Source organism: Carettochelys insculpta, chromosome 1 (assembly GCF_033958435.1).
Source record: "Carettochelys insculpta isolate YL-2023 chromosome 1, ASM3395843v1, whole genome shotgun sequence".
Lineage (NCBI taxonomy): Eukaryota > Metazoa > Chordata > Testudines > Carettochelyidae > Carettochelys > Carettochelys insculpta.
This window is the reverse complement of record NC_134137.1, coordinates 261,015,190-261,932,483: the sequence shown is the minus strand read 5'-3', so window position 1 is coordinate 261,932,483 and position 917,294 is coordinate 261,015,190. Positions and strand designations below refer to the sequence as shown.

At 44.6% G+C, this 917,294-nt stretch overlaps 2 protein-coding genes and 1 long non-coding RNA gene across 23 annotated transcripts; 1 reads left to right on the top strand and 2 right to left on the bottom strand.

Annotated features, from left to right (window-relative positions):
- Positions 1 to 31,345: 31,345 nt before the first annotated feature.
- On the bottom strand, positions 31,346 to 118,441 carry DCP1B (decapping mRNA 1B). Of its 4 annotated transcripts, XM_075005948.1 has the most exons (10): positions 118,129 to 118,441; positions 109,411 to 109,451; positions 101,321 to 101,448; positions 78,172 to 78,238; positions 76,086 to 76,221; positions 54,934 to 55,062; positions 53,649 to 54,161; positions 53,313 to 53,486; positions 37,168 to 37,416; positions 31,346 to 31,544 (listed from the first exon to the last, which is right to left on the bottom strand). In XM_075005948.1, exons 1-10 carry the CDS (start codon positions 118,279 to 118,281, stop codon positions 31,464 to 31,466), a joined length of 1,671 nt encoding a protein of 556 aa, XP_074862049.1. In that variant the 5' UTR covers positions 118,282 to 118,441; the 3' UTR covers positions 31,346 to 31,463. The 4 variants fall into 4 exon arrangements, with proteins under 4 accessions (XP_074862049.1, XP_074862034.1, XP_074862055.1 ...); XM_075005933.1 differs by having other exon boundaries at positions 53,313 to 54,161; XM_075005954.1 differs by lacking the exon at positions 101,321 to 101,448 and having other exon boundaries at positions 53,313 to 54,161; positions 118,129 to 118,260.
- Positions 89,811 to 901,818, top strand: CACNA1C (calcium voltage-gated channel subunit alpha1 C). Of its 18 annotated transcripts, none has more exons than XM_075005900.1 (49): positions 89,811 to 90,388; positions 241,859 to 242,181; positions 249,531 to 249,635; positions 613,546 to 613,685; positions 629,810 to 629,949; positions 662,710 to 662,871; positions 668,190 to 668,386; positions 696,995 to 697,098; positions 703,860 to 704,032; positions 749,679 to 749,769; positions 757,814 to 757,840; positions 759,850 to 760,010; positions 760,860 to 761,085; positions 769,614 to 769,821; positions 771,066 to 771,186; positions 773,348 to 773,462; positions 775,547 to 775,667; positions 776,687 to 776,756; positions 778,618 to 778,750; positions 782,166 to 782,295; positions 783,810 to 783,869; positions 784,011 to 784,070; positions 789,109 to 789,215; positions 791,182 to 791,272; positions 791,668 to 791,775; positions 792,321 to 792,373; positions 792,482 to 792,628; positions 794,841 to 795,042; positions 795,456 to 795,614; positions 798,844 to 798,954; positions 825,415 to 825,498; positions 826,053 to 826,136; positions 850,465 to 850,497; positions 853,466 to 853,594; positions 858,002 to 858,067; positions 864,886 to 864,977; positions 866,319 to 866,484; positions 867,489 to 867,616; positions 870,505 to 870,601; positions 873,562 to 873,664; positions 881,657 to 881,758; positions 884,065 to 884,192; positions 885,493 to 885,627; positions 887,185 to 887,537; positions 890,593 to 890,721; positions 891,265 to 891,371; positions 896,378 to 896,481; positions 899,917 to 900,243; positions 900,522 to 901,818. In XM_075005900.1, exons 1-49 carry the CDS (start codon positions 90,250 to 90,252, stop codon positions 900,810 to 900,812), a joined length of 6,642 nt encoding a protein of 2,213 aa, XP_074862001.1. In that variant the 5' UTR covers positions 89,811 to 90,249; the 3' UTR covers positions 900,813 to 901,818. The 18 variants fall into 18 exon arrangements, with proteins under 18 accessions (XP_074862001.1, XP_074861961.1, XP_074861896.1 ...); XM_075005860.1 differs by lacking the exons at positions 696,995 to 697,098; positions 784,011 to 784,070 and adding an exon at positions 696,477 to 696,580 and having other exon boundaries at positions 900,522 to 900,654; positions 900,877 to 901,818; XM_075005795.1 differs by lacking the exons at positions 696,995 to 697,098; positions 784,011 to 784,070 and adding an exon at positions 696,477 to 696,580 and having other exon boundaries at positions 778,621 to 778,750.
- LOC142019299 (uncharacterized) lies at positions 611,513 to 615,616 on the bottom strand. Its single transcript, XR_012647033.1, has 3 exons — positions 615,518 to 615,616; positions 613,887 to 614,066; positions 611,513 to 611,702 (listed from the first exon to the last, which is right to left on the bottom strand). It is a non-coding gene; the product is annotated as an uncharacterized LOC142019299 (long non-coding RNA).
- Positions 901,819 to 917,294: the final 15,476 nt, after the last annotated feature.

The window sequence follows — 917,294 nt, the reverse complement described above, 5'->3', positions numbered from 1 at the left end:
GCCCAGCACCTCTCCAACCGCTCCACAGACCCACTTCCCTCTCCTCGCCTCTCGGCCACACTCACCGGCCCTGCTCTGAGGTGACTGTCTGCTGGTCTGAGCTGGCAGTGAGGCCAGGCTGGGCCAGTCTCAGGGCAGAGAATCACTCTGGCCTCTCAGTAGGTTGTGATCAGCCATGTCAAGGCCTGCTCCCCATGCCAGCTGGGCTCTATCAGGACTCACTTGGCTGGAGATATGGTGACCATGGCATTTGTCACATTTACGCTTGCCAATGCCCGGTGTGCCAAAAATCTTGGTTGCACCCTCCTATTGTGGTTTGGAGGAATGTTGCAAGGGGATGGCAGCAAGGCCACCTTTTCAGGTTTTGATAGGGGTGGCAGAAGTAACCACAGTTCTATTCCAGGGGCTACTTAGGCATCTGAAAACTGTTTTTTGCAGGTAATACCTTGGAAATTAGCTGACAGGAACACTGTTCTTAATTCCTACATACATAAAGAAAAAAATGTAACAAAGATAAACTAAGCCCCTCTTGTATATTTATTTGTAAATTTAAAACAACAGCAAGATATTTCCAATCCCAAATCTCAAGGTGTCAGTTTTGGAGCCTTAACAAAGATGTCAGAAACACAAGTTTGATACTTCGTATGCTATCTTAAGTTGAGATAAAGAAAAGCTGCTTTAAATCTGCTTACCCCTGTAATTTCTATTTTTAAAAATGTCTTATGGTCCAAATTGTGAAGAGGAGAATGAAACTGGTAACTTCGTCCAGGAACATTTACAAAGAAATAAATTATTGAAAAACAAAAACACACTCCGGGATCTGAGCCAAAGCAACAGATAGTGCTGTGGTCTTGTCTTAGCAAAATTGTCAATGGCCTTATTGATACACAGTCTAGATGTTGTGAAGTAGCATGTTCAAAGGCTACAATTACCAACTCACTTGAATGCCCATCTCCCATAGTGGCTCATAAGTAACCCTGCACTCTCTTGAGCACAGACTCTATTTGTTTAAAATATTTTTTTAATCACCACATTGGTCTGTGCCTTTAAAAAGTACCACTATCTAGAACATAGTTAAATGATGAATGTCACCAGCAAAGCTCTATAAGAAACACATTTTCTCAGCCAAATCGTGGCTTGGGTTTATGTGTACTGAATGGTTTATGCAAACAGCTTTGAGTAAATACAAAGTACTACAAGTAGGTTCCTCATGTGTTACTGAAAAGATTTGAGAGAGTAAAAATCACCTTCATGACATTCACGGAAGGTACTCAGGTGTGTGAAACTCTGCTAGCCTCAAAAATACTAAAAAGTAATCTTAGCTTCTGTTTATTTATGTACCAGTGGATGAGAAGCACAAACAGCACAGCAGATACACCGCTATAAAATGGCTGGCTGCTTAAGGCAGCATTTGCTTGTATTTGCACATGTAAAGGACTAGCAGCTGCTCAAAAGGTTTTCTGGGGGAAAGGTCTACAACTGAGAAGAGAAACTGGAACCCTCCTGAGGAATCAGCATTTATGTGTAACAGGCGATATGGCCCTGCCTGGTCACCTGGCTCAAAGCCCGTTGCAGTCAAAGGAAAGACTCTCACAGAGAAGTGGGACTACATGGAGGAACCAACGGCTGCCCTGGGGTATCGCCATGTCCCTAGCACTTGGTGAGCTGGAGAAAAGGGGAAGTTTGAAGTGTAATTAAAGCAATGTTTGTGCTGTGACACCTCATGTTTGTTTCTTGGCAGCAGGGAAAGTTCCCAGGTGAAGGACTTGGAAACATCCAAAGCTGGGTTAACCCGAATGTGCCTGGGACAAGAGCTCCCTCCCCTGCCTGAGCAGCTCTTTCTACAGGTGTCACAAGGAGCTTGCTCCTCCCAGCCTTTATAACATACCAACACGTGAACTAAGATGAGGTCAAATCATGATGAAATCTGCAGCGCCAGCTGACGCATGCACAGAGCCTGCTTCCCTACTTCTCCAAGCCTGTTTGTTTCAATGAATTTGAAAATCATGCTGCAGAAGCTCCCAGCCTGCTATTGGATTGGCCAGATACGCTTCCACCTTCCTGTTGGTAGAGCAAACAATAGCCAGACAGTCCGGGAAGGGATGTGAGGGGAGAATGAACTACCCTTTCTAGCTGTGCGGCTCAGATTAAGAGGCGCATATGTCGCTTTTGGCTGGCTGGTGGGGAGGGGGGGAAGAGTAAACCAACGGAGGCAAGCAAGCAGCAAGCCTGCTCACCTTTGTGTTTTGCATTTGCTGCAGCAGTTCTGTTCTTGACAGACAGGAGCTGGACCCAGTATCTCAGGATCTCTGCTGCTAACCTAGCTGCTCCTGATTTCAGCCAGGAGCCAAGTAGGAATTGCATAAGCTGGGCCCTTTGTTGTCCTTGTTGAGCCTGCATTCCTGTCACCGTGGTGAGGGTGGCTAGAGAAAAAAGCAAAGCAAACTGCCTACGTTGCTATCACACCGGGCTAGTGAGAGGAGGCAGGAGACTGCGTCCTGGTATGGTAGGAAACTCGGTGGGTGGCGTAGCCCCCATCACCCCCGTAAATGGCAGCCATGGGCCAGCCCCCAAAGCCAAATGACGCAAAGGTCAGGGAGGTGGGAATCAGCCCCTAGATGGCATAGAGTTCAGAGCTGTGTGTGTGTGTGTGTGAGGGGGTCATCCCCAGCCCTGGGCAGCACAGGGTGGATTTTAGTGGGAGTGGGGTCAGCACCAGGCAGCAGCATGGAGAGCTAGGTAGGAGGGACAGTGCAGGAGCATGAGGGAAGGGTGGACCCATGACAGGGGCATGTGTAGCTAGGTGGGAGGATGGGGATCAGCCTGAGGCTCAACCCTGTGGCAGCATCACACAGAGCCTGGAGTGGGCAAGGTGGGTTAACCCCAGCAGAGCGGAGTTGGGATGCACAGGGATCCAGTGCTTAGCCCCAGCTTCGGCTGCGAGCAACATGGGGCATGGAGCTGCGGAGGGCTCAGCTCTGGGTGGAGGTGGCTCTGGTGAGTCCTTTGGATGGGAGGTATTTAAATGAACCCCTGGCAACTACTAAGCCTTCCCTCCAGCGCCTCCCACGCTGGCTGAGAGTGGCCCAGCTTCTCCACCTGCCTTGGGCACTGAGTTCTGGTGTTAGAGGCAGGCCGGGTCCCCACTCCCATCCAGAGCCACACAAGCACTGCACTCCAGCTGGGGGCAGAGAGCAGCCCGTGGGCAAGGCCGGGGGTGGAAAGACACTCTTGGCTGGTCTGTGAGCCAACAGGAACAGGCAGTGGGAGGGCAGTGGGGTGAAAAGCAGCCTGCTGGCTTCGGGCCTCAGGAGTCCTCAGTGCAAATGGCACAGGCCAGGCTGGGCTGTGCCGGGTCCCCTCTGGAGCCTGGGCTCAGTGCCATTGTGCCACTGGCGCCATAGAAAGAGAAGTTACTCACCTGTAGTAATGATGGTTCTTCGAGATGTGTCCCCGTGGGTGCTCCACAATAGGTGTCGGGCTCGCCCGGCGCCACAGATCGGAAATCTTCCAGCAGTTTCTCCTGGATCGCGCATGTGCCGGTGCGTGCTGCCCCACTGCACGCCCCCGGCCACATGCGCAATCCAGTCCCCGCCAGTTCCTTCACCAACCGCCTCGGATGCTCCTGAAGAACACTAGACAGAGATCCGAAGCGGGGAGGATGGGCGGGTGGTGGAGCACCCACGGGGACACATCTCGAAGAACCACCGTTACTACGGTGAGTAACTTCTCTTTCTCCATCGAGTGGTCCCCGTGGGTGCTCCACAATAGGTGACTACCCAGCAGTAACCCAAGTAAGGAGGTGGGTAATCGGTTTATGTGCAGCTTGCCCCCAAGAGGACTGCTGTCGACAGATGGGTATCCTCTTCGAATACCTGAGGCAGGGCATAATGGTTGGTGAAGGTGTCGTAGGATGACCAGGTCGCCGCTCTACAGATGTCTTTTAACGCGATGCCCTTGAAGGAGGCTGTTGACGCCGCCACCGCCCTGGTGGAGTGAGCCCTGGGCGGGGCCAGCAAAGGAGCATTTTGAAGCTCGTAACACATTTTTATACAGGACACAATTTGCTTAGAGATTCTCTGTGAAGAGAGACCTTCTCCTTTTGACCTGGGAGTGAGAGACACTAGGAGCCTGTCCGTTTTCCGGAAGGACTTAGTTCTGTCTATGTAGAAGGCCAACGCCCTCCTCACATCCAGGAGATGCAGGCGTGCCTCCTTGCCGGAGCTGTGAGGCTTCGGGTAAAACAAGGGTAAAACTATTGGCTCGTTAAGATGGGACTCCGAAGAGACTTTTGGAACAAAGGCTGGGTGCAGCCTTAAGGTTACTGCCTCCTTTGAGAATATTGTGCAGTGCGGCGTTGCCATCACTGCCGCGAGCTCACTCACCCTGCGGGCTGATGTAGTTGCAAGGAGGAAGGTTGTTTTTTTGTTTTATTGTAAGGAGACGTATGGGAACTGTGGCTAATGGTTCAAAAGGTGGACCCGATAGCGTGCTGAGCACCAAGTCCAAATTCCACGATGGTGGAAGCGGTTTCCGAGGTGGGTACAGGTTTACCAGCCCCTTCAAGAACCTGGTAATGATAGGATGGGGGAATACCGTGGGCCCTTACTCTGTATGCCGAAAGGCTGATATAGCGGCGAGGTGGACCTTTAGCGAGGATAAAGAAAGCCTGCCTCTCCTGAGGTCCAATAAGTATTCTAGTATTACAGGTATAGGAACATCAAGGGGAGCTAACTGCTTGGCAGAACACCAGGCTGTGAATCGAGTCCATTTCTGCTTGTAAGTCCTCCTGGTGGAGGTCCTTCGGCTGCATTCCAGGACTTGTTGTACTCCCTCCGTACACGTGCTCTTTAAAGCGCTGAGCCATGGATTAGCCATGCTTGTAGGTGCAGACCCTGAGGGTGCGGGTGCACTATGGACCCCTGAGCCTGCGTGAGTAAGTCTGGTGCCACTGGTAGAGGGAGCGGTGGGCAGTCCGACATGCGCAGAAGCAAGGGAAACCATTGCTGCCGATCCCAAGCGGGACTATGCGTATCATGCGAGCTCTCTCCCTTCTGGCTTTGTGCAAGACCTTGTGGATAAGCGCTGCGGGGGAAACATGTGAAGTAGGGAGCCCCTCCATGAAAACATGAATGCGTCCCCCAGGGACCCCCGCCTCACTCCTGCCCTGGAGTAGTACTGGGGACACTTTTTGTTGTATTGGGTGGCAAACAGATTGATCTGGGGAAACCCCCATGTATGAAAAATGTGCCGTAGCAGATTGGAGCAGATCTGCCATTCCTGTGTGATTGCGAAGCGCCTGCTCAGCTGATCTGCTTTCACGGTGTGAGCGCCCGGCAAGTACGAGGCTTTCAACGTTATGTTGTTGGCGATGCACCAATTCTACAATCGGACTGCTTCCGCACATAGGGCATGGGATCGTGCTCCTCCTTGTCGATTGATGTAAAGCATAGTGGAGGTATTGTTGGTATTGAATCCCGACTACTTTGCCATGTAGGTAATCTCGAAAATGTTTGCAGACATTGAACACTGCTCTGAGCTCCAGCCTGGTTATGTGCAGTGTCTGTTCCGCAGGGGACCATAGCCCTTGCGTTACCTTGTCGCCGATGTGTGCTCCCCATCCTATGTGAGAGGTGTCGGTAGTAAGAAAAAATAGAAATTTGTGGTTGGTGAAAAGGCACCCCCACTAGCAGATTTTCGGGGTTTTCCCACCACGCCAGGGATCTGCGCACCTCTGTTGTTGGCGACACCACCCTGTGGACAGTGTGGGATGCTGGTTTGTAAACGCTCGCCAGCCAATGCTGCAGGCTTCACATGTGTAACCTGGCATTCTGTACCACAAACGTTGCTGCCGCCATGTGGCCCAGCAGCTGTAAGCACATTAAGACCGGCACCGTGGGGCTGTATGTGATGACTTGCACCAGTGAACTGATGGCGCGGAAGCGAGCGTCGGGTAGGTACACCCTTGCTGTGATAGAGTTTATGCGTGCCCCTATGAACTCTATATGTTGTGTGGATTCGGTCTTTGACTTTGCGAGGTTGATGACTAGGCCCAGCGAAGAAAACGTGTCCGCTGTGACGCGTATCATGCGTGAGACCTCTGCCTTCGAGGCCCCTTTTAGCAGGCAGTCGCCCAGATATGGGAAAAATAAATACCCCCTGTCTGTGCAGGTAGGCTGACACCACTGCCAGGGTTTTGGTAAAGACTCTGGGGGCCGAGGAGAGGCCGAACGGAAGAACCCTGTGCTGGAAGCGCTCCTGGCCGACCGTGAAGTGGAGGAAGCGTCTGTGTGCTGGGTGGATTGTTATATGAAAGTAAGCATCTTGTAAGTCGAGTGCTGCAACCCAGCCTCCATCGTCCAGTGCCGTGAGTATCAAGGCAACTGTGATCATCCGAAAATGTTGCTTGCGCAAGCAACGGTTGAGGCCCCGAAGATCTAAGATGGGCCTCCAGTCTCCTGTTTTCTTCTCTGGTAGGAAGTAGTGTGAATAAATCCTTCCCCTGGAATTATTCCGGCACTCTTTCCACCTCCCCTATGAACATAAGGTGATTCACCTTCTGCTTGAGCCTCGCCTTGTGGCACCGTCCCTGAGGTTAGGCCTGGTGGGAGGCTTCGTCGGTGGAAGCGACTGGAAGGGGATCGCGTAACCCGTGGCTATGATCTCCAGCATCCATTTGTCTGTGGTGATCTTTTGCCATTGGGAGTGGAATGGTCTGAGGCGATGATGGAACATGAGATGAGAGTGGCATTGAGCGAGGGTATTGATAGTGCAGCCCCCAACATACCCGTCAAACTTGTTGCCTTTGGGCCTGACCTGAGGGCGTACGGCTTTGTTGAGAACGTCGCCTAGGAGTTCTGTACTGTTGCTGCTGTTGATAGCACCCTTGGCCGTAGCCCCGTTGATATTGAGCATGCTGTGGTTGTAAGCGTAGCGTCTTTGCTGAGGATAAAATTTTTCCCTCCTGTATGGGGGAGTATAAATGCCCAAGGTTCTAAGTGTAGCTCTCGAGTCCTTACTGGAATGAGGGACCGAGTCGGCTGAGTCTGCAAACAGCTTTTGTGTATCAAAGGGAAGGTCCACAATCTTCGCCTGTAGGTCCCTCGGGATACCCGATGTCCAGGGCCAGGATTCTCTACGCATGACCACTGCTGTAGCCGTTGAACGTGCCGCTGTGTCCGCCACGTCCAGGGCAATCTGGACTCCCATCCGCGATGCTGCGTAGCCCTCTTGAATAATCGCCTTTAACACCGGCTTTTTGTCTTCCGGAAGTGAATCCATGAGGGGAGTAAGCCTGGAGTAATTATCAAAATTATGGTTTGCTAGGTGTGCCCATAATTTGCCATTCTCAATAGCAGGGTAGAAGAGGAGTATGCCTTCCTGCCAAACAGCTCTAGCTTCTTAGCATCTTTGTCCAATCCCCCCAATTTGTACTGAGAAGCCTTTGACCTCTGCTGGGATGACTTGACCACCAAAGAATTTGGTTGTGGGTGACTGAAGAGGAACTCCATGCCCTTTGCTGGGACGAAGTACTTCTTATCTGCTCTCTTGTTCGTAGGCGGAACAGAGGCCGGAGTCTGCCATGTAGTAATGGCTGACTCCAGAATGGCTTCGTCCAACGGAATAGCAATTTTGGACGAAGCTGGGGGTCTCAAATTTTCCAGGAGTTTGTGATGTTTCTCCTGCACCTCTGCCGTTTGAATGTCTTGCGTGAAAGCCACCCTTTTAAACAGCTCCTGAAACTGTTTAAGGTCATCCGGGGGAGAGACATCCCCGGGGGCCATGGCCTCATCTGGGGAGGATGAGGAGGAACCACTAGGGTAAACCTCCCTCAAACCTTCGGGCTCCAGCGGCCAATGATACACTTGCTCCCTGGAGGATTGTGAAGGAAAGTCTCGGGGTTCTAAAATTAACTCCCCTTGAGACAACTGTGTTTCCGTCCCCGATCGGGAGTGCCCACAGGGGTATTGAGTGGCCGGGGGGACCTGCCCCTCGGTGTAGGCCTGTGGTGTCTGTGTCCAGCATGATAAGGATGACCATGGCAGCATGGGCAAGAGTCCGGGGATGGAGACCTAGACCGCTCACGGGGTGTGTACCCCCGATGTCTGGGAGAGCGAGACCTCCGCGACGACACAGATAGAGGTAAAACTGGCTTGTGATAGTACTCCAGGGGATCCAATCCCAGAAATGGTGAAGGTGGCCCAAGCCATGGTGACATTGGTTGGAGGAACAGAGAAGGAGGTTCCGGATGGGCTGGTGGAGACACAGGCCTTTGGTGCGGCATGTGTATCACAGGGGGAGTGCTTGGTGCTAACAGCAGCGCAGCCCTGTCCGGAGATGGACTGCGGTGCCGGGATTTTGACTTTGCCTTGCCCCTCCCCTGCGGGGCTGGCACCGCCCCCTTCTGTGCCGGGGATCTCGGCCCTGCTGTCAGCGCCGCACTCGGCACCGTCAGCTGCGGTGCCGCGCGGGTATCCTCCTCTGGTGCCTGCAGGCTCTGTGCCTGGCGCCCCTGCACCGTTGGTGCCGCGGGGGTCGGTGCCACCTGTGGCGGTGCCGCTGGGTCTGGCGCTTGCCTCACTGACGCTCTAGGTGCCGCGCATGCCGGCTGTTGTATAACCGGAGGCTCAGCCTCTGCCACGTGCGCTGCCGCGCTGCCGCTTGCCTGAGTATGCGGCTGGGGGCTGTGTGCTCCGCTCGTCCTGCTCGCTGCAAACGCCGGCAAGGATCAAGTCAGGGAGAGTTTCCTCCATTTCTGCACCAAGGGGGTCAGAGAAAGCTGCCCTCCTCTTATGCAACCCAGAGGGCCCTTCTGGGTGAGGCTTCTCCGGCAAGTCCGGCTGCAGAGCCTTATCAACAAGAGCATTTTACGCCTCATCGCTCTGTCCTTCCTGGCCCTGACTGTGAGCTTAGCACAGTGAGAACACTTCTGGGTAACCTGTGATTCCCCCAGGCATCGAATGCATTTGCTGTGCCCCACGGAGGCCGGCATAGCTTCGCGGCATGACTCACGCTTTTTAAAACCTGAAGAGGCCATTGCAGTGAGTCCTTTATTGTTAATAGGGTACTTAGCACTTAATCCGTGCCTTTCCACCCCAAATAGTGATCACCAGCCTGCAGGGCAGCAGGCGGCCTAAATGGCCTTCACGTCCGCTCTTCTCTTCTCCCGCTCCTCTCTTTTTCCGTTTTTTTTTTTTTTTTAAAATAACCAAAAACAACAAATGACATGTAGAAAAAACCCACTATTTAATCTGACTCTGGCCTTAGCCTGAGTAGATTCCGTCTGCAGCCGATGGCGGTTGAGAAGGAACTGGCGGGGACTGGATCGCGCGCGCGGCCGGGGGCGCGCAGGGGGGTGGTGCGTGCCAGCGCATGCGTGATCCAGGAGAAAGTGCTGGAAGATTTCCGATCTGTGGCACTGGGCGAGCCCGACACCTATTGTGGAGCACCCACGGGGACCACTCGAAGAAGAATACTCAGTACCGTGACCAGCATCTGAAGAAGTGAGTTAACTCACGAAAGCTCATGCTCTAAACTTTTCTGTTAGTCTATAAGGTGCCACAGGACCCTTCGTTGCTCTTCAGTACCGTGGGGCAGCCAAAGGTACCTGTTTCTCACTGAACGTGGTGCCACCCACCAAGTCAGAGATGCTAAGGCAGTGGACAGAATCATGAGCACTGAGTCTAAGTGGTGTCTGTCTGGAGAGCAGACTGACACCAGCCACATCTGGAAGGGTCTGAGGCATAGTCGTGCATATCATGTAAGGACACGCTGCCATGGGAGCTAGCAGCTTGAGGCACACCTGGGAGGTTGTAAATGGCTGCGCTGTGATGCGGGTGATTAGATCTGACATCGTTCAGAACCTGGCCTCTGGCAGATAGGGATTTGCCTGAGTGGAACTGAGCACAAACCCCATAAACTATTCCCTGCACCAGAACTAGCATTGATTTCTCTTTGTTTTTTAACAGGCCCAGTGCCTGACTGTTGGCCCGTACTATGTCAATGTTGTGGTGAACCTGAGATCACAAGAAGCCTATGATCAGCCAGCCATTTATTGAGGTACCTATAGATTTTCACACTTTAGTATCTCAGGCAAATGGTTTCTTGTGCTTCTTTCTTGGCACTGGGGCGGAGAATGGTGCCGGGAAGAACACCATACCAGTGGAGCACTCTGGGCAGACGCCAAAGTATTTGGTGCCAATTCAGAGTGGGATGGCTAAGAGGACAGATGGGGCTGTCTCCATTTGCAGAGTTTTCAGGTGAATGCCTCTGTCTTTCTAAATTCTTGGAGTGAAGCCCCTGCAGATCTTACACTTCTCCCTAATGTGAGCTTCCCTGAGGCACTGAACACAGGTTGAATGTGAGCCACTCATAGACATTGGCTTGTCTCACACAGAGCGTGGCGTGAAGCCCAGAGCATGCCAAGCCCTGGTATGACATCCTTCCATGGCTGAGACACAGCTATCTATAGTATGCCCATTGAGACTACCTGGTAACTAAATGTGATGACTACAAAAGCTACGTACCATACATCACAGTGCAAGCCACTGTTAGAAAAAGTCTTGTGAGAGCAAGAAGGTCATTCCACGCAACTCTCACAGGCAGCAGTAAGAAATCGAAAGGGTATTGAGCTGGCAGCACCCCTTATAGCAGTGCATATTCATGGAGCTGCCCTACCAACACCTCTAACGGAATTCAAATTCAAATTCAACACATTAGCTCTTGTGTGAGGTAACTGTTGTCTTTGTTCATATCATTACAAGGACTGCTTCCCTTCCTTTGATGCTCGTAATTATTTCAGACAAGACACTTAACATCCCCCATCCCTCACACCTCTCCTTCAGTCCTCTGTACTTCATTTGCCAGTTTTTATTGGAATTTTTTTGACCTCTTTACTTATAGATGTCAGTCTGCACTGGAAATGAGATTGATCTGTTGAAATGGGTCTGTCCCATGAAAGCTCATCACCGAATAAAGCATTTTGTTAGTCTTTAAAGTGCTATATTTCTGCTGCTTTGTTTTGTTGAAGTACTCTGTTACTACTTCTCAGCCAGTGTGAGTCATAACCAGCAGGGGAGATTGTAAGGGAGCTAAGACTAAAGAGAAAAAAACAAGATCAGAAATTTCTGGACTTGCAAAGACCCAGTGGGGAGGAGGCTTACATAGGAAAGAAAGAAAACAGTTTGCTCTTTCTGTGTTCTTCTGTCTCCATGACTCTAGGTTCGGACCATTCCCTCCCAATCTCAGTGTAAGCAACCTTCCCCCCCACCTCCCCACACACATACTTCCCGTTCACACAGCACTTGGATCTGTGAGAAGTGCTGCTCTGGGAGGCTAAGGAGGATTGCGGGAATTGGATGGGGTATGATAGCAAAGTTAAGGAAGGCTTTTAGGACGTAACTGGGAACAGGTTGAGAACGACTGGAGTCTGGAGAGTGGTGGTCTGTTTCCACCTTTGCCCCAGACTTCCCATGTAATCTTGATCAAGTCATTTAAGTAAGATTTAAGATCACCCTCTGTACAGCAATTCCACTGTCTTTAAAATGGGGACAATAATATTTCCTCCCTCTCAACAGTGTCATAAAGCTAATTTGTATATATGGCATTTTAGATCCATGGCTAAATAGTGCTGAAGAAATATAAAGCGTATAGAAGAAGCAAATAATTCCTGCTGTTTTCCACACTGCTCCAATTAGACCAAACTAGGAGGTTATAATCCAAAGAAACTCAAATGGAGCAGGAAACCAGATATGTTATTGTAGATCATATAAGAATGAGCAGATTAGTTCAGACTAAATAAAGATTGACCAAACCTTTGCCATGGATCTCCGCCAGGTGCCTTAATCTATGCATCTTTTCCATGCAATATACCACATATATCCAATATCACATTACTTAAGGTGGGGCTGAGGAGACTATTGCTCTGGCCACCTGCTTCTGGTGGCGCAAGAACAATCAGTGATTCTAGTGGACAGATACAATATTGGCTACACTGCTTGTTCCCAGCTCACCTCTTGGCAGTCATTCTCAATTGTCCCAATGTCTTGCTTTGGCCTTCTGGTTGCTTCTAATGTGCAGTATGCTGAAAGAGTTCTGTCTGCCTGCTTCAATATTCTCCTCTAGTCTCTGTGATGAGGTGAATCTATGTTGTAGGTTCCTATTCCTTAGAGGTCACATCATCTGAACTCACCACACAGGCCCATGTGGTTAATAAATAGCATTATGAAATCTGTCACCAAGCCCCTTGTTTCCTTCTCTCTGGGGTCCTTGTACTGACCCATCTCACATATTTTCTATCTCTTTCTGGCTCATTCCTGTGCCACTTTCAGTTCACTATCCACACTCAGACTCTCAGTTCTCACTATGTTATACTCAACAGTTCTCTCCTTTTTAATCTTCCTGGACAATTGTTCTTTTCCTGGTATTTCTGCTGCCTCACTGCTTTCCTGTTGTGTCTTCAGGTAGTTTATGAGTCCATCACCCCATAAAGGCTTAACAAGCTCATGCCTGTGGCACTGTAAGTCATTCTCGACCTAGTGATGGAAGTCCTCAAAATATGTCTTTCTGCTTTCCATATTCATGATAACCTTTCAGAACTTGAGTGACCATTATACAGCTGAGGGCTCTCTTAATTACTAATATTTCTTGGATCTCTGTTAGTTTGCTGCTCTTCTCTGCCACCTCAAAGCTAATATATCCTCACTACTCTGCTGTCAGTCCTCTCCTACTTCATTCCCTCCCCCTTTCTTTCAACCTCAATCTCTTATGGCAAATTCCCCATTGATTAAGTTTCTGGTCTTCTGTTTCAATCACTTTTACTAATCTCTCAGCCTCTGCGCTCCCTATTTTCTCTTCCCCAGGAACTCTTCTGTTTTCCCGTCTGGAAAGAGCTTCTTTCATCCAAGGCTTATCTCTGCCAACCGATTTACATTCACTCAAATGTCCCTGCTTCCAATTCCTTTCACAGAGCTCCCACCCACAGTTTACTTTCAGATATCCATCCTGCATTTTTAACACCATGGTCTGTTTCACGTGGATATTACTTGTATACAGTTCCCCCAGCCCTGGCTGTGTCCCTGGAGCTGCATCTGCCAGTGGGGCTCCACACTCCAGTCAGCTCCCCACAGCAGGGCTGCTGGGGATCCCATGGCTGGGGCTGCCGATACAGAGTACTGGCCCATACCAGCACAAAAAAAGCACTGTTTGTGTAGATTGCTTGGTACTTGCGTTGTATTACTCAAGCCACTTTCACATACCCAGATTTTTTTCAGGTTAGCTAAAAATAAACTAACACATGAACTCTTTTTTACTCCAGGGTAATAATAATAATAAGAATCCAACAAACCTCCCCACCCTAAAAAACCTCCACATGGATGCACATGAACAAACGCTCACTACTAATGCTCAGTGGAAGAGTAATTGTGCAGGGCACAGAAAATGTCACAACAGTAGGCAGAGAGACACCAACATGAGTCAGTCTTTAATACAAACTCCAAGCTGCTACTACCAAACCCACTGAGGACAGGTCACTGTGGGGTTATGTTAGAGTTCTTCTGTCCAGCCATAATTAATTTAAAAAGAAAATAAAGGGGTGAGGGAGCTCCTGGATATACTACCCTACTTTGCAAAAGTTTAAAATGATTTTGTTTTAAAATAATATTTAAGGAAATGGACAAGTGTACTTGATGATGATGGTACAGGACAGTGCCTAGAAGTGATAGAATCACAGTTCAGATGACGCTTTGTGTTACAGCAGCGTTTGGCAATCTCTGGCTCATGGGCCTCATGCGGCCCATTGGGGTTCTATGCACGGCCAACGAGACATTCTGATTCACCACTGTCTGTGCACAGGATTGGCAGATTCTGTTGGTTTCCATCTGCATAGTTGCTTTTTCCTCTCCCAGTATCACTAAAGTGACATGCACATAAAGCAAGAGCACATGCAGTGTGGTGTGCGCTCACCTCTCACGTTGACTGTGAGAGCCGTGTGCTCCCTCTGTATCCAAAGTGCTGCTATGGTTCAGTCGGCACACCCCACCAATGCTAGGTATTCAAGCACAGTTAGCAAAACTACCCTATCCTGGAACACTGTCATGGGTATGACAATCTTGCAGCCCAGAGATGAAGGGCCACTCATAGCCCACCAGAAGAGAAGATCTCTGCCTCAGAAAAACCTGAACTTCCTAATTGTGGTTTTCTGTGACAAACTAAGGATTCAGTGTGCATTGTCAGAAGAGCTTTAACAGTAAATGTCTTGATGTGTTAACAGACTGGATTGGTGCTTTGTTCTTTAAGATGTCTTTAGATTGCAGCAAACCTCCAAGATACATGCAACCGAGATGCACATGTATCAGGTTAACAGCACTGCTGTCACTGACAGGAGCTGGGAAACCACTCCTGTCAGTGGTGGCAATGACTGGTCTGCCACCACTGACTGGAGAGGTTTCGCTGCTCCTGTTAGTGGCAGCAGCAGCAACTCCTAGCAGAAGCAGCAGTCCAGAGTCAGGCTCTCAGCTGCCACCACTGACAGGAGCGGGGAAACTAATCAGGGCACCAGCCCTGGTCAGTTTCCCACCTCTGGAAGGGGAGGAAACCCAGACCCAGGCTACCACGATGGGTAGAACTTAAGATACTTTGTCAGACTATTTATGGTTCAGCTCAGCATTCATTTCAAGGTAGCAGAATCCTATTTTTTTCCATGTACAGAACTGAAGAGCCAGCTCAGAGGAAGTGTCCTCTTACTGTGTCTTTTATCTTAGCTCCTAAGATGCTGCACCACAAATCCTCTATTTAATCTAGGTTTAGGCTTTTCCTCAACAAAGACTGCTGAATATGTCAAATGGTGGGCTGTGGGTGTGAAGCCCCAGAGGAACAAGGATGAAGCCAGGAAATTCATTGCACTTGCATCTGAAACCCAGAGCTCATCACAATGTAAACAGACTTTCACTTTAGATCTAATGCCCCTTCTCCCCCCACACACTTAGTTATATTCCTCTTCTTCAAAGTCTTATTTTAATGTAGAATTGCAATTATTCTCTTTGAATCAATACAAACGTACAAGCAATAAGGAAATGAATGCATATGATCAGATTAACGATTTGAATTTTCTATGAGAGGAGCCTGGGGACAGATTTGGATGCCTTCACTGAGTAATGTATTTCCATGATAATTATAACACTGACAGACAAGATTAATCAGAGATCATGCTGCAGCTGGGTTTCTGCTATCTACCACCTTCCTGGCGAGTTTTTATGTGTAAAGGAGTCCTGTAAGAAACCAAGCAGTTAAAAATGAAATTAAATTGAAAAGTCACACAAATGCAAAATATTAACACAAATAATTGAGAAGCACCACACAGAAAAAAAAGGTTCAGAAGTATTAATGGAGCCTACCGAATTTCATGGTAGCATACTAAAGAGAATCCTGGTTAAAGAGGAATCAAATATGACAAATGGGCAATATGGATGTTTCTACAACATGTTCACTTGATCCTTTCACATCTCCTGACTTGCATGCTTGTGCCTTTCTTTTTTAGAAGAGGTCAAAAACAGAGCAGAGGAAAGCACTGCTGTCACTTTAGTAGCACTGCCTCAGCTGAGGTTGCCTTCTTAGTTCATGTGGCCTAAAAACTTAGGAGCCCTTAAGTTGCTAAGAGTGCCTTAATAACGAAGCTGTTCTAAACTTTGAGGTGATCTATAAAAGCTAGTAGAAAAGGTTCCATGTGCAGATATGGGCTGTATAAAGGAAAACAAGCAGCTATTTGATGCTTTAAAAACACGTACACTTTATTCAGCAAAACATAGCATTATAGATCTCACCTCTTAGTTGAGAAACACCTGGAGAAGTTCCAGCTTTTCTACACTAATGGGTGGCTCTAACCAACTATAGGGTCCTTATGCTGAGACAAAGATACTTCAGTTTGCTCATTCTGTTACAGCTCCTTCCTCCTCCCTCTTCCTCTTTGGAATATTATCTGATAGACATTGCTGAGTCACTCTTCCCAGCCCAAGCCTCTCTGCATTCAATTACCACACAAACTTGACTTCCCCTTGTGGTGGATCTCAAACTTTTTATCTTTTTTTCCCCCGAGACCAGACGTACACTAAAAGGAAAAGTCGAATTAAAGTCTACAACTCCAGCTATGTTATTAATGTAGCTGGAGCCGATGTACCTTAATTCAAGCTTAAATGTGTCTCCACCGCTAGGTGCTTCACTCATTCCTTGTGGGAAGTAGGAGGACCGCTGCTGATGAGGATACCCTCTAAGTTTGATTTAGTGTGTCCCTACCAGGCACTTTAAATTGAACTCCACAAGATTGACAGCAGCTGTGCTGATCTTTTGCTTAAACATACCCTGAACCTCATTCTACCTCCCTTGCCGCCGCCACTGCTCTTGGCAACCAAGACAATAGGTCCATCTTGCCACCTGTTATGCTAGTTGTCCTTAGTAGATGAATATTTGCCTCCTGAGAAATCTTGGGCATTCTCTCCCTCACCTAGTGAGGCACAGCTAGATAAAGAATTCTGAAATATTACTTTGTGCACGTGTGACAAGAATGGAAAAAAAGATACCGTACAGTTTGCTTCTCGGAAACCACATTTCTTGCTCCTTCTAGACAATGTTTTTCTTTCATGTCAACTACAGCAAACCCTTAATTTTATGGACCCCGATATAGCAGACTTGTGGAACAACGGACCCCATTGTTCCCAAAATCTGCTTAACTGGGGCCCATAAAACCCTAAAAACCTGCTCCCTTGCGCCCATGGACTTACCACTGCAGAGCCAGTGCTGCCACCATTTCCCCGAGAGCCGTCAAGCGCTCCTCTCACTAAGGGTGGTGTGTGTACGTGGGCAAATGGCTTTTGTATGCATCCCACCACTGGGGGGAAGTGTGTGTGGCAGCTCCAGCTGCAGAGATGGCTCTTCCAAGCGGCAGTGGCAGGGTTGCCAGCTGCAGCAGGAACCTTCCTGCCATGAGTGGCAGAGCTGCCAGCAGTGGTATGGGTTTTGCTGCCATGCATGGTGGAATACTTGCTGCTGCACGCAGCAGGGCCCCCAGCAGTGGTGCAGCTTTTGCTGCCTTGAACACGGGACCTTTGCTGCTGCACGCATTGAGGCCCCCAGCAGTGGTGGTGGACTCCAGCAGCTCATCCTGTGTTGGTGAGTAGAGGGCATTTTGGGGGAGGACATGGGGGGGCTGGTGGAGCCTGGAGGGGATGGGTCATAGTAAACCCTCTGATTAAATGGACATCCAGATTTAATGGACACCCCTCCCTCCATTATTCTATTAAATCAAGGGTCACCTGTGCATTTTCAATATTGAAAATGAGCCATGTTTTTCAGGCAGACCAAGAGGCTGATGAAAAGCTTGAGGTTTAAAGTCCTTTTTGTTTAATAATTCATAAGTTCTTGAAATTCTGTTCTACTCTGAAACGCAAATGCAAAAATGGTATTGTTAGGTCTCTTATTTTTACATCAAATATACCCATTTTATAAGTAACGGCGCTTCCCTATGACTGGCTTGGAACAACTCAAGTTGGGACGTATCATAGTCAAGCTAAGATCATTCCTTTCAGCACATCATGACTAGTAATAATGCTTCTATAAGACAAATTAGGTCTATAGCTATACTTGTTTCCCATCCTCAAATTACGTAAGACCCTTGATTACACTCAAGCCAACCCACTGCTTCTTATTCCACATTTATGTACACCATTGTGAATCAAGAGTGGCTTCAATGAAGTCAATAGATTTACATCCCAATATATGGGATTTGAGATCAGAATCAGACCCTTTATCTTCAAGGTATCCCCCCATGATATCTGTGCAACCTGCTGCCTTCAGTGTGGGTTAGTATAGCTGTAAGTGGCTGAAGCTTATTAAACAATTGTGTTGATTGCCAAAAAGAAGAGGAAGTTACTCACTTTGTGCAGTAATGTTTGTTGTTTGAGAGGTGTACCCCATGGGTGCTCCACTTGGGGTGTTGGTGCATCCTCACACCAGAACTTGGAGACTGTTACGTAGCCATGGTTTCCTGTGCTGTGCATTCACAGAAGCACCTCCTCATGCTCTGTGGCACATGTGGGGTGTGAGCTCCTCCGCTCCTTCTCTACCTGACAAATAGAGCAGGATGCTCCAAAGCAGGGGAAGGAGGAAGAGAAGTGGAGCACCCATGGGGACACACAGCTCGAAGAACCATTGTTACTGCATAAGGTGAGCAAAGAGAAGTTACTCACGGTAGTAACGATGGTTCTTCGAGATGTGTCCCCATGGGTGCTCCACGATAGGTGTCGGGCTCGCCCCGGCGCCGCAGATCGGAAATCTTCCAGCAGTTTCTCCTGGATCGCGCATGCACTGGCGCGCGCCGCTCCCTTGTGCACTCCCGGCCACGTGCGCAATCCGGTCCCCGCCAGTCCCTTGACCAACCACCTTGGATGCTCCTGAAAAACACTAAACAGAGATCCGAAGCGGGGAGGATGGGCGGGTGGTGGAGCACCCACAGGGACACATCTCGAAGAACCATCGTTACTACGGTGAGTAACTTCTCTTTCTTCCTCGAGTGTCCCCGTGGGTGGTCCACGATAGGTGACTACCCAGCAGTAACCCAAGAAAGGAGGTGGGTAATCGGGTTATGTGCAGCTTGCCCCCGAAAGGACCGCTGTCGAGAGACGGGTATCCTCTTGGAATACCCTGTGTAGGGCATAATGCTTGGCGAAGGTGTCATAGGATGACCGTATCGCCACTCTGCAGATGTCTTTCAGCGCAATGCCCTTGAAAAAGGCTGTTGATGCCGCCACTGCCCTGGTGGAGTGAGCCCTAGGCGGGGCCAGTAAAGGAGTCTTTCTAAGTTTGTAGCACATTTTTATACAGGATATGATGTGCTTTGAGATTCTCTGCGAAGAGAGACCTTCTCCTTTTGATCTGGGAGCGAGAGAGACTAGGAGTCTATCCGTTTTTCAGAAGGACTTAGTCCTGTCTATATAAAGAGCCAGCGCCCTCCTCACGTCCAGGAGGTGTAGGCACGCCTCTTTGTTGGAGTTATGAGGCTTTGGATAAAACGAGGGTAAGACTATAGGTTCGTTAATATGAAACTCTGAAGAAACTTTCGGAACAAAGGCTGGATGCAGCCGTAAGGTTACTGCCTCCTTCGAAAATACTGTGCAGGGTGGCGTTGCCATAACTGCCACGAGCTCGCTCACCCTGTGAGCTGACCTTATTGCAAGAAGGTAGGTCGTCTTTATCGTAAGGAGATGGAGGGAAACTGTGGCTAAGGGTTCAAACGGTGGTCCCGTTAGCGCGTTAAGCACCAGGTCCAAGCTCCACGAAGGTGGAAGCGGTTTCTGAGGGGGGTACAGGTTTACCAGCCCCTTCAGAAACCTGGTAACCATGGGATGGGCGAACACCGTGGGCCCTTCCTCTTCGTGTCGGAAAGCCAATATAGTGGCGAGGTGGACCTTCAATGAGGATAGGGAGAGTCCGCCTCTCTTGAGGTCCAGTAAGAATTCTAATATTACAGGTATAGGCACAGCAAGTGGAGCTAATTGCTTGGTAGAACACCATGCAGTGAATCGAGTTCATTTCTGCTTGTAGGTCTTCCTGGTGGAAGTCCTTCTGCTACTTTCTAGGACTTGTTGCACTCCCTCCGTACATGTGCTCTCTCGGGAGCTGAGCCATGGATTAACCATGCTTGCAGTTGCAGGCCTCGGGGGTGTGGGTGCACTATAGACCCCTGGGCTTGCGTGAGCAGGTCCGGCGCCACCGGAAGGGGCATCAGTGGGCGGTCCGACATGTGCAGGAGTAAGGGGAACCATTGCTGTCGATCCCAAGCTGGGACTACTTGGATCATGCGGGCTCTCTCTCTCCTGGCTTTCTGCAAGACCTTGTGGATGAGCACTGTGGGAGGAAATGCGTAGAGCAGGGGGCCCTTCCATGAGATCGCGAATGCGTCCCCCAGGGACCCCCGTCCCAGTCCTGCCCTGGAGCAGTATTGGGGGCACTTCTTGTTGCGATGAGTGGCAAACAGGTCTATCTGGGGAAACCCCCATGCATGAAAAATTGGTCATAGCAGATCGGAATGGATCTGCCACTCGTGTGTGAGTGCGAAGTGCCTGCTCAACTGGTCTCCCTGCACGTTGTGAGCGCCTGGTAAATATGAGGCTTTCAAAGTTATATTGTTGGCGATGCACCAGTTCCACAGGTGGACTGCTTCCGCACATAAGGCACGGGACCGAGCTCCTCCTTGTCGATTTATATAAAACATGGTGGAGGTATTGTTTGTATTGATCCCAACTACTTTGCCTTGTATATGGTCTCGAAAGTGTTTGCAGGCGTTGAACACTGCTCTGAGCTCCAGTATATTTATGTGCAGCGACTGTTCCGTAGGGGACCACAGTCCCTGCATCACCTTTTCGCCCATGTGTGCTCCCCACCCTATGTGGGAGGCGTCGGTGGTGAGAAAGATAAATATTTGTGGTTGATGAAAGGGTACCCCTGTTAGCATGTTCTTGGGGTTCACCCACCATTGCAGGGATCTGCGCCTCTGTCGTGGGCGACACCACCCTGCGGACGGTGTGTGCTGCCGGTTTGTAGACGCTCGCCAGCCAGTGCTGCATGCTGCGCATATGCAATCTGGTGTTCTGTGCTACGAACGTTGCTGCTGCCATATGGCCTAGCAGCCGTAAGCACATTAGAACCGGCACCGTGGGGCTGAAGGTGATGACTTGTACGAGGTAACCAATGGCGCGAAAGCAGGCATCTGGTAGATAAACCCTTGCTGTGATGGAGTTTATGTGTGCCCCTATGAAATCTATGTCCTGTGTGGGGTCGATCTTTGACTTTGCCAGGTTGATGACCAGGCCCAGCGAAGAGAATGTGCCTGCTGTAACGTGTATCATGCGTAGTACCTCTTCCTTCGAGGCCCCTTTCAGTAGGCAGTCATCCAGATATGGGAATATAAACACCCCCTGTCTGTGCAGGTAGGCTGACACCACTGCCAGGGTCTTGGTAAATACTCTGGGGGCCGAGGAGAAGCCGAACGGCAGAACCTTGTATTGGAAATGTTCTTTGCCAACCATAAACCGGAGAAAACGTCTGTGAGCCGGGTGGATTGTTATATGGAAATACGCATCTTGTAAGTCGAGGGCTGCGAACTAATCTCCATTGTCCAGTGCCGTAAGTATAGAGGCGACTGTGATCATCCGAAAGCGTTGTTCGCGCAAGTACCGATTGAGGCCTCGAAGATCTAGGATGGGCCTCCAGCCTCCTGTTTTTTTCTCTGTAAGGAAGTATCTTGAATAGAACCCTTTCCCTTGGAGTTGCTCCGGCGCTCTTTCCACTGCCCCTATAAGCATAAGATGGTCCACCTCCTGCTTGAGTCTCGCTTCGTGGCAGGCGTCCTTTAGATGGGGCCTGGGTGGAGGTCGTGGCGGTGGGAGCGACTGGAAGGGGATCGCGTAACCCGTGGCGATGATCTCCAGTACCCATTTGTCTGTGGTGATCTTTTGCCACTGGGCGTAGAATGGTCGGAGGTGATGATGGAACATTAGCTTTGGATGACATTGCGCGATGGTAGTGATAGTGCAGCCCTCAATCTGTCCGTCAAACTTGTTGCCTTTGGCCCTGCCCCGAGGATGCACGGCTCTGTTGGGAACGTCGCCTGGGAGTTCTGTACTGTTGGTGCTGTTGATGCTGCCCTTGCTCGTAGCCCCTTTGGTAGTGAGCACGCTGGGGTTGATACGGGTATCGTCTTTGCTGAGGGTAATACTTTTTCTTCCTGTATGGAGGGTTATAAATCCCCAAGGTTCTGAGAGTAGCCCTTGAGTCCTTACTGGAATGAAGGACCGAATCAGTTGATTCAGCAAACAACTTCTGTGTGTCAAAGGGGAGATCAACGATCTTCGCCTGCAGATCCCTCGGGATACCCGATGTCTGAAGCCAGGATTCCCTGCGCATGACCACTGCCATAGCCGTTGAGCGTGCCGCCGTATCTGCTACGTCCAGGGCGATCTGAACTCCTGTCCTTGAGGCTGCGTAGCCTTCCTGCACGATGGTCTTCAGCACCGGCTTCTTATCCTCTGGAAGCGAGTCCATGAGGGAAGTCAGCTTGGAGTAATTGTCAAAGTTATGGTTCGCTAGGTGTGCTGCATAATTTGCCATTCTCAACAGTAGGGTAGAGGAGGAGTAGACCTTTCTGCCGAATAACTCTAGCTTCTTGGCATCTTTGTCCGCTCCCCCTGTCTTGTACTGAGAAGTTTTCGACCTCTGTTGAGACGATTCCACCACCAGAGAATTTGGTTGTGGGTGACTGAACAGGAACTCCATGCCCTTCGCCGGGACGAAGTATTTCTTATCTGCTCTCTTGTTTATAGGCGGAGCGGACGCAGGGGTCTGCCATATCGTGGTAACGGACTCCATAATTGCTTCGTTGAGCGGAATAGCTATTTTGGAAGAGGCCGGAGGTCTCAGGTTTTTGAGGAGCTTATGGTGCTTCTCCTGCACCTCTGCTGTTTGGATGCCTTGCGTAAAGGCCACCCTTTTAAACAGCTCTTGGAACTGTTTGAGATCGTCCGGGGGGTGGACGTCCCCTGGGGCCGTAACCTCGTCGGGGAAGGATAGAGAGGAACCACTAGGGTAAGCCTCTCTGGATCCCTCTGGGTCCTGTTGACGGTGATACATCTTCTCGCTGGAGGCTTGCGAGGGGAAATCTCGGGGTTCCAGAATCAACTCCCCCTGAGATATTTGCATTTCTGTCCCCGTCCGCGATTGCCCTCGGGGATAGTGAACCGTCTGAGGGGACCTGTCCCTAGGGGTATGCCTATGGTGTCTATGCCCCGCATGATGGGGCGACCATGGCAACACGGGCACGGTTCCTGGGATGGAGACCTGGACCACTCTCGAGGCGCATACCCCCGGCATCTGGGGGAGCGAGATCGTCTGGGTGATTACGACAATGGTGAGACTGATTTGTGATAGTACTCCAGGGGGTCAAATCCCAGAAAAGGCGAGGGTGGCCCAAGCCATGGTGAGGCTGGCTGGAGGAACGGGGAGGGAGGCTCAGGGTAGACTGGGGGAGACCCCTGCCTCCTTGTTGCAGTTTGCAGCATAAGGGGAGGGCTTAGAGAGAGCAGCCCTGCAGCCCTGTCTGGAGAAGGGCTGAGGTACCGGGTTTTCTCTGCTGCCTTTCCCCTCCCCTGTGGGGCTGACTCCGCCCCTTTGCGCGCCAGGGATCTCGGCCCCTCTGTCGGCGCCGCGCTCAGCATGCTTCGCTGCAGTGCCGCGCGGGTGGTCTCCCCCGGCGCCTGCAGGCCGCGTGCCTGCGAGCTCTGCACCGTCGGCGCCCCGGGGGTCTGTGCCGCTAGCTGCGGTGCTGCCAGTTCTGGCGCTTGCCTGGCCGCTGCTCTGCCTGCGGTGCAGGCCGGCTGTTTGATTATCGGAGGCTCAGCCTCTGCCACGTGCGCTTCCGCGCCGCCGCAGCTCGTCTGTGATTGCAGCTGGGGGCTATGTGCTGCACCCGTCCCGCTCGCTGTGGCTGCTGGCAGGGATCGGGTTGGCGAGAGCTTCCTCCGTTTTTGCACTGATGGGGTGAGGGAAGCCGCCTTCCTTTTATGGGCCCCGGGGGTCCCTCTTGTTGCGGCCGCTCCGGCACGTCTGGCTGGAGGGCCTTGTCAAAGAGCAGCATTTTTAGCCGCATTTCTCTGTCCTTCCTTGCTCTAGCCGTGAGCTCTGCGCAGAAGGAGCATTTTTGGGTGACGTGAGATTCCCCCAGGCACCTAATACACTGACTGTGCCCATCGGAGGCCGGCATAGCTTCGCGGCATGACTCACACTTCATGGATCCTGAAGAGGACATTGCGGTGAGTCTTTGAGTTGTTAATAGGGTACTTAGCACCTTCTCTGTGCTAGTTCCCCTCTCGGACCCAGCCTGCCACGGCAGGAGGCCTAATGGCTTTATGTCCCCAGGCCTCCGCTGCTCCTCTTGTTACTAAGGCTTTTATATACTTTTTTTTTTTTTTTTGCAATAAGAAAAATAACAAGCTAACTTAAAGACTGAAAAGAAACTCTAAAAACACTTAAACATTAAATATGCTGACTCTGGCCGCAGCCTGAGCGGATTCCGTCTGCAGCCGATGGCGGTTAAGAAGGAACTAGCGGGGACCGGATCGCGCACGTGGCCGGGAGCGCGCAAGGGAGCAGCGTGCGCTGGCGCATGCGCGGTCTGGCAGAAACTGCTGGAAAGATCCGATCTGCGGCGCCGGGGCGAGCCCGACACCTATCGTGGAGCACCCACGGGGACACTCGAGGAAGAACTTCCTCTTCTTTGAGTAATACCCCTGTGGGTGCTCCACTCTAGGTGACTTTTAAGCAGTAGTCACAGAATGGATAAGGGTTTGGAGCTCAGTCACTACCTCAATGGACGACAGAGCTTGGACCACTTGGATGGAAGATGTGATGATAGATGAGAGCACATAGTGCCGAGGAAACATTACTGGAAGACCACGTGGGCCACCCTACTAATGTCTGTAAGGGGTACGTTCTTGAGGAAGGCAGTAGAGGAAGACATGGCCTGGGTTGAGAGGGCCGTGATGGCACCCAGCATCTCCCTACGATGAAGTGCAGGTGCAGACGCAGGAGAAAACCCACTTGGAGAGGGTGTCAAGATGAGGCAGGCAGGCCTTTGAACTGCTCTTCGAAGGATAGGAAAAGCCTGGGAGACATGCACCATGGCTTTTGGTGGTCAATATAGAAGGCCAATGCTTGGCAAACATCTAATGTATGCCACACTGCATATGCTGGGTCAGAATACCGCTTCAGAAAAAAGTTTGGTAAGTGGATAGTTTCTTTCATGTGAAAAGGTGAGGGAACCTTGGATACAAACTTGGGATGAGGTCACAAGGTAATTACGTTTGATAAAGACCATGTAGGGAGGCTCGGCCATTAGGACAGTGAGCTCCCCCACATGCCTGGCTGACAGGATTGCCATGAGGAATGAGACCTTTATAGATAGATGAAGCCCGGAGTATGTCACCAAGGGCTCAAAGGGCGGTTGAGTAAAGCAGTGAAGCACACGGTTAAGGTCCCAAAGGGGGACTGGGGGGTTGCAGACTGACGGAAAGGTATTTTGAAGGCTCAATAGGAAACATTTGGTGATAGGATGGGCCAGGAATGAAAATCCATCTTTGGGCTGGTGAAAGAACACTAGAGCCATGGCATTTACCCAGACTGTGCTGAGAACGAGGCCTGATACATGCAGAGGCAGTAGGCAGTCTAAAAGGATGGGCAAAGGTGTGGTATGAGGAGGCGTCAAATGATGTGTGTCCATCCAGTGAGAAAACTGCTGCCATTTACAAAAGCAAGGTTTGAATGTAGATTCCCATCTACTGTTGACAAGTATTCTGTTTACTCCTCAGAGTATGTGGTTTCAGCATTGTGGAGCCATGAAGGAGCTATACATGGAGATGCAGTTGGAGGGGATCAGGATGCAGAGTGCGGCTGAAGTCCAGAGACAGAAGTTTGTGGCAAGGAGGAAATGGATAAGGAGCTACTACTGACATCCGAAAGAGGTAAGGGTACTAAGTGTGTCCGGGCCACACTGGGTCTACTAGGATTAAGAGGGATCAGTCTTGTCTGACCTTGAGCAGTAGTGGAATGGAAGGGAACACATACATTAGTGGCGTGTTCCACATAATGGTAAAGGCATCCCTAAGAGAGTGCCTCCCAAGCCCTGCTCTGGAACAGTACTGGTGGCACTTCCTTTTGGCCCTGGTGGTGAACAGATCGGAGTGTAGCTCCACAGTTGGAACACCCAGTTGAGGGCAACAGTGTAGATTTCCTATTCATGATGGTCAACGAACAAGCAACTGAGAGTATCAGCCATCACATTGAGAGCTCCAGAAAGATATGTGGATATGGGACTGACTCAGTGTCAAATGCACCACGTACACAATCTTATTGCTTCTGTGCTGAAACACAGTGAGCAAACTCCCCCTCGTCAGTTGATGTAATATATGCAGGTTGTGTTGTTGGTAAGGATATTGACCGACTTGCCAGCTAGGACCTGTTGGAAATGTTTGCAGGCATAGTGGATCACTCAAAGTTCCAGCAGGTTGATGTGAAGCATTTGTTTGGTGAATGACCACATGCCCTACACTGTGTTACGACCAAGGTATGCTCCTCAACCAAGTAGAGAGGCATCTGTGGTAAATGTGACTGACAGTGGTGGTTGATGAAAGGGCACACCGATGAGGACATTGCCTGGGTATGTCCACCACTGAAGAGAAGCCAGGACCTGAAGAGGAATAGCTATGGTCTTGCAGAGTGGGTCCCTGACCAGAGCATAGCACAAGGCCAGCCAGGACTAGAGGCAGTGGACATGAAGCCTGGCTAGCTTGATCAACTGAGTGCTGGCAGCCATATGGCCCAGTGGCACTAGGCAAGCATGCACCATAGTGGTGGGCAACAGGCACACTGCCTGAATGAGATTGCACAGGGTGCGAAACCTTTGGACAGGCAGGGTAGCTGTAGCAGTAGGAGCGCAGATAGATGTTGCCATGAACTCCAGAACCTGAGTGGGATGGATCATAGATTTTGTGTAATTGATACAGAAGCCCAGGTTGAGCAGGAGGCGCATGGTAAAATGAACCATGTGTCACACTTTAGAGAGCAACGGTCCCTTTGTGAGGCAGTCATCCACGCAGGTAAAAATAACAACTCCCTGACAATGAAGGTTAGTGGCCACCGCTGCCAGAATCTTGGAGAATACGTGTGGCATCATGGAAAGACCAAATGGGAGGACCCAATAGTGGCAGTGGGAGCTTCCCACTGTGAAGCAGATGAAGCACCTGTGAGCCGGGTGGATGGTGATATGGAAATATGCATCCATAGGTCAAGAGCCAGTTGTTCTTGTCCAGGGCCAGAATAATGACAGCAAGGGTCACCATCCTGAAACTCCTGTAGAGGACATTTGTTGAGTTGTCTGAGGTTCAAAATATGTCTCCATTCTTCTTCTGGGTGAGGAAGTAAGTGGAGTAGAACCCCCTGCCCTGGAATTCCTTGAGGACAGGCTCGAATGCCCCTAAATGAAGGAAGTGCTGAAACTCCTGGTCGAGATTCTCATGAGATGGCTCCCTGAAGAGGAATGGGGTAGGGGGGTGGGTAGGGATGTAGCAATAAAAGGGATGAAGTAACCTCATGCCACCAATTCCAGCACTCATTTGTCCACAGTGATGACATCCCGCAGGCACAGAAAGGGACTGAGATGGTGGTGAAATGGTTGTGTCTGTGATGCCCTGTTAAGAACGTTAGATCAGACTCTCAACCTCACCCTCAAAATTGCTGTTTGGAAGGTTGAGGGTGGGGCGCTGAGGGTTGCTGGCTCTGATGTGGTCTGCCAGAACATTGGCGCTGTGGTTTCTGTTTCTGATGCTGTTCAAAGTGAGGTTGTTGGTGGGACTATTGGAACTGATCCCAAGGGTGCTGATAAAGTGAGTATCAAGCTCGCTTAACTGGGGGTCATATACATTCCAAGGTGGGCAGTGTAGTTCTGAAGTCCTTCATTGAATGAAGGACATCATCAAAGATGCTGGTGGTCAAATGGTAAATTTTCAACTTTTCACTGCCATTCTTTATGCACCCCTGAGGGGATACACCATGATGTGCAATGCGCGGTGCCTATCAAGAGCCATCAGACTGCTGTCCATCTGAACCCATGACGCAGGCATCTCCGCTCAGTGAGCTACCTCCATCATAGGCAAGTCCAGAGTCCCTTCCAGAGTGGGAAGGATAAAGCCAGTCCCCTTGCAGGCCCTCGCCTGTTCCAGTGGAGTAACCCTCTGGGGAAGGGTAGGGGGAATCCAGACCCGCCCTCTACCCTGGACTCTGGCCCAGGGTCCCTGAGAGGACAAAAGGTAGCTAGCAGGGCCTTCACCCCTGCCCCAATGTAAACAACCTCACCCTGGGCCGTTTCACCCACCTCTTCCCCGTGATACCGCCTTGCTTTGCTCTGCTCTCACCTCTCTGATGCACCTTCCAAAACCTTCCTCCCTGCTACCAGCAGGGAGCTTTTTATAGGGAGTCCAGGGCCTCAGCTGACCATGGGTGCTGATTAAACTCAGCTGTGGCTGAATCCTAACAAAGCCGCAGCTGCCTCCCCTAATTGGACTTATTCAGGGAACAAAAAAGCATTGGTTCACCAGCTGGTATATCTGCCTTCTTGCAGGCTCCTGCAGCTTACAGGCAGCAGTCTGCCACACACCCTAGAGGATGACAGGGGCTGTATTGTATGCGGAATCCGGTACTGTTTCACCAGGACATCTTGCGTGTCCTTGTCAAGGGACTGTACCACCCAGCAGAAAAGATCTTGGAAAGACCTAGCATCATTCATTGCAGGGTGTGACAGAGTGAGCACTACGTCATCTGGTGAGGAAGAAAAGGGGTGTAGCGGGGAGGCCCCTACCCCTTGTGACAGTCATTTCATGGTGCCGGGATTCACCAACTGTGAAAATGGTGCCGTGGTTGGTCGTAGTGAGGGTGGGCGTGGCTCTGATACAGATGATGGCGCCAACTGAGTGTGCTGGTGCCACCATGTCCCATGCCAAGAAGGCCACTGCTGCTCTGATTATGGCATGGTAGCCAACACAGGTGGGACATCCTGCCAGGGGTGCACTGGGCTGGAGTGTTGAAATGAGAAGACACTAGCACCGTCAGACTGTATGCCTGGTGTTGGAGGCCTGATGTCAGAAGAGATGGATGATGACAACCAGTGTGAGAGACATGGAGAAGCTGGCAGCCTCAACGATGAGTGATGCCAAGACGGTGCTGCACTGGGGTGCTGTGTGGTTGGTGTCAATGCCAGCACCAGGCCCTTTGGTGCCAAATATTGCGGAGCAGAGGGCATGGCAGAGGCACTATGTTTGTGACAGTGCCATTCCGAATCCCGATGCTCGTGAATGGCGAGGGGTGTCTTCCCTGCTCTTACGTGATATACCCAGTTCCGGAGAGTGCGAACACTGCCACTTTCATGCGGGTGTCAATGCCGGAGGTGGAACAGACACTGTTGCTGGTCTAGCCTGTTGGGCCTTGGTCACTGATGGGCTTGTCAGTGCCATAGGTGCTACCAGGACCGCCGGTGCCAATGACATCAACACAATGTTTCTACTTTGGCAAGGAGTGCCTCTGCTTGTTCAGTGCTGGCAGGGATGGTGCCTGGGAGCCCAAAATAGTTTTCTCTTCTGGCATGACCTGCACAGATGGTGCTGGAGGCTAGGAATGCACAGGAGAGAGACCCAGCACATCAATGGGAGACCCTTTAGAGGCTGAAGGACACAGAGTCCTTGCCCATAGCCTTGTCCTAGGCAGTCAGCTTGTCTGGAGCTAAAAAGTTTTTAGCCTGCTGACTTGGTATTGACAAGCCCTGGCCATCAGGCTAGAACAGTGGATGCACGATTGCACCTGGTGGCCTTCGCCAAGGCACTTTATGCAGGAAGCATGGCCATCTGAAGTGGGCATGGTGTCTTTGCATGTGGTGCACCACTTAAAGCCTGGGGAGAGCAGCATAGTTGTGACGCAGCACTTTAACATAATAAACCAGTTTGGTTTTTTTTTTGTAACGCAGAACAAGGGTGAGCAACTTGAAATAGGGAATGGCTAAATACCAGCTATAAGCTAACTAACACAATCCAAATTCTCTTGCAGAGACTGACCATGCTTCGTCTGCAGCTGAGGATGGTAGAGAAGGAACTGAGGAGCCCAAGCTGTCTGTGTTCCAGACAGCACGAGGAGGCACTTCTGCACATGCATGGCATGGGAAACCACAGCTATGGAAGAGTCTCCAGGCGTGGGCATGAGGACATACCAACACCCAGAGTGGAGCACCTGTGGGGACATTCCTTGAAGAAGAAACAGAATCCACCTTGTCCTCTTATGGCTTGCCTACATGGGAAACTTTTATCAGTCTACTAGGGCAGTTACATGAGTTTATCCCTATACTGGTGTAAGAATTGCGGTGTTCAGTGTAGCTTAAGCATTCCCAAACAACATAACTGGGGAAAAAAAAAACCACTACCATAATTACTGTGCACATAGGGTTGCTGGTCAACTATAATTAGTTTAAATACACTGTATGTAATCCTGAACATATCTGCCCCTATAGACAAGGCCTTTGCGGATTTTCCTCTCAATTATTGGCAGTAAAGCAGTAAAAGCTTACAATGATCAGATCTGGCTCTGAAACCACAAAAAATGTAGTTCTGCTGAGTAAGAAAGTATCATTTTTATACTGTAGTATTACAGAATACAAAAAAGAAAATATGGGACTGATTTTTTTCTTTAAGAACTATGAACAAAACCATGGCTTTACACATATCCTTCAATGGCATATGGTATGAGAACTGAAAACCACCACCTTTATTTATTTATTCTGATTGAGTAAACACATTTGAATTTGGTGCACATTCACTACTGTAATCTACTTCACTCCTGTACAAATTTAGAAGCGCATTACGTTCAGGGCTTCAACTTGACAAGTGATCCTTTGGAACTAAATACTCATTCCAGGTAGTTGTAAAATCAATCCAATGCGCACACTGTCTAATCCATTTTATTTTCTTTATAAATGGATCACAGAAACCACTGACCCATCTGCTCTTGAACATACTTAAAAAAAGACTTATAAACCAAGTAACTGTTTTCTTGACCAGTTTACATACTGCTTATGATTATGCAGATGATTTCCAGAAGCACAGAAACCATGAAGCTAGTGCTATATCTACATTAACAGCAAGAATAGTCACAAACAAAAGGGTCACTCTATAATTTTAAAAAACTTCCCAGAGTTCCATTTCAACAGCTATAAATACTGTGAAGACAAAACAGCAACTGATTTTTCTTATGAAAAAAATCTGAGGAAAAATGTCACTTTTTTTTTTTTTTTTTAAAAAGAAAAGGTGACAGAGCAACCCTTCTCCAAAAGATCTTCAAATGCTTAGAAACAGTCCAACACTGCCACATAGTGGCTAGGAATGGGCACTGTTCATTTTGAAATAGTGTTGAATAATGGAAATGATAATATCTACCAAGAAAAAAAATACATTAAATATCTAGTTCATGAATAATCACAGCTATAAATAAAAAAAAAAAGAAAAATGAACTCTGAAAACAGTCTTTCTGAAGGAAATGTAATTCATCTAGCAACAGGCCTATGTAAGAAAAATAATTTAAGATATTTTGTGATTAACTTTTAGCTTTGTTACTCTCCTTCCCCAGGAAAGCAGTTTCCACCCACGCATTTTTCAGTACAACATGTTCTTGCCAACAAGAAATATTTAAGTGTATCTAAAAAGTCTATGACCACTTATTTCATTTTATTGATTTTAATGGCAGTAGCTTTTAAACAATGTAATGCCACTTGGCAGGAGAGACTTCTTATTGGAGTTGAAGGAATCATACACATTTCATTTAAAAATTCTCTTTTACATAGACTTTTTGATGCCTGCCTTTCTCACACTGAAGAGATAAGCTTCATAGATAATGTTTAAGAAGTTTTCATCATTCTGAAAAATAAAATAAATAAGACTTATTACTGGAAGCTCAGAGTTCACAAGGTAAAACACTGAATCTTTCCATTTCAGAGTCCATTGACTTTTCAACCCTATTATCCCAATCAGAACCGGAATTCACAGATTTTCATCACCAAACAGAAAACCAGAGCACAAAACTCAAACACTTTGTTACCTGCAGCTAAGAGCTTTAACTGCATTTTGCACACATGGGCAGCATGAGAAAAGGGGGAATTCTCTTATTTCTTTTTGAAGAATTGAAGGCATGGAAACCAGCAAGTTTTGTAAATTTGTGCTAGCATTGTGGCTGGGTGAAAGTCACTTTTCTTTTCCCCACCCTGCAAGACTTCTGCAGTGATAGCATATACTTGCAATTTCTTCCCTTCACCCTAATCATCACATATTTAGGAGCCCTTTACATAGTTTCTGTTCCCCCAGGCCCACCCTGGGGGTAGGGGGCATGTTGTGAGGGCGGAGGGTGGGCAAAGGGAGTGGGCAAAGTGGGCAGTTGCTCTGAGGCCCGGTGATTTAAAGGAGTCCGGGACTCCTGGCCACAACCACTACTATACTTCAGCAACAGAAGCGGCTGGAGCCCTGGGTCCTTTAAATCACCTGGCTGTGAGGGCTGATGGGCTGGGGATGGTTGGATGCCCTTGTCCTTGCCCCTTCTGTCTGGGGCCTCATCTCTTCCAGGGATGTGGAGTAGGTTCCCTCCACACTTTGTGTGGGGGCCAATGGAAGCTGTTGTCCCCCATGTTGCCTGCACACTACTGCAATAATAATACCAAAGTGCTTGGGTGGACAGGTAGGCTGATTTAGTTCCTGGTTTTACACTAAGTTCCATACAGGCAAATTACGGCAGCTGCACTGAGTGCCATTGGCTTTAATAGCCTTAATCAGCACTGGTTCATGCACTCTTAAATAGATGGCTGATTCTTGACCACCTGCTTAGGATTTAACCAGTACTCATATGTGGCCTTGGGAAGGAATTCTCCCTCAAGTTGGATTCCCAGTGATCTTGGTAGATTCAGCATTCCTCTGCAGCAAGGGATATGGGTTATTTGCTGGGATCATCTGGGTATTTTATCAATCAATTCCCATCCACTCCAAAGGTCTCACACAATGGTGCACCTTGGTCCCTCCTATTGTCCACCAGTAGCAGACACAGGCTTTTGTCTAATTTCAGTTGCTGGTTTAGTGTGCAGATGCTGGGTGGTGCTGGTGACCTGTGATAGAGATAATCTGGTGGTCCCCTTTGGTTCTGAACTCTATGGCTCTTTATGATAGTAGTCCTCAAACTTTTGCCATTCTGAGGACCATTCTGCAATAAAATAGTTTCCTTTTCCAACAGTGCAACTTGCCAGACTGGGTGGTTCTCAAAATGATTTATTTTGCAGACCATCAGGGTTTTACACACCACAGTTTAAGACCTATTGCTTCAGAACCTAAGAGCATGGAAGAATGGAACTCAAATTACAAGGGAATTAACTAACCCATGCATGAGTGCAGCAAGATAACGAAAAGTAGGATATTCCTTGGCAAAAATCAGAATCTTGAGAGACCGATGCTGCAAAGCAGGAGTCAATAGATGTGAAGCTGGTTTCCGGTATCAAAAGCAGAGTGTTTTAATCTACAAATAATTTCCAAGCAACCCAATTAATCTTTGCATGACCAGGAAAAACCTGCCCATATGTATATTTTTCACGCAAAGCTTCAAAGGGTAAAATGTATGATCTTTGTGAAAGACTATAACCATGTTTACACACTACATTCTATTGCAATCTTTGCACAAAGTATACCTAGAAAGGTATAATTTGAAAGCTCAATTTGCTGATACAGATTGAACCTCTATAGTTTTGCATTCTCTAGCCTAGCAACATCTGTGGTCGAGGATGATTTTAGTTAGCTCAATGTCCACTTCTCATGGGTGTTCCCATTTTCCAAAGTCCCATAAAGTTTGTTTACAGTCACCAGTTCTGGCTCTCAGTGTTCTGCGCTGTTATTTAGCTCTAATTTGCCCCTAAATGTCTTCTAAGAGCCCAGTAAGCAGCGGAAGTGCTGGCAATGCTGCTAGACCTCCTGGGGTTCAACAACTTCTTTGGTTTGGCACCAGTCAGGTCCCGAGTGTGCCAGACTAGAGAGGTTCATCCTGCATAGAAAACAATCTGTATTAGTCACAGGATGGAACGGGTGCTCTTTCAGTATCTTTCCCTTCTTCAGATTTTATGGATACTAGAAAGAGAGGTTGTGGTAAATAGAAAGAGTGGTTTAAAGGGGATGTGTAAATGCTGAAGGTAAAGTATATAATTTATAAGACATAAAGATGTACGGATCTTAGGTTCCAATTTCTAAGCCCAGGCCATTTGCCTACCTAAGCATAGCTCCTCTACTTAGCAAGCAAAGTAAGTTAATAACAGATGATGTCAAGAAGACTGCAGGGTTAGAGAGTATTTTGCTTCAGTCTTTTCTAAAAAAAGGTAGAAGACCAACAGGACCACAGAGTCATAGGGCTGGAAGGGACCTCAGGAGCAACACAATTAACTTTAACAAGGGGAAAGGAATGTAAAATAGGTAAAGAATACTTAGGTAAGTTACAAATATTCAAGCTAGCATGGGGATACTTAAGGTACTAGCTGAGGCAAATTATTTTCAAGAACTCATGAAGGACAGGTAACATCCAGAGGACTGAAGAAGGGCAAATTGAGTACCTATCTTTAAAAAAGGAGAACAAACAGGACCTCTGGAATTATAGGATCAGTTAGTCCAACTTTGAGAATAATAAGTCTTGTGGCACCTTATAGACTAACAGATATTTTGGAGCATAAGCTTTCGTGTGCAAAGACCTGCTTCATCAGATGCATGAGTCGGGGGTGGTGGTTTCAAAGGTGTATTTAAAGAATGGGGTCCCAGAAAAAGGGAGGACCAGAGCTGACAAGGTCTATTCAGCAAGGTGGAAATGACCTATTATCAATAGTAGGTATCAAAAGAGGAAAAAACAAGTCAGATCAGACAGGGGGATATGAGCCATTGTCACAGTTTAATGGGGAGATCTTAACAGCCAAGGCAGAGAAGCTGCCTTTGCAAGCTGCGAGCCACTCCCAGTCTCTGTTTAATCCTTGGTTAATGGAGTCAAATTTGCAAATAAATTGCAGCTAAAAGATTTCTCTCTCCATTTGATTTTTGAAATTTCTTTGTTTCAGGACTGCCACCCTTAAATCTACTACTGAGTGTCCAGGGAGATTGAAGTGTTCCCCCACATGCTTCTGTACATTACCGTTCCTGAATTCTGATTCATGTCCATTTATTCTTTTATGTAGAGACTGTCTAGTGGGGCATTGCTGGCACATGATAGCATATATTATATTAGCAGATGTGCAGGTAAAGGAGCCCCTGATGGTATGGTTGATGTTAGGTCCTGTGATGATGTCACTGGCATAGACATGTGAGCAGAGTTGGCAGTGAGGACTGTTGCAGGGGCTGGTTCCACGCCTAGAGCCACTGGTTTGTGATTTGTAGTGGCTGGTGAGGATTTGTTTAAAGTTGGCAGGCTGTCTGTAGGCGAGGATAGGCCTGCCTCCCAAGGTCTGTGAGAGTGAAAGATGATTGTTTGATAACCTGGAAAGGCACTGGACCAATCACTCTGTAAGCACCTGGAAGACAACAGGGTTATAGAACAGCCAGCATGGATCTATCACAAACCATGCCAAATCAACCTTATTTCCTTCTTTGACAGGGCTATTAGCCTCGTGGTAAGGAGGGGGGAATGGGAGCAGCAGATGTAATACATCTTGAGCTTCTGACACGGATCCACATGACAGTCTCATAAGCAAATTAGGGAAAACCAATCTAAATGAAATCATTATAAAGTGGGTGCACAATTGGCTGAAGGACCATATTTGTGCTGTCCGACAAGGAAAGAAAAGGGGGGTTGCTTGGAAGAAGTGACCCCGCTTTTCATATTTTCAGTCCCCCCCTTGAAAAATATGGATGGGAACAAGGGAAAGACAGTCTTTGTGGAAGGGAGCGCCATACTGTTCCTTTGCAAAGGTGTGGAATTTTGCCTCTGCTTGCTTTTCTGCCAAAGAATGCCCACTTGGAATGTAATGGTCCATCAGCCTTGTACACCTTGCTGAAGCATCAGCTTGTCCTTTGTCTCTAAGGAACTGGTCTAGCCACTCTACGTGGAAAACATACTTTTAGTCTTGATTTCAGCTTTTGTTTATAACTTCACATATAGCATTGCTACACACATCTTATTATTAAATACAGGTCAAAACTCTCTGCCACCCTCAGGACCTGACCAGTGCTGAACTAGAGAATTTGCTGAACCACTGGAGGTCAATATTGTTTAGCAGCATTACTAACACTTCCACTGCTTACCGGGCTCTTAGAAGACATTTAGGGATAAATTAGAGCTAAATAACGGCACAGAACAGAGAGAGCCAGGACTGGTGGCTGTAAAGAAATTTTATGGGACAAAGGGAAACTTGGCCACACCCAAAAGTTCAGCTAACTAAAATCACGCCAGATCACAGATGTTGCCAGATTACAGAGTGCCAGACTGGAGAGGTTCAACCTGTATAATATTCCTGTGTATTTTGTTCAGACTGCATCTGAGTGACTCAAGTTGGAAGACTACATTTAATTGACTTTCTTGTTTAAAATATGTTTGGATATGTGCCTTTCATTTTTACTGTCTCACCTCGATACTATTATTTCTTATTCCTACCTGAACTTCTCCTGCCTTCAACATGGACATCTTTCATGCATTTCCAAAGTATTGCTCTTCTTTTAGCTAAATTACATACATGTAGTAGCGTTCATCTTTAAGGCAATTCCTTTAAGCCCTTAACATCCTTGTTCTTCAAATCCCCTCAAATTTATCATTGCTGGCAGGACCCGTCCTTATGTGGTCGTTACCAAGCTGGGAGCTCTCTGGCAGCTCCAGTCCCAGGAGACAGGGGCCAGGAGCTGGCAGGGGACAGAGGAACCCTGACAGCTCTGTTGCCAGTGGCTGGCCAGGGCATGAAGCACTGCTGGCATCTCCATCCATGAAGACTGGGCCAGGAGAAACCCATAAAATCAAGCCCCGGGAATCCACGGGGCCAGGGGAAACCTGGTAGCCTTGGGGCTGAGAGCTGACGAGGGTCTGGCACTCTGCCAGCAGCTCCAGCCCTGTGGATGTGGCTGGGACCAGGGGAACCCCAGCAACCCGGTCCGGGCCAGGGGAACCCTGGCAGCCCTGGGGCCAGGAGCTAGCCGTGGTGCAGAGCTCTGCAGGCAGCCAGGAGCTGTGTGTCAGCAGCTCCAGCTCCAGCCCCAGGGACCCAGCTGGGGTAGGATGGATGGGAGCCTCTCCTTTTACAATATATAGAAAATTCATCAACTGTTGCACCCAAAAGTACAGACATTAATCAAAACACAATTAAACTACAATTGTACTAAGGAGGAATATTATCTTCTTAATGAATGATTCAGTGCTTCTTTAATACACAGCCAGAAGTAGTACAATTCCCAGTGGACATGTTAGTTTACTAATCTATCAACCAGACAGGTTGGTCCCTATCAGAGATATTAAAATTAAACATGGTAAAAGGGAATGTTTTTGATTTTTTACCTGGATCAGGTGTAAAAGTGTTTCCTGCAGTTGCATCTTGGTCAATGAGTTGCTATTTATGACAGACGGCTCTGGATTTTGCATAGGAAGGAGGAGGCTAGCTGAATTGGCAGCTGCTTCTTGGGTTGCTGGTGGTAAGCACCGACTTTCACTTGCCTTTGTTGGAGCAGGTGTGGACTGTGTGAACAGCATGGGGGACACCAGCAGTGCAGGAGCCACAGTAGCAGGAATGCGCTGAGGTGAAATGACCTGCCCATGCACAAATTTATAAAAATGGAAGCATTAAAGTAATCTGCATATTCATTAAGAATACAAGATGATGAAGAGGACTCTAGACTGTAACAGATTCACGAGAGCAGATATGCAGGAATACACTGAAGATTAAGAGTATCTGAGGTCCACAATCACTCATCCAATTCAATATTTTATTATTGAACCTCAAGCATAACAAAGTCTATATAATAGGCAAATTGCTAAAATACAAGATTAGTTTATTATAAAAGTTAGATTATTATGACTACTAGCACAGCAGAAGAATGTCAAACTGCGACATTTGATGTCCTTATAAGGACAGTCTCTCGGCTTGGATTTTGACAATACGTTCACTAGAATGTACTTTAATCAACAATTTGAACATAACAGTGCTGTATAGTACTTTTCATCTATAGCTTTTAAAATACTTTGGGACAAGGGTGGGGGAGGAGGGGGGAAGCCACCCTCACTTTGCAGACAGGAAAATAGGAACAGGACATTAAGTGTTTGCTCTAAGTTCCACAACAAGACGATGCAGATTAAGGAAAAGAATCAAGTTTTGACTTCCTGGTTCATGCCCAATGCACTAGACTTACAAACAAACAAACAAACAAACAAAAACACCATGAAAGAAAATGAGAATATCTTTACTAGAAACCGAGATGGTGTTATGATTCTGTCAGAGTTCCCTTAATTTTAGTCTAAGTAGGGAGCCACATATTGATTTGCAAGTAGATTATGACCCTGCAGTATTCTTATCCTTTTAATTTTGAAGTACTTTTGGAACTGTTAAATATACAGCACGACCATGCTGGCAGGAATAAAATAATGTGACAAGGGCTTGTTAATTGTCTGCCACAAAGCTCTAGCAATGGACCTAAACTCTAATCTGTGGTTTTCCTCACTGTTCAAGTATCTGGCTTCATTCAAGAGATCCCCAGTGGGAGTAATATTGTCATGATTGTTATTTTTTATTGTATGACCAAACATGCATAGCAGCATCTTCTAAAAGCTTTATGTAAGCTTGAAACCCTCAACAACAGAGGCTGGTCCAATAAACTATCTCCTCACCCACATTGTGTCTCTAATACCCTGGGACCAGCATGACTACAACAAAACAAGTATTTACTGTTATTTTACCTAAACTATTTAGGCACTATTCGGCAGAATATGCAGTTATTCCAAAAAAGAGAGAAAAGAACAAAGTTCTCAAACTACTATATGATGTTAAATTTACAGGAGTAGAAAAACGTTTTAAAAGGATTGGTGGACATGAGAAAGCATGCACTATGCATGCTATGCCAAAGCCTATTGCTAACTGCACCGTTTATTGAATAGTAAATATTGTTTTTCTATTTTTTCAAAGCCAGAACTGTTTTTTTAAAAGGAAGATTACTTATTGTAATTTCCATTCCCCCATGATGCACGATCTTAACAGAAACAAACAAGTCTGTGATCCCTGCACATGAATGACAGCTCTCTTCTAATTACTGTGTGGCTGCTGCCAGTCAGCAGGGAAGATTGTATATGCATGTCTATATTTGGCACACTGGTGGACCCAATGTTACTTATTAACGGTTCTGATTTAGCAAAATGATTAATGCTGGAAGTGATATTTCTAGATAAAATCAAAATAATATGCTCCTACAGAATTTGAAATCAGTGTCAGTTTCTTAAAAATCAAAGATATCACTTTACTCTATACAATCTGATGAATAAAAATCTAACAAAACAATAGAAGGCATCAAGTTATGTTTTTAATAACACAGACTTGTCTTAATCATACGCAAATGTACAAAGTGGTTTAATAGGCGTCACTTAAGAATTGCTGTTCCACTGAGAGGACCTGCTTTTCACTAGTATTCATAAAACAAACAGAGGCTAAGTGTGTAAGTAACCCTGTGATATACTGGTGACAGAGCAAAAATATCACCTATTTCTCATAAATGAAATCTTAGATTTCCTATGTAACAAATATAAAAATGTATATTGCTGTTTACCAATGAGATTTTACACGTTCATAAATTCTAGCCTTTAAGTAGCTTCCTTACATGTGGAGGATAATTCCCTTCAAGACAAAAGAAACTTTTTTTCAGTTTAGCTACTTAGTTCAGATATTTTCAATTACCCAAGTGACAAAATTTACCTAATGGCTTCTAAACATCCATTAGAAATGTCAGATGTTGACTCTGGTAGTATTATTGTAACCTCTGTAGTATCTCCTGCACACATGCACTGAGAGTGATTACTATGGCTTGAAGATCCTGAAGAATCTTTGGTAACAGAAAATTACAAATGAAACAACTTTGAGACAATCACTTACCTGGCTGGCGTGCAAGGGCCAAATTCAACTTTGTCAATATAGGACACTGGTATACACTATGCGATAAAATTGGATTTAAGGGTCTTAGTTTTTATAAAGCATCAGTCTTCACCACAGCGCTCAACAGGTTGATTTTAAGGAGCTCATAAGTTTGATTTTTGTACTGCTGATTTCACTGGGAGCAACGCTGAAAACAGATTTGTTCAGTGTTGACTTATGCGAGTGCACACAGCAGCATTATTAAAATAGATTTTATTAGCCCTCTGAAACTATCTCATAAGGCCCCCTACGTGTTCTTTCTGATCATCGCTTCAGCTTCACTTATCTCCAGGTGAGCAGGAAGCAGGTGGCAGGAAGCAGGGATCAGCAGCCCAAGAATTTCTTTATTCCTTTCCAGTCAGTGTGGTGAACAGACATCAGGAGCACACCTACTAGCCATGAGTTCACAGGATCGCAAAAGAGCCCCAGCTTGGAGCTGTCAGGACATCTAGAACCTCCTAGCTCCGTGGAGGGATCCACCTGTCCTCATACAGCTCAAAAACAGCAAAAGAAATGCCAACATTTATGCAAAGATAACACAAGGCATGATTCACATAGGGTACATTAGGGACACTCAGTACTACCACATTAAAATCAAGGAAGTAAGGCAGAATTATCGAAAGACCAAAGAAGCCAATGGTTGGTCTGGGTCACCTCATCAAAAATGCTGTTACTACAATAAGCTGCATGTTATTCTGGGGACAGATCCAACCTCTTCCCACAAAAAACACATGGACTCCTCACTATGTGTTGCTCAGCAGACCTCTATCAACAGCAATAATGAAGTGGGGTGTGAGGTGGTGGATGAAGAGGAGGTGGGTGACAGTTGGGTGTACTCCAGTGCCGAAGCTGCAGTGACTTTTAATGACTTTTTGCCCGTGACCCAGGGCAGAACAAAACTCATGCAGCCTGACTGGCTTTTCAATCATACCCTGAGCTGGTTCATGTGTGTGCCTGCAGTGGCTTACAGTGATTTTTTTTTAACTCCTGCAGACAGCTTTAAAAATCAAGGAACTGCTTTAAGATCATGTAGCAAGACCCCTCCAACTGCTGGGTCGGCAGGCAATCAGACGTGGAACAATCCACGGTGCTCACTGATGTGTCCCATTCAAATGGTGGATGGGGAGCTTCCATATTATTTTTTCCCCCATGAACCGAAAACAGCTTACCATTGTCTTTAAGGTAAACATCAGCTGCAGAAGAGGTTGAATCCTTTTGCCTGGATTCATGAATTCTTCAGCCTTAAGAAGCCACAGAGTGACCATGCCATGGCCATATGTTCTTTCATAGATGCAGTCAGCCATTCATTCTGTCAGTATGCTCATTCTTCCACATAAAGATAAAAATGTTGCTACTAACAACATCCTTAACATTTCAACATTTTTTTAAAACAGGAATTGACCTTGTGAGCAGGAGTCAGAGGACTGGTGGGCCCCTGTCCCCCTGAAGTGAGATTATCCCACATGTGTAGGAGGAAGAAGAGCTGTCAGGAGCTCATGGCTAAGGATTTTGAAGTGGCAGGAAAAGAACAACTGGAGGCCTCTCAGGAAAAACAGGACAAGAAAAAAGGGAGGAAAAGCATGATGGACAATCAGACTAAAACACATACTACAGTCCTGTCCCTAATAACCAGGCAGACACAGATAATGGAAGTACCTGTGAATACATGCCCCATTTCATGCCTCACTTTCCACATTCAGTCCCCTCCCCTGGTCAGGGTTCCATCTCCCCTGACCAGTCCAGGTCCCCCCTTCCCCATTTTAGACCTCCCTCCAACACAATCAGTACCCTCTCCTAGTTGGGGCTCTGTATCCCCCATCCCATCCATGCCCTGCCCTTTCAGACCTTCCTTCACATATTCAGCCCCCTTGCCTTGCCAGGACCCTGAACGAGAGGGGGGAAGATCATGGAGATTCCTGTAGCCTACTCCCAGGGAACTACTACCAAGCAAAGGGCTAACATTCCAGCAACCATGACTTCATTATTTGTTTGTTTTCCCTATACTCACAAGCCTGACATTGGAGTCCCCTACACAAAAACATTATAGGTTGAAAAAAGAAAGTCGCATTTATTAGTTAACATGCTGTGGGTCCATGCTTTGGGGTTGGATGGGGTGGTGAGGGTTGTCACACAGCTGGAGGCAATTTCATAAAGGGCAAGGAAAAAGCATGGGGGTGGGGAGAATGCTAGTTAATGGCAGGAAATTCAGGACCCTGCATGCTCATTCATAAATTTGGTTTTCAAGGCACTCCTGATTGTCACTGCATTTTGCTGTGCTCTCCTGATTGCCTGTGCGTGTGGTTGCTGATAATTACTGGCCAGGAGATCTGCCTCCCATGCTGGCATGAAATTATTCCCCTTTGCCTCAAAGATATTATGAAGAATACAGCAGGCCCCAGTGACAAGGGTAGTGTTTTCTTCACTGAGGTCTAAGTATGTCAGAAGGCACCGGAACCTGGCTTTAAAGGCACATTCCAGCATCATTCTGCACCTGCTCAGCCTGTAGCTGAAGAGCTCCTAACTGGTGTCCAAAGTGCCTATGTATGGCTTCATAAGCCAAGGGAGCAAGGGGTAAGCAGGATTACCAAGAGTCACTGTGGGCACTTCCATACCCCCAATGCTGATTTTCTGGTCTGTGAAGAAAGTACCACTCTGGAGCCCTTTAAACAAACCAGAATTCCTACAGATACGTGCATCATACACCCTTCCTGACCACTCCATGTTGATGTCAGTGAAACGACCTCTGTGATCCACCAGTGCCTGCAAATATGATAGAGACGCACCCCTTGCTGTTTGTGTACTCTGAGGCCTGGTGGTCTTGTGCTAGAATGGGGATGTGCATTCCATGTATGGCCCCGCTGCAGTTAGGGAACCCCATGGCAGCAAAACCATCCATTATGTCTTGCACATTCCCCAGAATCACTGTCTTTTGCAGGAGAAGGTTAGCAATTGCCTGGGCTATCTGGATGACCACAGCCCCCATTGTAGATTTGCCCACTCCAAATTGATTTCCCACTCACCGGTAGCTGTCTGGCATTGCAAACTTCAACAGAGCAATTGACACATGCTTCTCAACCGTCAAAGCAGGTCTCATTCTGGTATTGATGCACTTCAGGATTGGAGATTGTAATTCACCAAGTTCCATGAAAGTGACCTTATGCATGCAGAAGTTTTGCAGACTGCTGATCATCCCAGGGCTGCAAAACTATGCAACTCCACTATTCTGAGCAGGTTTTGCAGGCCCAGAAACCACATTCCATGGTGTACAATACATCCAGTGCTGGCACCAACTCCACGTTCCTGCTCTCCTGATCCTGATGTGTGTTCGTGCCCCCCACCTCAACACACTCATTCTTCAGGGGCATCAAGTCAGAACATATTGCATCATAGCGTGAGAAGTCAGCAGAAAACACTGTACCAAACAGTGACATATCTGTGGATCCATGTTATCTTTCATAATGGCGTGTGGCAGGCAATGTAAAAGCTGCATGAAAATTCCCATGGCTTTTTTTTTTCCAATGGTAAGTGAGGGAAATGCACTGTAGGATGATGACATCAGACACACAGAACCACTTTCAGAGACTTTTTGCTCCCCCACAAGACAATGGTACACAGAGACCCAAAATGCAACAGGGCTGCACAGACTGTGGGATAGGTGCCCACAATGCACTGCTGCCTCAATCAAACTAGGCAATTTAACGAGGACACATTAAGTCGACTGCGTGAGCAGGTGTGGACACAACTTTGACGTTATAAAATCTAACGTTTAAAAAGTCAACTTTAATAAATTCAACTTTATTCCCAAGTGCAGACATATCCCTAGTCTATTACGGACTGAACCTCGTTGGTTCAGCATGCTTGGGACCTGACTGTTGCTGGGCAAGAGAATTTACCAGACCATGGGAGGTCAAAATTATCTAGCAGCATTACCAACACTTCCATTGCTTATTGGTCTCTTAGAAAAAATTCAGTGGTAAATTACAGCTAAATAACAGCACACCACATATTTGAATAATTTCTCACAAGGACAGACATCACCTTCCTAAAAATATTGCTATTATATTATATCAGAAAAAAATTTATTCAGAGTTGCCTGCTCATTCAACATCCACTGATTTATCTGTAGCTTCAAGACATTAATCTCTGATACATCATCAGCGCAGCATCAACTTTGTAGTCATTTGAACAGCACTGCAATAGGACAACAAGAAAAAAAATATGTTGCTCTGAAACAAAGTGTTTACTTAAATGTCTCTATTTAGTATTCAGCAATGCTGTTGGCAACAGGATAACATGGGACTTGGGGAATTTATGCTACATTGTTAGAGCTAAGAAATATAGTTGGAACCCACTAGCTGCTTGGAATTCCATATGTTTCAAATAAGTCTCTTATAAGTAATTAGAGTACGTGTTGTGGACTTACGGCCATTCTTAGCAAGTGTCACTTAGGACTAAAAATATTTCACCTAAAAATATCTCAGCAAATTCTAGATATAGCTGTTGCCAAGATTTTGTTAGTTAAAACCAGGGGTACGAAGGTGTTTTTGTTGGCATACACTTGTAGACAACTGGGGCATTCTTCTGCTGTAGATTAGCATCAAACACTGGATGTCAAATTCATCTATAGCTTACTTATTTCTTTATTATTGTTCAGAAACTTACTTTCTTAAATATTTGTGATCACAGGTTAATTTCTATTACCCAAATACCTCAAATGGCACGAAAAAATCTTGTGTGACTGGAAAGTTCATTCTATCATGAGGTAAATGCTACTTGGCCTTTTCATGAACGGACCTGCCAAATCTAAGGAAAGTGTCTTTCCATGTTTAATTAAGAAATTATGGTATGTCACATTAAGGCTATGTCTACACTAGGACATTACATCGAAGTAGCCTATTTCAAAGTAGCAACATCGAAATAGGCTACTTAGACGCGTATCGTCCACACATTCTCCGGGGCTGCTGCTGTCGACGTTCAACATCGAAGTACCGATGGCGAACGTCAAAAGGAGCCGCCTCGGAAGAAAATGTGGAGTATCCACACACACAAGCACTCTCCGTTGAAATAAGGGGCCAGGAAAGCCCACGTATGGGGGTCAGAGGCTAGATTAGCCCTTCTGGGGCTACAGCAAGCTGCTCCTTTAAAAGGCCCCTCCCAGACACATTCGGCCTGCACAGCACAAGGTCTGCAGAGTGCTAGCCACACTCTCGCAGACTGATGCACAGCAGTCAAGGACCCCCAGCAGCAGCACCAGTGCCAGCGCCAGCACCTGGAAGCCTTTCAGACTGTCACCCAGTGAGCAAGCGCCCTGTTAGGTGCTGCACAGCAGGCTGTCAAGCAGCTCCTGGCAGGGGGGCCCTCCCAGGGGGCAGATGGGGACGCCCCTGACCACCAGGCTCCCCTGTTCCTCCCCCACCGGGTGCTCCGCCGACTCTGGAGCTACACCACCATCTCCAAGCGGTGGGAGCAGCTGATCATGGCGGAGTAGGTGTGGAACTTCCACATGAGCTGGCAGACCTTCCTAGAGCTCTGCCAGTGGCTCACACCCGCACTGAGGCACCAGGACACCTGGATGCAGCGCGCCCTCCCCGTCAAGCAGAGGGTTGCAGTAGCTGCCTGGAAGCTGGCCACTCCAGACAGCTACCGCTCCATGGAACACAAGTTTGGAGTGGGAAAGGCCATGGTTGGGACCGTCGTCATGGAGGTAAGGAGGCCTGGGCATGCACCCACTGGGGGATGAAAGAGCCAGGGAGGCAGGGGCTGGGCGGGGGGTGCCCAGGAGGGGATCCTGTGGGAGGGACCTCAGGCACCCTTCACACCCTCATGGGTGCTTGTGTTCCCTCCCCACAGGTGGTCCGTGCACTCAATGCCATGCTGCTCCAGAGGGTCATCCAAGTCGGGGACCTGGTCGCAGCCGTTGCCAGATTTGCTGCCATAGGGTTCCCAAACTGCTTTGTGGCCCTGGACAGGACCCACATTCCCATTCACACCCCGAACCACAGCGGGGGAAGATACATAAACTGCAGGGGCTACCACTCCATGGTCCTGCAGGCCATGGGTGAACAGCCAGTGCCGCTTCCAGGATGTCTACGTGGGCTGTCCCAGCTGTACACGACACCCGCATTTTTAGGAATTTGGGCCTGTGCCGCCGGCTGGAGGCAGGGACCTATATCCCCCCGAGAGAGATCTCTCTGGGAGACACCACCATTGCTCTCTGCCTCGTGGCAGATGTGGCCCACCCCCTCCAGCCCTGGCTTGTGCACCCATACACCGGCCACCTCACTGCCAGCCAGGAGTGGTTCAACGCCCAACTGAACCATGCTTACCAGGTGGTGGAGAGTGCCTTTGGCCACCTGAAGGGCCGCTGGTGGTGCTTCCTTGCCTGCCTGGACATTGGCCTCCAGAACATCTCCCAGGCTGTGGGCGCGTGCTGCATGCTCCACAACATTGTTGAGAGCAAGGGGGAGGCCTTTGTCCAGCAGTGGGCAGTCAACGCCGGCACAGGCTTCCCCCAGCTGGCCGCTGCACCCAGTCACAAGGCCCACTGCGAGGGGGTATGCGTCCGCGAAGCCCTGCAGGCCCATTTTGATCAGGGAGAGCCCTGAAGCACCTGCCTGGCCTTCCCCAAAGGGCCTCTCACACACTGCCCCCACACCACCCACACAGCATCCGCCCAACAAGCACATGTCTCAGGTTCTTCGGAAAATAAAACAGTGGATATTGAAAACCGGTAAACTATCTTATATGCACAACAAAAACTGGAATCAATATTCAAAGGAGCACAACTATATACAAGGGGAACAACTATATACAAATGGGGGACCAGCAGATGGCTTGGTCGTCAGCTCATCAATCTGGAGTGGGTGTAGAGGGGCAAGACCCCCAGGCGCATACGGGTCGCACCCCACCCCTTTGTCCACAGTCCCTGGTGCGGCTGCCTCCACCGGCCGGTCTTCAATTCCAGTGGGCTCTGATTCTGGGGGGCTGGCAGGCGGCACAGAAGGTGAGGTGTCAGGCGACGAGGCAGGCGGTGCAGCAGGTGGGGCATCGAGTGGAGTGGCAGGGAGGGCGGCAGGCAGGGCAGTGGGGGTCAGGAGCCTGGAGACAGCCTCCCGGATCAATCTGACTATGTCCCGGAAGACGCCCATGAATTCCTGCCACGCCGCCCAGCGCCGGGTGGACTCCTCCTTATCAAAGTGGAGCCTTTCCTCGGTCACCTCTGCCTGCTGCTGGAGAGCCGTCAGGAGCTCGGGGTCCACAGGGGCCATCCCCTGGGTCCAGCAGTGGTGTGCCCGCCCGCTGGCCTTGGAGGTGTCCCCAAGCGCTGGTGGTGCCTTACCTCCGGCAGGCTCTCGGGGACCATGGAGGGTGCCTGGCTCCCTGGGGCCTCAGATGGTGCAGCTGTGGAGAGGGAGGGGAAGGCTGCAAGTACTGTGCCCTGGCCTGTGGCCCATTCCTCCTATCCCCCCCTTGGCTGCTGGGTCTCCGTCCCCATCGGTGGGAGTGGTGTCCCTGCTGGGTTTCTCCTCTGTATGGTCCCCCTGCCCCCAGGGTTAGGGCACAGTACTGTCCACAGGTGTGGGTGCTGACGGGCGCTGATGGCCATGCCACCGTCCTGGACCATGCTGTGGTTGGGTCCGCTGCGGGCGTGTGGTGCTCCCGGTCACGTCTGGTGCCCCGACCCCATGGCCCAGGTGTGTGTGCCCTGTGGGGTACGTACCTGACCATCCACTGCTGCAGTCAGGGGAACCCCGGTGGGCGGACGCCCGGTTGGTGCTCCAGGAGGGGAGGTCTATGAGCAGCCCCCGCCCTCTTCCTGCTGGACCCCTCCTCTGCTGTCCTGAGGAGTGGCTCCTGGGGTGGGCCCTGGGGTGTGGGGCTGGCCTCTGGGCCAGACTCCGGCTCTGAGGCCTGCTGGGACTCCTTGGTTGTGGTGTCCAATGTGGCCTGGGGAGAGGAGGTGTCCTGGGGTCCCAGGGTGGCCCTGAGCTCCCTGTAATAGAGGCAAGCAGCGGGGACGGCCCTAGACTGGCTTGCAAAGTCCTGGGCCGGGGCGTAACCTTGCTGCAACTCCTCCACCTTGCTCCGGACGTGATTTGGAGTGTGGGCAGGGTGACCCTGGGCGGCCAGGCCCTCGGCCAGTTGGATGAATGCTTCCGCATTCCGCCACCTGCTCCCCATCACATGGAGCACCTCCTCCTCACCCCAGAGCCCCAGAAGGTCTTGTAGCTCGGCCTCTGACCAGGATGGGCCCTGCTGCTTTTTGGCCCCCCATTTGGCTGCTGGGGGTGCCTGGATCCCCTCGAGGGGGGGAGCCCTGGGGGCGCTCTGGGGGCTGGCTCAATGCCATGGTGCTGGTTGGAGGGGTCGGGGTCTGTGGAGGGTGTGCAGGACTGCCACATGCGTGTGCTACTGCCTGCATGCTCTCAGCTTCCTGCCACAGGAAATCCAGGTCCGTGGAGCCTTAAGGGCTCCTGCGTGTGGTGTTCATAGAGCGTCGCAGGGGCTGGACAGCAGGTCTCAACCCCTCAGCTGATTGCCGCCATGGAGGATCCCACTATTTCGAAGTAGCAGGACGCAGATCATCTATGCGCGCCCTACTTCAACGCTGAATGCTGAAGTAGGGTGCTATTCCCATCTTCAAATAGGAATAGCGATTTCAACGTCTTGCCGCCTAACGTCAGTTTCAACGTCAAAATAGTGCATGGCGCGTGTAGACGAGACACATGCTATTTTGACGTTGTGCCGGCTACTTCGAAGTAGCCAGCTAGTGTAGACGCACCCTAAATGTTTTATTTGTGATAAGTAAAAAATACCAGTTGTACCACCAAACACCTATGCAGCTTCATATTGGACTACAAAATACCAAATTTATACACAGATAGAAAGAATTCTCTACACTGAAAGCGTGTAATCAATGTAAGGATGGGCCTAATAAGCAGGGTAAGTGGCCTATTGTAAATAGGATAAACTATTTGTATAATGTCCGGACTATGGTACTCCTATGATAATAGCATAAATTCATGAAAACCTTCAAGCATGCACTTAAGACCACCTATATTTAGAACATCACATGCTCAATAAGCCCATGTTTAAATTCCATCAGGGATCAATGCTTTCCCACTGGGAATTAAACATGCGTACTTGATGCCCTCAATAGGATATTCTCCTGAATCAGTCTAGCAGTAGGCTGTGTGCCCCCTTGACAGATCAGAAAATAATTCTGTTCATCTTTTGCTGTTTTCCCCTGCAACTACTCTTTCCCTTCCATGTGGGAGGTGTAAGTTTTTATGCCATATGGAGATGCATCACAAACCAATTTAAAATTGGGTCCAGAATGTGTCAGGACTGTTGTTCAGAAAATGTAAGCTATGGTCTCCTCATCATTGAAGAATCTTATTTGTTCTTTAAATACTCTTAAATACCAAAACTTAGTTATTAGATATTATCAAGGCAGCATTCTATTGCTGGCAGACATAGTAAAATTTACTTCTATCCTTTGATCTTTAGTGGGAGCAGATGTCATACTGAATAATAAACAAATAGAAGGAATGGACTTTTTCCATGCACTTATTGTCAAGATCTGTTTTGATTCATCTTGAATCAGCATGTAAAAATTTGTGCAAATCTATTTCACTGAAATGTTTACTTGCTGGATTGGCGTGAAAAACAAGTCTTCAACCAATAGGAAAGGGAACACTGATACTCAGGTAATGGCTACACTATTGTTGCTATTTTGGGATACAAATGTACAACTGCAGCCAAACAGCATGGTATTCCATTTCTGCTATCCCTCAGTGGGAGGGGAACCGAAAACTTCGCAATAGCCACTTATTTCTAACTTTGGTACTGTATGGATGGCACCAAGCTCAAAATAATAATAATGAAATAATTTATGAAATTTGTGTTGTGTAAATTGCATGAGTTATATTGTGTTATGGCTACAGTGTAGCCAAAGCCCCACAGAGGTACTGACACTAATTTTAAAGCCTCTACAGATTTTTACATTCCCTTCTGTTCCTATGATAGACATAACTGGCTTAGCCAATTCACTGAATTCCACAGGAAATCCTGTGCTAACTTGACCTTCTAAGTCTATCTCTACTCCCGGACACAATGCAATTGAATAGGTAATGCTCGTCAGAACCTAGGTTGATCATGGGCCTAATGATTAAAGCTAAAATTTAGTCATGGGAATTTTTAGGAGATGTCAGAGACAGATCAGAAGCAATAAATGAAACATCATGGCCTGTGATCTGTTCATGACTTTTGCAAAAGATACCCCAGCTTAATCTCTACCTCTGAAGCCCTGCTGCTCTGGAGGCCCCTGCTGAGGGGAACTTCCTCCAGTACTAAGGACTGGTTGCTTTCCAGCTGCTGCTGCTGGAGACTGCTCTCAGGATGGCCTGTGGACATCTCTTGGGTTGCTGCTCCAGACACCCTGAGACCACTGCTGCACCCCAGGACAACTACTCTTGTTCTTCTCAGAACCAGCCACACCACTGCTGTTCCTGCAGATCCCTAAGACCACTCAAGCAGCAGGTTCCAAGTCTAAGAAAGGGTGACAGGGAATTGCCTGGTCTGTTTACTCCCTCTTGGGCACCTGGTATTGGTAACTGTAAGAAGACAGGATATGGCGCTAGATTGCTTCTGGTCTGACCCAGTGTGGGTGTTATATTCTTAAGGCACCCCTGAGACCACTTCTCTGATGCTCCCCAGGCTGGTCCCAGGGATCCTGCTTGGGTGGTCAGCAAGACCTGCTGCACCGGGTGCTGCTCAGATGGTTCCAGAAGCCTACTGAAGAAGCTGGTGCTGTTGGTCCAAGGGAGGACTGCTTGGAGCAGCTGGGACCAGGTCACTCCAGCAATGGCTGTAGAAGTTACGGAGACTGCAGAAAGTCACTGATTCTGTGACTTCCATTGTGAAAGAATTGTAGCATAACGATTAAACATGTTGTAATCATTTTTACAGTCTGTAATAGGTGTGAATGTTTAGGTCTGTAACAATGTTGAATATTTCAAAACCAGCACAGCACTACTGGTTGCTGTTGTCTCAGCCAATACAGACACCTATTGTCTGTATGAATCTTCTCGAGTAATGTTCTTCCAAGCAAGACGGGATCCAGAATTGTAATAACTGCTGTTGCATTTTATGCACATTTATAAGTAATAATCTCTGCAATGACTTTTCCCTGAAGGTGTTGGTGCTCTCATAGCCATTGGTTCTCTTTGAATTTTGCAGTAAAATTACTAATATTCTGAAGCCAGTATTCAAGTTCTATTCTGCACTGTTATCCTTTCCATCTCAGATTTACTGAGATATAATTATTGTTTTTATTCTTTTTCAAACATATACAAAATGAGATCACTATCAATCTTATCAATACCAATCTCTTGTTCTGAGATGTCTTATATTTTTGATACTTTCTAGTAGTGCAAACTGTTTAATAATATATAGCTTAGACTATTTTCTAGGTTTGAATAGCTCAGTCCCCCACATGCTGTGTGCACGTTTCAGAGTTAGACATCTCAGACTTACAGAATGTAATCCCCTGACCCAGTGAAAACAAAAACAGTTACTGTGACTTCGGTTACCTTTTTGTTAGGTCATCTATAATTCCATGATATGGCCACACACTAAATACCATGAGCAATTCTGGTCCCCCCACATCAAAAGCCATATATTAAAACTGGAAAAGCTAAAGAGAAAGCAACAAAAATAATTATGGGTCTGGAACAGGTTCCACAGGAGGAGAGATTACCAAGACTGGGACTTTTCAATTTGGAAAAGGGATGACAAAGGGGAAAAGGTATGATATAGGTCTATAAAACCACAAATGGTGTGTAAAAATCAAATAATGATGTGTTATTTACTCTTTCACATAACACAAGAGCTGGGGTCACCCATTGAAGTTAATAGACAGCATGTTTAAAACAAAGAAAAGGAGGTACCTCTTCACACAATGTATAATCAACCTGTGGAATTTGCTGACGGGGATATTGTGAAGACCAAAATTATAATGGGGTTTAAAAAGAATTTGGTCAGTTCAGGGAGGATAGGTCCATCAATGGCGATTAATCACGACAGTCAGAGATACAACCATGTGCTCTGGCTGTCCCTAGGCTGACTGCCTGAAGCTCAGAGTGGAAGACAGGGGGTGGATCACTCAAATGATTGTTGGTTCTGTTCATTCCCTATGAAGCACGTGGAATTGGACACTGTCAAAAAACAGGATCCTGGGCTAGATGGACCAGGGTCTAGCACAGTATGGCTGTTCTCTTCTTCTCTTTTTATCATTAGGACTGAGGCCAGGTCTATATAACAGTGCAGTATCAATACAAATCTGTTGCTGAGGGGTGTGAGAAAATCTGTATCCCCAAATGATGCAGTTATAGCAACCCAAGCCTCCTGTGTATACAGTGCTATACTGATGAGACCTTCTCACACAGCGGCGGGCTCTGGCAGCTCCTCTAGCAGAGGTGGCTTCTTTGGTGATACAAAGGAATTTAGGGTGTGGGCAGAGAAAGGGTGGGGTGGGTGGACAGTAAAATCTCTACTTAATGGACTTCTGGCTTTAACGGACACCCCTCCCCAATTAATCTGTTAAATCGAGGGTTTACTGTATTATTTGAACAAAACAAAAAAGCAGTCATGTAGCACTTTAAAGACTAACAAAATGATTTATGATCCACTTCTGTCCCACAAAAGCTCATCTCCTAATAAACCACATTGTTAGTCTTTGAAGTGCTACATGACTGCTGGTTTGTTTAGTTAGAATACAGACTAACATGGCTACCTCTCTGTATTATTTGAAGATATTCAAAAAGAATAGAAGATCAAAATTATAATATTAAATACTATGACTAATCACTGGTTCTAGCAGATGCCCTGCAGAGGTAGTAACTAACTGAGTTATTGTCACATCACGCTCTTGGGCTTCACTGAAGCTTTCTGTCTTTTGGTCTGTTCTAGGCTTTAGTCCCCTTACGTGAATCTGAAAAAAAATGACTACCGTAAGTTGTTTAAGTTGATGGACAAGGGGTACTCTGGGCAAGGGGAATGCAAACTCATTTTATTCTGAATCACCTGTAAGAGACACATCTCACTAGAAATTTAAACCAATGACACAAAGTATATAACAGACACAGACACACAGACAGACAAGTATATATAGTACATTTTAGAAAATGAAGAAGAATCTAGGCCTGAAGTATATATGACTACTAGTGACCTGGAAAGGCCATACACTTCAGTATTTATGTATTACCAAAGCTAGAGAAATCAGGACTGTTTGATCTTTGCATCGGAGCATTGCTTCTGTTCAAACTGACTTGGACATGGCTCACAGACCCCAGCAACACAAAAGTATAGTAAAATGAAAATGAGTCTGATGGCCTGAGATTTGTTTAGACAGGACAGAAATAATGGGAATTAGAGAACTGCCTTATAAAACTGAATTCTGTTGCACTGCAGCTCAAAAGATTCCTAAATACTTTCCTTATAGGCATTTATTCCTTAAACTCATGTTTACCTGTAAGAGAGGGGTCTGTTTTTCTGCACTTGATGCCTTGTCTATCCAGGAGTCCAAGGGTTTTAGAGTGTTGGTGTTCTGAGTAACCACAGGAAACTTTGCTGCCAAGGTGGGTCTGCTGGATACATGTAACTGTTGCTCCTGTTCCACTATCTGGAGTTTCTTCAGTAACTCCTGGGATGAAATCACTCCAGAATTAGTTGTCTGGTTGCCAGAGAGGGAAAGTGGTTGTCTAGGAAGTTTGGACTGTTCTTTAACAACTCTCTGAGGCCCTGAAGTCTGGGTTGGAAGAGAGCCATTGAAATAAACAAGATGTGGCTGAGTCATATTATTTACCTGAGCTGCTGATGCTGTAGCAGCAGAAGTCCTGCTGAAGACTGAAGCTATCGAACTTACAGGACCTGTTGCACTTGTGTCCATTTTACTCATTGATCCCGACTGGACCTGTAATTTCTGGAAGAAGGTTTGAGTGCTAACTGTGTCCTGGGCTGGATGAGACGTTACAATACCATGAGAAGTCACAGGTTGAAAGAGTCCAGTGAAAACCTCTCTTGCAGAGCAGACATTACCATTTTCACATAGTCGATTCTCAGGAAGCTCAGAGAGTGGGTGAAGATCTGTCCCACGCACCATAAGTTTTTGAATAGCTGGGCAAAGCTGCTTCTCTGCTGAAGATGACTGACTGCTAGGTTCCTCATAAGACAGAGAGCGTACTACTCTCTGCCTGACGGGAAGATTAAGTTGGTGATTTTTCTGTGATTGTTCTGGGACATCTTGGTATGTGGTAGAATTTTCCTGTTTTCCAAATAACGCTGTCAGAGATAAGTGTTGTGGTTCAGTGTCCATGTTCTGTGAGGAAAAAGAGAACATGTCAATGTAGCTCCTGTGCATTTTCAGATACACTAAAAGCCTAAAGTACTACCTTACAGGATCAAAGGAACAGCCAAGACAACAATCCCAACCCCCCTCCTTCTCAAGCAGATTATTTAAGGATTCTGCTATGTGGGGAAAAAAAGATTTTTGAACAGCCTCAAAACTCCTGGTCTGAGAGAAGGATGTCACTTTCAGAAAAAAAGGTACTGACTTCACTTTCAATGCCTTGAGACAAGAGTCTCCTTTTTAGGTGTGACTAAAATATTAGAAAAGCTCACAAAGTTACGAAGGGGAGAAATGAATCTTCTGCCCTGGTGGGAAGTAGTCTTATTTTCTGTCTCTCTCCTTACAATGGCTGACTGGATGTAGTTTGCTGGATTTTGTGTTGTGATTTATTTTGAAGTTATATGAAAGGCATATCACATGTATGGAAAAGCATGTGTACAAATTTAAATTAATAAGTGAATAATAAAATAAGCAGCTTTCCTCTGGCTAGTTGGGGGTTTCCTTGTGATCACAACTTTCCTAAATTGACAATGAATTGTTTGCTTGAATCAGCACACGTTGTTTTTAATAACCTCATTTTACATAGCAAAACTATTTTTCGTAATAGATACTCGTTTTGCATCAAGACCATCCCAGTTACCCTAATTACACTTCAAATTATTGTACTGTTTAATCTACACAAGCATTTCCCCATGGCTGATACATTATGGAAGCACAAATCAGTGCACAAATTAAAGTATACCTTGCCTTGGTGAGGTATTTGTTGTTGCTTAGTTTCACTGGGCTTCACCGGTATTGGTTTGATAAGGTTGGGGTTGTCATAGATAGCAGAGGAACTTGTCATTTGTTTTGGCTCTGAACAGGTCTTACACTGCAACAGAAATAAAATATACTCTGGAATGAAAGAAACTACTACTTTATGAAGAGATGTTCTCCCCCAACTTTGCATCATAAAATTCCAGACTGGTTAATCTTCAAAATGTACCACCACCTGTATGGAGACAACTGAATGGGTGAATTTCCTAGAAACATGAGGCATAAGTAAGTTTACAGATTCAAGTCCACACAGCTTTCTACGGGAGGGTTTAAAAAAAAATCTCAATACCCTTCCTCATCTTTTACTCTTCCCGTACTTAACACAAAACCAAGCTCACACCTTAGAAACCAGACCACAGTTGCCAGTTTGCTCTATCAGTAAAAAGCCAGTTCTGTTATGGGCTGTAAGTAGCTCAGGTACCAGAAGCGTTTATATGCACATATATTTATAGGCTAGCAATAGGTACATTTAACATATTTTATATTAGTACTTTCATAATCTCAATTTCAGCTCCCCTAACAGATACAGCTCTGCTAAGGAACAACTGCCACCTTCAACAAAGCATGAGCCTTGAAATTCAATACACTTTGCTTTTTCTCTAGTACTCTTGTGTGGATTGCTGCTTATTCTCAAAAAGGAAGAGGAAAACATGCAATAAAGAAATTGAGACATGATAACAACGCAAGTGGGCCAGTTTGGGTATTGTCATCCTATAGTTTTTCCTCTGAGAATTACATGGAACTAAGTTTAGACATGGCCTATAAACATATTTATTTTGGCTGTATAGTACACTACTTTGTTACTAGCTTCTGGTGTTTTTTTTAAACACATTTTTTAAAAACATTATGTTCAAATGCTTTTTCCTAGGACTGATGGTTATATTTGCTGATCTCTTCTATATGACTGTCTCCTGCCCTTCACAGACAGATAACATGCATAGTTTACACACACTGAAAATCTTGAAGAAAATATGAAATTATTTGGTTAGCATTTCAGAGAGAGTCAGGATGTTCTGTTAAATACTGATATGTTAACTCATATTCTTAGATCAAAAAGGGATAGGAGAAGGAGTTCAGAGATGCTTGATGAAATATCAGCAGTGTGGAAAGACTGAAATATGAAGAGAAATTGGCAATATTTAGTTTAGAGAAGAGGTAAATAAAAGGAAACATGCTGGAGATATATAATATATTGAATAAAAATCCTTTTCTTTATCCTCTGAAAACTGAATGATAGCAAAAATAAATTTGATAAAAGGATACCTTGCTTTCTTCATCCAGTGCCTAATTAGCTCATTGAACTCTGATACAAGATACAACTGAGACCAAAAGATAAGCAGGATTCACAGAAGGATTAGACATTTGTATTAATAACAAGTTAATTAGACAGAATAAAACAGAGATGTGGGGGAGCGATAAATCCTCATGCTTCAGAACATTAACCACCCCATAACTGAGGAACATTAAGAGAAAACTTTATGTACTAGGCATTCTTTAATTGTCCACTTTGAGCTTTTGAGACATCTGGTTCTATGCATAGTTGGACACAGCGGCTGTGTCTACACTAGCCCAAAACTTTGAAATAGCCATGCAAAGTTTACTAATGAAGTGCTGAAATCCATATTCAACGCCTCATCAGAATGCCGGCAGCTGTGGCACTTCAAAATTGCCATGGCTCGCCACCGCGTGGCTTGTGCAAATGGGGGTCCTTTTCGAAAGGACCCCACCAAATTTGAAATCCCCCATGGCCATTTCGAAGTTTTGGGCTAGTATAGACAGACAGAAAGTTAAACAAATGGATCAGGGTATAATACAGTGTGGCAATTCCTTCATAATTACTAAAACAATAGTGTTCTTAGGCTTTTGGTGTACAGAAACCATTGCCTATCATACTGACCCACGGTGGCAGGTTTGCAGAAATTTTGGTGGTGCCCAGAATGCCCACACTCTTCCCACACTCAACCCCCTCCTACCTGCCTGAAGCTCTGAGAGGTTTGGGTGGGAGAGTTGTCAGGCTCTGGGAAGGAGTCTGGGAACTACGTACAGGCTCTGGGCTGGAGTATGGGATTGGGATGCAGGAAGGTGCAGGCTCTGGCCTGAGGCAGAAGGGATGGTTCTCGATGCAGGGTCATAGAGGGAGTTTGGGATGAGATGTGTATGTGGACGTAGAGAGTGCAGGATGTGGAGGTGGTGGGGTTCACAAAGGGGTGTTGAGGAAGGGAATGCGGGCACCATGCTTAATTGGGACACTCCACTCTGGCAGGAGCTTGGTGGGGGAAGAGGGGGGATCTCAGGGCATTGCTGCTCACTTGCCACTTCCCATGCACTGCCCCCGAGTGGCACCTGGAGGGGCCCCAGGTACCATTACTGGCAGTGGAGTGGGGCTACAGCAGCTTCCTGCTACTTGTTCCCTAAGTCTCCCAGCATGTACATCTATGCAGACTGGTGTGCGCGCGTGGTCTCTGTGCACTGCTCCGGCAGCTGGAGCAGCATGGAGACAATCTCCTCTCTCCTGTTGGCTGCAGGGTCACGCATGCTGGCAGCTGCATAGAGCAAGAAGGTGCTCTAGCTCCACTACACTGCCGGTAGTGATAGCAGGGGTGGCAGGAAGGATGGGAGATGCATAAGGGAGGGCTTTGGTCAGCCACGTACCATGAGCTTCAGTGGAGCCAGGAATATTCCTGGTGTTGGGGCACTATGGACCCATCTAATTCACTGCCTATGTACTGACCTATGTCTCACTGTTTCGTTGTACTCCTCCATTTAACCATATCAGTGGTTCTCAGATTGTGGGTCAGGACTGCAAAGTGGGTTGCAACTCCCTTATAATGGGGTTTCCAGGGCTGGCATTGTATTTTGCTGGGGCTGAAGCCCCAACCTCACTTCCCAAGGCTCAAACTGAAGTCTAAGGGTTTAATCTTTGGGTGGCAGGGCTCAGGTTACAAGCCCCCTGCACTGGACTGAAGCCCTCTGGGTTATGGTTTTGTCCCCCTCTCCCAGGGCTGTGTAGTAATTTTTGTTGTCTGAAGGGGGTCATGGTACAATGAAGACTGAGATATCCTGGGGCCCTTGCCTTGTACTTAGAACGCAAGCCCCTCAGGAGGGGACCATCTTTTCATTCTGTGCCTATCGCTGTGGGATCCTAAACATGGCAAGGGTTCCTAGGTACTACAGTGATACTACTACTGAAGAAATGACTGAGTGGTCTTCATAGCAGACACAAACCTGGCAGAATTCAAAGAACTTGCTACAGATGAGACTAGCGACCAAACAGTTAAAAATGAACTGGAGAGCTATACAAAACAGTTTGGACTGTGAAAACTATCTAGAGCACCCTTTTCTAATATACCTATCACCATGGGAAAACTCATGAGAGAGACAGGGGCAGACTGTTTCAATGACAGCAAAAGGAGGCTAATCAAGAAGATTTTGAGGGCTGTTTGAGAAGGCAGGGTATTTATGTCCTGGTTCTGTGGAATGCCTTGCTTGAGCGAACTACCCTAACTGCCAACTGCTTCTCAAAAATAGTTCAGTGGCTGCGTGGACAGGCATGTCATTTTTAGAGTGGTGCTCGTGGAATAAACATCATGAAGGAGAATTAAAGTGCAGTTCATACCCCTGGATTCCTGGTATTCTGCTTCAACCTCTGGCTCAGATGTTGATCTGTAGGAGGCACAAACACAGATGTACTAAAAAGGGTAGTGAGGTGGAAAGCATTAGTTCTTCGAGATGTGTCCCTGTGGGTGCTCCACAGTAGGTGTTGGGCTCGCCCGGCGCCGCAGATCGGAATTCTTCTAGCAGTTTCCATTGGATCGTGCATGCACCGATGCGCACCGCTCCCCTGCGCGCCCTCGGTCATGTGAGCGATCCGATCCCCGCCAGTTCCTTGACCAACCGCCTCGGATGCTCCTGAAAAACACTGGACAGAGATCCGAAGCGGGGAGGATGGGAGGGTGGTGGAGCACCCACGGGGACACATCTCGAAGAACCATCATTACTACAGGTGAGTAACTTCTCTTTCTCCTTCGAGTGGTCCCCGTGGGTGCTCCACAGTAGGTGACTACCCAGCAGTAACCCAAGTAAGGAGGTGGGTATTCGATTCATGTGCAGCTTGCCCCCGAGAGGACTGCTGTCGACAGACGGGTATCCTCATCGAACACCCGATGCGGGGCGTAATGCTTGGAGAAGGTGTCGTAGGATGACCAGGTCGCTGCTCTACAGATGTCTTTCAACGCGATTCCCTTGAAGAAGGCTGTTGATGCCGTCACCGCCCTGGTAGAGTGAGCCCTTGGCGGGGCCAGCAAAGGGGTCTTTCGAAGCTCGTAGCACAGATTTATACAGGACACAATGTGCTTTGAAATTCTCTGGGAAGAGAGGCCTTCCCCTTTTGACCTGGGAGCGAGAGACACCAGAAGCCTGTCCGTTTTCCGGAAGGACTTAGTTCTGTCTATGTAAAAGGCCAACACCCTTCTCACATCTAGGAGATGCAGGCGTGCCTCCTTGCTGGAGCTGTGAGGCTTTGGGTAAAACAAGGGTAAGACTATTGGTTTGTTAAGATGGAACTCCGAGGAAACTTTTGGAACAAAGGCTGGGTATAACCATAAGATTACTGCCTCCTTTGAGAATACTGTGCAGGGCGGCGTTGCCATCACTGCTGCGAGCTCGCTCACCCTGCGGGCTGACACAATTGCAAGAAGGAAAGTTGTTTTCATGGTAAGGAGTCGGAGGGGTACCGTGGCTAATGGTTCAAAGGGTGGTCCTGATAGCGCGTGGAGCACCAAGTCCAAACTCCACGACGGCGGTAGCGGTTTTCGACGGGGGTACAGATTTACCAGCCCCTTCAAGAACCTTGTGACGATAGGGTAGGCGAATACGGTGGGCCCTTCCTCTTTGTGCCGAAAAGCTGATATAGCAGTGAGGTGGACCTTTAGCGAGGATAGAGAAAGCCCGTCTCATTTGAGGTCCAGTAGGTATTCTAGTATTACGGTTATAGGAACGTCAAGGGGAGCTAACTGTTTGGCGGAGCACCAGGCTGTAAAGCGTGTCCATTTCTGTTCGTAAGTCCTCCTGGTGGAGGTCCTTCAGCTACACTCTAAGACTTGTCGTACTCCCTCCGTACATGTGCTCTCTAAGGCGCTGAGCCATGGATTAACCATGCTTGTAGGTGTAGTCCCTGAGGGGGCGGGTGCACTATGGACCCCTCAGCCTGCGTGAGTAAGTCTGGCGCCACCGGTAGGGGGAGTGGTGGATGATCCGACATGTGCAGAAGCAAGGGAAACCATTGTTGCCGGTCCCAAGTTGGAACTATGAGTATCGTGCGAGCTCTCTCCCTTCTGGCTTTCTGCAGAACCTTGTGGATAAGCATTGTGGGGGGAAACGCGTAGAGTAGAGGGCCCTTCCATGAGACCATGAATGCATCCCCCAGGGACCCCCACCCTATTCCTGCTCTGGAGCAGTACTGGGGACACTTCTTGTTGTACTGGGTGGCAAACAAATTGACTTGGGGAAACCCCCAGGCAAGAAATATGCGCCATAGCAGGTCAGAGCGGATCTGCCATTCGTGCGTGAGCGCGAAGTGCCTGCTCAGTTGATCTGCCTTCACGTTGTGAGCGCCCGGCAAGTACGAGGCTTTCAACGTTATATTGTTGGCAATGCACCAATTGCACAATGGGACTGCTTCCGCGCATAACGCATGGGATCACGCCCCTCCTTGTCGATTGATGTAATACATAGTGGAGGTATTGCTGGTATTGATCCCGACTACTTTGCCGTGCAGGTATTTCCGAAAATGTCTGCATGCATTGAACACTGCTCTGAGCTCCAGTATGTTTATGTGCAGTGGCTGTTCCGCAGGGGATCATAGCCCTTGCGTCATCTTGCTGCCAATGTGCGCTCCCCATCCTATGTGGGAGGCATCGGTTGTAAGAAAAATAGAAATCTGTGGTTGGTGGAAGGGCACCCCCACTAGCAGGTTCTTGGGATTTTCCCACCACGCTAGTGATTTCCGCACCTCCGTCGTGGGCGACACTACCCTGTGGACGGTATGGGATGCCGGTTTGTAAACACTCGCTAGCCAATGCTGCAGGCTTTGCACGTGTAAAGAGAAGTTACTCACCGTAGTAACGGTGGTTCTTCGAGATGTGTCCCCGTGGGTGCTCCACAATAGGTGACGGGCTTGCCCGGCGCCGCAGATCGGATCTTCCAAGCAGTTTCTGCCGGACCGCGCATGCGCCGGCGCGCGCCGCTCCCTTGCTCGCTCCTGGCCATGTGCGCGATCCGGTCCCCGCCAGTTCCTCGACCAACCGCCTCAGGTGCCCCTGCAAAACACTAACAGAGATCCGAAGCGGGGAGGATGGGCGGGTAGTGGAGCACCCACGGGGACACATCTCGAAGAACCACCATTACTACGGTGAGTAACTTCTCTTTCTTCTTCGAGTGTCCCCGTGGGTGCTCCACAATAGGTGACTACCCAGCAGTAACCCAAGATAGGAGGTGGGTAATCGGATTATGTGCAGCTTGTCCCCGAGAGGACCGCTGCAGAGAGACGGGTATCCTCTTGGAATACCCTGTGAAGGGCGTAATGTTTGGCGAAGGTGTCGTAGGATGACCAGGTCGCTGCTCTGCAAATGTCTTTTAACGCAACGTCCTTGAAAAAGGCTGTTGATGCCGCCACCGCCCTGGTGGAATGTGCCCTGGGAGTGGCCGATAAAGGAGTCTTTTTAAGCTCGTAGCACATTTTTATGCAGGATACAATGTGCTTCGAGATTCTCTGCGAGGAGAGACCCTCTCCTTTCGATTTGGGAGCGAGGGAGACTAGGAGTCTATCCGTTTTCCGGAAGGACTTGGTCCTGTCTACGTAGAAGGCTAGCGCCCTCCTCACGTCCAGAAGGTGTAGGCGCGCCTCTTCGTTGGAGTTATGAGGCTTTGGATAAAACGAGGGTAGAACAATAGGTTCGTTGATGTGAAACTTGGAAGAAACTTTGGGAACAAAGGCTGAATGCAGCCGTATGGTTACCGCCTCCTTGGAAAAAACAGTGCAGGGTGGCGTTGCCATGACTGCCGCGAGCTCGCTCACCCTACGAGCTGACGTAATTGCAAGAAGAAAGGTCGTCTTTATTGTAAGGAGGCGGAGGGGAACCGTGGCCAAAGGCTCGAATGGTGGTCCCATCAGTGTGGTAAGCACCAGGTCCAAGTTCCACAAAGGTGGAATCGGTTTCCGAGGGGGGTAGAGGTTTACCAACCCTTTGAGAAACCTGGTAACCATAGGGTGGGCGAACACCGTGTGCCCTTCCTCCTCATGTCTCAACGCCGAGATGGCGGCAAGGTGGACCTTTAACGAGGATAGCGAGAGTCCTCCTCTGTTGAGGTCCAGTAAGTACTCTAGAATTGTAGGTATAGGCACCGAAAGGGGGGCCAGCTGTTTGGTAGAACACCAAGCCGTGAAGCGAGTCCATTTTTGTTTGTAGGTCTTCCTAGTGGAAGTCCTCCTGCTACTTTCTAGGACTTGCTGTACTCCCACTGTGCATGTGCTCTCTAGGGAGCCGAGCCATGGATTAACCACGCTTGCAGTTGCAGGCTTTGGGGGGTGTGGATGCACTATGGACCCCTGGGCTTGCGTGAGCAGATCTGGCGCCACCGGAAGAGGCATCGGTGGACGGTCCGACATGCGCAGGAGTAGGGGGAACCATTGTTGGCGATCCCACGTTGGGACTATCAGGATCATCCGGGCCCTTTCCCTCCTGGCTTTTTGCAAAACTTTGTGGATCAGCACTGTGGGAGGAAACACATAAAGCAGGGGGCCCCCCCACGGGATCGCGAACGCATCCCCCATGGACCCCCATCCCAGTCCTGCCCTGGAGCAGAATCGTGGGCACTGCTTGTTGTGCTGAGTGGCAAACAGATCTATTTGGGGAAAACCCCATGCGTGGAAAATCGGCCGTAGCAGGTCGGGACGGATCTGCCACTCGTGTGTGAGCGCAAAACGCCTGCTCAGCTGGTCTGCCTTCACGTTGTGCGCACCCGGCAAATATGAGGCTTTCAAGATTATATCGTGGGCGATGCACCAGTCCCATAAGCGGATTGCTTCCGCGCATAAGGCACGGGATCGAGCTCCTCCTTGCCTGTTTATATAAAACATGGTGGAGGTACTGTCTGTACTGATCCTGACGACTTTGCCTTGTATGTGGTCTCGAAAGTGTTTGCAGGCGTTGAACACTGCTCTGACCTCCAGTACATTGATGTGTAGTGACTGTTCTGTGGGTGACCACAGTCCTTGAGTCACCTCTTCGCCCATGTGCGCTCCCCACCCTATGAGGGAGGCATCTGTAGTGAGAAAAACCGATATTTGCGGCTGGTGGAAGGGTACCCCTGTTAGCAAGTTCCTGGGGTTTACCCACCATTGCAGGGATTTGCGCACCCCGGCTGTGGGCGACACCACCCTGTGAACGGTGTGTACTGCCGGTTTGTATACGCTCGCCAGCCAGTGCTGCATGCTGCGCATGTGTAACCTGGCGTTCTGCACTACAAACGTCGCCGCTGCCATGTGGCCCAGCAGCTGCAAGCACGTCAAGACCGGCACCGTAGGGCTGAAGGTGATGACTTGCACGAGGGAACTGATGGCTCGAAAGCGAGCCTCTGGTAGGTATACTCTCGCTGTAACCGAGTTTATGCGAGCCCCTATGAACTCTATGTCCTGTGTGGGGTCTATTTGTGATTTTGCCAGATTGATAACCAGGCCAAGTGAGGAGAATGTGTTTGCTGTGACGCGTATCATGCGCAGAATCTCCCCTTTCGAGGCCCCTTTGAGCAGGCAGTCGTCCAGATACGGGAAAATAAATACCCCCCTGTCTGTGCAGGTAGGCTGACACCACTGCCAAGGTCTTGGTGAAGACTCTGGGGGCCGAGGAGAGGCCAAACGGTAGGACCTTGTATTGGAAGTGTTCGTTGCCTACCATGAACCGGAGGAATCGCCGGTGAGCCGGATGGATGGTTATGTGGAAGTACGCGTCTTGTAAATCGAGGGCTGCGAACCAGTCTCCATCGTCCAGTGCTGTAAGGATGGAGGCGATCGTGGTCATCCGAAAACGTTGCTTGCGCAGGTACCTGTTGAGGCCGCGAAGGTCTAAGATGGGCCTCCAGCCTCCTGTCTTTTTCTCCGTGAGGAAATATCTGGAGTAGAACCCTTTCCCGTGCAGTTGCTCCGGCACTCTTTCCACCGCCCCTATGAGCATGAGATGGTCCACCTCCTGCCTGAGCCTCGCTACCTGGGAGGCCTCCTGGAGGTGGGGCTTGGGTGGAGGTCGTGACGGTGGGAGCGACTGGAAGGGGATGGCGTATCCCGTGGCTATGATCTCCAGCACCCATTTGTCTGTGGTGATCCTTTGCCACTGGTTGTAGAATGGTCGGAGGCAATGGTGGAACAGCCGCTTCGGATGACCTTGTGCGATGGTAGTGATGGCGCAGCCCTGGATCTGTATGTCAAACTTGTGGCCTTTGGCCCCGCCCCGAGGACGCACGGCTCTGTTGTGAGCGTCGCCTGGGAGTTCTGTACTGCTGGTGCTGTTGATGTCGCCCTTGCTCGTAACCCCTGTGATACTGGGGGTGCTGTTGCTGGTACTGGTACCGCCTTTGCTGAGGGTAGTACCTTTTCTTTGTGTATGGAGGGGTGTAAATCCCCAGGGTCCTGAGTGTGGCTCTTGAATCTTTACTGGAATGAAGGACCGAGTCAGTTGATTCAGCAAACAGCTTCTGCGAGTCGAAGGGAAGGTCAACTATCTTCGCCTGCAGATCACTCGGTATACCCGAGGTCTGGAGCCAGGACTCCCTTCGCATCACCACTGCGGTTGCTGTGGAACGTGCTGCCGTGTCCGCAACGTCCAAAGCAATCTGAACTCCCATCCTCGCAGCCGCGTAGCCTTCTTGCACTATGGCCTTGAGGACCGGCTTTTTGTCCTCTGGAAGCGAGTCCATGAGGGAAGTTAACCTGGAATAGTTGTCAAAATTATGGTTCGCTAAGTGCGCTGCGTAATTTGCCATTCGCAACGTTAAAGTGGAGGAGGAGTAGACCTTTCTGCCGAACAGCTCTAGCTTCTTGGCATCTTTGTCCGTTCCCCCTGTTTTAAATTGAGATGTTTTTGATCTTTGTTGCGAGGACTCCACCACCAGGGAGTTTGGCTGTGGGTGGCTAAACAGGAACTCCATGCCCTTCGCCGGCACGAAGTATTTCTTATCCGCTGTCTTTTGGACAGGCGGAATAGTTGCAGGGGTCTGCCATATCGTAGTGGCGGACTCTAAGATCGCTTCATCAAGCGGTATTGCTACTCTGGAGGAGGCCGGAGGTCTCAAATTTTTGAGGAGCTTATGGTGTTTCTCTTGCACCTCTGCTGTCTGGATGCCTTGCGTGAAGGCCACCCTCTTAAACAGCTCCTGAAACTGTTTGAGATCGTCCGTAGGATGGACGTCCCCCAGGGCCGTAGCCTCGTCCGGGGAGGAGAGCGAGGAACCGCTGGGGTATGTCTCTCTGGACCCTTCCGGTTCCTGCTGGTGATGGTACACCCTCTTGCTGGAGGTTTGCAAGGGAAAATCTTGGGGTTCCATGACCAGTCCCCCCTGAGATGCTTGAGTCTCTGTCCCCGGTCGCAATTGCCCTCGGGGGTACGAGATAGTTTGTGGGGATCTTTCCCTAGTAGAATGCCGATGGTGTGTATGCCCCGCGTGGTAGGGGCGACCATGGCAGTATAGGCACTGTTCTTGGGAAGGTGACCTAGACCACTCCCTTGGTGCGTACCCTCTGCGTCTGGGGGAGGGAGATCGTCGAGACACTGGAGAGAGCGATTTCGCATAATAGTCCAGTTGTTCAAACCCCAGGAAGGGTGAAGGTGGTGCCAGCCATGGCGAGGCTGGTTGTAAAAATGGAGAAGGGGGCTCCGGGTAGGCTAGGGGGGACCCCTGCCTTCTGGTTGGAGTCTGCAACATAAGCGGAGGGCTGTGAGAAAGCAGCTCCACAGCCCTGTCCGGAGAGGGGCTGCAATGCCTCCTCTTGTGTGCAGCCTTCCCCCTCCCTGGAGGAGGTGACTCCGCCCCCTGACACGCGGGTTCCCGGCACCGTGCTAGGCACGCTCGAAGGCGGTGCCGCACGTGCGGTGTCCTTCTGCGCCTGCAGGCTACGTGCCTGCGCGCTCTGCACCGCCGGTTCCCTGGGGGTCGGTGCCGCTGCCTGCGGTGCTGCCGGTACTGGCGCTTGTTTAGCCGCCGCCCTGCCTGCGGTGCGGGGCGGCTGGCTGATTATCGGAGGCTGAGCCGTTTTCACGTGGCTCTCCGTGCCGCCGCCGATCAGCTGTTGCTGCGGCTGGGGGCTGCGTGCTCCTCCCGTCCCGCTCACTGTTGCTGCCAGCAGGGATCGGGCTGGAGAGACTTTCCTCCGTTTTTGCGCTGATGGAGTGAGGGAGGCAGCTTTCCTTTTAAGGGCCCCGGAGGGTCCCTCCTGCTGCGGCTGCTCCGGCACGTCTGGCTGGAGGGCCTTATCAAGAAGCAGCATTTTAATCCGCATCTCCCTGTCTCTCCGTGCTCTGGTTGTTAATTTAGCACAGAAGGCGCATTTCTGTGCCACATGGGACTCCCCCAGGCACCTTATGCATAGACTGTGCCCATCGGACACTGGCATCGCCTCTCGGCAGGACTCACATTTTTTAAAGCCTGAAGAGGACATTGTTGGTGAGTCTTTGAGTTTTTAAGCGGGTACTTAGCACCTTCTTTGTGCTGTTTTCCCCGTCCGATGGCCTGCCTCAGCAGGAGGGCTGATGGCCGTAGCTCCTGGCCTCCGGCGCTTGTTACTGGGACTGGACTGAAGCTGTCCCGCTCGTAGTTTGTTTGTTGTTGTTTTTTTTTTTTTTCCAAAATAACAACCGGCTAACTCGTAGTAGCCTAAGTACCTGAAAAACTTTTAAAGAAAAACAGATAAAGTCGTTGAATACGCTATTTGGGCTTAGCCTAGTCGGATTCCGTCTGCAGCCGACGGCGGTTAAGAGGAACTGGCGGGGACCGGATCGCGCACATGGCCAGGAGCGCGCAAGGGAGCGGTGCGCGCCGGCGCATGCGCGGTCCAGCAGAAACTGCTTGGAAGATCCGATCTGCGGCGCCGGGCAAGCCCGTCACCTATTGTGGAGCACCCACGGGGACACTCGAAGAAGAACCTGGCATTCTGTACCACAAACGTAGCTGCCGCCATGTGCCCCAACAGTTGCAGGCATATAAGGACCGGCACCGCAGGGCTGTACATCATGACTTGCACCAGGGAGCTGATGGTGTGGAAGCGGGCGTCGGGCAGGTATACTCTTGATGCGATAGAGTTTATGCGCGCCCCTATGAACTCTATATCTTGCGTGGGTTCGGTCTTTGACTTTGCGAGGTTGATAACTAGGCCCAGCGAAGTAAACGTGTTCGCGGTGACGCGTATCATGCGTAGGACCTCTGTCGTTGAGGCCCCTTTCAGTAGGCAGTTGTCCAGATATGGAAAAATAAACACCCCCTGCCTGTGCAGGTAGGCTGATACCACTTCCAGGGTTTTGGTAAAGACTCTGGGTGCCGAGGATAGGCCGAACGGAAGAACCCTGTATTGGAAATGTTCCCCACCGACTGTGAAGCAGAGGAAGCGTCTGTGTGCCGGGTGGATTGTTATATGAAAGTAAGCGTCTTGTAATTCGAGGGCTGCAAACCAGTCTCCATCGTCCAGTGCCGTAAGTATGGAGGCAACTGTAATCATCCAGAAGCGCTGCTTGCGCAAGTAATGGTTGAGGCCCTGTAGATCCAAAATCGGCCTCCAGCCTCCTGTTTTCTTCTCTGTTAGGAAGTAGCGTGAGTAAAAAACCTTCCCCTTGGAATTGTTCCGGCACTCTTTCCACCGCCACTATGAACATGAGGTGATCTACCTCCTGCTTCAGCCTCGCCTCGTGGGCAGCGTCCCTGAGGGGAGGCCGGGTGGGAGGTTTCATCAGCAGAAGTGACTGGAAGGGGATCGTGTAACCCGTGGCTATAATTTCTAGCACCCATTTGTCTGTTGTGATCTTTTGCCATTGGGAGTGGAACGGTTTGAGGCGATGATGGAACACGAGATGAGAATGGCATTGAGCGATGGTGTTGATAGTGCAGTCCTCAACATACCCTTCAAACTTGCTGCCTCTGGGCTTGCCCCGAGGGTGTACGGCTTTGTTGAGAATGTCACCTGGGGGCCCTGTACTGCTGCTGCCGTTGATGGCACCCTTGGTCATAGCCTCGCTGATATTGTGCATGCTGTGGTTGGTAAGCATAGCATCTTTGCTGAGGATAGAATTTCTTTTTCTTGTATGGGGGAGTATAGATACCCAAGGTCTTAAGTGTGGCCCTCAAGTCTTTGCTGGAGTGGAAGACCGAGTCAGTTGAGTCTGCAAACAGCTTTTGCTTGTCAAAAGGAAGATCCACGATCTTCGCCTGTAGATCTCTGGGGATACCAGACGTCTGGAGCCAGGACTCCCTACGCATTACTACTGCTGCTGCTGTTGAACGAGCCGCTGTGTCCACCACATCCAGAGCAATCTGAACTCCCGTTCACAATGCCGCGTAGCCCTCTTGGACAATCGCATTTAACACTGGCTTCTTGTCCTCCGGAAGTGAATCCATGAGAGGGGTGAGTCTAGAGTAATTGTCAAAGTTATGGTTTGATAGATGTGCCACGTAGTTTGCCATTCTCAATAACAGGGTAGAGGAGGAGTAGACCTTCCTGCCGAACAGCTCTAATTTCTTAGCATCTTTATCCCACCCCCCTGATTTGTACTGGGATGTCTTCGACCTCTGCTGAGATGATTTGAGCACCAAAGAATTGGGTTGTGGGTGGCTAAACAGGAACTCCATGCCCTTGGCTGGGATGAAGTACTTCTTATCTGCTCTTTTGTTCGTAGGCAGAATAGAGGCCGGAGTCTGCCATATGTTAGTGGCTGACTCCATAATGGCTTTGTCCAGCCGGATAGCAATTTTAGATGAAGCCGGGGGTCTCAAATTTTTCAGGAGTTTATGGTGCTTCTCCTGCACCTCTGCTATTTGAACGTCCTGCGTGAATGCTACTCTTCTGAACAGCTCCTGGAATTGTTTAAAGGTCATCCAGAGGGGAGACATCCCCGGGGGCAATGGCCTCATCTGGGGAGGATGAGCAGGAAACGCTGGGGTAAGCCTCCCCCAAGTCCTCTGGCTCCCGAGTTCACTGGTATACTTGCTCCCTGGTGGGCTGTGAAGTGAAGTCTCGGGACTCTGGACCTAATTCCCCCTGGGACAACTGCGTTCCTGTCCCAGAGCGAGAGTGTACACGGGAGTATTGACGAGTAGTGGGAGAGGACCTGCCCCTGGATCTGGACCTGCGGTGTCTGTGTTCAGCGTGATGAGGATTGCCATAGCAACATGGGCAAGGGCCCGGTGATGGAGACCTGGACCACGATCAGGGAGTGTACCCATGATGTCTGGGAAAGCAGGATCTCTGTGACGACATTGATAGTGGTGAAGCTGGTTTGTGATAGTACTCAAGGGGATCCATGACCAAAAATGGTGAAGGTGGCCTGAGCCACGGCGAAAGTGGTTGGAGGAATGGAGAGGGAGGCCCGAAATAAGCCGGTGGAGTTGCCGCCTGGCAGTGCGGCGTGTGTATCTCGGGAGGGGGGCTGGGAGATAAGGGAATCGCAGCCCTGCCTGGAGATGGACTGAGGTGCTGGGTTTTAGCTCTAGCCTTCCCCCTCCCCCGCAGGGTGGGCACCGCCCCCTCCCGTGCCGGCGATCTCGGCCCCATTGTCGGCGCTGCGCTCGGCACCGTCAACAGCAGTGCCGCGCGGGTAGCTTCCTCCGGCGCCTGTAGGCCCCGTGCTGGGTGCCCCTGCGCCGTTGGCGCCACAGGAGCCGGCGCCGCCGATTCCGGCACTTGCTGCGCTGGCGCTTGCGGCACCTTGTGTGCCGCCTGCTGTATAGTCGGAGGCCCGGCCTCGGCCACGTGCGCTACTGCGCTGCTGCTTTCATCAGCTCGCGGCTGGGGGCTCTGTGTTCCGCTCGTTCTGCTCGCTGGGACCGCCGGCAAGGATTGAGCCGGGGAGAGTTTCCTCTTCTTTCTTCTTCTGCACAGAGGGGGTCAAAGAGGCTGCCTTCCTTTTATGCGACCCAGAGGACCCTTCTGTGTGAGGCTTCTCCGGTGGCTCAGGCTGGAGGGCCTTATCAAACAAGATCATTTTGAGCCTCATTTTTCTGTCCTTCCTGGCCCTGGCTGTAAGCTTAGTGCAGTAGGAACACTTCTGGGTAACATGAGACTCCCTCAGGCAACGAATGCATTCACTATGCCCATCAGAGGTCGGCATAGCTTCGCGGCATGACTCACACTTCTTAAACCCTCAGGAAGCCATCGCAGTGAGTCTTTACTGTTAATAGGGTACTTAGCCGCTAATCAGTGCATTCTACAACCCAAAATAACATTCACGGCCTTCAGGGCAGCAGAAGGCTTAAACAGCCTTCTTTGTCTGCCCCTCTCTCCTCTGTTCCTCTTCCCTCTACTATTTAATATGCTCTTCTCTTTTTTTTTCTTTTTTTTTTTTGTATAATAGTGACAAACAACAAACTAACAAATAAAACAACTATCTTATCTGTCTCAGGCTTTATCCGGAGTGGATTCCGTCTGCAGCTGTTGGCGGTTGAGAAGGAACTGATGGGGATCGGATCGCGCACATGACCAAGGGTGCACAGGGGAGCGGCACGCATCGGCGCATGCGCGATCCAATGGAAACTGCTAGAAGAATTCTGATCTGCGGCACTGGGCAAGCCCGACACCTACTGTGGAGCACCCACGGGGACCACTCGAAGAACAGTGTTTCTCAACCAACGGTACAAGTACCTTTGGGGGTACACTGAGGTCTTCCAGGGAGTACATCAACACATCTAGATATTTGCCTAGTTTTATAACAGGGTACATAAACACTAGTAAAGTCAGTACAATCTGAAAGTTCATTCAGACAATGACTTGTTTCTACTGCTTCATACTGAAGTGTAAGTACAATATTTTTATTCCAGTTCTTTTATTTGATAAGATGGTAGAAAGTCAGTAAGTTTTCAGTAGTAGTGACCTGTGATATTTTTTGCATGTTTTTTGTAAGCAGTTTTTAAGTGAGGCATAACTTGGTGGTATGCAAAACAAATATGACTCCTGAAAAGGGTACAGTAATGTGGAAAGGTTGAATGGCACTTATTTCAAGACCTCAGATTACCTGGAGGACCATATTTCTAAACTAGTGGTATGTGTCTATATGCAAGAGAAGTCTGGGGGTTCTCACACTTTTTTTTAAAATGGGGCTACTTTATAAAAAAAGGTTGAGAAACACTGAACTATAAAATGCTGTAGTGAATGCCTTCTGGCTAGGCTGGGTGGGCAGCACTAAACTCAGAAAGCTATAGAAGCTCGTCTACTACTGTACAACCTGCTAGTATACACTAGTTCACTGAAGCTGTCACATTCTGAGCTATCTCAAATGTCACAAATTTCATGAGTCCCAGTGCAGGCTGTGGTATTTGATGGCACACAATGGTGAGTTTTAGTTCATTAAATGAACTAGGAAGTATAAGAGAATTTCAGAGAAGGCAAGAAAAAAACTTTTTAAAGAGTTAGTTTATACTGATTTTTATGTTCAAATGCCCCAAGTCCTGGTTAATGGGAACAGAAATATGGGCTTAACTAAAGTTTCACTTTTGCTTTGCAGTTCCCCTTTAAAATCAGTTACATATAGATAGATTGGAAAGACATTAGAGCAATGATGCAAAGATTCATTATGGCAGAGGGAAGAGTGTGCCAATAACATTAAAATAGTTATTTAAGATTTTTATGTTAAAAAAAGATTTGTTTGTATTAATCAACACCAGATGGCATATGTCATTGTATTGTCTATTCACCTAGCTTTGTTATATTCCTCTGGAGCTCCTTCGCCTTTAAGTTTGTGCATACAGTATCCACACAGTTACAGCGCAGCACTTTGGTATATATGTCTATTTACACCCCCTTAGTCTGAGCGGCATGGCTATGCAGACATGCCCCTAAGTCTTAAGTCACTTCGAAGGAAGGATGGTAATTAGGGTGTTGGGAGTTTACTAATGAGGTGCTGCTGTGCATAGGCAGCACTTCATTAAGCAAATCCCCACACAGCAACTTCAAAGTTTTAAACTTAAGTACCGGCACGCGTCTAGCCGTGGCTCACCCGCCGGTACTTCAAAGTGCCAGGGCAACTTCGAGGCACTTCGAAGTCCCCTTACTGCTAGACACGTGCTAGTACTTCGAAGTTTAAAACTTCGAAGTTGCCGCGGAGGGAGAGGAATTTGCTTAATGAAGTGGTGCCTATGCACGGCAGCACTTCATTAAGTAAGCACCCTAATTACCATCCTTCCTTTGAAGGAAGGTGGTAGTGTAGACAAGCCCTTTGGGTCTTTAGAGAACTTCACTACAAGACTTAAGTAAACAAAACCAGACCTCTTGAATGCACTGAAACTTGCTCATTTATCTTGTCTGTTCCTACTCCATGGCTCACTAGGCTTCCATTAGCCTTCTGAATCACACAGGATACAGAAGGGCTAACAAATAGACTTGACAAACTGATTTCAGCATGAGTCTTGAGGCAAACTGGCAAGAAAATATAAGTCATGAAGTAGCCAGAAATTATAGTGGTTGTGAAGTACATTGGCATTTAATGCAGAGATATTATTTGCTATGTGGCAGAAGGAATAGCTGTTCTTTGCCTCTCCCCACTCATGTTTCATAGATCTATAAATACCCCATTACATCATTCACTATTAACCCCTCCCCCAGACTTTGCAGGATATAATATATTCTATAATATAATATATTTTATAATATAATCCTATCCTATCTGAGCCTTTAGCTATCATTTTTGGAAAATCATGAGAGATGGGAGAGATTCCAGAAGACTGGACAAGGGCAAATATAGTGCCCATTGATAAAAAGGGGAATAAGAATAACCCAGGAAACTACAGGCCAGTCAGCTTAACTTCTGTGCCAGGGAAGCTAATGGAGCAGGTAATTAAAGAAATCATCTGCAAGCACTTGGAAGGTGGTAAGGTGATAGGAAACAGTCAGCATGGATTTGTAAAGAACAAATCATGTCAAACTAATCTGATAGCAGCTTTCTTTGATAGGATAACAAGCCCTGCGGATATGGGAGAAGCTGTGGATGTGGTATACCTAGACTTTAGTAAAGCATTTGATATGGTCTCACATGATATTCTTATCAATAAACTAGGCAAATACAACTTAGATGAGGCTACTATAGGTGGGTGCATAACTGGCTGGATAACCGTACTCAGAGAGTAGTCGTTAACGGTTCTCAATCCTGCTGGAAAAGTATAACAAGTGGGGTTCCGCAGGGGTCTGTTTTAGGACTGGTTCTGTTCAATAGCCTCATGAACAATTTAGATATTGGCATAGAAAGTAGGCTTATTAAGTCTGCAGATGATACCAAGCTGGAAGGAGCTGCAACTGCTTTGGAAGACAGGGTCATAATTCATAATGATCTGGATTAATTGGAGAAATGGACTGAGGTAAACAGGATGAAGTTTAATAAGGACAAATACAAAGTGTTCCACTTGGGAAGGAACAATCAGTGTCACACATACAGAATGGGGAGAGACTGTCTAGGAATGACTACAGCAGAAAGGGATCTAGGGGTTATAGTGGACCACAAGCTAAATATGAGTCAACAGTGTGATGCTGTTGCAAAAAAAGGAAACATGATCCTGGGATGTTATGAACAAGACACGAGAAGTCATTCTACCACGCTACTCTGCGCTGGTTAGGCCTCAGCTGGAGGACTGTGTCCAGTTCTGGTCACCGCAGTTCAAGAAAGATGTGGAAAAATTAGAGGGTCCAAAAAAAAGCAATAAGAATGACTGAAGGTCTAGAGAACATGACCTATGAAGAAAGGCTGAAAGAACTGGGCTTGTTTAGTTTGGAAAAGAGAAGATTGAGGAGGGACATGATAGTGGTTTTCAAGTATCTAAGAGGGTGTCATAAGGAGGAGGGAGAAAACTTGTTTTTCCTTGGTCTCTGAGGATAGAACAAGAGGCAATGGACTTAAACTGCAGCAAGGGAGGTTTAGGTTGGACATTAGGAAAAAGCTACTAACTGTCAGGGTGGTCAAACAGTGGAATAAATTGCCTAGGGAGGTTGCTGGAGATATTTAAGAACAGGTTAGATAGATGTCTATCAGGGATGGTTTAGACAGTACTTGGTCCTGCCATTGGGGCAGGGGGCTGGACGGGATGGCCTCTCGAGGTCCCTTCCAGTCCTAGTAGTCTATGATTCTATAATAATGTTATAGATGCTGACACAAAACTTTGTCTTCCTCCCCCAATTTTTTCTGAAAGGATACCTCTGATTTAATGTAAAAATAAATCTGTGTGTCACCGTTTGTACCTCCCTTTCCTAACTTTGTGTCACACAAGAGACAGACATAAAAATATTGTCTCTAATCTGTAAGAGGTCAACTGCTCCTACTGCTCCTGCTCCACCTGAAGGCAAAGTGCTCTGTCGCACATATTCTAGGAAATCAGTTATGATGCCATAAACATAGGATTATGTGGGGCATAAGCAGCAAGTTTACAAAATATTTCCCTACCTTTATATTGTACTACAGCAATTCAGATGTATAAAAGGGAGATGGAGAGAATTTTCTCTAAGTATGTCCATCATGCATTCACAACTAAGGTATCTGAGCAACAAACCTGATGTTCTTCTAGATCTTCCAGAAAGCACCATTATAGTTCTTTTGATAGTGGCTAATTGTATTAGTTGTAATCATTTTAATTTATATTATATTAAGCAACAAAGTTTTGATCCAAGCCTGGTACCAATTCAGGATAAAATTATACCGACAAATTTCTTTTTTGTCATCTGTTTAAACCATTAAACCCACCTCTTACACAGAAGAGGTCTCAAGATGCTGGTTTCAAAAGCAGCTTTGCCACACAAAAAAACAAAGGCTACATTTCATGGGAGCTGAGGAAGTTCATTACTGCCTTGCTTAAAATCTTATTAGTAACCACATTTCACAAAACAAATAAAAATCACCTCTTTAAATTGCTTGTTTTAAAAAAATATTCCCAGACCCAAAACTCGTGTATGTTATGAGCTCATTACTTGATTGTGCTGCATATGAAACAGGAAACAGCGGCAAGATCCAACAAAGGGTCTGAAATAATTTACACTATTGATATAAATAATTGAAATGATTAGTCTTTTATTCTGAAAGGTAAAACATTTTGGGCTGCTCGGTAATAAAAAGAAGGCAGTTAATTAATCCATTAGTTACTTAGGTGTCTTAGAAACTCCAGAACACTGAGGAAGCACGCAAGATCAAATTTTACTGGGTTTTAAAACCTTTTCATTTTCATCTGGAGATCCAACTACATCTCGCCAACTACATTTAAAAACAAGTACATAGATGCTCTTCCCAACCAAAACCAATGTATGGAAAAGACATTTGTTATTTGTCCAAGAGACTGAGGATAACTTCCCATCAGCTAGGAGCCTCCAAGAGCATGTCGTCCGCATCAAAGAAGTTAAAGCTCACAGGTACTGCTGACTATACGAGAAGTATGTGAGATTTGTGCATCAAAATCAAAGTCACTGAAATGTACTCCATAAACTCACATTACCTAGATAATAGTTAGCTAGTCCTGCCATGTGTGCAGTGGACTGAATGTGGTAACCTCACATGGTCTCTGCTAATCCTATGATCATTTAATACCACAGGCGGAAAAAGTACCTAAAAAGTTACTTGAGTAAAAGTATGGCTAGTTTTTTTTTTTTTGAGGCAGGGAAAGGAAAAGAGAATACCATTTTGGGTACTTTTTCCACCTCTGCTTAATACCCTCACAAAAAATAAAAGATCCCTATATGTAATATTCTTCTTTTAGCAACTTTTACAAAGAGCCTATGTGCATCAAAAGACAAAATGACAAGAGGTGGTGGGTGTCATGTTACCATGACCCAAAGGAAATCTCACACAGATCAAGACTCACCTTGGTATATTCATCTTTGGCCTTGGTTAGCATCCGTAAGATATCCACTTCCTTGCTATCACCAGAGCTCTGGATCATTGGAGAGGCTCCTGCTCCAGCCCCCTGCCGTGCTTTGACTTGCTCCTGCTGTGTTAGACTGAAAGTGAGAGGTAAAGTGGGAATCCATGAGGAAAAAAATACATAAAAATATCAAGTTCAACCACAAGTCTTTTCAACCATTAAACAAAATAATGGAAATGTTTTGACATTTTTGCATTCTATATAAAAGGACAGCTTGACTGGGAACAGGGTGCAGTTTCCTCCAGATTCTGTTCACACAGGCCCATAAAGACTTGAATTTCTGAAACTGAGTCGCAGGTTTGATAGCCAGAAGGTACAGTGAATTTACAGTGTTATTCAGTATTGACTGGTGGTGGGAGGTAGGGAACACACAATTCAGTCATTAACTTGTAGTAAATGACCAATTTCCTGCCCCAGCTGTTTCATAATTGCAGCAGAATACTGAGAGTTCTAGCACACAGCCACGTGGCCGAGCTACAGGTATTTTTTTTATCTACATGAAATGCTGCTATTATAAACCACTACACATGGTTTCCAATAGCATGAATCTTCTGAAAACTAGTCTTTATTATAGTAAATTACCAGTTTGAGAGTACCTAATCACTATGAATAGCAACTAGAGCTAGTTAACTAACATTAGTTTTGAAAAGCATAGGTTTCTTAGTGATCAGTGTTTATTTGTATGAACTGTTTCTCTATCAATAATTTCTTGGGTCATAATTTATCCAGTTCAGTGCTGTGGGACATATAGAAAAAAAATTACCACTATCTTATAGACGCCACTGTATTTCTTGCAGTGCGTTATGTCTACAGGTGCTACACTGTAGACTAAAAACTCAAAACTTTTTGATTACAATATTTTATCCAAAAAAATTGAGCACCTCGAACACCTGCCCCATCAAAAAACAAACATTGCTAAAAAAGCAGGTATACAGCAGTGTAAAGAAGTGTGCCAGGAGATATAAAACGGTAGGCAGAGAAAGGACATGCCCTGTCAGCACTAGACTCTTTAGCTGTGAAAAAGCTAGGTGAGTGGATATATGTAGACATACTAAAAATTAAATGTTGTACAGAATACACATGCTTTTATGTGAGGTGTCTGATCTCTGATTTGATTGTATAAATTAGAGCTTAGAAAACACACTGAAAATTGTTTTATTAAGCAAATAATATACTAAAGTCATAGCTCATTAAGATATTGCCTCATGTTTTAGAAAAGGATCAAAGAAATTAAACTTGCATATTTTGTTAAAAAAGAAGAAATAGAAGACTGAATTAAAGATTAACACGGAAATGACATTAAAAATACAGAAAATAATTTGCAGACACCCTTTGTGAATGCCCCCCCCCACCTTCCTCCCTTTTTCTTGCCACATATAAGGATAACTCCTTTTAAAAGTATAGGGCCTCAAAAAGAGGGGAACAATTATCCATTCAAATCCCAAAGTACTCCTCTTTCACTGAGACACAGTGAAACAGATTTGTTAGATTTTAGAGAATAAATCGGATGACCCATTATATTCTGATATGATACTGAATTATGTAAAGGTATTGTATTTTGTGTACATATTTATTGGTATGTGACACAATCTGAATTTCCACAAGTTCAAAATAAATTGGGTCAGCCATGCCAACCTGGGTGGGGAGCAGAGCAACTGCATAGGGGCTCAGAGCTCCTAGCTGCTGCCACCACTACTGCAGCAGCAACCAGAAATCCAGGCCTCTTTGAAATGCCACTGGAGCATCAATCACTCTGTGTGGCTGTGAGAGCAGGGAGGGCCCAACACTGTGCTCCAGGTGGTCTTAAGGGCTGACTGCCACTAGCCTCACCCCTTTTACCCAAGGCCCCAACCCTTCTGGGGGTGTGGAGCCAAGGCTGCTCATGTCTTGCCCCAGGGCCCGTGGTAGCGGTTTAATACCATCCAAGCAATATACTGCACATGTATATACAGAAGTACATACACATAAAGAGTACATGTAAAGTACATACACAAAACAAAAGTCTTGTTTACCCGTCTTCACTTACTTTTTCATGAGTTCTGCAATTCTTTGGCATTCTTCCTTATCATAAAACCAAATTCCATAAATGGACACTGTAAATGTACATCAAACACAAGCTATGAGCATCTTCTCACATATAATATCCCACCCGACAGCAACTCTTGGAGTGGGTAGTTAAAGGTGATATGAAAAGGATTATTTTGAATATTTTTAATAGAAAAATTTTTCTTCCTGTTTAGAGATGTGAACTCTGGTATTCCTTGATTTTCCTGTAGGATTCATTGGCTCTCATAGACTGTACATTTCTAGCACTCAAACCTGCCCTGAGGGTGTAGGAGTGTAGAATCCTTTTCTATCTTAGTTATTGAGTCAACCAGTGCTTAACAAAAACACGTTCTTTCTATTCTCAAACTGCTTGACTTTCACTTGACTTTACTCCTCCCTCTCCTCCAAATGAAGCAAAATTATCTACTAGAAGATGCGATCAATCTCAGGATTGGAAAATACAGTCTAGTTCACAAACATAACTTCCTGCAGCCTCGCCCAGCAGCTGATTTAAATTTACTTGTAATATAAACTTTTTGAAAACATCCTGTCTTATACCTTGCCCACAACAGTAAGAAAAAACAAGACTGCAATAAACAAAGTGTTTTAGGTAGCATTACCTTCTTGTTCTGTGACACACAGAAATATTTCCAATCAGAAACATGCCACAGAACTGTGCATACCTAGAAGGATACAGTTATGACAATGTGTGGCTCTCAAGAGTCTCAAAAGGAGCTTCTGTCCATGAAGACCAGGGAAACTGTGCTAACTGTAACCTTGTTACAAGATAGTTATTGCCAGTGTGGTCAGCAAAATAGGGACAGGGCCTTATCCGAAAGGGATGTAAATGATAAGAAAGCATTTTAACACATTCAGGCCATGTCTACACGTGCCCCAAACTTTGAAATGGCCATGCAAATGGCCATTTTGAAGTTTACTAATGAAGCGCTTCATTAGCATGCATATTCAGCGCTTCATTAGCATGAGCTCATGGGAATAAGGGGACTTCGAAGTAGGTGGCGTCCTTTCGAAAAGGAGCCCCATCTGGATGCGCCGCGCGGCGGCAAGGCTCGTCAATTTCGAAGCGCTGCTGCCGCCCGCATGCTAATGAAGCGCTGAATATGCATTTCAGCGCTTCATTAGTAAACTTCGAAATGGCCATTTGCACGGCCATTTTGAAGTTTGGGGCACGTGTAGACGTAGCCTCAGAGTGTTAATTATACTCATTGTCATGAGTCTTATAATCTTCTCTCTTATGGTGACCTAGTGGCAATCATTCCTCCATTCTACACATCTATTTCCTCAATTCCATTATAGAATAAAAACTTGGCATAGGAGGTTTAAGCTGAAAGGACTTTTTTAAGATTTGAAAAGAAATTTAGTTTACTGCCGTCTGTAAAGTACATAAGCGCAATCAGCCTTCTGTCCCATTTCCCTTCAATTTTTTAGCCATTTGTTATTTGCAAGTCATTTGTATAACAAAAAAGCATTAAAGTTAAATTTGCCAAAATGTTTATCTTTATATATGATTTAATAACAGTGCTCTGGTGAGGTGGGGAGAGAAGGACACAAATCAGACAATGAACAACACATTTTAAAGTATCTAGTATACTTCATCATGAATTTTCATGGTAATGTCATGATGATTTTTATTATTTGTCTAAATAAGATATTTCACACCGCAGACTGCGATGGTTCTAAATACACATATAAATACGTAATATATAGCTGTTGGTGTGACTTGGGCAAATAATGAACATTCTATCCAGAAAAAAAATTGTTTTAAACTTACATTTCAAAATAGGTTTTATAACACAGGCCGATAAATGCCAGGAACATTAATCTGCAAGTTTTTAAAAATAGAAATGGGATCTGTTTTTAAGAACCGTCACTACTAACAGAGTATGTATAAATTCAAAAATTAAACATCCTTTATTATACAAAAGATTTGAAAAATTCATTGTTCTGTTAGGTCCTGTTTACACTATAAACGGAATACTCTAATACAATACAACAGCGCACAGATGTAATTAAAATACAGTTAAGACTGAACACTATTCTAAAGAGATTTACTAAACCATTATAAAGGCTCTGGAAAGTCCCATCTGCCCTGACACGTCCAACTTGTGTTTTAATTGTGTGAAGGAAATCTTGTTATTAATGGGTGCCTAGTATCGGAGTGCTCATAGTGTAAGTCAGAACATAGTTGTCAGTCATATTTTTGGTTCAAAAATCTTTAATACTCCTCCTATAGTTGAAATAAGCAAATTCCTAAATCAGGTGTTTGTGTAACTGAGTTTGGGTTTTTTTCTTTTTTTTTAAAAAGAGTTTGGGTTTTTTTTTAAAAAGAAATTTATATTTGACATGGTGGAGATCCACATCACTAAACTATCACTTCCAGCCATAGACAATTTAAAATCTGGAACCAAAAGCAAGAGCAGTCCAGATTTCAATTCTTGTGTAGAATTGTGTAGAACATGAGTAGAGAAATGGTCTCTCTAATTACTGGCTTAACAGACTAATTTAGATTTCCTAGATTATAAACAGAGTTAGCTCACAGCAGACCTTTCAATCCAGGCTATGTGGGTGGGCTGAAAGCAGAGAGCCAAGGCACCATGTGCACTCTGGCTGGCAATCTCACTATTTTGTAGCAAGTATACTTTGTATACTTCAGGGCTATTCACCTTCCAATGCCTTCCTAAAAGAAAAGACACATTTTCCCACAACTCAATGAGAAACAATTCTACAGCACATAGAACCATGAGATGTGCCCCCAGAAGCTGTAGTGTCGTACACAAGGGAGAGCATGTCTTCTCACACCAGGGATAGGTTAATCAGTACCCAGTTTCAGGAGCCCCTTACCTGGGATAACTGCAGTAAAGACACATCCAAATAGTTCATATTCTTTTAACCTCAAATGTAGGTTACTAAGGCATGGATTATTGGAGCAAAGTCTGTGTTAAAAGTGTAACAGCCACATGCTTCTGGCCAAATCATGGATGGAAAAGGCAATACAATAAACCCTCAAGATATGGGCATTCAATATGCATGTATCTCACATTAGCATCATTGGAGGGGGACCCCAGAAGCTACAGCCAGAGGCAGCTGCCACTGCACGAGCTAGAGGGAGGAGATCCCTGTGTCAAAAGAGAACACAGCCGGCACAGTTCCCCAATGTTGGAAGAGGAGATGGAGAACTCCATCTTGAAGTTTCTGTTTGTGGTCTGGGCCAAAGTGACCATTCAGAGAGTCTGCAGTAATATTGTTGATGTCTGATAAGATGCCACAAATGTGATGTTGTTCCAAATTCATCAGTTCCACAGTTGGATGGATTCTGCACGTAGGGATCACAATCATGCTCTGCCTTGGTAATCGATATAGAACATCATCACAATGTTGTCAGTATCTTGACTGTGAAGTTGCACGTGCGCTCATGAAAATGTCGACAGACTCTGAAGATTGCTCTGAGCTCTAGTAGATTTTTGTGCAATAGGACCTCTTGGGCTGACCAATGACCTGGAACCAACCCGGCACCCATGTGAGCTCCCCACACTAGAAGGGATGCATCTGTGGTGATATGTAATGTAGGTTGTTGTTGGTGAAAGGGTACAACAGCCAGTAAGTTTTCTTATTTTGTCCACCATACGAGAGAATGTCATATTCACAGAGGAAAGAGAACTGATCTGTGCAAATCATGATTTGTGTGGCTGTAGGTGGAGTCCATCCAGTGCTGCAGGCTGTGAAAATGAAGACTGGCATGCTGGACTACACACGCTGTAGCAGGCCTATGGCCCATCAATCTTAAACAAAGGATATCTGCATCACAAAGCTGCTGGTGATGGCCACTATCAAGTCCTGAATGGCCTGGAATCTCTGCAGAGGTAGACAGACTTCTGTGGAAATTGTGTTGAGCTGGGCCCCTTTAAATTCCAAGTCCTGAGTTGGCTGCAATGTGGATTTTTGGTCGCTGATTAAAAGTCCAAGGCAATGGAACATTCACCTGGTAAAGGTAACCATCCGGGAAGTCTCAGTTAGCGACTGACCCTTGATGAGGCAATCGTCAAAATAAGGAAATATCGTGACTCCTTCTCGAATTAGGTGAGCTGCAACTATTGGTAGGGTTTTGGAAAATACCCTGGGTGCGGTGGATAGGACAAAGGGTAGGACCCAATATTGAAAGCATTCTGTGCCCACTATAGATCAGAGGAACCGTCTGTGTGCCAGATGGATTGTTATGTGAAAGTATGCATTCTGAAAGTTGAGGGCAGTGAACCAGTTGTTGTGTTCCAGTGCTGGTATTATGGAAGCAAGCATCACCATTTTGAACCATCATTTTTGTAGGTGGTGGTTCAGGCCCCACAGGTCTAATATTGGACTCCATTCACCTCTTCTCTTCTATGCCAGAGAGTAGCAGGAATAAAAACCTCTTTCCCCTGAATTCTTCTGATACTCTCTCTGCAGTTCCAGTGAGAAGGAGGCAGCTGACTTCTTCACGGAGCATAGTCTTGTGAGAGGGGTCCCTGAAGATGGATGGATTAGGTGGGGTGGTTGGTATGGAGAGGAAGGGAATCAGGTATCCTGATCGTATGATCTCTAAGACCCACTTGTGTGTGGTGATAGAAGCCCATTGGTGGAAGAAGGGCCTCAGATGGTGGTAAAAGGTGTGGATAATCTGGCTGCCCATTTCATAAGGGTGAAATCGGCTGACTCACTGTCCTTGACTGTACTGTCAAATGGGCTGCTGGGTGGATTGTTGAGGCTGCAAATGATTGTTAGTATTTTGGCACTTCTGTGGTCTTTGCCTGGAGTGGGCCTGGTCGAATCCCTACTGCTGATGCTGGAATGGCTGTTTGTGAAACCCAGGCACATTGTCTTTGGGATGGTGTATAGTAACGTCTTCTGTAAGGTGAACTATACATTCCTAACGTACGAAGGGTTGCACGGAAGCCCTTGGCAGAATGTAATACTGAATCGGTCTTTTCAGCAAACAGCTTTTCTCTGTCAAAGGGAAGGTCCTCAACTTTGGCCTATAGTTCCTTAGGAACTCCTGCTGCTTGTAGGTAGGAGGCCTGTCTCATTACCACAGAAGTGGTGGTGGAACGGGCAGCTGTGTCTGCTACATCTAGTGCTATCAGTATGCCTGCTCTAACCAAGGTATACCCATCCTGGACTTCTGATTTTAAAATAGGTCTTTTGTATTCTGGCAAATAATTCATCAGTGGGGCTAGTTTGGAAGAGTTGTCGAAATCATGATTGGAGAAACGAGTACACAGTTTGCTATTCTTAATAGGAGGATTGACGAATGAACTTTTCTCCCAAAAAGGTTCAGTGTCTTGGCATCTTTGTCGGTTATGGCGTTTTAAAAAGTGTGGTGTTGGACAGATGTTGTGCAGCGTCGACCATTAGAGAATTAGGTTGAGGAAGAGTAAATAAAAATTTCATCCCTCTGGGTGAAACAAAATACTTTTTGTTCATTCTTTTATTAAGAGGAGGAATGGATGCTAGTGTCCGCCAAATTTCTTCAGCAGTCTCCAACATGGCTTCATCCAGGGGGATAACGATCCTTGAATTATGCACAGGGTGAAGGTTTTTTAAAGAGGCGATGAAGTTTTTGTTGCACTTTGGCAACCTGAACATCCTGACTGAGGACAACTCTTCTGAACAGTTTAATATCGTCATGAGGGGAAACATCTCCTGGTATAACACCCTGTTGGGAGATGAGGAGGTTTGATCTGTAGGAGAAGCAGCTGCCCGGTGATCATCTATATTTGAAACTTACCCCTCCCCAACTTCAGAATGTTGCTGAGAGGAGGTGGTATGCTATGCGGGTGATGATGGAGCAGGGACAAGTGACTGTCTGGATGAAACCAAGCCACACTGGGTTCCCCCTCCTCAAAAGTGACTAATGGTACGAGTGGGGTGAATATGCACAATAGTGTCATGGTAATAATAAGCCGTGTGGGGAGGAGAGTATCTCCGGTAATATGATCTTCTGTAATGGTCCCAATGGGATATCCAAGGTGAGTGCAGTGACTCAATGTCTGTAAGGTAAGCTGGGTAATGGGGAAGCAGAAAAATGATGGCGATATTGTTGTTTCAAATCTGGCCGGGCTGAGGAAGGGTGACAGTAGTCTGCTAGGTGGATAGTGAGGCAAGGTACAGTGAGGCAGTGTGAGAGAACAGTGTGGCAGTGGTGATGGGAACAGTGCCGGAGAGAAGCTTAAAGATGCGGAGTGTGGTGAGGAGCTATGGTGACTTGTCTTGGAAGTAGCCTTCGTTGGTTCCTTGCTGTTTGCTAATGCCTTAGTGCTGCTGATTCCAGTGCTGATTTCATTGGTGCTGTGTCTCCTGGTACCGGGTCCTTGGGGCTGTCGGAACCATGGAGGTTCTCAGTGCTGATCCTACAGACAGTGCTGTAGTGGTCTTTGGAGCCTGGGATCTTGAGGCTGTAGATACCGATGCAGAGCTCTGTGCCGGTGCCTCTGGGGACTGCTCCGAGGTCACCTTTCTTCAGGCTTCATGGCCGGAGCCAATTTCAAAGCAGAAGTCTTGAAACCCTTCTTATGGGGCTTATCCAATATATTTGTTCCACTCTGTGGTATGGCAGATAAGGATCTAGTGGGTGATGCCATGATCTTTTGGGGGGGAGTCACCAGAGCCAACGCAGCTCTCCTTTTGTGAGCTAGTGTCATGAGAAGCCACAGCCTCAGAAGATGAAGCCTGGAGGGCTTCATCAAAGAGAATCATTCGGAGCCTCATCTCCCAATCACAGTGAGCTTTCACGGGTAGCTTTGAGCAGTGCATACACTTTTGAGGCACATGAGCCTTGGCTAAGCATCAAATGCAGGAGGCATGCCCATCCGTTGCTGGCATCGCCTCATGCCACGTTTCACATTTTTCAAAGCCTAGTAATCCAGCCATGGGATTGTTAACAGAGTCTTAAAGTCTCAGTCTCTCTTTTTTTTAAATGAATGGAAACTTATGTATGGTAGATAAGAACTTGTGAAAACGAACTATGTTTAACTCTCTACTAATAATTTTAAAAAAGAACAGTAACAAGATAAACTATGAAGGAGAAAAAGAGGTGAACTATGAAGAAAAGAGCTATTTACTGAGGCTGTACAAAGGCACTCTCACTCTGAGGTAAGTCCGGGAGGAGAGGAGAATATTCTGTCTGCAGCTGGGAGCGGTTGAAGAGAAACTGGCAGGAGCCGGACCACACACGAGATCAAAAGAGTGCGAATGATAAGCAGTGGCAGCCACACATGTGCAGTCTGGCTGACTATGGCTCTAGAATATTCTCCGCACTGCAGCACCAGGATAGGCCCAGAACCTGATGTGGAGCACCCACAGGGACATCACTCAATGAAGAGCCGACTTTACAGTGTATGTTGTGTCAAGAGTGGCTGTGACACTTTGTAGCCATACTGGTCCCTGGAGAAGAGTTCTGTGTAACACAAAACTCTCTCTCCCCAAAAAACAAAAGCTGGCCCAATCAAAGATATAATCTGAACCACTTTCTCTAAGGAATTTATAAGTAATCTGTTTTGCAATTTTCCCTTAATTACTTGTTTTTATCATATTGCCCCCAGAAATTCCTAGGTTCTGACATAAACAAGAGATTGGATTTTACACATTTTAATCTCAAATTTGCAAGTGCTAGAATTCCCTGGACCTGGCTCTGCCCTTCCAGCACCCTGCCAAAAGGCACAGTGCACTCACACAGAAGTCAACTGCCACTTAGCAGCCAAGTGGGGCTCCCTGCTTATCTTATCACTCCACTCCCTGCACATTAGGGAAATGAGACAAATATGGACATAGGCAGTAACCCATTTGCGTTCTCTGCCAGACAGAGCCCCCATCTTTAGAGTGACTAACTGCTTCCCTTGCATAGTGGGGAAGGGACTCAAGCTGGGAGATGGGCCCCCGCAGCCGAGACAACTGACTTCTGCAGCAATAGGCATTCAGGGAGCAGAAAGCCTCTGCCTTCCCACGAATACTTGACTACCTTCACACTTCTCCCCCCTCCCCGACCCTTCATGTTTGGTTTTTAATCAATCACTTATTAGACTTTGTTTTTAAATAAATAAATTGCTGAGAAATTTTAAAATGACCCCCCACTGCTAAAAAAGAAAAAAAACCCACAAAAAATTAACAACAAAACACCAGGACTGTAGCTACATGAGAAACAACTCTGTCTGGAATCTTCATATAGAAACAAAGGTTACCTGAAAGCCCATCAGTACTAACCCTGCCCCCCCACAAAACAACATACAGTTTGTATTCCCATTTAAGATATTCCATTCTCAAACATTTTATAGTCAATAACTATCAGTCAATTGTAAATGAAATACCCTCTCCTTACTAAGCTCACATTTAAAGATGACCTGTATAGGAGGTTCGGGGGAGTTGTGTCCTTCAGTGTTTTTGTTTTGTTTTCTCTCGTGCTTTTTATAATACAATTTAGCTCAGATCTGCCCTGCGCTCCTAGAGAACTCAGTAGACAGCTGAAGAGCTAACAGCTTTGTGATGTCACAACTATAAAGGAAGTAAAATCCAATTAACTGAGCAAGAAAGTAATTTTCACAAAGTCTAAAATGCTGATTTTGCTAACACTACTGTTATTCAAACACTTAACATACACTTGGGGAAAAAAAACTTTCACTTAAAAGGCTGATAAAACTTCAAATCCACTTTCAATATAAATAGGGGTTAAAAAGCTTAATATTTTCATTATTTCAAGGGCAAAAAACAAACATGGAAATATTTTATTGAAAAAAATTATTTTCAGAGAGTTTTCTTTACATGATACAAGAGACATGAAGGCTGTTTAGACTAGCCCCCAACTTCGAAGGGGGGATGGTAATTAGGGTGTTGAGAGATTACTAACAAAGTGCTACAGTGCATGTGCAGCACTTCATTAGGCAAAATCTCCCCCGTGGCTACTTCGAAGTATGAAACTTTTGAGGAGTAAAGGGACTTTGAAGTAGCACGGGCACTTCGAAGTACCAGCAGGTGACCCGCAGCTACATGCAAGCCAACACTTCGAAGTTTCACACTTCAAAGTTGCCATGGGGGAGATTTTGCCTAATGAAGTTCTGCACATGCACTGCAGCACTTTGTTAGTAATCTCCCAACATCCTAATTACCATGCTCCCTTCAAAGTTGGGAGCTAGTCTAGACACAGCTGAAGAGAAGTCTGACTCTTCTCCAAAACACTTGACAGATCACCTTTAAAACCAAACTAGTTGGGAATTGCTCAAACATCCTTCCCCAAACACAGATGGTTAAGAGAGTGGGTAGCAAATTTTCAACGTTGTTAAAGCCAAGAGACAGTTTCTTGTGTAGGGACCTCACTACCATCTGTTTAACTGTGGCTGGAATCTTGTCTTAAAAGAAAAGCATTTCACGATTTTTGTTAAAAAAGAAAAAGGGAGGCCCCCAAACCTTCCCTCACAGATTGTCAGATGTAGATGCAACAACACATCTTAAACCTCATTCTGCAAAACAGGACACTACTCAAATAGAGAAAGTTATTTATTTGTAAGAACTGGTTTGTGGCTCTGCCCTAATCTAGTCATGCTGGTTATATCAGACCGCATTGTCTTTTTCCAGAAAACAAATAGAAAAAAAGTTCTTTACAAGAAAATCTTAACTCTGCAGCAGAATTAAGCAAATTGGGAAAACAAACATGCTTCTTAAGTACAAACAGCTTCTTGGGGAGCACTTCAAAATCCTTTATCTTCCTTTCTCTCATATAACCCTATCTCCTGGTTTTATATTCCATCAGCTTTACACTCACTGGGAATTTCCCTCAAAGAAGTTTCAGGCTTAGTAATTTGATTTCTCAAGAATCTGCACTTGTGGTTGTCTTTGGATCAAGAACTACTTCCTACAAAATATTCACGTTATTTAAACCAAGCAGAGCAAAAAACTCTTATTAAAACTACATAGGAAGATGTGTAACAGTTTGACCTACTCACATGAAACAACAAGCCCTGATAACTTTATTTATTCAGAATTTTAATTTCCCCCCAAGCTCAACCCCAATGAAAGAGGTTGTGTTGAGCTATAAGTTATTATGTGAGTACATGCTTTTTAGAAAGGATTTGGACATTGGCTTTCTACACAATTTGACACAGAAGCAAATGAATTGTCAAAGCAAGTCCAGCTAGTCCAGTATCTTGTCTCAGACAGTGAACACTACCAGATGTTTCATAATGGTCTGTTGTGAAGTTTATTGAATTTTTTTCTGAATGAGCTTAACCATGGAGGAAGTTTCTTCCTAACACCAGGCAGTTTGTGGTTAATTCTTGGCCTGAAGAACGAGACTTAGAGCCTTTAAGAATTGTTACCATGGTTAATGGAACTGTGTTTGTTGTTATTCATATAATATAACTTGAATACCATGCACTCACTGAAACAAAAGCTCAGAAAGTATAGGAATGCATAAATGTGAAATAATGACAAGAACCATGGATGGAGAGACGATTTCTTACTATTTTAAGGAGTATATCAGCAAATAACAGCTGTAGATTTTAGAACTGCTCGGATGGCAATATCCTGGCTAGAAGGCAATTAACCAGATGTAATGTTTTAAGATTACTTTTATTTGTTGATTAACACAAAGTCTGAATTGCAGAGGAATTATAAAAATTAAACTGTGCTGGTCATTTATAGTTTTTATAAACCTAGACAGGAATTATTGAGCCTTAACACTAAGTTATTATTTTTTAGGTCTTTTAAATACCACATTTGCAAACGTTATAGATCCACACTGGAAGAGCTAAATGGAGTTCCAGTACAGAACACATTCCTTGTCCTTTGAAGGGCATACCACCCTATACTTGTGATTGATTTCACTTTTCTAATGGAAAATATGGTTACATGCTGATTTTCAATGTCTGCTCTAACAAAGGCAGATCTGTTGAGTATCATGCATCTTATAGTACATGAATTATACACATGAATAATTTTGTATATAGAACATATGACATTTGCTCCACTATTTAACTTTCTTGTTTTGGGAAAGGGTTACAAATATAGGTTTATATGCAGGATATACCAAATTCAAAGCCATGAAAAACACTTCACAGACTGTGAAATCTCATCTCACATGGTGAAATCTGGTCTTTTGTGGTTTTGCCCAGTACTATGCAGCAGCGCAGAAGTAATGGTGGCAATACCATAACATGCCATCCTCATTCCTGCGCTGCTGCAGGCCGTAGCTCCACCTTCAGAGCCGAGCTCTTGGCCAGCAGCTGCCACTCTCCAGCTGCCCATTTCTGAAGGTTGTGCTGCCACCAGCAACAGAACAGGAGTAAGGGTAGCAGTAACATAACCCCACAAACACAATTTGTGATCCCCCTTTCCAACAACTCCTTTTTGAGTCAGGATCCCTACAAATTCAACACTCTGACATTTCCGATTTAAACACCTGAAGTCATGAAATTACATTTTTTAAAAACATCTACAACCATGACATTGACCACATTGACAGTGAATTTGGTAGGGTTCTCTCTATGTGTAAAACGAAAAGAAAAGAAAACTCACATTCCAGGAGAAGTTTTCTGACTATGTCAGGCCTGAGGTTCACTCACCCCTAGACAAAACCTATCTTTCTTCAAACACAAGAGGATATGAGACAAGTTAGTGATGATTTACAAAAACCAGAGATCACTGTGACTCAATAAGGTGATGAGCTGACAGGCAGATGGAGCCCCTTATCTTCAATTCTCAATCCAAGCTTTCCTGTAAAGCCATTGGGGGAGGAGAAGACTTTAACCAAGCATCAGACACGAAGAACGAGAACAGGATTAGGAATAAAGAGGTAGGGAAGAAAAGATAATGCAAGAGACGTTGCTCAAGTTTCAAATAGCTGGAAAATAGTTTCTGTAGTTTTGGTCACACAAGCGTTTTGCAAGACTAGGGTTTAATACTGGGACACGTTTTGTGGCTATTAGGTTTAAGTAAAACTAAAGGAGGAAACTACTGACTACAAGAAACCTACTTTTGCTATATAGTTAGATTCAGCTGTGCAAACCTCTGGAGGTATAAAATGTTTCAAGCCTTTGTTCGGCAAACCACTTCAGCATATCGCCCACTGCCCAGCCATCTGCCAGGTGAACCTGAGGTGAAGTACAAGGGCAAGTTGGTGCATGAAACTCAGCTTAGCTGCTTCTACATCCAACCTGGAGGTAAGACCACATTATACAGTGATGCACATAATGATATCCTGAAATCCACTGTGGCGTATTCCATTCCTATTGAAACAGGATGGTCAATTTCATATCTGAAAAGAAAACTTTGAAGAACAAAGCATTTTAATAACCACTGGTAATACATTTTGAAATTGTGATGTATAAGATGCACTGCCACTGAATGCAGAGCGCTCTGGAAATGTTTAGGTCTCTAGAGCTAAACAGACAGGTACTTCACTGGGTCATGTACTGACTTTGAAGCAGCTAATTAATTCTACTCCCCCATTTCCATTTAGAAGAAGGATGAGATAGGGCTTTAGAAGAACTATTTGAGTACAAAGTTAAAAATATAGTCTTAGGCAAAGTATGGGAATGGGCTTGGGTAGGAGTGGGGAAAATGGGATTTTATTTCAGAGTAGAGAATATATGACCAATATTTGAAGACAAAATATTAAATGTAATTTTAAAAGGGGTTGGTATGATAGACTACTAAAGGGAAATTAATTGTCAGAAACTCTTGTTTTCTGATCTTCAATTTCTAAAAGCACTACCCACATATTCACAGTCCTTGGAACAAAACAGACTGCTTTCCATTTTATTCTAAATAGGTAAGAGAGGAGGAAAAAAGTGTCACATGGAAAGTTACCCTCTTCTAAAAAAAATTCCATTCTATCTTTAAGTACTGTGCTTTTCTGCATCATATGGCTATCTTATCTTGAAAAGATGTCTGGAATTCCCAGTGTTGGCAGTGCACTCAACAGTAACTGTTCAGAGCAGCTAGCATATTGCTTATGTATCAACATCCATAAATGGGAAACTAAGGCTGTGGCCAGCAGAAATACACTGAATTATTCCTCTTTCCACCTCATTAAGAATCTTATCCTCTTCAGAATGCTCTAAATATGCTTTAATTCTCCTTCATAAAGTTCCTATATCAGTATTCCTGGCCAAACAGGGATACAATCGCTACCCGCCATAGAAAGTACACATAGCACTGTTATCTTTAGCTTCACTCTGTTTTCTTTCACAAGACATACATTTTTACTGACTTTCAAATCACAGTCCATAATTCCACATACTTAAAAATTCACATTAGTAGAGAGGCATCTCTCTCTCTCTTTTTTTTTTGGATTGGTTGTTCCTATTGTCTTATAAAGGTGATACTTGAAAATCATGGCTTCATTGGCCACAGGTAAGGTTGCAAAACTGTCACAGTGAGTTCATTTTCATATACACAGGAATTTTCTAAAATGTTCACCTTTTCAATTTAATATTTCCATGCACAGATCAGACAGTGCAGAAAAAAAAATTAAAAAAAAATGTAAATCAAAATCCCTGTAACTGTGTTGAATCATGGGGAAAATATTGTTTTCCTACTGCAATTTTTAACCTGTTTTTTTTACATAAGGCTACAAGAATTCACATATAAAGCCTTTATTGAGCATGTGCTTTGATTTAAAATAAGCCATTAGCAATGAAAATAAATTTATAATTGGAAAAATCACTTCTGAAAACACTGAGTAAAGCATGTGTGTGGTGTTTCGCCTTTGCTTTTTTAAAGATCCATTGCCTTTGTGATTTAGACCCTACAATTCTGAAATTACTTTTCCTATTCACATTAATTAAAAAAACCACCCAACTACTTTAAAACTGTTTATCACAACAGGTCTGCTCAATGCCTCTATAAGAGGAAAATATGATCAACTATTAATGTAGGCAAAAATTCACTATTGTTTTCCTGCTTCACTTTTTCATTATTTACTTTACCTATAGTTACTGATTTATGTACCACACGCTTATTTTCCATGCAGTGAATGATCCTGGGCTCTTCATACCCAACGTTTCACACTGAGGACCTGATTCTACTCCCTCTGCAGTCAATTAGCATTTTGCTATCGAGCTCAAAGAGAGCAGGATTGTAACTTACGTTCCTATTCTATATAACACAGTCTGAGACAGTAGGGTAGCAAGCTATTCCTACCTCCTGATGAAGGCCCTGATTCTGCACATATAGCTTGGGGAGCCTGCACAGCAATGCACCTTGTCACAACTAATTGCCAGACAGGGGCCTACCATTCCAACCACCACAAAACAATTATGAACACCTACAAGGAAGACTCAGAAAGATAGCCATGTTAGTCTTTATCTGCAAAAACAAGGAGTCCTGTGGCACCTTAAAGACTAACAGATTTATTTGGACATAAGACTCTAAGTTTCTACATGCAAACAAAATACTTATGAATAGTTTAAAAGGCATGTAGAACCGTAAACGTGTCTTCTTTGACGGAACTAAGAGGTCAGATGAGGTCAGAATAATTCTAAAATCTCAACAATTCCAACAACTTGCCTTCCTTTTAAGTGAACTGGATATAAGAAAATGTTGCTTCTGCCACTAAAACCCACTTTTTTTAAATTAAAAGTTTTCTGATTGAACATGGACCCACTTTCCATTAAATGAAATTACCAATTTAACGTGTTTTCATCTGCAATGTAGTTACAAGAAAAATCCACATCCACTCCTACTGGTTAAACGTACAACTCAGAAAAGCTTATCTAGTAATATAAATCAGGGGAACTCTCCCAGTCTGGAGAGCTATGCGTAGATGCTGCTTGACACTTTACCACTGATGCTTCTACTAAAGAAATTCAGCCTTATTAAGTCAAGGGCAGAAGGTCTAAAAAACATCCATTTTCTCTCTCACAAGGAAAAGAATTGAGTAAATTACTGTTAACTAGAATTTCTTTAAATTGGAAGGGTGAACTGAAATGAACACCGTTCTAACAGACTCTTAGATGAGCTCCTCCAACAGAGAGGAGTTCTAACTTACGGTCATCTAGACCCAAGCAGAGTAAATATAATTTAACAAGAACTATAATCTTGTCCAAGGTGCCTGTCGAGCCTTGCCCACTGAGTACAACCTTTAGCAAAGCTCCCTTCCTGAAACAGAATGAAGACTGAAAAAAGGAGACATTTTAGGTTACTTCTTTGCACAGCTGCCAAAACATCAACTGAGTGTAAATCTGCAAAAATCTGAGCACAGGCAGAACAAAAAGTTCCTTAACCCTGAGTGGAACTAGCTGTAGTTACAAAAGCATTTAGTTGCAAAAGATATTTACCGTGCTGTTTAAAAGATGATCTGTCAGGGTCTGTAAAGCCATTATTACTTATATCATAGCAGCATGTAGGAATCCTAATCAGGGTCAGTGCCCCACCATACCAGGCATACTTCACGCTGGTAGAGTTTGGTTCTCCCCCTTTCTGTTGGATGGGCCACATTTGAGTCTGCCACTCTCAGATCTAAGGAGCTCTGAAGTATACATTCATGCCCACAGATAACACAACTGAGCCTATTGTTTTTACCATGAATATGTAACTAATAAAAAACTCCACATCCCAGGGAACTGGCAGCCTAGGTCACTGGATGGATAGAAGAGCTACAAGACAGAGGAACACAATTTAGGATACTGGGAGGATGAGGTAACCCAGAATAAGGCTTACCACGAAAACAGGAGTCTCAGAGTAATGCTTACCTAAACGAAGCATGTGTTACCAGTGCTGGAATGATGAATCTGGGAAAGCTAAGGAGTTTTTAAATTTAAGGGTGATGAAAGAAGAGAGATACGCCACATGAGCTGCTAAATTGCTACTAAATTTTTAGTTCAGGTATAGTGACCAAATAAACCTTTTCCAAAATTTATCCATTCAATTTAAGACCCTGAAATCATGGTTAAACGGGAAAAAAAAAAACACCACCACAAAAAACTCTAACACCATTAAAAAAAGTCCTACACAACTCAAACTTATCGAACATAGTAATACCATCCCTTGCTGTTGAGTTCATTCATTTCAGGTTGTGTGGTAAAATGCACTATAGATACTCATCTGCATGCAATGAAATCAAATGTTTCCTGTGATAATTTAACAAAATGCTGCAATTTGATAGGATTTATCCAGTTCCTCAATCCTCCTGTTTGTTTTCAAATATCTCTAAAATTTACACTTAGAATAATCTTTTACAGATATCATCTCACATGTTTCTTCTAAAGGAAAGCAATTGTATTGTTGAACTGTTAAAACACAGATGAAAATATGTGATTTAAACATGTAATAGAAAGATAAATACAGCAAATAATTATGGACTAAGATAATTTAATGAAAGGCTTGAATAAAGGTGATTTACTTAAACTGTCTACTGATTTTGCTCCTAGCCCTAAGTGGGCAAATAGCTGTTACTGAATGTCCTTCTACCACAATCAGATGAAGGCAGGAAATAAGTTAAATATATATATTTATACATTTATATAATATATATATAACATTAATCCCTAAAAGGAGATAGGATTTTTCAATCACAACTATTTATAGGGGGCAACCAAAAACATCAACTTAGTGAGAATACTGGATGGCTACTGAGGCATATAAATCTAATTTTTCAATATAGACTCAAGCACGAAGCATAGATTAGGATGCAAACTTGTCCAGTATGTTAGGTGCTTGGATCCAGTGTTTTGCTTCACACCTATCTATCTTCATTTTAAATCCTATCTGAACTCTTACATTTTTCTTTTTTCTATACATTTTGTATTCTCTTTTCAGAAGTCCCTCTTGCTTTTGCTAGGTGCATCACATCCTTCCTTTCTAGACAATCATGATCAGCATTCAGCAGGCTCCCTGCCTTCTCAGGTCCACGCTGCTGGCTTATTCTCAGGAACTAGCAGTGCAGCCCCATATATGTGCAGGAAGAGAATGGCGGACAGAAGTCTCAGCGTGCTGCTCCTGCCTGCAAGCATTGTCCCCACTCCCCCGCAGCTCCCATTGGTTAGAAACAGGAAACTGGCCAATGAGAGCTGATAGAGATGGTGCGGGCAGAGAGGGGGAGCAAGCAAAACCACATGCTCCCTCCTTCATGCTTGGGGCCACAAGGACACGTAGGCCCCTCTAGGAACGGCTTGTAGAGCCCTGCATGGATATAGATATCTACCTGCAGACAGACATTAGTATCTGCTGATTACAGGGCTCTGCTCTTAAGAATTACTGTGCCAAAAGAGAGGAGCCACTCTCAGAAGCCAGTACCCGATGCCAGCAGCTCATCCTGGCCTTGCAGCCATACTGTCCCCAGGTCCACCTCCAGCAGGGCTGTGTGACCCCAGACAGGGGATTTAGCTGTTGGAGGTGCAATCGCACTACCAACAGGGGCTGTTGGCATGGGATACTGGCTCCTGGGAATGTAAGCATCATGCTCTTTTCAGCTGCAGCAGCTCATTGGATCGCAGACTGGCCAATCAGCAGATATTAATGTTTATCCACAGAAATGTGCAGACCTGCGCAGAGCTCCAGTGTGGGACTGGGACGGGCAGGGAGCCTGCCTTGGCCTTGCTGCACTGCCAACTCAGAGCTTCCAGAGTTAAGTACCACAAGTACCAGCCCCCTTCCAGAGCCAAAACTCCTGCCCTAGTCTGACTCCCTTCCCAGAGTCCGCACTGTATACTCTCAGCCCTAACCCTCCACCCAGGGCTAGCACCCCAACCCCCCCCCGGTCCCCTCCTTCTAGAACCACCACCCATAATTCCCCTCCCCAAACCCCAACCACCTGCCCCTGCCCAGTAAGAATGAGTGAGGGTGGGAGACAGCAAGCAACAGGGGATGGGGGGTGAGAGGGAGATGGAGTGAATGGGGTGTGGCTTTGGGGAAGGATCAGGATCTCAGGAAAGGGGCAGGGTAGATCTCGGATTGCTCTTGAATTCCACAAGTTATCATAAGCATAAAAAGTTTGGAGACCACTGGTATAAGGGAAGTAATACAACATGAACAAGTTTAACAGAGAAAAAGACCTCAGGAAAGGAGGAACTTGTTTGATCATCTCTTTGGCTTGGTCAAAGAAAAAAAACACAATTACAGAAAGTTCCATAATATTCCTAATTGAGTGAATCAACACTAGGAAGATAAGTCTTAAGGATGAGAAGTCACATGGCATTGGCCTCAGAGGCCTGATACTATGTGGAAGAGAGGCAAAAATCCATGGGATATTCATGACTAGCCTTCAGTACCAGAAAGTCAAAGAGCCCTGTTGCAGAGAGCTTGAGTTTGTCCACTGTCTTAAGAAATGTGATTATTTTTAGGGTAGTCCAACAGGGAATTATTTACTCCCCTTAAAGCATGAATAGTTCCAGTTTGTACTCAGAGAGAGTGCTTGAAAGGTTACTATTGGGTGGGGGAGGGCGGGGAAGTAACTGAGGGCTCAAATGTCTATCCCTACACCTAGAACATATCTTACAGCAATAAACATTAGAAGTAGCCTGCTTGGGGACTTACAACACAGCAAATCTATGAATTCTTTCATGCAGTCAACCACTCAAGCCAAGTGACTGACATAGATGATTCCAAATTTTGATGGAGTAGCTGGTCCTGAGAAAATAAATCTGCTCAGATAATACTGGATGGGGACCATAGCATTTTCTATACCTGACCCTCACCAAAGGGGAAAAAAAAAAATCAGAGTCCTACGAAGTAGCCAAGAAAGCTACTAGCATATTGGGGTGCATTAGAAGGAGCAGTTCCAGCAGATCTAGAGAAGTTATTGTTTCCCTCTACTCAGCACTAGTGAGGCCACATCTGGAATACTGCCTCCAATTGTGGCCCCTCCCAGTACAGAAAGGATGCAGATGCATTGGAGTGGGTCTGGTGGAAAGCAACAAAAATGACTAGGGGTTGGAACACATGACCTATGAGGAGAGACTGAGGGATCTGAGTTTAGTTAGTTTGCAGAAGAGAAGAGTGAGGGGAGATTTGATAGCAGCCTTCAACTCCCTGAAGGAGGGGCTCTAAAGAGGATGGACCAAGGCCATTCTTGGCAGAACAAGGAGCAATGGTCTCAAGTTACAGAGGGGGAGGTGTAGGCTGGATATTAGGAAAAACTATTCGACCAGGACACTGGTGAAGCACTGGAATGCATTACTGAGAAAGGGAGTGGCGTCTCCATCCTTCAAGATTTTTAAGTCCTGGCTTGACAAAGTTCTGGCTGAGATGCTTTAGTTAGCGTTAATCCTGCTTTGGGCAGGGTGCTAGACTCAACAACCTACTGAGGTCCCTTCCAGCCCTAGGATTCTATGACTGCAAGAAAGCCTTGGCTCTCATGGCTAAGGGATCCCTAATTTGAAAGAAACAGTTTGGGCTAAGAGAAATAGTCTTCATAGTTCCTTGGGCAACAATATATTGCCAGTTCGTGAGCACAGCTATTTTATGCGAGAACATGTTTGTGTCACTGCTTCCCCATCCTCCCTCTCCCATCCTCTTGACATGTTTTTTAAAACACTTATTGCATCTGGTCTTTAAATTTAGATTATCAACTATGCCAAGTATTGTTTCCTACTATACACCTGTGTAACAACTAGAAGTGCAGCCTCTAAGTGCTACTGTACTATATACAAATAATTATAATACTATGCTTCCCAACAGCTGTCATTCCCCAGATGCTGCAGCTTTGACTCAGCCTGTCTATCTTGCAGTCTATTTCCCCATCTATGGGTACAGCTGAGGAGATAAAGGTTTCTTTTTGACCACATATGGGTCTGCAGGAGTCTGCTGTTATGCCTCTGTTTCCTGCACTCTCCAGTACATGACACAAGCAATTATAGGAACATTTTTTTGTCTGCATTCAGTGGTATTGCCCCTAAGGCTGCACTGAAACTCAGGAAAGCACTGCAGACTGCTCTTGTTTAATGGAGGTTAATTTGTAAAGTTCTTTTCCAATAGTCAGAATGCTACCCCACCATTACAGTGAATCCCTCTTTTTCCCCTTCTTCCACCTCAGTCGTCTCAGTTCAGGTTCTATCACATCCATTTGGAACACTTCTAGGTTTCAGATGCACACAGAGGCAGGTTTAGGAGATTTCATAAAACTGTTTTCAATTTCCTATTCATTTATGTCTTCTCCTATTTTATCACTATTACCCCCATCATAATGTGTTATAACTGCAGCATATAGTATTTGTCTGGTTTTGTACTGGATGGTCTCACTGCTTTGACAAGATGTAAAACTGCATAGTTCTACAGTTCTACTGGAGATCTTATAAAGTATGAGATATTTGGAAACATATACAAATCATGTAATTTATTTTGTGTTTTTCATCGCCTGTTTATAGGGAGGAAAAAAAAACGAACCCAAAAACCTACCACAAAGATTATTTGCCTTAAACAGTCTTGTGGCCAACAATGGAATCACAACCAGACAGGCCTATGAGAAAGGCAGGGGGATCTAAAATGGAGACTTACTTCAGCTGTAGAAATAGAGATAAATAACTTTAGCACTAACACAAATGTAAGATAGTCACAGAGAGGTAGCCGTGTTAGTCTGTATCTTCACAAACCAAAAAGCAGTCCTGTAGCACTTCAAAGACTAACAAAATAATTTATTAGGTGATGAGCTCTGAATAATTTATTATTTTGTTAGTCTTTAAAGTGTCACAGGACTGCTTTTATGTTCTGTGATAAACGTAATATGTGCGCTTTAGCAGCCAACGTTGGAGGAAGTGCTGTTATGACCCTGAAGTTCTAAAATTCTGGCATGTCTTGTAGGCAATAAACAGTTCACATTTTGAGATGAAAACTTAATGAATTATGATACCATTCAATAAAGTGTTCAGTAATACAGTGTTCAGGGCTAAAGGCTGTCTTCTTAGTCCCTCAAAGTTAGCATGATTTAGGCTGATTTTCAATATCCTTTCTAACTGTTTCCTCTCTATGTTGTAAACAGACACAAGATTAACACAAAATGACAATTCCCATTTCTTAAATCTAACATCAGAAGTAAGTTTTAAGCACATACATACAAAAAATCCACTTGGAATTTTTAAAAAGATGTATACACACAACATTAGGAAAATACTTTAGATGCATATAGGTAAGGTACTTAAAAAGCCACAAACTGGAGCGTTAACCAGTCTTTTACTTACTTGCCATTCTAAAATCTTACAAGGGCTACAGGTAAAGGCATGCAGGCAGCCTGGTAAAAGCCTCTGGATTTACTTTCAGTTTCTATGGGAAACTACAAGTACCATCACTCACCTCTTTTTCAGCTTTTCAGATACTTTCAAGAGGTATAGGATTTGTTAACCATTCATGAATCTCCCACTTTTCCACAATAATTTCTACCACACACCAAGTCAGAGCCACTGAATTCCCTCTTGCTGCACTTTTCTGCTTAAAATTATATTTGGGAACAGACAGTCTCTTGGATACGTATGCCACAATGTGCTGCTAGGGAAATACTATAAGCATATCTTAGGTTCTACCACATCCAGCTGGAACACTTCTAAATTTCAGATGAAAACAAAAGCAGTTTCAGGGGACTCTATGCAAACTGTTTTCAAGTTTAGGACCTAAAGACAAGTGTGAGCTAAGGTACAGATCTCATAATTATATGAGTGCGTTGACATCACCCTTTATTTTCAGAACCACTTGTTCTTGCAAGCAAGCTTTGTCTAACAGCTCACTGAAATGACTTCTTAGACAAGCCAATTGCAGAGAGCTTCAGGGAGCACTTAGCCTTGTTTGTAACAGTTAAATGGCTTTTTAAGTCCAGGGAAAATCCTAGGCCTGGAAAGACCCAGTCAGTGGATGGATACATTCCTTCCCTTCTGAGACCAACAGTGGATAACATCTATTAATTTACAAAAAGGATAGGGAGCTGGTAGCCAAACCAGAAGGCAGGAGTTTGAAGTGGCAGTGTTTTTCCAGTCTTGCCCAGAACACACAATGAAATCAGAGATCAGCTATACTACCGTCATTTTGAGTGGATTCTCCCTAAGGTGATCTTTCAAAATACTAAGTCAGACATACAAAAAAACAAAAGAAAACAAAACCCATCCTGCATAACGCATGACAAAATTTCTACATATATCTCCATTATACTACATTTTACCACATAATAGCCATGTCTACACGTGCACTCTACTTCGAAGTAGCGGCACTAACTTCGAAATAGCGCCCATCACGGCTACACGTGTTGGCGCTATTTCGATGTTAACATCGACGTTAGGCGGTGAGACGTTGAAGCCGCTAACCCCATGAGGGGATGGGAATAGCGCCCTATTTCGAAGTTGAATGTCGAAGTAGGGCACGTGTAGACGATCCGCGTCCCGCAACATCAAAATAGCGGGGTCCGCCATGGTGGCCATCAGCTGAGGGGTTGAGAGACGCTCTCTCTCCAGCCCCTGTGGGGCTCTATGGTCACCGTGTGCAGCAGCCCTTAGCCCAGGGCTTCTGGCTGCTGCTGCTGCAGCTGGGGATCCATGCTGTATGCACAGGGTCTGCAACCAGTTGTCGGCTCTGTGGATCTTGTGTTGTTTAGTGCAACTGTGTCTGGGAGGGGCCCTTTAAGGGAGCGGCTTGCTGTTGAGAATGCCCTGTGACCCTGTCTGTAGCTGTGCCTGGCACCCTTATTTCGATGTGTGCTACTTTGGCATGTAGACGTTCCCTTGCAGCGCCTATTTCGATGTGGTGCTGCGCAACGTCGATGTTGAACGTCGACGTTGCCAGCCCTGGAGAACGTGTAGACGTTATTCATCGAAATAGCCTATTTCGATGTCGCTACATCGAAATAAGCTACTTCGATGTAGGCTTCACGCATAGACGTAGCTAATGTCTGTCATTTGCCAGCCAAGATACAGATTAAATACCTTAATAATGTTTAACTACTTTCTTAAGAAGAGAGGTACTTTGATACAAGAGCAACTCTTCCCCTGATTTGCTATTTCAAATAACAAAATTTGCCTCCCTGGGCTACAATTCCTGTGCAAGCCAAGGTTATATCTTGATAGCAACAAAATAAATACAACAGCAATCACTGAAAACCCTTAAAATGACAAATTTTGTAAGAAAGAGATTATTTTTCAAAGACTTTACTAAATGGATGGAAGAGGCACACTCACATCTGGCATTTCTGTAAAGCAGAAAAGGGTCCTGCAGCTGGAAATCTAGGTCTTTAGTGATGGGCTCTGTTCGATTTTCCATGCTCAGCCTGTTCATAATGGTGAAGCCATGCCTGGGAGAAGCTGATCTGTGAATTACCAAGCAGAAATCATAGCAAATCAAAGAAAAATGGGAATATCACTTTCTTGCCAGACAGTGTTCCAAAATTATTACTTCAATAGACTGTGTTGCCAAGAAGGAAACTAAACAACCCTTTACACTTGATAGAATATTTGGTTCCTTTGTGGAATCCTTTTGATTTCTTCAAGCTCATAACATCTGTAGGAAAAATGAGAGAGATAACAATGGCCACGATGATTGTTTTCTATATAATTGGCAGCACTTAAGGTGTTAGTTTGAGTCCCAAAGCCTCTAGCTAGAGTCCCACTTATTTGTGCATACCCTTTATTCGCAGCAAGTTCTAAGGCCTTTAACTTTAGGAATGGGTGATAATTTAGGCTATGTATAGATTAGAGTGATTCGTCAGCAAAAGATTTTGTTGGAAGATATCTGTCGATAGATCATGTCCAGACAGCAAAGTGGGTTGAAAGAATGATCTGCTCTGTCGATGGAGAGCAGCCAGACTACTCATCTGCTCTATCAGCAAAATGGTCACCCAGAAAAACACCAGACAGGGTCGCAGGTCACCAGCTCCTTCCAGGAGCTCAGGGAAGACGCTGCCTTAAAAGGATCACCCCCTTAAAAGGATCACCCCAGACACCCATTCCCTGCCTATGCTGCAAGCATGATTACCTCGTCGAGGGACCGCACAGCTAGAGCATGACTTCGCATCCTCCTGGGAGACACACCTCATTCCAGGTAGCCATGATGCCAGATCAGCTTCTGGGCTTCCACTGGCCCCAAACAGAGGTGCTTCAGCAGATGCCGAATCTTCTAATGTCCATCCTCCTCTTCCTCATGGAAGGCAAGCCCCAGCTCACCTGTGAGGGCTTTGTTGTGGCTGCAGGATGGCCACACCTACACCAGCACCCACAGGCGCACAGGTGGATCTGGAAGCACTGCTCCAAGTTCGACTGGTGGGACCAGCTGGTCATTGGGCAGTAGGATGACCAGCAGGGGCTCCAGAACTTCCAAATGTGGAAGGCCACCTTCCTGGAGCTCTGAACTTGTCTTGCCCCCACTCTTTCGAAACAGGACACCTGGCTATGTCCCGCCATCCCCATGGAGAAGCGGGTCACATTTACCCTCTGGAAGCTCGCACCCAGTTCAGCGTGGGAAGTCCACCATCGGGGTCCTCCTCATGGAGATAAGGCACACCAGGCTGCAGTTCTTGCTAGGGTGTGTGTGTGTCCCACCCAAGGGGGACCTTCGGGAAGTGGGGCTGGTGTGCAAGGGGTGGGGTCTTTGTGGGAGAAAGCCCCTTTCCTGGGGGGGGGGGGGGGGGGACCATGCCATCCCACTCTTAAACAGCCCTGCTGCTGGGGGCACAGTCTCATGGGGGTGTCTCCCAGAGAGCTCGGGGGGGGGGGGCAGGCCCCCCCCACAGAGCCCAGGGACTCTCTCCCTCAGTCCCGGATGAGTGTGTTCGGTCCCCTCCCTCTGCAGGTCATGATGGCCATCAACATCGTGCTGTGGAGGGTCATCTGTATGGGAGATGTGGACACAGATGTGGCTGGATTCACTGCCCGGGGCTTCCCAAACTGTGTTGGGGCTATTGATGGGACCCACATCCCAATCCGTGCCCCGGAGCATAGCACAGCCAAGTATATCACCTGCAAGCGTTACTTTTTGATGGTGCTGCAAGCCCCAGTCAAGGCTCGTGGACAGTTCAGGGATACTTACATTAGGTGAGTGGGCCTGGCACACGATGCCCGTGTGTTCCACAACTCCGTCCTATGCCAGAGGCAGGCACATTCATTCCCCGCACCCAGCTGACTGTCTGGGACTCGCAGATGCCACTCTGCATTGTGGTGGACGCAGCCTACCTCCTCATGCCCTGGCTCTTGAAGCCCTATACCAGCCAGCTGGACTGCTGCCGGTAACTGTTCAATGCCTGCCTGAACTGGGCCAGGATGCACAAGGAGTGTACCACTGGTTGCCTCAAGGCTTGCTTTAGGTGCCTGCTCACCTACCTGGATGTGGAGGAGCATAACATCCACCAAGTTGTGGTGGTGTGTTATGCCCTGCACAACATCGCAGAGTGGTTAGAGGAGGCCTTCCTCCCAAAGAAGAGGGTGGAGGCCAGCTGGGAGGGGTATACGTATGAGCAGCTGGGCACAGCTGCCATCGGCCAGGCCCCATCGGGATGGGGTGTGGATCCGTGAGGTCCTGAGGGAGAGCTTATCCCACGGTCCCCAGTAATCCTCCCCAGGGTGCCCCCAGCAGGGACCTCAGGCCTACAGCCTTACTCTGTCCCCACCATGACCCCTCCCCCCTCCCTGACACCTGAATAATGAAGAGGGATGCACATGTGGTGGCTTTTACTGAACAAAAAATTACTTATGCAAAAAATAAACAGTGCAATTCAAATCTATTTACGACAAACCAAAGTACAGTGAACTATGTACAGGGTGGGGGGGCGAAGGGGGCTTGAGACGGGGGTGCAGGGCATCAGAATATGGGTGGGGTGCTTGGGACGAGGTGTGGGTGGGGCCTCAAAACATGGACAGCATGGAGAGAGGAACAGGACCCTGAGTGGTGGCAGCCTCAGGATCCCCTCCCGCTGCGGGTTTGGGGCCCCTGGAGGAGCTGAGTTTGGATCAGGACCAGGGGGAGGTACAGAGGAGGTGGAGCTACAGCAGGGTCTGGATGGACAGGAGGAGTAAGTAGGACCTGGGGGATGGGGGAGACCTGGGGGCCAGGGGGTTGGCATGGCCCTCAGCCACTGGAGCAGGTCCAGGATGCCCTGCAGGATGGCTGGCGGTGGCAGGGCAGTAGGGGCTGCCGGCAGTTGGGCCATCATGTCCCACCAAATGTCAGAGGCATGGTCAAAGTGGGACACGAGTTGGTCCTAGGCCCGTGACCACCACTCGGTGTTAGTCCAAAGCCACCGCTCCATGATGAGTGTCATCCTCCAATGGGCAGCATTGTGGTCCCAGTGGAGGTCCTCATGCACACGCAAATGGCTCCTCTAGCAGCAGACTTGCCCTGGTGGTGGGGCGAAGGTGGCTCAACCCTCCATCGGTACAGGTCCAGCTGTAAGGACCACAAGCAGGAAAAACAGTGAGTCGTTCATACAACGCAGCCCCTGAGGCTATGCCTCCCACCATGAGCACCAAACACCACCCCTTGGGCCAAGGGATGGGGATGTCCTGAGAGCAGAGCCATGTGTGGCCTGCACAGTGGGCTTCACCACACGGGGGACCCATGGTGCCTCCAGAACTGCACTGGCCACTGCTCCCCCATACCTGACAGGCTAGCGGCCAAGGGGGCTGCAAGGCCACAATGGGGGGTGGGGTCCTCTCATGGCCTGCCACTCCCCAAGGCCCACGCACATACCTGCAGCTCAGGGCTTGTGACTACCCCACTCCCCACCAGAGCCTAGGGCTCATCCAGCCTTCTGTGAGGCTGCCAGTGGGATGCCACCCGTGCCCCATCTGCTGGGTCTGGGTCTGGGTCTTGGTGAACACTACCTTGCACATGGGTCCACGTGCTGGGACCACAGTGTGAGGTCCTGCCTGACACTTGCAGTACACCCCAACTGCACCCACCTCCCATGCTCTGGGATGTGATGCACTGGGTACTCACAGGAGGGACCTTCGCTCAGATCCAATGATGTCCTGGACATGTCATGGCTCTGGGGACTAGGTCCAAGACAATGTAGAGGTTGCTGTTGGCCTCTGACTCCGTCTCTGGTACAAGTTGAGGGGTTGGAGGTCACCTCTGCCTCCTCTGGGGGGGCCTCAAGCACCATGTCCATGCTGCAGCATGGCAGGGACTTGTGCCCCCCCACCAGAATGCCATACAACTTCCTGTAGTAGGGGCAGGTGGCAGGTCCTCTCCAGAGTGTCAAGCAGCATCCCAGGCTGGACATAGCCCTTGCACAGTTCTTTCACCTTTGCTCAGACCTGCTCCATGCTTCATGGGTAGGGGGATGGCGTCCCATTTGGCAAGGGAGGTGGCTATCCTCACATAAATGAGGGTGTTGCAGCACTTTGCTTTGGGGTCTTGTAGGGCCTCCTCCTCCCCACAAGGTCCAACAGGGCCTGGATCTCATCCCCAGTTCAGGAGGCAGCCTGCCTCTTGCTGCCACAGAGTGGCTCCTGGGACCCCTCAGGCTGGTCCCTTAAGGGCCCAGAAGGAGGTCACGGGCTTCCTGCTTGTCAGTCATGGGGACTGCCAGTTGGTAAGGCGTGGCTGTGAGGGCATGGGACACAGCTGTGTGTTGCTCTGATGTTTGCACGCTCTTGGCTTCCTGCCACAGGATTTAAGAGGAGCCAGCAGCAGAAACCATATAGTGCTTGTTGCTGTGGACAGGATGTCCCCTGGGGCACCTGCATGGCACCCGGGAGGCCTTTTTCGTCAATAGAAGGTCCCCCAGAACATCCAGATCCATGTTTTGTTGACAGATCTCTGTCAACAGAGGCATTCTTCCTTGTGGCGATTGGTGTATGTATGTCAACAAAAGTGCTACAGTCTGTTGACTTACTGTCGACAGAATGTCCTTGTGAATCTGGATGCTCCACGGGTTTTATTGACGAAGCCCTCTAATCTAGACGTAGCCTTACTAATGTAAAACTTGTCCTCAGACCACTGGTGTCATAGTATTAAATGATCAGAACTGGGCTACACTTTCCTATTGCAGCAGAAAAGGAATATTGGAAAAAGAGTTATGGGACAAAATTAATTATATTTTTTACTCTTTTATTTAATATGTGAAGATATTGAACTATACAAGTCACTCCAGATGTGATTTTTCAAACTTCCTAGGTGACTTATGAGCAGAAATCTACTGACTTTTAATGGGGTTTCTTTGTTGAAACCACAGGTGAAAAATCCCACACTCCAACTCTACTTCCAATGCTAATAAGATACCTTACTTTGGAAATGAATTTGACAGTGATGGACAAGACACTGACCAAATATTTGGGATAAGTGCCAAGTTCAGTTATCATCAACGGGTGTCTCCATTAACTGTCAAACATGGGAACCCCTGTTACAGGAAGGGAGGCAATGGAAAATGAAACAAAGGGTGGAAGTGATAGAAAACATACTTGACGATAATAGTCAGAACTGTATTTCTCTGTGTCTTTTAATGTTATCCCTAACAGGTCACATTTTTGACATTTAGGGTACAGATGTTATTCACTGTTCACAAAGAGAAGCTAGTGCAATATAAACCAGTTTCTTTAACTGAAATGCTAGACATTTCAACATTTCCAAAATAACAATTCCAGTCTCACTGTTACTACAAAATCTGTAGAAAGGAATTCCTCAGTTGTATCTATCCCAGTTTCCAACAGGTATCAACAAATGATTTTTATTGTGCTAACACCTAAACATCATCAGCCTTTTCAACATCAGTACTGACTGACACTATAATGTGAAGAGGATTACATACTTACCATTTGTAAAATGATCTAAAGAGAAGACACCCCATATAGAAGTGCTCAACATGATTATTGGGGAAAACAATGGTGTAAATGAATAAAACTAAAAAATATAACAAGATAGGGGAATTAGCATGGACAATGCCAAGCTATATTAAGCTCTGCTGTATGCGTCAATGTATTTGACATTTTCTGCTCCGAATTGCAAGAAGCCAAGAATACGCTGAAAACAAAATTACATATTCTCTTCTCAACGAAAGAGAGGGAAACAAGGGGAGGAAGTGACAGAAAGAATATTGGATAACAACAGCCAGACTTGTATTTGAGTGTTTTAGCATCATTCCCAACCGGAGGCCAATATCTGAAACTTAGCATAGAAAATTTAATCAAAGTCATCTTTCAAAATAAAGATTAGAGACTAAAACTATCACTTTTCATTTTTACAAAGCTCTTTATCTTATTCAACTCTGTTTTAACTACATATTTTTCAGTTTAATTATACAAATTAATATTTTCATTCTACTTTTCAGCCTGTGCCTGTATTTTCTACTTAAAGGCAAGGGTTGGGAAAGGGTTAGCTCTTAGGCTATGTCTAGACTGCGGACTTCTGTCGACAGAAGATTTGTCGACAAAGCACACATCCAGACTGTAGATCTGTCAGCAGAACATCTGCCAGTTGAGAGTGTTCTTTTGGCATCCCTGTACGCGTCGTTCCATGAGGAAGAACGGATGTCTTGACAGAAGCAGTGTGGACAGGCCAAATGTTGGAAAAGCATCTCCCAAGAGAAATGTTGGCAAAAGATACGCAAATGCATTGCAAAATTTGCTTGTCTTTTGCCAACAGTTCTCACAATCTGGACATAGCCTTAGAGTTGTGATAAGAACTGAGCAGAGAAGACTGCAGCTATTAGACTGAGACACTGTAACAGGTAAGTGAATATCCTTCCTCAACTTCCTTTTCCTTAGGACCTAGAAAAAGAACCAGAGTGCAGGGGCACAGATTCTGACAGACTAGAAGCAGGACACTAATTGCAGACAGCTCCAAAATTCAGGCCCCGTGTACAAAAGAATCATATTCCTGCTATGGAGGGGGCATGACACCTTTGATCTGCTAGACCCTGCTACAAGCAACATAAGGAGGAGCCAGTTACTTCCTCCAGCAGTGGCAACTACAACAGCATTTCTTACCTCATCCACTCTTATACTTCTCTACACAGATGAATAGAAGAGTGAGTGTGGGGAGGTGATGGTACTGACTTCTGCTGCTGGTAGGAAGGACCCTAGAGATCAAAGTCAGCTCCCATACTCCCTAACAGAAGAGTGGATCCACTATACACATGGCTTCACATGCTTTATATCTTTCTCTTCCCAACATAAATCAGAGGGACTCCTGCTTCCTCGGTTCCTGTCCTCTTCCTAGCTGGTTCTTCAAGAAAAGAAGAGGCAGGAAATCCACTTACCTGTTCAACTACCCTAACTTAACAGCTGCAACACTATCTCTGCTAGCTGCCCAGTCTTCTGCTCGTTAAATAAGCAGCAGGCAAATCATGATCAACACCCTGGAACGCCAGCACACAGATGCAACATACCTGTGTTATACAAAAGATGAGGCTAGATTACCTAATGGTCCCTTCTGGCCTTAAAATCAATTAAATGATTTCCTATCTCCCCAAACAATTTTTCCTTCAATTAACAGGTGAGAGTGAGAACTAGAAAACAAAAAATGTAATATAAAACTGAGCCATGCAATTAAAACAGTTAAAGCAGTTAGAGAAAGAGCCAATGAGAATACCCAACACCTGGGGTGAAAGATGCACAATAACCCCATAATATATATTATTTTTTCTGTGTCCGTCTGTTCAGGCAAGGTTCTGCCATGTTCCCCACCCACAACCCTCTGCTCCCTACACACACTGTGCCAGCCTCAGCCTCTCTCCTCACCAGTGCAAAGCCTGGCCGAGCCCGCAACAAAGTTCCTCCTCTGCCCAGTGTGGGGGGCCAGCCCATACACTTTGCTTGTGTATTACAACAGGTTTCTGTCTAGAACTTTCTTCCAGCCCAAATTCCGCTTGCAAACAGAGCTGCAACCGGGTCTCTAGTTCCAAGTAATTTTATACTGAGGGAAATGCAAGGAAATGGCATGAACTTTCTCCTATCCAGGAAACAACTGCAATGGTATTAAGTGCTGCCATTTCCTTAGCCTTGATGAGCCCTATTATTTACTCTACAATTTAGCTTTTTCATTCTAAAACCTTTAAAAGGACAAATGATACATCCTATTTGAAACAGACCATTGTCAAAATTTATTAGATTCGTCCAAAAATTACACTTCCAAGCCCTCTCTACATGAACAGACACAAGGTGATGTTCCTCTTTTCAACGGTCCCTTCCGTGTATTGTCTCTAAGCATTTCAAACTATCTTCTCTTCGTTTTCATCTTGTAATAAGGCAGGATTTAGAGCGATTACTTAAGAATTTTTAGCAGACCTTTTCTACTTCCATAGATTTTATGTTCAGACACTAAAATGTAACATTCTCACCTTGTGTAAACAAAGAGTGTTCCTTCCACATCAGTCTTCTCCTAAAACAAAACAAACACTAAAATAAAAATTCATAAGGTGAAGGAAAATCAATTTTTTTCCACAAACCATTCACTTAGCATCACCAGCAGGCATAAGATATACATTAATAAAGCAATGATCTAGTAAGGTAAATTCGCTATGCCAAAGACCATAGTAATAAAAAGGATTATTTTTATGAAGTGGACAAAAGTGGATTTACTACCATATTCATAATCCATTGCTGATGAAGCAAGAAGAAGCGTAGGAACTATTATTTTCTTAGCCATAAATAAGCCACCACTGTCTTCCTCTTCTCAAAGAGGATCAGTTACAGATCTCTGACTGAAATGAGGAAATAATTAAACCAAGTTTCAGAGACTTCCTAACAAGAGATTACAACTACCATAGTAATTCATTCTCCAGCTGAATCAGGTCTTAGAAGAAGACATGAAAATCATCAGCTCCACAATTTTTAATTTTAATTTCTGCTTTTTATTAAGTCTCACATCACTTTTCTCCCGATATCCTGTCAGCCACGGTTACTGACAAGTTGTCATTTTAAAAAAGAAATTTCCGTGTCTCTACCTGATCTACTGAATGTCTCAAAGTGCCAGTATATTTTTGTTCCTGCATTTTATTTGACACATTATCCCAACTTGCTTAAAATATGTAAGCCTCTCCCGTACTGGGAGAAAAATTTTGGAGACAGCCTTCTAGATAAAAGATATTACATAAAAGTCTGTCCAGACAAGGATAGAGTTATATTTGAAAATCATGTTTAAATGCCATTCCCTTAAAACATTTCTGACCACTGTTTAACCCCCACCAACATTAACGGGTCAGCAGAGCTCGAAATTGACTGGGTGAGGGCGGGGGGAACATGTAGGAACAATGTTTAAGTAATTTTTTTCATACACAGCTCTATTTATCTTCTGAGCAAAGTGATAATCAATCTGACACACTATTAACTGCACACGTGTTTTTTTTAAATACCACCTGTATTACTAATATATTTTGAAAATCTGATATACTTTTCAATATTTACTCTGTGCCTTAAATATTGAGTCTGTTCTGGTCTGACTATGGTCTGAAGAAGCGGGTCTGTCCCACGAAAGCTCACCTAATAAACCATTTTGCTAGTCTTTAAAGTGCTACTTGACTGCTTTTTGTTTTGTAGCCTAATATGAATACTTCAGTATTTAAGGTACAGTAAAATTCTTTTAATCCAGCATGTCTGTGACCAGACAGGTGCTGGATTACCAAATTTTCCGGACTATTGGATGTCACCATAACCCCCACACGCTAGTTCAAACCTCCTTGTTGTGACTCAACTCCCACGCTCAGCTGCGGCTGACCACTCCTAAGCATCCCCAGCTTCTTCACCACCCCCGCCCACCTCCAGCTTCCACACCCCCGCCCACCTCCAGCTTCACCAACTCCCACCTGCCTCCAGCTCCACCTCCAGCACTCCCCGGCTCTAACCCCCACACGCTCCAGCTCAACTTCATCCCCTAGTCCCCCTGCAGCCCAAACCCACCCAAGGCTTAACCCTGCCAGCCCCCCTCCCATGGCCCCAGCCCACCACCCAAGCCCCTGTCTTACACAAATTTTGAAGTACACATATCTCAGGGGATGCCGGACCATCAGGATTTCCAGACCATCAGAGGCCGGAATAAAGGAATTTTACTGTATTTAGAGTTAAGCAAATGTATTTTGTCACCATGGGTGAATGGCTAGTGATCTACAGAAAAGTTTGTGTTGAGCGTGGTTGGCCATGGGCCAAAAAGTGTGAGTACCATTACTGCGGACGCATACTTGCATAGAGGAGATTGTGGGTTTAGACATAAAACTCTACAATACCATAATCATAGAATCATAGGGCTGGAAGGGACCTCAGGAGGCCATCTAGCAGGATCAACCCTAAATAAATCATTCCAGCTAGGAGTCTGTCAAGCTGGGACTTAAAAACCTCTAGGGATGGAGATGCCACCACCTCTCTAGGTAATGCATTCCAGTGCTTCACCACCTTCCTGGTGAAGTGGTTTTTCCTACTATCCAACATACTCCTCTCCTTCTGTAACTTCAGACCACTGCTTCTTGTTCTGCCATCTGTCACCACTGAGAACAGTTTCTCTTCACCCTCTTTAGAGCTTCCCTTTAGGAAGCTGACGTTTGCTATTAAATCACCCCTCAGTCTTCTCTTTTGTAAACTAAACAAGCCCAAATCCCTCAGCCTCTATTCACAGGTCATGTGCTCCAGCCCCTTAATCATTTTCAATGCCCTCCGCTTACCCTGCTCTAGAATATCCACATCCTTTCTGTACTGGGGGCCCAAAACTGGACACAATATTCCAGATGTGGCCTCGCCAGTGTCAAATACGAGGGGAACAAAAACTTCTCTAAATCTGCTCAAAATGCTCCTCCTAATGCACCCCAATATGCCATTAGCCATCTTGGCTACAAGGGCACACCGTTTACTTATATCCAGCCTTTCATTCACCATAATCTTTAAGTCCCTTTCTTCCATACTGCTGCTTAGCCAGTCGGTCCCCAGACTATAATAATGCTTGGGATTCTTCCATCCAAAGTCCAGGATTCTACACTTCTCCTTGTTGAGCCACATCAGATTTCTTTTGGCCCAATCCTCCAATGTATTGATGTCACTCTGGATCTTACCTCTGGCCTTCAACATATCTACCTCTCTAGATAGCTTAGTGTCATCTGCAAATTTGCAGAGGGTGCAATCCAGTCACTCATCCAGGTCGTTAATAAAGATGTTGAACAACTCCAGCCCCAGAACCGAGCCTTGCGGCACTCTTCTTGAAATCAGCCACCATCCAGGTATTGAGCCACTGACCACTACCCAATGGGCCCAACCATCAAGCCAGCGTTCTACCCATCTTATGGCCCATGTATCCAATCCATACTTCCTTCACTTATGGCATGAATGTTGTCGGAGACTGTATCAATAGCTTTGCCAAAGTCCAGTATATCACATCCACTGACTTCCCCATGTTCACAGAGCTTGTTACTCAGCATAGAAGCTAATCAGATTGGTCAGGCATGTCTTGCCCTTGGTGAATCCATATTGACTACTCTTGATCCCTTTCCCCTCTTCCACGTGCTCCAAATTCAGATTCCTTGAGGATCCTCTCCATTATTTTCCCAGGGATTAAGGTAAGGCAGATCAGTCTATAGTTCCCTGGATTGTCCTCCTTTCCTTTTTTAGAAATGGGCACTACATTTTCCTTTTTCTAATCATCCGGGATCTCTCCCCATCTCCAAGAGTCTTCAAAGATAAGGGCCAAAGGCTCAGCAATGACATCTGCCAATTCCTTCAGTACCCTCTGGTGCACTAAATCCAGACCCATGGATTTGTGTACACCTAGTTTTTCTAGGTGGCTCTTATCTCACTCCTTCCCCACCCATGGCTGCCCTCCACCTTCTCATACTGCATTGTCTATGACTGTAGCGTGGGAGCCATCCTTGTCTGTGAAGACTGATGCTTTTTTTGCCTCGAGTACTTCAGCTTTTCTTACATCATCTGTCACTAGGTTACCTCTCTCATCCAGTAATGGCCCCACACCTTCCGTGATAACCCTATTATCGTTAATATTCCTGTAGAAACGCTTCTTGTTCCCATTCACAGCCCTTGCCAGCTGCAGTTCCAATTGTGCTTTTGCTTTTCTGGCTACTGCCCACTATTCTCCAGCCCTATATTTTTACTCCTCCTTAGTCAACTGTCCACGTTTCCACTTCTTATACACATCGCTTTGGAGCTTAAGCTGACCAAGGATTTCCCTGTTAAGCCAAGCTGATTGCCTACAATATTGGTGTTTCTTACTATGCAGCAGGACGGTTTGTTCCTGCGTCTTCAGTAAGATTTCTTTCAAATAGTCCCAGTTCTCCTGACCATTTTACCCCTTCATCTTTGTTTCCCAAGGGATCCTGTCCACCAGTTCTCTCAGGGAGTTGAAGTCTGCTCTACTGAAATCAAGGGTCTGTATTTTACTGCTCAGCTTTCTTCCTTTTGTCAGAATCCTGAAATCTACCATCTCATGGTTGCTGCAGCCCAGGTTGCCAGCCACTTCTATTTCTCCTACTAGCCCTTCTCTGTTTATGAGCAGCAGGTTAAGCTGTGCACAGCCTCTGGTTGGTTCCTTCAGCACTTGTACCAGGAAGTTATCCCCAACATTCTCCAAAAAACTTCCTGGATTGTTTGTGTGCTGCAGAATTGGTTTCCCAACATATGTCTGGATGATTAAAGTCTCCCATGAGAACTAGGGCATGTGATTTCAAAGTCTCTCTCAGTTTCTGAAGAAATCCTCATTTACCTCATCTCCCTGATCTTGTGGTCTATAGCAGACACCAACCACAACATCACCGCTGTTGCTTCCACCTCTAAGCTTAACCCAGATGCACTCAACTGTATTTTCTCCCTCCTTATACTGGAGCTCTGAGCAATCATACTGCTCCCTCACACAGAGTGCAACTCCTCCATTTTTTTTCTCCCCGGCCTGTACTTCCTAAACAGTTTATACTTTTCCATGACCATGCTCCTGCTATGGAAATTATCCCACCAAGTCTCCGTCATTCCAACCACCTCATACTACGACTGTGCCAGGGTCCCTCATTCTTCCTGTTTGTTTTCCAGGTTTCTTGCATTTGTGTACAAGCACCTTAGAGAAGTGGCTGATTGGTTCACTTTCTCCTCTTCACCCAGGAATCACACAATCATAGGGCTGGAAGGGACCCCAGGAGGTCATCTAGTCCAGCCCCCTGCTTCAAGCAGGATCAACCCCCATTAAGTCATCCCAGCCAGGACCTTGTCAAGCAGGGACTTAAAAACCTCTAGGGATGGAGATGCCACCACCTCTCTAGGCAATGTATTCCAATGCTTCACCACCCTCCTGGTGAAGAAGTTTTCCCTAATATCTAACCTACGCCTCTACCTTTTCAACTTTAGACCGTTACTCCTTGTTCTGCCATATGACGCCACTGAGAATAGTTTCTCACCTTCCTCTTTAGAACTCCCCTTCAGGAAGTTGAAGGCTGCTATTAAATCACTCCTCAGTCTTCTCTTCTGTAAACTAAACAAGCCCAAATCCCTCCGCCTGTCCTCAAAGGTCTTGTGCTCCAGCCCCTTAATCGTTTTTGTTGCCCTCCACTGAACCTGCTCCCGAACATCCACATCCTTTTTATACTGGGGGGCCCAAAACCGGACACAATATTCCACATATGTCCTCACCAGTGCCAAATAGAGGGGAACAACTACTTCTCTAGATCTGCTCAAAATGCTTGTCCTAATGCACGCTAGTATGCCGTTAGCCTTCTTGGCTACAAGGCCACAGTGTTTACTCATCTCCATTCTTTCATCCACCATAACCCCTAATTCCCTTTCTGTTGTACTGCTGCTGAGCCAGTCAGTCCCCACCCTATAACAGTGCTTGTGATTTTTCTGCCCCAGGTGCAGGACTCTACATGTCTCCTTGTTGAACAGCATCAGATTTCTTTTGGCCCAGTCCTCCAATTTATCCAGGTCACTCTGGATTCTCTCTTTACCCTCCAACAAATCTACTTCTCGCCCTAGCTTAGTGTCATCCACAAACTTACTGAGGGTGCAATCCAGTCCTTCATCCAGGTCATTAATAAAGATGTTGAACGACACCAGCCCCAGAATTGAGCCTTGTGGCACTCCACTTGAAACTAACTGCCATCCAGATATTGAGTCACTGACTACTACCAGCTGGGCCCGATTGTCAAGCCAGCATTCTATCCATCTTATAGTTCAAGTATCCACTCCATATTTCCTTAAGTTATGGCCAAGAATGTTGTGGGAGACTGTATCAAAAGCTTTCCTGAAGTCGAGGTATATCACATCCACTGACTTTCCCATGTCCACAGAGCCTGTTACCTTGTCATAGAAGCTAATCACATTGGTGAGGCAGGACTTGCCCCTCGTGAACCCATGTTGGCTACTCTTGATCACTTTCCCCTCTTCCAAGTGCTCCAAAATGGATCCCTTGAGGATCCCCTCCATTATTTTCCCAGGGATTGAGGTAAGGCTGACCAGTCTATAGTTCCCTGGATTGTCCTTGTTTCCTTTTTTAAAGATGAGCACTATGTTTGCCTTTTTCCAATCATCCGGAATTTCTCTAGATCTCCAAGTCTTCAAAGATAATGGTGAAAGGTTCAGCAATGACATCTGCCAATTCCCTCAGTACCCTCGTGTGCATTAAATCCAGACCCATGGATTTGTGCACATCTAAGTTTTTCTAGATAGCTCAGAATCCTACTGTGTTGTCCCCTACTGCTTCCCCACTTACCTCAGGGTTGTGTCACCATCCCCAAATGAACCTAGTTTAAAGCCCTCCTCGCTACGTTTGCAAGCCTGCCTGCAAAGATGCTCTTCCCTCTCTTCGTTAATTGGATCCCATCTTTTCTTGGCAATCCTTGTTCACGAAATAGAGTCTCATGGTCAAAGAAACCATATCCTTATCTGTGACACAACCATACATTTACCTCGGTGATTCGATGAGCTCCACCCAGACCTCTTCCTTCTACAGGGAGGACTGACGAGAACACCACTTGAACTCCATGTTCCTTGACCTTTCTTCCTAGGGTTATGTAATCCACAGTGATCTTGTCAAGGTTGCTCTTGGCTGCATCACTAGGTCTGACATGGAGAAACAGGAAGGGGTAATAGTCTGCAGGTTTCATGATTTTTGGAAGAGACCCCAACATCCCGGATTCTAGCTCCTGGCAAGCAGCAAACTAGCTAGGATTCTAGGTCTTGACAGCAAATGGATTAATCCATCCCTCTTAGGAGGGTGTACCCGACCACCACCACCACTCATTGTCTTCTCTTAGGGGCGGTAGTCGTAGAACCCCATCCCTAGGACTGTGCATCCCATGCCTTACAATCTGTAGGGTCTTCTTCTGATCCATTCCCTATGAGATATCTGACTCAGCTATCGCCACCGTATCACCTGTGCAGAGAGGCTGAAAGCGGTTGCTTAACTGTACTGGAATTGGAGAGATCCAAGTTGTTTTTCTTCTCCTGGAGGTAACATGCTTCCAGTTCCCTTCCTTGTTTTGAACAGCCTACTGTTCCTGCAGTACTAAATGGTGCCTTCTATCCAGAAAGTCTTCACCTTCTCTGATGGACCTCAGGGTTGATATTTGCATCTCAAGTCCTCTAACCTTCTCATCCAAAACAGCAAGTAGCTTGCACTTGGGACATACAAAATTCTTTCTATTGTCCACGAGGAAGACAAATATTACACAATTTAAACATCAAAAACACAGGAAATTAAGATTCTCAGTGATACATCTTACATGTTTTATGTGTATATAATATTTTAATCTCCACATTTTAAAAGAAAAGCAGGACCACTAAACTCTACATATGTGCAATGCAGCTGAGTTATTGTTTTTCTGGAAATCTCTTAATTCTTGCATTTACCATCTTTAAACCATTTTAAATTGGATAACCTTAATGCTGCACTATTTATTTCATTTCTCTTTTTTACATGCTTTAGGTAGTATCCACTTCTTTCTGGGTAAAAATCTTTAATATGCAAATGAAGATAACAAGACAAAATGTAAGAGGGAGAAAGGGAAGGAGAAAGAAAATAAATGCAGAGAGAGCTTTTTAATTTTCAGCTCATCAATATCACCCACCAACTCAGTTATTTTAAGTGTGTGCACTTGGTTAACTACGTGGCATTATGTTGCTCCCCAGATACGTGAACTTCTCTACATTCTTTAATTCAATCTCATCTTCACTGATCTTCCTTCCTATTTCCTTATCTCCAAATGCCATTATTTTTTGTTTTATCTATGTTCCTAATCAATCTGTACTGCATCCCTTCCTCATCTAGCACTTGTACCATTTTGGCTAGCTTCTCATTATCTGACTTCAGCATGTTAAGCACATAGTTAAATTCTTTACAAGATCAGGACTTTTATAAACAAACAGTTATCTTATCATGAGAATTTATTAAATTTGCTAGTTCTTGAGGATTGGTACCACATCCCAGGTAAATCTGGAATATGTGCTGTGCTTCTAAAAATCACACACACCACCGCACAGAGCTTCCCAGCTGGAATAGAACACTGGGGTTTATTCATATGCAGTGTACATACAGACTGCGGGCTTGTCAGGGTAAGCACTTACACTAGCAGAAGTTGCTTAATGAACACCACTATGAATTAAAGATAAACAAGCCACCCGGGGGCGTGGGGAGTGTCAGCCTTTCTCCCAGCTATCCTCTCACCAGCTTCTGTCAGGTACTTAGTTTCAGAATCTGTGCGGGAGAGAACTGCCCCCTTCAAAAGTTGTGGAAACTGTTATTTCCCCTTGGGGGTTTCACAGTGGACGTTTGTATCTCCATATTAATAACTGAGCATATGTTATAAATTTAAAAGTGGACCCCCAAGACTTTTAGCCAAACCCGCCCCCTCCAACTCTCTCACTCTCCACGTGTGCTTGTGGGCCGTCTCCCCACTGTTTGCCCTTCCCTTTCCCTCCCCAAACCTGTATGTGCATATGAGGGGGAGGCGTCTCCAGGCTCCCTCCCCTCTCCTGCCTTCCCCCCTCCCCCCTCCCCCCACTCCTGCGTGTGACTGGGTCTTGTCGCTGCCTGCCCTGCCCTCGGCGTGGGAGGCTCCCGGGGAGGGGGGTATCTCACGCACCCACTCATTGGCGCGGTGCCGGAAGGTGTAGAGCGCCACCTGGCTGGCCACGTCCACGATGCTACTGATGTAGGGGTCCTGTCGCTGCAGCGCCGCCAGGCTGATGTCCAGCCCCTTGCCCAACAGGGCAGCCCCGGCCACCGCCGCCGCCATTTTGTCTCCAACAAAAATAACACTCCCAGAGCGCCGAGAGGGCACGATTAATCTAACGCCGAAAGCGAGAGCGAGCGCAAAGGGAGGTAAAACTCCGCTAGGGCGCTGAGCCTAGTCTCGATAATCGAGCGCCGAGTTGAAGTGGCTCCGGCTTTGTTGCCGTTAGCAACAAGATAACTCGTCAAAGGCCCGGCCTGGCGTAACCCTGGGGCGGGGCCGGCAGGGGCCGCGGGCTTTGACAGGCGGTCTCGCTCAGTGCACGCGTGACACCCAGATTCTGCTGAGGGGCACGCGTGTGAGGGCACGTGTGCACAGGCACGACTGGCTCGGTGTGTGTAGAGACCCCTACTGCCCACCCCAGTTGTTCCGAAATCATGAGTCAGGCCTCCTCCAATCCTAACAATGGCTTCACAAACATTATTAGCTTAAGTTATTTATTTATTTATTCATTTGTTTATTTCTTAAATGCAAGTTGAGATTTTCTTAAATTCATGATTCCAGCTACAGGGGACTCAAGAAAAGCACTGACCTCATTGAAACTTCACAGTGAAATTGTGAGCCATGGCAATACTGAGTAAGAAACATGGGTATGCCCATAAGCAGATAGAAACACACATGCACAGAAATACACATATTACCCCCGTGCACACACATGCCCTTGAGTATACAGGCACATCAAGGCATCAACACACAAAAGTACTCATGATAGAGACCACAAATCCATGTATGTCTGCAGCCAAGTGTGTGCATAGGCACACACACTTGAATGGGAATGGTGATGATGTATATGTATGGACATATACATACATCAAAAAGACCAAGGTGCTCCACCAGCCCTTGCTGATGGGACAATCTCATGTACTTTCTGTTGAAGTTGACACAGAATGGCTGGAAAATGTGGAGAACTTCCAGTATCTTGGAAGTCATCCTTCCACTAAAGTTGACATTGATGCAGAAATACAGCATCGTCTGAACCGTGCAAGCTCTGCTTTCACCTGTCTGAGACAACGGGTCTTTTGAGAACCAGGACATCTATTCCAAGACAAAGCTCCTTGTATACCATGCAGTGATTGTTCCAACACTACTGTATGCATGTGAAACCTGGCAACATGCAAACATCATTTGAAGGCACTTGAACAATATCATTAATGCTGCCTACGGAGAATCCTAAATATCTCTTGGGAGGATAGGCACATCAACACTAGTGTCCTGAAAGAGTCAAACATGACCAGCATTGAAGCCATTGTCATTCATCAACAACTTCGTTGGGCTGGTCATGTTGTTCAGATGTCTGATCAGTGCCTCCCAAAACAGATTCTGTTTTCCAAGTTGGAGGAAGGACAAAGGAGCATTGGGGACCAGCGGAAGCGATATAAGGACATGCTGAAGGCACAGATGAAAAAGTGCAGCATCCATGTTGACACTTGGCAGTACCTTGTCCAAGACAGTCCCCAATGGAGAACAGTAATCTATGAAGGGGTGGTGCAGCTTCAGAGGCTCTGCCACGGTGCAGATGAGGAGAGGCAGAGAAGAAGAAAAGAGTGTCAAAAAATGCCCTGTGCCTCTGCAACAGCTATCAACCCCTGCCCCTTCTGTGATAAGATCTGCAGCTCCAGAATTGGGCTGCTCCGCCATCAACAGACTCACAGATAGGAGGGTGACATGAAGGCATCCTACTTGTTATTGAGGGACTGCCAAGAAGGACCCACCTCAATATGTACTCAAAGTTGCCAGCATACACCTATCGGCCTACGTACTCATCTAAACCAGCTGTGAAATTACACAATGGACACTAATCAATAGAGCAGTACCATGATTAAAAACCTCTGGACAATCCATTTTTCTCCAAAGGTAAGCAGTGCAGTACCCTAGCATCAGTCTGAAGGAAGTAAGGTTTATTGTTTTCATGGACTAGGGAAAGAAATGTAGTGGTCTGGAAATGTCAGGAGGAAGAAAACTAGTGAGTAGGAAGGGAGTCAGTTAGGCACTCCTTGCTTCTCAGGTGAAAAGTAGATCTACTCAACTCTTTCTGCCTTATAATCCCTTCTGTATTCCCTAGTAATAACCTCCCACATCCAACCAACAGCCCCTCTGATGTGCTAATGCTTCTTACAGATATTAGTGGCAAATACATTTAGCACCTGCCACAAGTATCCCACACTGACAACTATCCCAGTTTGTTACTATGGCATGGGAGAATCAAGCTCTCTCAACCTGACTTCTACAGCTGTCCAGCCCTTTTGGTACCCATACTACTGATAATATTAAAAAAAAGGTTTCCCTGTTTTGCATTGCAAATGTCTGGTCAACCCAACCTCAAAAGAGACAGAATACAATGTAGTAGAAATGGTTTGCAATGGATTGTTCTTTCAAATTGTAAACATTCACTCATGGTTACAATCTGGCATTCCAGTGAAGGTCTGATTCACTGTACATCATTTTAATCACAATTAAGCTACATCTACACTAGCATCCCCCCTTTCAAAAGGGGGATGCTAATGAGACACATCAGGATATGCTAATCAGGCACTGCAATGAATATGCAGTGCCTCATTAGTACAATAGTGTCCACAGCACATGGAAAGTGCTGCTTTCGATCGCACACGGCTCCTCTACACGGGTCCTTTTCAAAAGGACCCCACAGATGTCAAAATCCCCTTATTCCTATTTGGTTATAGGAATAAGGGGACTTCGATATCTGCAGGGTCCATTTGAAAAGGACCCTGTGTAGACAAGCCATGTGCGATTGAAAGGGGCACTTTCCAAGAGCCACGGCCACTATTATGCTAATGAGGCACTGCATATTCATTGCAGTGCCTCATTAGCATATCCCGATGTGTCTCATTAGCATCCCCCTTTCAAAAGGGGGGTGCTAGTGTACACATGGTCTTACTGTTTAATAACAGGTTATTATTTATATGCCTTTTGAATTCTGGGACTAGGACTGTATAAAGGCAGAAAGTAGTAGCGTTGTTTCTGTCATTGTACATTTGGTCTGACTGAATAGCTAACTGATATTTAGGGCCTTGTAGAAGTTTACATTAGGATTGCAGGTGAGAAATAAGCGGCTCTGGGACCAGATACAGTTTGCCAGATTTAATCCCCAGTGAGCCACTGGTGCTTTATTTACATTCATGTATGCAAGAACAGTCTCTTGTAGCTCCTGTTGGCACAAGATCGCCTTCCCTGGCCAATGGGAGCGGTGGGAAGCTGTGTCCTGGGCCATGCTGCTTCCTGGAGTTTCCATTAGCTGTAAACAGTGATCTGCAGCCAACAAGAGCTGTGAGTGGCCATATCTGTGGAGGCACAGGTAAATAAAGTGCTGGCTGCTCACCATGGGCTAATCCTGATGTATGGCTTCTGTCTTATTGCCCATTCATGCAATAGGAGGATAAATTGATTATAGGAGTCAGGTGTTTTCTGTGGTGCAATCTTGTTTATTTTACAAATATGTACAGAGTTCTGCTTCCCTGTATGCAAGAGAAAACAAACAATGGCAGACAGTTCCTTGCTTAGAAATCCCCAAGCTTGCTTTTCCAGTGAATTCTGTGCCCAAAGAGCTCTATCTCTCTGCTCCCTGTTGCTCTGAGGGATGTGCCACTGCTGTCCCTGGGTTGTGGTCTAGCGCTCTCTGGTTAGACCCAACAAACTGACTCTCCTGTCCTAGGTCAGAAACCCTTCCCAAACCCCAACTCTTCCCAGATCCTACACCCCCACCCCAATCCACCTGTCCTAGGTCAGAACTGCCTTTTATATTCTAACTGCCTCTCAGACCCCAAACCCCTCACCCAAAATCCCTGCCCCAGATCTGAACCCACTCCCACACCCATCTCCTTCCCAGATCCCACATGCCAACCCTCTGTCCCAGTTTTGAAGTCACTCCCACACTCCAAACCATTTGCCCCCAGCCCAGAAGCCTCCTCCTGCATGCCAAACACCTGATCTGAACCCCATCCCAGAGTTTGCACCTCCACCCAGAGCATCACACCCTTCCACATCCTAACTCCCTGCTCTAGCCTGGATCATCCTTCTGCACCCTCAATCCCTCATTTTTGCCCCTCTGAGCCGTCGCGGCCTCACCCTGCTCCACGACTGGAGATGTAAGAGCCAGCTTGTCCCTCTGCAGGGGGAATCCCTGAGCACGTTTCCTGGGTCTGTGTGTGGTCCATGATTGACTTTTGGCTGTGGATCAGTGGCCCCTGATAGCCAAAAGGTTCCCCAAACTTGCATTAATTGAACAATCTATAGCTGCTTTCATAAATCAAGTTAGCATGATTTTCCCGGAATTTGTTTAAGAAGCAAAGTGACTTTTTAGCTTTGAAAATCTCACAATTTTATAAAGCATATTCAGTAATAGTGAAATACTGTACAGAATCACGGAAACGTAGGGCTTGACGAAACCTCAAAAGATTATCTAGTCCAGTCCTCTGCACTAAAGGCAGGACCACAAAATATCCAGCCATCCCTGCTGTATGTTTGCTTAGCTTATTTTTAAAAATCTCCTGTGACAAGGATTCCACAACCTTTCTCAATCTGATACTCTGCTATTCAGGAGCTACTGTTACATAGAGCTGGGTGAATTATTTTTGGCAAATAGTAAATTCACTGAAAATATCTATACTAGGGAAACAGAACTATTTGCAAATTTGGGTAGAGTTCAGTCAACAGTTTTGGCCAAAAGCGAACAAAAATTGGAAATGGTGACTTATTTTATTTCAACCTTTCTGAAAGAAGACATTTTGAAACAAATGAACAAAATGTTTAACTTTTTGTTTAGAAATGGCCTTTCATTCTGAAGTTTAGCAAACAACAAAGTTCAGCCTAATTGGTCTCCCCATGTGTGGCTGCTTCTAATGTTCTTCCTTCAGGGTTGCTCACGCTAAACCTCTGTTCGCCCTGTTACAGATTCAAGGTGCCTCTGTGTAGTGAATTACATCTTTGATGGAACTAAGCAAGCCCCTACAGCAAGCCATTTAGACTCAGTATCTTTGCCTTCTTGTCACCTTAGCTTGTTCCCTTCTCCCTCAAGAAATTAGATGAAGGTTGGCTACACCTCTCACTGGCCAGCCCTTCTTATAGGATCATTTTGTGTATATCATTTGCTCAGCACAATTTTATTACAAATGATCAGTTACTGACTTTATGGTATGATTGGGGAATACATAAATTGCTGGTACCCACAAGTCTATTATTGTACCTTTTTCTTCTTCAATGCCCTATGTTTAAAGAAGTTTTACTCTTTTGTTGGCAGTTTACATGTTCAGGGTTCCTTAGATGACTCTGACCTTGCTCAGCCCAGTTAATTGAATCTGGAATTAGTTATTTAAAAATTTAACTCTTAGCATCATACTAGAAAAAATTAACTCATTCTCAAACTAGAAAAAAAATTGCAAGAAAAAGACACATAACATTGAAGTAATTTACTAACATCAGTGTGTGTGTGTAATGCTACCCCCTGGTGGAATTTGATGGACCTTTTTGATGCAAAAGCAGCCCACTTCACTATCTGTTGAGAATTTCTATTTTAATTTACTGAAAACGAAGATTCTGTACTTTGATGCAATTGACTTAAGAACTGTGTTGCTTTAGGGTCCGTGTTTCCCAAACTTAAAACATTCGCGTACCCCCTTTTGGGACTTTGGCCTTATCGATGCACCTCCTCCCCCAGGGCCATCCCAGTGCTTATCACCTGATTTTTAGTAATTTATTTTCTGATGCATACCCCTTGAAATCCTTTAGTGTACCACCCATTGGTGGTACACGTGGCACACTTTAGGAAACATTGCTGTAGGTACCATATGTGAAATGATTAATTACAATAACCACAAGTTGTTATAGATTTCTGAGAATTCTTTCAGGAAACAAGGGCATGTTGTTTGACTGAGATCACATTTCTTGCTTCACACAGTTTTGCAGAAAGGTTTTTTTGCCTTAATTCAACATGTCTTCTGCTGAACGCTTATGTTAGACAATGTACTTTTCACATACACCATCTTTTGTCTAAGGTTTGTCTACATGAGAAAGTTCTACTAATATAATTATACCAGTGTTACTTCCATCTCCAAACTGGACATTTTTATTTCAGTTTAAGTGTGTCTTTTTTGGTTTCATTTCACGCTTTTGCGAAGTAACATACACTAAACTAAAAGGACACTTTTTGACTTATTCTGGAAGAAATGTGTCTGCATTGGAGACTAATGGATTCATTATACTAATGAATCAGTTTAAATTCACATCTTATGTTATGCTAGAAAAATGTTCCCAGGTCTTAACAAGGTCTTAATTTGCTGCTCATTGCTTCTTTATTTCCTTCTATTTTTTTTTCCAGAATTTTTAGTTTTACTCTGCAGGTATTGTTCCTTGCCCCTGAGATTAATGCTGCAAACCAGTTTGCTCTTTGTAAGAAAATCTGTTAGTTCTTCAAAATCCTAGTTTAATTTAAAATTTAAGTAATGTTAAATATTAATTTATTGCCTAATCTTGTAATTGGATACAACTTATAAAAATGATCTCTTTTATATATTTGCTTTTGGGCTATACTAGTCATCAAGTCTCCAAAAAAACACCCAGCTTTTCGTCCCCCAACCTCTTCTCAACAATGAGCGTTAGACACCTCCATTGGTGCTTATTTCTCTCTATTCAGAAACAAAGGTTAGTAGTTCCCTAGGGCGACCATACTTCCCTGTCCAAAATACAGGACAGTGAGATATGGATGTGGGGTAGGGGAGGGGTGGCTCCTCCCAGCTGCACAAGCCCCGTGGAGCTGGCGCTCCCCCCTCCCCCTTCAGCTGTGGGAAAGTGGCAGCTGCAGGCGTTCCCAGCCCAGAGCCCCACAAAAGTGGCAGCTGTGGGTGTTCCCAGCCCAGAGCCCCAGAAAAGCAGCAGTGGTGGAAGCTGCCAGCCCTGGAGCCCCAGAAAAGCAGCAGCTGCGGGTACTCCACACCTGGAGCCCTGTGGAAGCGACAGCCGCAGGCGCTCCTGGGCCCCAAGCCCCAGGGAAGCAGCCGCTGTGGGACCTTCCAGCCCAGAGCCCTGGGAAAGCAGTGGCTGTGGGAGCTCCCCATCCAGAGCCCCGGGGAAGCAGCAGCTACTCCTGCCCCCACTCTCAGCCCCCAAGGGCCTAACTATGGGACAATTTGTCCCTTTTAAAAAAATAAGTTAGGATGCCTTTTTGGAGTTCCAAATATGGGACTGTCCCACCTAATGCAGGGTGGATGGTCATCCTACAGTTCTCCTAACCCCCAAGTTCTGTAGTCCTGAAATAAATCAGATAACACTGAACTTCCTACAGTAAACTCTTTCATATCTGACAGCCCTGAGACCAGGATGTTGCCAGATATTCAGATATCCTGGATGTAGAGAGATCTACCTAGCAATGCATAACACTAAAGGAAAACAAAATTCGATATTAAGAAGCAAACAAAAATACATGCAGAGTACTTTATTTACCAATAACAGTAGTATTGTACACTGTAAACTTACACCATTTCTGCTGTATTTATTTGTATTTACTTTCACTATAATGTACTGGTGGAAAATGGAAAAACTAAAATTTGTTTATGGTTAAAATACTGGTTGTTTGAGTTCCAGAAAATAGAATGCCAAATATGAAAGAGTTTACTGGGTATTGCTCAACATTTCTATGAGGTTTAACTCTGAAGTTTGTCTGCTATTTTTGAGTAGTCTACCACAAAGTTATATGCTGATGAGGCAACTATCTTAAATCCTTTTATAATAAAGAGTTAGCATTTGAATTACACAACCAGTAAAGTAATATTATTACCATGAGAGCAACAAACTTGTACTCATTTAATAGAATATTGCTTTGGCATACTTACTATAGCATTTAATTTATTGCCATACTAGTGTTTAATCAAGCAATCAGCTTAAGTCTTAGACAGATGGTGTTTACCTATTTACTATGGCCCCTTTTCATCTCGAGAGATGGTGGTTAGCAGCGGTGGTGAGGATCTCTGGGCAGTGTTGGAGTCTGCAGCTTCTCTTGTGACTTATCTGTCCAATATTGGATTTGCATGGTTGATTGCAATAACTGCATGTCACTCTACTTCCGACTTCTTGAGTCTTACAGTTTTTCCTTCTAAGAAAAAGTTTTTTGCGGGGCTTGCACATATACTATCAAAGGATGAGGTGCCCTGTCTCGGCAATTGTTGCCAGGTATATCGATCTGAGGACGTGGATTCCCAGGATTTTGGATCGATGTTGAATTTTTTCCATGGCATTTTTGCATGTGTCCTTGAATCTTAGCTTTGGTCTTCCTCTTGTTCTCAACCCACCTGACAGTTCATTGAAGAGGATTTCACTGGGAAGACGTTTATCTCCCATTCTTCTCACATGACCAAGGCATTGTACTCTTCTGCTATTGTATTCACCAGACCACTAGTTAATCCATAACAGTTCAGCCTTTTCATTGTGGTGCATAGTGGGTTTGGGGATCATTTTGATTTATGATCTGCAGTGTTTTGCTGGTAAATGAATAAAAGTGCAAAATACCAATGCAATATTTATGTTTAAATGGTTTCCTTTTTAAAAATGGACTCTTCCCTATATCAGATAGAATGTTGCAATAATGATTCACAAATGATTACACAATGTAATGCAATTACTGTCTTATATTGCAAATTTGAAATGCTGCATTTTGTAAGATTGATATTGTTTTACATCATTTATTAGTATTATTATATTTTTATTTATTTAAGGCTTATGGACACTTTGAGAAGCTCTAGGGCAGACAAAGTTCTAACATTTTGGTTGTTCTCCCAGTGATGCTCTGGCAAACAATGAACAAAATATATTCATGTTTCTATATGAGGTATGACTTTGGTTCACAGTGGCCCCCAGTGGGCATCCAATAGAATATTTAAGCACTTTTAATCAGATTTTTGGACTAGAAATCAAGAATATTAATATTACAAACACCATTGGATAGCTGAGAGTGAAGCCTAGGAGCATTTTGAGGGCAGTGAAGGTGTTTGGAAGTCACTTCTCCACAGTCTGAGTTCTCCATTTGATGTGATGTGTTGTCCGTCAGACAATTTAGAGGCACATTATCTTGCTAGATTGCAGGGTTACCATATTTGAACTTTCAAAAAAGAGGACACCCCTGAGGGGGAGTGTATCTTATCAGCATCTACCAACTCACCTTGTATTAATGTACTATAGTAGTGTTCGTCAACCCCTTTTTTTTTAGAAAGTACCCTTTTTAGAAAATTATAATTACTGTGCCCCCAGAAGTCTGTCATGTGCTGTAGGGGCACGCATACCACTGGCTGAGAAACATGGTCCTAAGGTAATCTGAGGCCCTGAAATAAGTGCCACTCAACCTTTCCTGATTACTGTAACCTTTTCAGGAGTCTGATTTGTTTTGCATACCACCAAGTTATACCTCACTTAAAAACTACTTACAAAAACATGTAAAAATATCACAGAAGATCACTGAAAACTTGCTGAGTTTCTGCCATCTTCATATCAAATAAATTGATTGGAATAGAAATATTGTACTTACCTTTCACCATAAGGCATAAGAAGCAGTAGAAACAAGTCATTGTCTGAATGAACTTTTAGATTGTACTGACTTTACTAGTGTTTTTATGTACCCTGTTGTAAAACTGGGCCATGTCTCACGCATGACGGATGGCCGAATACTGAAGGACCTCCTCTTCGGCGAACTGGTGTCTGGAAAGAGGCCGAAAGGGCGACCTAAATTGCACTACAAGGACGTGCAAGCGTGACCTCAGCACTTTCTCTATCAGTGTGAACACCTGGCATTCGCTCGCCTCAGACAGGCATGCCTGGAAACAGGGAGTGAAGGAAGCTCTTGTTATGTATGAAACTACCTTGGTGAAGGAAGCGGAAGACAGGAGAGCCCTCAGGAAGATCTGTGCCCATGATACTAGAGCAACATCTGCCTACTGCTGCTCACAGTGCGGAAAGGACTGCCACTCCCGGATTGGACTGCACAGCCACAGAAGATGCTGCTCGAATCAGTCCAACTGGGGTGCAAACCCATGATCCCTCGGGATCGAAGGATGCCTACTACTACTACTACTACTGTTGTAAAACTAGGTAAATATCTAGATGACTTGATGTACTCCCTGGAATGCCTCAGTGTAGCCCCAAGGGTCTACATATGACTGGTTGAGAAACCCTGCTATAGTACTGTACAATGTTTCTCAACCTTTTTTTATTAAGTACCCCTTTTAAAAAAATTATAAGTACTCCCAGCACTCACAATTTTCAGACATGCAATTTTTTTCTACCCTTGCAACACATTTGTTTAAACAATTGAATTGTAACTGGCTGGTTGGAAGAAATTACCTATAGCTAATACACTTGCCATTGTACTTACAACTGTACAAAGAGGATGAATACAAAAAATAGATGAACATAAAATTAGTCAATTTTTTTATTCATACGCATATATATATATACACACACACACACACACACACACACACACACACACATCAGTGAACAGTGATCAATGAAATTCCAAGAGAAATTATAATTAATTTCAGGAGAAATTTGAGCTTGTTTGGATGAAATAAAATGTTCAAACCTAGGTTTCAAATTGCTGAGGGCCACAATTAAATCAATGTTTCTGATATGGTTTCCTGTGTACTACCTTCTTCGAAATCTGCAGTTTTATTCTTTATTTTCACAAAGAATTGGTCCATTTTAAACCTTTTCACTTGTAATTATAAATACTAAACTAAATTTGTATGAACAGTAATTTTATCACTTACTTCAGTTAACAAGCATAATATTCCAGAGCCAGGCACCACCAGCTTCCCACTTTAACCCAATCCCCCTCCCCTCCTTCAGATTCAGGAAGCCCCATCCCTCCCTACCCCCACACTTTAACCCAATCCTCCCTCCTCCAGAGCCAGGCACCCCCAGCTGTAATCTAATGCCAGCTTCTCACCGGAGCTGCACCAACATCACCGCTGCCACGTGCATCTCCCTGCAAGCACTAGTCAGGGATGTGTGTGCAGAGCAGCATGCAGAGCTCTTGCGGCACTGAGCATTTTACTGCTCAAAGAGCCGCATATGGCTCCAGAGCATGTACCCCCTGGATCTCTCTCATGTTAGGGGTACACGTGCCATGTGTTGAGAAACACTGCTATAGTATGTATAGTGCATTAATAAAATGTGAGTTGGTAGATACTGATACAGATACACTCCCTCTGAAGGATGTCCTCTGTTTTGAGAGTTCAGATATGATAACCTAGCTATATAGGAACTGTGCAACAAGGATTTCCAGAGGAAGAACGTCCATGAGCGGTATGTGAAGTTTGTCATTTTTCTTTTGGCTGATTGGCATTTGCCCAAATCTTTTAATGTCATTATCACCCTAATTCAATCTTATAAAAATAACTTCCACCAGCTCTTGTGTAACCACCTTCCTTGAGCTGCAAATAGGCATCTGTGTTCTTTAAACAACCAACCAAATAAGCAGACAGTTTAAGACTTCTTGTTAGACTCTCCTGATGCCTGCTATTGTTTTACTAGTTAGTTTTAAGAAAAGCTTCTTGGACACAGGGTATGGCTTCCTTCTCAGAGTTCAATTAATTAGTAACTACTTATGTGACTAGAAGAATGCACATTTTCACTACTTACTCCTGCAGTTGTTTTTATCCAGGACAATAGGAATTTTGTTTAACAGCCTGTAGAATTGGGTTCTGAATCCAAAAGGAAGACAAGTTAGCTTTAGGTGCCATGAGCCATTGTATGATCAGATGTCAGAATAGGTTGTGGTAGAACCAGCTTGGGGAAAGTGGCAACAGAGAGGCCTGGCTGAGGAGAGCAAAGAAAAAAGTTGTTGCTGTTGTAGTCAAGGCATCCAATCCTAGTAGGGAAAATCGGGCCCCAAGGTTTTTTAAGGAGACAATTAGTGGGTTTGTCTGGGGAGGGTGATGTAGAGTTGCTGACTTTGGGAGCGGGAGAATGAAAAGAAGTCTATAAACTTTCTTTAGAAAGGGGAAGATAGGGCGCTCAAGTGGTTGCAGAAGTGGCTGATTATCTAAAGAGAAAGAAAGATAAAGAGGCACAACTGAAATAATAGAGCAGGCGTGTCCAACCCACGGCCTGCGGGCAGCATGCGGCCCTGGACAGCTAGTAATGCGGCCCCACAAGATCGTACACTTTTAACATTATTATGTGATTTATATACATTAACTATATTATATATTTTATATGCGGCCCAAGACAATTCCCCTTCACTCAATGTGGCCCAGGCAAGCCAAAAGGTTGGACACCCATATAATAGAGGCTGAAAGCTGTTAGCTTGACCTTTGCTGGTGGATGTTAAAAGCCCCACTGTGTATGCACAACTCCATGACAGATAATCCAATTTTTCATTTTAAAATACCTTTCACCTTAGTATTGCTAGTTTCAGCTGATGAGCAACAGTCATATTTTCCACCCCAAAGATGGCAGCATTCCAATAGTGGGTGGAGTTTGCAAGGTGTTGCAGGATCCTTATGGATGACAGATGCATGTAAATGTAAGAAAATATGTCTAATAACCTATCTGATAAACTATCATTGCCAGAAATAATATAAACATAGTGAGCTATTAAGGTGATGTTCTAGATTAACATGTTTTGAAACCAGCTCTAAGAGGAAATTCTTCAAAGCATATTTTTGAAAATTGTTCAAGATATATAAGACTTTTATGTGATCAGATATCTTCTGGAATTTGGTTTACTGCAATGCTATCATATAAATCCATCTTGAATCCATTTTAAATGAATACAGTGATATTCCTTGTAGATTTATTCTTTCGTTTGGCAAATATGTTGCTTCGTTAGAGGGAAGAGAGGCTTGGCTCAGCCAAATGTACATTTTTGCTGCTTTACAGCTGCCTTAAGGTACTTAGGAGTAGTCATTATTCAGCAAATGGATAGAGTGATCTAGTTAGGATAATAGAAAAAGCTGACTCATTTATGTATTCAGTAGAAGCAAACATAAAGTGAATATTTTTTTTAAAAAACTACCATTTCCTTTCTTATGAATCTCTGCTTTGCCTACTTACAGGATATTACAGAATGACTATTCACATGATATCTCAAGGCAGAGATTTATTTACATGAGATTTCCAGTTCAAAACGACAGATTAAAAGAATTTGCATAAACATCCAAACTTCTGGATAATTATCCAAATCAAACCTTTAAAGATTCTCCTACTGTTTTCACTGCCATTTGCTATAATATTCCCATACTGACCATGGAAGAAAAACAAGTATCAGGAAAAACACATTTGTATTGATTTGTCTTCCCTCTTGTTTTTGAATTTTGTAAAGACTTAATACTAACACAGCATTATATAAAGATTCTCAGGAGCCAAAAGGGCTAATGAAATTGGGTGTCACTGTTTGCTGTCTGTCAAACTGTACTTGCTTTACAACAGAAACCAGGGACAGATTTAAAGGTTGGAGCATGGTCAGAAAACACCCAGCGTGGGGTCTGATGGTCATATCACAGTAGGCCTCTTTAAAAATAAAAACAAAAAACAAAACATCTAAATGAAAGTGAAATCTCACCAATTGTGCATTGCCAATTGTTAGAGCCTTGTACCACAGCAGCACTTTTCCTGGGCAAATTGTTCTATGACGACGTCCAGTTCCAGCTTTGCTGTCTTGTTGTTCTCAGTTGTGAGCAGAGCAAGGTAATTCAGCCCTGTTTGAGAGTGATGAATGCATGTAGTTTGTGACACATCATAGTGTGCTCACTATGAACTAAGCACTAGCCGCTCTACTTGCTATGGTGATAAATAGTCAACACAACATTTCCATTTCTGGTAAAATGTCAAGAGATCTTGCCACTCTGAAATTTATGTAGTTTGGGACTGCAAGTGACAAAATAAACACCTGTTTCCTTTGTAAAATAACATACTTCTTGAAAGACATAATGTTGTGAACTAAATCTAAAAAATATGAATGTTTTTCTTATGAGTTTAAGAAATTCCTCCTTTGACTCTTCTAAAGTTATGTATTGAAGTTACCTGGCATATAAAAAGCTAAATAAATAGGAGTAACTAGCTCTTGAAATCCCTCACATTAAAATTTTAGCTCCTCATAGGCCATGTCTGCACTACAAAAATAACTTCAAATCAACAGACTTCGAAGTTGAGCATCTACACACACCTTACTTCAAAGTTAAACTTCAAAGTAGAACACTACTCCATTCCTGGGAATGGAGTAAGGACTTTGAATTTGGGCTCCCTATTTCAAAGTTAAGAAAATGTGTGTAGACTCTCTGCAAAGTACTTCCTTCAAAGTAGCACCTAATTTTAAAGTTAACTTTGAAGTGAGTTCCTAGTGTAGATGCACCCATATTGTTTAAGATCTCAATATGTTTCCTGTGATGATTATCATTTGTTTCTAACATAGAATCATGTGGAAATTAATCATCCATGCAGCATGTACATCTTTTCCTGTGACTCAAACTTTCAAAACCCCACTATATCTAACCTATTCTGATACGTTTATAATTGTCTCATACTTTTCTTCAGATCTGTGTTTCCTGAACTCATTCACAAATGTCCAGAGGACTTGGAAGAGGTTAATTTTCTTTAATTGAAAGGCTCCGTAGACCGCAGTGATGATGACTAAGATCTGTCGCCACCATAACAGCCTGTTCAGTTTCACTCACTGCATCAATCCTGTCAACTTGTTCAGGAGTAGAAATGCAAAGTCACCTTTTCCCTTTGCAAAACTATACTCTTTTGAGCACGGTAACCTGGGGACATAATACTTAATTTTTTTCCATTGATAGAGTGTGTGAAATATTTATGTATTTCCTGTAATATATCATCAGGTCTGAACTGGCCATATCTTCAACACCATGCACCAAAATTAGGTGAATTTGATGTGCAGGGCTACTGATATATATGGTGCTGTGACAAAGTCCCTTGTCAGCCTCTGTGGGTCCCTGCGCTTCCCAGCGGATCTGTGCTGCCTCAGAGACTCATGGAGGCCCCCCTTTTGCCCAGGCCCTTCCAAAGGCAGCGGTCTCTGCTTAGCGAGCCATCCTCATCATAGGCAGGACCAGTACAGGGAGAATAATACCAGTCCCCTTGCAGGCCTGCGCCTGCTCCAGTAAAGTGATACCTCGGGGGAAGGGTGGGGGGAGTCCAGACCCACCCTCTACCCTGGACTCTGGCCCAGGGTCCCTATGAGAACAAGAGGCAACCGGCAGAACCTTTACCCCTGCCCCAGAGTAGTAGCCTCACCCTGGGCCACTTCGCCCACCACTTCCCCGTGGTATCTTTTCACTCTGCTCCTGCTCTTCTGGTGCACCTCCCAAAACCTTCCCCCTGCTACCAGATGGGGAGCCTTTTATAGGGAGCACAGGGCCTATCTGACCAGAGAAGCTCTGGGCCTAGACAGGGAACAGAAACACTCTGTCCTCCAGGCTGCAGGGCTGCCGTGGGGATCCCATTTGGGGAGCCCTGCGGTTGGGAGGTGAGGTGCTGGGGGGTGGGCAGCCTTTGGCTGCTTCAGGCCCCCCTGGGGCTGTCTTTTGGCCCCCTTTCTGGGCCAGCTTCTCTTTCCTGCCTTAGGCAGGCTGCTTTCTTCTGCCCCCCACCCCACCCCACCCCACCCCTCCCAGCTAGTTTCTTCTGGACCTGCTGTGTGGGTGGTGTGAGGGGGGGACTCCTGCTGCCCTGCCTATTGGCGGGGAGGGGGTACCCCCCTCCTTCCATCTTCTGGGGGGGACTCTGCTGGCCCTCTGCTTGGGCCCAGCTTTCCATCCACTGGCCGCTGCATCCTCACTGCTCCGGAGTAGGTAAGGGGCTTTCTTGGGCAGTGGCTGGGCTTCCCTCCACAGCTTGCTGTGGAGTGGCTTGGGGTGGTGAGTTTGGGTGGGGCCCTCCCCACCGGGGCTCCTGAGGGGTGGCTGCATAGTTGGGGGTGGGGTGTTAGGGTGTGGTCCCTGCCCCACCCCTGCAGCCACCGCCTCCTTCACTGCCCTGCCCCCTCCACACCCAGCTGCCACCAGGGCCCTTTCCATCGGGGCCCCACCCTAATCATCTGCCCCTTCCTGCTCCTGTGGGGCTCTGCAGTGGCTGCTGTGGGCCCACCCTCAGGCACCCGTGGGCACACTCTTCCCCCCAGCCCCCCTCTCTTTTGGTTGGTTCTGCCACCCTTCCATCTTTCCCCCCTCTTTTTGTGCCCACGCCACCCTCCCCTTCCCCTTTCTTTTTTTTTTCTGTTAGGTGCCTGAGCCCCTCCCTTTCCACTCACTCACCTCCCCACACTTACATATATTGTACCCCCACACACATCCCAGTGCAGTAGCAGGAGCCGCTTACCATCTTGTGCTGGGAGTTGTGGCCTCTTGCACTTCCCTTTCCTCCCTCCCTCCTCCTGCCCCACCCCCACCCCCACCTGGCCGGGTCCTCAGCTTGGCTGGTGGGGGAGGGGCAGCCACCTCCTCCTTCCCCCCTCCTCCATTCCTTCCCTCCCCTGTGCTCTTTCCTAAGGGTCCCCACCCTCATAAATCCCCTTGGCCCTTACACCCCTCATCATGGCCACCATACCTACTGGGGGGTCACCCGATGACACCCCCCTTCCCCTCCCCTCCATTGGTCTTCCCTCCACCTCTGAAATGGCAGCCCCCTCATCCAGGGCCGCTGGGGTCATTGCATTCTTGTCGGCCATGGGTGTAGGCTCCGGTGCTCCTGCCATGGCATCCTGCGGTGACTTCGCCCCAACCCCAACCCCAACCCCAACCCCCCGACGGGGTAGGAAGGGCCAGGGGCAAAAGAAAGACAAGAGCCCCGCCCGGAAGGCCAATCCTCCTGTGGCAGAGGCTCTTACCCCAGCTGCTGCAACACCATCCAGCACAGCTCCCCCTTCTCCCCACTCCCCTGTTCCCACCACCACGCCTGGGGGCTCTGGTCCCTCGGCCCCCAGGTCGTATGCCCAGGTGGTGGCTGCCGCCTCGCACTCTGCTCCTTCCGCCTCCGCCAGGACTACCATCCCCGACGGTCGCGGCCCCTTCCCCATGCTCACCATGAGGCACGGAGTCCGCTGCCTCCTGGTGGCTGCCTCGCCCCATGTGGAAACCTACGTGCGGGGGTTGGCACGGGTGGTGGGGCCCACGGCTGTGGTGGCGGCCTCCCGGATGTTCAGGAGGATCGTCTTCGTCCTGACTTCAGAGGCCACTGCCCAGAAGGCGGTGGAGAGGGGCTTGGTGGTAGGGGGCGTCCACGTGCCCCTGGAGCCGCTGGAAGACCTGGGTGTATGGGTGGTGTTATCCTCTATCCCGCCCTTCCTCCCCAACTCCGCCCTTCTGCCTTTCCTTGTCACCCTGGGCCGGCCTCTGTCAGTCCTGAGCCCCCTCCCCCTTGGCTGGAAGGACCCCGCCCTCCGACATGTGCTTTCTTTCCGCCGGCAGGCTTGTGTACAACTGTCGCCAGCGGCAGCACAGGACGGGGTAGCCCAGGAGGGGGATATACTGGTGCCCCATCAATGGGCTCAGTACTGGGTCTTTTATACTCTGGGGGAGGCCCGGTGCTTTGTGTGCTGGGCGATGGGGCACATCCGGAGGGACTGCCCCCTGGCCTGGCACAAAAGAGAGGAGCCCGGGACCTCCTCCAACCCAGGGGTGCCAGCCACGAGACTGGCGGCACTCCAACCGTGACAGGCCCTGGGACCACCCCTCTTCCTCTCGGCCCGGATGGATCCATCGCCGCTTGGCCGTTGGAGGGCGCCCGACCGGGTGGTGCCAGGCAGGAAGAAGCAGGCGCTGGTGCCCGAGCGGTCACAAGAGCCGGGTCCGCGGAGGAGAGGGAGGCAGGGCCGGCAGCAGGGCCCACCCCAGGGTGGGCTGTCCCTTCCCCCTGCCGCTTCAGCCCCTCTTTCCCTCCCTCCCTCCTCGCTGCTGCCTCAGTCCCCTGGCCCTTCCTCCTCTGCCGCCCAGCCACCCTCGTTGGAGGACTGGGTGCTGGTAGGGGGTAAAAGGAAGAAAAGGAGCGCGTGCACCTGGCACCCCACCCTTTCGGAGGATGGGGTGGGCATGCCCCGCAAGGCGCCTAAAAGGACCGCCAGCCCCAGTCCACCTGTTGAACCCCCGGCCACTGACCACCTGCCGGGGGTGGCTGAGGCCACGGCGGCAGCAACGGCTGCCATAAAGGACACCACCCCTCCTGCCCCAGAGTCGGAGCCTCCAAAAGCGGAGATGGCCTCCGTTGCCCTCTCGCCCTCCTCCGACACCCCTCCAGCTGCTGCCCAGGTTGCCCCTGTGGAGCGTCCAGAGGAGGTAAGCCTTGGCCTCACCCTCCTTTCACAGGAGGTTGAGGCCCTGGGTCTCACCCCGGCGGCCCTGGACGCGGATGGCCTTCTAGTGGAGGCCTGCGGGCCGTCCATTTATTCCCACCCCTCTCACTCCCCTTCTCCCCGTCCACCAGCGCTCCTTTAACTGCCACCCCTCCCTGCTCTGGGATGTTGCAGGGTGCGGCCCCCCCCTCAACTGGGGATGACCTCCCAGCGGAGGTCGGCCAGCCCCTGGACGCCCCAGGAGGACCGGAATTCTCCTTATGTCCCCCTCCCCGCCCCCCCCCCCCGGGCCCGAAAACTCCCAAACAATTCCCCCCGCCCCGTTGTTGCCCGCTGCCGAGTGCGTGGGTACCATGCCCTTAACCCCAACTCCTCTTCCACCATCTGTGGAAGTCCCCCTTCCTGAGATGCCCTCTGCTCCCGTCCCAGCCCCTGCTCCCACTCTGGCTTTCCCCTCCCCCCCGCACCCCTACTCCCCTCCCTAATCAGTGCTCCACACTAGAACCCATAACTCTCCCCCCTCCAGATCCTCCCCCTCCCTCTTTTCCACCCCCCGCCCCTTCCTCCTCCCCCTGTTCCCCCGACCCCCTCCTGACCCTTGCCCTCCCCTTCTAACCCTCATGCCTCCTACCTCCACCCTTCCCCTTTTCCCCCTTTCCCTTAATACCTGTCCACCTATATCCACCCCCGAGGCTGCGATCGCGTGAGAGGCCCCTGCTATATTGCCTTCTCCCAGCACCTCTGGGGCTGCTCTCCCTCTGCCGCCCCCACCCCTCCCAAATTTAGATCCCAGTCCCCGCTTAAACCCTTTTTTGACCGCGGGGCCCATAAGAAAATGGGGCTGATGGGTGCTGGACACCCCGAAGCCCCAGCACCCCATGAGCTGGCAGGTGAGATACACCAGTTCTTGGAGGATGTTCACGGCTCCAAGAACAAGGTCGCTCTTGCCCTCCAGCGCTGGGGTGACTTTCACGTCATCTTAGTGTCCGTGAGGGCCCTTCTAAAGGAGGGGAGGGGGACTGGAAGGAGGAACGCCATGGCCTACCAGCGGGCCCGCAGCTTCCGTGACGCCCTTATTACTTTTGGCGTTGGTCACGGTTTGCTGTGCGGCCCCACAGGGGCCATCGGTGCTCCATCTGGCAAGGATCCTCCCCAGCCCTCCAAATGGCGCCATTCTTCTTTGCCTCATTAAATGCCAGGGGCTGCGGGTCGGGTCTCCGCAGGTGCCTAGTGCTCTCCTTCCTCCGGGGGCGGGGGCGGTACTTGGTCACCTTCTTGCAGGAGACCCACACTACTCCAGCTGCCAAAGCCAGCTGGCAGCTGGAGTGGGGAGATGGGTTCCATTTTAGTCATCTCTCAGCCCATCGGGCTGGGGTAGCAACCCTGTTCTCCCCAGACCTGCAGCCCGAGGTGCTGGGGAGTGTCGAGGTCGTGCTGGGCCGCCTGCTGTATCTCTGGGTACGGGTGGAGAGGCTGCCCCTCCACCTTGCCAACATCTACGCCCCGACATCCGGCCCGGAGAGAACATCCTTCTTCCGGCAGGCGGCAGCCTTCCTCGACTCCATCGATCCTCGCAAGTGCCTGGTCCTCGGTGGGGATTTCAGCTGCACCCTCGAGGAGTGGGACCATATGGGGATGGAGCAGTGCCCAGCTGCTGCGGACGTCCTCGGGGAGCTCATCAATCATCGCTCCCTGGTGGACGTCTGGCGCACCCACCACCCGGACGAGGACACTGTCTTCACCTACGTCTGGGTGGTGGGCCATAAATCTGTACGCTCCCGGTTGGACCGCATCTACATCTCTCGACACCATCTCTCGTGGGCACAGTCCTCCAGCATGCGGCCGGCCCCCTTCTCGGACCACCACTTGGTGGCTGTGAAGGCTTCCCTTTCACCAGGGAAGCGGGGGGTCGGCCTATTGGCATTTTAATAACAGGCTGCTGGAGGATGTGGGCTTCATGGCGTCCTTCCGGGAGTTCTGGCTGGCCTGGCGCGGGCAATGGCATGCCTTTCCCTTGGCGTGGCAGTGGTGGGATCTGGGAAAGTTGCGCGTGTGGCTCTTCTGCCGTGACTACACCTGGGGGGCCAGCTGGTGGTGGGATGCGCTGATAGGACAGCTGGAGCAGGAGGTTCTTGAGCTGGAGAGGCGCCTGGCTGCCAGCCCTGGAGATCCATCCCTCTGCGGCACGTACCGGGAGAAGTGGGACAAGCTCAGGGCCCTCGACGCCCTTCAGGTACAGGGGGCCTTGGTGAGGTCGCAGATCTAGCTCCTTCGGGAGATGGATCGCGGCTCCTGCTTCTTCTACGCCCTGGAGAAAAAGAGGGGTGCCAAAAAACATATCCTCTGCCTTCTTGCAGAGGATGGCACCCCTCTTACGGATCTGGTGGAGATGCACGAGAGGGCTCGCGCCTTCTACACCACCCTTTTCTCCCCGGATCCGACTGAAGCTGACGCCCGCAGGGTGCTTTGGGACCAACTCCCTTCGGTCAGCACGGGTGACTGGGACCGGCTGGAGCTTCCTCTCACTCTAGCTGAGCTCTTGGAAGCCCTCTGTCTCATGCCCACCAACAAATCCCCGGGCATGGACGGGCTGACTGTGGAGTTTTACCACGTGTTTTGGGATGTCCTCGGCCCAGACCTGATCAGTGTCTGGGCTGAGTCCTTGCAAAGCGGGGTCCTCCCGCTCTCATGCAGGTGGGCTGTCCTCACCCTGCTGCCTAAGAAGGGGGACCCCCGCGACCTTTGGAACTGACGTCCCAGCTCGCTCCTCAGTACAGACTACAAGATAATCGCCAAAGCCATCTGCCGCCGGTTGGGGTCTGTGCTGCAGGACGTGGTCCACCCCAACCAGACCTACACCGTCCCGGGCCGCACCATCTTCCACAATCTGTACTTGGTCCGGGACCTCCTAAAGCTTGGGTGTAGGGATGGCCTGTCATTCGCCGTCCTGTCTCTGGACCAGGAGAAGGCGTTCGACAGGGTGGACCACGGGTATCTCCTGGGCACCCGGCAGGCCTTCGGCTTCGGGCCCCGCTTTGTTGGGTTTCTCCGGGTGCTGTACGCTGCCTCGGAGTGCATGGTCAAGCTCAACTGGACCCTGACCACTCCGGTCAGCTTCGGACAGGGAGTACGACAAGGCTGCCCGCTCTCAGGACAGCTCTACGCTGTGGCCATCGAGCCCTTTCTCTGTCTCCTTCGTCGAAGGTTGACGGGATTGGTGCTTCGGGAGCCGAGGCTGTGGCTGGTCCTGTCGGCATATGCAGACGACGTGCTACTCCTGGTCCAGGACCCAGGAGACCTGGCGTGGCTGGAGGCTTGCCAAGCTGTTTACTTGGCAGCCTCCTCCGCCCAGGTCAACTGGGTCAAGAGCTCTGGCCTGGTGGTCAGAGCTGACTGGCAGATGAGCCGCCTCCCACCCGCGCTCTAGGCTATCCAGTGGAGCGCGGGTCCGCTGTCCTATCTGGGCGTCTTTCTATCCGCCACGCATCCCTCTCCGCCGGAAGACTGGCAGGGTTTAGAGGGCAGGGTGGCTGAGCAGTTGCAGAGGTGGACAGGGCTGCTCCGGTGTCTCTCCCTATGAGGGAGAGCACTGGTGCTTAACCAGCTAGTCCTGTCCATGCTCTGGCACTGTCTCAGCACCCTTGTCCCACCCCCGGGCTTCCTGGCCAACCTCCAGAAGGTAGTTCTGAAGTTTTTCTGGCCAGGACTGCACTGGGTCCCTGCAGGGGTTCTCCATCTTCCCTCGGAGGAGGGAGGACAGGGCCTGACCTGCCTCTGCACTCAGGTCCATGTCTTCTGCCTCCGGGCCCTGCAGGGACTCCTCAACAGCAACAGTGCAGATAGTCCGGCGTGGAGCACACTGGCGCACGCTTTCCTCCGTCGCTTCTGAGGGCTCTGATATGACCGGTAGCTCCTTTATTTGCCTTTGGGAGGCCATCTGTGAGACCTCTCGGAGCTGCCAGCCTTCCACCAGGACCTCCTCCGCACCTGGCAGCTGCTGGCAGTCTCCAGGTCCTTAGGGGCCGCCGCGGGGGAAGACCTCCTCACAGAGCCCCTGCTACACAACCCCTACCTCCGTGTGCAGGTGGCGGGGTCTGCCGCGGAGTGCCGGAGGCTGGTCCTCGGTGGAATCACCAGGGTCGGAGACCTCCTGGACTATGACTGGGGAGACTGGATGGAGGCCCCGGCCCTCCCCCGGCGCATGGGGCTCTCCACCCTATGCTCTCCCCGGCGCGTACTCGAGGAGGTGAAGGGTGCCTTGCCACCCGCTGCTCACGTCCACCTACTCCGGGTCCTGCGAGAGGGTGCACCCCACCTCCTTCTCACTCCTGGCCCTCCGGACCTCTGTGTGGGCCCCCGAGCCTCCCCGCCCCCCTCCCCCACATCATCCAAGCTGGCTGCATGCCTTGCAGCCGGTCCCCTTTTGAACCACGCCCAAACGTCATCTGTACACGCTTGTGCTTCACACGCTCCATTTTCCCACCCTCACGTCCCACCCAGACCACAAGTGGCAGGACCTTCTACCACCTTTGGAGAGTGGGGAGCCCTGGTGGGCCAGCCTTTATTCTACATTGGTCCCGCGGCCTGCCGGGGACATTGGTTGGAGAATCCTCCATGGGGCGGTGAGCACGGGCGTGTACCTGGCACGGTTCACCCCCCTCCCTGACACCTGCTTCTTTTGCAGCACGAGGGAGACCCTGGCGCACATTTACGTTGAGTGCGCCAGGTTGCAGCCCCTTTTCCGGCTCCTCCAGAATCTTCTATTGAAATTCTGGCTGCGCTTTTCTCCGCACCTTCTTATCCTGACACACCCCATCTGTGGCCCCACTAAGTCGCGGGACCTCCTCGTCAGCCTCCTCCTGGCTACGGCCAAGGTGGCTATTTACAACACCCGGGAGAGGAGGCTGGCCGGGGGGGAGGCCTGCAACTGTGGGGCCTATTTCCGCTCCGCTCACGAATCCAGTTAGAGTTCCTTTGGGTGGCGTCCACTGGCTCTCTCGACACCTTCGAGGGGTAGTGGGTGCTGTCCGGGGTTCTCTGCTCGGTGTCCCCTTCAGGTTCCCTAGTTTTAAACCTTTGACCTCCACGCCCATCCCTGTTTTCTCCTTAGTTGTCCCCTGCACTTTGTTGGGGCCATGTCTTTTAATGGGCTTTCTCTCCCCTTAAGAGGGGCCTTTTAGTCGTGGGCGGGCCGTGCCCGCCCACTCCATGGACCTCCAATAGGACCCAGTATACTGTCCTTCTGGAAGGCTCCGGAAGCTTCCAGCTAAGGGTCTACCACCGAGTTTACCACAGGTGTGTACAGTTTGTATCCCTTTCCTGAATGATAGTCTACCATTTTAACTTACAGTCCTTCATGATTTCCAGCCATATACTGGCCCCAATATATACCTGTCCAGCCATGAATCTGGGGTTGATCCATATTTGCAGAATAGAATATTAGTTAACTAGTTACACAATGGTGCATCATCTGCCTCACTTACTGCCCAAGTTTAAAAATGCTAATAGCCATAATTGCATCTACAATGAAAATAAAAAAAACTCATGCAGCTATTAAGTATGCCCCTCCTTGTTTCTGATGCTAAAAGACTTATAAATTCACTAGTAATTAGAAGATGAAAAAGTAACAGTTTGTAGGAGAAAAGGAAATTGTCCATTTGACCTATCACTTTCAGTGAGCTTGCAGGGACCAAGCTATATAAATATATGCAATTGCTCAGGTGATAAAGCTGAATCCTGAAAGTGACTTTTATTTTGTGGGAATGTCAAACCCATTTCAGCAGGAAAATGGCTTTGATTCACTTCATTGTTGACCCCCTCATGGACTGGGCCTTTTGTTTTGTTCCTCTCCGGTTCATCTGCAGGACTTTTGGAACAAACTACATTTCCCAATAGCAGCCACTTTAGCACCAGAGAATTCCCACTGTTGGGATATGCTGTGGGACGCTGAAAAGATACCGCAAGATAGCGGGTGCGGGTCTCCTGGGACTCCTATAAAAATGGAGGCTGTTGGCTAAGGTAGTATTAGACACACACACAACCCATGCATTTGCATCAGTCCTTACAAGGTGATAGGTCCCCTTGCCAAGGTGACTGACTCTATGGTGAAGGTGGTTCCCCAGAATTGAGTGTGTGTGTTGGGGAGAGACAGCAATGACAGAAAAATAGGTGGTGCAGCGGCTCAGGGCCCCAGACACTGAGAGGGCCCCGGCAAGCTAAGGGCTGCTCAGCTATACAACGTATGCTGGATGCAAGCTGCTGACATTGTTTGTTGTCTGCTAGAACTGCAAGGGCAAGTAATTCATTGATCTCCACTAGCACATTTGAATTTTCCTGGGAATTTTCCAAAATGGTGGCACTGCCAATGTCAGAGCTTTGTCTCCCACTGCCAGGGCAAATTCAATGGGGGCAGCAAGAACTGGCTTTCAGCTCTTCCTAGAAGCTCTGACTGTAATTTTTATGGCAGTGGCAATGGTGGTTTGTGGCTCTGGCTCCAATGACAGCAATTCAGGCTTTGACGGAAGCAGCGGTGAAGGCTCCGGTATCAGCACTGGTGCAGCATCCAGGTCAGATAGAGCAGGCAGTACAGCATGGAGATGGGTGGGGGCAGATAAAGTAGAAGAGCAGGAATGAAGAGGCAGAGATGAGTGTTGGAGGTGAGGAAAGTGAGAGTTTATTTGAATGTGGAACATGTGATGGCATGTAAGGGAACACAATAAAAACCTGCTCTGTGGCCCACCATTTTATTTCTCTATCATCAGCGTTTGGGAGAAGGAGAAGGGGATGGTAGTGAGCAGGAGTATCTTGTCAGCATTTGCTATCTGTTAAATCTGTTACTGAGAAGGTCCACTGTGGAGATATCCAATGTGGAAAGTCTTCTGCATATTAAATCAGGAGGGTGTGATTACAGAGATGAGGTTGAAACAAGATGCAAGGTGGTCCAGACAGTCAAAAAGTAGGAAACCTTTTTTTCATCTAATAGTATTTCAATAACTGTTGTGCACATATTTCGATGTCTTGTGTACACACACTAGTTAGTGCATTTATTTCTTTATGCTACATTTTAAAGACAGTTTTGATACTCTAGATATGATCAAGCAGTTATGCAAATATCTGAAGTATAGTTACTTGTATTTGAAGTAAATACTTGTGTTTGTGAAATATAGTAAAATAAGCATTACTTCAATGTTTGATGAGTTCACTTTTCTTGCCCTTTCTATCTGTCTTAAAACAGCAACAAAGAAGATACTGGATGGAAAAGTATGTGCTCTTGTAATACTAGATTTGACCATTTAAATTCATAAAAGTCAGGTTTGTAAGTTTGGCTCTCAGAAATAATATCTCAACCATATACGTACAAATATACATACTTATTGTCTTTACAGATTCAGACTATAGAGTTATACGAAGTATGGCATGTGCACAAGAGTGCCTAGTTACGGTTGCTGCAGCAAAATTAACTGAGTTTCTTGAACTTCATATGTTTAGATTCTCAGCCCTAACCATCTATTGACATTTGCTAGCTGAATATTAAATTTATTAAAAGTTTTCAGCCTTATAAAAGATACATACGTACTCGTTGCAGTGTCAAAACCATAGAATGGTAGACACATATGAACTTGGGGAAAACAAAATTCTCAGTATTCTCACTGTGCGCTGCGTACCTGTACAGATATATGGTGGGGAACATTTCCTGCTTTACTAATGGAATGTATGTTAGTTTTTCAAAGTAGTACATTGCATAACAGCACTGTTAAAAAGTAGAACATTTGATCATCCTATTAAAGGACAGAAGAAAACAGAGGTTTACCGAAAAATAAGTTATAATAATTGGTTCACTCAGAGGAGGAGTTCAGTTGCACATAGGTATTTGGTTTCCCAGGAAAGCTTCTGATCTTTTCTAGCTGATAGATTACATTGTCAAAAATATTAATTGTCAAAATAACACAAAATAATCATGCCAGTCTCAATTGTTCTGACAATTTATTTTAAAAACCTGTCAGAAAGTTGTAACAATACAGACAACAAAAGAGACAGGAAATGTTTTCTGGCAATTAGATTGCTTACTGGGTATATTAATACTTAACTCTGAATAAGAATTCATTTAAACTACAATACAGAACCATATTTCCTGCCTGCTTCTTAGAACCCGTATGAAGGGCTGAAAGAGTGGGGGATGACAGAGGAACTGAGCAAGAGGGAAGTAATTGCTGGAAAGAAGCCTGGTGTTGCCTCTATCCATGTGTGTCCTTGCATCCCCGTCCACATGTGTACTTCTACCCCAACTCAGATATTCCCTCTCCCATCCCTGTGTAGCCCTGGAGCCTCCCATCCTCATGTGACCCTGCACCTTCATTCCTGTTCACCTCTTGCCCCAGAATATTCTCTCCACTAGCCATTCTGAGTCTCTGTGTGACTCCCCGCAGCAGCCCCATGCTGTCTGTCTCTCCATAGCCCCAGTCTCTTGACTTTGCCTCCCAGGTGTTCTGAAGAACACTCTGCGAGCTCTTTCTCTTCCCAAACTGGCTGGAAGCTGCTGCTTTGTTACATTGCCATGGAACAATCTGGCCATGAAAAGGCAGAACTGCAGCAACTTCCTGCCCAAAGTTAATTTCTGCTGAGGTTGCTCTGTTGAGCTCCGTAATATTTTCAGGAGGACAGAAGGCAGACCTGCAGCGAACTTCTGGAAGAATCTTTTCTTCTGCATAAATCATTTAACATATGCACAGCATATTAACTATGCACATACACAGTGGCTCTGGAGTAATGTGCATCATGAGTTAGTCTTTAATTACATGACCACATATTTTCCACGACTCCAGCTTCATTCCATGCTCAGAATGAGTGATGCTCACTGAACGAACATCCTTACTCACTGTGTAACAGTCAAACTCTGGTTTTAAATACTGAATTATTGATTTTCTGTTGGGCTTTTCTGTGGTGTTCATCAATGTCGCCTCTCAGTGCTTCGCAAACATTAATTAATGTATCTTCACAACACCCCTATGAAAGAAGGGACTATTGCAATGCTCACTTTACCAATGGAGAGCTGACAAGTAAAAGTATCAGTGTCAAAAGTGTACGTTAATTTTGGGTGTCTAATTTGAAGTGCTTATGACCTGATATTTTTGGACAATGGTGTTGATTCACAGCACAGCTCTGATTGACTTCAGTTTCAGCTTTGAGTGCTCAACACTTCCACAGATCAGATCCCAGTTGCCTCAGGTTGGGCACCCAGAAAATAAAGAATACACTATTGTTGATTGTCTGTGAAAAGTTTGGGTTTAATGACTTGCCCAGTATCACACAGAAAAATCTATGGCAGAGGCAGAAATAGAATCAGGTTCTTCAGATTAACATTCATCTAAGAACACTCTTTCAGTTTCTGCAGTCACCGACTTAATTCACTGCACACCTTCCAGCTTCTTCAACAATGAGGTTGGGTCTTCCATAATAGCCTCATTTTTAAAGTAAACTAAGGAAATGCGATCTAAATGAAATTACTGGAAGAGGGTTGCACAACAGGTTGAAAGACCATATTCAAAAAAGATTAGTTATCAGTGGCTTGCTGTCAAACTGGGAGGTTTTATTTGGTGGGTTTTTGCAGGGGTCTGTCTTGGTCTGGTACTATTCAATACTTTCTTTAATGAGTTAGAGACAATTACCTAACAATGTGGAGACAACACTTATAAAATTTGCAGATGAAACCAATTTGGGAGAGTTTGCAAGCACTTTGGAGGACAGAAATAGAATTTAAAATAACCTTGGTAATTTAGAGAATTGACATGAAATCAACAAGCAGAAACTCAATAGTCAAGTGCAAAGTATTATACTTAGGAAGGAAAAATAAAATTAATAAATACAAAAAATGAGCAAAAACTGGCTAAGTAGTAACAATACAGAAAAGGATTTGGGGGTATAGTGGGTAACAAAGTGAATATTACCTAACAGTCATGCAACTACAACAAAGGCCAATATCTTTCTGGGGTATGTTAATAGGAATGTGGTTTTTAAGATACAGGAAGTAATTGTTCTGCTCTAGCTGGCACTGATGAGGACTCTGCTGGATTACTTTGACTAGTTTTGGGTGCTGGATTTTAAGAAAGATATGGACAAATTGGGGAGAGTTCTGTGGAGAGCAGTAATGTGATAAAAGCTAAGAAAACCTACCTTTCCTCATAAGGGTCATGTTTTCTTAACCCTTTATCATATTGGGTATGTTTAGTCTTGAGAAAAAGTCTTCAAATATATTAAGAAGTATTATAAGGAGGAGTGGAGTCTGTTGCCATGTTAGCTCATGGTAATATATGAAGTAATTGCTTTAATCTGCACCAAGCGACAGGGGTGATGCATGGCGTGGGGCACAAGGGACCACATAGCCCAAACACTATGGGCAGGAGGGACAAGGGGTTGCGAGCAGGGGAACTAGCAAAGGAGCTGGCACTGAGGTTTGTGTGGCTCACGCTCACCAGCAACAGTGGGAGAAGTGGAGCAGTGTAGCTCCAGCTCACTTGGCTCTTCTGGCCATGCCACGTGAGGGAGTGGTGAGACCATCCCCATACTCCCTAGTGGGAAGCAGAGTGACATGGCTGAGGGAGCAGTGTGAGCTGGGGCTACATCACTCTGCTTCCCTCACCACAACTAGTGAGTGCATGGAAGAGGGGGTGTTTCCCCTCTGCTGTTGGTGCCAGCCCTGTGGCCCCACTAGTTCTCCAGGCCACCTCAGTTGTGGGTAGAAGCAGGGTTGGGAAGATGGTGGGCAGGGATAGAGCTAGGGCAGGAAGGTGACAGAGCAAGGGCGGGGAGAAGTGCGACCTGAGGAGGAGGAGGTTGTCCTGGCCCTTCCTCAGTCTGGGGGAGGTGGGGATTTAGATTAGCAGTTTCAAAAAGTTTTCTAGCTATTAGTAAAGGCTGTGAGTTATTCATGGAGGCCACAAAATTCATGGATTCTGGGACTTTCCAAGACTTCCGTGACATCTGCAGTGGCCATTGTGTCTGACCTCAGGTCTGCCTGAGCAATTGGGATGGCCACAGCCCTGCTGCTGTTTGGGTAGCCCCAAACACCTGGTCCTAGAAGCTTCCCCAGAGAAGTGGTCTAGAAGAAGCAGTGGTCCCTAGGCCACCCCCCTATCTGAAGCAGCAGCATCCCCTGGAATGCCCCTCAAGTAGTAGCCTATGCAGAAGATCTTGTCACTCCAGCCTCCAGCTTCTCATTTTGTCTTGGATATTTTTTTTTGGTTTGGTTATTGCCTGTGACCTGTCTATGACTTTTACTAAAGATGCCCATGACTAAACTGGAGCCTTAACCATCAGAACAGGTAAGCATTGCAGTAAGGGTCTAGAGCAGGTTGTGGAATCGCCATCATTGGAGGCTTTTAAGAATAGGTTAGACAAGCCCTTGCCATGGATGATCTAGATTTACTTGATCCTGCCTCATCAAGAGGAGGAGGTGCTAGATGACCTCTTAATGGCCCTACCAGACCTACATTTCTATGATTTTGCAGTTATACAACCTTAATTAATCTCCAAAGCACTGCCAGTCCTGAGAACCTAATAAGGTAGGAGTCCTATGGAAAAAATAATAATATGTGATCATGTAATTGGCTACTGTAGCATAATGCACAAGGGCACCACTTCAGGATGACAGGGAAGGGGGGTCACAGGTGTGTGCACCAGTATACTGTGCTCTCCTCTTCTTCCCTTCATGATCAGGGAGGGGAAAGAACACAGCGTGCATGCATTTCTCTCTGTTGTGTATTGGGTTGTTCTCACAGTAACCGATTTAGATCATTAGTGGGATAGCCCATCTGGTTTCGGTTGGTTCTAGCTTGTAGTATGGGATGTAATAAAGGGAAAAACAGCTCTCTGTGTTCAAGCAATTTCTTCCTAAACTCAGTGATGACAAGCAATATAACACTCTCACTCCTGGCTGGTTGGAAGAGCAGGCAGAGGAGTAAGTGGCGTAAGTTGCATAATTTCCCCTAGCTCCATGATCACGAGGGGAAGAGGAAGAAGAGCAAGAAGCATTCCAGGACATCTGGCTATATCCCTCCCTATTCTCCCAAAATGGCACCCTTGGGCTATGTCTACACTAGAGCGCTACTTCGAAGTAGTGTATTTTGAACTAGCTACATCAAAATATGCTACTTTGATGCGTAGAGTCTACACACCTCCTGGGGCCAGCACCGTCGATGTTCAAGGTCGAAGTAGCAACGTGGTATGTCGAAAGGGGCCGCCCCAGATGCAGACAGGAGCTGTGTCTACACGTGCACGCTACTTCGAAGTAGCGGCACTAACTTCGAAATAGCGCCCGTCGCGGCTACACGCGTCGGGCGCTATTTCGAAGTTAACTTCGACATTAGGCGGCGAGACGTCGAAGTCGCTAACCCCATGAGGGGATAGGAATAGCGCCCTACTTCGACGTTCAACATCGAAGTAGGGACAGTGTAAACGATCCGCGTCCCGCAACGTCGAAATTGCCGGGTCCTCCATGGCGGCCATCAGCTGGGGGGTTGAGAGATGCTCTCTCCAGCCCCTCAGCTCACTGGTGGCCGCGTGGAGCGGCCCCTTAAAGGTCGCCTCCCCATCCCTGCCTCTGCAGGAAGCTGACGGAACGTGCAGGCTGCAGCCTGCACACGCGGCCAGCCTGTACCACCCTCAGCCCCTGAGAGCTGCGATGGCCGCCCGGCAGCCCCCCCAGCGCCCCAAGGGGACCACCCCCAAGGGGAGCCAGGGCAGCCAGCCCAGCCAGAGGGCCAGCCAGGCTGGGAAGCGGCAGCGGGGCCCCTCCTGGACGGAGGCCGAGCTGCGGGACCTGCTGGGACTCTGGAGCGAGAAGGAGGTGCTCCAGGTAATGGGGAGCAAGAGGCGGAACGCAGATGCGTTCGCTCGGCTGGCCGACAGCCTGGCTGCCCGGGGTCACCCTGCCCGCACTCCTGACCACGTTAGGAGTAAGGTGAAGGAGCTGCGGCAGGGTTACGCCCGGGCCCGGGATGCGGCCAGCCGATCTGGGGCCACCCCCGTCACTTGCCCCTTTTACAGGGAGCTCAGGGACATCCTGGGCTCCTGGCACACCTCCTCCCCTCCGGCCACCCTTGACACCTTGTCTGACGAGCCCCAGCAGGCCCTGCAGCCGGAGTCCGCCCCAGAGGCAAGCCCCGCACCCCAGGGGTCCCCCCCGGAGGCCCACCCCGGGACATCGCGGCAGGAGGAGGAGGAGGAGGGGGGCTCCTCCTCCGCAGAATCCAGCCTGCAGATCCTCCTCCTGCCATCCCGGAGCAGCAGCAGGGCCTCCGACCCCCGGGGATCTCCGGACCGTGGGAGCGGACTGACAGGTAGGTACCCCTCTCTGGTGGACACCCCTGGGCTTGAGGGGCGGGCGTAAGAGATATGTGTCCAGGCCCCCCCACATGCTCACATGGCCATGGCCCCAAGGACACCAGGGCCAAGGCCCTCACAGCACTGCAGCCATCAGCCCGTGCCCCCCCCACCCCGCATGACAGTGCCATGCCCCATCTCCGGGCCAGGGGGGAGCGGAACCTCGAGGGGCCCCCGGGAGGAGGGGGTGGGACACCCCACAGCAGCAGCATGTGATGGAGTGGGGGGAGTGTCAAAGGGAGACTCAGGCTACATATGAGCCACAAGAGCCGAAGAGCTCCCAGGGACAAAGGAGGATCCTGGCGCTACAGCTGGCAGGTGACACCTCTGCCCTGAACAAAGAGGAGGGAGGAGCCGAGCTGGTTTGGAATTGGGGGGCGAGGGCGGGGGCCACAGGTAGAGGCTAGGGGAAGGGAGAGCTGGAAGGCAGCCAGCCTGAGGAGGGGGAAAGCTGCATCCCAGAGGGGCCCCCCTTGGGGTCTTCTCCCCACGACGGGTTGGAAGGACTGTCTCTTCTGACAGCTTGTGCTGTCACTCCTGGGAGAAACTGGGCATCTGTGGCTTAAGAAAGCTCTCCTGCTCTCAGACCCTGCGGAGTGAAGTGAGAGTCGCTCCCACCAGGGGACGGGGTGCAGTGCAGGGGGACCCCTGAACCCCATCCATCACAGCAGCATCTCCCAGGGACGGGGATGGGGATCCTGCAGCACAGGGCTGGGGGGACAAAGGCCACGGCTCGGGGCCCACACTAACGCCTGTCTCCATTCTTCTTCCGCCCCTCCTCTCCTGTGTCCTGCACCTGCACCATCAGAAGGACCGGAAGAGAGCGCCGGCGAGGCGTCAGTTGTCCCGGAGAGCCCTCGGGGACCATCGCTGCAGGGCAGCCCCTCGGCTGAGGACCAACCGGCCCCGCGGCGGGCTAGACGGCGGACCCCGCGCCTCCAACCGCCGCCGGCGACGGACCCCCAGCTGCTGGCCATCCTCCGTCGGCAGCTGGAGGTCGCGGAGCAGCACCTCCAGCTGCAGGAGCGGGCGCTGGCCTGGCGCCAGGAGGCATGGGGGGCCTATATGCAGACATTTAAGCGCCTGGTGGACTACCTGGCCCCCCATGCCGCGCCGGCCAACCCATCGCCCGCCCTGCCCGCTCCTGCAGCCCCACCACCAGCTGCTCCGCCCGTCGCCGGCCCATCCGCCGTTGCCCCGCCACCCACCCGCGAGGGCCAGAGCGCCGAGGGACCCCTGGAGCCACCTGACACTCGCCGGCCCCCATACCTTCCGGTCCAGCCCGCTCCCACCCAGCCACGGACCAGGCTGCGAGCGCGGCGGTGCTCCCGGTCGGCCACGCCCAGTGCCGGGCTATAGGGGCGAGGGGCCCGGGACGTGGCCCCCCCCCTTGTATATAGTTGGACCCTGTTTTTTTGGTCCCCCCCTTTGCCCCGTCCCCCCGTGTAAATAGTTCTCCCCTTTCTCCTCCCTGGTTTTCTTTTTATTATTTATGGCACACAGTTGTTTCTTTGGATTGTTTTATTTTTGTACATATTGCTTTTGTTGAACGTTTGTACCTAGTTTTCTGTTTGTGGTTCACATATTTATTTACATCCAAAAAAAAAAGGTTCGGAAAGAAAAAAAAAATTTACGTTCAGCCACAAGTGCGTGCTGTCATTTGTCCAGGACAAATGCGGGGGGGCGGTGGGGTGCTCCATGGTGTGGGCGTTGGGGCAGGAGTGTGGGGGAGGAAGGGGCGGGTAGTAGGGGGCCTGGGCAGAGTTCACCCCGCGGCCTGTTCGTCGAAGTGGGCCCGCAGGGCCTCCCGGACCTGGGTCCCCTCGGGGTCCACCTGCCGACTGGGGGCAGCAGGTGGCTGGACGTGTGCCCTGCCGGCCTCCGCAGCCCAGCCCTGGAAAAAGGCCTCCCCCTTGCTCTCCACCAAATTGTACAGGGCGCAGCAGGCACCCACAATCTGGGGGATGTTGTTGGGGCCCGCATCCAGGCGGGTCAGGAGACATCTCCAGCGTCCCTTCAGGCGGCCAAATGAGCGCTCCACCACCTGGCGCGCACGGTTCAGGCGCTCGTTGAAGCGCTCCTGGCTAGCGGAGAGATGGCCTGTGTAGGGGTGCATGAGCCACGGCCAGAGGGGGTAGGCCGCATCTGTGATGATGCAGAAGGGCATGGTGGTGTCCCCCAGAGGGATCTCCCGCTGGGGGATGTAGGTCCCCGCCTCCAGCCGGCGGCACAGGCCCGAATTCCGGAAAACCCGGGCGTCGTGGGTGCTGCTAGGCCAGCCCATGTAAATGTCCTGGAAACGTCCCCGGCTGTCCACCAAGGCCTGCAGGACGACAGAATGGTAGCCCTTGCGATTGAGGTATCGTCCGCCACTGTGATGCGGGGCGCGGATGGGGATGTGAGTCCCATCCAGAGCCCCGAAGCAGTTGGGGAAGCCCAGGGTGGCAAAGGCGGCGATGGTGGCATCTGGGTCCCCCAGCCTCACGAGCCTGTGCAGGAGCATGGCGTTGATGGCACGCACAACCTGCAGAGAAAGCACATGGGACAGCCCCAATGAGGGGTGAGCAGGGTGTGCGTGGCCCTGCCCTGCCCTGCCCTGCCCTGCCCTGCTCTGGCCCCCCTGCCCTGGCCCCCCTGCCCTGCTCTGGCCCCCCTGCTCTGGCCCCCCTGCCCTGCCCTGCCCTGCCCTCCCCCCGTGGGTTCGCTTACCTCCATGAAGACAGCCCCTACGGTGGCCTTTCCGACACCAAACTGCTGTCCCACGGATCGGTAGCTGTCCGGAGTGGCCAGCTTCCAGACAGCGATGCCGACCCGTTTCTGCACTGTGAGGGCACGCCGCATGGCAGTGTCCTGGTGCCTGAGTGCGGGGGTGAGCCACTGGCACAGCTCCAGGAATGTCTGCCGGGTCATCCTGAAGTTCCTGAGCCCGTGGTCGTCGTCCCACTCCCCAAGCACCAGCCACTCCCACCAGTCGGTGGTGGTGGGGTAGCTCCACAGCCGCCGGCGTGTGAGGTGGGGGGTGGAGCGGGGTGCTGCAGGGGTAGGGGTTGAGCCCTGCTGCCCTGGGGGCATCTCCTCCCCTGGGGCAAGGAGGTGCTCAGCTGCCTCCCACATGGCATGGGTCAGGGCAAGCCCTGCTCCTGCCGGGAGGGCTGGGTGGACCTCTAGCTGCTGCTGCTGCTGCTGCTGCTGCTGCTGCTGTTGCTGCTGTTGTTGGGGGTCCATGACTGCGGCGCCCGGGGTCTGTGTGCCTATGGCTCCTCAGACCGCGTGCTGTGCAGGCTGAGTGTGTCTGGGAGGGGCCCTTTAAGGGAGCGGCTAGCTGTTGCCCTGGAAGCGCTAGTCCGCCCTGTGACCCTGTGTGCAGCTGTGCCTGGCAGCCCTATTTCAATGTGTGCTACTTTGGCGTGTAGACGTTCCCTCGCAGCGCCTGTTTCGATGTTGGGCTGCGCAATGTCGAAGTTGAACTGCGATGTTGCCGGCCCTGGAGGACGTGTAGATGCTATTCATCGAAATAGCCTATTTCGATGTCGCAACATCGAAATAGACTACTTCGATGTAGGCTTCACGTGTAGACGTAGCCAGGGAGCGTCTACACACACAAGCGGCCCCTTTTCAAATAAGGGGCCAGGAATACATGCGAAAGGGGTCACAGGGTGGACTAGCCCTTCAGGGGCAACAGCAAGCTGCTCCTTTAAAGGGCCCCTCCCAAACACACTCAGCCTGCACAGCACAAGTCTTGCAGTGGTGCTACTAGCCTCGCAGTCCCAGTTCCTGCAGACATGGACGCCCAGCAGCAGCAGCAGCAGCAGCAGCAACTGGAAACCCTACAAGCCATCATCTGTGGAGCAGGTGCCTGCTAGATGCTGCACAGATGGCTGCCCAGCAACTTCTGGCAGGGGAGCCCTCCCTGGGGGCAGAAGGGGACACCTCAGACTATAGGGCCCTCCTGTTCCCTGCCCGCCCCCGCTGGGTGCTCTGCCGATTCTTGAGCCATCCCACCAGCTCTGAGTAGTGGGAGCACCTGGTCTTGGGGGAGTGGGATGATGACCAGTGGCTGTGGAAGTTCTGCATGTGGCAGCAGACCTTTCTGGAGCTCTGCCAGTGGCTCACCCCCACACTGAGGCACCAGGACACACGGATGCAGTGCGCCCTCACCATCGAGAAGAGAGGCACGATTGCTGTCTGGAAGCTGGACACTCCAGACAGCTACCGCACCGTGTGCCATCAATTTGGTGTAGGCAAGGCCACAGCTGGGGCCATTGTGATGGAGGTAAGGAGGCCTGGGGATGCACCCACTGGGGGGTGGGGAAGTCAGGGAGTGGGTGCTGGGGAGGGGGTGCCTGAGTGGGGGGGCAGGGAGGGGGTGCAAGGGAGGGGGGTACTGGGGCAGGGGCTTGGGGTGGTGGGGGGCTGGATGGAGTGCTGGGGAGGGTGCTGAGGGAGGGGGAGCTCAGGAGGCCCGAGGGGGCTGGGTACACCCTGCACACCCTCATGGGTGCCCATGTCCCCTCCCTGCAGGTGGTTCGTGTGCTCAATGCCCTGCTGCTCCAGAGGGTTGTCCGAGTCAGGGTCCTGGATGTGGCTGTTGCGGACTTCATCACCATGGGGTTTCTGAATTGCTTTGAGGCCCTCAATGGGAGCCACATCTCTGTCTGTGCCCTAGAGCACAGTGGTGGATGCTTTATAAGCAGGAAGGGCTACCACTCAGTGGTCCTGCAAGCCATGGTGGACAGCCAGGGCCCGTTCCAGTACGTCTATGTGGGCTGGCCTGGCTGCACCCATGGCGCCTGTGTTTTCCACAACTTGGGCCTGTGCTGCCAGCTGGAGGTGGGGACCTATATCCCCCAGAGGGACATCTCACTGGGGGACACCACCGTGCCTCTTAGCCTCGTGGCAGATGCAGCATACCTGCTCCAGTCCTAGCTCATGCGCCCCTACATGGGCCACCTCAAGGCCATCCAGGAGTGCTACAATGCCCAGCTGAACCATGCCTGGCAGGTGGTTGAGTTGTCCTTCAGGTGCCTCAAGGACCCGTGGCACTGCCTTCTGGCCCACCTGGATGTTGGCCTTTCCATTGTCCCACTAGGTTGTGGGTGTGTGCTGCATGCACCACAACCCTGTGGAGGGTAAGGGGGAGGCCTTCATGCAGGGGTGGACTACATCCAGCTGGCCACCACCCCTAGCAGCCAGGCCCACCAGGAGGGGGTCTGGGTCCGGGAGGCCCTGAGGCAATATTTCAATGGGGGCCCCAGTGAGCACGGCCCCAGTCACCCCGGTGGGCCCCCTGCACACTGCCTCCACCTGCACACTGCCCTGCCAACAAGCACATGTCACACAGGGGTTTGGGAAAAATAAAACTGAATTATTGGTAACTATTAACTGGTTGCCTATGATTTCAGCACAACAATTATCACAACTATATACATGGGAGGGATAACTATATACATGGGGGGCACACGGACGAGCCAGCCATTGGCCCATCTCTCTGGGATGGGGGTGGAATGGTGCAACCCCTGCTGGGTCCAGGTTGCAGGCCCCCTGCCTTGTCTGGGGTCCCTGGCAGGGCTGGCTGGGAGCCGAGAGGACTGGGAGGTACAGCTGGGGCAGGTCCTGAGCCCAGCCATTGGCCCCAGTGGGCTCCTGCCCTGGGGCTGGCAGGTGGGGCAGCAGGTGGGGCAGCAGGGAGGGTAGTGGTGGGGGCGGCAGCTGGAGCTGCAGGAGGGGAGGTCCATCACGAGTTCCCCCTCCTCACTGGACCACTCGGACGGTTCCATGGCTGGCACCAGCTCTGGCTCTGGGGGTGTGGGGCTGGCCTCCGGTCCCGACTCTGGCTCCATGACTTGCTGGGGCTTCTCAGCTGCAGAGCTGAGGACAGCTGGAGGGGGATGGAGCGAGGAGGTGTCCCAGGGGACCAGGATGGCCCTGAGCTCCCAGTAATAAGAGTAAGCAGTGGGGCAGCCCCCAGCCAGCTGGCCAAGTCCCACGCCTGGGTGTAAACCTGCCGTAGATCCTTGACCTTGCTCCTGGCATGGTCAGGAGTGCAGGCAGGGTGACCCCAGGTGGTCAGGCTCTCGGACAGCTGGGTGAACACACCCACGTTCTGCTGCTTGCTCCCCGTTCCGTGGAGCACCTCCTCCTCACCCCAGAATCCCAGCAGGTTGTGGAGCTCTGCATCAGTCCAAGAGGGGCTCTGCTTCCTGCCCCGCTGGCTGGAGGCTTGGGAGCCCTGCGATGGCCCAGAGGGGGAGCCCTGGGGGCCCTCAGGGGGCTAGCTAGCTGCCATCACCTTGATGTGGGCCCTGCAGGGGCACCTCATGGCACAACTGCTGCCTGCACGATCTCAGCTTCCTGCTACAGGGTTTCCGGGTCCATGGAGCTTTAAGAGCCACTGGGTGCAGAGATCGCAGGGGCTGGGCAGCACGTCTCCACGACCCAGCTGATTGCCACCATGGTGGACCCTGGTATTTAGAAGTAGTGGGAGGTGGATCGTCTACACAAGTCCTACTTTAATGTTAGACGTCGAAGTAGAGCGCTGTTCCCATCTTCTCATTGGAATAGTGGTTTCGATGTCTCCGTGCCTAACATCAATTTCATCTTCGAAGTAGTGCGTGACATGTGTAGACGTGGTGCTTACTATTTCGAAGTTGGGCCTGCTACTTCAGTGTTTTACTCTAGTATAGACACACCTTTGATAATGTATACATAACATTTTTCCCACTGGTAATGTTTGGAGCCCTAGTGTGGACTAGAGCTGGTCTGAAAATCTTTTGTCAAAATGTTTTTTTTCCCCATGGAAGATGCCTTTTTTTGTCAAGATCAAAGCACTTATAAAATGTACCAGTTTTGACTAAAATTCCTGTGAACTAGAAATTCTAAGTTTCTACTAGCACTAGTTTACACGGGTCACTATCTGTCAACAGAGTTTTAGCACTTCATTGATTAGACTTAGTCCCTGGAGGGTTGTGGTACAATGTTGAATATGGCCTTACTAGCAATGAGAAACTTTTCAAAAATATTTCTAGTATGTGGAAGACATACACTTAGTTATCTGACAAAGGCAGACACTAGTATTTACCCTCATTGTGGTTTTAAGGAATGATTACCCTGGGTTTTTGGAGTCAGCCTCTTCTCTAGTTGCTCTAAATTCCTGGTCAGTCCTCTGCAAGATATGTTCTCAGCAAGTTATACATGGCACTGAAAGAAAGAAAATTTGAATTCCTACAGGTAAATAGTGGAAGGGATGCAATGCAATATGGGCTTGCTAATGGTAGGTTCATGGCAGACTTGCTTGATTTCCTTCTTTGAGAAAATAACTGCTCTTTAGATAAGGAAAATATAGTATAACTTATATACTTCAGCTTCAGTAAAACATTTGACACTGTGTCACATGGGGAATTATTGGTTAAATTAGGGAAGATGGGGAACAGTGAAAGTATTATAAACTGGATGACAAATTGGCTAAAGGAGAGAAGGCAATGGATTGTGCTGAAGGATGAATAATCTGACTGGAGGGATGGTCCTAGAACAGATCAACCTTGGGACCAGTCTGACTCTGTATTATTATTAATGACCATGGCACAAAAAGTAGAAGTGTGAAAATGAAATCTGTTGATGATACTGAGAGGCATCATTCATACAGAGGAGGGTCAGAACATTATGCAAGATCCGGATGACCCTGAAAACTTGAATGACGGAAAAAGTATTACATTTAATGGTAAAAAGTGCAAGGTGATGCATTTATGGTCTAATAATAAGATCTGGGTTATTAGTTTGAAGTGACACAGGAGGGCGAGGACCTCTGTGGCTTCAGCCCATTGCCCGGGAACTGTAGTGTCCCACCCATCACCCATAGTGGCAGGGCCCCCCTGAGAGCTCTGAGCTGCGGCAGGCTCTGAGTTGCTGCTCTTAGCTGCTATGGGAGGCTCTGATCTCAGCAGCTCCAGGTTGCTGTGGGCAGTGGGGCCCCCCAGAGCTCCAAGCTGCCACAGATGGGGGGATCTGAGCCTCTTCTGGCTGCTGCGGGCAGAGGGGGCCCAACAGAGCCCTGAAATGCTGCAGGTGGTGGTTGTGACCTTGCAACTTCCATCCACTGTGAGCAGGGGCATACTTACGGGGGAATGGGGCCCAGGGCAACCCCCCTTCTCCAAGTGCCCTAGGCCCATGTTCTTGGGCAACCCGCTGCCTCAGGCCCACCCCACCCTTCCCCCACTCTGTCCCCACCCCACCTCTTCCCACCCTGTCCCTTCTCCTGGGGGAGCAGCCTGGAGCCAGGATGCTCCATTCTCACCACCACCATAATGTAGAGCACAGCAGGCTGGGAACCGGGTGGCAAGGCAGAGTGGAGCAGGCTGCTGGGCTCTGGCTTCTGTCGTTGTGGTGAGTGGGGGAGGGGTCTGACCCCTTGCTGCTGCCCTGGGGCAGGCTCTCCCCCAAGAGGTAATCCCTCAGGCTGATCTGGGCCCTGCACCTAACAGGGGGAGTTAGCATGGGGCTTTGAGTGACCACCCCAAACCAATCTGTGGATGGCATGGCTCTGACTGGGGGTAGCAGAGGCCCTCTGCAATTTTCAGCTGCTCTGGGCAGTGTGGGGAATCCACAGCTTCTCATTTCGTCTTGGATATTTTTAGTGAAAATCAAGGACAGGTCACAGGCTTCTGTGAGTTTTTCTTTATTGCCCATGACTTGTCTGTGACATATACTACAAATATCTGTGGCTAAATCTTACCGTTACTTAAAGTGATCTGTGTGATGCAGCTGCAAAACAGGCAAATGTGATCTGAGGCTATATTAGACAAGGCCTTTGCAGTATAGATAGAGAAGTGTTAATCCCATTGTGCAAGGCACTGGTAAGACCTCATTTGGACTACTGCATACAAATCTGGTCATCTATGCTCAGGACATATCAATTTAAAGTGTAATAGATGCAGAGAAGAGCTAGTAGGATGATCAAGGGAACAGAGGGCCTATCCTGGAGAGGAGATTAGAAGAATTTAGTTTGTTTAGTTGATGGAAAAAGTAAGCTGGAGGGGGAGCCAACTGCTTTCCAGAAATATATTATGGGGGAAAATTCTAGGAAGAGTGAAGAACTATTTAAACTAAAAGACAATGCTGGCCAAATAATAAATGGATATAAACTGGCCTGAACAAATGCCAGGTGGAAATCAGAAGATGGTTTCTAACCGTCATAGGGTGAGGTTCTGGGCTTGCCTCCCATTAGGAATTGTAGGCCCAAACAACTTAATTCGTTTTAAGAGAGAACTGAAAAAAATCCCCAAACCAGCTGGGAATAAGGGGCTTTTGAAATCAGGGGTCCATTTCCAAAACGCCCCCCGGCTACATGGCTGGCTGCATTTTGAAATGGGCAGTTTTGAAGCGTGCACAGCCACCATTATGCTAATGAGGCACTGCATATTCATAGCAGTGCCTCATTAGCATATCCAAAACGCCACATTACCATAGCCCTTCTGAAAGGAGGGGCTGGTATGGCTACAGCCACACATTTGTTTGTGGTGGGTCTTACTTCAAGTTTATGTCTATATTCCTAATGCTCATGCTTCAGGGCTTCAACTGGCCATATGCAAGGATGAGGAAGGGATCATACCACCAGTGTATTTTGTGAGAGGATTATATCTCCTTCTTCTGGAACATCAGGAGATGGCCAGGGCTGGAGATGGGACATTTGGGGTCAGGTGGTGGCAGGGCTCTAAGCAGGACCAAACCCATCAGATCAGCCCCGCCAGGGCTTTGTTGAGGCGAGACTTAAACACCTGCATGGATGGAGACTCCACTACTTCCCTGGGTAGACCATTCCAGTGCTTCACCACCCTCCTAGTGAAAAAGTTTTTCCTAATGTTCAACCTGGACCTTTCCAACCACAACTTGAGACCATAGTTCTCTGTTCTGCCATCCATGACCACTGTGAACGGCCTCTCTCCAGCCTCTTTGCAGCCTCCCTTCAGTAAGTTGAAGGCTGTTATCAAGTCCCCACTCAGTCTTCTCTTCTGCAGACTAAACAGCCCCAGTTCCCTCAACCTTTCTTCATAAATCATATGCTCCAGCCCCCTAATTATTTTGGTCGCCCTCCGCTGGAGTCCATTACTTCGGTGGTCTGCAGTCTCCTTTTATGGACCCAGATTCTTGGGGAAGCCAATGAAGAGTGTAGAACAGAGAAAGAGAATGCTTAATTCTCTTGGCAATGGATATGGTGTAAGAATCTATGTAGAGGCAAAGATGGAGATTAGAAAACTATGCAATATTTGGTGTGAAGCTAGTTTCCTCGGTTAATTTATGCATATTTCAATAATAAATCACCCTGAATTTATGAAGCACATCTCTCCCCTGCTGGGAACCTATAAGTCTTCACAGTTTTTCATGGGTGACGGGAAAAGATAGCTAGACATGTCAGTGCAAACATACTTATTTACTGTGTCTGCTGGCTGGGAAGTCAAGGGTGAAAATGCAACAATTTGGATAAGTGAAGACAGATCTTAACAACAAACATCTCAGGAAAAAAAATGTCCTTCCTTTTTTAATATACTTTAACCCTGACCAAACACTGGAAAAGCTAAGCAAGAATGAAATAAAGTTTGTGTAGATGTAGTTCATTACATTATGGCATCTTAGATAGTGTTAAATATTGAGAAATCAAAAAGCAAATAAAATACCTTGCTTTTTTCCAAACTTGTGTACCAGTTATTCAAATACAGCGTACTGTAAGGTATTCTGTGATTTAACCCTTGGGACTGCTGCAATTTTCAGATTTAGGTGATTAGGAGGATATATACTACTATGCAATGTCCAAAAGCATTTAGATCCTATGGGCCTTTATCCTGCACTGATTTAAGAAGGTTCTTATCAGTTAGGTATTAAGGATAGTCACTTGCTTTTTTGCCTCATTCCTCATTATCACAGTTGATATAATGGTAGTAATTCCTTTCTTAGGGGTCCTAATGAATTAGTGGCTGTGTTTTGACCCCATGCATAAATGACCACTCAGATGTATTCTGATTTTAATTTAGTTCATGTGCCACGTCTGAGGGCATTCTGCACCAAAAAACTAAAAATTCTGCATCAAAAATTTAAAAATTCTTCACACCATCTTTGAAAATTCTGCAAATTTCATTTGCCCAATAAATGCGGAGTCTCCAGCATGGTATTGGGGAGCACTGGTTGCACAGAAGTGAAAGATCATTGGCCTGCTCCCCTTGTACACAGACTCAGTGGTGAGGCTGACACAGTGCAAGGACCAGGCCTGCCCAGAAACATACCAGGGCCCTGTCCCTTCGTGCCAGATGCACCAGGTGTTGGCAGGCAGGATGAGCAAGGCAGAATCCACATATAAGGGGCTTAGTATGGGGGGTCCAGGTATGATTTAAGAAGGTTATGTGTGAGGCAGTCAGGGCGTGAGCAGCTCAGTGTGGGATGTGGGCAGGGGCAGGATTTGGATGCACAGAGGCTTTTTGAGTGGTTCTGGGTACAACAGTAATGTGACTCTGCAATGGGGAGTTCAGTTGAAGGTGATTGGAGCTCAGCAGGTTGGGGTGTGGGTGTGGATAGAGCTCAGAAGGGGGGTGTGGGTGTGGGGTGCTCTGTGGGGGAGTCCAGATGCTGGGGATTGAGGGATCCTGGTATAGCTCATTGGGGCTCAGTAGGGATCTGGGTGCAGGTGGCTCATTGGTGTGGTCCAGATACAGAGGGATTTGGAGCTCATCAGGGAGGTTCTGGGTACAATGGCGTGAGGGTGAGGCTTGCTGAAAGGATCTGAGTGTGAGGCGGTATAGATGCATAGGGGTTGGGCAGATGAGGGAGTAGCCTCCTGTGCAGTGATCCCTCCCACTTGCAGCTGAGGAGCAATGGATGCAGGAAGTATGTGTGCGGGGAGGGAGATTTGCAGAGTGTTCTGCAGCCAGGAGAAAAATCTGGGGGTGAGTCTCACACAGCCCCATATGCCATGCAGAGGAAGAGGGAGTTCTGTCATCATCATCCCAGTTGAGACTTGTAGCTGAGGCTAGCACAGGATAGGAGACACTAGCTGGGTCTTTCCCCATCTCACCCCCTGCCCACAGTGATTTACCTTCTTGCCAGCTTCTCTAGGCATCCAAAGTATATTGCTGGGGAGTGTCGCATGACTACTCTCGTGGCTTCTCTTGGCTTCACCATCAGAAAGTAATTTTTCTGCAGGGAAGCAAAAAAATCTGTGGGAGACATAAATTCTGTGCATGAACAGTGGTGAAGAATCCCCCTGTCCCATTCCAGATACACAGATTATTATGCACAGAGAAGGATAAATCTATTTAGGGAGAAAAGTTTTTTGGCAGGAGGTGAGTGTCACATATGCACAAATGTGCTTATAGCATAGGTGATGCCTTTGGCCCCTAGGCTTAAGAATATCCTCAAGAATATCCTCAGTATTTTCATAATGATGGCAGAGTTGCAGGATGTTATAGGCCAAATTCAATTTACTTAAGGCTGAATTTGGCTCTCTTAGTATTAGAACATGCTATTAAAACAATCTAGACATTTTTATTGTTTCAAGTTACCAAACTTGTTTTTCCTATGGCAAAATTGGGGACCACTGGCATTGTAAAATAATTGTTGTGTCAGTCTGTTGCAATAAAAAACTGATTAGTTTGTTGTGTTTATATGTGTTCTAATGTTAAGTAAACAAATCTATTATGACTTTCTTGTGCTCCTAGGGATGTACTTTTTTATGCAGAATTTGCAAAAGCAGACACAGTTCACTGATGTTTATTAGTGACCTTGGCTTATTTGCTGAATTATGGGCAGTCTGCTTTGAACACAAGGAAATGCTACTAACAGTCATGTGGGTGTTCAGATTTTTTGTAGTCGTTTAACCTCTGCAAGGCCCTTCTACAGTTTTACATTTGGAAAGAAGGAAGCTGAATTATGGGTGATTAAAGCTGAAATATTTATAGAAGGAGTTTTTTATTTAAAAATAGCATTTGTGCCTGAGAAGACCAGATGTGTTACTTCAATGTGAAAAACAAAACCAGATTTTAGTGGATTTTATTCATAGCAACTGCATGAGATTTGATAAAATGATATCCTTAGAAATATATTCCCCTTTTGTTTGGCATTTAGGGTGCTGGCCCGTAGTATAATACACTATGATTTTTAAAACCTCATGAAATAGGTCATAACACAATATTTGACATTTTCTTTTCCCCCTAAATGTAATAAAGTTAGGCAATGTGATGACATGTTCATTTTTGTTAAAAAGAGATGTATTAAGGGGCCAACAATGAAAAAAAAAGAAAACATCTCTATCGAAATAGACAAACAAAACCAGAGGCATGTGATGTTAACAGTAGCAGCTTGGTCAATATGAAGAGGTGAGATTCAGCTTCTGCCAGGAACCAAATGTCGTAAATTATGAAAAAGGAAAACTGGTTATGGGGCAAAACTTAAGCTTTAATTCTTTAGGGTTGGAAAGTTTCCATAATAATCTAAAATAGAAGTATGTAAGGAATTTCAAAATCCCTCCCAGAATATTGCAAAATCTAGCATAAAATCAAATCCTACAATCCTTATTCAGACAAAACCTCTTTTGGAGTTAAGAGGAGTTTTACGTGAATAATATTAAGTTATGCACTATTTAGCCCATGGCCATTTTAAGATGCAGTTAGATGTTAATTCTAATACTGTGAAAATATAGGGCCATATCTTGATAATTTGGGAATAGTCTAGGTGATTTTTATTAGAATAGTTATTCAAATAACATGAACAGGATTTGGTTCATAATGTATTAAGTATTATGAGCTCACAGTAGTGAGATCTTAGTTATGACTGCATCAGAATTTTCTGTTTTATATGGCCTGTACCTCCATGTTTTACCCCCTTTGGAACACTTTTTTGTAAACATGACATGAAGATTTTGAACCAAATTTTAGCTACTAATTTATATAGGTGTGGAATTATTACCAATATGCATTTTGGCCGCATCCCATACTATCAAGTTCTTTAAAAATATTTTGTGAAAGAAGGGCTCTTTCAAAATACCCAGCAGAGTGTCTACACACAAAACGCATTCTTTTGAAATTAAATCTAAAGAACATGTTGCTCCTTTCAAAAGTGCTCTTCCACTCCTGTTTCAGGAAGAGCGCCTTCTTTCGGAAGCTTCTTTAGAAAGAAAATCTGTGTAGATGCTCCGCAGGCACCTCATTTTTTTCAAAAGAACAGTCCTCACGGTGCCTGATTTTTCACACACAAAAGCAAATCAGGTGAGCTCTCCACTCTGTCAACAGAGTGTCTGGACTGCCCGGCTGCTCTCTTTACAAAACAGGCACCCGAGAGCACAACAGACAGGGCTGCCCATTGGTGTGGATGCACTATCTATCACGAGAGGCCCCCTGTGGGTGTTTACGCAGCTGTTTTGTTGACAGGATCTTTCGAGAGCAGCATTTTGCCCCAAAACTTTGAGCCAGAATGCTGCTGGCAGAAGGGCTGTGTTTTGTTATGACACTGTCAACAAAATGCATTTTGTGTGTGCATGCTCAAAGAGTTAAGTAAACAAAACTGGGGTTTTGCAGGCAAAACTTGCTAAAGTAACTGTAGCCTTAACTCTTGTCCCCTATTATGCGTCCTCTACTTAAGATACATTGATGACATCTTTATGATTTGGACCCATGGTATAAAGACTCTAGAAGAATTCCACAGAGACTTTAACAATCTGGACCCCACAATCAATTTATGCCTCAATTTGTCCACATGAGACATACATTTCCTGGACACTACAGTACAAATCAAGGATGGCCTGATCGGTACCACACTCTACCAGAAACCCACTGATCGCTATACGGACCTACACACTTCTAGCTTCTATCCTGCACACGTAACTAGATCCATTGTTTACAGTCACACCCTTAGGTACAATCACATTTGCTCTGACCCTACTGACAGAGATCAAAAACTACAATATCTTTACCAAATATTCATAAACCTGAATTACCCATCAGGAGAAATAAAAAGACAAGTTGACAGGGCCAGACGAATACCCAGAGACCAGCTACTCCAAAATAGGCCCAAAAAAGCCAAGAACAGAACACCACATGGTCATTACCTACAGCCCCCAACTCAAACCACTGCAACACATTATTACAGACCTACAACCTATCCTTAATCAGGATTCCACACTCCAGAAGGCCCTAGGTGACAGGCCTGTTCTCTCCTACAGACAACGTCCCAACCTTATGAGGATTCTTACCAACAACCACAGTCTATACCGCAGGAACATCAGCCCTGGAACTTTTCCTTGCAACAAAGCCCACTGCCAGGTTTGTCCACATATCTATTCTGGAGGTACCATCACTGGACCTAACCAGGTTATTCACAGAATCACGGGCACATTCTCATGTTCCTCAACTAACATCATATATGCCATCATGTGCCAACAATGCCCAGATGCTTTGTATATTGGACAGACTTCAAACTCTCTTAGACAAAGAGTCAATGGGCACAAAACAGACATAAAACCACCCCTGATCCACAAACCTGTCAACCAGCATTTTAATGGAGTGAGCCATTCTGTTAATGACTTAAAAGTCTGCATCTTTCTGAAGAGGAATTTCACAACAGTCTGGAAAGAGAGGCTGCTGAACTCTCCTTTATATTCAAATTCGACACATTAACACATGGTTTGAACTGAGATGGGAATTTTCTGTGTTATTATAGGGGCTCTTTTGCATACTTGGCTTAATCTAATTTTTGACTCTCCCTTCTGCCCCTCTACTCTCTGATTTGCTGACCTTGATAATTTTTTTCTTATTTATCAACCTTGATTACTATTTTTGATTCTCTGTTCCTTAAATATTGAGTGTGTTCTGGTATGGCTATAGTCTGAAGGAGTGGGTCTGTCCCACAAAATCTCACTTAATAAATTATTTTGTTAGTATTTGAGGTGCTATTTGATTGCTTTTTTGTTTTGATAGTATATGGACTAGCATGGCTTTCTCTGTGTAGTCTTAACTATTTACCTTTATTAAAAAGTGGGAAATTATAAGTATGGGACCTTACTAAGTTTTTTGTGAGACAGTTTTAAAAAGTCATTTGAAAGTTGCTGTAAAACTTGTCCATTTTTTTCAATACTGTGGAGCTTGACATGACATTGAAGCTTCTCCCCTCCCCATAACATTGGGAGATACACTGAATTAATGCTCTCTTGTTTACATGATACATCAATGTTCTAGGCACAGTACTGTTGCTGTCCAATTAACAATGTCACATAAAACAAAATCATTGCTGTGCAACATAGTTTTATGGCATATATATAGGTATAAAATTTTCTTTCTATTAAAACACTAAGGAAAGTTTCAAACAAGATTTGGTTTAACATTAGTTAAGGTTGCTGTCATCAAAAATTAAACCATAAAATTGTGGGAAATAAAAAGTTATGTATTAAAAAAGATTAAATGGAGAAAAATCAAGTGTTCTTAAATTAAGAAATACCAGAATGAACATTGCTTATTCCACTTTAATTTGGCTCCCAGATATGTTTGCATTATCATACAGTCTTTAATTACACTCAAAGTGTCACCTATGAGAAGTTTGATGTAATGACTTGTCCAGCAGCATTAAAAAACTCAGAGGTGAAAGCAGAAGCATGGCTAGACTCCAAGTCCTCAGGATTCCAGTTATTAAAGACTGTATTGTGATGTATATTTGTAAGTGGACTGAATTAAAGCTGCATGAGAAAACTTTCATTCTGGCATGTCCCAAATTCTGAGTCCTTAAATGCAATCTTGTAACCATGTTTAATTCTTAACTTTGTATTATCTGTTTTTATGATGTAGTTTATTGATGAGAATAATCCTAATATGTTGTTTGTGAATTATATCTAGAGGATGAACTATGAAAGTGAAAGTCCAGAGAAAAATTTTAGTTATGATAAGGATGTCTTCGTTTCCGTTCTGGTCGCATATCATTATTAGTGTAGCATACCCAATATATTTACTCTATAGCAGGGGTGGGCAAGATACAGCCAGGGGATGGATCCAGATCAGTAAGCCTTGTAATCCAGCCTGCAGATGGTCCCACTGCACCCCAGTTCTCTCCCACACTCTGCATCTCCTCTTATACCCCTTCTCCAAGCCAGAATCCAGGACCCTGCACTCCAATCCCCTGTCTCAGGTCAGCACCCAAATCCTCTGTACTCTCCTCCTCCCCTCTCCCACCCACCTTAGGTTACAACTGCCTCTCAGACCCTGCATGCCCTCCTACACCCTTTCCCCAGCCCAGAATCCTCTCTTGCACTCATAACCCCTTCTGGACCCTGCACCCCCATACCCTGGCCCAGGTTATAACCCACTCCATCTAAACTCTCTCTCAGATCCCACACCCTCTTCTGCACCCCAGTTCCTATGCCAAGTTTCCTTCTTCACCAAACCTCCAGCCCAGACCCAGCAGTCCCTCCATAGAAAAGTACAGCCCTTGACCACTTACCAAAACCTTGGAGTGCTCCCCGCATCAAAAATATTGCCCGCCCCTGCTCTATGATATAAGCTGTAACCAACTCTGAGTACTAAACTCATTTCCTTACTTTTTTCCTGTGCTGTTAGACTGAGGACCTGTCCACTGGACAGCTTGTGGGGAAAAGGGAATGTCTCATATAGATCTTTTAAGGTAAATTGGTGGTATACCGCACTACCTTTTCACTGTCAGAGATGTTAGTTCAGAGTCTATCTTACAGCACACATGGAAAAAATAGAGTTCTCAGGATTTTATCAGTATATCTACATCACAGTTTTACACAATTGACTCTATTTACATTTTAAGAAGGAGGACTAAGGCCCTTCTCCCCAAATATTTGAAAAAATTGTAATGTTATGATACATAGCTACATAGATGCAGAGTTTGGGAAACATTGTTAATTTGAACATATGTGTACACTGTTGCCTCTCTGAACTAATCCATATTGCTGCCTCAAGCTTCCCCAGAATGACAAATCTGCTTGGCATTGCAGTCCTTCCATCCAAAAAATGTGTAAGGCAGCACACTTGATTAGTCAAGAGAAGGCAGTGTACATCCATTAACACAAGAAATGTCACATCAGATGCTCTGGTTCCACCAGTCTGGAAATGATGGGCTGTACTCTTTTCATATGATTGATGAGTAACAGTAAACAATTTCAGGTACAATTGTTAGTTTCATTTTACTCTGTATGACTCTTGGTTTTCCTCACTGAAATTCAAAGCTTCTAGCAGCTGCTCTGTTTAATATGCTACACTGACTTAACCTCTTGGAAGATAATCAAAGTCAATGCTGGTTATTAATTTAACAAAACTTTCAAGTAATGTTTAGGATGATGAAAGAAGTGGAGAAGACACCTGATTAGATGGCAGTCTTCTCTTTGAATTAATAATGAAACAATGACCCAGTATACTGTTGGTTTTCATTGTGCTGCTAGGCTATAAATCTGAGGGACTGACAATTTGCGGTCATTATAGACCCCTTAAGACTTTTTAATGTAGTAGGAATGCTAATGCTAACACTGGCCAAATTCCAGTGCAGGTAATTACATTCTGCCTAAATTCTTAGAGTAGCTAAAATTTGACATGGCGTTCCTTACCTCCTATTGCAAACTGTTGTGTGATGTTATTGTGTGCTGTTAAACAGTTGCTGCTCTTTAACCCAAAAGGCAGCTGTATGTGAAGGAAAGGTTTGTGGATGCTTTGAAACCTTTTGGGGTGCAAAGCACCGCATATATGTTGATCCTCTCCGGTCTAGAACCCTCAGGACCTGACTGCTGCAGAGTGAGAGAATTTGCCAGATCACAAGAAATCAATATTGTCTAGCATAACTACCAATACGTCCACTGCTTACAGGGCTCTTAGAAAACATTTAGAGGTAAATTAGAGCTAAATAACAGCATAGAAAATTGAGAGCCAGGACTGCTGGCTGTAAACAAACTTTATGGGACTTCAGAGAACTTGGCCCCATGCATTGTAAGTGGACATCTGGCTAACTAAAATCATGCCAGACCATTGATGTTGCTGGACTAGAGAGTGCTGGATTAGAAAGATTCAACCTGTACATATAAGATGATGACATCATTATTCTGTAGATGCCATTGCAGGTTATGGGAACTTCATTATAGGGGACAAAGGAACTCAGAGCATGGAGATAGAAAACCATCAGGTTCCAATTTCTGTTGCTTTGCCCTTTGGCAAGAGTGGAATTCATCAGTTCCAGACTGCTGAAAATTGAGATGTAGATACATCAGCAGAGTCCAGTCCTGTTCCCATTGAAGTCTATGGGACTAATTATGATCTCCTTATACCAGTATAAATCAGAGGCTGCATCATATAATACTTGCATGAGATCAGAATCAGTTCCAACAGCATTAGTAGAAGCAAGATGTGGTTCTTATGTATAAACAGCTGTAGTCAGGTTTTTAAAAATTCCTTTAGAAATTATACTGATTTCCAGACATGCAGAGTAGGCATGGGCAATGATTTGTGTTTCCCAATGAAAGATATATACAGTAATTTAATTAAACATATTTACATCAGGCACACTTTCTGGAAGTAAGGTCATGCAAGCTGTAGCTTTGAGGGTCATTTTCTGATCACCAGGCCATTTCCATTGTGAGAGTAACACTATGGGTGTGTCTAGGCTAGCCCCTTGTTTCAAAATTAATTTTGAAAGGGGGCCCAATTTCAAAACAGGCTGCGGAGCATCTACATGCCCAACAGCCTCTTTTGAAATTGTTTTCAGAGAAAAGGGGCACAAATTTTGAAACCACTCTTCCCCTCTGGGATCAGGAAGAGTGACCCCTTTCAAAACCAAATTTCGAAATAGGGCATGTGTGGACACCCTGGGCCCGCAATTTCAAAATTGCAGGTCTGCCATTGCGGCAGCTCCAGGGAGTGCAGAGACACACTAGCAAGCCCTGGCAGGGCTCTATGATCCCTGGGCCAGCCCCTTAAAGCTGCACGGCCCCGGAAAACCCGTGCAGGAAGCTGAGAGCATGCCCAGGGCTTATGGAGCACGAGCTCTGCCTGTCACATGCTCCAGCAGCACAGATAGACATGCCACACAACTGATCAACTGGATGGTGAGCCCCTCACGCTCCGGGGACCCCCAGGAGGCCCCCAACTCCCAGCCCGAGGGGTTGCCTGAGGAGAGCCAGGGCAAGAAAAGGAGGGGCCCCTCCTGGACAGAAGCCGAGGTAGAAGACCTCCTCGGCCTCTGGGTGGAGGAGGAGGTGCTGCTTCACAGCACCGGGCGGCCCCGCAACACAGCTGCCTTTGAGTGGCTATCACTGGGGCTGCGGAGGTGGGGACACCCTCCAGCGCATGGCTGCTCAGGTCCGATCGAAGGTCAAGGAGCTGAGGCAGGCCTATAGCCAGGCCAGGGGTGCCTGCAGGCAATCTGGGGCTGGGGCCAGCCTGAGGTTCCTGTGTTACTGGGCATCGGAACAGCTCCTCAGCCAGAAGGATGTTCCCGAGCCATCAGCAGTGGTTGACACAGGTGGGCCTGACACTGACTGGGAAACAGACCGGGAACAGCAGGGACCCTCAAGCCAGACCACACCTGCGGAGCCAGGGAGCGACTCAGAGGGGGCGGGCCCACTCGTGATCACAGTCAGCTCCAGTACCTCCAGCCAGCCCCCCTTGAGGCCAGTGTCGCTGGACCTGTTCTCTGGAGCCCCAGGTAGGTAACAGGTGGATCAGGCAGCCTGGGTCGGGGGGCCTATTCCACGGTCCCCTGCCCCGTCCCAGAGCCAGGTGCAGTGCCATCCAGCACCCGCACTCATGGACAGCACCCTGGCCTTCCCAACTGGGAAGGGATGCAGGGGCCAGCCTGCAGCCAGCAATTGCCCCACAGATGAGGTCCCAGCGGGCACATAGGAGCCACAAGGGGGCTTCAACAGGGGAGGTACCACCTTGGGGGATGGTCCAGGGATGGCGGGCGTGGCGCGGGAGGAGCCCCCAGGCCTGGGCGACAGCACTGATGGGTGGCCTCTCTCCCCCTTGTGTCTCCACAGCATCATCCTCTGAGGGCTGGACCTCACCTGTGCTACCATCCGACAGAGCTGGAGAACCCTCCTCCCCATCACCCAGGCTGCCGCCTGCCCAGCCCCTGAGGGCCCAACAGTGATGCCATTATGACCCTCAGGAGGTGTTGGAGGCCCACACTGCAGTCATCCGGGAGCAGACAGCCATGCTCTGGGAGTGGCTGCAGATGGAGCGGGAGGATGGGGCCTGGCGGAGGGAGGTCTGGGCCGAGGCGCCTGCAGCCCTCCAACAGCTGGCCCCCTCCGGACCCCCATGCCCCCCCTGCTGCCCTTGCCTCCCCCGCCATTCCTGAACCCACCCCGCTGCCCCTGAACCCACTCCCACTGCCTCTGAACACACCCCCACCTGCTCCTGCTGCCCCTGAACTCACTGCCCTCATCCCACCCACCCTCACCCTGTCCGCCCAGCTTGCCCTGGGCCGCTGCCTGATTGCCAGTGCAAGCCAGGGGGAGGTTCTCCCCACCTCTGGCTCCCCCAGCACCCTGGCCTCCCCACCTCTCCCAGCCCACCCTGTCCCTTAGCCCCTGGCTGATTCCTACCTCCCTGTCCTGCCAGCCCCCTCCCAGCCCTGACAGGGCCCCTGCATGCGGGGCAGCAGGGGCCCCCATACCCACCGGGGGTCTCAACCCCCCATCCCCGTTGGGAACTAGGCCCGCCTGTGCCTGTGGCCCCAGCCACAGAGGGGTGCCCCTGCCTCATTGTATATAGTTCTCCCTTGTTCCCCACCATATTTAGCTCCCATAGGAAGACCCCACACCATTTTTCCAGAGCTGTTTATTTATATGTCTATAGTTGGCCCCCAATTAATAAACCCTTTTTTGTGCATCCCAGTGTCCTCTGTGTGTGGGGGGGGCCGTGCTGCAGGGTGGGTGTGAGCCAACTGCCAGGTAGAGGTCAGTGTGACTCCCACTTGAAGGCCTCTCAGAGGACTTCCTGGACCCTAACCCCTTCTCGATGTCCCTGGCAGCATGGGGCCATGGGCGGCTGCTCATAGCTGGGGCTGTGGTCCTTAGCCCACCCTGGCATGTAGTGCTCATGTAGTGCTCATGCTTGCCCTCCACTATATTGTGCAGAGCATAATAGGCCACAACCACCCCAGGAATGTTGGGCAGGTTGATGTCCAGCCGTGCATTCAGCATCGGAAACGCCCCTTGAGGCGTCCAAAGGCCTGCTCTACAGTGTTGCGGGCATGTGTAGGGGCACATCAGCCACAGCTGCAAAGGGTACATCCCATCGGCCACTACACAGGGTGGCATTGTTGTGTCCCCTACAGGGAGCTCCTGGGCAGGGATGTAGGTGCCCTCCTCCATGCACTGCCCCAGCCAGGAATTGCGTAGTACCCGGGCATCATGGGCTTGCCTGGACCGGCCCATGGAAATGTCACAGAACTGGCCCCAGGCATCAACGAGTGCTTGGAGCACCACCGTGTGGTACCGCTTGCGGTTTATGTAGTGTCCTGCACTATGGTCCGGGGCACAGATAGCTATGTGGGTGTCATTGAGTGCGCCAAAGCAGTTCGGGAAACCTAGGGCTGCGAATCCTGCCATGGCATCGTCCAAGTTGCTGAGGCAGACGGCCCTCTGCAGGATGATGCGATTGATGGCCTGGACCACCTGTAGAAGGGGGGCACCAACATGTGGGTCCTGAACATCGGGGACCCACTTGCCCCCCACACTTCCCAGGGTGGGTGTGGGGCCCTTGTCTGACTTACCTCCAGGAGGACGACTCCAACGGTGGCCTTACCCACCCCAGATTGGTGCCCCATTGAACGGTGGCTGTGTGGGGTGTTGAGCTTCCAGAGGGTATCCCGACATGCTTCTTGATTGGGAGCACAGGCCGCGTGCGGGTGTCCACATGCTGCAGGGTGGGTCTGAGCCACTGGCACAGCTCCATGAATGTCTGCTTTGTCATCCTAAAGTTTGAGAACCACCTTTGATCGTCCCACTGGCCCAGTACCAGCCTCTCCCACCAGTCCCCACTGCTGGGATGGCTCCAGAGGCGCCGTGGGGGACAGAGAATGGGGAGCGGTGGTTGTCCCATTGCCAGGGCCTGCAGGACCCTTGGGGGGGGTGGCTCCAGAGGCGCCGTGGGGGACAGGGAATGGGGAGCGGTGGTTGTCCCATTGCCAGGGCCTGCAGGACCCCTGGGGAATGGGGAGCGATGGTTGTCCCATTGCCAGGGCCTGCAGGACCACCTGGGCCACGGTGTGTGTGCAGTCATTGGCCTCAGGCAGCTGCTGGTGCTCCATTTTCCTCCCATTCTTGGAGCACAGTCCACACAGTGCTGTGTACTGCTCTCCAGTGCTCTGTGTGTGCAGGGTGGGTGTGTTTGGGAGGGGCCCTTTAAGATGGCTGCTGGCTGTGGGACCCGGAAGGGCTTGTCGGCCTGTGACCCCGTGCGTGGTGTTTCCTAGCTGCTTATTTTGAAAGAGCCCGCGTTCCTGTGTGGGCGTTTCCTTTCGAAGAATGGGGGGGTTCTTTCGAAATAGTGGATCAGTACAGTATCCCTTATTTCAATTTTGTTTTTCGATGTTCCCCCTTTTGAAGTTTCTTTGTAGTGTAGACACAGCCTACATGCCATTCTTCCATTGCATACTCAATCCTCTGTCTTTACGATTTTGTTCTTCTGTTCAATATATTGTTTTGATACTTTAGGGCAGTTATGCTACAAATGTCTAGTTTAAAAATAAACATAGGATTTTAGAAGGATTTTTGATAAACTAGAGCCGTGTCTACACGTGCCCCAAACTTCGAAATGGCCATGCAAATGGCCATTTTGAAGTTTACTAATGAAGCGCTGAAATGCATATTCAGCGCTTCATTAGCATGCGGGTGGCAGCGGCGCTTCGAAATTGACGTGCCTTGCTGCCGCGCGGCGCGTCCAGACGGGGCTCCTTTTCGAAAGGACGCCACCTTCTTCGAAGTCCCCTTATTCCCATGAGCTCATGGGAATAAGGGGACTTCGAAGTAGGCGGGGCCCTTTCGAAAAGGAGCCCCATCTGGACGCGCCTTGTCAATTTCGAAGCGCCGCTGCCGCCCGCATGCTAATGAAGCGCTGAATATGCATTTCAGCGCTTCATTAGTAAACTTCAAAATGGCAATTTGCATGGCCATTTCGAAGTTTGGGGCATGTGTAGACGTAGCCTAGGGGAGCACAGAAGGAAGGATTGTTTGTATGTGGTTATAGAGCTATTTCTGTAGAGCTATTTCTGGTAAACTGGAACTATTTGATAAACTAGAGTAGTAGAAAAAGAAAAAATATTAGCATAGATATAGAGTCATTTCTGGAGACAGCTGGAGTTGATCTTATTGGCTTCATGTGGGTTTCATGTAATAGTTTTGTAATAGAGCGTTCTTATCAGGGATATAGAGGATGATATGTTATTGTTTTTCCCCCTGTGCATTCTTCTCCTATTATAGCAACAGACTTGGCTTCTTCTTTCTTATATTAACCTGTCTTTCAATTCTAGACATTGGTAAGGCTTCAAAGCAGCACTATGGTACAGTACAGCTAAATACAGATGTTGAAAGTATGATATCTGGCATCCCGTCAGCCAGTCCCTTGGACATAAGTCTATGCCTATTCAGGTTAGAACAATAGTCACGTCTTATTTATAAAGCAAGGTATTTCTCTTGCATTCCATGCACTGTACATTTGTTCCGTGATGTACTGCAGAAACTCTACCGTTGTGCTTGTTGATAAATGTTCCTTTCTTAGGCTGCAGTATAAACCAGCAGCACACGTGCATGAGTGCAATTGCCAAGACCATTGCTAACTTAAGTGGCAGGTAATCAGAATTTGAGAAGCATAGTCATAGCTATTATTTAGAAATCATTCATTTTCACCACCCTTAAGCTTCACCAGCCTGGAACACTTTTCTTTTTGGGTAGACGGACAACAATGCAAGTGTCAGAATTTTGGTGTCTTTTACCTCCCTCAGTATTCATGCTTAGCTTCTGTAGGGGACACTGCAACAGGATACACTAACTGCAAAACTAAATAACTCCAAAGAGACTGACGAGGGAGAATTTAATTTAGGAGACCCTCTAAGTGTGATTCAGTTAAGTATCAGAGAAAATGATCAAACTCATCTTCTGCTTCTTGGACTACTATGATGCAGTCAGAAGTGAATACGATATTGGGTACTCTCTTGTCCAGTTCTTTAGAGGCAAAAGAAAGGCACTTAAGAATAGAACATGTCAGCAACGCAGTTGGAGAAGTGAATGAACTATTTTCTACTTCACCTCTTCCTGTTTCAGGATCATATGCTACCAACAGGAACTTCAAAAACACCATGGCCACTTCTACACCTGCACGATCTTCCAGAAGAGTATACTCCAGAAGACAACTTCTGGAGGATTGTCTTCAAGATCACGTCTACATGTAAAATGCGGTCCAAAAGAGCTGCTCTTTCTTCTGGAAGATCATGTCTACACATGCACGGACACTCTTCTGGAAGAAAGGGGCAGGAAATGTAGTGGATGGGGTCACATGGCCGGAGAGTCATTCTGGGGTCACTGGCCATGCAACCCATTAAAGGGCCCCTCTCCAACAGCCTCTCCCTGTGCAAGCTTCCAAGGCCTGCCATGCTGCCCACAGCAAGGCTGAGCCAGTACCCGGTCCTGAAACCCCAACCAGCAGTCATGGACCCCCAGCAGCCACAGACATGCAGGGTTGCCCTGACCCAGATGCTGGCTGTTCTTCTGGCCAGCCTCCTTGGCCTTCTGTGGAGAAGGAGACCCCGGCCCATGGGTCCCAACCCAGCACTGCCCTTGCTGGGTTCCACTGCAGGCTGTCCTGCACATCTGGACCCATACCACCAACAACAACTGGTGGGAGAGGGTAGTCATGGGTGAGTGGGACAAGGAATGCTGGCTGCAGAATCTCTGGATGAAGAAGACCTTTCAGGAGATCTGCAGCTGGCTTGCCCACATCCTCCCACAGCAGGACACCTGGATGTGGACAGCCCTCCCCATCAAGAAGTGCATGGCTATCACCATCTGGAAACTATCCACCCCGGGCAGCTGTCAGTCCATTGGGCAGCAATATGGGGTTGGCTTGTCCACTGCCAGAGCTGTCGTCCTTGAGGTAAGTCCTGCTTCAGGCCCTGGCCCAGCTAGGGGAGCAGGGGGTGAGCTGTCAGGCAAGGGGGACCCTCAGGGTCCAGGGGGGTGAGTGCCTGGTCCTGGGGGCAGGTAGGCCTAGCCCCGGGGGACCAACACATGCCTTCTGTGGATGGGTGTCCCAGCAGGGAGGTGTAGAGGACTCTGTAGGGAGGGGCTGGGGAAGGGGCGGGGCACCCCTGTGGACATCATGAATGTGCTCGCTCTCAGTCCCCTGCAAGTCGTAGGAGCCATCAGTGATGTGCTGGTGCAGAGGCTGTGTGTGTTGGGGACCTGGACATGGTTGTTGAGGGCTTCACCAAGCTTGGGTTCCTCCAGTGCTTCAGGGTGATCGATGGGATGAACATCCCCATCAGGGCCCCAGACTACAGCAGTGGCTGCTATGTGAACAGCAAGGGGTACCACTCTGTCGTGCTCCAGGTGGTGGTGGGCTCATGGGGGAGGTTCATCGACATCTATGTGGGCTGGCCAGGCTGGGCACATGACGCGCGCATCCTCCGCAACTCTGTCCTTTTCTGCCGGATGAAGGCTGGCACCTATATCCCCCAGTGGGAGTGCACTGTTAGGAAGATCTCCATGCTGTTCTGCTTTCTGGGCAACTCGGCCTACACCCTGCAATCCTGGCTAATTCATCCATACATGGGCCAGCTCACTCCCTCCCAGGAGCTGTTCAACGCTTAGCTCACACAGGCCCGATATCCCATGGAGTGTGCCTTCAACCACTTGAAGGTGAGGTTTAGGTGCCTCCTCACATGCCTAATGTGGGGGAGGAGACTGTCTCCCAGGTTGTGGGCCCCTGCTACACCCTCCATGACCTTGAGGCATGTGAGGGGACCCTCCCCGAGGAGTGGATGGCAGAGCCAGCCCACAGGTATGAGCAGACCGCCATGGCCCCCAACCAGCAGCTCAACTGTGACAGGGTCTGCACCCAGGAGGCACTCAGGAAGCCATTTGCCAGCAGGGAGTACTGACCCCACCCGAGCCCTCCTCCACCTCCTATCATCCCTCTTCAATAAACAGGGACACAGGGGACTGCAAACTGTAAAACTGATTATAAGCAGAACCTGCTAATGATCAACAACATTATTTCAAAAACTATGTAGAAAACAATAAACATGTATGTTAGAACTAAAACCTGGACAACTATTTACATGGGGGTCAGGGAATGGGGGCGTGACAACTTAGATGTGGACTGGGACAAGGATGGAGGAGGCCCTACTCAAGGGATGGGGTGGAGGTGGAGGCCCATGAGCTCTGGAACCCATGGATGCCCCTCCTGCCCCAGGTGCACAGTCCCTCTCAAGGCACTGATGGGGCTGGGAGTACAGGGAGGTAGGGGCAGCTGGACATGGGCTTGGCCTCAGCGGAGCGATGGAGGGAGGGTTTGTGAGATGGGGAACCCTCCATGGGACCCACCGTGGCCATGAGCCAGGCCCTGAGGCACCTGAGGGCAGTCGCGGACAGACTCAGAGACGGTAGGGCGGCTAGGGCCCCAGGGGCATCAGCTGGGGCAGAAGCAGTTGAGGGGGAAGCAGCTGGGAGGGCTGGGGCAGGAGCGGCTGGGGGGGGCTGTGGTAGGGGCAGCTGGGGGCAGGTCGGTGGGGGACCTGCACATGGAGTGGAGCATCCCTACTACCTCCACCCATGTGTCCTGACACCAGTTTAGTTTGGCCTCGTCCAGGGCCAGCTGCCTCTCCACCAGTATGTTCTGGTGCTGGTGTGTGGCTGTGTAGGCCACAGCCGCCTCATCACAGCCCTGGCATAGGGCCCTCCAGATGCCTGGCTGCCATGCTGCAGGTGCTGGGGCTGGTCTGGGCCTGGCTGTGGGACTGACGAGCCCTCCAGCCTGGATGGGGCTGGAAGGTCCCGGGCTCCTTGTCCAGTTCTCCTGCCCCACAGATGGAACTGCTGTAAAACAGGAGGTGCAGAGAGAGGGAGGCGGTTGAGAGGCACATCCTGACCCTAGGTGCCATGCTCCCAGCCCCCCTTGTTGCGTACCCCCACCCTGGGCCCAAGGGATGGCTGTATCCTGGGGATGCCCCAATGTGGTGTGCCATGTTCCCGGCATGCTGGCCCATGTGGCACGATGCCTTGGCAATAGTGCTGCCCATGGTGCCCCGCCCCCAGGAATGGGGTGAAAGGTGTGTGTGTGGGGGGTCCAGACATGGGGGAATCCCTGCTCGGGGAGCAGGCAAGCTGGGCGCAGTCGTGCTGCCTGAGAGTCCCCCAGCACATTCATGTGGCTTGTGGGGCTCTTCACAGAGGAGGGTGCCAGATGTCACCTGCAGGTATGCCCTCATTCCAGGATGGGCCAACTGGTGTTGAGCTGTAACATGGGGGCCTGGTTGTACCCCGCAGGGATGTGCCATGACACGTGCTTACCTGAGGTGACATCAGAAATGACAGGTGAGGCCCAGCTGGAAGTGGCCTGGCTGCTGGTGGTGGAGGGCAACTCTATTACGAGGGAGCCCTCCAAGGACTCCTCTCAGCCGGGATGTCAACATCCTGGCTGCCAGCTGCTGTGGCTGGCCCTGCTTACCCCCCATTATGGCAGGGGGCTATGGTGCATTTGTCTCCATGGTGGTGTGGGGTGGGGAGGTCTCATCTCTTGCCAGGAGGTCCCGCAGCTCCCTGAGGTAAGGACAGTTGGCTGGGGTCCGGCTGGACTGGCGGGCGCTTTCCCAGGCCTTCATGTAGCCCTACCTCAGTTCTTTCACCTTGCGCCAGACCTGCTCGGGGGTCCAGGAAGGGTGGCCTCAGGCAGCCAGACCATTGGTGAGGCACGCAAAGGCAGGGGTGTTTCATCTGTGCCCAGTGGTGTCCTGCAGCACACCTTCATCCCACCAGACCCCCAGGAGGTCCTGGAACTCTGGCTCTGTCTAGGACAGGGCCCTCTGTTTTGGAGCCCAGTTGGGGTCCTGGGCACCCTCAGCCATCTCCCTAGGGCTGCTTTGGGGGGCGCGGGGTGTTGACCTGATGGCCATCACTCGGGCTCAGGGCTCGGCGGGCAATGCAGGGGCTCAGTAGAGAGTGGCTGGCAGCCCAGCACGTACTGCCTGCCTCCACGCTTTCAGCTTCCTGCCACGGAATCTCTGGGTCCTTGCAGCTTTAAAAGCAGCCAGACCCAGAGACCGTAGAGCCCCAAAAGAAGGCGCTCTTCCTCATTTGGGAGTGGAGTGAGGACTCCGGTAGATATGTCGTGTTCTTCTGGACTTCTTCTGGAAGAGCGTCTTTACTGTGTAGATGCTTCATGGATCTTCCGGAAAAAGCCAGTGCTCTTCAGGAAGATCGAGCAGGTGTATAAGTGGCCCATGATAAAAGAAACTTTTGCATCTATCTTCCTTAAGAGTAAGATGTCCTTTCTCCTCCAGTCTTGCTCCAGGAGTACAGAAACAGAGTCTGATGCTTTGGTTAAGGGAGACAGTCTCAGGAACTCATTTATGCGAAGGTAAATCTGAAGTATTCAATTTATTTTAATTGCTCTCAGTCTCAACCCCTTTTTGAAGTAGGGGAGCTTCATTTCGCCTCATCATAGGTGATGTCACAAGTAAACATAACACAAAGGACATATCCTAAGAAGGAGGCAGGTATTTAGAGCTCAGAAGAACAGGAAATCAGTACTCTTCTGCTCTCTTCAAAACTCAGTTCCTCACCTTATATTACTGTGGATAGGTCATTTTGGTTATACTCAAGATAGCAGATTTACTGGACATTTCTTGGGTCCTTAAGTTAATCTTTTTTTTTTAAATAGAAGGGAAGTGTGCATTGTTTATTTAAAAGATTGCATTTTTGAAAACCAATGCTATTTTTATGAAGTTAATTTTCATTTTGGATTTCTTGAAAAAGGGAATGTTAACATTTTTCTGTTTAATTTTTTGTAATTTTTTTAAAAATGGGAATACCATCAAGTTCTTTTCTTTATCCTTATAAACCCTTATTATTTTCTGTGTTTTAAGAAAAAGGGCTTTCGTCAATATGGTTTTTCAATAACATTTTCTTCTAGTTTTCAAGCTTTGAGCACTGAGATTGCGGTGGCAAAACAGAGCACTACTTCAAATTTCTCCATTTTATCTCTTTTCTGTAAAGTTTATTGAGCAGCAATCCTATTCAAGGTTCATCCTGCTTTTCTGGCTCATCTTAGGTCAGTCTCTTTCAACATTTGCTGTTATGTCAATTTTGAGAACTGTACACTCATCCCTCGTTAAACGAGTACTTCATTTACGAGTACTTGCTTAAATGAGGGACACGCTTACCTATCTTAGTTCACTCCATGAGTGAACTTTCCCCACTCATATGAGCCTTACCCCCCTCCCCGTGGCTCCAACCCTCCTAATCTGAACCCCACTGCCAGCCTCCACCCGCTGCAGCCTGAGCCCCTGCTGGCCCTGCAGCCTGACACCCCACTTCTGCCTGCACTCCCAGTGGCCCCACAGCCCCAAACTGTGTCAGCTTGATGCCCCTGCCAGCCCTGCGGCCAGACCCCGCACCGCCTGACACCCCCCCCCCCAGCCCTAAACCATGGCAGCCAGACTCCCTTACCACCCCCACAGCCTGAACACCCCCACCACCTGTACCTCCCGTGGCCTGGCAGCCTGACCCCCCTGTGGGTCCCACAGCGGGACACCCCTGCCATCAGTATCCCCCGTGGCCTGACCCCCACTTTGCCTGTAACCCCCGCGGCCAGACCCCCCTCCACCTGTAACCCCCGTGGCCCTGCAGCGTAACCCCCACCGGCCCCGCAGCCAGACCCCCTTACCGGCCTGCAGCCAAACAGCAAGACCCCCACCTCCACTGCCTGACCCCGTGGCCCTGCAGCCTGACCCCCCCCGCCCCAAACCATGGCAGCGTGAACCCTCCTCAACCCATCACCAGATTTTAACATTCCCTCCTGCTCACAGCCCCAAACTACCTCCAGCCTTTAATCTTCCCCAACCCAAGCTTCACTCACCTTTCAAAAGCAGCACCACCTGCTGCCACTCCTTCCCAGAGTTGAGAGCCCTAGGAACTAATCGGAGACTTTTACATGTAATTTAACAGGAATTTAGTGTCCCTCTTACGAGCTTCTCCCTATGAGCAGAAAGCTGGGAACCAATTGTGCTCATAAAGCGAGGAATGAGTGTGCTTGATTTGGTGATTCTGTCTCTTTTCTGTTTGGTTTTATGAGACACAGTCCCATTCCAGGCACATCCTATCTTCCTGATACAACCAAACCCTCATACTGCTTTAAGTTATGATAAGGCAAAGCTATACACTGAATTTGGTGATCCACTGTTTAGGAGGATTTATTGATCAAACAGACAAACTCTTTAAATATACAGTAGATAAATGTTGAAAAATTCTGTGAGACTCATGATAAAGACCCCTATGTCCCTCCTTTGCATCCAGTTAGGCTATGTCTACAGTACAGTGATCTGTTGACAGAAGTTACTGTCGAAAGATATCTTCCTACAAAACTCCTGTCGACAGATCAAGGCCACACATGAAAACGTATGGGTCTGTCGATCTGCTCTGTCAACAGAAAGCGGCCAAACTGCTTGGCTGCTCTCTCAACAGAATGGCCAACTGGAAGCAGGGCAGACAGGGCAGCCCAGTGATCTAGGAGAACTGTTTGTGGACAGAGGGCTTTCCGAAGCAACCATATGGCTTTTTTGTTGACAGATTCTGTCAAAAAATGCATTCTATCCCATGCGGGAGAGGCAGAAGGCTGTTGAGGAAAGTGCCAGGTTCTGTTGACAGTATGTTGACAGAATCCATTTTTAGTATGGACGTGCCACGAGTTTTCTCGAAAAAACCCTGGTTTTGTTGGGAAAACGCTCTAGTGTACTATGCACCTTTTAGTGATAAGGCTGTGTTGACATAGTCCTGTTGCTAGAAGTCAGTATGTATGAACACCGTGTGTCAGCATCTTTGTTGACAAATACTTCCACCCCCAAAGAGGGGGCTTTGCTTCTCAGAAGGAGATCACTACTGCTGACAAGGCTGCATTCACACTTTCATTTACTGTGGCATAAATTTGTCATTCATGGTATTTTTAACCATCTGTGAACAACAAAAGTGTGGACATAGCCTATGATGCCACTGCATTCTGAACCTCACTGATTTTTTTAGGCAGGTTACTTGTGCATTTGAGACTAGCAAAGGATCCTGATAGGCTGGTGAAGAGGTGAGATTTTTTTTTTTTTATAGAAAGTTCTGTCATTTCCGTAAATGGGTAAGGTGTGTTCTCGTTGTTTCTCACAAATTAAAGGACAAATCAAATCTAACTTGGAGAAATTGAAGTACTAAAACCAATTTAAAATTTCTTTGCCATAGGAAGAATTTACTCACTGATAGGAAGGGTAATATTGTTTGTGTTGGGAGCTTAACCTGTTCAGCTTTGCACTCAGACTTTTCATGAGAGGACATTCATAAACTAATATGTACTCTTGATAGTAAGTAAGCAATTAACTGTTTAGTTGTTTCTTCTAAAAGAGGTTGGCTGAATGAGTAAAAATGTCTCTTAATTTCATGATGGAGAATTTTTTTTTCAGCTAAAGGGGTAAGAAATCAAAATGGGGGACATACAAATAAAGGGTTTTGGTTAAGTGCTGTAGGGATAGTTTAAATATAGCTTGTCACCATTTTTTTCTAAGTAGCAAAATATAAAGACTTTGTAGAGAATATGTTACTGGAAACAATAAATATATGAAGTTATTTTTACAGTGAGTTGATTCAAAGCTTGATTAAACCACACATTTTATCACCCTCAAATTGCAGGTGACATGCAAACCTTTTGCTGCTGTTAATGACATCTAGTGCACTGCTGGAATTTTATTTACATTCCAATAAATCAATGGTTCAATAGTACATGTTTAGTAGCCCAGCTGGTATATGTTAGCAGATGCATATGGGATATTGTGTAGCAGTCACGGAGTTAAAATGGAGTTTACAAACAATGATACCAACATAACTACCTTTAAACTGAAGCCATTTGGATAACTTTTGTATGCCAGGCCAAATCCCTGCATCTGGATATACATTCACACATACCTATGTACACACACAGTATTTAAAAAAAAAACAAAAACAAAACTTTCCAGGGTGTCTTTAATATATCTCCAACAAAATAACACTTTGTTTCATGCTTCTACAAATTTTGTTCACTTTAATAATACCCCAGTAAATTCTTGTTGTTCTCAGAGAACCGTTAGTCAAGATGGAAACATAATAAAATATACAAATTTAAAGTTGGTAATTTACCCAATACAGTTAAGATCTGTGCAGCATTTTCTTGTGGTGTTTTGATGAAGTTTTTTTATGGAAACAACGTTGGAGCAATCTACTGGTAATAATTTTTTTTATATTGAGTTGTGGGAAAGAATCACTTTAGATGATTAGCTGCAGATCATAGCCTTCCATTGCTGGAAATGTGGTTCAAATCTAATATTCCTGCCTCTGAAAATATTTCTTTAATCTAGCGTGCCTTTGTTTCCCACTTTACAAAATCTCCATTTAGTCTAATACCAATATCCATCACTACAGCAAGGGTTGTTGGTAGAGCAGTGAATTGTAGTGAGGAGTCCAGGACTGCAGTAGCTAAGGGTGCCAAGAACTGAAGTACTCTGATTACTAGGCTATTGTGACTTTTCTCCAGACAGAAAAAATAATTGATTAAAAAGCCAGAAGAATCCCATGAAAGATTTTATGAAGTCAAACATAAGTCCCATATTATATGGTACATTTTATAAGCATATTTAGTTCTCTTATGTAAAAGGATAGTATTGTCCAAAATGAAAAGCTTGAGATTCTAGCTATAAAACCAGCAACACAATAACTATGTCCTCCATCTGCAACTAGACTTAGTCCTACTACTCTCTTAGAATTGATAACCAAAGTGGTTAATTTGCTTTTTCAGCCAAAGCCCATTACTAAAATGTGTCATCTAAAAATTAACAAAATTCTCAGCTGTTCTGTATTTCATGATTTTACCTCTACAATTTTCTACCTGTTTATGCAAAGAACTGCGAAATAACCATGTTTACAAAACAGATCTGGAGCAGAACTCTGGCTCTTCAATTTTAAATGCTAAAAGAGTTAAATTTGGTCCCGTAAGTTGTTTCATTTGCCTTTTCCTGTTCTAAGATCAATTTATAACCTTTTATTCGGGATTGGTCATCATAGCTAACTAGCACAAAAGTTCCATATCTTCTTTGAACTGCTTTTTGATTTTATTGTTGTGTGACTCCATTTGTTTATTAATTAGATCAAACCAGAAATCCAGTGACTGTAATCTGTCAAATCCCTTTGAAACCTTCTTTACCAGTTTTTGTAATTTTAGACTTTATGAAGTCCATCATTTAAAAAAAATGCATGTGTTTTTGACATTGTCCTCCCTCATGCGTTCTTTAAATTTTACTTAATTTATTTATGAATGCATTTATAGGTACAATATTTCTGAGATTAGGAAATGTCCTTTTGTCAGACAACTAAACAAGAGGTGTTTGTGAAGGCTATTTGAACTTCCTCAATATGTTTTTGGCTGTTAGATGATTTTAATAGTGTGCAGAACAGCCATATGCTAGAAGTTGATTTATACTTCATTTTATTCTTGACATGTGAGCAAATGATGAAGACTTCATTGTCATAAAATTCTTTGCATTTTGATAGCATCATCAGCAATGTGGACATAATATTCTGTAGTTTTTCTTGTTAGACAGAGCATAAGTAGCATTCAATTATTTGTTTTTCATTGTACATCAGCTTGTAGACTTTATCAGGTCATTATTTCATGTTTGACCAATCATATTGCATTAATGTCACTGTTGATTCCTTTAGTTCTTTGTTTTTTCTTTTCCTTTACTTGCAGCATCCAGAAATGGATCAGTCTGTAACAGTATATCAAATCCAATAATTTATCAGTTAAAATAAAAGAAATCAAAATTTATTTTGAGTTCAAGTCTTTGCAGTTTATGGCATAGTCACCAACTTGTAATTTTGTGAGGAAGAGAGATTGCTCAGGAAGGGAGATAATAAAGTGCCTTTAGAAGACCTCGTGCAACATATTGAATTAGCATTATATTCATGTGTTGATGTGAAAAAAAATTGAAAATATTTTATGTGCAGGATAGTGAAATCTTAACCTATTATCTCTTCAACTTCATTTTCATACAATAAGTCATTTGTTCTTCAAGTTTTTTTGCATTTTTGACATGGGCACCATTCTTTTCTATCTTGCTACTTAACAGCTCTTCACGATATTTATGTGTTACTTAGGGTAATTAGCTCTTTTTATTACCTCAGTCTGTTCAAGCACTTGTTTCCTACCTCTTCCTTCAACTTTAGGCATGTCAGATAAGTATATACAATAATGTTTAGTGTGTGTGTTATGTATATTACTAAACATTACTTAGCTGTGTGCAGTGCTGATCAGCAGCTCTTACATTTACTGCAACTGGAATCAAAACCAAATTAACTGAATATTGCAGACTGAAAATTAAGATGATCTAAATAGCTTTACATAAAACAACATTTTCATATGTGAAACCTTCCTTCCAGAAATGTATATATTCTAGCAAACTACAGCCTGCTTCACATTTCACAATTCCATCTACTTCTACTTCCATTTACAAAAGGAGGTCTTGCTTTACTTTCAGATTTGGACATTAGGAAAAAGTTCCTTACTGTCAGAGTAGTCAAACAGTGGAATAAATTGCCAAGGAAGGTTGTGGAATCTCCATCGCTGGAGATATTTAAGAACAGGTTAGATAGATGTCTATCAGGGATGGTTTAGACAGTACTTGGTCCTGCCATTGGGGCAGGGGGCTGGACTCGATGGCCTCTCAAGGTCCCTTCCAGTCCTAGTATTCTATGACTCTATGATTCTGTTTCTTCCAGATAGAATAACTGTTGATTCCACTGAGTAACTACTCCTTTGTCCAGTCTTACATTATTTCACTCATTTACTTTCTCAAAAATTCTAGACAGTTGTGTCTTTATTACCATTTCCTACCAGACTTAGTAGACCTAATAATGTAGATACTCTCATAGTTTTCTTTGTAATGTTTTAGAATTGTTCATTTTTATTGGCATGGCAAAATTTAAACATAGTGACCGAGATTTGCAAGCAAAGTAAGGCATTTAGCCATAAAGGTTCAATCAATTTCAATGGGAGTTGCATGGCTAAATTCTCTAGTTGGCTTTGAAAATCTCAATGTTTTGGGCTGGTAAAAATTTTAAATATAGGTAATATTCTGGTAAATATCTCACAGTACCAAATTTTAAGAAAATGAAAACATACAGACATCTTGATAACCAGAATACCCCCACTGGATTTTTTTTTCTCGGAAATCCATCTCTCCTATGATTTCTGTAAGTGGTGGAGGTGAAAGTTTGTGTACTTGACTACACTCTAATTGCTTATGTTCATGCCCGTTAAAACTAACATGACATTTAAGATACAAAAGAGTTTAAATATGCAGTGTTTATTTTAGACATATGGAAGATCTCTTTCTTAACAGGTAGAAAGACAGTGTGGAGAGTGTGGGACATGTGAAACTGAAAGTAATTATGAATAGTTTGGAAGATAAAATTAAAAGATAACGATCTTGATAGATTAGAAAAATGGTCGGTAATCAGTAAACTGTGATTGATTTAAGGTAAATGCAATGTGGTCATGCTGGAAAGAACATTCATATGACCAATATAGAGCAAGGATATACTGGTTAGGAAATAGTAGCACAGAGAAACCCTGAGGTTTAAAGTAGCTGATACACTGAATATGAATCCACAATGAAATACTATCCCCAAAGACAAAAGTTATGCCGAGTTGTGTCAAGATAATCTTATGTTACCCAAGCAAGATAATTCTTTTGATGTACTCATCACTAGTTAGGTCATTGCCCTCAAATTTAATCACTTAAGAAGATAGACATTAGCCAACAATTAAAATAATTAAAGGCCAAGTTTTCAAAAATGAAAGACTGAGATCTATGTGCAAAAGTTGAATTTTGGTTAGGTCCCTGTTCTTCTTTTATTGAAATCAGTGGCAACAATTCCTATTGTCCTCAGTGTGTGCAGCAGCAGACTATTATGTGCTTCCTCCATTCCCAGCCTGGCTGAGGTGCAAGAATCTAAATCTGGAAAGAAAATTTTACAGTTAATACAGGGCTTCTGAGCTGTCCATGAAAAAGTAATTTTTGTATTATGTGCTTTCATGACATTTCTGAAGGTAAACACATTTAATTTTCCTCTTTTGAAGAATTTATCCCCTTGTGGTTTTATAATAAAATGAGTAACTACTAACAATGGTGCAAAGTTAATCTGCTGAAAATAAGGACACTAGGTAATTTATTTCAGCAGTTCCTAAACTGTGGCTACCTGAGGCCACCCATTTTGATTTATTTTTTTTCATGGAGCCCCAAGTCCCTCCTAACTCAGGTTCAGTCCCACACCTCGCCCCCCCAACTCCACCCCTTATCACAAGGCTTCACCCCATGCTCTTCCCACTTCTACTCAGCCCCACTCCTTTTCTTCCCCACTTCTTTCTGCCCCCTGCTCTAAGTATGCTTCCTGCAGGCTCCTTCCCAGCACCTCATGCATACCATGGAATAACTGTTCTCTGGTGTGAAAGAGGCACTGGGATGGGTGAGGGATTAATGACAGGTGGGGGAGGTAGTGATCAGCAGGGTCAGCAGACCCCCTTGAGTGCTGTAGGTTTTTGTGTTTCATACGTTCCCTATATTTGGGAAGGGATATAGATTACTGCATTATTTGGCAGAATAAATAAATTCATGATACATAATCTACTGCTCACATAATCTCTGCCACTTCATAATTTAACACAGAAGCAGTATCTCAGAAATAAGTACCCATCAAAATATTTATATTACTCTCATCGCTGTGGTATCAGAGCACCTCACAATCAAAAACCAATTTTACCCTCACAACTCTAATGTGAGTTAGAAATCTCATATTCCCATTTTGCAGAGTGTGATCAGAGATACATGGCAGATTAAGTAATTTGCCTAAAGTAGCGCAGGAGATCTGTGACTGACAAGGAATTGACTCAAATCTTGGAGGCTTAGTTTAGTGCCTGTGGACTAGACTATCCTTTGTTGACCAGGGGATGGGAATTTGGGTAACAGATTGCCCACCAGACCTAATAATCTCTAGGTTTACCCTCCACCCCAGACCACAACCATGAAGAACTATAAGAGCTATAAGACCTCTTACTTGGAGGTAGGATGCATGACCTGCAGCAATTGCATGAACACTACAAACAATGCAATAGTAGCACAGAGTTTATAACAATCAAATATCTAGAGTGGTTACATACAGACTAATTCACTTTGATTAGGACATAAAACCAGTATGCAAGTACAAATACACCTAGACTAACACCATAGTCACACTCCCTCCTGGTGGACTGGAAGAGTTGAAGGATCAGCCTCACTGTTTTTGGTGAGAGACAAGATAGTGTTAGAGCAGAGGAAGCTTAAGAGATTTAGCAAAAGAAAAACAAAAAGAACTCACAGAAGAACAGAACAGAATGGACTAGCCACAACCCACTGTTGGCCAGGGGTTATTATAGGTCTCCTTACATCATTTCAGCCCAACCTTTCAAAGCCAAAACTAGACATCTGCTCCCTAATGTTTTGAGGGCGCACACCCCTGATTGGTGAATGGAACTAACACCATCCATTTGAATATGCATAAGATATCACATGGCAACCTCATTTACAACCTCTAAAAATGGATATTTGAGGCAAGATACCACCTAACAGCCCTTCATGACCTTGGCCTCCACTTTGCAATAGACAGGATGGTTGAGCTGATGGGCCCATAATATCCTGGCACCATACAAGATAAAAATGCCATCTACTAGCTAAATTAAAGTTTGGAAGCTCAGATGCATTTCCCCTTATCTGTGTGGGTCTGGAATTGTCCAGTCTACACCTACCTAGCTCAAGGTAATGTCTTACAGAGTTTAATCCCTGTAGGCCTCTTGCATTACTGCTCAAATGGAATAAAACAGTGCAAGGTAGAAGGAAAGAGCAAATAATAGCAAATAATATATAATACAAGCTTAGGCTACAAAAATAAGGTATATAATATAGGCTAACGTATCCAAACAGGCTACACCTTCTTACCTCCTTAGTTGTTAACAGCAACACATATTTAATAGAAAAAAATCAATGAGAAGTAATTAATTTTCTCAGCTTTTTTGAGAAAAATATTTGATGGCTACTATCCTACCTCTTGACTGTCTTTCACTACCAGGATGACTTTATTTTAAATTTATATTCATGTCCATCTCTTATGTAGTAAGTTATTCATGTCACGGGCCTGGTCTACACCGGGGATCAAAGTTAGTTCCAGATTTGCAAGTCTAGCTAAGCCATAAGTGTAGCTAGAATTGATGTACCAGGATCGACTTTGTTCTGTGGTGTAGATCAGGGCTCTTTGGGCTTGCACCAACATTCCTTACTCCACGCAATAGCATGGAGTACCAGGGTCGATGTCTGAGCACAGAGAGATTGATTTTGCCTCATCTTCACAGACGCAGAAAAATCACACTCTGGGGGATCGATCATGGTGCTTAGAATGCGCTGTAAGTATAGACATACCCATAGTTGCTGAATCAGGAAACAGCTAGTTATAGTAAAGCTTATTTATGCAAACAAATTCATCAAGGCTCATATTCTAAATTCTTACACTATTTAATTTTGAACTGTATTTGGAGAGTAATTGTCCCAAATTCTGTCCTATGTGGGGAGGTCACAGGGATAAACACTGGAGAAAGAGATCTGCAGGTGGTAAGGACAGCTTATGTATGTGCTTGTAGATATATGTGAGTGGTCAGAAAGCAATGTGATATTGACTAGTAGCTGACATTTGACCAATTCTTGTTGACCATTTAAAATAGTAAGGGCAAATGATATGTGTACAAATTCCCCAAGGCAAGGCTGTCCTGAGGGGAGTGTTTGACCTCTGTGTAGTGATGATCAGCATTCTCCTAAGTACTCCCTAAGTGACTGGGTCCATACAAGCGATGTTTTTTTCTGGGTGAATCATATAAATAAATCTTGGTTGACTTAATGGAATGAACATGATCTAAATGGTAGGAATTTATGAAGAAAACAATAGAGCCATGGTGTCCAACAAATTCTGAAGTGAGCTAGGCACATTATTCTGAAAATGTAAATAATTTTGTGAGACTTTATGACCATACTGATTCTTGTCTTTTAGTGCCAACAGAATGCTTGAACATTGGTTTTAATCAACAGAAATCATTACATTTTGCAGAAATTCAATAAGTGAGGCACTCGACAATTTTTTTTCCCCCACTGCTAAACCTTTGAAATCAGGAAGAAGCTTTTCCAGCCTAACTGGGATGTTTATGGTTTTGTGAGAACAGTCAGAAGTCTCCATCCAGCAGATGGGTCGCTTTAATGGAAAGTGCTTTAGAATTCAGAAAGATCTTCTGCGCTATTTTTTTATTCTCTGAAAATTTTTGTTTTTTATTAAAATTTTTTGAACGCAACAATTGTAAAGTTTCTATTGTTCAAGCCAACTATCCATACTCAAAGGGGCCAAATTCCCACGTGTGGCTTATGGCTAGCTTGTTGGACACCGTGGCAACACTGCATACTTATTTACATTCAAAAGTAAGAAACTGGAGTCACTGTTCAGTTCTTTTTCAATGACCAGGTTTTATTAAATATATTTAAAAGGATAAGTTATTTTTTCACAGATAAAAAGGCAACTAGAAACAATAATAAAAGCTAATTTAAAATACAATCATTCCATCTCAAATAGTAACAGAGAGAAAGCCATGTGAGTCTATATACTATTAAAACAAAAAAGCAGTCAAGTAACACTTTAAAGACTAACAAAATAATTTATTAGGTGAGCTTTCGCGGGACAGACACACTTCTTCAGACCATAGCCATACCAGAACAGACTCAATATTTAAGGCACAGAGAACCAAAAATAGTAATCAAGGTTGACAAATCAGAAAAAAATTATCAAGGTGAGCAAATCAGAGAGTCGAGGGGCAGAAGGAGGGTGGAGAGTCAAGAATTAGATTAAGCCAAGTATGCAATGACCCAGAAAATTCCCATCCCATTCAAACCATGTGTTAATGTGACAAATTTGAATATAAAAAAGAGAGTTCAGCAGCTTCTTTTTCTGGACTGTTGTGAAAATTCCTCGTCAGTAAGACACACTTTTTAATCATTAATAGAATGGCCCACTCCATTAAAATGCTGGCTGACAGGTTTGTGGATCAGGAGTGTTTTTTTGTCAGTTTAGGGCCCATTAACTCTTTATCCAAGAGAGTTTGAAGTCTGTCCAATATACAAAGCATCTGGGCATTGTTGGCACATGATGGCATATATGATGTTAGTTGAAGAACATGAGAATGTGCCCATGATTCTGTGAATCCACAGAGACTTTAACAATCTGCACACCACCATCAACGTATGCCTCGATTACTCCACATGAGAGATACATTTCCTGGACACTACAGTACAAATCAAGGATGGCCTGATCGGTACCACACTCTACCAGAAACCCACTGATCGCTATACTGACCTACACACTTCTGCCTTCCATCCTGCACACATAACTAGATTCATTGTTTACAGTCAAGCCCTTAGGTACAATCCCATTTGCTCTGATCCTACTGACCAAAAACTACAAGATCTTTACCAAATATTCATAAACTTGAATTACCCATCAGGAGAAATAAAAAAACAAATTGACAGGGCCAGACGAATACCCAGAGACCAGCTACTCCAAGATAGGCCCTAAAAGCCAAGAACAGAACACCACTGGTTATTACCTTCAGCCCCCAACTCAAACCACTGCAATACATTATTAAAGACTTACAGCCTATCATTAATCAGAATTCCACACTCCAGAAGGCCCTAGGTGACACGCCTGTTCTCTCCTACAGGCAACATCCCAACTTTATGAGGCTGCTTGCCCACAACCACAGTCTATAACACAGGAACATCAGCCCTGGAACTTTTCCTTGCAACAAAGCCCCCTGCCAGGTTTGTCCACATATCTATTCTGGAGGTACCATCACTGGACCTAACCAGGTTATTCACAGAATCATGGGCACATTCTTATGTTCCTCAGCTAACATCATATATGCCATCATGTGCCAACAATGCCCAGGTGCTTTGTATATTGGACAGACTTCAAACTCCCTTGGACAAAGAGTTAATAGGCACAAAACAGACATAAAAACACCCCTGATCCACAAACCTGTCAGCCAGCATTTTAATGGAGTGGGTCATTCTGTTAACGACTTAAAAGTTTGCGTCTTACTGAAGAGGAATTTTCACAACAGTCTGGAAAGAGAGGCTGCTGAACTCTCTTTTATATTCAAATTTGACACATTAACGTGTGGTTTGAACCGGGCTGGGAATTTTCTGGGTCATTATAAGGGCTCTTTTGTATACTTGGTTTAATCTAATTCTTGACTCCCCCTTCTGCCCCTCTACTCTGATATGCTCATCTTGATATTTTTTTTCTGATTTGTCAACCTTGATTACTATTTTTGGTTCTCTGTGCCTTAAATATTGAGTCTGTTCTGGTATGGCTATGGTCTGAAATAGTGGGTCTGTCTGACGAAAGCTCACCTAATAAATTATCTTGTTAGTCTTTAAGGTGCTACTTGACTGCTTTTTTGTTTTGATTCCATCTCAAACTATGACCTCACCTGCTTTTATGAATTAAAAAGGGTAAGTGTTTGTATGGGACACTATGCCTATGTCTACACTAGAGAGTTTTGTCAACAAAACTGGCATGGAGTGTCCACATTCCCAAGATATTCTGTCGACAGTAAATTGATAGAACGTGGCACTTTTGTTGACAGCATTCTGTCATTGCCCCATGAAGCAGAATGTCTCTGTAGACAGAGATCTGTTGACAGAAATCTAGACTGGATATTCTGGAGGGCGTTTTGTTGACAGACAGGGTTTCTGGGACACTGGGCAGCCCTATCTGCTGTGCTTATGGTTGGCTGTTTTGCCGATAGAGTGGCCAGGCAATCTGGCCACATTCTGCCAACAGAGCAGATCACTATTTCGATCCGTTTTGTAGTCTGGCTGCAATCTGTCAACAGAAGTTTTGTCAGAAGATATCTTCCAACAGTAACTTCTGTTGACAGATTTCCCTAGTGTAGATGTATGCTATGAGATAAAATCTTGGTGCTAGAGGAAGTAGTATTTTTGATTCAGCTGGAGGCACTGTCTCCTGAGTCAATACTAAATCAGTGCTTCAGAATGGTATTATGCGGCAATGTGCTTCTGGAGAATTAGTCTTTTCTGTGCCATCTAAAATGGAAGTCCTGTGGTAATTAAAAAAACACAGAACCTTTTTTATGACAGGCCAGTGTGGAGGCCAATTATTTTAACTTTGGTAATTGGGTTATGTATAGTTCAGTTTCCCTGGTGGTTGCAGGGGGCTATGATATTCTCTTCCTTTCCTGAATAAATCTGTTGTGCACATGTTGTATGCTGTTATGTTCTGAGTTTCACCCCAGAGATACCCACAGTTTAGGGGTGGATGAAAGAATCCTACAAGACAGATGTTTTGTAAACCACATGTGTATCCATTTGGAGCAAACGTGATAAAGGCCACTATCATTTAAATCCTGACTACGTGCAATAACCAGCCTCAAAATATACAAACAGAAAAATCCTATAGTTCTTGTTTAATTGAACGAAGGTGCATTAGAAAGGAATAAAGAACTGCATGTATCTTTAATCACAGTGGATTATGTCACATGCAAAACGCCTAGAAGGTGATAGTATATGACAGTTAAAATATTGCATTTATTATTTCACATGTAAGACATAATGTTTTAGAGGTTCACAAAAATGCAACTCCAACTATTTTAGTTTCCCCAATCAGCACAATTTCTAGCCTCATTCTTGAGAGAGATAGATGGGAACTCTACATCTCTTGTTGAACATGGCAGCTCTGAGAGGCAAGATACAGTTAACATGTACTGTATTCAGTTCACATTTTGTTTGAAAGAAGTCATTTTGGCTCTCTGTGGAGGTACTAGTATAGTGGACAAAATGACAGAGATAATTAGGAAGAGTGGCAGGATACCCCAACAGAGCACTTTTGTGTTTCCACCACGGATTTGAAAATCCTAGCTTGATTAATCTGTTTAAACATCTGTGCATCCTCTTGGCTGTGCAACTTATCCCTCAGTATCCCTTTCATCCTCCCGGGTGTATCGTGTTTGTATTTTAGTTATACAGCGTGCTGACTGTAACGGATCAAATGTAGTAATCACGGCTCATTCCGATGTTTTTCTGAAACGCCGTTATAGGAAGCAGACGCTAATATTTCAGCTAATGATATTGCCCTCCTTTACATTCAGCTCACAGATGCCTTCCGTAGTGGCACGGCGGGGTAGAGCTCACAATATCGAGAAACGCGATTGAGGCGTGGGCAGTGGAAAGCTGATCTAATTGCGGTGGGATTCTTGGAGCCATCCGCAGCGAATCCTATGGAGCCGAGTTCCACCGAGCTCTGTCAGTCAGTCTGTCTATCGATCTCCCCTCCTTTTTATCCCCCCCACTTTTCCAGGCAGCCAGATCCAGCTTGCTTTCTTGACGTCATGTCTGTAGAAAGACTTCAGCAGGCGCAGTGAGGGGAGAGAGCATGTTAAACTTTCAGCCCAAGTCAGCCGGCTCCTAACGCTGGGCACGGGGGTCTGTGTGCTGCTGCTGCGGCCGCAGCTGGAACATCTGGAAGCGTTCAGTGCGTCTGTCTGTCTGTGAGAGCCAGGGAGAGGGAAGTGAGTGTGCTGAGGGAGGGGAGGGAGTGAGGGGCTGGGACTGTGCTCGCTCTCCTTCTTCCTCTGCAGAAACAGCTCCCTGCCAACAGACCGCGCTCAGAATGGCTTTGGAGAAGAGCAGCAACCTTTGAACACCTCCCTCCTCTTTTTCTTACTCTCCTCACTGATGGATTTAAAGAGAGACGTTTAGCCCGTTGAGATTTGGCCTGGATGCTTTTTTCTTTTCGCCTTTCTCCCCTTCTCGCTCTTTTTAAAAAATGGTTTAGCAGCCAGAGGTGCTGTGCTAAATTCTTGGAAGGGGCCCGGATGTACTGAGGATGCATTGCAATCTCACTAGAGGAGGCAGTAGTGGAAAGGATCAGTTTTTGGTGTTTGATGCAATAATGGGAATCAGGTAATAATCAAAGGGGAAATACTGCAGCTCCATTCTTCCTTGAATTTTACCCAGCCGCTATTTGGAGGGATTAATCCGGACTCATTTTCAATGGTCAATGAAAACAAGAGGATGTACATTCCAGAAGAAAACCACCAAGGTAAGACTGAGGTTTCCCTCAACGGATGCATTCTGTCCATCGTCTCTATAATTTCAGGTTCCGCTGCTGCTGCTGCTGCTGCTGCTGCTGCTTGAGTCAACGGTAGGAGGGGGAATAGCAGGGGAAAGCAGGCTGTGACACCAATTTCCATTCAGATCATACTGATAACATTAGACGGATTTGTTGCAGTGATCTTGTTAGAGTATCCGCTGAAAAATCCCCCGGGGAGCATGTGTTTCATTAAAAAAAAAATACCAGGGAAGGAAAAGTTGCCCAAGTCCCTTTTGCCCCCTTCTTCTTTTTAAATAACAGACGAATGGAAAAGGGACGCCCAACGGCCAGTTTGGAGGAAGGCTAAGTGACTTTGCTGTGCAGCTTGGGTGTTACGTGTCAGAGGAGGGTTACTTCCAGTATAGCCTGGATGAGGGGTTTTCACTAGTTAATATCACACCAATTGCTCCACACCGAAATCTCAGTGCGGGTTGCAGGAGAGGGGAGCCCTCTCCCGAGCCTTTGGCGGGTTCTGCTCTCACCTCAAAGGGCAGTGGAGGAGCTGTGTGTACACACACGCAATACGTCAGAGGTGCACAGTAACAGAAAGAAAGGCCGTGGTGCTGCTTTAGCTTTCTATCAAAGTTGGGGTTTACTTTCTGGAGCGAATCCCCCACAGCTCTTGTTGTGACGGCCCGAACTCTGGGCTTCACAGCAGCTCAGCTCGCTGTCTCGTGGAACAGTGTGGCCCGCTACCCCATCTCCGAACTTTGTTGCTCCAACTCTAGAAGTCCCCCCGTCCCGCCCACGACTGGCAGTGGTTACACGGGGTGTTATTTTTACCCCATAACCTGCAAGTTCTCAACCTGCCCCGCGAGCGGCTTTTAACGCGCCGCTTGTGATGGCAGAAGGAAAAGAGCCATTTCCTTCCCCTGAAGGGAGAGCGGTCCTGGGGGGTAATAACCTTCCGAGGTGTCTGGATAATCCCATTCGGGAGCAGCCTCGTTCACCTCCACTAACCCTCCCCGCGCTGCCTGATAAGGACACCGCTCCCTCTCAGTGGTGCGCGCGCACCCCTCTGGTGTCAAAGGCTAACTTGGCGCTCTGCAAACGCTGTCCCCTTTCCGCCCTGCTCCTGCTGTGGCTAGAGCGGGGTTGACAGACCGCCGTTAAACACCTCGACTTGCCAAAAGCGCCTCGAGTCATTGGGGAGCCGCTCAGTGTGGGGCTCGGAGGGCAGGTTTTTCTGTGCCTTTAGCTGGGGCGGAAACGCTGTCGTGGAGAAGGACTAGGGCGAGTTCAGGGATCATAATCCGCCCCCCCCCCCCAAGCGGAGTCAGAAGAAAAACAACCAACCAACCAACCCCCTTCCCTTTCCAAGTGCGCTTCCAAAATAGGGTGGGCGGGGCCAGGAATCAGCCTTGATCCAAAGTGTGCTCGTTTTGGTGTGAGCCCAACCGCTTTGCACATGCATTCGGCAGGCAGAAGTGGACTCCCCCGTCAGTGACAGAGCTGGTGAAGTGGACGAAGAGCTCAGCCTTCATAGCAATCTGTTAACGCTATGGCAACCTGAATCCAGTTCTCTGCTTGTCAGCTGCAGTGATTATATAATTGGAGGAGCAGTTTTGCATCTATCTGTGGATGCAGATTCTCACTGCTCCCAGGTGAAAGAACAACTTCAAGAGCAAACAGAAAAACATCCAGACCTGGAAGGAAGTTGATTTCCCTGCCAGGGCTAGAGCTGGGGCTGGTATTTATTCATATCTCTTTTAATTCTTCTGAGTGGAGGGAGCTTGTTGGGTTTAAAATGGTTTTATAGCCAAGAAAATAGGATGGCAAAGATGATCGGAGCTCTGAGCAAACCAATCTCAGGATGCAATGGAGTAATTAGAACAAACACCAGTTCTGAAATGAAAGAGATTAAAATGAGTGCAGAATAATTCAGGGCTGTGATATTGAGCTGCTGTTCTCAATCTATCTGAAAAATGTGATCTAAGACATTAAAATGTCTTAGCATTACATTCCTTAACTGTTGGCAGCAAGGAGGGTATTGTGCTTACTGTCAATAAAAGATAAAACTTCATGTCTGTATTAGAAATTTGAGTGGCGTCACTAGGCCTCTTCTTTCAGGTACACTCTGCTTATGTCTATATCCAGCCAACCACTTACCTGACTACCCTAATTATCTCACATTGTGGAACCTGGATAACCAATGAGCCAAATTATTATTCTTTACTTAAAACAAACAAACAAACAAGCAAACAAACAAAAACCAAAACCATAAAGGCCTTTGGTTAGGTAGAGAAGATCATATGATTACTAAGGTATATATATATTGTGCATACACTAATCATTTAACTAATAATGTGTAGCTTTATAACATACTTATATTAATTTTATTAGTGTAGCTGAGAAAATTGATGGTATATTTTCATTCTGAAGTTATAATTTCCCCAGTGTTTGGAGATAGAAGCTATGGGTCTAGTATATTTTTCCATCACACTCATGTACTGCACATTGAAAACGATAATGGGATTGTTCTACTGGTAGTACTGTTGCTTCTTGATGTTTAGCTACTTTTCAGTGTTTAATTATTCTACGCATAGTTCAATAACAATTATTCATAATAACCATAGACTATATGTTTATTTAATGGAAAAATAGAAAGCAAGCAGAAGAAAATCCATTTACAACTAGCTACACCATACCAAATAGATGATATAGTAGATTGGTGCGGAGCTACTCTACAGAAACTAAGCCACTGTGCACTGGACAGGGAAAGATGGAAGGAAATAGTGAGAGAGGCATCAGACACGAATGGGCGCTGAGCCCACGGTTATTGATGATGATGATGATAATGACACCATACCAAATGCACTTTCAGGACCTGGAGTATTCTTAGGTGGGCTTCTTTACTGTATCTCATCATAGTATTTCAAATATTTTAGTCAATATAAAATGGAAAACCATTCTGCAAAAGTATGTATGAAAAAATCCTTTAAAATGCATAAGAAACACAATGAATCCACCTGCCCTTTGGTACCCGTAGTTTGTCTCAGATGCAGTTTAAACATGTAGTTAAATTTCAGTGCTTGTGCTTTTGGCTTAGGGAAGCTAGGAATCTTCCTTTGGTGAGATTTGTTGTCCAAATAAGAAAGAAAATAAAACTGAGAGTTGCTCTTTGTTTATTTAAAAAAATAGTTCAGCTGCTGGAGTTATCAGGGTAGATGTGGGAGAACTTGGACTGTTTAAGTACTGCCTCTGCCAGAAGGTGGCACTACAGGGTTATGGAGTCAAGAAGTCATAAAAGAAGTATAATATTTGGCAGGAAAGAATTCCAGGTCCACCCAGTCCATCCTTTGCTTCTCAGCAGGAATATCTGCTTTTCAGAAAGTCCATCTATAGCATTGATAGGTAGATATATATCCATCCTGTAATCAATTTCATTAGTACAACAGACCCCTAGGTAGGTCATCTGTTCTGCATACTAATGATCTTCTGAGTGAAAATACATTTCTGATATCAGGTCTAAACTGTTCTTCATTCAGTCTTAGATTATGACTTTGGGTTTTGTCCTTGTTGCATAGTTTGAACAGGTTCCTACCAGCTCGTGGTTAGACTCCCCCAGGTATTTTAAAATCATAACTAGGTCTGATTGTAACCTCCTTCTTTTCCAGCTGTCCATATTTTGTTCTTGACATATTTCCTTGTAAAATAGTCTCTTCAAAATAAGTTTGTGTCTTCTTAAATACAGGTTATATTAATTAGTTCCTCAATTTATCAGAAATGCATTGATAATAAAAGGGTCAAGCCTTTAATATATTTTCTGACCTGAAGTTAGGGTCATGTGATGTGTGCTGTTACAGAAAATACATCATCTTCATGATGAAAGATATTTTCTTTTACAGGTAAAAATTCATAGATTTAATTTTACAGGTTGGAATTGTTTCATCTTATAACACAAACTACTGAAGAAGTAAGCTAGAAAACGTTGGATGGCTGCTCTGATTTTCTGCTGCATTTTCAAAATGCTAATTTTATTTTCTATAAATATGAGCGTTTGTCTGTACATATATGAAAAACTGCCCTTCTGGCATATTTTTCAAAATATTATTGACCTGTCTTTTCATTTTTCTGTAAAAGTTCTGTCAGTGGAAACATTAGAAAACCTGTTCTGTAGGATATAAATATTCTGTTTTGAGACTGGTGCCCATGGTATCACGTCATGCTGTTATTTCAGATGTTGGAAGGAAAAAAAACACCTGAATTGCTGTTTTGAAGTGCAGCTCTGCAATTCCTACACCTGGTAACTGAACAATAAATAATGTTATTTGTAAAGCACTGTCTTCTGCCTCAAAGTAGTCAGCATGTTGTGCAAGCAATTAACACTTTGTTGCAATATTGAATAAAATAGTTAAGACATTAGCTAAAGCTTCATAAAATACATGTCATAAGATGTGTAGTCCCTCCTGATAGGCTAAGCCGAGTGCCCCTGGATTGGGGCAGGTGAGTCTAATATAGCCAATTAAAGAGGGCTGGGCTATACCTGGACCTAAAAAGGCCCACCAGTGGGCAACTGAAGGAAGACCTGCTTGTGGTGGGCTATTTTCTGGGGTGGAAAAGTTATGCTGGAGTGGAGCTAACACCTGTGGCCAATGCCCTGAAGCAAGGGGGTTAGGTGCTTCAGGCAATACCCTTGAGGCTACTGTCCCAGGGAGGGAGCAGGGCTGGTCAGAACTGGGATCTTGCCAGAGGCATTAAAATGCATGGAGCCGTAAATATTGACTTGAGACTGTTTTTCTGTTTTTGTTTTTGTTTTTTTGCTGGCAGCATTTATTGTGGAGTTGGGGAGAAGCCTGGCCAGTGACACAGGGGAACTGTGTGGCTATGCCAAATGCTCTTGAAGGAGGAGTGTTTTCAGGAAGGTTTTTCTCCTCAGGGGAGGAGTGATAGGCTGAAGTGGATGTCTACACGGAGAAAGAGACCTGCATGTTAAGGGTTACTCCATCTGCTGACAGAAGGTGTATCGAAAAAGTTTGATCTCGGAGCATAGATCCAGCCAGGAGAGGGTTCAATAAGATGGTCTTAATTATGACATGAATCTTTTCTGTCAAGGACTTTTTAAAAATGAATAGTCATATACACCTAGGGAAGAATCAATTAGAAGAAACAGTGACCTAACTCAGCTAAGCTTTAATCTCTTATGTAGACTTCAATGAGAAATTCACCTATGTATGTCATAAGTTCTCAAAATAAAGGTATACCGCAACCAAAGCACACAAGCAAACACACCATCCCCCAACCACCACCACAAAAAAACAAACAAAAAACCCAAGACCAAATATGCCATCGTGACTAAATAGCAGAATAAAAGAGATGATTACAGTCAAAATGGGCAGCCTTTAAAAATTGGAATTGGTGAGGAAAAAAGGTACATAAATGTTGGCGAGTTATATATAAAAATAGAATTAATCAACCCAAGAAAGAATTTGAAAAGCACTTAGCTAAAGATAAGTTTTATATCAGAATTTTTTGAAGTATATCAGAATCAGGAAGCCTGCTTAACAATTGGTGGGGTCATGGGAAGAATAAAGTGTTGAAGGAGCACTCAAAGAAGACCAGGGCATTTTAGAGAAGCTCAATGAATTCTTATATTGGCTTTCACAGCACAGTTTGTGGGATAGATCCCTATATCCAAGCCATTCTCTTTAGTATGAGAGGAGAGTGTGAAGAGAGGGGGTATCTCATCCTCTCTGGAACTTGGTTGAATTGAGTGTTTAAATATCACCACATTGTATTAGAATCCTTTCGTGCTCTCATTGGTTTGTCACAGTGTGGTTGAGATAAATGCCTCAATTCTCAACATAATTAAGTATTTCCAAATATAATCCCTGAATGATATGGGACTATGAAAGAAGAGAAAGACCTTTCATAAACTTGTCCCTAATTTACCAGCAAGACTTCTGCCTTTCCTGGGTTAGGAAAGACATGCCCCTGATAACTCTAGCTGGCAATAATATCTATGTAACCTTCCAGGACAGAGTCTGAGCTAACAGGATCTGTAGAGAAAACAGTATATTATGTTTTGTCCTCTTCATACTGGTGGTATTTTAACCGAGTCTAAAAATGATGTCTCAAGTGGGCACATACTGTATGCAGTGAAAAATATAGAAAAGAAGTCAGAGTATGGAGTGATGCTGCATTCCAGATCCCTGGTTGACCACATGATTGTCCACTGCCAATAGTTAATTCTTATCGTCCAGGTACAACTAGAACTACTGGAGCCATTTCCAATCATTTCAGTAGGGTTCTTTGGTTGCTACAGCAACAAACTATGGCCAGGTTATCAACAGATGTTGGGAGTCCAACTGTGAGGTCTAATGACAATACTCTGCAGTCAGGAGATCTGAGTTGCTTCGTAGCTGACATGACAACACTTTCGCAATCATCTTTCCCAAAGGCAAAGGCATACATGTTGTTGCTGAGAGATGGATTCCAAAGGGGAAGGCTGGGCTACTGCAAGCTTAAGAACAGAAAGTTAACTTTGATGTGCTAACCAGTAGTTTAATTACAGCCCTGTCATGGGGTTTAATCAGGCAGAATGAACAATTGTTGGAACCACAGATGGTGGGTTCCAGTGAACCCACATAACCTTGAACATCTTCACTGGAAACCACACTGACCGCAGCCAGGGTACACAGTAACTTGCAGCCCTGAGGTACACATAATTTAAAGCCATGGTGAGACAAAACTGGTACCAGTCTTTTCAAGAAATATACTAAGCTTGTCACAGCAGTGTAAGCAGATGGTTTTCCTACCCAGTGCCAAAATACCAACCTTTACATACTGGAAGGTACTGAAGAAGCACTGAGGGAAGACCAAGCCATTTTAGAAAAGTTCAATGAAGTCTTATATTGACCTTTGCTGGACAGGATGTGGGAGAGATCAAAAATTCCCTTGCTGGGATTTGATTTTATGCTGTACTTAATAGTAGCTAATAAAATAATAGACAAAAATTGAAATTCAGACTGCCTTTTGAGTTTGGCTGATTCTGTGCTTTCTGCTCGAGGATTCTTTACACCCTGTGCTTATTGACACTTTGACTAGAAAATTAAGTCCAGTATGACTCAGCACCATAAAAGAAACTGAAAAAATCCACAGGAGCAGGGTGGACAATAATCAATGATTTAAAATGACTAGATTTTTATTTAAATTTTATTTTTAAAAAAAAACAATAAAATACTATTTTTTCATTTAAAAATAATGGTTACAATTACATCTCATCACAAAAATACTACATGTACACTTACAGTCTCATAAAAATTAATTAATGGCGCTGGTCTGCCCAGCCTAACTACCAGTTCTTGCTTCTTGAGTGTTCTGGGCTTTCAATTTCTGTTCCACAGCAGACTAAAATGCGGCCTGTAAAGCAAGACACCAGCTGGATAGGATTATCTTTGTTCTGTGCTTATGTGGTGGTAGACTTTGGCCAAACATGGCAGAGGAGTGAGTTAAGACACTGTCTTAAATACAGAGATAAAATATATTGGGAAGGCTATAAAGGAACAGGGGAGTGAACTGGAAAGCAACAGGGAAGACATCAGCACACACAGGGGTTCCTATATCCTCCACACCTTTGCCACAGAAAAACTGTTATGGCTTCTGGGTATAAGAAGGACCCTACGCAGGAATATTTTGAATAAATTTGTTCTGGGTAAAAATGGAAAATATGTCAAGTTCAAGCTGTGCAAGATGATGATGCAGGGCCAAGTTTCAAAGATGAAACAGTAAAAGGAAAACTGCTTACTGGGAGAAAATGATGTGGATGAAGATGTGGATATGGTTGAGTGGATCAACTGGTTAGTAACTTAAATAGTTTGTTTTGCAATGCATCATTCTTCAAGACTCTCTCTATGTCTCTTCGTGTGTGATTTGACATGTAAATTCCCACACTCTTTGCTGTGTTGGATGTTGCTAGAAAAAAGGTTCATCTTAGCTAATCTTTATGGCTTGTTTAATTAGTTACCTAGGTTAGAATCACTCTCAAATATCCAGTACAGAAAGCTGAAGTAAGAGAAATCTAAAGTTATCAATTGCCTCTGCCACTGTCTTATTTTATATTGTGGAATTGATGCCTCTTTATTTTGGAACATCACAGTCAAAGACCAGAATAGTGATGACATAAATCGATTTCCTGTTTTACTTCAGCATAACACAGCTTTTCCAAGGGAACCTGATTCTATCTGTGTTTTCTCAAAAAACAGAAGTGCCAGTGAATTGAGTGGGGCTTACTCCAAAATTAAGTGCACGGCCAGTCTTTGCTTTTTTGGTAACTTGAATTAAATCAATCTTGTTTTGGTGATTTCAATCAATGATTTAAACTACCTTGATTGAAATCAATCCACCCTGCACAGGACAGATCAGTCCTCACTTGCATTCAAATAGATGTGAGTTAGTACAGGTCTGGGAGAGGTATTTAGCACCTAGTCTGAAATATGCAAGATAATAATTAAATCTCTCGGTGTGGATAATCTGGGGACCTAAAATTTTCAGACAAGAGCCAAAGATGAGGTCAAGAATGTGACTAGCCGTGTGGGAGCAATCTTGTATCCTGTGGGTAAAACTCAGATAGTTGTTTCCATGAAAATGCAAACTGGTGACTGTCTGTGGATTGAAATGCCAAAAGATACAAGACCTTTCCTTTTTTAAAATATGCTTCTATAAATGGCTCTGTTTTTAAACTGATGTTTTTGAATATTTCAGTCCATGATGTGGATGGCTGCCTTTGGGTATTTTGGAAAAAAACATTTCAAGTGACTGAACATGACACTGCAATTATAAAGCAAATATGGTCTAATTGAGTAATTAAGTCAACATTTGTTCCTTACAAGCATTACAGGGAAGAACCTGCATGTTACTGATCAGATTTCAGATCTTTTATTCCAAAAGAGGAAGGGAAAATAATTCTTCTCTATTTATCAGTTTGGCCAGTTTTAAATAATTCTTTTTTAAAAATGTAGTTTTTTTGTCCACGTGAAGTCCTTATTACAAATTTTACTCCACATTGTGTCAGACACAATATCTTAAATTCACAAAAAGAGTACCTGGGTCTCCCTGCAAATCAGTCCGTCTCGATACAGGTTGCATTTTCTCTGCTTTGTGCATTCTTGAGAATGATAATTCTGAGTGCGGAATGTGTCTTGTTAGCTAGTTGTTAGTAGTAAATTTAATATATTTTGGATATAGATACATTGCAATGATCCATATAATAGGCAACAGAGTTGAAATAAATTCAGGAGGTTAATGATAGTGCCAGTTGAAGATGATGTTAAAATATATCCTTGTAATTGAAAATATTCTAAAATATATTTAAACTAAAGTAAGGTTAAGATATGACCCAAGACTGAAAAAGGTCAGGAGGTTGAAATTTAAGACTGATATGCCGTTTCTAATGCACTTTGCTGTGTCTGTGTAATGCAGTATTGAAAATATCTGCAATACACAAATATGGCAGAGTACCTAAAAGATAAAATTCTCCTTATAGATCTGCATGCAAATATCTAGAATTTGGGTTTGTTTAAGGGTCTGATAGTCTCTGTGGTTAACTGAGTATCCACCCATATACCTGCAATCTCAGAAGTCTGGATCACTAAGTGTATTTATGTATCTTCTTTATTTGCAATCTCAGAATCTTTGTGTTTTAATTTAAAATTGCCTTTATCAAGAGCTAGTTGTATGTTGACAATGCAACAGATAGACATAAAGTTGATTTGAATATAACTTATGGGCTACGTCTACACGTGCACCCAACTTCGAAATAGCTTATTTCGATGTTGCGACATCGAAATAGGCTATTTCGATGAATAACGTCTACACGTCCTCCAGGGCTGGCAACGTCGATGTTCAACTTCGACGTTGCTCAGCCCAACATCGAAATAGGCACAGCGAGGGAACATCTACACGCCAAAGTAGCACACATCGAAATAAGGGAGCCAGGCACAGCTGCAGACAGGGTCACGGGGCGGACTCAACAGCAAGTCGCTCCCTTAAAGGGCCCCTCCCAGACACACTTTCATTAAACAGTGCAAGATACACAGAGCCAACAACTAGTTGCAGACCCTGTATATGCAGCACGGACCCCCAGCTGCAGCAGCAGCAGCCAGAAGCCCTGGGCTAAGGGCTGCTGCCCACGGTGACCACAGAGCCCCGCAAGGGCTGGAGAGAGAGTATCTCTCAACCCCCCAGCTGATGGCTGCCATGGAGGACCCCGCTATTTCGATGTTGCGGGATGCGGATCGTCTACACGTCCCTACTTCGATGTTGAACGTCGAAGTAGGGCGCTATTCCCATCCCCTCATGGGGTTAGCGACTTCGACGTCTCACCGCCTAACGTCGATTTCAACTTCGAAATAGCGCCCAACACGTGTAGACGTGACGGGCGCTATTTCGAAGTTACTGCCGCTACTTCGAAGTAGCGTGCACGTGTAGACGCAGCTATGCTGACCTTAAGTGGAATAACTTGTACTGCTGAGCTGACTCATATTATAAACAAGTTCAAATTATATGTAATTTTATGCTACTTTCAACTGAATTAGAGTGGTAGGTGCAAAATCTAGGAGTCTTTAATCATTTAGATTTGGGACATTCAGGAAGGTCTTCGACTTCAAACAGCAATGAATGGATTAAAATAACCCATATAATATTTTCTTGACTATCAGAATAAAATCTTGCTCCATTATTTTTCCTGGACCACAGTGTCTGATGAGTTATGAAGCAGAACTGCTCATTGATTTAAATGGACAGTTCAACTCAAAAATCAATGGAGCAATAGCCTCCAAGTTATTTAAAGGTAAACAATATATTTACTCCTCCCCCATGAAAGTCTGTAAGATAAAGAGCACTTTTCAGAACGATTAAAGTATGGAATTATTAGTCTATTCATGGTGAGGGAAATGCTGCTTGTTAAACTTTTACACTATTGGGTTTGACAAAATATTTATGTTTAGCTATCCAACATCTTGTGCTAAAAAAGGGAATACAAACTGTATAAACAAAATATACTTACTGATCAGGTACATTGTCTTGCTGTGGCCATGTTTAGGTGAACTGTAACTGTCGCAAATAAGATATAGGCATGTGGAACAGATTGGATACAGGTATTACTTGATCAGTTTGCATAAAGTCTATGGACCTGTAGCTGATCTGATGACTGTTGTTCATATATTGAAAATGCATAAATCAGCATAATTGCTGTTATGCCTTTTTAAAAAGCAAAACAAATAAAACCCCTGAACAACAACAAAAAAGAATTTGGGAAGTCACCTTAGTTTGAACAGTGGGAGATAGGTAAATCATCGGCTATGTCTAGATTACAGGGATTTGTCGGTAAAAGTTTGCACTGGATGATATCTTGTGACAAAACTGTCGACAAATCGATCCAGACCACAAGGCAGATTGGAAGAGTGATCCACTCTCTCAACAGAGAGCGGCTGGACTGTCCAGCCACTGTACGAGCAAAACAGCCACCTGGAACCACATCGAGCAGGCTTGCCATTCACCAGTTCCTTCTGGGAACCTTGGAGAGATACGGTCGTAAAGGGACCCCACCCAGACACCTGTTTCCTGCCTCTGCTGTGGGCATGCCTACATCCTTGAGGAACAACACAGCTAGATCAGGGCTTTGTGTCTTGCTGGGCAACACAACTGGTTCCAGGAAGTCATGCAGACGGAGCTGCCCCCAGGGGACTTGCATTGGTCCCACACAGAGATGCCGCAGCAGCTGCTGAACCTCCTGACCACCATCTTCTTCTTCCTCAGGGAGGGCAAGCCCAAGACCACCTGAAAGGGACTCGCCATGGCTGCAGGATGTTCATACCTGCACCTGCTCCACCCCCAGTGCACAGACTTTTCTGGAGTCATTGCACCAGTTTCAACCGATGGGACCAGCTTGTCAAGGGGCAGTGGGACAACCAGGAGTGGCTCAAGAACTACCAAATGGAGATGACCCCCTTCCTGGGGCTCTGTACCTGGCTCGACCCTGCTGTTCGGAGACAGGACACCTGGCTGCAGCCTGCCATCCCTGTGGAGAAGTGGTTTGCAGTCACCATCTGGAAGCTTGAGACTCCTGACAGCTACCAGCTGGTGGGCAACCAGTTCAGTGTAGGGAAGTCCACCATTGTGGCCCTCCTCATGGAGGTGAGGCACTCTTGGGCTGTAGTCCCTGTATGGGAGGAGGTGTCCTGCCATAGGGGGAATCTCAGGAAGCAGGGTCAAAGGTACGAGGGGTGGGGTTGGAAGGGGGAGCCCTGTCCCTGGAGGTCCATGCCATTCCACCCTTTCACAGCCCTGCTGCTGGGGGGTTGGGGGAAGCCTCCTGGGGGGCTGCTGAAGAGCTCAGTAGGGGCGTGAGGGGACTGAAACCATCCCTCCCTTGTGGCCCAGGGATGCCCTCCTTCAATCCCTGACGTGTGTATGGTCTCCTCTCTCTGCAGGTCATGATGGCCACCAATACAATCCTGCTGCAGAGGGTCATCTGTCTTGGAGACATTGATGAAGTTGTGGCCGAATGTGCTGCCGTGGGGTTCCCAGACTGCATTGGGCCCCTCAATGAGACCCAAATCCCAATCCATGCCCCAGAGCATAGTGCGGCCAAGTACATAAAACACAAGTGCTGTGTCTCCATGATGTAGGCCCTGGTTGACTACTGTGGACAGTTCACAGACATGTATGTTGAGTGGGCATTCCAGGCACATGATGCCTGTGTGTTCCTCAACTCCTGCCTGTGCTGGAGGATGGAGGGGAGCACATTTGTCCCCTGCCATGAGCTAGCAGTCAAGGACGTGCAAGTGCCACTCTGCAAAATGGGCGACATGGTCTCCTCCCTCATGCCCTGGCTCATGTAACCCTACACTGGCCAGCTGGACCCAGCTGGGAACTGTTCAAAGCCTGCCTCAGTCAGGCCAGGATGCAGGCCGAGTGGGCCTTCAGCCACCTCAAGGCACACTTTAGGTGCTTGCTTACTCATGTATATGTGGGGGAGCACAATTTCCACCAAGTTGTGATGATATGTTGTGTCCTGCACAACATAATGGAGGAGATGGGGGAGGCAGCTGCCAGCTGCGAGGGGTGTGCTTATGAGCAGCTGGGCACAGCCATCATCTGCCAGGCCCATCAGGATGGACTGTGGATCTGCAAGGCCCTGAGGGAGATCTTCTACCAAAGCCCCCCCAGTAACCTTCCCCAAGGCACCCCCAGCAGGGGCCTCAGGCCCACAGCCCTACCCCGTTCCTACCACGACCCCTCCCAAGGGGATCTTGGGAGACCTCTGCCATTGCAGCTCACTGTGCATGTGAGGCTGAAAGGGTGTTTAGGGAGCGCCTTGTTGCTCTGCTGCTCCCACTCTCTCAGCTTCCTGCCATGGGGCTCCCTGGGCTCCCTGCAACTTTAAGAATGGATGGAGGCATGAACCGTAGTGTGCTGCTTGCTGTGAATAGGGCATCTGCTGAGGCACCTGCGCAGTGCCCTGGAGGCCTTTTTTGTCGACAGAATGCCACCCCCCCAGAATATCCAAACAGGCGTTTTGTTGACAGATCTCTGTCGATAGTGACGCTGTTTTTTGTGGCTAGAGGTGTCTGGCTGTTGACAAAAGAGCTGCGTTCTGTTGATTTACTGTCGATAGAACACACTTTGCAATCTGAATGCTCAGTGGGCTTTGTCGACAAAACCCTGTAGTCCAGACATAGCCATTGATGTTGAGACTAAGGTTTTATGAAGGGACTAGTTATTGTGGATGTGTCAATTTTTGGGTATCCGTTAGTACCTTAAAGTTACCTGATTTTTCACAAAGGGAAGTGCGCATCTGTTTCAGAAAATCAGGCCTCCTTTGAGGTGATCGCAGATTAAACACTTGAAAATTGCCACTCAGCCACTTTTAAAACTATTGGATCCTATGAAGAAAGGTAGGATACAGGCACTGGCTGTGGGTTTGGTCCTATACGCCCTCCGCATGCGGAGCTCTTACTACAGGATTAGGTCCTAAAATCAGAAACACATTTATTTAAAATGGATCAGAAGAAATAATTATTTATTGTCTGGTAAGTGCCAAGTATGTGCTTAGCACTATACACAATTTACAGTTTATACTGTCCTATTCTGAAGAAGTTACTATCCAAAAGATAGAAATGGAGAAGATTTGAACTTCTGGGGAAAGTTAGAAGAAGGATAAATTTGAAGTTAAATATGGTGTTTGCTTGCTGAATTTACTTCTTATGGTCATAGATGGTGGGGGAGAGTGAGAACTGAGGAGGGAACCTTGATAACAGAGAAGTGGTATGTTGGAGACTTGGAATGGGGAGGATGTTTTTGCACAATAGCACGTTACGGAAAAAAGTCAGACAGAAGGATAGTGTGAGTTGAACATGTCTTCAAAACTGACAATGCCTGCAGAGCAGAGAGGCTTGAGAAAGGAATGTAAGAGAACCATTAGCATATTAACTAATCTGTATTAATATACGCTAATATGTACCCATGCTATACACTCATGTGAGAGAATGATTTGAGGTAAATGCTGGTGGGTTTTGTTAGAAATGCCCACTGATGAAAAACAACACAAAACTGGATGCTATGAGGCAGAAAATGTGAGCCTAGAACTTGATAAACACATGGCAGCATATATAAGGGCCCACAGAATACATATAGCTTGAGATGCCTTAAAAAGGCCTGACTTTCAGAAAGTGAATGGCCCAGTAAAATGTTTTGAAACCTTTTGTAGTCTGAAAAGAAGCCCACTCCCAGTGTATGTTAGTGACACCTGGCACAAAAAAAACCACAGTACTTGCCCATACTGAGTACTGGCACCTTGGCAGCCCTAACCATGGGATTAGCTGGGAGTTGGAGGTAGGGAGCCAGTTCAGTACCTGCTCTTTTTTCTTTTTTTAAGGCACTGGCTATATGCTTATATTGGGTGAAACTAGGGCACATATTTGTGCCAATAGAAGGTTAATCTATATGACCTGTATCATGCCAATGATTTGAAGAAGAACCTGCACTGAAATGGAAGGGAATTTGCTCTAAGTTTTCTATAGCATCTACCATCTCACTTTGCTTCTTGAAGGAAGCATGTATAATGATACCTTGGCTTTGCCTTGATTCCATGAATATTTTCTCAGAATATTTTGGCTGTTGTTGTTTTTGTTTGAACATGCATTTATTTTTCAGATCTTCTGCATGGGAACACTTGTCCTGCAACTAATGGCAGTGTACCAAAGAGGAGATTTTGGCTTGTGCATAGAATTCAGAGGTTGTTTATGTACTGAGTTACTATGCTTTTTGGCATGCAACCTATAGGACTTTGAAATTCCTTATTTGCCAGAAGCATAGATAGGGAAACCCCATCCAGAGCTAGATTCACAAATATCAAAGAGCACAAATCAAAAATATTGCTCTCATAGCACAGCTGTATGATTTTTATTTTATTTCAAAAGGGATAAGGCTGGCCATAAGGATGAGTGTACAACCTGCATTTTGAATTGTGTAACTTCTGCTTATCCACCTCAGAACTCTAAGATTATTTAAATAGAGGGCTGCACTGATAGACCTCAAACTGTACATGGTAATGTGGGGCTTAAATACCTGTTTAATGCCACTAGGAGGTGGACACGAGATGGTCGAACTGTAAGCAATCCAAGAGATGTTTTTAGTAGATCAGCAGGAATTATTTTGCAGTGTAATGAAGAGGTACCTTACGCTTCTGAACAAAATATAATGAATATATATAAAGAATATAATGATTTGGAGCAGTGGTGGGCAACCTGTGGCCCACAGACCCCTTGTCTGCACCACTTCCCTACGTGCTTCTCACACACCAGGGCCCCGTTTCTCCTCCCCAGCCCTCCCAGCACTTTAGGAATGCAGCAGATCCACTGCTCAATGCTCAACCACTCTTCCTCCCAAGAGCTGGAGCAGCCACAAATAGCTGATATGAGGTGTTCCAGCTTTTGGAGGGAGCAGGAGGAGTGGGGAGGAGCATGAATCGGTGGATTTGCGATGCTCCTAAAGTGCTGCGAGGGAGGGGGATGAGTAGGAAGTATGGGGCCCCAGTGCAATGGTCTGCCTTGGCGTGCGGGGACGGGCAGGAACAGGGGACCTGTGAGCCCACATGTGGAACCCCAGAGGGGTAACCTTGAATAATTCTTTGTTTCTTAAAAATAATGTGTGTGTTTGTGTGTGTGTATGGGGGGGGAAGAGAGAGAGAGAGAGACAGAGCGAGAGAGAGAGAGAATAACTTATTTTGGGAAAGCTAAGCTGAAGAAATGAATTTTGCTTGTAGTTCTAAGTATGGTAAGACCTCTGGGCATTCTTTTCTCATGTGACAATGACAATGAGATTAGGTCCAGATTCTGTGGAAATTCTCTCTTGAGAATTTACAAGCCTTTTCCATTGGTCAATAGTTTCATGGTTCTAATGGAGTGTAACTGTCACAGATACATGAATGTGGGACTGGAAGGGACTTGATGTCATCTAGTTTAAAGTCACGGAGAGAGATAAAGACTTTCAGATAGCTTGGAAGAATCCCCTGGAGGGTTTGAATAACAGGAGAGAGAGACCTCAAACTGAACTCTGTGGCTATGTCTACACTAGAGGTGTTTTTTTGACAAAACCCAGGGAGTGTTCGGATTCCCAAGTCATTTGTCGACAGTAAATTGACAGAATGCAGCACTTTTGTCTGCAACATCCAAGGCCTGGATGTTCTGGGGGGCCTTCTGTTGACAGAAAAGACATCTAGGGCACCACACAGGTGCACCAGGTAACATCCTGTCCATAGCAATCAGTGATCGCTGGTGCCTGTTTCTGGCCTATCTTAAAGCTGCAGGGAGCCTGGGAAACACGGTGGCAGGAAACTAAGAGCATGGGAGCAGCAGAGGTACAGTCTGTGGTGCTCCACACCCTCTCAGCCAGCCCTTCCTCAAGAGCCTTCGCAGACAGACAGCCACACTGAGCCCCCACCTTGCATCCTCTGGGCCCCCGAGGGAGCAGTCTAAGGGTCCCAGGTGCTACTCTGGGGCACGAAGAGGCAGGCTCCCTTCTTGACAGTGGCCAATGTGCAGGCCCTCCTGGACCAGTGGGGTGAGAAGGAGCTACTCTGGGACCCCAGGGTGAAGTGCTGTAATATCCCCGCCTATGGCCATATGGCCACCACCCTGGCAGAACAGGGCCCAGGACGCTGACCCGCCATCTGCCCCTATTACAAGGAACTACATGACATCCTGGTGAGGGGACACACATCATCTCCAGCCTGCACCATTGACAAGGCACTGGAGGCCCCCTCACCGCAGCTGGAGCCCCCGGAGGAGGAGGAGGAGCAGCAGGCCTATCAGTCCCAATTCCCACTGTAGCCAGAGGCCAACACAGCTTCACAGGGCAGCAGCAGCAGCACCCTGGTCGTAAGCCTGGAGCTGGTCCCCGCCAGCAAGGCCACCTCGTGGGCATCTTCAGAGCTGGGTGAGGGTCCCCCCAGTGAATACTCTGTGCATCACACACCCCAGGGCATGGGAGGCAGGTGCAGACGTATTCTAGCTGGCTCAGGTGGGAACTCGTGCTGTGGTCCTGGCACATGGAGCCACGTGGAAGGTAATGTGCGTTACCTGGATCCAGCAGACGTCCCCCAAGCCTGGGTGCCAGTCTGCTGCTAGCCTTATGAGAGGCTAGATGAGCACCAGTTCCCAGTGGGTGGGGCAAGGCCCTGCCAGCACCTTCCACAGCTGGAAGCAGACGGACCGCAAGGATGCTGGCCTGACCCCAACACACCATGAGTGCAGCTCCGAGCACACAGGCAAGCCTGCAGGTACAAGACAGCACCCACTCCTGTGGACAGTACTGTGAGCCACAGCTGTGCCGGGGGTGAGGGGGAGCACTGGGGAGAGCCAGGCTGCTCCTGGTTCATGCACCACCCATGAAGGGACCCCTCTGTGTCTGGACACTCCCTTTGGCTGCTAGTCCATTTCCCGGTAGGGGTGGGGGGCAGTGGTCAGCGGTCAGCGTGGTCCCGGAGGCAAGCGGAGTCCCCATGTGGGAGGACCTGTTCTGCAGGCCACACATGGCTTTGCTCACAGGACAGTCCCATCCCTGGGCCGGGTGGGTGTTGGCTGCTGCTCACAGTGGGGTGCAGGGCCTTAGGGGCTGAGTTGCATGAATGACTCCCCGACTCCCCTCCTTGTCTCCCTTATAGCTGCACCTGCCCTGTTTGAGGGCTGGGCCAGCCTCACCTCACCACCAGGGTGAGCCAGCCCCATCCCAGCGCCAGTGGGGGCCTGCAGCTGGAGGGGCCATCACCATGTGCAGGAGGACCTTGAGAGGGACCACAGTGCCAACCTCTAGAGGATGATCAACCTCCTGGAGCAGCAGCTGCGAGATAACAGGGAGTGGTGGTCATGGGCCTGGGACCAACTCATGTCCCACTTTGATGCCACCAACTTGGGGGATGTTGTGCTCCCCCACATCCAGGTGGGTGAACAGGCACCGAAAGGGTGCCTTGAGGCAGCTGAAGGGAAGGTGCACTCAGCCTGCATCTAGGCCCAGTTGAGGTGGGTGTTAAAGGGTTCCTGGACTGGGTCCAGCTGGCTTGTGTAAGGCCTCATAAGCCATAGCACGAGAGGGTAGGCTGCATCCCCCCACGATGCACGGTGGCATGTTATCATCCCCGACTGACAGCTCATGGCAGGGAATGAATGAGCCCGCCTCCATCCTTTGATACTGCCCAGAGTTGCGGAACACCCAGGTGTCGTGTGCCTAGTCCGACCACCCCACGTAAATGGCCGTGAACTGTCCATGGTGGTCGAACAGGGCCTGCAGCACCATGGAGAAGTGTTCAGTTGATATACTTGTCTGTGACAAACCCCGGGGCACAGATCAGGATGTGGGTCCCTTCGAAGGCCACGATGCAGTTCTGGAGCCCTAGGGTGGTGAATCCAGCCATGACTGCATCCGCGTCTCCCATACAGACACCACTTTGCATCACAATGGTGTTGACGGCTGTCACAACGTGAAGGGGAATGGGGCTGAACACATCCATCAGGGACCAAGGGATGGAGCCCTTGGGCCCCAGGGGAGTCCCCTGCCCCCTCCCATCTCCTCCCCAGTGAGGTCTCTGGGAGCCCCTCCTGTGAAGCCACCCCTGCACAGCAGGGGTGTGTGAGGCTGGGAAGGCATGATCCTCCGGGGATGGGGCTCTCCCCCGACCCAACCGCTCACACCCTCATCCCTGCTTCCTGAGGGTCCCCCATTGGCAGGACACCCCCTCATCCTGTGCAGGGACTGCAGCCTGAGAATGCCTCACCTCCATAAGTAGGGACTCAACGTTGGACTTCCCCACACTAAACTGGTTTCCCACTGAGCAGTAGCTGCCACGGATAGTGAGCTTCCAGAGGGTGACTGTGAGCCACTTCTCCATGGGATGGCAGGCGGCAGCCTGGTGTCCTGTCTCCAGAGGGTGGGGGCAAGGCAGGCACAGAGCTCCAGGAATGTGGCCTTTCACATGCATAAATGCTGGAGCCACTGCTGGTCATCCCACTGCCCCATGACAAGCTGGTCCCACCAGACAGAACTGGTGCAGTGCCTCCAGATCTGCCCGTGCACCTGGGGGTGGTGGGGGGTGAGTGTGGGTGTGACTGACTGGCAGCCAAGGTGAGTTCCTTGAAAGTGGTGTCAGGCTCGCCCTCCCTGAGGAAGAGGGGGCTGGTTGTGAAGAGGTGCAGCAGGTGCTGAAGCACCTCTGCATGGGGCCAGCGCAGGCTTGGGGGCTGCTCTGGCACCATGGCTTGTTGGAAACAGCTGTGTCTCCCAAGGAAGCATTGAAGCCCTGCTCAAGCAGTCATGCTGTCCCTCGTGGAGGTAGGCATGCCTCAGCATGGGCAGGGAACAGGTGTTTGGGTGGGAATGGGGGGCCTTTACAGACGCATCTCGCCTGGGGCACCCGGAAGGGATTGACGGCCATGCAGCTCTGTGTGAGGGTGTTCTGGGTGGCTGTTTAGTTGAGAGAGTGGCTGGGCAGTCTGTCCACTCTCTGTCAACAGAGCAGATCGACAGAGTGATTCTCTTTTCTGTTTGTCCGTGATCTGTCAACAGAAGTTTTGTTGGAAGGTATCTTCTGACAAAAACTTCTGTTGACAGATCGCTCTAATCTAGACATAGTCTGTGTGTTTTGAAGCAGTTGCAGACGAGTCAGGGAGTGTGGTATCTCTCTAGATTTGTGTTTTTGTAATCAAGCTTAGGTCTCATAAAGGCAGGAGTCAGCATGGTCGGGTTTCATCTGACAGGAAGGGGAAGAATCTTTTGGTCAGCTGCTCATAGAAATAGACATCCTTTGCTGCTGTGTCTGTGTGCCTCCAGTAGCACTGAGGAACAACAGAGAATTTCACACTGGAGAACCATTTTTACAATCTGTGCAGAAGTGTTCAATGGATTTGTAGTTAGGGAAGAAGTGAGTCACTTTGTTCCTCACTATTCTGACTAGACAAGAATTAACTCCATATTATCTTGGTTCAGCTTCAGCCGGCTGCTTTTGATCCACGAGATCATCTTAGCTAGGCATCTGAAAAGGTAATGTGGTTGGTGCTGCAATCTGTAGTTTTTCTTGTGAGTTGGAACAGAAACCTAGAAGCAGATGTTTAGCTCCAGCTATCTGTCATTTCTTCAGTGAATGCTCATAGGATTTTTTCTTATTATTTCTTTTAAATTATTCTTATGACAATGCATATTACATACTTAAGAAACCAGAATACCTCCTTTTTGAGCTGTTTAGATGTCTTGGACATATGTGTTGAAGTACTCTGTATAAAGGCAGAGGCTGGCAGGGCCGTCCCTACCCATTCACAGAACATGGAGCTGCATAGAGCATCCAAAAACTTGGAGCACCACTGGGTTTTAATGCCCATTCTTCCACCTCTTCCTATCCTGTTCTCTGGCTCTGCTTCCCCTGAGGAAGATGTAGTTAACTTAAAAATCAAAAAGTCTGCCAGACCTATTAGTAGAGCTTTGAACCTGTTAAAGAGCCATTCAACTGTTAGTAAAGTGTTGCTGAAGTTTATAAAATTGTATCTCTAAAAAAATCATCATCACCTGTTCTCACCCTGTCTCAAGCTGCCATCAAGCACAGGGGCACTAGTTTAATAATACTGTGTCAATCCTAAGTATGTCCCTCCTCAACGGCCCAGAATAAAGAAATGATTCTGAATGGCACTTACATTATGCAGTAAAATTCCTTCAATCTGGCATGTCTGCGACTGGACAGGTGCCAAATTACCAAATTTTCCAGACTATTGGATGTCACCAAAACCCCATGCCCTAATTCAAACCCCTGTCATGGCTCAGCACCCCTGCATGTCCCCAGCTTCTTCTCTACCCTGTGCTCCTGCAGCTTCTTCACCCCTCCTCCCCCCGGGCTTCTCAGCTGCACCACCCCAGCACCCCTGTAGCTTCCCCACCCAACACTTCTCAGCTTCTTCACCCCGGCACTCCTGCAGCTTCACTACCCCCGCACTCCCCAGCTCCAGCACCCCCACACCCTGGCTCAACTCCATCCCCCAGGCCCCCTGCATCCCTAACCCACCCCAGGCTTAACCCCCCTGTTCCCCTTCCATGGCCCCAACCCACCACCCAAGTCCCCAACTTCCACAAATTTCAAGGTATGTGTATCTTGGGGGACTTCTGTGTTCCGGACCATCAAATTTTGCTGGATTATCTCCATAAATGGGACTATTTTTGCAAGATGCTGGACCATCAGGATTGCTGGACCATTAGAGGCCGGATTAAAGGAATTTTTACTGTATTGAGTTCTGGAAGGAGAATGAAAGCATGCAGTAATATCCTGTATATGCTAATGTCCTGTATGACCATGTTTTCTAATTACAGTGCCAAAACTATTAAACTCTATTGCAACAATACATGTTAAAAGATTTTAGAATAAAACTGTTTCTAGTTAAGACTTTAAGACTGTTAAGACTTTTCTCGTGAAATCCACCAATTGGTGCAGATGTTGTCTGAGCCCTTAAAAGGTAGTTATTCTGCATGGAGATTTAGCCAGATAACTTCTGTTAATGGAGTTCCTCGACTATATATTTCTCTATTATTCCAAAGATATTATCCTTAGAGTTGGTAGACTAACTTTTAGATGTATCTCTATGTGTTAAATGTATAACAACATTTGAAAAAAAATGTTTAACTTTTTGTAGGAGTGTTTTTTTCAGAACAAGTTTTGGTCATTGCTTTTCCATAAACAGAAAAAATGAAATTGGAATGAGAGAAATAATATTATGGCTTCGAATTCTGCCTTTCTCATAATATATGTTCCATCTAAAGTAAATCCCAAGTGTCTTTATTCCTAAGTTTGTTATGAAATGTTGATATTACAAATGGCAAAAATATTTATTTTTATTTCAGAAGAGATCATATCACTTTGTGGGGGCAAGTAATGTATTTTTAAAATTAAGGTTTGCATACACGGTTTTTATATCATTGTAAAACCCACATTCTGTCAAACAAGGTATATCTTTTGGAAGCTCTATCAAATAGGGGCACAATGTGTTCTTCATATCTTTACATTATGTTTCTTCAAAAACCTCTTTTCCAACAACCTGTAACTGCTGTTTTAGAAATGCAATTCTGAATGTGCTTTTTGCAGAGGCAATATGGTGACAGAGGTGAATCTCTAGCCTTTCTCTGATATATGGTGGTCTGTGGTCTCCTACTCTTACGTGAATTATTTCTGTTGTGTTATTAGATTGGTTTCACTTCCAGAAAACCATCGTCAAGAAAATCAGGTCACAGAAACTGTGGATTGCCTTAAAATGGTGGCTGCATTCCAGTCTGAAAGTTTTACCTCATTGTCTTATTGTACAATGTTTATTAAATTATTTGAGGTTCCACAATAGGAAAAAACTTCTCAGAAACACATGTAACCCTTCTGCCGAAAGGAGTCGACAGCAACCAGGGCCGGGTTCAACATCTAGGGATTTCTTTTCATCCATCTCACACAGAACCGGATCAGGCCCCCACCCAGTAGCCTGGAAAATTCACACACCCCTAGGTGCCTCAGAGAGGCAATGCTTCCCCACTCACAAGCACAGTCTGAGTGTAGAAAAGAACTTTTAATAACAGAGGCAGAAAAGTCAATTAGCATAAGCTTGGGAAAATACCACACCCAGGCTACGTCTACACGTGAACGCTACATCGAAATAGCTTATTTCGATGTAGTGACATCGAAATAGGCTATTTCGATGAATAACGTCTACACGTCCTCCAGGGCTGGCAACGTCGACGTTCAACATCGACGTTGCGCAGCACCACATCGAAATAGGCGCTGCGAGGGAACGTCTACACGCCACAGTAGCACACATCGAAATAAGGGTGTCAGGCACAGCTGCAGACAGGGTCACAGGGCGGACTCAACAGCAAGCCACTCCCTTAAAGGGCCCCTCCCAGACACAGTTGCACTAAACAACACAAGATCCACAGAGCCGACAACTGGTTGCAGACCCTGTGCATGCAGCATGGATCCCCAGCTGCAGCAGCAGCAGCCAGAAGCCCTGGGCTAAGGGCTGCTGCACACGGTGACCATAGAGCCCCGCAGGGGCTGGAGAGAGAGCGTCTCTCAACCCCTTAGCTGATGGCCGCCATGGAGGACCCCGCAATTTCGATGTTGCGGGATGCGCAACGACTACACAGTCCCTACTTCGACGTTGAATGTCGAAGTAGGGCGCTATTCCTATCCCCTCATGGGGTTAGCGGCTTCGACGTCTCACCGCTTAACGTCGATGTTAACATCGAAATAGCGCCCAACACGTGTAGCCGTGATGGGCGCTATTTCGAAGTTAGTGCCGCTACTTCGGAGTAGCGTACACGTGTAGACACGGCTCCAGAGTTCATAACCAATCCTCCAGTAACTGTCCCAGCTCAAATGGATTGAGCAGTGTCCTGGGCCTCTCAGGCTCACCAGTCCAATACTGTAAACAGCCAATCCACACATCCAACTTTTTCCATACCCCCACTTCAAATGCCCCACTTACAACTTGGTCCAATCCGTGCAGGCCCTGACACCTCACACTGATGCATTCCCTCATGGAAACTGAGGCAATGCCACCTTTGCACTGGTCCAGCATTCTGCTTGCTCCTTGCCAGCTCCCACACTGGCCGTCCCCCCACCACTCCTCATACAGAATCACAGAATCAGAGGGCTGGAAGGGACCTCAGGAGGTCATCTAGTCCAGCCCCCTGCTTCAAGCAGGATCAACCCCTACTAAGTCATCCCAGCCAGGACCTTGTCCAGCCAGGACTTAAAAACCTCAAGGGATGGAGAATCCACCATCTCTCAGCATACCATCTGCTGCAGGTTTGGCCTGAGGCAAAACCCTGTGATTTCAGCTCTTCAGGGCCTTAGCTGCTACCCTGTCATTTCAGCAAACAGAATCTACCAAAGTAGAGCCTTATACAAGACACAAAAACTAGTATCCAACTTTACCTTTTAACAGGTGGAGAGAGCTAATCAAACTAGGCTTATAGGTGCAGGGCCAAGGCACTCAGCTAACTGGTTCAATCCATATTCCTCCCCTTCTCCTTAGCAATGCTTTAAACCAGGAGAGCCCTTTATAATCCATGTTTTTTGCAGTTATGATGAGTGCCCTGTCCCCCACAACGATTTGGAGCATTGGTGAGATTTCACAATTCTTATTCTGAGTGTTTGCATAAATTGTGATTTTACAATACTGTGTTTACAACAGACACAAGCTCATTGCTTCCTTGCTACCCATCAGGCTTTGTTATAAGGTATCACATATGCACACCTTTGCAGTCTCATGCAAATGATCTCTGGGAGATACATTCCTCCCAGCCTTCAGCAGTCTTGAGTTCCTGCTGGCACATTCCTTACACTGAAGAAATAACACAACAAAAAAGCACTAAAGTAGCACTTTGAAGACTAACAAAATAATTTATTAGGTGAGCTTTTGTCCCACCTAATAAATTATTTTGTTAGTCTTTAAAGTGCTACTTTACTGCTTTTTTGTTTTGATAGTATATAGGCTAGCACGGCTTTCTCTCTGTTACTGAAGAAATAACATGCTATTACATCCGGTGGCTTCTAATATAGACCTTCAGCAGAAATTGCTAATATATATTTCTCTTCACGATGCATCACTGTAATTTGGCATCAATTTACCCATAATGCTTTCCCTCTCCACTGAATTCTGAAAGTTATCCACATGTTCTTCTTCAGGTGTGGTAGAATGACCCAAAACACAAGATGAGAAAATGCAGGAAATTGCTAGATTTAAGTGTGTTTTATTTATTTAAAATAACATAACTGTTCTGTAATACCATTTTCCTGATTAAAACAGTTACACTGCAAATAAATCAGAATAATGATGACAATAGAAACAAGATGTGTATGAGAACTTGTTGGATGTTTCTCATTATAGTCGCAGATACAACATAAAAGGGGACATCTGAGAGATCTGTCTGGAAGTAATTTACTTTAAATCAGAACCTGAATTTATAGCTAGGACCCAACCCAATTCCTAGCCCATTTTGGTCAATTTCACATTCATAGGAGAGTCACAGGCTATGTCTACACTAAAGATTTTTTTTTTGACAAAACAGGCATTTTGTAGACAAAACCCATGGAGTGTCCAAGCTAAAAATGTGTTCCATTGACATACTGTCGACAGAACTCGGCACTTTTATGGACAGTCTTCTGCCTTTCCCTCATGAGGCAGAATGCCTTTCTCAACAGAGTCTGTTGGCAAAAAAAGCTGTGTGTATGAGCAGGGGGGCCCTTTGTCAACTGATAGGGCTTCTGGATCACTGGGCAGCCCTGTGTGCTGTGCTTCTGGTCAGCTGCTCTGTTAAGAGAGCAGCTGGAGAGTCCAGGTGCTCTCTGTCAACAGAGTGGATCACTTTTTTGATCTGTTGTCATTTGTGGCCACAGTCTGTCGACAGAAGTTTTGTCAGAAGATCATTGTAGTGTAGACATAGCCACAAGGTGTTGAGGTACTGCTACCCTTACTTCTACAGTGTTGCTGTTGGCGGCACTGCTTTCAAAGCTGGGCAGCTGGAGAGTGGTGCATGATGGCCAGGAACCTAACTCTGATGGAGGAACTGCCATAAGCAGCAGCACTGAAGTAAGAATGGCATGGTGTGAAACTGCTACCCTTCTGAGATGTTGCCTGCAGAGTTGGGCCCCCAGTTAACAGCTGCTGAAGTAAAGGTGGCAATATTGTGACCCACCATGTGATCTCCTCCAACTCTTTTTTGGGTCAGGACAACCAATTTGAGAAACACTGGTCCCCGCCCCCACACCCTCACATGAAATCTATATAATAAGGGCAAAAGCGCACAAAAGACTAGATTTCACCAGAGGAGACCAGATTTTGTGGTCCATTGGAGGTTTTTAAGAATAGCTTAGACAAACACTTGGGCTACATATACTTGGTCCTTCCTTATTAGAGGGAACTGGACTCACTAGATGACCTCTTCAATTTCCTTCCATCCCAACATTGCTATTATGTAGGTGCTGAGAAGCTTGAATATCCAGTGACTCAGTTTGAGCCTGAGGCTAATTAAAAAGTCATAGGATGTGATCAATGATTAGCAATACTTCCTAAATAGTATTCACATAGCAATTACTCACCAATAATAGAGAGTTCTACAGTCCTGATTTGTAGCTACTGTTGTATGTTTTTTGGCTGATCAGTGATTTTGTGTGTGAATTCGGCAATGATCAATGGACCTGCTTTAATATAAACAGGAATTTATATTTTTAGAAAAAATCTGTAGAGAATGTGCCATGTGTTTGTTTGCACCCACTGTCGGAAAGGTCAGAGTGGTTGGTTAACAATGTTTGTACAGACACTCAGTGACATAAGAAGTATTTCAGTGATATGCATTATAGCTCTCAACCTAAGATGCAAACCAAACAATGTGTTTTTTATTTATAACATTGCTTATGAGGGAGCCTCCTTTCCTAACATCTTCCATTTGTTATTATCATTGGACATGGTTCATGCTAGCAGACAGTTCTGCCTGTACTTTTTTTTTTCTGTATTGCAGATGTAACACTCTGATTCAATGCCTAATTTAGGGCAGAAATTTGCAGAGCAATGTCAGGGTTTTTTTTCTGTATCTGGGTGGTACACTTCCTCAATTTTGGGTCTTTGAGCACATTTCAAGAGGCTACCAGAAAATGAAAAAATATGTAACAGAAATGTGAGCATATTAAAGAAATGCTTTAAAAATACCCAAACGATTTAATAAAGTGCAGTTCTACTGTAAAGGTACCTCTGTAAATGTTATCTTAATGATTCCAGGTCAAATATGATCAGTTTATGAGTAATGAAGATTTTTTTCTATCTGCTGGAACTAAGACTCAAGCTGAAGTTTTTGAATTCCATTTTGATAGTCAATATTAATTCACTTATAAATTTATGCAGGTTCACTGAAGGGGCAGTTCCAGGGAGACTGGATTTCTTTTGCCCCATTCCAGCCTGTAATGGTGATATTCCACAAAGGCATCTGTGGAGGTGCTTTCGTCAGGTTGAGGGAAGTCTCTTTCTTTCTTCCAGTCCAGGAGGTGCTAATCACTTTGTCCTTTCTCCCTCTAAGAGTTTATGGGAACATTGTCAAATTAAACAGCACTCATCTGTCTTATATTTTTACCTTCTATAAAGTTAAGTAAAAAATAAGATTACTAAAACTGAATGGCATTAGAAAAAGATGTGTCTTTTATCATATGGTTAACTTTGTTCATTTGATAGAATTTTGTGTATTGCCAGTTTCACTATTTTTCCTGTACAATTAATTTTTCCAGTTGTGAGGGACTTTTCCACAACAATGGAGAAGAGAAAAATACTTTAAAAACAGGAAAGTGCGAGTGTGAAAACAAAAAGATTAAATGAGAAGCTCAAAGTCTGGTTTAGTACTTGGAACTAATTTTAACTCACTTTCCCTTTAAACTGACTGTATTCCAAGACTAGTTTCTCCTTAATTCATTAGGATATTAGGTAATCTTAACATTATAAAAAAATATTTATACGTGAATTCAGGTGTTTACACATTTTGGGGCCCACCCTGACACCTTAAAGAGGTCTGGTTGTCAGAAAGTGCTCAGCACCTATCTGTGAATATCAGGTCCCTTTAAAGTGTCATGTTTTGCACCCAAAAATTAGGCCACTCAAAAATCACTATTCTCTTCTGTAATGTAGACCTGGCTTATTTTAACTGGGTTCTCCTATAGGAGTTGATGTATCTTTGACACTTAAGTCAATGCAGCAAGCTCTGCTATAGGTGCTAATAATCATCAGCTGTTATGAGGAAAGTGCAGAGCTCTGAACTCAGCTGCTAACTTAAAATAAAAAGACACTTTAAAGTATTTGGGAGAAAATGTAGTTATAATTTAAGGCTACCCATATTTTCTGTTAGGGCTAAATTTTCAGCACTGATTATGTGGTTGGAAAGTGCTTATAACCCCCAGCTAACTGGTTAACAGGCTCAATGCCAGAGTGACTGATCCTGGGAATGCTGGGAGTCCAAGGGATCTATATCTGTCATATGGGAATTAAGTGTGGAGATAGTTATTTAAGAAGAGTTTGAGTGTTTGTGGAGTCACACCTCAATACAGAGCCCTACCAGCCCTCCACAACCTCAGTTCTTTCTTACTGCCAGTGACAGTTGCCTGGAATGTCCCATCGCCCTTGCTTCAGCAAGCGCATCTATTTTATTCTTTATATATAGTTTGTCTGTACAGGTTGAACCTCTCTAGTCCAGCACTCTCTCATCCAGCATGATCCGTAATCTGGCATGATTTTAGATAGCCGGATGACCACATATCAGAGGTATTGACAAGTTTGCTGTGTCCCATAAAGTTTATTTACAGCCACGAGTCCTGGAGCTCAGTGCTCTGTGCTGTTGTTTTGCTGTAATTTACCCCTAAATATCTTTTAAGAGCCCAGAAGGCAGTGGAAGTGTTGGTAATGCTGCTAGACAATATTTACCTCCAGTGATTTGGCAAATTCTCTTGTTTGGCTCCAGTTAGCTCCTGAGGGTGCTAGACTAGTGAGGTCTCAACTTGTAGTTATTATTATAGTTTATACCTAGATTTATTGGGGGTTCTCGCCTTCCAACTCCTTGGAGTTGTGGTATGCTGCAGTCTGCGGGGTTTAAGAACTTCATGGTCTGCATGAAGCACATGCCAAAGAGTGATCATCATGCCTCCTGTTTACGGTGCCTAGAGGCTGGCCATCAAAAGGGTCTTTGTAAAATCTGTCATGAGTTCGGTCCCAAAACCCTTAACGTAAGGGAACACTAGCTTAAAGTTCTTTTTATGGAGGCAGCTCTCCACCCCCACTCAGTGCTGAGGAAAGACTCTTGCCAAGATAGTTGGCACTGGCATGGCTCCCTACATGGCCAAACAGCAGGCAGGACTGGTCTCAGTTGCAAATGCTTCACAAGTAAAAGAAGCCAGAGAGGAATCATTCTCCTCTGGCCAAGCCCAAGGAGCTGGCGACTGTGAGACTTCAGCTGGGCCACAGCACTGTATCCCTAGGTAAGGCTGGGTTGACTCCTGCTCAAGAGAATCAGTTGAGTCTTCACCCACTGCACTCACTGGACCCCAGTGACCAGCAGCGGCTGCTCTCCATGTTGCTGGAGGCACCTGAAGTGGCTCAGGACTTGCTGTGCCTCATAGTGCTGTTCTTGTCCCCATGGGCGAAAAAGACATCTTCACTCTTGACCCCTCCCTATCTTCAAGTAAGAAGGAAGCCATTGGTGATGTTCTTGTGCTCCACTTCTCCCCAGCACCTCTGGAGAGAAAGCCAAGTGGATCCCTATCTCCAAATTGTCTGTTCTTTAAAGTTTGGCTCCTCCATGATCTTCCTTCTTGGAGACCTCAGAGGCAGAGTCCAACTCCTACTGGTCCAGTTGGAACAGGAGGTCCAGGTTGTGGTGAGAGAGGCGAGCCTACGCAGAAGCATGGCTGCTGCAGTGTTGGAAGCCAGTATGGTGGCCATTCAGGGCTTCCTGGTGTTTTCACTAAAGTCAAGGAGTAAGCCAGGGGTTCTGCTCGGCAGCTAGTTCAGTGGCATTGATTACTTTTATGCTGCTGTCTGCCAAACAACCAGCAACCTGCATGGATGGCATCAGCTATGGCTATATTGCCTGCACTGGTTTTGGCACTGACAATGGCTTAGGCACCAAAAGTAATGACACTTATGGTACCAAGATTGGCAGCAGATTGGCACAAATGATGGCACCAATGATGATGTCCTCAGCAACAGCTTCTGTACCCTCTCGGGCTCTAATACCTCTATTTGCTTCAGTTCAGAGCTGGCAGCCCTGGCACCAAGGCACATTGCACCATCTGCATCGGCATTTTCTCAGGATTCCTGAGAGTCATGGGCTGGTCCTCCTCCTAGTTGTCACTGGACAAGGTGATGACAGGCCCTGCCAGAACCCCAGCACTTGAAAACAATAGCAGCTGCTGCATTGGGCAGCCCAGGGTCTAGATTGGCAGTATATTCGTCCTTTCCCAGTCCTGTGGAATCTCTCCCATCTTCCATGACTTTTTGAAGACAGTCACTAATGGCTTAATTAGCTCCTCAGTGAGCTTCTTGAGTATTATAGCATGTAGTTCATCAGGCTCTGGTGACTTAAAGATGTCTAACTTGTCTAAGTAATTTAAACTTATTCTTTCCCTATTTTAACATCTGTCCCTACCTTATTTTCACTGGCATTCACTATCTGTGATCTCCAATCACTACTATCTTTGTTAGTTAAAACTGAATAAAAATGTCACTTAATACTTCTGTCATTTCCATATTTTCTGTGTATGTTTCCTCCCTCACTGAGTAACTGGCCAACCCTGTCTTTGGTCTTCCTATTGCTTCTAGTGTGTTTGTAGAATCATGCAGAATGATTTTCCTGCTGTCATTACAGACCATTAGCATTATCCTACCACAAACTTGCCTTGTGTTTGGAAGAGGGTTTTTGAAGACACCTGGCAGATAGTTGCATTTAACAGGCAGAGTGTTCAGCAGACTTATTGGGGAACATGCTTCCCCTTCTACTTCCCTTTCCTAGTTAAGGCAGGTGTTCCTTCTTCTCTTTTATGGTCTGTATGTTGTTTTTAAATAGTTGCACTGAAGCCAATTAATGAATTGTCAAAGCCACACCAAAGAAAGGTCTACAAAATGCAATTTAGTATATTGGGGCACTGCTGGCTGATTCCCACCATAGCAGGCTTATCAAATCAAGCTTTGATAAGGATACTCACCTACTTCCTGAGAGAAGTAGAGCAGGCCATCTGATTTTTCAGAGTGGAACTAGTCAAACTGGAGAAACAAAGGAAGAAGCAGAGTGGAAAAATCCTTGATGGTGATTGGTCATCCTTGTGCTGCTTATTGAAGAGGGTGAGAAGAGGAATCCAGTATCTGCACTGTTGTAGACTGAGCCACAGAAAATAAATTAGCCTGTCAGTGAGGCTCTAATGGCTTTATTGTAACTACAATATTATGCCCTTAGTAAATAATTAATTTGAATCTTGTTAATTCAAAAACATACTTATAAAAAGAAATGCAATCTTTAAAGGTCATTTCACCTGAAATAGGCAACAGAAGCATCTGACGTCTGCTATAGATCTTTCCGATACCACTCATTGTTTTTGTTTTAAAGCTCATTTTTGAAATAGAATATGTTGACTTTGAGACAGCAACGAAGGGTCCTGTGGCACCTTATAGACTAACAGAAGAGTTTTGAGCATGAGCTTTCATGAGCACAGACTCCGGCTACCCATCCGATACTTGACTTTGAGAGAGACATTAACGTAATGTCAGATATTCATGCTCTTTATGTTCCTGTATGTGCAGTAGCACTTCAACGATACTAATATTTGCTTACCCATTTAAAAGGATATATCTATGTCTAATAGATACAAACAAAAATTCTGGCAAAACAGACTTTTGTGAGTCAGATATACTTCCATAAAAATAGCTTAAGTTATTGTGACTACACTTCAGCGCCTATCTTATGTATTCGATTTATCACTGTTCTGGGACTTGTCCCTCCTGCTCTTAATAGAAGAAGATAAATACTGTAATGCAGATGGATGCTACTGAAATAGCCTTGTCAATTTATGGTTCCCTGATTTTGGGGAATATATGTTTGACCACAAGGACACTGCTCAGTTCTCCTGTACCTCCATGTACCCATCTCCTGTACCCATTTCCTCCAGATTTTTTCATGTGGCTGCAAAGTTGTTTCCTTTGGAAGAAGCAACTCTTGCTCAGATTTTGGGATGTTTTCTGTGAGAAAGAGACAACTGCACTGAGGCACTGTGCATATACATCAGCTCAGGGGCCCCTGTCAAGGCTGATCCCCACTCTGATATTTTGAGCAGAGAAGGTGCAGAACTTTAAGGTACTCCTGCCACTAAAGGCTTCTGCTTAAAAAAACCTCCCCAAAGTCACAGGTTCCTTGACTCTGGGTGATATGCTGCTACCACCCATGTGCAAAAACCCCTTTGAGAACCCAGGAAGATATACTTGGGATGTTTCCCTGTGGGGTAACCCCAAGTTATTAACTCAGTTTCCACATCACAGTGTATAAGGCGTTACATGAGCTGGAAAAGTCCAACAAACTGAATCCAGAATTAAAAAGAAAGTACCTGCATCAGATTAAACATCCCCTTTCTACTCATATATATGTTGTTCCAAGATTCATCCCTAAGTATGCACATTTCTGAAAAATTCCATGCTTGGTTCCAGACTTAATCCATCTCTGTATCTCTTCTTTGGCCACACAAAGGATACCCAGTTGAATCACTGCTTCAATTCTAACATCCCCCTCTCTCTTCCCATTGGCTTACCTGGCTCCTTGCCAACACTTCCTGGAGATTTTCAGGGACCCTCTACCTCTGGGTTTGTCCCTACATAGGCAACTTAATTAATTGAATACTAGAATGTCTAGAAAAAGTGTAGTACCCCTGCCAGCCATCACAATCCCTTTCTTCAGCATAGTCAGAGTGTCATGGGCCGCGTCTACATGTGCCGGCTACTTCGAAGTAGTGGCGCCAACTTTGAAATAGCGCCCGTCATGGCTACACGTGTTGGGCGCTATTTCGAAATTGACCGACGTTAGGCGGCGAGACGTTGAAGTCGCTAACCCCATGAGGGGATGGGAATAGCGCCCTACTTCGACGTTCAACGTCGAAGTAGGGAATGTGTAGTTGTTGCGCATCCCGCAACATCGAAATAGAGGGGTCCGCCATGGCGGCCATCAGCTGAGGGGTTGAGAGACGCTCTCTCCAGCCCCTGAGCTCAATGGTCGCCGCGTGCAGCGGCCCCTTAAAGGTCCCCGCCCACTGCCTTCCTGTACAGGGAGCTGAGAGAGCGTGCAGGCGGCAGCACAGCCATGAGGCCGGCCTGCACGGTCCTCTGCACCCGCACACCCCCACCCACTGCGATGGCCGCCCCCCAGCCCCCCAAGTGCCCCCAGGGGACCTCCCCCAAGGGGAGCCAGGGCTCCCAGCCCAGCAGCCAGGCGGGGAAGCAGCAGCGGGGCCCCTCCTGGATGGAGGCGGAGCTTCAGGACCTGCTGGGGCCCTGGAGTGAGGAGGAGGTGTTCCAGGTAATGGGGAGCAAGAGACAGAACGTGGATGCGTTCGCTCGGCTGGCCGAGGGCCTGGCCACCCGGGGTCACCCTGCCCTCACTCCGGATCATGTCCGGAGTAAAGTGAAGGAGCTGCGGCAGGGTTACGCCCGGGCCCGGGATGCGGCCGGCCGATCTGGGGCCGCCCCCGTCACTTGCCCCTTTTACAGGGAGCTCAGGGACATCCTGGGCCCCCGGCACACCTCCTCCCCTCTGGCCACTCTTGATACCTCGGCCGACGAGCTCCAGCAGGCCCCGGAGTTGGAGTCCGGCCCGGAGGTAAGCCCTGCACCCGGGGGGCCCCCCCAGGAGCCCACCCTCGGAGCACCAGAGGAGGAGGAGGGGGAGTCCTCCTCAAGTGACGGGGGCCTCCAGATCGTCCTGCCATCCAGGAGCTCCAGCCAGGCGTCCGCCCACCGGGTGTCCCCCGACCGTGGGAGCGGACCGTCAGGTATGTACCCCCCCGGTGCGCACCCCTGGGGTTGAGGGGCGGGGACAAGAGACATGACCAGGGCCCTCCACATGCCCAGATGACCATGGCCCCAAGGACAGCAGTGGTATGTCCCTCACAGGAGTGCATCAGCCCCTGCCCCCCCAGCACGACAGTGCCATGCCCCATCCCTGGGGATGGTGGGGAGTGGAACCTAGGCTTCCCTGGGGGGATGGGGTGGGACACCCATCAGCAGCAGCAGCACCATCTCCCGGGGATGGGGATGGGGAGCCTGCAGCAGAGGGGTGGGGGGACAAGGGCCACGGCTCGGGGCCCGCACTAATGGCTGTCTCCCTCTTCCTCCCCCCCGTCTTCCACAGCTGCACCATCGGAAGGGCCGGAGAGCGCCGGTGAGGTGTCAGTGGTCCCGGAGAGCCCACCGGGGCCATCACTCCAGGCCAACCCCTCAGCGGAGCACTGACCAGCACCATGGCGGGGATGGCGACGGACCCCCAGCTGCTGGCCATCCATTGTCGGCAGCTGGAGGTCGCGGAGCAGCGGCTTCGGGTGGACGAGCGGCGCCTCCTGCTGCAGGAGCGGGTGCTGGCCTGGCGCCAGGAGGCATGGGGGGCCTTCATGCGAACGTTCGAGCTCATAGCTGACTACCTGGCCCCCCATGCCGCTCCAGCCGCCGCTCTGCCCGCCCTGCCTGCTCCACCCGCTGTTCCACCCGCCGATCCACCCGCTGTCGCACTGCCACCCGCCACTGAGGGCCCTTCCGCCGAGGGGGACCTGGGGCCAGCTGACACCCGCCGGCCGTATCTCCCGGTCCGCCTGGCCCCCAGCCAGCCCCGGCAAGGGCTGAGGCCGAGGCGCGGGTCATGGCCGCCCACCCCCAGCGCTGGACGTTAGGGGGTGTGGGGCCCAGGACGTGGCCCCCCCCTTTGTATATATTCCCCTCAGTTGTATGTTTGTGTTTGTAAATAGTTTCTATTAGACCCCTGTTGTTATATTTTGTTGTTATGGATGCTGATACCTGCCCCATTATGTACATAGTTCTCCCCTTCCTTGTCTTCCCCTTTTTTTCTTTCATCTTATTGGAGTTGTAATATATATGTATGTATGTAATATGTATCCAGCCTGTACATAGTAGTTAGTTAAGAGATTAATAATAAGGAGAGTTCTCTACAGAAATTTGGTTTCACAAACAAATGTCTGGTTTTATTTCTTTTCAAGAAAGGTGGGGGGGTGTGCTCTTGGGTGCTCTGTGGTATGGACGTAGGGGCAGGGAGTGTTGTGGAGGATGGGGGGGGCAGTAGGGGGCCTGCCAGTGTTCACCCCACAGCCTCATTGAAATGGGCCCGCAGGGCCTCCCGGACCCGGGTCCCTTCGGGGTCCACCTGGCGACTGGGGGCAGGGGGTGGCTGCACATCGGCCTTGCCAGCCTCCACAGCCCAGCCCTGAAAGAAGGCTTCCGCCTTGCTCTCCATGAGGTTGTGTAGGGCGCTGCATGTGCCCACAACCTGGGGGATGTTGGTGAGGCCCGCATCCAGGCAGGTGAGGAGGCACCTCCAGCACCCTTTGAGGCACCCAAATGTGCGCTCCACCACCTGGCGCACGTGGTTCAGGCACAGGTTGAAGCACTCCTGGCTGGCTGACAGGTGGCCTGTGTAAGGGTGCATGAGCCAGGGCCGGAGGGGGTATGCCGTATCTGCGATGATGCAGAGGGGCATGGTGGTGTCCCCCACAGGGATCTCCCGCTGGGGGATGTAGGTCCCCGCCTCCAGCCAGCGGCACAGGCCCGAGTTCCGGAATACCCGGGCGTCGTGGGTGCTGCCAGGCCAGGCCACATAAATGTCCAGGAAACGGCCCCGGCTGTCCACCAAGGCCTGGAGGACCACAGAATGGTAGCCCTTCCGGTTTAAGTAGCGTCCTCCACTGTGCTCCGGGGCACGGATGGGGATGTGGGTCCCATCCAGAGCCCCGAAGCAATTGGGGAAGCCCAGGGTGGCAAAGCCCGTGATGGTGGCATCCGGGTCCTGAAGCCTCACGAGCCTGTGGAGGAGCAGGGCGTTGATGGCGCGGATGACCTGCAGGGGAAGCACATGGGAGAGCACCAATGAGGGGCGTGCAGGGTGTGTGTGGCCCTCCCCTGCCAGGGCTGCCTCCCCTTCCCCCTCCCCCCATGGGTCCTCTTGCCTCCATGAGGACAGCCCTGACGGTGGCCTTGCCGATGCCAAACTGCTGGCCCACGGATCGGTAGCTGTCTGGAGTGGCCAGCTTCCAGACAGCGATGCCAACCCGTTTCTCCACAGTGAGGGCATGCCGCATGAATGTGTCCTGGTGCCTCAGTGCGGGGGTGAGCCACTGGCATAGCTCCAGAAATGTCTGCCGGCTCATGCGAAAGTTCTGGAGCCAGCGGTCGTCGTCCCACTCTCCGAGCACTAGCCGCTCCAACCAGTCGGTGCTGGTGGGGTAGCTCCACAGCCGGCGGCGTATGAGGCTGGAGGGCGGGGTGCTGCAGGGTTGGGGGTTGCGTCCTCCTCCCCTGCGGGCAGCTCCTCCTCTGTGGCAAGGATGTGCTCAGCTGCCTCCTGCATGGCATGGAGCAGGGTGAGCACTGCTCCTACAGGGGCGGCTGGGTGGACCTCTGGCTGCTGCTGCTGCTGCTGGGGGTCCATGACTGCGTCGCTCGAGGTGTGCATGCCTATGGCTCTGCAGACCGCATGCTGTGCAGGCTGCGTGTGTCTGGGAGGGGCCCTTTAAGGGAGCGGCTAGCTGTTGCCCCAGAAGCGCTAGTCCGCCCTGTGACCCTGTCTGCAGCTGTTCCTGGCACCCTTATTTCGATGTGTGCTACTTTGGCATGTAGACGTTCCCTCGCAGCGCCTGTTTCGATGTGGTGCTGCCCAACGTCGACGTTAAACATCTACGTTGCCAGCCGTGGAGGATGTGTAGATGTTATTCATCGAAATAAGCTATTTCGATGTAGCGTGCACGTGTAGACGTAGCCATGGAGTCCTACATTCATGACGGCCACAGGACTCCCCATGTGTGAAGGGACTGTGTGTAGAAAGGAATACTTGTTTCTCTTTTTTGGGAGTTGATACTCCACAGGGCTTAAGGAGCCTGGAGGAATTTTGGGAATGTCCTCTATTTCTCCCTCTCTCCATCCCTAGGGTCTGCACATGTCTAGAGTTGGGAAGAAACATGGTGCTATGGACCCAGCAGACCCCTTCACATATCTGAGAGGCAGCAAATCTATGCACAGAGGATGATTTATACAATGATTCTGTGGGGAAGATCCTTCTCCAAGGTTCATTAAATTGCTGACAGATGGTGGTAGTGTTACAGTCGCACCTGTCGTGGACCAGGAACCCATTGGGCTAGGTGCTGGAAGGCAATCTGTGCTCCAAAGAGCTTCCAAACTAAACAGTGTCAGCAGAGTTATGGAAATTTACCATGAGCAGTCAATATGTAATTTTCGGTCTTAAATATTTGAATCAATTATATGCAACTCCCTCCAACTACACTGACTTATTTTTTTTTATATTTTCATGGTTGCAGCCCCTTTTGCTTCTTACTGGACTTTTCATTCCATTAATGATGTGCAGCATAAAGAGGCTCTTAAAAACACACAAACAAACAACAACAACAAATCAAGGGGCCTATTCCTGATTAAAAAGAAAACTTGAAGAAGGTTTTGTGTATCGTTAATTTAAAAAAAATGCTTAATCTCACATTTGGCAGAGAACCCTCTCAAATATTGTATTTTTATATGTGTTCTGATGCACAAAACCAATTTACAACAAAAATTCTTTGAATCTACTATATGCATTGGCACGCTGAGTTTCAGCCTAATATGATGCTTAAAGGGCCACGTGCAGGGGTCTGCAACCTGTGGCTCTGGAGCTACATGCATCTCTTTAAGGACTTCTTTGTGGCTCCTGATGCTATAATTATAAGTGAAAAAAAACCAAAACAAAAAACCCTCCTGGTTACTTTCGTTAAATGATGAACCCCTAAAAGCTCAAAAATGACATATCTAAATAGCAAATGATATGTGATCTCGAAATGTTGGATAACTCCTCCATAGCAGCATCCAGAGAGAGAGACGGTTCAGGTGTGAAAGTCAGGAAGACAGTGGTACAATCACACTCATAAATTGTGAGGAAATAGAATATGTAAAAAGTCTGTGAATATCCTGCTCTAAACGTGTATCACATTACAAATCATTGTGTGTGTGCTGTTCTTAAAACAGGGGTTACAAAAAGTATGGTTTGACTTTATTAATTAAAGACCGTCTCTTATTCACATGCATTGGCACTCTTGAATTATTGATTTTGGTTTGTTTTTTTTTACCAGATTGGAGAAATGGCTCTTCTTACTAGTTTGGTTGCCATAACTTCTGTGCGTATGTATAGCATAAGTATTGGCTGCCTGCTGTAGAAAAAGCTAAAGTGCAGGTTGCAAATCAGGTTTCATTAAAACCCCTTGCTTTCACTTATGAATTTTCCAGAAAGTCTCTTTTTGCAAGGAAACTCTCAAGTCCTTTGTGTCAGCCCAAAGGCTAATTGTAAGAATGTTTCAGCTAATGCCCTTTAATTATTTTTAAGTAAGTGTGCGTCAGTTTGGCTTATTTGTTTATTTTAAATATGAAAACTACTTTGTATCCAGTTCTACAGTTTACAAAACTCCCTTCTGATGTCAGCTGAGACTTTAGTCTGAATAAGGATTGCAGCTGAGGACATGCTTTTACATACAAATGAGTCAAACTAGTTAACTTTGAGATTTTCAACTTTTTTATGTAGCTAGTTCTCAGTGCGCAAAACTGCTGATGTGAAACTTTTCCAGTAGTTACAGACTGAAGTTTAAAACCTATGGGCTGTGGCCACACTTGGCTAAAATTTCGAAATGACCATGCTAATGGCCAAATTGGAGGATACTAATGAGGTGCTGAAATGAATATTCAGTGCCTCATTAGCATTCTGCCGGCTGTGGCACTTTGAAAGTGCCATGTTTCGCTCATGTGCGGCTCGACTACACAGGGGTGCTTTTCAAAAGGACCCAACAAACATCAGCTGATAGGAATAAGGGGATTTTGAAGTCTGCAGGGTCCTTTTGAAAAGGACCCTTGTGTAGCTGAGCCACACGCAGTCGAAATGCGGCACTTTTGAAGTGCCACTGCTGGCAGCATGCTGATGAAGTGTTGAATATTCATTTCGGCGCCTTATTAGTATCCTCCAGTTTAGTCATTAGCATGGCCATTTCGAATTTTTGGCCAAGTGTGGCCACGGCCATGGAGTTGTGAGATAACCCTATACAGTAAACCCTCGATGTAATGGTCCCCAGTGTAATGGACTTCTGAAATAATGGACTCGTCAGAGGAGCTGGAGCTGCTGGGGCCGTAGGAGCCACCACTGTGGCTGGGGCTGGAGGAGCTGCCGGTGCCACCGCAGCAGCTGGGGTCACTGAGGCTGGAGAAGCCACATGGGGGAGGCGGGCTGCAGCGGGGTGTGAGAGCAATCCTCCCCCAGCTCCGTGTGCATGGAGCGTGCCTGTGCCTGGCCTCCGTTGCCTGCAGTGGCACGAGCAGTGGCTGTGGTGTTGGTGGCTGCTGCCTGCTGGCAGGCTGGGGATGGCAGACATGCTCTGCCTTTGTGTGGGTGGCTTGGAGCTGGGGGGCTGGAGGAGCCACAAGGCTGAGCGTGCCGAGAGCTGTGAGAGGTAGAAGGAGCCAGGCTGGTGTGCAGCTCCTCTGTCAGTAATTGGAAGAGGGAGATGGAGGTGTGAGGGGAAGAATGTGGTGAGAGGGGAGGGAAAGGGAAGGGGGGCAGGGGACAGGAGTGCGTGATGGGCTGGGAAGGTCAGTGCATTGTCATGCAGTATAACCATTTGAAGTTAATGGACTTTTGGCATTAATGGAACCCCTTCTGCCCATTAGGCCATTAAAAAGAGGGTTTACTGTAATACAATCCTGCTGTTCCAGGGCATGAGTTTTTGCATATCTAGTAGAGCTGTAGGAGGAAAAAAAGAAATTCTTCAGCCATGTTTCATTCTTTACATCGATACAGATGAATTCAGTAAATAATCAAATGAAGTCAGGAAATGCAAAAATTACAGTTCTTGTGTTAAAATTAACGTGGCCACATTGAATATACAGTGTTCATCATTTAAATCTCTGAATTGTTGGCACTGATATGATACATCAAACATGAATTATTTGCAAACAGTTGTAAAATGCATAGTGTAATATATAATGTTAATTCCCACTGGTAGACCAATCTTAACTTCTCCATTTTGACTTCATTTTATATTCACAAACTTGATTGATATTTAATAATTGATATAGTTCATGAGTGGATGACCTGTGGATAAGATAGCTTGTACTGAAGTCAGCCCTAATTACAGGCTGAACCCCACCTTACAGGAATCAGGGAATTCCAGTGCAGCCAGGGCTGTGGTTGAGAAGGGAGCTGAAAAGTTGAATAAAGCCTAGGAAACTGTAGCTAGGCCTGTAGGGAGAAGACAGAAAGTTTCTACAAAATTCTGAGTAAGTAGTGGAAGGCATTGCCTAAGAGAACCTGGGGAGAAAGACAGATTCCAGGAAGATCATGCTTGGAAGGAGGCTGTGCTCAGCTGAAACTGGGACTGTGTGAGCTTGCGTTCTGTTTTTGGAGACTTTGTGTTATTTTGGACTGTAGAGTGAGAGAGCCTGCACTAGGGTTCAGGTTTGTGGGACTGTTGTGTACCAGAAGACTAAATAAATGGAATCTCTGTGGGGATTGTTTGGATTAATTTTAAATAATAGTTATTAAAGGGCTCTGATGAATGAGAATAAGAGGTGCTACAGTGCCATGAATTTGTAACTTTACAGAAATAAACATGTCTGTGCCCTAAAGAGTTTAAAATCTAGCAATGTGTTTAATAAAGTTTTGTACGTGTATTAATAGCATTATGACAGGCTGAAATACATTAGACCCAGAGCAGAGGGGCTGGACAGAGAGGAAGGGATGCCAGGGCCCTCTCTGTGACCACTAGTTGGACAAGGGCACAAATTCTGGTTAAAAGACTAGTAAAGAAGGGTGGGATTTCAAGACTTTCTGAGGTTAATCCCTGACAGGAGGTAGAGATGTAGCACTTTACTTCTGGGTGCCAAAGTCAGCATTTGCTCCTTAATAACATGCATACAGTAGACTCTGCTAATAGTAAACTGAATTTAGTGAAACTTTATTTCTGGTGGGGAAGTAGAATGAATTTTTCACTAAATTACAGTGTGAACATAACAGTGACCTTGAACTTATTGAAAAGTTCAGAGGGGGAGGAAGAATGACTTTGCTTTCAGTAAAATCCACCCCATCCTTCAGCAGTCCATCATGAGGCCTCTGCACTGTTTAACCTCTGGGGTTTAGTACCAACTGTAGCTGTGTCTACACGTGCACGCTACTTCGAAGCAGCGGCACTAACTTCGAAATAGCGCCCGTCGCGGCTACACGCGTCGGGCACTATTTCGAAGTTAACTTCGACGTTAGGCGGCGAGACGTCGAAGTTGCTAACCTCATGAGGGGATCGGAATAGTGCCCTACTTCGACATTCAACGTCGAAGTAGGGACCGTGTAGTTGTTGCGCGTCCCGCAACATCGAAATTGCCGGGTCCTCCATGGCGGCCATCAGCTGGGGGGTTGAGAGATGCTCTCTCTCCAGCCCCTGCGGGGCTCTATGGTCACCGTGGGCAGCAGCCCTTAGCCCAGGGCTTCTGGCTGCTGCTGCGGCAGCTGGGGATCCATGCTGCATGCACAGGGTCTGCAACCAGTTGTCGGCTCTGTGTATCTTGTGTTGTTTAGTGCAACTGTGTCTGGGAGGGGCCCTTTAAGGGAGCGGCTTGCTGTTGAGTCCGCCCTGTGACCCTGTCTGCAGCTGTGCCTGGCACCCTTATTTCGATGTGTGCTACTTTGGCGTGTAGACGTTCCCTCGCAGCGCCTATTTCGATGTGGTGCCGCGCAACGTCGAAGTTGAACATCGACGTTGCCAGCCCTGGAGGACGTGTAGACGTTATTCATCGAAATAGCCTATTTCGATGTTGCTACATCGAAATAAGCTATTTCGATGTTGGCTTCACGTGTAGACGTAGCCTGTGTGATACAAAAGAGTTAATTTAGCCCTATAAAAGAATACCTTGCAAGTTTTGGCTGTGGTGATTTTTTATTATTTTGCCATGTGACATCAGTGCTTTATTCCATTTTTTATAGAGCTGTGTGAGTTATGTATTTTTTTTTAAATTTAAACCATTTCTATGAAGTGCCAGTAGAAGAAGTCATTTGTCCCTGCTCATAGTTATGGAGCACAGATAGCATCTGCTGTCTCAAAGCCTCATTGCACAGATCTTTATCAGTAATCAATATTTGTTAATATTAAACTGTCAGTCTCTAGACATTTAAAATTAATTTGAACTAAAGGACTTATTTGGGTCTCATGACTACAGTAGGAACAAAAGAAAGTGAAGCTGGTAAAATGCAATCTTAACAAGACCAATATATCAGTCAAAATGCGTAGGCTTGAGTTCTTATGTGAATCTAACCAATAAGCAGTAATAATAGAGAAATTCCCAAATCGTAGAAAAGTCTATGTTAGAAAGCAGTGGCTGTTTACTTTCATGACAGTGGGATCATACCACCATGGGCAGAGCATAGTAGTAATGGGCCAGTTTAAGTTTATTTTGCTGTAAAACATAGATTTTTCCAGTCAGTGTGTATTAAAGAGCAAATTTATTTTTAAAATGATTGGAGTAGTTTTCCAGTTTTTTTTTTGTCAGTATGCCTTACGCTTAGGGTTGAGAGGTGTAATGGGAGGGAGAAGGAAAAAAATGTGTATGAAAACAGTCTGTGTAGTCCACAGTACCACTGAAAAGAGGTTGGAGACAACTTGTCCTGCACTAATAGGGCGCGTCTACACTAGCCTCCTCCTTCAAAGGGGACACGTAAATGATCCCGATCTGAGAATAGCAATGAGGTGCTGCATTGCGTATGCAGCACCTCATTAGCATAATTCCCACCGCACACACTTCAAAGTTTCTACACTGCTTGCCTCCGCTTCAAAGTTAGCAATTTTGAAGTTCTGCAGCAGGAATTATGCTGATGAGGTGCTGCATATGCAGTGCAGCACCTCATTGCTATTCTCTGATTGGGCTCGTTTACATGCCCCCTTCAAAGGAGGGAGCTTGTGTAAATGAGCCCAGAGTGCACCAATTAACCAAGCCTTAGAAACTGCATAGAGTGTTTGTCTGCCATTTTACCAACTGCATTTAATCTAGAAAAGATCTAGGCAATGTACACATTCTGCCCTAAAACTGATTTTTTTTTAAAGGATGGGGTTCTGAAACACCATATTTCTGGCTTTAGTCCACTTCTGTTTTCTTTGTAACATACTGCAGCTGCACCCTGATTGTTAGTTTTATGCACTGGTATTTAGCCATGCATTCTCCTGTCATCTTTTTTGAATGGCCTAAAAACCCAGGAATGAGATGTCACAAGTCTATGTTGGTGATCCAGCTGACTGCCTCAGGTAACATGAAATGAATGGCAGAGTGATCACCTGCATACGATCATTGAGGACATTGCTTGACATAGTTCAAGTTTGTTTTCGCAGTCACAAAAAGGATTGTGCCTCATTCCCTGACTTACAGGGGATGTAGGTCTATCTGCCGTCTGATGTGGCTGCAGTTCAGAATGGAGCCTATATTCCAAAGCTTCTGGGTTCTTTGGTTGGGTCCTTATGAGTTGTGTTCACTGTGTTTGACATCCACCATGCTTGCACTAAACACTGAGGGGAAACTGACCCTTTGGGATCTTCCACTGCAATCCAAAAAGAACTTGGGTCAGAATCTTGGCATGGTCTTCATGATTGGAAGATCTTTATTCCCTCAAATACAACAGTACTCCTGCAGGATTCTTGCAGTGAAATGAACTTGGGGTGGGGGAACGTGCAGTATTTAGAGCAGGCAGGAGACAAGCTCAAAATGTTTCTGCTATGAGAAGAAAACTGTAACAGCCTGGTAACTTACACAGGTGGTTGACAGAACATCAGCTGACCTGATAATGTTCTGTCTCTTGTTTCAGTGAGAGGTGTATTTTAAACTCTTATATGATTTCTCCTCAAGGGCATAAATTAGAGTAGAAAATGCAACAGAGTAATTGTATCTTGCTGTTCATTCTAATGTATTTATAATGCAGCCATAGCTGTGGTATCTTGACATCATATAGACAATTTGAAAGCAACAGTTACAGAAGATTTTAAAAAAATAGATTTCCAGGCAATTGCAACCTTATCTTCTCCACTTTAATGCTCTCTGAGAATATGTTCTATGGATAGGAGGCACCAGGTTCCCTGCTTCTAGTCCCTTTTGTTTCCCCTATATAGAAACTTACAGGAATCCAATTGGTCTTCCTGGATTTCTTCATTAATCCTCAATAAAGCAGAGCATAATCAGTATTAAATAATGAACTAGCTCTGCTGTGTAAGATGTTCCAACTTCTTCTTTGGGTTTCCCCCTTTATGCTGCCCTTCATGGCTATATCTACACTAGAGTGATCTGTCAACAGAAGTTATTGCTGGAAGATATCTTCTGACAAAATTTCTGTTGAAAGCTTGTGGCCAGACAGCAACGCAGATCGAAAAAGCAATCCTCTCTGTTGACAGAGAGCGGCTGGACTCCCCGGCCACTCTCTCGGCAGAGCAGCCAGCCGGAAGCACAGCAGACAGGGCTGCCCGGTGACCCGGAAGGCCTATCTGTATATAGAGGGCCCTAGGGCATTGACATGGCTTTTTTGTCAACAGATTCTGTTGAGAAAGGTGTTCTGCCTCATGGAGGAGAGGCAGAATGCTGTCAACAAAGGTGCCATGTTGTGTCAATTTACTGTCGACAGAATGCATTTTTAGCGTGGTTGCTTAACAAAACTTTTCTAGTGTAGATGTAGCTCACAAGTATACCTTTCTGAAGAGCAGCGGTACTTGTTTGGAAATGAAGGAGACTGCTGTTTCTCACAAGCTGAATTGCTTATTTCTGTGCTATGAATAAGTAATTATAACTGGTTTAAATCTACACTGCTACAGTATATCCCAGCTTTGTAATGTAAATATCCTGAAATACGGGCTACAGACTAGTTAAAATATAAAAACATCTAAGAGAATTTCAAGGTTTTCCTTTTGGGCACATACATAATTTTAGTTCACAGCCAGACCTTGGCTCATTGTTTACGTATCAAAGAACAGTGTGGTTAAACAAAAGCTCACGTGCCATTTCCTACAGTGAAGCCCTCTTTCTAAAGGTTTGGGGCACTGGGATTTTAATGATAGCAGAAAGATGTCATAAAGATAGCAATTTGGAGCTGAATCTATGAATAAGAGTTATTATTATTTCAGTACAGGATCCAGGAGAAGTTGTCTGAAAACTCATTAAAACACAAATGCGTTCAGTAATGGGAAAGAGAACTTATTGTATGGGCTGAGTCAATTTCTTTTTAAAGTGAATGTTTTGGGTATGTTTATTTTGTCGGAAGTTGTGCTTTTTTTTCTTTTTTTAAGTTCAAATGTGACAGTCTCTTCTTAAAACAAGGAGCAGAAATAATATTTAAAAGTCTTAGTTTGTCAGACAAATCCAACCTATTATCAGGAACAAATTCACAAAAGGAATTTTAAATCTATGTTTTTATTTTTGGTTTCTCTTTACATTTTCTCTTTTTCCAGTGGTGGGTTTTTCTCTTTTTTTAAACCAGTTATGATGTTCATATCCTGTGCTGTTGAAAAGACTAGAAAACCCCTTTATCCCCACGTATTTCAGGTCAAGCTGTTGATTTTCGTATGTGCAAGTGGCTCATTTCAGGTAATTCTACACATTCACATGTATGATATTTGATCTATTGAGTCCTGAAGAAGTGAGATCCATCCTGACCTTTCAGACTACTGAACTGGGCTAAATGAGTGGGAAAAGAGGGGAAAGATGAACACTTTCTTTTAACATTGAATGCTAGCTGATGGTATTGATTTGAATGTTATAAACAACTCCATGTCCATGGATTATTATGAGAGAGTATTTCAAGGTGATTGATACTGCAGAATAGTATTTCCATGAAATGGAGAGGTTGGACTGAATGGGAAGAAGTTTGAGTGCACATAGTTGTATACAGTTAACAAAATCTGAAATCTTTATTTTACTGATAATTTGAAAGATCTTAAGCAATGTTTCCTCCTCCAACTGATATAGCTTAATATATTTATCTCTGTTTCTCACTTCTAGGTTCCAACTATGGGAGTCCCCGTCCAGCTCATGCCAACATGAATGCGAATGCAGCAGCAGGGCTTGCCCCGGAGCATATCCCTACTCCAGGGGCAGCTCTGTCCTGGCAGGCTGCTATCGATGCTGCCAGGCAGGCCAAATTGATGGGTAGTGCTGGCAATGCAACAATATCTACTGCTAGCTCCACGCAGAGGAAACGACAGCAGTATGGGAAACAGAAAAAACAGGGTACAACCACAGCTACACGTCCTCCCCGGGCACTGCTGTGTTTAACGCTGAAAAATCCCATCCGGAGGGCATGCATCAGTATTGTTGAATGGAAATATCCTTTTCGATGAAGTCACATGGAAACCAGCAAGCTGATATGGTGCATTAGGCAAAGTGCGCAAATATGAAAAAATGAATACCTTAGGTTGATGGGGACCTTTGGGAATCTAAAGTGGATGAACTGTCTCATGGGTTCATTCAGGGCAATTGTGCTCAAAAAGTTCAGACAACTGCACTAGGCTCGAGTCATGACTATACTCCAGCATATCAAAGACAGCATAAGTTTTGCATTAAGGAAGAGTGTCAATATTTGCTCTTACAAAAATATGTACAGTAAACTCTTTCATATCCAGCAGCCCTGGGACTGGGAGGTTGCTGGATATTCAAATATTCTGGATAATAGAGAGGTATACCTTTCAATCCTTAATGCTAAAGGAAAACAAGATGATATTGAAAAACAAACAAAATGTATGCAGAGTACTTTATTTACCAACAACAGTAGTATTGTACACTGTAATTTGTATTTACTTTCACTATACTGTACTTACGGAGAACATAACTAAAATTTACTTATGGTTAAAATGCTGATTATTTGAGAGTTCTGGATGATAGAATGATGGATATGAAAGAGTTTACTGTACAACTTATGCTGAAATCAGTCACGGCTGTGTAAGGACCCTCTGCAAGCAGAATTGGATGTATATTATATGAATGATAGCAATGGGTCACATTAGTTTCTCAGTTTCCCATGCTTCTAAAAAGTTCCTAACTGTCAGGGTGGTCAAACAGTGGAATAAGTTGCCAAGGGAGGCTGTGGAATCACCATCGCTGGAGTTATTTAAGAACAGGTTAGATAGGTGTCTATCAGGTATAGTTTAGACAGTACTTGGTCCTGCCATTGGGGCAGGGGACTGGACTCGATGGCCTCTCGAGGTCCCTTCCAGTTCTACTATTCTAAGATTCTATGATTCTCCTGTTGTATATGCCTACATGACAGCATTTTAATTGCAGCAGGTGAATGCTGGCTTGGTTGGGCTCGCTGCTCTTGTGCTGCAGCCAAATCTCTGGGACCTTCCGACTGCTTCTGGAGCCCAGGCTCCAGCCCAAGCCTGGAAATCTACACAGCAGTAAAACAGCCCTGCATTCTGAGCCCTGTGAGCCAGGGTCATCTGGCAAGGGCCAGCCAAGCGTTTTTAATGGCAATGAAGATGTACCCTTAGGGAATTTGATGAATTCAAGAGCTGTGTAAGTTGTGATGTCACACTAAATAGTACAGCATGCAGCCTGGTAAGGCAAGGGGATGGTATGTATAAGAGAGTGAAACATGATAAACTGCTTCCTGTCTGTGACTGGGCCAAATCCTGCTCACTGTACACCTGGGAGTTATTTCACTGAAATCAGGACTATTTACATGAGTAAAGGGGGCAAGATGTTGCCTTTTAACTGGTGAGAGAGAGACTAGGGACTGGGTGTGATTTATAAACAATTCAGTAAAAGAGAGTGGCTATCCAGATCTAGCACTACGAGCAAGGGGCAGACAGTGAGATGATATCTATTAGTCGTGTGACAGAGTAGTAGAATTCAATGGCCCAATCCTGCTTCCTTTACAGTCCATGAGATTTGGCCATTTACTTTAGTAGACCCTAATTTACAAGACTGTACAAAATAAAGCTGTCTGTCAAACTGTATCCCAACCCTGTGTGGAGTGAAATACAAAAGAAAACTTTCAAAACAACATCAAAACTAAACAATAATTTTGTTTCAGTCTCTGACCTGAGTGACCTACCCACCAAACTATGTAAACAAAGGGCATAAAGAGTGAGAAACTGGATTACCAAAATTGGATGGATTTTTTTTTAAATATGAAGTTTTGCCCACAACATATAGTAGAGAAAGAAATGTTTTTTGCAGAATGTACTTTCTAAACGGACACTGTTCTTTTCAGAAAAAGTCCTTTTAAAAAGCAGCAGCTCGCAAATTACTAGCTAAACAAAGCTCTGCAATAAATCCTGAGGAGGTAGGAGGGGGAACAGGTCTGGGTTCAGACCTTCTGATGAAGACATTACAGAACTCAGAGTAGAATGATGAAAATTGGCTGATTGCACATCAAATCCTAAAAAATAATTTAGATGTTGCTCCTAATGAGTTTTGGAAGGCCAAATGTAAAGATGGAAAAGAACCCAGCGCTATAAGCCTGTTTAGATCTTGCTAAAAAAATCATTTTCAGATTGAGGATGTATCTTAAAAGTAGCCTTGTCAAGAGAAGTTTGTGGGTGTAGTTAAACATCAACCAGTCTATTCCTTTCTTTTCTGGCTCCTAGTTCTTAATCTCTTTGGTTAGTTTTGCTACTTGTTATTGCTCTGACCCAACCCTAATGCTGTTAGCATAAGAGGATGAATGGATAACTCAGTGGTTAAGTATTGGTTTACTTACTGGCATCTCAGTAACCACACATCCTGAGGTAGACAGCATGAATTGATGTTTGATAAATGAATAAGATCAGTGTTGGATGAAGGAACTTGTTGTAAAACAGGATGGAGCACTGATGACATCTGGAGAGGATCAAGGAATGCAACCGAATCAATCTGAGCATGTTGGTGCGTCTGATTTTTCTTTTACATTTTTTTTAAAGCAAGTACATAGAAAAAAATCTATCAAAACACAGCCACAAAACATTTCAACTTCAGCAAAAGATTATGAGGGGATTTTCATCTTATTCTACGTGCTGACTATTCCCAATCATTTAGAAAAGTTGGGCTTTATGCTCTGAAGAGGAAAACCCAAAGCACGTAGGATGTTAAATATAAAATGTCATTAATGGCCTTTTATTGTATTATGCTCTGATTTGCAGTTGTCTCACAAAAGAAAAGTCCAAACTTGCACAGCTTTACTGCAGAGATGTGTCTGGTCACATATGTTCAGGGGCTCCCAGTAACAGTCATTAAAGGGGTACTAGCATGGTTGTTAGGACTAAAACTTGGCCTGTGAGTGGCCTGAAAAGTTGTGCTCTATTGTACCTTAAGTCTTCCAACCATGCACTTTTTATATATTTGCAGTAAAATCCTGGTACCATTGAAATTTGATGGGAGTGCTCCAAGTCGGTTGTGCTCCCAGTGCCTTCAGTTGGTCCAGGATTTCACTTCTGTCCTTTCTCTAGTGCACCATTAGACACTGTCAGTTTACATTTGGCCCCAAAGTTAAATCATGTAAAAATTAACCTTTTAGGAACTAATAAAAATAAATTTGAATGAAAATGTTTTTAGAAAAAGTAAATATTTGTCTGAGGTGCTAGAAACCCCAACACTCTAGCATTAAGATCACAAAAGTAAAACTGTTATAAATAAAAGTTAAACCAGCTTTGGTCTTCATTCTTCATAGACTTAGGCATATAACTTGAATCAGAGGGAACCCTCTCCATGTTTTTGCAGAGCTGGGGTCATACCTGATCAAAGAGAGAGGAAAAAGTAAACAAAGAGCACAAAGAATGACAAACAATTTTAAAAATTCGTCCACTTCCAGTAATCTAAAATTTCTCTAGCAGCATACAGTAGAGAAATAAATGTTTTGCGGTATTTATTTTCTAAACTGACAGTGTTCTTTTCAGAAACTCCTCAAAATGCAGCAGCCAGCAAGAGTATGGGCACTGATTAGAGCTGGATAAACTATTTCATTTGAAACCTTTCACCACCAAAAATGACATTTTGGTCAAACCATAATTATTCACAACGTTGTTTTTGAATTCACTTAATAGTTTCAATCTCCTATGTCCCCCTCCTCCTATATTGTGAGTGGGACTTAATAACTGGGCTGTTAGGTATCCTGGTGTGGGTCTCTCTCAATGCCTTCTTCTGAAGCTGTGCTGCATTGTGTAAATAATCCATTGGGCCAGAGAGAGAGACTGAAGCTGCATCTACACTATTAGATAAATTCAAATTTATTAATATCAATTTTGTAATTCTGGAATTTACAAATTCAATTTTGACTCTCCTGACCTCCCCATGTGCGCCTCATAAAGTCAACTTATTGCTGCCACACTCAACTGGCAGACATCGACTGTGGCAGTAGTACATTGTGGGGACCTATCCCACAGTTCCCTCATTCCCATAGCATTCTGAGTATGCTCACTGGTCTTTGACATCATCTTCCCACATTGCATTTTCCTCATTTCCCTGCCGGGATAAGCAAACATCAGTTTTTCCCATTGAAAGGAAGGAAAAGTAGGGCATCCACACAGATGGCAAAAAAGTTAACAGAAATCTCTTTCTTCTGTAACTTAATTCTCAGCTGGCCAGCCACGGACTGTCCCCCTATTCGGTGATTGCATCCAATCCCTAAAAATAATACAGGGACCCTGAATAGCTTGAAGAAAGAGAAGATAGGAAAGTTCTTGAAGAAAGAGAGTTGCTGAGGGGAGGATCTTTGGCTTTTCAGTGCACTATAAGGCTTCTGTGCACAGGCTGTGTTCTCAACTGGCCATCCACTGAGTGTCCTCACTCCTGTGATTACATCCGATCCCTGAAAATAACACAGGGGAAGACGGTATTCTCAGAGTTAGAAGAAAAAGGATAGAAATGTCTAGAAAAAAAAATCTTTGTCTTCCTTCTTCACTACGCAAACATTGCCAACACAGGTGATGTCAGTGAAATCTCATACACTGAACTTATAATGGAAATAGGAATCTCAACTGGCCTTCCCCCCTGTGTTTTTTTTGCGGGGGGGTCAAAACATGAAGACAGATAGGAAAAGTTAGGAAAAAAAATTATAACAGAAATATAAAACCAGTGGGTGTCTGCAATGCTTAGCAAGCCCCCAAAAATATTTTTGGTGGGGAGAGAGTGCTGTGGTCTGGGGCTGCAGAGCCAGTTGAAATGTTGAAGCAGTTAAGTAGTCCCCCCGACTATCTTAGCTGCTGGCGGAGACTTCCCTCTGGTGGCTGCAGGTCCCATTGGTCCCTTGCTAGAGGTGTAGAGGGGTGTGGTTCAGTGGCAGGCCTGTTGAATTAGTCCCCCCAGATATCTTAGCTTCCAGAGGAGACTTCTCCCCCAGCAGCTGCAAGCCCCCAAAATTCTTCCCTGCCCTTGGATCCCTAAATGCATGAAAGCTAGGACATGGTACTGCCTGGCAACATGGTCATCACCGAAAGGCATGTACATCCTTTTATTGCGTCGGGGGCTACACATGTGATGAGGCTGAGCATGGGAAAGACCCCGACTGCGTGGTGCCCGTGAGGGAGGAAGGGAGGTTCGTGCACAAATGTAACCACTGAAAAGAAGTTTCTTGGCCTCTTATGCACTCATGACTGCCGTAACAGCCTTGCTGCCATGTGGTGTGGCAGGACAACGCATTAAAAAAATAACAAGTTTAGAAACAGAACCATGAACTCCATATTGGGACTACTTGTAATGGGTAGATGCGCTCACAGTGCTAACAGCAAAAAAAGGAAGACATTTCTCAGGGTCTCATAGAAAATGAGCCCACAACCACAGGCTTCCTGGTCCCAATTTGAAATTCATGGTCTTCCTGTTACCTACTTCCTGTGCACCTGGAGAGTGGCAGCCAGAGTGGAACACTGAGGGGCACTGTGGGTTACATACGGGGTGCCTCTGGAGGCTAATAAATACAGCTTTAAGACATGGTGCTTCCACATTGGCTTTTAATCGAACTGTTGAATTTGAGCTTGACACTATACCCATCAGTTAATAATGATATTGTAATATTAATATTAGTACTTCCTAAATCGAGCTAATGGTATTCATAGTGAAGATAGTCACGTGGTAATATCGAGCTAACTGCCTTAAATTCGAATTCATTTTGTAGTGTAGATGCAGCCTGACTGTATAGTTTGGTGGGTAGGTCGCTCACCTCAGCGAGGGGAACAGGTAGGTTCATTTCTGTACTTTAGTGACTATTTATATGAAGTGGGAAAGGTTCTTCAGAAGTGATTGAGACCCATCCACTGGTATTCACGTTCTTGTCAGAGACTCATGTTTAAATCCACGCTCCACATCAGGCAGAAGAGGGACTTGAATCCAGGTCTCCCACATTCTGGGGGAACGTGCTAACCATTTGGTTGTTGGGTAAAAAGAGTTAAGGCTATCCCCACTTCTGTCTGCACTTGATGAATGCCTGAAATTGAAATGTTCTGTTTTTTCATCAACCGGAAATATATTTTCAGTGTTTAGAGGGTTTTTTCCCTGTTCCCTGCCCATGGGAAAACTGAACAATTTACATTTTTCTTTTCTTTTGCGAGAGGAGAAAGAGGGGTGGGAAGCTAAAACAATTTTTTATTAGATTTTTTAGGTTGGCCCATGAACCAAAAATTGACAGTTTTCACAGCTCCAGGCCTTGATACTACGCATTTATGTATATAAGTCTATATACTTGAGTCCACTCCTGCATAAAAATAAACATGGCTCCAATCCAATTCCTACTGAAGTCAGTGGGAAGACTTACAGTGGTTTCAGTGAACATTGGATAGGCCCCATCCCATGGTTTTGCAGAATTAGGCCTTAGTGTGCATCCTAAAAGTAAAACTTCTTTCAAAAAATGTGTGTGTGTGTGAATAACAGGGAGCTGAAATGTCCATGCGTAGGTTCCTTGGCATAGTGTGCGATTGGCTGAAGAGTATTCCTGACCTGGTGCCTATGTTCTCCTTGCATTCTCATACAGAACAAACGTAAACCCAGATAAAATTGTTTGTTTTAAATATATATATAATATCTATCCATAGCTTGAAATCCTCCAGATATGGTGTGCAATATGACAACTTCTAAGGTGGCCCACTTTTTACTTTAAAAGTCATGACCTTGCTTTTTAAACAACCTCTGTATAAACAAACACAGATACACGCACTTGCTTCCTTTTGAGATCAAGGCTGAGGAAAGATGCCATGTTCATAAAATAGCAAAATCTATTCGTTACATATATATTGTGTTTCATTAATTCTCTCCTTTGAAATGTGGGGGATCAGGGCTGAGAAATGTTGAACTGCTGTCAAAAAGATTTAAAATATATGACAGCTGTATAAGGAGAAAAATTATATCATGAAAGCAAAGAGGTCTGGTCTGAATAGGCATTTCTATTAAAATAGCACAATTACACATTAGAAAAAATAAAATAAAATTTAATTAAATAAAAGAAGAAAAAAAAACATTCAAGAAATGTGTGTTTACTCTGGCACGCGACTGGCCTACACTGCTTTTGACATATTAGGAAGAATCTTGGCTGGGATGTCCTAACAGCACTTAAAAAGGCATATGTTTCTTTTCAGAATATATGGGGTTTGGAATGTTTTCTTTAAACAGAATTCTTATAAATCTTTTTGTGTGTGTGTGTGTGCCCGCGTACGCGTGTGTGTGTGTGTTCATGAGTTTCAAAATAACTTCCTTAACTCCATTCCTCAGACCATTTGAAATAATTATTTTACTGACTATTTTTGCCAATTGTGTGGCCTTAGCTATCTATATCCCCTTTCCAGAAGATGATTCCAATGCCACCAATTCCAATCTGGTAAGTCTTCATAAGTGTCCAATTTTACTCTGGTGTAGGCCTTGTTTACAACTGACTGGAGAGTCCATCTGGAACTAACAAGAAAATAAGGCATGTATCAACTCCATGCAACAGAACTGTGGATTTTAGTTTTGAATGCTTTATTGGTCTTCGTTAATATTATCACCTATCTCATGAAGGTCTGTTGTAGGAAAGAATATTCCAAAAAACTGAGAATCCTTTGTGTGGTATTTTGGTCAGTAAATATGAGTGAGCTGTATAAGTGTTTGGTAAATTTAAACTGCAGGCGTTTGCACAAAATGTCTGTAGTATAAATTGGTAGGACTTTGTTTCATTAAGTGCCTTTGTGTAACTGATAAGGTCCTTCTTCAGGTGATGTGCAGCTCAGTGGCTAATTTCTAGTAAGCTAGTTAAAGTTTGCATTGCACGTTGGAATTTGTTTGTGCTTGAAGGACTTTTTTCTCTTGCTTTGGGAAATTGTTATTCCTGTGTTTCCACTGATGCAAATTCCAGTATTTTGGGATAGGTTGTCCTGGGAAAAATGAAAGAGTGTTTACTTTTTGCTTAATGTGAAGTCATAGCAAAGAACTCTGGTCAGGCAGAGAACAACACAAAACAGAGGTCTGGAATGGAATCCACAGAATTAGAATAAAACCTCACTCTTCCTCTGAAAATATTATGTGGACAGCTCAATCTGGGAGGATAAGATAAAAGATTTTTCTTGTGTGCCACTAAGTTTCAATTGTGGTGAGAGAGTTTTTGGATGGATGGAGTGGGGAAAATAAAAGCCATTTCTCGTAAACAGAGACAGCTGGCATGTATGACTTGTTTACAATGTCACACTATTCTCTGGGGCACTGGTCATTTTGACAAAGTATTCTCTTGAAGTTGTTCAAAACAAATTGCGGTAAAAACAAAGGCTTCAGATCTTTCCTGGAGCATAGATCCTAGGTAAAATCTTAAACTTTTTTGTTTTCAGAGAAAAGGAGGTGAGGAACACCTTTATATTAGACCAAGAAAGGATAGGGTCCTCACCCATCGTGCATCTCTGTACTGGTACTAGGTCAATGGGGTCCTAAGCAGAAATAGTTTTGCTCACCCACAATACTAAATAGCAAGTTATTAAAAAAAAAAGAGTTGGGGGCCCTGTAACACTGTCTGTTGCCCTAAACAATTGCTTAGTCTGTGCATGCCTGGCACTGACTCTTTAAACAACCTTCTTGCTTTGAAATGTCTTTAAAGATTAAAAACAGAGAATAGTGTATGCCTGTTCCTGTGTTTTCACCCACTGTTTACTTAGGTTCATACTCGTATTCAGCTTTCAGCAAGGATGTCTGTGAGTTGGTCTCATTACCTATTGCTCTGCGTCCTGTTGTCTGATTGAACAGTTGGAATCAGAGTGCTGGATGATGATGATGGGGTGTGTGGATAAGTTAATTTAATGGTAAAATACATTCCTTTTCAGCAACGGACATAAAAGTCAAACACTGGTTTCTGTATTTTATACAAACAAGACTCACCCTTAATGGCCATTATAATATACAGAGTACTGTCTCTGGTCTACTGTATCTTTTGATTTATAACATTTAAAAGATACAAATGAGGCAGATTTGAAACTTGGACGACTTCAATTTGATCCTATTCCACTGCTAGTGAGGATACGTCTCTTATTTCAGCATCATGAATTGTAGGATAATAGCGGCTGAGTAACATTTCAGATAAACTTTGGTGAAGATGGCCTGTCTGGCATAATGATTAAAATTTTGATGAGCAGCTGTTGCTCACACAAATGGTATCTCTGTTTAATATCTCACACCATCCCATGACTCCTTATTTATCGGTGCTATAATAAAAAAAATACAAGAATTCCTAGGGATAGATTAGTTAGTAAAAGGTGTGTACCTACTTGGTGCTGAGTAGAGAAAATTCATTTATCTGGGCAGCCTGTCTAAGGAGTTAAGAAAGAGAAACTAATTAACTGTTTCCAGGTATTCTGTTTTGATTTTAATGGGATAATAACTTAAAATGTCAGCAAAATCTCACAAGATAGGTGAAGCTTCTAATAGCAGTGAAGTGAAGTTTTGTTCAGGGATTTTACTTTGCATTATGTGCAGGGCCCTGAAGCACTGATTGCTCAGTGGCCTCTTGTTCCACCCTTGCAAAAGGAGCATTCCGTTAAAATCAGTAGAACACTTGGTCGGTTCATCTTAGAACAAACATAACCTTTGCTGAATTAAGCTTTCCAGTTGTATTTGGGTCAGTACAGCAGTTTCATCTGTTAACATTTTGTTTTCCCCAACAAGGTGATGTGCACAGGTTTAAATATTTGTACTTAAGTTATAGAATGAATTTTTAATTCCTACTGTCTACAAACTGTATTCCAAAAATGCTTTGCAGAGGTGTGGAATATAATTAGCTAAATACAGCTTGAACCTCCCTCATCTGGCTCTCTCAGGACATGACTGGTGCTAGATGAGAGAATTTGCTGGACCACTGGAGGTTAATATTGGCTAGCACATTGCCAACACTTTCCTCTGCTTACTGGGCTCTTAGAAGACATTTAAGGGGTAAATTACAGTTAAATAACAGCACGGATCACTGAGCGTCAAGACTGGTGGCTGTAAACAAACTTCATGGGATCATGGGAAGCTTGGCCACACACATGATAAATGGTCATCTGGCTAACTAGAATCACGTCAGATTATGGATGTTGCTGGACAAGAGTGTTCCAAATTAGAGTTTTAACTTGTGTTAAGCAACAGGTCAGGGAGGCAGAGCTAAGTGGTTTAGATGAGGGTGAAAAGGGTGCAGCAGAGCTTTGGAGTAAGATGGGTACAGAGGTAGAAGAAAATTGCTTTGAAGTTGATGCCCTCTGAATCAGAGGGTTCTTGCACTCAAATAGTCAAATTGTGTGGAAAGGACAGAGAAAGAAGGGCTTTAAGTGGAGAGAGAGAGAGAGAGAGAGAGAGAGAGAGTGTTATAAACCAGACACACTCCTGTTCTAAACCCAAGTATGCTCTGTGGACTTCCTTATTTTATCGTATCGGTCTTACTAAAAGGAAGCAGAATGTGTCCAACCGCCCAAGGAAATTCTTCACTTGGATAACAAATCTTGTTTCACATTCACTTTGTGATTTAATTTGGGGTGGAAGGTGGGGGGAGGTGGAGTGTTACCATAGCAACTCTTCTATCCTGATTTTCTGAGACATGGAAAACCTTCTTCGAGAGACACATTACCCAGTATGTGATGTGTAACTATTCTTTTCTTCAAAGCTTGTTTTTTTTAAAACAGTTTTCCAATAAAATGACATACTTTCCTTGGGCTGCGAATGTTCCTTTTCTACTATCTCAATGTCACTTTTAAAGCAGATTTTTCTCTTGGGATGGGGTGAATTAAAACAATTAAAAAAAAAACTAATGGCAAGGATGTGGCTGTTGAGCAAGGGGGGAATTGTAGATTGTGTGAGAAGTTTATTTTCCTCTGTCCTTGGTTTTCTTTTAGTGTGAAGTTGAACAAATGGGTGGCTAATGTGGTTTCATGGAATAATTATGATCTGGGGGAAATTCTACCTGTGATGGTATGAGGTAATCAAAAGTCAAACAGGACATGTTTGTACTTTCCATAAGAGTCGTGCTCAGAAGTATATGCACCTCACTTTGCATGGATAATATCTACTGGTACACATTCCTTCTTCTTATCACCTTTGCCATTAGGTACAATACCTATTCATCACTAATTATGCAGGCTCCAATAGCATAGACCTTTACCAGCTGAGCTGAAAGGGAATCTTCATAACGTGTTAATATAGGATAAAGGACACACACATGAAAGTTTAGGTTCTAGCCACGAAGGGCACTTATTCATATAAATGCTACCAGTTTATTACAGTATTAATAAAGGACTTGCTTTCTTGGATTATACCATCAAGCCATTTTAAATGGGTGTAGTGATGCAATATGGGTTTTGGAGAGTTGTCCATAAAGCTGTTAGGTTTCTGAAGCTGCTTGGAAGACTCCACCTTTCAAATGTATATATATGTTTGCTAGGAGTAGCTCCTACAGGCTGCTGTTACTCTTGTTCTTAAACTCTTCACGGAGTATCATCACCTAATGATGCTAATTCACCATGCAGACAGGATACCTCCAACAAATTTCATCATCCCTGCTGTTTGGTGGCTCCCTCTGTTTCTGCCTTGACTATGGGAGATTACTGCAGCCAAGCAAAGAGTCAGGAGAAAAGCTAGTGTGTAGCTGCCCTTATTTCTCTATCCTCCAGCAGAGAAAGAAGAGTGAGTCATGGGCTCATTGAAATCTCTCCCAGCTCATCACCAATCAGGCCCCCAAAATCAGCAGCTTCCATACCCAACCAGACTAGGAACTATCCATTTCTCCTTAATCCAAACCCAACTAAGGGAATTTTAGTGGGTAGTAGACAGGTCTCCAAGGCAAAGCCATCAGGGAATGGGAGGGGGAAAAGAGATGGAACGTATGAGCAACATGAAAAGGAACGCAGAATTCAGGAACGTAAGGAATGAGGGACAGACAAGTAATTGATTCGTTAAGGACACAGCTGATCACATGATTGTGTGGGAGCTACAGCAGAGTAATCTGGAGAGGAAAAGATAGAAGTGAATTTTCTGGGGTGGGAGGACCAGGTCAGAACTGTTTAACTGATGGGTAGTGAATGTGCATAGAACTGGACTCAATGGGATTGGTGACAAGGAGAATGTATTGTGTGGTAGCATCGATGAATACTGCTGAGACATCTGGCATATTCCAGTCAAGCACTGCCTCTAAGACGGTGTTTTTCCTACAGCAGTTGCAGATACCATACCTTTTGTTTCAGGGTAAGGCCAAATTTCCTTATAACAAATAGTCAAATCCTGTACAAATTTCTAATATTGCAGGGTATTTTTGTGTTTACCAGGCAGGCACGCAGTGACCATAAAGACAGTCAAAATGATACTGAGGTCCACAGTGAAATGTCCAGAACTTTTTGTAATAATTTATGGTACAGTTTGTTTGGTTTGGAGAATATGTGACCAGATTCACCAGTGATTTACCCACTGTGAAGTCCCAGTCTGTGGACTAACTTTGGCTGATTGCCTAGGTCAGGGGTCAGCAACCCCCCAGCACATGTGCCAAGAGTGGTGTGCAAGTTGATTTTCATTGGCACACAAGGCGGGAGCTCAGTAACACCCCTCCTCCTACATGCAGCTGTGAGCTTGCTCAAAGCCATGCTGCCTGTGGATTAACAAAAGACCAACTATTGCTACAAACCACCAACTAAACAGTAAAGCTCTGCATCTTTATTTATGTATTAATGAAGCTGTTGTAAGTAGGACTATTAGGCTACATTTAGACTGCATGTGTATTTTGAAATTATGCAATCTGCACAATGCAAATTGCATAAATTATCTCAAAAGCAGGCTCCATTCCAAAAGTTCCGTTACCTCTCTCACAATGTGGGGTAGTGGAACCTGAAAACCATGCTCAAAATAGCCGTACTATTTTGAGCACAGGAAAAAGCCGTGGTGTTGCTATTTCAGGATACCTCTGTATCCTGAAATAGCACACACAGTCTAAACATAGCCTTAATGTCTTTAAAAAGTATCACCGGCACTCGGACCATACATAGAGGTCAAAAGGTCAAATTTTGGCACTCTACCTTGCTGAACTTTGGTTTAGGTCAGTGTTCTATAACTATTTTTCCAAATCAGAATCTTTGACTGTATTCAGCTGTAGACTTTTATTAAATCTTAAATATCTTTTGAGCATCTTGTGTATGTTTTATTTTTCATGTCTTCCTTTTATACATAGCCATATGGTACATGTGTTTTGTATAGTTTTTTTTTTAACTTAGAAGTATGTAAAAGGCCAATTTTTATAACAGCCAAGGTCTGTGTTTATAAATTTAGGGTCTGAGCTTCCAGTGACTTCAATGATCTCATGTTGTCCTTACTGAAGTCCTGTAATAATAGAAATATGCATGTAGCTTCTACAATTTTCCTGTTTATTTTCCTACTACTTTGTGTTCACTAAAAACGTATTACACAAACAAATGGAAGGGGATATTATTAAATGCAAAAACAGTTGGAACTGATGAACTTCACTAAGGACTTGATTAAATTTACAAATGAATAAAGCTCACTCGTTGAACAATGCTGTGTATTCTCTCAGTGCAGTCAAATAAATGAAACTATATTTTGAGGGGAATTAAAGTTAACCTGTTGAGTGGCTCTAATTGACATGGAGTCTCTGTGCTTGTTATTCCTGACAATTGTGCATAAAAACAGAGATAATGTACCTTTAGAATAAAACCATAGGCCGCCTAAGGTAGGAAGCTGCCTGGAAAACACTTCTGTCATTTTACTGCCAATTACAAAATGGCATATCTGGTCAGTGTCATAGTATGGCGATAATACAAATAGATTAAGACGAAGGCTTGCAACACATCCTATGCACCATGGCTCGCTCAGGGGAAAATGTGTTGTGATATCTTGAATCATAGACCACTAGACTGGAAGGGACCTCAAGGGGTCATCAAGTCCTGTCCCCTTGTCCTCACAGCAGGTCCAAGCAGTGTCTAGACCATCCCTGACAAATATCTGTCTATCCTGCTCTTAAATATCTCCAGTGATAGAGTTTTCACAACTTCCCTAGGCAATTTATTCCGGTGTTTAACCACCCTGACTTTCAGGAGGTTTTTCCTAATGTCCAACCTACACCACCCTTGCGTCAGTTTAAGTCCATTGCTCCTTGTTCTATCCTCAGAGGCCAAGGAAAACAATTTTCCTCGCTCCTCTTTGTAACCCTCTTTTAGGTTCTTGAAAACCACTATCATGCCCCCTCTAAGGCTGTGGCCATACTAGAGAGTGACATCGAAATGGCTTATCCCTATCTGTTATTTCAAAATAAGCTATTTTGAAATAAGTGGCATGGAAGCAACTACACACGAAATGCGGATCAACATTGCAATCCACAACATCGAAAAGACTCCCAGTCATTTTGAAATGGAGCAGCTACACAGCCACAGCTTCATTCCAAGATAACGGGGCAGGAAATGGCAAGGGCAGGGTCGAATGGCCAACAGGCCCTTCCTGGAACACGGGCAAGCCAGCCCCTTAAAGGGCTCCTCCCAAACACATGCCCTGTGCACATGCTGGGGACCCTGGCTGCTTGCAGCACATGACCTCCAGCACAGCACTCGGCAGAGCCTTGGTTAGCCACCACACCACTGCCTGCCATGGACCCGCAGCACTTCACTGATGGGAACACTTTGGACATCATGGCCAGCCTGATGGCCATCCTGACAGCCTGCCATATGAGGCTACGTTCTGCCCGACATGTGGCCAGCCTCCTGCAGGCTCCCCTCATCGTGCATCCGGAGCACCCCCTGTTCCAGCCCCGCCGTCGCCTATGGCAGTACCTCACCAGCGGGGAACGGTGGGATGACATTATCCTCGGAGAGTGGGACAATGACCAGTGGCTCCACAACTTCCAGATGACTCGGGCCACCTTCATGGAGCTGTGCCATTGGCTGACACCAGCACTTCGCCACCAGGACACCCGCATACGGCCCGCACTCCCTCCGGAGAAACGAGTGGCCATCGCTCTGTGAAAGCTAGCCACCGGACAGCAACCGCTCGGTTGGCCACGAATTCAAGGTGGGGAAGGCCATCATTGGGGTCGTCCTCCTGGAGGTAAGGCACCTGGGGCCACGCACCCATGACAGGGTCCTGGGGTTCCAAGGTGTGGGGCCCTGGGAAAGGGGGTCCCTGGGAGGGGGGTCCCAGGGAGCGGGGCCCTGGGGTGTTGGGCCCCAGGGAGGGGGTCCCCCATATGCTACAACACACTCACAGGCATCTGTGCCCTCTACCCTACAGGTTGTCACCACCATCAACAGGATCCTCCTGCACCACCTGATCTGCCTTGAGAACGTGGACACTGCCATGGCCGGCTTCCAACAGCTGGGATTCCCCAACTGCATTGGTGCATTGGACAGCACCCATATCACCATCTGGGCCCCGCCACACAGCCGGGGACGGTACATCAACTGATAGGGCTACCACTCCGTCGTCCTCTAGGCCCTAGTAGATGCCTGAGGACGTTTCACGGACATCTGTGTGGGCTGGCCGGGCAGGGCCCACAATGCCCGCATCCTGCGGAACTCGTGGCTCAGCTGCAGGATGGCAGAGGGCACCTACATCCCCCCACGGGAGCTGTCACTGGGGGATGTGACCATGCCCCTCTGCATCGTTGCCGATGCTGCCTACCCACTCCAGGCCTGGGTAATGCGCCCCTATATTGGACACACCAGTGAGAGCCAGGACCTCTTCAATGCCTGCCTCAACCAGGCCAGGAACACTGTGGAGGAGGCATTTGGCCATCTGAAGGCGCGTTTCAGGTGCCTGATGATGCGCCTGGAGGTGGGCCTGCCCAGCTTGCTCGCAGTTGTGGGCACCTGTTGCACACTCCACAACCTTGTGGAAAGCAAGCAGGAGCTCTTTGTGGCACACTGGGCAGCTGAGGCCATGCCGCACTATGAGCAGCCAGGTGTGGTCCTGTGTCGCTAGGTGAACCAGGATGGGGTGCACGTGCGGGAGGCCCTCCATGAGACCTCTGCCTGGGGGCCCCCATGACCTGGCTCGGCTCACTCCACGCAACCCCCCACCTCCGTTCTCACCCCTGCCCCACCCGTACCCCCCTCGCCATCCCCACCCAAGACAGGACACATACACCATTAAATAAATTCAACTGCTGTGTTTGGTACACAAAGAACATGTGACTATTTATGGAGGGGGGCAGGAGTGAACTATATACATGGGGAGGTGGGGGGCCTCAATCCTCCGTTGGAGTGGCTGGTCAGGAGCCATAACGGCCCCTGGAGCCACGACCGCCCCAGGTCCGGGGACCCCAATGGGGCCAGGATGGGGCAGGTGGAACGGGAACACAGGGCTGGACTGGGGTGTCTAGGGTCTCAGACTCACGGGGAGGATGCGGGGGCAGCCACAGATGGGCAGGGCTCGCCTAGCCACAGCCAGCAAGCCAGCTCCCACCGCTTGGCCGGGGTCATGTCGCCTGGGAACAGAGCTGCAAGGGCGGTGGGGGGGAAGGGGCACGGAGGGGCTGGGGAACAGGGGGGAGCTGAGGAAGAGGGTGGTGGCGGGGAAGGGGGGAGGCTGGGGTGGGGGGGCTGGGGAAGAGGAGTGGATGGGGGAGGAGGTGGGGGGCTGGGGCAGAGGGGGTGCTGCTGGAAAGGCCGTCAGTGGGGCAGGCGCCTGGGACAGGTAGCTGGCAATGGCCTGGGTCAGGGTGTCGAGATACCCGGCCACCCAGTCCCCGCCTGCTCCATGGAGAGCCATTCCTGCAGCAAGCAGTTCTCCCGCCATGTGCCCGGTCTGTGGAGGTGTCGCGCCCTCACCCTCCTCTGCTGCTGCAGGGCTCCCAGGCATGTCACGAGGGCTGGAGTGGCTGGCAGACGCCAAGGCTGTGAAGACATAAGGTGAGAGGGTGGTGCCCCATCAGTCATGCGCCCGGGTACCGTGGGCCAGCAGCCTTATCCCCACCACCATCCCACTCCGCTTGTGGTGAGGGGCTCTGGGGCGGCCCGTCTTCTGTGGGGTCCATCAACATGGGGCTGTTAGAGTGGCTGCCCCAGCTCTCCCAGGCTTCTGACCCTCATGGCAGATCATGGCCCATGCGGGCCCACACCGGCAATGATAATGGCCATCCCGGGGTCCCTGGCCTATGGCCATGTGCCCAGGCCTATACCGGCTGCGTTGGGGACCGCCCCCTCCCCCGCATGACCAGGGCACCCCATGCCCAGTCCTACCGGATGGTTCTTCGGGTGGTTCACGGGAGGCCCTGGTGGAGGTAGCCTGGGCAGGGCCCTCGGAGGGCTCAGCCATGCACAGCGGTCCCTCGCTCCTGCTGTCACTGTCCCTGTGCCAGCAGGTACTTTGGGGCCTGCTGTAGGGGGGGCCATCGAGGGTCTTGGCTGGGCCTCCTTGCCCTGCCCCTCTGGCTCTGCTGTGTCCAGGGTCTCCTCAGGTGGTGCAGCCTCCCTGGGTCCCAGCAGCTGGTGGAGATCCCTGAAGTAGGGGCAGGTGGCCAGCATTGCCCCTGACTGCCTAGCTCAGGCATAGCCCTGCCACAGCTCCTTCACTTTGGAGCGGACCTGGTTGGTGGTCCGGAAGGGGTGGTCCCTTGCGGCAACGTTGCTGGCGAGGTGGGCGAAGGTGTCCGCATTTCTCTTCCGCCCCTCCATCCTGAGCAGGATGTCCTCCTCCCCCCAGACAGCCAGCAGGTCCCGGACTTCAGCTTCTAGCCAGAGGGCCCCCCTTCTCTTTGGGGGCTGCCCAGAGCCCTGGGAGCCCTGCTGCCCAGAGCCCTTGACTCCACAGGGATCCTGCAGTTCTTGGCTGCTGGCCATTGGGCCGGCCACGGTGGGGTGTCACTTTCTGGGGATGCTAGGGAGCGTCATCTGACCACCTCATGCTCCCATGTCCACCAGCACACTCTCAGCTTCCTGAACAGGGTTTCTGTGTCCCTGCAGCTTTAAGGCACCCGCAGCTAACAGCCATAGAGCTCTGGCTGCTGGTGGAAGGGGCTGGCTCCATGGAGGACTTTTCATTTCAAAGTGGCAGCCAGGAAGCGGCTACACACATTTAATTTCGAACTTAACATTGAAAGGAGGCGTTATTCCCAACACGGAAGTGGAATAATAATTTCAAAATGAACACCTTTTAATTTGGAAATTAATTTCGAAATAAGCAATTGCTGTGTAGCTGCTCACCTGCTCACTTCGAAATAATTTTCAAAATGAGCTGCTAGTGTGGCCACAGCCTGCCTTCTCTTTTCTGAACTAAACAAGCCCAGTTCTTTCAGTCTTCTCTCATAGCTCATGTTCTCTAGATCTTTAATCATTCTTTTCACTCTTCCCTGGATCTTCTCCAATTTCTTCACATCTTTCTGAAATATGGTGCCCAGAACTGGACACAGTACTCCAATTGAGGCTTAAAGAGTGCTGAGTAGATTGGAAGAATTACTGCCCCTGTCTTGCTCTTGACACTCCTGTTAATACATCTTTCTTTGAAACAGCATCACACTGTTTACTCATATTTAGCTTGTGGTCCACTATGACACCCAAATCCCTTTCCGCTGCACTCCATCCTAGACAGTTGCTTCCTATTTTGTATGTATGAAGCTGATTGTTTCTTCCTAAGTGCAGTACTTTGCTTTTGCCCTTATTAAACATGCTGTTTCCCTGAGACCATTTCTCCAGTTTGTCCAGATCTTTTTGAATTCTGACCTTATCCTCCAATACAGTTGCAACCCCTCCCATCTTGGTATCCTCTGCAAACTTAAGAAGTGTGCTCTGTGTACTAATATCTAAATTGTTTATGAAGATATTGAATAGGACTGGTCCCAAAACAGACCCCTGCGGAACCCCACTTGTTATGCCCTTGCAGTGTGACTGGGAACCATTAATAACTACTCTCTGAGAATGGTTATCCAGCCAGGTATGCACCCACCTTACATTAACCCCACCTAAGTTGTATTTGCTCAGTTTATTGGTAAGAAAATCATGCAAGACTGTATCAAATGCCTGACTAAAATCTAGGTATACCTCATCCACCCCTTTTCCCTTATCCACAAGATTTCTTATCCTGTCAAAGAAAGCTATCAGATTGGTCTGGCATGATTTGTTCTTCACAAATCCATGCTGGCTGTTACCTATTACATTATTTTCTTCCAGATATTTGCAGATGAATTCCTTAATTAATTGCTCCATTATCTTTCCTGGCACAGAAGTTAAGCTGCCTGGTTGGTAGTTTCCTGGGTAGTCCTTATTTCACCTTTTAGAGATGGGCACTGTATTTGCCCTTTTCCAGTCTTCTGGACCTTCTCGTGACTTCCAGGGCTTTTCAAAGATGATAGCTAAAGGTTCCAATACCTCCTCTCTCAGCTCCTTGACTATTCCAGGATGCATTTAATCAGACCCTGGTGACTTGCAGACATCTAATTTTTCTAAGTCATTTTTAACTTTTTTTTTATTTTATCCTCTAAATCTACTCTCTTTTCACTAGCATTCATGATGTTAGACATGTCTGCATCAGACTTCTTGGTGTAGACTGAAACAAAGATGTCATTAAAAACCTCTGCCATTTCCAAGTTTCTTTATATAGTTTTTCCCTCCTAACTGAGCAGCGGACCTACCCTGTCCTAGGTCTTCCTCTTGCTTCTAATATATTTATAGGGATTAATGGCCCTTCTTTCCCTCCCTTTAACTTTTTATAGTAAGGAAATCCTGTGCTACAATTTAGAATCATTGAATCCTAGGGCTGGAAGAGACCTTAGTCCAGTCCCCTGACTGAAACAGGATCATCCCTACCTAAATCACACCATCCAGGACTTTGTCAAGCTGGGACTTAAAAAGGTTTAGGAATAGAGATTCCACCACCTCTGTAGGTGAAAGCATTCCAGTGCTTCTCCACTGTCCTGGGCTACATCTACACTAGCCCAAAACTTTGAAATGGCCATGCAAATGCCTATCTGCTGTTAGGAATAAGGAGATTTAAAAGTTGCTGGGATCCTTTCAAAAAGGAGCCCCCTCTGGACGAGCCGCACGGCTGCGAGCTGTGGCAATTTCGAAGTGCTGTGGCTGCCGGCATGCTAATGAGGTGCTGGATACGTATTTCAGCGCTTCATTAGTAAACTTTGAAATGGTCATTTGAATGGCCATTTCGAAGTTTTGGGCTAGTGTAGACACAGCCCTGGTGAAATAGTTTTTCCCAATATCTAATCTGCACCTCTCCCACTGTAACTTCAGACCCTTGCTACTTGTTCTGCCATCTGTCACTATTGAGAACAGTCTCTCTCTATCTTCTTTAGAGCTCCCCTTCAGGAAGTTGAAGACTGTTATCAAATTACCCCTCACTCTTCTATTCTGCAAACTAATTAAGCCCAAGTCACGCAGCCTCTCCTCATAGGTCACGTGCTCCAGCCCCCTCATAATTTTCATTGCCCTCCGCTGGACCCGCTCCCATGCATCCACATCCTTTCTAAACTGGCAGCCCCAGAACTGGACACAATACTCTAGATGAGGCCTCACCAGTGCCAAATAGAGGGGAATAATAACTTCTCTAGATCTTCTGGAAACGCTTCTCCTAATACACCCCAATATACCATTAGACTTCTTTGCTATAAGGGCACATTGTTGACTCATATCCAGCCTCTCATCCACCATAATCCATAGGTCCTTTTCTGCTGCACTGCTACTTAGCCATTGGCACCCAGCCTGTAACAGTGCTTGGGCTTCTTCCATCCCAAGTGCAGGACACTGCATTTGTCCTCGTTGAACCTCATCAGATTTCTTTTGGCCTATTCCCCACCTTATCTAGGTCACTCTGGACCCTATTCCTACCCTCCTATATATCTACCTGTTTCCCTAGCTTGGTGTCATCTGCAAATTTGCAGAGGGTGCAATTAATCCCCTTATCCAGGTCATTAATAAAGATTTTGAACACTACCAGCCCTAGAACTGATCCTTAGAGCACCCCACTTGAAACTGATATCCAACCAGAGATTGAGCCATTGATTAGTACCCATTGGGCCCAACCATCTAGCCAGCTTACTATCCATCTTACAGTCCTTGTATCCAATCCATACTTCCTTAATTTATGGGCAAGAATGTTGTGGAAGACTGTATCAAAAGCTTTGCTGAAGTCAAGGTATATCATGTTCATTGACTTCCCCATGTCCACAGAGCCAGTTACCTCGTCACAGAAGCTAATCAGAGGCCAGGCATGTCTTGCCCTTGGTGAATCCATGTTGACTACTCTTGATCCCTTTCCCCTCTTCCAGCTACTTCAAAATGGATTCCTTGAGGATCCCCTCCATGATTTTTCAGGGGACTAAGGTAAAACTCACCGGACTATCGTTCCCTGGATTGTCCTTTTTTCTGTTCTTCAAGAGGCCACTACATTTGCTTTTTTCCAATCATACGGGACCTCTCCTGATCACCACAAGTTTTCAAAGATGATAGCCAAAGGCTTGTCAATGGTATCTGCCAATTCCCTTGTTACCTTTGGGTGCGTTAAATCTGGACCCATGAATATGTATGCATCTAGCTTTTCTAAATAGCTTTTAAGCTGTTCTTTCCCCACCGAGGGCTGCCCACCTCCTTCCCATACCGCATTACCTAGTGCCATAGTCTGGGAGCTGACTTTGTCTGTGAAGACTGAGGCAAAAGGAGCACTGAGTACTTCAGGCTTTCCCACGTTATCTGTCACCAGGTTACCTCCCTTATCCAGCAATGGCCTCACACCTTCCCGGATAACCATCTTATTGTTAACATGACTGTAGAAACTCTTCTTGTTGCCCTTCACATTCCTTGCTAGATGCATTCCAGCTGTGCTTTCACTTTCCTGATTACTGCCCTGCATTCTCCAGCCATATATTTATATTCCTCCTTAGTTATCTGTCCAACTTTCCCATTTTTGTATACATCCTTTTTGAATGAAAGCTCACCAAGGATTTCCCTTGTAAGCCAAGCTGGCTGCCTGATATACTTGTTTTTCTTACTATGCATCGGGATGGTTTGTTCCTGTGCCTTCAGTAAGACTTTAAAATACTGCCAATTCTCCTGAACTCCTTTCCCCTTCATATTAGTCTCCCAGGGGATCCTGCCCATCAGTTTTCTCAGGGAGTCAAAGTCTACTCTTCTGAAATCAAGGATCTGTATTTTCCTGCTCACCTTTCTTCCTCTCATCAGAATCCTGAAATCTACCATCTCTTGATTGTTGCAGCCCAGTTGTCACCCACTTCTATTTCTCCTACTATTTCTTCCCTGTTTGTGAGCAGCAGGACAAGTTGTGCATGGCTCCTGACCAGTTCCTTCAGCACTTGTTCCAGGAAGTTATCCCGAACATTCTCCGAAAACTTCCTGGATTGTCTGCGTACTGCTGTATTGGTCTCCCAACAAATGTCTGGATGATTGCAGTCTCTCATTAGAGCCAGGGACTGTGATTTGGAAGCTTCTTTTCATTGTCTGGAGAAATCCTCGTCTACCTCATTTAACTGATCTGGTGGCCTATAGCAGACACCAAACATTACATCACCTCTGTTGCTTCTACTTCTAAGCTTAACACAAAGACATTCAACTGACTTTGCTCCCTCCATATACTGGAGCTCTGAGCAATCATATTCCTCTCTCACATAAATTGCAACTCCTCCTCCTTTTCTCCTCTGCCTGTCCTTCCTAAACAGGTTTTACTCTTCCATGCCAGTGTTCCAGTTATGTGAGTCATCCCACCAAGTCTCTGTTATTCCAATCACCTCATACTTCTTTGACTGTGCCAAGGCCTCTAATTCCTCCTGTTTGTTTTCCAGGCTTCTTGCATTTGTGTACAAACACCTTAGATAATTAGCTGATTCGCCTACTTATTCCTTTGGATTGAGGGGTCTTCCTTTGTTGTACCGTCTTTCTTCCCCAATTACCTCAGAGCTTGTATCACCATCCTCAGCAAACCGAGTTTAAAGCCCTCCTCACTAGGCTTGCAAGCCTGCCCACAAAAATGCTCTTTACTCTCTTTGTTGTGTGGATCCCATCTCCTCATAACAATCCTTGTTCTTGAAACAGAATCCCATGATAAAAAAAAAAAATCCCTCTCTGAAACACCACCTGCGCAACCACACATTTACTACCATGATTCAACAACCTCTATCTGGACCTCTCCCTTCAACGGGGAGGATGGGAGGTTTAAACTAGATATTCTTCTTCACTAATTTTTACGTGTCTTTACAGCTTGATGTTACCTTTTGACTAACTTTAGGCAACTGAAATATGTTCCTGTGAGCAAGAAAGATGGCATTTGTATGTGTCTGTCAGAGACTGTGCCAGCCCATAGGCTTCTGAGTCTGCTTGTCTGTGCAAAGTGGGCTTGTGTGTAAGATGGAATACAAATAAGTGTCTAGTTTGCTGACTGGAAGTTACGTTCCTATCCAAATGAACGACTAATGTCTGTAGAAAATGTGGAAAAGTATGTTTTATCTTCTTTGCATTTGTATTAGACACAATAGATAAATGGGTATACAAGATGGTGGCTTGATATATTGTAAACCTAGATCCTGGTAAAAGTAGCCTAATTATTTTGCTCACCACAGAAATCCCAGAGTTGTATACTGAAGCAGCATTCTAGTAATCATATGTTCCCTTTCATTGTACAAGACAGGAATGAATCTACAAATAAGATTTTAAATAAAGCAAGACAGTTCTGTTAATTATTTGCTTGGTGTCTGTCACCTTCTGGGAATCCTTACTTGTCATCCTGGTGCTTGGAGTCCAGAGATAGAGAATTTGTATTTTACATTCACACTAGTTTTAAAATAAAATTAAAAAAAAACTTTACTAAGAGGATGGTAATTATTTTCCATTCCCTGTGTTTTGGTTGCCTGTATATCTGCTGTCTCAAACATTGCTACTCAGCAATTCTCTCCCTTGACTTTTCCCATGGGAGAGACTCATCAGGACCATTGGGACAAACCTTGTAAGTCCTTAGTTAAAAGTGTCTTTGGCTTTTAGGGGTATTTTACTAGAGTCAGCAGTAAGGAACATAGTATAGAGGTTTTTATTTTCAAAATGAATTGAACAGGGCTGGTCAAAACATGGGGTTGGAGGAATTGCAAAAAGTTGAAATGTTTTGACCTGCTTTGGAATTGAAATTCTACAGCTCAAGAGCGGGCTTGTCCTTCTTTAAGGTACGAACCTTTGTAGTATGATTTTTTATTTCTCTAATATATTTAATCTGAATGTTGGTTTTAGTTTGTAGTTCAGTACTTTTCATTAATTCTAAAAGTTATTTTTTTATCACTGAGCAAATAATAAAACTAGAAGTTTTTGTTTCATAAACATTCATGTGGGGAAACTCAATTTTTCAGTACACTTTCTAGGGGGTACTTTTTTTTGGCACATCTCTGTAAGTATATAATAATAAACACCAGTGTTATGAATATCACATTTGCATCCAGAGCACCCAAACGCAGTCTTGTCCCCACGGTGCTAGACCCATTGTGGGCAAGCTGTGGCCCATAGGCCAAATGCAGTCCCATGGAGCTCTGTGTGTGGCCCATGCGACACTTTGTTCACTGTTGCCCACATGCAGGGTTGCCAGATTCCATTGGTTTCCATCCACATAGTTTTTTTTCCCTACTGATGTTACTGAAGTGACACACATGTAAAGCCAGGGCACAGGAAGCGAGATGCATGCTGATTGCACACAACTTCATGAGAGCTGTGTGCTCCTTCTGCATCCAGTTGACACGTTGCTGTGGTTCAGTTGGTACAGACCACATATTCTAGGTACACAAACACAGTTAGCAAAACTACCTTATTCTAGGAGACCATCTTGGATACGACAGTCTTGTGGCCCCCTGTGCTGGAGTGCCTTTGATATGGCCAAATTACTGTCCTAGGTTGTCCATCACTGTGCTAGGCACACTAGAAACACAGACACAGTCACAGTCCCTGTCTCACAGAGCAGATAAAACAGAGACACATAGAGGTGAAGCAGTTTGCCCAAGGCCACACAGCAGATCAAGAGCATTTTCAGAATTAGATTCCAGAGCTGCTGGGCTGCAGGCCACTTTCCTGCCTGTTGAACCACAGCAGTTTCATAAATACAACTGATAGATTTTCCTATATTGGGGTTAACTAATACTTTTCATTGTAAAATATTCTTGCAACTTTTTTAAAGCATAAACTCATCCATATTTGCGACAGGCTTTTGAAATTGCTGGGGAGAAGTCTCTGGGGCCAGAGATGTGCCTGTTCTTTGTCTCAAGAGATTCTGCTAAGGCTTTGTTGAGACATCACCATTGCTTAGCTCTTGATTTCTTTCCTTAGAAAAAGATTTTGGCAGTTTGCCAAAAATATTTGAAAAAGAAACACACTAATCTATGGCTGGTCTCTTGCCACTACAGTGGGATCCTCTGGTGAAGGTAGCCTGGCTGAGAGATGGGGACAGACCCTGGCTGGTCACCCTTCTGACAACACTCCTTCAAAGCTGGCACAGGCTCATCACCAACCCCCTCTCCTCTCTGTGAGCAACACAAGGAGAAGGATCTCCTTTCGTCTTTTCCACAGCCTGTTCTTACTGCCAGCAATGTAGTTAGTCAGTGTAGATCAAGCAGTGCTACAGTACTGAAGATTCTTGTTTAAATCTTTCCAGTGATTCATACTGGGGTGGAGAGTTCCTACATTTGCAAATAATAGAATATTTGTTTTAAGTTTTTCATTTAAAATAAAACATTACCTTAAAAAAACTTGTAAAAGAATGTTGTTTGTGTTGCAAAATCAAACACTGTAATGTTAGGAAATGCCAGAAGTTAGGTTGCCAAGCAACCCTAATTTGGCTGTTTTGTGCATATGGATTACAATAATCTGCAACTACATGATCACATTTGATTTTTCTCCTACTGTTCTATTCGCTGCACGATCAGAACAGGATTTACCAAACGAATTAGGCTTGTGCAGTGAATGAGGCTAGGTTTGTGATCTCTGCTTTATTTTCTCTAGAAATTTGGAAGGTGTGCAGAAAATGAAGTCGGAGGTGGCAGAGTCTTGTGGTTAAGACAGATTTATGCTACATTGTGAACTTGGGTCAGTCTTTGTCACTGTCACGCTTTCCTGTGTGATGATGTGCAAGTTATTTAAGTCCAGACTTTGGCAGGTGACCACTGTCTTTCTTTACTGAGCTGCCAACTTGTGACATGTTGGGTCTGGTATTCAAAACATCATAAGCACTCACAACCTCAACAGAAGTCAATAGGTGCTGTGACTGCTCAGTATCACTGGCAAGTATCAGAGGGGTAGCCGGGTTAGTCTGTATCCACAAAAACAATGAGAAGTCCTGTGGCACCTTATAGACTAACAGACACTTTGGAGGATAAAATTTCGTGGGCAAAAACCCAATTTCATCAGACACCCTGCCATCACTGACAGTCATGCAGCATGGTCTGAAGGAATGAGCGCTGGAAATGGAGTCAGTTCAAATTCTTATCCTAGTTTTTTCATGAAGTCACTGTAGCCTCAGGCAAGTCTCTCTCTCATCTTTCCCCAACTGTAAAATAGGATGCCGCTGCTCTCACAGGGGAGATAAATTCATGTCTATGAGGCATTGTGATTCTGCGGTGCCAAGGACCCTAGAATGGCCCCTCAAGAAAAGGATAATTGTGTATTCATCCCATAGTGTGCAAGAAGTATGCAGTGGCCCATGATTGAATGATGAGGATAAAAATAGTGAAAAATAGCCTCGCTCCCTGGGCACAATCCACCCTGTGCAATGAGTGAGGCAGGGGTCCTGTGGGGCAAAAATCCCATGTGATTATGTAATTGAAGACCATAGAACAGTGCATCTGCACAAAGGGGCCAAATTAAGGGACAAAGAGTAACCGACACTGGCACCAGGGAGGGGGGTGGATTTCCTTATTTTCATGTATTTGACTTTGTAATCTAATTTCACATAATTTCCAAATGTGAATACAGTGGAACCCAGATTATAGGGGGCACTTGGGACTAGGGCCAAATTGGATAACCAAAAATCTAGAGAAACTGGAGGATAGGTGATGGGACTCAATTTATGAGTTTGAGACGGAGGGCTAGGCTGTTATACTGATAGCTGGAACCACCACCTCTCAGGGCTGCTAGCAGTGTCCCAGCTGTCCAGAGCTCACAGCCCACTCCCAAGCAGCATGGAGCTCAAAAACTGAGCCCTGCCACTGTCAGCCAGTGGTTCAGTTAAAAAGGAGAGACAGATAATGGAGCCTTGGTTCCATGGGATTCTACTGTGTATATTAAAACAATATTGTTATTAAGATTGCAAAGTGAAGAATTCGAAAGTACTTGACTTTGCAACCTTCATGCTATTTTTAACATAGTTTTTTATTAAAAATGTATTTTCCTAGGGTCTAAAAAGGAAACTCAAAAACCAAATTCCATAATATGGCATCAGATTGACACCACCATGGCTCATCAGTGGGACTGAAACTTTTGGTTGAATCACACAGACTTCTGCTGCTTGAGCTAGTGGTGAAATGAACTAGCATAGAGGGAGACTGAGACATGTACTCTGCCAGCCTGGTTCACCGGTATTTGCTGATAGCAAAGGAATAGTGAGATTCAGGAATCCTGGGCACCGTTCTACGTTTTGGAGGGGAGTTGATCTAGTGAGTGCAGGTATAAACTGAAGGTGGCACCACCAATGATCCATTGATTCCCTCCTCTTTCCAGTGCTCAGAAACTGGTTCCATTATTGGATTCCTCATCCAGTCTCTTTCCCTGCCAGGCTTCTCTTGGGTGGGCCTTGTCTCTTTGTCCACCCAATTCAAGTATCTCTTGCTCCTTCTCTACTCTGTGTCCCCTTCCCTCTCAACCAATGGGCTCCCAGCAGTGTTCCCTAAAAGCTGAGCATGGGGGAGGGCACTCAGGAGAGATTCAGATGCTACCCAGATGATTAGCAGAGCACTTACGGCCATCCACTGCGGGCAGCATGTGTTTCTATTGCTGGTTCACGTCCACACATGCCTTGGTGCACATAACAAAATTTATTCCACTCATGGATGGAAAAAAAATTAGCGGGACCACTGGCTCCTAGTCCCTACCCCTATTTCCTTTATTGGCTTTCTCCCTTCTCTCTACCTACTCTCAGTCACACCTTCTCCTTCTTCCAACCTCCAGTCCCAGTCTCACTAGATTCCTTGGCCATCTGGTCCCATTTCCCTCCCACTCTGGCTCCCTTCCCCTCACACAGTTTTTGTCCCTTCTGCACAGAAATTAGAAAACATCCTCCTCCACTCTGCTCAGGTGTCAGCAGGGAGGTCAAAGGAGACAGGCTTCTTGCTTTTGGCTCCAGTGCTCAATGCCATACCAGCCAGGAACAGCACAGAGCAGTCATTACAGAAAAAGACTTCTGGGCCCAAATAGCCCTGGCCCTGAGCACATTCAGTCACCAAGTGGTGATGAAGCATTTGCAGTCTTGTCCACACTAGGAGCTGTGAGAGGCCCAACTATGATCCCTTAAGATGGCCTCTTTGGAGATTTTTGCTGTTAAGCTCTAGCGGGTGCCTACTGAGTATGTTAATGGCAGTTTTTCAAAGACTTACAATTAGGTGAAATTTGTGTAAATTTTCCTGGAGGAAGCAGAAGGCAAACCCCTGACACAAAGGCCAGGCCTTACCACATTTCAAGTGTCTGCTCCAAAGCATGAGGGGGCTGGAGTATTTCAAAGAAAAGGTTGTTAGAATTTTTAACATGAGTAATATGTGTTTGTCTTACCCTCATTTTTTAGAAACGTATGAACTCATTTGGCTAAAATATTCCAAAAATATTCAGCCTGGAATTTATATTATCCCATATGGAAAATTTCGGCCCAAATAGTTAAAATCTATGAACAGCTCTAAACAGGTTCTCAATAATGTGAAGCATGGGCAACCTTAAAAATAGGCAGTGGTAGCCTCCCTGCCTGTAATACAATTGTCAATATGAATGTGTAACAAAATGGTTTACAGAATCAATAATCTAATGAACATTATATAATAGTTACATAATTAAATAATTGATGATATATAATGCTGTAACTATATTAAGTACAATTATATTATGTACTATTTAATGCAGTTAGAGAATAGGGACTTGTCTACAACAGAAAGTTTTAATGGCAAAGTTCTGTTGGCAGACTACTATCAACATAGGTTTTTCAGGGAATATGTTCATATTTGTCTGCCTTCTCTGGTACAATGTGTCCTTGCAGCATCAGGTTACATTGAAAAAGATGTGTGATGCTGAACAAGCATCTGTATCTACCCCATGACACTCTCTGGCACATTACTTTGTGAGATATATTTACATTGTGTTGGCAGATAATAGAACTCCTCTCATGGAACTGTAGAAATCTGAGGTCAAACTCCCACAACTCCCTCTCCTTCATTCAATAATCTACTTAGTTTTGCACCATATTTAAAAATCCTCACAACTGCCTCTGGTCCATCCAATTCTATTTTGCTCAACTCTTCAGTTTCTGCTGGTTCTTGCTCAGACCTGCATCATCTACTTCCCCTTCCACAGTGAGCTCTTCATTGTGCAGGTCTGGGTCCTTCCCACTTCCAGAGGTTGTGAGGTGTTCACTGTTTGTGATGGGTTAGGCAAGAGATCCCAGAAAAGAATGATATTGAGCTCAACTAGTGGAAGTTTTTGGGGGCACCAGATTTTGTTCCTTTGTCTCCTGTAGCCTTCCTGCAGTTCATTCCTTTTTGCCTGGCAATGGCATTCACACACGTCATACTACAGCTTCTGCATCTTCTTTGAAATATCGGAACATACATCTTTATTCCTGCAGGAATTCCACAATCCTACCAGCACAGCTCTTTCTCAAAGAAGGAGGAAACCCAGGAGCAGCACAAGATTAAGCTGAGGTTTTACAAATATGCCTACAATGGTCAGTCAGCAGGAACAGAAGCATTTCAATCACTGGCTATGTCTACCCTAGAGCAATCTGTTGACAGAAGTTTTGTTCAAAGATATCTTCTGACAAAAACTTCTGTCAACATATTGTGGCCAGACTGCCAAGAGGATCGAAAGAGTTATCTGCTTTGTCGCCAGAGAGTGGCTGGACTGCCCGGCCATTCTTTCTACAGAATGGCCACTTGGAAGCAGAGCAGATAGGGAAACTGCTCCTGTCAGTGGCAGCAGCCTGATTCTTGCCGCCCCGCCAGGAGCAGTTTTCTCCTTCTGGCAGGGTTGGCAGCCACTTCTATGAAGGGTGACAGATGTGAGTCAGGCTGCCGTCCCTGAGAGGAGCAGTTTCTCAGTCCCTGGAGCAGTGGGGAGCAGGGAACCAGGCAGCAGCCTGGCTCCCTGCTCCCCTCCACTTGCAGAGCCAGGAAACTGAGCAGAGCAGCAGGCTTGGTCAGTTCCCTGGCTCCAAGGAGCGGAGTGGAGGGGAGCTGGGTGCCAGGCTGCCCATGGTTCCTGGCTCCCCTCCACTGGCTGGAGCCAGAAAACTGAACAAGTCCGCTGCTCTGCTCAGTTTCTCCTCTCTGGAAGCAGAGGGGAGCCGAGAACCAGTGGTCAGTTTCCTGGGTCCCACAAGTGGCAAGTGGTGGGGAGTTGGGAACCAGGCTGCCTCCTGGTTCCCGGCTCCCTGCCACTCTGGGAGGCAGGAAACTGATCAGCCCTGCAGCTTGGTTGCTGTCTCCCCTTGTCTTGCATGAAAATTCGAGTTACATGGGGGTTGCAGAAATGCAACCCCCACATAACTCGAGGGTTTACAGTACAATCAAAAAGGTCAAAGATCACAGAAAGACCCTTCCTCAAGCACACAACATAGTATGCTTACAGTGCAATATCAGAACCCTATTTAAATGAGATAATGCAGCCAAACAAACGACTGCATAGTTGCAGATTTTTTTACAACATTGCAGTACAGGTATAATTATATTTCAGAACTTAAGTGTATATTTTAAAAGGTTTCTTGTCGTCTCAAAGGTGACCTTATCGTCTCAAAGATAACCTTAACATTTGGAACAGATAAACGTTGTTGCATGAGTACTTGCCTGAATCTGCACTGTGTATGAAAAAATTCATCTGAGCGAAAAGTATGAACTGCCTCCATGCATCCCAGGTGGCTGTTAACACTGAAATATAATTATGACCATTTAAACATCGACTGTTTCTGTGCTGATTGATTAAACTGATGCATCCAGCTAAGGTGGTGGGTCCTGTGTTAGTCTGGGCTGTACATTGGTTCTAAACATTAAAGATTGGAGGGGTGAGAAGAACAGGTTCATTTCTCTTGCCTACTGAAAGTCACCATCGCCCCTGACAAAAAGAAAAAGGGAGTTTCGATTTCTCTCTGTTTTCAAAATTCTTAACTGCTTTCTAGGGGACTAACTAGGTATTTTGCTTATGCAAATATTTGAAATGCATGCATAACTGAAGTAATTGGATGTACAGAGGAACAATTTTGTTAGCATAAATCTTCTGAAAATGAGATTCTGTAGGTACAGTAGTCATGTAATACATGCCGTTATTCACATGTGTATAAATATGATGTATTGGATCTGGTGCTGGTGTAAATAGATGTAGCTCAGTTACATTGATTTATATGTGCTAGGAATCTGGTTTCATGTCTGCTACTTTCTATCAAATCAGTTTGCATCCTATTTTTTTAAAATCATTAACAATGTTATTCCATCATCAAAATATAAACTGAGCCACTGCTTTTTTAATAATAGAGTTGGGCTGATTGAACATTTCTCACATTATTCGTTCTCATTCCAGTCAATTTTTTATTAATCTCAGAGTAGCCTAGGTTGTGTGTTTCATTCTGAAATAAATAAGTTCTAGTTATAGCCATCCTACCACCTAGCATAACTTTTTATTTATTGAAATTAAATGTCGAACACAGTTTTACAGTGACCTTTAAAATTACATCCTAGTTTTAGAATCACATTTTTTCTTTATATCAGTTATAAATATTAATGTCCAAATCAATTTTCTTTCAGTTTTACACTGTTCCTATGATAGAATCAGCAACTGCTGCTGCTTTGTTTCCATCCTTCCAAGTATTAGGTTGTTGAATGCAAGTGTTTGACAGCTCAAGGGAGCAGGGGTAGAGTAAAGGAGCAGATGAAATAGAGTTAAGTGTCTTAAGACTTACAGAGGCTGTGAAATATGAGCATGCATTTAGTCATTCAGATGGTGTTTCCATCCTTAAGTCTCACTGGGCTGAAGAGACCGAAAAAAAAACCTGTTTGAAAAATATTTATACATCTTATACAGCCCAGTTCTATCAAGTTCTGAGCACGCTTATTCCCACTGATCTCAATATGGGCACAAGTGTATGTCCAGGGAGGAGGAGAGATAAAGGGTGTAAAGACGAGGCATGAATATAGGTAAAATAGCCATAGAATATTTAACCATTAGTGACATAACTGTGGAAATATTTCTGAGACATGTCTGCTAAAGTAAATTCCCTGGTAGCTGATGGTTCCTTCTGGAATTGTTTACCTTGGCTTTCTCATGAAAATACTGTATTGAAGAGGGCTACTCTAGGGGTATTGATCCTGCTAGCAGGGAGAGAAAAATTGCAGCTTGTATGCAGCTGCTGCTGCTGAAAGATTATTCGGGTGCATCTGTTCTCTGTTCATCTCAGCTATTCAAGCCCTTTTCAGTGCTAGCCAGAAAAACATTGTTAGACACCAGCGTGAATTTGCAAAACTGTGTTTCAAAGTCAGTGTTTTCTGTGGTTCATTCTCCCTCCCCACCACATACTAATCTGGAATAACATGGCTGGCAGTTAATGCTTTCAAGGATACAGTTCCCCATTTCCAGTGGTCTGTAACCTCCAGCTTTTTAGGGATTTCTTTGCGGCTCCTGATGTTATAATGGCAAAGTTTAAAAAAAAATCCTCATGATTATTTTCAATAAACAGCAAACACCTGAAAGCCCAACAGTGAACAACTCATATCTAAATAGCAAACAGTATGTGATCTTGAAACATTGGATAACTCCCCATTTAATATGTGCAGTGCATTGTAGGATGCGATACTGTATGTGTGTTTTGATCATGTTGCTAATAAAGTCTTGATTTTGAAAAGGAAAAGGAAGCTTGCAGCATTCCTGCTGTGAAGAGCAACACACATTTTAAGAAAGAAAACTGAAATCAAACATGAAGTAAAATTGGCATAATTAAAGTGGGGTTAGAATAGCTTCAAAAAAGAGGAAAATTGAAGATGAAAACAAAATTTCAACTAAATGGACCCAATCCTTTGCATTTATATCAAGTTCAGCTGGGCTCCCTTTATGTCTCCTACGCAATGAGAAATTTGCCAGCAAAAAAAAAGAAAAAAAACCAGACCAAACCAAAAAAAATGCAACCGCAAGAGGCATGTTCTCAAAAAAAAAACAACAAAAAACTACTACTTTTGCTGAATACTATCCAGCTAGAAATGCCAGAAAAAAAAAAGGTATAGAGGAGCTGCTATGCAAAGCAGAGCAAAGTAAGAACATGTTCACTGAATGAGTGAAATCACCAAGTAGAATAACTGTGGCTAATTTTGTGGCAACTCAAAGGATTGTGAAACAAAGAAAGCTGTTCACAGATGGAAAATATATGTGAAAGAGTGCTTTATCAATGTGTCAGCACAGCAGTATAGTGATTCCAAAAACAAAATTGTTCAGAATCTCGTGTTCTTCAGAGAGAGAGAGAGAGAGAGAGAGAGAGAGAGAGGGTTCGGGAGTAAAAATCAGGAAGAAAGTGGAACAAACACACATATAAAATGTGAGGAACTAGAATATGTAAAAAGTGTGAATGAGCTGCAGGAAACATGTATCACATTACAAATTATTGTGTGTGCTCTGTTCTTAAAATAGGAGTTACAAAAAGTATGGTTTGACTGTTTATTAAGGACCATCTTGTATTCACATGCATTGCAGCTCTTGAATTATTGATTTTTTTTACTGAATTTGAAAAAAATGGCTTTTCTTGCTATTTTGCTTGCTAACCGCTGCCCATTCCTGTAAGTGTTACTTACATCCTGTGGACCCAGAAGTGCAACTTTGCTTTTGGCTGTGTTAGAATATACCTCCCAACACTCCAATATGCCAATCTGTGGCCCTGCATTGGAAAACTCCAAACTTGTTTCCAAATACTGGAGTGTTCAGATTTATCTCATTATAAGGTATATCTTCATAGTAGCTGGGAAGTGTGATTCCCATCTCACATAGATGTGCATACACTAGCTCTGCTTGAGTTAGTCTGCAGTTGCCTGGGCTGTGACTCCGGATAGCTGCCTGAGTGCCATCCCATTTGACTCCTGCAGGTATTTGGGAGGTTATGCCATGGTGCTGCCCACAGAGAGTCAGCCACCTGGCTATTTTTGTTGTGCTAGCTTGTGCAGCGCTAGTGTACATATGTATCACACCTTCCAGCTGATGCACATATACTCAAAGTGAGAAAGAGTCAAGGTGCAAAATCAGACCCAAACAAACTCATGTCTGAGCCTATAGCTGATGCAGGCAAACTCAGAGATTCAATGTAGCAGTTTGGGTTCTTTCCATATTAAAGCCTGCCTGAATCAAAGTTGACCCTAGGCATTTTAGACATGTGTGACTTCAAAGAGTTCTAAATCTTCTGGCTCCCATTTCGGTACTTTCGATAGAACCTCTTCCTCCTGCTTAATTCTTCCAAATCTAACTCATACCTGGGAAGATTAACTTGGGGACATCTATGAGGAACACCTCTAAGCCTAAAAAAAGATAACTTTCCTGATCCATGTCACTTAGAACCCCATTTAAAGTCTATCACCCTGATTCCAGTTTATGTGAATGATGCACCCCAAGACTTCATATCCACTATATTGATAATCAAAATCTCCCTGGGGAACCCACATTTTTACTTAGCCAAGTGACTCCTAAACTGTGGATCAAACCTGATCTGAAGTGCAGTGATCTAAGGCTTTAAGTGTTGGATTGCGCAGCAAGCAGATGATGCATGTGTTGAGCTTTCCTGAGTAGACAAGTCACTCAAAAGAATCTCCAGAATGCAGCAGGTGCAGACCCATGAGCTCAACAAGAACTTGGGGTTGTACTTGGTTCAGTCATTCTGAATGTAAGAGTGTGAGAGGAAGGCCAGGGGTTAAACAGCACCTGTTGGCCCAATCAGCCCCACCCTCGTTCAGTGTTAGGCCGGGAGGAGTATAAAGGAAGAAAGCCAGCCTAGTTTGCAGCTGACCAGCCAAGAGGCAGGACCTGGCTCTGAGGTAGTAGGGCCTCAGCCAGAATTGCCGCCTGGTCAGCCACCAGAGGGCAGAGCCTCAGGACCCTCCCCCAGAGACAAAGGGGGGGAGCCCCTCCCACCGGTGGGGGAATTAGGTTCTTGGGGCCATGCCCCAAAGTTATCCAATATACTGTTGGGTGGAGCTGAAGACCCAGGCCCTGGAAAGAGGGCTTAGCCACTAGCCCACCCTGTCACCAGTGGGAACTGCTCATACTACATCTTTTTGGATCCAGTTTTTATAAGCAGCTTTGGAATTTCTTAAACTGCTAGTCTTAGTCACTTTGTCAAATAGCACCCAAATCTTATATAGGTGAGTAGTTTTCATGTGAAATTATTAAGGCAGGAGAGGATGAGAGCACTGTTTTTTATTAATTATTCTATTTTCTGTCACAATCTAAACATTAGTTTTTCTTCCTTTTTTGCACTTTGCTTATCCTCATTGGTATATCTTCATCTATACGTGAAATGCTTTGTCCTTTTCTCCAGTGTACTTCATACTGTTACCTGGCTACACTCATGGATGTGACAACTATCTGTGTGTCCACCGGTGACATTTGTAAGAAAGAATAACTAATGGACACACAATGATATTCCCTACTATGAATTGTGTAATTACTTCTATTTTCTGAGTACTGTTGGAGGGCTGTTTGCAGTTCCAATAGATTCTATGATGAACTACAGTACAGATAACCTTTAGGAGTATGATCATTTGCATTTATGTAGGTGCCCTTTACCTAAAGCTCTATAACTGCTGTACAAATACTGATGGATTAAATCTCATGAAACCTCAATGAAGTATTTGTTGTGCAGCCTTCTATCACCAGGGCCCTGCTTCTAAAGCCCTCTGTCAAGCGATAGCAGAGTTCTTAGGCTCTGCAGGTTAGTTTACAAGTGGAGGTAAAACTCAATGATGTGAAGTCTGGGTATTTTCTAATTGTAACTTGTTTTATTCATACACATTAGCTGTGTCTACACAAGCCCCTTCCTTTCGGAAGGGGCATGTTAATGAGCAAGATCGAAAGATGCTAATGAGGCACTGCCATGAATATGCAGCACCTCATTAGCATAATGGCAGCCGTGGCGATTCAAAATTGCGGCTTTCGAATCACGCGCTGCCCATGGAGATGGGGACCTTTCGAAAGGACCCCCAGTCTTCGAAAGCCCTTTCTTCCTAACACCAGATAGGAAGAAGGGGCTTTTGAAGACTGGTGAGGGGGGGGTCCTTTCGAAAGGTCCCCATCTCCACGGGCAGCACATTATTCGAAAGCCGCACTTTTGAGTCGCTGTGGCTGCCATTATAGTAATGAGGCACTGCATATTCATGGCAGCGCCTCATTAGTATCTTTTGAACTCGTTCATTAACATGCCCCTTCCGAAGGAAAGGGGCTCATGTAGACACAGCTATTTAGTTCTGGAACAGAGGCAGTCACAAACCGCATGCAAGCAATTCCCTCTTTCAGAAACCTCACCCACACTACAATGCTCAGTGTCTCAGGAAACAATTCTGTACCAAGAACTAATTCTACAAGAGAGGAAACCTTATTGCTTGCAACAGCTTCTATACAAAATTTGCAACTAAACAAACAACAATACAGACATTCTACAAAGATAACCATGCCTAGGAAAAATAGAATTGTTGGAAGACCATGTGTAATAGTGCTCCCTTGTGGCATCTGTAATAACAGTATTGTTGGATCCATTTTAAAGATGAGAGAATGGAGACACACGGCAGTTAAAAATGTTGACCAAATTCATATAGTAAATTAATGGAAAACTGAAGAATCTTGATTCCTCAGCTCTCTGTTTAGAATACATCACCTCATCACACAAAAATGGGAACAAGTTGTGATGGATGTAATGTTTAGGTGAGAGAGAGAATGAAGAGAAGCTGTGACTGATGGAATAATGTGGAAAAACTGGAACTGTTTAAGGAGTTTCAAAAACTGAGGAGTCTTGTTGAGGTGGTTTGTAATGAGTTGTAAAACACTCAGGCTTTTAATGTTAGAAATAAATACAGTCCCTGTTTCAGGAACTCTGCAATTTGTTTTATAATAATTAAGTGCTGTATAAAAGACTTATGTTTTGGAATTCAGTCTTATTGCGTCTGTCAAATGACCATGCTTGAAGTATCTATCCAAGAGGCTAGATAAATCTTTGACAAAGAGAACACCACATGTCAGGGAGTCAGTATAAAGCCTAGGCATGATGCCAGCCTCTCAGGGACAATTCCACACTGATGGCATGAAGTGATTTATACTTGTCTTTGCATTCATAATGAATGCCAAAACAAGGGAGAATGAAGTAGAGAAAAAAACACAGAAGTTGAAGTGGCACATCCTTATAGGGACACGTCTGTGAAAAAAAAATCTACTCATTATCTCATTCTCTCCAGGGGAAAAAATGGATTTACATTATCTGAAATTATATGGCCTGTGTTATGCAGAAGGTTGTACTAGATCAAGGTGGACAATAAACAGCCTGCAGGCGGGATGCGGTTCACCAGGGTTAGCTTGATTTGCCTGTGTGTATGCAGATACAGCCACTCACAAGTCACATGGGCCACAGTTTGTCATTTCTGCCTTATTACTCCCTCCTGCACTAGCTGATCATACTGATTATTTTGGCCTTAAAACGTATGAGTCTTTTAGTGCTAAAGCCACCTCACTTATATGACCTCAGTGAGACTACCTCAGGTAAGCTAAGTGGGACATGGACATTGATAAACATTGCCTAAACCCTAGGCAGATTTTTTTGCCGCCTAAGAGTTTTCTCTATTGGTCAAATCTCCAGTTCCCAGTAGTTTTTGACGTACCTGAGTAAATTATAGGAAAGTCAGGATGCTTCAAAGATGGAAGAAGTACAACACATAGAATGCAGTTATGGCCCCTAAAATGTTTCTGCTTGCCTGCTTACTGAAATCAATTATTTTGCCTTGGGATTGGCTTGACTCCTTTGTCCTAACACAAAAAGAAAGTTTTGCAAGAAAATCTTTATGGACAACAGAACAGTCAAAAGAGAAACAACTTAGTCTCTCTGCTCTACCTCTCGTACATCTCACTCCAGCGCAAGGGATTTTTTCATGAAATATTTCCACTGTATGTCAAGGGTTTAGTGGAATAGATGGCTGTCATAATTACTTCCATACATGGCTTACCTCCACCTAGCTCAGGGGTCAGCAACCAAAATAGCAAGAAGAGCCATTTTTTCCCAATTTGTTGAAAAACTCAATAAGTCAAGAGGCACAGTGCATGTGAATACAAGACAGTCCTTAATGAATAACATCACCATACTTTTTGTAACCTCTATTTTAAGAACAACGCGCACACAACGAGTTGTAATGTGACACGTTTACTGCAGGACATTCACAAACTTTATATGTATTCTATCTCCTCACACTTTAGGTGTGTGTTCACAGTGTTTGTATCACTGTCTTGACTTTCACTCCCAAAACTTCTCTCTCCCTAGAGGATGCTGGGGGAGTTATCCAACATTTTGAGATCACATATCGTCTGCCATTTAGATATAAGTTGTTCACTTTTGGGCTTTTAGACAGTCATTGCAGTTATAGTGTTGGGAGCCACAAAGAAGTCCTTAAAGAGCCACAGGTTGCAGACCTCTGACCTAACCCATCTTGCATGGCAAAGGAATTTGCCCAGGGAATTCTTCCTTGGACATGAAATCAGGGACCTCTTAGTGTGAGGAATAACAGACTGTTACACCAAAGCAGTGTTACCAACACTCACAGTTTTATTGTGAATCTTGTAGTGTTTGGTGATTTTCTTGAATCAACAGTTTCTTGTATGAAAATCTTACCTTTTAAGGTAAAAAATAATGTTTAGCCTTTGTGGTTTCAAAGAAAATCTTAAAGGCATGAAATCCAAAGGCTCATAAAAACACAGAAGCCAAATAAATCACCCCCCATTTTTTATTTCTTAAATCTTATTTTTAAACCAATCTCATGATTGGGGTAGGGAAGGAATTGGAATCTAACTTGTATGTTGAAGCTACTGAAAGCAGCTCTTCTAGGCCACCAGTATTTTTCCCAAACGCTGTTTTTAGTGGTGCTGGTGTAACTGCCCACAGGGGGACTCAAACCCTAGGATCTCAAGTGCTTGATGCAGGCACCTCTACTGCTTGAGCTGAAGGTCATCTGGCTCCCTGCTTAGGTTGTAGAGGACACTGATTCTTTCTCTGTGAAGCAGTCTGGGTACCACTACACGGGACAGTGGCCTACACCTAGGTGTGTGAGTTACTTTGGTATTACTAAATTAAATGGGCTCAGCAGGCTTATTGTGGGAGGTGTCTTGTTACTGCACTGGGGTGTATGAGAGGTAAATATGGCTCTTTGGGGAAAGGGCTGAGGGTGTCATTTGAACAGCACGTTCCGACACAGTAACAGGATGACTAATCTGATATGGGTGTTTTTAATGGTTGTTAAAGCTAAAAAGTTGGGTACAGTGGCATGTGCCTATAATACAAGATATTTGGGGTGGGGGGCTTATGGATTACTCTGGGGTTCTAGGTGGCAGTGCTATATGCCAATTAAATGTCTGGTGCCATTGACAATGTAGCCAGCTGGTGGCTGAAGGACTGGCTAGATAACATAAAAGACAAGTTGAGAGTGGCTCTCTCCCTGTGAGGGCTGGTGGACCATCAGTCAAAGTGACCAAGTGAAAGCTAAATTTCTTGAAGACAGTGTTTTGACTATAAATAGGGCGTAGACTTTGTTTTAGACCAGCTTTGGGAGGGCAGCTATAGCACCCATTTATCACTTAACCATGGTGGTATTCTCACAGAGGATTCTCTAGCTCTGTATTAGACGTTTTTCTCCAAAAGCATCATTTTTATCCCAGCTTTATTGGTTCCCTTTTAAGGGTGGTCACTGAAGCTCTGGATTTAAACCTGACAGCACCAGAAACTGTCACTAAGAAATAATATTTCTCAAAGTAGATTTAAAAAGTTATTTTTCCTCAACAACGAAGAAAAGCTCTACCTGCCCTGTGGCTTAGGAAAAATCCAGTGAAAATTGTGCTTCCCCTAAATCATTCAGGACAGATTCATCATACTGTTGTAGAGTGCCAACAGGCCAAGTTTTAGCAGTGGGCTCTTAACTAATAGTGGACTTTTCTGTTCCTCACATAAAATGAATTCTCCATGGGGAGGAGAGAGAGATTTAGAAGGGAATTAAAAAAACAAAACAAAACAAAAAAAAAACCCTCCAGCTGAAGAGGGTCATTTCCTTAACTGATATGGAGAGTGGGATTAGTGATGCTACTTTGAGCAGGAAGTCTCAGCTTCCATGGCCTTTTCTCTGTTTTCACTTCAGCTATTTCAGAGGAACTGGTAATTGAAGGTAGGGAGAAAAAGGTGGACAATACCTACACGGCTAAGTGGCTAATCTATGCCATATCTTTACATTCAAACTCAGTAGAATTTTTGGACCTGACTCTGAGCTCAGTTACTCTAGAGTTAGGCAAAAGTAACTCCATGGAAATGAATCAAGTTACATCCATATAAAATGGAGCTAATGCTAAAGTCTTGGACAATATAGTGTCAAGGAGAAATTCACAACTGCCATTGAGGTTAGTGCATTTTTGCCCCCCAACCTTTATTACGCTTGTTATTTCAAGGGGACCATTTTATCTGATGGGAGTTCTCAAACTGAGGGTCGGGGGGGGCAAGGGCGAGGGGTTATAAAGTTATTAAATGGGGGGTCATGAGTTGGCAGCCTCCACCCCAAACTCTGCTTTGTATTGAGCATATACTGTGGTGTTTAATACCCCAAAAAGTGGTTTTAATTTATAAGGGGTTCACACTCAAAGGCTTGCTATGTGAAAGAGTTCACTTCTACAAAAGTTGAAGAACCACTGTAATAGGCAATCACAATTGGAGATTCTAAAGGACAACTCCTGGACACTTCTGCCTTTCTCCACAAAAGAGATACCCACCAGCAAGTTCTAGAAACTGTCCCTATTTTTACATATTCCTAGCAAATTGAATCTCATTTCCCTGATGCCTGGGACAGTTGTATCTGGATATCTGTAAGGCCTCAGAAAACTTGCCTAAACTCTACATGTTCATTGTGGTCTTTCAAACAAAGATTTTATCTGGGGCAAGTCATTCCTGAGGCATCTTCTAAAGAGCAAGATACATCTGTTACTCAAGGGAAATCAGTGGGTGCCCTCTGCAATTGTTGTATGTTATTCTGCTTTAGAAGGACTTTGAAAAAGGTGTCCACTGCACAGTAAATCATACTCTCTTGTCTCCTTCAGTTCGCTAATAAGTAAACCATCTGTTAGGGCAGCACCCTGCATTAGTGCATTTTGACCTACAATGCAAACATGCTTTGCAAGATGCCTCAAGAACAGAAGGGAATACAAGATTGTGCTGCCATTCCTTTTTTACAGTCCCCTCTAACCTTATTAGTCTAAGCATGAGTAGTAGAGAAGTTTCAGGCCAGTGCTAAATCCCAAATGGCTGAAAATGTTACAAATAAGATCAGTTATGTATTAATCAAATTTTGAATCCAAAAAATGCTTGGATTTATCCAGAATGGAGTATGATGATATCTGAAAGTAGGTGAGGCTGATGCATGAACCAGTTTTACAAAGTGCTTGAAGACGTAGTGTATCTAATTCAAATCCGGGCTTTACATAACCATTCTGTCAGTCTTGAAGCAATTGTACTATTTGTCAACACGAGCAATAAAGAACAGTGTCTCTGTAGTTGGCAACCAGACTGAGGGTGAGCCTTAAAGTGTCTGAGCCCATCTTTGTATTGCTGCTTTAATTGAAGGCCTAATTTATACTGGAAAGTGTCCTGTTGTGTTATGGTGCATTGCTTTTATTTTTGGCATCTCTTAGATTCTCTAGGAAGATAGTTTGGTGGCATTATCCTCAAGGTCAAGAAAAGAGGAGCCAAGTACGTCTTAAAACCCTAATGTGGTTTGGATACTGTCTGAGCTCGGTGAGAGAGAGTCTAAATTGTGTGGGCAATAAGCTGGATGTGGCTCACCAGGGTTAGCATCTGGTGGGCCGCAGGCACTATATTTGCCTGCATGTTTGCAAGTATGGCCACTTGCAGCTCTAAGTGGCTACAGATTGCTATTCCTAGCCAGTGGGAACTGTGGGAAGTCCAGCCCCAGTCTATCCAGCTCCCATTGTCTGGGAATGGTGTTCTGCTGCCACAGGGAGCAGCAAGGCTCCATACCTGCAGAAGTACAGGTAAATATAGCACCAGTGGCCCAGGAGGAGCTAACCCTGGTTAGCACGTACAGCCTGCAGGCCACTTATATGCCATTTCGAAGTCAAACCCATCTTCTGTATGCACACACTTTCCCTATCTGCTACTGTCATATTCATATTGCTGATGTTTTTTTTATGGATAAGTACTGATTGAGCTGATTTCCTGGTGACATGAAAGCAATCCAGTGACACTTACAACTGCAGCATTTGCACTTGTAAAGACAGACAAAGCAAAGTGTCTTTGGTTTTGTCTCCCTAATTTCACCACCTGGCGATTGCGTTCTCTCTCTGTCAGCTCTTGTGGATGATAGAGATGGGCCCAAACCAAAACCCTGGATCTAAACATCTTCCAATTTTTAGGACATTCACATCACAGTTAGGACCTAAACTTTGCAGTTTGGTCCCATATACCACACCGGATTCTTGAAGTAAGTGCTACTTTCATGACCTAGGAACTTGGGCAGAACAGTTTTCTTTCTTTTATTTTACCCCATAAGAAGTGGCCAATTCTATCTTGCAGAGGTGGAAAGAACCTATTTTTGTTTTAAAACTATAGAAAAATAATTCACCCCATCACATGTGCTTAGACAAAAAACTGAGAAGTTAATAGTTTTGCCAGGTCTCCTTCCCCTTCTGACATTTCCATTGGCTCAGCTGATTTAGCGTGTCCTCTGCAGTTTAGCAGTTACTTTTGCAAGTGTGCAGCCTAACATCAAAGGAAGGCCATGAAGCATTACATGGGGAGGCACAGATGAAAGGGGCACATCCTTGTTGTAGACTTTACCAGTTTATAAACCATTAATATATATTTTATGACAATACCTTTATTTTAATAATAATATAAGAGAAGACATGCAGTTCTAATAACACTAATGATACTAATTATGCACATGATAACGTTTTAATAGACGTTCATAATTTATGGGACAGAGAGAGACTTAAGAAAACACTGCTTGACTCCCTGGAGTTGAAGGCCTCTGGTGAGTGATTCAAATAGGCTAGTCCTACTTTCTGCCAGCACAAATAAATCAAGTGTAAACTATTATATTTTACCTAAATTATATAAATAAATCTTAGTAGGTGATAAAACCAGATAGGCAAACATTAATACCCATCTTGATATAATGAATATCTTAAGTTAAAGGTTGTTGATTGACGAAAACATCTTTACTTTTCATCTCTAAGCTATGGGTTATTAACACGATGATGATGATAAAGAACCCAAATGATTGTGTTTAGAAAGGACATTTTTGGAACCTGATTAGCGGGGTGAGAGGATAATCATCACCATTAATGAAATAACATTTGCCAATAATTTCCACAGTTACTTCCTTCTGAGTAATCGTGGAACTGGTACCTCAGATAGCCCAATGTTATAACTACCTGCATGCTGACTTTGGTCTTTCCATGTAAATGTTTAGTCTTGGTCTCTAGCTCTTCATCAGTCTCCTAAGCTTACACACATATATATCTATCCTAAATAAGGAACACTGTCAGACTTTGTTGGACTGACATCTCCATAGCAACCTCTATAAATGGGAAAGCGGGTGTGATAATGCTGCTCTGGCTGCTGCAGTCCCCCTTGCATTATTGATATGTAGATCTGGGTTATAATTATGGAGATGTCAGTCCAACAAAGTCTGACAGTGTTCCTTATTTAGGATAGATATATATGTGTGTAAGTTTAGGAGACTGGTGAAGAGCTAGAGACCAAGACTAAACATTTACATGGAAAGACCAATACTGTAGCATGGTGTACAGCCAGTTGTGAAGTGATGGACTGTAGTGGCTGCTGCTATAGTGAACTTGCCACATTATTCTGAAAGTATATTTTTTGTTCAAGCCAACTAGCCAAACTCAACCGGCTAAATAGCCACATGTGGCTGGAGGGCTAGCATGTTAGGCAACACTCTTGTATAGTCTATTTACCCTTATGGAGGTTAAGAATTATGAAGAGTAAGTTGACTTTACACAGGATGGAGCAGAGGGTTGTAAGAGCCTGCCCAGACAGAATACAGAGGCAGTTTGTATAGATAACTTGAGCTAACCCCTCTCTTGTTAGCCTAGAGCAGCCACAAAGTGAATCGCAGGAAAAAGCACTCACCTGGAGATAATGATAGGAAAATTTAAAAAGGGGAAAAAAGGTGATTTACTGAATGAGCTTTACTGGAAAAAAGGACCTTGAAAAATATACTGCAAACACTATGTATTTTTGATAATAACCACAAATGACTAAGTGTGAAGGCATTAAAAGAGGTTTTCTATATCCATCAGCATTGTGCTGTTCTAGCTGCTGAATCCTGGAAAATTCACTGGATAGCTAAAACCTTTTAGACATACTACATACATTCACCTGCACCGTAGGTACCAGAAATCAAAGGCTGACATTTTCAAAGCCGATTTGAACTCCCATTAATTTCAATGGAAGCTGCATCACCTAATTCCTTAGTCAGCTTTGAAATTTTCAACTAATTGTGTTTGTTAGATTTACATGACACAAAAAAGTGGTTTTTTTTTACTCCTGAACTTATAAAAAAGATGGTGTGTGTACCTTTTGTGGGTATTGGGTCCATATACCTGTAAGTGAAGAGGAGGTGTGTAGGTGAGTGTGTGTGTGTGTATTTGTACTTTACATGAACATTGCTGTCTTCTTTCTGAAATCAGGGACACAAATCATGAGTGAACACCCTTTTATTTGTGTATTTTTTAGAAAGGTCAATGTTGCCATGCTGATTTTACTTTCCTTATATACCAGTGACACTGCAGCTTTATTATTGGCACCAAATCTGTTAATAATGTTGCCCAGACTTATAGGTGGTTTGCACTAATAGACTTTTAGGTAGTTCAGAATTGTATTACATCTTGCAAGAGATTTATACTTTCTAATAACAAATATAAAAATACCAGGTGCTGATTTTAGTTTGTGTTTTTAGGTGACGCAAGTAGGAGAAAAAGTGTCTGATGGCACAACAGATTTTAGGAGTAGATTAAATAATGCAGTCTAAAAACAACATACATGGATTGACAATAAAATCTAAAACTTTTTGATTTCTTGTGCCTTATAAAATCATCTGAGAATTATAACTGCTGCTCCTTCATATGCATATGATTTAAAAACAAACATTTATCAACAGAAACCTAAGATGAAAGAAATCATTGAAAGAGAAAAAAGAAAAAGAAAAAGTGCAAATAGGTTTTAGCTCTGATGCTTTTAAGATGTCCACAAAGGGAAGAATTTATGGACGATTATTTGAGAACACATTCTCCCTTGTTTGTGAGGGGAAGTTCATGCTGTGACTCATCTTAGGTTCACAGTCTGACATGTTTTTATCTGCTTTTGCTCACTGGAATGTCTTTTTATTGCTATGGTGTCTGCTGCCCCTCAGTTAGTTGGTCCTGTCCCCTATTTATTCCATGTCAAGTTTAAGTGAAAGGCAGAAATATGGCATTTCATAAGAATGGTATTGCTTACATGCCACTGTAAACTCTGTATTTCTGAGAGACCAAATTCAGCAGTGCACAACGCATTGCCCTTCTGCTTTTGCTTTATCTTCCTGTCTGAGAGAAAACATTATTTCATACCAAGCTAGTGAGTGCATTAAAGTGATTTTGGTTTATGCGGGTGATGTCAAATTATCCCATAACTACTTGATTCCTTATAGACATCCTATTCTTTATTTGTATGTATATCTTTTTCAGGACCTTTAATATTCTAAGCTACGTGATAACTCTTCTGAAAGGCTTAAGTGTCTGCCCTCCCACCCACTGGCTTCAAGGTGGGCTTTGGCCAAAAGTAAGTTTGAACAGAAGAACATAAATTTTAATGTGCAGTGTCAGAGCTTGCCACTGAAGTAGAATATTATATCTAATTTAAATTGCATGGGGATAATTTAAGTAGGTAGAAATACCTAGAGTAGAATTTTGCCAGGACTCTGGTATTAACATCCATTCTGTTGCCAAGAAGAATAAAACCCCACAAGACTATATGTTCTATTGACTGAAAGTACTCAGAAGCGCAGCTTTGTTTCATGTCTAAAAGATTTCAACTTCAGCAGCTCTGTGCCCCGCAGTCACATATTGGTTCAGTGTTGAATCAAAGAGAAGACTGCCCTCTACTGAATTACCAACACCGCTCTCTACAGCACAATGGATTTCCTTCTAGATTTCCGAACCAAGTGCTCAGGAAGGCTCAGCCTGCTTAGTGTTTGAGCTCTGATGAAACAGCAGCTTGAGGTGGTAAGGGCAGAAGCATGTTCTGCGCTTCACATGAATTCCCATTCTTTGGAAATGGTGTGCAACTGCTTTGAGATTGGCATCAGCATTCATACAAACTGTTTTCAGTGTTCTCAGACCTTTCAATCTTCTGTTGCTGGAATTAAGAAGTTAGAAAGTGGTCCGGCAGGGATAGGGGACAATGGTTCTTAAGACAGATTCATCACTATCTCATTTCCAAGAGATACTGTAGAGATAGAGAATAAATCCACCTTACATTTTCTGATGCATAGTTGTGACAATTTTGTTAAACAAAGGAGCAAAGAAGAATTGCATGCTGGACTATAAGAGGTTGTTGCAGGGACCCCCTTGGTCCTGCCTTGCCCTGCTCCAAAAAACACTCAGAGACTCTCTGGCTGACCAATCAGCAATGCGGTTTATTTATGGCATGCAATCCCACCATCTTCTCACCACACACAGCTTGGGGGTGGGGCATGCTAGCCTTAGGACGTTGCTTTCCTGCACCAAAGAAAAGCGCTAGCCCTCTCTTTCCACTCTCTGCTCTTCCCTCCCTGCCTCCTTCCCTCACTTTCCTTCAGGTTGTTTATAGCCCCAGGCTAATCCTGCTGGAAGCTGTTTCGCAGGTTTCTTCAGCCAGGTCCAATTTACTTTGCTTAATTGGTAACTGGCAGGACAGAAGGCTGAGTGAGCATTTCTTGCTCAGTACTCTGTCCAACTGACCTTAAGAAAAAACAGTTTATATGTCACCTGTTGGGCAAAGTGTTAAACAAACTCTCCATCCACATCTGTATGGGTCCCTGTAATTGTGTTACACTCACCCTCTATCCTTCAGACACAGTACCTGGAACGTTGCCTTGGTTAGGCACCACATTCTAGAAGCAAGAACATTGAAACTTAAAGCTTGAGAGAGAGAGAGAGAGATTTGCATTACTTAATTTACATTAAGTAAACTGATGATGTGAGAATAGAGCAGGTCAGGGATGGGAAGTCTCCAACAGATAGAGAAGGGATTCAAAGTAGATCAGTTCAACTCAAGTCATTGCAGTGAGTCACTGTCCTGAAGACTTTGTGTTCTGAGAGTCTGGTGGATCATAGGAGAGAGACTCCTCCATCTTTTCTCCATGCATAACAAGTCATTTGGAAGAGCTGTGCAGCTGGCAGAGAAGAGGCACGAGCACGTCTTTCTCCTTGGAAGAACTGGCACACTTCCGGCTATGTTAGATAAAATTAAATGATTGAAGAGAGATTGCTTGTAGTAGATGCCAATACATGAGGGAACACCTTTAGCGTGATTTAACTGCAGTGCACTACCATACACTGGAAATACTGCGATGAACAGAAAAGCATATATTTATTTATGTTAAAGGAAAACATAATTCCTGACAGCACAAGCGTTTTTTTCTTTATAGCTTTTATGAAGATATAAGTGAAACAGTGTAGAGAGAAGATAAACTATGGGATTTTCTGCTACAACGAAACAAAACAAAATGGTGTTTGGACTTTAAAAGGAAGAACAATTCAATGACTATGACAGTAAAAATTCAAGTTAAGCTAATTAGATCTCTTATTCACTATAGAAGATGATCAGCTGTGATGACTTGGAAGCTGTCTATAACCCATGTGCAGATTAGTTCTGTGGATATGTGCATGATGTAGCTTTTGTGCCTTCCTCTGAAGTATCACACACTGTCCACAGCTGAACTCAGGACAATGGAATAGTTTGATAGATTTTTAAGGTCCTGAGGGGCCATTATGCTCTAGTCAGCAGAACGTCCACTCAGTTATTCTATATCTAGTCCAGTACTCTACAAATGTGGTACTCTTGGTAAATAGTTGGCTGTAAGATGACTAATTACAAAGAGAACAGAACAGTTATTTTGTTATGCTCAGATTATAGGGTGGCCAGATGTCCTGATTTAACAGGAACAGTCCTAATATTTGAGACGTTGTCTTGTATAGGCTCCTATGATTTCCTCACTATGTCCCAGTTTTTCATGCTTGCTATCTGGTCATCCTAGAGGTGATGTAAGCTACTTGGAATTAATAACACTCAGTTGGGAGCACAGCCTGTTGGAAAGGAGCACTGAGTAGTTCCATGGTAAATAGTAGGCTGTTTTGTGGAAACATTGCAATTGGCACACTGGAAGAGACCCATGGACTTCTAGTTCGATATCTTGCCTGTGGCAAAAGCTGCTGCTGATGTTTCAAAGGAAGGTGAAAATTCTTCATAATGTGTAAGTTTATTTGAGAGAGAAAATTGTTTTTGGATAGCAGTTACTGATCAGCTTAGTTCCAAAACATGAGTTTGTCCACCCCCTTACTTCTTAGCACTAGGTATTTATACAAATGTTGTTCACATGTATCATTTAAAACCTCACTATAGTTTTGGACTCCATTTCCTCTGGTAATAAATTCCATAGTTGCTATAAAATCTTTATTTTTAATGTTTTTTATTTGGACATTTCATTTACTGCTATCAAATTCTCCAACCTTGTGATAATTAAAAACACAAACATGAAACAGAGCATGTCAACTAAGCGTCAGAAACACAGAACTCCTAAAAATTCTTCAGAGTCGCAGAATAGGCTGCATTCCATCACCCAGAATCTTCGGCAGTTGGAAGCTGCCTGGTGCTCAGCATGCTGGAAAATCAGGCCGCTCTTATAATTGCCTAACCATAGTCTTAGGAAACTAACTGTAGGCACTCAAGTGCCACTTTAGAAAATCTGGGCCTGAGTCACAAATCTCAGTTAACAAGAATACAGCCATAACTGCAGATGCATAATATAGCTCCCCAGATCACAGTAACAAACAAGGCTGTGTGATAAGAGACTAAAATCCACTACAAAAACCAGTAAGTACTATTTGAATTATCCTAACATTACATGGTTGAATAGCTCATCAGGGCCTGATATAATATTTTCTTGAAACTGTAATGACAACATTTTAATCAGATTTTTTTTGTAAAGAGGAAAGGGGACACTCACCCTAGTCCTATGTAACAGACACAGATTAATTCAGGTATTGACAATGGGAGCTCCACTTTGTAATAGTGGCTACTACACAGTCAGGTTTCAAGACTGTGAAGTTGTGAGGAAAATGTGTTTGAAAGATGGAAGAAAAAAATTAAACCATAGAATGATCATGGAAAAGACTATTTAAGAGCACTCTGCAGGAGGGCAAAAATGTGTTGATATATATATACATATATATGTATATGCAGTAAGTTTGCAGAGGTAAACAGAGATGAAAACAAATTTATTAGAGCTTAGAACTCATTCTTAAAAAACAAAAATCCTATCCAAATAGAGTTGGCAGATTGGAGCACAAATGAAGAAGAACAGCTAACTAAAAACTCAAAAAGTAATAAGTTGTTTAAGTACATCAAAAACAGGGAGCTTGCTAAACAAAAAACGGGGGCACTGGATGATGAGGTGCAAAAGGAGCATTCAAGGATGATAAGGTCATTGCAGAGAAAATAAATGAATTCTTTGCATCAGTCTTTGCGGCTGACAAGTTAAGGTTGATTCCCAAACCTGAGACACTCTTATTAGGTGACAAATGTGAAGAACTGTCCCAAACTGAGGTGCCATTAGAGGTTGGCCTGGAGTGGTGATCCATGGCCAGTCGGAGCTGCAAGCAAAGTACCTGCTGATGTGCAGTTTAAAAAAGCATTTAGCTACTCACCAGGACTAACCATGGTGAAATGCATCTGGCCCACAGGCCGCTTATCGCCCACCTCTGCTCTACATGAATCCCTGGCATGCTTATACCTCAAATACTGTGTTGTCTGGTCATCTCGTCTCAAGAAAGGTATCGTGACATTGGAAAAAGTTCAGAAAAGGGCAACAAAAATTATTAGGAATATGGAGCAGCAGCCTTATGAGGTGATATTGATAAGACTGGGACTTTTCAGCTTGGGAAAGAGACTGTAAAGAGGGGAAGTGAAAGAGGTCTATAAAATCATGATTGGTGTGGAGAAAGTGAATAATAAGAGTTATTTACTCCTTTCCATTATATAAGAAGTGGGAATAACCAAATTAAATTAATAGGTAGCAAGCTCAAAATGAGCAAAGGTTCAAAAGGGTTCAAAACAGGGTTCAAAGAAGAGCTAGATACATTCATGGAGGGTAGGTCTACCAAGGGATATTAGCCAGGATGGGCAGGGATGGTGTCCCCAGCCTCTGTTTGTCTGAAGCTAGGAATGGGTGACAGAGGAAGGATCACTTGATTATTACCTGTTCTATTCATTTCTCTGGGACACCTGACAGTGGCCACTGCCAGAAGGCATGTTACTGGGCTTGAGAGACCTTTGGTCTGATCTGTATGGCCTTTCTTATGTTCTTATATGATGCAAATTAGAAAAAATATTGTGAAAAAAGATTGGAATGACAAATAAATACTTTTGAAATCCTTGGAAAACTGTTGACAAGACAGCTGAATGCAACTGCAAAAGTGAAAGTTCAATGCACATTTTTTGATGAGGGCAAAAGAATAAACAGGAAATGAAGCGCCCACACTGGAAGGATGTTATAACGTGAAGTGGAGGGCTTAATGAAGACCTCTAATAATAACTGTATACATTTTTTTTGTATCCTTGATCTGAATATTTCAGAGTGCTTTGCAAATATTAAGCTTCCCAACATATCTTTGAAGTAGTGGAATTTATCTTTCTCCCTTTTACAGGTAGGGAAAGTGAATCCCAAAAATGTTAAGTTGCTTGTCCAAGGTCAGACTGAAAGTCTGTGCAAAAGCAGAGAACAGCATCCACATCTGTTCATTTAGGGTTCTGTTCCTTATCCCTTTTTGCTCAGTTCAAAATGTACGGAATGATTAAAATGATGAAGGCAATTCTAGTATTGGTTATAAAAGGAATACACATCACACTGACTACATCTACACTTGTGTTCCTCTTTCTAAAGAGGAATGCAAATTACGGAAGTTGAAAATGCAAATGAGGCACTGGTTTACATATCTTGCGCTTCATTTGCATAATCTCTTTTTAGAAGAGATTCTTTCGAAAGGAAGAAAGCAGTGTAGATGGGGCTTTTTTGAAAATAAACCCCATCTTCGAAAGAAACCTTCTTCCTATTTTGTTTCAGGAATTCCAGAAGATTACAAAATGTATACAAGATGAAAATTCTTTCTATTTCCCTTAAGTTTTTGAGCAGTTCAGACAAAACTGTCTGACATTTCAAAGCAGTTTGAACAGTTTAAACCATGTAATGTTTTTTAATTATATTCTATGTTCATTAGGACAAACATCTCCATATGCTTGAAGCTTTGCTTGTCATAGGCCTCTGTGCATCACTCGGTGCCTAGCAACAGTGATCAGGTCCAGTAGTTTCACGCTTCCTTCATTTTGAGTGTTTTTCAGCTTCTCCTACCTTATATTTGAAATAAAAACAGCTTGAGCCAACACTCTTCACCACACTGATGGCTGATTTTATATTCTTCAGGATAAGTTTGTCCTGGTAGGAAGCCCTTAAAACCATTCTTTATTATTCTAATATTATGATTTCAAATCCTTAAATGTAATCTCTTGGGAACCTTTCCCACATGCCTAGTAGCAAAATGGAAGAATTTGTGTTGTAAATCACTTAGGTACAAATCATAGGTTTTTGGAGGAGAAGAGGTGGAAAGAAAATAAATAGGCTAAAAAATAAAGGGTTTCCTGCCTCGGAACTGCACTTTGAACATGTTATCAAAAGAAAAACCTTGACTGTTTTCTAACTAAGCAAGCAGTTAGCAGACATAGGCAGGGTTTTTTGTCTCCATGGTATTCAGACGATGATCCTGTTTTCTCCATATTAATAACTTCATGGGCATTAAACAAAAGACTATTCTTGAGACAGCGATTGAACCAAAATTGCAGTCTGTTCTTCATGTGTCAACTACTCACATTCTCATAGTTTAGTGGGGAGCTTTGCTATTCAATTGCCTGTTTCCTGCAACCAGTAAGAGTCTGTGCATCTAGTCAAGCACCATTTACCTATTGTATATGGGACTAACCCTGAAAGTGGCTTCTCATCAGTATCTAAACTCATTTGTGTTTCTCATTTGCCTTTGACTTAAAACACAATTCTTGAACTGATGAACTATATTTCTTGCTGTGGCTCTTAATTTTGTTTGAATATTATGTCAGTTGGCATTGGAAGCTGGCACTTGTAGTCCGTATAGGCTTTGCTTCATATTAAAGATGAGAACTGCTAACAGCCACATTACAGGACTCTTTACACTTAATTGGGCCAGTTCATATTCTTTGGCTCTAATGAAAAACAAGCAGTGCTGTGTAGCACCTTAAAGACTAACAAATTTATTTATTAGGTAATGAGGTTTTGTAGGTAAGACCCACTAATGACATCAAGGTCCAAAGTAGAGTGGAACTTCTGAACTTCTACTCTGAGTCATTTTAGTATAATTCATAGGCAGCTCTTGAGATTGTTTTCTTCACGAGGGTCTTTTATGTGGCTGGATAGTTTGAAAAAATGAAATGATTTAAAATAAAATGTCTTGGTGCCAGCTCCAAGTTCAGCTAGTGTGAACTGGCCTAGTGTCATTGACTTCAGTGGAACTAAGCTAATCTATACCATCTGAAAATCTGGTTAACTGTCTCTCCCCAACCCCTAATTCTTGCCTTTATTTCAATTCCCTTCTGTAGTTTCCCCTCCAACACAGTCATCTTTTCTCTTCCTGATATTCATATCCTGTAACAGAATCTATTTGTGCAGTCCAGGAAACTCTCCTCAGGCTGTTTGATGCAGGGAAAGCATAAACCAAAGGTGTGTAACCTGAGTCATGCAAAGAGCTCTAGTGTGTGATAACGATAAGTCCTGTGGCACCTTGTAGACCAACAGATTTTGGGAGCATAAGCTTCCATCAGCAAAGGTCCATCTGATGTGCATCTGACAAATCAGGTCTTTGCCCATGAAAATATATGGTCCCAAAAATCTGTTAGTCTATAAGGTGCCACACGACTTCTCGTTTTTGCGGATACAGACTAAACGTTGTGACTGAACCATGCCTAACTGAGGTGTAAGGTTCGTATTGTCTGATGGCATGGCTTTGTTGAAGAGAAGACCTATACTATGTTCTGAACTGGGACTGGATTTTCTGGTAAGCTTTTTATTGTGTGTCACGCTTTGAAATGTAAGGCTAATTGTTAATGGGTCACATTCTAGATTGTCATTGCTTATGTGCATAAGTGGGGAGGAAGGATAACCACCTGTTGCTGAGCCCATGGTTGGCATGTCTACACGCATAGTCACTGTAGTTCTTTAGTAGATTTAGTAGTAAATTTTATTTGGTACTTATAGCCATGGCAGCCAAATCCCAGACAAAATGGCAAAGTATTAAGCACATGCACATTGTATAGACATGCACATAATGCTAATTGGGCAGATAAGAGATTTGTGCATTTATTAATTTTCATTCATTACTATTCCTATTCCTAGTGCTAGGCGCTTATGCATTTTTAGGAACACATTAAAAACTAATGATATTTCTGAGAAAATAACATTGCTGCTGATTCCTGGTCTTTACTGGAATTGCTCTAAAACGGTTTTGTTTGGGGGAGTGGAGTGGAATAATGTTTTGGTTTTTAATGTGAGGGAAAGAAAAGGAAACATTTGAAGGATATAGAGAAAAACCCCAGAGTTATGGTCATTCTGTGGTACTGTTGCCTTAGACCTCCTAATGGGTGGGGAGCAGAAGGAGAAAGAGAACAGGGCCAGCATGTGTCTCTTGTTTGAGAAGGGAGCCATAGGTTGGTGACATTGAGAGAGAAGTGGAGAAGGTATAACTCACCTTTGTAAAGACCTCCCAGCTAGAGCAGTGACATAGCTTTTGCTGTGGGTCCATGCAGGAATGGCAGAGCCAAAGCACAAGAGTGAGTATTTTCTGCTAGAGGCCTCACTTGTAAGGCCTAGAGCCCAAAGCTATGAGAGAACCAATGGCAGCAAGACCTTGATAAGGTCCTTGAAGGAGATGCAGCTTGCAGATGTCAGAGGTTCCAGCATCATGCTCAGTGTGGTTCTGAGTGGAGATGAGTCATCCCTGATTTATTTCTGAGTCTGAGGTTGCTTAAACTGGAGTTACTTCTGTCCTGAGGTAACTGCTTAAGCATGATGAGTTATCCCTCAGTTATCACTAAACCTGCCTGAGCCAGAGACTGCAATGGGTTATCAGAGGTAGTTATGTACATCGGCAGGTCTAATGATAGTCCCCGTGCCCTTCAGTGATAGCTAATACACAGGCAAGGACGTACCCAGGTGACCCCAAAGCAGGTACATACTGTTGTCACAGGAAGCAGTATGCTTCTCCGCTCTGTAACATCACTGTCTGACAGGGAGTGTGCTCTTTCTTATCGTTCTGACAGAATACCCGGGCTCTTGCTCCAGCCCATTCTCGTCTGCTGGTAAACAGCCCGTTCTCTAGCGTGCATCTGCTCCTGCCTCAGTCGGCCACCCAGTGAGTCTGATATAAGTGGAGCATTATGTGAGGATCTTTGTAGTCTGAGTCTTGTGGTGTTACATTAAGTGGGTGGCTGCCCTTTGCTCCATGTTATGCAAATTAGTAGCAGGCTTCTGGTTCCTGTAAAGGTTGTCAGTGTGACTCTTAGTGGGATGAAGTTTGTGTAGCTGCACTTTAAATTACTTGTAGCTGATTCCCATCAGCAATCCCATTTTTGGGTGGCAATAATGCTGAGCACTGCAGCTTGCATTACCAGAATTACCTTCTTTATTTTGTAGCATTTTATGTATATTGTGGCAAGAGAATTTTTGGAGGAGGGAACATGTTCATTACACAGGATTCTTTCAGTGTTTCAGTTACTATAGTCTTTATTTAATTAATTGAACTGCGCTAAAATGAGTGCTTAAAAGCCATAGTAATAGTCCCTAAAATGGCAAGCAGCCGTTTTTGAATCTCAAAGCTGACTAATGAGAAACATTGATTTTTTAAAGACCTGCATAACTTTGCTATGAGGTAGTAATGAGACAACAGAGCATTTTAGCGCTTTGGTGGCCTGTGCGAAATGAGTTGGTGGCCCTGGTCCAGTTCCTAATACAGTAAACGCTTTCATATCCAGCATTCTGTCATCTGGGACTCTCAAATAACCAGCATTTTAACCACAAGTAAATTTCAGTTACCTTTTCTATAAGTACAGTATAATGAAAGTAAATACAAATAAATACAGCAAATAAAGCATAGCTGTGTCTACACTAGCCCCTTCCTTTTGGAAGGGGCATGGTAATGAGTGTGGTTGGAAGATGCTAATGAAGTGCTGCCATGAATATGCAGTGCCTCATTACCATCATGGCAGTAACTGTTTTTCAAAAGTGCCACTTTCTAATTGTGTGCTGCACTTATGGATGGGAGCCTTTCGAAAGGACTTCCCAGTCTTCCAAAGTACCTTATACAAATAGGAATAAAGGGCTTTCGAAGACTGGGGGGTCCTTTCAAAAGGTCCCCGTCTACATGTGCAATTCGCAAGCAGAACTTTTGAATCGCTGCAGCTGCCGTTATGCTAATGAGGCACTGCATATTCATGGGAGGACCTCATTAGCATCTGCCGACCTCCATCATTACCATGCCCCTTCTGAAAGGAAGGGATAGTGTAGACACAGCTTATATGTTTACAGTGTACAATACTACTGTTGTTGGTAAATAAAATACTCCATACATTTTTGTTTGTTTCTTAATATCTAATCTGTTTTTTCTTTAGTGTTACGCTTTGCTAGGAATACCTCTGTATTACCTAGAATATTTGAATATTCAGCAACCTCCCAGTCCCAGCACGGCTGGATATGAAAGAGTTTACTGTAAATGCTTTGTTGCTACAGCATTGTACTCTCTGTAAATCATCAATACTACCCATAGTACAAAACCCAGGACTACTTTTGATGCCAATTGGCTGTCTGATCAGAGAGGCCTGAGCCTGACTGGCCATTGTCATGCAAGATTGCCGCAACTCCCCAATCTTTGCACTAAGGAAGGTGCATTATGAGATTTCTTTGAAAATGCTGAGTGTCCAGGTTTGTTTTCTTTGGGTAAACCTCAGTTTGCAGCTCTGTCAATCAGTCATTGTATATCAATATTAAATTGAACTTAAAATCAAAGGGGAGATAGCAAGGAAAGCCCCTGGTTTGTAAATCCGTACAGAATCTGTAAAATTGCTGCAGTTTGAAGGATTCTGTGGGCAGCTTCTTTTTTACATCCCTCATGGTTTTGGATGGTGTGAACGGGAAGAATTCTCACTTCGTCTTTACAGAACAGTCTCATGTATTCGTGTCTAAAACCTCCCCTTGTCTTCCATTTCATGAAATTTCTTTTTATCTTAAAAACAATAACCCAAAGCATAAAACTTTCTTTGGAGCTGGCTATTTGGATTGCTTTTCCTGCATGTCCTCCTGTCCCATCCACTAACTCATTGCTTACCTCAGGAAGCCTCCAACATTTATCCTTCTGATAAATAAGACCCAAATGATCTGACTGCCAGTATATATAGGACAAAAAGTGCTTTGAGGTCCTAGAATGTGACCACTGTCCCTCTGTGTGGGTACTTAGATGATCCCCAACACTGGTTGAGATAATTTAGAATTGACTCAACTCTTTACCCTGCCCTTGGAATGGAATCCAAACCATACTAATTTTAATGCAAAACTCTCACTGATTTCATTAAGAGCGTATGGATCAGGACACAATTCTTTTAATTTTGTGAGGATCCTGAATGTTGACTTTGTATTCATTTGGACACCTCTCGACACTTCCTTGATCCGTACAAAACAAGAAGTGCAAAAACTAAATTGTGTAAGAGAGGCTGCACTAGCCAGATCTGAACCAGAATGCCAGAAACCTCCCCACAGAAAACACTGCACGCTTGCAAGACTTTCCTCCCAGTTAGCAGACCAACGAGGTTTGGTAAAGTATTGGGTTATGTTATTTATGCTTAGCTGAACCTCAAACCTCTTGTGGTTCACCCATTACTGGTCCAACTTAAACATGCTTTCCTCACCTCTGACATCCATGAAAGCCAGGCCCTATCCTAGTGTACTTCTGCCATGAGAATACAAATATTAGCAGGCAGAGCCTTTAAAGGTCAACAGAAATCAAAGAGAAGTGTATTCCACCGTGATAACTAAATAATGCAGAAGCTGTCACTTCAGCAGTGCCAAAAAAGAGCAAGAGCATATCTGTGAGCATGTGGACACCGACATACGCACACACATAGAGCTTAATTGGAAAAGCCGCCTTTCCTCTCTCCTACAACTTCATTGTAGGTTTATAAAATGTGGGTTGCCTAGGGAAGCCTAATATTAACTTTTGAAATGAAAATTCTTTTTTGGAAGCATAAATTAATCAGCATCAGCAATTCATGCACTGCATTCAAGCAGCAATTGGGGGTCCATAGGGTCTCAGATGCTATTGGTTTTGTGTAGCCCTTTTCTTTTCAGCAGATGAAAGCAGACCAAAAGAGCAAGTCACTGGGGAGAGCAGAACTGCAGGATGAGTCACTAGAAAGGGACTGGATTGAATCACACAGATTTTCTGCTTACATGCTATTTTATGCCTCTGCATTCTCGGGGGCGATTGGAGAGACCCTTTTGTGGAATAAAATTTATGAGCAATGTGGTGGATTTGGAGCTGCTCTCTAATAATTTATGAATACTGCATGTTGACCTGGTTATTGAGATGTTTAATGTATGACTACCACAGTTTAGTTGAAAAAGGACAATTGGAATAAACAAGCAGAAAGCAAAAAGTTTGGTTAATAATAAGCCACCTCTCAACAAACACATAAGAGAGGGTAAGAGACAATGCCAGGATAGGGTAAGGCCTACAAGCACAGATCAAAAGAACTGTGGTAGGTTTAAGAAGGAAGAGCATATCAAGAGCTGCATGGGGAAACCAGACTGAGAGATGGACTCCTGCTCTGGGTAATGGAAGGAATTAGGCGCTGTTGATACACACGGTGCTTTAGTCCACAGCCTGCTCTAAATTGGGTGGGTAGCTCAGTTGAATGGGATGCTCTTGCAGCAAATCCAGTGTAGGAGAGTTGGCAACCCTAGCTCTAAGTAGGGAAGAACTGTGGAATTCCACCCTAGGAGAGGTAAAGGACTGACAAATGAAGGAATGTACTTACAGGGATCACAAAGATGCATAGCTAGTTCTGTAACTGTGGCAAGGTGTTCCATATAGGTAACAGAAAAAATGTAAGCAAGGTTTTTTGTAGATAGAAGAAACCAGTACCTGCAGAATGAATCTGTAACTCATGCTAAGCAGCTTTGCTTATACAAATATATATACTTGTGAGGGGTCTGGCCTATCTCAAGGGATCTTGCTCATGTGGCTTTGGAACCCTTTGACCCTTTTGCGTTTTGGTAGGTCTTTGTGGGTTGGAGAGGCTTGTTAGCTGGCTTCCTCTTGGCTGCTCTGTGACATGAGTCAGTTTCTTCCAAGGCAGCGGTGAGCAAACTTTTTATGTCGGATCCCAGTTTTCAGCCCTGCAATTAGCTGGGTCCCCCAGTCTGTGGGAGGACCACAAGAAGGGATGTGGAGGGACACTCTGGAAGGGGGTGGGATGCTTAGGAAGGGAATGCTAGGGAGCTCCAGGGGGTGCCCCAAAGGGGGAGAGGTGCTTGCAGGGAGGACCCCAAGAGGGTACCAAGGGGGGACCCCACGAGGGTACCTTACCAAGTTGGGAACTCACTGGCTACCCCTGCTGCTTGACTCAGGGCCTCTGTGCATTCTTATTGGCCCAACAGCTGGGGTAGGGTGTTTCTTTGGCAACAGCAGTGATGGAGGCCATGCAGGAGAAAGCAGAGGGCTGTTGAGGCAGCGGAAGCTGCAGGAGGAGGGGAGAGGTCCAATCATGAAGCGTCCGCCTTACAGAATGTCACGGCCCCCAGTTTGTGCACCCCTGTTCCTCCAGATTGCTGCATCTTCCTGTGACCAGCTCGCTCTTTGAAACTTGTTTCTTTCCTTGTTTGGTAGGAACTGAGTCTGGAGGAGCTTGTTAGACTTCTCCTGATTGGAATAGGGGGCCTACTCTAGCACTCCCAATCACAGGAAAGCAGGCCTGCCAAGGGGGAAAGAAGGGGCATGGCAGGGCAAAGTGGGCAGTTGTCCCTAGGCCCAGCCTTTCAATGGGGCCCAGAGCTCCAGCCACCACTTCTGTCAAAGTAGCAGTGGCATCAGCTGGAGCTGTGGGCCCCTTTGAATTACTGTGGTAGTGCAGCTCCAGCTGTGCTTGGCTGGGAGGAAGTGGGTGGGCAAGATTCAGTGCTGCGGTCCCAGTGGTGCTGAGGGCTGAGTGCCCCAGGCCCTGCCCCTTCTTCCACTGGCCCTGTCTCTTTCACAGTGCAACACTGGACCCTTCTCCCACCTTGTCCCAGATCCCGTGGTGGCTCTCGGCGGCGCTGGAGGAGTGAGTCTATTTTGCGTAAATAAACATGATATTCTAATTAGGTTTGTCTTCAGAAATGAATACACTTTGACCATACTGATTTTTAAAAGGGTCTATTATCAATAAAAAGAGAGTATTAAAATATTGTAATATAAAATTCATTTAAAAAAGTCTCAGATTTGATGTACATGTAAGGAAAATTTCCTTTCTAGAGAAACAGCACTGATCTTCATTTCCCAAAAGAACAGTAATAGCAAATCTTCAGAAAATAGTACCTTTGTCTGCATACTACTAGAAGATCTACCTATGTTGCTTGGTTCATAAACTCAATTTTTGTTTTTCTTCATTTAAGTCATTGCGCTGAGATGGGGCTCTGGATGAGGGCTCAATATGGAGGCTGCTCTAGGGAGAGTGAACTACCCCCAACCCATTCTCTCAGTAGCAGCTTGGGGCCAGGTGAGAAGTGCCTCTCTGTGGCCACTGCAGCTCCAGCAGGCACAGCCAGAAGAGGGGCACATGTCCCCACAACTGAGGCAGCTCCAGGTTTGTCTGCTTCCTGCATCTCAACTCCACCTATCCTGCAGCCAGAATGAGGAATGCAGTGAACTGTGCACTTTCCTTTGGCTCTCTGACCAAGGGGAACAGCCAGCAATGCTCCCATAAACATCAGACTGGGGGGAGCTTTGGGACCCCTATCCCTGCAGTCCCTAAAGTGTGCTGCGACAATCCTGGAGTGGGGTGTTTTGGTGAGTCTGTCTCTTTTCTGAGTAGCTTTATGAGAGAGAATTCCATTTCAGGCACATCCCCCTTTTCCTGGCGCAACCAAACCCTAACTTTGCTGTAAGTTTTGATAAGAGGAGGCTGTATGCCAAATTTGGCCATGCTAGCTCTTAACCATTTAAGAGAAGTTCTTGATCAAACAGACAGATATGCAGACAAACTCCTCTAAAATGTGTAGTAGATTTGGTTGTAGGTTATTAATACTTCATGACACTGAGATCTACGTACAAACTCAAGCTTTGTTTCAAGCGAGGTTTGGCATGATAGTCAAGACTCGAAAGAGAAGTTCAGAATACTCTTATTGCTCGTATTAAATTCTGCCATTATTTATTCTGGCATAAACTTGGTGTAACTTCATTTAAGTCAGGGAACCTGGCCAGTTTGAAAAAAGCACATTGCCTCTTGTAATGGAATGGTCCTTCTTTGGGGACATAGAGTTTCCTTATTGGCGCATGAGAATCCTGGTCTCCCAGTGTTTTGTGAGGCGCATGAAATGATGGCTACTCCTGGGCAGCATAAGAGAGTTTCAGAATGTTGTGAATCCTGGAAGTTTATTGTCTAGTAAGGAGTTGCCATGTGATTTGTGACTGTGTTTTTGAACATCAGCCTAGCTGAAGGCTAGAGTTTAGAGGCCAATGAAACAATATTGTGAAAGAGTTGGTAGCAGAGGTCTCCAATAAACACAACCTCAAACTTGCAAGGTGCTTGTGTCTTCAGCCTAAAATGTTAGACATGGTAAAGGCTATAATCTGTTTTTTCTGTACATGTAAAATCTATTCTGAATTATATCCACATGCAAAAAAGAGGGAATTGAGAGAATTTCTGTGCAGACTGAACATGTTTGTAATTTATCCCAGTGGGGGCAAGTGTCTGTTTTAATGAACGGTCCTTTCCCTATCCCATTCCCATTTCTGTTTTTGTTTTGTTTTGGTTTGGTTTGGTTTTGTCTTGTTTTGTGGTGAGTCTGAAGAGCAAATGTTCAAGAACTGTTACTTTTATCTGGAAGTATTTTCAGATGCATAATGTTCAAAAGAAAGGGCAAAATGAGATGTTATATTATCCCTTTAGATACAGAAAATGGTTTTACTTTGAGGTTCATTCCTCAATAACTGTGTGTCAAGATACTGTGGCTGTATCAGGTCATGTGACTATAAAATTGCACTGTAAAGATGTACAAAATCCAAATCACTTAGAGCATTTACCATTTTATGCTACTTGGATGCATGTGAGGGATTTAACATACACATATCCTGTTCCTGGCACCTTAGAAAGGCCTTTAGATAATGATTCCCTTGTATATAGGTTTTGCTGCTGCAGAGAATAGTGAAACTCTGAAAAATCACACTGTTCTCTGCAGCAACAGCAACTGTAGCAGCAAAGCCTTATCAAGGTGCCAGGAACAAGATATTTGTATGTGAAACCTTACACATGGGCAGTGAAGCATTGGAAACCAAACATGTACTTTTCCCCTTGAAGTAAAACTTGTGTTTTTAAATTAAAGGTTGGCTAACTAGCTAGGTAAGTGTGTTATAATATCAAAAACAGATGTTAGTTAAGAATTACCAGTGGAAGCTTCAATTTTTCTGTGGGTTTGAATGACTTCTAATCTTATTTCTTGCACGCTGCCATGTTTTGTAATGGTGAGAAACTGATTTTTCTCTTCTCTTTTCCCCATCCCTGAGATTGTCCCAAGCATACAGCTGTCCCTCCCCAACCTTGACATCATGATACATCTACCCTTCAGTTTGACCTTGGATCTATTAAGCCTCCTAGTCTGACCTCTTCAGACTTGGTATCTGGGTCATCACTTCCCTTTTTCATCAACCCAAGCATCAAGACCTACCTGATAAGCATTCATCCTAGCTCACTGCCCCTGATTTTGTTTGCTTGTTTGTTTTTTAGCTAGTTTTCAGGTTAGCCACCTGAATGTGTCTAGCTCCCTTTCTGAATAAACTTGTAAACTCTCTAAGTAAGCTTAGCTTTCTTTTTCCTTAGAGTGGGCTGGTGTTTGTTGCTAGCTGGATGAATGGCCCTGGTTGCTAGAGGGAAGATGCTTATGAAGTCTGAGTGACCTATGAAACTGGGGAAGGGAGGCTAAGAAACATGTTGCATGCAATGAGGTCCACAGGAGATGAGAGAAATACTAATTCCTCTCTCATGAATTGTCAGCCACCATGCAGTAAGTAAGGCTTATTTTTGTTATGTCAGTGTTCTTTGTAGATGCCAATTCCATAGTTATTTTTTTCAGACAAACTGAGGGGATTTATCAAATTTATTTAAAAAACCCCTAAAAAGTAGAATTTTCATTCTAATTTGAAACAGATGAAAGGTGAAATTTACATTCTCAGAGACTGACATGCTCTCTCTGAAGAAAACAAACCAGCAGTCATGTAGCACTTTAAAGACTAACAAAATAATTTATTAGATGATGAGCTTTTGTGGGACAGACCTTCTTCTTCAGATCTGGACCTATAACATTTCCAGTACAGAAATGATGGTTTTATAATACAGAGATCCCCCCAAAAAATTGGACTGAAAACTGACAAATCAGATACATAGAACTGAAGTAGGAGGGTGAAGGGTGCAAAATACTGATTGTTCTGCCTGAGATCATTACGAATATCAATGGTAGGGAGACTATCTTTGTAATGCATGAGGTAATTGCTATCTCTATTAAGACCAAGAGTCAATGTATCAAATTTGAGCATGAACTCCAGTGCACACGTCTCCCTTTGTAATCTGTTGTTTGTAGTCTCTTTGTTGTAGGATGCATATTCTCAGGTCTTTAACAGAATGGCCCATTCCACTGACATGCTCACTGACAGGTTTATGTGTATTCAGATTCCTAATGTCTGCTCTGTGCCAATTCATTCTTTGGAGAAGTGTTTTTCCAGTTTGTCAATATATGTAGCAGAGGGGCATTGCAGGCACATGATGGCATATATAACATTGGTAGAGGTATACGAGAATGAGACCCTGATCTTGTAATTAATGTGGTTAGGTTCAGTGATGGTATCTCCAGAATAAATATCTGGATAAAGATGGTATCTCCAGAATAAATATGTGGACAAAGTTGGCACCAGGGTTTGTTGCAAGGAAAAGTTCCACGATTAGTGTTACTGTGGTATGGCCTGTGACTGCTAGTGAGAATTCTCCTGAAGTTAGTTGGCTGTCTGTAGGAGAGAACATGCCTCTCAGCGAGGGCCTCTCAAAGTGTAGCATCATGTTCCAGTGTAGGCTGTAGGTTTTTGATTATGCGCTGTAGGGGTTTGAGCTGGGGGCTATATGTAATGAGGAGTGGTGTCTTGTTATTGATAATCTTGGGCCTATCTTGAAGTAGCCGGTTTCTGGGTATTTGTATGGCCCTGTCAATCTGTTTTTTTACTTCTCCCAGTGAGTAATTAACTTTTCCAAATGCTTGGTAGAGATCTTGAAGTTTTTGGTCTCTGTCAGTAGGCTCAGAGAAGATGCTGTTGTATCTAAGGGCTTGACTATAAACAGTGGATCGTCTGGTGTGTGCTGGATGGAAGCTGGAGGCATGTAGGTAAGTGTAACATTCAGTGGGTTTCTGGTAGAGAGTGGTGTTGATCTGGCCATCAGTGATTTGTACTGTGGTGTCCTGGAAATGAATCTTATGTGTGGAATGATCAAGGCTGAGATTGATGGTGGGGTGAAGGTTGTTAAAATCTCTGTGGAATTCTTCCAGAGTCTCTTTACCCTGGGTCGAAATGATAAAGATGTCATTGATGTAGCGTAAGTAAAGGAGGGGTAGTAGAGGACAAGAACTCAGGAAACGTTGTTTTAAGGCGGACATAAAAATGATAGCATACTGTGGGGCCATGTGGGTACCCATAGCAGTGCCACTCATCTGGGGGCATAAGTTGTCCCCTAATTGTAAATAATTGTGGGTGAGAACAAAGTTATATAGGTCAGCCACCAGACTTGCCATGGTAACTTCAGGGATAATGATCCTGATTGCTTGTAGTCCATCTTCATGTGGAATATTGGTGTAGAGAGCCTCTACATCCACGGTGGCAAGGATGGTGTCGTCAGGAAGGTTTCCAATGTTTTTTGTAATTTCCTCAGGAAGTCTGTGGTATCTTGGAGATAGCTGGGTGTGCTGGTGGTGCAGGGTTTGAGGAGGGAGTCTGTATAGCTAGATAGTCCAGTAGTAAGAGTGCCAATACCTGAAATGATAGGGCATCCGGGATTCCCAGGTTCATGGATTGTTGGAAGCACATAGAATAATCCAGGTCAGGGCTCAGATGGTGCGTCTGTGTGAATTTGGTCCTGAGGAGAAGCAGGGAGTTCCTGAAGAAGATGGTGTAGTTTCTTTTGGAATTTTAAAGTGGGATCTGAGGAAAGAGGCCTGTAAAATGTGGCGTTGGAGAGTTGTGTAGCTGCCTCCTGTTCATAGTCTGACTTATTCTTGGTGACAACAGCACCCCCTTTGTCAGCCTGCTTGATTATAATGCCCGAGTTATTTTTGAGACTCTGGACAGTATAGCGCCCAGCCTGGTTGAGACTGTGTGTCACTTGGTGTTGTTTGCGCATAATGTCAGTCTGTGCATGGTTGCAGAAGCATCAAAGGGATCAGAGCTTGGTTAGAGGTAGTGCAATCATCCCTCACCAGGCCTGCCGACCAGGGAAGGGAGAGGAGGCAAAGGGAACAGTTGCCCTGGGGTCCAGCATTTGAAAGGGGCCCTGAGCTCTGGTTGCTGTCCCTGCTACTTTGGCAGTGGCCTGAGCTCTGGGCCCCTTTGAAGTGCAGGTACCATTGCTCCACCACTCTGTGAAGTGTGTGCGGGGGAGTCAGCACCTCTGACTGCCCTTGGCCCTGCCCCTTCCACCCTTGGCCCTGCCCCTTCCAGGGCGCTAAGCTAGGCCCTACTCCCACCTTGCCCCAGAGCCCACAGTGGCTGTCTGCCCCACTGTCCCTCATTAATGCCAAATGTGCTTTTATTGAGTAGCATTATACTCTAAAGTTAGTCCCACTGATTACTGTGTGATCAGTTCCCCTAAACATACACATGTTGAATCTCAGGTATTGATAATTAAATGATTATTCTTATTTATTGTTTTCTTTTTATTTACTATTTCTACTGTGGTAGAATGCAAGGGTCACACTTGAGAAAGGACCCTGTTTTGACATTTTGTACAAACTCAAAAGATGTAGTCTCTGCTCTGGAGAACCTAAATCAAAATAAGCTGTCAACAATCCCAGGAATAAATCAAATTTTCAGAACAGTTGTTGAGCAATTTTAGAAAATGCATGAACGTGAGGAAGCTGTGATCATCTCATCAGCATCCCACAAGCAGGAAAATTGGTGTCAGATTCTTGGAATGGATTGTTTTTTCACCTCTATTGGCCATATAATAAATACATTCACAGGCAAAATTTTTATGCAGAAGCAGAAAGCTCTCTTCATATAACTAGATCTCATCCTACGGATGAACAAACTCTGGTACAGGGAGTGAATTCCAGAGTTTAGAAGCTCCTGTTGTGAATTCCCTGCCTCCACTCCCACTAAATTCAAATTTAGAGACTTTCAGCAGAAACACCTCTGCTGATCTCAATACTGAGATGATGCATTAGGACAGAGGTTGGCTCGTGGGTTAGTTGGAACTCATTTCATTTTAAAATTGTCAGTCGCACGTGACCAGGATTCATTGTTGATTCATCATGGGTTGGATCTCTAGTTCTCTGGCCTGGGTCAGGTACTGAAAGGGAGCACAATATAAATTCAATCTATGCACCCCTTTAAAACTAACATCTTGAATTACACAGAAACTAAACTAGGAAGTTAGTGCAGCCTATAGCTCAGATTTAAAATATGTTCGATACAGCTTGTGACATGAAGTAATGGTACTTTATTCTCCACCAGCTGAATCTTCTGTGAGGCCTTTAAGGGGAAGAGTACATTGCAATACTCAGCCTGAAGGCAACTAAGGCAGCATTGGGGCATCAGTAGCCCATGGGCCTTAGGCAGCCTATTTGGATTTTGTGTGACCAGTGAGCCATTTTGTTTACCATTGCCACATGCAGGGTTGCAAGATTCTGCTGGTTTCTGTCCCCAAGGATTCTTTTCCCTGACCAGTATTACTAAAGCAACACATACATAAAGCAAGGGAACGTGAAACGAGGTGCATGCTGATTGCAAACAACATTGATTTTGAGGGCCATGAGCTCCCTCTGCATCCAATCGAAGTGCTGCACAGTTCAATCAGCACACCTAGCAAATTCTAGTACTAAGATGCAGTTAGCAAAACTACCCCATCTCATGAGACTGTCCTAGTTATGACAGTCTTGCAGCCCACTGAGGTGAAGGAGGGCCATTCATGTGGCCCACTTGCTAGCCTAGCTTGCCCATCAGTGGACTAAGAGATGGATAACCGTGACAAGAACTACATCAGTGGAAAGCCATACATAAACTTTTAGTTAAGCACAGAGGGTAAAGCCTGTTTTTTTGCCGGTGTTGCTATTAGAGCATGCAGAAATATTCTCCAGTTTTTATCATGGACAAGAGGCAGGCGTGTAGTCTCCATAGAGGGATAAACACAATCCTCATAGCATTTTTGAGATGCCAGCGGTATCGTCTCCTCCACTACCCAGCGCTATCAGTCTCATCCAGGCCTTTCATTCAGAGAGGTACTGCTTGGTCTAGATCTGAAGGAAAAAAGAACTTTGGTGTGCAAGGGGTTCTGGTGCTCAGAATGCCTCAGTCTCTAATGATGTGTCAGGAAACAATTGGCCTGTGGTTTTGAAGACTTTGTATGGTGGGAGAGTTGTCATTTTTCCAGTGTTCCACGCTTTTACACGTGATCTTTTCCCCTGATCCTCCATCTCCTGTAGTGCGGTTGAAAAAGTGCAGCCAGTGTTTTCAAAAAATGTGAAGTAGAAGTTTAAACTTTGTCTTCCTTTGGGGTCTGACATTCAGTTAGTGAACGGACCTATTTCCATGCTCAAAAAAGCCAGAAAATCATTTCCGAGATGCAGGTATCCATTGGTGCTCTCTTCCTGTGGGACACTAATATAATTGTCTGGTTTATAATGCTCTACTTATCTTGCACAGATCAGTTTCATCCTGGAAACTGTACATTGTATCCCCAGTTCTTTTTATGTAATGCTTTTTTTCCCCCAAATTAGATGTTCTTTAGTGGAAATGGATCATCTTTATGTGAACATTATAAACCCAGTACAGATTTTACAACTAAACATATTTTTTATTCAGGGAGCATGCAGGAGAAATGTTTCCTTTGCAATTGATAGTACACATTGTATCCCAGCTTGTAGCCTTTAATGGTTTGCACCAGCCACAAGCAATGTAGGATTTAATATGCTGGCTACAGGACTGTATCTGTGAGATATGTGGTAGGTCCAATAAGCTCACATTACACAGGCAGGATGTGTAGCCAGACTGTCGCTACATGAAGTGGTAAAGCAAAGAGCCTTCACTTTGGGGGTAATTGCTGTAAGCAAGCAGATATATTTATAGCTCACCCTAACCATACAAGATGAGTTTTTGCTATGCTGGAAAAACAAAGGATAGATATTATACCTAGGGTGCAAGCTAGTTTTAATTTCTATTGGCCAGTGTTTCTGTGGCCGGTAAAGAACATGGAGTTTGATTAATGATTCTGGGCACAGTGGCAGAAGATACATTTTTGCAAGAAGAGAATTCTCTCTGGAGGCTAAGGCATATACAAGAATGATGTGTTCCTGCGGCCTTTCACAGTAAAAGGGGACTTCAGATTGTCCTGAGGTTAACAAAACTATGGTATAGTTGAAGTTGTGTCATGGTTACAGAGACACAAAGTTTCGAACAGGAGTTCTACTTGTGATCATAATGAAAATCTAGATGTGTGACAATTAATATGTGAAAAGAGTATGTTGGGTGTATAAAACCACAGGAGTGGATAGTAAATTGAGAACATCAAATACAGGGTAATTAAAAGGGCAATGAACCTCTTTGTATGACAGTGATCTTTCTCACTTACTTACTGTCACTGCTAGTCTTACAGGAGCTTTGTTTCCAAGTAGCTAAAGAAAAAAATCTGACATCCTGAGAGCCAGGAATTCTAGTAATGCCTGAGTCATGGGCCCATTTTGTTACCTTGGGCAAAAACTCCTTGTAGTTGAGTCTGAAGAACTGAAAAACCTATTTTTAAAGGTTGGGATAATACTGAAAAGATATGTTGAATCTGAGGTAAGTTTCTAATGGTAAAGAAATGAGACTTGAAATTTCAGAACTTCTCATTTTTTTCTTTTTTGAGGTTTTTTTTTTTACATTTCCGCTGTTACTCTCCAATTTCCTCTGTTGATTAATTCTTATGTATTATCATGTATTATGAATAGTGTTTTTCATCCTGAAAAATGCCAGATCACTTAGGAGTCACTTCTGCAAATTGATGGATATATTCAATCCTTTATGAAATAAATGGGAGCTGAAGGATGCTTACCAATTTTCGGGATGTTGCAAGACTAAGTCTTATAGGTGTGTGGAGATACATAATATGTACAGGAATTTATCCACTATGCGAATACAGCAAACTGCCGTTTCACAACAGAACATGTAGTAATGCAAATAGGGATTAGACGACAAATACCAGATTTAACATGATACCTATGTAACCATATGTGACCATATGTGTTCAGGAATCTAGCCTTTATAGTTTGACTATAAGTACCTGGAGCAGTGCAGTAGCCCTCAATGTGACACCACTGATTTAGTTTTTAGTGTATGAATACTGACTGCTAGGGGAGAGAGCCAGCTGCTGAATCATAAAGATGTGTTTCTGCAACACTATGGGAGAGATTCACGCTTTGGCTACCCCTTTGTACGCTGCTGAGGTGATGTGAAATGGCCAATAGAGCACCAGAACCCAGTAGGGGTAGAATTTCCCCTTTGAGTAAGGCAAGTTATGTTACCCCATGAGAGCTGTGTTGCAAGCCCCACATAGGGGGCATATTGGGGGCAGGAAGGCTGGGAGCAGGAAGGGAGTGTTAAAAAGACAGGGCTGCAGTGCACGGCAGTATAAGGATTTGGGGCTGAACAGCCCTTCTTATGAAGCTAAGAACAGACTTACATAACTTAAGTATATCGCATTTCTATCTAAATTACACCAGTGGCCACACTGGCCCTACAGCAGCCCAGAGTCAAGAGGGGTGCAAAAGTGGCAGAGCAGAACAGCATAAAATCTCATACTCTTGAGTTTTGATTAAATGTTCCACCTTCAGAGGCATTGTGTGAACCAGCCTGCCCCTTGCTTAGTTTTTCAGTCCTGACATACTTCACAGTCCAAAATTGCCAGGTTTAAATAGCTCACTGGATCTTACACTAGGATATGAAGGTGGTTTTACTACCAGGTTTCTCAGGTACTGGAATAAATTAAATTAAATGTGGGCAATAGTGTTAACCCAGTACAGTGAGTGAATATCATGCATGCTGTCCATCTATAGATTTCCTCAGATGCAAGAGGATTCTTGAATATTTCAAAAGAATTCTTGATCTTTTTCAGAAGAAGAGAAGTGACTCTCCCATTGCATTGTCAAAACTTTTCTTTTTAAAAAGGATTAAGATACCTGTTCAGAGACAGGAAGACAGCTCTAGCTTTGTAGCCGCATGCACACAGGAGGACAGTCTGACTTCTCCTTGTTCCTTGGCAAAGAATCTCAACTTTTTCACATAATTTCTCGAGGTGTAGTAATCTTTTCATGACACCTTACCTCAATTTCTGGTGGCAGTTATGTTGTTTGGTTACATGAAAAAAGGAAAAAGAATTTAAGAGGCAAGATGGAAAATATACTCACTTAAATGGGACATGGATATGACTGCTTGTTTGCATCCCATATTTTGTAACTGTGACCTTTATTTCCCCTCCTGGTGTGTAGGACTTCACATTTATTAAGTCAAATCTCCACTCTTTGCTAGTAGCTCTCACTTTTCTAATATCTTCAAGTCATTTTGTTTCTGCCCTATGTGGTGTTTGCTACCCCTCCAATTTTGTCTGCAAATATATTAATGATTAATGTAATACCGAAGAAAAACTAAATTTCATTATGTGCTGAGAAATGTCTGTTGGTTTTTAGACTGTAATATGTCAAAAAAGTCCCTGGCACAGGATTGGATAACTACCATGAAATGTTGCTATTTGGAGACTGAATGATGCTTCATCACTGGGATAGGGACTGTTTCCTGGAAGTTTCTCACAGACTATGGCTACGTCTACATGTGCACGCTACATCGAAGTAGCTAATTTCGAAGTAGCGACATCGAAATAGGCTATTTCGATGAATAGCATCTACACGTCCTCCAGGGCCGGCAACGTCGATGTTCAACTTCGACGTTGCGCAGCCCAACATCGAAATAGGCGCAGCGAGGGAACGTCTACACGCCAAAGTAGCACACATCGAAATAGGGATGCCATGCACAGCTGCAGACAGGGTCACTGGGCGGACTAGCGCTTCTGGGGCAACAGCTAGCCGCTCCCTTAAAGGGCCCCTCCCAGACACACGCAGCCTGCACAGCACGCGGTCTGAGGAGCCATAGGCACACAGACCCTGGGCGCCGCAGTCAAGGACCCCCAGGAGCAGCAGCAGCAGCAGCAGCAGCAGCCAGAGGTCCACCCAGCCCTCCCGGCAGGAGCAGGGCTTGCCCTGGTCCGTGCCATGCGGGAGGCAGCTGAGCACCTCCTTGCCCCAGAGGAGGAGATGCCCCCAGGGCAGCAGGGCTCAACCCCTACCCCTGCAGCACCCCGCCCCCCACCCCGCCTCACACGCCAGTGGCTGTGGAGCTACCCCATCAGCACCGACTGGTGGGAGCGGCTGGTGCTTGGGGAGTGGGACGACGACCGCTGGCTCAGGAACTTCAGGATGAGCTGGCAGACATTTCTGGAGCTGTGCCAGTGGCTCACCCCCGCACTCAGGCACCAGGACACTGCCATGCAGCGTGCCCTCACAGTGCAGAAACGGGTCGGCATCGCTGTCTGGAAGCTGGCCACTCCAGACAGCTACCGATCTGTGGGCCAGTAGTTTGGTGTTGGCAAGGCCACCGTCGGGGCTGTCTTCATGGAGGTAAGAGAACCCACGGGGGGAGGGCAGGGCAGGGGAGGGGGGCCCGGGCACAGGAGGGCAGGGCAGGGCAGGGGAGGCCAGGGCGGAGGAGGGCAGGGCAGGGGGGCCAGGGCAGGGGAGGGCAGGGCAGGGCAGGGGGGCCAGGGCAGAGGAGGGCAGGGCAGGGTGGGGCCACGCACACCCTGCTCACCCCTCATTGGTGCTGTCCCATGTGCTTTCTCTGCAGGTTGTGTGTGCCATCAACGCCATGCTCCTGCACAGGCTCGTGAGGCTGGGGGACCCAGATGCCACCATCGCGGCCTTTGCCACCCTGGGCTTCCCCAACTGCTTCGGAGCTCTGGATAGGACTCACATCCCCATCCGCGCCCCGCATCACAGTGGAGGACGATACCTGAATCGAAAGGGCTACCATTCTGTCGTCCTCCAGGCCTTGGTGGACAGCCGGGGACGTTTCCAGGACATTTACGTGGGCTGGCCTGGCAGCACCCACGACGCCCGGGTTTTCCGGAACTCGGGCCTGTGCCGCTGGCTGGAGGTGGGGACCTACATCCCCCAGTGGGAGATCCCTCTGGGGGACACCACCATGCCCTTCTGCGTCATCGCAGATGCGGCGTACCCCCTCCGGCCGTGGCTCATGCACCCCTACACGGGCCATCTCTCCGCTAGCCAGGAGCGCTTCAACCAGCGCCTGAACCATGCGCGGCAGGTGGCAGAGCGCACATTTGGCCGCCTGAAGGGACGCTGGAGATGTCTCCTGACCCGCCTGGATGCAGGCCCCAACAACATCCCCCAGATTGTGGGTGCCTGCTGCGCCCTGCATAATTTGGTAGAGAGCAAGGGGGACACCTTTTTCCAGGGCTGGGCTGCGGAGGCCGGCAGGGCAGACGTCCAGCCACCTGCTGCCCCCAGTCGGCAGGTGAACCCCGAGGGGACCCGGGTCTGGGAGGCCCTGCGGGCCCACTTTGATGAAGAGGCCGCGGCGTGAACTCTGCCCAGGCCCCCTACTGCCCGCCCCTTCCTCCACCACACTCCTGCCCCAACACCTGCACCATGGAGCACCCCACCGCACCCCCCTCCCACTTGTCCTGGACAAATGACAGCACACACTTGTGGATGAACTTAAACTTTTTTTTTTGCTTTCCGAACCTTTTGTTTTTAACTGTAAATATGAGAACCAAAAACAAAGTACGTACAAACGTTGAAAAAAACTAATATGTACAAAAATAAAACAATACTAAGAAACAACTGTCCTCAATAATAAAAAGAAAACCAGGGAGGATAAAGGGGAGAACTATTTACATGGGGGGGACGGGGCAAACGGGGGGCACCAAATAATAACTTTAAACTATATACAAGGGGGGGGGCCACGTCCCGGGCCCCTCGCCCCTATAGCCCGGCACTGGGCGTGGCCGGCTGGGAGCCCCGCCGCGGTCGCAGCCCTGTCCGGGGCTGGGTGGGGGCAGGCCAGACCGGAAGGTACGATGGCCGGTGAGTGTCAGGTGGCTCCAGGGGTCCCTCGGCGCTCTGGCCCTTGGCGGTGGGTGGCGGGGCGACGGCGGATGAGACGGCAACAGGCGGAGCAGCTGGTGGTGGGGCTGCAGGAGCAGGCAGGGCGGGCGATGCGGCGGCCGGCGCGGCATGGGGGGCCAGGTAGTCCACTAAGCGGTTAAATGTCTCCATGTAGGCCCCCCATGCCTCCTGGCGCCAGGCCAGCGCCCGCTCCTGCAGCTGCAGGTGCTGCTCCGCGACTTCCAGCTGCCGACGGTGCATGGCCAGCAGCTGGGGGTCCGTCGCCGTCGGCTGTTGGTGGCGCGGGGTCCACCGTCTAGCCCGCCGTGTGGCCGGTCGGTCCTCGGCCGAGGGGCTGCCCTGGAGCGATGGTCCCGGAGGGCTCTCCGGGATGACTGATGCCTTGCTGGTGCTCTCTTCTGGTCCTTCTGATGGTGCAGGTGCAGGACACAGGAGAGGAGGGGCGGAAGAAGAATGGAGACAGGCGTTAGTGTGGGCCCCGAGCCGTGGCCTTTGTCCCCCCAGCCCTGTGCTGCAGGTTCCCCATCCCCGTCCCCGGGAGATGCTGCTGTGATGGATGGGGTTTGGGGTCCCCCTGCCCTGCACCCCGTCCCCTGGTGGGAGCGACTCTCACTTCACCCCCCAGGGTCAGACAGCAGGAGAGGTTTCTTAGGCCACAGATGCCCAGTTTCTCCCAGGAGTGACAGCACCAGCTGTCGGAAGAGGCAGTCCTTCCAACCCATCCTGGGGAGAAGACCCCAAGGGGTGCCCCTCGGGGATGCAGCTTTCCCCCTCCTCAGGCTGGCTGCCTTCCAGCTCTCCCTTCCCCTAGCCTCTACCTGTGGGCCCCGCCCTCGCCCCCCAAGTCCAAGCCAGCTCGGCTCCTCCCTCCTGTTTGTTCAGGGCAGAGGTGTCACCTGCCAGCTGTAGCCCCAGGATCCTCCTTTGCCCCGGGAGCTATTCGGCTCTTGTTGCTCATATGTAGCCTGAGTCTCCCTTTGGCACTCCCCACACATGCTGCTGCTGCGGGGTGTCCCACCCCCTCCTCCCGGGGGCCCCTCGAGGTTCCGCTCCCCCCTGGCCCGGGGATGGGGCATGGCACTGTCATGCGGGGTGGCGGGGGGGCAGGGGCTGATGCAGTGCTGTGAGGGCCATGGCCCTGGTGTCCTTGGGGCCATGGCCATGTGAGCATGTGGGGGGCCCTGGACACATATCTATTACCCCCGCCTCTCAAGCCCAGGGGTGTCCACCAGAGGGGGGTACCTACCTGTCGGTCCGCTCCCACGGTCCGGAGATCCCCGGGGGGCGGAGGCCCTGCTGCTGCTCCGGGATGGCAGGAGGAGGATCTGCAGCCCGGATTCTGCAGAGGAGGAGCCCCCCTCCTCCTCCTCCTCCTCCTCCTCCTCCTAACGTGATGTCCCGGGGGTGGCCTCTGGGGGGGGCCCCCGGGGTGCGGGGCTTGCCTCTGGGGCGGACTCCGTCTGCAGGGCCTGCTGGGGCTCGTCGGCCGAGGTGTCAAGGGTGGCCAGAGGGGAGGAGGTGTGCCGGGAGCCCAGGATGTCCCTGAGCTCCCTGTAAAAGGGGCAAGTGACGGGGGCGGCCCCAGATCGGCTGGCCGCATCCCGGGCCTGGGAGTAACCCTGCCGCAGCTCCTTCACCTTACTCCTGAAGTGGTCAGGAGTGCAGGCAGGGTGACCCCGGGCAGCCAGGCCGTCGGCCAGCCGAGTGAACGCATCCGCGTTCCGTCTCTTGCTCCCCATTACCTGGAGCACCTCCTCCTTGCTCCAGAGCCCCAGCAGGTCCCGCAGCTCGGCCTCCGTCCAGGAGGGGCCCCGCTGCTGCTTCCCAGCCTGGCTGCCCTTCTGGCTAGGCTGGCTGCCCTGGCTCCCCTTGGGGGGGGGTCCCCTGGGGGCGCTGGGGGGGCTGCCGGGCAGCCATCGCAGCTGGGTGGGGGGCTGAGGTAGGTGCAGGCTGGCTGTGTGTGCAGGCTGCAGCCTGCACGCTCCCTCAGCTTCCTGCACAGGAAGGGAGGGGGAGGGGACCTTTAAGGGGCCGCTCCACGCGGCCACCAGTGAGCTGAGGGGCTGGAGAGAGCGTCTCTCAACCCCCCAGCTGATGGCCGCCATGGAGGACCCGGCAATTTCGACGTTGCGGGACGTGCAACAACTACACGGTCCCTACTTCGACGTTGAACGTCCAAGTAGGGCGCTATTCCGATCCCCTCATGAGGTTAGCGACTTCGACGTCTCGCCACCTAACATCGAAGTTAACTTCAAAATAGCGCCTGACGCGTGTAGCCGCGACGGGCGCTATTTCGAAGTTAGTGCCGCTTCTTCGAAGTAGCGTGCACGTGTAGACGCGGCTTATATGTGCATCTGATGAAGCGGGTCTTTGCCCACAAAAGCTTATGCTCCAAAATATCTGTTAGTCTATGAGGGGCCACAGGTGGTCTTGTTGTTTTTGAAGATACAGACTAACTTGGCTACCTCTCAGATATTTGTTTTATTGGTATCATTCTTTGTTACCTCCTTCAAAGAGACAAAGAACATTTTGGAGCTGCACCTGCAAAAATGAGTGAAACAGAAAATGGGGACTGGCCATACCATGACAATTGAGTTGCTATGAAAGAATTTGAAAAGAAGCAGTGTAAATTTGTGACAAATGCCATTAAAATGACATACTCTTCTGAAGCCCTGATAGCAGTGCAAAGTGAGGAATTGATGGCAGAAAATAAACCTTCTGAGATCTATGATGTTAGTGAACTATTCAAGATTTTCATCTGCTGCAGTATCTCTCTCTAGGCCTTGACATATATATGACCACAAAGTTAAAAGCTTGTTTACAGGCTGCTTTAAAAAAGGAAATTAAATATTTGAATCTTTTTGTGTGTCTGACTTTGAGACCTTCAGATGCAGAATAGTTGTCTTATTCAGTCTTTTGTAATAGGGCCCCTTGTTACAAAATAAATAATTGCTTTGCTATCTTTTAGACTCCATGAGAGGAAGTTTTGGTTAAAAAAATAAAGACCATCATTCTTGATTGTCTAAGTTGTTAAGCATTTATCGACATTTACAATTACCACTTGATTGAAACAAAATGCTTGAACATATTATAGAATAGAAAATCCCATCACCAAAGCTGTTGTAGCATTTTCATTATTTAAAGGCAAATTTTTATAAAATGCAATAGTGCTAAAATGAAATAAGCTGCAAGAAAATGTCTCCCCCCACGCTTAGCATACATGCCGTAATTCTCTCCATAATTTGGCTGAATTCATCAGGTGAAATTCACCTCTTTGCAGACGGGGCCAATACAGGGCCTGAAGTGGAATTTAAGTGATATATAGGACTTGTGCTGGCCCTCTCATAAAGGTGAGCATCACGCAGATGTATTGAATAGTACAAGGTTTATGCTGAGTGACAAGAGCCTGTGCAGCCTGCATAGTTGAGGAAAGAAGGTAATTTTATGCATATGTTATTCTGACCTCTGTATTTTGGCTGGCATAATCAAGTTGTTCTTTAATACTCTAAATGAGAGTGATATATCATTGAGAGAACTTTACAAAAAAAGAGAGATGGGCCTGACACAAATGGGAATATTGGGATCCAGGTGCATATCAATAAACTTTAGTTTGGGACTTTCAATTTAGAAAAGATTAAGCTGCGATGCCCTGTATTTTTGACTTTTTTGTCCTTTGATTTTATTACTAAAGACTTCCTGTCTGCAAGTGCTAAGTTCATCTGTCTCTGCTTTATATTTCTCACCTGAATTCATAATTAAAGCTGGTTCAAAAGATTTTGATGAAACTTCTTTTTCCCCCTTAAAAAAACCATTGTGTCAAAACACATAGGCTTTGAAGGTACAGTATATATGAGAGAGCTCCATCTCAGAGCAGTAATTTAAAACAGACGCTTTCCCACATCACCATTTCTCTTTCTCTCTCTCTCTTTCTAATCCAGTGAATGTTTAATTATTTATACAAAATGGAAGAGCACCAATTGGAGAGATTGGGAGAGACTGGCTTTATAACCTGCTGGTTAGGGCAGGATTTGCCTTTGCTCTGGCTTAGGCAGAGCAGGGGCTTGAAACTCTCTCCCACAACCCAGGTAAGTACCCTAACCCTCCTGGCTATTCTGTCTTTTGTGAAAAGTTCTGAAAGGCTTCTCCCCCACCCTCTAATTCTTCATTAGAGGAAAAGCTAATTTCAGAATCCCAAAATGGTTGGTAAATTGGAAATGGCCCTAGTCTGTGATAACATTGTAGTTGGTGTGAAGATGATAATTTTATGTCTGTTTATATTTCCTTAGGAACACAATGATGATATTAAAACAATAATATATGTAAGTCTTCAAAGGTTGTGGGCCCTGGCTGCATTAGAGATCCTCTTTCTCCCGATGTGATACTGTAGCAATGGAGATGAGCTGAGGTGGCTGAGCAAACAAGTTCTCAAGATTATTGTGAAGAGATGGACATCTTCAGTCAGAGATCCCTTAAATTCAGTTCCTTCCCTTGGTCTGTTAAAACATGACTTTGCTGAGAGCTTCAGGGCACTTGTAAAGCCCATGTAGTGTCTCTCAGTCTTTTTTCATGTGTAGCAGAAGAGGTTAGGTGAGTCATTGGGAATGGTTGGAGAAGAATTCTAATTGTCCAAATTTCGTACATGTATGTGGTCTGTAAGTGTTGCATTTTGGAGCACTGAGCAGGCACATTTTAAATACATACACATATTTTAAAAGGAAAATATAGGAACAGCACTGTGGTCTATAGGGCCCTTCCCTTTTCTGTTGCTCAGAATGGATCATTAAGAACCAAGCAATATGGGAACTGGGAGAAGAAGTGGTATGGAAGCAATGGGAGTGAGGAGGGAAAAGAAGGTGGGTCCATGAGAAGATCTTTCTCACGTGGAAGGATTGGCAGCGCGGATAAGTTGTAGAACCACTACAATGTATCATTACAATGGTCTCTAAATGGTTTCAAATTATCCTCCATGGTGGTAATGGCTGCTTAAAGCAAAAGGGTTACTCTCTTAGAACATAAGAACATAAGAACATAAGAATGGCCATACTGGGTCAGACCAAAGGTCCATCAAGCCCAGCATCCCATCTGCCGACGGTGGCCAATGCCAGGTGCCCCAGAGAATGAGAACAGAAGACAAGTGATTTATCTCCTGCCATCCATCTCCTGCCCTTGTTATGAAGGCTAGGGCACCATACTTTATCCCTGGCTAATAGCCATTTATGGACCTGACCTGCAAAAATTTATCAAGCTCTTTTTTAAACCCTAATAGAGTCCTGGCCTTCACAGCCTCCTCGGGCAAGGAGTTCCACAGGTTGACTGTGCGCTGTGTGAAGAAAAATTTCCTTTTATTAGTTTTGAACCTACTACCCATCAATTTCATTTGGTGTCCCCTAGTTCTTGTATTATGGGAAAAGGTAAATAATTTTTCTATATTCACCTTCTCCACACCATTCATGATTTTATATACCTCTATCATATCGCCCCTCAATCGCCTCTTTTCCAAACTGAAAAGTCCCAGTCTCTCTAGCCTCTCCCCATATGGGACCCTTTCCAAGCCCCTAATCATCTTAGTCGCCCTTTTCTGAACCTTTTCTAATGCCAATATATCTTTTTTGAGGTGAGGAGACCACATCTGCACGCAGTACTCGAGATGTGGGCGTACCATAGTTTTATATAGGGGAAGTATGATATCTTTTGTCTTATTATCGATCCCTTTTTTAATAATTCCTAACATCCTATTTGCCTTACTAACTGCCGCTGCACACTGCGTGGATGTCTTCAGAGAACTATCCACTATAACTCCAAGATCCCTTTCCTGATCTGTCGTAGCTAAATTTGACCCCATCATGTAGTACGTGTAATTTGGGTTATTTTTTCCAACATGCATTACCTTACACTTACCCACATTAAATTTCATTTGCCATTTTGCTGCCCAATCACTCAGTTTGCTGAGATCTTTTTGTAGTTCTTCACAATCCCTTTTGCTTTTGACTGTCCTGAACAACTTGGTGTCATCTGCAAACTTTGCCACCTCACTGCTTACCTCATTTTCTAGATCATTGATGAACAAGTTGAACAGGATCGGTCCCAGGACTGAGCCCTGGGGAACACCACTAGTTACCCCCCTCCATTGTGAAAATTTACCATTTATTCCAACCCTTTGTTTTCTGTCTTTTAACCAATTCCCGATCCATGAAAGGACCTTTCCTCCTATCCCATGACCACCTAATTTACATAAAAGCCTTTGGTGTGGGACCGTGTCAAAGGCTTTCTGGAAATCTAGGTATATTATGTCCACTGGGTGCCCTTTGTCCGCATGTTTATTAACCCCTTCAAAGAATTCTAATAGATTAGACAGACACGACTTCCCTCTGCAGAAACCATGCTGACTTTTGCCCAACAATTCGTGCTCTTCTATGTGCCTTGCAATTTTACTCTTTACTAGTGTTTCTACTAATTTACCTGGTACTGATGTTAAACTTATCGGCCTATAATTGCCAGGATCTCCTCTAGAGCCTTTTTTAAATATTGGTGTTATATTGGCCGTCTTCCAGTCATTTGGTACCAAAGTGGATTTAAAGGATAGGTTACAAACCACTGTTAATAACTCCGCAATTTCACATTTGAGTTCTTTCAGAACCCTTGGGTGAATGCCATCTGGTCCTGGAGACTTGTTACTATTCAGCTTATCAATTAATTCCAAAACCTCCTCTAATGTCACTTCAATCTGAGTGAGTTCCTCAGATTTGTCGCCTAAAAAGGCTGGCTCAGATTTAGGAACCTCTGTAACATCTTCAGCCGTGAAGACTGAAGCAAAGAAATCATTTAATCGCTCCGCAATGGCACTGTCTTCCTTGATCGCTCCTTTTATATCTTTATCATCCAAGGGCCCCACTGCTTTTTTAGCAGGCTTCCTGCTTCTAATGTATTTAAAAAACATTTTACTATTGTTTTTTGAATTTTTGGCTAGCTGTTCCTCAAACTCTTTTTTGGCTTTTCTTACTACATTATGACAGTTAATTTGGGAGTGTTTATGTTCCTTTCTATTTTCCTCACTAGGATTTGACTTCCACTTTTTAAAAGCTGCCCTTTTCTCTCTCACTGCCTTTTTAACATGGCTGTTTAGCCATGGTGGTTCTTTGTTAGGTCTCTTACTGTGTTTTTTTATTTGGGGTATACATTTAAGTTGGGCCTCTAGTATGGTGTCTTTAAACAGTTTCCATGCAGCTTCCAGGGATTTTAGTTTAATTACTCTACCTTTTAGTTTCTGTTTAACTAGCTTTCTCATTCCTCATTCCTCTTCCACAGTCTACACTTACGTGAAGGCCATCCTTCTGATGAAACTCATGAAACAAATTTCTCTTTTGGCTTGAAACTAAGGGCTCTTCTAGAGCTGTCCATTTTCATTATGCCTGCTTTGTGTTTTCATAACAAACTCTTATTGCTAATAAAACAAAAAAGCAGTCCAGTAGCACTTTAAAGACTAATTTGTCTACCTTGATAACAATTTTTCATTCTCTGTGCCTTAAATATTGAGTCTATTCTGGTATGGCTATGGTCTGAAGAAGTGGGTCTGTCCCACGAAAGCTCGCCACCTAATAAATTATTTTGTTAATCTTTAAAGTGCTACTGGACTGCCTTTTTGTTTTGATAGAATATAGACTAACATGGCTCTCTCTCTGTTCTTATTGCTAATAATAGGTTTCCTGAAAAAACTGCTGTTTGTTGAAAAATACTCTGTGATATCTATGTAGTCCCTTTGCTTTCAGTGGGATTTTACAGGTCTCATGGCAGACCAAATTTGTCCCTCCCATTGCAACTCAATACTTAATTAGTAATTGATTACATACAAGCCAGAACAGAATATAGCTCAAATTTCCACATCTGTACTTGTTCAGCAGGGCTAAAAAGAACAAAATGTAGCAAAAATATATTTGTGTCCCTAAAACAGTCAGTTACAACTGTGTTATGTAAAGAGCCGATCAGTTGAGTAAAACCCTTTTTACCTGGTCACTTTTCAGAGGAAAACAATATTTTAAAGCCTGTGAACCTTTCAAACATATTTGGATCTTATTTTAAAAGATCCTTAGCCAGTTTTTGGTTTCTTGTTGAAATTAGCTGGAGATCAGTGGTCTGGGGGAGTTTTGCTTTGAATTTCAGGTTAATACGATTCAACTTAGCAAGTATGAATTTTTGTGGAAAACAAATTTCAAACATACATACATGGCTAAACTCCTTGAATATCAGCATATCTATGTGTCAGAAGTCTTGCCTACTCATTCAGTCAAGGAAGGGTATGTTAGTTGCTGTATCATTCATAGCTGAATAATACAGCTGTAATATTGAGAAATTGACTAAGCTCAACTGGCAAATTGTATACTTATTCTTGTATAAATGTCACATAGGGAACTTTCTAGACTATGTATTGCACTTTAAATTTGAACCCTACCTTATTCTGGAGTAATTTTACCCTTGTAGGTAAGCTTGGTCTTCTCTGTTGGTGTGTGCAATAGACTGTATTAATTATAGCAAACCAAAGTAGTTTTGTACTATTCTCATCTTTACTCATTTAAAGACATCTATAGCACTTAAATAGACTGGTCAGCTAACAGCCAGGGGTGAAAGTAACGTAAAATGTCTTACAGGTACTGTCGTATCGCAACCAGGGTTCCTGACAGCTCTTAAATAGCTCCCTGCTAGCTTTTGCCACAGCTCAGCTGGCTCTTGCCAGAGCTGCACACCAGGATGCATGCAGTTACTTTCACCTCTGATTCATCACACTGTGACCTAAAACGGAGGTGCACCCTCTGCACCATCTATGCACAGAGTAATTCGAATACTACAGCACGTTTAAAATAAAAATCTCTGGTTTTGATAGCATTTCAACTCAGTATGTGCTTAGGGTAAAATTCTCTCTGCCTCCTTAAAGTCTGAGTGGGATGTGAAATCTGTGCCTACCACTTATGCCCAAACTAAGAGACAGTAATGCAGCCATTCTCACTTTTGGGTTGAGAGTTCATCCTTCCCACATCTTGCTTCCAGCATTATTGTCTGCTTCCAGTGCCAGAATGGAGACACTTCTAGAACATTGGAGGCCTCCTTCCTTGGGTGATTACTCCTCAAGCAAACACCCTCTATCCCCCTCAGTAACTTTGATGTAGGGTTTGGGTATTATGGATTTAGGGGAAGAGTGGCCAGGAGGTTGGGTGCTGGGAAGGGGGGCACAAGCCTTAGGGTACTCTTTTTGTTGTTAGCAATTTTGTTGTGGCGTATGGAGACAAGGATTTGAAAATCCCCTCACCAATGACAAAGAAATGGTGAGAAGTTTAGGGTGAGTTTGTCTTCACAGAAACTTGGATTCACTGGAAGAAGAGACAGCTTGGTTATGAGGGCAAGGATGAGGTGATGGAAAGCTTGTGAGAAAAAAATCAAGAGGGAAATTTTTTGTTCACTGACTGATACTGCTTATTCATCCATCAAGAAAGGTTTGGACAAATGAAGTACCCTGAAAAGAATTAAGGAGAGGGGTTGTTTGATCTTAGTGAGCTGTTGGTGGACAGGAAATCAGTCTTGAACAATTGTCCAGACCTTCACCGGAAGCTGACGTGGGGAATATTTGTACGTCAACAATAATGACTTCTCTATTGGACAACACTTGTTGTATTTTGCAACACAGGAAGCACCACTCTGTCCAAGTTCTCCAGTTCATTCATGATTCAGAGCTGAAGGACACTTCTCCTAATCTGTGGACACCTTTGAGGATTTTCTTCATGCTACTGGTCAGAGTCGTGAGTGATGAGTGCAGCTTTTCAAAGCTCAAATTCATGAAAACATATATTGGATGAATGAGGGCAGATGAGACACTGACATCGCTTGCTATTTTACTGCTTGAAAATGCTACTGGTCAGTGTGCAAGGGCAAAAGCAAGAGTAGTGACCTTTTGAACAAAAGGATTAGGTTTAATATTCCAAGGCTTTTGTCTACCATAGCACTGCCTAATACTGGAACGTCCAATGTTGGTTCACAGTTTAATGTCATAATATTTGTACACTTATAGAAACTTCTTAATTTTAAGAATAATATAAGTTTAGACTAAACACTTTTTGCTTGTATATGACAAGAATAAATACAGATTTACAGATCATAGGGTGCAAATTTATCATCTTATGTGACAGGGCTAAACCATGAATGTCAAGTGTGCATCATAGTTGTGAAATGGACTATAAATGCAACAAAAGTAAGGTATTCACAAGTTTAACAAATGAGGAATACTATGTGGTCTATAGCTGGCCATGGCAGAGAACCTTGTGCTGCCCCTCTTCACTGCGGTAAATTGAATTTGTAGTGCTTCTTTTTGGACATTTTGCTTTGAGCTTCTGGAATACTATATTTCAAACAGTCGTTGAGACAACAATGTTATTTGTAGTAAAATGGCATTTTAAAATTAATATGAGAGAGTTGATAATCAAAAATTAAGGACATTTTTACTTGACTGTATTCAGGATGGCTACATCTCTAAGGGCTAGAATTTGGCTATTGCCTCAGAGGGTCATATGTCATTGGTTCTGACACATTAAAACCATATGTCAGTGCAAGCAATGTGTATTCATCTCTGGTCTTTGTACACAATGGCAACGGGGGTAAATCTCTCAATCTTGGTGGTGGTGAAGAATTTACCACAGAAATTCATCAGAAACATTTCCTTCTCATTGGTCAGGCTTTATGAAAACAAATGGAATCCATAATTATGTTTTAGAAATAAAGTTTAGAAACTACAGTCTAGAGTAACTCTCTTGAACTTAGAAAAATTGTGTCTCTGGAAACCATCCACAGAGAGGTATTTGTGTTTCCCAGGGGGAGCCAACAAGGGAAGAAAGCAAGTCAGATTTTTCACTGTTTGAAAAATGTTTCACTGTCTTTCTTAAAGGTTATCTTTGGATTTGTAATTACTTTGTTTTTCTCAGGAGCTGAGATCTATCCAGACAAAAATCAAATTCAAGGCTAAAATCAGAAGGTTTAAAATCCTGGATTTTTAATGTGCCATTTTGCTTTAAATGTGTGTGTCTGGTTATATTTATATAAATGACTCTTATCTGATACTCAGCAAGTCAAGCTCTATAAAATCCAGTGATATGTGTCAGAGAGGGGGAGAACCATCTTTTTCACCAAGAGGGACTTACATTTTACTTTTCAGCAGTTTCTTAGAACAGAAGGTACAAAGTTAAAAAAATTCTCGTGTTTTTTAAAAGTAAGCTTGAGTTAAATTAGATTTATTTTTATCCAGTATGTTTTTTATTAATGTGTTTCAATATGCTTTGCAGAATGTTCTAAACACAGACCTACTGCCTCTTTATAGTTTTCATGGTTTAATAGGCCTTTGGACAAAAAAGTATCATTCCCAGATTTTCAAATCTCTAAAGCCTGTGCCATAATATTTTGCCTTTCTGAGGAACACATCTTTCATTGTTCCCTAAAATGCTCTGTAGATGATGCACTGCTTTCTGAACTACTCATTGTACATATAGGGGCAGGACAGAGGAGAGAAGTATTTGTAATGTCATGCCACTGAGGAAGTGCCGTACCAGCTTAACTATTGGCACCAATTTTGAATAAAATCAGTGATAAAATTTTCATGTGTGACACACTGAACCTCAGGGCAATCACACTGGCTCAGGGCTGTGAAAGAAGGAACCTTTCAACAGAACACCCCTTTATCAGCTGTGTCTGCAGCTGATTCATTTCCCTGACAGTTAAAAGGAGCAGTTCATGGGAATTCAGCAGCGGCAAACCACATAGATCATTGAATCAATAACAGTAAAACATTACTGGTTAGGATCAGATTTAATTTGGTATTTACAGTAACAGTTTACAGGGACCTTAATGCCTTCCTCATCTCTTCACAATGTTTATTCCTTTGTTGTAAAGCTACTGTTGTTTTGTCCGTGTGTGTGTGTGTACGTGTGTCTGTGTGGTAACCTTTATTTCTCTTTAAAAACAATAGTGGCTAACTTTAGTATTTTTATTGCTGTAACTCTTATGAAATTTTCATAAAGGATTATTTTAGTGCAACAGTCTGCCATTTTTTCTGATAATCATTGTGTAATATTTACTTTCTTCAGCTCTCTCTAAATTATCTACATAATGGCTTTCAGTTCTGTAGCATTTTCCACCTTGCAATTTCAAAGCTTTTAGTGCATTAAGCTTCTCAATATTTTTTATCCCTTTTTTTACAGATGAAGAAAATTGAGGCACAGAGAGGCTGAATGGCATACCCACAGTAATCTTGTCTTGCCCCTTAACACAAAACCATTCCTTTATAGACTGTAACAGCATATACCTATGGAGCTTTCATACCGTTTCTTTCCTGATGTAGGGACTTGGCTATTCGACTTTTTTCCATGCACCTCAGTTGTATTTGGTGTTCACAACAATTCCTTTTGTAGACTTTAATTTCCTGGCTTCATCAGTTTGGAAAATAGTGTGATTGTCATTAGTTAGGTTTGTTTTGTTTTTGGAAGGGCAGTACACATTCTAAAAGGTAGTAAAAGCTTATGGGATGGGAATGTGTCTTTACTGAAGGACATAAGTGTTCTTTTTTAATATTATTTTGTCTGGTATACATGCACATCTATATAGGGTGAAAAAACCAAATGGCTTTATTTTTAGGCTTTGCTAATTCTCACTCTTCTTCTAGTTCCCAGCTACCTGGCAACAGCTTATTGTCATGGCAACACCAATGTTAATGAGTGAAGAGTGAAGCTCTCAGTGTGTCTGTTTTAGCTGGCTCTCCGATGGATACAACCCTGCAGCATCTGTATGTCTATCACAGGCCACAAACAGACTTCTTGCTCGCTGGAGGCTGTCTGGTTTAAGCAAGGGCCATGTGGATGAGGTGCAGAGGAAAGGAAAGCAGGGACCTATTGATATTTATCAGACTCATATTTTTTGCATAGAAATAACACAGTACCAAGGTGTTCTGTTTAACGTCATTATTATAGTCTTCCTACTTGCCTTTTTATCCTTGTTACATTTCACAGTTGCAACTGTGGTGCTATGTATTTGTGCATCCCTCATATACTTACACAAAATATACTATTAATCATCATGACCAGGTCTCATCTCATCCAAAAGAGTCCAATTCTGCTATGCCAGATTCTACCTTGACTGTACCCCAGGCAATTTCTGCTTTGATTTGTACACTCTGGATGACATGTTGAGCATTGACATTGACTTCAACAGGTGCAGCGTTTCATCTTGTGGCTTTATGATAACGACGTACAGGTTTTAAGCTTGGGCAGTATTTAAGCTATTTATTTTATTTGAACTATTTATTTTACTAGCGTTTAAGTAGGGGTTAAAAGAAGATTGGGGTCCTCTATGTCTTTCAGTATTTTATATTGTATAAAAATTATTCATCAGTAACACAGTATCCAGAAATGAGATTTCTTGCTCCCATATACATTTACTGTCAGCCCCAGTTACTGACTTCATAGCAACTCACTCCAGTCATTGAGGCCTATACTTGGCTGCCGACAGAATGACTCCAAATGTTGGCTTGAAGAGTGTGTCCTTCCCTTTACCCAAAGGGAAAAGCACACTCATCATATTTCTCTTGGCTGGCCCAGGATGCCAAATTTAACCTCTCTTTGGTAAGGATTGTTATACAACCTTCTAAACATGAGAGGTTAAAATTACAGCAGGTTGAAAATGTCCACCAGAAAATGTGGTTCTGGTGAAATAAAGTTTTAGATGTTCTAACCAGAACATTCAAAAAAAGATACGTTTAATTCAGAACCAACAATTCCTTTACTTTCAACTTTTAAATATTGCCCAACATGTTCCAGTGGGAAAAATTCAAGCAAAAGTTTAAAAAGTGAGGGTGGGGGATGGGACAGAGGAAAAAGCAGAATATCTGAAAATTGAAAGTAATTTTGTTGTTTCCAAAAAATAAGCCAAACTAGCACTTTTAGTCAACGCTAATTGAAAAATCTCATGGAAAATCTGACCTTTTAAAAATTTTAAAAGGAATTTTCCCAAGAAAATTTCAGGGGAGAAATTAGGATTGGTTTTAAAAATTTGGTTTGATATAGCTATGTCTGCAGAGTTCTATCCGGCACTCACCAAATAAGAATTTTGCTTCTGACATTAATTGGAGCAAGACCATGCCCTTATTTCTATGGCCTTTGCTCTGTTAGATACTTAGTGAACTATATTTCTTATGATGAGATAGCATATTATTTGTTCTTTTAATGAAGACTCATGAACATGTAGTACCTAGAGGCACTGAGACCTCATCTGAGGTGAGTGAAACCTCTGCACTACAGCCTTAGCTGAGAGCCAGTTGGCCTTTAGCACATGTGATAGAGTACAGGGCTTTAGGTCCTGTACTCCCAGGTTCTATTCCTAGGGCCAGCAACCTGGGTCTGTTGGCAGTGCAAATGTATGGAGGCGTTCCTTGGCTGTGTCCCCCATTAGGCACCCTGCAATCTTATTGCATCAGATACTGTTCATACTTCTCCACTGAGTCTAGACTGCATTGATAGATTGTCCAAGTTCCTGTGAAAGGATATATGGAAGTCTAAAAATAAACAACTTAAAATCATGCTAGAAAATGGAGTTTGTAAGGCAGACCTCAAGGAATGTCTACCCAGGGCCCCCTTAAAAAAGCCCACTACTAAATGACTACAGGAGTAGCTAAGAGGAGTTTTGTGAGGTAGTTTAGACAGTGAGTGTGAGGGGGGGGTTAGATACCCTTTAAATTTCTTTTAATTTAAAACCAAAACCACCTGATTAAAAAAAAGGTAACAAGTTCCAATAGTAAAAAGAGAATGTGGGCAGAAACTCAGCAACAGACTGGGGAGCATCTAGTTTGTTGCACCCAATTAACAGGTGTGATTACTTGCCCTATGGGCAGAAGGCCTATGTATGTATTCAGTGGATGAAGCTCCTGGCACTCAGAGACCACATACAGGCTTTGGAGAACAGAGTGGTTGAACTGGAGGAGCTAAGGGAGACAGAGAGGTACACAGATGAGACTTTCTAGGACACAGTAGGATGGTCCCTCCTCTGGTCAGAGAGCCTCTGTGCTGTTGAGGAGGGTGAAAGTCTCAGGGAAGGAGAATATCCAACTGCAGCAGAGGGAAACGAGTCCATAGATGGGACATACCTTCCAGAGGATATTGTGGCATGTTTTTGCACTGAAGATACCTCTCCAGGGGAAGACAATCCAGTTATTAGAAAGAGACTGATATTAGTAATGGTGGATTCAATAATTACAAACATAGCTTGGTTTGCGATGACCAGCAGAATTGTATGACAACTTACCAGCCTAGTGTAAAGTTACGTATCTCTTGAGACATCTAGATAGACTTTTGTGTGGTGGTGGAGAGCAGCTGGTGGTCATGGTATGCTTAGGAACCAATAACATAGGGAAGGATAGTAGAGAGATCTTGGAGGCCAATTTTAGCCTACTAGGTAAGAGATTCATATTTAGGACCTCCATGGTAATGTTCTCTGAAGTGCTTTCAATTCCACATAGGCTATGTCTATGCTAGCACCCCCCATTCAAAAGGGGGATGCTAATAAGACACTTCGGTATAGGCTAAAGAGGCACTGCAATGAATATGCAGCGCCTCACTAGCATAATGGCAGCCGCGGCACTTTGAAAGTGCTGCTTTCAGTCGTGCGTGGCTTGTCTACATGAGATCCTTTTCTAAAGGTCCCTGCACATTTTGAAATTCCCTTATTCTTATAACCAAATAGGAATAAGCAGATTTCGAAGTGTGCAGGGTCCTTTTGAAAAGGACCCCATGCAGATGAGTCTCATACAATCGAAAAGCGGCACTTTCGAAGAGCTGCGGCTGCCGATATGCTAATGAGATGCTGCATATTCATTGCAGCACCTCATTAGCATACCCTAAAGTGTCTCATTAGCATCCTCCTTTTGAAACAGGGGTCTAGTGTAGACAAAGCCATAGAGACAGGCAGAACAGCAGGGTCTCAATGTTCAGTGACAGTCAAAAAAGCTAACAGAATGTTGGGAATCATTAAGAAGGGGTAGGTAATACGACAGAAAATGTCCTCTAAATCTTTATAAATCAAGGTTGTATCAGCATCTATAGATCTAGAGGTCTATAAAATCATGACTGGTGTGGACAAAATAAATAAGGAAAAAAATGTTTACTCCTTCCCATAACATAAGAAGTAGGAATCACCAAAGAGTCATTTGACTGGACACCACAGAGCGAATGAAACCACACTCTTGATCATTATGTTGATTGCTTCAAAAAGAATACTGGCTGTGAAACCCTTAACATCACGTCCACATTGTCTGCAGAGCTGCTATGCAGTCCCTGTAATCTAGCCACCAGATAATGATCAAATCAGCAGACAAAGGAGTTACCATTGTAGTCTCCCATTGTAATGAGAGGGGCGATACGTGGGGGGTGGTCACCAGAGGTCCCATGCGCCTAAATACCATTTATGGAAGGGGAAGAGTGCCAGACAGCAGCCGGGGGTTCTGGCAAGGGGTCTGGTGTCCACAGCACTGTGTGGTGGGGAAGGAGGGGAGCAGAGCAACATGGCTCCAGCTTGTTCTGCTCTCCCAGCCACATTGATCAGGAGACGTGTGGAATTAGAAGCACAATGATGCAGCTGGAGGAGCAGAGTTAACTTGGGCAGTGTTGCTTCAGTTCCCCCACCACTGCCAGTGAGTGCAGGGGGCAGACCACTGCTGCTGGCACTGGGTGCATAGGGGTAGTATAGTGATCCAGGAGTTCACATTTTGTTATGGGGTCGATTAAATCCAATTAGAGAATACATCAGCAGTTTAAGGCATCTGCCTTTGTTTTCTGACGTCCTGCCCTAAGGTAGGAACTCACAGTTGTGAGCCACTCCAGACAGCATGACAACTGCCTGCCTCAACTATTTACAAGACAATGGATAGCCCCCAGGTATCCACACAAACACATTGTCAAACTCATCAATTTCATCTTCATTCATAACAACTTTACATTCAACAACAAAAATTGTCCAAACTGTGGGAACAACCATGGGTCTAGGATGGCTCATGGACCACCTTGAACAAGTTCCTTGGACAAGTTCTCCACAAAACCAATGATATACCTGAGATACATTCATGATTTCTTTTATCCTCTGGACAGATGACTTAAACTGCTTCTTAGATTTCTACCATAGCTTCAACAACCACTGATGATTAAACTCTCTCTGGAGCACTCCCACATTAGCATCAACTTACTGGATACCATGATCAGTTTCAATGCTTTAGACAACTATATACAGGACAACCATCAATCATCATTCCTGCCTTCATAGATCTGGTAACCACACCAAACACTCCAAGAAACGCGTTATCCATAGTCAGGTACTCGCACTCCACAGAATATGCTCTGAGGAAAACGTCTGGGATGTATGCCTTAATACACTCAACTCCTGCTTCACCAAACAAGGACACTCCATCAGAGAAGTAGATCACATCAAGGAACAGTCCATACAAATACCCTGAGAGACTCTACTTCAGTACAGAACTAATCCCTCCTCTAGAAATATGCACCAAGTGGTCACTTTCCACTTCATACTGGAGCTCATAGGAGTATTCTCGAAGTTGGAGATCCCATCCTGAAAAATGATTTTTCTGAACTTTCTGTTCTGGCCTTCAGCTCCCCCACTCCAGCCTCTACAAGTTCGTCATCAGAAACAAGCTCTCCACAGACCAGGACACATCAACTCAAACCAGCCCTAGATCCTGCCAGAGCAACAGATGCAAAACCCACAGAAATATTTCCACTGCTACAATGGTCAACACCCCCTACAACACTCCTTTCAAGATCCATGGGTCCTACATTTGTCTATCACCAAGTGTTGTTGACCAGTTTGCTCACTGCACCAGTACCTATGTGAGTGAAACCAGACCCAAAACCAAGCCCACTATGCTCTTGCATGAATTCTCACAAGAAAATGGTAAAGACAAACATACCCAACCACCTGTAAGTAAACACTAGTCATAAAATGATCAGTACACAGCCTCAAAGAAAACCTGCATAACACTTTCAAAAGATGAGCCTGGGAGCTAAAATTCATAACTTTACTAGACATTCATGGTCTTAATAAAGAAACTGGATTTATGGCTTAAAACAATGATTTTTCTTTGAGTGATTGCTCAGGTGCATTCCAGTTTGGGTGTGTGCCGGTGCATACCCAGTTGCTGGAAGCTTTTTGCCCTAGCCGGTAGCCCTTGGGTCAGTGAGGCACCCCCTGGAGTGGTGCCCAAAAGGCAGCCCATATATACACTGCCCGACCCACCTTCTGCTCAGTTCCTTCTCGCCGCGCTGTTGGTTGCTGGAGCTTGCTCATCGTTGAGTGTTTGCTGGTAGCCTTTACTTTTAAATAGTTACAAGACAGCATTCCTGATGTCCATTACCTGAGCCAGAAGGGTGTCAGGGCTCAGGGCCCTGATGGTGGACCCACTTTATACAGTGTTCTACAAAGATAAGACCAGGCTGAGACCCCACCTGGTGTTTCTGCCTAAGTTGGTCTCCCCCTTCCACATTAACCAAGACATCGCCTTACTGGTGTTCTATCCAAAGCCCCATGCCTCCCCTAGACAGCAGAGCTTTCATGCTTTGGATGTCCAGAGGATGCTGGCCTTCTATGTGGGCAGGACCAAACCCTTCTGGAAGTCTCAACAGTTGTTTGTTGCAGTGGCAGACAGGATGAAGGGACACCCAGTCTCCTCTCAGTGGATCTCCTCCTGGATAGCGGCCTGTATCAAAGAGTGCTACAAACTGGCGGGGGTTCCACCTCCCATGATCAGGGCTCACTCTACCAGGGCACAGGCATCCTCTGCGGCATACTTGGCCAGGGTCCCTATCCAGGACATCTGCAGGGCAGCCACTTGGTCCTCCATTCACACGTTCTCAGCACATTACGCATTAACGCAGTACGCACGAGAAGACACTGCGATGGGCAGGGCTGTCCTGCACTCCTTCCGGGGCTCCGACCCCACCTCCTAGGCATTGGCTTGTATTCACCTAAATTGGAATGCACATGAGCCATCGCCTCGAAGAAGAAAAGACAGTTACCTATTCTGTAACTGGCGTTCTTCGAGATGTGTTCTTTATGTGTATTTCAAAACCCTCCTGCCTTCCCCTCTGTCAGAGTAGCCGGCAACAGGGAACTGAGCGGGGGCGGGGCAGGCGGGGCATATATGGACTGCCATTTGGGCACCAGTCTAGGGAGTGCCGCACCGACCACAGGGCTACCAGCTATGGCAAAAAGCTACCGGCAACTGGGCATGTGCCAGCACACACCCAAATTGGAATGGACATGAGCAACACATCTCAAAGAACACCAGTTACAGAACAGGTGGCTGTCCTTTTGTAACCCACTAACTCCCCTTTCTGTTCTATGACTACAGGGAGTTAGGCAACTTCACCTTCAATGGTCCCTTAGTTTTGTGGAAGTGGTCAGTACATATTCTATCTGTTTATCTTATATTTAGAGGAACTTTCTCTCACTACTTTTTCCAGTCCTAAAGAAGAGCTCTGTGCAGCTTTAAAGCTTGTCCTTCTTACTAACAAAGTTGGTGCTATAAAAAATATTACTTCACCCATCTTGAGTCTCTCAAAAATAAATAAACAAAATAAAGTCTCTTGATTAAAATCAATAAAATCCATGAAAAATGTATAAATGTCCTTCCAGAATAAGCAGTTCATTGACGTTCATTTTACTTGTGATAAACAGGGCAGAAGCGAAAATGAATAACACAATTCAAGGACAGAGGAGAAAGACTAAATAATTGTGAATTTTGCTTGGCAAATGTCAATAACAGGCTAGACTGCACATGCAACCTTAATGTATTATTTCACTGCACAACCCGTTTCTGAGGACAGGTCTGTGTCAAATATACATACATTCAACCCATTTCTGAGGACAGGTCCATGTCAAATATACATACATTTTTGCCAGATGGATTTACATTAGTAACACAATAAACACTTTATTCTTCTGACAACATGTTTTGCCCAGCTCACTGTTGGCAGGAAGGAAGGATCACTGGGAAATGTCCAAGCTACAGCCGTTTGTTGCAACAGAATCATTATACATTATTGTTTCATGTGATTGCTTGTAGTCCATTATTCCTTTAGGAATAAATGCCTTAAGATTATTCAGAAAGAAGATAAAATACCATTCCTGTAAACAGGAAGCTAAGGGGGTGGGGGAAAGAAAGGTGTGTGTGTGGGCAGCAAGGTGAGATGGTAGTCCATCCAGGGCTGTGATTTTGGAAACATAGCTAAAATTGTAGGTGAATCACAGATATTGTTCTCATTTAAAAACAAAAACAAAACCTAATTATTTAATATTGGGTTGAAGCCTTCTATCTGTTTCATTTCATACTGCAGGCTTGCCAAAATTCCTGTTGAGGGATTGTCCCACCTTTCTGCGTTTCCTCTGCTGGCTTCCTCAACTCTCCTGGCAGTTTCCCTTGTATCCCAGAACTCATTCAGCTCATTTTGGTTTTGCCTTCCTGACTTCTGAAACATCTGGCCATAGCTAGGGTGTGAGAACTGATTAGAGGAGTGTTCTTTCTTTTTATTTATTTATTTGTTTGTTTGTTTGCTTGTTTTTAATTCCTGTGATTCATATTCAGTTCCCTGCTCTGACCATGTGTGTAAAGCAGGGAGTGCTGTTGATTGGACTGATCAGCAGAGAGAACTGGGTTAGCAGACTGCAGGTGTGCAGCACTTCCATAGTGCTGGCAGCTTTGGACGAAGTTGAACAACAGGGATGATAAAGTGTAGTGCAAGAAATAGAATCCAACATTCCTGTCCGGTTTCCAGCAGTAACTTCCAGACAAGTGTGCCTGTGCTTTTTCATTATCTTCCATCCGATTATTTTTCATTTAGTGAAAGCAGGATACAATGAGCCACTGGTCACAGTCTTACACTCAGTTAAAGCTCCCATTGCGCTCCATGAGAGTTTAGGCTGCATAAGGAGACCTAGATTTAGCCAATGGGACCCAATTCTTTATAATGCTGAAAATATTAAAGAAACTCAACCTTTCCATGGGGGACTGTGCCTGTACAACGCTTTTTTGCTGTAACTGAAAATTATGGAGGAGCCTGAATCCTTTTATCAGCTGTGAAGGATGTACATGTATCTTGAATATGTGGCCATTGCACTTTCCTCAAACTCCTCTCTCCAGAGTCAAGGGACACATTTATATTTAAAATGCAAAGCAAAACTTGCTCTGCATTACCCTTGCAGCTCCCCTGTGTGTGCTATGCAGCAACATCAGACATGATAGACTGTGCAATGCAGTGTGTTAGTGTTATCACAAATGCAATCTCCCAATTGAAAATTTCCCTTTGCATGAGATGAAAAGAGATTTTCTTAATGTTCATTACTGCATATTAAAACATTACTGCTCAGCTCCTTTCACTGCATTATAAGAGCACTGTCATTCCTTCTACCCATCAGCTGAAATAATCAATTATCCTAAATTGCATTACCTTCAAATAAAACAGAGAAGAATATGGGCTCTAGCCTTGACAATCAAAGCTTGCTTTAGATAATGTCGTTAAGCACTTGAAAAAGCAGAGTGAGATATCTGAGCCATGTGGCAAATCAGCAGATGAGGGATACACAATTGGATAGTTCTGAGATAAGTCTGTGCCTCTTTTTGTGACAAAATTGAAGTCAGATTACTCTGTTTATAACTAACTACTACGCTGACTTCAGGGAATTAATGGGTAAGACAGATGAGAGAATTCCAAATAGAAGGAATCAGTATTCTTATTTTTATATATTTTATTATTTATACAGAGTCATAGTTATTTGTGGCATTGTACAGACACATAAAACAATAATTCCTTGCATTGGGATAGTAACCAGAGGAAGCTAGGAGGTGATATTTGAGAGCAAGGGTTATTACAATGAAAAGTGCATGAATTATAAGGCTTGAATACAAACTGCCTCTCCATGACTTTTAGATTGTTTAGATTGTTTGAACTGAGACAAGAAAGCTAGTGGATTATTAGGAGCAGGGTAAATTTGTACACATAAGAAGCATGTTAGCTCTTTGAGCTGCCAAATAGAAGTCTCTATATTGAAATACCGGAAAGGAAAACTGAGTCAAGCTTGCTTATTCCAAATAAAAGGCAGGAATTCATTTCACTTTGGGACACATTTAGGACTTTTGGGGTGCACAGTTGAGAAATAAATGGAATACGCTTCAGAAGATGTGTTCAAACACATACAGTGTAATTGCTGTGCTGTGGGCAGGTGCATTTTGAATTGAGGGATGGTTTTTTTATTATATTTTTATCATGCTGTATTAAAAAGACTGCTGGTTCTCATGGAGTTAAGGGTTGTTAAGTGTTGCCTTCATAAACTTCATTTTGCACGTTTATTTATCACAGCTATTTTCAATGCTATTTGAATAAACATGTAAACTGACTGCCTGAGTGTACCTTGTGTACTATAGATATGATTTATTTAACCAACAGTGACCAAAATCTACAAAATTCTTTCATGGTTGTATAACAGCAGATTTGATCTCAGAAAAATGTTAGGACTTTTTCCCCCCTAAAGGTGTGAAAATGAAAACATTGCTCGTATTTGGGTGGAGTTTATTGTTACGCCATTTTTACTTGGTTCTTACCCAGGCAAAACTCCCACAGACTTCTGTTGAAGGACTGAATTAGCATTTAGCTTTCTCGTGGCTCCTCATGTAAAATTTTAATGAGGCAGTGGCAGAACTGGGAAGAGATTTCATCTCTCCTTTGTCCCAGTCAAATCATCAGGCCATGCCACTTGCTTTCATGAAATTTCTTTTTAGTATGCAAAATCTGTTCATAATGAGATTTTTGTGGCGTAACCACCATTTGGATTTTGAGGTGACTATGTTTCATTGTGCAAATTTCCAATCATTATACAATTCTACATGCAGGACTTTTGGATGCCTGGAATGGTCCACAGGTGGTATTTTACTTGACTGGATGTCTTCTTTTGGTTTTTGGTTGACCTCCAAGTCAAGGATTTTTGTGTCGATAAACCAAAATCTATGTCTTAGAGTTGCTTAATAGTTGTACACTGTATCTTTGATTAATTCCATACTTATGCCTATGGGGGTTTGATTTACTCACTATTTCAGTCTCTAATGTCACAAGAATTTCCACACTGAAACACTAATCAATTATAGCATTTCTCAGTTATCCTTAACATGTGTGAAGCTGGATACCTCAGTGAATGTGAAATTCCCATGCTGTCTTTAATACAACTAGACAGTTTCACAATACTGTCCCATGGTGGTGCTGTTCATTCTGAGTGCAAAGGTACTATTCCAACTTTAGTATTAATATTCTGAACTCCCCAGCCAACAGGAACTGAGTCAGGAGCACAGATTTTGGTCTAAACTCACCCTTGGTACATGTCATTTGAAGTTAATGGAGTTATATCAAGAAGGGAATTGTGCTCCTTTCTTTCTCTACCAGCCTTCAACCTCACTTTCTCTGCTTTAATCTGAACATAAACTTTCTCCTTGTCTACATTTTGTAAGATTTTTCTGTCTTTTAGCTACTACTTATTTTAACTATTTTATTTCCTTCTATAATAATTTGTTTAATTTCCTGTTTGTCTAGTGGCTTTAGACTGTAACATCTCTGGGACAGCACCCAGCACAATGAAGCCCTGAACGTGGCTGAGGCCAGTCATTAATACGATAATACAAATTAATGTACAAAGCACTTTGGGATACAGATGGTACGAAGAGTGCTATATAAAATAAGGCTTCAGCCAAGCATCTAAACGTGTGCTTTATAGATCCCTTTATTGCAATAGGTTAAACACAGGGTTAAACAGGTGCCTGAGTACTTTTCTAAAAAAGGACCCAACTTATACTTTTATTGCTGAGATGGTTTAGGATGCACAACAACATCAACATGTAAAGTGTTATCAGTGTTCATAAGGCTTTGTCTGATGACAAATTGTGTGAAAATGTATTTGGAGAAATAAGAGACAAAAAGGACAGGTAAAGGGGTTCGATTGACAAACACTGGTCCCACTAAGAAAGTCCCATTGAGAATAAAACCAATTAAAATGTGTTTTAACACTGAACTGAATAATCACCTCACTGGCTTCTGCTTTGCATAAAAAAGACAGTTTGGCATGTCTGTCAGTAAAAGAGGAGAATCCCATCTATGCAATTTAATTCTTTGTATTAACCTCTGAAAAATCCACTTATCCCCCACATTTCTCCTGCACTTGGCAAAAGAAAAGTCAGGAAATGAATAAAGAAACTGCCTGCAAGGAGTTGTGACATCTGATTAGGGTGGAGGTTTCTGAGGTTATGCTCAGAACTGTGCACTGTAGTGAAATTAAACTGTGTTTGGACTGTCATTAAGTAGAAGATTTTTCATCTTTGCTGGGACACCATGATTTTTATTAAGATTAAATAATGGGTATCAATAGTCTTCTTATTGACTTGAAGGAAAGTTGTTGTAGGACCCAACCACTTGATGTGATATTCAACATGATTTGTCCTTATCTGCCATGATTTTTGTAATCTGATCTGTGTTGTCGTCTAACTTGCTCATGTCATGTAAACAAAACTTTAAAAATTTGAAATACTAGAATAAATTCTGCAAAAATTGATTAGTGTGCAGTAGGCATATGAAGCAATCAGGTGATAAATTCATTTATAGCATAGGTCTACTATTTATCAAATGGCTATCACTTTTCTGTGTGTGCAAGCACGTGCCTCTGTGAGCACAAAATAAAAATTTTGTCTGTCATCAGATAAGCATTAATAGTTAAGCACTGAAATGGGAGAGTAACCTGATTGTATATAAAGATAGCATCTAGGATGAGAAGCGCTTTCTCATTCACGCATAACTGAAAAAAGAAATGCCGTCTCATCATCAGCATGGATAGCTTCTGTAGCATCTTTTTGATATATTATTGAATTGTACCATTATGTAAACCCATTTGGAAATGAATTCACAAAAGATGTTGGGCGAATACTTTCGGTGGAAATGAGGACCAGAGAGGGTTATTGCTATTTAACAGAGAATACAATGTTTTACGGACCTCAGGAATCAAGATCTGAACTGTAACCACATTTGGTTATTGTAAGGGGTATGGCAATGGATTCTGTTGAGCAGACCAGAAGGACATAAGAAGTAACAGAGTCCTGTAATTAGTTTGAGGTCAAAACCCAGCTTTTAAAAATTGCTATAATTTCATGTTGAGTGTTTGCTTTCTAGGTTATAAGTAACTATTGCCTCATAACTGATCAATTTCACTCTTTGCTGCCACTGACTATTAGCAATGACCAAGAGAAACAAATATTTATTTAAACATTCCCTGTTTTCCCCATTCTCCACACAGCCTGAACAGATGAGACTTCCATAGAGTTAATAGTGATGAATAAACCCAAAGAAACTAAAATCTTGCTTTTCAAGTGAGCTCTGATTAGGTCAACCCATATAAAAAGGTAGGTCATTCTGGTTTGAGGGAGCTGAGTGGAGACATATTCACAAAGGGAGTTGGAAGTTGTCTGGACATTATTGAAGGCAGGGATGTTAAAATGGGGCCCTTTTAAAGGACTGTGAGGAATGGGAGACACTTGTGATCTAAAGGAGGCTGATGGGGTTGTCTTTGAAGGTTACTGGCAGGCTGGCAAGTACTTATCAGAAAGGAGAGGAGGACAAAAGTGCTCTTTTGGAGAGCAGTGAGCAGAGCTTTATTAGCACAGTGAGAGGAATGTAGAAATGGTCATGTGGGGACACCTCCACCCCTTTCCCTCCTGGAGAGCTAAGATGGCTTCCATTTCCATATCTATCCTAATAAACTTGGGCTTGTTCAAGAGACAGAAGAAAGCTTTTGATTTGCTCTTTATTCTAAGCAAATTGTTTTGTTTCATACACAAAATCAGTAGGGGGGAAAAGGGAATTTAATGTCCTTTTGCAACTTAGAAAATAATAAATAGGAGTCAGAAAAATAAAATAGCTGCTAAGACAAATGAACTATACTTAAAGAAATCCTCTTAAGTGTTATACTTCATGAGGTAACAGACCAAGAAAAAGAATCTTAACAGTTAATTTATTACTTGATGATTTAAAAATAGATTCCAGTAAGTTTAAGCCTGCAATTTTCAGTACAGTACATGTATATTAGCATAAAATGAAAGCACATTTATATGGGTTCTTCAGTGCAAAACTCTCTTTCTCACTTCCATTCTGTCCTATCCAGCATTAGAGTCCCTCAGTCTGAAATAACCACTGTCTCACAAGGGTTACCCCACTATTGTAGAAATGCTTCCCTCACTCCCCAGATGGAGAGATGGAATCTGTTAGAATACTGATCTGATGTCAAGGCAGCTAGTGGAAGAAGGAAGTCAGGTTTACTCAGCAGGGCTCACAGCTACTGTCATCACCAGAGCAAGGTTGGAAGGGGGCCTGGCTCTGCTTCTCTGGAAGCAATGGGGCCAAGGATGGAAGGGACAGAAGCAAGAGGTCCCTCCAAGCCATGAAGAGCAATGGAGCAGGGCTACTGCAATTTCAAAAGGGTCTGGAGTTCTGGGCCTGTTTGAAATGCCATGCCAACTATCTCATTTGCCTGCTCCCCAACCCCCATCAGAAGGTCTGGATTCATCTTTCCCTCTCAATAAAGTTCCCAAAGCATGGGGGGGTGTCTTCTCAACACAGCTGTTCTTCACCCAAAAAGGCTTAAATGAGCATTTGTCAGAACTCTGGTATCATCTAATAGTGATCCTCATTCATCACTAGTTACCGCAGTTGAAAACAAGCCTCACCCTTGACAACAGTAGCTAGATATTTCCTCCTCATTGCTAAAATGCTTGCTTGCTTTGTGAATTTGGGCAAGGCCCTTTATTTCTCCGTAGCTCTTTCTGTCCCTGTAATATGAAGCTTCTATTACTTACCTGTCGCCAGAGAGAAACTGTAAGTGCTAATAAACAAATAGGAAGCGCTAATAAATAAATACAACTATGACATCATTGGCATCACGGAAACTTGGTGGGATAATACACATGATTGGAATGTTGGTATTGAAGGGGACAGCCTTCTTAGGAAGGATAGACAGGGAAGAAAGTGGGGAGGTGTTGCCTTATATATTAAAAATGTACATGCTTGGACTGAAGTGGAGATGGATGTAGGAGATTGATGTGTTGAGAGTCTCTGAGTTAGACTAAGAGGGGGAAAAAACAAGGGTGATGTCCTGCTAGGAGTCTACTACAGGCCGCTTACCCAGGTGGAAGAGGTAGATGAGGCTTTTTTAAACAAAGTCATGCAGGGCCCCGGATTTGGTGGTGATGGGGGACTTCAACTACCCAGATATATGTTGGGAAACTAATACAGCAGGGCACAGACTATCCAGTAAGTTCTTGGATTGTATTGGAGACAATTTTTTATTCCAAAAGGCTGAAAAAGCTGCCGGGGGAAAGCTGTTCTAGACTTGATTTTAACAAATAGGGAGGAATTGGTAGAGAACTTGAAAGTGGAAGGCAGCTTGGGTGAAAGTGATCATGAAATCATAGAGTTCACAATTCTAAGGAAGGGCAGAAGGGAAAACAGCAAAATAGAGATAATGGATTTCAGGAAGGCAGATTTTGGTAAACTCAGAGGGCTGGTAGGTAAGGTCCCATGGGAAGCAAAACTGAGGGGAAAAACAGCTGAGGAGAGTTGGCAGTTTTTCAAAGGGACTTTATTAAGGGCCCAAAAGGAAGCTATCCCGCTGCATAGGAAAGACAGAAAATGTAGCAAAAGACCACCTTGGCTTAACCAGGAGATCTTGCATGATCTCAAAATAAAAAGGAATCGTATAAAAAATGGAAACAAGGACAAATTACAAAGGATGAATATAGGCAAACAACACAAGAATGCAGGAGCAAGATTAGAAGGGCTAAGGCACAAAATGAGCTCAAACTAGCTATAGGCATAAAGGGAAACAAGAAGGCTTTTTATAAGTATATTAGAAACAAGAGGAAGACCAGGGACAGGGTAGGGCCATTGCTCAGTGAGGAGGGAGAAATAGTAACAGGGAACTTGAACATGGCAAAGATGCTTAATGACTTCTTTGTTTTGGTTTTCACCGAGAAGTCTGATGAAGGAATGCCCAACATGGTGAATGCTAGTGGGAAAGGCGTAGGGTTAGAAGTTGAAATAAAAAAAGAACAAGTTAAAAATCACTTAGGAAAATTAAATGTCTGCAAGTCACCAGGGCCTGATGACTTGCATCCTAGAATACTCAAGGAGCTGATAGAGGAGGTATCTGAGCCTTCATCTATCATCTTTGGGAAATCATGGGAGACAGGAGAGATTCCAGAAGACTGCAAAAGGGCAAATATAGTGCCCATCTTTAAAAAGGGGAATAAGAATAATCCAGGAAACTACAGGCCCGTCAGCCTAACTTCAGTGCCAGGACAGATAATGGAGCAGGTAATTAAAGAAATCATCTGCAAGCACTTAGAACGTGGTAAGGTGATAGGGAACAGCCAGCATGGATTTGTATGGAACAAATCATGTCAAACTAATCTGATAGCTTTTTTTGATAGGATAACGAACCTTGTGGATAGTGGAGAAGTGGTAGATGTTGTATACCTAGACTTTAGGAAAGCATTTGATATGGTCTCGCATGATATTCTTATAAAAACTAGGCAAATACAATTTAGATGTGGCAACTATAAGGTGGGTGCGTAACTGGCTGGATAACCGTACCCAGAGAGTAATTCTTAATGGTTCTCAATCCTGCTGGAAAAGTATAACAAGTGGGGTCCCGCAGGGGTCTGTGTTAGGACCGGTTCTTTTCAATATCTTCATTAGTGATTTAGATATTGGCATAGAAAGTATGCTTATTAAGTTTGCAGATGATACCAAGCTGGGAGAGGTTGCAACAGCTTTGGAGTATAGGGTCATACTTCAAAATGATCTGGATAAATTGGAGATATGGTCTGAGGTAAACAGGATGAAGTTTAATAAGGACAAATGCAAAGTGCTCCACTTAGGAAGGAACAATCAGTTTCACACATACAGAATGGGGAGACTGTCTAGGAATGACTACAGCAGAAAGGGATGTCGGGGTTATAGTGGACCACAAGTTAAATATCAGTCAACAGTGTGATGCTGTTGCAAAAAAAAAGCAAACATGATTCTGGGATACATTAACAGGTGTGTTGTGAACAAAACACAAGAAGTCATTCTTCCACTCTACTCTGCACTGGTTAGGCCTCAGCTGGAGTATTGTGTCCAGTTCTGGGCACCGCAGTTCAAGAAAGATGTGGAGAAATTAGAGAGGGTCCAGAAAAGAGTGACAAGAATGATTAAAGGTCTAGAGAATGTGACCTATGAAGAAAGGCTGAAAGAACTGGGCTTGTTTAGTTTGGAAAAGAGAAGATTGAGGGGAGACATGGTAGCGGTTTTCAGGTATCTAAAAAGGTGTCATAAGGAGGAGGGAGAAAACTTGTTCTTCTTGGCCTCTGAGGATAGAACAAAAGGCAACGGGCTTAAACTGCAGCGAGAGAGGTTTAGGTTGGACATTAGGAAAAAGTTCCTAACTGTCAGGGTGGTCAAACAGTGGAATAAATTGCCAAGGGAGGTTGTGGAATCTCCAGCGCTGGAGATATTTAAGAACAGGTTAGATAGATGTCTATCAGGGATGGTTTAGACAGTATTTGGTCCTGCCATTGGGGAAGGGGGCTGGACTCGATGACCTCTCAAGGTCCCTTCCAGTCCTAGTATTCTATGATTCTATGATTAGTTAATGTTTCTAAAGTTATTCAGAAAGACAGGTGCTGGATAATCTCATTCAGGGGTGAAACTGTCCTGGAAATGAGATCAGACCTGGAAATTGGGCTGGCCAGACCAGAATCTCAAGTGTGGTAGCTGAAAACCCTGAGCTACAGTATGCCTCTGCCAACCTTCCATTTGTCATAGAAACAGTTGTTTTGACAACTTCTTCAAAATAATACTTGAATTCAGGAATAATCCAGTAATGAGGTCTGAGAAAGAAAACACTAGATGCCATTTTGAATAGCTGCACTGGTAAATAGTAAGCAATGAGAAAGGAGAGAGTAAATACTCTGAGATTCTGTCATGGTTCTGACCAGGAGAACCGTGTCTGACAGTTGCAAAGCTACAGTACAACAGGCTTGGGTGATTGTTTGTCAACAGACCTTTTATAGACAGATGACAGTAAGAGAGAGCAAAGACTGTGAGGTAAACACATCGATGCCATCTTGTGGTTTTGCAGGCTTGTCTGGATATTTAAAGTCCCCACAAGAAAAAGCAAACCAACTGATAAGGGTTTAAACACATAATCGCTTGTGTTTGGCATGCTGCCAACATCTGCCAAACCTGCAGTTACTCAGTGTCTGCTAAACAGATATAGATGGCATCCCTTTAAATCAATGCTAAGCTTAACTCTTCTGCAGTGGCTGGTAGCAGCACAGATTGCTTGAATGAAGGGTATCAGTTGCCTGATGCGTATGTAGTTGTGTCCCGTCTCTCTGTCAGACATACCTTGTATGGTGGAGGATGCTCATTGTCAATACATTTGTTTTCAACCCTTACTTGCCAAAATTATTTTAGTAATAGCTACTGTGTAAATGAGTTCAGGAATGGTCCATGACATTTCCTTTTTAACAAAACACTTATGAACTCTATCAGCAAGTGTGTGTGTGTATACCCACTCATATTGTCATATACTGTGTCTGTATATATAATATTTATACTGTATAAAATAAAGATACCATTTCTTTTTAATGCAGCAGACTAGAGGCAGAATAACACCTCACACTTGTTTACGTATCTGCAATTGAAGCTCCTTCACAGAGGCATTTTCTGATTCTTTTTCATAGTCCGTATTTCACTTGACAAACTATTATAATGACATACTTGGTATTAACAGGCTATTTTTATGTTGTCTGCATCTCTGAAGATTTTTTAGAAACCCATGTGCACCTCTGAGTTTGAATATGGTTCTGCTATATTTATCATATCTATGACTAAGGATCAATTTGTTGCACCAGCCTTGTGTGCAGCACCTCTGCCCTTTCAAATGTGGCTTCAATATTGCCATCCTGCATCTGAGATTGAATCTGGATCTGCCTACATTCAGCACAATATAGACAGGGTTCATGATGCTTTTTTGGGTTGTGTTTCCGCTATTAAACCATGTTTTACATAATTACAAAATGATGTAATCTGTATGGGAGTTTCTTCCATTTCCAGAATACTTGTGGTGGGTGTTTGCAGTCTTTTGCTGAATATGAAGGGTACTCTTGAAAAACATCCTATTGTACCATAAGTTCCCCTTTAATGAATGCTCATTAATCAGACTAAGAGATAACCCTTATATTTTCCCTAAAGAACAACCAGACCCGTGTTCAAAATGCTCTGTGGTTCATTACAGGATAGGAAATGGAGAATTCTCCTTTTGAAACTGCATAGACGGTATCTCCATCTTCAGAACCCACTCATGCCATACAAATCTCTCATTGTTAAAAATAATTAACCATAGGACGGGGCAACGTACTACCATGCTTGTGCAACTCAGTGCAAAATGAAGATTTTAAAGGAATAGAAAGTTGCTGCCCTCTCAGTTCCTCTTTCACCTGTCCATTTGATCTTGGGAATGCTGATCTCTCAGCAGAAAGCTTTTCCATTTCCCTCCAGCTGCTAAACTTCACACTGCTTTCTCACTTCTTGCCTCTCTGAAAATGCCATTCTTTGGCCTGTTCAACACTTACCTTTAGGAGTACAGCCCTTAGATTCCAGGGCAGCACATGCATTCCTCCTGTAGGGGTACTTCATAAATCTGGACCATGACAGTATACACATTGGGCAGAAAACAGTGGAGACAATTTGATTTTGTTTCACATGCTTGGGGCTACAACCGTCATCATTATTTTATTTCATAAATCTACTAAGTATGGCAGTGCCAAAAACACATAGGAATACACAGCCACTGTCTACTTTTATCTTGTTGACACATTGTTTTCCTTTATATTTTATTATTGTTCTTGCCTTTTTCTAGTTTTTGTTTCATACTCCATATTTTATATAATTTTATTTTGTTTGTAAGCAATTCTAATCTTGGTTGTATTTCACTTCATGTGCACAGGTATAAATTATTTTCCAAAGTGCAGGGTGGTAGACATCCAGGCCAATTATCTTCATACAACCCTCCTAATTTCTTATTCTTCCTTGCTCCTTTGCATAATCTGACTTCTGAGTAGGCAGATAAAACAGAAGGAAGAGATGGACCTCTTTCTAACCATTGCCACTTGCCATAATGTCTCCTTCAAGTACTAAAAGTGGAAGGCAGTATTTTTGGAGAACTCTTTTGCACCTTATATGAAGTGATAACTAAGATGAGGATGATCATGTAACCCTTGGTCTTCACCAGATGTGAAGTTTCTTCTGCTCTCACCTGAAGTGGCATATCATCAGAGGTGCTGGAACTAATGGTGCCAAGAGTGTGACAGCATCTTGTGTCTTGAAATAGTAATAATAAATACTTGTTTTCCTCATTCATCACCTCTGTTAGAAACAGTTGCTCCAGGCCTGGTATTTCAAAAGGCCCCAGGGCTGCTGGCTGTTACCCAGAACCCCAGGCTCTTTAAATCGGTGTTTCTTAACATTTTTTTTTTTATTAAGTATTGCCTTTCTCTTCCTAAGGGCACGTGTACCACCAGTTAAGAAACATGGTCCTAAGGTAACCTGAGGTCTTGAAACAAGTGCCATTCAATCTTTCCAGATCACTGTTCCCTTTTCAGGAATCAGATTTGTTTTTCATACCATCGTGTTATACCTTATTTAAAAATACTTACAAAAACATGCAAAAATATCATAGAAGACTATTGCTGAAAATTTGCCGACTTTCTTACCAAATAAATGAACTGGAATAGAAATATTGTACTTACATTTCAGCATAAGGCATAAGAAGCAGTAGAAACAAGTTATTGTCTGAATAAACTTTTAGATTGCACTGGCTTTATCATAGAATCATAGAACACTAGGACAGGAAGGGACCTTGAGAGGTCATTGAGTCCAGCCCGCTGCCCTCATGACAGGACCAAGTACTGTCTAGACCATCCCTGATAGACATTTATCTAACCTGCTCTTAAATATCTCCAGCAATGGAGATTCCACAACCTCCCTTGGCAATTTATTCCACTGTTTGACCACCCTGACAGTTAGGAACTTTTTCCTAATGTTCAACCTAAACCTCCCTTGCTGCAGTTTAAGCCCATTGCTTCTTGTTCTATCCTCAAGGCCAAGAAGAACAAGTTTTCTCCCTCCTCCTTATGACACCCTCCTTAGATACCTGAAAACCACTATCATGTCCCCCGCCCAGTCTTCTTGTTTCCAAACTATTAGTGTTTTTATGTAGTCTGTTGTAACACTTGGCAAGTATCTGGATGAGTTGATGTACCCCCAGAAGACTTCAGTGTACTCACAAGGGTACATGTAACGCTGGTCGAGAAACACTGCTTTAAATCACCTCCAGACTGCCTCACAGTGCATTCTGGGTGTCTCTGGGGGCTGGCTGAGTGTGGTGCAGCGTGCTCTTGGTGCCACTGAGGGCTTGCTGCCCTACCCCTTCCATCCAAGGCAACATCCCTCCCAGGAGCACAGAGCTGCCTCCCTTCATCCCCACAATTTGCCCAGGGGCCCAGCAAATCTGTCAGCCTACCCAGTTATAAAAATTGTTTCAGCACTTCTGCATCTCACATAAAGGTACCACTGTATAACCAGTACAGTAACAAAGTGTGTGTTCTTATTCTTAAAACAAGACGTCATATATGGAGATAATTACTATACACAAAAGCACTAAGAAATCCTGTTTACAAATAGCTGACGAGTACAAAGGCTAGCAATGCGATGCAAGGTTGCAAATGATGCTTTGTCATATACAGGTAATACTGAAGCTATGGGGTTGGTGCAGATATTAATGGTAGAGGTTCTTTTCCTGTGGTTTTTCATGAGATCAGAGATGATCAAAATGGTCTCTTCTGGCCTTAAAATCCATTAACCTTTGAATAGTAATGCTATTATAGTGAATCAAAAGGGAAAGAAACACAGGGATACATGAGATAATTCATAACTAAATCACGTTGTTCCTGATCTTTATTGAAATCAAGAAATATGAACACCTGCACCTGTGTAGAGCTCCACTATCTGCAGCGGTATTTCTAAGGAAAACAGCACAGGAGCAGGGCCACTGCTGGATGTAGCTTCACATTTCCAAGCAGACCTTTTGCTCTCTGTGCTGGTTCTGATTTGTCACTCAGGTAGTTTTTATTTTCCCTTTATATCTGTTATATATCTCAAACCAAGACTCTAATCTAGGAAAGTATGTAACAAATCCTTATTGTTAAACAGATGCACGATCCTTTGTATCCAGTTGAACTAACAGTGTCCGTGAAGTTAAACATGTGCTAAAAGGCTTTCCTGGATCCGGAGTCAAAGGAGGAATGTTCCAGTGTCACTGGCACAGTTCAGATTCCAAAACAATAACAAACCAGAAGGAGCAATCTGATTTGGTAGAACTCAATGCACTGTGTAGACCCAGTATGGCAAGAGCTAGGCTCAGGATATCGGCTGTTTGTAACATATAACAGAGTTATACTAATACTAATACTAATACTTTTATTTACAAAGCAATCCCTGCCTCTTGCTTATGTTGTTTTTAAACAAAGTGACAAGTTTACACAAATGTAACAGTGGAAAAATCAAATAAATCACATGCTCTTAACAATTTAAAGATTAAAAACAAAGAAGGAATTCACTCTTTGTCTTTGTCAAACTTACAAATACAGAAGGAATATTAGGGAAGATATATTATTAATAAATACAGGCCAACAATCATCATAAACTAAAATGTTTTGCCATTGAACAATGCTTGAGGTGCTTATAAAGTGTGGAGAGACAAGAGCTGAGAGAAATGCCAGAAGGAAATGGCTCCTATTCCCAAGAGGCCACTGAGGCAAAGCTGCAATCACCTGCCACGGTAAAGGGCCATGGTGGGATTCCTGAAAGATGGGTGATGTGACAGTGCAGAAACCAAGCCTAAAGTCAAAGGGCAGATTTCCACATTACCCAAAGTCTATACCAGTTTCTGTTCTGAAAGGTAACAAGGTCAATTTAAAATCAAGGTTTCACTTTGTAGGGGGCACCAGCATAAACAACACTGTGCAAGTTTACTGTGACCCCTCTTAGGCAAACAAAATGTAAGACAGGCTACCATATTCGAAACAAGCTGCATGCTGTGAAGCTTAGGAAGAGGGAGTTACGGTAGACTAGTCATGTGGTGATAAGGATACATCTTGCTATTGTGAGTTTGACAAGGGATAAGTAACAGAGAGGCAGCCGTGTTAGTCCGTACTCAAGTAAAACAAAACAGCAGAAATGTAGCACTTTAAAGACTAACAAAATGATTTATTTGGTGATGAGCTTTCGTGGGACAGACCCACTTCTTCAGTTCAATTTCATTTCCAATACAGCCTGACCTTTATAAGTAGAGAGGATCAAAAAAAAAATTGCAATGAAAATTAACAAATCAAATCGGACTGAAGGAGAAGCTTGAGGGGAGGGGGATGTTAAGTTCCTGCCTGAGATAATTACAAGCATCAAAGGAAGGGAAGCAGTCCTTGTAATATGTGAGGTAACTGATGTCTCTGTTCATACCATGTTAATGTGTCAAATTTGAATATGAATTCCAATTCACAAATCTCTCGCTGTAATCTGTTTTTAAATTCGTTTTGTTCTAGGACACAAATTCTCAGGTCTTTAACGGAATGGACCACTCCATTGAAATGTTCACTGACTGGCTTATGTGTATTGAGATTCCTGTTGTTTGCTCTGTGTCCGTTTATTCTTTGGTGAAGGTTTTTCCCAGTCTGTCCAATGTACATAGTGGCTGGGCATTGTTGGCTCATAATGGCATGTATAACATTGCTTGAAGTACACAAGAATGTGCCTTTGATCTTGTAACTAACATGGTTAGGTTCAGGGATGGTATCCACAAAATAAACATGTGGACAAAGTTGGCAGCAGAGTTTCTTGCAAGGAAAAGCTCCAGGATTAGCATTACTGTGGTGTAGCCTATGATTGCCAGTGAGAATCTTTCTTAGATTGGGAAATTGTTTATTCCCCCTGAAGTCTTTGGCACTGGCCACTGTTATAAGATGGACACTGGCCTAGACAGCCTTTTGTCTGACCTAGTATGGCCATTCTTAAGTCAGATGGAGAAGGAGAAAGTGGGGAATGTTTAGAAATTTCGTAGGCCAGATCATGCAAGCTGCTGAATGCCTTCCATTTACTGCAGGGAGAATCGAGGGTCCCACAACTTCACAAAATTAGGAGAAAGTTTATATGGAAAATATTAAGCTCTGATTCTTTCTTTTCACAGAAGCGATTCTGTCAGTTTAATGGTCTCTGTCCATGTGGTCTCTGTTCAGAAGACTGGAGAAAAGAGCAGAGAGTTTCTCTTGCTGTTGGACAGAGAGGCTGTGTCTACACTAGCAAGTACTTTCGAAAGATCCCATGGAGTGTCCACACACAAAAAGCGTTCTTTCAAAAGTAAAATAGAAAGAATGTGGTAGTCCTTTCAAAAGCACTCTTCCACTCCTGTTTCAGAAGGAGTCCCTTCTTTTGTAAGCTTCCTTGAAAAGAAATGTGTGTAGACGCTCTACAGGGGTCTTAATTGAAAGAGCACGCCTTGTGGCACCTGATTTTTCGATCCCTGGCCTATTCTTTTGAAAGAGCGGGGGCTGTGTGGGCATTTTCTTTTGAAAGAGCAGATTACTCTTTTGATCCACTTTTTTGTGTGTGGACTTGCTCTTTTGAAAGAAGCTTTTTCAGAAGAGATCTTCCAGAATGGTTTCTTTCAAAAGATCGCTGTAGTGTAGACATTTCCAGAGAGAGCAGGAAATCAGGAGACCAGGAAAGCTGGAAGTTCATAGTACTAGGGCTATATACCACTTGAACAAAAGGAGAAAACTGGTCCTGCAGCAGTCTCTGATATCCCAGTGTTCAGTGGCACGAGAAACTTCCTGCTAACATTCCCTGCTTAGCGATGGTGTGAATCAAAGATGCATAATTCACTGTACATCTTTTAAAACTAATCTCTTTGTAGTGTATTTGCTAGAATGGAAATTCATCATAGTAGCATCTCACTTAATTTGTAAGGTCAATGACATGTTCTGAGAGTTTTTTGTTGGAGGGTTTTATATCTTTGGTAATTAAACATACAGATATGTAAAATTAGAACTACATGAGACCATAAGAAGTGAGCAGTATTGTAATCTAAAAGTTTATTCCTCATTGTTGGGTGTACTACGTGTCAGGGCTTTTGTAATTCTTATGCATGTTTACTTTTGTTTGACAAAGTCGGAATGGTAACAAATGAAAAAGGCTTAATCCAGGGAAATGTGGTGCACCCCTAGTCTGGGATGATTTTAACAGGATTTGGGAACCCACACCATGGTTCAGAATCAGGATTACGGCGTACGTAATTTACCTTAATGATTAGTGGCACTACATATCAGTCGCCAATTTATTCCTGAACATGTTCAACTTGTCTTTGTACAAGTCCCTAAAAACACAGATTTCATCAGCATAATTTTCAAAAATCTGATTTCTCTAAATTAGTCTATAAATCAGGACATATTCATTTTTACCTGCAGGAACAGAAGCGGGTGGTGCCAAAACAGCCTAAAATTTCTCTTTTTACAAGGATACATGCTTATAAAATTTTGCTTTAGTCCTGTGTATCTGTTTGGAGACTTTCTGCATAATCTGTTTCAGCTCCAGGGAGCTAATGTGAAACAAAACAGTCTCCTCAGTTTGACCTGGGGTCTTACTTTATAGACCTGATACAGACTTAGGTACATACAGCCATACATACAGAAAGAGTGAAGTGGTTCTTTAGTGATTTAAACCCCAAATGAACTATCCCCCAGATAGCTTGGTTAAAAATCCTGTATATATGTGTGATAGAAACTTCAATACATCCTGTCTCACTTACTGAATAGCTCACCCAAGCTCTGGAGCTGTGGATAAGTTACTTGAATATGATTAGATGGTAAATGGACATCAATGTAACATCACCTTTCTCTGAAGGATGTTTGCAGCAATAAGGAAGTGCAAATTGCTTCGGGTAAAATAAAAACTGACAGAACCATGAGTTGCACTCAATGGATCCCATGGCTACATTTCTAGGTATTCCTATTGCTTGGTGTGCAGGATGTACCATTTTCAACACCACCAGGGGTATGGCTGCTGATTTGCACAGTGATTATCTAGGCAAAGATGGAGGAGCCTTTACTGTCTATTGTGCATAGGCTCACGAAATACGGAAAATACATTGTATATTTAACTCTTTCTCTTTTCTAACCCAAGATCGTAGCTGTTTAACCACATGTAACTGGAGTTAACAGTTAACAGTCCAGGCATGACTTGCATTTATAGGAAGGCATGATTTTAAAAAGAACTCCTTTAATGTTCAGACATGTCCACTCCTGGTGATGTTTTCCATTTGTTACTAATCTATAAGTGCCCGGTACAGTTAGTGGTGAAGAGCTTCCTGCATAGTGCTGAGCACCCTCAGCATTCACTGATTTTGGTGGCAATTGAGGCCAAACATCACCCTGTGGGACAGGTAATTAGAGAATGCTACAGGTAACAGCAGCAGAGAAATATAATCAGTAGTGATGGAAGTAATTGGTGGCTGTCTGGAAAATATGGCCTTGTTACTGAGTTTGGGTTGAAGGACTGACTTTTCAGGTAAGATTTAAGTGAGTTAATTATATATTACACCCAATAAGCTCTGTAAAAAGAACAAATTAAGGTTGCAAAGGCAGGCACTCTAAAGTTGGAAAATGACAGAATTAAAGTTGCCTGTGCTGTGTTAATTTGCCCCCTCCCATATCATATGCATTACGATACAGTCTTTAATTATTAGGACCTGTTTATTAGTATTATATACTTCTTCATATGTTCAGACTATAGCTTCCCTTGACTTCAGTTGTACTTGGGAAGTGCTTAACATTATTAGTCTTCAACTCTGGGCTTGCTGAGTCCCAAACTTCCACACCTCGCAACAACTAGCCCTACTCTCCTTGTTTAGCCAGTCCTAATTGCTCCCACCCAGCTCCTTATCCTATCTATTTCACCACTCTTCCTCCAGTGACTTCCAGTCCTAAGCTGTGTCTACACGTGCACGCTACTTCGAAGTAGCGGCACTAACTTCGATGTTAGGCAGCGAGACGTCGAAGTCGCTAACCTCATGAGGGGATCGGAATAGCGCCCTACTTGGACGTTCAACGTCGAAGTAGGGACCGTGTAGTTGTTGCGCGTCCCGCAACGTCGAAATTGCCGGGTCCTCCATGGCGGCCATCAGCTGGGGGGTTGAGAGATGCTCTCTCTCCAGCCCCTGCGGGGCTCTATGGTCACCGTGGGCAGCAGCCCTTAGCCCAGGGCTTCTGGCTGCTGCTGCGGCAGCTGGGGATCCATGCTGCAGGCACAGGGTCTGCAACCAGTTGTCGGCTCTGTGTATCTTGTGTTGTTTAGTGCAACTGTGTCTGGGAGGGGCCCTTTAAGGGAGCGGCTTGCTGTTGAGTCCGCCCTGTGACCCTGTCTGCAGCTGTGCCTGGCACCCTTATTTCGATGTGTGCTACTTTGGCGTGTAGACGTTCCCTCGCAGCGCCTATTTCGATGTGGTGCCGCGCAACGTCGAAGTTGAACATCGACGTTGCCAGCCCTGGAGGACGTGTAGACGTTATTCATTGAAATAGCCTATTTCGATTTTGCTACATCGAAATAAGCTATTTCGATGTTGGCTTCACGTGTAGACGTAGCCCTAGTCTCCCTCCCTAGGTTCCTCATGCAGTCTGTCTCCCTACAGCCCTTTCCCCATCTCCTTGTCTATGGCTCTTTTATTAGCTAGTCCTGGTTCTCCCTCAGCTCTTGGTCAGATCTGTCTCCCCTTTCCCTATTCTTTCCCACAGGTTTCCATTACCAGTCTTCTTGTCCATTTCCAGTCACAATTTTCCCTCTCCATTTCCTTCACCATGGCCAGATCCAGCCCCTTGCTTATTTCCATCTGGACCACTGTGCCACCCTACCTGTGGGGATGGGGCTGCAAGGACTGGCTTACCATGCTGTGTGCAGGGGAAGCCCTGAGGCTTGATGCCCCACACGCAGGACTAGAGCCATGAGTGCGATCTTACTCCATCAAGGGAGGGGAAGCCCTCAGCTTTCACTCCCCCTCTCTCCGTGGTGCTGAAGCTGTGAGCACAAGCCCATCCTGCTGTAGGGAAGTCCCAAGCCTTGGTGGCCTCCCACACCCCATAGGGCTGGAAATGTGAGCACCAGCTCATGTGATCACTGGTAGAAGCCCTGAGCCAGATGGGTGCATGGTCTGCTATTGATTTTTTTTCTGTTGTTCAATGGCCTGTGACAAAAAAAAGGTTCCCCATACCTGTGCTAGTCCCAGTCCCTTTTCCCTCTGTGCATTTCCTAGCCTCCATCCCCAACCAGTCACAGTCTTCACCACTGCCTATTGCTGCCACAGTTTCTCCTCTTCTCCCAATCTCAGTTTGACCAGACTTTGATCCACTCTACTCCTTTCACTCATCCATGGTTTTGCCGCTTTTACATTCAAATCATGCAGCTTCCTTCTGTGTACTGCCTGGGTCCAATCAAGTAATCGTTGACAGCACAGGAAAGAGCAGATTTCTGCTCTCAGTTTTGGTGCACGACCCAATCCTCTACCAGAGCAGCCATTAAATGGAAAATCCAGCTTTGCTCATGTATTCCTGGACCAGAGCATACTCATTCATTCTGTGTGACTGACACATGCACAGTCTAGTCAGTGCTAGGAGTTTTGAGAAGATGGTGCATAGTCAGGATGAAATCTTTGGAGAATTTAGCAGCTAAAATATAATTCTGTATTGAACATGTATAAAACAATGGTTTTTCAAAGGCTTGCAATTTTAGGTGGCTCTCACAGAGCTAAGGCATGCCTATGATGCAAAAGTCCAACTTCTGTCAAATTTCAGGTTCCTGCTCCAAGGCTAGGCAGCTCTAAAGCTGCTTAGCTTAGCCTCATTCTTGAAAATGTCTAGATCATTTTGGCTGAAATGTTCCAAAAAAATCAGCCTGAGGCCTATAGGTGGCATAGAAAAGTGTCACCCAAATGGTTAACGTTTAGAAAAGTCAGAACCACCTGAAAACAAGATTTCATAATAGAAAGTGTCAAGCTAACTTAATAATTGGCCCTGCTTTCTCTGTCTATAATAATTCATGTATGCTGCAACAAAAGGAGAGGAGAGACTTAACTAGTTTACAAATACTGGAATTGTGTAAGCCTTAAACTTGGGAAAAAAGTGTTTGGGACCGTATGTTGGGTTCAATGAGAAATAATGTCATGAAATTTAAAGAAGGTTAATTTAAGTCAAGTATAAAGAAAATCTTCTGCCAGAGCCTTGGTTTAGGCTGCAGAATAAAAAATGATGGGAACCCTTGTCTGACACATTTGAAATGACATTGGACAAAACATTAATAAATGTACAAATGGGAACCTTCTTAAATAATACCTAGACAGATGAACAGGATACCATAAAAAGCATTTTTAAAAACCTATGAAATCTTTAACAAACATAATTTAGAAGGTTTTCCATTATTTGAATACACTTTTATTTAACATAATATAAAACAGACTATTTACTAAAGCACACTCTGCACTGGTAGTTTGTATTCAGAGACTGTATTTCCATTCATTGCAATTGTTGAGTTCATCTTTGCATGCATTACAAGTCAGCTTCCAACAAAATTAGTCGCATTAGGAACTTACACCATGAGTAGTCATATTGAAATAAATAGATGCAGAATTTAGCCACATGAATTTCAGAGGGCCCTGGAAAAACAGAAAAAGTGAAGGCATACTGGGCACCAATTGAGAAGCTCCCATAAATTCTGAGTTTTGTCTTGATGCTTTCAGGGCTACCTGAGTGCCCTGTTCTCCTTATTTTGGAGTCACACCCACTATTGATCAAGTATTTAGAAATTAACAAAATAAAACAAGGATGAAAGAAAAGTTCACTCTTAGAAATACCAGTGAAAACAATGAAAGAGCAAGAACTACCTTACTCAGGAAGCTTTATAGTCAGGGTAAATAAATTGTATTTTAGAAATAAATGATTTGTGATAAGTTCATTTATAGTTTTAAACTCAAATAAATTTACAGAAAGCTGTCTGTATATTGCGTACAGAGAGAATTAATAGCTCTTTACACTGAACTCATAGATCAAGAATGAGACCTTAAGTATTATATGTTTAGACAGTTTGTTTGTCTGTTTGATCAAGAACTCCGCCTAAACAGTAAGAACCAGGAGCACCAAATTCAGTATACAGCTTCCTCTTATCATAATTAAGTTATGATAAGGGTTTGGTTGTGCCAGGAAAATGTAATGTGGCTGGAATGGGGTTTCTTCTCATACAACTATACAAACTAGAGACAGAATCATGAAATCAAGTGCAGTCCTCAAAAGCAAACAAGCAACCCCTGCATCATTTAAATAAATTATGTATATTTTACTTTTTTTTTTTTAAAAATTGAGTTAAGGACACAAGCAATGCTGGACAAATCTGCTAGTTGTAAATATAGGGGAAAGTACAGTTCAAGTGAAATATAATAATTTACATTTGTTAGTGCCTTGCATTTTTGGAGGGTTTTTGGAAAATTTTGGAGGATGCCCAAATGCGTTACAATCTACAGTATGTATAATCTTAATTTCATAATTATTATTTATTATGCATACATGATAGGCATGCAACATGTGCTAAATGCTGTACAGACATAAGGGAGACACAGTCCCAGCATTAAAGAGCTTGCATTCTAATGCAGATTTAACAAATGACAATTACAGCAATATTAGGACAGAAGAAGGTTAGAGAAAGACAGTCACACTGTTATTTAGTTTTTATTCATGTGTCCTGATACAAAATATTGCTTCCCAATATGGACACCTCCATTCACTCAAATTACTTTCCCTGGCAAAGCACTTCCCTGCCAACTCCCTGCTGCAGTTCAAGCCTCCCCACTTCTCCTTGTCCTTCACCATACCGTCATTCTCTCTGTTCTCAGTATTGTAGTCTACAAAGTGTTCAAGAGTGAAAGTTGTAGACAAGAGGGAAAAACAAAGAGCAGACAGTTCAAAAGAGATGGGCTACACCCAACCTTTGAGCAGGCCTCTAAAAACTTGCCCGTTTCTAAAAACAAATGGCATAACCTTCAACTAGAATAGTCAAGGGTGAGTTCAGGTCAGATCTGCAAAATAGTAGAATCAGAGAACACCAGAACTGGAAGGTACCTTGAGAGGTCATTGAATCCAGTCCCCTGCCTTCACAGCAGGACCAAGCACCATCTAGACAATCCTTGATAGATGTCTGTCTAACCTGCTCTTAAATATCTCCAGTGATGGAGATTCCACAACCTCCCTAGGCAGTTTACTCCAGTGTTTAACCACCCTGACAGTTAGGAAGTTTTTCCTAATGTCCAACCTAAACCTCCCTTGCTGCAGTTTAAGCCCATTGCTCCTTGTCCTAGCCTTAGAGGCCAAGGATAACAATTTTTCTCCTTCCTCATTGTAACTCCCTTTTAGGCACTTGAAAACCACTATCATGTCCCCTCTAAGTCTTCTCTTTTCTAAACTGAACAAGCCCAGTTCTTTCAGTCTTCCCTCATAGCTCATGTTCTCTAGACCTTTAATCATTCTTGTTGCTCTTCTCTGGACCTTCTCCAAATCATTCTTGAAATGTGATGCCCAGAACTTGACACACCTCTCTAGTTGAGGCCTAATCAGCACTGAGTAAAGCAGAAGAATGACTTCTCGTGTCTTGTTCACCACAGTCGTGTGAATGCATCACAGAATCATATTTACTCTTTTGAAACAGCTTCACACTGTTTACTCACATTTAGCTTGTGGTCCATTATGGCCCCTAGATATGATGACCATCAGTCCTGTATTAGGCAGGATGGTCCCATGTCTGGGACTCCAAAAAGGTGCCCTGACTTATTTTTAAAAAGGGACTAATCATCCCGTATTTGAGCCCTTTCCTGCTGACCTTTTCTGCCAGCAGCTGTGCAGGCGCAGCTGCTGGCAGGAGTCATTTCCCTGAACCTCAGGAAAAGAGGCAAGCATGGGTGACTGCCATGGCCTTGCCTCTTCCCTGGGCTCAGGGAGTGCCAGTGGCTGCCACCTTCCTGGGGCTCCTGGCCTCTGCTGCTTCCCATGGGCTCCTGGGGAGCACTGGAGGCTGCCGCTTTCCAAGGGCTCCCAGCGGCTGCTGCTTCCCTGAGGTTCCCAGGGAGTGCTGGTGGCTGCCACTTTCCTGGGGCTCCCAGCAGTTGCTGCTTCTCTGGGCCTCCTGGGTGGGCTGGTGGCTGCCACATTCTTCCTGGCTCCCCAGGCTTTGGTGGAGGCGGGAGGAGCCATCCCTCCCCCCCATATCTCCCTGTCCCGTGTTTGGGACAGGGAGATATGGTCACCCTACCCCTAGGTTTCTTCCTGCAATACTCCTTCCTAGACAGTCACTTCCCATTGTACATTTAGGAAGCTGTTACTTCCTCCTTAAGTGGAGTACTTTGTTTAGTTTTGGTAAATAGCAAGGACCTCTTAGAAGAGCTGGTTGTAGAGGACAGTCGTGATTTGAGTGACCGTGAGTTAATGTAGTTTAAATTAGCTGTAAGGATAAATGAAAATTTGTAATACCACCTCCTATACTGGGTCAGACCAATGGTCCAATAGCTCAGCTTCCTATTTTCAGATAGTGGCTGGTGCCAGATGCTTTGGATGAAATGAACAGAACAGGGCAATTATTGTGATCTATCCTGTCACACAGTCCCATTCCCTGGGCACCTTGGCTACATCTACATGTGCCATGTCTTCTGGAAGTGGCATGGTAATGAGCCATCCAGAAGATGCTAATGAGGTGCAAATGGAAATTTTGAGGAAGAAGAGGCTTCCGGAAGCAGAGTTTCATTCTGGAAGATCCCTGTGGGCCGCATGTCTGCACGTGTACTTTGGCATCCGGAAGAGCTTCTTCTGGACTCCAAAGCACGTGCCCATATGCTAATGAGGCACGGGAAATTTACATCCACACCTCATTAGTATCTTCTGGACTGCTCATTACCATGCCACTTCTTCTGGAAGGGGCATGTGCAGATGTAGCTCTTATGTTTAAGTATACCCAGAGCTTGAGGTTGCATCCTTCGCCCTCTTGGCTAATAGCCATACACTAACCATCATCTCTGAATTTACAACTGGTTCAAATCAAAATTAGGTTCTTCTGGTCTTCTTAATGTCCCCTGCAGTGAGTTCCATAGGTTATGTGAAAAAGTACTTAACATTTGTTTTAAAGTTGCTGCCTGATAATTTTCATTGGGTGACCCCAGATTGTTTTGTGTGAAAGTGTAAATATTTCCTTATTATACTTTCTCTATACTATTAATGATTTTATCGATCTCCATCACATCCCTCCCCTTAATCATTTCTAAATTTAACAGTCTCGGTCTTTTTAATCTGTCCTCACAGGGAAGCTATTCCATACCCTTAATAATTTTGTTGCCCTTCTCTGAACCTTTTTCAATTCTAATATATCTTTTTTTGAGATGAAAACAAAACAGCAGTCAAGTAGCACTTTAAAGACTAACAAAATAATTTATTAGGTGAGATTTTGTGGGACAGACCCACTTCTTCATACCATTGCCATACCAGAACAGACTCAATATTTAAGGCACAGAGAACCAAAAACAGTAATCAAAATTGACAAATCAGAAAAAAAATTATCAAGGTGAGCAAATCAGAGAGCAGAGGGGTTGGGGGTCGGGGGAGTCAAGAATTAGATTAAGCCAAGTATGCCAAAGAGCCCCAATAGTGTCCCAGAAAATTTGCATCCTGGTTCAAACCACATGTTAATGTGTCGAATTTGAATATGAAAGATAGTTCAGCATCTTCTCTTTCTAAAGCAGACTGAAAATTCTTCTTCAATAAGACACAGACTCTTAAGTCATTAACAGAATGGCCCACTCCATTAAAATGTAGACTAACTGGTTTGTGGATCAGGAGTGTTTTGATGTCTGTTTTGTGCCCATTAACTCTTTGTCTGAGAGAGTTTGAAGTCTGTCCAATATACAAAGCATCTGGGCATTGTTGGCACATGATGGTGTATATGATGTTAGTTGAGGAACATGAGAATGTGCCTGTGATTCTCTGAATAACTTGGTTAGGTCCAGTGATGGTATCATCAGAACAGATACGTGGACAAAGCTGGCAGGGGGCTTTGTTGCGAGGAAAAGTCCCAGGACCAGTATTCCTGCGGTATAGACTGTGGCTGTTGGTTAGAATCCTCATAACATTGGGAGGTTGTCTGTAGGAGAGAACAGGCATGTCACCTAGGGCCTTCTGGAGTGTGGCATCCTGATTAAGAATAGGTTGTAGGTCTTTTATAATTTGTTGCAGTGGTTTGAGTTGGGAGCTGTAGGTAATGACCAGTGGTGTTCTGTTCTTGGCTTTTTTGGGCCTATCCTGGAGTACCTGGTCTCTGGGTATTCGTCGGGCCCTGTCAATTTGTTTTTTTATTTCTCCTGGTGGGTAATTCAAGTTTATGAATATTTGGTAGGGATCTTGTAGTTTTTGGTCTCTGTCAGTAGGATCAGAGCAAATGGGATTGTACCTAAGGGCTTGACTGTAAACGGTGGATCTAGTTATGTGTGCAGGATGGAAGCTAGAAGGGTTTTACTTACCAGTTAGTCTACATTTTAATGGAGTGGGCCATTCTGTTAATGACTTAAGAGTTTGTGTCTTATTGAAGAAGAATTTTCAGTCTGCTTTAGAAAGAGAAGCTGCTGAACTCTCTTTCATATTCAAATTTGACACATTAATACATGATTTGAACTGGGATGAAAATTTTCTGGGACATTATAGGGGCTCTTTGGCATACTTGGCTTAATCTAATTCTTGACTCCCCCCCGACCCTTTGCTCACCTTGATAATTTTTTCTGATTCGTCAATTTTGATTACTGTTTTTGGTTCTCTGTGCCTTAAATATTGCGTCTGTTCTGGTCTGGCTATGGTCTGAAGAAGTGGGTCTGTCCCACGAAATCTCACCTAATAAATTATTTTGTTCATCTTTAAAGTGCTACTTGACTGCTTTTTTGTTTTGATAGCATATAGACTAGCACAGCTCCCTCTCTGTTACTATTTTTTGAGATGGGGTAAGAAGCATGGAGATATACATAGCTCATAGAACTGAAAGGGACCTTGAGAGGTCATCAAGTCCAGTCCCCTGCATTCAAAGGAGGGCCTGTCATCATGTCTGACTTTTTTTTTTTTTAAACCTGCCCCAGGCCCTTGAAAGCACCCCCATCAAGGATGGCTCTCAAAGCCCTGGTTTTCCAAGACCAGTGATCGAACTACTGAACTGTCCCTGATAATGCACTTGGAAGTTCCACTATCATGAAAAACAGTTAACACTACAGTACTTGCATTAGGTCCACTCTGTTTTGTTTTTGCAGTGCAAATATTTATAATCAAAAATAGGTAGGAAGTGAGCACTTTACTCTTTGTATTCTATGTAGAAATTGAAATTGACATATTAAAAATGTCCAAAAATAATTAAACGGTATTTTGTTATTATTTAACACTGCAGTTAATGATGATTAATTTTTTTAAACATGCAATTAATCAAAATAACTTTGTAATTTCTTGACGGCCCTAGTTATTTTATTATTCTGGATTTAGAGAAACTTTAAAAATGTATTAAAGCAAGTGTGTAACATCTAATTCCCTGTGTCATATTCTTGTTCATAATATAAGGGCCTGCCCTAGAGATCATTTTATGAAGTGACCTAGATACATTAACAGTATCAATTAAAAGTAAAAGGGGAAAATCTAATTTTGCTTTTGAATGCCTCTCTGGAATTTCTGGTTAGCTGACAGGAAGACAGAACCAGGCAAATCTACAAGGGATTCAATGTTGTCGAGTTCTGCCCTTCTCTTTTGGTAACATAATTGTGATAGGTACTTTTTGTCTTTGACCGAGCTGATGCTGCTGAGACCTTCATAATAACATCTTTTCCACAGCATTTTAGTTTGGTCAAATCCTTGATGCTATGGTGGCTTGAAAATTTGAGGGAAAAACTCAGTATGCCAAACCAAAGCTACTGAATCTTTGCTCTTATTTCTGTCCAAAATGCCAAATTTCAGTTTTTCACTATTACATAATAACACCTTGCAGTTCTGTAGTGCCTTCTGTTAGAGGATTCCCAAAGCACTTTAAAAATACCTTATTGCTAAAGTAAGCCTCAAAACACCCCCATGAGATACTTCTAGATAAGAATAATGAATTCCTAATATTCAAGATGAAATTGAGGCCTAGAGAGATTGAGGCCAGGTCTACAATAGGCATTAAAGTCAATTGTAGATAAGAAATTCTAGCTATGTCAATTGTGACTTCTTTACAGTCAGCTTACCTAGCCATCTCCACAGAGGGAGGTAGACAGGAGAAACTCTCCCATTGACCTCCCTTACTCTTCACGATATTAAGAAAGAGAGGGGTTGACTGTCAATCCCTGATCGATTACATGAGTCCCTGCTAGGTGTGCAAAATCAAACCTCAGAATATCACCCCTGACTGGGTCAATCTTCTGTATAGTGAAGATATACCCTAAGGGTCTAAATTTCAACCAAAAATTGGGAGACTGCTACCATACAGGATAGAGAGACACCTGTCTAAATACACATATGTGCAAACCCCCAACACACAGACTGTATTGTGCAATACATACATGCTATTTCAAAACTGAAAATTAGGCCATAACTGAGTTGCTTAAGGTCACCTACTGTGTAATAGCTCTAGTGTCTCTGATCTCTCAGCACTATGTTTTAAAAACAAAACCATCCTTCCTCCCTATGTGACTGAAATCAGCAGGCAAACTTAAGTATTCTAGTGAGTGCTAATTGAACTCAGAGCTTCATGCTGGTTTCATTGATTTTATTTTTGTTTGCTAAACGTCATTTTCTCACCTCTGCCTTGTTTGTTAGACTGCACTGTAGTGAACTAACAATAATTTTTCAAAAATTTCTGACTTAAAAAGTCAAATATGTCAAACCTCTCTGAGAAAATTCTAATCAAATATAAAACAGAACAACTGATTGAATTTGGCCCAAGAAATTATCATGCCTTTAGATATGTATGCACATATACGCAGACACCTACGTTCAAACAACAACTCATCAAAACAGCATCTCATTTGGATTGGATCTGATACATTGTTGTGGCTGTTTATCATATATTACATAGAGCATGGGCAAAAACAAGTGTCTGAGACTATGCTGTACAGGGAGTTTTGAAAGGAAGCTGTAGTTTTCCATCTGTATTTTTTTCTCTTTTACATGTCATACCATGAAACCTATTTAATCATAGTAAGGTTCATGGTTAAGTTTGCTGTCACAATACTGTACAGGAGAGAATTATTCTGCTGAAACAGCATCAGAATGGGATGTCTTAGAACTATTTTCAGACAAGTAGAAAAGTTTCTCAGGCTGTCTCCTGCAATCTGCATTTTGTAGAACATTTCTTTTGTTATTCACCATAGTGTTGATTTTTAATGACTTCTGGTAGTGGTAACTTGACTCTAAACTCTGATCATTCCTTCTGTTGAGACATCATCTGTAATACTAAGTGTGATTTTTGGCAGAGATGCAAAGACAGGTTTTATCAAGCTACTGGCTCAGTGCAGTCTGCCTGTTATTTCCGCAGGGGCTGCATCTTGTATACTATGAATATCTGTTCTTGACCGGTATCCAGAAATGAAAAAAAAGCTGTTTTTCTTCTCCTCCTCCTCCTCCAACTAAAATTGTAAGCAATCTGAGAGGAGACAGTTAAATAAATGCCAGGTAGGAAAAAGGAGTCTCCAAAGAGAAGCAACCCCTAGCACAAATGCCACACCATTAGATGGGATATTGTAGTTTCAGGTGTCTCAGGGATTACTACTGGCAGAGGCAATAAAAATCTTCAAAGTGATTTGTGAATTGTTAAATTTCTTTCAAAAGGCTCTATTACTCATAGGAATTGTATCAATCAACAGAGAGGGGTAAATTACTGGATCAGTCAGAAAATATTGTTGCAGCTGAAGAATCAATGCTAATTGAATCATTAGGGCATTATTACATGGCACACAAAGAGCTTGGATGATAACTCTGTGCTCTGTTTGATCTTTAGTCTACAAAGGAGACATTACACCAACAGATGTAGTGTTTCATTGTTCCACTCACACACATATCTTCTCAGTAAAATCAGTATAATTAGTGGCATTTTGGTTTTAAACCCTTTCTCCTATCAAGCACTTAAAATACCTGAACTGACTTGAGAGTGATTGCATCCTAGAGATTACCCCTTTCCTGGCCCTTCAACCAGCTGCACATGGCATGCACAGGTGCAGCTGAGTGTGTTGTTTGGTTCCTGGGCTGGTATAGAAGACTGTTTGTATTCAGTTTTCTCCATTTCAGAGAATCCTGTCACAGCTCTCTTTAATGCAGTGGTTGAAACAAGGTGGGATGCCTTGGAAAGCTTTTGATGCAGGTTATTCCAATATTGTATAATAGCAACATTAGCACACATTGCAGAAACGAGCTGCTTTGGTTCTTCTATGGGTGGGGCTTCCTGGTCAGAACTGAGTGCCAAGAAAGTTTGACGTCACTGCAGAGGGTGAAATGAGTAGCCCTATACTGGTTAAGTTGCAGTTGCTCAGGATGGATAACAATGGTAGCATCTTGTGATCTGCTTCAATGCATCTACTTTCTTTTAGGCACAGATAACTGCAGGAGTTGGAGAGCATGCCTTTGCTTTCTAGCCATTGCAGTAGCAATATGTCCTGGAAGAGGCATAGTGACAGAGCTACGTCTGTAGGTATGAGCGATAGTGTGTGGGGCAAATGAAATTTAATGTGGGTAAGTGTAAGGTAATGAACATTGGAAAAAATAACCCAAATTACACGAACAACATGATGGGGTCAAATTTAGCTACGACAGATCAGGAAAGGGATCTTGGAGTTACAGTGGATAGTTCTCTGAAGACATCCACGCAGTGTGCAGCAGCAGTTAGTAAAGCAAATAGGATGTTAGGAATTATTAAAAAAGGGATAGATAATAAGACAAAAGATATCATACTTCCCCTATATAAAACTATGGTACGCCCACATCTTGAGTACTGCGTGCAGATGTGGTCTCCTCACCTCAAAAAAGATATATTGGCATTAGAAAAGGTTCAGAAAAGGGTGACTAAGATGATTAGGGGTTTGGAACGGGTCCCATATGGGGAGAGGCTAGAGAGACTGGGACTTTTCAGTCTGGAAAAGAGGCGATTGAGGGGCGATATGATAGAGGTATATAAAATCATTAATGGTGTGGAGAAAGTGAATACAGAAAAATTATTTACCTTTTCCCATAATACAAGAACTAGGGGACACCAAATGAAATTGATGTGTAGTAGGTTCAAAACTAATACAAGGAAATTTTTCTCCACACAGCGCACAGTCAACCTGTGGAACTCCTTGCCGGAGGAGGCTGTGAAGGCCAGGACTCTATTAGGGTTTAAAAAAGAGCTCGATAAATTTTTGCAGGTTAGGTCCATAAATGGCTATTAGCCAGGGGTAAAGTATGGTGCCCTAGCCTTCAGTACAAGGGCAGGAGATAAATCACTTGATCATTGTCTTCTGTTCTCCTTCTCTGGAGCACCTGGCATTGGCCACTGTCGGCAGATGGGATACTGGGCTGGATGGACCTTTGGTCTGACCCAGTATGGCCATTCTTATGGGGTGAGTAACTGTTTGCTTGGATAGTTAGGAAGGCACATGTATGCGCCCCTGAGACTCTGTATGGTGCTATATGTGAAAATTGGTTTGGGGTATAGAGAGGTATTTTTAACATCATCATATCATAGAACTGGAAGGGAGCGTGAGAGGTTATCAAGTCCAGTTCCCACCCTTCCCAGCAGGGCTTAACACCATCCCCTGGATTTTTTTTTTTTTAAATCCAACCTGCCCTTGAAAGGCCCCCTCAAGGATTGAGCTCACAACTCTACAGATATAAAGGCCTTGCTCTAACCACTGAGCCATTCTCCCACCTCTTTCTAGAAGGTTTTTTTGGGTGTTAACTTATGTGCCTGTAACACTAGCAGGACTTGCTATATGGTACATATTTCCTTTCATCTTGTTCCTGTTAATGAAACTAAATGTGTTACCAAGCTGATTTCCTGCTACTTCTCATCCTGCTGGAGAATGGAGATCATTTTTCTGTATGAGGTTACTTCCTCTGTCAAGGGCTGCATGTACAGTAGCAAGTATTTTTTGGAAAAGTCGGGCCTTTTTTGAAAAAGCCCATGGAGCATCCACACACAAGATGTGTTCTTTCGATCTGAAATTGAAAGAACGCAGCTCTTTTTCCCGTGGCCCTCTTCCTCTCCCAAATGAGGAAGAGGACCTTTTCCCAAAAGATTCTTTCAAAAAAAGGCACATGTGGACACTCCTTGGGTCCTTCTTTTGAAAGAGCAGCCCTCATGGAGCTGGATTTTTTTGATCCCTGGTCCATTCTTTCAAAAGAGCAGGGGCTGTGTGGACACTCTCTATCAAAAGAGTGGATCAATCTTTCAATCTGCTTTTTTGTTTGTGTGGACACCATCTTTCAAAAGAAGTTTTTTCTGAAAATCTCTTCTGGAAGAACTTCTTTTGAAGGATCGACGTAGTGTAGATGCTGCCAAGATGACTTCTTCTGCACCATTGGAAGGCCTGAAGATATTTAACTGTGTGTATGCATATAAGCAGTTGGAAAATTATGTGAAGTGAGTGTGGAAAAAAAAGCATGTCAAAGGAAGGACAACCCACTGAACATTTTCTAATTCTGAAGTTTGTTGAATGCATTAAGAAGATTAATGAATTAAAGGGATGGGTGCCAACAAAGGACTGGAGTGTACTTTGGAAGCTGTAGCATTAATGTAATTTCATGGGTAGAGCAATGCAGCTGCATAACTTTTTTTCCTTTTGAAATAAACATTGTGTTTTGTATTCACGCCGATGGCTCTGCCACAACCTTTCTGGGCTCTTTGCCTGCCTGCCCAGTGCATCAGCTGAGAAATTTATAAAACGCTTTTTCCTTTCCCCTCCTTGTCAACGTTTCTGCTCCTCATCAGTGCCCCGAGTGAGTAGTCACCAAGCTCTATAATGACAATGGTATCACAGATGCTCATCATCAAAGGCTTGTGCAAAAGGTCACAAGCTGTAACAGGGACATAGAGCAACGTGACCTTGATACAAATGCGTTCATTCAAGCCAGGAGATATTGGGAATCTTTTTTAATGTTGTAACATCCAAATCTAGATAATTCATGGCATCGTACGTAGACAATCTTGCATTTATACAGCACTTCTTCGTCCAAACGGATCCTAAACTTAGTTTGAAAAATTTAATGTAAAACACTTGCTTTGTCAGTGACACAGACGCAGCCACTTCCTGCGCTGAAATACAGTAATGGTCTAAAAGCTTACAGGAGTTGTTCAGAACCACTTAAGAGGAGAAATTGCAAAATAAAATCTCGGGGGAAGGTCAAATTAGGTAGGAATTCCCCAAGTTGAAAGTTGGCTTGGACACCACATTTAACATTAATACTTGGAATTTACAGAGCTATATAAGTGAGGCGAAGGCTTAAGCCAAAGCCCACCAGAGTTGATGGAGAGACTGCCTATTGACTTCAAAGGGTGTTGATCAGGCCCCAAGGGATTCTAGCATTACATTTTCTGTGTTTATTCAGAAAGGCACTCCCAGCTACAAAATGCCACTTCACAGTATTGATTTAATATTAAATCCTCAACAAAGTTTTTTGCAGGCTTTTTGCTGGAGGGTCCCCACCTAAATAGTGGTCCAGTCTTACTCAACTGAGTTTTAGAAATATATAGCTAAGAATGTGAGGAGAATATGGTTGCATATGCTCGCTTCCATCAGTTATTAAGCTGTTAAATATGATCTAATAGCTAGCTGTGTTCTTTTCTGGTTGTTCAGAAGAGTCCATTGCCAGCTTTTACAGACATATATGTATAACATTTGCCTCACTTGGTTTGCACCAGATCATTATTTGATTCATGTTAATGGAAGCAGGGCTGGCCTCAAAATCTAAATGGAGGACTTTTTGCAGTGGTCAGAAGAGAATAAAAAGTATGGGGATTTTATTCCTCTCCTGCCAGCTCATGACAGCAGAAAGCTCTGTGGAGAAATGAGACAAAGGGATTTGATGTCTTGACTGTCCTTTCTGCTCCCCAATACTGCATAATCTAAAAATACTGCAACAGATGTCTAAAAGTAAATATAAACAAATAAAAACCATTTTTCAACACAATGTAAGGGAGAAAAATCACATTTTTCAGTTCCCTTTACCTTGGAATTCAGGATTTTTCTGGTTCAAAATCTGCCTAGTTTGTATTCTGTAAACAAGAAAAAATCAGACTTTTCAAATGTCTGGTATTTAAGATCTTGTCATTCATCATGAATTTCTTTTAATATCAGGACTCAATGGTTGCAGTTGAGAAGCATGAGGGGGTCAGAGAAGTGAGAATGGTGATCAGGAAAATCAGGGGAATATGAGAGCAATTCAGAATTTTTGCTCAAGTTTCACACTCCCACACACCCAATTTGGGATAGAGAAAAAGTTTATTTTTTAACAATGAATGACTGTTGCAAACTTCAAAAGTGGTACTTCAGTCAGTTGAGATCTGTCAACTGTTCAAATGCCTCAGTTTAAACTAAACTCAAGATGACCTTGCCTTCCATGCAGTTTCACTTCCTGAACTTGTTATGATCTTATGGATAGTGGAGAACATAGGAATGTAAGAATCAGGAGAAACAGGAAAAGGACATGCAGATCTTTATTTAGATTTTTACCCTACCACTCTGTTTTTTCAAACAGTCTCTCAATCACTTGTTTCTTCAAAATCAAATCTGGACATTGCTTGTATTCATTATGGCTACATCTACACTAGAGAGTTTTGTTGACAAAACTCATGGAGCATCTACACACAAAATGCATTTTGTTGACAGTCTGTCCAGAAAACTTGGCACTTCCACTGACAGCATTCTGCCTCTTCGTGATGAGGAATAATGCCTTTGTCGACAGTTGCTGTTGATAAAAAAGCTGTATAGATGCTCCAGGGAACCCTCTGTCGAGAGACAGGGCTTCTGGTTCACCAGGCTGCCCTGTTTGCTAAGCTTCTGGTTGGCCATTCCGTTGAGAGACTGGCCAGGTAGTCTATCCGCTCTCTGTCGACAAAGCAGATTGCTTTTCCAATCAGCTTTTATGTGTGGATGTGATCTGTCATCAGAAGTTTTGCCAGAAGATCTCTTCCGTCAGTGACTTCTGTTGATAGGTCTCTGTTGTGTAACTGTAGCCTCTGTTCTGAGTTTAAATGCTGCTTCTAGCAACCAGATGTGGACCCATGTGAACCATGAAATTTTGATCTATTTCTCGAAGTACATCAATGATCAGATCTGGGGACTGATCCAAGTTCATCCCCACAGATGCCTTACTCCATATGATTATACCAGATCTCTTAGATTGGATGCAACTTGTCTGGGTCTCTCAGGCAAAAATCTGCTCTGAATCCAGACTGAGTTTCTGGGTATTTAAATAATTGTTTGTACCATTCAGAACTTGTCTTTGAGTGGACACCCATTAACTTGCTGCTCCACTTCTTACATGTGATCTTACAAGTTGCTCTTCCCTGCAGAATTCCCTGACCCCTTCCTCTTCATCCTTCCTGTTCCCCTGGTTAAAAAGCCCAGCTGGTATCAATAGCACCACACAATGGCTGCGGCCACACTACCCCTCCCTTTCAGAGGGGGCATGTTAATGAGGCACTTCGGATGATTCTAATGAGGAGCGGACATGAATATGCAGCTCCTCATTATGTAATGGCATCCGCACACGACTTGAAAGTGCTGCTTTCTAAACACACACCACCTGCGTATCTGGGGGCCTTTTGAAAGGCCCCCCTGACTTCAAAAGCTCCTTCTTCCTAAAACCAAATAGGAAGCTGTTGCCATGAGTTTCTGAGTTTGTTGGAACCAGCTGTGATTGGATCTTATAAAACCAACTTTAATATAGTGAGTGTGATGTGGAAGGCTACTTTTGGAACAGGGGTGTCCACCCTGTGGATGACTGTGCTGGGAGGAATATTTCAATGTGCGTATGAATTGAAATTGTCCTTCCTGCTCTGTGTGCCCTATGAATTTTTAAATTGAAATGTTTTGTCAGCCCTATCCTTATGAGGAGTGGGTAGAGGTCACTATCTCTCCATTAGCTCTCTCCCACTACTGCTACCTAAGCATCACACAAGGAACAGTGATGTCAGCTGGGAGTGCTCTGGGTAGCTGCAGCCAATTTCCTGTAACAGCTGATCAGTAGCTCCTTTGGTACCACTTGCTGTATTGCGGGAGAGAGAGATGGAGATAAAGCTGGAGGAATAATTCTTTGGTTTGCTGGTTGAATCAATAAACCTGGAAAAAAATCATTTTGGATCATCCTGAAACAACATTTTGTTTTTTTTGTTTCTGTTTTGTTTCATTTTTGGGATGTCTTAACTCTTTTGTCTGTTTTAAATAAGTTTCGCTTCGTTTGTTAACAAAAATCATTTTCGAATTTCATTGGTGTTACTTAAAAAATTCCATCTCACCCCAAAACCCCTCCCCATACGTCCTTCCAAATTTGACCTGAGAGTGTGAAATTTTGGTTGTCCAAAGACTGCATTTTTGGCAAATATGTTTTGTCAAAATATTTGCTCAGCTAATCATCCTTAGCTGAAAGCAGTTTTAGTTGTTCCACTGCACGATTTCCTTCCATGCTGTGAGAGGGCAGGTAGACCATCACTCAGAGTACGGGCGGAGGAGAAGTTGAAAATCAAAAAAATAATTATGGCTTCTGAATTCTTTGCCCCAACCCTAATGCAGGTTTGAGCAGTGTAGGGGGCTTTGCTAACTTGCAGCAGCTAGCTATGATTCCTAAGAGATCCTAGGATAATTGGAAGTACCCAAAGTGCAGCTATCTGCCTGTCCTATCCCCAGTCATGTCAGCTCAGTGACAGCAGGGAAGCTTCAGGACAAAGAGTCTGTCACAAGTATTGATTGTGATCCCTTGACTTTTTGAATAAGCATGTTCAACCCACAGGCTGAAAAAGATTGGACACTGCCTCCGTATTAGGTAGCAAAACAGTGTGTCATATTAATGTTCAAACATTGAAATGCATCATTATGAAGAGCTGCATGCATTGTCATATATTGTCTCTCGTGTTTGGTGCCCTGTATAGTCAGACAGGGACCCTCCAATTTTTCTTCTCCCTGTTTGCAAATAGGACACAAGGCAGTGTTAATTAAAGCCCAATTAAATTACATTTCATAATTTAGATACAGATTCTGTCCTGAGCTACATTTCAGACCAATATTCAGTACTGACCTTAGACCCAAGTCTCTCTTTCTCCTTCATTTCCCTTTTGATTTTCATTCCTTTTTTCCAAGCAACAGAGAGAGAGAGAGAGAAAGGAAAAACAAAATTAATTTCATTGGAAAAAATAATGAAAGGAAACAGGAGCATCCTTAAAGCATTTAAATCGATGGCTATACCCTTGGGCTTTCCTCTGCTCAGGTTTTGCCAGGGCATCCCTCACTGACAGAAGCTCCTGTCCTACCAGTCTCTCTCGGAGATGATTCAGATTTAGAATTTTAACACTCTTGAGCTATTTTGAAATTAATTGGCACCTAAAATTACTCATTCTGATTCTCCAGGTCAGGATCATTATCCATCACGTTTTGCATTCCTTCACGTGTTATTTACACTACACATTCCCCTAATTTTACTTACCATATTTCAGTATTCTTTATAAGACATCTAGTCTGTGCCCTCATTCCCCTCCACTTCTTCCCTCCCCCCCTTGCATCCCCACCGCATGTTGAAGGAAGAACAAACCCAGTCTCAGTGGTGGAATGAATGGAATCTCTCTAATCTATTTCCAAGGAACATTTCCTCATGGCAAGGCCAGTGAACAAGAAAATGTTCCTTTCCATTGTAATGCAGCTGGAGTGCCAACTCCATGTACTCTTTACCCTGTGTTTAGCTTCTGGGTCTAAGCCACATATTGGGTCTTTAGAACTGTGGAAGTTGATGTATTGGCAGCTGACATCTTCTATAGGGAAAAAATATCATAATGGAAAGGTGGTGGCTGGTGAGGGTGAGTTACATATAGCACACAAAATCTTTTGCCCAAATGTAAGGCTTACTCTGTCTGAAAGTTACCTGTTATGCTCTTGCTGTGCCCTTGATCTCTCAACATTTCCTAATAGCTGAGTGCAGGGCCAAGAGTAATGGAAAAGAGGACACTTCTAAGACTACATTATCCTTGCAAGTCACAGTGCCTACAGTTTTAACAGTGAAAAAACCTTTGATTACTTATCTGCCTATGTATTTCTGTGTATAGCTAAAAAATTTAGATCCTTAGTCAATGGAAATTTTCACTTAGATAAGTAGAAATAAATATGTTTTCAAATGTGTACCTAGAATTAGACTCCTAAATCCATGGGTAAACATCTAAATAAGTGACCTTATTATCAAAGTTTCAGTCGGAGCTGCTGGGAGTTTAGCATGTTTCAAATTCAGGCTATTAACAATGGTGTCTAAATCAATATTAAGACACCTCTATTTTGAAAATCATAGTTATACTCTATAGTTAGGATTTTTAAAATTTGCAGACACTACTAATTTCCAGTGCCAACTTCTGACTTCCCTTATAAATAATGCTGCTACTACTTTCTTCATCTGCAAATCAGTCTGTCTGTTCCATGCATCACCATTGTATTTGACTGCGAAACAAATTATACAAGATGTTCAAAGCACTTTACTAATTTCAACAAATTATCCCCTCTGAGCTAAATCAGTAGTAGTGTCTTCTTTTTTACAGATGACAAAATTGTGGTAGAGATTAAGGGGATAGGCAAAAGACATGCCAAAAATTTGTTACATCAGTGAGAACAATAAACAGCCTCTACTCCTAGTCATTTGCAAATGGATAATTCAAATATTTCTGTTTTAGATTACTAAAGGATAGGACACACTGGAAAATCACACTTTTCCTCAAAAATATCTCAGATGAAAATATTGTGTTCAAAATTTTTATGAGAAGTGAAAGTGAAATAAACCTATTTTTGTTTCAAATTGAAATTTTCATTGAATTTGCCTTTTTAAAAACAGATAACTTTTAATTATTTATTTTCACCTGTTTTCCTCTGACAAATGTGGGGACAGGGGAGGGAAAAGGCATAGAAAAGGGAGAATTTTGGGGGTATTCTCTACTGTTTTCACTGGACAAATACAAGACCATTTTTCCAAAATAGTTTAAAAAGTGAGAAAAATGGTAGTTCTTTCACTTTCATTCAGTTATTCACAGCTTTCTAGCAGTAAGGTTAAAGAGAAACTATGAAAAATTGTTTTGTCCTCCACTTTCTCTTACTTTTGTCTTTTCCTCTCTTTTCCATGTGAAAAATTCATTTTTTTATAAATGCCAAAAAAGTACAGCAAATTTTATCCTAAAAAATTTAATAAAAGGAAAATGTAATTGATTTTTCCTGAAAACTCATTTTGTGCAAAATTAGATTGTCTTTATTAAAATAATTTTGTTGAAGATGTCATTCAGATATGCTATGAACTGAATGAAACAGAGCAATTTTCTCCCTGTATACTCCAGCATTATTTTTTCCAGTTAGTGTCTTTGACCCCTGGATAAACTGAGTCAGTATGGCTACTTCACTGTAAATTTTTCTATAAAAGTTAGAAAGTATGACTGAAGGTATTTGTTTATCTGGTATTAGTGTTTGACAGTGCTCGGTTTTAATGAGAAAATCTTCAATATAAGATATAAATGGACCTCAAATAAAGTCTGGATTATATATTACCACTTTGTTGTCTGACTGAAACCAGAGCCATATCACGCCCTCAGTTTTGTTGTTGCACCTACACCTTTGAGTCACAATGGCATGACAGAACCTAAGAATTGTATACCCAGCCTCAGCAGGATACATGGTGCTCTGCATGCTTAAATACATTACTTAACCTGAAGCAAGTAGCATAGTCAAGATGGATGAGCCTTCAATGTCAGGGGTTGTCAGTATTAGTACTTTTGCAGTGTTGCAAGATTTCAGTATTGCAAATGCTTGTGTAGTAATTCAGAGCTGCACAAGCCCCACAGTGTAACTTCGGAGTTTCTCCAAAAATTCTTGCCCCACCATCATTTTCTTGTTGCTATTTCCTTCTTCTTTAGTTCCCCCCTTCTCCCTGACCTCCAGTCCTGCCTATACTTTATGGTTTTCTGTTGCAACTGCCTCCAAAGGATAGCGATAATGAAAGATTTGAAGATATTCCAACAAATCTTTCATCATAAAGGACCTTTGCTGCTTTCACTGTGCTGCACATCATCACCATTCAGAACCTTATGGAAACAGCAAGGATAGAGCTCTAGCCACATTATACCAAACACCTGCTGCTGTATCGACCCTCACCACTCGAGCTTAAAAAAAGTTGTCAGGTGTTAGTAGCAGTATAAGGGCTATATGAACACAGGTGAGAAAGTCGTATCCATTCAGTAAAGACCAATGGTGTAAGATGCACTAGCCAGTTACACTATAGTTACAGGCAGGCTTGCTGTTTGCTGTTGGCTTGCTAACCATTACTCGGTTACTCTACGTTGTTTTGTTAGACTATGATTTCAAAACACTAATTATTTTCCATGTCAAAGGAGGAAATACTTTGACCCCTTTTATCTTATGTCTCAAGTGCCAGAGTCTGGCTGCCACCTCATTTGTGATATCTGACATGAGCAGGAGAATTTGGCATTGAGGCATGGATGTGTTGACAATCTACCTCTCTTGATGAGTGAAACAACTGTACTTAATGCTGAAAATCACTGAGAAGTATTCATGGATTCCAAGGCCAAAAGGGACCATTGTGATCACCTTCTAGTCTACCCTCTGGTATAACACAGGTCATAGAACTTCCCCAAAATAGTTCCTAGAGCAGGTCTTTTTGGAAAAAAAAATCCAATCTTGATTTTGAAATCATCAGTGATGACACACTATGAGCAGAGTTTCTTCTAATATTTCCAATCCCTAGGCAGAATAAATTTTGTTATGTGCAACAAGCCATGTGTTGATGTACACCATCAATAGAAATACATGATTCCAACTGTGGGTGGCTGTGGGTGCTCTGCTTATCAGCTAGGCAGTACCTGAATATCTTGTGGGTAGCTGCCCAAGTACTCAGGAGAGCTTACAGGAAACACTGACCATGACCCTTGACAAATTGCTCCAGTGGGTAGATACTCTCAATGTCACAAATGTATGCCTTGTGTCCACTCCAATTTTGTTTTTAGCTTCAAACTCAAGGTGTTTGTCACACTTCATACACTCTGCCGCTTTCTTTTTTCTTGTATGATTGTGAACAAGGTGTTGCTAATTGAAGGAAAAAGTGAAGTAGTTGATTGAAAGGAAAGCCCCAAATTATTTCTACTGGAGGACCATCAGTCAGTCAGTGTGAGAGCCAGTTATTTTAGGTACTACTAAAAATCAAAATATTGAGACTTCCTAATGAGGTATAAAGCTATGTCTATGCTGCAGAATTATGCAAACAGCACTGATTAGACTCTCCAAATCCTGACCCAGAATAGAGTGGTTTAAGAGCACGATGGTGGCATGGATTGTCTGAAAACAATATCTTTTTTTTGGTTCTTCTGCAATCCTGGTTAGGAGTTCAGAGAGGCTGTCTTCAGGACATTGACAAGAGTCCCACAGGACATTTTAATGATTTGGAGGAAGATTGAACAGTGAACTGCGGACGATGACTTTAAATGGTTTTAGCTGCTAAAAACTATAGAGCATTCTGAGAAACTTCAGATAGACTTCCGCATATTGAGGGACGCTAAGAGCTGATGCAAAAGAGATTTATTTTCTTTCTACTTGGTCCTTATGACTCTCACCACTACAGCATTTGCTTCTTTTCTCTCCCTGTATTATCTAGAAGGAAGGAAAGTGTTCCTCTCCAGAATAAGAGACTTTCCCTTTCACACAGTCTACAGTGAGATGCCCCTGCTCCTTCATTTCTCCCAAGTGGCATGCACGTACATATACACATATAAGCCAATTTACACAGGCTAGTTAGCAACTAAGTTTTGTAAGGCTATGTCTCACTACAGAGCTATTTCAGAATATTTCAAAATACTGCATTTCAATGAAACACAAGTACACACAAAGGCTACATCTATGCTGTCCCTCACTTTCAGAAGAGGCATGTAAATGCAGTGGCTTGAGAATGCTAATGAGGCACTGATATGAATAATCAGTAGCTCATTTGCATAATGGAGGCTATTTGCTGTGTCAAAAGTGCTGCTTTCAAAATGCAAAGTAGCTATGTAGATGGGGTTCCTTTTGAAAGCATCTTTCTTCCTAAATTAAATTAGGAAGAAGGGTGCTTTTGAACATGGGTCTTCCTTTCAAAGGAACCCATCTACATGGCTAGCTTGCATTTTGACATGGCGAGTGGCTGCCACTATGCAAATGAGGCACTGAATATTCATATGAGCATTTTCGATCCTCTGCATTTACATGCCCCTTCTGAAAGGGAGGGGCAGTGTAGACTCAGCCAAAATGTATTTCAAAATGGCACCCTGCTATTTCGAAATAGCACTATTCCATGTCTTAACGGCTACGTCTACACATGCAGCCAACATCGAAATAGATTATTTCGATGTTGCGACATCGAAATAGTCTATTTCGATGAATAACGTCTACACGTCCTCCAGGGCCAGCAACGTCGATGTTCAACTTCGACGTTGCTCAGCCCAACATCGAAATAGGCGCAGCGAGGGAACGTCTAAACGTCAAAGTAGCACACATCGAAATAGGGATGCCAGGCACAGCTGCAGACAGGGTCACAGGGCGGACTCAACAGCAAGCCGCTCCCTTAAAGGGCCCCTCCCAGACACAGTTGCACTAAACAACACAAGATACACAGAGCTGACAACTGGTTGCAGACCCTGTGCCTGCAGCATAGATCCCCAGCTGCCGCAGAAGCAGCCAGAAGCCCTGGGCTAAGGGCTGCTGCCCACGGTGACCATAGAGCCCCGCAGGGGCTGGAGAGAGAGCATCTCTCAACCCCCCAGCTGATGGCCGCCATGGAGGACCCAGCAATTTCGACGTTGCGGGACGCGGATCGTCTACACGGTCCCTACTTTGACGTTGAACGTCGAAGTAGGGCGCTATTCCTATCTCCTCATGAGGTTAGCGACTTCGACATCTCGCCGCCTAACGTCGAAGTTGGTGCCGCTACTTCGAAGTAGCGTGCACGTGTAGACGCAGCTAACAGCACCTTTTTTGAAATAGGCATTATTCCTCCTGCAATAGTGTGCGTGCAGTGTAAATGCTCACAAAGTTATTCCAAAATAACCACTGTTATTTCAAAATAACTCTGTAGCGTAGACGTAGCCTAAATGACCTATCTCTTTTTACATGCATATGGCACAAGAACACCCAGGGATTCTAAGACATGTAGGGACTTCCTAGCAACGAATACTGCCATTTCACAGACTTTTTCTTTATTACCACAAATAACAATAAAAGCGTTTGGATGAAAGATGTAACAAGCAGTTACTTAGGCTTGCAATCTGCAAGTTCTTTCCACAAAACTATTATGCACCTGGTCTGTTCTTTAAAAAATGTACTACCATAGGGCTTGGAATAAATAATACACCAAAATAAGGATGGTATCATAGCATGCATTTTCTTTAATAGCCATAGGCCCCTGACTACACCGTATGTATGATCCATAAATCCACTGAGTGCTCTGGGGTCATACCAGACAAATGCTTTCCATTTCTTCTACCTCCCACTGGAAGGTTTTCCTTGGTCAGGGAAACTTTTAGCCAACTTGGGGAAAAATGTTTTCTGAACGACAGAGGACCCTGTGGACTGGAACTGTAGAGATGTCCGTCTCTGTATATCTTTTTTCAGGTGTCATATTTCATAATTTCCCAAAGCATTGTCCTTTGCTTGTAAGTGAAGCATTCTGGACATTTCTGAATAAGAACATTTTGCTACACTTGCCACACCAGATCAGGCCGTTGGTTCATCAACTCCAACATCAGTCCTCTTGGAATCACGATTATTTGATGTTTCAGCAGAAGCTGGAATAGTCCTATAATGCACATATCCTGTTGTGCAGTTACTGCTGCATAATAGCCTGAATCAGATATTTTGAACAATAATACTCTTAGCTTTCATTGGTACAGCTATTATTGATAGTCAGAGTTATTCAGCTGAACTATTATTTGTCTTTTAACTTCCCCCTGTGAAAAGTGAGTTCCACACATTTATTATATGGAGGATAAATAAATTTTTTTATTTTAAAGTCTAGTCTTGAATTTTAAAATTCTCCTTGTTTTTGTACTGAGGCGTGTTTATGTACTGGGGCTGGAGGAGAATGCCTCTTATAACTAAGTACACCTAAATTTTGTACTCTCTGACTCTTCTCTCTGAACCAATATCAGTGTTTGCATTTTCTTCTCAGATATACTGTAAGGCAGGAAGTACTTTGATTCATTTGGATCAGATTTCTAAGGACTATTTTATTTCTATAATCTACTTTTCATTCTTTTCACATTTTTTCCTTTGAACTGTACTGGTTTTTTTAGATTGTTCTTAAACCTTAACATTTCACTATCTAATTCTTATATGTAGATGGTAAATCAATAGGTCTGTAAACAGCTTTAAGATCTTTTGGATAAGGGATATTATAATTCCGTGTAGACAAATAACTTTTAAAATAATGAAATCATAGTTAGAACTCAGGCATTGTTTAGTCTGACGCATCTCAATTCTTCCATTTTTCTTAGTGTTTCTTTACTCTTTGAGCGATATTTTATAGTCTTAGGAGGAGATTGTTTTAGAATAATGAATTCCAAACCATTATATTTGGAAGCACATTCAGAATGTTTGCTGCATAATATTGATGAGGCCTATCTGATAAGGGGAGTGAACAGGAGATACAGAATTAATTTTAGTTTCAATTTTTTGAATTTGACTCTTTTTGAAATTTGTTTTTTATACCATCCTGGGATCTTTTGAGTAGACAGAGCTCCTCACCTCTATGCGGATGTCCCATACACTACATAAATCCCATATGGAAACCATCAAAGTAGGGTTTAAGAAATATAAGGGCCTCATACTGGGCTACTGGACATGGGATGAATTTCACTCAAAAAGAATCTGGCATGCAGTATTTCCAAATAGTACCTTGTAGCTTTGTTTAGGAAATGCTGTTGCAGGGTCTCTGTGGGCAGAAAGTATCAGCAAATGAATCCTCTTGACCTGTTGGAGTTCTCTGCAGGAGTGAACATGCCAGAATGTAGCGTATGTACCTCTGGTAACTCATAAAATTTGTTACTAGGAGTTTCTTGACAACTCGTTGTTACATTTTGAAAACAGGATTAAATTGACCTTCCTTCACCTATAAAAGACTGCTCTGATAATCTTGTTGATATATACGATGTTTTAAACTAAATCAGTAAATGACCATGCAGAAAACTACTACAAACTGTAGTGGAGACACTTTTGTGGTGATCATCAATTCCTGGTAATGGAAATCAGTTTGGAAACTCAGGGAAATTAGCTCTAAATCTTACTGCAGCATGTTAGTCCATTAATCCAAGGATTGCGTTTACCATGGAAAATATTATGGCTTTCCTGGAGCAAAAAACCCGATACATTTGTAAACTGTACTGTGTTATGAATTGCTGGATCACAGTCAGAAAAAAATTATGGGTGTTGATGGGGGGGGCGGAATTTCCTTAATTGACATTGGTTGGTTTGGATTATCCATGAGACAACAATAGTTGGATGGCTTTTTGCCCCAGAAAAATGTCTCCTCTCTGTCCAGTAAACTGAGATTGTAGACATGAATCTTGGAAATTTTATCTAACGCTCTTTAAGAAAGGCAGTGCCACTTTCAGGAAATGCAAAGGGGAACAAATATGCAGTTTTCCATGTTTGTTACTTTCTTTCAGTCCCTGAGAGAAAAAGAGCATCCATGTTGTGAGGATCAGAAAGAGTGACTGACACCTCACAAAAAATAAAGCAACTCACCCCCCACCAATTGTCTAATCCAAAGATCTGAGAAAGTCTTGAGTGGGAGTTAGTTATTTTGTACTGGAGGTAAACTGGGCCCCAGTCAATTTAGCTATGGAAAAATGGTAGCCTTTCTTCATTAAGGGTGTAAAATAGCAACTGGAGTGCTCTGATCAGAAAATTCAAGAGTACAATGATCCTAGCATGTGTACGATGTTAAACTAGAATCAAGGTTGTACAAGAAATTGGGATAATGGATTGTCACTGAATTTGAGATTCATTTGTTTGACTCTGAAAAAAAAAGGCTGTTTTCTCTTCATTGGAGTCAAGAAGTCAGATTGTATGGGTTATAGAGCCTCTTCTGTTAATTTCTCTCAAATAACAGTACTGAGCTTGGTCAAAGACCTGAATCATCACAATGTTCATGAACATGTGTCAATGTCCTTTAATGTGTGTATTTATTTACATTCAGTAGGTCCAATGATTTGTCTTCTGAATGCTCCCAGAATTTTTCCTGTGTAATGACTCTGAGACCTCTTTGAGTCAGTTGTCTTTTTACATCCTTTGTCTGTCTTTTCCTCCATGTCTTCTTGTCCTACCATGAACATCTGCTGTATTGCCCTCTCTGCATGATCATGCATTCTTGGACATAGTTTCCATCCTATTTGTTTTAATCAGTTTATTGACGTGATCACAGAGGTCTCTCTTTTGAGTGGTGCTTTTTATCTGGGGTTGAGCTTCATTTATAGATAATAAATGCAAATATCTGTAGGCCTGAGCAGTTTGTTGCTCAAAGTATGAATCTGATAGCTGAAATAACTCCATGTAGCTCTCTGAACTATTCCCTTGGATTACAAGGAGGATACAGCTTTCTTTCTTTCTCTTTCTTTCTTTCTTTCTTTCTTGTTCTGATGCAGCATTGATAGTCAAACATATAGCACCACAGAGAAAAACAGAGTAAAGACTGTTCATGGGACTATAAACGTTCATGTCTCAGACTTTGCAAGCAAAGAATGGGCCTTAGCTTTCACTAGGAAACCAAATTAAATTCTATCTAAAATGCTAACCTATCCTCTTATTTGTACTGCTGATAGATGTAACAAGTAATTTTTACTGTTCCTGCTATGGAAGGTCTGTCAAGAGTAAAACACAGAGGCTCTCATCTTGCCCTTGGTGTAACTACAGTTACAGCATGAAGAAAAGGTAACCTGCTGCTGAGCTCTTGCTGAAAGTTATTCAGGATATTGCTTTTTTGAGTGTTCCGATACCATGAAAGGGAGATTAAAGGATAAATGGCTTTTACGGTTGCATTGAGTAGAGCTGACACAACAAAGTGACCAATTTTTTCTGTCAGTTTTGACACAGTGTTTATCCATACTGTGTGTTTTCCATTTGAGAATTAAAATACTGAATAAAGGGTCTGGAAAACTAGAGCGAAGAATGTTGTCCAATGGGAAAGGACTGGGAGACAGGGAAACCCGGGTTCTATTTATGCCTGCTACCAACTTACTCTGTGAATGTGGGTAAGTTATACTCAGCAAAATTTTAAGTCTTAGGTGCTTGAAGTTAGGTACCCAAAGCTACATGTTGATATCTAACTTAAAACAGGAAGGTATAGGATAGGCAGCCAGACAAACAGATTTCTTTTTGTTCTGGAAGCTCTTCTGTGGGATGTGGGTGGTACAGCTTTGTAGAATCCACAGTGTCTGTGAACAAGATTGTACCGTGATATGCAAACGCCTGCTGAGAATACAGCATACATCTAACTGACACATTGTGCAGCATTAAGGCCTTTAAAATGAGCGGTGTGGAAACCCTATTGTAAGAAATACCTGGGTTGATATACAGTTAAAATGTGTAGAAATACTAACTCCCAAACATTATATAGGGCTCTCATCAGTCAGAGCATGGATTGCATAGTAAACTCCCACTAATCACTGCCAATTTATGACATAACTACGGGGCTTTAAACACTAATTACTTAGGTGACATCTACACTACAGAGATCTTTTGAAAGGAGCCCTTCAGGAAGATCTCTTCTGCAAGAACTTCTTTCAAAAGAGTGCATCCACACACACAAAAGTGGATCAAAAGAGTGATCTGCTCTTTCGAAATAGAGTGTTCACACGACCCCTGCTCTTTCCAAAGAATGGGCCAGGGATCAGAAAATCTGGTACTGTGAGGACTGCTCTTTCAAACAAACAAACAAACAAACAAATGGGCTGTGGGGCATCTACGCACATTTGCTTTTGAAAGAACCTGTCAGAAGAAGGTGCTCTTCCTGAAATGGGAGTGGAAGAGCACTTTCAAAAGGAGTGCCATGTTCTTTCAATTTAATTTTGAAAGAACACTTTTTATGTGTAGACATGCCACAGGATCTTTCGAAAGAACCCCTTTTTCCAAAAAATCTTTCGAAAGAACTTGCTAGCGTAGACGTAGCCCTGTAGCACATACTTACTGGTATGTTTTGATGTGTAACATTCACTTCCTCCTACCTGAAATATATGCCAATAGTTTGTCTCTCCTTTGTGTTTATACTTTGCAGTGACCCACTCACAAGTTCCTTCTTTTCATCTCTTCTCCAGGGTATAGATTTTTTTTCTCTTTGCCGAGAACTATACTTGGGTCGTCCAGTTCTTTTCTGGAGACCCACACTTGGGCTCTAGGCCAGTATTTTCTCTCTTCCCCCTCTACCACCACATATAGAAGCAGAGGCTAACCTTTTGCTTCCCAAAGAGGCATTGTATCTATTCTCCTTATAGCTAAGTATCTGAAAATGGGTTCGCTCTTCCCTCACCAGTGGAAGGATTCCTAATTATAGGCTGAAAGCTGGCTTCAGGGAGATGCTAAAGTTTCCCTGCCAAAAATCTTTTATTGGGCTCATCATTTCTCTTTCCCAGGGATGGCCATGGTGGAATGCTTATATTCTGATAAAAGAATAGAATGATATTTTCTAAGGCTTGGATGCTCTGTGGAGTAGCCAACAATGCTATAGCTGTGACTATTTGAAGATCACAGCATTCAAACAGATACTAAGCTTCTTCTTTACCAAGCTGCTTATCTCCCAACATTGTTGTATGGGTCAAAACCTGGACAACCTACAGACATCACTTGAAAGTCTTTGAGAATCATCACCAATGTTGCCTCTGGAAGATCATGAAGATCAAATGGGAAGACAGATGCACCAGCATTACTGTTCTGGAAGGAGAAATATGGAAGCAATGATCATCCATCAGCAACTCCACTAGACTGGTCACATTGTCCAGATACCAGACCATTGCCTCCCAAAACAGACCCTGTTCTCTCAGTTGAAGGAAGGGTACCAGAGCTCAGGAGGCCAATTGAAGCATTATAAGGACTTGCTGATGGATAACTTAAAGAAGTGCAATCTTGACACAGAGACTTAGGTGACATTTGCCCGAGATCACTCAAAATAGAGAGAAGTAATACACAATGGTCCCCTGCATTTTGAACTTGCCCATGGACAAGCTGAGGAGGTCAATAAGTATGCAAGCCAGGGGAGACTGGTCTTCAGTTATGGATAACAGCCTCCTGCCATACCTGGAAACTTCTGTCCTCATTGTAATAGATCTTGTGGTTCAAGGATAGGCTGTATCAGCCACCTGAGGAACCACAATTCCCATGGAAGATGACCATATTCAGCAGCTGAGCTCAACCCTCTGATAAAAACAACAAGGAGTCCTGTGGCACCTTATAGACTAACAGGTATTTTGGAGCATAAGCTTTCATGGGCAAAGACCCACTTTGTCACGGCTACCTCTCTGATACTTATAACCCTCTGATAAGACTTCCAGACGTCATTTACTTTCCATGAGTCCTTAAAGTTACATCAGCTTTTGGAGTGAGAGCCCTGAATACAGGATTTTCATGCTGCAAAACCATAGTACTACCCTGAAGGCAGCCACTTTGAAATAGGAATTTATTGGCCACAGATGAAATTCTGTTGACATGAACAGCACCTTTGCGATTTCAGTGGGGCCAAGATTTCACCCCAGCCCTGCATTGGGCTTTAATATAGTGTGATCGCCTCCTGTGAGTGGTAAGTATGCCACCCTGAGCTATCAGAGCTCAGCTCTGGTATAGTTCCAGCAACACCTGAAATCTACCTCTAGATGTGTATGATCAGTAATCAAAGACTAACATCTGGGATAGTTTTGCAGTGTCAGATGAAATGCTAGGAATCGGAGTAAATGTAATAGAATGTGAATTCAGAAGCTATTCAGAACTATGATCAACCTTGCTCATTACAATAGTACTATGTTTGCCTCTCTGTAGTGCCTTTATTATAGGATCCCATTGTATTACAAACACTAACAAAACAAACCTGTGAGGGAGGGAATTATTTTCATATCCATTTTGCAGAAAGGAAAATTGAGAGGCAAAAATGATTAAAAGAACTGGCCAAAATTAGTGGCTCAGCTGGGAGTGTGACCAAGCAGCACAGACTCCCAGGTGACTGTTGTAGTCATTCAACATGTTGCCCACCATAGGATTTAAGACTCTGTTTACTAAGTCTGAATAGAATGCATTATGATGATGATTTTAGAAAAGAATGCTTAATTAACCCTCAAAAGTAAATAAAGTCATTCAGACATTGCTAACTTGTAGCATCTGGAGGAAGAGAGCCTTTTTCATCATTAATGGGAAATCTGTAGAAGGAATTTGCTTGCAGAGTAAACTATTGTTTAAATGACTAGCATTTTAATCTTGTGAAACCAATGTTTGGAATCAATCAAATGTAAAAAATATAAGAGGGATGTTGATGGTGAGTGGTTGGTGTATATGTACTTTTGAGGGAGGTGCAGTTGTTGAGTAAGAAGCTGGTTTTTGTCTTTGATTCTCACCCAGGACAACAAACTGTATGGTGCCTCTGCCAGCATTATACGACATGTGCCTATCATAATGGACCAGTTTACTTCCACTCCTCATTTAATCTTGACTTATTCTTAACAATTTTCTCAATGTGGTACAAAACCTACAGCAACAAAATTACTTCATGTTCCATGGAGAATTTTGTTTTCAAGAATAAACCATGAGAAAACTGTGAGGACCATAGACATCTTTTTGGGCATTTGTTTGGATCTTTGAAAAGACCTTTTACATCAGTATATAGCTGAAATTCAGCCATGTTTTTTCACGAGTCAAGAAGAACCAACTTCTGTATATTTATATATTATTCGTATCTTAATCATTTACTTCTGTTTTGAAGAATTTTAGTACAGGTTGAACCTCTCTAGTCTGAAACACTCTCATCCGGCAACAGCTGTAATCTGGCATGATTTTAGTTAGTTGGACAACCACTAAACATGGGTGTGGCCAAGTTTCCGGTGGTCCCATAAAGTTTGTTTACAGCCACCAGTCCTGGCTCTCAGTGTTCTGTGCTGTTAATAAGCTGTAATTTACTGCAAAATGTCTTCAAAAAGATCAGTAAGCAAGGGAAGTGTCAGTAATGCTGCTAGATAATATTGACCCCCCTGTAGTCTGGCAAATTTTCTTGTTCAACACTGGTCAGGTCTTGAGCATGCTAGCTGAGAGAGGTTCAACCTCTATGATGTATGGACTTTTGAGTATGTTTTGTTTAAAAATATTTTGCAGAACAGTTTCTTTTATGTGTGTATTTTTGTATGTGTTTTAATTATTAATTGGTTAGTGTTTTGAGAGTGTGATGCTCTTGGAAGTACTTAATGTTATAAGCATGTGTCAGACTATTGTCATGGTACTAAAAATGCAGTACAGAAATGTTAGTGTCTTGCTTACTTGTATAATTAGGTGTAGCCAAAACTGTGCTCATATGACATCTGTTACATGCTCTATATGAAATGAGTTGGTGGTTTCAGTCTAATTTCTGGATGAAAATATAGTCACATCACAATAAAGGGTATTAATGGGGACTTTAGTTGGCAGCCTAAGAAAAGAGGGTTAGTATTGCAAGCGCAATCTTTAAAGACAATTCTTCTGTGTTAGGGGCACACTGAGGCAACACAGGGCAAGCTTGCACTACCATTGCCAGTGCTGTTTCTATTCTGTATATAAATAATGTATTTCAATCTCCAGGGTTGTCAGTCTGTCCTCTTTTGCCAGTTGAAATTTACTGCTAAATATAAATAAACAAACAGAATTGTCTTTTGGAGTTTAAAGAAAGGCTTCTGTGCCGTTCTGCCCAGTGAAAGAGCAAATAGGAAGCTTGGGGACATGCTTTGTTGGGTGCTGGCCTGCGGAGCCTTTGGCTGACGTGCTTCCAGGCTAGAAAGAAGTTTACTATGCAGGGTAAAGATGGCATATAATTAAATGCTCATATACTGTCAAAACACTGACAGTTACAAAATGCTTCAGCCATTAACTCATTGGAGAGTGTGCAATGAGCAGAATGACTTCAATAACAGAAGAAACTCAGAGCCCTGAGGGAATGCTAATTCAGAGACAGAATAATAGGGATTAGTGTTTGATTTATAGTGTGGCTAAAAGAAATCAACTAGACTAAACTTGCTCCAATTTCACTGCCTACAGATGTGCTTAAGGATATAGTCAGAATTCAGTGAGCAAGGCATCAACTATCTTATTCATCTTTCATTAATGCTAATGGGAGATGTGCATATACATTCTATCTTTGTGCACTGAGGTGAGGAGATACATGGTTTGGATTTAAACAGTAATATCCGTGCTGGTTTGTAGTTTTATGGAGAAGAAAAGAATGAACTCAAAATAGGACTCTAAAGTGAATTCTTAGTAAAATCTGTCCTTATCCATCCTTGAGTTTGTTTTGTTTTTCACTTCACCTTCCCCACCCCCAAATTCTACCAGAGATGCCAACCTTGACTGACCACTAATTCCTTTCTCCCACATTAATCTTCAAACCTTAATTCACACTGTCACCTGGCTCCCATCCCCCACTACCCCCCTGCCACCCTCCCCGCCACTCCACCCGATGCCCTCCGCCACCCCAACTGCCTCACCCGCTGCCCCACCTGCCTTGCTGCCTGATGCCCCACCTGCCCCACCGCCTGCCTCGCCACCCCACCTGCTGCACCGCCTGGCAGGCCCCCAGGACCAGAGCCCACTGGGGCTGAAGGCCAGACGGTGGAGGCATCCTGGCCATAACTGCCGGTCCTCCCAGCCCCCAGCCAGCCACGTCAGGGACCGGGGACAAGGGGGGGCCATGACCCATACCCGGTGGGGGTCACGCCCCTCTACACCCACCCCAGATTGATGGCCTGATGGCTGAGCCATCCGCTGGCCCCCCATTTGTATGTAGTTGTCCCCCTTGTATGTCGTTGTCCCCCTTTGTATATTGGTTCCAGTTTTTGTTGTGCACATAAGACAGTTTACCAGTTTTCAATAATCCACAGTTCTATTTTCAAAAGAACCTGAGATGTGTGCCTGTTGGGGGGATGGTGTGAGGGCAGTGGGGGCAGTGTGCAGGCAATGGGGGCGGTGTGTCGGAGGCCCTCCGGGGAAGGCCAGGGAGGTGCTCAGGGGGATATTCTGGAGGCAGACGTGCAGGCAGGCAAGGAGGCACCGCCAGCGGCCATTCAGGCAGCCGTAGGTCCTTTCCACCACCTGGTGGGCATGGTTCAGTCAGGCGTTGAACCACTCCTGGCTGGCGGTGAGGTGGCTGGTGTATGGGCACGTGAGCCAGGGCTGGAGCAGGTAGGCCGCATCCGCCACCGCCCTCTGGTGGATGTAGGTCCCTGCCTCCAGCCGGCGGCACAGGCCCGAGTTCCTAAAAACATGGGCATCATGTGTACAGCTAGGCCAGCCCACATAAACATCCTGGAAGCGGCCCCGGCTGTCCACCATGGCCTGCAGGACCATGGAGTAGTAGCGCCTCCAGTTGATGTATCTTCCCCTGCTGTGGTCCGGGGCACAAATGGGCATGTGGGTCCCGTCCAGGGCCCCGAAGCAGTTCAGGAACCCCATGACAGCAAATCCGGCCATGGTTGCATCCAGGTCCCTGACTTGGATGACCCTCTGGAGCAGCTTGGCATTGAGTGCACGGACCACCTGTGGGGAGGGAACACAAGTGCCCATGAGGGTGTGCAGGGTGCCCCAAGCCCCTCCCCCCAGGCTCCCCTCCTGGGAACCTCCCCAGGCACCCTCCCTCCCAGCCCCTCCCTCCCCAGCACCCCTCCCTTCCTAGCTCCACACCCGGCCCCCTCCCCACCCCCCTACCCCCCAATGGGTGCATGCCCAGGCCTCCTTACCTCCATGACAAGTGCCCCAACCATGGCCTTCCCCACTCCAAACTGGTGTCCCATGGAGCGGTAGCTGTCTGGAGTGGCCAGCTTCCAGACAGCTATTGTGACCCTCTTCTTGATGGGGAGGGCGCACTGCATCCGTGTGTCCTGGTGTCTCAGTGCAGCGGTGAGCCACTGGCAGAGCTCCAGGAAGGTCTGCCGGCGCATGCGGAAGTTCTGCAGCCACATGTCAGCGTCCCACTCACCCATGACCAGCTGCTCCCACCACTTGGAGCTGGTGGGGTAGCTCCAGAGTCGGCAGAGCACCCAGTCTGGGAGGAAGAGGGGAGCCCAGTGGTTGGGGCATCCCCATCTGACCCCAGGAGGATCCCCCTGCCAGGAGCTGCTGGGCAGCCTCCTGTGCAGCACCTAACAGGGTGCTTGCTCTCTGGGTGACTACCTGGAAGGCTTCCAGGTGATGCTGCTGCTGCTGCTGCTGGGGGTCCATAGCTGCTGTGCATCGGTCTGCGAGAGTGTGGCTAGTGCTCTGCAGACCTCTTGCTGTGCAGGCCAGGTGTGTCTGGGAGGGGCCCATTAAAGGAGTGGCTTGCTGTTGCCCTGGAAGGGCTAGTCCAGCTTGTGACCCCATCCATGGGCTTTCCGCTTATGTATGTGGACGCTCCGTGTTTCCTTTTGGGGCGGCTCCTTTCAACGTTCCCCATTGCTACTTCAACGCTGAATGTCGATGGCAGCAGCCCTGCAGGATGTGTGGACGATAAGCACCAAAGTAACCTATTTCAGTGGTGTTACTTCGAAATAGGCTACTTCAATGTAGTGTCCTAGTGTAGACGTAGCCTTTGTGTTTAAATCTCATGGCTGCTGCTCCATCTCCATTCCCATTGAATTTTCTGCCACATTTGGTATTGTTAATGGTATTTATCCTCTTGAGCTCTTGTCCTGTTGGCCTTTGGACCTGTTAGTGTCCTCTCCTGGTTCTTCTGCATCTCAGACAGTTCCTTTAGTGTCTCTTTTGGCGGGTAGTTCTCTACCCTTCATATGCTCTCCAGAGCAATCCTGAGAGCCCAGTTCTTGGCTGTCTCATCTTTTTACACAGTCACTCACCAGACTTCACGGAAAAGAAGCTGAAAGGAAAAAATAAATCTGTAAATTATTTTATACTGATGAGTTGGAAGATTAACCTTTCCTCTCGTGCAGGTCCTTTATTCAGCCTCAACTTGTGATACTCCCTGGAACCCTAAAAGCATTCCAAAACCTCTTTGTGCACTGTTGTCATGGTATTTTTTAAAAGGTGTCATGTAATGTATTATTGGAAAACTAGTATCTTGTTGATCATTAATATTCTTGCGTGATACATTTATGATAAACGACAAGGAATTTTATACATATATGCTGGAAATCCATGACTAAAATATGTTTAAATGAGACATGTTAGACGGAATTAATAAACAGGTTTTCCCTAGGCAAAGGAAAAAAGTCAGTACCTCAAACCAGGTGAGGTCAAGTTCAGTTGGCTATTCATTTGTATTGGAGGTTACAAAAGAGATCATTTGCACAATGAATATTGCCACCAAGAGAAAAGTCAGCACACAGTGTTCAACAGACAGCATAGCATCGCACCTAGCAGAGAAAAGGAGCTTTGTTCGAGCTTATTTTTCACAGAATGAATTTCAGAGTTTTATGGACTACATAAAGAAAGGGGAGAGAGCCTCATTGTTACACCCCCAAGCTTTATGAAAATTGTCTTATGAATATGCAAAATTCAGATAATTTATGGAAAGTATGTCATGTGACATGACATTTTAAAAATTATAGTCTGTTGAATCTCTACACCCTGTTTGTGTGCCTGTATCTTTCTTGTATGTGAAGTTAGAAATATAAAGTGGGAACCTGTTTTATTAATCCAGGTAGTCTAGTTAAAGTCATTAGTGATACTTTAGGAACTTAGTGGCTGGGTGAGCAAGTCAATGTTATGTGAATGGTTTTGCTTTTCCTGTAAGCCCAGACTGTGGTTTGTCCTGCAGAGATCTGTGACCATGCCATCTGATGCTGGAACCCGTTTTGGTACTTTTCTTCTCAAAGGCTACATCTACACTAGGATGCTATGTTGAAGTAGGCTATTTCCAAGTAACGACATCGAAATAGGCTACTTTGACATGTGTCGTCCACACATCCTCCGGGGCTGGTGTCATCGATGTTCAACGTCGAAGTAGCAATGGGGAACATCAAAAGGGGCTGCTCCAGAAGGAAAAGCAGAGTGTCCACACACACAAGCACCCCCCTTTGAAATAAGGGGCCAAGAAAGTCAGTGGACGGGGCCACAGAACAGACTAGCCCTTCCAGGGCAACAGCAGGCCACTCCCTTAAAGGGCCCCTCCCAGACACACTCGGCCTGCATGCACAAGTCCTGCATTGGTGACACAAGCCTCGCAGATCTCGAGCCCGCAGACATGGATGTCCAGCAGCAGCTGGACGCTCTCCAAGCTGCCTCCTGCAGGGCAGGTGCCCTGATAGACACTGCATGGGCAGCCACCCAGCCGCTTCTGGCAGAGGAGCCCTCCCCAGGGGCACAAGGGGACACCCCAGACCATCAGGCTCTCCTGCTCCCCCGCCTTCCGGACACCCTGCTGGCTCTGGAGCTACCCCTCCAGCACCGAGTGGTGGGAGCACCTGGTCGTGGGGGAATGGGATGATGACCAGTGGCTGTGGAACTTCCACTTGAGCCAGCAGACCTTCCTGGAGCTCTGCCAGTGGCTCATCCCCACGCTGAGGCACCAGGACACTCGGATGTGGTGCACCCTCACTGTCAAGAAGAGGGTCGCAATAGCTGTCTGGAAGCTGGCCACTCCAGACAGCTACTGCTCCGTGAGCCATCAGTTTGACGTTCGCAAGACCACAGTCAGGGCTGTCGTGATGGAGATAAGAAGGAGGCCTAGGCCTGCACCCACTGGGGTGGGGGTGTGGGGCCTGGGTGGGGGGCCTCGGTGGGGGGGAGGGTGCACTCTGCATGCCTTCATGGGTGCCCATGTCCCCTCCCCACAGGTGGTGCGTGCCCTCAATGCCCTGCTGCTGCAGAGGGTCATCCAAGTTGGGGATCTGGATGCAGCCATCGTGGGATTTGCCACCATAGGATTCCCTAACTGCTTCGGGGCCCTCAGTGGGACCCACATCCCCATCTGCGTGCCAGACCACAGTGGCAGGTGCTATATCAACAGGAAGGGCTATCACTCCATGGTCCTGCAGGCCTTGGTGGACAGCCATGGCCGCTTCCAGGACACATATGTGGGCTGGCCCAGCTGTACCCATAAAGCTTGTGTGTTCTGCAGTTTGGGACTATGCTGCCAGCGGGAGGCAGGGACCTACACCCCCAGAAGGAGATCCCTCTGGGGGATACCACTATACCCCTCTGCCTCATGGTGGATGTGGCCTACCTCCTCCAGCCCTGGCTTATGTGCCCCTACCCGGGCCACCTCAATGCCAGCCAGGAGTGCTACAACACCCGACTGAACCACGCCTGCCAAGTGGTCAAGCGGGCCTTCAGGCACCTGAAGGGCCAGTGGCGTTGCCTCCTGGCCTGCCTGGATGTGGGTCTCCCAAACATCCCCCAGGTTGCGGGTGCCTGCTGCATGCTCCACAACCAGGGGGAAAGCAAGGGGGAGGCCTTCATTCAGGGCTTGGCGCTGGAGGCTGGAACAGGCTACCCCCAGCTGGCCACTGCCCCTAGCCACCAGGCCCACCAGGGTGGGGTCCAGGTCTGAGAGGTCCTGAGGAATATACTTTGACCAGGGGGCCTAGTGAGCACCACCCAAGCCATTCCTGGTGGGTCACCTGAACACTGCCCCTAGCACCCGCACACTGCCCCAACTGAAAGCACACGGGACACGGGGCTTTTGAAAAATAAAACTGCTTCATTGCTAAATAACCAAAAACCTCACCTTTGTGTATCTAAAACTAATAACAAACATCATCATAAAAAATAACTATATACGGGGGGACAACTATGTACATGGGGGAGACGTGGCCAGGCCAGCCATTGGCCCATCATTCTGGGGCAGGGGTGGACAGGAGTGACCCCTGCCGTGTCTGGGTGGCTGGTCCCCCCCTCAGCTGGGGTCCCCGGGGAGGCTGGCTGGGGGCTGGGACGATGGGGCGGTATGGCCAGGGTGGGTCTTCTGCCTGGTTGTCAGCCCCAGTGGGCTCCTGCCCTGTGGAGCTGGCAGGTGGGGTGGCAGGCGGGACATCAGGAGAGGTGGCAGGGAGGGCAGCACAGAGAGCAACGGGGGGGTGCAGCTGGGCCACCAGCTCCTCAAAGGTGGAGGCCACATGATTGAAGGTGGCTCCAGGCAGCCTCCAGCTCCTCAAAGTGGAGCCTCTGCTCCATGATGTCCACCTGGTGTTGGAGGGCAGCGGCCACCTCGGGGTCGTGGGTAGTGCACCTCTGGCCCTGGCAGGGGTGGACTCATCCCAGCGCCGGCAGTGCTCCCAGGCGGTGATGGTCTGGGGATCTCGGGGGGCTGTCTGAGACAACAGATGGTGCCATGCTGTCTTGGCCCTCAGATGGTGTGGCTGTGGAAACGGGGGAAGAGGGGAGGGAGGACTTGAGTACCGAGCCCTGACCCATGGCCCACCCCTGCATCCCCCCATGGGTGTCTGGTCCCCATCCCCTGTCCCCCATTGGTGCATGCAGTGGCCCTGTGGGTGGTGCCTTCCAGTGGTCATTGTCCTCCCCCATCCCACCGGGGGTGGAGCACGGCACTGTCCATGGGTTAGGGTGCTGATGGGCACTGGTGGCTGTGACACCATCCCTGGGCCATGGTCTACCCAGGCCCTGGCAGGCTGGGGTCTGCTGGGGATGTGGGGGGTCCCAGTCATGTGATGTATCCTCCCCATGCCCTGGGGGTGCGTGCCGTGTGGGGTACATACCCGACAGTCCACCGCTATGGTCAGTGGAGGCCCGTTGGGTGGAGGCCTGGCTGGAGCTGCAGGAGGGGATGTCTAGCACCAGCTCCTCCTCCACACTGGACCACTCCATGGCCCGGGTGGATGGTCCCAGCTCTGGCCCTGGGGGTGCAGGGCTGGGCTCCAGACCTGACTCCGGCTCTGAGGCCTGCTGGGGCTCCTCAGCCATGGTGTCAAGAGTGGCCGGGGGGGAGGAGGTGTCCCGGGGGCCCAGGATAGCCCTGAACTCCCGGTAATAGAGGCAAGTGGTGGGAACAGGCCCATACTGGCTGGCCAAGTCCCACGCCCAGGTGTAATCCTGCTGCAACTCCTTCACCTTGCTACAGATGTGATCCGGAGTGCGGGCAGGGTAACCCAGGGTGGCCAGGCCCTTGGCCAGCTGGGAAAATGCCTCCGCATTCCACCGCTTGTTCCCCATTACATGGAGCACCTCCTCCTCACCCCAGAGCCCCAGTAGGTCACGGAGCTCAGAGTTAGTCCAGGAGGGGCCCCGCTTCCTGCCCTGCCAGCTGGAGGCCTGGGAGCACTGGGATGGCCCAGGGAGGGGAGCCTTGGGGGTGCTCACGGGGCTGGCCTGCTGCCATCACTGTCTCTGGGCTGCAGGGGCACCTCGTGGCACAGATGCTGCCTGCACAGTCTCAGCTTCCTGCTATGGGGTTTCCCGGTCTGTGTGGGTTTAAGAACCATTGGGTGCAGAGAACATAGAGCCCCATAGGGGGCTGGACAGCATGTCTCTGCCTATCAGCTGATTGCCACCATGGCAGACCCTCCTATTTCAAAATAGCGGGATGCGGAACATCTACACGCATCCTACGTCGATGTTAGATGTCGATGTAGGGTGATATTCCCATCCCGATAGGATAGTGATTTCAAAGTCTCGCCGTCTAACTCTGATTTCAACTTCAAAGTAGCATGTGCCGTGTGTAGACGTGGCGCGTGCTATTTCGAAGTTGGACTTGCTACTTTGAGGTTGCATTCTTGTGTAGACACACCTAAAGTGAGGAAAACAAACACAGAGCATTTCCTCCTTGGGCAAAAGAGCATAAAAGCAGGGAAAAAAACAAACAATAGAAATTGAGTGATAAGATGGCATCTGGTCACCAAGATGCCTGCTGGAAACATCTAAAGCTGAACAGTGGGAACAACTGGGCCCAAGATGGGAGACTGCCTTGCTTGTGAGTGAGATGAATTGAACAACTGTTTGGGTAAGAATTTATATGTAGTTTCTTAGTGTATTAAGATTAGCTGGCATGTTTTGTTTATTTTGGCTTAGTAACTTACTTTGATCTGTTTATTTTCACTTGCAGTTGGTTAAATCCTACTTTTTTATGCTTATTAAAAACCACTTTTGTTTCTCATCAAGCCCCATGTAAATAATTGTTACTTTGGGTGGGTGGAGCATCTGCTGTGGATCCTTCTCTTTCATTGATAAAGAGGGCAAACTTATGAGCTGGTTCAGTGCTGTATTGCTCTTCTGATTGGACTGTTTACCCAACTTTGTCCCATGGCTCGGGAAGACCAGAGCTTCTGGCCCAGCAGGACAAGAAGGTGAGGCACCCTCAAAGGAAGACTGGTGGACTCAGTGACATGACCAGCACACTGAGTGATGATCCCAGGAGCACCTTGTGATCCAACTTATCACACTTGTATTTATCCATTCCTGGGCTCTCGTACATCTGAAAAAAGTAGCTCCTTCAACCAGGGGTGTTGAAGTATCTGGGAGCTCAATACAGGAGAGAAACGTGCTTATGCAAAATTGTAACTTGCTTAAATTAAGTTTTAAACTTACAACACTATCCTTACTGTTGGTTGTTCATAACCATTTCTATCCTTATTCATTTTATTCAGCATCAAGTAGGCCTGTGAGTTTTTATTTTTCAGTGTTGTGATTGTTAGTCAAACGCTAGTTAAAGAGCTGCAGTGTATCGACTTTTTAAAGGAGGCATAAACTTGATAACTTTTGTGAGTGTTCCAGAAGAGGGCTGGAAACTACAGAGGGGCACAGCTTTGGGGAAATTTGGGGATGGACGTCTTTTGGGAGTTGTTCTGTAAAAAATAATGGGATTGTGGAAGCCAGGATGTGACCTGTATACTTGGACGCTGGCGGTTGGTGTCAAGGCTATGAGCTTCAACAGAATAACATTTACGGCACCCGCAAGTGCTAAGCCAATTGTGACATAGTACCTCACTGATCTGGATTAAACTCCAGTATCACACTTCTTTAACTCACCGCCATCTTGTGAGGTGTATTTAATTCATAAAGTGCTTTGAATGCCTCAGCTGAAAAACAGTTTATGAATGTGCAGTGTTAGTTAAAATGTTATGAATACAACGAGCAGAATATTTCACCTGCTATCCACGGTGAAGATCTGAAGGCTTTGAGGGTTTTTCTTTCATTAGCAGCCACAATCTTGTCACTGAGACTTTAGAACCCTACTCAGGAGAGCTCCACAATTGGAATTATATTTCCTTTAAACTCAGAATCTTAGCAGAACCATATTGGAGCATTCTGTTATACCATTGATAGCATTGTAATTTAATAGTTTGGGATAGTGAAAAATGTTTCATATTTAGGATTAGAACTTGGTTACATTCTGCCAGTAGGAGGCTGGGTAGAAAGTCTTGATTTATTTATTGCTCTGGAAATTTTGGTACAGGAATGGCTAAACATTCTGGTGCAGTCTTAGCTTTCTGACTGAGCTGCACAGTTGCCTTAATGCATGTATCAGTGACTGCTGGTGCACAAGAGGTACACAGGAAAAAGAAATACAAAAGAAATAAACTTGAACACCTTTTCAATTTGCTTTGCATTGAACATGATTTTTGGTTTTGATTATTTTGATATGAGTATTTATTGCAGAAGATTCTGTGAGTGTTATTTGTTATCGTTGTTTAGTAATTTCCATCTGATTATAAGACCTACACACGTGCAAGACTTTTCCTCTTCAACATTTTAGGGTGAGAATGTTACTGCACTTTTTTTTTTCCCTGTTTTTCTTTTGTTGTAACTCATTTTACGCTGTTATATGGGTTTCCGTGGTATACAATTTCCAGAGTAGCTGAGTCTCGGCCTGTAACACTCTTGTGTTCCAGGCCCATGACCCATACACAGCCCTATGAATGCACTCTATGTCCTGATCTCCAGCTTCCTCATTTCTCTTGTTATAGCTGTGTGCAGTGCACTGACATGCAGCTCTGCCAGTACATGTCACTCCTGTTCTCTAGCATCCATTCTGTTCCATGCATGGTTTGGCTATCACATTTTATTTGTGATCCGTTTAACATCCTTGCTATTTGACTCATGGGCCTTTCTCAAACAGAGTCTGCCAATAGTGCTGAATTCTGCCAAATGTGACGATGCAGCTGGGCCTATAGTACAAAGTATGTGTCCAGAATCACTCTTTCCTAGATACAAGAGTTGACAGAAGGGACTTTGGTTTGGGACCATCTCTAGAATGGTGGATTTGTAAATTGGTTACCTGGGACTAGGATGAGATTCTCCAGGCACTTGCATTTGCAATCTGCTGTAAGCTCAGATCTTAGTATAACCCACACACCTAGGTGTGGTTCACTGTCCCATATAGTGGTGACTAGACCAATTATATAGGAAGATACAGCTGAAAGAGAACCGACTGCAGAAGGCTATACAACCAAAGTTACAGGTATTTGAGCATATTTGCAGAATGAATAATGAACAAAAAATCAAGACCGTGGTATCTGGCATAATGGACGGTTTGACTAGGAGAGGCAGACCCTACAGAGAATGGATACACAATGTAGTAGATTGGTGCAGAGCTAGTCTACAGGAGCTAAGCCAGTCTGTACTGGACAGGGAAAGATGGAAGGAAATAGTGAGAGAGGCATGAGACACCAACTGGTGCTGAGCCCGTGGTTGTTGATGATGATAATGATGATGATGATGAGACCACTTACAGTGAGAAAGAATGAGTCTCCTCTACAGCCTTAGCCGAAAGCCAGTGGCTTTTTAGCTCAAACTGTAGAGGCTCCTGCATGAAGCTCCAGAGGTCACAACTTCAAGTCCACATGTGGGCAGTTACAGTGGCACAGACTCTAACCATTCAGGTTTATGTAGCGGTTCTGAGATGTCTTCTGTGGCAGGGATGTGCTAAGGGAGGCACAGCACTGCTGGGTCTCGTGCTCATTAAAATGTTGAAATATGTTACTGGTTTTATGTCTGTGTAGTCACAGTTCTATACCAATTAATAAAGTTTTTACATTCTACAGACTTATTTTCTTACACGTACCAAAAGGGGTTTTTAAAAATATGAATATAACTGAAATATTCATCAGGTTGGACTACATTAGACAGGTTGGGGGCCCCTGCTAGTTGCAGAGATGAGAAAAGTGAGGCCTGACATAAAAAGTTTGCACACCCTGTTCTATGGAACAACAAAAAGTTCCTTAGATACATTCACTTATAACCTTTTCCAATGATTGAGATGAAATTATATTTATACCCTGATGTTCTTGAATGGAGGGATGCTGTGACCTATAGGTTGGATGCTACTGTGAATGTCCACATAAACAGATTCTGAGCTTTCTTATGAAACACAGTATTCTACATATGAACCCTCCTTGGATGTGAAGCACCCAGTTTATCAATCACACAGCATAATTAAAAAACTAAAAAGTGTTAAGAAATTAAAATAAATGTAGAAAGTATTGTGAGAAAATCTGAATTAATTAAATGCATAATGTAAGGTCACCTAGATGTACCACAGATGGTCCCAAGATTTGCTACTGAAGAAGTTCTTACATTTAGGAAATAGGGAATCATCAAAAAATTTTTGGTTAGAATCTGAAAGTTGGTAAATGACCGATCTTCTGACTGTCTGTCTTGTCTCTAAAGCTGTGTTTGCACAGCCCCTCCCTTTCAGAAGAGGCATGCAAATGAGCAAGATCAGAAATGCAAATAAGGCATGAATTTAAATATTTCACACTTCATTTGCATATTCCCATGTGATCTGGCTTCCGGAAGAGCCATTTCCAGAAGCCAAAGCAGCCTTGTGGTTGAGGTTCCTTCAAAAGGAAACACCCCTTTTGAAAGCAGCCTTATTCCTGAAACAAAATAGGAAGAAGGGTATTTTCAAAAGGGGAGCTTCCTTTTGAAGGAACCCCATCCACATGGCTACTTCAGCTTTCAGAAATGGCTCTTCTGGAAGCCAGATCACATGGGAATATGCAAATGAGACAAGAGATATTTAAATACGGGCTTCATTTGCATTTCCAATCTTGCTCATTTGCATGCCCCTTCCAAAAGGGAGGGGTAGCGTAGACACAGCTCAAGAGAGCAGTCACACTTTCAGAACAACTAAACTATATATATGAAAGATAAAACTACTGTCTGGAATTTGTTGAGGAGAGTTAGGTAAATGTTGAAACATATTTAACTTCCTGTTTTAATCTAATCAGAACACTGGCACGTTCTAGGAAATTCTGTAATGCACATTTCAGGTGGAGTGAATTCCTTTGATGGGATTTTTTTCCTAGATTAGACTTATTAGTCATTATCTTCAAAATCATAATTGTAACTTCTGACTGGAGTCTTTTAGCACACTCACGTTGCTAGAAGCATGGCTTTCAATGGAAAAAAGTCATTGGCATTATTCTGGAAAAATTACTAGTGTCCTAACTGAGCCCTAAATGACTATATCAGAATTGGGGCGGGGGGAGGGGAGTTGTGTGACAATAGGGAATATATAGCACAAGAAAAAACAACATTGTCACTTATGAATAATATGATTATTCCAAATTCATGTTGATAAAATCTTTATACTGTACCCCACCATGTCTTTTCTTGAGAGGTGGGCAGATGCTATAGCTCAATCATAAAAGCAGATTAGATAATTATGATGTTCCCTTCTGGCCTTAAAAGGTCTAGCACCAAAGGCAATAACATTACTCCCTTTTATTTCAGAATGGCCTGAATTTTTCCCTATGAGTCAATTTTTGCATATATAAAAAATAGATCTGTATACTTTTCCCTTATGGAAATAATAATACTTTCCTGCTTTGTCTGGGAACTTTTGAGGCTTAAATTATTATCATAAAGTACTTCGAGAAGCTCAGATGAATAGCATTATTTAAATGGTTAATTAGTATTATTAATATGGCAGTACTTTAATGCAAATATGTAAAAATTCTGTCTCAAACATCAACTTGTTCACATTGCTAATCAATGTGACTGTGGGTTCACCTCGTTGTCACTGTTGACTTCAGATACACAATTCTCGCTATGGCATTTGTGTAGCTAGAATAGACATATCAGAATCGACTTATTTCCCTAGTAAAGTCTGACCCTCTTTAGTCGTGTGTTGGTGTCCCTTACTCAGAGCAATAGCTTGAAGTGCAGGGCTTGATGGCTGAGGCCAGAGAGGTTGATTTTGCCATGTTTGCGCAAATTGAAATCTAAAAGATCGGCTGCAGTGTGTCGATCTTCTGGTATGTATAGACAAGCCCAGAGATAAGACTACAGCTGAAGTTCCTGGTTCCCAGTCCTGAGCTCAGCTCACTAAAACATGCTGCAATAGACACCATATCAGCAGAGTTTTCCTTTAAATATGAAAGTCATGCTACAAAATAATCCTCTACCAAGTTGCCTGATGCTCTCTTTCTGGATCTCAAACCTTTCATTTCCTAATTAGTTTGCCTATCCAGCATTCAGGTTACAGTGGTGTCTGGAGTTCTCTCTCTGGGTTACCACATCCCTCATTAACACATTAGAGCTGGTTTTAGATTTCTCACACTGTAACTGGATTCAATGAACGCTGTTTATGTGGGGTCCCAAAATGGATTTGTTTTTGCAGTGCTTCTCCTTTGTTGGATATTAACGTTTAATTACCAAAATGATCATATTGCCTCAGCACTGAAAGAGAGAAGAGCTAAGGGGCCTAGTAAATACAAAATTAGATGCGCAATCAGTCTTTAATCTGGCCATAACATTGTTACTTAAATATTATTATAACTCTACCATAAGCATTGCTCTGATAGATTCTTAAATGCTAATACCCAGGGCATATGACATAACTTGTTTTTGTGAACATGCTAAAGTCAAAGCATCTAAACTAAAGAGGCAGCTTCTCATATCAAGCTTTATTAGGGACCTTTCTGGGTGTAAGTGGCTGGTCTGCAGCGTACTTTATATAGAAAGGGGAACTGAGATGGATTCCAAGTTGAATTTAAGCCAAGAAAAACAACTTTTCAAACAGATTTTAATCACCCATAAATGTTCTTAGCTCCAAAGAGAATCTTTCAGTGGGAGTCATTTTAAAGCAACACCAGACTTTCTCCTCAATTCTGGAAAGTGAGAGATGCATAACCAACAAAAAGATACAATATACTCTCCAAGGCTACGTCTACACGTGCCCCAAACTTCGAAATGGCCATGCAAATGGCCATTTCGAAGTTTACTAATGAAGCGCTGAAATGCATGAGCTCATGGGAATAAGGGGACTTCGAAGTAGGTGGCGTCCTTTCGAAAAGGAGCCCCGTCTGGATGCGCCGCGCGGCGGCAAGGCGCGTCAATTTCGAAGCGCCGCTGCCGCCCGCATGCTAATGAAGCGCTGAATATGCATTTCAGCGCTTCATTAGTAAACTTCGAAATGGCCATTTGCATGGCCATTTCGAAGTCTGGGGCACGTGTAGACACGGCCCAAGGCTACATCTGCATGAGAGGGTTTTTCAAGCAAAAAAGGGCTTTTGTTGGAAAAACCCATGGAACATCTATATGCAAAATGTGCTTTGTTGACAGTTTGTCAACAAAACCTGGAACGTCCACCGGCAGCATTGTACCTCTCCCCATTCAAGTATAACACCTCTCTTGACAGTGTTCTGTTGACAAAACAGCTGTGTAGATGTTCCAGGCCCATTTGTCGACAGATAGGGCTTCTGGTTCACCAGGCAGCCGTGTTTGCAGAGCTTCCAGTCAGCTGTTCTGTCAAGAGAGGGCCGGGCAGTCCGGCTTCTCGCTTAACAGAGAGGCTTGCTCTGTTGATCCGCTTTTATGTGTAGATGCGATCAGTCGATAGAAGTTTTGCCAAGAAATCTCTTCTGGCAGTCACTTCTGCCTACTGATGTTTCTTGTGTGGAGGTAGCCCAAATGTAAGGGGATTTCCTGGTGGAGAGGGGTGAGAATAGAGTTTCAGATCAGCTGGGTTTGTTTGTGGGGCTCACATAGGAGGTTGGAGGCGAGTAGTAATACAACAGTACCTCGAAAAAAGGGGTTGAGGAGTGCTGGGATGTGGGAGGCCCAGAGGGACGCAGGTCAGGGGGTGGGAATGTGGAGCAGGGGGTGTAGGAGTCAGTGTAGAGTGCTGGGGACCTGTGGTTGGAGGAATCTGAGTGATGGTAGGAGGAGGGGCTCAGCGTAAGCTGTTGGAGGTGTGGGCATGCGGGAATCAAGGTTGGGGGCAATGTTCCCTCTAATCTTTAGCATTGATGTGCAGATTTTTTCCATCCCTATGTGGAATACCTATTTTTCTATGCACCAAGGCATGGAGTGATGCAGCACTAGTAGAAATAAAACCTAGCTGTGAGCACTTTGCTAATAAGCGTGATTGTATTTGAATCTGATCAGGGCTCTGCTTTTCTCCTTCCTGTCACCATCAGGGAGCAAAAGGAAAGTACAGGCATGTCTGCCCCCTGCCCTCCCCAGCCAGAATGAGAGGAATGCAGGGAACTGTACACTTTCCCCTTGCTCCCTAACACTGATGAGAAAAGGAACAGCTAGTAGCATCCTGGTGTGAATTGGTGGGGGAGCTTCAGCACACCTCACACCCTCCCTAAATGGCCCCTGGGGGTTCAGAGGCTTGAGCAGACCCAGACCAGTGGGGGGAGTGTGCCCCCCAGCCAGCCCCTTTCACCTGCCTGGTTTTCAGGAAGAAGGGTCTTCCAGAAGGAGCACTTCCTTCTGGAAGACCCCCCAGGGGCCGCTCTTCTACATGCTGTTTTGGTATCAAAACAAAAAGCAGTCAAGTAGCACTTTAAAGACTAGCAAAATAGCTTATTAGGTGAGCTTTTGTGGGACAGACCCACTTCTTCAGACCATAGCCAGACCAGAACAGACTCAATAATTAAGGCACAGAGAACCAAAAACAGTAAGCAAGGAGGATTTGTCCTCCTTGCTTACTGTTTTTGGTTCTCTGTGCCTTAAATATTGAGTCTGTTCTGGTCTGGCTATGGTCTGAAGAAGTGGGTCTGTCCCATGAAAGCTCACCTAATAAACTATCTTGCTAGTCTTTAAAGTGCTACCTGACTGCTTTTCGTTTTGATAGTGTATAGACTAGCACGGCTTCCTCTCTGTTACTATTCTTCATGCTGTTTTGGTGTGGCACGTGTAGAAACGGCCATAGAAAATGGGAAATAACTACCTAGGCAAGAGTACTGTGGAAAGGGATACAGGGATCTGAGTGGATATATATGGGTCAAAAGTGTAACACTGTTGCCAAAAAAAAAAAAAGTCAAACATTCTGGGATGTATTAACTGAAGAGCTGTAAGCAAGACGGGATAAGTAATTTTCTGCTCTACTCTGCAGTGATTAGTCCTCACGTGGAGTATTGTGTCCAGTTCTGAGCACCACATTTCAGGAAAGATGTGGACAGATTAGGAAAGGTAGAAAGAAGAGGAACAAAATTTATTAAAGGTCTAGAAAACATGACCTATGAGGGAAGTTTGAAAAAACTGGGTTTGTTTAGTCTGGGAAAGAGAAGACTGAGGGGTAACATAACAGCAGTCAAGTACCTAAAAGGCTGTAATAAGGAGGAGGGAATTCTTAACTTCTGAGAATAGGACAAGAAGCAACAGGCTTAAATTGCAGCAAGGGAGGTTTAGACTGGATATTAGGAAGAACGTCCTACCTGTCAGTGGGGTTAAGCAAAGGAATAATTTGCATAGTGAAGCTGTTGAATCTCCATCAAGGCTTCCAAAGCCCCTACCCAAATATTGGGAGGTTAAGTTGCTGTACCTCTGACAGAAGAATGTACTCAGTTGGGGAAGTGGGGTTTCCAGCTGTGTATGTGAAACCACCAAACCATCCTCAGCAGGAACAATTGCAGTTACAACTCCTCCAAACCAATGGCCAAATTTACAGAGTTGTTCCCAGGGGGCTCAGGTGGTAGAGCTCCTTGCTAGTGGCAGAAGGGAAACTTCTTGCCCGGGCTTAGCTGCAGGCAGCTCTTGATGTTGTGGACTCAGCATCCTGCACCATGACCTCAGGAATAGCCATGAGAAGGAATTCCTGGCTGCGTGTCTGTGGACGCCCATATGAAGTTCAGCAGACAATGCAAGACCGCCCCTTTGTCGATTCAGCCCTTTTCTCTGAAAAGACTGATTCACAGCTGCATAGCTTAAGGATTTAAGGGCCACCCTGAGGCCCCTGGGTCTCCACACTCTGGATAATCAGTAGAAACATTTTAAAGCCACAGTCCACCACCTCATTTTTAATAGTATCATAATAAGCAGGACATTTTTTGGACATAGAATAGAAATAACAGGAAGAGCCCTCACCTGTGGTCCTGCCGGGGCTCTGATCAGACAAAATCAATCCTCAGGCCAGAAGCAGACATTTTGAAAGTGCACCCAGGAGTGACGCATCAGCTTGGATTTTGGTTCTATTCCACCTTACCTTCTCATTCCAGCTGTCCACTTCCTACCGTGCAGGAGCCTGTATGACATTAATCACTGTAACAGCAACAAAGGGTCCTGTGGCACCTTATAGACTAACAGAAAAGTTTTGACCATGAGCTTTTGTGAGCACAGACTCACTTCATCAGATGCTGGTGATGAAGTGAGTCTGTGCTCACGAAAGCTCATGCTCAAAACTTTTCTGTTAGTCTATAAGGTGCCACAGGACCCTTTGTTGCTGTTACATATCCAGACTAACATGGCTACCCCTCTGATAATTAAATCACTGGGTACTTCATATGGTAGGAAGGGACAACTCCCACCCCTGTTCTCTGCCCTCCTACTCTTCCACCCTCATTTCCAGCACGCATACCCATACATGAAGTGCAGAGAGTTCTATGACTAGCCTGTCTTGGACCTCTCTCTCCTCATGTTTTTGTCAACACTACTTATGTTTTTATTAATTACATTGTCTGAAATATTCAAGTCTCCAGGAGTATCAGTGGGCAGATGTGAAGCTTTTGAGCTAGTTACCAAAAAAAGAAGCACATCTATAATTTACTGTGTCCAAATAGCAGAGGGTGAAACTCTTCCAGCTGTGATGGTTTCTGCATGTCACCTTAAACTTCCATCAGTTTTTTCCTGTGCCATGTTTGCCCATCTCCCTCTCCTGTTATGTAGATTTTGCTGCTGTCTTTTACATTAGGCATTCTGAATTAAGTTGGCTCTATTCTTGCAAGGTCAGGAAATATATGCCATATGTCTACTTTTTGTATTTGACTCACTGTGGATAGTGAAATATGACAAGTTAATTTACTTTTCCAGTTTTCTTACAAAAAGCTGTTGTGATGCAGTATTACAGCGTTCCAGCACAGGTTGAATCTCTCTAGTCTGGCACCCTCGGGACCTGACTGGTACCAAATGAGAGAATTTGCCAGACCATATTTGCCATAGGTCAATATTGTCTAGCAGTACTACCAATACTTCCCCTGCTTACTGGGCTCTTAGAAGACATTTAGGGGTAAATTAGAGCAAAATAACAGCACAGAGCACTAAGAGCCAGGCCTGGTAGCTGGAAACAAACTTTATGGGCCATGGGAAACCTGGCCACATCCACGGTAAGTGGTTGTCCAGCTAACTAAAATCATGCCAGATTACAGATGTTGTCAGATGAGAGAGTGTTGGACTGGAGAGGCTCAACCTGTATTACAAGGATGTGTTTAGCTCTCCAGCATAAATTGATTTCATTTTTTAATCACAAGCACATTTCTCTTCCAATAAACTCATCTGCAAAACTAATATTTGGGAGTAAAATTACGGAACCAAGTTCCTTTGCAAATAAATAATCTTGAACTCATGGGGGAATTACTGCTTCCCCGAACAAATGAAGGAAAGATATGGCCCCATTATGTTACCCTTTTATCACCAGCCACTTTAAACCTTGCGATCCGTGGCAAGTGCTTTGCAAGGATCAGATTCAGTTCAGACATTTTTTAGTATCAGGGAATGATGTTCCAATATTTCAGAAACAAGATTCTTCCTGAATGTTACAGTTCTATCAGCGTTCAGAATGAGCAGAAGTTCCTGTGGTTTGAATTAGGTCTCTCTTGTTTTAACCAGCAACAACTGAATTAAAAGCACTTCTGAATTAAGCTGAACAGGACAACAATGTAGACAACAAGGCTGAGATTTTCAAAGCTGTCTAAGGGATTTGGACACCCAGTTCCCATATATATGGGTGTGGTGCTCTCACCCATACATTCAGGGCAGCCAGTTTTCAATTGTCTTTCATGGCACTGCAGGATTTGCTCACTGCATTACATTCCCCGAAGGCTCCTGAATTACAAAAGTCCTCTTCTTCTTTCTCATCTCCTTGCTCTACTTTGTTTCCGAGCTCAGACCTGTGCTGTAGCATTGCAGGAGCTCTCTCACTTTTCTCTTATTAATTTGTGTGCTGAGCCCTAACTATAATTTACGAAAATGTTTTTCCATTTTCTATCCATCATGCTGTACATCTATCAAAGAGTGGGTGAGAAGACTTGTCAGTAAGTCACACCTCTTTAATATTTTTGGAACTACATTTTTAGGCAACTGATTCAGATGGACTTTCAGTCAGAGAATAGAGACATAGTTTTTCTCAGCATGTATGTCTCTTTCCAGCCTCAATTGTCTTGTTCCTGGAATTTGAATTAAATTAAATTAAATTAAATTATGAGTAGATTTATAGCCTAAAATTGCTGATTGAGTTTCAGATTTTGGACAGGTTTAGCTTTTTTAATTTTTTTTTTAATTTTTTACTTTTTTATTTTTGGGGGGAATTTCCCAAATCTGTGACAGTCATGTGTTGCTGCAATACCATAGGGTTAGTCCTGTGAACATTTACCAAGGTGAGTAATCCTACTTGTGTCAGTATTCCCATTGAGCCACTCCTGATTTAAGCACCATATATTTGCAGGGTTTGGCTTTATTAGTGTTGACATGGACCCTCCTAATATAACTGTAGTTTTAACTACTACTGAGTATCTGATCACAGCAAAAAAGTTGAAGTTCTTCCATAAGCTGCTCATTCTGAGATGAAAGAACCTGGACAGGGTGAGAGTATGGCACAGAATTTACAATGGAAGATCAGTTTTGCTGTTATTTAATTTGTTAAAAGTTACACGATATTGTCAAAATACGGGCCAAATCTTTCATCTCTCTCTCTCAGGCAAAACTCCTCTTGACTTCATTTGCAAGTGACTGTTCTTTCAATTTATTTTATAGTTCCTTATTACTGCCATTGTATTTGGGTTTCCCATGTTACAGGGCAATCATGAACTAGGAAAAAGAATGTTTTCACTTACAGAAAACCATACTGAGAACATATGTCTATTTATAGGAAGTTTCATATCCTTATGATGATTTGGGGCTGTGTCACAAGCAGCCCTGTAACCTTGGGTGCTTCTGAGCTGAGCAGCTTTGGACCCTAGGAGCATACTCACAATGCAGTGGCCTCATCCTGGCTTCCACCAGACCAGTTACTCTTTGCAAGGTGACACACCACAGCACATCCAGTCCAAGGTCTCCCCCAAACCACCTACCCTGCAGTGTCCAGTCTCTGTATCCTCACAGAAATTATCAAGTGCACTGCCTCCAAAGAGACGCAGCACGCACCAGACTGTTGGGTTGACTGAAGACACAAATTTAATTTAACACAGAGCACTGAGATGGTTTTGTAAGCAAAAAGTAATAACTTTATTAATAAAGATGATAGGTCTAAATGATCACAGGTAAGTGAAAGAGAGAGAAAAAGTTACAAACAAAACTTGCTTTCTAACAACTAAACATTATATGTAGCCTGTTGAAGTCTTTGCCTAAACAATTTCCTTCCTTACATCCCATTCTATGTGCCTCTAATTGTCAAATTAAGAGACCCAACATTTGTAGGCTTAAAGAGTCATCCCTTAGTGATGGATCACAAAATGGCTTTTGGTTTTGCTTATATCTTCCCTATGTTCATTGGCTTGTTTCAAGAGGCCAGATGGCTTCTTGACTGTGCAGTCTCCTTTTCCTATTTTGTTTATTTGTGGTCATCTTCCCCTACTTATTTCCCTCATGGCTTTGCTTACCTTACTCATAAATGTGTTTTTCATTGTCTTGGTCACACCTTGCTTAATTTACATTGGAGACCCAGTCAAGCCTTCAAAACAACATTCCTTTGTGTAGGATCGGCTGGGCTTAGGCTCTGGTCTGTGAGACACTCTTTAGGAACATGTTTCTAGCACACATCTATAATCATTTATACACCACGCATCACACAAAAATACTCATGCTCAGCATCAGAAGGGGTAGCCGTGTTAGTCTGTATCTGTTAAACCAACAAGAAGTCCTGTGGCACCTTATAAACTAACAGATATTTTGGAGCATTAGCTTTATTGGGAAACACCTGCTTCGTCAGATGTTCAGCATGTTATTAGTTTGCATATGACATCTTACATGACACTGTTTAGATACAGATTATGACAACAATGACTTGGGGCAATGTGTATGTCAGGCCTGATGAGACTTCTGATAATGTGTGCCCTCTGCCAGTTGTATTTGAGGAGCTGTAATGGGATCCACTCACTTGTAAGCACCCCTCTGTGGCTAAGGGGTGCCGTGTAGGGGTCTTGCCTGATCATATGGCAAGGTTCTGGGGCTAGGATCTGACTAGCTCTACCCATGGTGCTGTTGGTTTGTATTGGGCTCATGGTCAGTCTCCAGCCATTGGACTGGGTTTGACCCAGGTCTACGTTCACTCCTCACTCAGAGCTGTCCGAAATACTGCTGGTTCCCCTAGAAGTGTATAGACCTGCCTGGGCCATGCTCCTGTGAGGAACTGACAGGCTCTAGCCCAGCAGTTTCTTTTATACGGGCCGGCTGGGCCCTGATTAGGGGCAGCAGAGACAGCCACTCTATCCTGCCTGGAGGACCACTTGTCTGTCCCTCTCGCTGAGATGGGGTGTGTCAAGGCCTCTGGTCTCCTTCATCTGGGCTTAGTCCAGCCCGTCATATTAGCTCCAGGGCCCTTAACTCCTAGCACTTACTCTCCACTTCTACCCCCGCACACACACTTACTCTTTTTGTGACAGAGACTAACTGCTCGACAGTGTCCCTTTAACTTTACATGCCAGTTCCTCTACTTATATAATGGATTGCAACAGTTACTTCTAAGAGAATTCTGTGCCAAAAAGTTAAACATTTCTGCATGCAGTATTTTAAAATTCTACAAATTTTGTGAAACAAATGTAGAGGCTCCAGCATGGCATTGCCGAGCATAGACCGCTGGCAGCACAGAAGTGGGATATTGGTATGCAGCTCCCCTTTTGGCACCTGGTCTCAGCCTGAAGCTGCATCCAACCCTAGCACAGTACAAAGACCACCCCAACCCAGAAACTGTGCCAGGTATGGGCAGGTAAGATCTAAGTGTGGAGAGGCTTAATATAAGGAGGAAACAGGTGTGGGTTGAAATGGTTTAGTGAGGGACAATCCAAGTGGGGGATTCAGGTGTTGGGGGTGAGGGTGGGGGTGGGGGTAGGGGTGGGGTGGCATGTGGATGCACAGAGGCCTTTTGGGTGACTCTGGATGTAATAGTAATGAGACTCCATAGGGAGGATCCAGATGAGGGTGGTTGGGGCTCAGTGGAAGGTGGTCTGCATGTGGGAGTTCAGTGGGAGTTCATGTGCGAGGGGAATAAGAGTCAGTGGGGTGGAGATCCAGGTGGAGGTGGCTCGTTGGAGTGGTCTATGTACATGGAGAGTGGGGCTCATTGGGGGTATTCTGATTCAGAAGGTTAGGGCCTCAGTATGCGCGGTTCTGGATGCACAAGGCATTCTGGATGCACAAGATGGGGGAGCCGGTCTCTGTACAGGGATCTCTCCCCTTGCAGCTAAGGGCCGTGTCTACATGTGCCCCAAACTTCGAAATGGCCACGCAAATGGCCATTTCGAAGTTTACTAATGAAGCGCTGAAATGCATATTCAGCGCTTCATTAGCATGCGAGCGACCACGGCACTTCGAAATTGACGCGCACCGCCGCCACGTGTCTCATCCAGACGGGGCTCCTTTTCGAAAGGACCCCGCCTGCTTCGAAGTCCCCTTATTCCCATGAGCTCATTTGTGTGGCCATTTCGAAGTTTGGGGCACGTGTAGACGTAGCCAAGGAGTGATAGGTACAGGAAGTGGGGTTAGGGAGGTGCAGAGCTTCCTGCAGCCAGGGCAGAAATCTGGAGGAGGGTCTGAGTCAGTGCCTTATGCTGTGCAGGAAAAGAGGAAGACTGACCTCCCTGACCAAGCTGTGACGAGCTGCTGAGCTCAGCACAGAGTAGGAGCCATCAACCAGACCTTCTCTAGTGCTGCTTCCTGCCCCACAGTGATTTGCCTCTCTGCCAGCTGACCTGGGCACCTGAAACACATTGCTGGGGAGGTTTCATGACTGCTCTTGTGGCTTCCCTTTGCTTCACCATCAAAAAGTCACTTTTCTCTGGGGAAGTAAAGAAATGTGGGAGGAACATAAATTCTCTATCTGTGCAGTGGCACAGAATTCTCACAGGAATAAATAGTTTTTACAGTTTTATTATAGAGTGAGTGCAAAGTGAAACTCCTGCTTTGAACACTTCTGAAGCTGAAAGGCTATGTCTGCACTTGCCCCATACTTCGAAGGGCTTCATTAGGCTAATTCTCCCCCACGGCAACTTCAAAGTGTCAAACTTTGAAGTGCCAGCATGCCGTGTAGCCGCAGGCACTTCAAAGTGCCTTTGGGGAGTAAAGGTGCTTCGGCATAGCATGGGCACATTGACATGCCCGCACTTCGAAGTCTGACACTTCAAAGTTGCTGTGCAGGAGAATTAGCTAATGAAGTGTTGCATATGCATCACAACACTTTATTAGTAATCTCCCACCAACCTGATTACCATGCCTCCTTCAAAGTTCAGGGCAAGGGCAGACATAGCCAAAGAGTTTAGATTGTGATTTGAGCTTTACAGCTCATTCACCTTTAACACATGCATATTGCACATGAACTTAGGCAGTAAAGAGAAAAGCCCATGAAGAAGGTGGATTATCGTTGCATATTATATTTGCATCATGATGATGTCCAGAGACTATAATAAGTATTGGCATTCCATTGTGCTAGTTACCATACAACCATATGGGAAGACATGGTTCCTGTCCTGAAGAGCTTACTGTCTAAGGCTCTGGTCCTGCAGATACCTGGATCACTTTGCATATATGTAAAGTTAAGCACGTATGTAGCTGTTTAAAGAATCAGGGCTGAGGTGACACTAGGCAAACCATACATGGAGAGTGAGGCAGAAAGGCACAGTATGTAGGCATGTCTAGTATTCAAAGAACAATCTCTGCTTATGACAAGGCACTGTTCAATATGATAAGTATTTTAATAGCAATCTCTGTCTCTTTTCATCACAAATTAGAGACTCTCTAGTCATATAAATTATGGTTGAGGCTAAAACCAAGAAAATGTTGACTTATTGACATCTGCAGGAGGCAGGAGATTTAATTTGATGAACCAATGTTTTGGTGTGGTATGGCATATCTTATGTAATTTTAATCATTTTTCCTTGCAATTTTTGCATGCTGTCTTGCTTTTTACTATTGCCCCTTCACTCAGATTTTCACACTGCACAGATAACAGGCTTTTATGGCCCGATTTTGCGAAGTGGCCTTCTGATTTGCACCAGCAGATACTGCACCCCAAAACATGCCCCCATTTATTTGTATCCACAAACGAGGTGATTAATGAGAAGTCAGACTGTAGCCTCTTGCAAAATTGTAACTTACTGCAGGTTCTTACTGAGGTGCTGCTGCTTTCCAGGTCTGCATGTCAGGCTAAAATGAAGTCACTTGTACCAAAGACAAGTATCAGGGAGGTAGCCGTCTTCAAAAACGACAAAAAGTCCTCTCGGACCTTATAGACTAACAGATCTTCTTCTTGCACCAAAGATAGCATCTTAAACATGTCATGGTGTAATTTTCCCCACAGAAAGCAATGTATTCCTCACTGTTTTTCTGGTTCATCCTTCCAGTGGACTAAGAAAGGGTTTGGCTTTGGAGTCCGTGTCACCAGTATGACCCTTTCAAAGCAGACACTATCATTATTAAAGGTTTTCCTTCCTATCCTGCAAGAGGAGATAAACTCACAGTACTGATTAGTTATATCTAATTGTAAACAGTTGCAGTATGTTGATCAGGTGACTGCAGCTCTTCCTGACAAGATGTAATCTGTGAAACACACCAGCTCATTGCTGCTACAATATTTGCTTCTCTGCTCAGATCTTTTTACGCTTTTCATCTTAGGGAGCTCTGCTTCCCGGAAGCTGGGATAATTCTCCTCCTCTAATTTATCCTTTCCTGATACCCAGTTTTAGCAATTTGCCAACCAAGATATATGTTTTCCCCTCCTTCTGTCCATAATTTTCTGTAGTTTGCCTTATCACTTGCTAAATGTTGTTTCCCTCAGTCCACAGCACTGAGAGCTTTGTGGACCACTTCCCTTCCCAGGAATTTCACAAACTAGTACGCTTGCTGTCCAGTGAAAGATAGAGTGAAAATCTGAGGTCTGAATCTGAAAATCACAGCTCTCTGTTTCAGAGGTAAGGAAATGAGGAGTCTATGAAGACTGAAAGCATGACAGCTCTTCTACACTTGTCTTCTCTTGTGCCAGACACTGTGGAAAACTCATTTTATCATGAGGCCAGACACAGAAGTTGGGGAATTGCTGAGGAGCCCCTCTCTGTAACACATTCCCCTTGGGTCTGGGCTGATTCCTAAGTGGAAACACACCCCAGGATTTCTGCTGGTCTGACCAGCTTGGAGAGAGTCGCTAGGAGGAGAAGAAAAGGAGAGGATTTTGGGATAGCCACCTGCAGAGCAGTGGTGCAGCTAGAATAGGAAAAGGGGGAGGGGCCAGAGTTTTCAGGTGGGTGGGCAATGATGGGGAGTGGGAGGAAGGGATGGAGGACCATAGGGTCATGGAGGTTCAGATGTGCAGGAGGGCTCCGATGCCCTGTGAGGAGAGGAGGGGGGCAGGAGGGATCCAGTGCTGGGCAGGGAAGGAAAACAATGGAGGTGAGAGAGATCTGGTGTCCTGGGGAGAGGAGTGTAAAGGGGAGGGTGGGGAAGGATCTGGTGCCGTGAGAAGAGGGGCAGAAAGGGGAGGGAGTGCAGGAAGTTTCTGGTACCTTGGCAAGAGGGGGTAAGAAGGATGTGGGACCTGTCTCCCCTACCTCTGTTACTGCTCAGTAGGCATCTGAGACACACAGTCTCCAGGGTGCACCAATGGGGAAGCTGCTGGGCCTTGAACTCCACTCACCCCTCCCAACTTCAGCTCAGTGTCTGTGAGCCTGGCTGCATTGCTCTCCTGCCAGGGCCATGCACTGCCCCCGCCCAGTTTCCAGCCCCAGTGCTAGCCCCACCCAAACCTGCCCCCATGAGGTATACCCCACTCTGGGATCAGCGCTGGGGGCCAGAGACTGGGACAGCAGCATGCGGTGCTAGAAGGAGGGCAATGTGGCCAGGCTGACAAACACCTAGTCACAGTCAGGAGTCCCAGCCTGTGAATTCAGGGGTCTCTGCCACCAGTTTAGGTGGGCCTGGATGCTAAGTGGGTAGGCCATGGCCCACTCAGGCCCACCCAGAGCTATGCCGTAGAAGGAAGAGAGAGAACTTCAGAGCTCCCAAGATCCTGAACCAACTCAAGTTTTAAGGGTTCAAATTCCATGTTTTGTCCATCTAGGAGAACCCTTACTTCCCTCCCCCCAGCCCTCACATGTTTGGGAAGAAACTCTGAGTGGGAACTCACAGACCCCTGAGCCACTATGCAGGAGAACCTATAAGAGCAGCATCTGCCCCATTCTATTAGCTGGTAAAATTTCCGCTTTCTGTATTTCCCCTATGGAGGCCGCTGGTGGTTCACTTGTTAGTAGGCTCTGACTCTTACCAGATATAGGTATTTAAAGGCCTTCTTTTATTTCTGTTTTCTGTTTGGTGTACATAAAACCTATATTTTGTTTCCGCTTCATTCCATTTAGAGGTAGTCCTTTGTATGGATTGCACTGTGAATACTAACAACTGAATGCTTGTGTATGCAACAGACGTGGGGGATAACCTACGTATCAATCAACACACTGCTTGATTCACTGCTATCTAGTGGCTCTAACAGCGTTTGTCAAAGTATTATTTAATATACTTCATCAGGAGAACTGTAGCTGATGAAAGGTAGTGCTAATATGTGGGTTTGACCTGAAAATTATAAGGTAAAGTGCAGGGCAATGCATGTAATATAGGCAATTTTTAATTGAAGTCTGTTCACAAAGTGTGTAGCTCATTAGGATGTAGAAATGCCAACTTGTCAGTCAAACTAAAATGGTTTCCATCTAATGAAGGAGATCAGTTTTAAAAAATGTCTTTGAATAGTTATGCATTAAATGTGACTGCCATTGGCAGGCACACCACAAGGATGAAATCATGCCCAGCAAAGTATAGCTTCCTGAGTACTGCAGAGTTCTCCAAGGCTAATAGTACAAGATGAGTACAGTTTGTATAGTGGGAATGCTTGAGGGCAAAGAGGAAGCAGCGTGCTGTACACTTAAATGGACTGGATGTGTGAAAACACCACAGTCTGGCTTTATTCTGATTTAAAGTATGTTTTCTTTCATCCTGCACTCCTACACATTTTTCACAGCTGTCCATGATGTATTGTGTGTGTGATTGGACACTGGGGTTACCATAGTTGATCTTTCAAAAAAGAGGACACCCCTGAGAGGGAGTGTATCGGTATCAGTATCTATCAACTCACATTATATTAATGTACTAAATATATTATAACACATTAATACCACACAAGTTGGTAGATACTGATACTGATACTGATACACCCCCTCTCAGGGGTATCTTCTTTTTGTATGGTAACCCTATTGGACAGTAGAAATTTCAGTTAGATAACATGTTTAAGACAGGGTTTAGTTGTAAACAAATTGTTGCAGCTAGGAGATGTGTAGACCGAGGTTATGGGAGAAATTTAAGATAACAGTCTAATTCAGCCAAGAATTATTGAGAAAACTGTAATGACTGCATTTTAATAATAATAATTGGAAAGTGTCAGTTAATCCATTGCTATTTGCTAACTTGATACTAAAGAAAATATGTCATTAAAAGTTATGTGCAAAGAAATCTAAAACAACAACAACTTTAGGCTTAACTGCTTAATTCATTAGGGGATTGTCTGTGCAGGTTCTTAGGAAAATTAAGACATGTTGACTAACAGTGCAAAATTAAGGCACAGAAGTGAAAGCACACTATACCCTTGTATGGATACTCTCATTCAGAAGTAAAGTGCAGAAATAAGCTGTGGGAAACTAAGGCCAATTTACTTACGAACAGGCCAATTTTTCTTAATTTTTTGGGGATATCTCCAAGTATATAAGCCTCAAATATGTGTAGAAAGAGGTATTAGTATATCAGCAACTTGAAACATACCTTTTTTCTAGCCCTGTGCTTCCAAAGTCAGGATCTCTTTGTACTTTTATGTTTCACTTTGCCATAATATCTGAGCACCTCACAGTTTTAACACATTAATCCTCCTGGCACAGCTGAGAGGTTAGACCACACAAAGAGGTCAAGCGACGTGCCCAAGGTTACACAGGAAGCATATGGCAGATGTGAGAACTTAGGGTAGATCTCCTAACAACTGTATTTAGCCTTCCTTCTCACTGGCCCAACCTCAGGCTTTTGGCCTGAAAATGTCGGGCAGCTCTCAGGCTATCAGGACTGACCTAAAAGTTTCAGCACTTTTGGCACCTCCTTGACTATGGTTATTACAACCATGAAAGTAATGCTGAATAGAATAAATCAGGAACAGTGTGCTAAGCGCTGTCCTGACAGGGTGCAGAGTAATTTTTGGATCCTACTTTTGTTCCTATTTGCAGTCAGGGATGTATTTTTTTATTTAAAGACCACTGAGCTCAATGTTTTCCATTTAGCAAAGAGAATCAGAGGCTTGTGATGGTGAGTATCCATCACTAGGCTGACCACATCTCTGATCTCTCATGGTTTTTCCAGGATCACCCATTTCTCAGCCTCAGGTCTCAAGCCTTCACTTGACTGTTGGGGTTGAACCTTCTGATTCTCTTACTCACAGCCAGGCCCACTGATAGGGGCGGGGGGTGGTGGCAATGGATGCACCTGCCCAGGGGGCCCTAGTCCTTTTAAATTGCCTGAGCAGGCCACAGGGCTTGTAGGTGGCCACAGAGTAGCACCGACAGAGGCAATGGCATCCAGGCAGGCATATGGAAGCCCTGGCCATGCCAGAGGTGCGCATGCCCAGCAGTGAAAGAAGCAGCTTGGTGCACACCAGCAGTGCAGGTGCAGGTTGTGCATGCAAGGGGGCCCACTGATTGTTCTGTCTTAAGGCCTGTAATTGCCGTCAGTGGGCTGGCTTGCAGACTAGACCTTGGCTGCAGTCCCCTCTGTATCCATTAGGATTACCTCAGCTGATCTGATTTAGGCTCATGCTCTGCAGTTCTCTTCCCTCTCGGGCGAGGACAGTGGTAGTCAGTAACCAAATTTTCCTTTAAGCAAAGTATCATTTATTTAGAACAAAAATGTTTCCCAAAAAAACAGACCTTAAAAACAATAGACCAGCTTATGTACATGCCTGCAGTCTAATGCTTCTCTAACCATCTTCCACAGGGGGACCCTGAAAGAACTAGCTCCCTATAGGCTATTCTGTAGACCCTTCTTCTGCATCATCTTACCTCTCTCTCTGACACTGTGTGGACAAATCCTGGCACCCCACCTCTTCAGCCTGTTACAGGAATCAGTTCACTTTCACAGTTTACAGCATTCAACACAGCTCTCTAGGCTACATCTACACTAGCACTTTGGTTGGTATAACGTACATCACTCAGAGGTGTTAATATTTCAAATGATGCAAGTAAATACATGTTGGAAGGACTACAGCTTGACAGCATCTGAGAATAAACTATTCACGCAAAGGCTTGGTTTTAAATACAAAATGTAAGTTTGATATTAGAAAATGAGGTGAGCAAAATGATCAAACACATCTGAAAAGTGGAATTTCCAATATAACACAGCAGCACAAAATAGAAAATGTGGAAAAGGGATTAGTTAGATTAGCTATAAAAAGCTGATATTATATAAGCCTCCATTTGATTTTATTTTCTGAAAATGTGAAAGTCTGTAGTGAAAGAGAGACAAATGTATTTTATTGGATGTATTTTATTGGATCAACTCCATTTGGTGAAAGAAGCAAGTTTTTGAGCTTACAACGAGCTCTTCTTTGGGGCAGAAGTTGGTCCAATAAAAGATAATACCTTATCCACCTTATCTCTCTAATATCCTGAGACCAGCATGACTACAACACTGCACACAAATGTAGTAAAAGAAACTATGGTGGCTGAAAGAAAGTGAGTAGCGGTTTGATTCTTAGTGTGAAATATATAGATGAAGTTTAGAAACCTAATATTTACAAGATACCAAATCTGGTATTTGTCAAGGAGCACTTGTTTTACTTGTCCAAGTATTGAAATAACTGGAGAAATTGCTAGCATCAGCTATTGGACTACAGAACATTTTTTTTTGCCAATTTGTATACTAATGAAGAATATTTATCTGAAGTTGAAATGTCTGTAAATAGGCAGCTTTATATAGGACCTTTCATTAAATCTGACTTTTGAGTAACTATGGTAATGTGAAAATTAGTCACCAAAACTGAGAAAAATGAGGTTTCAGAGTGATAGAATTTGGGATGAATTCCAGCGTTCAAGTGGTTTCTCATGGTGGAAATATACCTAACACAGTTGAGGGTTTTGAAAACCTCTGCAATGGCCACATTAATACTCATGCTCTTTATGGACATGAAGTCGCACCCATGACCTGATTACTTTGTATTCACAGTTTGTACCCAAATGTGCTTATGTTGGGACTCTTTGCACTCGCCTCTGTTTAATAGGATGCCTTAAAGAGCAGAAGTCCTTCCAGAGATGTTTTCTTTGAAAACCCATTACACTGAACTAAGGGGCTGTCTCTTTTGACACAATATTTAAAATAACAGAACTGTATTTTGCACTTTAAAAAAATGTTGCATTTATTCTTTCATACACATAAACAACAATAGACAAGAAATACAAAAAGAATACATATATAAACTCTCTCCCACTCTCTCTCCATTTAACATTATCTCCTTGGTAACACATCCTCGGAATCATTTTTGCAATATGTGTTAGTCACATTCAATTCAATATCTTTCCATTTTATATATTTGTTTCTTTTCTGTAGAGTCCAGCTCCAAATACTAAATTACCTCTGCTTTCTCTGTCTCTTTAAGAATGTTTTCCAGTGGCCTACTTCTTGCTCAGTGATCCAAAAACAGAAAGGATGAAATTCTGGCCCTACTGAAGTCTATGGCAAAACTCCCATTGATGTCAATGGAGCCAAGATTTTACATCAAACCCATTCTCCTTCTGTTTCCAATTCCAGATATTTAATATTCAAGTTGTGTACATGCCTCAGTTTGATAATATCTGATTGAGATCTTTTCCATCTGAATTCGACAAAAAACAAATGCGTGGTAAACATGCCTGAAGTCCTTCCTAGGCTCAGGCATAAATATATTGTACAGTCTTACAAAGAGGCTGGCATTTTTTTTGCCATCAGTATTGCATTAAACAAATTTTCCAGGAAGTATCTTGATTTTGCTTTAAATGTTTTATAATGTGTCTGAGTCAATATAATACAGGAGTCGGCAACCTTTAGCTCTTGGCCCATCAAGGTAATCTGCAGGTTGGCTTGTGAGACATTTTGCTGATGTTGACCATCCATAGGCATGCCCCCTGCAGCTTCCAATGGCCACAGTTCATCCTTCCCAGCCAGTGAAGCTGCAGCCCATGCTGCTTAGATTAGCCTTAATCTTGCACAGGTTAGCTCAGATTTATTCCTGCTGGCTCTCAAGACACCCCAGTGTGAGTTTACAGGGCCCAGCCAGGTGCAGGCCCTATTAAGGTTATTTAAATAAAAGAACTGCAGCAGAAGGGAGGATAGAAGACCCCACCAGTTTTCCCTCAAAGCTCGTGAAGTTATTTTGCAATAGCGGCTGTTATTTTGAAATAACTTTGCTGTGTAGACACACCCTTTCTGTTTCATCCATTAATAATGCATATTTTAGCAGACCCAGTAAATAATTTGAAATAGAATTTTATTCAAATCAGTATTTTTACTATAGGATCCTACTTTTCTGTCTTCTACTCCTCTTGTTGTCTCTTCCCTACCCCACCAAATCCCTCAATTAGGAGGCTCAATCAAAAGAGTCATAGAATCATAGAACACGAGGACTGGAAGGGACCTCAAGAGGCCATCAAGTCCAGCCCCCTGCCCCAATGGCAGGACCAATTACAGTCTAAACCATCCCTGATAGACATCTATCTAACCTGTTCTTAAACATCTCCAGCGCTGGAGATTCCACACCCCCCTTGGCAATTTATTCCACTGTTTGACCACCCTGACAGTTAGGAACTTTTTCCTAATGTCCAACCTAAACCTCCCTTCCTACAGTTTAAGTCCATTGCCTCTTGTTCTATCCTCAGAGGCCAAGAAGAACAAGTTTTCTCCCTCCTCCTTATGACACCCTTTTAGATACCTGAAAACTGCTATCATTTCTCCCCTCAGTCTTCTCTTTTCCAAACTAAACAAGCCCAATTCTTTCAGCCTTTCTTCACAGGCCATATTCTCTAGACCTTTAATCATTCTTGTCGCACTTCTCTGGACCCTCTCTAATTTCTCCACATCTTTCTTGACTGCAGTGCCCAGAACTGGACACAATACTCCAGCTGAGGCCTAACCAGTGCAGAGTAGAGCGGGAGAATGACTTCTCGTGACTTGTTCACAACACACCTATTAATGCATCCCAGAATCATGTTTGCTTTTTTTGAAACAGCATCACACTGTTGACTCATATTTAGCTTGTGGTCCACTATAACCCCGAGATCCCTTTCTGCTGTAGTCATTCCTAGACAGTCTCTCCCCATTCTGTATGTGTGAAACTGATTGTTCCTTCCCAAGTGGCGCACTTTGCATTTGTCCTTATTAAACTTCATCCTGTTTACCTCAGACCATTTCTCCAATTTATCCAGATCATTTTGAATTTTGACCCTCCAAAGCAGTTGCAACCCTTCCCATCTTGGTATCACCTGCAAACTTAATAAGCGTACTTTCTATGCCAATATCTAAATCAGTGATGAGGATATTGAACAGAACCATTCCTAACACAGACCCCTGCGGAACCCCACTTGTTATCCTTTTCCAGCAGGATTGAGAACCATTAAGAAGTACTCTCTGGGTGTGGTTATGTACCCAGCCAGTTATGTACCCACCTTCTGGTAGCCTCATCTAAATTGTATTTGTCTAGTTTTTTTATAAGAATATCATGCAAGACCATATCAAATGGTTTACTAAAGTCTAGGTATATCACATCTACCGCTTCTCCCCTATCCACAAGGCTCGTTATCCTATCAAAGAAAGCTATCAGATTAGTTTTACATGATTTGTTCATCTTCTGTCACTGCTTTATTTGCCGTCCTTTATATATGTGCAGTTTAGTTTCATACTATCTCACTGTGAGATAGATCGGGATTATTATTACCCTGTTTTATAGATGATGAAACTGAGGTACATAGAGGGTAAGGTTAGGAGGTTGACGTGCTCATAGTTACATAGGAAATCTGTGGTGGAGTCAGGAATAAATACAGATCTTCCGGCTCACGTAGTCCTGTGCTTTAATGCCCAACACAATACTTTAAACAGACAAACAGTGCTTTTTTAAAAGTTGAGGGCTTTTAAAAATATTTTCATAGTTGTTTACCTGTAGGAGGGAGTAGAAGTTTTTCTACAGGACCCTTGATATTGTACCTCTCTCAGATGGCCTAACATAAATTGATGTAAATAGTGACTTTGCAGGCAAGCAAAAAGGCTGTTGTGTGTGCAGGCATTCTGTTGCTAGCACGTTAGCACCTGCTCTACAAAGCAAGGGAAGGTTTGGCCCCAGCTCATTGGGGATATCCTTTACGTGCTTGAAAAAGTCCCATAGGATCTGAAACTTTCATCTGGGCAGCCACTAGAGATAGGCAACAGTGAACCAAATTTGATATCTTAGCCAGATGATTTACTATAAGGTCCTGTTTTAACAGGGAATGGACTGCTGCTACCAATAGATGTGTTCTGAAGTAACTCTCAAGCTTTGAAGCCAGACTGTTGTTTGATAACATGGCTGTGGCGTACATGGTTTCTGTGTCCTGGAAGGATAAGAGTAGTTCTTCTCCTTCTCCTTCTGCCCCTCCCACTCCATGGGTGCTCCTGTAAACATGGACTCTTCCCATCTTGCATCATCAGTGGCAGTTCACTGGTGCTCTGTCACCATTCTTCAATTCTTTTCAACCACCCTTGGTCTGAGTCTGAGCGCTGGGCAGTGCTCCTGCAGGACTTACTTTTAGATATGGCATTAGCAATACAGTTTTATAGACAGATGAGTTCATTAAATATTTTCCTCTTTTCTTTTTTCTACTGTAGTACCCAGAGGCACTGAGACCTCATCTGGGGTGAGTGAAGTCTCTGCTCTACAGCCTTGGCTGAGAGCCATCTGGCCTTTAGCTCACATGGTAGAGTGCAGAACTCTATGCTCACAGGTTCTATCCCTATAGCCAGCAACCCAGGTCTGTTGGTGTTAGACTACACCTACACAAAAAAATAAATATTTCTAATTCTGTGTTTCATTTACCCGTCTCAAGGGCAACTTTACCTGAGGACTGCCCAGGTCTCTCATTTCTAAACATTGCTGCTCTTGCCAAAAGGCAATTCGAGTCCCAGATGGACATTCTCAATGTGTCTGCTGCTTGGGGAGAAGCACACATACCACAGTGTCCCCATTGGCACAGAATTAAAGTCTGTGCCAGGAAAGGCAGGGGTCATAAACTAAAACTGATTTTTGTGAAGAAGTCTGTGGACATGGCCTTCAACTCAGGACTGCAAACCCTTCCTAGTCACCAGTCTTCTACCTCAGCTTCTGACAGATTTCCCCCATTGACCCTGCTTGGGAGGGACCTGCAGCATGGCCATGTACTTATGATACTTTTGGCACTGCTAAAACCAAAGACCACAAGCTGGCAGGTTCACAGAAGGACAGCAGAAAGAACACTGCTCCTTCTAACACAGAGACACACATCTCAAGGAACTTCAGTTACTTCACAAGATGAGTAACGTGCTTTTTTCTAAACAGTCATCCCATCAGAAACCACGCTACAATCTGCCCCCCTCACAAGGTTGCAGCAAAGTCTGGGTTCACAGTTGTAAATGTAGTCCAGTAGGAATGGATGTTAACTGTGTTACAACTGTGTTTGAAAAATGGCTTATACCTTACCAAGTCTGGTATATTAGGGCTATATTTAGCACAGAGACATACCAGTTCTTTACAAATTTACTCATGCCAAACTTTTCTCTTCTTAAGGAGTTACCAAGTCTGGTATAAAAAAGTGCTGCCCCTTTCTTTTGGGCTGAGTTACAGTGACACACTGTCAGGATTATATATGAGCCTAGTTCCCACTGCAGTTTGCTCTTGTATTGTGTACAGTAACGTGATACCTACACTAATAATTCCTAGTATTTAAAGGCAGATCTTCAAATGCTTTACACAGCTGAGTAAATAGCAATACCTCACATTCACAAACAGAGAAAGTGAAGAATTATAGGATAAAATGACCTTGCCAGGAGCCATATAGCACATCTGTGTCTGGGAACAGGACCAAAGTTGCCTAGGAGGGTCTGTTTTTGTTTGTTTGTTTGTTTTGTTTTTTGAAAAGTATCTTAATGGTCGTAATATTTTTCTCACTGTTACTTATTATTACTCCTCTTGAAAGCTCAAAATCAAATCGCACAATGTTTTTGGGTTTTTTTGGTATTTTTTACTGAGTGCCTACATCCAGATTTGCTTGTGTAGGGCTACTTACAGTGAACTGTTGAAATGTACTTGTTATATAAATTTGTATGTGCATATTTACGCATAATGTACTATGTGTATATGTTGGGGGAACACCCCTGACCTCTCATTCTTCTCCATCTCCTGCAGTATAATGAAGTTACTTGGAATTTGCATGTACAACAATATGATGTCTGCTGATCACGACAAGTCGTCTTTTTAATAACAGGAGAACATGGAGTAAGTCATAAGGGCTATGGTTAGACTAGCGAGTTTCTTCAACAAAACTGGAATTTTGACAATGAAACTCGCCACACATCCACACACAAAACATGTTTTGTTAACTGTCGACAAAACTTGGTCCTGTCTCTGACACCCTTCTGTCTCTCCCAGATGAGGAAGAACATCTGTGTTTACAGATTGTGTCGACATAAAACCTGTGTGGAAGCTCTGGGGGGCCTTTTGTTGACAGACAGGGCTTCAAGGGTACTGCTCAGCCCTGTCTGTTGTGCTTCCAGTTGGCTGTTTTGTTGAGAGAGCAGCCAGGCAGCCCGGCCACTCTGGCGACAGAGTGGATCGCTCTTTTGATCTGCTTTAGTATATGGCTGCACTCTGACAGATGTTTTGTTGGCAAATCTCTTCCTACAGAAAAGTCTGTCAACAGATGCTTCTAGTACAGCCAAATGTGATTCATTTAGAGGCAAGAGTGTGATTAAAACCCAGGCCTGAGAATCAAGAGGTCAGAGTTCTTTCTATGGTGGTCACTTCCTTTGTGTGTCTGGGCTAGCCCCTTGACCATTTTTGAAAATTGTGACACAGTAACATGGCACTTTTGTCAACAGCCTTCTGCCTCTCCCCCATGAGGCAGAACACCTTTCTCAACAGAATCTGTTGACAAAAAAGCCATGTGGACCCTCTGTCAACAGACAGGATTTCTGGGTCGCCAGGCAGCCCTGTCCGAACTTCTGTGCTTCCAGTTGGCCATTCTGTCTTCTGTGCGTGGCTGTGATCTGTCTACAGGTGGTTTGTCTCAAGATATCTTCCGACAGTAATTTCTGTTGACAGATTGCTGTAGTGTAGATGTAGCCCAAATGTGTGACCATTTGAATCAATGTTGGCTTAAGCTTATTTGTTGAAATACAGAAAGGGGGTGAGACTTCACCTATTCTTTACATACTTTATGAAGCTTAATATATCAATATTTATAAAATGCAGCGGGGTCCTGGGACATAGGGGCTACGTCTACACGTGCAGCCAACATCGAAATAGTCTATTTCGATGAATAACGTCTACACGTCCTCCAGGGCCGGCAACGTCGATGTTCAACTTCGACGTTGCTCAGCCCAACATCAAAATAGGCGCAGCGAGGGAACATCTACACGTCAAAGTAGCACACATCGAAATAGGGATGCCAGGCACAGCTGCAGACAGGGTCACAGGGCGGACTCAACAGCCAGCCGCTCCCTTAAAGGGCCCCTCCCAGACACAGTTGCACTAAACAACACAAGATACACAGAGCTGACAACTGGTTGCAGACCCTGTGCCTGCAGCATAGATCCCCAGCTGCCGCAGAAGCAGCCAGAAGCCCTGGGCTAAGGGCTGCTGCCCACGGTGACCATAGAGCCCCGCAGGGGCTGGAGAGAGAGCATCTCTCAACCCCCCAGCTGATGGCCACCATGGAGGACCCGGCAATTTCGACGTTGCGGGACGCGGATCGTCTACACGGTCCCTACTTCGACGTTCAACGTCGAAGTAGGGCGCTATTCCTATCTCCTCATGAGGTTAGCGACTTCGACGTCTCGCCGCCTAACGTCGAAGTTAACTTCGAAATAGCGCCCGACGCGTGTAGACACGACGGGCGCTATTTCGAAGTTGGTGCCGCTACTTCGAAGTAGCGTGCACGTGTAGACGCAGCTAGGGTGATTTAAAAGTAGCAAGAGGTGGTGGTATATATGTAAATAAATTTCTCTTGTACACAGGCCTTCTCTAGAAATCCTTATAGTTATCTGGCTATAGTGTATCTGTTGTCCTGATCTGTACAAGTGGCTGAAGACAACTTCCATCATTTAATGAAGAGGTAATCCGATGGAGATAATACTAGCCTGGCTATGTTGGGAAATGACAAGATTGGCATGAGTAAACTTGTTACACAGCTGGTATGTCTCTTGTGCTAAAAATAGCTTTATATTTCTATGATTTGATTTGTGTCTTGTCTACATAAACTATTAGTTCATGGCAACCTGTGGGGGGTGAATCTGTCCCACACTAACCTATCGCCATATGTACTCTGCTGACTTGAGTTAACCATTAGGTAATGCTCTTTAATCTAGTCCTCTTTGAAACAGACCTTTAAGACATCTCAAAATGCAAACAGATTTGGAGAGACAGACACTCCAGTCTTTTGGGTAGAAAGAGCAGCTGTGTTCCTTCACTGCTTGCTGTACATCATCCAATTCAGTGGTAATAGCAATGATTCTTTCCTGAAAGTGAAGCATCCTGAAAACGGTGACAGCTATTTGGAGAAGAGGTGGAAAAGTTGCCCAGGAGCACTTAAACCTAGGGGTTGGGAGTGCCCTCCGTGTTCAGTGCCAGGCAGTTAAATTCTTTGGCGGATATGCAGACAAAGAGTTTGAAAGGCGAGGAGTTTGCCTTGGATTAAAGGAAAATGGAGCCATTTAACGTGCCTCTGTGAATACTCCTAAGGAGTTGGCTCACATGGTATTCTCAATGGCATGTTAAGTGGCCATTTTTAAAATTCATGTCTTTATTTTTTACTCCAGCAAATTTCCTTAGGAGTATTCACAGAGGCACGTTAAATGGCTCCATTTTCCTTTAATCCAAGGCAAACTCCTCGCCTTTCAAACTCTTTGTCTGCATATCCTCCAAAGAACTTAACTGCCTGGCACTGAACACGGAGGGCACTCCCAACCCCTAGGTTTAAGTGCTCCAGGGAGTTTCACCTGAATAAGCACATGGGTCGGAGTAGCTCAGGATTTGCCCCAGAGTTAATAAAGGCACCTGTCAAAATTTTCAAATGTAGCCACTCATTTTGGGTGCTTTAATTTTGAATGTCCAAAGTAGGACACTTCAGAAGTGCCCAGAATTTAGAAAATAGTTGCCAGAGTATGTTTCCTTGGTCACTGAAGTGGACTTTTCATTTGCTTATGTGTTGAGCCACATTCACCAGACATGGTCACTGGTTAGTTTTTCATACTGTCATACATGCATTGTTAACCACCCTTTTCAGTGATGTAGTAGGAAAACATCCTTTCTTTCTTTTTTTCAGTGCTTGTCTTTTGCGTGACTGACTATCTTCCATCACAATTGATAGGCTGAACTGCATATGCAGGGAAAAGTAGGGCCAGAGAGTTACTAATTAATTGGGGAAAAAATTAGCAGTGTTCCCTCTTATTTGTTCCCCTATGTGGGTGGAACACATTTTGTTGTGTGCATCAAGGCATGTGCAGATGTACACCACCAACAGATGCACATGCTGACAGCTGTGGGAGGGTGAGGGTGCTCTGCTAATTAGCTGGGCAACACCTGAATCTCTTCTAGGCAGCTGCCCGTGTGCTCAGCTTACAGAGAACCCTGGTTATTAGGTACCATACGAAGAGATGACTAGTGCCATATACCTTAGAGCAAAGGTGAAAAAATGGATCTAGAAATTTGAAGAAAAGTCAGAAATCTGTTCTTCACTAGTAGCGAGGGAAGCCAAAATTTTGACAGGAAAAATTAACAGAGAGAACCAAAATCTCAGTTATATCAAAACATGAAATCTCACCTCTTCCAGTGCATAGGGCAGGACCTAAAATCTTGGCTATGCTAGTGCTTGTGAGGGGATCTGAAAGCTCACTGAGCAAATGCTTCGAAGGGGAAACCTGTGTTCTTCAACTCATCCAACATCATCACAACCCTGTTAATGAAAATGAGTGGGAGAGAGAGGTGTCAGAGGGCATGGAGACTGAAAAAACAAACTGTTGACATAACCAAATCCAACTGCTTGTATTTGCAGCTTTCCTTAGATTATTGCAGCCTGTTTAAATTTCACTTATCAAAAGGGGAAAAACATACCCCAGCTGTCAGCATAGCAAGCCTAATTATTGATAAAGAGCATGCAGTAAGAGATTGTTTTATCAACTGTGCTAGCTGTGCTTTACAAGAGATATAAGCTTTCACATGAGACAGAAATTGACAAATATAAAGTCATCAGAATAAACAGGAAGCTGTCAGAAGAGGATACGTTTATGGAGGTTTACCACTATTACCTACTGCAAGGGTGTATTAGAAAGAGCAATGTCCATGTTACACAGGCAGCTTATAGTGGAGGGTAAGTCATTTTCCCCTGCCAAAACCTCCCTTCCCCTTGAGTGGGGGACAGCATAGGATTCAGCACAGCCCAGGAGTGGGTGTCTCTGGCTAAGAAGGGAGAGTTGGGCCAGTGCAATCAAGGGATATGCTGATCACATACATCTTTCATATGGAGTAGGGGTGCAAAGCAGTTAGGGACAAAGAGCCACAGATGGAGCGCAAAAAGCCACTTGGATAGAGTGCAAAGATCTACCTATTATAAATTTATTTTTATCTATCTATAGATATAGATATATCTACAGAGAGCTAAAAGTATATAATACATGGCTCAATTCTCCCCTCCTCCAGAGCCAGGCATCCTCAGCTCCCTGCTTCAATCCCCCTCCCCTCCTCCAAACCAGGCACCCCCAGCTCCCTGCTATAACCAACCCCTCCCCCCTCCCCCAGAGCCCAGCACTCCCAGCCTCTCCCAGTCTCAAATCCCTCCTGCTCCCCCAGAGCCAGGCACCCCTAAACCCCCTCCCTCCACTCTAAATCAACACTGGTGATTGACTGAGAACCTCTGCTGCCACTGCCCCAGAGCCACCGCTGCCACTGCCCACTTCTGCTGCCAAGCACTGGGGTGTGTGTGCAGAGCGGCTGATGGTACTCCCAGCGTGCGGCTCCGAGACAGAGCTGCATTTAATGGGTCAAAGAGAACATGTGGCTCAAGAGCTGAGGTTTGGCCACCCCTGTGGTAGAGCGTGTGCCTGAAAACTAACGTCCTCATCTCTTAATAGAACCCCGTCATGAATAAAGGACCATGGATAGTATCACTGCCTGCCTTCTCTTAGCCTACATTATCCCTACATTAAGGGGGCCTCCCCCATGTTGGGAGGTGTCACTTATGCTTCTCTGTCAGCACTAGTGGATCTGGCTCTAAAAATTGTGATCCACTAAATTTGCACAATTAAGAGACTTTCGCTCCATGCTTTATAAGAATGTGGGTAGTATCACACAAGTATGTGACATCTTTTTTAGTCTGTAGAGAATCCTCTTGCATAACGTGCTGGGCTTAGTTCCAGAACCTAGTGCAGTTTTTCAAAGCAGATGTCAAGTAGTACAGGTTACACCACAGATATGATTTGTCTTAAAATTGTTAAAATCCAGTAGAAAACGTCCTGGACTCTGGCTTCAGGAGAGGCAGACTGAACTAGGTCTTTAGTTGATGGATCGAGCCTATAAGGAGATTTAAAACCAGTAAACGTTGTTCTCCTAAGTGTGTGTGTCTCTGTCTCTGTATATTTTCATACATTGTAACCTAGTCCTGAGATATTCCTTTAAGTGACAAGGGTATGCAAAATGGCCATGAGAGATGAGTTTACATGTGCACTGGGAGTTATAAATTGCAAGAGCGGTAAGCGATAACGCTTGTTGAGGTGCTGGCTGGGATTTATAGAGAGTTAACGAGAGAATCTGACAGAATCGTTAAGGAAAATTTACAGAGAGGACTTGGGGGGGAAATGTACAAGGAACGTACAGCATGGCGAAGAAGAAGAGGACACAGTGCTGCCTTCCAGATGCCAGAGCTATTCTGGAATGAATTCATAGGTGCATCATTTCCATGAGCAGAAATTTGAAGATATCACTTATGCAGCCTGGCTACTGCCATCATCAGGAATCCCATCCCTTCAAGGGTGCAAATCGAACTCCCTTCTGTAAGGCAGGCACTGACACAGTACACAGGAAACTATCTAATGAAGAGCAACCACAGTAATGAACCGTTAACAGAGATTGCCTCTGAAAATGAGGTAAGAAAATGAAATGCATACTATAAACTTTGAAGAATAGGGACCAAATTACTCTGAAAAATATGAATATAAAAGAGGGTAAGACTCTAAGATAAGCATAAAATGAATGGGAAACTCATGAAACTAAAACAGCTAATAATATGCTTGTAGGGAATGTGTTCATTCCGCTATACTCACGGGCTATGGTTACACTACAGAAATCTGTCGACAAAAGTCGCTGTTGGAAGAGATTTCACAAAAAACCTTCTGTCAACAGAGTGCAGCCACACACAAAAGCAAATGGGTAGAGTGCTTGGCTTGTTGACAGAGCGGCTGGACTTCCTGGCTGCTCTCTCAACAAAACTGGCAGTGGTTGTTTTGCCTTGTGGCTATGCCTCACAGCCGAGAGGCATAACACTGCCGGCGAAAGTGCTGAGTTTTGTCAACAATCTGTCAACAAAACACATTTTGTGTGTGTACATTCCACCAGTTTTGTTGGCAAAACTCACTAGTGTAGCCCTAGCCTTAATGTAGAAGAAACTGCCTGTTCCTCCGTGAGGGCTGAACACAAAAACTTGCGAAAAATTCCATCGTCACCCAGCCCAAAATAATTGTCTGAGTACTTGAGTTAAATGCAGTGACAGCCATTCATTCAGCAAACAGTATTCAGATTAACCAGCAGTCCCTGTATGGTAAACCCTCGAGATACGTGCAACCAAGTTGCATGTGTCCCAGATTAACATGACTGCCGCCCCTGACAGGAATGGTTTCCCAGTCCTGTCGGGGTGGCAGCTGCTCCTGTCAGTGGCAGCAGCAAGAGTCAGGCTGCCGTCCCTGACAGGAGCAAGGAACTGCTGTTGTCGGGATGGCAGCCTGACTCTTGGCTGCCACCCTGGACAGGAGTGGTTTCCCAGTCCCCAGAGTGGTGGGGAACTGGGAACCAAGCGGCAGCCTGGTTCCCATCTTCCCACTGCTTGTAGGACCCACAAAACTGATCAGCCATTTTCCTGGGTCCTGCAAGTGGTGGGGAGATGGGAACAAAGCTGACCCCTGGTTACTGGCTCCCCATGACTCTGGGAACCAGGAAACTGACCAGCCCTGATTGTTTCCAGTTTCCCAGCTCCTGCAAGCCCAGGAGGGCTGGGAATGAGGGGGCAGCCTGGTTCCCATCTCCCCTCGACTTGCACAAAACTTTGACTTATACGGGGTTTGAAGGAACTCAAGCCCCACATAACTCACATAACTCGAGGGTGTACTCTGTACTCAAGGAATTGACATGGCAATAAAAGTTATCATGGTTGATGCTGACAAAAATCAGGATCGTAGAGCCATATTGGTCTGTGCATCACAAGAAACACAGATAGATAATCAATATTTATCAGTGGAACAGGAACAATTGATGGAAAAGAAATATGATTTCCAAGGTTCTTTTTTAACCACAAGGCTAGTAAGTAAAATATTACTTACAGTATAACATGTTGGGTGTACTGGTGTCAGAGATTCAGTAGGTGACACCTTTACCTTTGAATCAGTAATAAACCAGTGTCTCAGCATAAATGTCCTCTGGAGGGGTACTATGGTGCTGGGGTCACTGAGGTTTAAAACTGAGATCCTGATTACTAAAGATTCTATGGCATGTTGGGATAAAGTAGGAGCATTAGACCCAATATATATTGGTTGCATTCTAATCCAGGAAATAAAAAGTCTGCCTACCTAAATTCTCCCTGATGTTTCAGCAGGATCCTGCATCTGTGGGTAGCAGGGGAATGAGCCGGTTAGGAGGGTGTGCAGTTTCTGTGTGACCATTACTGAGTCTGTGCGGTGTGACCTACACTGGCTACCTTTTTGGTGTCTAGATTTTTTAAGAGCTTGAGAGACAATCCTGGCAAGTGCAGGATGTTAAGCTTAATTTCAGTACCAGGCAAATTGGTTGGAACTATGAGAAAGAACAGAATTATCAGATTCACAGTATTTTAGATGAGAAATAGTACGGCTTTTGTAAAGGGTTATCATGTCTCATCAATGTATTAGAATTCTTTGAGCATGTCAGCAAACATGCACACAAGAATGATCTAGAGAAGACAGTGAAGACCACATAGTCATGGGATGAGAAGGAAGCATTTTTAGGGAATAGTAGCTGAATAAAAGCTAGGAAACAAAGGGTAGGATAAAAGGGTAGGAGTAAATAAATCTCACACCAAGGAGATCTCTCCTGGGACTAGTGCTGCTCCAATATATTCATAAATGGTCTGGAAAAGACTGCAAGGTTTGCAGATGATAGAAAATTACTCATATTAAATTCCAAGCAAATTGCAAAGAATTACAAAAGGATTCACAAGACTCGATGACCAGACAACAAAATAGCAGATGAAATTCAGTGCTGCTGAATACAAAGTAATGCACATTGGAAGACATATTCTGAACTGTATATTCAAAATGATGAGACCTAAGTTAGCTATTACCACCTCAAGAAAGAGATCTTAGAGCCACTGTGGATAGTTCTTCATGGTGTGCCATGGAAGTCAACAATGCTAATAGAATGTTCAGAACTAATAAAAAAGTGACAGATAAAAGGGCAGGAAATACAATTGTACAGATTGATCTTCTTTAATCTGGCACTCTCTCCTCCAGCAACATCCGTAATCTGGTATAACTTTAGTTAGCCAGATGACTGCTTATCATGGGTGTGGCCAAGTTTCCCATGGTCCCATAAAGTTTGTTTCGAAAGGGGCATGTTAATGAGCGGGTATAAAAGATGATAATGAGGTGCTACAGTGAATATGCAGTGCCTCATTAGCATAATGGCGGCTGCGGCAATTCGAAAGTGCGGCTTTTTGAATTGCGCGCCGCCCGTGGAGACATAACCTTCTGAAAGGACATCCCCAGTTTTCGAAAGCCCTTCTTCCGATCACCAGATAGGAAGAAGGGCTTTCGAAAACTGGGGGGGGGGGTCCTTTCAGAAGGTCCCGTCTCCACGGGTGGTGCGCGATTCGAAAAGCCGCACTTTTGAATTGCCGTGGCCACCATTATGCTAATTCATATTCATTGCAGCACCTCATTAGCATCTTTCGAACCACTCATTAACATGCCCCTTTCGAAAAGAAGGGGCACATGTAGATACAGGATCAGTGTTCTGTGCTGTTATTTAGCTGTAATTTACCCTTAAATGTCATCTAAGAGCCCAGTATGCAGCAGAAGTGTTCGTAATGCTGCTAGGCCATTCTGACCTCCTGTGGTTTGGCAAATTCTCTTTTTTGGCTCCAGTCAGGTCCCAGTGGTGCTGGGCTAGAGAGGTTCAGCATGTGCTATAAAATCCGTGGTGCACCCACATCTTAGGTACTCGCATGCAGTTCTGGTCTCCTTAGTTCAAAAAAAAGATGTGTTAAAATTGAAAAAGGTGTAGAGAAAAACAGCAGAAATGATGAGGGGTGCGGAACAGCTTTCATATGAGCAGAGATGGAAAAGATTGGGACTTTTCAGCCAGACCTGCTAGAAGTAGCAAGCAAGCCAGTGCACCCAGGTGTGCTGCTCCAGCAAGAAGGAGCCTGTGGGCTGGGGCACTCAGCTGCAGGAGGAGGTGCAGCTGCTAGGGGTTTCATGCCAGCTGCTGTGCTAAGCAGCAGGCAGCCAGTGGGTGAATGGAGCCGACGGGGGGCACCCCCACCTACCCGTTCAGGACTGCTTCAGTCCGTAGCCCTGAGCAGGATGCAATTAAGGAGAGGAGAGGGGCCCGATCTTCCACCCCCAAGAGTCATATGAGGATGCTGCTTACGGTTCCACCCTTCTTGGCTGATGAGGACAGAGCGTAGAGAAGTGAGCAATCCAGACTGGGCACTTTCCCTCGCTCCCTGACAGTCATGGGAAAGATAATAGCAAGCAAGCCCCTTATATGAATCTCAGGGCAATGGGAGGCTTCAGCCCCCTTCCCTCCCTAAATGGCATCTTTACACCACCTGCATTCCCTACCACACACCCCTGCCAAGATCCACCCCCACACTTCTAGTCCTCTGCCCTGACTCCTGCCCTCCACACACCCCACTGCTTTGCCCTGACTCCTGCAACCCTGTCCTGAGGCTCCCACACTCCCAGCCCTGACAACGGCAACCCCACATGCTCCCTGTCCTGCACCCCCAGCTTCTCCATATACAAACCAACCCTCTGCCCTGAGACCCTCTTCACACACTCCAAGCCTGACTCCTGCACCTCTCCATCTTGTGCCCTGAACCCCTCCTTGTACAGACCAACCCTGAATCCTGCACCCCCTCACACTCCAAGCACCTGCTCTGAGCTCCCACATCTCTGCCCTGACTCCAGCACCCTCCACATCCCCACTCCTGCCCTGAGCCCTCCCACATAGCCCAATGGTTCCCATACTTAAATTTCTTACAGGTACTGCTGTCTCACAAACACCTGGCCTGACCCCACCCCAGGGTGTGCAATATGGCAGTACCTGTAAGAACTATGTTCCTTTCATCCCTGGGAAGTCTATACAATCATGAATGGTATAGAGAAAGTGAATAAGGAACTGTTATGTACTCCTTCACATAACACAAGCAATAGGATCACCTGATGAAATTAACAGGCAGTACATTTAAACACAAAGTACTTTGCACAACACACAGTCACCCTGTGGAACTTATTGCTGCTAGATGTCATGAAGGCCAAAAGTATTACTGGGTTCAAAAACCAGTTAGATGAATTCATAGAGGATAGGATCATCAATGGCTATTAGCCACAATGGTCACAGACACAACCCTGTCTGCTGGGTGTCCTTGAACAGTTGATTGCTTGGAAATTGCCTGCTCTGTTCATTCCCTCTGAAGCATATAACACCAGTTACTATCAGAAAACAGGATACTGGGTTAGATGAATCATTGGTCTGCCCTGGTTTGGCCATTCTTATATTTTGTGATTTTAAAATCTTGCTTTTGATCTATGAATGCTAAATGCCTTGGAACCATGCTGTGTAATAATTTGCCTGTCTCTCCAAGAACTTTTGCCACAGTTGTGGTCATTTGAGATACCAAGAATATAAAAGAGAGGGGCTGGCTGCTTCTGCATTTGACATTCTCTTCCTCCTCACCTCTGAAAACTGCCTGAGTTTCCTGCCCTTCATGGTGCAGTGTAAAGCTTCCTTTTCTCTATTGCCTATGAGATCAGTGTTGGGTTGGTCTGACAGAGATGTTATGGAACTTTTGGAGTTGATTAATTTCTGTTGTATTTATATTTATAGATTTTTAAGGCCAAAAGGGACCACCATGATCATCTAGTTTGACCTTTTGTGTAACATAAGACAGAATTTAATTAAATGCATCAAGTCTGTAACTTCTGGTTGAGCTACAGTACATGCAGTCATGATTTAAAAACTTAGAGAAATGCAGAGTCTGCCATGTGCTACGGTGAATTATTCCAATGGTTAATTATCTTTATTGTAAAAAAAAAAAAGAGAGAGAGAAAGAGAGAGAGAGAGTTTGGATTTGCCAAGCTTCAGCTTCCAGCTATTGGATCTAGTTACATTCTGTTTGCTAGTGTAGATATTCTTTTGCTATCAGAAATTGTATCCCCTTTCTAGGTACTTAAAGACAGTAGTAAAATTACTACCAAACTTTGTTAAGCGACATAGTTTGTTTCTCTAACTTTTTCCTGTAAGTCAAATTTTTCAAGCTTTGAACCACTCTTGTGGCTCTTTTATGAACCTTTTTCAAAGTCAGCTACATCCTTTTTAAGTTTGGACACCAGAACTTAACATAACATTCCAATAGTCTCATTAATGCATATACAGTAGTAATAACATCTCCTTCCTCCTACTCAATATACTTTTTCTGAACCATCCAAGGCAGCATTTGTTCTTTGAGTCATCACATTGCATTGGCAGCTCATGTTCAGTTGCTTGTCCTGCCTTGAACCCTACATCCTTTTCTAAGTCACAGCTATCCAATGACAACCCCCCATCCTATGTGTGACTTACAGTCTGTGACCTTGCACTTGGAAGTAATAAAATGCATATTGTCACTCGGTTAGTTCATTTTATTCTGATAATTGGGAAAAGAGTGGAATGGGCTCTCAAAACAATGGATAGGCATTCATTTATAATTTGTAAAACTCTAAATGAATTAATAGAATTTTGTGCACTACAGTTCAGTTTTTCATCTAAATGAGAAGCATCCCTGTTTGTAAGCATGCTTGTCACATGCTTCAAAGGATACTTCTGAATTTCCTGATCAGTAGTAAATTACAGAGAGACCTTCAAAACTAAAACCCGGGTTTTATATGCTATTCAAAGTATGATGAAACTAGACTATGGGAGTTTTATCTAGAGTGCAAATGGGAAAATTGTTTCATGACTGGAGATCTGGAATCATTTTGAGGCTGTGCACAGAAGCAAAAATAACCATTGTTATATGTCTAATATTCTCTTAAGATAGTTAGCTGGAACTATGTGACCCAAAAGGAGAGGCTTTTCTTAAAGCATAAGTAGCTGAGAAGAGAGAATTAGATGTGGCTGTCCAAGATATTTCTGCCTATAAGGAGAGGATTTTATGGATTTAGGACCTATAAGCTGTGTCTACACGTGCACGCTACTTCAAAGTAACGGCACTAACTTCGAAATAGCGCCCGTCACGGCTACACGTGTTGGGCGCTATTTCGATGTTAACATCGACATTAGGCGGCGAGACATCAAAGCCGCTAACCCCATGAGGGGATGGGAATAGCGCTCTACTTCGAAGTTGAACGTCAAAGTAGGGAACGTGTAGACGATCCGCATCCTGCAACATTGAAATAGCGGGGTCCTCCATGGTGGCCATCAGCTATGGGGTTGAGAGACGCTCTCTCCAGCCCCTGCGGGGCTCTATGGTCACCGTGTGCAGCAGCCCTTAGCCCAGGGCTTCTGGCTGCTGCTGCGGCAGCTGGGGATCCATGCTGCATGCACAGGGTCTGCAACCAGTTGTCGGCTCTGTGGATCTTGTGTTGTTTAGTGCAACTGTGTCTGGGATGGGCCCTTTAAGGGAGCGGCTTGCTGTTGAGTCCGCCCTGTAACCCTGTCTGCAGCTGTGCCTGGCACCCTTATTTCGATGTGTGCTACTTTGGCGTGTAGACATTCCCGCGCAGCGCCTATTTCGATGTGGTGCTGCGCAACGTCGATGTTGAATGTCGACGTTGCCAGCCCTGGAGGACGTGTAGACGTTATTCATCGAAATAGCCTATTTCAATGTCGCTACATCGAAATAAGCTACTTCGATGTAGGCTTCACGTGTAGACGTAGCTAAACAGAGCTCAGTAGAGCCTGATAAAAATAACCCCTAGAAACTTGGTAAAAACTAGAGATCTGTTCAATTTTCACCAAATTATGTGACCTAAGATTTTTTAAATGCTATTTTAGGGGAGTTCTAAGAGATTTTTTCATCCAGTGAATCATGAACAAGTTAAATGGGTGATTTTACAACTTAGTTTGGGGCCTTACTGTTAATTTAAATTTAGTTTATATTTGGTAACTATTTGACGATCAATGTTATTTTGGATATATTTGCTGAATATGAGAGATCTGAACCTGGCACCACAGATCCAAACAATTTATCATTATAATGGGTGAAATTAAAACCTCGGAATCAAGCTCTTCTGAAATTGGAGGTTCCGCATCTGAATCAAAATCATAAATTTCCTAAATTTTGGCACATTCAAGTTCAGACCATTGTAGTCATAAGCTCAGAGGCAATATCAAATGCAGATAAAATTGTATCTGCCTAGATTATGGCAGGGGATGGGTTGTATGGTCTTGTTTACCACCCCAGCAAGAAGTTTCAGAATGTCTATTCTTGGGCACTCAAGCAGTGAGAATGTCACTAACACGCATTCTCTCTCTCTCTCTTTTATTATATAACTTTTAGCCTGGCTTATAAAACTGAGGTTGTGTCTTTTAGGACTGCTGAAAAACATGTAAAAATGAACCTTCATCTTGCTTCTTACTGAGTAACGTTTGCTCTCAAATGTCTTACGAATTTGAGGGTATACAAAGACAATTGGTGAATGTTTGATCCCACTAATGCTGCAGAGTGAAATTATCAAAATTAAAATATTTATCATCAAAATAGGCATATTTGCATAAACAAAAATGTTTTGAAAACTCATGCCAAATTGTTTCACATGAAAAAAAAAGCAAAACTTCTGAGAAAGTGAAAGGCTGCAGCTACACTACATTCCACTTTCAGAATGGGAATGCAAATGTGGCCAATTGGAAATGCAAATAAGGTGTTAATTTACATATATAATGTCTCATTTGCATATTGGCAGCCACTCGCTATCCTGGAAGATTTTCAGAAAAACAAGCAGTGTAGACAGGTTTTATTCGAAAGGAAACCCTGCTTTCAAAAGCATGTTCCGAGTAATTTTTCAGGAAGAAGGGTTCTTTCAAAAATGGGGCTTGTTTTCAAATGAACCCCATCTACACTGGTTTTTTTTTTGAAAACAACACTTCCAGAACAGCGAGTGGCTGCTATTAGGCAAATGAGGCATGCTATATGTAAATTAGCACCTCATTTGCATTTCTAGTCAGCTGCATTTGCATTCCCCTTCCGAAAGGGCAATGCAATATAGCTGCAGCCAAAATGTTTGACACTTTCAAAATTAAACAATTTGGATTTCATGATCATAATCAATTTAATTTCAAATTTTACTTTTGTTTAATGTTTAAAAGGTAAATGATTCTTGAAAACTAAATAAAATATCTCAGTTGGGTTGAACAAAAAGTTTTTCCTGAAATCATTTTTTTTTTACTTTTTCATTTTTCTGAAAATTAAAACAAATACTTTTGTTTGATTGTCAAATCAAAAAGACTGTCATTTGCACACCTCTGCTTAGAACCATAAACAGCAAGCATTCCTCTATTAATACTTTAATTGGATTGATGGGGAAGAAAGTGAGGTGAATAGTGGTTTCTTACATACCTTTGCCTTTTCATCGTGCCTGTGTCCTCCTTCTGGGCCTGAGCCAACACCATTGTGAAGTCAGTAGAAATATTTCCATTGACTAGAGAGGGAGATAAATCCGACACATAGGGTACATCTACAAAGCTACTGGGAAGTAACAGAGAAGTAGTCATGTTAGTCTGTACTCCAACAAAACAAAACATCAGAAATGTAGCCCATTAAAGACTAACAAAGTGATTGATTCGGTGATGAGCTTTTGTGGGACAGACCCACTTCATCAGATCAATCTCATTTCCAATACAGACTGACATTTGTAAGTACAGAGGACCAAAAAAAAAAAATTGCAGTAAAAACTGACAAATCAAATAGGACTAAAGGAGGGGGAAAAGGGGAATGGGGGATGTTAAGTGCCCTGCCTGAGATAATTATAGGCATCAAAGGAAGGGAAGTAGTCCCTGTAAAGTGTGAGGTAATTGATGTCTCTGTTTATACCATGTGTTAATGTGTGGAATTTGAATATGAATTCCAATTCCCAAATCTCTCCCTGTAATCTGTTTTTAAATTCTCTGTGCTCGAGGACACAAATTCTCAGGTCTTTAACAGAATGGCCCACTCCACTGAAGTGTTCACTGACTGGCTTCGAGAACAACAAGAAGTCTTGTGGCACCTTATAGACTAACAGATATTTTGGAGCGTAAGCTTTTGTGGGAAAAAAAAAAAAACTTATGCTCCAAAATATCTGTTAGTCTATAAGGTGCCACACGACTTTTTGTTGTTCTCGAAGCTACAGACTAACACGGCCGCCTCTGTGATAATGACTGGTTTATGTGCATTGAGTTTCTTGATGTCTGCACTGTGTGCATTTATTCTTTTGTGAAGGTTTTGCCCAGTCTGTCCAATGTACATAATGACAAGGCATTGTTGGCACAGAAAGGCATATATAGTGTTGCTGGAAGTGCATGAGAATGTGCCTTTGATCTTGTAAGTAAGATGGTTAGGTCCAGTGATGGTATCCACAGAATAAATATGTGGACAAAGTTGGCAGGGGGGTTTGTTGCAAGAAAAAGTTTCAGGACAAGTATTACAGTGGTGTAGCCTGTGATTGCCAGTGAGAATCTTTTTTCGGTTAGGAAGTTATCCATAGGAAAGGACAGGTCTGTTACCTAGGGCCTTCCAGAGTGCAGCATCATGATCTAGAATAGATCATAGGTTTTCAATGATGTGTTGCAGGGGTTTGAGTTGGAGGCTATAGGTGATGACAAGTGGTGTTCTGTTATTGATCTTCTGGGGACCTATCTTGAAGTAGCTGGTTTCTGGGTATTCATCTGGCCCTGTCAGTCTGTTTTGTTTTGTTTTTGTTTTTTTTACTTTTCCTGGTAGGTATTTCAGTTTTATAAATGCTTGGTAGAGGTCTTGAAGTTTTTGGTCTCTGTCAGTAGGATCAGAGCATATGCGATTGTATCTAAGGGTTTGACTATAAATGATGGATCGTGTGGTGTGTGCTGGGAGGAAGCTGGAGGCATGTAGGTAAGTGTAGCAGTCAGTTGGTTTCTGGTAGAGAGTGGTGTTGATGTGGCCATCAGTGATTTGTACTGTGGTATCCAGGAAATGTAGGTCTTGTGTGGGATAGTCGAGGCTGAGATTGATGGTAGGGTGCAGGTTGTTAAAATCTCTGTAAAAGTCTTCCAGAATCTCTTTACCATGGATCCAAATGATAAAGATGTCATTGATGTAGTGTAAATAAAGGAGGGGTAGCAGGGGATGTGAGCTAAAGAATCGTTGTTCTAAGTTGGCCATAAAAATGTTAGCATACTGTGGGGCCATGTGAGTGCCCATAGCAGTGCTGCTAATCTATAGAGATAAATTGTTCCCAAATTGGAAATAATTGTGGGTGAGAACAAAGTTACATAGGTCAGCCACCACATTTGCTGTGGTAACATCAGGGATGGTATTCCTGATAGCATGTAGTCCATCTTCATCTGGAATATTGGTGTAGAGAGCCTCTACATCCATGGTGACAAGGATGGAATTGTCAGGAAATTTTCCAATGCTTTGGAGGTGTAATTCCCAGTTTACTTAAACATGTATGTTTAGTTGTGCTCAAGCTAACACCTAAAAATAGTAGTAGTGCCTTAGTGGGTCAGGTAACAGTCAAATATGTACCCTAGGGCACATGTATGTCTACCCAAACTGCAAATTATATCTCCCAGTCGATGAATAGATAAATCCTTAGGGTCAGATTCTCAGCTTGTTTTAAAATAGCTGTGCCAGATCACACCAGCTAAGGATCCAGCCTTAGTCTCTAAAGTGTTGGTATTTTCCAGACTGATATACCAAACAGAAGCTCCAGAAAGAGTACACAACACATATGTCCACAGTCTCTAAAGGGTTACAGATACAAATCCACAGAGTCTGGGAGTTTGTTCACCAAAGTTTATTCAATCCTATTTTTAGTGGTTTGAACATGTTGACTCTTACATAAGATTCATTCAGTATAAATAAACTATTCAGTAAATATTCTTACATGTGAAGGAATGGTATTTGCATCCATTTTGTTTTTCACTTTCTAAAATAGGCTATGGGAGCCTGTAGTATGTATTTCCACAGCAGTTGCATGAAGAATAATTTTGTGATTTGATCCTCCTGAATTTAGATTGGTTTTCGGCTTGTCAAGTGCCTGCACTGATTTGTAAGTGCACATCATATATTAGTAATAATGCAGAGAGGTGAAGATTAAAACCAGGAAGCACACATATTGATGTGTTGTTTATTTTTGTAAAATAGGCATTATGTCCTCTTGATGCATGAATGCATTTCTCTCTCTCTCTACTACAAGATAGAATTTCAGCTGTGTTGGGGAACCTGGTTATAACATAATTCTGTCAGGTGATGAAGATGGGAGCTTAGCTATGCGGCTGAACAAGGCTGAAGCCTCTGATTGTCCAATAGTTTAACATGGTTTGGAGATATGGGCAAGGTAACCATCTATGCAGGAATAATCACAATGCAGCTGAATCACGGAATCACAGGATTGGGAGGGATCTCAAGAGAGCCAGTCCCTGCAGTCATAGCAGGGCCAAGCACCTCATAGACCATCCCTAATTGGTGTTTGTCTAACCTGCTCTTAAAAATCTCCAGTGATGGGGATTCTACAACCTCACTAGACAATTCATTCTGGTGGTTAACCACCATGACAGGTAGGACGTTTTTACTAATGTCCAACCTATGCCTCTCTTGCGGCAATTTAAATCCTTTGCTTCTTATTCTATCCTTAGGGGTTAAGAAGAACCATTTTTCTCCCTCCTCCTTGTAATAGCCTTTTAAGTACTTGAAAACTGTTATTTCCCTCTCAGTCTTCTCTTTTCCAGACTAAACAAACCCATTTCTTTTCAGTCTTCCCTCATAGGTCACGTTTTTTAGACCTTGAATTGTTGTTGCTTTTCTTTGGACCTTTTCCAATTTGTCCACGTATTCCCTGAAATGTGGTGCTCAGAATTGGATGCAGTTCTCCACCTGAGGCCTAATCAGTGTGGAACAGAGCAGAAAAATTACTTCTCATGTCTTGCTTACTACACTCTTGTTAATACATCCCAGAATGTTTCTTTTCTTTGCAACAATATTACACTATTGACTTGTGTTTAGCTTGTAGTCCATTATGACCTCTAGATCCCTTGCGACAGTATTCTTTCCTAGGCAGTCATGCCTATTTTGTATGTGTGCAACTGATTGTTACTTCCTAAATGTAGTACTTTGCCTTTTATCTTACTTAATTTAATCCTATTTACTTCAGACCATTTCTCCAGTTTTTCTAGATAATTTTGAATTTTAATTCTGTCCTCCAAAGCACTTGCAACCTCTCCCACCATAGTAACACCTGCAGGCTTTATCAGTGTGTTCTCTATGCCCTTATCTAAATCATGGGTGAAGATATTGAATAGAACTGGTCCCAAAATTGAACCCTCCTCATTATTCCCTTCCAGCAGGACTATGAACTATTGGTAACTACTTTCTTGGAGTGGTTATCTAACCATTTATGCACCCACCTTATAGTAGTCCTATCTTGCTTGCATTTTCCTAGTTTATTAATGAGAAGGTTATGCCAGGAAGTATCAAAAGCTTTACTAAAGTCAAGTTGCACCACGGTGACCACTTCCCTCCCATCCACATGGCTTATAACCCTGTCAAAGAAAGCTGTCAGACTTGTCTGACATGGTTTGTTCTCCACAAATTCGTGCTGTTACTTATCACCTTATTATCTTCTAGATGTTTCCAAATTGATTACTCAAATATTTGCTCTATTATCTTTATGAGTGACGAAGTTTAGCTGACAGGTCTATAATTCCCCAGGTTGTCCTTATTTCTCTTTTTATAGATTGGCACTGTATTTCCCCTTTTCCAATCTTTGGGTATCTCTCCCATAGTCCATGACTTTTCAAAGATAATTGCTAATGGTTCAGAAATCTCCACAGTCATCTCCTTGAGTATTCTAGGATGCATTTCATCAGGCCCTTGTGACTTGAAGATGTCTGATTTGTCTAATAGCCTCGGAGAGGTAGCCATGTTATTCTGTAGCTTCACAAATAACAAGCAGTCCTGAAACACTTCAGAGATTAACATATTTATTAAGTCATGGGCTTTCAGAGATTAGTCTCACTTCTTTAGTGTGAGCTGCAAAAGCTCATGACCTAATAAATGTTTTAGTCTCCAAGCTGCTTCAGGACTGCTTCTAATTTGTCTTAGTAATTTTAACTTGGTTCCCCTCCCGCCCCCGCATTTTATGTTCTGATTCTACCTCTGTTACAAGTCCAATCACTGCCTCTCTTCTTGGTGAAAACTGAAACAAAGAAGCCACTAAACACCTCTGCCATTCCCATTTTCCCTTATTATTCTCCCACACCCTCGCTGAGCAACCATCATACCCTGCCCTTGGTCTTCCGTATGTGTTAAATGTATTTGTAGAATGTTTTCTTCTTATTCTTTATGTTTCTAGCTAGTTTGATCTCGTTTTATGTCTCAACCTTTCTAATTTTGTCCCTACATACCTGTCTTATTTGTTTATATCCATCCTTTGTAATTTGATCTACTTTCAACTTTTTATAGGACTCTTTTTAGATTTTTAGAACATTGAGGATCTCCTGGATTAAGCCAATGTGGCTTTTTGCCATACTTCCTATCTTTCTTGTGCAGTGGGATAGTTTTGTTTATGTGCCCTTAATAACATCTCTTTGAAATACTGCCCGTTGTTGTCAATAGTTTTTCCCCTTAGACTTACTACCCATTGTCTTCATTTTGCTGTTCTCACTCCTCCTGTTGCTTGGAATCATGAACTCTTATCATTTCATCATTTTCATCCATGCTGCCTTCCACTGTCAAATTCTCAAATAGTTCCTCCCTATTTGTCCAAACAGCTCTAGAACAGCCTCCTCCCAAGTATCTTCCCCCACCTTCTGAAACTTGTTGGATACTCTGTACCCTGCAGTGTTATTTTCCCAACAGGTAACTGGATAGTTGAAGTCCTCCATCATCACCAAGTCCTTTGCTTTGGATGATTTCGTTTAGCTGTTTAAAAACAAAAACAAAAAAACCCTCATTGAACCTCTTCTTCCTGGTAAGATGGTTTATAGTAGACGCCTACCATGACATCACCCTTATTTTTTTACCCCTTTTATTCTTACCCAGAGACTGTCAACAAGTCTGTCTCTTACTTAGGGTGACCATATTTCACTATGCCAAATATGGGACAGGGTTTGGGGGGTAGCTCCCTGGCTGTGGCTGCCAAGCTAGTGCAGTTCCCTGGCTGCCTCATGCCACAGGGTGCTGGAATGGGGCTGCCGCCCCAATGGGGGAGCTCCCTGGTTGCAGGGGTGGTTGCCTTGCAGAAGGGGTTGGGTTTACTGGCTGCCCCATGCTGCCAGGCTCCAGAAATGCTTCAGGGATGCTCCCTGGCTTCAGCAGTGGCTCTCCTGTGGGGCTGCCACCTTGCAGGGGGCACTCCGTGTCTGTGGGGTTGGCTGCAGCTCCCAGCTGCCCCATGCCTCTGAGTGCCAGAAATGGGTCTGTGGCCTCACCAGGGAGCTCCCCAGCTGCCCCAAGTCTCCAGGCACCAGCAATGGGGCTACTGCCCTTCAGGAGAGCTCCATGGCTGCCCCATGCCTTGGGGTGCTGGCAATGGTGCTGCCACCCCATAGGATAGTGCCCTGGCTGTGGGGGCTCCCTAGCTGTGGAGGCAGCTGCACTATAAAACCCAGTGTTACAAAGATGACTTTAATAAATTTGACTTTATTTTGTAGAGAAGACATAGCCTAAGAATTGCACCCAGCTTTACAACTACTGTAGTACGAATGTGGAGCACGTGGACACAGCAAGGGTACCTCCTAAAGTGCTAGAGGTAGGGCTCTCAGTGGAGGCAGTACATTCCATTCTTGGGCCAGTGAGGTCGGGAATGTTTACGGAGGCACAAAGTCAGCTCATGCCCTGCAAATACCAGGAGAACTAGTAAGTGGAATAATCAGTGCCAGGTCTGGAAGGCAACATGATCCACTACCAGGATACAGACTACAGAACAAGAATCAGAGTCATCTTCTGTAGGAGACAGGGGTAGGATACCAAACATTTCTTTTCTGTATCTATCCCCTATCATCCAGCTTCCTTTGTTCAGATGGAAGTGTTGGCCTGGCTTGATGCTCTTGAGGAGGGGGAGAATAAAGAAGACAGGGAGGGGGAACTTACAAGTGAGAGCTCAGAGAAACCCCTCCCCACTCTGCCAAATTAAACAAATTTTCTTTTAAAGAAGTGGGCCTAAGGATTGTTATTTTAAATGAGGGGCATTATAAAAATTCCCCCAAATCAAGATCCAGTTCATGCTACACTACCAAGGGTTATTGTTGCCCTTTTTTAACTGGGTATATAACTGAAATTCATGTCTCCTCCTCAATATCAAGTGGTTTCCCCTCCTGATTTTTCAAAGTGGCTGATTTTTTTTTTAAAGTCAGTTCTCCTTTCCTCCTGCACAAGCAGAGAAATCATACTTTACCAAACAGCAAACATTCCTGTGTCTGTACCTAGTAGCTTCCAAATGTTGGTACTGGAGGGCAGTGGAATTTACTGCCCCCAAGCCTTCTAAAAATTGTAACTATACTGTGGGTTGCACATGTTTGACATGAAGGTAATTTAGAAGGTAAACACTGCTAGGCATGTACTGGAATTAATTAGAGCCACCCTGTATTCTCCATGGCTTTTAAGCCTGCAATTAACTGTTTACATTAACACCAAGCCAGACAAATCAACTGGTATAAGTATAAACATAGTTTAATCACTTTCTTCCTCTACCTGTAAGGGAAGGGAAGCCACTGATGATCTGAAGCAGACCAGCTGTTTACTATGTTGAGTCATGGCAGCCTCATTTTATAATTTCTTGGATTGCAAAAAAAGTACTTTCTGACTACTTCAGTATCATGTTTTTCAAGATGTGTAGCCTGGAAATCTGAAATGCCAAAAATGTCTGTTTACTGGTATCAGTCAAGATACACTAGATTTTAGTCTGGAAGTTTATATAAAAATGGAGTAAGAGTAGGGTGACCATATTGCCCTATCGTGAATGTGGGAGACCTGGTAAAATTGCTTGTATTTAAGGGAGCGCAGTGACAATCAATCAGAACTATGCAGTTCAAACGTTCTAATTAACATCAAGTTGATGAGCTTCTGTTAAAAATAAATCCTGATTACTTGGCGTCTTCTTATTTATCTTATATTTAAGGCTTTAGGGTTCGCATGGGCAGAGCTCCACACACACTCCCACACACCTCTCTCATACCTGGGGTGACTGAGTGACCTGACTCTCTCTGCCCTCCATGCCTCGGTGGGCCACCGGGATGGTCCCATCTCTCCTGGCAACCGGCACCATATCTTCCAAAGGCGACATTTGGTGGGAGTACATGAGGTCACAGCTCCTCCCCGCCAGATTTCTGCCAGGGTTCACACCAAAACATGGCTAAGCACAGGGCCAGTGTTGGCAGCAGGGGGTCTGTGCAGGAGGCAGAAGCCCAGCAAGGTGGCGGCAGCTCATGCTGCTCTCGGGCAACACATGGTGCTCTCTTGCCGTGACTCTTCTGGAGAATGCCGGGGTGGTGCCACCGCTCCCCCAGAGTGGCACAGCTTTTGAGCAGCTCAAGATGGGGCTGCCTTGCTGCACTTTCCCTGTTGCTGCCACTGTGTGTGTGTGTGTGTGTGTGTGGCAGGGGGTCATTGCATACCCACAAAGGGCCGTCCAGCAGGGACCCGGGCTCCTGCTCACCAGTCACCTTTGGCCTCAGCCTTTCAGCACTGCGTGGGAGAGAAGGCACAGTTGCTGGGGCAGGGGCAAAGAGGGATGACTAGCCCATGTTCTGCAGGGGATGAGGGGAAAGGGCAAAGCAGGGAGAGGACAGGGAAGGAGGAGCACATAAAGGACTGATGTGTGGGCAGCAGAGGTGACACATAACTGGGTGTGGCCTGGTGCCTGCCAGCCACTACAGCACACAGCCATTGCTGGCCAGCAACAGAAGTGGGGTTCAGGCACTAACTGAGAGCTGTCACTCAGCAGGACCAACGGGGGAGCAGCCAGCCAGCCAGCCAGACCCTTGCACTGCATCTTTGCCACACCATCAGCCTGGCACGTCCATCCCCATCTCTGGCCACTGGACTCCACCTCTCCTCCACCTCACCACGCACTCCCAAGGGTGGGCAGGTAATTGGCAAGCAGGGATCTGCCCAGCAGCTGGACCCCTTGTACTAATGCCAGGGAGACAGAAAAAGTGGGATATTTTGTCAATTTTTTTAAAGAAAAAGTTCAAGACACTTGCAGGATGACTTAAATATGGGACTGTCTCTTTAAAAACAGGACCTCTGCTTGCCCTGACTATAAGTGGGAGAGTTGCAACTGTGCAAACCAAACTTTGCTGTAATGTCAAAAAAGTGAGTGGCTCAGATCTCTAGTCATAGATATGAAGAGATGGAGGAGCTTTGCATGGAGCCATGAGCGCCCAGTAAAGTCACATGTTATAACAATGAAACAGTACACTGAGTTTCCCTCAGAAACAAAAGAAATCCAAAAGCCTGTGAGTCTTCCAGGCCAAAAGCTGAAAAAAATCTCAAAACATCCCAGGAGATAATATTGATACATCAGATGAAGCAAGTTCCAAAATTGTTTAACTTCCATGATTAATGCTATGATGCCAAAGGTGATTTCAAAGACAAGAATCCAGGCAGCAGCACTTACACAAATACATCAAAAGCTAGAGAAGACATCACAGGAAGCACCCACCCACCAGGAAAAACCTAGTCTTACATTCCACCCCCCAGCAAGTTCTTTATCTCCCATGGTGGAATGGCAGGCATGAGAGCCCACTCTGCTCTCCAGTGTTCCAAATCCACATAAGAAAACAAGGAAACCCCAACTACCCCCAACTATGCTGCGTCTACACTACAAGATAAATTTAAATTTAATTCAATTAGTTTGATTTTACCACATGACTATCTTCACTGTAAAGACCATTAGCTCGATTTTGGGAGTCCTAATCTCGAGATTACAAAATGGCCGTTACCGGCTGGGTATAGCATCAAGCTCGAATTCAGAAGTTCAATTAAAGGCCAGTGTGGAAGTGCCATGTCTTAAAATTGAATTTATTAGCCTCCAGAGGTGTACTGTATGTAACCCACGATGACCTTCACTGCTCTGCTCTGGCTGCTGCTCTCCAGTAACAGGAAGATTGTGAATTTCCAAGCAGGAGCAGCAAGCCTTTAGCTGCAGGCTCATGTTAGTATGACAGCCTGAGAAACGTCTTTCTTTCTTTCTGTGCTGTTAGTGCTGTGAGCACATCTACCCATCCAAATAGCCCCTGCAGGGAGTTCGCAGCTCTGTCTGTACACTTGCTATTTTTTTCTGCTCTGCTGTCGCCAGCCCATGCCTCACCGCACCATGTGTCAACAAGGCTGTTGTGGGGGTCGTGCTTGCATAACATGCTGAGAAACTTCTTTTCAGAGGTTTCCATTTGTGTGCAAACCCCCTTCCCACCCCCACAGGCAACACACAGTCTGGGTCTTTCCCACCCTCAGCCACATCATGTGGGTAGCCCCTAACCCAACACCATAAAAGGATGTGCCTGCCGTTCAATTCTGACCATGCTGCCAGTCGCATGTTTAGGGCTCCAAGCGTGGGAAAGATATTATGGGCTTTGCTGCTCCCGCAGAGAAGTCTGTCCCAGCAGTTAAGATACTGAGGGCTTTGCTGCTCCCATGGGGAAGGCTCCCCTGGCGGCTAAGGGGCTTGCTGCCGCTGGGGAAAAGGTCTCCCCCAATGGCTAAAGGGCTTGCTACCGCCGGGGAAAAGTCTACCCTGGCGGCTAAGGTGCTTGCTGCCACTGGGGAAGGACCACCTCAAATGGCCCTCCCTCCACTGAACTCCTCCCCTTAGCCCATACCAGGGCTTGCTACTGCTGGAGAAAAGTCTCCCCCGGTAGCTAAGAAATTTGGGGTTTGTCTGCTGCCGTGATGAAGGACCACTTCAACTGGCTCCCCACTGCAAGCCCCCCTGCTCCCCTACTTCAGCCATACCAGGGCTTGCTGCCACCGGGAGGAAACCCAACATTTTTTTTTCCTATACTTTTCTATCATCTTTCTTCTCACTTTAAAAAACAGTCCGGGCCCCTCCATTATGTTCAGGGATTGCATGCATGCAGTGATGGGATGTGGGACAAGTGGGTGGCCAGTTGAAAATACAGTCATTTCACAGAAGCCTTATAATGCACTGGAAAGCCAAATACCTTTCCAATACCAACATAATGGACAGGGAAACCAAAAATTCTTCCTTCCTAGACTGTTCTGTCCCCTTTCTTCCCACTTTCAAGTACGGTCTGGGCCCCTGTATTGTTTTCATGAATGCAATGATGGGAAGTGGAACACTCAGTGAGTGGCCAGTTGAGAACACAGTCATTTCATGGAAGCCTTATAGTGCACCGGAAAGCCAAAGACCCTTTGCAGTACCAATATAGTGAAGGAAGAAACCAACAATTCTTTTTTCAGACACTTTCCTATCCTCCTTCTTCTCACTTTAAAAAACAGTGTGGGCCTCTGCATTATTTGCAGGGATCACATGTAATGATGGGAGGTGGGACACTCAGTGGATGGCCAGTTGAGAATACAGTCGCTGCACCCGTCTTGGCAATGTAATGTGGGGGGGAAAAATTCTTTTTGTCCTAGACTTTTCTATCCTCTTTCTTCTAACTTTGAGGGCCCCTGCATTATTTCCAGGGATCGGCACATTTTCAGGGATCTGTAGTGGAATGAAGAAAATGCAGTGTGGCAAGACGATGTCAAGACCAGGAAGCATATCCAGAATGCTACGGGGATGAGGGAACTGTGGGATAGCTTTCCACAATGCACTACTGCAACAGTCTATGTTAGCCAATTTGTGTGTATCAGCAATGACTTGACTTTGTGCAGAGCATGTGGGGAGGACGGTCATATTCAAACATAAATTCTAGAATTAGAAATTCAATATAAATAAATTCAAATTTATCTTGTAGTGTAGATGCAGCCTAAGGATCCTATTGCTGGTCAGAAGTTTTTCATCAAATGTGCTCCAATGGGAAAATTTCAATTTAAAAGAAAAAACTGTTGGGAAAAATTAAAACAAATTATTAATTTCAGGTTGACCTGTTCTGAATGGAAACACTTTTGTTTCCTGAACCAAATCAAAACATTTCATTTCAGATCTGTTTGATGATGAGCAATGCTAACATGATGTCATGGTTCGTGGGATTTGTAATACTAGTCCAAATGTCTCAGGCCTCCATTTTCATCTATTAGCTGGACTCTTTGGCTGAATAACATCTCCCTTGATGCGTCCTTATCTTACCACTGATTGAGCCTTCATGGTGTATTGTGGAACTCTTATGACCATATCAATTCAAAATATTAAGACATTAAAACAAAAAGTTTTGACATTTTCAAATTGAAATGTCCTGTAACTTTTCCATTCCATGAAGAAGGATGCAAAAAAGAGGGAGAAAAAAAAACTTCACACAAAGCAGAAATTCAGATGTAGTTCTAGTCTTTATGTTCTGCAGACCTCAACCCTGCAACTGTGAGCCACATTTTTAAACAAATAAATCAAACAATATCTAACACTCCAATCATAATTTAATCTACTTTTCTCCACAGCAGTTTTAGCAAGAAGGAAAGAAGGAGAGAAATGGCGGCGTACCCCAGTCTGCTATACAAAAGCTTGAGGCTCTGAGTAGAAAATAACAGCATCTCACAAAATAAAGCATCCATAATGCATTCTGGTCAACCACTTCCTCAAGGCATAAGCCTGCTACTCAAAAAATAACATTTAATAAATTAATCTGCCCAACAGACTTCCCCCACTTTGTCCTGTCACTGCTGCCAAATTTACAGCTGGTAATTTTTTCTTGCACAATTACATCATCTTTTTCATGATCAGCACTGCTCTCATACCCACTCCTCTCCCACCTGTATTTGCTGACAAAATCCAACAGCTAATTTTCCATGACAGATTCTCCTTATATTCAACAGTATGCAAATGCCCAGCAAAAGATTTGAATCAGGCCACCAACCTTTACTTTGTTAATTCTACCACTCTTTTTTAGAAAAATAGTTCCCCTGTGCTGCTCTCATGTGGCTAATACCCCTTCCACCTTTCTAATTAGTATCTGACTCAGTGGCAGAATAACATTTAGCTTCCAGTTCCCATGACCAGAATGCACCCAGAGGACACAACTGCATTTACAGTAAAAGAAAGTTTCACACTTCTGTGTGTCAAATTCTTAATTTCCATTGTATCTTTTACATAAATTCTGCCAGTCTGACCACAATATTCCCCTCTAATATATGTGAATTTGACCTAGTTTGTGTTTGCTAGTATGCAGCTTCTAATCCTGTAGTAGTATATCTCCAAACAAATCTCATTAAAATATAACGTTTTCCCAGACCCAAGCCTATCTGTTGTTGCCACCACACAACTGAAGTTATCCAGAACAAACAACAGATCAAGGAAGAGGGGGTATTTTAAAGTATTTTAGTTCCGAACTTCTAAACTGTAGCTCATATAGAGCAATCATCTAATACACCAACTGAGAAAGACAAAAAAAAAGTCTGCCACAAGTGCCATCCCTAGCTGGGCTTCAGAACTCACTGATTTTCTGCTGACTAACAAAAAAATCCTCACATTTCTAGGTATATCTGACTCAACTGACCAATAGGATGAGCTAGTCTTCAGTAATTCTTAAGACAACATTCCTCATGACTGCTACACAGTTAAGTTTCCTGAACTTGTAGATGGACTGTCTTCCAAAAATGAAAAAATCAATCCCCATCTTTGTGCCCTGAAAATGGAATGCATGTTTCACATAATCATTTAAGAGGAAAAAGATGGGGATAATGTCAACCATAAAATAAAACAGTCCAAAGATTTCATATATTGAGGGCATCCTCAAGGAATCTGTTTTGAAGCACTTGGAAGAGGGGAAAGTGATCAAAAGTAGCCAACATGGATTCACCAGGGGCAAGTCCTGCCTGACCAATCTGATTAGCTTCTATGATGAGGTAACAAGCTCTGTGAGCATGGGGAAGTCAGTGGATGTGATATACCTTGACTTCAGCAAGGCTTTTGATAGGGTCTCCCACAACATTCTTGTCCATAAGTTAGGGAAATATGGATTGGATCCTTAGACTATAAGATGGATAGAAAGCTGGCTTGATGGTCGGGCCGCACGGGTAGTGGTCAGTGGCTCAATATCTTTATGGTGGTCTGTTTCAAGTGGAGTGCCACAAGGCTCGGTTCTGGGGCCGGTGTTATTCAACATCTTTATTAATGACCTGGATGAGGGACTGGGTTGCACCCTCAGCAAGTTTGCGGATGCCACAAAACTAGGGGGAGAGGTAGATTCATTGGAGGGTCAAGAGAGAATCCAGAGGGACCTGGATAAATTGGAGGACTGGGCCAAAAGAAATCTGATGCGGTTCAATAAGGGGAAGTGCAGAATCCTGCACCTGGGGCGGAAGAATCCCAAACATTGTTACAGGCTGGGGACCGACTGGCTCAGCAGCAGTATGATGGAAGGGGACCTAGGGGTTACGGTGGATGAAAGGCTGGATATGAGTAAACAGTGCGCCCTTGTAGCCAAGAAGGCTAACGGCATACTGGGGTGCATTAGGAGGAGCATTTCGAGCAGATCTAGAAAAGTAGTTATTCCTCTTTATTCAGCACTGGTGAGGCCACATCTGGAATATTGTGTCCAGTTTTGGGCCCCCCAATATAAAAAGGATGTGGATTTGCTGGGGCAGGTTCAGCAAAGGGCAACAAAAATGATTAAGGGTCTGGAGCACAAGACCTGTGAGGATAGGCTGAGGGATTTGGGCTTGTTTAGTTTACAGAAGAGAAGACTTAGAGGTGATTTAATAGCAGCCTTCAACTTCCTGAAGGGGAGATCTAAAGAGGAGGGTGAGAAACTGTTCTCAGTGGTGTCAGATGGCAGAAGAAGGAGTAATGGTCAGAAGTTGAAGAGGGAAAGGTGTAGGTTAGATATTAGGAAAAACTACTTCACCAGGTGGGTGGTGAAGCATTGGAATGCGTTGCCTAGCGAGGTGGTGGATTCTCCGTCCCTTGAGGTTTTTAAGTCCCGGCTGGACAAGGTCCTGGCTGGGATGACTTAGTAGGGGTTGATCCTGCTTGAAGCAGGGGGCTGGACTGGATGACCTCCTGAGGTCCCTTCCAGCCCTATGATTCTGTGATTCTGTGATATTATGAGAGCCATGTGATGGTCACCAGGTGATATTCTTGTAAGCACAGGTGCTGGAGCTAGGAGGGCTATCACAACCACTGTCTTGAAGTGGTTTCCACTATATATAGGGTTACCGGTTGGTTAAATGGCTCTCAGCATGCCTAGTATACAAATTGTTCAGTACCCCTGCTTGTAAGCGATTTCTTTAGTTGTCACAGGGAAGACACTGTATGTAATTGCTTTTGGAAAAGGAGTTTGCTGGATGATTGCAAATGGGTAGTGACCTTGAGGCAATCTCTCCAATAGTATATGGTCCCACTATGTGAAAAAGTTTGAAGCTTCCCAACTTAAAGGCATAGATTAAGACATCTGCATTACCACAGCATGAAGTTATATGCGCTCTCTGAAATATACCAATCTTTTTTGTCTTTGGTAACTTTTTCTAAACTGTAGTTAAAGGATAATGCTCTGGGGGAGGTGTATATGAGGCAATAAAAGGTTTTTGTGCATGATTAAACAGCAAAGAGAGTTGAGAGTCCAATGCGAGAGACATTATTTCTATTGTGACAAAACTAAAGTAGAGTCAACAACCAAAGCACTAAAGAGGAAAGGAAAATATCCTTTTCTTGTCCTGTGAGTGGGTAAGCTCTGTACTACTGGTTTTACTGATTTTCCATTCGACATGATTGATCTTGTCATTCTAATTGATTAATCTGTTTCCTATCCTGCAAGAAGGAAATAACTCTGTCACAGGAACTGAGTGTTATATAATGGAGTTCATCCTACAGGTAGAAAATCACAGGAGGAATCTTAAAGCACTAGGACTGATAGACCTAATATTGTAAACTGCTGAGTATCTCCTGAAAGACATCGGAGACCTCAATTATTGGGACTCATGGGCTTCATCCCACTCAGATGAGGCGGACTGAGGTAAATTAGAATCTTTCTATTAACTTCAGGGAGAACTGGATCAGGCCCTAAGCAAATAACAATGGAGCAACTTTGAAAATGAGTAACCGTCCAAATACTAGGCTAAAGAAATGAAAGGTTGTGTCTGTAAAAATGGACACAGATAGTGATACAAATAATTTCAGTCTTTCCAAAGGTGGGATTTTCCTGTTTTACGGCTGCCTGGAATTCTTCTTTTCTAGTCTAATAATATCTGGTATGACTTTGAGTGAAATAAAGGCCCTGCTCTTCCGCTGCTGTCTGACATAATACCATCTATTTAGCTATTTGGAATGGAAATCTATCTGAAGAAAGGTATATTGTAGCTTTAAATAGCTTTAAACCTTGTCATAAGATGGTTTTGATTTCGTTTCAATAACATCAATCTCTCATAAATAATTCTCTTATATTTGGGGTCCATGGACTTTTATTTAAAGAATTGAGTTTGAGTAGTGGGTGAAATAATGGTGTGGCAATTCCAGGAGGCTGTTTATTTAGGGAGGGTAATGTACAGAATAAAAATACTGAGTGTTGGTGGGGCATGGATATATGAAAATCAACATTTTATCTATAAATTGATAAATTTCCCAAGGAGTTGAAATAAAACATACATTGTAAGAGATTAGTGTTGCTACAGATTTGCAGGTTTCCTCTGTAATTAGTATATACTTGTACCATGCCTGTAATACCACAGCAATGCCAATTACAAATAGAAAATGTTTTTAAGAGCAGTCACTGTATGTGTACATGGGAAATATTATAAAATCTTTTTCTGTGGGATATGGGGAGAGGGTATTTAGCACTGAATGTAAAACTTGTGAATCAGTGTGTGGGCGGGGTTAAACAGCTAGAAATTAATTTCCCTCCTTCCCAGTTTGAACCTAACATGTCTTTTGATGGTATAGCACACATTAAAAGCACAAAGGAGTTGAGCACATGCCAACCCCCAGTGATGAAACAAGATAGAGAGAGGGAAAAAATTTGTTAAGAATGTGATAGCCCAATAATAAATAAAAAAAGTAACACGTTCCTCACTGACACTTTAACAGTCATTAAAGAAGGACATTTCATAACACCAAGGGAAAGCAGGTTAAGGATACGTGGAAATTTCTTCACTCACCACTGAAATATCTGTGGGGGAGTGTGGCACTTTCTTAAGAACAATAATATTACCCAACAGTTTAGGACAGGAAGTGAATAATACCAACTGGCTAAGCTGCAGTTATGCAAAAAAGGACCCCATGGTTACAGTGGATGAGAAGCTGGATATGAATTAACAGTGTGTCCTTGTGCCAAGAAGGCTAATGGCATATTGGGCTACATTAGTAGGACTATGGCCAGCAGATCAAGCAGAGTGATTATTCCCTCATGTTCAGCACTGGTGAGGCCACATATGAAGTAGTGTGTCCAGTTTAAGGAACCCAACCACTGCAAAAAGGATGTAGAGAAACTAGAGCAAGTCCAGTGAAGGACAACAAAAATCATTATGAGGCTGGAACACATGACTTAAGAGGGGAGGCTGAGGGAACTAGGCTTATTTAGTCTTCAGAGAAGAATGAGGGCAGATTTGGTAGCTGCCTTCAGCTACTTGAAGGGGTGTTCCAAAGAGGATGGAATCAGTGGTGGCAGATGACAGAACAGGGAACAATGTTCTCAAGTTGCAGTGGGGGAGGTTGGCTATTGGGAAAATCTGTTTCACGAGGAAGGGGGTGAAGCACTGGAATGGGTTACCTAGAGAGTGGTGGAATCTGCATCCCTAGAGGTTTTTAAGACCAGGCTTGACAAAGCCCTCGCTAGAACGATTTATTTGGAATTGGTCCTGCTTTGAGCAGGGGGTTGGACTTGACAACCTCCTGAGGTCTTTTCTAGCCCTAAGCTTCTATGATTTTATGATTTCTAGTTGAATTGCAGGGAGAATTTTGATAAGCAGTCACTAATCAGCTGGGTAGGAATTGAAACTCTACTAATGCAATGGCATCTGTGAGATCTTTTTAAGAACAGGACTGTAGATTGACATCTAATCTGAAAGACTTCACTTCCAGCAGAAGTGTCAATTGTTCAGTACTAACTCAGAGAAGAGCATCACCTCCTAAATTGCTAGCACTTCTTCCTGCAGCAAGTAGGATCCCTGGAGGTCTTCCGTTAAAAGCTTCAGCATAACATCTTATTGATCCACAACCACAGCCAGGATTTGATGTTATCACTTGTCTCAAATGGTTCCATGGGAATACAGAGGAGTTGACACGGGCTGTTACATTAGGCAGTTTTTGGCTACGTCTACACGTGAAGCCAACTTTGAAGTAGCCTATTTCGATGTGGCAACATCGAAATAGGCTATTTCGATGAATAACGTCTACACGTCCTCCAGGGCTGGCAACGTCGATGTTCAACATTGATGTTGCGCAGCACCACATCGAAATAGGCACAGCGAGGGAACGTCTACACGCCAAAGTAGCACACATCGAAATAGGGATTCCAGGCACAGCTGCAGACAGGGTCACAGGGCGGACTAGCGCTTCCGGGGCAACAGCTAGCTGCTCCCTTAAAGGGCCCCTCCCAGACACACTCAGCCTGCACAGCACACGGTCTGAGGAGCCATAGGCACACAGACCCCGGGCGACGCAGGCATGGACCCCCCCAGCAGCAGCAGCAGCAGCAGCCAGAGGTCCACCCAGCCCTCCCTGCAGGAGCAGTACTCGCCCTGATCCATGCCATGCGGGAGGCAGCTGAGCACCTCCTTGCCACACCGGAGGAGGAGCGGCCCCCAGGGGAGCAGGGCTCAACCCCCAACCCAGCAGCACCCTGACCCCCCCCCGCCTCACACGCCGCCGCCTGTGGAGCTACCCCACCAGCACCGACTGGTGGGAGCGGCTGGTGCTTGAGGAGTGGGACGACGACCGCTGGCTCAGGAACTTCAGGATGAGCCGGCAGACATTTATGGAGCTGTGCCAGTGGCTCACCCCCGCACTCAGGCACCAGGACACTGCCATGCGGTGTGCCCTAAGCATGGAGAAACGGGTCGGCATCGCTGTCTGGAAGCTGGCCACTCCAGACAGCTACCGATCCGTGGGACAGCAGTTTGGCGTCGGCAAGGCCACCGTCGGGGCTGTCCTTATGGAGGTAAGAGGACCCACGGGGGTTGGGGGGGCAGGGGGCCCTTGCAGGGCGGGGCAGGGCAGGGGAGAGGAGGGCGGGGGGCCCTGGCAGGGGAGGGCAGGGGGGCCCTGGCAGGGCAGGGCAGGGGAGGGCAGGGCAGGGCCACGCACACCCTGCACACCCCTCATTGGTGCTCTCCCATGTGCTTTCCCTGCAGGTCGTGCGTGCCATCAACGCCATGCTCCTCCACAGGCTCGTGAGGCTGGGGGACCCAGATGCCACCATCGCGGGCTTTGCCACGCTGGGCTTCCCCAATTGCTTCGGGGCTCTGGATGGGACTCACATCCCCATCCGCACCCCGCAACACAGTGGAGGACGGTACATCAACCGCAAGGGCTACCACTCAGTGGTCCTCCAGGCCTTGGTGGACAGCTGGGGCCGTTTCCAGGATGTTTATGTGGGCTGGCCTGGCAGCACCCACGACGCCCAGGTTTTCCGGAACTCGGGCCTGTGCCGCCGGCTGGAGGCGGGGACCTACATCCCCCAGCGGGAGAGCCCTGTGGGGGACACCACCATGCCCCTCTGCATCGTCGCAGATGTGGCATACCCCCTCTGGCCCTGGTTCATGCACCCGTACACAGGCCAGCTCTCTGCCAGCCAGGAGCACTTCAACCAGCGCCTGAACCACGCGCGCCAGGTGGTGGAGCGCTCATTTGGCCGCCTCAAAGGGCGCTGGAGATGTCTCCTGACCCGCCTGGATGCGGGCCCCAACAACATACCCCAGATTGTGGGTGCCTGCTGCGCCCTACACAATTTGGTGGAGAGAAAGGGGGAGGCCTTTTTTCAGGGCTGGGCTGTGGAAGCCGGCAGGGCCGATGTGCAGCCACCCGCTGCCCCCAGTCGCCAGGTGAACCCCGAAGGGACCCGGGTCCAGGAGGCCCTGCGGGCCCACTTCGAGGAGGCCGCAGGGTGAACTCTGCCAGGCCCCACACTGCGCCCCCCCGCCTTCCTCCACAACACTCCCTGCCCCTACGCCCACACCACGGAGCACCCAACAGCACACACACCCCCGACTTCTCCTGGACAAATAAAAGCACTCGTTGGTAAAATGAAACTGGTTTTCTTTTTTCAACTGGTTTTTGAACTAATAACGACAAAACTATGTACAAGACCTACTAACTAAAGCATAACATAAGTGAATAATAAAAAAGTTTCCATATATTTACATGTAACAAAAAACAGAAAACCAGGGATTGCAAGGACAGGGAGAACTATTTACATGGGGGGGGACTGGGCAAATGGGGGGGCACAAAAACATAAGTCCAACTATATACAAGGGGGGGGGGGGTGCCATGTCCTGGGCCCCATGCCCCTATAGTCCGGCACTGGGGGTGGGCGGCCGGGAGCCCCGCCTCAGCCGCAGCCCTGTCCGGGGCTGGCTGAGGGCCGGGCAGACCGGAAGATACGTCCGGCGAGTCTCAGCTGGCCCCAGGTGTCCCTCGGCGGTCCGGCCCTCGGTGGCGGGTGGCAGGGCAATGGCGGACAGTGCGGTGACGAGCAGAGCAGCGGGTGGCGCAGTGGGTGGAGCGGGCAGGGCGGGCACTGTGGCGGCCGGCGTGGCACGGGGGGCCAGGTAGTCCATGAGACGGTTGAATGTCTCCATGTAGCCCCCCCCATGCCTCTTGGCGCCAGGCCAGCGCCCGCTCCTGGAGGTGGAGGCGGCGATGCTCCACCCGCAGGCGCTGCTCCGTGACCTCCAGCTGCTGAAGATGGATGGCCAGCAGCTGGGGGTCCGTCGCTGCCGTGTGGTGTTGCGGGGTCCGCCGTCTTGCCCGCCGTGGGGCCGGTCAGTCCTCCGCCGAGGGGCTGGCCTGGAGCGATGGCCCGGAGGGGATTCCGGGACCACTGAAGCCTCGCCGGCGCTCTCCGGTCCTTCCGAAGGTGCAGCTGCGGAACACAGGAGGGGGGGAAGAAGAGTGGAGACAGGCGTTAGTGTGGGCCCCGAGCCGTGGCCCTTGTCCCCCCACCCCTGTGCTGCAGGTTCCCCATCCCCGTCCCTGGGAGATGCTGCTGTGATGGGGTTCACGGGTCCCCCTGCACTGCACCCCGTCCCCTGGCGGGAGTGACTCTCACTTCACTCAGCAGGGTCTGACAGGAGAGGTTTCTTAGGCCACAGATGCCCAATTTCTCCCAGGAGTGACAGTACAGCAGTCAGAGACAGTCCTTCCAACCCGTCCTGGGGAGAAGACCCCAAGGGGTGCCCCTCTGGGGTGTAGCTTTCCCCCTCCTCAAGCTGCCTGCCTTCCAGCTCTCCCTTCCCCCAGCCTCTACCTGCGGCCCCCCCCCGATTCAAAGCCAGCTCGGCTCCTCCCCACTCTTTGTTCAGGGCAGGGGTGTCACCTGCCATTTGTAGCCCCAGGATCATCCTTTCTCCCTGGGAACTATTCAGCTTGCTGCTCATATCTAGCCTGAGTCTCGCATTTGCACTCCCCACACTCCATCACATGCTGCTGCGGCGGCTGCTGCTGCTGCGGGGTGTCCCATCCCCTCCTCCCGGGGGACCCTAGAGGTTCCGCTCCCCCCTGCCCCAGGGATGGGGCATGGCACTGTTGTGCTGGGGCGGGGAAGGGGCTGATGCCCTCCTGTGAGGGACATTGCACTGCTGTCCTTGGGGTCATGGCCATCTGGGCATGTGGAGGGCCATGGCCACATATCTATTATCCCCACCCCTCAACCCCAGGAGTGTACACCGGGGGGGTACATACCTGTAGGTCCACTCCCACGGTCCGGGGACACCCGGGGGGCGGACACCTGGCTGCTGCTCCGGGAGGGGAGGATGATGTGCAGCCCCTTCTCAGCGGAGGAGGAGTCCCCCTCCTCCTCCTCCTCCTCCTCCTGCTGCTGCGATGCCCCGGGGGTGGGCTCCGGGGGGGCCCCCCGGGTGCGGGGCTTACCTCCGGGGTGGACTCCGGCTCCGAGTCCTGCTGGGGCTCCTCAGCCAAGGTGTCAAGAGTGGCCGGAGGGGAGGAGGTGTGCCGGGGGCCCAGGATGTCCCTGAGCTCCCTGTAAAATGGACAAGTGATGGGGGCGGCCCCAGATCGGCTGGCCGCATCCCGGGCCCGGGCATAACCCTGCCGCAGCTCTTTCACTTTACTCCGGACATGGTCCAGAGTGCGGGCAGGGTGACCCCGGGCGGCCAGGCCCTCGGCCAGCCGAGCGAACATATCCGCGTTCCGCCTCTTGCTCCCCATTACCTGGAGCACCTCCTCCTCACTCCAGAGCCCCAGCAGGTCCCGAAGCTTGGCCTCCGTCCAGGAGGGGCCCCGCTGCCGCTTGCTGCCCTGGCTGCCCTGGCTCCCCTTGGGGGGGGTCCCCTGGGGGCGCTGGGGGTGCTGCCGTGTGGCCATGAGGTTGGTTGGGGGTTGTTGGGGCTGCTCAAGAGCGTGCAGGCTGGCCGCGTGTCTGGGCTGCCGCCTGCACGCTCTCTCAGCTTCCTGCACAGAAAGGGAGGGGGAGGGGACCTTTAAGGGGCCGCTCCACGCGGCCACCATTGAGCTGAGGGGCTGGAGAGAGTGTCTCTCAACCCCCCAGCTGATGGCCGCCATGGAGGACCCCCCAATTTCGATGTTGCGGGACGCACAACGACTACACGGTCCCTACTTCGACGTTCAACGTCGAAGTAGGGCGCTATTCCCATCCCCTCATGGGGTTAGCAGCTTCGACGTCTCGCCGCCTAACGTCAATGTTAACATCGAAATAGCGCCCAACACATGTAGCCGTGACGGGTGCTATTTCGAAGTTAGTGCCGCTACTTCAAAGTAGCGTGCACGTGTAGACACGGCTTTTGAGTGTTTGCCTGAGCTTTCCACATTCATATTAGGAGTCATTCCTTAGCTTTCATTTCTGTTGTCACCAGCCTTTCCCACCAGTTCCTGTTCAATTTAGAGTCTGCTAGGCTTTTTTATTTTTTTGTTCAAGACCAGTGCCTGGAGTTTGTGTTTGTAATGGAAACAGGTTCTCCATCATGATCATTGGCATTTCCAACATTTTGTTACTCTGTGGTCTTCCACAGTGTTTTTTTGGTTTCGGGTAAGGGATTTTCAGAGGCAGCTCTTCCTGGACTTCCTGATTATGTGTGGTGGAGTATGTCCATACCTTGGACGTCTTGGATCATGCACCTGTGAACGCTTCTCCTTTTTACTGAAGGCATCTCATCTCAGTGGAGTATAGCAACAGTGGAAGAGTCAGTTTCAAACTCCCTATAATGATCCTGCAGGACTGATTGAATTAAGTATTAATTTTTGGGTTGGGGGGAAGGTGTCCAGTGTGAACATCTTCTGAGTGTTTTGGGGTGTTTTGAGACTGGGTATTTTGGCGTTACTTGTGTTGTACAGTTTCTGGAATATACAATTCCCTGAGTTCACTTTCTTTTGCAGCTTCTTGATGTGTTCTTTGAGGCCCCAGGCACGTCAGATGTTCAAAGCATTCAAGGATTGTACCACCCCACAGTATCTGGAGCTTTTCCTTGGCATGATGATGGTACACACTTGTGTCTTGCTAGAGTTCACACTCAGGTCCCCAGGTCCTTGTTGGGGTGAGGCGGGGGGTTCAGCGACGGGCCAGCAAAGGTCCCCCTGTTCAGCAGAAAGGCCCTGAAAATCTTAGTTGCTGTGGGAGACTTTCCCCCGGCGGCAGCAAGCCCCTAAATATCTTGGTCACTGGGGGAGAGACTTCTACCTGGTGGCAGAAAGGCTCTGAAAAAAGTTTTGTTTGGGGGGCCACTTGAAGTAGACCTCCCATGAGGCAGAGAGGCCCCAAAAATCTTTCTCAACCTTGGAGCCCTAACTGCATGCAAGACAGGACATGGTGCTGCCTGGCAATATGGTCAACACTGAACAGCAGGCACATCCTTTTATTGGGTTGGGGGCTAGCCAAGTGATATGGTTGAGTGCGGGAAAGACCCCCGACTGTGTGGCTCCTGTGGGGGAGTGATGGGGAGGGCATCCACAAATGTACACTGCTGAGAAGAAGTTTCTTTGCCTCATGCAAGCATGACTCCCCACAACAGCCTTGCTGCCACGTGGTGTGGCAGGTCAGTGGCTGGTGCCAGACAGCACATTAAAAAAATACCAGCTGGAGAGAGAACCACAAACTGGGGCTGTTTGTAATAGGTAGATGTGCTCACAGCGCTAATAGTAAAGAAATAAAGACATTTTTCAGACTCTCATACAAACATGAGCCCACAACCACAGGCTTCCTGGTCCCAATTTGAAATTCACAGTCTGCTTGTTACCTAATTACTGCACACCTGGGGAGCAACGGCCAGAGTGGAGCACTGAGGGGCACTGTGAGTTACATACGGGACACTTATGGAGGCTAATAAATTCAATTTTAAGATGCGATGCTTCCACACTGACCTTTAATCCAATTTTTGAATTCGAGCTTGATGCTGCACCCAGCAGGTAGTGACAATGTTATGGTATCAGTGTTAGTGCTTCCTAAATCGAGCTAATAGTATTTACGGTGAAGACAGTCGTGGTAATATCCAGCTTACTTAAATATGAATTTATCTCAGAAAGTAGACATAGCCTTTGAGAATATAATGGCTATGTCTGCACTAGCTCCCGCCTTTCGAAAGGGGGATGCTAATGAGATACTTCGGCAGATGCTAATGATGCACTCCTATGAATATGCAGCACCTCATTAGCATAATGCCAGCCACAGCGATTCAAAAGTGCAGCTTTCAAATTGCACGCCACCCGTGTAGATGCGGTCCTTTCAAAAGGACTCCCCCCTAGTCTTCGAAAGCCTCTTATTCCTATTTGGTTTTAGGAATAAGGGGCTTTCAGAGACTGGTTGGTCCTTTCAAAAGGCCCCCTGTCTACACGGGTGGCAGGCGATTTGAAAGCAGCACTTTCAAATCCCCCAGCTGGCATTATGCTAATAAGGTGCTGCATATTCATGGCAACGCCTCATTGGCATCTGTCAAAGTGTCTCATTAGCATCCCCCTTTCGAAAGGCCGGGGCTAGTGTAGAAGTAGCCAAGAAGAGCCATACTGGGTCATACCAAAGGTCCATCTAGCCCAGTATCCTTTCTTCCGACAGAGGCCAATGCCTGATGCCCCAGAGGGAGTGAACTGAAAGGTTTATGAAAACGATCCCTCTCCTGTTATCCACTTCCAACCTCTGACAAACAGAGGCTAGGGACACCATTCTTAGCTGTCCGCTCTAATTTCCATTGATGGACCTAACCCCCGTGAGTTTAGTTTTTGAACCCTGTTAAAGTCTTGGTCTTCATAACCTCCTCTGGCAAGAAGACCCACAGGCCTACTATGCGCTGTGTGAAGAAAAACTTCCTTTTGTTGGTTTTAAACCTGCTACCCATTAATTTAATTTGGTGACACCTCCCCAGTTCTTTTGTTATGGGAACAAGTAAATATCTTTTCCTTATTCACTTTTTCCACACCAGTCATGATTTTATAGACATCTCTCATTTCCCTGCTTAGTCTCCCTTTTTTCTAAAATGAAAAGTCCCGGTCTTTTAATCTTTCTTTATGTGGCACCTGTTCCAAATCCCTAATAATTTTTATTGCCCAATTCTGAACCTTTTTCAATGCCAAGGTATCTTTTTTGAGATGAGGTGACTACATATGTACACAATATTCAAGATGTGGGCATACCATGGATTTCTACAGAGGCAATAAGATATTCTCTGTCTTATTCTCTATCCCCATTTTAATGATTCCTAGCATTCTGTTTGCCTTTTTTACTGAGGCAGCACATTGAGTGGATTTTTCCAGAGAACTATCCGCAATGACTCCAAAATCTCTTTCTTGAGTGGTTATAGCTAAATTTGTCCCCATCAGTTCATAAGTATAGGTGGGATTATTTTTTCCAATAGCCATTACTTTACATGTATCTACATTAAATTTCATTTTCCATTTTGTTTCCCAATCACTTTGTTTTGTGAGATCTTTTAGCAACTCTTCACAGTCTGCTTTGTTCTTAACTATTTTGAACAGTTTAGTACCACTTTAAAGTTTTAACTGTCTTGAGTTGTAGATGGTGTTTCTGGCAAGTACTTATAAACCGTTGCATTCCAAGTTGCAACTGTGTTCCTTCCAGAGGAACAATAAATACACAATCTTAATCTTACAAGTACTCGTGATTCTCCTTTTACAATCTTGTTAAAACCTCTCACCAATTTTTTGAAGTCCTGCACAATACCTATTCTTCATGGGCACAACCTCTGAAGGATCATGCCTTGTAATGGAGCTGAACAGATGTTGCGGGTAGCTGACCTGCCTTCAGTAGGCAGCAACAACACTGACTCACCTGTGTGACTGCCCAGTGCTGTGCTACTGAGAACAAATGGCTTGCCAGACCCCACTCCCAGACAGCAGACCCGGGTGATGTCTTTTGAGCCTATGCCATGACACATTTTGGCTGTGTCTACACGTGCCCCAAACTTCGAAATGGCCATGCAAATGGCCATTTCGAAGTTTACCAATGAAGCGCTGAAATGCATATTCAGCGCTTCATTAGCATGTGGGCGGCAGCGGCGCTTCGAAATTGACGAGCCTTGCCGCCGCGCGGCGCATCCAGACGGGGCTCCTTTTCGAAAGGACGCCACCTTCTTCGAAGTCCCCTTATTCCCATGAGCTCATGGGAATAAGGGGACTTCGAAGTAGGCGGGGCCCTTTCGAAAAGGAGCCCCGTCTGGACGCGCCACGTGGCGGCAAGGCTCGTCAATTTCGAAGCGCCGCTGCCGCCCACATGCTAATGAAGCGCTGAATATGCATTTCAGCGCTTCATTAGTAAACTTCGAAATGGCCATTTGCATGGCCATTTCGAAGTTTGGGGCACATGTAGACACAGCCTTTAACTGTATTTACATACACAGTCATGCTCCACAATGTGAAATAATATAACTCAACTTCTGACTGGCCACGATGCATCATTTTACAAGTACAATAGCTGATACTTTAGGTTATCATTTCAAAAAAGAGGATATCCCTGAAAGGGAGCGTATCTGTATCAGTATCTGCCAACTCATGTTGTATTAATGTACTGTACATACTATAACACATTAATACAACATGAGTTGGTAGATACTAATCCAGATACACTCCTTCCCAGGGGTGTCCTCTTTTTAATATGGTAACCCTAGATACTTCCATTTCTAAGTGATAGCATATTACTATAGTTTAATGGAGAAAAAAATCACTTCTGTCTAATTTGGCATTTCTTAAAGGTTAGCGCCCTAGGCCACTGCCTGGTTTGCCTATCTGGTCAGGCTGTCTCTGAATGCAAGCTATGTAAACTGCTAAGTCTGCTTAAATGAGTTGCGATACTGCATTTGCTACAGCAGAGGAGATTGAAATTGAAGTCAATTGCAATGTATTGACTTGTTGCAAGCACTGCAACACAAGCAATTTCATGTATATATCCTTAGTGATAGTACAGTAGCAAAGCATCTGCACATCAGAGACAATGCATACATCAATTGGTTCCTAAGTGGAATGGACCAAGCATCAAACAGACTTGTGGAAGGGTAAATGAAACACATTCAAAGAACCGCACTGGGCCCATATTACTTCAGACTTCACAATTTGGTATTGTTGTTTTTGGAGTTGCTACCTGTATAGTCAAAACTGGTTGCTTTAACTCTGTGTAACATAATTATAGGGCTGACAGGCTGTGACAAGCTGGAAGAGACATTTATTCTTACAGCAGGCAGATGCTTAAATGATTTTGTATTGGAAAAAGCTGCCTATGAAATATTTCGTCTCTGTGTACATTATTCAATGCAGATTTGTAATGAAATCTAGCATCAAATATTTACATAAAATAACATTATTTGCACACTAAAGTAATCCTTAAAGGGGGAAAAAAAGAGAAAATTAGTAAGGGAGCTTTAAGAATGTTTTGTTGGTTACAACACTGTGATGTGTTGCTTTAGGAATTTTTTTTTAATTGTTACCCAGCTGGTACTTCACAGGATGAAACATCTACAATATTTATTGCTACATGAAAAATGTTTGTGTCTTTATGTATTAGTAGCACTGTAACCTATCCCAACTGGGGTCACGTATTTTAAAAGTCTTTTCACATGACCAATTTGGGAACAGCAGGAGGCTTTACGTAATGACTTTGAATCAATGATAAATAAATAAAAAAAAAAACTTTCCCACAGTTGGTCTCGTCAGGAAATACCAACATTGCACATGCTCAGTTGCACCTTCTTAGTCCTCTTCCCTCTTTTGATATAATACCATTAAAGGAACTTCTGCTGTTAACCAGCTTTTGACCAGCACAGAGATGGTGGGGTGAATTCATTAATTCAAGCTGAAGCCTACCACTGGGGTTGGGCAGTGCAAAAAGGGCAGATGCTTCAGGGGGTGGCAATGCAGAAAGGCCTGTGGATCTCGGCCGCCAGCAGAATCAGCTGGCATCCCAGGCCCTTTAAATAGCTGCTGAAACACTGCACTTCTGGTGCCTCTCAGTGCTGGCTGTGGGGAGGGGAGGCCAGCATGGCACGCTCTGAGTGGCACTGGGGGCTGACTGCTGCCAGGCCCACCTTTTCTGCCTGAGGCTCCACCCCTTGTGGGAGCATGGAGCCGGTGTCCCCCCCGCCCCCCCACGCACACCTTACCCTGAGGCCTGGCAAGTCTATCAGCCCCCACGTTCAAGCCCCAGAACCTGCCATATCCAGCTGTGGCAGTGGCTGAGTTTATTTTAACATTTTAAGTAATTATTTTGAACATAAAACAACTGACTCATATCCCCAGAATGAGCCTGAGGAATGTGAACGTGATCTCAGCACAATCTCATGAAATTGTACGTTCCTTGGATGGAAGGGTGCTGAATGAAGGGAAATCTCCATGGACCACTTTTCTCGTTTGCATGCTCTGTGATTAAGAGCTCTACGAGGGGCCTGCTGATTCTTGCCCCAAGAGACCTGTAAATCCCAAACATTGGCTCTGTTTACAACTTTGCTTTCCATAAGGTCTCTGAAAGTAATCTCTGCACTGATGCCTAGGCACCAATCTGACCTAGTTACTATAAACTGATTTCTCTTGGATAAAAGGATTTCTCTAGTTCCTGTGGGACTACTGCACAGGGACTTGGACAAATTACTTTGTGGAGCTATGCAGGCATTAGTAAGAGTGTAATCTGACTAGCCAGGGGTTTCTATGGACTCCATAAATATAGCCTGAATACCTCTCAAATATTTAAAAGTAGAGAGGTGTTAGTAATGTTTCTTTTTCTTCTCAGATCATAGAAGAAATAGCTTGATTCATTTATCTGGTTTTTTTCTTTTGTTTTGTTTTGTTTTTCGTTTCCATGCTTGTTTATATTTCTGGGTGTACAGAAATATGCTGAGAAAAGAATCAGAAGAAAAGCTGAAATTTTTGCATTGAGTTCTGAAATTAGAGAAATCCATGGTCATTCTGATCACTTGCAGGAGTGAGGTCCATATAGTAAGTTGTTTAGACTGTTAGCTGTTTAGAGCAGGAACTACCTTTTTCTGGCCCATGTTTCAATAACAGAAGGGGGTGTTAGTCCATGACTAGGGGTTTTAGGTGCTACACTAATACAAAGAAGTAATCATAAATAGCAACTGTGAAAGTTCTGTCTCCTGTGTTTCTGGCCATTAGCCAATGGTTTCATGGTGCCACTGAAACGAAGTTGTTGTAGGAGGTCTGGTCACAGAAAGAGAAGCAGTTTATTAAATAGACAAAGCCAATTTCATGGAAGACTTTGAATATTAGTCAGATCTTGAACTTTACTTTAGATCTGGTGAGGAGTTACTGTGAAGAACAAAGTGCTGGGGGGATGATGCATGATGACCTGTGTTTTGAAGTATATAGACTGTTGAGTTTTGCTCCAATCGGAGTTTTTTCAGGGTGTCTGGTTTCATTAAAATATATAAGATTTAATGTGGACATGTGGATCTTATAACCATCTGTGTCTGATAGAATTCGATCCAATCATCTAGCCAGACATGAACATTAGTGGTTTTTTTTCCCCCATCATGGCTATATGGCTCTCCAATATCCTTGAGGAATCCCAACCACACTAAACATCCCCAAACCTGCGGGTGACTTAATCTGAATAAGAATGCCCTTGGTGGGGGAAAGGTTATAGAGGATTTGAGTTCTTAGAAATACTTCTTGTTCCTCACAATGTTATGACAGTCTTGCCTGAGCTGTTTAGCTGCAGCCAACTAGTTTTCATTCAGGCACTGAGATAGTTGATAGAAGGTGGTGTTGACACTTGTTATAAAGGAAATTTAGACATTGGGTATCGACTAACAGACTGCTGGCACTTTAGCTTTGGCTGTCTTACCAGCTTTTCGCACAGTTTCAAAGAGCTACTGGATAACAATGGGAGAGAGGACCGCCTTGAAAACTCTGTGCTTTGCAAATGAGGGATGTGGAATGAGTGGAATATTTAGGTCATGTGGGAGGCCAGACCACAGTGGTCTGTAAGAGTCTTATAGACGGCAGATACACCAAGAGATGGGTGAGAGGGTTTCTGTTCCCTGCATATAAAAAGGCCTTGAGACTCATTAAGAGCGGGCCTACAGCAGCAGGCTAATTAGACACTTGCAGCCCTCTAAGGCCTGCAGAAGCAGGCAAATTAGATACCTGCAGTCAGTTATGGCTGACAGGCTCACATTTAAAAGGGTCCCCTCAGGTAAAGGTGAGGGAAGAAGAGGAACTGACTAGAAAGTGTTGCTGGAGTACTGAGGTTTGGAGGAAAGAGGAAACTCAGCCAGCTACCAGGCAGAAGCTGCTAGAGGAGAGCAATGGGAAAAGTGGCCCATGGAAAGACTGCTGTGACTGGGACAGAGGATAAGCCCACACCAGCTGCTTCTATTTAGGGTCCCTGGTTGGAGCTAAGAGTAGTGAGCAGGCCTGGTCTTCCCCCACCACACTTCCCCTGAGGAAGGATGAGGCATCATCATCCATCAGATGCATTGGAGCTTATGCTTATAAGATGCCACAGGACTTCTTGTTTTTACAGTTTTAGCAGCATTTACTATGCCTTGAAAGGTCATGTACAGTAAGCAGGAGAAGGTGCTTTAGTTGCTGTGATCCTTGTGGCACTGTGCTCATTCTGGTTTCTATTTGAAGATCTGATATCTCTGCAGGGATCATCAAATTGGCTCATTAAAGATGTGTTTCAGTCAGTGGTAACAGGCGATTACCCTGAAAATCATGCAACCTGCAGTTTAATGTCTGTGGAATTAATTGACTTTACTAATAGAATGGGACTAAGGAGCTCAAAAGGGAACTGCTAAATTCTTACCATGTTTTGGTATCAAAGTGTGCAGCTAGCATAAATTCCATCATTATTTATGATGTGTGTGCTAGTCATGCTGAATCTTTGCACAATGTGAAATAATATAACTCAACTTCTGACTGGCCAGGATGCATTATTTTACAAGTACAATATCTAATACTTTAGAGTTACCATTTCAAAAAAGAGGACATCCCTGAAAGGGAGCGTATCTGTATCGGTATCTGCCAACTCATGTTGTATTAATGTACTGTATATACTATAACACATTAATACAACATGAGATACTAATCCAGATACACTCCTTCCCAGGGGTGTCCTCTTTTTAATATGGTAACCCTAGATACTTCCATTTCTAAGTGATAGCATATTAACATAGTTTAATGGGGAAAAAAATCACTTCTGTCTAATTTGGCATTTCTTAAAGGTTAGCGCCCTAGGCCACTGCCTGGTTTGCCTATCTGGTCAGGCTGTCCCTGAATGCAAGCTATATAAACTGCTAAATCTGCTTAAATGAGTTGTGATACTGCAGTATCAGCTCACAAATGTGCACACAATAGTGTTTCACCTACTGCCTTAGGAAGACCCTGTTTTCTTTCTGCACATCTGAAAATAGACATACAGGGTTAAAAAATGCTGCGACAACTTCCCAGTGTATGTGACGCGTAAAAAACATATCCGAATTATTTTGAAAATCTCAGAGCAATCATCAAAAATAATTGTGCAGGGTTATTGAAATGTTCCCAGTTCTGATGTGAGCTTCAACTGAACCTCTTAATGTGGTAAGAAGCATTTGGAATATAAAAGGGATCCAGATGCTATTTAAAGCATTGGAGGGTCTGATTTTACAGCCCATAATCACCTATTTACAGTGCTTCATAACTCTAAAGGTGTGATAACCCTAAGAACAGCCACTTTTCAGAGAAGCCAAGGGAAGGCTGCTTGCCTTGGTTGAGCAAGTGACAGTATTGTTCAGAAAAACAAACTAAAAACTAATTTGTTCCATCTTTTTGAGAAAAATGAGAGGCATGGGTAAGGAATTGGAAAAGAAAAGCAGGGCAGGGGTGGAAAGTGTGTTTATAATACAAAAATCTGTTGTTAAGTTTGCAGAACTGAACACACACAACTGAGGAAATGCACAGGTTAAAGTTCCCAATTCAGCACTAATTGAGTTGCATTCCATATCCTAAATAGCAAATCCCCTTCAGCTTTGTCACCAGTAACTCAAAGTATGTTACGTGCATATTGGGCAAAAAGCAGTCAAATAGCACTTTAAAGACTAGCAAAATAGTTTATTAGGTGAGCTTTCGTGGGACAGACCCACTTCTTCAGACCATACCCAGACCAGAGCAGACTCAATATTTAAGGCACAGAGAACCAAAAACAGTCATCAAGGTGGCTATGGTCTGAAGAAGTGGGTCTGTCCCATGAAAGCTCACCTAATAAACTATTTTGCTAGTCTTTAAAGTGCTACTTGACTGCTTTTTGTTTTGATAGTGTATAGACTAGCACGGCTTCCTCTCTGCATATTAGGCAAGTTACTCTTAGTATGATTACCATAATTTCAGGCCTGCCGACTGGGGGACAAAGAGGCCCAGGGTTCCCAGCTGCTTCAACTACGGCAGCCGTGGCAACTGGCATGCCAGGCCCTTTACATCACTACCATAGCTTTGTGTGGTGTACTCAGGGCCCCCTGTGATGCACTCCAGGCAATGCTGGAAAAGGCAGCGTGGTACAGGCAGTATGAAGGGCCAGCTGCCCCAACACCACCCCTTCTGGGAGCACAGAGCCAGGCCCTCCCTCACCTTGCCAGGTCCTAGAAAGTCTGTCAACTCACCTGCTTAATTTTTACGTTTCCTGACTTCTGGGTATCTAAAATGTAACATTTACGTTCAGTTCCCATGGAGGAGGGGAGAAACAAAATGTTAAAAAAAGCAACCAAAAAACTCCTACCAAAAAAAAGAAACCATAACGCCCCACAGCTCTAGCATGATGAAATCACACAGATTGGTTTTGGCAGCTTTAGAGGCTGTACACGACAGTACTCCATGCACGCAAGAGGAATCTAACTGTGGAATATGGACAAATGGGTGTTACTTCTGTTTCACCAATGTATCTGTGGGTGCTGGAACAATCTGAATAATGGGCGTGTTGAGAGACATTTAAGCAAACTGTAAACCCCGTGGCTACCTCTACACTAGCCAAAAACTTCGAAATGGCCATGCAAATGGCCATTTCGAAGTTTACTAATGAAGCGCTGAAATACATATTCAGAGCCTCATTAGCATGCGGGCGGCCATGGCACTTCGAAATTGACGCTTCTCCTTTTCGAAAGGACCCCACCTACTTCGAAGTCCCCTTATTCCCATCTGCTCTTAGGAATAAGGGGACTTTGAAGTAGCCGGGGTCCTTTCGAAAAGGAGCCCCGTCTGGACGAGCCGCGTCAATTTTGGAGTGCCCCGGCCGCCCGCATACTAATAAGGTGCTGAATATGTATTTCAGCGCTTCATTAGTAAACTTTGAAATGGTCATTTGCATGGCCATTTCGAAGTTTTTGGTTCGTGTAGGCGTGGCCTGTATGATGGAAACCACTTCAAGCTGCACCCTAGTTCCAATACCTAGCACAGCTATCGCTGTAGAGTATAGAAATGTAGAAGTGAATCTGGCTCTTGCGCAGCTCCTTGCTACCAATATATGGGGAGGATTAGCAAATGTGTCCCTAAGAGCTTGTCTGCACTTAACTGGAGATCAATGCTGCAGAGATTGATCTCCTTGGGGGTTGATTTAGTGTGTTGATTAGGGATGTGATAAATCAACCACTTGTCACTCTCCTTTTGATCCTGGTACTCCATGTGGTCATGAGGAATAAGTAGGGTGCCACCCATCTCGTATTAGGTGGGACAGTCCTGTATTTGGGATGCCAAAAAGGCGTTCGGACTTATTTTTTAAAAGGGACTCATTGTCCCGTATTTAGGCCCCCATGGGCTGGGAGTGGGGGTGGAATGCCCACGGCTGCCACTTTCTCGGGCAGGGAGTGCCCGTGGCTGCCGCTTTCTTGGGGCTCCGTGCAGGGAACATCTATGGCCGCCACTTCCCTGGGGCTGAGGGTGGGGTGCCAGCTCCCCAGGGCTTTTTGCAGCCAGGAGGAGCCACCCCTCCCCCAATAACTCCCTGTCCCATAGTTGCGACAGAGCAATATGGTCTCTCTAGGAGTAAGGAAGTTCTCCTGCCAATTTCCCGCTGTTGCAATGCCACAGAAACTTCAGTTACACTAGTCATGTCGCTGGAGTTGCATATCAGAAGTCCACTTTCTCCCTAACTGTAAACCTGCTGTCAGCTACATAGTGCCCAGCTCTGGAAAGTCTTGGACCTGTTCTGATTCCCAGTGAAACTTAAGGCAGCCTTAGAGCTCTATGGCTATGTCTACACTATAAAGTTTTGTGGACAGAACGCCAGTTTTGACAACAAAAGCTGTGGAGCATCTACATTCCCAAGGTGTTCTGTTGACATTAAATCAATGGAACCTGACGCTTCTGTCGACAGTGTTCTGCCACTCCCCCGTGAGGGCAGAACACCTCTGACAACGAAGATCTATTGACAGAAGGTCGGGCTGGGGGGCTGGGGAGAGCCTCTGTTGACAGACAGACCCTGTCTGATGTGCTTCCGGTGGCTGTTTTGTTGAAAGAACAGTCTGGCAGCTCTCTGTCAACAGAGTAGATTGCTGTTTCAATCCGCTTGGCAGTCTGGCTGTGATCTGTCGACAGAAGTTTTGTGATCTGTCAACAGAAGATCGCTATAGTGTAGACATAGCCTATGTTACACCCATGGGCCTGTAGGCTGAGGTGTGTGTGCAGGCAGCCACAGATGGTGATGGTAAAGCAGAGCACCAGCCATGATATTGGAAGGGGGAGGCAAGCAAGGAGTTGGTGAGGTAGCACAGGAATACAGTATTTAGGAAACCCCTTTACAGAGAGTGAATCAAGAGGGATTGGTTCAGTCAGCTCAAAGGCTACTATGTGTCAGTGGAGCAACAAGGAGTGGATTTGAATGTTGGGCCCATAATATCTGCTTTATTTACTGTATATTTTAACAATCCTTTTATATTTAGAATCGTTTTAAATAAATAAATAAAAAGGTACACAATGGCTGTATCTCACAAAGAATTTAACCTTATGTGATCAAATTTTAAAGCATTTTTCTGTTACGAGTCTTTGTGTATTCCCTTAAGAAAGCCAGAAAAAAAGTTCATATTTTTCTCTGTGGTGTAATATGAAAATCCTAGATTTAACTCACATTCTGCTAAAGCAATCACATGTGGGCGGAGATTAAGTGTTGAAAATTTCAGCCTACATGCACTTTCTCTTGAGAAGTTATGAGCTTGTGAAAACAGGATTAAAATGAAAGTTATGTAGTAATCCTCACTGTTGCTTTTGCTCCTGGCAAAACTATGCTGTTGTTAACAATAGTAGCAATGATAATAATACTATTTTTTGTGATTGCTCTCCATTTTCTTGAACCATGAATCCAAGCTGGAGATCTGAGTTCAGATCAGTAGAGTAAACATATGTCCCTTAATTCTGAGGAAGTTAATAGTTCCTGTTCAGAACTATGTATTCAGAGAGGATGCACTGTTTTGTTGCCTTTCAGGGTGTATCTGCTGCATCTTGCATGCCTGACTCCTTAGTAAGAAAGCTGCTGTAAGAATTTAGATCCCCACGGAAAGGAAAAATGTAGTTGGCCAGCACAGCTTCAGAACACACCAACTCAAATCTTATCTTTATTTCAAGAGAGAGATTTTTAGTCAACAGATATTTCCCGCTATGGGACAGTACAGTAAATAATGAAGATTGTCTTGGATTGTGACCGTCAGGTCTAAATCCAAACTTTCCCCAATATGACAAGTTTGCGTATTTGATAATATTGGATGTGAGCTCTGTATCTTATCACCTCTGACCTCTGGGAAAGTTTGCATTTGAATCTGAGTGTCACAGTACAACCTCACCCTCTCCTGTATGGCTTTAGCTGTACCACCCTATAGATAGAACCCTCAGATCTTGTAAGAACAGTGAAAGGGAGGAAAAAAGAGATTTGTTTGAGGGTGCATCTATACTTACTGGGAGATCAGTCTCATGATGGTCAATCTTCCATGATTTGGTTTTGTGTGCCTTGTAGGGATGCACAAAATCAAACTCTCAGGGGTCAACCATTGACCCCATACTCCTCATTCTTGCAAGGAGTAAGGGGAAGGTCTATGGGAGAGTTTCTCCCATTGACTTCCCTCAGTGAGGACAGCCAGATAAGTCAATCATAGATATGTCAATTCCAGCTATGCAATTGCCGTAGCTGGAATTGCGTATTTATGATCAACTTTAAGGTCTAGTGTAGACCTGCCCTAAGTTGGTGTAACCAAAAACCATTGGGTCTTCTGGGTAGAAAATATTTTTTATGAAACAGCTCAGTACCAGTGGTGCTGTATAAGTGATAACCGGCTCCAGATTTGCATATGCAACTTTATGTACAAGGACAAAATTTCTATTCAAGCCAGTTGCAAAATACAAATACAAAATGAAGCTTTACTACTAACATAGTATGTGTAGCTAAAGCTGTACTGAGAACATACTCAAACGTCTCATTTTCTTGTATTTGGGGAAAAAATGAAACAGTCTTTTTTCTCATCACAAGACAGTTTCCAAGGGTGAAAAGCAAAGTGAAATTGCATTTGAGGTAGGTGGAGTTGTAGTCGTCCTCACACAAACACACTCCCAGGAAAGGCGGTGTTGGGGATCAGGACAGAATTTCGCCATACTTGCTGGTCATAGCTGCAGGAAATTTTCACCTTGCTGGGTCAAACAATTTCACACTGGCACAATAATATATGCCTCCTTGGTGTGACACTCTGCCCTGCTCTAGTGGGACCTACTCCATCCAGAGATTGATGAGTCTGCTAGGAGCCTTAGCTAAGAGCTATGAGTCTGTTAAGAGCCTTGGCTAAGAGCTGCAGTAGAGGCTCATAGGCTAAACTTTAGCAGTATCTGTTTTGATCTAGCTTGCAGATCTCAGGGGTCAGTTTGCAAGACACTGGCAAAGCAAAAATTGCTGATTTATTTATCTGCCAGTAAAACTCTTGGTGGGAATCCCATGGGAATTAACACTTAGGTCCAAAAATGGCCATATTATGCACCCCAGGGTACAGATGAAATTTCCCCATCCTTAGATGTTTAAAAGGTAACTAAACAGTGGTCAGGATTTCCAGGTATGAAGTTACCGTCTCAGTATTATTCATTATCAGCAAAGAAGTGATGTGAAAATCTACTGAAGTTCTGCTCCCATCTCACACTGAGGTACTTTTCACTTTTTTGCATGCAATGAGAGCTCTGACTTCTGCCATATTCAGAAATCTGGGGTTTAGTAGGATGTAGTTATTTGACCAGCGTGAGTCCATTATTTAAAAAAAAAATGTGGAATCCAATTGCCCTTTTTACCTTCTGCTTTTGCGAATGGGATTCTGACTTTCAGTGACTCCAGGATGGCTACTGAGGCATATAAATCTAATTTTTCAATATAGGCTCAAACATGAAGTATAGATTAGGATGCAAACTTGTTCAGCATTTTAGGTGCTTGGATCCAGGGTTTTGCTTCACGCCTATCTATCTTCATTTTAAATCCTATCTGAAGTCTTACATTTTTCTTTTTTCTGTACATTTGACATTCTCTTTTCAGAAGTCCTTCTTGCTTTTGATAAGCGTGTCACATCCTTCCTTTCCAGACAGACCAATAAGTGTTGATTGGAGCTATGGACAGTTACATTTGTCGAATCCTGCTCAAGCCATTACAAAAAAAAAAATTGTTTTTTCTAAATCTGCTGAGGGGGAAAAAATGATGATGTCTAATACAGCTACTGATTAAATGTTCCTCTCTAGAGAAAAAAATAATTTCCCAAGAAAGTTTGATGTCAAAACATGTTAAATGAAATGAGTTGTTTTAGTTGGGATGTAGGAAATGATGAGAGAAAGCCACTGTCAACCCAACGGTGTAAATTTTATTCCCCCTCTCCGCTCCAGAGCCTGATCTCAGTATTCATCGCAGCTAACTGGTTTGGGGCTTGCCTCCAACGGGACAGAAAGGAAAAAAAGATCTTCAACTTACTGGCTGCAGTGCGGCAGCAAAGCTACTGCTGCTTTTTTGAGCATCGTCCCAATTCTCTGCTGTGAAACTCTTTCTCCTATCTTCTCCCACCCTGCCACAAGCTTCTACACAGTTGGATGGCATAGTATAGGGCAGGAGTCAGCAACTCCTGGCATGTGTGCCATCAATACGGAAGGCGGGAGCTCAGCCCTGTCCCTCCTCCCTCATTCAGCCGGGAGCTTGCTCAAAGCCATACTGCTTGTGGATTAACAAAAGACCAGGAAATGCTACCAACCACCACCAAAACAGTAAAGTTCTGCATCTTTATTTATGTATTAATGAAACAGTTGTAAATAGGACTGTTAGTGACTTTAAAAGTATCACCAGCACTCAGATCATACACAGGGGTCAAAAGGTCAAATTTTGGCACTCTACCTTAGAAAGGTTGCTGACTCCTGTCATAGGGTGTATGTGCAGCTGGTTTGAGCTCCCACCAATCCGTCACTCCATTGTGAAAAAGCTGTACTTGTTCCATAGCATGTGAGGACCACCAAACTTGGAGAAGAGAGACAGGATTTGTCCTTGAGTACACCTGGATAATTCTAATTAAACTGTGGTCTTTCTCCAGCTAACTATTATTAGATGATAATTTGCTCATTATCTACTAAAGTTCTTTTTATAATAAAGTTAACAGCACCTGTCCTAAGCAAATGAGCTCACTGAACCATTAATGTTCAAATGAAAAACCATTACAAATATGTTTTCTCTGATGTTCTGGAATATTTTCATGCCCATTCAGAAGAAGATTTTTTTTTGCTTCATTTGCTGTTATCATAAGTGCCTTTTCCTAAAATTGTGGTAATTTTGTCATTTTTCTCACCAATAAAGCTTGTTTGTTCTGTTACTTCAGTCCCTTTACTAAGAATTAATGGTTTTCAAGTGGAGGGTAAAATTTCACAGCCATACTGTAACACTGAATCTTTATTTGTAATGGTATATTTGGCACAATTATGTTTGTTTTGATTCTTTTGCATTAAGTTTATGAGAAAATTTGTATCTTCACAATAGCCTGTTTCTATTTTAGTTTGGAAGTTCAATCTTGCCATTGCAATCCAGGGGTAAATGTAAGATGTGTTTTGTTGCTAAGGAACTAATTAAGTTTCCACAGGTTAAACTGTTGGGTGGATTTTCTACCGATTTTGGAAGTTGTTTTAACTTTTTGAGGATAATTTAGATGCACAGCTGATAGCACGGGAGACTGAAGACTCATCCTTAGCACAAGGGGGACGTACTGCACAGGCATTTTTGCAGTGCATATTCCGTCTCCACAAATCCATAAAACATGGCTAGCCACAGATGTGGAGAGTCCTTTATTGTTGAGATACCAACAAGGAGGCCAAACGGTGATTATGGTGTTTGTTAGTGTATGGGTAGCTGCCCTCCCAGGAACTGAATTGAAACCAGGCCCCTGATGGCGGGGAGGACAGAGAGAGCAGTTGAACAGGGGCAGCAGCCGTGACTGGAGCTTCAAGCCCCTTTGAAATGCCACCCAGCATTTATCTGAAACCCCGCATGGCTCTGAGGAGGTGTTGGGGGGAGGGATGGGCAGCTCCACAGACTGAACAGCATATGGGCTCACTGCCCTCAGCCCTGACCCCTTCCATCCGTGGCCCTTCCAGGGTGAGGAGCCAGCCCTCCCTCCTACCTTGCCCCAGGACCCACAGCTGCTATTGGCCGTATTAATTGAAACCAACAAACTGAAAGTATATAGTTATAAATTCTCCAGGGGCTGCAGCTCTTGAGTCTCTGCTTCATGTGTCACACAAAGTAGGAAATAGCTCAAGAGTTCTGAAACACCACTTCTCCAAGTATTTTCACGTCCACAGAACAGCTATGATGCTCCCTGGAACCACCCAACATCATTTCCTTTCTGACCATGGCTGGGGAAAGTGATCCTGTGCATTTGCAATGCTGTGCCATCTGTGACACAGCAGCCCATGTGTGCTTCGCTACTCTGTGCCTGTGTCTTGGAGTTTATTGAAAAGATGACATGTACTATATCATTTTAAAGCTAATAATTCATTTGTCGTTAATATTTTTACATGCTGTACGCACAAAGTGGGCATCAAAAAGTTATGAATATGTGCTGGAATTATCACAAAGGTATGTTTAAAGCAGGTACATCATGGGGAGCTGGTAATACAGATCTGTGCAAGACGAAGGAATGTGTGTTTGATTCTCTGACCACAGCAAAGAGCTATTTTTTCATATTAGATAAAAGAGCTACTATGCTAACAAGTGGGCGAAGGAGAAAAACAAGGGAGTTGCTGTCACCACCAGACTGCATCTTGCCAGCTTCCCCGTTTAAATAAACTTTAATTTGAGGGGTAACCTCAGTGAAATCCGTTTCAAAGGTTTACTAATCTGTAAAGATGTTGGACAGAACTCAAGTCATAAGCATGTAAATTAGTAGCTATAGGATTACTGTATTATAAAATCTGAAGCATGAGGGCTTTTCTGATAGCAAATGGCACATGGATGATCAATACTACTCTGAAATGTATATATTAACTAGAGCTGTCAATCACAGTTAACTCATGTGAGTAACTTGAATAAATACATTTGTTAGACTTTAAGGTGCTACAGGACTGCTTTTTTTAAAAAAAAAAATCATTATTAAAAATCACAGTTGATGATCACATTGAAACAATAGAATACCAACTGGCATGTATTAAATATTTGGCTTGCTTTTCTACATTTTCAAATATATTGATTTAACTCACAACACAGCATACAAAATATACAATGCTCACTTTATATAATTTTTGTTACAAATATTTGTACTGTAAAAAAAGAAACAAGAAATAACATTTTAAATTCACCACAGACAAGTACTCTTTATCGATCTCTTTATCGAGAAAGTGTAACTTACAAACACAGATATTTTTGTTACATATCCGCATTCAAAAATAAAACAAAGTAAAACTTTAGAGCCTGTAAGTCCACTTGCAGAGTATGAGGAGTGGAGCACGCCTTCTGAAGTCTTAAAAGACCAAAACTCTGATGCCAAAACTTCAGAACCTGAACTATCATAGAAAATCAACCTTTGCTGCTGTTATCTGATTCAGAAGGTGAAAATGAAGATGCATTAGTCTGCTCTGTTTTGGATCATTATCAGGCAGAACCCATCAGCATGGATGCATGTACTCTGGAGTGGTGGTTGAAGCACGAAGGGATGCATGAATCTTTAGTGTATTTGGCATATAAATATCTTCCAACAGTGGTTAAAACAGTGTCATTTCACAGCTTGCTCTCACATTCAGGTGACATATTAAACAAGAAGAAGGCAGCATTATCTCCTGCAAATTGTAACCAACCTTGTTTGTCTGAGTGATCAGCAGAAAAAGAAGCAGGACTGAGTGCACATGTAGAGTCTAAAGTTTACGTTGGTTTATTTTTGAATGCAGTTATTTCGTTTATAATTCTACATTTTTCAGCTCAGCGTTCATCATGAAGAAACTGTAATGCGGTACTGGCATTAGATGAATTTAAAAGACTTTGTTTTGGTGCAAATATTTGTAATCAAATGTAAATGTAAAGTGAGTACTAAACTTTGTATTCTGTGGTACAGCTGAAATCATTATTTGAAAACATAAACAACATCCAATTTTAAATAAATGTTGTTCTACAGTGTGACTAATTGTGATTTTTAATCGCTTGCCAGTTGTAGCACTAATATTATATGAAGAGTTATTAATATTTATTGCATCTTATTCTTTAGTGTCTGTAGCCAAACAGAAAGAAACAGGCTCCCTTCCAGGCGGGAGAGAAGACAGTTATTTACCTCTTTCTTATGTAAATTAAGCATGGTGAAATAAAAACAATGGATGCTCCATTACATACAGAGGGATGAGAACCGCACATCATGGGAAGAACAGTATGAGGTCATCTTGCCTCGAGAAACAAAGTCAGTGGACTTTGCAAGACATAAGCAAAGACAGTCACCGTGTTTGGTATTCATCATTAGACAGATACAAGGGAACAGAGCTCTTGCAAGCTGAGAAAGATGGGTCCTTCAACCAGTGGAGAAGCTGAAGGCTCTGAAAACAGAATCTAGGGAAGAAACTATCTTGAAAAGAGCCTATACCTTGCTAAATTAAATGTTAGACCTTTAGATGCATGTTTTCATTTTTGTTTGGCTGTAACCCTATGTACCAGACAGTTTAGGGGAAGCTGGAGTCTGGCAGTGTGTTGGAATATCCTTGCTGGTTGTATCCAAGAATAGTAGAGAGACCGGGAAGTTTGATGCATGTATTTTGCTACAGGCTGCTGGGGTCAGACTTGCTAAACTGGGGCTCCAGTTATACACAGACACTCAGTGTGTGACCTGCATGCATATTGCTGACTGTGAACATCCCAAGCAGGGAATTACAGTAGCAAAGTATTTGAGGCATGGTTACATGGCAGGCTCATCCCCTTACTGGTCTGGATTGTACCTCATCATTATATCATCATCATCAACAACAACCACCACCACGGGCTCAGCGACAGTTGGTGTCTCATGCCTCTCACACTATTTCCTTCCATCTTTCCCTGTCCAGTGCAGAGTGACTTAGTTTCTGTAGGCTAGTTCTAGACCACTCTACCTTATCCTCTACCTGTTCTATGTGGGGTCTGCCTCTCCTATTTGAACTGTCCCTGATGCCAAATACTAGGGTCATGATTTTTCATTCATTGTTCATTCTGCAAATATGCCCAAATAGCTGTAACTTCCATTGTATAATCTTGTGCAGTAGGTTCTCTTTCAGCTGTCTCTTCCTATGTAATTTCTCATTGGTGACCCTCTGCATCCATCCCATTCGCAGGATCTTTCTATAACAACTCCTCTTGAACGCCAATGTTCTTCTCTTTGAATCTTTCATTATCACCCATGTCTCACGTCTGTATTACATGCTGCTGAATACACACATTTTCAAGATGCTCAGCTTCATTCCTAAGCTAATCGCTTTGGTTTTCCAGATCTTCTCCATTAACTTCAAACTTACTTTTGCTTTTGCTATTGTAGTCACTGTTTCTTTCTTGCAATCTAGATCATATGTTATGTTGCTCCCCAGATACGTGAATACTCCATGTTCTCTAGTTCAATCCCTTCTACACTGATCTTCCTTCCTATTTCCTTACCTCCAGATACCATTGTTTTCATTTTATTGGTGTTCATAAACAGTCTGTGCTGTTTCTCTTCCTAATTTAGTACCTGCACTGTTATCACTAGCTTCTCTTTATCTTCCTCAGTGATAACTATATCATCTGCGAATCTCAAGTTGTTAATTTTTATCCCATGCACAGATATCCCTTCCACCTTTTCCTTGATCTTGTCCATTGCTCTTTCTAGGAGTGTGATGAACGTACTTGGCAATATTGGATCTCCTTGTCTTATACCACTACTCATTCTAAACCAACTTCCCAACTCTCTGCACGTTCTGATCGCTGCCTCCGCATTGTCATTTGTATCCTTCAACAACCATATCTGTCTGCTATCCACTCCATACGACTCCAATGCCACCCAAGTCACTTTCTGATCTATACTGTCAAGTGCCTTCTGAAAATCAATGAAGCAAGTGTATATGTTCTTGTTCTTTCATCGAGTTTTCTCTACTATCAATCTTGGTAGCAACATCTGCTGTATGGTACTTCTGTCTTTCCTGAATCCCGCTTGCTCGTCTGCTAGGTGTTCCTCTATCTGTTATCTTAGTCTCTCCGTCAGTGTCGTCAGCAGCACCTTACCTAGATGATTCGTTAGGGCAATCATTCTGTAGTTCTTGCACTCCACTTCTCTTTCTTGTATATTGTCAATAGCATGGATCTTGCCCATTTCTTGGGTGCCTTCCCTTCTTTCCATGCTATATTACATCGTCAGTGTATTTCCTGAATCATACTTTCTCTCCCATATTTAATCATCTCTCCTGTGATCTTATCATTTCCATGGCTCTTGCTGTTCTTTAGTCATTTCACTGCCTCGTAGTGTCTCATAGTACCACCTTTTAATTTGCTATTGTCTATTTAATTAAATGTAATTGGAATTTCTTCCATATACCCAGCAGTGACTTCTAGTGGTGTCTCCCTTAGTTTAGTGCCTTTTTTGTAGAAAGTACTGCAGGGTTATTTTTTTTTTTTTAATTTTGAGTCTCCTCAAATTGAAACAGTTGAGAAAGTTTTGATGCCTTAGATCCTCTTGGATTCTTTGCCCCCTGAACACTTGATAAGGTGATGCTGTAATGTCATCCTAAATACTTTTCAGAGAAAATGGCAGAATTGACATTTTATCAACACATATCACAGGCCTTCATGGCTGTCCAAGTAAGAACCATCTCTGCAAATTTGAGATGAAGAAGTCGTTCACTTTCTGTTTGGAGTGGAGAAAACCTGTATGTTTGTCTGGGTTATTTTTCTTTTTGTTCATGCAAATACAATAATTCTGTTGTCTTTAAAGGAAGGTTTAAATAGTAATCTGATTGCATTTCCCAAGACTCATTCAATGGTGTATTTAGTATGAAGGAGTTCAGCCCCTTTGGGCAATGTTGGATCATTTTTGACCACTATATAAGTTCTCAGCATACTTTTACAAATTATTATTTCTTAGATTTGGAGGACTCAAGGGAGGAGGCGAGGACTGGCTATCTAGATTATAGACTCAGTTTTTTGGAGTTCAACCCCTTTTAAATTTCAATTCCAGAGACCAGCATATATGTGTTGTTTAACAGACTATGGTCTTTGTTTACAGCTAGATATATAGATACAGATCTAGCTAGCAAGGGAGCTTGCTGAGTACCAACTCATTTTAAAACTACCAATGAAAATATCAAAAAGTATTCTGAACTCTCAACTCTGTGGGAAAGATGGCTAGTTAGTGGTGATCTGTTATGAGGTGTATCTTCAGCGATCAATTACAAGTAGATAATTACACTGATTCTGAAGAATCCAATCAAAACAAATCATCAATCTCAGAGACCGAGGTTAAAGCAATGAAAAAAAAGATAAAAATGTAACATAACTCTGGAATAGGCAGTAAGAATTTTAAAAATTTTCCCTGTATCTTAAGAAATAATAATACAATTTACAGAGGTATAAAATATTTCCCAACAATTTGCACTAAAGACTGCTCCAATTTGGCAACTTCTGCCTTAAGATACCAGGTCTAGATGACATGGATTGAATATTAGAATCTGGACCTGTGGTCTTAAGGCAGAAGTTGCCAAATGAGCAATAGCTTTTAGTGCAAATTGTTGGGAGATATAATAAAACTTACAGGGGTGTAAAATTATTGCCTAAGATACAGAAAAGACTGACTATTCCAGAATTATGTTACATTTTTTTCATTGCTTTAACTTTGTTTTGATGGGATTCTTCCGAAGCAACATAATTGTCTACTTGTAATGGATTCTTGAAGATACACCTCATAACAGATCACCACTGACTAGCTATGTTTCTATCAGAGTTGAAAGTTCAGAATACTTTTTCATACTTACATTGGTAGTTTTCAAATGATAGATGCTTGCATTTCTCTAAATGGGAATTGGATATTACTACCATTGGTTATATGAAAGGAAGTTGAATGGTTCAGGAGCAATGGTTTAAAACTGAGCTTTGGGAGTTCCTGCTGATCTTGGTCTGAGAGTATGTACTTAAGCAGTGTGCTTTTATTACATAGCTCCAAAATCATTACAGCTGAAGTGCATCTATCTCTAGGATAAAATGGCAGCTCTTTGTTTACTAGCCCACAACAACACAATAGAAAATGAAGTGAGCAAAGACACCTTACATATATTCTAGTACGGGAAAATGTCTCCTTAAAGAATCTTAAAAAGATACTGTGAAGAAACTTCATATGGTAGGATGGTTGATGGTACCTCTTCAATTTCAGGCAGGTAAGGGTTCCTAAACATGACCAGGTCAGCCCCCAACAGCAAAATGTGCAAAAGAAATGCAAATCTTGCTGTCTGAAGATTTCACGATGCTGTGCAATTGCTTCAAAGACATTTTGAAATCTGAGATTTCTAGCAAAACTAAAGAAGCATAATTATTCCACTTGTATTCAGATGTTCTTTTGATGGTACGTATTTGGAAAACTGTGTGTATTCCATTCTATTTTCCGTGCAGGGTATACATCTCCTATTTTTAGCATGCATGCGGTATTGTTAACCTGAGCCTTTGACTCTCCTGTGAGTCAGAAGGTCTGATTGCCCAGAGATATATGAGTCAGACAGGCAAAAATAATCTGTTCTTCTTCAAGATACCAAGAGAGGTAAATTTAGAGAGGAGTTTTCATACTCTGCAAACAATACAAATGAAAACATAACATATAAATAGAACTCCTTGTACCCTTCAAATTGGATACTTTTCTCAGGAAACTCTTGTCCTAAAATTGTTACCTACAACACTGTCTCTATTTTTATACAAAAAGGGCCAGCTTGTCACCCATATTTTTTCTTTTTGTGTGCACTATTGGTGAATTAGTGTATTTCTAGGTCATGTAATCCTCTCATTGTGACATAACTATTCCCAGAGTAAGTAATAGAGTGTGCAAGGAGAAGAGATGAGGGTCACAAAGGAGAATTTCATAATCATTTCAATTTATGCTCAAACATCAGCTGTTTGGAAGGGCGATTCAATTAAAAGAGCAAAGACAAACTAGCATGTGTGTTTCTGAAGTTTCATTGAACATTGCACATCCTCTGGCACCCATGGGTATCAGTATAAAGCCCTCACTGGCATCCATTTATATCTGTCAAAAACAGGGGAAATGCTGGTAGCCACAGAGCTGGAAATAGTTTGTCTATTAATGTTAGGAGCAATTATACAGATAATTAAATTCTAGCTCAATCCCAAGACCCTAAAACTTTCTCAGGGAAATGGAGAAATGTCCATCTGATTAGAGCATTTAGTAGCTTGTGAGTGGTGGAGACCAGAGTTTATCAGCTGAACATAAAACATGTAGGCTATGTCTACACTACAGCAATCTTCTGAAAGAAGTCCTTCCAGAAGAGATCTTCTGAAAAAACATCTTTTGAAAGATCATGTCCGCACACAGAAAAGCAGATGGAAAGATTGATCCACTCTTTCAATAGAAAATGTCCACACAGACCCCACTCTTGCTAAAGAATGGGTCATGGATTGAAAAATCTGATGCCATAAGGATGGCTCTTTTGAAAAAAAAGGCCCCCTGAGGTGTCCACACACGTTTTTTTCTGAAAGAGTCTTTTGGAAAAAGGTGCACTTGCTCGTCTGGGAGCGGAAGAGGGCCACTGGAAAAAGTGCTGCGTTCCTTCGATTTCAGAGTGAAAGAGTGTATTTTGTGTGTAGATGCTCCGCGGGTTCCTTCAGAAAAAGCCCATTTTTTTTTCAAAAGAACTTACTGGTGTAGACACAGGCGTAGCCACAGCACATCATAGTCATAGAAAACCAGTTCAAGGGAGACTTGGCAGTTGAGAGTTAGATGTATAACTTTACTTTTGGTTACGTTAAAATGCATATTGTTCACTTGTGCCTGAGCTTACCAAGCAATCTATCAGTGACCTCTTCAGGACACATTCTTTTCTTCTGTATTTACTCTTCACAAATGTTTGTGTCCACTGCAAACTTTATTGTGATCATTTTATGTTTTCTTCCACATTATTAATAGAAATGTTGAATAGTGTAGAGCCAAGAATGGACTGTTTTTTGACCCCATTAGAATCACATCCACTCAATGATTACCCATGTACAATTACATTTCAAGACCTGTCAGTTAACCCATTTTTAATCAATTTCATGTGAGCCTGTTTTGCTTTGTATTGTTCTAGTTTTTTTTAATCAAAATATCGTGCAGTACTAAATCATTACATGTGTGTCCAAACTGAAAGTGTGGTTATATAAGGACATCACATTGCAAAAAAAAGCAATTAGAGCATATCAGAGATTTGGACTTCCTAAAGGCACTAAGTCTTATTACAGAGTTGTCAATGTCTTTTATTTCCCACATAAAAACTGGAATACCGATAAGCCTTTGTTGGAGATGGTGGTGCTGAAATTCCCTCTTCCTATCAATGAAAGCTCAAAAAGATATAACCTTTGTTTTTAGCAATTATTAAGAGATTAATCAGCACTAGCATTTTAGTAGGATCATACTGAACATGTTAGGGCAAATAACTTGCACTGTATAGTAGTCGTTGATGCGTGTCAATATTATTCCCTAAAAATGGATAGGAGACAGTTCTGGGCATTATGATTGTACAAACTCATGTATATGCACATGAAAAATGCTTTTCTGGTGCCCATCACTGTGGCCTTTAAATTCAGGGGACTCAAGTCTCTTATGGTTAAGCAATCTACAGTGAGAGGAGTTTAACAGAAGCAAGTTAGCATTGCGTATTGAATGGACTTTTCTTCAGCTGGTGGTACTATATGAGTTGTGTGAATATTTAGACAGCTTGATTTCCAAATTGACTTCCTCAGTGAATAATCAAATGACTATCCACTACATAAGTTTGTTAGCAGCCAAAGGCTGACATTTATTTGTATAAATTATTCAAAAAGTTTCAAGGAACCAATAGGCAAATATTGTAATTGAGTTGCACAGAATTCATGAAAAAGAGAAAAAGGCTAAACTCCTTAAACATTTTGACTGTAATGTTTCTACCCACTACAGCAGATTTGCAGGGAAGCCAAAAGGACTGTGTGGCATTTTTCAATAAAAGCTACTTTATCGTATATTTATGAATTGGCCATCTGCTATATTAGATATTGCCTATATAAAGGAGCTTCTTGCATTCTCCATGATATCTGTTTGCATTTTGTGGTGACGTGCCAACAGGCCGACCAAGGGGGATGGGGGGACAAAAGGGGTTATGGCCCTGGGGCACCTTTAAATCGATGCCAGAGCACTGCTCCAAGTGGCTCTGAGGGCTGCGGAGTGGGGATACAGCACCATGGTCCAGGCAGCAGTGAGGGTTGGCTGCCCTGTCCCTTTCCTTTCCACCTGAAGCCCCACCTTTTCCAGGGGCACCTTCCCACACATACCTTGGTACCTGCAGAAGCTGTTGGATGCCATGTTGGATGTTGCAGTACACAAAGACTCTTTCATTATATGATATTTTTGGCAAGGCCTGTGTAATCTAATTTGCACAAAATAAGAATTATGCTGAGCCTTTCCGCAAAGCATGATTAGAATCTGATTAAAACATTTTCACATTGGTTGGCTCTGTTTCAGCCCCCTACCAAACTGTGTTTACTGTCAGTGGCCTTTATAGAAGGAGGGTTGATTCAAGACCGCCTCCCTTCCACAAATTGCAAAAGCCAGGAAATAGAAATACGGTAGCCTCTCCATCTGGATTAGCTTCAGTTTCCCAATTTCAGTTTAGCATCCTTCTTGGCACCGTTGAAACTTATACTCTGGAGTCCATCACACCTTTTTTGTAAAAGCTTATACTTCCCTATGCCTAAAACTTAAGAGGATGCAATGCTTGTCTGTGACTGGGGGTCCACCATTCATGTATGCAAAGAGTTCTGACCTCTTGTTCCCTGAGTGATGAATAACCAAAACGTTGTCTTTGTTTTTTTTTATGTTCCCTAAAGATTTTTGTGTTTTTCACCAAGCCATAGCAAACCTCGAGGGTTCAGACTCCAGTGTCTTCCCATGCTGATTACACATTTTCTTCTTAATGTGTTCTGCTAATAGAGGCCAGGAGCCCTGGGCCCTTTAAATCACTGCTGGAGCCTTGCACAGTGCACCCTGCAGGATGCTAAAGGGCTGGCTTTGGGAGGTTACGCCCTGGCCCCATCCCTTTCCCCCAAGGCCCTGCCCTTCTGGAGGCCCAGAGTTGGCTCCCTCACACACCTTGCCTGAGGCCCAGTAAAGTGTATTGGCCACACTGCTTATATCTGATAACTGCTGCTTCATGCTATGTCTACACTAGAGGATTTTGTTGACAAAACTGGAGTTTTGTCGACAAAACCGAGGGAGTGTCCAGATTCCCAAGGCATTCTGTAGACATGTTTGTTGACATTCTTATCCCACTCCCCACAAGGCATAACACTGCTGTCAACAGAGATCTGTTCACAGAAAACTGGTCTGGACTTTCCAGGGTGCCCTCTGCTGACAGACAGGGCTTCTGGGACATTGCGCAGCCCTGTCTGCTGTGCTTCCGGTTGGCTGCAGTCCGGCCGCTCTCTGTCAACAGAGCAGATTGCTCTTGCCCTCTGCTTGGCAGTTTGGCCATGATCTGTTTACAGAAGTTTTTGTCAGAAGATCTCTTCTGGCAATTAACTTCTATTGACAAATAGCTGTAATCTAGACATAGCCTCAGAGAGCTAAGTGGTGCAATAGATTAATGCACTATTCACTTCTTTTGGGGAACTTGCATTCGGATTCAAATGACTAAGTGTGGTGGCTTTTTTATGCACATTACAAACATACATAAAGCAATTTGATGAAATTAATCTTTATCTGACTTTGCTGCTCAAAACATGCCCGGGACTGCAAGAACTGGAATATTATTAATCAGATGTCAACTACATTAGCAGACTTGTGTGGAACCTTGACTGGGAGAGTGGGAATGTTGTAGGTCAGGACTGTAGTGCATTGGCAGAGCTCTATGAGAGCACAGGGCTGGATTAACAAAGACATTGGTTCAGACAGCTGGACAGGACTGTAACACTAGCAATAATATTGCATATCAAATGACCCTGAGAAGGCTGAGATGTTAAATACCTTTTGTGACAGCATGGGGTTTCTGGGCACAACTAGAGTAATTAGTACACAGTACCTTTGCTTAAAATCCGAGCTACTTACAGCCCCAAGCTGGGATTTCCTTCTCTTTAAGGCAAATCCAACCAGCCACAACAGCACCTCTGCCAGCCCCTCTGCCCAGCCAGAAGCCACACAAGCAAACCCACAGTCTTCTCAGCTGCTGTACCAGCCCAGACCAACAACCCCCAACTTAAGATGAGAGGCTCTTAAGCCTGTTTCACCCAACACTGCACAGATTCTTCCAGATCCCAAAAGGCCCAGCCACAGCCCCCGACTGATATATACTTGAATCTGACCCAAATCACCATGCACAAGCCAGATCTAAGATCTAAGGGTTTATTAATGAAAAAGAAAGAAGAGGGTTAGAGAGAAGAATTGTTAAAGCAATACTTTACATACATCAGTCATGACTTCTGATGCAGGCCAGTAATGTTATTTGCTGATTCTTGAAAGTCTCTGAAAGTTCATTTCAGGTTACATAGATTCAGTTATCAAAGCATTGTAGATCGAGCCTACTAGGGTCCACATGTTAGCACACAGACCCCTGGAGACCAAAAGACAAAGAATGCAAGATGGAAGCTGCCAATTCCACACCATTGTTCTCTCTTGTTGTTTTCTCTTCTGTTCAGGGACAAAGCCCTTCTTCTTCCCATAGTCCCTTGAGGGTCGACCACCCCCCCCCCGCAACTCAGGTAGGGTGTTGTGACAAACTGCCATTGGATGAATCCCAGGAGAGAGTCTCCAGTTTCTGAAATGGACGTGTTCCTTTGTTTCAGTCCAGGTCATCTGACCAGTGGGCTGCATCCCATTGACACGTCCCAAGCATCTGGAATGTGGATTGCTGTCTGAGCGCCTGGTTTCCACCCTATTGTTCAGCCCAATGTCCTGACTAGGGCTGATTTCACATCTCCTATTGTGAAGCTGAGCACTGAACCATTTTCTATTCATAGCTACATAACTAAAATCTATAACTTTACCTACATGCATGATACAGGCATGTGAGTAACACACATAGATTGAGGGCATCATTAACTTTCATTAGACACCTCACATGACCCCCTTAGCACAATATTTGGGGCCAATAGCCACACTGGGCATTAAAATGGCTTCCAGAGCAAATATAAAAATCCAATCATGTGAGACCTTTTTTTCTTCAGTCTTCACTATAAAGTTCAGTTGTGACCAGATACTTAACACAATTAATATTAACAACAAGGAGGGATAAGAAAAAACAGGCTAATGAATATTTAGGCTCTGCCTACCCTGTACTTTCATCATTGGAAAATTTTTGTGGGGCGGCGTGACATGGGCCTGGTGAAAATCACCTTGGACTATTTAAGATGCTAGCTGAAACAATCTCAGGACCAGTAGTGGTTAGCTTTTAGAACCCATGGAGGGCAGTCAGCTCCCCGAGCACTGGAGAAAGGTTTAGGATCTATCCTCAAAAAAGGGTTGCGGGCAGGAGGGAGCATATGGGGGAATAGAAAACAACCAGCCTAACTTCAATACCTGCAAAGATACTGAAACAAAAGGTACTGAAACATTTGTAAAACTTCTGGAGGATACTCCAATGATAAGTAACAATCACATGGATTTGTAAAGAAAATATCATGCCAAACCAATCTAATTTCTATCTTGAGAAAGTTAGTAGCCTGGTGCAAAAGGCTAATCTGTGGACATGATGTATCCTGACTTTAATAAGGCTTTTAACACATTCCCATATGACATTCTCATAAGCAAACTAGGGTAATATCGTTTAGATTAAATTTCTGTAAGGCAAGTGCACAATTTATTGAAACATACAAAAAGAGTAATTATCAAGAGTTTGCTGTAAAATTGGGGTTGCATATTTAGTGGGGTCTGAAATGCATCTGTTCTGGGCTCAGTACTATACAATATTTTCATTAAAGTATTGGATGATGGAATAAGTGTACATTTATAAGATTTTCAGATAACCCCAGGTTCAGAGGACAGGATTACAATTCAAAATGATCTTAACAAACTGGAGAATTGGTCTGAAATCAGTAAGATAGAATTCAATGCAGTGCAAAGTGTTCTGCTTAGGAAGGAAAAATCCAGTGCATATGTCCCCAACAGGGAGTAATTAGCTGGATAGCAGTCCTGGGGTGGGGAAAAGGGATTTAGTGGTTATAGCAGATTACAAATTAAGTAAATCAGCCATCTGGGGCATGCTTGGAGGCATGTTGTGTGTGAGATACAGAAGATAATGGTTCCACTCTACTCAGCACTCGTGAAGTCCTGGAGTATTTTGTCTGGTTTTGGGCACCATACATCAACAAAGAGAAAGAGAAGCTGGAGAGTGGGCAGAGAACCAAAACAGCATTTATAAGAGGTTTAGAAAACATCACCTAGGAAAAGTTGAAAGAATTTGTCATGTTTAGTCTAGAAAAAAATAAAAGGTTAAAATGGTAGGGTCTGAGGAGATAGCACCCTCAAAAATTGTGGCAAGGTCAGTCCCACTACTGGACCTCAGACCCCTGTTCAGTTCACAATCCAGCAGATAATTTAGATGGTTTGCTATGGACCCCACTAGCCCTTGCCAGGATTTGGACTTTTGTACCTCAACAAGAAGGGCATGGGGGGTAGGCAACCCTGGTCTGCCTAGGCAGGGTAAACTCCTCCTCAGCCGTGGGCTGAATTCTCACATTACCTTGGAGAAGCGCCTAAACACTCCTTGTGGGAACTTCTCACCTCCCCTGCTGTCTCTGGCATTGCTGGAATTCTCCTTATCAACTTTCTAAGTCACTCCTTATCTGTTTTAATTCCCTCCCTCTCACTCCAAACTCCTCTCCCACTCGCCACACCTTCCCCCAGCAGGGAAAGTGTTTTTAGAAGGCGCTGTGGCAGCATGAAGTAAGATCAGCTGGTCCTAACTGATTTATAGCAGCCCCTTCTCCACTGCTTCCTCTCTACCCATGATAACTCCTGGACAGCTGCTTGTCACTGCCCTGAAGTAAGTCTCTCCTAATTAGCCTAGGCCATTTCTGCTTTTCAGAGATGTCACTCTCCCTTTCTAATCTAGCCCTATGGCCTGACCCTGTCACAATATATAGAAGACTATTATAAAGAAGACAGTGGTCAACTGGTCTCCATATCCACTGAGGATGTGACAACTAGGAACCAGCTTAGTCTGCAGCAAGGAAGATTTAGATTAGGGAAATTTTTCTAACCTTTAGGATGGTTAAGTTCTGGATCAAGCTCCCTAGGAGGGTTGTGGAATCCCCATCACTGGGTGAGACAAAATCCAGTCAGAGATGGTCTCAGTTTACTTGATTCTGCTCTGTGAAGGGGGATGGACTAGATGACCTCAGTGTCTCTTCGAGCCCTATATTTCTGTGATCCTATATTAACATAAAAGTATATTTGCAGAAGTGCGTTGGGACTACTGTCTCAAAGGGCAGTGGGAGCTGCAGACCCTGACTACACTGTTCTTCCAATTATGTGGAAGAAGCTTGAACAGCAGTGCACTGCATTGCACAAGACAGCACCATTAACCCCGTTTCATTGGCAAAAATATAAGGAGCCTGGGAAAAGAAGAAAATGTACCGGCAAGGGAGGCAGGGTAGGGGCTCGAGATGGGCTTTGCTTTGTTGATTGCTCCACGTGTGATCCTGGAAGCAAATTAATAAAAGCAAAGCTCTTCACAGAGAGTCTCAGTCTGTCTCAACAGTTACATCCTACTGTTTCCTACCATTAGTATCCCAATGGACAGAGCATTCCCACAGGAATAAGCAGCAATGGAACCCTTTGGGTTCAGCCAGTACTTCCTGCTCAGAATACATCTCAATAGCAAAAGAGATAATGGGACTCAGCAAGTCTGTTAAAGAGAAGACTAGCTAATAGATTATTTTCAAATGTTAGACTACAAGAGTAGTCTTTCCTATTAAATATTATCTGTTACATTTCTCCCCTTCTGTCCATCAAGCAGTATGTTCTGACAGTCTGAAACTTGAAGATAATTGTTAAGTTTTATTCAAATTACATTACTAACCCTGTAACTCATGCTATGTTTAATCTTAACTATCTAAAATGATTCTGTGGGAGGGGTAGTTTTCCATTTAAGCCAACATTTCTAGGCCCTTTTTTCCCCCACTAGCATTTAGCATTGAATCCTAGCTGACACATTGGTGGCTTGAAATGACAGATTTCCAAAGGTTGGAATTTTTCTAAACATTTTTTTTTAACTTTTCACAGTGTTCTTCTGGTTTTCTTTAGAGGTTCTGATGGCTTGTCTGTTTCAGGAAAAATCTTCTGGAAGTCTCTTCTTTTAATTGTTGTAGTGAAAATCATAATTACAAAAGGGTCTGCTTTCCATGGTTTCATAATAAAGTTTAGTTTGCCATACTGGAGGAGATGCAATATCTTAAATCTTACCATTTTACCCACTAACGTGATTTAAATTATTCTTATACCAAACCATTCTGTCTCTTAAAAAAAGGGGGGAAATCACCATTAGATTTTCCGTATTTACTGTCTATCAAGAACAATAATTTTCATTGGGTGTTACTTCTACTTTTCCCTAATGTAGCTGAAATTAGAATGAAGCCCATATATTTTGAGGTGCAATCGGTGATAAATCTTAACATGTACAGCAGGTCCATGAATTTTACCTCTACTACTGAAAATCAGGTTCAACTACAGTGAAGCTCATGCCATTAACACTACAGGTTGAGCCTCTCTAGGCTGGCACCCTTAAGACCTGACCAGTGCCAAACGAGAGAATTTGCTGGATCGTGGGAGGTTAATAATGTCTAGCACATTACTAACACTTGCACTGCTTTCTGGGCTCCTAGAAAACATGTGGGTAGGGTAACCATATCTACCTGGGCCAAATATTGGACACAGGGGAATGAGGCCATCCCAACGAAAATGGGATGGATGGTCACCCTACCTGGGAGTCAGGCAGTGGCTGCCCTGTGGGGGCTGCCACCCTGCTGGGGGTTCTGCAGGAGGCAGCTGCGTCTCTCAGCTGCCCCATGACTTGGGGCACTGGGAACTTGGCTGCCACCCCTCCAGCAAAGCCCCTGGCTTCTACCAGCCTGTCAAAGACAGGCAGCAGCCACACTGCTACACGGGTCTTGCTCCTGGCTCTCTCAGCCACCTGCACTAGTTAAAAAAGTGGAATACAAGGCAATTAGGCCCTTTGGCAAAATAAATTTGGACACCAGGATGGCACCCAAAATACGGGGCTGTCCTGTCCAAAACGGGACAGATGGTCACCTTCCATGTGGGGGTAAATTAAACCTAAACACAGCACAGAACAATGAGAGCCAGGACTAGTAACTGTAAACAAACTTTATGGAAGCATGGGAAAGTGGGCCACACCCATGGTAAGTGGGCATCTGTTTAACTAAAATCATGCCAGACCATGAATGTTGCTAGACCAGAGAATGCCTGACTAGCGAGGTTTAGCCTGTGGTGGAAACACCATATAAATGACATATGAATCAGGTGGAATAGAGAGAATCTATTCTGAATGGGGACAAATGTAGTCTGGGTTTTGTGATTGGGCAGGAGGCCAAGAAGATAACTCCTGGTAGTTGACAGGGCATGGTTATGGTGAGGATGTATTTGGATTGTTGCCCGTTATTTGACAATAATTGTTTTAATTGTTTTAATTTTTATAAATATGTTGCTAGAAACAATATAAATCAATGACTGAAATTTATTTAACGTCTAAGCAAGCAGGAGAGATTAGAATGGAGGAAGCAGGCAGCAAGAAGAGATGTGCTAGTAATAAAGTTCTGTAGAGAGGAAATGAACAGCACAGTTAAACTTGGGGTCTGGGAAGAGAATATGTGCAGAAGAGGGATGAGAGCTTGCAAGTCTGAGGCCTGGATTGGTACTTGTACAAACTGAAATAGCTATGTCCCTACTGTGAAGTAAGCAGGACTGTGGCTGACTGTGATTTCTTCAGGTCCCAACATAAAAAGTTAAATGTAATGCAAATTTAACTGTGAAACTTCTGTTGCCGTAAGCCTTCATAAATACTAGAGTTAAACCCTGTCTATAGCTTCACTACCAACTGCTGAGGATAACTTGGCAAATTGTTCTGACTCCAGAAGGATAAGAGTCCTTTGCACATTAATTGTAGGTATAGCTTTAATATAAATCTTAGAAGAGCTAGCACAGTGGCATGTGAGATATATATATATACACACACACACACACACACACACACACACACACACACACACTGCTAATAGCAAGGAGGAGTTATGTGAGCAAAGCACAAACTTATTCATCTGTGTTGTGGCCTAAAAGTCTGCATCCATTTCTCAAAAACAGTCTAGCCCCACTGTCCACATCTGTAAGAGAACTGAAACCATATGGAAAAGATTCACTTAGATTTCAAAGACTGTTTAAAATGTGCAACCTCACACCACATTTTATCCAAAATTGTAAAAACTTTCCAGCCAGAATGCAGGGGGCATACCCCAAGTCATGCGAGGGTAACTCAGCTTTGGACTCTGCAGCATTTGGATCTGAACCTGACATACTAACCAGGCAAAACCTTCTTGGAGCTAACTTGTTGCTTCCTGGAAAACTTGGAAAATATTATGTTTTGAAACTATATCATAATTCTGCACCTCAGTTTCTATTTTCTCTTGGCCAGATGTCCTGAGCAGTGTGGAGAGGGTGAAATAAAGAAAATTTATTTGCTTGTTCCTATAATATAAGAACTAGAGGACACCACTGGGTAGCAGGTTTAAAACGAATAAAAGAAAGTTATTTTTCACACAGCCCACAGTCAACCTATGGAACTCCTTGCCAGAGGAGGCTGTGAAGGCTAGGATTATAAGAAAGTTCAAAGAAGAGCTAGATAAATTCATGGAGGTTAGGCCCATAAAGGCTATTAGCCAGGAATGGTGTCCCTGGCCTCTGTTTGCCAGCAGACAAGTTGCTTGATCCTTGTCTTCCGTCCACCCCCTCTGGGGCACCTGGCACTGACCACTGTCAGCAGATGGGATGCTGGGTTAGATGGACATGCTCTGACCCAGTGATGGCCATTCTTATGATCTTATGTTCTACATTCTTGAGCCAGCCTTTTCAGACAAAAGTTATTACTTCAAGATTAGGCCCTGTTTCTCTGTTCTTCACCCCCGCCCCCTGTACTAATAGGGACATTTTCATCCATTCCTCCTTCTTATTCCATATTTAAGTTTGCAACCTCACAGTTAGTTGTTTTTGAAACAATTCAGATGTCACATATGGTTCTGACCTGTGGTGACGATAAACCAGACAGTATAACTATTAAGGAAAAATGATTCCGTTTTATACAAATGAGCCAGATTCTGATCTCATTGGGGTACATATAAATCTGGAATAGCTCCACTGCAGTAAAAGCGTATTGCTCTAGATTGACATTTGGGCTGAGATGAGCCCAATGCCATTAGTCTTATTTGATTTGTAAGTTTTCTGAGTATACTTAATGCATTAAAATTAGAAACTAAATAAGAGTGCTTGATGGGCAGGCATAGTATGGTGCAAGTTTCAGTTCAACCCGAGGCATTGTTTTCATGAACTGCATCACCTTCTGCTATTCCAGCTTCCTGGACCCAACCCCACGCTGTCAATGCCCCTCAATCCTGATCAGAAAACTCTTCCTATTTGTCCAAGGGGAGAATGGCCTTTAATTAGCTGGGTTTTCATTCATACGGTGGTTCTCAAGTTGCTACAAACTACCACCCCATATTACAAGAGAAAACAATGTAAGTGCCCTTCACCATCAAATCATAAGGGGAATTTAAGGATGACTGCAATCCCTCAAAATCTATTCACTACCCATCGAGGTTCACAAATGTGCCTGCACAGGTTAGGTGTTTGCAGGTTAAGTATTTAACTTGCTTAGGTGCTTTGAAAATCCCACTGGCCTCTGTCTGCAATGTTAGAAGCCTAATTGCTTTGAAAAATCTGGTTTGGAGGGCTAAAATTCAGACTATTTGTTGTAGCAGCTTGCCGTATCCTGCAAGTTTTCCTTCTGTAGCCTTTCCGTTCTTAGACGTACATTGTTTATACTGAAGGTCATTAAGGCAGTGTCTACACTGCATGTTTTTTGAGACTTTTTTGACATCCCAAGGTCGAAATAAGTTGTCAAAAAATCACGTACACACAGCCACAACAGTGTGAAATGGAATGTTCACATTCACACCCACAGCATTGCAAAAGGAGTGTTCACATACGCTGATAATAGCTGTTGCTTTGGTCACATGCATTCATTTTCATCCTTGAAAGGAGGAGTTTGACAAAAGTCATTCACCAAGCTGGAGTTATTATTTTGAGGGAAAAGCCCTCTTGTCTCAACTTTTTGTGCATGTCAGTGTGAATGCTCTGCTTTTTTGTTTTGTTTTAAGTTTTTTCCCCAAAAAACCCCACAAGTGTACACAAGCACTAACATAGTAATGCAATCTCTTTTGTAAGAATGATAGGGTATAAAACAACCCCCTATCAGATTCTTTGAATACTAATCACATAATGCAGAAAATGGAGAATTGTTTTATTAACAATGCACAACAGCTAACGGTTTAAATGGTAAGAAAATAAAAAAATGTATTGGGCAATGATTCTGCTAATATAAACTAGAAAATATGTTCAATATCCATGTTTTCAGAATCCAATAACACAGAGGCATGATAGAAAGTAACACTTATACTGAATCACTGTAGTGGAAAGGTGACTTTAATATTTTTGACAGAGTCCCTCAGAATAGGGCCTGTCCCAGCTGATTATGCAACAGGGAAAAAACAATGCAAATCTAAAGCATATCAATTACTTACTCAGCAATTTGCCAAGGTCTCCTTCCCAATGGAGCTGTAGTAGTCAACCTTTTTAATCTGTTTTCCCACAAATTATATTAGCTTCAGGATCTGATTAACACTCCTAACTATCTAATGTGAACTCCTACGTTTATGACAAACTGTATGCACTGAATGCAGTTCAAGATGATTGCACATCTGGTCTCATTTTGTGTCTGTTTATATCTGAATCTCAAAAGGCAGAATGAAACCATTAACTATTGTAGACACATGGATTTTGTTTTGCAATCTTAGGAAACAGTATCTTTTTCAATTTCAAAGTGGCTCTACAAGGGGACACACTGTAACTCTGACAATCTTGGAAGCACATGCACAAGTGTGTACGTGTCCTTACTAATTAGGTACCCAGCTGCCGGAAGAGGTCAGTTAACTAAGATGGGTCATCGTACAAGAGAAGGACTATGTTATCTCTCGCTGGAGTTATGCTTTGTTATCATCCTTTAGCTCAGTGACTGTTCAGAGCAGGAATTGACAGTGCAATGACAGAGAGAGTGAAGGATGGGCATAGCTATAGTCTTATCTTGGTGCACTGGAGAACAACCCAATTTGGTGGAAAATGGACACTTAAAGGTATCTAGTCAAGAGAGATTGGCATCAAGAAAATTCCCAGGAGGCCATCCCAGGACCTTCATCTTCTTCCTTCTAGGTATCTTTGGCTTTTGGGAAGCACTGTGCTGAAGCCATTTAATTCCACTTCTCTTTGTTCATCCAGCTTGATTTCTCTTCTTTGGAGATGCTGGCATGGAACATTCAGATGGCTACTAACATATCTACCAAAGATTCAAAATATCCAACTAAAATGAGAGTTGTCTTCTCTGACCATCCCATCAAGAAATGAGGAATCAGCTTTGAGTTCTTGCAGCTGAAGCTGGAATTCTCTTGGCTCTTTGTGCAAACATCTTGGCGACCACCTTGTTGAAGACAAGTTACACAATAGCTGTCAGTACAACCATAATGGGACATACATTGAACACCAGCTGTAAAATAAAAGGAAGTTTTCTAACCGTGAGAGCAGTGAGGTTTTGAAGCAGACCCACAATAGGAGCTATAGGTGCAAACAACTCAACTAATTTTGAGAGAGCTGGACAAGTTTCTGAGTGTAGTTTTTGTGATTGGGTTGCTTGTGATGGTGTAGGGTAGGGCTCAGCAGCCTCAAGGGTCACTTCCAATTTATGTCTTATGTTCCTTAAAGCTCTTGCTTCAGGGTTTAAGTTGGCCTCCTGAAAATCAGAAAGGGAGTTTCCTCCTCTCTCGTTTTCCCCTATAATGTATTCTGGGTTTGTTTGTTTTTAATCTCCTTCCTCTGAAGCATCCAGGATGGCAGTGGCTGGAGATGGAACATTGGAAGGGGAGGGCCAGAACTCTGAGGTTGCAATAAGCATTCTCGTTCTCAGGGGCTTTGCTGCTGGTTCATGCTCACATGCGCAAGATCTAAGTGATTGGCAAATGTGGGTAGTAAAGTCTTGTCCCCAGGTGAGATTGGCAGTGACCTTGGAGGGCTTTTTGCCTTCCTTTGCAATGTGTGAGTATGAGCCACTTGCCAGGATTATCAGAGTATATCACACTTAAGGTGCCTTGTGCTCTGGTGCATGTTGGTCTCTCTTACTGTCTGCTTGTTGCCTATGATAGCCTGGTGTGGTAGTTTGGTTGAATTTTGTTTTTAATGTGTGGGTGCTGAGTGTTGTTGGTGGCTTGTGCTCCACAGGAAGCTAGGTTAGGTGACCTTGCTATTTTTTCTGACTTCAAATTTTATGGACTATGTAAGTTGCTCTCCATGGGCTACTTTGTGGCTCATCCTGTGGTCAGATTTGCACAGTACGCTTGCCCAAGTTGCAACACTCTATTAGCTCTTTTAAAAGTCCAGTTTAAAGTTCATACAGAGCATATACAAAGTCCCTCCATGTTCTCTAATGCTTTCTAAGCTGTTGCTGTTTTAACAGTCCATTGCAACATGCAGTCACTTCAAGAGCTGGGGTTTTCTGCTGGAACAGCTGTGTAAATCTCCCTTTCTGTTATCCTCGTTTAAAAAAATGATGGGATATTCATGTGTATGACCGTACATCAAACATTACACTTGTAATTATTCCATTCTGTGATCAAGTGTCCGCATAGCACATCATTTAGTTTCAATGCTGTTTGTTTACTGTCTCTTTCAACATAGGTGTGCTTCGCTAACCTGATAGCATAAGCATGCTTGATTGCAAATATTAGCCTTTCTTTTTCATTTTATTACGAAACTAAAATAAATCAGTCCGAACACAGCCCCTTTCTTTCCTTATCAGGATTGCCCATTACTTAAGCCCTGTCATTAAAGCCTAGAATATTTTACCCAAAGCAGTATTGTTGATTTCCCTTTTACACAAGTAACTGCATTTAATTTCAATCATTAATTCAGTCTGTTCCCTATTTTCCCACTGCTGTATCTGGCAACACAATGTAGTATGTTAATATTTGATAACTATGTTTTAATTCATTCATTCGCAGACAGAGAGAAAGGGGAGTACCTTCAGTTGCACCAGCAATATACTCTTTTGAAAGGCTCCAAAAACTTACTCAGCAAAGTTCAAAGAGATCCAGATAATAGATTTTGAGTTTTTATTTTCTCAGCCCTTCTCTCTTAGCTTTAATGCCTCAGCAATTCTTAAATAATAACTCATAATTCTGGAGTCTTACACTTTCTATTGCATTGTCTATTGCTTGCTCAGTGTGTAGGGTTACTTTTTAAAGTTCATAACTTTTTGAATGAAGCACCATGTACAGAAGTAAATGAGTTACAATATAGGTTTAGGAGAACTTCCTAACTATGTATAGTATAAATAAACTGCTCACAGCTGATCTGACGCCAAAATTTTGATGAATAAAGGGACTTCGAAGTTGCCCAGGCACTTCAAAGTACCAGCGGGTGCAGTTACATGTGAGCCGGCACTTCGAAGTTTAAAACTTTGGAGAGTTGCCGTGGGGGGGGGCGGGGGGGGATTTGCTTAATGAAGTGCCGCATATGCACTTCAGCACATCATAAACTCCCAACACCTTACTTACCATCCTCCCTTCGAAGTAGGGTGGTAGTGTATACAAGCCCCCTGAGTTTTATTTACACCACCCCTTAAAAAGGTCAGCCATTGCCAGGACCCATGCCATGGGCCAAGAGCATAGGTCACTGAGCTCATCTGTTGTTCCAGCAGGAAGGGGATCACATGAGCACCCTTTTGCCATTGCCCTAACCTGTCTGGAAAGCAAGGAGTGGACCTTATCTTAATCCTAGATCTCCTGGCATGGCTGTAGTCTTCCTACAGCCAGATCATTCCTGAAAAGAGAGTCAATTTCTGTCAATGGCTTCAAAAGAAGTTATCTATATACACACATGCATACTAAGAGAACAATTAACAGTGCATGAAAACTGCAAGACAAAAGTCTGTTATTATTTTCATGGCTTCTGCCCTTCCTTAAGTCTGCAAGCCAGCAAAATTCATGTCACAAGATAGGAGGATCTGCTGATCAGACAAACCTCCTCCTGCTCTGTTGTTCTACCTTTCTCCTCAGCATCTTTTGGTTATACTTGTGCTGTCTCTTTTCAAGAGTGACACAAAGCAAACTGTACTCAATTTCTCCACTGTCTGATGTAGCTCTTTTACCTCATTGGAGCTTTTACCTTTCAGCTGAAGAAAAAAAGGGAGCCTCCATTATGGGTAATTATTTTTAAAAGATGCCCCTGGATTTGGGGAGAAGAATATTAAGACAATAGTACTGTAAATTCGAACTTGAAAAGAGAGACAGAGAAAAGTTACTTCATTATGAGAAGTGAAAGTAATTATGAAAGTTTTGATCACTCCTGATTCTGAAAGTACAGTAAACGAATTACTATGAATAAGGCAGTTTGCTGCGTGAAAGGAACAAGGAGATTGTATTTATTCCTTTACCCCTGCTTTTTTGAAGTTAAGACATGTTGCCTATATGGGACTTTGGGTTGTTTGCAATTAAATTTTCCTGAGCGAAGCAGAAGTATGGCATTTCTCATCTGTCTGTGGCATCTGTTTTTACATACTTCAAATGCAGACAAGTTTTTTCTTTATTTTTTATTTTGGCCTTTGTGTAAAACAAAAATAGGAGACTGTGAACTATGACTGGATTAATTTTAATATGCTCTTTGTACATAGGCAGCTAGAGCTAAAACCCTATGATCCAATATTTACCATTGATTATTCCTGTACAACCACATTGAACTCAAAGAAATTCTGCCTGTGTAGATGAAGGGCAGAAGTTGCATTACATTTCTGTGGTGTAGATCAACATCCTCTAAGGACAAGCCAGCTTACTGGTTCTGGAGTGAGAGATAATGTAATTTTAAAAGAGCCCCAAAACTTTGTGTTAGCACAGTTATTTGAAATGCCAGAATGAGCAACCCTTGCTTTATCGTACGCATGAGTGACCCTCATATGCTGTTGCCCTGTAAAGGACTATAAAAAAATGCTGCTGCCTAATTTGCCCTTTCAGAGTTTTGGAGAATACAAGGACTTGTAGGCACAGATTCTGTGAACTTGCTCATCCGCTTGCCCTATCCAGCTACCAGTCTTTGTGGGGCTATACATTGTCAGGGAACAGTGGGAAAATACTGATTTGTGTGTTGTTCAGTACTTTGTGACTTCTACCATGCCCTAAAATTGTCCAGTCCTGAATTTTACTTTAATGAACAGTGATTGCCTGAGTTACATGAGAAAAATTCGTTGGTGAATTTGGGTGATTGGTCATTACAAGCTACTTGACACACATAAAGTCAGTCTGTATCCAGGCCGTTGTTGTGTAGTCTCTGTCTGGTTGGTTATCTGTTGGAAAGATCTGAGAATTCCAACTTTCCAGAAGATTACTCTGTCCTGAATAAAGATGTTTACCTCTGAGATGGGTGTCTCTGACCCATAGCTCTCACTGGGCTTGATTTCAGCATTATTTTGTGCCAGTGTAACTCAAATGACTTCTTTTGGGTTGCTGTTGATTTAAGCCAGTGTGCAAGGAGAATTAGTGCACTGTGTAGAGAGCATTTGGACCATATCACATCCTTTTTCCTTTGTATCACACAGGATTTTTACAAGTGCATTTTATGCATCATGTGATGGAGGGAGGGGAAACCTGCTGAATGAAATGTCTATGTCATCATATGTCAAAATTGTCCAAAACAGTGTCAAACATCTTGGGAATGCTGTCTCCTTTACAGAGTGCTTCCTTGGAAATAGTCCCTATGGGGTTTTTACATAAGTAATCTTCTGATACGACAGTACATTTTCTGCCCTCTTCACCTTTATTACCCTGATATTATGCATAGCTTTCCACCATGTATGTCTTAAAAATTCCCATTCAAATTATAGAAGTCTCTAACGTGCCACGCACAATGCCTCTGACTAGAAAACCAATTTCTTGTGATATGGGGATTTTTTCACCATCTCTACCTATTTTAAAACATTCGGTTATACCCTCAAATTTCAAATAATTCTTGAACTGATAGTCTCAAGTACTTGATCATTCTATAGGGGCTCTGTTTAAACAATTTCGAAAATTCTGCAAAATCTGCCTGTACTGTTATGGTCTATGAAGTTTTCCTTGCTTGAGAGATCTTCTGGATACCATCCAGTGGTGAAATCTGGCAAGTGAATGACTTAGTAATGGGGCCACCTATTATATACAATATCATGTTTCTTTGCCATAGTTCTACATTTAGCTGAAAGCTATAATGATCTTTCAGACTGTCCTGTATTTTTCTTCTAATCAAATGATGGGGTACCTTTTGATTTCATTTCTTTCTTCTGAGCTCTGGGGCTTAGTATTTCAATGTTTCCTTACCTAAGCTGAATTGTTTAACTAATTAATTGCTTAAGAAAATTTTATTTCACTTTCTGAAATCAGTCAAATCAGCTTTAGGATGTATTCACTGTTCATTCTTTTGCACTAAGAAAGAAAATCCCCATTAAGATTCTTCCAGCTTTTCAGAGTCCAGGTCAGAATGGAGATCTGTTGAATGTACAATGGGATGTTTATGAGATTATTAAAGTTCCATCCAAGAAAGGTAAACTGGTTCAGATAAAATTAGACCTAACCTGAATCTTCACCTCCAATTCAAACTGAACTGTTTTGGAGGTTCAAAAAAGTAGGCTAAGATTTTCACTAATTTTCATTTTTACATATCTTTGTGCTTCCCAATTTTGCTTGGAACTAGAAGAAGAAGCAGCACCAAGAAACCACAATACAAGCAATTTTGCAGACTCAAGAGATTAGGATATAAGTACCAGAACTTTTAAATGCTCATCTAAACATTCAAACCATTTGTGATATGCATATGACTTATTTCCAGGAAGCTCTGGAGCAAATACCTCAAATGGTTTGCATATGACTTATTTCCAGGAAGCTCTGGAGCAAATACCTCAAATGGTTTTTTTTTTTTCCTTAGCAGTGTATCCTAACAATGTATATTTTGCTAAGGAGACTTGCGATAGATTTTTCCACACATCTCTGTGATATCAGTTTACAAGCCATTCCTTTGGTTTTCTGCTACAGCAAACCAGTGTAAAGGAGCTGACTTTATTTGGCTGAAATTGGCAAGAAAATATTTGCTGACTTGCTTGTAGTGATAGCAGCTCTTGAAACAGAGGGGCTTCCAGTTAGCTTTGTGCTGATGGTAGATATCCTCCTTACATATATTTACAGAAAATGGCTAAAATGTCAGGAGTAAGAAAAAGGGAAAACAGCTGTCAAAACTGTAAGTTAACGAAGACTATACATGAAATTCTGTCATCAGCCACACCTTTGCAAAAGCACTCAACTCGATGGGGATTCTAAGGGCATAACACGCAGGGGTGGTGAGTAGCAGCACAGAATTCATAATGGGGGTAGAGGAGGTGCAGAATTTGTCCTCATACCTCTTGTAAAATATCACCAGTAGTAACAGTACTATCTCAGAAAGTACACCTACTAATGGGTGCTCAGAACCACTTTGGATCAAGCACCCTGACTGGAAAGTGAATTTTAAAAATCTCACGAGAGAAAACTATCATGTTCAGTTTTGGAAAATGTATTGTTTTGATAATCTGAAATACTTTGAAAATAGCATTCCTTGTGGTACTTGGACATTTGTATTTTTAGGAAAAGCCAGGAGCGCAGAAATGTGAGAGGTGTGAAGTTTGGAGCTTTGGGTTGGTCAGGGAAGATGACCTGGGTTTTCAGTTTGGGGAACAGATGCATGCATGATGTTATTTCTCACTGAATCCAAAAGGCTATGCCTGTTCCCAAATGACAGTTCCTCACAATGAGATTTTTACATCTTCAAGGTGAGTAATTCTTCCCTCAGCTGTTCCTGATTACCAATTAGTGAACAAATAACCTAACAAACATAATTAGTTCATGGAGTGTAATTGTACCATTGTATTTAACCAGGACAGGAAAAAAAAGAATGTGAATTTTTTAAGAACTCTCTTTGTTGGTCATTTATCCTACTCATATTTGGAAAGTTTCCATTTCCAGCACATTCACAGTATACAAAGAAATTATTGACAATTCCCCACCTAGCCAGCACTGGGCACACCAGGGATATTTTCAGAAGAGCATGTTTGACTGTATAATATGATAGAGAAAAATGGTAGCTATTTTCAGGAGCAGGAATACTTCATCTATCTCTGTCTGTTATTTAATTTTGTATCTTAGGAAGTATTATCCATAGTACAAAATAAGACTTGATTTTTGTAGGTTCATTAGTGAAGCACAGATCCATCCTGGTAGCCAATATTTCAATCTGTACTTCAGTCTGACATGTGCTTAAATCTCTTATTAATCATTTGGTTTAGCAATTTGATTAAAGACAAACTTAACTAGCATCTTCAGCAGATAAAAGAAGACACCCAGAATGAAATCTTGCTCTCTTTTTATAGATACAGGATGCAGCTAAAAAGAGAGAAAGACCATTGGTCAGTCATTGCTGGTGTAATTGTTCATGAGTCGGTGTAATAAGATCACAGCTAAATTTCACTCAGTGTGCCTACATCACAGGTTTCCAAACTGGATTCTTTTTACTTTGGCTGTTCTGAAATCCTCATCAGAAACAGTGGATCTTTCCAGAAGTTTGCACACACCCATAGGTGCAGGGAATAGAGGTGAACTCAGGTTTTCTGCCCTGCTTCCCCATCCCTGGGGCTGATGCCACAGTTGACTACTCACCAGCTTCACCAGCCCCCAGTCCTGCTCTGCAGGTAGCCCCCATGGCATTCCACTGGCTCCCATGGGACCCACCAACCTTGCAGGCTTTGTTGGCCTTTGGGCTCTGTCACATGCAGGCTCCGTAGCCTGTTGACACTGGGATCCAGGCCACAGGCCTTGGAGGCTTTACTGCCACCCAGGGTCCTGTTGCCAGCCCTGGGCTCTGCTCTTGGACTGAGCCTAGACTTTGTTGCTCCAGTCTGTGTCTGCAGCTGCTAGAGACAAGGTTGCCAACTCTCCCAGACCTGATGGACTGGACTGGCATACAATCAGTACAGTCTGGGAGAGCTGTCAACCACCAGAGGAGCACGACCAGGAGGGAGGGTGTAAAACAGTATGTAACCCGAACCCTAAAAATTGTTCCAGTGTCACTTCACACATTGACTGCTGTTTCATTAGTTTAGTTTCATGAAGTGTTCAAAATTATTTTTTCTGAATAATGTGTGCAGCAAAAAAGGATGCAGAACAAAATATCAATTGGAAATGAGAGTGCATTTGACCACTTTCTCCCTCCTGCTTCATCCTTTATCTGTATGGCAAGTTAGGATTTTTCCTCTTTTGTTCTTGCATCCCTCGGAGTAGCTTGCTGGCTTGGCATCTCATACTCTTGTAAGTATTTTTAGCATGTCTTGAAATTTCTGAAATGGATTCCTGCTGCTGATGCTGCATTCTCCCGTGATTACCATCAAAATCTCATCTCTCTCTCTCTTCTCCTCCCTTCTGTGAACACCCCCACACCTGTTCTTACCTTATTTTTACTGATGTATCTGATTTCTGTCTTTGGTCAAGTGTTTCCACTTGCTTTTTGGGGGATGAAATCTATGAATTCCAAACTGTGCTGAAAATATCTTGCCCCTAAAATTCTTGACTTGCTATTAAACACACCTCAAAAACTTCTGGGTTGTGTTGCCATACTGATGGCAACATGTTTATCATGGGACCTGTTGTAGGGTTTCTGGTCTAAGAGCTCTTTACCCAACTTTCTGGGGCACTGGAGGGCTGTTTCTTAAATTAATTTTGACAAAATAGTCTTTCTGTATATGTTTTACAGTGGGATTTTTATCTCAGAAAAATGAAAACAGTATGAAACTAGAATTGTCTTCTCAATAAAGCCAGACTGCCAGGTTTGTTGATTTGGAGCGTTTTTCAGACCTACTCAATACATCTTCTCTGACACAGTAAGGGCCTCATAAAGAAACCTGGGCACGCTCATTTCAGCTTGTAGAAAAGTGCTCTAATTTTTCACAGGGTATTTATTGGCAATGCTGTTTCTAAGAACTTCCAATCACCATTCCTGCCCTATTCTCTACAGTGACACCTGCAGGGAGAGCTTATAACTAGAGTGGCTGTGAGCTACTGACCAGTGTGGCTCTGTACACTGTTTCATCCTGAAACTAGGGCTAACTGGAAATGAGTTCCAAGTACATGTAAAGGAATAAAGAATCAACCTCAAAATGACACAAGATTTGGTTCACTTAACTCCCACAATGGGGGGACACTTTTCTAAGTGGCTCTGAATCTTGGCAGGACCTACCTGTTCTACTCTCTGGTTTCCTGCAGCTTCTTTCAAATCTAACAATAAAATCCATCCCCAACATTCATCAGTCTCCTTTCCTTGATCTTCCCAACTCCCTTGTCTACTACACGGTTGGTTTATTAATTTCAGGAAAGATAGGGGAAATTTTGGAGAAAGTTCACAAAACAGCAAGACAAATTATTAAAGGTCTAGAAAACATGACCTCTGAGGGAAGATTGTAAGGGTTAGTTAGAAGACGGTAAGGGTTAGTTGTTAATTTGGAAAAGAGAAGACTCAGGGGGACATAATAACAGCTTTGAAGTATCGAAAACATTGTTATAAGATGGAGGGAGAAACATCTTCTTCACCTTTGATGATTGGACAAAAAGCAAGGGACTTAAATTACAGCAAGGGAGGTTTTAGGTTGGACATTAGGAAAAACTTCCTAACTGTCAGGGTCAGTAAACACTGAAATAAATTACCTAGAGTTGTTGTGGAATTTCCATCATTGGAGATGTTTAAGACGAGGTTAGACAAACGCCTGTCAGGGATGGTCTAGATGGAGTTTGATCCTGCTGTGCGTACAGAGGACTGGATTTGATGACCTCTCAAAGTTCTTTCCAGGTCTGTTATTCCATGATGCTTTTCACCAAGCCATTTAAAGTGCTCTAGCTAACTATTATACTGAAACAGCTGATTCACAGGCTTTCCCCCGATCAGAGGCACCTCACCATGCGCCTGAATTAACCTGCGCCAGAGAAATGATATTTCTAGAGCCAGGGACAAAACAAGTTGGTTTTCACTAAGGAAAGAAAACTTTTTGGGGATCAGGGAAGTTGGAGGTAAGTTAAATACAGTTTTTAGAATTGGGTTCAGTTTAAAAAAATATTTTCAGGCTGAAATTCAGGATTGAAATTTACACTGATCTTCATTTTATTCCAAATCTATTGATTTATCCCTGGTAGGCATGCACTCCCTCTGGCTGACCTTCAGGTGTGTTCCTAAGTCGCGTAGTTAGGGATTGCAGTGCCCATATGTTTAGTGCAGTTACACCCTCTTCAGTGAAGCTGTCAACCCAGAATTCATGGATACAGATTCTTCTCCACAAGTAGATTGGCCCAATTGTAGGACTCTCCAGCCCTCCTGGTTTCACCAGGAGTCTCCCAGAATCGGGCTTAATCTCCTGGAGGCCACTGAAGCCAATCTGGAAGGATTTAGACTGCTAAAAACCCAGCACCATGGCAGGGCAAGGTGGGATCCCTGACTGCCCTGGTCCCGCAGTGCTCTCAGAAGCAGCCAACACATTCCCACGGCTCCTTGGTGGAAGGGGGCAGGGGGTCTTCATGCACTGACCTCACTCTCAGCACTCCACACCTCCCATTGACCAGGAACTGCAGCCAAAGGGAGCGGCGTTGGTGGTGTCTGCAAGCATGCGTGAAGTCTGCAAAGGCATGCAGTACACGGAACAGCCAGGCTTTCTGCCATGAGGAGCTGCAGTGATGGGCTGGTCATTTCCAGAATCAGTGCAGGGCCAGGAGGGAGACTGCCGTAGGCTTGTTGTGCTGCTAGCTGGGAGCTGCTGGAGTTAAGCACTGCCTGGCCAGAGCTTGCACCCTGAATCCAATTCTGCACCCGAATTCCTACCCCATTATTAAGCCCTTTCTTGTAACCCACACCCCAAACACCCTCCCTCATGCCTAACCTCTGCCCAAGCCCTGACCCGCACCTGCACCTAAACTCCCTCTCAGAGCCCGCACTTTAACCTCCTGCCCCAGGGTCGTCCCTGAGCCCCCTCCCACACTTTGAACATCTCAGCTACAGCCCATAGCCTGCACCTCAGCCACTTCCTCATCCTGGTGAAAGCAAGTGAGGGCGGGGGAATGCTGGGAGCAGGGCCTCAGGAAAGAGGCAAGGAATGGCTGTGACCTCAGGGAAGGGGTGGCGCAAGGCTATTTGGGTTTGTGCGATTCATCAGGTGGCAACCATACCTCACTGGGATTTTGATTGCCTCACTCTATTTAACAGGCAATACAGTTTCGTATTTAATTCCATCAGATAGAGCTAAGTGTGAAAGGGGCAAAGATTATTTGTCTCTTCTCGGGTTGAAGGGGCAGGTTATGGGCTCCAAAAGTGCAGGTGTTTGTACCGTGCCACGTTTTAGAGAATTAGATACATTGTTTTCAGGGACAAGTGTTGCCCATCCTTGGGAAGACAATGAATGTGGCAAGAGCCCTCTTCACTTTTGTACCTTGTCATTTAAACACAGAAGTAGCAGGCAGTGCATGCAGCACAGGTATGTACTTCCTTGTCATTGAACAGCCCTTCCAGTGTTACCCAGACAGGATATTATCATTGATTTCATCCACCTTCCTTGTATATCTCTTGACTTCACTCATTCCTTGAGCATTCATTGAAGATGAATCCTGATTGTGTTCTGTGATCAGTAATCCTGAGGCCACAGTATCTGGAAGCTGCAGAGATGTTGTCCTAAGAAAAGGACAGATTTTGTGGAAGTCCAGCTCCTCAGTGGGACTTGCAAGATCTCTGCACTTGAACCAGGCTTTTAAAAGCCTGTTATAAATAGGCAACGTTCATTACCATGTGGTATGGCATGAGGCCCAAGTCATGAAATAACTGTCGAAGACCACACAGTGGGATAGTAACAAGAATATAACCCCCTGTTCCTCTGCCTAATCCCAAGCTAGACGCACAGTATCAGACTTTCAGAAAAGGTCTCCTTGGGACTACAACATTTTTAAACACGTGGAACAGCCATGGTATATTTGAGGCAGTGTGCTATCCATCAAAGTGTTAAATCAATGAGATCTTCCTTTTTAGTAGGAGCCAGCCAAGAAGCAATTAACACCAATCCTTATTGGAAGTACTTTCCAGAGTCTTTCCAGAAAAGCTATTTCTGTCCCTGGCTATGTCTCTGGGTATAATACTTCAGAACTGCCTTTTGAAAACCACAGAAATCTTAAGCCTACTTTCAGCCATAGGCAAAATTTCTTAGGCCCTGTCTTCTTTGGGAAACAGCTGAGTTTTGAAACTATGCATAGAGTTAATCTGCAAAAATGTGTGAAACTGTAAATGTTTGCAATTTTTCATTCTGCATGCCAAAGGCTCAATCCTATGATCCTTGCTCACATGAGTAACCCCATGGAATCAGCAGAGCTACTTATATGATTGAAGAATGCAGCTGTATAATCTTACAGCTTTAGTATCTTAAATATGTACTTAAAGGCTACATCTATAAGAGAAGCATCTGTTGACAGAAGTGACTGTTGAAAGAGATTTCCTGACAAAACTTCTGTTGACACATTGCATCTACACATAAAAGCAGATCGAAAGAGCAATCCATTCTACTGCTGGAGAGCAGCCAAGCCGCCAGCCCTCTCTCAACAGAACGGCTGACGGAAAGCACAGCAAACAGGGCTTCCCAGTGAACTGGAAGCCCGGTCTGTTGTCAAAAGGGCCCCAGAGTGTCTACACGGCTGTTTTCTCAAAAGAACACTGCCGAGAGGCATCATATCTGAATGGGGAGATGCATAGTGCTGCCTGCGGATGCGCTGGGTTTTGTCTACAGACTGTTGACAAAGCACATTTTGCTTATAGATGCGCCACGAGAGTTCTTCCGACGAAAGCCCAGATTTGCCAAAAAACTTCTCGTGTAGACATAGCCAAAGTGTATTGGTATGCTTTCTGCTTCCCTCTTTAGCCTTGCTCCTAGTCCCTGTGTGTCTAAAACTTTCAGTAAAGTCAAGGGGCCTTTTGGATGCACAAGAAATGCAGAATTGAGCCCTGAGTCTTCTTTAACTTCCATAAAATTACAGGTGGACCTCAAGGACCAGAGCAGTTTTGAAGCTATGTAGGTGGATGGACCTTGGTGAATGCCCTCAATTTTTTTAAGAAAGGTATCTCAACGAATATCTTTTGATTCTGCCTCTGCCTCTATTTAAACAGCGAGTAATTTAACTGTTTCTCAGTTAATTGGTTTAAAAATACAAAAACTCTCAACTCTGGGAAATGCAGTAGGCTTCACATAGCACATAGTGGAGTCAGTTACCATGGCACTGCAAAAGATTTTGGTCTCTATAGCAACATCAGGTTGGCTCGTCGCACATTATATCTTATGCAGACTGAAAGCAGCAGCTTGTTTAATCTAGAGTTAATATAAATATCAGAAGATAGGCAGATACATCTACTAGAGATTCTTCTTCTAGCCACTTTAAACAGAGAGCCTCAATCAATCTTTTAATTAGTGCTAATCTTGCTAAGAGCATAGAGCTTGTAGTAGGGGTCGACGCAAATCTGCAGCACTCTGAAGGAGCAGCATGAAGCATTCTGCCATAGGGTGGCAGAAAGCCACCAGGAGATCCCCAGTGTGCTGGAGGGAGCACAGTCAACATCAGACAACACTTTATGTGAAGCAGCATAGTCCCCCTTCTTCCTCCCAGGGTCTGGCCATCAGAGCTGGCTGGCACATGGGGATGCAAAGCAATGGGCACCACAGCATACACTGGGTACTGCTCAGTTTGAGCTATGGCTGGGATACTGGTCTGGTTGCGGACTGAGGCTACTCTAGGCACACTTCTGAGAAAAAAGGGCCAGTATTTAATCTGTGATGATGCCCATGTATGGGAATTTTGTCTGTCGTGCTTCATTTTGGTTGCCCAATGCAGGGATCTTTGGCCACTTCTTTGTCAAACACAACATACTGTTGACCACCATAGCAAACATGATTGTTTATTTCTCATAAAATACCAATCTTTTGTGGAAACTGCAATCTCTGAATGTTTTAACTAATGAATTATGAATCAGACATATGTTATATGTAAAATACACTTCTGTTTCTCATGTGTTATCATTTGGATTCAAGCAGCTGTCTTTTAGGTAGATGGAATTCCTTTCTTTTTGCAGGTCATACTTTGACGTCATGGTTGGTGATTGGCTTACTTCAAAAGGTGTATAGATTTGGTTGTGAAGCTGTATTGGAACCTTATTTTTACTATGCAAGTTTCTGTAGTTTTCAGTGTTGTAGAGCTACCTTTTCTCAATAGCACAGGTTGAACCTCTCTAGTCTGACACTCTCTTGTCTGGCAACGTCTGTGGTCTGGCATGATTTTAGTTAGCCAGATCTCTACTTATCATAGGTGTGGCCAAGTTTCCTGCAGTCCCATAAAGTTTGTTTATAGCCACCCGTGCTGCTTCATAGTGTTTTGTGCTGTTAGTTAGCTGTAATTTACCCCTAAATGTCTTCTAAGAGCTCAATAACCAGTGGAAGAGTTGGCAATGCTGCAAGACAATAGTGACCTCCTATAGTTCAGCAAATTCTCTGGTTTGCCACCAGTCAGGTCCTGAGGATGCCAGAGTAGGGAGATTCAACCTGTTCTTCTAGTCCTAGAACTAGGAAACACACAAGTTCAGATGAATGAAAAATAGGGAAGCTATGGATTTTTCTCAAGCCTCAGAAAAATTCTGTCTTGTTCAAAATACCATGGTAGATTAAAGATAATTCTTACTTTGTTCATATGTCCTTATCCTGGATTGCCGTGAATAGAAATAGACCAACGTGGCACTGTTTGGACCACTTTCTGAAGGAGGAAGTTATGCTGTTGCTATGAAGTCAATATTTGTTATAGGGAAAATTCTCTGGCTTTATTTTTAGGTAGGCTGTTTTAAGATATAGAAATGGTATTTTAGAAATGTGTGTGCTTTCAAACAGAGGGAATTTAACCGGACTTCAGACAAGCAGAGCTGAAAATGTTACCATAACATAATACTGTTTGTTTAACACCAGTAAGAAAGGGAAGGAGACGATATCCCTAGGGTTAATAAATATCCTAAATTGAGCCCAGCATTGGAAGTGAGTGATTCCTGCACATTTGTGTCATTCTGTGTTGCAGTATATCAGCTTATCCATTGCTTTTGTGAAAGACAGCTACCCTGATAACATCACAGCCTGGTGAGTGAGAAGGGAGAATTGTGAGGATAAAATTCTTGCTTATATTTCAATCATTTCTCAGATAATAATGAAAGACAGAAATATATAAACCTGTAACAACTGACAGCTTTTCATTCCGTAGGATGCTTTAGCAAGCTAGCCATAATGGTGAAAGCTTCCTTTCCCATCCTTCACCATAGCACACATTTGAGAGAAAGATGTGACTATTATAAGGGGACTGCTACTCGTTCTGAGTGAGATGATCTTCAGTGCCTAAAAGAGCACTTTAACTGCACAGAACATCTTTGTACAGAGTGTTTTTAGGGATGGGTATGCTGCAACACAGAGAGGGAGCAAGCGAAGACAGAGCGTGCTCTGTTTTCTGCCTGACTTGAGATAGATGACAGTAATCACAGAGACAGTAATCTGGCCTTCTCTGCTGTGCCCACCTGCTGCTGATGTTGTCATGTTCTGCGCTCTGCTGCCATCCTCTGTGACAGTAGAGCCTCCATCTTGGCAGTACTAGGAATAATTAGGGGTAGCATAACTTCACAGCTGGTTTGGTGTTAAAGGGTTGTGTGTGGGTGCAGGTGCGGGGAGTAGAGAGACTGGGACAAAGCCAACAAAAGAGGAAATTAAATGGGTTGTCACTAGACCCATCAGCTAGCATTTTAACTCCAGTATTAACTGAGGACATAAAAGAAAAGTTTTCTGTCTGGAAATCTGGTTATTTTTGTGGGGTGTAGGAAGCACAGCCATTAGAAGGCCAGAAATAGTTAGATAGCAAATTACAATTACATAGGGTCGACAACAGGCCCAGATCTTTAAATACAGTCCTGCCCTTGAAAGTCCCTCCTGTCTTTCACAAGGGGAGTTCTTTACGCAAGAATTTTGTTAGTGGAATTGACCCTGCAGGGCAGGAAATTTCCTGCAGAACAAAGGGATATTAAATGGTCAGGACTATGTGACTTTGAGCATAGAAATAAAGGGCAGTAAAACAAAAAAAGGGATGGTACTTGGTCCTGCCAAGAGGGCAGGGAACTAGACTTGATGACCTCCCAAGGTCCCTTCCAGTTCTATGAGATGTGTATCTCCAAACTGTGGCTTTTTTCTAATTATTAAAACTGGATTGAAGAGTACGGCCCCTAGGAGCTCTAACCAGTTGCTGGAATGTAAGCTGTAACTGAGGAAAAAGCATTGACAGAGCCCTATGCAGATACAAAATTTGTATGCACATCCAATCTGCAGTCTGCAAAAATTGTCCATGGATGCAGATGTCTTCAGATTTGCAGGGCTCTAGTGACAGCTCCACAGGCCATCATGCCTCAGTGATACAGGGTAGTGCCAAGCCCTCAAACCTCAACAGAACCCTCACTTCTCCCCAGAGACCTCCTGCCCCACTGCCTGCCCTATCCTACCATGCCGCCTTTCCTGCTGTGGGCAGGGAGACTACAATCCTGTAGTTGCAGTGGCTTCAACACACACAGACCTGGCCAGGACAGACAGTGGTGACAACTACTTTTCTTGCAGTGCCTACTATTGCGGCCCACAAGTTTAAAGTACAACACCATCTCTTTCAAAATGGCACTTGACTCGCTGCACAGGAGATCGTGGTCATGCTCTGTTCTTGAGACTGCAACTCACAGAATGTCCAGTGAGCTATTGGTATATTGCAGCTTGCTGGTGGTGCATGATTCCAAGAGCCAAGCTGGAGGCTGAGGGCTGGGTGATATTGACTCCATTTGGACAAGCATGTGCTGCAGAGCCCTGCACAGATACAAAATTTGTATCTGCATCTGAGCCAAAATCTGCAAAAATGGCCTGTGGATATAAAGCAGATAGACTGCTGTCAATTTGCAGGGCTCTAGGTATGGCCATGTGTAGAACAGGGAGTTAGCAAGAGAAGAAAGCAGTAAAGAAAAGCAGTAGGATGTGGCCTAGGTGTTCCCTAGCCCTGTGTTCGTTAAGTTGGATGTAGTCATGACATTGGGCCTGGGCTTGCAGAAATAACAACAGCTTTAACACTTCAGAGGCCATGAAATGATCCTGAAGATGTTTGTTGAATCACAGAATCATGGAATCATAGAATTCTAGGGCTGAAAGGGACCTCAGGAGGTCATCTAGTCCAGTCCCCTGCCTAAAGCAGTATCAACCCCAACTAAATCATCCCAGCCATGACTATGTCAAGCCAGGACTTAAAAACCTCTAGGGATGGAGATTCCACCACCTCTCTGGGTAATGCATTCCAGTGCTTCACCACCCTCCCAGTGAAATAGTTTTTCCCAATAGCCAACCTACAACTTCCCCTCTGTAACTTCAGACCATTGCTCATGGTTATGCCACTTCTCACCATTGAGAACAATCTCTCCATCCTCTTTCGAGCCCACTTTCCGGAAGTTGAAGACTGCTATCAAATCACCCCTCAGTCTTCCTTTCTGTGAACTAAATAAGCCCAAGTCTCTCAGCCTCTCTTCATAGATCGTGTGTTCCAGCCCCCTAATCGTTTTCACTGCCCTCCACTGAACCCTCTCCAATGCATCCACATCTTTTCTATACTGGGGGGGGCCCAGACCTGAATGCAATACTTCAGATGTGGCCTCCCCAGTGCCGAGTAGAGGGGAATAATAACTTCTCTAGATCTGTTGGACATTGTACTCGTAATGCACCCCAATATGCTGTTAGCCTTCCTGGCTACAAGGGCACACTGTTGACTCATATCCAGCCTCTCATCCACTGTAATCCCCAGCTCCTTGTCTGCTGCATTGCTACTTAGCCAATCAGTCCCCAGCCTGTAACAGTGCTTGGGATTCTTCTGTCCCAAGTGCAAGAGTCTTCACTTGTCCTTGTTGAACCTCATCCGATTTCTTTTGGCCCAGTCCTCCAATTTGTCTGGACCCTATCCCTACCCTCCAACATATCTACCTGTCCCCCTAGCTTAGTGTCATCTGCACATTTGCTGAGGGTGCAATCCATCCCCTCATCCAGGTCATTAATAAAGATGTTGAACTATACTGGCCCTAGAACTGATCCTTGGAGCACTCCACTTGAAACTGACCACCAACCAGACACTGAGCTATTGACCACTACCCATTGGGCCCATCTGTCAAGTGGGTTTTCTATCCATCTTACAGTCCATCTGTCAGATACATACTTCTTTAACTTGTGGGCAAGAATGTTGTGGGAGACTGTATCAAAAGCTTTGCTAAAGTCAAGGTATATCACATCCATTGACTTCCCCAAGTCCACAGAGCCATTTCCATCATCATAGAAGCTAATCATGTTGGTCAGTCATGACTTGCCCTTGGTGAATCCATGTTGACTACTCTATCACTTTCCCCTCTTCCAAGTGTTCCAAAATGGATTCCTTGAGGATCCCTTCCACGATGTGTCTGGGGACAGAGGTAAGGCTGACAGGTCTTCAGTTCCCTAGATTGTCCTTCTTTCCTTTTTTAAAGATGGGCATTACATTCGCCTTTTTCCAATCATTTGGGGCTTCTCCTGATCTCCACAAATTTTCAAAGATAATATCCACAGGCTCTGCAATAACATCTGCCAACTCCCTCAGTACTCTTGAATGCATTAAATCCAGACACATGGATTTGTCTGCGTCTAGCTTTTCTAAATAGTTCTTAGCCTGTTCTTTCCCTACTGAGGGCTGTCCACCTCTTTCCCATACTGCATTGCCCAGTGCCGTAGTTGGGGAGCTGACCTCGTCTGTGAAGACTGAGGCAAAAAGAGCATTGAGTACTTCAGCCTTTCCCACATCATCTGTCACCAGATTACCTCCCTCATCCAGTAATGGCCCCACTCCCTCCCTGATAACCTTCTTACTGTTAACTTACCTGTAGAAGCCCTTCTTGTTGCTCTTCACATTCCTTACTAGCTGCAGTTCCAATTGTGCTTTTGCTTTCCTGATTACTCCCCAGCATTCTCCAGCCATATATTTATATTCCTCCTTAGTCATTTGTCCAAGTTTCTACTTGTTGTATGCATCCATTTTGAGTTTAAGTTCACCAAGGATTTCCCTGGTAAGCCAAGCTGGTTGCCTGACACATTTGCTTTTCTTACTGCACATTGGGATGATTTGTTCCTGTGCCTTCAATGAGACCTCTTTAAAATACTGCCAGTTCTCCTGAACTCCTTTCCCCTTCACATTAGCTTCGCTGGGGCATCCTGCCCATCAGCTCTCTCAGGGAGTAAAAGTCTGCTCTTCTGAAATCAACAGTCTGTATTTTACTGCTCACCTTTCTTCCTTTTGTCAGAATCCTGAAATCTACCATCTCATGATCTCTGCAGCCCAAGTTGCCACCCACTTCTACTTCTCCTACTAGTTCTTCTCCTTCTGTGAGCAGCAGGTCAAGCTGTGCACGTCCCTGGTCGGTTCCTTCAGCACTTGCACCAGGAAGTTATCCCCAACATTCTCCAAAAACTTCCTGGATTGTCTGTGTGCTGCTGTGTTGGTCTCCCAGGAAATTTCTGGATGATTAAAGTCTCCCATGAGAACCAGCACCTGTGATTTGGAAGCTTCTCAAAGTTGTTTGAAAAATCTTCATCTACCTCATCTACCTGATCTGGTGGCCTATAGCAGACACCAAACACAACATTGCCTCTGTTGCTTCCGCTTCTTAGCATAACCAAAGGACACTCAACTGTCTCTTCTCCCTCCATATACTGGAGCTCTGAGCAGTCATATTGCTGCCTCACATAAATCGCAACTCCTCTTCCTTTTCTCTCCTGCCTGTCGTTCCTGAACATTTTATACCAATCTATGACTGTGCTCCAGTTGTGTGAATCATCCCACCAAGTCTCTGTTATCCCAATCACCTCATACTTCTTTGACTATGCCAAGGCCTCTAATTCCTCCTGTTTGTTTCCCAGGCTTCTTACATTCATGTACATACACCTTAGATAATAAGCTGATTGGCCTTCTTTCTGCTTTCGATCGAGTGGCCCTCCTTTGTTGTACCTTCTTCCTTCCCCACTTACCTCAGGGCTTGTGTCACGGTTTCCCAGTGAACCTAGTTTAAAGCTCTCCTTGCTAGGTTTGTAAGCCTGCCCACAAAGATGCTCTTTCCTCTCTTTGTTAGGTGGATTCCCTCACTTCCTAGCAATCCTTGCTCTTGAAACAGAAGCCCCTGGTCGAAGAAACTCAATCCCTCTCTCTGACACCATCTGTGCAACCACACATTTACTTCCATGATTTGACAATCTCTGCCTGGACCCCTTCCTTCAACAGGGAGGAAGAATGAAAACACCACTTGTGCTCCATATTCCTTGATCTTCCTTCCCAGGGTTACATAATCCGCAGTGATCCGCTCAACATCATCCTTTGCTGTGTCGTTGGTTCCTTCATGGAGAAGTAGGAAGGGGTAATAATCCACAGGTCTGATGATTTTTTGAAGTTTCTCTGTCACATTCTGGATTTTAGCTCCTGGTAAGCAGCAAACTTCCTGAGATTCCAGGTCTGGATGGCAGATGGGTGACTCAGTCCCTCTTAAGAGGGAGTTCCCGACCACCACCACTTGAGATTCAAGATGATCCTATTAATGGAAACATTTGTGTTAACAGCACATGTAGTTATTTTAGAATACCTCAGAAGGTAGTTCTTTTATGATGACCGCCTACATTTTAAGGAAATTAGGGGCAACAGTCAGAAAAATAAAAGATAAAACGTATTTTTAAGGGACGCCAACATACGTAATTTGTAAAAGATTTCAGAGTTGATGAGATCCACAAGAATGACTAAAGGATTAGGCAATGCGCCTTGAAGTGATAGACTTAAAGAGCTCAATATGCTTAGTTTAACAACAAGAAAGTTAAGGGGTGACTTGATTACACTCAAGAAGTATCCACTTAAGAAATAAGCACCAAAAAAAAAAGGCTGTAATTGGGCTCAAATTGAGACTGGAAATAGGAAATCAAATTTTTACTGCAAGCAATTAACCAAACCCAATGGAAAAATTTACCAAAGATTGTGGTGGGATTTTCTCCATCACTGACCTTTTCAAAATCATGTTTGGATGTTTGGGGTGTTTTTTCTGAAAGATATGCTCCAGGACTTATGGGAGGGGGGTGGGAGCAGGGGGGGTAGAAATTCTATTACCTATGTTGTGCAGGAGGTAAGATTATATAATCACAATGGTTCCATTTGATGTTATAATCTATGAATTCCTGGGCTCAGACTCTGAAACACTGCAGTTGTGCCACAGCTTGTCTGCCAGAATAGGGCTTCTCTGCTACTTATGGGGGTTGATAGGCTATTCAAACTATGGATGGAACAAATGAATATGGAACGAGATCTGATAGTAAGGGTCACAGAGAAACAGTGAAATGAGGGTGGTGACCATGATTATGAGATGATTAGAGATCACAGGTGCTACAAAGGCAGAGAACATGATAATAATGGGATATTTAAACTATCTCAATATAGTCCGGGTATGGGCTGTGAGATGGACAGAAAACTGGCTACATCACCAGGCTAATGGCTTGATGGAAGCTAGTGTCAAGCAGAGTGCCCCATGGGTCAGTTCTGGGTCCAGTTTTGTTCAGTATCATTATGAACTGTCTGGATGAGGGGATGGATTGCAGCCTCAGCAAGTTTGTGGATGACACTGAGCTGCAGGGCAAGATAGATGCACTGAAGGTTAGGGATAGGGTCCAGAGTGACCGAGACAAATTGGAGGGCCAGGCCAAAAGAAATCAGATGAGGTTCAATAAGGACAAGTGCAAAGTCCTGCACTTAAGACCAGTTTTCCCTCTAATTTTTCATGTCCCTGTGCAGAATGAATTTTGTAATGGGCCCCAATATGGAGAATGTGTGTGACACATCACCTCCTTATTGGTGCACATAACAAGCTGATGGATTCAGGATGTGTGAGGGGGCTCAGGACTGGAGGGAAATGAGGGCTCTGCCTGGGAATGCAGGCTCTGAGTTGAGGCTGGGAATGAGGGGCTTGAGTGTGGGTGGAGTCTCAGGGCTGGGACAGAGGTGTGGGGTTTGGGGTGAAGGCTGTGGCTGGAGATGCAGGATCTGGGATGGGTCTGCAGAGGAGGGGTTTGGGGTACAGGCTCCCACAGGAGAGAGGGCTCCCCCGCATTCCTCCATCGCAGCAGTTTGTGGCCAAGTGAGTGGCACCTCTCTGCCAGTCATGGCATCTCTGATGAGGCTGGGTTGGGCTTGGGGAGGGGCACATCTCTCCTGGCTACAGCAGATCTATGCTGCTAGGGATGGCAGAGGGAGAATTTTAAGAAGATGCATTTCCCACAGCCATGGCAGCTCGTTGTGCGGCAGCCCTGAGCCTCTGCATGGGGCTTATTTGGCAGCTATCTGCCCGTGCAGCTTAGAGGGACTGTGCTTAAGACTGAGGAATCCCATGCACTGCTAAATGCTGGGGAGCACACAACTAAGAGGCAGTTCTGCAGAAAGGGACCTGGGGATTATAGTATATGAGATGCTGGCTATGAGTCAACAGTGTGCCCTTGTTACCAAAAGGGCTAATAGCATCCTGGGATGCATTAGCAAGAGCGTTGCCAGCTGACCAAGGCACATGATTATTCCCCTCTGTTTGGCTCTGCTGAGGTGGGGAGGCAATTCATCACTTTTTTTGAGGTATCTGACTTGGGAAGTCCATCAGGGGTGCTCAATACCTGTAGCCAGATGTCCAGTTTTTTGGGCTCAGGTCCAGGATCTTCCTGGATGTCCCGTGGTGGCAACTCTAAGCCAACTGTCAGCAATGGAAGCCCCCATCACACATTTTTACAGATGTCAGCTAATTTAAGTTAATTGGTAATCGGTTCAATTGAGTTACAGCAGAGCCATAAATGCTAATATAGACATAAAGTTGGTTCTGGTCCTCTGTCAACAGAAGACACTGTCAGAAGAGGTTTCCTGACAAAACTCCTGCCGACAGACTGCAACCACAAACAAAAGCCAATCAGGAGAGCGCTCAGCTCTGTTGACAAAGCAGCCAGACTGCCCAGCAACACTCGACAAAACAGGCACCCAGAAGCAGAGCAGACAGGGTTGCCCATTGTTCTGGATGCCCCAAAGTGGCCACATAGCTTTTTTGACAACAGAGTGTGTCAACAGCAGTATTTTGAGGCAGAACACTGCCAGCAAAGGTGCTGTTTTGTCCAGATACTATTGACAAATGCATTTTGTGTATGCATGCGCTGCAAGTTTGTGTAACCACAGCCTTGGGGTTTTATCTGAGTCTCTTGGCTGTGGTACACTGTGCTTGAAAGCTCACAAGATCAAGCTCACATGTCAGATTTCTGGTGATCCCAGCTTTGGTCAGGCTAGAAATGTGTATTGTGCAGAAATGGGCTCAGACTAAATCCCACAGTCAGAGACTACACTGACGAAGAGAGAAAGAGTGCTTAGAACCAATGCCTTTTTTGTGAAAAAAAAAAAAAAAATGGAGCCGGAACTCAGCAGCCCGCCCTGCCTCCACTCTCCAGTCAATCCCACAGCCGGGGCTGCTGAGGTGCCAGTACTAAGTACCGGCACGGAAAAGCACTGTTTGGAACTGAATGCCTCCAACTTTATGCTAAAAGTACTTTCATCAGTCTTATTCTCTTCTGGTAACATTTTGTAATAATTCCCTACCTTCTTCCCAGTTTGACGCCAACTGAAGTGTAGCTTTAAATTGTAGCAGTGTCTCTTTAAGGCAGAAGCAGGATCTGCAAAGACTCGCAGTGTGGAGCTGGAAAGTCACTATGTACTGTACAATTTTCTATGTTCTGACTCATAAATTATTGTGCATCTTCAGTGTGCTCTGACATGCAATACAATTTGTCCATGTAATGGTGATGATAGGCTGTCCTGAGCTAAATAATCAAGACCCCTTTATTTAGATTCCTCTGCCTTTTAAGGAAATGTTAAGTAACAGTTCTTATCTTTTTGTCAGTTTTTATTCCACATTTTATCATAAAAGGAACAAGCTTTTAGCCTGGAGTGTTACTGCTGAAATATGTTAAAAAGAAATTTAAGAAAAGATAAATAATGAGCTCTGTTTGCAGTGACAGATTGCCTTTGTGCATCACAATAGAATATGGTTAATTGAATGTTGCAAGATGCTTAGAAAAGGAGAGCTGTCTTTCCTATCAACACAGCAACAACCCTGTGCCACCAAAAACCAACAGTCTGGCTCTGTTTTAAAATATCCTTTTCACCCCTTTAACAATCCCATGCAATTTGCAGCCTGTTGTTCTGACCCTGCACCTACGCATCCTTTTTACCCCTCGAACAAACCCATTGCCAACCAAAACAAAGTGGCCAGCCCCTGTTCTGAATCACTGTTGGTGTTCTCCTTACCACCAGTCCCTCACCATACTTTCTTTTCCAATGTTTTCTAACTGGGGTTGTTGCAGATAGCCTTCAGAGTGAAACTTACTATGAAGGGTTGCATGTGCCACATAATTAACTTACATCAGAAACGTTAAAAAGAAAATGAACTCGCTCTTTCTATTTTATACTTCTTGTGTTAGTATTTATAATTTGTTGTTCAATTTAAGCACTAAATAATTTATTTCCAGTCTGCTGTACCAAAGTGATCCTGGTTTTCCCCTGTGGAATGTTCCCTCCTGGCAGAGTGTATTAGCAGGACAGAAATTGCTTACCAACCAATTGTAAAATCTTGAGAGGTTAGAAATTGATTCCTTTCCCTTTTCCAGCTATGACTATGGAAGCTGTACCTTCTCCATATAATCTGGAGCACATCTGTAGCACCTTACAAAACCAGACTTAATACATTCTTATTGACATTCAGTTATGTTTGCTGAGTGCTGTTGTTTTGGGGGTTTAAATTCCATGTTTTGTATGGGACATATGGAGGTATTGGCTTTCGTTAGTTCTCGCTCTGGGGATTTACTCATCCATGTTAGCCCAGTTCAGTAATCATTTCTATTTTCCTGACACACTCTGTACTGGTATTTAAATTGTGAGAAGGCAGCCCCCGAGGCTCCTTCTTTTTTATTGATGTACACTAGTTTCAGGAGGGTTTCCAGGTTATTTAAAGAATGGATGTAGCATTTTAACTGAAATTTTTCCCCACCCTTATTAGGAAAGGCTGAATGACCAAAAACTGTAATATTTTCCAACATCTTAACTGTTTTTATTTCCTCGTCAGTACTGCTCTGTACTATACTGTATACTGTATGTATATCAATCACTAAAATCAAAGAGTTCCGATTCCATGACACATCCCTGCATGCACTGAACTGACAAAGACATTATTAAGGTTGATCAGGATTTTTTATGAACATTTATTTTTGTTACAAAACACCAATTTGTCAAAAGTAAAAATGTTTGTGCGAAACAGTGATCTCAACTGATTTCTTATATTGGAAAAAATTGAAAACTTTCACAGTAGTCAGAACATCATCTTTTGACATTTTTGAAGCAAAGAACTATGGTTTTCTGTTTGCAATGACTTTTTGCTTAAAATGTAAGCTAACTACTGTACAGTAAAAAAATTAGATTGAAATTGCAATGAAATATGTTAACATTCTGATTGCCCCAATGCAGAAACATTTTCTGATTTTTGGTTCACAGAAGTTTTTAGGAATTTACTTCTTCCCAGTTTGGAATGGGAAGAGTTTTCAAAGGCTCTAGTTTTGTCCATGACAGGAAAATTGGACCATCTAGCGCTAGACATCATCTTGTATATGCCTTTGACCAGTACAGTACTGAAGTTAAGATTCTATCCAGGCGGGGACGGTGGGAGGTGAGTTTAAGAGATCAACTCCCTTCCATTAGTGGACTCATGTGTACTCAGTAATATTATCTGGAATGTATAAAATATGGCTGTTGCATTTTAACAAATCATGCAGTGGGGAAGAAATGACAGACTTACCCTTCCTTGCAGAAGATGGCTTGAGACATACTCACCAAATATCAGCACTGCACTCAGCAGCACAGTCCTTGCTGGGCATCTCTTGGATATGAGATTGCAGTCTTCAAGGAAGGAGTTTCACATACCTGAACACTTAAAAACATCTAGAAGTGTGACATTTGAAAATTGTAATTACATTTGTGATGGCCTTATTTGGACACCAAATCTCCTACTTGTAAGAAGGTGTCAAAAGGCTTCAGAAGCACCTCAGAACTCCTTTAATTAAAAAATGTCATTTAGCTACAGCCATCAGACCATCATACAGACTGGGACTTTAAATATAATAATTGGCAGGGTTGTATATGTCTGACAATTACCTCTTTACAGCTATGTTATCATCACTGTTTCATTCTGATAATTAGCTGTCATGCATGCACAGCAACCTTTTCCCCCCTTTAAGATATTTCATAAGCACATTAGTAAGTGCCCAGCAGTGCTATGGATGGAGACTGCGTGATGTTACCTTGTTAACAGCTCCAAGGCTCCTTTGGGACATTCAGAGGAGCCAGCCAAGCCTGTAGAATAAATAAGCATCAGGAAAAATTGTGAATACTCAATTGCAGGGAGGATTCTTTCAGCATAGTTCCCTTATATTGGTACGGCAAACAATGCATCTAATTTTGTTTAATGCTATTTAAGTACATTCATCCCTTGCTATACAAGCACAATTGGTTTCCCAACTTTCTGGTAGTAGGCGAAAACTTGTAAGAGGGACATTAAATTCTCACTAAAATACACATAGAAGTCTCTGATTTGTTCCAAGTGCATCTAACTTGGCAAAGGAATGGCAGCATGTGGCGCTGCTTTTGAAAGGTAAGTGAACCTTGGGGGCAGGGAGGTTGGGGAGAGTTAAAGGCTGGGGGCAGTTTGAGGCCATAAGCGGGAGGGAGGGTTAAAACCTGGTGGCAAGTTGGGTCCATGGGACGGGGCAGGGTTCTAAGGCTGCAGCTGGTTGGGTCCATGGGGCAGGCAAGGGGGTTAAGGCTGTTGTAGGTTGGGTCTGGGGGGCAGGTGTGGGGGTTAAGGCCGTGGCAGGTTGGGTCTGTGAGGCTGGCAGGGTTTCAGGCTGAAGCAGGTTGGGACCATGGGGCAGGCAGGGGGTGGGGCTAAGGCTGCAGCAGGTTGAGTCTGCAGGGCCAGTGGGGTCTTAAGGTTGCAGGGGGTTGGGGCTGCGGAGCTGGTGGGGTGTTAAAGTTGCAGTGGGTTGGGGGTGCAGAGCCTGCGGGGTGTGAAGTTGCAGCGGGTTTGGGCCATGGAGCCAGCAGGGTGTAAGGTTGCAGTGGGTTGGGGCCGCAGAGCCGGCAGGGCATTAAGGTTGCAGCTGGTTGGGGCTGTGGGGATGGCAGGGGGTTCAGGCTGCAGTGGGTTGGGTCTGTGGGCCCAGCGGGGGTCAGGCTGCAGAGGATTGGGTATACAGGTTGTGGAGTAAGGTTCATATTAGCAGGGGGAGTTCACTTGTCTAGTGAACAAAGGTAGGCATAGGTGTCCCTTGTTTTAGCGAGTACTCCTAAGTAAAGTACTCCTTTAATGAGGGATACATGTATATATTTTGCAAGTTACATGCAAGTCCCCAAATGGGGATTTACATGAATTCACATCAATCTATTTGTTTATCCGTCCTTTATTTTCCTTGTCTTTGAATGAGACCCAATTTTACTTAGATACAGCTTAATTTTCTCTGTCATGTTGAGTGCTCTCAGCTCTCATCAAAGTTAATAGGAGTTGGTACTTGGCACTTTACAGGATCAGGCCCTCCATTATATACACATTCATATATAATGTGTATGTGTATGTATATATGCGTGCGCACACATAAACACACCCACACGTTAGAAATGGCTCTGCTTCTCTTGGCATGGGAAAAATGCAAATTTAAAACCACTAATATTAGTCAGTCCTAGTGGATAAAATGTCAGGCAGAAGCACTCCTTGACTTATAAAAACCCAAATGCCTTCCTGTTTCAACCTCATTGTAGTGCAATGGAAGCCTGACTGAATAGCTGGACTTCTGTGTGATGCTTTAGAGGAATGGGGAGAAAACATCACATGAAGATGGTACAGGTTGAACCTCTCTAGTCCAGCACTCTCTCATCCAGCAACATCTGTAATCTGGCATGATTTTAATTATCTGGATGACCATTATCATGGGTGTGGCCAAGTTTCCCGGAGTCTCATAAAGTTTGTTGACAGCCATCAGTCCTGGCTCTCAAGCTGTGTCTACACTTGCATTTCTCTTTCAAAAGAGGCATGCAAATGAAGGAAATTGAAAATGCAAATGAGGCACTGATTTACATATCTGGAGCCTCATTTGCATATTCTCTTTTCGAAATAACTTCTTTCAAAAGAAAGAAAGCAGTGTAGACGCGGCTTTTTCGAAAGTAAACCCCGTCTTTGGAAGAACCCTTTGCCCTGAAACAAAATAGGAAAAAGGGTTCTTTCGAAGATGGGGTTTACTTTGGAAAGAGCACCATCTACACTGCTTTCTTTCTTTCGAAAGAAGCTCTTTCGAAAAGAGGTTATGCAAATGAGGCACCAGATATGTAAATTGGTGCCCGTGCTTCTGTCAAAAGAAGAATGCAAGTGTAGACAGCTTCAGTGATCTGTGCTATTATTTAGGTGTAATTTACTCCTAAATGTCTTCTAAGAGCCCAATAAGCAGCAGAAGAGTTGGTAGTGCTACTAGACCACATTGACTTCCCATGGGCTGGTAAAGTCTCTTGTCCGGCACTGATCAGATCTCTAGGGTGCCAGATTAGAGAGATTCAACCTGTACTTTAATGTCCTGCAAACCTAGGTTTCTAATGGAGGTAGTGAACACATCATGCCTTGGGACATTTGCAGATAGATTGGACAAAGGATTGAAGAATAAACAATAAGGGAAAACCCCTGAACTGACAAAGAGTTGGGTCAGATATTTAACACGTTTTCTCTCTCAAGATTCTACTGAAGAGATCCTGGCTCCTTTGAAATCAATGGCAAAACACCCATCAATTTCATCGGTTCTAGGAGTTCACACCATGATTTTATGGCATGTACTAGCCTGTCCAACTTAAGGTTTGTGCCTGGCAATTCTGTGTGAGAGGCTCTCCTGTGGCAGGGAAGCATCTTGCCCAGAGACCCTGCTCACCCTGTCAATTGTGCCATAGTTGTCTGACTCCGTTTGTTGTCTTAACAGCACAATACAGTTCATTGGTTAGAATTTTATAGTATTTACAGTTTCTTATGGTGAGAGAACAAAGAGATATGGGACAGCTGTGATGGCTATTACAGTAAATAGGAAAATCGATACATTCTTGCTGAATGTTGTCCATTGTATTTCACCAGTTAAAAATAAAAATAGGGAAAAACGTATGTTAAAATGTGTGAGGGTAGCAGCGAGACCTTCCTACAGAAGCCCTGTTATGGGAATGATGATAGACCTTTCTGTTCATGGTTTCTGATGGTTCTATAAACCAAGATTATTACTGATTTATTGTTATACATTGCTGTTTAGCGCTTTGCTTAGTGACTGCTGCTATAGATCTATTTCCATGCTTCCAAGGCTAGGCCAAACAGGTGTGGAAGATTATTAGCATAATTGTTTACCCCACCAAGCACAGAACATTGATATCAAGGTAGGGAAATTAAGGTAATATATTAAGATAGGTCCATCGCAGCAAACATCACATTTCTAAGATAACACTATCTGTATTGCATATGTTTTAAGGAAGAGCATGAGAGGGATGAAAAAGAGACTAATTGCCCAAATCCATGTCTTTATCAGGCACTCCATTTGTCCTTCCACTATTTTCATAATGTTCAACTTTCAATCCTTTGCCCCCCTCACCAATGCCACTTAGTTTCATTTGTATAGGAAGATTTCAGTAAGGTTTATTTATCTGCATCAATGTTTCCTATTATACATACACAGACATAATAACAAATATTGCTAAGAACCTTACTGAAGTCAATGGAACACATACCTGAGGCTGGGACTAACAATCAGGCCTCGTCTGACCATTTTTAGAAGCAAGTGATTGTGGTTCCTGGCACACAGTGCATAACACAGCTGTCTTTATCTGCTTGAGTAGCTAGAGGTAGAGTATCATCAGTTCTCCTCCAACTGCTTCCAAAAGCTTCTTCCATGGCATTTTCTACTGACCAGAGCACTGCTCCCTGCTGCTCACACTAAAAAGCTACACCAACCAAACTACAGGGCTACTCGTGACTATCGGGTGAGTGAGGAGTTCACAGTCTGTCCCCATTTTAACAGTAGATTTACACATAGTTCAAGGGGACCCCTGCCCATCTATTTTCTCAGCGAAAATATCTTGGGTTATCTATTTGCAAGATCACTGGACTTCAAAACTGGGTTTTAGCCTCAGTTTCACATGGTGCATTCTGTGTACTTGAGCATACAACCTCTCTGATCCAAAGTTTGCATGTCTGTAAAACAGGAATAATAAATATTGTCCTGTATCACATGTGCAATGAGTTCTAATTAATGAAGGTTTCTAAATTGCATTGAGTACTGCAACTGTAAGGCATGCTGGAAGTGTTGGTATTGTTTCTTAATAATAGCCAGATGTCCCCTTCCTTATGTCTAGTTTCCTTAGCAGCTTTTTAAAGAATGTTTCTGTGAGCTGCTGAAAGCACATCATGTTTTGAGTTCATCATATTAAACTAACCATTTGGTCAGGAACTAGAACATAGTGAAGGTTCACAGATCCTTTTCAATGTTCACTGCAGCTAGTGGAACCCCCAACTATTTCAAGAGAAATCTCACTGTGTGACTGGACTTGAATTTAGCATTCCATGAAATCTTTGTTACCTACTTGGAGCCTGAGCTGTTGCTAGTCAAACCTTTTCCATAAGGCTGTGACTCCTAATGAGAAATGGAGACCTGCAGCTAAGTGTCTGACGGCAGAGTGTAATACCCAAACTGAGCAAGAAATGCATCCTTAGGTGAGAAATCCTTTTAAAAATATTACTCTGCTATGGTGACGGGAGGGACACCACTGCTGCTCTTGAAGACCAACTCAGTGAAGACTCTGGCAGACATTTTTGATGAAGAAAGAGTTACCAAAAGTAGCTCAGAATAAGCCTACATTAGTGCTCTCCTTGTAGCCCATAGGATATATCTTCCAAAAGAACTTGAAAGAAAAGATCTCATCACAAAGGTTAGGGCTGCAATGTAGCCCTAGCTCGAAATAACTTACACAACTTGCAGTGCGCAAACTGCTAAGTTATTTCAAGCTACTTTATTTTGAACCTGCTGCAGGCTACACTGCACTGGGGTTCGAAATAAGGGGCTATTTTGAATTTACCCCTCATACAGTGAGGGTTACCAGGAACAAAATACTGTGCTCAAAGTAGCCTTGCTTTCTGAGCATGGTGTGTGACCACACAGTTTCCATTTCCGGATACAAATGTATCCCAAAATGGAAACCATAGTCTAGCTTTAGCCTAATAGAACATTTTGTTTCTGCCTGTTGAGCACCTTCCATCCTTTTGGCGGGGGGGTGAGGAAATGTGGGGGCGGGGACAAGACTGAAGTTCCATGATTAGTGGCGTGGCAGCTCACTTGAGGCACAAGGGTATGTGCATCTTTAGAAGTCCACATTAGCTAACCTGTGCTAAGCTTTTTAGGGCTCACATTAGCTTACTTATGGTCACTGAGCCAGTATGAGCTCTGAAAAGCTCTTCACCCTTGTTCTGTAGTGGCATTTTTTTCTTAGAATCTCCCATTGTTGCACTAGCTCTGGTACAGTTCCACAACTGGTAGCAATGGGGAAAACACTGGCATATACAGGGCGCATTAGACAAGGCACCAGTAAGACCTCATCTGGATTACTGTTGGAATTCAAACCAGACTGGTGCAGAGAAGGGCTAGTAGGATGATCCGAGTAGTGGAAGACCTACCTTATGAGAGATTGAGGGAGTTTGGTTTGTTTAGCCTAATGTAGACTGGAGCACAGGGTGAGGGGGGAACACAAGGTAAAGGGGAGGACATGTGACCTCCCTATGTTTCCTCCCCCACTCTGGGGCTCCCATGCTCTCCCCCTCCTCCTCCCATGTTTCCTGTCAGCAGAAAGGAGTCACTGTCCTTCCACTGTCCTGGACTCCCCCCGCCCCCAACGCATTCAACTGCTATTCCTGGCAGGCAGACCCAGGAAGCTAGTAGGGTGGAGCCTCTCACAGATGAAGCTGAAGCTGCCTCAGAGAGTGCCTGGCTATGGCAGCGGTGAACTGCCTCCCACGCAGGGTTAACTTCCAGACAGTGCTGCCAACTTTCTACTTGCACAAAACCAAACATTCTTGCCTCACCCGCTATCCTGCCCCTCCTCTGAGGCCCCACCCCTTCTCAGAGGCCCTGCCCACACACAGTCCAATCTCACCCCCATTGTCTGCTGTGACACGCCCTCCTTCATTCGCTCATTTTAACCAGGCTGGCTCATGTGGCTGGAGTGCTGGAGTGGGTGAGGGATCTGCCTGGAGGGTGTGTGGGCTTGGGGGTTGGGAAATGAGGGGTTCAGCGTGAGGGAGGGGTCATCAGGCTGAGGCTCAGGTTTGGGATGTGAGAGGGGCTCCAGATGGGAGTGCAGAGTCTGGAGTGGGGCCAGGAATGAGGGGTATGGGGAGAAGGAGGGTGTGCTGGACTGGGGCTGAGGGGTTCAGAGGGCAGGAGGGGGATCAGGACTGGGGCAGAGGCTGGTGTTGGGGATGAGGGCTCCGGCTGGGCGTTGTGGGCTCTGGTGTGGGGTTAGAGATGAAGTGTTTGGGGCACAGGAGGTTGCTCTGGACTTGGGCTGAGGAGTTTGGAAGATGGGAGATGGATAAGGGCTGAGGCAAGGAACTGGGGTGTGGGGCGATGAGGCTTCAGTTGGGATGTGGGCTCCACAGTGGAGCTAAGGATGCAGGGTTTGAGGGTCAGGAGGATGCTCCAGTTTGGGATGGGAGGGTTTGGAGGGCAGGAGATGTCACAGGGCTGGGGCAGGGGTTGTAGTGTGGGAGGGGGAACGGGGATGAAGACTCCAGGCAATGCTTACTTCAGGTAGCTGCAGAAAGCAGCAGCAGCATGGTCCCCCCAAAGACAGTTCTTCTCACACTCTGAGGAGTCTTCTGGACATACATTACTGCTTCTCCTGTTGCCTGACCAGATAATGACCCTTCTTCACAGTAAAGTTCTTAGCAATATTTGTTATTATGTCTGTGTATGTATAATAGGAAACATTGATGCAGATAAATAAACTATTGTAGATCAAAACAGGTCTACAGTCCTAGTTAGATGAATATTTGTTTCTCAACAGAAATGTACACAAATAGGGGGCTTTGACTCATACCTCCATTTATGCCAGTTTAATGCTGTTGTAACTCTACTAGCATCACAAGAATAAGAGGGGTAGCCATTCTGGTCTGAGACATTCTGAGGCACCTTAAAGACTAGCAGATGTTTTCAGGCATAAAGTTTCACGGGTAAAAGCCCACTTCATCAGATGCAGGGTTTTTGCTCAGGAAAGCTTGGTCTTTACGGTACCACAGGACTCCTCATTGTTTGAGCATCGCAAGAATTACTCCTGATTTTGGCTGTGGTAACATTGTACCCAGTGTTTCTAGCTTTGCTAAGGTGAAAGAATGGGCATTCAGACCTTAATATTATACAGAGCCTAAATAAAGAGAAATACTTGTATGATGTATTTGTATGTGTGTGTTATTGCCAGAGTAGAATGACAAATAGTGAACTTTTAACATTTGTTCTCAGATCAATCTTGTTATCAAACTGGGTGTAAGTACTTTGCCAGAATCTCTACACTTATTGGATAAAAATATGTTTGCACTTTGCCTAATGGAAAATTCACTTGCACGTTACCAACATTAAACACTTTGGAGCACATTTGTACTGTGATGTGTATTGGGGATTTACTCTAGCTGCACAACTCCCATTCCTGTTAAATAAATGCATGTGATTTACTTAATAGTTTATTTGAAGATGTGAAAGGGAAAATCATTGCATCTCGATTACTTCACATACCAGATACTACCTGGTTGTTTGGTAGGGGAACAACTGGTTTTAATTCAACCTCTTTTGCCAAGTACTAGTTGACTTTGTGACTTCGAGAGCTTTTATCCTGCTGCAGGGGAAAACGCAGCTGTCGATATGTACTTTGGGTATTTTCTCTTCATCTGTTTTATTTACAATACATACATGGGTGCTATGACTTTGAACAGAGGTGGCAAAAGCATCAACAAAACTGCACATCGGCAATTCCATTTGCAGTGACCATAGCTAAGAAATCACTGTGTGCAGCCTTATCCAGCCTGCTCCCTGTACTTTCACCCGGAAAACTCCTTGGCCCTCTCATTGTTCAGTATGAGGAATAGTCTCTGAGATTTAACAAGGGTTGGACTTATGGGTGGTTCACGTGCGCCATGCTTGGGGTTCTGTGCATGCAGTGGTCAAGAGACAGGGTGTGGGGCAACCCTGGAGTGTGCGGCCAGGGAAGGGAGCTTGTGGTAATGGGATGGAGATGACACAGTGAAGTCAGGAGGCAATGAGGGCTGGGGAAGCTGTGGGGGTCAGGAGGATGGGAGGGAATCTTGGGGCCAGTGGGGGAAGAGGGAGCCCAGGAGGCAATGAGGGCCAAAGGGGCTGGATGGGGAGCCATGGAGATTTGGAAGTGGGTAGAGGCCCTGGTGAGGAAGTGGGGCCAGGCGTGGTAGGGAGATGAATGGAGGGACTGGGGAGGCAGCAGGGACCAGGAGCATCAAAATACAAATGCATCCCGAGCACCATTTTCCTTACGGTTCTTGGTTTAAATCCCCTTTTTTCCATCCCCTATGCAATGCACAGGAGCTCCTCAAACTGGTGTAACTGTTCTCAGCATATAGTTAGCCTCTGTGCAAGGAGAAAACAAAATGGGATTGAATGAAAGCTTTCACATTATCTTTATATCTATTATAAAGAAGCAAGATGTTCCAGTTCTTGTACTTTACCAAGCCACCTTTAACCCACATAGTAAGGTTAACAGCTGGCCCACTCAGTCAGTGTAGTCAAACTGTGTGGGATTGCTAGCATCGTCTTTGTCTTTTTAGAGCACTTCATATTAAATGCTGTGAATCAGGCAATGATGTAATTCAGTATGGTGCATTGCACAGTTTATCCATTTCTTGGATGTGAGGCCCTGGCTTGCTCTGTGTGTGGTCAGCGTGAGAGACTGTTCTAATCCGGCTCTCAATGATCTCCATTTTCCTATGAAGAAGATTTCAGCAATTTTAGTAATTCAGCTTCTGCTGTCTGTAATGAAAGCCTCATCCCAGATGTCTTCTGGTGGAGAATAGCCTTAGGAAGACTCAAAGGCAATTGCCATAAATCACCTAAATTCCAGGAAAGATCTGTTTATCCTGTTGAAGAGCAGATCTGGATGGAGTTCTTAATCTCCCAGCTGCTTGTCAGAGCTAACCTTTAATGCAGAGCTTTGGCAACTTGGTAAGTCCATGGGGCTGCTTTATTGACTGCCCAGGAATCAGATGGAGAAGGTACCAAAAGTGAATAAAGTTTGTATTGCTCCATTCAGCCACCTACGGGAGCATCCTAACACACAGTCCAGACAACCACCTCAAGAGAAACCTGAACATAACAGTGTTTTTACAACAGGGGCCTTCCGTGCCTACTCTTGCCCCACTCCAACCTCTACTATGTATACTGCTAATAAGCCTCAGCTGAGAAAGGCAAAAATGAGATTCCAAAAGGGTTTTGCTGACGCAGCTGGCAGGACATCTCTTGGCCGAAAAGAAACATGGTAGCTGAATTGTCTGGTCTCCCATCCATCTGTCCATCAAAGAAAGCACAGGAATCCAGATGGTATATGGCAAGTTCCACTGACTGCTAGTTGTCTATCTAGCCTTCATTTGATAATTGGTGAACAAATACAGTTACTTATGTGACACTACCACTGCATCATTGAGAAATGCTGACAGAATTAGGATGGCATTTCTAATAGAGTTAGCAATGGAGCAGAATGCCTAAAGGACAGGTGGTCTAGAACAAGTATTTGAATAACCATCAGAAAAGCCTGGGGGAAAAAGGAAGTTCTGGTTTTGATGTATCAGGGAATGGAGCATGAAAGCAAAGGAGGACAGATATGGATGACAATTTACTTGACTGAAAAAACGCCTGAGGAAATGGAGAGGTTGAGGCCTTTTTATTTAATGAGAAATCACAGGACTCATTAGTAATTTTGATTATCCTATTCCCTAGAAGAGGGTTAAGATATTCATTGTTTATATAGATTAACTATAGGACTAATCACATAATTGGCAGTGCCCTGTGCAGATGTTTTATGTAGAGCTGTGTCCATTTATGCCCTTAAGATATACATGTATACACCTCCATATCCTTCAGTATTTGCTTTCCAGTGTACAGTGGGGTGGGTATAGCAGTAGAATTATAGAATAAGAGAGCACGAGAACTGAAGGGACCTCAAGGGCCATCAAATGCAGTCCCCTACCCTCACGGCAGGACTAAGCACCATCTAGACCATTCCTGAGAGATGTCTGTCTAACCTGCTCTTAAATATCTCCAGTGATGGAGATTCCACAACCTTCCTGGGCAATTTTTTCCAGTGTTTAACCACCCTGACAGTTATGAAGTTTTTCCTTATGTCCAACCTAAACCTCCCTTGCTGTAGTTTAAGTAGGAGACATATGTTTGGGTTCTAAGATGCAGTGTGATTAAACTTAACTCAAACTTCTCCCTGTTCACTGAAGTCCAGGAGCACTGTGCTTTTGTGAACTGGCTGAATATTACACACACACATGATCAATACTCACATGAATGCAGACATATTTGGGTAGGTTCAGAAGTCTTGAATGTGAATGGGTCAGCCAAAATAAAATGAAGCAAATTTAAAATAAATATTGTTTCATGCATTGTAGACTTAATTTGGGGGAGCCTGCCACGTGATACTGAGGCAAATAGTTCAGTAAGTTTACAAAAAAGGATTGGATATTTATTCAAATAAGAATTGCACATGTGGTTATATTAGCTAGGATCCAATTACAAGACTCATACAAATTTTCGTATTTTAAGGTATATATTGCTCTCCAGGTTGGGGTCAGGAAAAAAGCACAATATTGAAAAATTTGATGTTTTATCAGGGCATGACTATTAGATTTGAATGTATTTTTTGCTTTATATTAAACTTGAATCGACAATAACTGACTTCATTTCCTGTCATGTCTCTCTGAACATATTGAATAGTTAGTCTTGAGAATCAAGTTGCCTAGATTTGCATGTTTGTCCAGACTTATCTCTGCGAAGTTACAAAGAATGCCTGAGATCTATACACACAGTATTTAGGGAAGTTTTGTGAGACATATTGAAATATTTTTTACTTTGTGAGATAGGTGTGAAACTAAGTACATGTGGACATCACTAAGGAAAACTAACCCCCTTGGTCAGGACTAGGGGGTATTTTTCCAAATGCTAACTGAAATTAACATTTGACCAGTGTATTTACAGTGTGGTCAATTTACAGAAATTTTGCCATCACAAATGCAGTTACATCAACATTGAAATACGGTACAGGAGCATGTCGATGTCGGTGAAATTGTTTTCATAAAAATTGAAATAAATTATTTTAATAAAGCCAAAATGTTCCACTTGGATGAAACATTTGAAGGTTTCCGTTCAAAATGACAATTTCAAATTTTTAAATTTTAAAAAGTATTGGCAATCTGACCGAAATGGTTTGAGTTTATAGATCAGAAAGATCAGCATAATCTTAAACTAAGTTTTTATGAAAATTCCATTTTATACAGGTAGACTATTTTGAAATTTTTTTGTGTTCTGCTTTGGACTATGTTCTTTAATCTTGGGTATTTTTTTAATCCTAGAAATTAGATCACTTTTCTTCTTTGTTGATTCTGTGTTTTACAAATATTTTATTTTCCAATGTTTTTAATGCAAGAAATATTGATGCTCCCTCTACCAATATCTTCATTCATCGTATCATCACAAATGTGTGGTTCAGAGACCAAAAAGTTGTTTACTGAAGGGAAATGGAATGCCTACATAGTGAGTGTGGATGTCACTCAAAGGCTTTGTGTACACTAGCCCCTTCCTTTTGAAAGGGCCTGGTGATGAGCAAGATCGGAAGATGCTAATGAGGCGCTGCCATGAATATGCAGCATCTCATTAGCATAATAGCAGCTGTGGCAATTCAGAAGTGCCACTTTGGAGTCTCACACCACCTATGTAGACGGGGGCCTTTCGAAGGGACCCCCCCCCGCCAGTCTTCAAAAGCTTCTTATTCCTAAAACTGGCTAAAATTTGGGTCACTTGTTTGTTCTGGAGGTTTTTTTGCCATTTCAGATAGAGTAGATATAAAAATCAAGCAAAATGCTAACTGATTTTAATAATATATAATTGTAGGCCAATAAAAGAATCAAACAATAAGCATCATTTCCCAGTAGATCATAAAGTTTTAATGGTGGTCAGATTAGAGGATGAATAGACACTGTCCATTGAAGGACCAGATTCTTAAGGTTTTAGCTATACTTACATGGTTTTCATCGTCTTCACTCAAGTGAAATAGGGAGCACACACATGTTCATCTGAAGGCTGAAATTCGCCCTGAAGTTTTTTTCTTGTCTTTCATAAATGTATGAATTAAGGACAGACAAACAGCTCAAAACAGCTTGAACTGATCAACTCAAGCGAGCCCTCTATTTATGTATAAAAATAATTAATTTGTTTTTAACTATATGTGCTTTGCATTTGCGGATTTTTGTCAGACCAGGAAGCCAAAATGCCAACAGTAAAAGGGGTGGTTTTTAACTTAGGCCATAGGTAAGTAGTACCAGACAGAATCTGGAGAGGCTAGAAATAATCCAGTTTCATGAGACCAGGATTGCGAATGAAAGGCACTTGGATGTGGCAGTTAATATGCAGAGAAGAACCTAACTTGTGTGACCAAATTTTTAGTTATTTTCTATAACCCCACGCCTACTTTTCCCTGTGTTTGGTTGATGCATGCAAATACTTGACAATTCCACAGGCACAGACTTGCTAACATTTGTCCGTGGGAATAGATCCACAAAAGGATTTAGGCACCTAACTGCCAGTTTAGTTACCTTATTCAAAACATTAGATCTACAAAATCCCTACTCAGCTTCTGTCTAACCTTATAGTCACCTCAGTGCTCTTGGTGGCACCTATGTTCCTGCCCATGAGCAGAAACATGGGTACCTACGTTCTGACACCACTGAGCAGCTCATCATGCTTGCCCATCCCTGGATCCTGGTGGGATTCTTAGAGTAAGCATTCCCTGAAGGGCTCAATCAAATAGGTGTGCTTTGAGTCTAGCACCCCAACAGATTGGGCCCTGCACAAAGTATGCTAGTAACAGCACCATTATACAGAAGAGCCCAGTGGTTAGAGAACTTACTTGAGAAGTGGAAGATTTATATTCAAATCCTCACTCTACCCCCTTTGCAGAAACAGCTTGAACCCAAATTCCCTGCTGCCATGTAAGTGCCCTAACCAACAGGCTGTAAAGTATTTTAGTGTGTGTTTCTGACCTGTGGAAGCCATTGTACTTTTATAAAATACTTAAGTATTCATAGGGCCAGAGAAATAGAGAGACTGTGTACCTTGTGGTTAGTGTACATGCATAGGAGACCCAGGTTCCTGACTCTGTTAGAATGTTTGTGCATTTTATAAGAAGTGAGATGGCTTCAACATGAATGAGTAAGAGAGTCAAACCCCAGAACACTCAACAGACCAGTAATTAGTGCACTTAAATGAGAGACTTGAGTTCAAGTCCCTGCTCTGACTGGCAAAGAATTTAACTCTTCAGGAGAGCATTTGCTGCCTTGAATCTCAAGCAGAGACTCCTATCTCCTTCTGGCCCAGAATTAGGCTCATAAGTTCCTCTCCTTGGTATTTGTTACTGGCTAGTTTAGGTGAGTTGCTGCTCAGCTTTCTGGGTTCTCTGAATCCCATTCTTGGGCACCTAATTTTCCCCAGGCATTATATAGGTAGCCTGAGTGCCTAACATAGGTCTGTGAATTCCATGGGGTGGCATGGCCATTAAAATTAGGAATTGCAACATTGCACCTCAGTCCTTTTAGTGAACCTAGCCCATGGAAGTTTACACAAAACAGACCATGCACACCCAAAAATTCCTGATCCGTCGTGAATTTGCAAAAACTAGTCAAGGGAATGCAAATATATGAGAATTCTTAAATGAAAATCTGGGGTTTGGAGTACTTCTCTAACTTGGATTAGATGAGATTCTCTCATCACTGGTTAACATTGGATTCTTAATGATTATAATGAAAAATTACTAAATGGTTTGGAGGTTCAGTATGTTGCCATATACTTGATGGTGGTTTGAATCGCCCCCATGCTGTTCCTTGGAGCTGGAGATTTTTCATTACTTTTATTATTATTTTACTAATGTATGCAATATGGAGTTGGTTTAATAAAGTCAACCTGAGTTATTAGAATAAGTATTTTTATGGTTATTGTAGCAACATATAACCCTTCTGTACTGTAATATTTCACAGCCCCAAATTGCTGTACTTCTAGACTAAGAACACTGAAATTTACATGTAAATTTCTGATAATAGAAAATATTAATCAGCCGTGAGGGAAAGGGAGGGTGGGTACTTCTTTCTCTGCAGTCAGAAGAGAGGCAGAGCTATTTCCACCTCTCAGCTGTATCACTTACTGGTTTGTTCTGCTTCGGGAGTCCTTTCTGACTTCTCCTCAGTTTTCTGGGATCATTGAGTCATGGAATTTAAGGCCAGAAAGAATCCCCGGATCATCTAGGCTGACCACTTACATGTCACAGGCCACCTGCACTCTCACCCTAAACTCAACTACCAAAATCAGACAGTCCAAAGAAGACTAGATTATTATATGCCACATACACAGAATAGAAGGGTCAAATATGCACCAGTTTCTGAGTCCCCCACACTGGCAGGAAAATGACTGATATATACTCAAATACTGGCAAGTGACCTGCAGAGAAAGCAGTACACTCCCTATGTAGAAGACTCTTCGCTATCCTTGAAAAACAGTTGGGCAGACTGGTGAACTAACATATTCTGCACACTCACGAGTTCTTATCCCATTTAAAGGCTTCTCTAGCCATCCCAGCAAGACAGCCTCTCCTTGAGTGGTGATGCTAATCAGTCAAACCCTCAGCATGTGAGCAAGAACAAGCCAGGCAAGCACCTACCAGAGAGGGCGACTGTTCAGGGCCGCCACAGAACGTCGCTCATGCTATGGTTATCGCTGATGCTTTAGAGGAAGGAGATAAACAACACAGAAAAACAGAAGTCCATTGGTGGGGTGATGGGGGAGATCCCTTCCTGACTTCTGCAGATAACTGTCTGAAACCCTGAAGTCTGCTGAGCTACATAAGACAAACTGGACATGAGCCCCCGGGCAACCCTACAATACCATAGGAGCAAGCAGGGTTCTAATATAATTTGTCCAGCAAAGGGTGAAGTTGGGTTTTTGTTGTTGTTTGTTGTTGTTTTTTCTTTAATTTCATAAACCCTGGGTAATAGTGGTCATGAAATCAGAGTGCTCTCCCCGTTTAGGTCTTCAGTGAGTGAGGTCAGAGCCACAGATACAGTCCAGGGTAGCCTTAGGAACAAACATTAGCATAGCACAGGCCTTAGTGGGATGATATGCTTTTACCAAAGTAGGGAATTTAGCCTTATCATTTGCAGTGGGGCTTAAAGAATTAAAAATGGTAAAGCCTTCATTGTTGATACAAGCCATATTTGTTTCATTCCTCTAATCAGAACTGGTGAGTCACTCTTTTATGCAAACTCATTTCTGTGGCCAGTCAACAGCCCGTGGTAATAAATATTTTTGAAGAAATATAGTCATTTATCTAGTACCTTTCATCCTGGAGAATCCCAAGTCACTTTACAAACTATATACAGAGATAATTTTGTCTACTCCTGAAATGAAGCTCTGTCTGTTGTGGAATGCAGCAGTTGCTTAACAGAGCAGAACCCTACGTCTACAACAAGAACTGAGAAAGAATATAAATGCAGTTGAAATTGCAGTAGGAATTTTGGCAGGCAGAATTGGAGAACATTTTGCAACAGCCTAACAACCTGTTTCTGCTTCAGTGCCCAATATCTTTCTTTTGTGTATGTATTAACTGTAAATTCTCCCCCTTCCCACCCCCCACAAAAAGTCATGTCTGTCATCCCAGTGGAAGCAGGAAAGAACAGCAATGTTTTCTTTTCTTTTCTTCTTTTAATTAATTTAGACCTTTTGATTAAGTGACAACTTTCCTCACTTTTGGCAGTCAGTCCATCTCTGACAAGATAATTTATAGATGCCTTGACATTATAAGATTAGCACAATAGGATAAATATTGAACAGCCATTGTTGTGAAACTAAAAAAAAAAAGAAAAAAAACCACTCCCCCTCCAAGAAATTCTGTTTGTGCTGATTTCACATGCTATAAAAAATAGACATGTGTTGTATGCTCAGCAGTTCAATATCCTGCTAACATCTAAAAGAAAACCACTCCAGTGCAGAAATGAAAGCAAAAGGCTACACAACCAAGGAACTGCCTGAAAGGATTTAGAATTAAAGGTTGGAAATGGAAAAACTCTGTTTTAGCTTTCAGCTTTCACCTGATCAGTTGAGCATGCTGTACTCAATCAACACTAATGTCCACTAACTTTGAGTTAACATGGATAATAACAGTAGGGTCCTCGTTCGATGCATAGCTTAATGTCCCTCGCTGGAGACTTTAGCTCGTATATACAAGAGACCACTATATGCAAGTCATTGAACAGGGATAGCCACTAGAGCTGGTCAGAAAATTTCTGAGAGGATGTTTTACCAGTAGAAAATGCTCTTGTTTTGAAACTGAAATGCTTTGCAGAAATTTTGATTTGATGAAATTTTGTTCTAAAAAACCTAGAACAGAAGGAATGGAACTTTTGATTTTCTGCTCTGAAATGACTTTTTGTTTCCATTTTTAAAGAAGGTTTACAATATTAAAAAAAGTCAAAATTGAAATAAAACATTTTGACTAACTAAAAAAATTAAATGTTTTGATTCATGTGCGATTTCACACTGCTTTCATTTTGTTCATTTTCAGAACAGTTTCTTTTTTTCAAAAAAAAAAACAAAACACAGAATTCCCCATGAAACAGAAAATCTGGTTCCCACATAGCTCTAGCATGGGGGTCAGCAACCCTCAGCATAGGTGCCAAGAGTGGCATGTGAGCCAATTTTCATCAGCATGAAAGGTGGGAGTTCAGCCCTGCCCCTCCACCCCACAAGCAGCCAGGAGCTTGCTTAAAGCCTTGCCACCTGTGGATTAAGAAAAGACCAGCTAACACTACCAACCACCCCATAACCGGTAAAGCTCTGCATCTTTATTTATTAATGAATTTGTTGTAAATAGGACTGTTAGTGGCTTTAAAAAGTATCACCGGCACTCGGACCATGTGTAGAGGTCAAAAGGTCAAACTTCGGCACTCTGCCTTGGAAAGGTTGCTGACCCCTGCTCTAGCACCCATGGGTAGCCCAGAGTCATGCAGGCTATGGGGTAGGAACATGGAGTCCTTGGTAAAGATACTGGAGATAAACTGAAACATGTGTTTGAAGTATAGAGAGAAGTTCTTGGATTTAAGGCCCATTAGAATCACTTCTAAAACAAAAGACTGTTTAGATCAGGTAATTTCCCCAGAAGAGAGAAAAAATAAAAAATAGGTCAATATCTGGCAGACTTTGGCAGGTGAACCTTAGAGTAAATACAACAGGAAAGGCAAATCAAGGAAGTTGAACTTGAAAGATCCTGTGAGTACTTCCAACATACAATATAGCAGATACTGACAATGCACTTTATAGTGAAGAATGCTACACACGCACATAATGGGGATGGATGATACACCCATAATAGAGGTCTTTTCCATCTGTCCTGGTAGTCACTATGATTCTGTGGACGTGAAACTCCTATAACAATTACAGGAGGAATAATGGGGATTTTAGAAACTCATGAAAGCCGCTCAGGACTGAGGTCAAATATGTTCATATATCATATTTCTCTCTTCACTGGCAGCACTCCTACCTGATCTTAAGAAGTCACACATCCTCTTTTTGCTGAAGCATCTCCCTTAACTGTCACAGAGGTCACTTCTTCACATCCTCCAATTCCTTTGGCTATCCCAAAGGATGGTTTGTTACTATAGTAGCATGTATTCTACATTTGGGTGTGGGGTGAAATGGTAGAAGTATGGGTCTTGATTCCAATTCTGTACCAGCTCTGGTGTTTATGTATGCAAATACTATTTGCAATTGCTTTGAATATTAATTTCTAGTTAGTTGTTTGTTAGGCGTCCATTGATCCTCAGGCCTGGGGGGGACCACTGAGACTGATATTTTTTAGAAACATCTTTTCCTTACTGCACTCACAGAAACATGGGAATTTGAGCAGTGGCTTGAAAGTAACTCAGATTAATGTGAGTCTATCATTGTTTAGTCTCAGATGCATAAATGAAATGATGTATTCTTCTTCAAGTGATTGTTCATGTGCATTCCAATGTAGATGTGCACACATGTGCCTGCTCAGCTGCCGGAAAACTTTTCCCCTAGTCAATAGCCATCGGCACCACCTGACCCGTCCCCCCCTCAGTTCCTTCTTGCCCCAGTGTGGGTTGCTGAAACTCCTCATTGCTCAGGGGACCAATCTTCTTAGTTATCTGGTAGCACTCAGATCTGATCTGTAAAGAGTTCTAATTGGACGTTAATAGTTTTAACTAGTTCAAATAGTTAATAGTAATAGTTCTATTATTGAATAGTAACAGAGCTGTAGCACTGGTTAGTCTGTATCTTAGCACTTTACTCAGCTCTGCCCTGGGGTGCCACTACTGGGGAGTGGTGGGGGGATGGGGATCCCCTTGTTAACAGGGATCCTCATGTGAAAAGGCCGCTGGCTGGCTGGCTGCGAGCCTGCTCGGCCACAGCAGCCACTGCTGCTGGGGCATGATGGGGGAGGGTATGCCCCATGAAGGGGGATTGCACCCAGCCTGGGGTGTCCTCAGTGCCATCGTGGGAGGTGAGGGGTTCCAGGGAACCCCTTGTTAACAGGGATCCTGTGTTAAAAGGCTGTTGGCTGGGGGAGCAAAGTTCCCCCAGCTCAGCCAGAGGCAGCACCCACTGCTCAGGCAAGCGGGGAGGAGATTCCCCCTGTCAAAAGAGAGCAGAGCTGGTGCAGCCAGCTCTTCCCATGAGTGCCATCCGGTGGGGCGGGGGCGGGCTCCCCCGATCTCCCTGACTGGCCCCTCCCTGCTCCCACCCCACCCCGAGGCAGCACTCAGGAAGGTCAGTTCTCGTTTGACAGGGGGATCTCTGCTACAGCTCTGTTCCCTTTTGACAGGGGGATCTCCTCCCCACTCGCCTGTGCAGCAGCGGCTGCCTCCGGCCGGAGCTTCTGGGGTCCCCCTCCAATTGCGCTAATGTGAGATACGCACATATCGAGTGCCCGTATCTCGAGGGTTTACTGTAGTCGTCGGTATGAGGTTAGCCTGTCCCTGAGGGAGTGTGAAGTGTTCCATATGCAACTGAGGTGAACCTGCTTGTGCCTCACACAAGAGTAAACCATTCACTTTCATGGAGCTCCTTTTGGTTTACAATCATGGAACAGATCCAAGCCAGGCTTATCAAGTGAAGACTCTGAATGCAGTTACAAGGCTGTGGTTGGTGCAGTATAGCAATCTCTTACTTAGGGATGTGTAATCCCCATTCACTGACATCCTGGAAGTTCCATTTCCCAGTGCACATTGGGAAGGGAGTAACTTCTGTGCAGTTCTGGCTTACTCTGGCCTTGAATTCATTTGAAGCTGAGGAGAAAGGTGGAGTATTATACATCCCTCTAATCTTCCATGTTCATGGAAGGGATGCAGACTTGACAACACTGAGGAAAAGACAGAGCCCAGACTAAAACAATCAGCTACTTGGTCCTCACTGCAATTGCACAGAGATCCCCAAAACAGAAGCATTTGATTGCAAAAAAATTCTCCTTCTCCAAAAGAATCTGAGTAGGTTTGAGAGCAAGTTTTCTTCAAACCTTATTTTTCACCTATTCTTTCGAGTTCCAGTAGAAGAGCTGTGCGATAAGTTAGGGCCTTCAATTTCTTATCTTAGGAGAAATTCAAAATGCAAATAATAGCCAGGCAGAATTGCCCCACTGTGTGAGCAAGTGTTGGAGGTGCAAATGAGTGCAGGAGGCTGGACTAGATGACCTCTCAACATATGGACCCCAACCAAACCTCTGGTTTCCATTCCTATGATTCTATGACTCATTAAGGCAAAACCATAAAAACACTTCTGATTCACAAACCGGTCAGTCACCACTTTAATGGAATGGGCCATTCTGTTAATGACCTGAAAGTTTCCATCTTACTGAAGAAGAATTTTCACAACACTTTGGAAGAAGAGGCTGCTGAACTCTCTTTTATATTCAAATTCGACACATTAACACGTGGTTTGGACCGGGATGGGAATTTTTTAGATCTTTACAGGGGCTCTTTTGCATACTTGGCTTAAGCTAATTCTTGACTCCCCCCCGCCACTTCTGCCCCTCTACTCTCTGATTTGCTCACCTTCATAATATTTTTCTGATTTGTCAACCTTGATTACTATTTCCGGTTCTCTGTGCCTTAAATATTGTGTCTGTTCTGCTATGGCTATGGTCTGAAGAAGTGGGTGTATCCCACGAAAACCTCATCACCTAATAAATTATTTTGTTAGTCTTTAAAGTGCTACTGGACTGCTTTTTTTGTTTTGGTAGTATATAGACTAACATGGCTCTCTCTCTGTTACTATTCAATAAGGCAAGTGTGTCTTGTAGACATCCTCTGAGAACATAAAGAAGGTGGATATAGCCCTTTAGGCTATGTCTACACTAGAGAGTTTTGTTGACAAAACTGGCATTTTGTTGACAAAACCCACAGAACATCCACATTACCAAGGCATTCTGTCAACGGTAAATCGACAGAATGCAGAATTTTTGTCGACAGCTTTCTGCCACTCTCCCATGAGGCAGAACACCTTTTTTGACAGAGATCTGTCGACAGAAAGCCGGTCTGGATGTTCTGGGGAGTCCTCTGTCAACAGACAGGGCTTCTGGGACACTAAGCAGCCCTGTCTGGTGTGGTTGCATTTGGCTGTTTTGCTGAGAGAGCGACAGATCCGCTTTACAGTCTGGCTGAGATCTGTTGACAGAAGTTTTGCTGAAAGATTTCTTTCAACAGTAACTGCTGTGGACAGATCGCTCTAGTGTAGACAGAGCCTGAGAGAGAGAGCTGGAATCTTGAACAGCCAAGTCTGGAGAGAAACCTTAGGCTGTAGTTTGTTGTGTAGTCTAAAGATTTGTCTACACTACACAACTCTTAGCAACACAGTTGTGGTGAAACAGCTGTGTTGCTAGAAGTCAAGCAGCGTAAACTGCTCATTTTTGGGACTGTTCTCTGAACCGTCTTCAGTTTATTAACCTCATCATCTCATGGCTGAATCTGGATCTGCCCCATCTGATGCCCGTTTTCTTTGGTTGCTTGCTCTGTGAACTCTACCTGTGAATGACAAACGCTTTGTCATTCAATTGCCAGGGTAAACAAAGCCACAGTCATTTTTGGTAATAAAGGTCAGTTGACCATAAAAGAGGTAGCTTTTGAGCATATACAAAAAAAAAGTGTGCAGTTTCTTGTTGGAGACGGTTGAACTTTTACAACTTTTTAAAAGCAGAGAATTGGAGAAGTGGATGGGCTAATGTCCCCAAGCCACTGCTGCAGGGTGTCCAATGCTACCTGTGGCTACAGAAGAGGCAGAAAAAAGTAAGACACATAGCAAGCAATTGGCTTTCCCACCTTCCTCCAAACACAGTTCCCAACATGCTGGGCAGAGTCCCCACAGCTCCCCTCTATCCTGGTGTTCAATTTTATTGACACAACTAATTACCATAAACAAATTCCTACATAATCCCTCTTCTTGGATAGGGCTGCTTCTAAGGATACCTCCCTGAGGAATTTTTAGTCCATCTTCCTCATATCTGTAATAGAATTGACAATGAGAAATTCTGCAGCACCAATAGACTAACAGATTGTTTGGAGCGTAAGCTTTCGTGGGCAAAGACCCATGCAAAGAATGATGCATCTCACAAAGCAGGTCTTTGCCCACGAAAGCTTATGCTCCAAAATATCTGTTTGTCTATAAGGTGCCAAAAGACTTCTCATTGTTTTTGCAGATACAGGCTAACACGGCTACCTGTCTGATACACGATAGAATTGACTGAGGCCACCTGTGGCAGTGAGCCAGGAGTTCCCTGCGGAGCTCCAATACCTACTGAGCAACTCCACAGAAGAATCTCTCTACCCTTTTAGTTTAGTCTGGTGGTGTAAAACTATAGCTCGGCTCAAAGACTTGCCCCCTGTTGGAGCTGCTCTACTGTATCTCTATTCCTCTCACTAGCATACAAGGCATTGAAAAGCTCTTTGCATTTTAAGGCTTACTACAATTTGTGCCCCTAATTCATGGGCCCAGGAGCCTGCTGAAACAAGCCAGAGCTAAGATTCCTACCCAGAAGGATGTGTGGACATCAGCCTTGTCTTTAAGCTGCACTGGCATTGTCCTGTTCAGGTGTGTTAAGTATCCAACAGATTTACTGTATGTATATTTAAAAATTCAGGCAGCTGAAGAACTGCTACACAGACTGGCCCTGGTGTCTGCCTCAAGGTCTAAGTCCTTAGCTAAATATGCTGCTCTTGCTGCTGTCTGTGCTGATTTGGAGACACTGGGATGTCCATACCTGGAAGGAGCATGTGGGTGTACTGACAGAAGCACTCTTGGAGACCATAAATTCTAAGTCCTGAGCGGTTAGAATTAAAACAATGAGAGCATGTGAGCAATTGAGTTGATCTGGATGTTCTCTTCAGCACAGCACACTGCTTGCAGACTAAACATAGTGGGGACTTATTTCACCAGTCCCAGATTTGTTTTCAAGTCTTATTCTCCTTTCTGGGAGAGCAGAATGTGTCATTTTGGATTATAAATATGCAGCTTTCAGTAAACCTGGACCCCAACCAAACCGCTGGCTTCAGACACCCCTGATCTTTGGGGGATTATGAACTACCTCGGATTACTTTGTTTCAGTTAGAGCACACATTTTAGTAAAACATCCCATCTTGATTTAAAATCTGCCTGTGAGGGAGAACTCTACAGCAATGTGTCAGAATTTGTTCCAATGATTACTTAAGCTTATAGTTAAAAAGTTGTGCTGCATTTCCAATCTGAATTTGTCTAGCCTCCATTTTTAGCCCTTGGGTTGAGTCACAGGTTTGTTTGCTAGAATGAAGAGCCCATTGTCAGCTTCCTGTTGCACTTACACTGTTTTTTTACAAGTAGTGCTCAGGTCACTTCTTAGCCTTCTCTTTGTTAAACTAAATAGATTTGTGCCACTCAGTCACTGTCAAGCAGGTTTGCTCATTCTTGTGACTGTTCTCTGAAGTTCCAGGTGTGACAATTTCTTACAGGTACTGTTGTATCACAGCCCTTTTTTGAGGGCAGTGATCAGATGGTACCTGTAAAAATTTAAGCATGGGGTGGAGTGCAGGAGGCTCCAGACGAGAAGTTGGGGTGTTAGAAGGTGTGGAAGAGCTCTGAGCAGGTGGTTGGAATGAGGGGGACGGGCTCAGGGCAAGAGTTGGGGTGTGTGGAGTGTGCCGGAGGGATTGTTTTCAGTTTTGTTTTGCTTCACTCTATCTCTTGTGCTGTCTGGGTAAAATGTGTGGGGAGGGGGCACTTTGGAAAGCAGGGTATGTTACTTGCTTTAGTGTCATATGATTCCCCAATACTTTAATTATAATCCAGTTAGATTATGCAAAAGTGCATAAACTACTGAGATGGCTTGAGAGATTCAGAATGGGTTTCATCATAGAGGGGATTCGGGATTTTTCAGTTTTCATGCCAAAGATGAGTGCTAGACACTGGTTGTGTCCCTGCCTGGCTCCCTCTCTATGGAAAAAGTTTCGCCGGCTGACAGTCAGAGTCAAGCAGAGAACTGTAGCCATCATGCCCTGTGAAAACATCTGGATTCCAGCCAAACAGCTGATTAGGGGATTGGGCCAAAGAGCTGATTGGCTGCAATGCCTGGAACCAGCAGATGAGGCTGCCCAGGCACTAGCTAATTGGTTACCAACAGCTCATTCTCCATTGGGTGCTGAACATGCTAGCTCCTCTCTTATCAGGGCACACTGCTCTACTTTCACCTCTGCTCTGAAGCCTCAATTTATCAACATCCTTCTGGAATTGTGTACACCAGACCTGGACACAGTATTCCAGCAGCAGTCACATTAGTGCCGGATACAAAGATAATATAACATCTTGTATCAGGATTCACTCACTGCTGAGTCACCGTATTGTAGCTGGGTCTGGGGATCAGCTCTTGCCCAGTCTGATGACCCTTTCCATTGGTTGCTTGCGCAGTGATCTCTCTTTCAGATTCAACTATCTGGCTTGATCGTTTTATTCCTTCCCCTCCCAGGTGTCTAAGGACCACTGGAGAAGCTATCAATATGCCATGATAAGCAGCCTTCCAGTCCTATTTTCCCAGTCGTTGTCAGGGAACCTGGGCCCACCCACTTTTCGAAGTTCCACTCTAGGGACCTTATGACTAGCACTCTAGGTCTGCTTAGTGTCAGATTCTGTTACTAAGTCCAGGGATCATTGCTATCTAATTACCTACTTCTGGTTTATCATCAGAGATATCTCTGTCATCCCTGGCTATGTCCAGTTCTCATCCTCTTGCCAGACTCCTATCATAGGCAAGATGGATGTTTGTTTGTTTGTTTGTTTGTTTGTTTGTTTGTTTGTTTGTTTGTTTGTTTGTTTGTTTGCTCTCTAGCACCTCCTTCTCCCTCACCAATACCCTTGTCTATGTAGAGCTCCTCCCTGTAACTTGCCACTTGCTGCAACTTCCTAGCTTTATATAAGTCCAGCCTTCCTCTGCTCAGCTGAACTTCATCTTCATTTAGCCTCTAGCAGTCCCTCGTACTCCTCCAGGTGTAGCCTGTAAGGTTAATTGGCCCTTCTTAAGAAGCTCAGCTAATCATTCCTCCCTCTTGATTTTATACATCCAAAGAGCTCTTTAGCTTGTTTGACTAACCAGTTGCACTGGGAGCTCATTCTCAGCTGATTACCTATCATGGATCCCAAGACTTTTTCAGTCACTGCTTCCCAGAATAGATTTCCCTATCCTATGAATATGGCCCATGTTCATTGCTCCTAGGTAGATAACGTTACATATAGCTGTATCAAAATGAGTAGCGTTTGTTTGCACTTAGCTTACCAAGCAGTCATAATCACTCTATCAGTAACCTTTCATCTTCATTATTTACCACTTATTCAATCTTTGTGTCATCTAGAAGCTTTATCGATAATGATTTTATGTCTTCTTCCATCTTTTATCACTGATAAAAACTTTCTAGTGTGGGGCCAAAATCTAATCCCCTTGGGCCCCACTAGAAACCAAATTGCTCAATGATGATTCTCCATTTAAAGTTACATTTGGAGGCCTGTCAGTTAGCCAGCTTTTAAGCCACTTAATGTGTGCCAAGTTAATGTATTATTCATCGCCTGTTATCTTTATGTTAAAGGTCTCTTACTAAAGCCAATGTAAGCTGAACTCCTACAAGCCACATTTGAATTGATGTAAGCGCTTTCATACACAAAGTTGGTCTGGTTTAATTAAAGGTGGGGCAGCCCTCGTTTAACGAAACTTGTTTTTAAATGGATTTAAGTTAAACTGGTGCAATGGCTGAATGTAAACCAACCCCAAGCCACCTAAGATTTCCTTAGAACACAGAGCTTTCTAATTGTGCTTGTACTTGAAATGCTTTCCAAGAGCAACATTTTGCTTGCCAAAAGTTCATTTCCTGTTGCTGCCCCAGGGTGTTTTGCAAAAGCTATACCATGAAGGAGCAGGTATTTATATGACTAGAACACAGGAGCCCCTGTATCTATAGCAACACCTGTGGTACTGTCCCTGCTATTTTAATTGCAATAGAAATATCAACTGAGCAGACAGAACATGCTTGACTTTGAACAGCTATATACTAATGGTCTCAGTCACTGCTACTATCACCCTAGTCTTGGACAGGGACCAAGAGTATATGGATATGAAGCTACCAGCTCCATTAAAGGTCAGGAAAATCACACTTGCTACATCCAAATTTCCCTGACATTTGTGCAGTTAAACTCTCAAATGGATGCTATTAGTGTTGGGTTTTTCTTGCCCATAAAGCTTAAAAAAAAGTTCCCAAGGAGAGTTTTGAAGTAGAATTATATTGCCGGTGTTGCTTGCTAAACCTATGCAAGTTTATTCTTGACAATTTAAGCTTGGTGCGGTTGCGTGGGTGTATATGCACACACAGGCATACATGTGTTGCTATCATATTCTATAGCCTCCAGATAAGTAACTGTCTTTCCAAACTCTGGAATCTGCCTCCGGGCATGAGAGAAGGTCTAGCCCTCCTGCTCCCATTCTCCACACTGCGAAAGGCAAAAGATATTCAACAAAACTCTCGATGAGCCTTGAGAATTTAAAAGAAGATAACCTATTTTTCATTACAAAACCTTTGCTACTTTTTCAAAGTGAAAGAAACAGCTCAACAAACATGCAAGCTCAGTTCCTGAACCAGTGACTGCTACCTTGGCTCTGATATGCTAACTATAATTTGCCTTGGTAAGAGGTTGTTTTGCAGATGGAAGTGATTAGCTGTGAAGTGTATTGTACTAATGGAGTGTGCTAAGGTTACATTAGTTCAAAAATGTAGTATGAAACAGTCCCACTTTCTCTCATCAGCACAACTGATCCCATTAAAAATATGGCAACTGAACTGATCATGTGAGCAGCCCTCTCTTTGCTCCTCTCTCACTCTTCTCATGTTCCCCCTTCTTCAGTCCTCTTTCCTTCCATATTTCCTTGTCTATTCTTTTTTATTTATTTATTTATTTATTTTACCCTTTTACCCCCTTTCTTAGTCTGTTCCTCTCTCTTTCCCTATTAAAGGCTCTTGGGTTCATCTTAGCCTTATACTACCTTGGGCAATTTGACATACCTCCTATGGGTTATGGAAAAGATAGAGCACTAGTTCTATCCTCCTCCACGCACCCCAGCCTCACAAAATGTAACACATTCAGAGCTAGGGAACACTGCTGTTTGTACATAGGAGCTTTGTAAATGTGTGTGTAATAACAGGAATGCAGGTTTCCCTGCAAGTTTCTTGCTTCAATGTATGCGTAACATGGGCAGCAAATAATCAGTGCAGACAGCAGCATAATAAATAGATAAATCACACACATACCCTACTAGGAAATCGAGTCGAGAATGTTCCTCCCACAGCTCCAACAGATAGGCTTTTACTGCTTGAGTACACAGAGATCTCTGGCTGCTAGCTGATTCTTTACCCTCTTTTTGGGACAGCCCCTTGTGTGCACCAGGGTACCTACACACAAGCAAAGCCACTGCATTCCAGTAACCCTCAAAATAAAACAGCCACTATTTTTAAACTGTTGCAATAGCAAAGGATCAAGTACCTAAAAGGTCGTACAAGGAGAAGGGAGAAAAATTGCTCTCTTTAACCTCTGATGATAGGACAAGAAGCAACGGGGTGAATTGCAGCAAGGGAGGTTTAGGCTGGCTATTAGGAAAAACTTCCTGTAAGGGTACTTACACACTGGAATAAATTGCCTAGGAATGTTGTGGAACCTCCATCTTTGTAGATTTTTAAGAGCAGGCTACACAAACACCTGTCAGTAATGGCCTAGATGGTGCTTGGTCCTACCATGAGTGCAGGAGGAACTGGACTTGATGCTCTCTCAAGGTTCCTTCCAGTTCTAATACGCTATGATTCTGAGATCCTGGGTACAACTGATTATGAGCTTTGATTTCATAGACAGGGTCAGACCATTGGAGGCAAAATCTCAGTGAAACCCATTTCAAATCACTTCTACAGAAGGCTGTTTCTTCAAATCACCTCGTGCTGTTGTCTTCAAGTAATCCAAACTGGTGCTTTGCTACCCATGTGCAGGAGGGGCTTTTTGTGTGTGCTTGCTCTGCCTTTGTGTGGGGTTGCTCTGCCTGATCTATGCCCTCATGTGTTTATGTGAATTCAGTAAAGGAACTGGTGGATTAAATCAATTTCATTATTTAGCTGAGCTTGAGTAAATTAAACTTCCTTCCCCATTGCTCCCAGTATGTTCTCACGTGCATATTGCACCAACTTGCTCCTGTTGCAGTTAACCTCATTTATAGCACCATGGCAATTCAGCTCTCGGTATGTGCAGCCCATGACCCGGATGTTGTGAAAGGCTAGTCCTCAGCCTCTCACTTTCTGCCTGAGGCCATGCATCTCCCTTTCTACCCACCCTGCCCTGCAGGAGCCCAGCGCCTCCACCATGGCCCCCAGCCTCAACACAGCGTGGTGAGGCCCCAGTCCCAGTGCTCCAGACAGCCAGGTGGCACAGCTACAGTGTTCCTGAGCCCCAGCGTGCTGGGCAGTTGGGTGGCATGGTCTGAGCACTGGGTGGACAGTGTTGTCCTACCATCTGCTGCCCTAGTTCCTGCTGGGAGGTGGGCTGGCCCAGCCCCAGCCAGCCTGGAACAACCCAGAGCACTAAAAGAAAACATCAGGAGGAGGCTTCAGGCTGCCAGATTTGAATGCTTCCTGTCGGCTTGGCAGATGCTTGTCTCTCTGTTGAGGTGGGCATATTTCTCTATTGATCAGAGGTGGAAAAAGTACCCAAAAAGTTACTTGAGTAAAAGTACAGCATTTTGGGGGGTGTACTTAAGTACAACTCACCAGTGTCCTTCAAGAAAACTACTTGTGTAAAAACACACATGTGCAAGGCCACCCCGCCCCCCATCTTTATTTTAATCAAGTACTTGGAAGTGAAAGCAGGTGCACTTTTACTCAAGTAACTTTTTGGGTCCTTTTTCCACCTCTGCTATTCACCAAGGTTCTGATCCCCTTGAGCACCCCTTCTGGGACTCCCACCTGTCCCCCAGCAGTGGGCGTCTAGTTACCTTTAGTTTATGCCTCCCCTGATTGCTACCGACTGACGTGAGTGCTGCCTCCCCCTGCCCTTTGCAGCCATTCCCTCCTTTCTCCCCCCCACTGTCTGTGCATGTGGCTGAAATATCCGTCTGAAGGGGGTTAACAATACACTGGTGCTAACTGAGCCCCATTGTTATCTTGGGCTCTAACTCCTCTTCTTTTCTCCCTCTTTAATATTGACCTCCCTCTCAAGCTCTTCTTCAAACTTATTCTCCCTTTGCCCCTCAATTGTTTCTTGTCCTACTACCCTCCCACCTTCCCTGTTAATCTGCTCCCTCATTCCTATTCTCCCCTTAATCACCCTCCTTTTTACGTCCTTTCTCCAGACCAACCAGCCTTTTAGCTTCTTATTTATCCTCTCCTCTTCTCCATCCCCCACCCTTCCCTACATCAATGTAATCTGGTTATTTTCCACTCCCCTCTCGGTCTCCCAGAGAAACACAGGCGGAATGTGAACCACCTAAATTCCATGCACTGTAATAAGCAAATGAAATATGTAAAAACAATGAAAATGTGATCAGACAACTGGAATCATGGGAGACCAACAGACCCTTAAGAATTAAATAAAAAAACCCAAACAAACCTTCAACCTGAACTGATGGCTCAAGCCTCTTTATCACATGCCCATCAGCTCAATCACAATTGGGATAATTCACTAATGAAATCCTCAGTCAGAAACAGCTGTCTGTATTGAATCAAAAGCACCATTGTACTTCTCTCTTCCTCCTGCCTTTTGTTTAGATTAAAAAACTTGATAGTGATGGGGATAAACAGCTAGACAAGTAGCTGGATTCTCCCTAGTGGAGTGTGTGGTAGGGATATCACAACTGTCTATTTAGCTGTAGTACATGGGGTAGGGAAAGTCCGCAGGGTGGTGCAGGGCCTGGGTCAAATCAGCCCCTGCTGCCTTGGTGAGGGGACAAGACAAATCAGCCTCTGTTAGCTTGGGGCTCTCTCCGTATCAGTGGCTGGGCTGGCACTAACCCTAACCCTAACACTTGGCAGCACCTACCACAGGGCGACTGTTGGCTGTAGCGCCACGGTGAGGTGGGGGACTCATTGTACTGAAAGGTGGGAAGCTGAGCCGGGTTCTGTCTCTGCTAGCTGCCAGAAAGATGGCAGGCCCTGCAAAAGTGGTGGATTCATCTTTCAGGACTGACCGCACAAGCCAATGACAGCTGACTGCAGGGCCCCTCAAAGCACAGGACCTGGAGCAGTCACCCTCTTTTTCCCTACCCAAGGGGTGACTCTGGCTGCAGGCTCAGGACAGCTAAGACGTGGAACTCAGGCATTCCTTCCAATACTTTGCAGCAGGGCTTTCCTGTTACTGCCCCCCCAGGTCCCAAAGAATCTCCTCAGGGTAGCACTGTAACAGAGAAACCATTCCAACTTAGCATCACTCAGAAACAAGTTAAAATGTAGTAAGTCTCCAAAAGTAGTGAGATCCTGTAATCTTTCCCCAGCCACCCACTGCCTGAGCCCCAAAGAGAGAAGCTGGAGATCTCCTTATAAGGGGATCTTGTTTTCAGATGAAACTGGTCAGAAACTGAATGATGTCTGTGTTCAGTCTGTATGTACAGTACTGTCACTTCTTACATTATGTCTCCAGATAGTTCCAGATAGATGTTTTTTCCAAGGAGGTGGGGGGAACAACTGAAATGCAGCTGTTTTAATTTGAGCCAGGCTCAAACACTGCTCCAAAGAGACGTAGAGTGAATGCAGTCTTCCCTTTCTCGGAGAGTTCCAAGGCTAACAAATAACTTTCCCAATTGAATAAAGGGGCTCTGTTAAACTGCACTGAGTAGAAGGAAACTGTACTGTGCACAAAATTCTAGTTTTTTACTCCACAGGAATGGATGAAAAATCATAACATTAATAAACTATCTGGTTCACTAGTGCCAAGATATCTTCCTATGCAGGTGGTGTGGGGTGGTAGTATATGCATGTCTGACAATTTACATTCTGAATAGGACCAGACCACAAACATTGTCACTTTTATATTAATGCTTTTCCTTAAAAAAAAAAAAGAGCATTTCTGTCATCTGCTGGTGTATATTAGTTTGCATATGCTGGTTTCTCTGTTTGTCCACCCTTTTGTGCAGCATGATTAGAAGGCGGGGAAGAAAGGGCCTGAGTTAATCAAAGCGATGGCATCTGCCCACACTGAAGCCACAGTTAGGATTATAAACTAAGAACCTGCTCAATTATTTCTTAATTCCTTCTACATAACAGTACATCGGAGAGCCCCAGACTCACCAGCCTGAGATGCAGAGTCCTCTTCTGCTTCTTTGGTTTGTGAAACCACCACTGGATTGTGGTCTGGTGATGTGACTCAGCATTGAGCTCACCTTCCCCTTCTGCCTCTCCCTCTCATTTCTGGCTGACCAGGGTAGGCTGGGTCACATCTTCACAAACACCCAGGTTCTGAAGCCACATGTGTCCTGGCTGCAAGGCTGCTCAGAACACAGCCCAGTTCATTGTAAAACCAACAGGTTGTTAAGGCAACATCAGATTTCTGATGCCTGGCTTTCTGGTAGCTCACCTCAAGCCGCTTTACCACCTTTTGTACTGCTGTCAAGTCCACTTGATCCCATAGTGGTCTAGCAGCAGCTTAGATATGTCTTCGTGAAGGACAAGGTTCCTCTCTGTACTGTTAAATTAATAGACTTTGCTCCCTTTAGCCTAAAGGTGACTTAACACTCCAGCTAAGTGACTGCATGCTGATACACAGGTGTATAAGAGGATGGAGGGAATTGCTCTGGTGTTTCACATGCTGGAACTAGCAAACCTGCAGAAATTGCAAACAGGGTCGACCATGGAAGCAGAGCAGATGAATGTGAAGGTAGAGTGCTTCTGGTTAGAGTACAAGTAAGTGACAAGGTAGTTCACAGGAATGGGGTCCTGGGGAATATAGGGGGGATCGGAGGACCATGATCTCTCTTGTTGTGGGCTGCATGTATTCACTCCATGGTAAAAACAGATGCTTAAAAACTACTTCGTGATCTGCCCTGGAGCTCAGAGTATGATAGCTGCTTTGCCGTGTGAGTGCATACATAGCATAGGGGTAGCTGGGGCAGGCATGATGCTAGCATGCAGTGAAGACAAGCCATCAGTTAGACCAGCCTGTGGCACAATGATTTCAACCCTGGGACCCTTCTGGTTTGGTTTTGATTTTTGCAGATAAAACTACTATTTTTTAGCTCCCCTACAGTTAGAGTAGTTAAAGCAAAGAAGAAGAAGTAGATTGCATAGACAGCTGAAAAAATTCAGTCAGTGGCCGCCGTTCTCTCATTAGGGGACCACCCTGAGATCCCTGCAGACTTGTGGCCCCTGCCCTGTGCCATGATTCTGTTAAAGCTGCAGTGACTGGCCTTTTTTGCCAGGGTGGCCCAGTGATTGCACCCTGCTGGCCAAGAAGATGTGGTTGGCCCCCTTTTCACAGAGACCCAGTGGCAGGAGACCTTTTGCTGTGAGAGGTGTCATCACTGCATCAAGTTTCCAGCAGCAGTACAGGTTCACACAGTCTCCCATTTCCACTGGCAAGCCTGCTGTTGCATGACTTTCACCAGCACTGCAGGCCCAGCATAGCATTTTCCAGTGCGACGAACCTGCTGCCCTATGTTTCCACCAGAGAAGCAGTAACTGCACAGTGTTTCCTGGTGATGCCTGGTATTTCCATAGGTGACGCAATAGCTTCATCCCTTGTAAAGGACTTTAATGAATTCAAGGAAGACAGGGCTCTTCTCATCAGCCTCACCGTGACCCCTGACGGTATTAGTACTGTAAGAACAGAACTGATTAATCATTAGGATTTTTAAGAAGGTTTCAGAGTTGTGGCTCTCTCACTGCTACAGCAGCATGGCTTTCTGTACTATCTGTACTGTAATGCCTTTGCCGCCCAACGGCATTGACAGCCTTAGCAGAATGAGGTCCTGTCGGACATCAAGCCACACATTCAGTCACAGTATTCATTGTCTAAGGCTACATCTATGCTTAGGGGAAGATTGACCCTGCTGTGGTCAATCCTCTGGAGTTTGATTTAGTGGGCCTAGTGGTGATGAACTAAACTGAGTTTACAGCCTCCCCTGCCACCCCACCCCACCCATTCAACAGTGGTACTCTTGCCTCCTGTTAGGAATAAGGGAAGTCGACAGGAGCATAGACTTCTGTCAACCTCTCTTAGCAGAGACAGCACAGACACCCAAATTAAATGGGGTTGCCAACCCACAGAAATTTCATTTTTGGTCAAAATGGGAAAATTTTACAGACAAATTTTTATGGGCATAATTTTTATACTGTGTTAAGATGACATAAATGGCCAAAAGTGAAGAATAATCGTTGTCATTCATACATCACAAGAACAATACGTTGTTTAACTCATTTTCATTTCATCAGTCATGTTGTCAATGTGCTGATGCTAACTTGGTGGGATAATGTAGATGGTAACATCATGTGATTCACGTTACGTCATCTCAACCACTGAGCTGAATAAACAACTAAAACGTCCAATTTCTGCTGCTCCACAGTAAAATGACTGAAGCAACACAGAAGACATTTAATTGTTATAGAATGATTGCTGGTTTTTAAAAATTGTATTGCACTTTTACTAAATTTACGGACACCTACATTTTTTTACAGACTTTACGGATATGTCCAATTTCAACTAATTTTTTATGGACTGTCCATAAATTTACTGACAGTTGGCAACCCTGAAATTAAGGTATGTCAACTTTAGCTATGTAATTAATGTTGCTGAAATTGCATACCTTAATTTGACCTTCTCCTGTAGAGTAGACCTGCCCTTAGGCAGGGGTTTGGTCACCTCTTTTAGTGTAATATATTCTCACATTTACTGATGGAAATAAGGAGTAACTCCACCAATAGTAACTTCTCTCCTGGTCCCTTCAACTCCTATGAGTCTATGAAGGCAATGAAGTTAAGGAGGAAGAAACCCAGTATAAATGAGATCAAAATCAAGCCCACTGACCTTAAAGTTACACAACCCCAAGAGTCCTCACTAGTCCTACTCCTCTTCTTGGGGGATCCAATTCTGCCAACAATGGGATGGGTAAAAGTCTCACTGAAGCCAGTATGAGTTGTTCCACTTTAAATGAGGGCTGAAGTGGGCCTGGTGTTTCCAGGCCTGCCACAGGGAGAGCAAAGGAGCTAACTACCCTGGGACCCAGTGGTTCAAAAGGGTCTATGGCTGTGGGCCACCACCAACACTACTATGCCTGTGGAGGCAGCCAGAGCCCAGGACCATTTAACTCACCTTTGGAGCCCCATGCAGCACTCTGAATGGCTGCTGGGGAGAGGCTACATCCCAGTCCTGCTCTTTCTGTCCAAGGCCCTGCCTCTTCTTGGAGCACAGAGCCAACCCCACAGCTGGCCCAATGCCTGGGGTCCAGAATTTCTGTTGGCCTCTCTGGTTGTTCCTATCATCTTAATGTGAGTTCTCTTATGCTCCGTTTTTGTTTTGTTTTGTTTCCTCCGTGCTGCTGAAAGAGAGAGTGGGATAAATTCAGTCCTGGCGTAAGCAGGTACAACTGCCATTGATTTTAGTGGGAATTGTATCTGCTTATTCCAGGGCTGAATTAGCTCCAGAATGCCCAGTCACTAAAGAAAGGTTCCTGGAATCTATTCCTTGATTCACTGTCATTTAATTCTGTCAGCCTGAGGACATCGCTTAACCTCTGCATGTCTCAGTTTATGAGAGATCTTTTTGAATTAAACTGGAATTCAATCAACTTTTTGGTTTTGAGCCATCCTATCAAATTCTGTAATGAAGATATATTCTCCCATGAAATTCTACAGTATGGTTCCAACAACATATAGGAAGAATATAATTTTATTTTGAGCCCTGTTATATTTTCCAAAAGGGAACGTGTATAAAAGAACTCCTAATCCACAAGGTTTTGTGAAGGCTAATCAATGAATATTTTAAAAGTTCCCTGAAATCTACACTCATAGAAGTCAGAGGCAGAAGACACTTATTAGATCCAGCCATCTTCCTTGCTTTTATGCAGGATTGTTTCCTACAGGACATCTTCAGTGTTTTGTTCACTCTAGTGTTACTTATCCCAGGCACAGTATTCTGTGCTTTATTTTGGGAAACTGATCAGCAGTATAACAGAAGTCGTTCTCAGGGGAAAGAGATAGTCAGTGTAAGTTTACCTTTCTAAATTTTATGCTGTTATTCCTAGATCTTCTTTGTGTGATTGCTCCTGTGCTTTCCAACAGATGTGTGTGCACACCATGTACACAATTGGTGGAAAGCTTTTATCCTAGTGGTATCCATCAGGTAGGCTGTAGAGCCCCTTGGAGTGGCGTGGCTGTGGTGGTACATATAAGACACTGCTGAGCCCTCTGCCCTCTCAGTTCCTTTTTGACCACCCATGACAGTTGTAGGAACAGCTCCAACCTCTTGCTTTGCAGTGTCTTGGTTTCCTAGTATAGTTAGAGTTTTTATAGTTAACAGAGTTATAGTAGTTTAGTTCATTTGGGGTTCTTCCCCACCCCACCTGTACACTTTGATTCCCCTTACTGAGGCATGCCACACTCACAAGCCTTTAAAGCCTGCAAGAATAGTTGTAGACATAGGGCTGGGGTGTCCCTCATGCAGATTGTTTAAAGTGTCTGCATGAGGGACATCAAACTAACAAGTGCCCTATTTGTAGAAGCTTCCAGTCTTGCAGCAAGAAGAAGCAAGGTCACCACATCAAGCTCCTACTAATAGAAGTGGCACTCTGACCCCATCCAGCACCAGAGCCAGACTCAGCAACAATGTTGCACAGTGCTCCTGTATCCATATGTGATCCCTCACGACCGATTAAGCGCTCAAGCCATAGGCACCACTCCCCACACCATGCAGGGTCAAGTGCAGGGCACTACTCTCAATCCTTTCTGCCAGCTAAGAAGAAAAAGCTAGAGAGAGGCCAGTCGCCTGCCGAGGCACTACACAGAGACATTAATGGGACGTGCCCAGCACAGGGGCACTCACACCTGGCACTGCTGCTCCCGGCACCATTGGCTCCAGTTCCACCATTGAGCAGGGCTGCTAGGATATGTCCAGGCAGAGAATAGTTAGACCTCCTCACTCAGCCTGACTCATTTGAAGCTGTGAAGGATCTGATAATCATGATGGCACACGCTCCAGTACAGCTGGCACCACTGCAGTGCAAAGGCTGTCACAAGTGCCTCTGCCTCTGACACACACACAGTGTTGACACCTGCATTGGTGCCACATGCCATGCCAATGGTCCTGACCATGACACCAATGACGGCGCTGATGATGGTAGTACCAATGACAGAGGCACTGGTGATGACAGCACCAAAGATGGTGGCACCACCAAGGCAGCACAGGGGCAACCCAACAGCACTGCTCCAAGACACAGTCTCACCTCCGTACCATTTCCGAGAATGTTCGGGCACAGAATACTCCTCAGACTCAAGGGATGAGTCTTCCACCTCATCCCGGCACCTGTACCAGTCTTATTCTCAGCACCATAGGCAGCAGGAGGCACTGGCACCTCTGGTTTCCTGGCCTCCTCAATAGCAGGGTCCAATGAATTGGCCCTTTTGCACCCCATGGGCCTACCCCCAAGCCCAGGTTCATGACTCTAGACCTGTTTCACCGGTCTATGTACCCTGAGCTCCCCCTTCAGCCACTGTAGCCCCTACACCTATGGTGGCTGGGGAGCAGGACCAATAGCAACACCAGCTTGTGGAATTAGCTCTGTCTGCCACCGATGCTGTGCCTGTTCCTCAGGCTACACCCTGGTCCAATTTGCTCCATGAGTGGTGCCATCCCCTGAGCCGCTCAATGCAGGTACCTCCTTGTTCTTGGCCCCAGATGAGGCTACAGCTGTCACTTCCACGACTACATTATCCACAATGGACGCTAAGGCTCATCAGGACTTCCTCAGGCAGGTTGCACAAAACCTACACCTGCAAGTGAAGGAGGGAGTGGAAAAATCAGATCCTAGGGGGGGCATTTTCGCCTGCAAATGGGCATCTAGAGTAGTATTATCTCTCATCAAGTTGATACAGATTAAAAATAACACCAGCTTCCATACATCCCACAACAAGAGGCATTGAGAAGCAATACTTTGTTCCCCAAAAAGGTTACCAGCATCTTTTTAACCACCTGCAAGCAAGCACATTAATGGACGATGCAGAGAACCACAAAGACTGCCAAAATAATGAGAAGTCCTGTGGCACCTGTAGATACAGACTAACATAGATACCCCTCAAAGACTGCCAAGGTCAGCACCAAAGGCCAAGAAGACCTCAAAATTAGATCGTTTTGGTTACAAAGTGTATGCCCCAAGAAGGCTGACATTGCAAGTGAGTAACCAACAGGCATTATTAAGCCATTATGCCTATTACTCCTGGAGCATGGTGGATAAATTCTGGGTGTTGCTTTTTCAGGATTTGCATGTGGAGTTCTCCTCTCTCCTGGAGGAAGGAAGGGTGATGTTCAGGATATCCTTGCAGGCTGCCCCTGGACTCTGCTGATTCAGCCATGGCCATGGCAATCACTATGAGTTCAGTGCCTTGCTCCAGGTTTCAGGCATATCCCCTGAGGTACAGAAAGGGTATTCTCCATCCACAAATGATTGCACAGGGCAGACGTGTTCTCAATTTTCCAGAGATGGGGGTTTCCCTGCTTCTACCTATTTGCAACAAGAACCAATCACAAGTGCCTGAAATTTTGCCCTTCCTCAGGAGCAGACTTGGCTCCCTAATCCAACATGGACGGACCACACATTCTATGCCTTCCCTCTGTTTCCTCTGATACACAGAGCCCTCCTTAAGGTCAAACAGGACAGGGCTTCCATCATCCTGATAGGGCCAGTGTGGCCCAGACAGCATTGGGTCACTCTGCTGCTGAGCCTAACCATTGGCATCCTCATAACACTGCCCTGTGCGAGGACTTCGTTACACAGGACCATAGCAGGTGCCAGTACCCCAACCTGGAGTCCCTCCTCATCCCAGCATGGATGCTCCATGGTTAAATCCCTTAGGGCTACTTTGTTCTAGCCCAGTTTATGAAGTCCTCATGGGCAGCAGAAAACCAACCACCAGGGCAGTATAGCTGGCAAAATAGAGGTGATTTACCATCTGGTGCCAACACAAAAGCTTCCCACCCCAGATGGCACCCATAGCCCTGATTTTAGAACATCTATAATACCTGAAGCAGCAACAATTTGTGCACTCATCCCTAAGGGTAAACCTGGTGGCCATTTCTGCATTCCGCCCAGGTGTCCAAGGTAGTTTGTGTTTGCCAATCCATTGGTGACTCGCTCTCTCAAAGGTTTGGAGAGACTACATATCCTCCAGCCATATAACTCATTTCCCCAGTGGGGTCTGAGCCTGACACCAGCCAAATTTATGGGAGCACAATTTGAACCTTTGGCCACCTTTCCCCTTTCATTCCTATCATGGAAGGCAGGAGAGTCTGAGAACTTAGAGCACTCACCTCTGAACAGCCATATACATATACATATACATAGAGAGAGAGAGAGAGAGAGAGAAAGTTTTTATAAGAACAAGGTCCAGTTACTCCCACACCTGGCACTTCTACCCTAATGTAGTCTCACAATTTCATGTTAACAAAACTTATGCTTCTGCTTGCGTTCTTCGCAAAGTCCCAGGCTGACCGTAAGGAGCACATGTTACACTCTTGGGATGTGTGAGAGGTGCCCTTGCTTTTTATGTAGAATGCCAAAGCTCTTTAGAAAATCACCCCAGCTCCATATTGCCCTTGCTGAAAGGATGGGAGGACTTCCCATCTCTTCCCAGCATATCTTCCATTGCATCACATCCTGCTTAAGGATCTGTTATGATCTGGCAAAGGCTCCACCCCCTCCAGTGATGGCATACTTTACAAGAGCACAGGCTTCCTCAGCTGAATCCGCATTCAGGACATGTGCAGGGCAGTGACATGGGCATTGGTGCATACATACACATTATGCTATCACACATCACGTGAGGGATGATGCAGTGTTCGCTCACGGAATGAGTTCCGACCCCTCCTCCATGGGAACTGCTGGCAAGTCACTTGTTGGAGTGGACATAACAATCATTCGAAGAAGAGAAAAGGGTTACCTACCTCTTGTAACTGGTTTTTTGAGATGTGTTGCTCATGTCCATTTCAAATCCCATCCGCTTCCCCCTCTGTTGGACTATTCCATCAAGAAGAAACTGAGAAGACGTCCATAACAGCACCACACCAGAGAGCCCAGGAGCCATCTTGACAGATGCCACTATGGTAAAAACAACGAGACATCCTGTGGCACCTTATAGACTAATAGATTTTTTGGAGCATAAGCTTTAGTGGGCAAAGACCCACTTCGTCTTTCCATGATGTGATAGCCCCAGTCTTCTGCTTCTGGGGTGACTTTGCACTGTTCCGCCAACACAAGGGAATTCTAAAGCCAGTCTTCAAGTCTAGAAGATTCCTCTTGTGTGGGGAGATGCTGGGGGGTGGAATAGAAGTCCTGTTGCAGCTTTTACACTCTGTCTTTCTGCAACTGACACAGGGAACATCACCAGAGGAAAGGGAACATAGCTGGGGCAGACCTGGACTATGGCAATCCCTGCCATGCTGACCTTCAAGTCATTGTCAATGCTCTAATTTACTCCAGGAAGTGATCCTGCTCCAGCACAGTCCAGGATCAAGAAAACACAAAAGGATCGCTCCTCCCTGCACTACACCCCAAGTTGTGCTGCATTAGCCGCAGCCTAGGATTGGTCCCAAGGCCTCTGTAGGCAGCTCAACATTATACTGGTTTCCTTTGCTTCCACATCTTATTGAAAACTCACATCTAATTTACTGTCCTCTTTCTTACCCTAAGTTTCTTTCTGAAAAGCAGTGCTGCTGAGTCTTCCCTCCCATTGAAAGTCTGTGTGGCTGACTACTTTGCTCCCAGTGGAGGAGCTGGCAGGGTTCAAAGTTGGATTTCATTGTTATTTTCTGGACGTGTTTCCAGGTTCTTTTCTGTTGTTTTTTCTGCTGTCACTGAGGTTTGCAACTTTTCTCACTTTTGTCTTATCTGGGAATCTTAATAAGCCACTGCTCCTCTTCCAGAGCAGAATGAAGATGTTAAAGGGTGGGCCTAACAGTCAGCCCTGTGAGAGGGCACTAGACCACTCACCCAAAGTTGATAAATTGCCAGTATCATTATTTTTTGTTTACTGGCAGTGTCAGCTTTCATTCCATATGATTGTGTTCATATCCAAGCTGAAGTGAATTAATTTCACGAATCAGCTTTCAAGACATGCTCTGCTCTGTTGACTGCTTATAATCCAAATACATTACATCTGTGGCCTTCTCTTTATCCACTAATTTTATAATTCTCTAAAAAGATAATCAGGTTTTTCTGGCAGTATCTGGCCTTGCTAAATGAGAGCAGCGTTTTAAACTTAATCCTTTGTTCTATAGATCAGAGCTTCTTACAGTGTGGTCTCTGAACCAGAAGTGTTGTGCTCTTAAGAGAACAGGCTGGTCAAATGGTACTGTCTCCCCTTTCTTGCATCCAGCGGCTAAATTTCATTACAGCAAGCTAATGCATATTAAATGCATACCTCACATGGCCCTTCTTTGGTTGGCAATTGCTTAGAGTGGCTCCACTGATGTTATGTGATCACAAACAGAAGGGAACATGCTCTGTGCAATGGTTAATGGAAAGCGAGGTAATCTACACAGTAATGAGTGGGATCAAAGGTATCACCAAGCAAACCTCTGCATCAAAATGTGGGCCATCTATAAACATGTTTCAGCACCTTTAATTGTAGATGGTTAGAACCACACTTCTCCTGGTGTTTTCACAGGTGTGTGTCAGGGGAATGAAGCCACAAGGAGCTTCCCACCTATACCACAGCCACCTTCTATATCCAAAGAATTTATCTGGAGAGACTTCAGTTCCAGTGATCATGGAGCACAGGGACTGCTCCCTCCACTCAAACTCTTAGGCTTGTACATTTCCCCAAGGGAAGTAAGAAGGAGAACAAGCTACAGAATCACCACACTCTTCCTCACTATGGGTTACCATATGAAAAAGAGGACACCCTGAGAGACAGTGTATCTGTGTCAGTAGCAACTAACTCACCTTAGATTAATGTGTTATAGTATATATAGAACATTAATATAGTGTGAGTTAGTAGCTACTGATACAGATACACTATGTCTTGGGGTGTCCTCTTTTTTGAAAGGTCAAATATGGTAACCCTTTTCCTTACTGTAGAATGCTCTCCTTGAATTCACCTATCATCTGCACTGCTCCCTGCTCAGTGCTGTACAAAGCTGGGTGTCATTTTTCCTCTGAATAGTAAACTTGACAGACATTAGAATGCAGTTTAGGAGTGACTGAAACCATGCCTGAATTAGGTCAAATTCGGTGAATAGTTTCAGTTGAAATAATTAGAATTTTTTTTAAAAAGTCAAGTAGACCCATTTCATGGAACATTTGGAATCAGCTTGAACAGAATGTTTCCTTGTTCCTTTTGGGCAAGAAGCAACAAAAGATTCTATTTTGTTTTGAAAAGAAACATCATGGCTGCATCTACACTGGCCCCTCCCTTTCAAAAGGAGCATGTTCATAGGGGAGCTCGGAAGACGCTAATGAGGCGCTGACATGAATATACAGCACCTCATTAGCATAATGGTGACCGCATGCGATTCAAAAGTGCCGCTTTCAGAAAGCACACTCCCCGTGTAGACAGGACCTTTTGAAGGACCCCTCTGACTTTGAAAGCCACTTCTTCCTAAAACCAAATAGGAAGAAGGGGCTTTAAAAGTCTGGTGGGGTCCTTTCGAAAGGCCCCCATCTACAGGGGCAATGTGCGTTCTGAAAGCAGCACTTTCCAATTGCTCACAGTTGCCATTATGCTAATGAGGTGCTGCATATTCATGTCCGTGTCTCATTAGCATCTTCCAAACTACCTCATTAACATGCCCCTTTCGAAAGGGAGGGGCCAGTGTAGACATAGCCCACAAGGGGAGGGGAAAACCAGACTGTCTGCCTCCTAGAGCAGTAAGAACCAGGGACTCTACAGGCCAGAGTGAGTTGGGAGGCCTTCCCAAAGGGGACAAGTTTGTTTGTTTGTTTGTTTCCCAGTCTGGTTGGGCCTCCTCTGCCTTGGATCCTTTGCTGCAATCAATCCACCATGTACATCTTCTTCCCACCACATTTTCATTTCTCTTTGTCTGAGTGAAATCTTTGGGCTTGTCTAAGCTGTTTTTTTTCCCCAGAAAAACACCTTTTGTCTGGAATAAACCCCCCCGTGCCCATACTGCAAAGCTTTTTATTATGGAATAACAAAACATTTAACTCAAAATAGTAACTCCAACAAAACAAATGACTACCCCACTTCAGTTTCAAAATTGACTCAGCGTGTACTTAGTAAAGGTAATTATGACTTAGCTGGACTTCAGGGAGGCATCCCATCATTGTTCTTATTTCAAAATTGGTCTCTCTAGTGTGGACACTCAACTTTGAAATGCTCTTGCAGTGTGAATGGGAGGTGTTAATGGCTGCCATCAATTGGATCTTTACAGGGCTGATTGAGTCTCCTGGCTTTTCTAACCAGTTTTCAAGGACTCTGTATGTGTGCAATTTTCCCCTTTTGGTTTTTTGGATTTTCACTAAAATCAGCAGGATTCTTCCTGTTGATGCCTAGCACATTCCCTGCATTGTTGGAATGGGTTAGATGTGGGATTCAAAAGTTGTCACAGTATAGAGAGACAGCAATGCCATTAGTTGAACTTTGCTAGGCTAACAAATGCCAGGGTTGTTTTTTCTTTTTCTCTTTGCTTTCCTCTCCTTGGCTGTGTCTACACGTGCCCCAGACTTCGAAACGACCATGCAAATGGCCATTTTGAAGTTTACTAATGAAGCGCTGAAATGCATATTCAGCGCTTCATTAACATGCGGGCGGCAGCGGCGCTTCAAAATTGATGCGCCTTGCCGCCGCACGGCACGTCCCGACGGGGCTCCTTTTCGAAAGGGCCCCGCCTACTTCGAAGTCCCCTTATTCCCATGAGCTCATGGGAATAAGGGGACTTCGAAGTAGGCGGCGTCCTTTCGAAAAGGAGCCCCGTCTGGACGCGCCGCACGGCGGCAAGGCGCATCAATTTCGAAGCGCCGCTGCCGCCCGCATGCTAATGAAGCGCTGAATATGTATTTCAGCGATTCATTAGTAAACTTCGAAATGGCCATTTGCATGGTCGTTTCGAAGTTTGGGGCACGTGTAGACACGGCCTTTATTACATTAATTTCTTACCCAATGAATGTGGGCAGTGAATACATGCGAGTCAACATTCAAGAAAGGGTATAATGAAGATGTCTCCCATGGGTTTTTTAAAGATATTCATAGCAATAGTCAGTGGGAATCATTGTTAATGTCGCATTTTTAAATCCTCTTATCTTGAAAAAAGCTGCAAATTATTGATCCAGTGAAAATCTTGTGAAATAAATCAGAGAATTCTGTACCACATAGCCAAATCTTAGGAATGAGGTCTGGGCAGTAACAAACTGTTTTCTAGTTTATTCTTGTGTAGCCCTAAGAACCACTCCTGCCACTCCTGTCAAAGGGTTCACTAACACCTAACAGTAACTCCTATTAACTGTGACAAAATCACTACACCTAACACATTGCTGGCATGGTATTTATCTATAATGGACATTTTGTAAGCTATCAGATGAAAGCTGGTGACACACCAGTTATCAATAGCATTGTGTGATGCATGCATGGATGGCGTGTGAAGAGTTATGGAAATGTTTTTCTAAAATATGTCTTAGAGTCAGAGATGAAAAAGGTAGAAAATAATTGGAGTTACATGTCTCTTAAAACTGGAAGGGGCCTCGGGAGGTCATCTAGTCTAGTTCCCTATCTTTTTAACAGGAGCAAGTACCCTCTCTGACTTCAGTTTGTCCCCATCCCCTAAACGGCCTTCCCTCAAGGATTGAGCTCACAACCCTAGGTTTAATGGGGCTAGGCTGAAGCCACTGAGCTATCCACCCCCCAGCCAAGCAAGGTTGTCTTTGAGAAATGGATATTGCTTGGGTCTCTGAATGCAAAACAAAGCAGCAGAAATGTAGCACTTTAAAGACTAACAAAATGATTTCTTTGGTGATGAGCTTTCATGGGACAGACCCACTTCTTCAGATCAATCTCATTTCCAATACAGACTGACATTTATAAGTACAGAGGACCAAAAAAAAAAAAAAAAAGGCAATATAAAACTGACAAATCAAATAGGATTGAAGGAAGGGGGTGAGGGGTGAGGGATGTTAATTGTCCTGTCTGAGATAATTATGAGCATCAAAGGAAGGGAAGTCGTCCTTGTAATGTGTGAGGTAGTTGATGTCTCTGTTCATACCACGTTCATCATCTCTGAACGCAAGTTAACCAGGGTCAGCCAGAGACAATCAGCTGTTCATTTGCACCCAGGATAAACATCAGTTACCAGAAGGATGAGGAAACAGCATGAGGTTGGCTTGCTGGAGTGCAAACAGGAGAGAACAAGAACTTTGTTTAGGAACACACTTCTAAGGTTTATTGGACTGTAAGAAAGGGAGATAACTCCTTTGTTATCCATCACAGAGGGGATGAGGAAGTCAACATACTCTGTATCTTTGAATGGTGGATCTCCTGCCATGTAGGTGGATGCTGTTGAAAGTCTGCTTTAGGTAGGAGACTTATCTTATGCAAGGGGTGAGTTAAATCACTAGGAACTGTGGTTATGCTTTTGTTTTATTGGTAACCATTTTCTGTTTCTATTATCTCTGCTGCGTATCACATCTCTGCTCTTAATTTGTTGATTTATTCTTATTATGAATTCACCTCACTGTTGTTACATTACAAAGAAGTGTTATTTCAAAATACATTTTGGCTGCATCCACACTACAGCACGCTTTCGAAAGGCAGTCATCCGGAAGGCATCTTTCAAAAGATCGGGTTTCGAAAGAGCACAAGTGCACTCAAAAGCAGATCGATCTTCTGATCCATCCTTTTGAAAGATCGAGGTGCTCTTTTGAAAGTTAGTGTCCACACAGCAACAGACAAACTTTTGAAACGGGCCAGGAAATGCTGCGTATGGAGTCACATGGCAGACAAGCCCTTCTGGGCCCTACAGACAGCCGCTCCCTTAAAGGGCCTCTCCAAACACCCCCGCCCTGCACACACTATGGGCTGCTCTGCAAGACACAGCATCGCAGACCCTGTGCCTGGAGCGAAGCCAGGATCCTGGAGACCTCCATGGATCCCCTACAGCTCCCTGACAGTGATGCCACCAGACCAGGTCAGACTGCTGGCCATAATCATCCGTGTCATCCTCTACCTCCTCCAATGGCCACCTTCTCACCCTGGTCCTGCAGGCCCTTGCCATGGGACACTGTCCACACCCCCTCCCCCGTGTCATCCGGTGCTTGTAGCGCTACCCCACCAGCAGCAAATGGTAGGACTGGGTGGTGATGCTTGAGTGGGACAATGACTGATGGCTCCAGAACCTCCGGATGAGGAAGGAGGCATTCCTAGAGCTATGCCACTGGCAGGCCCATGCCCCTCAGCACCAGGACACATGGATACAGCCCACACTCCATCTGGAGAAAAGTGTTGCAATCGCCATATGGAAGCCAGCCACCCCAGACAGCCACTGCTCAGTTAGCCACCAGTTTGGGGTGGGGAAGGCCACCGTTGAGGCCATCCTCCTGGAGGTAAGTGGTGTTCAGATCACACACCCATCTCAGGCGGGGTGGCTCCCAGGCAAGGGGAACCATTGGGGACTGGGAGCAAGGGCCCTAGAAGGGACAGAGAAGGGGGCTGGGAGGGGCCTTGGAGGGCACAGGAGCTGGGACAGGAGAGGAGAACTGGAGAGGGACCAGAAGGGAGGGGGGAGGAGCATGGGGTGGGGGCCAGGGATAGGGGGCTCCTGGGCACCCTGACATGCACTCACAGTACACACACCCTCCATTCCATGCAGATCGTCTGGGTAATCAACGCCATTCTCCTGAGGAGAGTTATCCAAGTTGAGGACCTCAACACTGCCATCGAGGGCTTTGCCAGCCTGGGCTTCCCCAACTGCTTCATGGCCCTGGATGGGGCCCATATTCCCATCTTGGCCCCAGACCACAGCACAGGGTGATATATCGGTAGAAAGGGGTACCACTTAGTGGTATTCCAGGCCCTGATGGATGCCAAGGGCCCATTCATGGATGTCTGTGTAGGCTGGTCCAGGCAAGACCACAATGCCCAGGTTTTCTGGAACTTCTGGCTTGGCTGCAGGATGCAGGGGGTGACCTGCGTCCCTCCGCAGGCGCTCCCCAACAGGGACACCACCATGCCCCCCTGCATTGTGGCCAATGCTGCCTTCCCCCTGCACCCACAGCTCATGCAGCCCTACACATGACAAACTCACCCCACCCAGGAGTAGTTCAACAAGCGCCTGAATGGGGTCTGGAGAACAGTGGAGTGGACCTTCAGCCACTTGAAGGTGTGCTTTTGGTGCCGCCTCATGCTCCTAGAGGTCAGCCGCCAGGACGTGTCTGTGGTGGTGGTGGTGGTGTGCTATGCTCTCCACAATATTGTGGAGAGTAAGCACAAGCAATTTGTGCAAGAGTGGGCTGCTGAGACCATGGCCAGCTATGAGCAGCCAGCCCTTGTCCCATGCTGTCAGGTGCACCGGGAAAGGGTGAGGGTCATGGAGGCCCTCAGGGCAGCCTTCACCTGGTGGCCCCAATGACCTCCCCCCAGGCATCCTCCATCATGATCCCCCACACACATGCCCCACCACTGCTCCTCACACACGTCCCTCATCACTGCCCACACACCCATCCTTCCCCCTCCCGCACCCCACCATCACACAGGGTGGTTGTAAATAAACTTGTTAACGCTCACAGTGAAACACCTTTGACCAACTACTTGAACAAGGGGGTGCTATGTACAGGGGGGAATGATGAGAACTTCGTACAGTGTGGTGGGAGTGCATGGGGGGCGCCTGAACCTAGAGGTGGGAGCATGTGGGAAGCCTCATTCTTCCTAGAGTGTGGGGGCCATGACTCACACCAGCTGCGGGAGCCCCTACTGTGCCGGATCCAGGGTTCAGGGTCCCCGGTGGGGCTGGGACAGGGCTGGGACCAGGGGGAAGTAGGGTCATGGTGAGGGTGCTGTGGCCACAGGATTGGTGGGAGTGGCAGAGGGGACAGGGGGAGCTGGCTCAGCATGGCCTGTCCTGGCCATGAACAGCTGGGACAGTTCCAGCAGGGTGGCTGGGGGGAGGTCAGGTGGGATCAAGGTAGTGAGGTCGTGGGTGGCGGCGGGGGAAGCTGGGGTGGCAGCAGGAGTGGGGTGGCGGGAGGGATGGCCGGGTTGTTGGCGGGGGTGGGCACTCAACAACTGCCTAGATGAGAGCCCAGGGGGCCATGGCAACCTCACCCCAGGCCTTCTTCCGCCACCCCATCTCTGCCTCCTCCCACCAACCCATCTCGGCCTCCTCCACCTCCAGCCACAGCCAGAGCACAGCAGTCTCCTCCTGGATGGCCGTGGTCTGCAAGGCAGCCTCCTCCTCCTCCCTGTGGCAGTGGTGGTGGTGCGGCCTCCGGGCACAGGCCGGCCTGGGCAGTGGGGGTTTCAGTGTCCTGGCCCCCTCAGCACTTGGTGGGGGGGCTCCTCTGGCTCTGGACGGGGCTTGCCTGGCCCTCAGATGGTGGTGTTGTGGAGACAGAAGGGGAGAAGAGGCAACCCATCAGCCCTGTGGCCTGGCTCCAGGGGCCATGTCCCCCACTCCCTGTGGCCAGCCCCCGCAGTGGCCAGCCCCCCCGCGGGATTCTGGACACCTAGGGGTCCCCCCATGGGTAGGCCACACAGTAAATATGGTCCATTCCCCCCCTGTTCGCCATCCCCAGGCTTGCAGTCCGTGGTGCTGTCCAGGAGAGGGGGTGCTGAGTGCCAAATGTGGACTGCTCCATGGCCCAGGGGCTGTGAACAGCTGGGATGCACTGGGATAGGGCTGACGGCCATGTGGCCAGCCTGCTGCCAGCTGTGCTGGGGTGGCCCCACCCCTGCCCGGGGTGTCCGAATTGCCAGTTACATACCTGCAGATCCCTCAAGGACTTCGGAGGTGGCATGGGTGGAGGGATCCTGACTTGAGGAGCCAGAGAGTATGGCTATCACCAGGGCCCCCTCCTCATCCAAGGACATCTCTGGCTCCTGGTCCCGGGTCCTGGCCGTGTCTCCTGACCGTCATCCGGCACCAGCTCGGACTCCTCCTCAGGTGCCACCATGTCCAGCACAGCCTCCAGCTCAGCCACATCCTTTGGCCCCAGTAGCTGATCGAGGACCTTGTAGTGGGGGCAGCCAGCGAGGGCTGCCCCAGTGGTTGGCCGTGTCATATGCCCAGGTGTATGGCTACCACAGCTCCTTGACCTTCACCCTGCCCTGGCCGGCTGTGCAGAGAGGGTAGCCCTGGGTGGTGAGTCCTGCCAACAGATGGATGAGAGCCATGGCTTTCTAGCACCAGCCACTGGTGTGGAGGAGCACCTCCTCAACGCCCCCACAGTCCAAGAAGGTCTTTTATCTCCCCCTCGCTCCAGGAGGGGCCCCTCTTCTTTGGCCCCTGGCTGGCCTCTTTGACGCCCTGTGGTGGGTCGGGGGGGTCCTGGGGGACACAGAGTTCCTGCACGCTGGCCATGGGGCTGGTGGGGGGCCTTACTCAGCTCTGGCATCACCAGGCAAGCATGCTGTGGAGGCTCGTGGGGTTCCTGCAGCCAGCACACTCTCAGCTTCCTGCCACAGGGTTTCTGGGTCACTGCGTCTTCAAACACAGCTGCATGCAGCAACCCTAGAGCCCCACTTCTGCTGGGAGAAGCGTCTCTGCAAGCCAGCTGGCCGGTGCCATGGAGGACTGCTCTTTCGAAAGAGCAACCCACGTACCGTCTGCTCACTCCTTCTTTTGAAGAAGATTTTGAAAGAAGGGGCTTTTCCTGAAATAGGAATGGAAGAGCAATTTCTAAAGGAGTATCACGTTCTTTCAAAATTACTTTCAAAAGCATGCATTTTGTGCGTAGACACTCTGTAGGATCTTTTGAAAGGGGCCTTCCTTTCGAGAACTATTTCAAAAGAACATGATAGTGTAGATGCAGCCTTTGTGTGTGGTTGTGTCATTTTGAAAAATGGTATTTGGAAATAGCTGTTTCAAAATATATTATTTTGAAATAGGGCTGCAGGCTAGCCGTAGCCTCAGAGCCCTGACTTTGTTGGACTGACTGACAGATTGCAGCGTTAGAGAGATCACACAAGCTTTACCATCAGCAAATCTTCCTCTCTCTTGTTCAGGTGGAAGGTAATAAGTTAACTTACAGTCCTGGATGCCCCAGGAGGCATCACATCTTGTTCTCTAATAATAACACACAAAGAATTTTAAAAAGATTAAAGGACAAATAACTGAAATTTTCTCATTCGTCTATATTACTGTAGCTACTACTTCAGCAGTGGCAGCAGCTAGAGGTACAGGCCCCTTTGAAACACCAGGCCCCAGGGCAATTGCCCTCTTTGCCCCTCTCCTTCCCCCATCAGCAGGCCTGCTGAGATGAGCCATGCTTTCACAAAATTTCTTCTGCTGGAAGACAGAAAGATGCCTGTATCTCCACATGCAGAAAGGATCCCCCTATAGCTCTCGGTTCTCTAGTCATTCTTCATACCTATATCACCCTCTCTCTAACATGCACACATCTTCTGGCTCAGACTTGAAATGAGATGAAGAGTCAGTGAATCAGAGAGATACCGGAAAGTAACTGTGCTTGGCAGAAGCTTCAGAGGAGAAGGATCTGTCAATGACTGTCGTGACACCATGTGAAAGACAGAGAAGAGGCCAGTGCTTGATGATAGAGGTCGTGAAGTGAGAATGGGCCACTGCAGTTGGTGATGTCAAACCTGCAGCCAGAGGAGACACTGAGTTCATGAATGCCCCATCCCAGGCCCTTCCTGCTTGGTTTGGAATATGAGCAACTCAGAACTCTGTGGCAAGAACTTGAGCCTACACTGGGAAAACATACATTTTAAACAAATGGCTGAATGGTCCCTTACCATTTGGGTCAGAAGTGTTCCCCCATCTGCACGGTAGAGCATTTGAGGCTCATTGTGAAAGAGAAGGTCATATATAAAATCTTGGACCTGGTAAGTAGGAGCCCAAATGAGTTGCCTTGCAGGATGCTCTACATTGGTTTGAAGCAGCACTGAGAAAATTCTGTGCATTAAAAGATTAACTACTTTCAGCTAACCACCCTGGGACAACAGAGAACAGTGTGCCAGGATATTCTGCCAATGAAGCTGCTAGGGTCTGCTATCTCTTGCTGTGAGGCCTGGTTTGGAGCATTCCCAGAATTAAATTGCTGGAACTCACTGCATGAGCAATGAGCCTGAGCACAATCTGGGTTGCCTCTGTGTTGTACTATTTTGGTAGGGTCTCCTAAGCTCCCTCGCTCTTACTATGTCAGCCGTTAGAGTCGCAATTACTGACTTTGCTTATTTCATTCCACGTTGCTTTCCGCTGACAGGCAACACTCAGTGCTCATGCTATTTTGTCTTTCACCGTTTGATTTAAGGAAAGATCGTAGGGGTAGGTTCTAGCCGGCTCTTGGATTGTTTTATGTTATCATTTGTTAACATGATCAGATAAATTATTAAGAATGACCTGCCAGCCTGTCAGCTGCTTATCAGCTAGGTGTTTGTGTATGTCTCTGTGTACATGCACGCAAGTGCAAGAGCACAAATCTGTCCTTGCAGCCAGACCACCCTGGGATGCGAGCTGAGTTGATCTGACAGGCCCGAGGACTCAGCCCAATATCTTTTTCCCCACTGTGTCAGATTTCACCCATGAAAAACTGCTGGAGTGAATGAGACAGCCCGTTCCTGTAGCTTCATGTTACACAGAAAGGGCAACGAGCAATTTTCTAATCTCCAATCATTAGAATAAGGCAGCAGTCCTCAAACTGTGGGTCAGGACCCCAGAATGGGTCACAACTTCATTTTGTTGGGGTCACGAGGGCTGCTGTCAGATTGCTGGGGCCTGGGACTAAAACTGAAACCTGGGGGCTTCACACTTGGGTGGCAGGACTCAGGCTTTGGCTTCAGCTCTGGGTGGCGGAGCTCTGGTTACAGGCAGCCTGCTTGGGACAGAAGCTCTTGGTCTTTGGATTTGTCCCCTACACTCACAGCAGTGGGGCTTCGGTTCCTCACCTGGAGTGGGAGCACTCAGGCAGGTTCAGGCTCTGGTCCCTCCACCTGAGGTCACGTAAGGGGAGTCACGGTGCAATGAAGCGTGAGGACCCGTGGGTGAAGGATAGCCTCTGATAAGGGTCTCCAAACAGCCGCCTTGGTCACTTTTGAAATTCTGAGCAGTGTTTCATCTGAGAGCAAAGTGAAGGTTAACTGCAAAACAGAGCCCAGTTACAGGCTTGTCTGTGAGACAGTTTAACTTGTGACAGGATTAAAAAGACCTGTCCCCTGGGATCCCTGCCAGAAGGGATCACTAGAGGGGTAGACACAATGGGCCAAATTCCTCTTTGGTATAAGTCAATGGAGTTACACAAGGGATGAAGTTAGCCTAAGGTGCCTGCTTCCTTGCCAGGACTGAATGCCTGTCTCCCTCTGGTTTGGAGACAGACTCGGTAGAGTCAGCCTGGATGCCTTATTAGAGGCAAGCTATATCAAACTTTGCCAATATAAAAAGTATTTGAATTCCCAAACCACCACAATAGATGTGTAGACTTAAACAGGGCAAACAAATCCACTTTAAAAGAATGGATGTGGGACTGGCCCACTCCGGGGATTGGTAATGGGATGAAGATCCCCTTCTTGTCTGGGTTACTGCTTCAAATTTAGGCCAAGTTAGTAGGACCTGCAGGTTGTCATCTGATGGCTGGATGGTGGCCTAAGTGAAATGTGGTGTTGTCCACAGCTCAGTAGGTACCTTGGGTAGTGGACTTTGGAGACGCTAAAGAAATGAGAACTCCAGAAGCAACTACTGCAGGAATCTCTCTCCTTCAGCAGTCATTCAGTTTGCAGGGCCCAAGTGACATAGCTTCAGGATGAGTTTACTACTATTATTCAGGATGAATGGCAGGGCCTGTTTGAGTGAACAGATGCTTGTTAATCTTTAGTGTTTGAATGTGTGGTAGGGAAACCCCCATGAATCCTAAATCCCAAGGCATGTGGCTAAGAGGACTACTCCAGCCATTAGGGCCAACTCCTTGGTTCACTTCTTCACTGAAGTGGTCAAGACACCTATGCTGGATTTAAACTTTTCTTTTAGTGTGGCCATTGCTGTGCCTCTCGTCCCATGATGGACAACTGCAAATGGTGAGTGGGCTGCATGAGTGGCCTCCTTCACTGCAGTGGGTTGCAGCAGCCTCCAGAATGGGAGGGAGGGTTCCAGCTGTGGCCCTGTGGCCTCCCCCCTCCATGCCTCTCACGCAGTGGGGCACTGGAACCCCACATTTCCCTACTCTTCCCTCTCCTTCCCAGCACTTTTGGAGCACAGCAAAGCACGTGATTTGAGTTCCATCCCCGCTCCTCACCCTGCCTCCTAGGGCTGGAACAGCCACAGATCAGTTGTTCACAGTGTTCCAGTTCTGGGAGGGATGGGGAGGAGCGGGAATGAAGTGCGAATCAGGTGATTTGCATGCTCCAAAAGCCGTGGGTGGGTGGGTGGGTAGGTGGGGGAGGGAGGAGCAAAGAAGTCCAGGTCTCTGGTGTCCCAGTGTGAATTCAAAGTGGTCCATGGACCAGAGGTGGAGATCCAGGGAGCTGCATGTGACTTTGGGCCACAGGTTGTCCACCACTGCTCTAGTCTGTCCCTTTAACTGATCCTGTACTCACATCTTCATACTGCACTGGGCCTGTTCCCCCCAGCAGCACAGCAAAGCCGGGTGTTCAGACCTTGCCTTATCCGTCCTCTCTCCAGCCCTTCCCCATGCCAGCTAAGCAATCCAAATGGCCAGCAGCCAGTCCCTTATTTCCTTCTGGGGCAGGACTGGATTCCAGCTTTGGGGTAACATTCCTGTTCTCCAGTGAGAGGTGGAATGGGAGCAGGAAGTCAAGGTGGGACTACTGCCCAGTTCTCTAGGTAGCGAGCACTCTGAAGCCAGCTCTCCTCTCTGTCTGCCCCATAAGAAATCAGGTCCTCTCATGTGTCTGCTGTTGATCTGTAGAGTGGAGGCTCCACCAAAGGATGCTAGCTCCTGGGTGGAATGTTTGGGGCACCAGTGCTCATTGCTGGCTATATTTTAATTTTGTAGGAAAGGGAGCTGTGTTGATAGTAGGCATCCTTCAGTCTGCATAGACTATGGATCGCGCCCTTTAAAGTTTCAATCGAGGACTTCATTTACAGCGTCTATTGTGACTATGAAGACCCACACGAGAGTGGCAGTCCTTGCTGCATCTCTTGCAGATGTGGTGGGTGTCTGGCAAGTCCTTACTGTGCTTTCTGTGCGCTCGCTTCTCCTCTCCTAGCTGTCTGATCCTCATCTCGCCCTTCTGAAGGCCCTTGTGTAACCCCTGCCTCCATCTGCTGCGGTTGTCTGCTAGTTCTTCCCAGTTGATATGGCTAGACTAAGGGCACTGATATCACAGTGATAAAGCTTTTGCAATGTGTGATTGTGTAATTGAGCCAAGGTGACTTTATCTGAGTCTAATTCACTTTTCAATCTCATCTGTGCTTTGCATACTCCAGGGGATGTATCTGTCCTCTCTTCCTCAGTCCTGGTTTAAATAATCTCTGTGATGCTATTTTGGTAGAGTTCTTGTTTGCTGATAAAAAAAAAAAAGGCTGGTTCCTTAGTGCAGAACAATGCTAGAAGTTTTTAAGCCTTTGGTTAGTCTCCTCTCACCCAAAAGATTAAAGGGGAGGTTCATTTCTGGGACTGAAATGGGATAGAATCCTGCAATAGTGGGATGAAGTGGAGCAAATGAAAATTTGAGCTAAATATTAGCAAATATTGTGACTGTGAGGCCTCCTAATGGTAGAATCTGCTTTGGAAAGAAATAATGAAAGCTCTTTCATTTGAGTCCTTAAAAAAATCAGCTGGACAAAGCCCTGGAGAATATGCTGTGGAAATCAATTTTATCTCTGACATCTCTGATGCTAGTAACTTTTTCTGCGGGGGAAAAAACAAAACAAAACTGCGTAGATGTCTGAGATGTTGACAATAAAGTGAGAAAAGCAGCAAGGTGCCTGGGAAAAGTGGGAGAGGCATTCTCTCTTTATCTGCGAGTGGTCATCTTTGTAGGAAATCCTGTCTCTTGCTCCCCCATAATTCCACAGGAATGTGACTGGAATTACTGCACGCAACACCTATTGGTCTCCATGTCCATTATTGCTTTGTTTTTGTTTTTTGTGGTTTCAGGCTGAAAAATAATGGCTGAGAAGGTAGGTACTTTGGAACTCTCTCTCCCTCCATCTGCCAGAGTTAATACACATGAGAGATTAGGTTTCAGGAAAATCTGCAAATCACAAGTCTTGGCCTTAATGACTATGGCATCCAAAGTGAAACATAAGAGCTATTGTGGCCGTATTCATTAGGCAGAATGAGAAACTGTCTTAATGGAGGTGAAGGTTTTCATTTAGATGTTTGTCATCAGGTTTATCTATCAGCCTCTTATCCAGATGTTTGTGTTGTCCCAGTGCCTGTTGAGAGGGATGATTCAAAAATCACTTCCCCTGCTATAAAAGGAACTTAATTTCAAATAGACAAATTGTATCATTATCTTAAAGTGCACCCAGTTTTTAAAAATGGTGAAATCTGCATAGCAAAGTATTTTGGTGTACTTGTTGAAGCCAAATAACTGCAAAGTCGAGAGGGGGGTTTGGCTCTAAACACCAACTTTGAAGTTTAGGGTTTGTCTTTTGTAGTTGGACAGCTCTAATCAAACCTTTGAAGCAAAATGCCAGCAGGTTACAGGAAACATGCTGTACTATTTCAGTGCTCTCACAGCTGTCACTGCACTCTCTAGCTATATAACAACTAGCAAGTGTTGTTAATTGTTATTTCTATACTAGTAAATAGTAATCAGCAGTATTAATAAATGTGAATGTTTGAGTCAATGGAAAACCCAAGTGCCCACCAGATTGTGAATGTCCATGTATAATTTATTTTAGAAGTATTTTACAGTAGTGATAAAATGCTGTGTTATGCACAAATGCATACTTAAATGTATGATATTGGGACTGATTTTACAACAGTGTCACAGTTGTGAAGATGTCAACCAGGAATAACTCCCATTGAGGCCAATGGAATTACAACACTGTGAACCTAGTGTGAGGGAAACCTGAGGGCCATTAGATATCGCTATACTGTGTGGCCGTGTCTACACTTGCATTCCTCTTTCAAAAGAGGCATGCAAATGGAGAAAATCAGAAATGCAAATGAGGTGCAGTTCTACATATCTGATGCCTTATTTGCATATTCTTCTTTTGAAAGAGCTTCCTTTGGAAGAAGAAAAGCAGTGTAGATTCAGCTCTTTTGAAAGTAAACCCCATCTTTGAAAGAATCCTTCTTCCCCAAAAACATGGGAAGAAGGATTCTTTCAAAGATGGGGTTTACTTTCAAAAGAGCCATGTCTACACTGCTTTTCTTCTTTCAGAAGAAGCTATTTCAAAAGAATATATGCAAATGAGGTGCCCGATATGCATCTCATTTGCATTTCAATTTCCTCATTTGCATGCCTCTTTTGAGAGGACTGCAACTATAGACCCAGCCCATATGTCCCATTAATAAACTAATGGCAGCTTTGGATTGCAATGATAATAATACATGAAACTAGCCGTCGCCTCAGATTATATCCTGCCATGGGAATTCACCTGGAATGTTTAGCTAAGAGTCCCAAGATTAAAACACAGTGGAGCCAATGGTAGATTATATTTTGGGTGGGGCCCTCAACTTTGGAATTCACGCCCTTTGTGGTCCAGCAGAGCTCACCTGTTATGAACATCACTTCACATTGCAAAACACGTATAATTTACTAGATGTTTGGGTAATAGGGGATGGGGATCTATGAGGGTTGATTTTGGTTGGCTAAGGGGGACTTTGATTAATTTTACAGTGCTGTCAGCTCTTGCGATATTAGCACAGGTTTCACAACATTTTGGGCATTCATTATTGCCCCTGCTCTTGGCGGAAAGTGATTCTGTGGTAATTTCAGCTTTTATTAGAAAGAAAGAAAGAAAGAAAAAGAAAGAAAGAAAAACCACATAAGTTCAGAGGAAAGCCTGAAAATATGAACCAAATGTAATCTAAAGGCTGAGAAACCAGAAGGCAAATTAAAATAAGCAAAACTGTTTTTTTTAAAAATCTCCTGATTCTGAGACCTCACTTGTGGTTTTTGAATGCTTGGCATTGGCAATAATGTTTATGGGATTGAAATAAATAAATTAAAGGCTAATGGGAAAATAATTAACAGTTCATGGGTGGAGCCCTGTGTGGATAAAGAATTTGTTTCCATATCCACAAAAATGAACTGTGGCTAAAAAGCTGATATAAAGGTTCTAGATACAAAATTTGTATCTGCATATGTATCTGTCTCTGCAAAAGTGAGGTGTGGATATCCACGGATATAAAGCAAATATCTCTAGATATGCAGGGTTCTGTGTAAGTGCCATCAACAGGAGCATGAAAAATCAGGAGGTTGTGTGTGTGACATATACCTGACGAAGTTCTCTGGGAGGGACGTCCACAATGCTGGAAGAATTTGGGGTTTTTCTAGATAAATGATCCTGACACTAACCCAAAAGCAGAGATGTGAGTTTTTTCAGAAGCTGTGTCCAGCCCTTCATAAATGGAAGTCAGGCTTGAGGGGGAACTCAATTGTAGGTATCCCTGAGGAGTCCCTCTCCCTGGTTCTTCTAAGACAGCAGCCTGGACGTGAGCATGGAAAATTGTTACTAGAAGAAAATTTGCTGTATTTTGCAGTTATATATATCTTTGCTTTTATGATCAACCATTAATACTGAAGTTTCCCAGATAATGATTGATGAAATTAAATTCAGGGTTGTTCTCTCTCCTGGCATGTGCCAGAGGGTGCTGAAGAAGGTGACTCTGCTTATTATGGTAAAGGACACTGTCTGCCCCCTCCAAGGATGACTGGCATAGATTTCAAAGCCTTCCTTGTTTGTTGCTAGAAGAACTGAACAGCATGAGCTTTCTTCCTAAACAGAGGCATTGTGCTTCCATTGGGAAATGGAGTGTATACTGTAGGATTTCAGAATCCAGAGACTTCACGCAGTATTACTTTTGCACTGCAGGGCTAGTGGCCACCCCTCAGCCTCTGCAGCTGGGGTGGGGGCACACCTTCTCACTTCAGTGTTCCAGGATCTGTCCTACAAAAGGGGAGTTAGATGTCTATATGGGGTCATAATTTGCACCTCCCCTTCCAAGCAAGGCAGGAGAATCAGTCCCCCAAGGCACAGCCCTTCAGTCAGGCAGGGCCACCAGTCATTGTCCAGGGGCTCCAAGCAGGAGCGGTCTATAGGTAATCAAGAGTCCATTTCTCTAGCCCCAAGCAGGGTGGGATGTTTTGCACCCAGGGCTCTCAGCTTTAAATCAGACTAAACCTATTCCAACAATAATCAAGGCTCCCTGGCCTTTGAGCAAGGCAGGGTAGTCAGCAGTCAGAGGCTCTGCTCTCACTGAGCAGACTGAGACAGTTCAATAGTAGTCTGGGTTCTCTGGCTTCTTGCCTCCAGCCACCCACCTCCCAACAGAACATCAAGGCTGGCCTTTTATGCTTCCTCTTCCTATCCTGCCATTCTGCTTCCAGTGGGTGGGGCCCTCCTGGCTCCACCCACCAGGCAGCTTGGGGCATGCCCCCTTCATCTCCAGCAGAAGAGAAGCCATGTCTCCTCACTACATGTACCAACAATTTTGGTCGGTACAGTGCCCTCTCAGAAAAATGGCACCAATGCCTCCTACAGGACCTGCTTCTATACCCATAAAGGTTGATTACAGAACTCCCATCTACTTTGTGTTGAATAGGTTAATCCTTTCTGATCTTTGTGTAAAACAATTTGAATCTAAGCCTGTTTAAAATTTTGTATGATGGCTGTTGAAATGCCACATCTGGCGAGTAGGAGCAGAGCATCATTGCAACAGAAGCAGCCTCCCCCCTTTCCCATGAAGATACTAACTACTACTAACAAGTGGGCACAACTGTTCGTATTTACGTTAATCTCACACACCCTACCTGTTCAGGCCTGAGGATAATCAGCACTCTCACATACAGATTATGCTGATAGATCACAAGGATCACTGGGGCAGGAGTGGTGCATTTGGGTGCCTGCTTTTGCATAGCCAGTTGTAGGGAGGAGGAGTTTAGGAAGCAATCTGTGAAGCAATAAGGACAGAGATATGCAATGAGGTATTGTGCTAAGCCTTGAAAGTGAAGATGAGGTCTTTTTGCCGACAGTCAGTGTCCATTTCTCTACTGCTCTCGCTATATTCTGATAAATCTATTCATATCAGTTACATCTATGATAACTCACTCCAAGCCCAAAGCCTGCAGTTAGTAAAATCTATTTTTCACTTCAGTGCACCCTGATATAAAGGAAAAAATTACATTTTAGCACTTCAGTTCTAACACCCGGAAAAATCAAATACTCAAAATTTTCCCCAAAACAGACATCAAATGCAAGCCACTTATAACTACCAAGTAAACAGAGTCATTCTTCCTCCTTAAAATAGATGGACATAGTCATAATTAACTAATTAAGACACCATATAAATGATTATTCAATATGAAAGAGAGAGAGTCAGGAAGAGAAGGCGTTACTGGCAAACACATTACTTTCTTCAGGAAAGGTAATGAATCATTACAGGAGAGACAATAAAAGGAAAATAAGAAAAATCATGGGAATAATTAACATTACAATGTCTCCAGGTAAACCAACCAGTTGGTCACAATGATGGAAGACCACATATGAGATGTTCATTTGTTTAGAACACCCAAAGACAATGTTATGAAGGAATGGTTGGTATTCTTAGGTGGAATCCACAAACATATTTAGGCTCCAAACTTCTATGGAAATCAATTGAAATTGGGAAGGAGACAGGAGTTCCAGATTCTGTCCCTGGTTCTAATACTGGATCACTCAGTACAGCCTGGACAAGTCCCATAGGTCAAAATATTCAAATAGGGGTGTCTAATGTTAAGCATCAAACTCCGTATTTGTGCTCTGATTAATAGTGGGTTTTGCATAGCTGTCCAAGGGCTGTGTGTTCCGCTATCAGAGGTGAATAGCAGTAATTTCAGTGTTTGTACAAGCAGACACAGCAACGAACATCATGAAGTACATCATTAGAGGTGCATGGTGTTTTAACTATACATATGTTAGGACCTGGCAACTACTGTACTAGCTGATATAACTATGTGGCAAATACTGATTTATTCATGGTGACCCCTGTATCTGGAATGGTCAGTGGTGAGATTTCAATGGTGCCCATTCTAATTCACAAGCAAATCAACATGCAATGTTTTGTAAATTTATCAGTATTTTATTTTACACAGGATAAACTCAGATGGGAATCTTCATCATTTTTACAACGATAATATCTGCTCCTCAGGTGGGGATCTCTGCTACTTCAAACTCATATGTGATTTTACCCCTAACCTAGTAACCCCACGTGGCATCTTCTAGTGGAAGGAGTTAATCTGCCCTCTTTGTGCTTCTTCTTCTGCCTTCTCATGAACATATAGCTGTTCCTGTGTTGGACACTCTGAAACAAAGCTAGTCCTTGAGAGCATGAACACAGTCTGAGCATAATAGATAGATAGATAGATACATAGATAGATAGATGGTCATGGGAGGCTTACCTCAAAGCACTTCCTAGGAAATGGATCATTCAGTAAATAAAAATCAAACTAGGATTTAATTTCAAACACTGACAATGATTCAGGGATTAGGAGGACCATGACCACTTCAACCATCTTTTTGTTCTATGTTTTAATAGTGCTTTGTTAATGACTGGGACTTCGGGGCACTGTGGTAATACAAATAAGAAATAATAATTCCATGAGACTGTAGTGCAGCAACATCAGTCAGTGGAGTCTTATCTGCAAGAGAAATAAACACGAGAGGGGACAGAGGGAAAATATTGAGGATCCTCATAATTAGAGTATCTCAGCACTTCCCATAAGTAAAAAGATGGCAATGTTTTTTCTCTTTCTTCCCTACCTCCCTCTTTCCAAGATGTATAGAGGTCTGGGTGGATTCCTTCTTCTTTAAGGAGCTTCCCAGATAGACATCAATGTTACTTAGTGTTCATTAGAGGAAAAATCATCTGAAGAGCATTTGAGAGAGAGCAGGACAAAGGCAGGTGTTAACCTTGTGGTTGGCAAACTAAAGATGGAAATATTTTTTAACAGGCTGAAAAATACAGATGGTCCAAATGAATTATGGAGACAAATATACCTCTTTTATGAGTTAGAGGAATTCTCTTCCATTGTTATAAATTAGTCTTTATCTTTTCTTGTAGTAGTACAGCAGAGTATGCAGATATCAGCTGTCTCTCCTTCTATACGCTTAACCAATTTTTAAAAGGCGTTTATGTGTTTTAATATTGGAACTACTGCCGTTTTTACAATTACTTGTGAGGTATTGAAATGGTAACACCTCTGGATGAGTTTTGCTGAGATGCCAAATGAAGTGTATGCCCTTTCGATTTCATTGTCTGGGAAAATTGTGCCATGTGTGTGAGCATTGGGGTTATCTGAATTAAACAGTAAGTTAAAGTGATAGCCTCATAACTGAGAGCTTTAGCCACTCTGCTCTGTGTTATAGACGCTGTAATAATACAAAGGGAAATGTGCTCTGTTTAGCCAACGTGTAGCACAATGAATCCTTGTTGGCTAAGGGGGAAAAAAGAGAAATTGGTAATGAAAGTTGTTGATGTGGAACAAAAATCCAGTACTGTGTACAGGAAGCTTTGCCACTCTGTGAACACTTAGTGAGAAGTTTATATTGGAAGGAGTTGCTTTATTTCAGGAACATAATTGTGGAGATAGTTTGACCAATAAAGTTGAAAACACGTTAGATCAGGTTGTGGCTGTTACTGGAAACTATATCTGAGGGGGATGAAGGCTTATGAGAATCACACATGTATCTGCTGCAACAGCAGTTATTTTAAAGCCACTTCTGCAGTGCACAGAACATTGTAGACCCAAACAGTAGGCCTACTTCTGTGCCTGCTGAAGTCAGTTGGACCACATGAGGCTCAGGACATTTGAAAGGTGAGCCATACATTGAGGTGCCTAAATATAGGTTTAGAAAACTCATAGACTTTAAGGTCAGAAAGGACCATCATTATCATTTAGTCTGACCTCCTGCAATTTGCATACCACAGAGCATCATCCATCCACTCCTGTAACAGACCCAAAAGAGAAGCCTACCTTTAGGCAGCTATTTTTTGTAAATTTTTGTAATCAATTTTTTGATTGATTTATTGGTGTGCCTGATCTGTGCTCATCACAGGACTTCAGGTGTCAGGGAAAAAGTGTCTGTGTCAGCATAAATGTTTCCTGCTTGTGTAATACTTCAGCAACCCCATAGTGCGTCTGTTGTTCTAGAAATGGCAAGGGGCTGATTTTGTCTGTGGTGCAGGCTCAGGCTGTCTGAGGGCCCAAAGGACCATTCCAGCAGCGGAGCATTGTTGCTCCCTTTTACGTAACTGCTCTATATGTTGTTCATACCTTGCAGCCTGCAGTGGGTGAGTGAGTCCAGATCATCCAGTGACTCTTGGGGGAGAAATTACCCAGGAAGCTAGTTACTGTCCATTTGTGCTGTTGCAGTGGGGCCACAGAGCACCAGTGAGTTGAGCCTTCTGTTTTCTCCCAAATTCTAGGTCCAAAGCTAAGGCTCGTGCTCACCCTTAGCTGTCCGTATGCGTCCTTTATGCTGAGGACCACTCATATGAAACAGCAGATTGAGAGAGAAAGAGAACAATGAAAACACAATGTTCCATTATTACACAAGTAGCACTCGGTGGTCAAAGAACTCCTTACTGGGATGTGTTAAAGGCAAGGCCAAGGCTTGGTGAAGAGCAACGTGACAAAGCCTTGTTACTTTGTTGTGGGACAGGATCATGATGCAATGAGCACTACAGCCTTCCTGACCATATGACAACAATTAGGGTTCTTACTCCGTGGTGCTCACCTTTTCAGTTCCACTTGGTACCAGGGGTCAGCAACCTTTCTGAGGTGGAGTGCCAAAATTTGACCTTTTGACCTCTATGGATGACCCAAATGCTGGTGATACTTTTTTAAATTCACTAATAGTCCTACTTACAGCAGTTTCAATATCAAATAAATAAAGATGCAGAGCTTTACCATATAGATGGTGGTTGGTAGCATTATCTGGTCTTTTGTTAATCCACAGGCAGCATGGCTTTGAGCAAGCTTATTCCTACATGGGAGAGGAGAGGCAGAGCTAAGCTCCCACCTCATGTTCCAATAAAAATCGGCTTGCATGCCACTCTTGGCACCCGTGCCGGGGTTGCTGACCCCTAACCTAGTATACCCACCTGGCGTCGTCTAGTAGAATGAGTTAACCTGCACTCTTTGTGCTCCTTCCTCTGCCTCCTCATGAACATATACAGTAGACCATCGATTTATGCGAGGGTTCCATTCCCATGCACCCTCGTGTAACCCGAATTTTATATATGTCAGGGGTGTTATTTTTCCTTGGTGGAACTCATGTTCTGCAGCTGGGGGAGCAGCAGGAGCACCTGGAGCACCTTTGGATAGGTAAGTTCTGGGGCTTGGGGGGGTTATTTGGGGAGAGTTAAGCCTAGCAGTGGGTAGGGCCACAGGAGGTGGGGGTTAAGCCTAGGGTAGGCTAGGGCTGCAGGGCGTGGAAGGTAGAGTTGAGCCAGAGCTGTGCGTGGGGGATGGGACATTGAACTGGGGCAGGGGGAGGTTGAGCCAGAGCCACATGCAAGGTGGTGAACCGGAGCCCTGCTCAGGTGGTGAACCGGGCTGGCAGGTGTTTGAACTGTGACCATGCGCAGGGGGTTGAACTGGGGTGGGAGGACGGAACCAGAGTAACACATGGGGGTTGGAGCCAGGGCTGTGCATGGGCACGGAGCTGGAACCAGAGCTGGGCCGGGTGGGGATATTGAGCCGGGGCCATGCAGGGCTGGGGAGGGAGCAGGATTTTGAGTTGCACTTAACTCGTGTTAATGTGAGTTAAGTGCAGTTCGAAGTTGCACATTTGGAGGGTTTGCTGTAGCTTTTCCTATGTTGAACAGTCTGTAAACAAAGCTAGTCCTTGGAGCACGAGCACAGTGTTGGCATAAATGTGTCCTGCTTGTGTGATAATGCAGCAGCAGCTCAAGCACTGTGGCTAGGAATGGCAAAAATAAAGCAATATGTTCTTTAAGTAGGAAGAAGGAAGGGAAACGTGACAACAGTGGACGCCTTACAGGGAAAAAGAATGGGAAGCAAGGAGATGAATTAAATAAACGGCATCCTTGTGATTTGTGGAAGTATATCTAAGCATAATTCTAGCACTTGGACAGCCTTTGGTGATTCCCCTTTGTTTTGTCTATTCCTCAGATTGCCCCCAAGTCTTAAACCTTCTGCCCCCAAAGTTTACATGCATTGTATACAGCTTGCACGCCTTTCATAATGACTTTGTGCTCCTGGTGATGAGAAGCAACCATGAGTCTGTCTCCTCAATCAGAAAAACTACCTTCGTGTCTTATGGAGCCCTCTTCAGCCTTCAATATTTTAGAGGCTTCTTCATCTCTAGTGGCTCTCCTCTGATTTGCAATATGCCTTGCCTCTGTAGTTGTCTCAGATACACTTCACTAATATTACACACATCTGGTTTCTGCATTTCTCTCTCTCGTTCTCCCTGAATCCCATTTCATTGTCTCTCTAGGGCTACGTCTACACGTGCACCCAACTTCGAAATAGCTTATTTCGATGTTGCGAAATCGAAATAGGCTATTTCGATGAATAACATCTACACGTCCTCCAGGGCTGGCAACGTCGATGTTCAACTTCGACGTTGCTCAGCCCAACATCGAAATAGGCACAGCGAGGGAACGTCTACACGCCAAAGTAGCACACATCGAAATAAGGGAGCCAGGCACAGCTGCAGACAGGGTCACGGGGCGGACTCAACAGCAAGTCGCTCCCTTAAAGGGCCCCTCCCAGACACACTTTCATTAAACAGTGCAAGATACACAGAGCCAACAACTAGTTGCAGACCCTGTACATGCAGCACGGACCCCCAGCTGCAGCAGCAGCAGCCAGAAGCCCTGAGCTAAGGGCTGCTGCCCACGGTGACCACAGAGCCCCGCAAGGGCTGGAGAGAGAGTATCTCTCAACCCCCCAGCTGATGGCCGCCATGGAGGACCCCGCTATTTCGATGTTGCGGGACGCGGATCGTCTACACGTCCCTACTTCGATGTTGAACGTCGAAGTAGGGCGCTATTCCCATCCGCTCATGGGGTTAGCGACTTCGACGTCTCGCCGCCTAACGTCGATTTCAACTTCGAAATAGCGCCCAACACGTGTAGACGTGACGGGCGCTATTTCGAAGTTACTGCCGCTACTTCGAAGTAGCGTGCACGTGTAGACGCAGCCTAGCTTTGTCTTTTTCAGGCAGACCTCAGAGCCAAGCTCCCTAGTTTTGTTTTCCTCTGTGATGACTCACATAGAGCTGTGCTTCCCCATCATAAAGTTAATGACTCTTTAAGGTTGATCCTTCAAACTAAATTCTCCTCTCTGTTACATTAGTGCAACTCCACTGAATTCAAAAGAACTGTGCCAGTTTAACTCAGGACAATTTGTGTTTGTTAGCTCATCTTTTACCCATGGCTGATAGGCATACACAGACACCCCAAGGATGGGAGAGAAACAGATAGCCATATATACACAGTCACAAAAATAGTATGCATGTGCAAGGCAGATTTCTGGTTCCCCTCTCCTTTCGGAAATATTTGTTTGTGAGACTTCAGTCACTATTCTTCAGTGAGGTAGAGAGACAAATTCCAATTTGTGATTCCCCGGTTTTGATTCCTAGTGATTTTTGAAACCCAGTTATCTACAAGTTGAACCTCCCTGGTCTGGCACCCTGGGCACCCGAGTAGGAATTTTGTTAGACCAGGGAGGTCAATGCCCCTGTGCTGGCTTCCAGTCGCTGCTCCTGGGCTCTCCTCCCAGCTGTCACCTGTGGCTTCCTGACCCTATCCCCCAGGCTCCCCAGCCAAGGTTCAGCTGCCAGTTGCCACGTCCTGGCCCTGGCCATGGATTCCCAGCTGCCATATCCTGGTCCCACACACCTGCTCCCCAGCTGTGGCTTCCCTGAGCCATGGCTTCCCACAAGCCCCAGCTGCCACTTCCCCGAGCCACAGCTTCTTGCCCAGCCATGGCCACGGCTTTCCACCTGGCCCTGGCCATGAGCTACCAGGATCTGCCACTCCCCATCCTGGGCTGACAGCTTGCCAGCTGCAGCCACCACTTCTGGAGCAAGGGTCTCTCACTGCTGCTGGCTCCCGTTTGCTGCCAGCCCAGCTGGGGCAGCCCTGCCCTGGGCTCTGGTTTCTGGTTTAGCTGGCCCCTCCTCCTTCCAGCTCAAAGACTCTTTGATCCTGGAAGATCTGTGGTCCTACTGGACCATGGATGTTGCTGGACAAGAGAATCCTGGATTTCAGAGCTTCAGCCTGTCTATCATTTATTTTTCATGGTCGCCTTGTAATATTACCATCCTGTGTTAATGTTACAGGACTTCCTGTAAGGGTGGGGCCTGATATACTAGAGACAAGGAACAATGCACCACTCCATACACCACGCTTTCAGTGCCCCAATCTTGACTTTCAAGGGCCCCTGACACTTTCAGTCATGTAAAGAATCTCATTTGTGAGCTTCAGCAACCCACACTACTGCAATCTCACTGCAGGCCTTATTTACAAAAACAGTCAACTGACGTGGTGGCTTTGTGAACGCTGAATGGTGTGTGCTTGGTGTGTGAATGGTGTGTGCTCACTGCCAGACAATGAGACCCTGTGTTTCCTGTCCTTGTGTTTGGGAGTGGGGCAGAAACTCTGCTTTCTGTTTCGTCTTGTTATGATAATGGACTCAGTGCTTTGTGATGCTGCTTGACTGAAACTGGCCCATAGTTTCCAGCTCCAGTTGCAAGGAAGGGTTGGAAGAGGCTTTGCTGTGTCAGAATAAGGCTACAGCAAAAGACATGATGAGCTGCAAGCTGACACATGAAGCCAGCTCTACACTACACTGGGATTCACTGCAGTGGAGAATACGTCAAGGTTTTTAGCTCATCCTGGATTTAGGCCAGGGTTTGAAAATGCAACATTTGTACTGTATCTACTGTAACTTCAGAATCCTCAAGTTTCCTCCTCGTGCAAATGAAATATAACTGACCCAAAAAGAGCAAATTGAAAGCGTCAAATGTTTTGATAAAACGGATCTCACAATGTACCTGGCTACAGTAAATGTTCAAGTGAAAATAAATACCTGCTATAGGAAATCTCAGCATATATTGTCTAATATTTTGCCAGTTATCATTGTCTTCTAACCAAGGTATTGACAGGAGGCTGCCGGACTCTTTCAAACAGGTTCCATTTCCATAAGACACTTGCCAATCCCAAAAAAGAGAATAAGTTTCCCTCGGCGTTTTGAACTTTAATCTGATGGTTTCACCATACAGAAAGACTGTCACCTTTGGGCTGTAATAGTGGGTGGAGAATCTCTTAAGAACAAGCTTTCTCTTCCTCATAGTTGAGTTTCAAAGCTGTATCAGGTCAAAGCTCAGATGTAAACTTTTGAAAGAATTACCCTAAAATTTTGATCAGAGTTACAAACATTTCAGAATTACAAACAGCCCCCATACCTGAGGTGTTCATAGCACTAAGGTTCTACTACTGAGTGACGGGGGAAGGAAATGCAGCAGTGGCCATTTTGGAAAGCTGAGACAGGCAAGGGCCATGTAGCAGCAACCATCTTGAGAGACATACAACAAGAAAGGAGTAAAGACAAGATGAGCTAGATGTTTGGGATAGGAAAGAAATTTTCCAATACAAAGATCTTTCCCCAGCCACCCCCAAAGAAGGCAAAGCCATAAAACAGAGTATCCCCCATCCAGCAAACTAGCTACAAGGACAGGAGGAGAAACATCAATTTGGTAAGGCTGACCTGCAGGACCTAGTGTTAAAATACAAATTGATGAATAGCAACATGAGAAAAGAGTTCCAGGCTTGTATTCAAGATATAAAAATGAAATTGGTGACATTAATGGGAAAATATCTGATGTGAAAACAGAGTTAAGGAAGCAATCAGACAGCATTACTAAAAAAAAAAAGAGGAAGAGACATGACAGCAGAAGAAACAGTCCAGAACCTGAAGAACAAGTTTAGTTACATGGGCTAAGACATTACAATGAGTAACTGATATTCTATAAATGATAAAAAATATAACACCCAGGATATTTTATTCTACGTGGTTACAGAATTATAGTTAATGTGATTTATATTATAAACAGAGTTAATAACAAAAGGAGACCAACATTGCTCTACTGAAGTATGTTTGATTTTGAAGTTGTCACAAACATTCTAAAATTGATATTAATTGATGACGAGTCACTGTCATGGGCCGGCTAGTCCTCTGAGGTATATTGGGCTCATCCTTGCCTGTGACTTAGCATCTCTCAGCCTCTGGCATGAGCAGGCTAAACTCATTAGAGATCACAGCTGGATGTAGTGGGGATTAATTAGAAAATGACCCCAATTAGCTATGCTTTGCACCTGGACAGTGATTGATTAATTGCCTCTTGGGTGGAAGAGATGGAGCTGAGCCTTGTTTAGAGCTGCTGCTGCAGTGGAGGGGAGGAGACTCTAGAAGGAGGAACCAGAGCTGTCTTTCTCTGGGAAAAGCTGGAGGAAGATAGGCTGAGACCTGTGTGGGAAAGATATTACGCTCCTGTGGGGGACTCTGGAGTAAGGCTTAAGAGGAGAGGAGAGGGGAAGAACTGGTGGTTATAGGAGAAGCTTTGCAGCAGGGGAGAAAGAAAGCGGTCAGAATCCCTGGGGAAGGACTGTAGTGGGGGAGTCTTGCTGTAGGAAAAATAGAGGATTTTGCAGAGCCTGATGGGGGTAGGATGTTTACTAATTTGAAGTATTTGAAATTATATTTGGAGTTATTCCTTTAGTTAGTCCCAGAAGGGGACTGAATTATGTGTGACTTGGCCAAAAGGCTGAGCCTTAGAAGACCCAGGGCAGGAGTTGAAAGAAGGGACTAGCTGGGATTTAACCTTGCAACCAAGCAAGTGGCCCTCAGAGGAAGTGTGGGAGGCAAAGTCCCCTGCAATGTAATGTCTGGGCACCGAGGGATGCCCTAAAGGCAAGGATGTGTGTCTGCAGTCCCCTATTTTGGAGAACTTTAAGTCAACTCCAAAATGGTGTAATGGCCTCATAATACCTACACATCTGACACATTTAGGTAAGGCTTGGTTCCTAAGTGGACTAGAAAAGAAAAATAAAGTTCCTTGTGGGAGTAGGGTTAACACAGGCATGGAGGAAGTAAAGTGAACCTGCCCCCTACAGTTAAAGTAGAGCAGGTGACAGTGGGGGAACGCAGAGTTAGGGGACCAGAGCATAAGAGAAGAAATGAAACAGTGATTAAGTCTTACGTCTTAATAGCTAAGATTGTATTCACATACAGCTCAGAATTTTCAAAAATGTGCTAAATGGTACTTAGAATCAGCTTGCAACAATATAGATGTTTTTTTAAAAGGAAAAGCGACACGTGAGAATCTTGAAAATTCCAGGTATTTAAATAAGCGATTTTAGCTAGTTATCAGTAAAGAGGAGAAGCAAATATAATGGAGCTCTGGTGCGGATGTTATCTGTTTTGAAAAAGGGTAATATACTGGATGAGAGCAAGCTTGGTACTTGTGGGGGAGTTTATTAACGACATGACTGTTTAATATTAAGGGGATGAGCAATCAAAGGAAAAGAGTACACTGCTCACTGTGACGGATTTTCCTTGTATCTAGTTACAGGAAACTTCCTGGGGGATGGGGAGATGACTACCTGAGTGCCTGTTGAGCACTGCTGCCGAGCTTCTCGTGGGTATTCTAATAGGGCAGGACTGGAAATAGTCTTTGCTAAACACTTCCCTTCTAGTGTTTCAATGTAACCACAGAGGGTGCAGATACGCTTTAAGGAGACCTTGAGAGGTAAATTTCTCACCCTTGGCAATGTGTGCTGTCAATCCAGAGCAAACTTTTTATGACCTTTTTTTTTAGGGAATTTAAGAAGATTTGGGGAGGGGATTTTATTTGGGTTGCGGGGGGCAGTGATTTTGACAAGGTGCTTAAATCCACTTTGATCAAGTGAATATACCCACAGGCCATTCAGGAGCAAGTGTAAATTTATTGAGTTACACAGGGAATGTCTCTGCTTGCACTTGATTATCAACTTTTGCTGTTCACACAAAAAAAAAAAAAAAAAAAAAAAAAAAACACAACAAATTTGCCAGGACAAGTGAAAGTCTGAACACTGCTTTGTCAGCAGGAGCACTCTGCTTTCAACAAGGTGAAACCCCCTCATGGGGGTAGAAGTGTTTTGTTGGCAAAAGTATCAACAACTGACTTTTAGCGACAAGGCTGTGTCAACACAACTTGTCACTCAAAGCTGAGCAGTATAGACATACCCTTAGAAAACGAGGCTCCGATGGATATCTAGCAGGAGATGAATCTGAATGTTGAGGGCTATCCATAAAATTTGTATAGAAATTTAACACAAAAGAGGTGAGTTTAAGTGGTACACAAGTGACCCATGAGCCAATTTTCATCAGCACGCAAGGCAGAAACTCAGCTGCACCCCTCCTCCCCACATGCAGCCATGAGTATTCTCAAAGCCATGGTGCCTGAGAATTAACAAAAGTCCAGCTAATGCCACCTACCACCCCCGAATGGTAATGCTCTGTACCTTCATTTATTAATGAAGCTGTTGTAAGTAGGACTATTTGTGACTTGAAAAATATCACCAGCACTTGGACCAACACTAGAGATCAAAAGGTCAAATACTCGGAATTTGCCTTGGAAAGGTTGCTGACCCAAGTTTAAGCCTACAAACTAGGGTGGACTCTCATTCCTTAATTTGTTTTAGATTATAACTTATTATTAAGCATTACAGTTAATAAGATGTGGTCACTTGCTTTAACAATAGACCATTCAGACACTGGGTAAAACTCAAATATGATCAAAGACCAGATATAGTTAATCAAAGTAAAATAAATTTAAGTCATCAACCATTTTAAAAACCATCCAGACCACCTCAGCAGCTTTGCACAAATTTCTGAAAGCCTGTTGCCAAGGCACATTCTCATGGCCAATTTAATCAGGAATTTATCTGCAGGAAATATCTAAGTGACTGTTTGCTGTGGGTGAGAGCTGAGATTACTCAGTTCGAACATCTGTTTCTGGATCCTGATTTGAAATCATACCAAGTGATATGTAATGTAAATCATACAAAGTTCTCATACGTTCAGTATTTACAACTCTATGATTTTGTTGTGAAATCTTTATACCCTGAGGCTCTATCTGGATCTTAACCATATTTGAGGAATTGACCCCGGGCCGCAACAAAAGGTTTAATTTTGTCTGAAAAAGATGTTGATCAAAAAACAACACAGATGAAAAAATAGGGGAGGGACTTGGACAAAGAAATTGATCTAGGTAAGTGAGTGAATATATGGGAACAGGGATAAATGTTTTCAATTTGTGTATCTCATAAAAGAGAATTTTTATGAATTATTAAATAGATGACATTTGGCTCCAGTGAAGATCTGTCAGAGTTTTGCTATTAGGGAGGAGCTCTGCTGGCACATTTGTAGGGAAAAAAGAACATATTTGTAGATGTGGCAGTTGTGTCCAGGAATTCATTGGTTTTGGGAGAAAACGATTTGAAAGAGTCATTTTTATGATAAAACGCTAACTTCCTAGGAGATCACGGGATCTGTTACTTAATGTTCAGTTTAAAAAAATCTACCTTTTTAAACAGAAAGATAGATTAATTTGTTCATTGTTAGTGGTTAGACTTGGTACTGCGTACCATTGGCAAAAGTGACAACTTTCTCTTTTGATATGGTATAATGTAGATTATCCTTGTAATAGAAAAGCTAATATACTAAGTATGTACACAAGAGAAGTACCAAAAAGAAGATAGATATTTAGAAAATTGGCTACCCTATCTACATACTCTGAAGAGGTGGTGTATCTTGCTAGCAAGGTTTTGAATGTTAACCTGACCCTGAATAAGTAATGTATGATGAAGTATATAAATCAAAAATTTAAAACCCCCTATTCTCTTATAGCGTAAATTTTAGAGATTTTTAGCACCCACAACTTTAATTTCAATCAATGGTGCCTGTAAATATTTAGCTGAAAATGAAGTCCCAGTTGTTTCAGATTGGACAGTCAACAACTGAGGGATCCAAAGCTGATGGACCTTTTAAGGCAAGTGTGTCCAACCCACGGCCCACGGGCCACATGTGGCCCTGGACAGCTAGTAATGCGGCCCCACAAGATCGAAAACTTTTAACATTATTATGTGATTTATATACATTAACTATAGTATATATTTTATATGCGGCCCAAGACAATTCGTCTTCACTCAATGCAGCCCAGGCAAGCCAAAAGGTTGGATACCCATGTTTTAAAGTGTTGGCCTTAATGTCACCATTCTTCAGGTTTTTGCCATTTGTGAAATGGAGATAACTCCCTTTCTCACAGCAGTGGTGCAACTTGTAGCTTAATTCATTCACTAATGTTTGTAAAGTCTCTTTCAGGCCTCGAATGAAAGATGCTCTACTAGTATGAAGTAGGGGGAGTCTTATTTTGAGGACCCCTGCAACTGAGTGAACTCAGTGATTGCAGGTGGCTAAGCCAAAGCCTCATTTAAATGCCAATATATCCTTGGCCACCGGATTCAAGTAAACTCCACCATTGCTCGAGAGAAAGGAGTTCAGTGATCCCCAAATTTCTTTAAATCCAAGATTAATTTAAAATATGCTTGGTGAACCTTATGTGTCTCTGCAAAAGGGGCTCTAAGGGGCCTAAGCCAAAGAAATCAAAAAAAGACTAAACATTCACCAGGTCATATTGCTAAACGTTCTCCCAAGGGTGGGTCCGATGACGAAGAGAAACTTGCCATCCTAAATGTCTCGAGCCCAACTGAGAATCATTCAGAACAGCACTTGAGATACTCTGGAAGAGGGAAAATCCCCCTGATTAATTTTGGCCTTTATAAGGTAACCTGAGAAAAGGTCACAAGATAACCCAGAGGTGCAATATAAGAGTAGATAAAACTATTTAATATAGTGCTATAGGGAGAAACTCTAAGTAGTGAGTGTAAAGCTGATCATCCAGGAGTAGAAGTCTCTGTTCCAACACACAAAAAGTAATTGAAATTCTTTTTAAAGGTATAGAGATATATGACATTCTTTAAATCCCAAATTAACAGAAATAATTTGTAGCTTTGCTTAACAATATTAACGTAAACAATCTGGACAGACTTTTGAGTTGTGAATGCCTGAGTATTTCTGACACAAACACATAAAGAGCAGGGTTGCATTTCTAAGGGTATCTCTACCCTATGCAATAAAGTCAAATGTATCAAAGTCGAATTTGTAACACTGGATTTTATAAAGTCGAAGTTGAGTGTCTGCACCTGCCCACAAAGTCAATTTAGTGTGTCCCCACTAATTGCCAAAGTTCAACTGTTGCAGCAGTGCATTGTGGGAACCTGTGCCACAGTTCACTGAGGCTCATTGCATTCTGGGGTTCTTGGCTACCGCATTATGAGAAGACAATCTCCGCAAGTGGTTGTGGGATTGTGATGTTATCTTCCAACACTGTATTGCCCTTAAAGCAAGTCAGGGAGCTGTCAATCCCACCTATTTGGGTGTCTGTTCTCCAGGTGTCTGTGCCATGCTAACAGGCACCTCCATGGTCCCCTCTAGTGAAAGAACACCTTTCACAGGGCAGGGCAGCAAGTCAGGGAGCTGTCAATCACACCTATTTGGGTGTCCGTTCTCCCATGTGTTTGTGCCATGCTAACAGGACTTCAGTCCAGCTGAGGAAAGAACACCTGTAAATTTTCCAAGTTCAGCGTGGCCATGCACTTGTGTTCCCCACTCAAGGAATATTTAGCTTATGAATAGCAACAGTGTCTTTCCCTGTTCTGACTGTGCCATGCTAATAGGAACCTCACTGGTTCCCTGTGGAAAGAATACCATTATGTTGTGATGTGTTGAATAGCCACCTTGAATTCAGGTCAGCACCCAAACCGATTGGCAAAGGTGCTCAAGCTACAATCATCTCTGAGTCTTTCCCTGTTCTGACTGTGCCATGCTAACAGGTACCTCAGTTCTTTCCTGAGGAAAGAACACATTTCATGGGGCAGGGCAGCAGGTCAGGGAGCTGTTTTCCTCCTCTGAAAATGCAGCAAATAGGACACCGCAGAGACTGTGCAGTTCCCCCAAGCCACACACTTTGGGAAGTTGTGGGGGGCCAGCCCAAAATATGGCTATTTGCAGGGCCAGCCCCCCCAAACCTCAGGAACCATCGGCCTTTCAGAAGCTCCCGTTAGCCTGGTGCAGGCACCAGGATGAAGGGGGGACCAGCCCAAACTGCAGCCATGGCCAGGGCCCTCCCCCCAAGCCTTGGGAACCAGGGGCCTTCAGAGGCTCCTGTTAGCATGGTTCAGGCACCAACGTCTAGTGGGGCCAGCCCCCCAATCTTACAGAGCCAAAGGGAGTAAGGGGGTCACGAGGGAAGCTTCTGTTAGCATGGTACAGGCACCAGGGTCTAGGGGACAGCCCAGCAACAGCTAACCCCCAAAAATCTTTGCTGGGGTGGGGGACAGACTTCTCCCAGTCACAGCCAGCCCCCAAGTCTATCCTGCCTTTGAAGCCTTTGCCACACACAAGCCAGGACATGCTGCTGTGTGGAAGCATGGACAGCAATGTGCATCAGACACGTGTTTTTATTGGGTGGGGAGCTAGCTATGTGGTGTGGTTGGGCAGGGGATAGATCCCCAACTGCACGGCACTTGTACGGGATGGGGACTGCCCCCATGCAAATGTGACCTGCAGAAAAAAGACTTCTCAGCCTCTCATACAAGCATGACCCCCCACAGCCAAGCCACCGCGTGCTGCTTTGGGATAGGCCCAGCATGCAAGATTAAATGAGTCCCTGGCTCTCCTGATGGCTCCATGCTGGAGCTCTGTAAAGTAGCTCCATGCGATTGACATACTGATGATAAGCAAGTGAATTCTAAATGCCAGGCTTCCTGTTTCCTACCTCCTGCTTACCTGGAGGGGCACTGTGGGATAGTTTCTGGGGCTAATAAAATCGATTTTAACTCCAGTTAATCTACACTGTTTTAGCTCAACATAGCAAATTCAATTTTTCAAGTTCATTGGGAAGTCATCAGTGCAGAATTCGCCATTACAGCCATTAAAATTGACTTTTTGACCGCTGGGGTGTAGACAGAGAGTTTATAAAATCGACCACAGAGCCTTAAATTCAACTTCATCTCCCAGTGTAAACCAGTCCTGAGAGTTGGTAATGCTACTTCATTAACTGTAGTAGGGATAACTCAGAAAACAGGGCAGCTTTTTGGCTGTTGTAAAGTATATGGAATTGGATTGGTCTTTGGCTAGTTCTGGTATTGTGGGAGCAAACGCAATTTAAGCCCCTGTCATCTGATCCAAGCATCTTGTCCTGTGTTTGTGCGGGAGGAATGTTGGCACATTTGAAGCTGTACACAATTTTTCTACTTTTTCTTTCCATTATACAAGAAGGTTGTTTCCTTTTCCCTCCAATATACTTCTGGTGGATTTGATACATTTTTCCCTCCCCTACAGTGGTAATTTAACACAGAAGTAAGGCTAACTTTAAAAATTCAGCAAAAACACCCTGAGACCACCCAAATGATAGTCCTGGCCCCAATTCAAAAGTTTCCAGCTTGATGTAAGCCAAGGGCTTTTTAGACATTTGTTTTAAAACAAAAATCCCCCAAATAGAACTGGGGGCTGCGTTTCTTGAACCCCTGTGTTGAAGCTCAGGAAAAAGGGGCTTGTGTTCAGATGAGCTAAACTCCAAACCCAAACGTCTCCTCTCTGCAGCAGGTGCAATTTGTAGTGAATTGGTATTAAAGGGCTAAATAAATGGAACACACTTACCCTTGGTAAGTTCATGCATTCATCTTCAAGGGGCTTATATTGGGGAGCAGTGTACCCACTGGTTTTTTGGTAAAGTATTTCTGTGCTGTTCTTTGCTTCTCTTTATTGTTTGATAGTTCAGCTGGGCTGAGCTTCTAGTACAATGAGGCTAATGGTATCCATTACTTGTAATTGAACTTTTCATTAAAGGAATGATTGCAAAAAGAAAACTAATTAAAATAAAAGAAACTCATTTGATTATTCTATTTTTATGGCCCTGTTGTTGAAGGCCAGTAGAATGACAGTCTAATTTTTTTATCATGTGTCAGCTTCTTGTCATTGAAAACAGAGATTGAAATTAAGCAAAGCAAGACGGGGTAGGGGGAGAGGGGACAAAGGATGTGAGAGGGTCAGATATTGTGAAAGAAAGATAAATGCCATACTGTTGCTAGAAGTAAAATAATTACACAAATGTCATTGGTGCAGGACTGACAGGTTAGCTGAGGAAGGGTTTGGGGTTTTTTTCCCCCTTCTTTGCAGAATGTGATGGAGGCAGATATGGATCTGATAATAAGGAGGGGGAAAATAGAAACCTGAAACTGAAGTTTCCTCTTGAAAAGATCAAAACAAATTTTTGAAAAACTCAGTCTCAAGACCTTGTTCTCTAAAACTGTTCCAACAAATTTTCATTAGCTGTAAGTGCTATGAACCCATAAATCCAAGTAAGGGATAAGGTTACCCCCACCTTATCACCTCTAGAAATTCTGTTTCCAAGAGTTGCTAATACTTCCTTAGGTCACTAAGGCTGGATTATTAACATCTAATTTGTTTTCCCACTGTTCAGCTATTTATTTGCTCTTTTGTCTTGTGGTCTCGTCTGACGACAATTTTTTTGTTTTAATGTGTGTTGCTCATCACGTCCCTTTGAGGTTCTCTTGCATTATTACACTGCTGCATTTGGAGGGGTGGGGGACAATGAAGTGGAAATAAGAAACCCCACATAGACCAATACAATTATTTTAAATGACAGCATAAGAATATTTCAGTGAGTATTAATGGGTCACATCCTGATACACTTGCTCACTGTTTGTTCAATTCTTAGTCACATGAATTCTCACTGAAGTCAATGGGAGTTTTGTGTGAGTAAGGACTGCACTCAGATTTGGTTGTTTGAATTCTATAAAGCACTTGCAAAGTGGACAGTTTTGGCTTCTATTTCTCAAATGTTCCCTTGTAAAATAATAAAGTTTTACAGCTTTACTTGTAAAGCCAATAGGATTAAGCTAAAGTATTTTTCTATTTTCCAACTGTACTGGGAGAGTTGCCGCGTAAAATACAATAACCATTGCATGTTTGGTGGGAGAAAACAGTGTGATAAGAGAACATTTGTCTTGCAACTTTATTTAGGATTTCATCAGCTTCTGCCAGTTTTGCACTGGCTAAAATAAATCTATCTTTGATGTATGTGACCTAAACCGCACAAGAAGCAAGGGGGGTAAACAGCCAGAGCATGTCACAGGATAACACTGTGCAGAGCCTGCAAGGTTAGGAGGGGATACATACTGAGCAGAAAAAAACACGCACCACCAAAATGAGTTCAAGTATTAGCAGCTAATTATTTCTGGAATGCAAGTCGGCACTTAGCCAACAGATGGCAAAAAATTATGGGTTTAGGGTACTAAACATCAGCAGAAACAGCAAATAAGCATACCGAACTTGGAACGGGTCCAGTGTAGCAGGATATACTGTTTAGAACATTAAAAATAATTTTCAGTCAGAGCAATGTGAATCCTGTTTGCTTAACACCTGAGGACATGCTGTGCGGGTTGAGGGCAGAGTAAGTGAAAACTCAGAGCACAACATCTTGTCTTCATCAAGTGAATGGAAAACCTCTGAAATCAAAATCCATTTGGCCAAGTGTGTGACTCTCAAGCTCTAGTCACTGTACAATATAAAGGAAATCAGCATGAGTTCCTGGTGATCAATTCCCCAGAGGTGACCTCCTGAGCCATTAATGTAATCAGGATTTGTTTGAAATGTCACAGATGAAAGGAGTTTCTGGATAGGTCCAGGATTTAGAATCCAAGAACAAACCATATTAAATCTAATTTGCCTTTGGACAGAAGATATTTCTTTGGGAGTGGGCAGGGAGACAACTCTTGCAAAGTAACTAAAAGCTAAATAAATAAATACATAAATACATTACAAAGCACCAAAGGAAATTCAAAGTGTCTGATCAGTATGGTTTCTGACTACCTTCTGTCAGTTTTTTCCTAATTATTTTATTTTAGCTAGTCTTTTCTGGGTGACCATTAAGATGATTTTAGGGGGTTGTGATAACTAGGAAAATATAAACATACATCCTTATTCCTGGTTAAATCGTCACATCTATCCTGTCCTGTCCTTTTGTCCAAACTTTTGTCATTCTTTTCTCAATGACCGTACCGGTCTTCAGCTCTGCAGACACCAATGTGTGTTATCAGACATCTCAGCCATACAAAAATGGCTGAATACTGCATCCCAACTCTACTCACTCCTCATTCATTTTGGAATTACATTTAGAATCACCCTCTTTGTCTTTAAAATTCTCCATGGACTTGCTTCAGCCTATCTCATAGATTTCCTGTCTTCTCCTTTCATAGTAGAGCTGTTTTAACATCCAAATTTCCATCCCATAGGAAATTCTGATACTTCAAAAATTATTTTCATCCCAATTTGAAATATATCTTTAGAAGGAGAATTTCTAGAAGACTTTGAGCTTGGCAATGTCAGAACTTTTGTGTTGACACTTTAAAAATGAATTGTTTTGATATTCGTAAATGTAAACGTTTATTTCAGTTTCTTGATCTGAATCAAAATGTTTCTACGTCAGTGTTCCCTCTGAGCTCCTGTGATGTCTCATGGGAATTGTAGGTCAGTTGTCTCATGCCCCCACTGTCTTCTGTGGACTAAGTTACCTGGCTGACTACATTCCCCTGTTTCATTTTGGTCATCTGATTCCCAAGATGCACTACACCAGTTCACTCACTGGGAAGATTAAAGTGTAATATGGGACATATAGTCTAGCCACTGGTGAGCAGGGGAGCAACTCTGCAGTGATGAGGGGGAAGCTGTGCTCAGGAGTTTGGGGGCAGGCACAGGGCAGAGAGGCTGGTGGGGGAGCAGACGGAAGGAGGAGCATTGCCTCTCATTGGAGCTGTGGTCTGGTAGGCAGAGCAGGGTGCCAGGACATTGGGTATAGTCAGAGCAGAGGGTCAGTCAGAGCAGGGGATTGGACTGCTTGTACCAGGAGGCAGAGCAGAGGGGCGGAAGAGACGTGGGATTGGCTGCAGGACTGAGAGGTGGAATGGGTGGGACTGAGGAGCAGGGGGATTGGGCCAGGAGTCAGGGTGGACTGGAGGTTGGGGGATTGGGGCTGCTTGAGGCAGCATTGTCCTCTGGCTTTGCTAGGTATACACAGGCAGAGAATAGGTGGAAGAGTCAAAGTAGTGTTCCAGATATAGTAGTTCCTTACACCAGTGGTTCCCAACCTTTTTAGTAACAGGACACACTTCAATGAGACAATTCCGCAGCACATCCACTTTTTTCGGCTGAATTGATTGCTCATAAAAGTCACGTTTACTTACATTTACTATGGTTACAGTCTCACTAGAGAGTTTTGCAACATTGTAGTGCATACAACAAATTAAGCAAGGATCAAATGCATTAGTGTTTCAAATCCACTGCAGAATACACCATCTTCGACAATGAGCACAGACACATTTTCAAAATCTGCTCAGTGCCATGCTAGGGATGTTGAGTAAGCGAGTAACCACTGAAAGCAGACACCTCTTTCTCCAGCCCGTTGGAGCCAGGACATGGCCACAACAGAGAGTGGGGGGTAGGCTCCCCGCCAGCTTTTTCAGGCCAGGAAGCAGCATTTCAGCTGCCTCCTGGCACAAACAGCATCCTGCAAGGTTGGCGTTTCTCTTCATGGTGGAGCTGCACAGAGCCACAGTGAGAGGAAATTGATGAAATTTCACGGCACACTTGGATAGTTCTCATGGCACACCAGTGTGCTGTGGCACCCTGGTTGAAAACTACTGCCCTATGAAGTGGAATACTCTGTGCATGTCTAGGGATGGTTCTGAGTCTAGTTAGCCAAGCAGCCCATCCCACAATGAAAAACAGAGGTTTGGAGGATAGAACTGGTCTGAAAATACATATATATATCTACCCCCTATCGTCCTAAAGTCACGGTTTGGTGGGACAGCACCCAAAAAGTTCTCTCAACATTTCAGTGAAAAATGTTTCCAGTAGGGGGGAATGTTTCTTGACAGCATCAGGATTATGTCAGTTAAAAAGAAATTTGTCTTGCCTTTCTTTCACCTGTGGTATATGATTCAGTTTTGTTACATGTTGCTGTGTGGTGGTGCATGAGGGGATAGATGTACCTGTAAATACTGAGAGACCATGTGATTAGGTTGGTTGAGCAGCAAATCAGAGGGTGAAATACCGTTCTTTGCACTGGGGCTAGGCACTAACCCCAGACATGTTAAATGACTGTCTTTGCGTAAGGTTCCCTTCTGAGCCACACTCCTCCTTTACCCTAGTGTTTAGGAAGAGGGAACAGATCTGGGACTTTCGTTTGTCTCACTGATAATTGAAAATTGTAGCTCTTTTCCTTGTCTCCTCAATATGTGGGGGTGTTGCGCAGACCTCACCTACTGTGAGTCTAGCTGTCTGATAATGGGGTTCCCTATGGGCTGATGGGTCATACCCCTGCCTGCCCCATACCTTCGACGTGAGCGACCAGGGATTTGAAGCTGGTGTTTCTGTCACAGAACACTGCAGTTGTCTCTGCTGTCAGGGCCCCATTTCCCTTTCAGTCATCCTCCATCTCCACGATACTAATCAGCTCCATAGATTTCTCCCAAAAGGATCCTGGATGCAGCAGTTCCTAGTCCCTGCACATTGAGAGAAGACCCAGAGTGGCTGACTGGGGCTCCATCCAAGAATGGCAGGAAGAATGGACAGGAAATGAGCCAGTGTTGGGGTGAGAGGAACAGGCAGGGTCTGGTGCTTGTTGTCCTCGGAATACCTCCTGAGAACTCTAGGTGCCTCTTCCAGTGGCAGCTTCTCTCGTCCATGACTCCTCCTGCTGCTTGCCGTTATGTGAAACCTTCCTCCTTATACTTGTCTCAGGAAGCCAAATCTGACTTATGTGTAACCAAAGAAATGTTTCCAGATGGTGGAGGGCAGCCCTCTTCCTCTGCCGCCTCTAAGCTACCAAGCAAGTTCAGCCATTTTTCCACTTTTCCTCTTCCACCTGCTTGTCATTTCTCTCCCATCCACAATGCACTGGGAGATTATTTTTGCTTTGTTTCGGTGTGGTTTGATCTTGAGTTTTGTTGTTGTTAGTTATTTTTATGTGGCAAGCATAAGACAATACACCCTCCCTTTGGGTTCCCTTGCTCACTGATCACACTGAGAAATATACTCAAAATAGCCACTCTTCCAGCAAATGTCAAAATTTTGGATAAACTGAAAATTTCATTAATTTCTAATGGAAATATTTACATTTTTCCTTTCAGGTGTTTTCAGTTTGAAACTATGAGAGATTTTCATTTAATAAGAAATTTCAAAATTTATACATTTCATATTACAAAAAATAGTTTACAGATTGAGCCTCTCTAGTCCAACACACTCTCATCCAGCAACATCCTTAATCTGGTGTGATTATAGTTAGCTGGAGGACTGCTTCTTATGGGCGTGGCCAAGTTTCCCATGGTCCCATAACATTTGTTTACAGCTCCTAGTCCTGGCTGTCAGTGTTCTGTGCTTTTATTTAGCTGTAATTTACCCTTAAATGTCTTCTAAGAGCCCAGTGAGCAATGGAAGTGTTCGTAATGCTGCTAGACATTACAGACCTCCTGTGGTTCAGGAAATTTTTCCATTCGGCACTGGTCAGGTCCCAAGGGCGCTGGACTAGAGAGGTTCAACTTGTAGTGTATTTTTCACTATATGGGCCCAAATGCTGTTCACTTTGCTCTTTCAAAGCTTTCCCTATCTTCACTGGGACTTCCACAGGGGAAAGTGAGCGGAATTATCTTCAAAAGAAGAAAGATGAGTGCATTATGCTTTTTTTCAGCATTTGTAAATACTTAATATTTAAATTATAAATCCAAATAATTTATCATTTAAATAAAGTGTATGCACACACACAACTCTCTGTGCTTTTGTGTCTCTAGAGGAACTTACATGAATTATTTAAATGCAAGTTCTCTCAGGTGCCTTCACTACAGTCAATAGTTTGTTCATATTCTGTTCCTCAGTGATACTTCTGTACCAAAAGACTTCCTTAGGGATGTAGAGTGTATAATTTTTTCCCTGAGATATTTCAAACTGATCTCCATTTGTGAGCATTTCCAAGTCATCTGTGAGCATACTGTTCCACCTGCACACTTGGTAGATTCTAATACCCTCTCATATGGCTGTTAGAATCCATCACTTACGTTGACAGGTGTTAATGCCTAATAGGTGAACAAACATGCAGGGCTTTGTACACATCCGAAAAAGACAGAAGGCTTGTCTACACCGACCCCCTTCTTTGAAGGCGGTATGCTAGTCAGCCTGATTGGAGAACAGCAATGAGGTGCTGCACTGCATACGCAGCACATCATTAGCATAATTCTCACCGCGCAAACTTCGAAGTTGCTAACTTGGAAGCAGCGGCAAGCAGTGTAGCCATGGCCACTTTGAAGTACCCACACAAGTTCAAAGTTCCCTTACTTCCAGAGCTACATGGCTTGTCACCGCTTCAAAGTTAGCAACTTTGAAGTTTGCATGGCGGGAATTATGCTAATGAGGTGCTGCATATGCAGCGCAGCATCTCATTGCTATTCTCCAATTGGGCTGATTAGCATGCCTGCTTTGAAGGAGGGGGCTACTGTAGACAAGCCCAGACTGTGTGAAAATCCAGCCCAGAATCTCAACTTCTGGGAGGATAAATTAGTAGAGGCTGGTTAAACTTGGGGCATCTTTCCCTTGTCTGTTCTCAAATCCAAGTTGATCACTTTTCAGCAGAATGTATAAACTCTGTCTGTTTACCATGAGCTTCAGATACTTCTCACCATTCACAGAGCCACTAACCAGGTTACAGTTATGTTTTTAATCACCAGATAGCTTTCCATTAAGATAATACAGTGAGATTTATCTGCTGGTTGTCAGAGATCCTTATAGTGCTCTCATTTTATGTGCCCTGTCCATTCAAGCAGCAAACAAATAACATAAAATCACTACAGAATAGTCAACAGAACCTCAGATTCTGTGCTCCGTAAAAGGAAAGACAGTTGGAGATGAAGCTGCAAGGGCGCTTTGTTTTTCATTCCCTCCAGTTGTGTTTTCCCCTGTCTGCTGTGAGCAGTGTGAACAGAATGTGAAATATGCCCTGATATTACTCATGACAAAGAAAGGTCACACACACACAGAGACACATGCACGCACAAATCGAGAATAAAGGAAAAAACTCACAGTCCTAAACCATAAAGAATGGGGCTTCAGGGCCACTTTGTTTGCTTAGAAATTTTAAACGAGATAAGTTGGATTATTTATAACTCCATTTATGTATAAAGCACTCCCTGCCGAAGCATTCACTGTGCTGCATAAACAATTATAAAAGAATCACAGCAGATTAAAAATATAAATTAAAGCATCATAAAATACACAAGTGATGAGATTAAAATGCCGCTGGAAGTGTGTCGTGGAAGAGGGAACATACAGACTGTTGCCTGTAATGAGTTACAGAAGGAGAAAGTTCTGTGCCCACTGGGCCACCACAGCAATGCTTCAGGGCCATATTCTCTGCCAGAGTCGGCTCTAGCTCCCTGAGTCTCTGGCCCCACACTAGAGCAGTTTAGCGCAATTTTACAGCTACTCTAAACTGTGCCCATGTAACTTGCTCCAGAATAATCCAACACTAAAGTATTAATCTACATTTTTTGCATAGCTGATATTTTCTTTTAAGAGGATTTCATGTCAGGAAAAGGTTCTGGGCTGTCAAGCCTGGGCAAAGAAGTTCTCTAGGCACAGTGACAAAAGACAAACAGCCAGCAGCAGGAGAAAGGGGTTCACTCCAGAGCTTACTGAAGTTAAGGGGAGTCTTTCCACTGAATTCAGTAGGCATTGGGATGAACACTGTGGCTACGTCTACACGTGCACCCAACTTCGAAATAGCTTATTTCGATGTTGCGACATCGAAATAGGCTATTTGGATGAATAACGTCTACACGTCCTCCAGGGCTGGCAACGTCGATGTTCAACTTCGACGTTGCTCAGCCCAACATCGAAATAGGCACAGTGAGGGAACGTCTACACGGCAAAGTAGCACACATCGAAATAAGGGAGCCAGGCACAGCTGCAGACAGGGTCACGGGGCGGACTCAACAGCAAGTCGCTCCCTTAAAGGGCCCCTCCCAGACACACTTTCATTAAACAGTGCAAGATACACAGAGCCAACAACTAGTTGCAGACCCTGTATATGCAGCACGGACCCCCAGCTGCAGCAGCAGCAGCCAGAAGCCCTGGGCTAAGGGCTGCTGCCCACGGTGACCACAGAGCCCCGCAAGGGCTGGAGAGAGAGTATCTCTCAACCCCCCAGCTGATGGCCGCCATGGAGGACCCCGCTATTTCGATGTTGTGGGACGCGGATCGTCTACACGTCCCTACTTCGATGTTGAACGTCGAAGTAGGGCGCTATTCCCATCCCCTCATGGGGTTAGCGACTTCGACGTCTCGCCGCCTAACGTCGATTTCAACTTCGAAATAGCGCCCAACACGTGTAGACGTGACGGGCGCTATTTCGAAGTTACTGCCGCTACTTCGAAGTAGCGTGCACGTGTAGACGCAGCCTGTATCTCCACACATTGCCACAACACTCTGCTTGACTTCTGTGCATGAAAAGGCAGTTTAGTCTCTGTATACATTGAAATTTTGCCCTCTCCACTAGGTCTGCCAGCCAGCGTGTTAGCTGGTGTCAGTGTCCGGGCTAGTTTGTGTGAGATGAGCATGTTCTGAGTACAGCTCTGCCTCAGTCCACAGATCTGCTTCTTAGGTGGCCCAGCCACAAGGAAAACACCACCCAAATAACTGGGCTCCTTTTGCAGATGGAGTAGCACAGAAAGCAATCTGAAAACTGTAGTCTCAAATCCCACTGGTGCTCGTTGGTGGGAGAAAAATGAAAAGGCTATTCCATTTACCCAGGGGTTGCTCATGGCCCTTTCAGAGAGGCACCGAAAGAGGCCCTTAATGGAATGGGTTGCAGTAATAGACGCCTCTCCCTTTAACACTGTTTTAAAGTTGTTTGTTCATCATTAACAAGGCTGGTTCAGTCCCAGCTGCAGCACTACCAACCCTGCTTCCCAGCACATTCTTCCCCAGCTGACCCATTTCTATGTTTCCCTCGTGTTCCCACAGACTTTACTTTGTCCTTTCTTAGCCAGGGCATTGTCTCCTCACCGCTGCACCACATCAACACAGGCTAGCTGCCTGCTGAGCAGGATGTAGGCTGGTCTCATGTCATGCTGATAAACGCATGTGGCAACACAAAGCCATGTGGTAATGAAAAGGCACTTCACAAAGACGTCCGATCACACGTTGATTTTTATTGGAAATCCTCTGACAGCTCCTCTTACACTTACTTTACAGGGGTGCACGTGGACCTTAATCACCAATGTTTGTTTTGTTACTGTGTGTGCAAGTATTGACTCAGCTCTAGGGAGCTGGGGGGAAGAGAAGGGACATGAACTGAGCCTATTTCCGCAAGGAGCAAGGCTTTTGTGTTCCAGAGCTCTTAGCTGTAGCCAAGCCAGTGGAGAGGCAGCTGAGAATTTTCTTTGGCAATCCAGTTCCTCTGAGTAACAACAAGTAATGTGAGGTTGGAGAGGGAATGATCATCTTATACAAAGGCAACGTTTACAAAAAGTTACCAGCGCTGGTACTGGAACTGTCATCTGAAATGTCTGGGATATCGCTGTTTGTGAAAGTTAATGATGACCACAGTACTGTGATCACACTTTAAAAATGTACAGTTGCCTCAGGTAACAAAGTGACATTTACATAATATATACCTCATTTCCCTTGGTGTCCCTTGTACTAATGGCAGGAAATAGTGCAATGCTGAGATAACATTAGCAAATGGAAAACTACAGGCTTTTGAAGCACAAAACCCCTGTTTGCTACTATAAAACAGATTTCTGAGGCCTGTACAATTGTGTAATGTAAATGTGGAGATGGACTGGATACTGCATTCCTTGATCATCCAGAGCTTTGCTAGTCACTGTGTTACTATTGACAGCCTCAAGTGGAACGTTAGTCTTCGAAGTTCCTGAGTGTGTGTGGTTCAGGTGTTGTAATGACTTAATGCTGTTATCCACCGAAGAGAAGCACTGGCGCATACATTCAACGGATTAGCTAACAGGGAGAATGGACCGATTATATTCTGAAACAGAGATGCAAAATCAGGCAGTGACTCGATGAATCATTTCACTGGGCAGACTGCAGGATCTACTTGAGCTAAAACATGAATCTATTTATTTGTGTTTTTCTAGAGACAGCCTAAATTTTTTAATGTGACTCTCAATAAAATACATAGCTTAATTTATCCAAAAGTCAGGTCACTTTTTGTCACCCCCTGCAGCCATGCAGCTTTTTGCCTTTGGTCAAGGGCAACCTCATCTTTTGAGAGGCAGGTAATAAGTAATTGATATGTTACTAGCTTAATGGTAAGATTGAAGGACATGGTTTTGTAACTGGGCTAGTAAAGTTTCTAGAGAATTTTAACAGGCTAAATGCTTCATCTCAGATTTTCATCTCAACCACCAGATCAAGGGATTGTTAGGGGGTTTACTTTGCAAGGTGCCCAAGCTGTAATAATTTAAGTGAATGAGATTTCCAAGTCATTGTGAGGATGAGGCTTGCATATTTCACTGTGAAGCACACGAAACAATAGTGTTCCTTACCGAAGAGAGAGGCTTCAATTAAAATTAATTCCAAATAAGACCCTCCCCAAATGAGGGAGACTTGGAAGGAATGATCTTGGTAGCTCTGCAGAATATACCTGTCTTTTCCCTCAGAGTCCGGGGCATGCTGACACAGCATCTGGGAACAAGCCTCCCAGCCTGGGTGCACAAACGTATGCTAGCAGGGCTCACACTAACACACCAAAAATAGCTATGTAGACATTGCAGCTCAGGCTCTGAACTCTCTGATGGGGGATAGGCTTTAGAACCTGAGCTCCAGCCTGAGCAGCCACATCAATGAGCTATCACACTGCTATCTCTAGTAAAAGCACTTTTAGCACAGCTGGACTAGACGACCTCCTGAGCTCACTTCCACCCCTAGAATTTTATGATTCTGTGTCCCGGGCTCACTCCTAGTTGCAGTGCAGACACCGAGATGACTGCTGTCATCCTGGGACAGCTGAGTTCTAATGATCTTCTAAGGCTCCTCTCTGCGCCTTTGGTGTGATTGGCTAGGAAGTGGGTCAGGGGGACTTGGGTCCCTGTCACTTCAGCAATATTGCTGTTCAGCTACCTCCCTGGGAATAGGAAACCCAAAGTTAAGAGAGAGGTTAAGCCCATATCTGGACTCTTAAAGTCTCCTTGCTGAATCAGACCATAAGGACAATGACTTTCCTTTGTGTGTACCAAACTCTGGCCTGCATTTCCCAGGTTGTACGTGTAAATATACTGATGAAACTGCTAAAATGGGGGTGATTATGCCTTGAGTGTTAATTGAGTCGTGTGAACTGTAAATTGTTTGTGACGTTCATGTATCATTTTCCCCCAAAATGCAGGAGGCAATATCACAAGAAACATGAAAAGAACAATAGTTTTTCTTGGGGTGGTATGTGTGTCTGCAGCTCAGCTCTTCTAATTCCTCTTTCCCTCCAGCCACCTTCTCCCTCCCAAGGGGAGAGAAGGCTAGACACAGCGCATTCTAGTGCCTGTGAACATATCCTCCCAAGAAGAAGATCCTATGGAGTCATACCTCCCAATACTGAGACTAAGCATTCTGTCTCGGCAGAGCATATAGTTCCTGACACGGGCCATGAAACTCTCATCCTACCCATGCTGCTCTGCTGCTAGCCTATCAAGCTGGCCACAGAAATACCCAATCTGGAGAGAAAAAGTTCATTGGCTGTAGCTCTGGACACTCCCAAGCAGTTCTGTGGCTAGAAGTCTGCATGGATAAAATGTAAAAAAGATAAAGAGAGTCTTAGCCATTGGTTTTCATCACTGAACTAATCATTGTCTCTTTTTTTGCTTTTGTCTTCTCTCCAGGAACGAGTGGAATATCTCTTTCTCATAATTTTTACAGTGGAAGCATTTTTAAAAATAATAGCATATGGACTTCTCTTTCACCCCAATGCTTACCTCCGCAATGGCTGGAATTTACTAGATTTTATAATTGTGGTAGTAGGGTAAGTACTTTTATCTTTGAATACACTGTGTGCATGGGAATGTTCTGGGGTATCAGGAATTCCAAATGTGTACATTACAGAGAAGGAGTGCATAGGCTTCTTATGGATCCTTGCTTGACTGACAGTACTGCACACCCTGTGACTCTTGTCTCAACCAACTGTCTCTCCAACTCACCCCACCTGCAGGCTCCATCCACTTACCAAACTTACACAGAATACACTGAATTTGTAGTCAGATTCTCTGCTGGTATGACTGGTGTTGCTTTGTTGATTTCAATGGAATAATGCTGATTTACGCCAGCTGAGGATCTGGCCAATCTTGGCATGGCTTTTCTGGTATTGAGTCCATCCAGGTCATTAGACCCCCTTCTGGGTCTTTACCTAAGACACGGAAACAAAACCACTTTTTAACACTAGTGAAATCAAAAAAAGAGAAAGCAAGAAGATTATTGAGCAATGTATAGCTGGTCTTAGGCTCCTGAGTGTAATTCTGATAGAAGACAATCAAATAAATTAACCCTGGACATCTCCATGAATGTGGGTGGAATATTTCCTGAGATTCACTGTGACTTTTAACCAGGGGCTTCAACTCCAACAAATATTTCAGAAAAGAACATTTTAAAAGATATCCCAGATTGGACCATTATTGGGCTTGAGCACTGTGAGGGTCACTCAGAGAGCAACATTTTCAGGAACTAGGAGCTTATTTTGATGAAAATGGCCCTACTAATTATTTTTAAAGCTCCAAACAAGAAACAGAACAGAAGTACAGAGAATGAATTGTATAACCCACATTTTCTCTAATAGAATGCTTTTCAAAGTTTTCTATTTGGTACCAACATGTCTCTGAGACATGGGGAGCCACAAAAGAGTGTACATGAGCTAGGAATTGAGGTTTATCATCCCCTTATACTGTATCTCCCTAAAACATGACCTCTGAGAAGCCAAAGGAATTGTGAAGCCTTGAAGAAAAGCAGCACATCAACAAGCCCCTCCCCACCTTGGATACCTCATAGGGACTTGTGCAGTGCTTCTGAAGCTGGGGTCAGTTATCAGCCTCAGGAAAGGAGATAGCATAGACGGGGTTCAGCTTCTAGACACTTTTTCAGTGGCTCTGCTTCTGTTTCCCTGCCTTCCTGGAGAGGACCTCTGGCCTCCACAAGCCTAATTGGTCTAGGGATTAGAAATACAATAGGGGAGCAACATACAGTAAAACCCAGTTTACACAATTTCAGTTTATGTGTTACTTGGATTAACGTGAGTCGAAATCAGCAAGTGGAGTGGTCAGGCAGTGCAGTGCTCCACCTGCCAGCTCCAGTCCCTGGCTACCCCAGGTGGGGGAAACCAGGGAGCAGCCACGCCACCACACAGGTCCATCACCAGACTCTCCCAGATGGGGGAAACCAGGGAGCAGCTGGTCCACTGTGCCAGTCTACCCCCCGGTCCATCCCTCCTGCCCACCATTCACAGGAGCTGGGAGCAGTGCTGGTGGCGGGCAGCCAGAGGAAAACTGACCAGTGCTGCTGCATCTGGCTCTGGGCTCCCTGCCACTCTTAGGAGCTGGGAGACAGGCGCAGCCAGAATGGGAGACTCATCCTGACTTATGCAAGTTTTGACTTCCATGTGGTTGCTTAGGCACACAACCTAGGTGTAAGCTGGGGGTTTACCATTTGCAATATTTACAGGCAGATATCCAGTAGGTATCTCAACCGCTCTACGGAGGGTGGAAATATCCTGGGATGAGGTGAAGGACTTAATGTAGGCATAATGGTATATTAAATTGGGTTAGCATTAGTTTAGATTTTTTTTTTTTTTTAGTATTAGTAGCATACTTCAGTCTATGTAGACTATGGATCGCGCCCTTCGTAGTTCCGTTTGGCATCCTCATTTGCAGCGTCGGCTGTGACTGTGAAGACCCACATGAGAGTGACAGTCCTTGCTGCATCTGTTGCATGTGTAACGGGTGTCTGGCAGGTCCTTGCTGTGCTTTCTGTGGACTCGCTTCTCCTCTGCTAGCTGTCTGATCCTCATCTCACCCTTCTGAAGGCCTTCAGTTTAGATTTAGAAACTTGGAAAGCAACAGGACAAGCTGTTTGAATTATAGTTGTGTGAAGGACATGGGATGAATTAAACCTTAGGGCAATGAGGCTAGGTGTCGCTCTCCTGAATGCCCCATCTCTTCTATCTGCCACCTGATCCCCAGAGTGAGTTCCATGCACCACCAGAATGCAGGCCCTCCCTGTCCTTCCTTTTCCAATAGAAACCCTTGTCTCTCTTGCCACGGTGCTTGCCCCAAAAGGGCAGTCTTGGCAGCCAAAGCCATTTACGCTTCCTGCCCAGCCCATCGACTGTCTGGCCGCTTGGCTACTTGTATAGAGGAAGTATAAAACTCCTAGCCAGTCATCTTGACTATTGCCGCTGCTGCTTTGCCACGTGATCCCAGAATGACAGGTGGAAGCTGCAGGCAGAAGTTCCTCTCAAAGGGGAGGTGGGACAAATTGGAACGTATTTTAAATCCCAAAACCACCCTACTTGCTGCCTAGGCTCTCCTTCCTGTGACAATGCCATGTGCTTTCCCTGCTCTCACCTTGGTAACCCCAAAGGAGTAATAAATCCCACCGAAAATTAGTGACATCTGCTCAGGGATAAACTGGTTTCTGAAGATAAGTCTAATTCCACAACCTATAATCATGTTGGGTTCAGTCACCTGACTAGGGACCGCTGCTCCATATGGAGAAGGGCCTTATGAATCTGATTGTTTCTATTTGTGTGAGGGTCTTTAGAGATACTCTGAAACAGAAGATAAATATTTTACCCCCCTTTTCCCATTGCCATGTAACAGAAATGCTAGATCAGTATTATCTCTAGTTTAACCTGTGTTTTCCTATTAGGCCTGTTAATCAGCAGGATGATATTCAGGCTGAAATTAATTCCCTTGCCAGTGACAAAAGCAGCAGCTCTCCACTGTGCTGTACTGTCTGCTCTCCTGTTCCGTAACACTTAGTCTGTAGCTGGAGGAAACAATCTGACAGTAATTGCAAGAGGGGAAAGATTACATATGTATAAACACAGCCAAGACCCTGAAGTCACTGTTAAATGGTAACAATTGCAAGCGGCAGATTCCACTTCAAGGCTAGATAGGTTACTCTGATGTTTATCCATTTAGACAGGTTCATACAGGACCACGCCATAGTGTTCTGTGCTGCTTTCTCTTCCAGAAGACCCTACCTATCTGCAAATTCTGAGAGACAATGCTGTTTGCACCCTGCTTGCTCCCTACTGGCTGTTTGAAAATTGCAATGTAAACCCAAGTGCAACTTGAATTGATTTTGTTAGAGAGATTTCCAAATTTCTCCAATTTCTTTTTTATTCTGCTTCTTTCAAAGACCCCCTCATTGACCTGCCTTGTTCTTTCTTCTGAGAAGAGCCAGCCCTGGCATCCTCTGGTGTCAGTCTGTGCTGCCAAAAGTGGTTCCATTGGTGGCCAGAAGTAGTTGGAAAACAAGAGGAAGCATTTGCCTGGCAGTGGCTGTGCATACAGGCTATTGTGTCCCAACTCAGTCCAGTCTTCCTTAATGGTAGCCATCTCACTTAACCTAATTTATTCTTCCCAGAGGTCCTCTTAATCATAGGTCGCTCCATCCCCCTTCTTCTTTTCTATCTCTTTTTTCCCTCTTTCTTCTTCTTTCTTCCCCCCTCTCTGCTTAAAATTTACCCTGATTGCTCATTCTGCTCCAGAATCTGATGGAGTGGGTCTTACCCACGAAAGCTCATTACCTAACAAATACATTTGTTAGTCTTTCAGGTGCTACAGGACTGCTTGTTTTTGTGACACTACAGACTAATACAGCTACCCCTCTGAGACTATGGCTACATCTACACTAGCCACAAACTTCGAAATGGCCACGCAAATGGCCATTTCGAAGTTTACTAATGAAGCGCTGAAATGCATATTCAGCGCCTCATAAGCATGCGGGCGGCGGCGGCACTTCGAAATTGACGCGCCTCGCTGCCGCGTGGCTCGTCCCAATGGGGCTCCTTTTTGAAAGGACCCCGCCTACTTCAAAGTCCCCTTATTCCTATGAGCTCATGGGAATAAGGGGACTTCGAAGTAGGCGGGGTCCTTTCGAAAAGGAGCCCCGTCGGGACGAGCCGCGCAGCGGCGAGGCGCGTCAATTTTGAAGTGCCGCCACCGCCCACATGCTAATGAAGCACTGAATATGCATTTCAGCGCTTCATTAGTAAACTTCATAATGGCCATTTGTGTGGCCATTTTGAAGTTTGGGGCTAGTGTAGACACGGCCTATTAAGCATAAACTCATTAATGAGACTTCAGAAGAGAATGAAACATTAACTGAAAAATATTACTAGAATCCTATATGTACTTAGTGTGGCTTCTAAACTGATGCTTATGAGGCTCAGAAAACTAGTTCTGAGGTAACATACCTAAATTTTCTTGCCAATCCTGTCCTGCTTTCATTAGTTCTACCTCCTCATACTGCAGAAGGGGCAAAACTAAAATGGAAGCAAACAAAATACAAAACAAGACTTACGATTTTCCTTGGACAGCTGCATGCGGTACAAGTCTCCCACATCCTCCTTTTCATGATAGAGAAAACAAGTAGGCCACTGACCTCTTTTAACTTAACCTAACCAGAAATGGCAGATTGTCAGGGTCATTAACATTTTATGTTCCTTAAGCAAGACAAAACCATGAAATGTATTATCCTAAATTCTTGGCCAGTATCAACTGCTAAAAACTAAACACATGGGTAATTTAGAAGGATGCAGCTCAAGGATACTCCTGTGGCTTTGTGGGCTGGAACTGCTTCTTGATCTGTTTGTACAACTTCCAGCATGATGGAGGCCTCTGAGTTTTACTGGTCTCTCATGGCTAACTGATATGGTTATAGTTGTAGTATTGTAGCACAGGCCAGAGAAAGTCAGAAAGGTTCATGGGATGAAAAAAGCGAAAAGTGATTTCCTGATAATACTCAGAGGCTGGGTCTACACCTGCCCCTCCCTTTCGGAAGGGGAATGTTAATGAGCAGGTTCAAAATATGCTAATGAGGTGCTGCAATGAATATGCAGTGCCTCATTAGCATAATGGCAGCTGCAGCGATTCTAAAATGCAGCTTTTCAAATTGCGCGCCACCCGTGGAGACGGGACCTTCTGAAAGGACCCCCCCAGTTTTCAAAAGCCCTTCTTCTGATCACCAGGAGGAAAGCCCACGTCCACAGGCCCACCAAGGTGGGGGAAAAAGGCAGTTACCCCAGGCCCTGATGCGTCAAAGCGGTTTGGGTCTCTGGCCACTGCCACTGCTGCAGTAGCAGTGGTGGTGTTTAGAGCTCTGACTCCTTTATATCACTGCTGGAGCACTATGCAATGAGCTCCAGGCTGCACTAAGGGTTGCGGACCATGGCACGCTCCAGGCAGCACTGAGGACTGGCTGCCCTCTGCTCCACCCCTTCTGGGAGCGTGAAGTCAGGCCCCCTCCCACCTTGACCAGGGGCCTCTGGGGTTGTCAGCTCCCCTGCACACACAGATGTCCAGGCTTCAACTGTCAGCCCCAGTCACCAGAACTTAGGCAGCCCCCTTTTCCCTGCCTGTCAGGTATGCATGACCCTTCTCACATGTCCAGCAATCTGGGGCTGAGAGTCAGAACTTTTCGCCCAGCTCAGAAAAAGGCCACCAGCTCACACCTCCCTTGACACATTCCCATGTCTCCATAGTTTGAGAACTGCTGATCTAAAGCATTAACTTTTAAAGACTCTTTCATCGCAGCTGTCACTTGCACGCATTCTGCCATTGCAATCTTCTTCTTAAAATGTTAATGGTTCTCACCGCAGAATAAAAGAATAGGGCTGGATGGGAATGAAAAAATCTTATATACAAAGAACAGTTATTCAGGTACTGCTATGGCAGAAAGGAGCATAACCACGGACAATGTCTAGATCAGGGGTCAGCAACCTTCCTGAGGCAGAGTGCTAAAATTTAACCTTTTGACACCTATGGATGGTCCGAGTACCAGTGATACTTTTCAAAGTCAGTAATAGTCCTATTTAAAACAGATTCATTAATAAATAACTAAATAAATAAAGATGCAGAGTGTTACTGGTTAGGTGGTGTTTGGTAGCATTGGCTGGTCTCTTGCTAATCCACAAGTGGCACGGCTTTGAGCAAGCTCCTGGCTGCATGGGGGGGAAGAGGGGCGGGGCTTGCCGATGAAAATCAGCTCGCGTGCCACTCTTGGCACCCATGCCGGGGGTTACCAATGCCTGGTCTAGATCCTCAGTCTATCTTAACTCACATTTTTTACACCGCACCAGTTCTGATATTGTTCATTATTTTCAGGTAGGCAGGGAGATAGGAAATGAGCATTCTGCAAAGCAGACTATGTGAATTCTTTATAGAACCAGCTAACTGCTACAGTTTCCCCCATCTTCAAAAGCTGGGTCAGCCACCACCTGAAGAAATCTGTGACTTCTTTTGGAATGTTCAGCTCTAGGGTAGCCAGAGACGAGTCCATGTCAGGGAAAGAGAAGAGCATTAAAAGCAAGGACTACATCTAGATTTAAGGGAATGGCTTCTGAAGAAAGGAAGCACTTTAGACTTACAGGCTTGTGACAACTTATCTGTCTTGCAATATGGTAGATCTGCTTTCTGAGCAGCTAAGTCTGTTAAAGCTTGATCTAGCTTATCCTCAAATAGCCTATGACCTTTCTTTTGCAGAGCCATTAAATATTGCTTTGAAGAAAAATCTGTTTGCATGGGTATCAGTCATAAAAGCTCTGTGCTTAAGAACATTGCTAGGTAAAAACAAAGATCACACACTCAAGCTGTCTGATTAAGCATATCCCACAACCACTAATCATAGTAAATTGATTGATAGTCCCTTTGATTTTATTTTTATCCTTTTTGGAAAAGTAAAGGGTTTTCTGATGATACATGACTGTTGTCCTTGGAATTCAGGACTTAGAAGGAAATTTTATCTCCCAGGAAAAATGACTTAAAATGTTGTGTTACAAGAACATCTGGCTTTCCAGGAAGCATGTAAGGCATTTCCTAAGAACTGCATTTTCTGAGGATCTGCAGTTTCTATCAAGAGAAAAGTATCCTAGTTTAGAGAACAACCTTACTTAGACTGTGCACGGGAGGTATTTGCAAGGAGTCTCAAATTCTGAATGGATTCAAAATGTTGGGTGTAGAAATGGGCCTTTCCTGTGCCTGTGAGTAAGAACATAAGAACATAAGAATGGCCATACTGGGTCAGACCAAGGATCCATCTAGCCCAGTATCCTGTCTGCCGACAGTAGCCAATGCCAGGTGCCCCAGAGGACGTGAACCGAAGACAATGATCAAGCGATTTGTCTCGTGCCATCCATCTCCGCCTTTGACAAAAGGCTAGGCACCATACCTTACCCCTTGCTAATAGGCATCTGTGGACCTAACCTCCAAATATTTATCAAGCTTTTTTTTAAACTCATTTAGAGTCCTGGCCTTCACAGCACCCTCTGGTAAGGCGTTCCACAGGTTGACTGTGCACTGTGTGAAGAAGAACTTTCTTTTATTAGTTTTGAACCTGCTACCCATTAATTTCATTGGTGTTCTCTAGTTCTTGTATTATGGAAACAAGTAAATAACTTTTCTGTATTCACTTTCTCCACACCATTCATGATTTTATATACCTCTATCATCTTGCCCCTCAGTCTCCTCTTTTCTAGACTGAAAAGTCCCAGTCTCTCTAGTCTCTCCTCATATGGGACCCGTCCCAAACCCTTAATCATTTTAATTGCCCTTTTCTGAACCTTTTCTAATGCCAATATAACTTTTTGAGGTGAGGAGACCACATCTGCACGCAGTACTCAAGATGTGGGCATACCATAGGTTTGTATAGGGGAAGTAAGATATTCTTCGTCTTATTTTCTATCCCTTTTTTAATTATTCCTAACATACGATTTGCTTTACTGACTGCCACTGCGCACTGCGTGAATATTTTCAGAGAACTATTCACTATAATTCCAAGATCCCTTTTCTGATCTGTTGTAGCTAAATTTGCCCCCATCATATTGTATGTGTAATTGGGGTTATTTTTCCCAATGTGCATTACCTTACACTTAACCACATTAAATTTTCTAAAGGGCAGACTCAAGCACTTCTACATTTGCAAACCCTTTCTAGCATTAAAAAAGGCCATATTTAAAGGTGAACAGTAAAGCCAAAAACAAAAGTAGTATTTTGGACTTTGATTTTTCTTAATGATGTATAAAAATTCTGTCTCAAGGTTATTTCTCTTCTTGTTATTTGCATATGATATAATAGCTCTTCAATTCTGTCTATTTGCAAGAGTAACTTGATAAAGTCTTCTCTTAGACAATAAGAATCTGCAGCCCCTCTACAAAAACGGAAATAAAAAGCTGTGATATGGGTAGCATGCCACTTGTCATGCCACTCTTGAGGTCCTCCAAAGATCTGCCTGAGGTCCTTCAGCAAACAGAAAACCTTGTGTGTCAGGCATAAAAATGGAAGCAGGAAAAATTTTGTGGCGGGGAAAGAAAGAAAATACCAAGGGTATCTTCCTACATCACTGAGAGGAAATAGAAGTCAACAAGCAATTCGTCTTTTATTTGCTTTGAAGTTCATCTTTGAGAAATGAACCAAAACTGGATGTGTGACCACTAGGGTGAGATGCATACTGTTCTTGAGCACCGATAAATGATTTCTGCAATAGTTTAAACACAAGGTGGAAAATACTACTTTCAGTTGGAAATGGAAGGGCAAGTTACATTGCAGAACATATTTATCTGATATGAAATAGGATTGGTACTCATGGGCTTTGGAGAGGTGCTGCAAGATCTTCAATGGCTGGAAGAGGGTAAGAGTTTTGCTTTTACATCTCATTGAAAATGCCCCCTTCAGCACAGTGCTCTCCCACATCATGCTGGGGCATTGTTTCAGATATAGTGGCATTAGAAAAGGTTCAGAAAAGGGCGACGAAGATGATTAGGGGTTTGGAACGGGTCCCATATGGGGAGAGGCTAGAGAGACTGGGACTTTTCAGTCTGGAAAAGAGGCAATTGAGGGGTGATATGATAGAGGTATATAAAATCGTGAATGGTGTGGAGAAAGTGAAGATAGAAACATTATTTACCTTTTCCCGTAATACAAGAACTAGGGGACACCAAATGAAATTGATGGGTAGTCGGTTCAAAACTAATAAAAGGAAATTTTTCTTCACACAGCGCACAGTCAACCTGTGGAACTCCTTGCCCGAGGAGGCTGTGAAGGACAGGACTCTATTAGGGTTTAAAAAAGAGCTCGATAAATTTTTGCAGGTTAGGTCCATAAATGGCTATTAGCCAGGGGTAAAGTATGGTGCCCTAGCCTTCAGTACAAGGGCAGGAGGTGGATGGCAGGAGATAAATCACTGGATCATTGTCTTTTGTTCTCCATCTCTGGAGCACCTGGCATTGGCCACTGTCGGCAGATGGGATACTGGGCTGGATGGACCTTTGGTCTGACCCAGTATGGCCATTCTTATGTTCTTATGGTTCACCTATTGAGAGGGAATGGCAGGAACTATGGAGTCTATCACCCTATTTATTCCGGTATCTATTGTAGGGTTTGGGTTTTTTTTAAGAGGTTTTCATCAGAAAACTGACCCTCATTTGCCTTGTGAATGAGGAGGGGCAGGAGCATAGCTTGAGGCCCTCATTTGTCTCAGTGTCTGTCAGTGATCCTGGCAGCCCTCCCAATAGTTCTGATGGGCTCAGCCTTTGTCTTCACATGGTCTTGTTCAGTGGTTTGCAACACCCACAAACTTTTGATCCTCTCCCTACTCTCCTGCCTCCTCTCATATTCACTGCATAGTTGTTAATTTTCTATCAATACTTTAAATTAAGACTTTGAATGGGGTCAGCTAGCTCTCCCATCCTAGCTACCAAATTCTTGGTAGCAGCACAAGGGATATTTATGGAAATTTTTTTAAAAAGCTAAAGTTCACCTTTGAAAAGAACACATGTCTAACCAGAAACTTTAGCTTAAGAAAATTAGTGCTGGTGGCACTGGCCTGAGTGCCATAAAGAATGACACCTTATTTTTATCTACCAGGCAAACTTCCTGCATGGAGCCCCTGCCAGTGTACCTCAGTCCTGAACTGTGGGGATTGTCTCCAACGGCAACAGGGCTGTTTTTCAATCCATAGTCCATGTAGTTATTGGAACAGCCTCTTTCTGAGCCTGCCAGTTAGTTCAAAGCATGATTACAATTTTGTGGCATGGTAGCTGGAACTGACATCCACCGAACTTACTGATGTAACAGCACCATTGGAAGGGAACAACTTTTTTAAATCTCTAATTGGATTCAGAGTGGTGTCCTCTAGGTGAAAGGCTTTGTGGTCCCTTAGCAAAGCCTTCAGACATCCATTCTCCTAGTAAAGGCTAGTGTTGAACCTTGAGAGTGAAGTTTACTTTTTTGAAATATAAGTTTGTTAAATCAAGTTCAGACCTTTGGCAGGCTGGGCCATCTACTCTCTGCACTCATGAGTAACATCTCCTGCACACTGCTCTGCCTTCTTCATACACACTCTATAATTAAGTGCCTCTCCCGATTTTCAAGGGACAGCGCCAATTAACCAAAGTAAACCACTAAAAGTACCATAATAAAATAAGTTTGAAAATCCAAATTCAACCCTAGATAATTGTTTTACTATAGCATGGGATCATAACAATAGCATTTTTCCAGAGTCTCCACGTTAACTTTTTACACCCCCATGCCTTAAGCCATCATTAGGGTTTTAGATTACATACCTCTTCCATGTCATCTACATTTATAACTGGGCAGGAAATATGCTTTTATCTTCTGTTAGGGCCAGCCATAAAGTGAGCCATGATGCATATTTTGCTAGGGGGTTACACAACTGTTGTTTAAATAGCACTGAAATACTTGATCTTAGTACTTGCAGATTCTATTCCTGGCTCTTGAAGAAGAATGTTAATAGAAACAGCACTGTCAAAAGTATAAGGTGACCATCCATCCCGTATTGGGTGGGACACCCATATTTTGGGTACCAGAAAGACATTCCGACTTATTTTTAAAACGGGGCTAATTGCCCTGTATTTGTGCCCCCCCCTCGCCCCCCAGCATTGGCTGAACTTTTCCCTCACCAGCATGCGCAGGTGCAGGTGCTGGTCAGAGAGCACATGAGCACATATTCTCCAGACACAGAAAGAGGGAGCCAGCAGGGGCCCTGCAAAGATAAGGGTAGATTGGGGAACAGGGGGGTGACTGCTTCCTGCTTCCTGGCCTCCCATGCCTCTGGGAAGCTGGGAGGGGCACCGACAGCTGCCACCCGCTTCCCTGCTCCCTGAGGCTCAGGGAAGCCATGGGAGCACCAGCAGCTGCTGCCTCCTTCCCAGCTCCCAGAGGCATGGGGAGCCAGGAGCCCATCCATGGCTGCCACTGGGTTTCTGGCTCCCTGCACCTTGGTGGATCTGGGAGGAGCCAGCGCTCCCCGCCATATTTCCCTGCCCTGTATTTGGGATAGGAAGATACAGTAAGTAAGTAATGAGTGCTGCTGTTTGGGTACTTGTGAGGATTTGAAACTGAAATCTCTAGATCTAAAATCATATCCTTCTTTGACTCAGACATCTAACCCTGTGCAAGGGGGGGTCAAAGAGCCACATTTGGGTTATGTATACGCTACATGATGAAGTTGAATTTAAGGCAGCTATTTCAATCTTACAACATCACTGTCTTCACGGTGAATACCATTAGTTTGATTTTAGGGAGCCCTAAGATCGACATCATAACATTGTCAAAAGTGGCTGGGTGTAGCCTCAGCTATGTCTACACTAGCCAAAAACTTCAAAATGGCCATGCAAATGGCCATTTTGAAGTTTACTAACGAAGCGCTGAAATACATATTGAGCGCCTCATTAGCATGCGGGCAGCTGCGGCACTTCGAAATTGACGCGGCTCATTGCTGCGTGGCTCATCCAGATGGGGCTCCTTTTCGAAAGGACCCCGGCTACTTCGAAGTCCCCTTATTCCTATCTGCTCATAGGAATAAGGGGACTTCAAAGTAGCCGGGGTCCTTTCGAAAAGGAGCCCCGTCTGGATGAGCCACACCGCGGCGAGCCGCGTCAATTTCTAAGTGCCACAGCCGCCCGCATGCTAATGAGGTGCTGAATATGTATTTCAGCGCTTCATTAGTAAACTTCGAAATGGCCATTTGCATGGCCATTTCAAAGTTTTTGCCTAGTGTAGACACAGCCCTCAAGTTCAAATTTAAAAGTTCAAATGAAGGCTAGTGTGGAAACGCCATGTCTTTAAATAAAATTCCTTAGCCTCCCCAGGTGTCCCCTATGTATCCCACAATGCCTCGTAGTCCTCCACTCTGGCCAGTTCCATCTCTGCTGCTCTCCAGGTGAGCAGGGCAGGAGTTAGGTAACAGGAAGCCCGAGAATTTGAATTCAGCACCAGGAACCCCATGGCTCTGGGGTCATGCTTGTGTGAGAGGCTGAGAAACTTCTTTCTTTCTTTGCTGTCAGCATGGTGAGCACACATCTACCCCTTAAACCTAGCCCAGACACAGAGTTCATGGTTCTGTCTCTGCCTCTGCGAGCTGAGCACTTGGATTTTTTTTTTCTGCACTGGCACTAGCCTCTGCCCTGTTGCACCACGTGGCAGTTAGGCTGTTGTGTGTGCTGTGTGGAGCCGGGGGCTGGGGGGGTTAGGCTTGTATGAGAAGCTGAGAAACTTCATTTCTGTGGTTTACATTTGTGCAGGGCCCCGTCTTCCTCCCCCACAGGCACCACACAGTCAGGATCTTTCCTGTGCCCAACCACATCACATGGCTAGCCCCTAACCCAATAAAAGGGCATCCCTGCTGTTCAGGGCAGACCATGCTGCCAGGCAGCGCCATGTTCTGGCTTGTGCACAGTGAGGGCTCCCAGGGCAGGAAAGATTTTGCAGGGCTTGGCTGTCGCCCAAGGGAAGTCTCCACCAGTGGCTAAGATTTGCAGGGGCTTAGAGGCACCGGAGGGAACATCTCAAGTGGCTGTCAAGCTACAGACCACACACACCTCTGCCCAGGAAAGATTTTAGGGGCCTGCTTCCAACAGGGGAAAGCCTCCCCCAGTGGCTAAGAATTTCAGGGTTTTGCTGCTGCTGGGGGACCACATCAACTGGCTGTGCAGTCGCAGACCCCACACCCCTCTTCAGCAATGAGGGAGACCAGCCCCCACACAGTCAACCAGGGCGCTCCCCACTCCCGCCTGAGCAACGCTGCTTGTTGAAATTTGGCGAGCCCCATCTCCCCCACTGGACAAGTCTGTGTAGTGAAGTGGGGAGCCAAAACCTTTTCTGTCCTTCTCTTTCTTCACACTTTGGCCCCCTTCACACAGGGAAGAGTGGCTGGAGGGCCAGTTGAGAGGACACAGGCACAGATACCTTGTTGCAGTTGAAGCCCATTGAAGACATCTTCTGTTTTTTGTAAAATCTTTGATATTTCAGTTGTTTCTTGTCCTATCCTTCTCTTTCCTCAAACTTTGCCCCCCTTAACACAGGGGAAAGTGGCTGCAGGGCCAGTTGAGATCACACAGACTCCTGGGTGATCCCAGGGCACAGAAGCATTCATGTACGTATAAATTTGTCGAGCCCCAGCCCTCATGTTGGGCACCTCTGTGTAATGACCCAGGAAGCCAAAAGCCTTGTCTCACAAAATGTCTTTTTTTCCAAACCTCTACTATCCTACCCTTTCCTCAGGCTTTGCATTGTTCTTGTATTATTTTCAGGGATCAGGTTTCTGTAATCAAGGGAGGGAAGACAGTGGTTGGAAGGCTAGTTGAGAAGCCTCAGACACCTGCTGCTGTTTGTAAAATCTTTGATAATTCAGTTATAAAAAGCAATTCAGTTATAGAAGCAAGAGATTTCAGTTAATTTTTCGATGCTCTGCTTTTCCTTCTTTCCTTCTGGAAAAATGGCCATTTGCTTTCCACCGGAGGAGAATGAAAGGCAATGCAGTCTGGGAAGATGATGTCACACACCCACAATCACTTGGGGACATTTTTTCCCATGCTGCACTAGTGAAAATACCCAGAATGCTACAGGGATGAGGGAACTGTGGGATAGGTTCCAACAATGCATTGCTGCAGCTGTCAATGTTTGGTGGTTGAGTGTGGCAGCAATGAGTCAACTTTGTGAAGAGCATATGAGGAGGTGAGAAGACTCAGATTCAAATTTGTAAAACCCAGGGTTACAAAATTAATTTTAATAAATTTGAACTTATCTCATAGGGTAGACATAGCTAAGTTAGCATGGTTTACACAAGCACATAATATGATGTGGTTTTTCTGAAAGACCGCTTGACACAGTAGGTTGCCAATTCCATCTGCAGTGGCCTTGTGGAACCTGAATGAGATGTAAAATAGATCGAGGAATTGAACTCCGTGGGAATGGAGGAGATGGATAGGGGAGAGAACAAGGAGAATTTCTGAGACTGGAGGGGTTAGCTGGCTCCAGGCTGGGAAAGTGTGTCCCAGTAGTTTCTATTGCCATTCCTGTGGTTGGTGCCTTGTGCCCTCTATTCCCCTCACCTCCTTGGTGGTAGGCACTCTCTGCACCATTGCCTCCCACGCAGCCACTGGTGCCCTCTGCCATCCCCCACCTTACACTGATGGCATGCTCCTGCCTCTCCCTGTCTGACTCCACTGGGACCTGTGGTAGCTGGAGGCTGGGGCCTGGCTGGTCTGGGCAATCCTACCGCATCCTCATCAGCCAGGTGGATCTTGTGGCCTTGGAAGCTGCTATAGCCTTTCTTCCAGATCTTGCTCATATCTTCCTCTGTGTGAATGCAGCAGAGTCTACTGTCAGGTATTGGTGTGTAGACAGAAACATAGACAACCCGACCCCCCAACACACATTATTTCCATTGAAGAGATGGTAGTCATCCCCTCTGCCCTGATCCTGGTTGAATAACTGCCCTCATACAGAAAAGCTACAGGTAATAAAGGTTGTAAACTACATGGAAGTATTAATAACATTCAGAGGAAGGGCTGGCTGCAATTAGAACATCTATTTTCTGCCTTACATTTCAGTTCCCTTTCTTCAAGACTACAAGATACTATATAGGGGAAGAGTCTCTTCTCTCTCACTACATGTGACTATCAAGTCAGATATGTGATATATCTGGTGTATTTGTGAAATATGAGATAGTTTAAATGACATTAACAGACCTGTAGGCAGAAATTTGGGGGGGTGCACTCTTTTTTATTTTTATTTTTTTGTAAATGTGGACCGCAATTTTTTAAAATATAAAGGAGTTCAAAATAGCCATGCAAAGAGTGTGCATAAGGGAGGTTAATGGAAAATTTGAGTGGAAACAGTGATTGGTAAAATGATTTTGTCATAAAATACTAAAAATTATGCAATAATAAAGGTTTTATAGAAATTACCTTCTGGGATCTTGCTCTAATATTATTACAGCAAGTATTAATATTAATACTTGTAGTATTAATGAAAAACATTATTCCAAAATATTGCAGTCTTCATCTTCAGAGTTTTTCAGTTAAGGCTGTGTGTAGTCTAATAGCAATGAAATAGATTTTAGGTGACAGCAGACTTTTCTTCATGACAGTAAGTTCACATTGTTGTCTAAGATGTGTTTGTGGTTAGGTTCCATCTTTAAGGAGAGTCTGAAGCTCTAGTTTTCTGGGCAACTTCCATGCAAATATCTCCACCACTTCATCCCAGTCCACTTTGGCTGCTCTCCATGCACAGCAAGTGCTGTGTGGGGCTCTTGCAGCTTCTCCTCCCTTTCCTGTTGCTAGTAGTCAAGTACATGCTGGGAAATGTAGTCCCTTCTCCAGGGCCAGCTCTCTTGCCAGGGAGCTGGCCAAGGAACTACAGCTCCCAGGGTGCCCTGGGTTCTCCCATCATGCCCTGCAGCCTCCTGCACAGCACAGCAGGGAGGAATGGAGAGAAACCAGACATGGGGACAGAGGCGTTTGTAAGCTTCACAAACACACAGTACGTACAAACCTGTTAAGATGTTAGTTTATGTTTTTATTTAGCCTGAGCTTTACTGTCTGCTTACAGGTTCTTTCCTCTTTCCTTTTTGCAGGCTTTTTAGTGCAATTTTAGAACAAGCAACCAAAGCAGATGGGACGAATTCAATAGGAGGGAAAGGTGCCGGATTTGATGTTAAAGCACTGCGAGCTTTCCGAGTGTTACGTCCCTTACGACTGGTATCTGGAGTTCCTAGTAAGTAACATAATCATTTCCCTTTTGTTTTTTGAGTGGGGTTGGAGGTGAGAATGTCATGGGGTGAATGCAGGGGAAGGAATTATTTTTCTGTGGAAAAGTGGAAAAGGAAGCAGGTGTCTCGGGGAGTGGGAGGACTGGGAGGAGAGAGCATGTGGGAGGAGAGAGAGTATTGTAAGTTCATGCGCCTGCATGGTCAATGTGACATTAAATTTAAAGATGTAAGAGTCAAACCTGAGATTGTAGGTGCACATGGATGGGGTGGGGGACTTACTCATGAGAAAGATTTATTACACAGTAACATAAAGTGAGCAGTGTATGATCAAACAATCTCTATAAATAGTGGGAATTGCAGATTAATTGCAAACAAAAATAAATGAAGTTGCAATCTCTATAATGAATCTGCTATAAATCAAGTGAATCAAATAACTGGGATTCTGGCTTTGACGTCATTCTGTATTAGTCTCTCAAATGGCTAACCAAATGGAACAGTGAATAAACACTCTTGTTCACGCAGGGGCTGTTTATAACAACTTCATCCTTCCTACCTGCCCAGCACCTGCTGCTCTGATCAAGAGTGTTCAAAGAAATTCAGAAAAAATTGTCCATAGGACAATAAATAGTCATGATCTCAGTTAAAGTAAAATTAATTTAAATAATTTTAATGACTCTGAAAAAGACTCCAGACACTTTCTGATCATCTGATTTCCACTGTCATACCTCCAGGAAAATTTTGGCTGACAAAAAGCTTCCTTGTCCAATTCTGGAAATGGGATTTGTGTGTTGTTGTATGGCAGGGCTATTACCTTTTGTGTCAAGAGTTCTGTTTGGGAATGAGCCAGTGATAGTTTTTTGGTTGGTTGGTTGTTGGTTGGTTGGTTTTTTGCTTGGTTTTTTTTTTTTTTGAGTCGAGGTTTAGAGTGAAGGACCCCAGCCAGTTCCATAGAGGTTATTGATCTAGTTGGCATAAATTGCCTTGTGGGAAAATGTAAGGAATGGACTTGGGGAGTTGGGTCATTTTTTCTAGAAAGGTTGTAAAGTTTCTATGTTTTATTTGGGAGACTTCTAGGTTGCGAGCTTATTTCAATATTGCCTACCTCAGTCACTGAAAAATCATGAGTTGGGTCCTGCAAATATGAATAGGTTGTCTTAATATCATACAATTAAGTAAATACAACTGGAGTTCTTTCACTTGACTTGGTTTCTGCATCCTTAGGTTGCACACAGGCTTTCTTCTTCAGCTATGATGGTTAGAAATTTTTTCTCTAATAAAAGTTCATACTTCAGGAGCTAGAGCTTTAGGGGAAAAAACTATAAATATTACAAGAGTTAGCAACACTATGCTAGCTCCTCAGCAGCTTTTGAATGTCCAGATAGAAGCAGTAGCCAGGTGTGCTATGTGCTCAGTGACGAAAGTTGGGACTTTTCCTCTCAGATGTGCACCTTACAATAGTTATCAATGCCTTACCCCCTGTGGATGGGATTAGTGCAGGTTTATTTTTTTTTTAATATCCAGTTATCCTAGAAGACGTTTTGGAAACTTTAGTTAATGCAAAATCTGTTTGCTCACTTAGTTTACTACATTAAGGAAGTTTATCAGTGGGGAAACTGGTGAACTGTCTGGCTTGTTGGCAGGGAGTAGGAGGAGCCAACAGAAGGTGGGAGCAGTTGGGAAGGGAATTACTGTTTTGATTTGGGAAGATTATATAAGAGCTTTCTATCTTGAAGGACTTGCAGTGGTCGTCCATGCTTGAGTGTCCAGTTTGGGTCAATTGTATTCAAGTAACTGTAGTTTTGTGTACATTGAAAGTTTTCAGACTGGTGCAGTTAGAAATTTGAAAAAATGAACTACACCTAGCAAGGTAGGTGACTGTTGGCCCCATTTTGCAGATAGGGAAATTGAAGCAAAAAACGAGTTCAAGGCTCATATTTTCGGAACTATCTCCTTATTGGGTGCACAGTCTTAGACACTTGGACCACAGCCATGAACCCTTGGCTCTAAGTTCCATCCATGCTTAGTCTGCATGACCAGGCTGCCTCTTATGCTGTTGAGTTGCACCCCTTCACAGCAATAATCCACCAGGACTGCTCAACAGAGAAATCAGCTGAGGCTTCAGTCAACCAGCTACAAGGAAGCTTGTGTTAACTTTTATATTATCAGTGGCAGTCCAAGTCAAACTGTTCCTTCACACAGGGTCTGATGCTCTCCCAAAATTGACAGGTTCTGTAGCCCTGCATTCAACAGACCCCAAAAGCCATTTTGGATTGACTGTACAAGGGACTATAAATAATCTGTAATCTTCATGAATATGAATGGCTGATTTTTAACCCTTGTGATCATGTGGATATTCTTGAGGCTACCTTTGCCTGAAAAAGAGCTAGGCAATTTATTTAAAAGAAAGCTGAAATCAGCTCTGACATTTCTAGGTCACCACAATCATGATTGATCCAAGGCAGGAGGCCATTTTGCCCCTCAGCTTTGGCTGTAACATAACATCTTTATGTTTCCGTGTTCCAGTTTCTAAAATGGGTGATCCTTAGGCATCTTCAAATGGTGTAGTGAGATTTAATCTATCCTTTTTATTAAGTGTTTTGAGATGCTTGGCTCAAGTCTGTTACAAACATGAGGAGAGATATTATTTGTTCTGGACTATGAGTGATGCACTGTGAGGCAGGATGCTGATGGTGTGTGGTTCCCATTCCCAAGATGCCAAGTATTGTTGCTTTTATAACAAAATAAATTAAGTGTTAAATAAGCAAAACTTTTTTCTCTTTGTTAAAATCCTTCTAAAGTTGTTATTGCAGCTAAGAAGCTCGTCCACTCCAATCTCTGGAAGCAGAGGTTTCAGAAGTTTGAGTGAATAGGTAACATTTTCTAAATTGTCTGATAACCTCAGAGCCCAAGCCCATTTTCTAAAATGGTATAAATATTTAGGAACCTAAGTCTCCTGGGAAGTCAATGGGGCTTAGGCTTGTAATTACATTTCATTTGCAAGTGGGACTTAGGCCATGTCAGTGCATGCAGTGCTACATCTTTATTGATACATTTGCACTGCTGCAGCACATCTTGTGAAGATGCTCTAAGCTGAAGGGAGCATTCACTGGCATAGAAAACACACCTCCTTGAGTGGCAGAGGCTATGTCAGTCGAGGAACCTCTGCCACCAGCGTAGTGCTGTTTACATGAGTGCTAATGTCAGTATAATTTATGTTGCTTGTGGGAGTTGTTCAGTCACGCCCCTGAGCAAAATAACTTACCCTAACATAGCCTGTAGTGCAGGCATATCCTTAGGCTCCTTCAGGGTAGTCTGATGCTGTAGGAATTCCAGTGGGGTCATACTAGCACACTGCTTGTAACATGGCTTTATACCAACCTAACTGTTACTGTTTAGCAAGGGGAGTAAGCTGTACTGCTCTGAGGACAAGTCTACACGTAAATAGCTGCAATGGCATAGCTGCACTGATGTACCTGTGCAACCGTAGTGTTTTAATCAAGATGCTCTAAGTCAACTGGAGAGAGCTCTTCCATTGATGCAGTTGGTCCACCTTCCTGAGAGGTGGGAGCTGTGTTGGTGGGAGAAGCTCTCTGCATGGGGGAGGGAGATTAGGTCACTATAAAAATGTTGCTCATGGGTGTGGATTTTTTACACATCTGTCAGATGTAGTGATACCAACATAAATTATTGTAGATCAGCCCTCAGGCATCTTTTGTATCAGCATAATAGCATCGACACTAGGGCTATACAGTAGACCCTTGATTTAATGGACCCTGATTTAACAGACTTCAGAAATAATGGATGCCAGTACGTGCTGCCCCCAAACAAATGTTGGCCACTCGCCAGAGCTGCCACTGCCAATGGAGCTGCTGGTGATGGAGCTGCTGTGAGGGCCACCGAAGTGGCAGGAGCCACTGGGGCACCTGCAGTGGCTGGGGCCACTGTGGCTGGAGGAGCTGGTGGAATGGCTGTAGCCACCTCTGCTGGAGCTGCCATGAGTTCCTCCCACCTTGCAAGGTGCCTCCAGTCCTGCAGATTTGGATTTAATGGACTTTCAGCATTAATGAACACTCCTTCCCCACATTAGTCTGGTAAATCGAGGATTTACTATATTGTTAAAAAATCATATCCCTAACCAAGACAGTGGGACTGGTTAAAAATAACTGTGTAAACCAGGCCTTAGTCATTCAAGACCTTAAACATTTTACCCAGTGTTTGTTTGTTAGGGGTTATAGAATTGCATAGATTGCTAGGGCCAGAATGATCCCACAGGCCCCTCATCTCAGGAGGATTTTGTTGACTACTCTTTTCTCTCCTTACATGATTTTGATATTTTTAAAATGTTGAGCTTTTAAAATTATTTTACGACTCTGTGCTGAGGAGGGCACAAAGCCAATATCTGATCTGTCTGTGATTCAACTAAAAACACCTCTTGATTATCAGAAATTGTAGGCTACTCCACCCTGCCCCAGAACTGTCTATTGCCTTTTAAAACCCATTCTCAACCACTTTTTACACCACCTCATCTGGGTGTCCAGTGCTGTTGTCACTGTAAAAAAACTGAACCTCTTTAAACTTTATTACGTATACTCCTGCCACAGGTCAAAGTATATGTACTGCATCTGTATTCCACCTCTGTGGTCCAACCGTGGTACCCACTGTAGGATCTTGGTTCTCTGGACATCATCTCTTCTGGGCAGAATCCCACATCTCTCTCCCTCCTGGCCAGGGTTTTTCCACAGTCCCATGTCTACACTGTTACTTCCTACTAGCTAACTGCCTAACTAAACCAGCCCCCACGCTTCACTTACACTTTCAAGTATCAGAGATGTAGCCGAGTTAGTCTATCTTCAGAAACAACAGGAAGTCTTGTGGCACCTTATAGACTTTGCCCACGAACACTTATGCTCCAAAGTATCTGTTAGTTTACTCTTTCAAGGCTTTGAACAGCATAACTGCCAGCAGTTACAAGTTACTACAATCCCTTTATAAGTGAGCACATATATTTTGAAGGCAAAGCGTTACCAAGAAAATATAAAAAAATAATAAAAGTTACAACACAAATGCTAAACACTCACCAGAATTCACCCATCAGTTTTATTGGGCTGCTGTAGGCTAGTTACCCAAAAGTCCTTTTTTTTCCTCTGTCAAGCTGTGGAGAGTCCAGTTTCAGCTAGTATGTGTAAACCTTTCCAAGCAATGGTACATTTTCTGGAGATGATACAGCCTGAGTGAATTTCTCTAAACATCCCGTCAGTATTCAGGGGAATTCCACTTCTGTTTCTCCTCTGTGGTTCAGCAAGGGTACCCACTCTTGGCTTGCATCTAAACAGCTGTTGCCTTTCTTGGCTGGAGACATGTCTCTGTCTCCCTTCTCAGAGGATATTCCCAGGCTGGACAGTTCCCTTGCCTTCAATATGTCATTACCAGCACAGACAGGATGGGTCCTAGGACACCTGCCTATTTTCTCTTCAGAGATGGATGATAGGGTACTTGCCACAGATAAAAGCTACAACACAGGCCTTTATAAGCACCCCTATTTTACACCTGAAGTAAAAACATTAGAGAGAACATATTAAAATCAATATGTACAGGGAAATACAACGGAGCTGACTCTAATTCAGAAGTTTTAGCTTAATTCAATAAAGTTTACTTTAATTCTATTTGGTTTGTTCAGGATATTATAGTGACATTTCCCACTGTTCTTAATTTTTGGAGGAGCTGTGGTAACCCTTCCACAAGGAATATGTCACAACTTCCTGTTCACATAAATCTATGTTTCACTTCCTGGACTGCATTGTCCTCCTCTGGACATTGCCCTCTGGCAGTGTCCACCACTCAATCCTTGCCCCCTTCTGGGGATATCAGCAGTCCTCAGTCCTTACACTTGCCACTGCGGCCAACTGTAACCTGAAGTCTCACCTCTTGTCTCAGTAGCAGGCCACAGTCCGTATAGACCATGCTCCAGTGTGGCTAGGTGAGGTGCAAAGGTGAAGGGGGGCCTAGGCAGTGTTTCCTGTAAGATGAGTACTTGGGCAGCCACCCAGAAGAGATTAAAGTGCTGCCCAGCTGATTAGCAGAGCACCCACAGCCGGCAGCATATGTTTCTATTGGTGATACACATCTGCACATGCTTTGGTGCACACAGAATGGAAACAATTAGAGGGAACGCTGGACCCAGGACTCCCATTGCTTTGGGTTCTGACCCAGGGACTCTCTGATGGCAGCCCTGTCCTGCCCTTCTTCACTCCCTGTAACTGCCCTCAGTGTTCCCTGGATCAGTTCCCTATGACTCTTGTGCCTTCTTGCCCTTGTATCAAGGCCTACAGCCTGGCAAGTATCAGGCTGAGACTCCTCTCCAGCTCCCTTAAGACTGCCCAGCACTGCTCCACCCCATTTCCCTTGAAACCAGTCTTTCCACTTCACTGGTCAGGGTCCAACTGCCTTCTGCTCCAGCAAGTAGCCTGTTGATGGGATCCCTGTGAGCCTCGCCCTCTGGCTTGCTTTAATCCCTCCTTTACCAGCGTGGGGCACCAGCCCCGCTACACTCCCTTGCTGTAAATCAAGCTGCTTAATTATTTTCCAACCTTCAGCGGAGAAAAATTGATTGTATTGTGTTTCTGTTTCTGGTATGCCATCAGTCTAGTCAACTAACCAAATATCTTTTTATGTAAGTTATCTCTGGCCAATATTTTCAAACATGAAGGCCTAAAGCTAGGTAAACATATCCATATTTGGGTATCTAATGAAAAGAAACCTGATTTTCAAAGACGCTGAATACCTTACTGCTCCCACTAAAGTCAGTGGGCACACGTCCCTTCTGAAAGTCAGGCTATTTTCAATGAGGTACTTAAACGTGAATGTGGGTGTCAAATTTTAGATACTCCCTTTTGAAAATGTTGGCCTATGTCACTATCATAATCTCCCATTACACCCTACAATGCTCTCTCTTTAGCTGTTATACTTTTCTACAACTTCCTACAATTGTCTTCTTACTCTCTCAGTGCTCTCTCCCCTTATTCCTCGCAAAATTTCTCTCCTTATTCCTTTCTTTGATATTCCCTTGTGGTATGTTCCATTCTTTAACTGTTGCATCCAAACTGTTCAAACCAGGGTGGTCATCTTACTCCTGCTGTGTAGCCAGTCTGCAGCAGTGCTTATATATGACAGCACATTCCTCACACACTGCAACAAGAGGGAGGGATGATAATGTCCCAGAGCCATGTAATAAAGATGAAGGGTAGAGCCAGCGTTTGCACTGGAACGGGGAAAGCAAGATGTGCTTTTTTAGAAACACTGGTGCAGATAAATAAGTCCTAGCTGCATACTTTACATTGGGTGGAGATATCACCAAGCATCTTGGAGGGTTACTGTAATGCATTTTTCCTGTGTCTGGATTCTGTTTAAATGGAATGTTCTTTTAGATATATTGTACTTGTTTGCCAAGTGTGGTTAGATTTTGAGGGTACAACAAGAAGGCAGCTTGCAAAAGGTGTCTCTAGTGTTTAGAACCTGGTATGCCTTTTCTAGATATAACTTCTGTGGTCCTATATCTATAATGGGAATAACTTTCTTTTCTTTAAGAAATTGGTCTAATAGCACCAGATCCATGGAGAAATATAACCAGAGATCCTAGTGTTCCATCCAGCCCCTGCCAGAGCCACTGCCAGTATATGTAAGAGCATCCCTTAGACTTTAGAAAACAAGAGTAGCAGCTAGCTGGGTACAGTGTATTCAACAGCTTGGCCTTCCCAGAGAAGATCAGTTATTTTTTCCCCACATAAGCAAATGTTCTGTTCTTTTGTCTGGATTCCAGGTAAGTCACCGACATTTTTTATCTGAAGGGAATTTTAAGTTTCTACAGCTCCTTTCATACCTGATATATGCAAAAAGTCTTTTGGAGCAATGAGGTAGGACTGGTACTATATTTAGGGCTCAACCCTGAGGTACACCTGACCTGGGATTGGTGCACCTAATGAGAGGGATCCAAGTAATCCTGAGGTTGGCCAGAGGCCAGTGCAGCTCCTATTATCATATCAGAGACCCCCTTGGGACTGCTTTGATTTATGTTCAGAGGCGGGTGTTCCGCCAGCTGATGAGCAGACTGCCTATATCAATCAGGAAGGGAGAAATAGGGGATTTTATGCTATTCCAGTGTTTCCCTGTGCAGGGGGAATTCTCATCTTCCCATATAGACATGTTTGAAGTAGCTTTGTGCCATTCCGTAATGCAAATTTGACATTAGAGGAGACTATAGATGAGGGCTGGAGAATTTTATACCTGTGCTTTCTCTGGCACAAAGCATCTACCCTTTTCCTAACCCTAACACGTAGCAGTAATCTCTCCCCTTCAGCAATCCTGCCCTGTCTCTGTCACCCCCTTTGTTATCCCTCAGCTGCCCATTGAAATAAACACAGCTGCATTGATTTCATTGATTACACTCAGTGAAATTTTTTTATTCTAAGTGTCTACACTGGGTTATTTGAATGTGCAATCAAAAATTGTGCTTGTATTTTCTTTTTTCCATTGCCAAGGAATTAAATGCAGAACACTGTGTTGATTAAATGCTACAGTTTAGATTTTAAATGCACAGGAATCTGGAAATTAAAAATTTGGGTTACTGCAGCAGCCATAAATGTCCTCACTGCACACATGCAGTACATTACATAGGGACGTGAGAAATATGTGTTTTTCTGTTTGTTGGATACATTTATTCAGGATTAAATTTCATCTCATTACAAAAACCAGTCAGAGGCACACATTTTGTTCAAAAATATTTTTTCCCTGTCAGTGCATAGTTAGCATAGCCTTTTCCCTTCTTTGCATGCAGCCAATGTCACTGGTGGGTCCAGGGGATAAGTTTTTTCACCATTAAATACTTGATGGTGTGGTAAAAATACAAGATTTTGGGGAGCTCCTGAGATGCCTTCAGCTGAGATGATTGGAAGAATCACTGATCAAATATGTAAAATGTTTCTTTCTGTACATTTATATGAAGGAGATAATTCATCTGTCATCGGAATCAATGTCCTTGGCTAATGTCTGCCCTTCAGACTCATGTGTTCAACACATGGATGCCAGTTATCCTGTATATTTGAGGACAAAATTTGACTTGCAATCTTCAGTGCTCCACTAAATTTTGTTGGTTCATTTACTAGTGTGGCAGTCACAAAAATCTAGCTTTTTTCCCCTGTCTTATGGGCTCCCACACTGCCAGATATTTTGCACTGTAATGCAGATTTCCTGTGTGCTACCTCATTGCTAAACAAACCTCCTTAACCATCTGCCTTGTCTCTGTAGCATATACGACAGCAACTGAGGACGAGCTCTTTCAGCTTTCCCAAGTAATTGCCTAGCTGTTTTTAATCTCAAGCAGCCAAGGGGAAAAGTAGGGAGAGGTAAAAATATAAACCAAGTGGCCTGGGCTTTCATTGTATTTGTTTATTCCACTGTATTACATTTAAATCTGTGTCCAAATTATGAACTCAGTCCTGTAAATCCTCACTTCCCGTGAAGCATCTCTACCCATGAGATCGATGCCATTGATCTTAAGAGAGCTACTCCCACTCACATAGAATCACAGAATACTAAGGGTACATCTGCACTTATCAGAATGTTGATGCACTGGCAGTTGGTCTCCTGGAGTTTCATTTAGTGAGCCAAGTGGGGATGTGGTAAATTAAACTCTCATGGCACCACCATCGACCCAAGTGCTCCTAGCAGTCGTGGGCGTAAGGGAAGTCAATGGGAGAGCTTCTTCCATTGACATCCTGCTGTGGGGACAGTGGCAGAAATTGATGTCAGATACATCAGCTCAGCTACACAATTCTCATAGCTGGATTTGCATTTCTAAAATTGATTTTCTCCTTGACTGGAGCCCTGACCTAAAACTAGCCTCAAGAGGTCATCAAGTCCAGTACATTGCCCTCACAGCAGGACCAGGTACCATCTAGATCGTCCCTGAGTAAAGGTTTCCGGGATCCAGACATAAATCCCACATTTTTGAAGAGACAGCTTATATAAGGATATTGTTTGCAGTGGAAACAGTTAATACAGTATGATAATATGCATTTAATCTCAGTAAGGAGAATTGCTTACTGAAACGCTGATTTCTTGTCATAATAAAGGTTTTTCTCATATTGAAGGGATGCCAGTGAAAACTAGGAAATATTTGTTATTTGAGCTTCACTATGCAGCTCTTTTAAAAATAGTAATAACTGAGAATGTATCAAATAATAGGGTCATCATTTATCTTACCAGTTACTATGCACACTTGTGTGAGTATTAAAACAGCCTTTGTAAAAGAACAAAACAGCAAATTACAAACACTGTGACTAAGGAAGTCAGGACACGAAAATCATCTCAAAGTTCTTATTGAAAAAATGGCCATAAAATAGTTAAAACAAAATGGAGAAAGAGTCTAAAATAATTGCATATTTCAGTGAGGCTGTGCCTACACTTCAAGATAAATTCAACATTTACTAAATTAGAGTTTTTAATTTTGTTGTTATGAATTCAAATTTAAGTGTCTACAAACCTTTTGGAAATTATATCCACCATTACTCCATGTCGAGTTTCCATATCCCCATTGCCTTATCCAAGTTCATCTGTATGAGCATTGCACTGTGGGTACCTATCCCACAGTGCCTTAGCCCCAGTTGCTTGTGGCTGTTTCATGTCAGAATCCCAAAATGTAAAGCACTGTACCAGAATTCAGAGCATGCAGTAACTGCATGAAAATGAAATGGAGATTGTGCCATTTTCTCCAGCATTTTCTACAACACAGTGCTAGCACAAGCATGGATCCCCAATTGTTTCAAGTCATTGCACACACTGTTGCAGCAACTTCCCAGACTGTCGTGCAATTTTGGTTTATATTAGAAATTGCGGTGATGGTTCAGTATGATGCTGCTCCTGATGATGATAGTTTTGAAGAGCAAATCTTTCAGGTGCGATCCAAGAACTCACAAATGCTGGCTGCTGTGGATGCATTGCTAACAGTGGAGTGGTGGTTTTGGTGATGGAGGTGGCCCATGCAATCTGTAGGCATCTCCTCAGGAAGACCATGACCCTGGGATACGTACAGGCCATAGTGGATGGCTTTGCTGCATGGGGTTTCCTAACTGCAGTGGGGTAATAGATGGCATGCACTTCCCCATACCTGGCCTCTGAGTATATAAACCAAAAGGGATACTTCTCCATGGTTTTGCAGAAGTTGGTATATCACAAATGTTGTTTCACTGACATCAGCATGGGATGGTTGGGGGCAGGGGGAGTATTCATGAAGCATGCATCTTCGGAAATTCTGGTATGTACAGAAAGCTCATGGGTGAGACTTTTTTCCCAGCGTAGAAGATGCCTGTTGTAATATTGGGTGACCCTGCTTACCCTCTGCTCCCTTTTCTTAGAACCCCTACACAGGAGCCCTGGACCACAGCAAGGAAAACTAAGTCAGAGACTCAGCAGGTGCAGAATGGTGCTGGACTGTGCCTTTGGCTTTTTAAAAGTGAGGTTCAGATGCCTCTTGACCTGTTTGGACCTTTTTGAAACTAATGTCCCCGCCGTGATTACAGCATGTGCTATTTTGCACATTTGTGAATCCCAGTGGGAGAATTTCCCATCTATCTGGAATTCTGAGGCTGAGGCCATCAGCAGGACTTACTCACAGCCACCTACACAGCCATTCACCAATAACCATGTGGAAGCAGCAGGGATAAGGGGTGCTTTAAAACATAGATTATGAATGATCTGGCATGCACATGATAGCAATGTATTTCTCTGTTGTAATACTTACCAAGCCCCACCCCCAAACAGATTTGTGCTCCCCACCAAATGTGAACCAATAAATCAAACCATGTCTTACTGAAAGAATGCTTTTACTTGGTGAGAGGGGACTAAATTGCATGAAATAGAATGGATGTGGAGGAAGGGTTATTTTCCTAAGAAAGGGCATCTGTGCTTTCAGCCCACCACCCACCACCAACCACCCCCGAAAGCTTGGATCCATTGGCCACCAGTCTTCTATGGACCTGGGCTTAGCAGCAAGCCCCTGTACTTTCAGCCCTCTCTCCCCTGCCCAGTTCCCCACAACGATTTGTGTACACTAGCACTCGTGCATGCCAAAAAGTCACACCAAGCTGAAAAGAATAAGTTTATTTTGTGTGGAGGAGAGATTTAAGTAGCAGGGGAAAGAAGCCTTGTCAAGGGTGGTAGAATAGTCTTTTGCAGTGGCCATTAGGGCTAGAGGGGCAGGCTGTTCTTGCCCTTCCTCCCTGCATTCAGGGACCTTGATGCTGGCAGAGAGGATGAGCTGTCTTCAGGGGACTCTGGGCAGCAGTCAGTGGAGCCCACAGTGCTTCATTTGGAGTCCCTCTCCAGCTGCAACATTGGACACAGGACCTCTGTTTGGTCCCTCACTGCTGCTATGAGCTTTGCTGCTTGCTCTAGCATTTTCTGCTGTCACTCAGCTGTAGTATGATACCACTGAGCTATACTTTGCCACCACTGAGCTGTGTCCCTTCTCATCTTACTGATTTCTGACTCAGACCATTCCATGTGCTGCAGGATCAGATTCTGTTTGCTCCTTTTTTGCTTCCTTGCCCTGTCTCCCATGCTGGTGATGGCAACTGTAAAGTGAAGGTCAAAATTTAGACACAAACTAGACAAAGCACTTCCCCATGGAATGAATGGGTCTCTGTCTCTCTTATGAGAGAAAGTTTTTTTGGTTTTTTGGGTTTTTTTGCAAGGCGATTTAAATCTTATCAAGGATGGGATTCCAAACGTGCATTGCACAATCCTTCATTTACCATCATTTACCCAGACCATTTCATTATGGACATGGTAAGCTAGTGTCTGCTTCCCAGAGGAGGGCTCCAAATAAGGGGAAGCCTTCCAGTGTCCTGGGGCAGGGGAAAAACTTATTTTGGCCACTCCTGGAGCAATCCTCCACAATAAGCAAGCTGAGTGGCAAGAGGGGATGGTGGAGAAGGGTTCAATTCCAGCCACATGGACAGCTGGGTGGGGGTGGATCCCTGTAAAGTAACAAGAAATGCTGGAGGGAAGGGCAGTTTTCATACCATCTGCCAGGCTGGGGAAAAACGTTTCTCAGTGGTCACTGAATCAGCCCTCATCAGGGAAAAAAGTCCACTTAAAGGAGGGCAAACCAGCCTGTGCCGCACAGGCTGGTTTGTGGTAGCAGAGTCTGCAGAACCTGGCAGCCACATGGCAAGGGGGAATGGTTCAGTTCCAGCCTCATGGATGGTGGGTTGGGGAGGGATCCCTGTCAGGTGAAAAGAAATGCCAGGGTGAAGAGGACGTGAGGGGAGAAGGCCCGGACATCCTGCAATCCATGCTTGGGGGTGTAAACCAAGTGCCTGGCCTCCAGCCACATAGTGTGGCAAGCACTCCAGGAAAATGTAAAAGGGCAGGAAGCATGGGAAAAAAATCTGATCCAAATTCCTGTGCTTCTTCAGGTTGCCAGAGAAGACATCACCTCTTAAAACTAAGAGATATTGACAGAGAACAGCTGCTCATCCTGTGTGATCACGAGCCTGGAAAATGTGCCTTTGAGGAGCTCTCCAAAAAAGAAAAGCGCTCCATCCCCAGAAATATTAACATGCTGTTCTGAGGGGCACAGATCCATAGAAAATCTGTATTCAGATACATACCTATTCCTATACATACCCAGAATCCACTTCTAACATTCAGAAAAAAGTACCAGAACAGCTTGGTTCCAGGGACTTGGGGACCAGTGTAGGGGAGGACCAGTTCAAGATCTAGGGCAAAGAGCTCCGGGCTGTTGGGAATAACTTCCTCAGGCCCCTGCTTATTGCCTCCTTTCTTCTCTCCATTGACCTCTTCCTTCTGGGCCTCCAGCTCTTCTTGGATCACCCCTGATTCCAGACCAAAGCATCCACAAGTGTCATAATTAATACTGGGCTCCATGGTGGGGTCAGCCCCAATAAGCAGGTGCAGCTGTTCATAATAGCGGCAGGTCTGTGGAGCTGACCCTGACCACTGGTTGGCTTCCTGGACTCTGTGATAGGCCTGCTGGAGTTCTTTCACCTTACCTGGCATTGCATAGAGTCCCAGAAGTAACCTCTGGTGGTCATCTTGCAGGACATGTGATGACAGAGATCCTCATTTCCCTTTGCGACCTGAAGTCTCCTCACCACTGATTCATCTCCCAAATAGCAAGAAGATCCAGAATCTCCTGATAGGACCACTCTGGAGTTCTCTTGTGAGCCTGAGAACTACTAAGCAGATCACTACCCTGAGCGTTCATGATTGCAGGAGATGGCTAACGATGCTTGCAACCAATGCAGTGCAATGGCTACCAATTAGGTGTGATGTGATGGCAATGGATAAAAAAAATTTTTCATTGTGGACAACCTTTATATTTGTATATATTTATATTTGCACACCTCATTGCTGATGAATTCAAATTCAAATTTAATCAAAAATTTTCAGCCTTCCTGTGATCTTCTTCCTGCACACCTGGATGGAGAGCAGCGGAGAAGGAAGCCGCCATACTTGGCGGGTAACTGCGTAACTTTGTGAATACATATGGGGTATTTCTGGAGGCTAATAAATTTTATTTAAAGACATGGCACTTCCACACTGGCCTTTATTCAGTATTTTAAATTCGAACTTGACTCTACACCCACCCGTTTCCAATGCTATTATGATATTGATTTTATATCAATATTAGCGCTCCCTAAATTGAGCTAATGGTATTTACAGTGAAGACAGTCACTTGGTACAATCACGCTAACTGCCTTACATTTGAATTTATCTCCTAGTGTGGACACAACCTCAGAGATTGTTCGTAATTTTAGTGTGGGCCTAACTTTGCACCCAGGACTTCCAGTTTATTTTTAGTGTTGTGGTAATACCCAGAGATCACAAATATAAATGAGAGGCTTGCATTGGTTGGGGATTTACAAACAAAATTAAACATGGTCATTGCCCCAAAGAGTGAAACATCTCACACTAGCCATCCAGCTTATTCTGAGTATTGTTGGCATAACTGCATAAATGTGTTTTATCTTGACCATAATAGAATGGCGGTACATACTCTTATTGTAACTAGCCATTGACACCAGCAATAGGTTACCAGCTGGCCCCTCATAATGAATGGCTTACATTACCCCATCTATGGAGGACTCTGAGGTATCCAATCAAAGTAGTAAGTATATTACCTACTGTGTCCTTTTCATATATTCTCATCCTCAGTAATACCAATAGGTGCTGTGTGCCGGGGCGAGGAGCAGAGGTCTGGCTCCCTGGCCCTGGAAGGGGTGGAGCCAAGGTCAGAAGGGGTGGGGCTTAGGGAAGTCAACTGTGAGCCCTCCCACCATGCTATCTCAGAGCTGCACATGGAATGACAACACAGCACTCTGCTGTATTTCAAAGGGGCCTGGAGCTCCAGCCACCACTGCTAAAATACCAGGCCCAGGGGCAACTGCTCCTTTTAACACCCCCTTGACAAGCCTGCTCATCCTATGGACATCTCTTCCTCTTCTGATGGCAGCCCCAACCTTATCATCAAGTGTTAGTTCCTGCTTAGATTCTGAATGTCTAATTTTTGCACTGCTTACTCATTTAAGTTCATACAAGCTCTGGTTTGAAGTCTTTTTTCAGTTTCTCTGAAGTGAACTGTTGTTTGCAGATGTTACACAGTCCAAGAAATTTCAGCAAGGCAAATCAGAGGCTTTCTTATTCCTTTTATAAGGTTTGGCCAGCACCCAATGGTTTGCAGAGGCAGAACTGATATGAACTGAAGCAAAGAAACAAGAAGTATGATCATACTGGGTTCATAAAAACTCTTTTTAAAAACACACAGATTTAGTCTAATGGGTGTTTCAGTAACTCGTCAGCAGCAATTAACATGAGGACTTTTTTGTTAGTCTGATTTTCCTATAAGATGACTAGAAATAGATGAATAGTAACAGAGGGAAAGCCGTGTCAGTCTATATTCTATCAAAACAAAAAAGCAGTCCAGTCGCACTGTAAAGACTAACAAAATAATTTATTAGGTGATGAGCTCTCGTGGGACAGACCCACATCTTCACACCATAGCCATACCAGAACAGACTCAATATTTAAGGCACAGAGAACCAAAAACTGTTATCAAGGTTGACAAATCAGAAAAATAGTAATCAAGGTGGGCAAATCAGAAGAGAAGAGGGGTGGTGCGGGCGGGGTTATTCCTGGTTATTCACAGAATCATGGGCACAGTCTCGTGTTCCTCTACTAACATCATATAAGCTATCATGTGCCAACAATGCCCACATGCTTTGTATATAGGACAAATGGTAAACATGCTTCGACAAAGAATGAATGGACACAAAACAGACATCAAAAAGCTCTTAACTCACAAGCCTATCAGCCAGCACTTTAATGGAGTGGGCCATTCTGTTAATGACCAGAAAGTCTGTGTTTCACTGAAAAGGAACTTTAAAGAATCGCCTACAAAGAAAGAGTGCCAAGCTCTCTTTTATATTCAAATTCGACACATTAACAAGTGGTTTGAACCAGGACGCCAATTACCTAGCCCTTTATAACGACTCTTTTAAATGGTTTGTTTTATCTGACTCTTGATTTCCCCCACTCCTACAGCCCCTCTTATCTTCTGATTTCCCCACCTTGATTATTATTTTTCTGCTTTGTCAACCTTGATAAGTATTTTTGGTTCTCTGTGCCTTAAATATTGAGTCTGTTCTGGTATGGCTATGATCTGAAGAAGTGGGCCTGTCCCATGAAAGCTCACCACCTAATAAAGTATTTTCTTAGTCTTTAAAGTGCTACTGGGCTGCTTTTTTGTTTTGACAGAAATGGATGGTTGTTGAAGTGCCTTCCTTTCCTGAGTATTGCTAAAATGTCAGCAAGTCAGAGAGCAGCGTAGCAATCAGGTAATTCACTCACCACCTGGGGGAAAAAATGAGTCTTGTGTTCAGCCTCCAAAGAAATTACTTTAGACAGCAGCCTGGAATGGGGCAAAATGTGGCCCCTGCAAATTCAGAAGGGTCAGGGGAGAAAAGAGAAAACACAGAGTACATAAGAATGAAAGGAAACAACATATGAAAAAATAATAAAGATTTAAGCAGCTTTTTAAATCTGCTGGGGACCTTCTCTCTATAATGGATCCTTTCCAATCCTGCTCTGCCAAAATCAGGTAGTACTTGCTGTACTGTGCTGGCTCAGCAGTGGATCACATATTGCTGTAGTTATCTGGGACGCAGGTGTGTCAGTTGGCTGAGTTTTTTTATTTATATATTTTTTGCCTACTCATTGGGGTAGGGAAGCATTCCCTATGGTAAGAACAAGAAAATTATGAGCATCAGGGAAAGTCCAGCCAACCTAATATGTCCAGTCTGCTAGTGGTTTCTCTGAAGATAATCTTGTGGCTTTAAAAAAAATTCTCACTTTCTTCTTTTCCCAAAGTTAAATGCAGGTCACTCTTTAATTCATATACACTCTTTCGCCAATAACTTGTCCACTATGTTTGATATCCTTTGCTTCCACTCGTTCTGCCTGAGTTGCTACTTATCCCTCATTTCTTTAATTTTAGTTCATATTTTCCTAGTATATAAACTCACCAAGGTGAAAAATGTTTGTCCTGCTACTTCATTATTCCCATTCATAATTGTATAAACATCTTCTAGTTCTCTGCAAATCAGCCTTTTTTCAGTGTGAATCATCACATTTTTCATCAAATATGTATTGAAGGAAAATGGCTTTTTGGTTAAATGGAAATGTTCATGAAAAATTGTTTCATCAAAATTTTTCACGGGAAAAAAAATCTTTTTAATGACTTGACCAAACAAAACTTCCTTCTACTTTGCCTTAAAAAGTGACTATCACTGGACTGCATGATGAACCTGACTGATTGACACTTGGGTATCAGGGTCCACACTGCCAAAGTCCTGCCCTTTGTTATCCTGTTTTCACTCTTTCTGCATTCACTTACGTGTGTCTACCTGCCTAGAAGTATATTACTTAATTCTTTGTGCATAGTAGATCTAGGATTCTTTCTCTGTCAATTTTGGAGGAACTGGCTGTCCTTCTAGAGGAATGGTGAGAAGAGTTAGAAGTAGGGCTGCTTCTACACTCTCCCTCTCCCATCAGAGATGGCATGGTAATGAGGCAATTTGAAGCAGACAGATGAGGCGCTAACGAGCATATTCAGTACCTCATTGACATAATGGCGGCTGCACAAATTTCCAGGTACAGGCTTTGAATTGCAGATTGACATTGTAAATGGAGTCAACTTCAAAATAAGCTCCCCGCTTCGACATTCCCTTACTCCCACAGAACTAGATCAGAGTAAGGGAATGTTGAAGTGGCGTGCTTATTTCAAAGCTGCCCCCATCTTCGCTGTCAATCTGCAACTCGAAGTCTGCACTTTGAAATTTGCATGATTGCAATTATGCTAATATGGTGCTGAATATGCACATTAGCGCCTCATTACCATGCCACCTCTGACTGGAGGTGGCATGTGTAGGAGAAGTCTAGAGACCTGTGCTGATACCAAATTTGTATTGGCATCTTCATCTGTATCTGCAAAAATGAGCCACAGATATTCACATCCATATCCATGAATACCCACTGATATCCAGTACATAGCTGCAGATTTGCACATTAAAATGACTTGTTTGCTCTGTAGTGTTTGAACCTGTGTCTTCACTGAAAAGTGGGTAGCATCAGCACATGTTATATCAGAACCATACCAGGTAAACATTGCCTCCAGCCAGGCAAGCTAGGTCAGGTTTAAAGTACCTCAAATCCCAAGAAAGAGGGTTTTTATGTGAAAAGTCTAAACCCCAGGCAAGACAAGAGTATGAGTTAATAGTGTGCTGTAGAGTTACCCTTAGATTCTTCTAATCTAGTATCACTACTGCTCTACCCTGCTTCCTCTTTATAAGGTAAGAAGGTAGACGTGTGAGGGAGAATTGTCCCCCCTCAGGGCACCACCAAAAATATACAAACCTGCCACCTCTGCCTGGTTCAGCTCCTTTAGATGTGATGAAAGATCTAAATAGAGTGACTTCATATGCAGATTGTGCAATAAAAGGGTTGCCTTGTAAATACTGAAAATACAGAATCTTTATATTATTTACTTTTTTATTTCTTTCTTGGTAGGATTTCAAACCAGGACCAAGTACAACTGTCCAAACTAAGACCTTATCCACTGTGAATAGTCACTTTGATATAGCCTAAAGATAAATTCCTGATTATTAATGAAAGTAGCTAAGGGAGAGATCCTAAGCAACAGGAATTGTGAAAATTTGTGTAAAGCTGCAAAGAGGTTCTGGATGAATGGGTAATTTGTTAAATTTCTGGTCATCTTCATTTATTTTTAACTGAAAAATACTATGCTTAGCTATATTTCTGCTCCACTCATATTTGAGTTTTATCCAGTGTTTGGACAGTCTCTTGTTAACCCAGTTGATTACATCTATTAATTGTGGTGCATAAGAATAACGACTGTAAGAAAAGTTAGAGAAAGCTAGTCCCTTCGCAAGCTTGTTCAGGACTTGAAAACTCACCCTTGGTCTTTCGTTTTTCTGTATAAATTTTAACATCCTGTCATGTTTTTAATGTTTTGCCAGGAATACCAACCAGGATGCACTAAAATAAAAATAATCACTTGAGGAAAATATTTGTCTTTACTCAGGCTACCGTCCCTTGCCAAGAAATTCCTTATTTATTCCAGTCTTCCAAGTATTTCATTATTTTTATTCCACGTTAGAGGGTAATTTGCCTTAAGAAGTTTTATATATTTTCTTGCATTATCTAGTTTTAAATATTTTCAAGATTTTTTTATCCATTTGAATGCATATAGCTGACAACAGTTTGTTTTGACCATTTGGGGAATTCCAACTCCTAAAATTTCAGAAATCTATTCAGATTTCAAAAACAGGCTTGTTCAGGTTGGTTTGGCCAGCTATTTTCAAGGATTAAGCCACTGAACCACCAAACCTATGATTCTGTGATTAACTTAATACAGCTTCTAGAATTTAAAAAATGAAATAAAATAAATAAAACCTTGGTCTTCTGGAGTGACACAGAAAAGACCATAAACTGTGTGGTTTAAATACATCCCCTAATTATCTTGTCCATTTCAGTAGTAATTTCTGTGATACAAAGTTGCTATGTATTGAAGATATCTTATCCTGTTCTATGACACAAGAAAAGTAATGAAAACGATATAAAGGAAAGAGAAAATTGCTTCTACTCGTATACCAATTAGGACAATTCAGGATGTCATATCTAACACAACAGGACAGGATTTCAGAATAGTGACTCATCAGTAGCCCATTCTTTAAACTATTCACCAGTTGCAAAGATATTAGTTAACCAATTTCCTTGCAGAAAGATTTCATTTTTTCTGTCTGAGCATGTGTATTGGTCACTTCACACCTCAGAAACTTACGTTATTTGGGGTAGGAAATAAGAATTGGGCTCCAGATCATATTTGAAATGAATACATGCATGGAGATACACGTCTCATAGAGCTGGAAGAGACCTTGTTGAGTCTAGTCCCCTGCCCCCTGGAACAAACACCATCCTTTTTTTAAAGAAAATCTATTTGCCCCAGCTCCCTAAATGACCCCCTTAAGGATTGTACTTGCAACTTGAGCTAAAGTTTAGCACGCTAATGCTCAAACCACTGAGCTACCCCTGCGAGCTCAGAGCAAAATGTGAGAGTAAAAACATGTGCCGCTGAGTACTTTGTATGTTATTGCTCTTGCCTCCACTATTCATGTGTGTGTTTTGTCATATTTAGATTGTAAACCCTTTGAACTAGGGTCTGCTTCTTCCTATGTGTCTTTACTTTGGATAACACATTTTGGGTGCCTTTATCATGTAAATAATAAAAAATAGATCATAGTGGGAGCAAAGATCAAATTTCCAAAAGTGACTTTGGGCTAGATTCACACAAGTATTTACAAAGCCAAAGATGCAGATGGGACCTAACAGGATTGTTAAAAGCACCTAACCTAATTAAGTGTCTCAGACTCCATTGGAATCCAATGGGAATAAGGTACCTGTCTGCTTAGGCATATTTGAAAATCCCTCTAGGTACCTGTCTGCATCTCTAGGTGCCTAATTTTCTTTTGCTATCTTACCCCTGGGGCATTTTTGAAATTGTTATCCTGTATTTGGATGACAGTCTCAGTTTTTCAAGGAGACCAGTGTGTATATGATAAATGAAGATTTCTGCTGTTTTTTCAGCTTAGATAATCTTTCTTCCATCAAATATCACTCTGGCATTCTGTCCAATTAGTCCTGGAAAGATTATGTTTTAGAGTTTAACCAACATTTTTGATCCATTTTCTTATACAAGGAAGAAAAATGCTGCAGCAGCTGATGTGGTAGTTGAGATAGACTTGAAGTGTTGCAGCCTAATAGATCCCCAGAAAGCTCTTTGTATGTTTTACTAAAAATGTCACCCCTAAATGTTGCAGTCTTTTCCAGAAGAAAATACTGCTATAATAGAGTTATCCCGGGATACACTTTTACATTTGCAAGATCATTTTTGAATTTGTTATACTACTAGCTATTACATTCTATAAGTCTCTGTGTGCGTGACAAGTTCCAGAGTAAAGGGGATTGTTGCTGAAGGAAAAGGATGCTGCTCAGAGCTAACCCCAAAAAAAATATCTGTGATATACAGAAGACATATAAACTTGTTGGAGACAGCCCATAAGAGCTAAAACCCTTTCACTTCAATGGGCTAAAAGTATAAATATATTGTTATTTTGATGTGCTCCCTGAAATTGAGGAAATAAACATACTTTTGAAAGATGATTGTAACCCAAACTCCATGAGCCTGCAGCTCAAACTTTGATGTATTCGAAATCCTAACCCAAATCTTATACTTGCTTTCAGCCCATCTCTATTACTATCTAACGCTCAGAGGACAATCTTGAAACTGCCAAAGTTTTTTATTTCAAAGCCCTCTTTCTTCAAATAAGGCTAAGTATGCAGTCCTTTTTTAGGGCTATGTACATTTAGAGTTCTAAAACTTGTTTGATAAGCCATGTTATTTTTATCTTAGTATAAAAAACAAATGAAACATTTCTTAGCCATATCTTTTTCATGGTCACATAACTCAAGCCTGACTCCATTGATGTAGTGAAACTTTTTAAACAAATGGCTGTATTCTGTTCCCAGTGGAGTCAAAAGCAAAACTCCCATTGATTTCACTAACTGGGGCCAAAATTTGTTTCTGTGTTTGAGTTCCAACCTCTAAAGTTCTTTTCAGAGAAAGCTGCAATTGAGTGAGAACAGGCTCAGAGTAGACATGTGACTGGATCATCTCATTTTGTGGCCTTCAGACCAGGCTGTTTGACTGTGTGTAGATGTGCAGAGGGAGGGCACAAAAATCCTCTCCACTGATGAACCAGTTTGGTGACATGACACAAGCATTATCCTTTCTCTGAGCAACAAGACTTTTGCAGAAGAGCAGCATCCCCGGAGGAATCATGACCTCATGCCATGAGCAGGAAGTCCTTGATACATCATGGGAAAAGGTGTGGCTTGCTGGCCTACAAGCCCACAAAGGTCCTTCAAGTTTAACTATCCCCGTGACAGCACAACTCTTGAAACCCCCGCTAGGGTAATAAATATCTGCATCCCTCCAGCCTGGCTGCTTATTAGCAACAAACTCCAGGCTTGATTCAAGATATGCTTCCAGTTAACTTACAGCATTTGTCCTGTGTTTTCGCCAAAATAGTCTTCCTCAAGGGCCATTCACTGTGCTACACTGTACCTCCTACATGACTAAATTTTAGTGGTGCCCTGTTGTTTGCAAAGCATAATTGTTTAGGATGAAAGACTAAGAATGCTAGACTTAATGTGTGGTATAGCTACCACCATTGTTTGCTGAATGATGAAAGGGTTAAGCACCTTCATTGGATTTGAATAACCCAGCCCATGGGGGGCTGCATTATGTGTGGACTTGGAGGGGGGGGCAGAAAGTTCTGGCCTGTAAGCAGTTGATGTGTGATGCTGACAACTGCACAAGTAAGTTACAAGACACCTAAAGCTTCCAGTGAGGTAGAGAGGTGATCCTAAAAAAGGGGACCTAACAGAGAAGAGAGTTCTGAGCTGATCATAGCATGCCCTCTTTCCCCATTCTTAATCCCAAACCAGGGTAGAACTGAGCCTGCATTGCCACCTCCTGAGGAGAAGTTTTATTGTGTGTTTTTTCAGTTAGGGAACAATGAAAGATGAATTGCCTCCTAGGAGGAAAACAGCCTGAAGACAGAGCTTGGTTTTGTTTTTGTTCTGTTATTCCTTCTTGGCTTAAAAGGACAGAGGCAACAACTATGTTTACAAGGCTTTATAAGTATAAAATAATTGTATTCACACACATGCATGCCCCTTTGTTCCTCTTCCTCTCTTTTTGGGTAGACATCAATTTGAAAATTAGTATAAAAAATTAAAAAATATGAAGAAGCAATGGCATCATGGAAACACACAAACCAGGAATATCCAGTTTTACCCACATGCTTGACTTTTTAACTGGTGCATGCTGTGAAACTACATTACTGGGCCTGAAACAACCAATGTGTTCCATGAAACAAAAAAGCAGTCGTGTAGCACTTTAAAGACCAACAATATCATTTATTAGGTGATGAGATTTCATGGGACAGACCATTCTTAAGTGGGTCTGTCCCACAAAAGCTCATCACCTAATAAATGATATTGTTGGTCTTTAAAGTGCTACACGACTGCTTTTTCGTTTTGTGAAGGTACAGACTAACATGGCTACCTCTCTGAGAATGTATTCCGTTTTGAAAATGTTTACCACTGCTTCTCCGTTGCCTTCTCTACCTTAAGCCAATTTGCTGTGCTGTACCCTGTTTTGCTTCCTACTCCATGACCTTAATCATTGAACTCTCATGTGAAACCTAATGAAATGCCTTCTGCAAACCAAAGTATACCACAAACACTGAATTTGCATTATGCATCATGGTAGTAATATCTTTAAAGATTCCAGAGGGTTAATGACATTTGGCCTCCGCTGCCTGGACTTTTGCCATATGACTATCCTGAACTTCATGGAGCAGTTCCAGGTTTTCCATGCCACAATGAAGAGGAAAGGTTCCAATATTTTCCTCACAGCCTCATTTAAAACGGTTTGTGAGGAAATTCTTGGAAGCTTTCCTCAGTCTCCTTCTTTAAATGTATTCACTTAAAATGTCCTGCTTTTGTCTCTTGACACTGACAAAATACTGGAGTTGTTAGTGTCACTTTCCAACCCTCCTCTGAAATCTGGATCAAATCTGCTATGCTTTCACAAATATCACTTCAGCATCCCCCGTTTTCTTAGCCCTGTGTGTACTGATGGTGAACCCCTGCCCTATGGCATGTTATTGATTTGGAAATGATACGGTCATGGCTTTCTTCAGTTGGGTCAGCGCAGAGATCTGCATTTTGATTTGAGGCCCAGCACTGAGCAAGGAATAGTGTGTTAGCTGCACTGCCCCAGGAGCAGCCCCCAGAGGCATTATGATTCAAACACCTCCTGGTGTCTCCGGTCCTTACACTTTATCCTTGTTCCCAGGTGTAAGCTTCTGCTGTATGATACCAATAGTAAGTTACTATTGCCAGGACCTCTCTCCTTCCCTTGTCCTCCTGACATTGGCTTCTCTGCTTGTCCAGGATAGGGGTGGGACAGAGCAAAGACGCTTCCCATTCTCCCCATCCATTTTTCATTAACCTACTCCAGGGAATAAGTGAGTTAGTAGTTCCATTTCACCCAGCATGGCTGGTTCCAAGTCACTTGGACAGTATGAACAGTTCACGCCTAGGGCCCCCGGCCAGGGCCTGTTGGGTGGGTCCACAGCCCCACCCGAGAGTCTATTGCTTGAGTTTGTGGTGTGGTTTCGAGGATCTAGTCCCCTCTTTTCACAGGAGAGGGGTTCCTGCAGGGGGCCTCCCCACTCCCCTCTGGACCTGGGGGAGGGTCCTGTGCTGCACCATCCAGCAGCTAACCAGGTGGCAGCTCTGGCCTAGGGCCTCCTGCCTCAGAGCCAGCTCCTGCCTCCCAGCTGGTCAGCACCAAACTGAGCTGGCTTCCCTCCCTTCATACCCCTCCAGGCCTGACACTGGCTGCAGGTGAACTGGGGTGGGGCTGATTGGGCTAACAGGCTTTGTTTAACCCCTGCCTTGCCTGGCCTCCCTCTCACACTCCTACAGACAGGTATAATAAAGTGACAAGGAACTGAGGCAGGGAGAGCTGCTTGCTAGTTAAGGCTGAAAACTTTGTAGAAAACAAATGGGTGATTAACAAGATTAAAACAAGGAAACACCAGGCCCAGTAAACCTGGTTTGGTCCAAAACTAAACATAAGTGAAACTGCCAAAGAGAGCTCCTCTTCTAAAGGCCCAGTTGCCTTCTCTAAAACCAGCCTTCTATTAGTTTCCCTGGATATGTTTTACCGAGCAGCCTTGCCAAGGGATTTCTTAATGGTTGGCTCCAATGTTCTCTTTTGAGCCATCTTGTCTACTTCTACAAGAGATGAACAGAGTCCAGAGATGCCCCCTTCCCTGACTGCACAGGTTTTCAGGAGTCATGCTTCCACCGAGTGCTCCTCTACACCCTGTGGTAGTGCAGTGGAAGCCAGGGAAGTTGACTCCATGTGAGATAAGTCTACCTTAGCTACTATGCAGATTTCCAGTCATAAAGTTCTGTGGGGATAAATCCTGCAAGGTGCTGAGAAATATTTCTTCTATTTTTTCCATGCATGTGCAAAATAAATTTCATGTGGACTGAGACATGAGCAGATGCTGCTGGCTGTGGGTGCTCTGCTAATCATCTGGGTTGCATCTGAATCTCTCCTGGGTGGCCACCTAAGAGCACAGCTTAGAGGAAACACTAGTACTGAGCATTGTACTCAATGTGCAGGAAAGCACTTAAGTACATACTTAGCTTGCAGCTTGTCAGTAGCCCCATCCCATTCAGTGGAATTGCCCATGGGCTTAAAATTAAGAATAGCTTCACTGTTTTGGAGCCAGTGTCTATCCCATAGTCCTAAGGGAAATATATAGCACCATGCAAATGCTCCCAAAAATCATTTCTCCACCACAGTGCTCACTCTGAAAAAAACATGATATCCTAAACACACAGAAGATTATTCGTAGCTATGAAGTGGGAACATGCTGCATTGGCTCCAATTCCTCCCTCCCATAGGTCTAGGGATTTTTGTACCCTAAATCTTGTTTCGTTGTTTTCCTCTAGAAGGTTGTAGGGACTTTGATGTGACAAAAAAAGTGATGATGTTCTTATATGATAAATATTTTAGCATTTTGTTGATTGTAGTCTGGGAACCCAGAGAATGCACCTAACTTGTTTTGCTTGCTGACACATTTGTTGAGTAAATCTCAGGCAACAGCACGCAGCCACACTAGTTTGTGAAAAATAAACTGAAGAGCTTTGGAAATCAGCGCTAAAAAGGAGCCTGAAAAATTACAAATAATTTTTAGTGTGTGATTCCCCTTCCCTAGCATCTATTCACTTGTCAATCTGTCCATCCCTGAGAGTTATTCAGGACAGGTACTATCTCTTCATGAATGACAGAAGAATGTGTAGCATGGGGGTGGGGGCAATAATTTTTGATAGGGGGCCCCACTCCAAGAATTTGGTATGTGGCTGCATTCTTTCTTGATATTAATGGAGGAGCTGTGAGGTCTGGGATGGAGGTTGGGTGCAGGAAGGAGATTGGGGTAGGGGGTTGGGGTGCAGAAGAGGGTGTGAGGTCTGGGGGGAAGCTTGGGTGGAGGGGGTTGTGAGCGTGGAAGAGTGTTGGGGTGTAGGGTCCGGGAGGGAACATAAGAACGAGTGCAGGAGAGGATCCTGACTGGGAGGAGTGATGTAGGAGATGGTGCAGGGTCTGGAAGGAGATTGTGACCTTGGACAGTGGTGCAGCACGGGGCGTTGGGGTTTGGTTTGTGACCAAGAGCAGAGATTGGGGGGGTGGGTCTGGAAGGGCGTCCGGGTGCAGGAGAGGGGTTCCGGAGTGTTTGGGTTGTGACTTGAGGCAGGGATGCAGGATGAGCAGCAGAGGGTGGGGGAAGGGAGGGTCAAGGTTACCAGATGGAGGCTCTGGATAGGAGGCGCTTACTTAGATGGCTCCCAGCCAGTAGTCCAGCAGGACCCTCAGGCAGGCTCCCTGACTTCCACGTTCCCACCCACTTCTCTGAGTGGCCAGCTGTGGGGGCCACATGTTCTCTGCACACCACGTACCCCTAGGAGTGGGGAATTACGTCATGCACTGTTTGTACTGCAAGCACAGTCCAGGCAGCTCCCATTGAATGGAAGCTGTGAGGTTGTGCTGGCGGCGGGGGCAGCATCCAACATCCCCCTGCACGTACTGTGCAGAGAACACATGGCTTCCACTGCCAGCTGCTTTGAGCACCATGTGCGTCATGGAAGGCAGGGAGCCTGCCCCAGGCTCCCACTGGGCCAGATCAAGCCCACGGGCCATAATTTGAGCTGCACTGGTCTAGTATATTGTAGCAGGGTTCAAAAATAAATATATAGTAAACCAATAAATATTTGAAAATCATTTCATAGTCTCTTACCAGGCCTCAGGTTGGTCTCTGTGGCTGTGTCCACACTTGCAGTCCTCTTTCGCAAGAGGTATGCAAATGAGGGAAATCGCAAATGCAAATGAGGTACAGATTTGCACAGCTGGCACTCCATTTGCAGATTCTTATTTCGAAAGAAGAAAAGCAGTGTAGACGCTGCTCTTTCAAAGATGGGATTTACTTTCAGCAGAGCAGCGTCTACACTGCTTTTCTTCTTTCGAAAGAAGCGCTTTCGAAATAAGAATATGCAAATGGGGTGCCAGATGTGCAAATCTGCACCTCATTGGCATTTTCGATTTCCCTCATTTGTGTACCTCTTTCGAAAGAGGAATGCAAGTGCAGACACAGCCAGTGCTTCTTCTGAATTAGTGGATGGCATCACTAACTCCAGGAAAGCAGCCTAAGCAGTGATGCTGGAATAGTTTTTATAGTCGGGGGTGCTGAGGGTGGAAACCATGTGTTTGGGTTGTTATTACTACACCAAGCCCATGGGTGCAGCAGCACCCTCAGCACCCTCTATTTCAGCACCTGTGAGAGAAAAGATGCAGCACTCCACTGTGTTGTAGTGGGACTGATGATGGTATCAGTTTTTAAAACCTAAATCTGGAGTTTGCTCTTGCCACATAGGAAGCCATACCGGTGTAATTTTAGAATGCCCTTATGGGTAAATACTGCCCAGTGTCTCTGTTACGGGCATAGCCCAGGTCTCTCCACCGTGCCTGCAGGGGGAAGCTGGAACTGGAATGATTTCCTGGGCAGAGAGTGGGAGATGGATGGGAGCACAGAATCCTGGAGTAGGTTCACACTGCTGCATGTTGTGAGTGTCCAGCTTGGGTGAGCGTCCTGCGTGGCAGCATGGGGAAAGTGTGAACGGGGCGGCTGGGGGGAAGGTAGAGGGACAGAGAAATGGTTTAGTTATGGTTTCTTCTAACTGCTTCTCCCTGAGGAGTTTGCAGAGGCACCTCTAGCCACTGGCTGACAGAGTTACAGGGGCCTGGGGTGGAATATTCACCCCAATTACCCTCTATTATAGAATCATAGAGTCCTCAGGCTGGAAGAGAAGTGAGGAAGGTCATCAAGTGCAGCCCCCTGCCCAATGCAGGATCAACCCTAACTAAATCATCCTGGCCAGGGTTTTGTGCAGCCGGGACTTAGAAACCTGTAGGGATGGAGATTCCACTACTGTGCATAGATTCATCTAACCAGTGGCCAGCTCGCCTACTCAGGACCAGCACAGACCTCAGGACGTGCCTCTGTAACTGACATCATTTCAATGGCTTTATTTTAATCCTAAAAAAGAAAATTTCTGTGTACTTCTGCTTTCACTGTCATCCCTTGACTACTCTCATTCTTCTTCATCTGCCATTCCTCTCTCTGTCTCCTGCTACTCCACGACAGCGTCTTCAGACGCTCCTCATGGGTCAGAGAGATCTGGTTTGTGTTGCAGGGCTGCAGAGCGCAGAAAAGTAATTCCACAATAAGAGCTTGACAACAATGGCAGACACAGGGTGGCAAACGTTATATGTAATTCCCTCCCTCCCCCTAGCACCCCTTGGCAAGTAGCTTTTGGCATTATTTTTTTTTTGAGCTGACACCTCTAAAGTTGCTATGTGGTTTGTAGTCTTTAACTTGTAGAGCCTCTGTGAATCCTCTAACAGTAAGGTGTGTACAATATGCTAATCAATAGAACCATTTGGATTTGAAAACAATTTTTCCTAATGGAGTACTGCATAGTACTTGCAATAATTCATAATTGCATTAGTCCATAGCTTTTCTCTTCTTTTCTTCAAAGTTGGTTTATTTGCCTATAGAAGTTGTTTCTTAGTTACCTAGCAAAAGCCCCTATAAATCTCTTGGTGGTATCAGTTACCCTGGGTTATCTGAACTCCTTACCATCTCCTGTTTGTGGGGAAAGTTTTTGATTTTTTACAACCGCCACTTTAGCAAAGGGTATGATGATTTGAATTGACGTTGTCTTCCCTGTACATCTGCAATACACTAGAGATCTTTAATGGAGTGGTTAATGAGGGGCATGTATTGTGTATATCTAACAAAAACACTTTTTATGTATCATTCTGGTTCTTTAATAAAGTCAGACACTTTGGGGAAATCCTGAAAAAAGTGTTAAATCAATTAATGATAGTTAATGATTAATAATATGAGGCTAGGATCTTAAAATACTTGACCTCTAAGGTTTGACTACATTTAGCACTGGTGAGGCCACTAAAGTAATTGACAGTTAAGAACTTCCTTCACTTACTTTTAGACTATTGTAAAGCTACAGATTTTGGATCCAGAGCTGAAGTTTTACAAGGTTGTTGGAATTTGACAAATTCAGGGTGTGGTTCAGACCCCTCTCTTCCATTCACTGTGTAATAATTTTGCATAGCTAGAGCAGGAGAGTTGTTTTCATTTTACTTTGAGACTACTAAAAACATTTGGGGTCAAATTTTTGTCTGAAATAAATTGGCACCATTCCCTGATGTTTGGTATGGGCAGATAATTCAGACTGTTGGGGCAAACAAAATGAGCAGGTAGAGAGAGGAAAATCATCTCTGACTGACACAGAAAATAACTGATTTGGTGGGACATAGCCATATTTTCCTCCTCAGCATGGTTAGCCAGGCATAGCTAATCCCCAGTAGGAGTGCCACAACTGTGCTGACAGGCCATCCTTTTCTAATGTGAAGTGAACACCTAATAATATCTGTATTGTATTTCACTTATGGATTATTATACAAGAAGCAGAGCATATCATGCTGAGTACAGCACACCTTGGGAGGTGATGTGAGTGGTAAAATTGTAAGCCACATGACTATAACCACTCAAGAAACACTCTCTGAAAATGCTATCCGCATAGTGATATTGACAGTTAACTCAGGTTATGGAAAAGGAATGAACAATCCAATTAGTCTGACTATTGACATCTTCTTTAGTCATTCTTCCTGAGTCCAGGGATAGTCAGAGGAACAAATTAAAAGTTTCAGTCTGCTCTGTCAGAGACAAGTGATTTGCATATAACTGAAAATACTTATTTAAAATATAGCATCATCATTAGAATACATTTAAATTAGATTAATTGTTATAACAATAGTAAAAACTATAATACCTGTGTCTTGGAATACAGATTTGAAGAATTTAATGATTATTGCAAACTCTCTGGGTGTACAGCAGATATTTACAACTCATGTTTCAGAAATCACAGTTAATATCAACCTCTTTGATAAGATGACAGAATTAATAGGAGGCATGAATGGGTTAATTCAAGGCTAACAGCTACTGCAAACCCTAAGGCTCTGATAACAGTTGTGAACTGTCGGTTTCCCAGCTGAAGGACAGTAGGTACTTGAAACATCCAGTGGGAGCCCTCTACATGAGCCCAACATTGACAGCCTAATAATGCTGTGCTATTTATTGTATTGGCACCATCAGAATGAGGAGTTACAACTTCATAAACATTAGTGAATTAACAGTAGCCTAACAATGGGCTTGTGACATAGATATTATTATTCATATTTTAGAAGTGGGAGAATTGAGGCACAGAGAAGTTCCAGGGGCTGAGAACCTTCAAGTCCCATCAATTCCAAATGGAATTATGGGACCTCATCACCCTCTGCAAATCAGACCATCAATGACTTCCCACTGTCACACAAGAAGTCTGTGGCAGAGCCAGACCCTGGGTTCAGATTTCTTGATTCCTGGACCTGTGTCTTAAGTGCAGCATCACCAGTGTTCTCACTGTTCTCCATCGGCAAAGAAGACAGAGAACAATGCTGACAGACCATCTGGGGATTCCCCTTTTGTAGGGGAAAGCCCAAGGGGCTGTAAAAGCAGCACCTAGTTCTGGCTTACCCAATAGGAGTAGAGGACATTCCTTGTCAAGTTGAGGCTGTATCTACATTAAGGAAAGTAAGTCAGTTGCAGATACACAATTGTAGCTACGGCAGCTGCATAGCTAGAATCAATGTATCTGCAATTGACTTACCTGGCTGTCCTCAAGTAAGAAGGTCAATGGGAGAGTTTCTCCCATCGACCCCCCGTTAATTGTCATGTCTTGCGATGAACACAGTGATCGATGCCAAACCCTGATAGGTCAATTTTGTGCATCCCTACCAGACACATGAAATCAAAACCCAGAAGATCGGTCTGAGCAGGTTGATCTTCTGGGCTAGTGTAGACATAGCCTGAGACGGGATTGGGCAAAGATGAAGTACAGGATTCTTGGCAATCTTGAGACAGCAGAGTATAATCAACACAATCTACCTTGGCCCTCTGACAGACCAAGACTGGGGGAGCAGAAAGAAGCCTTGCTTCTACCTTCCTTCTCTACGCTGCAAGAACTGCTCTGTCAGATCTAGGCACGTGGCTTGGGCCTGTCCTAGCCAACTGGTGGCCCTGGGCAAATTTTGGTGGCCCCTTGACTATGGCAGCCCCCACAGTAACCCCAAGCCCAACACCGCACACCCAACAGCCACCCAGTCCTGGAGCATGCAGCCTGATGAAGGCTGCCCAGTAACAGAGCACCCACCCCAGAGTGCATGGAGCACAGCGCAGCGGGGGCCAACCCAGGAGCAGAGCACCCGCTCAGGAGTGCACAGCACAAGGGAAAGCTGGCTGCTGAGACAACAGCTGAGCCCAACACGCCAAACCAGCTTTTTGGCAGCCCCTTGAAAGTGGCGGTCCTGGGTGACCACCCAGTTTGCCAGCCCCTAAGACTGACTCTGCATGTGGCTCACTGGCATTACTTACTTCACCTTTGCTCTTGGCTGAGATGTGTTTGTCTTGCTTTTTCTATCTCTTTTCTCTCACATACATCCCCCAAGGAAAACTCTATAACTGAGTTTTGGGAATCTAAAGGAGCAGCTGCTGTGTTCCATCACAAAGTTGCTAGTATTTCATGACTGGTGAAATGATCCCTTCAGTCATTTATTCCATAAGTCAGGTTTGCTGTGCTAAGTCTGTAAAATACTCTGCAGCCCTCTGGATAAAAAGTGCTGTATAAATGTCAGTCATTATCGTCTATTTGGCAAATGCTGGGCAGGGAGAAGTGCAAGTGCTCACTAGTAATGAAGCATTTGTCTGCAGTTTACAGTCCTCGGTGGTTGTGCTTGCTTTGGTTTGTTCTCTTACCGACAGGATTGCCTTTTCCCCTCTCTGCAGGTCTCCAGGTGGTTTTAAATTCCATTATCAAGGCTATGGTCCCCTTGCTGCACATTGCCCTGCTGGTGCTGTTTGTCATAATTATCTATGCCATCATTGGGCTGGAGCTATTCATGGGGAAGATGCACAAGACCTGCTACTCAACGACCAGTGGTTTAATAGGTAAGGAATATGTTATAGGTGCAGGGAGCGCTCAATTCACTGTTGCCCTGCATTTTGTGTAACATTTACCCTGGTTCAAAGAGGGTATTCGATGGTACCATTACGATCTGGTAGTGTTTAAATATCCATCTGGCAGTATTTGAGCACTGGTGTATATATGACAACACAAGGTGTAGTGCAACAATGAATTGGGCCCTCTAACTGGGTAAACTCACTGCAGTGCCACCTCCTGCTGGTCAGTCCAGGAGTGAGCTCAATTTGAGAGCAAGACGCCCTCTTCAGGTGCTGCTTTGCCTCTTATCACTGTGCACTCCTGTTTCCACTGTGCCTCTGTGAACCTGCATCACTTCTTGGACCATGGAATGCCCTTCAGGACACTGCACTCCAACAGTGCCCATCATTCTCCCCACTTCCAGGGGTATCAGCAGTCCTCAGTCCTGGCACCTGCTTCCATGGCTGACTGCAGCCGACATCTAGCCCCTCACCTAAGGGGCAAACAGTCTACATTGGCCATGCTCCAGTGCGGCAAGGTGCAGTGTAAGGGAAAAGGGGGACGGGGCTGTTCCTCCCACTACTCTGGGCTCAAAGCCAGGGACCCTCTCATGTCAGCCTGGTTCTGTCATCCTCTCCCCTCCACTGCCCACACTCGCTGGGCCACTTTCCCATGACCCTAGAACCCACTCTGCCCTTTCATCAGAGCCAGTTCTTCCTCCTTAGCCAGAGCAAGAGTGAGCTCCACTCCACCTGGTACACTTTCTATAGAGCCCAGCTTGGCCCTGATTGACCATCCATAACTGTGCCTTAATTGGCTGTGTTTGCACAGGTTCCCTCTGGTCTGCTTGTAACCCTCTCCCTGCTGGAGTGGGCTACAGCACCAATACAAGCCGCAATCACCTGGGGAGGTACGTGGGCACTGCTGATTTACCAGATAGACAAAAAAAAAAATTAGAATTTTGCTCCAAGATGCTGTGCTGGGTTTAGCCAGTTTCACAAACTCCTCCTTGCAGTTTTGCTAATTTTACGATTGATCAGTGCGTGCGTGTGTGTGTTTGTGTGTGTGTGTGTGATAGAGAGAGAGAGAGAGAGAGAGAGAGGAATGCTGGTGTGAGTGGCCCTGTGGGTAGCTGTAGAGCCAGAAGACTTCTGTTTATCAAACAGCTTTCTATGTTATGTATTTAATTTAGACATTTATATAGCACCACTCACTGCTGAGCTAAATGGAAACTTGAGTTCCCTACACTGATGCTTGCAAGTGTTTTAATAGGATGTTCCAGGTTTAAGATTCCTAGAGCCAACCATCATCAGCTAACAATTCTAAACACAACTATACTTGCCAACATGAAGGGTAAAATGGTGGTTAATACTGTCAGGGCTGTCTCCCCATTCTGACACTCTGAGTGCAGAAAGTGGAGGCCCACCAAACCTTAAAAATGCCTTCCCTATTAAGGTCCTGCTTATAAAAGCTCCCCCATGTCACAGCTTCCCTGACCCTGGGGGACAGTTGCCAATGCCACCCAAGTGAAAAAAAATGTTTTACCCAGGAAGACGCACTTGGGATTTCTCCCTGTGGGGTACCCCAAATTCTTAACCCCCCAGGAGGGAGCTTGGAAACAAAGAGTTGTAATCTGATAGCTGACCTTTCAGTCTAAGGCATGAATATACACAGACTCTTCTCTAGGGCCTGGTCTACACTAGGTAACAAAGTCGATCCCAGATGCACAATTCTAGTTACACCATTAGTGTAACAAGAATTGACTTATCAGGATCAGCTTTGTTCCCAAGTGAAGACTGGGGCTGTTCAGGCTCACGCTGATGTCCTTACTCCACACAGCAGTGTGGAGTACCAAAGTCAATGGCCAAGCCCAGAGAGATCGATTCTTCCGTGTCTTCACTGATGCAGCAAAATCAAACTCTGGTGGATCAGTTGCAGTATGTCAAATACCAGGTGAGTAAAGTCATACCCTAGGACACAGGAATCAAATAATTGCTTTAAAAAAAGGAATTTATTCACAAAACAAGAGAAAACACTCAAAAGCTGGTTGCAGCACAGAGAATTCCTTCCCTGATATTCAGCTTAGAAGTTACAGAGTATGTGGGAAAAACTCAAATCTTTAACCAGAGCAAATGAAAAAGTCTACACCAGTTTCAAAATAACAAATAACCTGATCGCATCTAACTAAACATTTCCCTTCTACTTACATATTTGTGGCTGATTATGAGACAGCCAGGATATTTACTGGATTCATTCCAACTGCTTAGGAACAGTCATTTCTCTCTGTATCTCCTCTGCATCAGCCACTCAGATAAAGATCCCCCAGACTGCAATTGCTCTCAGCTCAAAAAAGTTTGTCTTCCCCCATTGGTTTACCAGACTGCCCCCTGCTGAGAGCCCTCTGTGAGGGTTAACCCTTTACAGGCATTAATTCTGGTCACACCCCTGAAATTATAACAGTGATGGAAGTCCACACTGGCTGTAATTTCCTTCAGGAGGTCTAGGAAAACAAAGTTAATAAGATGCAGGCACACTTAAACATTTGTATGATTTACATGAAGCACCAACAAAACACTTCCACATTTGTGAAGTACAATGCCTGATATACAAGAAATGTCCTAAGTAACCGACTCTGGGAATCCCTCATGAGAGAGTGCATCAGCCACTTTGTCAGAAGCTCCTGAACTGTGTTTATGTCCAAGCTGAAGTCTTGGAGATCTAAATTCCATCAAAGGAGTTTTTTGTTAGACTCTCTGAGTGAAGTCTCTTTAGTGCAGAATGGTCAGTCTGCAGAAGAAAGCGTTGTCCCCACACATATGGTCGTAGCTTCTCTAGAGCACACACAATAGCATAGCATTCTTTCTCAGTGACAGACCAGTGGCTTACTCTTTTAGAGAGTTTTTTTTTGCTGACAAACACAATAGGATGAAATTGTTGATCTGGTCTTTTCTACATTAGAGCTGCCCTGACACCATGCTCAGATGTGGCTGTAGTGATGACAAAAGGCTTGTCATAATCTGGGGCCCTTAGTACAGGGTCAGATATCAGGACAGCCGTAAACTGCTCAAAAGCTTTCTGGCACTGGTCAGTCCACTTGACCACATTTGGTTGTTTCTTTTGGTCAAGTCAGTTAGTGGAGCAGTGATTTGACTGTTGTGTGGTACAACCCACCTGTAATACCTAGCCAAGCCTAGTCAGTAATTCTCTGTACTGCAACTGAAATGTTTGAGTGTTTTCTCTTGTTTTGTGAATAAATTATTTTTTAAGGCAATGATTTTATCCCTGTGCCCTAGCGAAGAGGATCCTAGTAACATGCAGTGCATCAAGAGCAGTTGCTGGAGGGCTTCTGCTTGTGGAAAACAGAAAGAGAACAGGCTGATTACCTCTACAGGACCAGGTAGCAAGGCATGACCAAGCAGCAATAATAGAGGCTCCCTTTGCACGTGTACACAAGTGAGAAGGATGTGAATTAAAACATTCAGTGCTGTTGGAAGGGCCATGCACTGGAGACTGGAGTCCTCTATCTCTCCGTAAAATAAGTACAATATGGGGAGCGAACATTGAAGCTCATTCCACTCTGCCCTACAAACAGGACTCACCTTTGATCTGGAGAGTCTAGGTGTACGTGTGTGAGTTTTGCTCAGTCTCCATGGCCCATTGGCCTGTCTGTTGTAATGTCCAGCAGAGCTGTCAATTCCCCCTGAGCGTGGTCATGTTTTTAATGTGGATGTTTGCCATTGGAAGCTGGGCTGAGACCTCCAGTTTATTTCCCATGGACTAAAGCAATAAGATAGTAATGACTTTCAAACTGACAGTCTGAGTTGTATTTGAGCCAGGAACATAGAGCTGAACAACTCGTCTAATTCTGTAAGTCCTCAGCTACACAGATTGTACAATAAAATTTAATTACCATCATGGAAGAGAAGTTTCTAGTCTAGGATCAGCCCTTGCTTTTTCACATTCAGGATGTGGCTATGGTTATAAGGGCAGCTTCTCTGAAAGTGCAAATGAATTAATGGGAGGAATTCTGCACACAAAATCTATCAGGAAATAAGAAAATTCATTGGCTTGTCACTCACACATATGTTCACCTGCTGCTTATCGTTTGATTTATTTGATCTGAGCACCAGTGATCCTTGTGAGATACTGGGTGCTGACGTCTCTGATCCAATTGCAATCATATAGCAAGAAAATATTGTTCAGAGGCAGATTTCTGTGGGAGTTCTCTTGTTTCCACTTTCCTATAAGGTCTGCAAATTTAAATTGGTGGAAAATGTACTATAACTGCCATGGATTTTTACCCTCCGTTAATAGTCTCTATGGTAGCTATTCTGGAGGCATCTGATTCTGATCTTGCTAATCCTGAAGTAAGTTGGTGTAAACACTACTAGAATTTTTGGAAATCTCACAAGAATGACCTGTCTCATTGGATAGGAATAAGAAACAAACAAAACAAACCCCTTATCTTGAAGTCCTCATCCAGGCAAAGCTCCCACTGCTTTCATTGATAGTGTTGCCTGAATAAGGACGGCAGGATTGTACTCTCACTGATCAATCACTCTCAATACATGTCACTAGAATTTGTTTTTGTATTTATTTGTATGCATTAAAATGTTTTTCATGGACTTTTCAACACGCTAGCAAGTTGAAACAGACGTGGAACTTGGGTCCATCATTTTACAAAGGTATTGGGAGAAACCCCAAACATATATAATAGACAAGTGGTTAGTCAAAAGTTATGGTTCTGCAAGTTTCTGAGCATGACAGGACCTGTAGGTAACATTCTGCAAAGCTTCTAAGCTCCAGCAATGAATCACAGCAGTTTGACATTACTCCAGCATCCCTTTGCAGCTCTGAAGCCTGAAGTTTAGCTCTCTTAGAGATAAGGTGCTCCACAGGAATAAAACTTCTGTTAGTTCAGTGCTTGGGGACATAACCTTAACTTATCCCAGACTGCCAATTGATGTTGGAATAGAAAATCACAGTTGCAATGTGCACACCAAAGAAATGCAATAGATGTAAATTAACATCTCCTTATATATGAGTGCCGTGTGTCTTGCTTGTAGAAAAGGGGGTATTGAAAATGTAAATAACAGTTTTGGTGGTCACAATTGGCAGCTTGTCCATCCTCTGCAAAAATAAAATTGCCAAACCAAAAATGGTGCCTGTTCAAAACTAATACACTTTTTGGTGTCATCTTCAAATAATGCATCACATGCACTAGAAGAGTCTAGTCTCAAAAAAGTAAGCATCCTTCTTTTGTCTTGCTAGTGAATCATGCAGTGCTTAATAATTCTCTCATTCTTTTTTTCCCCCACCATTTAAGATCCATCTGGAGATGAAGAGGCCTCTCCCTGTGCCCTTCCATCAGCACATGGACGACAGTGTCCAAATGGCACTGAATGCAGAGGAGATTGGGAAGGACCGAAGCACGGCATTACCAATTTTGACAACTTTGCTTTTGCCATGTTAACTGTGTTTCAGTGCATCACTATGGAGGGCTGGACAGATGTACTGTACTGGGTATGTATCTGAAAATGTCCAGTCCTTGGGATCGGTAGTGCTGCCTTGCCATGCTGAGAATATGGGGCTCTGGCTTGGTCTTTGTTTTGACCACTGGTTGTGTGTTGTAGTGAAATATTTAATAATACCTGGTTGTAATTAATTTAGTGCATCAGTGGGGAGACATGCAAGCCGTCAGCTGTCGTAGTTTTTAAAATGTAAATGTTATATTCAAATGTTAAAATATGGCAGATAGCATTTTGGTTTCAGAAGCTGCAACATAGCTTTGTTGAGCAGGGTGTCATTGAGTGACCCTCCCAATGCATGAACTATCTCACATAAATCCAAATTACTGAGGCTGCTATAGTTTTAATGAGCAAAAGTAACTATGTACTTCACTTAGCAGCCTTGTACCAAAGGCACCAAAATGAGGAGACTCATGGATTTCGTAAGAAGGTTCAAAAAATTCTTCTAGATCCCCACTCTAATCCTAATTATGGACCTCATTCTGACCTTAATTCTTACCCTGATCCTAATTCTGATATTGACCTAGATAATGACTTGCCTTTTTATCTTAATCATGATTCAAATCCTATGCTCAATTTCTACATTAACCTTAAATTAACTCTCATCCTTACCCTAGCCCTAACCTGGAGACTTTCATTCAGCTTCCTTCATCTTTTTTAGGTCCCCTCATTTAGGGACCCCCTAAAAGCATGGTGGTCCCACAACAGTTAAAATAAGGATTGATCTTCCATTGTAAATGGGACTTACCTGGTGTCCTCAACTATGCTACTGCTTTGGCTTCTCCCCGGTTGCAGCAAAACATGGTTTAGTCCTGACGGCACTGTGAGAGTCTGGATTTTAACTGTGTTTACAGACTTCCACATAACATACGGTTTCCCCAGTACGATAGGAATTTCAGTGTAGATAGAATGTGAGGTTCAGTGCATGGTAGAATAAACACAAAATATGCTCAGGAAAATGAGAAAAAGATCTGGATTAGGGCGATACACACCCACACACCACATCTCCCTTTAAATTTGAAGCTGAAACTACATTCCACCTGCCACTTAGTTAGAGGTTAAAATACTTCTCTTTGAAGTCTTAGAGTGTCTACAGTGTAATGCTTGCATAGGAACGAGACTCACGCAGATAATGATTGCCTTTTCACCCTTTTAAACTGATATTAGCTATGTGGTGCATGTCCCCTCCTGGTGATTGAGATAAGAGGCAGACATGAAAATATTGGAGAGCAATCTGGGTCCTGCAAAATTAAAATTAGGCTTACTTGAAGTAAAAGTATACATTAATAGTAAGAGTGAAGAACAAACTAAAACCGGAAAAGAAACCAGGCAATTTTTTTCAGTATTTGATACAAAGATTATATCTATTGTATTTCAATAGCGTCCATCACGCTAATGGCTGAGAGCTGCATCTCTGTGTATTTGAGGGATACTCAGAGGCCGTTCAGCCGAGAGATTCCAAAACCAGGTGAACAAGGTTGTCAATAATAAAGGGTGGCATTGCACATCGTACACCATTTATTCATAAGAAATGAATCCCCCAAATTACCATGATTTTCTCTAAAGGGAGATTTTAAAATAGACTATCCCTGACGCTGGGGTCCCTGCATCATTCACAGGACTGGGTATGAAACACTCAGGATACAGTAATCAGTTCTTATTCACATACTATTAAGAGCCCAAAGCATATAGCCACCAATAAATTCTCTTCTATGGTGACTGCTACCGATTGCTTCATTTTTCATGGAATCCCTACAGCAGCCTAGCTTTTGGCTGTTAGGTTTTGGTTTGATTTGAGCTACTTTCCTCAGTTACTTCTTCTTTCATACAGTACAGTACATCAAGGCCTCTAATTATAGTACATGCTTATGTATTCATTCTTGAGGACAACTCCTGGTCTTCAGGGTGTGGACATGTAGAACACTTGCTTTGGAAATGAAAAAAAGTTCTTGGTCTCAGTTCCAAGCTATTCTCACACATACAAAAGTCTTAATTAGGCTGTGGGATAGGGTCTTCTGCAGCCAGGTGCCCTAGTGATGAGAGCAGTAGTCTTTCCATCTGTAAAGCCAATGATGGTAGTAGAGGGACCTAGACCCCACCCCGCTCCTCTGTACTAGGTCCCATCCCTGGGTGCAGTATAGATCAACCCCTAACCAGAGGAGATGGTGTCTACAGAGAGTCAAACCCCCTTCCCTGGGCTACTTCCTACCAGTCTCTTCAGTTTGGGGAATGGCCCCACTTGTCCAGTTGCCCAACGTGCTGGGGCTTATTTTCAGGCTTGTCTTGGCACAGAAGTTCTTACTTGCTTCAAGTGGCTGTGCTGGCTGTCAGTTTACTGGACCATTTCTTCAGGCAGGCAGACAGAGAGTTCCTGCCTCCTCACCAATTAGCTCCCAAATGAGACAGGCTCCCGTCTCTTCTCCCCACTCCATGCTAGATTTTGGTCAGAGGTGTAGGGGAGCAGGGTTAGCTGACTCCAAAGGTTTTTTGCAGTCCCGGCAGTGTTGGATGGCTACTTCTGTGCTCCCTTACAAGCTGGAATTAAAGTTCCACATATAGGCCGTGTCTACACTAGCCAAAAACTTCCAAATGGCCATGCAAATGGCCATTTCAAAGGTTACTAATGAAGCGCTGAAATACATATTCAGCGCCTCATTAGCATGCGGGCAGCCACGGCACTTCGAAATTGATGTGGCTCACTGCCACGCGGCTAGTCCAGAGGGGGCTCCTTTTTGAAAGGACCCTGGCTACTTCAAAGTCCCCTTATTCCCATTTGCTCATAGGAATAAGGGGACTTCGAAGTAGGCAGGGTCCTTTTGAAAAGGAGCCCCGTCTGGACAAGCCGTGCGGTGGCGAGCCACGTCAATTTCGAAGTGCCGCAGTCGCCCGCATGCTAATGAGGCGCTGAATGTGTATTTCAGTGCTTCATTAGTAAACTTCGAAATGGCCATTTGCATGGCCATTTCGAAGTTTTTGGCTCATGTAGACACGGCCATAGTGTCAATAACAAAATGGGAAAATCTCTGTAATGAAAAAAAAAATCATACCACCAACTCCTAAAGTTATTCCAAAAAATCTCTTCCAAAATAACACTGCTGTGTAGACTTAGCCTAGTAGAGCCTGGATCATAACCCAAATCTCTTAGGTCCCAAGTCTCTGTGTTAACCACTGAGCCATTTTTCTGCTTATAGTTAGCCTGGTGGTGGTGTCTAGTCAAGAGACGTTACTCTGTTATCCAGTGGACAACCACATGATACTAAGGCACTTTAAAGGAGCCAATGTATCATATTAGGGGGTTGAGAATAATAGATTCCCTCTCACCCTCATTCTCTGGGGAACAAGGAAAAGAAATGGTTTTTGTTTTCTATCTTAACTTGTATATCAAGAAAAATGCAGGCAGTTTCTAGGGCTTGTGCCTCATTAGTGGGTGAAAAAGTCAGAATCTTAGGCCATTATTTTCAAAATGCATCTGAAGTTTTTGCTCCTACATCATTATTTAACACCTGAATCACCAACCTGACTTTTAAAAGTGATTGACATCCACAGTCTAGAGAGAGCTGCTGGGGTATTTGGCACTTTGAAAATCTTGCCAGTTTAACTACCCAGAACAAAATCCTGGTTCTATTGAAACAATGGTAAAATTTCCATTGACTTCAATAGGGTCAGGACTTAACAGCCCTTCCTCCACTTTTAAAAATCCTGGCCTTAATTTCTCAATGCTCCACATGTACTTGCATGCCCAAGACCTGGACCCACAGGAATATATATGGGTATGGGATCTATTGCAATAACTACCTTCTGAAGACAGGAATTAGAGGTAGGCAATTTTCTTTGCTCTCCCTTCAAGTCTGAAAGTCTGGCCTAAAAATCAGTAGATCAAGGTTGAAGCCCTTGAGCTGAATGAAGTGGTTGAAAATGTTCATCCAATAGAGCAATTTCCTTGGCTAAGTGCCTTGTAATATTCACTTCTGCTTCCCTCTTCCCCTCCACCAGTGACAGATTCTGAGAGGTGTTGAGCTCTCACAAGTCTGATTTAAGTCAATGGGAGCTGAGGGTGCTTAAACACCTCTCAAGTGCTGAAAGTACAGCTAGCCACTTAGTAAGATGTCTGAAGTCTGTCTGTCCAGATTCTAACAACAGACCCAACAACCATCCAATACCAGAGTGAATTTAGGTGCCAATTTCCCAATCGAGGTAGAATTTTCCCAAGTGATCTAGCTGCTTAAGTCCAATTGGCATTCCATGAAATTTGAGCTCCTAAGACGCTTAGGTGTTATTGCAGATTTTGACCTCATTCTCTACTGTATTCTCGCTCAGTTTTGCTGTTTTTCTAATCTTTAATGAAGCCTCTCCCTTCCATTTCATGAGATCATTTCCCTGCTGATAACCTGACTGCCCATGAAAAGTGTCAGAGGCGTTCAAATAAGCAAACTTTCATTTCATAAAATGTTTTTAAATTAATGTTAATAAAATCAATAGACTTTCTAAGCACCTCGCTCACTGAGTGGATAGTGTGTAAAATAGGTTGGTTTCCTTTGAATGTTTGCAAAAAATTATGGCCTTCCTTATAAAGTTTAATATTACTTTATTTGCTATTATAGGTGTTGATATTATTGTTAATTTACTGTGCTCCAAATTCTGCATGCAAGACAGTGAGGATGCACAAGCTGTAAATCTGAGCAGAACTATGCTCTGAAATCCCTAAATGACATCTTAACCTTTCAAGCACTGAAAATGTTAGCCCAGTGCTGTCACTTGTGTGGCACTGCCTCTTTAAATAACTCTTTAAATAATATTACTAGCCCCTATCTTTAAAAGTATTGAAGAGGCCTTGTGATTACAAAATAAGACAATATAGGAAAATAGTAGTTTAAATACTTCAAATTAACTGTTTATGATACAAATCCAGTGAGGCACTGAGCACCCACAGCTCCACAAGACTTCAGTGGGTGGGAGGGTGAATATTCAACATTTTTCAGAGTGTTTAATTCAGGTTCGTCTAAGGTGAGGCACTTCTTTGAAAAATTGAAGACTTTTGACAATAAAGTTGTTGTTGCTGTTTATTATTATTACTAAGTATAACATATGCAAAGAGGCCTCCATAGAGCAAAAAATATATTTAACTGCCAAAGTCCCCTATTTAGCAAAGGACTCAAGCACATGTTTAATTTTAAATCCTATTGACACCAATCAGGCTGGAACATGTACCTAAACAAAGCATGTGATCAGCTGTTTTGTTTTATGGGGATGGATTGCTGAAGCAGAGCCAGAGCAACTTCTGTCTTCGTACTAGCTTACCATAGTATCTCCTATATTTGCAGATCCAGAATGAGGTGGTTCATTTTTCATCCGATATTGTAGAACTCCTCCCTAAGAATATGGATGTTTGAGTCTCAGATGTGTTAACATTCTGGGCTGTGTCTACACTAGCACTCCCCCTTTCGAAAGAGGGGTGCTAATGAGACACTTCAGGATATGCTAATGAGGTGCTGCGATGAATGTGCAGCACCTCATTAGCATAATGGCAGCCGCAGCACTTTGAAAGTGCCTCTTTTGATCATGCGCAGCTCGTTTACATGGGGTCATTTTTGAAAGGACCCCACACACTTTGAAATCCCCTTATTCCTGTTTGGTTATAGTAATAAGGGGATTTTGAAGTGTGCAGGGTCCTTTCAAAAAGGACCCGTTGTAGACAAGCTGTCCACGATTGAAAGCAGCACTTTTGAAGTGCCGTGGCCGCCGTATGCTAACGAGGTGCTGCATATTCATTGCCGTGCCTCATTAGCTTATCCCAAAGTGTCTCATTAGCATCCCCCTTTCGAAAGTGGGGTGCTAGTGTAGACATAACCCTGGACATCCAAAGTATCCCTGGCAATGTATCACGGAATGATATGAGTTGGAAGGAATCTGAGGTGGTCATCCTATTTCCTGTTTATCAGGACAAGATTGACTTTATCATTCTTATATTGCTTCTGAACTGCTGAATGTCAAGTCTTGGCAGCTAGTTCCATTGCTCTAAAGTTTTAGAGTAGGGACAAATCTGACCAAATGCCATTCAGATCACCACTGAACTTTAGGGACATTCAGAGGAAGAGCCAGAACAAAATGTGACAGGTTGTGCCCCTTCTATATTTTAAAGTAACTCTCTATTGTAAGTCTTCATTCCTTGTTCCCTCTTTGACTAATGGGAATAATTAATCTCTGTCTACTTCATGAAATCCCGGTTAAGTATTTGTAGATATTTATCAAATTTCCCCAATCCTTCTCCAGTCTGAACAGATCAAGTTATCCTAAACGGGCTTACTTTTAACTATTTGTAGCAGTTTTGTTGCTCTCCTTTGTGCTGGGGGGGGAGGGTGCCTCTTATCATTAATATGCTCTACAATAAGGCCAATATCTAGAATGGCTATTAAACTTCATGTGCAGCTTGAGACCTGGGACACACTGCATGTAGACTGCCTTGTGCAGCTTCAAGCCTGGTTTATACTGAAAAATTGTATCAGTGTCAATCACCGGTGTGAAAAAAACCACGTCCCTGACTAACATAGCTTTACCAACAAGCAGTGCTCCCTCTATTTTTTCCATCCATGGGTGGAATCAATTTTGTTACGTGTACAAAGGCATGTACAAATGTGAACCGCCAATAGAAACACATGTGGCCAGCTGTGGGTAGCTGTGGCACTGTGCTAATCAATTGGGTGGCACCTGAATCTCTCCTTGGTGGCTGCCCAACTGCTCAGCTTACAGGGAACACTGCTGACAAACCCCCAATGTGGAAGAGGGCTTCCCCTTTCCTTTCAGGTATTCCTACACTGAGGCTGTGTCTACTCTGAACCCTAGTGCTGACAGTTTGAGGCAAATAAGCAGTCTTGAAAATACAAAATGATGGCTATGCGCATATTCACACAGATAATGTGCATATTCATGAGGCTAATTTGCATATCACCACAGAAATCAAGCTGTGTACATAGGGGTTCTGCTAGCAGAAACCCCCTTGGCTGGCAGCCCCTTATTCCTGATTTTTTTCCCAGGGATAAGGGGCTGGCGACAGAGGGGGGGTTTGCCACCAGAACCCCCATCCACACTGCTTGATTTCTGCCTCGATATGCAAATTAGCCTTATGAATATCAACTTCTGCCATACAAATATACAAATGAGCCACCATTTTGCATTTTCGAGACTGCTTATTTGCATCAAACTGTTGGCACTAGGGCTCAGTGTAGACACAGCCTGAAAGAAAATCCCCTTCTGTCACTGTAGGCTATGTCTACACTATAGGGCTATGCCAACATAGCTATACTGATATGGTCTTTGTAATAGAGAGATACTCTGTATTCCAGAGGCCCAGTCCTACATTCTGCTACACTTTGCAATGTCATTTCCACTAGTGCAAAGTGAGCAAAGAGTGGGTGTGAAATTCTACCAAATCAGAATGATTGCCCCTGCTTTGTGGTGTGCAAATGACTACTTCTGGTGCAGTGTCAGGTGGAATCAGGCTCTGGGGTGATCTGCATGTAGTCTCGTCCTTGAAGCTTGATTTCTAGGATCAAGGAGGATGCCCACTTTTAACAAGAGCCATTCAGCCAACCTCTGTGAGGAGAGATTTGTTTTGTTTCATATAATTCATTCAATACTTCTGAGTTCTTGGCCAAAATCTCTGAAAATTGAGAGTGCAGTGCCTGTCGGGACAGTTTTCACAGAGGCTCTGTTGTAAAGTAAAGAAGGGCCAGTTTAGCTTGAATATAATTAGAAATGGACATGAGCTCAAACCCTTAATCTGGTCCCTCTTCGACTTTAGGCAAGAATAGATCCAGGGTTTCAGCCCACCGCTCTAAGTGGGACTTGAACTGGAAAGCGAGATTTCAACCCCCCTCAAATTTAAAAGATGACCAGACTACATAGATTGTACCAGTCCCTACACAGAATGAGAACACATTGCAATAGTATGAGAAATAATGCCATGGAAGAGCCATCAAGACAACACAATGAGTCTGAATCTATGGAAATATTCCAAAGTGGGGTAGCTGACCCATCCCAGGGAATATAACAGAGTGTCATGTGCTAGATGGAGTAGGTTAGATATGCTGTCTTGACAGGCCCCTTCCAACTTCAACATGTTTGAATCTATGATACCACAAATGCGCTTGAAACCAGAACTCACAGTCACCCTGGAAACTCATGTCAGGGAGTCATATTGGGGAAGAAACCAGGCAAGAGACATGATTTACTTTTCTGACAGCCATGACATGCTTTGTGAGCTTTTCTCATTCCTCCACAGCCTGACGAAGCCTCATGAGGAAGATGTGAGGAATACAGTGATATTGCCACAGAGTGGAAAATATTAAATGCAGAATTGCAACCCCCAATTTTCACCAGCTGTGTTGTGCTTTCTAACCTTTTATTCCTACAGTGCACAGGCTTGAATCAGTAAAGCTTTCCACATAAGAGAACAATCTGATTTTCAGAGTATACCTCCGTCTGTCCCTACATTTATTTTTTCTAGAAAGTGCTGGATTTTTACTGGGAGGGAGGGGGTTAAGATGATGTTGGTGGGATTTGGCAAGGATGTGAAAAATAACAACAAAAATGAAAAAAATAAAAGAGCACGAGCAAACTGTCTCACAAAGGTTAATCTATTTTAATGTGTTGTAACAGTGCCTTACAGTGGGGTGCCTACATGTTGTCTTACTGAGGGGTCACAACATTGACTTGCCAGGAGAGTAATGGCCAAGCCTAGAATTTATGGTCCAAGCCATAAACATTTACACAAATCTGCTTTTCATAAACAAATGAATATACAGGTTGAACCTCTCTCATATGGCACCCTCAGGACCTGACTGGTGCCAAACCAGAGAATTTGCCAAACTATTGGAGGTCAGTATTGTCTAGCATGTTGCCAACACTTCTACTGCTTAATGGGCTCACAGAAGACATTTAGGGATAAATTAGAAGTTAAAAAACAGCACAAAACACCGAGAGCCAGGACTGGTGACTGCAAACAAACTTTATGGGACTATGGGTACCTTGGCCACACCTCTGATAAACAGACATCCAGCTAACTAAAATCATGCTGGACCACAGATGTTGTCATACTAGAGAATGCCAGATTAGAGAGATTCAACCTGTACAACCTTAACAGTTGCTTGTACGTCTGTCTTACTTGAATGATTAATAGGAATAGTTTGTTGCTTTACACCCACAGCAACTGATCATTTCTGGCCTCCGTACAAAGAGTGAGCACTTTAAGAAAGTGCATTTGATGTGACCCTAAAGTTTCACTTTAGGTACCCCTCCTGTATATGTTAAGGGGCATTTAGGATAAGCTTTTTTTTTGGATATTTATAGGGTGATGTTAATGAAGTGCCTCTGTCCAATGCTCCTGCTTATGAAGGTCTTCTTTAAAAGCCCTGTTTTTTCTCTTGCCTTTTCTTTACCCATCTTTCTTAGATCTTCCTCAAACTCTCTCCTAATGATGGCTTCTCTACCACAGAGACCTTCCCACCCCTCATCTTCTTCCCAACATTGAAAAATTAAGAGTTTACTTGTTGTGACAAAATTTTCAAGAATTACAAGTGATTTTGGTTGCAAAAATGTGTGGGTTCCCAACTTGAATCCTCTTAAATGGGCTGGCTTTAGAGAAGATATTCGATAATTTTTGAAACATCGATCCCTTTTGAGGTGAATCAAGTTGACCATCCTAAAGCTGAAGTCCCTGAAATCACTGCTCAGTTTTGGGTATGTTGTCTTTGGTCCATCTGCTAGCCCCAAGGAAGTAATTATATATGACTATGGGGTAGAAACATTGATTGTTAGAGGCCCCAGAAACTGAAGCTCTAGAAATAGATGATATAGTTCTTCGATTTGTTTCCAGCCTACGTTTGTTTTAATTAGTTGCTTTCAAAAGAATAGGGCCCAATTCTGGCCTCAGTTACATGAATGAACTCTATTGGAACTTCATACACAGAAGACAGAATTGGTCCCTTCGGACTGGCTACTGCATTTCGCATAGAGACAAAGTTCATTGATTTTGGTGGGAATTATGCCTGCAGGAGAATTGGAGGATCAAATCCTCAGTAATCTCTGATGAGTGAGAGGCAGAAAGCTGAACATTTGAGATGACTGAACAATTGATAATGGGGAATCAACCAGCTTAGCTAAAAAGACAAGAGGAAACTGGAAATGAGAAAGAGAAGAGGTGCCACTGGGGATCAAGAGCCACCAGAGTGAGAAGTTATTGTAAAACAAAGACATTCTTGGTGATGTTAATTTGAGAGCTATTGTTCTGTTACTCATAATGTGAATGTTCTTCCATGAGGGCCATAATAGAGAGCATACCTTCATTTACTGCTTAGATTTTCCTTTCAGAGGGCTATTTTAGTACAATACCTGTTGTTACTAACAAGACACACATACATAGAGCAGAAGATTCAGCCTTGTCTGCAAAGTTTACAATCATATATTTAAGCGTGTCTTTGTTGAAAATGTAGCAGTTGCACTACATTTGAGAGGTCTGATTAAGGTTTCCTCAGTAAAAGTCTAGTGTATTATGTTAATGAGAAGTTAGGATGGTAATCACGGAAAGGTTTAGTTCCTGTATGTTATGTGGTGTGAGTTTGCTAACATTAGTATAAGTCTAGGTGTATATTTGTGAATTGTAAGAATTACTTCATGAACAGAAAATGGTAGGAGTTATTGAAATGTGAATATGGCTTCCTCATCTAAATTTGAAAGACTGAAGTATTCATTTGAGCTGTGTCTACACATGCCCCCTCCTTTTGGCAGGGGCATGTTAATGAGGGATTTCAGAAGATGCTAATGAGGCACTGACCATGAATATGCGGCACCTCATTAGCATAATGGCAGCCATGCAAAATTCAAAAATGCCACTTTCGGAATGCCACTGCCCGTATAGATGGGGGCTTTCGAAAGGGCTCCTTGACTTCAAAAGCCCCTTCTTCCTATTTGGTTTTTAGGAAGAAGGGCTTTCGAAGTCAGGGGGTCCTTTTGAAAGTCTCCATCTACATGGACAGTGGCGTTCTGAAAGTATCACTGTTGAATCGCACGCAGCTGCCATTATGCTAATGAGGTGCTACATATTCATGTCAGCACCTCATTAGCATCTTCCAAAGTGCCCCATTAGCATGTCCCTGCTGAAAGGAGGGGGCACGTGTACACACAACTTTGTTGAGAATATCATGGCTTGAAAATTAGTCCTGAAAGAAAACTGGAATATATTGATCAGATGTAAATTAGAAAAGTTAACTGTTGAAAGTCCATTGAATGACGTGAGTGTTTATCTTTAGCTTATATAACAGCATGTACTTGAATATCTGTGTGCATGCAGCAATCAGAGCTATTCCTATATACCTAGTAGAGTATCTTGTGTCAACCTGTGTTGAAGAAGCAGTGAGATAAGTAAAAGAGGGTAAAAAACAGTATTACAGTGAAATGGGCAGAAAAGCCCTTTCTGGATAATCAATCATGTAAATGTAAACACAGAATAAATAAAGGTCGGAAAGGAAAGCCCCAAGTTTTGAAGTGAAATAAAATCTTTATGTTAGGAGCCTGATAGCTTGAGGGATATTTTTGTGCCTGAACTCAGCACTTTATCTTTGCAGAGTGACCTTCCAAAGCCTTTAAAAGATTAAAAGGTTTTTAAGCAGCAAAGAGAGATGGAAGTAATATGGTATCTGTAGTGAAAGAACTATCAGCCCCCTGGGCAAATACTCTTTGAGCCTTATGGGTATTAATTTTTCTGAGATCAATCTTTACATTTTTTTAAAACACACACTCACTTAGGAGCAAGGTGACCCAGCAGGTTATACAATTATATCTTTTGCTTCTGGAGAGCTGGATTCAAATTTTGATTGAGTTGCAAAAGTCAAAATAATTTTGGCAGTCACTAGAGGCTATATATGCAGATGACAAAATCACCACTGCACGGAAACATCAGCAATCTGTAATAGCAAGGGTGGGAATAGCAAAGTGTGACACTGGTCTGGACTGAGACCTGGGCTTGGCAGAGTGGAGTGGAGTGGTGCTGGAAGTGAAACTGCAACAGCCTGAATTTCCTTTTAGTTACACTTGTGTAAAGGGGACTAGAATCAGGGCACATAAGTGGAGTAGCAAGTTTCTTCTTCCAGTGCTGGTCCCTATGCGTATTCCACTGTGGGTGCACCTATGCACCTTAGTCCTCAGAATGAAAGATGTTAGAAGTGTCCATTGATCCACACCAATGTTCTTCTTCTCATATTTCCCACTGAGGGCCTATTTGGAGATAAGGAAATAGGAAGGAAGATCAGTGTCGATGATATTGAACTGGAAAATGTAGAGAAGTTCACATATCTGGGGAGCAACATAACTTATGATCTAGACTATACAAAGGAAATAGCAACTAGAATAGCAAAAGCAAGAGCGAATTTGAAGGCAATGGATAAAATCTGGAAAAGCAAAACAATCAGCTTAGGAACGAAGCTGAGTGTCTTGAAAATGTGTGTATTCAGCAGCATGTTATACAGATGTGAGACATGGGTGATAACCAAAGATTCAAAAAGAAGAATATTGACATTCAAAAGGAGTTGTTATAGAAAGATACTGAGAATAGGATGGATGCAGAAGGTTGCCAATGAGGAATTATATAGAAAGATACAGCCAACAGAGAACCTGCTGCAGGTTATAAAACAGAAGCTACAATTATTTGGTCATATTTGCAGCATGAGTGACAAATGAAAAATCAAGACCCTGATATTTGGCATAATGGATGGTTCGAATAGGAGAGGCAGACCCCACAGAGAATGGAGAGATGATATAGTAGATTGGTGCGGAGCTACTTTACAGAAACTAAGTCACTCCGCATTGGACAGGGAAAGATGGAAGGAAATAGTGAGAGACACATCAGACCCCAATGGGCACTGAGCCCACGGGTATTGATGATGCCTACAGGTGACATAGAGCATCCACCTCTACAGTTCCTTTCTACTACCACACAGTTTGAGACAGAGCCTCCAAAGTCCACAGAACTGTTCTTCTGATTTTGAATCTCTAAATCTTGTAAAATAAAATTTTGTTAGTCAAGTATTAGATGCAAAGTTGTACCTCCCTGGTCTGGCACACTCGGGTCCTGATTGGTCCCAAATGAGGGAATTTTCTGGACCAGGGTAGGTTAATGCTGACCTGTCTGCTGCCACTTGGTACCACAGAGTAGCTGGCACCAACCAAGCAAAGACTGGGGAGGGATCACTCAGGGAAAAGGTATGGTAGCTTCAGAGCCCCATAGCAGGGTCTAGGAGCACAACCCTGTCGGAGCACACTGAGCCCCATGGCAGCCAGGCTTCACTCCTGGCTCCCACCACTAGCTGCCAGCTTTTCCCTATGACTGCTCCAATCGGGAAGCACCCATGGGGATTCCAGACCATAGATGGTGCCAGACTATAGAAGTCTTTATCCTCCAAAAACTGGGAGGCTGGAGACCTATCTTAGACCATCAACAATTCAGTGTATTCATCTGCAGCTGGAGATTGAGAATGGTTACGTTGGTACTGAAAACAGAATCCTGAATCACAGATGATTGGTTCATGACTTTGTACATGAAAACTTTCTGTTTTCATTACCAGCATCTGCCTGTGAATTCTTGTGATTCACTATGGGTCCAAACAGTTATCAGCATAGGGTGGTCTCCTCTGGGTGAGCAATAACATCCAAAATGTTTAAAATGGAGATATCTGTAGTGGTAGCACACTTCCAACACCATGGCTTGATAGTCTTTCCTTACTAAGATGGCTATTGACTGGATGATCTCATTGGGAAGTATTTGCATAAACTGCATCTCCTTTTAATCTTCTAGTGTCACTAGGAATCTGCATGAGCACACAAAAGTCCCTTTAGTTTTATCAAAGACAAGCAAATTTAACAGAAGAGCTCTGGAGTTGGCCAGAACCAGAGCTTACCTACCTCTGGATAAGTATAATCAGTCAACTGAGACAAAACCCTCAGACATAACTTTGTGCATGTCTTATCCTCCTAGATTCCAAGGTTTGCTGTATGTACCTTACACCTGTCATGAGACTTCAGCTTTGCAGTCTGCAAGCCTGACTTTGGATGATATACATCCCAAATAGACAAGCTACAGATGTATACACTCCACTCCCCTCTTAGGCTGTGGCCACACTTGGCCAGAACTTTGAAATGGCCATGCTAATGGCCAAATGGAAGAATACAAATGAGGCACTGAATTGAATATTCAGCACCTTGTTAGCATTTGCATGCTGCCGGCCATGGCATTTCGAAAACGCTGCTTTCAAATGCACACGGCTCAGCACAGCTACATGGGGGTCCTTTTCGAAAGGACCCTGCACATTTTGAAATCCCCTTATTCCTCTCAGCTGAATATGCTGAGATTGTTTGAATAGACAGAATTGCTTGCAGGCCTCACAGGCAGCTCTCAACTCCAGGAAATTTCAGCTAAGAAGAATAAGGGGATTTCAAAATGCACCGGGTCTTTTCCAAAAGGACCCCCTCGTAGCCGTGCTGAGCCACGTGCGTTCAAAACCAGTGCTTTTGAAATGCCGCAGCTGGCAGCATGAGAATGCTAATGAGGCATTGAATATTCAATTCAGCGCCTCATTCGTATTCTTCGATTTGGCCATTAGCATGGCCATTTTGAAGTTCTGGCCAAGTGTGGCCACAGCCTCAGAGTGAGAGGCTCTTTTGTTTGGTGGATTTCCTTTCATTGTTTCCCCACTCCAGAAAATACTGATTACAGGTGCTCCTTCTTGGGGTAGGGTGCCATCTAGACAGGCACAAAAGACAAGAAAAATGGAATTTTGTGGAGTTGAGAGCTGCCTGTGAGGCCTGCAAGCAATTGTGGCCATTCAAACAAACTCAGCATGTTCAGGTTATTATGGGTCTATCAGCCCCATCCACATGTCAGTCTCCAGCCTCACCCAGCCCTCTTGACATAGGGCAGGGACAAGATCAGACATCTCAGTCCAGAGGCTGTCCACCTCACAGCTTGTTATTTGGACAAAAGTCAGGCAACCTGATAACAATGAGGGAAGAAAGATCCTTTCCCCTGCATACCTGGTAGTTAATCTGTAGAACTGGTGTATTTGTCACCAAATCATCCTCCCAGTTGGGACACAAAGTGCATACTCTCCTAATTGAACGTGAGGAGCCCTTAGCAAGCACCTTTCCCCCTGTTTCTCACTTAGGCTGTGTCTACAGTAGTCCAAATCTTCGAAATGGCCATGCAAATAGCCATTTCGAAGATTACTAGCGAGGCACTGAAATGCATATTCAGTGCCTCATTAGCATGCTGCCAGCTGCAGCTCTTTGAAATTGCCGCTTTTTGCTGCTGCGCAGCTTGTCCAGACGGGAATCCTTTTCTAAGTTCCTGGGGTTCTTTCGAGAAGGAGTCCCATCTGGACAAGCCACGTGGCAGTGAAAAGCAGCAATTTTGAAGAATCGCAGCCAGCAGCATGCTAATGAGGCGCTGAACAGGCATTTCAGCACCTCATTAGTAATTTTCTAAATGGCTATTAGCATGGCCATTTCGAAGATTTGGACTAGTGTAGACATAGCCTTACTGATTCATTGGGATGGGACAGTGATCATCCTCATCGCTCCCAGGTGGCCTAGATCATGTTGGCTAAGCTTTCCACTCCTCCTCCAAATCAGCAATTCTACTACTGTTGCCAAGTACAAAATTTTAATAAGCGGTAGGGTTGAAATATTGTCTTGATTCTTTAAAGACAATCAGGGAGGAAGTTTGATTTTTTGGAAGCTCTCCTGTTGAGAAAAGGAGCAAAAGAGACAATTATTACCGTATTTTAAGGTATTCAGCAGCAATTTCATCCATTCATTTTAGGATCCATACAATAAACTTTATTTCTTCTAGTGCTTTTTCCCCTGCCTTTGCCCTGAGTCATCTGTGAAGCCTGCATTTGCCCTGGCTTATTACAAGGCTTATAGTTCCTAGAATGCTGAAAATGTATTTCAGTCTGATAAAGGAACATAAGTTCTTCTCTCAATGCCCTGAAATGTGACTTGTCTCAACTGAAATGTCTAATACTCTTTGGTATATTAACATAATATTTTTGTAATACTTTCAGTTCTTTCTTGAGTTCTCTCCAGGGAATTGGCAGAAAATAACCTCCCCATCATGTATGGCCCTCAATCCTGAACAAAGTCCCAATCAAGAAAAGCATATAAATGTACATGTAACTTTAAGTATGCGAATAATCCCTCTGACTTCAATTCTAGTGGTAACAACACAGTGCTCTTTGGCTTCAGTGGGATTAATCATGTATTTAAAGTTGTGCACATAGGTAAGTCCTTTGTTGGATAAGGAACCAAGTAAGCAAACCTCCTCATGGGAATTTATATAGTGAATCCCTCTGGGAGCTGATGGATGGAATTCTTATCCTGGTCCTTGGGGCAACCATGTCAGTAGGCCAAATCTAGCTTTTGATGCATAGAGTGGGATGTAGCAGAGGCCATTGGCCATGTCTGTTATGCACAGACCAAATGGTTACATCTCTGTGAAAGTCTGATGGTGATCCCTCATGAAAGTTTCCTCCATGATGCACGCTTCCCCAGCTCCCCTTTGTGTACGTTGCTCACCACATTGGCACAAACACACCCGAAATGCACCATTTGGGTGTTCCAAAGACAAAAGCAAGCTAAGGAGTTGGTGGTTTCTACTGATAAACAATGAGCTGCAGGTTTTGTCCTGTATGTTGAAACAGACACTAATGGAGCCAGGGAAAGAGATGTAGTGGACTTAAATTCTATGTCCTATTCACTTTTTCCAATCATGATCTGCTTAGTGATTCTTTCTTACCATGTAAACTTTTATGTAGAAGAAACACACGCTCCTTAAGAGCAATTTGCCTTGGGATATATTGTAAGGTGCATAGTTAATACATTTATGAGGACATCTGCAAAAAGATTACCCACTGAATGGTACTGTTTCAATGAAAGAGACAGCATTTAAAATCTATCACCACTTTAGCCATTGAACAGTTATAAATGTAGATGTTGGATTCTTCATATAATTACCTTATCACAGTCCATGTCAACAAAGAACTGTACAGGACTCTAACCAACCAGCTGGTTTATTATCAGATGTAATGAGACTTCTAAGAACAAAAAATCTTAGAGAGGAAGGGGAAAGTTAAACACTGTGTAACAGCAACAGACCTGGGTTGCCAGCACCAGGGGCAGAACCTGCAAGCATAAGGGTCTAAAGCCCTGCACTCAACCACATGAGCTAAAGGTCAGCTGCCTCTCAGCCAAGGCTGTAGAGTAGAGACTTCACTCACCCTAGATGAGGTCTCAGTACCTCTGGGTACTACAACTGCAAAAGGCTTGCCATGATTTTTAGCAAGCGCTTTCTAGCAAGATCCACAAGCTGGAGGTGGTGGACTCTCCATCCCTAGCATTTTCTAAGCCCTGGTTTGATAAAGCCCTGACTGGGATGATTTAGTTGGGATTGATCCTGCATTGAGCAGGGGGTTGAAGTCTCTTCCATTGGGAGGATTTTATGATTGTATAAGCTCTTGATAGCCAAGAAGTCAGTAAAACAGCATAATCAACACTAGTACTGAATGACGGATTTGATGGGAATTAATTCCTCAAAAATTTAGCTGCTTTTCTGTTTCCAGAATGTTTGCAAAAAGATCACAGCTGCCTCAATTTAGTTTTTATTGAATTGTCTCAGGGCCAGATTGTGATATAATGTCTTACTCCTCAGCTATCAACCTGATGTTATGGGACTACTTGCGAAATATTATCTAGTGTGAGGAAGGAAGCCAAAATGAACATTTTTTGAAGTCCTGGTTGTTTTACTTTGTGGATCTATCACAAATAATCCATTGCAAATATGCAGTACTCAAACATTTTAAATTCAAAGGATGTTGGTTATATTTAATTGGTCACAGCTATTACAAAATACTCTTTATTCCCTGACTGGTCGAGCATAACTGCTGTAGTCAAGAGGAGGGCTTGACAACACCACTGAAGCTTTAAATATTTCAGGGGAAAACGGTGCTATAAGGAAGGAGAACAGTTAATTTGGAATTCTTAAAAATTATATTTTTTTTACTTTCTGGGCTGCACAGGCCTTGCCCAAGGCATCTTCCCTGGGAAATACAGGTTTGTATAAGATTTACTGGCTTGGTGCAGTTGAGATTTAATTTTTCTCATCACATTGGCAGCCTTGCCTTAGCTGTGAGAAATGACATTAGATTTTTCTCTAGTCACTGAATTGCTTCTCTGCCAGAGGCTTGAGGCACCTGTTCCTTCGTTGTGCGAAACAGTGTCTCATTTCACATAGAGCATTTCCAATGCTGAGTCTTGAGCATGCAAGATTAAAATTATGTTTCTGTGAGTATAATTGTAAATAATATGCAGTCACTCAAATATGCATAGAAAAAGAAGAGAAGTGGAAACAGGAGCATGGCCAATTTTTTTTTTTCATTTTTAACTCCAAATGCCTTATTTTTTTCAATAATCTCCCATCTAGAGTCAGCAAGTGGCCCTAACAATCTGTAATTCATAAAAGTATTACCTCAAATTAATAAATCAATGATCCTTTAATGCTTACGACACCAAAATTATCAAACAATGTCTGCAAAATGGCCAGTCATTTACTATGGGAACAGAAGTTTGGCTGCATAAGATCATATCATTAGTTCATTTAATCTGCTCTCCTGGCTCTGATCACAGCTGACAAAGGCACTGTCCTACATGCTTAAAGTTAAGAATGTGTTTAAGCACATTTACTGGAGAGAGGGATGTTTTCCTGAATCAGGACTTCTGGCAGGGATCTCATTTCCAAGGAAGTTAGATTTTCACCTGTCCCTCACTGTAGTGCATCTGGCCAATTATGCAACGATGTCCCTGGAGAGGGGGATTCTTTCTAAAGATAGGTCACTTCAGATAAAAATGATATTTTATTTTCCCTTATCATTGTAAGCATAGCATACTTGCAGCTATAGATGATATTGTTGGTAATAGCCTTAGAATTTGAGTTGACGACTTCCTGAGGCAATGAATTCTGCAATTGCCTATAGCCGTGTCTACACGTGCATGCTACTTCGAAGTAGCGGCACTAACTTCGAAATAGCGCCCGTCACGGCTACACCTGTTGGGTGCTATTTCGACGTTAACGTCGACGTTAGGCGGCGAGACGTCGAAGCTGCTAACCCCATGAGGGGATGGGAATAGCGCCCTACTTCGAAGTTGAATGTCGAAGTAGGGCACGTGTAGACGATCCGCGTCCCGCAACATCGAAATAGCGGGGTCCGCCATGGTGGCCATCAGCTGAGGGGTTGAGAGACGCTCTCTCTCCAGCCCCTGCGGGGCTCTATGGTCACCGTGTGCAGCAGCCCTTAGCCCAGGGCTTCTGGCTGCTGCTGCTGCAGCTGGGGATCCATGCTGCATGCACAGGGTCTGCAACCAGTTGTCGGCTCTGTGGATCTTGTGTTGTTTAGTGCAGCTGTGTCTGGGAGGGGCCCTTTAAGGGAGCGGCTTGCTGTTGAGTCTGCCCTGTGACCCTGTCTGCAGCTGTGCCTGGCACCCTTATTTCGATGTGTGCTACTTTGGCATGTAGACGTTCCCTTGCAGCGCCTATTTCGATGTGGTGCTGCGCAACGTCGATGTTGAACGTTGACGTTGCCAGCCCTGGAGGACGTGTAGACGTTATTCATCGAAATAGCCTATTTCAATGTCTCCACATCGAAATAGGCTACTTCGAAGTAGGCTTCACATGTAGACGTAGCTTATATGTTACATAGGCTGCGTCTACACGTGCACACTACTTCGAAGTAGCGGCAGTAACTTCGAAATAGCGCCCGTCACGTCTACACGTGTTGGGCGCTATTTCGAAGTTGAAATCGACGTTAGGCGGCGAGACGTCGAAGTCGCTAACCCCATGAGGGGATGGGAATAGCGCCCTACTTTGACGTTCAACATCGAAGTAGGGACGTGTAGACGATCCGCGTCCCGCAACATCGAAATAGCGGGGTCCTCCATGGCGGCCATCAGCTGGGGGGTTGAGAGATACTCTCTCTCCAGCCCTTGCGGGGCTCTGTGGTCACCGTGGGCAGCAGCCCTTAGCCCAGGGCTTCTGGCTGCTGCTGCTGCAGCTGGGGGTCCATGCTGCATATACAGGGTCTGCAACTAGTTGTTGGCTCTGTGTATCTTGCACTGTTTAATGAAAGTGTGTCTGGGAGGGGCCCTTTAAGGGAGCGACTTGCTGTTGAGTCCGCCCCGTGACCCTGTCTGCAGCTGTGCATGGCTCCCTTATTTCGATGTGTGCTACTTTGGCGTGTAGACGTTCCCTCGCTGTGCCTATTTCGATGTTGGGCTGAGCAACGTCGAAGTTGAACATCGACGTTGCCGCCCTGGAGGACGTGTAGACGTTATTCATCGAAATAGCCTATTTCGATGTCGCAACATCGAAATAAGCTATTTTGAAGTTGGGTGCACGTGTAGACGTAGCCATAAAGTAGCATTTTTTTCTTTTGAGTTCTACCTTTACTAACATTTATGTCACTGAGTGGCCCTTTGTTCTTGATTAATGTTAGTCTGCAAATGGCTGCCCTTATTATTAAGTACTTGAAATACTTGACTTGGATTTTAAAAACACAATCCCAACATTCTACAGCTATTAAAAAGCAATCAGGGTTTTTTTGCAGAGATAGTAAGTTATCACTTGTGTTCTAGTTAAGTTCCATTCTGCCAGCCTAGAGCTGTCCTCTATTTCTCACTGGATACAATTTTTTTTTTGCTTTCTGTGGCAGTTTTAGAGCTGTTCTTTATTTCCTTCTTTTCCAGAGGCAGTTGCACTTCATTGATGGATGAAGTGATTCCCTTCTATTTAGTTTTCCCTCGCTTTGTGATGTTTCTCAGTTGTTTTGGGAGAAGCTTTGGCACAAAATGTAACTGCATGCTTGTGTGTCCTAACGGCACCAGAGTCTAATGGACTGTTTCCACCTCAGCACAGTGGAGGATTAAGAGAAGGGCAAAAGGGGCAGTTGTCCCAGGGCCCTCAGGGATGAGGAGCCCCAAGGCTCCATAACTCCATTTTGTTTAAACAATTCACTTTAACTGAACAAAAGAAATGTGTCACAACATTCTTATTTTAAAATTAATTGAAGCGTAATTTTAGTATACTTCCTGAATACTAATGCGCATGAATAGGTTTTAAAGCATAAATAATGTTACATTTGTATTTTAATATATTGGAGGGGGGCTTGTGACTATATTGTTCTAGGGCCCCACCTGTTCTTAATCTGCCCCTGAGTCAGCTACTAACTGGATGAAAGACCTTCTGCATATATCTGTTGTTATTACTTGATACTTGATGTGCCTTCTGTCTTACTGGTGGAGAATTCCCCATTCTCACCGGTGGTGAATAATAGCCATTTTGCTGTAATCCCACAGCACCTGACAAGAGATGGCAGGATATGAATTTAATGGTTGTAAAATGCCCCAGATTTACAACAGTGGAAACAGAAGTCCCCTCAACAGGTAAAGGATACCAGCACTGCAAAAATGCCATGCGCTACCCCACCAATATTCCACCTCAAGCCTCTTCTAGAACAACCACCAAACTGCCGCCAACAGCGGGATGGTAGATTCCGCTCTATGCCTTTTCAGTTCTTGGTTAACAATGCCAGTTGTGGTTGTAGTTTAGCGAATGCTAGAATTAGAAGTCCCAGCTCTGGCTGCTCCTCACAGGCATTATCTGCACCACTGGGATCAAAGTTTTGTGCTAAAGTAGAAGTTTGAGATGCTGTACCCATGATGGGGAGACAAATAAGGTTGCTCTGTAAGGAGGGAACTGTAATTGCACTACACTGTGTAAACAGTTCCACACTTGCAGAATAGCTGTCTGTCTCCTGCAGCAGACATCATGACTTTGTGAATAGACTCCTCAGTCACCAGCAACCCAGAATTATCGATACAATGATTTCTCAAAATTCATGCAGTCTCTTCTGGGTCATATTGAGCAATATAGCCAATATAAACAAGTATCAGAAAGGTGGCCATGTTAGGCTGTATCTTCGAGAACAACAAGAAGTCCTGTGGCACCTTATAGACTAACAGATATTTTGTAGCATAAGCTTTCGTGGGCAAAGACCTGCTTCATCAGATGCATGAGTGGGGGGTGGGTTTCAGAGGGGTATTTAAAGAGTGGGGTCCCAGTAAAAGGGAGGGCCAGAGCTGACAAGGTCTAGTCAGTCAGGGTGGAAAAGGCCCATTAGTAGTAGTATGTATGAAGAGAGGAAAAAACAGGTCAGATAAGACAGTTGGGATATGGCCCGTTCTCAGTCTAATGTGGAGATGTTACCTCCTAGGGCAGAGAAGCTCCTTTTGTAAGGTGCAAGCCACTCCCAGTCTCTGTTTAATCCTTGGTTAATGGAGACATATTTGCAAATAAATTGCAGTTCAGAGATTTCTCTCTCCATTTGATTTTTGAAATTTCTTTGTTTCAGGACTGCCACCCTTAAAATCTGCTACTGCGTGTCCAGGGAGATTGAAGTGTTCCCCCACAGTTTTCTGTACTTTACCGTTCCTGATGTCTGATTTATGTCCATTTATTCTTTTATGTACAGACTGTCCAGTTGGCCAATGTAAATTGCAGTGGGGCATTGCCAGCACATGATGGCATATATTATATTAGTAGATGTCCAGGTAAAGGAGCCCCTGATAGTATGGTTGGTGTTAGGTCCTGTGATGATATCACTGGTGTAGATATGTGAGCAGAGCTGGCAGCAGGGTTTGTTTCAGGGATTGGTTCCAGGCTCAGAGTTACTGTTTTGTGACCTATAGTGGCTGGTGAGGATTTGTTTAAAGTTGGCAGGCTGTCTGTAGGCAAGGACCCCACTCTTTAAATACCCCTTTGAAACCCACCCCCCCAACTCATGCATCTGATGAAGCAGGTCTTTGCCCATGAAAGCTTATGCTCCAAAATATCCGTTAGTCTATAAGGTGCCACGGGACTTCTTGTTGTTCTCGAATATAAACAATGTTGTTCGTTTCACTCTTGTGGATAAGAATAATTCAACCTTTGTTTATAACAAAGGATTTACATTGCACCCAATAGAACAGGAGTCAGCAACCCCAGCACAATTTCCATGGGCAATACATGAGCTGATTTTTATCAACACACAAAGCAGCCTCACCCCTCTTCCCACATGCAGCCGGGAGCTTACTCAAAGCCATGCCGCCTGTGGATTAACAAAAGACCAGCTAATGCTACCACCAACCACCTACACAGTAAAGCTCTGCGTGTTCATGGCCGTGTCTACACTAGTCCCAAACTTCAAAATGGCCATGCAAATGGCCATTTCGAAGTTTACTAATGAAGCACTGAAATACATATTCAGCGCCTCATTAGCATGTGGGCGGCCGCGGCACTTCGAAATTGATGCGGCTCGCTGCCGCACGGCTCGTCCAGACGGGGCTCCTTTTCTAAAGGACCCCGCCTACTTCAAAGTCCTGTTATTCCCATCTGCTCATAGGAATGGCCATTTCAAAGTTTGGGGCTAGTGTAGACATAGCCCATGTGTTTATTAATGAAGCTGTTGTAAGTAGGAGTATTAATGACTTTTTAAAGTATCACCGGCACTCGGACAGCACATAGAGACCAAAAGGCCAAATTTCAGCACTTCTGCCTGGAAAAGGTTGCTGACCCCTGCAGAAGAATATGAGACTTAACTCATCTCAGAAAGATAATTATGCAAGAAACATCAACCCGAAATAAAGGGCTGGATGGAATTCTGTAATTGCTGAATGTGCCTAATATGTTGACTGATACGCAAAATAGTCAAAATGGATCCCAAAGTATCCAGCTGTTCTCCAGATTTTGCTAAAAGATAATAACGCTTGTATAATTTCCCACAGAACCTCATTGTTAGCAATGGTGCTTTGCACTTCCATGCCCCTTTACAAACACTCATTTTATGATCCTTTAGTACTTCTTTGAGTTAGGTTAGTAGGCTTTTTTGCTGACTGGGAAAACCATCATGAGATGAAGTGACTGTCCCAAGGTCACTCAGTGAACATGCAGCAGAGCTGGGAATAGATTCTATGTCTCCTTACCCCAATTCTGTGCCTTAACCTTGAGACCATCTTTCCTTTTTTAACAAATGATACATTAGAGTTAATGTACAAAAATTATCCCCAAGAGTGGTAAAATATGTGCATCTGAGGATGTGACAGCTGAGAAAGACTAGGTATTTTGAGATGGAAAACAGGATGATTTCTGGAAACTAACAGCTGATGTATCATATGTAGGGTCCCACCTGCTGTTAGTACTTCCACCTGACTGCACAACTATCCCATGCAATCTTTCACTGACAGAGGCTTACAATCACTGTGTCCTCTATCAGACAGTATAATCACTCAGCCCAGATAACATAAGTCCCAGTGAAGAAATGTAAAGTTAGTAGATGATCCACCTTGCCTGCTAGGTCTCATATGGTCAGTAAAAAATGTTCACTAGGGGAGAGATAAGGGAAAATTTACCCTGCAAACACAAGGCCCAAACAGCTGTGAAACTAGAGAAATAACCTTTAGCATTGCCAATGCCTATTCTCACTGGACAGCAGCTATGTAAAACATCCTGAGTTTCAGTCTCCAAACTGAATGGCATATAGACAGTAAATCTCTTTCAAATCCTGTTGTGACCTTGTGCAGCTTCTCCACTTCAACTGCATAATTAACAAAAGTCAACTGTACCAGTCCAGTAAGTCCTGCAGGGACAGCCTTCAGCGGCTGTCAAGAGGCATGTTCGTGATGAATGTCGGCATATTCACCAAGCTTTGAAAAATAGCCAAGAAAGATTTTGGACCAAGCACAGATTCAAGGTGCTTCTTGATAGAAGTATAGTAACATGTTCGGTGGATAACAGTCTAGACCACACTTTCAGGAAAGCTCCATTTTACAGGAGGAATTACCAGATGACATGTGATCTTAGCTGAGGATATAAGGCCTTCCTGAGTGATTGTCCATAAATGCTGTTGTTTGGGGCAAGTCTGTTTGTTTTTTTTTACCACTTCCAGTCTCGTAGTCCCTCTTTCCCTCCCCCAGACTCCAAAGATGTTCTTCATGGGTGGGTAAAAAATGCAAGATGTCCCTAGCAGAAGCATTCATTTTAAACAATCACACCAAGTCTTACCGAAATGCTGCAATACAGAAACTGTATCATATTGTCACCGTACATCTCCTTTCTTTTTTGTCTGTTGCTTACAACCCAGTGTTTGGAAAACTTTCTCCTCCGGTTGTAGCTAATGAGAATTGCGTGTGCTCATCATTTAACAGATGCTCTATGATAGAGCCCAAAACAGACATAGTGAAGAGGAGCAGCTCCTTAAGAAACACCAGTGATTTCTGTACACCTAATGATTTATTATGAAAATGAATGCTGCTGTCGCTCAGCCCTTTCATTATCCATGTGGCTTCACATTGTAAAGGAGATGAAAAAGTCAAGTCCTGATCACTTCATACCAAAGTCTCAGTGCTGTTTTCATGCTACAGTGTCAATATGTGGCTCCCTGATTCTCAGGGTCAGTCTTTGCCACCTTTCACAGGCAACAGTACCAAAGGGACACACTCTAGTTCGGAATGCCTGGGTACAATGTGCTGTGACCATGCCATTCCATTCCCTGCACCAAAATGGGGTGGGAGCTGAGAGTGCTTCCATGCCAAAATAATATAAAGACCAAGAATGCATGTGTGAATCGAACCCCTAGCAGTTAGTGTACACATAGGTCAGGCTTGCTATATTCTACTCATCTACTTGTCTGGCTTGCTTACATTTTTGATGGGTAAGTAATGTACTGTTAATTGCTGGGGGGTATTCATTATCATTATCCATGGGCCATCAAGGGCCATCATTATCAAGGGCCATCAAATCATTTTTGTAACTGTTGATGGTAAATTTTTATGGTGTTTTTTCCAAATCTGACTTATAGTAATTAAAAATCCCATGCCATTCTTCATAAGGGTTGGGGTGTTAACTCAGCCTGTCGGGCCTAACTCCAGGTTTGATAATAACATTCTGCCCAAATTTCTCTCTGTGGTTTCAAAAGGATATTTTATTTCTCCTGTCCTGAACTCTTGTGTAGTGCTGCTGTGCTCTTTAAATAGTTGTGGTGTTTCACAGAAGAAGTGACTGCTTTTCAGTGGTAGGAGAACGGAAGCCTGTATAATGTGTTTGTATTGCACAGTCCTTCTGACCCTTTGGGAGAAAGGATACTATGTAAATAGAAGACATGTCTATTATTTATAAACTAATATAATAACATGGGAAAAAAATCTCACATGTATTGAAGAGAAAACTTAGAGATGATGGGAAGAGGAATTCCTGCACTTGTGGAGGCGAGACGAGAGTTCAGGAGCTCTTTTCCAGGCACAAAACCTATAAATCCTCTTGGGAAGTAGTCAGTGAGCTAGGTTCACTGAGGCAGACTTTGAGTTCATTTTAATGAGTTCTTTCCTGTTATGTGGCAGGTTAGGGATCTCTTCATAGAGCCGTAGGTTGCCCTGTTGACTGAGGACCACTACCACAGGAAGTCCTCAGATTACAGTTGGAAATGTTAAAGACTGCACGATGAGAAGACGATGGGACTTTAAAGACTGTACAATGAGAAGGCTATGGTTGACGTGCTTTTTCCCTACAAATCACTTAATAAGTGTTACTTTCCTACCTCAGCCTGTTGAAGATTTATTTTCCTGAGCAGTTACGTGGTTTAGTGTCTTCTTTTCTGATGTGTGTGAATGGCCATGTATTGAAGAATTTTTTGCCCCTGAAAAGGAAACAAATGCTTAAGTTGCCACAGGAGGAGGAGTTTCTACACAATACAGCATACAATTGTCAAAATCATGGTCAGTGGGACTTAAGCTTCTAAATAACAGAGGCACATTTGAATACAGAAGTTAGGCTCCTAACAAAGCCACTTTGATTCTTTTGAAAATTTTGCCTAGTTTCTATTTCTTTGATGGTGCCATCTCCATCTAGGAGATAAGTGTGTTTAAAATGGGAAGGCTACATTAGTGCATCCAACTGTGCGATGTCTTGAACATCCCAAAGTATGAACTTCTGACAAAACTTTTAAGATAAGGGTGAGCCATGGAATGTAGTAGTTGCCTGTACCTGAGCTGGTATGCATGCTGCTCTTCATATGCTGCCGGTTATGTGCTCAGATGATATTGTGCTTGAAATAGCCTGCTCTGTTTGTAGCCCCCTGCATTCAACTCAAATTTGGAGCTGCACTCATGCCACTCGGTTGCAGGGTCTCCAACCGATATGTGCAGGAGTCATTTGGTGGTATGGTTGTCCGTGATAGACTGAAGGAAATTTTGTAAGAAAAATTGTGAAAGCACTTCGCAGCATCAGAAAATGGCAAGCACCAGCAGGGCTTTCTTCTCAAGCCTGGGCTCCCCTTGAAAATTAGATAGGCCTGAATGATGTAGCTAGGTATGTAGAAAAAAATCACATGCTGAATGCTGTAGTTGGGTCAGCCTAACCCCCAATGTAGATGCAGCTAGGTGAGGAATTCTCCCCTCACCCTAGCTACCACCTCTCAGGGAAATGGATTGAGTACATTGATGGAAATCCCCTTTCCACTGGTGTGTGAAGCATAGAAGGGCCAGTGCCATAGCTGTGCTGCTGTAGTTTAGACATGGCCTAGGATACAAAAACATCCATAACTATGGAAAACAGTGTAAGAATAACAGGAAGAAGCCATTGAAAAGTTAGCATTTGTCAACAGTTACCACTCACTACTCTCTGAGGTACCACAGGTCTCACCTTTTCTTAGAAGTACTATCTGAGATCACAATGTGTGGTACGTATTGGCAAAAGCGGATTCTGTAAAGGTGACCATAGCAGGTCATGTCTGTGTGGAAACAGGCAGAGAACAGAGGAGTCAAAGGGGGAAGCTAAAACAAAACACTTGTTACATTAATGTGTGAATAACCAGAGGATCTGTTTACAAACCTTTTCATCTGTTCCTTCGCCTAATCAATTCTGCTTTCTCTTTCTCTCTTCTAACTTTCCTTCATCGTTCCAGATGCAGGACGCTATGGGCTTTGAGTTACCATGGGTGTATTTTGTCAGTCTGGTCATCTTTGGATCCTTTTTCGTTCTAAATCTGGTTCTCGGTGTGTTGAGCGGGTAAGCTGCCAGTTTTCAATGTCCTTTTTCCAGTGCTTCAGGGCAAGACTCCAGAATCAGGCTCCTCCTGGTCACCAGGATCCCTTTCTTCCTTCCTGAGCCACTGCCATCCAAAATAAAGGCCTGAATCCAAGGAAGTTTTTTGCATTGGTTTTGAGATAGACAACTTAAAAGGTTAGCCAAAATAATGGTCACAACAATGTGTTTCTCTCTAGTGAGAAAATTCAACCTCAGTCTCACCAAAATACCCAGCTCTTAATAGCCTGCTGGAAAGATAACTTGGCCTTGATCATAAATGGCAGCTGAGCAAAATTTTGAAAGCCCTGATGCTGGTGACTTGGGGTCCCTTTGGCTGGAGCCTTGCAGTGCTCAGAAACTGAGCCTGTCTCACTAACTATCATTCCACTCTTCCAGGTCAATGGTGCCATAGGAAGGGACTGGCCCTGGATCTATTTTGTTACACTAATCATCATAGGGTCATTTTTTGTACTTAACTTGGTTCTCGGTGTACTTAGCGGGTAAGCAGAACCAGGCAAATGTTTTTTTAAAATTATTATTTATGTTTTTAATTTATATCTCTATTCGTTTTCTTTGGTTATGACTATAACGGGGCCAGGGAGGGTCACTCTCAGAAATGTTTAGTAGAAGCCCCTGGCTTTGTTGTATAAATATGAAAGCATGGCATCGGATGGCCCTCTTGAAATTGGAGAAATCTTTGAGTAAATCCCTTTATGAAAAGCAAACACCTTCTCCCTAGCATATCCTTTAGCAACTGCCTTGAAACTACAAGTCCCTGTACCTTCGACTGAGTAAAGATGTGCAGATCACTCATCACGCCAGGAAGGGATTGTTGTAAAATCCTGGAAAAAATCAGTGAAAGTTGACTAGCAGCATCCTTAAATGTTTATAAAATGGGAGTCCTGTCAAATTATTCCATCTCAATTGAGAGAGTCCCTTGTTTAATATCCTTGAAACGTAGGCAGATTGGAGGGATTATTTTCCACAGGAACAGACTAACATGTTTTTCTGTAATTGGTACATCTTCTTTGCTGTACAGCACACACATTACAGGGTTAGGTATGATTCAAGGAGAGGTTATTTCCTAGTGATCTTTTATAAGGGTGATCAAGAGTGTCAGATGCAAGGTAAGGAGGGCTAAAATGTCTCCAGGAGATGCCATTGTTTCTTAATTCTTCATTTTAACCCTCATTTTAACCTCATCATTGCTGAGGTAGAGTAAGCAGTTGCTTCATGTAAAACCAGTTGTTAAACACAGTGCTGGCTTTGGTGAACCAGAAAACAAGTAGATCCAAGTCAATGCGCATCCTTGATACGATTTTCAGAAAATTAATGCCTAGGATTAGATTCTCAGTTCCATACTTAGGCACCGCTGGATACTCAAGCTTGTTCAAATTGGGTTATTTTATTTAGGTGTGCAAATACAGCCTCAGAAGCCTAACCTTAGGCAGCCTTTTTTTAAAAAAAAAAAAAAATCTTGGCCTCAGTGCCTATTCTGCTGAGCCTTGTGTGAAGTTTGTTCAGTGTCTGTACCTGTCATCTTGACTGACCTCTCTGACTCTCACAGTGCTCTCAAGGTGAGAGAGCCATAACAAATCAAGGGTAACACTCTCGTAGTAGGAGTGGGAGTTAGGTGCATCACAGAAATTACGTGCATGGTCTCAGAGGCAACCAGAACAAAAAGGCACTAACAGACCCAGACAGGAAAAACATTCTCTGCTATCCTCCAGAGAGACTGCAGGTTTAGGGAAGGATTCATTACTTCCTTCATCACCTCCCCTGAGAGAAACATGTTGGCTATGTCTACACTAGAAGACAGGTTGCTGCTACTCACAACTTCCTCTGTCGACAGAGAACTGCCAGGCTGCACTGCCCTCTGGTGACAGAAAGCAGGATGGCAGCTCTGCAAATAGGTCTGCCTGGCAACTGGAAGCCCTCTCTGTCAACAGAAGTGGCTATGGTGCACTGCTGTTGACAGAGGTTATCCTCAAATAGTGGAGGGATAACTCTCTTGAGGCAAATGCAGAGTTCTGTGGAGACTCTGTCAACAACAGGCTTTATGAGTGTAGATGCTCCCTGATTTCTGTGAACAGAAGGCCCCTTCTGTTGACAGAACTCTCCAGTGTAGACACAGCCACACAGGTATAACTACTGCTGCCATGATTGGAGCTTCACATGGGTAAACTGTGAGGAAAAGAGAGTCCAAAAAGAAAGAGTGAGGCAATAGTCTGTGATTGGGTACTTAGGGGGGGATACTGTGGGTCCAGTTTTCAAACATCAGTTCCCTAAAGTTTGAATCAGATTCCTCCATTTAGTCTCTCAAAGCAGCAAGTAATGTCAAATAGCAGTGAAAGCTGGTGGCATAGGAAAGTGGTCAGAAAAAACTGATTGCACCTTTACCTGGCAAAAAGTCAATAGTAATAATTAATGATTGTAGGTTATCTGATGAGGGAAGGGTAGGCAGTGCCCACCCTGACAGCACCTGAGAAATCACTGAAGCTACATTACACCAAGCAATTCCTAGGGACAGCTAGGATCGAGCATGAGGCCCATCCATAGTTACATCATTGAGCTGAATCTCCTTGCCTGTATCGACTGTATTGTGATAGCTGCACCATTTCTGCTGTACTTCTCACAGTCTGCCTAGGGGATCACACTGTCAACATCCCCATAAAAGGCTCCAACTTCTTAGCAAACTGAAATGAGGAGTTGAAGCTCCAAAAAAAAAATCCTAGAAAAAACAGTGCTCAGGTAACAATGTTCAGGTAACTTTCAAACACAGTTCAGAATTCTGATGAGTCCTGATATGTGTTCAGTCCTCAGACTCAGATACTGCTCATGCACACCCTATTTTATTGATCCATTCTGCATAAATGTTACAAAACAATATTCCTGTACATTCCAGATAACTCAATCTGTGCATCTCATTTTATACTTAGCATGTCTTTTAAGAAAAGACTTCATTATTATGCTTATGCTGCGTTATTCTATTCTTGCTCATATAGGCTTAAATGTAAAAAAAATTCTTCCAAATAATGTGGATACAATTTTGTGCTCACAGTTAAATTAGGGAGTAATTACATTTGCCTACTAAGATATCTTAATTGCACCTACTTTTTTGCATTTGCAGAATTGTAGGTTAAATTGTTCTCTGGCTAAAAATCAGAGCCATAAGTATCTCATTCTATCTAGTCATTGTGGACAAGCTAAGCAATATGCTATGCCCAGTTATATCCTAAACTAAATATTATACATATACATGAACTTCACTATAATCCTGGTACTGGCTTGACCAAGGATAAGGAATATGGATGTACCATATCAGTGCAGGAGAAATTATTCTACATACCAATTACAGCAAAAAATTTGCTCAAGATATCGATTCCCCTCCAAAAAAAATGGGATGTTTACATCTATGGGTTTGTATCAGTCTGTTAGAGATAATGGGTTTGTGGTAAGATTCTTAATCAAATTCAGTTTCAACTTGTCTTTATACCAATAATCCACGGTGGTATTCAGATTTATGGTCGTGGCTCTTTTCATATTGAACAATAACCCAAAAATTTGGCAAGCTGACAGGATAGTCTGTCCCTGTCAGGGTAAATAGGATTTGAATCCATATCGTGGATTTAAAGCAATCACCAAGATCTTTGAACAGCTGTAATTTCACTGTTTTATTGGTTTCCATTGCTCCTCTATCAGAGATCTTAAAGAAATGGAATACAGAACAATAAATTGGCGCCCCATTATCAGAGCCAGGAAGAAAAGCTCTGTCCAAGATCATACAGGGCACAAGACTCATCCCAGTCTCATATGCACTGAGACACTTACCAGACACACTCCATTCATTGAGGTTGTACCCAAATGATCGTTTCTAGGAAAGTGAATGCTGGTAAAAATTGCCATATTGGCAGCCCTCAGTTGAAGGTGTCTATCCATTACAAAAAACGGGAAAAAAATCATTACTCCTATAAACTTCCTCTGTGCCACTCTTCCATCACACTTCAATGTTATCCTGAGGAAACCACCTGTAGGTTTGAAATGATAGTTCAGTGAACACCCTCCTTTGGTCCTGGGCTTCCTTGCGGAGACTGCCAATAAAAACAATTAGTGTCAAATGTGTTGGTGATGTAGGAGCTGTGCCTCCTAGGAATAGAACTGAGATCACCAGCTCATTTCACACAAAACAAAAAAGTAGTCAAGTAACACTTTAAAGACTAACAAAATAATGTATTAGGTGAGCTTATTTTGTTAGTCTTTAAAGTGTTACTTGACTACTTTTTTGTTTTGATAGTATGTGGACTAGCGCGGCTCCCTCTCTGTTACTATTCATTTCACACAGCATACTAAATAGCTTTTTAGTCAGTAACAACAGTTGGTCATTAACAACTGGATTAGCCTGGATTGTAACTGGCTTCTTACATATGAAATGTTTTGAAGTTCATTAGCAGTTCCTTGATCCACATAACTGTCAAGCATCAAGTTTTAATGTGACTGCAGTTCACAAATTAAGCACATTTGATTAAGTTGTTTTCATTAGAAGGTTTTCTGAAATGGGAAGCACTCTTTATGTTTTGTTAGGGAACAGTCCCTCTGTGCCAATACTGTTCATTAAGATTACTGGATTCTATTCTCAATTCTGCCACATGTGGGCCAGCTCAAGGTCTATATACTACTTAAGTACTTTTAAGGACCACCGAAGTCCTGCCAATGCCCAGCGAACATGGGAGTTAAGTGGTCCCTAAAGGGTTGTAAGTGAGACTTAAGTAAAGCATAAGCTTTTATTGGCCTTTTGCACAGAGATATAATTTACTGAGACACGGACCTAACCTTCATGCCAAAGGTCAACAGTGGTGTCAAATGCTCAGCACCTCTAACAATCAGGCCACTGATTTAGGTGCTTTTCTATAGGCAATCAAGTTTGAAATGGCTGGCCTTTACCTTCCTTTTCCTCTCGTCATCTATTTATAAAATAGGGTCAATAATGCTTCCCTATCTCACATTTTTTCTGAGCATTAAATACGTTAATGTTGGTCCATCTCTTTGAGAGTCTCAGAGGAGATCTGCTATAGAAGTGGAAAGCATTATTATTGTTATTGATTGATCTTTCCGACATCCATCTTTTTTACACTTCCATGCAGCAGAGTTGTGGTTTTCAGGGTGAGAACACTTAATTTTTCACTTCTGACATATGGAAAAGCTTTACCTCAGGTCTTATTGAGAAGCTGTTTTCAGTCCTGAGGGCCCAGCACAGCTACTCTCTACTTTCCGCTTTGAAATTTCCATGATCACAATTCCAGCAAAGCAGGGCAAAACCCAAGCAAGATGACAGAAAAGAGGAACATGCAGGCATCTTCTGTCACACACACTGTGACTCTGCATGTTCATCTAATTCACAAATACCCTTTTCTTTGTTTTTAATCTTGCTGCCCATGTTAGTCAGACCTCACAAAGGACCTGATCCAAGGCTCACACAGGTTATTGGGAACCTTCCCACTAATTTCAATGGACTTTGGGATACATCCTAGTTGAAAGGGAAGCACTTTCTCTGCTGGCCCCATCTGACTTACCTGAGGACACCACACTTGGCACTGATTGACATGTTTGGGACTTTCAAAGGTGTTTAGCTTTGCTCTAACTGTTGCCTTTGACTGCAGTGATACAGCTCCTGTAGACTTCAATGGGGACAGAGTTAGACTAAAGCTAAGTGCATTTGTAAACCCTCTCTTTGTTGGCAATATCATCAAAGAGGCTACAGATTAATTGGCCAAAGAGAAAGAACTCACTCCTTTATGCCTAGAGATCATGGGTTGCATTCTCCACTGCCTGGATCTCATATAGCCTTTAACACCAGCACAAAGTGAGTGTAAAATGCTATCACTCAGAAAAGTTGCATTTTATGCTCAGTCTAGTAAATGACTGAACATGGTAGGAAACAGTATTCAAGGCTGATCTACATTGGCAGGGAAATATGGGAAGTTTGCAAAGTCGGAGCCTATGCTCTAATTGTTCTGTGGATCAATGAAGGTCTGAAGTCTTCAGGGTGATCAGTCTAGTTACCTGTACATGTCACCACCTCTACACTCACATTTTCAAATAAAAGCATCTCACTAGCTTAGAGTCATGGAAGAGAAAGTTCAATCTAATTAAAACTGGTTTCAGTTCAGTTTAAAAGAAAATCAGTGGTTCCGTATATATTTTTAAAACAGCAGCAACCCAGAAATCAGGAAGTTGGGGACACCCAAGAAAGAGCCATTTTTCCATAATGCAGTCATGCCACAGGTTCATCTGACTTCCTCTAGTGAAAGAAGAAGTCCAGTATCTAACCACAGGTCTGTCTAGCACCTTCAGACAATGTTTCTTCAAAAGAGGATTCTTTGTCTACAAGGGAAGTAGAGGACTGTCCTCATAAGACCCACCAAAATACTTGGATGAGCAACATGGAATTCTTGTTCCTGTGTCTCGTGTTTAAGCACATAGTCCATATAATGCTTTTTCCTCAAGTTACCAAATGCTCACCCAAAGAAATTTTTGGGCTGTGACCGTTATTCCTAATGGCTGTCCCCCAAACTTTGGATTTGCAAATGCTTTCTTCTGGTCAGGGAGAAGCAGGTGATAGTCTTTAATACTGGAACCCTAAGGCAAAACACATAAGCCTAAATTTTCAAATACAGCATCCAGTGCTGTGGCAGCAGTTTTTTGCCCTTGATTAAATATGTAAACAGAATTGTGGGTGCATTTAACTATGCTCACAGTTGCACCAATGGAGGTGCAATTGCATTTCTGTTCTGAAGATCAGGCTGAGCTCTGGCTAAAACTCAACACCACAGTCTCACTGTCCAGGTGTCAAATTATTGCTGGACATTTAATTTGGATCATCAGATTAAACTAGGGTAATAATAACCGATATTTACCAATGGCTGGTTAAAAGAGGCACGTGGTAAAGCATTATAATAACGAAATTTTACACAAGCATTATACATTTCATTTATGCTGAGTTAACTTCTTTCCTATCTATCTATATACAGGTGCGCGTGCACGCACGCACACACACACACACACATCTAGACTAGATTCTGCAACACTTACGTCTGTATATCTGACAGAGACCACTTCATGTACCTATTAATGTAACTTTGAATGAACAGAGACAGCTGAGAGTCCAATATAGAGGATGTCATATTTCCAGTGCAGACCAGTCTAATCCCATTGTTTTTCAATCTCTTCTACCCACATCCTTCCCCTCCCTCCTCCTTGCCAGAGAGTTTTCCAAAGAAAGAGAGAAGGCAAAAGCTCGGGGTGACTTTCAGAAGTTGCGGGAGAAACAACAGCTGGAGGAAGACTTGAAGGGATACCTGGATTGGATAACTCAAGCAGAAGACATCGATCCAGAAAATGAAGATGAAGGAATGGATGAGGAAAAACCCCGAAACAGTAAGTAATTTCCTTCTTTTTCTCTCACTGGCCTTGTCGTTTGGGGGGCATGCTTCAGAATTTGTAGCAGTGAAATTTCTTGCAAGAAAAATGAGATCATTCCTCAGGCATCCATCATTCTGCTGCATTATCCGGGTTGTATAAATGTAGGTAGTTGGAAGAGGATGAAATACATAAAAAGTAATTGATATTGATCCATAGAGCTTCAGTTATACTAACATTAAATGCTGATCTTAAGAATTAAAAAAGACCATTATTTGCTGTTGGGAGTCCTCTACAGGGATACATTTTAAAATATACATCTGTCTCCTATTCATTTATTTAATTGCAGTTCAGTGTTGCAGGCTGTTGACAGCTGGTTAATTATTTTGAAAGCAAGGGTTTCTGGCCAAAGCAGAGTGACTGTAGGACATACAAGCCAAATCAGCCCTCTTATACAGTAACTCTTGTGAAGTCAGTGGAATTGCATCTGATTATGACACGTTCAAATTAAGACCTAATATTTTTCTTCTCAGAGAATTATCTGTTTTTTTTGTTCTGTTCAGGACATCTTTGTGCAAAGTAACTGGAAATTCCCCAAATATCTCTAGTAATCAGAGCTGCTGAAATAGGAGTGGTTACATGACAGCAGGAGGCTCCTATATATCCATACATTATCCGCATCTTCCCATCCCCTCCCTTATCAGCACAGAGTGCGTATTCACTTCTCAAATACATAGCACCTACCTTTACAAGTCACATCATCTGAAAATGTCAGGGCTAGAACCCTTCAGATAGGTACCTACTTAAAGGACACTAGCATTGATCTTAGTATTTATTACTAAAATATGCATTATCAACTACCTAATTTTGGAAGGGGGCCAGTAAATATTTTCATACAGATGTATTATTGCTCTAATTGCTGATTATATCAATAGTGCCCAAGAAAAAATAAGTTTCATTAGTCCTTCGCTGACCAAATAAGCAAAATTCAAAGGACAAAAACCTTTGGGACCATATCCAGGAGACAAGTTGACATTGAAATGATTTGTTTAAGCAACAAAGATTAGTGTCAGAGGCTGGTGGGCCTCTCTGGGGCAAGTTCTAGTACTGGTAATTGTACTGCCATATCTCTTGATTTAGCAAAATTGCACATTGTTAATTAAAACCAATGGTCAAATCCTGTTTGCCTTATTTAAGCTAGCTAGACCTGGTGGAATAAATGGGAGCTTGAGGTGCTCATTCTCTCTAAAAATCATGCAACTTTTATCTAGATGCCTATATGGGACCTGCTCTCAAGCCTGAGAATGTAGACTCAAGAAATTATTAGGTTAGAATCTGGTGCTGGTTGCCAATGACCGAAGGGCTGTGATAACTGCTTAGTGGCCTGTAATTTGTGAAATGGGTCTGGAGATCTAACTGTACTTCTTAGGGCAAAGCTGTCCACATTAAAAAAACATCCCTACCATGTTTCAATTAGGAACGTTATATGAAGTCTCAGCAAAAATACTAAGGATTGAGTTGACGCAGTGATTGATGTGAAGCCCACAGAAGGCAAGAGGCAGCTTTCTATGGATTATGAGAGGCTTTGGACCACGCCCATAGAGTCTCTCCAGTAGGTTGTCCCTTCAAGGAAAGATTTAGGCCCATTAACAAGGCAGTTTGATGAGGCGTTGCATAGCTGCTTCCTGTACTGTATCTATTCTGTGAGTCAGCATAGAATCATGCAATCCTGGGGGTGCAAGAGACCTCAGGAGGTCACTAGTCCAGCCCCCTGCCCAAAGCAGACCAGCCTATCCCCACTACAGTTTAAGTGCATGAGATTAACTCTTTTCTGTTGCCAGAATTTTGGAGTTAATCAGACTTCTACCCTTACCTAAGCTAGCTCATTCTGCTGGATGGTTTGAGCATTGGCCTGCTAAACCCAGGGCTGTGAATTTAATTCTTGAGGGCGGGGGGCATTTAGGGATCTGGGGCAAATAGATTATTTAAAAAATCTGTCATGGATGGTGACAGCGGTGAGGGCAGCGCACTGGACTTGATGACCTCTGAGGGTCCCTACAAGTTCTATGAGATAGGTATATCTCTCCCAGGCAGAGAGCTAACAAACTCTACTTGTATGGGGTAAACCTGTGATGCCCTGGTGAAGCTGAGAACCAAAAGCTAACAACTGCAGGCTATGCTCAGTTTTCTGTGTCTCATTGCCTCTAGCTGGCTCAGCTACACAAGGATGACTTTTGTAGGTGCTTGTCTCCATTTGTCCCAGAATGAAGGGAAGTCCTTCTGGAGGTTGCCACTGTTGTCCATGAATGAGACAATGAAATGTCATCAGCATAGTTTACTAACTTGCTGTCAGTTTCTTCTTCTAAATCATTAAGGAGCGCAGCATGTTGAGTATCATTACTTCCTGTAAACTTTACGGCACGCTAGTCTCCTCTCTAAAGAGTGACCATTTGTTGTTAGTCACTTAATCCATTTCTCTTCCATGACCAGGTCAGGGTTTGGAACTGAAGATTGAACTGTCTAATAACGCTGTCCAGTGAAATCCAGAGTGAGCCAGAGTGAGGGGGATAAGGAGGAAGTGGGGGGATATAGGCTACACTTTAGTGACATTAGCAAGATAGGACAGGCCAAGAAGCCAAGTCACAGCGTGGAACACATGTTCCATCTCTTGTGAAAAAAAGTCTGTATGTGCCCCAGCTAGGTAATGCTGCAGATGGTGTCATGTTTGCTAGCTGACTGTCCTGGCCATGTCCCCAGGGCTGGCAGACTAAACCCTCTCGTAGCCTTGGTGCTCTAGCCAGTGCAGTAGCTGGGCATTTTCCCTTTTATTTGCTTGAGCACTTGTCATTCCTTTCTCCTCTAGGGTAGGATTTGCCCCCCTGGGGCCAGTTTGTAAATCCTGTTGTACCACAGAAGAGAGTTATTTGCTTGAGAAGTCCAAGTGAAATTAATGAGATTCCTCGGGTGGGAAACTGCTCATCCATGCGAGTCAGTGGTTCACAGTCTGACCCTCTGTGTTTATAATCAAAACAAAAAGCAGTCAAGTAGCACTTTAAAGACTAGCAAAATAATTTATTAGGTGAGCTTTTGGAAACACTCCAGATCCACAAACCAGTTAATCAACATTTTAATGGAATGGAGCATTCTGTTAAAGACTTAAGAGTATGCGTGTTACTGAAAAATACTTTTGCACCGCTATTCAAAGAGAAGCAGCCGAGCTGGCTTTTATATTCAAATTTGGCACATTAACATGTGGTTTGAACCAGGATGGGAATTTTCTGAGTCACTATAGGGGCTCGTCTGCATACTTGGCTTAATCTAATTTTTGACCTTCCTGCCCCCACCCCGACCCCTCCACTCTCTGATTTGCTCACCTTGATCATTTTTTTCTGATTTGTCCTCCTTGATTACTGTTTTTGGTTCTCTGTGCCTTAAATATTGAGTCTGTTCTGGTCTGGCTATGGTCTGAAGAAGTGGGTCTGTCCCACGAAAGCTACCTAATAAATTATTTTGCTAGTCTTTAAAGTGTTACTTGACTGCTTTTTGTTTTGATAGTATATAGACTAGCATGGCTTCCTCTCTGTTTCTGTGTTTATAAGTATGACTTCTTTTTTTTTTTTTGGCAACAGTTAGATTCATTTGCAGTTCTATGAACAGAGCAGTGCTTCCTAACCTTTTCAGTAGTGCAGAGCCCCAGTCAGCTCCCCAAATGGTTCACGGACCCACATAAAGGCAATTCTACCTGCTATGTACATGTCATTAAATGAAATAGGAAACCACAACATGGATTTTGGAACACAATTAATAACATTAGTGGAAGATATTTAATTTAAAAATAATAATTGTAACTTTGCAATTTATTTCAAACTCATTTTCTATGGCTTTTTTTAAAGGCCCCCTTGCCGTACCATCAGCTCCCAGGTTGAGAACCACTGGAATAGAGAAATCAAGCTATAAAAAACTATAGTGTTTTTGTACTGGTTCTGAATTTAAATTTTTATTGAAGTCATAAGTTATACTGTGCTGTCAAATAACTGATTTAGAAAAACACTTATGGTTGCCCTGTACTATCTAATTGACCTTCACATGTATGAGAAGAAACTCCTGGTATATTTACAGGGTATACATAGATGACCCCGATCTTTCATATCCCGCCCTCCCCCCCCAAAAACCAGTCTTCCACATGACAGTTCAGAGCAGCCCCAAGCCATTGCAGTGTAAGAATTGAGACACTAGGGCAGTGTTTCTTAAATTATGTTCTGTGGAACTCTGGGGTTCCAGGACCAATTTGGATGCATGCCGCGAGCATCTGACACTTTGTTGATATGATACACTGATGGTAGGGATATTTTCTGTTATTGAAAACAGATACAAGGTAACTTCTTCATTGCTGTGATACCTGATTAACTTCAGTTTGGTTTTGCTGAATATGTTGCTGGGTTTGGGGTTGGTTGGTTGGTTTGTTTTTGTTTTTCTGATCTGATGACAATTTTTGTCAAAGAAAATTTTCATATGTGTTCCTCATAAAAATATTATTGTTTGGTGTTCTGTGGTCTCAAAAAGTTTAAGAAACACTGCACTAGGGTCTCCAATCCAGCCTAGCTCTTCCTTACAGCACTACAGAGCACTGCCAAAAGGCCGCAGACCTTCCCCTGCTCTCTGCTCTCCTGTCGCTGTGCTAAGATTGACTCTTCCTTCTCCAGTGGCATTGCTTATACTGCTTTGTAGGTCTGCTGGAAACATGGGTTGATTGTTCAACAGAATTGTATAAAGGAAGCTAAACTGGAGGGGAAAGGTGATACAGCTAATAGCACTAACCTAGGATAATCCCATACAAACAGGACCATCTGAGAGGAGATAGGCGTTTTTGGATGCTACCTACAGTGCAAAGAGTTTCAGCATTCAAGCCAACATTCAGCTTCAAATAATCAGGAGTCAAATTTGAAATTAATGGTCATGCTACTCTTCCAAGGGTCAACCACAAAATAAGCTTCAACTACACAACAGTAGTTTGCAGATGTTCAAAACGTGATGCCAAAATTGGATTGAACTTGTATTCACACTGTGAAATTCCCTCTCCTTTCTTACGTGCTTTGATGCGGAATGAATTAGTAAACAATGTTGATATTTAAATTATCAGCACTGAGCATCTCAATTAACATTTCATTGAGGTGATGGGGCTGTTCAGACTACTGAGCTATTGTTTCAGGCTCTCTGCAGACTTCAGCAGGAGTCTGGATCAGTTACCCATGGGTCACTTGAGTTAACTGTATCAGCTGCACATTTACATTTTCTAATGAAACTTGACATTCTGACAAATATGAAGGCAGCTTGACAGAGCTGCTAGTGTGCTAGTCCCCATGTACTAACATAATTTGAGTGCTACTAATGTGGTTATTATCTATTTATGATCACATCATTCCTGGGCTCTGGGAATAAGAGAAGCTGCCAGCCCTCCTGCCACGGCTTATGAGGCTGAGGTCAGATGCTGCTCAGGCCCAGGGCTGGCCAGGCTGCCTGCTGCACATCCTCCAGGGCCAGGGGTATGCCCTGCCCATGCTCCAGAGAAGGTTGGGGCTGTGTACTATCTCCCTTTACTTTCCCCTCTGCTCCAGCTGGGGCCGTGCGCCACTCAGCCTCCTCCCTGTGCTCCAGCCGGAGAAGGCTGGCACCATGTGCCACTTGCCCTCACCCTACCATGCTCCCGGGCTGGGAGCAGGGAAAGGCTGGGTCTTCATGCTGCATGCTGAGGGAAGGTTTGCTTGGTTGTACAGTAGCAGGGGAGCATTTGACTCCATTGGGGCCCTGAGAAGCAGGTGTGGACCTGGGGGCTTGACTCCCCCAGCCCTTGGTTCTTTCTACCCCTGGCACCACTCATTCGAAAGATTCTAAACCAACCTGCACAGAGCAGGGATCTCAGACTCTATCCCCAGCCAGAGCAGTAGCGTAATCTGGCCCAGGAGCACCAGTGGGTCAGGGGACATGAGGGGACCTGTCTGTTACCATCCCCCACGCCCCAACCCTTCCGGACATTGCCCCACTCCTTTCCTCTCCATGACAACCTGTCCCCCAAAGACAGCCTTGGGGGCTACTGAGGGAGGGGACCTGACATGGAATGGCAGCAGCGGTCCCGTTCTTCTGCACTCCCCGCAGCAGCAAGAGCCATGGTGAAGTGGAGCAAAGAAGAGCGAGGGCACTTGGCTTCCACTGGCTTTTCTCGCTGCAGGGAGGGAAGGGGTCTGACTGCTGCTGCTGCACCATACCAGCACCCCTATAATCCATGAGGCAGCACCCCTGAGGGATGGGTTGCCATGGATGGGGTGGGGAACATGACAGTGGCAGGAAGGGGCGGGGCTGGTGGACGGTAACAGACAAGGATTGGGCAATTGGTCCAGCAGGGTATGGCCCACAGGCCAGGAATTTGAGACCACCCCCCGTTGTAGAGAAATCAGTTCTCATACAGATGAATTGCAGCTGTCTCTGGTAAAAGATGGGATCTGTTAAAAACTCCACTTGCATGAGAATCGTTTTATGATGGTGTGAAGGTACATTCCCTCTACGTGTGCTATTCATTTCATCGTGCAACGTCTCATTTAACATTTGAGGTTGTAAACTCTCAAGCGAGCATGCTGTGAAGAATTTCTCTCTCCTGTGAATCAGACAATTACATCTGAACACTTAATTTGTGAGCTAGCATAGACCAGCAGCTCCCAAACTATGTTCTGCCAGAACACTGGTGTTCCATGAGCTGTGGCAAAGTGTTTCGCCATTGAAACCGAGCAATGGCTGTCTGTTCCCCATTCTCGGGGAAGTAATGTTCCTCATAGTCAGCGTGATGATGGAAAACAGATAAAGGCCATGGCTACACTAGCCCCTGCCTTTTGGAAGGGGTGTGCTAATGAGCCACTTCGGCAGATGCTAATGAGCTGATGCCATAAATATGCAGCTCCTCATTATCATAATGGCGGCCATGCACATTTCGAAAGTGCTGCTTTAGAAACGTATGCAGCCCGTGTGGACGGAAGCCTTTCGAAAGGACCCCCCAGACTTCAAACGCTACTTCTTCCCATTTGGTTTTGGGAAGAAGGGGCTTTCAAAGTCCGGGGGGTTCTTTCGAAAGGCCCCTGTCTACACAGGCAGTGTGCATTTCAAAGACGCACTTTGAAATGCGCATGGCTTCCATTATGCTAATAAGGCACTGCATATTCATGGTCTCATTAGCATATGCTGAAGTGGCTCATTACCATGCCCCTTCTGAAAGGCAGGGGCTAGTGTAGTCACGGCCAAAGTGTTCTTCAGAGAGCTCCATGACATCCAAGTGTACCATGACTGGAAGAAGTTTTGGAACCGCTGGCATAGACAGAGCACAGGACTACAAATCAAAACACCTGGACTCTAGTGTGATCTCTGACATTGACTGACTCTAGAACCTTTAACAAGTCACTTAGGCTAGTGCTACACTCACACCTAGTGCCAGCAGCTTCATGCAAATGACCAGTCTTGAAAATGCAAAATAGCTGCTCATTTGCATATTAGAGTGGCTCATTTGCATGTTCATGGCAGAAAACAAGCAGGGAAGATGTGGTTCTGCTGACAAAACTCCCCTCTGTCACCAACCCCTTATCCCTGGAAAAGAAATCAGCCATTTTGCATTTTTGAGACTACTTATTTGCATCAGGCTGCTGGCACCAGGGGTGAGAAGCCTTAAGTGCTCTGTGCCTCAGTTTTTCCATCTGTAAAATGGGTTTGTGGATAGGCATAGTTGATTAATGTTTGCAAAGCTGTGTGTGATCCTTGAAAAGACTGTTGTTACTGTATTTGTCTCATTGTGGTGGCTTTTTATTTTTCCTTTTGGTCTGCCTTGGTCAGCTGACTTCAAGACAGAGTTGAATAGAAAACAGCAAACCTTGTCTGATGACTAGGCCAGAGCCTCAGCTGCTACAAATCAGTGAACCTCAGAGATTCACCAATTTACATCCTCCAGAATCTGACCCACGTAATCTACCTAAAAAACCATGTGCTTTCAATCTCTTCTCAGTCCTAGAGTATAGTAGGTAGACTCCCTGCTCTTTGAACAAGGCTGTCAATCTTCTAGCCTGGGAATCTGCCTACTGTAAAACTGAGAAGACAAGTTATAGGAAAGAAAAGTCACACTTCCAGCTGGGTGGTTTTTGGATTGGCTGCCTGTGTCTTTTCCTGGGGGTGGTTACTGACCTTGACTTTATGTCGTTAATCATATTTCTGTCTGTTGTGGCTCTCCTGATGCCTCTGCACAATGGTCTGAATAGTGATGGGTGTTAACAGCCCTAAAGTGAGAGGCCAACAAATCCAAGTGCCAAAATACTGCGGGACTTAGTAGGAAAAAAGATGGGTAAGCAAGCGGAGGCAGCCAGTGCTACAAATTCTTTATAGACCTCAACTGATAATATGCCTAAATGAGACTTCTGCATTCTCCTGAACCAATTTAATTGATTTTCATCTCTCACATCTGTTCAGGGGATATCCACAGAACTGGCTGCATTCATCTGCTGTGTCTTAGGGAGTGGCTGAGAGATATGTGGCAGCGTTATTTGCAAACATGATTTAACAATTAGAGCAGATGCAGAGTGGAGGAGGTGAAGAGGCATCTGGAGGCCGTTTGTGTTGATGATTTTTGTCTGTGCCCTTTCCCTGGTGGGCTTTTTTGCAGAGGAAGAAAACATTAATTTGATCCAGGAGAGAAACGCATGACATGCCACAGAACAGATGCTGAGCTTCCAAATTGCAGCAGAACATGATAGCAAAGAGATTTCCCCTTCCTGTTGTGCAGCAACTGGGAGTTTGCCATGTTTTATCCTTTGTGAGGACTGGGGTATTTGTGCATTGAAGTGTGTAGAACTAGGAGCCTCCACAAAGGCCAGATTCTGCCTTTGTCCAAGCTGTATGGCAAAACTCCCGCTGACTTCACTGGAATTAGGCTAGAATTCTGCATATCCAGGAAAAAGTGATTTACTATTCATGATGCCTGCCATGCCACATTTTTCTCTCTCCCTCCCTCCCTTTCAGTTCTGACTGGTGTAAGTTCTGCTATTCAGAGGGGATACAACCCCAACAGTTTCAGTGGTGTTTGCATTTGTGACTGAGCTCAGACTTTGGCTCATTTTCTGACAGCAAGAGTATTTTGTGATTAGGGGTTGCTCATTTTCGCACTTCAAATCATATCCCTATAATGTAAATTATTAGAAGAGCTAATAGTTTATCTAATGGGACAAATCAAATTCCAGGGCTTCATTGTAATAGAACTGGTGCCTGGAGAAAGTCAGATCCTCATGTAATTTAGCAGGAAAAGCAGTGAAAATCAATGTGTCGCCCCTCCAAACTTTGTAGGAATGGCTGAGAGAGTACATAAAGTGGTGATAGGTACAAGGGGTGTCGGCCGCACGTCAAGATTTGTGCCTGATTCGCAATAGGAATGTGAGGAAGTGCGTGTAAAGACAAAGATCCCAGAACAACAAGCAGGTTGTGAACCTTAGGAGAAAATTGCCCAAACTCTGAAATTAAAATCCCACACCGCTTAAAAGGAAACAATCTCAGTCTTCACCAAAATGAACGTACCGATTCTCCAATGAACTAGCAATAAATAGGCTGACATTGGACCTGCAATAAATAGTTTGACATTGGACCTGCTTGTCTTGCCTTATGTAAGTCACCTTATGGAAATATCCCTTGTTTCTTGTGGGTGGTGGTATATTGTTGTGATCAGGTGATTTCAGTGTAGTCCACAGAGTATTTTTCATATGAGGAGTGCAAGGGACTTTGTCAGAAGCTGGAAAAGCTAGAGAGAAAATCAGAGTAGGGAAGAAGTGTCTTCAGCTGAAAAGATGAAACTTCAAGAAGGAACAGGAGCAGCTGGATGCTGAGCTGTAACTCCTGAAAAATCTGCTGTTGCATTTGAGTGTGTAACTGGGCTCTATGCACTTGTGAAACTCTGGCTAAAAGTGAGGGGTATACAAGATTTAATGGAACCAGGTGTGAAGAGAGAAATATTGCAGGGCACCAAAAATAGCAGCCTCAGGAGTAACAACCTGACCACCTTATCTTGGGATACCTTGCTAGGCCTATGAAATCATTTGACTACTTTGAACAGTATGCTGACAGAGGCCTCCACTTTAGCTTCAATGTATACTTTGCTCAGGTTTGCATTGAATGACTCCTCTTAGGCCAAACAGTTTCCAGATTTACATCATGTGCGATCCCCAGTAGTATTTGCACAGATTTGATCAACCGATTTTAAAGCAAGTTGTCCCTAAATCCTATGCATCCCTTTGAAAACATAAGATTTTGAAGCTGAATACTACATAATGTGTTTCATGTGCTTCAATGGTTATTCTAGTCAAGGAGAGCAGGACAAGTGGATTGTTAATTTCACATATCAACTAGTTCTGTGCATTCTTAATCATGTGTGCTGAGCGTACTGACAGGCAAATTGTCAGTGCCGCAAACTCAACATGGTGCTGAGGAATCATCTGTGAGGCAGAATCCCAGTCAGCTGGATTTTCAGAGACCAGATTGTACACCTAAACTAGTTGCACTGGCCTTGGAAAAGTCTTGTTTTGATTTATAAACAGCACAACCAGAAGTGAAAATAACAGATGAAGGCTTTGAAATGGATACACTAGATGGTAGTTTTACAGAGGAACTTTTTCAAACTACAGTCCCAACCCTAAAGGTTCATTTACTTTCACATTATGTGATTATATAAACAAGTATAAACTGGGCCAAATCTACTGTCAGTTTTACCAGAATTAATTTGGAACAAGTGCAGTGAAGTTAATTCAGTTAATCCTAATTTTCTCCAGCGCATCTCTGAGCAAAATTTGATCTGTTATGTTTCAAATGGACACTCGGGCAAAACCAGCAGAACAGTGGGTGGAAAATACAGTGCAGTTTCCTATTTTGGAAACTGTCTCCCAAAGTAAAAAAAAAATCAAGACATTCACATGAGAGTAGAAGTTGTAAAAGCCCCATGTCACGTGCTGAAAATGAAGTCTTTGTCAACTTGTTTCCTTAGCTAACCGAAAAGCAGCTTGAGAATGGTGTTTTACAACCTTAGTGCATTTTGCCCCCTTTGCATAAATAGCAGAAAACCAAAGCTCAAGTCATGGAATGATTTATTATCTGTCAAAAACTACTCAAAATAAGGAGTGTGTATGGCAGCATCTACCTTTATGATTGTCCACTGGTGTGGAAAATAATCATCTGGTAGCTATGAAAAGATTAGCTGCAAACTCCAACCACTATAGACATTCTGAAAAAGAGTCAGGTGAAGTTCCACAGGAACATGGGCAACCAATCAGGACTTCTTCTCCTTAGACTTGAGTGACAGAGCTATAGAAAGACTGCAAATGCCTGCAAGGTATATTGATTCTCTCTAGGAAAGAAAGGGCACCACATCCAGCATCAGCTCATTGCTGGGTGATATATCAGTTTAAACTCTAACCTTCTTCTGGATTTATGTTGCTACAGCCTGTATTTAGCATGTAGCCTGGAAAAACTTTGGGGACATCAGTTCCCATATTGGGCTACATCACCTCCGTGGTCCTTAGGCAAAACTCCGAGTGAAGTCAGAGAGAATTTTGCTTGGGTAAGTCCCAAGGTTCTAATGCATCAGCATTTGTTGTCATCAGCAAAACTTGCAATGTGTAAGGTCAGAAGAATTTTGGCCACTTTGGGGATGTCAATGCAGCAAAAAAAAGTGTGTGGGCAAGTCTAAATTTGAGTGCTTACTCACAACTTCGATGTTCTGTGAACAGTTATTTGTATGGAATCACATGCAAGGTGTTCTTTCTTAGGTTACCATTGTATTTAATATTTTTCAGTTGATATAACACAGCCAAATGCATACTGTACTTGGTATAGCCCTGCTGACTGAAATGCAATTCTGTGAGGGATTAATTTGACCCACTACATCTACCTGTGCTTTGTCTCTGTGACTGAAGTGGTTGTATTTAAGGAAATCTGGGTCCATCTCCTAGAATGATCTTTTATAGGCTGTGCTGGTGAGATTGGGAGCACTGCGAAGAAAGCGTGCTATTTAGCTTCCTAATACTCTATACTGATCACTGATGATTAATCATATGTAGCAGTAACTGGCTAGGGAAAAATTCATCCTCACAGCTGAAGGAGAGTCGTGGCAGCAGGAGACCTATGCACAAAGAGGAGCCTCCAGGACAGCCAGTGTTTCTGTTTGAGTTCTAATGTAAATTAAGAGTGATGCTATTGAAGTGCATGGAGTTGCATTGGTGTAGTAGCAGTGCCCATGGCTCAGGCCCAGTGCTTCTATCCATTGGCTGCATGCCTGTTCAGAGGGCTCATTCCCTAGATTATCTCAGATTATGATTATGATTTGTAAATAATAACAATCTTTTCCGCTCAACGCACCTTTCCTTGGAGACTTCAGAGGGTCACTTTCCAAACATTGAATAGCATACCTTCCTGTGGTGGTATACATACACCCTGCCCCACCAGGGGGCAGCTAGAGGGTGGGGACACTGCAGTTAAATCTGTGGGGTGATCTCAGATCTTGCAAACCCCAGTCTAAAGCCTAGGGCAAAGGCATTTCCCTACTACCACCTTATACAAGTCAGCATGGCCTAACAGCCAGAGTCTGTGCAACAGCCATTCACTATAGGGCAGAGTGACCTAATAGCTAGAGTCTAAGTGGTGGCCCTTTGCTACAGGACACCATGATATATTAGCCACAGCCTGTGCTACAGCCCTTTTCTACAGGGCAGAGTGGCCTAATAGCAAGTACAAAGAGGTCTGCCAACTGAGTGGGGCGGTGTCTGGAAGCCCAGGTGGGGCAGCTCAAACCCACCAAACTCCACGGGCCCCAACCCAGACAGTGGCAGACTGGTCCACCATTGGAACATGCTGAGCTCATCCATGTGGGAGATATCACTTGCCCAGCTTCCCTGGGTTACTTCCTATGTTACTTGGTGGTGTGGCAGCCAGGTTCTTCAGTGCCAGTTGCCCCCAGTGCTCCATTGGCTGTGGAGGCTTATTTCAGACCTTGGGGTCTCCCACTTCCACTGATGGGGTCTGTGTCTGCTTTTCAGCTAGAGCTCCCACTGCAAGTCCTTCCTCTCCATTGTCCAGCCCAGACTGAGCTGAGTTGCTTCCATTTATAGTGGCCCAGTACTTTGTTCTTGCCCAGTAGAGCTGGAGATTAGACTTCCTCTGCCCACAGTGTGGTGTTAACTCCTTCAGGCCCAAAGTGTGATATTCACACCCTGGCAACACTTCTCAACTCCCCTGTGAAACCCAGTAGCCACTCAATAGCTTATATTTATCACTTTTAGCCATTCAAACGGTTTGTGATTATATCTTTTTTAAGTTTAAGAAAACCCTCAAGTACTCTTAAGCCTAATAAAAGGAGTCCATGGCAGATTTTGCAGGGTGCTCATTATGGGTGGCATTATACTCAATTTAAATCTGATAAAATGACTTGGGAAATGACCTTTTGTTGAAAAATATTTTTGTGAAAAAGTTTTAATTCTATTTTTAGCAAACGTCAAAACAAAAATTCTCAGAAAAAATTATACTGTTTGGTATTTTGACTATTTAATTTCAAAGCTCAAAGCTGTGTGAAAAAGTCCAGTTTATCTCACACTTTACCTGTTTCCCTCTCTTCTTCCCCAGCCGTCCCGCCCCTGACCCCAGAAGAGAGAGAGGTTGAAAGGTGGTAGAAAGTATCCCTAAAGAAAAAGCTCTGTGTAGCTTGAAAGCTTGGTCCAATGAAAAGTCTTACTTTGCTCACATGGCCTGTCTAACATTCTGGGACTATCATGGCTACAATAACACTGCACATAGAGATTAGCAGTTACACTTTTACAAGTAAGACTTTCTCTCCATTTTTAACTTTCTGTCTTTGAGTGAAAATTGCAGAAAGCAAACATTTTGGGCAAAATCCTGGCTCCGCTGATGAAGTAGGGGTAAAATGCTCCTGAACTTCAGGAGAACCACATTGTCATCCTTTGACTTTTTTGCCACTGGGAAAAAATTAAAAGTGAGAGTAGATTTTCCACATGCCCCAGACATACTTTCTGTTCCTTTTTACATCTTCCATTTTTACACTGGGGTGTGGGGACATGGCAGGTCAAAATTAAAAGGACAGTTGGTTCCCCACTCCCACTTTGTCTCGCTGTTTTTACAAGTACCAGCTTGACAATGTCTGTGCTGGGGTGATTTAGCTGGGACTAGTCCTGCTTTGGATTGGGGGCTGGACTCAATGACCTCCTGAGGTCTCTTCCACCCCTGGGATTCTATGATACTTTCCTTCTCTTTTACAGTGAAGTCTTTCATATCCAGCTGCCCTGGGACCAGGAGGTTGCCGGATATTCAAATATTCTGGGTAATAGAGAGGTATACCTAGCAATGCATAACACTAAAGAAAAACAAGATTAGATAATAAGAAGCAAACAAAAATGTATGCAGAGTACTTCATTTACAAACAAAAGTAGTATTGTACACTGTCAACTTATCGTGTATTTGCTGTATTTATTTGTATTTACTTTCATTGTACTGTACTTCTGGAAAATGTAACTAAAATTTACATATGGTTAAAATGCCAGTTATTTCAGAGTTTCAGATGGTAAAATGCCAGACATGAAAGAGTTTACTGTATCTACTGAAAAAAAGGGAAACATTTAAAAAGTAAGAGGTTTTGGTTATAGTTGTCTAACTTACAGTCAGGGTGCTAGAGAAGTTTGCATAGCGGAGGTGCTGAGAGCCATTGAACCAAACTGTAAACTCTGCGTGTAATGGGAATCACTGCACAACAGGGCAGCACCCCTAGTTCCAGCACCAGCTCTTACAACTTTTATCAGCCTCTCAGTTTCCTGACTTTTGCGACCTGGATTGCAAATAACATTAACTTGAAATCTGCTAGAGCAGTGGTGTGTGACCAGCTACAGCATATAAAAGCTGACGTTAATGTTTACAGGGCACAAGGTTTGCTCCTATGAAGGTTATTTCTCTGGCAAAAAATGACTGATGAGAAGGCCACTCTGTCTGGCCTATTAGAAAGAAGACTTATGATGGTGTGGGAATTCTGTTTAATGTTACTAAAAATGTCACTGAAAGAGAGCCCTGGCAAGGGTATAATAATAAATGTGGTCCTGGAAAGAGCCTTTGCCAGATGAATAAATCCCTTCTTACCCTATCGGAAAGGAAAACATTGGTTGAAGCTGTCAATGCGTGTCTGATGGCACCTTGAATCCAAATCTGGGAAAGAGATTTTGTGTAGGACGCAGTCTGGGTGTAATAGAACCCAACCTAAGAGGAATCGAATGATTCCAATATAAGAGGGCAACTGGAAGCTACAGGGAACAGTATGGCTGAAACTACCCAAGGCAGGAAGCCTTGGTAGAAAGTTGGGAAAGCTTTGGAAATGCAGGTATCCTTGTAGACACTGTAGGGAGTAGTAAGAAGGGTCCTGCAGGGCCTTATGTCAGTAGAGGAAAGGCATTAGGTGTCAACCTGTAGAGGAAGGACAAACTTCAGGCAGGGAATGCTGGGGAGTGAACAATCAGACCCTCAGAAAACCTCAGGGAGAAGGGGCTGTGTCTAGCTAAAATGGGGCTAAAGTCTGAGAGAGTCTATGTTCTCATTTCGAAGATTACTAATGAGGTGCTGAAATACATATTCAGCTCCTCATTAGCATTCTGGTGGCTGCAGCACTTCAAAATTGCCACATCTCGCTGCTGCGTGGCTCATCCAGACAGGGCTCCTTTTTGAAAGGACCCCAGGAACTTCGAAATCTGCTGATTTGAAATCCCCAGGATCCTTCGAAATCTGCTGATAGGAATAAGGGGATTTTGAAGTTGGTGGGGTCCTTTCGAAAAGGAGCCCCGTCTGGACGAGCCGCGTGGCACTGAACCACAGCAATTTCGAAGTGCCGTGGCTGCCCACATGCTAATGAGGCGCTGAATATGTATTTCAGCACCTCATTAGTAATCTTCGAAATGGCCATTTGCATGACCATTTCAAAGATTTGGACTAGTGTAGACATAGCCTTTGTGTTACTTTTGTAATACTGGGGGAGACAGACTGCACTGGGGTTGAGGCCTGGAGGGCTGATGTGTACCTATGTAAATGTGGATTGTGTGAATAACCTTTAAACAGTGAATTCTTGAGGAGGCCTGGAGCACCTGGCCCATGAGGAGGGGTGGAGGGATCTGGGCTTATTTAGTTTGCAGAAGACAAGAGCAAGGTGCAATTTGATAGCAGCCTTCAACTTCCTGAAGAGGAGGCTCTAAAGAGGATGGAGAGAGGCTGTTCTCAGTAGCGAGGGATGGCAGAACAAGGAGCAAAGGTCTGAAGTTACAGAGCGGGAGGTGTAGGTTGAATATTAGGAAAAATTATTTCACCAGGAGGGTGGTGAAGCACTGGAATGTATTACCCAGAGAGGTGGTGAAATCTCCATCCCCAGAGGTTTTAAAGTCCCAGCTTCACAAAGTCCTGGCTGGGATGATTTAGTAGGGGGTTGGTCCTGCTTTGGGCAGGGGACAGGACTTGATGACCTCCTGAGGTCCCTTCTAGACCTAGGATTCTGTGATTCTTTGAAAGGTAGATAGAAGCATGACAGTCACTGTGGCAACCCCAGCCAAGAGGAGGTGCTGGGTAGGCAGTACATGGCCACTGTGCTACAAGGGGAAAGCTGCCAATCACTTGCCCTTGGTTACGATGAACGTACTTTCTTTCTAATGATCAGACAAACTGACATAAAGGATGTGCACCACCAGCCTCTCCACAGAGATCTGGGATGCAATTTTTATAAGAGGCTCTACAAAAAAGCAGAATAGTGTATACCAAGGCCAAAACTCTCATAAACGAATGCTGGAAGTTCTGTTCCTAAACCTACACTTGGGCATTTAAATAAGTGGTGGTGTTTTCAAAAGTGTCAGTTTTGCACCGAAACTGGTGAAAACAACTCTGTACTCAGTGCTTTTAAAATTCAGTTATTGTTGCTGTTATGGTGTCAGGAGGCACTTTCATTGAGAAGAGGGCAACAGTGCATTCAAAGTACAGGTGGACACCAGCAGAGCAGGAAAACACTGCAGTAATCATACCTGAAATCCAAAGGACCTTTTATATGATGTTAAATATTTTGAGTAGCGAGGCAGTGGTGGTAGGCAATGAGAACTGGGAGTTATGGAGCATGTTTTTGGAACTGAGGAACTGTGGATTCGTCTTCAAATGATTGCTCATGTCCATTCCAAGTTGGGTGTGCACAGCCGTATGCCTGGTCGCCAGAAGCTTTTTGCCATAGCCAGTAGCTGTAGAGTTGGTGCAGCTCCCCCTGGGAGTGGCGCCTGTATGGCCACCCATATATGCACCACCCGACACCCCCCACCAACCGCTCAGTTCCTTCTCACCGCGCTACTAGTCATTGGAGCTCTTGCTTTCTCTGTTCCAGTCATTAGCTAGTAGCCTATTGTAGTGTAAACAGTTCTTGAAGAAGTGTAAACAGTTTTACTATTTGATAGTTAATGTTTTAACTAATAGCCGCGGCAGGGCTCTCTGTCCCCCCTCGGCACCTTGGCACTGGGGAGTGCCTGGCTCCCCAGGCTTTAAGACTTGTTCACAATGCGGCAAACATAGGTCCCAAAGTGACCCCCATTCAGCCTGTTTGATTTGCTTAGGGGAAGGACATTTACATGATCACTGTCCAATTTGTAAGGCCTATAAGCACAGAACTTTGAAAGAAAGGGCCCAATGCCTTAAAGGCCTCTTAATGGAGGTAGCTCTTAAGCCTCAAGAGTCTCCAGCAGGAGCAGAAAGTGGAGCCTCCTCACAGCAAAGTGTACCAGCGCCATTAACCATGGTGCCATCTAAGGACTCTCGGCACTGGGAGCACCGTTGCCTTCTCAGCACCATAGGAGTCAATCTCCGATGCCGAAGAAGAAGAGGAGGCACAAGAGACGTCACTCGCTGAAGTCAAAGTGAGTTGACCTCAAGTCCAAGGCTCTGGCACACACTGTCGAAAGGCAGGGGGCGCGTATGTTGAAGCTGGTGTAGAGCAGGAGCCCCCAGTCGCTGGACTTGCCCTCAATGCTGGAGGCATTTTGAGTAGCACACGGACTGCTTCAGATGATGATGCCGGATCCCTCTTCATGTATGCAGGACAGGCGCCAAAGCACTGAAACAGAGCAATCGGGGCTCATGGACGTGCCAACCCCTACGCTCACATCAACACCAATACTGACGCCATATCCAATGTCGAGTGCTCCGGAGCCGACCCAGCAGACCGTGGCCAGTTTCAGGTGCCCAATGCTCTGGCACTGGAACCACCCTCAGTGAGCACATCGGTGCCGACTCCAGTGTCCCTACTGTGGTCATCTGCCTCTGAATCAGCATCAGAGTTGGACTCCTTCTACTCAAGCTCCAGACGGAGCGGGAACTTGAGAAGGTCACACCATAGCCATCACAGGCACCATGGTCATCACTCAGATGACACGAGTTGGCCGCCAGCTTCACAAGCGACTCAGCAGTGGCCCTTTTGGACCCCATGGGCATTTCATGAGGTGCAGGGCCAGGCCGTTTGAGTGCCTGTAATGGTGCTGGAGTTCCCACTGATCCTGCGTTTGGCACCATCAGCATCACTGGGCACCCCACCACTGGAACAAAGACAAGAAGTAGCAGTCATCATTGAGCTGCCTGCATCTACCATATTGGTGTTGACCTCGGCACCATCATCAGTGCTGTCGCAGCGGGACTGGACCTCTTTGGTGCCAGCACCATCTGTAATTGTACCCCCAGTGCTGATGGAGCAGGCACCAGTCCAGACACCAGCACCAACTCAAGTGCGGGGAGCAGTAACTGTGCCATTTGTGCCACCTGTCGTGGGGTTTTCTGGCCAGCCGGTGCTTATGCCAGCTCTGCCTATGGTGCCCCCCGGTTTGCACATAATTTCCATGGGGGGACAAGTGCCTGAACAGGTCACTACTGCCCTTCCCCTCCAAATGGAGGTGCAAGGGCTATCATCTACTTCCTCCCGAGATGAGGCGTTGGTAGGCTCATCAGCCTCACCTGTATTGGAGGATGGCAGGGCTTTTCAACAGCTCTTTAGCAGAGTGGCCCAAAACTTGGGGGTGCAAGCAGAGGTGATCCAGAATGAAATGGACCCTGTCACAGATATTTTGTCCTCCCCAGGCCCCACCAGAGTGGCTCTGCTCATAATCAAAGCAATTGCCACTACGGCTAAAACAGTTTAGCAGACCCCTGCTTCCGTCCTTCCGATGGCCCGTAGGATGAGAGACAGTACTGTGTCCCATCCCAGGGCAAGGAACATTTGGTCACACACTGCCCCCACCCCATCTGACTCTCTGGTAGTGGATGCTGCTAACCCAGGCTCTTTGGAGTGTGTCAGACCTTTGGCTCCACATAAATGTGAGGGTGCTCAAGGCCGTCAGACTAGCATGTGTGACTTTCACGGCCAATCTGACGGGACATTGCGTGTCAGTCAGTACAGACACATGACAGCAATGTACTATATCAACAAACGGGGGGGTGCACACTCCTCTCCCCTGTGCCACAAAGCCAGGATGCTCTGGGATTTCTGCATACAGCACAGCATCGTGCTGCAGGCCATTTACCTGCCAGCTGTGCACAATTCACTGGCAGACCAGCTCAGCAGATCCTTTATGGATCCCGAGTGGTCTTTCCACCCGGAGGTCATTCATTCTATTTTCCAGAAGTGGTGGTGTCCCCAGGTGGACCTGTTTACCTCCCGCCTCAATGCAAACTTTGCGACATGTTGCTCCTACAGCAATCAGAGCCAGGGGTCCTGGGCAGACACTTTCGGTGTCCCCTGGTCAGGCAGGCTGATGTATGCGTTGCCTGTGATTCTGCTAGTTCACAGGGTCCTCCTCAAGATTCATTCAGAAGGGGCATTGATCATCTTGGTGGCACCAGCATGGGCCAGTCAGCGCTGGTATTCAACCCTTCTGCGCCTGTAGATCCACAAGCCAATGACTTTGCTGATCCGTCCAGACCTGCTGACTCAGCAAAAAGGGAGACGGCAACATCCCAATCTCCAGTCACTGCACCTCACAGTGTGGATGTTCCGTGGCTGAGGGACCAGGAGCTGGCCTATTTGGATCCCAGAGAGGAAGTATTGTTAAATAGTAGGAAACCCTCCATGAGGGTCTTATTTGGCTAAGCGGAAAAGGTTTTTGGTGCAAGTGTTTCACAGAGGGCTATCTCCCTCGCAAGCCCCTGTCCCATTGATTTTAGATTACCTATTGGGTCTGGTTCAGGAGGGTGTGTCCCTTTCTTCATTTAGTGTGCACTTAGCTGCTATTTCTGCCTTCCACCCAGGTCATGAAACGTCTTCTGTGTTCTCAGACCCTGTAGTCAAAAGGTTTCTGAAAGGTTGAGAAAGAATCAAGCCCCAGATTTGGGCACCACTGCCCCCATGTGATCTTAATTTGGTGTTCGCCAAGTTTACGGGGACACCCTTTGAAACCCTGGCTACCTGCTCCGTGCTCTTTGAGTTACAAAACAGCGTTTTTGGTGGCAATCATCTCAGCCAGGAGGGTATCTGATTTGAGGGCACTTTCAGTGGACCCCTTGCACACAGTGTTTCACAAGAATAAGTTTAGGCTGAGAACTCATCCCACATTTTTATCTAAGATGGTCTCCATGTTTCTTGTCAACCAAGACATTTCCCTACCAGTATTTCACCCAAAGCTCCATGCCTCCCTGAGGGAGCAATGTTTACACACCTTGGATGTTAGGATGCTGACCTTCTATCTGAGTAGGACTAGGCCCTTTAGAAGAGTGCAGCAGCTCTTTGTGGCTGTTGCTGATAGGATGAAGGGCCTTCTGGTCACTTCCCAGCAGATTTCCTCCTGGATAGTGACGTGCACCAAGAGCCGCGTCTACACATGCACGCTACTTCGAAGTAGCGGCGCCAACTTCGAAATAGCGCCCGTCACAGCTACACGTGTTAGGCACTATTTCGAAGTTAACATCGACGTTAGGCGGCGAGACATCGAAGTCGCTAACCCCATGAGGGGATGGGAATAGCGCCCTACTTCAACGTTCAAAGCCGAAGTAGGGAACGTGTAGTCGTTGCGCGTCCCGCAACATCGAAATAGCGGGGTCCTCCATGGTGGCCATCAGCTGAGGGGTTGAGAGACGCTCTCTCCAGCCCCTGAGCTCAATGGTGGCCACGTGGAGCAGCCCCTTAAAGCTCCCCGCCCCCTCCCTTCCTGTGCAGGAAGCTGAGAGAACGTGCAGGCTGCAGCCCAGACACGCGGCCAGCCTGCACGTCCCTCAGCCAGCACAGACACCCACCCCAGCCGCGATGGCCGCACGGCAGCCCCCCAAGCACCCCCAGGGGAAACCCCCCCCCCAAGGGGAGCCAGGGCTCCCAGCCCAGCAGCCAGGCGGGGAAGCAGCAGCGGGGCCCCTCCTGGATGGAGGCCGAGCTTCGGGACCTGCTGGGGCTCTGGAGCGAGGAGGAGGTGCTCCAGGTAATGGGGAGCAAGAGGCGGAATGCGGATGCGTTCACTCAGCTGGCCAAGGGCCTGGCCGCCTGGGGTCACCCTGCCCTCACTCCGGACCACGTCCGGAGTAAAGTGAAGGAGCTGCGGCAGGGTTACGCCCGGGCCCGGGATGCGTCCGGCCGATCTGGGGCTGCCCCTGTCACTTGCCCCTTTTACAGGGAGCTCAGGGACATGCTGGGCCCCCGGCACACCTCCTCCCCTCTGGCCACTCTTGATACCTCGGCCGAGGAGCCCCAGCAGGCCCCGGAGGCGGAGTCCGCCCCGGAGGCAAGCCCTGCACCACGGGCCCCCCCCCAGGAGCCCACGCCTGGGGCACCAGAGGAGGAGGAGGAGGAGGAGAGGGACTCCTCCTCGAGTGACGCCGGCCTCCACATCATCCTCCCATCCAGGAGCTCCAGCTGGGCGTCTGCCCCCCGGGTGTCCCCCGACCGTGGGAGTGGACCATCAGGTATGTACCCCCCTGCTGCAAACCCCCTGGGGTTGAGGGGCGGGGGTAATAGATATGACCAGGGCCCTTCACATGCCCAGATGACCATGGCCCCAAGGACAGCAGTGGCATGTCCCTCAGAAGAGTGCATCAGCCCCTGCCCCCCCCCCAGCACGACAGTGCCATGCCCCATCCCCAGGGCTGGGGGGACCGGAACCTCTAGGGTCCCCCGGGGGTAGGGGGTGGGACACCCAGCATCAGCATCAGCATGTGATGGAGTTGGGGGAGTGCAAATGCGAGACTCAGGCTAGATATGAGAAACAAGCTGAATAGCTCCCAGTGGCTAAGGATGATCCTGGGGCTACAACTGGCAGGTTACACCTCTGCCCTGAACAAAGAGGAGGGAGGAGCCGAGCTGGGTTTGAATCGGGGGTGGCAGTTAGAGGCTAGGGGAAGGGAGAGCTAGAAGGCAGCCAGCCTGAGGAGGGGGAAGGCTACACCCCAGAGGGGCACCCCTCGGGGTCTTCTCCCCAGGACGGGTTGGAAGGACCGTCTCTGACTGCTGTACTGTCGCTTCTGGGAGAAACTGGGCATCTGTTGCCTAATAAACCTCCTGTCGTACCTGCTGAGTGAGTGAGAGTCACTCCTGCCAGCAGACGGGGTGCAGTGCAGGGGGACCCCTGAACCCCATCACAGCAGCATCTCCCGGGGGCGGGGATGGGGAACCTGCAGCAGAGGGGTGGGGGGACAAGGGCCACGGCTCGGGGCCCACACTAATGCCTGTCTCCACTCTTCTTCCCCCCGTCCTGTGTTCCGCAGCTGCACCATCGGAAGGACCGGAGAGCACCGGCGAGGCGTCAGTGGTCCCGGAATCCCCTCCAGGGCCATCACTCCAGGCCAGCCCCTCGGCGGAGGACCGACCAGCCCCATGGCAGGGAAGACGGAGGACCCAGCACCAGCAGCCAACGGCGACGGACCCCCAGCTGCTGGCCCTCCACCGTCAGCAGCTGGAGGTCGCCGAGCAGCGGCTACGGGTGAAGGAATGCCGCCTCCAGCTGCAGGAGCGGGCGCTGGCCTAGCACCAGGAGGCATGGGGGGCCTACATGCGGACCCTCAACCGCATCGCGGACTCCCTGGCCCCCCAGGCCGCACCGGCCGCCGCAGCACCCGCCCTGCCTGCTCCACCTGCTGCTCCAGCCGCTGCGCCGTCCGTCGTCGCACCGCCACCCACCACCGAGGGTCATTCCGCCGAGGGGGACCTGGGGCCAGCTGACACTCACCGGCCATATCTCCTGGTCCGCCCGGCCCCCAGCCAGCCCCGGGCAGGTCTGCGGCCGAGGCGGGGATCCCGGCCGCCCACTCCCAGCACTGGACTGTAGGGGCGTGGGGCCCAGGACATGGCCCCCGCCTTTGTATATATTCCCCCCAGTTTATTGTTATTTTGTTGTAAATAGTTTGTATATTTGACCCATTACTATGCTGATCCTTACCACCCCCCATGTAAATAGTTCTCCCCTTCCTTGTCTTCCCCTTTCATGTTATCCCTTTTTTGTATAATGTATATATATTTATCAGTTAGATTTCCCCTGTACATAGTTAGTTTGTCTTGTTCATAATAATAATAATAATAATAAAAATAATAAGAGTTCTACTAAAGATGTTTGAGTTGACAAACAACTGTCTGCTTTTATTTTTACAAGAAAAGTGGCGGGTGTGCTCTTGGGTGCTCTGTGGTGTGGGCATAGGAGCAGGGAGTGTTGTGGAGGATGGGGGGGACAGTGGGGGGCCTGCCAGCGTTCACCCCGCGGCCTCATCGAACTGGGCCCGCAGGGCCTCCCAGACCCGGGTCCCTTCGGGGTCCACCTGGCAACTGGGGGCAGTGGGTGGCTGCACATCGACCCTGCCGGCCTCCACAGCCCAGCCCTGAAAGAAGGCCTCCCCCTTGCTCTCTACCAGGTTGTGGAGGGTGCTGCACGCATCCACAATCTGGGGGATGTTGGTGAGGCCCACATCAAGGCGGGTGAGGAGACACCTCCAGTACCCTTTGAGGTGGCCAAATGTGCGCTCCACCACCTGGCGCGCGTGGTTCAGGCACTGGTTGAAGCGCTCCTGACTGGCAGACAGATGGCCCGTGTACGGGTGCATGAGCCAGGGCCGGAGGGGGTACGCCGCATCTGCGATGACACAGAGGGGCATGGTGGTGTCCCCCACAGGGATCTCCCACTGGGGGATGTAGGTCCCCGCCTCCAGCCGGCGGCACAGGCCCGAGTTCTGGAATACCCGGGCATCGTGGGTGCTGCCAGGCCAGCCCACATAAATGTCCAGGAAACGGCCCCGGCTGTCCACCAAGGCCTGGAGGACCACTGAGTGGTAGCCCTTCCTGTTTATGTAGTGTCCTCCACTGTGTTCCAGGGCGTGGATGGGGATGTGAGTCCCATCCAGAGCCCCGAAGCAATTGGGGAAGCCCAGGGTGGCAAAGCCCACAATGGCGGCATCCGGGTCCCCAAGCCTCACGAGCTTGTGGAGGAGCAAGGCATTGATGGTGCGGACAACCTGCAGGGGAAGCACATGGGAGAGCACCAATGAGGGATGTGCAGGGTGTGTGTGGCCCTCCCCTGCCAGGGCCCCCCTCCCCTCCCCTCCCCTCCCCTGCCAGGGCTGCCTCCCCCTCCCCCCGTGGGTCCTCTTACCTCCATGAGGACAGCCCCGACGGTGGCCTTGCCGACGCCAAACTGCTGGCCCACGGATCGGTAGCTGTCTGGAGTGGCCAGCTTCCAGACAGCGATGCCGACCCGTTTCTCCACGCTTAGGGCATGCCGCATGGCGGTGTCCTGGTGCCTCAGTGTGAGGGTGAGCCACTGGCATAGCTCCAGAAATGTCTGCTGGCTCATCCGAAAGTTCTGGAGCCAGTGGTCGTTGTCCCACTCTCCGAGCACCAGCTGCTCCCACCAGTCGGTGCTGGTGGTGTAGCTCCACAGCCGGCGGCATGTGCGGTGGGGGGGCGCGCGGGCGGGGTGCTGCAGGGTTGGGGGTTGAGTCCTCCTCCCCTGCGGGCAGCTCCTCCTCTGTGGCAAGGATGTGCTCAGCTGCCTCCTGCATGGCATCGAGCAGGGCGAGCACTGCTCCTGCAGGGGCGGCTGTGTGGACCTCTGGCTGCTGCTGCTGCTGGTGCTGCTGTTGGGGGTCCATGACTGCGTCGCTCGAGGTGTGTGTGCCTATGGCTCTGCAGACCGCGTGCTGTGCAGGCTGCGTGTGTCTGGGAGGGGCCCTTTAAGGGAGCGGCTAGCCATTGCCCCGGAAGCGCTAGTCCACCCTGTGACCCTGTCTGCAGCTGTTCCTGGCACCCTTATTTCGATGTGTGCTACTTTGGCGTGTAGACGTTCCCTCACAGCGCCTATTTCGATGTGGTGCTGCGCAACGTCGACGTTGAACGTCGATGTTGCCAGGCCTGGAGGACGTGTAGATGTTATTCATCGAAACAGCCTATTTTGATGTCGCTACATCGAAATAAGCTACTTCGATGTAGTGTTCATGTGTAGACGTAGCTAATGAGTGTTACAAGCTTGCAGGGGTTCCTCCCCTACCGGTTAGGACACACTCCACAAGAGCACAGGCATCATCTGTGGCATATATGGCACAGGTGCCTATCCAGGACATCTGTAGGGCAGCCATCTGGTTCTCAACCCATATGTTTACAGCATGTTACACTTTGATGGAGCACGCGCAGGAAGACTCTGCGGTGGGCAGGACTGTCCTGCAGTCCATTCGAGGCTCTGACCCCACCTCCTAGGCATTGGCTTGTATTCAGCCAACTTGGAGTAGACATGAGCAATCACTCGAAGAAGACAAGACAGTTACCTGTTCTGTAACTGGTGTTCTTCGAGATGTGTTGCTCGTGCCCATTCCAAAACTCTCCTGCCTTCTCTGCTGTTGGAGTAGCTGGCAAGAAGGAACTGAGTGGTGGAGGGAGGGGTGGGTGGTGCATATAATGGTTGCCATATTGAAACCACTCCAGGGGACGCTGCACCAACCCTATGGCTACTGGCTACAGCAAAAAGTTTCCAGTGACTGGGTGTTTGCCCGCGCACATCCAACTTGGAATGGACATGAGCAACATATGTCAAAGAACACCAATTACAGAACAGGTAACTGTTTTATTATTTGTATGAAAGATTAGCATCAGTGGAAATCAGAACCCCACTGTGCTTTGCATATATCACGTAGCCTACAATCTAATCAGTGGTGAGCAACCTGCGGCCCATGAGCCATACGCAGCCGATTGGGGTTCTACCGGGCACCCTCACACCCCTTTCCCAGGGACTCTCTTGTGCTGGAGGCCCCTTCCTTATGTACATCTCCACCTCCCTCCCAGCACTTCTGGATCCCTGTGAATCAGCTGATTTGCAGCACTCTGGAAATGCCGGGAGGGAGAGTGGGAGAGGGGGAGGAGGCAGGAAAGAGATTGGCTGGGGGTTTGAGGGAAGGAGTGGAGTGGGGCAGCACCTGCCATGGAGGGGAGGGTTGAGCAGCCCCTGGAAAAATGAGAAGTGACACATATTTAAAGCAAAGTCACATGGGAGGTGCGTGCTGACTGCACACTACATCATGAGAGCTGTGCACCCCCTCTGCTTCATTACGTTACTTTTGCCAGTAATTTAATTTGCTCCTAAAAATGTATCACTTCATGTTGAAAAGGCATGAGGAAGAAGGAGAATCAAGTGCAATGTATTTAATCTTCTTCTTAATATCATGCCCAATTTAATTCTTGTGCCCCACTGAGATGAAGGATGGCCCCTCATGCAGTCCATTTACCAGACTTCATTGCCCCTGGCTGGTTTAGATAGAGAAAGCAGAAAGGCAGGAGAAAGGAAGTATTATTCTGATTTTCATAAATTCATAGGTTTTTTTAAAGCCGTTGTGATTGTCTTATCTGACTTCCTGCCTAATACAGGACCCAGGATTTTCCTTTGCTAATTCCTGCTTCAGGTCCAATATCTGTGCATGAGCTAAAGCACCTTATGTTACACATAATGAATTGCGATATAGAGAAAATGCAGGTGGCCCAAAGGAACACAGTCTGTAGCAGAGCCAGAAATTGAGCCACAGTCTCCTAAGTCCAGTTCCAGTGCCTAATACACAAGGCTATTCTTGATAGGTACAAGACACGGATGTTGTGGAAGTTGTTCTGGTGTATTTGTTCCAAAAGTCAGAGTTAGATTAACTATGAGTGTCTTTTTTTATCTTTTATTTTATTTATTCCTTTGCTTCCTCTAGGTTGTAAATCTTATATTTCGAGTTTTACAAGCAGCAAAGGAAAGAGGCCAAGACTGACCAGCACTGGCAGAGCAGAGTTCAGGATGAGACCTAGCTACAGCAGCCAGAAATGCCATATCAGAGGCTAGGGGTGCATTGGCATAGTAGTGTCGGGGGAGGTTTCATAGTGTGCACCAGTTTTGTCCCGTACTCAAAGCCAATGTTACCAGTCCCTCACTTTCAGAAACACCAACATTCACACACGAGCATTTTGAAAACAAGAAGAAAATATTTTTTAAAAAACTGAATGTAGACAACTATCTGCCGACCTGACAGTGTTCTACTCTTGCAAGGGATGATTGCAATTAGTTATAGCTAACAGGCAGCTTATGATGTTGCTTTTTCCTGAGGCGGAATTTAGGCAGAGGGAATCTGGGTGACATTACACAGTTGAACTGGTATACGAGCTGCTGAATCAATTGTCATCACTGACACAACTGAGAGGATTTCAGTACAAACAGCTCTGGCACAGCTGAGAGGAATTCAGCTGGGAACACCTTTGCCTCCTTCTCACTACTTAGGGGGACACAGGAAGCCTATATTAATAACTCACCTGTGGCTCCAGCAAGGCAAAACAGAAGATTATTTCTCAGTGACCGACTGTCTCCCACGAGGCCACTTCCTCTGCTCAGTGGGGAGAAAACGCTTATCCATTCCAGCCGTTACTATCCAACCATCTGATAATAGGTCAAAAAACCTAGATCACTTCCAATTGTCCCTGTTCATGAGAAGAAATACTTATCCCCCAGCCCACGTGTCCTACGGCCTTCAAGTTTTGAAGAAGGAAAAGAAAGAACAGAAGAACAATTTTCCTCCTGGGCGTAATTGAATCCGTAACAGCTACCACACAGCACCTGTCTAATCCTCACTCCCACAGCAGCCCTTCAGTAGCTAGCTTATGGAGGCGAATCAATAGTTAGTAAATTAGCCTTTCACCTCTTGAGACTTGGTCTCAACCTCTGCTTGAGAGCACATGAGGTTGCTTTAGTGTTGCTCTCAGCCATTCGTAACACCACAGCACATTGCTCTTTCTGTGCTTAGGAGAAGACTTGAGTGGGAGGTAGTTTTCTAGGACTTGGCTGAGCTACCTCAGTGAAGTCTTGTGGAGGGGCCTGGGACTAGACCAATGGGGGTCTTTGCAGATCAATTCCGAGATGTGTGCACAGTTGTGTTAAGTCCCCCCAAATGGAGTACTAATGAAAATCAAGGTCAGAATTGAACGTCATTGGCAGAGTTGCCTGTGGATGCCACAGGGTAATCTAGGTCAGAATGAGAGAGCATTAAAAGACTTTGGAGGAGACTGGAAGAGCAGGGGATATTTAAGGTCAGGAATGGGTTGTTTTCACACAGCTGGATTAGGGAAGCTTACGTAACTCCAGCCTACACTAAGTGTAGCTTGAGCTGGTGGTATCAGTCCCTCACTTTTGGGGATGCTGAAAGTATTCTCAAACTAAAAATTACTATTTTGAGCTCACTGAAAAATGCTTGTAGTAATTGACCTCTTCTCAATGGCTGAGTGCAAAGGTACAAGAGCTTTAATTACATGATTTACAAGCTAGTATTAAGGAAAAAGGCCTTTAACTTGAAATCCTTGTTTACATTCCTGGTTCCAAGCTGTAACTCAGCCTGCCCAGCAAGCTTGTCTTATTCTTCTGACTCATCAGATGTCATAATTGTATCTAGTATCAGACTAGTGATTATGTTAGCAAAAATGTCTGAAATAACACCTCATGCACAGCAGTCTTCAAAAATTACAAACATATTTCCTAGAGATGGCAGAAATGCAGTATAATGGCCAGTCTCTGAAAACAGGGGAAGTCGTTTATCCCATTTCAAGTTGGGAGCAGTGATTGCCACCTCAGATCAGGGAGTTGAATAAAATCAGTTAAACATAATTCATTAATACAACAGCACAGGCCTGCACCAGCTCAGCAGTAACCTACAACTGATGAACATATTGATCAGTAAATTGGGTTGATTGCCACTGGGAAAGCACTGCCCAAAAGGCTTAGCCAGAGATTCCACGTGAATACTGACAATAAAAAATGTCCATACTCCCAGAGAGGGAGCTTGTATCACAACATGGAAATTGCTGCCTGAAAAGCAGACCCCCCTCAGACTTAGGACAGCCCACTGCTCAGCCTGTGGTGTTACATGCTACTTTGTTGTGCTGAGCACGAGGAACAAGGCAGGGGACCGACAGACTTGCCCGGCTCCTGAGCAAAGAGGGCAGGTGGCAGGCTCTGTGCTCCTGGAAGGGGTGGGGCCTTGGGCAGAAGGGACAGGGTGAGAGTCAGCCAGCTCTCAGCACTGCCTGGAGAGCACCACACCATGGAATCCGCCTACCCCGGCAACTCTCAGAGCCCCCCAGAGCACACCGTGCCACTCTCCACCAGAGACTTCTAAGGGCCTGGGGCACCAGCCGCAGCCATGGTGACAGCTGGGAGCCCTGAACCCTTTGGAATTGCCAGGCCCAGGGGCAGTTGCCCCTTTGCCCCTCCACCCCATCCATCTGCAGTCTCAGATGCCGCGGAGAGCTGCACTCCGCTGCAGTTGATCCCTTCCACTGACTCTTCTCTGCAAGTGTCCCAACTCTGTCTAGCTGCTTCCAACCCTCTGATCATGCCCCAGCACAACTTCTCTTCCCACCTGCCAATTCCCCCTTCTTGACATGTGTCAAACTCTGAGCAGCTTCCCAAAGTCTATTGTTCTATTTATTAGGGCTACGTCTACATTTATGAAAAACTCCAAAATGGCCATGCTAATGGCCAAATCGAAGAATACTAATGAGGTGCTGAAATGAATATTCAGCACCTCATTAGCATGCCGCTGGCTATGGCACTTCAAAAGTGCCTCATTTTGCTCACCCGTTGCTCATCTACATGGGGGTCCTTTTCGAAAGGACCCTACAAATGTCAAAATCAGCAGATAGGAATAAGGGTATTTCAATGTTGGTGGGATCCTTTTGAACAGAACCCCCATGTAGATGAGCCACAGGCGAGCGATACGTGGCAAACTAATGAGGCACTGAATATTCATTTCAGCACCTCATTAAGATTCTTCAATTTGGCCATTAGCATGGGCATTTCAAAGTTTTTCATAAGTGTAGACACGGCCTATGTATATGACTGTAGTTCCTAGGGGCCTCAGTCATGGACCACGACCTTGTTTGCTAGGTACTGTACAAATCAAAAACAAAAGAAGTCCCTACCCTGAAAGCTTCTTCCTCTCCACTGGACACAATCTGCAATCAGACCTGCCTTCTAGCTGTTGTCACCTGTTAGCTATAAAATCCCTTACCAAATCATCTCTGCAGCTGCAGCAATTTTCATGGCTCCCCAGGGAAGACTTCCAGCTTCGACCTGCCTCCCAACTTCTTGAAGTCACATATTGCTACTGCATATGATTTCAGACCCATCTTACCTCCCTCTCATCTCACCTGGTCTGTCATCTAACTACCAAACTTACCCACTGACCGCTGGCATACACGTTCGTCTTCTCCAACTCCCAACATTCAGACCATTCATTCAATTTCCAGTTATTGGCCACCAGGAAATGGTACGGTGAGGGGCCAAAACACAGGAACCGGAATCAACACAAAATTGATTAGACTGTTTCTTTGGAAGCCTGGAAATCACAGTGGCCTTCAGCAGTCCCTGGAGATTTTCCAAGGGCCCAAACACTGCAAACTGGAGGAGCTCCCTACGGCTTGTTTCTCACAGGCCATGCAGGAGGGGCAGTCCTCCAGCTTTGATCTCAAAAAGCAAAGACACTTGCTGATGTGGAATCCATCTTCAGAGTTACTGATTTTCTGCCCCATTCTGCAGCTGGTTTTTGTGCAGGGCAACAGCAGAACTGATCCCTCATACCCGGTTTTGCCACATTTTAAAAGGACACCGTCAACTCAAAAAACAAATATTTGTGCCTAAAGCTTGTGTGCCTATTACTGTGATAAGTAGCACCTAGATTACTGGAACTTCAATTGCTAGACTGGAGGGGAAGTAATAGTCTCATTTGTTTATTCCGTGCAGTTGATAATGTTTCTTCTGTGGTCAGTTTCACTGGCGCATTAATGGTCAGTTGCACATCCTGGGTCACTAGCACCATATCAGCTGTTCAAGGGACAGCTCACATGCAACCGCCCCCCAAGCCTTGTAAGAGCATATGTGCCAATTACAACACAGCAGAGCTACTGCTGTTTCCAATTAAAGGTTGGTGGGAGTGGTCCTCCTTTACCTACAATCCCTGCATGGAGCCAGAGAAAGCCAGGATGGGTGGAGTGTTCCCCTCTGCATTCCTGAACCCCCTGCTTGGGGCATCCTTCAATACATTGGGTGGTGTTGCTCTTGGATTCGCCTGCCATCCCTTGCTGAAAAGATGCTTAGAAGCATGGGACTATCTTATAGATATGATGAAATGAAATTTTCAAATCAAGAAATACTTTTTAAATAGTGCAAGCCCCAGCTCAAAATGCTTTAATTTAACTAGAACTCAGCATTACGGCCAGCCAGAAGGTGTTTCCCAAGAGACACAGACTCACTCAGAATGCTTAGGATGCAAAATGCATCCCAGCCTGTCTGATAAATGGCTGTACTTTTGCCCTTATTTGTTCCCAGCCTGGAAAACAATACTTGCCATTTACCAGAAAAGTGACGAAGCCAGTACAGACTCTATTTCATGAGGCCTGGTTTAATGTCATGCAGAGAAATGCACCCTGGAAGGAAGCATGTCTCCTGTTCCCTGTTCTTCTAGCAAACTCTCCTAGCTTTTGACCTGACCCATCTGTTCCTGCATCCCTTCTTGAGTCCCAAGGGGCTAATCATGCTGCTTCTGTATCAACCACAGATAGCCTGAGGAGTGATGAGCAAGCTACTGCTTTGAACTTAGATGCCCATTTGGCAGTACAACCAACTGCCATTGAAGACTGCTTGATTTGCCTTTTCTAGCACAGGCATGAGCCATTTTCTTAAACATCTGTTTCAGAATAAGATTCCTGCGGATGGTGCTTATGAGAAATCCAAAATCTTACAGCTGTGACAGTTGTTTTTTTAGAAAACTGAACACTCTGTGCAGGGAAGTATTAATGCACTCCTGGGAATAGATGTGCATGTTCTTTCTTGGGAGCAGAAAGTAAAACACATTTGAGACTTGAAAAGGTCATCTCACTTTGAAAGGGGCATAGATTTGATTTTGTCTATTATGTGGTCTTCTGGATAATGCTTGTTCTGTTCACCAGCTATTATGGAACATAATGTCTTTCTATCAAGTTGATTTTAAAAATAAAGGAGGGCAGATGTTTGGAACAGCTGAGGGGTTTGAAATGTCAGACTGGATCCCAGGGAGATGGACTAACAGGCAGACAATTCAGCTACAAGTATGTGATAAATTGGATGGGTATATGGCAAATGTATCAAACACATACTTGTGCAATTTATTACATGCCTCTTTATTTGTCACATGCTTATTACTTCTATCTATGTGATATATTTACTTTTACTGCATGGCTCTATCACCTCAATATGTGCGGAGAGAGTGTGGTCGTGTAAGTATACATATATAGGTACTTTATTGCCATCTCCACTCTGAAAAAACTATATAATGCTCTCTTGCTGAGCTCCATTCCACTGTCTCCTGCTTTCATGTATCAATCTTCTGTCATGCAAACTAATGCGCTCACTAGCCTCCTCCTTTCATCATAAGGAGTTCTGTTGTAATATGCTGTGTCTTCTCCATCTCTTTGTCTTTATTACTTACTTTAGGTCTGATTCTTTTTTCTGCTAAGGCCCCTTTACACCACTCTACTTACACTCTAATGGTGCAAAGTTGCCTTAAAATTATTCAAAATGACAGGCATTTAAGGCCATTTAACATTACCACTGTGGTCTCAAGAAGCCTTGTCATAAATGAGAACCAGGTCTTCTTGTTCTAATTGATGTCCTCGGCCATATTTTTACATAACCCAAATTGGCCTCTTGGAAACCCACGCTCGGTACTAATTGGATAGGCATTGGCCGTGTGGCTCTAATGAGTAGTTTCCAAGGATTTTACAGTCCTTCAGGGACCTTTTGTGATAGACTCATTGATGTACCATCTGTCCTCCTCATAAACCTCTCCTGTTTCTCACTTAGTTTCTGAGGTGAAAAGCAAATCTTGTGTCCCTTTTCTGCACTTCCAGAGGACATTCATCTGAGAACCAGGGCAACTTTTTTCATAGTTCCTGGTCATCATTCATTGTGAACATTCACGAGTTAAAAAGCAGTTTCTTGTCTGGAAAGGATAAATGCTCTCTGCAGCAACCAAAAGTCTCCTGAGAAATGATAAAAGAATTCTCAAAAGGGATGGAGAAAGGAACAGACTGATGAATGTATTTAATTCAGTTCTAGATAGGAAAGGAATTGTCTCTCCGAGCATGTGAATAATAAGGAAAGAAAGTATCAACACTCCACATTAAAAACAACTAATTATCAGCACTGGTGTTTGTTTTATTTTCTTTCCCCCACTATGGAGCTTAAATTCCATTTCAACACTGAACTTGATGAAGTTAAAGTTGGAGATTATCTACACAAGTATCCTCTACTTAACTGAATCAAACCTCCATTCTAAAATGTCCTTTATTTTTATCCCATTGCAGGCCAGTAAATCATTGTTCACATGGCTCTACAATTCACATTTGGTCATGTAATCATAAGGCACTTGTTCAATTGACTTTATAATCCATGAAGCATCTAACCACCAAGATCCCAATACTTATTCTAATTCCCATCTCATCTGCTCCTGGGGAGGCTCTGCTAATACTGTTCTCTCTTTTCACTGGTGTGGCTTGTCAAAATTTGGGCTTCCGAGAGTTATTTCAGGAGGAGAGATTGATGACGGAGTCTTTTTTTTTTCATGCAGTCATGTTTATTTACAAAGCCCCATTTCTCCAAACACAGGAGGAAGCTTAAAACTGCGCAATTTTCTCAATCACATCAGCAGTCTCTTTCAGCCTGCTTTTTCAGGTTTTCTTTCTGGTTCTCTCTGGGGTCTTACAGCTTGAGCTGTGTTCCTCTCAGAAACACCCCCACATGCCCTCACCTCAGAAGCCTGTGGAGTTCTCTTACCAAAAAATACAAATTACTATGTGGGCTCAGGTGCCCCTTTTTCTGAGGTGACATAGCTAGTTGTTTCTGCTGGCTGTTTTAAATTAGGAGTGCAGATCAAGTTTGCAATGCAATAGCCATGTTAGTTCCAGGATATTAGAGAGATGAGAAGTACAGTGGTCCCTATAAGCTGTGTCCTTGTGTGGCTGCTCAGGAGAGATTCTAGTGCTACCCAGCATATTACCAAAGGGCTCACAACTTGGATTTTTTTTCTACTGATTGTCCGCATTCCCACATGCCTTGGTATATACAGAAAAATTTATTCTGCATATGGATGAAAAAATAATCCACATATGGGTGGAAAGGATGAGAGAGAATATTGGTAAAGTAATATCTTTAATTAGACCAATTTCTGTTGTGTAGAGCCAGAATCTTTCAAGCTACACAGAACTCTTCTTCGGGTTTGGGAAAGGTGCTAACAGTGTTGCAGCTAAATTCTAGGTGGAACAGATTGCTTGTCATCAGCAGTTAGCACATAATCTCATTCAAGGCTGTGGTATAAGTGACAGGCCAAAACCGAGAGTTGGTGGATTATAGATTGTTGTAATAAGCCATAAATTCATTGCCTTTAGGAAGACAGTGATTATTAGTGTCTAGCAACATTATGAATTTAATTTTCCAGGCTCGTATTTGGAAGTGTTGTGCAGGTTCCCTTTGAGGATGAGGACTGTTAGGTCAGATATAGAGTGAAAAGTTTTCACCTACAGCTGCTCTAATCTTTCCATTATTTTCCTATGTGAGTTCATTCAAGAGTGGAGTGATTGTGTGATTTTACCCACATAATTGCTGCTGAGGCATGTAGTGCACTGGCTGAGGTACACCACATGTTGCAATAGGCATGTGTAGGGTCCATGGATATTAAAAGGTGTGTTATGGGGAGAGTTGATCACTGTAGCAGTTGAAACTACAGTAAATAAGATTTAACTCAGTCTACAACAATATAGCGTAAGGACATAAGAACGGCCACACTGGGTCAGACCAAAGGTCCATCCAGCCCAGTGGCCAGTCTGCCGACCGTGGCCAATGTCTGGTGGCCCAGAGGGAGTAAACCAAGAGATCAAGCAATCTCTCTCCTGCCATCCATCCCCAGCCTCTGACAAACAGAGGCCAGGGACTCCATTCCTTACCCATCCTGGCTAATAGCTATTAATGGGCCTAACCTCCATGAATTTATCTAGCATTTTTTTAAACCCTTGTATAGTCCTGGCCTTCACAACCTCCTCTGGCAAGGAGTTCCACAGGTTGAGTGTGAACTGTGTGAGGAAGAACTTCCTTTTAATTTGTTTTAAACCTGCTGCCCATTAATTTCATTTGGTGTCCCCTAGTTCTTATACTATGGGAACTTTTCATTATTCACTTTCTCCACACCACGCATGATTTTATATACCTCTATCATATCCTATCTTAGTCTCCTCTTTTCTAAGATGAAAAGTACTGATCTCTATAATCTGTCTTCATGTAGGACCGATTCCAAAGCCCCTAATCATTTCAGTTGCCCTATTCTGAACCTTTCCTAATGCCAATATATCTTTTTTTAGACAAGGAGACCACATCTATACACAGTGTTCAAGATGTGGGTATACCTTGGTTTTATATAAAGGCAGTAAGATATTCTCCATCTTATTCTCTATCACTTTTTTTTAATGCTTCCTACCACCCTGATTGCTTTTTTGACTGCTTCTGCACACTGTGTGGATGTTTTGAGAGAACTATTCATGATGACTCCAGGATCTCCTTCCAGATTATTTGTGTCTAAATTAGCCCCCATCATACTGTATGTATGATTAGGGTTATTTTTTTCCAAATGTGCGTTACTTTACATTTATCCACATTATAGTTCATTTGCCATTTTTTTGCCAAATCACTTAGTTTTGTGAGATCTTTTTGAAGTTCTTCAGAGTCTGTTTTGGTCTTAAGGATCTTGAGCAGTTTAGTGTCATCTGCAAATTTGCCACCTCACTGTTTAACTCCTTTCTCCAGGTCATTTATGAATAAGTTGAATAGGATTCGTCCTAGGACTGACCCGTGGGGAACACCACTAACCAATTCTCAATCCATGAAAGGATCTTCCCTCTTATCCCATGACAACTTAATTTACATAAGAGTCTTTGGTGAGGGACCTTTTCAAAGGCTTTCTGGAAATCTAAGTACACTATAGCTCCTGGATCCCCCGTGTCCACATGTTTGTTGACCCCTTCAGAGAACTCTAATAGATTAGTAAGACATGCTTTCCTTTCACAGAAACCATGTTGACTTTTGCCCAATAAATTATGTTCTTCTATCTGTCTGATAAATTTATTCTTTACTACATGCCGGGCACTAACATTAGACTTACTGGTCTGTAATTGCTGGGATCTCTTCTAGAGCTCTTTTTAAATATTGGCATTACATTAGCTATATTCCAGTCACTGGGGACAGAAACCAATCTAAAGGATAGGTTAAATACCACAGTTAATAGTTCCTCAGATTCACATTTGAGCTTTTTTTCAGAACTGTTGAGTGAATGCCATCTCATACCAGTGACTTCTTGCAGTTAAGTTTATCAGTTTGTTCCAAAACCTCCACCAATGACACTTCAATCTGGGACAGTTCCTCAGATTTGTCACCTACAAAGGATGGCTCAGGTTTGGGAATCTCCCTAACGTCCTCAACTGTGAAGATTGAAGCAAAGAATTAATTTAGTTTTTCCACAATGACTTTATAGTCTTTGGATGCTCCTTTAGCACCTCGATCATCCAGTGGCCCCACTGTTGTTTAGCAGGCTTCCTTTTTCTCAGGTACTTAAAAAAACACCTTGTTATTACTTTTTGAATTTTTCACTAGCTGTTCTTCAAACTCCTTTTTGGCTTTCCTTATTTCATTTTTACACTTAATTTGGCAGTGTTTATGCTCCTTTCTATTTTCCTCACTAGGATTTGAATTCCACGTTTTCAAAGATGCCTTTTTATCTCTCACTGGCTACGTCTACACGTGCAGCCAACATCGAAATAGCTTATTTCGATGTTGCGACATCGAAATAGTCTATTTCGATGAATAACGTCTACACGTCCTCCAGGGCTGGCAACGTCGATGTTCAACTTCGACGTTGCTCAGCCCAACATTGAAATAGGCGCAGCGAGGGAACGTCTACACGTCAAAGTAGCACACATCGAAATAGGGATGCCAGGCACAGCTGCAGACAGGGTCACAGGGCAGACTCAACAGCCAGCCGCTCCCTTAAAGGGCCCCTCCCAGATACAGTTGCACTAAACAACACAAGATACACAGAGCTGACAACTGGTTGCAGACCCTGTGCCTGCAGCATAGATCCCCAGCTGCCGCAGAAGCAGCCAGAAGCCCTGGGCTAAGGGCTGCTGCCCACGGTGACCATAGAGCCCCGCAGGGGCTGGAGAGAGAGCATCTCTCAACCCCCCAGCTGATGGCCGCCATGGAGGACCCGGCAATTTCGACGTTGCGGGACGCGGATCGTCTACACGGTCCCTACTTCGACGTTGAATGTCGAAGTAGGGCGCTATTCCTATCTCCTCATGAGGTTAGCGACTTCGACGTCTCGCCGCCTAACGTCGAAGTTAACTTCGAAATAGCGCCTGACGCGTGTAGACGCGACGGGCGCTATTTCGAAGTTGGTGCCGCTACTTCGAAGTAGCGTGCACGTGTAGACGCAGCTACTGTTTCTTTTACATGGTTGTTAAGACACAGTGGCTATTTTTTGGGTTTTTTACTGTGTGTTTTAATTTGGGGTGTACATTTAAGTTGGGCCTCTATTATGGTGTCTTTGAAAAATTTCCATGCAGCTTGCAGGGATTTTACTTTAATCAAGTTACCTTTTAATTTCTGTTTAACTAAACTCCTCATCTCTGTGTAGTTCCCCTTTCTGAAATTAAATGCCACAGTGCTGGACTGCTGAGTTGTTCTTCACACCACAGGAATGTTAAATGTTATTATATTATAGTCACCAGTGCCTTTTGGTACTCAGCCAGCTCCCGCCTCCACCCACCCTCCCTCCCCCAGCCAATCCCATGGCCAGAGCTGCTGAGGTGCCAGTACTGACTACCAGCATGTACCAACACAAAAAACACACTGATGGTCACTATTTTCAAGTGGTCCTTTCATAGTTACCTCTTGGACTAGATCCTGTGTTTCACTCAGGACTAAATCGAGAATTGCCTCGCTCCTTGTGGGTTCCTGCACCAACTGCTCCAAGAAGCAGTCATTTAAGGTATCAAGAAATTTTATCTCTGCATCTTGTCCTAAGGTGACATGTACGCAGTCAATATGGAGATAATTGAAATCCTCTCCTAATACTGAGTGTTTTATTTTGATAGCCTCTCTAATCTCCCTTCGCATTTTATAGTCAATATCAGTGTCCTGGTCAAGTGGTCAATAATACATCCCTACTGCTATATTTTTATTACAGCATGGAATTACTATCCATAAAGATTCCATAGAACATTTTGATTCATTTAAGATTATTACGTCATTTGATGCTACATTTTCTTTCACATATAGTGCCACCCCATCACCGCACACCTGACCTGTTCTGTCCTTATTATCCAAACTCATCACTGTGCAGGAGAGAAATCCCAAAAGAGCTTTACCTCTCATAGCTAGTTTTTTTTTTCCTGCTTGCCCCTGAGATGCACAAGAGGGATTCTCCTGTACATAAGCATTTAGCCCCTGTGCATCCCACAATTACATGCATGTTTTGTCCATAAAAGAATATACTCATTGATTGTTCCCAAGGCCATTGTAAATCCTGAGAAATGCATGCAGCAGAATGAAAGCTGTGTTTCATTCAGATTAAGTGGTAAAATGAATGAGTATGGCATGTGTTCATGTATTCAACTGAGGACTCCCCACAGAAAAAAGATGAGTTGTCTGATATTCTGACAGTTGCCCGCATACTCATTCATGAATAGATGGGCAGGAGAGCTGTGGTAGCAAATGGGACTCTTTTTGGAAATGAAGTCATTAGCTCAATGGTAACTGTGTTTAAGGAGACAGCCTGGAAACTGAAGACTGCAGTTCATTTTTTTGGGCCTGATGGAAGAACAAATCTGAAGTTCCAGCTAGAGAACTGACAGAACTTCTTTGCTCATCAGAATCGTTTTGTGATCTTGCTGAGTCCCACCTGGAAAGTGTTAGCATCTGTAATAATTATGATGTTTTTCATCCGTAGGCCTCAAAGAGCTTGACAAAAGTGAGTAGAGAATTACTGTATCCATGTTAGAGAATGGGAAACAGATGCAGAGAGAGGTTTCTCCAAGATGACAGAGCAAGCTCATGGCAGAACAAACATGACAAAGATCCAGGTCCATCTGGTTTCAAATCAGTTTCCTTGTGTGTTGGACCACATGGTTTCTACTCAGGTTGCCCGGATGTTGCCAGGGGAAGAGGAAACATTGTGAAAAGTAGCACCCCCCTTTTGAATCTTACCTTGTGCCCCAAAGGGTTCCTTCTCTTACACTTGCAAGTCACCTGACTTGCCCCCCAAAGGCTCTCAGAACTTGAAGAATGTCGATGCTGACATGGCTAGAAGTAAATTTAACTAGCCTAATAACACTGATGTTGGGATATATACATTAAATTATTGAATATTGTTCTCTTTTGTCCTATATTTGTATTACATAAGAACATATCCATAAAAACTTTAGTTGTCACTAGTTTTTTTCTATGCCATCCTTAAAAATAATTTTCAATAGTTGCCAGTCCTGGTGGGGGCTCCTTGCATGGAAGAGTAGTAGTAGCGTAGTAGTCTTTTAGAGGAAAGTGGGGAGCCAATCCTGATGGAATCCACCCTTCGCTGAGCCCCACCCGGGAGAGAACTCCAGAGGATAATCCACTTTCACTTTTGATTAATGGAACTATAAATTATAAACCCAGCAGGAGCTATTGTGATAATCAAAGCTGATTTCCTGTGTATACAGTCCATAGGACTTCCTAGAACGAATCTGTGTTTGAACTAGACCTTATCTTTTATTAAAAACATGCCATCTTGATTTTAAAAATGTCCCCTGATGGATACTCCACTGCATTCCCTAGTAAATTATTCCACTGATTTATTACCTTCTGTGTTAAAAATGTGCATCTTATTTGAAGTCTAAAGGCTGGCTACCACTAACAAGGTTTGTGTCTCTGTGACTAGGGTTAGATAAGAACACTCCCCCTGCCACCCCTCAGCTATCTCTGTTGTGATTCCTTTCATACCCTTTCCCAGTGTGTGTGTACCTCTGTCTCCTCCATTTTGGTGTTGAAGAGTAAGTCCCTCCTGCTGCACCAAGAGTGGTGCTCTGTTCATCTTCAGTGGCTAGTGCTTCTGAGTAATGTTTAAGAGGCATTGGCTCAGCGTTGGACTATAGTGCATTTCAAGCCCACTCTAGACTTGTTCTCTTCAATAACATAGATACATGAACGATGAAGTCATGAGCTCTTCTCCAGCACCGTACAGTCTGAGGTTCTAAAAATGCTTTACAAACATGAAAAAAAGGAAGCTTTGCACCACCCCTGGGGGAGACATGAGTATGATTCTCCCCTGTATCCTACTGAGGGGAGATGAAGCACAAAAAGGTAAAAGTGATTTGCCTAGGGAAGCTCTAGCAGAGCTGGGAATATAAGCCCAGTTCTTCTGCACGGTAACATCTGGGCCACAGTTCCACTCATAGGTGCTGCCGTTAGTGGCATGTGCATAGTACCTGACAGCATTTATTAGTGTGAACGTCTTCCCCCTAGGCTGCAATTTGCAACTAAAAATTGCGTTACTGTAGCAATGCCTGAATGCATGACCATGTGGTATGCTGAGCCTTGGCTGTGTTTTCAGCCCTTATGTCATTGCAACAAGGCCCTCAGCCCACTCTCAGTGGCTTGTCTCTCACCAACACAACTTGATCCAATACAAGACCACCTGCTCTATTCAAATTTAGGAGAGGAAGACCTGCCTGTAGAGAGCAGAAGCAAGATGAGTGGGGGATCTGGCCCCTCATATAATAAGCAATAGATCAATGTTTTTTAATGCTGTACAAAGCCATGCACTTGAATGACAGCAGGCGGATACTCAGTGTAACTTCAGGTGGAAAGCAGAATACATCGTGTAGGAAAAGACACATTGATCTTATTCCAGTTTGGGCACAACTCTGTAGTTCAACTTTGCTGGGCCTGGTTGGTGGATATTACTAACGTCAAGACATCGGCACAAAATGGAGAATTGCAATCACCACAGACTACCGAAAGCTTTCAAGTAGCAGCAACACCAACAGAGAAATTTGAATTGGCAGGAGGAAATTCAGCAAGTGTATAATCACACAGGGGAGTCAGAGTGCTGGACCCATTGCCCACAGTGCAGCCATATAACTTTAGGGACAAACTGTGATTGCTGACTTATGCAACAGGTCCTGCTGACTTCCGTGGAACTACTCCCAGGAGCAAGGCAACCAACGTTTGGAGCACAGCTATATAGGTTAGCCACGCTTGGGAAATTTTGCCATTGACATCAGTGGGACTAGGATATGGCCCACAGCTTTAATTCAGGTGTTCGATGCTTGCAGGATTCAGCTTGTAACTAAGTGCAGAAAGAAGGGCGTATTATCTTCTGACCGTGTGTGTTGTAATATTTCATACTTCCATATGCCTGTATTTTCCGTTTTGTATCTTTAATTCATGATGAAGTTTTCAGACAGAAGTGGATGTCATATGTGTAAGCTGAGTTCCTTGTTTTTTTCTTTTGCCTGTCACTGGCTGCATGCTCTCTATTGATGTCTTGTTCCTGGTACTTGAAACTGACCATCTTGTCTGTGAAAGGAAGCACTCCTGCTGGCTTGCCTGATAAGAAGAAAGGGAAGTTTGCTTGGTTTAGTCACTCCACAGAAACCCATGGTAATGTTCCACTGTGCTCTCTGTCCATAGCGTGTGTGTGTGTATGTTTATATATGTGTGTGTGTATATATATATATATATATATATATATATAGTATGTGTATGTATTTATGCATGTATATGCCTCACTCCTCCTATTGCTTGTGCAGTGTCCTGTATGTGTGTTTGCAGTAATAATTCATATTGCAAAGCAACCTTTTTCTAATAGCTGCAAAATGGTTTTCCATTTGCAATCAAGCTCAAATATGTCTTGAAGGTTCATATTGAAAGATTACTTGCCAAATAACTCTATTTTGTTTTCAGGGCAGGGGTCAAATTATGTGATCATATATTAACTGGGGGTATGCGGGGGGCTGGATTCTTCTTCAGTTTGCTCGGTCATTTCTTGTGCATCGAAATACTAATCTGGCTGGTTTCTTGTGTTGTTTTTCCAAGCAAATCAGACAATAAGAGTACATATGTTATTGTTGCCCTTTTTTGACCTAAGCAGCTAGTCAAAGTTCAGGACCCTGGAAATGTTCCATTTGGAAGCAGAAATTGATGGAGTCTAGTATTTTCTTCATTGCAATCTTGTTTATTTACAAGGAATGAACAAAATCCTCCTTTTCCAAACACAGGAGGAAGCAAATACAAAAGGAGCAGTTCCTAAGGGCAGGTCTATACTCCCCCAAAAGATTGACCCACTCAGGGTCAAACTTCTGGGGTTCAATTTCACACATCTAGTATTGGCACACAAAATCAAGCTCTCGGGAGTTGCAGTCAACCCCTGTACTCCTTGTGAGATGCAAAGAGTAAGAGAGGTTAACAGGAGAAACTCTCCCATCGACCTTGCCCAGTACAGACAGCCAAGTAAGCCGAGCCCAGGTACGTCAATTTTAGCAATGCAATTGCTGTAGCTAGCATTGCGTATCTGTGGTTAACTTTCTTAGCCTAGTGTAGACGTAGCCTGAGTTTACAGCCCCAAGCCTTCCTAGCCAGAAGACCCAAAACCACTCTTCTCTGCCTTTCCTCCAGGGTTGCACTGAGTTCACAAGCTACTGCTAGACTTTCTTCCATTTTGCCTCTGCTTCTCTGTTCTTGCCTTTTTCAGTCTGAACTCTCCTCTTCCCTTTCACTCCTGTCCAAAGCAACACTCAGCCAAAAGCTCCTGGGTAGATTTTACACTCTTTTTGTCTTAAACGTGTGCTTAGGGTTACAATTTTGTTAATTGCAGGATGAGTTCATGCCTTAGTTTCCATGGGGTTTTAACTCAACAACATCACCAGATTTCAGCCAGTTCATAAGATAATGTAAAGAAGTGGACAGGCTTGGAGCAATGCATTTGGTTGTATTGGAATGAGTCCTCAGTGTCAAATATTTCATTCAGTGCTCTAAAACACAATCTAAGAAATTTAGCTTCCCATAGGACACAAAGTAAAAATGCTGGCGATTGTTAGGTTGAAAAAGAGGAAGGCTCGACACTAAAGTATGAATACAGGATATGTTTGGGAGGGCCATCACGTCTTTCCCCAGCTGCTAAAGAGGATCATGTTCTCCTGGTCCATTGGACAGCTGCCCAATCACAAATGCAGAGCATGTCCTGAAAAAAACCATCAGGTTTATCACCTGGTATTAATTTAGCTTTTGCACTGATGGCTCATCAGATGTCTGTCTTATTGCTAATAATAGCTGTGTTCTTAATAATACACAACTTGTTCTGACAGTACATTAGGTATCTTTCCAGCTGCTAATACACAGCTTACTCTAAAGTACGGTCTGACATCTGTTCAGCTGCTAATGCAGGTCATGTTCTGATGGTGCATGAGACACCTGTCCAAACCCTATCATGCTGTTCAGGTTAAAGATTAATTTATTTCTCTTCAATTCACTTTGGCTATGTCTACACTACATTCCCCTTTTCAAAATGCAAACGAAGCTGTAATTTACAAATTGTGTGCTTCATTTGCATAATTTATGTGATTGCTTTTTCAGAAGAGATTTTTTTAGAAAAAGCAGTATAGATGGTGTTCTTTCAGAAAAAGACCCTTTTTCGAGAGAACTCTTATTCATGAAAAAATAGATAAGGGTTCTTTCAAAAAAGGATTTTTTTTAAAGAACCCAATCTACTCTTGTTTTATTTTTAAAAAATCTGTTCTGGAAAAGCAATCATATGAGAACATGCAAATGAAGATTTGTAAATCAGTACTTTATTTGCATTTTCGATTTCCCTCATTTGCATTCCTCTTTCGAAAGAGGTATGTAGTGTAGATGTAGCCTTTATGCATTTGGAAAGTAGAGAGAGAAGAAAAGCACATACAGAGGTGTGCTGTCCTTTGTGCCACCTGACGTCAGGCAGAGATGTGCTGAGAAGCTATTTTAGTTCTCCAAACAAGGGACACAAGGAGGAACTTACTGGGAGTTGTATCTTGTTCCGTGAGCTCTTGAGGGAATAAAAGGGGATTGATAATGGCCTAGGAAGTGAGTCAACTGTTCAGACACAGATCACGTAGAAGCAGACCTACTCTTGTTACAATATAATAGGTATTCAGTGACACATATATAATGAGTTAGTGAGCTCAGCCTCTTATTTGACGGGTGTCCCCCCAAAAACTCCACTGCAGTCAGTATTCATTTGCATCCTTGTTAGAAACTCTAAAGGATGGGTCAAAGGTTGAATGAGCTGTAGAAACTGAGCTATTCTCTCATTCCTCCTGGTGTAAAGTGGAGGCACATTGGTGGGCAGGTTGGGGGAGGCTATCACCAGTGCTGCTTCTGCTGTTGCTGCTTTTCAAATATTAATAGGCTTCAGTCACAGGAGCTGTCAATCAGATGCTTTCTGTCAGCCCTCAGTTCACCAGAAAATCTCTCATTTCTTGTAAAGAAATTTAGACCATGCATAAAGAACGGAATGGTTTTTAAATGTTCCACTGTTAATCGCTTGGTTGGTGTTGCGAAAATTTCCTTCCAGTTTCCACTGATCCTGTTTATAAACTTTCAAGGGACTATTTCACTGAAAGGAGCAGAGCAGCAGTGCTTTTCCCACTCTTTCCCAATTGGGGAACTTGTGTGTATGTGTTAGTCAGCAGCTTCACAAAATAAATAAATAAATAAACTTGTTAGTCTTTAAGGTGCTACCCGACTGCTTGGGTTTTTGGTTTTGGTTTTGTTCTGTATGTATGTTTATTTGTGTATGTACCTAAGCTATACCTGCGTAGCCTGACCTGTGCAATAAGGCCACAGACTTGCTCAGCAAACTGCATATGGCTCAAATGTTGCTGCTCAGAGTTTATTTGCAAAGCTGGCCCCTCCATTGTCAGTTGCTAATAGAAGTGTTGCAATCTAATCACCAACTCTTCACTTTTTCTTCACTTTGCCCTTTGCAGTGAGCATGCCTACCAGTGAGACTGAGTCCGTGAACACAGACAACGTGGCTGGAGCAGATATTGAAGGAGAAAACTGCGGGGCTAGGCTGGCGTGAGTACATATATAACACTGACACTGCTTCTACTGCAGGCAAAATTGAGCTATAGAGTTAAGCTCACTTATTTTATTTTAGTTTTTTAAAGAGAAAATGATACATGGGGAGTTACAATATCTAATATGACATAATTCTGATATGAGTCATACCATGTAAATCCAGGGTGACTTCATCTCAGTGGAGGGATTTTGGATTTACCCAGGTATAAATGAGATCAGAACTTGGTACACTATAAAGAAAACTGTTTCTATGGTCCTATCTATACACGAAAATTAATCTAGAATCAGAGGGTGTGAGTTTGAAGTGGATCAACTATTCCCAATTAATTTCATATGAGGAAGCTCTTATTCCAGAATAAGAATGCCTTAATTCAGAATAAAGCATTCTTATTCTTGACAATGAGCATCTGTGCATGAAGCTAATTCAGAATAGCTATTCTGGAATCACTCTCCATGTAGATAAGCCCTATGATTGACTTTTTAAAACAAAGGTGATGAAAACTGGCACTTTTTTAAAAATTAAACTTTCTTCAGGAATGATAGACACCCAGACAGAACTACATGGGTCTTGCACACAACAACCAAAGAGTGAAATTGACCAGTCTAATGCAATGGGCTGAGTGAAATGCAAAAAAATGAGCAAACATGATACACTATGTAAAATTATTTTGATATTCAGAATTGCTTCATGTTTACTTAAGATGTTGTTAATAAAACAGGCAAAATAATGTAAATAGAGATCTGTGCTCACAACCCTGCAAGCCTTAGGTACATGAATACTCCTTTTGGCCTCAGGGGCTGTAGCATCGCCCCATGTTTTTATTTTGAAAAACGATGGCTCTAGATTCCAGAATTTGGGAGATGCTCTCAATTCAGTGCGCAAGACTTTGGTCAGGACTAATGGGATTTGCACTGCACATGAAGTTCTGATTACTGAGCATTGTACGGTGCCCCTTGTTATAAAAAAAGTTAATGGCGAAACACAAGAACCTCCGTCCAAATGCAAGCTTTTCCTTTGATTATGCCATGGATCATTACTTCTAGTGGACACATACGCAAAATATGTGGGAGCGTATTTCTAGAAGGTATTTAAAATAGTATGTGCAGGACTATGGCAGGCCTTTGTGTGGGAAAAAACATCTTCTCTCTCCTCTTACATGACGTACGTGAGGGCCGGTCACAATTGCTGGCAGAATGCTATGTCATTGTTCTCCCAGGAGCATGCATCATTCCCATGGGAGGAGGGAGTATGTGGGGTTATAAGTGACACCACTGCTTCAACTGCCCAGCAGAACAGGCACAGCTCATCCATGGTGTGATTTGCACAGGCCCCCTGCACACTGGAGAACTTGGGGAGGCAAAAATCTGCCCCATGCTCCCTGTGATGTGTATTCTAAAAGCCCAGTTCAGACCTTATACCACTGGTCAGCAGTTGGCACTACGTGTAATTATTTCTGTGGTGTACACCAGGGAATTTGTAAGCATGACTTGGTTTCATGAGCCAGCTCACAACTCTCATGCAAAATTGCTTATCCTTTTTCCTTGTGCTCCCTCCATCTGTTTGCTGCACCCACCTGTTGTCTCTTGCATTATACTTAGATTGTGAGCTGTTTATGACAGGGACTTGTGTGTAGTGCTTGTCACAATGAGGTCCCTAGGCACTACTGTAATACAAATAATAGAAGTAGCAAATGTACTATATTTTCTCTGTAGTGACATATAATTTAATTTTTACAATGTGGATTCATATAATGCTCTCTGCCCCAAAGGATCCTGTAGCACTTTGTGGTCTTGATATGTAGGGATCATTTTTCCAGAGCCAAAGTGCAGCCACCATCAGGATAGACAGAGGTGTCCATCTGAAAGTGCAGAGACACTACACAGTCAGAGGGATGACTTGTCCAATGCTGAAACTGCAAGGGGGATTTTGACAACTGGAGTAGAATTAGTTTAGTTAGCAAATGGCCACAATAGTGGGACTAACACTCAGTTCTCCTTGTAGTCAAGTCCTTTGGATGTATGTTTCTATGCAGTACTAAGTGGGCCTAAAATAGCTTGAGATGAGCAGTGGTACCTTTTGGTCCAGCTACCCTCCTACCCAAAGAGTAAGAGTGAGGACTATAAATTTCAGGGGAATTCCAGGGGCAGAGCATGAACAGAAAGGTCCATGGTGAAGCAACCAGAGATGTGTGGATGACATGAAGTTCCTGCCTATATGGCCGTTTCTACACAGGCCACTTTCTTTGAAAGTGGCATGGTAATACACGGCCTGAAATATGCGAATGAGGTGCAGATGCAAATTCCCTGTGCCTCATTAGCATACGGTCATGTGATTTGGAGTCCGGAAAACTGTTCTTCTGGACTCCAAAAAGCCGTTTAGAAGTGTGGTATCATGGGGGTCTTCCAGAAGGAAGTCCTTCTTCCGGAGGCCCCTTCTTCCCAAAAATTTTCAGGAAGAAGGGGCCTCCGGACGAAGGACTTCCTTCCGGAAGGTCCCCCAGGGCTGCGCTTCTACACAGAATTTTGGAGTCCAGAAGAACGGTCTTCCAGACTCCAAATCACGTGACGTTATGCTAATGAGGCATGGGGAATTTGCATCCGCACCTCATAAGCATAAAGTGGCCACAGAAAGTGGCCTGTGTAGAAACGGGCATGAGTGGCTTGATCTACAGAAAAGCCCTTATTGGGATTGATGTTTGAGGAGGCCTCAATCGAGGGATGAAGCTTTTGAACTTAAAGGAAGGAACCACTTCAGATTGGCAGATCTTTCATTGAAACTATTGGCTGTTTGGCATTTTCACCTTGGCCAGGATATTCTTTCTGTCCTGGTAAAGTCCAATCATTTTCCATGGGGGTGTTCAAACAAAAACCCAGAATAAAACAAAATAAATGAGTTGCAGAGACTCTGTCCTGAAAATCTTGTAAATAAAGAAAGTTCTAAGCAACAACTGATCCATCAGTGTACTTCCCTTGGTGCTTTTCCTTGTGTCCTTCTGGCTGGCAGAATAATTCCTCTGCAGGTCTTAGAACAGTCAGCACAGGAGAAGGGAGCAGGGCTGATTACATGCAGGCCTGCTGTTTGCCACAGCTGCTGCTCTTCTGGGCCCGATGAGCAAATCATGGCTGAAAAGATGCCTTTGCTGCTACTAGAGTCCCTGTCCCCTCCGCATCAGGAGGCATGGTAACCAATGTATGCCAAAAGTCCAGAAACTCTCTGCTAAATTCAGCGGGAAAATGCACAGGCTTTGCCCTTTTTTCTCACTCTTGTCTATGAGCCTCCCAGGTATCACAGCCTGGACCATTGGTACTTGTGGCCAAACCCGAGTATCTCATGAGATGCGTAGATAGAGAAAAGTAGTGTCGGGTTTACAAAAGAGGATCCTTCACATTTCCATCTCTGTGACCATTCAGGAATGGAGTATCCATTAGACTATACAACCTCAGCCTAGTTTCCCAGCCTATAGTGCAGCTCCTTGAATAGCAAATCACCTTGAGATTTTGGCAGGACAGATTTATGGGGATGCTGGGTTGATTCTTACCATTGCTGGCCAGCAGCTGACACACCAGTAAGACTCAGTACCCATCCAGTAAGGTCAGGGTTGCTCTTCAGTTCTGGTGGAGCCAGAGCAATACAGTAGTGAGAGAACAAGAAAGGAGAAAGGACTTATGTCTCCAGGCACTGCTTTGGCTCACTGATTCAGGGTATAGTTATCAAGTCAAGATCTTCCCATCAAGTCACAGTGGAGTCCTGGGAGTATCTGAACCCATATTAGAAACAAAGTTAACTGTCCTTTTGTCATAAGTACTGTGTCCCAGTTTACTGGAAGCCTTTAATTAATACACCAAGGGCCTGTTACTATCATCATGTACACCTGTGTGACTCTACTGATGTTAATGGGGTTACCCAGTATGTAACAGAAAGAAGAATTTAGTTCAGTGACTGCCATAGGAATTACACAGGCTCGCCGGAGGGCAGAATTCAGCTCTAACAATTTAATAAGGTGACATATTTCCCGATTTACTGCTGGTTACGTATCTGAAACTGACTAACCCTTCTAAAGAGTCCTGTCACAGCTTGCATTTGTCCCATGAAAATGGGATCTTTGGTCACTGTCTCTATTTCAGAAATTCCAAAGTCCTGAGTGGATACAAGCAAGTAATCTTTTTAGGACCTTTAAAGTAACCAGGATAGAAAGAGACCTGAAAGTTTTGCTTTGCTCTCAGTTTGCAGCCTCACAACAACAGGCTTAGTGTTAAAATGTGTGAGATCTGAACAATGCATCTCTCTGGGCATGAAGGATATGCCAAAAGTTGTGTGCATCCTAGAGTTACAGGAAGTGAATTTCTGTGCTACTACTATTCTGAGAGCTGTTAGTTGTGTCCATAAGGTTTTGCAAGTCATCAGGAAAATAATTGTACTAAACTCTTGTTTATCCAGTATTTGATCACCCAGAACTCTCAGATAACCAGCATAACTCTGAACCCCATCCAACCCTTAGCCATGACATGGCTTACTTTTTTTTTTCTTCAAATAGTCCAAGGATGCTACACAAGCCCCCCAAGTCTGAGTGGGCTCACCCACCCGGTGTCCATCCGCCCCCACCTCCCCCCTGCAAGTGGCTCCTTGTGCCATGTGGCAATTTCCACTGCCCAAAGCAGCTCCCACTGTTCCCACCAAAAGGTAAACAGAACAGCAGTTGAGTGGGAGCAAGCACTGGGAGGTGAGAGGAACTGAACTTTCCTACTGGCGGGGGGCCACTGACCACTGCCTGTACCTCCCCCCAGCTGATCTCTAGTAACTGGAATATATGAATATCTGGCAACCTCCCAGTCCTGGGGCTGCCAGATATCAAAGAGTTTACTGTCCTTGGGAGGTCATAAGATATAGTCGTAGCAGTGACCAAGGTGCCTGATTACATTGCCATAAAATCTGTACAGTGGGAACACCTCTGTCACAATTGATGTTACATACTTGGAGACCTGTAAGGTGTTTCCAGAATTGCTGTTCTGGTAGATACAGAGCTCTTTTGGTGCCTAAATCCTCCCCACTCTCACTGCAATCGGTTTTATCTCTGTATGAGCCTCCATACCAGAGTAATCACACATTTTTCGTGGACCTCTGGTTGTCCCCTCTGGAATACTTGGTGGTCTGATGTGTGATGGTGTTTTGCCATTAAGAATCTGGGATATAGCACTACCAGTGGTTTATGAATTCATTAACCCCTTATACTCCACCTTGCTTTCAGTGCATGCTACTGAGTTATGGAGACCCCAACTTTAGAAAAGTCTTAGGGAATTGAAAAACAAACAAGGGACTATTTTTGTGTTCTTCGTCCTTTAAACTTAGATAAGTTAAACTATCCCAGGTCTAACTCTGCTGTACTCAGAGTAAGCTCTAAAAATATCCAATAATGAGCTAAAATGACTTTCCTGTATTTTAAATGGTAGGATTTTAAGGATGTTCCAGAGCTAGCAGTAAAAGCTGTGTGTCTCACTGAAAAGCTGGGAAGCTCACTTTTCCAGTAACAATGCTCCTAAGATAACAGGGTTGTGAGGTATTGGTTTTTAAACTCATCATTTGTCCAGCACTAAATATTGCCCACCTTGAGCCTCAGGCAAAAGTGATTTTGGAGTGTCACAAAGGGTTTGTAACAAGGGGCCAGAATCCAGTTTGCTGACAGCAATAGAAATAGATACAACAACATGCTTTTTGTGCAAGAAGGTGGGTCTGAAAGGCTAGTGAGAACTGTGTTTCAGACTGGCTGGCCTCCTGTACCCAGTGTTTCCCACCTTACATTATCTTAAGTTTTCAGAATTCACATTTCTCCCTTATATTCTGGGTCTAGATAAAAATGTCTTCTTCCTGCCCTGAACTAATATGCAGAAAATAAAACCATGTGATTAACCTTCTAACCTAGCAGAAAAGCATCAGAAGAAGTGGAAAGATTGTTAGCTAAAGTGGTGGAGTAGTGAAGTCACTTTGCTGCAGCTACTTGTGCATCAGATATGTCATTATCACATGCATGATGAGTATATCACCTGCCACAACTTCTTCCTTAATACAGGGTTCTTTAAAATGCCACACAGCACCTTTTGTGTAAAGCAGGAGGGACACTTGGGGTCCCCATAGATCTTTAAACTTCTTTCACCTTCCATCTGTCATTTGCCCCATGATACCTTCTTCTCTCCACCCCACTCCACCTTGTTCCTCCCTAGTGTTCTCTAGGCATGACCTCACCTCTCATTTTCTGTTCATTTTTCACTCTCTCTCTCTTATACTTTTTGACTTCTTCCTTCCATCCTTTGTGACTTGTCCCTTGCTCTGAGCACTCTCCTATTGTATGTCCACAAAATCTGATTTATTTTAGGTCATACTTTTAAAATCTTCTTTAAATCTGAACATCCACTAAATCTACATATTGTACAATCCATACAGATGGCTTTACAGAACAAAACTTCTTCAAAATTGTAGTTTGGGGAACATCATAATATTAAGAGTAGCCTGTGTGGGTCCCTCACTACCCTGTTTAATTTTAAGCTCTCACTGTTTTTACAGAAATGTGTTATGTTTGGAAGATAAATAATTTCTTCTTCTTTAAAAATATTTTTGTAGTGGTGTCTATATTCACTGCAGGCTGGTATGTGGCCTCATCTTCCTTGCATTTGAGCAGCAGGACAGATGTATTCAGTGCAGAGAAGTTTTCTTCATTTGGACCATCTTCTGGTGAAATATGTTTCTATCTCTAAAATCCTTCCATAGAAAGAAACTGACCCATTGGTTTGTGGTCCATCAGTGACGGGTTTCCCTGCATAAGGACAAAACCATTTTTAACGTCACTCTAAAAAGTCTGGTTAAGACTCCATAATGATTTTGTCCCATCTGGGCTGGCAGCTAGACCATTTTTAACCTGATTCAAAATAACCTTTTGCTGACAACTATTGTTGGCAGTATATAAGTCTCCTTAGATGAAGCCTTGAGAAGAGATGTTCCTGTGCAACTCAACAGTAATTTCTCACCAGCTAGTCAGTGTACTGATTCCCCATATGTCCTGAAGAGCTCACATTTGGTTATTGTGGCTTTCCATCACTACGTCAAGGTCAACACAAGCTCATGTCATTTAAAATTTACATTTGTGTGTGTGTGTGTGTGTGTATTTACATGCACATGCAGGTGTGCATAGAGATTCAGAGTATAATATAATAATAATAACGTGATAATATATAACATACAGAGTAGAGCAGAGTTTAAAGAGGATTGGGAGTCTACTCTGGACTTTGCCTGTGACCTGCTGTATGATGTTAAGTCACCTAGGTCCTTAAACTTGGATGCTTCAGATTAGACATTAAACTGCATATTTAGTATGAAAGTGGTCTGAGTTTCAAGGGTGTTGAGCACTTGCAAATCCCACGGAGGTCAAGAAACCTGTAGGTACTCAGTGCCTTTGTAAATCAGGCCACTTTAGCTCACGTGATTACTTGTGACTTCAGGCACCCACCGTTGAAGTTGTTTTTCATAATCCTTTGTTCCTTGGTTTCAGCAAAATTCAGATATTTACCAGTAATACTCTTTGTAAAATGCTTCAAGATCTTCTGGTGAAAAGATCTATGTAAAGGCAAACCTTTATATTTGTATATTCATATCAAAGTAAAATCCAAAGGATTCTAACTCTCCAGTGACAAAAAAAGAAAAAAAAAAGAGGGTGGTCACATCTGTATAAGGCATTTAGTAGCAGAGTTATGGGTTCTGGTAATCCATGGCATCAGAATGACCTTGTAGGTAACAGGAGGGCTGTTACATTGATGATACAGATGACAGAATCCACAGGTACACATGACGTCACTCTCCCTCATCTTACCAACAAACCTGCACGCTTCTGCCATAGCAACCCCCAGTGTCATGGATTGTGTTACAGCGGTCAAAGGGACCAGTATGCGCTGGGGATCCACGGCTCTTGTTCTTCTTTCTTTCTGTTGCTGTTCTCATTGAGATCTAAAGTGTAGAGTTCATTTAGAGGCACTAACAGTAACTCTTCTCTTTCAGGCATCGGATGTCCAAATCTAAGTTTAGGTAAGTAACATATAGCTGTATGTTTTTTCTGTCATTCCATTGGTTTTGCATCCCACCTTTTAAAGTTATCTTTCACTGTCACCCTGGCACACTGATAACTCTTTGACAGTCCCAAAGCTGAGAGATCTTAGTCAGTTATCCACAAAAATCAGTGATCAGTTTATGAGACTGAAATAAAGGTTGGAGTTAGAGGAGACACATGTCGGAAGTTTGCATTTGCTGATCTGTTGGTGCCCCTGCTGAGATCTTCCCCATTGATAACACTGGACATTTTAAATCATAACATTATAGAAGCTGAGACAGATCAGTCAGGCCATCAGCTGATATTCCTTTCACTAAAAAGCACACCCTCTGGTTTGTTTTCCTTAGCATTTGGTAGCTTTCTGTTCTCTTTAGTTGTAGTGTCTCAGGCACTGGGGTTTCCATGTTGAATTAGATTTCATCCCATTGCTGGACAGAGCTGTACTATTTTACCCTTCTGTACCAGGAGCTGCAGAATTTCTCTTCTGGGTGGTTGAGGCTCAGTAATTTCTCAGCTTTTAGAAAAGTGTGGAAGGGCCTGAACTGACCGGACGTATACTTCAAATGGCAGAACTGACTCCATCCACCAAGACTCCTAACATTGGAATGTTATAAAAAATGCTCTGGCCTCCTCAGTGCTTAGGACAGCAAATCTGCTGTTTTCTTCCTCAGGCACAAGGTGTGAATAATAATGTACAATTGTCAGATTAACCCACACACTCACACACTTGCACATATAGACATGCACTAAGTGCATGCTGACACGCGTACATACACAAGGAAGGATAAGCGTTCATATACACATACTCATGCGCATATAGCAACACGTGCATGGACATGCATGCCCATATATGCATGCACTTGCACATTTTGGACAAGATGAAGATCAGAAAACAAGCCCACAGTGTTAATACTGTTTGATCCTCCTGCACTCATTCCCGCTGATTTAAGACTAACTGCATCACCCAAGCCATAAGAATAATTTTCTCATAAATCATTCTTCTAGACTCTCTTCTACTTGAACACACACAAAGTGCTTGTGTTTCATAGAAAAAATTATTTGGATTTTACTTACCCAACAAATATTTAAATTGAGTGCCTGACAAAATTTGCAGTAGGATCCTTAAGCAGTGATGGAGTATTTGCATCACGTGATTTGAGTTTGTCTACATGCTCAACTCCAGCAGAGCACATGGTCACTGCTTATCACTGGCCAGAGAATGGGACAGGCAATCTAGCCAAGGCAAGTTCCTATTCTACTTTGTCATGTTACACACACACATATATATATGTAGTGAAAACTATTTGATTTATTATACTGTGCCAAGTGTTGCCTGGAAACTGGTTGCTAAGCAAGTTAAATTCTGAAGAGTAGGAGGTGTATAATTAGCTTTAAATACCTTCTGTAGTTAGTAATTACCCTCAGAAATCAGTGTGACACTCATGAGGGGCTGTGTTCATGGAAGGCATAATTTAAAGGGGTACTGTTTATTAGCAAATGGCATCCTTATCAACGGGCACAGAGAAAGATGTTGAGGTCCCTCAGGGATCTCAAAGAAGATAGACTTTTTTGGCATCTTTCCAGGGACCTGACTTCCAGCCCTTTGTAGGCAACAAAAGACTTTTCTTGTACTTCAGTGGTCACTGGATCTGACCTATAACTAGACCCCATAGTTGTTCAGTAAGGAAAAGCTTACTGTTTCTGTGGAAAACAAGAAATCTCTAGAGGCCTTTTTCTTCTGGTCAGCAGATGCCTCCTCCCACCAAAACCTATTTTTGGCTCAAAGGGCTTATCTACCCAATTAGGACTTTGTTTACAATCATGATTGTTCAGATAGTTGTGGTCCCCCTGAGCAGGAATGGATTTACAGTCATCCACTCATGCTCCAATGTAAACCTGAATGAAAGCTGGAGGGTTTAACTGGGGGATTTGCAATGGCTGACACATACTCATTTTTTCACCTTGTTTTTCTTTCTCCCTTTTCTAGCCGCTACTGGCGCCGGTGGAACAGGTTTTGCAGAAGGAAGTGCCGAGCTGCTGTCAAGTCCAATATTTTCTACTGGCTGGTGATCTTCCTTGTATTTCTCAACACCCTGACCATTGCCTCTGAACACTACAAACAGCCAGACTGGCTCACTGAGGTTCAAGGTGAGATGTGGCAGGTGGTGCTGTTTCCTTTCTTGTAATCAGTAAGGGAGACACAAGTTTACAGGGCTGAAGAAAGAGTTAATGAGGTCTGATGATCCAGTATTTGAAATCTCAGCTTTGAACTACAAACAAATACAATCCTCTATTTGCGGAGGATGTAGGACTATATCTCAGATACATGACTGCATTGTGAGAGGCCTCAGGGAACACTGGGGGCTCAGCTGTTAGGATCCAGCTGTCCGCCAGGTAGAATCTTCCTTTATATCCTGGTGAGGTCCAGCACTTACTCGTATCGATGTGTGCAGCAGTTCGGCTGCCAGTTGATGAGTGGATTCTTGGGGCTGTAAGTTCCCCAGCTTGTCACTCGAATGGCATTTATGATACATTCTGGTTACAAGGGAGATGCGGAGGGAGGGATGGTTTATGAAGTTCCCCTTAGTTCAAGAAATAAGTAGCTGAATCCTCAGTGGAAAAGAGAGGAGCTGAAAGGCTGAATTAGACAACAGCAGATATCACAGCAGCCAATAGCTGTAACCTATACATCGGAAGATGACAAGTATGACAGGAGGTTGCGCATTGGAAAGCACAGTCCCTGTCAGGGAGGTTGTATGGCTGTGAAATACATGCACGTGGGAAGTGCTGTGATTGAAACCAGGCTTGTGGGCAAAGCATTTTCACACATGGATTATCTGCCCATAAACCCACTTCCTTAGCTACATGCTGACCTGAGTCCTCTCGCTTTTCACTCTGTTCTCAGCTGTTTTGCTGGCGGTACTGGTAGGATTTCTGGTGGTGTTGGTGGTTCGGCGCTAAACTATAATAATTATTCTTTATCTCTTTTCCCATGAGACACTGCCAATAAGGTGCTGCTGGCTCTTTTCACGGCAGAGATGCTGCTGAAGATGTACAGCTTAGGTCTCCAGGCCTACTTTGTGTCTCTCTTCAACCGTTTTGACTGCTTTATTGTTTGTGGAGGAATCCTGGAGACCATCCTGGTGGAGACCAAGATCATGTCACCACTGGGCATCTCGGTGCTGAGATGCGTCCGACTCCTGCGAATATTTAAAATCACAAGGTATTTCTGATTTTAATGGAGGCCAACTCTGGGGAGGAAGCAAGGACGAGCCTAGGAGCGCTAACATCATGGGCAAATATGATATTTTATGTCTGTTTCCCACATGCATGTATCCAAATCACCAATCTCCTTGCAGCTCCATTCCTTCCACTATCCTATCTACTTCTTGGTATAAACCATTTCTTTCTCCAAAGGGCATCTCAGTTTCTGCTCTATCCTCTGTGGTGTGTAATATTGTCAGTACAGTGTTTTCTGGAGGGCAGCTGAGAGCTAAAGGCACCTGCACATGACCTGGCAGAAACAGAGGCAATTTTGTGGGGGTGGGGAGAGAGAGAATGGAAGGAAGCAAGAAACATCTGAGGAGAAACTCCATAATTAAAGTGGAGCAGTTTGAGAGTGGCTGCTCAGTAGAGAGCCTAGGACACTTGTGTGGCTTATGTATAAGGAGGGGAGGAGTAGTTTGGTAGTTTGAGCAATGGCCTGCTAAACCCAGGGTTGTGAGTTCAGCCCTTGAAGGGGTCATTTAGGGGTCTGGGGCAAACAGATTAAACAAAACTCTGTCAGCGATAGTGACAAGTCCTGTTATGAGTGCAGGGGACTGGATGTGATGACCTCTCAAGGTCGCTTCTAGCTCTATGAGATAGGTATATCTCAGGTAAGGATGTCCCTGGGATGGAGACATAAGCCCTTTCCTAGAGAAGAAAGGGGGAAGTCAGAATGAGGGGCTCGCTGATAATTGGTCCCCTTTCTATAACAGAGTGGAAGAGCACCTATGGAGAAAAAATAATGTTTGCTGAGCTCCCATTAGAAGCTCCTTCCCACCCCACTCGGTCAGGGCCTCCCCTTCCCCAGCATCTCCCACCCATATGCTCAACAATCAGTAATTTCCCCCTCCTGCCTGCCCAGCACAATCAGCTGTTCCCCATTGTGCAAGAGTCAGTGTGGGGAGGGGATGGAATGGGGGCAGTAAGAGGTGTGGAAAAGGGGACCAGGATGGAGTGGAGCTAGAGCACCCCCTGAGAACCAAAAAGTTTGCACCTATGAGTATGTTCCTTGAACAATATGAGGGACCGTCCTCCTGGGTGAGGCTGGTTGGAAGCACTTTAAACTAAGCTGGTTGATATGTTCAAATAGGGGAAGATGTTAGCTGCCAAGCTGGGCCTTCTCAGGGTCCTTGTCAAATTAAAGAGAAATTGGCATGTGCCCTCTCTCAATGCTTTATGGTGACTCAAGGAGGCCTGAAAGGCTGTGTTAAGCAGCCACAGCAATTTACAGACCATGGTGGCTTCCTCCCCACCAGCCTCTGTGGAGAAAATTATGATGTCAGCTCTAGCAGCAGCAGAGAGGACGCTGCCCAGTTCCTCCACTGGAGGAGGGAGCTCTGCACTGGCAGCAGCAACTGGGAACTTCTTCAGTCTCTTTTTTTTTTCCATTCTCTTCTTTCTCTCCCTGCCCAGAAAGGCACAGTGCCTCCTTGTTGGTGCTTTTGTTCCCTCCTGGAATCGGGCACTGGAGTACCCAAGCCTGCTTTATCAGGACTTTGTAAGCTTGAGGTGAAGTCACAGGAAATGTCAGCTCCCCACTCATCCCAGTTTAATGATCTCCCTGCAAATTCATGTAAGCAGGTGCTTGGTGGAGAAAGGGATCTGGGGCTCAGCCATACAGGCTTTCAGTCATCATGCTGTAAAAGCTTCAAATGTGGGCGGGTTGGAGGAAGAGGGAGCAGTAGGTAGGAAAATGTCCCTACCATCATTTTAAACTTCCAGAAGGAGAGGTCTGTGAAAACTGAGATTAAAAACACAGAGCACAGGAAAAGCACGACTAGATCTGGAAGATGTTCAAGATGGAAGAGCTGTGCTGCAGACAAAAACAACAGATTTGGATGCCAGATTTGTACAAAGTTTTACCCAGAATTTAGCAGCCGCTACAGAATACAAAAAATGAAAAACACCTTTGATGCTTCTGTGGTTCAACTTACTTCCAAGGGTGAATGGCTTTCAAGGTCAGATATCAAGGGCTGAAAAGAGGTTTACAGCCATAGAGACAGCTCAGACATTGGCCAGGGCAAAGCTGTGACTATTCAAATGGAACGTGGCCTATTTAGAAGAAAAAGGTGAAGACACAGAGAATAGGAACCAGCAAAAATAAATGATTAGACTCAGCCTCCCAGGAGGAGTGGACAGTCCAGATCCACAGAATTCATCTTCTTGCTGAATCCCTGGGATGAAAGGCAAAGGGTGACAAAAATTAAATTAGATATGGATCATCAAGCTCTGGCCTAAGTTTCCAAGGCAAGTGCCTGTTTCAGGCCTGAGTTAATAGGATGCAGAGAGGCCATCCTACCAACAGGTTTTACAGAAAAAGAAGTAGCACACAATGAAGAGGAAGAGTTGTTTTTTCAAGACCGTTTTCTGGTCCCTCAGAGAGAGAGACCAGTGTCTAATCCTACCAAGGGAATTTTCTGTGAAAAAGGGCATATATGTGGAACCTTTTGCTTAGAAATCCAGGGAGTGTTTAAGAGAACTCAGACCCTTGTATCTGGAAATTAGAAAGAAACACTGGAATAGTCCAAGACACTGCTTCTTGTAAGTGTTCTTTCTAGTACAGCTGCCAGTTTTTGCCACTCATCACTCAGCTCTAAACACAGTGGTGATTTAGTGTCATTAGCGTTCTAGACACTGGTGGAATAAACCACATGAGTGGAATGCTAATGAAGTAAGATGCCATCCCAGGAATATCAGAAGGGGAGAAAGGATGACAGTGTGGTGCTTTATGTCAAATACATATTTCTGACTGACACGCAGATATATTGGACGCAGAAATAGTGACAATCAAGAGGATAAAAACAGGCACAAAGCATGGAAATTATGATGGCATAATCTTCATGTATCTGTGTGAATTTTGCATGATGAGTATCAAGTGTAGGCAAAACTCTCAGTGCATCAAAAATATGCACATATATGAAGAGTATGACTACTACTCCATATTATCATAGAGCAAATAAAAACACAGTTATAAAATCTTAGAACACTAAAACTGGAAGGGATCTCGAGAGGTCATCGAGTCCAGTTCCCTGCCCTCTTGGCAGGAGCAAGCACCATCTAGACCATCCCTGATAGGTGTTGAATGCACCATCTAGACCATCCCTGATAGGTGTTGAGTGAATATCCTATGGTTTTGGGAACCATTGTTAGACCTTCAAAGCAAACCTTACTTGGAAGACCATAAACAATCAGCAGAATTATTTCATGATGTAAATTTAGAAGCATCAATATCATCTGTTTGTTTTGTTCTCTGTAATGTTTACACTGCTGAGCAGAATATCTTCCTGTGCTGAGGGAAATGACAGTTCTAGAAGGCTTTATAAAACCCGATGTGTTGTCCTTTATGTCAACTGAAAAGTTATCCATCGTTTCCAACTATAAAGTTAGATTCATATTTTAAAGCGATGGCTTGCCACTGGACTTTCATGGGTGGTCCTAACTATCAAGTCAATGGGTTCTCGTAGCGCTGAGGAGGTGTTTGTGTTGGGTGACAAATGTTGGAAGTACTAGTGTAGACAGCTCACCAGTCACAGCCACTATTTTATGAAGTGTATCTTGAAGACTGCAGGTATCACAAAAGCCATAGTGGAAGAAGTATAAACACATGGAAGAATACTCTTCAGCCTTTTAAAGCACAATACTGAGAATAAAGATTCCTGGATTTTAGTCCAAGCTCTTCAATTGATTCTCTTAGACAAGTCACTTCTCTGTACCTTAATTTCTCCAGTTGAAAACAGGATATAATAACAGTACTGGGCTATCTAACAGGATTGTGCAGGGCTTAATTCAGTAATGTGTCTAAATCTCTTTGAGATCGTCAAGTGGGAGTTAGAACATAAGAACGGCCATACTGGGTCAGACCAAAGATCCATCTAGCCCAGTATCCTGTCTGCCAACAGTAGCCAATGTCAGGTGCCCCAAAGGAGGTGAACTGAAGACAATGATCAAGCGATTTGTCTCCTGCCATCCATCTCCCGCCTTTGACAAAAGGCTAGGCACCGTACCTTACCCCTTGCTAATAGCCATCTATGGACCTAACCTCCAAACATTTATCGAGCTCTTTTTTAAACTCTGTTAGAGTCCTGGCCTTCACAGCATCCTCTGGTAAGGAGTTCCACAGGTTGAGTGTGCACTGTGTGAAGAAAAACTTTCTTTTATTAGTTTTGTATCTGCTACCCATTAATCTCATTTGAGCTGCGTCTACACGTGCACGCTACTTCGAAGAAGCGGCACCAACTTCGAAATAGCGCTCGTCGCGTCTACACACGTCGGGCGCTATTTCGAAGTTAACTTCGACGTTAGGCGGCAAGACGTCGAAGTCGCTAACCTCATGAGGAGATAGGAATAGCGCCCTACTTCGACGTTCAACGTCGAAGTAGGGACCGTGTAGACGATCCGCGTCCCGCAACGTCGAAATTGCTGGGTCCTCCATGGCGGCCATCAGCTGGGGGGTTGAGAGATGCTCTCTCTCCAGCCCCTGTGGGGCTCTATGGTCACCGTGGGCAGCAGCCCTTAGCCCAGGGCTTCTGGCTGCTTCTGCGGCAGCTGGGGATCTATGCTGCAGGCACAGGGTCTGCAACCAGTTGTCATCTCTGTGTATCTTGTGTTGTTTAGTGCAACTGTGTCTGGGAGGGGCCCTTTAAGGGAGCGGCTTGCTGTTGAGTCTGCCCTGTGACCCTGTCTGCAGCTGTGCCTGGCATCCCTATTTCGATGTATGCTACTTTGACGTGTAGACGTTCCCTCGCTGCGCCTATTTCGATGTTGGGCTGAGCAACGTCGAAGTTGAACATCGACTTTGCCGGCCCTGGAGGACGTGTAGACGTTATTCATCGAAATAGACTATTTCGATGTCGCAACATCGAAATAAGCTATTTCGATGTTGGCTGCACGTGTAGACGTAGCCATCGTGTCCTCTAGTTCTTATATTATGGGAACAAGTAAATAACTTTCCTGTACTCACTTTCTCCACACCATTCATGATTTTATATACCTCTATCATCTCGCCCCTCAGTCTCCCCTTTTCTAGACTGAAAAGTCCAGTCTCTCTAGCCTCTCCTCATATGGGATCCGTTCCAAACCCTTAATCATTTTAGTTGCCCTTTTCTGAGTTACTAAGTTACTATAGAACTTAGAAGTGCAAACCCTCACAATTAATTTCTTAGTCCAAGTGGAGAAAGCAACAATGGTTTTCTCCCTTACAACTCAATTTCCACTGCTTGTTGTGTGACATCATAGACAGTTGCCATGAAAATAATTGTGATGTCAAGGCGTTTTTTTTCTCTGCAGTATGGTGATAAAAAACAGGAAATAGGCAATCAGGGTCTTTTTTTAACATACATTGCCATATGTTTGGCCACTCCAGGGCAAATCCATTCCTGGATGACTTCTTTGAGCTAGGTGAGTTACACCAAGGATGGGTTTGACCCTCCTGGTTTGGGTTTTGTTCCTGAACTAACTAAAGTCAAGTTATGTGGGATTACTCTGTATATATACTAAGGAAGAGGTTGAATTTAGGTCAAGTTTAGCTGGCACACATTAGCTAAGGTGACCTAATTTTGAGCCATGCTCTGAGTCAACACAAATGCTCACAAAGCAAACCTGTTTTCTGACTGGTTCTTTTAGTTTTGTGCTGGTGTCATACTTGGGTTTAAATCCCCACAGGAGTGCAGGGAAGACATCACCCTTATTGGCACCATATCACCTCAGTTAATTATGTTGAAGTTTTAATATTCCATAATAAGGGATCTGGAATGCTGACACAGCTTTAAGAATTAGAAAGAAAATATTGACCTGATGAATGGCTAAGCCAGTGAGCCCCTGATCCAGCAATGCATTTAAGCCTGTGTTATTGAGACTATTTGCATGCTTTCAGTTACACATCCATTTAAGGGCTTTGTTGTATAGGGAACTAGAGTTGTACCTTAGGTGAAATTACTGAACTAGAGGAGTTTGATGTTCAGGGAGGTACTCTGGAACTGCTCAAACGCTGGTGTAACTATACAGAAATTAATGGCACTGCACCAGGGATGAATTTGTCCCTCTTTCTCTTTCACTTACTCTTCATACCAAAGCATAAAAATATGCAATCTGTAAGTGTGAAGAGAGATGGGAAGAGCTATTAATTGCATATCCACTGAGGATGCTTGGTGATGTTGAGCCCACAGTTTCAGTAGATTTATCTTCTGCCATTTTGCATTTCCCTTCTTTCTAATTTCAGTTACACTTGAAAGCAGCCTAGCCTCCTTGCAGCACGGCCACTGAACTAGGGGGAAGCACAGCATTTCCCTTAGATGCTCAGCCACTTGGGAGGAGCTGGTTGCTGAGCTTCAGAGGAAAGGCCCATGTGCCTCTCCAGGTCTGGCCACCAGCCCTTTGACAAATGACTGGGCCTCTCTGAATTTTGACTCTGCCATGGAAAAAAGAAAGCAGCTCCTTTTCTCCTGTTTTCGTAGAACACTCGATTAATGGCATTTTAAGTACCCCTGTCATTCCAATTCTGCTCTCTGTTTGTTGTAATGTTAGGGAACGCATCGAGTTCATTTAGAGGTGAAACCAACACAAGGTCTGTGCACCATTTAACTGCCACTTAAAGCCAATTTTTAGTGGCTAATGGGACTTGAGTGGTGCATAAGCTTTGTGCTGGCACTCTACATAGGTTTCAATTTCACCATTAGTGATTATATGTGAAATTTACTGAAGTATAGCGTTTAGAGAAATAAAAACAACCATTAGCTCATCTCCTTCCTTGACTAATCTAGAATTAGAAGATATCCTCTGTTCTCTTTGAATATTTATGTGAAACAAGTGATAGGTGGATACAGGAAGAATCTCACTATTACTGCCTTTTAAGTGTAAATCTTCAGAGATGGTCGGTTTCAGGTTGGCTCCATTGCCAGACCCATAATTGCTGGCGTTGGGGTGACACCAGTATAGGAAAAGGGGCCATGGCAGAGACTGAAGTGGAGTGAGAGGTGTCCAGTAGCCAAGAGGGCAGTATGGAAGCTGCTTCAGAGGTGACATTCTGTGTCCCATAATGCAGCCTGTGCTTCCCCCCACCTCTCCGTGCCATACTGTAATTTGGTGCAGAGAGAAAGTGAAGAATGGTCCCAGCCCAGCTTCTCTCTGTTCCTTTGGGACACTATGAGCCCCCAGGCAGTTTGAATGCTCTCCCAAATGGGACACACAACAGGCCCACTCTGAGCATTAGTCTGAGCCCAGCACCAATATATGGACACACTCGGTAAGGAGTCCCCAGTGCTTATCAATGTAACACTTAGGCTGTGTCTACACTACAAAAATAACTATGTCTAGTTTAAACTTCAAAGTAGGGCACTCCTCCATTCCCAGGAATGGAGTAAGGACTTCAAAGTTGGGAAGTAACTTTGAAGTAAGGGAAAGTGTGTGTAGACTCTGCTGGCTACTTTGATGTAGTGCCTAACTTAGAAGTTAACTTCGAAGTTAGTTCTTAGTGTACACACACCCTCGCTGTCTTAATAGCTGTAGTCAACATTGCATATCATCCTATAAAATGGTTTGGAGTGTTGACTGTCACAAACAGTTACTCTTCCATTAGGAACTGCAGTAAAGGGGCTTCATCTTAGTAACGTCCATGACATTTATGCCAGTCTCGAAAGTTTCTAAAAAAATCTTCTATTGACTGTTAACATCAGGATACAAGTGGCATCTAGATACCAGGGAGATACTAGAAAATGTCAGCTTACAACTGGTGAGGAGCATTTTAAAGATGTACTGCAGCAATGTAATGAGCTTAATTCATAAAGAACAGTGGCAGCACACAATTTGCAAACACAAGTGGTTGTTGAGGGCCTGAATTTGATATCACACCTGTTCATCTCTGGAGTATCTCGACTGAGGCAATGGAGTTACACCACTGAAAACTGGTGTGGGATGAAGATCTGGCCCAAAGTGTCTACCCCAGTCTTCCAAATACCAGAAAGCTCATCAGCCTCCCTCCAGGCCTAGGCATATGTGGGTCCCCACATACACACACCAGTTTTTGGAAAAGTTTGTATTTGTATCCAAATAGTTTCCCCATCTGTTCTTGTCCATTATTACAGAGCTATTCTCTGGACTCTGGTATTCTGGCTGCTGTACCAGCTGTCAGTGTTGTAATGAGGTTCATTGGAATGTTATTCACTGAAGCAGCAAAAAATAATCACTGTATATTGATAAGAGATTTGCAGTGCCTTAAACTGAGAGCACTGCAGTAATCTTCTGTTTCTTTGTGTGTGTGGCCGGAGCTGAAGGGAGGGAACTGTGTACCTACACATGTGGTAGTAAAATTACTCATTAATTGCAGTAGATCTCATTATCTTAGTGTAGCACATGGATGATTCACTGCTTAACAGGGTGTTTGGAAATGCTTGTTTATGTGCAATAGGCAGCCTGAAACAATATCTGATGCAGTCCATGAGCACCTGCCCTGGGAAAGGAATCTTAACTGCCTCTCTTTGGCTTCCTTAGGTATTGGAACTCTTTGAGTAACCTAGTGGCTTCGCTGCTGAACTCAGTCCGTTCCATTGCTTCCCTGTTGCTGCTTCTCTTCCTCTTCATCATCATCTTCTCACTGCTGGGAATGCAGCTCTTTGGGGGCAAGTTTAACTTCGATGAGATGCAACCCCGGAGGAGCACATTTGATAACTTCCCCCAGTCCCTCCTCACTGTATTTCAGGTACGGGTCCCAACAGTTCCAGCAAGGAATTGATGGTCTGTTCATGTGTGGCCCCTATTGGGGTGAGAAGGGCTTGGTCATTCCTGTGCAGCCTGGTAGTCAATGAGACTGTAGATTAAATGAGTCTGCTGCAGAAAGTGATCCACAACAGGAATCTGCAGCTGCTGGGATGGTGTCTGGGGTTAGGAGCTGAGCTGAAGTCCCAGTTTGTGGCAGAGGACAAGCTTCATGTGCCTAATGGGACGGGGTCAGAGGATAAGCACTGTCCTACAAAAGCTAGCATGCCACTCCTGAAGTTGACTAAATTGCTGTGTGGTCCTGCATTAGTTCTTTTCCCTAGCAGCATACTGCTGGGGTCAGACAGGAATTGGAGAGATTCAAGAAAATTATGTTGGGAATGAATCTCCTCTACAGTCTTGGCTGAGAGGCAGCTGGCTTAAAGCTAAAACTATAGAGGCTCATGCACTAAGCTCCAGAAGCATCCCAGGTCTGAGTCTGCCTGTCAGCAGTTACACTGTTCGGGTTGGAACTGCTTTGGGCTGGGGGCTGGACCTGATGACCTCATGAGGTCTCTTCCAGTCCTAGGATTCTATGAATCTAGTATCTATATTCTAAGTAAAGCTTTGCAAGCGTTCACAGAAGAGCAGAGGTTTAGCTAGCTTGGGTACACGGGTGAGGGGAAGTGAAAATCACCTGCCTTACAGAAAACAAGCAGTCCTGTGGCACCTTAAAGGTTAGCGAATTTATTTTTTAAGTAGTGAGAATTCATGGGTAAGACCTGCTTCTAATAAATGTGTTAGTCTTTAAAGTGCTTCAGGACTGCTTGTTTTTGTGAAGCTACATACTAACACAGCTACCCTGTGAGACTGCTCTATAGAGGTATATGAAGCTGTCTGTGACTTGCCCTGCTTGCTACATTGCCGTGTGGAGCATTCTGTTTCAGTGCCTTCCTTCGGCAATCTGGCTGATGCAAACTGGCGCACTGGGGAATAATATGGAAGTGGCCTAGAAACCTGAACAGATCTCTGCCTGGCTCAAGCAGCCAGCCCTCATGGGGACAGCTGGACGTTGAGAACAAAGGCCCCTCTCAGTTCTTTATGATTTCTGGTTAGAGATATCCACTAATCCAAGTATCCCAGGGAGTTTTTTTAGGAGAGGGTGGGGTTTCTTTGTTATCATGGGCTTTTCAGGTTTGCTGCATGGTCTAACACTGTGTCCCTTATTGGCGGGAATGTATCATTCAGATCCTGACTGGGGAGGACTGGAATACGGTGATGTATGATGGGATCAAGGCTTATGGCGGCCCCTCTTTTCCAGGAATGTTGGTCTGTATTTACTTCATCATCCTCTTCATCTGTGGAAACTGTATCCTTTGATGCTACCGTTGCTCCATGCAGAACTGCATTTAAAACCATATTTTACTGCCTTACTTTATCAGGGGATATGAATTTCATGAGTGTCACCTTTAATGTTTGTATTTTGGGTTCTGACAGCTTTCCCCCCTTGTGAACAATTGTCAGAGCAGGATAAGACTGAGCCAGCCCAATATGCCAAATGTAGCTTTGGGTTAATTCCATCATCCTTTTTCCATCAGACCTTCTAGTCCCCACCTTGTCCAGAAACTAAGCTGTGTACCTACTCGTATTTACAAAACAAAAAGCAGTCAAGTGGCAAAATAGTTTATTAGGTGAGCTTTTGTGGGACAGACCCACTTCTTCAGACCATAGCCAGAACGGTCTGGATATGGTCTGAAGAAGTGGGTCTGTCCCACGAAAGCTCACCTAATAAACTATTTTGCTAGTCTTTAAAGTTTTACTTGACTGCTTTTTGTTTTGATAGTGTATAGACTAGCACGGCTTCCTCTCTGTTACTATAGTATTTACAGTGTGTTTTTTGCTTTAATTTATTCCCTTAATATTTTATCCATCCCATGTGGAACAAATATATATGCAGTTTACAATACACTGTATACAAATGCTATAGAAGTTGCCTGTTTTACAGATTTAATTTTATGCAAGATCCTACATACATGCATTTGTACACCAATATAATAGAGATCTCCTTTCATATATTACAGTCTATTCATATAACAGATTAAAAATCTGCATACCCTGTTATCCATGGGTCTCAGCTGGTGCTGAGCACTCTCAGTACCCATTGGCTTCAGAGAGGACTAAAGGCACTAAGCGTACTCCAGGAAGCATTCAGCATATTGCACAGAGCAATCTGAGCATGTGAAACACAACTGTCCTTCCACTTGAATTTGTCTGAAATACGACTGTCCCAAATCCCTGTCTGCTTCTAGTTCCTACTGGTTTAGTTTGTGTTCCACTAATGGATGGTCCCCTCCCCAGGGATGATACATTTTTCATGCTGATACTTCCATGTGATCACCTTAGACTCAGCCTAATTCCTCTGACCTTTCTTCACAATTTAGATTCCTCAGACCTGGAGTGTGACATGACATCTCTGTTGCCCTATGGTACAATCCCATTTATTGGAAGGTCAAGGGAGGCAGTCTGTCATCTTAGAAAAGGCTGCAATTCAGGTTCCCCAGTAAACAGCAAAAAGGAAAACACCAGCCACCTTTGCAAGCCAGCTGGCTTTAGAAGGCTGAAATTTGAGTCCTTGACCCCACAACATGGGGACAATCCAGGAGGATTCTGTATATTAACAATGCAAGCCTTCAACTGGAATTAACTTAAATAGGATCAAACTGTAAAAGAACCTTCATCAAGGAATCCATAAGAGAAGCTGAAATTCAACTTTGCGGTATTAGGGCCTCTGAAAATTGATTGACCTAGACACAAGGGAAAAGAGGGCACTACAGCTCCAGATCCAAATTTCCTAGCTTGTCCATCCAGGCCCCTCAGGTTATTTGAGTATGATTGCTTTGTACGGCATACCTTACATGCATGGGCTTGTGTTGGGACTTGTCAGAGCTGCCAAATGATTCCCTTAGCACTCAGCTATAATAGATTTCACTTTGGTCCCCTTAGAGATACACTGCTAATGACAATGTTAGATGAAATGTCAATTATGGCCAATCAAGTCTGTGGGGAGAACTTTAATGAGGTTGTTCAATTCAAGTGCATAGGCCAAAATTTTCCCAGGCAGGTGCCTAATGTTACAAGGATCTTGAATACATACTGAAGCTCTTAAAGAAAAGTGGCCTGCTGTTTCAAACGTATAAACTGTGTGCAGTTTCCATTGTCTCCAGCGGGACACAGGGGTGCTCCTCTCTTTTGAAAAGCAGGCTGCTTAGATTTAAATACTTCCATATGGATTTAGATGCCTAACTTCAGGAAGGCAGCTTTGACCATTTTGATAACACCGTGTTTTGAGTTAGCCCTTGGGACATGTGAGGAGATGCGTGGGTGTGTGCGCGTGTGAGGCCTAAACATTTGCATGCAGTTGGATTGCAGCTTGCTCATTGGAGCAGACTGGCATTTCAGGTGATCAGGGTTCTCTCTGTCCTGGTCTATGGTTTTCCAAGCCCATTTTCTTTATGCAAATACACAAACAGATATCCTGCTGAATGTCTTTTTAGCCATCGCTGTGGACAATCTTGCCGATGCTGAGAGTTTGACATCTGCTCAAAAAGAAGAGGAAGAGGAAAAAGAAAGGAAAAAACTAGCTAGGTAAGCCCACCTCCTGCTATCATTTGAAAAATGTAAGTGGTTGCAATAAGGGAGGAAAAGGAAGGCTTTAGGGTGACTGTGGTGCACTGCTGTGTGGGGAAACTCAGCTACTAGGGGGACCTTGAATTCTTTGAACTAGCTGGGCTGGGAGCATTGTGGAGGTGATGGTCAGTGGCTGCCTTATTAATACCCTCTGGCATGCAATTTAAAACAGTATTTCTTGACCTTTTTATAAAGTGCTGCTTTTTAAAAATACAATTATAAGTACCCCAAGACTTCTCTCACATACCCTTAAGGGAACACATACTACCGGTTGAGAAACATGGTCCTAAGGTAAACTGAGGTCTTGAAACAAGTGCCATTCAACCTTTCAGATTACTGTTCCCTTTTCAGGCGTCAGATTTGTTCTGCATACCACCAAGTTATACCTCACTTAAAAACTACTTACTTACAAAAACATGTAAAAATATCACAGAGGACTACTCCTGAAAACTTGCTGCTTTGTATCATCTTATTCTCAAATAAATGAACTGGAACAGAAATATTGTACTTACCTTTCAGCGTAAGGCATATGAAGCAGTAGAAACAAGTCATTGTCTGAATGAACTTTTAAACTGTACTGACTTTACTAGTGTTTTTATGTAGTCTGTTGTTAAACTAGGCAAATATTTAGAGGAGTTGATGTACCCCCTGGAAGACCTCAGTGTACCCCTAAGGGTACATGTACCACTGGTTGAGAAACACTGCTTTAAAGCACATTGCTAGCTCTCACGGCTGGGACAGTGTCACCGGAGAGGAGGCATGCAGGGCAGTGGGCTGTGTGCTGTAAAGTTGGCATTTGCAGAGGAGAAGTAGGAAGTGACAACACCACAATGATCCTATGCAAGCTCCCCTAGAACTTTATGATCCCCACCCAATCCCTAACGATTGAGGTTTATCAGAGACATTTTTTGCCAAGACCAAAAAATCAACAGCTTTTTCACATGTGACGCCACATCCCCCTTTCTTATCCCAGTTCCCATGGTGTTTCTCAGGACTCTGCTAAAGGGGAAGCTTCACGCAGACTTTCTCCTTTGCTCCTGGCTGTTGAGCGTGGGCAAACTTGATGTTCTGTCACCACTGGTTCCTTCTCTTTGTCCCCCTGTCTTCTTCCTGGCTGCCTGGAGATGGGAGCTGCTCGGGTATGCTGACCATTCTGCAGGACACCTTCACAGCTGGCCGAGTATTCCGTAGAGCCGGCATAGTGAGCAGAACAGGAGCAACCAGCAAAGACCATCAGACTGCTAGCATGACATTGGGAGCTACACTGTGGAAAATCTGCAGGCAGCATATCACAGATAGCCTAGGGGCTGAAAACTGTTTATCTAGTAGATGTGACTGGCATGAGTTGAGTGAGTGAAGAGAAGACCTGTAGTCAGATCCCTAGGTATTAGGGCGACCATATCTCCATATCCCAAATGTGGAACAGGGAGATATGGGTGGGAGGGATGGATCCTCCCGGCTCTTCCAATCCTTGGGGAGCCAGAAAGGAGGCAGCAGCCACAGGAGCCCTTGAGAAGTGGCAGCAGCCTGTGATTCCCCAGGAGCCCCAAGGAAGCAGCAGCCCCCAGCACTCCCTGAACCCTGGGGAAGCCACAGTCAGGGCCCTGGAAGTGGCAGGGATGTGGCAGCTGCCCACACTCCTGAGGCTCAGGGAAGTGACTCCCACCAGCAGGGGGACGGCCCAAATACGGGACAACGAGTCCCTTTTAAAAAATAAGTCAGGACGCCTTCTTGGCTTCCCAGATACGGGACTGTCCCGCCCAAAATGGGATGTATGGTCACCTTACTAGGTATGCACACATGTACCTGCCTGCACATGCACACACGTACACACACACACAAGCAAGTACTTCACTAAGAAAGCTCTGCAGCTACAGTCATTGACATTGCCTTTCAAGCCAATGGGAAGAAGGGGTCTGCTAGCGCACATGTCCAATGCAGAATGGATGTGTCAGCTGATTGTTGTCACTACGCTGAATTTCTGAGAGTTCCCCTTCCCCCGCCCCGGTAAATGTTTGCTTTTTATCCTGTTGAATTGTTAGGACTGCTAGTCCTGAAAAGAAACAGGAGATTGAAAAGACAGCTGTGGAGGAAGAGACAAAAGAGGAGAAAATTGAGTTGAAATCGATCACTGCTGATGGAGAGTCCCCACCTACTACCAAGGTTTGCTGTCTCCTCCCATCAGCATTCCCTCTAATGTTTTCCATCCATTTTGTTATCCATACCAACGCATGTGCAAATGTGCACCATCAATAGAAACCCATGCTGCCCAATGTGAGTGGCCATGGATGCTCTGCTAATCAGCTGGGTGGCGGCTGAATCTCTCCTGAGCCATCACACAAGCGCTCAGTGTTCAGAGAATGCTGTTTACCACCCAGTGTGCTGTGAACAGTTCAGATTTCTGAATGAGCAAGAAGTCAGGACACTGTAGCTGTGTCTACACGTGCACGCTACTTCGAAGTAGCAGCACTAACTTCGAAATAGCGCCCGTCGCAGCTACATGCGTCGGGCGCTATTTCGAAGTTAACTTTGACGTTAGGCGGCGAGACGTCGAAGTCGCTCACCTCATGAGGGGATCTGAATAGCGCCCTACTTCGACGTTCAACGTCGAAGTAGGGACCGTGTAGACGATCCGCGTCCCGCAACGTCGAAATTGTGGGGTCCTCCATGGCAGCCATCAGCTGGGGGGTTGAGAGACGCTGTCTCTCCAGCCCGTGTGGGGCTCTATGGTCACCGTGTGCAGCAGCCCTTAGCCCAGGGCTTCTGGCTGCTGCTGCTGCAGCGGGGGATTCATGCTGCATGCACAGGGTCTGCAACTCGTTGTCGGCTCTGTGTATCTTGTGCTGTGGAGTGCAAGTGTGTCTGGGGGGGCCCTTTAAGGGAGCGGCTGGCTGTTGAGTCCGCCCTGTGACCCTGTCTGCAGCTGTGCCTGGCACCCTTATTTCGATGTGTGCTACTGTGGCGTGTAGACGTTCCCTCGCTGCGCCTATTTCGATGTGGTGCTGCGCAACGTCGATGTTGAACATCGACGTTGCCAGCCCTGGAGGACGTGTAGACGTTATTCATCGAAATAGCCTATTTCGATGTCGCCACATCGAAATAGGCTACTTCGATGTAGGCTTCACGTGTAGACATAGCCTGTCTGAGCAGGGCTTTCTCTCTGTCTCTTCTGTCTTTGTCAGATCAACGTGGATGATTATCAGCCCAATGAAAATGAAGAGAAGAACCCATATCCTACTTCTGAAGCTCCAGGTACATCCCATCCCCTTTTCCTTACAACTAATACAGGAAGGAGGGGCTCTGTTTTCTAAAGTAACAACTGTTTGATCACACTAATTCAGGTTCTTTGTCTTATTACAATTACCCAAATTCTGAGACCTCTAATTTGTGTCAATGGCTAATGTGGCCACAACAGCAAAGTTAAGTAAAAACACCTCTCCCCTTGCCTTCTATGGCGTAGCAGAGCTAGCCCTAAACATGAGTGAAGAATACAGATTTTCCTGGCATGATCTGTTTTCCAAAAATTCATGCTACCAATTGTCCTTGGTGGTGTTGTCAATGAAATACGAACAGATCAGCTGCATAGTTGTTTGCTGCTGTATTGTACCCTTTATGGAAGCAAAGTGAAGTGAATTGTATAGTAGTTCTCATGGTTGTTCTTTTCACTCTTTTTAAAGATTGGAATTACATTTGCACTCCTGATCTTAGTGATTTGCAAATATGATAGCTGTTAGCCCTGCAATTTCCTGGCTGCTTGGGTCCCTCAAATCAAACAGCAAATCAAAGAGGTCAGGTGATTGGAAATCTTCATATATTCAGGTCTATTTTTAGGAATCTCTTATCTATTATTAGACCAAATTTACTGGAATAATCCATTAGAGAGAGAAGGTGGGTGAGGTGAGATCTTTTATTGGATTTTTTTTTTGTAAAATAGATAAGGTTGTCTCTTTCACCAACAGAAGTCCATCCAATAAAAGATGTTACGTCACCACTCTCTCTTATCCTGGTTCTGACACACAACAGCAACATTGCCTATAATAATCTAGGACATTCTGTTATTAACCTCACCACGGACTAGGCAGAAAAGCACACACAAAAGAATATTGTTTAAACCCTGGAAGCTTGTGAAAAGTAACTTCCAGTGTATTACAAGGTACAAGCCAACAGAAAAATGATCTGTTACAGAAATAATTTTGTTTAAAAAGGTGTGTGCTCTGCATAATGAATGCAAACATTTACCAAACCCTCCCGAGCTGAATTCCTGCTAGCGGAGGTGTGCACTCAGGTTATGTTTTGCAAAGGCTGCTTTTCTCCTGGCCCTAGCAGTTATGCCCAAGGTTAGCATATGACCTGGTTTATCTACATTTTCTAATGTGTTGAGAGTCCAGTCATGCACAGTGAGTGACCTTAGGGGAAGGAGGAAGAAAGCAGGATGTGGAGCTGGAGTCTACCTGGAATTTATCTCATTTTGTGTGAACCAAGAAAACTCTCTTATTAAAGTAAAATTTGTCGTAGGCACTGGCTGTAAGATGGATATTTTGGTTAGCCAGTAATAACTCCCATCTTTCAGCATTTCTACCCATCTTACTAATGAAGGGAACATCATTAAAACAGCCAAATCCTCTTGCACCTTACACAACATAATGTTTGACTTGAGCAGAGGCTTGGAATCCTCAAAGGGTAAAAGTCCTCTTTCAAATCTTACCCGTCAGGTCCCAGGACCCCATCTCCGCAGTTCTTCCTTGCGGGTTAGTCACTGATCTGCACTCTGCCTGAAGCTCTGCTTCTTAGGAACTTGGTTCAAAAGTTATACCTTTGTCTGCGGCCTTTCAATTCTTCTCTTTCCTGAATTCTAAAAAGTATCAATTCTGAGAACTTCCAACTGGCATTTGACAAAGCAGCCGTCGCTCAGTGGAACACTCACTCATTCTGACACAACCTCAGGCAAGGTGTTGGCTCTGTGCCGGGTTCATATAATACAACAGGAGCCATTTCTAGCTGTAGTTCAGCCCAGAGAAGTAACTGAAATTTCAAGGGTGCAGAAAGAGCTTTGCACTCAAGTGAACCACTTGCGGCTATGCCACAACATTAAAAACATAACTGTTTCTTCCAGCAGAGGAAGAGGAGGAGGAGCCTGAAATGCCTGTTGGCCCCCGGCCACGCCCGATGTCTGAACTGCACCTCAAAGAGAAGGCTGTGCCCATGCCAGATGCCAGTGCTTTCTTCATCTTCAGCCCTACCAACAGGTACTTGAGAAGCTGGTGTGCCACAGTGTTCCAACCCCAAAAGGCAGGTCAAGTCTCCTGTTTGTACTGACCCACCTCCCCCAGCCAAAGATCATGCTGTGTGGAGCTTCCTGGCTTTGGGGACTTAGTCAGTCTGCCAGCAGCCCCTGCTTGTATCTCCAAGTAGAAAGCTCTGCTCTTGGCAGCTCTAGGCCAGTATCTCTGCCTAAAGGGAGCTCAGGGCACCTAGAAAGCTTGTAGGAGAGGCAGATCGTGAATGTTTTGTGTAAAGGGGTGTTGCCCTCCGTTTACACACACACCCTCCTTTGAGGGTCTGCCTGCGTGCAGTTTTTCTCTGTTTTCTCCACTCACACGATCCTGTCAACTGCTGAACTCATCAGGTGGGTCTTGGGTGAGGAGGCCCTCTGGCCAAGTCACACATGGACCATGTGAGAGACTAAACAAAACAAACCCCTTCCAGGCTATACTGTGCAACCAGGCCTACCTCAGAGCACTCAGTTATGTGCCGCAGCTCTTCCCGGCTCAGTCCTTTAACAGTCCAACAGGGCCCATCATGGCTGGTTTTATCTCTGTAGCCCTCCCCAGGCTCAGTGTGACCAACAGAGTCTATTCCAGTAGCCTGGTTGGCCAGTTTATATGCTCTGGGATGGAGCACTGTCCCTAAGGTTTCCCCCAGAGACTCTTCCTCTGTTGTATAGTCCTCTGACCTTGGCTCTCCAGTTGGATCAGTCTCTGTTCAGCTGCTTTCCTGCCTGATGGGGAACAGGATGCTGAAAAAGGGATGGAGGAGAAGAGCTCATGGCTCCACAGAGAAGGGCTGGCCTGCTAGGGCAGAGCATTCAGCACCAGCACAATCTCTTTGGTGGCCATCTTGGGGAGATGTGCTTACACACGTCCCCCTCCATAGGCTGTGGTGCTCTGAGACACATACTAGCCCTCAGGAGATCTGTACCACTCTGACCAACACAAGGACTTTAGGGTGACCTCTGCTAAAGTTGAAAAGAAATCTGGGCACCTGAAATAAAATGCATAAAGAAGGGGGTCTGGAGAGGTTGAGGGATTGGTACGGCAGTTACAGTCTCTCATCTGTTATCCACCAGTTCAGATTATTTGTGATCAGCAGAGCAATGAAGAATATTACCATTTGAAGGCTGCTTGGTGGCCAGTCATGTGTAGAATAAGTGGGTAATTTGAGGAGGCTCCTGAGACTACAAACCTATTTTATATAGATGACTGTAAAGCCATCAGATGCCAATGATTGCCAGTCCTTAGGGACCTGCTCCCATTGAAGTCAGTGACAAAACTCTCATTGATTTCAGTAAGAGTAAGACTCCCCTCACACACACCCTGGTTGAGTTGGTGAATTAGTGAGGAAAAGCTACTTGTATCATTAACAGTTCCCTCAAGTCCTCTCGTCTCTGCCCTATTCCTGTTTAGTTGCAAATGCCAGTAATTGAATCCATTAGTATCGTTCCATTTATGTTTAAAAGAACAGCGTCATCACAATTTGGGGCAGTGCTAGGACTTGAGAGTCTGACTAACTGATGGGTTTCCTGATGTGCCGTATTAGTGCAGAAATAACACCAGTGCAAAAACCCTTTCTTGGGTGGGAGCAGGTTCCGAATTATGTTAGACACAAATAACTGAAGTCGTGTGGCATGATTGTGCCAAGCCCTGCGTGTCCAAAGGGGAAAAGGCACAAGGAGCCTCATCTCTCCTGTGCCCCAGTGCAAGGGTTAGAAAGAGCATGGCTCTTGTGCTCTCTTGAGTGTAATACTGTCTGAGGCTAGTGCCACTGGTGGCACTAGGTTCTCGAAAGTGAGTGGGGGGACTATGGCTGTCACAGAAGGAAATGCAGGCTTCATCCTTCCAAGGATGTAAGAGCAACATGCTTGCCTGGTGCACAAGAACCTCCCAGAACTTCCACAGGGACATTGTGTAGGAGCAAAGTGTGAAGTCCCAACAGGAGGCTGTGACATAAACCCAGTCATTCCATCAAAGGTATGGTGTCATTAATGAATGTGGGAGTGTATTCAGTAGGCAGTGGGGTAATGGCAATCAGCTGTGTCAGATTCTAATTCTATCTCTGCCACCATCTCACCATGGCTGTGTCTACACTAGCCCCAGACTTCGAAATTGCCACGCAAATGGCCATTTCGAAGTTTACTAATGAAGCGCTGAAATGCATATTCAGCGCTTCATTAGCATGCGGGCGGCCGCGGCACTTCGAAATTGACGCGCCTCGCCGCCACGCGGCTCGTCCCGACGGGGCTCCTTTTCGAAAGGACCCCGCCTACTTCGAAGTCCCCTTATTCCCATCTGCTCATGGGAATAAGGGGACTTCGAAGTAGGCAGGGTCCTTTCGAAAAGGAGCCCCGTCGGGACGAGCCGCGCGGCGGCGAGGCGCGTCAATTTCGAAGTGCCGCGGCCGCCCGCATGCTAATGAAGCGCTGAATATGCATTTCAGCGCTTCATTAGTAAACTTGGAAATGGCCATTTGCGTGGCAATTTCGAAGTTTGGGGCTAGTGTAGACGTAGCCCATGATTTCCAACCTCTGCACCTATCTGTAAAATGGATCTAGGAGGGCTTGGGTGTTGTATGCAAAAAGGGGACCAAAATAAGATGAGGCTTTACTCCTAATTCTTTGTAAAGTGCTGTGAGATGTTTGTGGGGAGGGAGCTACAGAACTGCATAATAAATTGGAGGGAGGCCCCTGTTCCATTCATCTGTTTTATTTCTTGCCTGCTAGAGTCCTGCTAAGAGTAAGAATTGCTTTGTGTGAGTCTGAGCTTCAGCAGAGAGACACAGTCTGGGGCGGTGTTAGACCCCTAGAAGCCCCAGCCCAAGACCCAGCTTGTGCCTGATATTGCATGAGGCACTGGATGGAGATCTTCCAGTGCCTCCCCAATGGAAATCTCAGTTCCATCTCGGTGTCAGTTGTAAATGAAAAACACGTATTGAAAAGAAGCTGGGAAAACTCCTCTGAGCTGAGTTTTCATCTCTTTTATTTCCCTTTCCTGGAGGCAAGTGGTGTCATTTCAGGGCGAACCAATAAGAGGTCATTTATTGTAGACCACCGCTAAATATGAATAGGGACCAAAACATACAATCAGAGAGAATGGCTGCCATCCTCTCTTTGCTTCACTGAAGCACCAGGGCACATTCCTGCAGTATGTTAAACATCTCATGTCACTCTCTGTGTAGCTCGGTGGGAGCTGAGGACACTCAGCACCTTGCAGGATCAGATTCTGCTGCCTGCCCCAGCTTTTTCCCCCCCATTCTTGAGTCAGAGGGACTTATGCAGAACACTCTTACAGGTACAGACCCAGCCACGAAGGAGGAGGGGTCCCACCCCTTGATTCTTCCGGCATCTGGTTCTGAGGGATAAGATTGTGTCTTTCCTCTCTCTTGCAGGTTTCGTCTCCACTGCCATCGAATCGTTAACGATAACATTTTCACCAACCTGATCCTCTTTTTCATCTTGCTCAGCAGCATCTCCCTGGCAGCTGAGGATCCTGTCCGACACCAGTCCTTTAGGAACCAAGTATGCCTCCCATCCTCCCTCCCTCATAGTGCGTTATGAGCGTGGTTCAACCAAGTCACAAACCCCTGCTGGGATAAACTAATGGCAGCACAGAGAGGGCTGTATCGCAGGCTTCTGGGGCTGGCTTGAGTGGGCCTAGGGAAATCAATGGGCTGTGGAGAAGGCAAGTGAGGGAAGAATTTAGCTCCAGATGTATATCACAAATATCTGCTGGGGAAAATGAGGAAGAGCAAAGGGAGAAGGAAATGTTTTCTCTGGAGATTTTGGGTAAGGCAAGTGACAATCAGATTGGGCTCTAGAAACGTGTTGGATTTCAAATAATCCTACATTTCCCATGCATTTTTGGAACATCAGCTCTTCTGCCATGTACCTGCCCTTCACTTCAGGAACTCAGACCCTAATTCTGACCTTCCTTATGCGGGTATCAATCAGAGTAACACTCCTTAGGTCAGTGCCATCACACTGCTGCAAACCCAGGACTACTGAGGTTAGAAACGGGCCATTGGCATTTGAATGCAGGCTGTAAAGCTATACTCACACTGGAAATAACCCCTGATAAATGTGTTAAATGCCTCTGCTGACCAGGCTGGGAATGGGGGAATTTCCTCAGCCCAGAAAAGTAGTCTAATCTACCTTTCGAAAAGCTCTTATTAGCTCTTGTAGGAGTACTCTGCTCTCACAAGTTTGCCTTACTTATTGTGGGTTGGTACAGAAACCAGAAGAGTGAGCAGATGTGTGTGAGACTTGTGGTAAATGCAGTCCTGAGTGGCAAGTTGGAGCCTTTCTAGTCTAGTCCTGAAAGAGCTTGGAAGACTTTGACATTAGCTAAATGTTTTGTAAAGCATGTGAAATCTTAAACTCCTGTTAGCTGTAATGAGTCCCAGGTTGATAACCAAGTCCCCTGCTGTGACCTGCTTTGGATGTCACTTTACACCTCAGGACCTGCCATTCACTCTGTTGTCCTTCTGGACAAAAACCTATGATTATGTTTAATTTGCTTGTTATTGACCCCAATTCAAGGCAAGTCAGGACAGAGGGGAAAAGAGCAATAGCTGCCCCTGCACAGCAGTTTGGAGCTTTTGTTTTCTTTCCCCCTTCTGCTGCAAAGGACAGAGAAAAACCTGAATGGAAGTTAATAAAAAGGAATCATGTTTTCTACAGAGAGAGACCAGATATCCTTGTATTCTTCATTTGGAAATGTCTTTGGGAGACCCTTGAATTCTTTATGAAATTAAATTAAATTAAATTAAATTAAATTAAAAAAATATTATTTTGCCTCTGAAGCCATATGCGATCGTAACTCACAGCAAAGATTTTATTAATGTGCTGCCTGTATCCTGTAACCAAGAACTTCATTGCCTTCAATAGGATGTTCTTACCAAACCATTTCCCATCTATTCCTTCCTGCCCTCCTATTTAAAGACTTGTGCATTTTGATTTTGAATGGTGATTTCTCATTCCAGTGATCACTCACTGATCGACTTCCCACACCCCTATTCCCTTTTGTTTTACAGATTATCTTTTATTTTGATATAGTTTTTACTGTCATTTTCACCATTGAAATTGCTCTGAAGGTAAAGTCCCCATCTACTCTACCATTATTATCTCTCTGTCATAAGCTTACTAGTTCTCTGCCACTATCTGTTGCTAACACACACACTTGTTTGTATTGGGTCATGCTCAGTACCACTAACCCGACTGTGCTTATTTTTCAGATCCTAGGCAATGCAGACTATGTCTTCACTAGTATCTTTACATTAGAAATTATTCTTAAGGTAACCAATCTGAGCAATACACTTCTCTCTCTCTCTCTCTCTCTGTCTTTGTATCACTTGATATCACTTGAAATCCCATTGTTATCTCCACAGACAGGATTTTCTTTTGCTTTTTAGCTTATTAGTAGTTGTTTAAGTTTTTCAACAAATCTTTCATACAATTTTGATATTCAAATGGTATTTATTATTTAAGGCCAGTAGCAGCATGAAGGGATGATTCTTTCAGGAGATATTAGAAGGGGACAAGACAATGGAAAACAGGCCAGAAATGTACCCCATCAGTTGCCAATCATTACAGGACAGCAGTACATATGTACCAGACCAAGAACCATGAGGATGCAACCCCCTAACATGTGGAACCCACATGGCAAAGTTGCACTGTGTGAACCAATGCCTTCCCCCCTCGTGCAGTATGGCATGCTGAAACCCAGAATGAAGCTCTGAGTCCTGCATCGTGAGATTGGTGTTTGGAGCAGCCAGAAGTCCCTTGTAGCTCAATAGGAGACAAGCAGTAGAAGTCCATGGCAGCCCAGCATGGAAGCTCATTGTTCACAGCTGAAGGAGAATCCTAGAATACCAGTCACTAAAGAATGTGGGCCTATAACTGTTAGGAACTGGGTTCGTCTGTTTAACTTCAAAACACCACAACCGTAGTAGCTCACATTTTCTGCTGTGCTGCGGCATGCAGTGTTCCCATTTAATCCAACGTCCCCAAAAAATAACATATTAGGAAGGAAAGCAGCTCAGCAGCCCAAGTTGAGTCTAACCTTTCACCCTCTGTACAAGGGCATCTCCAAACCATTTGAATTTGTAGTAGAAAATCACTAACGGCCCAGTCCTTATCCCACTAATATGAATGGCAATGTTTGGGAGTCAGTGGGAGTAGGGTGAGTTCCCAATCTTTTACCTCAGGGATGTGCAAACTGGGGGGTGTGACATTTCAAAATGGGGGCACAGCAATCAGCTTCATTCCCGAGCTCTGCTGGGGCCCCCCACTGCCTCTCACAGCCTCTCTCCGGTCACCTGCCCTGTGCAGCTCTTACTGCCTTCCTCCCTCGTCTCTGCTGGCAGACAGCCAGCTTCATTTCTGGGCCCTGCTCTCCCCGTGGGGGCCCTCCTTTGCCTCCTGCAGCTTCTCTCTAATCACCTGCCCTGTGCAGCTGCCTGCCTCCCTACTCTGCAGTCTCTGCTTTCGGCAGAGGGCCAGAATCATTTCCAATCTCCCCCCATTCCCCACGGGCACCTCTGCTGCCTCCTCATTGCTTCTCCAGGCTCAGCTGACCTGCATTGGCAGCCCTCCTGTCCCCCAGGTATTCACTGTCTCCTGGGAGTGCTGGAATCATTTCCCTTCTGGGTTTCCCAGCCACGTTACCTATGTCTCCTGTGAGTCAGGTTTTGCAATTATATTGATCTTTGTTTTGTTCCCTTTAAAGAACTGCCCAGCAGGGCTGGAAAAGAGTGGGGTGGGCTCTTTAAACAGTATGGAGTTGTTTTTGGTGGGTTTTTTCCCTCAAGCTGGAGTATGGATCAGGCTCTTGAAAAACAGTGAGATAAAGAACTACCTGGCATTGCTGGAGGTGGGAGGGCTCTTTAAACAGAGTGAATTTCCATTGATTTGGATTTTATTAGACAGGCTGGGGGGCCCTGGCTAACTGCAGAGATGAAAAGAGGGGCCTGACATAAAATGTTTTCTCACCCCTCTTTTTTTTTTACTAACAAATCCACTAGCAGAGTGGTCTGTTTCCCCCTGGAGCAAAGAACCTTGGAGTAACTATGTCTGGGATTCTGTCCCAGTCCCATTGAAGTCAATGACAAAACTCTTGTTAAATTCAGTGGAACCAGGATTTCAACCTTGTGCTTTTTCCAGCTACAACTGTTAGGAGAGCAGGGACTGAGGGTTGTCTACACTGTTTGCTTGTTTTTTGTTTTTTGGGGGTTTTTTTCAGGAAAAAACTCTTTTTTTCCATTTAAAAAAAAAAAAACGTGTTCACATAGCCAAGCACATTAATTCAACATGAGGACTTTCCCTTAAAATAATTACTGCAGCTCTGCAAATGACTTTTGCCAAGCCCGCCTTCTTTCAAATTTGAAGAGGAAGTGTGTGAACAAACCACAGCTATTATTGGCTCATGTGAAGGCTCCTTTTGCAGTGCTGTGGCTCTGAACTGTGGCTGTAATGAGAGCACTCCATTTCACAATGCTGTGGCTGTATGAATGCAATTTTCCAACATTACTTATTTAGACATTAGACCATCAAAATAAGTAATGTCGAAAAAACCTGCCATGTAGACATAGCCTGAGAGTTCTGATCCTGTCTCTGCCAGTGTCCCATAGCTTCACCCAGAGCGTTTTTTGTAAATATAAAGAAACTAGTATTCAGCCAGCTCCCCACCCCCACCCCACAGCTAATCCGATGGCTGAGGCTGCCGAGGTGCTTTTTCTCAGTACCGACACAAAAAAGCACTGGCTTCACCTCAGACAAGTAATTTAATCCCTCAGGGCCTGTTTCTTCACTGTTTTGCATCTTGCGCAGTCTCTTCCATGAGTACCCAGTGGGTGTAAAGAGTTGCATTGACTTGGCAAACACAAATGACTGTGCAAAGCTCAAGATGGTCGGGCATTTGCAATATGAACAGATAACACCTACCTACTTCACAGGGATGCAACAACTGTTAATTAATGTTGATACAGTGTTTTGAGCATATAAAAGGCTGTATAAGCAAAGACTGTAATTCTTCTTTAAAATGGCATTGTGGTTGTTTTGGTCAGTGCCACAGGTGGAAAGCAGATGCTGAATTATACACTTTTTCATTATCTTCCCTGAATATAAAGAAATCTTCCAACAGGCAGTATAGAAGCACTGGCCACACAATACTGAAACTCAGCAGAGCTCCACCTTCCTGATTTCAATGGTGTCTTTCAAGATTGCCATACAAAATACAAGCAGTAAAGGGCATCTTTACCACTTTTGTCATGGCAAGAACCCTCCCTTCCCCCCAGTGAAATGTGTCTATAAGTATAAATTCTAAACTGAGACCAGAGTTTATACTTTCTCCCCTTCTGAGTTCTGTCTGACTGACTAATTGGTAGGCCGGTCCAGATGTTGTGGTTGTCTGATGAATAATGTTATCTGTTATGTCAGGCTTCAGCGTCCTTTTGCCTGGAATTGCCATGGTAGCTAAGGCTGGAAACTGATTGTTCTTCTGCTTTGAACAGCCTGGTTAAAGCTAATCATTTTGAGACACCACAATACTCCTCTCATCTAGTTGTGTTGAGTTTTTTGGGTTTTTTTGCAGATGGCTCTTACCCATAAAATTTAAATCTGGATCTTAACTTTCCCTTTCTGTGGCACGGGGAATTTTAAGTCTCCATAAACTGTATTTATTGACTTTGTAAATAGAGAGAGGTCTGAACCAAAACTCCAGGCTTAAATATTTTTGGGCTTCTCAAAAGTCAGAGGTTTTTAGGCCTGGAGATGGTCTGACTCATCTGCATGTACAATGTCAATAAATACTGTTCCAGAGTCAGAAAATTCCTCCTGTCCCACAGAAAGGGTGACTCTTTTTTCATAGACTTTCCTTGTTCTTCAACAGAATACACCTTCCAGGGGTAGGGAATCCCTCATACAGGAAATGGAATTTTAGCGTTCTAAGACTGGAAGGTGTTCCCATTGACTGTATTTTCTAGTTCAGAAGACTCTGGTTTTGTCTACACTGACAAATGACCTATAAAGCTTTTGTAGTTCACAGGCACATAACCTCCTCTCCCCCAACAACAAAAGCTTTTCACAGCAAGTACTAGTGTAAACAGCGTTTTTTCAGCGTGAGTGCTCTCCTGCTGACAAAGCAAAGTCCTCTCATGGACAGTGGAAGTTTCTGATGAGTTGACAAATAGTGTTTACACTGCTTGCCAAAAGCTGTGTAGTGTAGACAAAGCCTGAGGCTATGGCTACACTGGCCTGGAAGATTGACATGGGGTTCAATTTTGTGCATCTGGTAGGGATGCGCAAAATCGACCTCTCATGGGTCACAGTCAACCCCTGTACTCCTTTTGAGAAGCAAACGTAGGGGAGGTTGATGGGAGAAATCTCCTGTCGACCTTCCCGATTTGGGATGGTCAAGTAAGCCAAGCACAGATACATCAGTTCTAGCTACGCACTTGCCATAGCTAGAATTCTGTATCTGCAGTGATGTTGCCTGGTGTAAACATAGCTTAAGTCACTTTGTCCCACAGTATCTTTCTTTGGAATTTGTGAGAAAGGAACAGAAGGAAGAGAGGGGAAATATCCTTACTTAAATTCTTGAACAAAATTACAGGGACCAAACTGGGGCTGACCTTGAGGGAAGCAGGTAGAGAGGACATAGGACTGAATTTCTGAATCTAGGGAATGAACTAAATCGAAAGGGAATTCTGTCTATCATTTCATCTGAGGTCTAAATCATAAAATCCCCAAGTGATTCAGTTATTGTTCTTGCTCCAAGGGAGGTCTCAGCTGTCCACACCAGATGGTATCACCCAGAAGAATACCCCAAGAGACAGTACCTTTCTATGTAATATTTTTTATGTTCAGACTAGTCTTGGAAACCTTTATAAAATGTAGCATCTTAGTCATAAGTGCCTGCCTTTTTAGATAAAGGGGAAAGCATTTGATTGCAAAGAGTTGTCTTTGCAAACATACACTCTGTTGCTTTGCTATTTCTAAATGAACTTTATGTTCTCTGTATGCTCTGATTCCAAGGAAGAATTACTGTTGGCCCCAGATGAGCACCCTTGCCCCAGATGGGCTGGACACTGACTTGAAATTTTCCCCTATATATTCTTATGATGGTTATTTTCTCTGATCTCCCATTTCCTTTCTTTCCATTGGGACCTAAATTGTCCACCGGGGTTTTGAGGTAAAATGGCTCCTGCATTAGAAATATTGCCATTCCTTAAAATATACACCTTGAGCACAAGCCCTTGGACTTGGACTGAGAGATGGTCCCCATGTAGCTGCTAATGGAAAAGTTTGTTTGTGTCTCCATGTGCCTCCCCACAGATGACCGCGTATGGAGCTTTTCTCCACAAGGGCTCCTTCTGCAGGAACTACTTCAACATCCTAGACTTGCTGGTGGTCAGCGTTTCTCTCATCTCCTTTGGGATCCAGTGAGTGAGCCATACTTGAATCAGATAATCTGCTGGTCTGTTGGGAGGGCAGGAGGAGGAGAGGTGGCACTAGATGGATCACATTGGCTTGTCTGAACTAGATTTTAGTTATGTTTACACTCTCCTAAATGACAGTTTGAAGTTTCAGAATTGTTTTCCAGGCTCATTCAGCCCATAGTTCGGACTAGCAATACTTAATATGAATTGTGTCATATTGTCAGTTGAGGCAGCAGATACCAGAGAAAGCAAATGAAAATGAAGTGTGTAGTCCAGTAGTTAAGATAAGGAACAAGGAGTCGTGAAACTCTTGGGTTCTCACATTATTACTTCAGGAGAGTCTTTGTACCACTCTGTGACTCGGTTACTCCTCCTCTAAAATTGGGTCATATAGATCTGCTTCACTGGGGTGTTCTTTAATAAATGATTGCAAAGTACTTTGCGAGCCTAGAGAGAAAGCTGCAATAAAATTACAAGTTGTTGTTGTTATTTTCCAAGCACTCCTTCTGTCAACCTTACCAAGCAATGCCTGAGATGATTCAGGCTTTTTCTACACTGGCAATTGAGCAATTAAGGTTTTTTATGGCACCACTTGGTTCTGTTGTAAATTTCTGCCTCATAGAAAATATCTGAGGCCAAAGCAAGAATAATTCCTGTATAACAAAAATCCAGCTGATTCCAAAGCAAATCTACTTTGTTCCTATTATTCAAATAAGAGATTCCTTAGGGTCTGATCCAAAGCCCCTTGAGGTCAATAGAAACATTCCCTTTGGTTTCAGTGGGCTTTCAATCAGCTTCTTAATGACTGTTCTCAGTTCATTTTGGCCATTATGCACCGCCCTTGAAGAGCTTGTTCAGGACCCTGATAGGCTAGCCAAAAGAGAATGTTCTCAAAGCTGTAGGCAGGGGCCCAACACCATACAACTGCGGGATGGGTTCTTCATTGGGGCTCACTCCTGCATGGCACAGACTGAGCACTTTGCACTCGCTGTATCAAAGCACTTCCCCACATGCTTAAAGTTAAGCACACATGTAGTCCTACTTGCTTCAGTACATGATTAAGTATTTTGCTGGATCAGAACCCCAATTTCAGCACCTTGTGTGCCAAGTCAAGCCCCGGGTTGCATGAAGTACTTTTAAATTCTTGAGACACCAGGAATTAACTGATATGCTCCTTTCTCCTCTTAGCATTTCAGCAGTGTGCTTCTTGGTGCCCTTATCTTAAAATGTCTTGTGGTGACAGCATCTTGGCACCATTTTCCATTGTGCAGCTGTTGTGTACTTGGCAGCTTGTCCTGTTCAAGAGAGCCGTCCTGGTTTCTCATCCTTTTGTGAATATAGTAGTGACGGATCACATGAGTGGGATTTACCCTCAGACTCTGATCAAGAGGCAAGGCCCCCTGGACAATCCAGTAGGATAGTTTCCCAACCTACTCAGTGCTTTCTGAAGTACCCCTCGAAAAGTCCTTCCTCTCACAGAAGGTTCTGAGACATTAGAGTTGCATTTTTAAAAGTTAGATGTAGTCTGAGGAGAGTATCTGCCATTCTTGATGTCTCTAAATTATATATTTATTCATATGAAGAACTGTGCTAGAATGAAATGTTTTGTAAAGAACCTCTTGTGGTTTGTGCCTGTGCACACCACTGCCCTCCGGTAAACTAAATTGCACTATGATAATCTATGCATCATAGACCTTATGCTGCCAACGGCTAACGGAGATAGTCCATTAGAGAGAATTGTAGCTGCCTGTGCCTTTGGAGCGAATGTTCTACTCCACTCGCCGCCTTGATGCTTTCAGTGGCGTGGCATGCAGGAAAGGGGTGACTCTGAAGTGTTGGACAGCATTGGATTCTTACAGTATTTACAAATGGGAAAAAGGGGGTGAAAGTCCAGAATCCATCTGTTGCTCTCAGGTAGGTCACTTCCTATTGTTCCTGTGAAAGCTGATGTACTGCTACTCTCTTCCAGGAGGTCCAGTGCCATCAATGTAGTGAAGATTTTGCGTGTCCTGCGAGTGCTCAGACCACTGAGGGCCATCAACAGAGCCAAGGGACTAAAGGTTAGAGAAATCCTGGTCACCACAAGTAGTTCTCAAGGCCAGAAAACCAGGTTACCTCAGTCAAAAAGTACCAGCCTTTTAAATGCTCTGCTAGTGTTTAAAGGGTCACTGGCAAGGCTGTGGGGCCTAATGCACTAGTGTTGGGTTGGTTGCAGGTAGGCTTCAGCCAGGCCCTGTCACCAGACCAGGAAGGGTATTCCTATAGATGAGACTCCTGCTGGTCTCTGAGCCGAGTTCCAATCCAAGGAGTCTTTTCTTCCTTTCCTGGGACATCACTTTATGGAGCTTGTAAACTGGGATTCTTATATTTTTGCTGAAGCCTTGGGCTTCTTCCATAGCAACTGCAGCTCAGGATGGTCCCTCCAGTTACTCTTGCCCCTATCTGTCCTCTGCAGCACGTGGTCCAGTGTGTATTTGTAGCCATCAGAACCATCGGAAACATTGTGATCGTCACCACTTTGCTGCAGTTCATGTTTGCCTGCATTGGAGTTCAATTGTTCAAGGTAAAACCGTTGAGTCCATCAATTTGTCCATCTCACTGCCCCAGCCTCCCTGGGGGAGAAAAGCAGCACAGAGGAGGGAGAAATGGAGCTTAGCACAGAGCAGAAACCATCCTCAGCAATGTCACATCAGAGGCCTGAGTTACCAGTAATTCCACAGGTTCCCAGCAGTCAAATTCCAAAGATGCAAGACCAGGCATGTTGCAAAGACCCCTCATTAAACCTCAGGTCATGCAAACCAGGAGCAGCACTTTGTCAACCTTTCCCAGAAGTTTGTGGCATAGCATCAGTAGCAGTGGGGCTTTGCTGGTGTTCTGTCCACACCCGTGTCTTATGCAACTAAAGACATTCCAAGTGCACACTGAATGTTCCTTCTGTCCTCTCCCTTTTGTCGCTCCATTTATACCCCGCCCGTCTGACACCAGTTGTTACTCAATTCTTCGTGGAGGCACAGAGTCAGTTAAGGAAAGGGAAAGTGCAGGCTCCTTGCTACACTGACCAGCCACAATGAGGAGAGACTTCACTCTTCTTCTCTCATTCTCCCCTAGGGCAAACTGTATAAGTGCAGTGATGAATCTAAGCAAACGGAAGCTGAATGCAAGTGAGTCCAGCCTTTTCCAGAGAGCCACATTTCCCAGCTCTTTTCTAACCGGGTCTAACTTGGGAACTGAAAAATCTCTCTTGTTTACCTTCTGTCTTCCAACAACAGGGGGCATTACATTTCTTACAAAGATGGAGACGTCACTAAAATGATGATCCATACCCGCCTCTGGGAGAACAGCAAGTTCAACTTCGACAACGTCTTGAAAGCCATGATGGCGCTCTTCACTGTTTCAACCTTTGAAGGCTGGCCAGAGTGAGTGCACAGCTGATCAGGGGAGCAAAAGGCTTGATGATAGGGAGCGGGGTAACTTCTCCATTCATTTATACAGGAAAAGTGAAAATCTAACCGTCAATCTTCCCTTATCTAAATTTTCATGCAGCGTTGCTTGACAGGTGTGTCTCGCCCCCCACCCCCACTTCCCTACCCCCATTGCCAAGCCTAGAGATGGGTACATTTCAGAGGTGGGTGAAGTGGTTCGTGTAATATCGCTTATCCCTCAGAAGAGTAATTAGGTTTAATAGCATTTGTAAACTATTCTGATATCTTTAAAGGAAGGCACCTGCCTTTAGCCATCAGAAAAGTGCAGAGGAGGCGTCGTAGCAATGTTAATATTTCTGCATGTGAAGATTGTAAATTCCTTGAGGCCTGGTCTTTTGCTTTTTTCACCCTTTCAGCTTTCAGCAGATACTAAAGACTAGTAAAAGCAATGCTAATATTTTGATTACTATTGATTAATATTCAGATTATTGTTGTTTCAAAGAAGTGAAAGCAATTGTTCCCATTTTTCTCATTCCGGTTAGATGCCAAGTACCAAATACTTGGTAGCATATAATATTACGGTACTATGCAAGGATGGGCAATAATTTTTGATGAGGGGCCACTCCAAGAATTTGATAAGTGGTCAAGGGCAGCACTCTTCCACGATATTAAAAGGGGCAGTGCGGGGTCTGGAAAGGGGGTTGAATGCAGAAGGGGGCTTGGGGTAAGGAACTGGGGTGCAGGAGGCATGTGGGATCTGGGAGGGAGTATGGGTGAAGGAAGAGGTTGTAGCCTGGGGCAGGAGTACAGGAGGGTGTGCAGGGATTCGGGTTGTGACTGAGGTAGGGGATTGGGGTGCAAGGCCTGGGAGGAGGTTGTGACCTGGAGGAGGGGCATAGAAGGGGTCCAGGATCTGGGAAGGCATGAGGGTGCAAGAGCAGGAGTGCAGAGGGTTTGGATTACATGGGGCAGGGGTGCAGGAAGGAGGTAAACGGTTGTGGGGAGGGAGCACCTGCCATGCCCCTGCTTAGAAAGCACTTCCCTAGGTGGTTCCTGGCCAGCAGCTGAGCAGGTTCCTTAATGAGGGTGCCTGCCTTCCAAGTCCCTGCACATGCTCACTGCAGCTGCCAAGGCCATATGTACTGCTTTGAACCACACGCTGTGAGCCTGGGAAAGGAAGGAGGGATATTTCACATGCTGCCTGTCTTGCAAACAGGCATCTCCTATTGGCCAGAAACTGGCCAATTCAAGCTGCATGATGTTGTTGGGGGCAAGGGCAGCATTAGAAGTCTCTCCCACTTCAGCCAGGGCTTAAGCTGTTCACAGAGCTTATCTGAACACCCAGCAGGAGAGGAGCAGGCAGGGAGCCATCTAAGTCTCCCGCAGGACAGATCGAGCAGCTTGGCAGGTTGGATGCAACCCACGAAGTATATTTTGGCTGTCCCCAGTATCATAACTCCTTGCCATCCCAGAATTTATTTGCCCTGTGAACTGTACAGGAGGCACATTATCAATATTTACAGAGAACGTTGACTTTTCCCACAGGGCCACCCCGTCAGTGCCAGCCTGGTGTGAAATGTGATGGCACAGACCTCTTCTCGTTAGCCACATAAGAGATGTCTCGCAATGCATTGCGCCCAGGGGTGGGGAGAGGGGCAGCATCTCTTTTAGTACCATTCCATCAGGGTGATTCAGGCAAGAGCTGTCTCATGGCCCTATCCCGCCCATGCTTGCCAGGCTGAAGAGCTCTCCCTTGTTGGTGCCAGTATGACTTCAAATACTTAAAAGGGCCAAGATCATGCTTTCTTTCAGAACCCCCATGAACAGCACTAAACTACGAACAAGTTCCCAGCAAAGTGGATTGTCCCTTCTTTATCTGCACTGTGTTAAATGAAAGTGCTTGTCCGCTAATTTAGCCTTTTAAAGGATTAAACCACAGATAGCCCTGAACCCACAGCAGAGTTGAATAAATAAAATTATGGTCTGGATCTGAACTTTCACAACAGTTTGGGAGTCAGATCGGGAGGTTTGGTATGTGCCCATCACTCTATAAAGCTAAACCATTTTTCAACATTGGTAAAAGTGGAAATACATAGCTAAAATATAGACTCCCCACATCTTGCTTGCATAGCTCTGTGGGGTGCTCTGACACAATATTGTTGGAAATGGTCTAACTGCCTGCACTGGGTTTCTCTCCCACTTTTAGACTGCTGTACCGCTCCATTGATTCTCACATGGAAGACTTTGGACCCATCTATAACCACAGAGTGGAGATTTCAATTTTTTTCATTATCTACATCATCATCATTGCATTCTTCATGATGAACATCTTCGTTGGTTTCGTCATTGTCACCTTTCAGGAGCAAGGAGAACAGGAGTACAAGAACTGTGAACTGGACAAGAATCAGGTAACTTATGGCACGAAGGCACAAAATACGACCAAAGGAAATATGCAAGGGCTAAAATACAGCCAGATTAGAACACATGGGGGCTATGAAAGGGGTAAAGTCCTGTGCTGCCCCTATTTCTCATCACTCAGGAACCAGGTAAAAGAATTTCTTCATAAGGTCCATACATAGAGCCGAATTCTTCTGTAACACCCGTACAACCACACTGACATCATTGGGGTCACATGAGTGTAATAGACGGCAGAGTAAGCGCCCCCACCTCCAGACACGGGAAGTACAAATGGAGACTCCATTAAGTAGAACTTATTTATTTAGATTGCGTTCTAAAAGAAATTCTGTAACAAAAAATGTCATTGAGCCCACCTACCAACACACCTACCTTATTTTTTCAATCTCCCCTTTCTCTTTCATAGCGTCAGTGTGTTGAGTATGCCCTGAAGGCCCGTCCCCTACGAAGGTACATCCCTAAGAACCAATACCAATACAAAGTGTGGTATGTGGTGAACTCCACCTATTTTGAGTACCTGATGTTTGTCCTGATCCTGCTGAACACCATCTGCCTGGCCATGCAGGTAAGTGAGAGTTCAGAAAACACCAAAGGCTTGTGGGTGGGTAGCCTTTTAACTGGGAAGATGTGAAATCTAGCCAGGGCCTTAAGTTGCTCGCCAGCCTGTAACTCCCCTGGGGTGAGAAGGAAGAGACATGACTCTCTCATTTGTTAAAGACATTGGACCAAATTCATTCCTGGGGAAATACCACTGAAACCATGAACTGGGCTCTCCTCCTCTTTCCAAGAGGTCGCCAATAACTTAATAGTCTTTGTCCTCAAACACACACAGTGAAGTCAATTAAATGGCCATCCAAAAAATAAATGAATTCACAAGCCACAGACAGAAGCCTTCAGAAAAGTAGAGGTGATCTTGAGCCAACAACTCAGATACAAATACATGTTGTAACACCCAGATCTGAACTACACATCTCACCCATTTCCCTGTTGGAAAAAGAGGACAAACATATGGGCTGCATCTACACTAGCCCCCTCCTTTCAGACGGGGCACGGTAATGGGTAAGTTGGGAAGATGCTAATGAGGTGCTGCCATGAATATATATTGCCTTATTAGCATAATGGCAGCTACACATGATTTGAAAGCTCCTCTTTCGAAGCATGTGCCGCCCATGTAGACGGAGGCCTTTCGAAAGGACCCTCCAGACTTCAAAAGCCCCTTCTTCCTAAAGCCAAATAGAAAGAAGGGATTTCAAAGTCCGGGGGGTCCTTTTGAAAGGCCTCCATCTACATGGGCAGCATGCGATTCAAAAGTGGTGTTTTCAAATTGCACGTGGCTGCCATTATGCTAATGAGATGCTGCATATTCATGGGAGTGCCTCATTAGCATATTCCCAACTCTCTCATTACCATGCCCCTTCTGAAAAGAAGGGGCTAGTGTAGATGTAGCCATGGGGAAGAAAAGAAAGCAGGGGTATAGACGGGGAAAATAACGCTATAGGTTGGACCTCTCTAATCCAGAACTTTTTCATCCAGCAAACTCTGTAATCCAGCCTGATTTATGTTAGCTGCAGAACCGCTTATTATGAGGGTGGCCAAGTTTCCTGTGGTCCTATAAAGTTAGTTTATAGTCACCCGTCCTGGTTCTCAGTGTTCTGTGCTGCTGCTTAGCTGCAATTTACCCCTAAATGTCTTCTAAGAGCCCAGTAAGCAGTGAAAGTGTTGGTAATGTGCTAGATAATATTGGCCTCCCTATGGCCGGGAAATTCTCTTGTCTGGCACTGGTCAGGTCCCGAGGGTGCTGCCAGATGAAAGAGGTTCAACCTGTAGTATCATCTTTAGTCTGTATCTGTTCTTGCATTGTCAAATGATGACCAGGACATTTGACTTTACCATTAAAATACACCAAATACTACACTGATGGTCACAAATTCAAAGGGGCTTCATCAGTCTTTTACATCATGAGTGCAGGTTTGCACCTCTAAGTCATTGCCCCTTTTGTCTACTCCACCTTCTGTGCAAGCTTGCATTTGCTCAAGCACGTCAGACAGTAGGTGCTTATATTTGCAGAGGAGGCATTTGAATACTCAAGCAATAGGTTCAAATTCTCTCCTTGGAGGTGTGTTTATGGCAGTGAGAGTTAGGCACATGCAGTTAAAGGCAGAATTTGTCTCCGAAAATGAAATGGTGTAGCAGACCTGCAGCCTGTTAGGGCTACTTCCTTTCTTTCCTGGAAATTTGCTGTATTCAAAAGCAAAGCTTCTGTAAGCAGTGCCAGATAAGGAAACTAATTAGTGGTACAGTAGTCCCCCAAGTTATGCAAGGGTTGTGCTCCCGCTTTCCTGCACACCCAGCTCCAGGGCACCCTCACGTAACTCACATTTCACACAAGTCGGGGGGGAGTGGGGAACCAGGTAGCAGTCTGGCTCCCAGCTCCCCTAGGCTTGCAGAAGCCGGGAAATTGACCAATGCAGCAGCACTGGTCAGTCTCCTGGCTCCCAGAGTGCTGGGGAGCTGGGAATCAGGCGGCAGCCTGGCTCTCAGCTCCCCTCTGCTGACAGGAGCCAGGAAACTGACTGGCGCTGCTGCTGGTCAGATTGCTGGCTCCCACCAGCAACTAGGAGACAGGTGAGGCTTCTCTCCAGCTTCCCCCAAGCTGGGAAAGCTGGGGAGAAGCCATGCTGCGACAGCTGTCTGTTCCCAGGCTTCCCCCAGCTGGGGGAGCCAGGGGCTGGAGCAGGGGGCTGACAGAGCAGCTGTGCGCCCCAGCCTCTGGGAACCCCACGATTTTGACTTGCACTTAACTTGCGTTAACACAAGTTAAGCACAAGTCAAAATCGCGCATATAGGGGGTTTACTGCATAGAGAAAGGTAGAGGAGTGTCATGGATCAGTAGCTAAGGCTATGGCTACACTATAGTTGCTATTTTGAGATACGAATGCATGTAAATTATTAGATGTATGGAAATACTCCCATGCAAAGACAGATTGTAGAGATTGAGACTGATTGCTGTAGAGAAGGTGATCACCTAGACGGGATGTGCGTAATAATGAATGGTTTAGAGAAGGAAAACTGGTGCTCCTATTTGCACTTCCTCATAATGCAAAAGCAAGGCCACATGTAATGAAACTGAAATGTAACAAATTTAACACTGATCAAAGGAAATACTGGTTTTAGCCAACATATAATTTACCTGTGAAATTCACAAGAGGTCATTGGAACAAAGAGGGAGGTACAGTTACAAACGATTGGATGCTTATATGTATTCATAGGCTGATTAGAAAGTGATTAAAAATTAGGAATATAGTTCCTCATTCTTCACAGCATAAACCAACCATTAATGTTTGGTGCCACAAGATAACAAAGCATTTGAACGTATCCTTAAGTCCATCTGTTGCCAGCAGAGCATTTATGTACATGCATGAGTATTTTCTTGAACTGGGACCAGAGTTAAAAGACTCTTCCTGTTTGAATGGGCTCTTTCTTAATTGCCTGTTATGCCATTTCTGTTGAGTTCCTGTGAAGCTTCTGGTATTGACAATTGTCAGGGACGGACTACTAAACCATATGGACCGGTGGTTTGGTCTAGTATCCGGTGTTACAGTCAAGAGCTAATCCTAAAGAGATCCATATCCAGTCTTGCTTGACTGAAGGAAAGTTATCTTTGTGAATAAATTTAAGGAGAGGGGAAGTATAAACTTGAAAAAATAGGGGCAGGCCTCTTTAAGGGGGGGTTGAAGCCTCATATTTCCAAACAGCCCATTCTTCAAAATGCTTCTGGGATGCTTATGTTTCAGCATCATCGTCAGACCTGTGACTTCAAAGATGCCATGAATATCCTCAACATGCTCTTCACCGGCCTCTTCACTGTCGAGATGGTTCTGAAGTTAATTGCCTTCAAACCCAAGGTAGGTGTTGTAGACTGGACATTCTTCTACCAGCATGTGGTGGGAGTGAGGAGAAAATATGTAGTATCCCTACCCCACCCTCCCAGTCACCACCCAGTAGCTTAACTGGGCAGTTACTCTCTGGATTGGAGTCTCACCTTGTGTTTGAAGGAGCTTTTCTCATGGTGAGCCTAGGCACATGTAATCACAGCAGTGCTTTTCAGGAGAGGAATCTCCTGCTCCTTTGTTATGACAAAATCGTGGTAGGTACTCTACAGTTAAGGCTACAGCATGATTTCCATATTGAATGATGGTCTAAAGCTTTCTCTAACTTTCCCAAGCAATCTTTATAGCCTGAATCCTCTCCAGATTAGTCTCCAGGCTACAAGTGATTTTATTAAACAGAAAAGTAAAGTTATTCAAACACGATTCATTTTCAGTCATGATACTTGGAAATTTTTCTTCAGGTTTTGGACAAAAATATTCTACTAAATCTACTCACAGGTCAGTTATCAGAATGCTCATAGTTCAAAATGGCTGGCATAATGGGCCTGAGCACTAGTGCTTTGGGAGGATTACTGCACAGGGCTGGTTTGGGTAATGTTAGGTTCGAATTTAATAACTCCTTGTTGGAAACCCCAACCAGTTCCTGTCTCCATGGATTACTGCATTCCCAGGAGCTCTGCATTCCACTGATTTAACTGTACTGGAAGGAGAGTTGGAAATTTTAAGCTCTTCCTGCTAACCCAACATAGCTTTCAAATTAGCTCAGGCCTTTTTTTTTAATATAGCTTCTGCTACATTCCATGAGGTCTCCATGTGGCATTAACAAAAGTGGCAGTCTTCATCATGGGCAACCACGAAGTTTCTACATTCTATTGAAAGTTAAAGTGCCACCCTCCTTCAGCCTGTCCTTCTTTCATCCTTCTGCACCTCACCGGCCCTGCAACTTTCTCCTCGCCCTCCATTCAAACTGATACCTCTCTCCATCATCATTTCTAGGTTGGCTCTTCTCCCTGCAAACTATAGCACCTCTATCCCCTCTCCCACCGTTTTCTATCAGGCCTTTTAAAAATCTTCAACCTTTTGTGATGTCTTAAATGTAATCCCCATGAAAATTAAATGCACCTCCAGCTGTATCAGCAGAGCTTGTAATGCCAATAGGCACTAGGCTTACAAGTTTGAGACTTTGGCGTGTATGCTGCTGTGGAAATTCTTCTAAGTCCATCTATTTGTAAAAACTTTATATGCACATTATAGCTGTGTCTACACTTGCATTCCTCTTTCGAAAGAAGCATGCAAATGAAGGAAATTAAAAATGCAAATGAGGCACTGATTTATAGGTATGGCATCTCATTTGCATATTCTCCTTTCGAAAGAGCTTCTTTTGAAAGAAAAATATCAGTGTAGGTGTGGCTCTTTTGAAAATAAACCCCATCTTCGAAAGAACCCTTCTTCCTATATTGTTTAAGGAAGAAGGGTTCTTTCGAAGATGGGGTGTATTTTCCAAACAGCCACGTCTATACTGTTTTCTTCCCTTTTGCAAGAAGCTCTTTTGAAATGAGAATATGCAAATGAGACACCAGATATGTAAATCAGTGCCTCATTTGCATTTTTGATTTCCTTCATTTGCATGCTTCTTTTGAAAGAGGTATGCAGGCGTAGACACAGCTTATATGTACAGCAACATGCTTCAGGCATTTAGTTTCATTCTTCTGTTTAGATCCTGCTTTGTTACTCTCTGAGCTTTGCTATGGGCTCTGATCACTGTGAGTTTAAAAATAACTGAGAAGACTTCTAAATTAAAAACTTCTCTGTGACCTAATTACGGATGAGATTATATGGCATATCTTTTTAACACTCTTTAACATGGACTCAAACATCAGGGTTTTAATAAAAAGTCTTGAAAGTCAGCATGTTCTCAGTTAAGGTCCCAGCACCAATCATAATTCTGCCCCATCCTTAAAGAACAGCCAGCTAAAGCAATACACCATAGTAAAAAGAGAAACAAAAACTGTGTGCCACAAAGAGCCCCGATACTTAATTTAATTTTAGAAGATGTCAGACTAGATGACCACAGCGGTCCCTTCTGCCCTTGAAATCTATGAACTAGTATCTTCAAAGGGGAAAAAACACTAAAATAGGGTGTTTGCCCCCCAGATATCAGGGTGAATGAACCAATGGAAATTGCAAATACTGTACATCTAAAAGGCTGCCTTAAGCAGCATATTAATGCTAATTTTTCTGTACCAGTGTAGTGATTCTGGTCTAACTGAAGTGGAATTTATAATTAATTGATGACAGTCAGTTACAGATTTCTTTGCCCTTTCGGGGAGGGATAGCTCAGTGTTTTGCGCATTAGCCCGTTAACCCAGGGTTGTGAGCTCATTCCTTGAGGAGGCCATTTATGGTGCTGCGCCAAATAGATTTAAAAAAAAAAAAAAAGTTGTCAGCGATGGTGCTTGGCCCTGCCCAGAGCACAAAAACAATGACCTCTGAAGGTCCCTTCCAGTTCTATGGCTGTGGCCACACTAGGAAGTGATGTTGAAAGGGGTAATCCCTGTCTGTCACTTCGAAGTGAGCCGCTTCAAAAGGAAGTGACTACACACAAAACACGGATCGACGTTGTGATCCGTAACATCAAAGATGCCCCATCATTTCGAAATGGAACAGCTACACAGCCACAGCTTCATTTCAAAATAATGGGGCAGTAAATGGCAAGGGCAGGGTCAAATGGCCGACAAGCCCTTCCTGGAGCAAGGGCCAGCTGCCCTATTAAGGGGCCCCTCCCAAACACACACACCCCCTGTGCACATGCTGAGGACCCCAGCTACCTACAGCATGTGACCTCCAGCACAGCATTTGGCAAAGCGTTGGTTAGCCACCACACCCCTACCTACCATGGACCCCCAGCACTTCACTGACGGGGACATCCTTGACATCATGGCCAGCCTGATGGTCATCCTGGCAGCATGCCTTATGAGGCTATGTGCTGCCTGACACATGGCCGGCCCACCATCGTCTCTGGCATTACCTCACCAGGGGGAATGATGGGACAACATCATCCTTGGAGAATGAGACAACGACCAGTGGCTCTGCAACTTCCGTATGACTTGGGCCACATTCATGGAGCTGTGCCATTGGCTGGCACCAGCACTTCACCACCAGGACACCTGCATGTGGCCCGCGCTCCCCCTGGAGAAACGAGTGGCCATTGCTGTGTGGAAGCTGGCCACCCCGGACAGCAACCACTCAGTTGACCACCAATTCGGGGTGGGGAAGGCCACTGTTGGGATCATCCTCCTTGAGATAAGGCACCTGGGGCCACGCACCCACAGCGGGATCCTGGGGAGGGGGTACCAGGGAGCAGGTTCCCGCATATGCTACCACACACTCACAGGCACCCTCCACCACCTGCAGTTCATCACCGCCATCAACAGGATCCTCCTGCACCACCTGATCTGCATGGGGGATGTGGACACTGCCATGGACGGCTTCCAACAGCTGGGATTCCCCAACTGCATTGGCTCTTTGGACAGCACCCACATCACCATCTGGGCCCCACCACACAGCCGGGGACTGTACATCAACCGAAAGGGCTACCGCTCTGTCGTCCTCCAGGCCCTTATGGATGCCCGAGGACATTTCATGGACATTTGTGTGGGCTGACCAGGCAGGGCCCAAGATGCCCGCATCCTGCGGAACTCTTAGCTCAGCTGCCGGATGGCCGAGGGCACCTACATCCCCCCATGGGAGCTGCTGGTGGGGGACATGACCATGCTCCCCTACATCATCGCCGATGTAGCCTACCCTCTCCAGGCTTGACTAATGCACCCCTACACGGGACGCACCAATTTGAGCCAAGAGCTCTGCAGTGCCTGCCCCAACCAAGCCAGGAACACCATTGAGCAGGCATTTGGCCATCTGAAGGCGAGCTTCAGGTGCCTCCTGACGCACCTGGAGGTAGGCCTGCCCAGCATGCCCATGGTCGTGAGCACCTGCTGTGCTCTCTACAATCTCAGGGAGGCCTTTGCCTGGGGGGCCCCATGGCTTGGCCCTCGCCCACTCCACACAATCCCCCCTGCCCCCACCCCCATCCCACCAACATCCCCACTTGCATGCACTCCCCTCACCATCCCCACCCGAGGCAAGACATATATCACTGTTAAATAAATTCAGCTGGTATTTTTGGAAAACAAAGAACATGTAACTATTTACATGGGGGAACGGGGGGAGGGAACTATTTAGATGGAGGGCGGCGGATTTCAATCTTCTGTGCAGGGTGGCTGATTGGGAGGCACAACGGCCCCCGGAGCTGCAACCAGGGATCACAGCAGGTCTGGGATGGGGCAAGGGGAATGGGGAGGTAGGGCCAGACTGGGGTTTCTAGGGGCTCAGACTCGCAGCGGGGAGAGAGGGAGCCATGGATAGGCTGGGCTCACCTGGCCACAGCCACCTCACCAGCTCCTGCCGCTCAGCTGCAGACATGGTGGCTGGGAGCAGGGCTGCAAGGGCGGGGGGAGCAGAAGGGGTACCGGGGGGGCTGGGGAGGAAGGGGGCTAGGGAGAAGGGGGGGCCTGGGGAAGAGGCGGGGGGCTGGGGTGCGGGGGGCTGCAGGAAAGGCCATCCATGGGGCAGGCAGCTGGGCCAGGCCGTTGGCGACGGCCTGGGTCAAGGTGTCAAGATACCCAGCCACCTGGTCCCAGGCCACCTGCTCCATGGAGAGCCATTCCTGCAGCAAGCAGTTCTGCTCCCACCACGTGGCTGTGTGGGCTGTCACCAGATCATCTGCCCAGCTGTGGTGGCAGCTCCACCCTCCACAGCACCCAGTCTGGGGAGGCATCACCCCTTCGCCCTCCTCTGCTGCTGCGGGGCTCCCGGGCATGTCCAGGGGACTGGAGTGGCTGGCAGACATTGAGGCTGTGAAGACATAAGGGGAGAGGGTGGTACCATGGGCTAGAGTCCTTGTCCCCACCACTGTCCCTCCCTGCATGTGGCGAGAGGCCCTGGGGGGGTCCGTCTGCTGTGGGGTCCGTCAATGCAGGGCCGTTAGGGTGCTTGCCCGAGCCCTTCCCACCCTCTCAGGCATATGGCCCTCATGGCACCCCATACAGGGACCCCCCCCCGCACACATGGGGCACCCCCGACAGCGATGACGGCCTTCCCCAGGTCCTGGCCCGTGGACACTTGCCCAGGCCTTGCTGGCTGTGTTGCAGACTGCCTTCCTGCCCGCATGGCCAGGGTATCCCATGCCCAGTCCTACCTGAGGGTTCCTCAGGTAGTTCGGGGGAGGCCCAGGTGGAGGTAGCCCGGCTAGGGTCCTCGGAGGTGTCCACAATATACTCGCAGAATCACAAGGCTGGAAGGGACCTCAGGAGGTCATCTAGTCCAGCCCCTGCTTCAAGCAGGATCAACCCCCACTAAGTCATCCCAGCCAGGACCTTGTCCAGCCGGGACTTAAAAACTTCAAGGGATGGAGAATCCACCACCTCACTAGGCAACGCATTACAATGCTTCACCACCCGCCTGGTGAAGTAGTTTTTCCTAATATCTAACCTACACCTTTCCCTCTTCAACTTCGGACCATTACTCCTTGTTCTGCCACCTGACACCACTGAGAACGGTTTCTCACCCTCCTTTTTCGAGCTCCCCTTCAGGAAGTTGAAGGCTGCTATTAAATCACCTCTAAGTCTTCTCTTCTGTAAACTAAACAAGCCCAAATCCCTCAGCCTGTCCTCATAGGTCTTGCGCTCCAGCCCCTTAATCATTTTTGTTGCCCTTCGCTGAACCTGCTCCAGCAAATCCACATCCTTTTTATTCTGGGGGGCCCAAAACTGGACACAATATTCCAGATGTGGCCTCACCAGTGCCGAATAAAGAGGAATAATTACTTCTCTAGATCTGCTCAAAATGCTCCTCCTAATGCACCTTAGTATGCCGTTAGCCTTCTTGGCTACAAGGGCACACTGTTTAATCATATCCAGCCTTTCATCCACCATAACCCCTAGGTCCCTTTCCATTGTACTGCTGCTGAGCCAGTCAGTCTCCAGCCTGTAACAATGCTTGGGATTCTTCCGCCCCAGGTGCAGGACTCTACACTTCTCCTTATTGAACCGCATCAGATTTCTTTTGGCCCAGCCCTCCAATTTATCCAGGTCCCTCTGGATTCTCTCTCTACCCTCCAATGAATATACTTCTCCCCCTTGTTTTGTGTCATCCGTAAACTTGCTGAGGGTGCAATCCAGTCCTTCATCCAGGTCATTAATAAAGATGTTGAATAACACAGGCCCCAGAACTGAGCCTTGCAGCACTTGGCTTGAAACAGACCCCCATCCAGATATTGAGCCATTGACCACTACCCATTGGGCCTGGCCATCAAGCCAGCTTTCTATCCATCTTATAGTCCAAGGATCCAATCCATATTTCCTTAACTTATGGACAAGAATGTTGTGGGAGACCATATCGAAAGCCTTGCTGAAGTCAAGGTATATCACATCCATTGACGTCTCCATGTCCACAGAGCTTGTTACCTCATCGTAGAAACTAATCAGATTAGTCAGGCAGGATTTGCCCCTGGTGAATCCATGTTGGCTATTTTTGATCACTTTCCCCTCTTCCAAGTGTTCCAAAATGGATTCATTGAGGATTCCCTCTCTTATTTTCCCAGGGACTGAGGTAAGGCTGACTGGTCTATAGTTCCCTGGATTGTCCTTCTTTCCTTTTTTAAAGATGGGCACTATGTTTGCCTTCTTCCAGTCTTCTGATATCTCCCCTGATCTCCAAGAGTCTTCAAGGATAATGGCCAAAGGTTCAGCAATGACCTCTGCCTATTCCCTCAGTACCCTGGGGTGCATTAAATCCAGACCCATGGACTTGTGCACATCTAGTTTTTCTAGATAGCTCAGAACTTGTTCCTTCCCCACAGATGGCTTCCCTCCACCTTCCCATACTGTGTTGTCTAGGACCGTCATGAGGAAGTTGACTTTGTCTGTGAAGACTGAGGCAAAAAAACATTGACTACTTCAGCTTTTCCTGCATCATCTGTCACTAGGTTACCTCCTTCATCCAGTAATGGCCCCACACCTTCTCTGATAACCTGTTTATTGTTCACATGCCTGTAGAAACCCTTCTTCTTACTCTTCACATCCCTTGCCAGTTGCAGTTCCAATTGTGCTTTCGCTTTCCTGATTACTGCCCAGCATTCTCCAGCCGTATGTTTATACTCCTCCTTAGTCAACTGTCCATGTTTCCATTTCTTGTATGCATCCTTTCTGAATTTAAGCTGACTAAGGATTTCCCTGTTAAGCCAAGGTGGTTGCCTACCATGTTTGCATTTCTTACTACGCAGCAGGATTGTTTGTTCCTGGGCCTTCAGTAAGACTTCTTTAAAATACTGCCAGTTCTCTTCAACTCCTTTCCCCTTCATCTTCATTTCCCAAGGGATCCTGCTCATCCAGTCTCTCAGGGAGAGAAAGTCAGCTCTTCTGAAATCAAGGGTCTGTATGTTACTGCTCACCTTTCTTACTTTTCTCCGGATCCCTCGCTCCCGCTGTCGCTGTCTCCGTTGCCAGCAGGTTCTTCAGGGCCTGGAATTGGGGGCAGGGGGCGCATCGAGTGTCCTGGCTGGGGCTCCTCGCCCTGCCCCTCTGGCTCTGCTGTGTCCAAGATCTCCTTGGGTGGTGCAGGCTCCCTGGGTCCCAGCAGCTGGTGGAGCTCCCTGAAGTAGGGACAGGTGGCCGGCACTGCCCCCAACTGCCTGCCTGAGTCCCTTGCTCAGGTGTAGCCCAGCTGCAGCTCCTTGACTCTGGAGTGGACCTGGTTAGGGGTCTGGAGGAGGTAGCCCCTTGCGGCGAGGTTGTCGGCGAGGCAGGCGAAGGCATCTGCATTCCTCTTCCACACCTCTGTCCTGAGGAGGACTGCCTTGTCCCCGCAGACAGCCAGCAGGTCCCAGATCTCAGCTTCAAGCCAGACGGCCCCCCTCCTCTTTGGGGGCTGCCCAGAGCCCTGGGAGCCCTGCCGCCCAGAACCCTTGGCTCCATGGGGATCCTGGGCATCTTGGCTGCTGGCCATCAGTCCGGCCAAGGTGAGGTGTCACTTTCTGGGGTTGCTTGAGAGTGTTGTCTAGCCACCTCTTACTCACACACACTCAGCTTCCTGCACTGCGTTTCTGTGTCTCTGCAGCTTTAAGGCACTCATAGCTGACAGCCATAGAGCCCTGGCTGCTGGCCAGGGTGTCTCTGTGCTCTGGGGAAGGGCCAGCTCCATGGGGGACTTTTCATTTCCAATGGCGGCCAGGAAGTGGCTACACACATTTCATTTTGAAATCAACATCGAAATGAGGTGTTATAGCCAACACAGGAGTGGAACAGCAACTCTGAAATGAAGTTGATTTCAAAACAAGCGATTTGTATGTAGTCGCTCTACTGCTCTTTTAGAAATCGCCCCCGTTTCGAAATCACTTTCGAAATGAATGGCTAGTGTGGCCACAGCCTATGAGACAGGTATCTCTTCTTCGTTTTCTTAAATATTGGAACATCAAATGCGTCGTGCAGTGTAATTCCCAGCTGCTGTCCTTTTTATCACAAAAGCCATCTTGCACTGCTCCATCTTGATTCAAACTGCCTAACAGAGAAAAACCCCAGCAACTTATAGAAGGCCTCTTGGATCAAAGTGGACCGCTGCATGATGGGATCTGTACCTTGTGGCCCACAGAGATGGTGACTACAGCTACATGTGCTGCTCTATTTTATCTCTGTAAATTGAACACAGACTTCCAGCTCTGTGAAAGATGGTAGTACAGTCCTCTGCTAAGCAGGGGATGGGCACCCACCACCATGAATGGTATTTAAAATGGCCTGCCAATGGGTGGTTATCCATAAGGGGGTTATCTAAACAGTCTCAGCAGCGCAGAGCTTTATTCACCAGCAGAAGCTAAAGAGGGGATTTTAAATGCCATTAAGTTTCACTGGAACAAAAGGACTAGCTAAAAATGTTTATGGAGTCTCTGTTACAGCTGCATTTAGCTGCCATTTCCCGACCAGTAAAGCCTAACCCAATCTTTGATTAATCTGTTTGAATGGTGTGCCCATCTTTTCAGTCTGAGGAGTTCCTGAAATTTGACGGGGCACTTACTCCTCTGTGACTGGCTACAGAGGAACAGGCAACGTAGCTGGAGACCTGAAAGTAGCATGCTCTCATCTGAGCAACAGAGGGAAGGGCTTTCAGGAGAGGACAGTGCAGGAGAAGTGAACCTGGGAGAAGCAGCAACAGGCCTCTCACAGAGCTAAAGCGATGGAGTTTGCTCCGGGGAGCATGCCACTGTCTATGGCTGTGGGTGTTTCTGAATCCAGCAAGAGGCACTGTGTAGGTAATGTAACTACTGCTGGAGGGAGGCTGGGGTGTTGTCACAGGCCTACTCCTCCCCCAACCACTCCCTAAAGCATACTTGGAAAGAAAGGGTCTCAGCATCTCCCAGTAATTATCGCTAATTGCCGTACCTCCCAGGAGGGGTCCCAGCAGGAACTGCTGAGGGAACAATTACGGTGTGGAGCCCACGCTGCTAGTGCCTTTTCACATAAGAAAAAATGAAGGGAAGGGGATGGGTGCTGTAGTCACCAGGCAGCTCACAGTCACTGTGCTCCCAGCTTCTCCCGGCTGGAGTCACTGGAGATGGAGGTGTAGATGTGGTGGCCATGGGGTGGAGTACAGAGCTAGTGCAGTTCCAGTCTCTCCCAGCAGGAGTACCCTCAGCAGTGGAGCTGTAGCCATGGCTGGGAGGGGCCTACAGCTATTCCCAACTCAGCTTTTTCTTGCTGGCATTTCTGGAAGTACAGTGAACACTTTCATATCCGGCATTCTATCATCCAGAACTCTCAAATAACCAGCACTTTAGCCATAAGTACATGTTAGTTACATTTTCCATAACTACAGAACAGTGAAAGTAAATGCAAATAAACACAGCAAATACAATATATGTGTACAGTGTACAGTACTACTGTTATTGGCAAATAAAGTACTCTGCATACATTTTTGTTTGTTTCTTAGTATCTAATCTTGTTTTTCTTTAGTGTTATGCATTGCTAACTTGGTACATGTTTATGCTAGCCAGAAAATTTGAATATCTGGGAACCTCCCAGTGCCAGGGCTGCCGGACATGAAAGAGTTTACTGGAATAATGAAAGCCATACAGCTCTTTCTGATGCTGTATGTATTTTTCCCCAGGTTCCCAGATGCCTAGTGTTTTTAATCTCCTGGCCCCTGTTTTCCTAAGGCATCGCGGGCTGCTTACTCGGGTCTTTTGATAGCATGGTAGAAAGGGGAAAACTCAAGAAGGAGTCAGTTCTATAAGCGCTAATTGTGAGTGCAGACTCATCTGGTGTAGGGAATTTACTTGCATAATCCAGTGCTGGAGCTACTTCTTGCATTAAAGTAAGGATTTACCAATCAAAAGACCATTGCCTGAGCTGTGGAACTCCCTTTAGTCCAGGGGTCTGGGTGCACCTCTTCGTACTATTCCATGCTCTATAGACAGGATTTGAAGGTGGGAGAAAAACAAAAGGTTTCATAACTGAACGCAAGCTTGGCACTAAGAATGGTTGGGCTTTGCAGAAAATCTGTATTTCACTCTTCTGTAAGCAGTGCTATCTCTTCACTTAGCCTCTGTGAGGGCAGGGAAGTCTCTGTCATTTATATCCAGCTGCGGGGGTAGTGTAATCTTTCAGCTGACACCACTTAGTAGGAACAGTACTGTGTCAAGCTGATTTGTTTCGGTGTACAATGTTTTGTTTTAGTTTTTTTTTTTCTGAAGACAGCTACAGATCTCGAGTTTTACCAGTGTAAGAAAGCAAAGTGCCCATCAATAGCTATCCTGCTCCAGGCATAAAGAGGGAATGAGAAATAACAGATTTTCTGGTAATGAGAGAGATTTGGGGTGATTAGGGCTGCTGATAAGGAACACACATCCACTATGTTCCTTGCATCTCCTTGCAAAGTATTAAAATGCTGCTCTGAAACAGATTCCCAAATGGACCTCAAGTGTTTGTCTTGGCTGAACCCCATAAAGTGATTCAAAATTAATTACCCTGAACAGACAGGAAGTTTAAAGAGATGCTCTTGAGGCTTGGGGAATCAGGGGGTTCTGGTGTTTGTTTCTAATGTATAAAAAGCTCCTGCCACTCTGGTGAGCTTTTTGTGATGAGCTTCCAGGGTTTCTCATTAGAATTCAGAGTCCACTCTGAAATTTAGATGCATACGTTTGTGCCCCCTGACCACAAAACACACAATCTGCCATGGAACAATTTAATGCTGGTGCAGCCGTGGACAAAAGCTAGTTCTATAGCTCTTTTTCTTCAGTAGATCTCAAAAGGCTTTACAAAGAATATCAGTATTATGATCCCCATTTTTGCAGATGGCCCAGAGAGGGGAAGTGACTAGCTCAAGGTCTTGCAGCAGGATAAAAGCAGAGCTTGGAATTGAATGAGTCCTTGTCCACTGCTTCATCCACTTGGCATGACTGTTTTCTGTAAAGAGGACAGCAGTAACTTTAGCAGACTTTTCCCACTTATGCCGTCAGGGACTTTAGCCAGGATCAGTAGCCCAGCTTTAGCAAGAGAGCTCCAGAACTGATGTGGCCTTGAGTCAGGTCCCCACGTGCAAACACCCCAAAGCTGTGTAGGAGTTCAGAGCTAGATAGAAACTCAGAGATGGGTCACTGATTCTGTAATGGGCAACATTAAAGGTCTGAATATGAACATACACATATATGTGAATATGGGGAGACTGGAACTCTGGAAACAAACTGTCCAGCTCTAACTTGTCTCAAATATACAACACAGTTGCACGAATAAAAATCCTGATAAAAACCAAACAAGTTTGCCACTTATTGGGAATGTTGTCTCTTGGAGAAGAAAAATCCATATGTCCATATGGTCCCTTCTTTTAATATCCTAAACCACAGTTCTGGGGAGCATAAGCTGCACACCACCCTTTGCTAAAGCTTCTGTTTGTTTCATAATCTTATGATAAAAGATACCCACACTGCTAAACAAATGGTGCTGATGTTTGTTATTTTGGTGTTTCAGCATTAAGACAGGCATCTGAAGAACATGAGTACTCTCCTGTTCAGAGAAGAAAGTTCATTTAATGGAGCTGTCTTCTCTCCCTGTTTCCTAAAAAGAACACATTTTTAATAACTCATAGAGGTAGAGCAAAAGAGCGACAAGTTCTCTGCTTTTACTCTGTTGGCTTCATTAGCATTTCAGGGCACGGATATAGAGATGAATTTTCCACAGTGAATCCTGCAATTGTCCAGAGTCATTGGGAAATGGCTCCTCCAATTGCTGAGGCTCTCATACTGTGTGTGTCTTCTTAGCAAATGTTCATTATGCCCTCCCAGAACCATTTGTTGAGTCACAAGTAGGATCCTAGAGAACAACAAGAAGTCCTGTGGCACCTTATAGACTAACAGATATGTTGGAGATTAAGCTTTTGTGGGCAAAGACCAGCTTCGTCAGATGCATGAATGGGGAGGGTTTTTAGAGGGTTATTTAAAGAGTGTGGTCCCAGTAAAAGGGAGGGCCAGAACTGACAACCCCCCCTCACCCACTCATGCATCTGATGAAGCAGGTCTTTGCCCATGAAAGTTTATGCTCCAAAATATCCGTTAGTCTATAAGGTGCCACAGGACTTCTTCTTGTTCTCGAAGATACAAACTAACACAGATACCTCTCTGATACAAGTAGGATCCTAGAAAACTGAAATTCCGCTATCACTCTCCTTATGGCCCTAATTCAGATGATACTTCAGTGGGACTGCTCCCATGAGTAAAGATAGCATATGTTTAAGTACCTTGCTGAATCGTCACCCATAGGAAGAATGCGAATAGGGGGGATTTATTTCAAGGAATCTTAGGATATTAGAGATGTAAAAGGTCACATAATCCATTCCCTTGCTATCCAATGCAGCAGCTAAAATTTCTGTCTATCTGACAGTGACACATAGGTGACTATCAAGTCCCCGATATATCCTCATATAGCCAAGCCAGGCATAGTTAGATCTTGTGAAGTTTTCTTCGTAAGATCATTGTGTCAGCCCTCTTATTTATTATTGCTGCTCTTGTCTGCGTTCCCATCTTTCATTGACCACTTTTGGGCACAGAGGTATTTAGAACAGAATGCACTAATATGAATGAGTTTTGCATTCAGTGCAGGACCTACATTGCCCAATCAGTTACAGTAAGGATTGTGATTTTCTCTACACAAGGGAGTCCTGGCTACCACTCCATTCCTCAGTTCACTAGAAAACCCTCCTGTTCTCAACCCTAATAGAGCCACTTGCTCCTAAGTATTTCTTATTCCCTGAGTGTATTGGGCGGTATTTATCCCCCCTTAAGCCCTTTGCTTAGCATTTGTAATACATTGGATGCTTTTCTATTTCTTTTCATGCCGGCACACTGACTCATCTGCTTTGATTCCTTCCTGACTACTTCATTTCAGCGCAATTCCTTTTTTACCCCCAGATCTTTGAAGAGCCTTTCGCTAAGCCACACTGGCTGCTTCTTATTCCTTGTACTCCTGTTTTACAGAGTGCTCACAACCTGTTGTGCCTTGGTTGTGATATTTCCAGATGCTCCAGGCTTCCTTCAGGCTACTGAATTTTTTTTTACACAATCCCATCACCCCTTTCTCATGGAGTTTCTTAATTTTTGAAATCTATCACTCTTTGTATTGCCACATTCTTGCAGTCAGAAGTACCTACCTTAGGTTATTGAACTGGCCTCAAACAGCACAAGATCTGAGCCCCTCTGGCATACCTTTGGCAGACGTGGGAGGATCATACTGAGGACTAATGCACCCATGTCAGGAAACCTGGTTGCAACCAGGTTGTCTCCAGCCCAGTTACAAATATTGTTTCAATTTGTAGTGTAGACTGGATTTCATCTGTGGCCCAAGGATTTAACCAATTATAAAACACAGTTAAGGTCCAATCCACACACCACAAACAGGAATCATATTTTTGTTGTAAAATCAGGTTCCCTGAGGTGCAGTCCCATGTATACACAGCATAATGAGGGTATTAGCGCTGGATTATCCATGAGGTACAGCAATAAAGCCTCCAGATAGCCAGAGATTTTGACTAGGCTGTTCTGGTTGTTAAAAGGCTCAAATGCTGAGATTTCGTTCTGCACTGGACTTGAGGCAGCCAGGATAGGCATCTGGCTGATTCCTCTCATCAGCCTGTGTTTCATCCTTTCTGCTCTGCAGAAGACAACCAGCTAAATGACCCTGAGCTAAAAGAAGTATTGGCTTATTGGCTTGCTCAGTCAACTGCTACAGAAAGGACATTTTGCCCCCTTTCTTTAATGTCTTAGTGATTTGCGACAGATGCCTGGAAAGGGAGAGTGGAAGGGTAAGACAAAAATATATAAGGGACCGTAAGAAGGGAGAAAGGATGAGTTCCTTTGAGGGTGAAAATAGAGATGAGACTCTGGAATATGAGGAGAGCAAGGAAGGACTACACAACTGAATCTGAGGAACAGAGGAAGTGAGAGGACAAAAAGACTGCATATGAGGAGAAGGAGAGGAATAGTGATAGGGAACTGGGTTTCAGGGAAAGGAAGAAAAATAAAATCAGAAGAGGAAAAACTGCGCAAACAATGTGCAGGTGGAAGCAAAGAGTGTTCTGAAAGGAAGAGAGAATACAGAACACAGAAAGAAGAAAGCATTAATGAAAAGCACCATGAGAAGACTAACCAGAAAAGTGGAGAGGAAAAGGGACACCGAGAAGGGCAGAATGAAAGTGTTACATTGAAAGAGGAAAAGACAAGACAAGAAAAAAAGAACAATGGAGGGAAATGGAAATAAAAAACATGGAAGGGTTCATAGAACTTTTAGGCTAATGGAATGCTGTGTTATTTGTGCTTCTCTGTGTTGCTGAAGCTCCCTGGCAGATGTCACAGCTTTCCTTGTCTGAGGGGCATTTATTTCTTGTTCTCCAGAAGTACTATTCTGCTGAGACTGGAACTGATTGAATAATTTATATGCAATGCATTTCCCCTCCTTTTTGTGTGGATTATAGGGGAAACTCCACCTGGTGTGGGGTTTCATGAAAAGCCCTCGTCCTTACATGAGCCACACAGAAGAGCCCCATACATGTCCTGCACCCCACAAAACAGACCTGTGCATTGGCTGGAGGTCAGTTTGGAGGCAGGAAGCCACGCACAACCCTCATGGAGGAGCTGTGATTTCTGTTCCAGCCCATTGGCATGTTAGCAGTGGCTGAGAGGTGTGAATCTGTGAAAGATAAGTTATCATTAGCCTCATTGCAAAAAGGAGGAGACTGAGGCATAGAGAGGTAAAGGCCAAAGTCAGCAAGGTGGTTAAATACATCGGCAACTTAAATATATGCCTAATCCCATTGCCAGCAATAGACTCTTCATGAGTGTAATAAAGGATCCAGCGGTCAGAAACCCCTACCCAGGTACATGGGGTGAGAGGCCCTTCAATAGACTTTCTCTCTCCATTGCACTCCCTACTAAGGGCAAACCCCCTTCTTTCTGAGTCCCCTCCCTTCTGCAAAGCGTTCACACAGCCAAGCAGCAAATTCGAGCTAGGGCTTTTCCCTTGAAATAATTACTCCAGCCCTGCAAAGGACTTTTGCTGACCCACGCTCCCTTTTCAAGGTCCAAAAGGAATGTGGGTGACCAAAGCACAGCTATTATCCACTACGTGCAAGCTCCTTTCGCAATGCTGTGGCTGTGTGAATGCCGTTTTCCAACATTACTTACTTAGACATTAGAGCGTCGAAATAAGTAACGTCGAAAAAAACCTGCCGTGTAGACGTAGCCTAATAGTCATGAATTACATCTGTCTCTGACAAGGGACACCGTTAATTTGCATTCCTGTGCTTAGGGAAATGTAAGAGCAGCTTCCTCCATGCAGCTCTGGGAGGAGAAGCATGGAAGGGCAGGGAGGAGGAGAAGCCAGCAGGGTTGACAGCCACATGGGCTCTGAGACAAGGTAGGAGAGGGGGCACAGCTACATGCCCACAGAAGGGGCAGGGGCAGGGGCAAGGGTGGAATGTCCAGGGCCTTGGGCAGTCAGCCCTCAGCACCACTCACATCGCAGCGCTGCTCACCCCCTTCCCTCACTGCCACATAGCGGCACGGCATCACTGCCATGGCATTTCAAAAGGGGCTGGAGCTCCTCCCATTGCCTCTTCCAAAGCCGGGGCATTGCCCCATTTACCCGCCCCATGAGCAGGCCTCTGAGAGGCCATGAGCCCCTGTCCCTTCTTTACTAGCCTGAGAAGTTGGTCAGATGCACCTCAGGTTGCCTGGCGACCCTTGGAAGGGTAGAGTCCAGGTGGCGGAAGAAAGCAGAGATAAGATTAGGGAGGGACAGTGCCTCCTGTAACAGTCTTCCCCACAGTTCTGCCAAGGTGGTGTGGATCCACCCTGGCCCAAACATGAGTCAGTGGCTAACTGCCGTTCACACCCAGAGCACAGGTGGCCGGGTTTATCTCAGAACAAGTACTAATGTGACTGTTCTTGTACATTATGGGCCCTCTGACAGATACCATTCTGACTCTGTTCTGTAAAGCCTATTAGATGGAGCAGTTATATGAAGAAAGAGAAACCGCAGTTCTCTTATTTAAACAGCAGATTCAGGTTAGAAAGTATATTTGAAACAGACTAAAGAACACTAAACAACTAATGCTCCAGTACAGAGTAATGTCACAAACTACACAACAGGGGACTCAGGAACAGGACTGCTCTGCTCTCATCTTCCAGACTACAAGCTGCAACACAGCAAATAATGGATTTATTAATGGACATCCAAGGAGTCCTCATTGATGCTTCCTTTAGATTTCAGTGGGTTTTTAAATCAAAGATGACCGTGTGATCTGCAAACCGTAAATCCCATTGTTGTTGAATCTACTGTACCATCTGAGGAACGCTAATCATTAATAGGAATAAAAGGAGAGGAAAGCACACAATATGGTTAAACTTCAGAGATCTAGGGAGCAACTAGCCCAGCCAAACAAATTGTGCGCTGTGAAAAATATTCATCGGAGAAATGAAACAGAGGGAGCCAGATTGATAAGAGAACACAGCGCCTTACACTAATCTTTAGGTCACTGGCTTCAGCTGCACCCTGATCAGCAGAGATCAAAATTCTTCAGTCTGAACACTAGTCCATGGCTGGTGTGAAATGAGCCAGTTTCCATGTGGCCAAAAAAGCAGCACAGTTGGTCCCAATTGATCTCCTTGTTGGCACTCCCTGTCAAGAGACCAAGAACTGGATGAATGTGGAGAAGGAACTCCCCCTTGCCACTAGAAGTTATCCCCACTTTGTCCTGGTGGAAGGAGAACAGTGAGAGAGGTGGATGATGCTTACCCTGCCACTGCCCATATGCTTATAGGACAGAGGACGCCCTCCTCCGGGGACTGACAATCCAACACCTTGAAACAGCACAAAATTTGCCCTGTACTTTTTATTGTTAAGCATTTGTATCTGTTCTAATTCTTCTCAGCAAGGGCTGTGCAGTGTGATTAGCCAACCTCCTGGAGGCCTGATTACATTTATCCTTTGCCTACCAGATTACCTAAGATGCTGAACAGTAGCTTCTTTAAGAAGGGACCTTTCAGTCACAGTAAATGCACCCAGGGAATTTGCATATTTCTGCAACATTGTGACAGATTTATTTCCAGTCTAGAACTTGAGGGTTTTAATGTCGTTATGAGTGATCAAAAATAATGATATGACTGCACAATGCAGCAGTGTGGGAAGCACAGTATTAGCTGTTACTCTTTATTAATACAGAAAATTATTGACACTGTGTAAAAAGCACAGTGGCATGGTGCACTGGGGTCTCATTCACAATGGTGCCTGCAGCAACAGCAGCTGCATAGAAGAGGAACAATATCAAGGGAAAGTTACTTGTTCTCTCCCACAGACGGGAAATGCCTAACTTCTGTCACCTCAGAGAGACTCATTCAAAATGGCCAAGAATTCTTACAGGTTCTCTTCATTGAAAAACAAAGCCAAATGAGCAACCTACAGTAGTTTCTGTCCTATTAGGAAATGATATGTCAGAGGCAGTCTTGGCCAGGAATAAGGCACTGGACTGGGGCCAAGAAACCTGATTCCTGCTCTCTACTCTGACCTGACCGGACTGGCCGTGCCACTTTACTGCTCTGTGCTTTTCAGCTTCCCAAGCATAAAATGGGTGCAGCAATGCTGCCCCTCCTTTATATACGCTTTGAGACTGATGCATGAGAGCGAGTGTTGGTGGTAGAATTATTTCACAGATGGAAAAACTTCACTCTGTGTAAAATCAGGACCCTTTTGAAAAATACAGAGTGAAAACTACAGTAAGCCAAACATCTGTCAGGGTTGTCACCTGAGTTTAGCGTTTCTCCAGCCATGCCAGACAAGACATACAGCTTCTTCTCATGGCACCGATGTGAACAGAGTCTGTACCCTCTCCTGAGACATTTCTCACTGATTCTGGATGCCTTCCCGACTGTCAACACTTCCTCGCTAAGCCTCCACCAAAATAAGGACAAGGGTATCTTCATTTCCAGAGGAGGGTGGGCAGAAGCCTCCACTCACAAATCCCCCATTGCATCCCATTTATTGTGGTATTAAAGATCATGGGGTCTGTTTAAGAAAGGGAAGTGAAATTGATTTTTTGAAAAGTGAAGTATTTACTCTTATTCCCATGTATATGTGGTTATGAGAAGCTGGACTATGACATTCCTAGAAGCATCAGTCATATAGGTCAATGATTGCTAGCTGTGTCCTTACATGTTGCTAGCAATATCTCAGCTGACAGCTGTTTTTTTTTACCGTAGCTCATAATTGGTTGGTTGAGGGGGGTTGTTTGTTTTTCTTTTGTTTTGTTTTGTTTTTTCCTTGTGGAGGACAGCTTTTTCTGGGTCATCCTCCCAAGAAATCGGTGTGTCAGATACTTACAAGAGGGAATCTCTTTCATAGCAGAGTCCATCTTTTTGTTCTTTCCTCCTTCTCCTTTGCTAGTGTCTTGGTCCATTCTCTCTCATATCTATTTTCTAGATCATGACAGAAACTGTTCTTTGTAGCCCTGGGAGCATCTGCCCATATAGTTTCTCCCTGATGCAACGTGATGGCCAATTGTGCGTGGTTGTCCATATAGAGAAAGTGATATGTACAAGCATAGCTAGCCATCACAGCCATTTTTCAGTCTTTTTCATCAAGTTGGTTTTCTGACTGGAGTGTAGGTTTCTTGGGGGCTGCATCCTGCTACCATAACCATGGAGTATTCATGATGAGGTTATTATTGGAAAGAGCCTGCTCTTCATTGAACTGAAAGGGTTCCACCTGATGAAGATCAAGAAGGCCAATTTCATTGTTCCAAAGGACCAGCATGGAGACTGGGGGACAATTCAATTCCTGTTCCTTGTGGTCTTGTTTTGACAGGGAGGCCTGAAGCATTAGTGTATGCAGGCTTCTGCCATTCCTTACCCACCTTTCCCACAAAACTAAGAAGAACCCAATCCAACAGCAACAGCAGCTTTTCAGGAGGCTTTCATCTACTTATAGACATTGTTCAGAGTTATTATTCTCCATCCCTTCCCACGTTCAGGCCTGAAAGATATTCCTGCTGACTCTAGGACGTGCTTGCACTGCTGGGTGCCTTCTCCAGAGATACAGAGTATCACCTCTACCCTGCTTCAAACCTGATCTCTGCCACTGGCACACTCAGATCAAACATGGAGTTTCAGCCCTCACATGAGTGCTGATATACCACAATGACAGCTACCTAGAAAAATTAAGGTAATTAAAAACATGAATTACCAACTACCCTCTCACCCAGGTGAGAAAGGACCTCTGATCATTTTCAAGTGAACGTAGTGCTGGGTGAGATGAACTGGAGTGTAAGATCTGGAAATGTATGTCCTTCAACCACAAATCAGACCCAATACAGACTGTTGCAGGGGCAGGCATCCTCAATATTGCCCCTTACTCTTGACCTGCAGAGGCCACCTCTAAGGAAAGAGAATAGTACAGAATATATAAGTACTTTCTTTCTCTAAGGCTCCCAGCGAGGATACCAGTTAGGGCCAGTGGGGTGATGATTTTCTATGTGTGTGTGAGAGAGAGAGATGGGGACTTTCGTCCACTGGGAGCAAAACAGGGACCGGTAACCAATTTTAGATACTGCTGCTTGTCAAACAGTAATTGTAGGATAATAGGTTCTGGTCACCGATAATCTGAGCTATAGTCAGCCAGAGACCTAAAAATGAATGTTTCTGTGTTCTATTACCAGTCATAGAGCCATCCAGCCCCCCGCAACCTCTTTGATTCTGATGTGCTAGAGACAGTATGTCTGGGCAGTCCACCCAGTCACAAGGGAAACCCACCCATCTGCTTTCGGTGGCTTCCTAATGAGGGAAATATGAGAGTTCATGAATCAGAAGTGAGATGGGAGTGTTAGATAAACACATGCAGGTTGGTTATTTAAAATGAGTCTTGCCTTAAAAGGATGGTGCGGCTTGTTAAATAACAAAGAACAGCAGCATGTTTCTTTAAAAACACTTGGATTTTTGGAACTGAATCAGAAGGTTAAGAACATGTTTCCCTTAACTGTTTTAACTGTTTATAGCTTTGACAGAGTGCAGGATTTGTGTGGTTCCCTTCAGCGATGACTCATTACTGCAAGCGGTAGGTGAATTGAAGTGACTGTCTCTCAAAATTAATCCCTCAATGAGGGAGAGCTGATAGTATGCAAATAGGTGCTGTTTTCCTACAGTCTGTCATGATCAGCAAGCAGCTGCATCCTCCACCTTATTCCTTCTGTACTCAGCACGGCTAATTTCCATGATTGCTGTTATGGCTAAATGGCATCTTAACGTAATTTGCATTATCTCCATTTGATATCAGTTGTTATTGTAGTTATGTGATATTCTGCAGAATATATGGGATTCTCTCAGATGTGCCAGTGACATGGTGTGCCAAGATTCAAACAGCAGAATGTATGTGGTTCAGTTTAATAGGCTTCATAAAGAGATGCCCCTTTGCCTTGCCACTTTCCAGGGCTGGCTCTTTCAGTAAAAGCCTGAAGGCGAACCCCACAACTCCAAATAGCCTGCAAGAGTTTCAGAAATGTGGTCCCATGGTGAAGATGAAGGAATCATGCTAGCACCAGACTGTGGCAGCTCAGCCAGCTTTGTAGAAACAGCAACATCTGAGTCAATGTCTGTTCCAATCAAACAGAGCTCTTACTCTCCTGGGAAACCTCATTCTTTGTCAGGAAGTCATCCTGGAACCAGTCTTTTTCCCTCCCTCCCATAAACTCCCTCTTTCAATGACACCTCACCCAAGACTACTGTTTCTTTCCATCATCTAGACTTGCAGATTTATTTTGGGTACTCTGACACCCAGCTGTCCTGCCAATGTTCTCTCTTGTTAGTTCACCCACCTTCTCTCTTTGTCCCCCTCCCCCCCCCCGCTCTTTTTTATTGCTCTCCCACTTTTCTGCAGTACTTTAGCAGCTTCTTCCACTGGGAACCATAAGAACTACATTCAGATCCCACCCCACAGAAGCGCTGAGGCTTTGCTTCACCCCTTATCTACATTGCTTTACAGTGGTAGACTAGTTGATTTTTGCTGATCTTGTCGCAAGAGCACATGGAGCACCTGTGGCTCATCGAAGTAGCTGCTCATAAGTTAGCACAGAGGTGCTAATTTCCTGGAATTTCCACAGGATTGTTTGCTCCTAATCTGTCTGGGATCACTATTCAGCACCACACCTCATTTGCCCTTATATATGTCAGACAGGTGGCTGTATTAGTCTGTATCTTTGAGAACAACAAGAAGTCCTGTGGCACCTTATAGACTAACAGATATTTTGGAGCATAAGCTTTCGTGGGCAAAGACCCACTTCATCAGATGCATGAGTGAGGGGGTGGTTTGCCCTGAGTAGTTTAGTGCATGGGATGGCCTGGTTTGTGCTAGATCTGTCCCCATAGTTCCTTATTATGAATTCCTAGTGGTTGTGAACTCAGACCTTCAGGCGGGCTCTCATGGGCAGTTTCCTTGCTGTTAACAATGCTTCCCGGCTACTGTACTTAAGAGTATTTCCGCAGGACATAATAGCCATGGTCTCCAGAGATCACAGTAGCTCCATTAGTGGTGAAACAAACCGCAGCATCTTGTTAGCTAACCTCAGCAGCCAAGATGATTGGCATATTGATTCTAAAGTGACACAGTGTCTGCTCCCTGCACAAATGAGATTCCACTCCAGTCAGTCACTGCATATTCAGCTTTTAATTAATGAATTGATCGTTGGGTGATTTGAAACAAAAAAGCAGTCCAATAGCACTTTAAAGACCAACAAAATAATTTATTAGGTGATGAGCTTTCGTGGGACAGACCCACTTCTTCAGATCATAGCTATTACCAGAACAGACTATCACTTCATTTTGTGTGGGGGATGCGGAGAGGGGAAAGAAATATATGTGTTTTATTATAAGGATGAGTTCTTCATGCTCATGAGTAACCAACCTGGCCTCCACCCTGCTGACTCCCCATATACACTCAGAGGGCATAGGTATAATGTACTCCAAAAAATTCCCACAAGGGGTTGACTGCAATTCCTCAGTAAATTCCAGGAGAGCAACATAATTCAATGTCTGAAAGCGGGGTGTCTCTCTTTAAGAGTAAAATATGGTATTGCACTCTAAATTCCTGTATGACAAAAATAAACAGTGCTTTCAATTCACTTCCAGTCAGCCCTCTCCTTCCCTGGGGAAAAGAATCAAAACTTTCTGGTGGGAAAAATAGTTTGGAACTGCTACCTCTTTGTTTGACTGAAAGCTCCTTCTTCAGTCAGTTTGTCTTTCACCAGTCAGCCTGAGTCTCTCCAGCACGGAATCTGGTTTGGAGAGCTACTTTGAGGCCATAACAAGCAAGTCCCAAAGGGGTCTAAATTCATTCTCAATATGCACTGTAACTCTTGACAAGATTACAAGCTTTCGTCTAAAGCCAAGCAATCACATAGGCAGTTTTCAGAAGAAGTCTCTGCAAAGGATTGGCTTTTAAAAGTGTGATTTAATTAATTTCCATGCAAAGTGTTCCCTGCACCTTATTTGAAGAATATAAGCAGCAATACTCTATGATTTCTTTAAGCTGTCAGACTATATCTTCTTGTTTCCAACCCCTCTTTCTGCTGTACAGAGGGGTCAGGAGAGGAGAAGGGAAATGATTTTAAAATCATGTATTTGAATTCAGTTCTTAAAACACAGATGAATAAAACTGGCAGAGTATCAGTGGTTCCTCTTTATCAAACAACCCATGTGTGAAAGGAGAAAAGGAGTTTGTTGAGTGTACCTTACACATAGGCAACAGTGGGTTATTACAAAGTGTGTCTCCCATAGAGACTAAGGTGAGCCACTGGCTGATGGGATCAGCAGAGCTGCCATTTGAGGGAAGATCTGGTTCAAAACATAGGCCCATTTTCTGTCATCAGTAATTCCAATGGGAATGCACAGTAACTCCATGAAAGTTAATGAAGTGACTCCAGATTTATTTTGGTGTAAGTAAACTAGAATCAAGCCTATTAAATTCTGATGAAAAAAGAAAAGGAACCTATGCTCTGAGGACCAGATTTTACCTTAGGACACCCGGCTTCCTTTGGACCACATACTTCTTGGTTATGTCAGCACAATGTCACTGACATCAGTGATGTTATGTTACTATAACTGAGAGTATTGAATACATTGGCTTCCACATTCATCTGGAGACAAAATCTGATGCCAGTGATTACTCCTGTTACACCAGTTGTGAAAATTGGCTGTTAGCCTGGGAATCTAGTTGCTCATTAAAAGCAAACTGCTAACCTCAGGCTCAAAATATGCTGTGCTGTAAAGTTGGTATAATCTTATGGTGGCATCTCCTATGCCTGCTAAAGAGCTGTTTAAACCTTACAAAGTATCTATTGTTTTAAAAGGAAACAAGCTACCATTTTAGGTGGACATAGCCCCAGACACTCAAAATGGTATGAACTTTACCCCCATTTCTGCATAAAAGCAAATTCAGAGCTCCAACTTTCAGAGTGGTTTGGAATCCCCATGAAATCCTTCATGGGGCTGGTGAACTCCGGAGAAGGAAACGGAAGACAGATGTATTATTGAATTTGATCCCAAAGATCTTCATTATATGAGATGTGCCAGTACATTCAGTAGGACTGTTTTCATGAAGAAATGCTGTAGGATCAGGCCGTCTGTCTTCGGCTTTATTCTCTTGATTCTTCAAGTGCCCTCAGGGCTGAGGTCATGTCAGGTCACACAGGCACCTTTTTATAGCTCTGTGTGAGCTGTATAAGTTCTTTATTGATTCCATACATGAATGCCTTTACATTTTAATCTGCCATTCTCTCCCTCTCGTTCTTGTTGGTGAAGTCTAATTACACTTTTATTCCAGGTCCATCTGGTTGCTAGAAACGCCGGGAATCACTGCTGTGCTCATTCTAATGTTTGCTGTGTATTTTCTAGGCTGGATGCTGAATAATGATATTCCCTAAATTTGCTTGAGCTCCTGTTTCCTCTCCCCAAATAGCAGACTGTGTAATATATCAAGTGGGAAATTTACACTCACTGGGTTGATTTTTTTTTTAAGAGTTCGTGTTTTCAACAAGCCTGTTCCACATTTGCACACAAAAACGTTCACTGTGTTTTTCAGAATGGGTTTTCTTTTCTTGTTTCTCTTTCCAAAGTCCATTCTAACAATTCCCCTCACAGTAACTGTCTGGTGTGTACTCAGCCGGAAAGTGGAGTTTGTATGTTTGTTTGTTCAGCCCAAGGCATAGCCTGTCAACGTAAAAGTTCTCTAGTCCAAATGAATCCATTTGGGCTGCCTTCCAGAGTTCAGAAGGGAATGCCTAGCCAGTGTCTGACTAAGATATTGGTTCTGCCGTAACAATCTCAGGTTCCCAAGACTAGATTTTGTGGTGCCAGTAGTGGGCTCATTTTCCCTGCCTCGTCTCTTTCTCGAATGTTGACTGGGAACTCAGGCTCACACTTTACCCATGACCTGACTTTCCAGCGCTAAGAATAGCAAGCATAGTGCAACTTGGGTTCAGTATCACAGGAAACAGGCCACAACTGGGAATCAGGGAGGTCAGATTAGTCCATCTTTCCACAACCAAAATACTTAAGGAGACTACAGGGGTTCCTGTTTGTTCCTAAAACTGAAGAAAAGAGGGATTGTGCAGGAAAACGAGATCTTGGCAAAGATGTTTTGCAAATCTTGATGAATTCTCTTGAGAGGAACTGTAAGTCTTTGCTCAAGATATTCATTTGAAACAAGAGACCCACAAGAGAAGCTGAGCAGTCAGACTCAATAAGGAATTTCTGAAAAGGACACTGGACCCTAGCTACATACTGCCCAAGTAATTGGAGTGCAATGGTAGGTGGTGGAGGCTGGTGCCGAGTGGGGAATGGTAGGCCAGCTGAGCACACAAAGTTGCCCTCAGCATCAATTCATACAGTGATCAAAAAGATCAAAATGTATTTGACTTAAAGCAGCCAAGACCTTTCACTGGGCAACAGGCAGGCTCTCATGAGGAGCTGGAGAATAACACTAGACTAAGAATGGCCATACGGATTCAGACCAAAGGTCCATCTAGCTGTTTGTTCTGTCTTCTGACAGTGACCAATGTCAGGTCCCCAGGGGGAATGAACAGAACAGGTAATCATCAGGTGATTCATCCCCTGTCACCCATTTCCAGCTTCTGGCAGACAGAGGCTAGAGACACTTAAGGGCATGATTTTTTCACGTCTCTCATCAGAACACCAGTCTGCATTGATGCCTTGAGCAGAATAGCAAAGGCACAGTCAGTAGAACCTGGCTATTTGATGCCTTGCAAACTCACAAAGGGGTCTGGGCAAAGAACCTAACAGGACAATGATTTGCCAAAGCTCCTTCTAACCCATCTCCTGGTTTTATCAGGCCTCTCTTTCACTTTTAAGAGACACCAGGTCTTTTATAGCCCCAGGAAAGTCTCTTAAGATCTGAGTATTGGCCCAGGGACCATCTCATATTTGTTGCATGGGAGTGATTACTGGAGAGAACCAAGGGTCACCATTCCTTTAGCCCTCCCTTCAAAATTACAAAATCCAGAAAAAAACAGCACAATGGAAGATACTAAGTTACTTGGAGGAAGGTGACTCTTGACACCCAGAGGACTCAGTCCTCCAACCCTTACTCACATGAGCAGCCCTTACTCAAACAGGGAGTCCAGTTGTCTTCAATGGATGGAAAAAGAACAGATCACATAAGGGATGCCAGAACTGGTCTTTGGGTTCTAAACCAGTGCACAGATTTAAGAGCAAAACTGCTTGAGGTATCAAGGCAATAATTCTAATGGTAATTTTGAACTGTTTTTGTCTGTCTAACATTCCTTTTTAATCCCCATCCTGCCTGCCCCTTCCTTATGTAGGGTTACTTTAGTGATCCTTGGAATGTTTTTGACTTCCTCATCGTAATTGGCAGCATTATAGACGTCATTCTCAGTGAAACTAATGTGAGTATTACTCTACCCTCCCCAGGATACCACCACCACCTCCTCCTCCTCCTCCTGTTTCCTTCTCTCTCTCTCGCTCTTTTTTCTGGTTTTTTTCCCCCCTCTAGTCATGCTTTTATTGAACTTGCCGTCGTCCTTCTCCTTCTCCCAGGGAAAAAAAAGGAGGGGGAAATGCCTCCTTCTTTTTCACTTGTCATAGCATGCCCCGGCTGTGGCTGGTGAAAGCGCACAGAGTTTGGGGTGTGTGTGCTTTTCTTTCCCTCCAAAGGGTAGACATGTTTGAGTGTAACTTTCTAACTAACCAGGCTTTTGTTGATACCCTCCATCATGTGAAACTTTACAGAGGTTTGAGCAGCCAGTACTATAAAGTGGTAAGAGACTATTTAATATGCCCACATAACCTCTTTCTTTTCTTATTTTTTTTCTCTTCTCTCCCTCTTTCATGCTTTTTGTTTTTGTTTTATTTTTTTTTACCTTTTTTTTCCTTTCTTTCTTTCTCTCTCTCTCTCTCTTTCTCTCTCTCTCTCTTTCCTCGGCTTCTCTGCCACATGCAGCACTATTTCTGTGATGCATGGAATACATTTGACGCCTTGATTGTTGTGGGTAGCATTGTTGATATAGCAATCACCGAGGTGAACGTAAGTAGCTGGCGTCTGTCCATGATCGTGCCTGCTCTAACATTCATTTGTCTTTCTCCGGTTTTCTTTTTGTTTCTTTTTTCCCCTTCTCCCCCACCCCACCCTTTTTCTTAAGGATTGTTTTCTGTTATTTTGAAATTTTCTTTTCTTTTTTGGTTTTGTTATTACTTTTGGAACGACCTAGAGAACCTTTTGATTGTTGCATCATTTTCTTTCCCTCATAATCAGCCTGGCATGAGTGAAACTGTATAGCAGGAAAATCAGTGGGAAATGTGGAGTGTGGGAGGGAGATTTGTGCCATGGGAAGTTGCTGGAGTAGTCTCAGTCCAGAGCTTTCCATGGCTTTGTGATGCTTTCCACTCCACAGAGAGCTAAAGGCAACTCTTTCGAGGTGGAACTGTGGGAACCAAACCTAGAATCTTTTGTGTTGATGTCCTGTTGTTTTCCTCCAAAAAATCCCAGCATCTCAATAGCCACAGGGAAACCTGTCCCTGTGTTTACATTTTCAGTTGAGATCAGGAAGACTGGGTAAAATAAAATAAAATAAAATCTGCTATTTTTCAGGGTGGTTTTCCCACTAAGCTTTGGTTCTCCCACCCCTCCAAAAATATCCTAGAAAATGTACATGGTCGTGTCTCATTCCATGTCCCACGGGACACATTAACACATCACAAAATGCACCACCACAACTGGGATTAATTATCACTACTCCTGGTTATAGCTACAGACAGGCCAAAGATTGAATGGGCCCTGGAGACTGAACTGAGCAGCATAGAGTTTATAAGAAATATATTTTATCAAGCAAACATCACTGTTTTTGATGGGATAGGATAGAATTACAGAACTAGTGGATGAAGGATATGTAAGAGGTATAGTAAATTATATTTAGATTTGAGATAAGCATTTGATGTGTTAATCCAGTTCCTATTGAAAACAATGCAAAACGCCTGTAGATTTCAGATCCTGTAGATCTCCAGAAATGATATTTAGGAACGTAAATCAAGATGACATGAACAGAAACACAGTCATGGGGATTGAAATCTGTCTAAAAGATCATACAAATAGCATAGCTTGGCAAGCTGAGAGGAGGTCTCTGCGGGTACCTTAGGTTTCCCCTTATTTAAGGTCTTCATCAATGAGGTGGAAGAGAGAGTGAGTGCTACATTAATTAAATGTGCAGATAAGCTAAATGAGAGCAAGTTTTAAAAAATGGAGAGAAAAGCAATACAGAGGGACCTAAAGAGTTTAGAAACATGGACAAAAACAACAATGAAATTCAATGTACGAAAGCCCTAGAAGTAGAAATATTGACACGGGTGTTAATGGATAGCAAATTGGATATGAATGTGCAAAGTGATATGGCAGCAGAAAAGGCTGGTGCAGTTTGGGGCTGTACAGTAGAGGAATCATATTATATCATGAAGCAGAGAAGTAACAGTGCTCTGCTGTGATTTTACTTGGGATGTTGCATTAGATTTTGGGCACCCGCTGCTGGGAAGATACTGCTACACTGGAAGGTGTTTATAGAAGGGAAGCTAAAATGATGAAAGGAGGGGAGAGATCGATTTGTTTGAAGAAAGGGTGAGATCATTATATGTATTGTTTGTCAAAGAGACAACTAAGGGCTTCTCTCCATGGTACACCCAGTGTAGACCATGCTAACTGGCCTGTTCTCTAGTGCTCGTGAATGCAGTCCTGTTTCAAACATTATGGAACTTTTAATGCACATCAGCAGGGGCCATGTGTACATTGGCACACAACACATTGATGTGCATGAGAATTTGCCCATTGGCTGGTTTGGGTTAAGACACCATGTTGATGATCCCTGAGGAAATAGTCTATACACACTGCAACAATGCAGACCTTACAGATGGAGAGGCATTGAATAGCATAGGTATGGGCATTCCTTCTTGCTCATACTTTTTTCATGGTGGCTGTCCCTTCACCATGAGTCAAATTTGAGTGAATGTATTGAAACCTGCAATGCCACTGAGATTTTGGTTGTTTTGCCCCCTTCCTTTTGCAGTCTTTCCAGTGCCCCTTATATAAGGTGATAAAAGGGAAAGGGCTAGAAGTAAAGAGATGGGAATTATGCTAAATATCAGGGGAAATTTTCTGATTGAGAGATTAATCTTTGGAATAATCTTTCAAGTAACTTGATGGAAGTCCGTTCAGTAGGAACATTTAAATCCTGCAAATGTACTAGCGGGATCAACCCTGCATTGACAGGGAGATGGTCTGTTATCTAATGTAGCTTTTCCATATAATTCCCATGATTTCATTAATTATACCCTGTAGGACAAGATCTGGGGCACATTTTCAGAATATTGTGGGAAAGCTCATGCTGTTGCTACTCATGTTGCACCTATTCCATGGATAAACAGAAGTCTTCAGTCTACAGGGCTGCCGGTACGATATAATTCCTTACCATGGAATTTGTACAGGAAAAAAGGAAAGAATACATCACACACTGTCCTGCTTTTTTTCCATACCTGCCTGAATTCTAGAGCACTTCTCTTTTCAGTCTAGCTCTTAAACCTGTCTGCTTTTTATTTGAAAATACTTAGAGAACTATGCTAAATTGCATGCCTCTGGATGGCCATATTCCTTCAAATAAACAATTTTCTTTCTCAGCTGTGAAGGCACCTGGGGCAGCCCTGTTGCCTGAACAGAAAGTACAATGGCACTTACATGATGGTCCCTGTGTCCCCTCTAAAGAATTCCCTCCTACTATACAGTTCCCACAGATTTCTGCACATGTCTTTTTGTTACCTGGCATGTTTAAATCTTCTCTTTTTATCTAGGCAAGTCCTTTGCTATAAAATTCCTAACATTTGTTACTAAAAACATTAATCATTTTTGCATAATCTTTTGAAGCACTGATAAATAAGCAGTAGCTAAGGATGGAGTTTGTTCTGAAATATTTGAAATTCCCTTGCACTTATAACACGATTAAATGAGAATGTGTTGAATGTTGATGTGTTCTGTCAGATTCCCTTCCTGCTAGCAGCACTTGGTATGCTACAGCTTTAGCAGGCGGGCAATGGAAATAGCAGCCCGCATAAAACAGACGGTTGTCGTCATCCCAAGAAGTGCAGATACTCTTTACTGATGCAGCCTTCCCCTTCTCCAAAGGAGCTTGGTGCTTACTCACTGTTTGTGGATCTGATCAAACCTGCCTTGTTTGTCACTGTGCTGTCTTGTCTTGTTCCAATAGACTCGAAGTAAGAAAAAGTGACAAGAAACACACTTGCATGCTCCACTAGATGAAGAGCTTTAGAGCCAATCAGGATCAAATAAGGTGCTTATGTCCACCTGATTGGCAAGTGACTGAGCTGAGTTTCAGATAGGGTCTCAGAAGGTGCTGCTGCTGAGGGCTAATAGTAGTAGTGTCATCACTTCTTGGAGGTAAACCTACCTAGCTCAGTTTACCTTGGCATACGAAATTGTAGGGGACCAGCCATGATGAATGAGTCCATGAATTCTACCAGAGACCTTCCTTTGCAGACCAGATTTAGCTGAGAAGCACTTCCACCCCACAGAACAATAGGTGCTTTGGAAAATCCTAGGATAGCTCAATAGGTGCCTGGGCGCATGTGTCGCTTTATGCTCCCATCTGTGTGTGCAACACTGCTGGCACCAGTTTTCCCCATGGCAATTTTTTTTCAATTGTTAAAAAAAGAAATTCCCGGATCCAAAACTTATTTAGTATGGCGAAGAGGGGGCTTGTGTGAGTGTATGGTTTGGACTGTAGTATACGTTCCCGAATGTGTTTGGATAGCAAGGGCATGTGTGTGCATGTATAGGTAACTCATTGGTGAGTGTGTGTTACAGGTCTCCTAAAAGGACATGAGGTGTTACAGCTCCCAGCCAGTTGGGTTTTTTTTATCTCAAGCTGTAGCAGCCTATATTTGTAGCCCTCAACATCCCCAGTTCAATCTCAGATATGTGGACCAAGAGGGCGGTCATCCCACGCACAGCTGTGAGTGTGCATGGTGGTTGATGGAGTTGTGTGCCCCTCAGAGTAAGTGTGTGAGGGGGATATGAACACAGTACCTGAGAGTATGTGTGTGTCTAAATCTGCACATCTGTTGAAGAGTGTTTAAGTGGATGCAAATATCTGAGAACATATGCATGTAGGCGTGTTTATCTCCATGCTTCTGGGCGTTTGTACACATGCATGTATATCTCAGTGTGAGTGCATGTTTGTTAGCATGCCTCTGTGTCTGGGTGCATTGTAATTAGAAGGTATGCACATACATGCAGATAGAGCCTGAGGGTCTGTTCAGTTTTTTGCAGTCCTTATTCTGGTAACCCCCACAATGAAGCCATCTTAGGGACAGTGAAATGAATTTACAGTGAATGCACATTTAGAATGCATTTCAGTAACTGTTCTCTCAGCTGTACCTTTCAGAGACGCAGTGACAGGTCTCACGCCACTCACTCTGAACAATACACACAGAGCTAGTTTAAGATCTTGGAAATGAAAAAATTTCAAGTAGTGACAATTTCTGGCAGATTCACTTTTAAATTGGCTTACTTCCAAACCCATTATGTGACTACATTTTCAAAACTTTGCCTTTCAATGTGAACAGATATTGCACAGCTAAATCCTTTCGCACAGCATGTTTTAAAATGTATTCTTATATATTTGACTATTTCAATTGCCTTTTATAGCTGAGTGTATATTTTGGCCACTCCTCAGAAGCAGCTAAGTGTTTAATTCTAGTATTTAAAAAAAATATTTTCAAAACAAAAGCCAAGTCTGCCATGTTTCAGCCCGCAGTGAATCCTAAGACTGAGCATTTTGGAACAGAATTCATGATCTGATGGCTGGGGCTAGACATCATGACTTGTGGATTTTATTCCCTGCTTTGGTTTAATTTGTGGCCTTGGATTTAACAGCTTTATGCCTCAGTTTCCCCATCTGTAAAACAGAGATAGCAATATTCGTCTAACTTATAGGAGCACTGTCCTGTAAGTTACTTTTCACAAAGCACCTTGCAATCTCAGAAGAAAAGCATTAAGGAAATAAAAATGATTAATATGGCTAATAAGAAGGTCATGAATCTCTACATTACAGGAAAGGAAACACTACAGGAGTTGATCAGAAGCCAGGGAATTCAGAATACATTGTCCAAGAAGTGGCCATGGGGACAGATTTAGATGTCCTTACTTTCAAGATTGGCACATACATTGTAGTATTTGCTGCTCTTTGTTCTTACCGAAGCTGCCTGACAACATGCTAGCCCCTTCCCTGGGTGAAAGAAGTTTCTTGTTACTCTTTACTGGGTGATATTGAAGAGGAATTGCTGCTCTGTGGTACTGTGCCCAGAGTGATGGGAAAAGACAGCCAGACCTGAGTCACGGAGAAAGCTGCTCACATAATTTCCTCCCCCGCAGGTTTTAGTCAGAGAATGCAGCTGACACATCTTTAGTCCTCAGGGTCCTTCTTCCTTTGTTCTGCTCCCCTTCAATGTCAGACAGCTTTCTGTTGCCCACGAATCCTCATTTGCTGCAGAAGCTTGTCTCTCAGCAGGACGTGCTTATCTGCCTGGGCTCCTCTGGCAGAGCTGCTGCCCTTAGCCAACAAAAACTTTGTTCCATTCTTTGAACACATCGGGTTCATGTACGTGTACGTGTGTTGGAATTGCACAGGCATGCACAGATTTGAATGTATCCATTTATCATGCTCAGGCATGGGTATTCGTAACCATTGTGCCATTTGGCTGTGTCTGCATTCCTTGAAAGAAAATAGGGTGGTGGATATGCATTTATTTATACCCTGCCACAAGGCTTTGTGTCTGTATTCCTACCAGTGATCTAGGACATGTTGGTATATATGTTTGTTCTTGTGTATGTCAAAGTGACGTAGTGTCTGAGGGTGCGTGGTTGTGAGTGGGCAATAATGTCTGTGTTTATATCCACATGCCTACTATGTGCATCAGTGACCATGAAAATACTAGCATGCCTGAGTGTGTCTCTGTATGCCAAAGTGTATATAAAGGAAGAAGTACCAGAATGGGAGCTTGTGGCAGGGTCTCCTGCCTCGCCCCTCTTCCAAGCTGTCCCACCTCATAGTGGCTCTCCCCTGTCAGTAGTCCTACACAGCTTAGCAACCACCTCAGTCAGGCCCAGCAGCCTGGTCTTTTAAATTTGGGCCCAGCAGCCCAGTCACTGTGGCCTGGTCTCTTGCAGTCAGCCTCAGCAGCCTAGTCTTTTAAGTTCAGGACTAGCAGCCTATTAACTCAGGTTCAAGCCTAGTGGCCTAGTCACTCACTCAGTCACTGAAAGTTGGGCCTCAGCAGCCTAGTCACTCCCCTTCATTGCCTTACTCCCCGGGCCACTTCCCACGTGACTCTTTGCACCTTCTGGGCCTGTACCTCAGGGCCCACAGTCCAGCAGGAGTCAGGCTGGAACCTTCCCCAAGCTCCCCTTATCCTGCCCAGCACTGCCGTATGTAAGGTGCTAGCCCTCTATCTGGGAGCTGGTCCTGTGCCCTCTCTGGCCAGGACCCAACTGAACCAGCTCTGATGAAGCAGCTCCTTATATGTAGGGCTACCACAGCAAGCTGCCCTCTGATTGGTTCCCCATGCCACAGCCCTTCACTCATTGGTTGGTAGAGCTGTGCAAGCACCCTCCAGCCTGCCTTAATCCTTTCCTTGCTGTAGTGGGGCACTTGCCCCAGCTCAGAGCTACAGAATATTAAGCCACAGTGAGACTAATAACCATAAGACCATTGTATGAAGAGCTCAGCAAGACACCCTTTGAAATGTCCTGGCTACAAGACAAGATGATGAGGGGTGGATGTGATTTGACTGCTTGTGTGACCATATGTGGATTGCCCTCCCTTTGTAGAAGTCCAGTGTTGCCAGAGGAAAAGCAGGGTGTTGAGTCCTAGGGCTGATAGAAATGTTTTCTGACTGGGAGGCAGAAAAGAAGGGAGAGAATGGTGAGGTCTGATTTCATTTACTAACCTGTTGTGCAGCAGTAGGAATAGTGGCCCCTGGAAACTACAAGAGCAAATCATTCTGGAAAATGACATCTCAAGAGGAAGTACGTAGAAAGCCAGCCAACTACATGCCTCCCAGAGACTAACTTCAGCCAGATACAACACACAGTACCACCAGTCCTCCTTTAGTAACGCAAATATTTTGTTTTCTTGAGTCCTATTCAGGAAGGCTCAATATATTCACCTCTTGATCTGGGTCTCAAAAGTAGGTGGTGTGATAGAGAAGCTGCAGGGAATCCCCCAAGTGGTATGGCTTTGTTGGTTTCTGGCTTTAAAGAATTTAGGAGATCAGGTACAAGACAGACCGAGACACCCAAACCTTGAGATTCTAGGGTTATCTGGAGATCTTGAGGTGATTTCTCCTTTTGTCCCTTGGTTGTGAATAAAAGGAATCCCCTTAGAATCATCCTGCTTTTCACTCCAATAGATTTCATATGATTATCATGAACTCCTGCTCCCATTCTCTGGAATATTTATGAAACAGCACCTACTCAAGTTTCCTCTCATCTTCTCTCCTGCACCTTCTCTGTTTACCCTGCCCCTTCCTTTCCCTCCTGCTTCCCTCTACTTTGTCTCCAGACAGACCAAATCTCACAGCATTATTTTTACCCCCCCAATCAAGAGTTTGAAGGCAAAGAGCTAGTGGCTCAAATCCTGCAGTCCTTACTCAGGCAGAACTCTCACTGGGCACTTTATCAATTGCAGCTTTTGGCCCTGTGTTACTCAATTCTGTGTAAGCCCCACCCCTGCAATGGGAGCAAGGATTGGTGGAAGGACGGCACACATTTAGCTGCACTTCAGTTGGGACTTGCATCCATTTCTGTCGCTGCATCTGTCCATCTGTCTCTCTCTTTCTGTAGTTGTGTCTTGCTAATTCTCCCTGCTTCCAAGCCCTTTGCTCAGATTTTGGCCATCGCGTGGCAGTGGAAACAAATCTCCACAGTTCTGAGAACTTGCACAAGTGCCTGAAGGATGGGAGATGTTTAACCTTCCAAATGTCATCGGGGAGCAGAATTTTCCAAAATGGGTAGCAAAGGGCTGTTGAAGCATAGCTGCTTCTTTTGGCATCCTGTGTTGACATACCCTTCCTGTTGCCATCCTAATCGTTGTACATAGTTTGATGCATACCTATATGTGTGTGGGTGTTTATGTACGTATAGAGAACTTGTTTTATTTTTGTAAAGCTATTGATAAAACTGATGTTGGGGGGGTCGTTTGTTTAGAATTCTAAGACTCATTCATGGTGTTTTTATTTCTGTAATAGTAAGAAGTTAATGCACCACTGTGGCCCCAACTTCATTATAAAAATACCGTGTTGAAACATGGCTGTGGCAATCCATGGTATAGCATGGTGCCATCTTCTGTTCATGGACAGCAGAAAAACCCAAAATGTTAGAATTCTGTTTAACTTAGCCATTGACAACTGTTAAAACATGAGTTTGTAACATGGTTTTCTGCCCACAGAAACACGAAGAACATTCTAAGATTGTGTGACTACAACCATGTTTGAATGGAGTTATTTTTGTAATGTAGGCGGGACCTTTTTGGTTTGTTTGTTTTTGTCTTAATGTATATTTCTATTCAGATTTTCCAGAAGGCCTCACACCACTTGCCCATTCCAGAGGAGTGCTCACGCCTACAGTCTCTATTGAATGTGGGCAGTCAGAAAAGAAAATGTTTTTTGCAGAAATGGGGGCAGTGACCCTGCTCACCTCTCCCTCATGCCCCTCCCCCACATCCACCTAGGCACTTGAGCAATTGCCAACATCTATTGCTAATAGCCGGTCAACATAACAACAGAAAATCATGTGGTTCCTGGGGGCAAAATGCATCACAAAAGCATGTATTCCCCAGTTTTATGGAAAATGCTGAGATATGTGATTTCCCCAAAACTGAATGTTTGGACTCAGTCATTGCTCCAGATCCAGGACACATTTAATTGCAGTAGAGAGGTAAAAGCAGGATACAAATACATTGGCTCCTAGTTCTGGACATGTTAAAACAATTATAATCCGAGGAACAAACAATACAGCTCTACCTGTGACAAATACACCTGTATGATGTTAAGGGCAATCAAATGATAGAGAAGAAGTGTGGGGTTATAAAATCATCTGTAGACTCAAGCACCAAACACAGTTTTTCTTACCTGGCATCTCCTGGCTATAGCAGAGGGGGAAAATTAATCCCCTCTTCTCCCTTTGCCCATTCCTTCTTTGCCAGGTCTAAGCAGTAGACATCAGGCTATCATGGTGATGGGTGCCATTGCAAAACAGAGATGGACAGACTAATGGATTCCCTCTGCCTATTATATGTGGCTTCTGTTGTTCCCATTGAATAAATCCAGTGAACCAGCAGGACACACTTGAGTGGCTCCTTCCCACAGCTGGGGAGAATATGGGCTTACAAAGTCACTGTGTCTTATATTCCCTCACTAGACCTGGATGGGCTGCTGCTCGTGGAGATTGGCTGAGAAGAACACAGTGCTGAGAGCATGATATTCCTTATATATCTTCTTAAAAGTGTGGCAAATGGGGCCCAGTCACACCCGAGTCCAGCTCATGGGGCTGTAGGGTTTGGACTGGTTCTGATACACTGCATCTTTACAGCTGAAAATGCAGATCTGGCTTTAGCCAAGTATAAACTTGACTAAGGCAGAGGACATCACATTATATGCCCCGACCCTTGTCAATCTTCACCTCATCAACGCACTTTTAAACCACAATGTACCAACTGCATATGCTGTCTGCTAGCCCTTCACATTGGCTTGTCCAAATGAGTTGGAGAGAATTTGCTGTATGTGACACATGATGTTGCTTCCAAAATGGAATCGACTTAATGGCCAAGATGCCTCCAAGCTGAAGAAACATCTGTTTCTGTGCCCTCCTATGAGCAGGTATCAGGAGACCTCGAATAGAGCCTCCTAAAATTAAGAATTTTGATTCCAAGCTTGTTGTGTAGTCTGGGCCTGCTTCCACCTCCAGACTCGTATATTAACAATGATCATCATGTTACATACATCTCATCCCTCTACGTTCGCCAAATCAGTCGCCAGTTATTATCATGGAGGTATTCTGGGAAAAATAGATTCCTCGTTGCTTTACAAGAGCAGTCCATGGTCTCCACAATGTACTGATAATTAACATTTCCAATCCTAGTACGGCTCATAGACTTTATTGTATCCTATATTAATATTCACCAACCCAATCTGCCTCCATAACCATTTACTTTTAAGGAAACTTCAGCCTCAACATTAAACAGCTTCCTAATTAAAAAGGCAGTGAAAGACACAGCTTGTAAAGTAAATGCTAACTGCTCCAGATTTCAAATGAAAACTGTCCTTAACAAAGTCTCTCTTTGGGCTATTGATGTGTTTGGACAGGCTCCCTTGGGTGGAGACTTGATATGCTGGAAAAACTCTCCCCACCAGGGACTGCTAATTTGCTTGCATTCACAGTCTGTTGGGCTCTATGTTCCAGCTGCATTCATTTAAATGTTTTTCCTGGCTTTAAACAAGTGAGTGATGTCTTCCAGCACCTTCTTCAAAGTTTAAGACTGCTCACCAGCTCTCTTCACCCTGCTCTTGGGCTGGCTACAGGCATCATCTTACATCACTGCCGGGTCTTTGGGCTTGCCCAGTGCATTCCTGGCTATCTGGAAAAATCTGTTCATGATGTAGACTCATGCTAAAGGCATTGCCTCCCAGGGGTGTCATTGCATTAGACTGTGGGTACCTGTTCAAGAAAGCCTGTAGTTATAAGTCAGATAACTAGCTAGATTGCAGGTCTCTTTCTGCCCTTTTTTCTCATCAGTTTAATAGGAGTTGCATGAAGTTAGCTGAGGGCACTGTACTGGATTCAAGTATCAGAGGGGTATCCGAGTTAGTCTGTATCTTCAAAAACAATAACAAGAAGTCCTGTGGCACCTTATAGACTAACAGATATTTTGAAGCACAAGCTTTCATGGGCAAAGACCCGCTTCATCAGATACATGTACTGGATCCACTAATTTCTCTTGGGTAAATCCCAGAATGTTATAATAGGCTGGTGCTTCTCCTCAAGGATGGCACCCCACAGACTCTGATAGTCTCCACCCACCTTTTAAATGTATATATGCGAGCCTGCTCAGAGCGATCCTGTGATACCATAGACTCCTGTGTCACATATACATGGGTGACACCCAGTTGCATCTTCTCAGCCTGTGCATCCCCAGCCCTCGCTATGATGTCCCAACAACCATAAGCCATTAGCAGGTGGATCAAGTCTAAATGGCTCAAACTCTCAACTCTGGGAAGACAGAAGTGATGGTGGCAGGATGAGGGATATGCTGCAAGGAGCTTGCTTGACAATCCTCTGACATCATCTTCAGTCTCATCATCAGTCATCAAGGGAGTATTAAGGCTGGAGATGAAGCTCATCTCAGCACTACTGCTGGACACGAGGAATGCAATAGAGGCAGTCTTCTTCTGTTGGTGACTGCCAAGGAACAGTACCCTCTCAGAGGAGAATCTTGTCACCTTCATCCATATTTTGTAACTTCGCAGTTAAACGAGGTCATTGTACCTGGGATGGAAAGTGAACACCTCTTGAAGGCTTCAACTTGTATAGTGCACAGCAGCCTGGCCCTTAAATAATACATGCTAGCTCCCTTTTCACTTCTGGACCAAATTCAGGGTCAAATTGTGAGGGGCTGTTCACAAAAACAGTTTAAAAGCAGCCAATGGAGGCTGCACAAGGAGCAGCCAACCCGAGAGAGGCTGAACAGAGCACCTGTCTGGGCCCAGCAGGCCCATTTAAAAGGAGCAGAGTCAGTTTGTTCTGAGAGCTCAAGGAGTAAAGACTGTATCTCTAGCAAGCTGAGAGACCTGTGACACCTTGGACAGAGCAAGTGCTAGCAGGGACCAAGGAAGCAAGAGGAGCTCCTAGCTGCCTGCTGGACGGGGTAATTGCATGCCCTGAGGAATGATGAAGAAGGTGCTGCAGCTATGGAGAAGTGCCCTAGGGAGGCCTAGCAGCACTAGGAGGAATTTGAGGCACATGAGGAGGATGAAATACATAGGTTCTCTAGGATCCAGAGTAGTGGGTGAACAAAGGTCCCCCACTCACCTGTGGGAAAGTCATTTGACTAATGATGATGATACAAGCCCCCGCCCAGAAGAGGGAAAATATGGACGATGACACATCCAACGGGCTGAGTCATGAAGAGTAGGCTGCACACCTTGGACTGAGGCGGGTCTGCAGATTGTGAATTTCACAGGGCAAGGCATGCTGTTTGAGTCAGCTAATCCCCCAGACTACCAGCAGGAGGCACCAGTCTGGTGAGTGAACCCTCTGACACAATTTTAATATACAGGAACCTTCACTGGTTCACACCAGAGTAACTAAGAGATCATCTCCTCCGCTATTACCCACCAAGACAGTGGTGCTACTGATATGCCCAGCATAACTAATAAACTATTGGAGGCAGACTTTCCTGGTGACAGATAGAACCCTGGTTGCATAACTCCCTACTCTTAGGGATTCGACTGAATCATGGCCAGACTGCACTCAGATCAGAATGCCAACCCCTACTTTTCCCACAAAGCGTCATTTCCTCCTATCTCGTAGGAATGTGGATGTTTGAGGCAAATGGAAAAAGAGGGAAGAGAAGGGAGAGATGGAAAAGGGTGAAAAACTTCAACCCTGAAGAAATGGAAAGAGATGCTCCCACTTTGCGTTTGACTGCTGGTCTATCACTGTGTTCTGCACTTAGAAGTCACAGTGACAGATGCTTTCTTAGTGGGAATAAGAGAGAGATGGTGGGTACACATGAGCTGCACTTTTTAAAAAAAATCTTGAGGCAGTGAATCTCAGAGCCCAGGTCAATGGACTCAGGCTTGAGGGACTTGCACTGTGGAGCGAAACTTAAGAGTGGAGATGGTCCCACTGGGTAGGGGCATGGAGTGAAGCAGACAAGGAATGTAGCCCAGTAAATACCAGAGAAAACTGGGAGCTTGGACCTTGGCATTCTGACATGGGTTGTGCCTCTGACTCACTTCATGTGCCTGCTCAGCTGTCTTCACCTCACTTTCTTGCTCATAAAATGTTTGTGAGATTAGCAATGGGTGGATTGCAGTGGCAGCTAATTAGCTGATATGGATACAGTGCATTAAAAACCAGAGACCTACATACATCCTGCTCAATGTTACTGTCTGCTAGTGAAAGCTGAGGATGCAGTTCGTTGGCCCCACAACTGCTTCCCATCTCTTCCCCTGCACCTTTACAATGAGCCTGACTCTTTACCAATGCCTCAGTCTGAACCTCGTACCTTCTTTTGGCTAATTCTCCTTCCTTCTTGTCACCTGCTCGATTTCCATCCCAATCAGCCCTACTCTGACTCATGGATCATTCATTCCCTGTCTCCACTGGTCTGCTCCTGAGACTGGGCTTCCTCCTTCGGGATCCCTACCCCATAATAACAGTAAAGAGACAGGTCCTTCATGGAGCCCATGTTGGGACTCCTGGTTTCTGACATTGGAGCACAGGTCAGTATTCACTCTAGTGATGAGTTCCAAACTGTCAGGCCTCCTAGAAGCAACAAACTCTCCCTGTCTCTGGACTAGCGTCTTAATACCAGTCACTTTGTAAGGGTTGATATTTCATTGCAGTCATATTCAAAACAACACATTAAATGTGAGGTTCACTTCATAGGAACTGGTTCTTCATAACTCTCATTACTTTCCACTTCATTCAGAGAACCTGCCCTAAAAATCCTATGACCGTCCTCCACTCCAGCTGAGCTTTCCATTTCTATGTCCCTGTCTCTGTCTTTGTTCAGTTCCGTCTTTTCTAGGTGGGACTTTCTTCATATACCTCTCCCACAGAAATCAAAGAATATAATCGCATGTGAACGTACACATGCTTTGCTTAGTCAGGACCAGAACTAGCAGCTGTCTCATCGTGGAAATGCATACCACAACTCTGATACTATTTAATGCTAGATATCCTCTATGTCTTATTTCTGAGGAACTGTAAGGCTTAATTATTGCAAACTCTTCATTGACCATGATTTAATTAGAAGCATTATTAACACATCCTGAAAATTAAGAATAATTGGCCTGCACATATTTTCCCCAGTAATTGTACTTTTCCTCTGAAACTCAAGTTTTAAAAAAGTAGCTTGCAGCTATATCAAAAATGAATCTTTCATTTAACTGTCCAATAACTTTCCACCTGGGGTCATTTGCATAGTCAATTTAATGCAAGTGACTTTCTTTATATTTACTTTTAATCACCTGAAATCTATAGAGATTACTGTCTCTGAAAACTTCATGGATATGTATGACAGATATTAAATAAATGAATATGCTATTGAAACTGGCATGATTTGCATATACTAATGAAAGTAATTAGTAGGCTTCTCCCTGAATTTAAAAACCCTAGAATTCATAGGAACAGAAACCCTATATATATATATTTCTTTTAAACATCATGAACCAAACTGAAAATAGAACACAGAGCTAATTTTTATATGTGGATAGGCAAATATGCTGATGTGAAGTTGGGTAGACTGTACGTGAAACATACATGTTAAGTTTGTGTGGGCTGGCACTTAGTATGATGGTACAGTGACATCCATTAGCAGGGAAGGACATATATGTGATAGCAAACATCAGCTCAGGCATCACAATACCTGTCCCCTGTAAGCGTATGAAGCTCCATAATGCACCAGATGAAATTCAGTCTCCAAATTACAGGTGATGGTGTTATATTAGTCTCATCTGTACAGCAATCAAGAGGTTAGCCTAAGACAGATCCCATTGGAACCACACAGGGCACACAGTGCTGCTCCTACTGAAGTTGGTGAGAATGTTGCCATTTATCCAAGAAGACAGGATCATGCTCTTTGATTCACCACCTGCATGAAAGAGTGTACCCCTCTCAAGAAACCACTGAGGGTAAACTAAACAAATTATGTGTTTTATGGACATGATCAGAGCTACTGCACTCAAAATGTTTCCAATAATAATCACAGGCACTGGATTCTTAGTGGAGAGTAGGGCATTTTAAATGCCTACATGATTGTCTTTTTTCTGCTAGCCACTGAATCCACTGATTTCACCGTAGGGTCGTATGTGTTGGGAATGATTTCCTCCATAATCCTACCGCACTCCCTCACGTCACCTCTAAGGAATGGCAGACCAATATCTGCCTGGAACACTGATACTTTCGCAAAAAGCAGTAACAAATCAATGACCGTCAGATGTCTTGATATTAAAATCCCCAAAAACGTGACAATTTATTCAGGTTTGTAATTACTGCCAGGACTTGAGACAGTTTTCCATCTCTCTGGATTTCTTCTGAGCTTCCAATTGTCTTTGGAGGACTTGCGGTGCTCATGTCACCTACTAGTGATGTCACTTTAATCTGTTCAGACTAGAAATGCAATAGAAAATCTAGTTGCTTTATTAGAGTCATTGGACAATTGATAATTTGACTCCAATATCTTTTTATATATTATGCTAACCTCTGATTCTTCTTTGAATATATGTTCATGTGGCTGTCACTCTACATGTCCATGGACCCCACATACGTGAGAGTCTTTTGAATCACAGTCTTTGTAGAACCATGCCTATATAGTGCATGTCCTCCTGCCTGATTGTTATTTTATTCTATTACCCAGTCATAACCAACAACAAAAAATTCTGCCTTGTTTCCTCTGCCAAAATGATGGACTCAAAGCCCTCAGATCTCCACTGTATCTGTCCGAAGATGGTTGAATTCCTCTCAATGGGGGTCACAGGCATTGTCTTTCTGTCTCATAAGAACCATGTGTTAGATCATGCTCCATTCATCAGTTGTCTTAACAAGAACAGGAAAGTCCAGGGGCAAGCATTTGAAGCTTCACCTCCTTGGAGCATCTGGACAGAACTACAGATTCCGCCAAAGAGCAGGGATTTGCTTCCATGATGAAGTTGATCTTTCCAAGTCTTTGTCAGTGTTCTTTCCATCTGTCACACAATTCCCAAAGTCACCAGCAGCCCAAAATTCAGCATCGTCAAGCAAGAATTCAGTGAGGAAGATCACCTCAACTCAGACTGTCACCCAGTATCAAAGATCAGTCCCACCACTTCTCTGAGACAAGGAGGACTCCCTACATCAGTCCCTTTCTTCCCAGTCCAACATCTACAGAGAGGGAAGAATAAGAGCAACTAACAGAGAAGAAAACAGCAATGGACCCCTCCAGAAAAAAAACCTTCATTCTCCAAAGACTCAGTAGTATCCTCACTGGACTCTTTAGACCTAGCCCTGGCCTCTGATTCCTTTAAAGCATTTTAGGAGCTACTTGCATGCATTACTAAAACTCTTAACCTTGAAACATCTGTACTGATGAAGAAATTCCCAAACATTCTCATATTTTCCACTTCTCTTCCCATGGTAGGATAGCTCTACCTATCCATAAGAAGGCACCTGAGACCCAGCCAGGAGCCCATGGCAGATACAATTTGTACTAAGACAGCAGGAAAAAAAGTACTAGGTACTACAAAAGGGGGTTGAACAGTTTGACCCAATCCAGCCTGCATTCCTTGGTGGTTTTCTGAGGTCTATGAAAAAATGGCAAAGCAGGCTAATAGCATTCCTAAAAATAAAGATTTTCCCACAATTAGACTTAGTTAGTAGAAAGGTCTATTCATCAGTATCACTGCAGTTATGAATGGCTGATTACCAGGACTTACCTATGGGTAAACAACTATCTCATTGGGATAGGGTATCTTCCGCAAGATTGCAGAGAGGAGTCAAAAAGCATTATTGTGGTGGGCTAGCTAGAAACAAAGAAACTACTACAGGTAGCCATGGATGCACCCAATACAGCAGCTAGCGCCACACACCGTCTCCTGGCTGCAAGCCTCTGTTACTTGTTTAAAAAGCATGAAGCACACAACTGATAATTTTCTGTTGGTAAACAAATAATTGTTTGGCACTTATGCTGGCAATGCATTGTACTCTTCAAGGATTATAGGGCCATGCTATATTCCTTGGGAATCTATATCTCAGCCCCAAATTATAAACTCTTTAGTTACCAGCAACAATTATGTCAGAAGACACCTACCTACACCCAATACAGGCCTTCTGAATACCTGTTGAGGAGGAAGCCAAGATTTTCTCACAGAAGACCATCATCTTCCTTGTCTGTTGGTCACTCTATGTCAGTTTCTAGGTAACAGGTTTCCTAGAAAGGTCAAAAACCCACACTCAGACCACTAATAACCACCCCGAAGCCTTCCTCTTGAATGCTGTCTTTGTTTCTTCCATCAAGCCTATTGTTTGTGACAACAGCAAACCAACGTGTTCTGGAAGTTATCGGCAATGATCACCTCCTCCAGTTTTAGCCCCTAACTCCAACCACCCCCTTCCCAGTTGCTCTTCTGGGACCCTTGTCATGAAAATCACCTGAAAGATGAATCCATTTTCCTGTGTTGTTCTAGCAATAGTAGAGAAAATGCCTCTGGAATACAGGGAAGTGACTTTTGTTCCCAGTATTTCCTTATCCTGAAGAAAAAAGAGGGTTTTCTTTCTATCCGACATCTGAGAAGCTTGAACAAATCTATTCACTGGTCAACATTCAGGATGGTAATACTTGCCTCCACCATACATTCTCTTCAAGCTCAAAACTGGTTTGAGGCTCTCCACCTACAAGATTCATACTTCCCTATTGTCAGCCGCCAGCCCCTAACAAGACTATGCAATTCACAGTGGAGCAAGTCATGATCAGTGCACAAAGTTTCCATTTGCTGTCAGTATCAGAAGTCTTCACTAAATGTCTAGCTGCAGCACATATGAGCAGATGTGGTATGTAGGCAATTGGATTATCAAGGGCAGATCTCATTTGGAAGTTGCCACAGCTGTGAATGATTCAGGCAGCTAGGTCTCATGGTAGATTCTGATAAACTGTGTCTCATTCCACCACAGAGGATAGAATTTGTAGGCACCGTAATAAACTGCAAATAAGTGAAAGCATATTTCCCCAGTAAAAAATTTCTTTCCCTTCAAATGATAATCACCGGTATCAAATCAAATCTGACCACTACAGTAAGTAACCCTCAAATTCCTAGGCCACATACCAGCTTGTATACATGATGCCACTAGGCAGACTTCATGTGCTCCCATTACAGGGCTGGTTAATGTTGTAGTACCACCTGCACCACAGGACATGAAATGAGCAACTGAATTGTGGTCATTTTACACATCCTGTCAGCATTGGACTGGTGGTTAGGATCAAAAAAATGTTCAGAAGAGGGTTCCCTTCTCTGTATCTCTTCCAACAAGGATGTTGATCTATCAGGACTGGTTGGGGCATGCACATGGAATACCTCCAGATACAAAGGACTTGGTCTCCAAAGAACATAAAGGTCCTAGAATTTTGAGTGATCAGATGATCCTGCATAGCATTCCAGCCTGTTCCACAGAATTCTATGGTGCCAATTCTTACAGACAACACATCTACAATGTACTGTAAATCAGGGAAGTGCCCTATCATCACCCCTATGTGCGGAGGCTATGAAATTAATGGACGTGATTCCAACAGTACAGGATAACCAATAACCACAGTTGCTCTTCATTTTCTAGGAGTCAGCAACAGCCTAGCAGGCATGATGAGCAGACAGTCCATCACCACAAGTGATCTCTCAAGAGCAGCAGCATCCAATCAGTATTCTCTTCTATAGAAATCTTATTGCATTCTTCTTTGCCACAAAAGATCATATGAAACATCCAACCTTTGGTTCTAGGGGAGATGTGAGACTAGGATGATTGCCTTACACCTTCCTTATATTGTGGGATCTATGACTAATGCATTTCCATTGATTTTCTGGATTCCAGGGCTACGTCTACACGTGCAGCCAACATCGAAATAGCTTATTTCGATGTTGCGACATCGAAATAGTCTATTTCGATGAATAACGTCTACACGTCCTCCAGGGCCGGCAACGTCGATGTTCAACTTCGACGTTGCTCAGCCCAACATCGAAATAGGCGCAGCGAGGGAACGACTACACGTCAAAGTAGCACACATCGAAATAGGGATGCCAGGCACAGCTGCAGACAGGGTCACAGGGCGGACTCAACAGCAAGCCGCTCCCTTAAAGGGCCCCTCCCAGACACAGTTGCACTAAACAACACAAGATACACAGAGCTGACAACTGGTTGCAGACCCTGTGCCTGCAGCATAGATCCCCAGCTGCCGCAGAAGCAGCCAGAAGCCCTGGGCTAAGGGCTGCTGCCCACGGTGACCATAGAGCCCCGCAGGGGCTGGAGAGAGAGCATCTCTCAACCCCCCAGCTGATGGCCGCCATGGAGGACCCAGCAATTTCGACGTTGCGGGATGCGGATCGTCTACACGGTCCCTACTTCGACGTTGAACGTCGAAGTAGGGCGCTATTCCTATCTCCTCATGAGGTTAGCGACTTCGACGTCTCGCCGCCTAACGTCAAAGTTAACTTCGAAATAGTGCCCGACGCGTGTAGACGCGACGGGCGCTATTTCGAAGTTGGTGCCGCTACTTCGAAGTAGCGTGCACGTGTAGACGCAGCTCAGGAGTGATGTGTAAAATCGGACAGGAGAAAAGAAATGCCAGTTTGTTATAAGGGCATTGTGCACTATTTTAACAGAACAGACTGCCTCACAATCCTTTCATTATCTTCTCTGGTGCTTCCAAGAATCAAGCCAACTCCTCTGGATTATGCAGAGTATGTCAATCTGCTATCATATGACTGATAAGCAAAGGTTAACACTTACTCCTGTAGAGCACCAGCCACATTCCATGCTTGCATCAGGGAACATTCCTGAATCCAAAATTTGCAAGGCAGCTATGTGGAGCATGAGTCTTACTTGTGTTAAACACAAAGCCCTTGACCTGGCTGAAAGATCAAATGCCAACTTCCGTATGAGAATGTTACAAATGATTGTTCAGTTAGGAAGAGCCAAGGCCCCTCAGTCCTATTTCCCAGATGGGTCATTGCTTATCAGTCGTGGAGTGGGATTCTCGCAGATACATACTCAAAGAAGAGAACAGTTACTTACCTTCTAGCAACTGTGGTCCTTGAGATTCATGTGTGCCTAGAACGGAATCCACACCTACAGGATCATCTTGAAGAGCCGCAGCTACTGTAAGATAAGTAACTATTAATTTCTAAGTGTGCTCCACCTCATCCTCAGCCTTCATTCTACTCTTTTTCCAGCTTCTGACACCCCTGAAGCTGTCTACTCCTCCTCCCCACCGGCTCCCAATCTAACCAACTTCTTATACTGCAGTAATGTATTAAACAACAACAGCATATGGGCCAATCATTTACAGCTTACGTTATGTTTGACTCCAAGAATTTCTCCATGCAAAATGTGGCCTGCCATTGGTCTCTCCTTCCTTTGTAATTGCAAGTGCAAATTAAAGGCCGTGTCTATCCTGCCCCTCCCTTTTGGAAGGGTATGTAAATGACACAGATCGGAACTGATTAATGAGGCGTTGATATGAATATTCAGTACCTTATTAGCATAATGGCAGCCAGTCTTGCTTCAAAAGTGCTGCTTTCGAAATGCAAACTGGCCATGTAGACACAGGCACTTTGAAATTAACCCCAGACTTTGAAATTCCATTATTTCCAAAAAAAATTGGGAATAAGGGAATTTCCAAGTCTGAGGCTTATTTCAAACCACCCACGTCTACATGGCCAGTTTGCATTTCGAAAGCAGCACTTTTGAAGCAAGACTGGATGCCATTATGCTAACGAAGCACTGAATATTCATGTAGGCACCTCATTAACCAGTTCTGATCCATGTTATTTAAATACCCCTTCCAAAATGGAGGGGTAGCGTAGACACAGCCAACGTGTCTGAGCAATCAGTTAATAAATACTTAATGCAGAGGTTCCCAACCACGTTAAACTGTCCAGGACTGTGCAGAATGTGCAGACCTGATACTCTAGGGTCTTCCTCTCAACAATAACGTTTGGCTCAGTGCATAGCCTCTGGATTGGCCCCCAAATGTCATAGGTGCACCTTACCCTGTAACGAAGCTTGCCTTGCCTCAAATCCCAGTCTTGGAATGACAAGACTGGTTCGGAGTAGCCAAAGCAGATTAGAGCATGTGGAGATAAATACGAGGCAGCAGATAAGAGATGGTAAAGTCAAGATCTCATTGATAAATCAGTACACTTTCCAAAAACACTTATTTAAGAATCTGCTGTTGTACATAGTTCTTCTAGACTTCTCAGAAATGACCCTCTTTATTTTAAGCATTTTTTATTGTCCATATATGTGGAATTTATACACAGATATATAACTTCATTTCCAAATACTGGCACTGCTTAACCCCCTGGGAGCCTCTGTGGCTTCAGTATTCTTCCACTATTTTAGGACAAGTAGGCAAGGTACTAGGTGCCCTAAGCCTTTCCTAATTACACTCCAAAACCAGTGGTGTTTCACAATGCTTAAGGCTGGCAGGGGAACAACAGATCACTATCTCTGTAATATGAATAGCCGTGTTGACCCTTACATGCACCAGCTTCCTGTACTCAGATGTCTCTGCTCCAGTCCACAAGGCATTGCCACAGTGGAATTAGGAACACATTTTGGCAGCATCTGTGGTGTCAACATGTGAGGTTTTTGCACCAGAAATGGCAGCTGAACTAAAATCAATACAACAGAATAACAGCAGCAGCCACAGGCAGGCTTTCAGCAGCGGGGTTGGGCTCGATGACCTCCTGAGGGTTCTCCTAGCCCTATGAGTCTATAATTCATCTGAACAATAAATCTGCAGCAGTGAATGTTGGACCAGACTCCCTCTTGCTTAGTTTAGAGGCTGTCCCTCATCGTGACAGGAGAAAGTTTTACTGACACATTCCACCAGCATTCCCCACTCCCCACCTAGCCCTTCTTGACAAAGTTCATTTAAAACGGTCACATTCCACACACAGCCAGGTCTGCTTATGTAGCTTACTCATGGATCTGTGAGGGATAGACACTCACAGCAGGCAAGGTCCTTGCATGCCAATCCATCAACAATGTTGGGAAAAATAGTGGGGCGTAGATTTCTCACAACATTTTATAAGTATCCAGGAATATTTTCAGCAAGCCACATGGAAGACCAAACTTTTAGAACGTTCATTTCATCATCCCCTCCTCTCGTACCCACACTCACTCATCCTCCAACACGTTACTGTGTGTCTACAGTTTCAAGAGAGCAAGACTTGATTAACTAGAGACCACTAGGTATGACATATATTGATGTAATAATGTTTCCATTGGGTTACAAGCCCTTTTATGGGAAGTATCAACATTTAAATTATATTTGATACTTCCTTAACATCCGTGACAGCTGCTAGAAGGAGTGGGAGAGGTATTACCCAAAATATACTTTGCTTTTTCAGATTTACCAAGTAGACACTCAATCTCTTGGTTTACAGTTATCTAAAAAGTTACTGATTGCTCGGCATTAAGGGCCACAGCTTAACTATTTTGGTGCATTCACAGCTTATTATATGTCTTTTTCGCATAGAATTGCTTTCACTGTTATATTATTGTTATCCTCACATTCTGATCATATCAGAACTATGAATAAGGAACAGTAACTTGATAGCACTTAATTAGGCTTCTTGAGACAGCCAGTCACAGGAAAACTCAATTTCTGATGTCATCAGCCTAGTCAGTATTAGTAATCCTGAAAGATTTCAGAACCACTGTGAAGCACTGAATGCCCTGGATTCCTGTTGACTTCAGTGGAACCTGTGGGGCTCAGCACCTCCTAGCAGGAGCACCTGGTAGGACTGGGACTCTTCTGTGAGCAAAGACTCAAGTTCAAAATGATGTTTTGTAAGACAGACAAAAAGAAAAAAATATATCCATTGTCAGAAGGGAAGAATTTGTGAAGCAGCATTAAAACAAAATCATGATCTGGCCTATAAGAAAAACGTCAGTACAGGCAGATTTCCATTTTCAGTGTTCCAGACAAATTTTCCTTGTTTAATACTTTAAAAGAAAACACAAGAGCAAACATCTGAAAGAGGAGGGTAAAAGCGAGGAGAACCTACTGTACAAAAGCAATGTGTTAACCTTAAAGAGCATCAGGGCACCAGAGATAGCCTTAGTCTTCTATTATCCTCATTCGCACACATCACTGGATGTTCAGGGCATCTAAAAATATAGCCCCAATTTACACAAAAACAGAGTACAACACTAATTTGGTAAATGCACTGTCCTCAGTGTGTTCCAATGGCAGAAAGCACAGGAGCATGCTGCTGGGGTACCAAGTAGCATGCTGGCTGAGTTCATCTGCAAGGGAAGAAGCAGTTCACCAGTTTCACCCTCAGTAGTATAGCCACAGAGAAGAAAGTCTGAGACATTTCCATCAATGGGCATGTGCTGTAGGCTACTCCCTACAGATTATGCTCATGTTTGTCTAAGGGCTTCTATGTAAAGTTTTCATTCGTTTTTGGATTCTCTCGTATTCTCTGGTACACCCTGGAGTGCTAGCTACCGGCACTGGTTTTCCAGAACTAATTTCCATGCTGGAAGTGGCCTCCAAGGCTAATAAAAAAAGAGGGTCATGCACAGTGTTCTGAGTGGTTGGGTTTCTCTAGGGGTAGCTATAATTCAGTTGCTACCACTCCATTGTCTCATCCACCACTTCCCTGGAGTTTCTTTGCCTGTAGGGATGGGTGAGGATAGATCATGGAGTGGACTAATTGACAGCTTTACTATCCCACTTCCTACAGCTGGCAATGGCTATTGTAGCATTGCCAAGTGAGTGATTACATTATCTCAGGCCATTGTTTTACGAACCACAATGTAATCACTGAGAACTGTAGGCTAGGACATGGGGACATATAAAAAAAAAGTCAGAGATTTGGGACATTGTGGGCTAACTGGGTTTGCAGTTCTGACTGAAATATTTGGCGATGGCTGCTTCCTATGCGGAAATGGCATGGAGCTGAGGAGGGGAGTTCAGTTAGCTGCTGTACTGGCAGAAGATGTCCCTTCCAAGGGACAGGGATATCAGAAACGTATTACCAGTTTTCAGTCCTCCAATCCCTAGGGCTCCAAATGCCTAGAAACCCAGAACACGCAGGGCCAAATTCAGCTCTGTTGTCAGTGGATACACTGGGAGTTGCATCCATGTTAGCCAGGGCTGGATTTGGCCCACTGCATCCTTAGGGAATCAGCCCAGTCTACTTTTGTATTCTTTTCTCCCTATTTTTGCCCTCTTCTGTCATTTTGTTGCTCCTGTGTTAGCCTGGGCCTCTTCATTGGCAACTTATTACAGCTTATTTCTGTCTGCCTTTCTTTAAAGCCAGCTGAAAATTCCCACTGCCCTTCCTCTACGGTAAGACCAAAAATACAGACCACCCTCCCACCTTCTGTGACAGTCGTCCTAACACACTCCTTTACTCTCTTCCCTGATCATGGGTAGTTTTCTCCAAGCCCAGCCTAGTTGTCTCTGCATGAAGCTGCTGTGCTGTGTGTTTGTTTAAATCTGGTGTTCACATGAGCTGTGAATATGTTGCATATGTGTATTTTTCATGCATCCTGAGTGTTCCTTTGGTCAAGTTAATTGTTGTCCTGCCTTCTAAAGAATTACCAAGAGAGAACACAAACTGTTAAGGTTTCTTGTTAACAGCTAACTTTCTTTATCAATTGGATATTGGCTTGACATAGCAGATGATTTCAAATCCAAATTTATTATGAAGGTCTGGGGCTTTCAATCTCTGATGAACTGAGCTGATTTAGTAGTGAAGTTTTCATTCACCTTTCGCATAAGGGGCTAAGCCATAATAATCAAAAGCTACACAGCCTTTGAGGGCTAGATTCTAAAACGCCATTCCCTAAAGGGTGTACTAAAACCATTCTCTGTGGGCAACCAGGCAGACCCTCCTTGCTCTGTCAGAGACAGACGCACATCAGATTGCTGCTGGAAAATGAGACTGTAGTGAGCAAGGAGGATCTGTTTAGACTGGCCGACCAGCCGTCACCTGGTCTCACACTTTCCAGCCTTCCATGTAAACATAGCAAGCATGGAAGACTTAAGCAAAAATTCTCTAATTTATGCACTGTTGTAGTAGATTCAATTAGGCCCTAGCCACATGGGAGTAAAATTTTATATAATTGGCTTTAACTCTTCTTTGAATTTCATTTATTAGAGGAAATTGGGCCAGAGGGTTTACATGGGATGGGAGTGGTATACAATCTTTGTAGTTGCCTTCTTGAATAGTAATCCTCGCTGCAGCTAGCAATTATCATGTTTATTTAAATGCTCACAGCGCCAACCTCTCCTTTCAGTTACATACCATTTACTTTACTGAAGTTGGGCCGATGTAAATGAGAGAATTTAGCTGGTGGGGTTAAATTGGCTGGGGGGAACGAGCAGGCAGCTGTTAGGATTTGGTAGGACCCTTGTTGAGCTTTATTCCTGGAAGTTCACTGTCCCCTCACTCGCTCCCTCACTGATCAGGGTGTTCAGGCAGCAAGAGGCCACACAGCCTTATGTTGAATTCTGTGCTTTGACAACAAATGGGAAACCCTCCTCCCACATTAGCCATGGGTTTGGTGGTCCCCAGAATCCCACACTGTAGGTTGGGTAAATACACTAGTTTTCAGAGGTTTCACTGATGGGGAACTTGCTTGGTACCTCAGGCAAAATTGCACCTTCAGCGCAGCCCTGATCTACTAGCCATGATGCATTGTTTCTCTGAGATTCTAGCTTGAGGTGTTAAATAGCTACACCCCATTGCAATTCACATGCTGGAACAGAGGGTCAGTTCCAGAAGCAGAGACTACAGACAGTAGGCTGGAAAGAAAAACAGACACACACATCAGGCACAGGGGTTCTGGTCACGCCACCTGGAAACTAGGATTTTTTCTAGTAATCTCAGAAATATAAATCCATAATAATTTCATGAGGAACAAAAATGAAAGCTGAAACTGGTGTAATAAGAAATCCAAACAGTCTGTTCTCTCCTGGTTTATACAGTGGTAACTTGTTAAGAAGAGGCGATCTGCACTGTTTCTGAGTCCTGAATGTCACACTCTCAGTAGTTTGGTGCTTTGCACCAAGCTCTTGGCTTTGCAGCAGGGAAGGGGGTGGTGTCTATGTGCTTCTCTGGCAGAGCGAGTAGGAGGATGACAAGATTATCTCTCTCTATAGCCCAGGGTTATGTTCCCACAGCACTTCTGATGGAAAGTACTGCTACATATATATAACACAGTATTTTCATGGGTTTGGGGGACAAAATGAACGGGGGAACCTGTAACTCTGTTCTGCACGGTTCTCCCAAGCAGAGTGATTGTCTCACCTTGAGCTAGGCAGGTGGGTTCCTTACACAAGCTGAGGCACAGCAGCTGACTCCTTGTTGTTACGGAAGCTCTTGCCTGAGCATACGTGAAGCACAACAAATGTCAAAGCCGGTTGTAGGCCCTAGGGGAATGCTTCGGGACAAGGCTGAAGTAGTGAGGAAAGCAGAGGCCAGGAGAGAGGCTATTTAAAAATACTCCTGGCCTAAGCACCAGCTGTCAAGCCAAAATTTAAAAAAAAAATACCAGGCAGTGCACAGGCTGTGGGAAGTATGGAGGGGGTCGTGAGAAAGACGAAGGGCTCCAAGTTCAGGGCTGTGAGTGTACAGGGCAGAGCACAAAAAACACAGCCATGCCACTGCAGAGATGGGGAGGGCTGATTCGGAGACTCAAGCCATGCTGATAGCTTGGCTCAGTGGCAGCACATGCTATGCTCACATGGGACTGTCCGGCTTCAGTTAGACTTGGGATCGGCTGAAGTTCTCCAGGCAGAGCAAGCTCAATGTGTCCTAGGCACTTAGTGCCAGGATAAGCAGGACTGCTGATGGATGTGCATTAGGTAGTAGCTTCAGAGACAAATGCAAAAGAAAACTTTCTCCCCCCACCCCCATCTCATTGTGATTTCTTGATCACTGTGGTCACAGAAGGGAACAGCCTGAGGAAGATTCTGTCAGGTGAACTATTCCATTACCTTAAAGACCCTGATCATGAGTTCAGACTCCCCCAGTATGGAACCCAAAGGAAGGGGTTGATAAGAGGTTGCGCAGCTCCACTAGGGAATACTGAAATCCAGAGACCCTTCAGGATAGCACCACAGCCTTGGGAGAGAAGGCAGTGTAGACATGCATCCCCCAAGAGCTGCTGGGGCTAGTGCCGTGCCAGAGAGCTTTAACCACAAAAGGGAACAGTGCATTGAGCTCTTCCTGTGTAGTGCTGTCTGTGATCCAGGATCTCTATGCCTCATCTGCTGTTATAACTACTGCCTCTGTGCCAATGGGTTCCAGAATGGAGAGGAAAACTCGCGCATCTCAATCACCTTTTTCCGACTCTTCCGTGTGATGCGTCTCGTGAAGCTCCTGAGCCGAGGGGAAGGCATCCGGACATTGCTTTGGACCTTCATCAAGTCCTTCCAGGTATTCCTTCACTTATCACTAAGCAGACATGCCTGGAAAGAGGTATTTATGCTCTTTATTTGCCTTTCAAAGAGGTTGTCATGATGATAGGATGGGCCTTAAGCACAAAGGGCAAATTTTTCTCCCATGCAGAAGGCCAGAACATTGTTTAGATGGGACTTTAATTGTGCAAAGTGCCATGTTGCCCTTCTGCGCAGTGGTAAGTTCTACCTAGATATCCCAGGTAACTCCTCGGACCCTGTACACACTTGGCATGTCATAGAACTCTCTGGTCTCTGCTGTAGACCAAAGCAAAAGGTAATCCAGACACAAAACCAAGGCCTTGATTGCTCTATAATCATTAAGGTCTCTAGCACTTTGCAAAAGAGAGGGGACATTGACTCCCGTATATTGGCCATATTCTAACTCGAGTAATAACATTCTGTCCACAGCTCTTGTGCTGCCTCTTTCCACAGGGGTGACTTTGCCCTTTCTGCCCTAAAGTGTGGTGTTATGTGGCAGTGATATGTTAAACAATTGCTTTTTCACCCCAGAGTTAGCTGCATTTCCGTGGGAGGCAAAGTGGGCTAGGGTTTATGAAGCACTTTGAGATACTTGAGAGTGAAAGGTGAAGTACAAAGGTAAGGTGCTATAATTAACCTACTACGCCCCAGCGTAGTAGTGAGAGGGACACTCTGAATTAAGCCAGGTCTGCAATCTAATGTATGGCAGGAAACAGACTGGGTGAGGAGAGGGGGACCATGAAGCATAAGAACAACCATTTCTGACAGATACAAACAAGGAGACACCCACTCATTAGCAATAATGGTTTCAAACAGTTGCTGAGGTTAGCAAAGTTCCATTTACTAATGAAGCCCAGCATATATTTGCATTGCACAGATGTTTGCATAGACTTATTGGCCAATGCACGTGAGGTTAGCAGGGTCAGCTTCTGAGGAAGTATCCGGGCCAAGTGTAAGAGTGATGTAGCTGACAGTCTAAATTAAATATTAAGACTATGTCTACGTGGCATTCTTCTCACAGGAGAGGAATGTAAATGAGGGAACCCGACACTGCAAATGAAGCACTGATTTACAAATCTTGCACTTCATCTGCATAATCTGGAGTGTAACACTGTCGGGAGAGATTTTGGCAGAAAAGAAACAGCTGTGTAGATGGGTTCTGTCAGCAAACCCCCCCTTCATCGATAGACCCTTTTATACCTCATTTTTTCCAAGGATAAAGGTCTATCCATGAAGGGGATTTTCGCTGACAGAACCCCATCTGCCTGCCTGAGGTTGTTTTGCCTCAAAATCTCTCCTGACAGCAAGATCATGCGAGATTATGCAAATGAAGCATGAGATTTGTAAATCAGCACCTCATTTGCAATCTTGGTTTCCCTGATTTGCATTCCTCTCTCACGGGAGGAATACCGTGTAGATGTAGCCAAAGTGTAAAGTAGTCAGAGTGGATGAAATAGTAGGATGTAGCAATATATGAATACACAAGTGTGCAAATGAGTGTAACACACAAGCTAAGCAGTTCGTAAGAAGCTAAAAGAGAAAGCAGATTCCACTGTGGCTTGCCAACTTTCCTGCGCGGATGGACAGGACAGTATTGCCACAAATGGGGTCTGGTCTGTCTGGTCAGGAAAGCAGGCCAACCTAATTTCCCCATACCCACACGCAGGCTCCTTTTTTGCTCTCAATGATGGCAATGTCAAAATTTAGAGTGATTTAAATGATAATGAGAACAGGTCCACACTTTTACACTTATCCTGCCTCATCTTTAACGTTTTTTGAGGCTGAATTCAGCCCTGCTCGAAGTGGCCACAATGCCCAATGCATTTAGTGAGGCCCTGCTTCTATCAGGGACTGAGTTTGTTCCTTTCATGATACAACTCCTGGATACTGTAAAACAGCACTGCCAAGTTGGTGTAAATAACTCATTTTGGCCACTCACTCAGTGCCAAATTGGTACTGGTCACACTATCACTTAGAGGGCTCTCACTCATTTTTCTGATCAACTCATATTCATAACTTCCCCCCCACTTCGATCACTGTGAGATTTGGCTTGCTGTGTGAACAGGTCTCATGGAAACTATTGAGGCAAAGAGGAAGGAAGAGGATTCACTGATATGGCCCTGTCATCACTAACTCAGGAAACACAGTCAAGTTTTGAAGTTATGGCTGCCCAACCTACTTAGGAGCCCCTCTTTTCAGGTCTGCGATCAGTTCTCCTTTCCCCAGACCAGAAGGCATGAGAATGAAGAAGATGTGTATGCAGCTCAGGTGTCTCTACCCACACTGGCTTTAGTCAGTGCAGCTAAATATAGCAGTGATGTTGCAGCAGCACAAGCTTCAACGCGGGCTGGTAACGTGCCTGTGTACAGGGTTTTGGGCAGCCGTGAACAGCCCACGCAAAAGCCCAGCCCTCCACATCTCCAGCTGTTTTTAGCTGTGACAGCTAAACTAAAACTAAGGAGGGTGAACTTAGGCCTCAGTGTAGACATCCCCTGGTGGGAAAGCGAGTGGCTTCTCTGAGGCCTTCTTAGCTTCACAGCCCCATGAGGCCAAGCTAAAGGAAGAAGTCAATGGAGAGGGCAGAGTGCAAGGACTCTCCCCCTCAGCCAAACCACACTGAACACAGTGAGCAAGTGCCTGGTATACTGTAGAGCTTGGTTGTTAACGCCCTGTACACTCACATATGAACTCCTCTTCCTCATGTTCCTCTGGAGCGTGTTTCTATAGTGGCTAAACACAGCCATTGCTAGGAGCTCTCCGTTCGGTCAGCTCCATTATCAAATCTGAATTTCTGTGTTGTTTTGCCCTGGGATCAGGCATTTGTCTAAGTCTCAGGATCTATCCAGGATGTGTCCTGATACATTCAGGACAGCCTGATATTCCTCTCCTTCTCTGGGGGTTCAGATCCCCCCACCACTGCTATGACTAGTGCTTTACCCATGGAGCTACATGTTGATCAGATGAGTAGGCTTGGGCTGTGGAAATACAGTAAGCCAAGTTTCTACATGGTGGGGCGTCAACAGAGACCAGAATGGATAATGGGCATAGAAGAAAATCATAGGTATATTGGAAGCAAGGTAAGGGGGTGAGAACCAACCGAGAAGAGTAGTGAAACGTAGAAGAGGTGGTGCTGAAGGGAAATAAAATCAGGAGAGGGGGACTGGGGAAAGTGGGGAAATCCTAGAGGACAGGAAAGACAGAACAAGATCAGGAAGGAGACAAAGTAAGTTTGAAAACAAAAAGAGAGGAATGGAACAAACTGAGAGAGTCAGGCAGGGAAGACAGCCTTTTAAGGCCTCTTCTAAAGTTATGAGAGCTTCTAGGAGTATGGCCTGCTGGCTCACTGGGTCTCAGCTACCCCCAAGTCCACAAGCTTGATTTCACCCATAAGGGCTCTCTCAAAATTTACAGACCCAAATCTCAGTTTGGTTTACCTCCACTGTAGCCTGAAAGTTACCACAGGGATTAATCTGGCCATTAGGGTGAGTAGAATACTGTCAGGATCTCTGCCTTGGGGATGGTTCTAATGTCTATAATATGGGGCAAACCAAAGTTTCAGTTTTAAGGTGTTCAGGCTCAGGATGGAGATCTAAATTCCATGGCATAAACCCATCTCTGATAAATGCCTTTTGAAAATGAGGTGTGCAAACTCAATTTTTAATTTAGGGTCTAACCCTGTGAGGTGATGAGTCCTCTGAATGCCTGTGAAAGTTAGAGGAAGCTGAGGGCACACAGCACCTCACAGGGCAGGTCTCCAACTTACAAGCCAGTAGCAGCTCTCCGGACTTTGCATTTCCTTTTCAACAGCAGTTCACAGACACCTAGCTAATCTCCAGCGCCATCACACATACCTAACTCAGAGCATGGAATGCTGGTTCATGCCGCTCTGGGTACTTGTGAGATCATCAGCCATAGTAGGAGAAGCCTGGAACTTTGTTCTTGACACTTCACGCACTTCTCATTTTTCCAAAGCAGCTGCAGAATGTCACACTAAAGAGTGTCTTGTGCTCTTGCTGCTAGTGTCAGGGTGATGCTAATTCTAAGTTTTCTACATCTGGGAGAGGAGCAGAGATTGCGTCTAATTCTGATTGTACTTTCATTGGTGTACAACAGGAGTGACACAGCTGAATTTGGTGGAGTTACACCAGTGTAAGTGAAAGCATAATAGGGCCTATCTTAGTTAGATAGCACAGTGGCTGTATTTGAGGCAGCTGGTGGAGTCAAATGTGGATCAGTAGAGACATCTAGTGGTCAAATGGATCAATTTCAGACCCTGATTCTGGACTGTCACTGTTCTCCTCAGGCCAACTAGATAAAGCAGGGCCCTGGCAGGACATGCCTCACTCCAGCACGCCAAGGTATATGATTGATTGATACAATATATTCTGGGATTTTTTTCCTGCAGGCCCTCCCCTATGTGGCTCTTTTAATCGTGATGTTATTCTTCATCTATGCGGTGATTGGAATGCAGGTAAGTGAGTTTATCTTTCACACCTAAGAGTCTGGGGAGGATAGTGGCACAAGAAAACACCACATCACCAGATTTTCAAACACCAGATTTTCTGGTTCTCCATGTATCTCCTCTTCTTAGCCATATAATCAGGCATTTAAGAAAACAGAGCTCAGACAGTAAGCCAGAGTTGATGACAGAAAACATTGACTGAGTTTGCACTGCCAGCGTGACTTCAAAATCACACTAGGCAAACCAAACAAAAACGCTGTGTAGGAATATCCTTATCCCTACAGGTGTATCAGCAATGGTTTCCTTGCTTGTTCAGTGGCACACAGCAATCAGTTCAAGTGGCTCATAGCCATGCTGGCGATCAGGCCTCATTATTCTCCCACCCACCTTCACACTGACGTAAACCATTGACTTCAACAGCTCCTGATTTACACCGATGTTGGTTAAGATAGTATCAGACCTAATGCCTCAACTCTTTACTTGTGCCAATACCTCACAAAGCTTCATCAGTTCTATATTGTATTCTGCTTACGAAACCAAACTTGGAACCAGCATGAGGATTGAATGACTGATACTGTACACAGACAAGTGGAAACAGCTATTTGATGTGCAGATACTATGTGACTGTTGCAGCTATATGTTACATTCTTGCCTCACTGGTGATGATTTTTCATGCTAAGCTCCGCTTTCCCCTTAGTGAATCAAGGGTTGCAAAACAGACCCAGAGATTAAAGACCAAAAAAAAAAAAAGACAGATGTGGCTTAATTCTTCCAAACATCTTTCACCATACCACAATTCTTATTCTTCACCATGGAGTCAGAATTTGTCAGAAAGAAATTAAGAAGGGTTTGGCAACATTCATCCGATCTACTATGCCTCATTTTTAAAAACCCCAATTCACTGCCTTTTCACCGTCTACTCTCATCTCCTCTCTTTCAAGAAACAAAGCGTGAATTAATTTAGACTATCTCTGTTGCCTCCTCAATAATTCTGTCTGTTTCGTTCTCCAATTAGAGTGGCCACCTTGTAAAACTTTACAGTTTTGACTCTAATAATCTAATTAGCTAATGTTACCACAATCTTCCTAGTATGCCCTATACAGTACAGGGAACAATTTGGGAATACATCACTAACATTACCTACCTACTAGTACTAGCACTTAAAAATGACCTCTGCGTGCCTATCTGTCTATAGCAATTCAGATGAGTCTGTCACTGTAATATTCAGGTTCACAGGCCAATATCTCTATTATCTTTCAGAGAAATAGTTACGCTGACTTTCCTATTCAATCCTAAATTTAGATTCAATCCCCTGTTTTTATCCATCTTAAAAAACCAGATGATTATCCATAGCATCAATTTCTTTCCCAGGTCACATTCTAGTCTCTGCTTTTCCAGGGAGAAGCCCAAGTCCTTTGATTATTCCTCATCACTTAGATTCTTCAGGGCTGTTTTAATGTCTGTTGTCCTATATTGTGCCAAAGGCAGTAATGAAGTTATAAGTAATTGGTTTGCATGTATGCCTTCAGTTTATCTGCTGTCCTGAACCTCATGAAACAGAGTTCTTGAGGAAAGCCTTTGGTATCTCAACGTTGAGCAGCTCTCTGAATGCATAGCCAACAATATTATAAGCATGACAATACTTTGAAAGTGACGTAGGAATTTCCCACCTAAATGAAATGTATCAGTTTATCTTAGCTATCTCTCTGACATGAAGAGTAACAATAGTCAAGCCTCACTACCTAACATGCCCAAGTGGAAAAATACAAATTGAAGGTGATGGATGAGGCTACTAGTCTGATGATAGCCCAAGAGACATGGTGTCTGAAAGGACAAGAGGGAGGAAACTCCTCCTGCATCTTTCTCTACTTGCATCTCTTCTCTCATGATCCTTTTCGCTGCTGAGTAGTATAACAAGCTTGTAGTAACACTGCCAGTGTCTTGTATGAGCTGAAGCTGGGTAGTTAAAAGGACAATCAGACTATTCCAACAGGGAAACTCCCCCATGTGCTGTCTACTGAAAGGAAAAATATGGGCTGCCTCAACTCAAGCTGCTTCTGAGTATTTAAGCTGTCCTCCCGCGCCAGTTACTCCCAGCACCTCCCCAGTGCAGCTGGGGCTGTCACTGCCCACCAGAGAAAGAAAGGATCTGAACCCGGAGAAACCCAAAGGGCTCTTGAAGAGCACATCTATTTGAAGAGCACATCTATTTAAAGATGGTCCTCCTGAGATGGAACTGTTTCCCTGTAATTCTCCCTGTACTTTTCTATTTATTTTTAAATACTGAGGATACTGGCATGAACGGAGGCTCTTTGTTCCTCCCGAGCTGCTCTATTCCCCTTTCTTATTCTGGTTATGAGGTTACAACACTCTGCCCACAAAATCAGCATCATGATGATGTCAGATGGGGAATAAACACCCCTGAGCAGATGAAGTTTTATTTTTATTTAATTTATTATTATTTTCACAATGGGGGGGGGTAAATAGTGGTGTTCACCAGGGGTCAGTCCTGGGACCGATCCTGTTCAACTTGTTCATCAATGATCTAGAAAATGAGGTAAACAGTGAGGTGGCAAAGTTTGCAGATGACACCAAGTTGTTCAGGACAGTCAAAACCAAAACAGATTGCGAAGAACTACAAAAAGATCTCAGCAAACTGAGTGATTGGGCAGCAAAATGGCAAATGAAATTTAATGTGGGTAAGTGTAAGGTAATGCACATTGGAAAAAATAACCCAAATTACACGTACAACATGATGGGGTCAAATTTAGCTATGACTGATCAGGAAAGGGATCTTGGAGTTATAGTGGATAGTTCTCTGAAGACATCCACGCGGTGGCAGCGGCAGTTAGTAAAGCAAATAGGATGTTAGGAATTATTAAAAAAGGGATAGATAATAAGACAAAAGATATCATACTTCCCCTATATAAAACTATGGTATGCCCACATCTTGAGTACTGTGTGCAGATGAGGTCTCCTCACCTCAAAAAAGATATATTGGCATTAGAAAAGGTTCAGAAAAGGGCGACTAAGATGATTAGGGGTTTGGAACGGGTCCCATATGGGGAGAGGCTAGAGAGACTGGGACTTTTCAGTCTGGAAAAGAGGCGATTGAGGGGCAATATGATAGAGGTATATAAAATCATGAATGGTGTGGAGAAAGTGAATATAGAAAAATTATTTACCTTTTCCCATAATACAAGAACTAGGGGACACCAAATGAAATTGATGTGTAGTAGGTTCAAAATTAATAAAAGGAAATTTTTCTTCACACAGCGCACAGTCAACCTGTGGAACTCCTTGCCGGAGGAGGCTGTGAAGGCCAGGACTCTATTAGGATTTAAAAAAGAGCTCGATAAATTTTTGCAGGTTAGGTCCATAAATGGCTATTAGCCAGGGGTAAAGTATGGTGCCCTAGCCTTCAGTACAAGGGCAGGAGATGGATGGCAGGATATAAATCACTTGATCATTGTCTTCTGTTCTCCTTCTCTGGGGCACCTGGCATTGGCCACTGTCGGCAGACGGGATACTGGGCTGGATGGACCTTTGGTCTGACCCAGTATGGCCATTCTTATGTTCTTATGTTAAGTTCTAAGAACTTTCTGGCCAGCCAAGGCTTCCCTAGTTTTTGGCAATGGTGGTTATAAATACTAAAGCTGCACAAGGTGCTTTCAAGGAATTCCAAAACTATATGAAATGCCACTGCCTTTGGGTTTCATTACAAACACAAAACTCAGACCCTGCTCCTCTAAGATTTGCTGAGCACTGTGGGCTAAATTTTGTGATCTGACTGTGCTATGCTTGTTGCAAAACTGGTAGAGTCAGGTGGGCCAAGTTGGCTTTAACCCACCTTTATGCTACTCCAATTCTGGGGACCTAGTGTGAGTCTCCTTCAATTATAAAGATAACCCATGGCTGGTGTGTAAATCAGAGCAGCACAACTGTTCGGGGTGGATGAAGCCCCATGGACTTCAAATGAAGAAAATGCACAGCCACTGACAAAGCAAAATCGCCATTTCCCTCAGCTCTTACATGTACAAAAATTCAAAAACAAGTATGCTCATCGAGGAGGTGCCCTTTAGTAAGTGGGCTGTGTGGTATCCAGATTCATCCCTGATCTAAATCCACTGAAGTGAATGGAGGATGTGCCTTGAGGGAGTGCTGTTCTTGGGACGCTGAAACCTTTCTGCACTAGTATCACAGACAATTCCTTGATTCTTAAGACAGCAGTTCTCTGACAGACACCTGCCTTCTTCAGCCTGCTCCCACACCTTCACTGCAGGAACTCGACTGATGGAACTCCTAAAAAGCAGTACTCTTAGGACAGAAGGGTGTTAGGGGAAGAATATGGAAATGACGTCAGTCTGGCATGGTGGAGATGGATGCTTCCCACTTGTATGCTTGTGCCGTTTAGTTCCTCTCCTTACATATAGGATTTTGCATTTACTGGTGCTGCATTTGTCTGTGTTGCCTACAATCCTGACTCTAAACTCTACAGGTTGCTCTGCAGTTTGCCTCTATGGCTGTGTCTACACTACAAAAATAACTTCAAAGTTACAAAATCTAGTTGTAAGCACTTGGAAGTAGAGTGTCTACACACACTCTACTTTGAAGTTAAACTTCGAAAAAAGTAGGGCACTATTGCTTTCCTGGTAATGGAGTAAGGAATTCGAAGTTGGGCTCCCTACTTTAAAGTGAACTTCGAAGTAAGGGAAAAATGTGTAGACTCTGCTGGCTACATCGATGTAGTGCATAACTTTGAAGTTAACTTCAAAGTTCGTTCCTAGTGTAGATGCACCCTATGGCTATGTCTACGCTAGCCCAAAACTTCAAAATGGCCATGCAAATGGCCATTACGAAGTTTACTAATGAAGCGCTGAAATACATATTCAGCGCCTCATTAGAATGCCAGCAACCACTGCACTTCGAAATTGACGCAGCTCGCAGCCACATGGCTCGTCCAGACAGGGCTCCTTTTCGAAAGGACCCTGGCTTCTTCAAAAACCCCCTTATTCCTATCTGCTGTAGTAGATTGGTGTGGAGCTAGTCTACAGAAACTAAGCCACTCTGCACTGGATAGGGAAAGATGGAAGGAAATAGTGAGAGAGGCATCAGACACCAACGGGTGCTGAGCCCACAGTTGTTGACGGTGATGATGTACACACAGCCGATGTGTTTACTTCCTCTTCCCCCACCCCCTCAACCCCTACCCCCACCCTGGCTTCACTGTTCTCAGGAGAGTTGACAAAGCTGAATTTTCCACCCCAAAAAAGCCCAATCAAACAAAAAAGACACAAAGAAAGAGACTCATTAATGAGCTTCCCTGTCATGCATGCATACAAGGAAGGTCTGGCGGGCATCCAAAGAATCCATTAGAACTTCCTAGCATGGAAGGACCTTATCCTGTTTCCGGGATGAAAGCTTCATGTCTCATATGGTAGTAACCTCACAGAGCAGCTGGGTTCCACAGATCAGAACAGAACCTCTGTTTTCAATGGTATTTCTGATCAAGCTTCTCTCTCGGTAATGGTGGCTCTGCATGCTTTGGCCTCTACCCCCCCCCGTACACACACATCCTTGTCTTCTGATTTCTCCTCTTCTTCAGCTAGCCACAACCTCGTCACATGCTGCACTCTCTCTCTCTCTCTCTCTTCCACCCTTCCCTGGATGGCAGTTCTGTTCTCTCTTTTCCTCTATTGGCTGCCTCAGCTGATCCTGGATAGCCATTCCAGTCAGAGGTAGGAAAGGTACCCAAAAAGTTACTGGAATAAAAGTGCACCTTCTCTGGGGGGATGCGCTTAACTGTAAGTCATTCCCTCCAGAAAATTACTTGAGTAAAAGTATACACATGCACATGTGTGCACACATCACATCTTGATTGTATCCAGAAGTGAAAGCAGCTCTACTTTTACTCAAGTAACTTTTTGGATACTTTTTCCACCTCTGATTGCAGGATTCATTAGCTTAGCAAGTATTACTCATAAAAAGCCTGATCCAGAACCCATTGACATTGATGGAAAGACTCCCATTGTCTTAATTTTTGATCAGGGCTATAGCACCAAGTCCTGTCTGTCCTTGCCTTGTCTTTAATCATTGACTTCAATGGGAGCTTTGACCAAGCAAGGACTGCAGGATTCATCCTATTGTTTTTGATTCTTGCCCCTGTTCCAGCCTTCCGGCAGCAGTACCGGTTTGAGGCAAAACCGTTTTGGGGTAAGTGGAGGACACCTTGGACACCTGGCATTGTGTTTTGGGGTTCCTGAAACACTGTCTCCTTGCACCAAGCGCTGTTATTAAAACCAGAGGCCTTGGAGTAAATTTCCAACTGTGAGGCACTATTCTGTACAAGGGCACGGCTGTAGTGTAGGATGCAAGGCAGCTTACAGATCCTGGGAGCTCAAGGCTGTCCAGACAGAGGTCTGTTGCAATGCTTTTCCTCCTTGTGCAGACAGGGCCTCTGGAAAGCCAGTGAAGGGAAGAAAAATAACTGCCTCTTTTCTCTTGCTATTTTTTTAACTGTGAAAATATCCCACGCGAGTGCGCATTGAAATAAGTTTCCCATGCCACATATTCGTGGTACATGCAACAATTAATGATTACTTATGTTAATGGTGTATTAGAATGTGCCTCTGGTTTCTGCATGGGTGCTTTACCAGTGATGAAGCACAAACAAGAAGAACAGCAAATATTAGAAACCAGCAGGAAACATCTTGTAGGAAGGGGTCTGACTCCAGTGCTCACAGTCACTGAGAAGCAAGGAGCTATAGCTGACCCAAGTGCTTTGGGGACTCCAAGGCTAACTTGACAAGACCTTTGCTTTTTGATAGGTGTTTGGTAAAATTGCTCTGAATGACACCACAGAGATCAACCGCAACAACAACTTTCAGACGTTCCCTCAAGCAGTGCTGCTACTCTTCAGGTGGGTGTCTTGGAGCTTCAGGTTGGGTGCAAAGGGGCCAACAGCAACCACAGACAAGGTGGGAGGGGGACCTGGCTCCCCTGACCTGGAAAAGGGGGGCTAAGGGTGGAAGGGTTGGGATGAGGGCAGTCAGCCCTGGGGCCCCCCAACACTCCGTCAGAGCCATGCACGGAGTGGCGGCATAGTGTTTGTGGACACATCTTCTCCATTTTCACCATATCTTGATCATGAGATGGTTGGAAATGCAGTGTCCTAAATTTAGGATTTGCTGTTCCAAATGAGACCATTAGTCCACCTGGCCTGATATTCTGCCTCCAGCAATGGCCAAGATTTGATGCCTAAGAGAAAGACAACACGCCCCGCTCCACAAGTTCATATCAGCAGTTGTTCAGTGGCTTACATGTGTGGGAGGGAAACTCCTTCCCCCCGAGGTGACCAGATACAGACTGAAGCATCAAATGTTATTACTGCAGCTGAGCCACAAATGTTGGTATTGATCACAAAACTGTCCACTCTTTTAAATCAGACCAAGGCCTTTGGCTGTCTGACCTTATGCAGCAGAAAAAGGAGCCTTTAACTCCATGCTCAAGTCGTTCCCTTGAATTTACAAGCACATAAGGACTGACTTCCTGGGACATGCCAGTGGACCATGGAATCTACAGTTCTGTCTCTGGCAGTGGCCACTGTTTCAAAGAAAAACCTGAAAGTGCCAAGATAGAAAATACTCTGCACAGGGGAAAATTTCTTCTTGACCCAGTTGTTGATTTTCTGTGCCTTTTCCTCACTTACTTGTGAAATCCATACTCAGAGTGGGGTGCCGGCCACCAATCTCTGCACTGTTCCTTGTTCAGTTTGACACATCATCTGTCTTGTGTGTGTCAGGCAGAACAGAGAGTGCTGAGTATGGCAACTAATGAAAGGTAGAGTTTGCAGGTACAGCAGTCTCACATGTCCAGTAAGTTTTCAGGGAGTGACTGAGAATAGGGGAGATGAGCAGCTCGGGAAAGGATAGGGAAGAAAACAATGAGGGAATACAAAATCTAAGATGCAAAATGCTATTCTCCTTCCAACCCCTCACAAATCTCCCCCAAGCATTGGGTCAGAACATGGTGGCTCCGTATCTATGTATACAAAAGCAGGTACTCCAGTAATGGATATCACGATATAGCAGCATATCTAGAAGGAGAGGGACATGCCAGTTCATGTCCCATCACCCATTTTACAGGGCCATGGCTTCAGTGGGAGCAGGAGAAGACTCTTAATGTGCTAATTGTTGTTTCCCTTTTGAAGCGATCATTCTTGACTTCACTTCCCCACTCTTAAGTTTCACTTTTTGTCCAGGTGTGCCACTGGTGAAGCCTGGCAGGATATCATGCTTGCATGTCTGCCAAATCAGACGTGTGATCCTGACTCCGAGCCAGCCAACTCTACTGAAAGCGAGCCTTCCTGTGGGAGCACCTTTGCCATCTTTTACTTCATCAGCTTCTACATGCTCTGTGCCTTCTTGGTGAGTCAATACTGGCACTACAAATGGTGCTAGTCTGTGAATGCCCAGTAACCCCTAACTTCCCTGGGCACTGACGCTGTGTAGCAAAAAAATGATCTCATAGATGGAAAATCTGAGACACATTTTCCACAGTGGCCTCACAGTGACAGTGATACTTGATCCCCACAGTTCATGCTCAGTAGACTCCCTCTAGAGCTGTGGTGTCCAATGCTGTAGCCACGAGCCACATGTAGCTGTTTGAGTGTGGCTAGTTGGCTTGAACAATAAATGTATTTTCAGAATGATGTGACTAGTTCACTATAGTAGTAGCCACTGTTTGGACACCACAGCACTAGAGCAATCTCAACAGCTGTCACTATGTAAACAAGGATGCCCTGCACCAGCAGAACAAATCAGTGTCCTGCAGCAGGTAGTGAGGCCCTCAGTGCCTCACAGCCCTCTTCCTCTGTTTTTTTTCTGTGACTGCTATTAGTATGAAAAGCCATATCCCACTTGCACCTGTTCTGTCCCAGCAGTGCAGTTCTCCTGGTATTACACAGCACTGCAGCTTGCCCTGTGCCGTTGGCTGCTGGGGCTCAGAATGCTCTTCTAGAATGTGTACAACATTTATAAACCATTTGGCTCAATGCCAGTAAATGACTCCAATTCTGCCCCCAAGAAAAAACAGATAAGCAAACCCAGGCCCTTCTCAGGAGGAGGGCCTTGCAAATAAGTGGGCCATGCAGCTTGCCCAAAGGATCAGCAAACATGGGCTTCATCAATCACTTCTGCGGTGCAGAATTTGAGAAGCCCTAGCTGGGAACATATCTCAAGTGCTTTCCCATGTAAATCAAGAGGCTCTGCTGATCTCACTTGACACGGTGTCAACTGTGGGAAGAAACACAGCCAAACCGCACAGGGCCACTGAAAAGCCAGGCCTGGAATTGTATTTGGGCACAAACTGGAAGCCTAATAAAGTCTGGTGTTATGTGCCTCCTTCACATCACCTCTGTCCTTGTTTGCAGATCATTAATCTTTTTGTAGCTGTTATTATGGATAACTTTGACTACTTGACACGGGACTGGTCCATTCTGGGGCCACATCACCTGGATGAGTTTAAAAGGATCTGGGCAGAGTATGACCCAGAAGCCAAGTAAGTGACTGGACCTGAACTTTAAAAGATGGTAACTTCTGGTTCCAGGCCTGCCAAAAGGGGTGTGAGGGGAAAGGGGGCAACACAAGAAGGCCTACAGCTCCTGTCCACTGCTGAAGCTACTGCAGCAGCAGTGGTGGCTGGAGTCTCAGGCCCTTTAAGTCGCTGCTGGAGTGCAGTGCAGTGCATCATGGGCAGCACTTTGGGAGTGGGGGGAATGGAGGGCTCGGGTCATGGTCTGGGCCAGAGGCCCCATCCTTCAAGGAGCACAGTGCACAGGATCTCCCCGCTGGCCCAGGGGCCCAGCAAGGCTGTCAGCCATGCTGTCTGGTGCACAATCTCTATTCTCTCAAAAGTCTGGCATCCTAGAGCCAATGCGATAGGATGCCATGTTCTCATGTCAGGAAGCAAATCCAGCAAGAATAGTGCATGTAAGTCTCTCTGAAAACTAAAAGGGAAGTAGAAGCTGATGCCCCCTCTTTCTCTCCGCTGGCGAATCAGATACAGACACATCTTGTTCCATCATACGTGAGCAGTAGGAAGTATCCCAGCCTGGCTAGCAAATGGTCTGCATTTTTGTTGGGCTGCACATAATTTTAACTTGTGCACAGCTAGGAAAAATATAGGCCATTTATCAGATTAATAAAGAGGGCAGTGGGGGAGAGGCATTAAGAAGAAGGCTTGTTGGGGGGCTGATACCTTGAGTCACATGCTTGTAGCATTGAGTCCTAGCCTGTGACTTGGCCATCCTGACCCTTCCTGGATAGCCATGTAAACAGGTCTTTGAACCCCTATAAGACCTGAGCCCTGCGTTCTGTTATTTTTATGCCTCCTACTCTGCATCCCATATTTAGGTCACAACACAGCAGCAGCATCCATTCTTTGTGTTTCCATGTGTCGTCCACATGACAGCCACTATGCGGCTGAACCAGCTGTGGTCTGCCTCACTGCATGTGGAGGGCCAAATTCTCCTCTCTGTTCCACCCCTGCAATGCCACAGATGTTAATAAGTTTGCACAAGTGCAACTGACAGAGAATTTGACCCTCAGGCACTAATATTGCTCAGTCTGAAACACTCTTGGGCCTGACACCCATTTACACTGGACACTCTGACAATGTAAATGGACCTTTGCCTGGGGTTAAGTTACTTGGCTCTGCCCAAGAACACATTGGCTCAAGACCCCTTAGATTCATAGCCAATACTAGCTGCGCCATGGTTGGGGTTATGACAAACTGTTGGAGATGACAATTAAACAGAGGTCCCTTTTGCCAACCTCTCCAGAGCAATTTGTGATGGAAATAAGAGATAACCTCGGAGCTGGAGCAAACATTCCATTTGCTAATAAAACAGACCCTACTAGGCAAGGCTGATATGGGTAGTTCTTCCAGAATGGCCCAGACTAGCCCAATGTGTGGACATTCTTATTCCTGAATAAGAATGCCTTATTCCAAATGAGCTTCGTCCAATTTTAAGATCATAGATAATCACGCACTCTTATTCCAGAATAAGAACATTCACACATGCAGTTAATTGGGAATAGTTAACCTGTTTGAAATCCACATCCTTCTTTATTCCAGATTAATTCTTATGTGTAGACAAGCCCCAGGACTATTTATAAACAGGGTTAGCCATATGGTTGCTGGAGCCATATGACAAATATCACCTGTAATGGTCCATCTAGCTTAGGGATCGGCAACCTCCTTCACCTTCCACTTGTGGCCCTGCTCCCTCGTCATCGGTCTCCTTCTCCCCTGTGCCTCTCATGCACTGGGGCACCTGCTGCTCCCAGTGCTTACCTGCTGCTCCCCCACCATCACAGTACTTTCAGAGCTTGTGAGTTGCCTGATTGGCACTCCATTCCTATACCCTCCCGATCCCTCCCCGAGCTGGAATGCTGTGAACAGCTGATTCACAGAGTTCCAGCTCTGGAAGGGAGTGTGAGGAGCTGGATGGAGAGGAAATCATGTGATTCATGGTTCCTCTGAAAGTGCTGGGGGGAAGAAGTAGGAAGTGTGGTGCTCCTGTGACCCAGTGCATAAGAGGCACATCAGGGAGGGGGGCAACCAAGGGATCCGTGGGCAGCAGGTGGAGCCCCAATAAACCACATGGGCCCATGGGCCACCGGTTTCCCAGCACTGATCTAGCTCCTTCCCACATGTGAATGGTCTCTTTTTCTCCATCCTTTCTGTATGTCCATGCCACCCCTGCCTGCCTGGGATTCCAGCTCTCATTGTGGCAAATCCCATCTCTTCCCAATTTGAGTTTTTCACTTTTGATGGCACATTTTACAAAGTCCAGAAAGTCAAATTGCAGCTTTCAAACTGGGTTTGTAGGAGCAGTAAGGGGCTGATTTTTTTTTGCATTGCCCAGTGCCCATGGAGAAAGATAGCAGCATAAACAGGAATTGAGGGACGGTGGGTGGGGGTTGTGTTTGAGACAGCAGCCCAGGAAAAGAGAAAACTGGTGTAACTACACAGATCACAAGGCCAGGCATGTCTGTAATGCTATTTACTAAGGCTAATGTTTTCAAAAGTGGCCACTGATTTTGGATGACTCAATATTTTGGGTGCCCACAGTGTCAAGCTGGACATCCAAAACTGAGGCACTCTAATCCCTGGCCAATTTTGTAAATATTGGCCTAAGTGAACAATTGTTTTGTTTTCCTACACAGTCAAATGAGTAGGAACTAATTTATACTTGTGCAAGCTGGAGAAATACACTACAACAGGAACAGTATAAAGCCACCTGCTATATCACGTGCCATAGAGTGGTTCTGGCAATCTTCAAATGGAGACCTCATATATGTTTCTAACAGCATCTGCTCTGAGGCCTTCTCCAGATGGAATTGCAGGCCCAAAGTTCATTGATCCTGTATTTTCTTCCCCAGGGGACGAATCAAACACCTGGATGTGGTGACGCTGCTCCGGCGGATTCAGCCTCCTCTGGGCTTTGGGAAGCTTTGTCCACATCGAGTGGCTTGCAAAGTAAGACAGCAGGTTGCGCAAGGAGGGGGGAAGAGGGAGGAACATCTCAGAGGAAGCACAGATGTAACTAACTACAGCTTCATTTACTGATAATTTAGAGCATAGATCCTGGAGACGCATCTAGTAAAAAATGCTTACTGCTGTATTAGTGTCTAGTCCAGCCATTTTTTAGCCTATGTCAGGGCTGGGCAATAATTTTTGATGTGGGGGCATTCCAACATTTTTGGTAAGTGGTCAAGGGTCACACTTTTCTATTGAGGGTGTGTGGGCTCTGGGATGGAGCTTGGGTGCAGATGGGAGCTTGGGGTGGGAGATTAGGATGCAGGAGATGGTGTAGAGTCCAAGAGGGAGTTTGAGTGAAGGTGGGGGTCATGCCCTGAGGCAGGAGGTTTGAGTGCAGGGTCAGTGAGGGGTATGGGCGCAAGAGGGGATTCTGACCTGAGGGAGGGATACAAGAGGGGGTGCAGAAGGTGTGAATTGTGACCTGGGGAGGGAATTGAAATGCAGAGGGGAGTGCATTGTCCTGGGGGCAGGAATATAAGGACAGAAGAGGATTCTGACCCGGGGGAGAGGCGTATGAGGGAGTGCAGGGTCTAGGTGGGGGTTGTGACCTGAGGCAAAGGGTCAGGAACACACAGAGGGTTTGGGTAGTGAATTGGGGCAGGGAGGTGGGGTGCAGAAGTGGGTGGGGTGCCAGATGCAGACTGTGGCTGGGAGGCACTTGTGCCAGGACTCTTCTGCTGAGATACAGCAGGCACTTTCTCCTTGTATTCCGTGCCTTGGTGGGAATCCATTAGCCATATCAAGCCACTATGAGACTAATAAAGCTGTTGGATAACTGTAGTCCTCAGATATCAATGATGTATGCTACAGTACAGCCAGACAAAGAGATAAGATACATATGGTCTCTGAAGGGTGTACAGAAATAACATGGAGGGGAAGGAGCTTTTATATTTTCCTTGTATCTAATGATGCATCTGAAATGAGTTAGGATTCCTTGAATAACTTCTACAGACTAAGCAATATTGCCCACATAGTGAAGTACGAGGAGAGGAAAGGAAGGGCGGAGAGAGTCTTTCCATGAAAATTTCCTCCTAAGTTCCTTCATATAGAGGTGTTAGCTGGGATTTACCCCGCTCCGGAGCAGGGGAAGGCCACGATACCTCACTAATGTCAGTCTCTCGGGCAGTCTGTGTCCAGAGCACGGCAGCAGTTATTCTGGGCTCAATTCCCTTCAGCAGGGGTCAGAGCAAACAAATAGCCGGTGTAAGCCAGCCCTGGTTCAGGGCAGAGCAGCAGTCAAGGCAGGGCTCAGCTCCTTTTAGCAGGGCTGAGCAAACTAACAGTCTGGTTAGGTCCAGAGAGGGAGAGACTGCCACCCTGTGAGGGGCAGTGGAGGGACATGGGCCTTCCCATTCCACTATGCCCCAGCCCAGGGCCCTAACAGCAGCCGCCACTAGCTGCAAGTCAGTGGGAATCCAGTCTGCAACACATTGACAGGGTGTCGGGCTGTGCTGCAGCCCCACGAGGGTCATCTGCCCCTGGGCTACTTCCTGTCTTCCCCTCTAGCGGTACTTGGTTCCAAGCTGGCTTGTGAGGGAACTTGGGTGGTTTGGTGTCCTCAGGGTAGCAGGGAAGTGGCAGGTCAGGAGGCTCCTCTGGGGTCTGGTCGGGGCTGCTTGCTGGCAGGTCCGGCCAGTCTACAGGTTCTGCTCAGTACTTTGGGCTCCCCTTTTCAGGAGCCAGACAAGAGATGTCTGATTCATCTAGTGGCTTCTGCCTCAGTGAGCTTGGAGCTCCACCTGTTCTACTTCCTGTCCTTTGTGTTAGCGTCTAGGGGTGTGGCAAAGGTGCTCTGGCTCCACCTACCCGGGCTTCAGGAAGGATTCTCCTGCTTCCAAGGCAGGGGACAACCATACCACCTCACTACACTTCATTACAAGCTTCCAGTCATCAGAAAAGATTTTCCCCTTTGAAAGATCTGTTTCTGGCCTTTGTGTTTCCTTTCTCCTCTATGAATAGATTTGTAGTTATTTGTTAATCTTCTCCAGAGATTTATAAACGTTATATGTTCCTCTTTTCATGGGTTATTAGAGTGTAAGAAGGCTTTGACCTTGGACACAGAAATGCATTACTTTTTGTGATTGCAACCAGACCACTTCAGCCTGTTATTTTACCAGATCTTGCATGCTAAGCAGGCTCCAGTTTGATCACTGAAACCCAGGAACTACAGAAAGTGAAACTAGGAAGTAAGCAACTGACATTTTCCTCTCTAAGTCAGCACTGAACCATGCCCAGGGTGGAGGCATTGGTGGCAAAGTGTTAGTGACAGTGCTGTCTGAAGGATAAAATGTAAAATCAAGGCTCCTGAGTCATTACAGATTACTTTGCACAAGCGTAGGATGTTAATTCCAGTGTATTGTTCACATTCTGATTTAGACAGCTATAGTCTGTCTCACTAAAATTCTCCGTGCAGTTACAGCAGTATATGGTATTGACTTAATGTCCTAATAGATGGTGGGGAGTTTCTATGATCCGTTAAACAGCTCTGCACCAGAGATAGTTACATTTCATTGATGAGCAAAGTGATTCCTTATTGATTGCAAAGCACTTCACCGTCACCGGGAATGAAAGATGCTGTGTAAATGTTGTTTCTACTGTAAGAAATACCCATCTGTGTGGACACATTGTGGGTAAATGCCTACTTGACTTACGTTCCCGCCTAGAAGGGGTTATCCATATTGACTGCTGTAGTATGTGCCTACGGGCAAACGCATTTTGCTGTTCTGATTGTACGAAGGGTCCTTTTCTGAGTTTTCTGTCAGTAACCAAACACATGAACTGTGCCATTGGTGGTGTGGGGTGGTAGGTCTGGAGAGTGGTGTGAGGGCATGAGAAAAAACATTTCTCTGAGTAGTGTGGGCTGACAGCATGCTTGTTCTGTTTCTTCTGCTCCATAGCGTCTAGTTTCTATGAATATGCCACTGAACAGTGATGGGACAGTCATGTTTAATGCCACCCTCTTTGCCTTGGTCAGAACAGCACTGAGGATCAAAACCGAAGGTAACCCATTCAGGCTGCACCTCCTAATCTCAAAGAATGTGTATGAGGTGTCTGATTTTTGTCACATGCAGCTTTGTGTGATGACTGTGAGTGGAGATGGATGACATCTATCTGAAAATGACATATGGAAATCATGTGCATAAAATGATTCCAGCTTTTCACTTTGAGTGCGTGGTACAGGAAGCAAATGTAAATGTGCAGCAGAAAATAACAGCGCTGGAGGACAGTACAACATTCCTAGCTAAGTATGATCTGGACAGCTGGTACCCTTTCAGTCTCATTTCTGATTATTAGTAAGTTTCCTAGAATTCCCTCTTAGATGATCTTGCAATTAGAAGCTTCAGCCCAGGTAACAAGAGGGTGAAAGGTGGCACACATGCCAAAGTTGTAAATCTGAGCCTCCAGGGGGCAGCAGATAGATTCTAGGGGAGCAGCCTGAAATCACTGGCCCTCTAGGATGGGGAAAAGATGCTGCCAAAGAATGATCAGTAGCCAGTCCAGAGGGTTAGATTCTCTGACCCCACTCTGTCCCCTTCGCACTGCAGAAGAAGAGCTGTCATCTTTGAAGAGATCCCTTGTGTAGGGTGAGTCCAGACCTGGCATGGATCTGGCCCAGCCATCTCAACCCTGCCCAGTACTGGCCTCCCTAGTTGTCGGAGGTCGTAGAGAACATAGCTGGAGTGTTTTGCAGTCCTGGGCCAAGAGAACTCTAACCTACTGCTGTTCTAAATTACACTGGGTGCTGCACTAACACCTGCCTACCCTCAGGATCAGGGGATCAGCTCCAAAGATGGCTTTCAGCCAAAGGTCAGGAACATCCAGAACAGGTGCCCAGAGCAGCATGTGAGGTGATTTTCGCTGGCACCCATGGTGGGAGCTCAGCCCCATCACTCCTCCCCATGCAGCCAGTAGCTTGTTCGAAGCCATGGCACCTGTGGATTAACAAAAGACCAGCTAATGCTACCAACCACCCCATAACCAGTAAAGCTCTGCTTCTTATTGTATTTATAAACGAAGCTGTTGTAAGTAAAACTATTAGTGACTTTTAAAAGTAGCACCCGTACTCCAACTGTACATGGAGGTCAAAAGGTCAAATTTTGGCTCTCCATGTCAGAAAGGTTGCTGACCTCTGCTTTAGGCCCTTGGATACCATAGTAAATGTATCTTGACTGAAACCAAGGATCTTGGCCACAAACAGAGGCATTTCTCAGATGAAATCCAACCTTCGGGTCCCCTAATACATCGCCTATTTTAGAGCACATAAAACCAGAGACAGGATTTGACCTTCACATCCATCCCAGCCTCTAACTTTCTTGTGCTTCCTCCTTGCACTGTTTCATCCTGCAGACCATTCCATGTGTTCATTGTCTCCTATGCTTCTCTTCATTTCTAGCCTAAATCTTTGCTTCCTTGAGCCTAGTCTACACTACAAAGTTAGGTCACTGTAAGCCGCTTCATTGATAAACTTGTGCATGTGTCTACACTTAAATTTGTCTCCTGAGTGTCCCATTCCAGTGTTGCAGTCATACCACTTCCCCAGACAACATCAAGCCAAGGTACTGAGGTCGACACAACACGAGGGAAGGCACTGCATTACCTATGTTTACCTTACCAGTCCTCTAGCAACTGGTCCACAGTGCCTGATAACCACTTGGGTCACAATTGTGAATGTCACTGCCAAGGACTGAGGAAGAACAAAAGGGCTCCTTCCCCTTTAAAACATTGTGAATTTTTGAGATGTCTTTTTCCGATAGCCCAGCTTGGTGCGCACACCTAGTAGCTCTCCACAGTCACGTGCAACAGTCTAGCTGCCGATGCCAGCTACATGCTCCAGATGTGCTCTGCCTTGGAGTAGACAGGAGATAAAGGATCTCCTGGGCCTATGGAAAGAAGAGGCTGTACATGCACAGCTATGGACCAGCGTGGAAACATGGACGTCTATGAACGGATTTCACAGAGGATGCGGGAGAAGGAGTATGCAGGAATCAACAGCAGTGCCCCATGGAAGTGAAGGAACAGTATCAGGAATATCAGAAGGCATGGGATTCCAACTGTCCATCCAACCGTCTGCTGAGTTGCAGACCTGCTGCTTTTGCGAAGAGCTGCAGTCCGTACTTGTTGGAGACCCAACCACCACCCCAGAGATCACTGTGATACCTACAAGGAGATTTGTCACCAGCTCCTGGCATGAACAGTGAGGAGGAAGCAGAGAAGGAAGAAGGGTGACATGATACAGGGGGATCCAGCTAGGCCAGGGGCCAGGACCTGTTACATGTCTCCACCACAGTCCAGTCAGTCCCAGCAGTCAAGCACAGACAAACCCAATGGAGGGGAAGGAACCTGGGGGTAAGTGTTTAATGGTGTTTCCTATTGAAGTGATGTACTGCTGGGGACCCCAGCCTAACAGGACATAGCTATTGGCTTTTCATTAATTTGCTCATATGAACAGAGGTAATGATACAATAAAGAGAGATAGAGTTGTTACCTGCTTCTCCTTCCCCTGTAGAATTGGGCAGAGGGAACATGCAGAGCAGCTTGTGTGTGAACACAGGGATGTGCGTTGAACCTTCCTGAGAGATTTCTATGGACCTTTTGTGGCAGTACCTGCAATCCTCTGCCAAACGTTTGTAGGGATGGCAGCCTTATTTTTCCCCCTGCCATAGGTCACTTTTCCGTGCCAGTCACTGATAACTTAGCCAGCTACCATTGCAGTACTTAGGCTGGTACTATACACATCCCAGTGGCACCAGGATGCCAACAGCAGCTATGCTGTCTGTACCCTTGTTGCTCTCAGAGGGGGAGACACCAGCTAAATGCATCACCACCTTTGGAAAATGGTGCTTGTATTCAGTGCCATGGCCTTCCACTCGTAGCTTCATGCAATCAAGTGATTCCATCCTCACTTCCCTCACCCCCGGCAGGCCACACTCCCCATGGCTGGAGTTGTGAGTGGCACTGCACACAAGCACTCTGCAGCAGGAGTGGCAGTGAGCATGTCCTGGTGAAATCCTAACGGGAGCCAGCGAAGGGAGTTCTGAATCTAAACTTTCACTTTCCATTGTGACTACCCTGACAGTGCTCCCTCTGTGTATTTCTGTTTGCAGCTACTGCCATTGCAGCCCTAAGGGTTCCCCCTAAACCACCTCAGAATGCTTGAACTTAATCAGGAGAAAAAAGAAGAGGACTCAGGATGATGTGTTCAATGAGACCCTGTAAGCCTGTGCTGCATCAGATCGTCAGCATGGAGTGAACACTGAAAGAGCCTGGATAAGGGAAAAGCAGGAGAGTGGCCCAGAAGTCCCGGCAGGAAGAGGAGAAAGAGATGCACATGACAAAATGAGGCTTCTCCAGCAGACTTTTGTATATCTATGGCCATGTCTACACTAGCCAAAAACTTCGAAATGGCCATGCAAATGGACATTTTGAAGTCTACTAACGAAGCGCTGAAATACATATTCAGTGCCTCATTAGCATGCGGGTGGCCGTGGCACTTTGAAATTGACGCGGCTCGCCGCTGCGCGGCTCGTCCAGACGGGGCTCCTTTTCTAAAGGACCCTGGCTACTTCGAAGTCCCCTTATTCCTATGAGCAGATAGGAATAAGGGGACTTCAAAGTAGCTGGGCTCCTTTCAAAAAGGAGCCCCGTCTGGACGAGCCGTGCGGCAGCGAGCCGCATCAATTTCAAAGTGCCACAGCCACCCGCATGCTAATGAGGCACTGAATATGTATTTCAGCGCTTCGTTAGTAGACTTCGAAATGGCCATTTGCATGGCCATTTCGAAGTTTTTGGCTAGTGTAGACATGGCCTATAAGTTCAACAACACTGGAGTTGTCTCCCTTTTCAAGTCATTAGTAATTCCACTGTAACACCTCCTTACACTCCCCTCAGCATTCCATGTGACATCAGGGCCACCTCCGTGCAGGACATTTAAGACAACCACAGCTTCTCCCACACTGTGAAAGCCCTGGTAGCAATAAGTGATGATTAAATGAAAAACATTCTTTGTTAAGCTCTGTTCCATTAATGTATTACATTTTAAAGTATTAGTTTTTAAATTGCCCAGATTTCACTTTGCTTTGGTTTTGTTAGTGAATAAAAGTCTGTTATTTGGAAAATAATTTATCTTCACTAGTAAGTAACAATACGCTATAGAGTACCAAGAAGTTTTGGAAGCACCCACTTACTTGCTACTGTCCAGCGTGACTCAATGCAGATATCTCATGACAAGCACTGTATAGGGTATAGCAAGCACCCCGAAAGAAAAGAGGTGCATTGACAGTTTTATATTTATGGATGTAACCCAACCTCACATAGCTCTTAGCAAGCCCCAAAACTTCTGGGCCAGGCAATTCACAGAACACCAGAGCTCATTACTGTGGCTTGCTGTTAAAGTGCTCTTTCAAAGCTCCCAAGGAAGATAGCTACATACTGAGCTTTTCTAATAGCTCTTAAATCTGGCTGTTCAAAGTCAGTAGAAAGCCACTCCACCTCTGCCGTCCACCCCAGCGGCAGCTTTTCCCTCTTTGCCTCACAGACATTATGAAAGCCACAGGAGGCAGCTGTAATCAATATGGTTATTTTTGATTCCACTCCTGTCTTGTCAGTAAACTATGCCTCTCCCCTTTGAATCTGCCAAAAGCACAGTCAGCTGTTGTTCTGCACCCACTGAGCCAATAGCTGAATCTTTCCTTGGTGCTGTCAAGATGGCCAGTGATTGGCTTCAGGAGCAAGGGGTAGGCTGGATCCTCTAGGATCTCTATTGGCATTTCAATATCCCCACTGGTAGTCCTCTGGTCAGAAAGAAAATCACTGCTTTCAGCTTTCTGAACAGTCCTTTGTCTTAAAGGTGCGAGCATCATGCACCTTCCCTGAACCAGCCAACACTGAGGTCAGTGAGGGATCCCCCATGAGCCCCAATGACATAGAAGATTTGTCCTTTCTGATGAGGCAGTCTGTGGCAAAGTGTGCTAGGGCCAAAATAGAGATATTTTTGCCATTTATTGCCATACCTCCATTCAGGAGCCCAATTGCTACAAATCTATCCACTGTGCTGCACGTTACTGAGAGTCAAAGTTGTATGTAACAGAAGACAGTTAATGGCCCTGCACAGGTGTATGACAGTACACCCGATAGTGAATTTTCCAGTTCCAAAATTATTAGTTACTGATGTTTCCCAAGGGCAATCACCGCTCTCTTCTCCACAACCTGTGCAGCTCTCATTCTGGCTCCAGCCCTTCAGTGCAGGAATCAAAACAAAAAGCAGTCAAGTAGCACTTTAAAGACTAGCAAAATAGTTTATTAGGTGAGCTTTCGTGGGACAGACCCACTTCTTCAGACCATAGCCAGACCAGAACAGGATCCAGGAATGTGACCTTGAGCATCTGAAAGTTCTGCAGCTGCTGCTCATAGACCCACTTTTTGCGGTACAATTGGAGCTCATCAGTCAATGCTCATTTCTTGGGCACAGAAGTTAGGCTCCACTGTTTGCAACTGCACCTTGCATTGGTTCTTGCTGGGTTGCACAGCAGTCTGTCATCCACAAAATCATCATCTTTCCCACTGATTGGATCTTCTCACAGATTTACAAATACCAACGGTTCATATGTCCCGTGCTTGCAATGCTTATGACAGTAGTGCAGAACTGTGCATGTTCTGAGCTCCTCTTTGTGTCATGTTTGCACAATGGGTTATCAATCCATGTTGCACCACACTGTGCGCTGATACAAGTGCCCCTGGTAAGTATTTGCTGCTTTGACACAAGGAGTGAAGTAAATACTCATGGACAAGGGGTATACCACCTGCGGTAGCTTTGTGTCCACTTAACTTGCATTGACCAAAGTTTGTGCTTAGCTCCAAACCATGGGAGTGTGGTATATTCCTGGTTAAAGCAGGAGAATGGTATTCAGAACATGAGTTCTGTTCCTGACTTTGACATTGACTTCCTTTGTGAGCCTGATTAAGTCAAGTAATGTGATCGTTAAGAACTGCTGGTGTGCACATTATGGAATATTGGGGAGTTCCCAAAGGAGCTTCCAGTGTTAGGCTACAAGCTCACAATGGCAGGAGGTGGATGAGACACCTACTGTGTGCCCACAGGGGGTTTACAAAACCAGGCCCCTCATTAGTCTGACAGAACATGAGGCAGTTGGAAAGCACCAGATGGGAGCTGACCCTGCAATGAGTGCAGATAGCAATACACATTTGTTTTAAGGGCCTGGGAGCTCACTTAGGGTAACAATGACCGACTCCGGGAGACAAGTGCGCTTGGGGAGGAGAGGGCAGCAGTTTGTTCCATGGAAGGGAATCCCATGCCTCAGCAGATGCATGGAAGAAGTAGCCTACATGAGAGACAAATAAATCAGAGGATCAGCATGAGAAGAGACAGGAAGCTGGAGGATGATCACAGACAATGGAGAGCTTGATATTTAGGCACTCCCACTAGAGTGGCTTGATTCAGTAATATCTCCTAAAGGGTTATATTCCTTGTATGCAATATTCTAGTCCTTGGTATGGTCCCCTCTGTACTTTTGTACCATGCTTATATACCTCAAAGGCAGTGCCTAACAAGTGCTGAAAAGTCCATCTGCATGAAAGAAGCAAGAATATTTGTTAAATGGCTTTGTGTATCTCTAGTACCTTCCCCTAGCATGCTACACACCCCACCAAATTCTTTTAACTTCCTTGTGAGGTGGGAAGTACCTACACTTTGCAGGTGGGGAAATGATGGCACAGAGGGCAGGTCCTTCACACTAGGGAAGAACTAGGAGGAGAATCCAGGTGTCCTGACACCTAACTGTGCTGTTACTACAAGATGGCTCTTCTTCCCTTAGAAGTTGTTTCCTCTCCTGTCACTGGAGTTGCCGAAAGGCCAGAAGTGCTGAATCAAATCACATGCATGTGGTCACTTATAGCATAAAATGGTGCTGCAGTTTTCTGTCGCCTTTGGCCAAGCTGCCACAGGCAATTCCCATCCAGAGCAGGCAGTCAACCACACCCAGAATCAGAATGTGTGCTCCCACTCCTGTGTGTATGAGCTACTCCTGAGTCTCTGCACATTTTGGCTGCGTCTACACGTGCACGCTACTTCGAAGTAGCGGCAGTAACTTCGAAATAGCACCCGTCACGTCTACACATGTTGGGCGCTATTTCGAAGTTGAAATCGACGTTAGGCGGCGAGACGTCGAAGTCGCTAACCCCATGAGGGGATGGGAATAGCGCCCTACTTCGACGTTCAACATCGAAGTAGGGACGTGTAGACGATCCGCGTCCCGCAACATCGAAATAGCGGGGTCCTCCATGGTGGCCATCAGCTGGGGGGTTGAGAGATACTCTCTCTCCAGCCCTTGCGGGGCTCTGTGGTCACCGTGGGCAGCAGCCCTTAGCCCAGGGCTTCTGGCTGCTGCTGCTGCAGCTGGGGGTCCGTGCTGCATATACAGGGTCTGCAACTAGTTGTTGGCTCTGTGTATCTTGCACTGTTTAATGAAAGTGTGTCTGGGAGGGGCCCTTTAAGGGAGCGGCTTGCTGTTGAGTCCGCCCCGTGACCCTGTCTGCAGCTGTGCCTGGCTCCCTTATTTCGATGTGTGCTACTTTGGCGTGTAGACGTTCCCTCGCTGTGCCTATTTCGATGTTGGGCTGAGCAACGTCGAAGTTGAACATCGACGTTGCCAGCCCTGGAGGACGTGTAGACGTTATTCATCGAAATAGCCTATTTCGATGTCGCAACATCGAAATAAGCTATTTCGAAGTTGGGTGCACGTGTAGACGTAGCCTTTAGGAACAAGACTGACAGCTGCGAGCACAAGGAACTAAACCATGGTCTGATGATCCCATTGTCCACTTCCAATTGCTCTCTGATGCTCTTGGAGCATTCTCCTGCTGTAGAAGAGTTCATTCTGCAGGCTTTTGAGACACAATTTTCCTTTTGGGATGTGTGTGAAATTTTCTCCTCTGCTGGAGCTGGCTTGATTTCTTTGCGCACTGATTCCCCCACAGGTAACCTGGAGCAAGCCAATGAGGAGCTGCGAGCGATCATTAAGAAAATCTGGAAGCGCACCAGCATGAAGCTGCTGGATCAGGTTGTGCCCCCAGCAGGCGGTGAGCAAACTATCCTTTCCTTGTATTTCTGTCCGTCTTGCCACCCCTTTCTCTACCTGTTGGTTGTCTTGCCAAGTCCTGTCATTTTTGTGGTCCTGGAGCAGATAGGAGAGGCAGGCTTTCCTCCACAGTGCGGTATCTGTCAGAGTGGACATGGACCAATGCCTGCTTAAGCCTCTCAATGGGCAACTTTTGGGAGGAGAGGGAAATGTCAGGGTGGGAGAGAAAACAACATTCTCAGACCTGTACACCGGATCTAACTGGGATGATGTTTACCTTTCTCTACACATTCCCGGTGAGCAGGGACAACAAGATTTTGCCTTGCATTGCCCACAGCCTTTCTCCGGAGCAGTGTTTCCCCATTTTATTTGGCCATGGAACCCTTTTAAACTCAAAAGAATTTTGCAGATCCTCATTCCCAGGTGCTACCCCCCACTTGGTCCCCAAACTCACCCCCTATCACCAGCCTTACCCCTCTCAGCCCCAAGCCCACCCCCATCCCCGGGATTAACCCGCCTCAGCCCCAAACCAGTCCCTGGGACTAACCCATCCGTGGCACTGGCTGGGGAGCCAATGCCAGGTGTCCACATGCACCCAGCAGAAGGAAGACTGGCGTGGAGGTGTTCTGCTGGAGGGGGTGAGCTGAGCCATGCCCACTGGAGGGGTGTGCCCGCTCAATAATGGGCTGAGTGAGGGGCTGTCTGCAGCTCCCTGCCCTGACAGCACTGGAATAACAGAACTAAATTCAGTTGATTTAACGGCGGAATCCCTCTCGCCACCCTCCTGACAAATAAACCAATTAAATTTAGTTTTATTTCAGCAGCAGCAGGGCAGGGAGTTGCAGAGGAGGCAGCTATTGTAATGGAATCTTCTTGCAGAACCCTTATTTTCACTTCACAGAACCCCAGGGTTCTGTGGAACACCATCTGGGAAACCTGCTGTGGCAGATTAGGATGCCTACCAATAGTCCATAACTCTAGCATGATCCCAGCCCTGGTACAGCATATTTATTTATTTGCCTTGTCGGTAACTATTTGCTACTATGAAGAGTGGAAGCAATAAACATTTAGGCTATAGGCAGGGTATATGGGAGCAGAGGAACACCACTCTTATCTGCATATGTCTGAAAAGAAACCTTCAACTCTCAACTAAGTCTAGGACCTCTTCTACTGGGTTTCCAGGTCTCTGCTTGCAACTTGTACACCTGTCAGATCCATATGGACACAGTTAGTCAGATTCCCATTTGGTGTAAATTGGCATAGATATACAGCTGGCATGGCGTGTTGTTGACACCAATTTGGGCGTAAGCCCAGAGAGTTTATCTGGGAGGCATGCTTCGTCTCCCCTTCCCCTCTGCTTGTTTTCCTCCGCCTACTTTCTGTTTCACTCTCCCCCTCACTTTCTGTCCCATTTTCCTCTCTTCCACAGCTCCTTTATCCCTCTCTCTTCCTCCTCTTGCTTTGCCACTCTTCTTAGCCCGTCCTCCCCAAACTCCTAACCCACTCACAGCATCAGAATAATGGCCCCCTTCTGCTCCAGTTCATCCACCTACTGACAGCCCATCCCAGGCAGGAGTATGATTGGCCTGGGTCGTTTCAGCACCAGCCAGCTGGTCTCCCCTCTTGCACCTTAATACTGAGCTTCCGTGTTGGGCTGGTGAGCCTTCCCGAAGCAGTGCTGCACAATTGCTGAATCCCCATTTAGTTCTACAGGCTCTTGCTCCAAATTGTATTTTGGGGATCGTCTATATTTAAGGTCATATCCTGAAAACTGCTCAGCCCCTGTCCTCACGGAAGTCAGTACTCCACAGACCGTCACCAGCTGGGGTCTGCCTAAATAAAAGTTAAGATCTGGCCCATTGACTTGAATGAGAGTTTTGTCTGAGAATGGTGAGAGCTGGGACTGAAGGATTTGTCCCTTGGATTGAAGCACTCCACGTTTCTGTTTGGGTCGTAGGAGGTACTAACTCACAGTAGGACATTGCAGACCCACTGAGGTCTTAGCTGGGACCAGTGGTTCAAGCAGCTGAAAAGGTCAGGGGTCGTGTCTTTACAGCAAATTTACCCATCAGGCAGTTCTGTAGCTGTAGGCCATCTCTGAACCCCACAGAGCCCCTGCAAACAGCTTTTGCTCTGGAGTAAATGTGCCCTCTAGCCTGCTGTGCTTCCAACCTGAAAACAAATGTCTTTGCCTCTCTTTGGTTCCTGGCATTTCTTCTCTAAATGGCAAGGCTTTGCAGCATGCACTCATGAATTCACTGTTTACAATCAGCTGCTTGTTTGCTTTTGGAAATCTCCCCCATGCAGATGATGAGGTCACTGTTGGGAAGTTTTATGCCACTTTCCTGATCCAAGAGTATTTCCGGAAGTTCAAGAAACGTAAAGAACAAGGCCTTGTGGGCAAACCTTCACAAAGGAATGCTCTCTCCTTGCAGGTGAGTGATGGGCAGATAGGGGCCTGAGTGCCACAGGAATGAAACAAGGATATAGAGCTGTAGGTTTAATAAGCTTGCACTACTCTTTAACCTTGTTATAGTCCAGGAAATTTGGCCATGTCTTAGTCCCAGCAAGTGCCACCCACTTTAGGAGCTGTACTGAGCAACTGACGAGCCCCATTAGAGAGGGATATTGGAGGCAACTCAAGCTACTGCATCAACCCTTCCAGCTAGATATTCATCTGTCAAAAGCCAGGCACCCTTCCTTATACTGGCAGAATGCAGGCAATTATGTTCATAGTTGATAAAGCCATTGGCAATGTTTTGGAAGGGCTATGGCTTCCTTTTGTATAGCTGGTACTTGATAAACATAAGAGAGTTACTGTTGATAGGTTTCCTCCTAAACCCTTATGAGGAAGGAGTCATTACAGAGAGGTCAGTGTAGGTGGCTGGCCATTACAAACGCTGAAGCAAATGCCTGTATTTAAGAGCCATCATAATCCAATAGATAGGGCATGAGGCTCTGGTCTGCTTTCTGCCACTGATTCACTGTATGTATCGCTAGATTGCGTGTCAGAGGCTTCCATTGTATTTCTGAAAAACAGAGAATTTTGTACTGATTGCAGCTGCACAACACAGAGCAGCCCCCACTCTAAATACTTCTTGACTGTTACAGTAAGGAAGAGATGTACCCTGGATGCCAAGCACACAGTGTGCTATGTTAGAAATAGGCTGCTATGCAGCAGCATAGGACAGCTTTACTGTTTCCTAGAACAACACTAACTGAGACACACTCCAATTAGTAAGATTTGGTAAATCCTGAGTATAGTTTCTGGCTAAAATTTCCAAATCTGGGTGCTAAAAATTCAGCTGTTCATTCCATATTTCAGTTCCTGAATAAAATTGGCCTGATTTTCAAAGGTGCTGAGCTCTCACCGACTTCAGCTGGAAGTATAGGGGCTCAGCTCTTCTATTTGTGCGCCTAAATATGGATTTTGGAGCAAACCTCTAAAGCACCCAAGCTTGCTCCTTTGGGCTTGTATGCTTGTGACTCCTGGGTTTTATGGCCGGTTCTACCAGAAATTTGCTATGCAGCCTTTGGCAACTTAACCTCTTTGTGAGTTGGTCTCTTCATCCTGAAAAGGGGAAAGGGGTAACGGTACCTGCTGCCTTCACAGGGTTAAATTGAACAGTGTTCATAAAGCGCTTGGTGGCAGATGATGTGCTCTGAAAAGTGATAATGTTTTTATTGCTCACTTAACTACTTGGAGACAGAGCTTTGCATGATACTATTTTCCAGGCTGGGTTACGCACATTGCATGATATTGGGCCAGAGATCCGACGGGCGATCTCAGGAGACCTGACAGCTGAGGAGGAGCTAGACAAGGCCATGAAAGAAGCTGTTTCTGCTGCCTCTGAAGATGATATCTTCAGGGTATGGGCTACTGCTGTGATCCTTCTTTGCCTCTAGAATGAAGTTACGTGCTGAGCCCCGTATGTTAGATTAGGAAATTCTATATGGCCTTTTGCTTATACACAGGGGTGACCAACCAGTTAGGGATGAAGAACCATGGATAGAGTGCAAAGAGCCATGTATTATATATTTATTTTATCTAATGATAGATTAAAAATATAAAAGACATGGCTTAATGTCCTCCCCTCCCCACAGAACCGGGCACCCCCAGCTTCCTACTCTGACCCAATCCCTACCCCTTTCCCACAGCCAGGTACCCCCAGCCCATCCCCCCCTCACTCTAACTTGATGTTGGTGACTCACCAGAGCCACTGCCACCACCACCCTCCCCAGAGTCACTGCTGCTACACACGTCTCCCGCCAAGCACTGGGGTGCACACACAGAGCAGGCAGACAGCACTCCTGGTGCACGGCTCTGCCGAGGAGCTGTATGTAATGGCTCAAAGATCCGCATGTGGCTTGAGAGCCACGGGTTGGCCACTCCCGGCGTACAGCATTTCAGTTGGGTTCTCTCTCTTTCTCCCTCTCTCGGTTTCCCAGACTGTATTAGAGACCAGAAATGGAAAATATAAAACCATATGTCAAATAGGATCAGAAGGCCAAATCCTGGGGTCTTTGTGTAGTTTTTTACTCCCTTTTTCCTCAGTGTGACTTTTGCCTGAGTAAAGACTAAATACAATCAGAGTTAGAATGTCTGGAGGTGACTCAGAGAAACTGAAAAAGCAAATCAAGTTATCTTCTCCATGCTCTGTACTATGTCTTAGTGCACTCTCTAGTGTATTGTTTAGTCCACTTTTAGTTGACCCAAGCAATAGGGCTTCCCTTGGAACACCGTCTCCCCTCCTAATACATCACACAGTGGAAATTTTTTTCTGAACAATCAGCGTAAATTTTCTTTTTCTTAGTTATGCCCTTTGGGCAACCCTCACCATTCCCGCTCCCTCCTTGGTGCCTGTAACCTTCAAATACTTACTGTGTCTCCCCTTCAGTATGGCTTAGTCAAGCTCAACACAACATTCTCTTTAAACCTTCCCTCACATGTCCTTTGTGCTGGTTAACCATTTTCATTGCTGTTGTCTGAATTCTTTCTAATAAATGAATCTCTTTCCGGATGTGTGGTCACCCAGAAGTGAACACAGTAGCTTAGATTCTCCATTCCACTCACAGTCCACTCAACATGAGACTGGAGGTGCAAAGGTAGCCCATCCCACTTGTAGACATCTCTGTATTCTGGAGCTGGCCCTTGTCGAATATCAGAGCATTGCATTACAGCACGTCTACAACAGACCCCTCTTTGTCCCATCACACCCCCTGTTCCACAGATGCCCTTATTCTAGGGATAGATCTGGTAGGGAGATGCTTTTTTTGTAGAGGGCCTTATTACAATGCCAAATTGGTCCCCAAATTTTCTTTTCCCAAACCTTGCTTTGAGGTGCAGTGACAAACACCAGGCCTGGGGACTTGTTCTCATTTTCACCTGTACTCACAAGGAGAAAATGTTTTCTGTTTTGCTGACAGAGGGCTGGTGGCTTGTTTGGAAACCATGTCAGCTACTACCAAAGTGATGGCAGGAGTTCGTTTCCCCAGACGTTCACCACCCAGCGCCCTTTGCATATCAACAAATCTGGCAACAACCAGGGAGATACTGAATCCCCATCACACGAGAAGCTAGTGGATTCCACCTTCACTCCTAGCAGCTACTCATCATCAGGCTCCAACGCCAACATCAACAATGCCAACAACACTGCCTTGTCTCGCTTCCCCAGCCCGCCCAGCTACCCAAGTACTGTCAGCACAGTGGAGGGGCATGGCACACCATTGTCACCAACCATACGAGTTCAGGAGGCCCCTTGGAAACTCAATTCCAAAAGGTAAGCTCCAAAGAAGCAATGGGCTAATGAAACCAATGTATCCATGCAATTTTAAAAAAAAATGATAGTGCCTAGTTAAAGTCATGTACCAACAGTTTAGAGCTGGGGCAAGAGGTTGTCGTGCATGGGATTTGAGGTGAGCTGTCAGACCAGCAAGGCTTTAGAAGCACCACACTCAGACTCTGGAAAGAAGGACTGCTTAGCTCTGCCTGTGGTCAACACTCTCCATCTTCCCAGCTATTTCAGGAAGAAACATAAATGGCACCTGCAGGGAGCTGCATCCTAGACTGTAGGGGAGGGTTTTAACTAATGCAAATTAAATAGAGAAGGTATGTAGAGAGACAGTTCATACTTGCAAACACTAGAGGAAAGACTCTAGTCCAGTATTTCTCAATCAGCAAGTGACAACTCCCAAGGAATTCATAAAATGCAATCAGGAGGGATGTGAATAGCCATGTTAGTCTGTATTCTATCAAACTAAAAAAGCAGTCATGTAAGTACTTTAAAGACTGACAAAATAATTTATTAGCTGATGAGCTTTCATGGGACAGACCCACTTCTTCAGATTATAGCCACACCAGAACAAACTCAATACATAAAGCACAGAGGTCCAAAAATTGTTAGCAATTGTTATCAAGGTTGACAAATCAGAAAAAATTTTATCCAGGTTGGCAAATCTTAACTTAAATCTACTCTGAACTTCCCCATTACACACACACGCACACGCGCGCACACACTGCCATCCCTCTGCTCTTCTGATTTGCCAACCTTGATAGCAATTTTTGGACCTCTGTGCTGCATATATCGAGTCTGTTCTGGTATGGCTATAATCTGAAGAAGTGGGTCTGTCCCATGAAAGCTCACCACCTAATAAACTATTTTCTTAGTCTTTAAAGTGCTACATGACTGCTTTTTTGTTTTGGTAGGAGGGTTGTGAGGCATTCAGAAATGTATTATAATCTAGAGCAAAGGGAATTTCGCTCCTAATCTCTTCAGATATTCACCAATAAGCTATCAAAACACACATGAATGAATTCTATCATTGGCTTATTGCTATTATCATTCATACATGTTTGTCTTGATTATAATAGATATAAAGGGGAAGAGGAGTCATGAATATTTGTGACTTCAGATAAAGGGCTGCCAGTCAAAAAGGTTGAAAAACAATTGTTCTTTCTAAAGAAGAAAGAGACTAAGGTGTGTGAGTTTGCTTGAATAACGAATCCAGTGATTTTTTTCCATTTCCCACTCTTCCTTCTCAAAGCTATAGGAATTTCACAGCTATTTGTTTGCAGTCTCTTGCTCCTTGTGTTGTTGTTACATTCCTGACATAGTCTTCTTTTTTCCCCTTGCTTCCATGGTGAACTAGGACACATTACTATGAAACATTGGGGTAGGTGTTTCCTCTCATGCTGTAATATTCTCCAGACAGAAGACACAATATTGCTCCTGTTGAAGTTAATGTCCAAATACCCACATTTTTTCACTTAAGCCCTTCCTTTCTGTGCCAGCCATGTTAAAAGAAATCCAGAACAGTCTCAGAGTTATGAACACCTCAGGAATGGACATTGTTCATAACTCTGAAATGTTGATACTGTGAACAAAACATTATGAGTGGTCAAAAGTTTACAACTTAACTTAAACTTAATACTGTGTTGAAACCTTACTATGCAGAAGAAAAATGTTGTTTTCCCTTAATTTTTTAGCAGTTTACATTTAACACAGTACTGTACTGTATTTGCTTTTTGTGCGTCCCTGCTGTTGCAGGATTGAATGCTTCTGGTTCTAAATGAGGTGTATGGCTGATTGCTCAGTTTGTAACTCTGGTGTTCCTAACTCTGACGTTCTACTGTAGTAATTTTGTAGTATCTTCAGAAGACATTCCCCAGCTTGGTTCCTCTCGCCATAATGCAGATAACTGCGTGGACTCTAGGAGCTGCGGACTCATGGATTTTTCACCTCAGTTGCCAGATGCTCTCAGACCTGACCCTAGTCATTTTCTGATCATTGCAGAGTAAAGCCTGTTTCTTACCAAAATAGTGTAGGGTTTGGCTAAAGTTTTGCCTTGCGGGGTGATGAGTGAATAACACTGTTATTTAGGACTTCTTCTTCAGCTGTACTTCTATGACTGCCAGTCATCCACTGTCTGATCATTCAGACACTCTTCCTTGGATTTTCTTTTCAACTGACCCAAAGCACCATATGTGTACTCATTTCCCTCCATTCCACCACATGGAGTAAACCAATGACCAAACGACCAGGTGTCTCCATTTCTCCTCCCATTCCCACATGGGGCTTCTCTGCTATACCGTTCCCTGCTGACAGCACAGGCAACAGAGTGCAAGTGCCTAGACTTCAGATCTCTGAAGGTCTCCATGCTGGCATTTCAGAGATCCAGGTTCTGGTTCATCTGGCATTCAAGGGGCTTCACCCACCACGGAATCTGAATAGCACTCATTGAACTCAATGGCAGTTACTCATATTCTGTGATGGGACAATAAGGTCCAATGATAGGAAAGGCCTGAGGAAAGCAGACAGAGAAGATGAAAGAGAGCAGAGGGAGAGAAATGGCATGGTGAGTGCAAGCAAGGCAAAAAAGGCACCATAACCCACACAGCTGAAAGAGGTGGTATAATGTCAAAGAGGCATTCCTTTGAAATTTTTTTGTGACAACCTTAGAAGAAAATCCATCCCTCTCTCCCTCAGACAATCCATCCCAGGTTTTATATTGATCCCTGTGGGACAGCGCTTTAGGAATTTAGTCAGTGCCCTGTGGATGTACATGCAGTGCAGGCATGATCAGTTACATTCATAGTTTGTGCATTGCCCCTGACTCTGGATGCTTTGATTAAGAACCTCCAACTAAGTGAGGACAAAACAAAGGGTCGCTTGTATTTATGAGCTGTGCTTATGCCTTTGATCATTGATTTTTGTATGATGGCTCGGCACTGGGCTATAACAATAAACACAGACAGGTGGAGCTCTGTCACTTTTGTCTCAATAGCATCTTTTCTTTACCATGGCCAAATTTTGACTTGTCTTTTCTGCTCATTAGCTCCTGTTCCAGAGACAGCCAGCTGGCAATCGTTTGCCAAGAGGAAGTGTCTCAGGATGAGACTTATGATGAGAATTTGAATGAAGACATCGAGTACTGTAGCGAACCAAGCCTGATCTCTACTGAAATGTGAGCTTTGCAATATTGAAGCCAAGCTGTCCGGGGTATTCCGGTTTGGGAGGTTGTGTGATATCTTTCTTTAAAGACCCTTCATGAGCTCAGCCTAGGGAATGGAACTAGGAGAAGATTAGGAAGAAGAAACAGGTTTGCCGATGGAACACTGCACCAATCCAGATATCAAAGGATGAAATAAATGCGCTTCAGGCCAAGTAAATAGTATTGGGAAAGCAATTTTTTCTGTGACTTTTTGAAGTCCCTGTCCTCCCATTGGTACCCCTGCCAGTGCCACTTCCAGGTCCCTTCACCCTCCATTTCTAATGTCTGAAGTTGACAGGTTTGATCACCAGATCTTTCTTTGTCTCACAGTCTTGGATACTGTCTCCGGAGCATTTAGGTCTTGCAAGCTAACAAGGTAGCTACTTCAAGACTAGGGTTCTTCCTCTTTCCCTTTTCCTCACCATATAGTGCTGCCATTCCCCAGTAGAAGGGATATCCCATCGACATGATTCTGTGTGCAAAGGATGCTTCCAAACACTCTGCTTTTCATTCCAGGCTCTCGTACCAAGATGATGAAAACCGGCAACTGACTCCACCTGAAAACAAAGGGGAGGGCTCCAAGCTATCTCCAAAGAAGGGGTTTCTTCGCTCCTCATCACTGGGTAATACACTAGATGGCTGTACATGCTGTGCTTTCTGATGCCTTGGCTAATTTTTATATCTTACTGTAAAATGCTGTTATATGTGGTTGCAGGTTTCAATATGCTCTTTGTTTCCCAGACAGAACATGAAACACCAAGTGCAGGATAAGATCTTGACAATGCAGGTCTTACCAGCAGGCACCTCCATTGCTTACACACGGCTCAGGCAGGCTATGAATACACAGCAGAGCTATTTCAGGATACCTTAGTGTCCTAAAATAGCTACTCCATGTCTTTGAAACACATCCATTATTTCGGAATATTTTTCCGATATAACAGGTGTGCTCTTTTAGCATCCCTGTAGTCCTTGTTATAGGACGAGTAAAGGATGCCTCAAAATAGTGCTTCATTTCAACATTTGGTGCCATTTAAAGAGTGCCTGGATGAAGGAGGAGGGTTGGTCACATGTGTGTCGATGCGCTGACCATCAAACAACAATATGAATTAAATCTGATGCCAGTACAACCAAATGTTAAACGATGCCAGCTCGGACGTCGCCCAGATAAACAAGGTCTGCGATACCAATCAAGCGATCGGGGTTGAGTCGGTAAGTTGGATACCGAAAGGAAATTACACCTAGCACATGTGCTATCCATTGGAACATGGAATGTCTGAACACTGTGGGCAACTGGAAAATTAGAGCTGTTTCGGAAGGAAATGGAGAGATATCGATGTGATATACTTGGACTGGCAGAGATGCGTTGGACGGGATCAGGAGAGATATGCGGTTGCGAAGTCATTTGGTCAGGAAATGAAACAAAGCATGAAGCAGGAGTTGGATTCCTTCTTAGCAAAACAGCTAGAAGAGCATTATTAGGATACAAACCGGTGAGTGCAAGAATTATGTTCGTGCGATTCGAAGCAAAACTGTTCAACATCTCAGTCATTCAGGTGTATGCACCCATGTCGGACAGTACGGAGGAAGAGATTGAGCTATTTTATAAAGACTTGACAAAGACAGTGGAGGATATACCAAAGAAAGATATGTTGATCATCGGAGGAGATTGGAATGCAAAGGTTGGAACAGATAATAAAGGTTGGGAGAGAGTCGTGGGAAGGTTTGGATATGGAGAAAGAAACGAACGAGGTGAGAAACTGTTAGAGTTTCCTACAGAGCATGAGATGGTGATTTGCAACACCTGATTCCAACAAAAGGACTGTAGGAAGTGGACATGGCGATTGAATGATGGGAGGTCCAAGAACATGAAGGATATGATTTTGATAAGAAGAAGATGGATAACATCAGTGCAGCAGTGCCAAACTTTCCAAAGAGCGGATATAGACTCAGACCATGATCTAGCGTGATTGCAAACATCAAGATAAAACTCAGAAGAAAATGTAAGACAGTTTAAGAAAAGAAGAGATGTGGCGAGGCTATGTGAGGAAGAAACAGGGAATGCATACAGAACAGCGCTCGAAGAGACGATTAAGAATATCACCACAGAGAAGACCTAGATAAGAGAGTCGCAGGGATAGCCATCACTATAGAAGAGGCAATTGAGCAGACTGTTCCAGAAGGAGAAAAGATCGATAAGAAGTGGATTACCCAGAAGACACTGAAGTTGGTTCAAGAGAAGAGAGCGTTGAAGATCAGAAGAGATGTTTCTGAGATGGCAGAACAGCAATATAGGATGAAATGCAATGAGGTAAGGAAAGCAGCCAGAAAGGATAAGGAGAAATGGTTAGAGGAGCAATGTGAAGATATCGAGAGGGATTACGGCGAATGTAAGACCACAGAGGTGTATAAAACAATTAGGAATATTAATAGGAAATGGTAACCGAAGTAGATGGCGATCAAAAATGAGAACAAAGAAGTGCTCTTGAACAGGGAGAAGATTGTGCAGCGATGGATGAGATATTGCACCGATCTATACAAAGCGCAGTTGGACCCGAGTGTCTCAGAGAAACTGACTGAAGAATTGAAAGAGATATCTCCCCCGAGCGAGGCCGATATTTCAAAGGAGGAAGTAGAAAAAGAATTGAAACAACTAAGGAACAACAAGAGCCCTGGAAATGATAAGATCACGGGAGAGATGATCAAATATGGCGGAGAAACAATACCCAAGAAAGGAAGTACATTGGAGGGCAAGAACTACAGAATGATTGCCCTAACGAGTCATCTAGGTAAGGTGCTGATGATGATACCAACTGAGAAATTAAGATTGCAAATAGAAGAACATATAGCAGATGAGCAAGCAGGTTTCAGAAAAGATACAAGTACCATACAGCAGATACTGGCACTAAGACTGATAGCGGAGAAAGCCTGATGAAAGAACAAAAACATATACACTTGCTTCATCGATTTTCAAAAGGCATTTGACAGTATAGATCAGAAAGTGACTTGGGCAGTGTTGTAGCCATACGGAGTGGATAGCTGACTAACACAGTTGTTGAAAGATATCAATGATAATGCGGAGGCAGCAGTGAGAACATGTGGGGAGCTGGGAAGTTGGTTTAAAACAAGTAGAGGTACAAGACAAGGAGATCCAATATCGCCAAGTATCTTCATCACACATCTAGAGAGAGCGATGAACAAAATCAAGGAAGAGGTAGAAGGGATATCTGTGCATGGGAAAAGAATTAACAACTTGAGGTTCATGGATGATATAGTTATCATTGAGGAAGATGAGGAGAAGCTAGCGAAAATGGTACGGGTGTTAAATGAAGAAGGGAAGCGATACGGACTGATTATGAACATCGATAAAACAAAAACAATGGTATTTGGAGATAAGGAAATAGGAAGGAAGATCAGTGTGGATGGTACTGAACTAGAAAATGTAGAGAAGTTCACATATCTGGGGACCCATATAACATATGATCTAGACTCTAAGAAGGAAACAGTGACTAGAACAGCGAAAGCAAGAGCAAGTTTGAAGGTGATGGATAAGATCTGGAAAAGAAAGCAATTAGCTTAAAAACGAAGCTGGGCATCTTGAAAACGTGTGTATTCAGCAGCATGTTGTACAGATGTGAGACATGGGTGATAACAAAAGATTCAAAAAGAAGAATATTGGCATTCGAAAGGAGTTGTTATAGAAGATTCTGAGAATAGGATGGATGCAGAAGGTCACCAATGAGGAATTATATAGGAAGATACAGCCGAAAGAGAACCTGCTGCAGAAGGTTATAAAACAGAAGCTACAACTATTTGGACATATTTGCAGAATGAATGACGAATGAAAAATCAAGACCCTAGTATTCGGCATAATGGATGGTTCGAATAGGAGAGGCAGACCCCACAGAGAATGGATAGATGATGTAGTAGATTGGTGCGGATCTAGTCTACAGAAACTAAGCCACTCTGCACTGGACAGGGAAAGATGGAAGGAAATAGTGAGAGAGGCATCAGACACCGACGGGCGCTGAGCCCATGGTTATTGATGATGATGAAATGCTGAAATAGCCTATTTCGAACTACACTCAAAATAAGCTATGTCTTATTTTGAGTTTAGGCTGTTGTGCAGACGTAGCCTCGTTGTATAAGCCTGTGGTTTGCTGGATGGCATGCATCTATGTGAAATGGTTGGTTAAGTCTGCATATGAACTAGGTGAATTCATCAGAACTCTGTGGGCCCACAAGAACTTCTTCACAGAACCAGCCAATGATATGGATTAAAATGTGGCGGTCTCCTCTTTAAATATTGAACATAGAGAAAGAACATATTCTTCTTCCCTCTCTTTCAAAAGAAAAATTAATTTCAGTGCAAGCAAATATATCAAGAACCTAGCCTCTGCTTTAACTGTAACTGAAATATTTCATGTGTTAGGATTTGCAGACTAAAGTCGATTGCAGTCCTTTCATGCAGGCCGTTTCAGAGAGGTACCAACCCCCCTAAGATCAGTTAATCCTTGCATTGTTGTAACATTGTTCATTTCCACATCTAACACTGTTACAGTGGATTTTGCCACGCCATTCAAAAATCTCCTTCTAGCATACCTAAGCGGATCATCAGTAGCACAATTCCTGGTAAACACTGTTGTTAAAAAAAAAAAAAAAGGTCTCTCCAGAATGGCTACGTCTACACGTGAAGCCAACATCGAAATAGCTTATTTCGATGTAGCAACATCGAAATAGGCTATTTCGATGAATAACGTCTACACGTCCTCCAGGGCTGGCAACGTCGATGTTCAACTTCGACGTTGTGCGGCACCACATCGAAATAGGCGCTGCGAGGGTACGTCTACACGCCAAAGTAGCACACATCGAAATAAGGGTGCCAGGCACAGCTGCAGACAAGGTCACAGGGTGGACTCAACAGGAAGCCGCTCCCTTAAAGGGCCCCTCGCAGACACAGTTGCACTAAACAACACAAGATACACAGAGCCGACAACTGGTTGCAGACCCTGTGCCTGCAGCATGGATCCCTAGCTGCCGCAGCAGCAGCCAGAAGCCCTGGGCTAAGGGCTGCTGCCCACGGTGACCATAGAGCCCCGCAGGGGCTGGAGAGAGAGCATCTCTCAACCCCCCAGCTGATGGCCGCCATGGAGGACCCGCCAATTTCGACGTTGCGGGACGCGGATCGTCTACACGATCCCTACTTCGACGATGAACGTCGAAGTAGGGCGCTATTCCGATCCCCTCATGAGGTTAGCGACTTCGACGTCTCGCCGCCTAACGTCGAAGTTAACTTCGAAATAGCGCTCGACGCGTGTAGCCACAACAGGCGCTATTTCGAAGTTAGTGCCACTACTTCGAAGTAGCGTGCACGTGTAGACACAGCTAATATGTGCTAGCTTTCAGCTGTCTTGGAACACAGTTGTTGGTCAAACTTTTTGGTGCTTGAAAACTTTTTTCATATACTGTTGCTTTAGCAATGTGCAAGTTACCAATGTAAAACACCCAGGGCCCATAATGGGGATTTTAGCTCTGTATCCCCAGAGGTATTACACTGATACCAATCTCAGATCAGAGAGTCTGGTAGTGTGGTGTGAATTGTGATTTCAGTTCTGTGCCATTGGCATTGCAGGTCGAAGAGCATCTTTTCACTTGGAGTGTCTGAAGAGACAGAAGAATCAAGGTGTAGATGTCTCACAGAAGACAGTTCTGCCATTGCACCTGGTACACCATCAGGTAAGACTTAATTATTAAGCAGAGACCCACCAATCCATATGGGCATTTAACATCTGCTGTGCCTCCAATGGCACCTCTAGCCAACCTTTCTGAGATCATTTGTTGCCAGTACCAAAGCTGTTACTAGAAATTATTTTTGTGCTCCTGTCAGCTCCTGGTTTCAGGGTTTTCATAACTCCCAAAACAAAACTAAGGGAAGATACTCTTCAAAGATGGCAACATCAGTCAATATGTAACAAAAAAAGCTAGCTAACATCTCATGGTACAAATAGCCAAACCCACCCCCACTCGACTCCATTGACTTTGATGGAACTGGTAATGTAAGTGTGGGGAGAGAACCCATCTCCACTTCAGTACACACATAATCAGTTACACAAATCATTTTTGAAAAGTAAACATGTAACTAGTGAGTTCCTTAGAAACCTTGGCAGAGACAAACAGCAACTTAGTGCTTGGACATACCTGGCTGATGAATCAGCTGTCAAGTCAGAAGTGAGCACTTGTCCTATGCTTGATGCTAAGCTGTCATTTTGTCTGGCACCATGTTGCTGGTTGCTCTGGAATTAACTCTATCCATCAGCAGGGTGCCCTCTTTGTCACTGCTTCTCCACCATCTCTGTTGTCTATGGGGATCCATGTTGCTCTCGGATTATGGCGTCTTCTTCACAGCCTGGCCCTCCAGCTTCACCCCTACTCCACTGTCTCTGCTGCTTGCAGGGAATGGCAGTCCTTCACCTGGCCTCTTGTCATAGTGGCAAACTGCAGTTTCTAGTCCAGCACTTCACTCAGGCAAACTGCTGTTCTTTAGCTGGACACTTCCTTTGGCATCCGGGGGACAAAGGGTGGGAACAGAGAACAGAAAATGCAGGATCAGGCCTTTTGGGGGAGATTTTTAAAAGGCCCAAAGCACAGTTAGGTGCCCATTTTATATTGAGAATTAATTGGAGCTGGGCGATTAGCTGCCATTTGTGCCTTTAAAAATATCCCCTTTTATAAAAAATGTTTCTGTAATGGACCCATGGCACGAATAGAGGACCCTTCTGTTATCCATTTCTTAGTTTGAAATCATCAGCATAATGTATTTGGAAAACATTCCTGTTTGTATTAAAGTCAGTGGCCATTGCTATCAGTGGGAGGAAGGCTAGAAGGTTAACGAGGGAACTTACAGTAGTACAAAAATCACACCTTTTTTAATCTTCTGTGAGCTGGCTCCTGAGTCCCTTACACACATGGGCCGTGTATACACTAGCCCCAAACTTCAAAATGGCCATTTGCAAATGGCCATTTCGAAGTTTACTAATGAAGCACTGAAATACATATTCAGCGCCTCATTAGCATTCAGGCAGCCGCGGCACTTCGAAATTGACGCGGCTCGCTGCCGTACGGCTTGTCCCGACGGGGCTCCTTTTCAAAAGGACCCTGCCTACTTTGAAGTCCTCTTATTTCCATCTGCTCATAGGAATAAGGGGACTTCGAAGTAGCCGGGGTCCTTTTGAAAAGGAGCACCGTTGGGACGAGCCGCACAGCAGCGAGCCGCGTCAATTTTGAAGCGCTGTGGCCGCCCGCATGCTAATGAGGCGCTGAATATGTATTTCAGCGCTTCATTAGTAAACTTCGAAATGGCCATTTCGAAGTTTGGGGCTAGTGTAGACATAGCCATGGGGTATGTCTACATTAGGAACTAACTGTGAAGTTAACGTTGAAGTTATGCACTACATCGAAGTAGCCAGTAGAGAGTCTACACACATTTTTCCCTTACTTCGAATTTAACTTCAGAGTAGAAAGCCCAGCTTTTAAGTCCTTACTCCATTCCCAGGAATGCAATAGTGCCCTACTTTGAAGTTTAACTTTGAAGTAGCATGTGTGTAGATGCTCTACTTCGAAGTAAGCAACTTCAAAGTTATTTTTGTAGTATAGACACAGCCCTGGAGTAGTACCTTACTCTCTGGCTGTATCTACGCTAGCCCAAAACTTCAAAATAGCCATGCAAATGGCCATTTCGAAGATTACTAATGAAGCACTGAAATGCATATTCAGTGCCTCATTAGCATGCGGGCGGCCACGGCACTTCGAAATTGCTGCAACTCGCTGCTGCGTGGCTCGTCAAGACGGGTCCTTTCCGAAAGGACCCTGGCAACTTCGAAATCCCCTTATTCCTAACAGTGGATAGGAATAAGGGGATTTCAAACTTGGTGGGGTCCTTTCAAAAAGGACCCCCATCTGGTCGAGCCATGCGGCAGCGAGCTGCAGCAATTTCGAAGTGCTGCAGCCTCCCGCATGCTAATGAGGCACGGAATATGTATTTCAACACTTCATTTGCATGGCCATTTCAAAGTTTTGGGTTAGTGTAGATGTAGCCTCTGAATTGTCCTGTTGACTTGTGGAATAAGGTACCATTGAAGGAGAGTAAAAGCATCAGGTTCTGGCCCTGTGGAAAGGGGGATTTCTTTGAACCACATATTTAGTTGAAAGGTGCTACAATTATGGATTTAATTCTTCTGAAGGACTGTTTGGCTCCTTTCACTAATGGATCAATACATAAAATCCAATACAGGTTGGTACTAACTGAAACTCAGGCCATGTCTACACTAGCACTTTTAGGTCAGTAACATTTTTGTTGCTTACAGGTGTGAAAAAAACACTCCACTGAGCAATATAAGTTTTGCCAGCATAAGCATTGACATGCACAGCACTATGCTGATCGGAGATGCTCTCCCACCAACATAGCTACTGCTGCTTATTGAGCTAGCTTTATTATGTTGACAGGGGAGAGCTCCCTATTAGCATAACGCAGCTGCACGAGCCATCTCACAGTAGCACAGCTGTATCAGTACATCTGTCGTGCTGAAAGATTATAAGTACAGACATGGCCTTAGGGTTGCTGGAGACCAAAATGAAATGAGTTAATAGTCTCAGTTCAGTGTCTGGAGTAGATATCACCAAAAAACATCCCCACAAATTAGCAAGACATGTTGTTGTTGTTGTTAGGATCAGATGAGGAATCAAAGATTTAAAGGATGTGGAAAATGTGGTATCTAGTCAGTCTAAGTTGGACATGGTGGTCCCTCCAGTCCAGGAATAATGCACTCTGGCAGGGTTACATGGGAAATGTTTGCATTGCTACTCTCTATGCTATATATCTGTTCTACGGATAGAGGATTTCAGTCTTTAGAGCTTTAGACCTGGCACATTTGGCCAGAACAAAATAAACCATTTTTAATCAACCCTGCATAACATTTACAAAGCAAATCAGCAGAAAACAGAACATTGTGTTCTTACCCACAAGTGTGTTTCATAGAGGCCAATTCATCTAAGCTCCCACACGGTATAAACCCATTCAGGCCATCCTCGTATTCTTTCCCTGCTGCCTAGTCATTCAAGTCGTGCTTTTCTAAGAGGTGGCTAGTACTACATTCTTTCTCTCTCTATCTAAAGGCATTAGCGGTGGCAGGGCTGAGTCCCCTGGTCCAGAGAAGCCATTCCCCAGCAAGTTTCTCCCCTCGGTTGTGTGCCACACCCCCTGCTGTGACCTGTAGCCGTGACTGGCCACAGAAGACCATCCCAACTTTGCGGCTTGATGGAGTGGAGTCCAGTGAGAAACTTAATAGTAGCTTCCCATCAGTACGCTGCAGCTCCTGGTACTCTGACAGCACCAGCTGCAGCACCCCTCGGAGAGCCAGGCCAGTCTCCCTCACCGTCCCCAGCCAGACTGGAGGGAGTAGCAGGCAGTTTCACGGCAGCGCTGGCAGCCTTGTTGAAGCGGTAAGTCAACAAAGTCATAGAGGCACGGGAATGTCTGCAGCAGCAACTAGAAATGAGTCACCTTTAGAGGTGCTATAAAAGTATCAGTAGCCATGCTGGACTTTGAGAGCCATATGCAATCAGCGCTGGATGGTGCAAGAGGGAGGAAAGACAGGTTTGGTAGGCAATAGGGAGTAGCCACACAGGAGCTTGGTTGGTGGCTGGGTGATGTGTCTGATGATGCTAGTACTAATTTTTATCTTTGTGTTCTGTCTCTGGTTTCTGACTTGCTTTTGAAGGTCTTGATTTCAGAAGGACTGATGCAGTTTGCTCAAGATCCAAAGTTCATTGAGGTCACAACCCAAGAGCTAGCAGACGCCTGTGATATGACAATAGAAGAGATGGAAAATGCAGCCGACAACATACTCAATGGTAACAGCAAGCAGAGCCCCAATGGCAACCTCTTGCCTTTTGCTAACTGCAGGGACCCAGGGCAGGACAGTGCAGGAGAGGAAGAGGTGCAGAACCCGGATTGTAGAAAAAGTCAGGAAGAGCTCCAGGACAGCAGGATTTATGTCAGCAGCCTGTAGTTGCCAGGGCTGAAGCGATGCTGGTTTTTTATTTGTTTCAATGTTCCTAATGGGTTTGTTTCAGAAGTGCCTCACTGTTCTCGTGACCTGGAGTAACCGGAACAGCGTTCTTCATTCATTTCTGTTGGGACGAGTCGCAGAGTTGGGTGGTGTAAGAGAGCTTTTCAGGAGTGAATACAACCCCAGCATGTGTCCATGAAGGAAGAATGAGGAGGGGAAAGAGGTGGAGGAAGAGAGCCAGCTCCTGCTTGTTCTCAGTCGCTGCACAAGGAACGATGGCTGCTTCCTGAATGTGAAGGAGAACCTCGGCTTCCTGTGGATGGCCCTAGCCAAAAGGACCCTGCATCAAACGGGTGTCTTTCAACTTTGCTTGTAAAAATCATTTTGCACATATTCTGTATGAGCCTCACCGTCTCCATAACGCCAAGGCCCTTTTAATTTGGAATGGAATGATGGACTTCTTCTGCTGTGGATTCCAGTACCTTGTTGGGGAGGAGGAAGCAGAAGAAGCCTTAGGGTTCATGAGAGGCAGATGGCAACAACACTGAATGCAGAGACTCCCAAGCAGTAGTCTCTGCCAATCAATCAGAGCTCAGGCAGTCACCTCTGCCAGCCAGTCAGAGCTCAGGTAGTCATGTGTACCAACCAATCAGAGCTCAGACAGCCAGCTGTACCAACCAGTCAGAGCAGGTAGCAAGCTCTGTCAAGTAGAGCTGAGATGACCTGCTCTTTTCTAAGTGGGGTGGTGATGGGCTTATGTAGATCTCTCTTGTTTTTGCAGTTTGATATTTTCTTGAAAGCATGTTCCAATTTTTATTTTGAATATTTTTGTTTTGTTTTGGATGGAGAGGGGAGAAAGGAGTGTTTACAACGTTTTGTAACCACCTACCTTTTTTGTTTTGTCTTCACCTTTGCAAATGTTAAATTGGTTTGGTTACATTGTATTATTTAAACTATTTTTTCCTCCATTGAAATTTGGTAGAAGTTATATGGATAGAAAAGTTTACCAACCATTATGTACACCAAGGATTTGTAATTTAATTTGATAGTAATTGAAATCTCCTTTTTTTGTTGTTGTTTTATAATTTAAAAATAGTTGGCAATGCACTTGATATAGTCTTGCACATTAGAGTGATTGATTTGGATTCTTTTTAGTGCTAGGTATTTTTGTGAGTGAGTGCGTGAGCAGCACTGAGTGAGCGCGTGTACGTATGTGTGTATAAGCGCGTACAGTTCTCCACTTCCTGGATTTACCTGCAGGAGATCTGTATCTGGGGCCATTCGAATGCAAATATAAACCACTGTCTCTGCTTTTGAAAGGGGAATCAGTAACTCTTTGCATTTTCTGTCCCACAAGATATGCAAAAACAATGCAATAATATTAATTTTAAACTACAATTGTGAGTTGTGTTGGCATTAAAACTGTATAGAAACAAAATTAAGGGGGAAAACAAACAAAAGTGAGAGGGAGTTACGCTTCGATATATTCCGTGTGATGTTTTATTGCATTGATAATGTTTCTGTTGAAGAAACCGTAATACTTGAATTCAGGTCAGTTTCAGTATTTTTCAAATATTTTTTTAAAATGAATTGCAATTGTGCCAAGCGAATATAATGAATTGAATTAAGTTTGTTTAAAAAAAGACACTTCTTGTATATTTTGCTGCATGTAAAGTAAATCATTTCGTATTTGGAGTGTGCCAAGCTTTACCTTTGAACTTTTAAGTGCTTTTCTACGTGTGGTTGGGGAAATGGGTACTAAATATTTTTTTTCATTTTTTAATTTGTACAATGAACAAAGTGTACCTAGTGTAAGTAACTAGTCTGCAATCCACTGACAGATTGAAAATTACTGATTTTGCATATCTTGTGTTCACTTTCCTTTTTCCTCACTCCCTTAAACATGAACTATTAATTTCTGAGTAGAGTTATCTTGCTTCCCAAAACCAGCTCCTTTTATCCAATCTTTATCCTCTTCCCTTTGCTCAGATTCTCTCAGTATTGCTTCTCACCACAGCAGCAAAATCGCTACCCCAAACTGATCTGGTAAGATTTCTAGGAGCTCAGCTGGCACCAGCAACTCTTGGAGGGATGGGACTGTAATATGTAATTTCATATTTCTTTCACTGATTCTCTAACTCTTGATTATCAGTAAGGGACTGTCCTGGGGCATGTGACTGGCACCTGCAAGAGGCAGAGTCATTAGTAGGGAAAATAGCCTAGCTCTGTCCTTGACTGATAGTCCAGGGTAAGGGAGGAAAAGAATTCTGAGCTGTTTCTCAAGAGAACTGCTCTGGTATGGCTCACAGCTGGAGACAATGTGGTTTAGAGGCATGAGCCCATATGTTGCACTTGAATATGCAGTCGCATCATTCTCTCCATACCTGAATTTATTGGCAGCAGTTTTGCTACACAAAGGGGGTAAGGAGTGATAAAGTTTTGACTTCTTTATTCAAGACTTCCCTAGGCAAAATTATGCATAGACATCAATCAGTCCACTGCTGAGCATTTTTGCTGGGTCTTTACTGAGACAAATTCTCAGGGAATTTTGCCTGTGGTTGCATATGGATTCAGGATTTGACTTCTAGATACTTACCTGATCCAAATCCAACTTCTACACCTTTTGAAGGTTGTCCATTTTAGTGCCGTGATGCTTATGACCAATGCTATTGAAAACGAAGTAGCCCCACGGCTAGTCATCTATTTCTGAGAGGGAATCAAGAGGCAGGGTCTCCCTAATTCATTCTCTTTAACTGAATAGTTCACCTGACCCATGTTTAGTGGGAGTTGTTGGTGCTCATCACCTCTGAAAAACAAGTGACTGATCTGTCTTTGCTGAAATCAATAGGATCTCTGGATGTTCAGCAGTTGCTTAGTTGCCCTTAGTCTTGGGTCTCAAGCTACAGCAAGAAGCTTACATCATCTACAGCCTTCTCTGAAAACTGCTATTCCCTCAAGTGATCTGACCCTGCAGAGGACTGGAGAAACCCCATCTCTCTACTGAGCAGTCTCCTACATCCCATTGATTTAAATCTGCATCCAAAGAGGACAATGCACACAAAGACGGTGTTTATCATTTGGGAGTGGTACTAAAATCAGAACTTGCTGATGCCCACTGAGCTAATTTTACTCTGTGGAAGGTGGCATTCATTTAGGCATTTTCTGACATACAGGTTGCAATAGGTCTGAGCAAAGAGCTACTGCCTCCTTCTAGTGGGGCAGAGTCTGGGCCATGTGCGGAGAGGGCAGGTTTGGTTCCCTGGAGCATCCTTCCTTTCCCTGTGTTTTGGAACAAGTAGCAGGTACAATCACTGCACTGAGGGTGGAAACTTTGACTGAGGAGTTTTGGGTAGGGAAAACAAAAGGGAAAAATGGTTTTATCTTTCTCAATTGAGCGTGGTTGAGTTGCAGCTTGCTAACAGTATGCTGCAGACTAAAGACATTTCTTACAGAACAACAAACCTGCTCTCTTATCACCCCAGTCATCACTCCAGACAGTACCAGGCCAGTCACACTGGATATATTTCTTTTTCTTCCTTATTCTGTGTGGCTGCCGCGATGGATAAAGTGGAACTAATGATCCAGGGCTGGAGTTTCCTTATCCACAGACCTTTTCTGCATCACCTAGCTCTTCAGCTGGACATATGAATGATGATGATGAAATAGATGCTGCTGCTACCACAAGGGGTTCAAGTTGTTTCATTCCCCTACCCGACCATGCTGCAGTGTGGAAGGACAGCTGAAAGAGTGCCATGTACAGAACCGCATCTATTTCTGCTTTATTTTCTGACTCAGAACCCTGCCCCCTTGATAACTATGATGACAACAACAAAAAAAGGGCAAATGCATTTTTTTACATTTCTTGATAATTTTCAAAGCAATGTATCATTGCTTTCTTTAGACTGATGCCAATATAACAGTTGTATGGGTCTCAGCCAGGCTCCTGTGTCTTTTCTGACTGCTAGTTTCAGATTGTTGTGTGAAATGTATGCATGTTTGCACACAGACACAATCCCACAAGGTGACAGACTCATAAACCAGTCAAGTTGCTAACATGCTTTTTACATGCATTTGGAGGCCTCATGCTTCTTACATACAGATGTAAAAACTAATCAGCGAACCAGAGGCTATTCTTCAATGAAGCAGCCATATTTGGATAGAACGGAATAAAATATATTTCATCCATGATACAGCCTTTATCATCCCAGTATCATATGGGACACTAAGTAAGAACTTTGGAAATCAAGGGATTTTAAAGTAATTAACCTCTACTAGGGAACCTGAATTTACTTTAGTTGTGGGTGTTGATAGGCTCCGATAATCAAGACTATAATACATACAAAGAAAATCCTAATTCCAGGACCTAAAACACTTATCTCTAATGCCACTGTAAACCAACTATAATTCATTTGAAGGTAATGAGGTTAGACTGATATAACACAGGTGTGAAATTGGAATCAGGTCCAGAATTTTTTTCCTTCATTTATTTTCTCTCCTGAAGAAAACTGACTGCTTAAATTTTGTATAAACAAGAGCAGTGCAAGTTTTTCATTTTTATTCTTAACGCTGGTATTAGTTGGCTTTGTCAGGTAAATTAATTCCCAATTTTAATTAATAAGACAAGGGATCCAAACAGATTTTATCAGAAGTTCAGTCCCAAGAGGGACCCTCTGCTGCTGCTGCTTTGTTTCTGAGGATCTCAGGCCAGGTCTACAGTAGACTGAAAAGTTGATCTAAGGTATGCAGTTTCAGCTATGACAAGTGTATGCGTGGAATCAAAGTATCAAAGATAGATTTTTCTGGCCATCCACACAGAGGGAGGTCAACTGAAGAATCTCTCCCATCAACCTCCCTTATTCCTCATGACAATGGGGAGTACCAAGGCCTACTGTAGCTCCCTGATGGCTCGATTTAGTGTGTCCCCCACTAGGTGCGCTAAATCAAACCCCAGAAGATCGACCCTGAACAAGTCGCTCTACTGGTAAGGGTAGACGTACCCTTCCACTAAGAGCCTTAGGGCCCCCCTGCAACAAAGGGCCTGGACATGAGGGCATGGCTGCATGGCAATGAGCTGCACGTTGCAGCACTAAAACCAGACTGGTTTCTAACTTGCTTCGAAGAGGGCTCTGGTAGCACCTAGGGATGAATGTCTCTCCTGATATTAAATTCAGTGTCCAGTTGAAATCCCCTAGTATCCTGCCTTGTAGAAACTGCTTCGTTTCTTACTCTTAGAAGTAAATAGTCCTGTCTAAAAGGCTATTCAAAAAAGTGCATCTTCAGTAAGCAAACTGCTGTAGGCTTATATCTACTTGAGCATTACGAATGACTTCACAGGAGGCAAAAACCAATAGCCGACAACCTCACCACATTGTCACACTGTTGCTTGCTTCTTTATTCCCTCACTCTCAGATAACTTGCTTTCATTTACCCTGATATACATCAAATTCAGCCACTGCCTTCCCATAGTCCAGGAGCAGGCTGGCTGGGTCATAGGTCATATGGGCTAGGCTATAAGCACAGACCAGAGCAGACATGCCTCCCTTTCCTAGAATAGATTCCTGCCCTAGCTTCAAACAACCTCCTTCTTATGCAGTAACCTGCCCAACTTCCCCTACTTAATACAGAACCCACCTGCCACTAGCCTTCTCATCTGTATGATAAATGTCCTGAGTTGTTGGCCAGCCAAGCGAAATGCAATCTAAGTCCCAGAGAGAATCCTGGCTCAGTAAGGGTGCATCTACACTTGCACTCCTCTTTTGAAAGAGGTATACAAATGAGGCAAATCAAAAATTCAAATGAGGTATAAATTTGCATCTTTGACACCTCATTTGCATATTCTAATTTCAAAAGAGCTTCTTTTGAAAGAAGAAAGCCAGTGTAGATGCTGCTCTTTCAAAAGTAAACTCCCGCTTAGAAAGAATCCTTCTTCCCATTGAATAAAGGGAAGAAGGATTCTTTCTAACAGGGAGTTTACTTTTGAAAGAGCAGCACCTACACTTGCTTTCTTCTTTCGAAAGAAGCTGTTTTGAAATTAGAATATGCAAATGAGGTGTCAGTATGCAAATTTATACCTCATTTGCATTTTCTATTTACCTCATTTGCTTAGCTCTTTCAAAAGAGGAATACAAATGTAGACATACTCTAAGGTTGTGTCTACACTAGCCCAAAACTTTGAAATGGCCATGCAAACATTCCTAACAGCAGATAGGAATAAGGGGATTTTGAAGTTGCCGGGGTCCTTTTGAAAAGGAGCCCCGTCTGGATGAACCGTGCAGCGGCGAGCCGTATCAATTTCAGAGTGCCGCGGCTGCCTGCGTTCTAATGAGGGGCTGAATATGTAGTTCGGCGCTTCATTAGTAAACTTCGAAATGGCCATTCGCATGGCCATTTCGAAGTTTTGGGCGAGTGTAGATGTAGCCTAAGTGACTAGTATTCAACATCGCTTAAAACTCCACAGTGCCATGATCTGTTGTGCAAATGATAGCTGCAGCAGTGTCCAGGTATAACCATTTAAATGGGAGAAGGTAACTAAGAGTGAGATTTGGAATATCACATGGCAAAATGCTGCATCATGCAAGAGAGAGAGAGACTTTAAAAACTGCCTTAACAAATGAATGCAAAATGAAGGAGTCTCCTGCCAAATAAGCGACAAAAGGCAACAAAGGAAAAGCCACTTTAGGGTGAAACCTGGCTGGAATCCAGCTCAGTTTCTGAAGTAAAAACATAGTTTGGGGCCTGAGCCTGTAGAACTTACTCAGGATAATTCCCCTTGACGTCAGTGATTAAAGACGGCAAGATCAGAATTTAAAAGGCAGAGGTGGGTATTTTCTTGCCTGTATCTGATTAATTTGGGGACTGATCCTTCAAGGTGCTAAGCACATGTAATTTCCATTGGCTTCCATGGAAGATTTGGTTGCTCAGCATCTCTCAGGCTCAGCACTTGAATATCATTTCCTGCTCAGACCATCAGTTATAACTATTGATAAACGTAAATGTTTTGCCTTCGTTTTAATGACCCAATGCTGTAAAATGAACTGTCCTAGGTATACACCACCCCAGACGTAAGTCTCCTCTTCCACCTTTCCCTCCACCCCAGAAGCCCATACCATCTTCACTGACGTCCTTCCCAGTACTAGTTCTTCACCACATCCAACAGTTTTATACCCAGTTTCATGACACCACAGAAATGCTTTTGTAAATAATGCTGTACAGTTTGTAACCGTAAGTGTACGCCTGTCATCGGTGCCAGAGTCTGGCTTGCCCTCTCGCACGTTTTAAAACTCAACAACAAAGCGTTAGAGCGAGTGGCCCACAAGTGAACAATAGGATCATCTCTGTGTGGGACAAATGTATATTCCTGTAAGATTGCATTTTTATCTAAGGAATGATGTTATTTTAAAAATTGCTAATAAATTTCTAAACAATGTCTAGATTGGTTTAGTATCTGTAAATGTTATCAGAGTTTTGTTTACACACCTACCTCCTTCTCTCAGCAGTATCTAAAAACAAGACAAGTGCTTGCAAACCCTTATTCACTTGAATAGTCACATTGAAGTTAATGGGATTACTCATATGATTAAAGGGTTTGCAGAACTGGCTTCTTGGTACTGACAAACTACCCAGATAAATATCAGCCTAGAAAATGCAACTATATTTTATAGTAGCAGGCCCTTATTTGCATTGTCATTGCTCTGCAAAGTTTGACTATAAAGTGTAGCTTGTGCAGTTAACCTTCTGACTATAGAATTTTGTGCTACAGATTTATAAAACATATGGTTTCAGCATAATTATAATTAAATGAATAACTTGAGCATGAATCTAACAGGCTATTAATAAGTAATTCAGTCACCTATTTAGTTTATAGATTAAATGAATTTGTAACATGAATATGCTCTATTTTTTTTAATAATTCCAGTTGAAGAACACTGTAATTACAATCACTATATTATAAACCATAGGTAATTACAGCCACAGTATTGCGAAGTGGTTCAGAAAATAAGTTTCCAAAAAAAGCTATGATTCTGCTTTACTTGTTTACAAATAGCCTCTGATCTTGGTTTCCAAAGGTTGCTGTGGGGGAGGGGCCTGCATCTAGTGCAGGCCATAATCACTGAGGCTACGTCTACACTTGCAGACGAGGGATGCAAATGAGGGAAATCAAATATGTAAATGAGACACTGATTTACATATTTGAGCTTCATTTGCATAATATCTTCCAAAGAGATTCTTTTGAAAGAAAAAAAGCAGTGCAGATGGGGCTCTTCAGACTTTAAACCCCATCTTTGAAAGAACCCTTCTTCCTATTTGTTAAACAGGTGTCTGCATTTGGCCTGGCCCTGCTCGCGAGGCAGGCATTGCCACATACTCTGCCTAGGCCCCAAACAACCCCTTTTGTCAGGCAGAATACTAAAGTTATTTGCGCCAAAATCTTAGGCTCTAACCTTAAAAAAGAGAACTTAGGTAGCAACACAGCATGTCACCGAAATCATTTTCTTCATTGGCTTGCCAAAATCACCCCACTTTCTTGAAGGGAGGGGGAGGTCCGGAAGGGTATATAAGACCCCGCCCAACCGGCGCTCGAGGAGGTAGAAGCGCACGCATCCCCCAGCGCCAGTCAAGCAGACTGATGACCTGTCTGATCACCTCCCCTGGAACCCCAGGCACAACTCAGGCCTCGCAACCGAATCCATTGCAACGCGTTATGTTTCTGTCAATGATTATAGGACTCATAAGTATAAGGTTGTAAGTATATGTTGTGGTAGGATGGTAAGTTTCTGTTCACAGTTAGAGAAAAGGTTTAGTAATATTGTTAGTGTAAGCCAATAACCATAAACCTGTTTAGTAATATAGTAAGTATAAACCAATAACTGTAAAACCCAATAAAAAATATAGTAAGAGTAAGCTAATAACTGTAATGCCTATTTATCACCTCAAGTAGCATATTCACTTAATAAATAATACAGTTTTAATTTCCGAAAGTATCAAAATCAATTAATAAACCAGAAAAGGAAAAGGGGTAAATGAATGCCACTCAACCTAATCCTTGGGTCATTTAAACTAATTATTGGGACCTAGAAGTCCCTCAGGGAGTAGTGGTTTTCCTGGTGGGTGTAATTTTGTTCATTTTATTAATCATCCTTTGGAGACCAAGATTAGAAAGTACAGGCCCCTCCCATACCAGTTTCCTCCCGAGGACCACCCGAACCCTAGGGGGCGCTACACTATTTTGTTTCAGGAAGAAGAGTGCTTGCAAAGATGGGGTTTATTTTCAAAAGAATCCCATCTACACTGCTTTTTTTCCTTTGAAAGAATCTCTTCTGAAAAGAGATTATAAAAATGAAGCATGTGATATGTAAATCATATTTGATTTCCCCCATTTGCATCCCTCTTTTGAAAGAGGAATGCAAGTGTAGATGTAGCCTAGAAGTTTTGCATTGCAGCATGAGATTATGGGAATAGGAACAAATGCAGGCTAAACACACCCCTGGCATAAACTGATCCAATGTCACTGAAACCAATCAAGTGGTATTTACATATCCAAGGACTAAATTTGGCCTTCCATTAGAAACTTGCCCTACAAAACCATGGGACCTTGGCTTGGTCTCAAATTCTATCACAGAGCCAACATTTGGCTCCAATTTATTGAAAAGTTCACTTATCTGGACCCATTTCAAGAGCAGGTGGGCCAGGTTATGGTGTGTTGTTGAAACCATGTGGTGTGTGTGACTGCAATGTATATCCAGATGAAACTCCAAGGTTTGGAAGGTATTCAAATGTCGGGTTGAGGATGTGTTCAGACCTGAAGCTCAAAGTTAAACCTGTGGGGGTGGGAGAAACTCCATGTACATTAGCTAAAAGGTTGGCACAAGCTCTTCTGAACCAAAAGCACTGAAAGTTGCTTCTTACTGTAGGGAACTAGAGTACTATGCACTTTCATCATACCTTCCAGTTGGAGACCTCATACCACTTTAATCCAATATTTATAAATTAAAATCCAAGCCACCTCAAAGATGTTGTTCTATATCCATTTTACTGATGGAAAACTGGACCCTGAGAGGTTGTGACTTCCACTAGAATAAATGTGAAGTTAGTGACAAATTCAAGAACAGAAGCTAGCTGTACAACTTTTCATGGTTTAGCACAACTATACTTCTTCTAGCAATAATGTGTAAGTAATACATATCTAATTCATAGCTCACAGCAAAAGCCACGGTAAGACCTGAAAACCAGATTCCTCCTCTGGCTAGCCTCTGTCACAGGATGGCCATCTGAAGTCTTCATAAAGTTGTTTGGTAATGGATCTTTCCCCAGACACTCTAGCCTTTGACAGCATAGCAATACTCTGGCTTCCTTCTTCTGACCAAGTGTGTTCCAATGTGCATTTCATGGTCACAGTTAGCAGGAAACACCAGAGCCAACAGCTGTGAGAATGGTTACTGACTGTCAGTCTCCATTAATTGGTGTCTCAGCAAAGTTACATCCACAGCACACCACAAACCCGTACTAAATGGCACTTTTATGTGCAACTGCCACAGAAATGAATAAATGAATAGAGGACTAAATGAATAGAGATTAATCTAGGTTTACCATATTTGAACGTTCAAAAAAGAGGCTACCCCTTAAAGGGAATGTATCTATGTCAGTATCTACCAACTCACATTGTATTAATTACGATAGTTTACAGTAAACAATTTCATATCTGGCAACCTCGGGACGGGGAGGTTGCCAGATATTCAAATATTCTGGCTAATAGCGAGGCATACCTAGCAATGCATAACACTAAAGAAAAACAAGATTAGATATTAAGAAACAAACAAAAATGTATGCAGAGTACTTCATTTACAAACAAAAGTAGTATTGTACACTGTCAGCTTATTCTGTATTTGCTGTATTTATTTGTATTTACTTTTACTATATTGTATTCACAGAAAACATAACTAAAACTTACTTAAGGTTAATGCCAGTTATTTGAGAGTTCTGGATGATAGAATACCAGATATGAAAGAGTTTACTGTATATAGTACATTAATACAAAGTGAGTTAGTAGATACTGATGCTCCCCGTAAGTGGTGTCCTCTTTTTTGAAAGGTCAAAGATGGTAACGCTAAATAATCTGTTCTCTCACCTGGGGCCTTCCATGTGAGAGTTAATGCATATGGGTACAGTATGGGAAAAATTGCTTTGATGCTTTATGGCTAGAAAAATTCAGTCTCCGTCGCTATCAAGACAGCACTTATTATGAGGAATAAATTCACTTTAATAAATAGAATACAAACATTTTGACTATTGTTGTGGGCAATACAGACCAAACAATAGGTGGCTGGTGAGAATTTTGGCATGTGTATCCTCTGCTTGGATAAGTTCAAGATGTAAAAGGCTTTATTTTCCACTGCTTTGCACTTTGCACAGTCACTTATACCTGCAAACCATTTAAAATGCTGTACATCAGAATGGTATTATCTTACACCTACTTTTCACAAGTATTATTGACTACAGAGGGTGCAAGGCAGTGAAGAACCAGGCCCTAAATTAAACTCTGAATTGAGTTTGATTAAGGAGTTTAGAAATGGGGATTTCATTTGTCTCATAAATAGAAGGGACATTTGGAGAATTTGGGTCTGATTCCAGGTTTGGCTATTGGCTGTCGCCAAAGTCTGGCAATGTTAGATCTAGCATTTTGGTTCAGGGCAACGTTTACGCTTACTGTGACAGCATTCATTAGCCAAGTGTCTTTTCCTTGTGCACCGTGAACCCACAAAAGAAATTGCTATATGTTTATCTTGTATTTTTGTCTTTGATACTTAACACAAATACACTAACCTACCTTTGGGATCTTACAGGATTCAGTGTCAGGGCCTCCAGAATTTTACTCTTCCCCGGAGACTTATAATGAACGTTTGAACAGGATGATCAAGTCTCGAGCTCATTGATTACCTGTTAGGTGTGTGGAGAGTGAATATTCAGTAAGCTCAACCACCAGACAATTCTTACTGGAGTCCACATTGCTGCTGACACACAAGGTAATTTTCAAAACATGACCACTCCATCACTTTCTTACTCAAACATGGGAAAATGTTCACTCTGATCTTTCCCATCCCCATGTGGATTTTTTCCATCCATGTGCAGAATAAATTTTATGGGTGTACTGAAGCATGCATGAATGTGCACCACCAACAGAAACAAAAACCTTGCTGTGAGTACTCTGCTAACCACCTGAAAGCATTGAAATCTCTCCTGAGCAGCTGCACAAGTGCCCAGTTTACAGGGAACAGGAGTTAGGGGGTGGGGCCCTGTCATGATCATGAGGGTTAGGCAGCAGCCTGGGAGTAAAAGGGTTAACCTCTTTAGCCAGGTGGGGTTGGCATATAGGAATGTAGGTAAGCACTTCAAACTGGGACAAAGGAATGTTTTGGCTCCTTCCTTTTCTGTCCTCTGCGCTTTCTTTTTTCCAACCACGAGGGAGACAGACACAGAATATCTCCCTCCAGTAACAGGCCCTCCAATCTTCTGTAAGTAAGGTAAAGTTTAGATAAATCAGTTAGGCTTTATTATGGTTGGGAAGTGGGATCTGATGTCTGTGCACTTTTTAGACATGTTCTTTACTCTCCTTGTAACTAAGTTCTAGGCCCATGGTGGAGACTCCCCATGTGTTTTACTTTGTGACTCTTCCATCTAGTCATGAGGCTTGCAACAGGAATATTGTTGTAATAATAAAAGTTCTCTCTTTTTCTATTATTAACCTGGTATTGGTTAATGTTTGTGTCCTGGTTTTTACTTTTGGGGCTGAGATTTCCCAAGTAGTCTCTCCCTGGTTTCCTTATTATTACTTGGGTGGTGGCAGCGAATTTTATCCCCAAAATCTAAGGTTTTTTTAGGATTTGCCGGGGGGGGGGGGGGGGGGGGGGGGAGTTTATACCAAAACCTGATAGATAAGGTTTTTGGAGGTACTTTTACTGGCCCCCACTTCTGCATTTGTCTTGCTAGGGTGGGGAAGGAGCCGTGACATGGTGGCATAGCGGTGGGCTCATGTTGATAACCCAGGATTTTTAGAAGGACACAGGTTTTTCTTTTGTGTTGCAAGCTTTGCCATTTTTTTTCTTTTTTCCCCTTTGTTTTTGTTCTTTTGTTTTTGTGCTGCCTCAGGGTGGGGCAGACAGAAGGTTAGGTTTTTCTGTGCTGCTTCAAGGAGGGATGGACAGAAGGTTAGGTTTTTCTTTTGTGTTGCAAGCTTTGAATTTTTTTCCCTTTGTTTTTTTTCTTTTGTTTCTGTGCTGCTTCAGGGAGGGGCAGACAGAAGGCTAACTTTTAGCCAGACACAGACCATCCCAGACAGTTTGTTTTTTTCTAGCTTTTGGGACAACTGGATGGTTAAGCCAGAATAGGGCAGGGAAGGAGCCCACTACATGCTTTTGCGATTGGGCAAAGTAGCCCTAGAGCAACCAACCCTTCCTAAGCAACACCCTGAAATAGAAGCAGCCTCAGAGCAAGGCAAGATGTCCAGCTCCAGGGAAGATTCACACCCTGGAGAGGGGAAACAAGAGCGTGTTTCGATAAGTCCAAGGGGAAGTGACCTTGAGGAGGTAGGAGGGGTTGGCAGCCGCCCTACTCCGCCCTTCCCAGCACTCTCTATGTGGGATTATGCCTCAAAGGCAGCCCGGCCTCTTACTGACAAAGAGATGGAGTTCCTCATGCAGATGGAGGACAGGTGTGCACAACGAAAAGCCGAGGACAGGCGTGCACAACAAGAAGTAAAGCTGGCTGAGATAGCGGCAGAGACAAGGAGACCAGAACTAGAGGCTCAAGTTGCACTGGAAAAAGCTAGGCGGACGGACGTTTCAGGTACTCTGCCCAACAACCCCACCACCATCACCACTCAGCCCCCCAGGAGACTCCCCGTGTACCAAGTAGGGGATGTTATCGAGGACTTTTTCCTCAACTTTGAGAGGGCCTGCCAAGGGTACAACATTCCTCCTGGTCAGTACATGATGGAGTTAAGATCACAAATCACTGGTCCTCTACTAGTGGTGGCAGCTGACCTGCCAGGGGACATGGTGAATGATTATGAACTGTTTAAGCAAGAGGCCAGACTCAGGGTGGGACTCACTCCTGAACAGGCCCGGTGTCGCTTCAGGGCCTCCAAGTGGACCCCAACCACACCCTTCCCCGAACATGCCAGTCATGTACTAAAAAACTGGGAAACATGGCTCTCTGGGGAGAAAGCCCACACCCAGGAAGAAATATCTCTCCTGATGCAGATGGAACAGTTCCTTGAGGGGGTTCTGTGCAAAATTAGAGAGTACGTCCTGGGTGGAAAACCGAAAAACCTAAGAGAGGCAGGAGTACTCGGAGCCCGATGGATGGAGCTGAGGGGGAAAAGCAGCCAGGAGAGCAGTCTGAGAGTGACCTTCGACAACCGGGCACCCTCCAGACCCCCCCACCTCGCAGGGAAGAGCCCTACACACCTCCAGCAAGACCCCAGGGTTCCCCCTGTCCCTCCATTCCATCCCCTGGGAACCTCCCCCGCTCCAGTGGTGCACCCATGGAGCGATGCTTTAAATGTAATGAAATGGGGCATGTCAAGGCCAGCTGTCCCAAGAGTACCAACAGGCTGCAGCTCATCACTCCGGGGTTGCCCCCAGAAGCCTCAGGCCCTGATGTCTCACAGATCCCCCCAGAGCAGCGGGAGACTGTGAGTGTGGGAGGGAGGAGATTGTTGCATGGAGGGACACTGGAGCACAGGTGTCAGCGATCCACCAATCTCTAGTGGACCCCAAGGCCATTGACCCAGAGACTCTGGTCACCATTCAACCCTTCAAGGCTAACCCCTTTGACCTGCCTACTGCCCAGTTACCAGTGCAGTACAAGGTCTGGTCAGGGACTTGGACTTTTGCAGTCAAGACTTCCAGGTAGAAATCACAGCCAGTGTGGCCAGAGGCTGTCCAGCACTGTCTGTGATTTGGGGGGCATGTCATAATCATGTGGGTTAGCCAGCAGCCTGGGAGTAAAAGGGTTAACCTGCTTAGCCAGGTTGGGTTGGCCTGTAAGAATGTAGGTAAGAATTTCAAACTGGGACAAAGGAATGTTTTGGCTCCTCCCTTTTCTGTCCTCTGGGCTTTCTTCTTTTTTCCAGCCATGAGGGAGACAGACACAGAATATCTCCCTCCAAGAACAGGCCCTCCAGTCTTCTGTAAGTAGGGTAAAGTTTAGATAAATCCATTAGGCTTTATTGTTTTATGGTTTGGGAAGTGGGATCTGATGTCTGTGCGCTTTTTAGACATGTTCTTTTACTCTCCTTGTAACTAAGTTCTAGGCCCATGGTGGAGACTCCCCATGTGTTTTACTTTGTGACTCTTCCATCTAGTCATGAGGCTTGCAACAGGAATATTGTTGTAATAATAAAAGTTCTCTCTTTTTCTTTTTATTAACCTGGTATTGGTTAATGTTTTGTGTCCTGGTTTTTACTTTTGGGGCTGAGATTTCCCAAGTAGTCTCTCCCTGGTTTCCTTATTATTACTTGGGTGGTGGCAGCGAATTTTATCCCCAAAATCTAAGGGTTTTTTTAGGATTTTAGGGGGGAAGTTTACACCAAAACCTGATAGATAAGGTTTTTGGGGGTACTTTTGCTCACCCCCACTTCTGCATTTGTCTTATTCCACAAACAGAAAACACAAAAGTGTGCCTATTCCACAAACAGAAAGCAGGGAGGGGAGTGTCTGAGTGGAGGCAGTGAAAATGTGTTTAACACATTTCCAGAAACAAAGTCCATGTCTGGGGCAGATATCAGACCAGCTTCGTTCTGGGGGAGCCCTCTCAAGACAAATTGGGGCCACTTCTGGGTGGCCACATAGGACAGAGAAGAGCAGGCAGCAACTCCTGCCCTCTTACTTGAATCCCTCCTGGAACATCCACACTCTGAGATGCATGGTCTCCAAAAACATTGTGTGAGGGAGTTCTCCCCACTGCCAGGGATAAGCCACCTGTTCTGCCTCCATGACAGTACAAAGCTGGTGCTGCATGACTACATGGGGCACCCTGCAAACCACCAAGGCTTAACCCCTCTCAGTCCCAAACCCAACCCCACCCGCCCCAAAACCCCAGGATTAACTCACCTCAGCCACAAACCAGCCCCCAGGACTAACTCATCCATGGCACTGGCTAGGGAGCCTGTGTCAGGCAGCCACCTGTGCCCAGCGGAAGGCAGGCTGGCGACTGGTGCTCCACTGGTGGAGGTGTGCCAAGTCGTGCCCACCAGAGGGGTGTGGCCATTTGGGCAGCAGGGCCAATGAGGGGCTCTCTGTGGCCCTGTGCCCTGCCACCACTGAAATAATGGAACTAATTCAGTTGGTTTACTGGCTGGATCCCTCCCACTGCCCTGCTGGCCGTTAAACCAATTCAATTTAGTTCTATTTTATCAGCAGTGGCAGGGCAGGGAACCACGGAGGAGTCAGCTACTGTAATGGAATTTTCCCCAGAACCCTTATT

What these genes read in the sequence shown, in the direction of transcription:
- CACNA1C (XM_075005900.1), top strand. Translation starts at nt 90,250, where the DNA reads ATGTTTCAAGCCTTTGTTCGGCAAACCACTTCAGCATATCGCCCACTG. An exon ending in AGTCCCCACCTACTACCAAG is followed by an intron (nt 775,668 to 776,686) that starts GTTTGCTGTCTC and finishes TGTCTTTGTCAG; the next exon opens with ATCAACGTGGATGATTATCA. An exon ending in TCTTCGCTCCTCATCACTGG is followed by an intron (nt 891,372 to 896,377) that starts GTAATACACTAG and finishes TTGGCATTGCAG; the next exon opens with GTCGAAGAGCATCTTTTCAC.
- DCP1B (XM_075005933.1), bottom strand. Translation starts at nt 118,281, where the DNA reads ATGGCGGCGGCGGTGGCCGGGGCTGCCCTGTTGGGCAAGGGGCTGGAC. An exon ending in GGCACCGCGCCAATGAGTGG is followed by an intron (nt 109,452 to 118,128) that starts GTGCGTGAGATA and finishes GTTTTGTTTTAG; the next exon opens with GAGAAGACTGATGTGGAAGG. An exon ending in CCAAAGATGAATATACCAAG is followed by an intron (nt 55,063 to 76,085) that starts GTGAGTCTTGAT and finishes TTTCTGTTGCAG; the next exon opens with TGTAAGACCTGTTCAGAGCC.